The sequence below is a fragment of the Antechinus flavipes genome, chromosome 2 (assembly GCF_016432865.1).
Source record: "Antechinus flavipes isolate AdamAnt ecotype Samford, QLD, Australia chromosome 2, AdamAnt_v2, whole genome shotgun sequence".
Classification (NCBI taxonomy): Eukaryota; Metazoa; Chordata; class Mammalia; order Dasyuromorphia; family Dasyuridae; genus Antechinus; species Antechinus flavipes.
This window is the reverse complement of record NC_067399.1, coordinates 338,235,209-339,287,056: the sequence shown is the minus strand read 5'-3', so window position 1 is coordinate 339,287,056 and position 1,051,848 is coordinate 338,235,209. Positions and strand designations below refer to the sequence as shown.

Here is a 1,051,848-nt window from a genome sequence, read left to right as displayed (position 1 = left end):
GATCAAGATCTCACTTTTAATACTTCCACACTCAAATAAAATGAAACTTTTAATAATAAGTGGGTGTCTTTTAGAGCATTTGGACAATTTTATCTTTTAATGCTATGATGTTGAACCAAGTGTTCATTGTATATGAACGTGTAGTCAAGAAGTGGAAACAGCAATGCAATCCTAATCAGCACTGAGGAAGGTAACACAATCTACCCCAGACATACATTTTTAGTTCATAATGAGGGTGGAGGAATGGTGTCTCTGAGGAACACAAAGGATAATAAATTTGATCAAGCAACCATGAATTACTTTAGATAACACCCCAATAGCAACAGCATAACAAGCATTTATTCAACTTGTATAGCTTTTAATCAGTTTGCATTTCAAGTCACATTGACCAACTGATAGCTTGCATATTCTTTGCATACTTACAGGAAAAGATTATTGTGTCCAACTTAATCCTAGACCAAGGTTCTAAAGCCCTGGCTCCTTCTGATACCTCTGATACTTTTCACCAAGGAAATTGTGCCCAGATATGACCCACTTGCTTACATGGGCTCTAATGAAGGATCTTATCTTATTTTCTTCTCATCTGATTATATTCTAGAAATGGCCTAATGTTCTCCGTTTGGCTTTTTCTGTAGACCAAGCAGGAGAATGATTGTTGTTGAATAGATAAAATTGTGAATGATGGTTGTAAATATATGGAATTTATGAACAGATGAAATTTTGAAGCTAATACATGAAAAATAATTATCTAGCTCTAAACTATTATAAGTGAAATTCTGCTGTTTGAGGAAGAGTTTCTGGGAACTTTAGCTTGCTGCTATTCTAAGTCTTAAATACAGATATATGTTTGATCCTTCATAAGAAGACTGCTTATTCATCATGTAAGTGAAATGTCATATGACCCTGCAGTCTATGGATTGCTGCAGGTAGATATCTATCTCTGAAAAAGTTGAGAGAATAAACTAGAAAAAGTGAAAAAAGGATTCCCTTGACCTCCCTATCTCAGCAAATAAGACATCTTCTCCCATCTAGTTAATTCTGAGATTAGCTATGATATCCTGTCATATAATTATCTATGACTCATAACTGAAATCAAACAAAAGTAATGCTACCATGTCCATGCATTTTTTCTCACAGAGCAAATTCCATTGATAAAGGCAAGTATAAAAGAAGATAAACTCTATTGGTAAATTTTGACTAAGTTTATATGCTAGTATAGTAAAGGATTATTTTTTTCCACAAACAGAATTTTTAAATTTATTATAAAATGTTTTATTGATTTTCTTTACATGAGAAGATAATTGATAAGATTACAAGATAAGATGATTATTGCTAATTTGTAACATGATGATTGTGATGAATTCAGAGATACACAGAAAAACTAATATGAATTGATACAGACTGGAACAGAACAAGAAAAGCAGTAAGATCTATTTTGTCAGAGATTTTTAACAGGGAAGGGGGATCTTTGCAAGTGACCTGAATTGGAGAAACAGATCCACTAGAAGCTGCTCTGGTGCCCCATTTATTCCAGTATTCCTAAAAGGAGAGAGCTCTAGAGGACTACAGGACTGTACCAAAGACTAGACAATTATATGAGATGGGATGAGAAAATATGCCATTTCCATCAAAATCATATGCTTGAGGAAGTAATAAACTGGGAAAACATCTTTACAGTTAAAGGTTTTGATAAAGGCCTCATTTCCAAAATATATAGAGAATTGACTCAAATTTATAAGAAATCAAGCCATTCCCCAATTGATAAATGGTCAAAGGATATGAACAGACAATTTTCAGATGAAGAAATTGAAACTATTTCTACCCCATATGAAAGTGTTCCAAATCATTATTGATCACAGAAATGCAAATTAAGACAACTCTGAGATACTACTACACACCTCTCAGATTGGCTAAGATGATTGGAAAAGATAATGACGAATGTTGGAGGGGATGTAGGAAAACTGAGACACTGATGCATTGTTGGTGGAGTTGTGAATAGATCCAACCATTCTGGAGAGCAATTTGGAACTATGTTCAAAAAGTTGTCAAACTGTGCATATGCTTTGATCCAGCAGTGTTTCTACTGGGCTTATATCCCTAAAGAAGGGAAAGGGACCTATATGTGCCAAAATGTTTGTGGCAGCCCCTTTTGTAGTGGCTAGCAAATGAGATGAGATCTTTCAAGACAGTTGTGAAAATCAAGTAAGGTTTCATCTACTTCAGAACTGGAGTAGGCATGAAGCTCCTTGAGCATTGACTCAAAGGCATACCTAAGTCCCCTTCCTGCTATCCTCCCATGACATCATTTTCTCCCTACTTCAATCAACTATGGGCAACTATTGGCCAAGTTCAATTTCTCGGGTAGTTCCTGCGCTTAGAATGTAAGACCCTCAGCCAATAAGGATGATGGTCAGAGGTGGGAGGGGTGTTTGTGTTAGGGACCTATTTAAAGTGTAAAACCTGTCCCAGAAGGTGCTTCCTCCCTTTGATTGCCTGCTTGATGGGTGGGATGCCCGATTTTCACGAGAACATACAATAAACTTTTGCTTTGCTCCTAAAGATCTCTCCACCTTTTTATTAAATGGTGACCACTCATCAATTTGAGCCACACATTAGAAACTGGAAATTGAATGGATATCTATCAGTTGGAGAATGGCTGAGTAAAATATGTTATATGAATGTTATGGAATATTATTGTTCTGTAAGAAATGACCAGCAGGATGAATACAGAGGGGCTTGGAGAAATTTACATGAACTGATGCTGAGTGAAATGAGCAGAACCAAATCATTATACACTTCAACAACAATATTATATGAGGATCAATTCTTTTTTTTTAATATTTTATTTTATTTAATAATAACTTTATATTGACAGAATACATGCCAGGGTAATTTTTTTACAACATTATCCCTTGCACTTGCTTCTGTTCTGATTTTTCCCCTCCCTCCCTCCACCCTCTCCCCTAGATGACAAGCAGTCCTATATATGTTAAATATGTTGCAGTATATCCTAGATACAATATATGTGTGCAGAACGGAGCAGTTCTCTTGTTGCACAGGGAGAATTGGATTCAGAAGGTAAAAACAACTCGGAAAGAAAAACAAAAATGCAAATAGTTCACATTCGTTTCCCAGTGTTCTTTCTTTGGGTGTAACTGCTTCTGTCCATCATTTATCAATTAAAATTGAGTCTTTGTCAAAGAAATCCACTTCCATCAGAATACATCCTCATATAATATCGTTTTGTCGAAGTGTAAAGTGATTATGAGGATCAATTCTAACGGAAATGGCTATCTTCAACAATGAGAGGATCCAAATCAGTTCCAATTGATCAGTAATGAACAAAACCAGCTACACCCAGTGAAAGAACACTGGGAAATGAGTGTGGACCACAGCATAACATTTACACTCTTTCTGTTATTTGTTTGCATTTTTGTTTTTCTTCCCAGGTTATTTTTTTTACCTTCTTTCTATATCCGATTTTTCTTGTGTAGCAAGACAACTGTATAAATATGTATACATATATTGTATTAAACATATACTTTAACATTTAACATGGGACTATCTGCCATTTAGGGGAGGAGGTGGAGGGGAGGAGGTGGAGGAAAGGAGGGCAAAAGTTGGAACAGAAGTTTTTGCAAGGGTCAATGTTGAAAAATTACCCATGCATATTTTTTGTCAAAAAGCTATAATAAAAAAAATTTTTGAACATCTAAAAACAAAGAAAAAATCATACCCTTCACAAATGGTTTCTAATCTATTACTGAGCAAGCAGTGACTGGAACCTTGAATCCTCCTTTTGAGGAGTTTCTTAATTCAAAACTATTTTGAACTATTGCTCTACAGCAATGACTGCTAATTCCTTTCTTCATCGAACTCAATCTATTCCTTTTTTCCTCCACTTCCTATGCCACAACCATCTAGATCTTTTTTATCTGCAGGAATGTTGTCTCTTATCAACTCGGATGGCTTGAATTGTTTTCATAAACTCTTACGTTTTCCAGAACCTACTACTATATTGTAAACTCCTTTAGGGCTGGGATTGCCTTTGCCTCTTTTTCTGTCCTCACACTTAGCCTGCCTTACTCTGGTAAGCACCAAGGAAGACTACACCCTACTTCATCTACACACAATGATGATTATGTTCTTAATCTTGCCCCCACTCAGAAAGACACTTCTTTCAGATGTAGCTAGGTGGTGCAGTGGGTAGAGTACCAGCCCTGAAGTCAGGAGGACCTGAGTTCAAATCTAGCCTCAGATACTTAACACTTCCTAGCTGTGTCATCCTGGGCAAGTCACATAACCCCAAAATCCAATAGTCTTTTCTCCTTCTCCTTGATCTCTACACAGTTTTTGACATTATTGATCACCTTTCTTCTCGACACTTTCTTCTAAATTTTCAGAATGCTACTCTTCTTGTTCTCTTCCTCTCTATATCTTTTATTGGATCCTCTTCCAGATCACACTAACCATAGATGTCCTACTGGTTTATATCCTAGGTACCGTTCTTTTCTATACTACTTTATTTGGCGATCCAAATAGCTCCCATGGATTTAATTCTAATTTCTATGCTGATGATTCTGAAACTTATCTATTCTGTTTCCAACTCTCAATCTCAAACCTTCAGTTGCCTTTCAGACATCTTAAACTGGATGGTCAGTAGACATCTTAAACTCAATATATCCAAAATTAAACTCATTGTTTTTCCCCCAAACCCAATTTCTCCCCTCCTATCTTATAGAAGGCAACACCATCCTTCCAGTTCCTCAAGCTTACAATTTAGGAATCAATCTCAATCTCTCACTGTCTCTCATCCCCCAACCCATATCCAATCTGTTTCCCAGGTCTGTCAATTTCACCTTTGTCAGTTTTCACTTTTGAATAGATCCCCCCTCTCTTCTCTGACTTTGCTACCACTATAGTACAGATCCCTCATCCCCTCACGTGGTAGATCAGCTTGCCTCCTCTCATTTTCTTCCTACTTTAATCCATTCTCCCTTCAGCCATTGAAGTGGTTTTCCTTATTATTGTTCTATAAGAAATGACCAGCAGGATGATTTCAGAAAGGCCTGGAGAGACTTACATGAAATGATGCTGAGTGAAATGAGCAGGACCAGGAGTTGGAACAAAAGAGATTTTGCAACTGTCAATGCTGAAAAATTACCCATGCATATATCTTGTAAATAAAAAGCTATAATAAAAAAAATGAAAAAAAAAAGTGGTTTTCCTAAAGCACACCTCTGTCTTTACTCAATAAACATCAGTGGTTCCCTTTTGCTTCCAGGATTCAAAACCAAAATATTTTGATATTCAAAGCCCTTCATAACCTTTTTTTTTTTTTTTTTTTGTCATTTCTGATTCTTTATGATACCATTTGGGATTTTCTTGACAAAGACAGGGGTATGTTTTCAATTTGCTGTTTTTTTCTCCCGATCATTTTACAAATAAAGAAATTGAGGCAAACAGGGTTTTAATTCACTTACTCAGGGTCACAAAACTAGTAAGAGTTTAAGTACAGATTTAAACTCAGACCTTCCTGACTCCAGGTTTGATCTCTATTCACTGTCACCTACCTGCCCTCTTCATAACCTAGTTCCCCCCCCCCCCCCCCCTGCCTTTCCAGTCTTCTTATCTATCGGTTTCCCACATATGATCTTCATTCCAATGACATTGACCTTCTAGGTGTGTTCCATGTACTAGACATACTTCATCGCTTGGCTCTGGACATTTTCTCTGGCTGTTCCCATGCCTAGCACTTTCTCCTTTCCCCACTCTGAATATCCCTTTAAGTCCCAACTAAAACCCCATGTTTTACTAGAAAGCCTTGTCCAACCTCCTCCTAATTCTAATGCTTCCCTTTTCAGTTATTATCTTTGTATATAGCATGTTATATATACACATGTTATATAGGTATTTGTGAAGACCGAGTTAGCACCCTGGATTCCTTAGAATCAGCTGGAGTCAGATAAGCAAAAGTCCTTGGTCTTTATTCTTGGTCTTTTGGGATAGCAGTCAGGGAAATGACACAGGAATCTCCACATCTTCTTTCTCTCTCTCCATAGCCCAAAAATAACTCTCATTTGTCTTACTCCACCCTCTAATCCCTCTTACAATTCTCTGTCTACACCAACAGATAGAGCCAGCACAGAATAATGCGGAGGGCCATTGTCCAAGCATATGTTAATAGAGTATTGTCCAATAAGTAATTCGCCTTAAGTGCTTGGCTGTCCAAGTGCATCTGCTCAGTTTCAGCCCTTTACATCTCCTGCTTTCTTTTTAGAACACAGGTGGTCATGCCATCCCTGACTTCTTAAGGATGTGAGAACCCCAAAAAAGAGGTGATCACGCCCTCCCTGACTTCTCAGGGAGGGAGATGAAAAGCACCAAAGGAAGTGGGGATTGCTAATGGGTTTCTGGGCTGAAGAGTCTTATTAGAAACAGATATGCATAAACCCATCAGCATGGGAGGTATCACACAAGCACATAGCAATAACACAGAAGCTATTAGTGATGACTCTCCCCACAGTCAGTGCAGGCTCGATGTGGTGTAACAAACATGAATTGTACACCCAAGTAGTGGTATAACAATATAAATCAACATGGTGTTGTAAAAGATTTCCAGAAGTCCTAGAAGGAGAGTATGTAAACAGCAGTCACACATATACCTTCTTCAGCAGCCACGAGATGGTCCAAAACCAATCTATTGTCCATTGCTTCACATGTCAGGGAATCCAATGATCCCCACAAGTTTTTAAAGTGCTTCAACAGTCTTTGTATATGTTAGGGAATCCAATGATTCCTGTAGATTTTGAAGCCCTGCAACAATCTTATCATTTCTCAGAAAATCCAATGATTCCTGAGGGTTTTCAAGTCCTACAACAGTCTTATCATGTTTCAGAGAATCCAATGATTCCTGAGGGTTTTGAAGTCCTACAACAGTCTTTTCATATCTCAGGGATTCCAATGATTCTTGAAGGTTTTAAAGTCCAACAATTTTTCATGTCAATGAGTCAGGTGCCATAACTGCCATGCTTATTCAGTGGTGGGCACAGTCAGCAATGTTAACCACCCAATGTTTCTTGGGTCTCTTCCTTCATTTCAAGGGTCTGGTTTCATCTCTCTCTGATGGACAAGGCGAATACAGCTCGTTGGCACCCATCTGATTCCTTCACCACCTGTAGAGATACAAGCAAACCCTCTCCCCCAAGCAGTTAACCTATCTGGTCCCTTCCATTCACCACTTTCTGGGTCTCTCCATAGGTACTTATAAATGTGTGTGTTTGTGTGTTATCTCCCTAACTACATTGTAAACTCTTTTAGAGATGGGACTGTCTTTTGTCTCTTTTTGTGTCCTCAGCACTTAGCCTGGCACATAATAGATACTTAATGTTGATTGTTTAATTGATTGGTAATACTGGGTTCTTCCAAGTTGGAGTATTGGAAGAACTCTGCTTAGAACTTCCATGGTGCCCAGACCAGCCATTTCATTTCCCATTGGACAACACCTTTGAACTTCAACAAACCTGTTAGGAACCTCATCATCCAGCATTCTTCTCTGTGGACTGGAGATCATGGAGGTGAGACAGTGGAGAGCTCCTCTCAGATCATCCATTTTAAGACGGCATCCAGAATAGCCATCTTTTTATTTCCCACCTATGTTCCTATGATTTTTATCATGTTCCATCCTGGGTTGTCCTCTTTTCCTGTTGTGTTCCCCCAATAAATTGGAAGCTTCTTGAGAGTATAGACTTTTTTTCCCTTCCTTTGTATCACCAATAGTTAGCACACTGTCTGGCATATTAATAGGTGCTTAATAAATGTTTATTAACCCTGTTTTTTCAATCAGACCACCATGGAACTCTACAGAAACTTTTTCCTTTAAATGCTCCCCAATCTTTACTCCCAGAGAAAGGGCTTGCTTCTCCTATCTATTGACCCTTCCCTCAGTAAACCACTACATAGTTATCTTAAGATGATTAGTTTCAATTTAATTATTCCTTTGTTAATGAGGGCAGTTAGTGGCTTAGGATGAAGTTATTAAAGTAGTGTATTCCCTGGAGACTAGTTCTTTGTCTTGCTGGTATTACACTTTACTTATCATATCCAAAGTTCCCACCCTTTTAAGGTAAAGAATGTCTATTTTGAATTTGGGTGCTTTCCCCTTTACATTCCCTTGTCTTTTGGCCTTGGCTGACCTTCAGTTTTTCTTGGTCTCTCACTGGGGTATCCCTCTTGCATTTTCTTCAAAGTTCAATTCAAATACTACTTACTTTCCTGAACATCCCTCTCTCCACCTAACATCTAGTTTCCTGTGGCAGCAAGTCTATAGTAAGTACTCTTGGTAGGTATTCTGATTTGAGGACTGAGTGAGAGCAGAGGAAGGGGATCATACAATAGTAATTTTGTGGCAGTAGCTGCAGTGGGAATTGGGATTCCTCTTAAGTATTAAAATATTTGTAACCTGGTTATTATTATTTGGATGATTCTCTGTATTCAGATGTTGGAGAAAGTCATATGATTGATTACATGAAGTCAGCTACTAAATCTTTTTAAAATGTATACGTCTTTATAGGTATATAAGTATATATACCCTTTATAGGTACTATAGGTAGCACAATAAAGCTAGAGAATTTTAGAACTCTACAAATAAGGTCTAGGACCCTTTGATGTTGGAACTAATCTCACAAGGAAGGGAACTGCTATCCTAATAGATGATAAAATTACATGTAACCTTGAACAGTCGAGCTTCTGTCTGGTTTATTGATCCACTTTTGAGAAGCCATGTGCTTGTTCAGAACTTGCTTTAATATATCTTTTCCCCTCCCACACATGGGATCTGGTGAATTTAATAATTTTCCAATACTTTCCCCTCATCTATGAAGTTGACTATGTCTCTTTCCTTCTCTTCCTGTCTTATTGTCCTGCCTCCTGCTGGGTGAATCAGCATTCTTTTCCCTTTTGGAGTTTCCTGTTTTGTTTTTTGTTATTTTTTAAAAGCTTGTTTGCTTTTATAATGGGTTTTGTCTCCAGATAAAGACAAGCTCACTTTTATTGTATTCTAAATCAGTGTTTGCTATCCAGGAGTGGGTAAGAAAGTGAAAGGAAAGAGCTGGGGAACAAAAGTGAATCTGTGAATCCCCTATATTTCAAAGAGGGGGAAAAAAAGACCCTGGGAGACTATATTAAGCTCTCTGGAAACATTAAGTAGGGCTTTAATTTAAAAGGCAATGTTTGTACTCACTTGCATTTGAATTTCCTTCAGCTAATTGATATTTGCCATACTTCCATCTAATTTTGAAAGTTAATTTCACCATTACTTAAGAATTCAATTTCTATATATGCTATATCCATGTGTCCACTCATATGTGGAATAATTTTACCTACAAAATTTTTAAATTCAGCAAAATGAATTGTAACAAAGAATTTCTGCACTTCTGGATGGCAAGTAAAGTACTATTTTCTAAGGGACTGATATATTAGTCTGTGAATCATGTTCAATACATAATGATATATAAATGATTATATATATAAACATGTAATAATAATTCATATCTAAATGAAATTAAATATATAAAGATAAATTGGTTTAATGATCCAAATTCCTTGCTTAACAAATGCTCATTGCATTTAGATCGAAGAAGCTTAAGTAGAGACAATTAAATGGTTTCCAATAGCTAAGTCCTAGGTATTGAAATATTGAATACTGGGAAAAATGAAATGGCTCCACTTACTGATATTTGAGAACTTTACTTAGTGATAACTGTATTGGAAAAAATTAAAATTAAAGATCTCAGTAGGTTTAAAAACATTCAGAATTTTTTTGTGCTTTTTCAAGCCCAGTTCAAATTTCAGCTTTATGCAGAATTTACTCATGTTTATGGTAGTCTCCTGGAAGTCTCTTTACTATATTTGGGGAAATCTTGTCACTTGATACTAACACCTAGATGATTTTTTTTCTTGGATAGTTCCTTTAATATAAATTTTTTCTATAATGAAAATATTAGTATAGATAGTCTCTGAGTTACAAACCCCTGAGTTAAAAACCACCTTTTACAAACAAATGGCTATGACATGAATCCTTTCTTATTGGAACTCTCTTCTGTAACTGTAGTGTAGTTTCTTTTACCACTATCATAGTGGAGGAAATGGAATCATTAGGAATGCTTAGCTTAAAGAGAGAAGATTTAGAATAAACATAATTGTCTTCAAACATTTGAAAGAGACCCTGATCAGATCAAATGATGACTATAGTGAGGAATTCATTTCCCAGTAGCATAGGATTTAAAGTTGGAAGAGAATTTAGAGCTCACCACCAATTCAATCTGCTTACTTTATAGATGTGGACATTGAAGTTTAGAACTTTAAGTCATTTATTAACCAAGATCATACAAGTAATAATATGGACAGCTATTATTTAGACTCAGGTCCTCTGAGTCCATATTCACCATTTTTTCTTCTGCATGACTTTTTTTTTCTACTTTCATTCTCCCGAGAAAAGTAGGTAGGAAGGAAGGATCTTTAAGAGTTGTTGTAAAAGGATTAAAAAACAAAAGAAAAGTCAAGGAAAATGTGACAAAGTGAAGGCAAAAGTGAAGAAAGGGAAAGAGAAATGGAGGAAAAGAAAGGAAATTTTTAAAAGAACTCTAAAATATTTTTAATTCTGAAAAATGACCCCTTCATTTCTTCTTTAAAATTCATGTCATTTTCAGAAAATAGACATTGCTTCTCAGAATTTCAAGTTTTTAAAATTTTTTAATATTTAAGAAAAGTAAAGAGGGAAGAAAGAGTGGGTACACTGCCAGAATTTGTAAGTCATTTCCTCCCTCTTCTAACTGTCTTTGGTTGCCAGCTCCATTTCAATCCGTCTTGTTGAGAAATATCAATTACACCTGATAATTTTGCCCTTCACATTCACTGTGAATAAATAAAGGAAAATAAAGAAGAGAAGACTAGGAAATCAAAAGAGTAAGAATGAGAGATTTAGGAAGATAATCATACTGGACACTATGCCTTATTTCTTCTTCATAAAAACAAAGTATGTGAAGTGCCACTTGTATTATAAGTAGCTTTTCAGTCCTCTCGTGAGAGTGAAAATGTAACTCATTAAAAAACTGAAAGATGTGAGATGAGCCAGCTAAAGATTTTCCTGGTGATGTAACTAATATGTATCAGATATGAACAAGTAGTGATAGTTGTGTTTTTTGCTAATAGTAGAAAGCAGCTAATACTTTGGATTCTTCTTTGTGAGCATCAAAAGATTATTCATATTTTAGGCTAAAATAAATCTGAATTTGATAGAATGAGAGGTTAAAAATTCATTTTACTCACTGTTATCTTTTGTTGGAGTGCAGGAGCAATACAGTGTGAATGTGAGAAAATGTAGAAGAACATGAAATGATTTAGAGAAATGTAGAAAAGGGAAAAGAAAGGCTAATCAGAGGGAAAATTGAAAAACTATACAAGCCTGAAGAAAAATAAACATATAGGAAAGAAATATAGAAAGAGTTAGAAAATGAGTAAAAGAAAACAAACAAGGGAAGCAATTATTACTTTATGGAAAACCAAAAGTCAAATTGTTAGACTATATATAGTATATCAGTATTGTCTTAAGAGTGCTAGGAATGAGATTCTTAGTGTTTATTTGGGAAGCCAAAGATTCTTATATTAGCTAGCTATAAAAAGTTCTCAGCTAATTGTTTTAATTTTAGTTTTCTTTGATGTAAAAGGTTTGAATTCCTTGGAAGAGGGCACTATTTGAATACTAAATACATGATATTATTACTATTAATATTGATGTTAGATTTGCAACTATAAGTGAGGAAAAAATTCAGTGAATTGGTGGCTTCTGGCACTTAATGAGATCAGGTTTAGGAATTTTAAATTGTTATATGAATTTCAACGGTACCTCCTACCTCCTTATGATGTTATTTTCAGGTTTGATGTTGAAGCCCACACTACAGATAAATATATAATAATCAAATCTGTAATTCTTACAATCAATTCCTCCTTGAAAAATATAGCAGACTACACCCTTACTAAATGATACCAAATTCTTTGTTTTGATGAATTCTTATTTAGTAAGGCTATAGTGAATGTATTTTAAATGCCTTAACATTTAAGCTTTAGGAAATTTTTCTCATCTCTTGTTCTGCGAAATGTTATTTTTTATTTTCTTTGAGCCCCAGATTGCATTCTCCTCTTAAAAAAAAAAAAAAAGGAAGAAAGTGATATAAGTTATAAAGTTTTACAGAAGCAATCTTGCATAAATCCCTTCCATAATTCTCATTTACTTGTTTGTCTGTGAACTAAATGATATCAGATCCACCCATAATTAAAAAGGAAAAAAAAAGAAATTGACTAGGGAATTCAGCCATAGGGCTTATAAAGACAAACATATCAATACCACACTTCAAAACTTTAGTAGTAAAAGTCAGCTATAAATAAAGGAGGGTTGTCAGTATTCAACTATAAGAAACAAATAACTGCTAACCCCAAGTGTTGCCGTACACAAGCCAAAACAGAAGACAAGGGGGATAAATTGACCATGGAAAATTTACTGAGAACTTGAATATGAGCACTGTTCCCTTCCTTCTATCTTAACCAGGAAGGGCGCCTCATTTATTCAATCAATTGCTATGGGTTCTGCCTACAGAAATGGCCTTGATACCCTGTAGTTTATACTTAATTAGTCTGTCTAAGGAACACAGGAAATCTGCCAATTCAGGTAGAGAAAAAAAGAAGTGATGCTTAAAGAGGATGACTTGCAAAGGAAGCCATTTGTTAACTATGTTAGTTATTTCTACTCTATTACAACTGAGTGGATGATCCTGGATACCAGGGATCATAATGAAGCACATAAAAGAATTTATTTCATACCTGAAGTGAGTAAATCATTTCTGGAATCCCTGTAAAACAAATATCTCAGATCAAAACTTTGCCAATTCAACCACAAACATTTGCAAAAGTATTATTAGATAGTATGTAATCAGTCATTCTCTAAATGCTTTGTGATAGTAACTGAAACATTTATCTGGCTTATGATCTTACTTCTGAAATGTGAATATAAATAAAATGAGTGAAAATACTTAACTGTATATATACACATATGTATATGTACATTTATATATTCTTTTAAACTTGCAAATTAGAAATTATATAATATAATTATAATTATATATAAAAATAAAATATATAGGTTGTCCCCTTTCTCTTTTGTGATGTCAGGGGCTCAGAGGCCTTAGAGGCACCTGGAAGAATCCCAGGAATAGCTGTACAAACCAGTTCAGCTAACCAGGAGAAAGGCAAATGGAAAGAACATGAATAATTACCTTTCCAATATATAAATGTTAGCTATTATTTCCCTTTCCTTGCTTTCTTTACCCCTTCATTTCTTCTCTCCTCTATCAGGAATTTTTTTTTTTTTTTTTTTTTGTCCATACTTGTGTTGGTCAGTAAATGGCTTATGGAACTCCCACATGAGAAAACTCCCTCCCATCAATGTAGATCAGCACTTGTTTTGCAAGTAACAGTCTTAGAGAGTTGTCTGGGGGCACTGAAAGCTTATATGGTTAGCCCAAGGTCACACATCCAGTAGGTCATACGTAGGATTTGAGCCATTATCATCCTGATCTTACAACTCTCTTTCACTACATCATTCCATCTCTTCCTCATGTACCTCTGACTAGTAATAATCATTGATTATTGACATATTGATTTAATTTACATGGTACTTTACTAATATATTTTCATTTGAGTATTACAATAACCTTATGAAAATAGTACTATATTAAGTTATTACCTCTTTCTGCAGATGAGAAGGAAACTGAGGCAAGTTGCTTAAGATCAAATGCTTAATAATTTCAATCACATTGTCCACTACTTTATCCATTATGCAAATTACCTCTAATCAGTTGCAACCATGGGCATTATTTAGCATTACCCATTACTTAAGATGTTGCTGAATCTTCCTCTGAAGAGAACTAGATCAAAATTAATGGAGAAATTTTCCTATTCTTGTTTTTTCTATACCTTTTTTTCTCTATTGGGAGTAGGGAAATTTCTATGGGAAGTAACTTCAATTTCCATTTGTAATTCTTATTCAAGGGAATTCAGTTCTATAGCAAAATTCCTTGGAAGCTGGATTGTTCCTAGGTTTGAGCACATAGCCTTTCTTGGAGCTAATCATAATCTTTATGGTTTGAATATGGTTTGAAACCTCTAGGGTTTCTATGCAAAGCTCTAGAATTGTTTGCATTTATACAGTTTATGTCTATTTAGCTGTGAAAATTAGCTAAAGAAGAAAACCAGATTTGCATCAAATATTGGTTAACCAAGATTTTAAAATATTGAGTAGCATTCTTAGATGTTTCATTCTTCAGATTACTGAGACTCCACTATATTGACTTGTCTTTCTGGTGTAATCAATATTTATATACATTAATAAAAATGAGAAAAATAAGTCATAGTTAATCCAAAAATTGGATAATTTTTAAATTGAAAAAACATATTTGGGTTTGATATTATTTAATTCTTCAAATAATGTACCTTTCTCATTATAAAATTATAGACAGAGAAAGGATCCTGAGAATTTTCTTTAAACAGAAGTTTACCTAAATAATCCAAGACAGAAGATTATTTAATTTTCTTTTTAAAAATAATTTTAGGATCAGGAACCCCATAACATCTATTAATCCATTCTAGTTTTCTATTACCCTGATTAATCAATTAGCATGATTTATTAAGCATCTATTATTACTGGCACTGTACTCAAATGTTTAACTAAAATCTCTTGTTTTATCTATGTTTTAACAACAAGCGTTAGCATCTTCCTCATAAAAATACTGATATAAATTAAGGCAATAATTGTCACTACTTAACCTCTTATCTAGCCCATACCTGAACTTTTAAAACTTGCCCTCATTGGACCCATTCTAATTCCTAATAAGTAACTGTTATTATTCTTAACTGGATCCTCTTTAGAATCAAATTCCAAATTAAAACACAATGGAGATGAGATATAACATTCTAATATAAATGTGGCAAAGGCAGAGCATAATGGAAAAATTACCCCATAGTGGCTGAGTTAGTATCTATAGAATTGTAAGGTATTAATATAAAACAAATTTGGTTAATTGAGAGTTGACTAGCCTTCATTTATAAAGTTATGTAGCTCTGAGAAGCCTCCAAAGACCAATGTTTGAACCAATGCTGGAACTTTTTTGCATGTATGTGAATAAATAGATATTGTTCCCCATTACTAAGAATCTTGTACATACCTGAACCCTTCTGCTTTAGTAGCTGGCTCTGAAACTACAATCTTCTTTTCATCATGGTCAGGATCATTTATCTCTTTTTGTATAATAGTTTCACTTTCTTTCAAGTTGGTTTGATTATTCAGTTCTGATTTACTCTCACATTCTTCAAAAGCTACTTCAGAGATTGTGATATTATTAGATGGTTTATTCTCAAGGATAGTATCACTTTCTGAATCTTGTAAATACACAAGCTGCTCACTTATTTCATTGTTTATCTTTGGAAAAATAACAAATAGAAAATAAGACATAGTAAGAATATCATTTAATGATAATTTTTTGGGGGGGAGGAAGGAAGTCCAAACCTGTGATTTTTTTTGAAAAAGGAATTTCTAGCTTGGAAGCTACCTTCATTGAGGAAGTTTGCCGAGTTTCTCTATAGTTTATGATCTTGTCTGGTTAAATGACTTGAATATGTATCTGATTTAGTTTGAAACTCAAGTCTTCTTGACTGAATGGATAGTTTATTATTTATTGAGTACCCACATGATTTAGAGGTTCTCTTAGATAAAGGAAAAGGACTTAACTAGAAAATGAGTTCCCATGCAGAATAGACATAAAAGGTTGGGAAAGAACACTAGTAGAGCCTACATGGTACCTTTTAATCACTGACTAAAAATCAATTTATACCACCTTTTTCTATTGCTATTATCAATCATTCAGTGATCTCAAGTCACTCAGTTTTTTTCTCCCTGTCATCTCCTGCTAACAGTATTGGGAACTTCAGTATTTATATCCCTCTTCAACTTTTTGACTATATAATTCCTTAACATGGTCATCTCCAATAATTGTCTTTTCATTTTACTTCAAGTCACCTACCAGGGTAACTAGACATTAGTCCTCACTATCTTTCCATATTTTCTATTTCCAAAGTGGTAAATATTGAAATTTCACTCTTCAGTCACAACTCCTCATTTTTTTATTTATCTAACTCCTGCATGATACTAAATAGATATTTTCATTTACACTTATCCTATTCTTCACACTCATTTTAACTTCTAGTCCCTTTGACCTTTCCCTATTCTGTTTTTTCCCCCACGTTGGTTTCACTTACCTCCATACCACAGCTGGACCCTGGGAGTGTCACTTTAATATTTCACCATGACTATAGAATCTCTTTTCTCTTGACTTTCTAGTTTTCCTATCTTGCTAATTTTCATCTTTGGGCAAACTTGGCATTGGGTTTTTGCATTTCTATTTTTGGACTGCTCAATGACAAAAGAATGGCAGGAACTCAGACATATTTCATCCACTAAGAATTTATAGTACATTACATTATTTGGATATTTGCTTGCTTTTCAAAATCAATCAAACTAACCAACAAACTTCATAACTTTTATGAGGTGTCTATTACGGGCTAAGCATTGTGCTAAGTACTGGGGATACAAATGCAAAAATTTAAATAATCCCAACTCTCAAGAATCAAGGACCTTACATTCTAATAGAAGAAACAAAAACTTTTATGTACTTGTGTCCTTATTTCTCTTGTGTATACTTACACACACATACACATACAAAAATATATGCATATATACATCTTTATTTCTCTTGTCTTTGTCTCTATGTGGTGTGTGTATCTATCTCCCACACATACCTTTATACATACGATGTAATGCTACCTGTGCCATTAAGGAAGAAGAAATGGATCACGTCAGAAAAATATAAGAAGGCTTGTATAAACAATTCAGAATGAAGTGTGTGGAACCTTGAAAATAATTTATTCAGGATTATCACTATAAAAAAGACAACTTTGAAAGACATGGGACTCAGATAAATGCAATGAGCAATCATGTTTCTAGATGATATGTACTCAAGATGTAGAATAAGATTGTAAATTCCTTTAGGACAAAGACTAAATCTTATTAATCTTTGTGATTCTCATACCACTACATTATATTTCCACATAATAAATAGTCTTTTAGTATTTGTGTTATGAATGAATCAAATATAAACTAGAAAAGTAAAGCAATTAAAATGATTAAATATTTATAATATAAAAAAAGAGAAAAGGAAAGGTTTTACAGGTTTCACCTTCCCATATGCATCTCAGTTAATATAATGCAAAAAGCCCAGAATGTCATCATAAAACATTAAGTACAAGGATAGTCATGAATGGTCTGTGATCCCTTTATAAGGTATGCACTCCTTTGATTCAAGAAACAAACAGTGTGATTAGTCAACCATGTCTCTGGGGATTTTAAATAGCTAGAAGAATTTTTACCAATTTGCTTGTTTGCAAATTCACCAGTTGAAAAGTTGGAATCAGAAGTAGAAGAATCAGGTCTCTAAGAATTGTGCTTGTGTAAAGTGCACTCTATCTTATGGGGAATTTTTTTTTAATCTACTGTTTTTGCTATGTCATTTGAGCAAATATTTTTGCTAAGAGCTATTTGTGTCTCCTTATTGTTTTGTTGTTCAGTCATTTCAAGGAAGTCAGACTTTTCCTGAGCCCATTTGGGGTTTTCTTGGCAAAGAATCTGGAGTAGTTTGTCATTGCCTTCTCCAGTTCATTTTACAAATAAGAAAACTGAGGCAAACAGGGTTAAGTGATTTGCCCAGAGCAAGCTAAGAAGTGTCTGAGGCTAGATTTGAGCTCAGGAAGATAATTCTTCTTAATTTCAGGTCTGTTACTCTATCTACTATGACACTTAGCTGCCCCATTGAATCTACTGTCTGATTGTTAATGATGAGGGCTCAGGAGCTACAGGATTAGAAATATAACCCCATCCAGTAATGCCTAGAATAGTGATAGCAGTGGTAGTGGTAGTAGTAGTAATAGTAGTAATAGTAATGGTAACAGTAATAGATGATAGAACTCAATCAACTCATCAACAGATAGTGGTGTTGGTAGTAGTAATAGAAATAGTAGTTATTGTTTTTGTTGTAGTTATCATCCTATAAGGATCAACTCTTTGACTGTGAGTGCAAGTTGGGAAGAATATTCCAAAGGGAGTATTATGCTCAGACACCCCTAGAGACATTCCTCATTTGAGATTTTCCTTCTTGGATACTCTATTTTACAGGATCTATTGAAAAAAAATTACCATTTTTTTTCTCTCTCTCTTTTTTTTAATTTTAACCTATAATTGGACATTCTATTTTCTAACATGTTTCCTTCATAAATTACAATTTGATAACTTTGAGTGAACTTTTGTTTGTTTTAATGCTTAAGTACTATTTGTTTTATCCTTGTATCTTTTATGAGTATTGTAGTTAATATCAACAGTATGGATTATTCCCCTAAAGTATAGGTGGCTAGAAATTCACCTAGAAAATATTATGGGAGCTTATCCATTTTTTTTCTTTTTTAAGGAAACTTAACACTAGAATGTGAATCACTAAACTATACAAAAGGATTCCTCTGGGCCACATATTGACTTAGAAAACCATATATTAACATTATATATGTTTTATTATGTTTCTATATTTTGTTAAGTATTTTCCAATTACATTTTCATCTGGTTCAGATCACATTGTGGGTTTCACATTTAATACCTCTGACCTAGACTATTCACTTTATTGTGATGAGTCAACACAGCATCTCTGAGATCATCATGTACTGTAGGTCCATAGAATAAAGTTTGTTTGCTGTTCTACAAACTCCCCCAAGAGAGCTCAATTCATTTGAGGGATCTTCACTCCTCTTTGGGGGAATTTCTGAGTTTGTTGTCTTTTGAAATTAATCTATTTGTCTTCAGGGGTGAGTCTGGATTTTTGGAGTTGTATTCTCTATATGTTTTAGGAATCCCTGGAGAAAATTGGGATATCATATAATGTAAGGACCTAAAGAACATTTATTTTGGACTAAAACTACAGGAGGTCTCTTCTTACATATAAAGGATTCCTAGAGACATTTTAGGGTACACACATTGAGCTTGATAGAAATATTTTGTTTGGACTCAATAGTTGGATTTTTCTGTTTATTTCAAGAACCCATATGTTGCTGGGATCCAGGAGAAATTGTCCAGGATTAAACCTGATTGTATGTGAAGAGACCCTTAGAAAAGGGGGAGTTCCTCAGCCTCCCTGGATCCAGCACTAGTTTATCATATTTCTTGGTACCTGAATGAACTCAAAGGCCCTTCGTTGGAGATGGGGAGGGAAAAGACATCTGAGAGAGCCTTTTTCCTAATGGATGTCGATGAGTCAGCACCAAGCTAGTGTAGCTCACCTGAAGAATGAGGATATTTCCATTTGACCCCAGGTCCTTAATCTTGATGAAAACCTTATGTTTTTTAGGGACCAAGTTTTCCCTCTGAGATGGGAAACTTGATTGTCTTTTCCTTTTGCTTATTGTTTTTGTTGTTCAGTCATTTCAAGGAAGTCAGACTTTTCCTGAGCCCATTTGGGGTTTTCTTGGCAAAGAATCTGGAGTAGTTTGCCATTGCCTTCTCCAGTTCATTTTACAAATAAGAAAACTGAGGCAAACAGGGTTAAGTGATTTGCCCAGAGCAAGCTAAGAAGTGTCTGAGGCTAAATTTGAGCTCAGGAAGATAATTCTTCTTAATTTCAGGTCTGTTACTCTATCTACTATGACACTTAGCTGCCCCATTGAATCTACTGTCTGATTGTTAATGATGAGGGCTCAGGAGCTACAGGATTAGAAATATAACCCCATCCAGTAATGCCTAGAATAGTGATAGCAGTGGTAGTGGTAGTAGTAGTAATAGTAGTAATAGTAATGGTAACAGTAATAGATGATAGAACTCAATCAACTCATCAACAGATAGTGGTGTTGGTAGTAGTAATAGAAATAGTAGTTATTGTTTTTGTTGTAGTTATCATCCTATAAGGATCAACTCTTTGACTGTGAGTGCAAGTTGGGAAGAATATTCCAAAGGGAGTATTATGCTCAGACACCCCTAGACACATTCCTCATTTGAGATTTTCCTTCTTGGATACTCTATTTTACAGGATCTTATTGAAAAAAAATTACCATTTTTTTCTCTCTCTCTTTTTTTTAATTTTAACCTATAATTGGACATTCTATTTTCTAACATGTTTCCTTCATAAATTACAATTTGATAACTTTGAGTGAACTTTTGTTTGTTTTAATGCTTAAGTACTATTTGTTTTATCCTTGTATCTTTTATGAGTATTGTAGTTAATATCAACAGTATGGATTATTCCCCTAAAGTATAGGTGGCTAGAAATTCACCTAGAAAATATTATGGGAGCTTATCCATTTTTTTTCTTTTTTAAGGAAACTTAACACTAGAATGTGAATCACTAAACTATACAAAAGGATTCCTCTGGGCCACATATTGACTTAGAAAACCATATATTAACATTATATATGTTTTATTATGTTTCTATATTTTGTTAAGTATTTTCCAATTACATTTTCATCTGGTTCAGATCACATTGTGGGTTTCACATTTAATACCTCTGACCTAGACTATTCACTTTATTGTGATGAGTCAACACAGCATCTCTGAGATCATCATGTACTGTAGGTCCATAGAATAAAGTTTGTTTGCTGTTCTACAAACTCCCCCAAGAGAGCTCAATTCATTTGAGGGATCTTCACTCCTCTTTGGGGGAATTTCTGAGTTTGTTGTCTTTTGAAATTAATCTATTTGTCTTCAGGGGTGAGTCTGGATTTTTGGAGTTGTATTCTCTATATGTTTTAGGAATCCCTGGAGAAAATTGGGATATCATATAATGTAAGGACCTAAAGAACATTTATTTTGGACTAAAACTACAGGAGGTCTCTTCTTACATATAAAGGATTCCTAGAGACATTTTAGGGTACACACATTGAGCTTGATAGAAATATTTTGTTTGGACTCAATAGTTGGATTTTTCTGTTTATTTCAAGAACCCATATGTTGCTGGGATCCAGGAGAAATTGTCCAGGATTAAACCTGATTGTATGTGAAGAGACCCTTAGAAAAGGGGGAGGTTCCTCAGCCTCCCTGGATCCAGCACTAGTTTATCATATTTCTTGGTACCTGAATGAACTCAAAGGCCCTTCGTTGGAGATGGGGAGGGAAAAGACATCTGAGAGAGCCTTTTTCCTAATGGATGTCGATGAGTCAGCACCAAGCTAGTGTAGCTCACCTGAAGAATGAGGATATTTCCATTTGACCCCAGGTCCTTAATCTTGATGAAAACCTTATGTTTTTTAGGGACCAAGTTTTCCCTCTGAGATGGGAAACTTGATTGTCTTTTCCTTTTGCTTATTGTTTTTGAGTAGAAAAGGCTTTTTTAGGAGGGAATCTATGAGAATTTATCAAGCAACAAATCCTGTTAAATTGAAGCACCATACATTTGGAAGTAATGTTAATTTCCTGATACTAAACTATTATATGGACTATTTTCAGAGTTTTCTTTTCGTATTATGGGATGTGGAAAGAACTAGGAAGTTCAAAGAACTACCTAAAGTTTGGTATTAAGGATATTGTTGAAAACACACTGGTTGATTTGCTGTTAATAACAAACATTTAATTGGAAGTAGAATATAAGAGAAGGGTTTTTTACTTCCCTCTTCAAGTAATGTAACAATGCAGGCTCAAAATGTAATTACAAGGTATTTAATGTAAAGGTAGTCACATGCACGAAGAGTGCCATGTCATACAACAAGTGTGATCCCTTTATGAAGTATGAACCTCACTGACAATTGGATCAAGAAAGCAATAGTTGTGGCTGACTTAATAAACAAATCATACTTCTGTGGACTTAAATTAGCTAGAGTAATTTTAAACAATTTTTTTGTTCAATAGTATATCATTTTGAGAATTAAACAGAAATGGGAGAACCAGGTCCTCAAAAGAGAGTCACTTCAATTTCAAAGGATCCATGATTTTTAAAAAATGCCATCCATATGCAGAGAGAGAACTGATTGAAGCATACTTTTTTCACTTTATTTTTTCTTGTGTGTATGTGTTTTCTTTTGTAACATGACTAATATAGAAATATGTTTTGCATAACCTCATATGTATAATTAATATTATATTGCTTGCCCTCTCAAAGAGAATAGGAGGAGTAAAAAAGAGGGAGAGGATTTGGAACTCAAAAGTTTTTGTAAAATAAATGTTTAAAAATGTAATTGGAAAATATTTAAAGAAATAAAATTTTTTCAAATTTCAAGAATTTCATTCTTGCTATGTATTCATGCAAATGCATTTGATAAGAATTAATTTAGTCTACTAGATAATCCATGGGAAGAACACCTTTGGGAGTTTAGGAGTTTAAGTGTTAGAAATATAGTCCCACAGGAATTATTCCTCTAACCCAAAGTAGCAGCTGTATTCTGGGAATCCAACCTTGGAGTGTAAATGTTAAGCAAGGGAGTAGTCTTTGTATGTATATATTCATGGATCATACAGTTTCTTTCCTCTTTTGTTAACTTTTTAAAAATTTTCAATAGTATTTTATTTTTTTAATTACATGTAAGGATAGTTTTCAACATTCATTTTTGTAAGATTTTGAGTTCCAAATTTTCTTTCTCACTCCCTTAAGTTCTCTCTCCCCTCCCCAAAACAGCAAGCAATCTGTTATATATTACATATACATACAATCTCTTAAACATATTTTATTAGTCATGTTGTGGAAGAAAAATCAGAACAAAAGGGAAAAACCATGAGGAAAAAAAAGCAAAGGTGAAAATAGCATGCTTCAATTCACATTCAGTCTCCATAGTTCTCTCTCTGGATGCAAATGACATTTTCTATTCCCAACCAAGTCTACTGGAATTGTCTTGGATCATTATATTGCTGAGAAGAGAGCTAAGTCCATCATGATTGGTTATCACATAATCTTGCTATTACTGTGTACAATGTTCTTGTGGTTCTACTTACTTCATTCACTATCAGTTTATATAAATCTTTTCAGGTTTTTCTGAAATCTTGCTGTAAACTCTTTAAAGACTTTATGTAAATAATTCCCAAGTCTAGAATTTTATCCCCCAACCTTACATTAGATATTTCTGATTTTCTATTAAATACCTTCCACTTCAGTATAGTACTGATACTTAAAACTCAATACATATAAAATTTAACTCTTGATTTTTCCTTGAAAACTTGCTCCCTCCTCTAACTTTTCTATTTCTGTTGATAATGATAGTTATCTAAAGACTTCTAGGATATTTTCCCCTTCCTTCCTCAATATGTTCAGTACCTAGCTCTCCTTCACAACTACTACTACGAGGTTTCAACATAAGTATTGATAGTTTAATCTCCAGGTTCCTCACTTACTGATTTCTCATGACTTCCTCTTTTACTCTACTACATCTGCACATAGATATAATTTCTAGGATCTTGCCATCACCAACAAGTTTGTTCTTTGAAATGCTCCATTATTCACAAATATCCTTTCATCTTAAACCTCTTATTTAGAAACTACTATAATACTATATACCTTATGGGTATCGGTACATCTCAGTAAATGATCAGACATCTCTAAGATTGTTATGATTTTCTTGCCAACCATTTTGTTCCACAGTCATAAACAATATTAAAATTGAATTACCAAGCTTGTTGATAATTATTCCTATCAAACTACTTTAAATCAAAGTAGAATGCATAGTATTAGTTGCATATTAATATTTGATTTTAAATATTTAATGTCCTCCATATGACTTACTTGAATATCATCCTCAGCATTGGTCATTTTGTCAATGTTCTCATGGACTTTTGAAACTTTTCGGCCTACTGTAAAAGCAGTAGTAGACTTCAAGAGAGAGATGAGCTCAATCCATTGTTGGAATAGAACATCTTGTTTATGTGAGGGGGCGCAGAGCTGAAGATAGTAGGCTCGTCCACTCACCAACTTTACTTTGAGGCACATTTTCGGAGCATCATGAACAGAAATAGTCACAAACTGCAAGGGGAGAACCCTGTAAACAAACTCAACAGTGATATAATCTGGAAACCTAATAATATGTTACATTTGTATAATCTTTTATACTTTTTATTTTCAAAAATTACTTTTTGTTGATTTTTTTTCTACAATCACTTTAAATCCTTCTCTGTTCCCATAGCCAAAGGGCTATGCCTAATAACAAAGATTAAAAAAAAAAAGTTCAGCCAAAACCAACTAACATATCAATAATGGCTGATAGTATATACAACTCCCATAATATCCCATCTCTGCATAGAGGGGAAAGAAGTACATTTTCTCAACTTTTCTCTGGGACTTGGCTCTTTACAAAGTGCTTTAATGTTTTAGGATTTCATTTTATCTCTATTACAATCTTTTGAAGAAAGTAGAACTGATATTATTATCCCATTGTAATAAGTGAGAAAACAGAAATATATTAAAATTGACTGAGGTCACACAAATTATTGATTCAGTAAAATTAGCATTTTCCCACTTTTTCTGCTCTTTTTTCCACTAGATTTTGTGCATAGACTTTGCTTGCCTACTGGAGGAAATATTGTATATTAAAATGTGTATACATTTTCATTTTGGATCCTCAACATTTAACTAAATCTAAATGTCTACTGATTGCTAAATTCTCTGGTCTCTTTGCTTTTGCATCGGCTTCCCAGTCCCCTCTCTCTGTATGTCTGGCTCTGGAATTCTTGGTTTTCTTCAAGGATCTGCTTAATTGCTATTTCTGCCAAAAACTTTCCCATCACTTCTGCCTTCCCCTCCAAAATTATCTTGGGATCTATTTTGTATGTCTTATGTAAACATACAAAAATATATATGTGTGTGTGTATCCATATATATACAATATCTCTATTGTTAGAATGAAAGTTCCATGAGGGCAGGGACTAATTTTATTGTTGTGTTTGTATCTTTAATAATACAATATTTATATAGTAGATAATGACTTAGTGATTGTTGTTATTTGTCCTTTGTTCACAAAGAACTGTGACATCAGGGAGGTGATTCCATGACACCCAAGTGAATTGGATTTAAGTGAGAGAGGGCTATGCAAAATCACGAGGCTCACTTTTCCCTTCTGAGCCATCTGGGTTCAATGGCAAGATATGGTAAGAAAAGAAGAAAAAAGGAATTAAAGAGGGAAAAAAGGACATGGATTTCCTCAGAAATTTTACTAGTTTAAGTGAGATTTCAACATTCATGGAGAACTTTTATTATTGTTGTGTTGTTATTTATCATTCTGAAAGGAGGGGACCAATGATATCAGAAGAGTGATATATTGACTTGCAGGTGAATTAGATTTAAATAAAATAGCACTATGTTGAGTCATCCAAGTCCATAGCCTCAAACATAGTGAAGCTATAAAACTCCCCAAAATAAAAAAAACAGAATATAAAGTATGAAAAAAATAAAACAGAATATGAAACATATGAAAAACAACAGTTCTGGATAACTAATCTAGAAGAGAAAATATAAGAATAATTGGACTCCCTTAATGTTGTAACTAAAAAAAAGAAAAAAGAATCTTGACACAATAATGCAAGAAATAATGCAAGAAAATTGTCCTGGAGTGATAGAACATGAGAGGAAAGTAGAAATAGGAAAAAAATCTGCAAATCACCACCTCAAAGATATCTTAGGAATATTATTGCTAAATTTCAAAATTCCAGATCAAAGAGAAAATTTTGTAAGAAATAAACAAAAACAATTCAAATATGCTAGAGCTCCAATTAGAATTGTACAGGACTTATCAGCAGCCACAATAAAAGACCACAGATCCTGTAGTCAAATATATATATATACTGACAATCAAAAGAACTAAACCTGGAGAGAAAAATATATCTACCAAAATTACCCATAATTTTGAATGAAAAAAAAAATGGACATTGAACAAACTTGTAGATTTTCAGGATTTTCCACCAACCATATTGAAACTCAATAGAAAGTGTAACATATGCCAATATTAAAGATCAATTTCAAGGAACTTAACATGGGCAAATTGTTTTATGTTTTTTTTTAAATATAATGTTAATGTTTTTTACATGTAAATATATACCATATACTTAAGATTAACATCAGCAATATAGTAGCTTAAAAGAAAGATTGGGGCAGGATGAAGGTAAAAATAGTAATTATGTTATACAAATAGACACAGAGGAAGAATAGACACATAGACATTAGAGGTGGGAAGAGGACTCATAGTTCTGAAAACTACTCATAACAGGAATGGCTTAAATATGCAGCACTTCATAGATACCATGAAGGGCATAGAATCCTCCAAAATCTTTAAAGAAATAAAAAGGAGAAAGGAGAATGGAGGGGGAAGAGCAAAGGGTGGGAGAAGATAAGGGAGGGATCCATGGGTGGGGGAAGATTAAGTAATACCAAGGCAAGTTGAATTGAATTAAAGCAAATTATTAATAGGGATAGAAAAGGTATCATATGTGTGTGTTTATCTGTATGTGATGAGGTTTAGGTTTTGGAGTTCTCTTTAGTAGAGAACCAAATGATAAGGTCTAGATTTAGGGAACCAAAATGAGATTAGGGTTTCTGGTGGTCAGGGAGTTAAATGATAAGGTCTAGTGACAAGTTCAGGGTTCAGGGAACCAAATGAAGAGGTTTAGCTCCCCTACACCCCCTTGGGATTTGGCACAAGGATAGGGAATTTTGGGGAACTCCCTTCTGGCAGAGCAGAGGTTTTCTGTAAAGGAATTTACAAACCTGAAGACCTAGACTAATAAAAGAGGTTTTTTTATAGGGATTGGGAAGTAAGGTTAGAAATCCTGACAGAGAAACATAAAGTCTGGTTAGGGAAATGGGTGAGGGTAACTAGAGGATGGCACTGGAAAAGAATATTATCCAGTGGGCAGAGGCTCCTTGGCAAAGCTGTCGTGTTTAGAACCTCTGCAAAGAGATGATTTTGTTTGGCTCTTTTGTAATAGATGCTTTGGCTACAAGCTGAAGGGGGCTCGTGGGTGGAGTCCCAAGTTGGCTCATCTGCTCACTGGGTTTCAGCTTGAGCTGGAATTTGAATAGAATTCAATGACTTCTTCAGTTCAATAGGTTTGGAATTCCTTTTGCTAGATAACAGAATGAAACTGTCTTGTTTGCTTTCCCTGGGAGTGGTGGGGGAGGGGAGCGGGGTCCCATGCTGAGCAAAGTTGAAGATTTTCTCCTTCAAGGATTTTTAGTTTCAGGCCTTTCTTCATATATATGTATATATCTATATATACCTTGTTTATATATCCTTGTTTAAGTGCTTGAGAGGAGAGGGGAGGAACAAAGGGGAGGAAAATAAAGTAAAAAAAAAAAAATGCACAACAGAGAACAAAAGAACAACCTACAAGGAAGTAAAGAAAAGAGGGATACTCATGAATATAATTTCTTCTACTATTATATATACTTTCTTGAATTGGTAATTTATTGTTATATATTTTGAATCTTTCTTGATGTTTTGCTGGGTCCATGAAAATGTTCTGTTTTGCTTTGTTCTCCTTTTTTGTTTTTCTTTTTTTTATTCTTTTTTTTAATACAAAAGTTTTTTTTTTTTTAAGAAGTATTTAATTACCTGAAAACCTTGATTAAAGAAAAAAAATCCATGCTTGGGATGGAAAATGCCAATTCACATCTAGAGAGAGATCTATGGAAACTGAATATGAATCAAAGCATAGTATTTTCACACCTTTTTTATTGTTGTTGGATTTTTTTCTTTCTTGTTTTTTTTTCCCTTTTGATCTGATTTTTCTTGCTCAAAATGATGAATATGGAAATATGTTTAGAAGAATTGTACATGTTTAACCTATATCAGATTACTTACTATCTTGGGGAGAGGGGAAGGAGGAAGAGAGGGATAAAAATTTGTAACACAAGACTTTACAAAGGTGAAAAATTGAAACTGTTCTTTTGCATGTATTTGGAAAAATAAAATACTATTTTTAAAAAAGCCATGATACTTTATTTCAAGAAATTATAAATGAAAACTGCCCCAGTCTATTAGGACCAGAGGGAAAAAAATAGAAAGAAGATACTGATCATTTCCTCAAAGAAACCCAAAGGGAAAAAGTCCCAAAAATGTCATAGCCAAAATCTAGAGCTCCAAATTAATGACAAAGATAGTGCAAGAAGCCAGAAAAAGAAGCAGTTTAAGTATCAAGGAAATACAGCCACTATCATACAAGACCTGATAGCTTCTACAAATAGATAGATAGATAGATAGATAGATAGATAGATAGATAGATAGATATTATGGTTCAGTATTCCAGAAAGCAAAATACAACCAAAAATAACCTACTTTACAAAATTGCATATGACAGAAATAGGCCTTTTAATGGAAGACAGGACCCTTCAGACATTTATAATAAAAAGACTATGATGAGTCTTTTTTTTTTTTAATAACTTTTTATTGATAGAACCCATGCCAGGATAATTTTTTACAGCATTATCCCTTGCATTCACTTCTGTTCCGATTTTTCCCCTCCCTCCCTCCACCCCCTCCCCCAGATGGCAAGCAGTCCTTTACATGTTGAATAGGTTAAAGTATATCCTAGATACAATATATGTGTGCAGAACCAAACAGTTCTCTTGTTGCACAGGGAGAATTGAATTCAGAAGGTATAAATAACCCGGGAAGAAAAACAAAAATGCAAGCAGTTTATATTCATTTCCCAGTGTTCTTTCTTTGGGTGTAGCTGCTTCTGTCCATCTTTGATCAATTGAAACTGAATTAGCTCTCTTTATTGAAGAGATCCACTTCCATCAGAATACATCCTCAAACAGTATCGTTGTTGAGGTATATAATGATCTCCTGGTTCTGCTCATTTCACTTAGCATCAGTTCATGTAAGTCTCTCCAGTCCTCTCTGTATTCATCCTGCTGGTCATTCCTTACAGAACAATAATATTCCATAACATTCATATACCACAATTTACCCAACCATTCTCCAATTGATGGGCATCCATTCATTTTCCAGCTTCTAGCCACTACAAACAGGGCTGCCACAAACATTTTGGCACATACAGGTCCCTTTCCCTTCTTTAGTATCTCTTTGGGGTATAAGCCCAGTAGAAACACTGCTGGATCAAAGGGTATGCACAGTTTGATAACTTTTTGAGCATAGTTCCAAATTGTTCTCCAGAATGGCTGGATATGTTCACAATTCCACCAACAATGTATGTGTCCCTGTTTTCCCACATCCCCTCCAACATTCCACATTATCTTTCCCCATCACTCTAGCCAATCTGACAGGTGTGTAGTGGTATCTCAGAGTTGTCTTAATTTGCATTTCTCTGATTAATAATGATTTGGAGCATATTTTCATATGTCTATAAATAGTTTCAATTTCTCGTCTGAGAATTATCTGTTCGTATCCTTTGACCATTTATCAATTGGAGAATGGTTTGATTTCTTATAAATTAGAGTCAATTCTCTATATATTTTGGAAATGAGGCCTTTATCAGAACCCTTGATTGTAAAAATGTTTTCCCAGTTTGTTGTTTCCCTTCTAATCTTGTCTGCATTTGTTTTGTTTGTTATGATGAGTCTTTAAAAAATTAACACAAGAAGCTAGAGAAACCCTAGAAAGGTAAATTTACTTGAGTAATTGGAAAGAGCCATATAATGATGTAATGCTAACATTCTAATAGAAGAAGAAAATTGTCATTTCAGATTGAGGGAGTTAATAACAAAAACTGATGATCTATGCAAAAGGAGGAAAACATTAGTGTAGGAAAAGGATGATTAGCAACGTTGCCCCTTCAAAAAAAAAAGCCATTGAAATTTTTTTAATGCATAGAAAAGAACAGAAAGAAAGTTCAGAAGGAAACAGATAAAAAGACAGTTTTGGAAAAACGTCTAATTTTTTTAAGTTAGTACTATAAAATGGAGATTCATTGTTTTACATAGACTCCTCTTTTGTATTCAGAAATGTTCCTTTTCTAGGGTTTAAGTTCAGAATAAAAAATTAAAAGATCATAAATTTCATAGGGGAAATTTAATATTTGTTGCTCATCCTTCATCTGGAAGAAGGTGATGTCTTGACTTGCAAGTAAATTGAATTTAAATAAAAACTATGCAGTCATCAGCCTCACTTTGTCCTCCAGTGTCATAAGAGTCTAGAGAACTCAGGGACTGGTGAAGACTCCAGATACAGTGGGAGACCTGGGATCTTTTTAAACTAAAGTATTTTACAGGTCTCAGTTTGAAACAACACCCATTCCATAATTAAAGGGTAGATAAGAATTGAAGCAAAAGATGGCCTATTTTACCTTCACAAAAGAATCAATTTGGAAGGGGAAGACCTTCAAAGTTTCTGACCAAAACAGAAACAATTGTTATTTTTAGTCACACCAAGTGAAACCCAAACAGTGATCCAAGAAAGTTTGGGCAGGGACCTATTGTTGCCCAATTAGTGAAAAGAGTGATTTGGATTTAAAGACATAGTCAAGTACCCTGCATTTGAATCCCAAAGAGCTTTTTCAAAGCCTGTTTTTTCAGAACTATATTTTTTAAAAATCATAAATGAAAACTACATGAGCTAACAAGTTAATTACCCCATTTTTAATATGATAGAATAAGTAAGGAAGAAAAATATTTAGCCCCCAAACCTCACAGTATATGATAAAGTGTAAGCGATGAAAATTTTTATTACTCTGGACAGAGCACCCTCAAGTAAGACTATGGCCTAAGGAGGTAAAGGAGGAGTGAAAGGTGATTCTTTTGAGTAACAAGAGGCTTTTAAAATCATTTCACTTAAAGGAAAGGAGGGAAGGAACCTGACCTTAGGGGACGGGGTAGTGATAAGAATAAAAGAAGACATGAAGACACTTTAGGGGTGGGAAATTTAAAATATTAGAATAAAGGTCTTTTCAAATTCCTGATTTGTAGGAGAAAAAATTGATTTAATTGGCCAAGATCTTTAGTAAATGGCCTTGACAACCATTCAAGAGTTGCAGAGAAATGAAGCTTTTACTTTTTTGCTTCTTGCTCTCTGTTGAGAGGAGCACTCTGGTGCAGACACAGAGCACTTTGGGAGATTTCAGCGGAATCGCCAGAAGCCCTCTCTCTGAGGCAAGGCAGAATATTTTCCACTTGGCTGGCTGGTGGCAGAAGAAGAGTTTTCAGAGGAAAAAGCTACGAGTCGAGAGTTCAGTGGACAACCAGATTCATCTTCATCTCACACCACTGTGGTTGGTGGCTGGGCTCCTGCACTTCCCCTACTGAGACCAAGCTGGTCTGAAAGACTCACCAGAAAGCTAGCTGAGCCCCAAGTGAAGGAAACAAGAGATTCATTCCATCTCTGTGCTGGTTGGAGGCTGAAGAAAGCAGAGGCAGAGGCTAAAGGACAGAACCTTAAGATTTGGAGATATTTGGAGGGCCCTAAGCTAAACCGGCTGTGTTTTGAGAAGAACAAGAACTTCAACATTTGAACTCACCACAATTTGGGAGAATAAACTTTACAAATTCTTTTTATCTAGGGAGTTAGGTTTCTTTTTGAAATATTTTTTGTCTTGCTTAAAGAGTAAACATGATTTATGATGCTGTGAGTTCTGTTCTGATTAGACAAATCAGCATCTGGATAAGCTTAAACTGAACTTTAAACCCAAGAGAGAGCCAATCTGATGAGTTTTGCAGTTTTCTGGCATCAAGATCACCGCGATTCACATTAGGAGGAATCTTTTTTTTTTTTTTTTTTAATATCTTTTTAAGAGGATTATAAAGAGTCTGCTGTTGAGCCACAGTTCTCTTTTATTGTCCTGACTCAGTTTCCCTAAATTGTCCTGCCTTGGTTACCCTAAATTGTCCTGCCTGGGCTTCTAATTGTTCTGCTCAATCCTGCAAAATCACCCCTCCCTCTTAATCATCAGAAGATTTGATAAGAATAAAAGATCTTATATTTTAGAATATCAGAATGCCTTTCCCTATCCCACGCTATCAGAATATCAGATACCGTCTTATCAAGATGCCTCCCCGCATTATGTCATCCCCATTTCTGATGCCTCCCCCAACCCTGTCAGAGTCCCATTCCTGCTCTCAGCACTCTGACTCGCCCCTGCTTCCATCTACCCGCTGAGTCTGAGCCACATGTATATATGTCATTGAGAACTCACATTATTTGCTGGATTCTTGGAGACAATAGTCTCATTCAGCCCTGGGACCAAACCATGGATCCATTTGGATCCCTTTCAAATAAAAAGTTAAATATCCTCTAATCTCTACCTTGAGAGTTTCTCATTACACTGCACGCGGTGAGGATCAAAGACCAAAGACAAGGGGTAAAGCACAGAAATACTTTCATATAGTTCATATATATGTTCTTCAATAGATCAATCACATCAGGGCCTTCAGATCTAAATTTTGAGTTTCCCCAAGTATATGCTTTTTCTCCCTCATGTGCATCTCTGCCAAGTTTCTGTATTTAATCTTTTCTTCCAAAGATATATCCATGCATTTGTGGGAGAGCATGGTCAAAGTTTATGTATAGATTATAATGTATTTTATTATGCTTGCAGCTGCTTCAATATAAAGGAATCTGTAGTAGGTGTTTAAAAAAAAAAAAACCCTTATTCCTAAATAAATGGGTATTTTTAAGAGCAAAAATTGTATGATAATTATAAGTGGTGGAAATGTAAGTGGATGCTTAAGAACTAGATTGTTGAGTAAGATGAGTGAATAATCTCAATAGGGTTAACCCTTGAGACCAAGAAAATTTGAATGTAACCATGTAGCAATGATTTGTTTCTACCTAAATCGTCCATATCAAGTTAGAGTAAATGAACCAATTGAAAGAGAATGAGAGAGAGAGAGAGAGAGAGAGAAAGAGAGAGAGAGAGAAAGAAAGCTTTGTATCCCAAAGAGATCGTAAAGAAGGGAAAGGGACTCACATGTGCAAAAATGTTTGTGGCAGGCCTTTTTTAGTGACAAGTAACTGGAAACTGAGTGGATGCCCATCAGTTGGAGAATGGCTGAATAAGTTATGGCATATAAATGTTATGGAATATTATTGTTCTATAAGAAACAACCAACAGGATGATTTCAGAGAGGCAATACATGGAGAGACTTACATGAATTGATGCTGAGTGAAGTGAACAGAACCAGGAGATCATTATACATGGTAACAAGAAGATTATATGATGATCAATTCTGATGGATGTGGCTCTTTTAACTGAGCCAGTTCCAATGATCTTGTGATGATAAGAGCCATCTACACTCAGAGAGAGGACTGTGGGAACTGAGTGTGGATCACAATATAGCATTTTCACTTTTTTTTTTTGTTGTTGCTAGCTTGCATTTTGTTTTCTTTCTCATTTTTTTCCTTTTTGGTTGGATTTTTCTTGTACAGCTTGATAATTGTATAAAAATATATACATATATTGGGTTCAACATATATTTTTACCATGTTTAATATATATTGGATTATTTGCTATCTAAGGGAGGGAATGGGAGAAAATTTAGAACACAAGATTTTACAAGAGTCAATATTGAAAAATTATCCATGCATATATTTTGAAAATAAAAAGCTTTAATAAAAAAAAAAGAAAGAAAGAAAAAGAGAGAAAGAAAGAGATGTTCACATGCCTCATGAGATGGAGAATGGATATTGTTGGGGTCTGTAAAAAAGCCACACCTGAATCACCCATATACTATCTCATATTGTGAAAGTAGTGACCATGACATTGCTATCACACAAGTATAAATTAATATAATGCCAACCAACTTCACAAGACTTGGGAGAATGCAAAAATAACCACCACCACATCAAAACTGAGTAACTTAAAGCAGGTCAAAATAATTAGAAAATGTTTATCTGGGATAAGAATTTCAGAAAAAAATCATGATCCTTCAGTCTCATTGTCTGTAGCAACAGTCCTAAAAAAGAATGCAGCAATGTATATAGAATACTACATTCTGAATGAAAGAACCAAAGTGGACCAGTATACCATACATATACCATACCAGGATTTCAGTGTTTTCTGGAATAAAGGTAAGCCCTCAAAGAGACCTAAGTGTTTTACTTATGCAGTGGATGCTCTCCATTGATTCCAGTGTTGAGGAAAACAAGGAAAAGATGCTTTTGGCTGATCAGCTGGATTTTCCCAGTTTCAGCGATTGTCCTAAGAAATCAAGGAGGTATCTGCTTTTTCCAACGACTGATTAAAAATAAGTAGTTGGAAATTACCTCCCTTATCATCATGCCTGTTGTTTTTTGCAGCCATCTCTCTTTTAAGAAGGAAAAACAGAAATTAGTTTTGAAGGAACTTTGTATCTTGGTGAGCTGATTAGTTTTTTGTTTTGTTTTGTTTTGTTTCTTTGCTTGAAGAATAAATTATTTTCTTTGGGAAGACCATGGGAGAATATGAGGAAGGACTGATGAAAGTGTTGAATTAACCAGCAAAAAAATGGTCTAAAGCTTTCCACTGCCAAGTACCAGTTATGTAAAGTCTCTGTTAAGTATGTAGGTCATATCTCGTTAAAGTATAAACACTCCCTTCAAAGAAGGTGGAAACACTCCTATTATTGTAAGTGAAATATTTTTGCTATCATTGCTAAATGATTGAATTACTTCATTTGTGAATATGAAGATTAAAGAGTCTTTGAAGCAAAAAGCACAAGAAATGTGAAGTTATTTCAAAATTTACAGCATTCTCTGGAGATGGATAGATGTGAATAACTTTTCTTATTTTATTTTAAATTCAGTTTTAGGTTTCAAAAATTTCCCTCTCCCTACCTCTTCTTTCCCCAATTAATTAGAAATACCCCCCAAAAAAATTCACTTTGTCTACCTAGGTTTTTCTTTTTCTCTTTCCCCCCTTTTTTATATCTATTTTTTTATAATAGCTTTTTATTTTTCATAATACAAGTAAAGATAATTTTCAACATTCACCTTGTGTTCCAAATTTGGTCTCCAGAAAGATCATAGAAAGTGGAAAAGGAGGACCCACTTGTACAAAAATATTTATTGCAGCTCTTTTTGTGGTGGTAAAGAATTAGAAACTGAAGAGATGTCTATCAATAGAGGGGAATAGATGAATAAGTCATACCATATGCACAAGTTACGGTATGTGATGGATTATTATTGTGGTTAAGAAATGAAGAAGAGAATAGTCTTAGAAAAAACTTGGTAGACAAAGACTTCAGCTTCCCTTAGACAGCAAGTAATCCAATATAGGTTACATATGTGCAATTCTTCTAAACATATTTCCATATTTCTTGTGTTTCACAAAAAAAAAATCTATTCAAAAGAGGGAAAAATGAGAAAGGATAAAACAAGCAAGCAAAAATCATCAACAACAAAAATGATGAAAATGCTATATTTTGATCCATATTCAATCCCCATAGTCCTCCTCTCTCTCTGGATACAGATGGGTCTCTCTCCATCACAGATTTATTGAAATTGGTCTGAATCATCTCCTTGTTGAAAAGAACCACATCCATCAGAACTGATCATCACATAATCTTGTAGTTGCTATGTACAATGTTCTTTTAGTTCTACTCACTTCACTTAGTATCAATTCATGTAAGTCTCTCCAGGTCTCTCTAAAACCATCCTCTTGATCATTTCTTATAGAACAATAATATTTCATAACATTCATATATCATAACTTATTCACCCAGTCTCCAGCTGATGGATATCCACTCAGTTTCCAGTTCTTAGCACTACAAAAAGGGCTACTACAAAGATTTTTGCACATATAGGCTCTTTTCCCTTTTTTATGGTCTCTTTGGGATGCAGGCTCAGTAGAGGGCTGCTGGATCAAAGGATATGCAGAGTTTGATAATTCTTTGGGCATAGTTCCAAATTGCTCTCCAGAATGGTTGGATTATTTCACAATTTCACCAACAATTTGTTAATGTCCCAGTTTTCCCACATCCCCTCCAACATTGTCATTATCCTTTCCTGTTATTTTAGCCAATCTGAGAGGTGTGTGGCGGTGCCTCAGAATTGTCTTAATTTGTATTTCTCTTTTTTTTAAACTTTTAATTTTCAAAACATATGCACAGATAATTTGACAACATTAACCCTCCTTGCTTAACCTTGTGTTTCACATTTTCTCTTCTCCTAGATGGCAAGCAATCCAATATATGTTAAACATGTTAAAGTATATGTTACATCCAATATGTAAGCATAAGAAAAAAAATCAGCTCAAAAAAAAAAGTAAATGAGTAAGAAAATAAAATGCAAATGAACGACAACAAAAAGAATGAGAATTTATATTGTAATCCACATTCAGTTCCCATGGCTCTTTTTCTCATAAGATCATTGAAAATGGCATCAGTCATCTCATTGTTGAAACAATTACGTCCATCAGACTTGATCTTCTGTGTACAATGATCTCCTGGTTCTGCTTATTTCACTTAGCATCAGTTCATGTAAGTCTCTCCAGGCTTCTCTGAAATCATCATTGGTTGTTTCTTACAGAACAATAATATTCCATAATATTCATATACTATAACTTATTCAACCATTCTCCAACTGATGGGCATCTACTCAGTTTCCAGTTTCTTGCCACTACAAAGAGGGCTGCCACAAACATTTTTGGCACACGTGGGTCCTTTTCCCTCCTTTAAGATCTCTTTGGGATATAAGCCCAGTAGTAACACTGCTACATCAAAGGTATATCCACAGTTTGATAACTTTTTGAGCATAGTTCTAAATTGCTCTCTAGAATGGTTGGATTTGTTCACAGTTCCACTAACAATGTATCAATGTCCCAGTTTTCCCACATCCCCTCCACTATTCCTCATCTTTTCCTGCTATTTTAGCCAATCTGAGGGGCATATAATAGTGTGTGGTGGTGCTTCAGAATTGTCCTATTTGCATTTCTCTAAACAATAGTGATTTAGAGCATTTTTTCATATGACTAGAAATGGCTTTAATTTCTTTATCTGAAAATTGTCTATTCCTAAATTGGAGAATGGCTTGTATGCTTATAAATTTGAGTCATTTCTTTATATATTTTAGAAATGAGGCCTTTATCAGAATCCTTGGATGTAAAATGTATTCCCCAGTTTTCTAGTTCCCTTATAATTTTGGCTACATTGGTTTTGTTTGTACAAAGCCTTTTAAACTTTTTTTTTTTAAATTTTAAGCCTTTTAAACTTAATCTAATCCAAATTATCCATTTTGCATTTCATAGTGTTCTGTAGTTCTTTGGCAATGAATTCCTTCAGACTATCCCTTGTTCTCCTAATTTTCTTACAGTATCATCTTTTATGTCTAAATCATGAACCTATTTTGATCTTATCTTGGTATAGGTTGTTAGGTGTTGGTCAGTGCCTAGTTTCTGCCATACTAGTTTCCAATTTTCCCAGCAGTTTTTGTCAAATAGTAAGTTCTTATTCCAGAAGTTGGAGTCTTTGTCTATTCAATTTTTTCTAAAACCATGTTCTTCATTTCTTAGCATTCTATCACATATCATAACTTGTGCATATAAGTATGACTTGTTCATCTATTCCCCACAATTGATAGACATTTTCCAATTCTTTAGACAGTTTCCAATTCTTTACCATCACAAAGAACTACAATAAATATTTTTTTTGTACATGTGGGTCCTCCTTTTCCTTTTCCTTTTATCTCTCTGGAGATATAATAAGGTCATGGTAATGGTCACAGTTTAATAGCTTATCCTGCAGAGTTCCAGAATTGCTTTCCAGAATAGTTAGACCAATTCAGCACTCCTCTAAAAATCCATTAAAGTACATGTTTTCTTACAGCATTTGTCAATTTTCCTTTTTTTGTCAATTTAGTCAATGAATATGATAGTAGCTCAAAGTTATTTTAATTTGCATTTCTCTAATTATTAATGATTTAGATAATTTTTTCATTTTATTTATATTTCTTTCTTTAAAAAAAATACCTATTTACATCCTTTAACCATTTGTCAATTTAGGAATAGCCCTTAGTGTTACAAATTTGACTTAGTTCTCTATACATGTTAGAAATAAGATCTTTTTCAACGAAACTTGCTGCAAAGGTTTCCCTCAATTTCCTGCTTCTCTTCTAATGTTAGCTACATTGGTTTTGTTAGTGCAAAATCCTTGTATTTTAAGTAATAATAATTGTACATTTCACCTCTCATAATTTTATTTCCTGTTTGGCCATGAATTTCAGCCCTCTCCACAAATTTGATAGGGTATTTCTTTTACATTCCATTAATTTCTTTATATCACTTGTTATGCCTTAATCATTTGAAGCTTATTTTTATATATGGTGTGAGATGTTAATCTATATGTACTTTCTGCATTTCCAGTTTTTCCAGCAGTTTTTGTCAGATGCCCCAATAGTTAGGATTTTTGGATTTAGCAAACACTAAATCACTGTGTTCCATTGGATTCTGCATATTGCATAGCTAACCTATTCCAATGATCAATCTCTTTATTTCTTATCCATCACCAAATTGTAGTATATTTTGAGATACAGTACTGCTAAGCCCTCTTCTACTTGAGATACAGTACTGCTAAGCCCTCTTCAACTTTTTTTTTTTTTCATTTGGTCTCTTGACATTCTTGATTTTTTTGTTCCTTTAGATGAATTTTGTTTTTTACTCTGTGAGAATTAAAACTAGCCTGCTTACATTAAATGAGACTGAGCCAATGGCATTTTATTAAAGGGTCCATAGTTTCTTGTAATAAAGTGGACTCCAAATCTTCCTCCCAATCTGAGATGCCTCCTCCTTCCAGGCCCATATTTTGTAGGGCTAGATGTCCAAATATTCAAAAATAGCTATGCCAAATAGAGAATAATTTCATAGATTGACATATAATGCATAAGCTAAAATAAGCAAAATATTATGTCAGCAGGGTCACAAGTTAGGTGAAGCAAGGAATACCTACAGATAATATGGACAGTTTCTCCTTAAGTTAGGCAGGAGGAAATGGGAAATGATATCACAGTCAGTGGCCTAAGTGATCATAAAATGGTCACCTGCTCCTACAGGACTAGAGATTGGTCCAGAGACACTTTTGGGGGACTTTCCATATAGTTGTCACTTTTGCCATCCTGGGTTTGGTCAGTATGACATGGAAAAATAAGGGTGGAGGCCTTTAGCTAACTTTCTATAATTAAGCAAGTGAATTTAGAGAATCTGCAACTCACAGCTCTGGGGCTTGTATACAGAACTTTGTCATGATTCTATCAAATTGATTAATACTGATTGGAATAGAGTAGGGGTGCAAAGGGGAGACCAGAGTGAGGAGTTGAGTATGACTCCTAGGTTGGAAGTTTGAGAGATGGAAAAGATGGTGTTGCCCTCTACAGAAATAGGGAAGATAGAAGAGGATAAAGTTTTAGGGGAAAAGATAATGAATTTTGTTTTGAACATGTTCAGTTTAAGGTGTTAGGGTGTTATCAGTTATTTATTATTATCATTGTTTTCAATTATCACTCTATACTCCATTTTTCTCTGGTTGCATACAATTAACTCACTTTTTTATAGCTTAGAGGTAAAATGATGGCCTTTAATCTATGGAACCCTCTTCTCTGCTGTTTTATGTAGTTTATATCAGATAAAAAACTACACAAGAAAATAATCACAAGAACCCTACTCCTCTTCCCAATAAGAAAATTCCTAACATTCATGATGAGATTTGGCTTTCTGCTCTCGTTTAAATTTATATTTATTCCTAGTTAGAAATGTTTTGGTAAAAAAGAAGTGAGCAGAACAAATTACAGTATCTGTTACTATTCATACACTTGGAGAAAAAGCAGACTTTTCCTCAATCTTTGAAGAGTTGAGTACAAGCAGTAGCTTTGGCCCCTGTCTTTTGCTGAAATGCCATTTAGTATGGGAAAGCACTCTTTAATTTCTCTCTTTTCAACCATAGCTCAGTCCTCCTTTCACCTTCTCCCTTTGGTTTTTCCATTTGTACATTATCCTTTTATCACAGATTCTGGCAAAGATCATTAAATTCTGGGAAGGGCAAGAGATGCTCTTTTTCCTCTCTTCCTCTGCTTTTGAAATCCTTACTCCTTCCTCTTAGTCTATGTCTTGCAGACTGTATTGTAGGTGTCTTTTTAAGAACTCGCTCCCTCAGATAATACACCATGACCTTTATACCAGCAACGCAGGGCTGGTTCAATATTAGGAAAACAATTAGCATAATTGACTATATCAATAACCAAGTTTAAAACCACATAATTATCTCAATAGATGCAGAAAAAGCATTTGATAAAATCCAACACCCATTCCATTCCTACTAAAAACACTAGAACTTATAGGAATAAATGGACTTTTACTTTTAAAAGTAGCATCTATTTAAAACCATCAGTAAGCATCATATGTAATGGGAATAAACTGGAACCATTCCCAATAAGATCAGGGGTGAAACAAGACTGTCCATGATTAGCATTATTATTCAATATTGTATTAGAAATATTAGCATTGGCAATAAGAGAAGAAAAAAAAATTAAAGGACTTAAAGTAGGTAATGAGGAAACCAAACTATCACTCTTTGCAGAGGATATGATGGTACACTTAGAGAACCCTGGAGAATCAGCTAAAAAATTATGAGAAATAATCCACAACTTTAGCAAAGTTGTAGGATATAAGATAAATCCACATAAATCATCAATATTTTTATATATCGCTAACAAAATCCAACAGCAAGAGATACAAAGAAAAATTCCATTTAAAATAACTGTCAATTACATGAACTGATGCTAAGTGAAATGAGAAGAACCAGGAGATCATTATATACTTCAACAACGATACTGTTTGAGGATGTATTCTGATGGAAGTAGATCTCTTTGATAAAGATAGCTAATTCAGTTTCAATTGATCAAGGATGGACAGAAGCAGCTACACCCAAAGAAAGGACACTGGGAAATGAATATAAACTGCTTACATTTTTGTTTTTCTTCCCAGGTAATTTACACCTTCTGAATCCAATTCTCCCTGTGCAACAAGAGAATTGTTCAGTTCTTGCACACATATATTGTATCTAGGATATACTGTAACCTATTCAACATATAAAGGACTGCTTGCCATCTGGGGGAGGAGGTGGAGAGAGGGAGGGGAAAAATCGGAACAGAAGAGAGTGCAAGGAATAATGTTGTAAAAAATTACCTTGGCATGGGTTCTGTCAATAAAAAGTTAATTAAAATAAATAAATAAATAAAATAAAATAACTGTCAATAGTATAAAATATTTGGGAATCTATCTGCCAAGAAAAAGTCAGGAATTACATGAGCAAAACTACAAAATACTTTCCACACAAATAAAGTTAGATCTAAACAATTGGAAAAATTGGATAGGTCGAGCAAATATAATAAAGATGACAATACTACCCCCTAAACTAATCTATTTATTTAGTGCTCTACCAATCAAACTCCCAAGAAACTAGTTTACTAACTAGAAAAAATAGCAACAAAATTCATATGGAAGAAAAAAAAGTCAAGAATTTCAAGGGAATGAAAAAAAAAAAAAAAGCAAATGGAGATGGCCTAGCTGTCTAGATCTAAAACTATATTATAAAGCAATGGTCATTCAAAACCATTTTGTACTGACTAAGGAACAAGAATAGTTGATCAGTGGAATAGGTTAGGTTCACAGGACAAAATAATCAATAACTACAGCAATCTACTATTTGACAAACCTAAAGGTCCCAGCTTTTGGGATAAAAATTCAATATTTGACAAAAACTGCTGGGAAAATTGGAAACTAGTTATGGCAGAAACTAGGCATTGACCTAACTTTGTATACCAAGATAAAGTCAAAATGGGTTCATGATCTACACATAAAGAATGATATTATAAATAAATTAGAAGAACATAGGATAGTTTACCTCTGAGATCTGTGGAGGAAGAAGGAATTTGTGACCAAAGAAGAACTAGAGATCATTATTGATCACAAAATAGATAATTTTGATTATACCAAGTTAAAAAGTTTTTGTACAAACAAAACTAATGCAGACAAAATTAGAAGGGAAACAATAAACTGAGAAAGCATTTTTACATTCAAAGATTCTGATAAAGGCCTCATTTCCAAAATATACAGCGAATTGACTCAAATTTATAAGAAATCAAGCCATTCTCCAATTGATAAATGGTCAAAGGATATGAACAATTTTCAGTTGAAGAAATTGAAACTATTTCTAGTCATATGAAAAGGTGCTCCAAATCACTATTGATCAGAGAAATGCAAATTAAGACAATTTTGAGATACCACTACATACTTGTCAGATTGGCTAAAATGATAGGAAAAGATAATGAATGTTGGAGGTGATGTGGGAAAACGAACACAGATACATTGTTGTTGGAACTGTGAATGGATCCAACCATTCTGGAAAGCATTTTAGAACTATGCTCAAAAACTATCAAACTGTGCATACCCTTTCACCCAGCAATGTTTCTACTGGGCTTATATCCCAAAGAAATCTTAAAGGAGAGAAAGGGACCCACATGTGCAAAAATGTTTGTGGCAGCCCTGTTTGTAGTGACTAGAAACTGGAAACTGAATGGATGCCCATCATTTGGAGAATGGCTGGGTAAATTGTGGTATATGAATGTTATGGAATATTATTGTTCTGTAAGAAATGACCACCGGATGATTTCAGAAAGGCCTGGAGAAACTTATATGAACTGATGCTGAGTAAAATGAACAGAACCAGGAGATAATTATACACAGCAACCACAAGACTATACGATGATCAATTCTGATGGATGAGGCTCTCTTCAGCAATGAGATGATTCAAACCAGTTCCAATTGTTCAATAATGAAGAGAGACATCTATACCCAAAGAGAGGACTATGGGAAAAAAAGAGAGGAGCATTCTCATGCTTTCTGTTATTGTTTGCTTGCATTTTTGTTTCCCATCTCAGGTTTTTTTTTTTTTTTTTCCTTTCTAGATCTGATTTTTCTTGTACAGCAAGATAATTGTAAAAACATGTATACATATATTGTATTTAACAGATATTTTAACATATTTAACATGTATTGGACTACCTGCCCTCTAGGGGGGAAGAAAGGGAAAATTTGGAACAGAAGGTTTTGCAAGGGTCAGTGTTGAAAAACTTACCTATGCATATGTTTTATAAATAAAAAGCTATAATTAAAAAAAAAAAAAAAACCTCTCATACAAGACTCAAATCTACCTTTTGCTTCCAAGATTGGGATAACTCCAAATGCTACTCAGGACCAAAAGTTCCTCTGAACCACAAATCCTAAGATGCTAGGCAGTTTAAAAATTCTATTATTTGTCACATATGATGAACAAAATTGTAAATATTAACTGATAACAATTCAACATTATGATGATTGTTTAGTTGGATATTGCAAGATAGAGGTGAGTAGTGAATGAAGTGAATTGTGAAAAGCTTTCTCAAGATGGAGACAGTGCTGTAAAAATTGAGTGAAGTTGCTGTGCTCTGGGGCCAGGTTTCTTTATAAGGAGTGGGACCTTTTCATTGTGAGACCAAGTTGGGGCCACCTTGGCACTGAAACTACCATGTAAGGTAATTTAGTCATCCTAAAGATGTGGTTAGGTTCAAAGATTTTCCTCATTTATGCCTTGGAATGTGATGTCATTTTTCCTGGCTAATCAGGGCAAAGATCCAGCCCTACAGGGAGTGCTACCCTAGACCCCTATATAATCCTGATCTGTTAACTGGGCCTCAGTTCTCCTTGCCTAACTGCTTGTGGGGAGGGAGCACCCTTTCTCGGGAGATTATAATAAAATTCCTTTCTGCTTTTGCTTTGAGAAATCTTGATTTATTTGAGCCACTGGTCTTGTCGCACATAGTAGCATCACCAGCCCACTAGGACTTCACATCATAGCATCATCCAAGGATAATTAATGAGACTGCAGATACCTTGTCCCAAAGGTCATGTATAATAATATTAGATCAATAATTTTGTGACTAAATTTGATAAGATGTCTACTTCCTATCCTTTCATTCTCTTAATTCTTTTCATTCCACTGAAACTACACTCTCCAAAATTAATAATGATCTGTTGGTTGCCAAATCCAGCGGTCTTTTCTCAACCCTTCTTGATCTTTCTGCAAGTCTTTCATACTGTCAAAGTGTCAAAACTTTCTTGTTAATACTCTTGTGAGAAATGGATGGGCATTTTGGTTTCTACAATTATGAAAAACAAATTGGAAAAATATGAAACTTAAATAAGAAAACCCACAAGATTTTCAAAGAATAATCAAAGGTGGAGGTTATCTTCTACCAAAAGAATGTAAGTGCCTTGGGGGTAAGGACTGGCTTTTGTGTTCAGGGGTAGGGACCTGAGATTTGAAAGCAATCTTTTGTTCTTTGTACCAAGCCTTCTCTGTTACTTTCCCCCTTCTAGAATGGAAGCTCCTTTGGGGCAGGGACTGACTATGTAATGAGGGATGGATATTCATGTTGTCCAATTAATGAGAAATCAGGGGAGGGACTTGTCTTCAGGATAGGAAATAAAATGCTTTCTTTGGAGTTTCAAAGGCGTATCTACTAACCTCACACCTGTTCTTGCAAGAATGTAAAATAAATCTTTCCTGCATTCATCAGTGAGTCAGAGGAGTTCTTGGTGAAATGTTATTTTTCTTACACTTTCTTTTGAAGGTCTCTATTCCTCTACTTATGTATCTGATCACTCTTTCTCAGTCTCCTTTTCTAGATCCTCATCCAGCTTAAGTACCACAGGGCCTCCCTCTTGCTCTATACTATTTCATTTGGTGGTTCCAAAAGTTCCTATGGATTCATTGATTATCTACTTCTCCAGTCCTAAGCTCTCTGCTAACTTCCACTTTTATATATCCAATTGCTTATTAAACACATCTCAGATTGAATGTCCAGTAGACAGTTTAAACCTATGTCCAAAATTGGAATCATGATCTTTTCCCCTCCAAAATCCTCCCATTTTAAAATTTTCCTATTGTTGTACTAGGTACCACTGCCCTCCCAATCATTGAGGTTGCCATTTTCAACTCCCCTACCTCCTATCCAGTCAGTTGCGATGTTTGTCGATTTTATCTTTATAACTTTACACCTTTTGACTGTGTTCCTCTGATAACGCTATAACCTTGGACAGGCCCCTCATGCCTTATGCCTCCTGGTATATCTGCCTCCTGTATAAAGTCTCTTCCCCACTCCAGTGTTTTTCCTGAAATGCATTCAGTTCCAACCATATCATCCCCTACTTAAAAACTCCAGTGGATCCCTTTCAATTGTAGGATAACCCCCTATTATTTAAAGCTCTTTGTATAACCTAGTTTCCCATCTTTCTGGTTTTCTTACATCTTAAACTCTCTACTTATTCTTAAATTCAGTGACACTGGTCTCTTTGCTGTTTCTTGGACAGGATACTTTACCCTTAGTCTGGGCATTCTCACTAGTGAGGCTTGGAGTGCTCTCCTTTCTCATTTCTGCCTCCTGGCTTTCCTTGCTTCCTTAAAGTTCCAGCAAAAATTCAGTCTTCTACTAGAAGCTTTACCCTCTCTTAATTCTAGTACCTGCCCTATATTATTTCTCATTTCTCATGTATATGGATTGTTTTGCATGTTACCTTAAATTGTGAACTTAGTAAGATTCATCTTTTGTCTTGCTTTACATTCCCAAGTGCTTAGTACCCACACTGCCAGCTAGAACTAAATAAATGCTTATTGACTGATTGAATCAGTCACTTCATTTTTTGGCTGATGTTTTGCATAAGTTAACTTCTATAGCTGGAATAAAATCTCTAAATCTCTATTTACCTCTAACCTTTTAGAATTACTAGTTTCCTACAGATAGCTCAAGCACCACCTTCTACTGAAAGCCTTTCCTGATTATAGTTGGTTTTATGCTTTATGTAGGATGGGCTGGGTCCTTTAAGGTAGCAGGAAGGCCTTATTTTCTTGCCCCTCACCTCAACTCCAATCACCAGGTATAAAAAGTTCACTCCAATTAGTATAAACATCAAACTTTATCTAACTCCCCAAGGGAAAATGCTTCCTGGTTCCTTGAAGCCTGGATTATTCTGAAGAAGCTAAGTACCTGGCATTCTTTTCATTGATATTTTAATTATTGCTTGGGTAAGCTTATTTAATTCTTGAGTTGCCTTTTGCTCTATTAGTGTTTGTTGCATTTTAAATCTTGAATTTTTTTGAGATATAATTTACTTTTTCCGCCCTCAATGGATCCTCATGGTTAAATTCAGTTTTTTTTTAAAGTGGGCAAAGAATATTATAGAAGAAAAGGATAATGGATTGATTAGCAACAGATTCCCATCTATCCCCACCCCCTCCCCTCTTCTCTTCCCAGAGGCAAAGGCCTTGTTTTAAAAATAAATGAGGAAAGCTTTTTGGAAGGAATTGGAGAGGTTAGCAAATGTAGTTCTTTGCAAATATAATCTAGGTCTAGGGAAGTTGTGCTGATTAGTAGGAGAGGGAGTAAGAATAGATTATCCTTGCATATTAAGTAATTAGAAGATCTAAATGGCTTTTGATTTTTAAAAGCACTGCTTTGAAGCAAAGAATCATTTAATATATATGTTGATTATCCTGGTAAAGAATTCTACATTAATGGAATTAGTGACTAAGGGGCTAGTGGTGGAAAGCAAATTCTCTGACCCAGAAGTTTCTCCTTTGAATATCTTGAGTCCATTAGAAAAGGGAGTGATTTTTGAGTAGGAATTAGAAAGTTTTACATTCATACTTAGGAGAGTGACTTGCAATAAGAGTGAGTCAGAGGGAACTTGAATTTTTAACATTTAATTACTTGGGTGGTTTTAAAAAGAAATGTAAACAAGCCAATGAATCTTTAGAACAATTGCTACCTAGGTTATGGTTCTAAAGGAGGCTATTTAAAGACTGCCTTTTGTTCTTGCGAAATCAGTTGGATCAATTGGAGGTCTCAGGTGGTTGTACCGTTTTCCTTTTCAGGTAGATAAAATGGCAAATTCTGTATACTTAGCTTGGTAAAAATTCTAGCAAGAGAGTTAGTAAAATGTTTTAAAAATTGGAATTGGGGAATTGGATTTATGCCCCTTCCAGATGAATTTATGACCAACCTGCTTCAGATAATTATACTTCTTTTTGTATGACACCCCACCTAGATGGCTTTAGGACTTAACTGTGAGACTTCATTGTTTTACCACAACTCAGGCTTGTGCAAATCAATCATTACAATTTGAGTGAAGAATTGGGGCAGTCCAACTGCTGTTCAGGCACATAGAGTTAGCCCTATAAATAAACACTTTGGGGCCCACAAGAAGAGGCCAAGTTAGTTGGGCATAGAGTAATAATACTTTCTTTAATTAAGTCTTTAAAACATGGGGGTAGAAAACTAGATGATTGATGGTGTTATGCCACAGTTCTCTTTAACTGTCCTGACTCAGTTTCCCTGTCTCAGTTTCCTTAACTGTTCTGTCTCTGACCCAGTAAAACTAAGGATTATTCACTCTCGGGTTATAAATTAGCAAGATAAAAGAGTAGATCTCCTGATTCTTTTATGGATTTACAATATTCCTTTAGAATATTCCAAGATCAACCCATGATATCTTTACTTCTTTGTCTCTGGAATTTTTAGGTTTTATGGCTTCCCCTCCCTGATAAAAACTTTCCCTCCCCTTCTCTTTGTCTCCAAAAAGGTATTTAAGAAGTTGGGGTTCTTCCATTCATTGCTGGAGTATGGCGGCTGGCAGTTGTATGCTGGACGCTGAATTCTTTGGGTCCTCCAGCCCTGGGACCAATATGGATTCCTTGGTCCCAGTATACTTATCTCTGTCTGACTGGATAATCTGAGACGAGAGTCCTGTCCAGTCAATCTTACTCTCCCATCAATAAAATATTAAAACTCTCTAATCTCTCTCCTGCCTCAGTTTCTCCGGCATTACAATGGTTAGTACATGGTGGTAGTATAATTGTAGAGAGACATCAGAGATCAGGATAATAGGTGTCCCTGTGGCCCACCAAAACTTAGAACATCCCCAAAACATTCCCTATAGTATATAGTTACTTTTCCATCCCACCTCGTTCAGTCACCCAAGTATTTACCAGATTTGAGAAATCATTGGACTAAATCTCCTTCTAATAAGAGCTAAGGATGCCCCAAATCTCAGGATATTTTGATTATGGGACTACGGGGGACTGGAAGACATATGCCAAAGTTATTGCCCCTTGGAAAGAGGAGACTATCAAGCATATAAGGTGCTTCTAGATTCTGGAGACCAGGTTATTATTATATCAACAAAATCTCAATGGTGTCATAAGAATATCCGCAATTTCTTTTGGGAATTTGGGGGCACAAACTATTAAGGGAAAGTCTATCCTCTTCTTTTAGGTGGAGATGACTCTCAATTATTGTTGACCAGAGGAAATAATGTGATTATGGAGTTCTTGGGAGTCAATAGTATCCGTGCTGATTTTTATGTATAGAGCTAAATAAAAATTTATAGAATTGAACTATTCTCTGTCATTGATTTTAAATAATATTGGATCCCAGTGAAATGACAGATATTTCCTCTTTGACTGGAAATGTTGGAGAGTACTTAAGTTACACAAACTTCCCTTATAATGACCATATATTCCAGTGAAGATAGATATTACACAGTGATTACCAACAGATTAAAAGGAGCTGAATAAGACCATTATGTTAATTGCTTTGGTCATTCCTGATTTTGTGCATATAGAAGAACAGATAGCCTAATCCTCAACTGAGTGCTTATTAATCTCATGCTTTCTTTTTCCTCCCTGTGGCTGAGATCAGCCAAGAGAAGTTTGGTTTTACTTTGTAAGCAGTTCAATTTATTTGTACTATCCTTCCAGATTTTTTGAACTCTCCTTCATATTGTCATGGTTCAGTGAACATAGAGACATGGAAAAGGCTCCACCTTCCTGAGGATACTGACTGATATCCACTATTATATGGTTATGCTCCCACAAGAATAATAGAGTGGGTTCATCTTCATTTAGGATATTCTTTAACCAAGAATGATTCTGCTACTTTGCCTGATAATGCTTTTCATGCCAATCAGAACATCTGCTTTTGAAGGTTCAGCATAGTTTGATCCTTTGTGGATTTTGACCTGCTCTCCTCCACAGGAGCAAGTTGGCTAGGTCAAATACTTATTGGACTTCTTAAACTACACGTTATTTGAAAAGGCCATTTATATCACGATTTAGGAAACAAATACTCTCATGTCATTGGACTTGGGTTGCTACTGGGTCAAATATACAGAGTCAAATCCTTTATTACCCTTTGTCCGGAGTTATCTTGAGTTGAAAATACAACATGTTACGTAGGGCAAGAAAATTGCTTAAATGTTAAATGAAAATGGTACATCTAAAATCATTCAAGCCCAGGTCCCTTATGTGCTGGTGGTCTTTGAACACACTTGTTCAAAGTATGATGTTGTTAGTAATTCAGGCCCAGTGCTTTCTCTTTTCTCTAGTTTAGTAAACATTATGAGAACTTCGTTCTTGTGATGTTGTTTGATTTGCTAACATTGTATATTATAAGAAAGGCTTACACAGTTGGACTTTGATAGGTATTAACCAGTAACTGGGAATGCCCTAGGGATAAAGGTCTTGTTAGAACTTCCAGTAGGCTGAGCTATGAGGTATCTGGCTGACCCGTGAGGGAGCTTTGAGGGATGGAGGTGATAACATTTTTATTCATCCTAATTCTTGAGTGGTGACAATGGGTTTGTGTAAGTAATCTGGGACCTGGACAGAATAAAAATGCATAATTAAAGATTGTTTGTGGAGCATGCAAGTAAGTGCACATTGGAAGCATTATATACCCTCCACTCAAATCAGGTTATGCTCCCACAAAAATAATAGAGAGTGGGTTCATCTTCATTTAGGATATTCTTTAACCAAGAATGATTCTGCTTACTTTGCCTGATAATGCTTTTCATGCCAATCAGAACATCTGCTTTTGAAGGTTCAGCATAGTTTGATCCTTTGTGGATTTTGACCTGCTCTCCTCCACAGGAGAGCAAGAAATTTGTCCTCATTGCAGTTGATAACTATTCAAGATTTATTACTGCATTTCTACTACTTTGGCAGTCATTATCAAAGTCTTGATGAAACAGATTTTTCTTTGTTATTGAACCATTGCCTTTGACCAGAGGTCCCCATTTTATTTGGAAGAAGGCCTTGAATTGGGCCCATTGCCATCTTTACCAGGTTTTTTATCTTCCATACCATCCCCAGACACCTAGTTTCACACAAGTGCTGGAACTTTTAAAACATCATCATTTTCTTTTTCTTTTCTTTTTTTTAAAATAACTTTTTATTGACAGAACATGCGTAGGTAATTTTTCAACATTGTCCCTTGCATTCATTTCTGTTCCAACATTTCCCTTCCCTCCCTCCACCCCCTCTCCTAGATGGCAGACAGTCTCAATAATGTTAAACATATTAAAGTACATCTTAAATACATTATATGTGTACACATCCATACATTTCTCTTGTTGCACAAGAAAAATCAGATTCAGAAAGGTAAAAATAACCTGGGAAGAAAAACAAAAATGCAAGTAGTCCACATTCATTTCCCAGTGTTCTTTCTCTGGGTGTAGGTGGTTCTGTTCATCATTGAACATCATCATTTTCATCATCACCACCACCTTCATTCCTTTCATCCCAGAGACCATGTTTATAATCAATATTATCCCAAGAAGAGCCTGAGGATTTTCATTTCCAGCTGTTTCTTGGGTCCAGCTTTCGAGAGGTTTATATAGCCCCTCAAAAGTTGACCAGCTGTAACCCTTTCTTATTCCATCTTTTGTGCAAAGTCCCCTGGATCCTGTGATTTCTGCCCCCTCAGAAGTTTTTGTAAAACTTAAAAGAAATGGTTTAGTTCCTCCTCCTTGATTGATAAGAATCCTTTCATATGAGATGATTCAGACAGATCTCTTCCATAAAATATTTAGGGGACACCAAGGGGTGAAATTATCAGGAGAGGCTTTGCTTTTCAAAGATGGTGGATGGGAGAATGGTAAAATTTTATTTACAACCATAATCAAAGGGAGTTTTTCTTGAAGAAGGAGGATCTTTTGGCTTACTTGGATGAAAGTAAAAGGGAGTAGTAATCAGCCTTTACAAAGGAAAGTCATAACCTCTCAGAGGGCTGGAAATTATTTTGAGGGGAGAAAAAACTCTATATAATAAATCAGAGTTTATTTTCACCCATTTGTAAAAAAAAAATTAATGAAAAATCACTGATTTGTTGATGTGTCTTATGGTCTGTTAATTTTCCATAAGAATCACTGATAGTTGGCTTCAACTAACATCTTAATAATAATTTTAGGCATGTTAACTTTTTTTTTTTATACTTCATTTTATAGAGGATAATGCATGTACAGTGTATTAAACAAATTATTTCTCTAATTCCATGTAGAAGAGGTGTTTTGATTTTTTTTTGTCCTTTGCAACTTACCTGCTGAGCACCAGTTGAACTTCAGAGGTGGGGCTCAAGAAATCATCAACTGTTGGCTCATCCTCCTTCTTGCTGTTAGATTCAAGGTGTGCCAGTAACATCACATTGGGAAAACTGAGATTGGGGCTGGAAGCACAGATGCCTACAGTCACCCAGTTGGCTCGGTTATGAAGATACACAGATTCTCCTCTCCTATTGACCTGTATGCAGAAAATATGTGTGGGAATTTGACTTACAATAATTCCACAATTAGCTATAGTAACATTGAAAATATATGTGTTCAGAGAGGTGAAAATAGAGAAAGGGGAGATTAGCTATGAATATGGGAGGGGAAAGAAGAAAGTTTGTTATAGCAAGAGATTGAAAAGTATTCAGATCAGCCTTAATTGCTTTAATTGAATGGGTACAGGGAATTTAATTCTATAAACTTGAATATCCAATGTTTTAAAAAAGAATCATGATATAGTAGTGTATCTACTATCTTTTCAGGCAGGCTAGATGGTACAATAGATGTATCCTGGTCTGAAGTCAGTAAGATTCAGACAGTAACCAGTTGTGATTCTGGCAAATCACTTACCTCTGTTTACTTCATTTTCTTCAACTGCAAATTAGGATAATAACAGCACCTACTCCTACTTTATAGGGCTGTTGGGAGGATCAAATGGGATATTTGTAAATTATCTCACATTTAGTAGGGACCATATAAATATTTATTTCCTTCCCTTTCTGTTCCATAAAGTATCTTATAGTCTCCAGATTTCTAGTATTTTGTATCCCAGGTGAAGAAAAAGCGCCATGATGGGAGAGGATTTAGCGACAGGAAGGATTATTTGAAAATAGATAGCATATTAAGAATTTACATGGTGACCAAGTGGAATTTAGACCAGAAATGCAAGGATGACTTCACAGAAGGAAAACTATTAACATAATTGATTATATCAATCTAGTATATAAAAAGTATCAAAATCATATGATTATATCAATAGATATAGAAAAAGCTTTTGATAGGGGCAGCTAGATGACACAGTGGATAGAGTGCTGGCCCTGGAATCAGGCCTCAGACACTTAACATTTACTAGTTGTCAGATCCTGAGCAATCCCAATTGCCTTGTAAAACAAAAAACAAAAATTTCATTTAAAAAAAATAAGAAAAAGAAAAAGCTTCTGGCAACCATTTATTCCTATGAAAAACATTTAAAAGGACAAGTATAAATAGAATTTTTCCTTAAAATGGTAAGAAGCATCTATCTAAAACCATTAGCAAGAATTATTGGTAATGGGGATAAACTAGACAGACATTTCAATAAGATGAGGAAGCAACGATGCCCTTTATTACCAATTATTCAATATTGTTCTAGAAATATTAATTAGAACAAAAAGCAAAGAAAATAAAATTGAAGAAATCTGAATGGGCAATGAAATTGTAAAACTATCCCTTTTTGTAGACAATATGGTATTATACTTGGAAGATCCTAGAAATTCAACTAAAAAGTTAGTTGAGACAATTAGTAATTTGAACAAAGTAGTAGGATATAAAATAAAGCTACCTAAATCATCAGCAGTTCTATCACCCTGCAAAAAGAAATAGTAAGGAAATACCCCATTTAAAATAACTATACACTGTATAAAATACCTAGGATTATATCTGGGAATATAACTTAAGATCTGGTGTGTTGTTTTTGTTATTATCTGGTGGTGTTTTTGTTGTTATTATTTTTGTGCTGCTTTGCCTTCTTTCTTTTTTTTTATAATAGTTTTTTATTTTTCAAAATACATCCAAAAATAGTTTTCAGCATTCACCCTTGCAAAACCTTGTTAAATCAAAAAGATTTTGTACAAATAAATTCAATGTAGCCAAGATGAGAAGGAAAGAAAAAACTGGGGTTGGAAGGAATTTAATAGACAGTTTGTCAGGTAAAGATCTGATATCTTAAATATTTAAAGAACTTCGTCAAAGTTTTAAGAATACGAATTCCAATTCACAAATGGTCAAAGGATTATGAACATGCAATTTTTCAATGAAGACTTCAAAACAATTTATAGTCAGGGCAGATAGATGGCACAGTGCATAGGGCAGAGGCCTGGGAGTCAGGAGGACCTGACTTCAAATCTGGTCTCAGACAATTAATACTAATTGTGTGATCCTGGACAAGTCACTTAACCCCAGTTTCCTTGCCCACACAAAACAAAACAAAACACCAAAAAATAAAAACCAGAAAAATAAAAAAAAAACCAATAACAATAATTTACAGTCATATGAAAAAATTCTCTGAATCATTATTGATTAGAAAAATGTAAAACAACTTTGAGATATTTCTTACCTCTACAAGATTGGCTAAAATGATAAAAGAGGAAAATGACAAAAAGGATTAACACAGGGCCTAAGATGTCTGTAGAAGAAAAAGTATTTTCAAGCATGACTCATTTTCCTGAGGATGAGCACTTCAGAATAGGAGAGCAGGTTAAGCAAACCCCTCTGTATATATGTTAGGATTGTGGAAGATCTAATATCCAGACATCATTAGGGAGATCATGCTGATGGTAGGATTTTTTTTTTTTTCCTTTCAATTTTCTGGGACAGATTTTAAAAGTAATAATAGTAGTATCAGAAGATGGATTTTATGGGACTTCCTGTCTACCTTCACCTGTACAAATAACAGAACTCACTTGCAAATGATAGTCTTTATCCCATTACTAGCATAGAGTCAAGTATTTTCATTTTTGTGGAATTTTGTAGAATTGAATAACTTTGATACTTTTTAGTATCTAGTAGATTTTAAAACAATTTTTCCATTAGTTATTCATCAGCATTTTGGTGCTAAATGTTTGCTAGAACTTTTCTGTTTGCACCTAGTTAATAAATTTTATAAATGGAATGAAGGATATTTCCTAATCACCATTACCATATCCCCACTGATATTACAAATAATAATTATCAAAATTATCAGGAACTGGTTAAAAGGTAGAAAATTAGATCAACAGAATATCTCAAATAAGTAAGGAGAACAAGGTCAGAGACCACATGTGCCAAAATATTTCATAACAATACTATTTATTGTATTGTTACGATATAATAACAATAATCATTGCCAAAAAAAAAAAAAAATGGAAAAAAGTATATGCCCAAAGATTGGGAAATAGGTGAGCAAATTGTAGCATGTGAATGTAATGGGATACAATAATACTTTAAGGAATTATAAATATAAAGAATGTAAAAAAGCATGGTAAGAACTTTTGTGAATTAGATTCAAGAAAATAGAATAACATGAGAATAACATAGATGACTACAATGTGAATTCAGATCATAATAAAGGCAAAACTATGGTCAAACAATGAATAGTATTGAATTTAAATTATTAATATATAATCATAAAAAAGAAAGGGATGATAATAGCCAGTTATAATCATTCTCTTTGGTGGTTTTGCTTTTTTTTTTTTTTAAGTAAGCAACTACTATGAGTGTATTATGTTAGAAATGTTAAAAAATGACTAATAGACTAAAAATTTATTATAAAAGTTATTGAAGTTAAATTGTAAGCTAAAGTGTGATTTACCTGAATAAAATTGCTTTCTAACATAGGAACAGATGTGAAAGGAGCATATTCCCCTTCATCCAACATAGTTTGTAGATTTCCCTTGTTGGAGCTTCTTTCTATGGAAATTGAACCACTCTCGCTGTTCCATAAAGAACTGGTTTTCTTCATGATGCCTAATAAAATAAAATAAATTATCACAACAGCAGAAAAATAGTTTTTCCTTTAAAATTAAGCAGTTCAGGTTCAACTTGTTTTTTTCACTTCAGTTAGTGGGGTACTACAAAAATGACATTTTCTCTTTAAGGAATTCACAATTTAATAAGATAACAAAAGGAACATGAGATACATAACCAAACAAATATGATCCAAAGTGCAAAGGAAAGACCAAATAAAGTGAGAAATTCGAGTCAACAAAGGTCATCTTTAATTGCAGTATGCCAAGGGTTTCCAATGTAGTATTGCCATTTTTATCATGTTGGCTTACCTACCCATGAACAAATTACTATTTCTCTAGCTATTTCAATGTGTATGATGAGGGTTTTATAGTTCATATCATTCCCCTGTGAATTTCTTAGCAGATAGATTCTCAAGTATTTTGTACCTGTTTGCAATTATTTTAATTGAAGTTTCTTTTTTTATTTCTTCCTGCTGAATTTTGTTGGCAATATATAGAAATGCAGATCATTTGTGTAGATTTATTTTATATTCTGATAGCTAAGTGGTGCACTGGACAAAATGACTGGCCTGAAGTGAGGAAGACACAGACGCTTGCTAATTGTGTGACTCTGGGCAAGTCACTTAATCCTATTTGCTTTAATTCCTTATCTGTAAAAAGCTAGAAGGAAATGGCAAACCTCCAGTGTCTGCCAAGAAAACTCCAAAGCGGGTCATGAAGAGTCAGACATGATTGAAAATTAACTGAACAATTTTTTTTTATCCTGCAACTTTGCTAAAGTTTTTAATTACATCAATAATTTTTATTTCTTTAGTTTTCTTTTAATTATCATATTTTGGTCAAAAAAGATATTTGTATTTCTTCTTTGTGTATGCTTATTTCTTCAATGTTTTTTCTTTTGTTTTATTGTTATAGCTAACATTTCTAGCATTGAATAGTATTCCTTGTTTAACTCCAATCATATTGGAGAAGCCTCTAGCCTCTCTTACAGATAATGCTAACTTTTGGTTTTAGATAGGTATTACTTGTTATTTTAAAGAATGTTCCACCTATTTCTATACCTTCTAGTGGTTTTTTTTTTTTAAAACAGGAATAGGTGTTATATTTTGTCAAAAACTGGCATCTATTGAAATAATCATATCATTTTTATTGTTTGTTTTTTATTGATATGATCTATTATGATTCTAGTTTTTCTAATATTGAATCAGCCTTGGATTGTAGAGGCAAAGCCAGTCTGGTCATAGTGTATAATATTGTGGCATTTTACTGTAGATTCCTTGTTAATATTTAAAATTTTTTATATCAACTTTCATTTATTAGGGGAATTGATCTATAGTTTTCTTCCTCGGTTTTGAATATTCCTGCTTTAGGTACCAGAATTATATTTGGGTCAAAGAAGGAATTGAGTAGGATCCCTTCTTTTTTTTCCCTTTAAATTTTTTTAAAAAATATTTTATTTTTCTCAGTTATATGTAAAAACAATTTTTAGCATTCATTTTTAAAACTTTGAAGTTCTAAATTCTCTCCCTTCCTCTTGCCTACCTCCCTGCTCCCCACTGAGATGGCAAGCAATTATATCACTTTCGTCAGTTCATGTAATTTTTTCCAGCTTTTTCTGAGAGCATCCTGCTCATTATTTCTTGTAGCACAATAGTATTCCATCAAAATCACATCCCACAATCTATTGAACGACTCCCCAATTGAAAGATATCCTTTCAATTTATAATTCTTTGCCCCCATAAAAAGAGCTGTTTTAAGTATTTTTGGATCTATAAGTCCTTTACTTTTTTGTTTTTTAATCTCTTGGATTAGTCTTGGAATATAGATTTAGTAGTCATATTGTTAGGTCAAAAGGTTTTGTAGCCCTTTATAATCCTATATAGCCCTTTGCGTATAGTTCCAAATTGCTGTACAGAATGATTGAATCAATTCACAACTCCATAAACAATGTATTAATGTCTCATTTTTTCCTATATGCACTTCATTTGTTATTTTCCTTTTTTGTTCTATTATTCTTCTATTAATAGGTATGTAGTAGTAGCTTAGAATTGCCTTAATCTACACTGTTCCATTCAATAGATTTAGCATTTATTTTTTTATTATTTTATCAATTGATCATTTGTCAATTGGGAGAATGGCTCTTATATTTATAAATGTGACTCAGTTCTCTACATGTTTGAGAAATAAGGCCTCTATCAGAGAAAGCTGCTTCAAAATTTTTTTCTTCGGAGTTATTATTGCTAACTATTTCCCTCCACAGGACATCTCATTTTTCTATTTTTTCAAATAGTTTTTGTAGTGTTAGAATGAATCGTTAAATTTTTCTATAGGATTCCCTTGTCAAATCCATTTGTTCCTGGATTTTTTTCCTTTGGTAGTTCATGCATGATTGGAGATAATTTATATTTTTTGCATATATTTATCCTTTTCATTTAGATTGTCAGTTTTATTAGCATATAATTAAACTCCAAATTTCTTTTGTTCTTCATTGGTTGTACATTTACCCTTTTCATTTTTTTATACAGGCAATTTATTTTTCTTCTTTATTTTTCTCAATTAAGTTAGCTAATGGTGTTTTCTATTTTATTGTCTTTTTTAAACATTTGTCAATTAAGTGGAGATTTTTTTAATTCCCAATTTTATCAATCCTTTGATTTTCAGTATTTTTATTTTGGTATTTAATTGGAGATGTAAAATGGATTTTTTTTCAAGTTTTTTAAAATTATATGCCCAATTTTATGCCCTTTTATGTTTTCTGTCAGGCCTGGCCAAAACAATAATTATATCACCAACAATAGTTTTGTTGATATCTATATATCAAAACCTATGTATGTTGATATCTATATATGCTATTATAAGTGTTTGTCCCTCCTGTAGCCTCAAGCGTACCACAGGGTTGTAGTTTGTCACATAATTTTTACTATGTTTTGGACTTCATTACTTCATGATAAAATCTTTAGATATAAAAGGAATGAGATGAAGAAGATAGTGACAAATATTGGACAACAACATTAAACTTTATTGACATTCTGTTTAGTTGAAGTATTAACTCTTCTAGCTAAACATAGCTAGTAATTTCAGCTTTTAACAAAACGGTATAGCAATTCAATTCAACAGATACTAGTATATCTGCTTTGTGAACCCTACATCTACTACAGGTAGTGGGGCTTATTGGATCATAAAAACAGAGGCAATAGAGATGAAAAGGCTTGTCCAAGATTACACAGATCTGAGAATTGAATCCAGAATTCTTTCCTCTAAACTTCAGTTGATTTATGATCTCATCAACTTATCCATGCTTTTCTGTTTTGTGAAATTCCCTATTTTTCTATAAATACTATTTCAGAGGAATTACCCAACATGCTTGGGACACTAGAGATAGATACAGTGGAGAAAGAATTATGACACGGTTTCTGTCCTCTGGGATTCTAAAGAAGGATATGTTACAGTATGTCTAGGATAGGAAAGAATAGATCCAGACAAAGTGAGGAAAATTTGAAAATCAGGACACCTTTATTGGAAAGAATCTGGTAAAAATTTTACAAGAGAGATAACTCTTGAGCTGAACTTGGCTCTAGAATGCATATGCCTTGACCCAATGAATGATTGGTGGAGACAATTTTCATTTTGAGTCTGATAATCATTTGAGTACACAGGAATCGTATGTATAACTCTACAGAGCCTCTTGGTCACTGCTAATTTCTTCATAAGATCCAATACATTTGGATCAGTCAGAAAGATCTGACTTCAGATATGGTGCTCTATTTACTATACTATTTAGCCTTCTCATGCTTATAATGGGTAATGTTTACTTTTGCTATACCATAAAACTTTTTTTGTCCTTTTTTCCTGGGGGGTTGGGAGGCAAATTGGGCAATAGTGGAAAAGTATAAGAGGAAACAATATAGAGACTTACTTTGTTTTGAATGAAATTTGACTGTATATTGCCAGAAATCCCCAAGGATTTTTAACCAAAGGAGCTGGAGATAAAATAGTTAATAATAAGTAACTCTACATCAAGTATCAAATAATAAAAAGAAATAAATGTTCAAGAATAAATAGGACAAAGATGAACATTATCATTTACATAACCCTTTTCTCTGTGTGGCGCTTATTTTGTTTCATGTTTGGGGAGTTTTTCTGGTAATAATAATGATCAGGATTAGGCTTGTGATTTCACTGATTTAGAGAACTCTCAAGTGAAGAAATTTCTTCAGTGTAAGTCAGCATGTTCTCTGCAATCTATAGTCCTTGAAAGTCAGGAGGTTAAATTGCCCTGGTGCACACAATCAACATGAAAGAGGTGAGACTCTTGAACCAGACTTAGAGTGGTTCTATTTATTACATGATGCTACAGCTCTCTATACTAATAGCTGTCATTTTAATAGTGTTCATTTATATACATTGTCACTTTTCATTCTAAAGACAACCCTGTAAGTTTGAACCTTAAGAGAGGTTAGATGATTTGCCATGTTTGATCATGACATTACTAAGTGTTGGAAGTATATATAAGAAATCAGATATCTCTTCGCTCTTCAATCCAACCCATTTTTAATATACCTTTGCCTTTCAAAATTCACTGGCCATCTCTGTTAAGTGGAGTATTTGGTATGTTTGAGGTGTTGGAAGAAAAAGACATTTTTGAGGTTAGCTCTCTCTGGAGATGGGATTGGGATGAAGGATAGTTAAATTGTTGACTATCTTTCCAAGTAAATTATCAAGAAAAAAGATATTTCATAAATAATTCACAATGAGATATTATGTTATGGAGAATGACTGTTAAAAGGAAGTAGAAGAGGGGCAACTGGGTGGCGCAGTGGGTAGAGCACCAACCCTGAAGTGAGGAGGACCTGAGTTCAAATTTGATTTCAAAACACTTAATACTTCCTAGCTGTGTGACCCTGGGCAAGTCACTTAACCCCAATTGCCTCAGCAAAAAAAAAAAAAAAAAAAAAAAAAGGCAAGTGGAAGGGAATCTTTTGTTATAATATTTATTTATATTTTTTATCATAGTTTATATTTTCCCATAAATATGCCAAAATAACATTATTTACAATGCATTTTTAGAACAAAGGAATTTCATGGTATTTGGTTTAATATCAAATATAACTTAATTAATTAATTAAGTTCAAATTCTGCCTCATACTGGACATACTGAACAAATCATTTAACCTTTAAGCCTCAGTGTCCTAATCTGTTAAATGGGAATAACAATAGGATTTATTTTTTAAAGGGTTGTTGTAAGGTTCAAATGAGACAATGTAAAACCTGTATATAAATGATAGTTACATCTATCTTGGCAGAGGCAAGAGTTTTATTGTTTACCTTTTTTGAAGTTAAAACAAAATGAATTAGTCAATTTCTTCAAAAAGATAAATACAAAGATTTCCCTTCCTTCCTTCAATCTTCCTTTTCTTAGTCTTTTTTTTTTTTTTTTTTGGTTACTTTAAAGATAAACATGGTAGAGAGCTTCATATTAAGTCACTGAATAAAATATAATATAATAATCTATATCATATATAGAGAAATATAATATTTATGATAACTCTTTAAAAAGAGAAAGGAAATTATTCTTTCTGATCAAACCAAACATGATATAGTAATATATTTTACACATCACAGAAAGGTATAGAATAGGATTTTCAAGCTTTGCTTCCTCACATGATATTAGAAAGGACTTTTGTAATATTTCTAATATTGCTTGGATTGAAGATATAAGTCAAGGTTAAGACCACTGTGGGTATACTGAACTTCCACTCTGTGGAAAGGTGGTGTTTTGAAATTGTGGGGAGCAAATGTGTGATCTAGACTCCATTCATATTACCATATATTTTTTTTAAGGATTAGTCTATATTGTAATGAGAATCCTTTGTATATCTAAAAATATTAGTTCTAGTCATTGTTAATATTATAATATTTTACAGAATATTTTGAAAGAGGTTGTATACAATCTTTTCTCTAAGAATATTAGGATACTTTATTTTATGAGTATTACATTTTAAAAAGAGAGAAGCTGAATTGTCCTAACTCTAGACTTTTGTTTGTGGCTCTACTTCTGAGGTGGAATCACTGCTATTTTGCTTTGGAAGCTTGGGAATTTGGAAATTGCTTTGCTATTTTGGTGTGGAATTTTACCATTCCACACAGTTCAAGTTGAAGACCTTTTAAAATATTGGAAAGACCGACCTAAAATTTAGGCACATTCTACAACTCCTTCAGTTAAAGGAATGACTAAATAAAATGTGATATGTAATGAAGTGGATTATTATCATGCAGTAAGAAATGGTAAATATGACTAATTCAGAGAAACATAGGAAAATTTGTGTTAACTGATACAGTGACTATTATAACCATGTAAATGAAAAAGTCACTAAAAAGTTGAATTTAACAGTCATGGTTTGGGAACAGATAATGAAACTTACCTTTTTTTTTTCTTTTGACAGACGGGAAGGGGACAATGAGGAACGAATGCTTCATTCTTTGTCAAATTTAGCAAATATCAAATTATTCTAAGTCTGGGACATAAGGGGTGATATATCCAGAAATGACCAAAAGGCATCAATAAAATTTAAGAAAAGAAAGATAGTATATTTAATTTTTCAGGTGCCTTCTTGAATCTTTTAGAAAAAAAATCTCTTTATAAATGAGTTCTTTAATTCTCTGTCTCTGTCTCTGTCTCTGTCTCTCTCTCTCTCTCTCTCTCTCTCTCTCTATATATATATATATATGTATATATATATGTGTGTGTGTGTGTGTGTGTGTATATATATATATATATATCTCCTATAGCACACGCTATAAAAAGAGCTTAAATTATTTAAATCCATAAATGACCCCCAATACTTGGTTTTGCTTCCCCCCCTTAGTCTTAAGCTTCCATATATTAAATCTTTTACTAAATCTGCTAACAACTGACAAACAGAACTCATTCCTTCTTCTCTCCCTATATCTATTTGTCCTTGTGTATCTGAAATGAAAAGTTAAGAAAATAAATAATTAGCCTATGAATTATCAGAATTAAGCAAAAAAAAAAAATCCTTCCAGTCTTGAATCTATGATTCCCCCCAAAAAGATTCATACCAAAGTTAATCTATCTAGAAGTATCACTTACATAGGGAATTAGACTGGATTCTTCTAGACTTCTCCTATTGGTAGGTCAATTAATTTTCAAATATGTTTTAATTCTTTTCTCATTTTCTTAGTGTGATCTGTTCATATCCATAAGACAGGTTTATAAACTATATTAGGAGATGAAGGGTAGATCAGTCTGTAAAGGTTATTATTCCATCACTTATATATCATAATGCACTGACCTAATTGCTTATGTCAGAGCAGTGACATCAACCAGATTTGAGATGAATAAATACAAACCCTAACTTATTATGGAGTGTACTTGGTACAAGCCTTTACTTATAAAAGCCACTTGTCTACCAATTTTATCCCATTTTGTTCTCTGAGATCATGGAGAAGAAAGTTGTGAATTTAATGATCTCATAGTATACTGGAAAGAAGTTGAAAATTTGCACTTTAGCAAAGGGAGCAGTACTTTTAAACTTTATTCCTTTTACCATGGACCTTTTTGGCATTCTGGTGAAACCTATGGGACCCTCTTGCAGAATAATGTTTTAAAATGCATAAAATATGGGCAGCTAGGTGGTGCAGTAGATAGAGTACCAGCCCTGAAGTTAGGAGGATCTGAGTTCAAATTTGGTCTCAGATACTTCCTATCTGTGTGACCCTAGGCAAGTCACTTAACCCCAATTGCTTCAGCAAAAAAAAAAAAAAAAAAAAAAATGCATACAATAAAATAGAATTTGAAAGGGATAATACTGAGTTGTAGCATACTGAAATTATACTGAACTATATTAATAATAATTGAACTTCTAATTATAGAAGTCAAGTTCTAATAACTTCTAATTATACTGAAATACAGTTGTGCAATTTTTTTAAAGTTCATCTAAGTTTATAACTGCTGCTTTTCAGAAATAATTCTCAGGGATTTTCTATATAGTAATAAATTTAAATGAGCATTTTGAGGTTCTGTGACAAAAGGTATTATTTGATTCAATTTAATCAGATCAACAAGCATTTAGAAAGCAGGGGTCCTCAAACTACGGTCTGTGGGCCAGATGCGGCAGCTAAGGATGTTTCTCCCCCTCACCCAGGGCTATGAAGTTTCTTTATTTAAAGGCCCACAAAACAAAGTTTTGTTTTTGCTATAGTCTGGCAGTCTGAGGGACAGTGAACTGGTCCCCTATTTAAAAGGTTTGAGGACCCCTGCTACTAGATTATATGATCAGGATATATATATATATACTAGGCTCTAAGGATTCAAAGACAAAATCATCTTAATTCTCAAGTTTAGATTCAAGTGAGTGGATATAACATGTGCACAGGTAAATAAGCAATAACATATACACAAAATGAATTCCAGGTTATTTCAGGAGATCTGTGAGATGTAAAATCAGCAGGAAAGGGCCTTTTGTAGGACATGACATTTGAGACAAGCCTTGAAGAAAGCTAGGGATTTCAAAAGGAGAGATGTGAGTGAGCCTTCTCAATCTTGGAGGACAACTTGTGTGGTTTGTAAAAGCATGAAGCTGGGTGGTAGAATGTTGTATATGGGAAACAACAAATAGGTCAGTTTGGGATTGGACCAGAATGCTGCTATGGGAGCAATGTGAGATGAGTTGGGAATGATAGGTTGAAGCCAACTAGGAAGTTTTATTTTAGTTCTGAGCTTAGAGGTAATTTTTGTTATTTAGTCATGTTGGTCATTTCTTACTCTGTGATCCCATTTAAGTTTTTTGTTTTTTGTTTTTGCAAAGATACTGCTGTGGTTGGTCTTGGTCATTTCCTTTTTCAGTTCATTTCACAAATGAAGAAACTGAAGCAAACAGGATTAAGTGATTTGCTCAGAGTCACACAACTAGGAACTGAGACCAGATTTGAACTCAGGAAGTTAAATTTTTCTTATTCCAGGCTCAGTAGTCTATCCACTGTACCATCTAGTTGTCTTGAGTAGAGGCAATAGGAAACTGCAAAACATTCTTAAGCAGGGAAGTGACATGGTGAGACCTTTGTTTAATACCTATATGGAGAATGGATTGAAAAGGGGTAAAGTCACACAGAGGGAAACAAGTTAAAAAAGCTTTGTCTAATATACTATATAAGAACATATATCTTTCTGCAGATATTGTTAAAATTACTTTTACAGAGAATATACCGTTGCTTTAAGAGGCTTTGTGTTGACTTTTCTCTTGCTTAGGAAGAGATGGTTATTTTTCTCTTCTAGTCTATTTTATATAATAGTTTAAACCTGATGGGCTATAGGACTACTGCACTACGCTTTCTTTTTCCACTGAGAAAATTATTTGTCCTGTACATTGTGTGAGGGGAACCTGGTTTAATCATAGGGGAGTTTGACCAATTAAAACAAGGGCAGACTCCTTTTCTCAAAGTCTTTGACTCATTCATTGCATCCCAATGTGTAGCCCATAGGAAGCTATATTTAAAACTGTTTGGGCTCACCTCTAGGGTCTTTACAGAGTTGGTGGGGGGGAGTAAAAAGGTTAAAATGAAGTGAAAATAAAGGCATCAGAAGTGATAATATGAAATAGATTTATGAAACAGATTTGGGAGAACAAAGTGTTTAGCAATATGGAACAACTATGATCGACATCCATTACAGATTACAAAGATTTGCCATTTATTTATGGGAAATAGCTCATGAATTTAACCATGATTAAGTTAGGCAGAGTCAGCAACTTGCTTTTGGGGAACACAACTTTTTATAGTTCAAAGGGAGAAGGGGAAAATAAAGGCAGGATCTAGAGAATGACAAGAATGTGGATTGAGATGCTGAGACTGTCTGGGATAACTGAGATAACCCATCAAGATTGTCTCAACTATGCACAAGACAGTATGGGAAAACCAACCTGATAATGATTAATAATAGGAACAGGATGGGCTCTTTTTTTTTTTTTTAGCAATTCCTGAGAATATGCTGGTTTAGAGGTACAATGTAAATCAGGTATAGGACAAGTACTTTCTCTACATGTAGAAATGCTAAAAACAAAAGGTTTTTTGTTTCATTTTGACTGACTCTGCATTGTCTAAAATATTCTTTCTGACAAGCTAGCTGAGGGATTGGGGGTCCTCTGTCTGCTTATTGTCTATCTTCTTGTAGAAGCTTTGGAGTAGCTATCACGGTCTCCTAAGTACAACCAGCAGAGACTAAGGATTTTGAAAGTCTGAACCTCTCAAACCCATAAGGTCACCTCCAAGCCTGGATGGCTCTATCTTAAGAATGGTGTTTTGTCACTTCTGATCAAGCCAAGAGTAGTTCATTCCCTTTTATTTTTATTTTTCTTCTTTTTATTTATTTAGTTAAAGCTTTTTATTTACAAAACATATGCATGGGTAATTTTTCAGCATTAACCCTTGTAGAACTTTCTGTTCCAAATTTTTCCCTTCTTCCTCCCATCCCCTCCCCAAGATGGCAGATAGTCCAATACATGTTAAGTATGTTAAAATATATGTTAAATCCAATATGTGTATCCATATTTATTCAGTTATCTTGATGCACAAGAAAAATCAGGTCAAGAAGGGAAAAAAAAAACCTGAGAAGGAAAACAAAATGCAAGCAAATAATAATAGAAAGAGTGAAAATGCTATGTTGTATTTCACACTCAGTTCCCACAGTCCTCTCTCTGGGTTTAGATGGCTCTCTTCATTACTGAAAAAAATGAAACTGGTTTGAATCATCTCATTGTTAAAGAGAGACATGTCCACCAAAATTCATAATCGTAATATCTTGTTGTTGCCATGTATAATGATCTGGTTCTGCTCATTTCACTTAGCATCAGTTCATGTAAGTCCCTCCAGGCCTCTCTGAAATCATCCTGCTGGTCATTTCTTACTGACCAATAATATTCCATAACATTCACATACCATAGTTTATTCAGCCATTCTCCAACTGATGGGCATCCATTCAATTTTCAGTTTCTAGCCACTGCAAAGAGGGCTGCCACAAACATTTTTGCACATATGGGTCCCTTTCCCTCCTTTAAGATCTCTTTGGGATATAAGCCCAGTAGAAACACTGTTGTGTCAAAGAATATGCACAATTTGACAAGTTTTTGAACATAGTTCCAAATTGCTCTCCAGAATGGTTGGATCCGTTCACAGTTCCATCGACAATGTATCTATGTCCCAGTTTTTCCACATTCCCTCCAACATTATTCATTATCTTTTCCTGTCATTTTAGCCAATCTGATAGGTGGGTAGTAATATCTCAGAATTGTCTTAATTTGTATTTCTCTTATCAATAATGATCTGAAGCACCTTTTCACATTACTAGAAATAGTTTCAATTTCTTCATCTGAAAATTGTTTAGTCATATCCTTTGACCATTTATCAATTATTTTTGAATGTTATCATTCAAGAATCTTTATCAGAATCTTTGAATGTTAAAATGTTTTCCCAGTTATTGCTTCCCTTCTAATCTTGTCTGCATTAGTTTTGTTTGTACAAAAACTTTTTAACTTAATATAATCAAAATTATCTGCTTTGTGATCAGTAATGATCTCTAGAGCTTCTTTGGTCACAAATTCCTTCCTCTTCCACAGATCTCAGAGGTAAACTATCTCATGTTCTTCTAATTTATTTATATCATTCTTTATGTCTAGATCATGAACCCATTTTGACCTTATCTTGGTATACAATGTTAGGTCAATGCTTAGTTTTTGCCATACTAGTTTCCAATTTCCCCCAACAATTTTTATCAAATAGTGAATTCTTATTCCAAAAGCTGGGGTCTTTGGGTTTGTCAAATACTAGATTACTATAGTCATTGACTATTTTGTCTGTGAACCTAACCTATTCCACTGATCAACTATTCTCTTTCTTAGCCAGTATTAAATGGTTTTGATGACTGTTGCTTTATAATATAGTTTTAAATCTGGTGCAGCTAAGCCACCTTCATTTGCTTTTTTTTTTTTTTTTTCATCAATACCCTTGAAATTCTTGACCTTTTGTTCTTCCAGATAAATTTTGTTGTTATTTTTCTAGGTCAGTAAAATAGTTTCTGGGAGTTTTATTTGGTATAGCACTAAATAAATAGATTAGTTTAGGTAGTATTATCATCTTTATTATATTTGCTTGATCTATTCAAGAGCACTTGATATTTTTCCAATTGTTTAGATTTGACTTTATTTGTGTGAAAAATGTTTTGTAATTTTGCTCATATACTTCCTGACTTTCCCTTGGCAGATAGATTCCCAAATATTTTATATTATCAACAGTTATTTTAAATGGAATTTCTCTTTGTATCTCGTGCTTTTGGATTTTGTTAGTGATGTATAAAAATGCTGATGATTTATGTGGATTTATTGTGTATCCTATAACTTTGTTAAAATTGTGGATTATTTCTAATAGTTTTTTAGTTGATTCTCTAGAGTTCTCTAAGTATACCATCATATCATCTGCAAAGAGTGATAGTTTGGTTTCCTCATTACCTACTCTAGTTCCTTTTTTCTTCTCTTATTGCCAAAGCTAGCATTTCTAATACATATTGAATGGTAATGGTGATAGTGGGAAACCTTGTTTCAGCCCTGATCTTATTGGGAATGGTTCCAGTTGATCACCATTACATATGATGCTTGCTGATGGTTTTAAATAGGTGCTACTGATTATTTTAAGGAAAAGTCCATTTACTCCTATACTCTCTAGTGTTTTTAATAGGAATGGGTGGCATTTTATCAAATGATTTTTCTGCATCTATTGAGATGATCATATGGTTTTTGTTAATTTGGTTACTGATATAGTTAATTATGCCAATAGTTTTCCTAATATTGAACCAGCCCTACATTCCTGGTATAAATCCTACTTGGTCATGGTATATTATCCTGGGGATGATTTTCTGTAATCTCTTTGCTAATATTTTACTTAAGACTTTTGCATCAATATTCATTAGGGAGATTGGTCCATAATTTTCTTTTTCTGTTTTTGTCCTACCTGGTTTAGGTATCACTACCATATCTGTGTCATAAAAGGAATTTGGTAGGAGTCCTTCATTCCCTATTTTTCAAATAGTTTATATAGTATTGGAGTTGATTGTTCTTTAAATGTTTGATAGAATTCACATGTAAATCCATCTAGTTCTGGGGATTTTTTCTTAGGGAGTTGATTAATAGCTTGTTGCAACATGCTATCATTGCATTTCTTATTGCCAGTCTCTCCTAATTTCCAGGGCTTCAAAGAAATCTCTGGTAAGTATTTCTCTCAAGCTTACCTCTTTCTGAGGTCGTCAGAAACCCTCTAGCTGCTGTCTTGTAGGGATGCAGTTAAAACCCAACAGAGCATTGGAGAATAGTTGCAGGTAAGCTCAGGAATTTTATTCACATGGGTTACATCATACTCTAAGACCTCCTGCACTCTCTTCTTTCTTTCTCTTAGCAGAGCTCCAGGTGAAAAAAATTGAGCTCCTCCCCCACTGAGCTTATATTGGGTCCATGAGGTCACAGGCAAGCCAATTAGAGACGGAGACACTTCCCGTTCTTGATGCAACTTCAGAATGTTCAGGGTGGTCCCTGTTTACTCATAGCCAATCATGTCCTGGTATCTCAACGCTTACATCCTGTTTTTGCTGTCCTGATCTTTCTTTGATCCTAACTGCTTGTTCTATTTCTTTTTCTAAAATGGGACTATTTAAGTAATTTATTTCCTCTTCTGTTATTCTGGGCAATTTATATTTTTGTAGGTATTCCCCCATTTCACTTAGGTTATCAAATTTATTGGCATAAAGTTGGGCAAAGTAACTTCTAATTATTGCTCTAATTTCTTCTTCATTGGTGGAAAGTTCTCCCTTTTCATTTTTGCTTCTAACAATTTGATTTTCCTTTTTCCTTTTTCCTTTTTCTAATTAAATTAGAGGTTTATCTATTTTGTTTTGTTTTTTCATAAAACCAATTTTTAGTTTTATTTATTAATTCAATAGTTTTTTTACTTTCAATTTTATTAATCTCTCCTTTTATTTTTAAAATTTCAAGTTTGGTATTTGATTAGGGGTTTTTAATTTGTTCTTTTTCTAGCTTTTTAAGTTGCAAGCCCAATTCATTGGTTTTCTCTTTATTTTTTTGCAAGTAATATAAAATTTCCCCTTATTACGGCTGCATCCCACAAATTTTGATATGTTGTTTTATTACTGTCATTCTCTTGAATGAAATTATAAATTGTGTCTATGATTTGCTGTTTCGCCCATTCATTCTTTTTTTAAAAAAATTTTTTATTATTATTTAAAAATTTTTTTAATACCTGCTAAGTGAAATGAGCAGAAACAGGAGATCATTATATACCTCAAAAATGATACTGTATGAGGATGTATTCTGATGGAAATGGATTTCTTCGACAAAGAGATCTAACTCAGTTTTAATTTCTCAAGGATGGACAGAAGCAGCTACACCCAAAGAAAGAACACTGCGAAATGAATATAAACTGCTTGCATTTTTGTTTTTCTTCCCGGGTTATTTATACCTTCTGAATCCAATTCTCCCTGTGAAACAAGAGAACTGTTCGGTTCTGCACACATATATTGTATCTAGGATATACTGTAACCTATTTAACATGTAAAGGACTGCTTGCCATCTAAAGGAGGGGGTGGAGGGAGGGAGGGGAAAAATTGGAACAGAAGATAGTGCAAGGGATAATGTTGTAAAAAATTACCTTGGCATGGGTTCTGTCAATAAAAAGTTATTTAAAAAAAAAAAAGAATAAAAAAAAGGAGGCTAAAAAAATTAAAATTTTTAATAGCTTTTTATTTACAAGTTACATGCATGGGTAATTTTAAGCATTGACAATCGCCAAACCTTTTGTTCCAATTTTTCTTCTCCTTCCTCCCACCCCCTCTTCTAGATGGCAGGATGACCAATGAATGTTAAATATAATAAAGTATAAATTAAATACAAAATAAGTGTACATGTCCAAACTGTTATTTTATTGTACAAAAAGAATCAGACACTGAAATATTATACAATTAGCCGGTGAAGGAAATAAAAAATGCAGGCAGGCAAAAATATAGAGATTGGGAATTCTATGTAATGATTCTTAGTCATCTTCAGATTGCTCTCTGTCTTGGGAGGAGGAGAAGAAAGGGAGAAAAATTTGGAATACAAAGTTTTGCAAAGATGAATGTTGAAAACTATCTTTGCAAGTATTTGAGAAAATAAAATACTATTAAAAATAAAAAGAAATGAAAAAAAAGAAATATATATATTTAAAAGACAGATTTAGTTGACTGCCAGGGACCAGTGAGAAAATTTATCATCCACCAACTATCCAACTTCTTCAGAATTGAATCACTCATGTCCTGCTGGAAGCAGCCAGGGGCTTCTCATTCTCAAAGCTGCCAAGTACTCAGATAGCACTCATGGTGGGTTAGAAACAGGAAAGCTTTGTTTATATCTTCTTACATTTTGAATCACTCTTTCTTCCCTTTCTTTTATTTGCATCATAATAGAGTTTTTTCCAAAACAAAACTGGGATCCATTTTTATTGAACAAAAGAAGAGTTTTAAAGAAAAGTCTGCTTGGAGGTGATATGGAGAAGTCTATTAATGAACTTAAGTCTATTAATACCTTAGAGAGAAACACATCTTAGATAATATCATTTTAGTGATGAAGAAACTGAGGCTTAAAATAATTAAGTGACTTGCCAGGACCACACAGCTTATAAGTATCTGAGGTAGGATTCCAGACTCCAAATCGATGACTCTATTCATTACTCCATGTAGTCTCTAAGAGATAATAACTAAATGGATATTATAAGATGCTACCTACAGGGAATGTAAGATATAAGATAGCAGTTTACTGAGGATAGAATGAAGTGGCAGAGATACAGGTCTGCAGGGCAGAGGCACAATATCTATTTTGCTAGGGGAAGCTAGTACAGAGAATTTCATTTTCTGCTTGTATCATAATCTCTTCTGCCTTTCCTTTGCTCTCTGAACAGATCCTATCTTAATCTTTCCTATTCAATTTTTGCTTTGGATTCCTGTGGAAATAGCTAGAGAAGGTGATGATTATTTTCTCATTTAAAAATGAAAAATAATGTTTGACAGACAAATAACATATGATTGCTTTGTATAATTTCTGAGATTTAGAACGGAATGGATTTTAGAGATTGTCTAGTTCCACTCCCCTCATTTTATAATTGAAGAATCTGAGAACTTGAGAAAGGAAGTCATAAAATCATAGATTCAAAACTAAGGAGCCCAGTTATCACCTAGTTCCACATTTTCCTTTTATAGAAGAGAAAATTGAGGTTCTCTCTGAGATACGTATGACTCATGAAAGGTTACACAGATAGTAAATAACTTATAAAGTCAGCATCTGGCTGACTCTAAAGCTTGTTCTAATCTAGCCACACTGTGTTGCTTTAGATCTTTTCCACAGAGGCTCAGGTGCTGGGCTTTGTCTCTGTGGGAGCTTTGGAGTTCATCAGTGAGAGACTTGCCAAGGGGACCGATGAATTCCCTGACTGATTGGCTGCTGAACTGGAATAACTGATGACTTAGTGGATCTTTTAAAAATAGAGACAGCTACTGGCTTAACCCTCTTGAATGTATCTCTGAAGGTGACTTGCTTCCAATGAGGGGTGGATCAGGATGGGGCAGCTGGGTGGTACAGTGAGTAGAGCACCAGGCCTGGAATCAGGAACTGAATTCAAATCTAACACTAGACACCTTGTTAGGTGACCCTGTTTTTCTCAGTTTTCTCATCTCTGAAATAAAGATGATAATAATATCAGCTACCTCCCAGGATAATATAATAATTGTGAAGTACTTAGCATAGTCCTGGCACATAGTAACATATGTAAACATTGTTCTAGTATTATAACAACGCTGATACTGTTCCCTTCTTGGAGTGTGGACTCAAGTAAGTGGGCTTATGGCTACTCCTCTTTTTTTAATTAAAAGCTTTTTATTGTCTATTTATTTTCTATTTTATTTTCAAAACATATGCATGGATAATTTTTCAACATTTACCCTTGTATTCCAGATTTCTACTCGCTTCCTCCCACTCCCTCCCCTAGATGGCAAATAATCCAATATATGTTAAACATGTTAAAAATATATGTTAAATCCTATATATAAAGTTACCTTGCTGCACAAGAAAAATCAGATCAAAAAGGAAAAAAAAATGAGAAAGAAAGCAAAATGCATGTGAACAACAACAAAAAGAGTGAAAATGCTATATTGTGATCCACATTCAGTTCCCATAGTCCTCTCTCTGGGTGTAGATGGCTCTCTTCATCACAATCATCTCATTGTTGAAAAGACCCCCATCTTATAGCTGCTTTTGCCTGCTTCTTTGTTCTCATTCAACTAAGTTTTCCACATGGACATGTCTAGAACTGGTGGTAACTTTATGAATTCTGAAAGACTTGAAGATACTGGGAGACCTACAGAAATGATTAACCCACAGCATTGGTGGCTCATAGCAGGGAAAGCTTCTGCATGAGAGAAGACAACTACTAGAAAGATCAGCTTAGCCATTTGATCAGACAGTATTCCATTGTGGTGAAATTTAACACCCTGATTAGCAGTTTGGTAAAACTGCTTCATATTCTGATGAAGCTTAAATATTAGCCTCCTAACTGATTACAAACATAGTTATAAGTCAGGTTACTGAAGCTTATTAATCCTATTAGTTCTAATTCATGTGTTAAGATGTTTAGTATTTTTTCCTATTCAGGAATAAAATACTGGTCCTTATACAAATCATATCACAATTATGTATTGAATACTTTTGTTATTTCCTATCCCTGTCCCTCCCCCTTTTCTTTTTGGGAAACCCTAGCCATAACTTTTGTTTAAAGGAAAATTGTATCCAGAGTAACTGATGAAGGGTATTTGATGAATTAGCAAATGTTAGAATAGGGACCCTAATAAGAGATCAGACTTACCTAGGACAGATTCCAGTCCACAAACTTTAGTGGTTGTAAGACATAAGGTTCTAGGTTGTGGGCCTCAGCTACAGTGCCCCTTTGTTGGCTATACATCTGAGTTGTGATGGAATGAAGTTTTATTTGGTAGAGATCTGTGTCATAGCTATTTTCAGTTGCTGTTATTTAGTTGTTTTTGACTGTTGTTTGTGATTTGAGATTTTCTTGGCAATGATACTGGAGTAGTTTATCATTTCTTTTCCCAGCTCATTTTATAATTGAATAAACTGAGGCAAACAAAATTAAGTGTCCAGGATCTTCAGGCCCAGAACTCTTTCCATTGTGTCACCGGGTTGCCTCTGATAGTTATTTAGAGAACTGAATAATGAGTTTGTCATATAGAGTAGGGTGAACAGCTCCTAAGATAAGCTTTGATTCAAGATATTGGCCACTGTTGCCAACTTTAGTCTCTGAGAGGATCCATTCTTTGTAGAACTGTTTTCCTAGCCATGTCTGGAGAGAGATTGAATCTCTAGACCTTATTATCTTTTAATAAGATTACAAAAAATTAAATTATTGCAAAAGAGATCCTGAATTAGGTGAGAAGTTGTAGCAAATGACCTCTATACTTTGTTCTTATTCTTGTGATTCCATTGGCTGAGTAAGGCTTAAAAGTTAGCTTTGATAAGGAACCCACTAAGATAATTTACAGTAGAAAAATTAGATCCTGATTGAAAGAGAAACCTCTCCCACTGTTTAGGAAAGAAGGGTTTAGGAATTTATAATGTTTAATAATATTCCATTAGTCAGTCAATAAACACTTTTTAAGTAACTACTATGTGTCGGGCATTATGATAAGTGCTTGAGGATACAAAGAAAGTATCATTATTATTTTCAGTATTAATTATTATTTTTATTGCAACCTTGTCCCAACTCATTGTTTTAATACTTTAATACTAACGTTCGCATACAAAACCAAATGTGTCACTGGTGAGACACATTATTTCTCTAGCATTATAACCAAATTAGTGCTGTGTTTTATTTTAAGCAGCATTTGATTTTAATTCAGGATTTTCTTCTTCAGACATTTCCATTTACAAGTAGTTGTAATATTAATAATAATGATGCTGATAATAAACCTTGTAGGTTTTCTTGAAGACCAATAAAGTAGAAAAAGATCAATAATGTTTTGATATTGATAACAAATAAAAATGCATCAAAGAATGACATTCATCTAAAATATTATTAAGGTAAATGATTCCCTTTAACAATAAAATTATAAAGTTTTAATTTTTAGATATTAGGAATGAAACATCAGGTATATTCCAAGTTTCTTTTTTCAGCCCTTTTCCTTCTTGACTGCCTTGCATCCCATCTCATCCTTTTTCCCCTCTCAATAATAATTTATTTTTCCAATTATATATAAAATTAGTTTTTAACATTCATTTTTTAAAAATAACTTTTTATTGATAGAACCCATGCCAGGGTAATTTTTTTACAGCATTATCCCTTGCATTCACTTCTGTTCCGATTTTTCCCCTCCGTCCCTCCACCCCTTCCCCCAGATGGCAAGCAGTCCTTTACATGTTGAATGGGTTACAGTATATCCTAGATACAATATATGTGTGCAGAACCGAACAGTTTTCTTGTTGCACAGGGAGAATTGAATTCAGAAGGTATAAATAACCCGGGAAGAAAAACAAAAATGCAAGCAGTTTATATTCATTTCCCAGTGTTCTTTCTCTGGATGTAGCTGCTTCTGTCCATCTTTGATCGATTAAAGCTCTCTTTATCAAAGAGATCCACTTCCATCAGAATACGTCCTCAAACAGTATCGTTTTTAACATTGATTTTTATAAGCTTTTGAGTTTCAAATTGTTCTCCCTCTATTCTCTCCACAAGACAGCAAGCACTATGATATAGATTATACATGTACAGTCACTTTAAACATATTTCTATACTATTCATGTTGTGAATAAAAAATCAGAACAAAAGGGAACAACCAGGAGAAGAAAAAATAAACAAAAACAAAAAAAGTGAAAATAGTATGTTTCAATCCACATTCAATCTCCATAGTTTTCTTTCTGGATATGGATATCTTAAGTCTATTAGAATTGTCTTGAATCACTATATTGTTGAGAAGAGCCATCATAGTTGATCATCACATAATCTTACTATGTACATTGTTCTTCTGGTTATGTTCACTTTATTCAGCATCAGTTCATGTTAGTCTCTCCAGGCCTCTCTGAAATCATCCTGCTAATTGTTTCTTATAGAACAATAATATTCTATTACCTTCATATACCATAACTTATTGAGCCATTCCCCAGCTGATGGGCATCCATTCAATTTCTAATTCCTTGCCATCACAAAAAAGGCTGCTAATAAACATTTTTGCACATGTGGGTTCTTTTTCCTCTTTTATGATCTCTTTGGGATATAAGTCCAGAAGAAACTGCTGGATCAAAAGGTATGCCCAGTTTTTATAACCCTTTGAGCATAGTTCCAGATTGCTCTCCAGAATGGCTAAATCAGTTTATATAATTCTATCAACAATATTAGAACCTCAGTTTTCCCAAATCCCTTCTGACATTTATCATTATGTTTTTTCTAGTCATCTTAACCAACATGATAGATGTGAGATGGTATTTCTTTCTTTCTTTTTTTTTTTAATAGCTTTTTATTTACAAGATATATGCATGGGTAATTTTACAGCGTTGACAATTGCCAAACCTTTTGTTCCAATTTTTCCCCTCCTTCCCCTCATCCCCTCCCCCCAATGGCAAGTTGACCAATACATGTTAAATATGTTAAAGTATAAATTAAATACAATATAAGTATACATGTCTAACAGTTATTTTGCTGTACAAAAAGAATCAGACTTTGAAATAGTGTACTATTAACTTGTGAAAGAAATAAAAAATGCAGACAGGCAAAAATATAGGGATTGGGAATTCGATGTAATAGTTCTTAGTCATCTCCCAGAGTTCTTTTGCTGGATGTAGCTGGTTCAGTTCATTACTGCTCTATTGGAACTGATTTGGTTCATCTCATTGTTGAAGAAGGCCACGTCCATTAGAATTGATCATCATATAGTATTGTTATTTAAGTATATTATGATCTCCTGGTCTTGCTCATTTCATTCAGCATCAGTTCATGTAAGTCTCTCCAGGCCTTTTTTTTTTTAATAACTTTTTATTGACAGAACCCATGCCAGGGTAATTTTTTACATTATCCCTTGCACTCACTTCTGTTCCGATTTTTCCCTTCCCTCCCTCCACCCCCTCCCCCAGATGGCAAGCAGTCCTATACATGGTAAATAGGTTACAGTATATCCTAGATACAATATATGTGTGCAGAACTGAACAGTTCTCTTGTTGCACAGGGAGAATTAGATTCAGAAGGTATAAATAACCCGGAAGAAAAACAAAAATGCAAACAGTTTATATTCATTTCCCAGTGTCCTTTCTTTTCTCCAAACCTTTCTGAAATCATCCTGCTGGTCATTGTGAGATGGTATTTCAAAGTTGTTTTAATTTATATTTCTCTAATCAATAGAGTATTTTTTTCATATTCTATACTTGTTGAAATTGTATTTTTTTTCAATCAGCAAAACTCTTCTTCATCTTCTCATCCCAATCGCTTCCCAAATTGAAAACAAAAGAAAATGTGTATAGTCAAAAAACCCAAATTTTTATATTGTCCATGTTCAAAAATATATATATCTGATTCTACTCAATGAATCCTTCCATTCTCTATCAAAAAATGGGTAGATGTGTCATTATTAATCCTCTGGAATTAAGAACTCTGATTAGAGTTCTTAGCCCTTTTAAAGTTTTTTTTTTTTTTAAACATCTTATTGTCCTTGTGTAAATTGTCCTTCTGGTTTTGTTCACTTTACTCTACATCAGTTTATGCAAGTCTTCCTAGGTTTCTCTGAAACCATCCCCTTTATCATTTTTTCTTCTCCTCTTCCTTATTTCATTTTATTTGCCAGATTCAAGAATTGCATTTCCACTGGTTTTTAGTAATAATAAAGTGCAGTGTTGCTCATTTTTCTCCCTCTGTACAGATTCAAGTATTAATAATGTCCAGATTTACACAGTAGCATAAATGTTAACTCTTAAACTGCTATTACTTTGGCTATAGATTTGCATCCTTCAGTTTTTGAAAAGCTACACAAAATGTTTTCTCATCTGGTGCATTTGGTAAATCTTTTTTATGGTGGGTTTATAAAAAGCATTTCTGGGAAATCCACAGCTTAGTAATGATGGAGTTATAGATGTCTTGATTTTTTTCTATTAATGCTCAAAATCTTCCTTCTCAGCTGGCTGGTCTTTATCCACCCAGTTGATTATTTTGTTCAATTTGTCATGGATCTTCTGTTTGTCTTTATCACAATTTTGCTGTGAAATTTCTCCGCCTCTATAGTAAATACATATGATTCAAGTGAGTTCAGATCTTTCTCCAGGCAAGGTGTCAGCTTTGTACCATAGGCAACAGAATCTTCAGCATTGAAATTCCTTGTTAATGAAGAAGCCCTGCAGAAGTTTCTTGAAGATCTTGGAGATACAAGAAGAACCTCCCACAAAATGATGTCAGGAATCTATGATTTAACTAGCTAGTAATCCTTAAATTAAATCCTTTAGAGCCTTTCCCATGGAGATCAGTGTTTCTTGGATGAAGTTATCATTCAGTTTTTCAAAACATACATGAGTGATAAAGGTAGAGAAGTCAATACTTTCATAGAGGGAGGTAATTTCAATATTTACCTGGGTACTGGAAGAAAGGGTACACTTTGCATGTTCCCAAGGGTTGTACGGTCAGCAGATAGCTGATGTTCTCACTGATGTCCTTTTTGTGTTTTTGCTTGAATTCAACAATGAAATTGTTACCAAGGCCAGTTGTCAGGTCTTCCATACTTAGGTGGGTACCCCTAGTTGTGGACTTCAAAGATGCCATCTTTGAAATTAAGAATGAAGGCATTAAAAGTGCCACCTCTAAGCTGCAATGATGTCTTTTTTCTTGGTCAAGCCCATAGAAAATAGAATAGAAGCCTTTGGTCTTTCCTTGTGGCCCCATTTGGACCTTAGGCTGTATCATTCATCATCATGAAATATTTCATGTCTGACTGTATAATATCAAAGACTATGATGATGGGATTTGTTGCAACTTGAGCATCTCTGATTAAATGTTCTCTGTCAGTGAAAACAATATGACTGAGATGGTCCTTATTCTTTAACCACTGGCAATGATCTGCCCTTTCCTGCTCTGAAAAATTCTCAAACAGGAATAAGTAGTGCCAAAATTAGGCCTCTTTGACATGGCTGGCTTGAGCAATGGGGTCATTAATAGGAAGGGCTGCTGCTACACTGAATCTCTTCATCATTTTTTAAAACACAGAAGTATTCTATTATATTAATATACCAAAAGTTGTTTGGGCATTCTCCACTTTATTGGTACCTCCTCAGATTCCCATTCTTTGCTACTTCAAAAAGAACTGCAGATATTTTTATGTCTGAGCCACGTGTATATATGTCAACGAGAACTGGCATTGTTTGCTGGATTCTTGGAGACAATAGTCTCAATCAGCCATTGGACCAAACCATGGATCCATTTGGTCCCAGTAAATTTCTTTTAAATAAAATATTAAATGCTCTCTAATCTCTATCCTGCCTCAGTTTCTCTGGCATTACATTTTGGAGGTTTCCCACTGAGATATTAGAAAATTAGAGCAGGATTAGAGAATAGAGACCTATGGGTCTCCACCTTGGGCCTCAGGGCAGCAGGAGATCTGAGTTCTTGGTCTGGGAGGCCGGCCCTCTGGATTTGTTTCTAGAGCCTCCAGAAAGAGAGCAGTTTTCAGCCACAACCATGCCTGAAGCCTGATTGTGGACACCTTCATTTCAGCCACTGGAGAGTAAAGTCTGGATGTTTTGTGATTTTAAACTTTTAATTTGTTGTACTAATTTGTAAGTATTTTAAACTGGTTGATGGTTTTTTCTTTGGAGCAGGTTTTTAAAGCCTGCTAGAGTAAAGGGCAATAAAACCTTATCTGACTGAAACTCAAGCAGGAGAAAATATTTGATTAGGAATTATAGGATGATCCTGAAATTGTGGGAAATAATTTTACTATTGCCTTTGCATGCTAGATTTGTTCTGAGTATTCTTTTGGGAAGTTTTAAAATTGTGGGAAATAATTTTACTGTTGCCTATGCAGGCTAGATTTGGTTATCTTTAAGTATAAAATCTTAAGAACTTGTTAAAGTGAAGTTCTTTTAACTTGCTTGAAAGGGGTCACGTGCTTCTAATTAGATAAAGTATGTTACCTTTACTTTGGGTAATTCGTTATATTATATTATAACATTATAAGTTATGCTTTAAAGCCAGCTTTGCTGGACATGTGGGTTTTATGGAATCATTTAGCTATCCAATGCATTGTGAATCTTAATAGTTTTGAAGTTGATTTAGCAGAGACTAGAAAGAAAATTTGCATGTGGAAAAGAATTTGGGTGGTTTAGGGAGAAATGGGCTTGCCTTCCCTCCCCCCTGCCTCTTTGGAGGTGGAGTGGGGGGAAGGGCGGCCACATGGAATTCTCCCTCCCTCCCCTCCACTAAGTGTGTTCCAGCCACTTTCTTCAGAGGTTTGGCTTTGGCAAATGATTTCAAGAGATAGGTCCACTTTTTGATTCACTCTTGGTTGGGATTTATATGTGGAATGGTCATTTGATAATTCCTTTCCATGAGAAAAAAAGGGAGGAAGAGATAGGAAATTGGGGAAACTGGTATATTTTTCTCAAAATGCCTGAAAGAATGGGAATGGGAACCCCTATTCACTTTGTCTTAGGCACTTCTGCCCCACCCCCTATCTCAATAGTTCAGATTGAATTAGAAATCCTTTAAACAGTCCTTTTTATTTTTACTCCTTGTTTAAATTTACTGGACTATGATTTGCTGGTTATGCTTTAACCTTAGAATCCCTTATTCTGTTGGAATTGCCGTGGCAGACTGAGTCTTTGAGATTATTTTTTAGAAATAGCCACATATCAGACACCTGTCTTGGAACTGGCAGTCTCTCTGGTCTGTTTCTCCAGTCCTGAATTCCCAGTTCCTTAATTAATATTTCAGCATTTTGGTATCAGGCCTCTAATAGTTCGGGGTTGCCTGCCTTGGTCTAACTGCATAATCTGCTCAGAAATCTGTTTCTTAGTAGCAGCTCCTGTTCTACTGAGCTGGGGACAGGTGGAGCTACTTCAGGTCCCACCTTTTCCCCCCTTTTGGAGTGCCTGACATACTTGGGGTACCCTCTTAGGATGGGCAGTAGAACTGTCTTGAGCACTGCTATTCCCTATATAAGCAGAAGCTGAGTTAAATGCACAAATGACCACAGATCTAACTCACAGGGAACTGTCCATCTCAAACTGGATTCTCTGGCTAAAATGCCCCAACTGCAGAGGACCTGCTGTTTCTGCAACAGAGAGCCTTTTGTAATGCTGATTAACTATGGGGTTAACAGGGAGCAACTTGTCCTTGCCATAAGTCCTTGTGTTTTTCTAGTTTTATTTTGGTTTATTTACTTTACATAGGGTTGGTCAAAAATTATAGTGCTGAGACCTTCTAGAGAAAGGTAATTCAATGATTTTAATATTCAGAAGAGAGAGAGTGTGGAATGTTTTGTCACAGTTCTCTTATTATCCTAACTCAGTTTCCCCAAATTGTCCTGCCTGAATTGTTCTGCCTCAATTCCTAATTGTTCTAGTCAATCCTGTAACAACACCCCTCCTTCCTAATCATCAGAATATTTGATAAAAAGAAAAGACCTTCTATTTAGACATCATCAGAATGTTAGGTGCCTCTCCCCATTCTGTAATCCCAATTTATCAGATGTCCCCCATGACTCCACCCACCCTATGAGAACTGGATTGTTAGTCCCATATTCCTGCTCTCAGCACCCTGACTCCGCCCCTGCCTCTGTCTACCCCGTTTCTGAGCCACATATACATATATATGTCATTGAGAATTCATATTGGCTACTGCATTCTTGGAGAAGATAGTTTCATTCAGCCCTGGGACCAAACCATGGAATCATTTGGTCCCAGTAAATCTCTCCCTTTCAAATAAATTATTAAAAACTCTCTAATTTCTATCTTGCCTCAGTTTCTCTGGCATTATAAGGCAAGAGTGAGGTTCAAGTATTAGCCATAAATGTCTGTTTTTTCATCCTGAATGTGAGATAATTTTCCATAGTTTTTCTTTCCCTTTCTTCTTCCCACCTCCCCAGTGTATTCATCTTTAGCCCAAGCCTTGTTTAGTTAGATTCCTTCTATTCTGGCTGCTTGCCATACATATGATGTGAAAGCTTTGGATTTTGGCTATAAAGTTCCTGGAAGTTTTCATTTTGGGTTTTTTTTTCCAGATGTGGTTGATGTATCTGAAAAGATACTTTCACTTTGCTCTCTGGTTTTAAGAATTCTGGGAAATTTTCCTTTTAAGATTTTTTTGAAATATGTTTGTCTGGGTTCTTTTTTCTTTTCTTTTTTTTTTGATCATTCTTATAATCCAGTGGTGTTTAAGCAGTTTTTTCTCATTTGTCTGTTTTCCAGATCAGTTGTTTTTACTGAGATCTTCTTTTTCATCTCTTTTGTCTTTTGACTTAGTTTTAATTTTTCTTGTCTCAGCTTTTATTTGATCCTTTCTAATTTTCAAGGAGTTTGTTGATTGGGCAAAATGTTGCTTCTCTTGCTTCAAGATGTTAATTCCCTTTCTAATTCTTTTTTTCCCCATTTCTTTTTCATTTTTTCCTTCAAGCATCCTCGTTTTATTTATAAAACTTTTTTTTTCTTTGACACTTGCAACATTTCTTCCAGGAAGTCTAGTTGAATTTGTACCCAAACTGTATTTTTCTCTGAGGTTTTTTGCTTGTAAATATTTTGGAGTCACCCTCTTCTTTTGGGTTTAAATCTTGAAAGTCCTTACTTTGGAGATCTGTGCTACTCCACTATTGCTTATTTCTGAATTGGTGGGTTATAGGTACTCTCTTTTGTCTATCTAGATGGGAAACTGGGTAGTTAGCACCAAAGCTATCAGTTGGTTCCACTTCTTCTTGGGTATCCTGGAATGGGTCTTGGGGTGCCCTGAAAAGGGTGTTGAATGTCCTTTTGGCCAGATGCAATACCTCTTTCTCTATTGGAATACTCTGGAGTGCTTTCCTGTCAGGCCCCTTTTTGGTGCCCTCAAATCTCTCCATTTTGCTATGTTGGCCTGTGCTGGAAAAATGAATCACTGTGACTTTTTCTTGGATTTTTCTATCAGGATTTGATCTGGTGCATTTTCTTTTCTTCCTTTTTTTTGGGGGGGTGGGGTAGAGGTGGGGACGTGGGGAGGAATGTATTTTTTGATTGATTACTTAATATATTACTTCTTGCTATCCTACCATCTACAAATGACTATCCTGACAAATGAATTTTGCCATCTCATCTTGGTTTTTTTACTTCCTTGGGTTCTATGACACAATAGTATCAATTTTCCTCCTACCTCTCCAACTGTTCTTCTCATATTCCTCTGACCCTTTAAATATGAACATCCCCCAGTATCTGTCTTTGGCTCTACTTTTTTTTTCTCTCTTTATTAATTAACACTTCTTATTTTCAAAACACATGCCTGGATAATTTTTCAATATTGATTCTTGCAAAACCTTGTGTTCCAAAATTTCCACTCCCTTTCTCTCCACCACTAGATGGCAAGTAATCCAATATATGTTAAACATGTTAAAAATATATGTTAAATTCAATAGTACACATAGTTATACAATTATCTTGCTGCAGAAGAAAAATCAGATCAAAAAGGAAAAAAAAGAGAAAGCAAGATGCAATTGGCTTTCTTCTTGATTTACTCTTATCCTTAGTGATTTTATCCATTGCTGTTGCTCATCTAATGATGGCAAAATCTACTTTTTCCTTCAGACTAGAACTAGAAGTTCCATATTTCCAACTACCTACTGCATAGCTCTACTTGGATGTCTTGGTAGCTCAAAATTTCAAATCCAAAGTTGAATTTTCTTAAAACTTGCCCCTCTATTTAACTTTCCTATTTCTGTTGATTGTTTCTAGACATCCAAGCTTGAAACTATAGGGATCACCTTTGGCTCTTGCTTTTTTTTTTCATTGCTCAGTTGATTGCTACATATTTTTGATTCTATCTTTATCTAATACTTACATCTATTCTCTCTTTCACATCTGTGGGCATAATCCTTACTCAGATTCTTATCACTCTAGTTTTTGTACCTTCAGTCTCTCCACTGTACAATTCTTCCATTACTAAGTTAGTTAATAAATATTTATTAAGCATGTACTATGTATGAAATACCATGCTAAACTCTGGAATACAAATAAAGGCAAAAGACAGTTCATTCCCTATGGCTCACGACCTAATTACAGAGATGCAAATAACTATGTACAAATAAGTTATATTAAAGAAAAATGGAAAATAATTAACAGAAGGAAAGCACTAGCATTAAGAGGGATTTAATGAAAATGCTCACAATTAGGAGATGGATTGTATTGTTTGGGGAATACTAGAGACTGGTGTCATTGAATCAGAGAATTTATAGTGGGGTGTAAAGTGTAAGAAAAATAGAATGGTAGTTTTGAATTGTTATGGACTCTGAATGCCAAAGAGGATTTTTTTTTTTTTTTCATTTTTGATCGTGAAAGTGATAGGTAGAATTAGTCTGCTCATTTTTACACTTATTTTTCTTTTGCTTACTAAATAAATCATAACCTTCAGTTCTTGGATATCAACAGTTTCATCTTTTTAGCCTTATTTCTAGCCTTATTCTTCACTCTGTTTTTGTTTTTGCTCATTTTGTTCCCTATGCTTGGGATGACTGCCTAACTCTGCCCTGTCATTTCAGTCAACTCCCACAAGCCCTATTTCTGACTTCTGAAACCTGATATAGGTGCCATTTCCTCCTTGAAGCATCCATAAACCCACTAGCTGAAGATGATTTCTACTTTCTCAATTTTTTCATCACACTGTGCCTGGACTTCTCTGAATTTTATTTTTTGTACCATAGTGCATTTATCTTAGTTTTCCCTTTAGGGATATTGTACACATAGTATTTGTGTCTTCAACATTCCCCCTCCAAGATAGTAGCTTTTTACACAATTGGGACTTAATCAGTGTTTATTGAATTAAATCATGAATTAACAGAACTTAAAATATAATTTTGATTAAATATGTGCATGTAGACCAGTGCATATCTTTCTGCAATAAATCCCTTTTTTTTTCTTTTGTTTTGTAATGTTTTTGTTTTTTCTACCCATGTGACTGTTTCTACTAACTCCTTTATTTATCATCAGAATGCTACCCTACCATGTCCATCAGGCATCCCAAGGCTTTTCCTGAGCCCTCTTTTCTATGTGCTTTCTTAATGATTTCAGTTTTTTCCATGACTCTCAGATTTAAATGCAAGTCTACTCTTTTCGTTCAGCCTGTCTTTCCTCAGTTCATCCTGTAAATGGCTGGTTAGACACTGTCCATCAGGCATCTCAAACTCATGTCCAACACAGAACTCATTATCTTTTTATCTTTCTTTGCAAGCACATCTCTTTTCTAAAAATTGTCACATTTATCTCCTCTCTATTCAAATAGTTACCATCCCAGTTCATGTCATAATTCTACTCACCTAGAAAACTGGATTAGCTTTTTCATGTCTCCCTGCCTTCAGCTTTCCTTTTCTTCAATCTATCCTCCACCTAACTGCTAAATTGATATTGAAAACATGAGCATGACCAGGTCATTCCTCTGTTCAAAGGTTCCTCAGGTTTTCTCAGGTTCTTCCCTCACATTGCCTTTAGAACAAATACAAATTCTATTTGGCATTTAAAATCCTTTACTTTTGTTTGTAATTAGCCTCCAATTTACCTTTCCAGATGTATTTTCTCCTCTTTCATACTCTATAGTCCAGCCAAGCTGTTTCTTTTTCATGACAATCCATCCTCACCTTCATATCTTTGTATGGACTGTCCCTGCAAGGAATGTTCTCCTAATATGTCTCATGCGATTTTTAGTTGTTTTTCAAAGACTTTTGTAAATGCTACTTCCTACATGATGCCTTTGCACAACAAGCTTCTTGAGGGCAGAGACTGACTGGTTTTTGTCTTTGTGTCATCACTTAGCTTAGAAGTGCTTCTTGATTATAGCCAGTTGATTAATAATTCTATGTAAATAGTTCAGCAAAATCAACTAATACATACACTGTTTCCCTTCCTAAGGTATTCACAAGGTATTTACAATATCTATTGAATTTTTCATGATTTATACAATATATTTGCTGCTTTTGTCCTAAGATTTATAATCTCCCAGGTACTCATATATGATTTTTCTTATTTTCTTTCTTCCAAAGAACTACAGATTTCTGAATTTCAGTATGTTTGTATTATTATTCTCTTCCAAGCTAATGAATCATAATATTTCTTTCCAGTTTCCTGCCTTTGCCAGATATTGTAATTTTCTTAAATGAGGATCCAATCACTGATTTTTGGCCAGGAAACATTACATTAGCAAAACTTAATCTTCTCTCCTTTCTGGCCAACTAAGTCTTCTTCTCCAAAGTGCTCAAACTACCGCGATAGTTTATCTTTTAGTTATCTAAAGGGACATTTATGAAGTGAAAGTTCCCTGTTAGTCCAACTTACCTTGCCAGGATATCTTCTCCCTTTCTTTTAGTCTTGCTGTACTCCATCTCAGAGGTAAGACAGCCTTTTCTTTTTTAAATAAGGAGACTGACACAATGAAATTTTAAATAATGATCAAGGATTTTTTTATTCATTAAGTTTTAATATCATTACAGAAAATGTTATGGTACAGAATTGTTCAACATTAGATTTCTTATTTCTCTGCTCATTTAATTTCCACATGAATGCTGGTAACACTAATATCTGTACAAGATCAGTCTTTGATTCTTTATATTTTTTTTAGTTCTGTACATTTTTAAATGTATTGGTTAAAAAGGCTGTCAGCACTTAAGGAAGCAATTTTTTTTTCTGTTGTTCAAATAAAAGGTATCCAGTTATTGCCCAAGAGGACTGTGCCAGGTGGCTGCTGGGATAAAAACTCCCCCCAGACACTGCTGCAAAGGGGGTGGTGCACCCCAAGGCAGAGCGAGATTCCCACACAGTCTTCTTTTGGCACTGTGCACATAAACACGAGATACAATAGAAAGAACAAGCCAAAGCTCTCTGTGAAGTGGTTATGAAGCATACTAAGAAGGGAAATCCAAGTGTTTCCTAAGCTAGTATAAATAAGCAGACAGCCTTGTTTAAAGAGCATAAGTAGTTGTATTTTAAAGATGAGAAAAACACAAGTTCTGCAGGCACCTACTGCTGTCTACTAAAAGCTACCGCTATCAGACCTAGCATTGAACACACAAAGCAATTGCAAGAAAGGAAAAAGTTGCTTTGATATAATCAGAAGAAATTTCTTTGTTAAGATTTTATTTTTAGGTGTTTTTTTTAAAAGATATTTATTTAAATTCATTTGAAATATAGATCAAGATGTTGACTATACTGATCAACTTTTATCCAAATCAGAAAAAACTAGCTGTGCCGTTGCATATTACAGGATACAGTCAATGATATGTAGACATGCATCAAAGCTTTGCTCGCGCTGGTGATCATCATAGCCTTCCAATGACCATGACATCCACCACTTCGCCTTTGTGAAGTTCCACGTACTGCTCAGTTTTTGGAGGTAGCATCAACAATCCATTGGCACTGCGCATACTCATCAGACGACTACTCATCTGATTCCCTGCAAGAGAGAGGTCTGTTAAAAGAACATCCACCAGAAAATATTTATCTTATTTGCATATTATCTCATTTGATCCTCACAAGCATGAGCCTGTAAGGCAAAATTTACAGCGAGATAATTGAAGCTCAGAGAATTTATATGACTTGCCTGTGGTTACATAATTAACCAAAAAGTGTGTACTATTCAAACTCTGGTCTCACATGACTTTGAGATTATTTTCATTGTGATTTGCTCAAGACACAAAGCTAGTTAGTTTCAATTTCCTGTTTCAAAATCTTTTCTTTCCAACTTTCTTCTTCCCTGTACCTCATACCCTTTCTCCTTTTAGGTCATAATAAAACTCACCTGAGAGTAGGGGTTCCAATTCACTATTTTTTGTCTTGTTCCATCCTAATGGTTCCCTAAATTTCTGTAATGCAGAGAAACTACTGCTTGATTCAAAACCTTTCTCTTGCTTCTTCTCCCAGAACCACCATCCCTATTCAGATTGGCCTTGCCCCTGTCCTAATTCTTCTGCTCTTCTGCTTTCTGGACCTCTAGATTTTTTTTATTAAACAACTCTCCTTCATCTCATAACCATTCATTTCCCTGGTGCTTATAAAAAACTGAGTTTCTTCAAAAGATATTTCTTGCCACTCTTCAATAGCAGCAGCAGCAACAACAATAATATAAAAACTGAGCCAGAAAGAAGGCTTCTCTGCTTCTGGAGTGCTGCCATTAAATCTCAAACTTTTCTGCCTTTAAGGTTCACTTCACCCATCTATATCATTTGGTCCAGATTCTTCTGAATGTAGATTTTATCTAATAGGATCTAGGTTATTCTTCTACTTTTCTTAAGGAGTCCATTCAGTAGTTGGCTTGTAATTCTCTTCTCCATCCTAACCTCTGCTCTCATATTTAGGAACTGTGATATTCTCTTGATCACTTCCATGTAACTTTTTTCCTTCCTTAACTTCTATGTCATCGATGTCACTTTTCCGCCTTCATATTCTTGACTTTTTAGTTGATCAATTCAATCATACATCATCTACACTATTGAATCCTTTGACCCTTGTCTTACCACTAATCATTGCTGCCAATTCTAATCTGTGAGTCAATTCCACCATGCACTTCTTCTCCTCTTAATACCAAGCTGCTGAAAGCTACTGAAGGAAGCCATTTAACTGTGACCAATGGGTATGTTATAAATTCATGTGACCTTATCTGCCCCTTTTATTCTTCCCTGATTGACTCTCTATCTGACAAGCTCTCAGGGGTTGCTCCACATTCTCTCCACAAACTCAACATACCTCTCTCTCAGGAGACTTTGCTTCCTAATTGCCTGAGAAAATGGAAGCCATTTAAACATAGTCAGCTTATTCATTTCCCTTATTCCATACCTTAAACATCTTCATCTGACCACTCCTTTTTTCCATGCTTTGTCTAGTCTCACCACTCTACTTATGTACCTTGATTCCTTCTCCTCCTTTCTCCTCTGGGAGCTTGCACTTTTGATCATCATTTCCCTCACCTTCAGCCTCAGTGTCTCCCAACCTAAGGACTCTTTCACATCACAAAGAGCAGGTCTCTTCCTTTCCCTTCGAAGATCTTCACTAACACCTGATCCTCCCTCAGGGTGCTGTCCTCTTGTTCTCCATGCTCTCTTTCATTGCTAACAAGACTTGGAGCCTGAAAGTCATCTACAGCCACTGATTTCACCTTTTATCCATTCACTTCTGATCTTTTTGCAAATGTACTTCCTTGATCTGAACAACTGCTAGATGTTCAATTATCTTTTCTACAAAGATAGTTTCAAATCAGTATACCAGCCAAGTCCAAAAGAGAGCTGAATGTTTTCCTCCCTACGTCCAATTTCCTCTGAACATCCTCCTCTACTATAATAGCTTTCTTAAAGGTTTTCAAAGATGTTAACTGAGAAGTCTAGTAGCCTTTTCTTAGATTTTGTCCTTCGTGGTCTCACTGATGCTGATGACCACCACATTCTCTCCTTCCTTAGCTTCCATTACTTTGGTTTGTTCTGATTTTCTTATCTGTTGGCTTCTTATGCTATACTCTGTCCATGATGATCTCACTGATCACAGATAACTCTCAGATCTACAAATCCTCCCCAATCTTTCTCTTAAATAGCCAATTCTCTGTTAAACATCTCCACTTTGCTATGTTGTCAACATCTCTAACTCAACACATCCCAAATGTAACTGATGACCTTACCCACTTCCATGTCTGTTTTCTTCAGAGGGGGCATATGACCTTGGTGCCATTCTGGACTCTTCCCTCTCCCTCACCTCACTCCCACCCCAACAACCAATAAGTTGTTAAGTCTGGTGGATGTTCTCTCCATCTCTCGCTTACTTTTCACTGTGCCTAAACCACTGCTGTCCTAATTCAGGCTATTATTCACCTCACTCTACCACCCTGTTTTAGTTTTTTCTTTTTCAGGCATATGTCTTCTGTCATTCCCTGAACAAAAATTTTTGGCTCCCTATTGCATCTATCATGAATTCTTTAAAATTGTTTTGGATCATTATATTGTTGATATAATGGCTAAATCATTCATAGTTGATCACCGTATAATATTGCTGTTACTGTGTACAATGTTCTGGTTCTTCCCACTTCACTCTGTTTATATAAATTCTCCCTATTACTTCTAAATTAAAATGCAAACTCCTCAACTTGGCAAGATTTAAACATACTTCACAGTCATTTCAAACTATCCTGCTACTTTTATATTACTTCTTCCTTCACACAATCTATTTTCTAGGTAAATAAGTATAATTGCTGCTCCCTGAGCCTAACATTACATTTCCTACACATGAATAAGATTTCCTACAAGCTGAGAATTTAAACCCTCCTCATCTTTGCATTTCAAAACCCTTCTTTTTTCTTTTCAAGCTCAACTCTGGTGATCCCTAAGAAGCCTTCTCTCATCCTGCTAATGCTGTCTACCCTCCTCAAGTAATCTCATATTTGCTTATCCATACATGGTTTTTGTTTTTTTTCTCCCCCAACACCTTGCATGGAGGGCAGCCTGGGCAAAGAGACAGTAACAAAAAATGATGTTGTGTGAGGCAAAACAAGGAAATCAGTTTGGTTGAAGTACAAAGCAAGCCAAGGGATGTGATTTACATAGGAAGAGACTGTAAAGATAATTTGGAATGTATTAGGAAGGACTTTAAATGACAGAGGAGTCTGCATTTGATCCTAGAATGATAGGGGACTCAATGAAGTTTCTTAAGCAGGAGAGTGACATGGTCAAACTTGTGTTTTCATAGCTGAATTTTAGGTGCTCATCTTTTGCTTTTGTTACTGCTGGGAATTATTTTTCTTGAAAGCATACAAAATCAAATCCAATAAGGTAACTTTTATAGCTTCAATAGGCTATATTTTCTCCTTTCATAAATACCACACTCAGGCTACCCATTTGATATGACAGAAAATGGGGAATTTGTAAAAATAATTTCAGACTCTGAGTTAGTATTACAACAGGATAATTTCTTCCCCAACATATGTAGTCTTTGCACCTAGATTAGAGATAAAGTTAGAAAATAGAGATAGCTAAGAATTTTGGAATCAGGAAGTTGAAATGGAGGAAACAAATGGAGGAAACAGAAAATTGCCACATGAATTTAGAAATCAGAAGTGGCTTTAGTTATATGACATGTATGTTTCCATTTCCAGTCTTTACAGTTGCTTTAAGATTTTTTTCAGATTTTGTAAATACATTTGTATATATAACAACAGTTAAGGATGTATTTAATTGATCGATTTTTCATCTAAGCAGAAAAAGTAGCTATAGTAGAGCTGTCTGGAAGCATAGGAAATAATTCTATCACATATCTTCATAGGACCTTGAAATATTACTCTTTGGCATCAACATTTTAGACTGGAGTCTTTAGAATAGAATGACTGGAGGAGACACTCATTTTAACATGATAGGATAGAGTGAAGCTGCTCTGGACCCATAACATCCACCTAGATCTTCTCCACTGTGGGCCCTATCTCTTTCTCCTTAGTTCATAACAAGTGTTCTGCTATTCCACTTTCACAATTCAATTCATTTTCTGTAAATCCTAGGTAAACAAAATAAAAGAATCTATGTTTTATTTTTTTATTTTTGCCTGTTATAATGCACAATGTCCAAATCTGCAGAAATCATTTAACTTATTTTAATTTTCAAAAGGAAAATTTCCAATAATCTGAATAGTCAAGTCAGTATAAAGGGGTAAGTAATCATGTACATAGAATAGGTACATGAAGCCTTCTTGAACACAGATATGACTAACCTGTACTCTGAGCCCAAGGCAGCGGTTCTTGGTGATGCCAAGTCAGTATACACCTATGGTATTCTGGGCGAGGATCCAATTTCACATCACATGATAACTGTAGAAACAAAGGGTGAAGGAAAAAAAAAAAAAAAACTTGTTATTTTTCTCTCATTGATTGTGACTGGTTCAAACCAGATTACCAGATGCTATTTTCTCATGATGTGGCAGGCAGGACCAATACTAAGGGTCCAGTGCACTTTTCAATGTCACTACTCCTACTAATGGCAGGTGAAGAAGGTCAATAAGTCTTTATGCCTAATGGGAGAGAAAGACTTCCGGAATGATAGTGATTGTCTTAACATACAGCATAAATAAGTTAGAATCAAAGCAGTTTGTAAAGGAACATATAAATAAATTCTTTTCAAGAATTTAAATGTATATGAAGAGGAGAACAAACAAACCCCAGCATATAGACATAGTACATTTTCTCTTTAGAATTTCTCATTGATACTTTGACACCAAGAAATATATCTATGTCTATCTATCCAAACATATATTTACATATTGATATAGATATCCATATATACACATACATATAAAGATTTATTATTAAAGATGGTGAAGATAATTTTCTTAAGAGTTATAACAATCTGGATTAACCAGAACATTATAAAAGAATTCTTCTGGATGACTCCTTTTCATGGAATGAAAAAGGACAAAGAAATCCTTTGGTTACCAACATAGCAAAAACAATACACCCACATCATATATCATTGACTGACTAATTAGGCTTTGAGCCAATCAGATTTAAGTTCTACTCCTTTTATGTTTGACTTTTAATTCCCCCTCAGTGATAAATCTGATAAGCTAAAGAAAGAGCAGGTACAAGAACCAAGATAAGTAGGTGCCTAAAGAGTATTCTCTAAATTGAATAACACACAATTATACATCACACTCACTGAAGGTTTAATTCAATGTCAGAATAAATAAGGTTTGCTCAGGTATGTGGGAACTAATATTTCCCTCAAACTTTTACCTTTTAAGTAGTCTTAAGTCTATTACAACCAGAAGAAATCATAATTATATAAAATCTTGAAAAAATGGAAATCTGAATACTTTAGCAACAGATCTAGCCTGTATTCATTTGTGCTATGCCTTTAGAAAGATCATTCCTCCCTATTTTCCTCCCAAGTTCTTTATCTCTTTCAGGACATGGATTGAAATTTATTTCCCTCAAGAAGTTTTTTTCTGACAAAATCTCATCCATTTGATACTCCCTTACTCTTTGCTGATCATATTGAAGAAGGGACCCCGAAACTCTGAAAATCCTTAAAGAAGAAGATTTCCTTCAATTCTGCTTCAGTGAGGAAGGACTAACAGTTTCCTGTCACCTTGAAGGACAAACAGTTTCATCTTTGTTATCTGGGTGGGGTCGGCTCAATCCTGAAACTCATTGAATTCAATTCTCTAGCTCTAGCTGAAACCCAGCTAGAAGCCAACTTGGGACCCACGGGCCTCTTTTAGCTAAATCTCTCATTATAAAAAGAGCTAAACTAAAATCCTCTCTTTGTAGAGGTTCTAAACATGCCATGCTATGCTATGCTTGGCACGCCAAGGGTCTCTGCCCACTGAAATACTCTTTCTAATGCCATCCTCTCTTTACCCTCACCTATTTCCCTAACCAGACTTAAACCTTACTTCCAATTCCCATAATAAACCTCTTTTATCAATCTAGTCTGTAAATTCCTTTACATTTGCCACATGATAGGTGACTCAATGAAGTTTCTTAAGCAGGAGAGTGACATGGTCAAACTTGTGTTTGACCTTCTGTGCCACCAGAAGGGAGTACCCAAAACTCCCTACCCTTGCACTGAATCCTTGCAGGGGGGCTCCATTTGATTCCCTGAACCCCAAACCTGTCACTAGACCTCATTTAACTCCCTGACCACCAAAAACCCTAATTTTATTTGGGTTCCCCAAATCTAAACCTCATCAATATGATTTAGGAGACTCAGTTTATACTATTTTTTTCATACATATTGATTTAGGGCTTGTATTGTCTGTCTAATATTTTATGAGCCTAATATAATCAAGCTGTTTCATATCATAATCATATTAATATTTCCCTTGGTGTAGAGAGCTTTGATTTTTTTTGTACTCCTCACAATAGTCTAGGAATTAGGAAATGTTTCTGTTACTAGGTCTGCCACATGCTATTTGAATTGGAACAAATTACTTAAGACTTTATATTGCTTCAGTTTCCTTATGTACAAAATGACACTTGGGTAGAAAATCTCTAAGGTATCCCCTTCAACTTTTGTTTTAAAGCCTGAGTTGACAGTCAAAGAAAACAAAGTCATCTTCTACAAAGTTAAAAATGAAGACTCAATCACAATAACAATATCATGACTATATGGTACTTTTCTCATTAGCCATATAGCTTTCGGGAAATCTGAATGTAATTATGAAGGCAAAAATGTATTGTGCCTTTTTTAGAAAAAAATATTTATAAAAAATGCAAGGGATCAAAAAACTACTTAGCCACTTTCAAAAAATAGGTATCAGTCATCTTCTGCCAGGAAGTGTTTATGGGATCACTTTTTTACTGAGCCAAACGGTAATTGCTTTCTTCAATCTCCAGGAAAGAGTTCAGTTAAATCTGAAAACTAACCAGAAAGATCTCACCTTGATCTTGAATGGGACTGATTGGATGAAGTTTTCTCATTTTGAGATTAAGTCACATGATCCCTATTCCTAGGCCTTGATCCCTATTCTCAAGTCTTGAACCTTGGGTTGCAGGGAGTCACACAGGCTCTAAAGGTCAGACCCATAGGAAGCAGACAACATTGGTTAAGGATGGTTATGTCCTTTTAGTCTATCCAATGAAAAAGCTTGGGTCTTTTGCTTTTTAAATCCCCGGCAAGCCGAAAGCTGGTCAGGTTCCATGAGCACATGGTGGGAGGTTCCCAGGTGCATGTCTGGGCCTCTCCCTGCAGAGATTAAATAAATGCTTTCTCTTTGTACCTGAAGATATCTCTGATTAGTTAATTTGGGAAAGGGGGTCTAGCACCTGTCCCACACAGTCTCATAGGCAGGAATTTATTCTAAGTCTATACCCAGATGGGCTCCTGAGACTTTTGGGCTGAGAAGATAAGGATACTCTAAAATGCTGTCTGCCAGAGTCCCGGAACCAACTTACATCACCCCATTAACAAACTATTATTAAGTGCCAAACACAGTTCCAGGAAAAACAACAACAAAAGGAAAACATCCCTCTAAGGAGCTTAATTGATCAAGGGGAAGAGAACATATACATACACAAATAAGCAAAAATAAAATCAATCCACTGCATGTGGGAAGATGGCGGAATAGGTTGGTAAATTTCAAGCTCTCCAGATTTCCCTCAAAACCAGAACAAATTTGTGCCTCAGGCGAACATAGATTGGTGAAAAATCAAGAAGACTTGGGGGCAGAACAGGGGGCCTCCAGATTCAACCCAGAGCTGAAGAAAGACCACAGATTGGAGATTAAGCCATTTGAAGTGCAAATACCTCCAAGCTAGCTCCTGAGAAACATCAAATGGGAAGCCTTGGGGCTATCTGGGTGTGACTGGAACCTCAACTGGAACCACAGAGACTTTTACCTCGTGGACTGTTTGTGGAGTTATTTGAGTCCAGGAAGACTAGATGAACCCTGGTTGATTGGGGAACACCAGGTCCTGGGAGAGAAGGAACTAGCACCCAATGAGTGCAGAGACGATAGGGTAGGGGCACTGCTGGCTGTGGGCACTTGCAGGAGGGTGGAGTTCTTGGTTTGGGTTCCAGGTCATGAGAGCTGAAGGGAAGCTTGAGGCACCATCTCCCCAATCCACAATTATAGGTGCTTACACTAATACTTCAAAAGAATCAACAAAGAAGAAAGAATTCCATCATTGAAATATATTATGGGAACAGGGAAGACTGGGGTTAATCTTCAGAGGAGAACACTTTAGTAAAAAAAAAAAAAAAAAAAAAAAAAAACTTCTACCCCAAGAAGAATCGTGAAAGAAAATTTATAGAAGAACTCAAAAAAGAATTTAAAAATTAAATGAGAGACATTGAGGAAAAACTACTACTACTACTACTACTAACTATCCAAGTAAAACATGAAGATAATGAAAAAAAAAGTTGATCAACTGGGAAAGAAGGTACAGAGTCTCAAAGATGAAAATAATTCTTTGAAAATTAGGATTGGGCAAGGGGAAGCCAATGAAGCAAGGAGACCAAAAAATAACAAAACAGATTATAAAGAATGAAAAAACAGAACAGAATATGAAATATCTTACAAGAAAAATGACAGGTTTGGGAAACAGATCAAGAAGAGAAAATAAAAGAATAATTGGACTGCCAGAAAGTTGTGAGCAAAAAGAGAACCTTGACACAATAATGCAGGAAGTAATCCAAGAAAACTGTCCTGTAGGATATTCCTGTCTATCATCTCTCCTACAACTCCTATCCCTAAAAGAACAAAAACAAAACAAAATACACACATTAAACAGAGTTATAAGCTTTCCTTGCCTTATCTTTGGTGCAGCTCTGTTTATCTGGTAGTATACTTAACAAAGAAAAATGTTAAAATAATTAAAGACACATTAAGAGGGAGATAATTCTAGTGGTATCTCTTTTTCCAATAATTTACAAAAATATAACCACAGGTTAAACAGATCAGTTCTGATGGGCTGTAATAGTATTTTTTATTGTTCATAAACCTAACAGCTTAAAGCCCTTGAAAAAAATCTTATTTCTTATTTTTGCATTAGAATACAATTTATAAAATTGGTTTCTGATTTCTGTTTATAGATATAGATATAGATAAATATAGCGATATAGTGACAGACATAATGATATAATGACAGTATTATCAACATGAAAACTAGCTAATTTAAAATTATGAATTCCCTGGTGATTCCTAGTTTGATTTTCTTAAGAGACATGAGGTTTGAACTAACTTTCATTATCTTATTTGGTTATTGGCAGAGTTAATTTAGGTTTGCTAAGGCCAATTTTGTTGGAAATTTCTACAAGTAAACTGAACTGGAAAAGAACTGAGAACACACCAGACCACAGAACAAGTGCCATCTATCTTTCCCTTTTTCCTCTCACATTGTTTCTCTTCATAAATTCCATAGTTACAGACCCTTGATGAAGTGTTGGATGGACATGTTTGTCCACGATTATCTTTGATCTAAAAGTCATTTAGTCCAACTCCCTCACTGTAGAGAGAACAGTAGCTTTCCCAAGGTTGCACAAGTAGTATGTGGCAAAACCAAGTAACCTTAGGAGCTCAGGTTCCATATTTGAATTCTTTCAGCAGGCTACAATGAAAAGCATACTGGCTCTGGAGTTAGAGGAGGAGGAGTAAGGGTGGGTGTTAAATCCTGCCCATCATTACCTGTGTGACTTTGGGCAAATCATGTGAATTTTTCAGGTCTCAGTTTCCCCATCGGCCCCTAAATTCCCTTCCAGCTCTAAATCTGTGATTCTTTCCACTGTCTCATGCTGTTTAACTATTTGTTTTTAATCTGCTGCGAGTTGGGGAGTGTTCTTTCTGGAAGTGGCAGTGATAGAAAGACAAAGGGTATTAATGCAATTAATTTTGAAATAGGAAATTATCGGTAAATATTTGATTTGCATACTTGTTTTACATACCTATATATCAGGAGTCACACGAAAATCTCTTGGGTAAAAAGGAGTCATGAGTGGAAAAAATTTAAGGAACTCTGATCTGGATAACTTTACATAGTGTGAAATTAATCCAGATTTCCATCTTGAAACCACTGTACTACAGTTCACTTGTCTTTGGAATAAGAAAAACTGCATCTGAATTCTGGATTTGGCTCTGTGTGGCTGGCAAGGCCATTTCTATGTTCTGGACCTCTCAAAGTGTGGATTGAAAATGATGGGATGGCCTAGATGATTTCAAAGATCCTTTCCAATTTCAAATAGAATGATCATTCTATTATCCACATTGGGAATAAAAGCCTGCTCAAGTCTGCAACAATGATCACACTGATGTTACTAGTCTTTCAACAGAAGCTCTTGTGAAGTATCTGCCTCAAACTTATTAGGAAATTTTGAAACAGTTTCACATGTTGGCCATTCTATTTTATTCTTCAGGAACATTCCATTTTCCAAATACACCTTAGCATTCCTTTATGCCACCTGATATGAAGGCAATGTCTGCCTTTCAAAATTTGTCCCTTAAAAAATAAATCTAAATTGCCTTTAATAGAATTATTTGGCAAAGTATTGCCTTGTAACTAATAGGATCTTAATAAAGGCTGAGCTTATCATATGAGATTTTATAATTATAAGTTTGTATGTAAGTTCAAGTTCAGATTGTATATGTTTCATGCTTGTATCAGTCACAAAGTATTTGTTAAGTGTTTATAGTGCATAGAGCTCTGTGTACTCTGGAAGAATAATAAGGAAAGAGATTCTTGTAGGGAGTGGCAATCCTGATTCCTTTCTGCATGAAAACTTACCTTTCCAGGATTGCTATACACAGCTTTACTTCATGGACTGCCAGACTACACGCCTTGCACAAGCGGACACTGAGGAGAACACACTCCCTCCTCACCTTTGCCTCACAAAAGCCCTAGTTTCCTTCAAAGCTCAGCTAAAGCATCAACTTCTCCCAGAGGCCTTTTCTGTTTTCTTCTTACTTGTTTTCATTCTGTACTCATAGAAGCTGGCCCCCAGCCACAGGGACTACAAAGGTGGCCCCAGAGCTCAGCATTCAGGGCTCACCTCTGATTCTCAGCTATGCAAACAAGACACTGAACCATCCTCTGCTCCTCTGATCCAAGCAACTCTCCAGGATTAAAACTGCAAAGAGGTTGCTGACAAGCACTGATAGAAGACATCTGGAAATTCTATATTAATGAAATTATCACTGTCCAGTACCTATCCCTACATTGCATTTTGTATAATTAAAAAGGTGTCATTTCTCTAAAGAATGAATGTAAGATCTTTGGAGAAGGAGGAAAATGCTTCTTCAGTTGTAACCATGATCAATCAGAGAAACAAACAGAAAAAGCAAAGGCTCCATGTGGGCATCCTGTAAAACACTGCAGCACCAAATGGCTGATCTTCCAATGAAACCTGGTCCAGCCTATGAAAACAACGTGCAGCTTCAAAGGCCTCTGTGGCTGAGGTGGAGAGCCGGGCCTTCGCACAGAGGCGTCAGGGAGGGCCAGAAACGGCAGAGAAAGGCCAGACCTCAAATTAAGGCCAGCATTCCTTTGCCTTTTGTTAATGACTGGCCTTCCTAATCACTTAAAAAGGTGAGATTGTAAAATTTACACTTTTAAAAGCAAAATGAAATGACTGGATACTGAGGATGTGATTGTGTGTCAGTGAAAAGACTGGGGTGATTGGTTAAAAATGCTTGTTAAACTAAGTTAGGGATGGTGTTTAAGATGTAAATGTCCAAGTAGATCAGGCTTGCTGGCAGACAGAGTGATATGGCTCTGTGGGAGACAGGAATTTGATGGATTCTTGGACCAAGTTTTGCATTCCCATTAACTGACAGGAAATTGGAAACAATGTATAGAACATCAGTATGATTTAAGGAACCCATCCAGCCAGTTTTGCCTAATGGAATGTAGCTACAAATGTCAATCTCAAAAAAAGAGAGATTGTAGGTATTGACATAAGTAAAGCACAAAAGGATTCCTGAAGCTTTGCTAGTGCCAGAAAATTCTGATTAGTATGCTTTTGTCAGTAACAGAATTTTTCTTGTTTCCTAAATTTATTATGATGTTTAAATAGTGAATAAGTTGCTTAATTAATATGCTCTAGTTGGTCAGAGTATTTTTCTGCTTTTTGTTGAATTTTATTTGTTTATTTTTAGTAATTGATCTCAAACTAAGGGGGGGAAGGCTATAGTTAACCAAAAAAAAAAAAAAGTCTAAATGACCACTGAACTCCTTGTTGGAGTTTCACTCCAAATATGGAAATGTATTGACATGGTAAAAGTTAAGCATCTGACTTAAAGAAGAAAAAGCCCTTTCCACAAACTATCATTCCCTTCATTTTTCAGTTTTATACTATTTCTTTTTTATGTTTAATTTTCTTTTTTTTAAATTAAAGCTTTTTAATTTTCAAAAGATATGCACAGATAATTTTTCAACATTAATCCTTGCAAAACCTTGTGTTCCAATTTTCTCTCTTCTTTCCCCCATCCCCTCCCCTAGATAGCAAGTAATCTAGTATATGTTAAACATGATAAAAATATATGTTAAATCCAATACATGCATACATATTTATACAATTATCTTGCTGTACAAAAAGAATCAAATCAAAAAGGGAAAAAAATGAGAAAGAAAATAAAATGCAAGCAAACAACAAAAAGAGTGAGAATGCTATGTTGTGATCCATATTCAGCTCCCACAGTCTTCCCTCTGGGTGTAGATGGCTCTCTTCATCACAAGATCATTGGAACTGGTCTGAATCATCTCATTTGTTGAAAAGAGCCACTTATATTATTTCTAAAGCCTAAAATTCTTAAATTTTGCACTGTTAGTCCTAGATAAAATGTTTTAAGGAACCCCAAGCAATTCTTTCTTTTCCTTCACATTATATAAAGTTCAGATGATAATAAAATATTTGGCTATATTGGAGGTAGACATGGGCAAATTTTTTGACTTTATCATCACCAAGAAAAAAAGTAGAAGAAAAACTGTCAATAATTTCAGTATTATATGCCTACTTCCCCCTCTATGTAACATGTTTTTGAGCACAACCTATACATGTATCAAGGTCATCATTGTTATGAGAAGAGAATAGGCAAACTTTTCTGTGAATGTGATTCCATAGCAGAGATGTCAAACATACTCCCAAAGTGCAGCCAAATCAGATTAAATTGTAATTTGAAAATATTTAACAAAAGTAAAAATGCAATAGAATATAGATACAATTAATATGTGCATTAAGGAAGGCTTTCTTCAGCATAAGTTGGATAAATTTTTTTCACTGTTCAGGAATATTTTAGAAAGCACTCCTTCTTAAGGCATGGGTTGGATTCAGTACCCTTTAAATTTCTTTCCAAATTCAACATTCTGTTGCCATATCTGTCTTTGGTCTTATATTTTGTGCATTTAAAAGAAGATTTTCATTACAGAGTAAGAAAAATGTAGGAACATAATCAAATTTTGTTCGCATTCTTTTGGTGGATGAAGGAAAGGAAAAATTAAACTTATTTCAAGTAACTTTAGTGTTATTTCCCTATATTAGTGTTCATTCTTTAAAATCTTTTATAGTCATCTTTCCTTATTTGTCACCAGTCTTTTTCTTATATATTTTTTCTTTTCTGTTGAGTGATCGCTCATTGAAAGCAGGGACTATGACTTACTAATCTCTGTATCCTCAGTATCTTGTAGAATGCCTTAACCGTAACAAAATCACTGAGATAAGTCTAGGGTAAGTGGGAGGGCACATATCTATGTAAATATAGCTACAATACTAGACTTTTATGCCAAGGAAAAAAGTTTGATTCAAATCCTTTGCCAGTTTGTGATCAGGGTAATGTCTACCATGCCCTGGACTTTTTCTTGGCAGTATAATAGCTCCCTTAACATCCATTCTTAATTTTTAGTTCTTAGAGATTCTTTGTTGGCTTTCAATTATATGACAATTATTCTCTCCTGGAGACAAGGATGACTTCAGAAAAGAATGTGGAAGGAGAGCAGAAGAGATTGGCCTTTTCCAAATTTACACTTTCCTCCCTTGTTTGTAAAAACTTAACACTCCAAATAGTTTTAGACAGCTGAAAAAAAAAAATGGATCTTTAGAGTTTAGGGAGTTTTTGTTTGTCTGTTTGTTTGCTACAACTAGAAAACATTACCCTGGCTTTGATAATTGTTGGTCGAGGATCCAGGATTCCTTGCATTTTCCTTAGTGCTGGGACAACAAAGAGATTGCAGGTGACCACAGCGGACACAGGATTTCCTGAAAAATAAAACCAATTAGTCATAGTATAAACAAAGAAATGTTTCTTAATTAATGTCCTTACTACTAGATTTTCCATTTTTTTTTTTTTTTTTTTTGGTTTACAAAACCTCCTCCTGGAGCTATTTTGAGGTAAGAGCTTTGAAAACTGTAAAGTGCTGAAGTTTAACTGTAGTGACCTAAAATTGATTGATCTATAGCCATTCCTACATCAGAAGCGCCTCAAATTGAAAAAAGGATCCTAATACAAAAGTGATTATATAAAATGCTAGACATTATATAGCAACTCCAGTTGTTTTGAATGCTCATACAATTTCTTCAATACTTTGCTGTTATGACTTCACTCATGAGAAAATTCCTTCATGGGTGCAGACTGCACTTTTTTCTGCCTTTTCTATGGTGGGTCCATACTAACATGTTGGATGCTTTCCTTTGAGTCTTTATATATTTTGTAGGTACCAGCCAATGATTCAATTTATCTTTCTGTTAGCTCTCATTCTTAACCACAAGATCAGCCTATAACATTTTTTAATCGTGCATTTCCTTTTTTTTTTTTTTTTTTGCTAAGGCAATTGGGGTTAAGTGACTTGCCCAGGGTCACACAGATAGGCAGTGTTAAGTGTCTGAGGCCACATTTGAACTCAGGTCCTCCTGACTTCAGGGCTGGTGCTCTATCCACTGTATCACTTATCACATATGTATCACCCCCATGTATTTCCTTGATTACATATCTTTTATGCTACAGTCAAATAAGGGCATCTATAATACTATCAACTTGTTTTAAAATTAGAAAGAGGAACTGAGGAAAGAAAATGTAATTATTTAAGAAAAATTTCCTCTCAGAAGGAAACCAGTATAGTACAGTGGACTGAAAGTCAAAAGAATATCATTCAAGTGTTTACTAGTTTTTAACTAACTATATGACTATGGTTAAATTACTTGACCTCTCTGTGCCTCAGTTTCTAGATAGTTTGGATTAGATAGTTTCTAAGGTTCCTTCAAGCTCAGAAATAATTTGATTCAATGATTCTGATATTTTCCCATACCTTAACACAACCAATTATAATGGTAGGAGTAAGATCTTTTTTTTTTTTTTTTTTTTTTTTTAAGTTTTTCTTCATAAGGCTCTTTAAAGAAAAGAAGCTGGAAACCTTTAAGGCTCTACAACTGATTGCTGGACATCTTCCCACTTCTGCCCAGACCTAAAACTTAGTTCAACAAACATTAATTGCTTACAGTGTAAAAGGCACTGTGTTGAGCACCTGAGATATACAAATGGAAAACAACCTAAACCCTGCCCCAAGGAATTTACAGTCTATTGGTGAGATCCCAGAAGTGTTACATGATATAGAATGTGATGGAAACAAAGAAGAAATCTAACTAGGGTACTTTGCAAAAATTTGAGAAGGAAGAGAAAAGCTTTTTAGGGTGGGAAGAGATTGAGAAGGCTAGAATGTTAGTAGAGCCTTAAAGAAAGAATCTTAAGTTAGAGATGAAGAGTACACACATGGTACATATAGTACATAAATGGATGGAAGTATAAAATGGGAAGTCAAAATTGAGAAGCAGTTAATAGCTCAGTCTGGTTGGAACTCAGAATGCATGTGAAAAATAGAAAGGCTGGATGGAGATAAATTTTGGATAGTTTAAAATGACAGGCTAAGGATTTTATACTTTATCTTAAAGGCATCTGGAAGGAGGCACTGTGGTTTCTGACAAGGCTTGTGCATTAGGAAGATTATTCTGTCAAATGTGTGAAGGATGGATTAAAGAAGGGGAGGGACTAGAGACAGAGAAGTTAATATATCCCAAACTGAACTGATTATTCTTTTGTCCTCCAGCCAACCTAGCTTTCTACTAGTTGGGCTGAGTGTTGGAGAGAAGTAGTGGTTCCAAGTGGTAAAGGTGAAGAGGAAAGATGATTCCGGATGCTGAACAAATAGAATATCATGTACAGAGTTAGTTGGATAGAACAAAGAGTAATTAGTCTAGAAAGACAGGCTGAAGATAGATTGTAAAGTGCTTTTAAATGTCTACCAAAGGAGCTTGTAATTTATTTTGAAGGCTATGGGAAGCCAATGAAGCTTCATGAGCAGGGGAGTAACATACTTAGACCTGGCCTTTAGAAATATCAATTTGGCATTTGTATGATGGATCCTTTAGAGAGGGCAAAACAGAGGCCAGTTAGAAGTTTATTATAATTGTCCCAGAAAGAAGTGATGAGGGGTTGAGAAATGAATATAGTGTGATTAGGCAGAAAAGGATAGATGTAAGAGCCGTTAAGGAGGTGGTATCCAAACATTTTGGAGAGCAATCTGGCATCTTGCCCAAAAGATTATAAAATTGCCAGTACTAGGTCTGTATATCCCAAGGAAATCATAAAGGAAGGAAAAGGACTTACATGTGCAAAAATGTTTATAGCTACACTTTTCTTTTTACTTTAAAATAAAAGAGTAAAACTTCTGGAAAAGCCCAGAAAACCTTCAATCAATAGAGCTTCAATCTCCATTTTAAAATGAATTGTTTTAAAAAAATCATAAAGACTGGTAAAGATTCTGTTTGGCAATGAGGAAAACAGATATAATAATACTAGCTAGCTTTGGAGGATAGTGCCCTTGCTTTCTTTATAATTTCAGATGCGAGATATTGCTGCCCTCTTTTGGTTCATTAGGGATGAGCAGAGAACATTTCAAGCTTTCTACAATTCGAGTTCCTTGTTGTGTATTTTGGGGGAGACAATTTCCAAGTTACTGCCAATAACCTCTCACACTAATGTATCTTTGGTTATATGGTCAACTAAGAGACTGTAAATCAATTAAATATGCTAAACGTATTATCTGTGAGACATTCTGGGATGGGCATGTGGATTGCAGAAAGCACTGCTGTGAAAAAAGGAGAGAATTTGGGGTCCACAGACTAGACTTTCTGATCCCAGTTTTCCTCCACTGTGGTATTCTAATATCCAGACAAACTGGCCTTCTTTCTTTTCTTCATCTGTGATACTCATCTCCTGCTCTAGTGTTTTACATGCCTAGAAAACATTCCCTCTTTAACTCTTCAAAATCCTAAATTTCTTCACTCCCTCAAGGCTCAGCTTAAGTGATAGGTTCTGGAAACTTTATTGATTTCCCTAGCTCCCTATGCCTTCCTTCCCCATTCTCAATTTTGTCTATAATTTTATATGTACATTTCTTCCTTAGCTAGACATAAACTCCTTGAGGGTAGGGACTGTTTCCTTTTTGTCTCTGTATTTGCACAGAATCCATGGATCCAGGTTCTTCAGAGTTGTAGAAGTGGAATAACATTATTCTAGAATCACAGCATTTTAGAATCATAAAGAAACTCAGAGGTCATCTGATTTACTCATAGTTATCATCCACCAGCTCTCTCTGACAAACTGAAGGCTAAGTGGCCAAAAAGGGGTAGCATCTAGGATATGCTCAAAAGATTTAAGTGAGAAATTACAAAACATTTCTGTTCCTTTTTCAGAGAGCCACAAAAATTATGTTTTTCTTACCTGGTAGTGCAAAGATTATTTTTCTTACTCCATCAATGTCCAAGGTTGCAAATGTTGTTGGCAGGCTAGAGAGAAATGAAGATGTTTTTATAAATTAGATATAAAATGTGTAATTGGAGTAAATTTTGAGATACTTTGGTCATAGCAGTATAACATATATAAATGATCACATATTTGAAATACTTTATTGATCTTTCTTATAGCCCCTTGAATACTAAAGTATTTAACAAGAATTTAAGGACACTTCTTTTTAATATCTTTCTTAAGTGTCTAAGCTCTTCTCCTTTTTTTTAGTTTGTCATTTCCCTTCCTTTAGTCTGCTTGCGGTACAAATGGGTAACTACAAATTCCGAAGTTTATTCTACTCTTCTAATGATTCAATTCTTTACTCTTCTGAGCTCATATATTTTCCAGCTCACTACTCAGTGCTGTAGAGCTTTTTTTTTCATCTTTTATTAAATTAACAAAAATCTTCAAAAAACTTTTTTCTATTTTTTAATTTTAAAATGTATTTTATTTTTAATTTTTTAAGTTAAAAAATTTTGAATAATTTTTTTTTCTTAATGCTGGAGTCTTTCTTTGTTTGTCTTGAAGGCAAAATTCCACTATAATAAACCTAAGCTAATCAGGACACTTAAAGTTTATCTCATAAATTCTTGCCATTTTTTTTCCTTTGTTTTAACTATAAGTGGAAATCTTTCTAAAATCTTATCATATATATTAAGAGATGATACAACACAACAAGAAAAGAAATGGATTTGGTTGGGATCTGATCTCTGATAAATATTTGCTGGCTGTTTGACTCCTTTTAACTAGCTGTATGACTGTTGTTAAGGTGACTCACTTCAGCATCAATCTGAGCCCCTTTCCCGAAATATCTTGAAATTGAGGATTGTATTCCCCAGGTTAAAGGAAAGTTCCTTGAGAAAAATTATGTGTTGTATCTTATTTACTGACCTAGCACAATGCTGGGAACACAGCTTTGATGATTTGAAAATGAAATCCCTTTGTAAAATATAAAGCACTATATAACTGTGGGCTCTTGTTAAGATATATTATATGTCTCCCTGATTTCTTACTCACATAATACTGAAGATCATTTTTCTTTTTTCTTAAGAATGTGTCAAAATGGGTCATTGGTTTCCAATTTGATGGCTCAAGATTATTATTATGAATATCAGTTATTCTACTTTTCAATAATATTGGTAGGTCATCATGGGTCACTGCAGTGATCTCTACTCTAAATGACCTCAGATCCCTGTGCTTTCTGAGTTATAGTTTTGCTACCTCTTTTCTTACAGTCTGGGTATCTATTGACACTTTTCACTGCAGTCTGGGGCCAGTCTTTGGCTGCTTCTAATCTGCTAAGGGCTTGAGAAAGAGATATCCAAACTTGTTAGAACCAGTACGTTAAGAAGAGCAAATAGTTTAAAGAATCTTGCACAAAAATAATCTTGCATAAAGGGCCTGAGAACAGGTTTCTGTCTACATTACATTCATTCCAAAATGAAACAACATAATTGCCTGTGGTGGGTGGAAAGAACTTTCCCAAAAATTTTAATGCTGCTTTTAATCTTGCTATCAAATAGCAATAGTCCTTAAATTCTTCTTAATTCTCTCCACATTCTAAAGTCTATAAGGAGACCACCTAAATTCCCAAGCTGATCACCAAAACAAAACATCACCCACAAAGATCCAGGAACTGGATGGAGCTGATCTGGGACAAATACTTCCTTCTCTCTTTTCTTATAAAGGGATCGTTTCTTCTCCCTCGCTAGTTCACTTTGGAGAGTCTGGGCTTCAGCTTTGTGTCATTTATGAATCTGAAGACTAAAAATGGGTTGCAACCAATTCACTTTAACAAAATCCATTTAACACAAAAAATGTCATTACCAAATAATATTTGTAATGTGAATGATTATAAACCTAAGTGTTTTATTTTAAAAATGCTGTGGCTAAATGGCAATTATTTTCTGTTTATCTTTAGGAAGCAAGTTCCTTGGTACTTTTCAGCTCATAAGTCTATTCTCTCTGGTAGTCATACTAGCACAAGCACATGCAAATGACTGAAGTCACAAACTGGGTATTATGACTCCAGGAAAGAAGAATAACTATTAAGGACAGATAAACCCCAAAAACCCATAAAAACCCTGAATAATGAATAATGAAGAAAGAAGAAGAAGAATACCTAATTTAAATAGCAGAGAGGTTAAGAGAATTTTTAATCTCTAATTCTCCAGTAAAAGTAAGGAAGATGTTTGAATATTTTACATTGGGAAGAGAACATATCAATTCATTTTTGTGGCCAATAAGAAGTGCATTGAAATTCACTTGGAATGTCCTTTGCATAATTAATTAAACTGGCAAAAGCTAAAGAAAAGCTTGAATAGCCAAGGTAAAATAATTAATATTTATCTAAAACAAATATTCTTCTCAGGAATGAGTGGCAGGGTGGGGCCTGGGTAGATAAGGCCCTGGACTTGTGTCACAAAGTTCCAAATTACTTAGCTTCAGTTTCTTCATTTGTAAAATGAGTAAGTTGAACTCAGTAGTTGCTAAGGTCCCTAAAAACTATGATCATCCTATGATTGGTCTGAGTGACAATGTATCAAGACAAAAGGAATTTTGTTCTCAAAGGTCCATTATTACTCAACTCAACTGCACTCCGACTTGACTGTAGTCATAATTTGACAAAAAGCAAACCTTGATCCCTATGAAAGGAACTTTAGAGAGCTCCTATTGCCAATCTCATGTTCCCAGCAACAATAACAATAAGGTCTCAGTCACAGAGGAGAACCTTAACTTCCACGTCTGGGCTGCCCAAGCACACAGGGGTAAGTTGTTTATAACTAAACATGTGTTTAATTGAAAGAGCATTGAACTTAAGAAGACTTGGTTTTGAGTATGGGCTATGCCATATACTAGCTATGTGATACTCTGGGCAAGTCACTATAAATGATATCATCTGCAAAAGGAAAATAATATTTGTTCTTCAAAATGTATAAGGACTGTTGTGAGGATCAAATGAAATAATGTATATAAAGATTTGGAAACTAAAGTGCTAGCTAATGTAAGTTGTAATTATTACAAAGAAAATGTTTGAATTTCTCACACTGTTCCTACAACAACAGAAGGAGAGTATAAGAGCTTAAATTTAAACTTTTTTTTTGGCAAGGCAGTTGGGCTTAGGTGACTTGCCCAGAATCACACAACAGCTGCGGTCACAATTGAACTCAGGTCCTCCTGGCTTCAGGGACAATGCTCTATCCATTTCACCACCCAGCTACTCCTAAGAGTTTAAAAGGAATCTTTTATTTTACACAGAAAGAAACGGAAAAGCAAAGTTATTAAGTGACTTAACCAAGATTTTGTAGTTCAATTGTGTCCAACACTTTGTGATCCCATTTGGGGTTTTCTTGGCAAACATACAAACGTTGTTTGTCATTTTTTTTCCCCCAGTTTGTTTTACACAGATGAAGAAACTGAGACAAACTGGATTAAATGATTTGTCTAGAGTCATACAATTAGGAAGTATCTGAGATCAGACTTGAACTCAGGAAGATGAATCTTTCTGACTCCAGGTCTGGCAGAACCATTATCACCTAGCAGCCCTAGCAAAGTACACAAGTAGTGAGTAACAGATTCAGAATGTGAATTGAGATTCTCTGACTACATAGCCAGAGCTCTTTTCACTACATCATGCTGCCCTGTATCAGAACCATAACTAGGTTGAGATAACCAGTATTTTGTACCAAAATGCCAAATTTAGAGTAGGGTAGAAAGAATAGACTCTAGGAACTAGATAACCAGAAATAGAAAACTACCAGATGGTGGATGCTATTTTCATGCTGCTTGCTCCAGGGGCAGTTTTTAGTTTCTAGTATTTTCCTTAACCATTTTAATCCTAGTTTTAGCTTTTTTTGCATAACTTATTTTCTAGATTAAAAAAAATCCAACAATTTTGAGCAATTTAATAGTTTCAATTGTACATCTTCTAAGGATGATTAACCATTTGTCTATTATATTCAATCTATTAAGCCTGCAGAATTCTTGAAACTGAGGGTTTTTAGTGAATAGATGCTTAGAAATATATAGAAACATAAAAAGTACTTGGTGGAGGGTGTGGGAGGATAGGGATAGTGGTGGTAATCCAAGGAAAATAGGCAAATGTATTAAGTATAAAAATAACACTGTTGTTTAGTAAATGGTAAAGAGGAAGAAATCACCTCTCAACTTAGCCTAGGCTGCAACTGAAGAATATTTTAATACTTTTCCGTATGTTCATTCACTTATGAGAATATCATCACTTTTCAATTTCCTCCTTACTTTGCTCTCATACTTTCAGGGATTTCCTCAAGACAATAGTCATATTATGCCCATTTAAATGAGATATAAGGTAGTATAGAAGTATATGGAATAGGGTTAAAATCACCCTAATACCTTTTCTCCATAGATTGGGCCCAAGGATTCTTGAATAGGACATCTGGCTTTTAGATAATGGGGTTGAGGGATGATTTGGAGAAATTTTTTTTTATATGTTCTTTTCAATAACTTGGGTATGAGACATTTCTTAGGGATTTGTCACTGGTTATAGACCTTCAGTTACAGTTGGCCCATTAGCCCTTCTGATTGGTTATTTTGGAGGCACCTGGGTAGTACAGTGACTAGAGAGCAGAGCTTGAAGTCAGGAAGATCTGAACTACAAATCTGGCCTCCTGGACAAGATACTTCACCCTATTTGCTTCAGTTTCCTCATCTGTAAAATGGGCTAGAGAAAAAAACAGCAAACCACTGAGGTATCTTAGCACAGAAAATCCCAAATGGGGGGGGGGTCTCAAAGAATTAGATACAACTGAACAACAAAGTGGTTACTGTTTATGGGGAAAAATTCAAGGCTTAAATAGTTACATTAAATATGACATACAAACTTTATTCTTTCTTTCCTTGGGAGGCACGAAAGGCTGGGTGGGGAAAAAGGGACAAGAAGGAAGAGGAAAATAGGTATGGGAATTGTAAGGGGAAAAAATGTTCTTCCATAGGGCTGACTTTGTAGAAAACAAATCCAACAACTACTGTAGTAATGGAGATGTGAGGTGATGAGAACTTAAATTATCTTGGAGGCTGCGTGAGAAGTGGTCTAGAAAAATTGCTTTGCTTTATTTTTTAGTGCTATTATTCATTCAAAAGGAAGCTCAGAGGTATATAAACATACATATCACTGCTTTTTTGAGACAAATTACAAATGTTCCTCTGTAGAGAAAATTAAAAGTGCCCTTCAAATCTACTTTTTAAAACAAATTCAGTTAATTGAGGGAAGGAGCTTTTTAGACTTTTGGCCCCTGACAGTGAAGAGAGATCCCAGAAGGCTAATGGAGAAGCTGCTTCTCTGGGTGGAGCAATATATCACAAGTATAATGGTTTCTTAATTTAGCTAATTTTTCTTGCTAACTAAGCTCTAAATTTAGTTGTTTCTCTGCAGCTGAAGGAGGATTTGCCCTAAGTTTTAGTGACTTCAGGTAAAGCCCTAGTTACCCTATAGCTCTGAGGAAGAAAACTTGCTTGGTTTTATTTGCACATTAATACCAATTTTAGGTAGTAATTATTTTTGTGCTAAGTGTTCTGTGAATATCTTAGAAGGAAAGAGACATATTATTAAAGTGTCATATATCATAATTTTCAATTAAAAAGTCTCCAGCAAAGTGTAAGTCAAAATTCATATTTTTATATATATATATATATAATATATATTTTGTGACACAAGAAAAATGTCATACCCTGGTTTCATAAAAACCCTGCCGAAATGGATCTGTGCATGAAGATCAATGTCCAGCACCTGCTTGAGATAGTCCTGCAAATATGAAAAAAATAGCTATAATTTCAAGTTTTATTAAAATAAAAAAAAGAAAAGAAAGAATGAATGTATTTCATTTATCTTGCTTATAAAAGTTATAATTTAGTGAGGCTATCTTCTTTTAAAAACTTAATTTCTTGGAAACATAAATACTCAAAGAAATTTATATCTGGATAGCTATCCCAAATGTATCTTCTGCAGTATTTCATCTTAATGCCTAAAAACAGCTATGAAATAAAGATATATAACAAGATGGATGGCCAACATCCTAAATGAAATATGGACATGAAGTCTAGATTGCTCAACATAAGCTGTTAAACAAAATAGAAAAAAAATTGGGGGGCATGAATTTCATATCTTTTAGGGCTGATGTAGGAAAATATTTTACTATGTATATTGTTCAGAAAACCTTATTTATTGATATTGTTTGAACCTAGTCTTATGTAACTGGAATTATCTAATCCAAAAGCTTACTGTCGGGGTCAGGTTGACCTCTGATGCTCCTGGGAAAGTCAGTTGGCTACGAGGAATGCTTGGATCCTACCCAGATCTTTGGTTCACCCAATGCTTGTGTTCTATGTTCCCCAAGTCTGTATGTTTACATTTACTGATACACACCTGGACTGACCTTGCTTGGGAACTTCTTTCTCCATCAAATAGTTTAAGTGATACATGTGGTTCATGTGTTGGTATTCAGAAAAATACATAAAGTAAACCTTTAAGAACCTGGAGGAGGGAACCTCTTTCCAGCTTTCCTCTTCTATCAAATGAGTAAAGAAATTTCTTTCTAAAACTATTTCACATTTTTGGGTTTGTTCTCATGACTAACAGTGGTCATTAAGTGAAAACATTTTAAAAGTAGATGCGAATATGCTCAGACAAAATTATCTATACAGAGTGACCAGATGATTTTAAGTCCAATATTTCAATTAAATGTTTTCAGGAAAAACAATTCCAGAAATCTGTACTTTTAATCCTATGAGAGAAAGGAGTCTGATAACTTAAATTATTAGAACAAGAATAGGGAAACAGAAATAGGCCTCTGGAGCTAGTCTTTCCAAACAGGGAAGATCCTACCTACTGACTTAAGTGGCTGTTGGAGTGGGGAGGGATAAGTTCTTTGAGGGTGACTGCCTTGAGAAATCAAGGCAGTCCACCAAAGCAATGGGTAAATTCAGGTCAGGATATTCTTCATGCCACAGGCACCATCCATAAGATTTAGCACTAGAAGAAACCATTTTATACTTCAGGAAATGAGGCTCAGAAAAAGTGATTTGTCTAAAATCACACAGGAAATGAAGGAGGGACAGGATTTGAACTTAGTCCCCCAGCTCCATATTTAGTGCTCTTTTCACTCCATTCTATTATTTCATAGACTTTCATAATGCTAAATTTTATGCTCAGTTCTTGTCATGTCAAATACCAACAGTGAATTATGCTCTTTATTATGCAAATAGCTGCATAAGGAAAATTGTATATTTTATTACATTGCTATTCATTCATTAATTTTACCTGCTCATGCATTTTACAAAATGATTTGTCCACTTTGAGATAGAAAACATAATTTTTAACTAAATTGAAAAGGCATGATCACGGTTTCATGGCATGGTAGAGAGTGCAGGCTTATAAGACCTAGGTTCGCTTACAAACAGGTCATGTGATCCCCTCTAATGTTCCAATCAGAGGTATCAAATACACAATCTGCCATCAGGATTGCTATCTACAACACTCCAGAGTACTGCCAAAACCAGATTAAAACGTAATAAAACAGATAATATTAATTTGTACCCGGTAGGTATCCTTATGTATGGTTTAGTGGATCATTTCCATTTGAGTTAGATAGCAAAATGTCAACCTGCTTTGTTGAAGGAAATCTTCTTTCCTGGAAATTCCTTGTTGCAATGAAATGAAAGATTCATTCCCCATTTCTAAAAATTGTGGATAATAATTATCTAGCATTTTAAGATTTTCAAAGCATTTTACATATATGCAATGGTGGAGGATGACTGAATCCTACTCTACTTAACTGAGAAGGAATCAGCTTGGAAGGCATTGGCTGGAGCCTCCATTGGTGACTCATTCAATAGGTAAGAACACAAGTAGCCGAATTAGTCAGAAGTGTGAGCAAGGCTTGGACATCAATCAATCAAAAAGCATTTATTTTAACTAAGAGTAATCTGTTTGGATTGGTTGAGGGGTTTGTTCATGTCCTGTGGATCTTCTATATATTAGCAGATCATTTCAGAACCAGAGATATTTGAGAATCTTTCAGCATAAAGGAGAGCCTCCAGCCAAGTTACCAAAGCAATTCTTTTTCAACTGACTGTCTACCTTTACATTTGTTATTTAATTTGAGCTTCACCACAGTGAGTTGAGTGTTCTCATTATGTGCTCCACTAGGTGCTCCACTTCACACATGAGCAAACTGAAGCTCATTCTTGAGAGTAAATGGCTCCCCCCACACAGCTAGGAAGTGTGTAAAGGTCTTCTTGACTCCAAGTTCAGTGCTCTATCTGTTGAGTATGATGTAAATTTCTCTACAATAGAAATGTGTAATTATGTGTATGTTCACAAATTGCACACTATATATTTTTATTTTTTAATATGAAACCTGGATTCAGTGTACCACATATTTGTAAGTAATTCATTTAATATAGAGAGATTTATTGCAAAAGGGAATATTTTGCTTCTTATACATTTGACTATAATTATAAAATGATACATCTTAATAAAAGTTAATCTGTTTTCAAAATGACAAGCTAGTGAGGTTTTCATAATTTTCTCTCTCTTTTTATTTATTTATTTATTTTTGTGGAAGGAGGTACATCTCTGCTTAATTGCTAAATCTAATACCTGCTTTTCAGTTCCTCTGTTACTTGATTTTCATGTGAGAGGTTTGTAAAACACTTAGCACAGTGCTTAGTGGATGCTTATTCCCTCCCCCTTTCTGAAGCTTTTGACCTTATTTCCTATGCTTGTCTTCTGGACACAATTCAATTCAATCCCAATTCAAACTAATCCATTTCATCAAATTAAGTACCCATGGACAGTGTGAACGACATAAAAATGTCTATTTTATGCCAAGAATTCAAGAAGAGGTCATTGTATGGTTCCACTATGAAAGTTGATGGGAGATATTGACTATAGGCATAGGGCAGAGGCAGCAATGCTGGAAACCGTCTGCACTATTGCAAGCTCTGCTCACATGAATGAAAACACATTCATTGAAGTGCTATGGAATGGAATGACTGCAGTTTATTGTCTATGGGGGTGACATGGTTGGACCTATGCTTTAGGAAAATCCATTCGATGGCTGAATGTCATAGTCATCCAGACGTGAGAGATGAGGGCCCGTACCAGAGTATTAGCAATGTTAGTTGTCAGAGTGGTGGCAAGATCAAAAGTATGATTCTCTCCAGTGAAACTTCAGTTTTACAGATCCACTTAGATGTACTCTCAGCAATTTGAACTCCACATGTTCCAAACTGAATTAAGCTAACCTCAAAGCCTAAACCCCCTGCTTTTTCAATTAAAAAATGTTTTTGAGGAAATCACCATATGCAAGACTCTTTGCTAAGGATTGGAGATAGCAAGACAAAAATGAAACAATCCCTGTCCTCAAAGACCTTTCATTCTATTGGGAAACATTCTAATTTTCTTGCTTATAGGTGAGAATACCATCATCTGCCCAGTCATAGGGGTTTGCAATTGCTAAGTCCTCTTTGTTTCTGTCCTTACCTTCACCACTTGTAATCAGTCAGTTCTAAGTTTTATTGTTTCTACTTTTACAGCATCTCTTGCATCTAGAATCTCATCTGTTTACATTGCCATTAATGTAGTTCAGATTGTTCAAATCTATCTTAACTTCTACTGTAATATTCTTCTAATTAGTGTCCAGCCTATTAGTCTCTCCCCAAATTTCAAAGCTCTTCTAAATTATTTTTCTAAATCAAAGTTATGAAAAGAAAACATCATCCCTCCACTTAAAAATCTTTAGTAGTTCCTTTTTAGAGGTAGGTAGGTGGTGCAGTAGATAGAGTGCTGATCCTGGAATCAGGAAAAGCTGAATTAAAGTCCAGTTTGTGTGATGCTGGGCAACTCACTTAACTTCTGTTTGTATCAGTGTTCTCAAGTGTAAATGAGAATTTTAATAGCACCAATATCTCAGAGTTGCTATGAGGATAAAATGAGATAATATTTTTAAAATATTTAGCACAATTCATGGCTCTAGTAGGCACTTAGTAAATGCTTATTTCCTTCCTTGCTTCCCTTTATTTTTCTGCTAAAACAAAATTATGTGGCCTCTACAATTTGGTTCCAACATATACTTCCAGTTATTTCACACTACTCTATTTATCTATGCTTCAACCAGACTGGATTTCTAATTCTTGCCTTGAGTGATGCTTCATGGCTAGAAGGTACTTCTTCTTTACCCTTGCCTTTATTTTTATCTGATTCCAAAGCTTGGGTTCTGTCTTCTTGGTGATGCTTCCCTGTTCTACTGATTTTTTCTTCTTCCTGAGAGACTGGTGGGATGAAGTTTTCTCAAGTTTGAGACTAGTTTGAGACATGATCCCTGTTCCCGGGCTGTGAATCCTGGGATGCAGGAAGTTAGTGAAGTTACAGGATGTGATGTGACCCACAGGAAGCAGATAACATTCGTGACTATCACTCAAGGATGGTTATGTCCAGTGAAAAGGCTTGGGTCTTTTCCTATTTAACTGTGTATTCTACTTCCGGCTGGCCAGGTTCAAGAACACATAGTGGGAATTGAGATGGCTCCCAGGTGTTTATTTGCTTTTTTTTGGTACCTGAAGATGTCTCTGATTAGTTAATTTGGGAAAGGGGTCTAGCACCTATCTCACACACATTCCTCACAATTTGACAGCTCCTTGATCTCTCCCTATTATGTATTATATCTGAATTCATGTTGTATACCTTGCCTCTAAACCCCAAGCTTCTTGAGGACAGAAAGTGTTTATTATTTGTGTATATGTGTGGATATATATCTGGGTAGCTTGTATATGTGTGAATTTAACTGAGTAAAGACCTCTCATGGGAATATAATCTTAAACTATACTTTAATTGTGACTTGATACTTGATAATAACAACTAAAGCTATAGCTAAAAAAAAGTTGCAGATGTTTCTCCCTTTCTGTTTCCCATCACTTCTTATTAATTAGCATTTCAATACCTCTTTTAAAGGCAATTTATTCTTTCTTTTTTTTTTTTTAATAACTTTTTATTGATAGAACCCATGCCAGGGTAATTTTTTACAACATTATCCCTTGCATTCACTTCTGTTCCGATTTTTCCTTCCCTCCCTCTACCCCCTCCCCCAGATGGCAAGCAATCCAAAGGCAATTTATTCTTTTGTTTCTGGTTTAGACGATTAGAATGTAAGCCTGGACTCCCCCAAACAATAGGAGAAAAGGCCAAGCTGGAGAAGTGGGGGCTTTTGAGTTCAGGCTATTTAATCTGGTGTTTTACAGTTTATTCTCTGCACTCCTTTCACTGACAAACACCTTGCCCTTTCTTGTGAGAAGTAATAAAACCCTTTTAGCTTTTTCTTACTCTGAGTCTCTGTTTTTGTGATCACTACTATCCCACACAACATAGTAGGTACTTAATAAATAATAGCTGAATTCAACTGAATTAAATTGAATGTTGACTGTTGTTGCTGAAGTAAACATTATAAAGACAGAGCACTGCTAAATGTGAGGTGGAGACAAAGTGGAGTGTTCAAGCTGTTCTGTGAATTATCAAGTCTTATTTGAGTTGGATATTTTGTGATACAGGAAGGAAATTCACAGCACTTTGCTACTTAGAAGGTCTGAGAGCTGCACATAATAACCAGAACAGTAATTTTGCTTCTCCTGAGTTGATCAGTACTAATATTTTACATTTCCCACCAGTCCTAGTACCAATCTTTTCCTCTATTAAACAAATCCCCTCTCTCCTTTCATAAAACCTCCAAGCAATCAATACTTACAGGAAACTAAATACAACTATACTGTACATAAATGCACTACTTAAAAAGCATATTATTTCTGAAGTAGTGTGGTATGTGAGAAAGATTACTGGATTGAATCCTAGCTCTGTTACTTATTATTTATATAGTGGCAATATGACTAGAGTTCTTTCTATAGTTTTCACTGAACTCCCCCTGAAAACTTTAGTGGATATGTGTGGCTCAGAGATGAAGGGTTCAGTGTTTTGGGAAACAAATCCACAACGATCTCTTGGTTTTCCCCCTTTTCTCCTAAACCTGCAGTGAGAAGAAAGTAAATAGAGAGATCATGTCAAAGTTGAGTCAGAGGCTAGGAGCCAAGATGGTAGAGCAGCCGGAAGAACTACAGTCATCCTCTTCCAGGATAGAAAAAAAGTATCTGAGTAGTCTTGACTGGTAAATTCAAGAAAAAAATACTAATTTTCTCAGTTTAAGTTAGCAAGGAGACAGATCTAAGGACAAGATCTAGAGAGAAAGGACTATGTAGAAGAACACTGCAGTGTAAGAACTAAAAGAAAGCTGAGGTTGTGAACAGCATAAGAAGGGGTCTCACATATACACAGAGGAGACTGTCCTTGTGAAGTGTCCTATGCTGGAAGAGGTGCCAAGTGGCAGCTCTGACACTCCTTAGTTTGAGGTCACAGGTCCTGGGCAGATTGAGAAGAGGGCCTGCACTAAGGATGGTATTTCAGGCTAAGGAGTAGTCATGGGCCCTGGCTGTATTCATTAAGGAATAAACTTAGAAACAATGAACAACACACTGGAAACAAAGACTGGAACTGAATAGAAACTTTAAAATAAAAACATAGAAGTCAAGAAAAACATTAAAAAGGATAAGAAAACAATCATAAGAGACTAAACAAAGATAAACTGTAAATTTTAGTATGGGGAGATGTTGAGGTGTCTGCCCAAGAGCCCTCTCATTATCAGGAGTCATAGAGTCTAAAAAGACAGAGCACTGGACATGATTCTGTTCTGTTTTGATGATCTCAAAAGAAAGGAAAGGGAAGGGAAAGGGGAGAAGAAGGGCAGGGAAAATTAATGAACACACTCAGTGTATATCAGTAGAAGACATATACATGAGAAGGAGAGGGTAGGGGAACAGGCATCATTTGAACCTCATTCTAATCTGATCTGGTCCAAGGAGGGAAGAACACATATCATACATTCTATTCAGTGTGAGAGTGAGAATGTGAGAAGTGAGAGAAGAGACAAAGTAGCATAGATTAAGGGAGGGATTAATCCTAAACAAAATAAACTCCTTAAGAGTTAAACTTCCTTAAGAAGCAGAGGGGTTTAAAACAAAAAGCTTATTTCTATTATCCAGATCACTGGATGAGGAGAGAGAAGAGGAGCAAAGGAGCACAAGCAGAGGGCATCAGACATATGAACACTTGCCTTCTCTCTGTTGTACCACAGTTCTCTTTTATTGTCCTGGCTCAATTTCCCTAATTGTCCTGCCTCAGTTTCCCTGAATTGTTCTGCCTCAGTTCCTAATTATTCTGTAACAGCACCCCTCCCTTCTAATCATGATGATCCAGATAAGGAGAAATGACCTTCTATCTTAGACATCATCAGAATGTTGGGTGCCTCTCCCCATTCTGTAATCCCAATTTATCAGATGTCCCCCATGCTTTTGCCCACCCTATAAGAACCGGATTGTTAGTCCCATGTTCCTGCTCTCAGCACTGACTCCATCTCTGCCTCTATCCCCGTGTCTGAGCCATGTGTATATATGTCATTGAGAACTCACACTGTTTGCTGAGTTCTTGGAGAAGATAGTCTCATTCAGCCCTGAGACCAAACTATGGATCTATTTGGTCCCAGTAAATCCCTTTCAAATAAAATATTAAAAACTCTCTAATCTCTATCTTGCCTCAGTTTTCTTAGGCATCACATCTCTACCACCATCTTTAGAAGGAAAAAGTGGGAAACAGAGAAGGAAAAAGATAAAAAGAAGAGGTTGGAGAAATATATCTAATTCACGATCACAGCTATGGATCTGAATGACAAAGAATTACCCACAACACAAAAGAGTATAGCAAGATGGGTTAGAAAGCAGAATCCAACAACATGTCATTTATAAGAAACAGACTTGAAACAGATTCACACAATTAAAATAAGAAGCTGGATCAAAATCTAAGAACTCTGCTCAATCTGACATGAGAACCCTGAAACTGATGGGGGACCCTGAAACTGTCTCTCTCTAAAACTCCTTGAAGAAGAGAGTCCCTGTAAAAGACCCGACCCAGCGAATCAGGATAAGATTCATTCTGTTATCCAGAAGGAGACTAGTACAACCACTCACTACTGAAAATTCTCTATTCAAATCAAAGATTCGGTCTGATTTCAACTCTAATTGTCCCTAGCCCTAGGCCAGTGTCTGCCCATAAAACTAGTACAGCAAACCTCTTTACAACATCTACTGACTGAATTAGGGGTTTTTGTCCACTAAGAGAATTCTTTTCTTAGTGAAAAAAGAAATAAACTTTCCTTATTTCCACAGATACTCGAGTTTGTGAATTCTTGCCATGTGGACCTGCGTCTCTCTCTTTTCTCTGTTTCTTTTCCTCTTTCTCTGAGCCCAATCTCACACCTCATCAAATCCAATGACCAAACATGATTCCTGAGGTCTAATGATAAAGAATGCTACCACCTCCTGACAGAGAAATAGACTTTGGGTGTAGAAGGAGACATATGTTTCTGGACACTGTGCAAGAATTATTTTTGCTTGACTAGGCATATGTGCTATAAGAATTTTGCTTTCATTTTTTTTTTTCTCCCTGGGGAAAGGAAAAGTGGGAGGAAGACAAAATTAATGTATAGTAATTGACAAAAAGTAAAATAATAGTTGCATTTTAAAAAGGCAGATTTCCCAGAGTATGTATTTAGTATGGGAAATAAGAACAAACACTATAATTATAATACAGAGCAGTAAGTGACAAGTATATTGGAAAACAATATGAGGTCTATGAGAATGGAAGTAAAGAGATCAATTAGCAGGCCTCTTACAATGATCTAGGTAGGGTATAATAGCAACCTTGTTTAAAATTTAAAATTTAAAAAGTTATTTAAAGAAGGTGGAGGATGAATATAAAAGCATGCTATTGTGCTGTAAGAATAATGTCAAGAGCACTAAAGATCAGAGTAAGCTGAGTTTGAAAAGGAAAGGCAAGACAAAAAAATGGGGTTGGGGATTCAAATATTTGGAGGAAAATGGGAAGAATAAAGAAGTAAATAAGACTATTGCTTTCAGTGATAAAAATTGGAGAAAAGGAAGAGCTGCTCAGCCTTTATTTTTCTTAGCCTAGAAGACTGGTCTTTAAAATGGAAAGGATAGTATTAAAAATTAGTAACTAGGAACTGCTTTTTGAAATACGGGACTATACTTAGTTATCCTTTGTGTTCAAGTTACTGTAACCTGATGAGCTACATTTTAGAATATTGAAAGAAATAGGACACATCAATGATAAGCAACTGTCAGTTATGTTTGAAAGATCATGGAGAAAGGGACAGGTACTATAGTACTTGAGAAGGGCAAATGTCAAATTATCCTGGCATGGATTCTGTCAATACAAAGTTATTATTAAATAAAACTAAATTTAAAAAAAAAAAAAAAAAGAGAAGGGCAAATGTCAATATAGCCAAGATTAAAAAGGAAAAAGTTAACTGGGAAAATATTGCAGCAAGTTTCTCTGATAAAGGTGATATTTCCAAGATATATTAAGGAACTGATTCAAGTTTATAAGCATAAGAGATATTCCCCAATTGATACATGGCCAATGGATATAAAAAAGCAGTTTTTAAGGAAGAAAACCCAAGATATCTATAGTTGATGTAATAGGACTCTGTGTCCCCCTGATCTTTCTGCAGATTGGGCCACCTGGCCTTGGGAAGATTCCTGAAATGATCCTCACCCTCCTACCTGGTTCCCACAAGAAACTCCTTTTATGTCACAGTTCTCAGTTTCTATAATTATGCTGACCCAGTCCTGACTCAGTTTCCCTGCTTTTCAGTCCTACAAAGCCTCCCCTCCCTCTTTATCAGAATATTTGATAAGGATAAAAGATCTTATATTTTAGAATATCAGAATGCCTCTCCCCATCCCAAGCTACTAGAATGTCAGATACCATTTTATCAAGATGTGTCTCCCCATCTCTGGGGTTCCACCCCCCATGCCTCTCCTCATCCTATCAGAACTGGACTGTCAGAGTCCTATTCTGCTCTCAGCATCCTGACTCTGCTCCCGCTTCAGTCTACCCTCTGAGTCTGAGCCATAGGTCATTGAGAACTCTCATTGTTTGCTGGATTCTTGGAGATGATAGTCTCATTCAGCCCTGGGACCAAACCATAGATCCATTTGGTCCCAGTAAATCTCTCCCATTTAATAAATTATTAAATAGTCTCTAATCTCTATCTTGCCTCAGTTTCTCCAGTATTACACTCCCACCTCCAATTGATTTGGGAATCAATTTGGCTTGGGAAACAATCACCACCTTTATTTATTTGGAAATTAGTCCCTCAAATTGCTCCCTATCCCCGAACCATAGAAAGCTAAACAAAATCAAAACTCTGTACCCCAATCTTTGCTATCTTTCTAATCAGGAAAGGGCCCACTGAGAGAAAGAGCTTTTTAGTGAAAACAAACCTATTTTTGCCAAACCTTGCTTGGAAACTGGGTTGTGAATTCTTTCACTAAACCTGCGACACTGGCCGGGGGACCTCAGTCACTGTTAGGGTATTTCACCCCTCAACACAGTCATGGAAAAATGCTCCAAATCATTGTTAGACAAATGCCAAATTGAACCTACCATTTTGGCAAAATTAATAAAATAGAATAATGAAATATACTAGAGAAGTTGTAGAAGAATAGACAGATTGATACTTTATAGGTAAAGTTATGAAATGGCACAATTATTCTGGAAAAGAAAATTCAAATTATAGGCCATTTTGCCTTTTGATCTTTGAATCTATACCACTACTAGGCTTCAAAGAAAGAGGAAAAAGTCATATATTAAAAAAATATATTTATAACAACTCTTTATGTAGTGGTAAATAACTAGGAACTAGGGGAGCCAATATGAATATAATGGAATACTACTGTATGGTAAGAAATATAAGAAAGACAGATGCTGAGAAACTTGGGAAGACATATGAACTGATGCAGAGTTTAGAGTACAAGTAGTAGAGCAATTTTTACAACTGCATTAAATGTTGTAAAGCTAAACATTTCTAGATGGCTAAAACTCTGATGAATGCAATGAACAACCAGGATTCCAGAAGATCAATAATGTAGAATAGGACTCATCTCATGAAAGTGAGATGATAGATTAACATGAAAAATGTGAAATGCATTTTTAGACATGGTTAACCTGAGAATCTGTTTTGCTCAGATATACTTATATGATATGGATTTTCTGTATTTTTAAATGGCACCAGTGAATAGAGTGCTCAGGAAGATAAATTCAAATTCAGACTCTTAGAAATATATGATCCTGGGCAAATCGTTTAACCTCTGTCTCAGTTCATCTGTAAAACTGGAATGATAATAGCATCTATCTCCCAAGGTTTTTGTGAGGATCAAATCAGATAATAATTGTAAAGCTCTTAGCATTATATAACTATTAGCTATTATTATTATCATTATTCAAGTAGGTGAGGGATGGCAGAACAGGGAAAAAGTTGTTTAATAATTGAAAAAAAAAAAAAAAGCAGAATCAGAGAAGACTGGTCTGCCTAAGAAGTAGGAAGGACTACCCAGAGAGTAGACTTTAAGGAATGATCCTATCTTTCTTTTTTGCCTTGCCTTCTGAATCTGTCAGAGCTTCAGAACTGCTCATATCTTCTGGCCTAGGTGAGCTTGAGATTTGATCTTAAAACTCTTGTAGACTCTTCTGCTTTCTGTTTTTTCCCCTAAGAATATGGAACCAAATGACAATACTGGAATGAACATGTGCTCATGTTTCATTGCCATACTATAAAAGATTGAAATATCCCATCCCAAACAGAATGAAGAGTTGTGGGAAGACAGGCTGTGACAACTATTATTGGAAAGCAATTGGGAATTATGCAAGTAAGATCAACAAAAATATCCTTTCTATCAGAGATTCTATTACTAAATTTTTACCCTAAGGAAACTAATGGGAAGAATACCCTATCTATACCACAAAGTTTATGGTAGAGTTTTTTGTGAGGCAAAGAATTGGAAATGATGGAGATACCCACAAAAATATATATATATATATATGAATATTACATGAACAGTATGCTAAAGTATGAAGTGATGCTGAGTGAAGTAAGCAGAGCCAAGAAGATAGTCTACACAGTAACTACAATGATGTAAACAAAAGGAACAACCACATAGGGGGCAGCTAAGTGGTGCAGTAGATAGAGAACCAGTCCTGAAGTCAGGAGGACCTAAGTTCAAATTTGACTCAGACACGTAACACTTCCTCGCTGTGTGACTCTGGGCAAGTCACTTTACCCCAGTTGCCTCAGGGGGAAAAAAGCACACAGACAAAATCAAAAGTGAATGCTGCAAAATTGAAATACAAGCATAATCTGAAAGAAAAAATATGAGAAAATATTTACATCCTATCCCTTTGAAGAGGTGTGAGAACCATAAGTGTGAATATTGCAAATATTTTCATATTTTGGTATATTATTGATTTTTTTCTTTTGTCTTTAAAAAATACTATTTGTGATATAGGATGACTCTCTACTGTGCCATAAAAATGACATACTGGGCTAATTTTAGAAAAACATGGAAAGACTTGAATGAAATAATGAAAAGTGAAATGAGCAGAACCAAGAAAATGTTGTACACAGTAACAACAATATGAAAGATGTTTTCCACCTCTAGAGAAAGATGGATCAATAAAAGTGTGCATGATGCAGTTTTACACACATTAATAAACCTGTGTCAAATGGTGGCCTTCTCTAGTGTGAGGTGGGGAGAGAGGGAAGAAGATAGTTTGGATATTAAAATGTAACCAAAAAAGTTAAATTAAAAATAAATCAATAAAAATTGATTTTGAATTAAAAAAAAAAGTCAGGGCCTACTGGGAAGTGATAGAGAAAATGACATGGGTAGAAGGAAGAGTCTAACTCCTGGCTTAGCTTGTCAAAGCTGGAGAGAAAGTGAAATGCCAATTCAGAAATCATGCAAAATACTTTATATTTGATATTTTAAAACACCAAGCTCCTAGAAGAGTGGAACAGTTTTTAGAAGGTACTGCACTTGCTTACATTGTTTTTCCTAATGTGTCTTTTGTTTTCTAAAAATTTTCTAAGAATTCTAAGAAGTTGTGAGAAGGAGATAAATAGTTGTACCCTTCTTGATTTCATGCTGGAAAGGGGATAGGTTTTCACTACATCCTTTGGAGCAGGGTTTTTTTTTTTCCCACTTGTGAACCCTTTTTTTTTTTTTTTTTTTTTACATTTTTATATAATCCTGGGTATTTAAGTATGTAAAATAGCTATACAAACCAGACATTTACTGATAATAAATTTCGTGACTTTTACATTCAGTTGAGACCTCCATGGGGAGGGGGGGGTAGTGGAGGACTTGTCACCCACAGTTGAAGAAGATGGGCTCCAAAGGAGCTTAGGAGCTAAGTTCAAGTGTGAGGGATTTTCCCTGGGCTGGGACACAGAGAAGAGAAGCCTGGCTCCCTGAGAGGCCAGGCTCCTGCAGGACCAGACCCAGAGCTGCATGGGCCCAAGGCCCAGCTAGATTTCTCCAGTAGGATTCACCAGCCTGGCCTAGGATAAAGTATTTGCTCCAGCTTGGTCCTAGTTTTCAAGTCTAAATCAGACTCTCTTTACTTTCTGTGTGATGTTGGTTAGGTCCCTCCCTTATCTTCCTGGACCTACGTTTCTTCATTTACTGTGAAGTGAGGGAGTTTTATTCTTTGACTCCTGAAGTCCCATTTCAAAGGTAGATTTATGATCGTATAATCTTTAAGCCCTCTTCCACCTCTAAATTAGATGATCCTAAAATAATAGCCTGAATGCTTTGGGAAACATTGGTGATAGGGATTTTTTTCCTTCCACAGAATTGTTATATAAATATAGATAAAGTTCTTGCCCTAGACACTGAAATAGAGGTATTATGCAAAATGAAATATTCATAGGATCATAGTAGTCTTAGAATAGAATTTTGTCATACTTTTCTATGAATTAAAATTTCTCGTGCTATTAAACAGTTCCTTTTTCTTTGCTTTATGAGAATAAATAATTTTTTTTTCCAGTATTCCATACTATTCTTATCACTGGATTTTTCTAACCAAATGTGGTTGTAATTCAGGCCTGACATACTAAAATAATCCATTTCCTCCTTTGCCATGTAGGGACAATGAAAGAGATGTTTATTCTCTTCTCATAAATCAATGAACTTGCCTAGTCTAAAAAAAAAAAAAAAAGAACTGATATGCCAAAGGAGAGTATACAAGTGTGGAATGATGATTTCATCTACATGATCCCAGGAGAAAACAGCTGAACTTACTCCAAAAGGGAAGGAAACTGTTAAGGAAATGATTTTTAAGATTAATGAATTTTTATGAATGCCTATATTGGATTTAACATATATTGAATTATATGCCATCTAAGGAAGGGAGTAGGGGGAAGGGAAGGAAAAACTGAACCATAAAGTTTTTCAAAGGTCAATGTTGAAAAATTATCCTTGTATATGTTTTGAAAATGAAAAAAATTCAATATAAAATAAATTATCTTGAGTTAAAAAAAAGATAAATGAATTTTTAAAAAATGAGCAACATATTATAATCTGGGTAGAATAAATATATATTTGTCCATTTTCTTTTTCAAGTATCAGTGGCTAGAGGGCAGCAATATGGTTCAGTGGATAGAGCACGGTTCCTGGAGTCAGGAGGGCCTGAGTTAAAATCTGATTTTGGACATTTATTAGCTGTGTGACCTTGGGCAAACTACTTAACCCTGACTACTTTCTCCCATCAAAAAAGATTCAGTGGCTAACTAAGGTCAGTTTGAATGACTATATATTCAAAGGAGGAAATCAAAGGGGAATGACTATGTATTTCAAAAGGGAAAATGAATGATCATATATTTCAAAGGGGAAAAATAAATGAAAGGGAAAAATGTATGCAATGATGTCATCTGTTGATAGCCTCTGGAGAACCTTAACCCCTGAGGTGAGTCTGAAGTTGATAGCCATTAAATGGTTAAACAAAGCTATCTTTATGGTTACATCTTGTAATATTTTAATATATGTGTGAGAGACACTGTTTGAGGAGAGTCTTTAAAGTTTCCTTTTATACTCCCCAGTCAAATACATTCTGAAATCCATAGAAATATCATGGTATAGTGGGAAAAGCACTTCTATTTGGAGTTAGAGCAGGGTTTGAGGCTTGGCTCTAATATTTAACTTTGTAATATCATTGAAACCAATGAACTACTTAGTTTCCTCATATATGAAGATTCCTCTCAATGTTATAAGAAAAGTGCTTGATAAATCTTAAAGCACTTTATAAATTCAAGTTATCATTATTCCTGAGAAGCACATTCAGTAATAGAGATCCAACTCTGGCCTTAGGAAATCTTGCCTCTGACAGTACTGGCTGTGTGACTGAGGGATTCAGTTAACATTTCACCATCTTAGACAAGGCTTGGAGAGTGTGAGATTGGAACAGGTTCTAATTTTCCAGGGAAGAGTTTCCTCCTTAGGAGGAAATTTCCTATGTCACATTCCCTATGTCAATAACATTATAGGTTCAGAACAAAAAAAAAATCATTATCATTCCAACCATAAGCACATTAAATATTCTTCATCTCTCAGCTGTATGACTTTGGGGTAACATCCATCATAAAAAAAAATAAGGCAATATTCTTCACTAACAACTCATTTCTTACTTGCACAACCTGGAGGATAAACCTTCTTCATTCAGACAATAGTCTAATAGTATATAGTAGAACACAGAATATAATAGAATATAGTAAAACAGAAAGTGTGTATTATAAACATATCACTTAGATATAAAGCAATACATTTTGAGGATAAAAATCAGTTCTCATCACCCTACTGTTAAGTTTATTAGGAGCCATGTACATGAAATGCTCCCTGAAGATAGCAAATTTAATATTTGTAACATATCAATAGTATTTGCTTTAAATATAAAACATAATTTAAAAAGATATGTACAGCCCTCAGTATTTTGCCTTTGTGATCTTTGGGGAGAACTACTGGAGTTTGCTCTACCTGGGACTAAAGACTACTATGAAGTTTTAAAGGACAATCAGGCCAGGAATTTACCTGATGGGTTTTTATATGGTGCATACTCTACTTGTATTTATCATCTCTACTTCTCTATACTATTCAAGGCAGTAATTTTAGTCAAAATAACTCTTCCATTTTTTGGTAAGTAAGAAACTATTCTCAAATATTTTGAAGGTTATTCTCTGAAGGGAAAGGCATGGAATTCTGAGGAATTCTGTTTGGAAAACAGAGATGATGAAACCAAGGAGTATATTGATTAGATCAGGCCCACTACAGAGAACTTGAAAGAAGTTAACTCTGGCTAAGAGAAATCATGCTCTCAGAAAATAAGAGATTGTTATTCTAACAAAAAAATCCCAACAACTTCATACTTGGGGAGCAGCATGGTATAGTCAAAAGAGTTGGTCTTGATTTGAAGTCAGAAGATTTGGATTCAAATGCTGATTGTACCACTTTGGGACTTTGGGAAGTCACTTATTCTTGTTTGGTCAGTTTCCTCATTTGTAACAAAAGGGGTGGATTATATGATCTTTAAGGACCCTTCTACCACTAAATCTTGAATCCTATGATTTCTTCAGACTACTGATACACAGTGAAATCAGAACTAAGCATAGGATGGGCTTGTAGAAATCTGATAGTCTGGCAAAAGTCAGAATATTTTTAAAACATTGAAATGTAAGGCTGGATGCAATATTTGCAAATACGCTGCTTTGGTTTATAACCTTATATTTATCAGACATAATGTTGTATTTGTTAATAAATATATTCCAAATATGACAGCGAACCAGATAATTCTAAGTTGTCCCAACGTTTTTAGTACTTCACAGAAAACACCTGTAATTTGCAATTATTCTCTTTTACACCAAAATCTGCTTTCATTTTTCAGAGATCAAAAATACCTCCTTGTATGTATTGAAATACAATAAAGTAGACCTGGGCAGCTAAGTACTTTCATTACAAATTTAGAGCTACTAATGCCCAAGTTGGGTTCGGGCTAAAGTAAGCCTGGGATCCTATAGTTTTTGATTTATATAGGTTTAGAATAGCAAACTCCTGCTTAAATTGACTGGAAATTTTTTCTTGAGAGTACAGACTATCTGTGGGGATGATCCTGGAGAAGCATAGTGAAGTTAAGGTAGAGAAAAAAAAACAAAAACAAAAACAAAAATCTTATGGGAGTTATAAAACTATCTATTTTGGATTAAACCACTACTTGTGTTTGGGCCCAAATTGGTCTTCTTACCCACCTAAACCACAACCCTCTCTGTTGCAGTGAAGGTGCCCTAGATTTTGGGGTAATAGGCAAAGGCTACTTGAGGGACTTGTCAGATGCCAGGGCAATAAAAAACAGACTGACCATATTCCAGGGAGTTACAATGGGATCATGAGATCCTTTTTTCATACCTTTTCCCCCATGGATACACCCCCTGATGTGATGATGACATCTGCACGACTGATACCTTCATTCAAGGCATTGAGTAAGTCATCTGGGCTGTAAGAAAATTAAAAGAAATTAACACATAGAAAAAATATTCAACTGTATAGTACAAACTTAAAATCAACCACTTTATTCTTTGAGTAAGTACTGGTATCAGGATAGCATTACTAGGCACTGAAAGAAATATATAAAAGCATAAATATATACATATACACAAGTATATTATATTATACGTAAACTTAAGACCTGGTCCCTACCCTTCAGAACTTTTCAATTTGGTTGAGGAAAAAACAAAGATCTACTCATATTATAATTTTGTGCAGGCTTAAAGATTAAGTTACAAAATGAATTACATATAGATATAAATGGTAAAGACATTAAGGAAGAAGACATTATGGAACAGGTAGGCCTTGAACTATACACTGAAAGGAAGGCTGGACATAAGAGATGGGAAAGTATCATTACTGGTACTAGTACTGTCATGAATAAAATCTTAGAGTTATGACTAAGGCAGGAGTGTTTGTAGCCTATGACTGCATAAGCTCCCATAGATTTAATTATCATTTCTATGCATATCATTTCTATGCATAGAATCTCCAGATCTAGTTATCTAGACAGAGTCTGGATATATAGTCCTGCATTACCAACTGCCTATTAGACATTTTGATCTGGATATCCTACGTGTATCTCATGTCCAAACTTGACATGTCAAAACAAAATTCCTTATGCTTCCTTTTATTCTTTCCATTTTATTGTTCATAGAAGTAGTGCAAATTTTTTCTCAAGCCTCTTACTCTTCTCCCACTGCCAACTCTCAGCTGTTTTTAACTTTACTGAGAAAATTGAAGTTTTCAGCATCTTTTTTCTCTTTTCTCCATTTCAAAATCGATTGATATTTTTCTCCTAGTCTCTGATAATGAATGAGGTGGCTCTTCTTCTTGCATTTTATCTTCCATCCTCTTCTGTCTTCCCCAGTAGATTTCCCCCATTATCATCCTGTCTCTCTTCTCTCTTTTCTCTCTGTCTCTCTCTCTCTTGTTTAATTATCCTATTTATAACATTTTGGCATTTCTATCTTGAGGTCACATCTCTCTTCACTTTATGCATCTTTCTCTTCTCTAACACAGCTACTATTCCAGGCCAGGCTCTTACTACTACTCATCTGGATTATTGCAATTGCTTTGAAGTTGCTTCTATCTTCTCAAGTTTCTTCCCTACTCAAGTAGGGAAGCTTCACACAGTGGACAAAATGATTTACCTTAAAAAGAAGAGCTGATCATAAATCTAATGATCACTTACTTTTCTTTTTAGGATCACATATAGATTCTTCTTTTTAGCTCTTAAAGCTCTTCCCATTCTGGTCCCAATCTACCTTTTTATCTTCTAGTCAGCACTGCATTCTTGTCTCTATTATATCTTTGTCTGTTACTATTGGCTGTCTCCCATATCTAGAATACATTCCTTTCCCACTTACACCTCATAAAGTCTCTTTTCATGATTCAGTTTGGAGACTGCCTTCTCTATGGTGTCTTTCTTGATCCCCAACTGATAATGCCTTTCCCCCTGTACCTAGCATTTACTTTCTTTATCCTTATTTTGTATATGCTTATATATACTTGTTTCCCCAGAAAAATTGTAAATTCATTTTTTGTATTTGTGTCCCCAGAACTCACCATAGAATCTGGCACATAATAGGTGCTATTATAATAATACATAATATATAATGTAATAATACATAAATGCTTTTTGACTGATTTTCTTCCAAACCAATCTCTCTATTCTAAATCACTCAGATTCATACCTTCATGAAATCCTCAACTCCTCATTTCATTTATCTCACATAGGTAATCAGTTGTTGTCTCCCCCATTAGACTGTAAACTTCTTGAGGGGAAGGATTATCGTTTGCTGCTTTTTTGTATTTCTGTCACTTAATAAATGATTGCTATGTAGCAGGCACTTATAAATATTTATTGAACAATGATGTAAGACAATTTTGGTGGACTCATGATGAAAAATGATATCCATCTTCATAGAGAAAATAATAAATTCTGAGTGCAGATTGAAGCATATTGTTTTTAGTCATTCTCCCTCATAATATATGTCTAATATGGAAATGTTTTACATGAGTTCAAAAAAATTAATAAGCAAGCATTTAAAAAAAATTAATGTTTAGTGAATACCAAATCTTGTTCTTTTTGTCTCTATACTGATTCCCTTCTTTATATCAAAACAACTATGACTCTATATTAGGCCCTCATTGACCTTTGCCCTAAAACTTCCATTCACTGAACTTCCTTCCTGTCTCACTCCAATCCATATTCTACAGAATTGCCAGATTGCTTTTCCAAAAGTATTTTAAGTCTGACCACATTACTCCCAATCTCAGGAAACTCAGTACAAATTCTTCTGCAAACTGATCTTTCTCTTCCTCATAAATGATACTCCACTGTGGAAGCACACCTATCACCCTCACTCCTACTCCATTCCCTCTTTTAGACAAGGGAATGTCTCTAGGCCTTTTATCTAGGGTGCCCACCAACCTCACCTCCTGGAATCCTGTATTCCCTTCAAGACTCAGCTCAGATTTCTCCTCTGACATGAGGCTTCATCATTCAATCAACTCTTAGTCCCACACTTGATCCCATTAGCCTTTGTCTTTGAAGTGATATGTATGTGTATGTGTGTGTGTGTGTGTGTGTGTGTATATATATATATATATATATATATATATATATATATGTATATGTGTGGATATATACCCACACATATGCTGCATCAGGGATTTCTTCCCTTCTGTCTTTGTTAACCTCTAGTATAGTGCTTCACACATCTTTAATAAATATTTACTGATTGAGATAGTCCTGGGAAGAATAAAAGACTCAAGAAAGAGAGCGTGGTTCAGAGGCAAGCTAGACACTGATTGTGAACAATTTGAATGTCAAGCTCATGAATCAGTTCTCTGGGCTGTAGGAAATGAAAAGTTATGAGAGATTTTTTTTTTGTAAGCAGAGGAATTATAAAATTAAATCTGCAATTTAAAAAAGACTAATCTGGTCGTATTAGTAAACCAGACAGAATTGGGGGAACAGTTAGGAGGTCTATTAAAAGAGCTCAGGAATGAGATGACTAGCACTGGCTTAGGTAGAGTGCTGGTAGTGAGAATAGAAATAAAGGGTTATATGTAAGAGATATTCAGAGGAATTAGCACATTCAGAAGAGAACTGGGTTAGCATCCCTGTTGTAATATTTACTAGTCACATGAGCATGGCTAAGTCACTTCTCTCTGAGCCTACTCATCTGTAGAATGGGAATAATTATGATAATAGGAATAACCACTTACCTCATGGATTGTTTTTTTTTTTTTCTCTAGGGAGGTAGGGTAAAAAAGGGACAGAAAGAGAGGCAATGAACCCAGACCTGTGATATCACTGGTAAAAAGAACTTCTGATCAGGAAATGCCTTCTACCAATGAAAGTAAGCATCTGCTTAGCGACTTGAAATCTCATATAACCAGCATGTGGAAGAGGTGGGATTTTCACTCAGGTCTTCGTGATTTAGAGGCCCCATAGCTATCCGTTATATTAGGCTGTGGAGTCTTTTGAAATTTAGAAGTAATATGTGAGTTATTATGATTATTTTTCCATTATTACTATTGTGGAAGTATGCTAAGCTCCCCCACTCCTGATCCCTCTTTTAGAAATATTAAGAAATCAGTGTGTTAAGAACTGGAGAATGAAAAAAATTAAGGTAGTTTAAATTGGCACAGTACTGACATGAAGCTTAATTAAAAGACAATAAGAAATGTTTACAAAGATAATCTCAGAAGAAGGAAATTCAAAATTGCAATTATGCTAACAACAAACATTAAGAGGTCAGAAGAGTGACTCAAATTTTTGACTCATCAACAGAAACAAGATGGATCTAGAAATCCTTCTCTTAAATAGGGACCAACACAAGATCTTCATTTTTTGTCAGCTATGGTAATCCCTATTAAAAGTCAACTAAAAAGCAGCAGAAAGAGAGAAGAGCCCAGATTGCTAAAATTACAATAAATTCAAAGAATTATTATACTTGAGGACCTAAGAAAACAGTAAAATAGAGACTGTCATTCCTTTAGAATTATGTACACCCCCTGAAAAAAATGCTGAATTTTAAAAATGAAGAAACTTACAATAGGAAAATAATCTTTTATCACTCAAGAAATTCACAAAGAATTCCAAAGATAAATGGGCAATGGAGCACACATGAGAGCACTGAAATATGGACCCAGGAAAGTATACATTTGGTAATGCATGGACTCTTTCAGATACTTTATTCTCTTGGAAAACCAATATGGGGGATGGGGAGAAATCAAGCACCTAAGAGAATCTAATCTAGTTTAAATGCTCCTGGACAATTTCCAGTATTTGCTGGGAGAAAGGGAATTGGTTAACTTTCTGGCCTTTATAATCATCTAATAATACTTAGCAAAAAAAATTACAACGAAATACAGTTGCAGTGCAAGATTTGTTGGATTAGAGAATGTACACTCTCCACAGTTATATATAACTCCACTGAACAAATAGTATTTAGATTGAGAATGTCAATTTTGTTATAAATATGGCTAAAGGGATCAGATGACTATCTACAGATTATCTGATCAGCAGAATAATGTTATTTACTTTAAAATTGGATCACCTTGATCCTAGATAGTTTCAGTAATCTTACTAGCCTTCTGGTCACTATTCAGCAAATTAAAAGCTGGAGACTTGAGTCAGTTTGAACATTGCCTCCACTCACTGTGTTGCTTTTTACTCCACATCTCAAATAATCTGCTATTCAAGGCAGTGCTCTCAAATACAATATACTATTTGGCATACCGTTAAAATATGGAATAGTTCTTTTCTTTAATTTATTATTCTGATGTATCTGATATATTTAAGTAAAATGAAGTAAGATCCTTATTTATAATAAACTGTGAGTAGCATATATCAACATTGATTAACAGATGTAAAATGAGATTCTAGATTAATAAACATCATTGATACTTTGAAGGGAATGTGGAAATATAATAAAACTTCCATTTCTCCCCCTCATTTCCTTTTGCAGAATTATAAAGAAATAATTTTTACTTAGTATTCTAGTCTTTGGATTCACTTGAATGAAATAAATCTTGCCAGTACATAATCAAGTATGAAGAAGCTAGTGTCTTAGCCTGAAAACTTTTTGTAACAGTTTTTTCAAAGGCTGAGGCAATTTCTAATGGTAAACTAAATTAAACTTCAAGCAAGAGCTCTGATCTCCCTAAAGAGAGAATTATGATGATGACTACACAAAGAAAGAAATCCTTTTGACTAATCTAATTAAGAGCAATCCTTTCCCATATTTTGACTTTACTAGGAAAATGATTTTCCAAGGTATATAAATAAACATTTAAAATTACTATTATTTTGTTTGATAAATCAGCAATTGTTACCTAAATTTGAATTCCTTGTTAAATCTTGGTTGCAGAATTTTGTCTTTTTCTGAAGATCACATGCAGACCTTGCTCAGGCACCCAGTTTCAATTGACAGGGGTAACTCTGCCATTTGAATCTCCCTTCAAGTGGCAATACTTAACACACACACACATACACCCCCACATACACACACCCCTGCACCGCATGTTTGTGTGTCCCCAATGTTTCCAACAAATCTGAAACCTAAAATGAAAAGGATTGATTTCTGCCCTCCACACTACTATGTGATGAGGTAGAAATAAATAAATAAATATTTTTAAGTTGGGGAGAAATCAAAAATATAAGACTGGGAAGAATACCTGAATCTGACCAATCACATGCCAAAAAATTTGTGATGGTGAGACAAATTTAAAGATGCTGGGTTCAATGCTCAAAATAGCTCATAGAAGGGAAAATTCCAAACTAACAGAAAAGATAATAGGCAATAAGAACCAGCTTAGAAGACAACTACCAAATATAGGCCTGTTTTCTTATTTTTTTTTAATTTAATTTTATTTAATAATAACTTTGTATTGACAGAATCCATGCCAGGATAATTTTTACAAAGCATTATCCCTTGCAATCACTTATGTTTCGTTCCCCCCCCCCCCCCCCCCCCCCCCCCCCCGTTTTCTTATTTTTAACATAGCTTTATGAGAATGTCTTAACATGAATTGAAATCTGTGATGGCTGCAGGATGATGGTTCTTGCAGCTTTTTTGTAGAAAATTTTCTATGGTAGGTAACATTACAGCAAAAAACTCACTGAAAAGTATAGAGAATATAAATATAAGATCCTGCTGTCTATTCTTAATTAAGAAAAAAAGTATGATTAGTAAAACAAAATACTGTATAAATGGTTCTTTTAAAATAGATTAAGGGCAGCTAGGTGGCTCAGTAGATAGAGTGCTGGGTCTAGAGTCAGGAAGACTCATCTTCCCGAGTTCAAATCTGATCCCAGCCATTTCTTAGCTGTGTGACCCTGGGTAAGTCATTTGACCCTGTTTGCTTCAGGTTCCTTATCTGTAAAATGAGTTAGAGAAAAATCCAGTATTCTTGCCCAAGAGAACTTCAAATGAAGTCACAAAAAGCCAAACATGACTGAAAAAAACAAAGTGCTTCCCAAGTCATGTTAAAATCATAAAAGATTAAATGACTTTTCTCTCTTGCAGAAATAGCAAATAAGACATAAAACATAGGTAGTTTCTACTGTCTGGAATATACTGCTACATATTTCTAGCCTCTTAGAAGCTCTTTCTCTCTCTTTTTTCAAAGCATAGCTGAAATCTCTCTTATTTTACAAGGCCTTTCCTGATTCCTTCAGTTACTACAGTGTTCTTTCCTTCTTGAAATTTCTTGTATTTCCTTATCTGCGTACATTTTGTATTCCTCCAATTGAATGTAAACTTATTAATGCTCAGGATATTTTCATTTTTATCTAACTCCAGAACCTAAAATAAAATAAGTTAAGTGACTTGCCCAGGGTCACACAGCTAGGAAGTGTTAAGTGTCTGAGACCTGACTACAGGGCTGGTGCTCTATCCTCTGTACCACCTAGTTGCCCCTAGATTTTTCTTAGTAAACACAGTGGAGTGGTTTGCCTTTTCCTTCTCCAGTTCATTTTACAGATGAAGAAACTGAGGCAAACAAGGCTAAGTGGGTTGCCACAGCTAGTATCTGAAGTTAGATCTGGATTCCGGATGAGGGGTTTCCCTGACTCCAGGCCAAACTACTCACAATGACACCTAGCTGCCCATTCACATGACATAGGAAATGTAATTGGATGGAGATTTTCAGTATATAAATTTTAGACAGGTATTACAGATGGACAATGAGCCTCGTGAGACTAGAATAAAATAGGAAAAGATCACGCTTGTTTATATTTGGAAAATTATAGTATTCTGATTAATTTCAAATTGCTTTCTTCCATTAAATGTTCATGTTTTAGACATTAAAATCCTTTTGGTGCTACTATATGACTGAAAATCCTGGATTATGACATTACTAATATGCAAATTACGAATGACAGATTGTGGAAAGAAGGAAGGAAATGAACAACTATTAATTGTCAGGCTTGGCAAGTGAAACATTTCCATTTGAATTGTCTTAGGAAGATACTAAAGATCTCCTGGCACCCAAAGTCCTCTCTCAAAATGAACTGCCAAGCATTCAAACTATTGCAGAAAGCAAAACTCTAATGGACTAGCCACATAGCCTGCATGCCAAATGTATTTTTATCTAAATGACTACTATATGGAGAACTCACAGATGCTTAAGTCCTCACACAAAGATCAGAAAAAATGAGACAAGGACACTCTCAAGGTCTCTCTGAAGAACTTTAGTATCATTTGTAAGACATGGGAGACTCTGGCACAGGACATCAAAGAAGGTGCTGTGCTCTATGAACAAAGAAGAATCAAGGCAGCTCAAAGGAAATATAAGACGTGCAAATCTAGAGACAGCTCTATCTCAAATGTTTAAATATACTATTTTTGCCCAACCTGTGGTAGAGCCTTGCAATCTAGTATTTCAACCTAGTACTGGTCTGATCAACCATAGTTAAACATACTGTACCTTGAACTCAACATCAAGTATGAAGGATGAACAACAATTGCCAAGCACTATGCTGCATGCTGGGGATATAAATACAAGCAAAAAGAAAGATGGTCAAAGAATTTATATTCTAACAAAAGGAGATAATACCAAAAAGGCAAATGAAAAGACAGGTAGGGATGATGAAGATTCTTTTGCAGGCGCATGGTTTTGAAGTTCAGAATCTAGAAAAAGGACCCACCTAGTATGGGACTATTTCCCTCTTGTACCTTCTTTTCTCTGAAGAAGGCCTGATGAGCTCTTAAAAGGTAACACCATTATAGCAGAAAGAGAGAGTATCATTGGTTAGCCTGGGAAGCCACCAGGGAAGTGCTACTGGAGCAGTTCCAGTGGCAGCAGCTGAAGTAGACAAGCCAAAAGGGGAGTTACTAACAGCAGAAAAGAGATAATCAGAAGAGCACCTTTGACTGTTTGACTAGCAAATCCTGTGCAGAGGTGAAATGCAAAACAGCATTTAATTGGCAGTTTTGAAAACACTATTTGCCTTCTAACAAGGCCTCTGAACTGACAGAACTAGTAGAGATGAGTGAATTTCTAATGCATGTGGTTATCAAGGCTATCATTTTTTCCATGTGGAAATAAAAGGTCCTGATAGATGACTGGTTCAAGGTTTGTTTGGGCTGTTTTCTTTACTTCTCTGCTTTGGGGAAACTAATTTCCTAGCTGAGAAGTCTGACAACTCCATAGTTGTGTGAACTCAGAGCAAACTATCAGCTTACATGGCCTTTGTCACTGAAGTATACATGTGTGTAAATATAAATACACATCACACAAAAAACTTTACAATTTACATCATGGACTTATACATTAAAATTGGGGAATATCTGAGAGAAATTTGCTCCAATAGTGGTGATATTATAGTACTAGTTATTTTCAACCGATTTGTCATCAATTTCTTTATTTTGTCCTAAATTGGCAAAGATGAATAACATGTTATTGTGAATGCTGTAGTTTGCTTAATAAGGGCACAATAATTTTGTATGGCCATAGTTCTGAGTTTCTTCCTTTGCTGGATCACATTACTATTTATCCTAGCCAAATAGTTGACCTATAGAGTAAATGGGAAAAATCATTATAAAAAACATCATTTGGAACATAGTCTGGGGAGTGTGGTTAAAGATGAGGGAAAATGAACATTAGCATCAAAGTACAGTAATGTTCTGCCAGAAGAAAGTGACATTAGCTAAATTTTAGTACATGAAGCATAACTTATGTTGACTCTCATCAAGATTGAAGGAAGAAGGAAACTTCTCTTTACTGAAGCTGTGTTCCCTTTAAGATTACTACTCTGAACCTGTGCTCCTTTTAGTGAAATTGTTCCCTTTAAAATTAAATTGTGTCTCCTTTTTGATCTGAGAGATCAGGATCTCCCAGGCTTCAAGGAATCTAGAGAGAGGGCCCATCCTCCCAGGATGAGAGAAGCTACACTATTCAAGGGCAAATCAACTCCCATTGATCTTTTTGAAATTCTAAATTCTCATTCAATTGAGAAATCCTGGTCTGAGCAGCTCAGGCTGACCCTGCTCACCAAGAGCTACCCATATAACAGATTTCCTTAAACTCACTCCTTGCTGAGACCCAAAGCAAGAACATGCCATATCAAGGAACCTCTCTCTCCCTTTGGCATAGCAACTTGCTAGGACCCTGTACCCAATGAGAAGGCATTCTCTTTTCATTATTAACCCCTCTTTATCTTTCTATCAGGACTCCTCTGTTAGACTTTTACTTTTCTGTCAGGACCTTGCCCTTGAGCAAGTTAGCCTCCTAGCAAAGGCTGACTTCTCAGTGCCAATAAACTGCTTTTTGCCAGTCTAACTTTTCAGGTTTGTAAATTCTTTTACGAAGGACCTGCACTGACCACAAGGGGTTCCCACAACTCTCTGCCCTGCACTGAACCTCATCAAAGGTAACTCAGTTTCACCTTGAGCCAATGAAAACAATGGCAGTAATATGAGTATTATATTATTAATATTTGTAGGTGGATGATGAAGGTTCCGGGAATGACTGCCCCATACTTGCATTTAAATATTTCTTGAATAATGTGAGGGCCAATGCTTTTTCCTTTCAAAGATCATTTTAGTAGTTTCTAGAACCACTGACTTAATCTACTTTCTAGGTCAATATTTCAGTTTTTATAGAATTAAGCTAAAGGAGATTTCTCCCCATCCCCATATTTATGATAATTTAATATGTACTCTTGCTTTAGTGTCCTCAAACATATACTCAATAGTATTTACCACACTGTGGTCAATGAACTACTTGTAGTATGACTTGCTCTTCCCTATGACTCTTCTTTTTTTTGCTGAAGCAATTGAGGGTAAGTGACTTGCCCAGGGCCACACACCTAGGAAGTATTAGTGTCTTTGGCTGGATTTGAACTCGGGTCCTCCTGATTTCAGGGCCAGTGCTCTATCTACTGTGCTATCTAGCTGCCTCCCATGTCTCTTCTTTTGATCTCTATGTAGTTTTGTATGATGTTTATATGTGGGATCATTACTGGGGAAAAAGGAATAGTGAGAAGGATAAAAAATGTTTGATAACCTTCAAGGGATCAATGAAGAAAGTTCCTTTTCTTTCAAATTAGGAAGATTGTCTCTTTATTGTTTCCTATTTGTCTGACTGCTTTCTTCTCAATCTCTTTTGCTTACTCACGAATGAATGAATGGTAATTTACTAAGCACTTAACTGTATATAAAACATTGTACTAAGCTCTGAGGATAAAAAAAGAAAAGCAAGATAATTCCTTCTCTCAAAGAGTTCACATTCTAATAGGGGAAGACTGCACACATACAAGATTTTAGCTGTTTGTCAAATGCAAGGCCCCATGTTCTTTAGGATGGAAATGAATCTTCTTTAATGTTATTTCTTATGTTGAATTGTTAGATAGTAACAAGAACTTTGGCAGTGGGAATTATCTGCTCTGGGTTTTCAGTACGTGTGACTACAGGAAGAAGGGGCTCAGAAGCATTTGTTACGTTCTATGTCTAGGAAATCAGATGATTTGGATGACGGTCTCTATCAAATCTTCTAACTTTGGGTGTTACTCAGGACTGTCCTGGATCCTCTTTTCTTTGCCCTCTTATTTGTTGACCCTATTTGTGCTCCCATGATTTTAATGATCATTTCTAGGCAGATGACTTCAGATCTATCAATCCTACTCTTCTGAATTACACTCCTGAAATGATACATTTCAGAGTGGATGTTATACTGATAACTCAAACTCAACATGTCCTTAATAGAACTCATTATCCTTTTACCTATTTCTTTTGAGGGTACCACCATTCTTCCAGTCTCTAACTTCAGGATTATCCTCCATTCCTCATTTTCTTTTACCTCACATCTGCAAAAATTTTGTCATTTCTATTTCTACAATATTTTCCCCTTTCTCCTTAATCAACACATCTACTCTCCTAGTTCATCAGATTCCACCCAGATTATTGCATTTAGCTTTCTTGCTTTATGTATTTAAATGCTCCAATCGATTCTCAATATTGCTGCTAAAATGTTATATCACTTCCCTACTTAGATCCTAGCGGCAACCTGGTCTTCCTAGGTTAAAACAGAGATGCCTGTGTTTTGTTTTAAAATACTTTCTCAGCCTTGCTTTAACCTATTTTTCTAGCCTCATTCATTATACATTACTTCCCTTCCTGCATGTTACAGTCCTCCCAGACTGGCTTGACCCTTTTAGGTTTTAATGCCCGGAATATACTTTTTTTTTTTTTTTAAACATTTCTGTTCATTTAACTTTTTTTATAAAGCTTTTTAAAAAATTTTCAAAACATATGCATAATTTTCAACATTCGGCCTTGCAAAAATCTTATGTTCCAATTTTTTCTTCTTTCTTCCCCCAATCCCCTCCCCCAGATGACAAGTAATCCAATATATGTTAACATGTACAAATACAACTTTCCACAATTATCATACTGCATAAGAAAAATAGATCAAAAAGGAAAAAAAAAGAGAAGGAAAACAAAATGCAAGCAAACAACAACAAAACATGAAAATACTATGTTGTGATCTATATTCGATCCCCACAATCCTCTCTCTGGGAGCAATTGTACCATCACAAGAACATTGGAACTGGCCTGAATCATCTCATTGTTGAAAAAGATTAGAATTGATTATAGCTTAATCTTGCTGTTGCTGTGTACAATGTTCTTTGGTTCTACTCACTTCACTTAGCAGCAGTTCATGTAAGTCTCTCCTGGCCTCTTTGAAATCAACCTGCTGGTCATTTCTTATAGAATAATAGTGGAGTATACTTTTTCCTCATTTTCAGGCTCATAAAATCTTTCTTATTCTTCAAGACATAGCTCAGGCATTACTTTCTCTTTCCTGATTCTTCCCAAAGGTTAGTGACCTTACTACCTTAATTTCATTTTCTTTATTTTGTTTTTCTCTGTATACTTTTCTCTTTACTTGATAGCTTCCCCAATAATGTGAGCTCCTTGAAAGCAGGGACTGTTTAATTTTTTGACTTTGAATCTATAGTGTTTACCACTATTTGACATGTAGCAGGCATGTAATAAATGCATTTTTATTGAACAAAAAAAATTTGCTTCAGAATAAATTGTATAATCTTTTCAAGCACAGACTTTCCTATCTATTGTCTTTCTATCTATTTCAAACACCTGGATATGACCCCCTGGAAAATCCTAATAGAGATCCCTGTACAATAGTCTAAGACAGTTATACCAAAACATCTTATTAAGGGATCTGGTACATTTACATAATACAATATTTTATTGTAGTTTTACAGAATAAAATATTTCTTTTTAGGCTATTCTAATTAATGAATGGATTTGATTAAATTTAATTTTAGGGTAGGTATGAGTTTGCTATCTGGTGCTAAAAGAAAAAATGACTCAGGATAAATAAAAGAAATAAAGTACTGGCAGGGATCTGGGTATTAAAAAGACAGTTAATTTTTTTTCAGATATACAGAAACAAAGAGTTATTATCAAGTCTTTTCCCAAGAGCAAAGAATAAAATCAGAAAGCAGTAGATAATGACTATATTTAACCATTTGTTTATTTATAATAGGATTACATTTTTATAGAAAACAATCAATCAAGGCAATATGTGATATGCTAAAAAGTTCTTAGCTAAAAATCTATTCATTATATGTGTGGCTCATATTTTTTAATATAGCAAAGAAATGTATACTCAAAGTTTTGAATACATAAAGAAAAATTTTTCCTTTACCTCCGAGATATTATCTCATCACTGCCACTAGAGGGACTTTTAGACAAAGATCTTTATAAATCACATTCTGTTCTGGAAATTTAAATCTTTAGTTTCTCCTGCATTTAAAACGAGCATTTTAATTATTCTTGTAATTTAAATGACCAATTTTCCAAGGATATTCATTCTAACATCAATCTTGATAACTACCAATTCCTTGACTATTTATGGTTAGATGATTCCTTAGGAACACTGATATTACATGACATCTTCCCATATCTGAATGGAAATAATGCTAAATATCAAGAGGATTAAGTACTTGGTAGCTAAAGCTTTCAAGGTCACCTAAGTGCACAACGTGGTCTTAAATTAGAGTGGATTCAGAGTTCTGCTTCAATCTGGATCAATCTGGAAGTTAGATCAGGTCAGTCCTAAATGATCACAAGGACTTGGTCGGTTGATTGTTGGCCTTTGTTCTCAGAGGATCAAAATGACATCATGATGTTAGAGTTAAGTTACAATGTGTCTAAATTGTTGTGAATGTGGTTATGAATGTGAACTTTGAATGTTCTGCCACAGACACAATAGTTCCTACGGACATTTGGGATATCTTCTCTAATTTCACACATCTCATATTTCTTCTAAGCTTTGCTAATAGAGCACAGCAGTTTTTCTAATAATGTTATGCCATGCTGGGCAATCCTGTGCCAGTGTCTCCCATGTCATTCAATCAATTCTAAAATTCTTAAGAATTTTGGTTTCATATGGGTCTCTTGGCCTACTCCTACTTTGGATCCAGCTGCTACAAAGTAGCTAAGGAATTACCAGGGTTGACAGAGCAGGAAGTAGAGGAAAGGGGCATAATCTCATAACTGGATGAGACCTAAAAGGGCATCTGGTCTAATATGTACCTGGGTAAGAATCCCACTGATAACATCTCCCCCAAATGTTATCTAACCCTTGATTTAAAATCTGTAGTATGATACCTAATCCATCCTGAGGCAGTCCAATCTATTTCTGGATGCCTCTAATTATTGGGAAATTTTTTCTCACCCCAAATCTTTATATTCCTCTGCTTCTTTCACACACTGTTCCTACTTCTGCCCTTTCAGGCCAAGCAGAACAAGTTGAATCTTTTTCTATAATAGAGTCCTCCAAACAATTGGAGATAGTGATGATGATCGATGATGATATTCTTCTCCCTGTCACTTCTCAGCAAGTCTCTTCTCTAAAGTTCCCACTTCCCAATTTCTTCAATCATATTTTCAATTCCTTCCACCAGTTCTATGCTAACCTAAAAGATCTCCCTTACTTTAGCTATCTTTCTCTAAAAATCATCAGATCATCGGTGTTCTTCCTAAAATGTGGCACAAAGTCAAGTGATACTAGAAAGAATGCTTCAAATCTGGGAAGATGACTTTGGCCGGATGGTCAAGTCTAACTGTGTGACCCTGGACAAATTACTTAACCTCTCAGCAAAATAAGAATAAACAATATAAACAATATAATATAACAATAAAACTTCTAGTACCACTTCATATGATTCTTTAAGGATCAAGTAACTAGAAAATCCTTAATTTAGATGTTAGCAATTATTATTTAATTAATGCCTGTTTCTTGATGATATAAAATCAACAAAAAGAAATGTTTGAATTATTTGTAATATACCACAGGTAATCTGAACAGAGTAGAGTACAGCAGGACTATTTTCTCTTTATTTTTTTATTTCTGATTTTCTTATTGCAGATAAAAATCACTTTAGCTTTACTAGGGTGACACATCACACACTTTGCATTTTAATGGACTTTGTAGTCCATTAACTCACCAGCTCTTTTTCAGGTAAAATCATCGTTTATTTGTAGATCTGCCCATCATTTATTTGTAGATATGATTTAAAAAAAAAAACCTCAGGTGAAAGTTCTCTCTATTAAACTTCATTTTACTATATTGGGCCTAATATTTCATCCTTCCTAAGTTTTGTACCATATACAAATTACATAAATATGATATCTATGCCTTTATTCATATTGCTGACATAAGTTATTAAATAGTACATAGCCAATCACAGATCTGGATCACTCTAGTAGAAACTTCCTTTCAAGATAATATTGAACCATTGATAAATCATTCTTTAGGTTTGGCAGTTCAATCAATTCTGTATCATCTCTCTGTCTTGTCTACAAGAATTGATGGAGAGACTTCAAAAAATTTTGACAAAACTTGAAGTAAACTATTTGTACAGAATTTTCCTTTACCTGCTAGTCTTGTCATAAAAAAAAGGAACGGATTTAGTTTAGCATGACCTGTTCTTGATAAAGCCATGCTGACTATTTATGTTCATCTTTTGATCTTCTAGATGGTTGCTAAGTATCCTTTATTTTTTCTTTTAGAAACAGAAGTCAATTACACTGACTTATAATTTTCAGATTCTACTTTTCCCTTTTTGAAAAATTGGAATATTTGCCCTTTTCCAGTCAGTCAATCAATAAACATTTAAGTACCTTCTATGTACTAGGCATCATGTTGGATATAAAAATAAAGGTAAAAGTCTGTCTTTACTTTCAAGAAACTTACAGTCTGATGGGGAAGATAACAAGGAAACAAATATGTTCCACAACCAAGTTATATATAGGATAAATTGAAAATAACAGAGGAAATCTTTAGAATTAAGGTGGGATTTGAATTGTGATTTGAAGGAAGCCCAAGAGCCTGGAGATAGAGAGACGAGAAGGTAGTTTTGTTGGAAGAACAGCAAGTGGCCAATGTCATTAGATCTCAAAGTATGTGGAGGAGTGTAATGTATAAGAAGACTGGAAAAATAGGAAGGAATTGAATTATAAAGAGCTTTGAATAACAGAGGATTTTATATTTGATCCTGGAAAGAATAAGGAGCCCTTGGAGCTTCATAAATATGTATGTATGAAGATATGTTTAACATGATCAGATCTGCTCTTGGCACCAAGGTGGTAACAGTCGTTATCAGAAAAAAGAAGTATTATAAAGATAAAATTCATAGGTCTTTGCAACAGAATGAATTTTGGGACTAAAAGAGAGTGACAAATCAAGGATGACATCTCTGGGAGGCTGGGTGGCCAAGAGCTTGGTGGATCCTTTGGTAGTCTTTGGTTGTCCTGTGGCTCTTTTCCCATTTTCTACAGTTCTCTTTATTAGTGATTACATGGGGTGGCCTGGGTACCTAAGACATCTCACATTATCTAGTTAAAGGCAAATATATGACCCCTTATAGTAGAATCAGGGTCATTTTTGTGTGAGACAACTCACTTAAAAAGAGTTAACTTCTTCAAGGAACATTGTCTAGTTATCATAATTGTAAAAAGTCTATGTGAATACAGCCTGAATAGAAAAAAGATGTAGAATAGCTACATGGTCTTTTGTGAAACACAGTCTAGATGGAGATATAATGTCTTCTTGCCTAGAGATCTCACCATAAAGCAAGAATTGAAGATCTACCATAGTGGATTGTTTTTTTAAAGGAACTTTTTTTGTTTTTCAAAATACATGCAAAGGCAGTTTCCAACATTCATCCTTGCAAAACCTTGTGTTCCAAATTTTTCTCCCCTCTCCCGCAAGTAATCCAATATAAATTAGATATGTGCAATTTTTCTAAACATATTTCCACATTTATCAAGAGCATGAGTATTTTGAAAGAAGATTAAGGTTACAATGTCAAGGTGGCTGTAAAGACAGCTAAGTTACCTCCCCTGTTTAGTAAATCCCTAACTGAGAGGTGGTCTAGCTATTCTATAAAACTGAATGAAATCTGTGAAGTGCTTCTTCTCCTCTTTTACTTTTATCATTGTCTGCAAATAATAGTTTTTTTTTTTAATTTTGCTCATCACCCTTGATATAAAATCTGTGATTAACCATAACTTCTTTGTGATGAATATTTCTATATTTGTTGCCTAAAAACATTGCGAAAGGAGGATTCAAATGATGAGCTAGAAATTCACAGAATTTAATCAAGTCAATCATTCAAATATAATCATTCAAATCTCTGTTCAAAATATTTGGGTTTCTCTCTACTCAGGTTTTCTAAAGCTGTAGTAGAAGATCTTTTAGATATATATACTTATAAAGACTAATAAAAATCATCACCAGAAGATGTTCTCTCTCTTTCTTCATATATATATATATAGCAGAAAAGTGAGACCAATTATCCCCTAGGCTAAAGAGCAAACACTGTTATAATTAGAACCAGGTGTGTTAGACCTGCAGTGGTAGGGTGGAAGCAGGAATAAAAGGAAGGTCATACTCCTGAGCCATCCTGGGAGAAGAGAAAGATGTGATCTGGAAAGAATCAGCTCTTTACTTTTCTGTTGGGAGAAGGAACAAACCACAGGGCCACTTACTACATTTTTAGCTTATTGAATGGAAGATAAAGTCATTTGCCTCTAATTTGGGAAATAGAGAATCAGTAATGTATCCTCTTCAAATTCTAGCTAATTCAGAAACCACTGACACTTAAAGAGCAGGTAAAGAACACAAATGGCAAATATATTAAAAAAAAAATCTTTGCAACTAGGTAGCCTCAGTGGATGGAGAGCTGAATTTGGAACCAGGAAGATCTGAGATCACAATTGCAGCCTCAGACTCTGACTAGCTCCATGACCCTGTGCAAGTCATCTCAGTTGCTTCATTATGTTATAGAGATAATAGCACCTGCCAACCAGAGGTGTTGTGAGGATCAGATAAAATAATATTTGTAAAGCACTTTGCAAATCCTAATGGTCCAATTGTTTTTCAGTCATGTCTAACAATTTGTGGCCCCATTTGGGGTTTTCTTGGCAAAGATACTGAAGAGATTTGCCATATCCTTCTCCAGCTCATTTTATAGATGAGGAAACTGGGGCAAACAGGATTAAGTGATTTACCCAGGGTCACACAGCTCAATTAGCAGCCTCATTTGAACTTAGGTCCTTCTGACTCTAAGATTTGGCAATCTATTCACTCTGACAATTTAGCTGTCTCAGTGCTATTTATTATTTTTAGCCATTATTAAGGATGGATGTAATTTCTCCAATTATTATGAATTAATCATCATAATTTGTCCTTTTGTGTGAAGGACATTGTTTCTCCAGATCATTATATCTTTTTGGATTTCTAGTAAGACTAATTTATTGACATACTTCTCAGTTCAGAGGAATTGTTACTTTTTGATGTTGATTTGCCTCTTTAATAATAATTTGCCCCTTTTTCTGGGCAGGCAATTTTGTCATAATGATAAAATGCAAGGCAATACCTTCACATTTGTTTCACTCTTGTGAATTCAAACATAGTGTTCAGCCAGTAAATGCAGATTTATTTTTAAAATATTTAATATAAACACACAGACAACAGCTGCTAATTAGTTTCCTATTTTACCTGCAACAGAAAATATAAGCTAAAACATTCTAAGATGAATAAAAATTATAGAGAGGAAAAGAGAAAAGGTTCTAGAATTCTGAAATCTAGGATCAGTTGGATATTTATATTAGTATGAACATGATCAAACAATGGCTCAGGTTATGTATTCAAGATGAGACTAAATCTCTACCTTTGTGGGAAGCAGAATTAGGCCTCTCATGCTTTCCTTTGTACTTGCTTCTCAGGGGATTCAGCTGAAATCTTACTCTTCATAGTTTATAGATGACCCCTGGGGCATGGCCAAATCTCCTCAGCCTCTATGAACAAGTGAAATGAAGAAAACTGGAGGCCAGGGATAGAGTGACTTACAAGTCCAATGTCCCCACTTCTAACCTAGCTCTGACTTTAAATTCAAGTCCATAGGTTGGATTCTCTGTAAATTTTCCCTTGTACATAAGCAGTTCCTGACTTTAGAAGGATCGATTTTCAACAGTTCAATTCTAAATCAACTGTTTGAAACTCACAAGACACTTACCTATTAAAACAATACCATAAATGACGGTTGGAGTCTGAGGTCAACTCATGAAGGCTTATTTAGTATAAAATTTACTTAAAGTACATTTTAAGTACTGAAGAGCTTAAAGTATCATATAGCATAGATCCAGACCTGGAAAGGAGTTGGCAGTTACTGATTCCGTCTTTTTATAGGAAAATGAAGATGTAGGAAGTCATATAGGGAGTAAAGGGGCAGAGGTGGGATTTGAATTTGAGCTTTGTGACTCCAAGCTTGTGACTCTTTCCAACAACTATTTCGAGTTTCAGAGCTATGAGACATAAAGGAGAAAAAAGGAGGATTGGTCAAGGAAGCTCTGGTCACTGGTCTAACATAATTTGGAAAGTGATAGTCTCTTCTCTTACTACTCTGTTCATATTCTCTTCTAGAGAATCAGTGTACCTTTTCCAGGATCCCATGTTATGCTGCCTCAACTCCCTTCTGTAGCCCTCCCATTTAGCAGGTCTACCTCTGAATTGATACTTACTATCATCTCCTCAATGTATTCACATAGTTAAGTGTTAGGAAGAAAACAACTAGATTGAATAATTTACATTCAAATATGAATAACTTAGTTTCCATTAACTGTAGAGGGCTAGAACTCTGAAGAAATATACTTGAAACAAGGATACTTACAACAAGGTGTTAACTCAGTGGAACTGATGAGATAATGGTTCTCTAGTTTACAGATATTTAGTATTTAGTATAGTAATGTGATGGTTCTCTAGTTCATACATACTCAATATGCTGTAATGATGTAATTGTAATAGGGTATTTAAGGGCTGAGATTAAGTGGGGACACAGTCAGTCATAGTGAACAGACTGTGAAGGAGACAGATTTGAGACTCAAGAATAAAGACTTTAGACTCTATTCTGACCATCCTGCTGAGACCATCCAGAGAACCTCCAGAAAGCTAGCCCGAACATTACAATTAATTAACTAGATCACTAACTAGATCAAAGTAATTTTTATTACAAAGTGATGCTCATTAATAAGCTAAATGGATATCTAATAGAAATTCATATAGTATAATAATGTGAAGTGAAAAAATCCAGATGGCCATCTGCTGAATTAGGAACTGTCTGAAAGGTACCATATTAGCAATAATTCAAATTGACTTCTCTTTGGTATTGAACTTCTAATCTTCATCAAGTTTGCTATGGGAGCTGAATTACCTGTCAATGTGATTGCTCTACTGGGGTATCTTTTAGGTAAAGCTCTAGGGAGTATGGCAGAGGAAGGAAGAACTCTTGGATTTGAAGACAGGGGATCAAGGCTCTACTCCAGCTCTGCCATTTACTACCTTTGAACTTGCACAAGTTACTTCCCTTATTGGGCTTGTTTCCTTATGTAGGCAGCAGGGAAGGTAATCAATTGAGTTCATTCCTCCCCTTTGGAAGGTCATGTTCAAGGCTTAATCCTGAAGGACTTGGTACTTTGGAATGATGCAGCAGTTTCTTGTCCTGGAAGGGAGTGGGGCAACAATGAGAGAACGATACATCAAGGAAGAGCAAGAGCAATCAACTCAGTACTCCTTAAAAGAGGGTACCTCTTCAGTTTAGAGTATGCTCAAATGGCTATAAATGGTGCATACTTTTTGACCCAGAAATACCACTACTAGCTCTGTATCCCAAAAAGATCAAAGGAAAAGGAAAAGGGCCTATCTGCACAAAATAGTTATAGCAGCTTTCATTTATTTATTTATTTATTTATGTGCAAAGATTTGGAAATTGAAGAGCTGCCTATCAATTGAGGAATGGCTGAACAAGTTGTAGTATGTGATTGTGGTAGAATACTGTTGAGTTAAAAAAAATGATAAACAAGATGTTTTCAGAAAAACCTTGGGAAGACTTATATAAACTGATGCAGAATGAAGTGAACACACTTAATAACCATATTTCAAGATGATCAATTGTAAATAACTTAGCTATTTTCAGTAAAGAATGATCCAAAACAATTCCAAAGGATTTAAAATAAAAAATGCTATCCACCTTCCAGAGAAAGAATTAATGTAGTCTGAATGCAGATTGAAACATACTTTTAGAATTTTTTTGTTGTTTTTGTTTTTCAGGGGAGGGGGGGGAAATTTATGTTTTCTTTTGCAACATAACTAATACAGAAATACGTTTTGTATCAATGTACACATATAATTTATATCTAATTGTTTGCTATTGCAGAAAGGAAATCTGGAACTCAATTTTTTATGTGTGTTAAGGCAAGTGTTAAGGTTAAGTGACTTGCCTAGGGTCACACAGCTAGCAAGTATCAAGTGTCTGAGGCCAGATTGGAACTGAGGATCCATTACACTACTTAGCTGTCCCTGGAACTCAGTTTAAAAAAATGAAAGCTAACATTTGTTTTTACATGTTATTTAAAAAATGTGAAAATTACTTTTAAAAAAGTGACTCATCCTCTCTTTGAAATGTTTGGCATGTAACTTTATTTCTGTCTCGCTCTCTCTAGGACTTCTAGAAAAGGACAAGGAGGGGGCTAACTGCAGTTTTGTATATATGTGTTGCACAAGTGAACTTGAGCCTGGGTCTCTGGCTACTTTTTCTTATTTATGTTTCTTTCTCAGTGATCTTGCAAAAATTAGAAGAGAATAATTTGGGTGGCTGACTCGGGGAGTTCCTGAGTTGATGTCAGCTGTAAGGAGCACCTTATGGTACTTACCACAAGATAGTTACCTTAAGATACTGTTTGGACAATGCATTGGCAAGGTGAAGGTGAAATGCTAAATTAATACTATCATAAACATGTCATTTTAAAAACCAACATTCCAGGAGAGTATAATATTCTATTGAAGACAAGGGACCCTGGCTCTACTCCAGCTCTGCCACTTACTACCTTTGAACTTGTGCAAGTTACTTCCCTTATTGGTCTTGTTTCTTTATGTAGTCAGCAGGGAAGGTAATCAACTGAGCTCATTCTCCCCTTTGGAAGATCACTTGCAAGGCTTAGCTCTGAAGAACTTGGGGCTTTGGAATGATGCAGCATTTCTTTGTCCCAGGAAGGGGGGTGAGGGCAACAATGAGGGAGGGATACATCGAGGAAGTATGCACAACCCCCCTCCCCCTCCCTTTCATTCTCCCTCCCCAAAGTAGCAAGAGCAATCAAAATATCTGGTATATGCAGTACCTTTTCACTCTCTTATAGATTCTAGGCATGAGCCAAATCTAAACTCTAAGTGATTTTCCAAAGGACTCCATGATAGTAATATAAAGAGCCTGAGACTTTGAGACAAACAGCTTATTCTCTTTTTTTTTTAGAGGCTAGGCTCTCCTAGGACTGAACCCTGTTTGCATCTGTGGTGGAGAGCTAGGAATCCTTTAATGGAAGAGAATAGCTCAGCCTCTTCTTTGGCCCAGAAAGGGCCCTCTGGTGTTATATCAGTGAGAAAGGGTATTAGTCCCTATGACCTCCAAGTTTCCTTACAACCCTAAATCTATGATCACATGTAATTAGCTGAGCTTGGTTAGTGATTAAAAAAAAAATTCTAAGCTCTCAAATTAAACTTTACAAAGTTCCTAGGTTCTTTATATCCCCATTCTCGGATCATTGTCCTCAGAAACTTTTTCTCCATGAAGTGAAGTGAGATAAGATGGATTTGGACCTTTTTGTGGGCTCCTAAGCACTATAGATGCTATTTGGATCCATGAGAAATTGTTACAATAGATATCACAAAACAAGGTCAATGTTTATTCTGGAAGTGCTCTTACCGAATCTTTAGGCAATCCATTGATAATATTTAATAAAAGAGCCAGTCAGAAAGTCCAGCCCTAGTGCTTTATAGATTCGTTCAATAGCATATATCCTTTGGAGGCAACAATTCCCTCTGCTATTTTTTCCTAACTGAAGAGGAAATAATTCATTGAAAAAAAAAAAAAAAGATCAGAAAGTATGACTTGCCAAAGCTAATTTAGTTTTCTTAGTGACAGAGGGGGGAAAGTACTTAAAACAGCACAGGATGTGCAGGCAGACTTGTCTTATAGATATTGGATTTCTGAAGTGCCTATTTATCTACAGCCTGGATTGAAAGATGCCTCCCCAATTTTATATAGTATAGAAAAATATCGATGGAATACCCAAATGCTAGAAAATAATAGTAACTAGTATCTTGTATTTTTAGTGAACTATTGTATGTTGGAATCCTTACTAACTGCTAACTAATTAGAGTTGATCTAATCTTACAAGAAGATGTTTTGGGCAGAACCTGAAACAAGGTACTAAGTAGAATTAATTAATACAAGGCCTGTGTTCACACCTTTACTCATTGGAGTTCAATGAGTTCACACCTCCCTTGAAGCTTTTTGGGCCAGAGAGCACTATGGGAGAAAACCCACAATCCCTCTCTTGAGCATAAATAGAGCTTCAATGGGCCAGTCAAGGAAGTTCTTCAGAGTGAAGAAGCTACAAGTTGAGATTTCACTGGAATGACATGAAGAGTGGAGCTGGCTGGAGGCTGAAGAAAGCAGAGGCAGAGGCTGAAGGACCAGACCTTTGGATTTGGCGACATTCGGAGAGAGCTCTTGGAACCAAGCAGAGAGATAGGCCTCTAAGCTAACCGGGCTATATTGGAGATAATAAAAGATCTGAACTTTTATCACCTGGCTGCGTTTTGAGACGAAAAAGCTCACAACAATTGTATATAACATGGTCAAAAAATTGATTTTTATCCATTTTCAATCAAGTACATCAATCAAGAAAACAACATCAAAATATACTAGGACACCTAATATTTGAAAACTTAAGATGTTTTTGACTTATGGAGTATCTAAGTTATGAAAACAACTGAATATGAATGTATATTATTATAATCTAGGTGTGAGAAAGTCTGGCTAAGAGAGAATACAACAGAATTCTGTGTAACAAAATTCTGTTTGTAACAAAGCTAACTGGATGTTTAATTCCCCCAAAAACCTGCCTTCTCACTTCTCATTTTGTCTTTCTTATCATTCCATATTCTGTCAGCTAGAAATCCTCTCAGATTTCTATTTTATCTTGTTCCTGTCCTTCACTGCCTGCCCAGGGAAGTGATTTCCCTAAAGGAAAATTTACTAAATGGAGTCAAAGGTAAAATGATCAGTGCTCATAGAGGTTAAGTAAGTCTATTTCTCAATATGCCTTTTTACCCTCTCTTCTTTCCTGGATGCTACTGCCTTTTCAAGATACAATTTCAGTGTTAAAATTAATATATTCTGCTCATTTCCCAGCTTTCTTTTTCTTCCTAGAGAAGTCATAAGTGAGCTGGAAAGCTCATTTTCTAGAATAATTTTTTGGACTCTTATTTCTGTTTCCTATACTAGGCAAACAACACTATTACTAATGCAAAGCCTCTTGGAAAAAATGATTTTTATTTTTACTTTTTACCTGGAAATGAGTACAAAAAGTGAATAAATTGCTTTTGTCTTTCCATCTCTAGCATCAGCACAATGCCAGGCACTTATTAGGGGCTTAATAAACAATTGATTGACCATAGCAATCTAGATTAGTTTAATATTTCAAAGTTGTGATTTTGTTGTTTGACATAACTGGAAATGATTCACTTAAGCTATGTAGAACTGCAAATGCTTTTGCAAATACAACAGTGATTTCCCACTGTACAGTTTTGGCCAAATGATGCAAGTTGTGGCTGTATTTCATGAAGAGAAAGACCTGGTTATTCAGCTAACTTATGAAACTTAAGAATTATCCTTAAAGATGGTCACATCATCTTAAATTTTTGCATAATGCAACAAAAATAAATTTAAAAAAACCTTAGCGGTAAAATGATAATAGCCCAAATAATGTAGAAGATTTTGGAAATGGTTATGAATTTAAACTTCTTGGTAGCTTAAACTCCTTGCCCACTGATTAGGCACTATTTGATTTTTATCTTGGAGTCCCTATTACTTAGCACAGTGCTGGACATATAGTAGGTACTTAACAAATGTTAACTGATTGACTGGTCATATAATTTGCAAATTTTAGGGAAAATCATAATAGTGGAGTTTTGCCAATACAGTATATCTCACATTATTGCACACAAATAGTGTAAGTGGGAGGATACCTACCTGCCTTCTAAAATCACCAATGACTTTCTAATTGCAAATGGTAGAAGATTTTGCTGAGGTTTTAAATTCTTTCATCACATAGCATTTGACATTATTTGGTTGTTGCTGAATTGTTTCAGTCATGTCAAATTCTTTATGACCCCATTTTGGGGTTTTCTTGGAAAGTCCATTTCTTTTTCCAGATCATTTTCCAGAATGAGGAAATTTAAGCAAATAGGGTAAATGATTTGCCCAGGGTGACACAGTCAATAAAAGTGAAGTCAGATTTGAACTCGGGAAGATGAGTCTTCCTGATTCCTGGCTCAGTGCTCTATCCACTGTTCCACCTAGCTGCTTGACACCCTTGGTTAACCTTTCTTTATTGAAACTCTTCTTCCTTGGCTTTTAAGTAGTCCTGCATTCTTCTTAATTGTTCATTGTTCTAGTCTTCCTCTTAATAATGAAAGGCTCTATTGCCTCTACATTTTATGATTGCTTCCATTTTTGATCATATACTACCCTTCCCTCCTATAATTTCCAATATTTATAGTTTTGATTCATTTCTCTCTAATGAATGTCCTATCAGGGTACCTGGGAGTCCCTAACTTGACCATGTTTAAAACCAAACTCATCAACTTTACTCCTCTCCCCTTTCCCCAAATGTATCCTGACAATAACATTAGCTAAAGAAAAGGAAAGTATAAGAAACGTAGTCAAATTGATGATGACAAAGAATGATAATGGGGTCAATTATAGTAAATTAAATCTTATAATGAGGTTTTTTCATTTTCATCATCTATCTCCTTTGACACAAGACTGACTAAATATTGTCCATCTCAACAAAGCAAGTTGGATTGACTGCAATAGACATCAGGACATCCACAGTTTCTTTGCTAATGAAATTTCCCGCTAATTTTGCTAGATTATATAAAAAACTAAATTTTGTACTGAGTATAAGCGTTTGTAGTAAATAATTCCTCTCAAATACGATTCAACATTTATTAATATAAAGAGGTTGTAAAATACCATGAAAATTGTAGAATCAAAAGATCTGAGTTCAATTCTTGTCTCTGACATTTATTACTGAAGCAAGTCAGTTAGCTTCTGTGTCTCAGTTTTCAAATATAAAAAGGGAATAACATTATTTTCACTTTCCTCATAGTTATTGTGAGGAAAATATTTTTAAAGCTCATAAATGTGAATTAAGTGCTTACTATGTGCAACATATTTTGCTATGTACACTAAAATGCTTGTTAAAATTTTGTGTGCACACTTATAAAGTTTTTGTATAAATTCAAGATGAATTATTTATAAGCAAGTTTTAAAAAATTTTATTCTTTTTATTATTTTATTATACATTATTTATTTTTTAAATATACATTTCTTTATGAATCATATTGGAAGTGGAAAATCAGAATAAAAGGGAAAAATCATGAGAGGAAAAAAAACAGAAAAAAGAAGTGAACATAGACGTGTTGGTTTACATTCAATTTCTACAGTTTTTTTTTTTTTTTTTCTGGATGAAGATGGTGTTTTCTATCCAAAGTTTATTGTTATATAAGTAGGTTTTGAAAATATGTATTAAAAGTATTTGACAATATCAATTTGGTAAGAGTAGTTGCTGCTTTACTAACTACCTTAGTAATACTAGTCAGGTTAGAAAAGTTTGAAATCTAATAAGGGCAATTGCTAAGTATTTCATAGATAAAGGAAAAACAAACAGCATTTATACAAGACAAAGCAGATGGAAGTACAGGAATTTAGAAGTGGAAGATAACTCATAGGTTATGTAATTTAACCTGCAACTTTGTAGATGAGATAGGAATCGGAAATTATTTGCTGGAGGTGACACACTTAGTATGTGGTGGAAGTGAAGCTCCTATGATGAGGAGAAAAAGGAAGTAAGATCTAGGATTGGTATGTGGAAATTATAGAAAGGCAAACTGGTTTAAACATAAGGAAAAAATTTCTAGCAATTAAGAGTTGTAAAAAAAAAATGTAATAGACCACTCTCAGACAGTGAAATCCCAGACCATCCATTAGGGATGTTGCATGCAGATTTTTTTGAATTGGATCAGTAGGGGTTGGATTATATCACCTTAAAAATTCCTTCCTACTCTAAGATGCTAATAATAGCTAACATTAACATAGAGCTTTAAAGCATGTACATATACTATCTTATCTGACCTTATAATTCTTGGAATATACACTGAAAACTAGAGACTTCTTTGGGTGAGAAATATAATCTCCCTGGGTTTGAAAAACAGTTTAAATTTATTTAATGTTGCTCCTTTTTCTGTCTCTCTTAGCCACAGCTGGGTAAAGCTGGTGAACACTTGGACACTGTTTCTCTTCTCATTTTGCAGATAGACTGTCCCAGCCCTCTTCAGGTTTTCCCTAGTGGGCTTTACATGGTAGCTTCTATGTAATGTTATTTGTTCTCATTAGCATACAGCTGCAAAGGTAGCTAAAAAGAGGAGGAAGGCAACCTTCATAGAATACCAAATGACTTTAACAACAGAAACAAGAATTTAATCTAAATTCATACAGATTCCCATTAGAGTACTTATAAATTATTTTCCTTTTGTTACTGGGTGGATTCATTTTTCACCTCTACATTTTAATCTAGTTATTTCTTTTTTTTTAATTTTATTTTATTTAATAATAACTTTATATTGACAGAATCCATGCCAGGGTAATTTTTTTACAACATTATCCCTTGCACTCGCTTATGTTTCGATTTTCCCCTTCCCCAAGATGGCAAGCAGTCCTATATATGTTAATCTAGTTATTTCTTTGTTTATCCTGGGACTTTTCAAGCCTGAGAATGAGAATGCACAGATAAGCTCCAGCTTTTTTTTTTTTTTTTTTTTTTTTTAAACAACTCATTTCATATGAGGAACACCAAAAAGTAAGCTTACCATTGAAGTCTGGGTGCTGTTTTTGATTTTATTTTTTAACCTGTTTTCCCTGCTCTCCCTGCTGGCCCTTACCATGTGTAAGATACTAGAGAATATTCTTCAGAGCACTGTATGAACTTTTTTTGCCTGTGAAAACTGAATACTTCCACAATGCTAGCTTCATAAAATAAAGCACCAATGTCGACATGAGTTTTTTTACTGGCGAGCACTCGTTTAAAATCAAACTTACAGGTGTTTTTTGTTTTTTGATGGCAGTATGGTAAGTGATTAAAAGTGTTTTGGAAGACAAAGCAATTAGACAAAAAGAGCAAGGATGCATGTGTCTCATTGTTAAGGAAAAAAGGTACTTATTCAAACTCATTTTTGTGCTTTAAATTAGGACAGAGGGAATCCTGTGGGCTTTGAGATAGTGTTGATTAGGAAAGAGACACAAATTAATCTGATAGCCTTATTTTTGCTATTTCATGGCTATGTATTTCACGATTTATTATTATTATTTTTTGTACTTCAGACATTTTTCTTCTTCTACTTAGCAACTGATTTTATCTTTCTTGAAACTGTTTGCATTAACACATAGTTTCCAAGGGCTGAAAACTGGTGTGAAAGAAGGATTGGTTGCTGGCCAACCCAAAATTCACACAGTTTTTCTGTAACTGGTTCTTTTCATTACAGCTGGTTAGGGTTAAAGTTATTTAAAGTTCACGGGCTTGGAACCTAGTGATACCAAGTCAGGCCCACATTGAGTACAAGACTCTGAGCTAGTACTCAGTTATAGAGCAGTTCTAAAATAAATATCAAAGTTGAAATAAATGCCAAGGTTTTCAAAGGTCAAACAACTGTCGAAGGAAATGACCTGCATAAGAAATAATCTTAGAAAAATGTGGAGAAAAGATGACTGTAAAGAGTGAAATGAGAAAAGAAATGAGTAGTTTTTTAAGTGTCAATGTAGTTGCATGTTTCAAGGACTCAAAAGTAAATACTGAAAGAACTGGAATGCTTAGGGATTATAAATTCAAATTTTTAAAAAATCCTGAGTGCTAGCACTGAAATCCTCTTTACTTTACTTACCTGCTCTCTCCCTGGGCCTTATTGCAGGAAGCACAGGAATGAGTTGTAAAAACATTACTGACTTTTAGAGGAGGAGGCAGAGAAAGCCAACACTATTAACATAAATATTTTTGTAACGCTAAAATTCACAGCAATACAGAGTTTTCTTTTCTTTTCTTTTCTTTTTTTTTTCTACAATAGCTACCTCCTGGGAAGAAAAAATCCCTAAAAGATAATGATATCTCTATACAGCTTTAGTTCCCAGACTTACATAAGTTAAAACATTTAAATAATTTTCTTTTTCTTACTTCTTTGAGTTAAACTCCACTGATATTCTAAAGAGCCATATTTGCACAATGTTTAACTTGTCAAATTAACATTCAATACTCACTTGTCGCCTACAATTCCCAAGTTGATGGTTGGGTAGCCATGTTCCTGAATTGTTGCTAGGAGAGTTGAACGATTGCTGTCTCGAATCTTTCCTGGTAAGAGGTCATCTTCAGGATTCAGCAACTACAAACCACCCCCCCGAAAAAAAGACAAAACCCCACCAATTAATCTCTTATGATAATGTTTCCTTGAAGGGTGCAGTTGTCATTGAGTACACCCATTCTCCTCTGATAGATACATGTAACTGAATAAGCTCTGAGCTTCCACTGCTCATATTCTGAAATGAAATACTGTTTTGTAAATGAGTCAATTCAGAATATATACTAAGTAAATACAAAGTAATTTGGGAGTTTGGGAAAACAGCAACAACTACAAGGTTCAGGAAGGGCCTTATGTAGGAGGTACCTTTGGGATGAATCTTGAAGGGAGACTGGTTCCAGGAAATGAAGGTGATAAAGAAGAATAATACCTTTGGGGAAATCCTATACAAAGATACCAAAGGAGGTGAAATACTATTTGTGGTTATAGCAAATCAACCAATTTGGTTGGAACTTAGAGTGGAAGGAAAAAAGGATCAGGTTAAGAGCTGAACCTGTGATTTCACTGGTATAGGGGACTCTAAGATTGGGAAAACTTGGTTTTACCGGCCAGCAGTTTCTCTGAAACTTATAGTCTTAGAGACTTACCTAGACCACTGATAGCCTAAGGGACTTCTCTAAAGCCACAAAGCAAGTGTGTCAGACCTGGAACTCAAACCCAAGTTTTCTTGGTTTTTCTTGATCTGCTACACCATATAACTTCTCTGTGAGAGGGAGCAATATGAAATAAGTCTGGAAAGATCGGTTAGATCTGGATTACAAAGGATTTTGAATGAGTTTGTATTTGATAACAAAGGCAAAATGGAGCCCCAGAAGTTTTTTGAGGAGGATCAAATTCTGCATGAGTGATATCTGCCTGACAGCTTCACAAAGGATGAGTTGGACCAGTTGGATGCAAAGGGACCAATTAAGAAACAATTGCAATGATCAAGGCAAGCGATGAGGACTTAGACTAGTGTGATGATGTGAGGGAAGGGAAGGGAAGACATGTAAGAAATATTGTGAAGATGGAATTGAAAAGATCTCACAACTTTATGCTGTGAATCTGGGTTGGGGGGTAGAGTCAAGGATAACTTTGAGGTAGCAAATCTAGATAGTAGGAAGGATGGAGAAACTGAGAAGAGTGCTGAGTTTTAGTTAATAAAAATACAAGGCATCTTTTTATTAAATATCCTTATCTAGAATATGTGGTGTTTGATATAAATACGAGACACCCAGGTGGAAATCACAGAATCATAGATCTAGAGTTAGTAATTCAGAATCAAATGAGGAAACAGGAGCAGGGCCTCAGTTGCTGCTGTGTTCATGTCTCAGAGGTAGGATCTGAACTGTCATAGACTGCAGAATTGGAAAAAGGGTTAACTTCTTTTGTGTAGGTCTAGTTAAGCCTATGGGCCCCTTCTCAGTTTATTGCCTATAATCGAAGGAAATGCTAAATTTCATTTAGAGATTAGTGATGTAATTTTTCCTCCAAGGAATCTCTCCATGGACCTCAGGTTAAGTAGGCCTGTTTTCAGCTAGAGAGTTCCTCAGAGGCCATCTTGCCTAAGCTCTACATTTCACAATAAGAAAACTGAGGTCTAGGGAAGTTATGTTTTGCAAAAGGTTTTGAACCTAGATCTTCTTACTTCAGTGTCTATCCTCTTCCCAGATGTATAGCAGGCATCTAGCAACGTGGGAGAAGAGTTCAAGAAAAGGATGAAATTTGGTTACACAGATTTGGAAGATAATTGCATAGAGATAATTATCAAATCCATAGGAAATGATGGAACTGCCAAGACAGATGGGGAGAGAGAAGGATGGTTCAGAACAGAATTCTGGGGTCCACTCACACAAAGGATGGGAGACATCGATGATGACACAGTCAATGAGATTGAGGAGGAATGATTGGACAGGGAGGAAAAGAAGCAGGAGGGAGCAATAACATGAAAACTTGGAGCAGGGTAGCTGGGGTCAGGAGCAGTATCTTGGAGGATGGGGTGGTCAACAGTGTCAGATACTTCAGAATAGTCAACAAGGATGAAACTCAGAAAAAAGACATTGGGTAGCAAGTAAGGGATTGTTGGTAACTCTGGAGAGAACAGTTTCAGTTGAGGTGTGGAAATCATATTACAAGGGAATGGGAAGTGAGTGGGATATAAAGAAGCAGAGGTAAGGATTATAGGGTGCTTTTTCTAGAAGTTTGCCAGAAAATATAGGATGATAAATTTGAAGAGATGGCAGGGTCAAAGTGAAAGTTTTTTTTAAGGATGAGGGAGACCTGAATGAAAAGATTTAAGAATAACAGAATTTGGTGGAACTGCAGAATTTCTCTAAATAAGTTTTTACATGTAATAGTATGTTGAATTTATACCATCTTTCCCCCCCCCCCCCCAGGAGAACAAATGTTTTAGAGACAGCATCTATTAAATCCCTTACATTTCTTGCCTCAGGTCATTTCTGTAGCTAGTGAAATAGAGACAGTTATCAAATTGGAACCTGACAACACAGGATTTATTATCCCCAATCTCAAAGTCAAACCAAACATCCAAGCATCTCCTCCCACAGTGTACATATTCAGTAATAATATGTGTGCCTTTTCCATTGAGCTTTCACCCTCCTAATAACCCAGGTTCATAATCTTTGTCATCCCTGACTCTCTCCTCCTCATTTTCCATATACAATTAGTTGCTGCCATGTATTCATTTTACTTTCATCACATATTTGTATCCACCATCCGAATTAAGGCCCTGAGCATATTTTCTTGGGATGGACTCCTGATGATTTCCCTGTTACAAACCTCTTCCCTTTCCAAACAACTAACAACTAGGCAGTGTAGTGGATAAAGCACCAGCCCTGAAATCAGGAGGACCCGAGTTCAAATCAGATCTCAGACACTTAACACTTCCTAGCTATGTGACCCTAGGCAACTCACTTACCCCCAATTGTCTTAGCAAAAAAACCCAAAACCAAAAACATATGATTTCTTTTCATAATTTAATGATGTAGCAAAGCTGGATTATTTGTTATTCCCTGAAATGAGCATTCTAATTTCCCTCTTTATTCACTCCTACAGTCTTACACACCTGGAGTTTGCCCCCTCTTCATTTCTTCCTCTCAGAATCCTTTTTTTTCCTTCAAGGGTCCTTCTGGGATTCATTTCCTCTGTGAAACCTTTTTTTATTGATCCCCCTAATCAGGTAGCAATCTCTTCCTCTTTAAATTACTTTTTATTTATTTATCTGTGTACATGTACATACTCTTTTTTCCTATGTGAGAGACCACCAGGTCTTTGTCTGGAGGTGGATAGCATTTTTCATTATGAATCCTTTGGTACTGATCTGAATTACTAAGTCTTTCACAGTTGCTTATCTTTACAACATTACGATTAATGTGTAGGCTGTTTTCCTGATTCTGCTTACTTCACTTTTCATCAGTTCACATTGTCTTCCTAGGTTTTTCCCAAACTATCCCCTTCATTGTTTCTTAAAATACAATAGTGTTCAATCAAAATCATATATCATATCTTGTTCAGTCATTCCCAATTGATAGGCATGTCCTAAGTTTCCAATTCGTTACCACTATAAAAAGAACTGCTATAAATATTTTTGTACATTTGATCCTTTTCCTTATTCTCTGATATCCTTGTGATATAGACTTAGTAGTGGTATATTGCTGACTCAAAGGATATTCAGAGTTTAATAGCACTTTGGGCATAGTTCCAAATTTTCTTCCACAGTATCTGAAGTACTTCTTTTTGGCTACTTACTGTATTTTCTTAACCCAAGTACTATGGAATTGGTTCTAATATTTCTGGGAGTTTTCATTTTGGGATCTCTTTCAGGAGGTGATCAGTAATTCTTTCGATTTCTATTTTGTCCTCTAATTCTAAAATGTCTGGTCAGTATAATTTCTCTCTTTTTTTGATCATGACTTTAAAATATTCCACTTATTCTTAACTTGTCTCCCTTTGATCTATTTTCCATATCAGTTGTTTTTACTCTGAAAAAAACATTTTCTTCTACTTTTTCAGTCTTTCATTGTTTCTTGATGTCTTATGAAGTCTTCAGCTTCTAGTAAACCAATTATATTTTTAAGGGGCTGTTTTTTTCATTGAGATTTCATATCTTTTAAAACGTTTTCAAGGAATCTTCTGAATTTGTGTTTTGAGATTCCATTTTATCATAGTAGCATTTTATGGTCAGATTGTTGTTGTTCTTCTATTGTTTGCTCATTTTCCTAACCTATTTCTTAGTTAGGCTCTTGGTTATGTTTGGGAGGGATGAATTGCTTGAGCAATTTTATGTCTTTTGTCTTTTTGACATTTTCACAGCTATTTCTGGGGCCTGTAAGATTTTGGTGCTTTCAAATTGGTAAGCTCTAGAGAATGGTCTGAAGTAATTGTCTTTTTGGTCTGCATTCTGGTCCCTACTTAGGTAGGGGTCCTGTTCTTTCTTGACCACAACTCTTCTCTGCTCTGGAAATGAGGCCCTAGAATTAGTTAATAGGTGAAGGAGATGCTAAATTATGCCTGGGCCTTTAATCAGTGCTAGTTCAAGAGTCTCCTATAATTTCTTTCGGACCAAGTGTTCAGTCTCCTTACTGTCCTTGTATGTTGGGTGTTCCTGGTATTGCTGCTGCTATTTTTTTTTTTTTTTACCACATTGTGCACCAGGCTAACCCCAAACCCATTGTCCACAGACCTTTTTTCTTTCCCCCCATCTCTATCCCTCTGTTTGCCTGTCTCTCTTCTCCCCTCATCTCCTCCATGCTTTCCTGGATTTGAAGAATAATTCTCTGTGACTTTTTATTATATATCCCACTAAGAATTTGATTTGATGCATTTTTAAAAGTTCTTTAGAGAGTTTTGGGAGGAGAGCATTACAAAAATTACTTCACTCCACTACTTTTTTGTAGGTATTTTCTTTTTTCAGCTGAGACAATTGGTGTTAAAGTGATTTGCCCAGGGTCACACAGCTAGGAAGTATTAAGTGTCTGAGACCAGATTTGAACTTGGGTCCTCCTGACTTCAGGGCTGGTGCTCTATCCACCGTGTCACCTAGCGGCCCCTTTTGTAGGTATTTTCAATGAAAACTTTTATCACTATTTCAAATATCAGAAGATTTAAGTTTGTTATAACCATAGGTTCACAAAAATTTGTCTGACTTTTTGTCCTCTATCTACTTCATATTTCTGATTTTCTGTTATACTTTTGGGGAAAATTCCAGACTAATTGGCTTGTTTGAAGTTAGCTCATCTTTGTGAGGATCTTCTGATTTAAGGATAATAAGTCTGAGGGATTTAAGAGGTCTTGTCACTAAAGCATTTTCAACATGTTGTTGGAAAACAATTCAGTCTTAACATTGCCCTTCCCTCTCCCAAAATGATAATCTTTTTCAACTTTTTGATTATTTTCAGTGTCATCACTATTTTTCCTATGAAAACTTGGATTTTCATGATTCTTCTTTTTCTCTCCTTTCCTATAATTAGTAAATGAGCAAATAATTTTAATCCTTTCCCCATAATGATCTGACTCCTTTCTATCTATTGCTAAAAACCCACTTCATACCATCCTTATGTCATGATCCCAAAGACTGTTTATGATGCATCTCTTTTTCTCCAATCTCACTAATTCCTGTGTATCTACTGGCATTACAACTGCTAGAATATTCTTGCTCAAATATAGTTTTTATTATATCACTGTCTTATTTGTACTTTTTGATTGTATTGTTTGCCTTTACTTGAAAAACCTCCTTATTGCCAATCACTTTGCCAATGCAAATCTACTTTCTTTAAGATTGGGTTGCTCCTCCACACTCTCTCTTCATTTCTCAAACATCACTGCAGCTTGGCTTTTGTCCCACTAACACTCAACACTCCTCAGACAGTGTGATCTCATTGACAAAAGTATTGCCATGGTGCATATCATTATTTCCTGTTTACAGCATTTTATCTCATCATTCAAAGTGTAGTGGCTGGAACTCTGGAAGGGTGTACTTGAATCTTAAAACAGCAGGGTGCTTGTAGTTAAGTACCAGCTAAGTTAAGGTGTGACATGGTGGTTCTTTAAGCACATACATGCTGTAATGTAATGATGTGGTCAATCTAGTTGGCTTATGCTTAGGGTAATATGGTGATGTGATAGTCTACAGCTGCCCATGTCCAGTGTGGTATGGTGATGTAGTCATGCTGGGGTATTTAAGGGAGTCCCAGAGACAGAGGGCTTTCTTGGGCATAGTGATCTCAGCCACAGAGAAGACTTCAGGCTCCAGACTCCAGAGTCCAGACTCCATCTTTGACCAAGGATGTGGTGACTGTTCTACTGCCTCCTTCATTTCACTCCGCCACTAAGCTCAAAGCTTCAGGCTGATTCTGAGGCCTACCAGAAAGCTTGCCTGGACATTACACAAAGCCTAGGAAAAGGCCATCTGCCATGCTTAGAATATTTTTCTATCTCATTTATGCCTCTTGGAATTCCTAGATTCATTCAAATACCAGCTAAGACTGCTACTTTCTGATATCACCAGTTGTTAACATTCCTTTCTTGAAATCACTCTGCAAATATTTGGTATTTGTTTATCTGATATCTGTAGGATATAAGCTCCTTGTAGGCAAGGTATATTTTCATTTTTATCTGTTTTTGGTGGCTGGTACATAAAAGGCACCTTAATCATTGAAATGAATTAAATTATAGGCCATATACATCCCTGAGAATCACATTCTCTCATAAATCCTCCAAAGAGGTTACATTCTCAAATTATTTTTATATCATAGACTCTATCCCTCGTTCTTACTATGTGATTGGTCTTTTTAATTTTTCTTTTCTATTAAAAATTTGATAACATTCTTTATATTGATAATGAGTTGAGCCTAGAATTGAAAAGGAAAACTGCCTGGATTGCCTTTGGGCAGTTTCAAAGTTCTTTAATAATTCCAAATTTCTTCTTGATTCTAAGATTCATTTAAAAATAACTAATATTCCAAATCACTATTGATCAGAGAAATGCAAAATAAGACCACTCTGAGATACCACTACACACCTCTCAGATTGGCTAAGATGACAGGAAAAAATAATGAAGAATATTGAAGGGGATGTGGGAAAGCTAGGACACTGATACATACTTGGTGAAACTGTGAATGGATCTAACTATTTAATCTGGAACTATGCTCAAAAAGTTAACTTTAATCCAGCAATGTTTCTGCTGGGCTTATATCCCAAAGAGATCTTAAAGGAGGGAAAGGGACCCACATGTGCAAAAATGTTTGTGGCAGCCCTCTTTTTAGCAGCAAGAAACTGGAAACAGAGTGGATGCCCATCAGCTGAAAAATGGCTGAATAAATTATGGTATCTGAACGACCAGCAGGATAATTTCAGAGAGGCTTGGAGAGACTTACATGAACTGATACTAAGGGAAATGAGCAGAACCAGGAAATCATTACACGTGGCAACAAGACTGTAATACGATGATCAATTCTGATGGACGTGGCTCTCTTCAACAATGAGATGATTCAAACCAATTCCAATTGTTCAGTGATGAAGAGAGCCATCTATACCCAGAGAGAGAACATAGGAACTGAGTATGGAATACAACAAAGCATTTTCACTCTTTCTGTTGTTGTTTGCTTGCATTTTGTTTTCTTTCTCAGTTTTTCTTTTTCTTTCTTCTTGATCTGATCTTTATTATGCAGCAAGATAACTATGTAAATATGTATACATATATTGGATTTAACTTGTATTTCAACATATTTAACATGTATTGGACTATCTGCTAGCTAGGGGAGGGAGTGGGGGAAGGAAGGGAAAAATATGGAACACAAAGTTTTGCAAGAGTCAATATTGGAAAAATTACCCATATATATGCTTTGTAAATAAAAAGTTTTAATTAAAAAATACTAATATTCTAGCACTGCTGTGGTTTTCTATGATTCACAGAGCATGGCAGTAATCAAACTAAATAAACATCATCCAAATGATAACAGAGAAGCACATAGTAGGTTAAAAGGAAGGAATTATGAAAGAAAATTGAATTAAAAGATTTTATCGAGAAAATATATGAGCAAAAAAATGGGCTAGTCATATGATGAAAGTAAAGGATAATTGATAAATATTCCATGAAGTCTCTTCCCTCTCCCCTATAATACTTGCAATGTTGAGGAAAAAGCAGTGCCCAGCATATTGGGCAGATACTTTGTGTTTAGAGACTAAAAGGTATAAACGAATATTTGCAGTAGTATAAAATACTACTAAAACAGTTACTAAAACATTAAAAAAAAGTTCATGGATCCTAGGTAAAGAAGCCTTGTTCTAAATAAACTGTTCTTCTAGCTAGCTAGCTGATTTTTCTAACAGCATTTTAAAGTTAGTTTGCAAAGTGTTTAATAACTATTTCAATATAATTGGTTTTCTTTGTAAAATTGTGAATTTGATTTTATATATTTTTGAAAACATTCTCTAAAAGGATCCATAGACTTCACTATGCCAAATAACATATAGAAAAAGGTGAAAAGCTCTTGATTCAGAGCATTCATTGCTTATTTTCTTGGTTGTAGTATTTTATAGTACTGCAAATATTCATTCATATATTTTGCTTACGAAATTAATTATCCTAAAGCTGTATTTTGTAATTTCTAATAATTTTGTATTTCTTCAATAGTTCATTTTACTTTTTAAATTTAGACATGCTAATTAAAATTTAGACATTCAATTATTCATTAAATTTTTTTATTTTGCTATTTAAAAAAAAGCTATTGTTGGATTTATCGTTTTAAATATTTCTTATTTCTCAGTTGCAAGTATCTTTACTCTTATCTCAGTTATTTTTTCTCTTATTATAATCATTATTTGATTTTCTCTTGGATTGTTGCTTTCTTTCTTTTCTAAGTTTTTTTTTTTTTTTTTTTTTTTTTTGCTTAGGCAACTGGGGTTTAAGTGACTTACCCAGAGTCACACAGCTAGGAAGTATTAAGTATATGAGATCAGAGTTGAACTCTGGTTCTCCTGACTTCAGGGCTGGTGCTCTATCCACTGCACCACCTAGCTGGCTTTTTTAAAAAACAGGGTCATTTTATTAATTTTTGCTCTTTTTTATTGATATAAGCATTATATCAATGTGCTTCTGAATAATATTTGGGCTGCGTCTTATAGATTCTGACATGTAGTGTCTATATTAGTGATATTTTTATGTACTTCTGCTATTGCTTTTATAATTTTCTTATTCATTCATTATATATCAAATTTTAGTGTCCATATGGACATTTATCTTATTTTCATTATGTCATCACCTGCAACTAGTTATATTCATTATTGGCTACAAATGTGTATAAAATACCTGATTTTCTAAGATTTTTCTTTTATGATCCCTGGAGAAAAGGCATATTCTTTGCTTTTCTCATAGGGTTCTTTCCATATATCTATTAAATCTAATTTGTTTAATACTATTATTTAGCTCAGTGATTTCTTTCTTGTATTTTTGCTGGATTTATCAAATTTTAATAGTGAGGTGCTAAGCATCCTACTGTTTTATTATTTTTTTAAAATCTGTGTATCCTTGCAGGACTGATTTTTCTTTAAGATTTCAGAATTTAAGATTCTTTAAGATATTCTCTGACAATGGCTGTCTTTTCCTTTTTTTTTTTTTTTTGTATCTTTAGTGTTTAGCACATTGCTAGATACATAGTAGATGCTTAATAAATGTTTACTAAGTGACTGATTAATTAGAATTACAGCATCATAAATCTAGATCTAGAAAGGACCTCAAGAGTAATGTAATTCAGCACCATCATTTTATAAATGAGGAAACAGCCCTAAGGAGGTCAAATGACTTGGCCAACATCACACAAGTGGTAAATGTCAGAAATCTAACTCCATAGTATTTTCTACTGTGTCTCTATGATTGTTTGGTAGATATATATGAATACATGGCATACATGATCTATGTATGTCATTAAGATTCATGCATTGTTATTTTGCATGGTCTCTTTTAAAATAACATACCCTTTTAATGGCCCTTCCTTTGAAGTCAGCTTGGTCCAATATGTCTTTCAACTGTCTACTTTAGCTATCCTCTTGCTGTCCAATCCTGTTGTTGGATGGCTTAGAGAACATAATTTGGGGGAGTTCATCCATTCAATTTAGGAACTCCTGAGTTAGCTGCTGGAGAAAATAGATAGGGCTAGGGCCAAGGTAAATGGCAGGGGGCTGGTTTAATCAGAGATGGAGTGAAGGAGGAGATAGTGAGGAATGTTGTCAGAGGAATATGAGGTGAGGAGAAGAGAAGGCAGTTCTGTTGAATAGTCCCATTTTTTTTTTTCAATGAAGTGTGGGAGAAGGTTCTCAGCTGAAGAGTAGAGGAGGGATGCAGTGGGAAGCAAGAGGAAAGAGAAGTTTTGGGATGGCTCCTGGGGTGAATAAGTTAGAAGAAAATGCTTAGAGAAGAACTGAATCAATATAGAATACAGATAGCTATATGAGATAGAGTATATATAACCAAAGATACACTAGATGAAGTTGAGAGTCCACTTGATATTAGAAGACAAATTTGTAGTGGATTCAATCGACAATTTTGTGCCTTCCTTCAAGCTCCTTTTAGCAGCATGTGATAGGAGAAGGATTTAGCTAAGTATGATTAGAGATAGTTCCAAAGGTCAAGTGTTTTGAGAAAGAGACTACTGTAGAAGTAAACTTATGTATCCTAGGTCAAAATGGGGAGAGAAGAGACTGCAGCCAGTATAATCCATTAGCTCACTTTCAAACATGCCCAAATTATCCTTCCCAGACATTGTTTTTATAATTACCCTAATTCTCTACATTTCCTGTCCCCTCCTCAAGGCCATTAAGTAGATTTGAATTCTCTGACTTTTCATTCTACCCCTCAGCTTTTCTTTCTCTTGGTTTTTCAGTACTTCTGCCCCATGATCTGATATATGAAGCTCTAGGTTGGGATAAGGTGGGGTGTGGAACTATGTCAAAGAATATGCGGGAGTTCTTATAAATTGTGGTAAATCTCTTCTTAAGTTTCAGACCTGGTGAATATGGAAGTAGAAGGGAATAATGTTTTATATTCTTTTGATTCTTTTAATCTCTTAATTAGTAAACTAATTTAAAAATTGCAATTAATGATTCACAAGTGCCTGGTTATATTTTAGGCCTTGACCCTGAATCATTAATCCCAGTATATTTGGTATTAAGTTGACAGGTTTTTTTTTTTTTTTTTTGGCTATGGAAATATGGCTAAATTCATTTTTTAAATGGGGAAAGATTATTTCTGAAGAAAGGCAGCTCTGGATGACCAGGTACAGGATTTTGATTTTCAGTGGTTAATAACATTTGTTTGTTTTATATATATATGAGGAGTCCCTTTCTTAATATAAGAAACAAGTTCCTATTCACCCTGTTTGGTATAATGCATGTCTAAAGATATTGATAAAGATGGCAAAAAATATCCTTATGCTCTTATTGACATTATTGCAAAAGCTAACTCAGTAAAGCAAAGAGCATGAGGATAAATTATTTGTATTTGTCGTGCAATTAAGAGTCAGAGATAAATGATGACCTTTAAAATATTATGCCTTGAAGGCAGAGGGGCATTTAATAGATCTGTCAATTATTAGGATTATAAGATCATTCATTCATCCTGAGGTAGAAGGGACCATGGAAGCCATATAATCCAATTTCCTCATCAAGCAAATGAAGGAAGTTTCTATTTATCTCTTAATGAAAAGGAGAGAAGGCTTCTGTTTTAATGCTAAGGTGAAGAAATTTTTATAGAGGACTGTAATCAGGAGTTCACTATTCACTGAGTATGAGAACTGACATGCTCTCACTCTACTTCAATAACTTGACCATTGGATCAGCAAGTTAATAAAAATGCTTTCTCTGAAGTGGGTGGCCTCAGGAAAATACTGGCATAACCATGGAGTCCCAGAATCCATTTGCTTCACTTATAGGAGGGTAGAGAAGAATAAGATATCTAAGATATTTCAGTATACGATTCCAGCTTCAGCATGGCTTTGAATGTCTTCCTTGGAACCAGTGGATTTCTGTGTTGAACCTGAGCTGTAGATACTATATAATTATCTGAGCATAGTCTGATATAGAAAAGATAGTCTTAATCTGTTCACTGGGGTCCAGCTAATTTGAGTACATGAGATTTCTTGGGTTCCTACAACTTTTTGTGGTTATGGAAAAAAATTAGTGGATGACACAAACCCATCTTGAAGGACTTGGTGCATTTGGATGGTCTCAATGTATTTGGAAAGATATTAGAAGAGAATGAGGAAAAAGTTAGAATAGAATGAAGAAAGATGTTAGAAGAGAATGTTGAAGGTTTTAGATGAGTTGGGGTTACTGGTCTGAAACTGCCAATTTATAAAGTCTCCTTTCTGCAAAATCTGACAAGCACATAGGTTATAATTTCATTTTTTCAAAGTGATTTCATTCACGGTTATGTGGATGAGGTAGAGAGGTGTGGTATAGCAGAAAGAACATTGATGCGAGTTAGACAACTTCAGTTCAAATCTTGTTTCTGACACTTTCCTCACATGTAACTTACAATAAGCCTCTTTAATCTCCCTGGACCTCAATTTTCTCATCTGTAAAATGTGGTGGTTAGACTAGATGGTCTCTGAGATCAATTTCTGGCTTGAGATCTGTGGCCTTATTAAAAAACCAAGAAAGGCAAAGGAGAGACATCATTTCTGAACCCTCTGGTACAGTTTAAAGATCAATAGTATGATAGGTGTGAGAAGATATTTGAGGATATGTTTTAACTACCTCAAAGATACATCGGTATTAGCTTTTATAGACTGAACAATTCAGTGAAGCAAGCCAATGAAGACAGGCTAGGGGGCTTAAAAACAATTTTATACCAGTACAGTAATGAATACTAGAAGTCTACTGCATTTACCCAATAAGGTCTGAATGACAATGAGAAAAATTTATCCTATCAAATTAAGTTAAATTAAATTTCTTGGCTTTGAAGTAAGATGACGCTACTAAGTTCTAAGACTGATGTACCAAACTTGATTCCAAATACAGATGATCAATAATCCACTAATTTATATTTTAACTAATGCTAAATTGGCTAGGGCCACTTTAGAATTGATTAGATGTGTTGGCCAATTATGAAGTCATAATTGATCAGGGAAAATCAGTGTGAATATATTGATGGTCTGTCACATAAAATCTAAGCATCAAAAATCCTGTATAATTTCTCAAGAAAAGGATGAAAAGAATAATACCTAGGTAGTGGGAGTACTCACACAAGAAAAAGTAGCTGAAAATCTAGGACTTCAGAGAATGTTTTTGGTGCTAGTAAATGTTGTCGCACTGAATCAGTCTTCTCTGTCTTAATTATCTTTGGTGGCAAGTGCAACTACAACATGACTGTCTATGAACTGTTTCATAGGTAAGGAAACAGGAATATCATCCTCAGGGAACTTAAGTTTAGTTCCTTTGAACACAATTTGACAGTAAGAGAATGGAAGAAATCAGAGCTTTGTAATGAAGACTGCAGCAGGGTACAAACAATCCTACCCAGATGATAAGAAGGCAAGAGATATTACCCAAGGCTTAGTGATCCATGGTCACGGAAATGCTTCATGATGATTTTTTAAAATTGGACTAAAAACTGAAGATGATATAGATGGGGTCTCTTGGCCCAAAGGCAGTAAATATATTTGAGAAGTATTGGCAAAGAGTAAAAATGTAATATATGTAGCCAGTAATAGAAAATATATAAAATCTACTTTGTATGAAATCTAACATGTCATGCTCTGTGAGTGATGATTCAATCCATCAAAATTTATTAAATGCACCAAGGATATAAAAATATATAACAGTGTCTGTCTGCCTTTATAGAACGTAAATTCTTTTATGGAGACAATATGTCGCTAAAGAGATAAACAGATATGGCACCTCAAGACACATAAGAACATTTCTTAGAAGATTATCTTTTTCCTTCTTCTGTGAACCCCATTGCTTGCTTGCTTGCTACCATAAGTTAGTGATTATTGTTAACATTATTAATACACCTTTTGTTATTCTCATAGTCTTGAGGGTAGGGACTTTCATTTTTGTTTCTGTGTACCTTGAGCACCTTGAGCTCAGGACATAGCCTTATACACAGTATGTATTTAATAAAGATCTGTTGAATTAAATCGTACAACAAACTCTTCCTTGATTCAGCACACTGTGCTAGCTATCAGGGGAATAACAAAGAGAAGACACACTCCCAGATATCAAAGAACTTATAATCGAGTATATAAGATGATAACAGATAATTTAGCATATGAGATAATATACACTAACAAATATAATAGTAAGATAGAATTGAATAATGATAAATGTAAAGTCCTATATGTGGGATTAAAAAAAAATCAAAGACACATACAAAAGATGAGTGTGTATGTACAATTGTAGGTAAGTACAATAAATAGTCTGACACACAAAATGGCATACTTAATGTTTGATAGAGCAAATAGCATTAGTATCAATAATTTCTCATGGAATGCCTAGACACATCATGCAAAACACCACTGTTCCATGGAACAGCTTTGGAAAATGCTAAATTGGGTATAAAATATTTTTAAACAATCTACAAAGACACAGATATGAGGTTCTTGTAAGTTGTATTAAACCTAATTCCTGATTCTGAACACTGTATTTAAATTATTTGATCCATGGAATAAGAAACTCATCTAGCTTCTCCTTTACTATGTAGGTAAGGCTGATATAATTCTTGTTCCTTGATCCTAGAAGGTTAGAAGTCAATAGATAATATTGGGGAAAAAATGAGCACAGCCATTAGGAACTAAACAAATGTGGAATGTGAATTTTACCTTTTTAGCCACATAAGAAGAGATTTTTTTTTTGTTCCAGGGGAAAAGCCATAGGGTAAATCATATCCAGGATTTTAGACATTAAAAATAATGATAATAAGAAAAAATAAAGATTTTTCAAACCACATAGTTTTTTTCTCTAAAAGATATCCCTCTTATATGTCAAATGTGTAATATCTTTAATATTAAAATTTTTAAAAAAATTGTCTTGCTAGTAAGTCAACAAGCATGTAGGAAGCATTTATTATGTACCAAGCAGTTTTTGTTAACTTTACTATAAAATTTAAAGTTTCCAGAAGTGAAAACTAGACAGCCCCAGAAATCCCTTACTGAAACAAGACACATTCCATGCAAAAGAAGAACCAATGCGCACTTTACCCAATTTCCTGAATTAGGCTTGAAGCAGCATTTTGACACATTAGAAGAACGTGCTGCCTTTAAGAGAGGAAGACTAAACAACAATCTACTCTTTTTAAAAAATATTTTATTTTATTTTATTTAATAATAACTTTATATTGACAGAATCCATGCCAGGGTAATTTTTTTCCAACATTATCCCTTGCACTCGTTTCTGTTCCGATTTTTCCCCTCCCTCCCTCCACCCCTTCCCCTAGATGGCAAGCAGTCCTACATATGTTAGATATACAACAATCTACTCTTAATGATTAAATCATACGGTCTTTTGAGAGGGAGAAGGGCTAGCTGTGGTAGTGTCCTGACAGCATGACTCCCTGCCCAGGGATTGTCCAATAGATGTCTCAATAGAAAGGTGAATGAGTACACTAGTGGTGTGGCCTAAGTGTTGAAAATACAAAATCAAGTATACATAGCTTCCAAGTGACAATTTATGTTTCTTCTAAAAGATGTAATGGTTACACAGAGGCCAGTGGTTTTTAATACTTTATTCTAATGAATGTTCTGTTTCTGAACATCTAATTTCTAATTGCATGGGTAATAGTCTTATTTTCTTTAACCCAAACTACCTCAAAATCACTCTACAACTTTCCTGTTAGAAGATCATCTTGTCAAAGGATCATCCATATTAACTGGAAGGGGTCTCAGGGATCAATTTCTCTAAACCCATGAGATTATAGAGGAAGAAACTGAGACAAATCTTCAATATGGACACAAGGAATGTTAACTGACAACATTTTGGGTTAGATCTACAACTCTAAACAGAATGGATGTCAGAAATACATTTACTTGAAAGTAAATTTTTTTTTTTTTTTACCTCATTCCCTGTTGACATGACTGCAACTACTGGAAACTTGTTAACTTCAACTTCGGTGACACCAACAGTTGCCAGGAGACCAATCTCTGATGGCCCCATATGGGTTCCCTTTGCCAATACACATTCCCCTCTTTTGATGTCATGGCCAATGGGTCTGAAAGCCAGAGTATAAACACAAATACTGTGATTCAGAAAAGCAACTTTTCAACTCCCCTGGAAAAAGATGTACCCTTTATACCTCCACTGATGGAGTCATTAAATATAGGAAAATTGAATGGGAAATGAGGCTCATTGTTAAAATCTGCCTACTTTGTAAACATATTGTTTCAGAGCAGGCATTCTTAAACTTTTTTTGTGATTTTTTTTTTTTTTTGTGTGTGTGACCTGCTTTATTGACTTTCCAATATTGAACATTGACATTGCTCATACCTGTAATTTTCAAATTTTAATCTACTATAGTTCTAATAAGGACATACTCCATATACCGAATGGATATGTGAATGTATGAAAGTTAACTAATCTGTAATCTTAAGTATTTGGGATGTTTAATGTGGCTGAATAATTCAGCTAATTAGAGAACTATGTTAACCAAGTTAGTCTTGAGTCTGAACCTCACATGAGACAATTTAATCCTCTCTATTCAATGCACATAGACCATGCCTTAATCCTAGCTGGGAAGTCCTCTGGAGGATGTGCTTTTATTTTCAGGGGATAGTGGTAGTGGGATGGGCAGAGAGTAGTGGATGGTCATGTCAGAATATACAGATTCAGTGCAAATTTAACCTGCTTATAGGAAACCATTAAAACACATGCCCTTCTCTCCAAAGTATTCTTCAGCATTAGTGAAGGATATCAGTGAAGGGAAGAAGTGAGTAGTTTGAAAGATAAGTAGATAAAAGCACTCTGGTTTTGATCAACAGTATTTTGAAAGAGCAATGATCTTATCATCACTAGTAAAAGTAAACTCCATCACCTGTAATAGCCTATTTGCAATTATTCAGTTAGAGTTTGATTGGTAACCCTTCCTTTTCTTCTTCCTATTGCCTTTTGTTTTTTAGCATTTGCACTAAAGAAAGAATGGGTACAAGAAGAATGAAGAAATCAAATTAAAAGTGATACTTATTGAAGCTTTAAATATTGCAGTAAATTCCATAAAAACTTTAATTTTTTTTGAAGTGAATAGCTTAAACTAGAAGTTATTTGTATTAGTTGTATAACAATGTTATTTATACTCTCTTGACAATAACTATTTGTACACATATGTGTATGTATACATAGTAATTTATGTGTGCATTTATAAGTTGGTTATACATTTTCATACAATGAAGAATATTATCTACTTACCTAATATCCTGACCTGGACGAGCTTGCACTAGAATCCGTACCTCCAGTTCTTCAGTACCCTGGAACAAGAACATGTCATGTGACTTCATGCAGGTCAATCCAAGAAAATAGATTAATTTTCAAATTCATTCAAAAGGTCTCACTTGCTTCCCTCAGATGCTTTTATCACCAGACAGATAGTATAGAAATATATGGAAATGGAAAACCATTTGCTAAATGAAAAAACATTAGCATTTGAATTTTTGCTGAAGGTTCCTGAAACCTTGACAAGCTAAATGGCAAGGAACAAACTACATAGTTTTTCCTCTTTCACAGTCTCCTCCTTTTATGGATCAACTCAATTCAAAGAAATTCATTTTCAGAATGGGCACCAAAGTCATTCAATGAAAATATTATGATTGTCCTCATGAATATGTGTGAAATAAAGAAGACATTCCCCTTTCATTGTTTTGAATCATTTATCCATAAACCAAGATTTCATGGCAATGCTTTAAGTGAAAGACTTTTATTTGCCATATAGACAATTTGTATGAATAAAAAGTGACAATCAATTCCACATTTATAAATTGCAAATATGATGACATTGGACATAGGTGTTCTCCAACAAAACTTGCATGTACATGTGTTCTGGACCTCATTGGTCTACAGATTTTCTGTATGTGCCCATAAATCTGCTTGGAGAGTTTCAATATGCAGACAGTATGATTTGTTTCCCAACTGTGAATTTTGTAAGGCTTGCAAGTGATTAAGTGATTAAAAACTCAAACCCAAAATCTTAGTCCAGGGAAAGTGGCAACTGAATCTGCATGACAGATTAAGCATAGGAGCAAATATATTTCTTTTTTTTTTTTTTTTTTTTTTTTTTTTTAGTATAAGTTTCTTTGTTCCTTTTATAGAAGATATTTCAAAGAACTTTGCAACAAAAGTAAATAAAGCCCTCGAAATCTTGAAGCCATTCCACTCTCAGTACTCTTCATAATTCTCTCTCAAACATTCTATCTGGCTTTAGGGAGAAGAAAACGTTCAGGCCATAAGAGATCATAGAGTTAAGCATTAGGGGAGAGTCTGAAAATAAACTGAAAGGCATTTTCATTGAATCAAAAGAAAATAATTTCTAAAAAAAGTCATTTTGACTGATTTAATAAAAAAGGATCCAGTGTTTTACTTAAGTTTTTTTTCTTGAGGTTTTAAATTCATCATTTCTGTATTCTTTGTTCACAAGTCCGTTACATTATGAAATAATTCCCAGCAAAAAGCAACATACTTTACATACTTTAACTTCATAGTTACTGGTCCCTTAGGATAGATAATTATTTCTTATTTGCACCTGAAATTTCTGGTGCCAAATATAGGACAATTTCTGTTAGAACAAATGCTATTACAAAAGAAATCAATACAAAATTTCCTATTTTAAAGGTAATTTGGTTCAATACAGCAAAGTTCCAGTATAATGGAAGACCCTGGTCAGACTTGTAGAGTTTTATTTTTTAAACAAGATTAGACTTATAGAATCATCCAAAAGAACAATGAAAAAGAGGATCTGGGAATTACACACATCATCGGATTCCCTGATGAGTTCAGTATCTTCTACTTGTACTACTGCATCAGCACCACAGGGGATCGGAGCACCTGTTGTCACCCGCATGACTTGTCCTGGCATAACTGTCTGAGTAGGCTAGAAAAAGAAAATGTACAAATGGAAAAAGACATTTACTTCATGGTCCAATTTTTAGACTTTGGAATTAGAAGACTTGAATTTGAATTCAGACTTTGATGTTTTAACTGAGTGATACTTGGGCAGCACACCTGATTTCTCTCAGCCTTAGTTTATTTAATATAAGAAATGGAGATAGTATTAATTTTATCATCTGACAGTGTTGCCATAATGTTTTATAAACTTTGAAAGACTAAATATAATGAATTATTAGTTTTTCATACTATTTTTTAGACAGGCAGCAGTTTAGTCATTATTGGCAGCAAGACAAGTGCAATGGATAAAGCACTGAGCCTGAAGTCAAGGAGGCCCGAGTTCAAATTTGGCCACAGACCCGTTTACTAACTGTATGAATGTTGGCAAATCACTTAAGCTTCATTTGCCTAAGTTTCTTCATATGCAAAAAGGGGGATAATAAGAGCATCTATCTCACAGGGCTTTTGTGAGGATCAAATGAGATAATATTTGTAGAGCACTTAGTTTCATGACTGACACATAGTAGATGCTATATAAATGCTAGCTATTATTATTATTATATATTATATATATTATTATAACCAAGAAGATTCAGCATATATAAATTATTTTAAACTTACTGGAAAATAAAATATGTTATGCAATATATTTTTAATTAATTAAAATTATAAAAGCATATCTTGGTATTATAATAAAAATCCCAATGTGTTGCTCAGATTAATTGAATTTTCTTTTATGGCTAACCACAAAAGCTTCTTCATTTCAAACCCTGTGGAAAATCTATCTGGAATATCAGTCCACATTCCTGTCTTAGTCTAGTATATAATATATAATTGTACCATTCTTCAGTAATTCAAGTTCTTGTAGAACTATCCTCACAAAGAACTGTTACAAATCATAACACCAAAAAAAAGCCCTGAAAGGGCTAAGCGAAAAACAAAACTGAAACCAAAATCAAAAAACTCCATCAATAACACATAAATATCTACTTCATAAATCCTGAAAATCTTCTATGATGGCTAGGAACAAGCATCTAACCACTAATAATATGAGGTTAAGTAGGTTAAATATAATCTCTATGCTAATAACTTCCAAATCTTTATCTCCAATCATAGTCTCTCTCCTTAGTTTTACTCCTGCAGCATCAGTTATCTATTGGATACTTCAATGTCCTGGAGAAATCTCAATGAAACAGAAATCACCATCTTTTCCCCTAAACCCCACTTCTTCCAGATTTCCCTCTTTCTGTCAAAGATCATTCTTCCAATCTCCCAAGTAAATAACGTTGGCATCAACCTTAACTTCTTTCTCATCTAAATGACTGGTTCCTTAATTCCTCTCCCTTCACCAATCTTTTTCTGCTTTAGTTCACATCTGCACACAAGTCTGATCATGTCATTCCTGATAGCTTTCTACTACCACTAGAATAAAATATATAACTATTGTGTTTAGTTTTTAAAGTCTTTCACAATCTTGTTCCAATCTATCTGCCTAGCACCACTATATGTAACTTCTCCTTCCTTTCTGCTATCCGTCTCAAAATGGCCTTCCCTCAGCTTCTCACTCTCTTTTGCACTGGCACTCCTTCCTCTTTACCTTCAAGACCCAGTTCAGACAACACCATTTATATAAAGTCTTTCCCAAACCCTTCAAATCGTTGCCCTCTCAAACTACCTTTAACCTAACTACTCTGTATTTATTCATTTATTCAGCATATACTTATAGATGTTCTCATTATCGTCTCAAAATGTAAGCTTCTTTTGAACAGGGGATGTTTCACTTGCCTTTGTATCTGTAACACTTAATATAGTGCCTGGTGCATATTTGGTATTTAATAAACACTTGTTGATTAATTACTAGCTAATAAAATCATCAAGAGGTCATCTAGTCCACTTTGTAATAATTACCCACTGTTGCAGAGTATATTTATATGTCTAATTAGTGTTTAATGAGCAACTAGAAACACTCCATTCTAGAAATATGTAAGCACATGGACTGTATGGGAAGGCATGGATGAGTTGTGTTCTACATCACTGTAATGTTCAACTCAATAATATCATGAATCTATTTAATCATGTGAATAATACTTTAATGAACACTCCTCTGGGAATGTTTGACATTCTCTGCCCTTATATATTTATTGACATTATTTAAGTATGCAAGTGTAATGCATGCATTTTAAATCTTGATATTTCTTTAATGGAGGTTTTGAACTGAATTTCCAACAACTGTACTTATTTAATGAAAATGTCATATGATTATGGGGTACTTGAGAAAAACTGAATGATTTATGGATTATGCCAGGTGCTGCCCATTACGGAATCATCCTCTCACTAACTTTACTCTCTGAAGTCACTTGAGTTCATACATTAAAAAAAAAGTGAACCATGTGAGAGAGCTGCAGATAGTGGGGGAGCTCTGGGTGATATATAAGACCCTTCAGCCCAGGGGGAACCTGCTAACAATGTCTGGTTCAGCTCCCCATTTCCCCTAAGGGCTCTCGGCCTTCCTGAGAAGTCAAGGAGAGTGTGACCACATGTGTTCTACTTGAAACAAGAGGCATTTATATATCAATAGCAGGGTGCTTATAGTTAGCACTTGCATAGTGTGCCTGTGGGGATATAATGCTACTATGGTTAGCACTTGCTCAGTGTGATGTGCTCTAGTTGGCACATGCTTAGTAATGATGTATTAATACTAAGGTATTTAAGGGCTGAGAAGACTTGAAATAAGGACTCCATCTTTGACCATCCTCATGGGTCTTCTGCCTTCTTTACTCCTCCACTAAGACCAAGGACTCGGGCTGGTCCCAAGATCCTCCAGAGAGATAGTCTGAATAGAACATTTTGGCACCCCAGCATAGGGGCTCTAGAAAACATAGTATATTTTGGCACCCCAATTTGGGGACTCTAGAAAGTACACTACATGCCACCAGAAAAAAATGTCTTGGATTGTTTAAAAAAAGCCTATGTTGGCAGAGGAAATCCAAAAAAGTAAGAGGTGGGAAAGAAGGGAAGTTATCATTTTAGTTATTGTTCTTAGAGAATTTGCTCAAAGAATCCCTTTTGTCTGATTTGTATTTTCTACCTTTCTTTGTACTCTCATTTCTCTAGCAGAAGTCTTACCCAGAATTAAAATTAAATAAAATGAAAAAGATGATAAGGGGCCAAGATAACTATACCCTGAGTAACTAAAAGTTGGATGTTGCATTATGGAAATGAATCAAGAAGATACATGACTTACATAAACTTATATGGCAAATTGCTAGTCTGTAAACAGTACAACAAAAACAAGCTTTTTCATAGCCCAGAGAAAAGGCCTGTACCAGCAAACCAGACTGACTATCCTTAATTCTAGGACTGTGACAAAGTCTTGTTCTTCACAATAATGGCAACTAAAGATTTGATGATATGGTCTTCTAGGAGACAGTTTCAGAAGTCCAGGCAATGTCTTCCCTTGCTAATGCTGAGATAATGAGATAGGGGTGTACAGATTACCACAGTTCTTTTCTAGAATCTTGCTTATCAACCTTCATATCCTTATTTATTCACCCTATGGTCAAACATCTCAACTGTGCTCTTGATCCTAGACTTCCTCATTCCCTTAACTTTGTATTATGCTGAAATTTTCACTCTCCCCTCCCTGTCATTACATACATACTTGATATTGCTAGTAAATGCAAGAAAAATTTAGATCATTCTTGATGCTCTCTCTCATCTGGATAAAAATATTTGCAAAGTTATGTATAGTGACAGGTAAGTATCTAGGGATGAAATCCTGAAGGAAAGGAAGAAAAATGTCCTTTGGGTTTCTTTTTGATTTAATCAATACATCTGCTAGGCAGTATTTTTTATTATTCCTAGTGGAGGATGGAGAAAATCCTCAGTGGAGAAAATCACTATTCTTAGATTACTTTGGGAATGCTAAATTACCTGCACCCTAATAGGAAAATTCTATTCAAACAGTACATGTAAAGGTTAGAGACCTGTTCTTAAAAAAACTTTTTCCCTCTTTACTAGGGTAGAAAAGAGGCTTTTAAAAAAATTTATTGGTCACAATACACTCTGAAGAAAAAGTCTAAGAGAATTGGATTTGTGGATTTTTACCTGCAAACTAATTATTACATTTTTTCTTCAAAACATCAGCAAATAAACAAGAATGACCTCTGGCTACTTACCAAAAAACTATCAACAAACAAAATACATAATTATAAAGGTAGAAGGGACCAAGATATAGCAACCAATGGAGTGCTTACCACACTCTTCCAGAGAGATAAGTATCCTCTGGTTGTTTAATGATTAAAAAATTGCAGTTTCTTTTATATATCCTCCTATGGTGTTTTTTGAACTTTTTAAATATCTAAGGTTTTCATACTATTAATATAGGGAATTCAAAAATAGTCCCTGAAATGTAATGAAAGTCTGAAAGGAGCTGAGAATATTCATCTATGGCTATGACCTAAGAATTACTTTCTGCCTTACTCAAAGCCCACAGTAACACATTTTGGCATTTTTTCTTTCTTTCTTTTTTTTTTTTAATTAAAGCTTTTTATTTACAAAACATATGCATGGGTAATTGTTGTGATATGGGAGCCACCTGCCAGTGGCTGCTAGAGGTCTAACTCAAACCTGTAGAATGGATCTTTTCATGTAAGAGGATGATGAGGATGATGAAGATGATACAAGGAGACTGAGAGGCAGCTGCTATTCTCTGACCTCCCCACTGAGAGGCCGTTGCATTGTCTGACTTTTCTTCTCTTCCCTCTTTCCTCCAATTTATTTTCCAATCCACAATAAACACCTGCATCAGCAAAGGCTGCCCTGCAACTCCCTACAGGATTATGATCCACAGCTGCAGAGGCTCTTGGAGAATTGACCTGTCTCTTCACCTAGGCATGGTCCTTAATAGATAATTTTTCAACATTGACCCTTGCAAAACCTTGTGTTTCAAATTTTCCCCCTTTTCTTCTCACTGTCTCCCTTAGATGGCAGATAATCCAATACATGTTAAAAATGTTAAAATATATGTTAAATCCAATATATGTATACATATTTATACAATTATCTTGCTGCACAAGAAAAATCAGATCAAGAAGGAAAAAAAAACTGAGAAAGAAAACAAAATGCAAGCAAACAACAACAGAAACAATGAAAATGCTATATTGTGGTCCACACTCAGTTTCCACAGTCCTCTCTCTGGGTGCAAATGGCTCTCTTCCTCATAAGATTATTGGAACTGCTATGAATCATCTCATTGTTGGAAATAGCCCTGAACATCAGAATTTATCATTGTATAAGCTTGTTGTTGTGTATAATGATTTCTTGATTCTGGTCACTTCACTTCACATCAGTTCATGTAAGTCTCTTCAGGCCTCTCTAAAATCATCCTCCTGATCGTTTCTTATAGAACAATAATATTCTATAACATTATGCCATAACTTATTCAACTATTCTCCAACTGATGGACATCTACTTAGTTTCCAATTTCTTGCCACTACAAAAAAGGTTGCCACAAATATTTTTGCACATGTGGGTCCCTTTCCTTCCTTTAAGAACTCTCTGGGATATAGGCCAAGTAGAAACATTGTATTTAATGTTTTTTTTCTAGGCTGCTTCTTAAAAGTTTTTTTTGGTTGTTGTTTATTTTGAATTTAATGAACATACTCTATAGTGAACATTCCCATATACAAAGTAGAATAGGACAGGACATTATATCTAAAAATTCAAATATCTAGTAAAAGTTTTTTTTAAAGTATATAATAAATTCAACATGTTGCTTTTATAGTTGTCCTGTTTTTTACCTTCTAAATTTTGAAAAAAATGCTTCAATGACCTTGTTTCTTTCTTTTTTTTGGGAGGGGCAGCAACCCCATCTTCTCCTACCACCCCCTGTTGCTAAACCCCTGCAAAGACAAAAACCATCCTTATAAGAAATATGCATTGTAAAGCAAAAGAAATTCACATACTTTCCATACCAAAAATGTACAAATATTATTTAAGTTAATTTACAGATTTATGCCAAATTACCAAAATATGAAAGAGCTCTGGAAAAAGAACATTTTCCCCTCATATAGGCTATTCCTGCCTTTCCATCTCTATTAAAGTCATCACCATTCTTCCAGTCATCCAAGCTCAAAATTCTGAAATCCATCAGAAAACCAAATGATGACAAAAGCACAGAAAAAAATATTTGGAGTTTCCCAGGAAAGAGGCTGAATTTAATTAGATTATTTGATTTCTTCTTGTGAATCAGCTTCAATTTGCTTTTGGCTACATTTGAGTGTATTCCAACTATGCCAACTGCCAATTAAACTCATTTGAGCAGAGTATATGATTCTGTCAAAAGAAATAATGGGAAATATATGGCAAGTAAATTAAACCTCACTTAGAAGATGTTGGTTAATGCAATTAGGGAGTAGGGAGACAATTACAAATGCTAGCCAAGAGAGTTACCAACAAGAAGAACAAAAAAGAATAAAGATTTTTCATAAAATGCAATTATGAAGAACCAAAAAAATTTTCAGTGACTTTCAAAGACTATGTTAATGAGATTACTGAAAATAAAATTAGGAGAGACATGGGTTTGAATCTGGCCTCTGAGATTTACAGATGTGTGATCATGAGCAAGTCACTTAATCTCTGTTATGTGGGATCTTAATGAGAATTATAGCACATCTCCCAAGGTATGTGAGGATCAATTGAGATAATATTTGTAAAGCACCTAGTACAGCATCTGGCAGGTAGTAAGCACTATAAAAATGTTAGCGATTATTCTGATTATGTTATAAATGAAGGCATTAGAACCGAAGTGTTCTTACTGGTGATTGAAGGTAAGGAATTCAGAAAAGAAATGAAGTCAGTGAACAACTGACTTAGAAGTTGATGTTAGAGATGGGGATTTGAGCAGAATGAGAGAAAAAGGAAGGAAAATGAAGAAGGGGGAGAAAAAAAGGAAGAGGAGAACAGAAGGGAAAAACTTTTTACACAGATCTCCCAAACCTACTAGTTTATAGTGTTACTAGTACAAAATAAGAAAGAAAGCTAGTGTTAGAGAGGACCAGTAGTATAAGGAAGACAACAATGAAGACGAGAACAAGGAATAAAATCTATGGTCTCAGATATTTATATATAAATTCCAGAGCTGTAACAAATAATTCTAGAACTTAAAATAAACAATTAAAAAATCCAGGGCAAGTAGTATAGAAAGTGCTCTTAAAATCTTTTTCTTTCTTTTTTTTTTTTTTTAATGACAAATTCCACTGAGTGGTAGAGGGTAAGATCTCGGACTTTGGAGGGACAAAGATCCCTGTAGGTAAAAAGAACAGTGACTTAAAGATCCTAATTCAAAAAAAAAATTTGACCTCATAAATATCACTGTCATAGGTATTCACCATTTCAAGCAGAGACTGGATGACTATTTGTTAACAATGTTATAAAAAGATTTTTGGTCAGGTATAGTCTAGGATATATGGCCTGTGCAATCCCTACCAATTCTTAGATCTGTAAATTTTTTTAGGCGGGGAATGGGAATTTATCTATTATTTTACTCTTTTCCTTGTACCCTCTGCTTTCCAGGTTCATTTACTATACTTCATTTTTTTCCCCAATGTCTCTCATTCATCACCCCTTTAAACTCACCTTGTACTGTCACTGTACTAGTTCAAGCACTCCCAGACTTTTTCTAGGACCAACCTTAAGTCTCCTAATTATACTTTCTTCCTTGAGTGTTTTCTTTCTTCAAACCATACTGCTGCCAGAATAATTTCCCGAAAGTACAATTGTGATCTTGTCACTCCTCTGATCAAAAATTGCTCCCCTCTGCCTACAGAATAAATTTTAGACTCCAATAGCCTGACATTTTTAGGTCTTTCATGCTCTGGTCCCAGTCAGATTTTCCTTTATTCCTTTTTTATGTCCTCCTATGTTCCAGCCAAATTGACATATTTGCCATTCCCCAAATAACAATGTGCTTTCCTATTTATGTTATCCTCCCTCCCACTAAAATGTCCTTCCTTTCTACCTCTGCCTATAAAACTTCTATCATCTGAAGTCTAGATCAAACACCACTTTCTCTATGAAGTCTTCCTTCATTTATATAGTCAGAAGTGTACTCTCCCTCCTTAATTGATTCACAATACTTCTCCAGTAACACACTTAAGACTTGTATAATTTTTTTTAGGCATTTTACATGTCTTATCTCCATTAATAAATTATAAATTCCTTGAATGTAAAGATTTTGTGATATTTTGTATTTTTCTTATAGTATCTAACATTATGTCTTGAATATAGCAGATAGTAAATAAATGTTAAATTGAATCCACATCAAATCTTGCACACGAGTCTCACCTGTTCACCAGCTTGGGATTCCCCAATGATAAAACGGTCTCCTGGGCCATCAGCAGCTATGAAATGGAACAGAACCAAGAACAATGAGAGTTAGGCCTATAGCAATAATGAAATCCAAACAATGAGAGAACAGTCCAAGGTGCTATTAAACATTAATTCACTGAAGTCCTTCTAAAAAGACTTTGAGTTTAAGATTATTCAGAAATCTGCAAACTAGATAACAATTTGTACAATTTTTGGATTGGTTGTTCACAACATGTCACTTAAAATATCACCTGAATACGCTTTATTTTGATGGTATTTTTGATGATATGTTAGTGAATTAACTCTCCCTTTCTTTCTGTAATTTCCATTCTTTTGCTTTCAATTGGTATGTCTCCCAAAAAGTCATTGAATGAGATCAATAATAGCATCTTAGGCTTTAGAGTAAAAAAGAATTTTAGAGATGATATAACAGATGAGGAAACTGAAACAAGGAAGTGACTTGCTCAAATTCACACAGACAGTGGAAATAGAGGAAGGATTTGGAGCGATGTCCTCCAATTCCAAAACATCATTTTCCCAATATACTGTTACTATGTATCAAGGATCACACACATACACACTAATTATATATAGATATAAAGGATCTTTTTGAAAAATGCTAGATGGCACTGTGGCTAGAACTCCCAGTCCTCAAGTCAGGAGGACTGGAGTTCAAATCCATCCTCAGATTCTTAACGTTTCTTAGCTGTGTGACTTTGGGCAAGTCATTTAACCCCAAATGCCTCACCAAAATATTAACTGTCGTTAAATAACTGTCCAACCTTGAAACACTAAACCTTTGTGTGCTCCAATTTTCTCTGCCTTCACTGAACTATTATGAAGGTTAAATGAGATACCAAAGTACTCTGAAAAGTTAAAAAATATATTATCTAAATTTTATTATGTGAAGGTTTTTGAATTTTATTGGGTGTGGGTACTCCTTTCACGAATGTATCACAACACCTTCACAACTGAATAAATGGTCTTTGAAAGTTGATGTGACTAAACAATTCATTCTCTAGTCAGCAAGCTGATGGTGGATGAGCTTCTCTGAACTTGCTAGCCATGGTAGGCTGATCCTTGGATATACAAATAATCCACAAGCCTGTGTTTGAAGCATTTCCAGCTAGTTAAGATCGGCTGAGACCTGAATTGGCAAAGCCTTCAAGAACCCAATATAAACTTCACACCACAATGAAGCACTGAGTAAGATTACTTTGGAGGTTTATATCTAAAATCATTGATTAGTGGCAGATTCTCTAAAAGCAAAGCCTCTTCATTCCCACTCCATTACTCTTTATACTGTATTATATTGCTGGGTTTTTTTTTTTTTTAATTCAGAAAACTATTTCAAGTAGCCAGCACTGTATCCTTCACTATCATAAAACACAATGAATTTTTTAAAGACTATTTTTACCATTTTACATATTCTTGAAAGCAAGGAATGAAGCCTTTATGGAGTCAATTTTTGCAAAATTTAACAGTGGTGGCTAATCATTTCATTTTGCTTTTCTTCTAAAGCACGTAGCTAATTTTCACATATCTACTAATGAGTTTCTCTTCTGCTTTGTAACCACTGAATTTAATTTGCAGGAAGCAATAAAAAGCAATCAAAATCAAATTTTACAACAAACACATTATGTAAGCAATTCACAAATGTTTAATGCTGGACTCAGAAGTTGCCTTGTTTTCTTAATGTTTTTACTTATATCTTTACTTCAAGAACCCTGCTTCTTGACATGGTTCTTTAGTGATTTTTGATTTCTACAAAAACATTGAAGCCTTAAATCTACATTCAAAGTGATACGATTTTCCTATATCTTATAGGAACTGGAAGAAAAGCGATGTTTTTCTCCATTATTTTCTGGTGACATAATAAGCTCTCTTTAAGATTCTTAAAACATTTCAATGTTCATTCATTCAAACATATCTTCAATAAACATTAGTTAGCTTCTGTTTGCCAAGTACTGTATTACTTTCTGGAAATGTAAAAATATAAACAGAATATTCCCTTCTCTCAAGAAATGTATAATTCTATCGGGAGGAAACAATCTGTATTCAGAAAATATAAAATACAAAATCTATAAAAATTAACTTCTGATGGCAGGAAATAATTTGGGTGAGAAAAGGTTCAGGAAAGGCTTTCAGTTGGAGATAGCACTTGAACTGCACTCTGCAGCAAGCTAGGGATTCTAAGAGGTGAAGGAGAGGAGCAAGTGCATTCCAAACACAGGGTACAGTCTATGCAAAATCATGAAGATGGAAGATGTAATGCTGTACACTGGGAATAATAAGTTGTCTATTACAGTGGTGTTAAGTTGGAATAGAAATGGGTTCCTGTAAGCTGTATCCTCACTTAGGAAAATCACAAGATAACATCTATGTTGGGTTGCATTTATATTCATTTAGTTAAACATTTCTCAATTACTTTTTAATAATTTGATTTGGGCTACACTTGGAAGATTTGCAAGCAGCATGCTTGACATCTGGGATCCTCAAGATTAAGAGGGTGAAAGTAGGCAGTGTTAGGGTCAACAACTGCCTAGGATGCCTCTCATTGAGACACTGATGGACATGATGTGATGCAGAAAGCGACAAATGAATGAATTTAATTACAAAGAAGAGGAAATTAGTATAATGCCCCAGTGTGTAAAATATAATATTATAAAATTTGTTATTTGTTAAGAGGTAATGAATTAAGGGAGTTTAAAAAAAATCCACCATGTTGATGGATCAAAGTTTACTTTAAGACTATGTTAAATACATATATAGGACTGCTTGCCATCCAGGGGAGGGGGTGGAGGGAGGGAGGGGACAAATCGGAACAGAAGCGAGTGCAAGGGATAATGTAAAAAATTTACCCTGGCATGGATTCTGTCAATATAAAGTTATTATTAAAAAAAAAAGACTATGTTAGATATATTGGATTACTTGCCATCTAGGGGAGAAGATAAAGGAAGGAGAGAGGATAAAGGAAGGGGAGGAAAAACACAAAGTTTTTTGCAAGGGTTAATATTGAACAATGATCCATGCATATGTTTTAAAAACAAAAAGCTTTAATAAAAAAGAAAAACTCAAAAAGAACATTAAAACAAGAAAAGAAAAAAAGAAAAAAAAGAATATGTTATGCTTTTCATCAACAGCCTGAGGCTCTCATTTCTGACATTTTATTTCAGTCATAATGTCATCATATATTGACTTAGACATACCTACAAACCTACTAATTCAAATTTCAATAATTACTATAATTGCTATCTTTATAGCTGAATTGTTGATCCAAATAAAGTTGATCAAGACTTTGCCTCCTTTTTATGTAGCTCAGAACACTCTCAACTTACCACAAATAGTAAATAATAAATAATAGACAGCTGCACAGTTTGATATCCTCTTGAACTTTATATGTTATATTGCTTTATTTAATACTTTTCTTTGTAAAATAGTTTTTTAAAAAGTTACCACTGCATGGTAATTCACATAAAACCTTTTTGGAAGGATCTCACAATAGCAAGAAAGACTCTCCCTACATTTTTTTAAAATAATTTTTTATTGATAGAACCATGCCAGGGTAATTTTTTACAGCATTATTCCTTGCACTCACTTCTGTTCCGATTTTTCCCCTTTCTCCTTCCACCCTCTCCCCTAGATGGCAAGCAGTCCTATATATGTTAAATAGGTTACAGTATATCCTAGATACAATATATGTGTGCAGAACCGAACAGTTCTCTTGTTGCACAGGGAGAATTGAATTCAGAAGGTATAAATAACCCGGGAAGAAAAACAAAAATGCAAGCAGTTTATATTCATTTCCCAGTGTTCTTTCTTTGGGTGTAGCTGCTTCTGTCCATCCTTGATCAATTGAAACTGAATTAGCTCTCTTTATCGAAGAGATCCACTTCCATCAGAATACATCCTCAAACAGTATCGTTGTTGAGGTATATAATGATATCCTGATTCTGCTCATTTCACTTAGTATCAGTTCATGTAAGTCTCACCAGTCCTCTCTGTATTCATCCTGCTGGTCATTCCTTACAGAACAATAATTTTCCATAACGTTCATATATCACAATTTATTCAACCATTCTCCAATTGATGGGCATCCATTCATTTTCCAGCTTCTAGCCACTACAAACAGGGCTGCCACAAACATTTTGGCATATACAGGTCCCTTTCCCTTCTTTAGTATCTCTTTGGGGTATAAGCCCAGTAGAAACACTGTTGGATTAAAGGGTATGCACAGTTTGAACTTTTTGTCTCCCTACATTTTTATTTAGAACTTTGAGTTTCAAATTCTCCCTGCCCTCCCTGCTCCTTGAGTTGGTGAGCAATAAGATTAAAGGTTATGCATGTGTAATTATTGAACACATTTCCATATTAGACATTTTATAATAAAATTCAAAAGAAATAAAATGAAAGAAAAAAGTGAAAATAGCATTCTTCAGTCTGAATTCAATCAATATCAGTTCTCTCTATGGAGGCAGATCATTAATTATTTGGGATTATCTTGCATCACTGTAATGCTCAAAATAGCTACATTGTTCACAATTTTTCGACAAACAATACCAATATTACCATGTATAGCATTCTCCTGGTTCTGTTCACTTCACTATGCATCAATTCATATAATTCAAGAAAGGCTTCATGTGGACTAGTCATTATCTTTGGTAACAGGAAAAGCTCTGAGCAGTATAGTTTCACTTTACCACACTGTTGGTACCTTATGTAAAAATACAGACCATTCTCTTTCAGAATAATTTTTCCTTAATTAATTCACCCCTCCACTTTTCTCTCATTTATATTACCCGAGAGAGAAAAATTGAATATTCAATCACTTTGGAGTTTCATCTGCTTTAGTTTTTGTCCTTCTCTTAAAGTCAGAATCCTTTGTCATTTTACAAGAATTCTGTAAGATCACAAACATGCTCCAAACAGAATTCTAGCTCTTTAGGCAGGAAATAAGAGCAGTAAGAACTGGTGAAGCTGTTAAAGGAAGAAAATAATTTCTTTTCTGGATAATATTCATATCAAAGCAGAGAGAAATTTGGAAGCTAAAAATGTACCAGCTGAATCAAGGCAGGTCTTGTATCTGGGCTTTCTGCTCTGCCTTTTTCTACCTCAATGTTCTACAGTTCAGCCAGCTGAAGGAAATGAGCCAAATAAGAATTATTTTCCTGTGGTATGATTTTCTATGTATACTAAGTTGAATAGCAACAGAAAATTAACACAAAATGAGCTCTGTAAAGTTCAAGTCTAACAATGCTGATCAAGAACATTGTGTTTCCAACCATAAAGGCACCTGAGATGTAACACATGAATAAATATTTAAGTATAGCAAAGAACAAAAGAAAATCACATTCTGGAGATATATATTCTGTGTTCTGGGAAATGTTTCCAAACATTTTTCTAATCCCATCAGTACTGGATTTATAATTAATGAAAAGATCCCAAGAGTCTTTAAGCAATTCATTCACAATCTCTATTTCTAGGGTATCAGACTGGACTTTCCAAGCATTTATTTACTGGATTTATATAGTCTGTGGTAATTCCATCTACTTGTGTTGCCAGCACCATCTGTAACTAAGAGATCTCTGAAGGTTGGCATGTTCCAAGGATGGATAGAAATTTAGCTTTCACTCTTCTCAGTAAATGTTTTATTTGTGATTAAAGTAGAATGACAGATCATTCCAATTATTAGTTGCCCAGTTGAAATCTGACTTTAACTACTCCATTGTTGGCACTGATTTCTCTCTTCCTGGTTTTGAGACTTTAGGGGTTCCATTAAGAAACCATCCCTAGGCCTCTAGGGAGTGGCTCTAAACCAAGACTAACACTTGAAGGCACAAAATTCAAAGACACTTCCTTAAATATTTATTAAGTAGGAAGTTTTGTGCAATGATGAGGCTTCTAGTAAAAAATTCACTTTAAGCCTAATGTCAGGAACTACCATGTAAATATATATTTCTGTGAAAAAAGTTATTCTAAAGGACAGGAAAGAAGCAGATGTAATAACAGTTGGGTGCCTGTCATTATGCCAAATCCTTCAAAATATGTAATATGTGACCAATACTAATCAAGAAAGACAAAACCCTTACCTCGGACAGCATAGCCATCTTTTACTGATGCTGGGAAGGGGGGTAGGTTGTCTTTTGCATATACATCTTGAGCAAGGACTCTTCCCATACCATCTGCAAGGTCAAAAAATAAAATTAAAAAAACAAACAAACAAACAAGTGGGGGTGAGCAAATCTTGAGAAAAAAAATCAAAGATGGCATATAGCCATAAATGAGATGTTCACATGAATTTATCTAATTCAATTCATAAAAGTTCTTTTTAGATCTCCTATATTAAAAGAAGACTGAAAATGTATATATGTATGTATGTATAAGTTATTTCCCTAGACTATTTGGGGAAAGCTTCCTAATACTGACTTGGGCTGCACAAAGCCTTCAAAAAGATTCAAACAGAATCATCATAAACATTGTAATATTCCTAAATACCATTTTCTTTAAAAGGGAAGCTACTGAGATTTCCTTTTAGTAGCAAACAAGGCTGGAGAAAAGCAGCAGAGAAATTCTGAAGACTTATAGCCTAATTATTGTGTTCAGTCTAGTTAACATCATTATAGTCTTTCCTTAAGTTATCAACTTATCAGTTTTTAATGGATAAAGAGGAAGTTTCTCCAACAAAGCTTATATAAATTTTAGAAGCTGATTTGGACTTCAATAGACCAAATAAGTTGGCTTTAAGGAATAGCCTAAAACTACCATAAGTAGAGGATATTGAAATCATGCAGAATTTGGAATTATTACTTAATAATATGAACCATTTAGCAAATATTTTCCAATAATTAAGAAATATTAGATCTCATTATCAATTTCATACACTATCTAGTTAACAACAATTCTTTCATAAAAAAAAGAAAATTAAGCCTCTCTAATTTCAATAATAAAGGACTTTATTTACACAATGTCCATAAAACAGTTATACTACCTGGCCTTACTAGGCAACTTTGTGGATTTAAGGCATAGGCTAGCTCTTGAGTCAGTGAGCTGGCTGCCATGGTTTTTTTTTTTTTTTTAATTTAAATTTTTAATAGCTTTTTATTTCCAAGTTATATGCATGGGTAATTTTACAGCATTGACAATTGCCAAACCTTTTGTTTCAATTTTTCCTCTCCTTCGCCCACCCTCTCCCCTAGATGGTAGGATGACCAAAACATGTTCAATATGTTAAAGTATAAATTAAATACAAAATAAGTATACATGTCCACTGTTATTTTGCTGTACAAAAAGAATTGGACTCTGAAATATTGTACAATTAGCCTTTGAAGGAAATCAAAAATGCAGACGGGCAAAAATATAGGGATTGGGAATTCTACGTAATGGTTCTTAGTCATCTCCCAGAGATTTTTCGCTGGGTGTAGCTGGTTCAGTTTATTATTGCTCCACTGGAAGTCTGCCATGTTTCAAAAGAAAGACAGTTACATTTGAGTTAGAAGAAACTCTTCTTTACAGATTCTAAGGCAAAGGAGATGTGGTCTTTTGATACAGTTTGCAGGATAGAGAATGAGGGAGAATAAAATAATGGAAATCCATACTTCCACTCCCCCATCCCAATATTTCCCAGGTAGACTGCTCTGTAATTGACCATAAAATTCTTGAACTAGTTCCAGCACAGGACTACATTGAACTGATGCTAAGTGAAATGAGCAGAATCAGGAGATCATTATACATGGCAACAAGAAGACTTTACAATGATCAATTCTGATGGATGTGGCTCTCTTCAACAATGATATGATTCAAACCAGTTCCAATTGTCCATTAATGAAGAGAGCCATCTAAACCCAGAGAGAGGACTATGGGTACTGAGTGTGGACCTCAACATAGCATTTTCACTCTTTCTGGTATTGTTTGCTTGCATTTTTGTTTTCCTTCTCAAGTTCTTCGTTTTTCTTGTGTAGCAAGAAAACTATATAGATATGTGTACATGATGAGATAATGGTTCTCTAGTTCACATATATCTAGTATGATATGATATAATCACTCTAGTTTGATATAATGATATAATCACTCTAGATTGGCTTATACTCAGTAAACTGTAATGATGTAATTGTAATAGAGTATTTAAGAACTGGGGTCAAAGTCATATTCAAATGGAGATTGATTGAGACTGGCAGACTGTCAGATTGCTAGAGGAGACTGGGTCAGACTGAGATTAGGTCTGACTATGACAGATGCAGACTGTGAAGGAGACAATAAAGACTTTGGACTCTTAAAAAAAAACTGATACAGGACTTCAAAACATGCAGGAATCATTGGATTCTCTGATACATGAAGTAATGGAGAATAGATTGATTTTGGACTACTTCTTGGCTGCTGAAGGATATGTACGTGTGATTGTTATTTATATATATTCTCCTCCTAGGACTTATGAACATGTTTATTTCCTCATGCTGATTCATATTGTTTGGTATATCTTTACTAGCCTGTGTTATATTACTATGTGCTTGTATAATACCTTCCATGCTGATGGATTTATGTGCACCTTGTTTCAAGTATACTTCTCCAGAGGTCCAGCCCTCTACAGGGAAGGAGGGGAAAATTTGGTACAGAAAGTTTTATAAGAGTCAATGTTGAAAAAATTATCCTTGCATATGTTTTGTAAATAAAAAGATATAAGAATAAAAAATAAAAAAAGTCTAAAATCAAAATGCATAGGTTTACAAAGGAAACCAAAGATTATTGAAAATAAAGGTATAATTTCTTCCTGTCTAAAAAAAAAAAAAAAAAGATGTCTGTGATATAGAGATGGCCAAGGTATAATATCCATGTAAGAAATGATAACTTAAATTCAGCCCTGCAAGCCTATAATTCTGAAAAACAGTTTTCAGCATTATGATGTGACAAACAGGAATTTAACTTACATGATAAAGAATTACTGAGACTTTCCATGTCACAATCTCCAAAAAGAAAGATTATAAGCAGGTTGAAGAGCTAATCCATGTATTTATGACTTCTTAAAATATTTATATTCAGTTATTGTTCTGTAAGAAATGACCAGCAGGATGAATACAGAGAGGACTGGCGAGACTTACATGAACTGATGCTAAGTGAAATGAGCAGAACCAGGAGATCATTATACACTTCGACAACGATATTGTATGAGGACATATTTTGATGGAAGTGGATTTCTTTGACAAAGAGACCTAACTGAGTTTCAATTGATAAATGATGGACAGAAGCAGCTACACCCAAAGAAAGAACACTGGGAAACGAATGTGAACTATCTGCATTTTTGTTTTTCCTCCCGGATTATTTATACCTTCTGAATCCAATTCTCCCGGTGCAACAAGAGAACTATTCGGTTCTGCAAACATATATTGTATCTAGGATATACTGCAACATATCCAACATATGTAGGACTGCTTGCCATCTAGGGGAGGGGGTGGAGGGAGGGAGGGGAAAAATCGGAACAGAAACGAGTGCAAGGGATAATGTTGTAAAAAAATTACCCTGGCATGGATTCTGTCAACATAAAGTAATTATTAAATAAAAATTAAAAAAAATATTTATATTCAGCTAGACCCTGCTACTTTTTGGAAGTTCTAATTTATAATGGTTGGTCAGTATTATTCTGATTTTATAGGTGACAATTACTGACTTCATATAGTGTTTAAGATTTGCACAGTGCCTTACAATTATCTGATTTGAACCTTACATAACAATCCTGTAAAGTTGCTACTATAGATATTGTTATCATCATTCAATAGAAGAGTAATCAAAGAAAGATTATGTGATTTGTCTATGATCATGCTATTAATAAGTGTTAGAATTGCTATTTGAGCCTAGATATTCCTGATTCTAAGTTTGGTACTCTAGGAACCATGGTACTTTAATAAGAAAAGTTGTGACCCTGAGGAGAATATTTTAATGGTGGAATGACAAGCATAACTTCAGTTTATCAAAACTCAGTCAGATGATTAAGGTACCTTATTATATACTTTTGCTCCTTAGAACAGTGATCAGATGTACCTTCAATTTGATATGTGGCCATGTGCCAGCTCTGCATACTCCATGAGGCCTGATTTGTCCAAACTTTGCCTGTTCCTTTGCTTTTAAACTTTTACTAAGTCTTTTGTCCCTTACTTTACCTCATGCTAAGATGATGAATTTGTTTCCAGCTAGACTTACTGGAGATTGATCTGAAGCAGACAAATTGTCTGAGTAGAAAACAAAACAGGGAAAGAAATGATAGTAAAGGAAAGTCACAAAATGCTGATGACTAAAGAAGGGTCAGGAAACCTAGTGAGACAAGTCAGTATTGTGTGGGATGGAGTATTAAGCCCCTCTTTACCCAATTTGACTTCTCAGAAGCATCTCTAGGTACAACATAAAGTTTTAATTCAGTTCTTGCAAGAAGAAGGCCAACACACTATCCGGGCAGTCCAAAATAGACTGGGCAAGTGTTGAGGGCAGGAGGTTACCTATCTAGCACCAAGGCGGAAGTACACTCCCCACTTTCTGCTGATTTTTAAATTCATTGGATGGATTAGAAAGAAATTAACTATTGACCAATAGTTAGTAACGCTGTCTGCTTCCTGTGGATCATGTGACTTCCTGAAGTTCAGGCCTAGGGGTCTTTCTGCCCTAGAGTCCTTCTGAACCTCAGGCCTAAGGTATGTCCTACTTTTGAAAACAGTGATTTATTTCATTCAATATGAAAGCTGGTACAATGATACATGAGAAAGTTACTTTACTGATTCCATCACTCATTTATTCTCTAAGTTATGTTTTTTGTTTGTTTGTTTTTGCATGTAGCTTGTTAATTCCTACTTTGGTGATTATATCCACCAGTGCTTTATAGGAATGTCCCATTAGATTATGAGCTTCTTGAAGAGTGGGGCTGCCTTTTCTTCTTTGTATATCTCCAGTGGTTAAGATGGTGCCTGGTAAATGGAAGATACTTAATAAATGTATGGTGAAGGAATGAATGAATGATCCATCCATAAGTGGAGATGCTCTCCCATGTATTCACCAAATCACGTCCAGGACCTCGTAGGACCAATTCAAGATACAGCTTCTCCAGGAAGTTATTTCTAATAAATACCACTCCATTGTCATTTATCACTTATTCAGCTAGTACCATACCACTTCACGAATAGCAAATGTTTTCATGTTTTATGGAAATGTGGTTTGTTTCCAAATATTCTTCTATTTATTCAAAGCACTATCAATAGGCTTTCATTTTCATGCTAATAAACTCCAAAATTCCTTTATCTGTTTATAATCTTTTATTGTTTCACTTTCCTCTATGCCTTAATCCTGTTTTTCCTCTTCATATTAACTTTCATTTCCTCCATCCATTTATTTTCTTTAGGATATAACCTCTGCATTGGCTATTATTCATCTATCTTTCCTACCTCAATCCTTTCATGAAGCACTTCAATTCTATATTAACCTATTTAATCAAGTAGATTTTTTGCTACTATTAACATGCAGCTCAACAGAAATGGAGAAAAATGACAAAACCATATTGGTTCAGTCTACTACAAATTTGTTATTATATCTCAAATAAGTCTTCACTGAAGGCAAAGCAATTCTATACTTCACTAATCAATATGTTATCTTCCTTATAGCAGTTATTCTAAGCCTTTTCACTGATCCTTAAGCCTCCTATAGTATTCCCTCCTCTCAGTTAAGAAATTTGTCCCATATTTCACTAAAAAGATGAGGCTTTTTCCCAAGAGCTCTCTTTTTTTATAGAAGTCACACATCTTCCCACACAATTCTTCCTTTACTCCTGTCTCTCATAAAGAAATGGTCCTTTTAACTGCCAAGGCAAATTTTGCTGCATGAATTTTTGATTCTATCCCTGTCCAGATTCTCTAGCAGATTGCTCCCACTATCATCCCACTTTTGTTCTAATCTTCAGGCTCTCCCTATATCTTTTCACAGTATCTTTATATCTTCTTTCCACTCACAAAGACACCACTATAGTTTAGGCTCTCACCACTTCTTTCCTGGACTACTGCGACAGGCATTCTAACTGGTCGGTTTCTCTCCATTTCAATACCTCATATACTCAGCTGCCATGGTGATTTTTCCAAAACATAGATCTGACTGTGATACCTTTCCTCAGTTAATTTGAGGATCAAACCAAACACTCCTGACCCCAAGCACCCTCCCTCCCCCCAGTTTTGTGCTTTACAACTTGCTCTCTTCCCTATTTTCCTTTTTTGGAGGTTTTACTCCCTTTTACACATTCTAGATTGTATATATTTATTTCCATCACTTAATTTTGGTCCTTATTAACAAGGAAAGGGTAGAGATCAAAGGAAAGAAAGTATTGTCCTCAATTCGAGATATCATATGTACATTCTTGGAGTTTCATATTTACAGCACATAAATGCCATCTGGTCTTTATGGCATAACTTCAAGGATCATAGAATTAACAAGAATACATCTCAGCTGGAAAGAAAGAAGAAAGGCTGCTTTACGCTTATTTAACAAAATTATTAATACAGAATTAGCAGCCCTTGAGACTGGACTGCAGAGTTCTGGAGTTTTTAAATTATTTTTCCTCCTGCCAAGAATGTAGGGAAGCTGCCATCTTTCAGGTAAATTCATTTTTGCTGGCAAATCAGCAAAATTCCAATGCCAAAGCAGATGGATCCAGAGAGTTTCAACATAGTCCTCCCAAGTGGGAAACATGTCATTGCAAGTTTTGGTTTGAAAGCATGAGGGACAGTAGAAGAGTAGGCAGATGATGTGTTGGAAAGCAATATGCAGCAGATCTGGTAATAGGAAGGGTTCCCAGATGGCAGCAGATTGAAGATAATCAGATTTGATTTTAATCTCTGCTATGTAAGCAACTGCATCTGCATTATGACCAGGACAGGGGTTAAATGATAGGTAGTTTACCAAACAGTAAATTTTATCTTTTGTTCTCTTCTGTTGTTTAACATATAAAAATTTCGTTATCTTAAAGGTATGATCTATTTATTATAAGTAAGTTAGATGCTAATACAGATTGTGGCCCGAGAATGTAATCTTTTTTCCCTGTGGCCACAAATTGGGTCATTAGGGCACATAGTTTTGAACATGGAACCTTGGCCTTCCCAAACCAGAATGGATTTTTGATCCTAGTCATCCCTTAAAGAGATGTTATATGCTATTTCAGGATTACCTGGAAGCTTGGTAAGTAATTTCCACATTGTTTTGCTTTCCTGTCTACAATGCAACAGTTCTGTAAAATAAAGAATTTCCATCTACCTTATGAAAATGAAAAATCTAACAGTACACATGCATTTTAATGAGTTCTAGAAGTATCTGAAATCTTGGTGGCAAAAGTATGCTGGTACTTGCTAGGGAACATGAACTATATTTAGACAAATGATTAATGGGAGAGGAATGGCAAGAGTAGGCATTAAAGGCCAAATGATCTGCTCTGGTTCTCATCTGTGCCCTTCCCTTATATTGAATCAGAAGAAATGGTAGGTCTTTCCATAATAAAGGCAGTTATGATTTATGTGCATCCAATTAGCTTATTCGCATTCTCTAAAGGACAAAATAAAAAATAAAATATTATTTTATTGTCTTTGCCCAGACATTGTCTTGAATTACAAATTTAAATGTAGAAGATGAAAACTGAATTAATTTGGAATGGATGATAATGGAAAATAGGATCTCAGAGTTTCTTAAAGTCACCAAAGTGATTCCACAGTCATAAACTTAACTATAGAATTCAAGAAGTTACTTTAAAAAAAGTACTCTATCCACTGTGCCTCCCAGTTGTCTAAAAAGTTAATATCTATATAGTACTTCAAGGTGTGCTTACATATTCCCATTTATAGATACATGTCTGTTTTGCTTGCTATAGTGTTCAATACATACTCCAATAGACCTTATTGATGTAAGTATTCCCTCAAAAAATGTAGCTCAAATCAAATCAAAAGAATGAAGCAAGAGGAAAAAATGACTGAATAGTCTCTTCTAACATTCAGTATACCAACTAAAAAAGTTTAAAGTTGATAGCTTTATGGGACAGCCAAGGTCAACGAAAGTAAAATAACTCCTGATAAGAATAATGTCAGTTATTGTCTAGACTAAGAACGCAACCAGCAGTGGTATAAATCTAAGTGACTATATATATTCTGGTAGAGACTCGCATAAAAATATGATATGGTATAGTTTCCACTCTCAGTTTATCAGTGTATTTTACTGACTACATCCTTAGTATGATAGGTAGCATAGTACAGTGGATTAATATGTCTTTGGAGTCAGAAAGATCTGAATTGAAGTCCTACATCTGCCATATTTGAGTCTCAGGAAGTTACTTTACTTTCTCTGGAAACTCTCTAAGTTGCAAAGAAAATGGTTATTTGCATTGATAGTAGTAGCTTTTTTAATGGGAGCATCTTGTGAAATCACAAATCTTATTAAAAAAAATCTCAGAGTACATTTAAAAGACTAGCTAGAAAACAAATGAATTCTATGATACTTTGCTTGGATATCACAAATTAAAAAAACACATGAATCTAGAAAACCTGCATAATTTGGGGTCTCTATCCTGCTATAAGGAGATGCGTCTTTCTTTTCCAGAATCTTCATATGCTTTTCCATTACTTTGAATTCAACTTCCTTTAGTGATTTTTTTTGTTTACATGATTATAGTCACTATATATGTATTTATATACATATATATATATATAGTTCTCTTAATTCTATTTATTTTTCTGTGCATCATTTCACACAAATTTTCCCATGTTCCACTGAATTTCTCATATTCTTAATTTATCACACATGTTATATACATATAGCATAGTTGTTTTTTTTTTTTTTTTAGCCATTGTTGTTTATTGTTCTTTGCTACTAAAAAAGAATATTGTCATAAAGATTTTGGTATGTATTTGGAGCTTTGTTTTTTTCTTTGATTTCCTTGGGGGTATACTGAGTAATGAGATTGCTGGATCAAACAGTATGAACAGTTCAGTCATTTTTTTGTTTCATAATTCATAATTGAACTCCAGAACAGTCAAACCTTATAACAGCTCCATCAACAGTAACATCAGTGTATTTAATTTTCCATAGACCTTCCAAATGGAAGCTGTTTCTCTTCATCTTTGTCATAGCAGAGTTATGTGAAACTTAAAAATTGTTTTAATTTGTATTTCTTATTCTATTAATAACTTAGAATATGTTTTCATTTAATCACTTATACTTTGCAGTTTAATCTGGAATTATATATGTTAAGTCTCTCTATCTTTTGGATAGAGGGAATTATTCTTTTAGTTTCAGTCTTTCATCAATGATGTTTGATACAAATATTTTTTCCATTCTATTTCTTTTCTGATTTTGTATTCATGGGTTGGCTTGGTGGTTTTTTTTTGGGGGGGGGTATGTGTACAAAAGCCTTTTAAATAACCAAAATTATATTTATATGATCTCCTTTCTCTCTTTGGTTAAGCATTTTCTCCAAGCCATAGTTGTAAAATACACTTGATCTTGTTTTCATCTGTTTTTTTCCTCCTTTTATAATATACATTTTCATATTTAGGTCACATATCCATTTTGAGTTTATTGTGGTACATTATAGAAAATGTTGGTCTAATTTTAATTTCTGCCAAATTGCTTTCCAGTTTTCTCAGCAGTATTTTTGAAAAAAGGAGTCTCTACTCAATAATTTATATTCTTGGGTTTATGAAACAGAGAACAACTGTTTTCACTTGCTTCTGTTCCTTGTTTACGCGGCCTGTTCTACTTATCTACTAGTTAAAAAAAAGTTTTTAAAGCAAATTCCAAATGATTTGATTTATAATATATTATGGTAATATGGTAATATTATGCTCCCTTTATTCATACTTTTTCCTAATATTCTGAATTTTTTGTTATGTGCAAATACCTTTCATTTTTTGGATCAAGTTTTAAAAATCTACTTTGGCAATTTGGCATAAGACTAAATCTTTGAACTAATTTAACTAATATTTATATTGTTATGGTGTATGCTCATCAAATGATTCTTCACTATTTCTATAAAGAATCTTTTGTAGTTCTATTTCTGCATCTTATGTCTTTCAACAGGTTAATTCCCAAATATTTTGTAGTTATTTTCTTTAATATCATTTCTTCCTGTTTTTTTTTAGAAGATTCTATGTAAAATGTTGATTATTTCAGGGATTTACTTTGTAATCTGAAAACTTGTTGCAGCTATTAATAACCTAATTTATTTTTTGAATTTCTGGGATTTTCTAAGTATGTTATTTCCATCTATTAATAGAAGTAGTTTGTTTTTCTTCTTTAGCAATGTTTATACCTTTGAGTTTTGATTTCTTTGATTTCTTATTATTATAGTTCACATTTCTGGAACCATGTTAAAAAATACTGAGGAGAGAGGGCAATTTTGTTTTCTCCTTATTTGTACTGGGAAAGCATCGATTACTTTTCAATAGTAAACAATATTTGCTTTTGGTTTTCAATATATGAGTTTTTGACCATATTACAGAAGGGCTCTTGATCTTTTTATGCTTTTTAGGATTCTTGACACAATGAGAGCTGTATTTTGTGTGTCTTTTTTGTCTAGCTTTTGAAGTAACCATGTGTTTTTGTTATCTTTGGTTTTTATGTTTATGCTAATTGTTTTCCTTATTAATGAACTATATGTATCCCTGCTGTAAATCTAATTTAGATATAGTGAATTATTTCTGACTACATTTCTTTAATCTTATTTGTGAGGATTTAATTTTTGTTTTTGAATCTGTCTTCATTTTGAGATTGCTCAATAATTCTTTTTCTTGTTTGTCTCGTTTGGGAATCAAGAACATATTTGTCTCAAAAAGGAGTTTAGAAACTCCTTTTTTTCTTTTTTACTTTTGAAAACAATATTTATGAAGCTCAAAGGTGCATCTAACTTTCAGTTGTGGAACTCTGTTTCTACTCACTGATACATCGCTGTATGCTTCTATGTGTAGTGGGCAAGAACTGTATAAAAATTTTCATTCAGTAAATGAACAAAGAAAAGTATAGCCTGGATTTAGAAATGAAACATGAATAGTCTAACCTTTATATGGAGAAAGAATATGATCATTGGAATAAATAAAGTCCTTTGTTGGTACCTGCTACATTATTGCTATCTGAAAAGATCACTAAAAATGGCAATATTGAGAAATAGGAAAAGTCTATTTAAATTTATGAATTCAAGAGAGTAGAACATGATCTTAGTGTTCTGCATCATCTTTGTGGCTTCTGAGAGAACCACATCTAAAAAAATTATCTCAGAATTTTTTTTTTTTTTTTTTTTTGCTGAGGCAATTGGGGTTAAGTAACTTGCCCAGGGTCACATAGCTAGAGCAAAGGCTAATGTTGAAGAATTGTCCATGCATATGTTTTGGACAATAAAAAGTTTTAATAAAGGGGGGAAAAAAGAAATCTTGGTGTTTGGTCCTTGGTGCGGGTGCAGTAGCAATCAGGACGCTGTAGTAGATTGAGAATGGTGCTGGAGAATATGGTCCACATTGTAAAAGTGAAGCTCCCTGCCTACCTCAAATGGCTCCCAATCCCAGAGAGCAACATGGGCTTGCCCTGATCAGAATGACTTCTGGATGTAATTACACTGCTAGGCTACCTTGTAATATGTCCATTCCTCCCTAGGAAGAAATAACAGAACGATGATAGTTTATTTAATCTCAAGATTCAGAAGAAAAATCAAAAGTAGCAAATGAAATAAACATTGAAGATTTGTATTTTATTAAAGTTGCTTACTGTAGAACTCTCTGGCTTCTTATAAGTCCTACTAAGATGGTTCTTGCCTGTGATGGGATTACAAATAAAATGAATTAACAAGCGATAATGTGGGGCCACTAGTACTGAAGAAGAAAGAAGTTTAGGTGTGTTAGACTAATTAACTTATGTGATATCAAATCATTTTACATTTTGTTCAATTATTTGTGTCTACAAGTGCTTTTACATGGGAGATGGTATCATTAGTAGTCTTAATGTTGTTGATGTAATCATTATTTCTGCCATTTAGTTTTCTTAGCACATGACTGTTCTGTATTTGATACTTTGTATATTCAGAATTATTTATGTAGAACTTAAAAAATGAACCAACCTTTCTTTTATGAAATAAGTTTCCTTTGTATTTCAGCAATAAAATCATACTTCTGATATTGATTTTTTTTACTTTTCTTTTTTCCCTCAATTGTATTTTCTCTTTCCAAATACATGTAAAGACAGTTTTCAGCAGTCACTTTTGTAAGACTTTGTGTTCCAAATTCTCTTTTCTTCCTTGTCTTTCCCCTTTCTCAAGACAGTAAGCAATCTGATATTTGTTAAACATATGCAATCTGATACTGATTTTTAACTGTGAGATTGTTAGCCTAAGATTTTTATAATATTTTTGAATTATAGTTTTATCTGTAATGACTTGTATGTGATGATCGTGTTTTCAATATCTACATTTTTTTTCCTACAGTGTAAAAATACCTCTTTTTTCAAACACTTTTCTGCCTTACTTAAAATTATTTTTCAGTCTTGTTATTATCTTTATATGAATAAGAAAATATATAATGTTCCCATGAAAGCAATGTGTTAGGTAATGGTTCTTTGATATTGGTTCCAAGTGAAGAAAATGAAATAATTAGGACTTTTAAAAATCCAAATAACTTAAGGGATGGTTATTTGCTTTATAAGCAGGATTCTTTGGTTTACCAAAAAAAGGATTCCTTTAATAGGGCTTCTTTGAATAAAAATTTTTCTGATAATATCATGAACTAGAAAAGCTTGGCTATGGGACAGGATAGCATTATTAAAACCTACTTTCTAGATAAGGATCAGGGAATAAACATTTGGGGATTTTTTTTGTTTTGATCTGTAGTTTTTGTGGGTGAACATAAAAAAAAATCTAAAATCATAATGTAAAACCTCAGAAAAATGACTGAATTTTAAAAGAAGTTGATAAACAGGAAAGTTTCTTAAAATTGAGGAATTTACCAAAAAAAAAAAAATCTTGATGTTTATGGAACCCACAGATTAATAGAATGAAGGATAACCACTTCATACTAATAGACTAAATAATTTACCTGTTTAAAAAATAATCCCCAAGGCTAATAAAGGCTCTACAAAGATGAAACATTATAATTACTTATTGGCACTAGCTAAGTTGGTTGGACATGCTGACAATCAAGTTGAGGCTGATAGTTATTTATTTCAAAAGACTCCAGTCATCTTGCGTCTTATTTAATACAAATTTTTTGATCTAATGACCTCACTGTTTCACAAACAAGACATTCCATCTCTATCCCCTGATGCCTGGGACATCTCCCTCCTCTACTCTTGACTTTTAAACTCTCTGGCTTCCTGTAAATGGAACTAAAATTCCACTTTCTATAAGAAGCTTTCCTCAAACCCTTCTTAATTCCAGTGCTTTCCCTTTGTTAATTATTTTCTATTTATCCTATATATAAATTTATTTATATTTATTTGTATATTATTTTCCCATTAGATTGTAAGCTATTTGAGGGTAGGGGCTGTCTTTTGCTTCTTTTTGTATCCCAGATCTTAGGATGGTGTCTGGCACATAGTAAGTATTTAATAAATAAATATGGAATTAAACTATGTCAAAGAGATCTCTTGCCACTCTTACGAAGTCTACCCGACTAGTAGATCAGAAACAAATATTTCAAATAAAGATGACTTTGCACACTATTTCTGAAGAACTAATAAAAATGCTAGCTAGTCTAAATCCTCTATAAATTCAAGATTTAGAAGGTAGGACTATATTTTGAATGAAGATTTTGATCAGCCAATACTATCAATTTGCACTAGTACAGGTCACAGAAAAGCAAAGGCTCTCTAATCAGTGATCACTAACTTATAGTGTCCTAAATGAAAATAAAGGGGAAATTATATATGTAGTTTGACAGTAATACTAGTGCTTACCAATGCAACGTATGCCTTTTTATGTAATTATTTGTGTTCAATGATGCACATGTTAATTGCTGCAGGCTCCTTTTTAAAATTAAATTTTCTCTCATACATTTATTTGCTTTGTATTATCACCACACATTTATTATATAGTTTGTTAAGCATGTTTAATTTGTGGTTAAGTTAGTTTGGCTATATTGTATAATCTATCAGTGTTACAGAGTAAATGTAATTGATTCTGTTAAGATTTCTATTGGCTGCCTTGCAAAAAGACCTAAGTCATTAAAAATCCTGTGAATTATATGTCTTCCCAACTCTGGAATAAAAAGTTACTTCTAGCTCTAGAAGGCAGCTTTTTGTTTGTTTTTTCCTAATTAAATGGAAATTTTAATTTTTAGGAAAGAGAAAAAAGTTGATTATTGGATTTGATTACAAAGTGCTCCACACACCTTTTTCCTGAGATTCTTTAGTATAAAGTGTTGGCATACAGGAACCATCTGACAGTGGCTGCTGGAGATCCAACCCAGAATGGATCTCCTCTTGTGTGAGAATGATACAAGGAGACTAAGAGGCAGTTGCTGTTCTCTGACCTCTCTGACTGAGAAGCTGTTGGTCTAACCTCTCTCCTCTTCCCTCTGCCTCCAATTTATCTCATTCCCAGTCTGTTACATCTGTGTCAGCAAAGGCTGCCCTGCAACTCCTTCAGATGCTATGATGCACAGTTATGGAGGCTCTCGGAGAATTGGCCTGTCCCTTAACAATATGGTACTCAGGGAAAGTATTTAAGACATTTAAGGCATTCAAGAAAGTATTTAAGATGGATGATGCTGAATTTTCTATAATGATTGAAATTTGGGATTATGGATCTTCTGCTACAAGATACAGATTGAGAGAAGTCCTGAGTAAAGACTTTTTTTTCCCCTTATCTTCCTGCCTGGTACCTATCTATCCACACTCACTAAAATTTGATTTGCTAATTTATTACCCAAATTATCATAAACTGCATTTTGCCTCAACTGCAATAATGCCAGAGGGTAAACTAGAAACATACAGAAATATAAAATGAGGCTGAGAACCCAAACGCTGCCTAAATGTTAAGAATTTTCCTAACTATGGGCTTGAAATGCCCCCAGTAACTTTTCCTCTAAAATAAACTCCCTAAAGATGAAGGAGGAACAACATGGACCTCAAAGTCTATTATATTGTTCCCAAGATTTAAATAGAGCTAATTATTGTAATAGTGTTATACAAATACATGGAGGGCTGTTGATTATAGTAGCCTCCCCATGTTTTTTGCTTTTCTTTTGATAATGTCATCACAGCAATTAATGAAAGGATGGGTTACATTACTTGAGCACTTAGCTATGAACTGCTTGAGGTGATCTACTAGCCAACTAAGTAAGAGTTACAAAGAGTTTTTACTGAGAAAAGAGATACAGTTTAAGAGATGATTGCTGTGATGCTCTATACTTTAATGGAAAAACTAATGGGAAAATAAGTCAATTTGGCTTGAAGGTTTCAAGCTTTCATTCCTTTTAAATTTTCTGTAAGGATCTTGTACTTAATTTAATATAGTCTACTTGCTTTTTCCCCTTCATTTTCTGATACTCTTAGTCAAGTCTTTGTATTATGCTAACATAACTTTTCCTTATTTATTCCAAAGTGATGATTTTTCTGAATATGAAAATCTTTTCTTCAAAAGTTCCTATCACTTTAAAATTAAGAAACTTTTAGCTGTAAAAATAAGAAACTTTTTAAAGCTAATTTTCCCATTTTACTTCCAATTCATCTTAAAATGTCATTATTATAATTATTATTATTATTTTTTCTTTTAACAAATATATAATCCCTGAACATTTTGAAACACAGATAGCAGGAGTGTATAAAATACAAGATATTCCAAAAGTCTTAATGTGCATGCATAGCAACAGAAAGGCATGATGATATATTATCTATTTATGGGATGAGATTCTAAAACTTGTTCCTCCTATTAATTTTATTACTTTCATCAATAACACTATAATTTGCCTAATCTTCCCATGTTGAAAACATTTGATTCTTTCCCTCACCTGTATCATCCCAGTGTTTACTGTGTCCTGGAAAACAATATCTCTTGCAGCTGTCCTTCCCACTATCTTTATTCCCACTACTGACAGTCTAATACTGGTTCTCACTGCCACTTGCCTGGTCTCTTGCAATAATATCTCATAGTTTTTCTTTCCTTCTTTCTCTCCTTCTAATCTGATTGATCATACAGGTAGTTAGACTAATTATCCTTGTCCATAGATAGATATGGACATGATCCTTCTCTGCTTAAAAATCTTCAATGGCTCCTTACTGCCTCCTTACTAAAATACAAATGTTTCTGGTTGATAGGGCAAGGCTCTCTATAGCTTAGCACAATCCTACCTTTCTAATTTTATCTGATATTGTCCTTTATTACATCACACCAGGGTTTCCTGCCTACTGTTTAGCATCCAGTGGAGAGAGAAGAAATGCCATTCTATTGTTCTTGTTCTTCTTTTGGCTTTAGGGGAAGAAGAAAAACATCATTCTACCATTCCAGATCTCTTTCCTGGTATTCTATATTCCTTGGAAACAGGAGAAATATGGTTCAATTGCATATACATCTCCTGTTTTTGTGAGGAGAGAAATACCATTTCACAATGTTCATCTCCTGTCTGGTCTCCAACCTCCCTTATAAAGGAGAAAGGCCACCTAATTAAGTTTCCATCCTAGTTTCATGACTTAGAAAGTGAAGTAATACCATTCCTTGAAGTCCACTTACTTAACTACTAGTCTGAACAACCAAAGAAAGGATTTAGTCTGAAGAAAGAATTTATTGCTTTAATAAATATCTCCCTGAACTCATTCCTCAATGACCAACAAATTTCTCCCTGATTAAATCTTTTGCACCTTACTGATTCTGAACTTAAAGTCAATATTCAATTCCCATTCCCCATCCCCATTTCCACAACTCATTCCCCATAGTGCTTTATTCTAAAACTATCCATTCCTTCCACTGTCCTCAATGAAATGCTTGCTCCATAGTCAACACACTTTTCTTCTTATTTTAATTAAATATCAAACTTATTTTCATATTTCTTTTCCTTTCCCACTCCTATCTTCTGACTCTTACCTGAAACCTGGATTCTTACTGATAATAATTCTTTTTTCCAAGACTGGTTGTACTTTTGCTCATTTCATCCATTCACTGGTCATGGAATACTTCTAGATCCCCATAGCCATTTCTAGATTCTCTTTTAGTACCATCATTTTATAACTTCTCCTCCTTTGAGGTTCATTCAATACATATCTAATGCCCAATCAAAATTCTGGGAGCTACTGCCTACTGATTTCCAAGACACTACTCCTCTTCCTTTCTCAAAGAATTCAGTGCCTGATTTAGTCTTTGTCTTCTTCAGTTCCTACCCTTATGCTAGGAAGTTCAACACACATATTAATTCTCCCTCATACAATAGGTCTAATATACAGCTCCTCAATTTACTCATTTTCCATATCAATGCTTTCATTCCTTCTCAGCCACAAATGATCAAATCCTTAAATCTTAGCATCACTCACAAATCTACCACTTCCTATGTTCATGAACTCTAAATTTCCATTGTATGACCATAATCTATTGTCATTCTATCTCCCTTTTTGCTTTGCAATTCTAAACTATGCCTTAGTCCATATATAACCAAAAATCACTCACCCATTCTTCCCAGGTCATTATCCTAACATCCTGTTTTCCCCATTTTGAACAATTTGTCAATCAGTTAAACTTTATACTTTCTTCTTTTGAATTCCCTGTCCTTATCACATCACCAATTTTGTCCCACTAAATTTCAGCCTTGGATCATTTCCATTATCCATTGCCTTTGTTCTTACCTGCATGCTGCTGAACAATGCTTGAGAAATTCATGAAACATTGCTAATTAGATCCACTACAAATTTATGTTACATAAATTCAACTGGCCCCTTATTTTACACTGCCCTAATTAACTCACTATCCTATTTACCACAGAGGCTTTCTAAATCTTTTCATTTTTCCTGAAACCTCCCCTGGCTCCCCTTTCCTCTAACCTCTCAGCTGAGAACCTTGTTTTATATTTTACTTGAAAAAAAATTGAGACCATTCATCCTCTTCCCCATTTTACATCGCCCAGCTCTTCCGTCGCTATCTCCTCCTTGACCCCTATCTCATATAATGAGAAGGCCCCTCTCCTTGGCCAAGGGGAATTCCTCTACATGCACAAATCATTCCATTCTACCTTGTCTTCTCTAACAGATGTTCTATTATCTGTATTTTCTCTGATAATCTCAGTCAAGTCTTTGTATTATGCCAACATAACTTTTTCTTATTTATTTCAAGGTGATATTTCTGAATATGAAAACCTTTTCATATTCATATTTTGAATATTTCACATTCAACTGGCTATATACTCATGTTTCCTTCATCTGCAAAGGACCCCCATTTAATCTATCCATCTTCACTAGTTTTCATATTTCTCCTCCCTTTTGTGATTAAACTCTTTAAGAAGGAATCTGTCTACAAAATGTGCCTTTACTTTATTTTCATTCTCTTCTTAACTCTGTACAATTTGGTCTCAAACTTTATCATTCTCTCCAAAGTTACTAACAACCTCCAAAATGCCAAATTTAATGATCTTTTCCAAACTGTCAGGCACCCTTATTTCCTTGAGATCTCTTCTCTCAAGGTTTTTATGACATTATCCTTTATGATTCTCTTTCTACCTACTACCTACTACTTTTAGGCTCCTTTGTAGCTTCATCCAATTCATACCTGTTAACAGTGGGTTAGATGTCTTTGCCCCTCTTCTCTTTCCTCTCTATACCATTTTGCATGGTGATTTCATCATTTCCTATGGATTAAGTGATTATTTCTCTGCTAATAATGGATATTTAAAACTTGATGTCCCATAGATATCCAACTAGTCCAGAACTGAATCTACTGTCTTTCCTTCCTAATCTTCCTCTCTTCCTAACTTATTATTGAGGGTAATAACATCCACTAACCACCCAGGATTGTACCTTAAGTGTTCTTAGCCTCTTACTATCTCAGTCCTCCCTCTAACCCCCATTCAATCTGTTGCCAAGGTCTATTGATATACCTTTATTACATCTCTCATAAATGCCCTCTTATTTCCTCTTACATTGCCACAATCATGGCGCAGGTCCTCATCATCTCATCACCTAAGATTAAGATTAGAGTTGGATAGAAAAAACACAAATATAATACCACTACTGGAAAATGAATTCAAAGTATATACTGTACTGCTAGTGAGCCAATGCCATCTTTGCACATGAAAGGATCACAGATTTAGGGCTGAAAAGGGCATCAAAGGTCATTTAATTTAACCCTTTTATTTTCACGAATGAAGAAACTATGGCCTAGTGAGGTTAAGTTATTCATTCAGGGTCATATAGCCAATAAGAATCAGAGGCAGAATTTAAACCTAAGTTTTACTCCAAACCTAGTAATATATTCACTGTACTATGTGGCTTCAATGCTATTAGAAGATTTTGAGAGAAATGATTATCAAAAATTAATGATTTAGACAGATTCAGAGGTCTCTCTTTTTCTATATTCATTTCAAAACTTCAGCCTCTAAAGACTGCACTAATATCTTCTGTCTAATGCTACCCAATCTGACAAGAAATCTCTAATCTAAGAAGAATTCCATTCAATCAAGCTTGAGTGGAAACACAGCCTTTTGTCTAAATTGCCCAAGTTTGGGGGTGATCTGGGCATAGAGCCAGTCTCCTTATCCAAGGGTGACAAGTCTCAGCCCCTTATTGTAATATTCATTCTGTCATTGATTGTTCATCAATCAATGTTGATTCTCATCCTGGGGAAATCTGCTGTTCAGAGGTTATATGAACTGTGAGTCTGCCTCTATGATTGGTCAAAGAGAGAAATAGCCAAATGCTAGCATTATTAATAAAAAGATTAACTTACGCAAAAATTATGTCTCTCAAACCCTTTAAAATGCCACAGATAAAAATGTTTATTTAGAAATATGCTTATGTTTTAAAAGTGCAATGAGATGTATAAAGAATAATGAAATGTATGGAGAAGAAGATGTAATAAGATATGCATAATTTAGAAAGTTAGCAATTTTTATGAATGTAATAGTACAATAAGATGAAACTATTTTAAGGATGTACTGTAATTCACTCAGGGAACAATGTCATGAAATGTATATGTACATATATGCATATGTACATGGAGACAAAGACCTATAGTGAAAGTTAACAAAAGATAATGTCTATATAAAGAAACATCCACAAGTTACCTATCCTAGGCTAGTCCTTAGCAATTAGTAAAGACCAATGCAGTTATTTAAAACCTCTAACACAAATTAGAGTCAGAAAACTGAGATTCAGATCATACCTATGGACTACAAATGTGATCCCATATAAGTGACCTAAGCTCTTTTGTTTCAGTTTCTCTATTTGTAACATGGGGATAATTCCTGCAATTACTGTTTGACAGGACTATTGAGGTCTAAATGACATATTGTTTGCAAAATGCTTTGGAAACCTTAAAGTGCTGTAAAAATGCTGGCTGTTATTGTTCTCATCTATATTACTTGGATAAATTCCTCAGTTTTCCAATGTGGTTTTGAAGATCTGTCTGAAACAATGAGACAAAAAATAGACAAAGATTGCTGTTTAATTAGCTCTTAGTAATGAATGAGGGGGAACCCATTTGGCTGGCTGAAAGAATAATTTAAATATATCCTAACCCCATTGCTACTCTGATGCCAATAAATACGCCATGTCAGTGTGCACAATTTGTAAGTAAAGTAGACTTCATAGTGGTTGAGAGTAATTCATGAGGTACACTAACCAAAACTTGTTTGAAGGAAGGATTGCATATTACTTTGGTTCCATCCAGGAAACACCAGGATCTACAGAACAGTTGAGATTATAAAATGACTCATAAACTCTCCATCCACATTGACAATTCCCTGCTACTCTGAGAAGATGGGCAAGTTCCTGAATGCTATCTCTTGATATCTACAACAGACAACACAGAGAATCTTTGCATAACACTCAGACTTTGACATAGCCTTCCGTGAGAGCCATACTTTAGATAACAGCCAAAGTTTTAGGTGGTTTTAAGATGGTTTTAGGATGGCTTGTACCATTCTAAGATAGGAAATAAGAGTGAGATTTTCTCATAGCAAATAGAAGGAAGTTTCATGGCTAGAAAGGCCTCAGCCAATTGTACCATAATCAGAAGCCAATGCTGGAAGCACTTATATATTTTGTCATGTAAGAAAAGTAAGTAAGCTTAAAGTTCACAGAATCCTTGATATATGGTCTTTCCAATCAGTGTTAATTGAATAAAGTCCATGAATGGTGAGAATTCATTTCAGAATCTTCCTTCTAGTAAATGGCAACTCATATACACCATTTGTGAGTTTATAATCTATTCACATCATGCATTTTACCAGGGAAGAAAATGAATCTTTAAAAGAAGTCTCAAGAATCTTACCAACCTTTGTTATAAAAGGTATCACATGAAATCAAAAGCAGTACTTAATAAACCTTGGCTACAGAGTTGACAAAAAATAGCAAAGAACAGATTCAAGACAACTATTACAGCTTTCCTAATCAAAACAGATAAAAAGCCCACATGCACACACACAGACTACTTACAGTACAATTTTTAAAACTAGTCTAATATCATTGCATTTTTAGTAATTTTGATATTTGATTATAAACTTCATGAGGATGCAGAGGACATTTAAATTCTCTTTGTAGCTATTCCACTACCTATCATGAAGTGAGAGATTAATAAATGTCTGATAAATAAGGAATGTCCGTTTAAGGAGTAACATGGCATAGTGACACATATCCCAAACTAATCTAGTCGCAGAAGACTTTGAGGCTGTAAATACTTTGATAGAACTCACAAATATTGCTTCAGGAATCTAGGGACATAAATGCCCCCAGGACAAAAAAGAATTAGGGAAATAATATAATTATTAACCATTTTCCATTCAAAGATTGCTATAGGGAATAGGTATGTTTTTATATTTTAGAAGGAAAATAATGTTCTCTTTCTCATGCGTCTATATACACACTGTGTGGAATGTAGTTGATGAAAATACTGGTAGAATGAGTAAAAACCTACTGGTTTGCCCCAGGAGGTAGCTAGCCTTTAACCACAGGCTGTATGATCACTTGTGAGATAAAAATATAGAAGGAATTCCTGTTCAACCACAGATTAGAGTAGGAGGACTCTCAGTTTCCTTTTAATTTGGATTCTGTGATTTCATTCTGAACTCTGTCAATTCTTCTCCCTGAGCCTCAATTCCCTCATCTGTAAGATAAGGGAAATGCAATAGATGATTTAAAGTTCCTTCTAAGCTCTAAAATCCCCTCTTATGTTAAGATCCTTTCCAAAGGACACCATTTGTCACTTTAAGGGACCACTCACTTGCATTTTTATATACAGTCATACTCTTTGGTACTCTGAAGTATTCTAGGTCTGCTTTCAAGAGGCTTTGACAAATATGCTTCAAAGCAACACTGTTGAGCTCATTTGACATCAATGGCCTCATACTCATTCATACATTCAATTTTCCTACACCATTCATTTAAAATATAAACTTTCCTTTGAGGCATTTGTGTCAGGACTAGTCTTATAAACAGGCAGAGCAGGTATGATTTGAGAGGGACAGGGAAGCTCTGTTGGCCAGTCTCGCTGCTCCCCTTCTTCTCTACTTGATGGCAAATGCCTTGACCTTTTAAAATGCAATTGGCCTTCAGAAAAGTTAAAACCTCAAAATGTATGACATAGGAGGATATGAGCTTCTGGCAGGCAGAATGCTTCTTTCTTGTCTTTAATTATCCCAGAGTCTTAGCACTTAGTAGGAGCTTACTAATGATGTGAAAAACATTCAGTTCTTTCCGGTAGAATAGAATTGAGTTAAGGCAGGGATAGTTTGGCAAAGAGAACAAAGGCACTGGTGCTTTCAAGAGATGTTTTCTTCAGATAAAAGTTAGGTCTTCCTTGATAAGCCCTCAATTCTCTCCCATCACTCTCCTCAAATATCTATCTTGTAATCAAACCTGGGTAAGGCCTGTAATTAGTGTTTTCAGTGAACACTCATCCTCTTCCTTCTCTGTCTCTTTCTCTCACTATGTACATTTATGTAAATATGTTTCTTTACTTTTTTTCTTTTCCAAGATATTTTAGGGGTGTGGCTTATATTCAGAAAAATACAATACACTGACTTATTATCTGCCACTTAATGATTATATTAATACATGTGGTAGTTAGGTTAGAATGAACATAACAGAAAATATATTGACTAGCCAGTTTTGAGGAAGAGGGAAAAAGTATTTGATCTCTAATACTATCTCTGCAAAAGATACAGGGAAAAAAGCAAAATGTCTAAGTATTCCAGAACCTCAGAGTTGTAAGAGATATCAGATAGCTTCAGGTTAAACCCTTATTTAAAGAAGAAAACCCTCTACAAAATCATAGACAGGTGTCCATTGGGTTTCAATTTAAAGACTTCATGTGAACAGAATTCCACTACATCCAAGAAGGCCATTCCATTTTTAGATAGTTTTAATGGTTAAAGAAATTTTCTCTGTATACAGCCCAAATCTTCCTCTTGAAAATTTTCACATGAAAGGCCATTCTCAAATATCTGAATGAAGACAGATGGGGGAAAAAAAAAAAAAAAAAAAAGGGAAGGAATCTGTCTAGCCTCCAATTCTCTTTTGCAAATAATTTCTCTGGGTTACTGTTTTTTATTTCTTTCTCAGCTTGAAGAAGTTGAGGGCTGGGTTGCCATCTCTTCCAGAATGAATACTTGATGCTCAATTTTCCTGTCTTCCTCTCTCCACGCCACCTCCATCTGCCTCTAAACACATCCTGATCTTTTTGCTGCTAGGGTCATTTCTCCTATCTACCTTTAAATGTTTCTATTTCCCCACTAATGTCACTCTCTGATGCCTCTTCATAAATGAAAGCTACCATTGTACCAGAATAGGAAGGGACCTTAGAGGTCAATAAGCATATTAAAAAAATCCCTTTACATATCCCTTTAAAATATACCCAGTAAGTGATTAGCCAGCATTTCCTTGAAGACTTTTGGTGAGGGGAACCCGCCTACTACCTCCAAAATGCTATTCCATTTAGTGTCAACAGATTTCCCTAGATCAGTTTCTTGAAAAACTATTATAAGGCCTTAAAATCCCACAAAAAAATTCCTCAAATATACCTGTCAAAATAAAAACATTATGCAACATACTCTGACACTATACCATATAAAAATATTATTTGTTGATTATTGTATCAAATTTTCATTTATTTATATGCACTTTGTAAAGCTTCATTCTATGCAACAGACTGGCATATTATTTACAGTTGATTAAATAGGATATTTGGTTATTTCTTTAAAAGGTCCTTGGTCAGTAGCCTTACCTTTGATTACAAAAATGAAGAAAATAAGATTAAGATTGTACAATTTCCAATTATAGTATCTTTTTAAGTACAAAGATTAATTATAATGCAGGTGATTCGAATTTTTTAGGTGTAGGACAGGATACTAAATTGGTATTTAAAGTTATCAAACAAATGAACAAAATATGGGAAGTCAGAATTAATGAAAGAAAAAGAAAGAAAAACTAACAGACAAAATTTTAAGGGCATATTCAAACATTCCTGATTTAAGATGATATATTGGATTTGATAAGGCAAGATTCTGAAGCATTAAAGATGCTCTAATTTGAGTTGCTAGTCTTCAATGAGTGTTAAAAAAAAAAAAGTAGCAGCAGTGATAATTTTAAGTCCCACAGACACAGATACAAACTAAATCATGACATATAATTATGTCATACTTTGGAATATATAACTATTTCCCCCATTTTTTTTTCAGTTTGGAAAAACTTTTAAAAATACAAAATACTATATCCATTGAAGATAACTTTAGTGTTATATAAACCCCCACTATAAACTAATTATGTTTTACAATATAAACTAAACTTCAGTTGATTCAGTGGTTGAGTGCAGGGATCTTTATCATTTTTTCATCAGTATGGATAGAAGTAGTTTTCGACAAAAAGCTAATCATACTAGAAAGGTTTGTCAATTAATGAGTGACAACTGATATAGTTTGTTAGAACATATGAAGAGGAAGTGAGTTCTACTTTGCTGAATTTCTTTTCACAAGACAAAAAAAAGACTGTTTTCTACTTTCTTAACCCAATAAAGTACAAGTGACTTTTTTGGACAATGAACAGACTATCAACTTCTAAGAGTGCTGCAAAAGTCACTAAGAGTGGCTATTTAGTAATATTCTTTCAAAATGACAAGTAGTAAGGACAGGATAGACAAGTATATTTTAAGATTGTTAATGTTTTATAATTCCTTTCAACCTTGATGGAATATTCATACTTTCTGAAAGTGCTTTAGTATCAGAGAATATGTGGAAAATATACAATCTATTTCTGAATATTCACTCTATCTTTAAAAATAGATGGGAACTTTCATTTTATCCAAATTGACTCCAATTGTGAAGACCTGACTAATTCATTTCTCTAGTGGGCTCTTTTAAGATTTTCCTCAGGGTGGACAAACACAAGAGTAAATGTGCATCTTGAATTTCTGCTTACATAACAGAAAGATGTCAGAAATGCAGAACAAATATAAAATGTCCTAACACTGAATCTACCTAAAGACGACCTTCCAAGTTTGTGATGAATCTAATGTTTAGTATGTTTCACTAGCTTTAGTCTTCCAACTAAAATAAATACCTTTTGTTATTTTGCCTTAAATAATTTTATTTCTCCTTTATGGTGGCTACAGATATTTCAGTTAATAAAAGAATCATAGCATGAAAATGTTTTTATGAGTGTCATTAGTTGTTTCCCATTTATCAAGTAGGAATATCAGCATGAATAGTTATCTTCACCACTCTGTCCTTAGTCTTCTTTAATTGATATTGGAATTAGTAGAAAATAATACGACAGTTCTTCCTTTAAAAAAAAAAAGGAAATAAAGAACTGTTTCTTAGAGTTAAAACAGAGTAGTGTGATAATAAATATACTATTTAATATCAAATATTTGATATTTTATGAAAGCTACAAATCTTAATATTAATCTTGATCATAGAGAAACACTGCACCCAGTGTATGTACAAAGAAAGGGCAGTATCTAAATGTACCTCGGTAGTTGATGATTTCTGTTCCGAGCACCGGTGTCATCTCTAGGACCGTGATAAAAGCTTTATCCATAGATGTCAGTGGAAATGGAGACATGCGATGTCTTCTTGCCACTTTGGTGATATCAACAGCACTGTGACCTATAGGAGAAGAGATTTCAGCTGAGACAGTGATCACTAAAACAATAGGAGGGAGGAATAATTTGTGCATATAAATAAATTCCATTCCAAAATATTTCAAAATAAAGACAACAAAACAAGGCAATGACCCACCTCAAAAAAAAAAAAAAAAAAAAATATATATATATATATATATATATATATATATATATATATATATGGATTAAAACACCAGAGCAAATTATCATTGCTAAATTATATGCTAAAACATGTTTGGTTTTCTAGTGAAATAATTCAGGAGCTAAAAAGGAGTGGTTCAAAGTGGAATTTGGTTGGTGCCCAGAATAAAGAGGAGCTTATATTTTGGGGCCTAAATATTGTTAGTTCAGATCCTTTCTTTTTTTTATCTGCTGTGATTCTAGTCCTAAGGGGTACTGGAACAGGAAGAAAAAGTATTATGACTAAATAACAAATTATGGTACACTACTGTTGGGGAAATCTTAAGCCTGCAATCAAATTACTGACATATAACAATAATCTTCCCTCTAAGGCCTGGCTCTCAATAGTGTAGAGATAGGCAAGGTTTAATCAATCAACCAATTAATCAATAAGAATTTATTAAGTGCTTATCCACATGCCAGGTATTCCTAAGCATTAGAAATAAAAAGAAACACAAAAATAGTCCACTGATAGGAAGAGGATTTTATAGTGATCAGGGAGACAATATGTAAATAAAGAGGAGCATACCAGATGAGTTTAAAGTAGAAAAAAGGAAATCTATAGAGAAACGTTCTAGATTTTGGGTGGATGGGGACAGTAGGAAGGTCTTTTGCAGAAGGCTAAAATGAGCCAAATCTGCTGGGAGGCAGATGGCAAGACAGGGAGAGCATTTCAGGGACGGGATGTTCCAGTTAGCCAAAGATATAAAGGCAGGGAATTTAGCATTGTATACAAGGAGCAGCAAGTAAGTCAGTTTTTTGGGACACTAGTATGTGTGTGATGGGAAGCAAAGTATGAGTCAGAAAAATTAGAAGTGGACCAAGTACTGAAAAACTCTGAACACTGATCCTAAAAGTAATAGGAAGTCATTGGAATTTTTTAAACAAGAAGATGGCACAATAAGTGCATTAGCAGGTCTGTGGAGCATAGGTTAGAATGAAGAGAGGCAGGGAAATCAATTAGAGGAAATAGTCTAGCTAAGAGGTGATGAGGAACTGAACTGAAGTGATAGCTATGTGAATGGAGAGAAGGAGATATAGATATTATCAAGAAAGAAACACAAAGATTCAGAAATGGATGGGGATGACCTTGAGTAATAGACACATGTAGAAAAGAGGTGGGTTTGAAGGGAAAGGTAATTAGTTTTGTTGTAGACATTCTGAGTTAAAGATGCCTACGAGACATCTAGTTTGAAATGTCAAATATACAGTTGAAAATATGGGATTGGAGTTCAAAAAAAAATATGTATATATAGATGTGTGACTTATTTGCATAGAGATAATATATGAACTGATGATAACACCAATGGAGATGACACAACCATAAAAAGAGAAGAAAGCTTAAGACAAAGCCTTAGGGAAAATCCACAGTTGAAGATTCATCAAAGGAGACCAAGCAGTTAAGAGTGGTAGGAGGAAAAGGAAGAAAGAATCAATGTCCTACCACTTATAGGCAGTTGTACCAGTCCTACCTTTTTTCTTGTTCAGTTGGTAATAAGAACTACTTTTTTTTTTAAACCTAATAAGGATGGGTCTAATTTATATATTATATCCATATATAATTTAGAATAACTTTTCTTAACTGAATCAGAATGCTTCTTAGAAAGGATTTTGGGAAATCACTGTCTCTTACCCAACTAATAATATTTGCTAAAATCAATTAACATTTAATTAACTGGTTCATTGGATAGAGATACAGAGATTAGTAAAAAATAGCCATCACCAACTAATATCTAATGAGATTAGTTAGACAAAGACAAGCAGTTCTTATCCTCTAAGGGCTTTCAGCTAAGATCAATAGCCATCAGCAAAAAAGAAAAAAAAAACTATAAGATGTTGATATTCATAATGAATAGGACTGATTGGATGAAGTATTTCTCAGTATTGAATCACATGATCCCTGTTTCCAGAACTGGGGCCCTAGGGGAGAGTGGGGGATGTCATATGATCTCTGGAGGGATGAACTTTAAATCCTGGGATACTGGAAGTTAGTGAACTTGCAGCAAGTGATGTGACCTGTGGGAGGCAGCTAACATTGGTGACCATTGGTCAAGGATAGTTACATCCTTTTAGTCTATCCAATGAGAAGGCTCAGGCCTTTTGCTTTTAAGTCCTGGATAACGCAGAAGTTGGCCAGGTTCCAGGAGCACATGGCGGGAGTTGGGATGGCTCCCAGGTGTGTCTGGGCCTCATCCTTCAGGGATCAAATAAATTATTTCTCTTTGTACCTGAAGATGTCTCTGATTAGTTAATTAGGGAAAGGGGGTCTTGTACCCAACTTGTCCCTCATAGTTTATGGGGGCTCAGCCCGGGCTCTGTGACTTCCCAGAGAGATGGCTGAGATCCCGAGTCAAGGTAGGTGCCAGGCTGGATTCTCCAAGCAACCTTGAGATCAGATTCTGAGCCTCCCTCTCTGTGAAGAATGGGCCTAGGAGAGTCAAGACACTCAGATACAAAGAGAAGGCACACAAGTCTTTGAAGATGAAACCTGGGTAAGAGAGAGCCAGGTAACTTATGCATGAGTGATCCTAGAGGCACTATCTGTTAATGTGCCCTTGAACTATCCTTATGGACCCTGGATCATGAAATCTTGGGTGATCCAGATTAAGGGGTATGGGCCAGGAAAAGGGGTTCTGTTAACGGCAGATAGGGGCTTTCTATGGTTGGCTATGAAGGTAGGCAACTCCTTCTGACCCTGGTCTGCCAAGCGACCCTGGAGGAGTTCGGCTGTGCATTTGCTGGAGACCAGAGGTGAGAGGGGGCAGTCCAACTCAAATCTTCATAGCAAAAAGGGAAAAAAAAGTGCACTTGGGTATTTCTGTTGTATGTAAGATAGTGGGGAAGGGATGGTCTCTTCCATGTAATTTTTGTCTGTTTGTGTCTGTGCAGAATGTCTTTGTCATGTTTATTCTGTGGGCTAGAATTTGTTAGGGGAAAAAAAAAGAGAAATAGAAAGGTCTGACTTTTCCTGTAGGCTCTAACACTAGCCAAACTTGGAGCTTTAGGAAAAGTCCATTGGGAATAATGGTTGGGGAATTTGGCAACTGATCATTTCAAAATTCCAAAGTAATTCAATTAAATTGGGGAGGGTCATACAGAGAGAGTGAAGAGAGAGTGAAGATAGTTTTTTTCTTTTCCTTCTTAATTTCCTATAGGGCCAGAGAGAGAGAAAGAAACTATGTTTAATCACTTTAGTGAAATTCATTCTTTGAGAAAAGCAGTTTTATATTATTGGGAATTTAAAGCTGTATTTGATTGGATTTTAAGTTAAAATATGGGTTATTAAAACAAAATGCTGGTAGCTTACCTTAGGGGAGGTCATGTTTGTATCTCCCTACTTAGATGGTATGTTGCTTTCTGAACTATTTAGTGATTTGTAAACATTATGAGTTAGGCCTTAAAATTTTGTCAGCTCTGCTGGATATATGTATAAATTTTACAAAATTTAGTTCAAAGTTATTTAATTGCAAATCTTAAAGTTTAAAAAAAGTGATTTAAAGACAAGGGACAAGAAAAATTGATTTGCAAAAGCAATTAATAGTTCAAATGGAGCATCTAGTTATAAGGGTTATTGGTTTGGAAGTGTGTTTAAAGTATATTGGAGAAGAATTGATCACATAGGCACTGAGAGGAGATAGAGATGGGATAGGGGAAGAGATGGCATGAGAGAAGGAGGAAGAAATAGAGGACAAGAAGGTTGCAAGCCCCTAATAAATTTGCCATTTGCCAGGAGAAAGGAGATGCAGATTGGATCCTGGGGGAATTGGCACCCTAAAAACGTTAGCTGTGAGAAGTGGGGGTTGGGAAGCATGATGGAGTTGGGGAAAATGCCATGTGGAGTGGGGAGGAAGGGCAACCACATGGAAAGGGCCTGGTCAGGTGTCAATCTAATTTTCTCCTCCCCCATTAAGTGGTACAGTAGTGGTTTTTTTTTTTTTTTTTTTAAAACAAACTGCAGCTTCTTGATGGTTAAAACATTAATTACTTATACTGTTTAAAGGAACAGTCTATATTTACATAGTGTTAATAACTGAATGTTTTATTTTTATTTTTCAAGTCTATAGCTGCTCTAAGAGGTTTGTTGGAACCATAAGTTTTCTGAAAGCGATTTATTTCTACTAAGGTATCCCATCTATCTTCAGCAAATTATTTAATGTTTATCTAAATGCATAATGGTTTCCTTGTTTAAAGAATATGATAACAAAAAAACCTAGAGCAGAATTTTAATATGATCTGATAATTTGATAGGGTTATTTCTAAAAGTTTAGTATTTTTTTAAGAATGAAGAAATTATTAATGTTAAATCTGAAAAGTTCTTTTATGTGGAAATAGGATATTTTATGAGTTTTAATTGACTGTATTGAGTCATCTTAAAGTTGTACTATTATTTAAAGGGACTAAGAATAATAGTTTTTGCCTTTGTTCCTTTGAAAATGTTTCTGTTATGGACAATATGCAATTTAGAATTTTTCTCTGTATTGAGTATTTTAAAAGCAAAATGATCTGTGTAATGTTGAACTTAGAACCATCTACTTAGATATGAAAGATAAGCCCTATAAGCTGTGAACTTTCTAAAATGAATCTCTTACTGTGATCCTTGGGAACTAGATTCAGCTGAAGCTTTGATTAATGGTAATTGCTGTAGGAGATAAAATCTTTTGGGACTGCAGCTGATATTTATTTGGAGTTTTAAATTCAGATATGACTACCTGATCAAGCCAGTAGTCCACCATCTGAAAGGAATATGCCATAAACTACTCAGAAGAAGTTGTTACAGGTGGAAGTTAGTATCTGGGAATGAATTAGAAGGACGATCTTGGCCTCTGCTGAAGATAGGATCCTTCTGACTCAATTTCCTTTCCCAGTGGTATTCTTTTGAATGAGAACCCACCTGATTATTCCTTAGTCTAGCTTAAGGTGGAATTGTTAAAAAAAAAAAAAAATTAGGACGGTTACCGGAAGTAAAACTTCTTTAAGGAAATCATGTCCCTGATTTTTCCTCTTATAGCAAATTTCTGTAATCCGAGCAAGTGATCAGTGGAAGATATAAAACACAATACAAGTATATAGATATTTTAATTTGCAGTCCAGCCCAGGAGGACTTTCTGGTTGCTGCTATTATATCTTTTAACTCTTTTACTTCCTAAGCCAGAGTTTCTTTATCTAAAGGCCTACTTTGTCCAAGTATTTGCGGCCACTCTAACCAAGCAGACAATCTTATCATGTCCTGGTTAGGTTAAGGTTTTTTAAGACCCTAAAAGTTAAACTAATCTGCCTAGTCTTTTACACTGTATGTTGATGGAAGGTGGGGCTAGGTCCTTGGGATCTCTGGAACCCTAATTCCAGACTCCTAATTTACTTATCAAAGATCTATACTCACTTCAAACTGCTTACGGTTTTGTTAACACCTGCACTAATTGGGTAAAAACCTTCTCTTGTAAGGCTTTAGGATTTTTACTGGGAGAGATCATATAAAATGAAGGGCACATGTTCTACCCATTGGAACTACTCCTTTGAGGAAACAAAGGCAAGAATTTGGGAAAAACATTCTTTAGTATCTATCTTAGGAAAGCTTTTTGGATGAGAGACATTTATGATAATCTCATCTCCCCCCAACTCTTGTTCTGAGTGGGTTTCCTAGTTACTGTCCTTAGTAGTAACCTCTATATTAATTCTACCTTTGTTTATTCTTTCTCTTTTACTCATATTTAGTCCTTGCATTGTAATATACTTGTGAGGGTTGCTTCTTCCAGACTCCAAGTCATGAAATTTCAACCACTTAGTCAACCTGAAATCACCTGAGACCTGATTCTAATATTCAGCACCGGATGCTGCTGCCCCTGCCTACAACTTACTCATCTCCCCTCTTCAGTCCAGACTCCATTGGGCAGGGCCAGTTCTATGCCCCTTGTCAGCCTGAAGCAGGTCCAGAAGATGAGACCTTTGTCCTTTTGTCCCAAATGAGTCTGGGTCTGGACTGGTTGAGTTGGGAATGATGTGACAATGGACCTGAGGCCCCTCGGTCTCCACAATGCTGTAGTTCTATGGCTGCCAGATGCCAATCTATTCTGTGATGACAGGATTTCCAAGACAGATAATGGGAGTTCATGGAAGTGGGGTCTCTGATTCCTGCTTATTGTTTTAAGCAGCAATATCCTGTCACCTGCTTGCTTGTGCATTTGATCATTAGAGTAGTTCAAGATTTAGCTTAAAGTCTAGGAATAGCTAAAGTGGTTCCTGAAAGCTTCCACTAATGTGCAGGTGTTGGTTCTAAATGATAGAGGGTTAGTGCTGAAGAGGGACCAGCCTAAAGGCCTAGGTCACAAAGATGCCCTAGTGGAAGATATATATCTAAATATATCTAAAAGGTTTGTTTTTATATCTTGGACAAGAAGGAAGCAGAACAGGTTCCAGGAGCACATGGTGAAGTTGGGATGGCTCCCAAGTGTGTCTGGGCCTTTCCCTGCAGGGATAAAATAAATGCTTTCTCCTTATACCTGAAGATGTCTGATTAGTTAATTTGGGAAAGGGGATCTTGTAGCCATCCCACACAATTATATCACAACATATGCTAACTTATTATTTTGTAGTAATATATATATATATATGTATATATATATATATATATATATATATATATATATATATATATACATATATATATATATATATACACACACACACATACAAATTTTAATTTATCCAAATTTTAATTTGGATAGAGCATCCTGAAGTCAGGATAACCTGAGTTCAAATATGGTCTCAGACACTTAACACTTCTTAGCTGTGTGACTCTGGCAAGTCACTTAACCCCAATTGCCTCAGCAAAAAATAAAACAAAAAAACAATTTGACTTTCTAATCTTATAAAATTAAAACAAAAAAAAGAAAACTGCTTTACACAACATTTTGGGATTTACTTTTTTTAATCCTCACAATCCTCACAAGTCAAAGTATTTTTTAGATTATTGTTTAATTATTTTCATCCATAGCTGACTCTTCATGACCCCTTTTGGAGTTTTCTTGTCAGAAATACTGGAGTAGGTTGCCTTTTTCTTCTCTAGCTCATTTTACAGATGAAGACATCAAGACAAATTGGGTTAAATGACTTGTACAGAGTTACAGAGGTTAGTGTCTAAAGTCACATTTGAATTCAGGTCTCCCTGACTCTAGGTCTCCTAGACCTAGCCCACTTATTAAGTATTTACAACTTACAAGCACTGGAGATAAAAAGAAATGCAAAAACAGTCTTGCTCAAGGAGCTCACTATCCAATGGAGATAATATGCAAACAATCAAGTACAAAGAAGATACATGCAAAATAAACTGGAGATGCTTTTAGAGGGAATTTACAAACATTAAAGAAGATCAGAAAATGATCCTTGAATAGGATGAAATTTTAGCTGAGGAAGTAAAGCAAGAGAAGGCAGGAGTTAGAAGTGTGGAGATATATGTTATCCCTATTTATCAAACTGAAGAAGGGTTCATAAATGTGATGTGAATTTTTCAATCATACGATTAGTCCAGAGCACAGCTGGGTCTAAAACTGATTTCAAACCCCAGGTATGAATTTCATCTGAAAATACTAGAAATTCAAGACAATAAGAATGATAGTGTGAGAAATGCTGAAAAGTTTTCACAGAATGTTGCAAGCTTCAGGTAATGGAAGAAAATAAGTACCATTTACCAATGAGTTTTCAGAATATGAGAAATTAAGGAAAGTTCCATTTCCACACAATTAAATGTCACTTTCTCAGAAGCCTTGAACAAACAAGGAATTAGGGAGCTAGGAAAGCACAAGTGGACTCAGCCAATCAGAATGAGTTTTGTAGTTCTGAAAAAGCCACAAACTTAAGATAATAGCTGATCCAGCTCAAACTGGTTGGAGTCAATGACCTAACTTGATCAAATGGCTATGCCTACTTAATAGACTAAATGAATATTAAATAACACAGTTCAAAGGAGGAGTTTTCTGCCATTTTTGAACATGGGATGTATAATGGAGGGAAGACATGCTTATACATATTTAGGGAAAAACATACACTGAGAGTATTAGAAAGATTGTAACCCCGGAGGGAACAGAACTCTGGTCTCTGAAGGGAGGGACTGTGCCAAGCTAACATGCGTAAAGCTCCTTTTTCTGTGCTCAAAGCTCCTTCTTCATGAAGAAGAGTGACACTCTTTTGGCCAGAAATGTTAAGAGGATGCCATAAGATTCTTCTTTAATAAATTTTCCTTTATATCTGATTTTCAGTGCCAAGTATGTTTCTAAGAATAGTGGGAGGAATTTCTTGGAGAAGAGTCCCGCTCTCAGCACCCTCACTCTATCCCTGCCTCAATCTACCCCCTGAGTCTGAGCCACATGTATATTTATCATAGAGAACTCACATTGTTGCTGGATTCTTGGAGACGATAGTCTCATTCAGCCCTGGGACCAAACCATGGATCCATTTGGTCCCAGTAAATCTCTGCCTTTCAAATAAATTATTAAATACTATCTAATCTCTATCTTGACTCAGTTTCTCCAGCATTACACATGTCTACCTCAGAAAACAACAAACATTACAAATCAGGGCATAACTTACTGTTCTGTAGATTTTCAAGATTTAAGAAAATGATAGAGAAAATGTTAATAATGCAGATTAAACTTTTAAAAATTTCCTCTTAGAAAGCTGATTGTAAAATATTTGCTATTATACCCCTAGATCAAGAGTACTAAAGGATTTGAGGGGATTCGAGCAGCGAGTGGTAGTTGGGTAGAGCAGCAGATAGAGTGCTGGAACTGGAGATTCCTATACATGAGTTCAAATCTGGCCTCAGACACTTATTAGTTGTATGATCTTGAGCAAGTCATTTAATTCTGCTTACCTCATATTCCTCACCTGTAAAATGAGCTAGAGAAGAAAGTGGTATATCATTCCAGTATCTTTGTCAAGAAAATCCCAAATGGGCACACAAAGAGTTGGGCATGACTGAAAAAATGATCAAATAACAACAATGAGCAGCAAGTGGCTATGGCAATTAAGTGAACCAGACTGATTTTATCTTGTGACTCAATTTTGAATTTAGCTCAGTTTTCTTTCTATTCAATTATGGGCCCTAATCCAGTTTCTGTCTTGTGAAAAAACTTATTGGGAGAAAACCATTATTACATTGTTTGAATGTAGTTGACTGGGAAGCTGGATCATCCTTATGTGCTGTTTAGAGACCCTTAATAAAGGATCTATTCACTAGAAACTGAGTCAGTTCCAAAGACTGATATAAGGAGTTTTGTTCCACTGTACATTTTAAGCAACCTATATGTCTTATTTAGGAATTGATCATATACTGATCAATAAGCTATTGTTTTCATGTTCCTTTGATTGTTTATGTCTGACACTTGAGGAGAGTGAGACAACTTTTTCTGAAGCTAGGAAATTACATCTGTATGCTTTCCCATTACCAAGTTTCAAAGTCCCTAATCTTTCATCTAATGAGAAATCAGGTTGCCTAATTTTTTTCTTTTAATTAATTGGTCTTATTTGATTGCTTTTAATGTATAAAAATCTGTCTCTCCTTGTATTCAGAGTTCAAGTTGAATGAGACCAGGTGAAGTTTTCTCAAAGAAAATATGAGATGGAGTAGGTCAGACTATGCCTAAGTCATGTGATCCCTAATCCCAGAGGTCTACAGAGCTGGAAGATCAGGAGTTGGGTCCAGGCTGCAGGAAATCACATGATCTCTAGGCCTAGAGATCTCTAAAGGTCAGAACGTAGGTCAGCTTCAGGAAGTGACAGGAATTGGTGTGACCCACAGGAAGCAGACAACACTGGTAACCATTGGTCAATGATGGTTACTTCCTTTTAGTCCATCCAGTGAAAAGTGTTTAGTCCTTTTTTATTTAACCAGCTTTACTACTTACTGCTGGTCAGGTCTAGCACATGGTGGGAGCTGAGATGTCTCTTGGGTGTGCTGGGCCTCTCCCTGCAGGGACAAAATAAATGTTTTCTCTTTGTACCTGAAGATGTCTCTGATTAGTTAATTTGGGGAAGGGGGCGCACCCATCCCACATAAAGCTCAGGCTGAAGAGATCTGATCTCAGTTTGCTGGCTATTCATTGCTTTATAAATCAATAAGCTTGGAATACCAAATCTTTGTTTCCTCAGTCATTTCAACTTTTACCACCATAGTACAAATAGAAAGGCTGGTCTTGGCAACAAGGAGAGCCATTTTTTTTCATATGAAAAGAGGACTAAGGCAGGTAGGGAGGCAATGGCTGATTGATGTGAGATGAAGAAGGGGGATTTAATTTCTTGGTGAATTTTCTAATTGTTTAGGTGAAGTATGAAGAAAAGTCCTCTGCAGAGAGGGTGGCAAAAATGCCATTTGACTCAGGATGTTTATGATTTGTATTGTCTTGGTCAAAATCCATGGATTTGGTCTTTTTGGGGAGTGCCCACAGTCTCTTAGATACAAGCAGTTAGAGGGCATTTAGACTAGTCATTATTGGTCCTGAGAAACCTATTGTTTGTTTAGATTAGCTGCAGGATTCTCTGGGAATTTTGGGTCACTGCAGAAGGAGATTGGTGGTAACATTTAATCTATTACTCCCCAGCATATAATTAGCCTTCAGGGTAAAGTAATTGCCTTGTTGATTTTTTCCCCTTTGTCAGATGACAGATCAGCAGCTTTTCCTGTGGAGAATAGTTTTCTACCTATAGTTGTCAAACTTTTTACTATATGTGCTATTGAAGCAAGCACGTATATTTGTCAATTTTGGTTTTTAATTCTGAGTTATACTGGTTACAAATAACAACTATCATAAAACTTTATTTTTGCTAAAACAGAATTATGAAAAATGGATTTATTTGGTTTCTACACTTATAAAAATTGGAGAAGAGAAACAAATTAGAAAATTGAAACCCATAAGGACATGGAGGTCGGAGGTGGGGGGTTTTCTCCTCAAAAGAATGTAAAAATGGAAACTTCTAGAGGGCAGGAACTGGGTTTTGTAATGGGCAGGTGGCCTGAGATTTGAAAAGTATCTTTTGTTGTTTGCTCCTGGACTTTCCACTATTATCTTCTCCATTCAGAATGGAAGCTTCATGCGGACAGGGATTAGATTGAATGGAGAATACCCAGTACTGTAAGGTATTTGAGAGCTTCAGGCTTTCTTATCTTATTTTCATAAACTTCACCTTAAAAACCCCAAATAATGGGGAAAAGAGCTGGGGGGTTGGGAAGAGGAGATCCTGTTATGGAATAAAAAAATGCCTTTTACCTAGGTGTGTGTATCTCTCTCAAACCATGCTTTGTGTGTCAGAGATTGTGCACCTTTTCTCGTGAGAAAGAAATAAACTTTTTCCTACACTCATACTTGGACTTGTTTTACTCCTAGTATGTTTTATTAGTTTTGTTGTAGTGGTCTCTACTGTCCCACACAAAATTGTATTGATGTGAATACTAAATATGATTGAACTATATAGCAACGATAGTTCTTTAAAGAGAAGATAATAGATAAAATAGATAATTTTGATTATATTAGTTAAAAAGTTTTTGTACAAACAAAACTAATGCAGACAAGATTAGAAGGGAAGCAATAAACTGGGAAAACATTTTTACATTCAAAGGTTCTGATAATGGCCTCATTTCTAAAATATAGAGAATTAACTCCAATTTATAAGAATTCAAGCCATTCTCCAATTGATAACAGATAATTTTCAAATGAAGAAATTGAAACTATTTCTAGTCAAATGAAAAGGTGCTCCAAATGACTATTGATCAGACAAATGCAAATTAAGATAACTGAGATACCACTACACACCTCTCAAATGGGCTAAGATGACAGAAACAATGAGATGTGGGAAAACTGGGACACTGATTGATACATTGTTGGTGAAACTATGAATAGATCCAGCCATTCTGGAGAGCAGTTAGGAACTATGCTCAAAAAATTATCAAACTGTGCATACCCTTTGATCTAGCAGTGTTACTTCTGGGCTTATATCTCAAAGAGATCTTAAAAGAGAAAAAGGGACCCACATGTGCAAAAATGTTTGTCACAGCCCTTTTTATAGTGGCTAGAAACTGAAAACTGAATGGATGCCCATCAATTGGAAAATGGCTGAATAAGTTATGGTATAAGAATGTTATCTGAAATCATCCTGCCGGTCGCTTCTTATAAGAGAGGCCTAGAGAGACTTACAAAACTGATGCTAAGTGAAATGAGCAGAAGCAGGAGATCATTATGTGCAGCAACATCTATTCTGATGGACTTGGCTCTCTTCAACAATAAGATGATTCAAACTAATTCCAATTGTTCAGATGAAGAAAGCCATCCATACCCAAAGAGAGGACTGTGGGAACAGTGTGGACTACAGCATACCATTTTCATGCTTTCTGTTGATGTTTGCTTGCATTTTGTTTTCCTGAAGGTTTTTTCTTTTTTTCTAGATCTGATTTTTCTTGTGCAGCAAGATAACTGTATAAATATGTATACATATATTGGATTTAACATGTATTTTAACATATTTAACATATATTGGACTACCTGCCATCTAGGGAATGGAGTGGGGGGAAAGGAGAGAAAAATTTGGAAAGTTTTGCAAGGATCAATGTTGAAAATTACCCACGTGTATGTTTTGTAAATAAAAAGCTTTAATAAATATTAAAAGAAACAAATTTTAAAAACTATAAAACTTCCAACATTATAATACAAGCATTAATAGCTAAAGGAGTCACAATCACATAGTAGTAAATAAATTGAAACTGGGAGCTGAAAACTAGACAAAAATTGACAAAAGGAACAGCTTTTTTGAATGGGACTGATTGGATGAAGTATTTCTCAGTATTGAGTCACATGATCCCTGTCCCCAGAGCTGGGACCTTGGGGAGGTCATTTGATCTCTGGAGGAATGACCTTTGAACCCTGAGATACAGGAAGTTGCAGGAAGTGATGTGGCATGTAGGAGGCAGCCAACATTGGTGACCATTGGTCAAGGATGGTTATGTCCTTTTAATCTGTCCAATGAGAAGGTTCTAGTCTTTTGCTTTTAAACCCTGGACAAGCTGGAAGCTGGCCAGGTTCCAGGAGCACATGGCAGAGTTGGAATGGCTCCCAGGCGGGTTTGGGCCTCCGCCTGCAGGGATGAAATAAATGCTTTCTCTGTATACCTGATAATGTCTCTGTTTAGTTAATTGGGAAGGGGGTCTTGCACCCAACCTGTCCCACAAATTTTCAAACTTCAAAAGTAATCTGTATATAATAAACCTATCCAGAGTAGACTAACAGGTAAAATGAAAGCTAACATGATTGGTTCATTATATTAGAGTGCTACTAATAAGGCTGGTGTTTGATCCCAAGGGCCTCTTTATTCTCTATTTGTTTCCTAAGGAGCAAAAAGTTTGCTCCTTAGCTAGAGATTACACTGAATTTCTCTGCAAAGGCCTAGTACTGGTTTATGAGGAGAACCAGAAGAGTGAACTTAGTAGACTCTAAACAACTCAGTCAATCATTTGGTCTCCTTTTATTTCTTCCTATTCCAAAATAAAGAGAGGTCTAATATTTTTCTACAGTTTTCTCTATAGTCAGGTAATATTTTATGAGTAAGGTCTTATGATGCAAGCAGCCTACTTATCAGCAGTTTAGTTAACAGTTTCCCTCCCTCTACCTTTGAACTCTTAACCTACATCATTAGATGGATGCAACCAAATTGGGTATAGTTTCCAAGAGACATTGGCTCTATCTTATCCCAAACCATTAAACCTGGGCACAGCATATGACACAATATAATGAAAAATGGGCTAGTCATCTACAGCTATAGTTTGGGTTCCTGTTGAAGTACAATCTTGCTAAACACTGAATAACTTCAGCAAGCTGAGATTTTAAGATTCATGGAGAAAAGAATAGGACTTTGTCTTATAGGAGTTGTCCTGAAGTAAATGAAAAGTGCTGCCACTTATCTACCTATACAGGGGAGCTCTGTTCCTAGAGAGGGCAGGTTATCAACTTGGGGGAGAAGTGCAGGCAATTTTTGCTATCAGAAAAATTAAAAATCATGGCCAAAAAGTGAATTCTGCAAAGGAAAATGTTTTACTTGTCTGGATGGGCCAACAGTATTGCATTTTTATTTTTAAAATAACAATATGTGTCATTTGCCAGTGAGATAGATTTTTTTAGTGCTATTTTAAAGATGGCTTATCTGAAACATGGCAGAAATCATTGACACACACAAAAAATTACAATACAGAAATCTTAGAATTCCCTGTCTGAAGTGCCCATAGAAAAGAGTTTCATGGGGGGGGGGGGGGGGGGGGGGGGAGGAGGGAGGGAGGGGAAAAAACAAAACATAAGTGATTGCAAGGGATAATGCTGTGTAAAAATTATCCTGGCATGGATTCTGTCAATACAAAGTTATTATTAAATAAAATTAAAAAAAAAAAAAAAAGGAAAAGAGTTTCACAAAATTTTTATGATTGTGGTCCAAAATACTTTCCTCAGTAGTAATGAAGCATAATATAATTATCTCTGAGTTTAGAACTCTGAGAATTCCAATTCTAGCTAGAATACATATGAATACATTACAGTAAATTAGAGGCAGTTAGTAGTTTCGTGGCTAGAACCCTGGGCACAGGGTCAGATTGTGAGTTCAAATTCAGCCTCAGACACTTCCTTGCTGTGTGATTCTGGGAAAAGTCACTCAACTTCTGATTACCTGACAAAATGGATCCACTGGAGGAGAAAATGGCCAACTATGCCAGTATCTATGCCAAGAAAAACTCAAATGCAGTCATAAAGGGTCACAGATGACTAAAAAATGATTGAACAACAAAACAGTTGATTACCTAGAAACTATATTTTAATAGTAATTTTTTTTCACATTAGTAACAAGAGCATTTTAAAATGACAAAAACAATGCCTATTATACTGTAGAAACTTGAATGAGAATGAAAGCAAAATGGAAGCTGAGAAGAGATTTCAGTTACTATTATACCTTATAATTCAATTATTCTGCATTTAGTTCACTAGTTTTAATTAGCACCTCTATGCAAATAGCTCTGGTCTAGTCTAAGCCCTAATCTCTCTTTCCCAGACATTTTAAGTTTAACATATCTAAAACTGAACTCATTATCTTTCCCCTTTTCTCTACATTGTCCAGGTATTAGCTTTTTAGTCACCAAAGCTTTCAACTTAGGTATTATCCTTGACTTCTCACTCTCTCTTACTGCAGATATACAATCAATTGTCAAGTTCTGTTATTTCTTTCCTTGTAATATCTCTTTTATAAACTCCCTTTTCTCCTCAGACACTGTCACCACACTGATACAGACCTCATCACTTTATGCCTACTGCAATAGCCTGCTGGTGGGTCTGCCTGCCTCAAGTCTCTTACCACTCCTCTGCCATCCTCTGCCAACAAAAAGATATGCCTAATGTATAAGTCTGATTAGATCACCTCTCTATTTAATCAAGCATTAAATATAAAACCATCTTTTTGACTTTTAAAGCCCTTTATAACCCACTCTCTTCCTTCATTTCCTGGCTAGTACCCTGCCATGTACCCTGAGATCCATCTCCTGTTGCTGGGTGTTTTTTGGCTATTCCCTATGCCTGGCATGTTCTCCTTCCTCATCTTCCTGGTTTCCCAATTTTCCTTCAAGTCTTAGCATAAAGCTCACCTTCTGCAAATAGCATTTATCAATTTTCCTTAATTCTAGGGCTTTCCCTCTGAAAGTGCCATCAGTTTCCCTGTATAGATCATTTATATTTAGTTGTTTGTTACTCTGAACTCTTTAAGAACAGGGACTATTTTGTGCCTCACTGTGTATTCCCAACAATTAATACCACAACCAGCACATAATAGGAGCTTAATAAATGTTAGGTTACTAACAGATTCTGCAAGATATTTTCAGGCTACTTTCTAATGAAAAAAGGAATAATGATTTTTGTATAACAGTGTTTTTCTCATGCACTGTGTCTATCAAAACAGACCTAATAACAACAAAAATTACTTCAGATATCCTGTCAGCCCCATGAGTACACAGTTTCATCTCCATCTGAAAAATCCATTCAAATGTTTATTAAAAATAAATGAAGAAATGATGCTTTCTTTAGATCACAGAAGAGAAGAAAGCAGAAACAAATAAAAGGCTTATGTAAGTTCTACCTGATTAATCAAAGTAACCTCAGGAGGAAACTTTATTCTTCAAAGCAATCAGCAACAGAGTTCCCTAAAGTAGTTCAAGCTTAAATCATTATTCATTTTTAGGGTATATTGAAAGCCACAAAGAAGATACTTGTTCTACCCTATTAATATTACTATCTCATTTTCTACAGTATTTGTTGTTCAAATACATTCCATTTCAACTACCTGGATCTTTTAAAAAAGCAATACAGCCAAAAGAGAATGAATAGAGGTCTTAGGAAATTTAAACAACACCAAGGATGGTAACTATTCAGATCAAGTAATTAGGGTCTTTACTACTTCACAGAATGTTTGCCATTCAGATGTGCAAAGGATTCAGCCTTTCACATAAATCTATCAAAGAAAGAAAGAAAGCTCTAGAGGATTGCTAGTAGCAGTATAATTGCTTGGACTTGGATATGCTATATGAATTTTGGGTAGCATTTCCTTGTGTTATCCCTGAAGTTTTTTCCTTTTTTTTAATTCAAGGCAATGTATCCCAAACTGAAAAATACTAAAAAGAGAGGGTGAAAAGCCTTGTATTTTTTTTTTTTTGGGGGGGGGCGGGAGGTATTGAGATGGGAGGAATTAAGACTGTGAAAATTAAAACAAAGGGTTCCTGGAGTGTGTGCAGAAAGATAGTAGGCAAGACCTTATTGCCACACTGTACATTGTAAGTTCATATGACAATAGTACAAGTACGACTGCAAATAAGTCTGGATCAACCTAATGAAGAACTGAAGTAGCATGAAACAATAAAATCTATGAGCTATATTTGATAAAATTACAGAAACAGATGAAGTATTCTTTCTCCCTCTAATTCATTTTTTTTTAATAGAGTTGCTAACCAATAGAAAATGATATGATTTAGATCTCCTCCCTTTCCTTAACTAAAGAACAGCAGAAAATCAAAAGATGTAGTAAGGAAATTTGGATGACCCACAATCACTAAATGACTGGAATTGACTGTACATGATCCATTTAACCTACCAATACCAAGAATCCTGTGGCTAGTTTAAAAAAAAAAAAAAAAGAAAAGAAAAGAAATACAACAAATCTTATCTATCACTACATGAAGCATTTTCCTATTTTATCCCTTATGGATGATTATTGTCATTTGTTCCGTTTCTGTGTACCAACTGATGCCAAAGTTTTGCTTAATATCAGCCTTTGATTTCACTATATTTTGATGCACAGTTCTATGGTGAAAAGAGTTATTGGTATGGAGTCAGAAGAATCGGCTTTAACATTATTTCCTTATTTATAAAATGGATATAATACTCATCTCCCAGAATTACTATGAGAAATACACTTTCTTTGTACACTACAAAATGTTATAAAAATGAACTGTTATTATGATGGAAAAGTAGATGTATAAACTAGGGTGGTTTTTTTGTTCCTCTCTATTCCTATTGTCCTGATGTTAAATTCTTCATGTCTTTGTATTAATGCTTTTTTATTTGATATTCTCCCTAGTCCTTGGATTTATCATAACTTATATCACAAAATCTGAAAATATTAGAGTCATATTGGTCTTAGAAATTTCAATAATATGGAAATTGAGTGGATAGTTGAGTGATTGTTACTTAGTAGATATTAGAGTAGATGTTAGAATCTCATTCTTCTGACCCAATCCCTTACCCTTTCTCAATGAAATTCATGAAACAGATTAAAATTTCTTGTCTTTCTGATGGGGAGTAGAAACTCAATCATTTAGAATCATCCAGCAGATGTGCTTCGAAGATTTATTAGTGTTATTAAAGAAAAGAAAAGCCTTCTGTAGTCACAACTATAGCTGTGGAGATAAAGGTAAGATAAAGCTAATGTTATAAAGCTGCTAAAAACACTTTAGCAGCTTCTGGAGGTTTTGAAGTTAATTATTTTAAGACTTCAGGAAAGAGCACTCTTTCTGAAACATCTGAGTAAGTTTTGGGGTATTATTCTGTAGAATTCTTTTAAGGATAGCCCATGTCTCTCTCTTCCTTTTCTGGGGCTTGCAGGGTGTGTCCTAGCCAAATCAATACCCTTGCTTGATAAGTTCAAGCCTGAACTGTTTCTGAATCCACACTCTAGTATCCCATCATCTCTTGTATATTTCAACATCTCTGGCCTCTACAACTCAAGATAAACTCATTCCCTGTTGCTGGCTCCCTCAATAGCCATTTGGTAGACTGGGGGAAAGTTTTGGGCTTCTAAGCTCCCTTGTTAATGACCCCGACACCCCCTCTGATCCAGGATCCTAGTGCCTGCCATGATCTATTTTGAGTCCCAAGCTCCTTGTTAAGGGCCCTGTACTGTAATCAACAAGTTCTATCTAGACAGGAGACCGTGCACTTGAGAACCCTGGGTCTCCTTTCCATCCCATGTCTATGTAGCAACAATTAGTATGGCATTATGCAGTGGGGGAGCCAGCTAGCCTGTTTTTGATAAATCCACCTCCTATGTTTCACTTGAAAAATGCATTAAGTAAGCAGTCAAATCTTTTGTGATCTGTTACAAATATTTTGGAAACAGAACCCTACTCTTGTGTTTTAGCCATTTCTTTCCATAAGAGGATACTTGAAAGCACACTCCACATTTGTTCTGGAGGATCACATGACTATAAAAAAGCTTGTTTTAAGACAAGGAAAAAAGTCATATCTTAAAAAAATATGAATGTTTACTGGTTTTGTTTCATACTTGACAACTTAATAGGTTTTTTAGAGATGACCAACATATATTGCCATTGTTGAGATAAATGATTTTCTAATTTTTTTTTTTTTTTTTTTTTTGCTGAGGCACTTGGGGTTAAGTGACTTGCCCAGGGTCACACAGTTATAAGTATTAAATGTCTGAGACCAGATTTGAACTCAGGTCCTCCTGACTTCAGGGCTCGTACTCTATCCACTGTACCACCTAGCTGCCCCTGATTTTCTCTAATTTGGAAGTGCATTCAACTAAATGTAGGTTATTGATTGGTAATTAATGGGATAATATAAAAGCAGTTTACTGTCACTTTAAAAATTTTTGGGATTCAGGAAGTTTAAGGGTCAGTAAAAATTTCAAGGTGAAGATATGCACTTTGAAATAAAACTGGAACTTAATCCTTTTCCTGGCTCACAAAAAGAGAAAAGGTTTATATGAATTGGGAAACAATAAAAAAAAGAGCGATTGGAAGATCTAGTTAGAATTTAAGGAAAATCATACACTAAAGTTAAGTAAAAATAACTTTTAAGTGGTATATGTGTTAAAGCTGGAAAAGACTATAAATTATATGAGCTCCTAACTATTTTTGTGATAGATTGTTTTATCTGAATTTTAAGAATTGTCTTGCTTTCTCCTAAAAACAAAGAAACTTATTTTAAAGGAACAGAGGGAAAACCCCTTTTCTTCTGAGAACTGCTAGTATGAGAAAGGAAAATCCTATCAGTTATATCTATAAAAGTAATGAATTCTTTTCTGGGATTGTAAAACTGAGATTTGGCTTATCGTTTAGTAACCTGAATTAAAGTATAAACTTAACAACTAAAAGAAGGTGGAAAATTTGTTTAAAACCAGTTCTGTCACTTAGGGAACTGGACGTTTTAAAGGGGAAGTTAAACCTAAGGCAATTTGGCTATCATTATGAAAATTATATGATTATTAATTAAGTTATTATAACTGTTGTCATAACGTTAAGTCTTTGGTTATTTGTAATTGAGTATCTTAAAACAAAATCAATTTTTTATGTTAATCTTAAAATCAACTATTCAGATATCAAGTAATCTCCGTTACCAATGTAAGATTATAATCAATACTTAGTATTTAGAGCTGAACTTGAAGCTCTGAGGTAAGACTTACTATATGAGGTAAAATTTCTTGAGATTGTAATTGCTATTGTTTTAAGTTTTGAAAAGTCAGTAACCCACCATTTAAGAGAAATGCCACAAGCTACTCAGAAGGATGTGATCCCAAACTGTTAAAGATAGAGGTATATATATAGGCAAGGGCTTAGAGGATTTCCTTAAGATTTTCCTAGGGTAGGATCCTTCTGGCTTTCCTTGGTAGGATCCTAGGGTAGGATATATATTTATATGAAATAAGGTCCATAAATATTTCAAAATGATACATGAACTATTCCTTATTGATACATCTGTTTGTGGGATCTAGCTATTATTCTATTGATTACTGAAACTAAATGTGAAACATTTTCAGTGTGGTTTGGAGAAGAGAATTTAAGTACAACCAGTTTTCTTAGAAGATGTAACTTATGGAATATTTTGAGTTTACAAGGGAAAAGTCAATTCTACTGGTTTGTCTCTAATGTGGGACTAACATCTGCTTGTGTCGTGTATTCTGATACAAATATGTTTTCTTATAAACAATTTATTTGATACAACAAACCAAACCATATGAAATCAGCAGGCTAATGTAGCCACCAAAGAGGCCGGCCAACCTAATATATTGGTCTACTTATTCCACAGCTCCCCAATTCTTATATTCCATCCTATAACTGACTCTCATAAAAGAAAGAGGATATATTCTTTCCCACTTTGGAATGGGTTTAAACATCTTCAGGCAGCTTCTAATCCCATAGGTAAGTCAGTAGAAACTTCTCTTAGACCTACACCAAGCTACAAAGAATGCCCCTCCAGTCCTTTGTGAAACTGGTTATAAGCAAGGAAGAACAATTAGGCAGGATTGTCAGTCCTGTCCAATTTATGTCAAAGAGAATCCTGAAGGTATTAAATGCCACTCTCTTTTCAAATTATTTCTGGATTTCTTTTTGTTGACACTTTTACCAACTGAGTAGAAGCCTTTCCTTGTAGGTAGCAAAATTTCCGTTAAAAGAGATTAATCCTTATTTTGGCCTATCCAGCTCTTTAGAGAGTGAAGTGGCCTAGCCTTCATGTCACAAATAACCCAAGCTGTGGCTGAGGCACATTTGTAATCAATTATTGTCTCCACTCTGCTTGGAATCCTCAGTCTTCAGGGAAGGAGGAGAAAACTGGTCATACATACTCTCTCTAGCTCAATTGCTTTCTTCCACGCTTTTTTTTTTTTTCCATTATAGTTTTTTATTTCCCACACTTCTTAAACCTTTTCCTCTGCCCTTTAATCACATATCCCAAGGATGAAGGCTTTGCTTTTAGTGCTCTCTTCCCAGCTTTCCTTGTCTCACCTAGGGGCTTCTTGTGTGATCTAGTAGTGAAACTTAAGGATAAATTTTTCTCTGTAAGACAAGCCTTCCCTTTATATTTCTGAAGGCCTTATTAAGAGAAATGGTCAATTCATCTTAAAATGATGATCAGCATTGGATGCTGTATTGACTGGCTTTAGAGATTTTGATTCTGAGACTCAGAATTCACTGGATATTGCTTTGATCAACTACTGAGATCTTAAGCTCATCACCCCTCTGAATGGGACCCTATAAGGCAATCTCTGCTCTATGCAGAGCAGAAAATAGCTTTAGAAAATAAGATCATTGCTCCATATCCCAAAAGATTTTGGAACTCATTTGTTTGAGAGGGGACTGAATGATGAGATGAATGGACCCCACAAACTACTATCCAGTGTCTGAGTGGGCCCCTGTGAGCATAAAGATAACCCTGTAGAATGATCTTGTACTAATATTATCTTGTATAGACAGAACAAGCCTGTATTGATACCCACTGATATGCCGTGGTAACCAAAACCACCTTATATTTCTGTAGTGTCACCAAACATTGGCCTAAGTTTCTCTCTGGTTCTGTAATACTTCCTCCTCACCAGCCACTGTATTCTATATCTAGATTCTGGGCTCTTGTTATTTCTGAATTTGAGTTCTAATGGTTTCACCCACTTTTTGAAAGATTTCTATAACAATTAAAAGAGGAAGCAATAATACAGAGCAGGAACTTTAATCACCATCCTGTTCCCATTGTCACACACACACACACACACACACACACACACACACACACACACACAATTTTAAATAGTATATTGTTTTCCATCCTTATTTTTAAGACATTCCATTGCATAGATTTTAAGCAAGATTTTCTAAAATTCTAAACAATGCTAGAAAAACTGGTCAGCTGCAAATTGATGTTATTTAATTTTAATTGGGTTCTCAATGCTGCACAGCAATACTTTTATTCTTCCTTGACTCACACTCTCTAAAGCATGCATTCCAAATGTTACAATGCCTGGCTATAGTAGGCATTTGATAAATGCTTTCCCCCCTTACTTGTTTGCTCTCTACAAGTCCTCAATTGACATATCACCTTCTTCCAATCTGAACAGAAAATCTCACCTGCTAATTATCAAAGAAAATTGAGGTTATTTGTGAACTTCCTCATTTCAATTCTGTTTAATTCAATCTGGTCAGTATTTATTAAATGCCACGCTTCAAGATAAAATGCCTAGGTTCAAGATAAAAACTAAATAATCATTGACCCAAGATGCTAATATTAATAGAATAATTCCCCAATGAGGAAAAACAAGTATATAGATAATTCAATACAAATAAGTATAAGTAATTGCTGTGGGGAAAGCCTCAGTAATTGGAGGGGTAAAAAATAGGAAAGGTTTCTTGTAAGATATGGAATCTGAGGTGAGCAGTGAAGAAATGATGGTGAGGAAGAGATGCTTTCTGGGTCTATGTGATAAAGTACCGAGATGAAAGATGGAATGTATAAAAACAACAAAAAGGTCAGTTTGGCTGGAATGTGGAGAATGTGAAGAGTCATATACAATAAATCTTAAAAAGTAGGTCAATTACATAAATTGATACTAAGTGAAATAAGCAGAACCAGGAGATTATTATCCACGACAACAAGAAGATTATACGATGATCAATTCTGATGGACGGGGCTCTCTACAACAATGAGATGATTCAAACCAGTTTCAATTGTTCAGTGATGAAGAAAGCCATCTACACTCAGAGAAAGGACTGTGGGAACTGAGTGTGGTTTACAACATAGCATTTTCACTCTTTGTTGTTGTTTGCTTGCATTTTATTTTGCTTTTCTTTTTTTCTTGTGTGGCATAATAATTGTATACACACACACACACACACACACTATATTGGATTTAACATGTATTTTAACATGTTTAACATATATTAGACTACTTGCCATTTAGGGGAGGGCATGGGGGAAGGAAGGGAAAATTGGAACATAAGGTTTTGCAAGGGTTAATGTTGAAGAATTGTCCACACATTATGTTTTGAAAAATAAAAAGCTTTAATTTAAAATATATATATATATATATATATATTTCTAAAGGCAATTAAGTTAGTCTAAAACTATGAATCATTACAGGGTAAAGTTATCAATCACTGTTATGGAGTTTAAAAAAATTTTTTTCCCCGGAAAGTCTAGTCTTTTTGCCTTTTCTCTTGTAGATCTAGTCATTGCTTTTCATCTTTACCTTTAGGTTCTTCCCTCTGTCACAATGTTATATAGAATGCCCAGAAAACCCTCACTGAGTTTCAGTTTCATTTTTTTTTCTGACATGGAAGATTTCCCCTCCTCCAGCTGGATCCTTCAGCTAAAACTTTTGATTTTCTTTACATACATTGTAAAATCTATGGCCTACAGAGAATTAATTAGTTAATTCTTTTTCTCCCTTCCTTCCTTTCTTTCTTTGTATGGTATTTTTGGCTTATATTGTTGTTTTAGTTTTAGTTGCTCGATAGTATAGTTTGATTTTTCTGAAGTTTTTGGTTTGGAACAGTTTTGAGAAAAACAAAATACTCTCTGATTTCTGGTTGGTTACATGATCATCCAATATTTTTTATGTTACATTCCTAGTTCAGAAGAAGTCTTAGCAATATTCTAATTTCCAACAAACACCAATTTGAAGATAACCTGAAACAGAATAATTACCTCTTTTTGGTTTTTACACTATTTAAAAGTTCCTGTTTATCATTTGTGAGATCTCATAGCCTATTTATTATCCAGTAAATATTATAGTTATTAGAGTGACAGAAAGTTATTTACCATCTTAGAAAACTTAATTTTTTCTAGCATTTTTTTAATAGTATAATGATTTAGAATCACAGAAATTTTGATTTAAAAAGTATAACAGGGATTATCTAGTTTAAAAGTGTCAAATAGAAACTGGGGCCATTAAACTTTCATAGAAAACCACATATTAATATTACTTATGTTCTATTGTATTTTTTATTGATTTTGTTAAATATTTTCAAAATATGTTTTAATCTGGTTCAAGGCACTATGGTGCTGCTGAAGAAGTGTTTGATGCCTCTGATGCAACACAACCACTCAATTTGCTTTTGAAGAAAACAATGGTAGGGAATATTGAAATAATCTTCCAAAGTCATATAGCAGAATTGTTGGAAGAATCCAAGATTCAGGCTTACCTAGGTTACCTTTGTGTAATCTTATGTAACACAAAGCTAGAATGTCTCCAGGAGAATGAATACCATAGTTAGAATCTTTCTTTTGCATTTTTTTAAAATTTGTGACATCAGAATGCTGATATATTGTAAAAGAGACACTTCAAAAAGCAACATATCTCTGAAATTTAATTTTTTTCCTAATATATGTTATTCATGTTAAAATGTATGTTAAATCCAATGTATGTAAACATTGTAAAAATACAATTATCTTGCTGCATAAGAAAGATCAGATCGAAAAGAAAATGAATAATAAAACAAAATATAAACAAAAAAAAGTGAGAATGTTATGTTATGATCCACATTCAGTTCCTATAGTCCTCTTTCTGGGTGCAGATGGGTCTCTTTATCATGAGATCATTGAAACTGGTCTGAATCATCTCATTGTTGAGAGCTGCATCCATTAGAATTGATTATCATATAATCTTGTTGTTGCCATATACAATGATCTCTTGGTTCTGCTCACTTCACTTAGTATCAATTTATGTAAGTCACTCCAGGCATCTCTAAAATCATCCTGCTGATTATTTCTTATAGAACAATAATATTCCATAACGTTCATATGCCATAATTTATTCAGCCATTGATGGGCAGCCACTCAGTTTCCAGAAAACTACAAAAAGGGCTGCCACATGTGGGTCTCTTTCCCTCCTTTAAGATCTCTTTTGAATATAGTCCCAGTAGAAACATTGCTGTGTCAAAGGGTATGTACAGTAGGATTTATACCAGGAATGCAAATATGAAATATTAAATTTTTTAATATGAGAAAATTTGATCTAAGACTAGGAAACAACTACTTAGCTGTATAATGAAGTTGAAAAAGAAAATCTTCATAGAATAATAGGAACTATAGTTGAAAGAATGAAATTAAAAAAAAACTTAACAACTTGATATTGCTGTGTTGAGAATTTTAATAACTTCATCTTATCTACATTTTATGGACTCCTATGCTGGATTATAATGTGTTATTCCACTAAAACAGTAATGTCACCAAACAAATACAAATGGCTCTTAGATAAAATTATTTTTAAATTAAAAACCTATGTGAAACTGGGATATGAAAGTCTGCTAGCTAAACATGGCACAACACTTCACAAGGGAGTTAGTATTAAAGGAGTATTGAGAAAGACTAGAAATAGAACCATGACAAATTTCTAACTTTAGTGGTGCTCGCTAAGTTAAGTTACAGGAATAAACAAACCTCTTCAGCTGATGCTCACTTTTAGGATGTAAATATCTTCAAATAATATAAAGGAGGAAAGCATATGTACTTTAAAAAATTAACTAGATGACAGAATAAGTTAAAAAACAGAAATAGATGATTTCTAAAGTACCTTCTAATTCTAAAGTTTTCATTTAAGGATTCTGTTTTTTTCTTTATTTTGTTCAATAGCACATTAGAATGACATTTTTCTGTTAAAATGGGCATTTCATCAACATTGTTTCTTCATTTAGACAATGGTGTTATGGTGATAATTTCTTTTTCTTTCTTTTCTACTTTGAACCTGAGCACACACATCTGTTGCATGACAAGAATCTAGAAACTGGACTGATCCAGATAGGGAGGAGAGATAAGTAACTGGTGGGTTTTACTATTACATAAATAAATGTACCTTATTTAATTAAAACCTCAGAGCCCATCCTCTTCTCCTTTGTTATAAAGGAACTAGATTGGTGATCTATCCTGATTAAATAAATCATTGTCTGAAAAGAGTATGATGATTTCTTGCACACCAATGAATTAAGTGTCCTTTTGATGGGGGTGGGGAAGTGAACCCTGAAACTCTCCTCTGCAGAGACCCACCCTTTAGGGCAATTAAATGGTTTCATTCTGTTGGAAATCTTGGCAGGGACTAGCTGCACCCTCTATTGAGTTGAAGATTAGCCCAGGACTTCTCCCAGTAGCTGGAATTTGAGTGGTCTCATTCAGTTGGAGATCTGGGCTTGATATTCCTACTGACTGGCTGGAAATTCCAAGATAAGTAGTTTCTTTTCAACTGGAAATCTATGCCTGGGGGCATTGAATAAAAGCCCTAGCCTCAGACCACTTATAAAATGACAATTTTGAACTCCTAATCTCTGCAGAATTCCGAAGTAGGATTATGCTTTGCCAAGAACCTCTCTTCTTGGCACAGTTGTCTGCCAGGACTCTTGCCCGCTGTGAAGAAACACTCTTCTCAGTGTTAGCCTTTGCCATTTTCCCTGACAGAACCTTTTGCCACTAAGAAGTATATGTTCCTAGCAAAGCTGGCTTCTCAGTGCCAATAAATCCCTTTTGGGGACTTTTTGGGTTTGTGAATTCTTTCACGTTGGACCTGAGTTCTCCAATCAGAGGGATTCCCCACCCCAATTCTCTACCACCAGAACTGCATCACTTTTAGTACTTTGCTTTCAGAATTTGTGAATAATCAATAGACATTTATTTATGAATTTATAACATGCCAGGCATATAGGGCTTAATTTTACTGGAGAAGGCAGAATATAGGTATAAAATACATATAAAGTTAATTGAAGGTATCATGGAAAGCAACACATTCTGAGCTGAAAGGTTCAGGAAAGTCCTTACATACTCAGTAGAGCTTGAGCTGAGTTTTGAGGGAGGCTGGAACTATAAGAAATGAGAAGTGAGTGCACAACAGGTATAGTTTAGAATTTGTGCAAGGGTAAAGAAATGGGAGAGGGAAGGTTGAGTATGAAGCTAGTTTGGCTTAACCAAGAAGTGAATAAAAGAAAGTAATGGTCCCTAAGTCTGAAAAGGTAGCCTGGAGGCTAAGCAGAAAGGATATGATCCTACACAGAAGCACTAAATCTTCCTAAGCTAGGAAGTGACAAGGTCAGACCTTTGTTTTAAGAATAACATATTGTTAACTGTGTGGAGGGCAAACTGGAATTCTTCATCTGTAAAAGGGATTGATCTAAATGACTTATCTAAAGTCCCTTCTATCTGTTCTTCTATGATTCTATGAAAATATCCCAAACATTTGACAGATACTGGGGAAGTACAAAACTGATTGGGAAAGTGGAGTGAGAAAGAGCATAGTTGAAAATGATTGATATTGTGAGCCTAAATGACTGAAAAGATGGTGGTACCTATCTCAAAGTAAATTGAGAAGTTAGGAAAAGAGTTGGGTTTGAGAAATAGTTCTGTTTGGAATATATGAAGTTTGAGATGCCTAAGGGAACATTCAGATGCAAATGTCATACAGACAACTGATGATATAGGATTGCATCTCAGGAAAGAGTGTAGGATTGTGCTAGACACAATATAGGTACACACACACATATATAGCATAGGATTGTGCCAAGATCTGTGTGTGTGTGTGTGTGTGTGTGTGTGTGAAGTGCTACTGGAATTGAAAAGAAGACCTGATGATTATTGAGAGGAGTAAGAAAAGATCTTTTGAAGGAAGAAAAATTTAGGTAGGTCTTCTAGGATAAGACATGATAATAGCTAGCATTTATATAGTATTTTAAAGTTTACAATGTGCTTTAATAATAGTATCTAATTTTATCTTCACCACTACCCTGGGAAATAAAATATTATCATACTCATGATAAAGGTTAAGAAATAGAGATAGTTAGGTGATTTGTCTGGGACCACACGGTTAAGAAGTATGTGGGGATGGATTTGAACTCATAGCTTCCTGGTTCCAGGTTGAATATTCTATTCACTGTTGTATCTAACTGTTTCAGACTTAGATGCACAAGGTTAAGGGAAGAGCATTTTCTAAGAGACAACTGGAGAAAGAAAGGCACAGTCAAGAAAATGTATGGTGTATAGATGATGATGATAATTTTTGTAGAATTTAGAGCTGGAAAAAAAATTGAAGATCATCTAGTCTAATCTCCTTATTAAAGATTAAGAAACTGAATTCCTGATGGTTTAACTGCATGATCACTCAGAACTATGACTGAATCTAGGATATACTGCAACATATTTAACATATATAGGACTGCTTGCCATCTTGGGGGGGGGTGGGGGGAGGGAGGGGAAAAAACAAAACATAAGTGATTGCAAGGGATAATGTCGTGTAAAAATTATCCTGGCATGGATTCTGTCAATACAAAGTTATTATTAAATAAAATAAAATTAAAAAAAAAAAAAGAACTATGACTGAAACCCAGAGTCTGACTTTATTACATCTTGCTTCTTCATTTTGGCTGGAGCAGAGATTTTGTATGGATGAGTAGATACTGAAGGAGTGCTGGATGTTTAAGACTTGATTTAGGAGGCAATCAGGAGCCAAGAAGAAACTATGAGTGGGAGTGTTATAATCAGATCTATATATAAGAAAGATTATTTTTATAATGGTATAAAAGAAAAATTGGAAAGGGAAGAGATTGGAAGCAGACCAATTAGAAGGTTATTAGAACACCCTTCCAAGTTACAGAAGATAATGGGGGATGTTTATAAAAATTTTTTTTATAATGTTTAAAGCTTTAAGGAAGTTCAGAGATCATCAAATGACAAATGAATAGTTCTTATCACTTATGGCACTTGTCACTCAATATATTCTATCTCATATTGTTAGTTATTTTTTCCCTTTAAATAGTCTAATTCTCACTAATTTAGATTATATATCCCACCAAAGACTGCCTTATTCTTCTCTGTATCTCAAGTACCTGCCATTGTGCCCTATACAGAGGAGACATTCAACACGTACTTGTAAATGACTGCAATTCTGGTTAGATTTTGAAAAAATCTCCCATAGCTCCCCCCCTACTCTGCCCTTTTCAGCCAATAACCTTGCCCATTTTTTTTTACAGAAAGAATGAATACTATTTGCTTTGAATTCTCTCTTCCCATTTCTTACTTTCCTCTATCACTCAGAAGCCTTCTGTCACTCACTCCTCCTTTCATCTGTCTTAGCTGAAGAAACTGCCTCTCCACCTCTCTATCTATATAAAGTAATCCCAATTCATCCTGTCTCCTTGATAGATTTCTCCCTTCTGTCACTCCCATTTCCTCACTTACCTTTAGTCTCTTGTTGTGTATGGCTCCTTTCATTACTGCCTACAAATATTGTCATGACTCTCTCATCCTCAAAAAACTCCTCAAATGATTCTTCCATCCCCATTAACTATCATTCTATCTCTTCTGTCTCCTTAAGAAGACTGCTTGAGAAGAAGGACTTCCATTTTATTTTTTCTCAATGTTTTCATAATTCCTTACAGTCTGATTTCCATTGAAACAACTTTCTCCAAAGTTATTCATGATCTCTTAATTGTCAAATCCAATGGCTTTTTTCAATCCTTGTTCTCTGTGACTTCTCTGCAGCTTCTAACACTGCTGACCACCATCTTTTCCTTCATACTCTCTTCTTTCTAGGTTTTCGGGACATTACTGTCTTTTGGCTCTTGTCCTACCTATCTAAGTACTCCTTCAAAATTTCCTTTCCTGGATCTTCATCTAGAACAGATTCTCTAAATGTAGGTATCCCACAGTGCTCTGTCCTTTGCCTTTTTCTCTTTATTCTATTTTACTGAGTGATGATCTTTAGTTACCATCTCTATGCCGATGATTCTCAAATTTAACTCATTAGCATTCCTCCTAAATCCTCCTCCCTACTAACCTTCCCAATCATAGTATAATTATAGTAGGGGACATCATCTTCTCAGCTCCCTAGGCTTGCATCCTAAGATATCATGTTAACATTTCATGCTTTCCACCTTCAAGTATTGCCAAAACTTGTCAAATTTTACTTTTGCAACATTTCTTGAATATGTCTCTATTTCTCCTCTGCCACTTTCTTTGATAACAGATATACTCTGATAACATGGTTTAGGTTCTCACACATGGATTAGTTAATAGTCTAATTGCTGGCAGATATGTCTGCTTCAAGTCCATTCCCACTCTAAAAAATCAAAAAGTAATTTTCTTAAAGAATAGGTCAACTCATATCATATACTTCCCTTTCCCCCTCTAACTCAATGAAGTCCAGTGGTTCTCTATTACCTCCAAGATCAAATTAAAAAATCATCTATTCAACAAAGTCCTTTATAACATAGTCCCTTTCCATCCTTCCAGTGTTCTCTCTGCCATGTACTCTTCAATCCAATGACAGGAACCTCCCAGCTATTCCATGAACTAGATACTCACTCCATCTTGCAACAGTAGGCATTTTCTCTCATTGTCCCCTATGTCTGGAATGTTCTCCTTCTTTATCTCTGCCTCCTGACTTTCCAATCAAAATTCTATCTTCTACAGGAATAATTTCCCAAGCCTCCTTTTTAAAATGAATTTTTAGAACAAAAAACATTTGCATAATATTACTATATGTAGTATATATATATGTGTATATATATATATATACTATATTACTAATAAAAAGATGATTATAGACGAAACTGTAAATCTACTGTGCACAATTTGCTATTCCTTTTAAATACACAAAAAAATTATTATGCAAATTCCTTTTTAAAACCTTTTCCTGCCTGGCCTCCATCTTCCTCCAGCCTCCTGCTGGAGTTTATTCACACCAACTGACCAGAGTCTGTGAATCCTCCGCTCCGGGGCCTTTCTGCACCTCCACATCCCAGCTTTCTCCTTTTGAAAACACTAAGAATAATGTTCTTACATCAATTTTTACTAGAGCCAATCACCTTCCATGCTTGGAACAGAGATCATACTCAGATTGCCCTTAGGCCTGATAATCATGAAGTCTACATTTACAAGAATAGGAACCAATGGTTTGTAAAAGCCTACAAACTGAAGGAACACAATGGACACATTACAGGTATTGACTGGGCTCTGAAGAATGATCAAATTGTAACTTGTGGTGCAGACCATAATGCCTAGGTCTGGAGTCAGAAAGATAGCATCTGGAAACCAATCCTAGTCATCCTGAGGATTAATTGTGCAGCTACTTTTGTGAAATGGTCTCCCCTGGAGAATAAATTTGCGGTAGGTAGTGGAGCTCGGCTGATTTCTGTATGCTACTTTGAATCTGAAAATGACTGGTAGGTGAGCAAACACATTAAAAAGCCAATTTATTCTACTGTCCTTAGTTTGGACTGGCACCTGAACAATGTTTTACTGGCTGCTGGATCTTGTGACTTCGAATGCAGAGTTTTTTCTGCCTACATTAAAGAAGTTGATGAAAAGCCAGCTAGTACTCCATGAGGTACCAAGATGCCTTTTAGTCAGCTGGTGTCAGAGTTTGGTGGTACCGGAAGTGGTGGTTGGGTCCATGGGGTTAGTTACTCTGCTAGTGGAAACTGCCTCACTTGGATCAGCCATGATAATACTGTTTGGATTGCTGATGCCTCCAAAAACATGATGATTTCACAGCTGAAGACAGAGTTCCTACCACTAAAGAGTATGCCATTTGTCTCTGAGAACAGTGTGGTAGCTGCTGGTCATGACTGCTGCCCAATGCTGTTTAACTATGATGACCGTAGTTCCTTGATCTTCATCTCCATATTAGACATTCCAAAACAGAGCATCCAGCGCAACATCTCTGCTATGGAGCTTCCGCAACATGGATAAGAGAGCCACAACTGAGGATAGCAACATTGCTCTCGAAATGCTACACCAAAATGGTATCACCCAAGTGTCTATTTATTAAGTGGACAAGCAATTCTGCCACAAATTTTGTACCACTGGCATTGATGGAGCAATGACAATTTGGGATTTCAAGACTTTAGAGTCTTCGATATAGGGGCTATGAATCATATGAAGCTGTACTTTCATTCTCAAGCACGACAGACACTTGACAGAATACAGCTCCAGCATTTGCATGAAGATGGGAAAAACCCTACCACAAGTCAAAATTGAGAAAATAGATGTTTTGTTTTTGTTTTTTTGAACATGATTGGTGAATATATTGGTTTAAAAAATCAGCAGTGATGTCTTTTTGATTGGCTATTTAATTCCATTCTTGACCAAAGCTGCTCTTTAAGTACTTTCTTGTGGAAAGCTATCACTCTAAATTAAAGGGGAGGTTTATGTAAGTTATCAGCTACAAAAATAAAAAATATATAAGAAGTAAAAAACAAAAAACAAAAAAAAAAATTTACTTAAGTTTCCTCCATGCTAGAGATGGCTACCATTAGACACAAATAGATAGGTATGTAAGTAAATTAATTCTATACATACTTCTATTTATTAATTCTTTCTCTGAATGCATAGTCTTTCTTTGTATACCCTTTATAATCAATTTGTGTATTTGTAATAGATAAGTAGTTTATTCACTCAAAGTCATCCTTAAAACAGTGTAGATGTTACCATATACAATGTTCTTGTAATTCTACACCCCCTCTTAATTCTAATCTTTTATTTTTTTCCAATTTATCCTATGTACAGATTGTTTGCACATATTTGCTTGCTTATTGTCTCCTACTGGGTTGTGAGCGCCCTGAGGACAGGAGTTGTCTTTTGCCTCTTTCGTTTCTTCAGCTCTTAGAACAGGCCTGGTATACTAAAAATTTAACAAAATACCTATTGTTTATTGACTGATGGTCAAAAAAAGGAAATTATTTCCCCTTCTTACACAAATATATAGGAGAGTAAGCTTCATTAGTTGTCTCACAGAACTTTGTGTCTAAAATACTTTCTTTGTATATTTTTTATGTCTTAAAATTTAAAAAAATTCTGACAAGAAGAAAACAAAGTAAAGGAACAAAAGAGGATGTTTTTCTTAATACTTTCCTTCAAGTTTACAATTTTAAGAGTGGTGATGAAATTGTAAATTTTGCAGTTTTTCACTTACTCTCTTATATTAGTAATAGGGTTGCTTTTAGCTTCCCCCTCTCTCCAGTTTCATAGAAATACCTCCTACTCTCAAATTTTTCTATGTGTGAAATTTCACTTTTTACATTAAAAAAACAAACAAACCCAAAACCTTGAATAGTTCATTTTTGGAGTAGGAATAGCACTGTAACATTTCATCAGTGCAAAAGATGAACAGATTAAATTTGTAGCTTTTAAAAAATCCAATGATTAAAAAACAAACAAAAGATAGCACTGACAAGAAACTTCTGATGCTAAGCCACAGAACAAAACAAATAATATTAGGGTAGAAACAACTGTCTGTGGATAATATATACCTTTCATCTAAGGATTTGTTATCACTTACCAAGATGAATTAGTTAAGCCTCAGAAAGCCCTTTTATGGCTATTAGATTTATGCAGATTTAAAGGAAACTTGAGGCACTAAGTGAAGTTCAAATAAATTATTTAGTGATGAAACTAAGGAAAGATTTTTCAAGTCCTAGCCATCTGACCTTGACAGTATTGAAAAGGTCATTGGACTGGGAATCAAAGTATATAGGTTTGCTTTTGGCTTTGCTATATGACCATGGCCAGTCACTCTGGATATTTCAGTTTCTTCAGCTCTAGAGATTTGAACCAGATAGTCTCTAAGGTCTCTTCTAGTTCTAACTTCAATGATATAATTAAGAGAGACCATTATTTTTATAAAGACCTTGAGATTTAGATATCATTAGACAGTACAGAGCTATTCCCAAGGGAAAGAACAAATGCAGAATTGGTTCAGTGGAGGAATAAGATTACCACCATTTCTGTATTAGCAGAAATAGGAAACTTTATAGAGGGCCTCAATTCTGCTTCAGAGAAGTGATAAAGTTGTCTTTTTAATTCAATACCTTTGAATTATTGAAAAAAAAGAGAGACAAAAAGACAAATTACAGGCATATCCTGCCTAATGTCATTAGCTGCTTCTGTAAAAACATGCCAGGTTCTAAGTAAGAGTAGTCAATCAGTGGACTCACTGGACAAAACAGTCAATAATTATAGCAATCTAGTGTTTGACAAACCCAAAGACCCCAGCTTTTGGGATAAGAATTCACTATTTGACAAAAACTGCTGGGAAAATTGAAAACTAGCATGGAAAAAACTAGGCATTGACCCACACCTAACACCACATAGCAAGATAAGGTCAAAATGGGTTCATAATTCACATAAAGAGTGACATTATAAGCAAATTAGAAGAACATAGGATAGTTTACCACTCAGATCTATGAAGAAGGAAGGAATTTGTGTCCAAAGAAGAGCTAGAACTCATAATTGAACACCAAATGGATAATTTTGACTATATTAGAAGGGAAGCAATAAATTGGGAAAACATTTTTATATTTAAGGATTCTGATAAAGGCCTCATTTCTAAAATATATAGAAAACTGATTCAAATTTATAAGAATTCAAGCCATTGTCCAATTGATAAATGGTCAAAGGATATGAACAGACAATTTTCAGATGAAGAAATTAAATCATGTCTAATCATATGAAAAGATGCTCTAAATCACTATTGATCAGAGAAATGCAAATTAAGACAACTCTGAGACACCACTATACATCTCTTGAGATTGCTAAGATGACAGGAAAAGATAATGATGAATGTTGGAAGGGATGTGGGAAAACTGGGACACTAATACATTGTTGGTGGAACTGTGAACAGATCCAGCTATTCTGGAGAACACTTTGGTACTATACTCAAAAAGTTATCAAATTGTGCATACGCTTTGATCCAGCAGTGTTTCTACTGGGCTTATACCCCAAAGAGATCTTAAAGGAGGGAAAGGGACTCACTTTTGCAAAAATGTTTGTGGCAGCCCTCTTTGTAGTGGCAAGAAACTGGAAATTGAGTGGATGCCCATCATTTGGAGAATAGCTGAATAAGTTATGGTATATGAATATTATGGAAGATTACTGTTCTATAAAGAAAGGATCAGGACAATGATTTTAGAGAGGCCTGGAAAGACTTACATGAATTGATGCTAAGTGAAATGAGCAGAACCAGGAGATCAACAAGAAGACTATATGATGATCAATTTTGATGGATGTGACTCTTTCCAATAACGAGATGATTGAGACCAGTTCAATGATCTCGTGATGAAGAGAGCAGTCTACACCCAGACAGAGGATTGTGGGAACTGAGTGTGCACTACAACATAGCATTCTCACTCTTTCTGTTGTTGTTTGCTTGCATTTTGTTTTCTTACTCACTTTCTATTCTTTTTGATCTGATTTTTCTTGTGCAACAAGAGAACTATATAAATATGGTTACATATATAGGACTTAACATATATTTTAACATGTATAACATATATTGGATTATCAGTAAGCATCATATGCAATGGGGAAAAACTGGAATCCTTCCCAGTAAGATCTGGAGTGAAGCAAGGTTGCCCACTATCACCATTATTATTCAATATCGTATTAGAAACACTAGCCTCTGCAATAAGAGTCGAGAAAGATATTAAAGGAATTAGAGTAGGCAATGAGGAAACCAAACTATCATTCTTTGCAGATGATATGATGGTATACCTAGAGAACCCCAGAGATTCTACTAAAAAGCTATTAGAAATAAAACATATATTGGATTGCTTGCCATCTAGGGGAGGGGATGGGGAAATAGGGGAAAATCTGAAACACAAGGATATACAAGGGTCAGTGTTGAAAAATGATCTGTGCATATGTTTTGAAAATAAAAAGCTTAAAAAAATATGTTAGATTACAAATATTACACCGGCCAGGAACATTAAAGAAAAAATTACTTTCTTGGATAGCCAAAATTCAGATTGTAAAATCCTGAAAGAAAAAGAAAAAAAAATAAAGGAGGAAGAAGAAAGAGAGATGAAACATAAAAGATGCTCTCTTTGGGGAAGAGAGAATGCTCCAGCAATTTTCTAATTTTCAAGCTTGTGATTTATTTCCCAAATTCTCCATGTATTTCTTTCTTTTCTTTTCTTTTTTTTTTCCTTTTTTTTTTGCCTAGGTGGTCTGTAATATATATAGTCCACTAAAAAAAATTAGCTTTTTTTCTTCCTTCTTTGATTTTTTACTCAAATGCTGTCATGTTTTCCCCTTTCATTCCTTTATTAATTTTCAAAGCTAACCTCCTTTCCCCTTTACCTGTACTTTCTTTTGAGTAATATGTACCTATTCAGAGACATGGTTTAGTCATAGGTTTCATTACACAAAGGCTCAGTGAAACTTATAAAATTAAATTTGTCACCTTATATATTAGGATCCCTATTTCTTTTTGTTTATTGCCTAATTCGGGGTATTTACATATAAACATATATTTTACTCCTTTCTTAGATTTTGTCACGAGTGAATTTCTGGGTATCCCAATTGTTATCCTCATGCACATATGCACGTGTGTATGTATCTCTCTTTGTGAAACTTTATAAACATGCACACACAAATATAATGTATATATATATACATATATGCGCTAAATATAGTATATATATGTACACATATAAAAGCACATACTTACATACATACACACACAGAGTTTTCTACCTTCCCTTTTATTTTTAGTTTAAAGTCCTTCAGATTAGATTTTAAAGAAATCTGGCAAACAAATTCTTAATAATCTTTTATGGGTATACTCCATCTCTGGCCAGGAGTCAGATCCAGAAATCCAAATCCCATTCTCAGAGAAATTAATTTTTCTCTACTGCATCCCTTCCCTTCAATGGGCAACATGAAGAACTATGTCCTCATGGTCTTTAGGGTTTTTTCAAAAAAATTTATAATTGTTGGCAATAGTTTTTAGATTACTTTTTAAAGTATCATTTTTGCCCTTGTGAAATCAGAAGTAAGGATTTTCATTTTAATAAATCCTGTCAAGTTTTCTTTTATGTCTTAGATTCATATCCCAGGAAGACAGATAAACTCTTTGTAATTGTTTTGGGACTGACAAATAGCTAGCTGTCTTGGTATTCATTAGCAGGGAGTCACCAACTATTACCACACTTCCCTTCTTCCTGTGTCTCTTACTGGATGTTCTCTTTCTTTCTCATCCAATATCTTTGGGGCTCTACTATATCATTCTTTTTGTAGGATGAGTAGGTTATTTTCCTTCAGATCATCCTTAATGTTCTTCAGAAAGATTCTAAAAACTGTTTTTAAGCTTTAATTTATAGCTAACCCTTTCTATTCCTTTTTCCTCTGTTTTAAATTATTCGTCTTGGCAAGTGAAATCTTGCCTTTTCCGTCTCATATTCTCTTTTCCCCTGAAAAACTGCTTCTGTTTCCTTTATAAAACTGCATTCTCCTTTACAACATGAAATGGGGAAAAGTGTTTTTTAATGTCTTTTCGCTTTTTCCTTTAGTAGGGAGACTGAACTCAGGATGTGGCAGAACTAGAAACATTTCAAACTCAATGCCATTCACTTAACAATTTTCTTTATTCTCCACAATGGTTGAGATTTCTGCAGAAAATACATATTAGTTATCACATTTCAAAAAATTACATATTAATATGTGGGTAATTACATATTAACTTAAGTACCTAGTTAAAATTTTTTATAGTTAATGATTGCTTCTAAATATTTTGACCACCCAATTAAAATTCCTTTTTATGTGTCTCAACAATATCTTATCTACACATGATGTACTTCTTCATCTTTTTTTTTTTTTTCCCTGAGGCAATTGGGGTTAAGTGACTTGTCCAGAGTCACACAGCTAGGAAGTGTTAAGTGTCTGAGGCCAGACTTGAACTCAGGTCTTCCTGACTTCGGGGCTGATGCTCTATCTACTGTACCACCTAGCTGCCCTTGCATGATGCACTTCTTGTTCAGTCTTATACTTTGACAATTGGTTTTACTCATCAATTTACTTGATCAATTTCCTTCATTTTGCAATTATTCCATTAATCTTTTATAACATGTAAGAAGATATATTTGCAGTTAATGGTCCACTTGAAGAATCTGAAGTATCACTTGGAGAGAACTCAGCAACCCTACACTGACCATAAGAATCTGATAACTTGTTAGCTTAACCAATGTTGGATCTCATGGTCACTATTCTTCTCAAAAACAGATTTAACTTAACAGTCTTCTAAATTTGGGGACACTGGAATCAATGGGCAAGATATGTTATTATAGAAGCCAGTATTTATATATTTAATGAATTAGTCCCCTTGGCAAGAAACTTATAAACAGTCTACTAGAACAGATACAACAACATCAGGCATTTGATGACTGGTTGTCCACGTTCTTGGCATAATCTCTGCATCTAAACAAGGGTTCAAGCACTGATAAGCTGTTTCTAATACTTCTGTTTGCTTTTGCAACTGTGTGGCTTTTTCGCATTATTGTTGGTCACATAGCTCTTTTCAATACTTTATACCTATTTAGAAATTTGGTAGGTAAGCACATAATACATAGTGAAGTATGTCCTTCAGTAAAAGCTCCTGTTAGGAAAAGCAAGAGAAAAGAAAGGAAAAACTAGGCACAACGTGACTTATACCTCAGTTTTTCAGAGAGGGGATTTTTTTTTTTTTTTAAAGACTACAGAGAAAGGATAGAATTTTGTGGATAAAAAAATGTGAATCCTGCCCAAAGGAATGGGATTTTAATGAGAAAGAAAAAGATGATTTATTTAAAGAGACCAATGTAATAATACAGAGATATATCATAGAGCAATATAGAATTTTAAAAGACTTATAAAAAGATGGATGACATAATATTATATGAATAACTAACCTTAATATCGACAGATAGGTTGAATATGAGAAATCAAGTTAAAAAATCACATTGGATCAATAAGAGACAATTATTCAAGGTATATAGGGAAATGATAATAAATATGGTAGCTAATTAGAAACAATTAACTTTTATTTTGCCTTTCTTTTTTCTACTAGAGAGAATAATCTTTGGCCTTTGAAAGATAAAACAAAAAAGGCTAGTCAATAACCTGAACCCTAACTCAAAGTGAGAAGATGAGGAAACAGTACCTAGCTATTCTCAATGAGTCCAGATGAATCATATTCCAGGGCACAGAAAGAGTTTGCTGGTGAGCCACTGTTAGCAATCTCTGAAAAATCATGATAAATAGATCACATGCTGTAGGACTGGGAATAGGCAAATGCTACTTCAAACTTTAAGATAAAGAAAAGAAAGATAGGTGATTTTTTGAATGATGAAAATATCATGCTTGACTGCAATTCCTGACAAAAGTTTAGAATGTATTATTAAAAGGGATGATTTGTGAAATCTAGAATTGAAATCAATAATTATTTAGAAAATCATTAAACTAATAATCACCAAGCGTCTATATAGGTTCCTCAAAAACCCCTGGGATGGGGCAGCTAGGTAGAGCAGTGGATAGAGCACCAGCTCTGAAGTCAGGAGGACCTGAGTTCAAATCTGACCTTAGACACTTAATACTTCCTACTGTGTGACTCTGGGCAAGTCACTTAACCTCAACTGCCTCAGCAAAAAACAAACAAACCAAAAAAACATCTGGGATGGGTTTGCCACTTGTGAATCTTTGTGTCTATAACACACACACACAAATATACATATATACACATCTATATGTATGCATGTATAGAAAAAGACACCCACACTAACCCAATAATCTACCCATCTAAATTTTTTTGATTATTGAACCTTCTGAGTAAACATTTATGTGTATTCACATATGTAAATTTAATTATTTATAAATCACATATATTATCAAACTGAAACAAAACAGAAATTAAAAATGGATGAGATAAAGATGAATGGGGAATCAACTGAACTTTATTGAACAAGTATGATATAGATATACCTATGCTTTAGGAAAAACCACTTTTGTGGTTATGTGGAAGACTGACTGGAATGGGAATGAGACATAATGCAAGAAGATCAGTTAGAAGATTATTATAAGAGATAGGTGAGATTTGATGAGTTGGGTTGGGGCTCTGTGACTGGAGAGAAGGGCTGCTAACTGGCTTAGATGGGGGAAGTTATAAGCTTGTACAAAGGAGGGAGGGATTGGGGTAGGGGAAATGAGCTGGTGTTAGAGATAAGCCTTGTGAGTGCCTTCTGTGGAGAAAGGTGGGAAGTAAGTAATCTTCACACCCTATGATTAGTTGATCATATCTCTTTTGGGGTTAGGTTCCACAGGAGTTAGTCCATCTTCATCCACTTGGTTTTTCTCAGGTAGATTGTTTGGCTGCAAATCTCAATGAAAAGGCTCCATGGTGTTATGCAGCTTGGTACACATGGTACAACATAATCTATAAATTAGAGAATCTGAAGAATATTACCATTTATCAGAATCCAAATTCCATTTGGATTCCATTTGGATTCTGGATATCTTCCACAGTAAATACCTTTGATGATCCCAATAAGCCTAATAATGAGCTTAGAATAGTCAAACAAAGTTATCTCTGTGGTTGCTTCTATTATGGAGGATTGTAGCACCTTGTCAAAAGAGAGCCTTTCAGATAATAATTTTCTAACAAGTCAAATTTTTAAAAAATAATTAAGAAACAATAAATTTAATTGGATGCTACACTCTGTTTATTCCCTTGATCTTATCCCCTCTCATTTTTTCCATTTCTTATTCTTTCAACCAACTCTGTTTCTCTCTTATTCAATCTTTATCTACTGATCCCACATCTGCTGTGTCCAAAACATACCCAGTTCTCTGTCATTTAAAAACAGCTTTCATCTGATACTACCATCCTCTACTACTACTGGCTTTTATCTTTCCTTTCTTTCATAACCAAACTATTAGCACTTCCTTTTCACTTGCTTTTCTCCATCTTCTGACTTTTTAATACTCTATAATTAAGCAAAAAGTATTCTCCTCATTTTTACCAATATCTTAATTACTAAAATTGATGGCCAATTCTCAATTTTTATGGACAATTCTGAAGCTTTTAATGACAATGAGCATCAGTTTCTCCCTTTATTTTATAATACCATTCTTCTTCATTTAAAAAAAAAATTAAGTTTAAAGAAATTTAAATGTAAAAAAAATTTAAATGAAAAATATTCTTGTTCATATAATGGGTTTAGCAAAGAGACTCAAATGAAATCTTGCTTTACTGCTTAAAAACAAAATCTAACATGCATACGATGAGGCAACAGGAAGAATCCTCAATTGACTTTTTTCTTTCTTGTCTGACCACTTCTTAACTTCCTTTGCTAAATTATCATTCATGTTCTGCCCATTCTGGTCCTCCTCTTTCCTCTGGAAGTCAGACTCTAGGTTCTGGGCTCTGAGGGATGAGCTTTTACCTTTTGTTGCCAAGAGTCAAGCCACCACTCTACTTCCTAGCCAGTTCTAAACCCTACTGCCACACATATTCTCAGTTATACTCTATCTACTCAACATAATTCTAACTCTCTTATTCTTGCTGTTTTACTCTATTATAATGTAAGCTTCTTGAAGTCAGGGACTGTCTTGCTTGATTTTTATTTTTAGAATAGTGCCTGGCACAATCAAGTATTTAATAAATGCCTTTTAAAATTATTCATTCATTCTTTACACATAATACATACATATATATGTATATAAAATTGCGTGTTAGAAAAGCAGGTTAGATTGCATTTAAGGTATTATGCAGAACTTTATACAATACTAAGTTTCTTCTTTACATAAAAATTTATTTTATGTCAACAGTTTTCTAGTGATGTTATAGAGTTATGAATCATAGAACCCCCAAATTTCTAAAGTATCAATGTATTGAGTGACTTATAAACCAATGGAAAGATACATAAGTACATTTGTAGCATGTTACCAATAAGGATTTGCACAATATATTTAAGTGTTTATACATATATACTCCCAAATAAATGAGTTCTTTGGTATAAGGAACTCCCAATATAAAACCCACTTTCATCAATGTAGATTAAACATCCAGCTGTCATTTTCAGTCTTAGAAAGGATATGGGAACACTATGATTTGACCATGGTCACACAACTATTATGTACCAAAGGCAAAACTAGAACACAAGTCTTTTTTTATTCTGAGACTAGCCAAGAAAGTACATCAGCCATGAAGCAAATGAAAGGGATGATAGATGTTCCTGAAATTGTATCTAAAGTGTGCTAAAAGATATAAAGAAGGATGTCTGGTATTGGCTAAATTGTCTATGTATACTTTATGGGAAGATAGACAAAAATTGCAGTTGATGAGAAGATGTCATTAGATATGATTTGTCACATTGAAGGGAGGAACTACAATGATAACATCAGAAATGTATTGTAATAACATATACTGAGAGGATAATGGTATGTTCTTTTTTGGGGGAGAATCTAGGTAGCTATATACTATCTCTAGCCCCATAATTCAGACTCTAAGACTGCTGAGTGCAAAACAATTGCATACTTGCATTGGGATTAGGAGTTTAATCATATGAAAAAAAATCAGAGTACAACTCTACTTTTCTTCCCTCTTTCCCACCCTCCCCCTTTAACATGAGGAAAAGAGATTTAGCAAAAAACAAAAATGAATGTGTAGTTCATGAAAGAATATATCATTCTCATTTGAAAATGCAAATTCCTAGAGGATATTACTTGAGAATCAAAATCACCAACCCTTGTCAATTCTGTGTTTGAGATGGCTTTTTCTTTTTCTAGTCCATTACCGATATATTATTCTCAACTATCCTTTATATGTAATTGAAGGTTTTTTAAAAAATCTTTATATTTAGTAGAAGGTTTGATTCATTACTCCACCTGAAATGATGCAATACTCACTGGCTCTGAGAATATTCTCCTTGCTGCTGCACCTGGACTGGACCTGCAGAGAGAGTATAGACTCAGTGAGACACAGTAAGTAATATGGACAGTCAGATGTGCAGAGTTAATGGGCAAGCTTCTGGGATCCAGAGGCAAAGGCTTTATGTATTTTTGAGATCTCAAAAGTAGGATTCAATATATCTGACATATATTGCACATATTTACTCTCCCCCCAATATGCTTTTAAGAAAGTACTGCCTCTCAGTCATGAAGTTAAAATATGAAATTTAGATTAAACCAGTGGTGACTACCTTTTCTAAGTTCCAGTCTTGAGGATACTGGATTTATTTATTATTATTTATTATTAATAGAATCCATTTTTATAAATGTATAAAAGGATATATTATTTTAAACACATGAAATGTCAATCCTATATTAAAGCTGCTTAAGATATTTGAGAAGCAGCAGAATCTAATGGAAGAAAGGTTTGAGGGACAGTTTTAGCCTGGGATCTTTTACCTGGATCATGTACAAGGGAGAACCTATTCAACCTATTAGAAGACTGTCACATAATCTATGATGATGATGGAAAGGACACCCCACAGTAATGAAATCACCAACTTATTAAGTACTGAAGTATAGTTTGATAAACAGAACTGGATATTTTGTGATTCAAGACCTTTGAGTGACTGAGAGTCATTATTAGACATCAGTTTTCATTATTTAGTTCTATAGGTGTAACCTAAATATATATTAGTCCAAGAACATAATCTAGAAGTCTGAGTTTGATACATCAATTTTCCTTTTCATGTGCTATTTTTTCATAATTATAGAACTAAAGCATATTAAGCTGAAAGAGACCACAAAAATCAGCTTTCTGGCATTCTAGACAGGTAGGTAGTTTTTCAATCTTTGAATATAAAAGAATATAGAATTTTTTTATATTTTTATTTTGTGTTATTTTTTATTTATAGCTATTTTATGATTACAACTAGTTAGGTTATGGTTAACTAAAGACACTTGCTGTAATTCTACAATAATATTGATCCATTCTTCTGGGGATAAAATATTCTTTTGTTACTATTTTACAACCACTACACCCTCACATAATAATTGAATGGTTTATCTGCTGTGCCAGTTTACTGAATAATATATCATGTGGGACAGAATCAAAAGACCAGTGTGTCTTCCTAATAAACACTAAATAATAAACAATTGCTTCTTGCTATTATCTTTCAAAGTTAAAAATAAAGGAAACATTTTAAGCACTGAATAAATAAAAGACCAAAGAATTTCTGTAAATGTAAATCTGTTCCCACAAACAAACACGGATAATCACTGAAGTAATACCACTATCTAAACCTTTGGAACTTTTACAAAAGTAAACATAAGCTTTCATAGGAAACATATCACAGTCATTGGAATAAAAGAACCTTAAAATGTGGTACATTCCATTTTTAATTATGCTATCTCTAGCTGGGATAACCATTAATCCATGTCTATGACAAAATTTACCCAGAGTGAAAATATATATGTTTGTACATAAAGATTATGTTCACTTTTTTCTGTTTTTATAATTTTCTGTCCTTCATATGCAAAGACAGTACTATTGATCAAACCCTATCAATATAGCACATACTTTGAATGTTTCCATTCTCACATTAAAATCTCATAGGTTTGCCTCATTTTGGAATGCAAGATGATATGAATGCCTGTAATAATGCATAATCATTTTATATGCAACTTCAGCCTTGTTGCCTTAGAACCCTGATGAAATTTCCACTGCTGCTCCAGTCAGTTTTATTATTCTCAGATTCCCTCCTTCCAACTGATTTCTTATTACTGTGCTCTACTGTGTTCTAAGGGTAGTTTTAGCCTTTTGCAGCAGCATCAAAAAAGCAACTAAGTCAAACTTCACAGAAACTTCTTCCTCAGCCTTTAAAAATTTTTTCCTGTGTTACTGAAATACAGCCAATTTCTAAACAGAATTTACCCTTTCTAAAAGAATTCTTGGAAAATAAAAGATGGTTCAAAAATAATTAATTGAACTGACATTACTTTTAATATGAACTACAAAATTATTTTTAAATAGACTAAAATTTAAAGTTTTCACTATTACAGATTGATCTTTTCTCATGGCAAATTCAAATAGTGAAATTTTGCTGTTGTGATGATTTTACATGGATCAATATAATAACTTTCTTGGTTTCTCTTGTGCTTAGTGCAAATATTTGTAAATAAGTAGCTGGTATAAACTGTGACCACAGAATATTAGAAAGTTTGCTGGCTCATTATGGTGATCTCTATAACCTTAGCCACATTTTAAATAATCACATATGTACTTTTTCTTTTAAAGCCTTTAGACAGTTATTTTATATGCTGCGATTTCAACTGTTAGGATAAATTGTGCTCAATTTGTTTTTGCTGGTTTCATCCATAATTTATCATCCATGTCCTTGTGAATCAGTGGTATCCTTTATGAACTACCTGACACTGTATAGGGATATAGAATATAGACATATTTTTAGCACTATATGCGAAGTATACTTAGCCCTATTTTGCATATTACTGTAGAATGTGAAATTTTAAAAAAATAGTTGCTGGGTGTGTGCTGTTGCTTAGTGGATGAAACTAGGGCAAAGTCAGTGGAACTTAGGAAGCCAAAGACAGATGAATGGGAGGAGTACAAGAAAGGGCACCAGTAACTACAGGCAAAGGGGAAGGGTGATTGCAAAGAAAAGTTTTGCAGAAAAAGAACTATAGAAAGAAAAAATGTGGGGAAGAGATGTAGGAAATGGGTGAGAGTAATGTAGATGAACAGAAAACCACAGGGTGCTTTTGAGAATTACTTCCTACTTTCAACCATTACTATACATACTCAACATCTAAGATGCCATTATTTATTCAGTTATGGAACCATCTTTTAATCTTTCTAAAGGGAAAGGACCAAAGGTTTAGGATAAAGGCACAAAGAAATATTTTTATAAAGAAAAGGATATGTAATTTGACTAACACTGGAGCTGATCAGAGTAGCAGTAGCAACATTTCCCTTAAAAGGAAACTAAAGTAATTTTCAAACACTGCTTGAAGTGATAGTATAATATGACTAAAATGTTCAAGCAGATGGAAAGCTGCACCAGGAAATGCACCAACCAAAGCAGTGGCTCAGACAAGCAATGCAAATGACTTGGGCTGGAGGTTTATAGACTGAGGTCCCAAGACACAGAATGTACTGGTAAAAATGAAGATGATGCAGGTAGTCTTAAGTTATGGATCCCAAATGCAGAGGGCAACTTTTGGTGATGCTACTATTGGGGAATTATAATGTAGAAGAACTCAGCAAATGCATAAAATACTAAAAAATTGAATAACCCATGCTTTTGACTTGCTTTTCAACTTGTGAATGCTTAACCATTACAACTTTCTATGCATGTTTATAGTTCATCATTTACACTATGCTTCATGGCCATATATAAGGTCTACTGATTGAGGAAAGTTATTGACATACTTGGCATGAAAAAGGGGAAATGAAATAAGGTAAACTACTCAGATGAAGATGAAACACCATATTATGGACTTTTGGAAATAAATGTGTTCTCTGTTATATTCAGCTACATATAAAGTGTGGCAGAAAAGTAGCCTAGTTCTGGATAGTATACTTTTATTATCATTTTATTACCATTCCCTGAGAAAATTCTAGCTAGGTGTTAACTGTGAAATGAAGACTTGGAAAACCTAGATATAGTACTAAAAACCCAAAGACTTATGGAAAAATTATCATTTTAGAATTCAGAGCTTAAATGATAAGATTCAGGGCTCTTCTTTCCCTCCTCATTTCAACATGAAATCACAAACTGAAAAGAAAGTAAGAAGTCTACTTTTCATCAAGAAGACATACACTGAAAAAAAAAAAAGAAGAAGACATACACTGGTATCCAGTTGACTTTTCCAAATAAGCAAGAAGAGTGTGTAATGAAACTGATGAAGGGACTCAGTGTTTGAATCAGTCAAAGATGGTTACCGATGAGCTTCTAAAATATAGTAGGCGACAGTAAGGTTTTTAAAAAATATTTTAAACTCTTTCACAGACAAACAAATTCAATCATATTTGAGGTGTTTTTAAGATGAATGATTAATTTATCTGTATCTAGAAATCTAATTGCAGGACAATTAAAGTCAGTCTTAATTTGATTTAATTATTTACATTTCAAACATTAGGCCAAGTATTTGAGGATATTACTTCCAGTTAGTATTGCTAATTTCCCATAGCATCTCTTTAAATTTGAGTATAGTGAATCTTCTTTTTCCTACTTTCTCTATGACCTGGCCCATTAGAGTATATATATTTTAGATAATGATGGAAAATGATCCAGGCCTAAAACTTGAGAAAAGGAAGACAGCAGATAAGGTTGCATTCTGGAAAATGCATAGTGATTTCAATAACCCTAAGTTTCAATCTGAATCAACCTTTTAAAAACTACTGTTAGTGTTGCTAAATGGCTGAGAATCATGGAATCTCTGAAAAATTAAAATTATAAATCATTTGTACCACAAAGAAGAGTTATGCCATGAGTTGGATAGGCTACCACATTTTTCCAACAATGAGTTATAGGTGAAAACCAGCATAAAAGATAATATCAACCAGAGGATATTTCATAGTCACACAGTGTAAATGAGAGACAACAGGTGGACAGAACATGTATTTCAGTGATGTCCTCATAATATTAAGAGATTGAGAAGGTGGCTCATTGAGGAAAATTAATAGGAGAATTTAGACAAAAAATGTTGCACAGATAAGACATATGGATGGGTCTGCATTTTTGGGAGGAGAAACCATATAAGTGATATTTGCAGGTCTATCAAAATACTCCTTCATGGCCAGAAAACATATCTGTGCCTAGTAAAATGATACAGTGCTCAAGCCCTAGCTCAAGCTCATTGAGAGATGCTTGCCTGGAATTCAGAAATATCTGACTGCTATAGGCAACAGGTTCATTTTAGTTTTCTCATTTTTAACAGAGTTCCCCTATCTAGGGGCCCTGTACAAGATCCAGAAGTTCATAGAAAATTATTACAGTTATGGTAAAAAAAAAATTGGAGTGGCTAGATTGCCAATAAAAATTTTCCTTTCAGTTGCACATATCAGCCATACCAAAGAGCCATGCAGAAGCTTGTGCCATGCTTTCCCAGCAAGAACATTTATAATCATGACAACTTAGAGAGAAATTAGATAAAAGGAGGCTAAAACAGCTCTGGTGAGGGAAGGGGTACCATTGGTAGGTGGGGATGAGCCTCATATGTTGGTTACAGAATTTAGAATTTAGTAATTTACAAAGACGCTTTGATAGTTACCTATAATAACTTCTTTATTAAATATGGTGACATTGAGACCCAGAGAGGGGAAGGAACTTTCCTAAGGTCACATAGCAAGTCCAGGTCATACTTGGTGAAGATGAAAAGAACCTGGTTTGGAGGAAAGGTTGTTGCACTTGATCTTCAATTGATTGAGTTCAAATACCTTCTCAGATACTTACTGCTTGTGTGGCTAGTAGCAGGTCACTTACTTCTAGGGTCCTCAGTTTCATCATCTACAAAATGGGGATAATGATACCCGTAGCACTTACCACATAGGATTGGAGTGAGAATCAAATAAAACATGGACTAAAGGTTTTTGTAAATTTGAAAACATATAAGTGTCAATTATAGCTCTAAGCAATTCCTTTTGTAGGATGACACTGACAGCCTATTAAAAACAACTTTATTTTCTTTTGTGAGGGCAGGCTTTGAAACAGAAATAGGAGCAAGTGAATTAATCAATAAAAATAAAATATGGTTGTAGAAAGGCCAGGAGAGAGTCAAAACACCCATTACTAATCTCATAATGCACAAAACTAAAAATATCTATATGATATTATTGAACTCATCCTTTTCCATTTTGTTGTACATTCTTACAAATCTGATATAAAAAACTCAGGGAAGAGAAAGCCATTCTTTAAATGAGAACAAAGAAAAAGGAAATGGAAAACTAAGTCGTTTGAAAGGGGGAGCAAGAAATAGGAAAGATTTTAAAACTAAAGTACATTTAATTGATATAACTTGCCTGTTCTAGTGATAGATAACAGTTTTTCTAAATAAAACCCATCCTCAAATCTTTATCATTACAAGGGAATCAGCTAGAATATGTATTCCAGGTATCATAAGTCTGCTAGTCTTACTTTCTCATACAACCAAAATGATGAATAAGTAATAGTGATGTGGGAAAGATTCCTTTCTAGATTCCCACCCTCTCCTAGTTAATAATGTAAATTATCCTTTAACTCACAAATCCTGGTCCCTTTGAATTACAATAGGAGATCTGACCTGTCCCAGCCCCACCCGGATCAGAGCCAACTTTGAAGCTACACCAAAAGCCTCTCGAGCTAAATCTCCCATTATAAAAAGGAGATGCTGGGACTCCATCTTTGCAGAGATTCCAAACATGCTAGCCATGTGAGGACCCTCTGTCCACTGGATCCTCTGTCCGGTGCCCTCCTTATCTCTACCTTCGCCTATACTTTAACCTTGCTTACCCAATAATAAAACCTCTTTTATCAATCTAGCTCTCGGGCCAATAAATGCTTTTATTGGGAACTCGTGACATTACTAGACCCCATTTACCACCGTATCCTTGCGCCAAATCCAAGGGGGTTGCAGGGGAGCTTTGCTTGACTCCCTGTACCCCAAACCTGCCACTAGACCTTAACTAAATCCTAATTTCGTTTAGGTACTCCAAATCTAGACCTCAACAATAGGAAAGCATTTTCAAACTGGACAAGTAAATGAGACAAAATCTGTTACCAGGTCCACGTGATATATGCTTGTGATCTTTCTTTATCTTTGAGTTAAGTGGCAAATGGTGATAGGCATGAAACAAGCCTTTAAAGAAATAATGCAACTCTCAATGTACAACAAATTTCATTCAAGAGAAACTATTATGATAAGGTCAACAGTCCCAAAATGCATAGATATTCTAGCTACTGAAAAAGTGTAATTTGGCACAGCAGTCAATATTGAAAACATATATTTACATGTAGACAGCCAGCAGTTTTGTTTCAACCTGCTGAGAGGATATAAAGGAAGTAATCACCACATATGCTCCAATTCTATTTCTGGCTTAGCATTTTACTGGTAGAGAATAACCTAAGGCAATGTACTTAACTTTTCTATGCCTCTTTTTAAAAAAGTGAATGAAAATCACAAAGATGCTGCCAGTGGTGATAAATTAATATTTTAAAGTTTTTGGAGCTCTCTGGAGACAAAGCATGATACAGATGCAAAGGATTATTAAAATTATAAATTCTATAGAATAGCCTATTCAAAGTCATTAAATGTGATTAAAAATTTTTTTAAAGTAGCAATCTTTTATCAGTCAGTTCAAATAACTCTGTAATGATTTATGCAGATAATTTTGAATTAGCCTCCTTTGCTGAATCTTCATCAATAACAGTTTATCCAAGTACTCTCTCTTAGAATATTTTCTCTACATTTTTTCATTATACTCACATTATAATCCTCAGGAGTTCACAGCTATCTGGATGCTGAACATTCTTAGATCCGGATATCTAGTCCTAGTCTTACCAAGAGACCATATCACAGACTATTGGACATTTTGAATTAGATCTTATAAGCATCTCAAACACAACATGTTCAAAATGGAACACATTCTCTTTCCTCCCAAACCTATCTCTTCTGAATATCACTCAACACACATCTGACCCATTGCTAAATCTTGTTTTTCTACTTTGACAACTTTTCTCAAAAGCATTCCCTTCTCTACAATCACAAAGTCACTATCCTAGCTCAGATACCTTTTTCCTGGATTACTAAAGGATCTTCCTTCTTTAGTTTTCTTTCCATTTCAAAGCATCATCCATATAGATGGCAAAATAATTTTCTTAAAAGTATATATTAGTTCTTTTACCTCAACAAAGCTCAGTGCCTCCCTTTGTATATATTTTCAAAACTTGTTTCCTTCTTATCTTTCCAGTATTCTTATGCATGGCTAAATCTCCTCTATTTATTCTACAGTTGAGCCATTGTGGCCCCTTTGTTATTTGTTACACACAGTTATCTCCTTTCTCTAGGCCTTTGTGCTGATTATTCATTATGCTTAGAATGCTCTCCTACCTCACTTTGGACTGTTTTTTTCAAGCCTGAGCTTAAACCCCATATTCTGCAGATCTTCAGCTGCCAGTGCTTTACCTCCTCTGTATATCTTTCATCTATTTTGAATCTTGTCTGCACTGACACATATTCATGTTGTTGCTCCCTTTAATTTATTGAGGTAAGGAATCATTTTTGCTTTTTCTTTATACTCCCAATGAGCAAAATAGTGCTTGACACATAGTAAGCACTTAAGTAAGGATGGTGGTTGCTTGCTTGATTATATGAATGAGACATTGTTATATAAGTATGATTGGACTGGACTAGATGATCTTTGAAGTTCCTTCTAGCTCTATAACTATGATCTTTTGATCAATTATTATTACTAGCTATGTGAATGTGGATGACTCATTGAATCTTTCTAAGCTTAGTTTCCATATCTATAAGATGAGGGTAATGATATCTGCACTCATCACTAGAGAGTTGACCACCTGATGAATTTTTGAGACACAAAAAAATTGGTCTACTAAGGTGCAGACAGTAGGGAGCTGCATTATTGGAAGAAATGATCCTGTCAAGCACTGAATCTTAGAAGCACCAAAATAGGAGTTAAGACTTTCTATCTTACACAATTCTATTGAAATTCAAATGTAGTAACCCATGAAAAGCATTTTTAAATCTCTATCTGAATTACTAAGTGAGATGAAAAAATAAATACTAACTTGATGACAACAATTTTCTAAGACAATAATCATATGTACACATAGACATATAATATAACCAAAGGTTCTGTGTATGTCCTAGAAAGAAATCCTTTCCATGCCATTGCATGAATGTTTGGAGATTTTGTAGCATGACAGTGGGAGTTACAACTACCCTGGTTGACAAAGGTTACTAAAGGAATGTTGACAAGGTTAAGGCTATTATTCTAGATTTCCAAAAAAAGACCCTAGAGAATATAGGGCAAGTCCTTTATAACAACAACCTCCCTTCCCCAAAAGATTCTGAAGCATCTTTTCCAAGATCTTCAAAGCATTGCCAGAACAAGATTATTTTCGTGTCTTATCTCATTTAATAACCTATAAGATCCATAAGAGCTCAACTTATATCTGATTTCTTCTAGGTTTTCTGTCTAATATGATGTTATCTTACCCTGTAGCCACTAAATATTTGTTGAGTGAATATTTGCTGGTCAGGGCTTTCTAATGCTATATACTGCACAAAAGCTACCACCATTTATTGCTCTGTCTGGCAAACATAGTTGAAACTGAGCACAACTTAATAATCATTACAGAAAAATGCAGAATGAAGACTTAGAGGACCTAGGTTTGAATCCTGGCTATGCTGATTACTATAGATAGGACTCTGGGCAAGTCATTTAATCTCTCTCATTTCCAAAACTGTAAAATGAGGGGACTGAAATAAATTGTTTCCAAGTCCTAAAAATATGACCTATATTTCCTATATTTCACCATATATATATATATATGCATACCAGGATTTTTTGTTGATTTAAAAAAAAAATCATTCATGATGTTGAAATCTATCCTAATGGTGAAAGTCTTCCGCAGCATATAGTGGGCAGTTCCAGATTTAGAATTCTAAGGTTTGGACCTCTGGGGAGAGGGGGAGGGGAGAGAAAGGGAGATTTCCTGAAGCAGAATATTCCTTGAAGAAAGAAGAGGATTACCTACAAATTTCCTGTATAATATCCTTCTGGGAGAACAAAGCCAGTGACTCAGTTCCGTAAGTACAGTTCCTATGGGAAGGAGTTGCTTACTCACAAGCTCCTAAAATATGTTTACCTTCTAGGTCAACATACATCAATCACAGTTTGGCTTGAATTGTGGCAAAAATGGTTCTATATAATATGAATCTCTGGGAAAGAGGAATTCATAAAAATTCCAAAGGGCTGTCTTGATGGTAATTCCACATTCAGTTTATATCCAAGGGAGAATTGATGGGAATAATTTAATAATTTATATGTTTTCTGTGTCTGAATCTTTTGTATCATATATGAAATAAAGAGTATTCTGTACCCAATATGCATATTATACTTTGAGTACTTGAGTACTCTAGGACTCCTTTCATTTTACATTTTTTAAAAATTGTACATTTCAGAAAACTTAGAAAATGAGCAGATAAAATTTTCCTGGAGAAACTTCAGAGAGAGAAAACAAACTCAAGAGAGTTAATGACTTTCTTGGGGTAAGCCCACATGATCAGATTCTGTTGATATGAGCTCTTGAATATTCACTGTGAGTGTTTATCTGGAGTATTTTGATTTTTTTGGTTTTGTTTTGTTTTGCTTTACTGAGGCAATTGGAGTTAAGTGACTTGCCCAGGGTCACACAACTAGGAAGTGTTAAGTGTCTGAGACCAGATTTAAACTCCTGTCCTCCTGACTTCAGGGCTGGTGCTCTATCCTTTGTACTTTCTCACTACCTACGGTGTTTTGATTGTTTTAAGTCCAACTGGATTGCTTGCCACAGAATGACATGTGTCTATATGCCTTTTCCAATGTGTGTGTATATATGTGTGTGCGGGTGTATATGTGTGTATCTAAGAATCTTTCATCATATATTAGGATACTCATTCTGGAAAAATTTTTTTGGATGTTTGCGACTTTTTAAAGTCAGAGAATATTATTCCTTTATAGGCTAATTTTATTTTATTAATTTTTTTTCCTGAAATTTTTTCCCCTTCCTTCCTGATTCTGATTTCGAAACATCATTGTTTCTTTCCAGTTCAGATACTGATAAATTTTTCTTCTTTATTTTATATTTAAACATCTTCCCCCTTTGAGGTTTACTTCTTTCATAATCAATTTATTATACTGCATTGGAGCACAAATGACTTATATTTGTAAATGCTGTTAATTATTAATGATTATCAATGTTATTATGCCTATTATGTACAATAGTACTGTATTATTGGCCATTCACACTATTTAAAATTATATGCTGTTGAAGATATTGTTGCTTATCTAAATGAGACACTAAAGTCATTGATACAGTTTGTCTTCAATATACTAATTATTAGTATAATCTATTGAATTAGTTTTTTGCATTGCATGATTCCATATATATTGTTTTACAATGTGTATATATATATGTGTCTGTGTGTGTATGTGTGTGTGTGTATGTATGTTGTTGATAGCATTTGAATATTTATTTATGACTATTACTATATTGTGCTTTATGTGTGGCTGTTTGCTTCAGTATTTTTGTTTTGCTAAAAACAACTTAAACTGAAATTTGAATAAAATGGGAATTAACACTCAAAAAATGTGATATGAAGTAATATGGAAATAAAGGGAGCCTTTTTAAATACTAAGAATAGACTATGTACAATAATATAGACATTGTTAAAACCTTGAGAAAACCATAAAAGATTTAGACATAGTGATCAGTAAGAAATTTAAACTATGAAACACAGTTGTTTTTTAATTGCCAGAAATTAAACAATTCTTGATCTAGTAACTCTAAGAAACAGTACCTAGAAATTGATCACTAGAACTCTCTCAGAAGAAAAAAAGCTTATTTTTTAAAAGTGGAAACCCAATAAACTATGAAGCTTGCTTAAATAGGGAAGGGATGCTTCATCTTTAGATAATACATTATAGGAAATGAACACGTTTAAGGCCAAGTTTCAAATCTTCTTAGTAAAGGAGTCCTGTGCCTCTGGGAAAGATTCAGCAGAAGTTTAGATTGCCCATACAAATTGAATGAAAAATTTGGTAGAAAGTATCAAAAGCCATACTTTTTTATTTGTTCAGAATTTGAATGCAGAATATGGACAGGACGTACAGAAGAGGAATGATGCAAACAAAGGGAATGATTCAAAGATCTGTGAAGGTACAAATACCTCTAAGAACATCTAATGACCAGTCAGAGACAATAACTGAATTCTGAAAATTTGCTTAAATCAGTGATGTCAAAGTCAATAGAAACAAAAAGTCACTAATTCGTACATAAGGAGAATTGCAAGCTGCATATTATCTTTATTTTAATCTATAACATTATCTATGTTTTATTATTTTTAATTAATTTTGTTATTTATTAAATACATATTGTATTGTTAAATATATTTGTAATTTGTTAAATATTTCCCAATTATATTTTAATCTGCTTTGGGCCACTGAGTTTTGTGGACTACATGAGGCCCACAAGTCACATATATAATTCTGACTTAAAAGATGAAAAAATTTTGGGTACTAGAGTAAGTATGCAAAAAATGGTCAATCTCAGAAAGATTTAACTTGAACTAACTCTAAGCCATTTCTAAGCCCATTGTGCATGGGCTACAGATGCTAAGCAAGAGAACTCCACTGGTTATCTAGACTCAAAGGCAAGAGCCTAAAGAAAAAATGCTGAGACATGGAACAATAAACAACATGGAACATTATATTTGGATAGGAAAAACATCAACAGAACAAAAATCACAACAGAAGATCACTCCACCAGATCACCGCCTAAGAATCAAAAAAATCTTTTGCAACAATCATGTCTGGGGACAGACATAATTGGCTGACTGATAGCATGCGTTCAAGAGAAGAAATCAGAGTTTATTGGCTAAAAGTTGATTTCCAAAGAATAGGCTTTAAGAAATAGTAAAAGAACCATGGAAAAAGGTCCACTTAAAGTTTCAAAGACATTATGCTCAGCTTTGTTGGTTGTTTATGGGTCCATCCTAACGAGACTCCTAGGATCTCATGTAGAAAAGATATTGTTGATGGAATGTCTTGCCTTGCTAGATAATGGATCTCAAGTAACTATTGATTGCTAGTCATTTTATGGGATACTTGAGAAAAATAACATTAAAAGCCCATGAAACTTTTCTTGGCAGACTGAGAGACAAGAATTATCCATATGAGGTACATATCAGATTAAGCTCAAGGTTTGGTTGATAGGAAGGTGGATAGAATACTTTGATGTATTTTATAATCTAAACAAATGAAAAATGAACTTTTGTTGTACACTTCATGGAAAGTGTAAAGTTGCCATAGTATTATAATAGAACAATTCTAGATAACAAAGGTCATATCTAAAAAAGTATAAGGAGGATTAAATCAATAGACTTGCTTAACAGATTAGACAACAGAGACTTCTGGCTCAAAGACTTTAAAGTATTTCCTAAGACAAAGGAATAACATGAAAAGCAGAAGCCAGAGAGCAAAAGGAAGAAAGACTAGACATAGAATGGAAAAAAAAAAGAGCAAAAATAACAACCTTATTTTTAAAATACTCAAAAAATGTTATTGTTCCACATTCTTTAAAGTGATGCTATGGCAGACTTAGGATAAAAAAAAAAAAGAATATAGTAGTGATTTCTTAGGTAAGAACAAGTTGATTGTGAAGCTACAGATAAATACCCAAGATTTCAGACTCCTTCCCTAAGGCTAATCACTGGGCAAGTAAAATATCTCACTACATTCTACAAAAAGCAAACAAAATGTGTAAAGGACTTGGTCAAAGATTAAGCTGATTGTATCCATAACAGTAGTGAAAAACAAAATAAAATAAAACCCTAAAGATGTCTAGAAAAGTCAAGGAATCAATGGAATAAATGCAATTTTTAAAAAGCTCTGTGGAAATTCAAACGTAATCACATTTATGAAAGTTATTATAGTCACATAATGTACTACAAAATAGTATATTCACAGTAATAATAAACTATACAATAATTACAGAATATGTTAAGAACCTTGTCAAATTTACTCTTTTGGAAAAATGATGGAAAGGAAATTTTAAATACTTCAAATTTTTTAATATTTTAAAGCACAACTCCCCAAACTCACATAGCTGGTAAGAGATTCTATTCAGAGACTAAAGAGAAATTTATGACTGATTCTGCAAAGAAAAATGCAGTTTGGAAACATAAAATGATCCACAAAAGGAATGAATTCTTATACATAACAAATAAAGAGACATTATCTATGGAAAAGAAGTGCTTTTTAAAGGTATAGAAATGATAACCCCAGAAAACTGATAGTTTTATTTGCTGTAGACTAGTCTATAAACTCCACTATACACAAATGAATGTGCCTATGAGCAGAAGAAAAAGATATGTAGAGAAAATTTACATTGCTAGTAGTCAGGAAGATATATAAATATCTATGTATTTAAGAGTTCCAAAAGAATTAGTGATAACTCAAAAATGCCTACAAATCTAAGGGGAAGAGACATGTAGCATTAAATCTAAGGTTTCCGGTATAAGGTATGATCATGAGCTACTTAGTATTCATTAAATTTCTGTAATTTACTGGAAGCTGTGAAGGTTGTGTGTTGGCACTGTCTCGCTAGACAGGAGAGGCAATTGGGTTAATTAAGAAAGAAGGAGAATAATGGAGAGAAAATGCTGGCCTGTGGAGCATAAGGGCACAGGAAAGAAGAATTCTGGGCCTCAGTCCAAAAAGAGTAAAAAAATCTCTTTGATGAAGAAGATTGATTTTCATTCTGAGAAACATATTGATTTAAAAAAAAAAAGGTCAAAGGAAATTGATACATCAACCTTCCCTTTTTTTGCTTAAATTACTGACCAATTGTTTCCCTTTTGTATCTGGGTAATAGATCCTACAGCTTTAATCAGAGACAAATGTTCTATTTACTTATCAATCATGTCAGATTTTAGTTTCCATTTCAGACAGGGTTCATCAAAGAATTATTTTCTAGTGATTTATTAATAATCTTAAATTTACTCTACTTCATAATTACTGATGAGGTCCTAAATAACTAGGTGAGGTTGACAGAGAAAGCCTGAAGTACTGTAGACCACATTACTCCCTGAGGCAAGCAGAGAAGAGCACTGCTGGGGACCAGTTCAATCTTAAAGTCCCATCTTCTGGGAGGTCTTGGGAAGCCTCACCTTGCCTTGCTATCTATGTTCACTCAGAAATCCAAGTTGTGTCAAACCCCTGGGGTTAAATTTCCTCTATAAATCTGTTTATGGCCACGCCATCTTTGCTGAATCCTTTTTGGGATTATAATCCAGCATGGCACTCTGCCTTGTGGTGTCTTTGCCCTCCCCCACTCTGATGCCATGTGGTGTCTCTCCTCTCATCCCCTCACTATGCCTCATGGTGTCTTTCCTCTCTTTCTCCTCTTTATAGGTAATTCTTTTAGGATGTTAAATTCTTTTTAGATTTTAGTCTGTCAAGTAAGAGCATACTTCAATCTCATGGAATGTTCCCTTTTTCCTGGTTAATTGTAAGTTCTATTAGGGAACCTGTCTTTTCCATTTTTAGTTGTTATATGCTCTCCCAATTTTATTTCATATTTACCATTCCTGGTGTCTATTGTGCTGCTTCATTTTGTCTATAACCTTAAATAAACCTACCTTGTGGCCATTGTGAATTCTTCACATGACTGAAAATGGAACATTTGGTGCCTATATCAATCTCAATATTTGTTACTGAACCACAAACACATCATTTGGAATTAGGAGTTGATTTCCTAACTCACATCAGTTATTATCTTTTCTCTGTGTTAATTCCTATGGATTTAATCTGAACAAAATTTCCAGATATATAAGTTCAGTTTTTCTCAAATTGGTAATCAATCCCTTTGAAAGAGAGCCTAACCAGAGATTCTCATGGGGACATGAAAAACAGAACTGTGGAGTTTAAAAAAATGTCGTGAATTTGAGCCACAGAAGAGGGATCAGGGAAAATACTCAACAACTTGCATTCTCTCCCCACATCCATTAAGATCTACTGAGATATCAGTATCAACAAGTATTTGAACTTGGCTTTACACTCGATTGAAATTAAGCTAAAAAATGTTTTATGAAGGGGTCATATAGCATGGAAGTTAATTGTAAGGATAACATATATGTATACAATGCTTAGGATTAGGGTATCAATACTACTGATCTAGCCCTAAAACTTATCCTTCAGGAAACCGGATAAATCTCTGCACTTCTCAGATATCTATTCTAACCAAAACAATCAATCACCAAATATTTATTGTTTTTTATGTATATCAAATTGTGGGGCAGCTAGGTGATATAGTAGAGAGTGTGCCCAAGGCCGTGCTGGCCTTGGGGTCAGGAAGACCTGGGTTCAAATCTGGCCTTACACATCTAACTAGTTATGTGACCCTGGATAAGTTACAACCCTATTTACCTTAATTCCACAAATATAAAAATGAGCTGGAGAAAGAAATGGCAAACCACTCCAGTAGCTTTGCCAAGAAAACCCCAAATTATATCTGAAGAGTCAGACATAACTGATACGAATTAACAACACCATAGAGAACTGTACAGGAAATTCAAAATAATAGGATCTTTTACCTAGAATTTAAGATTTTCAAAGTATTTTATGTACATTATTTCATTTAATATAATAGCTCTGAGATGGAAGTGCTATAATTCTCATTTTTATTTTACAGAGGAGGAAACTGAGGGCTGGAGGGTTAAGTGATTTGCCCAAAGTCATCAGGACAATAAGTGGCAAAACTGGGATTGCTAACACAGGGCCTCTGACTCCAAATCCTACACATTCTTTGCTGTATTACACACTTCAACTAGTGAACTATCATTCACTAGAGTTACTTCTCAATGGATGATCTTTTCTCCATCTTTGCCTTCCCTGATATTCCTGCCAAAAAGAAATCTTTCTGTCCTATGGACTCCAATAGTACTTTTCTTATGGCATGACACATTTTGTTTTGTAATTTTAAACAAAATTATCAATGCACAGGGGATTTGGGTAAATCTGGTTTGGGTTAAACAAAGGAAATTCTAAAGCAATGTTAAATTATCTTTTAAAAATGAACACTATGTGACTGAATATTGATATAAGATGGAGAATCAGTTATGATTTCAGCAGAGAAATTTTTTCTCCTTTTTTTTTTTGGTTTGACTTAAAAAGATTAATACCTTTGTAGAAGTATGACACTCTGTGTCATATTAGTCATACATCTTTATTTCACCCTGTTTTTTTTGAGCCCCCAATATGAAGATGATTTTTAAGGGCTAAGCCAAAATCAAGGGGCCAATATGATGAAGTATAGCTACATGCACCCACTGATATCATCTTTATAAAATAATGACAATAAGAAACTGTGCTAGGGGATGCCTTTCTTCATTTTTAAAAATTACAAATTGCTTTTTAAATAGTTTCATGAGTTAGAACACATGCCTAAACAAGTGAATGATAGATAAAAAGTTACGGTATTAGTAGAGGGAGTTCCTCATCTAAGAAACTATCATAATGAAATGATAGGTTGAGTCCCTTCAGTCTCCTTCTACATCATGGGAAGGCTTTTTACCATAGGTTTAATTAAACTTAATATCATATTTAAGACAAACCCATTAAAAAACTTATTATTATTGTATCAGCCAACTATTGTGTTGAACAGCACATTATATTCCTTCATGCATTCTGTTCCAAACTAACTGGTTTTCCTGTTACTCCCTGAACATAATGTGCAAGCCTAAAATATAATAGTAGAGGAAGTAGACAATCCCCAGAAAAAATTAATCTTACAAGTTAAAGAAACAGGGTGAGGGTATACATGTAAATAGAGACCCTTAGGTAGGAAAAGAAAAAATAAGCATGACTAATCCTGTCCTGAAGAGAGATCTCTACAACCTTAGAATTTTACTGTCCAAACAGAACACTCTGATAAGATTAATTATAGAGGAAAACATGGATTCACTTGGAAAAAATCTGGTTTTGAATAACTCATAAGATTTCAAAGTTAACACATTCTCCACCAAACTGCCTACCATCCTGTTTTTATTACTCAACATCCCAATAACAGAAGTGGTTAAGTAACCTAACCCAATAGGTTAATCAAACTTTTCTTTTTGCCACATATTGTCAGATTGTATAAAAACCTATTTATGAATGTATCTCCCTTTGCTTGGGCTCATGACTATCTGGCAACTGCTCATCAACTGATACTAATTAAACTTTTTACCTTCTAGTTTTGTCCCTTGATTTATTGGCCTTCAGATCAATGCTGAAAGCACTATTCTCTGGGAGGATCTCATGATATATGAGTAGAATTCCCCAGCACATTGGGATAATACCCAGGATCAAATACAGAAATTCTTTTGTTTAGTATTCTTTTTTATCTCCTTTTCTTATTCCTCTCCATGTATTTGTATCTATGATTTGTATCCATCAACACTGGCTTTCTTGTTTCCTGTATAAAATAGTTGTATCTCAACTCTTGTGTCTTTTTGCTAGTTGCCTGGATGACTGTAATGCTTTCTTTTCTCATCTCTGCCTTTAACACTCCTTTAAAACTCAGCCAAATCCCAACTTCGAGAGTAGGCTTTCCCTGTCCCCTCCACTTCCCTCTGAGATTATGTTCCACCCTACCCTGTATATATCTTGTAAGTACATAACATTTTTTGCAGAGTTGTTTTCCTCTTTAGAATGAAGGACTCGAGGGCAAGGGCTTCTTTTTTGTACTCCCATAACTTCGCATAGTGCTGCTTAAAAAATGTTTGTTGATGGCCTGTTTTCTCATTTCTGTCTACTAGTAATACTAATTTCCTTCAAAATTCAAATGACCTATAATATTTATACATATCTCCTCAGTTGTTACTGTTCTCCTTTTCCCTTATAAATTACTGTGTATACATTATCTAGCTTTATGAAATATAGTAGGTGCTCAATAAATCTTATAGGGAAGGAGGGGTATGTCAGTTGTTTTACTGCTTTGCAATTGCTGAGAGAAATTGGAGAAAACCATCAAGACTCACTGGCTGAATCCACTACAAACCACTCTCATTAAATCCTTTTTAATTTGTGGCAATCTTTTTATTTATCTCTGACTCATTACCTCAGTCCCCAAATTGATTTTTTTTCTTTCAAGTGTTCACTTCCATATGAATTTTTTCCAATTACTCTTCTCCATTCTTTAAATTCTCTATATGCACACTCACAGAACTCATTCCTTATTCCTCTAGTGTCAGAAAGGCCTCCATCTTTGTTTTTATTCCCTTTCTTCTCTAATGTTTTGAGGTCTTCTTCCAATAATCATTTCCATTGACTCTTACAACTTCAATCCCACCCGCAGTTTTAGTTTTTGCTCTATATAATATGGCTCTGATCTATCTTTCCATCTTTTTTTTTTCTTCAAATTAATTCCCTTCTAACATTTTGCTTTCTAGGTAAAATGAACTATAACTTATCTTCTTTTATTATTTATGTTCTATACTCTCCAAACCAGAGAACATGTCCTGAAGGATTTTACACTTTTAGCTCCATTGACTCCCATCCAGAGTCCTGCACTAACCAATTAAGTGTTTTTCATATCCTAACCTTTCTAGGTTGATTTTAGTCATATTTTGTATCTTCTTGTTATTTGCCCTGGTACTAGTCTCTTCTTATCTCTTACAGTTCCAAAACTGTATTTGAATCAACAATGCTACTGAAACTGGAAAAGGCAGAGTCTAGTCATTCCCTTATGGCTTTATTCACTATCTTTGTGACTTTCCAAACCATAACATCCAGGGTCAAAAGTGTGATCTTTTCTTTTTTAGCAATGTTAACTACTTCAGGGAATCTTTTATATCTATATCTTCAGTATGTAGTGCAAAATTTGCACATAGTAAACACTTAACAGACTTTTTTATAAGATACAAGTTCATCTGACATTTAAAAAAATGATTCTGTATTTTTGAAGAGGTTAAATTGGGATAGATTCTCTCTAAATTTATACTTTTGACTTTGAAGGATCCAGTTCAGATACTATCTCCTTCAAGAAGCCTTTCCTGATAGCTACTTCCTTTCCTAATAGTTTCCTTCCTTTTTCCAATCTCTTATTCCTCTCCTATGCACCCTGACATATTGCAACATGCATTATAATTATTTGTATATATATAATTCTTTTAATAGAATGTAAGCTCAGTGAGACCAAAAACTATGCTTTTTTTCATCACTGAATATATGACTTACACAAAATGAAAGTTTGGGTTGAATTTAGATATTTTATGTTGTTTTTAGGCTTAGATTTAGGTTTAAGACATTTTGTGCAAACTGATGAAAGAAATTTGTGAGGTTTTTACTCCTACTCTTGCTTTTGTTCAATGAATATTAGACTCTGGAAATATCTGAACTGAATATTCAGGTTCCTAGTTATAAAAATATAACAATTAAATATAAATACCCTCTATTAAATCTACATTTTATAGTTTCATGGATTTTAATAGGAAAAAAGAACTAACCATAGATGACAGAAAAACTGATTCATGACAAATCAGGAAAGTCCAAATCATCATAAAATAAAACTACATGGGATAAATTCAGATCAGAAACCATTATAACGTACTTATGTATGAAGTGTCTTGGAACAATTGGCTTGTCAAACAATAATGCCCCAGAGATCAGTTCCACATTACGTTGCTATGGATTATTGGAGATGGTTCCACTGCTGTACCTCTTACCTAAGAAATAATTAATTGCTGGGATGAGGTGACAAGGTGAAAAAAATTACTTATTTTTTTACACTGAGAACTTACATAAAGGGCAAATTATGAAATGAAGTGTCCTATGAAAAATGTAGTGATGAGATAGTATCAAATTTCTCTATCAAGGTTCTTGACTGAAGTCATTATTTATTCTTTTTTCTCACATGATTTTCCTTTTTTCTACAAAGATTAGGTCCAATAAAGATTAATTCTCCTCAAAACCAATTGTAAGAAAAAAATCTAAGAAAGCTATAGCTTGCAAATAAAAAAATGACTATAATTAGAAATGATTCAGTAAATATCACAGTGAAAGACTCTAGTTTTAGACTCTTCTAATTATTTTCTGATCTGGCTACTTTAATTTGCAAGTTAAAAGATGACTCAATAATAAGAACATAGTTTCATTCTTAATTGCTTTCAGAGCTGGTTTCTTCAATTTATAAGTCAAAAGATGATATTCTACATGCTGGCTCTGAAAATTTTATCTGCAATCTGATAGAACTACAGTGTGTGTGTGTGTGTGTGTGTGTGTGTGTGTGTGTGTGTGTGTGTGTGTGTTTTATAAGTAGTCTGTGATATTATTTGTATAGTAAGAGCTGAATGGATCTCATATGTTGACCTGCTTGAGGTAGTACAAAAAGTTAATATAAGTAAAAATGTCTTATGTCTGTAGAATCAGAAGCTAATATTTGAAATTCCCAGACTCATATTAAAAGTAACTTTTTCGATCACATTATGAACTAAATATGTTCTTATTTTTTTTTACTACTTAACAATGTTTTTGCTTTGAAAAGTGGGATCAAAAGGTTATTGAAAGTCTGGTGATGAGATTTCAATTAATCCTTTTAGAGGAAGAAGAAAACATTTATATTATTGAACACAACAGGAATGAGATATTTTTCTCCTGAAAGGGCAAAGAGAACTCAAATTTTAATCTCAAGTATTTTATAAAAAGAGCTAGAATCTCTTGAGTTGTATGCTTTTCTTAATTGTGAGAATCTTGGCAAAAGAAATGCCTGGAAAAATGGCTTTTTTGAATAACTGAATTGGTTTTGCTGTGAAAAAAAAGCTGCAAATCTTTATTATTCTTTCTAGAAAAAGACAATGATTTTTAGAGTGTTATGTTTCAGCTGTGAGGGGAGAGACAAATCTACAAACTGGAACCTCTGCCACAATATAGATTTAGAACTAGAAGAGGACTGAGAGGCTGTTTTGTCCATTCCTCTCATTTTACAAATAGGACAACTAAGGCTCAGAAGGTTAAAGTGATATTGCAGGTCACACAGAGAGTAAGAGGAGGCAGAACCAGGATATGAACAGTCTTTTGACTCTAAATCTGGCTCTCTTTCCACTGCTCCCTCCACACTGCTTCTCCTAGTAATAAATGATTTAATTTAAAGCAACTTTGGCAGAGGTTTACCAGTAATAGTACAGGTGTATATTTGCATTTTAGCAATTCTAAAGTGATAAAATAATGACCCTCAAATATCAAACTGGACCCTGAAGCAATGTATTAGAGGAGACCATCCTATATGCCATCCTGCCCCCCATTCCCTCCCCCCGCCAAAGAGATAACTCTTTTTCGGTTCTCCCTCCCTTTCCAGGCAGGTTGTGCAAAGTGCAAGGCAAAATAAATTAAGGCAACAGGAAAATTAAAAAAAACAAACAAACAAACAAAAAAAAAAACCAGTGAGGGCGAGCATGTTGTTGATTGTGTAATAAAACACGTGCAGTATATACCTCAGAAACACTATAGGTAGATGAGCACGAGGGAAGCCGAGCCTGGTTGTGCAGTGAGGAAAAGAAAACACTGTTAAAAAGGAAAGATGGCAAAATAAGGGTCTCAGAAGTGTAGATGGTTCCAACACCAACACATTAGCCAGGGATCTCAGTAGTTGTTACAAGAAGACATTTTAGTTCGAAAATATGCCAGGCCTCAAGCCATCAGAAGTGGAATCTTTTCTTGAAAATACCAGGCTAAAAAAGTAAGTAAAATGAGTAAGGGGATGTTTTTCCTCTGCTCAGAACCTGGCAGAATTATGCTTATTTAGGCAATATAGCACATTGGGATTACTTTTTCCTGCTATGCCACACTGATTATTATTAGTTCAAAATCACATTTGAAATTATTTATTGAATGACTCATGAATATATATTATTGCCATCCTCTGCCCAGGATGCCAAAGTCAGCATATTCTGATCTTTTGTACTTCCTCCAACTTGTATATTCTCAGGATTAGTGAACTTCCAAATTTATAAGAAAAAATACCACCCAACGGCAACATCAATGAATACACATATTTTCAAATAAATTCATAATTTGAACACAAAAGCTTCCTTACCAGACCCATCTTGCTTTTCTTCATTTTCATTTAAGCCATGTTTAATGGATTCTATAATGCTGAATCCATTCCAAGTTCAGAACCCAGGGCTCATTTGTCCTTCATTTAAATTGCCACATGATCTCAATTTTAATGAAGGTAGAAACAACTAGAAATACTTCTTTTTATATAAAAAAAGTTTGCATATTCTAGCAACAAATATGGGATAACAATTCAAGATGCATAAATGTAAGGAAGAGGAATGACAGTAAAGAAGAAATAATGAAGCAAGTAGTTTCTACTAGGAGATTTGATTCTGTCTTTTCTCTGAAAACTTAGAAGGGTGAGATATTTAGGAGAAAGCTCAGTGGGTATTAGAACTTTTATATAATGGCTAGAGTCTGTAACAAATATAAACATAATCCCAAGCAAAGGAGTTTCTGATATTCAGTGGTTTGGGGAAGTACATTTCACCATTTAAAAAAATATAGTGACAAATAGTGTCTTTTAAACAAAGTTATATTTGTATTTTTCTTTATTATATGGCAAATTCAGAGGAAGATGGCTTTTATCATTTTGCAGAAAAGCATGACTGTAATATCTCTAAACCAATGCTCTCTTTCCAATTGTTCTGTCCCTATTTTCAGGGCTAATAGAAAACAGAAAATTTTGAGAAAACTTATTAAAAAGAGTTTGGCTGATAGCATTCCAGTGTAGGTATTTCTATACTCCAATTTCTGTTACCAAGGAGACTTATTTGTCTTTCATAATAGTAAAGTGAGTTCTGAGAAGAAGATTTTGGCTGTGAACAATAAACACCTCTCCAAAAGTACCAGCATACAGAATGGTGGTTTAGGTAAATGTCATTATTGTAAGTGGTTTTATAAGTTCTGGATAAGAATTTTCTGTTCCTAATTCCAGAGTAAAAATGGCAATTTTATATAAAAGTATGATTATTACATTTCAAAATCATTTTGGATTCTTTTACTTGTGGAACACAGTAGGGTTGTTAGTATTTTAATGTGTCAAACCTAAACCTTCTTTGATGATTAATTTATATACTTCTTGTCAAGGCGGTCATGACACTAAATAAAAACTGTTTATGTTGATAATAATGCCAAGATTGATGTAGTTGGTTTAGACCTGAGATTTCATTATAATAGGGATCTCTGGCAAATGGTGCCCACCCCCACCCTAAAACCAAACTCGATCAACTATTGTCCTTTTCTGCAACTTTGCTGCCTAGACACTGAGAGCTTAAGTGAGCTACCTTGGGACAATAGCCTATTAGTGTTTAACTTGAACCCAGACCATACCTGACTGAAACCTACTGCATTGTACTATCTCTTTTCACATATAATATTAAGCCAAATAGAACATTTTAGTAATCCAGTATCAAGGATCATTAAGAGTCAAATGACACCTTGCAAGTAGTAAGAAGCATTTAGGATTGCCTGAAAAATGTGGAAGGTAACGCAAAAAGCTAGTGGAGTGGAATAATTTTCATCAAGAATAACACTTGGTATTTATCATAAAATTAAGCTACAATATTACAATTGCTCCTACTCCCTCAATCAAACTAGGATATTTCTTGATATAGACACCTTTCCAGGTGCATATATTAAACTATGATATGTTGGTATGTTCTCATTATATTTTTGTTTGTAGCAAGAATTATAATTTTTGGTGAAGTCATAATGAAGAATTAAGAGGAATTCAAAAGAGAAAAAGATATTTCCTTAGGGGAAAGAGCTTTTTTTTAAATTACAAAATAGTGATAATAATAATATAGTAATAATAAATAGAATATTCAATGTAAAAAACAAAAGCACTTATAAAAGAAAATGTATTAACTTAATCACTGGCTTAATCATTGGCTCTTTAAATTAATGACTAGAAATAGAGCTTATTTTTACATTTCTAATTAGGACCATTAATAACAGAGAATAAATAGATGAAGAGCATAAGGTTAATTTTATGTTTGTGGGGCAAAATGGTGGAAAAAGAAAAGACAAAACATATATAGTCACATGGACAGAATAACAAGTTTATTAATCTCTAGGCATGACTGATTAGAAAATAACCCACATGAAATGAATAATTCTATTTTCAAAGCTCTAGATTCTGGAAGGAAGTGATTTCACTATTTCTATTCACCATCATTTCAGTGTAAGACATTTCAGTGGAGTAATCTATATTTGTATTGTATGTAAATATATGATAAATAAGAAAAACACATGAACAGTGTTCATAAATGCAAAGACTTGCTTGGACATCATAAATACGTAACATGAAAGTGCATGACTATGCTAAAGTAAAAACCTCTACATTAAATAACAAATAAATTTCTAGGGTGAATTAATACATCATCTATATTACTACTGAATTATCTTTCAAGAGAATCCTATAACAGATCTTTCTGTAAGTTCATTTCTGAACATTTCCTATTATTCTTAAAAAATAAGTCCACTGGCAAACTGAGCCATTGTAACTTAATTCCAATATTTTCCTTATTATCTTCTATGAACTTGTTCCTGTTTCAAGCCATAACACCTTTTATTAACCAAAAATAATTCTTCTTCTTTGTTGGTATTAATAGAGTAATAAACATGTAAAATGTTTTATATCAACATAAAGTTGTCATAGTTCTGACACATAATATCTATTTCTAATTTTTACTTATTAAATTCCAATTATCTGTCTTCACAATCATTCTCTCTCCATTAAAAAAAATCTTTTATCTTTTCTTGATGTTTTTAATTTAAAAAATAAAACAAACTTATTATTAAATATCTTGGGCAAGGAATGAGTAATTTGTAACAGGATGGAATCCTATCAAGTTATATAGAATGAAGAAAATAAAAGAGAGTAGTTTAAATTTTTCATTTTTTCACCTGACACCTAATCTAGGTATTATAAATATATACACACACATACATAAACACATGTGTATAGTAAAGCCTCTTCCTTTTTTAAGTTGTATATTTGGCTATATATTAATGAATAATTACAATCTTTAAGGCTTGACTGTTTTCTAACCAATCAATTCTTATTTGAAAAAGCTAAATGACATTAGCATTTCTCAGATTATTACTCTTAATTATCTAAATTTAATTCTAATTATTTACTCAACAATTAAAAAAATATATTTCTTTGGAATTTATAGTAGTTTTTAAGATTACCCAAGGTATGTCTCTGTTTTTTGATAAAAAGGGGAATTATTTTTTCTTCTATTTGGGATCTTTCTCTTTTGGTACCTTTATTCCAAGAATTTAGAATTCTTTTTCTTATCTATTAACCTAAGCAGATGATATTCAAGCATTTTAATATTAAAAATATTGTCCCTTTAATGATTTGTTTATTAATTAAGTCATGTTTAATATGCTTTTATTCTTTAATGTATAAAAAATGGTAATGTACATGTTATATTCTTTGGCTAGATTATAAGGTCCCAATATTCTTATTTGTCCATAAGTTCTTCCTATAAAGGAGAAATTTAATAGTTTCAATTATTTTATTTTAAAAAATCCTATTTCCTAGCCTTTCCCTCGTACTCCCCTTTCCCAAATACAAGATAATTATATTTTAGAAACTGACAGATAATAAACTGTTAGGATTTTAGTAAAATTATTTTCACAAATTGATTTGAAGATTTTCTTCACCTAACACAATCAACACAAAAAAGAGAAATATGATAAGTCAACCCACTTGTTCTGAATTCCCTATCTTATTGAGTACTCCTGGCATTTCTTGAAATACATAGCTATTCTTATATATGGCCACTGTAATGAATCTAATCCTTTATGAAAAAATAAAACAGCTGTTATATGCCAACTTAACTTTTGGAAAAGTAAGTATTGATAAAATCTTAATTTCAAGGGACCCCACTAATGATAAGTAATCTGAATTAATCTGTGTATGCTTTGTTCTGCCTGAAAGACACTCATTAAAAATAGTTCCTCTATAGGGATTTTAGGGCAAAATGAATTAAGCAGAAATGAATGAGCCTAGACTACTCATGCAGTTTGCATTGTTTCTTGCATTGAGTTTATTGGGAAAGCTATCTGTCGGAGACAGTGGGTTCCATTTTAATATTTCCTTTTCTAGATGTTAGTCCATATATAACACTTAATTGATAATAATATTCAGTGTCCCTTAATAAGGAAATCTGGGCAAAGTACTGCCCAATAAAGTGTTAAAAAAGATGAAATGATATTGCAAGCAAACATTAAATAATTATATATATACATGTGTGTGTGTATATATATATATATATATATATATATATATGTATGTATTATATAGTTATACTTTTATGACTGCAACACTAGGAATAGTGGACTTGTCTTTCCCTGAGAGAAAAAAAATGATGCTATTTTCACACCTTTTATAAAGAAGATATAACATTAAAAATAAGTCAATTCATATTCTTAAAATTTTCACCTAAGCATATTTCTGATTTCTTTATATGTGCTGATGAAACTAATGTAAAAAAGGAATAAATTTATGTTAAGGTTTTCTAATGGGGTATAGTTGTGGCTGAGGTATGAAGGACCTGGTAGACCTGTGGAATTTTCTTGGAAATCTCTGGTTTGGTAGAATGATGTGGAAAGTTGAAATCCTCATAACTAACATCGTTAAATTAATTACTTATATAGGTAAAAGTCTTTGGAATTACATATTGCACAGCTTTGGATTTGGGGATCTAGACTGGAAAAGTACATGATTTTCTTACTTATTTGGAAGCTAGACCAATGAAAAAGGAGGCAACTATAACATTTGATTCCACTTTGTTTCAAAACGATTATGATACTATGATACTAGTAAAATCAAGAACTAAGATTCACAGGTGCTATTCTTTTTTGAAGCTCCAAGAATAGAGTTCAGATTGAAAAGATTTATACATTTTTTTTATTGTAGTATATTATACTCTTGTCTGCTAAATCCACTTCATAGGCATAGGAACTAGAGCAGCAATTTCATTAGTATAGAAGGGTAAGGAAACAACTGCCAATTAAGACTAGTACTTGTTCTGCAATATGTGATCCTTTCAAGAGTTACCCAGAGCACAGAGAGGTTAAGTGATGCGGCCAGAGTCACAAAGTCAATATGTGGCAAAGGTTAGGATTTGAATCCAGATTTTCCTGGATTTGACATTTATTTTTTATCAACTACAGCATGCAACCTCTCTAAATCCACTTCCTACCCTATTTGGGTAAGTATCCTATTTTTAATTACAAGATATCTCAAAATTATTCTAAAAATAAGTGAGTTGAGAAGTTTGATATATTGCTTTCTTTCTTTCTTTTCTTTTCTTTTTTTTTTTTTGCTAAGGCATTTGGGGTTAAGTGACTTGCCACACAGCCAAGAAGTGTTACGGGTCTGAGTCCAGATTTGAACTCAGGTCCTCCTGATTTCAGGGCTGGTGCTGTATCCACTATATCACCGTTTGATATGTTTATAAAAAAAACCACACGTTGAGGAGTGAGAGCCAAGTACATTAAGCAGCTCATAAATAATTTGCATCTAAATCCTAACATCCAACTTTATTGTCATGAAAAATATGCCCTGTACAAAAGATGTATTAGATGCAATGTGAAAAATTAAATACCCAAAGTATGCTTTGTTTTGTGGCCAACTTTCTCCAAAATTCTGTTTTAGGCACAGAACTATATAGTATCTCAAATATTTTTATGACGCTTTGAGTCTATTTAAGATACAATTATTTCATTTGGATTTAATTAAAGAACACCTTAGATTACTTTAAAAATGTGTGAATTAAGAACTTTGTTAACTTATTCTATTGGATTACAGAATAATCCTTTTGCCAATTTACCTATGGCACCAATTATTTTTCCTAATAATTGACATGGAGCACATTAATCTCCCACACAGACCAAGCTTGAGAAGCATCAAGGCTTCATCTGCCCAAACCAGCCCATAATTTAAAATTCTGCTTAATATTTTTTAATGAGAGGTGAAAAGTTTGATGGAAAAGCTTCAAAATGAAGTCTCTTAAAAAGTATTCCCAGCAAATTATGTAATTGTTTATAGGAACAAATTTGATTTTGAGCAGGGAATTTTTTACTTAACAATTAGTCTAAAAGTTATCAAACGAACCCCAGTATTGGTCAGTGTGGTATATTCTTTTAAATCCTGACAATTTTGGTGTCTTTATCTCATATATGTTAGCATGAAACCCCAGCTATAAAAGAAAGAAAGAGAGAGGGAGAAAGAGAGAGAAAGGAAAAAGATGGAGATGAAAGGACAAACCAATTAGATTTGGTGTTACCAGCCAGCGGAAGTTTAGAAAAAAAATCACCGAGTGAAATCGTACATTTACTCTGAGAGAGTATCCTTTCACATTGCCTTCTAGGTGATCTCTGAGCTCCTCCAGCTTTCGATGGAGCTACATGTAAACATCAGAAAATGAATTGAAAAAGCAACTTGTTCTATTTGCATTTTTTCTTTTTTTTTTCTTTTCAAGATAAGATCATAGTATTATACATTTCTCACTGCCTTTGGCAAAACATTTCATGACATCAAAGTTCTTTTGAACAACACAAGCATACATGCTCAATAAACCAATAATTTGGAGATCAACATCGGAAGCTTTCCCCCCAGCAGTAATAAAAGGGAAATAAATATAATAACTAGCCAAATAATTTCCCAGGTACTTACTCTTTTAAATTTTCTATTTTTTTTAAGAGAGAAGAGATGACTTTTCCTCCCAAAACACTGTTGTAGGTAGGCAATCCATATTAAAATAACAAATTGATTGGCTCCTACATCTTTTGTTGTCAAATACATATTTATGTATATACATGTTCACAGTGTATATACATGAAAATATCAGTAAACATACCCTTACAAATTAGTGTGAAATACATTTAAAGCTGAAATCAAAATTGCACCCACACACATACACACCCACACACATGTACTGCCCCTCCACAACCACTCACACAATATTCAGCATACAATAGATGCTATTGTAACTATAGGTTCTATCTTTCCTTTCTATGAAATCTCATTATGTCACCATCAGTAATTTCAATAAAGATCTCTCATACATACACTGTATTTTTTCATTTAGATTTTAGGAGTGATTTGAGGTAATTTCCCCCAAAATAAAAAGAGAGAGAAAAAAAGAAACCTCACAGATAGACAGTGAGGAATGTTCCAAGTGCATCACTGTGATACACAAACTTCCATTTTTCTAATGGAATCATTTCAAATGGCTTTGTTTCTGAATTATGTTATAATGAAACATTCCCATCCCCATTATTTATGCTCGGTGAAATAACATTTTCACAAAAGATTTGCCCGCTGCATAGCAGTGTTAGAGAACAAAGAGAATGGCTTGTCCTGGAACAAAGGAGACACACACACACACACACACATACACACACACACACACACACACACACACACACACACACCAAAAAGGAAATTAACATAAAAATTAAGTGAAGATCAAACTAAGAAGGCAGGGAAAGGGCAGGAGGCAGAAATTGGTATTTCTTAAATTACTAAAAGGAAATAAGGTGAGGGGAGAAAAAGGTGAAATACTGAAATAGCTTAAAATTAGGCTACAAGATGGCTTTCGAATTTTGTCATTATAGTTTCATTATAGTGATTCTGACATTCGGATGGAATTGATAAACATTATATATATTTTAATAACAAATTGGAGTGGGGTGCAGGGCAGAGTTTGATTCTTAGAAATGTATGCTTTTATATATATATATTTTAAATTCTGCAAATTCATTACTAAAATTTTTGGTGGCAGCAGTGGAAGTGACTCTTGGCTACCTTGAAAAGTGTTTCTTGATGAGAATTTTTTTTTGTTTTTGTACCAAGTCTAGATGGTAGAGTGGTGAGTGCCTGATTTCAATCAACCAAATAGAAAGGGAAGGATTTGGCAAAACAGTACCATTAGATAAGAAACTTTAAGTTGCCTATTAAAAGATTACACCCAAATGGTAACAATTTTGAAGATTTTTTGTTGACCACTAAAAATACTCTATATACTATAAATAAAAGTGGCAACATGTTTAAAAATTATAAGCTAAATGGCAAAATCATTCTTATTAGTGTCAAAATTATCCCTTTTTCTTAGTTACTAGGCATAAAATAATAAATGAAGCTCTTTACCCTTATAATAATTATGTTGATGGAAAAGAACTACAATTAGCACGAGTATGGAAATATTTACTTTTTTCTAAAAAAGAAAAAGAGGGAGAACATGTTCTGAAAATGAATCAATCGGTTTTCTGTGAAACAGGCACTTAAACATACAGTGACATCAATCAGAGGAACGGTTTAATCTGGAGCCCCAAATTATAGGCACCTTGAAGGAGGCTATTGCTCCCTTTTGTTTGTGGTGCCATTTCAAAGCTAGTTATTTGGTGGCTTGCCTTCAGCTGGTTGCTCTTATGTGTAGCTGAAACAAAAAATAATATGACCCAACAGCCAATAAAAATATTGAAATTAAAAAAACAAACAAACAAATGGGATGGTGGAAAATGGAAAAAGCCTCCTCCCACCCATCCCACCCTCCCAAATAGGAAGAAGGAAGTGTAGGCTATAGACAAAATTTTGCCCCAAAATGTTAGAAACATATTTACTTTGAGGGATCCAACTCTACTAGCAACTCCTTTGCTTTCATCCGGCCGTCTAATTTGCTACAATGAGGGAAGATGGGTAAAAAAGACAGAAGAATAAAGAAAAAGTGAACTTAAAAAAATTTCTACACATTAGTTAGCAATACATGCAAAGACATTAATTAGTTGAATCTCTGAGGTATCCTTTTGAAAAGCTAGAAGAGATTTTACTTTAGCTAATACAAAGGTTGCATGCTCTCTGAAACATCTGTGCCCTAGATTTGCTTTTAGCTGGTTTTAAAATAGTAATAATTTGGGAGCCTTGGCTTTAGAAGCTGAATTCACTCAATGCTCTTCTAAGCTGGGAAAGAAACACTTACTTTTTGGCTAGCTGGGGACTTCTGTTGTGACAGGACTTGATGAGGCATTACATCTGGACTTGGCTTACAGAAAACAAGGAAATACTAAGAATACTGGAGAATAAAACTTTCCATTGACTATGCTCAATGCATTAGTCTCCTGGTCCAAGATTAACATCAGAAAGCATCAATTGTGTTATTAGAAACATAAGGGTCCTTTAAATGGAAAGTCAGTCTTGACAAAAAGGTAACATAGTAAATCACTCCAACTTGCTAACACAAGCACTAAGGTTTTTCAGCTGCCATTAAGTTTCCCAATTAAACAATTGTGCTGCCCGACTAGAAAATTTTAATGCCAGACCAACATTAGATATAATCACTCTCTTAAATCTTCCTTGCTAGTTCAGTTAATTTTCTTCCATGTGAAACAATCTTTTATTCCTATAAGATAAAATGAAAGAAAATTAAACTGCTACTTTTCACACATCATTACTGAAACATATAAAAAACTTCCTGAGCACAAATTCTTAAATGTATTACATCAATTAGGAATTCTTTAATTTTTATTGGGATTCTAATCTGAAGCCTTGCTGAAAATAAACGACTCTCCTAGCTAATGAGGAAAAGGCAAGAAGTTTCAGAAATTGGTACTAAATTCCAGATTAAGGGTGATCCAGATTAATAATCATTTTTATGTTTATGCTGTTACAATTGGTTCACATGATTTTTCAAAGAATATTGTTATAAAATAAATACGATTCCCATGGCTAAAATCTAAAGAAACTCTTCAATTTAATTCAACAAGCATTTATTAAATTCCTACTGTTTCTAATGCTACTAGGAACTGCTAAGTATTGGGGATATAAACACAAAAGTAAAACAATTTCTGCTCTCAAGGAGCTAACATTTTTTGGGGAAGGGGACAATACATGGAAAACTCAATTCAAAATAACATACAAAGTAATTTTTGGGAAGAGGTAATAAGTAACAGCTTTGAATGAAGTTAAAATGTCTATGTAGTAGATCTCAGGAGTGAGCACATTCTAAGCATAGGGGCAACCTGAATAAAGGCATGGAATCAGGAGAAGGAATCCTGTGTTCAGAGGAAGCAAATAGGTCACTTTGGATAGAATGGAGAATATCTGAAAGATAGGAATGTGCAGTAAGTCTGGAAAAGAAATTTGGAGCCAGAATATAAAGGACTTTAAGAACTAGCCAGAATAATTCATATTTTATCTTAGAGAAAAGAAGTAGCCACTCTAAGTTGTAGAGAAGGAGAGTAACAACATAGTAAGACCTGAGGTTTAAGAATACCAGTTGGGCAGCTAGTTATACAAAGAATAGATTGAAGAGAAGCTGGAGGGAAGGAATTAAATCAGTTTGTCCAAATGAGAAGAGATAAGGGCCTGACTATAAATGGGGGCTGTTTGAGTGGTAAGAAGTGACAGATGTGAGATATAGAGATAGAATCAATAGGAAGTAGCAAGTGATTGGATATGAGATATATGAGGTTAAAGAGTTGAGGTTGACTGAGATTTTGAACCTGGATGAGAAGGAGGAGAATGCCTTTAACAGAAATAAAGTTAAGGGACAGGGTAGGGTTCTCTTCCACCCTCTGTGGAAAGAAAACAAGTTCTGTTTTGATATGGTGAATTTGAGATGCGTAAAGGACAACTTTTTTTCCTAGTAGTATCTGTTAACTATGCTACACTTTGAGATTTCTCATAGGGATACCACAACAGGAGTGTCTTAGAGTGAGAGTTATTGCTGAACAAAGCGAAATAATATTAGAAATTGTAATGTTAAAGAAATGACATAATAGAAAATGATGTTCAAAGTGGCATAAATTTTGTTTAGTTAAAGATTTGTTATTACTGTTCTTTGAATCTGTGATTTCATTGACCTAGGTATTTTTCCCACTAGTAGAGATCAAAAAATTATGTTTTCATCTTGGAGGATTCTCATTTAAAGTCTTCCTTATCATATAAAGATCATATGCCCAGTATTATAGAGACCATTCTCTAGGTCTTTTTACATTTCACAGGAACTAATTAAGTCCTTTGCGCTTTGGTATAGCACAGTGTTGAACTTGGGACCAGTAAGAAATGGGTTTTACTTCTGCCTCACAAATTAGCCATCAAATTAAATGTTATAGTCTAGACAACAGATATTTTTCATACATTTAGTTTTACTTATATGGATTGCTAGGTTGATCAATTTGAGGATAATCATGGATTTCACTGAATTGTTCCTTTTTTGTTCTAGGGTCTGATAAACTCAGTATAATACCATTTGCAAATAGGAACATCTAAAAGACCTCACCATTTTCTGGAAATTCCAACTGGATCTTGATATAGGAAATGATTGTGTTCATGATAGTGGCAAACATCTTGGAAAACACACATCTCTTTATTTTATGTCTCACCTAATTTTAATAATCTCTGTAAATAATTATCAAATGTCTCCCTTTTTAGTTATGGCATTAGATGTTAAGAAAGTAGTTAATAGGATATCAGATCTTCATCAGATAGGACACTGAAGTTTTGCAAAAAATTTATGATTGTTACAGCAAGTTAACTTGGTCATTTATGAACTGCTTTTCCCTTTACTTTATTTCAATTCAACAATTCAGCTCAACAAATATTGATTGATTACTCTGCTAAACATTATATTAGGTGCTGGGGATAAAAAGAAAAAAACAAATAAAGTAGTTTTACACTTTTAATTATGAAAAAAATCAATTGTAAAAAAATTGATATACAAATATGAAGGATAAAATATTGTCTCCTGAGGCCTCTCACAACAAACTTATTTATTTCAAACACTATTCATTTCAATGCTCTATAATGAAAAGATATTCTCCAAGCATCTCACATTTTGTAAGTGAATTTTTCAGGTAGGGATGATATGAAGCAGAAGAACATAAATAGGCTTATTTAGGTTTACAAAGAAAGTCAGTGTTGATGCTAGAAATAAAAGTCATGAACTTTTCCATCAGAGACAGATGGAAGTAAAATTCTCTGGAATGGCTAAAAGACTGACATCTGTGGAAGAGGTAATTTAATCAGGAAATTTTTTTTTTTAATATCAGCCAATCATAGATTAAGAAATAGCACGAATAAAGAAATAAAGATGCCAATTTATAGAGAAATAAAAAGAACATATTTGTTGTTAATAATTATTAAAATTCATCAGTTTGTTATGAGTTGAAGTTTCATTGAAGACTAAGACACACACTATACTGTCAGTTTAAAGAGATTTAGGAAGCATCTAATTGGCCTTTCAATGGTTTGCAAGCAATTAGGTATAAGCAAATAAGTCAGAGAACAGTTGAAATCATTAAAGGGAGACTTTAGAAAACCAATGTGATATTCAAAACAAGTGATGGCTATAATCCACTACTCTATTGATTTCAGGAAGTGATTAAACAGGAAGATAACAATAAGATCTAATAGCAAAACTTCATAAAGAATTCTTTCTAAGATGCTGGGATTGAAAAAGAATGGGAAAGGGCATTAATAGATTTTGAAAAATAAAGAAGAAAGTTAAGCTCTCTGACTTTGGGAATGAACCATGAGATAAAAGCACTTGAAACTCCTTGAAGGAGAGAGTCTCCTTGAACCCTGCCTCCATGAGAAATCACCCCTAGGAATCAGATAAAGTGGTTTATCTTTATTTGAGTTCTGAGGTGGAGAATTCCAACCCTATTGAATTGAAGAAAGACTCATTTAATTCTATTCAATTCCAGCTCAAGCTGAAACCCAGCCCCATCTAGAGCAAAAACCCCAGCTTGTAGCTAAGGCTTCTATTATAAAAAGAGTCAATTTTAAACTCACTCTTTGCAGAGGACCTAATAGGCTACGCCAAGAAAACTCTCTCTTCCTGGCATAGCAGCAAACCTCTGCCCTTTGAAATGACATTCTCTTTCAGCATTACCCTCTCTTAACTCTCTCACCTAAAACTTTATACCTCTCTGTCAGGATTTCTCTACTAGAAACTTTACTTCTCTGCTGGGACCTTGACACTAAGGAATTCAGTCTTTCTATTCATGCATAGCAAAGGCTGACTTCCCAATGCCAGTAATAAACTTCTTTTTATCAGTCTAGTTTTTCAGGTTTGTAAATTCCTTTACGAAGGACTTTTGTGCCGCCAGAAGTGGATTTCCACAACTCCCTACCTTGCGCTAGATCCTAAGGGGGTTTAGGGGAGCTAAACCTCTTCATTTGGTTCCTTAAACCCCGAACCTGCCACTTAACTCATCATTTAACTCCTTGACCACCAGGAACCCTAATCTCATCATTTTAGTTCCCTGAATCTAATCTCATCAAAACTACTTAAAAAACTCCAAAACACTGGAGTAACACTGATGTCCTCATTCATTCCATATTCAGCTCCCAATTATCTGCAGTAGTGAAGAATAAAAATAACTTGAATAAATGAAATATAAAGTTAATGAAAATGCTTTCTTTAAAGTTAGCAGTTTGTCTTTTTTTTTTTTTTTGCTTTTTTCTTAAAAAAATATTTAATTTTTCCCAATTACATGTAAAACACTATATAATGTTGCTTTAAAATGCTGAGTTCCAAATTCTCTCTTCTTCACTTTTTCTACTCCCCTTATACCCTGCCATTGAAAGGGCAAGTAATTTTAAAGTTATATATGTACAGTCAGGTAAAATATATTTCCATATAAATCATATATTTTTTTAAAATCAAAAAATCCCTCAAGAAAAGTAAAGTCATAAAATATGTTTAGATGTTTATTTGGACTCTTATCAGTTCTTTCTCTGGAGGTAGATAGCATCTTTTATCATAAGTAATTTGGAATGTCTTGGATCATTTATTTGCTGAGAATAGCTAAATCATTCACATGCTATTATTACATACACACTGTCCCGATTCTGCTGACTTCATTTTGTATCAGTTCATGTAAATCCTTCCAGATTTTTCTGAAATCATCTCCTGTTCATCATTTATGGGCCAACAGTATTTCATCATCATGATATACCACAACTTATTCAGTTATTTCACAGTTATTAGGCAGTTACTCTGTTTACATTTCTTTGCCACTACAAAAACAGCTGCTATAAATATTCTTGTACATAGTGTAAGGTCCTTTACTTTTTTCTTTGATTTCTGAGATACAGATCTAACAGTGGTATTGCTGGGAAACAGGGAACACATGGTTTTATAGCCCTTTGGGCAAAGTTTTAATCTTCATACTGGTGGATCAATTCACAATTCTACTAACAGTGCTTTTGTGTGCCAATTTTCTCACATCTCTATAACAACTGTCATATTAGCCAATATGATAAATGTGAGGTGATACCTCAGAATTGTTTTAATTTATATTTTCTCCAATCAATATTGATTTAGAGTTTTTTTTCCCCATCTGAAAACTGAAAGGTCATACCTTTGACCATTTGTCAATTGGGGAATGACATGTATTCTTATAAAATTGATTCAGTTCTCTATTAGTTAAGAAATGAGGCTGGTATCAGAGAAACTTGTAAATATTTTTTCACAATTATGATTACTATTGTGTCTTTCCCCCCCATTCTATTTTTCCATTTATCTTTTTCTTTCTTTTTACCTTGTCATTTCTGAAAGATGTTTTGTTTCTGACCAAAACCTCCTTCAATCCGTCCTTCCTTCTATCAATTCACCCTTTTCTTTTATCTCCTTCCTCTCCTGAGGTAAGATAGATTTCTATAGCTAACTCAGTGTATGTGTATTCTCTCTTTGAGCCAATTCCAATGAGAGTAAGATTCAACTATTGTCTAGCACTCTTCCATTGTCCCCTTCACAGAAAAACTCTTTTGTTTCTTTTATGTGAGATAAATTACCTCATTCTACATCTTCCTTCTCCATTTTCCTAGTGCATCTCTCTTTTTCATTCTTTTATTTTATTTTAATTTTTTGCTGAGGCAATGAGGGCTAAGTGACTTGCTCAGGATCACCCAGCTAGGAAGTATTAAGTGTCTGAAATCAGATTTGAACTTAGGTCCTCCTGACTTCAGGTCTGGTGCTTTATCCACTGTGCCACCTAGCTGCCCCAATTTTATTTTTTAGAAATCATCTCATCATAGTCAACTTATATCCATGTTCTCTGTATATACATATACTCCTTTTAACTATCTAAATAATGAGAAAGTTCTTTGGAGTTACAAGTATCCTTTTCTCATGTAGGAATGTAAACAGTTTAAACTTAATGAATTCCTTAGGATTTCTTTTTCCTGTTTTACCTCTTTTTATGTTTTTCTTGATTTTTGTATTTGCAAGTCAAATTTTCTACTCTGCTTTGATATTTCTAATCAGAGATGCTTAAAAGTCATCTTTAGAATAAAATATCCAAAAAAAAAAAAAAAAGAATAAAATATCCACTTCTCCAACTGATTGGGTAGTAGGTGATTTGCTGAGTAGGTGATTCTTGGTTGTATTTCTAGTTCTTTGCTCTCTAGAATATCACATTCTAAACTTGGATCCTTTAATGTTAGAAACTGCTAAATTTTGTGCTATGCTCATTGGTTCCAAGATATTTGATTTTTTTTTTTTCTGGCTCCTTATAATATTTTCTCCTTAACACAGGAGCTCTGGGATTTGGCTAAAATATTCCTGGCAGTTTTTATTTTGAGATCTCTTTCAGGAGGTGATAGGTAAATTCTTTCAGTTTTTATTTAATCCTCTGGTTCTAGAATTTTGGGGCATTTTCCTTGAGAATTTCTTGAAAGATGATATGTAGGTTCTTTTTTTGATCATGGTTTTCAGGTAATCCAATAATTCTTAAATTATCTTTCCTGGAACTATTTTCCAGGTCAGTTGTTTTCCTAAAGGAGATAATTCACATTTTCTTCTATTTTTAAAAAATTCTTTTGATTTTGTTTTATTGTTTCTTGATTTCTCATGGAGTCTCTTTCTCACACAATTCTAATCCCCCCCCCCCCCCCGAGGCAATTGGGGTTAAGTGACTTGCCCAGGGTCACACAACTAGAAAATATTAAGTGTCTGAGGCCAGATTTGAACCCAGGTCTTCCTGAATTCAAGGTTGGTGCTCTATCCACTAAAACATCTAGCAACTGCACAATTCTAATTTTTAAGAAATTATTTTCTACAGTGAGCATTTGTACCTCCTTTTCCATTTAGTCAATTGACCTTTTTTAAGGCAATGGATTTAACAAATGGAGTAAGGCAAAGTTCATCTTAGTGAACTCTTGTGCCCCTTTTACCAAGTTGTTGACTCTCTTTTAAAGATTTTCTTGTATCACTCTAATTTCTTTTGCCAGTTTTCCTCTAGTTCTTTTACTTGATTTTAAAAAGTCTTTTTGAGCTTTTCCAAGGAATGCTTTTTGGGCCTGAGACCAATTCACATTTTATTTTGAGGTTTTGGATGTAGCTATTTTGATTTTGTTATTTTTTTCTTGGTGGTAGATTTTGTTGTTGTTGTTGTTGTTTGCTCATTTTCTCAGCCAGTTTCTTGACTTTTAACTTTCTATTAACATTGAATTGTGCTGCTGTGGTGGAGAGAGCACTGTTCTAAGCTTCTGGTTTTTTATGCTGTTTTAGGAGTTAGGAGTTTAGAATTTTTCTGTTCATTCAAAAAGGTATACTATAAGGAGGAATGTGCTCATGGCTCTCCTGACCTGTGCATGACTAGAAGCCCTCTTTTCTGCCCGGGAACTGTGATCAGGGACTCTTCTTTCCTGCATCCATATACTAGTAGTAACCTAGTTTCCCTAAGATTGAAACTGGGTATAGGCAGTGAAATAGCCTTGCCATACAAGACCTTCCCTGGATTGTATTCACTGTCTTTCCTATATTCATGTTGTGTCTGATTCTTTGTAACTTTATTTGCTTTTTTTTTTTTTTTTTTTGCAAAGATATTAGAGTGGCTTACCATTTCCTTCTCCAGAACATTTTACAGATGAGAAAACTAAAGCAAACAGGATTAAATGATTTGCCTAGGGTCCCACAGCTAATCAGTGTTTGAGGTTATTACATAAACACAGAAAGATGAGTTTTCCTGACTCCAGCCAGGCCTGGCATTCTATCCACTGTACCACTTAGCTGACCTGACCTTTCCTCATGATCTTCAAATTTGTCTTGAGTTGGAATATCATTTCACCTAACTCTATTCTATGCTTCTCCAGAATTTGTTTTGAGATATTCAATTTCAGTTTTTTGTAAAAGTTGACTATGTAGAACTGAATATTTCAAATTTTATTTCTTTTTTCTTCTCTGGTCATATTGAAGAGGTTTGCCAAAATGAAACAGACAATAGGTAGCCAATAGAAAGAAGAAAAGAAGCAGTTAGTAGGTCTGAATAATTCATAATCTATATAATAAATCTCACAATAATTAGGAGGAATTAACTTTATATGTAGTTTTGATTTAAAATTGATTATTTGGAACTTGAACTGCATATTACTATAAAAAATATATTGTAGCTGTAACTATAATTAAGTTCCTAGGTTAGATCAATTTAACTCAGTTGAATTAAACAAATATTTATTAAGCATTTATTAAGAGAATACATTAAAGTAGGTACTTGGGATGCAAAGATAAAATATGGTATTTTGCCTGCCTTCTCAATAGGGAGGGGAGGGGCAGGAAGAAAAGAATTAAAACTCAATTTTTTTTCCTGAGGCAATTGAGGTTAAATGACTTGTCCAGGGTCACCCAGCCAGGAAGTTTTCAAGCATTTGAAACCACATTTGAACTCAAGTCCTCCTGACTTCAGGGCTGGTGCTCTATCCATTGTGCCATCTAGCTGTTCCCATCAAAATTTCTTTAGAAAAATGAATGTTAAAAATAGAAGGCAACATATAATAATTTCTGTCCTCAAAGATATTACATTTGGTAAGGGAGGGAGAAGTGAGGCTGGGCCAAAAGTATGACCAGTATACAGATAAGTATAAAATAAGTTGGATCATGATGAATATAAAGAAATGATCCAAACAAACAAAATCAGGAAGATTTGAGGGGAAGAGAGTATACTTTTAACTTAGGAGATCTTGAACTCTGTTACAAAGGAGTAATTAGAATGTTCTACCTTCTTATCTCTTGGGTCCTTTCTCTGTTCTCTTTAATATTAGTGCCTTCTCTCTGAGATTATCTCCAATTTATCCTATGCATAGCTTGGTCATGTCTACCAATTTAGATTGTGATTACCTTTGGAGCAGGGAAATTTTTTTTTTTTTATCCCCAGAACAGAGTACAAAGCAGTTACTAGTTGAGTAGATCAAAGGTTTTATAAGTAAAAATGGTACCAAAGATGGTCCTTGAAAGCAAAAAGACTCTGAAGAGCAGAAGTGAATGTGGAAAGATCTTCATGAATGTACAGAGGAGGAGCCTCTGAGAATTTAGGGAACAGTTTAGTTTGGATGAAAAGAAGAGTCGGTAAAGGGGAACAATGTGAAATAAAGCTAAAAGATTAGACTGACATCATTCTGAATAGGTTTTAAACAGAAGGATAGGACACTGTATTTTATACTAGAGGTAACAGGAATCCACATAGGGGGATCTATAAAAGCCTATTTAATCCAGAATTTACAAGGGTGAAATATAGGGCTTCATGCCTTTGTTCTCATTCCTCAATATAGTAAGATCAGGAGCTCATACTCCTTTACCTTCCAGGAAATAGGGAAAGGGACTGCTCCAAGCACAAACCATAAATTAGTCCATAAAAGTGAATGAGAGAAAGGGAGTAGTAGTTTCTTTTTTTTAAAGGATGATATATGATATGCATCTTCCTCATGGACAAACTGATATTCTGAAAATTCCATGTCACTTCCCCTTTTGCCCCTTTTCTTCACTCATGGCTAGCAATTAGTTTCTCTTCTTTTTTGACTTGCTGCAAAAACAGAACATAGTCTTACAACTTCTCAACCCTATCTAAAATAAGCAAAGAGAGTTTTTCAAATTAGTTTTTTTTTAAATGACTAATAACAAGAATAGAAAATGGAGACTAAAAAGGTAATGTAAAGGAAGAATTTAAGACATTTTCCTAATATATATATATATATAAAGATGATCCTTAACCATATGGAATTATAGGATGCTGGTTATTGGAGGAAGGCTGGTGAGGAATAGAGGGAACTTCCAATGACTGGCTGAAAGCCTCAGCTACACTATTGTGACCTAGATAAAAAAGCAAAATGAATCCCTATTCTAAGGTGAGATTTGAGGAAAAAATAATAGTTTTTTCTTTTTGTAGAAATGAGATGGGAGTGGCTTGGGAATTTCTCTTTCTTTCCTCTTCTCAACTATCAGCAAATAGTGTCTTGCACTAACACATATGTGTCATCAAAAAGGGACAGCACTGATGCTCAGCTCCATGGGAAGTTCTACAAATCAAACAAATTCCAATATGCTTTTTTCTCAGTTAAATATTTGCTATTCCCCAAAAATCAGCTGGTTTTTTGAAGGAACATTTCCCTCATATTTTCACGTCTGGAAAGTTCTGTTGAAACTTGAGAAAGGCTCAAGCATTGCCCTGTCTAATGCCTCTTCCAGTTCCTTGAACTAGAGTCCCAACAAAACAACATAGTGCAATTCTTAATGAAATATTTAATGCTCTGCAAAGATTTTCAGAAGTCCATTTGCCACAATTTCAAGATGATCTTAAAATTAACAATCTTTCCTGAGGGTCCAGATCCACCATAGTAGGTAGGCATAAAGATTATATTTACACCCAATACAAAGTTTATAAATATGTATGTGTGCATGTGTGTGTACACACACACACACACACACACACAAAAAAAAAGAGATATACATTCAACGAGAAAACAATATTTTTAAAGTAATATCTGCATGACACTTGTTAGGGCCTATCTCCCCTCTAATAACAACTAGGAAAGAACAAAAATCTCAATGTAAATTAAAAAACAATATGAAAAATAGAAAAAAAAAAAGAAGAAAAAATTAGCTTATGCCCAAAGAATACAGTATAATTCCAGATGAGCTCCCAGAGAATGCTGGAATTTACCAATAGGGATTGGGGATTTGGGATTGACTAGGAGTTACCCTTTTTCCTTCAGGCAAAAAATCTAACTGGTCTGGGAGAAAATTCCTCTAATAAGTTTTCTTGGGAAGATAAGCAATCCATAAATTTCTCTAATGAGTTTTCTCTCCATTTCAAAAGAAGACCAGAGGAGGAAAAAAAAAATCCAGTGGGTCCTACAACACACATGGCACCCCAAATTAACTCAACCTTTATCCTTTCACCTTAGGAAATCCAGATTTCGAGGTACTCCATGGATTTGTACTCTTGAAACTATAGTTCAAGAGTCTTCATTACTGGGTTCTGCTTAATAGTAGTCTGCCAGAAGTCACAATGAACTCAAAGCAAAGCCATATACTGAAATGGCATAAAAAACAAAGTAGCAACGAATTGTTCCAATGAACCTGGGGCACCCTTTCCCACAAATAAATACAACATAATTAGAAAGGATGGATGTGTATAATGGTCATAAATAAAGGGACACAAATGTATGGAATATATGAAATGTAGTTCATGAATATTTGAAGAATGGTATTTTATGCCTCTACTGCTACAGGATTATGAAGATGCTGATATCCTTGCACTAATTCTAATGATCATGGAGTCACAGTCTCTGCTGAACCCTCCTCCACTGGTTAAAGCCGAGTGTTGCTTGGTTTTAATCTCAACCATCGTTAGCTTTTCTTACCACCGACATTTCATACCATCACACTTTGATTATTACAATAGCTGCTGGTGCAACTGCTTGTCCCAGGTATTTTCCCATTCCATCCTCTATTCAGCACTTGGGGAAATCTCTACTCAATAAATCTGGTTCCTCATCATCTCCAGGATCAATTACAAAGTCCTTTGTTTGGTATTCAAAGTCCTTCATAACCAACCCCCTCACTTCTACTTTTCTAGTCTTCTTACAACTTATTCTCTGATGTAGTAATGCTAGTTTCTTTGCTGTTACACAAATAAGATACTTTTTCTTTCTTAACTCTGGACATTTTCTCTCACTTTCCTCCATGACTAGAATTTTCTCTCTCCACCTCTTGGTTTCCCTGGCTTTTTTCAAATCCCAACTAAAATCCTACTTTCTTTAGGTAGCCTTTCCAAAAATCTTACTTTTACTAACTTGCATCTTTTTATTTTTCATTATCATATTTACTATTTATACTACACATAGTATACTATTTATTTTACACAGCTTGTACATTTTTGTTTGCTTGTATTCCTCCCATTAGATTATGAGCTCTTGAAGGGTAGGTTTCGTTTTTTCCTCTTCTTTCCCCAGTGCTTAGCACAGTGCCTGGCACATAGTAGGTTCTTAACAAATGCACTATGACTTCTAGATGCCCTGAAATCTTAGCTTTGGCTGACTTATACACTTTAAGAAAGAACTGGACACCATACCCTAGAATCAGCATCAGTCTTGGCTCTGGGGCCTGCTATCTCCAAAGCAGGATCCCAGCTCCAAGCACCAGAATTATCTTCATTTAGAATTGTAGTTAAGCCATTTCCAAAGGATACTGACTTGTATTTCTGTTGCAAGATGCCATTGCTAAAAAGGAGAATGAGAGGCAAAAGGGTAAAATTCAAAAGTAAATTCTCTTGTCAGAACTCACTTTAGAAGAGGGTCAGCTTGCTATTTATTCTAACCCAAAGCTTCTTAAATAATAGGTCACAAAAAATTTGGCAACAGTAAAAGGTAATCAAATATTCAACAAAGATTTAAATCTTTATGTAAAAATAAACAAGCACATCCATCTCATTAGTATGCAAATCTGTTTTCATTTTTAATAAGCTGTAAAATTATATATATACACACACTAAAGAACTATTTTAAAATAAATTTCTTTCTTTATGATTTATTATCAGTAAATCTTTGATTTGTATATCTATTTTTTAGGCCTACATACCTGGGATAATATAAAAATTTGACAAAAAGGGGCTGCAAGTAGAAAAAGTTTAAGAAGTCCAGTCTAGAGCATAATGACATAGCTAACTCTTTCTGCCAATCATTTAACTGTGTTCCACAGTTGCCTTTATCCAATGGTCAATACCCCTGTATTTCTATCAAACTGAAGGAACTTTATATTTTTGTTATTGTTTAGGCAGTTCCTTTAAATGAAGGAAAAGATTCCTTTATAATTTCCTTCATATTTCTGTTTGTACTTGCCTACCTTTTCTCCCCCCATCCCTCCACTTAAAGATAGTGGGGTTTTGACTATTATTGCTGGTCCTTTGTTCTCAAAGCCAACTGTGACATTAGGCAGGTGATAGAATGAATAATTTGTATCTGAGTGAGGCAGGGCTTTGTTAGGTCATCAACCTCACTTTTTTCCTCTGGAGCCATCAGAAGTCAGATATAGATCAAGACAACTGGAAATAACCCTGGATGCAAGGGGAACCCTTGGCCTTTTAAAAGTCTTTAATAGGTCTAAGACTGACTGAGGCACTAATACAGTCAGTGATTAAAGATAGGTAAAAAAGCAGGCTTTTGACTAAACAAGAAGATTGAAAGAAGATTCAGTTTTCATGCCTTTTGGATGAAGGCTTCTCCATTCATAATTTCCTTATTTCTTTGAAGAGTACTGTATCTTTCCAGTCCTCTGGGGTTAAACCTTAAAAGCCTCCTTCAACCATATCAAATGAATTGCTAAAACAGCAACTCCTGGACTTGGAGTCAAAAAGCTTTGCATTCAAGTCCTGTCCTGACACATAATAGCTTTACCATGGCTAAATCATATAATTTAGGATGCTAGTCAACTTTCTGACATTGTAAATTAAAAGCAGAATATTGCTATGGAAAGAGAATGAAATTTATTGTCAGTGGTTATAATTCTGGTTCTTTCACTTTCTACTTGTGTGAACATGGGCAATTCACTTGAGCCTCAGTTCCTCATCCATAATAATGATGGGGCTGGATTAGATAATATCTTTTGTCTCTTCTAGTTCTAAATGTGTGAGTTTTCAATCTTGGTAGCAAATGGAATTGCACCAGTTCCAACTGATACAAAGTTTCTATGAAAATTCCATACACTGATGAAATCACAAATTGAATCAAAACAAACAAAAACCCAACCTTTACATTTGTTTCCTGCTGGTATTCACATCATTTGTATTATGGCAATAGTCTACTAACCTCCCAACTTCAATTTCTCCCTGTTAAAATTTAATAAAAATATTAAAAATATATTTAATAAAATAATTTAAATAATTTTATTTTGTTAAAAACATTTAATAAAATAGTATGCAGGGCACTGCACATTACTATTAAAACATTGTTTCTAATATTTCTTGCCACATTACTGCTTTGTTCAAATATTCTTAATAGTTCTTCCCTGCTGAAAAGCTGAAAAAAAAAAGTCTTCTTCCTGAGTTCAAGGCCTTCAATAATCTGACTACATCCTAACTTTCCAAACTCATTTCACACTTTCCCTCCATGGGTACTCTGGTTTAATTAAATTAATCTTTTACAAACTTGTCCTTTCTAGTCTCTATGTGTAGCTCATTTCATCCTTTATGATTGCGAGACTTTTCTACAACTATATCGTTTAAATGCTTTACAGTATAGTTCATTACAATTTTCCTGAGCTAGAACTAAATTCTTCTTCCTCAGGGTACTTTGCACCTCTCTAGTGTACCTATAACTTCTAATTTATAATATGAGATTTGTATACAAGGCTTACATGACCAAATAGGATAACATGTAAAGAACTTCATAAATTAAAGCGATACACAAACAATAAGAGTAATTATTATTTGTTACAAGAGATCATAATTTTTTTTGCTATCCAAGGATCATGTTCTATTCATCTTGTGTAATTTCAACAAAGCCTAATATGATACTCTTCTCATAGCAGGCACTGAATGAATGTCTAAATAGCATCTATCATTGAAAGATTAAAAGAACAGGCAAGTCAATAATTTTAGCCTTATAGATTCAAAACAGATTTTAAAGAATTTTGGTTTAAAAGGAGTTTTTAAAAAATCTTATTGGGAGATGAATGTTGGAGGGGATGCGGGAAAACTGGGACACTGATTCATTGCTGGTGAAATTGTGAACGAATCCAACATTCTGGAGAGCAATTTGGAACTAAGCTTAAAAAGTTATCAAACTGTGCATACCCTTTGGTCTAGAAGTGTTTCTACTGGGCTTATACCCCAAAGAGATACTAAAGAAGGGAAAGGGACCTGTATGTGCCAAAATGTTTGTGGCAGCCTTTTTTTAGTGGCTAGAAACTGGAAATTGAATGGATGCCCATCAATTGGAGAATGGCTGAATAAGTTGTGGTATATGGAATGTTATGAATATTATTGTTCTGTAAGAAATGATGAGCAGGATGATTTCAGAGAGGCCTGGAGAGACATGAACTGACTCTAAATGAAATGAGCAGGACCAGGAGATCATTATACCCTTTAACAACAATATTATATGATGATCAATTCTGATGGACATGGCTCTCTTCAACAATGAGATGAACCAAATCAGTTCCAATTGTTCAATAATGAAGAGAACCAGCTGTACCCAGTGAAAGAACTATGGGAAATGAGTGTGGACTACAACATAGCATTCCCACTCCTGTTTTTGTCAGTTTGCATTTTTGTTTTCCTACTCAGGTTATTTTTATCTTCTTTCTAAATCCAATTTTTCTTGTGCAGCAAGATAACTGTATAAATATGTATGTATATATTGTATTTAAACATATACTTTAACATATTTATCGTGTATTGGTCTACCTGCCATCTAGGAGAGAGGGTGGGGGGGAAGGAGGAGAAAAATTGGAACAGAAGATTTTGCAAGGGTCAATGCTGAAAAATTACCCATACATATGTCTTGTAAATAAAAAGCTATAATAAAATAAATAAATAAATAATCTTATTTGGGATAGTATACTTTTCACTGTTAAGCTTAAATAGACAAAAATGAACAAGAAATTTATAGAATCTTAGAGAAAAATCAACTCCAACTATACAATTACTGAATGAGTGCTAGAAAACCTTTCTCACAAATATCTCTGATCTCCTAAAAACAAAATAAAAAAACAAAAACAGTAAAATCAAAGCCAAATATTTGTCTTAGTCCAGAGATATCACCATTTCAAGAAACAAACAGTACTACAAAGTCTTAATTTTCTCAAATGAACAAATATTCATATAAAGCAGTACTGGTTTTGTGGTTTTGTCATTGTATTATCTGTATGAATGTTACAGTACATGTTTGAGAATGTTATCTCAATTCAGAAGAGTACCTATCATTTTAAAATAAAACATGATAAACAATGATTTTATGGATGACCAATATACAAATGGTACTGAAAGTGAACTTAAATTTTGTCAAGACCAGTATATTCTGTCACTTTTTTTTTCTTGGCTTCAATGTTACAATATGGTTCTCCTACATCTCAAAATCCCTTTATATATTTTTTTACTTCTTTCTTTGCCTTTTAACTAGGAATATTCTCTAAGGTTTGTTCTATGAGAACTTATTTACTTACATTAACAAGCATTTTGATGTGGAGACTCTTAAATCTGTACCACTAACTTACATATCTTTTTTAAAAGTCTATCCTATATCTACAAATGATTAATTGTATCTTATTATTACACCAAACTCAACATTTTAAATTAAAATCATCATTTCTTCCTTAGCAAATTAGCTTCTGTTTCTGATTTCCCTAATTCTACCAACTAGTATCATCTTTTTCTTCTTATAACTCAAGATCTTTGCTCTCCATATTTGACTTAACGTTGTGTATTACTGATCCTTCTTTATTTCTTAAGTCGAATGATTTCTCTTTTCCTCGATTCAAGTCTTTCTCTTTTGGAATCATGAAACTCTGTCTTTTTTACAAATGAGGAAACACAGATAGGTTAAGGAACTGGAGAAGGATGATAAGCAGAATAATTGAGATACAAACATAGATTCTCTGACTTTCCATTGAGTTCTCTTTCCTTGCTAACAAATGGTTTAATATTATGATTTTTTAGGTTAAAAAAAAAAAACTGGAGCCAAGAAAGTGAGATGTCTTGTCCAAAGTCACACACTGGCAGAACCACTATTGGACTCTTTACTTTCTTAACACCTAGTTGAGAAGCTCTTTACACCAAACCATAGTTGTCTTGTTCATGAAGTGATTATTATATCAGCTTCCTAAGTGTGCTCCTGCTTTAAGTATGCATCTTGTAACCATTTGCCAAAATATAAATGAACTGCAGTAAGGGACATTCTCTGACATCTCAGTATGATAGTAACATGTAAGAACAACAGAGATATTTACTGCTATAGAGGCAAAGACAGAGTGCTCCTATATCTTTTCTCTACTAACATGAATGACTCCATCTTTAAATAAGTTTCTATTTAAGAATAAAATGCAATCATATCCAACCCTCTTTGTTTATACATTTATTCTTCCCTAGTTTCCTTGAAATGTTAACCATGAAATAAAACAAAATTGCTTTGCTCTGTTCCCCCAAGGAAAATGATAGATTAGTAGAATGATTGCCCTTCCTTTTTTCTGCATCCTATATTCTACTCCCAACTTTGTTCCAGGCTTTCTAGACTTCCAAATCAAGTCTATATTGTCTCATCTTGGAATTTCCTACAGTCTCTAAGTCCTCTTTGCTCTGAATCATCCTATGATCTGGAATAGTCCTCTCCAAGGTATGCTTCACTTCTCCCATTGTTCTAGATTAAGATCATAGCAATGGGAACAGCAAAGTAAGGAGGAATGTTCCTTTTTTTTTTTTTTTTTTCAAAGGAAAAAGCAACAAGTTTTGGTGAGTACTGGATAGAAGAAAGGAGTTAAAAATGACTTAAGAAATTAGTGCTCTCAATAATAGAGCTAGAGAAATCAAGCAATTAAATTTTTTTTTTTTTAGTTGAGAGGGTGTTAACATACTTCAATAAAGCAAATGAAGACCAAGTGTTCCACTAATCATCCTGTGATGTTAAAAGAAAGTAAGGAAAGTCTCTAGTATTGTTGGGTTGGGCACACTCTGGCAAACATGGGACAGCAAAGACAGGAGTTATACGGGATGGGTAGGCATGAAAGGACTGTGATTCTGAATCAGTGAAGAGACAACCCATATTGATGGGATCACAGATTCATTTTAAATACTGTGTGAAGAAAAATAAACAGATAAGGAGCTTGAATAATTTAGGACCTATGAGCCTTCATGTTCACTCCTGTTTTTAATATGGAACAGATTTATTTATTTTTTTAAGCACTATTAGCTTTTTCAGTCCTATCAAGAGATATTTCCTAATAGAAAATTTTTGTTGCTGTATAAATTCAGCAACCATGTTTTCAAATGCAAAGTGAGATCTGAAAGAACAAAAGTAATCCTTAAAACTTACTTATTCTCTGACCCTATGAATCAATACCCCTCACCTTCAAAATTAATTTCTTTCAGAAAGTGTTTTGATGATTGGAGTTGCTTATTTGTATTACTTTTAAAACTTGCTTTGCTGATCTCCAAATGTGTTCTTCACTTCTTTCTCATAGAGAATTTCAGTCTTTCTATCTAGCAGTATGGTGGTATATGGAACAGTGAGTGAGAGATATGGACATAAATCTTAACTCTGATATTTATTTTTTGTGGACCATCGGGTAAACCTCACTAGGCCTTATTTTTCCTCATCTATATTCAGATGGTATTAGAATTGTCAATTTATAGGCTCCCTATAAGCTATGAAATATAATAATTTTAGTATTCTAACAAAATATAAATCTTCCAGTATGCCTTTGTAAGGAGGGAGTATAGAGTTTCTCAATATGAAGGGAAAAGAAAATTATTAAAAAGCAATAATAGCTAGCATTTATATATCACTTTAAAGTTTACAAAACATTTTACAATTATTATCTCATTTGATCTTCACAACAATTGAAGAGATAGCTGCTATTATTATTTTCATTTTATTGATAAGGGATCTGAAAGCAGATAGATGAACTACCTAGAGTCATGTAGCTAGGAAATTTCTCAGTCTGGATTTGAATTCTGGTCTTTTTGGCTTCAGGTCCAGCTTTCTATTCATTGTGCCACCTAGCTGATATGAAACTTGAAAAAAATAACTGCCAGTGATTACTGAATAAATCAGATATCCTGGGAAATTTCCCATTCTAATAAATACTTGTGTTAGCTCCCACTAAATTCTTATTACTACAATTCATTCTATGATATTTAGGTTTTGTTTGTATTTTCTCTCCAACAGAGAATACCTTTGCAGAAGAAATGACATAACTAAAATGAACAATGCAGAGTTGCTATGTAAGATAAATAAGCAGATGGTTAAAAAAAAGGTATCTAATTCATTAATTCACCTGGTCCAATGAAGTACAACCTTAGGTCTTAAAAGAACCATCATATCTAATTCTGAGCCATTGTGAATTTTAGCTGAAGAGGTTCCACATGATTTGGAGAAATATTTAGAGAGACAATTATAGAAAAAGAGAAGGAGAACAGTCTTCAAACTCTAGGTGAGTAAAGTTTTACTCTGAATTCTGAGCAAACTGTAGCATGGACCAATAAAAAGATGATAGATGAACATCTAGATAGAGAATTCATGATCACAGAGAGCCAGTTTGCCTTTAAGAATAGGTCATGCCAGACTGACTTCATTTTCTTTTGACAGGACTACTAAACTAGTAAGAGGGGAATGCTTTGGATATAGTTTGGCTGTATTTGAGCAAAACTTTCGATAAGATATCTTATACCATTCTATGTACTTAAACACTGCCCATATGTCCCATGAAATGGAAAACTGAAACATCACTTATATGATAAAGCTGAGACCGTTTCTATATAAAAAGTGAAAGCTGGCAAGTTTACCTTTGGTATTGAAACTCTCATGAAGTGTCTGCAGTTTTTGCCATTCCATGCTCCTTATGAGCTTATCTGACACGAAAAACCTTTGTACTGCTTGAAGGCAAAAGACAGACAAAAGAAGCCAGAAAATCATCAAATTCCAGCCCTTAAGATCTCAATAGGTTATAAAGAGTATTCTTTGGTAAAATTTATTAGGGTACAGTTCTATGTAATTCTTTCCTTTCTGCTGTGGCAGCTTATTACAAATATCACCCATTTAGAAAACAACTATCGCTAAATGTAGGAATTAATATGGACAGGAAAATTTGATCAATCTCTCCTTTTCAATTATTCCTTCAAAACAATTTGAATTTACTGACTTTCTATTCATTAATTTGTTGTGGAGTCATATAAGTCACATAGTAATTGTAGAGTATAAAGTTGATGACAGTTTAGATTATATGTCATTTATTTCTAGTGCCTGACAGAATGCTTTGCCACAGTAAAGCAACTAGGAGATATGGTGCATAGACTATAGGCCATGTGCATATATGTGTGTGTGTGTGTGTGTGTGTAATATAGTATTTAACATGTAATATACATAATATAATATGCAATATATATAATACAGGTCATTTTTTTTTTACCAACAACTTTCATTCTAAATTATACTATTCCTTGTAGTTCTATAGTAGGTTACTTCCCTACATTCCTAAAACTGACAGAACACTTCAGTGTTAACAAAACTGAATAACAAAACAGATAACAAAAAGATAACAAAAACAGTATTTTATTTAACAAGATATCAATATCTTATATTAACAATATAACAAAAAGATATCAGTATTTTATTTAGCAGAAACTGACATGACCTAAATGAAAACGTCTTTAAATAAAGACTGAGCATTTCTGTAGGCACGAAATATAAAATAATAAGGACAACTGACAGTATTTACTCTATGTGCAGTAGAAAAACATAATTAAGAAGGGAAAGCTAATGAGATGATAAAGTCTGATTTCCTTATAAGAAAAAATATTATGTAATAATTGAAGCTTTATATGATTTTAGATACATGACTATTTTTAGAAACTATCAGGCATGATCAATACAGGATAATGTCAAGTGCAATTTCCTCCTAAATTGTATGCAGATAACCTCAAGATAAAGTTGAAATTGATCCATTTCTGTCACACATATAAGTGGTTGGGAATCAATGGATTAAGTTGTAGACACTACAAAAGTAGACTGAAGAAAGTCACTGGTTTTAAGCAGGAGCCTCTGCTCCTATTTATACATAGTCTTTCCCATTCTAATGGGTCCTATGCATGGGAAAGCAAGGTATAAAAAGCAAAATGAAAGTAATGAGAAAGAAAGTAGGCCTTTAAAAAAAACATTCCTCAAACTAAAGGAAAAAGAACATTTTTACATTTGATGTTGTTTTAGAATTAGGAACCATTAATGTGACCAATAATAATTTCTGACTGTGTATCAACAAGGTTGATTTTCCACATATCAAATTCCATTTGTAAAGACAGATTTCAGAATAGAAACTAGGCATTTCAAAATTTAAGTTATATTTAGTTTCTATGATGAACATAAAAGTTGTAAATATTCACTGACTTCCTAAGGGAAATGTAGATATTATTATGAATTAAGATTTGTAGTTTCTGTAATTATTATCTGCAAAGGCAGAGAGGAAATTTATCAGATGACAAAAAAGCACAGATGAATGTAAAATCTCATATACCAAATAGTAAAACAACTTGTCCAAACCCTTCCTAACCACAAATCCATAATTGACGAGTAGAATATATAGGATACAAAAGAATAACCATAAAACATAACTAAACTTTTGGATGGAAATATCTTAAATTTTATCTTTGCTAATCAATCAGAATAAACACAAATGGCAGACAATAACTGTATCTATGGGTGGATTTTCCAAAAGGAAATTAAAGGAATGAGAAGATTAGAAAATGTCTGATCATTGTTTTTTGATTCAGAGCTATAATTTCATCAGTAGTAACAATCTTCTAGTATGGAAATACCTTTTTAATAACGTAGCTCAGCAATTTGCCTATAATTTACAGTCTTAAATAGTTGACTGGGACACTGAAAGTGTCTTTCCAAAGTGACTTTTCAAAAGTCATACAAAGAGTATGTGTCAGAGATAGAAGTTGAACTCAATTTTTGTCTTTTAATAGAATGCAAGTTCCTTGAGGGCAGAAACTACTTCATTTTCATCTTTTTATACCTAGTATTTGGCAAGACTCTCATTGATCACTGAATAATTCCTGATCTTAAAACTGTCTTTTGTTCAGTTAATAGAGTGAATGAATATATTTCCACATGGAAGTAAAGTATGTGTTATATAAATTAGATCACAATCAGTCCCTAGTTCCACAATCAAGGAGCACAAAAAGATTTTTTTTAAACTATATAATAAGCAAGAAGGTATGGCCTTGTTTTGGAATATATATTAAAGGCAGTATCACTTAAGCAATAAAACCTTGATTTTCTATGAGTTAATCTTCAAAAAAAAAATTTTGCTCACAGGTTTGTATACATTTTAAAGGTCCAGAAATTGGCAATTGGGGTTAAGTGACTTGCCCAAGGTCACAACTAAGAAGTGTTAAGTGTATGAGACCAAATTTAACCTCAGGCCTTCCTGACTTCAGGGCTAGTGCTCTATCCATTGTGCCACTTAGCTGCCCCACATTTTGGTTATTATTTATGGTACTTGAAGCATATGATATGCACAAAGTACATTCTTCAGTCATTTAATGTATTGACATTCTACTGCATAGAAGACCATAATTCTCTTCTTAAAGAAGCTATTATAACAGCTTAGGTGAAAAACAATAAGGGCCAGATCTATGATGGCACACATTTTGGATAGAAAGAATAGGAAGACTAAAAGAAATACTTCAGGGTTAGAGTCAGTTAGATTTGTAAGAAAATATGGAGAATATAGACAAAGTCACAGTTTCTGTTCCTCAAAAAACCCAATTTCTATAGAGAAAATTCATCCATGGCTATAGATTATTCTCTAAATCCCACTAATCAATTTGTAAAATCATGTTATTATCTAGAAGTAGCCATCAGTATTAAAAGAAAAACTCAAAGATTAATGCCATCCTGATGAAAGATTTGTAGTGTTCCTGTTGCCTAGGACATATAGAAAAAATATTTTTTCCTCCCTCCCTCCCGCCCTCTCTTCCTTCCTTCCTTCCTTACTTCTAGAATGGTTCTATTATTATTCAAAAGTCAATAGTAAAATAACTCCCTAGTAGGGGTTGCAATGCTAAATTTATCTAGAATAATATATTAGCTACTGGGCAATTAACATGTATATTCTGCATGCAAAATCTTTAAAAAGATGTAACTCTTTATGATGCAGACTGCTGCAATTATACACTACTGGAACTTAAATTTTCTACTTAAAGGGGAACAAAAATTGCTTGCTATTTGGTTCACACACAAAAATTCTACAACTAAATAGCTTTATTATAACAATTAAATTACAAGAAACTATATATTATAGGTGGCATTAAAAAAAAAAAAAGTTAAGCTAAATAAACCTAAGGAGAAAGGCAGAATCTCCCTTCAATGAATTGGCCTGATTTTTTCCTGAGGTTTATTTTGATAAGGTCTAAAGGGAATAAAGACTTCATGCTGTGGTCATTATTTTCTACTTCATACCTTGTTTCTAATTTATATATTGATATTCACTATAAAAACAACAACAACAAATCATGACTTATCTAAGTTGTGAACCAGGCTGATTTCAACACAAATCCATAAGATAAATCCATAAGAAAATTCTCTTCAGGATGACTGTCACTGTTTTAGAATTTGAAACTACTCTTCCTGAAGGAAAGATGTGGCAGTCCTGGCTATCAACTTAAGCAGTGAACAAGAACACTTTCAAGGTTTATATAAGATTTCTTAGTGCACAAAGTCATTGAATATTATTCATCTTGTAGGTTTCCTTAGGAAAAATGCCTGAATGAAAAAGAGAGAAAATTGTTCTATGCAGCGTCACATATTGTTTTTTTTTCATAAGGCTTAGCAAGTAGATGTTTATTGAGAACAAGACCATGCTATGGAGAATTCTAAATAGAAAATGATATATGGTCTCAGTGAAAGAAAGTAGTCTGCCTTTATCATCCGTGTGGCCAGAATAAACCATAGTCCCATTTGCTCTTCTTTCTAGAGTTTCTTCATAGGACAACCATGGGAAGATATAACTATTTATGCATCACCAACTTAATTTATTAGAAAGTTCTAGTCTTTTTTTTTTTTTTGAAAGTTCTAGTCTTTTTTTCTGGCATACAAATATCCCATTGGGGGTTGGGCAAAGGTAACAATTTTGTGTTGCTGAGATTGTTCATTATAGAGTACCTTAAAGCTGTCACAATTCACAGTGTACAAGAGAGTTGGAAATAGTTGGACATAAGGTGACTAAATAGCTGAGGTAGTTTTTTCCTGATTCTGTGCATCCTTCAGAGTAAACAGGAGAGAACCCTGACAAAGAGATTCCTATTTCAGGTTGGAAGGATATTTATGAGTAATTTCAACCTTTTTACAGACTTGGCTATGGTGCTTACTACTCTTCTCATGTGTGCACACACATGCAAGTGTGAATACTTGGGTGGAGGGAGAGGAACAGTGGGAATTAGGTACTCTGGTATTAAGTGGGTCTGAAAGAAGAGGGAACCCAGGCTGGGATGAACTCAGGGAGAAAGTCAACATAATAGTATTGTGTTGTATTAGTGTTAAAAAAGAGGGACATAGAAATTCCTTTTTTTTTGGGGGGGGGTGAAAACATTGAAAAGGGGGGAAAATGGGAGAATTTGGTATATATTCAAATAAGTTTTGTTAAATCTCATTTTTAGGATGTACAATGTTTTATAGACTTGATGCTATATAGTCATATACAGATATATGCATAGACAGAAGAATGATTTGGAAAGGTTTTTGTTCTTTAAAATTAACGTATATTGGTCAGACATATATATGGACCTGATCTTGAATATATATTTACTAATATATTGAGGTCAATTTGGATTGTAAAGGTTTTTTAAAATCTCTAGCAAATTGCCAAGTTAGAAAAAGAAATCAGTTTTCTGAGTATGTATATGTTGGAGTGTGGGGTGATCAATGAAATAGAATTAATAGTTTCAATGAAAAGGGAAAAAAAAAAACTTTCATGAAATTCAAGAGTCTATTATAAATTAAAGGGATGCTTTGGATTTGGCACTAAAATTTTATAAAAATGTAAGTTATAAAATTTCAACTTACTCATCTTTCTTACCTAGGATAATATTTTAGAATCAATCAGTCAATTGGGTAAAAGATTAGATTAGGTGAATAAATTTATGGATCAGAAAATGAATTGAATTCTATACAAGGAATTTCTCTCTGCAAGGGGTATAGATGAGATCACCAAATCAAAATCATGAAAAAAAAAAAAAGATGTCATATAAAATGGATCACGTATAGAGCCCTCCAGAACATCTCACATTTAGGGGGTGGGAGGATTTGAAACCAATGAAGGAGGCCAAGAACAAAGATAGGTTTCTAAGGTAGATGGTGGGAGAACCAGAAAAGTACAGTGTTACACTATAGAGAAATGGAGGAAAAAGGAAAAAAAATATATTGAATTATAACATTATTAGTGTCCTTTCAGAGAGAAGTTTCATAAAGCAGTTGGAAAAGAATCAAGATTACATGAAGTTATATGAACAAAAATAAGAAAGTATAGACTACTTTTACTTTTGGCAGGAAAATGGAAAGAGAAGAGCAGATTTATAAAGATCAAAGGTAATTTCTTTTTGGAGGTTTTAGGACAACACTACATGTTTTTAAGAGGAAGTAGTAGTGATACAAAACAAGCTGAAAATGCATGAGGGAGGAACAAGGTTCTGAAGGAAGAAACACGATAGAATAGGGCTCTAGAAATTTATATATTCATTCAAGCAGGCTAATCAGAATCTCTATTTAGAAATACTGCTAGCCAGTTAGTTTGAATATATGCTTAAAAGTAATAAAAATAGAATTTCTTTTAAAATATTTTAAAATTCATTCACTAAAATGAGCTTTTTTCATACCAAATCAGCCTGAAATAGTTGTTTTATTATAACATCTCATTTATTGCAACATCCTTATGAGATTGATTTATGTGGCAAGTATTATCCCTTTTTAGAGAGAATAATAATAATGACAGCTGATATTTATCTAGTATTTTAAGATTTACAAAATCTTTTATAGAACATCTCATTTGATTATCAAAAATGTACAATGAAGTAGGTATTACCATTATTACTGTCTCCATTTTATGGAGATGACTTATATAACTTATCCCATATAAGCTTCACAAAAGTCTTATGAGGTAGTAGTTCAGGTATTATTGTTTTCATTTTTCAGGCGAGGAAAACAAAGCTTACATCGGTTAAAGGATATGTCTCTAGTCAAACAACTCTTAGAAGTAGTAGTAGCAGTAGTAGCAATAATAATAATATGTAGTGTTCTCTTTTATAATATATGATGGTTCTCTGAGAGAAGGTTTCTTGGGGAGGTTTTCTGGAGGCAGCCTTAGTTTCAGTTCAGAGTAATAATCACCTCAAATGCAGCCAGAGATTAAAGTATAGTCTTTTATTGTCTCTTCAAAAATAGCCTGGTTAGTTTTCTTAGAGGCCTATCTCTCTGCTTGGTTCCAAAAGCTCTTGCAGCTTGTCCTTTGTCGCCTCCAGCTCCCTCTGAATCTTGGTTCTACTCCTCTGAATCCTTCATTCTGTTCGACTGCAGTTTCTAGCTCGTCAATCTCCAGAACCGAATGACTCCATTGACTCAGCTCCTTTTTATGCTCTTTTAGAGGTGTAAACTCAAAGGCTGACTCCTCCTCCAAGAGTGGGATTATGGGAGGTGTGAATTCACAAAGTTACAAAGTTAACTTTGTGTATCTCCTGTACCTGTGAACTCCAATGTGTGAGCTCCAATGTGCAAACTCTCTTAAAGGTGTGAGCTCCAATGTGACCTCTAATGTGTAAACTCTTAAAGGTGCAAACCCAAGCACACAAGCATTGCTTCCATCAATTCCATTGAGTTATCACCTTGTTTCAAGTTCTGGCTCATAACAATAATATATAGTAGATATATAACACTTTAAGGTTTGTGATATGTTTTACAAATATTATTCTCATTTTATATTCATAACAATCTTGGGAAGTTGGTGATATTATTATTTCCAATTTGAAGATGAGGAAGCTGAGACAAACAGAGGTTGCATGAGTTGGCTGGTATCACACAGCTAGGAAATATCTGAGGCCAAATTTGAACTCAGGTCTTCCTGACTCTAAGTCCAGTTCTCCATCTACTGTACCACCTGGCTTCCAGAATTTCAAAGGATTTGATCCCAAACTTTAGTGACACCATGTCTAGCATTTTTGCCTATGATATCACAGTCTCTCTAAATGGAGAAACTAAGGATCAGAAATGTCATTTGATTTGAGTCTTTTGTAAAGTTAGAATAAGAACATCTAAATCTGTTTTTAGATCCTCTATGTCTACTGCTGCCTAATTTTTATACAATCATCAAATCACTTTGGTGGTAGTGTGAAGGATGGAAAGAAAAGAGATTGGAATAGGGTAATATTGTCTAGGATAGTGTCACTAAAAGAAAGAAGATACACAAAGGGATGGCCATACTCTCATTTCACCATTAATTTCCATAATACAGAACTTTGGAATTCTTCTGACTACAGACTTTATTATTCTATCTTTCTCTGAGCTGTACTTTTTATATTTATTTTTTGTCCTTATCTCTTCCTCCATTCACCCCATCACTTAGTCATTTCCATAACATATCACTCCTGTTCTCATCTCACTTTCTTCCCTTTGAAATCTTGGATTTCTAGTAAAATAGTTCAAATATATACTATCCTATACTCTTGAATTTTTTCTCTCTTGTTTTATCACTGTCCATGCACCGCCAAACACAAATCCCAAGTTATCTTCTACATCTGCAAACTGAAAAAAATCACAGAACCATGGAGATAAGTAGCTGTTACTGAACTTCTTTCCTTATACCTCTGATACTATTCCTTTTTCTCCATGGAATTTGCATACTTCCAGCAAAGAATCTCACTTAATACTTACTAATAAAACAAAAGTCACTTCTTGTGAATTTCTATTTTTCCTTTATCCAATTCCCCAAAACTCAACACAGTCCTCCACTCTTTCCTTTACTGTATGCTCTGATGAAATTGCCCATATTATCAAGACCAATTTCTTTAATTGTGCCCTTGATCTGACTCCTTCCTGTCTCTTCTGAGTGCATGTTGCCTTGATTATTTTTATTCTTTCTCACAGTTTTAATTTCCTATCTCTTGTCTCTTTCCCTACTGCCTAGAAACATACCCATATCTTCCTCTGTTCTTAAAAGATCTTCATTTAACATTATTATACTTTCAATATATCTTCTTATATCTCTTTTCTCTTTCAAAGTCAGACGTAGGGGGAAAAACACACATACACAACTAATAGTCCTTTTCCCATTTTCTCTCCATCTATTCATTTCTTAATCCTTTTCATAATTTGACTTCTGACTTAACCACTACTCTTCCCAAGGTTACCAATGATTAGCAACAGCCTCTCCTCGATTTGCTTTTTTCTTGACCTCTCTGCAGCATTGGATATTTTCTCTTTTCTCAGTTTCTGTGCTATTGCTCTCTTCCTCCTATTCTTTCTCAATTTTCGTAGTTGGATTGTCGTTGGTGTCTTCATAGCTAAAGCTGTTCCCCAAGGATTTCACCTGGACCCACCTTTCTCTCATTCTGCATTGTCTCTCATGAAAATCTCATGATTTCCTTCTTCTGCATTGAGAAAGCTTCTAAATCTATACATACAACAGTACTCTCACTCTTAAATTTCTTTTGGACATCTCTATTTTGATGTCTTGCAGTCATTAAAATTCAATACATCCAAAAAAAAAAAAAAAGCATTCCTTTTTCTTTAAAACTACGTCTCCATATTTCCTTATTTTTATTGTGGTCCCTACCCATCTTTCCAGAAACCTAGATTTTACAACCTTGGCTTCATCCTTGCTTTTTTCCTTTCCCAAATATCCAACTCTTAGTGGCTCCCTATTGCTTGTGGGATACATGAAAAACTCCTCAAGGTCACATTTAAAGCCTTTCATAATCCAATTATAGCCTATCTTGTTATATACTATTTTCTTAATCAAGCTGAAAAATCAGCTTAGTAACTATTCCCCAAAACTGGAATCCCATCTTTTGCCTCAATACCTTTGTAGATTCAAGATTCAGTTCATATATCAATATCACTTTATATTACTTTATATTAAAAAATCCTTCCTGATTCCCGCAGTTGTCAGAGCTTTCTCCCTCTTCACATAAGTAAGTATTCACATATTGTATTTTTGAGTAAAATGCATAATTCTTAAAGGTAATGATTGAGTTTCATTTTGTCTCATATTCCCAATGTCTAACATTGAGTTCTGCACATAGTCAATTGGATATAAGAAGAGTTGGCCTTGGCAATTGTTTAGTATAAATAACTTTTTCCAAATGAAATTGAATAGAGACCTAGGACCATAATTTTTAAAAACCATCTCTTTCAGTGATCCTAATGAATTTACAGATCAAGGGTCTATAATCTTTCCACTTCAGCTCCTTCCCAATGACTTCTCAAGCATCCTTTAATATGCTAAAGTCTATATTTTTTCATTAGTGACTAGAGGAAGCAAATGAAGATCAACATACATAAAAACATAGCTCAATGAGTTACTTTTTTTGTAAAGTAGAAAAGAGCTAACTGAAAACTCTCAATGATATGTGTTAAGAATGATATTCACTAACAACGACTGCTAAAAGATGAACATTATGAACTTCCATGATACAACGTAAGAAACTTATAGGCATTTAAAAGTTTTGCATAGCAAATAGTTCTTTATATTCATATATTACTGAAAACTTATGCAATCCTACACATAGAGATTTTTGGTACTTCATGTAGAATGTCAGCAGGAATGTAGCCTTGCCTTTAGTACTGAAAATTTTACTTTGCACAATTTGTTCTTTAGTATTTGCTTATTTATGATTTCATGTTAATTCTAAAAGAAGATAAATTCTAACTCACCAATGTACCAGTAAGCATGAAAACTGAAACATTTCTTCTCTTTTCCATTATCCCTGCTTGTAGTCCTACTTTGTGTTGAAGTGTGGCACAGTAAATCTCTGACTCCATAGTCAAAGGACCTAGGTTCAAAACCTATCTCTGATAATTTCTACCTGTGTGAACTTTTGCATTTTATCCTGACATCTAAAATATGAAGTGACTGGGCTATATAGCATCTAAGATACTTCTTAGTTTAGTTTTCTATGTTTTCATTTGATGATAAATGACTACTTTACTATCTTTTGGATTAGAGGTTATTTAAATGAATTGACAAAAAGTCCAAAATAAAATTGAATGTTTCTGTAAGGAAAAATAACTTTATTCCTTTTCATGCTGAACGTGTACTTTATCGTAAAAGTATTTCCCATAGACCCCTGCTTAAATATAATTAAGGAAACAAACCTGAAAACAGAATAGAAATAAAAGTAAATTCAAAATTACTATGGGTAATTGAATGTTGAGTTAAAAATTAACCATTCTATGTAAATATAATTGCTGTGACTATTATAAACTGACTACTATATCAAATTTAAATTGTACTCATTCACAATTTTTTTTGAATACATGAAGAAAAGAAGTGATTAAATAATTGGGCTGTCTCAAGATGCTTTATTTTATTTAGGAGGGGCTGATAATCTTTTCTTTAAGAGCCATTTCTGATGTGTAGTTTTTGCTTAATGACAGATAGTACTTGAATATACCAAGAATTTAATACTTCTAGTTAACTGATAGTGATGGTTTCTGGATAATACTCTGAGTCTTTATTTTTTACTCAATAGGTGATATACAAAGAACTCTGAGGATCACTGTCAATGATATGTGTTAAGAATGATATTCACTAACAATGACTGCTAAAAGATAACTCCTTTTAAGGTAGTTTTTAGGCACAGTTGTTAAGTGACGAGAATACCTTACAGAGAGTTACATTAGCACTAATTACCTAGCCAAGTCTGACTTAATGGGTTCAAAAATTTTTATTTTAAAATAAAGAGTTTATGACTTTTCCTATGAAAAATACTCTTTAGGAAAGATTTAAATTTGAATGTGAACAATATGCTTATGAATTTCACAAATTAGGGCAAGCCTTGTGAGGTCTTCTTTTGGAATACCTTATTATTTTGGACTTTTTCTTTACCAAGATGGAAAGCATGGTGGTACCTAATTTTTATGATTTCTGAACTGGCTCTTCTGACAGCAAATTATTGTTTTAAAAGATGACTTTTGGAGAATAAGAAGATTGATGGATAGAAGTCCCATGAGCTAATGGACTTAATACTACATTAAGGGAAAGAGAAATGTGCTGCATTTAATATAACCATTGGGTGAGAAAATGTAACAATCTTATCACTTATGACAGATAAAGGATCTTAAATCTAGAGTCAATAAATCATGAGTAGGTAAAATCTTGTTTAAGAACCTTCTTAACTTTTTCCCGATGGTGCTTTTTGATGTGCACTTTCTGTGCACTTATTCTGTCTTCTTAAAATAAAGTTCCTATTTAGAATCCAGTTTGTAACTGAAGAAAAATTAAACATAGAAAAATAAGCATAATTTATTTTTCCATATTCTCAGTATATGTAGAACATATCCATTCAAAAATCAATTTTTAACTTGTCATTAAATAAAAAAGATTGAATATACTTATAAGGCCTTTATACTAAGGAGCTTAGATGACAGCTCACATAACACAGGTGTAAATACAATCCAAGCAGTAATGGAAGAAAGAACTCCTTCCATGAAAGAAAGAACTCCTTCTATCAAGAACTCTTGCTAAAGATAAAATTCTCTTTTGAAAGAATTAAAGAATGTTTTTTGAAATTTTCTTTGGGGGCTCACGGAAAAATCTTTTATAGACATTCCTTTAAGAGATCATATTTGATTTCATAATAAAAATGTGAATTAAAGGCACAAAAACACTGTGATATTCCTCCTTAAATAAATATTTAAATTAGTTTTTTTCCCCCACAATACCTTTATAAAAGCAATCTATTTTCTAAACAAGGACCCTGAAGTACCAAATGGTAACTTGCTTAAGAATCACCAGGCAAATTAATAACAGAGCCTAGTGTTGAAGCTTATTAATAAATGCTTGTTGACTGTTTCACTAAACTGTTACATGCAAGAGAATATTTAAATTGACAGTTGTATCTAATGAAACCACAGATGACCCTGTTTCAGAAGTTCAGTAACAAGAACATCACAAGAAATAGAAAAACTAGTACTCAAATAATTTTTTGAACAAGATGATGCCCAAGAATCTCAGGTACTTAAAAAATCGTAGGATACGGCCTGGTATATGTAATATAGTTTTGTTAGGTAAAAATCAATGGATTTTTATGTTTTCTTTTTCCCTACTGTATTTTCTGCTATTTAAAAGCAAAAAGGATATATCACCAATATATTATGTTCATTCTTGAGCTTGAGGAAGAGCTCATGGATAGTATGTTTTATATCCTATACACAAAACTTAATTCTCTGATGATGGTCAAAGATGGTGAAAATTGAGAACTGATCAAACATAGGCAGAAAATTCTACAATAATAATTTCCACTTATTTCTAATAATATCCTGGAACCACTATACATAATATATACATGTATATATAATATTCTATGTTTCTAACTTAAAATTATGAATTAAGATGAGAAAAAATTTTAAATGCTAAATACTTGTCAGTCAAAATAAAAAAAGCTACATCAGAAACATGAAGATATTACCATAATCAATGGATAAGAATGCTTTTGGAAAAAATCTCAGAGGAGCTCATAGATATACATATAATATATGTATATATGCATTCTCCTGAATGCACCTATATCCGAACTACCAAAAAAAAAAAAAAAAGGAAAAAAAACTATAGAATAAGAAAAGAAACATAATAGTATTTTGCCTTTTGGGAAACTTATTGGTTATTTGAGCTATTAAGACTTTGTTTCTTCAATCTATCCATATTTCTTCTAATTTCACCAGCATTTCAATTATCTTTCCAATAAAAGCAATAGTCCTAGATTCCTTATGAGGTAGCATTTATGTTACATGTTTATTCATAGAAAAACTTTTAAGTTTTAGTTTTTATACATAATACTTTTTGTTTCATAAAGATATTGGTATCACTTATACTTGTACAGAGGTTGTTTCAATTATACCATATATTGCTTAAAAATTTTTAAACTTCTCATGGAGCATTTTAGCATCTGTGAAACAATTGAAACATCAACATTCTAAAGTGAATCTGACCTTATGTTTTGTTCCCCAAATTCAGTTTGCACAGTTGGAATGCAATCCCAGTGGGCTATAGAAATTTTTATTTTGAAACAGAGTTGTAAATAACATTTTGCCAGGGACAAGTGGCTCCCCTGAGGTTTATCTGGAGTGGGGAATAAGCTGTCCCTAAAAGACTACCATGAGATGTGAGGCAGGGGTGGATGGGTTACTTACTGAGGGAATAAAGTATGCCCAAGGTAGCAAATTTGCTGCTCTGGGACAAAGCCCTAGTTGCTCTATGCCAGTTATAGTTCTATTTTGAAACATTTAATTAATATGAAATAAGAATTTTCATTAAATTACATTTTTAAAGATATACATTTTCAATCAGTTCAAACTGCATTAAATTATCATCCAAATAAATATTTGTTGATTGGTTGCTGACTGATCTGACTAGCACAAACATATTTAACATCACACCCAAATGCACCTACTATTTTTATTCACTATTCAGTCTTCTTATTGAAATTCTGAGACCTCAGTTTTCTAAAGGGTCAGCTAATCTCAACTAATTTTAGAACCAACTAACAACAAAAGTGTGTAACATTCATGATAATTGAAAAAAACACTGCTAAGAAAGTTGTATGGTAGGACATAAAAACAGCTTAAAATATTCACATACATTTCTGATCTATTCTAGTCAAATCCAGAATTGGCATTCTTAATACTAACAGAAATATTGGAACTGGGAAAGACAGCTGAACTGATTGAAGGTTAATTCAATTTGCTTTTTGAAAAAAAAGAGTCACAGTATGAAAAATGGACTGTCAGACTCTTGCAATCATTTTAGTGAACCAACTAATCTATAACCATCATAATCAATTAAATAAAAAAGAATGTTACCTTTAGTTATTTGCTACCAGTCTATTTAACATGTCTGTATCAGGTACATTTAATAATAAAAGTTTTATGCTGATGCAGATCTTTAAAGCATACACTGATGCTAGGGAAGAAATTTTCAGGAGAAAGATGGCATGGACATTATTGTGCTAGATAGTCTATTCACCACATTTGTTAAAATATAAAATAGGCCTATTAACAGAGTTCAATCTATTTTCTTATAATTTCAGGATTGATTATAATACAAATATTGAAAATAATCATCCCACCCCAAAGGTTGGCATTAAAACTTTCTTTCTAGTCAATTTAGAGTTGTTTCCAAATATCAGGCAGCAACATTCCAACTTGAATATGTTTGAAAGAAAATGGAATGATACTAAAGCAGGGAGCTACCCAAGCCTAAACTAGAAATGTGAATAGACTTGTTTTATGAATGTATATATATAGTCATTATATGAAAACAATTTCCCAAGTGTATTAGTAACAGCATATTATGTCAAGTGATGTTCATAAATCATGACTAAATGCTAGGAACCATAGAAGTGATGTTCCTAGTGGTGACACAGAAATACAGATTTTCCTATGATGTTTCTGTTTTCTTATTACTTTTTCAAAACTATAATTTGTGGAACAAGGCTTGGAATTCAGCTTTCATTTCTCATAGTATAACTGTACATGTTAGCCAACTTTGGTCAATTGAAAAGAAGTATGAGTCATTATACAATTTCATGTTGGAGATGTACCAGATGCAAAGGCATTGTGCTTACTTTTGGTGTTGGACAGGAAGCTGTGGAGAGGCGAGATGTAGCCTGGGCACGAGGAGATTCTGAAGGGGTAGTGCTGAGGGAGGCAGTATCTCGTGGGAGCACCTGAACACCACGGGAAATGATGGAATCTGGAATCTGAACAAGACAGTCAGATATGATTAATAACTTAAAATATGATTAAAACAACTATTAACATAAAAAGATTAATGCCAAAATTAATTTTTACATCTTTGTGATGTGCAATTCATTCTATTTTTACAACCTTAGTGTTATTTGTTGACAGTAATAATAAAAATCCAATAATGTGGAATGTAATCTAAAGTCAACACTGAAAGATGAAAAAATCTTTAAGTTTGGAAAAAAGTACTTGCCAAAACAATATTCACTAGATTTTCTCAATTTAACAATATAAACAGAGACTGATAATTTGCAAAATTATGTGAGACATAGAATATTGCCTTAAAGGTCCTTGATCAAAATGATTGCTACAGAACTTGGTAATTTTTAGCTTCTATATAAGACAGGCTACCAGGTAAATTTACATTATGAAAACATTCATAATTAACTTCAAGTAGGAAGAGAAACCAAAATATCCTCTGAATGGAAGTTTAAGGAAATTAGTCATAGTTATGCATCTGTGGGCAGCAACATGGATTAGTTGAAAGAGAACTGGCTTTGGGGAGAGATAAACAAAGTTCAGATCTCAGCTCTGCCACTTATTATGTGACCTTGAGGAAATTGGTTAAGCTCCCTAGGCCTTGGTTTTCTCATTTGTAAGAGGAGAGGACTGGATGATTTTTATATTTATTTCTAGCTCAAAATATATGAACTATAATACTTAATAAATATGGGCACTGTTGAAGGTATACAACACCCACATGTGTAGAAGCAAAATATGCCTTGTTCCTGTGTGGCGCCTGCCTTAATCTTGATTGAAACATAAATCATATCACAACTAATTAAATTCTGTATTGTGCAATTTTATGCAATAAAGCCACAATATGCTGAAGTAACAATAGGAATACAACGGCATACTATGTAATTACAACAAACCACATAGTCTCCTTCAGATTTGTGCCAAAAACAGTTACATAGAAGGAAAAGAATTCTTAACAGAACTGAGAAGAATCATTTAAAAGAATGCAAAAACACAACTAAATTAATATGTTAAAAAAAAAACGGGGGAGGGGGAGAGGGAGGAGAGCTTTTCTAAAGAAAAAATTGCAAAAATTCCAATATTTATCAAGCAAATATGTAGGAATTCATGAGCTGTTTAATGTTACCAAAAAAAAATTTCTGGAGAGTAGCATTATTTTCAATATGTCACTGGTTACATCTTCTTACATCTATTTGCATTCCTTTAAAATTTTCTGAGACCGAAGATGAATCACAACTTTAACATTCTTTCCCTGGATCAATGATGGGAATAAATATCACTCTTCAACTTTATATGACTGTATCTTAAAAGATACATATGTTTTCCATAAGGATTAGGAAGCTAGGTATATGGAAATTATATCTCTCTTGCAACAATAATCATTCTCTTTCATGAGATTGCATTTGTTAAATTTATCTTGCAAGTTACATGGATTGAAAAAAAGTACTTGCTAAAACAATATTCATTAGATTTTCTCAAACTTAACAATATAATTTTTATAGGATTAGAGATTTAGAGCAAGAGCAAATTTTAGAGGCCATCTAACCCAATGTCTTCATTTTATAAATGACAAAATAGAGACCCAGGAATGTTAAGTGACTTGTCTTTCTAAATTCATGCAGGAGGTAGTATTAGATGAAGATTTTAAACTCAGGTCTTTTGAGTTTTCTCCAGTGTAATATACCTTTTGAATATATTTTCATATAGTTTGGAGCGCTTTTCAGTGCTGGAAACATAGTTCAGGCTATTTGTGGAGAACAAAATTATTGGTTTGAAAATTTTAAAGAAAAAGACATTTTAGACTTCCAGTTACAAATCAGTGGAAAGAAAATTGAGGTGAGAAATTAGAGACCTAGTTTTCCACTCCACCTGAAGCTGAGCATTTCCCTATATAATGAGATAATCAAATCTATTCTGAAAAGCAGATGGTATAGTGGAGAAAGAATTGCTCTGGGGCCAGGAAAACTTAGGTTCCTTTGCCACATGCAGGATTGATTACCCAGATCAAGGTGATTAATTTCTTAGTATTTCACAAAATCCCTGCAAATTCTACATTTCAGAGAAGGTACCAATGCTGTACTGGCAGAGAGAGTTTCTTCACCAGGAAGTTCTTATATTTATGGAATCATAGTGCTTGCCCCTATCCCCTAATATTGATTCTATCTATCTCACAGAAATATGATGACACTAAAACAAAAGTTGAAAATGTTTTTAAAAAGTGAGAGAAAAATTCAAAAATTAGCTATCATTAATCCTCTAGAATACCCTTCTTATTTATAAGAATAATACATTTGGAATCTTATTAGAGCACAATTCTTTACATAAATTCTCTCTGAGGGCCTTACTACAAGGACAAGCAACTCAAGGCTGTCAGGGATGTCATCCAAAAGTATTTCATTTTTGGAGCATCAAAGGGACTTGACTGTAAAAGCATCTAATCTATAAAGTGGTTTCAGGAAATGGATTACAGAGTCAGTGTCCCAGTGAGTCTTTAGTATATAGAAATACTTTTAGAAGAATTTGGTTATAGTCTCCATCAAAAAGCTGATTTTGTAAAACTAATGCAAACAAGATTAGAAGGGAAACAACAAACTGGGAAAACATCCAAAATATATAGAGAACCGACTCAAATTTATAAGAAATCAAGCCATTCTCCAATTGATAAATGGTCAAAGGATATGAACAGACAATTTTCAGAGGATGAAATTGAAACTATTACCATTCATATGAAAGAGTGTTCCGAATCATTATTGATCAGAGAAATGCAAATTAAGACAACTCTGAGATACCACTACACACCTGTCAGATTGGCTAAGATGACAGGAAAAAATAATGATGAATGTTGGAGGGGATGCGGGAAAACTGGGACACTGATGCATTGTTGGTGGAGTTGTGAACGAATCCAACCATTCTGGAGAGCAATATGGAATTATGCCCAAAAAGGTATCAAATTGTACATACCGTTTGATCCAGCAGTGTTTATTATTGGGCTTATATCCCAAAGAAATACTAAAGAAGGAAAAGGGACCTGTATGTGCCAAAATGTTTGTAGCAGCCCTATTTGTAGTGGCTAGAAACTGGAAAATGAATGGATGCCCATCAATTGGAGAATGGCTGGGTAAATTGTGGTATATGAATGTTATGGAATATTATTGTTCCATAAGAAATGACCAGCAGGATGAATACAGAGAGGACTGGTGAGATTTACATGAACTGATGCTAAGTGAAATGAGCAGAACCAGGAGATCATTATACACTTCGACAACGACATTGTATGAGGACATATTTTGATGGAAGTGGATTTCTTTGACAAAGAGACCTAATGAGTTTCAATTGATAAATGACGGACAAAAGCAGCTACACCCAAAGAAAGAACACTGGGAAACGAATGTGAACTATCTGCATTTTTGTTTTTCCTCCCGGGTTATTTATACCTTCTGAATCCAATTCTCCCTGTGCAACAAGAGAACTGTTTGGTTCTGCAAACATATATTGTATCTAGGATATACTGCAACATATCCAACATATATAGGACTGCTTGCCATCTAGGGGAGGGGGTGGAGGGAGGGAGGGGAAAAATCGGAACAGAAACGAGTGCAAGGGATAATGTTGTAAAAAAATTACCCTGGCATGGATTCTGTCAATATAAAGTAATTATTAAATAAAAATTAAAAAAAAAAAAGCTGATTTTGTGGGTCAGGTAAGTGCCACAGTGGATAGAGCACTAGCCCTGAAATTAGGAGGACCTGAGTTCAAATTAAGTTCAGACACTTAACACTTCTTAGCTGTATGACCCTGGGCAAGTCACTTAACCCCGATTGCCTCAGCAAAAAACAAAACAAAAAAGCTCATTTGCTAGGGATTGTAATAAAGTTACAATTTTACTATTGGTTTTAGTAAACTTAGTTGTTTCCTAAATTTATGTGCAAACTTTATGCAAATATATACCATATGTGTGTGTGTGTGTGTGTGTGTGTGTGTGTGTGTGTTATAAGGTGATGTTTTGTACATATAGTGCCCATTTTAACATGAAAACATCATTCCTTAGCTCTCTAGTCAATCTTCAAAACATTCATATGATAAGAGGAAGTTTTGATTTTTGTCTGGACTTGTGGCTTTACTGCCACATGGAACTCCTTGTAAGGAAACTATCATGCATACTGCCAACTTATGTATTAAAGAGTTGCCTGAGACAGTAAAAAAAGTTAAGTACCTTGTGAGGAATGTGCAGCCAGCATATGTGAGAGGCAAGACCTAACATCACATCTTTTTGACCTAAAGGCTCCTCTGAGTCATATAAACTTTATTATAAAACCAATGGCCAAAACATCAGTTGTCTCCAGGACAAGGTGGAGAAGTCAATATTTTATTGTTGTGCATTATCAATAATTTATTAACAAATTTATCTTTCAAAGAGAAGAGTAATATGTGAAATGTCTATTCTAGACCTGATATTCACCAGGAAAAATGAGACAGTGGAATTGTAATTAGAGTAAATTGTGAATGTAGGAGGGAAAACAACCATTCTGTTATAGAGTTTGTGAAGTAGGAGAGTAAATATAGCCCTGGTCAGACATGTGCTGCAGATTTTTAAAGATTTAGCCAAAGGAAGTCTCTCTAAGAAGATCTGGGCTGTAGGCAATAAAACTGTGAGAGGGCTGAGACTGCCTTATATAGGAGAAGAAATCAAAAATGTGGGCAAATATTGGGTCTTTGCTCTTCATTAATTACAAAGGATTTAATTTGATAGACCAAAATGTCTCCTTAAAGACTCTCACTATATCTTCTATCCATATATCAGAATTATTTAATATTTCATGAAAGATAAAACAATAAAGACAAACATATTTGATGATCTTGTGATCATTAATAAAAGTAAAAAAAAAAAAAAAAAGCAAGATGCATGTTCGCCAGAAGAGTTCATAACAATCATGAAGGATATTGAGTACAAAATTCTAGTTGTAGAGAAATTTCTGGTAGATTGTGAGATTCCCCACATGTTCATTTGTGGATAACACTGTAGTTTGTTGCACCAAGTCCTGGAATACTGTAGAGCCTTCTGAATGAGATCCATAATCATTCCAATAACAACAACAACATCAACAATTTGGTGTGATTGTTCACAATAGGAAAAACAAAGCAGATAAATGCTGTTATTCAGAATATAACATGAAATATTATGAAATGTGTAAACAAAAAAGATGATAAGCTAGTCATGTGGTGAGAGTGAAATAAATAATTGATGGATGTGCTCCACTGGTATCATTTCAATGTTAGGACAAATGAGGAAGGCTTCCAGATATTGGATTGGTACCTTATGGGCAAATTATGAGAGCACATGGAAGAGACTTGTATAGGATAGGCAGGCCACATTTTTAGACATAGGTAATATAGTCATTGTTTTGTGTGACTATACATATCTGTTACAAAGATTTTGTTTTTGTTTTCCTTTTTTCTTGCGAAGAGATCATAAATATTTATTTATTGAAAAAATTTAATTTAAAAAAGCACAGACACATCATTCCTCTTGTTTCATTTTCCTTGAAGATATGCTCTTTTCCCTTATCAAAGTCAATCCTTTATATACACTTGATTCTATCCCTCTCTTCTATAATAGATTGCTCACACAATAATCTCCCAAAAAACTTCAAAAAATTTGTTTCTATTGTTGGCTCATGATTTATAGCATGTTGCCTTAATTGGAACATACCTGAAGATTCTGTCCTAACCCTTCTTCTCTCACTATACTTGGTGACTTCATCAGTTTTCATGAATTAATCATCTATATGAAGATTAAGCCACTGTGTATGTCTTTCTATATAATATACATATGTGTGTACATAAAATATATACACATGTGCATAAATAGCATATTATACACAAACATATTTCCATCCATAGGCTTTCTCCTAAGCTCTGGCTGCACATAAATGAGAAAATGATTTTCTTAAAGTGCAGGTCTAATCATGTCATGGCTTTGCTCAATAAACTCCACTGGCTTCCTAGGATCAGAAATAAATTCCTATTTGGTTTTGGAACTTGGTCCCAAACTACCTTTCCAATACTGGATTATTTGCATCATTTATTTACATGTTGCTAAATGAAGCTGGAGAAAATCTCAAAACTGTTGACTGTTTCTATTACAAATTTATGTTATATAATCTTACCTGGGCAGTCACTGCAATAAGGCAATTCTGTTAGATTTCTCTAATCAATTTGCTATTCCATTCACTAAACATTCTCCTTTTGAGAATCTCCCATGTCATACTTTTTTCCTGTTTTCTTACCTGAAAACTTGCACCAAAAAATTGAAGGCTCTTCCTTTTGCTATTCATCTCATATCACTTGAATGTCTACCTTCTATTCTTTTTTCCTTCATCTGTCTCATAAGAAAAGTTTGTTCTTCTTATAATGACAAACCTATCTACATTCTTGATCCCATTCCATCCTGTCCTCTTCAGTATATTGTGTCTTCTATCATTTGTACTCTCATTAAACTTCAGTATCTTTCTACTCACTGCTCCCTTTCTGCTTAGGACAGAGCATATTTCCTAATTCTTAGCAAAAATTCTCATTGACCTGATTATTCTTATTAATTATAATCCCATTATCTTTCCTTCCTTTTTTGATTAAACTCCTTGTAAAAGTTTTTTTCTTCTGGTATTTCTATTTTTTTTTTTATTCCCTTGTAACTCTTTGCAATTTACCTTCTAACCTCATCATTGAATCAAAACTGCTCTCTCCACAGTGACTAATGCCATTAAGACTTTTCTCAATTCTCACCCTTCCTGACTTCCTTGACACTGTTTACTCTTTTCTCTTTGACACTCTTTTCTCTAGGTTTTCATACCATTCCTCTCTTCTGGTTCTCCTCCTACCCATCTGATCCATTCTTTTCTGTCTCTTTTGCTGCATCTTCTTTTGTTTCATGCCCATTGATAGTATATTTCTTCAAAATTCTATCCTTGAGCTCCATGGTTTCAGTTATCATCTCACTGCTGATGATTCTTAAATCTATTTATTCAGTCCTAATCAATCTCCTGTCCTCCAGCCTTATATTTTCAACTGTCCACTGGATATTCAGAAAGTAAAAATCCTGATAAATCTTAAACTAAATATATCTAAAACCAACCTCATTATCTTTCTCCACTCAGTTACTAAACTGATCTTCCTAAAGTATAAATCTGATCATGTTACCTTCTTACTGAATCAACTCCAGTGGCTCCCTCTTCCAGCACCAAATATAAAATCCTATGTTCACAGCATATAACCTATCCTTTCAATCTTTCCAATTATTCTTATACCTTACTTCTTCCTGCTCTCTCTCTTTATATTCCCACCCTCCCACATCTACCATATTTTCTATGATCCAGTGAAACTGGTCTTTTGCTATTCCTCACACAAGAAACTTCATTTCCTGATCCTGGGCACTTTTTATTGGCTGTCCCTTATACCTAATATTCTTTTTCTTTTTTCTGTCCTGGCTTCCTTCAAGTCATAGTCAAAATTCCACTTTCTCTAAGAAGCCTTTTCTAATCTCCCTTAATTTAATGCTTCCCCTCTTTTGATTTTCATTCTTATATTTGTATAAACACATATATGTATGTATGTGTGTATATATTGTTTATACATGGTTGATATATTGTTTCCCCGCATTAGACTATGAACTACTTGAGATCAAAGATTCTTGCCTTTTTTTGTATTTCTAGCAGCACAATGCTTGTTATAATATAGGACATTATGAAATACTTAATATTACTACCCTTATAATTCTCTATGGTCCAGTCAAACTGGTTTTCTTGTTATTCTTCACAAAGGACCCTTCTTGTCTCCAAATCTCTGTACTGGCTGTCTCTATTGCTCAGAATCCTCTAACCTTCCTCCCCACTAACTTTTTTTTCTTCAAAATTCAGCTGAAATGTCACCTTCTTCAGAAGCATGACTTGCCCTTTCAGCTACTAGTGCTCTCTTCTCATCACTCTTCCTTCTCTATTCCCCCACAATGAAAAGAAGGGGCTGCATTTTCCATTCTTCTCTAGTCCTAATAGTCATTATAACTATACACTATTAAGTTTCATTTCTTTTTTTTTTCTGTTTACATGACTTCATGCTTTCATGAATTTTTAATATATGTTTTTATTTTTTATGGCCCAGTAATATCACACAACATTCATGTTCTGCAATTTGTCCATTCAACAATTGTCATTTATTTTGTTTCCATTTTTCTGTTACCACAGAAAGATTTGAGTAAGGACACATAACAGAATAAAAGCATGGCAAAATCCTGAAAGAATAGCGTCAAAATTGTTAAAGTTCTGAATAGGCTGAGACTTATAAAGAGAGCCAAAGATATCAAAAAACGTTTTTTTTAAAGTTATATTGGAAAAAGAGGAGGCCCAAGAGGATGTTATTAATGGGTTAATGGATTAATTATTGAATGCAATGAAGACAATGTTTGATAGAAAAAAAAGAAAGCTGTTTATTTTGCTTCTCTTTTCTCTTCCAAAGAGAATAGTCTTTAATTTAGAAAGGACAACATATACAGTTATTAGAAAACTGATATTCAAGGGAAGAAATGAGTCCAATTAGTTGTTCCATTAGTTAAGTACAAGTTACCAGACCTAGACAAACTACATCCTAGCATGTGAAAGAATTGGTTAATATGGCTGAACTGCTGTCAATGATCTTTAAAGTATTGTGGTGACTGGGAGAAGTGCTATGGGGATTCAAAAAATACCCCAAAACCAACAAAACCAAAAAATTGTTTTCCCTGAATTTCCAAGAAAGAAGAGAAAATAAATTCTACAAGCCACTTAACTCTTTGTAAAAGACTAAAGGTATAATTAATTATAGTTAATGAACATATTGTCTATGGTCATACCACCCTGAAAATTTCCAAGATGAGACAAGGTCAGACACAAAAGTCAAGCCCTGATTAGTATTTGAATGGGAGAACACTTGGTAATGATGGGTACTGTTTTAAGAGCAACAAGATGGCTCCATGGATTGAATATGGTGTCTGGAGTCAGGAAGATTCAGTTTCCCAAGTTCAAAATCTGGCTTCAGGCATTTCCTAGCTGTGTGAGCCTGGGCAAGTTACTTAACCCTGTTTAATTTGAGTTTTCTTACCAATAAAATGACCTGAAGAGGGAAATGACAAATCATTTCAGTATTTTTGCCAAGAAAACCCCAAATAGGGTTACCAAGAGTCAAATATTATTGAAAATTATTGAATAACAACAACAATAAAGAACATATAAAAGAAGAAAAAAAACCCAAACAAACCAAAACTAAAGAACTTGGCCTCATCATGAATAGGCCATGTCAGATCAACTTAATTCCTTTCCTCCCTTGATTATTAAACTGATATAAATACCACAGATATATTTTATTTAGATATTAGTAAAGCATTTTATAATCTACAACCTCATGCTAAATTTGTGAGCAAGATGGAGAAATATGAATTAGATGTCAGATTCAGAAGAAATCAAATATCCAGACCCAAACAATGGTTATTAATACATTGATATCAAGTGGAAGGATGTCTCAAGTGAGTTGCTCTAAGGATCTGTGTCTAGTCTTGTGTAAGTTAACACTTTTCTTAATTACTAGGATAAAGGAATAGATTTACAGGCTTCTCAGTTTTGTAGCTGGTAGAAAGCTACAATAAACTGGTTGAATGTGAAAATCTCCAAAGATCTTGTCAGACTGAAACACTGGCCCAAATCTATTAAATTAAAATTTAATTGGACTAAATGAAAAATCTCAATCTTGGGTTCAAAAAGATTAACTTAAGAAGTTCTAAATGGGGAAAGAATGGCTAAAGAGAAGTTTGTATGAAAAAGTATTAGAGTAGCACTAGACCGTACTCAAAATGAATTAAAAATATACTATGGAAACTCCAAAACCTAATCTGTTCTTAGTTTACATTAAGAGGCATAGTAAAATTAGAGCAGGGCTGAGCTAAGATGGCTGAGAAAAAGCAGGGACTAGTTTGAGCTCTTCCCCAAACTTCTCCAAATACTTTCAATAATGACTCAAAGCAAATTCTAGAGAAGCAAAACCAATAGAAGGATGGAGCAAAACAATTTTCCAACATAATACAACTTAGAAGGTAAGCAGGAAAGGTCTATTTCACCAAAGGGTAAGAGTTGGGTTAAGTCTAGAACATGCTACACCAGCACAGACCAAGCCCCAGCAAATAACTCAGTGGATATAGACCTATCAGCCAAAAGATAGGAAGGGGGTCAAACAACAGATATGAAGATTATAGGGGTCTCTTTGATGGCACTGAGGGCAGGACTCCATTACTTTGTCCATATTCAAATCAGGGTCTCAATCCTTGGTGGCAGTATCCAGGGCAAAGAGAAGCTTTAGTACACCAGAGACTGTAGTGTCAGTGGAGTAGAGAACTCTAGTTACAGTTCCAAAACAAAAAAGAATAGTTGTGGACACTCTCAAACCAGAGGTCTTCAGGCCAGGATTGCAGTAAACACAACTTTCCCCATATCACATCATCTTGGAAGAAGTGAAAACTTACAGACTCCCAGAATTACCAAATACCCTGAAGCGTGAAACAGTGCCTTCTCCCTTCTGGATGATAACCATGTTAGCAAAGAGTTAAAATTCAAGAAATAGGTCAGAAAATGAGCAAATAGCAGAAAAAGATCCTAACTACAGAAAGTTACTATGATGACAGGAAAGATCAAAAGATCTAAAGTCTAATAAAAAAAAAAAAAAAGAATTTACCCAAGGCCATAGAAGGGCTTAAAAAGGATTTTAAAAATCAAGCTGGGGGGGGGGGGGGGAAGGGGGAGAAGGAGGAGAGAGGTAGCTGAAAAATTGGGAAGAGAAAGGAGAGTATGCAAGAAAAATCATAAAAAAAAAAAAAAAGAGTCAACAGATTGGTAAAGGGGACACACAAAAAAATACTTAAAAAAAAAAATTCCCAGCATCTTAAAAAACAGAATAATCTAAATGGTAAAAGAGGAACAAAAATCCAATGAAAAGAATGCCTTGATAAAGCAAAAATGAGGGAGGTAGGTGGTGCAGTGGATAGAGCAACAGCCCTCAAGTCAGGAGGACCTGAATTCAAATCTGGCCTCAGACACTTAACACTTCCTAGCTGTATGACCCTGGGCAAGTCACTTAACCCCAACTGCCTCAGCAAAAAAAAAAAAAAGAAAGAAAAAAGAAAAAGAAAAAGAAAAAGTGAAATTGGCTGAATGGAAAAAGAGCTACAAAAAACTTTTGGAGAAAATAACTCCAGATAAATTAGAATTGGTCAAGTGGAAGCTAATGACTCTGTAAGACATGAAGAATCAATAAAAGTCAGAAGAATGAAAAAATAGAAGAAAGTGTGAAATATCTCAATGGAAAAATAATTAACTTGGAAAATAGATCCAGGAGAGATAATTTGAGAATTACTAAAACTGAAAGTTACGATAAAAAAAAGTGCCCAGATATCATCTTCCAAGAAAGTATCAAGGAAAATTGTCTTGATATTCTAGAATCTTAGGGTAATATAAAATTGAAAGAATCCATCAATCACTTCCTGAAAGAGATTCCTGAAAAAAAGTGCCAGGAGAATCATTAGCCATATCCCAAAGTATCCAGGTCAAGGACAAAATATTACAAGCAACCAGAAAAAAAATCATATATTGTGGAATCAATCAGGGTAACACAAACACAAACAGCATAACACAAAATTTAGCAAGTTCTACACTGATCATTTAGGGTCAGAGAATTTGGAATATGACATTCTAGAGAGCAAAGAACTAGTACTACAACTAAGGATCACATACCTGGCAAAATTGATTATAATCCTTCAGGGGGAAAATAATATTCAATGAAATAGAGGATTTTCAACTTTCCTGATGAAAAGACCAGAGCTGACTAGATCTGACTTTCAAACATAAGACTCAAAAGAAGCATAAAAAACTAAGTAGGAAAGAGAAATCATAAGGGATTCAATAAGGTTAAACATTACTATGTGAAAAAATGAGACTTGTAACTCCTAAAATCTCTCTCATTATTAGGGCAGTTAAAAGGAGTATACATAGAGGGCACAGATATTATTTGAATATGATTAGATGATTATTTAATAAACAAATTAAGGGATGAGAAAGAAGAATGCACTGGGAGAATGGTAAAGAGAGAGGGAAAATTATCTAACTTATAACAGGTTTGAACACACATATTCAGTTCAGTGATTTGTTTTGTCATATAGGAAAGAAGGGGAAAGGGATAGAAAGAAGAGGGCTGATAGAAGGGAGGTTAGATGGGGGAGGCAAAAATCAGAAGCAAAACAATTTTGAGGATGGAGAGGGTAAAAAGAGACTGAGTAGGATAAACTAGTAAAACTGGAAATACATAGTGAAAAAGATATTTTATACAAAGTTTTTCTGATAAAGACCTCATCTCTCAAATATATAGAAAACTAAGTCAAATTTATAGAACTAAGAGCCACTCCTCAATTGATAGTCAAAAGTTATGAACATGCAGTTTTCAGACAAAGTAACCAAAGCTATTTATAGTCATATGAAAAAAAAATCTAAATCACAACTGATTAGAAAAATGCAAATTAAACAACTCTGACCTACCATCACATACCTATCAGATTGGCAAATGTCACAAAAAAGGAAAATGACAAATGTTGGAGATGGTGTGGGAAAATTAGAACCCTGATGTACTATTGGTGAAGTTATATACTGATTCAACCATTCTGGAGAGCAATTTGGAACTATGCCCAAAGGACCCCAAAACCACATATAACCTTTCCCAAAACAATACCAATACTAGGTCTATATTCCAAAGAGATATAAAAATTTTTTTAAAGAGAAAAGAACCGATAAAGGCCTCATTTCCAAAATATATAGAGAACCGACTCAAATTTATAAGAAATCAAGCCATTCTCCAATTGATAAATGGTCAAAGGATATGAACAGACAATTTTCAGAGGATGAAATTGAAACTATTACCACTCATATGAAAGAGTGTTCCAAATCATTATTGATCAGAGAAATGCAAATTAAGACAACTCTGAGATACCACTACACACCTGTCAGATTGGCTAAGATGACAGGAAAAAATAATGATGAATGTTGGAGGGGATGTGGGAAAACTGGGACACTAATGCATTGTTGGTGGAGTTGTGAACGAATCCAACCATTCTGGAGAGCAATCTGGAATTATGCCCAAAAAGTTATCAAATTGTGCATACCCTTTGACCTAGCAGTGTTTCTATTGGGCTTATATCCCAAAGAAATACTAAAGAAGGGAAAGGGACCTGTATGTGCCAAAATGTTTGTAGCAGCCCTATTTGTAGTGGCTAGAAACTGGAAAATGAATGGATGCCCATCAATTGGAGAATGGCTGGGTAAATTGTGGTATATGAATGTTATGGAATATTATTGTTCTGTAAGAAATGACCAGCAGGATGAATACAGAGAGGACTGGCGAGACTTACATGAACTGATGCTGAGTGAAATGAGCAGAACCAGGAGATCATTATACACTTCGACAACGATATTGTATGAGGACATATTTTGATGGAAGTGGATTTCTTTGACAAAGAGACCTGAGTTTCAATTGATAAATGACAGACAGAAGCAGCTACACCCAAAGAAAGAACACTGGGAAACGGATGCGAACTATTTGCATTCTTGTTTTTCCTCCCGGGTTATTTATACCTTCTGAATCCAATTCTCCCTGTGCAACAAGAGAACTGTTCGGTTCTGCAAACATATATTGTATCTAGGATATATTGCAACATATCCAACATATATAGGACTGCTTGCCATTTAGGGGAGGGGGTGGAGGGAGGGAGGGGAAAAATCGGAACAGAAATGAGTGCAAGGGATAATGTTGTAAAAAAATTACCCTGACATGGATTCTGTCAATATAAAGTAATTATTAAATAAAAATTAAAAAAAAAAGAAATTCCTAAGTGAAAAAAAAAAAAAGAGAAAAGAACCTATTTGTACAAAAATATTTATAAGAGCTTTTTCAGTAGCGATTAAGAATTGGAAATTGAGAGGTGCCTATCTATTGTAGAATGGCTGAACAACCTGTGGTATATAGTTGTAATGGAATACTATTGTGCTATTTAATAGGTATTGAACTACTTGCCATCTAGGGGAGGAGGTGGGGGAAATTTGGAACAGAAAGTTCTGCAAGGATCAATGTTGAAACATCACCCATGCATATGTTTTGTAAATAAAAAGCTTTAATAAAATTAAAAAAAAAAAACAATTTACTCATGTTAGAAAAAAAAAGGAATACTATTGTGCTGTAAGAAATGATGAGCAGAATGCTCTCAGCTAGGTCTAGAAAAACTTACCTGCAATGATACAAAGTGAAATGAAAACTAGGGGAATATTGTACACAGTAACGGAAATATTGTATGATGATCTACTGTGAATAACGTAGCTATTCTCAGGAATAAAATGATCCCAAGACAATTCTGAAGAACTTATGATGAAAGATGCTTTTCATCTCCAAAAGAAGGAACTGGTGAAACCTGAATGCAGATCAAAGATACTTTACTTTCTTTATTTTTCTTCGCTTTTCTTTGTGTGCTTTCTTTCAGAGTATGACTTACATTGGCAATATGCTTTGCATGATTATATATATAGAAAATCAATATCTAACTGGTGGCTTTCTCAGTGGAAGGAGCTGGGAAAAAGAAAATCTAGAACTCAAGATCTGAAAAAAAGAATGTTAAAATTGTTTTCATATGTAATTGGAGAAAAAGTAAAATATTAAATTTTTAAAAAGAGGTTCAGCAAATTTAGGATGAGGGAGGTAACAGTTTTTGTTTTTGTTTTGGTGAGATAAGTATTTAAAGGGTTGTCACGTGGAAGAAAACCTGTTCTCTTGTGTTATTAACTTGAAAGAACACAAGATTTGGAGTCAGGATTTATGTCAGAATTCTAGTGATGAAGTCACTGAATACCTCATATTTCCTTATGTGAAAAATATGTAGGCTGGAGAGGAGCTTTCAGGATTCTTCTATTTCTGTATCTAATGCCCTTTGGAATAGAGTAAAACTAGAAGCAAAGAATGGTGGCAAAAAAAAAAGAAAGCTTTAGACTAGGTATAAAGAAAAAAAACAACTTCCCAACAACTAGAGCTAGGTGAATTTCGAATGGGTTTTCTCAAGAGATAGTGAGCTCCCCCTCCAAGTAAATATCTTCTAACAAAAGCAAAATGACATTTGTTGCATATTTTGTACAGGGTTTTCTTGTTTGTATAAGTTGTTGAATTCAGATGACCTCTGAGGTCCCTCCCAACTCTAAGGTTCTTTTTTTTTTTTTTGTCTTTACATTCAATCTTTTCTTTAATTCTAAAGGAATATTTTGCTTTCTTTGATTAAATGACATGCATTCCTCCCTTTCCTTTCCTTTTAAAAGACAAACCAGCTAGTACTTTTGAGTCTAGATAATTGTTACTTGGCTCATGGAACTAACACAAACATCACATGCACAATTTGTCCTCATTATCCTTGCTAGAAATGAGATAGTCAGCTGTTACCCTTATAGGTACTGTTTATAAGGAGTTCTAACTTAACTGGCAATAGAAATTCCTTAAAGGTTTTTGAGCAAGGGAGCAACATAATCAAAATACAGCTTCAGATAAATGAATCTGCCAGCTCTATGTGAAGACAATTTGAAGGGGGAAAACTAAGTGAAAATATGGAAATATTAAGTGTAAAATCAGAACTAGATCTCAAGAGAAGTGGATACAGAATTAGGGTGATGGATCATCTGCAGGAATGTTAAGAGTTTTATGCCATTAGAGCAAACAATAATTTCAAAGGACAAAGTATGCAAAGGGAAGATACTAGGAGTGAACACTGGGAATGAAAGTTGAAAAGGTAGAAAAGAGACAGAAAAGTACTCATCAGGTGAATAAGAAAATATTGTGGTAGTATAACAAAAAAAAAAGGAGGAAATTTTTAAGGAGTGATTAGTCAACACTTTGAATGACTTCAGTAGGATCATGGTAAATGAGTATAATGCCTACAATCCTACTTTATACTAGGAAAGCAATACTTTGTTGAATAAATGAATAATAGAAGACCACAAATTTTGATTAGGACAAATTCACTGGTGACCTAGAAGAATAGAAATTCAGCAGAGTAGTGGAACAGATTCCATAATTATAAAGAATTAAGAAGAATAGTTGACAGTGAGAAAGAAAATTAATTAATTACCAAGAATTTATTAAGAAACTATCATGTGCCTGCCTTAGCTCACAAAAGTGAGATAGTCTTTACATTTGAGAAATTTATACTATTCTGAAGATAAATAAATATAGGATGTATACAAATTCTATTAATCCGTAGTGGTTTGGGAGTAGAGTAGAACAGATTGAACATATTGGAGAAAGAAATTTTTGGAAGGAAGAAATTATATGGGAGAAGGTAGAAATAAAGGTTAGGCTAGAAAGATAACCACTGTTTCCAAGATAGAAGAAAAGGAAAAAGATTTAAACATAGCTACAGAGTTATTTCAAGTAGAAAGAAAGTAACAAAATAATTTCATTCTTTACAGACTTGATCTTTTTAAGTAAGGGGCAAAGTCATATAACAAAAACTAAGGGACAGAGGAAGAATTAAAAAGAATAAAAATATAAAATAGATATTGTGGTCATGTGTATAGAAGTGAACAGATGTGGAATAAAGGCTTGAGTAATAACAGTGAGGAACCAATTGAAGTTAGAGAAGATGAATCTGTAATGTGCTAAATCAACACAGATTAGAAGAAAAATTCCAGAGTTTCCAAGAGGAATACTGTTATTACTTTCAGAGCAGTGATCTATGCCCTATTGTCTTATGTAACTGATGTTAAGAAAACAGCTTGTCCCAGCTGATCCCAATCTCTCAGCAGACATGTATTATAATTTCAACTATGAGTTATTAAACCAATAGAATTTTGTTCATTAAGGGAAATTGCATTGGGAATATATCCTTCCCAAGGAACTGTGCTGACTTTCCTCCCCCATCCACTATTCACTTCTATGTAGCTAATCAACTGGTTAGGAAAAATCTTAAAGAGGAACTGTAGGATATATTACCTCCACCAGACTATATACCCAGCAAGCTTCTTTCCTTTTTGTCTCTCTCTGTCTCTACTGAGCTACTAATTAGAATATAATCATGATTCATGCATATCTCATGGGTGTTACAATGCCAAGGAAGCTGGGAGGTGGTGTATTAGCGTGTAGGCGCAATGGTTCTGGAATTAGAAGACCTATCTTTCAGTTCTGACAATACCACTTGCCAGTTTTGTGACCATGAATAAGCCATCTGTCAAATGGGAATAATAATATTGCATACCTACTAAAGAAGAATGTTCAGTAGTAAAGAAAGCACTTCATAAATGGCAAAAGCATTATGTAAATATGAATAGTTAAGGCGTTTTTTAGAATCACAGTTATTTTCATGGACACAATTAAAAGTAGTCCTTCAATCTCTAACTGCACAGTTACAGAGAGTATTAGAGAGAAGTCACTATCTACTAAGGCAACCCATTTCATTGTTAGATTGCTGATTATCAGAAAGATCTTCATGTTGAGTCAAAAATCTGTCTACCTGAAACTTCTACTTGTTAAGCCCAAATTTTAATTTCTGGAATTACATAGAATCTTTGCTTTTGTATATATAGTAACTTTACAATTCTAACATAGCCTACACAAAATAAAACATACAACTAAAGGAATTTCTTTGAAGTACTCCAAGAAAATTCCTTGATTTTTTTTTCTATTTAAAATTGAATTTCACCTGTTTTCTTACTGAGCCAAGTATCCTTCATCTCTCTAAATTTTGATTGTACTTTACTTTTGATGGAATTGAAGACTAACTCCTTAAACATGGATGAACTAGCCTACTGGTACATCTTGTTTTTTATTTAGCAGCTTTTGAATTTCCCCATCATTTTTGTCAAACCAGTCTTGATTGTTTGTGAATGCTCTGATTCAGAAGAGCAAATGCAGTGTTGTACACCAAATCTCTAAAGCTGCCTACTCTTTTTTTCCTCCCTTGTTGTAAATTGTGTATTGGCTCAACTTACCTTCCAACTTAGCAACAAACTGTTTTCCTTTCAGAGAAGCACTCTAATCTTTGAAATTAAATCTTCTATTACTCTTTTTGCTTTTTTGTTGATTGTGAATATTCAGCTTGGAGAGGATAAGTCTATGATTAGTTCAGTACTCTATACTACACATTGCCTTTATCACTTTCAAATCCTGTCTGTCTCTTTTGTTCACAATCACATAATCTATTAAATGCCAATGTTTGATGCAAGAATGCACCTATGAAGTTTTATTGTGTCTAGGTAAGTGGGAATACAGTGCTGCTGATGAGAAGGTCATGAGATGCACAGGTTTTCAGTAGCAAATAACCATTGCCTTTGCTGTTTCCAATTCCATTCCTCCCAAAGACTCCTTGCCTTGTCTGCTAGTCTGAGCCTACTCTAAGCATTAAAGTCTTCAAGAATTAGAAGCTTGTCACAATTCCAATGGAACTAGGATGGAACATGCTCTCTGCATATAGGGAGAGAACGATGGAGATTGAATGTTGATTGAAGCACAGTATTTTCCCATTTGTTTGTTTGTTTTTCCCTTTTAGTCTTTTTTTTTTTTTTTTTTGCACAACAAGATAAATATGGAAATATGCTTAAAAACACATGTTTAAACTATATCAGATTGCTTGCTATCTTAGGAAGAAGAAAGATAAGGGAGGAATAGATAAAATTTTGGAAAACAAAATTTACAAAAACAAACGTTGAAAACGGACTTCTTTCCTCAATAATATATTTTTTTTGAAATACATGTAAAGATAATTTTCAACATTCATTTTGTTCCCCAAGCTACAAGTCAGATGGAGAAGATCTCTAAATCAGCATGTGCCAGCCAAGACAAACTATCATTATGACAAGTATCACTTCCTCACATAATCTTTCGGATACTTAGAGACAGTTGTTTTTTTCAAGTCATCTCAGGGTTGAAAATGGTCATCTTCTTAAACTTCCACCTATGTAGATTACAGACTGTTATTGTACTTATCCTGTGCAGTTCTTATTCATACTTTCCCATTCTCTACAGAAATCTATCAAACACACTGGAAGCCTTTTTCTTTTTTTCTTTCAATATCTTAAAATACTAGTATATCATTTGGGCACTCTGTTGCCTTTCATTCTTATTATATTCCTGGATCACCTCTTCTTCCTTCCTACCTCTCTTCCATAATTTCCTTATTAGGTAATTGCTATATTTAGAATCAGGAAGATCTGAGTTGAAATCTGTCCTCTGATACCTACTAGTTATGTGGCCCGGGGGGGAAAAATCACTAAATCTTTCTTACCCTTAATTTTCTCACCTATAAAATGGAGAAATTAATGTCACTTACCTCCAAAGTTGTTATTGTTGTTAAGGTCAAATGACATAATATATCTATATATAGCACTTTGCAAAACTAAAAACTGCACATAAATACTAGCTGTTATTTTAATTTTAACCTGATTTTATAGCACATATCATCTCCTAAGGTATACTGGTGAAAAAGGATGATGGGTTTTCTTGTTGAAAGTAATCCATTCTACTAGAAAGTAATTCCTCAAATCTAAACTAGTTTAATCTCTTGCTACTCAATTCTGGGTTCAACCAACATCCCTGTAGGATGCCTCAATTTAGAAAATCACAAACGAACATTTTTTATGTTGTACTGTATTGTAATCTATTTCGCTAAAATCTCCTAATTTCATTTTAATTACATTTGGGCTGTGTTTGGGAGCTTTGAGGGTCACTTTAGAGTCATTTGATAGTAGCCTACCATAAGTTTGAAACCTCTTATCCACAGCATATATCAATGACCCAGAAATACTGACATAGTTGAAGAATATGAGCTTTTTATCAATTTATCTTCCCAATGTGTATGTATGGATGGTTGGACTAAGCTTTTCTACACTGTCTTAGATTTCACTGAGAGCTTCTGTGACATGTGTGGCTCAATACAATTAGTATAATGCCATGTGAAAACTTATTCACTGACAGGAAATTTTTTGTTTGAACTTTGCACAGGATATCTTCCATATCACTGGTGAATACCTCAGGTCAATCTGGTACTCTAACATCATTTAATGTTAAAATTCAGCAAATTACTGAACAAAGTTATTTTAAGTTGAATTTTTTATATGGTTTTAAACTTGTAGAATTTTAACAGGTATGAGAGAAATCTTATCTTGGATCCTACACAACTATATTTTCACACTGAGTCAAATGCTTCCAAGTAATCAATGAATGATAAAACAAAAAAGGATATTTTATTCTATATGTTTCTATCAAGTAAGTGATCATAAAAAGATGTTTTATTGTAGAAAAGAGATTCCAAAAATTTATATATTCTATTCTTATGTTTTCATTGAGAATAATTTTAATACATGCATAAACAATTCTTATAAAGATTTTGCAGAGATAGGAAAGCAAGCATATGTGTTGGTAGTTGGTAATGTCTTCTTAGTTGCCTTGTTTTGGTAAAAGCACCATCTGTGATCTTTTCAAACCTTTTACAAACCTCTTGAAGTTTGGTATCTTGAGAATCAAATTCCTGAATGTTTTAAAAATTATGTTGTCTCCAGATGGATTTGTTCTGTATATGTTTGGTCCAGTCCAGTGGCTTTTATCAACTTTTTCTTTAGTGATCTTACTAGTTACTCATATGGTACATAATATACAGAGGTAGTATTAAATAGGTCAGATTCATCATTACTGATGATGAAAATAGGTCATATAAAAATTCCAGCAGATCTGTTTCATTTTTGATATCTTTGTTGTTTTATCTACAAATATTTTTAGGATAATTTGGTTTAGTTAGTTCTCATGGCAAGCTCTTTTTCTCAACTGTTTTTTTTCCTATATTTTGGGAGTCAGGACTGTTTTTAGTCTCTGCTTATTCGCTTCCATAGTGGTTTGCAAATAACGTTATAATTTATAATTTAAATTTCTGCTTCTCTTATTTATCACATTTCCATGCAGCAAAGAGGTCAAATTTTTGCTGGATTAAGAGACCTTCCTCATTAAGCTTCACTGAAACACAATGATGATCTTGAGTTTTTGAAGGCTCTGCTTTTGGAATTTAATTCTATCAAATTTTTATCAATTTGTAAAGGTTTTAAGCAAATATTAATGTCTGTTGCCAAAGAAACAGATCAAACAAGTACACAGAGCTGCATCATCAGAAAAATGGGCACCAGATAATGCTTTGTGATGCGAGTATAGAGTGGTAGATGAAGTTCTGAATTTGGAGGTTTATACACACATGTTTAATTCCTGCCTTCTACTTAAAGGCAATTCATTTTACCTCTCTGTGTCTTAGCTTCCTCAATTAGAGGTAGGATTTAATGGCTTCAAAAGTTCCTTCTAGTTCTAAATCCATAGTTGTATAATTTTGAGGAAGCAGGAAGATTCATTAATCAATGGAAAAAAAATTAGACATGACTATAAAAAAATGAAACTGATTTTCTCAGGTAGTTTGTAAACTGGTTTCATAGGAAATTCCAAAAGAAAAATCCTAAAAGTACCTTGAAAACTAGTAACATTACTGAAATAATTATATAGATTCCTGAAATAGTTTTTTCAAGAAGATAAAATTTTGAGGAGTACTTTCTGAAGCATGTGTATCTGTAAATTTTGAGTCCCATCATGTTATTCAAACAGAATAGAATATTACTTAAATAAGAAAACTCAGAGATATAGAGTATGATAGAAGATAAAATAGATAATTTTGTTTACATAAAATTACAAGCCTTTGTAGAGGCAAAACTAATGCAGCTTAAAAGGAGAAGAGAAGCAGGAAAATGGGGAAAAAAAAGTTTTGCAGTAAATTTCTCTAATAAATGTCCTATTTCAAAAAAACACAGGGAATTCCCAAGAGTCATTACTCAATTGATGAACAGTCAAAGGATATGAACAAGTACTTTTCAGGAGAAGAAATATAAGCTATTCATAGGAAAAATGTTCTTAATGATAAATACAATTAAAAACAATCTTGAGGTTTCACCTCAGACCTATTAGATCAGCAAAATTAATAAAAATGGAATATGATAAATGCTTCAGGGACTTTGTCTTGATAATGCTAATAATAATGATAATTATTGTTCTATTGGTGAAAATGGAAGCTAGTTCATCCATTTTGTCAAATAATGTGGAACCAGGCTTAAAAAGCTATTAACTTAAATGATACCGTTTGACCCAGTAAAACCACTACTAAGTCTATATCCCAAAGAGATAGCAGTTTTGTATGTAGTGGTAAAGAATTAGAAACTGAAGAGGTGCCCATTAACAGGGAAATTATGGCATATGAATATGGTAGAATATTACTATGCTTTAAGAAATGATAAAATGCTATGATTTAAAAGAAAACTAGTAATATTTGTATGAAGCAATGCAGAGTGAAGTGAGAGGCAGAATAATTTATATAATAACAACAATACTATAAAGATAAACAACTTTGGGTTTTTTAACTAAAGCTTTTTATTTTCAAAACATATGCATGACAGCACAATAAAAGCACAGATATGTACACATATATTAGATTTAATATATATTTCTACCATGTTTAATATGTATTGGACTACTTACCATCTAGGAGAAGGTGTTGGGGAAGGAAGGGAAAATTGGAACACAAAGTTTTGCAAGGGTTAATGTTGAAGAATTGTCCACGCATATGTTTTGAAAAATAAAAAGCTTTAATTAAAAAAAATTATATGTATGGATAATTTTCAACTATCACCCTTGTAAAACCCTGTGTTCCAAATTTTTTCCCTTCCTTCCCCAACTCCTTCTCCTAGATGATAAGTAGTCCAATATATGTTAAACATGTACATTCTTCTACAAATATTTCCACAATTATTGTATTGTGTTAGACTCCTTACAAAGTGATGTCAGTTGCCTAATTTAGCATGGTTCGGTATGATTGATCTGATCTTACAAGGAGATGATATCGGCCAGGACTTGAGACAAGGAACTCTAAGTGGAACTGAGGAGACAATGTTTAAATCTAGTTTAGAATTAATTTAATCCTACAACAAAAAATGGTTTCCTAGTCATATAATGATTGGTGTGTACTCAGTGAACAGCCTATAAGCAAGAAGCTCTCAGGGCTATAGAGCAGTTTGGGAGGAAGCCCACAAGCTCACTCTCGGGGGCCTCGGAGTCAGCTTCATTCCATCTTCCACCTTTGTGCTGGCTGGAGGCTGAAGAAAGCAGAGGCAAAGGACAAGCTCCATGAGCTCTTGGAATCAAGCAGAGAGATAGGCCTCTAAAAAAGTTAACCAGGCCCAAGGAAAGAGATAAGAAATAAACGTTTGGATTTTATCAGCTGGCTGTATTTGGAGTGATTATTACTTTGAACTTACACTAAGGCTGCCTCCAGAAAACCTCCCTGAGAAATCTGCTCATAGAGAATCATCATACATTATACAAAAGAAGAAGAACACCATATTTTGGTGCCCGAACAGGGACTGACAGGACTCTGATCTCAGTGGAAAGCCTCTGATCTTGATCCAGTGGAAAAGTCTCCTCAACCCAGAAATTAGAGTGAGTACAACAAATAAATTTTATTAAAAGAGTTAAAGTAGAATTTCAGCTAAGATGGGACAGATGTTTAGAAAACAGCCTTCTGTTTCTGTTCAAGGAAAATGTTTAGAGATCATTGTCAAGGTTATGAAAAGCCAAGGTTTGATTATAATTTTGCAGCAGATCACTGAACTTTTAGAAACTGTAAAGCACATATGTCCTTGGTTCTCTATGGAAAAAGAATTGGATCTAGATGAGTGGAAATTAATAGGAGAGCAACTGGGTGAATACTACAATTCTAATCCAAACCCAATGGAGTGGAAATTAGAAGATCTTTGCCAATTCTGCAATAAAAATGCAATTTTCAAAGACATACTTAATATATATAATTTAATACAACTGGCTTTAGGAAATTATTTAAGTGTCAGAATAAGGAAAATGAAGAAAGAGCAGGGAGGGGAGGTGCCAACTTAACTAGGTGAAAAGGAGGAAGAATCAGATAAAATGGAGTTAAGTACAATTCTGAGTGTGATACTTCACAACAGGAGAAATTAGATCATTCCACATCTCATGACCCTCCCCCCTCAATTAATCCTTCATGGTGAAGGGAGAAGGAGGAGGGGGAGAGGCAAAAACACAATCAGCATCTCCTGTAAAGCAGAATATTACAAAATTAGAAAAGGCATTAATTAAGGGAAAAAATTAAGGAGAAGATATATCTGATTTTCTAAATGCATACCCTGTGATCGAAGAGCTTGACTCTTCAGGTCAAAAAGGGAGAAGATACACTCCTTTTAATTTGGAAAAAATTAAGGATTTGAAAAAGGGTTGCACTCTTTATGGGGCTACATCATCTTATATTAAGATGTTACTAGATAATTTGTCTTATGAAATCTTAACCCAGAATGATTGGAAATCCATATCTAGAACATGTTTAGAAGCTGGACAAAATTTGTTGTGGCTTTTGGAGTTTCATGAATTATGTAGGATTCAAGCCCAACACAATAGGCAAACAGGAGCTACTGGACAAATCACTTTTGACCAACTAGCTGGTGAAGGTCAGTATGGAGAGAATTCAGAACAGATTTATTATCCCATACCAGTGTATGAGAAAATTTCTAAGGCTGCAATAAAAGCTTGGAGTTCCCTCCCAGGACAAAAAGATCAAGGGGAAGCCTTCACAAAAATAGAGCAAGGTCCCAATGAACCTTTTGCGGATTTTGTGGGACATTTGCAAAAAGCTGTAACATTGGAGATAATGTAGCCACAGAAATAATGACCAGACATCTGGCTAAGGAAAATGCCAATGAGGTTTGCAAAAGAATTATATGGGGACTAGACAAAGATGGTCCTTTAGAGGAGATCATAAGGTGCTGTGCCACAGTGGGCACAAATGCTTATTTTACCCAGATTATGATGAACATGGAAAGACAGGATCCTTCTTGGCAAAGGAATTCTAGAGAAACTAATCGATGTTTTCAGTGTGGAAAAGTTGGATATCTGAGAGCTCATTGTAGATATGGAGATAGAATGAGAAGACAGAGTGAGAGAAAACCCAAAACCCCATGTCCAAAATGCAACCGAGGCTTTCACTGGGCTTCTGAATGTAGATTGACACAGAGAAATGAGAGGCAAGGCCCAGCTCCAAGATATCTATCAAAAGACAGATGGGGCATGATGGCAGTTGAGGTAACACCCACAGAGTCTTTAGAAGGTCAGGACTCTGATGTGATCAATCAACCTAAAAGTAATCACATGTCAGGAAGAGATTACAGTTGGGGAGAATACAGGTCTTTTAACCCAACAGGGCAGTGTCCAGTGCAAACAGCTCCAATATAATTGCCAGATGATGAGGAGAAATCCCAAAAGTGGTAAATAGAAGGGAATTAGATAGGTTAATTGCCTGGGAGAGAGGGTTTGCTTGTGTTCCTACAGATGGAGAAGGAAACAGATGGGTGGCAACGAGCACCTGGAGAGAGACAGAAAAGGAAAAAAACCTCAAAACAAAGGAGAAGATTTAAGAAACATCTGACACTGAGAGTTCTTGAAAACCAGCAAGAATCATTGGATTTCTTGAGATGAAAAATTGTTGATGAGACTATTGCAGTACTTCAAAGCTTGCAAGAATGATTGGATTCCTAGCACATGAACTAATGGATAATGAATTCCTTTTGCACTATTTCTAGGACTTATGGACATGTATAAATTCTCATGTTGATTCATGTTATTTATTTCATCATTACTAGTCTGTGTTATATTGCTATGTGCTTATGTATTTTATATAATTATGTGTAATGTCTCCCATTTTGATGGATTTATGCATACCTATTTTAAGAGTGAGCCCCTTTAAGAAATTTGTTACATTTCTACCAGCCTATGTTATATTGCTATGTGTTTATGTAAATTATGTTTAATGCCTCCCATATTGATGAATTTATGTATACCTGTTTCAAGTGAGCCCCTTTGGAAACCTGTTGGAATCCTTACAAAGTGTAAAGTCATTAGAGTTGATAGAGACAATAATTATCTAATTTAGCATGGTTCAGTATCATTGATCTGATCTTACAAGGAGATGTTATGGGCCAGAAGAAACAAGGTACTAAGTAGAACTGAGAAACAATGCTTATGTTCACACCTTTAGAGAGCTCATATAAGCAAGAAGCTCTTAGGGCCAGAGAGCACTCTGGGAGGAAACCCATAATCCCACTCTTGGATCCCACAATCCCATTCTTGGAGAAGGAGCATAAATAGAGCTTCAATAAGCGAGTCAAGTGAGTGTTACTGAAAAGATTGAGAGGGGAGCATCAAGTGAGTTCAGCCAGAAGCCCTCTCTCGGAGGCAAGAGAGATTCATTCCATCTTCCACCTTTGTATTGGCTGGAGGCTGAAGAAAGCAGAGGCAAAGGACAACTGCAAGAGCTCTTGGAACCAAGCAGAAAGCTAGGCCTCTAAGAAAAATTAACTGGGCTATTTTGGAAGGAGAAATAAACATTTGAACTTTTATTACCTGGCTGTGTTTGGAGTGACTATTACTTTTAGCTGAAACTAAGGCTGCCTCCAGAGAACCTCCCCTGAGAAACCTGCTCCCAGAGAGAACCATTATATTATAAAAAAGAAGAGAACATCACAGAAACCCACTAATCTGATTTGATTTCCTATTTCCTTTGGTGTTTTCATCTCCCTTCCTGAGATGTCAGGGAGAGCGTGACTATCTTCTTTTTATGGTGTTTTCACTTCTTTTTTGAGCAGTCAGGGAGGTCATGACCACCTATGTTCTAAATCAAAAGAAAGCAGGAGTATTGTACAAGAAATATAGATCAAAAAGGAAAAAAAATGAAAAAGAAAACAAAATGCAAGCAAACAACAACAATAAAAAAAGTGAAAATACTATGTTATGATTCACACTTAGTTCCCACAGTCCTCTCTCTCTCTGGGTACAGATGGCTCTTTTCAAGATAAACAACTTTGAAAGACAGTACCTGATCAACACAATAGTCAAACTCAATTACAGAGTTTTCATGATGTAACCTACTTCCTGATAAAGAGGTGATAAACTCACAATGCAGATTGAAACATATTTTTTTTTTTAAAACATTAACACATATGTTGATAAACAAGGATTAGAGTTTTTTTGCTTTTTCAGAATAAAGATAAGGCAGTTCTTCATGAAAATAAAATATAATTTTATTTTAAAAAGAAAGAAAAGGGAGAGAGAAATGTGTTTGGTGAAAGGGATGAGGAACGGATGGAGAGTTTTGAAAAAAATCACTATATAGAACTAAATTTTTGCTTTAATTCCTTGTCAGATCTGTGTTTTCATACAAATAAGCCTGATTATTCCCTCTTCTCATGCAGAATGCAATACCTTCAACACTTCATTCTGGGCTATCCATATCTGTATATTCTCCATAAAGGATCACATTGGAGACATTCTCTTTCTATCTGTCTCTCTGTCTCTCCCTCCCTTCCTCTTTCTGTTCCTCTTTCTCTTCCTTCTTCCTTCTCTCCCTCTCTTCCTCTCACTTGGGGCTAATTTTCAATCATTACATAAATGACCCATGTTTTCAGGCCAAGAATATCACTTATATTAAGTCAGCTTTCATATGCAAAGTATTACATTCTACTTTTTAATTATATTCTTGCAGATTAATCTAAACAATTTTTTCTTTCACCTGGTTGCTCTGTAACTAAAATTCACATATTTGACATATTTGAGTATAGTGTTTAGCTACTAAACAACTGAGAAAATTTTAGTTTACATGAAGCTGAATCTATAACAATTCAACAGAATTAATGAGCTTGAGGCATTTATGAATAATAGCTCCAAGTTTTTTACTTCCCTGTTGCTGAAAGGGATTAATAAATATCACTCCAAGTACAAAAATTGTCTTTCCTCCCCTCATTGAGGTAAAGAGACAAAATAGCAAAAATAAGAGGAGGGCACATGAGAAGGAAACACTATGAGCCGTGAGTAGAGGGAGAAGTTGGCTGACACTACAAGGGATGGAAACTCTGGAGGGGAAAGGCTGTCAAAATAGGAGTCAGGTAGAGAGCTTTACTTGGCTTGGCTGTGTTTTTTATATGTTAAAGTAGCAACCTGTCTATACTCATATTCCCGATTCCTGAAGTAAGGCTGTTTCTTTCTAACCTAGCTAGGAAAGGGAGCAAACTTCTTGGGTGTTGCACCAAACCACCCAAGAAGCATCCAAAGATGCTGGTAGGAGATTTGAGACCATTGCCACTACCATTCTCACTTTGTATAACAGAAATATTATGTTTACTTTTCACGTATATCTGTTGGAATCTGTCTTTTCCCAAACCCTGTCTCAGTTTGTGGTCATGATAAACATTTGCAAAAAGATAAATAAAATTTATTATCAATATCTGTTGCAGATAATGAGGTGGAAATATTTCATGAAGAACTCAATAGGACACTCCAGATCAAATTAACAACTTAGATACTTGGTGTCTTCAATGCAAATCATTCAAACACGTCTTTTCATTGGCAGTGGACACTACCGCATACTTCTTCTTTTATAATAGCCTCCTAAAAGTCTTTCTCTACTACAATTCAATAGTTGACTAGTTATATTTCTGGAGTACGTTCTCCTGTATTTAATAAACTTGAATGATTCCTTATTACTTTCAGGATGAAATACAAATTCTTCTGTTCGGTCTTCCTCCTCCCCTGCAATTCCTGTTTTCTCTGGCTTCTTTCAAGACTCAGCTCACAGCATCCCCAGTAATACTTTTCTCTTACCTCCCCAGTTCTCTGCCAGTACATTTCCTTTGAAATTAGCTTCTATTTAAAGTGAACATGTTTTGTATGTACATAGTTATTTGCTTACTGCACAAGGGAAGCTCCTTAAAGACAAGGACTTTATCTCATCTTAAAAGTTTTCAGAAATATAAGGTCTGTAGTTTTTCATTAAAAAAGTAAAATAAGAAGGAAGTATGAGACTATGTTATCTTAAACTTTCTACTCAAAAAATCTAACATGTATATGACATGATATATACTTACTCTTATTCTAAGCATGTAGACTGAAATTCCTCTGAGATGATGAAAGAAGCCACAAAAGCAAATCAACCCAATATTTTTGAAAGAAGCTTGTTCTCCTTTTGTATATCTCTGTTAAGATATTTCCCTCCAGGAGAACCAGAAGGAAGGGAGAAGAACATGAGTGGATGCCAAATAGGAAGCTCTGAGAACTTCCCCTAATCTCTAATAGTGGTATGGAAAAATATATGAAATTTGATAATTGAGTTTAAAAGCTAATTTGAAATAAATCTTTAAAAGAAATGATGTCTTATTATTGTTCTTTAAGAAAAGACCAGCAGGATGATTTCATGAGCAGAAGCAGGAGATCATTATACACAGCAACAAGATTATACGATGATCAATTCTGATGGACGTGGCTCTTTAACAATGAGTTGATTCAGGCAAGTTCCAATTGTTCAGTGATAAAGAGAGATTCCTCGTAACAAACTGGGACACTGATATATTGTAAGTGGAACTATGAATGGATCCAACCATTCTGGAGAGCAGTTTGAAAATATACTCAAAAAGTTACCAACTATGCATACCCTTTGATCCAGCAGTGTTACTACTGGACTTATATCCCAAAGAAATCTTAAAGGAGGAAAAGGGAGCCACATGTGCAAAAATGTCTGTGGTAGTCCTTTTTGTAATGGTTAGAAACTGGAAACTGAGTGGATGCCCATCAATTAGAGAATAGCTTAATAAATTATGGTATATGAATGCTATGGAATATTATTGTTCTGTCAGAAGAAACAACCAGCAGGATGATTTCAGAGAGGTTTGGAGAGATTTACATGAACTGAAGTTAAGTGAAATGAGAAGAACCAGGACATCATTATACAAGGCAACAACAAGACTATATATGATGATCAATTCTGATGGATGTGGCTCTCTTCAACAATGAGATGATTCAAACCAGTTCCACGTATTCAGTGATGACGAGAGAGAGAGGACTGTGGGAACAGAGTGTGGAACACAACATAGCATTCTCACTCTCTCTGTTGCTTGCATTTTGTTTTCTTTCTCAATTTTTCTTTTCCTTCCTTCTTGATATGATTTTTCTTGTGCAGCAAGATAACTGTACAAATATACATACATATATTGGATTTAACATGTATTTCAACATATTTAACGTGTATTGGCTACCTGCCAGCTAAGGGAGGGGGCAGGGGAAAGATGGGAAAAATTTGGAACAAAAAGTTTTGCAAGGGTCAATGTTGGAAAAATTACACATGCATATGCTCTGCAAATAAATAAATAAATAAATAAATAAATAATTTTTTAAAAAAAATGGTCACAGAATATGAATAGACAATTTTCAGATGAAGAAACTAGAGCCATTTCTAGTCTACAAATAATACTATAAATCACTACTGATTAGAGAAATGTAATTTTTTTCTTTTTTTTATATATAGCTTTTTATTTTTATTTTATAATAACTTTTTATTGACAATACCCATGCCAGGGTAATTTTTTATATTATCTCTTGCACTCACTTCTGTTCTGATTTTTCCCCTCCCTCCCTCCATCCCTTCCCCCTAGATGGCAAGCAGTCCTATATATGTTAAATATGTTGCAGTATATCCTAGATACAATATATGTATGCAGCAGAACTGAACAGTTCTCTTGCTGCACAGGGATAATTGGATTCAAAAGGTAAAAATAAACTGGGAAGAAAAACAAAAATGCAAATAGTTTACATTCATTTCCCAGTGTTCTTTCTTTGGGTATAGCTGCTTATATCCATCATTGATCAATTGAAACTGAGTTAGGTCTCTTTGTCAAAGAAATCCACTTCCATCAGAATACATATTCCTACAGTATCGTTGTTGAAGTATATAATGATCTCCTGGTTCTGCTCATTTCACTTAGCATCAGTTCATGTAAGTCTCTCCAAGCCTCTCTGTATTCATCCTGCTGGTCATTTCTTATAGAACAATAATATTCTATAACATTTATATACCACAATTTACCCAACCATTCTCCAGTTGATGGGCATCTATTCAATTTCCAGCTTCTAGCCACTACAAACAGGGCTGCTACAAACATTTTGGCACATACAGGTCTCTTTCCCTTCTTTAGTATTTTTTTGGGATATAAGCCCAGAAGTAATACTGTTGCATCAAAGGGTTATGCACAGTTTGATAACTTTTTGGGCATAATTCCAGATTGCTCTCCAGAATGGTTGGATTCATTCACAACTCCACCAACAATTGCAGAGAAATGCAAATTAAGACAACTCTGAGATACCACTTCACATCTCTCAGATTGGCTAAGATGATAAGAAAAGATAATAATAAATGTTGGAGGGGATATGGGAAAACTAGGACACTAATGGATTGCTGGTAAAGCTATGAAATGATCAACCTTTCTGGAGAACAATTTGGAACTATGCTCTTTTGATCCAGCAGTACTGTGTTTCAAACAGATCATAAAAGAGGGAAAAGAACCTGACCCAGATATGCAAAAATGTTTGTAGCAGCCCTTTAAGTAGTGGCAAAGAATCGAAAATTGAATGGATGCCCATCAATTGAAGAATGGCTGATTAAGTTATGGTATATGAATATAATGGAATATTATTGTTTTATAAGAAATGTTAAACAGGCAGATTTCAGAAAAGCAATGGAAAAACTCATGAACTGACACTGAGTGAAGTGAGCAGAACCAATAGAATATCAAATATAGTAACAACAAAATCATGGATGATCAACTGTGATGGACTTGGGTCTTCTCAACAATGCAGTGATTTGAGGCAATTTCAATAGACTTGGGATCGAAAATGCAATCTGCATCCATAAAAAATGAATATGGAGCAAAGCATAGAACTGTTTGGTCTTGATTTTTCTTTTCTTGTCCTTCCTTCCTTTTTTCTTCCTTCCCTCCCTCCCTCCCTCCTTCCCTTTCTTCACCTCTTTGTTTATTTTATTAAAGCTTTTTATTTACAAAACATATGCATGGGTAATTTTTCAACATTGACCCTTGCAAAAAGCCTTCTGTTCCAAATTATCCTCTCCTTCCCCCCACTCCCTCCTCTAGATGTCAGGTAGTCCAATACATGTTAAATATGCTAAAATATTTGTTGTATACATATATTGGATTTAACAATATATAGTTTATTTATATAGTTATCTTGCTGTACAAGAAAAAATGGATTAAGAAGGGAAAAAATAAGAAAGAAAACAAAATGCAAGCAAACAACAGAAAGAGTGAGAATAATATATTGTAGTTCACACTCAGTTCCCACGGTTGTCTCTCTGGGTGTAGATGGCTCTCTTCATCATTGAACAATTGGAAATGGTTTGAATCATCTCATTGTTGAAGAGAACCATGTCCATCAGAATTGATCATTGTATAGTCTTTTTGTTACCATGTATAATGATCTCCTGGTTCTGCTCATTTCACTTAGCATCAGTTCATGTAAGTCTCTCCAGGTCTCTCTGAAATCATCCTGCTCATCATTTCTTACAGAACAATAATATTCTATAACATTCATATACCACAATTTATTCAGCCATTCTCCAATTGATGGGCATCCATTCAGTTTCCAGTTTCTTGCCACTATAAAAAAGGCTGCCACAAACATTTTGGCACATACAGGTCCCTTTCCCTTCTTTAAAATCTCTTTGGGATATAAGCCCAGTAGAAACACTGCTGGGTCAAAGGGTATGCACACTTTGATAACTTTTTGAGCATATTTCCAAATTGCTCTCCAGAATGGCTGGATGTGTTCACAATTCTATCAACAATGTATTAGTGCCCCTGTTTTCCTACATCCTCTCCAACATTTGTCATTATCTTTTCTTGTCATCTTAGACAATCTGAGAGATATGTAGTGGTATTTCAGAGTTGTCTTATTTTGCATTTCTCTGATCAATAAGTGATTTGAAGCTCCTTTTCATATGCTTTGACCATTTTTAGTCTGATTTTTCTTGCACAACATGACAAATATGGAAATGTTTAAAAGAATTGTACATATTTAACCTATATTAGATTACTTGCTATTTTGGGGAGGAGGGAGGTAGAAAAACTTGGAACACAAAGACTTGCAAAAATGAATGTTAAAACTATCTTTTATATGTATTTGAAAAATAAAATATTGAAAATTTAAAAAAAACTGACCCATGTAAAGTTTAATTTGTGGACTAATTAAACCCAAAATGTAATGATTATGATACCTGCTGATAACAAATTGTTACGAATGAATTTCTAATGTCTGGTGAAGTCCAATGAGCTAGTGAGAGTAAACAATTCATAGAACCTTAGAGTTGGAATAGATCTCAAAGATTCTTTAGTTCAGTTTGTACATGATCAAATATAAGTGAGGGTAAAGCCAAGATAGTGGAGAGAAGTCAGGAAATTGGCTGAGCTCTCCCTACTTTCCCTTAGAAACAATACTAAATAAAGCCTCCAAAGGCATTCAGGAGTGACAGAAACCACAAAAATTCAGAGAGAAAAAATATTCTAACTTAGGATATCTTGGAAAGACTTCAGGAAAGGTCTGTCTCACTTAGGTAAAAGGGAAGCATGGCAGCCTAGCCTGTGCTGGCTGTGCGGGCTACAGTGTGGCTGTTTGCCACAGCATGGAACAGCTGTGGATGTCCTTTATCCTGGCTCAGTGGGCTAGAGGTTTAATAGGGCAGCTGTGATATCTCTAACCCAAGTGCAGACATCAAATTTCAAGCCTCCAAACTCCAATACAATGAGCTTGATTAAGCCAGGTCAACGCAGGCCAGTGGGAAAACTGGCAATACCTCCAACCTCAGCACAGAAAGCCAGTGAGAAGACCCTGAACTTCTACAAAAGCAGATTAAGATAGCCTGCCCTGTACCTTATGAGCAAAGCTCAACTTTTAAAAATGAGGAAAAAAAACAAAAAAGCCCTAAGCATAAAAAGTTATTATAGTGAAAGCGAAGATCATAACAGAAACCCAGAAGAGGACAGTCATGACAAAATGTCTACACGTGAAGCCTTAAAGGGGAATATGAATTGGTTTCTATCTTAAAGGTTCCCTTGGAAGAGCACAAAAAAGGATTCTGAAAATTAAGTAAGAAAAAAGAAATGAGAATTATGCAGAAGAATTTTGAAAATAATCACTAGCTTGGAAAAGGAAGCACAAAAATGATCTGAAAGGGAAATGGAAAAAAAAAATTCCACTGAACAAAACACCATCTTTAAAAGTAGAATTGGCCAAAAGGAAAAGGAGGTAGAAAAATAATAAATAAACAAACAAATAAATAAATACACACACACACACACACATATATACACATACACACATATATACACAGAGCGAGAGAGAGAGAGAGAGAGAGAGAGAGAGAGAGAGAGAGAGAGAGAGAGAGAGAGAGACAGACAGGATATGGATAAAAGTTGACTTTGATATAATGATATATAAAAAGAAATTAAAGGGGAGAAAAAGGATTATATTGAGAGAAGAGGAAAGGAGAGTTAAATGGGGTAAATTACATGTCATGAAGAGGCACAAAAGACTTATTACTTTAGAGGGAAAGAAAGGAGGGGCATAAGCATTGTTTGAACCTTAATCTCACTTGGTTAAGTATAGAAGTTTATCTTATCCTAAAGGGAAGTTGGAGCGGAAAGGGGAAAGCTAAGTAAGGGCTGATAGAAAGGAGGATAGATTGAAGGAGGTGGGGTTCAGAAACAAAACACTAGTGATAAGGGAAAGGGCAAAAGAAGAAAGAAAAATAGAAACAGGAAAAACAGAATGGAGGTAAATTCAGTTAGTAATCAAAACTGTGAATGTGAAAGGGATGAACCCTTCCACAAAATGGAAGTGGATAGCAAAGTAAATTAAAAGCCAGAATCCTATGATGTGTTGTTGAAAAGAAATACATTTGAAGCAGAGAGATACACACAGAATAAAGGCAAAAAATCTGAACATTATGTTTTAGGTGAAGTAAAAAAAAAAAAAAAAGTTACCAATTCTGACCTCAGACAAGGCAAAAGCAAATATTGACCTAATTGAAAGAGATAAAGAAGGAAATGACATTTTGCTTAAGAGTACCACAGATGATGAAGTAATATAAATACTAAACATAGAACACATAAAGTGGCATGGCATCCAAATTTTTCTTGTTAAGTGAGTTGCAGGAAGAAATAAACAGCAAAACCACACTAGTTGGAGATCTCAACCTCCTTCCTTTAGAACGAGATAAATCTAACCACAAAATAAACAAGAAAGAAGTTAAGGAAGGACATAGAATTTTTAAAAAATTGGATATTATAGACCTTTGGAGAAAACTGAATGGGAATAGAAAGGAATATACCTTTTTGTCACTGGTTCATGGCACCTACACAAAAATTGACCATGTATTAGGACATAAATTCCTTACTATCAAATGCAGAAAGGTAGAAATAGTAAATGCATCCTTTTCAGATGATGCAATAAAAAATATGTGTAATGGCTATGAAAAATAGACCAAAAATTAATTGGAAACTAAATAATCTAATCCTAAAGAATGGGCAGGTTAAACAACAAATCATAGTGTTATGCCACAGTCTCCTTGAAATCCTCCTACCTCACTTACTCTGCCCCAAACCTCAGGCTATACATTCCCTTTTAATGTTTGATAGGTCTTACATCTTCAGATAATCATTCCTTCTTAATGTTTGATGGGATAAAGGTCTTTATCCATTTTAGACATCATTAGAATATCAGGAACCTCTCCTTCCATTATGTCCTTCTAGGTGCCTGCCTCCATTATGTCATCCTCATTCTAGGTGCCTCCCCCCATTAGGTCATCCCCAATCCAAGTACCTCCCCTCTTATGTCACCGTTCTTGTTAGCCTATAAAAGAATCTTGTATCCAACATTCACTGCTGGATACTTTGATATGAGAGTCCAATCTAGGCAACTGATTTACTCTCCAATAAATTAATAAATTTTCCTTTAATCTCTATCCTGCCTCAGTTTCTCCTGCATTACAATAGAAACAATCAATGAGATTGAATTATTGAATGACAATAATGAGACAACATACCAAAACTTAGCTGATGCAATCAAAGCAGATTTTAGGGGAAATTTTATATAACAAGATACTTATATGAATAAAGTAGAGAAAGAGCAGATCAATGAATTAGGTATGCAAATAAAAAATCTAGAGAAAGAACAAATTACTCCTCACCCACCCTGTTAAACACCAGTTTAGAAATTCTGAAATTCAAAGGAGAGATTAATAAAATTGAAAGTAAGAAAATTATTAAAGTAATAAATAAAAATAAGAGTTAGAAATTAAAGAAATAATTAGGAGCTATTTTGCCTAACGACATGCCAATAAATCTGAAAATCTAATTGAAATGGATGAATATTTACAAAAATATAAATTGCCAGAAAAAGACATTGAACAAGCCATCAATGAAAAAAAAAATCTGTGGAGCTGGATGGATTTACTAGTGAATTCTAACAGACATTTAAAGAACAATTAATTCTAATACTATATAAACTATTTGGGAAAATAGGTGAAGAAGGAGTCCTACCAAATTCCTTTTACGACATAGATATGGTGCTGATACCTAAACCAGGAAGAGTCAAAACAGAGAAAGAAAATTATAGACCAATTTCTCTAATGAAGATTGATGAAAAAAATCTTAAATAAAATATTAGCAATGCAGAAAGCTAGGAAACAATTTTTACTGCCAGTGTTTCTGATAAAAGTCTAATTTCTAAATATATAGAGAACTGAATCAAATTTATAATACAAGTCATTCACCAACTGATAAATGGTCAAGGGATATGATAGTCATATGAAAAAGATGCTCTAAATCAGTATTGATTAGAGAATGCAAATTAAGACAACTCTAAGATACCATTTCATATTTATCAGACTGCCTAACATGACAAAAAAAAAAGATAATGATTAATATTGGAAGGGATGTGGGAAAACTGGGACACTAATGCATCATTGGTGGAGTTTAAAATGATCTAGCTTTTCTGGAGAGTAATTTGAAACTATGTCCAAAAGGCTATACCCTTTGATCAGCAGTGCCACTACTATGTCTATATCCCAAAAAAATCATAAAAGGAAAAAGAATCTCCATATACAAAAATGTTTGAAGTAGCTCTTTTTTTTTTTTAAATAATTTTTTATTGACAGAACCCATGCCAAGGTAATTTTCTACAACATTATCCCTTGCACTTACTTCTGTTCCGATTTTTCCCCTCCCTCCCTCCCTCCACCCTCTCTCCCAGATGGCAAGCAGTCCTATACATGTTAAATAGGTTACAGTATGTCCTAGATACAATATATGTTTGCAGAACCGAACAGTTCTCTTGTTGCACAGGGAGAATTGGATTCAGAAGGTATAAATAACCCGGGAAGAAAAACAAAAATGCAAACAGTTTGCATTCATTTCCCAGTGTTCTTTCTTTGGGTGTAGCTGCTTCTGTCCAACCTTGATCAATTGAAACTGAATTAGCTCTCTTTATCGAAGAGATCCACTTTCATCAGAATACATCCTCAAACAGTGTTGTTATTGATGTATATAATGATCTCCTAATCTTGCTCATTTCACTCAGCATCAGTTCATGTAAGTCTCGCCAGTCCTCTCTGTATTCATCCTGCTGGTCATTTCTTACAGAACAATAATATTCCATAACATTCATATACCACAATTTACTCAACCATTCTCCAATTGATGGACATCCTTTCATTTTCCAGTTTCTAGCCACTACAAACAGGGCTGCCACAAACATTTTGGCACATACAGGCCCCTTTCCCTTCTTTAGTATCTCTTTGGGGTATAAGCCCAGTAGTAGCACTGCTGGATCAAAGGGTTATGCACAGTTTGATAACTTTTTGCGCATAGTTCCAAATTGAGTAGTTCTTTTTGTAATGACAAGGAATTAAAAATTGAATGAAAGTCCATCAATCTGGGAATGGCTGAATAAATTATCACATATAATGGAATGTTTTTGTTCTATAAGAAATTATGAACAGGCTGCTTTCAGAAAAGCATAGAAAGATTTATATGAACTGATGCTGAGTGAAGTGAACAGAATGAGGAAAACAGTATACATAATAACAGCAAGATTATGTGATTATCAACCATGATAGACTTAGGTCTTCTCAACAGTGAGTGATCCAAGACACTTCTACATGACTAATAAGGAAATATGTTTAACATGATTGTACATCAATTACTTATATCAGATTACTTGTTATCTTGGGGAAAGGGGAAGTAAGAGAGAAAGGAGTAAAAATTTAGAATGTAAAATCTAACAAAAAATGTTGAAAACTTTATATGTAATTAGAAAAATAAGACACTCTTAAAAAGTTAAAAATTTAAAAAAGAAATGACTCATGAGGGCCTAATTTTGGTCAAGCTCTTTGGTTGAAGACCTCAAGAGGGGCAACTCTTTATCTTTCAAGGAAGTTCTTTTTATTATTATTATTATTATTTTTTTTTTAATAATTTTTTATTGATAGAAAGCATGCCAGGGTAATTTTTTACAGCATTATCCCTTGCATTCATTTCTGTTCCGATTTTTCCCCTCCCTCCCTCCACTCCTTCCCCCAGATGGCAAGAGTCCTTTACATGTTGAATGGGTTGCAGTATATCCTAGATACAATATATGTGTGCAGAACCAAACAGTTTTCTTGTTGCACAGGGAGAATTGAATTCAGAAGGTATAAATAACCCGGGAGGAAAAACATAAATGCAAGCAGTTTATATTCATTTCCAGTGTTCTTTCTCTGGGTGTAGCTGCTTCTGTCCATCTTTGATCAATTAAGGCTCTCTTTATCAAAGAGGTCCACTTCCATCAGAATACATCCTCAAACAGTATCATTGTTGAGGTATATAATGATCTCCTGGTTCTGCTCATTTCACTCAGCATCAGTTCATGTAAGTCTCGCCAGTCCTCTCTGTATTCATCCTGCTGGTCGTTCCTTACAGAACAATAATATTCCATCACGTTCATATACCACAATTTACTCAACCATTCTCCAATTGATGGACATCCCTTCATTTTCCAGCTTCTAGCCACTACAAACAGGGCTGCCACAAACATTTTGGCACATACAGGTCCCTTTCCTTTCTTTAGTATCTCTTTGGGGTATAAGCCCAGTAGAAACACTGCTGGATCAAAGGGTATGCACAGCTTGATAACTTTTTGAGCATAGTTCCAAATTGCTCTCCAGAATGGCTGGATGTGTTCACAATTCCACCAACAATGTATCAGTGTCCCTGTTTTCCCACATCCCCTCCAACATTCCCCATTATCTTTCCCTGTCATTCTAGCCAATCTGACAGGTGTGTAGTGGTATCTCAGAGTTGTCTTAATTTGCATTTCTCTGATTAATAATGATTTGGAGCATATTTTCATATGTCTATAAATAGTTTCAATTTCTTCGTCTGAGAATTGTCTGTTCATATCCTTTGACCATTTATCAATTGGAGAATGGTTTGATTTCTTATAGATTAGGGTCAGTTCTCTATATATTTTGGAAATGAGGCCTTTATCAGAACCTTTGATTGTAAAAATGTTTTCCCAGTTTATTGTTTCCCTTCTAATCTTGTTTGCATTTGTTTTGTTTGTACAAAAACTTTTCAATTTGATATAATCAAAATTTTCTATGTTGTGGTCAATAGTGATCTCTAGTTCTTCTTTGGTCATAAATTCCTCCCTCTTCCACAAGTCTGACAGGTAAACTATCCTATGCTCTTCCAATTTATTTATAATCTCATTCTTTATGCCTAGGTCATGAACCCATTTTGACGTTATCTTGGTGTACGGTGTTTTAAGTGTTGGGGAAGTTCTTCTTATTAAGAAGTCTGTTTGTTTTCCTACGTACAATATAAATAGGTGTCTTTGTAACTTTCACCATTGGTCCTTGTTCTTTTTTGAGGCCAAGAAGAACAAATCTAATCTGTATCCACCTTCTCTCCCCCCCCCCCAAAAAAAAAAAAAGGCCACCAAAAAAATCCCCAGTGCTTCAAATAATTGAAGGCTGCTTTCCTTTTCAATTGAACACTGTGCTAGGTGATATAGAAAGACAAAACAAACATTCCTAGCTCTCTGGGGGTCTTACTAAGTTTTATTATCTTTACTCCTGCAAAATCCTTTCATCTGGAGGCAAGACAAAACAATGACAATTTTCTCAACCAATACTCTTATGCTTTAAGAGGCAGCATCACTCAGGAAGACTTGGATTTGTCCAGTCTCTGTCATATTAATCCCTGAATGCCTCAGACTATTGCCTAAAGTTGAAAAATATATAGCTGGTTCTCATTTGTGAGTGAAGGAGAAGAGCAGAAATGCAGGGAGTTCCTGACATCAATGAAATCACAGTCTGAATAAATAAACCAAACCAAAACAAACAAACAAACAAAAAAACCACCTATTTCACAAGATATATGTGTAAGGGGTGAAAGTAGGGAGGGGAAATGGAAAACCCTTATCCATTCATGTAAACACAGAAGACCTTGATTTCTCAAGCGTATCAATCAGTGAACCATAAGTTTAAAATTTGGTATGAACAAAGTCCTTATCGGTTTGAACTTTTCTCTCTAAAAGAGGGCATATAACACAAAGGACATACTGTTTTTTCAAATAATCTCTGGGGCTTGGTATTTCAGAATTCCAAATTCCAATAGCAGCTCTTGCTAAGCCTCTTCAAAGGAATCACTTAGGTGAGGATTTCTTAAACTCTCTTCCCCTCCCCCAGGCAACTGTGTAAATTTGAGATCTCTATCAAAGCCATCTGAGAAGTCCCGGTAGCACGATACTTAAAATAGGAGTAAAAGGTAGCATTGGGAAATAAGGAACATACTGAGGAAAAATTTGATATCCTGAAGAAAGGCAGCTTTAGGACTCTATTAGGACACTTACTACTAGAATTCATTAGAGAACTACACCTAAAAAAAGAAAAGGCTTTCAGTAACCAGTAGATTTTATTTTAGGACCCCATAAATTGAGTAAATCACTTGAATCTGATCTGTGGAAAGGGGAATGTGTCCCTAGTTTGGTTGGGTAGAATCTTTCCTTGTTACAAACCTACATACTAAATGCTTATCTGAAAAGTTAATGACTTCTGGTTGATATACTTATAGAGGGTTCTGAGTTACAGTATTAGAAAACTCCAGCAAGGCTCAAGATTATCCATAGGGCTATGAGAAGAGAAGTAGTTTCCTTTGGGAACTTTGACCCCTAATATTAGTGATAATTTAGGGAAATTAGCTCCAGAAGAGATACTGAACATGTAAAGGCTTTTATAAACTGCAAAGCACTATATAAATGTGAACTATTACATGACATAATCTTGGAGCCCTTAACCATTCTGGTATACTTCCTCCAGATACGCTATAAACTCATCAGTGTCCTTAAATTTATGGTAAATACAACAGAATACAATACTCCAGAACTGGTCTGACCATGAAAAATTATATAGCAGAGTGGGGCCATTCTTTTTCCAGATTCTATGTCTTTCAAAGGCATGGTTAATTTTTTTTTTTTTTTTGGTTGAGACATCATAATATTGACTCATGAGCTTGTAGTTTATTAAGAATTCCAAATATTTTTTGGATAAATTGTCATTATATTACCTGCATCTTAGACTTATGAAATTGATTAAAAAAAAATAAAACAGTTGTAAAAATAGTCAATAACTATAGCAATCTAGTGTTTGACAAACCCAAAGACCCCAGCTTTTAGGATAAGAATTCATGTTTGGCAAAAACTGCTGGGAAATTTGGAAATTGGTATGACAGAAACTAGGCATCCACGCTTAACACCATATACCAAGATATGGTCAAAATGGGTTCATGATCTAGGCATAAAGAATGAGATTATAAATAAATTAGAAGAATATAGGATAACTTACCTCTCAGACCTGTGGAGGAGGAAGGAATTTGTGACCAAAGAAGAACTTGAGATCATTATTGATCACAGAATAGAAAATTTTGCTATATCAAGTTAAAAAGTTTTTATACAAATAAAACTAATGCAGACAAGATTAGAAGGGAAGCAATAAACTGGGAAAACATTTTTTACAGCCAAAGATTCTGATAAAGGCCTCATTTCCAAAATATATAGAGAATTGAATCTAATGTATAAGAAATCAAGCCATTCTCCAATTGATAAATGACCAAAGGATATGAACAGACAATTTTCAGATGAAGAAATTGAAACTATTTCTAGTCATATGAAAAGGTGCTCCAAATCATTATTGATCAGAGAAATGTAAATTAAGACAACTGAGATACCACTACACACCTCTCAGATTGGTTAGGATGACAGGAAAAGATAATGACGAATGCTGGAGGGGATGTGGGAAAACTGGGATACTGATACATTGTTGGTGGAATTGTAAAGGAATCCAACCATTCTGGAGGGAAATTTGGAACTATACTCAAATTAGTTATCAAACTGTGCATACTCTTTGATCCAGCAGTATTACTACTGGAACAAAAAGGGACCCGTACGTGCAAAAATATTTGTGGCAGCCCTTTTTGTAGTGGCTAGAAATTGGAAACTGCATAGATAGATGTCCATCAATTGGAATAAATTGTGGTATATGAATGTTATAGAAAATTATTGTTCTGTAAGAAATGATGAGCAGGATGATTTCAGAGGCCTGGAGAGACTTACATGAACTGATGCTAAATGAAATGAGCAGAGAACCAGGAGATCATTATACACGACAACAACAATATTATGATCAATTCTGATGATCTCTTCAACAATGAGATGATCTAAATCAGTTCCAATAGTTCAGTAATAAAGAAAATCAGCTACACCCAGCAAAAGAACTATGAGAAATGAGTGTGGACCGCAACATAGCATTTCCACTCTTTCTGTTATTGTCTCCTTGCATTTTTGCTTTCCTTCTCGAGTTATTTTTACCTTCTTTCTAAATCCGATTTTTCTTGTGTAGCAAAATAACAGTATGTATATGTGTGTGTGTGTATATCTATCTATCTATCTATATATATAGTATTTAACATATTTAACATGTATTAGACTATCTGCCATTTAGGGGAGGAGGTGGGGGGGAAGAAGGGGAAAAGTTGGAACAGAAAGTTTTACAAAGGTCAATATTGAAAAATTACCCATGCATATGTTTTGTAAATAAAAAGCTATAACCCTTCCCCCCCCCAAAAAAAAATAGTTGTAAAGTTTTCATGGTTTTCTCTATTAAATCCCAACTTACTAGATTTGAACTAATGTTTAGTCTGTTGAGATATTTTTGGCTCCTGATGTTGCATTTTGACATGCCAGCTGTCTCTCTTGGTTTGTGTCATTTGTGAATTTGATAAATATGCCATCTTATGCCTTCATTCTTGTAACTGATAAAAATGGACATGTATAAATCATCTTTTTTTATTACACTATATCACAGAAAATGCTCATTTTATTCTATAAATTAAAAAAAGAGAATAGGACCAATTATGGGAGATAATGTAGACTTTCTTCCAAGTTGATAAAAAGAAGGAAGGAAAAGGAAGAGAGAGAGGGATGAAGAGGGAGAGAGGGAAGGAAAGAAAGAGAAAGAGAGAAAGAAGGAGACAGAGAGAGAGAGAGAGAGAAAGAGACAGACAGACAGAGAGCAAGGAGGTTGGTTTGATATAAGCTTTTCTTGATTTTGACTTTTGTGAATACTACCTTCATTTCTGGATGTTTACTACCTACTCCTTTCCTGTTGATTTTACTTCCAAAATAACTCATATCTTTTTCTATATTCACATCTAATTACTTCTGCTTGGACTACTGAATTAATTTCTTAATTGGTTTCTCTCAATCACTAAGTCAATCAACATTTTTAACTGCCTTGGTACTTTTCTAAGTGCTAAGGATACAAAGAAAGAGGAAAAACCAGTTCCTGCTCTCAAGGAGCTCACAGTCCAGTACGGGAGGTAAACAATTGTGTACAAACAAAATATATACAGAACATATTTGGGGGATGAGGAAAGATTAATTTTAGAAGGAAAGCACTAAAATGAAGGAGGATTGGGGAAGTTTTCTTGTAGAAAGTGAGCTCTTAGCTGAGACTTGAAGGCAGTAAGGGAAACTGGGAAGTAAAGGTGAGGCGGGAAAGACCTTTAAATGCCAAATAGAGGATTTAACATTTGAACCTGGAGGTAACAAAGAGCCATTAGAGTTTACCAATTGGGCATGAATGTGATCTGCATTAGACTTGCATTTTAAGACGATCAATTTACCAAAAGAGAAAGTTCTAGAGTAGGGACAGGTTTGAAGAAAGGAGACTAACCAGCAGACAACTGTTTAGGTATGAGGTAATGAGGATCTTGCATCAGGATATTGGCATATCAGAGGAAAGAGGGGGATTGATGTGAGAGATGTTAAAAAGGTAAAATTGATGCATCTTGGCAACAGATTGAAAATGGGGAGTAGGAAGTTAAGAATGATACTAAGTTATAAGTATAGGTGACTGGGTTGGGAGAGGTTCTGGAGAGCAGAGGGATTGATGGGAAAGATAATGAATTCAGTTAAAGATATCTGAAAGGAAGATGAAGATGCAAGCCGAGGTCAAAAGAAAGGACAAGTATCTATTGGACAAGTAGATATAAATAAGACTCTTGTGCAAAGAGATGATAATTCAAATCAAAGGGACTGATGAGATATAAGACTCTTGTGCAAAGAGATGATAATTCAAATCAAAGGGACTGATGAGATCATCAACTAAAATGATATAAAGGGAGAAGAGAAAGTCTAGAACAGAGCCTTGATGGATACCCACTATTAGCAAGTGTGACATGGAAGAAGATTCAGCAAAAGAGGCAGAGAAGAGGATAATAGAACTGGAAGAAAACAATGTCACAAAAACCTGGAGAAGAGAGAGTATTAAGGAGAAAAGGGTGATTAAGAGTTTTAAAGGATGCAGAGATGTCAAGAAGGATGAAAAATCCTTATTAGATTTGGAAATTAGGAAATCATTAGTAACTTTGGAAAAAATAGTTTCAGTTTCTTTTTTTTAAGCTCTTCCTTTTCCAATCAATACTCCATTTCTCCTGTTTCCATTCTCTCTAGTCACCATTATTGTTATCTTCATCTTCTTCCTCCTCTTCTTCTTCCTCAAGTTCAACTAAATGGTATCATCGGTATAGTACTTACTAGCTGTTTGACCATGAGTAAGTAACTTTATGTCTCTGAGGTTTATAAAATGGGGGCAAAAATACTTCAAAGTGTTGTTGTAAGAAAAGCCTGTTATAAACTTTAAAACATTATATGAATGTGAGTTATTATTACTGCTTATGTGATTATTCCCAAAATCTCAAAGTACTAAGGTGCAGAGTTGGAATTTGAAAGTGGTTTTTAGTACTGTGTTATTGTAACAACAGATTTTAAATTAGAAGGACAGGATTCAAATCTAAGCTCCATTACTTATTAGTTTTTTAACCTTGGACAATTTATTACACTACTTTGGGCCTCAGTAAATTTGACAGTTGGACTAGAAAATCTCTAAGGCTCCTTTTTGGTTCAAATAGTCTGTGATAGATTCAAAATCTAGATTTCTCACTAGGACACAATGCCTCTTAAAATACCAAAAACTGGTTATACAATGTAGAGTGAATTGTGTGTGTTGACTCTTCATTTAGGAGTGGTTTATATAGCATCCAAATATGCTCCCACATTTACTTATCTCTTCCTGACACATACAGGACAACTATTTATGACTTGTAGTTCCTACTGTTACTGCTGTTTGTCCTCCCTGTTTACTGGGCTTGATGAAAATTCTGGCAAGGAAATGACTTGACTATCTGCAAAGTTATTTCCTTATAAGCTCCTCAGGTATCGCCAAATCTCCTTATACGTTATATACAATGTACCCTTTATAGTAGAGAAACTAAGAGAAAGATTATTACCTAAAATAGTTACCAGTGCTTTGGCTCTGAAAAGCTGATGCAGTAGTATAGTTAATCTATCTATAAGACCTAAAGCCCTACTTGTACTCCCTCTAAGTCAGCAGCAGTATTGTGTTATCAGCATAAGCTGGAAGCACTACTAAATGTTTAGGCCAAGAAAGATGCTTTGATATTTTTTCTATAAATCTGAGGAATCTTTATTTACATTAAATCATGGGCCTAGAATTCCTGCCTTTCCATTGTGATTTACCTAGGAAGATTTGTGACAGAGTACTGGTAGTATTTCTTTCTTTCTTTTTTTCCCCCAGGAAGAAGGCTTTAAAATGTGGATGAAGAAGTAAGTATCCAACAATAGTGTTCTTAGTCCATAATTAGATGGAATCCAGGGATCCACATTTTTTAACTATGGTATGATTACAGTTTCATTACCATGCTTACTAATGTAAAAGCTGATACTTTTCATGTTTCTGTTGAAAATAGCACAGGAATTAATTTTAAAATATTTTAAAATTCCTCTCAAGTACATTTAAGTAGTAGGAAGGCTAAGAAGAAATATTAAGCATAATTCTTAATTTCAGAGAGATTATAATCTAGTGGGGAAAAAAGACTATCCCTTTGGATTTAAAAAATAAGAGATTACTAGTGATCTTTAATGAAACATTTTCACTACTGCTGGGACATGGAAACTAGATTATTGAAATAGGAGGCTATAAGGAAATACAGATATTGAACATAGACAACTTTTTCAAGAGGTCTGGCAGCCCAGAGCTTACCTACTGGGACATAGAAACCAGATTATTGAAATAGGAGGCTGTAAGGAAGTACAGATATTGAACACAGACAACTTTTTCAAGAGGTCTGGCAGCCCAGAGCCTACCTATTGTCCTTCACACACAATGGGAATTTATATATAGTTTTGGTGTTAAAAAATAAAAACCTAGCAGAAAAGGAGAGATCAATCATTAAGTATATTATGCAATGATGATAAAAAAAAATTAACTGCAACTGCACTGGAAAAAAATTTATTCTTGTTTTGACTATCCCCAGAAAATAAATCTAGAAGTAATGAATAGAAACTGCAGACTGGCAAATCTAAGTTTGAAATAAGGGGGGGAAAAAAAAAAAAACACAAAACTTAAAAAAATAAATAAATAAATTCTGTGAAGAATGATGGGATTTCCAATGCAGAATTGGGTTTCTTAGTTAGCAGTTATCAAACTTTTATTTTCAATATCTTTATACTATTAAAAATTATTGAGGAACTGTCCAAAAAGTTTTTGTTTGTATGGGTTATATTTATAAATATTTATCATATTAGAAATAAAAACTTATTTTGAATTTTTGGATCCTCTGAAAATGTTTCAGAGATCCCCAGGATTCTCTGGATATCACTGAACAAAACTGGTACTCTCTGCTGATCTGAGCATCAGGTCTAGTATAATCAGATTCATAGAACTGATGAATTGGGCAGCCAGACTACATCTGTTGGGAGGGACTTCAGAAATCTTTGGGTCAAATCATTTTTTGGTTAGGACAGCCCTAGGCCTACATCAAGCATTGATTAGATGTCATACTAAAAATGGGCAGCTTCAAGTATCAGACCAACTTTTTTTGACATGGGTCTTTTTTGTTTAACTATTCTTTCACCTAAATCTCTGTGATATTTTCTCCGCTTTGTTAGAATTGCCTCATCAGAATTATTAACTGATTAACTGAAACTGCACTGGAAAAAATTTATTCTTGTTTCTTTCTTTCTTCTTCTTCTTCTTCTTCTTCTTATTTATTCTCCCCAGAAAACAAAACTAGAAGCAATGAGTAGAAATTGCAGACTGGCAAATCTAAGTTTGACATAAGAAAAAAAAAAAAAAGACTTAAAAAAAAAAAGTTAAGTTACCCCAAAGTGAAATAGGCTGCTTTAAAGATTTTGAAACAGAAGTTAGGTGACCATTTGCTTGGCTATGTTATGCAGGGGTCCTCAAACTTTTTAAATAGTGGGCTAGTTCACTGTCCCTCAAACTGTTGGGAGGAGAGATGATAATGACTGAAACAAAGTGGAATGTATGGGAAAGGAGGGAAGCAAGGATTCAGCTAGAAGATTTAGCCTTGAAAAAGGGAGACATCCTCTGGGACAGAAGGAAAGGAATAAATGAGTAATGACTCTGGGAAGTTTTGTGGAGTATAGAAGTATATTCATTGATTGGTCTAAAACTTCTTCATAAGCCTGCTGTATCTTTACTTTTTCATAAACTCATTACAGGCAAATATTTTCTCTGACATATCTTTCTATTATCTATAACATTTCTATGAACATTAATTAAACATTCATTAAATGAATGAAATGTAGGTTCATCAAAGGGATATAATAGTACAAGTTTGAATAGTCAAATAAAGTTTCACACAAGTAGAATAGCTAGACCACGAAAGATTGATAGGATTAAGGATTAGAAGATAAGGTGAGCAAAAGAGGCTAATTAAACAAAGATTTAGAGGAGAATAGATACAGATAATGAATGAGGAAATCAACCTTCAATTAAGTATCAATTCAAGTATCCGTGAAAGGCTTAGATATGTTTATTTTCTCTTATGTATTCTATGTATTGGGTTTTATAAAATAAAATGCACTGTCAGACATTCCTTCAATCACTTACTCATATTTACTTTAATAAGTATTATCAATAAATCAACACATCTTTCAGTAGTCTATCACATAGACATACCTTTAGTCAACCTCTAAAGGTTAACATCTGATAATAAATTACAATAGGAATATTAGAAACCATGCCAACTTTTCTGTCTCCCTTTGGTCAAATCTTGAGAAAGATAACAGAAATGTCTTGTTTAACTTTACTATAAGTAAGGACAATTTATAAGTATAAGATAAGAGACTAAGTATTTGCTATTCTGATAAAGATTTACTTCCTTGTCACAAAAAAAAAAAAAAAAAATGAGAGACTTAGGAAAGAAATAGATTGCATAAGCCTCCCCTTCTAAAAGTAGCATTTTAGCTTATTATTGAAAAATCCTGAAAAGAATAGCTCAGTAATATCCAAAGAAAGCCCAAGTGATTAATTTCCTGCAGACACCTTCTGGAGTACTGCCAACAAACCAGAGAAGCTGCTAAAACATGAATAAGGTCAGTGCTAGTAGAAGTATACATAGCATGAATATGGTTTCATTACAAGCATCATGAACTCTGAAGATTTCATTCTCTCTATTCTTTTTCTTCTCAATTCTTTATAATTACTTATTTTTAAATGTTATATTTGAAGTACAAAAGCCTTGCACTTGGATGGTAATCTGTCAAAGTAATTATGGCCACAATAAACCAAGTATTCAATAAGCAATTTATTAAGATCTTAATCTATTCCAGGTACTGGGGATATTAAACAAAAAAGGAAGGGGCATAATATTGTCCCTGCCCTCTAGAAGCTCACATTCCAGTGGGTTAGATAATATTAAATAAAAATAAATAAAATATAAATTGAAAAATATATAAAAAACAGGTTTATTCAGGATCTATATAAAGTAGAATTGAATAGATTTAGAATGGAAAATGATATGTGTATCCAAAGAGTGAACTATGGAAACTGAATATGAATCAAAGAATAGTATTTTCACCTTTTTTTTTTTTTTCTTTTTCTTTCTTATGTTTTCCCCCTTTTTGGATCTGATTTTTTTTTTTTTTTTAAATACAACTATATCAAATTACTTGCTGTCTTGGGGAGGGGGGAGGTAAGGAGGAAAAAAAAAAAGGAACACAAAATCTTACAAAAATAAATGTTGAAAACTATCTTTCCAGTATTTGGAAAAATAAAATATTATTGAGGGAAAAAAAAAAGGTAGAATTGGAGGGTAATCAAAGATGGAAAGGACTATAGTAAAGATGAAATTTAAACTGAGTCTTGAAGAAAATTCAGGAAACTAAGAGGCAGAATAAAGGAAGTAGAGCATTTTGTGCATGGGGGCAAATTAGTACAAGGGCATGGGTATGGGAGATAAAATGTTCATGAGGAAAACAGCAGATAGATCACTGTTGCTGCATTGTTAAGTTTATGGAGTAAAGTATAAGAAAACTAGAAATGTAGAAAGGGTCCAGGTTGCTAAATGCTTTAATTGAAAAACAGAGGACTTCATATCTGATTCTGGAGGCAACAGGGAGCCTCTGGAGTTTACTGAGTAGACTTGTCTACAGAGTATTGATTGTGCACTCAGTGCGATCTCTAAGGTAGAGATGCAACAAAGTATGGATTGATTCTCCACAGCTTGTGCTAATTTTGGCCTAAAAATGAATACCAAGAAAACAGAGTTTCTCCACTTACCAACATATGTCAACTACACATGGAACTTTTGATTACAGAAAAGGGAGAAATACTGAATGCTATGGATAAGTTCACTTACTCAACAGTATTCTTTCCAAAGGCATACACATAGATAATGAGGCTGGTGCATGCAGTGCCAGAGCTAGCTTAATGTTTGGGAGGCTCAAAAAGAATGTGTGGGAGAAAAGAAGTATTATAGTGCCTACCAAAGTGAAGATCTTCAGAGTCCTTGTGCTTACTTCATTGTATGCCTGTGAAGTCTGAACAATAGAATACCAGTGCCATATCAGGAAGTTAAATTGTTTTCATTTGAATTATCTTAGGAAGATTCTGGCAGGATAAAGTACCAGATACTGAGGTCCTTTCTCAAATTAAACTGCCAAGCATTCAAACTTCATTGCAGAGAGCACAATTCTGATAGGCTCGCCACATTGTTTGAATACCAAGTATATGTTTGCCTAAAGGACTATTTTACAGAGAAATCACAAGACAAGCACTCACATGATAATTAGAAGAAGAAATACAAGGACATTCTCAAGGTCTCTCTGAATTAGAATTAACTGAATGATTTGGGAGACACTGGCATAGGACCACACACCATCCCAGCATCAAAGAAGGCATAGCCATCCATGAATGAAGCAGAATTGCAGCAGTTCAAAAGAAATATGAGATGTGCAAATTTAGAGACCTTTCTACTCCAAATGTTCACTTGGACAACAACATTACCAACCAAGGAGGGGGAATGACACAACCAGATAAATGCTACATGAAAATCATTTTGATAGTTTAGTGGAAGATGTATTGTAATGGAGAGAGATTTGAGTCAGGGAGAACAACAGGAGGCAAGAGGAGTTAAGTGCCTGAACTAGATAGCAATTGTGTATATATGGAGATAAGGAGGGGACATATATGAGCAGTGAAAAAATGACAAGATTCAACAACTAACTGGATATGTGAAATAAGTGAAAGTAATGAGTTAAGAATGGCATTATAATTGCCAATTTATAAATAAGGAGCCTATAAGATATTCTAAGAGCTACAAAAACTAATAGTTGCTTCCCTAAATCCAAAAGCTTTTTTCAGATTAGTTAGTCAATACACATTTATTAAATACCTCTTATATGCCAGGCACTATGCTAACTACTGAATACAAAAAGAAGCAGACACATTCTCAGCTTACAATCAAACAGGGGATAAATAGGAAAAATAAGAGGAAAGGCACTAGAATTTAAGAAGGATTGGGGAAGACCTTCTGTAAAAGATGGGATTTTAGTTAGGGCTTCAATGAAGCCATGTAAGCTATTAGGTAGAGATAAGGAGGGACAGTGTTCCAAGTATGGGGAACAGCTAGAGAAAATTCCCAGAACACAAAGATGGAATGTTTTGATGGAATAGTTAGGAAACGTGACACTGGATCAAAGAACACATGATGGTATATAAGATGTAAGAAGACGATTCAAGTAGAAGGGGATAGGTTATAAAAGGATTTGAATGCCAAAAAGGATTTTGTATTTGATCCTCGAGGTAATGGGGAACCTACCAGAGTTTACTAGGTAGGCAATGTGAGATATGATTGGACCTTGCTTTAAGGGAAAAAAACACACATTTCAATTGTTGAATGGAGGATGAATTAAAGTGGAGAGAAATTTAAGGCAAGCAGAACTAATGGCAAACTATCACAGTCAAAAGTTGTTAATAGTCTAGAGCGAGAGCACCGAAACTCTCTCTCTGACTTGAGGGGTGGGGGGCAGAGAATGAGATAGAAACTCCTTGAGGGAGAGTCTCCTTGAATAAAAATCTGTAAAAGACCCCTCCAGGAAATCAGGATAAGTAGCTTCCTTGTATTATCCTGAATGATTGGCACACCTCCACTGATAACACTCACTACTGATTATTAGAATTATAATTATATATATTATAATTATGTATTATTATCTATTGAGTTGAAGATTAGTCTAGGACTTCTCATTCAACTGAAAAATTCTCTATTCAAATCGAAGATTACAATATGATTTCAACTCAAATTGCCCCTGCCCATAAAACTAAGTACCATCAGCAAATCTCTTTACAAAATCTCCTGATTGAATTAGGTAGGAGTTTTTGTCCACTAAAAGAATTCTTTTCTTAGTGAAAAAAGAAATAAACTTTCCTTTTATTGCCACAGATACTCAGTTTGTGAATTCTTGTCACGTGGACCTGCCTCTCTCTTTCCTCTGTCTCTCTTTCTTTTCCTCTTTCTCTGGGCCCAGCTTCACACCTTATCAATTGCAGTGTCAGAGAAGAGAAGAGACTTATATGAGAGATGCTGCCAAAGTGAAATGGACAGGCTTTAGCAATATCTTGGAAATGGAGGGAGAGGGATGTTGAGAGATAGTGAGGAGTCAATGTAAAGTATAGGCTAGCTCCCTGGAGGGCCTCGGGGTCAGGCAGAGTCAGGATGAATTAAAGTCCTTGGTCGTTAGGGGGAGAAGTGAAGGAGGCAGGCAAGCTGCCACGAGGTTTGCCAAAGATGTATCCTGGATTCTGGAGTGCGGAGTTTCCAGCCTCTCTGCTCCTCTTCCTATCAGCAAGTGAGTCTGGCTACCCTCCAATCCTTGCCTACAATTATCTTAACACCAAACATTCAGCAAGCACCAATGGTGAGAAGAGCCATTTATCCAAATATATGCTAACAGAGTCATTGCCTCACATCAAATGGGTAATTAGCCACAAGTGCCTGGTTGTCTGATTCAAGAATCCCTTTTTGGAGTTTCAGCCCTCTACAAGTCAAGGATGACCCTTATATTTCAAGCTTCATGGACTGGGAGGATAGTGTTTACCTATATAGTAATAGGGGAGTAGAAGAAGAGGAAAGTTTAGGAGAAAAGATAATGAGTTTAAGATGTCTGAAAGGTAACTGAAGATGTAAGATTGGAATCAGCAGAGAGGATAGGGCAGGACAGGAAAATTTGAGTATAGGCGGTAATTAAATCCATGAGACTGATGAAATCACCATACAAAATTCTATAGTGAGAGAAGTGAAGAGGCATCAAAGAAGTGAAACGTCTTTATTTAGCATGCAAGATCTGCAAAAGGATCCAGCAAAGGAAACTGAGAAAAAGCAGTCAGATACACACACACACACACACACACACACACACACACACACACTACATAAATCTGTTTCTTAGAACGTGATAACGTGTTGCCTGTGACTATATTACTTTACTATTTTTTCCCAATAAATGAATGAAATTGTCACTATTGTCTCACATTTGACAAACCGACTATGAGTATTTATGATTGTTATTAAGATTATAAGAACTCATTTTTCAGTTATCAACTCAATTTTGTTACTTATTTTACTAACAAAAATTTAAATTTATCCCTTCCTTTTTACATAGGTATGCTTGATTTGTAAAAATTAAAATTTGGGAGTTTGTCTCACTAAAAAACTATTTTATAGACACTAGACTTATCAGAATTTAAATATTACAAGGACAGCAAGTAAATGTTAAATCCTTCCCTTGTTCTGTACTTGGCACAGTACAAAACTACTTAGAATGCTAAATTTATATTTATTATATTTTGTATTATGACTTGACATTCTTCCATAAAAGTCCTATTTTGGCTTTGTCATTACATGAAAGTAACACTGAGTTCAACAATGCTGTAGATTTTCACTTTGGTCTTGGGAATAAGCTATCTTTTTTCCAAGGAGAAGAATACTAATCATAGAGTGCCACATCACTGGTAGGATGAGTATCCTGATGATGCAATTTTTTTGGCTATTGCAACTTATGAAACATATAAAATTTTTAAATAGGTCTCAGTCCTCAGTCTCTCTTTTCTTTTTATTCTGATAGTGGCAGTGATGAGAAAGGGAGTCAAAGAGTACTAAGAATTACATGATTTTTTGATCATCAACAAACTAATTTAACTGTTGATACTCTAAATATGAGAGACATGTCTAGTGATTAATGAGTGGATATACTGTTGGAGGAGGTGATTCATATCGATCTTAATATTTTGTCTATAAATAAGAACAAAGAAGGAAGCTGCATAAATAGAAAGATAGGATTACTCTTTACAGAGGCAAAGAAAAAAGTTGGAGAAATGTATTTTATTAAATATCCCAAATTTATAGAAATATTATCACACAAATGTGAAATATTTGCATACAGACCACTATGAAAATAAATGATGAAGACAAACTGGTAAAGAAATTCAATGAACTTGATAAATCCCTTCAAAACAAATCAACATATGGTTCTGATACTTGGTAACAAATATAAAATTCAGAAAATGTGAGAATGGGAAGAAATATATGGGAAAATATGGCTCAAGAGAAAGAAAAAGTTTTCAAAAATTGGTAGGAGGTAGATATTGTAAAAATCAAATGAAATCACAAAGAATTAAATTGGCTTCATTTCAACAGCCAAAAAAGACTTATTCTGGACATAGGAGTAATTGCGGAGTTAGCTAAACTACAATCAGACCATTGACTCATCAGAGCTAAGACCAGAATTAAGTAGTCCTGAAAAGACATAAGAGTATTAATGGATTGTGCTCTTTCTATCTATATATTTATGCATATGTATATAGGTACATGTATGTATGTGTAATACACACACACACACACACACACATAGATATGTATATATTTGTATAAGCTATGGTGATGTATCAGTCAAAAAAACTAATGTGGTCTTATGCTGTTTCCAGGAATAAAGAGGTAAGTGAATTTTACCTTTCCATTGTCTGCTTTCCAAAGACTATGTCAGGAGTATAAGGAGGATCTTGATAAACTGGAGACTGTCCAGAGGAGGGCAACCAGAATGCTAAAGGTCTCTATTTTTGTGTCATAAAAATCAGTTAAATGTACTAGGTATGATTAGCTTGGAGAAATAAAGAAAAAGGGGTTACATGATAGCTATCTTCAAGTGTTTGATGGACTACTTTGTATAAGAGGGGAGCAAGTTCCATTTGATCCCAAAAGCCAAGACAGAAACAATGGGTGGAAGCTGCAAAAAGGTCAATTTAGACTTGATGCTGGAAAAATTTCTTAAGAATTAGAGCTATCCAAAAGTTTAATGGAATACCTAGAGAGGCAATATGTTTCTCCTCTTTAGAGATCATCAAGTAAAGACTAAATAACTATTTATTAGGTATATAATGGTAGAGATACTTTAAATTCTCAGGCTCTCTGCTTCTATGGTAGTGGAACTACCACATTTGGACTATAATATCACAATCCCTTGGGCTTATAAAGGAAATACTAATGGCACTAAGGAGAACAAAAACAGGAAAACCAACTGAATTGGACCAAATAAAAACAGACTAAGATATCCCTTCTGAAGACAAAGCATTCAGGGACTTCTTTCCAAGACTTCTAAAGGAGAGGAAGAAACCAAAGGCAGGACAAAAATCTTGGACCTTATTGATACCAAAAAGGTGAATGAGTACTCATTCACAATTACCAACTTAATATGTTTACTCTCTCAGATATACAAAATCTTTATCATAGTCATCTATATGCAAATCTTCCATGAGACTATTAGTAGGGGAAAAGTATGCTTTAATAAACAATATTCAACAACTGGTTACAAATTTAGCACGTTGCAATTTACTGAAAGGAGAATATAATTTTCCATTGTGCTTATTGTTTCTAGATTATAAAAAAAATAAACTTGGTAAAAAAAAAAAAAAGATATCTTCTTAACAGGTTCTTTTACCCCAAGGTGTTTCCTACAGATTCATCAGATCAATCAAGTTTCTTTGGAAGATTTAACAACAGGAATAATCTTGTTCAAGATCCCTCTGAAAATAAACATAGAGTAATATATAAAACTGGTAGATGTATGTTTGCCAGAAATATTCACTATTGTGGTGGAGGAGATAGAACATAATGTCCAGGTTGAGGAGGGCTTGAGATCCTCCAAGGGCTCCTATTTGAGGATAACACTGTATTGGTCACATCAAGCTCTAAGACATTGAGAGTCTAATTGAAAACATCTGTAATCACTAAATGGAGTCTCTCCTATTCATCCACATAGAAAAGAACAAATGAATGAAGAGTTCTTGCCTAGACTTCATTATATAGCTGAATGGAAACTATTAAACTTGTCCATCTGAGTACAACATCTGAGACAAACAATATAATGAGCATGAATCAAGTTGAAAAGGAAGAAGAGAGCAAGTTGGATTACTTTTGGGAAATCAGAAAGTATTTTTAATGACCCACAAATACCCTATAATAGCAAAGGCCTAGACAATACAGTTTACAAATGGTGCTTGTAAGCATCAGGCAGCAAGACCTGGAGCATTACTGCCTCTAAAGATGGAAGATAAATACCACAAAGAGAGGCATGGAAAGGTGCACAGTGATCAAGTTGAAACACATCACCAGAATATTATAGAATATTATTGTTCTATAAGAAATGAGCTGTGTGATCCTGGGCAAGTCACTTAATCCCAAAATTGCCTCAGCAAAAAAAAGAAAAGAAATAATCAGCAGGATGATTTCAGAGAGGTCTGGAGAGACTTACATGAACTGATGCTAAGTGAAGTGAATAGAACTAAGAGAACACTGTACACAGCAACAAGAAGATTATGTGATGATTAATTCTGATAGATGTGGCTTTTTTCAACAGTGAGGTGATTCAGGCCAATTCCAATATACTTGTAATAGAGACAGCCATCTATACCCAGAGGGAGGATTGTGGGGATTGAACATAGATATAATATTTTTACCTTTTTGGTTGTTGCTTGCTTACTTTCAGTTTTATTTTTCATTTTTCTTTTTTGATTTGATTTTTTTTTTTTGTGCAGCATTATAATTGTGGAAATATGTATAGAAGAACTGCATATGTTTAACATATATTGGATTTCTTGCCATCTGGGGGAGGAGGTGGAGAGAAGGGGGGGAGAAAAACTTGTAACACAAAATTTTGCAAAAATGAATATTGAAAATTATCTTTGCATATATTTTGAAAATAAAAAGCTATTATTAAAAAAAGAAACATATCACCAATTACAAACTAAGGAAATATTGGAATAAAGAATGTCATCAAACCATTTTATGACAGAAAGAGAAGACAGGCTGGTCAAGAAGACGAGAACAAGAAGTGACAGGCCAAAGAATTCCACTGGTGCTCACATAATGTTGGGGAAAAGTGAGAAAAATCTCAAGGACACTGGGAGGATTGTCCAGTTGCAAACTTTTGGGTAGTTGGATGAGAGTCACATAGGATGGAAAGGCATTCTTGGGTTATCACTGCAACTCCTGAGGGAATTCTTGAATTGAGAAGGAGGTCACAGATCCATTTGAATATTGTAGGTAAATAAATTCTGATTCTCCTTATTCAGTGGCATATACCAAATTAATATCTTTTCTCACCCTTCTGTCCTGAGAAACTAACTTTTCCCTGTTTTCTTAATTTCTATTTAACCATTTTACTATGCAGGGTATTTTGCTCCTCTCTAAAGCTTCTATTTTTATGTTTGGCTTTCCAAGTTGTTGGTTTCCGTTTTTTGTAGCTTATAAAAATAGCTATTCTTTTCTATGTGAAAAATATCATGGGGATAACTGATTCAAAACCAAAGGAATCATTGAAGGAATAAGAAACCAATTACAGAAATTATATGAATGAATGTATGGTTAAAACAAAGCAAATAAAAGTAAAAATAGTTGTCTACTGAAAATTACTTTAAAAAGAATACAACCTGATGAAAAAAGAAAATATATTTTAAAACCCTAAAGTGATTATTTTAAGGGATTAGTTTAGTTAGGTTGGACAATTTATTTAAAGATATGAAATGAAACTGCTGAACAATCAGAAACACAGACTTCTAAGTGATGAAATCCTTGATGCTTATGTGATGGAGGCTTATGAACTAAACACAGTAACTCAATTCTAAACTAAATGCTTCAGTCACAGTAGAAAGTCTATTAAGTGTAATTCCCTTATGCTCATTGGCATTTAAATTTTACATTAAAAAAAACCCCAAAAAACCACTGCTGAAGAATCATCAGCATGAAAAACTGATAAATGCATCGTTCCTATATACTAGGATAGGAGGCAGGTAGTATATTCACAAAAACCATTAATGTAAAAGCCTCTTGTAGGTGTATCTTACCCGTTCTCCTGCACTGCCTGTTGCGTGATGGGAATAACTGATGAGACCAGGAATGGGCTGTTCACCGTGTGCCATGATAACAGCAATACTGGTGTAGAATGGATGCTTCTAATGCACAACACATAACAGCTATGAATACAGTGATAGGAAAACATGAAACTATACAAGCAAAATGACTGGAAAGGTGAAAACAGATGAGACAATGAAATGACAATTTCTTACAAACTTAGAGGGGAATGGTCAGTTCAAACCTTAAGTTCCACATTGCTTTAAAAAAATTAACTCATTGGCGCCAGATGTTTCCAGATAATCAACACATTAAGTCTGATACTGCATTGCTGACTGTATTAATAAAGCTTCAATAAATAATGGTGAATTTATAATTTTAATTGTACCCAAAATGGCAATGACAACAGTGTAAAATCAGAAGATGTTTAAATGTAAGGAAATGAATTCTGAATAGGGACAATATGGAAGTAATCATCAATTCCATTCTTATAAATTACTACCTTTTAAACAAGAATCAGCATAATATGACTTTGATAAAACAAAAACAAAAGCTTAATGCATATGAAGTAGTGAATAGCAATAGTAAGTTTGGCACATTACCTCTAAACTTGATGGAATTTAGAAGCCTAAAGAACCTCTCTATATCTATAAATTGATTTCATTCCCCTTCTCTTCTGAAGTTTCAGAATATTTCAATGAGTTAACAAGAAAATTAAAGAAGTTTACTTTAAATGATTCTTAATAACATACTTCTTGTATGCTTCACTTTCATGTGGTCTCCTAAAAGTACTATATAATATCTGTGCTGGGTGCTACAATGTGTAGGGCAATAAAGATGACATACTATTTATGTACTGAAACAAAAATTGCAATGATACATGGTGAGACACCTAGGAAGGTTCTAGGGGTATGGTTTTGTCATAACTTTTATAAAAGAATGGCTTATTCATTTACCAGAAACTCATAAATTCTTAAGAGAATAGCAAGAGAAATTTTGAAAATGAGACAGGGATGGGGAAGGGAAAGAAATATTATAAATAAAATACAAATGAGTAAAGCAAAATATACACTTCATTTAGGTGATCACTATGGAATAATTTTTTTTAGCACTGTTGTATTTTCTTAAATGAATCATATATTCAAAAACTATTTTAATCAAATTATGTCAGGGATTAAGGTAACAATGAATTTGAGTTTTAAAGGAAAAATTATAGTAGCAAATACATGTAACCATATATCCAAAATGGGACAAGATTTGGTCTTTCCCATTTGGATAATTCAGGGGAGAAAAATAGAATTTTATAAAGAAGCTGGAATAAGAGACTCTGCTGCTGTAACTTGCATATAACAAAATTCATTCACTGTTCTTGAATATCAACAAAAAGGAGTACTATGTTTCTGGGAATAATGATGTTCCATATATTGACTTAATAGCATGCAGTTCTATTTCCAAAAACTGTAAACTTTATCTTGAAGTTATTCCTGTAGAACAATAGGTCATTCATTACAAAAGAAAAAATTAGTGTCAATATACATAGAAATATAGAATAGAAAAGGCTATAGAAAAATGTATTTTAGGTAATCATTCAGGAAATATATGAGTGATATTTGAGACAGCAAAATGATAAAATAAACTATCCTTGAAAATATTCAACGATATAGTAAAATGGTTATTTAAGGGTAAGGGGTATAAATACCTGTGGTGAACTGTATATTGGTATGAAATTAATGACACAATTTACCTAAAAATATCAAAGTTTTTCTTTCTTCTCATTCAAAATACTAGTATTCATAAAAATTCTCAAAGGGATCATGTATTATTTATTTAGAAAATAAAACGGCCTCCCTTTGCAAATTAAGTAGACTTACCTTTGCTGCAATTGCTGCTGCTGTTATATGTGATGAAGAACTGTCTTCCGTTGAAGCAACACCACTGTCTTTCTTCTCTTCTTCTTCTTCCTCACATTGAACCCCTTTGTCTTCTGTCTGTTTGTGGGGGCTGGTAGTAGGAGGAGGAGAAAGAGGAGGTGGTGGAGAAGGCAGATCTTCAAGTTCATCATGTACCTCTTTTACTTTTACAATGGCATCACGTAAAAGATCAATGGCGTGAGGTAGAGCTGGCAGTATAAACTGAAAACATTCCTGTGTGCAAGAAGAAGAAAAGAGTATGATGAAGGGATACATTTCGGGCATATAAAAAGATGGGGATGATTAGTTGAGAAGCTGTATTAACCTTTTTGAAAAACTATTTACAAAGAAATTACTTTTTAGGCCACAAACATGACATTGTGGTGGGTCACAAAACAAAAATTCTAAATCCATTTTTCATATAATAAACTGAACACACATAAGCACAAAAACAACTATATATCTAAAAAGAGATCTTGGAAGAAGCTGAAACAAATTCACAGTTAAAGTCAGAAAATGGTATTATATCATTAAGATGAATAAACTAATTTATTCTTTCTATCGTTTTTCTGATTACTCCCAGTTGGCGATAAGAAGAGGGCAAGGGAAGTATTAATAGAGGAGAAAACATTAGATATTTTTGGACTAGGTATTTTTTTAATGCATATATGTAATGGGCTGAGGCTAATGTGATGACCGCGTATTTAAAATCAGCCGGAGTTGGGAATTCAGGTTAAAGGAAAAATCTTCAATCTTTATTCTCAGTAGAGATGAAGAAGGATTGCGATAGCAATATGAGCCGCTGCGATAGGAAGCCAGCTAGCAGAGGGAGATCGGAAGTGAAGGGCAGTCTCGATAGCAATGTGAGCAGCTGAGTCAAGACACCAGCTACCAGTCTCTCTTTCCGCTTCCTTTTCCACTCCCCTGCCTCCACCCACTACAATCGTCATTTCTTATACAACACATCAGGACTCGCACAAAGAGTGGGCGGGGGCCATTCTTTCTCCAAGCATATATATTAATAGAGTATGGTCCAATTACTATTTAGCCTCATGTGCTTGGGACCTCAGTGCATCAACTTGAGCCTCAGCCCATTACACATATATGTCTCAAATAATCTTCCTTAAAGTTCTTATCCATTATTTCCTTTTGGCATGAAGATTATTATGAGGAGCTAACAGACCACAAATCCAACATGTCTAAGAAACTGAAAAAGCTTCAAGTAAGATCCTAGTAAACCTTTGTGTTTGCTTTCTGAAGACCATGCTAATTAAGTACACAGACAGCCATCACTAATAGACTGGCAACTAATTGATTTGAAAACCCATGAAACAAAAATAATTTAGAAATGGCTCTCAGTCCTATGGCTCTTTTCTACTTTTATAGCAATGTCAGTAGCAGAGTGGTGGAAAAGAAGATGAGTATGTTAAAATTCTCTTGTTAGACAGCCTATAAATATTAATTAATTTTTTTTTTCTGAGACAATTGAGATTAAAATTGCACTAAGACTTTTGGAACATCCTATGTGTCTTTATGTATATACATATGTATATATACAAGTTAGAGCTAAATGGAATTTATATCATTATAATCTCCTTTCTCTCTTTCTCTGAATGAATCTTTGTTTCAGGTATGTTTCTTTTAAGCAATATATTATTAGATTTTCCTTTCTAATCCATTCTGCTATACTCATCTATTTTATATGCCAGTTCATCACAAACATTTGTTTTCATAGTTATGATTGTTATGTATTTCCTACCATCTATTGTAATGGGAATCAGAACATGTACAAAACACTTTTGATGGTGTTACCTCATGTGAAAGAAATTGAGGGATATGCTTCTAGAAGAGTAGTGATAAGAACTGCTTTGAAGAGATTGGAATATACATTCTACAACTGATTTTGGTCTATTAATCATAATAGTTAGTAGGTGGCTTTCTGGCTGCAGAGTCAATCAATAGTTAAGCAGAGTTTGACTAATTGTTCTTAAGCTGTTCTCTCTTGGTTTTAGTCCCTCATTTACGCTGAGAGATCTAATGAGAAATCATACTTTTAGAGTAAAGGCCTTGGGTCTCTCCTTTCCTCTGAGGTTGATATATGGGCCCATGAAAATGGGTTTCTCTCCCTTTGCTTTACCATTTATTCTTTTCTATTTTAAGTAAATAATTTAGAAATCCCAATCTTGTGAGTTTCAAAAAGTCAGAAGCAGTAGTTGGTTGGTGCAGCTATGAAATAGGCCAGTAATTTTGGAAAGCAATTAGGAACTATGTCCTCAAAGTAACTAAACTGAGCCTACTCTTTTATCTAACACAATTAGGCATCTTTTCCCCTTGCCACCCTCTACCTCCCCATCCCCCCAGCCCCGAGAGATCAAAGAAAGGGGGTAAGGTCCTATATGTACAAAAATATTTATAGCAATTCTCTTTGTAGTGGCAAAGAAATGTACATAAATGGGAGAATGGCTGAATAAATGATGGTATATGAATGCAATGGAATATTCTTGTGGTGTAAGAAATAATCATGGATATGGATTCTGAAATACTTGAGAAGACTGATAGAGATTGAAGTGACCAGAATTTTTATACTATAACAATGATATTGCAAAAATAAACAATTTTGGAGGAATTAAGAATGCTCATCAATGACCAATCATGATTCCAAAGGAAAAGTGATGAGGAATTTTACCCATTTCCTGACAAAGAGGCAGGTAATAGACTAAATATGCAGAATGAAACTTTTTTTAACATTCAATATTAGAACAAATTAGAACAAATTTTATTTCACTATTTATATTTGTTATAAAGTTTTTATTTTTATTTTCCTTCCTCCCTCCACAAGATTCATGAAGGAATGGAGATGGGACACAGAATAAATAAATACTTGCTAATTAAAAAAAACAAAAAAAAAAAACAAACCAAAAACCTTTAAATGGGCACAGAGGACGACATCAAAAACAAATATTGGAAAATGTGGTTCAGGAGCCAAAAGTGAGAGAGGCTGGTAAATCATATATGAGCTCTTTTTCTTCAATAAAAGAGCTAGTAGGTACTACAACATCAAATAACATTGTAAAAATTGTCTATATCTTGATAGAATATAAGATACTATGTTCTAATGATAGATTATATTATATTCTAATAGAAAGGCTATGAGAATCATTTCCAAATCAGCAGTCTGTATATGGTCAGACCATTGATTTGTGAGAGTAACATTAATCCCAAATTAGAAAAAGAATAAAAATGAGACAATATAATCTACAATCTAAACTCTAAATATTAGGACAGTATAGACCAAAAAACAGAAGTGGTGATGAGAAACACACATTTCTAGAAAACTTGGCAAGAAATCTGATTAAATCAGATTATTCCAAGACCATATAAAAATAAAACTGGAAGGATTAATAAACAAATGAAAGATGCAAAAGATCTGTCAGGATTACTCTAAGAAACTAATTTTTCCATCAAAGTCAATGAAATTATCATAGTTTGGTTTCAATATTTCAGATTCCAAGGGACAAGATAAATAAGCAGAAATTGTAGAAAAGAAAAAAAAAGACAGGAAAAACAGCTTAGACAAGGATAGATGCTCAAAATAGCCTAAAAGAGTATACCAAATTTTGAGTAACATGTCATTACTACCAAAAAATAAATCAAGAAAATATCATTAACTAATGAGTCAAGAATCTATTTTTCTAGCTATGATACTAAATTGTGTTCTTTGGTTCATTTTTAAAACTTGTAATCCTAAGCACTGTAAAACTGAAATGATGGCTATTTATTGTTTCTGTTTGGGAATTTGTTTATTCTGAATTATTACTTATTATGGGCCAGAACTTTGTATTTAAAACAAGGATTCTTACAAGGTGCTAATTCAGTGGAATTGATGAGATAATGGTTATCTAGTTTAGCATGGTAATTAATAGTTCTCTAAGTTCAGTATGATTGATTTAATCTTACAACAAATGGTTTTCTAGTGATGCAATAATTGGTTTATACTCAGTGTAGAGAACATAAGCTGGGACTCAGACTCAGAGCCAGATTCATTTACTTCATCTCACACCTCTGTGGTTGGCCTGGCTTCCTGCACTTCCCACACTGAGACCAAGCAGAGCCAGAGACAAACTCAGAAGGGCTCAGAGAGAAACTCAGAAGGACCCAGAGAGAGACTTAGAAGGGCCAACACAGACTCAGAAGAGACCTAGAGCCAGATTCATCCACTCCATCTCACATCACCATGTTGGCAGGCTTTCCTTCTTTGCTTCTCCACTGAAACCAAGACTCCAGAAGGCCTCTAAGAAAGCTAGCCGGGCCCCAGGCAAGAAAACTAGATTGTGAAGGAGATAATAAAGGATTTGGACTTTAACACCTGGCTATTCTTGTGGTGATTACTCAACTGAAAACTAAGGCTGCCTCCAGAGACCTCCAGAAAACCAAAGGAGAACACTACAATTACTTAACTCTAGTCTTATTCTTCTTTGTTATACCTGCCACACCTGATATCTGGCACAAGATTTACATGGACAGTTGTCTCTCTTCCTCCAGTTTTGGTTTAAGGTCTTTTTGATCAGATCTGCAAGTCTATAGGCAAATGCATCCTACCATACTTTTTTTTTTTAATTTAAATTTTATTTTATTTAATAATAACTTTGTATTGACAAAATCCATGCCAGGGTAATTTTTTACATTATCCCTTGCACTCGCTTATGTTTCGATTTTTTCCCCTCCCTCCCTTCACACCCTCCCCCCCCCCAAGATGGCAAGCAGTCCTATAAATGTTAAAATATGTTGCAGTATATCCTAGATACGATACATATTTGCAGAACCGAACAGTTCTCCTGTTGCACAGAGAGAATTGGATTCAGAAGGTAAAAATAGCTCAGGAAGAAAATCAAAAATGCAAATAGTTCACATTTGTTTCCCAGTGTTCCTTCTTTGGGTGTAGCTGTTTCTGTCCATCATTTATCCATTGAAACTCAGTTATATCCTACCATACTTTTAAAGGATGTACTTTGTGACAGTTTGATAACCCTTTGATTTTAAGTTTAGGCAGAGAAATTCAAATTCTCTTCTCTAATATCTTTTTCTTAACCATCTATATACTTTCAAAATCACCTTTCTCTTTGGAAATCTCTATCTCTAGTGTGTAGGAATGATGAAAATACCACATGTATCTTTGATATATTCAGTTCCTTCCTCAGGATTTTGTTGTGCTATAGTTATTTAATGATGACAAGTAAATTTAGTTTACAAGTGATGTTGGGACACACAGCACAAAACAAATTGTCATTCCATTGCTAAAGCTATGATGGATCTGTTTTTAAAATCATATAGAAAATAGAATTTGAAGACTGAGATAAAATATTAGTAAGTATAGAGGCTAAGTGTATATAAAAACTTTCACAAATTCTATTTAGGGTTTCTTTCCAAATTTCAGGAATTATAATCTCAGAGTGGTTTGTTAAACATCGTTTGAGCTTTCTCTTTCCTTTAATGAGCTAGGCTCTCTCTATATAAGAATAAAAGCGCACATATTCTAAGAGTGTTGGGAAGGCTACAATAGAATAAGTAGACAGTGTAGTTAAATTTTATATGCCTTTTGTGGGAACTGATCTCCTTTGTTTAACATTTTAATGGCCTAAACAGACCTTTAAAAGACACTGAGCTTCACTGTTACAGAAACAAATATGAATAAAACAAAAATTTAAAACAAAATTACAGTTACAAAACATAAGGGAGACAAGACATAAATGCATAAAAATACTTGAATTCCTCAATGAAGGAACTGATCTTTTTTTTCTGATCTTTACAACTATAAATGATGGGTTTTCTTTAGACTACTCTTACTAATTCACTTTATACCTTGCATATGCATATGTAGATGTTTTTCCACATTGAAAAGTTTAAAAACTCCATAAATGTAAAAGTGGAAGATATTACTTTTCTTTCTTTATATCTTAATTCAACATCTTAGGAATATTTAGTATAAATATCAGTATTGTTTGTGTTTCAATAAGTATGTGTTTCAGATTCAATATGAAATAGCAAAATGTTGACTGAATTGGGGATTTTTTCAAAAACGGCATATTCACTTGATGCACCCTGGAGGAGTTTGTGCTACAGACTAGCAGATTAAGTTTCTTTGCTCTCCTTTCAGTACTTTTTCCTATATCAGGTGGCTTGGTAACTTGTGTTAATTCTCTACTGAAGGTCTGGAGGAAGAGAATTATTCAATGACTATCCTTAAACAAAAAAGAATCATAATCAAACATAATAAGCAGGCCATGATTAAGTTGTTAGTGCTATTTCATTTTTAGTCATCATGCTTTTCCAAAGCACACCCTGACTTATATCTATCATCTGCCCACCATTATTTGCTCCTGAACAGAGAAGGAGGAAATTGCAAAACTATGCTGACTGGATTCATTACAAATTTATCTAACTTCAACTAGGTGTTCATCGAAGCAAAGCAATCATTCTACTCCTTAATTCACTATTCTACTGATCTTCATATCTCTCCTCAAGCCTCCTAGAATATCCTATTGCCTCATGTTTCATGAAAAAAAAATTAATACCATTCACTATGAATTCTCCATAATGTATAACACCATTATTTCCTCTTTTGTTTTTCAGTCTTAGAAGAGGTGGCTGTTCCTTTGCCAAGGAAAACTTTTTTCTTGATCCCATTTCATCTCATATTTTTTGGCAAATTGTCCCTCTATCAAGCTTATCTTTCATATCATACATATCTTCCTATCTACTGGCTGTTTTCCTGCTACCTCCAAATATATTCCCTCCAGGTCTCAAATTTCCCACTTGATCTGACCATTCCCCTTAACTATTGTTCTAATTCTCTCCTCTGCCTTTCAACTAAACTGCTTGAGAAAGTTTCCTATGCTTGGTCCTATTTCCTTTCCTTTAATTCTTTTTCAGATTTTTGTGAAATGTTGCTTCTGAATAAAATTCCTCTTTCTGAAGTTTATAATAATCTCTCGAAATCCCTGACAAATCTGATGGCCCTTTGAAAATCTCACCTTTCTTAACCTCTCTGAAGTATTTAACTGCTAATCACCCTCTCCTCTGGAATACTTTCTTCCCTAAGTTTTGAATACACTATTAAAGTACAGTGGATCTTCTTACATCTCCTATCTGACTGACCATTCCTTCTTTGTCTTCTTTACTTGTTTGTAATCTATGTCATGGTCACTCTGAGCCATGGTGTTTCACTAAGCCTCTCTCCATGACCTACTTTTATTTTTCTTCTATCCAAGATCTCTTATCTCATCAACTCACATATATTTAATTAACATTTCTATGCAGCATATCCAGTCTCAATCTCCTTTCCTCAGAAAGAATACAACACCACATCACTGTCTGATGGACTAGATGGGCACAGGCAGCTCAAATTAAACATGTTGAAAATAGAATTCATTCCTTTTTTTCTTATTCTTTTTATTTACTTTTTTGCTGAGGCAATTGGGGTTAAGTGACTTGTCCAGGGTCACACAGCTAGGAAGTGTTATGTATCTGAGGCCAGATTTGAACTCAGGTACTCCTGACTTCAGGCCTGTGCTCTATCCACTGTGCTATCTAGCTAAATACCCTTAGAATTTCATTCTTTTCCTTCAAATCTTCCCTCTTTCCAACTTCCCGATTGTTAGTGATGGAACCAACATCCTCTCATTTATCCTGATTCACAATCTTGATGTAATCTTTGACTCCTCATTTATTCATAACACATATCTAATTCATTATCAAACCTTATCCTTTGTACCTTCATAGCAGTTTTCAAATACATCTCTTTATACACACATGGTAACTCTACTCCAGGCATTTATCATCCCTTACTTGGAATTATTGCAACAACCTTCTAATTAGTCTGCCTGACTTCTCCCCCTCATCACTTTATTCACTACTCAAGTTGCCAAAGTGACTCTTCTAAGGAGTAAGTCTGACCATGTCATCTTCCTACTTGATAAAACTCCAATGGCTATCTTTTATTTCTAAGATCAAATATGATCTGCTTAATTTACTGCTCTTGAAAACCTGGTCACTTCCTATCTTTCTATTTTTCTTGTATTTTTCTACAGTCTAGGTACCCGCTCTTTCCTGCTGATCTTCTCACATGATGCTTCACTTTCCATCTGCCTCCACACCACTTCATGGCTTCTACTATGTTGGGAATGTGTGTTCTCTCTCTGTCCCTTTAAGTTTGACTCTTGGTTTCCTTGACTTCCTTTCAGGTTTAATTTAAATTGTTCTTTCTGCAGGAGACATTTCCTGGTCCTTCGCTGCCAGTGTTTTCTCTGAGATTATCTTCCATCCACACTCTCCCTCTATCTTGTGTACATCTAGTTATCTACGTGTTCTCTCCTCCATTACTGTATGAGCTTTCAGAAGGCAGTAACTGTTTTTTTTTTCTTTGTATACCCAGTTTAGTAATTCTAGATGACTATATGCTGGAAAGAATGTTCTGATCTGTAATAACAGAGGAAGTTCCTCACCAATAGCTCTTTATACTGATGAAATAAATTGTTCAAAATATGGTAATTCCTTAGATGCTACTTTCTGGTAATTTCACCATTGAAATAGTGGCTGAGCTTAAAATCCTAAGTCTGAAAAAAGAGGCAATGACATTTTAAAAAGAATGAACAGAAATTTCAAATGAAAATAGATGAATGTAAATATTCCTGACCAGTCTTTTCTTTTTATTTCAGTGTTACTACTAGAATTATCAGTGTCTCAGAACTAAATAAATTGAATAAAGCAGGAAACAAGCCTTACTGATTTTTGTCATTGAAGCATAAAAAGTAAATAGAGTCTCATTTAAAAAAAAAAAATCTTTCCATTTTCACCACCATAATGATGTTAGACATTAAGAAACTACTATCTTATATGTGCCATTGTTGAACTTTCTACTGCTCCTTAGTATAAGTGTAACATTTTTCTATGTTCTGTTCAGGACTACAGCACTCTTTCAAGGAAGAGAAAACCTGGAATAATATAGAGATAAGAAGAGGTAATTGGGGAAGGAAAGAAGGATTTATTAACTATCTATTACATGCTAGGTACTATGCTTAGGCTTATTAGATATATAATTTCATTTATGCCTCACACTAACCCTAAAAGGTAGATCCTATTATGATCCCTATTTTGCATTTAAGGAATTCGAGTCAGACAGAAGTTGTGACTTACCTAGCATAATACAGCTATTAAATGTCTGAGGCAGAAAGAATGTTTAATCCTACTTTTAGCTACATGTGTGTCTTCATAAAGTTAGTAATCGCATATTCTAACCAAACTTTGATGGTTTTAAGGTAGAATGCACAGGTCAGTTCAGATCTGTGAATGAGCTGTGATTGTTAAAACAATATTGAAATTAATGGTGCTTACCTGGGACCCTTTCTTGCTACCTGGCAGGTTAATTATGAGCGTTTTCCCTCTGATTCCACATACAGGTCTGAAATGAAAGAGAAATTAATGAAGTCTATTTATCAGGAACATTTTAAAAAATACCTTTTTATTTACAACATATATGCATAGGTGATTTTTCAGCATTGACAGTTGCAAATTCTTTTGTTCCAACTTTTTCCCTCCTTCCCCCCACCTCTTCCCCAATATATGTATACATGTCCAAACAATTAATTTGCTGTATAAAAAGAGTCGGACTTTGAAATAGTATACAAGTAGTTTGTGAAGGAAATCAAAAAGGCAGGCAGACAAAAATAGAGGGATTGGGAATTCTATGTAGTGGTTCATAGTCATTTTCCTATCAGGTACATTTTTTAAAAAATCCAATAATGAAAAGCAACTTTAGCCATGAATAACTTGTCTTAGGAATAAAATGTCTGTATTAAGATGTTCCTATAAAAATTAGACATCAATTTGTCACATTGGTTGGGATTTTTATGACAATGAGAATCAGGTTCCAAAAAAACTATGACTCAGTGAGGAAGGTATTCCACAATATTTATGCTTAAGTGAAACATAAGTTCTTAAGAATGAACCAATTTATGGTTTTTTTTTTTAAGGGACAAACATTAAAAATGGAGATAAAGATGGGACAAAAAACAAAATCTTTATCAGACATATTGCAAATCACAAGAAATTGAGGGCAGGAACCTTAAAAAATGTTTAATTCAGAGCCTCACTTTTTGGCTATCTCCTACAGTCAGGAAGCCAAGATAGAGGTAGAATTCTAAAACATAAAGAATAAAGAGAAGAGGCTTGCAGTCTAATGCTGATTCTGTCATTAACAAGCTATATGCAAAACAGTAAAACTCAAGTAACTGTCTTGATGATCTCTAAGGTCTTTTAAAGATCTAATTTTGTGAGTTTCAAAAAAAAAAATCTCCTATGGATACTAATCTCTTCTTCAGCATTCCTTATTGTTACATATAATAATGAATAACACATTTTATGCTTTAATTATCTTATGATGGACCCAAGAGTGAGTAAAACAACTAGTAATTATCCTTTTTCATGAAAATTCTTCATAAATTTGAAGATTGTTAAAATATCACTTTTTGGCTTTCTTTTCTCTTCTACTTTTTTTTTTTTTTTTATTACATACATGCTTCTCAGAGCTTGATAGCTTGATAAGAGCAATATTCTAACCCTTCTCCCATGAAAGTTAATCTAGTTTTTTTCCTTAAGAGTCATTGTTGAGACTTGGTTAGCTCAGAATGTTTTTTTTTTTTTTTAAATAACTTTTTATTGACAGAACCCATGCCAGGGTAATTTTTTACAGCATTATCCCTTGCATTCACTTCTGTTCCGATTTTTCCCCTCTCTCCCTCCATCCCCTCCCCCAGACGGCAAGCAGTCCTATACATGTTAAATAGGTTACAGTATATCCTAGATACAATATATGTGTGCAGAACCGAACAGTTTTCTTGTTGCACAGGGAGAATTGGATTCAGAAGGTATAAATAACCCGGGAAGAAAAACAAAAATGCAAGCAATTTATATTCATTTCCCAGTATTCTTTCTTTGGGTGTAGTTGCTTCTGTCCATCCTTGATCAACTGAAACTGAATTAGCTCTCTTTATCGAAGAGATCCACTTCCATCAGAATACATCCTCATACAATATCGTTGCTGATATATATAATGATCTCCTGATCCTGCTCATTTCACTTAGCATCAGTTCATATAAGTCTCACCAGTCCTCTCTGTATTCATCCTGCTGGTCATTCCTAACAGAACAATAATATTCCATAATATTCATATACCACAGTTTACTCAACCATTCTCCAATTGTTGGGCATCCATTCATTTTCCAGCTTCTAGCTACTACAAACAGGGCTGCCACAAACATTTTGGCACATACAGGTTCCTTTCCCTTCTTTAGTATCTCTTTGGGATATAAGCCCAGTAGAAACACTGCTGGATCAAAGGGTATGCACAGTTTGATAACTTTTTGAGCATAGTTCCAAATCACTCTCCAGAATGGCTAGATGTGTTCACAATTCCACCAACAATGTATCAGTGTCCCTGTTTTCCCACATCCCCTCCAACATTCCGCATTATCTTTACCTGTCATTCTAGAAAATCTGACAGGTGTGTAGTGGTATTTCAGAGTTGTCTTAACTTGCATTTCTCTGATTAATAATGATTTGGAGCATATTTTCATATGGCTATAAATAGTTTTAATTTCTTCATCTGAAAATTGTCTGTTCATGTCCTTTGACCATTTATCAATTGGAGAATGGCTTGATTTCTTATAAATTAGAGTCATTTCTCTATATATTTTGGAAATGAGACCTTTATCAGAACTTTTGACTGTAAAAATGTTTTCCCAGTTTATTGTTTCCCTTCTAATCTTGTCTGCATTAGTTTTGTTTGTACAAAAACTTTTGAATTTGATATAATCAAAATTTTCTATTTTGTGGTCAATAGTGATCTCTAGTTCTTCTTTGGTCATAAATTCCTTCCTCTTCCACAGGTCTGAGAGGTAAACTATCCTATGCTCTTCCAATTTATTTATAATTTCATTCTTTATGCCTAGGTCATGAACCCATTTTGACCTTATCTTGGTGTGTGTTGTTAAGTGTGGGTCAATGCCTAGTTTCTGCCATACTAATTTCCAATTTTCTCAGCAATTTTTGTCAAATAATGCATTTTTATCCCCAAAACTGGGGTCTTTGGGTTTGTCAAACACTAGATTACTAAAGTTATTGGCTGTTTTGTCCTTTGAACCTAACCTATTCCATTGATCAACTAGTCTATTTCTTAGACAATACCAGATGGTTTCAGTAACTGCTGCTTTATAATATAATTTTAGATCTGGTACAGCTAGGCCACCTTCATTTGATTTTTTTTCATTAATTCCCTTGAAATTCTTGACCTTTTGTTTTTCCATATGAACTTTGTTGTTATTTTTTCTAGGTCATCAAAATAGTTTTTTGGGAGTCTGATTGGTATAGCGCTAAATAAATAGATTAGTTTAGGTAGTATTGTCATCTTTATTATATTTGCTTACCCAATCCAAGAGCATTTAATATTTTTCCAGTTGGTTACATCAGACTTAATTTGTGTGGAAAGTGTTTTGTAGTTTTGCTCATAAAGTTTCTGATTTTTCCTTGGCAGATAGATTCCTAAATATTTTATACAATCAGTAGTTAGTTTAAATGGAATTTCTCTTTGTACCTCTAACTGTTGGGTTTTGTTAGTGATATATAAGAATGCTGATGACTATGTGGGTTTATTTTGTATCCTGCAATTTTAGCTCAGAATATTGAGATACATTCCTCATCATGTGGGCAAAAAAGTAATAACTAGAGGGGCTCCCACATTATTGGCTGTTAGACCACAATGGGAACTTCAATTCAAGGAATTTTCAATGCCTTCCATTATTATCCTTTTCCAAAGGATAAGGGCTAAGTAAATCTCCTTTTAAATGACCTATATATGTCTTATTCTTTTCCAGTATCAGATCGAAATTAGCTAGGGATTGATCTGATTCAGGCTATTCCCAGAACAAGATAGGGGTCTCCCTAGTAAACTGATCCTGAACACTACACACACACACACATACACACACACACACACACACACACACACACACACACAATACTTTAGGAATAATCATCATAAAAGCATTTAAAAGTGAAACTGGAAGGATGAAAAAATAAAAAAAATTGGAAAGATTTCAACAACAAATCATTTGCTTCATCAATACTACTAGTATCAGGACTAACATCCATATGTTAGAATCATATAAGATTTCTTGAAATATGCAACAACAAAGCTAATACATAAGTATTTGATTATTATGAACAAGGATAGATAGCTACATTAAACATTTATTAAGTATTAAGAGTTGCACAGTTATCAGCCTAACTTTTTCTCTTCCAGAATCATCAGAGTCCAGTGGCACTCTGGATGACTGGTGATGGCCTGGGACGCACTGGATGATCTTGAAATATTTAATGACTGACCAAACTGTAAGTATTCCATAGTTATAGCTGCCAAGGCCATGGAACAAATTGTTCTCATCTACCCATTCTTCATATGCTTGAAGTAGACATCCCATTAACTCATTGATATATTATCCTTAACTTGTTCTAATTTTTTTGTTAAGCTGGTTTTACCTGGATGTGATTGTTAGACATGCTATAGTTTCCTGGATTCCCATGACCTTCAGGAGCTAATATTCTAATGGAAAGATAACTCAAAAATGGAGATTCAGAGAAGAAATGGTGTTTGCTTGGGGGCAAGATACTGTGGAAAAAGAAGATAAGAGAATGGAGTCAGAAGCAAAGTAGAGTTAACCTTGATAGGGGTAAATATTGATTGGCTCTTTTTTGAAATAGTATTCCAGGCAGGCAGTCACCACTTAAGAGTAATAGGGCTCAAGGCTGAGAGGGTAAAACAGCTGGTGAGGTGGAGGAAAAGAATCATGGTACAAAATCAGAAATGATTAGTGTCAACATAGCATAACTCAGTTTGCCACCATCATGGAGGATGCCCAGCACAGACTCTTAATAAAAGATGGATGGCTGAACAAACCATAAAAAGTCAAATTTTCCCAATTCAATTAAGATTCAGAAAACTATAGATGCTATTAAATAGGAAAAAAAAATCTCTCAAAAGATTTTGTCATGATTAGTCATGACATGTAGTTAGCTACAAAGGACAAATCAAATGGAAATAAAATGTTCTTGTTGAGTCTATAATATATAAGTAAATAGACAGTTTATTGAACTGGTGGTGTGCGTGTGTGTGTGTGTGTGTGTGTGTGTGTGTGTGTGTGTGACAGAAAATGCAGATGGACAATGAAAAAAAAACTTTAAGGGGTGTTTTCTGGGAAGATAGAAGAGTACATCAGAAAATTCGAAGTTCTCCAGATTTCCTTTACAAACAAACCAAAATCATGTCTTAGGGTGAACATAGATCAGTGAAAAACAAATAAGACTTGGGGCAGAACAGGGGTTCTTCTGGGAAAATCCAAGAAGATCTGAAGAAAGATCCTTAGGACTCTGGTTTAACCAGAAGAAATATCTACAGGCTAAATCAGCAGAAACAGCAAGCCAAGAGTCTAGGACTATCTGTGTTCAAAGGGTGTTTCAGCCCAAAGCACAGGAACTTTCATCACACAGATAGTATGGAAACTCAAGGATTGTACAAGGATCATGAGGCCTAGATGTACTGCTGAGATACAGCTTTGGGTGATAAGGAACCAACACACCAGTTAGAATTGGACAAGAGGAAGCCAGTGAAGCTATGAGACCAAGAAATAACAAAATGAAATATAAAGAATGAAAGAAATAAAACAAAATGTGAAACATAAGAAAAACAATAGATCTGGAGAACGGATCAAAAAGAAAATTTAAGAATAACTGGACTACCTGAAAGATGTGACCAAAAAAAGGACCTTGGCATAATAATGCAAGAAATACTCAAAGAAGACTATCCTGAAGTGAAAAAATATAAGGAGAAAATAGAAATAGGAAAAAAAAAATCCACTGATCATCACCTCAAAGATCTCCTACAAGAAAAACACATAAACTATTATTGCTAAATTTTGAAACTCTCAGATCAAAGAGAAAATTCTATAAGAAATCCCTCCCCTCCACCCCCCCAAAAAACAACCCAATTCAAATATGCTGGAGCTAAAATTATAATCTTACAGGGTAGCTACAATAAAAAAAAAAAAAAAACTACAGGTACTAGAATAATAATCTTAAGAACTAGGCCTGCAGCCAAAAAATCATATCCAGTGTAACCATAATATTGGGGGCAAGGAGAGAAGGACATTCGATGAACTTGCAGATTTTTCAGGATTTTGTCTCAATCAAATCCTAATTCGTAAGAAAATTTAACACAAAAAAGTCAACATCAAAGATTAATTTCAAGGGACTCAATAAGGACAAATTGTTTTATGTTTTTTACATAGACACGTAAACCATATGTTTAAGATCTACCTCAGGAATTGGTTAGTTTAAAAGAAAGACTGGAACAGAGCTGTGTGTGATCTGATTCTTAAAAAGCAAAATTGTCTAGGAAAAGGTAAATATAGTAATTATGCTATATGAATGAGGTGCAGAAGAAGAAGAACAGACACAAAGGCATTAGAGGGGAGAGGAGGGCTTGCAGTTGCGAAAACCTACTTATATCAGAAATGGGTTAAATAGAGAACAACACACAAACACACAAAGGAAATAAGGGGGGGAAGAAGATAGGATAAATGGAATATAGAAGGACATGAAAATTTATGGCAGTAGGAGGATTAGTGGGAAAGGGATAAAGAAGGAGGTAAAGTGTGGCATAGTGATAAGGTGGGGACCAAAAAGGTATTAGATTAATGGGAGTGGGATATGGTTAGTAATTAATGGAAATGATATGAGAAGGGAGGCAAAAGGTGAGGGGGAGAAGATAAGGGAAGGATCCAAGGGTAGGGGGAAGTTAAGTGATAGAAAAGGCTAGTTAAAGACTAAAATTAAAGCACAAGAGATACACACAAACACCATAAGAAGGATCAGGAGTAGAATTGATTAGAAAAAAATAGGACTAGTAATTATTGATCTCAGACGAAGTTAACTTCAAAGATTCAATTAAGAAAACTACATTGTTATGGGCCAGAACTCTGTATTTAAAACAAGGATTCTTACAAAGTGCTAATTCAGTGGAATTGATGAGACAATGGTTATCTAGTTTAGCATGGTGAGTAATAGTTCTCTAAGTTCAGTTTAATTGATTTAATCTTACAATAAATAATGGTTTCCTAGTGATATAATGATTGGTTTATACTAAATGTAGAGAATATAAGCTAGGACTCAGAGGCAGAGAAGAAAGAGGACTGGAGGCAAGAGCTTAAGCTCTCAGAGCCCAGGAGAGCCAGATTCATTCATCCCATCTCACATCACTTTGGTGGCAGGCTCTCCTCCTAAGCTTCTCCACTGAAACCAAGACTCCAGAAGGCCTCTAACAAAGCTAGCCTAGGCCCCAGGAAAGGAGACAAGATTGTGAAGGAGATAATAAGGGATTTGGACTTTAATACCTGGCTACTCTTGTGGTGATTATTCAACTAAAAAGAAGGCTGTTCCCAAGACCTCTAAAAACCAAACAAGAACACAAACAAGAACATCATATCAGTCATTTTATTATAGTTTTAGATACATGTCTACATGTGTATAAATTCATATGTACATATGTGTACGTATGTATGTCTGTATGTAGGTATATAAAAGTGAATATATCTGCATATGTATATGTATTTTTACCATGTGTAACTATAATCTGCTTAGGAGAGGTAAGGGGGATAAAAGGAAAAAATATATTTTTAAAAAATACAAAAAAGAAATAACAACAAAAAAAGTTTCATTATGTTTTGGTTTTACATTATAAACCTATAGAAATCACTCCCATTTTGTTAGAAGATTACTCCCATTTTGCAAGGGGTCTTTTGTAACAAAAAAGTGTAACAACACAAAAAAATCTATTTTTCTGCCTTTTAATTCATTAACAAAAACAAATTTCTTGTAACAAATACTTAATCAAGCTAAACAAATTCCCTCAATAGCTTTATAATTTGTATTGTGTATACACACACACACATATATATTCAATATACATATATATGTATATATACATATATATGTATGTATGTATTTCATGTTATATCCTAATCATTTGTATTCAGTTGTATCTCTGTATGTTTCACCATTAGTCATTCGGAATCATGGATGTTCACTGTTATTGTTACTGTATAATATATGTCTGTGAATCTCAGAATAATAACAAAGTTTTGAAGAATTCAAGTTATAAGTACATGGTAATGGAGAGATACATGGTGAGTGTTAAGAGTAGGCTGTATAATATCTTTTTTTTAATTGATATGATCAATTATGGCAGTAGTTTGTTTTCCTTTTTTTTTTTTTTTTAAATAACTTTTTATTGATAGAATCCATGCCAGGGTAATTTTTTATAGCATTATTCCTTGTACTCACTTCTGTTCCAATTTTTCCCCTCCCTTCCTCCACCCCTTCCCCCAGATGGCAAGCAGTCCTTTACATGTTGAATAGGTTATAGTATATCCTAGATACAATATATGTGTGCAGATCCGAACAGTTCTCTTGTTGCACAGGGAGAATTGGATTCAGAAGGTATAAATAACCCGGGAAGAAAAACAAAAATGCAAGCAGTTTATATTCATTTCCCAGTGTTCTTTCTTTGGGTGTAGCTGCTTCTGTCCATCCTTGATCAATTGAAACTAAATTAGCTCTCTTTATCGAAGAGATCCACTTCCATCAGAATACATCCTCAAACAGTATCGTTGTTGAGATATATAATGATCTCCTGGTTCTGCTCATTTCACTTAGCATCAGTTCATGTAAGTCTCTAGACTGTATAACATTAAGAAGAATTAAGTGAAGCAGTATAAAAAATGTCATTAGAGTATCTCAAAAAAAGGAAGTGGCTCCATATTTCAAGACAGTATTAACAGATGGTCAACCATCATGCTCTTTTAGTATTCCTGTGCTTCTCAATTAACTAAAGAAAAACTCACAATATAGGAGGTGGACTTCTCTGGAAGATTTATGGGAAGACAAGAGTTATCCAGCAAAAGAAGACATATAGATAGGTTGTAATCTGTACTGTTAGAAGGGAATATTCTAGTCAATGAGAGAATAAATCCACTTAAGTACTAAAGAAGTATGGTATAAAATGTTGTTCTACATTTAATCTTTGCCAAATTATTTTTCAGATCTTTCAAGAATCCCATTAGATTTCCCCCCAATCTCCCTGTAATTTGTGTTTGAGAAATGAGTTCTTTATCAGAGAAACTTGCTATAATTTTTTTCCTCAGTTTCCCAGTTGCACTAGTTTTGTTTGTGTGAATACTTTGAATTTCATGTGATCAAAATTATTCACTTTATTGTTCAAGATCTTCTCTATCTCTATCTTTATCATAAATTTTTCCTTTGTCTGTAGATTGAGAGGTAGCTTTTCTATGCTTCCTTAATTTGCTTATATTACCCTTTATATCTAAATCATGTCCATTTTCATCTTATCGTGGCTTTGCTAAACACTTTTGCTTTTAGTTTATACTTTATCTAACGCACAGATTTGCTCTTTTTCTTACCCAACACCAGAGATGGGACATAGTGTGGTGATTAGAAGGCTCACCTTATTATCAAGTGAGATATGTGTTCGAGTCTTGCCTCTGAAACATGGCCATAAACAAATCATTCGATCTCTTAGTATTCTAGACAATTTACTAACAGGATAAATTACAATTTGTCGTTCTGCTTTGGTGGGAGAAATTTCCATAACAGGTGTTTCCACACTAATGAAAACACTAACTAAACTAATTTTTTCAATTAGCAAATATATGTTTTCATGCCATACCTTCCCATCTCCACTCCCCCACCTCCCGCCAAAGCAAAACAAAGCTTCTGCTAAAAACACATATAGCTGAACAAAAGAAATTTCTATATTGGTCATGTCCAAACATATACTACATTGATACAAACATATATATTATAATACATACATACATACACAACACACATGTGTATATGTGGAAATAAAAATATATCTCATTCTGCACTCTGCATCTTTTAGCCTCTAATAGAAGTAGGTAGCATATTTCATTATTAATCCTGTGGAGTCATAATTGATCATGCTGCTGATCAATTGTTTGTCTTTACAATATCACTGTTATTATATGAATTGTTCTGTTTCTACTAATCAGTTCATACAAGCCTTCCCAGGTTTCTTTGAAACCATCCCATTCATCAATTCTTACAGCACAATAGTTTATGATTAAATTTGTATGTCATCACTGCTTCTGCTGGTACCCTGCTGATAGCTCTCCACCCCCAGATTGCCAATTTTTGCCATCTCAGAAAGAGGTCTTTTAAAAAAATTATTATTAAAGCTTTTTATTTACAAAACATAGGCATGGGTAATTTTTCAACAAAAAAAAGCAAAGCCTTTTGTTCCAAATTATCCCCTCTGCCCCCCTCACCTTCTCCCTTAGATGGCAGGTAGTCCAATACATGTTAAATATGTTAAAATATATGTTAAATCCAATATATGTATACATATTTATACAATTATTTTGCTGCACCAGAAAAATCAGATCAAGAAGGAAGAAAAAAAAAACTGAACAAGAAAACAAAATGCAAGCAAACAACAACAGAGAGAGTGAGAATGCTATGTTCTGGTCCACACTCAGTTCCCATAGTCCTCTCTCTGGGTTTAGACGGCTCTCTTCATCAATGAACAAGCACTGGTTTGAATCTTTTCAACGATGAAAAGAGCTACATCCATCAGAATTGATCACTGTATAGTCTTGCTGTTGATATGTATAATGATCTGGTTCTGCTTATTTCACTTAGCATCAGTTCATGTAAGTCTCTCCAAGCCTCTCAGAAAGACTTCTAAATACTTTTATACATTCTTAAGAGTTTTGTTTTGCTTAGGACTAATGTGTTCTTTTATTACCTCTCTTCCTAAATCCCCCTTTTCTCTTCTACTTCCTTTTTAAATGAAATGTATTTTCTGTATCCAACTTTTCTTCTTTGACAAATTCAGATAAGATTATTTCAAATGTTAGCCTTTCCTACACCATTTCCTTATACATACAGATGTCTACTTTCACACTCTCAGTTATATGAGATAGTATACTCTAACTTTTCTTTTTCTTCCTCTCCTAGTAATAAGATGTACTTTTCTTCTTCTCATCTCTTTCCATTTTTCTTCTCATCTCTTTCCATTCTTCTTTTTAGGTCAAGACATAATTGAATCCTGCTCAAGTCTTCTATTTTATCAGATTCCAGATATGACAACTGGTAAAGATGGCATTTAGAGGGGCCACATCTACCATCTTCTTCATATAAGAATGTAAATAGCTTATCCTTGTTTTGTCCTTTATTGTTGTTCATTCCTATTTACCTTTTCATGTTTTTGTTAATTTTTGTTTGAACTTCAAAGTTTCTACATAACTGTCCTTCCATATGGAATTCTTGGAATTCCTTTATTTCATTAGAAATCCATTTTCTCCCCTGTTGGATTATACTCAATTCTGCTGAGTAAATCTAAATAGTTTGCTTTCTTGGCTATAAGCATAAATATTTTGCTTTCTAGAATATCATATTCCAAATTCTATGACTTTTTACAATGGTGACTATTAGGGTAAGTGTGAACTGGACAATATACCTAGAACCTGACTGTGACTCCCCAGTACTTCTGATTATTTGCAATATTTTTTCCCTTTTGACCTGTGAACTCTGGATTTAGTTTACAATATTCTTCTGTAGTTCTTTAATTTTATTTATACAGGGATTTAAAAAAAATCTTTTAAAACTCTTTATACTCAAGCTGTTTTATTTTTCATTGAGGACTTGCTTATAGACATTTTGGTGAAATTCTCTTCTGGGTTTTTGTCTTGAGTGCCTCTGTCACCATAATAGATTTTCATAGCAAGATTATTTTTTGTTTACTTATTTTTGCTGTCTATTTCCTGACTTTGGATTTGATGGTGGAGTTGGGTCTTTCTGTGTATTTCTGAAGGGAAGGTCTAGCTTGTTCTTATTGCTGCTTTCTTGGAGTATTAAATGTTATTCTAGGATTTTAGGGATTTCTCCGGCTGGAAACTTGCAAGTTTTCAACGCTCCCTATGTAGTGTGAGAAGAGAGCAACTTGATTGTAGCTGCTTTGGTCTGACCTCTGCAAATTTCTGATTTATATGCAGGAACCCGAAGTTTGAATATGATTGAAAATAGAATTCTGTTAAATTCAACTACTGTCAGTCAGATGAGAAATTCTGTTGATTTATAGATATGACACTGCAAGCCTTCCTTTAGTCTGAGATTCTACCCTAGCTATTCCTCCCCAAGTTTCAGAATGAGGTAGAAGTTGGAGCTGAAATCCTGCTCTGTTCCTGGGATCAGAGCCACAATGCTGTGGTTTCTAAACTTGTTTTTCTTCTGGTAAACTGCCTAGGGCATGTGATTGCTCCTTATTTCTGAATAATACCCTTAGATACAGTCCTTTTCTCAGTCTACCCCAATCTATGAACCAGGATGTGGTGGTAAGCAACAAAGCTGCCAGTTGCACCATGAGGTCATGGTGCCCCATTATGTGTCTGTGACCTGCTTCTTTTTGCACTGTTCTGTGACAGATTCCATCCTTCTAACTGCTTACTGAGGTTAATCTGTGCTAGAAAAATGATTCATTGATCTTTCTTTGGATTTCTCCATTAAGATTTGATCTGGTAGGTATTTGAAATCTGTTTTGAGTTTTGTTGGATGAAAGAAATAATTCTTCCTGTTATTTAGCCATTTTGGCTTTGCCTGAATAGCTTTTTAATTATTTAGGTCTTCCTTTGTTTCTATAAAAATTATTTTGTAGTTCAATTCCTAGATGTTTAGTGTACTTAGTTGTTTTCAAGTTGGAGTCAGCAAGTCCAACCCTACCTTTTAAAGAAGGCAAAACAGGAATTCAGAAGGACTGGAAGTTGCCCAGGTCACACAGGGCAAGTTGTAGCTAGATTGTTCAGGGCCTTAAATACCAGCCTAAGAAGTTTGGATTTTAGTCTATATTCAATAAAGACCCACTAAAAGTTTTTGAGCAGGCAAGTAATATGATCAGACCTATGCCTTGGAAGGATTATCTAACAGCTGTATATAAGATGAACTGAAGAAAGATATATAAAGAAGTTATTAAAATGTCCCTAACAAGAAGTGCCAAGGAACTGAACTCAATAGTGGCTAAGTCAGTGTAGAGAGGAGGATCTGAGAGATGCTATTGGGTTAGTATTGATAAAAATCATCAACTAATTGGATATATCCAGATTCAGTGGAAGGAGAGGAAAGCTGAGGATGATTCCCAGTTTGCAAACCTGAACAACTAGGAAAATGGTAGATAATTGACCAGAAATAGGGATGTCTGGAGGAAAAATGGATTTAGAGAAGATAATTAGCTATGTTTTAGGTATGTTATATATGATGCTGATGAGACATCAAGAGAAATTTGTAGCAGGTACTTAATGTGAAAATAGAGTTTAAAGGAGATAATGGGGATAGATTATAAATATCTAGGAGTCTTAAACCAAGAGATTATAAGGGAATTCATGGTAGTAGATGAGATGAGACCAGTGGAGAAAATATATAGAGAAAAGAAAGTCTAGAAAGAGACTTTGGGGACTTTTAAGCAAAAGTGCTAGAAGATGAATGAGGAGAAACCTGTACATTATATACGTACACATATATGTGTGTGGATATATGTGTGTGCGTGTGTATGTGTGTGTGTGTGTGTGTGTGTGTGTGTGTGTGTGTGTGTGTGAAGCCAGAAGAGACATAGGCTGGGTCTCATAATTTAAATAAATTTAGCTTATAAACTATATTCTTGAGGTTTTTGACTATAGTTTGATGTCTGAACCTCTGGTTTGTTCCTAATCTATGTGATAAGGCTCACTTTTTTTTGTTGTTGTTATAAAAAACGTTCTGAAAAATGTCAACTCTTCACTTGAAATCACCTATGATATTAAAAATTTCACCTCCCTCCCCCAATCAAATTGTTCTCTTTCTGAGAGGACATATTTTCTGTGGTATATTCAGTTTTTTTCATCACTTTAGATTTTTTTCAGAGTTTTCTCCTTCCCTTCCTACTGGTAAAACCATAGAATAGTGTTTTCTAAAGAAAAAGGCAAATACCTGTAATATAGTTCCTTTAAGGAAAGTCTAGCTTTCTTAGAATCCTGTCATTTATATCTTTTAAAAATAATTCCTTAAACCTGCTTATACATTTTATATGAAAATTTATTTTCTTTTCTCTGGCAACCTGAGTAAAACAAAGAAATGTTCTGTAGGTTGCTGTATCATCCATTGGTGATTGGTTATCTTAATATAAATTACCTAGCATGTGATTTAGAATACTGCTCAAAACTGTGCATATAATCAGATTTTAAAATTGAGTCATTTTTGATAGAGAGCAATTGCTTGACTTTTAGCAGTAATCCTTATATTTTCAACAACTAGTATGAAGAATTCAGGTAGTTATTGTAGCATATTTGGAATAGCAATGACTTTAATGGCTCAACACAAATTACAAAACATTTAACAATCTTGTAATTAAAAAGGAAGTACCAATAAAATAAAGATTTTTGTTGTATCCCATTTGAAAGAGTTTAATTAATTTATTGCTTAGTAGAAAGAACTTTGGACTTAAGAATCAGAAGATGTCAGTTCAAATCTTATCTTTACTACTTGGGAAGATCAAACTCTCTCTAAGAATTACTTTCTGATCCCCAAAAGGGATTGTTCTCCTTTGTTCTTGAAGATGACCAAAATGACATCACTATGTTAGAAATGAGTTATAATGTGTCTGACTGTGGCTGTTCAGACTAATATGAGCTCAGAAAGCTCTGCCCCACAAGTTGGATACAAATAGTCTATATAAACATTTGAGGTAGCTTCTCTAATTTTGCATTTTCATTTTCTTTGGGCTAATGTAATTTTGCTTTGCTCATACAGCATAGCACCATCTCTAAAGAGGGTATGCTATGCTGGGAGGTCCTGTGTCATGTATCTCATGTCATACAATCGATTCTAAAGTTCTTAAGAGATACATTGAGAGTGTCCTTGTAAAAAAAAAGGGAATAATGTTGTACTAAATATTTGCACATCATACTACTAGTTTTAGTACTATAAATACACTGATTTATTTTCACAAGCTAAGCAAGGATATAAAGCTTTTAAACAGGGATCAGATGCATCAGCAAATATGATTTCCCAAGTGAGTAGAATCATACCATTTAAGGTAGTTAGGTCTGCTGCATATTCTGCCACCATGGATACAACTATTTAATAAGGGGAAGGGGAAAATGAAGTTTATCTAGTAGTAAAAGGATGGAATGAAGGATTCTAGAACATCCATTTCATCAAATCCCCCTTAGCAGAGTTTGGAAAGCATGCAGTGCTCAAGAAAGACAGAAGAGAGAATAAGTACTTATTATTTCACATCTACTATGTTCAGGCACTGCTAAGGGTTTTAAAATATTTCATTATTACAACAACACTAGAAGGTAAGTGCTATCATAATCTTCATTTTATGGTTGAGAAACTGAGAAAGACTTCCTGACTTCAAATGCAACCCTATACATATGTATGCCTTTTAAATGCATCACAAGAGATCTTTTTTGATTCCCTCCAATGGATGACTGCAGGCCCAGTGCTCTTTCCATTGTGTTACTTAGCTATCACATAGTGGCCAAACAACACTGAAAACAGAATCCAATACATCTAAAAACCTGACATGCAAAATTTATATATATGTATAAATATACATATAGATATAAATACACATAAGATACAGTTAGGGTTGTAGATTTATAAATTTAAAGTCATCCTCATCTTCTTCTTCATCATCCTTACTGACTTAGTGCTTTAAGGTCTGCAAAGTTCAATGTATTTGTTGTCTCATTTGATCCTCATAATGCTATGCTAATATAATAGTTATTTTACGAGTGAGGACATTTGAGGTTAACAGAGAATAAATGACTTGCCAAGATAAGGACTAGATGAGGCAGGGATCAAAATCAGATGTTTCTGACATCAAAGTTTAGAGCTTTAGCTAATAACTTTTAGCTATTTCAGAAAGAACTTGGAAGTCATCATCTAATACAAATTACTCATTTTACTAGAAACTGAAGCCCAGAGAAATTTAATAATTCGTCCAAACTTGTCCAGATAGTAAGTTGCAGATCGTGGATCTGAACTCTGATTCCAAGTTCAGTGCTTTTTTCCACTCTGCTTTGTTGATTTCCTGCTGTCCTGCTTCGTCATGAAATCCTTACAAGATGGAGCCCTCAGAAGAAGAAAAAGAAACTTTTGATAATTCTCTAAGGGAGAACAACGACAAAGTCAAGACCAAAAAAATTTAAAAGTTATTCTACAATTTTTTATATCTTAAAGAGCCTTTGAAAATATAGCCTAGATTTAGAGAGAAACGGTTTTCTCTGTAGCAATGTAATCTATGATCCACTTGACTTCTGTAACTACGTATATCCAAAAGGGGGAAAGAATTCTCTTTATTCTTATTAAGAATAGGTTTCCAATTTTTCTCTAATCAAAGCTATATGGAATGACATTTTCTATGATAGCCCAATTTAACCCACTCATCATTTTTCTTACATCCACTAAACAGCACCAGCAAAAGTACCATTCTGTTGGTTTCTCTGGGTTCACTAGAGATAGAAAACATTTCCCCAAATATATAGTATGTTTTCAATCCGGCTTCACAGTTATCCTTCCTCCCCTAGTTGTTCTTTTTGTATAGGATATAACTTCATTATTGTTCATCTATACTGTTTTTAATCCTGTGATAAAAAATATCTTTATAGTAATATTTTTCAACATGTCTTAGTAATATACTCCTAGGAAGGAGAAATTATGTCCGTATGGTTCTCTTTGCATTTTGAAATTATGCCTGTATTGTGCTTGGGCTAGTACTATCAGCATCTAGGTTCTTGATCTATTCTTTCTGATAGAGAACAGATACACTCAAAAAACTTAGTTAATTTTCTCCAAGAGTCAAGATAACGCCCTCCCTGCCAAGGAAAATTATTAATTATCTCTGAATGACAAGGAGCAGAAATTGGTCTTTAGGGAATATCCTTTTCATATTTTCACTTAAGTGATACCTGCTTCAATCTGTATCTAAATGCTGCAGTAGGAAAGGTAATTTGTCTTCTTACCAAGACACAAGCTAGAGAGAGAGAAAATTAGAGTAGGAAATGCTCCAGATTCAGCGAGGAACAAAATTCTATTCTCTTGAGGAGGTATCAGTAAACTGGAGAGCAAGATATGACAGGGAAGAATTGCTAAGAAGTCATATTTGTGATAAATCATTAAGAAGAAAAGGGCTCTGGTCTTGTGGTTCTCTAGAGCCAATCTCAACTATTTCTGGAATTGGTTTTGACTGACTCCCTTTGGCCCTTTATATTTCTTCCTCAGCAAAGGAATTGCATTGGTCTCAAGATTTTTGCCCCCTCAGTTGTTTTCATATACCTTGTAAAAGTAGCTCAGATCTTCATTACCTAGTTTCAACTAACTTCCATTGCTCGGGGATGGTTTGGAAAACTCCTTTTGGGTTTGGGGGAACCAAGAGGAGGTATTATTGGAAACATTTTGCTTTCTAGTAGCATGGGGGAAGGGAAACTATCTGTATATAATTATAGCAGATGCATATTAATTTAGAAGAAAGGGAATTCCCTAGCTAACCTGATGTTAATTCGGAGTCCCTAGATGGGATATATGAGGGAGAATCTCTAAGGACGAAGGGAGTAGCAGGTCCACATATGCTTTGAAAAGGGCAAAGATTTTGTATCATTCCCTTAATGTGGCTTTCAGGGAAACAGAATATTTCGGTGGGTAAACCAGGGAATACTGACCTGGTAGAAAAATTGAGAGATATCAGGCAAGTTCCTAGGACACTTTATTTTAGACGACCTAAAGTATGCTAAATTACTGACTATAACTTATGTTATAGGCATACTTCTGGTGCTGCTGCTGTTTCTCATCACTACATTAAATCAAGAGAAAACTCTGATTGTCCTGGAGGCATCATCATCTGTGCTGTGTTCCTGACATTCCAGGTGAATACATCCTGATGTTCTGGCTCATCAGCACATCATCGCTACCTTACATTAAGAGTCCTATATATCATCTAATTTATGGATCTAAAACTTAGAACTTTGTCTGGCAAGATTAGAAGGGAAGCAATAAACTGGGAAAACATTTTTACAGTCAAAGGTTCTGATCTCATTTTCAAAATGTATAGAGAATTGACTCTAACTTGTAAGAAACCAAGCCATTATCCAGTTGATAAATGGTCAAAGAATATGAACTGATAATACTCAGACGAAGAAATTGAAACTATTTCTAGCCATATGAAAAGATGCTCCAAGTCATTATTAATCAGAGAAATGCAAATTAAGACAACTCTGAGATACCACTGTACACCTGTCAGATAAGCTAGAATGACAGGGAAAGGTAATGCAGAATGTTGGAAGGGATGGGGGAAAACTGGGACACTAATACATTGTTGGTGGAATTGTGAATACATCCAGCCATTCTAGAGAGCAATTTGAAACTATGCTCAAAAAGTTATCAATACCTTTTGATCCAGCAGTGTTTCTACAGGGCTTATATCCCAAAGAAATCTTAAAGAAGGGAAAGGGACCTGTATGTACCAAAATGTTTGTGGCAGCCCTCTTTGTAGTGGCCTGAAACTGGAAACTGAGTGGATGCCCATCAATTGGAGAATGGCTGAATAAATTGTGATATATGAATATTATGGAATATTATTGTTCAGTAAGAAATGACCAGCAGGATGATTTCAAAAAGGCCTGGAGAGACTTACATGAACTAATGCTGAGTGAAATGAGCAGGACCAGGAGATCATTATATACTTCAACAACAATACAATATGATGATCAATTCTGATGGACGTGGCCATCTCTAGCAATGAGATGAACCAAATCAGTTCCAATAGAGCAGTGATGAACTGAATCAGCTACACCCAGTGAAAGAACTCTGGGAGATGACTAACCATTACATAGCATTCCCAATCCCTCTATTTTTGTCCACCTGCATTTTTGATTTCCTTCACAAGCTAATAGTACACTATTTCAAAGTCCGATTCTTTTTGTACAGCAAAATAACTGTTAGGACATGTATACTTATATAGTATTTAATTTATACTTTAACATATTTAACATGTATGGTCAACCTGTCATTTTGGGGAGGGGATGGGGGGAAGGAGGGGAAAAATTGGAACAAAAGGTTTGGCAATTGTCAATGCTATAAAATTACCCATGCATATAACTTGTAAATAAAAAGTTATTAAAAAAAAAAGAAAAGAAAAGGAAATGAAATGAGGCAGAATGAACTATTGTATTTAAAAACTTTTTATGAATTTAACATCAATATGAACATGTATATATGCTACCAAATTAAATAACATGTAAATGCTTTACAAATTTTAAAGTGCTATTATTACGGATGTTTTCATATAGAAAGAATAGAAAAAGGAAATTATTAATGAAATGTGAATATATAATATAATGAATGTGAATATTTATATACCCTTTGTTTTCTTTTAAGTAAGAACAGAGGTTTTTAATATTTGTGTGTGTGTCATGGTTGACTTTGGCAGGTTAGCAAAATCTGTGCATCCTTTTTCAGCAAAATGTTTTAAATGAATAAAACATAATACATAGGATTACAAAGGAAACCAATTATATTGAAATACAATTATTATTGTTATTATTAAAAATGTTCATGGATCCCAGGACAAAAACCCCTATTGAATCTTATTAAATTTAACACAGTAGTACCAAAAAAAAAAAAAAAAAAAAAAGAACTTTGTCTGGGATTTGGAGGTTTTTGGTCTTCCTCCATGTTTTTTCTCTTTCCATTTGTTTTTTGGTGACTCTTAGGAAACTGTTTTTTATTCTTTTTCCTCCCTATTTTGGAAAGATTGTACAGTAAAGTCCCAGATAAAATTTAAAGATAGAAGGTCCTCTTCAAGATCCTTAAGTCTTTGCCACCAGAGGGAACTATGTTCCCTTCAACAGGGATCATTAGTTTTCTGAAAAGGCAACAAAGCCATCCCTGGATTTCCTAATACTAATCCTAAAAGCACATGAAAATCTCATCTACAAGAAGTCGTCTCCAGATGGATTTCTAAAAACCACAGAAGTCATCATATTCTTCATCATATCCTGCTCTGATGACCTCTTGTATTTTCATATGGAGAAGAATGGAATGGTGCATTCAGAGGACTTAAGTGATACTGTATTCTTATTGCATATTCCTGATGTGTCAGGGCAAGATGAACCTCCTTTTGTTAACTGTTTAATGACTCTGAGAGCCTCATTTTATCCCCAAACTGAATCTATATAGGAGACTGGTGTCAAACTGATCTCTATTATCCAGTCATATAAATATTTTGTGGTAGAGTTAGAACTTGAACTTAGGTATTTCTGACCCTAAGGTCAGTTCTCTATCCATTATACTCTGCTAAATACATATATTTATAATGTATTTGTATACACATATGTTTATATATCCATATCTATCTATATATACAGTGGTTAGGTGGTGAAGTGGATAGAGTTTCAGATATGGATTTCCAATCTTGTCTCAGACGCTTACTAATTGTATGATTCTGGGCAAGTTACTTAACCATGTTTACCTCAGTTTCTTCATCAGTAAGATAAGGTGGAAGAGGAAATGGCTCCAGTATTTCTGCCAAGAAAACCCCAAATGGAGTTATGAAGAGTTAATAATGACTGAAAATAATTGAATAACAATAACAATAAGAGACAGAGAAAGGAACTATAACTTGATCAGAATTAGGAAGATCTGGATTCAAGGCCTCCCTTTGACATATTAGTTACCATTCTGGGCAAATCCCTTAACCTTCTGGTGCCTCAGGTAATTCCCTAAAATAATAACCAGTTCATCTGCACTGCCAGAGAAAGTCAGATGGACAGACATATATTCTTGTCTGTAAACAGACTTGTGATTTCATTGTTTTAGTGAGTTACTAATGAGGAATTTTCTTTCACACAAACATGCATGTTTGTATTTACACATATATATATGGAAATCTACATATGTGCATAGAGAATGATTTTAGACTTTGATGGCCCTTTAATGCTCTTCTTATCCAATCTCTCACCAGTGCCAGAAACTGTATTGACAAGATGATTAGCCAAATTCTTCTTATCTCAGCACTTAGATTATAAACTTCTTAAGAGGTTGGAAGAGATATTATTATTCTTTGTAATGAAAATGGATGATGAGTTTGAGAAATAGATCGTAGACAGAGATATGATATAGAAATGATAAGACAGAGAGCAGTTGATAAATTACAAAGGTGGATAATGTGACTAATGAACTGCTAATGTAGAACTGTACCTAAATAACAACCAGAAAACTGTGGAAATTTTGCAATGAACTGCCCCTGATATGTAAGTATAGATATAGAGAAGAAAAACATAGTGTAGTTTGACCAGAATTTTGAGGAATAAAAATTTCAGAGTTTAAAGAGAAGATGGGTAGCCTGAAAACTTAAAACCATAGAGGAAGTTCTCTCAAGAATAAAATTCTGATGAGAAAAGCAAACAATTCCATTGAGGAAAAAAGAGCTTTCTAAGTGTCAACTTTCATTTTTATGGAGTTTTCAGTTTTATAAAGTGCTTCACTTTACAACAACCTTGTGAGGTAAGTATTTCCAAGTATTATTATGTGCAAACTTAATATAAACAAAGTATATATCTGCAAACTTAAGAATCAAAGAAGATAAATGATCTGCTCATTTAACAGTTAAGTATATGAAATAGAATGAAAACTCAGATTCTTTGACTCCAAATACAGCAAACTATTAACTTTTCCACACTGCCTTTCAGTCTTGCACTAAAGACATTAATATGAATATTTATGGAATTAAACAAATTAAGTTTTAAAAGACTTATAATTCAGTTTTATTTGACATTTCTTTTTGTTCTTTCTTTAAATATAGAAATGCTCATTTGTATTTGTAAAGTTCAGAATAATAAATGAAAAAAAAAAAAGAAGACAAGTAGCAGAAAATGAAGCGAAGATTAAGTAACAAATAATAAACATAAAAACTTAGGCAGTGACCTGCAATAGTGTTAAAAATGCTAATGTTTTCCTGGAAACAAATGTTAAGGACATCAAAAAGGAATTTTTAAAAAAGTTATGTTAGAAATAAGAGGAAGATCAAAGAAGGAATAAGCCCATCGGACACAGAGAGCAATGATAATAGATAATGGAGAAATGATTATTAATAACCAATATCTTAAAGAGATTTAGAGTTCCAAGTTCTGCTTCCAAAGTTCTGACTTTAAGTTCAGTTTTATTGTAGGACATTACAATAATGAGATTGCATTAACTTTTTAAAATTTGGTCAGACCCCAACCAAGGAATTCTTTCAAGGAATTTAATCTAGAGTAGGAGAACCTACTGTTTCTATTCCAGCTAGAATGGGGACAGAATCTTTAGTCTAGATAGCCCAAAGCTGGGGGTGGTCTGGGGATAGCTGAGGATAGTCTGAATAGAAATAATAAATCCCACTAATCACCTATATAAACTGAGCTCTGCTGCCATGATGGTCTTTGGTTTGAAAGAGACAAAGAACTATCCTTTTATTAGTAATATGCTGGCCTAATTAACAAAATGATTAATTTACCCAGAAACTATATTTCTTGAACCTTTTTAAATGTCACAATGGAGAGAACTACTCAAATATAATTTAGCTTTTTTTCTCTATCTAGAATGACTTTTGCAATCAAAGGGTTTTTAAAATATCCTTAATAGATAATCTGAAACCCAAGAAAAGTGAAATCCCATTCTCATTGTGAAAAAATGAATTGGTTAATGACTTCACTAACCACCTTGATCTGATCAAACTCCCCTATTATCCAGAAGAGGATAGACTGACCTGGGAATCAGAATCAGATAAGCAAGAAGCAAACTGAGCATTCCTTAAGCTGAATATATCAGCAATCCCTTGTTGAACTCAGAATTCCCCCTCTGCTGTGCTACAAAAAACAACTCAGATTAGTTCATATCCATCCCCATTCCTATGATAAAATCTAATAAGGCTCCAATACAACTTCTGAGTAAGTCCCAATCCTCACCCTTCCCTCATCTGTAATTAAAAAAAAAAAAAAATAGCTGTAGCCAATTAGGTCTTGACTTTGTCCACATCTGGGGTATCAATGACTCAGGTCTGAAAAATCTGTGAAGAGGAGAACTAATTGTAACTATATCAGAGGCAACAAGCAGTCTTTTCATTTCCACTGGCCCTGACTAGATGTGCAATTGTGGGTATCACAATAAAAACAAATAGAACCAAGGGCATATGTCTAGCATTATATTTGTGCCAAGATGATCAATGTTTGGCTATAGAGCAGATCTGAAGAGGTTCCTGAAGAGGAACCAATCATCTTACTCACCTGGACAGATCTGGGTATAGTGCTTGCTTGTTGCCTAAGTTCTATGAACTAATCTTTTGCCACCCAATAATAGATGGAAATTGTAATCTTTGCAACATGTTAGTTACTTTCTTACCTAGATAGCATGCCCAGAGGTGTAACATTAAGTGATCCCATCAGCATTGCAAGGGCCATCCCTGGAGCTTCCCGTTCTATTACTTCTTTTGTAGCCTGTAATTAAAGATTAAACAGCACACTGAGTGAGATTAACTAAACTGGGGGAATGGGGGAGGTAAGAGAGGGGGGAATGAAACTCATTTGAAAATTAAAACCTAACTTTCCTTCCAAAAACATTTGTATTTTTTGAAAAAAGTATCATTTGTTCAATGTCTAACTGTCTATGGCAGGGATATGAAAAATATAGTGAGCAATATTACTAGCACAGAGACTACTTCCCTGTCAGGCCTTTTTTCTATAATAAAAAAATTACTTTCTTCTAAATCTAATTTTAAAAAACCTAAAAATTCCAAAGAATAACTCAAAATAATGTAATCAATCTGAGCATATCAAAAGCTTTCTAAAAAAAAATTTAATTTAAATTAATTTAAAGACCAGCATCAAACATATTCAGATTTTCAGAAGGCCAGAAATCTGGGATTCTTAGATTGATTTCCTAAAGGGATAAGGCCTACATCTGATTTCAAATGATATGGAGAAATCTCAGATAAGGAAACTCCCTTTACCAATGTAAATTAGTCCCTTTTCTTCAATTTATAATCTTAAAAAGTTGACTTAGAGTATTTGCTTGGAATAGTATCATACAATAAGAGTACACATTAAGAGATGGAACATGAATTCAGGTCTTCTTGGCTCTTTATCCATTATGTGATGGTAGCTTTGTGTAAAATAATTTAAAAAGCAATCATAGACTCAACTCAGAGGTTTTTTGAGGTCCTTTGATTATTTACTGATAGGGCTCAAAAAGATATGAAAAAATAATCTAGAGTGAGTGTCATTCTGGGGCCCATAACTGCTCAGTACAACCTGGATGATATTAAAATGCAACAGAAATGTTAACAAACAATACATTTCTAACTTGATATCACTGATCTAGATCATTTCCTTTGTTATAGTAGAAGAAAAATTCTAAAATTTACCTTTCTCCATATTCTTCAACAGGTATCTGATGCATACAGAAAAGCATTTATTAAATGCTTACCATGTACCAGATACTGTGCTAAATGGTGGGGATACAAAGAAAGGCAAAAACTCAAAATTCCCTGCCTTCAATGAGATCTTATGATCTCCTATAAAGGAGCATCTTTGTGTAGTCCTAGTATAATTTTTCTACAATGAGACAATATGTAAATAAAAAAGTACACATACAATATAAGCCAAGTATAGAGAAGAAGTCTCAGCTAGAGAGAACTAGGAAGACCTATAGGAGGCCACATCTAAGGAGTCTTGAAAGAAGTTAGAGATGTCAAGAGTGGAAATGAGGAGCTAGCACATTCCAAATACAGGACACAATCAATGCAAAGGAAAATGAAAATAAGAGATGAGAATTTGTATGTGAGCAACTGGAATGCAGAGTGCATGTAGCAAAGTTAAGCGTGAGAATGCTAGAAATGTAGAAAAAGGTCAGAATGTGAGGAGACATTAATTGACAAAGAGAAAACTTTAGGAAAACTATTCTATCAGGTGTGTGGAGGACAGATTGCAGAGAGGAGAGACTTGGAGCAGGGTGACCAAATAGAGGGCCACAGGAGATGTGTTGGTGAGAGTCAACACCTAAATTAAAGTGAAATGTGATAGAGGTAGAAATAAAAAATTTGATAAGTTTAGGATCATTTAGACATGATTTAGTCTGATCTCGTAGTCCTGCTAGAAATGAGAAGGAAAAAATATAGGAAACAAACTTACAAAATAGAGAATTTCACTAGATAATCAATTAACAAGCATTTATTAAGTGCCTACCATATGCTAGGCAATGGGGACAGAAATACAATAAATGAAACATTTTCTTTTTGCAAGGAATTCACCTTCTAATGGGGAAAAGAAAGGAAAGGAAAGGAACTGGACAAATCATGGTAGAAGTCAAAAAGAGTGTGATATTTCTGCGGTGAGGATGGAGAGATTGGTCCCAAATCTGGTCCCAAATCACACACTTAGATTCAGATTAAGTTGTTTGGCAAAACAATTGAAATATATCATTTGTTTTATGTAAAACAGAAACTGAAGTTAATTTATAACTTAATAGGCAATAAAATGAGTTAGGGACAGCAATGTTCTTTATAACTCTAAAACTAAAATATATGATCTATGAATTATGATCATTGGTTCGTTAGTTCATAAGATTTTCATATCATATGTGGAAGAATACTGGAATCAGGATGGATAGTTGAAAGAGATCTCAGGTCCATTCAGTCTAACTCCTTGCATTATAGCTGAGGGCACAAGAAGCTCAGTGATTTGCCAAAATTAATAAAGACAACAGCAAGGATTTAAAGTGAGGTCCTTGGACTCCAAATCTAGCACCTCTCTAGTATACCTTTCTATCTCCTACCATCACTATGCAAATATGACTTGAGTTCATGCATCAATTTTGACATTTTCTACTGTCATGGGTAATTCACACACCACTATGAACCTCAGTTTCGTTCTCTAGAAGGAGGGATAATGAAACCTATACATTATACCTTTACTGGTATAATGAAAGCACTAGATTACTGTTAATTAAATTAACAATCATTATAATTTAACTTTTCAAACTCTAATATAATATAGGCTAATGCAATACTAAGCAAAATCAAAAGTTTCAAAATAAAATAGACAAGAATAAAAGCTAACTCAGCCCCAGAATGTAACATTTTTAGGGAAAGAGGATAATTTTAAGAGGTTATATGTAGAAAGGTATAGGAAGTAAGTTTAGGGAGTCAGTAATCAAGAGAATTCCTTAATTCTTTTTGATTTTTTATAGAAGATAGGTGGTATCTTTAATTGTGGGAATAAATCACTTTCATTTCAATGTACAAATAAAGTTGTTGATATTAATTTATTACCTAGCTCATCCTCCCTCATTTCACAAATCTAACCAATCTGGTATGGTTCTAATAAAAATTACAGAAGCCATGATGGCAGTATTTAGATTTTCAAGATACACCTACTGTAAGACATACATAATTAAAATGATTTTTCCAGGACCACAGTCAGGATAGTCAGTGGCAGTCAGGATAGCAAGATAGTAGGATAGCACTTGGAACTCCTGGTCCCTAACTTTTTTTCCCCTTAAAGAACACCATCTTCCAGACTACTCTTAGTTGTATTTTTAGAATCAATGGGATAGTTTTATTTTAATAAAAAGTAAACAAAACAAAACAAAACAAAAAACCCCCAAAACAAAAAACTACAACACACACCTGGGAAGTTAGAAGACTTTAACAACAGTGAACATAGAAGGGAGAATTAAAAGTTTCATTATATACTACCTTGATAAATCCCCAAATATGGTATATAACATGTTCTTCCTCCCCTACTCTACCTAATGACCTCTGGCTTCTTATACATCACTTAAAATTTCTTCTCTTCCTGTAAGCCTCCCAAACTTTCTTAAAGCCAGTACCTTCCTTTTATTACTTATATTCTATTTCTGTATAAGGCTTGCTTTGTATATATTTGCATGCTATCTCCCTCATTAGATTGAAAGTTCCTTGAGAATGCATTCGATTTTTTGCCTCTTCTTATATCCCCAGTTGTTAGTATAGTACTGGCATATGGTAGATGTTTTATAAATGTTTACTGAATTGAACATGGTATAGCTTATGATAAAATTAAATAAACTGACCAGAGAAGAGGAGATATCTAAACCAAGCTTCTTAAGGAATGTAATCAGTCAGATAATGGAAACAGATCTAATATGAAATTTTAGGAAGTTAAATGAAAATCTGAGAGAAGGTAAGGAGAATTAGGGAAGGAAAGGAAGGGGAATTAGGATCAATTTTGGATCTTTTAAATAAATAATAGAAAAAGTGACTATGTAAAGAATATGTAAGCTTATGTATATTATTATTATTTTTTCTTTTTTAATAGTTTCTTATTTTCAAAATATATAAAAAGATAGTTTTCAATGTTTACTGTTGTAAAACCTTGTGTTCCAAATTTTTTCCCTCCCTTGCCCCCTAGTCCTCCCCCAGACTGCAAGCAATTCAATATATGCTAAACATGTGCAATTCTTCTATACATATTTCCACATTATCATGCTGTACAAGAAAAACCAGATCAAAAAGGGAAAAAAATGAGAAAGAAAAAAAAAAAAAGGAAGCAAAGAACAACAAAAAAAAATGAAAATACTATGTTGTAATTCACATTCAATCTTCACAATCCTTTTTTTTTTTTTTTTGGATGCAGATGGCTCTCTCCATTTATGTATATTATTATTGAGACAAACCCTCAAATTGATTTTATGATTACACTGCAATAGGCAAGAAGCATGACCACTCTAGCCTTAAAGAATTTAGGCCTATCAAAAAGGAGAAAAGTTTTAATGAGGAAATAAATAAATCTATCTGGACTTAATAGGTAATGCTTTTAGCTGGGAGTCAGGAAGATTTAGGATAAATCCTCCCTTTGACATATACTAGATTTATTTCTTACACAGAAATATTTGAATGGGAAAACTGATATCATGTTAAGGGGGCAAATCATTTAAACTCTCAGCTCCTCTCTCAACCAAATCTTTAAGACAATAATTTACAGATAAGTTGATGATTTAGAATGGGAGCTCTGTGGATGAAATCACTAGCCCAGACCTCTCCCCCATTCTCCTCCAATGGGGAGACAAGGAGGCATTTATTGCAGTTCCAAATTTGTTAATGAGTTAGAAAACACTGAAAAGGTTATATAAAGGTTTCTATTCATGGCCATATGTATTTTATTTGTATTTTATGTAACACCCTCAAATATCAAGGCATACAAATGCTTCCTGGTACTTATACTACCTCAGCAGAAAAGTTAGAAAGCAGACTACATCATACCATTTATACCAAGCATACGTGTCTTAAAAGAAATGAAAGATAATATATGGTGCAGAGAAAGGGCAGAGATTCATTTTTTCAAATTTTAATTTAATTTGTTATTATTATTATTATTATTTTTGCTGAAGCAATTGGGGTTGTGACTTGCCCAGGGTCACACAGCCAGGAAGTGTTAAATGTCTGAGAACAGATTTGAACTTAGGTCCTCCTGACTTCAGGGCTAGTGCTCAGAGATTAATTTTTTAATTGTTATTATTGCATTCTGCAAAAACCTTCCAAATTAAACTTCTTAAAGTCAATCAGCTCTTGAGGTACATACAGAATTCTTTATTTTTATCCAGCCATACTTTAGGGAGATTACTTAATTCATTCTGGAACTCCATGAAGAATTTGTGAATTTAGGTATAACTGACATATTCTATAACATATAAAGAAAACATATCATTTAGCATGGCAATGTGTCATCAATATCTTACTGAGAGAAGATAAGCAGACAGCCATACAAAACTGTAGAGAGAAGAACTGATCTCAATCTGCCCCCAATTTTAAAAAAAACATTACTGAAAATTTTTAGTTCCAAATTCTATCCTTCCCTTCCTTGTTCCCTATCTCATCTTGTTCCCTAAGCAATCAGATATAGGTGATACATGTGCAATTATGTAAAACATTTCCATATTAGTCATTTTAAACAGAAAGAATCAAATAAAAGGAAAAAAAGAAAAAAAATAGCATGCTTTAGTCTGGAATTTAATCAACATTAGTTCTTTTCCTGGAGATGGATAGTATGCTTCATATTATTTTTTGAGATTGTCTTGGATCATTGTATTGCTAAGAATAGCTAAGTTATTCACAGTTCTTCATCAAATAATATTACTGTTATTGTACATAACATTCTCCTGGTTTTTTATATATTCCATTAAAATCATATACTATAACTTGTTTAGACATTGTTTTGATTTCCAATTCTTAGCTACCACAAAAAGAACTGTTATAAATGCTTTTGTACAAATAGATACTTTTTCCTTTTTTTTTTTTTTTTTTTTTGGTAATGGATCTAGCAGTGGTGTTGCTGGATTGAAGACTACACAGTTTTATAAACCTTTGGATAAGATTCCAAATTGCTCTCCAGATTGATTAGCTCAATCCACAACCAACAGGGCATTAGTGTCCCCAGTTTTCTACATCCTCTTGAACATCCAACATTTTCATTTTTTGTCATGTTAGACACTTTAATAGGTGTGGGGTGATACCTCAGAGTTGTTTTAACCTACATTTCTCTGATCAACAGTGATTTAGAGCATTTTTAAAATATGACTATAGGTAGCTTTGCTTTTTTTCTGAAAACTGCCTGATCATATCCTTTAACTATTTATCAATTGGCAAATGAGTTGCATTTTTTATAAATTTGACTCAGTTCTCTATTTAATTGACAAATGAGGTCTTTGTCAGAGATCCTATTTCAAAATCCCTCCCCTATCTATCTATCTATCTATTAGGTTATGGTCATGCAATTTGTATGTAGTTTCCGAAAAAATATACATATCCCCCTGCTCTCAGTTTTATGTTTTCTTTGTAATTGCAATTTCATTATTTTATTTTATTCAAAATCACTTTGTTTTTATATAAGCAAAATTGTTTCATATTTTGTAATACTCTCTATTTTCTTTGGTCCTAAACTCTTTTCTTATCCATAAATCTAACAGACAAATTATTCCATATTCTCTTAATTTTATGGATGTCACCTCTTTATGTGTAAATTATGTACCCATTTTAATTTATCTTTGTAAATAATACAAGACATTGATCTATACTTAATTTCTGTCATATTGTTACTGTCACATTGTTTTCTAGTTTTCCTAGCCAATTTTGTCAAATAATGAGTTTCTGTTCCAAAAGCTTGATTCTTTGGAGTTTTCATTTGGTCCTACAATCTGTACCTCATCTATTCCCTTGATCTGCCACTCTATTTCTTAACCCAGTATAAGATTGTTTTGATTATTATCACTTGATGATACAGTTTGAGACCTGGTATGGCTAAACCACTTTGATTTTCATTGATTCCATTGATATCCTTGAGCTTTTTACTTTCCAAAAGACTTTTGTTATTATTTTTTCTAGTTCTATAAAATAATTAATAGTTTGATTGGCATGGCACTCAATAAATGGATTAATTTCGGGGGAATTATCTTTTTTATTATATTTATTGTTACATTGTTAGTGGAATTGTGAACTGATCTAACCATTCTGGAGAACAATTTGGAACTATACTCAAAGGGCTGTTAGAGAAACCGCTGCTAAGTGAAGTAAGTAGAACCAAAAGAGTACTTAGTAACAATACATAGTAACAAGATTATGAGATGATAAACTCAGATGGACTTGGCTCTTTTCAACAATGAGGTGATTCAGGCCAATTCCAGTGGATTTATGTTGGAGACAGCAATCTGCATCCAGAAGGACTGAGGGGACCAAATGTGGATCACAACATGGTATTTTCACCTTTTTTGTTGTTTGTTTTTTTTTCCTTTCTTATTTTTTTTTTTTCCTTTTTGAGCTGATTTTTCTTATGCAGCAGGATAAATATGGAAATATATATAGAAGAATTGGATATGTTTAACATATATTGGATTGCTTGCTGTCTAGGGAAAGGGTTGGGGAGAGTGGAGAAAGGAATTTGGAACACAGGGTTTTGCAAGAGTGAATGCTGAAAACTATCTTTGCATGTTTTTTGAAAATAAACAGCTAATTTTTTTTAAAGTGTAGTTTTTTCTTTTCCTTGTCTATCCTAATTTCTTCAATTTCTTTTTTTCTTTTATTGCTGTATCTAACATTTTTACTAGAATATTAAATAATAGAGGTGATAATGGGTATCCTCATTTCATCCTGATCTTATGAGGAAGGCTTTTAGCTTTTCCCCATTATAGCGAATCCTTGCTGATAATTTTAGACAGTTCTTATCATTCTTATCATCTTCTGCTCTTCAGTTTTTTTTTAATATGAATGCATCTTGTATTTTCTCAGACTTTTTCTGCATCTATTGAGATAATCATATGATTTCTGTTGGTTTTCTTATTGTTATAGTCAATTATGATGAAAGTTTTTCTAATATTGAACCCATGCTGCATTCCTGATATCAGTTTTACTTATTCATAGTATATGATCCTTGTGATATACTGCTGTAATGTCTTTCTTTGCTAGTCTTTTATTTAAAATTTTTGCATCAATATTCATTAGGTGTATAATTTTTTTTTCCTGTTTTGGCTCTTCCTGGTTTGATAGCAGCACCAAATTTATGTCACAAAAGGAGTTTGATAAGATTCCTTTGCCTATTTTTTCAAATAGTTTACACAGTACTAAAATTAATTGTTCTTTAAATGTTTGGTAGAATTTGTGAATCCATCTGGTCCTTTTTTTCTATTTTATTGATGTAAGCAATTAGAGAACTATACATCCCATAAATTCTGGCATGTTGTTTCATTGTAGTCATTTTCTTCAATGAAATTATAAATTGTTTCTATGATTTGCATATTGACCCATTTGATTTGGGAATTATATTACTTAATTTCCAATCAATTTTAACCTCTCTTTCCATTGTCCATTACTGAATATAATTTTTATTGCATTATGATCTGAAAAGGATGCATTTATTATTTTTACTTTTCTTCATGTGGTCATGAGCTTTTTGATTCCTATTAAAGTGTCAAGTACTTGTATTCCCATCCCATTTTCTCCAGAGATTTACCATATCTAACTTTTCCAGATTTTTATCCACATCCTTAACTCTTTGTTTATTATTTGGTTAAAATTATCTAACTCTGAGTGGGTAAAGTTGAGGTTTCCCACTCTAGTTTTATTATTTATTTCCTTCAGTAATTAAACTTCTCCTTCAAAAAGTTAGATGCTATACTATTTGCCACCTACATGTTTATTACTGATATGACTTCATTGGCTATGGTACTTTGCAGCAAGATACAGTTCTCCACTTTACCTCTTTTAATTAGATCTAATTTTGCTTTTGTTTTGTTTGAGAGAATGATTGCTACCTCTGCTTTCTTTGCTTCTGTTGAGGCATAGCAGGTTCTTTCCCAGTCCGTTATTTTTATCCTATGTGCCTCTTTTGTGTTTCTTATAAACAATATATTATAGGATTGTGGTTTTTAATTTATTCTGCTATGTGCTGCTATTTCATCTCATTCTTATTTATAGTTAGGATAACTGTATTTCCCTCCATGCTATTTTTTGCTTGTTTATCCCCTTATCTCTCTTGCACCTCATCCTTTCCTTTCTCATAAATGTTTTAGTTTTGACCACTGCTTTCCTCAAAATACCCTCTCCCTTCTATTATTTCTGTCCCTTTTTACTTCCTTATAGGTTAAGGTAGAGTTTTACATCTAACTGAGTATGCATATTATTCCCTCTTTGAGTCAATGTTGATTAGAGTAAGATTTAAATTTTGCCCGAAATCACACCCTGCCTACTTTCCTCTGTACTTTATTTTTTTCTAAATAATAGCTTTTTATTTTCAAAATATATGCAAAAATAATTTTCAACATTCACCCTTGTAAAACCTTATGTTCAATTTTTTCTCCCTCCCTTCCTTATACTCACTTACTCTAGACAACAAGTAATCCAATATATTTTGAACATATGTAATTCTTCTAGACATATTTCCACACTTGTCATGCTACACAAGAAAAATCAGATCAAAAAGCCAAAAAAAAAAAAAAAAAAAAAAAAAAAAAAAAAGAGAGAGAGAGAGGGGGGGGAGAGAGAAAAATCAAGCAAACAACAACAAAAACGGTAAAAATATCATGTTGTGATCCACATTCAGTCCTCACAGTCCTCTTTCTGGATGCAGTTGTCTCTCTTTATCACAAATCATTTGGAATGGGCCTGAATCACCTCACTGTTGAAAAGAGCTAAATCCATTGCAAATGATCATCACATAATCTTGTTGTTACTGTGTACAATGTTCTTTTGGTTTTACTCACTTAGCATCAGTTCATGTAAATCTCTCCAACCCTCTCTGAAATTATCCTGTTGGTCGTTTCTTTAAGAACAATAATATTTCATAACATTCATATGTCATAACTTATTCAGCCATTCTCCAATTGATGGGCATCTATTAAATTTCCAATTCCTTGAAACTACACAAAGGGCTGCCACAAACATTTTTGCACATGTGGGTCCCTTTCCCTCCTTTAAGATCTCTTTGGGATAAACCCAGTAGAAACACTGATGGATCAAAGGGTATGCACAGTTTGATAGCTCTTTGGGCACAGTTCCAAATTGTTCTCCAGAATGGTTAGAGCAGTTCATAACTCCATATATTGTATTAGTGTCCCAGTTTCCCCACATCCCTTCCAACATTTATCATTATCAATTTCTGTCATTTTCAGCCAATCTCAGATTGGCTAAGTATACTACTATATAGTGGTACTTCTTTCCTCTGCACTTTAATAACTCTTTTATGCCTCTTTTATGTAGGATAATTTACCCTATTCAATCTCCCCTATCCTTCTTGCAGTGAAATTTTCTTTCTCATCATTTTGTAATGGGCTGAAGCTCTTGAATAATTGCACGGAGGTCCCAAGCACGTGAGGCTAAATAGCAATTGGACAATACTCTATTAATATATGCTTGGAGAAAGAATGGCCCTGCCCATTCTTTGTGCAAGTTTTGATGTGTTGTATAGGAGATGACGTAGAGACGATTGGGTGGATGGAGGGTGAGAGAGGCAGAGACACTGTGGCCCGATCTGTGTCATGATTGCTCTCACTTTGTATCATCATTCCCCTTTATCCTCACAAAGAATAAAGATCAAGGATTTTCCCTTATTCTGACTCCGGCTGATTTTAATATACTCTGGATGCTAAACATGGTCATCAACCACTTTATTTTGTTTTTTTTGGTATCATCCTGCTTCCCCCATCATTTTTCCTAAAAGTAGCCTGTATTCCAAGCAGGAGGTGTTTTAGCATCCCAGGGGGTGGTGGTAAGGTGGCAAATATAGTTGCAAAACTCCACTAATCTAGAAACTGCTGAGTGGGAATTGCTCTCATAATAATAAAGTTTTTAAGAGTTATAGTTATAATCTTGCTATATATGTTTTCTATTTCTTTTTTTTTTTTTTAACTGTTTCCTGTGAGTTTTGTATTTGGAATTTTTTTGGGGAAATTTTTAATTCAGCTTTTATTTTTTAATTAGAAATGACTGAAAGTTCTCTATTTTATTTAAATGTCCATTTTTTTCTTCCTAAAAGATTATTTTCAATTTTTGGTATACTTGATTCTTGATTATAATCCTAACTCCTTTGCTGTCCAGTATGTCATATGCCTTGGCCCTCTGGTTCTTAAATGTGGAAATGGTCAAATCCTATGTAATCTTGACTATAGCTCCATGATATCTACATTGTTTCTTTTTGGCTGCTTGTAATACTTTCTTCTTCATCTTGGGGATCTGGAATTTTGCTATTGTGTTTGTGGACACAAAATTTTGTGATCACTTTCAGGTGGTGATTGGTGGATTATTTCAATTTCTGTTTCTGATTTTAATATATCAGGGCAATTTTCTTAGATGTTTTCTTGAAAGATGTTGTTCAAGTTGTTTGTTTGTTTTAATCATCATGGCTTTCAGATGGTCCAATAATTCTTATACTATCTCTCCTGGATGCATTTTCAGTCCTTTTTTCAATAAGAAATTTCACATTTTCTTCTTTCTTTTTTTACTTTTCTGATTTTCTGATATCTTGATATCTCACTAGAGTCATTGGTTTCCATTTGCTCAATTCAAATTTTTAAGAGATTTTCTTCAGTGAGTATCCTTTTCCACTTGTTCAGTTCTGTTTTTTTAGTTATTTTCCTCAGTAAATTTTAAAATATCTTTTCCCATGCTAATGACTCTCTTTCATGATTGTCTTAAATTATTTTGTTTCCCAATTTTTTTTTTCTATTTTTCTAATTTGCTTCCCAAAATCCTTTTTTAACCTTTTCCCAGGAATTCTTTTTGGGCTTCACACCAAGTCATTTGGATATATTGTCTTCTTCTAGGTTTATGTCTTGATTCTGCCTATCTCCATAGTAACTTTCTAGATTCAAGGCCCCCTTTTTTTAAACTCATTTTTCTGCCTTTTTTGGTGACTTGGTGTTCTTATATGTGTTGGCTTTTAGTCTTGCAGTGTTTCAAGCTTTTTGTTCTGGGATCTTGGGTCTTATTGCTGGTTTTCATTGGGCTTCTAGAATTAGCTGCTTGCCTTCTCTGGAGGGTAACCTTCTCTTCTAGTTTGTATTGGAATGTGGGGTTTCCCTGTTGGTCTGATCTGAATGTAGATTTAAGCTGATAGTCTGCTCCAAGTATGGGGCTATAATGGTAGGTTGTTATGGTAACAATCTTTCTGGTGGTTGGTTCTAAAGGAGGGAGCTTTTTGCTGATTTGTTTTGAGGGGTGAGATTCTGCTGCTTGGTTGTTATGGAGACAGGGTCTCTGCTGGTAGGCCCCAGGAGTGGGTTTTCCTGATTGGCCAATCCCTGGTTGGCACTTCCTTACTGGTAAAGCAATAGGGTCAAGGCCTGTCTAGGGACTTGAGCAAGAGACAGGATTGCTGGGGCGGAACCTTGCTATGTTACACAGACTGTTCACTTGCCTAAGGGGTTGCTAGCTTGCAGTAAGATGGGGTTTCATTGGTGGATTGCCCCAGACATGGATCCTTTTTTTCAGGCCCCTTGCTGTAAGGCTAGCTGCTGCTGAGGCTGCTCTGGGACTTCATTCCCTTCCCACTCCAGTGAGACAGATTTTTCTGAAAAAAGCTTCCCTGTTTTTAGATCAATTCTGACGCAGTTTTCTACTTATTTAGAGGGGAATTTGGGGCGGCTTCAGAGGGCTCCTTACTCACTACACTATCTTGACACTGAAAGTGGCAGTAATTTATCTAACATAAATATATGAAGTACTTCCATTTCTTTTTCTTTGCAACCTCTTTCTTGCCACCCCTTCTAAACCCAATTTTTGAATCTGACAATACAATAAAGAAACCCAGAAATAAATCTAAAAATAGAAAGAAGATGAGGAAATAAGAAGGTAGAAACATCAGGTTAGAGAGGGTAAAAAAACAAAACCTAAAATGGGGAAGACAAGGGAGGTGGCTGGTGGCAGAGAAATAGTGATGGGAAATGACCCAAATGAAGTCAGTATCATATGACAAAAAATTCATTTAGGGTGACACTGAGTCACTCTGGTGGACATCAGTTTCTTCATTTTTAAAATGAGAGATATGTACTAGATGATCTCTAAGGTCATTCAAAATCCAATATTCTATCATTCTAATTTTCTTAGATAATGAAAAGGCAAACTTTCCCAATTCTTGCTCAAATTATCCCTTACTTCAAATTAATGGGGTTCAAGATGATGAGATTACACAGTGCTTATATATTCTCTTTAAAAATGTTTCTTTTCTTTCCACCTCTAAGTGCTTGAGTAGCTATGAATCACTTCTAACAGAAGGAAAATGTTATGCATCACGATCCCTTTTTCTCTGCCCTTGAGCAGTAATACTTTGAAGACATCATTAAAGTTCTAAAGAGGTTTTAAAGACAGATGAAGTTGCAAAAGAATACCATAAACAATGATTCTATAGTGTATGAAAGCTGTCAATGAAATTCAAGTCTACTTTTTACAGAAAAAATGACCTTGAAAAACCATTGGAATTTTTAAATATATGGAGAACATGCAACAATAAAATCCCAAAAGATTTCAAATCTTGATTAATTCTATGAACCTCTGTTTATGTCACTAAATATAGTGTGTGTGGGGGGAAGAAGTGGTGTTATTTATTACTCTAGCCATATTTCTGTCAATAATAATGTGGAAATTTGTCTGTTCCACATTTACTTCTGGCTGGGGAGAATTAATCTAAAAAGCTGCTCTCTGCTAACTAACATTTCTCACACTGTCATCTGCCATTTATACTAATCACCAGAGACTATATATTGGAGGTAGCCTTAAATAAGATGAAAGATTGACCAACCCAAATGATTGACAACTATTGATTCCATGTTTTCAGAATAGTAGTCAGTCACCTAGCATTTATTAAATAGTTACTATGTTATGTTCCAGGCACTGTGTTAAGCAGTAGTAATACAAAGAATGGTAAAAACAAACTCAACAACAGTAACAGCTGGGAGAATAGCAAAAGTTCCTGCTCTCAAGGGAACTGAGAATCTAAATGAGGAGATAACATGCAAACAAGTATGGACAAATAAAATGCATACAGGATACATTGAAGATAGTCTGTGGGAGAAAGAATTATGATTAAGGAAAACTGAGAATGGCTTCTTGCAGAAGACAGGATTTTAGAACATTTAAAAAAAGGAGGTGAAAACACTAGGAGTGGGAAGATGGAACATCATGTGTAAGGGAACGTAAGGAATGGAGGTCAGTGTCACTGGATCACAGAATATGTTAAGTGGTATAAGTTATAAGAAAACTGGAAAGGTCAGGTTATAAAGGGCTTTAAAAGCCAAAAAGAGGATTTTATATTTGATCCTGAAGGTTATAAGGAGTTACTAGTAACATGGTGGAATGCTTCCTGGCTTGGAGTCAGACTTGTGTTTAAATCTAGTCTTAGATATTTATTTGCTGAATGACTCTCATCAGGTGATTTAACTTTTCTTAAACATAAAATGGGGATAATAAGACTATCTCTTCTCTCAGGGTTTTTCAGAGTATAAAATAATATTTTAAAATGCTTTGTAAATTGTAAAGTGTTACACAAATAGTAGCTATTGTTATGGAATGGGGAAGTGGTGATATGATTAGAACTGCATATTGACTTAGGCACTTTGAACAGAGGATTGATTGGAAAGAAGAGACTCAGACAGGGGAAATTCTTCATAACTCTATTAGGGATTTTCTTGGCAAAGAAACTGGAATGGTTTGCCATTTCCTTCTCCAGCTCATTTTACAAATGAAAATACGGAGGGAAGCAGGGTTAAGTGATTTGCCCAGGGTCACCTAGTAAATGACTGAGACCAAATTTTAACTCACTAAAATGAGACCAACCAGGAAGCTATCCAAGTAATCCAGATATGAAGTGATAAGCACCTGAAATCAGGTGATGGCCATGTCAGAGGAGAGAAGGGATCATATCTGAAAGAAACTAGAAACAATAGGGCTTTATAACTGATTGGATGCAATGTCTGTGACTGTTAACTAATTAGAGAAATGCACATAATAGGAGAGATAAGTGATAACCTATATTCTGTAACGCTTCAAGCATCTATTTTAGGAGGGGGAATATATTTTTCCTGAGTCTCTTTTTCATTCTTCTTGATCTTTCTCCAAACAATATTGCAAAAAAAGGGGTAAATTGGGGAAAAATAGGAAATGAAATATCTTATTGATTTAGGTAATTCCCCAGTGATGAAATTCTCTATCAATGCTGCTCTATATAACTGTTATGGGCCAGAGCTCTGAAACAAGGATTCTTACAAGGTGTTACAAGGTGGAATTGACTTAATAGTTCTCTAGTTCAGTACATATACTTAGTACTTAATATAATTCCACAAGATTCACACCTAATGATAATGGAATATATAACAGCCAAGAAAGGCTGAGACATTCCATAGTCTACCTTTGTGGTAGCTGGAGGCTGCAGCACAAACCTTTGGACTCAGGGAGATTCATTCACTTTTGTCTCATACCACCTTGGTGGCAGGCTCTCCTAGGCTTTGCTTCTCCACTGAAACCAAGACTCTGGAAGGCCTCAAAAAACTAGCCAAGCCCCAAGTGAAGGAGATAGGACTTTGAAAGGGACAATAAAAGATTTGGACTTTAATACCTGGCTGTTCTTGTGGTGATTACTCAACTGAAGCAAAGGCTACCCCCAGAGACCCCAAGAAAACTGAACCAGAGAACATTACATTTTGGAGCCCTGAACATGGGACCAAGAACTTTCATTTGTGACCCAGAAATTAGGATGAGTACAAGAAGGAAACTTTGTAAAGGGCTAAAGTAGTATTCCAGTTAAAATGGGACAAATGTTTAGAAAGGAGATTTCTCCACTGCTGCTTTGTTGAAAGCTTGGTTAAACTTATAAAAAACCAAGGTTTGATTGTAAGTTGGGAGCAGATCATTGAACTTTTAGAAACAGTACAGTACACATCTCCTTGGTTCTCTAAGGAAAAAAAATTTCGATCCAGACAAGTGGAAATTAATAGGAGAGCAACTATGTGAATACTATAATGATAATGGACCTGACTCAATTTCCAAAGAAACACTTTATACATATAAGTTAATACAATTGGCTTTAAGAAATTATATAAGAACTAGAATAAGAAAAAAAAAAAAAGAAAGAGTAGGAGGGGGAAGAAACAGACAAACTAGGTGAAAAGGATGAAAAATTAGACAAGAAAGGAATTAAGTACAATTCTGATGAAATTAAGGAGTGTGGTGCTTCACAGCAGGAGCCAGTAGAGCATTCCCCATCTCATGACCTATCCCCCTCAATTAACCCTTCATGAGTGGAGAGAAAAGGAGGAGGGGAAGGGGCAGTGACACAATCAGGACCACCTAGGAGGCAGCCTATGACAAGATTACAAAAAATACTAGTTAAAGCTAAAAAAGAAGAAGAGGATATATCTTATTTAATAAATGCATACCCTGTTATTGAAGTGTTTGATTCTTCAGGTCAACAAAGGAGAAGATACACAACTTTTGATCTGGAAAAAATCAAGAATTTGAAAAAGGGTTGCATTCTTTATGGGGCTACATCGTTTTATGTTAAGATGCTACTAGAGAATTTGGATTATGAAATCTTAACCCTTAGTGACTGGAAATCTATAGGAAGGACATGTTTAGAACCTGGACAAAACTTGTGTGGCTTTTGGAATATAGTGAACTATGCAGTATACAAGCCCAACACAATAAGCAAACTGGAATTAATAATCAAATCACCTCTGACCAACTAGAAGGTAAAGGTGAAGACAATTTAGCACAGATTAATTACTCCATAGCAGCATATAATCAAATTGCTGCTGCTGCAATCAAAGCATGGGGCTCCCTCCCAGGAAAAGATGGAGGCGAAGCCTTCGTGAAAATAGAGCAAGGTCTCAATGGGTGAAACAACATGTAAATGTAAAATTCTGCTGATTTTGTGGGATGTGTACAAACAACAATCACAAGAACATTGGAGAAAATGCAGCTACAAGAATTATGATAAAACAACTGGCTAAGGAAAATACTAATGTGGTTTGTAGAAGAATTATATGGGGGCTACACAAGGATGCTCCTTTAGAGGAGATCATAAGACACTGTGCCACATGGGCACAAATGCCTTTTATACCTAGGTTATCATATAGAACATGGGAAGACGGGGTCCCTCTTGGCAAGAGACTTCCAGAGAAACTCATCAATGCTTTCAATGTGAAAAAATAAGGCATCTGAAAGCTCAATGTAGGCAAAAAGACAGTAGAGTAAGAGGACAGGGTGAGAGAATAAGATCTAAAACCCTATGTTCAAAATGCAACCGAGGCTGCCACTGGGCCTCAGACCCAGATTAACCCAGGGAAATGAGAGATGGGGCCCAGCTCCAAAACCTCAAACAATAAACAGGTGGGGCATGATAGCAGCCAAGGTTATATACCCAGAGAGTTTTTAGAAGTCCAGGACTCTGATGTGATCAATCATCCAAAAGCAATCAGATGGGAGAAAGGGATTACAATTGGGGAGAATACAGGCTTTTTAACCCAACAGAAGGGCAGTGTTCAGTGCAAGCAGTTCTAATGTAATTACCAGGTTATGAGGAGAGATTTAGAAAGTGGTAAATAGAAGGCACTAGATAGGCTAACTGCTTGGGGGAGAGGGTTTGCTTGTATTTCTACAGATGGAGAAGTAATCAGATGGGTGCTAACAAGCCATATTCACCTTGTCCATCAGAGAGAGACAGAAACAATGAAAAATCTCAAAACAAAGGAGAAGACCTAAGAAACATCTGACACTGAAAGAGCATATCTGATAATGAGACTTTATAGAACTTCAAAACCCACAGGAATCATTGGATTCCCTGAGATGAAAAATTGTTGATGAGACTGTTACAGAACTTCAGGACCAGCAGCAATCATTGGATTCCCTACACAAATGAAATAATGGACAGTAGACTATTTTGGACTATTTCTAGGACTTATAGACATGTATAATTCCTCATGTTGATTTGTGTTACTTGTTACATCACTACTAGTCTGTGTTATATTGCTATGTGCTTATGTAATTTATATAATACCTCCCATGTTGATGGATTTATGATAAGACTGATGCAGGACTTCAAAACTTGCAGGAATCATTGGATTCCCTACACAAATGAAATAATGGACAATAGACTATTTTGGACTATTACCTCTCTTGAAGCCACATTCTTCTATTTTATATGAAAGCCATCTTTCAGACTACTGTAATACCTTCTTAATTGGCCTACTTGAATGTAATATATCTACCTCTCTAATCTATCTTCCACACAACAGGTACATTGATATTCCTAAAGTATAGTTCTGATTATACCACTTTCCTCCTGCTCAAGAAACTGTAATGGTTTCCTATTACCACTATAATAAAATATAAATCTCTGCTCTATTTGGCATATTCTTTACAATCTCTTTACAATCTGAATCTAGCCTAACTTTCCAGGCTATTATTTTTCCTACCATTTCCCTCTTATTCTGTGTTTCAGCTTACTTGCTGTTCTCTATATATTCCATGTATCTGCTCTCATGCTTGGAATGTATTCCTTCTTGGTCTCTTGGAAACTCTTGCTTTCTTTAAACTCAATTCTTCCTGCTTCTCCTGAACATATCCTGAATGCATTTATATGTGAATATTTCATACCCTCTTCTTTCTTGACTTTCCATTTTCAATTTGTAGAGGGTATAGAAAGTCTTACTTGTATCTTTGTAGTCTTAGTATCCAGCTCAGTATACACAATAAATGAGCTTAATAAGAATTTGTTCACTGATTCTAGGAAATACAATATTTCAAAAGCTGTATTCTCACCTTCCTAATACATGCTTTTCACCAATTTTTAATGCATGGATTATTTATCTTCATTTTTCATATTTCATGGAAAGATATAAAATATTTATTAAAACTACTTTTTTGACTGCTATCTTCAACTACTTAAAACAGTTAATAGAAAAAAAAGTTTTTTAGTTTCTGAGATTTGAGAAACAATGAAGTTGAAAGATGAACTCATTTAAGACAATACTGAAAGGCTCTTGGGTAGTCAGAACATCTAACCAGTGGGTTTCTTGGTTGTCTTGACTCTAGTCCAATGATCTGCCCTCTTGGGTAAGCCAAATTTTTATTTACTGTTATTGAGTATACCTAATAGAATACAATAAGCAAATTTAAAAAGGCTACCCTCAAAACTCACATAATGGAGTTTCATTAATCTTAATATTAATTTATGAAAGACAATGTTTATAGCAGATAGAGAGTTGATCTCATATGCCCTGAATTCAAGTCTTGTTTTTACACATACAATTTATGTCAGTTTTGTTGGAGTCTGAGCTAAGAATTAGGCACAGAAATAAAGGTAAGTCATAGTTTTTCTCAAGGTCCTTACATTCTAATGGGTGAGACAACATGTAAATAAATAAATAAATATTGGATACAGGCAACGTAAATGAAAGGTAATCTCTAAAGGAATGGACTAGAAGCTTGGGAAATTGGAAAAAACAACCCATATAAATATAGTGTAGCTTCTGTATGTGCAGATTTGAGCTGAGTGTCTTGAAGGAGAGTCAAAACTTGAAAGTAAAGAAGAGAGTATTCCAAGTATGGGAGCCTCCAATACAAATGGAATTGGGATATTAAGGTATATATATAAGGAAGAGCAAGTAGGTTAATATAGATTGTGTGGAGGGGAAGAAAGTGTGAGAAGACTAGAAACATTTTATATTTGATTATGAAGGTTAATATGGAAGTCATTATTAAATGTGTGTGTGTAACATGGTTAGAAATACAGTTTAAGAAAATTATTCTGGCCACACTGGAGGATAGAGTAAAGTGGAAAAATCTCAAGATTTTAGGGAGAAAAATTAGAAGGCTATTGTATAAAGCTAAGTGAGAGAGCATAACCATAAAGCATAAATATCTGATAGACTAAATCTGATGATGTAAATGACCTTCTGCTCTATTAGTACTCTGTTTCTCTGCCATAAAATGAGGTATGTTTCATTTTCTATTCCCTGTGATTTTTAATTAATTGTAAAAAACAATGAAAAAGTCTTTTGGGGGATTTAAAAATGTATGTTATTATTTTTTGTTGTCCTGTTGCTTCAGATTTTTTGCAACCCCATTTGTAGCTTTCTTGGAAAAGATACTAGAGTGATTTGCTGTTTTCTTTTCCAGTTCATTTTACGGATGAGTAGACTGAGGCAAAAAGGGTTAAATAACTTGCCCAGGGTTATGGAGCTAATAAGTATCTGAAGTTAGATTTGACCTCAGGTCTTCTTGACTCCAGACTGGATACTCTTTTCAGTGTGTCTCCTAGCTGCCCAGTTATATTATTTTAGTCATTGATCTTGCGGTTCTACTTATTTCAATATATATTAGTTGACCCAAGTCTTCCTATGCTTCTCTGAATTCCTAATGTTTGTTTAATGCATAGTAATATTCCATTAATTTCATACACTATAAGTTTTTTTTGTCATTTCTCAATTGATATGCAACCATTTTATTTCCACTCCCATGCTACCATAATGAATAATAATACAATGACAAACAATTTGCTATATAATGGATCTCTCTTTTTCTCTTTAACTTCTGAGGGATATACGCCCAGTATCATTGGAGCAGTTTCCCCTAGGGATATCGCCAAGAAAATAACTCCAAAAGTAGCTAAATAAAAATTCAACCAGTAGGAGGGGTACAGAGTTGCTTCTGGCTAAAGTTGCTGAAAACTGGAGAAAAATAGGACTAATGGGCTTTTGTTGATTTTCTGAATTTGAAGACTCTAATTTTGTTTTGAGGTAGAGGAGAGGTGTGGGGAAAAGTTACAATCTAGGATTTAACATTGTAACTTGTCTGCAATATATCATACTTCCTTCTCTCTCTTTTAACATTGCTATTATCTAAGTACCTTATGACTTCACACTTGGATAATAGCTTGCTGAATAACCTGCCTTACTCCAAATCATCTTCCAGCCAACCACTGAAGAGAAGGTCTGACCATATTACCTCCCCTGCTCAATAGACTCCAGATCTTACCTATTGCCTCTAAAAGCAATGTAAAATTATCTGTTTGGCATTCAAAGCCTTTCATAACCTATCCCCCCTACCCTCTGCCTTTCTAGCCTTTTTACATATTATATTCTCCTGCTCCTTCTTGGATCCAGTGACATGAGCCCTTTTGGTGTCCCATATCAACATTTCAATTCCAGGTATTTCCTATGGCTGTCTCTCATGCCCGAAATACTCTCCCTCCTCATCTCCTTTCTGTCTTTGGTTTCCTTTAGGTCCCAACTAAATCTTCTACAGGAAGCCTTTTCCATTCTCTCTTCATTCTAATGCCTTCCCTCTCTTAATTTATACCATACATAGCTTGGTGGTTGTTCTCTTCTCTGTTTGCTGGAAGAATTAACAAGGCAAGTTGAACAGATCTCATATGTAGAGGAAAGCAGTCCTAGTTAATTGAGAGAAACAAATCTATTGAGAGCAATATGAAGACACTGCAGCCTTGGAAATAGTCATATTCACTTTTCATCTTGCTGTACTACTTTGGAAGTTCTCTTACTTTTTGAACATGTCTGTGGAAGTTCATTAATTGGAAAACCTCATTAGGCAGGATACCTTGGCACTTCACTTCATTATGACACTCTGTCCCTCTGGGGGAGAAGAACTATGAACTCCATAACCTTCATTAAAGGAGGAATTCACTTCAGAACATCTTATTTCTCACATAGCTATACTACTTTGGAATTTCTCTGACTTTTCCACTATCTGTGCTGTATTTCCCCATTAGACTGTAAGTTCCTTGAGTGCAAAGTATCATTCTTTTTTTTTTTTTTTTGGTATTTGTTTCACTAGTGCTAAGCAAAGAAAGTGCTTTATAAATGTTCATTGACTGAATATGTGATATATAATATACTACATTATCTTTCTATCTTTTACATAAGAAGAATATGAGATGTTTTATCAAATACTTGGCCAAAATCTAGATAATCAGTCAATCAAAAGCATTTATTAAGAACTGCTAAAGGAGAAGAATTGTATGAAGCACATACATTTATTATGTATTATTAAAAAAATATTTTAAAAAAGGACCATTGCTTTCAAGGAACTTTTATATTCAATAAGGTAGACAACATGTGTAATTAATTTAAATATATATGTATGTGTGTATACACATACACAATACACACACATATATATATATATACACACAAACATGCACAACACAGTTACATAAAATATAAACATCATAAAAAGACTTCATGTAAGTGCTATTTGAATTGAGCTTTCAAAAGAACGAGGCATGTGAGATAGAGGTAAAGAGGGAATCCATTCAAAGGATCTGGGACAGTCTTTATAAAAGCATGGAGATAGGAGATGGACTGTTTTACGAAGTATGGCTAAGAAGGTCAATTTGACTGGACCAGAGTTCATGCAGAGGAGTAATGTATAATAAAGCTGTAAAGCTATGTTATAAAAGAAATGAACCAAGTTCTGGAGGGCTTTAAATGCTAAACAAATGAATTTGTACTCTAATTTTAATAGGAACCACTGGAGTTTAATGAGTAGGAGAGTGACATGGTGAGTCTTGTGCTTTGACAATTGAGTAGAGAATGGATTGGAGAGAAGAGAGACTTGAAGATGAGATTCCTCATTAGAAGGCCATTGTAAATCATCTAGCCAAGAGGTAATGAAGATATAACATGTTTTTTAAGGAGAAGGACTGTGGAAAAGATAAGATATCAGTTATAATTAAACAGGATAAATTGAAAGAGCTGTACTGCCTTTAGGAAATCATACTTTTTTTTTTTTTTTTTTTTTTAATGACCCCATTTTTCTTCTGGAAACAAAGGCTTATCTTTTAAATACCATTATTCTACTGGTATTATCATATGGCTGTGAGACATGGAACACTACTATTTCTGAAATGAAAATGAATACCACATAAGAAAGCAGTAGAAAGATTCATGGTTAGTGTAGGCAAGTTGTAACATAAGCAATAAGGAACTCTGAAGAAGAACTGAACTTTTGAAAAAAAGTCATTAAAGTATGAAAGAGAAAAAATATGGGCTAGTCATATGGCAAGGGCCACGGATAGGCTTAATGCTCTAGTGATATCTTCTTGATGTCAGGAGAAAGTGAGGAGGATCTCTAAAATAGTGAATGGATCCCTGATAATGAACTTCTAAGAAGACATGGATAAGAGGTGTGTAGGATGGGAAGGCAAAGGTGAATTGTGAACTGAATCACTGCATGACTATTCAAGTTGATGACACCACCAATCCATCTGAATGTTTGAATATTCCCAGTTGTCAAACTCACAGCATATATTTAATAAATACTAGTTGAGTTGACCACTGATAAATATAAGACAAAATATACTTGAGCTTCTGAAAGTCTTTGTATTTAATTTTATAAGAAATATTTATAAGAAATTTATAAGAAACATTTTTAAAATTAGAAAACCACAAATGTGATACTATTAAAAATATGATTTAGGTGAAAGATATGCTAGTTACACATATTCATGGGCCATATTAAAATTATTGTTGAGAGATAGCAAAATATGGTAGAAGCAGTACTTGAGTTGAAGGCAAGAGACTAGGCTGGAATCCTGGCTAGAATGTAAATTAATTGTATGACAATGGACAAATCATTACACTTCGCTGACACTGGCTAGATGCACTAAAAAATGTTGTGAGGCAATTGCTTTTTGCATATGAAAGTATTATTTAAATAATTATAATGAAGATGTTTATCACAGGAATAACTTGTTTTTTCAACAGGATTAAGTTTATGCATGGACATGAACTTAAAACTGTTCAAAATGACAAGATATCTATCATTTAAATAGGTTAAAGTTTGACTGGACCTTCTTTGGTGTGGCTTTTTGAGCCTATCATCTAAAGTTTTTTCAATGGCTTTCTTCACTGTTACTCAGATGCCAACATTCAACTATCACTTGGACACTAATATCATTTAGTACTAGCTTAGAAATATTTGAAAGAGAAGACAAACCCAAAGATCCAGCTAGGTCATCATCAAGGAACAGCCAAGAACAAGTTCTGATCCCTAAATACTAATCACATATAGATACTCATAAACTGATCAAACTAGCTCCAAGTGTTTCTCAGCAGCTGTTTTCCTTAGGTAATCTTCTCCAAAGCCCCTCATTCCCAACCCACTCCCCACACCATTAACGTTTTCATGAATTACTTTCATATGATATGGAAATGATTTTGTCAGTAGGTAATCTCTAGCCCTTGCAAACTAGAGTTAGTAAATTCTAAGTAATTTAAAGAAACCATATATTTTTAAGTTCATATGTAATCTGGAAATAAGAACTCAGATTCACAATTTAGTACTGGAAAAACTATACCCAGACCAACGTTGGCAGAATTAGGTAACTCATTATTAAAAGTGATAGCTATTCAATCTTCCAATTTCTGGTTGGAACTGAAAAAGGCAATAAATTGGAAAAGAGGGTATTTCATCTTAGAACAACAAAATTAGACTTCTATCTCTCTTCTAGTGATTAAGAATTACAAATACATATAGAGAAAGGAAGTATATGTAATGAGATGGATAAAAACTATAAACCTAATCATTTCTATAATCACATGTTACTTCTCATTCAACTTAAATATGACAACAGTAATCATGGTTCACCTCCAAATTATAATTGGATGCAATCAGTGATCCTATATCCTTGTATAAATAATGGGGAAGATAATTAATTAGTTCCATTTATAATTAGCATGAGAGACAGCACTCTGTACTGGATAGAAAGCTGGCCTTGCAGCCATGAAGACCTAGGATCAAGGCCTCACTTAATACATATGGGTGGTGTAATACTGAGCAAGTGAATTAAAAAAAAAATTATTAAGTATCTATTATGTGCTAGGCATTATACTAAATACTAGGGAAACTGAGTAAAAACAGTTCCTTTCAACAAGGAACTCACATCCTAATGGGAAAGACAATATATACATAAAGAAAATACCTACCAAGATATAAACAAAATAAATGGGAGATGATCTCCAAGGAGAAATTACTAATAGCTGGGAAGACCAGGGAAGTTTTTCTGCAGAAAATGAGATCTGAGCTGAGTCATGAAGGAGATGAGGAAAACTAAGAGATTAAAAGTAAAGTAGAAGGGAATTCCGATTATGGAATTGAAATTGAAAAGAATTCCAAGTATGAACCAGGAGATAAAAGGTTGTGTGTGAAGAATAGCAAACAAGTCAGTGAATCTGGATTGTAGAGTAAATAGGATGTAATAAGACTAGAAAGATATGTAAAAAAAGAGTTTGTATTTGATCCTAGAAGTAATAGGGAATCACTAGAATTTACTAAGTAGGAAAGGTGACATGGGAGATATTTGTTTTTGGAAAATTACTTTTGAATGATTTTGATGTTTGAGTGGGGAAAGACTTGAATTGAGATGATCAATTAGAAGGATATTGTAACAATCCTGATAACAGATGATGAGGCTTTTAAGTAAGCTGGAGTCTAAGTGAACGTAGAAAATGTAACACATAGGAAAGATTTTGTGAGGGTAGAAATGACAAGCTTTGACAACTGATTGGATATATGGAATGAATGAGAATGAGGAATTAAGGATGACACTGAGGATAATGGGAATTCCTCAGGAGTAATAAAGAAATTTGGAAGAAGGAAAAGTTTGGTGGGGAATGTTCTTGAATTATGTTTTGGTTGAGTTTGAGATCTCTTTGGGGCAAAGTGTTTGTGATTACTGAAGGGCAGCTGGTGATGGGAGACAATAACTCATGAGAGGGATCAGGGCTGGATACTAGCTCTAGGAATTATTTGCATGTAGACGATAACCCCGTTCCGTATATCCCACCAATCTACAGATTTTTTTTTTATACTAACCACTTAGTTCCTCAACCTTTTCCTCCATTCCAAACACACAATGATGGCCATATCTTTGATCTTGCCATAACCCACAAATGTGCCACCTCCATGTTCAAGAATTCTGAAATCTCCTTAACTGCTTGCAATCTATTAGTGTTTCCCTCAGTAATCTCCCAGATCCCCTCTCCTGCACTTAACCCTGCTTCCATCTTTTCCCCATCTTGACCCCTTGGTGAAACAACTTTAACTCGACACTGTCTTCCTGAGTCCCTAGCCCCCTTAATAATTTTGCCAACTGTACTGTGTCCCAGCCCTGGATCATTTTTACCATGTGCCCCACTTTGCTTCTATACTTATTCTGCTGAAGAGAAGGAGAGAAAAGCATGCAATTATTCTGACTGAGTCCACTACCAATTTATGGTACACAACCTCAACTGGGCCCTTATTGCTGCTGTTGGAATCTTTACAAACTGCTAATTCATTAGAGTTGATAGATTATTGATCTAATCTCACAAAGAGATGTTTTGGGCCAGAACCTGAAACAAGGTACTAAATAGAACTAATTGATACAATGCTTGTGTTCACACCTTTACTCACTGGAGTTCACAAGTATGGGAGATTCACAAAGTAAACTTTTTAACTTTGTGAATTCACACCTCCCTTAGGTGTGCCTCCAGAAGGAGAAGTCAACCTTTGGGAGATCATATATAAAGAGGCTCTTATCTCCAGTTTAGTTAGTTACTTCGGGTTAGAAAGAGTTCAGCTGAATTACATTGGAGAGGAGCACTCTGGGTCAGACACAGAGCACTCTGGGAGAGCCAGAAGCCCTCTCTCGGAGGCAAGAAAGATTCATTACAACTTTTACCTTGGTGCTGGCTGGAGGCAGAGGCAGAAGCAAAGAACAAAGCTGCTAGAGCTCTTAGAATCAAGCAGAGAGATAGGCCTCTAAGCTAACCAGGATATATTGGAGACAATAAAAGATCTGAACTTTTATCACCTGGCTGCATTTTGGGTGATTATTACTCAACTGATACTAAGACTGCCTACAGAAAACCTCCCCGAGAAACCTGCTTTCTCCCAGAGAGAATCATCATATTTATATATTTTAAAGAAGAAAATTACCACAGCTGCTAGTTATCCTACCACATCTCCCTCATCAACTCGCTATCCCATTCTCTACTGTGCCTTTTCCAAAACTTTTCATTCCTTCCCAAATTTCTTATACTAAACTCTCAGTTAAGAACCTTACCTCCTATATTATAGAAAAATTTGGGGCCATTTGCTGTAAGCTCCTTTTCCTATCCTCTTCCTTATCTGTCACTACCACTATCTTTTCCTTCATTGCCACCTCACAATGGCTAACCTTATTTCCTACCAAGACTAACCCCTCTCTCTATCAAGTGATCCCATTTCATCACATCTTCTCAACATTCTTGCCCCTCTGTCATCCTCACTATCACTTATTTTCAATCTCTATCTACTGGCTCATTCCCTCCTGTTTAGAAAGATTTCCAAGTCTTCTTAAAAAACCCTCACTCGATCCTTCCATTTCTCCTAACAATTGTCATATAGCTCTTCTGCCTTTGTAGCTAAACTCCACTTTGCTTCTCCTAATTATTTTCTTAAAAGCTTAAATCCAGCTTTCCAGTCTCATCAATCCACAGAAACTGTTCTCTCCAAAATTATTAATCTCTTAATTGCCTTTTTTCAATCAATTCTCCTTAATCTTTTTGTAGCCTTTGACACTATTGGTCATACTCTTTTCCTTGATCTGTCCTCAGAAACCAGCTGGACAAGTCACTTTGTTTACCTTAGCTTTCTCATCTGTAAATCGAAATAATAGCATTTACCTCTCAGAGTTGTGAGTATCAATGCCTGGCAAACAGTAAATATTAAACAATATTTGTTGCAGTTGCTGTTATTTCCAGGTCTTCAGGATACCACTCTCCTGGTTTTCCTACCTATCTGAGTGCTGTTTCTGAGTTTCTTATGCTGGATTCTCAGAACCTCTAACTATAGGTTTCTCCCAGGGTTTTCTCTCAGATTATCTTCTTTTCTCTCTATACTATTTTATATAATCTTCAATTCAATACTACTGGTCTCCTTGCTATTCTGTGAACAAGACACTCAGTCTCTCCATTCCAGGTGTTTCCTCTGGCTGTCCTCTGGAATGTTCTCCCTCCTCCCATAGTTGTCTTAACTTTAAATCCCAATGAAAATCTTATCTTATTTTCCTCCCAACCCCTCTTAATTCTTAGTGTGTTTTCTTTTCTTTCTTCCTTTTTTTTTTTTTTTTAACTGAAGCAATTGGGTTAAGTGACTTGCCCATGGTCACACAGCCAGGAAGTGTTACGTCTCTGAAGGAAGATTTGAACTCAGGTCCTTTTGACTTCGGGGGTGGTGCTCTATCTACTATACCACCTAGGTAGCCCAGTGTCTTTTCTTATTTCCTATTCTTCATGTATATAAAACTTATTTCTACATATTTGTTTGCTTGTTTTTTCTCCTGTTAAATTGTGAGCTCGTTGAGGCAGGGGCTGTCTTTTGACTATTTGCACCATGCCTGGAACATTTGTTGTGGTTCAATTGTGTCTAGTTCTTTGTAATTCCATTTGGGATTTTCTTGGCAAAGAAACTGGAGTGGTTTACCATTTCCTTCTCCAGCTCATTTTACAGATGAGCAACCGAGGCAAATAGAGCTAAGGGACTTGCCAGGGTTTGCTAAATTTCTGAGGCCAGATTGGAACTTAAGGAGATGAGGATTCCTGATTTTAAGCCCAGTCTTTTCCCATCCTGCATATAATAGATACTTAATAAATTTTATTGACTTATTAGCAATCCAACCAATAGGAATTTGTGAGATTGCCAAATAAGAATATAGAGGGAAAAGAATAGAAGATCTCAGACAGAGCATTAGGGTGTAGGTAGAGTTGGAATGGAAGAAAAACTAACAAAAATAAGGCTGAGAAAGAGTGGGCAGTCAGAATAGAAGAGAACCTGGAGATATCATCTCAGGAAAACTTACAGCAAAGTATGTTTAGGAAAAGAGGGCAATTGCTCATAGCTAGCATTCAGTCAGTGCTTTGGGAGTTTGCAAAAGCACTTTAAAAATAATATCTCATTTTATTCTTGTAATAACTCTTGTTGGTAGATGCTATTATTATACTCATTTTATAATTGAGGAAACTAGAGAAAGAGATTAAGGGACTTGCCCTAGGTCACACAACTAAATGTTTGAGGCTGAACTTGATTTCAGGTCAACTCTTTCCACTGTGCCATCTACCTGCTTGGGAATACTGTCTAGTGTTGCAGGGAAGTCAAGATGTATGGAGATTGAGAAAAAGTAGATTTGGAAATTAGGACATTAATGATCATTGAATCTTTCAGTGCTGGTCCAGTCTTTTCATCTCTTATAAAAAAGGTACTAATTTGAAATGATAGAAGAAGTTCCTTACTGGGAGTCCCTATATAAATGAAGGCATACGTTCTATAAAAATCAAGTATAGTGATTATGAGAGAGTCACCATGCCTAGGCTGGTGCTCATAGCATTCAATATAATATGATACAATAAACCTTTATTAAAGTGCCTACAAATGTCTAGGTACTATGTTAAGAAAGGCTCTTTGTCTTTAAGGTTTTTATAGTCTAATGGAAGACAAAACACAAAAGAAAAATGGAAAGGAAAGGTGGGGTAAGGCAACAGGGGGAAATGAAGAGTAGTCTTGGATTCCGAGTTCTCTTTAAATTGAGGCTTTGGAAGGAGGTTTTTATTTTGACCTTCAGACCTCCAATCAGAGAGGCAGAGGCAACTGAAGTTACTGATGTAAATGCCAAAGAGAAGCATCATGTCTCCCTGAAGAGTCTCTATGGGTGCCTAATGATGGCAGCTGGTGGGACATGTGTGATTAGGATTGGTAAATTACACTGACTGCCCTAGGTCTGGTGTTAAAACAAATAAACAACAACCACAAAAAACCAACCAAAGAAAAACAAAACTGTAGAGGACCACAGATATTGGGGAACTCTGGAGAAGTATACTTGAAACAAGGTGTTAACTCAGTGGAATTGATGAGATGATGGTTCTGTAGTGTACATATACTAAATACTTAGCATGGTGATGTAATGGTTCTCTAGTTCACAACACACTCAATATACTGTAATGATGTGATTGTAACAGAGTAAAAACTAGGGACAAAGACTGAAAGGGAGATGGTTGAGACTGGCAGACTGTCAGATTGCTGGAGGGGACTGGGTCAGACTGAGACTGGGTCAGACTATGACAGACACGGACTGTGTAAGAGACAATAAAGACTTTGGACTCTATTCTTGACCATTCTCATGGTGAGACCTGCTGAGACCAAGGCCCTTCTGGGGGACCTCCACAAAGCTAGCCCAAACATTACACAAAACAACCACTGCTACTTTTAATACTTCTTATATATATTATTCAGGCTATTATTGATGTTATATGATAAATTAAAAATAATGGACAAAGTTAAGAAACTAGAATTAAGAGAAATTGGGAAATGCTTCCTGTAGAAAACAGGATTTTTAGCTGAGATTTGAAGAACATTTGGGAAGTCAGAAGACAGATTTGAGGAGGGAAAGCATTCCAAATATGAGGGAAAGCCAGTAAAAATGCCTAGAGTTGGGAGATGGAATGTCTAGTTCTAGGAAGAGCAAGGAGGCCAGTGTAACCAGATTGAAGAGTATGTGGTAGAGTATAAGATGTGAAAAGACTGGAAAAGTAGAGTTTCAGGGGACAGGTTATAAAGGATCTTGAACACCAAAAGGAAGATTTTATATTTGATCTTGGAGATGATAGGGAGCATGAGAAAATCTTTTTTTCTTTTAAAAAAATCTTTTTGACAGCTGGGAGGCAGGTAGATTGGTGTAGGGAGAGAGTTGTGGCAAATAAACCAACCAGCAGGTTTTTGCCGTAGTTTAGGTATGAGGTACTGAGCACCTACGGATGGTCTTGATATCTGATTGGAAATGAAGAGGTGGTGAGAGTTATTTTTAATTAATGTGGTTTTGTTGCACTCATACACATAATACCTTCCTATTATGTTGCAAAGTATTAGACAGTAATACCATAGGAAGATTCAATAATGGGTCCTAGGTTAGAGAAAATTGTAGCTGTCATAACAAAACTCATAGGGATTTTGTTCTTTAAATAGAAAAATTAATGTACTTCAAAGATTTATGTTTATATTTTATTAATTTGCTATCTTTAAATCTGCATTTGTTTTTGCTTTCACTTTTGCCATAGGGAAATATGAGTGGGGGAAAAAAGTTTATTCTGGTATTAATAAACTTCGAGGTAATAAAGTAAGTATTCTTCTGTATTTCTTTTTTCTTTCTTTCTTTCTTTCTTTCTTTTTTTTTTTTTTTTTTTTTCTGAGGCAATTGGGGTTAAGTGGCTTACCCAATGTCACACAGCTAAGTGTTAAGTGTCTGAGGCCAGATTTGAACTCAGGTCCTCTTGAATTCAGGGGCTGGTGCTCTACCTGCTGCACGCCCTAGTTGCCCTCTTCTATATTTCTTTATAGATAAAGCCTACATTTTTCTCTTTCTGTCCATCTATGTGCCTAACCAAACTATATAACAAAAATCTAAATGTAACAAGGAATAAATAATTCCTAAAATACCAGAATTTAATGTATTTAGATCCAAACCTCAATTTATACCTTTTGTGAAGTGAGGAATGCATGTATTACTCTCCTTCATTTTAGTATAAGTACTTATAAGACTGATAAAATAACCAGGAAAAGGAAAAAAAAAAAGTTAGCTTAAGCCTTATGGAAAATAAGAAGTCATTGAACCATGGCAATACTTCTTACATTTGTCCCAACTCTTTTTATTTTTTTTTGTTATTGTTCCCATTATTATTATTCCAGTGTCTAATTGCCTTTTATCTAGAATACTACAAATCTCTTATCTGGTATGCCTGGCTCCAGTCTTATTGTTCTTCAAATTCAATGACTTTCTACTGAATTAAGTTTAAGTCCTTTAAGGTGGCATTCATGCCTCTCCACAGTTTGGTATAATTTTTAAAAAAATTTTCTTTATCTTGTACTATTTCCTTCTATAAAATCTATGTGCCAAACAAACTGGACTTCTGTTATTCTTTGTATAAATTTTATGCTTTATGCTTATGCTAAGATTCTTTGTTCCATTTTCTTAATTAAGAATACTATTTTTTCTCTTGTTCCTAAGTTTGTCTGCTGAAATTTTATCATCCTTCAAACTCATGTGACTTTTTCCCATCTAAGACCTAGTCTCCCTCTCATTTCTTTCCAAGTATCTTAATAACACTCTATTTGTCTTTTTCTTCTCATATAACCTTAAGTTACAGTTATTTGCATGTGTCCTTTATCCACTACTCAATTGAAAGCTATTTGAAGGAAATAAAAAAAGTTTTGATTTATGTGTTTCTGCCCAAACCTACAATAGTAATCTGCACATAGTAGGTACTAAATTAATGTTTACTTACTTTGCTGAAGAACTGCTAGTCATGTTTCTAAAACGGTTCTTACACATATGCAAAGAACTTGATTTCTTTTTTATATGTAATGATAACAACAGAATCATAGGTCTAGATAGAGCTGGAAAGGAACTCAAAGATCATCTGGTCTATCCTCTTATTTAATTCATAAGGAAATGGAGGACTAGAGAAGTTAGGTAGGTGATTTGGCAGTGAGGGACAAAAACAGGATTTGAACCTTAATGTTCAATTCTTAATTCTCTTTCATTGTACATTTCATGATGTTCAGAATCAGGCTGAAGTTATCTATTTTTAGACTAATTTTCCACAAAGGAACTGCAATAGTATCTAATTACTTCCTCTGTTATTTTTCTTAGGTATAAATATTCATTCCTAATCTTCAAGAGAAGTCATTTCAATACTTATGCTGAAAGAAAAAGTATATATAACAAAACACTAATTTTTTATTGGCTTTCTTCTACGTCTTTTTTCATTATGAATTTTCATTATCTGTATGAGTATATAATTTATTTCTGCCTTGATTTTTTCATTATGCACACAAATAAAATGCCTTTTAGTTTACATTAAGATAGGTCTCCAATCTGATACAGAAGCTAATAAAAAGCCAAGTTAGAATTGAGTATGTTTTCAGGTTAGTCTCTTTATCTCTGCTCGAAGAACCTGGTTCTTCCCTTATTGTTAACTGAAATAACTTCTGTACAACAAGAGGAGAATAGAAGATAACTAGGTCAGTGAAACTTATTAAGTTTAAAAGGATGACTGTGAAGTTCTGAGCAGCAGGAATGAAAGGTAACTGCTGTCAAGGTTGGAGGGCCCAACGCAATTTTGACAGGAGAAACAGGGTAGGGTGTAAGATAATGAAATCCTGGCTGAGATGATTAATTGATCTAGTCAGTGATGGATTTACTTTGTAGTGACACTAATTAATATGGCAGAGTCTATGGACAGTGAGTGTCAGTTGATAGTGCAGCAGAATTAAATTCCAGAATGCTGTCAGTATCACCTTGGAATAGAGACCCATTCCTGGAGGCCTTAAACCTTTTACCTCTTGAACTTCACTTCAGGATATTGACTGTCCTCATAGGTGAATGTCTCTTCTGACTCATTATTTCATATGGAATCCAAACCTGCTTCATTTTACTCCTTATTTCCTTGATACTTTCTTCCCAGCTGCATACCTTTAGTGTTTCCTTTGTCCTATTCCGTCTTGATTTCCAATTCTAGGAGCCATAATCAAATGAATATTGTCAATGATCCTGGAAATATCTCAAGCTATTCAAATCAAAATACCTGGCCACTCCATTAAATGTAGTCTCTCATATAATAAGAATGTAACACTTTGAGGACAGAAATTGTTTTTGCTATTGTGTTTGTAACCTTGGGATCTAATGCAGTGTTTGGCACAAAGTAAATGCTTAAGAAATGCTTTTTTATTCATTCATATGTGCAAATCATAATTCTATTTAACCTGAAGCTGCACTCAAGAAAAAATTTTCCCTATTTGTTCAAAAACAATCTCTTTACTGCTTGTTTTCTATTTATATCTCTGCACTCTAAAGTTCTTTGGTATAAAAATAACAAGCCCAATTTTACATAATGCTGGTGATCACTTTAATAACTACCAATAGAATGACTAACCTGTCATTGAATGTGGCAAACTTTCAAAGTGAAAGCACTCCAAGTGGCATTTAAGTTATAATCAGCATCAAACAATCTTCCTTCTGTAAGATACAGCATTAGTATTGAAATTACCACTTCTGAATCATCAGCTCTTAGGACAGATGAAAAGATATACTTCTAGGCAGCATATCTGATTAAGTGTGATTTTGCAAAGGATTAGATAGAAGGAAAGAATAAAATCTTTTGAGTAGTAGACATAGTTAAAAGTAAATCAATAAATAAAAAAGCATTTATGTGTAAGTGAAAGACAGCACTATGAAAAGTGTTATGGATTCAAAATCAAAGCAAAAAGAGTTCCTAACCTTAAGGAACTTACATTCCAACAAGGAAGACCCCATGTGTGCATGTGCATGCACACACATGCACGTGCGCACGCGCACACACACACACACACACACACAACATACAGAACAAATGGAAGGTGATTTTAGAGCAGCTGAGGGGTATCTTGAAAAGCTTTCTTGAAGGGTTGGTGCTTGAGCTCAATCTTAAAAAAAACCACAGAGTATGGGAATTGGAAGTTGGGAAGGAAAACATGCTATGGCTGGGGAAATACAAAAGCAAAGAGATGGGGCGTGGAATGAACAGTAAGTTCCTATCCTGGGATAGCTAGATTTATAGAGCATGGTAGGGAGTAAAGGAATCTGGAAAGGTATGAAGATACCAGTTGGGAAGAGCTTTAACTACCAAACAAGGCACTTTATATTTGATTCTGGAAATAGGGAACTCCTAGAAATTATTGACCAAGTGCCACTTTTTCTAACTTTTGGAAATTAGTAATACTAAATACTGCCATACCCTAGCTGTATTCATTTAGACTTCTCCATCATGCCCACAGTAGCTTCATCATCCTACAAGGTTATGTCAGCCCTGGTACTTACATCTCATCAATCCTATGCTCCTGGGACTTCTCTGAATGGAGAGTGAAAAGCTTCTTCCCAAACTATCATTTAAGAAAGGCTTATAGGCTAGCTGTCTCTTCTTACTCTGTTATACTCTTTTGGACTTCTCATTAGGCTTTCACATCAGCAACCCCTTTCCCTCCACCCTTTTCAACTTCCTTTGATGTATTGTTTTTCTCCATTGCATTGTAAGCTTTTGAGGGTAGGTATTGTGTTTCTTTTCTTTTTTAAATTTGTATCCCTGATGATTAGCACAGTGTCTGGCACAGAACTTAATAAATGTTTACTGACTATTTGATTGAATTTCTGAAGCCTGATCTCCTATACTTGATGAGACCCTGGATAAGACTCTCAGGCCTAACCTGCTATTTAGACTTTTCCACCACAGTACAATGATTCTTTGCCCTATCTTTATGCTTACTATTCCCCTGCCCCTCTAACTTTAGATACTTTTTTTACATATCACCACTCCTCCATAACTCACTCCCACCCTACAAGAAGGAAAGTTCCTACTTTTCTCAAGCAGTAGATACAGTACTAGGCCTGAAATCAAGAAGAACAGGCCCAGGTTCAGATGTGGCCTTACGGCACTTACTAGTTGTATAAGTCACTTAATTTCTCTCTGTCTCAGTTTCCTCACCTGCACAATGGTGCTTATAATAGTACCTACCTGACAGAGTTGTTGTATCAAATGTGGTAATATTTGTAAAGTGTTCAGCCAGAGCTTATTACGTAGTAGGCACTATCATCATCATTTTTCTTTCTGTCAGTGTTTTTGTATGGATAGCATTTAACATAGTTCCTAGTCCATAGTAAATACTTAGTTCACTCTAAGAGTGATGGCTCACTCTATCTATCTATCTATCTATCTATCATAATTTTATTTATTTATGACTATAGCTTAGAATGTTATTCTATATCTATATACAGGGAGAAGTAACTAAAACTTAACCTCTTTTATGTACTCTAGAAGTCACCTTTTTGTCAGGTGCTCAAAACTGTCCTTAATTAAGGTTTATGTAGACAAGTACTCTTTTCATTCAAAATTCCATTATAAACTGATGGTCTTCAAAATCAGGGATGGAAGTATCATCTCATTGAAGATGTGGCTTAACTTCAAAGGGTATGTGATTGACTAATTAGAGGACAGGATATATATCCCATCCTACTCTCTTCATGACACCCAACTGAAGAGTTATCTGAAACACAATTACACCTATTCTTTATCCATTTCAGGCCAGTATTCTCCTACATGAATCCCCCCTCTCCCCCCAAGTTGTTTAATTTCCCAAATTTTCCCAAATTAGCCTCTCAAGGCACTTGGTACACCAAGCAGCTGCTGCTAAGGTGCCACTGGAAAACTCTATCCCAAGGATATTCACTAAGGGAAAAAAATTAGTGAAAAGGGTATATGATCAAAAAATTTAAAGATCATTGTTCTAAACCACCCGTGAACTAATATCTTGATTTGCTCTCCTGTATTATTTTAGTTTACTTTATACTCTAAAACTATAAGCTTGAAATTACAGTTATGCTATTTATGATGATGATTACTCATAATATTGTACCATTACTTATTGGCCTTTAAACCATAATTAGTACATATATTTATGAGGATGTATATTTGACTCTTTTTTTCTGACCAAATCATCATGCATCATCAGCATAATCTTTCCTGTGATTATTACTATTAAAAGCATTTTATTAATGACTTTTTTTACTTCTACTAATTTTTCTTAAATATTTATATTAAAATATTATATTATATTAAATATTCTTTTTATTGCCTTTATAATAAAGTTCAAGTTCAATTAGAAAACTTATTCACTCTCAAGCTTTATGCTATGTCTTTTATGGGAATTCTTCTCTTTAAAGACTTCTTTGAAATGCTTGTCTTCTTTCATTTCAAAGCAATGTCACCTTTCCAAGGTTACTGTTCTCTTTTGGCTTCTTCAGCATCATTGTTCTTGTACCTCAAACTTTTTCAACATTCATGTCATTTTAATTTCATTCTCTCTACTCTTTATTTTAGAATTTGAGTCCTTAAAATTTTTACTCTTTTGTTTTCTATAATGTCTCTAAAAGTGTTTTTTCCCCTTGGCTTTTTATTGAGATTACAACTACTGAATGTTAATTCCTCTACTATTCATTTTATTTCCATTAAGTCAAATGAAAGAATTAAAAGATAATAAAAATAATATACTTCTTTAACACTGACTAGTTTTCTATCTTTTACTAAGAAAAAGGGCCTTATCTATAGTATCTATTCTTGGAACTTTCTGCATATCCTTAGATATTATAGTTTTTTTTCTTTTATATTTATTCTCCGTTAAATCTCTAGTAGAGAAAGCTAAATTTAGATTTTTATACCTGTCATTTTCTAACTTTCAAACATAAGCTTCCAAACAACCAAAAATAGGGTGTTATTTCCAGGGCTTGTGCTTGCTGATCTTACTAACAATATCTTCACAGATTCTCATATTTGGCCTTCAACTTGCATCTAAATTTGAGGAGAAAAAAGATTGCAGACTCTTAGTATAGAAAAATATGTGCTTTATATTCTTTATAGGTGCTAGAAAATTTTGCAAGTTATAGCAAAATATGCCAACTCTTTTCCCTATTCCCACCAAAAAAAAAAAAAAAAAAAGATATTTTAAAAGGAGAGTAAAAGAGAAAGGATAATTGAAGTATCCTTAGTATTGATAATAGCAATAAAGAAAATATGCAGAAGCTGAGGAAAGAAATGATCTTCTGAAAGGGAAAGGGTAATAAAAAAACTACTATAATTTGTTCTACAAAGAATTATTAAGAATTGAACTTATTCTAATTTGAGAAGATTCTCTGAAGGGTTCCTTCCTTCCCCACCTTCCAGAATCACTAAAAGGGATAATAGTGAACAGAAATAATTCTCCTTTTAAGAGATTTTTTTAAAAGGATATTTTAAAAAATATTTAGCAAATGGAGAAAATATAAAAATATTCCATAAAAACTGAAATAAATGTTCAGAGTACATGATATGAAAAGGTAACTGACATAAAAGCAATGAAGAACTGGAGGAGTAGCTTTTTATTTCCAAATAAAGAGGTGACAAAAAAAGGAAGATAAATTTGAATTAAAAAGATAAACTATTAGGCTGCTGTATAGCAAGATTTCAAAATTTTTCTATTATTTCTTTCTACCACGCTTAGAAAAAACTCTTTTGAAAATAAAATATTAAGAGGTCAATAAAGGCCAGAGTGAGCAATGCCAATGAGATATCAGATGTAATGGACCATAAGGAGGCAATATAATCCAATCAGTAAGTAGCAAAAGGATAGTGTTAAGAGACACAGGAGATGAATATAATGTCTTCAATGAACTGAAATTAGTCATATATATTAAACCAGTAGATGAAAAAACAGACAAGTTAATCCAGTCAGAAGGCTATCTCAAAGGCACAGGATGTTCACCAAATGGAAATAGACAGGAGAGAAGCCGGGTAGTCAGCATTTGGTTTTGGTATTACCCATTTTCCAACAGAAGGATGTGGCAGGCATGTAGAAAGCACAGCATTTGTCAGGTAATAATGCCAGAGAGTGGATAGAATTGCAGATAGGCAAAGCTGGGCAGTTTCTAGGAAGATGAAGCAGCTAATGGATACGGCAACATTGGGCCATTATCAGATGGACAAAGCACCACTGAGAGAAGGCAAAACATTTTGCAGGTGAGTGGGCAGCAGAATGATACAGCAACCAAAGGCAGTAAACACAAAGAAAGAAGAGCAAAAAGGTGATCTCAGACCATGGGCAGATAGTGAGGTAGTATCTGGCTGTCAGCAGAAAAACACTACCTTTGAGGGAAAGGATGAGATTGAAGGTAAAACAACCTGATTGGATTTTCTTCCATTCAGGAAATATCAATATATAAAAATTAATTGCTTATGAGAACCCACAAGAGAACAGTACACAAATGGAAATAGCAGATGGATCTGAGCTCTAGTGTTCAGGGATATAGAAACAATCCTATAACATAGGTACATAACAATCCACAAGAAAATTAAATAGATGAGGGAAATGGATCTGAGCATTGTTTTGGATGATGACAAAAAACAACAACAAAACCAAAACACTAAAAAAATTATTAATTTAGAAATGATTGGCTGGGATTGAAGGCTTTGCTTACCCCTTTCTGGAGCCCACAAAATGGGAATGTTGGGAATTTCTGCAGCAGAAAAACAGAAAAGAAAAGGGATTTCTGACTCCCAGTTTGAGGAAAAGCAGGTCAAATTTTGGGCTGGGTTAACTGGTTCAGAGAAAATAAGAACCAGCCCGAACCTTTTCTCTGCCCCAGAATCAAGTTATTTCTGAGAACTGGGAAAGGTTTGGGAAACCCTTATCCCACTATACCCCACAAATTTCCCCTTTTCACACTTACCTCCAGTGCAAACAGCCTCCCAGCAAGGAGATACTTGGGGAACTCCCCTGTTTGCACCATGGAAAGATTGGAGGATGAGCTGCTAATGGTAGTTCCAATTGTAGATCACTGGGATCCCCTTCACCTTTTATGAGGGAAAAGAGGTCAGACCTTACTACTGTCTAATACTGATTGCTTCTTGGAAGATGGTAGAGGAGAATGACAGCAATAGTTGCAGCAATAAATAGAAGGAAGGGTCAAATAATATGTTAGAAATACCTTTATTCTCTTCTGACGCTTCTAATACTTCTGTCTCAAATTCTCAGCACATTCTTCTGAAAACTCAAATTTTGTGGTTTCAGATGAGTAATGTGTAACTATTATGTTCATACCCAAGATCTCATTGATAGTTACACACAGAGGAAGTCAAAGACAAAAATATAGATCTCATATACATCAAAATATTTATTTCAGTACTTTTTATGGTAGCAAAGAACTGGAAACAAAGGAGGTATCCATCAACTGGGAAATAATTAAACAAACTGTGACACATGATTGCAATGTAATTCTATTAATCTTTAAGAAATGATAAATATGAAGAGAAGCATGAGTGACCTTATGTGAACTGATACAGAATGAAGTCAGCAGAACCAGGAAAACAATATTCACAATAATTACAACAATGTAAACAGAAAGAACAATTAAGAAACAGAACATAGTAATTATAATGACCAAATTTGGCCCCAAATCAGAGTTGAGAAAATGTGCCATTCTCTCTTAATTACAGAGCTGAAAGACTATGTTTAAACAAAATGTCAGATATGGTAGATGTGCTGACTGGTTTTGCTGAACTGCTCTTTTTTCTTTCTTAATCTTTATTAGAAGGGATGACTTGCTGGGTGTACTGAGTTGTGGTGGAGGGAAGGGAGAGGAAAAAGATATGATGTGAAACTAATGACAAACAATTTTTAAAAATACATAATGCAGAGAGAAAAACCCCAAAGTTTTCAGATGGGGGGAAAAGATTAGTTTAAGCCCCAGGATAGACAAGGATTAGTTTGGGTATTATATAACTTGTTACCATTATGGTTGTCAGTGATACCCCAGAGAATGTAGAACGATTTATACTAAGACTTATCTCAAGATATTATGTAAAAGCAGTGCTCACATACCCTCTGAATCTCTTTGGCACTAAGGGGTTCATCTACTCACTCCAAAAAGATCTATCTTAAAGGAGACTAAATAATTAGGATCAGGATCTGGGAAAAAAATAAAAGGCAGGGAGAAAATAAATAAATAGGTATTACTGGATATGTTTTATCGCAGACTTTGATTATTCAAATTTCCTAATCTTATCATAACATTCCTGTAGAGGGGAGGAATCATCATGATCTGAATCTCCCTTGGGTTTCCTCTAGTACTGATCAGAAAGCTTCATTACAACATGCATAAAACAGTCTACATTTATATGCCAACCTAAAAACAACACAGAGTAGCTATAATGAAGGAAGAATCTTAGTTTGACAATTGTTGGAACACCTTGATTTATTCATCTTCAAGCACTGCTATATGCCTCCTTCCCAAAAGGGAAAGATTTAAACTGCTTTAGTGAACTAAAGAGGGTGTATTGATATGGTTAAGATTATTATGGAAAATAAGACCTTAGTCAAAAGAAATAGGACATGTAAAGGAAGGAAAAGGAATTGGGCAGCATTTTATAATAACAAGGTATATTCATTTGAGGAAATTTAGGAACCCAAGGGGAGAAAAATGGTGGAGAGCTTTTGAGTGAAGATCAGTGGAGGCAGGAAGAAAAATGACTTTGCCATTAAAATTACTGACTACCTTGACAGAAAGAAGAAATAGAAGAGGTACTCAAAAAAGAGATCACAAGATTTGCGTAAATACCCGAGAGTAGTGATAGGAGACTTTAGTTATCTCTAGATAACTCTAGATAAAAGGTGAAACTTTGTAAGTCAAAGGTAGAGTGCCTAAGAATAATTCTTAACGTTCCCTAATCATAATTTCTTCTTTGAAAAAGTCAAGTAACCAAACAAAGAGAAGTTTTATGCTGCATCTGATTTTTATTAGCAGGGAGAAACTGTTGCTACCGTGAAAATGATGGGAATAAGGTGGTTGGGTAAAGAATGTCATTTCCTTCCTAGAGTTTGTGATAGAGGAGAGGAAAGTCTTTCATAAAACCTCTATTTGGGAATGACAGATTTCAAAGGGTTAAGAAGAAGGTTAAGGAGAAAACTATGGACATGTAGGAGAAACCTGGCGGGAGGAATGAAAAATTCTAGAGAATGAAATTTCAAAGAAACAAAGAATAACAATGCTGAGGAAAATAAGTATTTGAAAAGCCTAATGTAGATGCACAGGGAACTCACTAATTTAAATTAAAAAAAAAGCAACCAAGTTATATATGTAATTTAAAAGCAAGGGAAGGTTATGAATAGCAGCACTATGCAAAAGCACAGATCTGTAAAAGTGTCAAGATTATAAAGGCTGAGGAGGAATATCAGGCAGCAAAAAGGGATATATGTTTTAGACCTATAGTAGAGAGGAAAAAAAGCTTAATTAAATTATAAGACCATTCTTAACAGTGGATTAGACAATAATAACTGACCATAGAGGGAAGGCAGAGCTTCTCATTTTTGTGTTGGTTCTTTTTCCTGGGAGAATGAACTTAATCTTAGATACAAAAGAATAAAAAATATTTAACAGGGAGTTGATATTTAAAATAAAAAAGGAAAGAGTAAGAGAATACTAGTAGATCTTAATTCAACTCAATTGGACTTCAATCAAACACAAAGTAAGAGCCTTTTGTATACAAAAGACTGTGCTTAACAGGCCTAGCAGAGGAAGGGATAGGTTTGGATAAAAATGCCCACCGTGAAAAGGAATTTCAAGGTGTTCCTGCAGTTATTACAAAGAAAAATTGCCTGCTTTATAGGACATTTTGAGTATTTAAAGAAACAGTGGATGTGATTGATAAGCCATTATATTAGAGATATCTGAAAGATGATAGATAATGGGGAAAGATATTAGAGAATTAGGGAAAGGTAAAGTCTTGATTTTTTAGAAAAATAAAGTAGGCCAGTGAACTTGACTAAAAATTTCTGAATGTATGATTAAAGATTATTAAATAGAAAAGAAGAGGTTATTACAAAGCCAGTAGGGGTCCTTAAAAAGTAACAAAAACCAAATAACCAAAAAAAACCCCAGGTCATACTAAATTAATCTTTTTTTTTTTTTTTTGACAGAATCTGTCAAAAAAATGAGATTCTACTCATCTCATAGATCAGTGGAATTATGATAGATATAGTTTACCTGTATTAGCGAAGCATTTGATAAAATATTTCATGTTATTCTCAAAGAAAACATGGAGGGGGGTACAGAACAGAGTTATCAGATTTTTGGCCCAAACTAAATTAAAATATAAATGGGAAATGTTTAACAAAATAAATAAAAATACCTTACACATGTATATAAATGTTGATTTTTTATTTACTAGGTCTATGTGCTAGTAAGGATCTGTTTTTGAGTTTGATACTTTTAGTTAGATTTGAAATGGGCTGAGTCAAAATATAATCAAAATATAGATTCAAATATAATCATCAATGATTCCAATGTCAGCTCATTAGGAAACTTCTAGGAGAGTACATAGGGATATGTGTTTGGTTCTGTGCTATTTAACATATTAACATCTTTATCAATTATTTGGAGAAAGGCTTTGATGACATACTTAATGAATTTGCAAGATGCTACAAAGCTGGGGAAATATAGTCATCACAGTGGTTAAACAGTAAGGATACAAAGAGATTGATAGGATGATCTGAATTTAAGAAGATGAAATTAAAGAGGGATAAATGTAAAGTCTTATATTTAAGTTAAAAAAAGTCAACTTTACAATTACAGGATGGGAAAGGCATGGGTTGACATGCAATTTACTGAAAAAATCTCTCTTGAGGTTTTAATGAACTATATTTCAGTAAACACATGATGTGGAAGCCAAACAAGCTAATCTTCATCCCTCTTTGAGCTGAATTTAAGGAATTACATTTCCAGGAATAAAGAGATAATAAATTTTCTGTCCTCTGCCCTGATCAGATTAAATCTAGAATATTATTCTCACTTCTGGGCACCAAGACTTAAATCAGGACATAAATAAATCAGAAAGTTCCTATAAAGAGCAACCAGGTTAGTGAAAAACTTTGAATTCATGTCATATTGATGTAAATTATGTTCTTAACTTTTGGAAGGGCCCCTGAAACTGTGTCCCCTTTAATCTGTGTGTGTGTGGGGAAGATGTTCCTGAGCCTCAAACACCTTTCCCAGATAACACCCTTTCCAAGTTAAGCAGCTGCTCCCAGCTGGGGGCCTGGGAAAACCCTGAAAAAGGCTCAGAAAACTAAATAAAAGGTGATTCTGAACCCCGAATCTTTGCGGAAGTCCTAACAAGATCTTGCCCACTAAGAAGGCTGTCTTTCTAGCAAGTTTTCTTCTTAGTGCAAATAAATTCCATTCTTTGCCACAAACCTCATACCTGTATGAGGTTTGCAAATTCTTCTGCAAAGCGTATCACTGGCCAAGGGGATCCTATTGCTATTAGGGGATCTCTTACTCTCCTTTCTTGCACCTCATCATTTGGTGGTCCAGTATGGGGATCCTCGAGAATCTGGCTGAGGTAAGGCCTTTTCTTGTCTATTCTATAGCTAGGACACCCAAAATTTCCAGAAAGATTTGAGTCATTGGAATTCTCTCAGGGACACTTGAAATGGGAATTCCTATGGTCTGACAAAAATCCCCTTAATCAGGGATCTTTTTGTCATCTCTCCCTCTCTAGGGATGCCTAGAAAAGGATGAGGCACTTATAGAATCAAGGAAATTTGGGGCTTGTGGCAAAATGGGATAATTAGCCTCTTCCTTAGAAAGCCTCTTTAAAAAAAGACAAATTCGGCTTAAAAGATCTCAAAACTAAAAGCTTAAATTAAAACAGCACTGCAGGATGTTGCTTAATTTTGCTAGAGGGAAATCAAACTCCCTCCTTCCTGTTCTTCTAGGGACACAGGATCCCTCCTTTGCACCTCTATGCAGTCCCTATCAGGAGGCTTCTAAATCCCATCCAGAATAGGACCTTATGTCCCGCAATATCTCTTTAACTCTATCTCCTTCACTTGAACCAGATTCTGAGACTCCCAGTCTTTTTTCTCCTCCTCTGCTTCCTGGGAGAAGCAACAGACTCTCAAGGAGAGATACTTGGAGCAGAGGTACCTCTTTCAATATCAGATCTCTCCCAAACTAAGGAAAAACCTGGCCATTACTCCGAGGACCCCACACAGCTTTTTGAGGGGTACAAGGTCAATGCCCACCTTGATCTTTCCTGGGAAGATGTTAATATTAAACAATTTGCCCTAGATATATGGAGGAAGCTGCAGGAGCCAGTTTTGGGCCCTCAAATTTCTCCCCCTCAGCTACTAGAAACAACTATTGGAGTCTTTAATGATGGGAATCAAATTGCAGCCAACGAGAGAGGCCACAGGATTAAAGCGAAATTTGGAGAACAGTCCCTACTCTTGGCTGCTGACATTTCCAGCAACCATAGAAGTTTGTGCCTTAAGTGTCATGGAAACTGTCTGAGGAAACTCCCCAGTCCTTGCTCTGAGGGGCACTGGAGGAGAGACTGCCTACAGAGGACAAGCTGCCACCCGCCCCCCCCCCCCCCCCACCTCCCAATGCCCTGCCCTCTGGCAGGAGTGTAGGGCTTGGCCAAGCTCCCCCTCATCCCACCATGATAGCCCAATGTCAGGCTGACTCTGAGTCATGAAATTCCAACCACTTGGTCAACCTGAAATCACCTGAGATCTGATTCTGACATACAGCACCAGATGCTGCTGAGGCCATCTACAACTCACTAATTTCCCCTCTTCAGTCTGGACTCCATTGGGTAGGGCCAACTATACTCCCCTTGCCAGCTTGAAGCAGCTACTGAAGATGAGACCTTTGTCCTGTTACCCCAAATGAATTTGGGGGGACTGCTTGAGGGGGAAAATGATGTAAATTGTGTCCCCTTTAATTTTGGGGGGAGGCCCTGAAACTGTGTCCCCTTTAATCTGTGGGGGGAAAGGTGTTCTTGAGCCTCAAACACCTTTCCCAAACAACACCCTCTCCAAGTTAAGTGGTTTCATTCAATTGGAGAACTTGGCCAGGGCTATAATCACCACCCTCTATTGAATTGGAGATAAGTCTCTGAGAGCAATTGCTCTCAGCTGGAGACCTGGGAAAGCCCCCTAAAAGCCTCAGAAGGCTAAATAAAAGATGACTGAACCCCGAATCTTTGTATAAGTCCTAACAGGACCCTGCCTACTAAGAAGGCTATCTTCCTAGCAAGCTTTCTTCTTAGCGCAAATAAATCCCATTCTTTGCCACAAATCTCATGCCTGTATTCATTGGGGTTTGTGGATTCTTTCACAAAGCCTGCCACTGGCCAAGGAGATTTCCTTGCTGTTAAGTGCAATTCTTACACCTCATCAATATGAGCATCAGTTGAAGGGAGTGGAAATTTTAATCTGGAGATGAATAATCTCAAGGAAGACATAATAGTTATGTTCAAATAGCTGAAGAACTGACACATGGGAGAAAGATTGATATTGTTGTTTTCAGGTCTGTAGGTTAAAACCAGAAGCAATAGAAATTGCCAAGAGGCAAATTTAGTCTAAATATCTGGAAAAATTTTCTAATATTTGGTTATTTTTTTGAAAGTATGAATGGGCTCCCTCAGGACAGAGAAAATTCTCCTTCATTAGAACTCTTCAGGCATATCTAGATGACCACTTATTGAGTATGTTATGGTTGAGTTAAATGACTGCTGAAGTCCTTTATGACAGAATAATTTGTCATTCAGTAATGATATGAAATTGCATGATAGTACAGTTAAACTAATGTTGATCAGAGAAGAGTCTGATCAAGTGTTGCTAAGTAGCTAAGAAATTGACTATTATGTGACTCACTTTATTCCCTTTTCCTGCTTCCTCCCAATCTTTCATTATATCTGGACTTACAAACTTCTGACCTGAAAAGGCACTCACGATTTCTTACTGTCATAAATATGGTTTGCTAAAGTAGGGACTATATACTACTATAGGATAATACTATATTTCTCTACTCTTCCTGAGTCCTAAGACAGCAACTATATACTATAACTACTATTATACTATTTCCTAAATCGAATCTCCTTTTCTAGTGACACTGGTTTCTTTGTTAGAAGAGTTCTCATGCCCAGCATATTATACTATCTGCCAATTTCCTACTTACCATTATCCTTCAAGATACAGTTAAAATTTCTTTTTCTCTTTCTTTAAACTTCCACTGTAGCCTTTTATATTCATCATACTTATTTTTCAAAAAAAAAACTTTTGCGTCACTTATTGTACCATTAAGAATCACTGAATTCCAGAATTTGAAGATACCTCAGAGATCAGTCTAATCCATTTTCTTAAGTTGTTATATAAAGGTTTTATAGCTATATGCCTCATTTGCAACTATGATGCCTCAGTGCCACATCTTATGTTAAAGAAACAAAAAACAAACAAAAGACTCCCCTCAATTTGAATATATAACTATCTGTTAAAAACCTATGTATAAGCAAAATAACTGTATGGACATGTATACATATATTGTATTTAACTTATACTTTAACATATTTAACATGTATTGGTCAACCTGCCATCTGGGGGGAGAGGATGGGGAGAAGGAGGGGAAAAATTGGAACAAAAGGTTTTGCAATTGTCAATGCTGAAAAATTACCCATAAATATATCTTGTAAATAAAAAGCTAAGAAATTGTCAGGGAAAAAAAAGAACCAAACCTATGTATAAGGCACTGTCCTGGATGCTAAGATTTTCTGAAAATAGTCCCTGCTCTCAAGGTATTATATATTTTTTGCAAATATTTAACCTCTATCAGATTACTTGTTATCTTGGGGTGGGGGAAAATTGGGGAGACAGGGAGAAAAAATTGGAACACCAAGTCTTACAAAAATGGAAAAATCAAATACTAATGAGAATCTTTAAAAAAAGGATATTATATTCTCTCGCTGGGGTGGGGAGAAGAATGGATGTAACACATACACAGTTAAGTATAATAAAAGGCAATCTGAGTAAGAAAGAACATGAAGCTGGATAGATACCTATTCAAGATTCCACTGGTAGAGGAATTTCTTTGTAGACTAAAGTTGGGACTATGTGACAGTTAAGATCTACTTTAACTCTAAGATTTTAATTTATTTAATTCTTTAAAAAGGTTAGACAAAACCATAAAGAACAAAATTAAGAGAAGGAGAAATAGGCTTATGCTTCCTCATACCACAATACTAAGCATTCTGTTTCTGTCTTAGAAAATTGGTGGTTCTCATAATGTATCTAATTTGATTAGCTATTAGGAAGAATGCACATCCTTTCAAAGGAGAAAGAAAAAGATTATTTTAATACCCCAAGTACAAAGCAGGTTACCACTAAAATATTAACCTAAATATCATATACACCTCCAATTAATACAGAAGGGAGGGAAGAGAAGGAGGGAATAAGTATTTACATGGTAACTACCACTTGCTAGGCACTGGACTAAAAGCTTTAATATGCATTTAATATATGTGTATGTGTGTGTATTGTATGTGTATGTGTAATATATATTTAATGTGTGTGTGTGTGTGTGTGTGTGTGTGTGTGTATGTATGTATTGTCTCATCCTCAAAACAATCATGGTAAATGCTAGATTATCTCCATTTTATAAATGAGGAAGCAAATGGAAACAAAAAGAGATAAAATGATTTGCCCAGAGTTAAATAGCTAGTTTGTATCAGGCTGGATTCCAACAAGTGTTCTTGACTCCAGGAACTCCAGGAATCTATCTATTCAGCCCTAGGGAAAGAAATTTAGAGGCTACAAAAAATTAAGACTTGTATTATTTTAGCAGAGTAGAAGGAAATGAGAGGAATGTGAGTTTGGATATTTGCTGAAGAATAAGGAAGAGATTTTGGAAGAGTAACAGTAGACTGTAGCCTATTCTTTTTTTTCCTTCATCTGTCTCAAAAAGAGAGCACTTAACTTCCATAAGCTCTTCTTTACTTGTCTTCTCTCCTGGTTGTCCAAATTTTTTCTTGCCCTCCTTTACACAAACAGCCCGAATCACCCTAAATTAAAGTGGATAATAAATCTTTGTGCCACTTTTCCTTCATTGTTGTGTTCTTTGTGACCCAATTTTGGGGTTTTCTTGGCAAAGGTACTAGAGAAGTTTGTCATTTCCTTCTTTAGTTCATTTTCCAGATGAGGAACTGAGGCAAACAGGGTTAAGTATATATCCATGGTTGCTGTTTGTCCTTTGTTCTCGAAGAGGACCATAACATCAGGGAGGTGATGCTGTGACATACAAGTGAATTGCAGATGGTTTTGAATGAAATGGGAGACCTCAGCTTTTTTTAAGCTAAGGTCTTGTGGTGTTTCTTTTTCTTCTTTTAAATAAGTAGAATAGTTTTCTCTCTCTGCTTGGTTCCAATTGCTCCCTCCGAATGTCTCCAAATCCAAAGGTTTTGTCCTTCAGCCTCTGCCTCTGCTTTCTTCAGGCTCCAGCCAGCACAAAGATGGAATGAATGTCTTGTCTCCTTCACTTGGGGCTTGGCTAGCTTTCTGGCGAGTCTTTCAGACCAGCTTGGTCTCAGTGGGAGAAGTGCAGGAGCTCAGCTACCACAGTGGTGTGAGATGAAGATGAATCTGGTTGTGCCTCTGAGAGAGCCTTCTCAATCTGCAGCTCAGCGCCGACTCGTAGCTTCTTCCTCTCAAAACTCTTCTTCTGCTACCAGACAGCCAAGTGGAAAATATTCAAATGAATCACTCTTCACTGATTTATATATGACTCTTCTGAGAGAATGGGATTATGGGTTTTCTCCCATAGTGCTCTCTGGCCCTAAGAGCTTCAAGGGAGGTGTGAATTCACAAAGTTATACAGCTAACTTTGTGAACTCCCATACTTGTGAACTCCAATGAGTAAAGGTGTGAACACAAGCATTGTATCAATTAGTTCTACTTAGTACCTTGTTTCAGGTTCTGGCCCAAAACATCTTCTTGTAAGATCAGATCAATAATCTATCAACTCTAATGAGTTAGCAGTTTGTAAAGATTCCAACAAGGTCTTTTTTTTTTTTTTTTTCATTTTAAACAGATTTATTCTCTGTTTTCTTTTCTTTTCTTTTTTTTTAATTTTTAAATAGCTTTTTATTTACAAGTTATATATATGGCTAATTTTACAGCATTGACAATTGCCAAACCTTTTGTTCCAATTTTTCCCCTCCTTTCCCCCACCCCTACCCCTAGATGGCAGGATAACCAGTAGATATCAAATATATTAAAGTATAAATTAGATACACAATAAGTATATATGACCAAACCGTTATTTTGCTGTACAAAAAGAATCGGGCTCTGAAATATTGTGCAATTATAAGCTAAGGTCTTTAACAGCTCTCAGTTTGACTGAGGCCACACACATTCAGTGATTAAGGATAGGCAGCAATTGAAGCAAAGAATCTCCCCTTTTACTTATATCCAAAAAAATCTAAATAAATAAATGATGAATCTAAGAGGGGAAGATCCTCAAGGTTTCTGGCAAAGCAGAAATGACTGCTTTTTACATTCAATCTGAGTCAATCAGGAAAAACAATGGCCAAATGGAGCTTGGTCTAGGACCTATTGATGGCCAGTTAGAATCAGATTGGTTTTGGTTTGAGACCTGGTCCTTAAGAAAGAAATCTAGCCTATAAACCTCAAGGTATCTTGGAAGGTGCAAAAGAGAAAAAAATGTGTTTTTAAGAGCATCTGTAGATAAGGATACAATACCCTATTTAAAGGAAGGAAAGGAAGAAGGGAGAAAGTTTGTCCTCTTGAAGAATGAAGGAAAAACAACAACTTGCCCATAGGCACACAACTAATAAGTGAAGTCATTTGAATTTGGGAAGTCAAGTCTTTTTGATTCCATGCTCAGTGCTCTATTCATTGCAAGACCACCTACAACTCTCCCTACAACATACTATAATGATCCTGAGCTTGACTGATGCTTTTTTGATAGATTGATAAAAGCACAGAAGGGCCTTTCCAATCTGGGATTGAGCCTCTAATATCCTAAGTAAACCAATCTTTCCTTTTATTCAACTGAATTTGTTTTAATTACTTCTCACATAATTTTTAGATCATGAATTACAAAGACACACATTTCTATTGTTTGCCCTAGGCAGCAATTATAAAAGGTATTGAAATTGTGAGCTTTGTATCTTCACATGAAGACCAATTCAGGTGAGTTTTTAAATTTTGCCATCCCAAATTGGTACAAATTTGATTAAGATATAAAATATATAGAAACTGTACAATATAAAGTTATAATAAAAAGATTTGGTTATAATGAACACGTTAAAAATAATTTGTATCTTTCAATGGCAGAATGAAAAGATATACAATTCAAACTGTTTTATACTCATAATCCACATCAGAAACAGAGTCTAGCCCTTTAAAAAGCCTTTTTGGAAAATCACATTCCATACATCAGAGACTGTGGAAACCTATCCTCTTATTACTGCATTTTGATACGTGCATTCTGATATCAAAAAAGAAATATCTTCTATTCACTTCATTACAGAGAAATCTCATGCATCTACAAAAAAATCGAATTACAACATTGGTTAGAATATGTAGCATTAATAGAAAGCACTGACACCTGAAAAGATCAATGTTAACAAAAGAACCAGTATTAATAGATCCATTATCTATGGATAGATAACCCAAATAGAACCAAAAAAGGAAGTTTCTTTGAGTGGTAACAGGAATGTCTTGTCAGATGATATAAAAGTGGCATACTTAATATATGATACTTAATTTAGCCTAATTTTAATTTCTCAAATAGCAAGGATGTTCTAATGTTACAATATCTGTATATATACATATATGTATAGATATTGTGTATATATATGTGTGTGTGTGTGTGTGTGTGTGTGTGTGTGTGTATGTATATGTATGTATGTGTGTGTGTGTATTTTCTCATTGGACTTGAAGTTAGAAGGGACCTAACTACTAGCTGTGTGATCACAAGTGAGCCACTTACCTTCTGAGCCTATTTTTCTCATCTAATGGCCCAAGTAGCATCTACCTCAAAGGGCTATTATAAGGATCAAATGAGAAAACTTCTGGAAAGTCTTCAAACTTTAAAACACGATCTTTCAGATGTAACTGTAGTGATTGATTTCATAGAAATGTTTTTGGTGCTCAGGCTACTATTAACATCTCTTAATTTTGCTTATTTCACCTATGTCAATAAGACACTTTTCTTATAAAATAAACCTTATAAAGTTTGTAGCACTAAAAAGGATTAGTATCTCTGATCCAAATGACTACTATGTAAGACAGTTTTTCTGTTTTCCAAAATGAATAATTTTGCCAAAGGAGTACAACAATTTTTATTGAATTTTCACAAATCATAAAAGCAAACTTAAGAACCTTTCATCTGTATTTGGTTATTTTTGGTCCAAGTACTTTGTTTCTTTTAATTGTTCCCTGTTCTTGCTTTACATGTTGTTGTTGTTGTTGTTGTTGTTTTTAAGAACATCTTCAGTTTAAAAAGGAAAAAAGGGTAATAACAAAGATAACATATGGTTTGTTGTTTATATATGTTTAAAATTCTGGATAGATACATTCTAGCAAATTTTATTGTACTATAATACAAATGTGTGTAGTACAAATTCTGTTTTTCACTAACAACATAATTATGAAATTTGGTGATCTATCCTCACCTAAAAGAATGTCCCTCAATAGGTTAAGTGGTAAACGTGCTATAGAAGTTAAGATACTGAAATATCTCACGACATGCTGTATATTTTAAGACATGAGCAGAATAATTACAGCTGGTATGAACAATCTTCATGTAACAGTTAAAGTATGTTTATTTTGGCAACACTTCTCAGGTTCTAAAATCTCTCTTTGCTCCTCTGGATCATAATAATTTCTTTATATTTGTGGTTTCCTGAACTGAAAAGTCTGCAAACTCTTTACCTTTCCATTTTGTTATTTATAAAAGCCACTTTGTAACATTACTTTTTCAGCATATGTTTTCTAGTTTGAAATGTCATAAATATAAAAATTATGTAGAATAAAACTATTTCCTATTTTGGTCAACTAAACAAATTTGGAATTTTATATTTTAAGTTTATTTAAAATGATACTTTCATTTTTACCTTTTCTATTGTATTTTATGCTACATGGTAACTCAAATTTCTGTCATTACATTAAAATAAGCTGGGGAGGTGTTTTTCCTTGGGTCTTAATTAAAAAAGAAAACTTGAAGCTGTGGAAAATAGATGTAATCCAACTACAATTTAAAGAAACTAATATAAATGTTTTTAATTAAACAAAAACTTAAGCATGATTGATTCAATTAAATATGATAGATATCTCTATTCTATGTTCTATATCAACTGAGCTGAGTGCTATAACATCTGTTGATTTTGGTATTCAATGTTTAACACACTGAAGAAGTAGTTAAATTTTAAAAAAAATTGAGATTCTTTAATGGAAGTTGAAGAGGTCTTCTTATATAGTCATTCTATTATATCTTTCTTTTAAAGTTTATAATCTGTTGATACTGAGTTATTTAACATATGCCATCAAAGAAGTAAAATTCATGTATCTTCAAAGCCATGAAAAAGATTTAAAGTAAAAAACAATTTAAATACATTTGCTTTTGGCATATACCTATCCTGCCTTCAGTCATCTGAAAACCTAATTTTAATGTAAACAACTCTCCAATTTCAGAAATACTCATTTCTAGCCCTTTATATTATATCATGTGAAATATCCATGGAAGGGTATAAGCTTCACTAAATTGTTGCTACAAAGAAAACTGGGGAAAAATAAGAGGATGCTAAAAATGGAAATTCAGAGTAAAATTGATCATGTTAATTATAATACCATAGGATTATGGGTGTTTTTTTCAGTAAAGCATAATAGAATTAACTTGAGGCTCTATGTCACATGGACTATTTAACTTGATATACAATAGATTTTCCCACATTTATAAATAGAGGTTAAGAATGAAATTTCCAATAGCATTATTTCTAGCCACTTTAATGTAAAATAAGTTATAAATTATGAAAATGTCATAGAAAATAGAGATGTAATGAACCTCAATATCACTCAGTTCTAATTTTGTCCACTGTTTAGGAACATGTACCTTCTGAAAATCTGCACCTTCAAGTGACTTTAATAGAGCCATAACTAGTAATGACTACATCCAGGGCAAGCACTATAAAGCATGCCTGGGGGAAGCAGCAAGAAAGGTACTCTCAAAAAATTGGTAATAAAGAGACTTCTAATCTTAGAATACAAAGTCCTGTAAGGAGAGAGAGAAATTTTGGAACATTATCCCACATAGGAGGAGATACTAAGGTACCAGAAAGAAGCTGTTAGAGAGAATGTCAATGGGGAAAGAAGAAGGGCCTGATGGGGAGAGGTTCATCAGAGGAACAATTACTATTTGGTGGCTTCCTGTAACTATTCTCACTAACTACAATAAGCTCAATTTTTTTCTACTTGTTTTATCTGGAATACAACATTGTTAGTACTTCTAAATTTTGTTGCTCTTGATAAAAGCCCCAATCACCCCATATTTTTTAATCTTTTGAGGAAAATTCTAAAGAGAATTTTTTGTTGCCTTCCTGTATTCCCCCAAATAATTATTTTTAGTTCTAGAAGCAATGATCAAATGATTATTTCTCCCAGAGATCAAGAAGTTAACTACAATAGAGTATATTATTACTCTATATACAAGATGACTTTAAAAAATAGTGAAGTTGATAATCTACTAATATAACATATAATCTAATCATTTTTAGAAGGGGAAGAATCACTTTAATGATGAAAACATTACAAATACCTTACATGTGATTTTCAATAAGAACTACAACATATTTTGAAAATTCTCTATATAAAAGGTACCCTTTCAAACACTCAATATCTTTCCTTGGGTAAAGAGGAGCAGTACCTGTTTAAGAACTACATCAGAATTTTACTTCAAAGCTGATTAGAAGTAATGGAGTAGCTAATTAGAGATGTCGACTGATAGCCTTTAAATTGTTTTTCAATCAAGATTTTTTTTTCCCCTTAGGTAGAGTGAAAGTAAAAACAATAATGGGATCAGTTATATCAATTTTTTAATCTAATACCAAAATGATAGTTCACTACCATTTCTTCTTTAGGTCAAATTGGAACATGAATAATAAAATATAAAGGGGAAGATTGAAATTTTCTCTTTTTCTGTAATTTTTTCTCCTATATAGGAGAAATAGATTCTTGATGCAAAATGCCTAGATATTTATCTAGCTCTTCTAGCTTGCTAAATTCTGGATGACAATGAACTTAACATTTAAAGCCATGTTAAAGCCATGAGAAAGAAGACTTTTTCCTTGCAAAAATTTGTTCCTGATTGAAAACAATGGAACATTCATGCATATATTACATTGGGACTTTGTTATATTGGGAAACAATCCTATATAACAAAACAGAATGTTAACATAAGGAATAAGGCCACATTTTTTAGAAGTTAGGCAAATACTCATGATGCCAACAGGCAGAGTTTTCACCATTAACTGTTCATTATTCTTCTCTCAAGCAGAAAAATATCTAAATTATGGGTCATAAAACAGGCCATTGAGCAAATGCCTTATCATAACCTGGGGCAAAAAGTCCAACATGCTTATATGGAATCTCTTCTAGTTTAAATCCAAAGAACGTAAGGAAAATGTTAATTGTAGTGTCTGAATAATACTGTGTAAGCAAATGTACTTTCTTGTTGCTACATATCACTTGATTTGCCTAAAGAAATTACAAAAATAAAATAATAAAAAGAGTACAAGATTTTAAAAGAGCATGTGGTTAGGCTATGTACTGAATACGAAGGCATATGCTATCTCACCTCCGGAGTGACATCTCTTGGTGCAAATCCAGTTCCTCCTGTAGTTAAAATCAAGTTAAGTTCCTTTTCATCACACCAATCTATCAGTGTTTCCTGAAAGAAAACAGAATTACTGTCACTTGTGGGATGTATTAGAGTTTACTTGTCCCAAATGCATGTTAAACCCAAAGCACATCATATATAGGAATAAAATACTGCTTCTTATGAACAACAGATAATTTTGGAGTAATTTCCTCATGAAAGAGCGAACGCTTACCAAGACAACTATCATTTACAAATGTGGCCATTATGTATATAATGTACATAATAATAATATGTAACTCCTGAGAATCAAAATGTAGGAATTTCAGTCACAAACAAAAAGTAAATAGGAAATGAGCAATCTTAAGGGTTAATGATATTACTTCCAATATTTTTTTCACTTTAATTTAAGATAGTTTTTCTACTTAAAATAGTGAGTTCACTGTCATTTCCCATCATATCTAATAGGCAGAAAACCTTCCAAGTTGTCAATGATTTGTTTTGCTTGGCAGTCTAATTATGCAGGAGACTGAAAAGATAGCTTCTTAATATTTTCTTCAATACTTTAACATCAGAGAATCATAGATTCATTGAATTTTAAAGCTCAAATGGACCACAGCCCAAGGCCACATAACTAATGTTAGTGACAGTGCTGGGATTAAAATTCATGTCTTCTGATTCCTAGTAAAATGCTATTTTTAACTAGGCTGAGCTCCTATCCCTAAAAATCAGTTTTGTTTCTCATGCCACAAAACTAAAATTTGAGAGTTGAAAACCTTAGAGGCTAAATAGTTCAGATGATACTCAAAAGGAATTCTTACTATAGCAAACTTGACAAATTACCATATGGTAACTTGACTTACTTGAAGATCTCTAAAAAGGGCAAAACAGATCATTCCAATTTTAGACAGAACTAATTGTAAGGAATTTAATTGTTACCTGTCCAAATATAGAAGCAACTATCTGAATAAAATTATAAAATACTCCAGACATAAAGACAGAACTGAATAAGTGGAGAGAAATTGCTTATGATTGGGTTGTCTCACCACAATATAAATTATAATAACCTCTATATTAATTAATTTAGAGTCATATCAAGCTTCTGCTTTATAAGGGTTAGAAAAAATAAAAATAATATTCAACTGGTGGAATAAAAGATAAAATATCTCAAAAGAATACAAGGAAAAGAAAAAGTGGAAAGGAAGGGGCCCTTCAAATTCTAGATTTAAATCTATAAATCAAAAATATCTGTTACTAGTTAAAAAATAGGAAAATTTATCAGTGGAGCAAATTAAATACCTAACATACAGAAGGAAACAAACAGCATGTTTGATAAGGTCAAAGATACTATTGAGATAAACGTTTACTAGTAAACCAAAACTACTGGAAAAGCTAGGAAAAAAATCTGGTAGAAATCAATTTGAGAATAAGATCAAAATAAACTCCAATCAGACATAGGGACCAGATTATAAAAGATTACCTCATAAATGAAATAGAGAAAGAGGAATAATGTCTTTGATATGCTATGCATAAGAGAAGAGTTCATGACCAAACAAGGAATAGAAAGGATGATAGAAGATAAAACAGTCACTTTTGATTACATAATATCAAAAGTTTTTACATAAAGTCAGTATAATTAAAATCACAAAAGGAAACAGCAAGAAAAAATTTGCATTGTTTCTCTTGTAAGAATATGATATCCAGGGGCAGCTAGATGACACAGTGCATACTTAAGACACTTAATATTTCTTAGTTGTGTGACCCTGGGTAAATCACTTAAACCCAATTGCCTCAGCAAAAAAAAAAAAAGATATCCAAGATATATAAAGAAATGATTCAAATATACAAGAGAGCAAGATCCATTCTTCAATGGAAAAATGGTCAAAGAATATATGAAAAGAACAAATTCAAACCATTAATAATCATTTGAAAAAAAAAAGTGTTTCAAACTAGTTGTCTTTCATTCTTGAAGAGGACCAATAACATTATAAGGTGGCCCGGTATGCAGTGAGTGACCTTGGACTTTTTAATTTTTTCTAGGTGTCAGTTTGTCAGAGGCCATGGTTCAATTATTATCACAAAGATAACAATCTGGGAATGAAATTTCTGGCCAAACCGAAAATAACTGTTATTTACAGTCATTCTAAGCTATTAAAACTAAATGAATCAAAGAGGTTTAGATTAGGGTTATTATTGGTCACTCAATGAAAATCAGAGTTATCTGGGTTTTAAAACACAATGGACTTTTAAAAATCTGTCTTTTCAGAGCTATATTTCAAGAAATCAAAAATGAAAATCACATGGGACAAAATAATTCATAAAAATAAGTAAAAGAAGGAAAAGAGAGGAGAGAAAAAAGGAGGAGGTAGAGGAAGAAGCCAATAATATAATTTGCCACTTTCTGCTCAAAATTTCAAGCTGGGTTCCCAAAGACCACTTAGATAAAATGATAAACAGTTAATACAAAATGTTCTTGCAAGAATCTATTTCAATCCTTCTCACAGCCTCCATGGGAAGAGTAAGTTTAAACTTGGACCATAATTGCAGTGATGCACATATTTCAGAAATGTAATACCAAACCTATTCTGGAAATCCTTCTCTTTGTGTAAAGACTTCATATAGAATTTTTGTTATTATAATAATAAAAGAAATGAAAATTAAAGGTTTCACCTCAAACTTATCACACTGTCAAAGATGACCCAAAAAATGAACATATGTGGAAGGGCTACAGCATAGTGCATTGCAGATATAGGAAGGCCTTAGGCATTTTGGAAAACAAATCACAACTATGCCCCAAAAGATATTAAGCTGTGTATATGCTTAGATCCACTCATATTATTACTAGTTCTATATCCCAAAGAGATCCAAGAAAAAGGTATAATATGTGAACCAATGCTAACCATTGCCAAAAAGAAAAAGCTGATTCACTGAATAGTTTTTCAGAAGGCAGAGAATAGAAATTCATTTTCTCCTTCTAATTTTACTCTGTTTTTACTTCCAAATTCTCTTATTCCCCTCCCCCATTGATAATAAAGAAAAGCCTTGAACAAACATATGCAAAACAAATCTCTCCATTAGTCATGTCTGAAAAAAGGGGAAATATGCTTTGATCTGTACTCTAAGTCTAGTGATTTCATAAGGTCAAATAAAGGGTATGTATAATTTTATAATTTTTTGTACATAGTTCCAAATTGCTTTCTGGAATGGTTGGATCACTTTACAGCTCCATCAACAGGGCAATAAAGAACCCGTTTTCCCATAGCCACTCTAGAATTTGAATAAATGGTTGCCTAAAAATTCTAAAAATACATTAATCATAAGCTCAATATACCAACTAAATTCTACTGGTTTTCTGAAAGAATGTGGAGCGTAAAGAATTATAGATTTGGAATCAAAAGAACTTAAGAGGTTTAGAAAAATTCCCTCATTTTATAGTTGATGAAATTGAGGCTCAGAGAGGTTTATTGCCTTGCCTAAGGCCATATAAGAAATAAGTGGCATAAGAACTTAGGCATTATAACTCTGTTACTGAACAATTTATATGGAATGTTTGTATAGTATAGTTTTGGGTTTACCAGAAAAAAAAATATTATAATAGTCCTTTAAAGACAATATAATAGAAAGCTTAAATAGGACAATCTGTTAAACATCTAGCAGATCCTCACTAAGATTCAGTTCTTACCCTAATGACAAAACTCTATGTAGCCTTATGTAGCCTTGCTTTCCATCAAGATGCCTTTGTTTTCTTTTCTTTTTTTTTTAAATTTAATTTTATTTAATAATAACTTTGTATTGACAGAATCCATGCCAGGATAATTTTTACACAACATTATCCCTTGCAATCACTTATGTTTAGTTTTTTCCCCTCCCTCTCTCCCCCCCCCCCAAGATGGCAAGCAGTCCTATATATGTTAAATATGTTGCAGTATATCCTAGATACAATACATATTTGCAGAACCGAACAGTTCTCCCGCTGCACAGGGAGAATTGGATTCAGAAGGTAAAAATAACTCGGGAAGAAAATCAAAAATGCAAATAGTTCACATTCATTTCCCAGTATTCCTTCTTTGGGTGTAGCTGTTTCTGTCCATCATTTATCCAATGAAACTCAGTTAAGCCTCTTTGTCAGAGAAATCCACTTCCATCAGAATACATCCTCATACAATATCGTTGTCGAAGTGTATAATGATCTCCTGGTTCTGCTCAACTCACTTAGCATCAGTCCATGTAGGTCTCTCCAAGCCTCTCTGCTGGTCATTCCTTACAGAGCAATAATATTCCATAACATTCATATACCACAATTTACCCAGCCATTCTCCAATTGATGGGCATCCATTCATTTTCCAGTTTCTAGCCACTACAAACAGGGCTGCTACAAACATTTTGGCACATACAGGTCCCTTTCCCTTTTTTAGTATCTCTTTGGGGTATAAGCCCAATAGAAACACTGCTGGATCAAAGGGTATGCACAGTTTGATAACTTTTTGGGCATAATTCCAGATTGCTCTCCAGAATGGCTGGATTCGTTCACAACTCCACCAACAATGCATCAGTGTCCCCGTTTTCCCGCATCCCCTCCAACATTCATCATTATTTTTTCCTGTCATCTTAGCCAATCTGACAGGTGTGTAGTGATATCTCAGAGTTGTCTTAATTTGCATTTCTCTGATCAATAGTGATTTGGAACACTCTTTCATGTGAGTGGTAATAGTTTCAATTTCTTCATCTGAAAATTGTCTGTTCATATCCTTTGACCATTTATCAATTGGAGAATGGCTTGATTTTTTATAAATTTGAGTCAGTTCTCTATATATTTTGGAAATGAGGCCTTTATCAGAACCTTTAATTGTAAAGATGTTTTCCCAGTTTGTTGCTTCCCTACTAATCTTGTTTGCATTCGTTCTGTTTGTACAAAGGCTTTTTAATTTGATATAATCAAAATTTTCTATTTTGTGATCGCTAATGGTCTCTAGTTCATCTTTGGTCACAAATTTCTTTCTCCTCCACAAGTCTGAGAGATAAACTATCCTATGTTCCTCTAATTTATTTATAATCTCGTTCTTTATGCCTAGGTCATGGACCCATTTTGATCTTATCTTGGTATGTGGTGTTAAGTGTGGGTCCTTGCCTAATTTCTGCCATACTAATTTCCAGTTATCCCAGCAGTTTTTATCAAATAATGAAATCTTATCCCAAAATTTAGAATCTTTGGGTTTGTCAAACACTAGATTGCTATAGTTGACTATTCTGTCTTGTGAACCTAACCTTTTCCACTGATCAACTAATCTATTTCTAAGCCAATACCAAATGGTTTTGGTGACTGCTGCTTTATAATATAATTTTAGATCAGGTACAGCTAGACCACCTTCATTTGATTTTTTTTTTTCATTAATTCCCTTGAGATTCTCGACTTTTTATTGTTCCATATGAATTTTGTTGTTATTTTTTCTAAATCATTAAAATATTTTCTTGGAAGTCTGATTGGTATAGCACTAAATAAATAGATTAGTTTAGGGAGTATTGTCATCTTTATTATATTCGCTCGGCCTATCCAAGAGCACTTAATATTTTTCCAATTATTTAAGTCTGACTTTATTTGTGTGAAAACTTTTTTGTAATTTTGCTCATATAATTCCTGACTTTCCTTTGGTAGGTAGATTCCCAAATATTTTATGCTATCAACAGTTATTTTGAATGGAATTTCTCTTTGTATCTCTTGCTCTTGGATTTTGTTGGTGGTGTATAAGAATGCTGAGGATTTATGGGGATTTATTTTGTATCCTGCTACTTTGCTAAAATTATGAATTATTTCTAATAGCTTTTTAGTAGAATCTCTGGGGTTTTCTAGGTATACCATCATATCATCTGCAAAGAGTGATAGTTTGGTTTCCTCATTGCCTACTCTAATTCCTTTAATCTCTTTCTCGACTCTTATTGCAGAGGCTAGTGTTTCTAATACAATATTGAATAATAATGGTGATAGTGGGCAACCTTGCTTCACTCCAGATCTTACTGGGAAAGGTTCCAGTTTTTCCCCATTGCATATGATGCTTACTGATGGTTTTAAATATATGCTTCTGACTATTTTAAGGAAAAGTCCATTTATTCCTATGCTCTCAAGTGTTTTTATTAGGAATGGCTGTTGGATTTTATCAAATGAAAAGCGCTTAGTATTAATGAAATAACTAATCATGCAATGTAATAGAAAGGGCAATAATTTGGAATCAGAGAACCTAGGTTTAAATTCCAGCTCTGTTACTTGCTCTAAAACTTTCAGCAAGTTATTAAACATCTCAGAGCTTCAGTCAGGGTATTATGCCACATGATAGTTGAAGTCCTTTCTGGCTGATCCTTTGAGATGACAGATGTACATTGAAATATTTGGGAAACTCCTCTGCATTCTTGTTTCCCAATAAAAGGGATATTGAATTAATATCAATTAATGCTTTAGAAGAAGGAAAAGAGTAAATGAGGTTCTTATAATATTATTTCTGACTTCAATTAGTTTCTAGTTTTTCCTCAAAAGAATTTGCATTACCAGACACTGGAACTTCTGTGCCAGAGGGTCTCCTGAACAGAGGCAAACTACCAGTTACTATATACTTAGTCTAGCAAAAAACCAAAATTCAGTTTACAAACAAATGATCAACAAATGAATGAGACTACAGAAAGTGACTTCTTTCATTTTCTTGGAAAATCTGCTTTATAGAATGGCTTGATAATAAGACCAGAGCACTTGTGGGACCTTACTTTTGCTGTTTTTCTTTCTTAATGAAACTAAAACATTAATACCTCAAGTGTTAGAGATTTAAAATTCACAAAGATGAATAATAAGTTATATAGAAGGAGAGAGTAATGGTTTAAAGCAATACTTTATTTAATCTTACATCAAAATGTCAACATTGTATTGATAATTACCACTGAAATGAATTTTTCCTAGTGACTAACTTATTCCTCACATATAGTAGTAGTAGTCACAATATGACTACCAAACCCAGACACTTACACTTTTCTTTGGTCTATACTAAAATGCTCAAATGACTCTGTTATCTATAAAGCATTTCTTGATCATCTGAAAAACTAATGGCCTGTCTCTCAAACTATTCTAGTATTTTACTGCTATTCAGGTGTTTTAATGATATCCAACTCTTTGTGACCCCATTTGGGATTTTCTTGGAAAAGATGCTAGAGTAAATTGCCATTCCCTTCTCCAACTCATTTTACAGATAAGGAGTTAAAAAGGGCTAAGGATCATACAACTAATATGTCTAAGGTCAGATCAGAATTGTCTTCCTGCCTCTAGGCTCCAGGATCCATGCACTGTACCATGAGCTGCCCACTGTATTTAGTTTACTTTGCATGGATCATCTTTACATCTGTACATATTTATATATGTACTTGTAGTCTTTTTATATGAAATTAAAATGTTTGTTTGACAGACACCTCAGCCATTGGATTTTATACAGAAAGTGTCACCTAAATTTTGGTATTTGGGTATTATATAACACATAAAAGAAAATGAGAGAATTTCAGTACCTGCCACCAAACCTTTATCTGAAGTCAAGGAAGATCTTTTGTTCAACCTGGTTTTATTTAATAAGTCCCAGAAAAATTCTCTAGAGGCTACAATGTAGCTAAGAGAACATGTTTAATACTTCCTGCATAGTGGGTGAATCCCCCATGGGGATTTTAAGGTGATTTTATAAGGATCAACAAGGATGAAGTAGAACTCATGGATGATTTGTGATCTTCATTAATGGAATGAATTATTCAGCAAATATTTTTTAAGCACTATATGCCAAGTCCTGTGCTAGGCACTGGGGATACAAAGGATGAATTAAACAATCTCTTTTTATGAAGAAATCATATTTTAACTGGAGAGATCACAAGTACAAATATAAGTACATACAGAATAAAGAGAATTAATACAAAGTAACTAAATACATTGGGCTGTTCTTGGTGCAGTGGATATAGCCCTGGGCTTTGCTGATTGTAAACACATCAATGATAGAAGCTCAAAAGAAATGCTATTGAATCTCCCCCAGCTTTTAGAAATATGAAATCTCATTTACCTATTTTATTGCTTTAATAAAAATTATTTTTCTACTTTATCATGCCTTCCATTGATAAGTTGTCCCTCATGATCCACCATGTTTTATAAACACTAAACTATCAAGAGGAGCAATCAGGCTGAACACCCTATAATATATCACACTAACCATGTTGATAACCTATATTCTTTTCCTAACACATATTCCCATTTCTCTACTAAAATATTTACTTCTGTTCTTTCAAGTTTCACATTGATTATTTACTAAAGCTTGTTCATATATCCACCATCCACACTCTATTACTCTCTTAGTAAGTATTCTCATCATTTTCAGTTCTTCAGAGATTGTTATCTGTATTTTTATAACAATACCAACCAATAGAATAATGGTTGCAAAAGACAGACCTTTGTTTCTAGAAAAAGGCTCACTTTATTAAAGAGTTTAATAATTTCCTGAAAGCAATATAGGATATACTCTTCCTTCTTGCTGATTCTGGTCCCAACTTACTGTCCATTGTTGTCTGGCGCAGATAAATGTACTGATAAATGTTTTATAGTGTATCCATTCAATTGCGTCATGATCTAGGCAACAGATTGCTTGGTCTTTTATATATGGATGCTCAAGCAAAACTTTTTTGAGTGTTTACAGATCTCTTCCCAAAGACTCCTGGGGGTTCCAGGTCCTGATATAACCAAAACAACATTATCATCAAACAGGAGAATATTTTCAACTATAAGGAGTCCTTCTTCAATACATATTGTGATTTGGTTGGTAAACATAGACAGCTCCTTATTTTATATTGTGTTTGATATTAATTACTTTTTTTTTCTGATGGAAGTTATAATTTCCTTATTGTAGGAAAAACCCAGAGAGGAACTTCCTCTACTAATGAAGCCTAGAAGCAGAAGACTTGAGATACTAGGAAGCTAAAAGACTTGCCCAGAGTCACAAAGGCAATATGTAACAGAAGTAGAATTTGAACTCATGCCATTACTGACTGAAGCTGCTTTTATACTTTAAACCATACTATTTCTTTGTAATTATTACTATTATTCTATTTAGTAATAAGAAGGAAATAACAGAACTACTGTGATAATTCAAAAGTATGAACTATTCTAGAAAATATATCTAGCTTATTTGTTATTTGCAGGACCAGACTTTAGCCACAGAAAATTATTCATCCCATTCTTGCAGCAAGCTATCTTTCAGTCACTCTCATATTTGATCATGTGATTTCATCCAATAGCTTGACACATATCATTACTTCCAGATAGGTTCCCACCTAGTTTATTATTTCATTCAATAGAGGTGTTTAGAAGAGTTTCATATGTATTTTATACTTTTAACTGATTCTAAAACTCAGACATCCATCTTTAAAAGATATTGGGTTTGAAGCATGTATGTATGTATTTGTGTGTGTGTGTGTGTGTGTGTGTTGTGTGTGTGTGTGTGTGTGTGTGTGTGTATGCACATGCATGCACACGCAAAAGGTCCTTTTTCTATCTGGGAAGAAATTTAAATTATAAAAGGGATGGTTTGTGATATGGCCTAATATTTTAGCCCTTCTTTCTGTGCTTTGTATAATTTGGAAATTTCACAAGTATGATACCTATGTCTTTATTCAAGATAAAAAAAATAATACAGGATCATAACATAACATTAAAGAGTGCCCTCAAAGATAAAACTAAGCAATTAGAGGCTAATTTATGAGGCTAGACATTAATCTAACAATGTATTCTCATATCTACCTAAATGTATTCCCATCTAAACCTAACCTTTCTTTTTTTTTTTTTTTACCAAAATATGAGAATGAAATACAGATGCTTTAAGTACAATCTTATTCAACTATAATTATGGCATTTGCACATCAATTTAATAACTTTACCAACAAAAGGAAATAAGAATAGTATGGCATTATCTCTTCCAGATTAAGTCATGGGAGCTTTTTGTGGCCACTTCTTTTTCTACATGCACAGTCTAATATTCTTTAAATAGTATAATCTGGAATTTAGCCAAGGTCGTAGGATGATCAAATGAAAGCTGTAAGAGACATTAGAGATCATCTAGTTTATCTATCTGTATTGTGTGTGTGTGTGTGTGTATGAAATCTTTTATCTATTTGTATACATATTGTATTCTAAGTACAGAAGTACAGAAGGTAAGTACCTTGAAAATAGAAACTTTAAATTGTCTCTTTGTCCCTAGCACTTCATCTATCAAATGTTTAATAAGTTCTTATGGAGTGACTGAGAGATCAATACCACTCATCTAGTCTAGTGACTTTAAATAATCAAGAGCAATTAGATACTTTCTATTTTTATTCTTATCCTGCTGTCCAATCCTTAGAATATAAAACATCCTCCTTACCAGAGAAAATAGAAAAAGACCTAGATTGAGTTTTTCTGTCTTCTATTATCATTTTTCATGAAATCAAGATAGATTAATTCAAAATGCCTATTTCTAAGTCATTTCTCATATTTGCCAACCTAATAAATTTGCCAAAAAAGGAAATGAACATAGGTTGGCATGTCATATATATATGTAATCCATGTTACCTTATATTGATAACTTTTTAAAATGACAATATCTCCTTAGAAAATTTCCCTAGAAATTTGCTAAAGTTAAGTATGAAGTTTTCAAGTATGCAATTTTTAGAATTCACACTTTTAAAAACTTGAATTATTCATCTTTTTTTGGTTTTTGGAACTTCTGTTGTATGTGATTTCAAAGACGAAAAACAGTGGCTCTGAAAATCATCTGAGCAATCTACAATATGATTTATTTGGATCTAAAGAATATTTTTTTAAAATGAGACTGTCTTAGAATGTAATTTACAATTTTAAACATATCTTCCTTGGGTGAAATACAAAAGCAAAATGGGATGAGTAGTTGGTCTTTTCTCCATTATCATCATCTTCCCTAAGCAATAAGCTATTTCTTTTCTTATTCTTTCTTCTTGAATTCTCCATTGTTTAAAAAGTTCTTAATCTTCTTTTAGTTTTTTTTAATTAAATAAAAAAACCCTCAATTACTCATTATTTTGGGTCATTTTAAAAATTTATCTTTGGTTATGTTCCTCTCTGTTTCTCTTCAATTCTCCAAATGGCCAAATAACCTAATTCCCAAACTAGCTTGTATTTAATTATTTTGTATTTATTCTTTTGACTATAAAACTATAAACTTCTTACAAATGGAGTTATCACATTTCTATTTCCAGTATCTCTTTGTCTCTCTCCAGAAATCTGAGTTGCTCAGGATCAAACAAAGTAGTTGTTTCTCATAACTCCAGGGCCAGTGCTCTATCCACTGCACCATCTAGCTGCTATCCCCACCCCATTGCTATAATTTATTTGTAACTCCAGTCCCTAGCACAATACTTGACCTTTTCTTTTTTTATTGGGATTATACATTATATAATTATGATTTCATTTATAAAGAAATCTCTCATCTCCTATTGTTTAAGAGCAATGGTGTCTAATACATTGTTGGTGGAATTGTGAATACATCTAGCCATTCTGGAGAGCAATTTGGAACTATGCTCAAAAAGTTATCAAACTATGCATACCCTTTAATCCATCAGTGTTTCTACTGGGCTTATATCCCAAAGAAATCTTTTTTTAAAATTTAATTTAATTTTATTTAATAATAATTTTATATTGACAGAATCCATGCCAGGGTAATTTTTTTACATTATCCCTTGCACTTGCTTCTGTTCCGATTTTTCCCCTAGCCTCCCTCCACCCCCTCCCCTAGATGGCAAGCAGTCCTATATATGTTAGATATGTTGCAGTATATCCTAGATACAATATATATTTGCAGAACCGAACAGTTTTCTTGTTGCACAGGGAGAATTGGATTCAGAAGGTAAAAATAACCCGGGAAGAAAAACAAAAATGCAAATAGTTCACATTCGTTTCCCAGTGTTCTTTCTTTGGGTGTAGCTGCTTCTGTCCATCATTTATCAATTGAAACTCAGTTAGGTCTCTTTGTCAAAGAAATCCACTTCCATCAGAATACATCCTCATACAATATTGTTGTTGAAGTGTATAATGATCTCCTGGTTCTGCTCATTTCACTTAGTATCAGTTCATGTAGGTCTCTCCAATCCTCTCTGTATTCATCCTGCTGGTCATTTCTTACAGAACAATAATATTCCATAACATTCATATGCCACAATTTACCCAGCCATTCTCCAACTGATGGGCATCCATTTAATTTCCAGTTTCTGGCCACTACAAACAGGGCTGCCACAAACATTTTGGCACATACAAGTCCCTTTCCCTTCTTTAGTATCTCTTTGGGGTATAAGCCCAGTAGTAGCACTGCTGGATCAAAAGGTATGCACAGTTTGATAATTTTTTGGGCATAATTCCAGATTGCTCTCCAGAATGGTTGGATTCGTTCACAACTCCACCAACAATGCATCAGTGTCCCCGTTTTCCCGCATTCCCTCCAACATTCATCATTATTTTTTCCTGTCATCTTAGCCAATCTGACAGGTGTGTAGTGATATCTCAGAGTTGTCTTAATTTGCATTTCTCTGATCAATAGTGATTTGGAACACTCTTTCATGTGAGTGGTAATAGTTTCAATTTCTTCATCTGAAAATTGTCTGTTCATATCCTTTGACCATTTATCAATTGGAGAATGGCTTGATTTTTTATAAATTTGAGTCAGTTCTCTATATATTTTGGAAATGAGGCCTTTATCAGAACCTTTAATTGTAAAGATGTTTTCCCAGTTTGTTGCTTCCCTACTAATCTTGTTTGCATTCGTTCTGTTTGTACGAAGGCTTTTTAATTTGATATAATCAAAATTTTCTATTTTGTGATCGCTAATGGTCTCTAGTTCATCTTTGGTCACAAATTTCTTTCTCCTCCACAAGTCTGAGATAAACTATCCTATGTTGCTCTAATTTATTTATAATCTCGTTCTTTATGCCTAGGTCATGGACCCATTTTGATCTTATCTTGGTATATGGTGTTAAGTGTAGGTCCATGCCTAATTTCTGCCATACTAATTTCCCAGCAGTTTTTATCAAATAATGAATTTTGATCCCAAAAGTTAGGATCTTTGGGTTTGTCAAACACTAGATTGCTATAGTTGACTATTCTGTCTTGTGAACCTAACCTTTTCAACTGATCAACTAATCTATTTCTTAGCCAATACCAAATGGTTTTGGTGACTGATGCTTTATAATATAATTTTAGATCAAGTACAGCTAGGCCACCTTCATTTGATTTTTTTTTTCATTAATTCCCTTGAGATTCTCGACTTTTTATTGTTCCATATGAATTTTGTTATTTTTTCTAGATCATTAAAATATTTTCTTAGAAGTCTGATTGGTTTGGTATGAAATAAATAGATTAGTTTAGGGAGTATTGTCATCTTTATTATATTCGCTCGGCCTATCCAAGAGCACTTAATATTTTTCCAATTATTTAAGTTTGACTTTATTTGTGTGGAAACTTTTTTGTAATTTTGCTCATATAATTCCTGACTTTCCTTTGGTAGACAGATTCCCAAATATTTTATGCTATCAACAGTTATTTTGAATGGAATTTCTCTTTGTATCTCTTGCTGTTGGATTTTGTTGGTGATGTATAAAAATGCTGAGGATTTATGGGGATTTATTTTGTATCCTGATACTTTGCTAAAATTATGAATTATTTCTAATAGCTTTTTAGTAGAATCTCTGGGGTGCCCTAGGTATATCATCATATCATCTGCAAAGAGTGATAGTTTGGTTTCCTCATTGCCTACTCTAATTCCTTTAATCTCTTTCTTGACTCTTATTGCAGAGGCTAGTGTTTCTAATATGATATTGAATAATAATGGTGATAGTGGGCAACCTTGCTTCACTCCAGATCTTACTGGGAAAGGTTCCAGTTTTTCCCCATTGCATATGATGCTTACTGAAGGTTTTAAATATATACTCCTGACTATTTTAAGGAAAAGTCCATTTATTCCTATGCTCTCAAGTGTTTTTATTAGGAATGGATGTTGGATTTTATCAAATGCTTTTTCTGCATCTATTGAGATGATCATATGGTTTTTGTTTGGTTATTGATATAGTCAATTATGCTAATAGTTTTCCTAATATTGAACCAGCCCTGCATTCCTGGTATAAATCCTACTTGGTCATAGTGTATTATCCTGGGGATGATTTTCTGTAATCTTTTTGCTAATATTTTATTTAAGATTTTAGCATCAATATTCATTAGGGAGATTGGTCTATAATTTTCTTTCTCTGTTTTCAACCTACCTGGTTTAGGTATCAGTACCATGTCTGTGTCATAATAGGAGTTTGGTAGGACGCCTTCAATCCCTATATTTTCAAATAGTTTATTTAGCATTGGAGTTAATTGTTCTTTAAATGTTTGGTAGAATTCACATGTAAATCCATCTGGTCCTGGGGATTTTTTCTTAGGGAGTTGGTTGATAGTTTGTTATATTTCTTTTTCTGAGATGGGACTGTTTATGATATTTATTTCTTCCTCTGTTAGTTTGGGCAAGCTATATTTTTGGAGGTATTCTTCTATTTCATTTAAGTTGTCGAATTTATTGGCATAAAGTTGGGCAAAGTAACTCCTAATTATTGCTCTAATTTCCTTTTCGTTAGTGGCGAGTTCTCCCTTTTCATTTTTAAGACTAACAATTTGATTTTCCTCTTTCCTTTTTTAAATCAGATTTACTAAGGGTTTGTCTATTTTGTTGTTTTTTTCATAGAACCAACTCTTAGTTTTATTAATTCAATAGTTTTTTTACTTTCAATTTTATTGATCTCTCCTTTTATTTTTAGAATTTCAAGTTTAGTGTTTGACTGGGGGTTTTTAATTTGTTCCTTTTCTAGCATTTTTAGTTGCAAGCCCAATTCATTGACCTTCTCTTTCTCTATTTTATACAAATAGGCTTCTAGAGATATGAAATTTCCCCTTATTACCGCTTTGGCTGCATCCCATATATTTTGGTATGATGTCTCATTATTATCGTTTTCTTGGGTGAAGTTATTAATTATGTCTATGATTTGCTCTTTCACCCAATCATTCTTTAGTATGAGATTATTTAGTTTCCAATTATTTTTTGGTCTCCTTTCCCCTGGCTTTTTATTGAATGTAATTTTCATTGCATCGTGGTCTGAAAAGAATGCATTTACTATTTCTGCCTTACTGCATTTGAGTTTGAGGTTTTTATTTCCTAATATATGGTCAATTTTTGTATAGGTTCCATGAACTGCTGAAAAGAAAGTGTACTCCTTTCTGTCTCCATTACATTTTCTCCAGAGATCTATCATATCTAATTTTTCTAGTATTCTATTTACTTCTTTGACTTCTTTCTTATTTATTTTGTGGTTTGATTTATCTAATTCTGAGAGTGCAAGGTTGAGATCTCCCACTATTATAGTTTTGCTGTCTATTTTTTCTTGCAGCTCTCTTAATTTCTCTTTTAAGTATTTAGATGCTACACCACTTGGTACATACATGTTTAATATTGATATTGCTTCATTATCCATGCTACCCTTTAGCAAGATATAGTGCCCTTCCTTATCTCTTTTAATTAGATCAATTTTTGCTTTAGCTTGATCTAAAATCAGGATGGCTACCCCTGCTTTTTTGACTTCACCTGAAGCATAGTAGATTTTGCTCCAACCTTTTACCTTTAACCTGCATGTATCTCCTTGCTTTAGGGGTCTTTCCTGTAAACAACATATTGTAGGATTCTGGCTTTTAATCCATTCTGCTAATTGCTTCCTCTTTATGGGGGAGTTTACCCCGTTCGCATATATGGTTAAAATGACCAATTCTGTATTACTTGTCATCTTGTTAATCCCTGTTTATGCTTTTCTCCCTTCTTTCCCCCTTATCCCCCTTCCCAGTATTAAGCTTGTGAGCACCACTTGCTTCTCACAGCCCTCCCTTTTTAGTATCTCTCCCAATCTCTCCCCCCCACCTTAGAATTCCTCCCCCTATCTTACCCCTTTCCCTCCTAGTTTCTGCATTCCCTTCCGCTTAGCTTATTCCTTCCCTTTTCACTTTTCCCTTCTCACTTTTCAATGAGGTGGGAGAAGTTTCACCATAAATTGAATACGTCTAAATTTTTTCTCGTAAAGCCAATTCTGAAGGCAGTAAGATACCCACTATATTCATCCCCCTCCATTCTTTCTCTCAGATATAATAGGTTTCCTTTGCCTCTTCATGAGATGTAGTACCCCCACTTTCCCCCTTTTCTGGTACAATGTTCTTTCCACATCTAGTTTCTAGAACAAGGTATACATGTATTCTTTATACATCTTTATAGCCAAATTATAGTTCTCAAGATTAATCTTTACCTTTTTAGATTTCTCTTGAGTTCTATATTTGTAGATCAAACTTTTTGTTAAGTTCTGGCTTTTTCATCAAAAATAGGTGAAATTTGCTTACTTCGTTGAATGTCCATCTTCTTCTCTGGAAAAAAGATGCTCATTCTAACTGGGTAAGTTATTTTTGGTTGCATACCAAGTTCCTTAGCCTTTCAGAGTATCATATTCCAGGCCTTTCGATCCTTTAATGTGGATGCTGCTAGATCCTGGGTGATCCTTATTGTGGCTCCTTGAAACTTGAATTGGGTTTTTCTAGCCGCTTGCAATATTTTTTCCTTAGTCTGAGGGTTCTGGCATTTGGCCACTATATTTCTTAGTGTTTTGATTTTAGGATCCCTTTCAGTAAGGGATCGATGAATTCTTTCAATGTCTATTTTACCCTCTTCTGCCCCTTCTGGGCAGTTCTCTTTGATAATTTCCTGGAAAATAGTGTACAGGCTCTTTTTTTCATCATGTTTTTCTGGGAGTCCAATGATTCTCAAATTGTCTCCTGGATCTGTTTCCAGGTCTGTTGTTTTCCCCAGAAGGCATTTCACATTCTTTTCCATTGTTTAATTTTTTTGGATTTGCTTGACTGATTCTTCTTGTCTCCTCGAGTCATTCAATTCCATTTGTTCAATTCTGATTTTCAATGAAGTATTTTCTTCACTCACTTTTTAAAAATCTTTTTCTAATTGTCCAATTGAGTTCTTTTGTTCTATGGAATTTTTTTCCATTTCGCCAATTTTGTTTTTTAGAGAGCTATTTTCTGTTTCCAGTTCACTAATCCTATTTTTTAAGGATTTTATTTCTTTATACACTGTCTTTAAATGAGTGGGATGACTTCTCCAGACTCTCTTGCCAAGCCTCCCTCTCCTTTTCCCATTTTTCTTCTAGCTCTCTTGTGAGAGCCTTTTAAATTTCTTCTATGAGATTCATCTGTGCTGAGGAACAGATGATCTCCTCTTTTGGGGATTCACCTGGAGATGGTCTGTTTTTAGTCTCCTCAGGGTTTAGAGTCTGCTCTCTATCTGTATAGAAGCTGTCAAGGGTTAAAGTACTCTTCAATTTTTTGCTCATTTTGTCAGAGAAGAATCAAAGACAAACTAGCAAAAAGAAAAAAAGAAAAAACCCTTAAATGGAGTCTGCTTTTTTGGGGGGAGGGGCTGGGTGGTGTTACCGAGCTTCCTCTACAGACTGCGGGGGGAGGGGGGCAGCAGCGAGGCACTAGCAGGACTGTGCTGCACCTGCGCTCTCAGAGGAGAGCGTGCTGAGACACTGTGGGGGAGGGGTGGCCAGGTCCCGAGAGACTCCACCTGTTTGGGGTTGTATTCTTCGCCCGGTGTTTTTAGCTTCTCTGCTGGGCTGCTGGCTTGCTGCCAGGGCAAAGTATCCAATCTTGTAGCAAAGCTCTCCCTGCAGAGACGGCTGAAATCACACCCTACCTGCTCCATTCTGCTCGGCTGTGAGCTGCCCCCGTGCTCTCGCTGCCGCTGCCTGCCCTCAGTTTGCGACCGATCTAAAACCATCCCCACCCTTGCACAAAAACAGACCTTTCCTGGCGAATTTCAAGGACGTCTTCTCTTGGTAACTATTTGTGGGTTTTTTTTTTCAGTCAAGCATTAATTCAGAGGCTTGTAATGAAATGGATTGTGAGAGAAAATGCGGAGCTTACACAGTGTGTGCCTCCTCTCTGCCATCTTGGCCAGAAGTCCCAAAGAAATCTTAACCTGTATGTGCAAGAATGTTTGTGGCAGCCCTCTTTGTAGTGGCCAGAAACTGGAAACTGAGTGGATGCCCATCAATTAGAGAATGGCTGAATAAATTGTGGTATATGAATATTATCGAATATTATTGTTCTGTAAGAAATGACCAGCAGGATGATTTCAGAAAAGCCTGGAGAGACTTACATGAACTGATGCTGAGTGAAATGAGCAGGATCAGGAGATCATTATATACTTCAACAACAATACTATATGATGATCAATTCTGATGAAGTGGCCATTTCCAGCAATGAGATGAACCAAATCAGTTCCAATAGAGCAGTAATGAATTGAACCAGCTACACCCAGTGAAAGAACTCTGGGAGATGACTATGAACCATTACATAGAATTCCCAATCCCTCTATTTTTGTCCACTTGCATTTTTGATTTCCTTCACAGGTTAATAGTACACTATTTCAAAGTCCCACTTTTTTTTGTACAGCAAAATAACTGTTAGGACATGTATACTTGTATTTAATTTATACTTTAACATATTTAACATATTTTGGTCAATCTGCCATTTGGGGGAGGGGATGGGGGAAGGAGGGGAAAAACTGGAACAAAAGATTTGGCAATTGTCAATGCTGTAAAATTGCCCATGCATATAACTTATAAATAAAAAGCTATTATAATAATAATGATAAAAAAAGAAATAAAAAAATAGACAAGAAAATATAAAGCACACACAAAAAGCAATAGTGTCAAACTCAAACAGAAAGAGATTCCTGATGGTGAATGTTTACTTAAAAAATCACAAATTAATATTATTTCAGAGGCAATCCAATCTAATCCCTTCATTTACTAAGGATCAGAGAGATGAAACAAGCTGTCCAAGAATACCCACATAGTAAGCAGAATATGTAGGATATGAATCTCAATCCTTTGACTCCAAAATCATTGCTTTCTTTTCTTTTCTTGACTGAAATATAGTGAAATAAAAGTAAAAGCAAGTAAGCTTGTCATAAAAGGAGAGACGAATAAGGGGTCAATGATCATTGTTTACTTATTGAAATGAATTGAACTGAAGCCTCTGCTGGGATACCTTGTTGATGACTTTGACATACAAACCAACGCCTGAGTCAGTTGTAGTGACATAAGTCATAAGACTGTCATAACTGGCCCCAAAGCAGCATAAGATCTATGCACCATGATTAAACAGACTTCATTTGTACAAGGTATAGAGGACAACTGTCTCCACATTGAATTGATCCTTTTCTGAAAAATTAAATTTTGATCCAAAGTGAAATGGAAAACCACAGAGCAAATCTCAGGGGGTTGTAGCATGTTAGCACTGATGACTTTCATATAAGAAGTACCCAAAAGACACTGTAAATGACACATATGACTAAGAAAAGGTGGGATAGTGTGTAGCAAGAGGGAAATTTGTCTCAGTGACTACATAGTATTTAAAGTCTTCCAGTTAGGGCTTTTCTATCTTATATGCTTCTTCCACAGAAGGGTCGATTTGCCAGAGGACACAAATACATAAAAGTTACATAGAGTGAGGAGGGATATAGAAGTTGGATCTAAGCCACCTTAGCTCTTGAGCTCTTGAGTCATATCCTAACAATCATGGAAGAATACTGTTAGTTTGTTTTACACTTTAGTCAATTTTCTGTCTCACAAGTACTACTAATAGGTATCTTGAGGGAGAGCTACAAGTAACCTTGTTCTGGAATGGGAAGATTAGAACAATCACTATATACATACAGATAGATTCATATATTGCTAGAGGGTTAATGTTTACTCTTCATTGTACTGGTGAAGAAGCTAAGAAGACACTTCCCCAGAATTATACAGGTAGTCACGAGCAGAGCTAAAAACTGAACCCAGGATTTCTGAATCTTAGCAACTATTAAGGGACCACTTCAGATTTAGTGATTGGCTAACAAGACTGAAAAGGAAAATGATAGATGCTAGAAAGGATGCAGAAAAACAGATACACTAATGCAAAGTTTCTTAAATTGTGAGTCAGATATGGAGTTGTGTAACTGAATGTGGGGATTGTGAAAAATTTGGCCACAGAAGAGGTATCAAATTCCAACCAAGACTTAATTAAACCAATATTTAATTATTTATATAAAAATAAACATATTTCTCTCAGTATTCAAATTTACTTTCATCTTCACTGACACTTGAGGTGTCTCCTTCATTAGAAAACTAGCAGTATATTATCAGAAACATTCTTCCAATTGCTCAAATAAATTTCTCTTTCTTTTTTATTGTTTTATTTTTTCTGATTATACATGTATATTTTTAAAATATGTATTTCTTTATGAATCATGTTGGGAGAGAAAAATCAGAACAAAAGGGAAAAACCATGAGAGGGAAAAAACAAAAAAAAAAAGTGCACAATAACATGTGTCGCTTTACATTCAATCTTTCTGGATACAAATGGTGTTTTTTTATCCAAAGTTTATTGAAATTGCCTTGGATCACTGAACCATTCAGAAGAACTAAATCTTTCATAGCTGATCCTGGTTCTGCTTGTTTCACTCAACATCAGTTCATGTAAATCTTTCCAGGCCTTTCTAAAATTAGCTTGTTCATTATTTTTTATAGAACAATAATATTCCATTATTTTTATATATTATAACTTATTCAGCCAATCCTCCATTAATGGGCATCTACTCACTTTCCAATTATTTGCCACCACAAAAAGAACTGCTACAAATATTTTTGCCCATGTAGGTCCTTTTCCCTCCTTTATGATTTCCTTGGGATACAGGCCCAGTAGTGGCAATGATGTATCAAAGGGTATGCACAATTTGATAGCCTTTCGGGCACAATTCCAAATTATTCTCTAGAATGGTTAATTCAGTTTACAACTCCACCAACAATGCATTAAAGTTTTCCCACATCTCTTCCAACATTTATTGTCTTTTCCTGTCATCTTAGCCAATCTGAGAAGTGTGAGGTGGTAGCTCAGAGTTGTTTTAAATTAGCATTTCTCTAATCAATTATGATTTAGAGCATTTTTTCATATGACTATCGATGGCTTTAGTTTCATCATCTGAAAATTTTCTATTTATATGCTTTGAATATATTTCTCTCTCTAAGTTTCTTTAACTCTTGTGTCCATAGTTCAGTGTTTTTACTCAGTTCTGATCTTTTCTTCAAAAACACCAAGCAGTGTCATATTTTTTTTACGTGTAAGATACTACTTAGCTTTGCACATAAGTTATTCTTGTTGTAAGCCTATATCTTTTGCCTTTTGGAATAGGATACAAAGAGATCTCTCATTTTAAATAATATAGAAGTTTCTATATTAACTATAGTTTCTTGGTAGATGCCTACAGTATTTTTTTTTCCTTTTATGTGGTAGCTATGGATTTTGACTATGAAGGTTCCTCTAAGCGAAGATTGGTGGATTCTTTTTTCCCTGCAAGGTTATGGATCCCGCTGAGAGGGAGTACCAAGGCCACTTTGATGATTTGGTGCACAATAAGTTTTCTGCCACATAGCAGAATTGCCCTTGTTGAGCAAAGAGCAATGATTTGTAATCATGGGAACAGTAAGCCGGAGGGTCACAGCCAGTGGCTATGTAAGCAGGGATGCCTGAACAGGGCCTCTTGCCTTGGAGTGGGTTACTAAATTGCTGGATTGGCTCTCCTCCCATTGGCAGATACCATGCATACGCAAAGCCACAAGTTGCTTCTCTGAATGGTGACTGGGGCTTGCCTACTGTTCACATGCTGATCATGTTTGCAAAAATGTATATCAACAAGACTGTACAGAGCTCTTTTCACACTCTATGAGTCTCCCACTTCATTCATCTTGCCTCTGAGATCAAAGGGCTTATATGCTTTGAACTCTTGAAGAGGGCTACAAACATTTCCCCCTTTGCCTTTTGGTTCTAACAGATACAGGCAATTCTCACTTATGATTTGTTCAAATACAGTGTCCAGACTATTTTTTGCACTATGTTTTTCATGGAGTTCAATAATTCTTAAGCTCTCTTTCCTTGATCTGTTTTCCAAGTCGGTTGTTGGAAATATACCAGATATATTTCCTTCTTTCTCCTTTTTCTTCTTCAATCTTTCGATTTTATTTCAATGTGTCTTGCTGACTCATCGAGTCACTGATTTCTGTTTGGTATATTCTAGATTTCGGGAAGGCCATTTCTTATATGAGGTTTATCAATTATTTATTTTCTGTAATTAGGTATATACTTAATAAAGTTAACACTGATATTCTGAAGGCATTTGTTGTTACCACACAGACAAGTAGTTTTGGACTAAATTCTCTAAAGCAGTGAAGAATTATTCCTTTGGCTGAACTGTCCGGGGAAAAAAAATTACCCTTTAATATTATACAGTAGTGAGATTATCTTTCTGAATGAAGAAGTAAAGCTAAAGTACAAAAGAAAATATTTGGTTGGATGAGTCTTCTTAGACTGGATGGCTATCAAGATTTCTCTCATTTACTCTCAGATATTCTATACACAGTGTTACAGGACAAAAAAAAAAGGGTAGTTTAAATGACATAGCAATAAAAAAAATCAGTAGTAGCAATGTAAAAATGCAATCCTAATCTAGAAGGTTAGATGGTGGGTATAAGAAGAATAACTATTGTAAGATTTCAAAAAGAGTAATGCAGTTGAGATAAAGGCAAATGTAGTGAGATGATAATTTATTCCATGGAAATTGATAAGATCAGTGCATGAAATACTATAGAAGATGAAGAGAAGAGGGAGCATGACAGACCCTTGGGGGACACCTGCTAAACTGCAGGGAACTGTCTTAAAGTCAATGGGAAGATTAAAAACTAACAAGACAGGTAGATAGAAGGATATAGTAAGGCAATAGTTTCTTGGTCCAGCTTTTTTTATCTTTTCTCAGCTTCCTTCCCATACATACAACCACCACACAACTTCCTTCAGTCTTTGTTTTCCTAGGGGCTTTCCTGGTGAAGCTTACTTTTCCCAAGTTATCTGATTCCCCAGCTTTCTCAATGTAACTTTCAAGTCTAGAGTCAATAAAACAGACCAAGCTATGTGAACTGTGTGCCTCTCAAACCTGGTGGGAGCCTATGATCACACAAATCATATCTTTTAGACCTGCTGATCAGATCAATTTCAGTAAGGAAGTTAGGGAAACTGCATCTACCAAAGCTAATGTGTGGCACTCAAAGAGGAGTGTCACTGAATCCTTGCTGTATATTTTTGCTATGTTAGAACAAAGTAAACCTCCTCTTTTAATCATTCAATGGCTCATAGGTACCTAATTTTGTCCCAACACTGAATCTTAGCTAAGAGGATGAACTGTGCCAACAATAGAAGAGACCCAGAAGAGAATAATGTGTAAAGAAAAAAAAAAAACAAAACCCTAGGGAAAAAAGAGTATCCATGAGAAACGGGTGTTTGACATTGTCAAAGTATAAATAAGGATGAAGTGAGAATAAGTTATTAAATGTGACAAGAGGTCATTGAGCCTTTCCACATCTATGTGTTCTGTCTGGCAAGAGGATGTTTTCACTTCTTTTTCTCTCCTGTGCCTTAGTACCAGTCAGACATAGTGCTTTTTAGTGTTAGCATGAAGATTTGAACATCAAGAGCATATTTTCCACCACCCATGGGAAACAGTTAACAACAGCTGCTATGCAAAAACATCCAAATCCTATGAATCCAAGTCTACTTGGATCTGATTTGTTAGAAAGACACTGGGAAACTACATAGCTATAGACTTCTCAGCTCAGAGTGAGAAATACCTTCTATTATAAAACTAATTTTCAGTACAGCAAGAACCAAAACTTATATGTAGGAATATTATGTAGTTGGTCCCATAGAGAAAAGAACACATCTTAAGTCCACCATAACCACTGTGAAGGAGAATGCCATAGCAATTATCTAGAAGAACTGATGGAAAGTACAATATCATCTAATGCTACTAAAGGCCATGAAGCAATGGAGTGGGTAATTAACAAATTAAATGCTGAGATTGAAGAGTTGACTATTTCAGCAAGAGACAGCACAAGAAGACCTATGGCTGTAGCAGCATTTTTAGAGAAATGATAATGACTATATAAAACATTAATAGATCCATCAGGGCCTCTACAAACTGGTAACACACTTAATCTTATTTGGTACTTAAAAGGCCTATCTGTATATTAGGTATTCAGTTATCTTGGAGAAAAAATACAAATTTTGATTGGAAAAAAGCAGAAGGTAGAGGGCTTCCAAACATATGGGATCAATTAAAATGAATATTACCTGAAAATATCATGTAATATTACATTTCCATTATCTGAAGATTTAAGGATATTTCAAATAAATATCTTGATCAGAAAATAGTATGCTGAATCTCCTTTAAGACTGAATTTTACTGCACTTAATTAAAATGAGACTCTACTTGGTTTTGGACAAACTCCAGAATGAACCAGAACTATCTTTCCCAGCATGATTGCTTAAACAGTTTTAGGAACTTTGTTTGGAAAGAATGAAAATATATTACTTGAAATCCAAATGCAAGTCTTTATTTGTACAAAAATAATTGGTTTTGAATAACTATGGCATTTTAAATTGACACTTAAATAATATCTTTGTAGTGAACATTATTGTTAAAGTGAAATGATTCCCAGTATAGCAAAACAAAACAAACAACAACAAAAAAAGAAGACATTGATAACTTTGAGGAAAAGTTATTTCAATCAAATGATGATGTTAGAAGCCAAACTGCAAAAAAAAAAAAAAAAAGAAAAGTTATAGATGCCTTTCCCAAGTAGTTTAATCAGAAAAGGAAGGAGAGTTATAAGATGATTGACAGCAGGGAAGAAAAATGAATGCTTTCTATAGAAGGTGGCATTCGAGCTTAATCTTTGAAAAACCTTTTTTTCAATTAACTCATTTCTTTACAATTATTTCTAAAAAATTTGAGTTCCAAATTTTCGCCCTCATTCCAGACTCTCTCCCACCTATTAAGAAGACAAACAAAATGCTATAAACAACAAATATGAAATTATGCAAAACTTTCCCATATCAGCCATGTTGGAAAAAAAAAGAAAAACTAAGTGAAAAAAAATTATGCTTCAATTTTCATTCAGAGTTCATAAGTTTTCTCTCTGGAGATAGATAACATTTTTTCATTCTGAGTCATATGATTCAGTTTTTCATTGTTATAATATTGCTGTTACAATATACAAATATTCTCCTCTTTCTGTTCATTTTAATTTGTATAACTTTATATGTCTTCCCATGCTTTTCTGTAACTATCCTGCTTGTCATTTCTTATAGCACAATAGTATTTCATCACAACCATATGCCAAAACTTAAACAGCTATTCCACATTTAAAAGGCATCCCCTCAGTTTTCAATTCTCTGCACAAAATAACCCTTTGGGCTCTTTTAAAAATTGTTCTCCAGAATGTTTAGACCATTTTGTAACTCCATAAACAATATAATACTTTACCCACTTTCCTTATCTCCTCTGATATTTATTATTATTTGCCTTTTCTGTCATATTAGACAATCTAATAGGTATGAGATGGTAATGCACAGTTGTTTTGATTTGCATTTTCCTAATCAATAGGTAAGAGATGATGTGGATTTATACTAGACAATGGAAAGAAAGGATTAGATGTGAGATTTGTTTTGGAGGCAGGCCTGGAAACTGAATGGGAATAAGGAAGAATGAGATTGAAGATCAAAGAAAACTCTAAGGTTAAGAAACTGGGTGCCTGAAAAAATAATGATAATATAAAGAAATACAAAGGCATGGCAAATTTGGAAATTAGATTGAGAATGATAGCATAGTGTTTTAATTTATATTTTCTGGCTAGAGACCCTGTATTCTTATTTACTTCACATAGAATGACATATTAGAAAAGTATGGCTCTATCTCTAGGAGCAGTGTCAAAACAACTTAGAGGCAGGGAGAACCTGACTCTCACTAAGAATACTCTAAATTATAGACAATATATGGGTTGATCTTAAGTCATTTTCTTCCAAATCTAGCAAGGTGGCAATGTTTAAAATACTGGAGTTAGAAAGACTTGAGTTTAAATTCAGCCTCAGATACTTACTGGCTATATGACCTTAGACAGATCATTCAACTTCTGTTTGCTATAGTTTCTTCATCTGTGAAATAGGATGAAGATAAAATAGGGATAAGAGTCCTACATCCTGTGAGAATGAAATAAAATAGTATTTGTGAAGTATGTAATAAAGTGGTTGGCATAGCACAGGCACTAGTATTATGTTAACTATTATTATTATTATTCCTTTCCACTTTCCCATATCTTTGTTTAGATTAAATTTGAGCTGCAAAGTCCAATGATGTCATTTATATGTAAGGTCAAAAAAAAGCAAAGATCTCGTCATAATCCTGGGCAAGTCACTTAACCCCAACTGCCTTAGGAAAAAAAAAAAGTAATAGAACTATCCCCAAAAATTGACTGGCTTAATTAAGAATTAAAACTTAACACACTGTTATTGCTTCTTGGTGGCTTCAATATGTAAGAAATAATGAAAAGTTAGGTTTCCACAGAATGTTGCAAACTTCAAGGTAACGTAAGATAGTAAGTATCAATGACCAATGAGTTTTCACAAGGAGAAACTAACTTGGCTACAAATTTCTCATCAGAAGTTTAGACTAGAAACTGATTTGAACTGACCAGGGTCAATGACCCAGAGAAGGTTTTTCTTTATTGCATTTGCTTAATAAGCCTCATACATTAAGCTGACATACCCCTCATTAACAGAATATGGGATGTATGATGAAGGAGGGGAACACGCTTAGAAGTAACATGTAAAGGATAATGTAATCTGAATGAAAACTGATCAATCCACTCCGTTTTCTGATGGGAGGGAACTGTGATAAACTAAAAGCATAAAACTTGTCTTGCTTCTGTATTTAACTCTGCAATAAACTTTTGTTGATACCTGAATTTCAGTGTGTCAAGCATGTTTCTAACACATGCAAAAGAGGACTTGATGGGATGAAGCTCCTCTGTTATATTACAATAAATAATATTTATTTCTATACTAATCAAATTACCAAGGAGTTACTTCTTAGACTCAGACAAAATAACAGCAAAATTCATATGGAAAACAAAAGGTGTAGAATCTCAGAGAATAAGAAATAATAGGAATAACAAATAAGAAAATAAGAAAAAGTAGGAATAAAAGGTTTAACATTACCACCTAGATGGCTTAGTGTATAGAGCGCTGGGTTTAGAGTTGAGAAGACTTGAATTTAAATCCAGCATCAGACATTTATTAATGCTGTGACCTTCAGCAAGCCACATAACCAACCTCTTTTTGTCTTAATCCTTTGAAGAAGGAAAAGAAGTAAACCACTCCAGTATTTTTGTTAAGAAAACCTCATTGATAATATAGCCATTACAGCTAGGGTGTTGTCCTGCCTCAGATGGCATGCCTATGCCTCTTATGCCAGACATAAGAGACAGGATTGAGGTAGGAACGAAGCTATATGCAGTGCTCCAGTACACAGAGAAAGCCTGCACACTAGCATAAAAGAGATCCCAGACCCATACTGAGATATTTTTAGATCCATTCTGAAATATTTTGATGGGGAAAATGACCAGTTGGCAGTTTTGTTGCTTATTATTCAGTCCTGGGTGGCAGATCTATTCTGGAGTCAATGAGAAAAGAGTCTATGCACAGGTAAGGAGGCCCTGTTCAGTATACTGAGAAAGGAATAAGTTTTAGGTTGCAGCTAACAGCTGCAACTGTGATGTAAGTTAGATCTCAGGCACAAAGTAGGATCTTCTAGAAAAAATTTAGCCCAGATAGCATAGGAAAAACAAAAGTAGTAACATCTAGACAAAAAAGAAGCCTATAGTTAAGTCAGTCCGAATCAAAAGAACTTTCCAGCTGGTAGAGAAAGTCTACATTTGTACAGATCCAGAACTAGGTCAGGAACTTTCAGAGCTCAGACAATGGGATAGTAACCACACTTTACTCTGGAGCAGGTCCCTTTGAAAGCAGAGAGCACAGCACAAAACTCAAAGAAAGCAGTAAAAGAACCAGCCCAGACCTTTACTTCAAACATGTATAGAAGATAGCCCTAACATTAAAAGAAAAGTCAGGAAATTAGGTTGGAAGAAATGGGAGATTTTTTTTTTTTAAAGGACCACACCTTGGTGAGCAATTATGGTGGCAAAGATGCTCAAGACACAAATGCAGAAGAGAATGACTCCACAACATCTATAAACATTGCCTTAAAACACACACATACACACACACACACACACACACACACACACACACACACACACACATACACACACACACACACCTCTTGACAAAAATTTAGCCAGAATTTCTGGAAGAAAAAAACCAAAATTAAAAAAAAAAAAGAATTGAAAATATTTTTTATAAATGAAAAGAAAGTGCTGAGGAAAAATCTGACAAAGAAATGAGAGCTGAGGATAAATAATTGGAAAGGGAATGAACAGCTTGGCACAAGATGTACTAAACTCACCCCAAAACAAACTCTATGAAAATTAGAATGGAGAAAACAGAAGCTAACGACTCCATAAGGTAACAAGAAATATTAAAACAAAGTCAAGAGACTGAAAAACATGGAGCAAATATAAGATATAACAAAAACAATTGACATAGAAAACAGATGAAGAAAAAAAAATTAAGAATCATTGAACTACCTGAATGCAATGACCAAAAAGAAGAGACTAGACATCCTACTTCAAGAAATCTTTTTTTTAAAGATTTTTTCTTTTATTTATTTATTTAAAAAATTTTTTAAATATTTTATTTAATAATAACTTTATATTGACAGAATCCATGCCAGGGTAATTTTTTTACAACATTATCCCTTGCACTCATTTCTGTTCCAATTTTCCTCTCCTTCCCTCCATCCCCTCCCCTAGATGGCAAGCAGTCCTATATATGTTAGATATGTTACAGTATATCCTAGATACAATATATGTTTACAGAACCGAACAGTTCTCTTGTTACACAGGGAGAATTGGATTCAGAAGGTAAAAATAACCTGGGAAGAAAAACAAAAAGGCAGATAGTTCACATTCGTTTCCCATTCAAGAAATCTTAAAAGAAAACTTCCTAGATCTCTTGCAAGCATTAGGCACAATGTTAACAGAATTGACCATTTCGTAAAACCCCCATATGCAAACTCCAAACCATTATAGCTAAAATCCAGAGCTTCTAGCTCAAAGAAAAATTATTGTAAGCAGTCAAGAAGAAAGCATTCACAATGAGAACCACAGAAATTTTAGCAATCATCACTTTAAAGGAGTAAAGAACTTGAAAAATGATATTTGAAAAAACAAAAGAAATGGGCTTACAGTCAAATAACTTACCCAACAAAATGGAGTATAATGGTACAAGGGAAAAAAGGATCTTTAAAGAAACAGAAGATTCTAAGTATTCTTCATGACAAGATCAGAGTTGCAATGAAACTCTTAAGTTGAAAAGCATAAAAAGTTAAAGATGACTAAATAATGAAAAACAGAATAAACATGGATAAACTGTTTAATTTAAATGTGGAGAAATGATATATCCCCTATTGAATCTTATCTTCATCAGAATTCACAGAAAGAATATAATTAGACAAGACCCAGGATTGGTTCTATTATGTCTCGATCTTAAGAATGGAAAGAGAGGGAAAGGAATATATGGAGTAGGAAGGGAGAGAAATGAAGATTAGAGAAAATAATCTTATATAACTAGACAGCACAAATAGATATTTATACCAACAAGGAGGGAAAGTGGTAGTGGAATGGCTGCCATTTGAACTTTAGTTCTCATTTAAACTAGGAAACAGAAGATAGATAAACATACAAAGAGTTGCATACAAAAATCTATTTCACTCAACATGACAAAGAAGGATATAGGGAATTAGAAGATAAAGAGGAGGCATTAGAACTAAAGAAAACAAATACTAAGGAAATATAAAAATGTTTATAGCTTTTTTTTTGAGGTGGCAAAAAAATGGGACTCAAGAAAGGCATCTATAAGTTTGGGATGAAAAATCTATGTTTTTGTCAAAAAGAAAATTTTGTCTTTACCCTGAATAAACAGACAAAATCCAAGATGAGAAAAAAAAATTAAGTTTATTTAAAAACACCCAGACAGAAATCTGTTGGTAGAATGGTCACAAAGGATTCGTCCCAAAGTCAAGATGGAGATTGCTCTTAAAGACATTTTTTTTTTTTTTTTTGGAATATGAGCAAGACAGTACTGATAAATATTTGTTAGCTCCTCTCCTACTGAAGCATATTAGGGAAATGAAATTGAAGTTATGGGGGATGGACTGCCACCTGTTGCCTAGCAGGTAAGAAGACAAAGGGAATAAGATCAAAGGATATGGGTAGATCAGCTGTCTCCTTTCTCCATAGACTGATTAATGAATCTTGGCTGATTAAAACAAAATATTTTATGAAAAGAAAAAACAATGAAGATTATGGAGAACAAAAAAGCTAACATTCTATTCACAGCAGATAGACTTTGTACTACTAGGACATACATATATAAGAGGCTTGAAGAAATCAGAGTATCAAATAGTTTTAGTTTTTCTTTGTCACAATTGAAGGCTATGTTAGAAAGGTTTAGGATTTGAAGTAATAACATTTTACAAGCTATCTCTTTGAAATTTACAACTATCTTGGGAAGTAGATATATAATTATGTCACTTTACAGATAAGGAAACTGAAACAAACGCAAGTAAAGTGATTTCCCCAAAGTCAAGCAGCTGTGGAATGTGTAAAGCCAGATATGAATGGGCTTTAACCTTATAAAAATCATGGTCTCTTAATTGAACGACTTATTTGTTGCTAGGTTAGGTAAAGTAAGTTGCTTAATTGTTTTGACTTCTGATTAGCTTTAGCAACTGCTGTGCTAGACTAGGTAGAACTTTGCTTTTGCTAGATAGAGTCAGGCAGATCATTCTTTCATCAGGCAATGACTACTGGAATGAGCTGGGCAGGCTACTCTGCCCATGAGTACCTACTAGCAAACTGTGATAGACAGATTGGTGTGCTGCTAACAACAGGCTGGGTAGGCCACTCAAAAGTAGAGGCCCTTTTCAGGAGATAGCAAGGTACTCTTGCTGTACCCTGTGTACTTGATCTTACATAAGAACTCGCAGTCTTTTCTGACCTTCAACTGTCTTGGCTAGATGGGACTATACTATCTTCAGCTGGAGTGCTGGGAGTGAAGTTTGGGAGTGGATTGCTGCAGTGTTTTTTCCATTAGGTCAATGACTCTTAGTTTAGGATTGACAAAAATCTCTTCTATTGACTTCCTCAAGAGTCCTAGCTCCAAGGTTATTTGTCATCTCTAAGCAGGAGGTAGAAAAGATATATGTAGCTTGTCTAAATTTTGGCAATCTTTTTAGTTTTAAGGGTCCTTTCTCGCATTAAAACACTCCACCTTTCTTTTTAGGGCAATGAGTTCAAATTAAGCAATTTAGGTTTCCTATCTCCTTTTAGAGGTAAGTGGCTGAGAATGAATGAAGTCTGAAATTTTGAGGCAAATTCATTGTTTGAATGACTTTTTTATATACAATTGAACTATTCAAGCCCATTTGGAAGGCCTACTTTGTATTTGAGAGCTTTTCCTTTACTTTACATTTCCATCGTTTATTTATTCTTAAAATAAAAATAAAATACAAAATAAGAAATAAAAAGAGAGAATATGAGAATAACTAAATCTTTATTCTATACCACTGACTTTTAAAAAAAGAAAAAAAATAATACTAATTGATGAGATGGGGGGTAGCAATTCCTAGTCAAAATACAAGGTGCAAGGTGTAAGACAAATGTGAATAATTCACAATAGTGCTCTCTTTGCCAAAAGGGAATTTATGAATAGAGGTTACAAACACAATGAAGGAATAAAATAGACATAGTAAATATGAAATAGATTTGGGAAAGCATATAGTTAGCAAAGAAAAGGATTTTAATAATTAACAAGGGAAAAGACAAGTTTCCTAGTAGAACTCACAATTGACAAGGAGAAAGCGAATATGTCATGAAGTGAGAGTATATTATTGACTGTAGGCCAAATCCATAAAGGTAGTGCCTTAAAAAGAGTTAGTTAGCTAAAACAGGGAGAAAGACACCATGAAGCATGGAGGAGAAACACACCATGAAGCAGAACACCATGGCAGGCTTAATCTCAAAAGAAATTCAGCAAAACTGGTGTAAGCCATCAGCAGATTTATAGGGGGAATTTATCATTAGGGTTTTGACATTACGCCTCAACTTTCTGATTAAATATGGTAAGGTGGAATTTCCTAAGACTTCTACAGGAGCTATTATGAAAGGTTGAGCTATTCCCATCAGTGCCCTTCCTTGCTAACCTGAAGGAATATATTACAATATCTGATATAATACTGATATTATAATATCAGTAATTAAGGTTTCCTCTCATACCTCATCTAGCTACCCAGGACTTCATCACTAATAACTTAAAACTGAACTAAAACTTGTAGAATATACTATACAATATATTAAACCCATAATTTCCAAGTGTTCTATTTTTCTGCTCTTCCTTCTGAAAAGTACTTTTTTTGTATACTTTTAAAAAATGTTTCTATGAACATCCTTTTTTATTTTCTTCCATTTAAAAAAAAATCACCATTATTATTTCTTTCCCCCAATACTATTTTCATCTTTTTTTTCCCCTTTGGACATTTATTGCTTTATATTTTGAACACTTTTGTGTTCTGCCATGTATATGACAATGCTTTTAATTTTCTTTTCCTATGTTGCATTTAAGTTTAAAACAAATAATTTTTTTGAATTTTTCTATCTTTTGATGAATGATTATTTTTTAATTAAATCTTTTTTTAATTACAGCTTTTTATATACAAAACATATGCATGGGTAATTTCTCAACATTTACTCTTGCAAAAACTTCTGTTTCAACTTTTCTCCTCCTTCCCTCTCCCCACTCCCTTAAATGGCATGTAGTCCCATACATGTTAAATATGTTAAATACAATATATGTATACATATTTATACAATTATCTTGTTGCACAAGAAAGATCGGATTTAGAAAGAAGGTAAAAATAACCTGAGGAGAAAAAAACAAAAGTGTAATGAAACAATAACAGAAGGAGTGGAAATGTTATGTTGTGGTGCATACTCATTTCCCAGTGTTCTTTCTCTGGGTGTAGCTGGTTCTATTCATTATAGATCATTTGGAACTGATCTGGATCCTTTCATTGCTGAAGAGAACCATGTCCATCAGAATTGATCATCATGTAGTGTAATGTTCTTATTGGTTTTCTGGAAGTCTTGGAGCAGTCTTCCTTTCAGTAGAGAAATCACCACAAGAATAGCCAGGTATTAAAGTCCAAAGTCCAAATTCTTTATTGCCTCCTTTCCTGGGCCCTGGCTAGCTTTCTTGAAGGCCTTTCAGACTGGCCTTGGTTTCAGTAGGGAAAGTGCAGGAGGTCAGCCACCATGGTGCTGTGAGATGAAGTGAATGACTCTGGCTCCAAGTCTGAGTCCCAGCTTATATGCTCTACATTGAGTATAAGCCAATCATTATACAAATAGGAAACCATTATTGGTTGTAAGATTAAATCAATCAAAATGAATTTAGAGAACCATTAAGCACCACGCTAAACTATATAACTGTTGTCTTTATCAATTCCACTGATTTAACATCTTGTAAGAATCCTTGTTTTAAGTACAAGAGTTCTCCTGGTTCTGCTCATTTCACTTAGCATCAGTCCATGTAAGTCTCTCCAAACCTCTCTGTATTCATTCTGCTGGTCATTTCTTATAGAACAATAATATTCTATAATATTCATATGCCAAATTTTTTCAGCCATTCTCCAATTGGTGGGCATCCCTTCATTTTTCACTACAAAAAGGGCTGCCACAAACATTTTTGCACATACAGGTCCCTTTCCCTTCTTTAATATCTCTTTGGGATATAACCCCAGTAGTAACACTGCTGGATCAAAGGGTAAGCACAGTTTGATAACTTTTTGAGTATAGTTCCAAATTGTTCTCCAGAATGGTTGGATGTAAAGTCTGGGCTAGTTTCCTGGAGGCCTCAAGAACAGCCGGAGTCAGGATGAGTAAAAGTCTTTGGTCTTTAGGGGGAGAAGAGAAAGAGATGGACAAACTGGCACAGGCTTGCTACCAATCTTTCTCCTCTTCGTCCTGCTGAAAAGTGAGTCTGGCTCATCTCACACCACCGTCTAATCCTTCCTATGATTATCAGTATACACCAAACATCGAGCCAGCATGGAACAGTGAGAAGAGCCATTTTCCCATACATATGCTAATAGAATCATTGTCCAACAGGTAATTAGCCTTAAGTACTCGGTTGTCTGATTCAAGCACACCTTTTAAGAGTTTCAGCCCTTTACAATTGGATCTGTTCACAACTCCAACAATGCATCAGTTTTTTTCCCCCCACATCCCCTCCAATATTGATCATTATCTTTTCCTGTCATCTTGGCCAATCTGTCAGGTGTGTAGTGGTGTCTCAGAGTTGCCTTAATTTGCATTTCTCTGATCAACAATGATTTGGATTATTTCTAATAACTTTTTAGTAGAATTTGTGGGGTTCTCTAAGTATATCATCAGCAAAGAGTGGTAATTTGTTTTCCTCATTACCTACTCTAATTCCTTTAATCTCTTTCTCAACTCTTATTGCCAAAACTAGCATTTCTAATACAATATTGAATAGTAATGGTGATAGTGGGGAACCTTGTTTCACTCCTGATCTTACTGGGAATGGTTGCAGTTTGTCTCCATTACATATGACGCTTACTGTTGGTTTTAAATAGATGCTACTGATTATTTTAAGGGAAAGTCCATTTATTCCTATACTCTCAAGTGTTTTTAATAAGAATGGATGTTGGATATTGGATCAAATGCTTTTTCTGCATCTATTGAGATGATCATATGGTTTTTGTTAAATTGGTTATTAATATGGCCAATTATACTGATAGTTTTCCAATATTGAACCAGCCCTGCATTCCTAGTATAAATCCTACTTGATCATGATGTATTATCCTGGGGATGATTTTCTGTAGTCTTTTTTGCTAATATCTTACTTAAGATTTTAGCATCAATATTCATTGGGGAGATTGGTCTGTAATTTTCTTTCTCTGTTTTCAACCTACTTGGTTTAGGTATCAGTACCATGTCTGTGTCATAAAAGGAATTTGGTAGGACTCCTTCAATCCCTAGTTTTTCAAATAGTTTATATAGCACTGGGGCTAATTGTTCTTTAAATGTTTGGCAGAATTCACATGTAAATCCATCTGGTCCTGGGGATTTTTTCTTAGGGAGTTGATTAATATCTTGTTCTATTTCTTTTTCTGAAATGGGATTATCTAAGCAATTTACTTCCTCCTCGGTTAATCTGGGAAGTCTATATTTTTCGAGGTAGTCATCCATTTAAATTTATCAAATGTATTAGCATAAAGTTGGGTAAAATAACTCCTTATTATTGCTCTAATTTCCTCTTCATTGGTGGAAAGTTCACCCTTTTCATTTTTAAGACTAACAATTTGATTTTCCTCTTTCCTTTTTCTAATCAGATTTACCAAAGGCTCATCTATTTTATTGATTTTTTCATAAAACCAATTCTTAGTTTTATTTATTAATTCATTAGTTTTTTTTTTTTTATTTTCAACATTATTAATTTCTCCTTTTAATTGTAGAAGTTTAAGTTTAGTTTTTGATTGGGAGTTTTTAATTTGATCTTTTTTTAGCTTTTTAAGTTGCAAGCCCAATTCATTGATCTTCTCTTTTTCTATTGTATTCAAGTAAGCCTCTAAGGATATAAAATTTCCCCTTATTACTACTTTGGCTGCATCCCACAAATTTTGGTATGATGTCTCATCATTGTCATTATCTTGAGTGAAATTATTAACTGTGTCTATAATTTGTTGTTTCACCCAATCATTCTTTAAGATGAGATTATTTAGTTTCCAATTACTTTTTGGTCTATTTACCCCTAACTTTTTGTTGAATGTAGTTTTTATTGCATCGTGATCTGAAAAGAAAGCATTTACTATTTCTGCCTTCCTCCATTTAATTGAGGTCTTTATGTCCTAATATATGGTCAATTTTTATATAGGTTCTATGAACTTCTGAGAAGAAAGTATATTCCTTTCTGTCTCCATTCAGTTTTCTTCAAAGATTTGTCATACCTAATTTTTCTTATATTCTAACTCTTTAATTTCTTTCTCATTTGTTTTGTGGTTTGATTTATCTAATTCTGAGAGTTGAGATCTCCCACTATTACAGTTTTGCTGTCTATTTCTTCTTGCAGCTCTCTTAACTTCTCCTTTAGGAAGTTAGATGGTATACCACTTGGTGCATATATGTTTAGTATTGATATTACTTCATTATTTATGCAAACCTTTAGCAAGATATAGTGTCCTTCCTTATTTCTTTTAATTAGATCAATTTTTGCTTTTGCTTGATCTGAGATAAAGATGGCTACCCCTGCTTTTTTCACTTCACCTGAAGCATAATAAATTCTGCTCCAGCTTTTTACCTTTATTCTGTATATATCTCCCTGCTTTAAATGTGTTTCCTGTAAACAACATATTGTAGGGTTCTGACTTTTGTTCCAGTCTGCTATCCACCTCCACTTAATGGGAGACTTCATCCCATTCACATTTACAGTTAAAATTACTAATTCTGTATTTCCTGCCATCTCATCGCCAGATTATGCTTTTCTTTTTCTTGCCCCCCAATCTTTTTTCCCAGTTTTAAACTTATGTACCCCACTTGTATCACGCTGCTCACCTCTTTAGGATCCCTCTCTCCCCCCTTTGAATCTCTTCTCCTTTCTTGTATCCTTCCTTTATTACTCTTTTCCTTTTCCTTTTTCATCTCCTCCTTTTTAATGAGGTGAGAGAAGATTTTCTGTAAAACAAGTATGTCAATTATTTTCTCTTTGAGTCAAGTCTAATGAGAGTAAGATTCACACAATGTTCTTCTTTCTCTCTAAATTCCCTTGGATATGATAGGTTTTCTTTGCCTCTTTGTGGGATGTAGTTTCCCTCTTTTTATCCCCCCCTTTTTCCCTTTTCTGACACTATACCCTTTCCATTTCTACTTCCCTTTTTTGTTATATCAGTAAAATCAGATTATACATGTAGTCTTTTTGTATATCCACAACAGAAATACAGTTCTCAAGAGTTCCTTTTACCTTTTTCTGCTTCTCTAGAGTCCTATGATTGGAAATCATTTTTTTGTTTAGTTCTGGTTTTTTTCTTAGATACAAATGGAATTCACCTGTTTCATTAAATGTCCATCTTCTTTCCTAGAAGAAAATGCTCATCTTAGCTGGGTAGTTTATTCTTGGCTGTATTCCAAGTTCTTTTGCCTTTCAGAATATCAGATTGCAGGCCCTTCGAAGCTTTAATGTGGAAGCAGCCAAATCTTGGGTGATCCTTATTGTGGCACCTCGGTATTTGAATTGTTTTTTTTTTTTTTTTCTGGCTGCTTATAATATTTTTTTCCTTAATCTGATAGTTCTGAAATTTAACCACAATATTCCTTGGAGTTTTTATTTTAGGGTCTTTCTCAGAAGGTTTTCGATGAATTCTTTCAATGCCTATTGAAATCTGGACAGTTCTCTTTAATGATTTTCTGTAAAATAGTATCTAGGCTCTTTTTTTCATCATAATTTTCAAAAGTCCAATAATCCTCAGATTAGCTCTCCTAGATCTATTTTCCAGGTCTCTCATTTTTCCACGTGGATATTTGTTGCTTTTCTCTAATTTTTCATTTTTTAGATCTTGCTTGACTGATTCTTGATGTCTCAATGAATCACTGATTTCTATTTGTTCAGTTCTGATTTTTAATGAGTTATTTTCTTCATTAGCTTTTTAAACTTCTTTTTGTATATGTCCAATTGAGCTTTTAAATGAGTTGTTTTGCTCTATGGAATTTTTTCCCATTTCACTCATTTTTTTTAGTGAATTATTTTCTTTTTCCAATTTGCAAATCCTACTTTCTTGCAAATTCTTTATCGTTTCCAATTCATAAATCCTACTTTCTTGGGAATTCTTTATCTTTTCCAATTCACAAATTCTAATTTCCTGGGATTTTTTTACCTTTTCCAATTCACAAATTTTGTTTCCCTGCACTTCCTGGGAACTTTTTGCCTTTTCCAATTCATAGTTCAGGAAGTTGTTTCTTTCTTGCATAGCTTCTCTTTCCTTTCCCCATTTTTCTTCTAACTCTCTTTTGAGACTTTTAATGGTCTCTTCTAGAAAGGGTTATGTGAAGGGGGCCAGGTAACATTCCCCTTTGGGGTACTGTCTGGAGACTGCTATTAGTCTCTGCTCTTTTTCTATATAGAAGCTATCGATCGTCCTTTTGATTTTTTAACTCATTTTTTTAAAGCCTTTAGGGTCTACCTTTAGGGCAAGGAGATTACCAGCTTCCTCTGCAAAGCAGGGAAAGGTATAAACAGGCTGCAAAGAGCAGGGAGATACGGGAGTGCTCTGCGAACCCCCCAGACCCTCCCCCCAACCTAAAGTGATTCAGCACAGGGTGAGCTATGGAAGTACCCAGTGGAGAACCCCTCTGTGTAGCTTAGCAACTGTCCTAAGGCTAGAGACTAAGCGGTGAAAGTTTCACTATCCAAGGCCAAAGCCCACCATGGGGCTGTGAATATTAGCAGCTGACCAGAGAATAGCCCCGCACAGACTGGAAGTGTCTCTGCCCCAGAAGCAAGTCGCACTTTGAAAGTTCTATTGCCCCAGGCCGAGCCCCAAACTGTGCAGATTGGAGGCTGCCCCAGGCTGTGCCCCCCTGTCGTGGAGATTCGTAACTGCCCCAAGAAAAAGCCCTGTACTGTGGGGCTGCACAGTTGTGCTGTGCAGAGTCACTTCCAGTTTTGGGTGGGTATAGCCAGATCCTGTTAGGTTCTGGCATTTTTTAGAGTGGCTTTGATTTCTCTGCTCATCTACTGTTTTGTAAGCAGGGCGGAGCAATCAGTCTATGCCTGTGTGGTCTCTGTAATTTTTCTAACCACAGAGACCACTTCCACCTGGTCTGCACAATATGCTAGCCTCTAGTTCTCTCCCTGCTTGTGCTGCTCTTCTCTGGCCCCTCAGGACAAACCTCTTCTGATGAAATTCCAGATTATCTTCAGCTGGTAAGTTGTTGTACTTCTAATCTTTGTGTGCTTTACCAGTCAAGCACTATTTTTGAAGCTGAATTTAATCGTAAGGGTATGAGAGAGCTTAGAAACATGTGCCTTCTCCACCATCTTGGCTCCACCCCTCAACAATGATTTGGAACACCTTTTCATATGACTAGAAATAGTTTCAATTTCTTCATCCAAAAATTGTCTGTTCATATCCTTTGACCATTTATCAATTGGAGAATAGCTTGATTTCTTAAAAATTAGAGTCAATTCTCTATATATTTTGGAAAGGAGGCCTTTATCACAACGTTTAGTTGTAAAAATGTCTTTCTAGTTTGTTGCTTCCCTTCTAATCCTGCCCGCATTAGTTTTATTTGTACAAAAGGTTTTAAATTTAATATAATCAAAATTTTCCACTTTGTGTTCAATAAAGATCTCTAATTCTTCTTTGGTCACAAATTCCTTCCTCCTCCACAGATCTGAGAGGTAAATGATCCTATGTTATTCTAATTTATTTATAATCTCATTCTTAATACTTAGATCATGAATGCATTTTGATCTTATCTTGGTGTACGGTGTTAAGTATGGGTCAATGCCTAATTTCTGCCATACTAATTTCCAATTTTCCCATCAATTTTTGTCAAATAATGATTTCTTATCCCAAAAGCTGGGGTCTTTGGGTTTTTCAAACACAGATTGCTGTACTTATTGAATATTTTGTCCTTCAAACCTAACCCATTCCACTGATCAACTAGTTTATTTCTTAGCCAATAACAAATGGTTTTGATGACCGCTACTTTATAATATAGTTTTAGATCAGTTAAAGCTAGTCCAACTTCATTTGATTTTTTTTTTTTCATTAGTTCCCTTGAAATTCCTGACCTTTTGTTTTTCCAGATGAATTTTGTTATTTTTTCTAGGTCATTAAAATAGCTTCTTGGGAGTCTGATTGGTATAGCACTGAATAAGTAGATTATTTTAGGGAGTATTGTCATCTTTATGATATTCACTCGACCTATCCAAGAACACTTAATATTTTTCCAATTGTTTAGATCTGATTTTATTTTTGTGGAAAGTGTTTTGTAGTTTTGCTCATATAATTCCCGACTTTCCCTTGGCAGGTAGATTCCAAAATATTTTATCCTATCAAGAGTTATTTTAAATGGAATTTTTCTTTGTATCTTTTGATGTCGAATTTTGTTAGTGATATATAAAAATGTTGACGATTTATGTGGATTTATTTTGTATCCTGCAACTTTGCTAAAGTTGTGGATTGTTTCTAATAGCTTTTTAGTAGAATCTCTGGGGTTTTCCAAGTATACCATCATAGCATCTGCAAAGAGTGATAATTTGGTTTCCTCATTACCTACTCTAATTCCTTTAATTTCTTTTTCATCTCTTATTGCTGAAGCTAGTGTTTCTAATACAATATTGAATAGGAATAGTGAAAGTGGGCAACCTTGTTTCACTCCTGATTTTATTGGGAATGGTTCCAGTTTATCACCATTACATATGATGCTTATTGATGTTTTTGAATAGATGCTACTGACTATTTTAAGGAAGAGTCCATTTATTCCTATACTCTCTAGTGTTTTTAGTAGGAATGGGTGTTGGATTTAATCAAATGTTTTTTCTGCATCTATTGAGATGATCATATGGCTTTTGTTAATTTGGTTATTAATATGGCCAATTATACTGATAGTTTTCCTAATATTGAACCAGTCTTGTATTCCTGGTATAAATCCTACTTGATTATGGTGTATTATCCTGGGGATGATTTTCTGTAGTCTTTTTGCTAATATCTTAGTTAAGATTTTAGCCTCAATATTCATTAGGGAGATTGATCTATAATTTTTTTCTCTGTTTTCAACCTACCTGGTTTAGGTATCAGTACCATGTCTGTGTCATAAAAGGAATTTGGTAGGAGTCCTTCAATCCCTATTTTTTCAAATAATTTATATAGCATTGGAGTTAATTGTTCTTTAAATGTTTGGTATTATTCGCATGTAAATCCATCTGGTCCTGGGGATATTTTTTTTTTTTAGGGAGTTGATTAATAGCTTCTTCTATTTCTTTTTCTAAAATGGAACTATTTAACCAATTTACTTCTTCCTCTGTTAATCTGGGCAACCTATAGTTTTGAAGGTATTCACCCATTTCATTTAAGTTATAGAATTTATTGGCATAAAGTTGGGCAAAGTAACTCTTCATTAGTCGAAATTTCTCTCTTTTCATTCTTAAGACTAATAATTTGATTTCCCTCTTTCCTTTTTCTAATCAAATTTACCAAGGGTTTATGTATTTTGTTGGTTTTTTCATAAAACCAACTCTTAGTTTTTTTTATTAATTCAATAGTTTTTTTACTTTGAATTTTATTGATCTCTCCTTTTATTTCTAGAATTTCAAGTTTAGTGTTTGATTGGAGGTTTTTAATTTGCTCTTTTTCTAGCTTTTTTAGTTGTAAGCCTAATTCATTGATTTTCTTTCTCTCTATTTTATACAAGTAAGCTTCTATACATATAAAATTTCCCCTTATTACCACCTTTGCTGCATCCCACACATTTTGCTATGACGTCTCATTATTGGCATTCTCTTGGGTGAAATTATTAATTGTGTCTATTATTTGCTGTTTCACACAATCATTCTTTAAAATGAGATTATTTAGCTCCCAATTACTTTTTGGTCTATTTTCCCCTGGCTTTTTATTGAATGTAATTTTTATTGCATCGTGATCTGAGAAGGATTTCTGCCTTTCTGCTTATGTCCTAATACATGGTCAATTTTTGTATAGTTTCCATGAACTGCTGAGAAGAAAGTACACTCCTTTCTGTCTCCATTCAGTTTTCTACAAAGATCTATCATGCGTAACTTTTCTAGTGTTCTATTTACTTTTTTAACTTCTTTCTTATTTGTTTTGTTAGATTTATCTAGTTCTGAGAGTGCAAGGTTAAGATCTCCCACTATTATAGTTTTGCTGTCTATTTCTTCTTGCAGCTCTCTTAACTTTTCCTTTAGGAACTTAGATGCCATACTGCTTGGTGCATATATGTTTAGTATCGATATTGCTTCATTATTTATGCAAACCTTTAGCAAGATACAGTGTCCTTCCTTATCTCTTTTAATTAGATCAATTTTTGCTTTTGCTTAATTTGACATCAGCATGGCTACCCCTGTTTTTTTGACTTCACCTGAAGCATAGTAGATTCTGCTTCAGCCTTTTACCTTTCTTGTGTATGTATCACCTTGCTTCAAGTGTGTTTTCTGTAAATAACATATTGTAGGGATTCTAGCTTTTAATGCAGTCTGCTATGTGCCTCTGTTTTATGGGGGAGTTTACTCCATTCACATTTATGGCTAAAACTACTAATTCTATATTGCCTGCCATCTTAATATCCCCAAATTATGTTATTCTCTTTCCTTTCTCCTTACCCCCCTCTCCAGTATTAGACTTATGAGCACTACTTGACTCACACAGACCTTCCTCTTTAGAAACCCTCCCTTCCCCTTGAAGTCCCTTCCCTTTTCTTAAACCTTTTCCTTACAATTTCTGTATTCCCTTCTATTTAACTTACTCCTTACCTTTTTGCTTTTCCCCTCCCACTTTTCAATGAGGTGGGAGAAGTTTCTATGTAGACCAAATATGTTTAATATTTTCTCTTTAAGCCAAATCTGATGAGAGTAAGATTCACACTATGTTCATCCCCCTCCCTTCATTCCCTCAGATATAATAGGTTTCCTTTGCCTCTTCGTGAGATGTAGTTTCCCTCTTTTTGGAAGTGGAAGCACTTTTCCCTTTTTCTGGTATAATTTCCTTTCCAGCTCTAGTTCCTGTTTTTATTATAACAGTAAAACCAAGTTATACATGTACTCTTTATGTATACCCATAACAGAAATACAGTTCTTAAGAGTTCTTTTTATCTTTTTATGCTTCTCCTAAGTCCTATATTTGGAGGTCAAACTTTTTGTTTAGCTCTGGTTTTTTCATTAAGAATAAATGGAACTCACCTATTTCACTGAATGTCCATCATCTTCCCTGGAAGAATATGCTCAGTTTGGCTGAGTAAGTTATTCTAGGCTGCATACCAAGTTCTTTTGCCTTTTGGAATATAAAATTTCAGCCCTTCGATCCTTTAATGTGGATGCTGCTAGATTCTGAGTGATCCTTATTGTGGCTCCTTGGTATTTGAATTGTTTTTTTTCCTGACTGCTTGTAGTATTTTTTCCTTGGTCTGATAGTTCTAGAATTTAGCCACAATATGATTTTGGGATCTCTTTCAATAGGTGATCAATGAATTCTTTCAATGTCTATTTTGCCTTCTGTTTCTATAACATCTGGACAGTTCTCTCTGATGATTTCCTGAAAAACAGTGTGTAGGCTCCTTTTTTCATCATGATTTTCAGAGAGTCCAATAATCCTTAGATTATCTCTCCTAGATCTATTTTTCAGGTCTGTTGTTTTCTCAAGTAGGTATTTAACTTTTTTTTCTATTTTTTTGATTTTCCTTGACTAATTATTGGTGTCTCCTTGAGTCATTCATTTCCATTTGTTCAAGTGTGATTTTTAATGAATTATTTTCTTCATTTACTTTTTTATTTCTTTTTGTAGTTGTCTAATTGAGTGTTTAAATGAGTTGTTTTGTTCCTTGGAATTTTTTACCATTTCGTCAAATTTTTTTTTAAAGAATTATTTTCTTTCTCCATTTCACAAATTCTGCTTTCCTTGGAATTGTTTACCTTTTCCAATTCACAAATTCTGTTTTTCTGGGAGTTTTTTATCTTTTCCAATTTGCAAATTCTGTTTTTCAGGGAGTTGGTTTCTTTATTCATTCTATCTTTTAATGAGTAACTTGACTTATTCTGACCCTCTTCAAAGCTTTCCTTTCTTTTCCCCATTCTTCTTCTAGCTCTCTTTTAATTTCTTCTATGAAAGCCTTGTGTGATGGGGACCATATCATACCTACCTTTGGATCTAGAGACAAACTATTTTTAGTCTCCTCAGGATTTGAAGATTGTTCTCCCTCCATATAGAAGCTATCACTAGAGCATGATTTGCTTTTTTTGTTCATTTTGGGAAAAAACAAACAAACAAACTACAGTCTGCTTATCAGGGGCAGTGGGGTATTTCCAAGCTGCCTCCATAGACAACAGGAAGTGGCAGTGAAGGGCCAGTGGGACAGCACCCACAAGCTGCTCTGGAATTAGCAGTTGTGTTGAAATCAGTGGCAGCAGAAAGGCAGCTATTAGGACTGAGCTGCGACTATACTAGAACCAACTACTGTGGCTGGCCTGGATCAAGCTGAGTCATTCTGTGTGCTGCGTAGGTGTGGCCAGGTCCCAAGAGAGTCTAGTGTTTTGGGGTTATAGTCTTTACCCCCTGTGTAAAGCTTTTCTTCTGATCTAGTGGCTTGCTGACAGGGCAGAGTAACCAACACTGTGGTAAAATTCTTCCCACAGATTTTCCACAAGCTAAGACCACCCCCCATCCTCCTGTGGTCTACTCAGTGTGAGATGTTTCCCATGCTCTCACTGCCTGCCTGAGATCTGTGCCTGACCTAGCCCCATTCTGTCCCTGAACATGAGCAAAAGAGACTTTTTCTGGTTAATTTTGAGATTATCTTTGCTTGGTAATGTGTTGTACTCCCAATATTCATGGGTTCTGACAGTCAAGCACTAATTCCTAGGCTGAATATTATTAAAATAGATGGAAAGAAAAGGAGAGTTTAGGAAGATATATGTGTCCTCTCCATCTTGGTTCTGCCCCCTAACAAATAATTTTTAGAAAGAAAAATTTGAATTGTATAGGTGGAAGCTAGTTATTATAGAAATAAAAAAGAATCAGTAAAAAATAAAAAGAATGAAAAAATAAAAGAAAATATAAAATACCTCACTGAAAAAACAACTGATGAAAATATATTCAGGAGAGATATTTTAAGAATTATTGGATGAGAGCTTCTTAATTGATAAATGGTCAATGACTATAAATAGACAAATTTTGGATGAAATTAAAGCCATGTATAATCATATGGAAAAAAATCCTCCAAATCACTATTGATTAGAGAAATGTAAATTAAAATAACTCTGAGGTATCACCGCATACCTTCAGATTGGCTAAGAAGACAGGAAAAGATAATGGTAAATAATGGAGGAAAGTGGGAAAACTGGGATACTAATGCATTGTTGGTAGAGCTGTGAATCAGTCTAGCTATTCTGAAGAGTAATTTGGAATGATGCCCAAAGGCTATCAAATCACAAAAACTTTAATCCAACAATGTCACTATTGGGTCTGTATCCCAAAGAGATCACAAACAAGGGAGGTGGGAAGAAGGACCTACATGTGCAAAAATGTTTATAATAGCTCTTTTTGTTATGACAAGGAATTGGAAATTGAGTGCATGCCCTCAATTGGGTAATGACTGAACAAGTGGTGTGGTTTCTGAAAGTAATGAAATATTAATTGTTTTATAAGAAATGATAAGCAAACTGATTTCAATATAGCTTGGAAAGACTTACATGAGCTGATACTGAATGAAGTGAACAGAACCAGGAGAACATCATACACAGTAACAACCAGATTATGTGATAATCAAGCATAACAGACTTAGGTCTTCTCAGCAATTCAGTGATCCAAGACACTTCTAATAGACTTGAAATGACTAATATGGAAATATGTTTAAAGTAATTGTACACGTATAACCTGTATCAGATTGTTTGCTGCCTTGGGAAGGGGAAAATAGAAGAAGGAATGAAAAATATTTGGGAAATCAAAATCTTACAAAAATGAATGTTAGAAACCATCTTTACATATATAATTGGAAAAAATAACATATAAATGAAATTTTTAAAATTTAAATAATAAAAAAAAAAAAGATTACTGGACTAGGTCCTGAAAGTTATCATCCAAAAAAGAGCCTGGACAGCATTTTTCAAGAAATTATCAAGGAAAACTATTCTGATATCATAAATTCAGAGGGTAAAATAGACATTGAAAGAATACACTGATCACCTCCTGAAAGAGATCCCAACATGAAATTTCTAAGGAATATTCCAGAACTATCAAGTAAATGAAACATGTAAGCAGCCAGAAAAAAAAGAATTCAAGTATTAAAGAGCCACAGTCAGGATTACACAGGATTTAGCAGCTTCTATATCAAAGGATTGGAGGGCTTGGAATATAAGATTCTGAAAGGCAAAGAAGCTTGTACTACAATCAAGAATTACTTACCCAGCAAAATTGAGCATAATCTTTCAGGAGAGAAAAAATGAACATTAATGAAATAGGGGACTTTCTTTGTCCTGTTGAAAAGATCAGAGCTATATAGAAAATTCTATCTTCAAACACAAGACTTGAGAGAAGCATAAAAATGTAAACAAGAAAGACAATAAAAACTTTTTATTCAAAAAGATTAATCTGTTTCTATCCCCACAGGAGAAGATACTTGTAACTCTTAATAATATGAGGAGGTACAAAAGACCTATTATAGTGGAGGAAAAGAAGGGCAGTGGTGAGCATTATTTCTTTACTCTCATTGGATTTGGCTTAAAAAGGCAAGAACATAAGACAATCAGTTGGGTATAAAATTTTATCTTACCCTAAATAGGACAGGAAGGGCAAAAGGAAAGGGAGGAGCTTATAGAAGGGAAGAAGGAGACAATAGTCTGAAACAAAATATTGGTGAGGAGGACAGGGTGAAAGGAGAAAGAGGAAAGAGTATTAATGAGAGAAAATAGGATGGAGGAAAATAAAGACTTGGTAATTATAACTGTGAATTTGAATGGGATGAACTTTCCCATAAAATGGAAGTGGATAGCAGGATGGATTAAAAACCAGAATCACAGGATGAATTAAAAACCAGAATTCCACAATATGTTGTTTACAAGAAACAATGTTGAAGCAGAGAGATACACAGAGATTAAAGATAAAAGGCTGAAAAAGATCATTTATTCCAGCAGAAGTAAAAAAGACCCCAACAACAACCACCACGGATAACAATCATAATCTCCGACAAAGCAAAAGCAAAAATAGATCTAATTAAATGAGATAAGGAAGGAAACTGTATCTTGCTAAAAGGCATCACAGATAATGAAGTAATATCATTACTACACATATATGTACCAAATAGTATAGAACCCAAATTTTTAAAGGAGAAGTTAATGTTATAGGAGGAAATAGGCAGTAAAACTATATTTGTTGGGGATTTCAACTTTCCCATCTCAAAATTATATAAATCTAATCATAAAATTAACAAGAAAGAAGTTAAGGAGATGGATAGAATTGTAAGAAAGTTGGATATGACAAACCTTAAGAGAAAACGAAATGAGTTTAGAAAGGAATATATTTTTTTCTCAGCAACACATGGAAATCATATTGGTTGTATATGAGGGCAGAAAAGCAGAAATAATAAATGTATCCTTTTCAGATTGTGATGCAAAAAAAATCATATGTGATAAAGGGTCATGAAAAGATAGACTGAACAATAATATTCCATAACATTTATATACCACAATATTCTCCAATTGATGGGCATTCATTCATTTTCCAGTTTCTAGCAATTACAAAAAAGTCTGCTACAAACATTTATTGTTCTGTAAGAAATGACCACCAGGATGAATACAGAGAGGCTTACATGAACTGATGCTAAATGAAATGAGCATAACCAGGAGATTGTTATATACCTCAACAATGATACTGTATGAGGATGTATTCTGATGGAAGTGGATATCTTCGACAAAGAGAAGATATAACTCAGTTCCAACTGATCAATGATAGACAGAAGCAGCTATACCCAGAGACGGAACACTGGGAAATGAATGTAAAACTTTGCATTTTTGTTTTTCTTCTCAGGTTATTTTTACCTTCTGAATCCATTTTTCCCTGTGCAACAAGATAACTGTTTGGTTCTGCACACATATATTGTATCTAGGATATACTATAACATATTTAACATGTATAAGACTGCTTGCCATCTAGGGGAGGAGGTGGAGGAAGGAAAGAGAAAAGTCGGAACAGAAGTGAGTGCAAGGGATAATGTTGTAAAAAATTACCCAGGCATATGTTCTGTCAATAAAAAGTTATAATAAAAAAAAAGATAAGCTGAAAATTAATTCAAAACTAAATAATCTAATCCTTAAAAATAAGCGTGTCAAACAAGAATTCTCAGAAACAATTATAATTTCATCAGAGAGTGACAATAATGAGACAACATAACAAATTTCTGGGATGCAACCAACATAGAACTTAGGGGAAAATTTTTATCTCTAAATGTTAGTATCAATAAAATAAAGCCAAGTTGACGAATTGAACTTGTAACCAAAAAAATCGAGAACCAAGAACAAATTATAAAATCTTCTAACTAAAGATAATAGTTGATGTAGTTCAAACTAGTTTGGGGGTCAGTGATCTGAACTGATCAAATCACAATTGCATCTGCTTAACAGGCAAATTGACTAACACACACACCTCGTAAGAGTTTTCCACCACTTTTGAACATGGGATGTATGAAGAGGGAGGGAAAATATGCTTTATACATATTTAGAAAAAAACATATAATGGACATATCAGAAAGATTGTAACCTGGAAGGGAATGGACCAATCTGGTTTCTGAAGAAAGGGTCTGTACCAAACTAACAAATATAAAACCTCCTGCTTCTGACCTTAGGGACTACTTTTCCTGAAGAGGAGCAGAACCCACTTCTGGCCAGAAATGTTAAGATGATTCCTTACGATTCTTCTTTAATAAATTTTCCTCAATATCTGATTTTTCAGTGTCAAAAGTATATTTCTAACAAAAGAGTCAAAATTTATAAAAAATAAGTCATTCTGCAATGAATAAATGGTGAAAGGACATAAATAAGCAGTTCTCAAATGAAGAAATTAAAGCTATCTATAGTCATATGAAAAAATGCTCTGAAATCACTATTGGTTAGAGAAATACATATTAAAACAATTCTGAGGTATCATCTCACATCTACCAAATTGGCTTATATGACAGAAAATGAAAATGAGAAATATTAGAGAAGGGAATATATTAGAGGGAAAAGACTATTGCATTGTTTGTGGAGCTGTGAACTGATCCAGCTATTCTGGAAAGCAATTTAGAATTATGTCCAAAAGGCAATCAAACTCTACACAAACTTTTGATCCAACAATACAATTACAACAAACACAAATACTAAGTCTATATTCCAAAGAAACCATAAAGAAGGAGAAAAGATATATATGTACAAAAATATTTATAGCAGTTCTTTTTATACTGGCAAGGAGCTGGAAATTAAGAAGCTTCCCATCAACTGGAATTAGCTGAACAAGCTGTGATATATAATTAATAAATATATTTCAGAAAAACCTGGAAAGGTTTACATGAATTGATGCTGAGTGAAGTAAGTAGAACCAAGAGAAAACTGTACACAGTAAAAACAATATTGTGTGATGACCCAACTATCACAGATTTAGGTCTTTTCAGTAATACATCTAATACATACACTCCAAGTACAACATCCAAACACAAATCCAAGACAATTCCCAAAGACTCCTAAGGGAATCCACATCCAGAAAAGATTTGATGGCGCCTGAATGCAAATGAAGTATATACTATTTTAACTTTTTTTGTTCATTTTTTTCTTTTCTTCTCTTTCTTCTTTCACAAAATGGCTTCTGTGGAAATATGTTTAACATGATTGTACGTGTGTAACGTATAATCAGATACCTGGACTTGGGGAGGGAGATAAATTTGGAACTCAAAATCATAAAAAACGAATGTTAATCCAAATGGGGTCATGAAGACTTGGACACAATTGAAATGACTGACCAAGAGGTTTGGCCTCAGGGTAGAGTCATCTTAAGGTATTAGGTAGCTTAGGTTCCAGCTTCTTAAAACGTGGTTCAGGATCTCATATATGGTCTCCTAACTTACTATGGAGGTCTCAAAATTATGATTTATTGTCAGTAAATGTTTGTATACCTACTTTATATACGTATATACCTGGGTTCCAGTAAAAATTTCCTAGGTGAAAAGAAGTTGCAAGTGGCAAAAGTTTAAGAAGCCTTGGTTTGGGTGAGGGAACCAGTGGTGGATAACTGAAGGAATGGAATTTCTCTCCTATTCCTTCTGTAAGACCGTCTTCTACTATACCATATTGTTGTTCCCCTGGGATAAGAAATCAGTGATAATATTACAAATATGATTTAGGCAGTTAAAATCTTAAGTTTAACTGTGATAGAAAGCAAACAAAGAATTTCCAATGTGGATTAACTTCATATTGGATTAAAAAATTTCAGGATTAGTATAAATATTAGGGGTTGATAAGATGTCTAGTTTGTAACCTCATAGATGGCAAATATAATCCTGTAAGGCTGCCCTTTAAATAATGCTGTAACTAACTTTTGGTATGACTTTGGACAAGGAATAATATCTCTAGATCTTGATTTTCTCATTATTAAAATTTCTTCTAGTTATTATTAGAGATTTAACTAAGAGTTAATTGAGAAAATTAGAATTAAAAAATGTATTTCAACTTCTACAAATTTCTATTTGTTTTGATCATTTACCTATGACTTGTAACTGAAACATAGTCAATTACATTTCTTAGAACTGAATATAAATATTTTGGATTTATCCTGTTTGAATTGATTAAACTTACAAAAGTTTATTTAATATAAAACATACATGTCTATATTATATATATGTGTGTATGTGTGTGTGTGTGTGTGTATACATACACATATGTCTATATAAACAGAGGTCTTCAATATTAGGAGTGGTTAAAAGAGAAAAACTAAAGAACTGATTAAAAATTAATCTTTGAGGCAGGTAGGGAGAAAGCACTGATAGAGATCAATTTAGCTATGTGGTCCCACTCTCTGAGGAGGTTATCTAGTCTAAAATCAGAGTTTTCAAACCCTAAAATCCACCCTCAGTAGGAGATCTAAATCAGCTTTACCTTGCCAAGTCCTGTCAGAAATCCCAGTCATATCCCTGAGGTTAAATTTCCCTATAAAATCTATTAATGGGCCATGGCTTCGCTACTGTCCCTCCTTTGGATTAGTTGGCCAAGGCAATCTGCTTTTTGGTGTCTTTCCCCTTACCCCTCACTCATGCTACATGGTCTTTTCTAACCCCACATGCCCTGCAGTTGCTTTCTTAATCTCACTTCTCCTTATAGCTAATTAACTCTTTTAGTCCCTTCCAGGATTTAACCTGCCAGCTAAGGACATGCCTCAACTTCATGGAGTGCTCCCTTTCTACTGGGAAACTGTGAGTTCCACAAAGGCACTTGTTTTTCTATGCTCTCCCAATTCATTTTCACCATTTCTGATGTCTTCATTTTGTCTGTAACCTCCTCCCTAAATAAATCTAGCTTTTTCAAGGAGAACAGCCATTGTGAATTTGTCCCATGTTCATTTCAAACTAGGTATTGTTGTTCTGATCATATCAAAATGGTATATTTTAAATAAAATATACTTATTTGTACATATTTCTAAATATATATATATATACATATATGTATATATATATATATATATATATATATATATATATATATAAACATTTTATATACTTTTAAAATTATCTTTTGATGGCAAAAAATACCATTATTTAAAAGCTTTTTTTAACCACCTTTTCTTTGGATAATTAATAACAACCAATATTTTTATAGCACTTTAAAATTTTCAAAGCACTTTGTTTCTCACAACTACCCAGTGAGACACACCTGTCAGATTGGCTAGAGTGACAGGGAAAGATAATGTGGAATGTTGGAGGGGATGTGGGAAAACAGGGACACTGATACATTGTTGGTGGAATTGTGAACACATCCAGCCATTCTGGAGAGCAATCTGGAACTATGCTCAAAAAGTTATCAAACTGTGCATACCCTTTGATCCAGTAGTGTTTCTACTGGGCTTATACCCCAAAGAGATACTAAAGAAGGGAAAGGGACCTGTATGTGCCAAAATGTTTGTGGCAGCCCTGTTTGTAATGGCCAGAAGCTGGAAAATGAATGGATGCCCATCAATTGGAGAATGGTTGAGTAAATTGTGGTAGATTAACGCTATGGAATATTACTGTTCTGTAAGGAATGACCAGCAGGATGAATACAGAGAGGACTGGCGAGACTTACATGAACTGATGCTAAGTGAAATGAGCAGAACCAGGAGATCATTATATACCTCAACAATGATACTGTTTGAGGATGTATTCTGATGGAAGTGGATCTCTTCGATAAAGAGAGCTAATTCAGTTTCAATTGATCAAAGATGGACAGAAGCAGCTACACCCAAAGAAAGAACACTGGGAAATGAATATAAACTGCTTGCATTTTTGTTTTTCTTCCCGGGTTATTTATACCTTCTGAATTCAATTCTCCCTGTGCAACAAGAAAACTGTTCAGTTCTGCACACATATATTGTATCTAGGATATACTGTAACCTATTCAACATGTAAAGGATTGCTTGCCATCTGGGGGAGGGGGTGGAGGGAAGGAGGGGGAAAATCGGAACAGAAGTGAATGCAAGGAATAATGATGTAAAAAATTGCCCTGGCATGGGTTCTATCAATAAAAAGTTATTTAAAAAAAAAAAAAAAGAAAGAAAAATACATAAAAAATAAAAGGAAAGGGGAAAAGTAGAAGAATAAAAAAAAGCAGACGAGTCTCATATATGAAATAAGAGAAATACTAAATCCTGTGAAAGTATAAATATTCAGGAGACAGGAAAGAAGAATAAGAGAAGATGAAAATAGCTAAAGATTTTTAATGAAAAAATATTAAATTATTAATTTTATAAGAATTTGACATTACATTTATAACTTCAGAGGTTTTGTTGCTGTTGTGAAGAGAATTGTAAAGTTGTAGGAAACATAAATACTTTTATAATTAAAAAAAAAAACCCAAACCAACTATCCAGTGAGGTAAGTGCTATTATTATTCTAATTTTATAGGTAAGAAAATTGAGTGTGTCTTTATAGGTGGGGGGGAGGGGAAAAGAGGGAGGAGAAGAGGAAAGTAAAGTGAAGAGGTTGTGTTAAACCAAATGCTTAGAAGAACACAACTAGGAATTAAAGGCAGGTATTCAGAACTCCACCTCTGGCATTTTCTTCACCAACCCACTTATCTCCCCAGATAAGACAAAGTTAAGAAGTGCAGTTTGGTGTGATTCATCATCACTCTGAACAATTTATGACTACAATTCATATGTGTTAGAAAAGGAGAGCTAAAAAAGCAATTTTATTATTGTTTTAAGTTACCATTTTTCTTATTTTATTCATTAAAGAATGAAAAGGTTAAGAAAATCAAATCTATTAATTCTAAAGGGCTAAACATTTTTCCCCCCTTTCTGTACAACACATAGACAAATATCACCTCACTTATTCTAATTTCAGTTTACAGATGAGGCCCAGGAGGGGAAATAACTTGAACAAGGTCACATAGGTATTTCTCAAAGGTTCTTAGTGCTCTTCAGAAATATCTTTACCTTGTGGCTCAAGGAAGAAGTAAGGAAGCAGTCATAACAAGTTCATGTTAAAAACTCAACTGTCCCTAACACATTTTTAAAATCCCCAAAATTTCCAGGGGTGAACGCTGAGTCTTTTCCCACACCCACTTTCTCTTTCTACATCTACACTCTATAACACTTAGCAGGTGTTTGCAAATGTTATGTGAGAATTAGGATTAATTACTACTTAACAATAACAATGTTCCTGTTATTCTGGAAGTGAACTTATTTTTAATGGTAATAAATCAATTCAAGCCAAAGAATTTGAAACAGAATTAAGGGGAAAGGGATATAGTAGAATATCAAGTTCTTTCTCACATTAACTAATAAATATAAACTGAAAATAGCATAATTGGTTGGATTGATTTTTAAAGGCAGTGAGTAAGAATTACTTGAAATCTGAGTTATGCTTAGTGTGACAAAGGAAAAAGAAACTGAAACACGATAAAAATTAGTTTTAGTATTTTTTCATATAGTTTCTTTATCAGTAAGCCCATATTATGGCTTTTATTTTCTTTGAAACTTTCCAGACTAGGCAAAGAAGGTGTGGTTTTTTCCATTCATTTTCATATGTATAAATTTTAATATTGACTCTTATTTATAACTATTTGAGTTTATTCATTATACTAAGTAGCAAATCGCCTTAGTGCAGAAACTTTAATTGATCTGTTATACACCGCTAGCTGAAGTGCCTATTCTCAAATTATTATGCCCCCAAATTAAAAATTTTCATAGAAATTGAGTAATTCCTTTTTATATTTATTCTAATTTCTCTTTAAAGATCATTTCAGATGGTTAGCTGGTGATAAATAATAACTGTTCTCTCTTCAAGAATTATCACTAATTAGGAATTCAATAAGGGTTCAACATATTCAATAATTCTTTTTTTTTAAGTATGGGGAAATTTTCTTCATTTTAAATCTACAGTAGAAAGAATATAAAACATTCAGAAAATATTTACCATATTTTAAAGGTAATTTAAAATATTTTGCATGGTTTCAGCAGCTGAGTTCTTCAATAGATCCACTGATTCAATGTACAAGTACAAAAAGAAAACTTACAAAAATGAGACATCTAGACTAATTTTACATGCAAGTTGTAGGGATCCCCCACTGGGCACCAACTACTGTGTGGAAATGCCATAAGCGATCATGCAATAATAGTGGGGGTGCATTTCATAGTCTTTATTTTATTCACACAGAACAGCTGACTAAATTTTCAACAGACAGAAATAATAATAGCTATTCATTTTTATAATGAAAATTTACTTTTGGCAGTTAGAAATTCGGGTTATCCAAGAAAGCTGTACTTCCTTACCATCTTATTCTCAAAATTGATGTACAACAAAGAAAAGGTTGATCAGAAATGCATTATTTCAGTGGGAAGTACATTTTTAACTTAGTGATCAATGTTATATAAGTGGGTTATTCAATAGGCATTAAATAGACTTTCTCTCCCCTCCACAAAGACCTTTTGAGTTGGAAGAGTAACATTAAATATTTCTATATCTTACTGCATACTCAGTAATTCTATTTTTTTTAAAGGAAGAATCTTTTCTTTCCTTCCTCATGGCTGTTTTTCCCAGAATTGAAGGATATTATACTGTACCTTGATTTCTTCTATTTCATCTGGTACTATCTTGTAAGCCGATATAGTCCCACCCAACCTGAAATTGGGAGAAAAAAATACTCTCAAAATCAAGAATAGTAATAAGAAAATATGAAAAATACAAAATATGACATCTTCCAAACTAGTTTATAAGAAAAACTAAGTGTCATTAGGGAAGATGGAAACCTACTGGCTGAATTTAATGTTAGTACTGAAAAAGGAATATTATGATTTTCCAAGTATAGACAACAATGCACCTACTTTATTTAATGTCTAGTGAGGCTTTCTTTTTCAGCTATTACAAACACTAAATTTAACTATAGAAAGAAGATGAACTTGGAATAAGATCTTCTAATCATTAACACAAAAGGAAATAAAAAAAAATAATGGAACAAAATCAATTTTGTTGCTCATCAAAATAATTCTGATATTATTTTAAAATTTATAAGCAGCTATTTTAATCAACAAAGGTTTCATGTCATTCATAAAATAAAATTAATTTCACAATAATTTAATCTTTAAATAATGTTCTTTTCTATGCTTTATAATACATATGAATACATAAATTAGGTGGGTGTGATAAAATATTTTTTACAGATAGGAATGCATGATCAAGAAATTTGGATACTACTCATTTTGTACATGCAAAGTAAATATTGGTTTGATTTTAAAATTTATTTCCTAGTGCATATAGATTATGTTACTAACACTGATACACATTTACTTTAATTGGAATCCAGTACTAAGTCAAAAAAAAAAAAAAAACAGATAAATATCAAATCAAGGAGAAATCACTTCTACCCTGAAAGGCTTTCTAAATGTTCATTAAAATTGAGGAGACAGGACTATGTACATAACCATCTGATAAATCAATAGATAGAAAAAAACCTGCTTGTATTTTTTTTATCTCTCTTAATTTTTAAGTGCTATATAAAATCATATATTTCACCAACTTGGTGTCATGACTACTTCTGTGGATCTGAAAATTTTTCTTCCCTCTTTCTTTTCTTATTTCCTTCCTTCCTCCTTTCCTCCCTTCCCTCCTGCCCTTCCTCTCTCCTTCCTTCCTTTTTTTTTTTTTTTTTGAGGCAATTGGGATTAAGGGACTTGCCCAGGGTCACACAGCTAGGAAGTGTTAAGTATCTGAGGCCATATTTGAATTCAAGTCCTCCTGACTTCAGGGCTGGTACTCTATCCACTGTGCCACCTAACTGCCCCTGAAATTCTTCAAGAGAGAAGAGGAATCTTCATCAACTCAAGTTTTCACAAGGCTTTGATCTTTACAATGATATGCGAAATGGAAATCACTGCATAACTTGTACTCCAAATAAACAGTGACAGATTTCATTTTCCCTTCAAATTAACTTTGAATTTTAGGGTACTTGGATAAATTTGACATCACATGAAAGGGTCACTTAAATCCTTCAAATGTATACAATAATCTTCACTAAAATAATATTTGATTCAAAATTCTGGATAAGTTAGTTAACTAAATTCCTTGAGGAATTTAATATTAAGATGCATATGAAGGGAATATGATCTCAAATCAGATATTTAATACCACGCTAAGAATATTTTGAGGTTTTTTATCATTCAAATTTTAAAGCAATAATCTATACTGTAACCTTTGATTTTAAATTGTTTTCTACTATTTTAAATTATTTCATATATTTATTTTGATTCTACCATTAAGATCTTAAGTTTTTTGAAGCAAACAATACATTTTATACTTCTATTGTGCTTGTGGTGCTTAGCACAATTTTGAACACATAGTGAGCATTTAATTAATATATATTTAAATGGACTTTTTAATATTTCATAAAATGATACATTAAGAAATAACAAAATTAAACCTAAAAAAGGAATTAAAGCTTAATCATGGGGTGTGTAAAATATTAATATAATAAGTAGTAAAATTCTAAAAGATAAAATAGGTGATTTATATTACTTTCATAATAGTTTAACACAGTGCCTTGCACACAATATTTAATGTTAATGATTCTTCACTTATAATTATATATAATGTATTGTATATAAATATATACGAGTATATTGCTAATAATTATACACAATTTTTCAATATTCCTGACTAGACTATGGGTTCTACGATAGCAGGCATCCCATATTTGTAGTCTCCAATAGTGTACAGAAAGTGTACAGTGCCTTGGATGTTCAATGAATTACCCAAGTGATGTAATTTTGATAACTTAGCTGTCTAAGTTAATCTCAGTTTCTCTCTATCTCTCTCTCTTCCTTCCAATCTCTATCTTTTTCTTTCTTTTTCGATTTTGATTCTTTCAAACCATAAATAAAACCACACCTACAAATTTTCTACTAGATAATATGGAAAAAAGTTATTATGAAAAATAGCATTACAATGCCAAGAAAATAGTGTACTATTTTCTTAGAAAAGTCAATTTATGAATGTAGAGAGGAACAGTCAAGGAAAAATATTCTATATATCTTCATATTTTAGAATTTAAAGAATATTTGGTGTAGTGTCAATGACGTGTTGACACTATTTATGTGCCATCTGACACTATGGCAAAATTAGGTGAGCAAAATAGTAAGTTAGAGTAAATATTATTTTCAAACTTTTTTGCGACCACAACACTAAGAAGTAATTTGTAAAAGTTCTTTTTTAGTATCAATCTACTTAAGCTTTACATGATATTTTCCAATATAGTTGTACACATAGGAAGTCTTGTTACTAGTCTTACTACCACCTCTGCCACCTTTAATTCTTAATTAAATTAAATATAAATCATTTATTTTTAGCTTCTTTGTATCATTTAAATCTGCCAACAGTCTTGAGATTTCTTTGTTAGGACTTTATGTCCAGTAACAAACTAATGGACTTCCCCCTTCTTTATTTATAAGAGCATAAGAAATAATGTTCATATTAGCAAGAAAATTAGATTTCCCACATAAAGCCAGGGGTTCTCACCTGCTAAAAGCTTGCTAGAATATACTTACTTTACTAGATTTAAATAATAAAAATAATAACAGCAGCTGACATTTTATAGTATTTTAAGGTTTATGGAAATGCTTTAAATGTATTTTCTTGTTCATTCTCAAAGCAATCTTTTGCCAGAACAAATTCATGCATACATTATAAAAAATTAGCTTTATTGAGCTAAACACAATAATAAAAAAAATTCATCTTAAAAAAAAAAAGAATCTCAAGGGGAAATAACTTTCTTAAACTATAGGAATATAAAAGACCAATAATTGGAGCTGAAATTATGGTATACAGGCACACTCTGGAAATATTGAGGATTCAGTTCCAGACCACTGCAATAAAGCAAGTATTGCAATAAAGCAAGCCAAATGAATTATTTTTTTGTTTTCTCAGTACATATAAAAGTTCTGTTTATACTATACTATAGTTTATTAATTGTGCAATAGTATTATGTGTAAAAAATACACATACCTTAGTTAAAAAATACTTCTTTGTTTAACAATACTAACTACTATCTGAGCCTTCAGCAAGTAGTAATCTTTTTTGTTAGTAGAGGGTCTTGCCTTGATGTTGATTCAGGCTGCTGACTGGTCAGGCTGGTGAATGCTAAAAGCTAGGATGGCTGTGGCAATTTCTTAAAATAAGATAACAATGAAGTTTACCCCATCAATTGACTCTTCTTTTCACTTGAACATTTAGAACATTGTAAGATTATTGTGATCTTAATATTATTGTATATCAGAAAACAGGGAGGCCCAAGGAGGAGGAGAGCAACAGTGGGGCACTGAAGACATATTCAACATTTATCGATAAATTCACCACCTTATATGAGTGTAATTCATGGCATCCCCAAAACAATTACAATAACAACAAAAATGACAAAAATAGCATCAAAAAGATCCCTTATCACGGATCATTAAAACAGATATAATAATGAAAAAGTCTGAAATATTGCAAAAATTGCCAGAATGTGAGAGAGACATAATATATGCATATGATGTTGTTAAAAAAAAAAAAGACATCAAAAGATTTGCTCTATGCAGGGTTGCTACAAACATCCAATTTGCAAAAAAAACAAAATATCGACAATGTACAATAATATGAGGTATGCCTATATGATATAAAGCAGCAGACATAAAACTTAATTTGACAGTAGTTAAAGAGTACAAAAGTCTATCAATGGAACAGACAAAAATAAGCAAGACCTGTTAGGGACCATGCCCAGATGAAGGGGCAGGCCAGTTCTCCAAGAGCCTCCACAGTTGTGAATCATAAACTTGAAGGAGTTGCAAAGCTGCCTTCGCAGATGTTCCTTGTGGATTGGGAATGAAATTAATTGGAGGCAAGAGGGAAGAGGAGAGAGGTCAGAGACCACAACTGCCTCTCAGTCTCCTTGTATCATCATCATCATCATTATCATCCTCTCACATGAAGAGATCTATTCTACAGGTCTTAGACCTCTAGCAGCCACTGGCAGGTGGCTCCTGTATCACAACATAGGGTGCCCAAATAGGGGCACAAGAATCACAAGAAACAATGAAGCAGCAGCATTTGAGAGCTGTTCATGAGTAGGATCCTCCCAGAGTTCCTTTGGTAAAGCATGGGGAAGGAAAGGGAGAAGAGACCCCAGTAAGACTTTTTTTAGTTGGGGTAATTAAATGGGCCAACAAATCAAAGGTCTGAGCCAGGAAACTGATGAGAGACTTAAATGATTGTTCTGATTATAGTCCTCTTCTCTATTTGAAAGTTTGTCTCCATGACATCTCACAAGATTCAACACTTGCTATAGTGCTGTTTGCATGACCTAGCAAGTGGATTCAGACACCTTTGCATGTGGACTTAGATAACAGCTAATGCATACACTTACTGACCATGCTGTAGGGGGAAATTAATCACATTTTCATAAAACAAAAAATGGGGAATTGTTAAGGACATGCTTAGGTGAAGGGATAAGTCAATTTCCCGAGAGCCTCCACAGCTGTGAATCATAAACTTGAAGGTGTTGCAAAACAGCCTTCACAGATATTCTCTGTGGATTGGGAATGAAATAAATTGGAGGGAAGAGGAGAGGTCAGACAATGCAACTGCTTCTCAGTTGAGAGGTCAGAGAACACAATTGCCTCTCAGTCTCCTTGTATCATCATCATCCTCTCACATGAAGACATCCATTGTGCAGGTCTGAGTTAGCCTTCAGCAGCCACTGGCAGGTGGCTCCCATATCATAACAAAGACCCAGAAGCAATTGAACACTGTATCCTAGTATTCCATAAATTCAAGACTGATTACTAGGCTAAGAATTCCCTATTATACAAAATTTGATAAGAAAAGGAGAAAGAAGTTTGGTAAAGATTAGGTTTAAAGCAATATTTCATTCCATATAATCTTTACAAATTCCAGGTGTATACCTCAATATATAAGGTAACATCATAAAATAAGCAGAAGAGAATGAAAGGAATAATTTTGTATTCTGTATGACTTTCAGGTGAGTTCTAAATTAATATGACTACATAATAATAATATGAACCATTGTTCAAAAGATATGTGGCTAAATGATATGAAGAGGCAAGCAAAAAACACAAGTATTCTGAATTATAAACAATAAAAAATTTCAAATTAAAGTAACTTTGACATTTCATTTCATACTTATTAGTTTGGCAAACATGACAAAAAATGAAAATGGCAAATGCTAAAGACTATGGAAAGACACATGCAGTAAAAAATAGGATAATAGTGTGAATTGATCTACCTTTTCCTTAAATTTTTCAAAGTATCCAACATAAAATATCTAATTAATTTATAATAATTTTTAATAAATATAGGTAGAATACAATTTTATATATTTATTATATGATATTTTAAATTAGGCATTTGGAGATACAAAAGCTATAGCTATTATTGGCACCTAAGGAATAAATCTAAAATAAGATTATGAGTAATCTCTTAAATTATTCTGGGGGTTTACAATAGATTTTTTTTGGTAGGCTAAAAGACGTTTTTTCAGAACAACAACAACAAAAAGGAAGCCATATGTTTAATATAAAGTATGCTCGTGGGTCTGATTCTATAATTCTGGTTCAAATCTCAGGGAGTTCATATGAGACCAAAATTTGACCCCCTAGACTGAAATGCCCTATAAATTTCCCATATAGAAATAATCCTTTCATATCTAGGATGAAACATTTGTTAATTATATATTGAAGTTATTTCTATTAGGACACAGCTCCTAAAGGACAAAAAAAAAAAAAAAAAAAGCTGGAAGAAGCAATGGATTTGAGACAGAAAGAGCTTATTAAGAATTCTACCTACTATTTACAACCTGTGTGACCCTAGGCAAGAAACTTAAATTTTCTTCATCTCCAATTCTGAAAATATAAAGTAAAGAATAAGTTAGATTAGATTTTTAAGACTACTTTCACCTCAAAATCCTGTAATTCTATGATATAAATTGACAGAATGACAGAGTGTGATATTTCTTTGTGCTAATACATCAGTTTTGCACTATAAACAAATGTGCTGGACCATCAGAACATTAGGAATCTGCAACAGAATATGACTGATGAAATCTCAATGATGAACAAAATCACCTCAGAATTTCTTTAATTAGGTGGATTTTGAGAATTTCAGGCATTCAGAATATTAGGATATCACATTCCTATCTCTGACTGTTTTACATTTTGTTTCTACTGTTCTTACTCCATCTAATATGTTGTCAGGCAATATGCTAATCTCAAAGATACTTTTTAAAGAGAAACTTGCAGAAAAGATTCTCTTATCCCCTGTGTTAACTGTCTTCCTTTTAATCTTATCAGCACTGGATTTATTTGTGAAAACCTTTTACTTTTAATCTGAAGCAGCTAAAAGGCCTGAATTGAAGTTCAGTTTCACAAACTTACTAACCCAGGAATCTGTGGACAAGTCATTTAACTTCTTTTCACCTCAACTGTGAAATGCAAATAGTAATTGGAGCAATTAACCTCCTAAGGTTGTTGTAAGGATCAAATGAAATAATATTTGTAAAACATTTATCACAGTTCCGAGAATATAGTGCAAATGTGTGTGTCTGTATATGTGTCTTCTCCTTCCTCTTTCCTTCTGCTTTTATGTAATCAAAAGTGTCCATTATGTCTTCTGTGAGTCTCTTTGCCCTTGATTGGTAATGAACTTTTCTACTATCCATAGATTTGATAGACAATTTCTTCCTTGCAATTTGTTTAGGTTGTGACTTTTTATATCTAGATCATGTGAAAATTTGGAGCTTACCTTGATATATATTGTGAAGTGTTGTTCTAAAACTAATTTCTTCTAGATTACTGCTGAATTTTCCCAGCAGGTTTTTCAAATAGTGAATTCTTACTCAAGCTGCTCTAGTCTTTGGGCTTACCTAAGAATGGCTACTAAGCTTATCTACAATAGTATACTGTATACTTTATCTATTACACTGATTAATCTCTGTTTTTTAACCAGTAATAATTTTTAAAAATGATAATTGCTTTGTAGCATAGTTTGAGACCTATACTTCTAGGTCCCCTTCCTTCTGCATCCCCTCAACATTTCCCTTTATATTCTTGACCATTTGTTCTCCCAGATGAATTTTATAATTTTTTTAGTTCTATAAAGTAGTCCTTAACTAATTTGATTAATATTATACTAACGAAACAAATCAATATTAATAGTATTGTTATTTTTTATTATATTTGCTCAGCCTACTCATGAGCAACTTATATTCCTCCAATTATTTAACTCTGGCTATATTTTTTAAAACTGTTTTGTAGTTGTATTCATCAAGTTCCTTTGTGATTTTGGTGGATAGATTACCAAGTATTTTATATATTCTATAGTTATTTGAATAGAAATTCTCTCTCTTCCAATTTAATTTGTTGATAATATAAAACATATATAGATTGTGTACATGTCACAACTTTGCTAAAATTATTTCAGTTAATTCGTAATTGATTCACTAGGGTTCTCTAAAAAAGCCATCATATCAGCTGCAAATACACATGTACATAGATGTATATATGTGCATGTAGGTGTGTGTACTCCTCTTCTGCTTACATTTATTCCTCCAATTTATCTTAACTACAGTTATTCCTTTCTAACATTATATCCAACAGTAATGATGATAACAAACATCCTTGTTTTATTTCCGTGTTCAGTGGAAAGGCTTTAGTTTATGCCTGTTACAATAATACTTGCTCTGGATTTTGGATAGATACCATTTACCATATTAAGGAATGATCTGTTTAAATCTAAGCATTTCCTAGTTTATTTTTTCCTTAAACAGAAATGGGTATTATATTTTACATAAAGATTTTTGTCTGACTCTATTGATAAAAATCATATGACTTACATTAATATTGATATTAGAACAATGAGATGAATCTTCAAGATGAACCAAATGCTGCAACAATGATATTTTTTGACTTAGGTTTTATTTTTTTATGGAATCCATTCTTGAATTAATAGTAGACAATTTTTAGTTGTCTCTTACATCCAATATCAATATTGTTCCAACTCTTTGTCTAAGTACTCCAATTATACCTTCTCTTATGATTAGCACAAAATTTTTGTCATTTCATTGCTTACCAAATAAATCTCCTTAGGCATTTTCCTCAGGCTAACACTATCAAAGAGAACTTCAATGATTTTTTATTGTTATAATTTTATTGCATTGTTATCTTTTTTTAAAAGATATGCTTCATATTTTTCCTTTTCTGTATGGTTGGATCTTCCCATCATATGATAGTTCGAGGCAGGGACCCACCAATTAGTGAGGCATCTTCAGGGTAGAACCATTCCTTAGAGGTGCAACATAGTCAGTATGGAAGTACAGCAAGATGAAGGATAAACTAAGGAGAGTGTGGATTCTGTGGAGTGGATTAGAAATCCATTCTTTCATTATCATCTTTATGGGTGAGTTCCTTCCATTCAACATTCATGGTTGTGATTATCATTATTTATGTATTTCCTTCTATTCTATCCTGTATGGTTTTCTTTCCTTCTTCCCTGTTTACTCTTTATAAAGAAGAAAATGGTCAGGGAGGAACTATTTTTATAGAGTTTAGAGATAGTGATGCTTTATGCTTGCTGCAATCAACTTCATCTCATAGAACCTCTTTACCTTTCCCACTTCCAGAAGCCAATTACAGGTTCTTAACCTTCTTTGCTTTTTAAATTCCTCTTCATAATGCACTCTCAAGCTAGAAAATTTACTTTTTCTAAAGTAAAAATTTCAGTGTTCTACCAGTTTCTTTGTGTTCTAACATCATCTGACTCTATTGTTTTCTCATTTTTACAGTCTTCTACTTTAATATTCCAACTATATGAGACATTACATGCTTCTATTATTTCTTCCCTACTTTATTAAGAAAATTAAAACATAACAGAGACCATTCCTCTATGGCCCCAATGACACTGGATATCTGAGAGAGCATTTTCCCTCATCTAAACACAAACACTTTATTCTTACATACTACATACTCAGCTATATTTAACTTTCATATTTTCTCTATATTCTTGAATGTATTTCAAAGTTCAATGGTTGGTCTGTTTGATTTTTTTTACCCCATTATGAATGATTCAAAGTTCTTAATTTTATTAATGGTTCCTTAGGGTTTATACTTATTCTAGTAGGGTGAATTATTTTTGATTAAATGCCTTCATCTTTTAACTTATGCAATAACATACTCTAAGCCTTCCACTCTATTAATTTAATGATTGCTAAATCTTAGGTGATCCTGATTACAGCTCCTCATTACTTGAACTTTTTCTTTTTCTTTGCCTTAGAAGCTCTGGATTTTAATTATGACATTCCTAGCAGTTTTCATTTTGTAGGGTTTTTTTTGTTTGTTTGTTTTGGGTTTTTTTGGGTCATAATTTTCAGCATATCTAATTATTCTTAAATTTTCTCTCCTTTACTATTTTCCAAGCTTGTTACTTTTTTAAATACAAGATCTTATAATTTCTCCACTTTTTCAGGGTCTACTTTGTTTAACTTTTTTTGTTGTCTCACAGAATCATTAACTTGCTTGATCCATTTAAATTTTTGAATAGTCTATTATTTGGATAAAGTTTGTACCTCTTGCATGAAATTGTACATTCTTCTTCCTAATCTTTCTGCCAGGGTCTCATATTTTCTAATCTTTTCCTTTATAGCTCTCATTTTTAAAGTAAATCAAAAGTCAATGCTCCATGGAAGTAGACTGGAATATATTCAATAGTAGCAGACAACAGCCACTTTGCTTGGAATCAGTTAATCATAGGTATTTAGACAACAAAGTAGTTTCATGGGTAGAGTTGTGGTATAATGGGACCCTGAGTCAGGACAACTTGAGTTCAAACTGAACTGGATTTAATAGCTGAATCATTTCTGGGTAAATACCTTTACCTCGTCTGCTTCAGTTTCTTATATCATAGGGCTGTTGTTAAGGATAAAATCAGATTAATATTTGTAAAGTGATACACACACCACTTTACAAATATTAACTGCATCATACACCCACATCTATAAAGCACTTTATTATTTATTTAAGCACTATTATTTATGATGTGACTTTTATACTCTAGGGACTGTGCTAGATATAGGGATAACAAACATAAAATGAAATAGACCCTGTCCACAGGGTTGGAAAAGTAGCTTACATTCTATAGAGAACTAATAAAACTGCCATTATCAGAGTAGTAAAAGCTATTTCCCAAACTTCATTCATGGACTAGTTTTGGAACTCTCTTTGCCATGGAACATTGAGCCATACATGAAGATTGTCTTATGTCACTACAACAGTTTCTGTTATCAAGCTCAAGTAGTATGAAACTTTTGATGATAGCAAACTCTTGCCTTATCTTCTCATTCCTTTTCTATAACTGGATCTGGGATGGTAAGGCTCTAGTTGAAAGAAGTTGGCTACTTAATCATTTTTTTTTTTTTAAGCAAGATACCTACCTGATCTTTCTGGTGCTTGAGAGTGAACCAATGATTGGTTCTATCCTGTAGAGGGCCAATATTGAATATGGGCTCACCATCCTCCCAATAAACAATTGTATAGCCAGATCTGCTAAATTCTGATAAAGAATGTCAGCAACTGAAACAAAAGCATTCTTTACTATACAATGAATCAGACATATTTTGTAAACTTAGGACAGGAATAGGCATTTACTATATAATTGTTCCTTACTATAACTTCTAGACTTCTTTAGTTGCCATCATTCAGTAACCTTTCTTCCTTTTATGGATTAACTCTTCATCAGAAATGAAATGAATTTTTCTTTGCCAAGGCCACTCAACCCTTCTGTCCTGAATCCTCTCCTTTCCTGCCTTCTTCAGGAGTTTTGGGGGAAGAAGTAGCATGTGTGAGATCTGTAAATTAGAAATAACATCTCTTCCTCTGTATTTTCTATTCTATGGGCCTCAGTCTTTCCTTATCTACTGATAGTAGAACTATTAGAACTCAGTTCTCTACATGTCTCTTCTTTAAGGAATTAAAAATGTTGCTTAAAAAAGCTTATGAAAGAACAGTTGAACCAAACTGAGTCACACAAAGGAAATCTGTGCTGAAGGAAGTTACATGATTCTGAAAGCATGAGATTTTTTCTCATGAGATCTTGAAATAGTAAAGAAAAATGAAGAATTAGAAAAATTACTACATTCCAAAGCAATCATTGACTACTTATCTATATGAGTCTTTCTTTGTCTCTATAAAACTTTTGTAAATCTAAATGCATATTGGGGGTATTATTTACACAATTATGAGCTGAAAACAAGTAGGCCTTATAACAGACCAGTCACCTCTACATAATTGGCTTAAAGTTGCATATGATATAAAGATTTAACTATTTTTACTGATTTAAAAAAAATAAAGAAAATAAACTTTAAAAACTGTCTCCTATCCTAATTTTAAGATAATATGAAATTTCTTAATAGGTACAATCAGTGAGATGACATTTTTTATATTTTTTAATTATTTAAAAAAAATTTTTTTAAGGATCATTATTTTTTACAAAAAATTTTATTATAGCTTTTTATTTACAAGATATATGCATGGGTAATTTTTCAGCATTGACAATTGCAAAACCCTGTGTTCCAATTTTTCCCTTTCTTCCCCTCACCCACTCCCCCAGATGGCAGGTTGACCAATACATGTTAAAACATAAGTTAAATACATTATATGTATACATGTCCATACAGTTATTTTGCTGTACAAAAAGAATCGGACTTTGAAATAGTATACAATTAACTTATGAAGGAAATCAAAAATGCAGGCAGACAAAAACAGAGGGAATGGGAATTCTATGTAGTGATTCATACTCATCTCCCAGAGTTCTTTCGCTGGGTATAACTAGGTCAATTCATTACTACTCTATTGGAACTGATCTGGTTCATCTCACCGCCTAAGAGGGTCGTGCCTGTCAGAATTGATCATCATATAGTATTGTTGTTGAAGTATATAATGATCTCTGGTCCTGTTCATTTCACTCAGCACCAGTTCATGTAAATTTATCCAGACCTTTCTGAAATCATCCTGCTGGTCATTTCTTACAGAACAATAATATTCCATAATATTCATATACCACAATTTATTCAGCCATTCTCCAATTGATGGGCATCCACTCAGTTTCCAGTTTCTGGCCACTACAAAGAGGGCTGCCACAAACATTCGTGCACATATAGGTCCCTTTCCCTTCTTTAAGATCTCTTTGGGATATGAGCCCAGTAGTAACACTGCTGGATCAAAGGATACAGTTTGAGATAACATTTTTTTTTAACAAATCTGAGGTATACCAATATGAAGGAAAACATATAAAAAGGTTGTACAATTATACAGTGAATTCATTCCAAGGGTGAGGCAGACCCTTTGTTTATCAAATCTCTGACATATTTTTTTTCTTTTAGAATAGATAGTATGAATGGAATCTTTTTAAAAAAATTCTTAGATGTCCTTGGCTTGGGCAGTAATTTGCTTTCAAAGCATTCCTTACCTCTGAAGATGTGACCCAATCTGTTTAGTAACTCTCCTTAAGTATCCAGACTATTGATTCATCTTTCTAAGTCATGTTTGGAACAGAATACTCTAAAAATAACTGTGTACTTGGCTTGGCTGCAACCATATGCAGAAGTTTCTCAGATGCCACTTTAATTAACATTAATCTCTTTGCAGAAAAATCTTGCTAACTGATGCCAACGTTTTCCTTGCCATCCAAAATTTACATGTCATCAAAATATACAAGTGAGACTTTGATATTCTTATTTCATGCACAAATATGCATACATATCAATGCTACTTAGAAATTTTGATGTTAAGTACCAAAGTAGGATGCACAGAATATCATGAAATATTGTTAACTATGATTAGATAAAGACTTTGGGACTCCCTTTGTTCAGTTCTAATTTCTGTAATTGCCATTACATTCAATAAATTAATATTTATAAAAAGCTTATTGCTTTCTATCTCAATGCTTTTCTATTTCATTGGAACACTTTATTGAATGTAATGTAAATTGAATATAAAATGCACTGACAACTCTGAAGCAATTTTTTTGGACAATATTATCAACTTTTTGTTAATCTCAAACATTAATTTAAAAATAAAATTAATAACATTAATATAATTTCAAGTCATTTGCATAGTTAGAAGTCTTAAACTGTCTTGTGATAGGATTAATATCTTCTAGCTTCCTCCTTTTCTTATCCCAATGTTAATTAGACTAATTCTTTTCTAAGAATTAAGAATTTAATGTTGGAACTAAGATTCAAGTTCTACCAATGTTGACAGAGCTTCTGGGACCTCAGTTACCCACCCAGTCAAGGTCTTTCAGCCCCAAAGGCATCATACTTTATTCTGTAAATTTGTATTAAGATAAAGGAGCCAGGCCTACCTAAGTGAAGTCCTTTTCAGTATAATAGCAGTATGTTATCAATTCTTTTCAGTATAATTTCCATGCTATAGCTCAGTAAATGTATTTTTCTTAACTACTGATGAACTACTAGTGTCTTTTTTTCTCCTAGATGAAGGCCAAAAGTTTGACCCAAGTGATTTGCCTGAATCAGCCTAAGACAACAACATATGCTGACAAAACAAAAAGATAATCTATGCATGTTCAAAGCACAAAGCCTGCTCCATTTGACTAATAATTTAATGAAGGACATCATATAAAAAAATGGCAGCTAGGTTTTAAGGAAAAATTTTCAGAGTCATTGAAAAATTCTTTTTAGAGTATATTATATTTTTAACGCTCAAAAACATGAAAATTTCCAGGAACTATGGAAGTAAAAAACAAAACAAATTTCACCATATTGTCTACAAAAAAACCCACTAAATTTTCATGTCTGTGACACATTAAAACAAAAAGATCTTTTACTTTGAATTTTAGAGGATAAGCTGAAATACTGATAATGTTAGATTTGTATGCTTTTATATTAGTTTTTTGTGAGACTGTTTTAAAAAATATTTGACAAAATCAAGAGAAATAATTAAAACAAATAAGATCTTAATTGATCCTTTGAAAAAGGAAAGGCAATGTCTAGCTTTTTTTCCCGTCAGCAAGATTTTTCTATTTGGCTAATTTTGCTTTTTAAAAAGTTCTTTTCAATGTAGCTAGATGCTACAGTAAATAGAACACTAACCTTGAAGTCAGGAGTACCTGAGTTCAAATTTGCCTTCAGATATTTAAAACTTACTCGTTATGTGACCCAGACAAGTCATGTAATCCTAATTATCTCAAAAAAAAAAAAAAAGATTCTCCTCTTCAATAAAATTTTGCATTTCTTTTATCATTAGGCCAATTTTGTTTTTCATAGTATTTTCTTCTGTATTTTTTGTCTCTTTTAATAAGATGTTAATTCTTTTCCTTTTTTTTTTTTTTTTGGTATTATTCTCATTTCTTTTCCTAATTTTTCCTTTAACCCTCATCACTTTTTTCAACTCTTCCAAAAATTTTTTAGGTTTAGGTCCAATTAGCATTTTTCTAGCATTTCACACCCCAAACACGTATAAACAAACAAGTAAAGTTTGATGGCATGGCATACAGGAATCCTTTAACCCACTACTCTGTCCCCTCTACCCCCACACACAAAAATTCCCAACAAGTTCCACAAATATGGATAGGGAAGTGTTCATTATACCTTCTTACCACACTCCATGACAGAGGAAGGAAAAGAGGTTCCCAGGGTCAATCCTAACCCCCCACAAATCAATAAGGCTTCATTAAAAGAAAAAAAAAAAAAACAGAAAGCAGGGGAAACATTTAAATATGAAAAACAAACAGGTATATGAGGGAGTCACAAGATCCAGGGAGAAAAAGGAATAGGTTTTTTTCAGGTCAGAGAGGGGAAAGATGATCTCCAGCCTTCAGAATGGGTTGGAGATCTGGGGTTCAAGGTTCACACAGTGACTCTGCAGTGACATAGCTCTTTGTAGATCTGCTGACGAAGTTTGAGCATGTCCTGCTATGTGAAGGTGAAGGGTTGAGATAGGGCCAGATAATTGCACCAAAGTTACTGTCATTTCGTCTGCCACATTCATCTTGAAATAATCCTTCCATTCCTGGTGGAAATCTAGCCGATCCTTCTTCACTGCCTCAGCCTGTAAGTACTTAGCAATATGCTTGGGACATCTTGGGTTTAGGGTACTCTGTGAGTCAAAATAAGCAATAGTTTGCTGCCTCACATGCATAGAAATGCGTGACTAATGTACCTTCAAGTGAATAGGGATCAGTAGGAGTTCCTTAATGAAGATATTGGTATTTTTGGTCTACCGTTTTACATAACCTTTAGTATGGAGTTTGCCATAGAAGAAACTGTTGAAGAAATGAACCTTCTTGGGGACAGTGTCCATTAATAAGTTTCTATACATATTCATCACCTAGTCATTTAGCTAGTTCTGCTCTTACAAGGTCCCAAGGCCATCCATGGTACACACATGCCGCTTATAGGCCACAGGAAAGACTCACCAAAGCAGTGCCGGACATATACTGGTATGATTGGATCAGCTGCTGAACTAACCCTTTTCTAGAAGGGGTGAAGAATTCTTGCTCGAAAAAGCCCTTCAGTTTTTCTATCATTTTGTCCTAAAAAGAATGAGCTGAAGGAATTCATCTAGGATGCTCTGTATACATGTCACATGCTCCTCCCGAAGAGGTTTATGCTGCTCCTCAGCAGGTCCTAATTCATTTCCTTGCAACAGCTCATGGGGCAGTCTAGTCCCCAGTACTGTGAACATTATTATTATTGATAAGGATGACTGTATCAGTAGATGCCAAACCCAGCTCCCCATCTAGTCCAGATGTTTCCCCAGAGCCATTAGGAAGAGAGCATGGAAGGAGAACTGCATCAATTTCTGAAGGCTGGGGAATCTCTGGTTCTACTCCTGTCCATATTCCTCCTGAGATGACTCACTGGGCAATGTGGGAGATCTCCTAAACCGTTCTTCAGCCATCAGTGCCCCTAAAAACCCCAGCTCCAGCTTGAAGAGGTCCCCCTGGTGAGTCAAGCCTGCAGATGGGTTATGTAGCAGGACGGCCTGCTCCTCCTTCCTGGAGAAGGGGGAGATTCTTAGAGTGTGGAGAGCCCTGCCGCCAATCCCTCAATGGACAGTTTCCAGCAGAATGTCAAGGAGAAGTTACTTTATTACTCTAGTACAGCATTCCAAAAGCTCTCATAGTTTGTTGGTGTTGTTGAGAACAAGTTCTACGGGGTGGGGGATAAGAAGGATGGGGATGCTGAGGTGTTCCCAGCTGGCCTCAGCCTGAGGAAAGCCCCCAGGCCACCACCTCTCCCTCCTCCTCTTCTTCATTATCTTTGGCTGAAGCATCAAAAAAGGATGGAGAGGTAGGGAGTTGATGGGCAGGAACTGTGGTCCCAGTCCTCACGTTTGACTTAAACATCCCACCTAACTTTAAGAGTAGTTTGGGAGAGGGAGGCTAATGGAGGCACTCTGGACAGAGAGTTGGAAAGATGCGGGATGTTCCAGGGGTAACTGGCCTCTAGGGCCAACCTTTTCTCCTCTCTAGTATTTTTCTTTAAGGAGTTTTTGGTACCTATTTTCACCCTATTGTCATCTTCTGACTATATATTTATATCACTTGAGAATATAATACTTTTTATGTTCAAATATTTTATGTTATTGTTGCTTGTTCATTTTCCCAGTCTATTTCTTGACTTTAAATTTTGTATCAAAGTTGGATTTTGACTACCTGGAGAGGGAGAGACACTCTCCTATGCTTCAGGCTTTTTCATGTTGCTGTTTTCAGAACTAGTTCTTGGTGGCTTGCAAATTATTGATGTTTCCTTGCTGGGATGACCCTGAAAGAAGTATGGTTACTTATACTTCCAGTTTGTACTTTGATCTTTACCCAGGAATGGGCTCTAGTCCTCTGAAGTTGCAAACACTAGTGTCTCTCTTTGCTTTGAAACTATGACCAAAGTCCTTGATTCCTTATGACACTCCATGAGTGCACTTTTCTGATTATGAGAAACAGAGTTGCCTATTAGCACCAGTACCTTAGGCCACCAAAGGATCTTCTATAATTTCTTTTTGACCAGTTGTGTGATGACCGTGTATTTAAAATCAGCTGGAGTCAGGAATTCAGATTAAGGGAAAAATCTTCAATCTTTATTGAAGTGAAGAGGGAATTGCGATAGCAATATGGGCAGCTGTGACAGGAAGCCAGCTAGCAGAGGGGGATTGGAGATGAAGGGCTGCAGCGATAACAATGCGAGCAGCTGTGTCAAGACGCCAGCCAGCAGTTTCTCCTTCCCCTTCCTTTTCCACTCCCTTGCCTCCACCCACCAAAATCGTCATTTCCTATACAACACATCAGGACTTGCACAAAGAATGGGCGGGGGCCATTCTTTCTCCAAGCTTATATATTAATAGAGTATGGTCCAATTACTATTTAGCTTCATGTGCTTGGAACCTCAGTGCATCAACTCAAACCTCAGCCCATTACACAGTTGTCTGACCCCCTTACCATCTCCCGGATAAGAGCTGTTAAAGCTGCTGCCTAGCTTTTAAACTTTGTATAAATACAAGAATGTATGCTCAAACTAGAGACTTAATAATTATTTATTTTATTGAACTCTTATAATATATATGGAGAGAGATTTTTCAGATGGCTCAAATGGCAATAATGGAGAAGTGCAATAGAAAGCAAGAAAGGAGAAGAGTAAGAGAAAAGAAGTTAAAAAAAGAAAAAGAGAAAAGCAGTAGTGTAACAGAAAGACTGTTAGTGTCAGAATACTTGATTTTACAGGTTCAGAACTACCTTTAATACTATATGGCCACTACTCAAACCAAAGTTTGAATTTTTTTACGCTGTCAAGCAAATATGATGAGTTATCAAAAGATACAAACTTAAAAACAAGAAGATTGATTAATAAAAATTAAAGGCAGCTATGCCTTCCAAGACAAAGCACAAGATGAAACAGCTAGTGTTGATGAGATGTTAGCTCAAGAATGTGGAAAGACTTTTCTATTTTGAAGGCAACAGAACTAATACTAAATTGAACTATGGTTGTTATACTTGTTACAGGTAAATTCACAGTTGAGAAAAGGATAGTAAAATCAAAATTTCTTAATAAGTTTTTTTAAAGTCATCAAATGACTTCCATTTCTCCAAAAGCTTTATAAAATATTCCCAGAGAATATTTCTCTAAAGTATTTCTGAAATACACTTCTGGGATGACTGTCTTTTTTTGTCTTCTAATTTGTACTAAAAATAAAAAAGGAATTAGGAAGATAATGAAGAGGGGACCCGAAACTCTAAAAATCAGATAAAGTGGTTTACCTAGGAGGGGCTGGTTGAGTCTTGAGGTAGAGAATTCCAACCCTATTCAAATGTAGATCTTCCATTCAATTCAACTCAAGCTGTACCTAGCCCCATGAAGAGCAACTCCCAGCTCTTAGCCAACTTGAGCTGTCCCAACCCCCACTAAGACATTCAATATAAAAGAGCCAAATTAAACCCTCTCTTTGCAGAGGTTCTAAACATGCCAGCTATGCCATGTTTGGGATGCCAAGGAGACTCTGTCCATTAGAATATTCTTTCCAATGCCATCCTCTTTTTATCCTCACCTATTTCCCTAACCAAACTTTATGCCTCTCTGTCAGGATTTTTAGCCTTACTTCTGATCCCCATAATAAATCATTTCATCAATCTAGGTTTTCGGGTCTGTAAATTCTTTAATAGAGAACTTCTATACAGGCAGAAGGGAGTCCCCCAAACTCCCTATCTTTGCTCCGAATCCCAAGGGATTGCAGGGAAGCCAAATCTCTCCATTTGGTTCCCTGAACCCCAAACCTGCCACTAGACCTTATCATTTAAATTCCTGACCACCAGAAACTCTAATCTCATTTTGGTTCCCTAAATCTAAATCTTATCAGTAATAATCATGACCATCGCCTTAGATTATAAAATACTCTGTACATTATAATGCTGTATCATTTTAAAATAATCTTAAGTGTTTACTATGTTACTGATTCATTTGTAGTTGATGAAATATTCAAATTAGTTAAATGTTTCTTATATGCAAAGCACTGTTAGTTGTGATTAATGTCAAATAAAGATTCTTGATCTCGAAAGGCCTCATTCTCAAATATATCAAAAACCGAGTCAAATTTACAAGAACACAAGTCATTCCCAACTGATAAATGATCAAAGGATATGAATAGACAATTTTCAGATGAAGAAATCAAAGTTAACTATAATCATATGAAAAAATGCATTAAATCATTATTTATTAGGGAAATGCAAATTAAAACAACTCTGAGCTACCACCTCACACTTCTCAGATTGGCTAAAATGACAGGAAAAGATAAAGATAAATGTTGCAGGGGATATGGAAAAACTGGGACATTAAGGCATTGTTGTGAAATGATCTAGCCATTCTGAGAAACAATTTGGAACTAAGTTCTTTGATCTAGCAGTATTACTATTGGGTATGTATTCCAAGGAAATTATAAAAGAGAGAAAAGGACACACATGTGCAAAACTGTTTGTAGCAGCAATTTTTGTGGAGGCAAAGAATTGGAAAGTGAGTAGAAACCTATCAATTGGGAAATGGCTGAATAAATTATAGTATGTGAAAATAATGGAATATTATTGTTCTATGAAAAATTACGAACAAGCTAATTTTAGAAAAGCCTTAATTTTTAGAAAAGCCTTTTTTTAAAAAAATAAGTGCATGTTTTATTCCCTTTGTAGTTTCCTTTAGTAATTCTTACTTCTGTATTTATTTCTATTTCTTATCTTATAAAGGAAAAGCCCCACCAAGTTAGGTTATCAGTAGGTACTCAAGAATGACCTAATTCCTCCTGCTATGAAGTATCACACTTAGAATTGTACTTAACTCCATTGTTATCTGATTCTTGCTCCTTTTCACTTAGTATAGTTGGCACCTCTTCCTCTTGCACTTTCTTTTTCTTCATTCTAACACTTAAATAATTTCTTATAGCCAATTGTATTAAATTGTATGTATAAAGTATATTTTTAGAAATTGAATTTGGATGAGAATTGTAGAATTCACCTAGCTGTTCTCCCACTAACTTCCACTCATTTGGATCCAAATCTTTTTCTGTAGAGAACCAAGGAGATGTGTGCTGTACAGATGATTCAATTTTCAAGCCAGATACCACCAACTCTGGCTCCTCCATAAGACTTGGGGATATTCTCAGTATACATCTAGAAAAGTATACAATGCAAATAAGCCTCCTATAGAGGGCAGGAATACTGAAAAGGTATACTTAAGGATCAGTATAGGACTGATTTAATTCTTCAACAAGGTGTTAACTCAGTGGAATTATAAAAGACAATGGTTATCTAGTTTACATATACTTAGTACTTATATATACAAGTACTATATATACACAAGTACTTAGCTTGGTGATGTAATAGTTCTAGAGTTGATGTAATTGTAATAGGGTATTTAAATTGAGGATAAAGTCAGCCACAGACATTCCATCTTAGATCAGCTTCATGATGGCTCTCCTGCCTCTTGCTTTGGGAAAGACTGGTTCAAACATGGAGACTGAAGGAGACATTCCATCTCCCACTATCTGCCTTCTGCATTTCTCCACTGAGACCAAGCCCATCTGAAAGTCCTCCAGAAAGCTAGCCTGGTCCCAGACAAAGGAGACAGAATATAAAGGAGATAATAAAGACTTTGGACTTTATTCCTGACAATTCTTGTGGTGATTCCCAAGGCCCATTCGGAGGACCTCCTGAGAGCTAGCCAGAACTTTACAGCACCAACCTCCCTCCCCCCTTCCCCCCCCCTTTCCTCTCATCTGCCCCTCCTATGCAGCTCATTCATCTTTGGTATTCATCTTCGCCTAACTTTCACATGTGGCTTCAAGATTCTGTAAAATGCACAGTGGCTACACTTCCATAAACTCTCTAGGCAGATGGGCAGTTACCCTAGGTTGGGGGTAACTAATAGACCTCAATCCTGTCAATCAGTTAGGGAGGTATCTACCCCAAGCACATGAAGACTTTTTCTGGGAGAATGGGCAGAAGGAACAATTTGTTCCATTGGTCATGAAGACAACTAATGCAGATGTTATGGAACATTCAAGGTTTTGGTTGGGCAGCAGCATCCTGGGTCATCACCAGTCATTTTGACTTTTGTACTGTCATTGGATTTCAATGACTCAGGAAATGAGAGTCAAGGCTGTGCAACTCTGCCTTATTTAAATCCAATTCATGTAAAAGCCAAAATATCACCTCTGATGGTGGTTCTCTTTGAAAATGAGGGATGACACAACAATTTTAAAGGACTTTTGATGAAAAATCCTATCCATATCAGAAGAAGGAACTGATTATGTCTGAATACAGACTGAAGCATTTTCTCTTTCTGTTTCTGTCTCTCTTTTTTTCTTTATGTCTTTAAATTTTCTTTTTCTTTGTTTTTTTTTTTTTCATTAGGGTAGGAAATCTATGTTTCTTTTACGATGTGACTTTTGTGGAAATGTTTTGCATAACTTTATATGTGGTTTCCTAATTGGGGGTGGGAATAAGGGAAAGAATCTGAAACTCAAAAATTTTGAAAACAAATGGAAAAAAAAATTGTTTAAAATATAACTGGGGAAAATATTAAAAAAATTTTTTAAAAATTAAAAAAGATAATGATGTGTCAAAAAGAAAAAAAGAAAATGAAACTGAATAACAAAACTCCCAAATAAGAATGATTAAAAAAAATTTTTAAGTAAATAAGAAAAAAAATATGTTAAACATTCTTGTTCTGAAATTATCTAGTAGGAAGGGGAACATTCCTAGAATACTTTCAGTTCCTAACTCTTACATTAGACCTCAAAAGCTTTTTGACCAATCCAATTGATTGTACCTCCCTCAAACCCCTCAAAAAAAATCCAACAACAATTTAGAAAGTACTTCACAACTTGAAGCATACTTTGTCTTAAATAGCATAAGAAAAATAGACAAAAATAGTTCAGTTTTTGTCTATAGTTCAGCATTTAGCTTTAGTAGACAACTTGTGACTTCTTCCAACTCCAAAGGGCCTTGGGAATGAGCCTTTTCATGCCTTAAAAATGACCAGAAAGCCAAATAAATATGGCAGTTGCATTAAAAGAAATACAACTTAAGTCTTTGGCCTGGGGTCAATCGAGTGACATATGAAAGTACCATGAACAGCTGAAAATATATATGCTCTCTTCAATTCCCCAAAGCCCAGAAAGCCAAATAAAGATGGCAATTGGATGACAATTGCATTAAATGAAACATAACTTTGCCCCTGGGGTCAATCAAGTAAGTATTGGAGACAGATTCCCTGACATATAAAAGTACCATGAACTGCTGAAAATGTATTATACTCCCTTCTACTTCCCACATCTAACTTTTCTAAAATTCCCATCCAGGCTTTAACTTCCTTCTTGGTTAGATTAATATAAATCTAAAAGTGAGTGCATTCAGGAATTCCACTCAGACTTTTACTGCTTATTTCTCCTTAATTTATTTAACATTTCTTTTCTTTTTGCCATTCAATACATATGTTTACTAAATTCATGTCTATGAAACCTAACAGCAAAATGCACTTTCCTTGTTTATTTTTTAAATTAAATCTATTTTTGTTACTGTCTTGTTTGAAATCATGTTTGCTGCCCTTAACTTTTTTTTTTTACCGCAGTTGAATTATCATAGTTTGTTCAAGTTCCTTATTTTAATTTTGATTGAATCTTTATGATTCAAGTGTGATTCTTGTAAACAATATATAGTTTCATCTTGCTTCCTAATCTATTCTTCTAGCCTGTCTTATGGGTGAGTAAATCTCACTGATACACACAACTATGATAATTAAATGTGTATTTCTTTGCATCCCATTCTATTATACTTATTTTTAGGCTTTTTTGTTTTCTTATAAATTGTGGCCATGGATTTCTTCTAATAGTTAAATGATTTCTAAATTATCTCTCCAGGATCTATTTTTCAGGTCAATTATTATTATTTTTTAATAATAAATAATCCATTTCCTTGTATTTTGGGGGAGGGGCACCTCTTGACTTTAGAATTAAAATTAAGTTTAAAAATTTTTTAAAATTTAAAATATTTTTATTGTCTCATGTAGTCATTAACTTCATTTGCTCCATTCTAATTTTCAAGAAGTGTATTGCTTAAACAGCACAACTTTTTATACTTTTGGCATGGTATCAATTCGCTTTCTTTATAAATAAGAAATAATTTCATTAGAAAAAAGTAATGTATAATTAATTCATTACTATAACACACATTTGTTGACCAATTTATATTGAAATCTGATTTATATTTTAAACTTCTAAAGAAATAACGAATATTTTTTCCTTAATCTGATCAGTGATTCGGAGAAGGAATTCTTTTATGATACATATAAATGAATAAATATTACCTTTCATTTCTCCATATGACTTCATTTAATCACTCAATAGTTTCGCATGAGTACAAAATGGACATCAACTGTTTTGGGGAGTGCTTTTTCTGAAAGATATCAAATCTCGAGCCTAAGAATCAGATATCCACATATTACATAGGTTTACCTAATAATCATCTATTGCACTCAAATCCTTTATTATTGTTACCTAGTAGCAGTTAAATAAGGATAAAAAATTAAAATCTGTACCTGAATAAAACCTCTGAAAGTTTAATCTCTTCTTGTCTCTCTCTAATTAATTGTACAATCCTAAGCAAATGTATGCTGTGCTATTGTGTGGGAAAGTCTCTGTGAATCCCTCTTATAAAAAATATAAATTCAATTTTAAAATGAAATCACATCAAGGAAAGTCAATCATAGATACCCTGAAGCACAAAATTAAGAGTAGATTGAGCAAACATGACTCAAGAAAGTACCAGTTGAACCATGACAACTCTATGATAAAATATGTTGGGGAAAGCATTCCCATGAAAATATTACTTTAAAATTCCATAAATAGTTCCTTCTGGAAGTGGAAAGACAGCTTCCAAAGAAGATAGGTACGTTTATTTAAGAATATTCTCATTAATATATAGTAAGTATGTTATTTACTGTGGTTTAAAGGCAGGCGAATAATGCTGTTCAAGCAAATCAGCTTGATCCAAATAGATGATGGTTTAGTTCCCAAAAAACAGTAAAAAAGGATTAGCTTCAGCACACCTGACAAAATCTGTAAAACTTGCAATAGCTATTCTAATAATGTAGCCTCTTACTATTGACCAAAATCTAATCCAGCTATGTACTAGCATGAACTGATATTAAAATTAAATCTACAACTCCAGAACAGCCAACAAATACATATAAAGGTATGACATAGTCTAAAGTTATCATTAGAAACCTCACACTGCTTAAGAACTTACTCAGTCTGTAGCTTAAGCCCTGGCTTGCTGCAACCAAGCTAGAAGAAAATGGAAGCTTTATTGGGAAACAGGCAACTACATTAGCCACACAATTTGAAATTCTGCATATAAAACTATTTCTATATGATTCCTAATAAGAATGCAATTATTTTCTGGGCAAGCAGATGTCAAGTTTTATTAGGAGTTGGCAACGAAATGGTCCAATTAGAATTGGAAAAGCAACAAGATAACTGTATAAATTTGTATATACATATTGGATCTAACATATATTTCAACATATTTAACATGTATTGGACTACCTGACAGGGGAGTGGGTAGGAAGAAGAAGGGGAAAATTTGCAACAAAAGATTATGCAAGGGTCAATGTTGGAAAAATTACCCATGCATATGCTTTGTAAATAAAAAGCTTTAATAAAAAAATTAAAAAAGATACTGTGAAATAAAAATAATTTTTCTTTCTTATCCATAAATGATGCCTGAGAGAGCCAAATTTACTTTTTAAAAATGCACATATCATAGATACAAAGGGGAAAAAATTGGAGAAATGGAACATCTTTTTATCCCATAATATACCAGGATTATTTTCAGTTGCAATATCTATTTATGAAGCCAGAAGTTAATGTTAATATTCATGACTTCATCTCACAATGCAGATAGGCTTTAGTTTCCTTATCTGTAAAATGAGGGGATTACCCTAGATAATCTCATATTCCTTTACCAATTCTGTGATTATAAAACATGACAAGTTAGCAGTTATGCAGCAGTTCTGTGCTTTTTTAAAGGGGCATTTAATCTATTGTAAAGAACAATGGACAGGAAGTTCAGAAATACAGATCACTAAACTACATAATCTTGAGCAAATTTGAAATTATCTTCCTCTAAAATGAGAAAACCTCTAAGGTTCTTTGTCATACTGACTATCTATGATTCATAAAGAAAGTTCATAGGAAAATTTGTTTTTTTTTTTTAAATCTATGTGCATAATTTAAAATTCTACAAATGTAAAATATATATAAATTTTCAGGAAAAGTAAGGTAATTGTGAGTCTCTAATTTATTAATTCATTTGGTATAAGTCATGTATTACTCAAATTTTAATGTTATTTTTGGTGTTTTTTCTTAAATCAAATTTTAGGTCACACAAATTAAGAGAGACCATTATTTTAAAATAATTTCTCTTCCTCCTTTACCTTAGAGTTTTAATTCATAAAAGCAGAAAATAAATCACAGTAACCACACCAAGGAATTTTATTGTACAATAATCATGGTAGTTGTTGGAGAAGATATAAAGTTTAACTAATAAGGAGTTCCTATTCTCATGGAGCTCTATGCATACAAGGTGATTAAACAAAAAAATGTTAACATAAAGTATGGTAACTACATTAAAAATAATGCAAATCAGAATATTATGCCAAATCCAAAGGGGAAAAAGATTCAACTGATAGAGGTAGATCTAGAAAGGCTCTCTGGAAGAGTTGAAACTTGAGAGCTTTGGCTTGCTTAAAATCTTCCAAAGAGCAAAAGACACCACTTTTTTTTCTTAGAAATTTTGATGATAGTTAAAGTAGAAAATGAATTTTAGAGACACAACAAACTATATTTAATTGACATGTTATTCAATTAAATTCTGATAGATTAATGTTAAATATATTATAAATGGATAGTGATGATTTTGAATTTTAATGTTTATTTAGGTGACTAACAAAGTCATATTTTTAACCTCACATATTGAACCTAATGCTTCTTCATAAAATCTTACAAAAAAGTGCCCTTAAAGATTACTAAAGTCTATAGAAATAGAAGCTCGGTATTAAATCAATAATCCTTTATTTTATTTTAGCTCTATTAAACTTGCATTATTTTGGCATAGGCCTTTTTTTAAAAGAAGTTGCATAATAGGGTAAAAATTATATGAATATAGTTAAATTACTGAAGTATTTTTTTATTGCTCTCTTTTTAAAAAATTTTTTTAATTTTTAATTTTTAATTTTTAAATAACTTTTTATTGACAGAACCCATGCCAGGGTAGTTTTTTTTTACAGCATTATCCCTTAAACTCACTTCTGTTCCGATTTTTCCCCTCCCTCCATCCCCTCCCTCAGATGGCAAGCAGTTCTATACATGTTAAATAGGTTACAGTATATCCTAGATACAATATATGTGTGCAGAACCGAACAGTTCTCTTGTTGCACAGGGAGAATTGGATTCAGAAGGTATAAATAACCCGGGAAGAAAAACAAAAATGAAAGCAGTTTATAATCACCTCCCAATGTTCTTTCTTTGGGTGTAGCTGCTTCTGTCCATCCTTGATCAATTGAAACTGAATTAGATCTCTTTATCGAAGAGATCCATGAAGTATTTTTAAATTAAAATTTTCAAATAAATACATTTTAAAATTTCAAATGCACTGAAGTTAGAGATAAAAATATAGGTAAGATTCTCTTAACATGCAAAGGGAGTAGTTGTAAGAGGACTTGCCAACCTCCCGCCAGCCTTGGACATCACACAGGACATGGCTCAGATAAACTCAGGGTAGCCTTGTAAGGTTGAACAAGATAGCATTGGGAGGACAGGGTCCTACACAAAAAAGCAACATGGTAGTTCCCAGGAGAGGCGTGCCAGATGTTAGAGGGGAGTACTTTGACCATATCCCTATTAGGAAAGGAATGCCCACAATATATCTTTGTATACTTCCTGCAGAGAATCATGTATTTACTATAGGATAGGATGTGCTTACATATGATGTAGGAACTAGAAGCAGACACCGAGAAGATAAAAGGACTTGACAGTCTTTTTAATAAAGCACAGTCTCACACCATCCTAGCTCTTGCCCCTTATTACTCACAGTTTTCACTATTTTAATGGACAGGCAGTATTGGTCACATAAGACCTGTTCTACACGGGAGTTAGGGCTGAGACCCCCAACATGTAGTATTCAGTAAGGTTTGCAAACATACTTTTCTACACCTTCACCTTCAAAATACTAGAAAGTACAGAGGAGGATTTTTTGTGGAAGTCATCTTGAAAATAGGAGGAAGAAAAAATTAGGGAAAAAACCCACATAGTGATAAATCTAAAAATTGGTGGTTTAAAAAAAAAACACATTATTTTGTTAATTTCATGGAGAAGAAAATCTTAACTAAGAAGAAAAATGGACTAAATAAATTCAAAATTAACAAAGAGAAAATAAAAACAAGTATAAAAAATGATTATATGCAGACCACAAACCTGAGACTCTAATGTAAATTAAGGATAACTTACAAAAAACAAATTATCTTGACTAGCAAAAGAAGACCTAATCTCAAAGAGATTAAACTGAAAAATGCAATAACTGAGGGAAAAAAAAAAAAAACCTTTTCCTGATACAGGTGAATTTAATAATTTTTTTAAATAATAAAATAAACAATATAAAAGTAAACAAAAACAAGTTAATATTTTAATAAGCAAATATTAGCAAAGATTTTTAAATAATCAAGAATACATATTCTTACATTTTTATATGACATCTTTATATCTTACATCATTTTAACATGACAAATATCATATACAATTATACAAAATCATTAGGCAGAGAAAGAAAACAATAGAACCATCAGTAACAATGAGTGATGGAATTTTAAAATGAAACTCTAGCCAAAAAAAAAAAAAGATTCCGACAATATATTAGAAAAATGATTCAAAAACTTGAATTTCTACCAGGTATATATGTCAGTCATTCAATCAATAAGCATTTATCATTTTCTGGGCACTATGCTAAGCTCCGGTGATTCAAAGAAAAGGAAAAGCATGGTCCCTGTCCCATGAAAGTCACATTTTAATGGAGAAAACCAATATGACAGACAATATCTATTTATATATAAGCTAACTTACATTTTACCCTATATACTTAATCTTATATATCCTACAAATAGAAGGTAATCTCAGAGGGAAGGTAGGGAATAGAAAACTGAAGAAGCAAAGATTAAAAGGATTTTCCCAGGGTCACATGGCAAGTAAGTATCTGAGGTTGAATTTGAGAGCCAGTTGACATTATTCCAGGCCCAATACCATCCACTGAGCCACTTAGCTCTCACCCAGCTATTTTGCTTCACCAGATGTTCAAACGTTTTCCTTTGTTTTACAGTATTTATTCAGCGATGCCTCAACTTGATTATTAGATCTAGGAGCCATATTTCCTTCATATTTCCACATTCCTTTTTCTTTTATCTGCTTAAGCTCCGGTCTTTTGAGTTTTTTGCTTCACAAAATCTTCGTAACTTTAGTCTTTTTCCTCTCTTGTCTACTTTCTCTCTCTCCACTGATAATTTTCCTGGAGGCTGGGAATCAAACTTCTCAGATGGTGGGCAACTCATGGTTCACCAACCCAAGTAACTTTTGGAGGAACAGAACAGGCTCTACCTGAAAGCTGAGAACTCTTTTCTTCAGGATTAGTGTAGTGTCACACAGCCCTTTACATATAGCATCCTGCTTTATTCCTTCTGTTTTTCAGTTTTCTGGCTCTAAAGAAAATAGAACTGCCAGACATGGAAATACTGAAACCTAGGCAGATATCTGTAATGTGGAGTTTGGGGTCTTGTAAGAAAGATTTATTAATGCTGGATAAACTTAGCTTTATGGAATTAGATATTGTTTAATACAGAATGTGGCATGGGGAGCATGAGGATGCCAGACACCCCTTCCCCCAAGAGAGCTGGAAGTAGCTGCAAGATATGTATGTTGAATTCTAGCCAGGTTTTGAGTTCACCCAAAATACTGGTGTTTTGTGTGGGCTTAATAACTTGAGTTTTGGTTTGGTCCAAACTTTATTGAATGTTTATACTTACTTGCTGATATATAACTCAAGCAACCTACAGTATAGAAGTTTGTGTGCTTTTACTTTTGTTAGTTCTATGGTATGTGAGACATAACAGATTTGAGGGGATTCACAATTTTTTTCTAGCATTCTCTTCTGCCAAATTGAATTAATAAGTTCCTTTCTAAAAATCCTTTTAGGATGGAGGTTTATTCTTAACATTTCGTCTTAATGACATGGACCATGAGGGGCAGGGGAGGTTGAGAAGATTGAGCTCTATTACAAGCCCCATCCCCTTTTTATTCTCCTGTAGAGCTCTATTAGAGCACAAAACACTGCTACCTTGGAGACTATGTGGACTTAGGAAATTTCTGCAATTTGAAGTTTGGATCTTCATATTTCTATTAAAGAAAAAGGAGAGAGGTCAGGGTATAAAGTTACTTTTTCTTGCAACTAATTTTTTAGTATAATCTTGTTTCCATGGTATGTAGTGGGAGAAGAAATGCCCAGTGAGCTCAAGTCAGGCATTATTTCATGGAGGCTTTACCTCTGGGTTCCTGATGTCCCATATCATAAAGAAAGGGATTGGAGAAAATGCCTAGCCTCCATTTTGGGGTCAAATGTTTTTCTGTCATTTCGTACATATTGGTTCCAAAATACCCTGATAATTAATATATGACTCCTGAAGTTTGACTAAGTTTCCTATTCTCATCCAAATACTATTCTTATGAAAAGTCATTCTAGATTCAAAGGAATGTTCATACTTAGAATAAGGCCTATGTCTGACTTGGCATCTTAACACTTATTTTAAGTAGGGTAGGGTGACTGGATTCTTCCTGCCTTCTCCTCCCACCAAACAAACAAACAAAAAAACTCCCCTAATCCAATTGTTTGCAAGGCACTGGAAATACAAAGACAAGATGAAAAAGCAACTTACACTATATTGGGGGAGGAAGGAATCCAACATTTGTTTTTTATCTAAGTAAATATAAGATCTGAAGAGAGAGAATGCATTACCATGGAGGAAATCAAGAAAGACCTTTCAAGTTGGTTAGTACTTAAAATGTACCTTAAATAAAAGATTCTGGAGATGAGGGGCAAAGAGGGAATGCACTCCGGGAATGAACTCCAGGACTGCAGCATGCCTTGAGCAAAGGTCTTGAAATATGGTAGAACATCAAATTCAGGGAAGAAAAGTAAATTATTTTGGTGAGAAGAGAATTCATTAAAAAACAAAAACAAAAACAAAAACAAAAAAACAAATCTGGGAAGGTAGATTATAGCCAGAGTACTAAGAACTCTAAATACAAGCTATCTATCTATCTATCTATCTATTTTTTTTTTTTTTTTTTTTTTGCTAAGGCAACTGAAGTTGAATGACTTGCCCAGAGTCACACAGCTAGGAAATGCTAAGTGTCTGAGATCACATTTGAACTCAGGTCCTCCTTACTTCAGAGTTAGTGCTCTATCCACTACACCAATTAGTTACCCGGCTTTAGAAATATTTTTGACAGCTTTTTTAAGAGGATGAATAAGAGAAGTAAGACAATAGATATTAGATCATCAGTTAAAAGTTTATTGTAACAGCACAAGAAAGAAACGAGAGCCTATTACAGCAGTGACTAGGTTAATAGAGATAAAGGGAAAATATGAGATGCTGTAGATGTAGATTTAACCAGACTCGGTAACTGATAATATAGAGGGAGGAAAAAAGGGTAGAGAATTAAACATAAAAAACAATTCTGAGATTGTGAAAATGAGTGGATGAGGAAATGATGCTACTCTGTTACAAAATAAGGATATGCACTATATTTGTCCTAGTTAAAGAAGTAGCTAATTGGTTAGAACACTAAGCCTTGAATCAAGTGACTTGACTTCAAATCTGGTTTCAAATATTTATTAGCTGGGTGACCTTGGGCAAGTCATCCACTATGTATCTCAGTTTCCTCAATTGTAAAATAAGGATAATTATCTCCAAGAGTTGTTGTGCAAATTAAATGAGATAGTACCTGTAAAGCATGTATTAGTGAATAGCATTTAACAGGCATTTAATAATTGATTATTCTCTTACATCACTACTATCATTTCCTGTTTTGCCATGATTCTGTCTAATTTTGAAGCAGAAAGAAATCTATTCACGTGAATAAATTCAATTTTTAGCAATTAAGTATATCATCTATGAGAAAATAAAAGAGTAGATACAGGAGTTTGTAAAGCCAATTGGCTGTACCGGTGTTTTAAAAACACTAAAGAGGTAAGTGAATTCAGTTTTATTCTATAACCATGTAAGCCTTTGTTGAATTAGGATGGGTGTTATCAGTTGAGGAATGGGTAAATAAGTTATGTTTATGAATATAATGGAATATTATTGTTCTATAAGAAATGATGAACAGGCTGATTTCAGAAAAGCCTGGAAAGACTTAAATGAACTGAGGCTGACTGAAGTGAGAGGAATCATGAGAGTTGTTTGCAAGTTTTTTACTTTTGCTTAGCTTCTCCTAGCAGGAGGAAGTGAAATAGTGAGATAGGGCTGAAGAATAAATCAAGGCAAGAGTTCCCTCTGCTAACATGATGTGATCTAGGGATAAGCAAATAAAAAAATTTTCTTTTGGAATATGAGAATATTGATGTGGAAGTCAGCATCTCTTGCCTTCATATATTTCTTCTTCACTGCCTTACTCATTTGTAGAATAGATATAACATATGTAACTCCTATTTTAAATATTTGTTGTTTTGTTTGCTCTTCATTTTCAAAGAGAACCAGTGGCATCACAAGATAATGTTGAAATGGGGCAGAATTGCAAAAAGTCATCAGGCCTCATTCTTTCTTCCAGTCATCAAAATCTAGTGGCAAGATAAAAGTCAAGATAACTGGCTATTGCTCAAGTGGCAGTGGATAATCTTGCCTGACTAAGCTCTAAGGGTTCCACAATGCCTACATTAGCCACCTTCATGTTACAAATTGCTCTCATTCTACCCATGGAAGTCTTCACATGCTTGGGATAAACTCAATAATTCACCGACAGGTTTGAGGTGTAACCATTACATTAGTTGATTACTATTAAGTAAAGGCGCTAAATCTTTGGCAAGTTTTTATACATACATACATAAACACACAAAATCAAGGCAATAATGATTTTCTAATAAGCAGTTAAGAGAAACTGAACTTGATCTTCTTTCTTAAAGTCTTTTTTTCTTTAAATAAGTATGGTAGTAAAATTTTCTCCAAAGCATTTTAAATCTGACTCTGGATTTTTAACCAGTCAGTAATGGTCTTTTCCAAAACCAGTGATACATCTTGGTTTCTTCTGATTGTTCTGTTAATCAACTGATCAATTAACAAGCATTAATTAAATGTGTATACACACATACACACACACACATATATACATATATATATATAAAACAAAGTGCATGATAAATAAGCATAAAGTAAATTTGGGAGGCAGAGAATAATAAGCTGGGGAAAATAGCAAAATCTTGATGTAGAAGTCTTTTGGTCTCTTGATCAGAGAACTGAAAAAAAAAAAAAAAGGATTCTTAGAAATGAAGGTAAGCTTCTGGCAGAAATACATTCTAAGTATGCCAATGGAAAGAAACAGGCAGAGATGAAGAAATATTCTGTGAGGGACATCAGGATGGCCAGCCTGTCAGAATGCAGAATTTGAAAAAAGAGTAAGGTTAGAAACATAGAATAAGGCTAGGTCATGAAGAAGTTTAAAAGCCAGAGGGAGTTTATACTTGATCTTAGAAGAAACAGGAAGCTTCCTGAAAATTTATTGAGAAAAGCCATGATATGATCAAGGCAGCCAGATGATACAGTAGATAGAGGGCTTAGCCTGGCATCAGGAAGGCTCATTTTCCTGAGTTCCAATTTGGCTTTAGATACTTACTACTCATGTGACCTTGGGCAAGTCACTCAATTCTGTTTGTTACAGTTTCCTCATTTGTCAAATGAACTAGAAAAGGAAATGGCAAATCATTCTAGTATTGGGGGCAGTTAAGTGGAGCAGTGGATACAGCACCAGCCCTGAAGTCAGGAGGACCCGAGTTCAAATTTGATCTCAGACACTTAACACTTCCTTGTTGTGTGAGCCTGGGCAAGTCACTTAACCACAATTGCCTCGGCATAAAAAAAAAAAAAAAAAAAAAATCATTCTAGTATTTTTGCTAAGAAAACACCGAACAGGGTCATGACAAGTCAGATATAACTGAAAAATAAATGAACAGCAGCAACAAAATGATATGATCAAACCTAAGATGTAGAAAAATCATTCTAGCAGATATAATAGAGGACAGATAAGATTTGAAGCAAGATAACTGATTAGGAGCCTATTGCAACAGTCCATGCAAATGATGATGAATATCTATCTGAACTATTGCTGATTACATAGAAGAGGATAGATGTAAGACAGTACAAATTCATAAAGGACAAGATCAGGCAACTAATAATGTCTGAGGTGAAGATGAGTGAAGGAGAGAGTTATGAAGCTATGAAAATGGATAAATGGAAGAATGGTGGTATCCTTGATAGAAATAAGGAATTTCTGAAGGATAGAAGTAGATTCTGGGGAAAAGATAATCAGTTCTATTTTAGAAACATCCAGTTTGAAAAATCCAACAGGCAATCAGAAAAGCATAAATAGAGTTCAAGATAGAGAGTAGATCCAGATATAAAGATTTACAAAGAAACTACAGAGATGATAATCAAACCCTTGGGAGCTGATGAGATCAGTAAGTAAAATAGTATAGAAAGAAAATAGAAAGTTCAAAACAGAGTTAGAGGGCAGAGTAATAATGATGATGAACCAGAAAAGAAGAATGAAGAGATGCTGGAAACAGAATCAAGAATAAAAATACACAGAGAAGAAAGATTAATTCTAGAAGAGAAAGTAGTCAATGGTGTCAAATGATAAATTCCCTTCTCTTTAGAATCAACCTTATATTTATTTGCATATGTTTTGTACAAACTTATTGGGTTACATGTTGATTCCACAGATAGCATATGTCATTTTATCTTTATATAAAGATAGATTAAGAAGGATGAGGATTAACAAAAGACCATGAGATTTAGTAAATGAGATATCACTGGAAATTTGGAGAGAAATGTTTCAGTTGAATGATAAAGCTAGAAAACCAGATTATGAAGTTTTTTTTTTAAGAATTTAAAAAAGTCAATCAGAGAAAAAGAAGTAGAAGCAATAATGGAGACAATTCTACCTAAAAATTTGTATGTAAAAGGTAGAAGTATATATATCTTAAGGGGATAGTAGTGTCTATCAGGGTAGTGAGGTGGTATAGTGCATAGAACACTGGGCTTGGTACCAGGAAAACTAATCTTCATGGGTTCAAATCTGGCATTAGACACTTATTAGCTATGTGATTCAAGTCACTTTACCTGGTATGTCTCAGTTACTCATCTGATCTGGAAAAGGAAATGTCAACCACTCTAGTATATTTGCCAAAAAAATATCAAAATAGGATCACAGAGAGTCAGACATGACTGAAAAAAAACAAAAGTGTGTATCAAGGATGAAGGAGTTTCGGTATGTTCATAAACAGCAAGAAATAGTCAATGGGGGAAAGACTGAAAATTAGAGACAGTGAGGATGATTGTTAGGACAATATACAGAAGAGAAAAGATGGGGAACATGGGATAATGGGAAGAGGCAGTGGTTTTGGCAGGAATCATTACCTCTCTATTAGAGTAGGTTAAAAAAAGAATGAGGGATTTTGAATTCTACAAAAAGCATGAAAGCAAAGCTCAAGGTGAATTTAATTAAATGCTATGTTCAGAGTAGTTGAGAACTAATTCTATCATTGTATGTCTTTTTATGTTAGAGTAGATGTATATTATACATTGTGGCATTTTTGTTATTATTCAGTAAGGCTTTTTACTTAAATTCAGTTTACATGCAGATATTAACTTTTTACTTCTATTGTTATTATTACCATTACCATACATCTATATAATAATATTTTCCTAGCAAATATTCTCAGCTTCATTCTCCTCCTTCTCTTATTAGTCCTTTACTCTACTACTAGATTAGGTCTCTATATTTAAAAAAAAATGAATCTATTAAGACTTCTGAGAAGTATTCTTTAAAATAAAAAATTTAAAGGCAAATCCCTATTGTCTCCTGTAAAATATAAATTCCTGAAGCCTAATAATTTAGGCTTTAAACAATCTGGTACCAGCCTACCTTTATGACCTTATCTCATACTATTTATGAAAATATTGTCTAGCAAAATTTGCCTGTCACTCCTTATGTATACATTCTGTGCTTTCCCAACTTTGTGCCTTTGCTCTTGCAATTTTCTATACCAGAAAATAGTCCATCATGATCTGCCACTACAAAGTAAATAATTACCAACTACATTACCAACTACATTTCCTATTAACTTATCATAAAGCTGATGGGTAATTAAGGACCTTTTCTTGAATTTTGCTACTCTCTCAATGCTTAGTGTGAGGCACTACACAGAATATAACATATTTGCAAAACAGAAATGAATGAAACAGTCATTAATTACTTGGATGTGAACAGATAAATGTGAGATAAAGCAATAGAGCCTTGCTAATCTGAAATATGCTATGTATTTGAAATGAAGAAATTTGCTTTATTAAAAAGCAGTTTTATATTATATTTATTTTGAAGCTTGTATTTTTTTTTTTTTTAAAGCATGAGTGATCCCTTAAAAATAAAAAGCATGGATTTATACAGTCCACATATTGGTCTTTACATTAAAGTTTGTGTTTCTCCGAAGATTGCTACCCAGCCTTCATAATCAGATTCTTGGCAACTAAGAATAAGAAACTTGATTTTTCTTCACAAAAGTATTTGAAAGATCATAAACAAGTTGGTAAGATAATCATCGAAGTCTATTCCAACTCAAAATCTATGAGCCAATGTACATTCCCACAAGATAATCATTTTACTTTTTGAGAAAAATATAAATAATTTCAAATCAGACATTAAGTACATAAAGAACATATTCTTTTTTTTTTTTTTTTTTTTTTGGCTAAGATGATGAAATGAAAGAAAATGATGAAATGAAAGAAGATAAGGAATCTCTGCTCTCTATATCCTTTATCTATCTTCCCTTTCACAAATTCCTATAAAATGCCATCCAAAATTGTTAACTTCACCTCATCACTTCCTCTACACTTATAAAATCCTTAAATCTGTTTTCTGATTATGAGTTAAATAAACCTGACTTCTCTGAGTTTACCAAAGATGTTTTAATTATTCAACCCAAAAACTTTTTCTCACTCCTCATCCTTTTTATCTTCTTTGAAACTTTTAAAATTGTTGTCAACTTTGCCTGCTGAATATTTTTCTTGCCTGATTGTATTAATCACTGTTTCTTAGACGTCTTTGTGTGGAACATCATCTTTGTTCCATACTTTTGTTGGTGGAAGTATCACAGGGCTCCATCCTAAGTCCACTCTACATACTCTATTATTCCATTAATTTCCATGGGTTTAATTATCACTTCCATGCAGATTATATGTATATATGTACAATATACATATATGCTCACATATGTGAATACATATATGATTATAAATGTGTATATAGCATGTGTGTAAATATTTACACATAGGGAGACACACACACACACACAGATCTTATCTATATCCTGAGTTTCACGCTACACAACTAACCTCTAGATACCTCATAGTATCTTAAACACAAAATGTTCAAAAGAGAATTCATTGATGCCTTCCCCTTAAGCTCTCCTAACTTTCTCTTAAGTTGTTCTGTCACCAAAATTTCCAAGTTCACAATAATGCTCAGATCCTAAATGTGAGTGTGGCTCATAATGGCTATTTACAAAATAAACTCATATATAGCACATATTTGAAAATGTCTTATCTCTCATTGGATACTTCTAAGTCTATTATCTCTCTTGCCAAGGAGGTGGGAAGCATGATCCAATCATATTCTAGAGTCTTTATTACTCACTGCATTAGTCCAAGTTCTTAAAATCTTTGATGGTTGTTTTCTTTTACAATGGTGTTGTTAATAGAGAGGTGGGAGGGTGGGGGAGAAATTCTGTTTTCTGCTCATTTCACTATATCAATCCATGAGTTTTTCTGCATTGCTTCTGTAATTTCTTAAAATTTAATATCATTTTATTATATTCATATACCATAACTTGTTCTCTTATTCCTTAATTGATGGACACTCCCTATGTGCTATTTTTTTTTTTGCAACAACAAAATTTATTGCTATAAATTCTTTTGTCTATATGGGTCCTTTCCTTTTATCATTGTTCTCTTTGAGATATATACCTTAGAGAAGTTATCTCTGGATCATATAATATTTACATTTTAATAATTTTTAGGTATAGTTCCAAATTAATCGAACCATTTTACAACTCCTAATGATGTATTAATATGCATATTTTCCCATTGTCCCTCCAATAATTGTTATATTTGTCAATTGTGAGATCTCAGAGTAGCTGTAATGAAGATTTCTTTTATTAGTAGTAATTTGGGGCACTTTTTCCATATAGATGTTATAATACAGTAAGTACCTCTTTTGAAAATTGCCTGTTCATATCCTTTGAAAATTTATCTTTTAAGAGAATGGTTCTTGTTCTTATAAACTTGTATCAAAATTCCCTGTTTCTGAGATATCAGAACTTTATCAGATAAATTCTCTCCAATATTTTTCCTCTTACCTGTTTCACTTCTCATTCTAACTTGATTTTAAAATATGTAAAATGTTTTAATTTTATTCAACAAATTGGCCATTTTATCATTTATGATAATTTCTATACTGAATATATTCATATATATGCAAGCATAAATGTGATATATATGATATAAGATACTTCTGTTCAAATACAAGCCTTTGAGGGCAGAAAGCTCTTCATTTTTTTTTTTTTTTTACATCCTCAGTGCCTAACAGTGTTTAGCACATAGCAGGAGGGTAATAAATAACAAGTGATCCTAAATCATATTCTTCTGGCTTTGGTCCAAAAGCCAGAGTCTTTCTTTATTGTGTAGATGTAATATATATGGGTGACCTGAAATACAAATCTGAAACAGAAATACAAGCTATAGACTGACATTTCACGAATCAGTACTTCTGGGGGAATTCAAAATTTTAAAAAGCTAGGGAATCAAAAAATGAAACAATCCCTATTAATGAATAGAGACAAGTACATATATTAAATACATAAATATTTATATAATAAAAAATATATATACATATATACACATATTATTATATGTATGTGGATAGATAGACAAACATTTTTTATAGTAGTCTTTTTGTAGTGGCAAGAAATTGGAAATTGAGTGGATGTTCATCTATTGGGGAATGGCTGAATAAGTTATGACATATGAATATAATGGAATATTATTATTCTATAAAAAATGAAAAACAGGCTGATTTCAGAAAATCTTGGAAAGACTTACACGAACTGATTGCTGAGTGAAAGGAGCAGAAGAACCAAGAGAACACTGTAAACGGCAACAACATCATTATGTGATAATCAACTGTGATGGACTTGGTTCTTTTCAACAATAAGATGATTCAAGGCAATTCCAATAGATGTGATGGAGAGAATCGTCTGCAACCAGAGAGAGGATTGTAGAGACTGAATATGGATCAAAGCATAGTATTTACGCTTTTTTGCTATTTTTTTCCTCATGTTTTTTCTCTCACTTTTTTAATCTAATTTTTCCTACACAGCATGATGAATATAGAAATATATTTAGAAGAATTGCACATGTTTAACCTATATTGAATTACTTTCTGTTTGTGGGAGGGATATAGGGGAAAAAGGAAGAAAAATCTGCAATACAATGCAGATTGCAAAGATGAATGTTGAAAATCATCTTTGCATGTATTTGGAAAAATAAAAAGCTGTCATTAAAAAAATTTTTTAAAAGAATTTCCGCGAGGTAAAATCTTCCTTGAATTCCTTGAATCAAATTACATAATTATTGCAAATTAGGTGACTGTATCTCACATATATAGAGAAATCAAAATTGGGATGGGTCCACAGAGTATTCCTAGCTTAAAAAATTACAATCAATATTTTATATCAAACTTTTCACTTTGATTTCAGAGCCATATGAATATTTCTTTCCTATCTAGTCATTAGAAGCTGCATGGGGCTAATTGAAAAAGACTTATACATAAGCACCAATCATTTAGGTGGCACAATAGAGGGTAGCTCAATAGTGCAATGGATTAAAGTATTAGATTTGGAGTCAAAAGAACTTGAGTTCAAATCTTGCCTTACACCCAGTTTCTGTAATTTTGGACAAGTCACGTAACCTCTGTTTATTTCAGTTTCCTTATCAGTAAAATGAGGATAATAACGGGAGCCATGGCTGTTGTGAAGCTCAAATGAGGTAACATAGGAACAGTGCTTGACAAATCTTTATTGCTATGTGAATCCTAAATCATTATAATTGTTAGTAGTTGCCGTTGCTGCTGCTGTAAGAGTGAATATTCTGCATTGGTACATCTGGATCCTGGATGAGAATAATAGGCAATATCAACTTTTGGGTAAAATTATACACACACACACACACACACACACACACACACACACACTCACGCACACACGCGCGCACACACACACACACACACACACACACACACACACAAAATATAAAATACACATGCTCCCTTAATGATTAAGACACACCATGCCTTTCTTTTAAGTCTATAGAAAGCGTCACACAAACAAGGCAAGGCTCTGCTACAACACTTCCTATACTTGCATAGGTTATTCACCAAGTAAACAGTCTACATCCAGCTGATATTTTGTATTTGGTTTGTCTAGGTATGGTACCTGTCCCAAATAGAAATGTAATCTCTTTGAGCAGGATTGCTTCCTTTTCTTTGTATTCTCTGAGCCTAGACAGAAACTTGCTCACAGTAGGAAAATTAATAAATGATTTAATTTAATTTAATATTATACTCACAATGATTAACTTCAAATTTGCTGACTATCCATTCAAATTAATTCTATGGTAATCCTTCAGAATTTTTTTTTTAAGGAACTATATCTTGCTATGGAAAATCATCACCTAAAGATTTCTACTAAAATAATTTTGCCTCAGTATTTGGCTATATTTCTAGATGATACAATTCCATATGCAAAATTCCAGATTGCCAAACTTGTCTATGGAAATTATATATGGAAACAATTTATTCCCCACAGAATATGCTGCTAGACTATATTGCTGTTCTTAATCCTGTATTCTGCCAATCAAATGCTTAAAACACACTCTGTACTTTAGCAATTCATTTATAATAAATGTCATAATAACTAATATTTATATAGTATTTTAATCATTACAAAGTATCATAAACATTTTTATTTGCGCCTCATAACAAATTAGTGAGGCAGGATTCACCGTTATCTTTTTGTAGATGAGGAAATTGAATATCAGAGATTTGAAAAGTAGAGCAAGAATAAGCACAATGATCTATTGTGCTAGGAATAAATAGGGAGAAACAGTATCTAGAGTAAAAAAAAAAGTAAAGAGAGACAAAGCAAATGGATAAACTTAAGATATTTCACAATTTTATTTCAGGCTAGTTATGGTTATACCTTAAATTATTTGAAATGATGCTCAGGGCTATTATGTGGAATCACAATCTAAGATTTGATATTATACAATCAACCTTTAAAGATCATTATTGGGAGTGGCTTAGAAACAATCAGAGAGAAGCCGGGCATAAAGGTTAGGTTACGAAATGAGATTAAGATGACGTTAACCCATGGATGCAGAAAAGACTTAGTGAGAATTATCTTAAATATTTAAAGGCTGTCATGTCAAAGAGTTGATTTGATCTGTATTGTTCCAGGGGCAAAGGTAGGAATCAATATTAGCAGTTATAGGCAGGCAGATTTGAATGAAACATTCTCACCAGAAATGGATAAATTGCCTCATAAAAGTAGTAAATTTTGCATTAGTGGAAGTATTTCAACAGGAGCCAGGTGATTCTTTCTATAAACATTTTAAGATGAAAGATTGAACTCAAGCACTAAGGTGTATTTCAATTGTAAAACTCTATGATTCCACACTGAAGTAAAAGGTGAAAATATAAGGGAATTAAATTAAAATGTTCAGCTAATATATATTTGTGAAAGCTGAAGAAAAATTTTGTAAGAAGTAATCTAGGAAAAGAATTGTTCTAGGAAACATTTTAAATAATATATATAGTATTTTATAATCATTACAAAAGTACACATGTAAACTGATGTCTTTAACCAAATTGTTTTGTGTTCTAAAGTGATAGTCAGATCCTATTGCAACACATACTCTTTGGTTAGGGATCCAGCACTACTAGATGTCAAAATGAACTATAAAGCAATAATTAAAAAAAAAAAATCAAGTCCAGGAAAATAATGGAGAATGATCAGTGGAACAGCACAGAAAAGTAAGAAATAGAATCTAATGTACATAAAAAGATTAGTGTTCAATAAATTCACACTTAACAGTAGACACCACACAGAGTAGAAAAAAGCAGTGGATTTGAAATCAAAAGATCAGAGTTCAAGTATCATATCTGTTACTGAATCATGTAACCTCTGGCAAGTTATTACAACTCTCTGGGCTTTAACTTCCCAATAGTAAAATGACGGAAGGTGTGTGTGTGTGTGTGTGTGTGTGTGTGTGTGTGTGTGTGTGTGTACTTCTTTACAGAGCTGAAAGGATTAAAGGAGATAATGAAAGTTTGAAAATATCTATGTCTCCATTACTACACACACATACACACATATATCATACAAAAATATTCATTCATACACCTAAACACATATATGCTTTAGATAGAGCAAAATCTACTCAGCTAGGAGATCAGATTCTCAGAGTAAAAGTGCTGCCCCTAAGTAGTTAAAGGATTGTTTTACTAAAACAATAATTCAAAATAACAATAACTCCTTTCCCCATGATTATCATTTGATATTAATTAGCTAGGAAAGTTTAATTAGCTTTTAAAAACTATTTTTATTATAGTGGTAAAACTCATTCAAAACAAACTCCCAAATATGAATGAAAATTCCATACAATTTGACCAAGGGAAAGCTGACTCAAGCTTACAGAACAAGGAGGGATGTGACAAAGGGGTAACTTAAAGTTTCTACTAATCTTTTTTGTTGGAGTCCTCATGATATTTTCCTCCAGGGATCACATGGATTTTATGTTGAGTTAAAAGAGCTCTGAATCTGACCTCTTTCTTCATTCCAATATGTCCATACTGTGGATATAGACAATGCTGATAGCTCTTTCTATCCTAGGGACACAGTTAAGACCCTGATTAAAGAAAAATCCAAATTCTTTGACCATACAAAGTTCATGGGGTCTATCTCTGGTTGAGGAGGAAGAACAACCTGAAATTGAAGCTGGAGCTCTTTTCCTATAATCAAATGATTCTTTCTCAGAAAGGCTTTTATTCTAAGATACCCAAATGCTTGAAACTTCAGATTGCCAACTGGTCTATTTTATTTAAAAACAAAAACAAAAACAAAACACCACAGAGCAAGATCAGTCTTCTCAACCAATCCAGTTATACTCCTGTGCAAGATCACTCTAGTTCTTTCAATTTATTTCAAGGACATCTAAATTGATCAGGGACTTTTTTCACACTAAAGTATATGACTGATCAATTCACTCAATAAATGTTTGGCTTTGTTTACATATTTGGAGGATTAAAGTAGACAGGGTGAAATATGGTGGGTAAATCTCATATTTGTAATTCTAGTCTCATGTTTCAGAAATAGGCAGTAGTTAACCAAAAGGTTTACCTTAAAGAGCTACTAAAAAAAGAACACAAATGAAAATGGAGCTTTCCTCAAGTCTTAAGAAAGAATGGAGGGAAAGAAGTTTACTATGGTTTGTAGGGTATGTACTAGATGTTTCTGCCATTAACACTTACTAAGTACAAAGTGGTCTCTGTCCTAGAAGAGAATATGAAAGCAGAAGAAAGAGAAGGTTGTTTTCTAGTTGTCAGGAGGAATGAAGTATTCCTTAAAAAAATGGAATAAGTAATTTAAGGAGGAAAGAGAGTTAAGGAAAATACTTTATAAATTGAAAAGTGGCACATATGTTTATATGCATGTATATGTTTACATATATAGACAGAGAAAGAGAGAAAGGATTTTTTTCCTCTGCCTATGTCAAAAGCAGAAGAAATATTGTCAAAAAAAAAAAAGAAATATTGTCATACTAGAAAGAATTTATAGGATAGAAATAGTATATTATTCAAATAAATATGGTTCAATTAAAATGAAATTATGTGGCTGCAGAATTATTATCTACCATTCAATTTACAATTTATAAATTAAATTGTGATTTTTCACAATGGCATTTCCGGACAATAGTGAATTATTAACTTAAAGTTATAAATTTAAAAACTCTTTTCACTAAGGCTATCATCTTTCATGCCTTGGCTTTGAAGTCCTATTATCACAATTTTGATCCTAGAAATTAACCAGTTCAATACTACACTGTCCTTTACTCTTGAAGTCTTCATCAAATTTGAACTTTTGATTCTTCCTCTATCTGCCTTTTCTATTGCTGTTAATATGCTGTGGTATAATTCTGAAGGAAGGCATATAATTTTTCTGACAAGATCAACTACAAATTTGTTATCTAATATCAGCTGGCCATAACCTGCTGTAAGGCAATGATAATTAAAAGACAACATTCTAAAATTTCTGTGATACAACTAAAGCAGCTTTTAGAAGAAAGATTAAACCCATGAGACTACATATTAATAAAATAGAAAAGTATAGGATAAATCATCTAAATATTTGATTACAACAATCAGAAAACCAACAAGTGAACACCACCAAAAAGAGGACAAAAGAAGAAATATCAGTAAAAATAACATTTGTAGCTTTGCATTTTCTCATAGACTACAATATGGATATAGAGAAAAGGAAAAAAAATTGCATGAGGGTAATCTATTTCTTAATTTTATATCCTATTTTTATTAACGTTGATAATGCATAGCATATAATCTTATACATTTCCTGTTAATACTACCCCTTAGATATTCCAAATCTTTCTATAGAGAAACTGCCATGGTATCCTAGGATTTGCTCTTATAATATGTCCATCTTAATTTAATCAGGCACATTGGACAGTCCTTCATTTATGACTACAACTCTCTCTTCCTTTCTTCTTGACTCCTCCAATTGCTCTCTTTTTTTTTCCTCTCAATTCAGAATAATTGGATGATGCTTTAAAAAATAAAATAAAAACACATAAAAAAGTGCTTTATCTTATGTGAATTTGAAGATGCAAAATACTAATAAATTACTGGTACCCAGAAATATAAAATTCTCCTCTCCAAGTTCCCAAAGTAATTTTTACTATATACTCCAGTATTACTGCCAAGACTATAGGCAGTGAGATAGTAAGATATGAACTTGGTACCCTGAATTGGAACACAACATATTTTGGCAGAAATAATGTCATTTATAGATTGCTAGTAATGGTGAAATAGTACTTAAACATAAAGGTAAATTCAAGCTTTTCTGGTCAGGTGGAGAAATGTACCTAACACTTATTTTAGAATAAAATTTCTTGTAGAAATGGAAGTCTTTTATATACTTAATGCATAAATCAATTTACCAGTCACAAATTCATTACAACTAAGGTAATTCATTGACAAAGATCCCTAAAAAATTATATTAAAATAATTTTTCCCCAGAAAAGTGTACAAATTTTTTTCCTATATATTTTGACTTTTTTTGAAGTAACTAACAGATGGAAAAAATGACATATACAATAATCTTCTGTTCTTTTCTCTTCATTCTATGATTGAAAAAGAACAAAAAGATTAAGCTGCTGGAAGACAACTTAAGTGTGACTTATTCTTTTTACAGCTTAGTAGAATAAAACTCATTAAAGAATGTATCTCATGCACATGTTGAAATTACATAAGACATTAAGACAAATGTGACTATGTAGATGATCTTTTTCAAATGCCCTTTTTGCTAATATCATTGTACTACATATACTGAAACCAGGATAAAAAAATAAAAAGAAAACTTCTTGACAGAAACTCATAGTAACATCAAGAGATATTAGCCTAAGCCAGCCTGCTTGTAAAAATAGAATTAATGAAAAACATGTTTGAACTAGGTATTGACATGCTGCTAAACAAAAAGATCAATGAGTTAGTCTTATCAATAAGTACATCTTGGAAACTTGGTGCAGACAGAAAAAGAGCGGGTACAAAATTTTTTTTTAAAGCATTTTACAGAGCATTCAGGGTTGCAAATTGCTAGCTGTTTCAAAAGCCAATATTCTCCAAGTAATAAAGAGCTAAAAATCACAGAACTTAATGATGTCAAAAAGCCAAAATTATAAGAAACCAATGAGAAGCTACATGGTCTACATAAATAGACTATAGGATACTATCAAAAATGACTAAAGAATATGAAGAGACAAAATCAAAGTTATACATGATCAGAAAAGAAAGTCAGTCAAATATCATACACCGAGCGAGATTGAGACAACAGTGTGAGAAAATAACCTGAGTACAATTATGGTCCAAAGAAAAAGAACCAAAGAAAGTTTTCTTGAATGTTGAGTTATGAAGGGTTTATGGGGGAAAAAAAAGAAGATTAAGTAGATATAGCAAAATAGCAAATAATAAATATATTACAATTAGAGCAGCAGGAATGTACAACTCTTATTCAGAGGAGGCAGGTCTATAATGTGTTTCATTTAGAATGAGGCCAGCAGAATAAGGAGGAAGTGAGATAAATCTAGATCTCTCCTAGTCACCATGAGAGATAGCTCCTTTAGTAGAACTGAGGGCTTGGTGATGATAGCAATGTATATAACAAGATCTTCCGTTCTTTGCCACTTACCATCACAGTTGGTGGTAAAGTAGGGTTGGAGGGATTAAGGCATCACTTTCCTTTCAGCCAGTTCAGATATAACTCTGACTGGACAAGAAACAACACTGGCATTGGGACAACATTCTGGTCAGATAGCCCAGATGGTGTAGTCTATAAAGGCTAGGCCTGGAATTAAGAAGACCTGAATTCAAATTCAGCCTTGGACACTAGTAGTTGTGTCCCTGTGGGCAAGTCACTATTTGCCTTAGTTTCTTCATCTATAAAATAAGGATAATAATAGCACCTACTTCCCAGGAGTTATGTATAGAGGACTTAATAGTGCCTAGCATATAGTATAGAAATGTTAACTAATATTATTACTTGGGTTCCTAAAAACATCCCTTCCTAATTTATTACCTATTATACTGTGCAACAGACACTGCTGAGTGATAATATTACATTGATAAAAATGACACATAATTTACCTGATCATCCCAATAATAACAAAAGGGGGAAACCCAGAGAGAATGAAAACTCCAGTGAAAATAGCAAACACTTTCCTTAAAAGAACTTGCCTTAAAGAACTTATATTTCTATTAGGAGAAAACAACATGTACATACTTTAAAATTTTTACTTTCTTAATTTTTTGAAAAATTTTAAAGTTGGTATCTTTAATTGTAAATAATTTTTATTTCCAAATATATCTGATGCCTCCCAACACCCAGAAAGCATTTTTAATAGCAAAAACTAAAAAAAAAAAAAAAAAAAAAAAAAAAAATTCAAGAGAATTAAACAATAAAGCCTAAAAGTGTATATATGCTTTACATCTATAAACACACACACACACACACACACACACACACACACACACATACACACAAACACACAGAGTAACATAATACAATAGATATGTTGCTATATATAAAGGAAGAAGTTATACTTTTCTAGTTTGTTAGTGTCAAATTAGATAATTATAATAAGCATTCAATTTTGAATTTTTTGTCCTTTTCCCTCTATATTATTTCCATTTATATTATTCTTAATCACTGCATATGTTATTTTCCTTGTTTTCCTAATTTTACTCTGCACCAGTTAATATAAGCCTCCCCATTTTTTTACATAATTTATATTCATTATTTCTTATGGTCAATAATATTCCTTAGCATTTTGTATCACAAATTTAGTTATTTCCCAATCAAAGGGCATATACTTTGTTCCTAAGTATTTTGTAACCACAAAAAAGATTTCTCAGAATATTTCTGTATACATAGAAGTTTCTGTTTTTGACCTTTTGTAACATTTGTTTACCATGGAAGACCCTGAGACAATTAGTGTGAATAAAATAATACTTTTTGTAAAACATAATTTCAAGTTGCTTTCCAGAATGTTTAGACCAATCCAGGTTCTTTTATGTACTCCAAAACTGACTTATTTCCATGTTCTGCCATAAATAATAATTTGCAAAGTAGGAAGCATAATCTCAAAGATATTTTGACTTATATTTTCTTTATTACTTGACTATACCTTTCACATGGCTGTTAATAGTATAGAATCATTCTTTTGAGAACTATATATTTTTTGACTACTTAAATCAATAAGCAATCCCTTAATTGCTAATTTAAAAGCTCTTTTTAGGCCTTATCCTTTCTGAATTTCCTGAACTTTTGATATTATGGATCACTTCAGGCTCTCTTGGAGACCACTATTTTAGTCTTTTTACCAAGCAGTGAAATGTTTCATCATTAGTCTTCTAAAGGCATAATTGGTTGTATTTGCTACTTTCACTGGACTTTTTCATTCTTTCTGGGTTTTCCCCTTTTGTTATTATTGGGATGTTCAGGTAAATTATGCCCATCTCGATCTGTTTATTTTTATTCTGTATCAGCTTTCTTATTTTTCTGTCATATGATTTCTTTATGTCCTAATAAAATAAACATTTCCACATTTATCTAGAGTAATATTAATATTCCAGAATTTGCTGATGCATTTTCTAATTGAAATTTTAAATATATTTGTATATGAGTCTTTGCCATTTATCTCAGTCTCCTTGAGATATATGTATGTAGCTAGAAGAAACAGTAGAATGCTGGGCCTGGAGCCAGGAAGATATGAAATCCAATTTAGCTTCAGACACTTATTAAACAGCTGACTTAGAGAGACTTACATGAACTGATGCTAAGTGAAATGAGCAGAGCCAGGAGATTATTATATATTGCAACAGCAAGATTATATGATGATCAATTCTGATGGACATGGCTCTCATCAACAATGAAGTGATTCAGACCAGTTCCTATGGTCTTGTGATGAAGAAAGCCAACTATATTCAGAAAAAGGGCAGTGGGAACTGAATGTGGACCACAACATAGTATTTTCACTCTTTTTGTTGTTTACATTTTGTTCTCTTTCTCACCTTTTTTTCCCTTTTTGATAATTTTCCTGGAGCAGCATGATATTTGTGTCATTATGTACAAAGAAATTGCACATGTTCAACATATATTAGATCACTTGCTGACTGGGAGAGGAATGAGGGAAAAAAAATTAGAACACAGAGTTTTGTAGGGGTGAATGTCAAAAAATTATCCATGTATATATTTTGAAAATAAAAAGTTTTAATTAAAACAACAAGAACAAAAAATCAAATTAAAAAATAAAAAAAACCTATATTACATTACTTGCTGTCTTGGTGGGGGAAAGGGAGAGAAGAGAGGGATAAAAATTTGGAACATAAGGTATTGAAAACTATTTTTGCATGTATTTTGAAAACAAAAAGCTATTATTATGAAAAAAAAATCACTTTAATAGGTTAGAGAATGGTTTGGAATGGAAAGGGACTTAAGGCAGACAGACCTGACAGCAAGCTATTATAATAATCAAGACTTGAGGTAATAAGGGTCAGAGTGATGGTAGGGTCAGAGGAGGAAAAGGAACATATAGAAAAGATGTTTTAAAAGTAAAACTGACAGACCTTCAAAAGAGATTGGATATGAGGAAATGAAATATTATGATGTATTAATGATAGCTTGTAGGTTGACAACCAACAAGAAGGATGATTTTCCTTCTTGTATGTGGGAATATAGGCAAAAAAAAAAAAAAAAATCAGATTATTTTGCGGAGTCCATAGGGTTGTTTAGACTGCCAAAGAAGCCAATGATACAAAAAGGTGAAGAACCTCTGGCCTGATCTAGCATTCAAGAATCTTTACAATCTAGTTCCATCCTACTTATTAAATGTTTTCCCCTCACTGTTTTCCCAACATGAATTTTCTTTGACAATGAGGTTAGTTGCCTAACAACCCTCCTAAACATGCCATAATCAATACTGATTCTGACCCTTTGCTTATGCTGCAGAGCAATATGCTTCCTGAAGAGAAATAAATCAACTGATTCGATTCTATAGGAAATGGAACACATTCTACCAGAGGACAGCATTGAACCAACAACTTTCTTTCTGTCAATTGATTAAGGCATTGAATTATTCAGGGTTAGCACTATAGATAACAAGGATCACCATTAGAATGTTATAATCAAACCACAGTACAATATTTCTTACACTGTAAAATAATGATTTCTTGTTAACCATGAAACTTGGTTTTTCACTACTAACTTGGTCAAAACTTCTACTAAACTTCAGATCAAACAATCTTTTCCATTCATTTGCTACAATGAAAATGCTGCTCTTGCCTAAAAGTCATGACTTTATAGAGAAAAGAAAAAGGGGAGTTACAAAAATATCTCAAAGTATCTAATTGTACTTATTTGTGCTAAATGAAACCAATTAGCTAATTAGGTTGCTTCTAGTACAACTGGATGGAAACAAATTATACTTAATGCCAGATGGCTATGTGAAAATGTGACTATAGATTTCTTCCCCTGATTGGCAAGGTTTGTATATTTTTCCAGTTCTGACTATGCTATTAATCACAAGTATAAAAGAAGGAGAGACAAGATGGGGACAGAGAAAGAAGAGAAAAACACCATCTGCCTAACTTATTTTCAATAATGCCACCTTTCAAGAAATAGGAGAATTCAGATATCTTTCTACAGCTTGAACTATTTAAGACATTTTGTACATCTCACAAAATTCTGCTATGTAGGTTTTTCTTAAATTGAACTGAGGAGGAAGCAGAAACACTTGGAAACATTCTTTTAGGCTCCCCTTTGGTTTCATTAGGAAAAGATTTCATTCTTTTTTGGATATTTCTGTTCTAAGTATGCTGAGCGGCAATAAATCAGAAGCTTGGGAATAAGTGAGGCCATCACTCCCCATTATTCTCTCTCAGTATATCTCATATGAAGTTGTGAAGATGCTGAGCCGGCAGAAAGAAAATTGTTATTAATTACATTTTAAAAACAGCTATAAGATCACTAGTGAATGAAATTTTATGACAAAGAACCAAATACTAGACTTGACTCAAGAAATAGCAAAAAAGTATTTTCTAAAGTATATTTACCTAGTGGTTCAACTGTCTCTTTACAATAATTTAAAGTTTTTAAAATAATTTTTTGCAGTTAGTTTCAAGAATTGCTATGGACTAAAAGAATAAAAATAAAAATAAACCACACTGGCCTTCTTGTTATATCATTTTAGCTAGGGCAAGTCCTTGTCCAACAGTCTGATTCCTGCACTTTTACTCTCAGGCAGCACAGTTTCTATTACTTCCATGTTAGTGAAAGATGAGGAGGACCTTAAGTTTGTACTTTGTTTTCTTAAAAAAATCAATACTCCAGAACTTAGATGACCTCAGTAATAGCATGTATTTTTTATATATCGATAAAAGGAGGGGATTGGGGATCCTGTGTTCCTAGAAATCTCTTTAGAGTTTAACATCATAGGAAATTATTACTAGTCAGCCAACAGCAACAACAAAATAATAATTTTTAAAAAGACAAAAAAAGTTGCCAAGTATAAGTGCCCATTGTGTACGAGGCACTGTGCTAAGTACTGGGGATACAAAATGAGTCCCTCTCCTCAAAAAGCTCTCAACTTTATGGAGCAGACAACATACAAACAAATACGTATAAATAAGAAATAAAGGAGAAAAGGCACTGGAATTAAGAGGGATTCGGAAAGGCTTGCATTTTAGATGGAATTTAAAGGAAGTTAAGGGAAAGTAACAGGTAAAGATGAGAAAGGAGGGTATTCAATTCCAAGGACAGCCTGGAAAAATGTCCAGAGCTGCTAAGAGATGGGGTATCTTGTTCAAGGACACCAGTATCTCTGAATCAAAAAGTATGTGATGGAAAGGAAGGTGTAAGATGACTGGAAAGGTAGAAAGGTGCTATGTTACATAAGGCTTTTAAAGCCAAATCGATGATTTTATATTTGATCTTGGTGATAATATAAAGCCAAGTGAGTTTATTAAGTAGAGGATGACATGATTTAGGAAAATAACTTTTAGTGCCTCAATAATGGAGGACTGATTGGAATGAAAGGAGCCTTGAGTTAAGAAAACTATTGCAATAGTTAAAGCATGAGGTGATGAGAATCTGCACTAGAGTCATGAGAATTTCAGAGAAGAAATAGGAGACTTATTCAAGAGATACTGCAAAGATGAAACCATTAGACCCTGGCAATAGAATGAATATGGAGAGAGATATGATGACTGGAGGAGTAACAAATAGCTTATTTGATGCAGGAAGTTTCAGCTTCCTCCTACATTGAAGAATTCATTTTTCACCAAGTTCAAGTAATTGCTACAAGTAATGTCTAGAGGATAAGATGAACCCCAGTTTTATCTTTCCTTCAGGCCTAGTGTAATCCATATATGTACAATGCCCCCTTTTACTTATTCCCAGTGTTCTTTAATTCTCTGGCTGAATGTTCTCTATACCAAGTAAAGAGCACTCTCAATTTCAAAGCTCCTCCTTCTCCACAAGTATGTAGGCAAAGCTGAGGCCTGCTGTTTGTCATTACAATTTTCCAGAATTCGGTCTTTGTTTTATTGTAATCATTCTCTCCATTTAGATTATGGTAGTTACTTTGTATACTTGCTTAACTATATAAGTTCATATAAATCTTCTCATTTTTAAAATCATATTCATATTTTTGTTCTTTTCAGTTTTATGGATTTGTTTTGTTTTTATTCACTTTTTTTTTAACAGATTACTGCTATCTCATAAGTGGTCTCATGACAAAACAGTTAAACAAAACTATGGAAACCATGATTTAACCATGCTATTTAAAAATAGCATTATCTCATCTATCTATGTTTTTAAAAATTACAAAAATTCCAATTTTCTTCTTCCCAATGACCATCATACTGGGAAAAAAAGAAAAAGAAAATTATAGTAATATTTATATTCAAGTAAGACAAATGCTCTTAATGCTTGTAATCCAAAAATATCTATATCATTCTGCACCCTGAACCAATCAAGTTACAATAATGGACAGCATGTTTCATTATGCTAAAATCAGGAATGATCACTGTATTTAGTTATAGTTTTTATGACTTCCTGTTTCTTACAACAAAGCTTCTTTTTAAAATTAATTAATTTTCTCTGTGGTACTCAATTTTCCCAAATAAGTGCAAGTTTAGTTTTCAACATCGTTTCTGTAAGATCTTGTGTCCCAAATTTCTTTTTTTTCCTCCCTCTTTTAGTCCCCCCCTCTTCCCAGACAGCAAGTAATCTAATATAGGTTATATATGCACAGTTCTTTAAACATATTTTCATACAAGTTATGTTGTAAAAGAAAAATCAAAAGAAAGGAGGAAAAGTCTTGAGACAGAAAACGCAAACAATAACAAAAAAGGTGAAAATATTATACTTAGATCAACATTCAGTCTCTATAGTTCTTTCTTTGGATGTAGATGACATTTTCCATCATACGTCTATTGGAATTGTCTTGGATAACTACATGACTGAGAAGAGCTGAGTCTATCACAGTTTATCATCACATTAAATTGCTGTTACTTATACTTTAACATATTGAACATGTATGGGATTCCCTGTCATCTAGGGGAGGAGGTGAAGGGAAGGAGGGGGAAAGTTGAAACAGAAGTTTTTGCAAGGGTCAATGTTGGAAAATTACCCATGCATATGTTTTGTATATAAAAAGCTATAAAAAAAAAGAGAGAGAGAAAATACACAAATCAAGAAAAAAAATTGTTGTTACTGTGTATAGTGTTCTCTTGGTTCTGCTCATTTCATTCAATATCAGTTTATATAAGACTTTCCAGGCTTTTATGAAATCAGCCTGCTCATCATTTCTTATAGAACAATATCCCATTGGATTATTCTATGTAATATTCCATTACATTCATATATTGTAACTTATTTAATCATTTCTCAATTGATAGGCATTCACTCAATTTCCAATTCCTTGTCACTACAAAAAGAGCTATAGCAAAAGCCACTAAAGGTGGCTGTGCTCCCTCCTTCCATCTTTACAACCACATCTCTTTTTTAGAGCTCTAGTCATTACTAGTTTAAGTATCAAGACAAAAGATAAATTTAGAAAGGCAAAGGCTTTGAAGGCTCATCATTTCTTGGAGATGTATTCCTCTTCTTGATTTTCTGAGAGTACCACTATCCATTCTGATGCAATCTCTAACTATATTTGATAACTTCTTAAATTTCCTTTGATGGACCATCATCCATGTCATTCTCCCTAATTTTGGGTGACCTCAAGACTCTGTCTTGGACCCTTTTCTTGCTATCTTTTTTTTTTTTTTTTTAAAACTAAGTGACCTCAGCAGCTCTCATAAACTTAATAATCTCTACACAGAAAACTCCTAGATCTATATATAACCTGTCCTAGATTCTCTCCTTTTATAAATATCAGCCAAGCTTTCCAGACTACAACATATCACTTATATTCAAGCACTTTCCAATCTACTTGCTTTTTTCCCTGTTAGCATTTCACCTCTGGTTTCTGTGCTTCTGCATGATTGTCCCCTATGCTTGTAATTGTCTCCCAATCACTTCTCTCTCTTAGAAATCCTTTTAGTTTCAGTTCAGTTTGCTATTTCCTACATAAGGCCTTTCTTAACCAACTCAACTCAATTATTGTTGCATTGTTTATTCCCATATCCCTTTCAACAGACAAACTACCTTTTAACTTTCTTGTACATGTACTTTGTATTTACTTATCTCAATACATACTGACATGCCCCCTTCCCCCATCCTATACTTTAGTAGAATCTCCAATGTAGGCCAATTGTTTCAGTTTTGTCCTGATGTAGCATGTACACATAGCAAGCACTTAGATTCTAGAGTTGAGTGAGAAATCAAGGGAAAGTAGTGTGGTAATATAGAAAGTATGGAAACTTTGTAATTAGAGGATATGAGTTAAAATTCTACTTCTGACACATTCTCTGTGAGACATAGAGCAAATCATTTAATGTTCCTGTGCCTCAGTTTCCTCATTTGTATGAGAGGATTGGACTAAATGGCTCTGAAGTCCTTTCCAGGTCTAGATCTTTGATTATATAAAACAAAACTTTTTTATTTGTGCAGGAAGCATCAAAAGGGGAAAAATGTTTTATATGGAGTCAGGAGACATCCAAACTCTTACACTATATCTGAAACTTATTAGCCTATATAAGAATTTCTCTAGTCTTGGTTTTCTAATGTATGAAATGAGGTAGAATACCTACCTACAACGGTATCTTTAATATTATATGGAATAAGGCATGTAAAAGCCTTTGTAAATCTTTTAGATGCATGTTAGTTACAATAATTCAATTTGTTAATTTTCAATGTTTCTTAGCCTCTCTAAGAACAAATGCCAAACTGTTATGAGTTTTCTTACTATGAATTCCTTATATCAGCAAAATCATCATCCAAAACAAAAATGTCCATAACTCCCTTCCTCCTTAAATTCTCTGTCTGCTGCATTATTTCCCTAAGTGCTTTAGTGCACTTAGCACAGTGTCTGGTACATGGTAGATATTTAGTAAATGTTTGTTGATAGATTGATAGGTGATCATAAAGTTAAACATTTTAGGTAGGAATTATGTGTATTAAAATCAAACAGTATAAGATCTTTCATTGCATCATCACTGTAATAATCTGTTTTGGTTTTTTGATTGAATATATCTTTAAATTTACTTCACCTCCTGAAAAGATAAGGTCTCAAATCACCAGCTTCTGGAAAAAAAGATATCTTAGAGTAACATTTATTATTAATTACAAGTATAATTTTTTTCTCATACTCCAGACTTTTAGATTGCCAATCTTTTAGCCACTTGTTGATAAATAATAAAGAAACTGTTGTTTAATAATTATGTAATGTTCTCACATTAACTAATATTATGCCACATATTAGCACTCTGGCTTTACTCAGATCCCAGATTTGGTTAAGTTTTAGTATTAGCAAACCAAAATGAAACCCTACAGTTTTTTTTTTTTTTTTTTTTTTTTTAAGTTTCAGTAGAAAAAATGCCAGGAGAAAAATGTGGAAAATGTGAAAGAAGAATGATGAAAACATGAAATTCAATTTGAAAAATAATTATAAAATTTAAGTCTGGCAAACAGCTGTTTAAACAGAAACAAGTATGATTTAATAAAATATATAGCTTCTTAAGATGCTTCATCAGAATACTATGACCACTAAACATTTTAGGTAGTACTGCTTATTTTCTGCTGACTGGCACTTTCAAGAAATTCTAATCATCACTGCAACTTGTCTTAATATAACAGATATAAATGCAGATTATATTTAACTGTGATTGCTTTTCAGTTAGCAATCTTTTCTTTTCCTTTTATAGAATGCTATGATCTAATATATCAAAACACTGTTCAATCAAAGAAAAAAGTATAATTGGTAAGAAGAATTTGTTTCTATACCACCAAAACAATCAGAAAATCATCATAACAAGCTGCAAAGTTCCTGAAGGAAGTAGGAGAGCACATTTACAATGGAATGTCTCAAAGATTTATATTTTAGATAGTAATATTCTCTATGGAACTTACTTTCATTTTTATATGCTGAATCCATATATTCAATTATCAGTATCAATCTATTATGCAGAAAATAGCAGCTTGTCAACAAATTTTTAAATAAAAATTTTCTCTCTGGTACATTTTTAAGTATTATGATTCCAAATTGGTCACTTGTACTTAAAAAAAGAATATATTCTTTTGCTAAAAGGAATCCTTTACAAGCAATTCCTGTAATAACTATAGTAGTAATGTAGAATTATCCTTAACAGGAGATATATATATATATTTGGCAGAGGCACAATTGGGATTAAGTGACTTGCCCAGGGTCATATACCTAGGAAGTGTTACATGTCTGAGACCAGATTTGAATTCAGGTCATCCTGACTGCAGGGCCGGTGCTCTACTGTGCCATCTAGCTGCGAGGGAGAGAAATTTTAAAAAATAAAAATATGGTTTCAAAATTATTATGAAACATACTATGTTTGAGTTTTTAAGATAATGGACAAGATCTTTTTTTCCTATTTACAAAGAATTTCATGTTTTTCATAAATGCAAACAAAAACTAAAGATTTCTTCACAAAATACTGAAACATGCAATGATCTTTTTACAATCTTTTGCACTTTAATGAAGTGTTAATTTCCATAAGAATAACAGTTACATTCACAATTTAGACTAAGATAAAAAATATTGACAATTTTAAAATGCAAGCATATTCCAGAATCTCTCTGCTCTATTAGAAAAGACTGCATTGGGTTTTTTATGGTTTTTTTTCCCCAGAAAATTCAAAAAGTCAAACTCCAGTTTAATAAAATAACAACATAAATAATATAATAGCTTATATTTATATAGCTATTTACAATGTACAAAGATATTATAAGCTCAACAACTCTATGCTAAAGTACTTGAGCATAGAAATAAAACCAGATCTCCTTATTATATATGGTCTTATATATTTTTCATTACACTATTTAAATCATATATTTTTATCATAACATTTTATGTGGGACAGTAGTGACTACAAAAAGAGTCAGAGTAAGAAAAAGTAAAAGGAGGGTTATTATGATTTCATGAGAAAAGGCATCTTCCATTTGACAAGAAATTTGTCAGTAAAGGAGTGCAAACCACAAACTGCAAAACACAAGATTAAATAGAACAGAAGCCTCCCTCTCTTCTCACCTTTTCTCCAATCTAAACCTTGAAACCTATCCCAGAAAAAAAAAGAATGCAAAATCAATAATAAATAATTTAAATTTCCCTAGAGAACTGCTAGAACCCTAGAGAATAAGCAGATATCCTCAGATGAGAGAATTTAAAGCCATCAACACCTTTAAAAGAAGTGCTTAAATGGTAATTAAGAGGTGGTGGGAAGCAGGAAGGGAAAGTTCATTCAAGACAATGGAACACTGCAGCTTAAAGTCTTAAATCATTAATAAGTCATATTCCCATGAAAGGTTCTTTACTTAGTTTATCCCACCCAATTCTTCCTCTTTATTTATATCCTTTGAAGACCTCTCACACCATTCTTGATACATTTTTTCAACCATCTTGTTCTCAGTACTCAATCCCTCTGGATCTGGTTTGTCCTTTTTCTCTACTGGGGTCCATCCTTGTCTATCTGGACTTCCCTCTCCAGGTAGGTTGCTGCTCAATCTTTCTTCTGTAGAAATCCCAGTCATGTTCGTTAAACATTCCTATTAATTATTTTGGTCATGGACTGGAATCTAATGAGCCTATTCAGCATACAAATGGGGCCCCAACTCCTATCTGAGGCCATCTATCACTCCAACCATTTGTGTCCCCAGTAATTAGCATAGGTAACCTTTCATAAATAAAAATGTCTATCAGTAACAACAAAAATACTAAAAGAAACAGACAGACATATGCATCTAGCAATAGATGACTAGACTGAATACTCACTTTCTTAATGACCACATATTTTCACATAGGAAACTGCAAGATCTTAATCTATTGAACACCTGCCTTGATTATAAAAATTTGCTAAAAAAAGAAAAAGCAGAAACATGATTATAATCAAAAACTAGTCCTTCAGGCCTCAGCTTGAGAGCATATACATGACAGGATAAAGCATCTCTAGCTCAGTTTTACAATTCTACCTTATAGCTGGATTCAGAAATAATCAGACATGTTCTTATTCAAAAGAGTACCACTGGAAAACTGAATCAGAAGGATCCCACCCTTAAGAAGAGACCAAAGTTGTCCTTCCAACTCTTGCTCAGATACTAACCTCCACTTGTAACAATTATGGATCACATTCTTCTAAAGAGCTTGTGGCATATTCCTTTTAGATGGTGGATTACTGCTTTGATGATCTATCAGACAATCATATTTAAATAAAAAACTCCAAATAATGTTAGCTACAGTCCCAAGAGATTTTATCTCAAATAGCAAGTCTCATTAATCAAAGATTCAGGTGAATTTGGCTCTCAAGGATCACATATCCTCAATAAGTATTACATTGATAATAGTAACATTCATAGTAGAACGTTCATAGCTTATCTTCATACTTACTTAACTAGATGGGTTTTAAATTCAATACTACACAAATCATTTTACTTTAAGATGTTCAATAACCATTCTATATCAAAACATGTTCAAGTATTTGCCATATTCAAAGGAACAAAGAACTTTGAAGATCCTTAATGGTCATTAATGGAGTGAATGAACCCCAGCAAAATAAAACCCAGTATCTGAATGGGCCCTAGTACAAGCTGATCTTGTACAACTATCTTGTACTGACATATACAGACAGAATTAGCTTATGCTAACACCTGCTGTTGCATCCTGGTGACCAATACCACCTTGTACCTCCACAGTGTCACCAAACATTGGCCTGAGTTTTTCTCTGATTCTTGAAATATTTCCTTCTCACAGACCACTGTATTCCATTCCACTTTCTAGAGTACCATCCCGATATTTGTTATTTCTGGATTTGGCTTCTAGACAGTTTTGATATCTGTCCCCTTTTGTTTAAGGATACCCTCTCCTACCCAATTTCCAAAAGATTTCTGTGACAGTTAAAAGAGGAGAGAATGAGGTGGTGCAGCCATCGTCAGGAATAATTTGAACTAACTCTAACAGAGTCCATCTTATCCCACTGACAATTTTATCATACACAAAGGGCCACCACATTTCTGGGACTCCTATCTAATAAGCATGATCAAGACTTACTCAACACAAAGGATCCTTCAGATAAAGGATCCTTCCTTCCTCTGAGAAGGCACACTAGAAATATTCTTTCCCTACTATAAATAACCTTTGTGACCAAAGTGCTCTTATTATCCTGAATTAATATTCTATTTCCTGGCTTCCCATCATGCACATGCTGGCAACAGACAAAATACACATGCAGATAGATTTGTCTTATGCTAGGACCCTCTCTGACTCTTCCCTAATTTTTTAGATCTCATCCTTACTTCCCCTCTTCCTCTTTCCCTTTCCCTTTTAAATGCCTTCCCTTCACTTATAGCCAGCCTCTAGATTATCTTGATCAACCTACTTTTGTACTTTTTATGACAATAAAGGGATTCCTTAAAACTGTAAGAAGACCTTGTGAGTTTTTCACAATGGAACAATTCTCCTAGATCCTTGTGCTTCATTAGTGTATTTTCTCAATTCAAGTGAGTAAATAAAAACAAAATGCTTCTATTCAGTGATCTGTTTTGAACACCAGACTATTACCAAAATTTAAAAAAAAAGTACTCTAAGAACAGTGATTGAAAAAACAGTGTCTGTACATTTTTCATACCTATAATATGATATATATCATAAATGTAGTAATACATATAATATGACAAAAATATGGCAACATAATCCTCCCTTAGATTTTTCTTACATTGGAGAGATTACTACATTTTACCAACTCTGTTGGTACATTAAGGATCTGCTAGTAGGGTGTCCAAAGAACATGGTATTAAGTTAAAAAGAAAGATATAAAACCCATTCAAAATAATACAATTCATTATTACCCTAATATTCCACTGAAATTTCTCACAGCTTCTCAATCACTTAAGTTCACTGTGAATAATATATTTAAACACAGGGATTATACATATATACATATATATATTATATGTAAGGTATATTCTTCTGTATGTATATATATATAATTCTCTCGTACAGAAGAATATACCTTACACGTAATATAAGTGTAAAAATTTATTTTTTTCAAATGGGTTTTCAAGAAATAACTTCCTTTTAACATTCCAAAAAATGTCTCAAAAGGATATCATTTACTAAACACACATATCCCCAGTAGTAAATAACTGTAATATACTCCTGGTCTAAGTAATTATTAAGGACAAGGAAATGGAGGGAGAGACTATCAGACTCAATAAGACAGAGCAGGGGTTCATAATCTTTTTTAGGGCCATAGAACCTTTTGGCAGTTTCATGAAGCCTTCTCAGAGGTTTTTAAATGAATAAAATAAAATACATAGGACAGAGAGCTTCAAAAATAGGAAAATTTGTATTCATATACAATGTAATAATGAGGTATGAATCTGACCAACTCATAATCTCTCAGTGCTTTAGGAAACAAAAAAATCTATAAAATAGCTGTAAAGCCTTACCTCAATCTCCCAGTTCCCAGCCCCACCCTAGAATTCCTCATAACAATGAAAACTCAGATTCTGTTTCCAACCTTATAATGTGCATTGCTAAAGAAAGCTAAGGTTCTAAATCTACCATAACTCATTTGCTTTTCTAGGGGTTCCTTAGCTTTGACAATTTTAAGGAGTTTTTCCTTGGAGAACATGTAGAAACTATCTTGTCAATCCCTCCCACTCCACCCCAGTTAAATGTGATTTGTCAAAAAAAAAAAAAAAAATCATTCAGCTGGAAATAGTAAGAAAATATTAAAGTGACATATGTGATAAATGAGTAAGATTGGCATTAATTCATTTAAAATAAAATTATAAACAGTAAAATGTATACAATAAAATTGAAAACAGCCTTTTAATGATGTTTACTTCATAAAGCACATTAAACATGTTCAAAAGGAATGTAAACAAGTTCAGTTTCATTTTCCAAATTGCTAATTTTTATTTATTTTAAATTAATAAAATTGATTTTATTATTGCTAATAATTCTGCCTTCTGGAAATGTAGAACTTTTAGTTTTGTTCTTTCAAAATTATATTTTTAACCATGTCAAGCATCTCTTCTTCTCTGGGTTTCTTCAAGTCTCTAATCTTGTTTTCTTTACTTACTATCTTTCTATATAAACAAGACTGTCAATGAAAAGCTTCCCTTAGCCTAAATCAGCATAAATTATAGAATCTCTATATATGACATCACTTGTAGTTTTAATAAATAAGCAGTGAAATACCATTACTCACAGAGAAGGATCTTGGACCAGGTCTTTGAGATTTATCCCACTTCGGTCTTCTGCAAGGTTCCGAAAGCAACTATCACTCACTGAAAATGAGAGAAGGGATTGGGGGACAGGAAATAAATAAATTTAAATAAAATTCATATTGATTAATAATCTGAACACATAAAGAAAATATTCAATGATCTTCTTTTATTTTCATATCAGATACTACAGTGAGACTTTGACTTCTTACAATTGGTGGGCTGACTAAGGAAAATATTGTCAAATCAAGTAATCTGGTTGGATAACAAAGTAAGAATTAGCTCAGTATTTTCTATTCTCAGTCCTTTCTTCTAAATCTCTTCATTGCATGGGATCATCAACTTTTCTAAAAGTAGTATTGTCACTACAATAACTTTGTAATGAACATTCAAACTAAAGAATTAGAAATGCTGACCAATGCTCTATTTAAAGATTTCACTTATACTAGAGAGTAGATAATTTAAATGGTAGATACAAATAATTCATGATAAGTAGAATATGATTACAAATCAGATTCTAATGAACACAAACTTACAGAATTTTAGCACAGAAATTACCCTTGAGAAGATGTGAATCAGCTCTGAATCAAAAAACCTGATTTTGCTAAAAATTTGGGCAAATTGCTCATCATGCCTTTTGTTTTTCAGCAAAGGATAGGAGGAAGGGAACAAGCATTTATATGTGCCAGTCACAGTTCTAAGACTTTTACAATTGTTATTTCATTTGATTCGTACAAGAATACCAAAGGTAGTTAACATTATTATCCCCATTTTATAGTTGAGAAAGGTAACTTACCACCCAGAGTCATACAACCTTGCCAAATCTGAATTATGTTCTTCCTGACATTGGATCCTGTAACCTATCCAACTACTTGTAACACCTAACTACCTGAATTAAGCTTTATAGGTGTTAATATTTTCTCCACCTCTAGGATTTATTACATATTTTTTAATTTAAAAAAATCAAATTAAGGATTCAAATTTAAATACTTCCAAAAGTACTGTTTTATAATTTCCATTTCAAATTATGGATCAACTGAATCTTGGAGATTTAATCTCGATTATTTCCTAAAATAATGTACCATGTACAATTTTAAAAATTCTATCCAAGAGATATGATAATTGATAAAGTGAATAAGTACCAATTCAATTAACCATTCTTTGAAAATATAATTAAAGCAATTAAATTTATAAAGCCTACTGATGTAGCTGATATAGCACTAAATGATATTATTTAGGTACCAGATGATGGGAGGCTCCAAATGTTGGAGTTCAGGCACGTGAAAAATTCAAAATGGCCATTCTTTTTGGCAAAAGATGGGTTTATTTAGAAGAAGAAGTTATAGACAAAATGAATAGATACAATAGACACCAGGAATGATAAATATGATATGGAGTGGGAAAGCACATAGCAAGGAAAGAAGTTATAACATTAATGATGGAAAAGCCAAATTCCTTAGTGGAATTTGCAATCAGCCAGAAGAAAGCAAACATGCTATGAGGTTGGAGTGTGCCCTTAGCTGGTAGGCAAAGCTATAGGGTGATTAAAAGAGACACCATGTGGCACAGTGGAGAAGTAAGACACAAGATACCTAAAGACAGAGGCTGCCCATGATCCCCAACGAAGGTGGGCTTAAGTGGTTTGACTAACTTGGATTTTTGATTGGAAATATTCCACAGAGGGTAGAATCTTGGAGGGTAGAACTATGGAGCTAAACTGATTTCTATCAGTCTTTTTTTTTTCCCTTCCTGTTCCAAGGAACAATTTCATCAATGCTCCAGTTTTTCTCTGCCAACCACACCCAGCCATTCAAGACCTCATGACTACCACATAATAACAATAACTTGTTTCAAAGTAGTAGCATCAAATGATGAGATTGATGTAGGCAATTTTTACTATATAAAAGTTTAAAAAAAAAAAAAAAAAAGGAAATACCAAAAGAAAAGGAAAGAAAATGGACAAGAAACAGTTAAGAACCTTGACCATAGAAAACTCCTGTGATAACAGGGAAGACCAAAACACTAAATCAGATAAGTGTGGTATTCTTCTTCTTTAAAACATAATGGTTCTCTCTGGGAGAGCAGGGGAGGTTTTCTGGGGGCAGCCTTAGTTTCAGTTCAAAGTAATAATCACTTCAAACGCAGCTGGCTGATAAAATTCAAACATTTATTTTCTCCTTCCAAGTCTTGTCTCTTTCCTTGGGCCCCAGTAGCTTTCTTGGAGGCCTATCTTTCAGTGGAGAAGCTAAGGAGGAGAGCCTGCCACCATGGTGTTGTGAGATGGGATGAATGAATCTGGTTCCGCCTCTGAGAGTGGGCTTCTTTTGAACTGACTGACTCACTGAAGCTCTTTTTATGCTCAGTGGGAAGGTTGACTCCTCCTCCAAGAGTGGGATTATGGGATCCTAGAGTGGGATTATGGGTTTCTGACTTGTGAATCTCATACTGAATACTGACTTGTAAATCTCCCAAAAGTATGAACTCCAATAAGTATTTAAATACATTAGCGAGCTAGAGAATTTGCTAAGTACCATGCTAAATTAGGCAACTGACTAATCACTTTGTAAGGATTCTAACAGATAAGGACAAAATATCCAGAGGTAAAACCAAAGAATAAAGGTCTCAAAATCAATGAACCATCTTGGAAGAGTTCATAAAAGATTTTAATAAGCAAATAAGAGACATAGGAAAAAAATGAGAAAAAATGAGAGGTATGCAAGAGGGAGTCAACAATTTGGACAAAGAAAGCAATTCCTTAAAAAATATAATTAGCCAAATGCAAAAAAAATTCACTGAAGAAAACAACACCCCCAAAAGTAGAATTAACAAAACAAATAAAAACAAAACAAAACAAAAAACAAAAGCTAACTTTAGAAAATCACATATTAAAAATTAGAATGGGGCAAATAAAAGCTAATGATTCTGAGACATGAAGAATCACAGTCAAACTAAAAAGAATGAAAAAATGGAAGAAAATGTGAAATACATTAGAAAAACAGCCAACTTAGAAAATAGATTCAGAAGAGACAATGGAAAACTGCCCTAATATTCAAGAAACAAGGGGAAATACTCATAGAAAGATTTGCTCAATCACCTTCAGAAAGGGATCCCATAAGGAAAACTCCAAGGAACATTGTTGCAAAACTATAGAACTACAATCTCAAGTTAAAAACCTCCAAGCTGCCAGAGAAAAATAATTCAAATATCAAGGAGCAATAGTCAGGATTACTCAGGAGCTTCTATATAGCAGCTTCTATAATAAAAAATGGAGGGCCTAGAATACCATATTCTGGAAGGCAAAGGACCCAGGGTTCCAACCAAAAATTAACTACCCAGCAAGACTGAGCATCATCTTTTAAGGGAGGTGATGAATCTTCAATGAAGTACGAGACTTTGAATCATTTCTATTGAAAAAAAAAAAAAAAACTAAACTAAACAGAAAATTTAATTTACAAACACAGCACTCAAGAGAAACATAGAACGGTAAACAGGAAGGAAATATACATCATTTAAAGAAAAAACTGTTTAAATCCCTAGATGGGAAAATGATATCTATAACTCGTGAAAACTGTATATGTCACTGGGGCAGACAGAGAGGGTTAATTTTATTAGAAAAAAGAAAGAAAAACCAAATCACCAGAACCAAAAATGAAAAGGATGAACTTTCCACCAGTGAAAAAGAAACTAAAGCAATAATTAGGAGCTATTTTGTCCAACTGTAAGGCAGCAAATCTGACAATCTAACCTAAATAAATGAATTTTCAAAAATATATATTGCCCAGATTAAAAAAGGAGGAAATAAATTAAATAGCCCCATTTTAGATTGAAAAAAATTTTTGAACAAGTTATTAATAAACTCCCTAAGAAAAAATCACTAGGGACAGATGGATTCACAAGTGAATTTTACCAAACATTTACAATTAATTCCAATGCTATGTGAACTATTTGGAAAAATAGGCAAAGAATGAGTCCTGCCAAATTCCTAGTATGACACATATGTGATACTGATACCTAAACCAAGAAGACTCAAAACAGAGAAAGAAAATTATAGACCAATCTCTCTAACGAATATTGATGCAAAAATTTAGAATAAAATATTACTAAAGAAAATTATAGCAACTTATCATCAGGATAATACATTAAGACCAAGTAAGATTTATACCAGGAATGCAGAACTGATTCAATATCAGGAAAACTATTACCATAATTGACTATATCAATAACAAAACCAACAGAAATCATATGATAATCTCAATAGATGCAGAAAAAGCTCTTGACAAAATACAGGATCCATTCCTATTAAAAACACTAGAGAGCATAGGGATAAAAGGCAGCTTGCCTTAAAATAACAAACAAATCAAAAGCAAGCATTATTTGTAAAGAAGAAAAGTGGGCTGCATTCCCAATAAGATCAGGACTGAAACAAGGATGCCCATTATCATCACTATTATTCAACATTGTACTAGAAATATTGGCTTTAGCAATAAGAAAAGAAAAGAAATTAAAGGAATCAGGATAGATAAAGAGGACATAAAACTATCTTTTTTGCAGATGATATGATACTAGACATAGAGAATCCTAGAAAATCATCCCCAAACCTAATGGAAACAAGTAACAGCTTTAGCAAAGTTACAAGATATAAAATAAACCTCCACAAATCATTAGCATTTCTATATATTACTGCCAAAGCCCAACTTCAAGAGATAATAAGAGAAATTTAAAATAAGTATAAACAAAATAAAATACTTGGGTGTGTAACTGCGAAGACAAACCCAAAAACTTTATGAACACAATTATAAAACACTTCTCACAAAAATAAAGTAATATCTAAACAATTGGAAAAATATCAATTGTTCATGGTTAGGCTGAGCTAATAAAATAAAAATGACAGTTCTGCCTAAATTGTTCTACTTGTTCAGTGTCATACTCATCAAACTTCCAAAAAATTATTGTATAGAACTAAGACAAATAACAAAATTCATTAAGAGGAGGATAGTGGTTTAGTAGATCCAAACCTAAGAGTATGTTATAAAGCAGCAGCATCAAAACAATTTGATACTGGCTAAGAAATAGAGTAGTGGATCAGTGAAAAAGATTGATACACGATACAGTAATGAAGGCCTGTACTAATCTAGTATTTGATAAACCCCTAAACTGCTGCCTCTTCAATAAGAATTCACTATTTGACCAAAATTGGTCAAAAGTAGAAAATAATTTCTCAGAAACTCAGCACAGACCTACACCTCACACTCTAATACCAAAGTAAGAGCAAAAAGGTACATGATTTGAGCATAAAGGATGATACCATAAACAAATTAGGAGAACAAGGGATAATTTGCCTATCAGATATTTGGGAAAGGGAGGACTTTATGACCAAAGAAAAACTAGAAAACATTATGAAAGGCAAAATGAATAACTCTGATTATATCAAGTTAAAATGTTTTTGCACAAACAAAACCAATAGAAGCAAGATTAAAAGAAGTAACTAAGCTAGGAAAAAATCTTTAGAGTCAATGTTTCTGATAAAAGTCTCATTTCTAAAATATATAAAGAATTGTGTCAAACTGATAAAAATACAAATCATTAATTGTATTGATAAGTACAATTTATTATACTGATAATTGATATGAACAAGACAATTTTCAGATGACAAAATTAAAGCCATCTATGGTCATATGAAAAAATGCTCTAAATCACTATCAATTAGAAAAATGAAAATTAAAACAACTCTGAGATACTACTTTACATATTTTAGATTGGTTAATATGACAAGAAAAGATAATGTCAAACGTTGGAGGAAATGTGGGAAAACTGTGACATTAATGCATTGTTGCTGGAGTTCTGAAATCATCCAACCATTCTGGAGAGCAATCTGGAACTATGCTCAAAGGTCTATAAAATATACCTTTTGACCCAGCAGTGCCATTACTGGGTCTATATCCCAAAGAAATCATAAAAGGAGGGAAAGAGACCCACATGTGCAAAAATGTTTGTAATGGCTCTTTTCGAGGTAATAAAAAATTGGAAAATGAATAGATGCTCATCAATTAGGGAATGGCTAAATAAATTGTGGTATATGAAGGTAATCAAATATTTTTATTAAATTTTTTTTATTTTTCAAAACATATGCATGGACAATTCTTCAATATTAGACCTTGCAAAACCTTGTGTTCCAATCCTTCCCCTCCCCCACTCCCCTTGGTAGATGGTAAGTAGTACAATACATGTTAAACATGGTAGAAATATACGTTAAATCTAATGTATGCCTACATATTTATACAATTATCATGCCACATCTTAAAAGAACAATCAAACTAGTTTAAAAAAAAAAGAAGCAAAATAAAATGCAATCAAATAACAACAAAAAGAGTGAAAATGCTATGTTGTAAACCACACTCAGTTCCGACGGTTGTCTCTCTGGGTGTAGATGCTTTCTTTATCACTGAATAATTGGAACTGGTTTGAATCATCTAATTGTTTAAGAGAGTACATCCATCAGAATTGATCATTATATAGTATTGTTGTTGAAGTATATAATGATCTCCTGGTCCTGCTCATTTCGTGTAAGTCTCTCCAGACTTTTCTGAAATCATCCTGTTGGTTGTTTCTTATCGAACAATAAAACTCTATATTATTCATATACCACAATTTATTCAGCCATTCTCCAATTGATGGGGATCCATTCAGTTTCCAGTTACTTGCCAGTATAAAAAGAGCTGCCATAAAACATTTTTTTACATGTAAGTCCCTTTCCCTCCTTTAAGATCTCTGGGATATAAGCCCAGTAGAAACACTGCTGAATCAAAGGGTATGCACAGTTTGATAACTTTTTGAGCATAGTTTGAATATTATTTTCTATAAAAAATGGTGAACACGCTGATTTTAGAAAGGCCTAGAAAGATTTACATGAACTGATACTAAGCAAAACAAGCAGATGCAGAAATATATATAATAATAGCAAGAAGGTGAGATGATCAACTATGAACGACTTGGTTCTTCTCATACTTCAGTGATCCAAAGCAATCCCAATAGACTTTGGACAAAAAATTGCCAATTGCAACCAGAAAAAGAAGTCTGGATATTGAATGTAAATCAACACATGCTACATTCACTTTTTTCTGTTGTTGTTTTTTTTTTTTCTCCCATGGTTTTTTTCTTTTTGTTCTGATTTTTCACTCCCAACATGAATCATAAAGCAATGTATATTAAAAATAAGTAAACTTAAGATACTTCTATGAAGAAAGATAAATTTATATAAAAAATTCAAGAACATGAGGTATGAAGAATGATGCAATACATTTGGATGAAGATTAATGGAGGCAGAATCAGAAACAACATAATCACAGGAGTATTCTGACAGACCTCTTAATGTCTTAATCTTGTCAAATGGAAATTTGAGATAAGTGTTTTACCTCTGCTCAAGATTCTTGTAACAATAAAAGAAGATCACAGATGTTAAAAAAAAAAAAAAGTGTTAGTTAGCTATAAGGAGAAAGATACCACGAGGCACGATAGGGTGATGAGAAGAAAGATACCATGAGGTATGGAGGAGGGGTGAGGAGAAAAACTTGAGGCAGAATGCTGCCATGGTGGGCTTAATCCAAAGAGGTTCAGTGGCATGGCCATGGATAAATATAGGGGAAATTTAACCTCGGGGGTTTGACATAACTTGGATTTTTGGATGGACAACATCAAGGTGGGGGCTACCTATGACTTCCACAGAGGGTGAAACTATAAGATTGAACTGATTCCCATCAGTTCCCTTCCCTACTTGCCTCAGGGAGTAATGTAATGAAATACTTCAGGTTCTCTCTGCCAACCCTATCCAGTAACCTATCATTTTTCAGTCATGAACAACTCTTTTCAACCCCTTTTGGGGATTTCTTGGCAAAAAAGTCACTACAGGGGTTTGCCACTTCTCATTTGGAAGATGAGGAACTGAGAGGCAAACAGGGTTAAATGACTTGTCTGAATCATAACTAATAATCTGATTTAAAATCTGAAATAAACTGATTTAGTCTAATGATGAATCTTCCCGATTTGAATCCCAGTGCTCTATCCACTGCACCACTTAATTGCCCATGAAGTAGGTAGTATAGATACTATTAAACTTATAGTACAAATGAAAAAAATATTTAAAGAAGTTAACTGATTCATGCATAGTAATAAAACATACTAAACTGAAACACAGATTCTGACTTCAATTCAGTGTTCATTCCACTATACCACATATAGATACATATGTTTGTGTTTCACTGAAAGATAATCTTTTCTATACCATATACTTGTTCCAACTTAAATCTCTGTATTTTAAAAGTACATTTATAAATTCTAATTCCTAGTAAAATAATAGAGTTAATGACATTTGTACTTAAGTAATGAACATTTTGTTTGTTTGTTGTTTTTTTTAAAAAATTAGACAAATTTTAGAAGGATACTCTTAAGTTTCATATATTAAACCAAAATCACCATAAGAAATCTATCATTGTTTCTGCTTCATACTGCAGGAATAAAAACAAGAGAAGTTAACTGAATAAGTGTTCTCATTATTTTAACTAGTGAGAATTCAAATATTCTTAAGTGATCATCTTGTTGGACTTGTTCCAAATGTTTTTAAATTGTAATGAATCTTCCTTTTGCCTCTTTTTTTTTTTTTTTTAACATATATGCTTTTTGTGATACTACACTCCTAAAGAGGAAGAGGAGGAAAACAAAATATCCTATGAAAATGGGATTTTTAACTAAGTAAAATAATGAAAAATATAGACAATACCAACATAAAATTTATCTTCCTAATTTTTTTTTTGCTAAATTTGACAAACATGAGGTTAATTATAAATTTTAAGAGCTTCTGCTTTTACATTTAAAATCCCTGCAAGAAATCTTTAGAATCATTGTAAATTCTTTTTTTTTTTTTTTAATAATTTTTTATTGATAGAACGCATGCCAGGGTAATTTTTTACAGCATTATCCCTTTTATTCATTTCTGTTCCGACTTTTCCCCTCCCTCATTGTAAATTCTAATCCTGAGAATAAAATATTAATAAATATCAATACTTAGTTGTTGCATTGTAGTAAATGTAATAATTAACTAATAATTATAATAAAGTATTATAGTTAATTACATTTGTACTTATGTTATGAACATTTATTATTCAATGGAATTTTTAAAAAGATATGTACTAGAAAGAAAATATATATACATATATAAAGTTTCATATATTAGACAAAACAGTATAATTAGAAATAATTCTTATCAACTGCTCCTACTTAGTGAAAATATAAAAACTAGCAAAGGATATTGGTATTCTTATTCCACCAATGAGCATTCAAATATTCTTAAATAATTATTAAACCAATAATGGATAATTTTTTTATTATAGTAGTCTAGGTAAGATGTGTAAGTAAGTCTGTGGGAGAATGGTGTCTCAAATCTTTTCCTGATAAGTGATGCAGTATAGCTCTTTCATTACCACCACACCTATTATATAAAGCTCTGTAGAAATTCCTAGGAGGTTGTCGCTCATTTTCTGTTAAAACACAATGTAAATTGGAAGAAAAATATTTATACAAAAATAATCTCAAAAAATTTGTATTTAAATTTAAGATAAAGAGCCAAATATTAATCAGAGGCATTGCATTCAGGGTCTTTGATATAATTCAATTTTACAAACATTTAGTATTTATTATGTACGATGTAAAAAAACTTTAAAAGTATACTTTGTTTTATAGAGCTTCTCTTTACCTGCATTTCAACAGATGTTACATTTTACAACTGTGTGGAGCAAATCTATTGGTATTTTTCGAACAACACATGCCCACAATCAATTCTCTGCATTACATTTTTGGTTGCGATTTTTAAAATTTTAACATCATTATTATATCTGTTATCCATGATCTGTGATCTTTGACATTATTATTATAATTGTTTTGGGATACCACAAACCTTATCCATATAAGACTTCAAATTTAACTGATAAATGTTGCATGTGTTCTGACTGCTCCATAAACCAGAAGTGAAAGATCACTTCTGGATCTCTCTCCTGTTCTGGCCTCCCAATTCCAGAAGACATAATAATATTGAAACTAAGCCAATTAATGTTTCCTAAAATGGCCTCTACGTGTAAAAGGGTGAACCAGTGATGTGGCAAACTTCATTGTTGTCTCATTTAAAAAAAAAAAAAGAAAAAAAGAAAGAAAGAAAGAAATTGCCACTGGTACCTTAACCATTAGCCTGATGAGACAGCAGCAATCACCACTGAGAAACATCCTTCATCAGCAAAAGAATACTACTCACTGAAGATTCACATAATAGCTAGCACTTTTTTGAACAATATTTTTAAATTGAGGCATGTACATTTTATTTTTTCTTCTATTTTTTCACTTTTTGGTTTTGTTTCATTGATTCTTGAAGTCTCAGTGAATCATTACTTCCATTTGTTCAATTCTAATTTTTAGTGAATTATTTTCTTCAGTTAGCTTTTTTATCTCCCTTTGAATTTGGCCAATTGAACTTTTAAATGGGGTGTTTTGTTCATTCCATTACACAAATTCTGTTTTTCAATGAATTGATGGCTTTTTCAAATCAATTTTGAAAGTTATATGCTTTTCCCATTTCATCATATCTAATTTTTTCAGGAGATTTCTTCAGATAATTTCTGTTTTTTCCTTTTCCTACCGTCTTGCAAAGGTCTCATTTTGTCTCCCCATTTTTCTTCTAACTCCCTTTAAAGATGCTTTTTGAATTCTTTCAAGAGAGCCTTGTGAAATGGGGATCAACTCATCTCACCCTTTGGAGCTTCATCTGGAGCTGATTTGCTTTTAGGATCCTCAGAATTTGAGGTCTGTTCTTCTCTTTCTCCATAAAAGCTGTCTCTAGTCACAGTTCTTTTGGCTTTTTTGCTCATTTTTTTTTGGTTTTAAAGTTGAGGTCTGCTCTTAAGGCAAAGAGATGACAGCCCCTTTAGTTTACCCTGGGCTGGTGTTTCTAATTGACTTCTGGTGCTTTGTAAGTGTGGCCAGGTCCTGACCATTATTCTGGGGTTCAAAGACTCATAATTTGCTTTTTATATTTGCTTGGGTTGTCTCAGAACAGTACTACTATTCATAATACATTAAATGATCCTAGGATGTTTGAGGAAGCCCTCTATAGAAGATCCCTAGAAAACCATAGATTAAAATTGCATAGAGCAAAAATTCAAGTTTGAGTTACATTTTGAACCAGTAGAGAACAAAAAGAACTGTTCCTCAGAAATTCCAATTTTCTGTTACAATTTTGGCGACCTTATGATGAGACAACTGATGTTTCTTTGTCAATGTTTACACTTTTTAAAAATTACAGATAGAAAATCCTTTTTAGTATTAGGAGAAGCTATATATTTTAAATTTTATTTTTAAAATACAGTATTAGGAGAAAGAAGGCAGGGAAAGAGAAATGAAAATTAAAATATTAAAATGTTTGAAATATTTCATACTATACTTGAGAAAGGTAAATAGAAAATACTGCTATTAAATAGAAAATATTGCTATTGCATCAGTCCAGTGAGAAAAAATCATAAAGAAGTGACCTACAGAAGACAAGTCAAAGGTTACTTAGAGTTCAAGAAGGATAGGCACTGAGAAAAGGCCAATAGATTGACAATTAACTTTGGACACAACAGTTTGAGGTTAATGATAAGGACTAAAGCAAATAGCAGGTTTAGAAAGGAAAGGAAAGGAAGAATTACAGATGGTAGATAGCTTTCCTAAGTTTAGTTGAGAAGAGAAAGAAAGATGATAAGATAGCTAGAAAAGAAGTTTTGTAGGATCAAGTGAGAGGTTTTTAAGGATAAGGGAGAAATGTGCATATTTGTAAGGAAACAGAAAAGGATACTGGAAAAGAAAAATTTAGTTTTACTGGTTTCATCACATTTAGAAAATACATTAACTTTGCTGTACTTCATTTTCCTATTATTAAAATAACAACAGGACTATAACTGCTTGGTCACTGGAACTCCATGCGGAATAACAAGATATTATGTTTAAGACATCTGAGGATTTTAAATTCATCCCCCAACATTAAAAAAAATTTTTTTCTGAAATGTATTCAACTACAATACATTATAATTGACACTAGTCGCCAGTTTATATGATTGGCATCTAATTAAGAATTAACATCAACATCCCCAATTTCTTAAAATATTTGGCTAATCTACTAAAAATCACCCCAAGGACAAAAAGGAAGGTTGCCTCAAACTTATTTTTTTTCTTTTTCTACCTCCTTGAAGGCAGAAGTGTTGTTTCTTTTTTTTTTTATCTTCACAGCTATAGCTTCCAATATTGTGCCTTGCATTAATAAGGTCCCTCTGTTTACTAAATCAGAATTATGTTTAGTCATTGTATTTGTTAACTTTCAAGCTGAATGATTAAATGTTCAAAATATAACTGTATATTTGGAACGAAAAAAGGCATATGAATTCATGAAAATACGCATATCTGCATACACACATATACAGGAATATTTAGAGAGTTATTATAAAGTATAAAGGGTATAATAACTAAACTGGCTTCTTTATTTTCTTATTCAGGTTGATAGCCCTGGACAACATTTCTTAAAGTTTGCTTTGAAAAACCAATGATTTTGGAAGCAGTCCAACAAATTCCAAAAAAGACAAAAATTTTAATAGCAAATAAAGCAAATCTATTTGCTTGATTATCTACTTCAATTATATAAAATGTTGGTATTCAGCTAGCATAGAAAGCTATTAGAGATTGGTCAAAATCAAAACCATAACAGAATAGTTATTATTGTTCTAGAATCAATCACTAAGTACATAAATCTGTTATAGTGTATATGTATATGAGTTTATGTTTACATACACATTATTCATCTGTGTGTATGTGTATAAGTTGTTTTTACCTGAAACCAATTTAAATTAATATAGGGAGCTCTTTGTAAGGAATTTCCCTTTTTTAAAAAAAAATTTTTTTCTGATTATACACATATATTAACTTTTTAAATATATATTTCTTGATGAATAATGATGAGAGAGAAAAATCAGAACAATAGGGAAAAACCATGAGAGGGAAAAAAGAACAGAAAAAAGAAATGAACAAAGCATGTATTGATTTACATTCAATTTTTATAATTCTCTTTATGGATACAGATGGCATTTTCTATCCAAAGTTCATTGGTTTTTATAGAGGGCTGAAACTCTGAGTTGATGCATTGAGGTCGGACAACCAAGCACTTAAGGCTAATTACCAGTTGGGCAATACTCTATTAGCAAATGTTTGGAAAATGGCCCTTCCCACTATTCTGTGCTGATTCAGTCTTTTAGTGTATACAGAGAATTGTGGGAAGGATTAGGGGGTGGGGTAAGACAAGCCAGAGTCACTTGGGCAGTACACGAAGAGAAGGAAGCTCGTGGAGCTTCTGTGGAGATCCTGTTCACTTCTACCCCTAAAGACCAAGGACTTTTGCTGATTCCAGTTGATTCTAAGGCATCCAGGGTGCTAACTCAGTCTTCACATTTGGTGAGCAACGTGTAGACCAAGAACCCTAATTTCACTGAAGAAGTCCCTGGTGACCTGGAAATGGGGTGAGTATTTTAATAGACAAACAGGGAACTTGCTTTGTTAAGGGCTAAAGTACTAACCTTTTCTAGCTGAAATGGAGCAGGTATTAGGAAAAGATTCTCTTCCATCAGCAGCCCTATCCCCACCCCCACCTTGAGGGGATGCTATAGAAAGTATACTTAAGTTGATCAAGGGAATAGGCTTAATAGTAACTTGGGAGCAGATCGCTAAACTCTTGGGTACATTAGAATGCATGTTCCCTTTGTTCTTAAAGGAAGAAGATATAGGGCCAGATAATTGGAAACTAGTAGGAGATCAACTATATGAATACCACAATGATAAAGGTCCTGATTCAATTTCTGTTTTTTTTTTTTGTTGTTGTTGTTGTTGTTTTTTTAAATAACTTTTTATTGATAGAACCCATGCCAGGGTACTTTTTTACAGCATTATCCCTTGCATTCACTTCTGTTCTGATTTTTCCCCTCCCTCCCTCCACCCCCTTCCCCAGATGGCAAGCAGTCCTTTACATGTTGAATAGGTTACAGTATAACCTAGATATAATATTTGTGTGCAGAACCAAACAGTTTTCTTGTTGCACAGGGAGAATTGGATTCAGAAGGTATAAATAACCTGGGAAGAAAAACAAAAATGCAAGCAGTTAATATTCATTTCCCAGTGTTCTTTATTTGGGTGTAGCTGCTTCTGTCCATCCTTGATCAATTGAAATTGAATTAGCTCTCTTTATCGAAGAGATCCACTTCCATTAGAATACATCCTCAAACAGTATGGTTGTTGAGGTATATAATGATCTCCTGGTTCTGTTCATTTCACTTAGCATTAGTTCATGTAAGTCTCGCCAGTCCTCTCTGTATTCATCCTGCTGGTCATTCCTTACAGAACAATAATATTCCATAACGTTCATATACCACAATTTACTCAACCATTCTCCAATTGATGGGCATCCATTCATTTTCCAGCTTCTAGCCACTACAAACAGGGCTGCCACAAACATTTTGGCACATACAGGTCCCTTTCCCTTCTTTAGTATCTCTTTGGGGTATAAGCCCAGTAGAAACACTGCTGGATCAAAGGGTATGCACAGTTTGATAACTTTTTAAGCATAGTTCCAAATTGCTCTCCAGAATGGCTGGATGTGTTCACAATTCCACCAACAATGTATCAGTTACAAACACATTTTAAAAGAAAAACCACAAGGATCTGAAACAAGCCATGTTTTTATATGTTTGTTTTTAATGATATAAAGAGAAATTAGTATTATTGTGAAATATCGTATAAAATGAGCCATCATACCTAATATTTTCCTAATCATAATTTTTTTTTATAAACTAAAATAAAGATAACATTTTTTAAATGGTAGCTATGTTTCAAGGACAAACCTAGGATCTGAAGGATATAAATGGAAAAAAAAAAGTTTCTGAAAGGAATGATTGTATTTGGTTGTTGTGTGAGAACACAAAATGAAAAAGAACAACCTGAAGAAGGAAAGGGAAAGAGAGGAGAAAATTGAATAAGACATATGTAGGGGTTATCTGGAAATTAACGAAAGTCCTGAAAGGTAAAGAAGGAGTACAATCTAAGAAGGGGGACTGCCTGTAGAAATAGGGATTGGCATAAAATGTACATTTTGGGGAAAAGCTAGTAATATAGTTGAGACAGTTAACTAAATTTTTATTAAATATGTATTATGTGAGGCTCATATCCTTGTAAAGTAGACAATATGCAAATAACTCTAAAAAAACAAGATATATATGGGACAAATTGAAGTTCATCTCAAAGTAAAGGCACTAAGCTTAAAGTTTCTTGTAAAAGATGGTGCTTTATTTTTTTTTAAACATTTAATTTGTTTTTCTCAATTACAAATAAACAAGATTTTCTAACATTATTCTAAAAAAAAATTTAACTTTCAAATTTTCTGCTTCCCATTCTGAAAAGGCAAACAATTTGATATAGATTGTACATCTGCAATTATGTAAAACATTTTACTATAATACATGTTGCAAGAGAAAATGCAGAACAACAATAAACCCTCCTCCCCCCCAAGAATATAGAAGATTAAAGAATACACCTTACTCTGTATTTACACTTCCCCAGCTCTTTCTTTGGAAGTGTATGGAACTTTTTAATCATTTGTCCTTTGTAATGTCTAAGATATACTACCAAGTCATTCACAGTTGAACATTTACAGCATTACTGTTACTGTGTACAATATCTTCTTACTCTGTTCACTTCACTTTGTATCAATTCATATAAATCTTTCCAAATTTTTCTGAAACCATCTCCCTTGTCATGTCTTATAACATATAATATTCTATAACAATAATATATTGCAACTTATCTGCCCATTCTCCAATTGATAAGCATCCCCTCTAATGTCAAATTTTTTCCCATTACAAAAAGATTTGCGATAAGTATTTTTGTACAGATAAGTCATTTTCCTTTTGGCAGGGAGAGAAGGGTATCCTTTGGTATACAGGTTTAATAAGGGTAATGCTGGATTAAAGAATATGCAAAATTTTATAGCCCTTTGGCCATAGTTCCAAATTGCTCTCAGAACAGCTGAATTAGTTTACAATATCAACAATGCATCAGAATGCCTATTTTTTCCTGTCATCCCCAACATTTATCATTTATCTTTTTTTTGTCATACTAGCCAATCTGATAAGTGTGAGGTGGTACCTCAGAGTTATTTTATTTTGCATTTCTCTAATCAATAGTGATATAGTGATTTAGAACAATTTTTTTCACATGAAGATAGATTAACTTTGATTTCTTTTTCTGAAAAACTACCTGTTCATATCCTTTGACCATTTATCAATTGGGGAATGACTCATACTTATAAAGTTAGTTCATTTCTTTTCTTATTTGAGAAACAAAGTATCAAATAAACTGGATGTAAAAAAAGTTCTTCCCCCCAGTTTCCTCCTTCTCTTACTTTGTTTTTGCAAAATCTTTTAATTGGATGTAATAAAAATAACTCATTTTATATCTTATAATGTTCTCTACCTCTCTTTTGGTCATAAATTCTTCCCTTATCCATAACTTGACAGCTTAGTGGAGGCTGTATTGGAGGGAATGGAAAGGGATAAGGATTGATGTGATGTTCTTTTCTTTTATATAATATAAGATGGTTCTCTGGGAGCAGGTTTCTTGGGGAGGTTTCTGGAGGCAGCCTTAGTTTCGATTCAGAGTAATAATCACTTCAAATATAGCCAGATGATAAAATCCAAACATTTATTTTCTCCTTCCAAGTCTTGTCTCTTTCTTTGGGCCCGGATAGCTAGATTCTTAGAGGTCTATCTCTCTGCTTGGTTTCGAGAGCTCTAGTTGCTTCTTCCGATTGGCAATCTTCCGATTGACACTCCTCCACTCTGAATCTTTTCAACTGAACTCTGCTGACTGAGCTCAGCTGTTTTTATGCTCTCTCAAAGGTTGACTCCTCCTCTAAGAGTGGGATTATGGGAGGCGTGGATTCACAAAATTACAAAGTTAACTTTGTGAATCTCCCATACTTTTGAACTCCAATGTGTGAACTAAAGTGTGAATTCTTAAAGGTGCAAACACAAGCATTATTTCTATCAATACTAGTGACTTAACACCTTGTAAGGATTTGCTCTAATGTGTGAACCAATAAGCATTGTATCTATTCTATTGAGTTAACACTAGGATTCTAACATCTCCCTTGAGTTATTCCCTTGTTTCAAGTTCTGGCTCATAACAGATTAAATCTGTGATTTTTTTTTTTTTTTGGATACAGAAAACTCTTTGGTGACAAAATTTCTTCTAGCAAAGATTAGCACCTGCAATTTATTTATTTTAGAAAGTTGCCTAAACTTTCTATAGGAGTATAGGAGAATAAAGGATGGTAACTGTAGGTTAAGTAAATCTCCCTGTGATTTAGTCCTGAAAACGAATATTATAATATGTCTGATAATGGAGACCAAAACTGAAATGCTGTGAAGCTTTTTCAAAAACAATTAAAGGAATTTACATTTTATCCTTCATTCAAAGGGAATCCACTGAAAATTGTTGGGTCAGAAAGTAAGCTAGTGATACCTGTCCCCAAGTGAGATTATTTTGGTTCCTTTAATAGAAGAAGGAAAAAGGAGAGGACAAAAGATGGGAATCCATAATTAGGAAAATACAGTAACTGTCTGCAAGGATTAAACTAGGAGCATAGTAAATGAGTAAATGAAAATGATGACAAATTAAGCAATGACATCAAGATAATTGAATAAGCAAGGCTTAGCAATTGAATGTATCTGGGGGATGAATAGGATGAATCAAAGATGGCAAAGGAAAAAGAGATGAGGAGGTCCAGAAGAGAACCTTGTGGAAAATGCAACCATATGTTGTTTGCACAAGGCGTACAGAGAAGAAAATTTATCTGAAAGGTTTTCTATTATTTAAAAACTTTTACCCATTAACTTTTCTCACATTTAGAAATCAAATGCTATAATCACCTGAATGGAGTCTTCATAAAAACACATATTTTAGAGCTGCACATGGCTATAAGAAAAGGCTTTACAGATAATATCTACTTCCTCATTAGGTTCTTACCCCTATATTTCCATACTAGTCATGCTGTAAAAGAAAACAGAGACAAACAACAACAAAAACCTCCAAGAAAATAAAATAAAAACAAGTATGCCTCAATCTGCATTCAGACTATATCTCTAGATAGCATTTTTCATCAATAGTATGGGATTTTTAACAATGTATTTTTGATAAAAATTTAATTACAAAAAGATAATCTGAAGACTTCAGAAATTTATTATAAAAGTGGATTTTTAAAACTTGTGGTATTAATATTATTTTCAGAATTTTGATGAGGCATCAAAATTTATTTTTCAAAATGTAGAATATAATTCTAGTACATAGATATAGTGTACAGATGACATAGTATATTTATTTATTGTTTATATAAATCAAATGTTTGGTATAAATAATGACAACAAACAGAGTGCTATTTCTAGTTTTAAAATAAAGGCACTTGTGAGACTAACTACAACATGCTTATATTCAGACAATCAAAAGCATACTGTGATCTGATTTTATCAAAATCTAATTACTCCCACAATCTGGATTCCTCCCACAAAGTTCTAAAAGGCTAGATCAATAATTTGGACTTATGGACAAAAGGCTATAAAAATGTATATATTTTTTGACCCAGCAATAATAACACTACTAGGTCTGTTTTCCAAAGAGATCAGAGAAAAAGAAAAAGATCTAGATGTACAAAGGTATGTATAACAGCTCTTTTGTTTTAGTGGCAAAGAACTGAAAATTGAGGGAATGTCTATCTATTGAGGAATGACTTAACAGGTTGTGACATACAATTGTGATGGGATACTACTATGAAAAGAAATGACAAGGGGACTGGTTCCAGAAAAACCCTGGAAGATTGCATTGATGCAAAATGAAGTGAGCAGAATCTGGAGATTACTATATACAGTGATAGCAATAAAAAACAATAATCAACATAGCAAAAAATAAGAAAATAGTGTTCAAAAAATTAAAAGTAAAACAAGAGAAGCATCTCCATCCAACCCAAATTGTACAAAGGGGAACTAGAAGTCTTTAGTCAATGCCAAGGGTAATCTATCAGAGAAACCAGTGTTAGGTAAGATAATAAAATCTCAAGCCTTCGGGGGCTAAAAAACAACAGGAATCAAGAAAACAAACTCAAAATATTTTTTAAAATAGAAGAAAATGTAAGGAGTTATTATGATAAACAAATGACTTGGAAAATAAAATGGGATAGATTTAAGAACCATTGGACTAAATGAAAAAAAATCCAAACAAAAAAATCTGGGTAACATATTTCAAGAAATTATTAAAAGAAAATTCTACAAATCTATTAGAATCAGAAAACAAATTGAACATTTAAAAATATCCATCCCTTGAAAGAAAATCCAGATTGAAAACAATGCCATAGCCAAAATCTAGGGCTTCCAAGTTAAAAAAAAAAAAATACTGTAAGCAATCTAAATAAAAGAGTTCAAGATCCAAAAAATCAGTCAAGATCATACAAGACTATGCTGCATCTATTTAAAGAACCAAATACCGAGGAACAAAATTAAAAAAGACAAAAAGCTTATACAACCAAGATCAATCTACAAGTCTATGTTATATAGTGTAAAAAGTGAACCTTTAATGAAAAAAGGACTGTCAAGCATTCCAGCTGAAACAGAGCTGAGTAGAAACTATGAAATATAAACATAGGAATCAAAAATACCAAAAAAAGTAAAAACATTTGAGTTGTTGGAAGAGAATAAATAATGATTAATTACTCATAGCCTAAAAGGAAGAAAATAGATGAAAGTCTTTTTACAATCTCACTTTTTAAAAAAAACTCACACAAAATGTAAAGACAAAACAAAAAAATGGGGGGGGGGGAAGGAGATATAAAGTAAGACAAAACAAACAAACAAAAAAAACTGGTGATTTTGTGAAAGAAAGGAAGGGGAGAAAAATTATACTATGGAGGAAATGAAGAAGGGAAAGGAATATAATTATTTTTCATAATTGGGGTATGAAAAGTATAAAGAAGAGTATAAGAACATGGAGAATGCAATAAGGGAATAGAAATATCAAGAATTTCACCCAAAAAAATAGACAAAGGAAAATTGAAAATATACACATACATACATGCAAATAAAACTCAACAGGTAAGGAAAATAATAGGGGAGGATACAATTGGGAGGCAATAGACCCAATGAAAAAACTTCAGTTTCACAGGGTTGATTTTAAAGGTGAGAAAGAAGAACTCAAACAAAATTTTAGAAATTTAGTAACTCATGATTGGGATTTGAACAAGAGTAAAAGAGGAAGAAGAATGGAATAAGAGAATGTCATTTTAATTTTATGTTACTGTACTGATGACAGTCCTTTCTCTTTAGCCATGATCTTCTTTGTAAAGAGGAGGGCAGGAAATAATGAAAGGAAAAATACTAGAGAACTAATAATTACAATCTTCAACATGAATAATATGAAAATAGCAAAATGGATTAGGAAAGCAGAATCGTGTAATATGTTATTTACTGAAAAGACAATTAAAACATAAAAATTCATATTGAGTTAAAAAAACAAGGAACTAGAGTAGAATTATTAAGTATGCCTTAGATTACTAGTAGTATCAGTAATATCCTCAAACAAAGCAATAACAAAAACAGACATTTAAATAGCTTATGTACTTATATGAAAATTTAATATAATTGCAAGAAGAAACAAGATAGTAAAATAAAAGTCATTTCAATGTGACTTTTACAATACTAGAAAAATCTAAGCAAGAAAGAATTATAATGATCTGAAAATGATTTTTAGAAAACGCAGAATTCAATATTAAATGAGAAAAGAAAAGAATACACATTCCTCAGCCATATATAGTGCCTTTACAGCAAGTAACAATGTTCTTGGGCACCTAAGCAAATGAAAAAAGCAGAAAAAATGTTTTTCTTTTAAAAAATCCATAATGACTACAGTGCAAAAATAAATTATAATCAGATAATGGTTTTTGGAAAAAATTTTTTAAATGCAAATAGAGATTATATACTCCCTAAAGAATGGGAGGGATTGCCAAAGTTTAAAGAAAAAATTGAAAATTCAGACAAATAAGATATCAGCAATAACACAATATGCCAAAACATTTAGGATTCAGAAAGTAGATCTTAGTGGAAAAATTTTTCCCACATATTTTCATAGCAAAAGAGATCAAATAATATCAATGAATAAAATCAATATAATAAATAATGATACTGTCAATAAACTGCACAACTAGAAAAAAGTTAGCAGAGCAATAAATCTTCAAATTCCAATTAAACACAAAAGTAGATATTCTGAAGAGGGGAATGAAGAAAATATGCATAAGAAGAAGGAAACAAAAATAAAACTTTGCATATGTGACAGTTTAGAGAACTATACATATTAAAAAAAAATAAACTGACACAATAATTATAGTAAGGTGTGTCTTCCCAGGCAATTATACCTGCTTAGACTGTACTTAGTTTGCAGAACTCCAGGCCATTTTGACCTGGAACTGAACCCTCCTAAGAGTTGGCCAGCAGGGTTGGGAACAGATATGCTGGAATGAAATGGTAAACATGCTAGATAGGAGGAGAGTCAGTTTCTTGGAGAATGTTAAAGTTTCTCTTGAACCCTAAATTCACACAATCCTTTCATATCCTGACTGATTTATCTGCTTTTTGTTTCCTTAGCAACTTTGTGATTTCAGAGCTTAAAGAGAAGGAATAGAGAAAATGAATGTCTTGACCACAGGCACCAGTGTTTTCTCCATCTTTTCTTGCTTTCATGGTCTCTGTGAGAGCCAGTACAGCTGGTCTATCATTGGCACTCCAAACAAATTAGTAAAATACAAAATATCCCCCAGAGAATCAACTAAAAAACTATTAGAAAGAATCCACAACTTTAGCAAAGTTTCAGGATACAAAATAAATATATATACATCACCAGGATTTTTGTACATCACAAACAAAATCCAATAGCAAGAAAAACAAAGAGAAATTCCATTTAAAATAACTGTCAAAACTCTGAGATGCCACTACACACCTGTCAGATTGGCTAGAATGACAGGGAAAGATAATGCAGAATGTTGGAGGGGATGCGGGAAAACTGGGACACTGATGCATTGTTGGTGGAATTGTGAACACATCCAGCCATTCTGGAGAGCAATTTGGAACTATGCTCAAAAAGTTATCAAAGTGTGCATACTCTTTGATCCAGCAGTGTTTCTACTGGGCTTATATCCCAAAGAAATCTTAAAGAAGGGAAAGGGACCTATATGTGCATGAATGTTTAAGGCAGGTCTCTTTGTAGTGGCCAGAAACTGGGAAACTGAGTGGATGCCCATCAATTAGAGAATAGCTGAATAAATTGTGGTATATGAATATTATGGAATATTATTTTTCTGTAAGAAATGACCAACAGGATGATTTCAGAAAGGCTTGGAGAGACTTACATGAATTGATGCCGAGTGAAATGAGCAGGACCAGAAGATCATTATATCCTTCAACAACAATACTATTTGATAATCAATTCTGATGGATATGACTCTCTTCAACAATGAGATGAACCAAATCAGTTCCAATGGAGTAGTAATGAACTGAACCAGCTACACCCAGTGAAAGAACTCTGGGAGATGAGTATGAAGCTTTACATAGAATTCCTAATCCCTCTATTTTTTTCCCACCTGTATTTTTGATTTCCTTCATAGGCTAATAGTACACTATTTCAAACTCTGATTCTTTTTGTAGCAAAATAACTGTTAGGACATGTATGCTTATATTGTATTTAATTTATACTTTAACATACTTAACATGTATTGGTCAACCTGCCATCACGGGGAGGATATAGGGGGAAGGGATGGGGGGAAGGAGAGGAAAAATTGGAACAAAAGGTTTGGCAATTGTCAATGCTGTAAAATTACCCATGCATATAACTTGTAAATAAAAAGCTATAATAAACTGCCAAAAATAATATAAAATAAAATAACTGTCAATAGTATAAAATATTTGAGAATCTATCTGCCAAGAGAAAAATCAGGAAATATATGAACACAACTACAAAACACTTTGCACACAAATAAAGTCAGATCTAATCAGACAGAAAAAAAAAAATCAAGTGCTCTTGGATAGGTTAAGAGAATATAATAAAAATGACAATACTATCTAAATTAATCTACTTATTCAGTGCCATACCAATCAAACTCCCCCAAAATTTCTTCACAGAGCTAGAAAGAATTAAAACAAAATTCATATGTAAGAACAAAAGGTCAAGAATTTCAAGGGAATTAATAAAACAAAATGCAAATGAAGGTAGTCTAGCTGTGCCAGATCTAAAACTTTTATAAAGCAGCAGCCATCAAAACCATTTTGTACTGGCTAAGAAAAAGAACAGTCAATTCATGGAATATTTAGGTTCACAAGACAAAAAAAAAAGTAGTCAATGACTATAATAATCTAATGTTTGACAAACCCAAAGACCCCAGCTTTTGGGATAAAAACTCATTATTTGACAAAAACTGCTTGGAAAATTGGAAACTAGTATGGCAGAAACTAGACATTGACCCACACCTAACATCATATACCAAGATAAGGTGAAATTGGTTCATGATTTAGACATAAAGTGTGATATTACAAGCAAATTAGAAGAACATAAGATAGTTTACCTCTCAGATTTGTGCAGAAGGAAGGAATTTGTGGCCAAAGATGAACTTGAGCACATTAATGGATGCAAAATGGATAATTATGATTATATTAAGTTAAAGACTTTGTACAAACAAAACAAATGCAGACAAAATTAGAAGGGAAGCAATAAACTGGGAAACATTTTTACATTCAAGGGTTCTGATAAAAGCCTCATTTCTAACACATATAGAGAATTGACTCAAATTTATAAGAATTCAAGTCATTCTCCAGTTGATAAATGGTCAAAGGATATGAACTGATAATTTTCAGATGAAGAAACTGAAATTATTTCTAGTCATATAAAAAGGTGCTCTAAATCAATATTGGTCAGAAAAATGCGAATTAAGACAACTCTGAGATATACTACACACCTGTCAGATTGGCTAAGATGACAGGAAAATATAATGAAGAATGTTGGAGGGTTTGTGGGAAAACTGGGACACTAATATTGTTAAGTGGAACTGTGAACAGATCCAACCATTCTGGAGAGCAATTTGGAACTATGCTTAAAAAAATTATCAAACTGTGCATACCCTTTGATCCAGCAGTGTTTCTGCTGGGCTTATCTCCCAGGGAGATCTTAAAGGAGGGAAAGGGACCCACATGTGCAAAAATGTTTAATGCAGCCCTTTTTGTAATGGCAAGAAACTGGAAACTGAATGAATGCCCATCAATTGAGAATGGCTGAATAAGTTATGGTATATGAATATTATGGAATATTATTGTTCTGTAAGAAATGACCAGGAGGATGATTTCAGAGAAGCCTGGAGAGACTTACATGAACTGATGCTAAGTGAAATGAGCAGAATCAAGAGATCATTATACATGGCAACAAGAAGAATATATGATGATCAATTCTGATTGGATGTGGCTCTCTTCAACAATGAGATGATTCAGGCCAGTTCCAACTGTTCAGAGATGAAGAGAGAGATCTACACCCAGAGAGAGGACTGTGGGAACTGAATGTGGTTCACAACATAGCATTTTCACTGTTTTTGTTGTTTGCTTACATTTTATTTTGCTTCTCTCTCTCTCTCTCTCTCTCTCTCTTCTTTCTCTGTCACTTTTTTTTTAAACTGGTTTGATTTGATTTTTCTTGTGTAGCATAATTGTATAAATATGAATGCATATATTGGATTCAATATATATTTCTGTCATGTTTAACATATGTGGGACTAATTGTCATCTAAAGGAGGGGATGGGGGAGAGGACTGGAACAAAAGGTTTTGAAGGGCTAATGTTGAAGAATTGTCCATGCATATTGTTTTGTTTTTTTAAAATTTTTAATAGCTTTTTATTTACAAATTATATGCACGGGTAATTTGTAATTTTATAGCATTGACAACTGCCAAACCTTTTGTTCCAATTTTTCCCCTCCTTCCTCCCACCCCCTCCCCTAGATGGCAGAATGATCAATACATGTTAAATATGTTAAAGTATAAATTAAAAACAAAATAATTATACATGTCCAAACCATTATTTTGCTGTTCAAAAAGAATTGGACTCTGAAATATTGTGAAGGAAATAAAAAATGCAGGAGGGCAAAAATATAGGGATTGGGAATTCAATGTAATGATTCATTTCTTACTGAACAATAATATTCTATAATATTCATATACCACAATTTATTCAGCCATTCTCCAACTGATGGGCTTCTACTCAGTTTCCAGTTTCTGGCCACTACAAAGAAGGCTGCCACAAAACATTCTTGTACATACAGGTCCCTTTCCCTTCTTTAAGATCTCTTTGGGATATAAGCCCAGTAGTAACACTGCTGGATCAAAGGGTATGCACAGTTTGATAACTTTTTGAGCATAGTTCCAAATCATGCATATGTTCTGAAAAAAGTTTAAAAAAAAAAAAAGCTGACAAATCTTCTGGGTTGTATGGCAAGTCACTCTCCAGGAGTTCAAGAAAACCTCTCTTTTCTATCCCTAAAAAGGAAAATGAAATGGGTTGTCTTGTGACAACCACAAGAGAGTCTATCTCTTAGTCACTATGCAAGATTCTTGGCAGAGTCCTTAATAGATTGTTCCTTCACCTGGAATATAGTCATCTACTCAAAAGTCAGTTAAAAAAAATAAAAATAAAAAAATACAAAGATACCATCTCTTCCCAAATCATCCATGTTTTAGCAGATGAACAAAAAAACCCTGCAAGATGAAGTAGAAAAGGAAATTCCCTTCAAAATAACTAAATAATATATAAAATATTTGGAAGTCTCACACTAAGATGCACACTGAAATTATATTAAAACATCCACAAAATATTTTTTTACAGAAATAATAAAAATTGGAAAGATGTCAATTTCTTATGGTTGGTGTGGTCTACTATAATAAAATTATATCAACATTAATTCACACTGGTACACACTAGTGTACCAGACTACCAGAACTAATTTATTCCCTGTATCACTTCCCCAAAATTTTGCTTTTCTGAGATTTTTTAAGCTTAAAGTTTTCTGAATTTTCACAAAAATCCAGAGGGTATCACCATCATCCTAGTTGACCAGATTCTTATCCTTGGTGTTATCTTTTATTCCTTTTACTCATCTGAAATATACAACTTATTGTCAAAACCAGTTTCCTCTTCACAACATTTCTCTAACACGCTTCTTTCCCTGGCTTCCTTTAAGTCCCAAGTAAAATCTCAACTTCAATAGGTAGCCTTCCCTAAATCCTCATAATTCCAGTGCCATCCTCTTTTTAATGATTTCCTATTTATCCTATATATATTTTGCTTTAGTATATATTTATGTATTCTCTCTCCCCATTAGAATGCAAGCTTCTTTGTATTCTCAGCACTTAGCACAGTGTCTAACATACAGTAAGTACTTAATGTTTGATTCTATATAAACCTCTCAGCTGACATTTCAATATTTTCATTATTTTCCCTGCCTCATATCTTTCCCCACTCTAATCCATAAAGTCTAGAGTCTCCTCATTATCAAAAGATATCCTGTCTGTCATTTAAATATTTTCATAAATTGGCCCTTTATTTACTTTTACAGTCTTCTGAATTGCATTCTAAACAATACAGTTAGTCACACATGACACTCAAATCACATATCTCTGTGTTGTTGCATTGGCTATCCCCAATGCCTAGAATGATCTTCCTTCTAAGTCTTATGTTTTACAACTAAATCTTAGGTGAAATGTCCTTTTATGCAAATGACCTTTCCTGGTCCCTACTCATATTTCCCTTCATCAGTTTCAAAAGTTTGATTCTCTAAAATTATCTATTCCATCTATTCTACAAATATATGTACTTAATTATTTTCACATTGTCTCTTTCATTGGAAAACAAGCTTCTTGAGAGCAGGTATTGTTTTTGGCTCTCTTTGCAGCTCTACTTCTTAAATTAAGACCTGGCATAGGTCAATTGACTAATTACCAAAGGATTACTTTAAAAGATTAGGGAAAAGTACTAACTTATTTGAAGGAACATAAGGTCAAGAAAATCAAGAAAAATATTAAAAAGAAAATGTGTGAAGAAATAGGATTTAGAAATACCAAAATTGAATCTATCCTGCAAAGCATCAAAACTATTTATTACTAATTAAAAAATGAATGAAGCAATCCATTGAATAAATTAGGTATATGAGATTTAGAAACAAATGATCAAAGCAGTGTAGTGTTCAATAAATCCCAGGACCATATCTATCCCCGTGATAGGTTCTCACTGGGCAAAAACTGGTAGGAAAATTAAAAAATCATTCTTTCATAAATTAGGTTCAGAACAATATCTCATACTATATATCACTGTAAATTTCAAACAAATCCATGTCTGAGATACAAATAGTTATATCATAAACAAATTGGTATAACTATGGACAGTAGAAAAAAATCATGAAAATAAAATGAAAAAGCTGAGAATTCAAAATTGAACAAAATGGCATGTAAAATCAATATGTAAAATCAAAAGTAGAAGGAAAATATCTAGGGAAAAATTAAAATTATTATGTAACGAGTATTTCTGGTGAAGGTTTGATAGCCAAGATACAAAGGGAGTTGTTTCAAATAAATGCAAATATGTGCCATTTCATCACTAAAGGATATGAATAAACAATTCTCAAATTAAGAAACACTATTAATAACCATATGAAAATAATTTTTCCAATCTAACAAAAAGAAATGAAAATTAAAACAATTCTAAGATTGCCCATTACAAGAGCAAAAGTGAGTAATAAAGAAAAACGATAATCATAGAAAAGGATGTGAAGGACAGCAACATTAATGTATTCTTGGTAGAACTGTGAATTAGCCTAGCTATCATGAAAAGCAACCTAGAATTATACATTAAATGTCATTAAACTATACATATTTTTTGACCATATAATACCATTATTAGAGGGTTGTGTGTGTGTATGCACAAATTCATATATAGTCTTTATAAGTATTATTAGTTCATTAGAGTACTAGTAGTTTATAGTATTACTAGAATAGTAGTAAAAATGTTTTTAATAGAATTTTTTTATTCTAGAAATAAAATTATTGCCCAGTACAGCCTTGGTCTTTCTATTGAACTTTAGTTCCTTATCACAACTACTTATGGGATATTTAGACCAGGATGTTCATATGCATCCCAAATTTAATGTGTAAAACCAGAACTCATTATATTTCCCCTTAAAACTTGTTAACTTTCAAGAACACCATGATATCCAGCCTCTTCCAAAATATCAGCATCAATTTTACCATGCCAATACCTCTCAAATTCATTACTTGCTCTCTAATCATGAGACTGTACATAGATATCTGGAAGTCATCTTTATAGGTATAATTGAATCCAACTGATTTAATGAAGTAGTCAAGATAAAAAAATGTAGTGAGAAAAGAGAAGATTGCTCAAGACAGATTTGAGACTAGTGCTGGAGTTGACTCACAATGACTGCCAAGAATCAATGATTAAATTTTTAGTGAGAACTTATACCTTGGAAATTGGCAAATGCTACAAATCAGAGTTTGATTTACTGTTTGGTTGGTTGTGCAAACTTAAAAAATTAATTAAATTTAAAAGTCTGTCTTCACATTTTTTGGGAGCCAATTAATGTTTGCTAGCATACCTCTGTGTGTAGCTACAATTTGGGACTGAGACATAAATGAGGATTCAGTAAAGAAGACCAAGAAGGGACCATCAAATAAGCAGGTGAACTAAGAAATGAGAGAAAAAATAGTGTTCAGAAAGAAAGCATGATTAAGATGCTACAGAGAGGTCAAGAAAGCTGAGGACTTACTGGAAAGGCCTTAGGATTTAACAATTAAGGATCAGTATCTTTGAGGAAAGCAGTTTCAACCAAGCAGATTATATTATATAAGCACCTAATTGGAGAGGTTTTGTTTGTTTCTTTAAGTATAGCCTATTGTTAAGTAGAGGAACTGAACACTTCCATAGTGTTCTCAACAGATTGTCATCAATCAATGCTGAAGCTACTGACTGTAAGTATTTGAGGTAATAGGTATTTGAGGTCACGTTTAAACCAGGTCTTCATCACTTTTGATCCAGTTCTACGAAATTTAAGTAATGGTAAATCATTCTGATATTCTGGGTCTCACTTCTCCCACCTGCCAGTTTAGGATAATTTCTACCCTGCTTATCAGGCAGCTATACAATATAAATACTGATTTAGGAACTGGCGAATCTGGATTCAGATTCCAGCCCTGTCCCTCTTTAACTTGGGGCAAGTCACTCTACTGCTTTAAGCCTCAGTTTCCTTCTCTATAAAAGAAGAGGTCTGATCTTGATAATTTCTGACATCCCTACTAATTTTACATCTACAGTTTGTGATCTAGTGGGCTGTTGTGAGAATCAAAGGAAATCATATTTTATGAAAGTAAAATGATAACTGAATTTTAGCATTATACAAATTGTCAAAAACAAAAACCCCCCAAGGTCATTAAAAAAAAAAGTTTAGTGATCATCTATATTATGAAGCTAGTAATCTATTTTTCCTGTCTCTCCTTAAAATTGTTGTGTGACTTCTTTAGCTTCTGGATAAACAGTGCTAAGATTTACTTCCATTCTTTTATCTTCATAATTATATTACTGATTGGACCCAATTCAAAAAGAATAAATTATATAAATGAATACGAAGAAGAAAAATAATATTTGACCCTATTACAAAGGTACTTCCATAAATGTAGTTACAATAATGAATTTGCTTATGTATTTTATTTTGCACTATGTATACCTCAGTAGATACTGTGTAAAAGGATTCTCTATTCAGTTAAAGAAGTTTATTTATTCAAGTGCCATCCTCTACATAAAACTTTTCTTTATCCTTCCACTGAGTCCCCTTCTTATTATGACCTGATATTCATGTTATATGTAATTAACAGACAGTAGTACACATTGTTTCCCATTACAAAAATCAAAGTTCTCTGATGGCATGGACTAACATCTTTTTATTTGTATCCTTGGCATTAGAATACTGAGTGGCATGTTTCAGGTAATTAATTAAATGTTTGTTCATTTATTGTTGGTTATTCTTAGACTTAAATGCATACTTAGTGAATTCACTATCTTTACAGGAAAAGTAAATAAGATTATGCATGGGTATTTCACTTATATTCTATATGCTGTACAGTAGGACTTCTCAAATTTTTTCTACTAGCGATTACTTTTCACCCAAGAAATTATCATGTGATCCCAGTATGCAGGAATACAAAATAAGTATACAAATGAAACATTTACTGATGATAAATTGTAATTTCACTATCACCAGTTATAAGATCACATAAGGAGTTCCTGAGCCACAGTTTAAGAACCTGGGCTCTACAGATATTTGGAATTTCACACTAAAGATAAAAAACTCATAAATGCTTTCTATTGAGTATTAATGTTAAGTCTAATTTTTAAGTTTAAAGGAAAATGACTCACAAAAAGTCAACTTGAATGTGTTCTCACTAATTACAATGGAAGGGCCAGTTCTAGCCATTTAACATTTATGTGCCTCAAGCTTCTTTATTTGCAAAATTGGGATAATAATAGCACCCACCTTCCAGGGTCATTCGAGAACAAATGAGGTAATATTTGTAAAACACTTTTCCAACTTGAAAGTGCTATATAAATTTTAGCTAGCAGCAGTAACAGAGCAGCAGCACTACCATCATCACCAGTCAGTTTTACCATCAATCAGCTGCAAGATTTAAGCAAGTTATGGAAAATTCTTTCAGTCTTTTCCTGCATTATTGCAGTTCAACCTCTACTCATTAATAAACATTTTAAAACATTGAATATAAACTTCATTGCTAAGGACTAATAGTACCTTTCTTCTCTGCAATAATGAGGGTAATAGACTACATTACTACTTTTTTTTTTTTTAAGCAGTTACCATTTTATTTTATTTTATTTTACTTTATAGAGAACTTTTTTTCTTTCTTAAAGCTTTTTATTTTTCAAAACATATGCATGGATAATTCTTCAACATTAACCCTTGTAAAACTTTGTTTTCCAATTTTTCCCCTCCTTCTCCAAACCCTTCCCTAGGTGACAAGAAGTCCTATGTTAAACATGGAAGAAATAGATATTAAATCCAATATATGCATATATATTTATATAATTATCTTGCTGCACAAGAAAAATCAAATCAAACCAGGAAAAAAGTGAGAAAGAAAATAAAATACTGTTATGCCTGTTTCCCTGCATTAGTTTCCCTGAATTGTTCTGCCACAATTTCTTTGAATTGTTCTGCTTCAGTTTCCCTGAATTGTTCTGCCTCAGTCTCCCTGGTGGCAACCCTCCTTCCTGGCCTTTAGGACTGAGATAATTAAGACTGGGAGTCCTGGTCACTAGCATTCCAAAGAGTCATAAAACCCCAGATAGCTTATCTCAGATACCTAGATGTGACTCTCTGAACTAGACTTAGTGGCTCCTAGCCTCTTCCCAACTTATCAGAATTTATAATCCTTCGTTACTCCCAATATGTCAGAAGTGAATTTATGGTCCTTTCCTGGAATTCCTGCTCCCAAGTGCTCTACTCCCCTGTGTCTTTGTTTCCCTGGTTGCTGGCGTCCTATAAGAGTCTCTGGAATCCTTCGTTTCTTGCTGGATACTTTGAGACATAAGTCCGATCCAGCCAGCTGGGGTTTAACATGGATCCTGTTTTGACTCCAGTCCAAACTCTCCCTCTAATAAAATATTAAAAACTCTCGAATCTCTGTCTTGCATCATTTTCTCTGGCATTACAATGGAAGTAAACAACAACAAGAGTGAAAATGCTACGGTGTGAAGCACATTTAGTTCCCACCCCAGAGTCTTCCCTCTGGGTGTAGATGGCTCTCTTCATCACAAGATCTTTGGAAGTGGTCTGAATCATCTCATTTTTGAAGAGAGGCACTGGACTATGTTACTTCTCAGGTCACTTCTGGTTACTATTATACAATAATTCTGGTTTCAGAAAAAATAAGTGACAACACTTTTTTAATTTCAAAATTGAATTAAATATTAACCACTTTAAACCTATGTTTAAATAGATTTCATGGCTTACAAACTGTTTTCTTCAAAACAGTCATGCAAAATACCAATATTTTTATCCCAGTTTTACAGATGAGGAAACAAAGGCTCAGAGAGATTTTAAACTTCCTAAGGTCACACTGCTGGCATGAAGCAAACTATGAAATGCCTCTAAGCCTTCTTCTTTTTCCATTCTACTATGATACAACTTCACTAATTTATGCCATTACTATTCTCTCAACTCATTTTAAAGCTTTAATTTTCCATATCCTTCATCTAATCGATCACTAAATCCCACACAGATTCTCCCTCTATCCATCACATGATTCCACCTCTTACACCTGTCCTTTACTCTATATTCACACAGTCATTATCTTTCACTTGGATGATTTGAACAACTTCAATGGTCTCTTTGGTTAGGGGGGAGGCCTCCTCCCAACTTTAACACCTACTTAAAAACTTTCTATTATTCTATTATTTATATATAGGACAAAATACAAATTAATTAACCTCATATTTGTAGCCTCCATAATCAGGTTCAAAACCCCTTCTTTAAAATTTTATTTCTTATGACTTTCCCTCATGTACTTTGTAATCCAGTCAAATACTATGTAATCCAGTCAAAATCTGATCTCCCAAATTGTCTTGCGTTATATGACCTTTATTTATTAATTCAGGATATTTTCCAATCCAGAAAGATACTTCCTTTCCCTCCATTTGTTGAAATTCCTTCAAGGATCAAATCATATTTCTGTCCTCAAAAATCCTAGCAGAAAATCATTTCTTAGGCTATAAAATTTCTTAGAGTTCATCAATCAAATAATAATTATTTAGTAGTTACCTATTCTATGCCAGGTACTTTGTTGAATGAAGAAAATGGTGACTGCAGATTAGACCTATGATTTCACTGATGTAGGATCATTCCAGATAAGAAAGCCCACATATTGATTCTGTGATGCTTAACTTTCCTTACAATCCAATTCTCCCAATCATACATTGCTATAAATTCTAGAAGATGTTGTAAGTCTTCATAGAACTGATCACTTTGGCCTCTCTGGCCAAGTGTAACTAGAGCACAGACTTGTACTATTATCAGGTTCAACAGCACACCTCAGATTTGAACAGATTCAGTCATTTTTTTAGATTATACTCCAGTACTGCTTTTCTCACCCTTTTATTGACTATCAGGGCTACTCCATTTTTTTCTAAAGGATTTTTGTGCAGTAATATATTTAGTTATCATCTAAATTAAACTCACCGGCTCGCTGTTCCCATCTATTTAAGTTCACTGACACACATGATGTCAATGTTTAATCTTTCCATCTCCTGGTTTATTATTTTACTCATCCAGCTTGGTTCATAAATCTTACATTCTGGGTTTCTATAGTATTAGACTTTTTTTTTTTTTCATCACTGCATATATCTGTATCTGAATTTCCTTTTGGCTTTGACCTAGACCTCGTAGTTATCCTCTACTATTCCCAGTTGCCTATGGAACACCTTACAAACTGAGGGGCTGATCTTATGATGTCATCTCTTTTATCATTTAATACTGTCCAAGGGGTTTTTCTTGATAAATATTCTGAAATGGCTTGCTTCCTTCTCTAATAGATCATCTTTTGATCCACTATGACCTAACCATCTAAGGTTAGTCTGCATAGCATTACTCATAGTTTCACTGACTTAAGCAAACCTATTCTCCACACCAAGAATGTGGGTCCTTTTCCTTTGTTTTTGAGGATGAATGGGACCAGATGAAAATTTCTCAGAGGCTGTAGAATTTTAGGTCTAAGTTACAGGATGTCACATATTCTCCGTATTCTCAGAGGGTTGTAGGGAAGAAAAAGTCAGACCCTAGGTCTAAGTTTTAGGAAGTTATTTGTCCCACAGGAAATAGACAGCATTGTTGATCACTGGTCAATAGTTACTTCCTTTTCAATCTATCTAATGAATTTAAATATCAACAGGAAGGAAGATTTGAACGCAAGTATTTTTTTGCTATATAATTCACTCCCTATTTTGTGCCATATGCCATCCACCATGCTGGACTTCATCTAGTTGGTGTGCTTGGGCCTCTCCTTCTAAGGACCAAATAAATGCTTTCTGCTTGTATCTGGAGATGCCTCCAAGTAATCAATTTGGGTTAAGGGGGAGATCTAGCACTCTGTCCCACACAGAGGGAAACAGATCTAGTAGTGGCACTGCTGGATAAATATGTATGCAAACTTTTACAATGCTTTGGGCATAGTTCTAAATTGTTCTCCAGAATGATTCCAGTTCACTATTACACTTACAAAGAATAATTTTCCATTCTATTTTTCCATATTCTCTTCAATATTTTTCCTTTTCCTTTTTTTTCATGTTAGATAGTATAAGTATGAGGTAGTACATACCTCAGAACTGTTTTATTTTATAGTTCTCTAACCATTAGTGATTTGGAGCATTTTTTCACATGATTATAGATAGCTTTGATTTTTTTTTTCTCTGAAAACTGCCTGTTTGTATCCTTTGACCATTTACCAATTAAGGAATGGCTTTTAATTTCTATAAATTTGGCTCACTCCCCTATATAATTGAGAAATGAAACTTTTATCAAAGAAATTCTTCAAGTGGTCAAATGTATCTTTAAACATGTTTTTATTACATCCAGTTATTAACTTACCCCCAATACTGCTCTGATTCAATCAATAAAGGCAACATAACTCATTTAATAGGGATCCATTTTGCAAAAAAAAAAAAAAAAAAAAAAAAAAGGAAGTAATATATCTGTTACAAATAGATAAAAATATTCTATTACATTATTTAAAAATATTTCCTGGAAAGTGGGCTATTTTAACTCCATTAAACAATGATGTGACTTGATCTCTTCTAAAATTTTAAGACACAAAAATCTGAATTCAATTTCCAAGTCTGTGATGTTTTTATTAAAAGAGTGAGAGAGATTGAAGAACACACCCTGATTCTTTTGCGAAGTGGCCACACACTTCCTGAGAGCAAGTGCACAGTTACAGAGGACAGAGAAAGCTTTACAAGGTCTCTTCCTTGTCTCCTCCCACTTAGCCTTCAATGAGCTGTAAGAATAGTTTCTGGGACCCTTAGAAATGCCTTCTTCCCCACTGCATTGTTTCTAGATTTGTGTTATTGCTCCCCTATAGGCCAAGAAGATACTATGTATGAACTTCATTAAGCAAGCTCAATAAAGAAAAGCTTTCTCCTAGCCATTGACCCTGGCTGGTATAAACCAGTCTAGCTTAGACCCTTATATCAAAAATTTGGAACCAAGTGAGTCTCTTCTTCTGAAAACTCATTGGTCAGAAATACTTATTGCGTTACATTACCTTGGGGCTTACTGCATTATGTGAAAACTTAACCTAAGTTTATCTCTCACATAAAAATATACTTCAGTATCTACTGGGCTTTTTTTTTTTTTAAATCTGAGGCAACTTCCAGTACTCATCTTTTTCCCTTCCTCAAACTCTGACAAGTTTCTCCAAATAATCAAATCCAAAAATACGCTTTATGTGTGTTCTTTGAATAAAAGCAACCCTTGTCATACTGTTGAGTATACAAAGTTGCATCTAACCCAAGAATTATTAAACAAATTTTAAAGCCATTTTTGTTGACTCTTATAATCCCTTAATATGGAAAGTTCCAATAAAATGATCATAGAATCACAAAGCTAGAAAATTTAAAATTATATATAGTTTAAAACAGTTTGGTTCCTTTAAAAACTGTTTTATAAATTAAGATCTCTTCTTAAAGAAGGGAAAGGGATCTGTATGTGCAAGAATGTTTGTGGCAACTCTCTTTGTAGTGGCCAGAAACTGGGAACTGAGTGGATGCCCATCAATTGGAAAATGGCTGAATAAATTGTGGTATATGAATATTATGGAATATTATTCTGTAAGAAATGACCAGCAGGATGATTTCAGAAAGGCCTGGAGAGACTTACATGAACTGATGCTGAGTGAAATGAGCAGGACCAGGAGATCATTATATACTTCAACAACAATACTATATGATGATGAATTCTGATGGATGTGGCTCTCTTCAACAATGAGATGAACCAAATCAGTTCCATTTGTTCAATAATGAATAGAACCAGCTACACCCAGAGAAAGAACTCTGGGAAATGAGTGTGAACCACTACATAGCATTTCCAATCCCTCTTATTTTTGTCCGCCTGCATTTTTTATTTCCTTCACAGGTTAGTATACATTATTTCAAAGTCCGATTCTTCTTGTGCAGCAATATAATTTTATACATATATTGTATTTAACATATACTTTAACATACTTAACATGTACTGGTTTACCTGCCATCTGGGGGAGAAGTGAGGGGGAAGGAGGGGAAAAACTGGAACAAAAGATTTTTCAATTGTCAATGCTGAAAAATTACCCATGCATATATCTTGTAAATAAAAAGCTATAAAAAAGATTAAAATCTCTTAAAAATTTTTTTTCATGAATCTATGACTATAGCAGTCCTAGATAACATTCAAAGTACAAAATATGCAATATTAATATGATATATTAGGATTTTAAAACACTTTTTCACAGGTTTCTTCTTCCTAATAGATGTTTTTATGATATTTTGTTGTTTTTGTAATTGGAAAAAAATTTCATTTAAATCTCTCTTCTCATCAAGAATTGACATTTTCTATGTTTAAATGAAACACTAACAGCAATGTTTACATCACTATTTTAAAAAATGATTCTTCTGGTACATTTCAATGATTTTTTTTTTTTTTTTGCTTTTTGCTGAGGCAATTGGGGTTAAATGACTTGCCCAAGGTCACACAGCTAAGCAGTGTTAAATATCTGAGACCAGATTTGAATTCAGATCCTCCTGACGTTAGGGCTGGTACCCTAACAACTGCGCCACTTACCTGCTTCCTTTCCGGTACATTTCAAAAAGAAAATCAGAACACAATCTCTGGTTGACCTTCTAGGAACTTGTTCAAGAATATTTCTGGAGTGATTAATGTTATTGTTGGTCATATAAAAACAAAAAGCCTGAAGAGATAGGCATGTTATTGGTCTGCTTCATTAAAAGAGACTGTAATAATAATAATATCAGAATAATAAAATAAACAAGGATAAAAACCAAGATTTCATGTCCTTGCTGTGTTCTGAAGAAAACTAGGGATTTTCCTCTTTGGGGTAATGAAACACTGCTCTCTATTTGAGATGTGCCATGGAGCTTGTAAGCCATGTCAGCTGGTAGGGCGAGCCCAGGAGGTAAAAAGGGGCTTAGCCTCTGAGGCAGGAGGTTGTGTCTGGCAGGAGTTAAGGAATTACAATAGGTTTCTAGAGATGGCAAGGAGCATGTCCTCTTTCTAGATCTCCTACTGGGATGCAGCACTAACTCCAGAAGTCTCCTTTTCCGAGGGCTCTGCCTATGTATGCAGTTCTGAGTGGGCTGGGCACAGCCCATCCCAAAGGAGAATCATCATAAATAGACAGCCTTGAGCAGAACTCTCTCTTGCTATTGCACTCTTGTACTCCTGGTACCCTCCTCTTCTCCCCCCCCTCCCCTTATTGAGAGGATGACTGAATAAAGACAGAATGGTTGCACCTTCTGGTTGGTCTGACTCTGTGTGAGCTGGGTTGGAGCCTTTAGACTGGTAATCTGGCCTAGCCGTGCTGCTGACAGGTGGGCAGATAGAGTAGCCTTAAGGGATGCTACAAGTGGCAACCAAACAGATATTATGTGGCTAGAACCTCACTGTGTAGCAAGTCTACAGGATAGGAAGGGAGGCAGAACTTTGCTCTAGTAAGTAGAATTTTTGATATGAGACAAACTATAGTGAGGGTCCCAGATTAGGAAGTGATAGGGAAAGAAATTTATAGAATGGTAAAGCAAGCAGGATTGGAAATTGATTTTTAAAAGTGGGAGGTAATAGGTAGTCAGATGGCTTCCTATGATTAGGAAACGCGGGGAGCCATCCCTGAATGGCATCACCTCATTTATCAGGTGATTAGAAGGGCTTTAAGAGGTGCAAAACACAATCCATTAAAAGTAGATAATAAAGTGCAAATGGAGAGTCACACTTATGAGAGTGTGGCGTGTCTGTAAACCAGCACTCACTGGGATCAGCCATGTCCATAAAAGAAAGAAAATTCTGGCAAAACGGCAGAAGTTAACTGTGGGAAAGAATCAGGAAGTAAATAAGAAGGTGAAGGAGGTGGATGTGATGAAAAAGGAAGAGGTAGTGAAGAAGAAGTAGGAAATGGATATGACAGAACAGGAGAAGGCAGGGATAAAATGAGGAATGAGGAAATAAAGAGACATATGACCTTGAAAAAAAGGACAGTGATAAGATGAGGTAGGAGAAAGTGAACAGAGGGAAGGTTGCCTCTGTCTCCGAGGCATGGTCTTTTCTCCCATTCCCCACCCTCCCTGAGGAGATATGTCTTGTGTCCACTCCCTCTGTGCCCCCTTGTGGAGACTTTGGAGATTTCCAGACAAGTTTAGGACAAATGATACAGAAAGCTGGAAGGTATGAAAGAAATGAGGATCAAATGCAATATGATGTAGTAGTATATGCAGCTGTGTCCCAATATGCCCAACAAGCATTTAGCAAAATTCAGGCTTCTGGAAAGTAGAGGCCCTCCATGACTAAAATTAAACATGGCCCAGATGAACCTTTTCCTGATTTTGTAGCCTGCCTATAGGTGGCTGTTGAGAGATCCGTAGGTAAAGGGAAAGCCTCCAGCCTCCTTATACAGAAATTGGCATGGGAGAATGCTAATACTAACTGCCAAAAGGCCGTGCTTATTTGAGATGGGGAGGCTGGCCTGGAAGAGATAATAAAGAGATGTGAGAATGTTGGCTCTAATGCCTTTCAAATGGATGCCCTCACAGCTGCTATATCTAAAGGGGTTGCACAGAAGACCTGCCCTGGCAGTCTGTAGACAAGCAGGGTATATTCCGACCCCTGGTGGCCACAGGTCTCAGGTACAATCTATGGGGCCCGGACATATTGAAGGATTGTGGGGCCTCAGTTTATATACCACCTCCATAGGATTTTTAATTGGGGTCATTGGGTGTTTGGGCACCACCTTTCATATCACTGCCACACAATTAACATGGAAATCTAACATCCTGGTTTAGATACCCCAATGGACTTTCTCAGTGAACAAAGCCAAGCCTTACATGAAATTGTGCAAAAACTGTTGAAGGCCAGACACATAGAACCAACGTTTAGCCCGTGGAATAGCCCTGTATTTATTATAACGAAAAAATTTGGAAAATTCAGAATGCTAGTGGATAGATAATAGCACTGTTAATACTACTATTGAACCTATGGGAGGCCTACAGCCTAGCATGCCATCTCCTAATCTAGTATCCATTGGCTGGCCAATTACAATAATAGATATACAAGATTGTTTCTTTTCCATCCTCTGGCTCTGGAGGATGAGAAAAGATTTGCTTTTACCATTCCCTGCATTACAATGCAGGACCTGATCTGTGCTACCAATGGAAAGTTCTTCCCCAAGGAATATGTTGTAGCCCCCACCTTGTGTCAGGTATATGTAGCACAAGTGCTAGAACCAATTAGGAAGGCGTGGCTTCATGCCATCATACTGTATTATATGGATGATATATTATTATCAATGAGCAGTGGGAAAGATCTCTCTGCTCTGCTGAAGGAGACCATAAGCATTCTCGCTCAACATGGACTGGTGGTAGCCCCAGAAAAGATGCAACATAACTATCCCATCATTTACCTGGGATTCCCCATGCCCCATATTTTGGTACAGCCCCCTCGTAAGACAATTGTTGATGAGCCTGTGCAAGGCGCAAATGTCTTTACTGACGTCACTAAGAACCACAAAGCCTTAATTTATCATGAGCACTCAAAAGAGATTCTGGTGTTAGAGACTCATTATGATTCCACCCAGAAACATGAACTTTCCGCTATCCTCCAGGCCTGTCCAGTTCTGAGTGGGCACCGGGCAATCCCAGAAGAGAGGCAGCATAAATAAACAGCCTTGAGCAGAGCTCTCTTTTCTTGTTAATGAGCTCTTGCGTTCCTGCTACCCCCCACTGAGAGGATGACTGAATAAAGACAGAATTGTTGCACCTCCTGTTCAGTCTGTCTCTGTGTGATCCGGGTTGGAGCCCAAAGACTAGGCCTAGCCTACCACCAACAGGTGGGCAGATAGAGTAGCCTTAAGGGACGCTACATTCTCCTAGTCGAAACAAAAATTGGGTTTGATAAAAGATTTAGAGCATGAGGGGATCCAGAAGAAGATATCTAATGCAACTCTCTCAATTTACCAATGAAGAAAATGAGATTGTGAACTTACCACAAGCATCAGAAGAATATAATGAAAGAAAAGTTTACAAATCAGTTATATCTGTCTTTTCAATGCTCACAGAACAAAGTATACAAAAGTATAGCCAAGAAAGAAGTCTCCATGTAGTTCTTAATATAGGAAAAGATAAAAATGTAGGGAAGACATGTTTATATTAAAGCACTAAGAAACCATTCCCTAAATGGGCATCAGACAACCCTATTCATAATTTTCTTCTTGGTCATACAATTCCCAATCGGTGAGGGTTTGGAAAAACATTGTGCTGCATTGTTTATTAATAAATGATTTCCCCACTAAAATGTTAACTCTTTGAAATTCTATGACCTTTGCCTGATATTTTACAGTAGCTTATTTAAGTGTGACTTTCATGCCAAAGACTCCATGAATCATAATAATATCCCATTATAGAACAATTAAAATTTTTTTCTTTTACAAAACAAAGCTATACTTATTTTTACATTTTATATTATCTGAAGAAACATTGTACATTTGATATTAAACATTAAGATAGAACATTTATTAAAGTCTGTTTCTATATCATGGATTTTTTTAGGGAAACATGGCAGGCACTTCATAAATATTTGTTTATTGATTAATAAGATCCAGAACCTGACTGTAAAGACATTTTTTTTTTTGCTAACAGTATTCTTTCATTAACAGAAGAGTGATAACCAAAAAAATCATAAATGTGATCAGATTAGTTATTATAACCTACCCCTAAAGTAACTGTGCCAGATGTAAAGCAATTATAGATAAATTCATAAGAGAAAAGACAGGTAAAATCCTTATGAATTGATACCAGAGAGCTTTCTCAGAATACTCACTCAGTTTACCTCCCACCAGAAGCATTCACGCACAGTATGTAGAAATAAAAACTAATTCAGAGATTTGTGCAGGATCTAAGGATTCATGTTATTATGGTGAATTTGCTGAAACATCTTCTTCATTTTACAAAAAGGGGGAGATGCTGATTCTGCCCAGCTATATGAAGCTGAATGAAAGGAGAAATCCACTGGACTGAAAATGTGTTTGACATAGGATGACCATTTAGCTCAGTTTTGAGTTAAGCTACAATATCTCAATATCCCCGCACCTTTCCACTTTCCCCTCACTCTCCATTCCAAGCAGGAAAAAGAAAAGAGATCAGTCAATAAGCACCTAATTAATTAACTAATTAATTAATTTGATTAATGTCACATCTGGAGTTACAAAGAAAAGTCAAAACTTGCACCTGCCTTCAACCTAGGGCAAACTAGTGGGGAAACAACAAGCAAACAAAATAAATAAGAGATCATCAGTACAGAAAAAGCACTGGAATTGAGGGATTGAGAAAGAATTTCCATAGAAAGTAGAATTTTACGTGGGTCTTATAGGAAAGAAGCCAAGAGGCAGAGATGAGGGGGGAAAACATTCAAGAACAGGCACCAACCAGTGAAAATGCCAGAAGCCAAATGATAATGAAAAATTTCTGGTTCCAGGTAAAGCAAAGAGGTGCAGTCACCGAGTAAAAGTGTATGTAAGTAGATGGTGGGTATAAGGTGTTAGAAGATGAGAAAGGCTGGGATCTGGGGAGGTAGGTCATGAAGGGTTTTGACTATTAAACAAGATTTTATAGGCAATTGAAATATGAATGGCCCCACTCCAATTCCCCCAAAGTTACTTGGGGCAGTGACCTAGGACTAATGAAATCTAATGATAGCAAGGTGAGGTGAGGAAACTGAAGTAGCCCTATAGCCTTGTCTTGGGAATTTATCCAGAAATAAAAAGCAAAGTGATAGGTGGACATTCAACAAAAATGCCATTTGTAGAATTCATTTCCCCTCTCCCAAACCCCACAGAATTGAGCAGAATAACTTACTCCACACATAAAAGAGGAAAAAATAAATATAATTATTAATAAAGTAATAAAATTAATTATCTACTGTTCTGAAGGTAGTATTTTAGAAATGAGATAGAAAAACTGGTCTTTCTAGTTAAAAGACAAAAAGAACAAAAGTGTTGATTTTTGTGTTTTTCAATCTTCAATTGCCTCTATTAGATTAAATTTGATATTAGAGTATCAAATTATCAAAGGGAAGCTTTGCAGAGAAAGACAAAACAGCAACAAAATTAGAGGAAGAAAAGATCTAGAAAAAGGGGGGGGAAGAAAAAAAGAAGGAAAAGGTAGAATAATATTTTTAACCTCAAATTATGCTATAACATGTAGTAATAAAAAATTATTTTATACTCATTAAAAAATGAGAGGCAATGTTGAAGAGTGGATAGTTAGTAGAACCTGAAGCCATATGACCTGTGTTCTGATACATATATTGAATATTTTTGATTAACTGATATTGCTTCTGTGACACAATCTAAGATAGTCCCAAAAAACTAAGTTGCAGAGAAATTTCTTATCTTTATTGGCAGAAAAAATTTTCTCATTTGGAAGTTCCCTATACTGATGAAACATGAGGTCCATTTCCTATTCCTAGCCCATTGATTAATATATAAGAAAGGCAGATCAGAGAATAAGACTCTGGAAGTGATAGTGAATTAATGACTGCAACTTTGCTTCACTTAAAATACAATTTAATACATGCATCAAGACATCATCCTGTGATCTCTGTAGTCCCCTTCAAAAATGAAAAAGTCACCATCAACAAACAATGAATCAGACTACATAGGAAAAATTAGAAACAAGTGAATGCAATAATCCAAGAACATAAATTCCTTGGGGGAAAGCTCCTTAATGGATTAGAATTCCTAGTAAAATGGGAAAACAATATGGCAAATATGAGATTTAGAACAACATCTAAAATGACTTATCATAAGTCATATTAATAAGCTAAAATTCAATAGTAATGGTCAGAAGGATCATAAAGCAGCCCCTGGGCCACAATTCCTGAATATGGCCTAAACCAGATTAAAGTATAATTAAGAAATATTTAATAAAATAAAAAATACAATAGAATGTAGATAAAGTTAACATATGGTTTTCTAAAACCTATGGACAAGTAGAGATCCTTATATCTAGGGGCCACTGTTTCTAGTTGAGTTTGACACCACTGTTAAAGATGACATATAAAAGAAGTGACTGCACAAAACTTGGCAGCAACTACTTTAAATAGAAGAGCTTCAGACATATTCTAAAGGCACATCACAAAAGTTACACATAAAAAATATTTATTCAGCTAGACTGAGTGTAATTCTAAAGGTAGAAAAATGAATTTTCAATAAAATCTAAGACAGGCAAGCATTCTTGATAAAAAGACCACAGTTCAAAGAATTTCTGAGATAAAACACAGGAGTCAAGGGAAACATGGAAGGTTAAACATTGAAACAATTGGAGAAGCTAAATGATAGTGCACATGCTTACTTTATAAAAGGAGAAAAAACAAGTACTCCTTCTGAATAGGAGTTCTTAAACTAAAATCTATGAACCTTTAAGAAAAATGTTGATAACTTCCTTTGCAATCTATGTATTTTATTTTGTGCATTTAAAAATATACTGAGGAGCTAATAGGCTTCATCACTCTGATCTCTATTATCTCTTTATGAGTCACAGAGCAATTTATACAAGAAGAGTACTATGGTTAAAATATGGTTTGGTTTGGTTTTGCTTATTGATTTTAAGAGTGGAAAGAAATATCAGGAGAAAAGAAATACACTAGAGAAAAAAATAAGGAAGACAGGAAAAGGAATTTACAATTTCATACAAACACTAAATTCAACAATTTTGCAGGAAGAGGCAGAGTAAGAAGAAATGGGATCTAAGAAGGGGAATGGTATTGGGAGGGAAATAGTCACAGATTTCCTTCTGAGGGCTGAATGTGATAAAAGATAAGCTAGAAAAATCTTCATCTAGACTTGACATCAAGGGAGGTACACAGGATGGGAAAAGAAGTAGATCATTTGAATTACAGATTACTAATGATTATTAGATTCCCTTTTCTTTCTTTACCTCCATCTTCTTTATCAAGGTAAAATTCAGAAGGAAGGAAATAAACAATTAATAGGAATAACAGTAATCCTAGATGAAATAAAAAGGATTGAGTAACAGAATTCACATGAAATAAAGAATACAGTAGTATGCTGTTTGCAAGAAATATTTGAAACAAAGATTTACAAAGAGTTATTAGCTTGAGGTATTGAAGGAGAATTTATTATGTTAAAGGCAAATTAAAAATACTGGTAATTATAATGATATTTGGACAGCAGTCAAAAAGACACGGTTAAAAAAATGAACAGGAAAACTGCAATATGGTTAAAGGCTCCATACAGATTGAAATACTATTAATGCTTAATATACAGGACTGAATGTCATTATATCTAAGTATTTAAAGAATGTTAAATGAATTACAGGGGGAAGTGCTGGAGATCACATGATGCCCAGCACATGGCAACAAATAATTTTTAAAAAGGTAAATAAGTTAAATAGACCTCTGAGGAAAGGACTCCAACTTAAATAGAAACAGTATTTCATGAATAAAACTACAAACACAGAAACAACAGATAATTTCATTAGAGGAAATTACAACAATGAGACATCATGCAAAACTTTGGAGAGTCAGATAAAACATTCCTTCAGGAAAAAAATTTATAGGGAGATTTCATTGACAAAAAAAGATCAATGAATTGGGAATACAATTTAAGAAAAGCTACTAACTAAAAATTACCAATTTAAAAAAAATCACCAACTAACCACAAAAATATTGTAGAAATTCTGAAGATCAAATAAGCTGTAAACAGATTTAAAATAAAACTGTTGAAATGAGAAATAAAAGTAGAAGCTATTTTTAAATGATAAAACAATTAAACTAAATTTGTTAGAAAGGAACATAAAAACAGTAAAAATAAAATACAAAAAAGACAAAAGAAAGGAAATTATGAAACTATTTTGCCCAATTACCTGCCAGCAAGAATTATAACAAATATATTAATTTTGTAGAAATGCAAACTTCCCAGATTTTCAGAACAAGATATAGCGAATTTGAATGACCCAGTTTAGAAAAAAAGAAATGAAACAAACTACAAAAGATATTGGGAAGAGAAATATAAAAAACCATGATGATATATTTACTTGTGAATTTTGAATTTTATCAATGATTTAAATAAAAAAATTCACTCAAATTTTATACAAATTGTTTAGAAAAACTGAGAATGACACTTACCAAACTCCTTTTGTGAAAAAAAAATTTATGTATGTATATACATACATATATATATATATATGTATATATATATATATATATAGTACTGACACTCAAATCATTGTGAGTGACATAATAACAAAAAGGCTATAGCAATGTATTAAAAAGTTTATACAGTATTCCCAGGCCAGATTTTTAACAAAAATGTAGGACCAATTCAATATTAAGGAAAAAAAATGCACAAATAACAAAATAAATGAAAATGACATACGTATCACTAGGGGCTAAAATAAAATACAATATACTTTTATATTAAAAACTAGTAAATCTGAGTATAAATGGACCTTTCCTTAATATAGTAAACAGAAAAACCATGAAGAAACTTTATTCAAAATGGATAACTGGTAGAGATTTTTCCAAGAAACTGAAAGGTTAAAGTAAGGGTGTCTACTGTGATCACTACTATTTGATATAGCACAAAAAATACTAGTTATGTCATCATAAAGAAGAAATTATGGGAAGTGAACATTTAAAAATGAAATAAACTATACAGATTCAACTAAAAACAAAAAACAACAGAGGAAACAACTATTTCAGTAAAGAAACAGAATCAACAAAATCTAGCAGAAATTTTAAAAGTTCCACTGAAAATTACTATAGAATAATTTATAAACCTGGAAGTACCCTGCAAGACCCACAAAGGAATTATATAATTATAATTGCAAAACACTTTTCACATAGAAAAAAAAGAAAGAAAATAATTAAATAATTGAAGAATTGATTTTTGATTTTAGGCCATGTCAGTATGACAAAAACAAAATTTTACTTACATTAATTGATAGATTTAGTGCCATAACAATTTATCAGAGGATCGCATTACAGCATCAGAAAAAAAATTATAACAAAATTCATCTAGAGGAGGTTCTAGTTTAGAATTAAAAAGTGACAAGCCTAGCAGAACTAGATCTCATACTATACTGAAAAGCAACTTGGCATTCCTTTAGGAAAAAGAAAAGATGATCCATGGAACAAATAGATTAGCTACAAAAGAATCACAAGCAATGTAGCAGGTTAACATGTTCAATAAACTGGGTTAGAGACTCATTATTGGACAAAAACTGTCTTTGAATAATGGAAATAAGTCTGGTAAATGAAAAAAAAATTGGGTATAGATCAGTATCTCATATTATTTACAATAATAAAGTCTATCTGGATACATGAACTGGACATAAAAGGTTATATTAATAAATTAAGAGCATTGAAAATACTTTTTAAAAATTGACTAGGGAATAAGAGATAATTGTTAATTTTGGAGGGAATTGGTGTCAGCTGACCCATGAGGAAGAAAATCAAGTTGCAAGATACTGAAAATGAGAGTAAAGGAAATAAAGGTTGCAAAAAACCAACTGTTTCAAGGAGTTTGGCAAAGAAAAGAAGGAACCAATTAACAGGGGGAGGTTGAATATTTGAAAGAAATAGAAAACACTGATAAAATGGACAAAACAGAGAGTAAGGATGACTGAAAATATAATCTGGAACAAGATGGGATTGAGGGTATATGTGAATAAATTGGCCTTTGGAAAGAAAAGAGCGGCCTTTGGAAAGAAAAGAGCCACCTTTGTCAGAGAAAATGAAGAGTGGTTGAATAATATTAAGGGATTCTGAGAGAAAAAAAGGAAGCTCACATCAAATCAAAATTTTTTTTTCTAGTAAAAGGCAAAGTCCTCAGTAGAAGAAGAGAACAAAGAGATGTAGGGAGTTTGGTGAAGAAAGAGAGGCTTAGAATAGGTTTTGAGGGGATAGAAAGAATCAAATAGTGAGGAAAACTATTATAATGAGGGTCCAGTTGCAATTTAATAACATGACTCTGCAAAGTACCCTGTAAAGTACCATGTAAACTATGAAAGCTACAAAGTACAATTGAAGGATTTTCTCTAGTTCATAAAGAAATTTATAAGTAGGAGTGGAGAAGGTAGATGATGGGAGTAATAAACTAGGACTAAGGTTTGGCAAGCTAAGGGTGCTGATAAGACAAGGAACATTAAAGAAACATTTTTTTTTTTAAATATGCGAAAGACCACATAGTAACAAACAGGACCATGTTGGCACTGCCAATTAAATTTAACATCTACTAAAATGAATAAATTATACACAGATGAAATGCAATTTCATGTACAATTCCCATTTTCTGATCTTTAAGAAAATGTTTATGTTGATGATTTTTTAGTTCTTTCTCAACAGCTCAAATGCTTATCAGTTTCTATCTACCCTTTTTCTCCTCTATCACAAATTCTAGGAGGAAGTGTTATTTCTCCTCCATATTTCAATCTTTTATATACCAGCAACCAATTTTTCCTTCTTGGTAAGAATCAAACCCGCTTCCTCCATAATCTTTCTACTATGGAGGGATGAAATTACTAAGTGAAAGCAATAAGTTATGAGTTAATGCTTTTGGCAGAAGGAAAACTGAGGCAGTACACCCCTTTCCCAAGCTGTATCCCCACAGAGCACTCTGTTATGACTCTGTTTTATATTTTTTAAATAAACACCTAGTTGTTGTGGATATTGATTTGAAGTTCTCATGTGTGAATACATAATACAAGTATGTGATCTAAAAAGCAATGAAACATATTTAAAACCATTACAATTATGTTATTTATTAACTGTGATTATTAGGGACAAATAACTATATGTTAATTATTCTTATAATCCTTTGAGGTATTATTTGATTTTTAAATTAAACTTTTCTTTATATTTTCCTCACCTTACCTATTTGGTATGATATAGTGAAAAGAACACTGATACCAGCAAAGGATATAGGTTGATTCAAATCCTGCTTTTATCACAGTGATTGGGCAAGAAACTTCTCTCAGGTCATGAGTTTCCTTATTTGTAAAATGGGGGAGGGAAGAAATCACAACAAGGTATTGAATTAGATGGCCTCTAAGGTCTCTTCCAACTCTAGTCCAATGATTCAATGATTCTATAATTTAAACCATTTTAGCAAAGGAAGCCCGAAACTCTCTTTCTCTCTCTCTTTTTTTTGGGGGGGAGGGACCTCTAAGCTCTTCCCTGAGAGACCCTCCCCTGAAAAACCTGCCCTAGGGAATCAAGATAAAGTGGTTTCATTCTGTTATCTAGGTGGGGCTAGTTGAGTACAGGACCGTTCCTACTTAGCCTGAGCTGGAGATTCCAACCCTATTGAGTTGGAAATTAGCCCAAAGATACTCATTCAATTCCAAGATTTTCTATTCTGATTCCAGCTCAAACTGCTCCCAGCCCCCACCAAGAGCTGCCTCCAGCTTCTAGCCAAGGTTTCAATTATAAAAAGAGGCAACTGGGGGCTTGCTCCTCGCAGAAGGCCTAAAATAGCTTGCTCAGCTGCAACCCTCTGCCCACTGAAATGACATTCTCTTTCAGCATTACTCCTTCTTTATCTTTCTCACCTATTTCCCTTACAAGACCTTATTCACCTCTCTGTAGGGATTTTCTCTGCTAGAAATATTCTCTCCCTCTCTCGCTCTCGCTCTCTCTCTCTTGCTCTCTCTGCCAGGACTCCTCCACTAGAAACTTTACTTCTTTTTCAGGACCTGACACCAAGGAATTCAGTCTTTCTAGCAAAGGCTGACTTCCCAGTGCCAATAATAAACTTCTTTTTGCCAGTCTAGCTTTTCGGGTTCAGAGGTTTCTTTACAAAGGACCTTTGCGCCAACCAAAGAGGTTTCTACAACTTTCTGTCCTGTGCCAAATCCTAGGGGAATCGAGGGGACCCTGTGCTGAACTTCATCATTTGAGAACACAACCCTGAATCTCTTCATTTGGTTTCCTGAACAGAAATCGAAGGGACCCAAACCTCTTTAATTTCATCCCCGGTTTCTTTATTTGCACATAAGATGTTGCCATTTTCCTTTTTAAAAATGAATTCTTAAGAGTATTTTAAAAAATAAAATAAAACAGACTCTCATTGTATGTACATATGGGGTTTAATATTCTTCTAGTTCCTTGTATTAGAGAATGCTGATTATACAAGTATGGTCTTGCTGCACAATAAGTATAAATGTAGTCTGAGATCTTTCTGTCTGCTGTTACTGGGATTATTATTATTTGGAGATTGCATGCTATGCTATAGATATATTTATGTCAATAACAGCAATTTCATCAGTAAAGAAGAATGCCAGATGTTGTGATTTACTACACTGAGGGGGATCTGCAATCAACTGTTACAGTGTCAGAGCACTGATGGGACACTGAGAAGTTAAGTGATTTACCCATGGTCACAATCAATATGTATCAGAACTTGAATTGAGGTCTTCCTAACTCTAAAGCCATCAATCTGTTCCTGTCACACTGCCTCTTATAATTATTTTCAAAAATCATCCACAATATAAGTAAATACTATTTGCATGGAAATTCAAATAAACTGAGTTTAAAAAAATAAGCTATTTTAATAAAAATGGTAAGGTTTTTTAGAGAAAAATTTAATTGCCTCTGATTCATTAAAATATGACAGGATAGCAATAACAAATGTAAATATAATCTTTGGGTTCTAGAGGCCGAGGCAGTACTATCATCAAAACCTATTTGTATTGAATATTGAGTTGTACTTAGTAATCAGGCTGAATATATGTTCATTTCATGTGAATGTCTTAGATATTCAAGGTCTCTATTTCTGAACTATATATTCATATCATTTTCTAGCACTGTAACTCAGATATACATGGAGTAACCAAATAATGTATACAATAGGACTCACTGATCAGTATATTGGTAATGGTAGAGTTACTTTTCCTATCTTACCTCTTGTAATGAAAATAATATTGATGAACTACTAAAACAATGCTAGATGTCACAAAAATCTTAGTGTGATTTTAAGCTTAATCCTTAAAATTGTAATCAGATTTTTGGGATATTTTATACTGAGGCAAAGTCTATACTAATGTATAAATTACTATATTTTAAAATCTCAGCAGATAGTGATTCTATTAAGTACAGTGGCATTAACATTCTTCAATTATCTGATAACACATAGCAATACATATTAGCAGTTATATCACATCTCAATCAGAGTTATAGAATTTTAGAGATAAATGAAATCCCAGAAATTGCCAAACTCCTTATTTTATAAATGAGTACACCAAACCTTATAGAGACAGAATGGTTTATTCACAATCACATAACAAATCAGTGGCAAAGCTGCGATTAAAATGCAGGTATTCTGACTCCCAATCCAATGCTTGTTTGTGATTTAGTATTCTTCCCCCTCAGATCAAGTTGATCTGTCTTAAACATAGTACAAAAAATAATGATATAAGTGGCAAAAATGTCTTTAATTTTAATAGCCAACCTGAAAGAAGTCACCCACTGGTTCAGAAAATGACAATCTGAACAGTAAAACCTACTTACTAGTTCTGTCAATTTTTCACATCATCTTTTCCCTCATTTATAGACTCAGAGTCATGTGGGGAAAGTAAGGAAAGGATGAAAAAAAGAGAAGATATGTTTAGAGATCTTTTTCTCAGTTTCACTTCACTAAATCGTTCATTACTATTCCTTTCCCCCTTCCTCCCCCCACCAAATGGATCAATAGGATGACTTTTGAGAGAAGACACCTTTGAGAGAGATGCCTAATTGAAGCCTGAGGATGGCCTAAAGTAGATTCATCTCAATCAACCCCTGGTAATCAATAGATTAATATTTCTTAAACACATTATGCTTACATCCAACATCTTAACTTGGTCCAGGAAAGTTAACAGATTATATAAATGAAATAAAATTTGGGCTTAACTACATAATGGATATATATGAATACTCACAAATAAAATAACAACTAAAATATGTAAAATGTACTAAACTCTAATATTGGAAAACACAAGCTAAAACTGTAGTTAGAGACAGCATTAGTGAATTGGTAGTAGAAAAGAGTTTTGCTTTTTGAAGATGCATATCTTATTGCTCATATCTTCTTTATCTTCTTAATGTAACAAATGAGACATTATAATATAAAGTTCTACCTCTGCAAAAATAGCTCATTCTGTTCATTTTAGAGGACTACTACAATATATTTTCAGTGTATTTATTGATTATAGGTCACAAGATTATAGACTTAGGGCTAGAACAGTCCTTAGAGGTCATATAGTACAATTTTCTTATTCTGGAGATGAGAATTAAGCTTCACAGAGTTTAAGTAATTACTTAGAATTTGATAATTATTTCAAGTAATATTTGATACTATACCAAGTCCATTTATATACCTTTGTTTGTGATAAAACAAACAATACAATGTCAATAGCAGTACATAATGATTAAAGAAAAGAAAAAAAATACAGGAAAAAATATACAAGGATATGATATTTGTATTAAAATTTATTACCAAATGTTGATCTTATTTAGGTAAATGAAATGAAACTGGCCAGAAAACTTCAGTCTACAATATAATCATGTTAGTGTATCAGTCTACAATACAATCATATTAGTGTACCTTAAAAGAAATGTCTATAATTACAGTTCTAATGTAAGATCTTCTTATAGCTTTGATAGACTATGTACATCCCCATCCTTCAGAGCTATATAACCTTTAACAACATTCTTACTTTTAGCATCATCATTTCTAGTGAGAAAACTGGAGAGAGGTCAGACAGACCTGTAGGAGACAGGGCTATTAAGAGACAAATCAAGAGAGAACAATATTATAAAGATTCAGAAAAACAAGGTGAAAAGATAGTCAGTAGTGCCAAATGCTACATAGTCAAGAAAAAACGAGAACAAAGACATTTCATTAGATTTAGTAATGAAAGATCAATGGTTTTGAGTAGAAATCAATTTCAAATGAGTGATGGCACTGATAACCAGATTGCAAGGAGATGGTGGTGAAAAGTTAAGTCAAAAAAAAGGGGAAAAAGTGAGGAAAAGTGTCAACCTTATCCTTGGAGCTTGCCTATTATATAAGACAATACTCAAGAAGGTGACACAGTCAAGTTTTTTGTTTTGTTAGAATTTTTTTTTTTAAAGATGGGAGAGACCTAGGCAGGTTTTTACGCATCTCAGACCAAATCAGTATAATATGGAGAGACTGAAAATTAGAAAAATAGAGAGAATGATGATAGGAGTGAATGAAATGGGGAGATAGGAGGAAATGCAGAAAGAATATTAAGAGATGATATGTCAATGAGAAGGACCATCTATCTCGTAATCACAGGCTAAAATAGAGGAAACAATGGGATACAATGACAAGAAGTTTTGAAATGAAGGGGAAAGAGGAAATTAATATTTTCTCAGTAAAATATGAAGTAAAATCCTTTGCTGAAAAAAAAAGGGATGGGATTAGCATGGGAAAACTGAGGAGAGAATAGTATGTTTAGAATAGAGAATCAATTAGGGATGTCAATCAATTTGTTTATACACCAGATGGTTATTCAAATTAAGAGTTACTAGCATATCATAACAGTGTTTCTGTGATATTGGCAAAGCATGGTTAACAAAATTATAATGAACATTATGAAGCCATGAGATTAGCATTCTGAAAAAATTTAGTTGAGGAAAAGACCTTAGAAAGAGACTTTTGAGACACAAACAGAGAGAACCTAAGGCATTACTGCCTGTTTGCTGTTAGGGAAAGCAATAATAGGGAATAAAATGAAGGTGGGCTAGGAAGAAACTCAGTATGTGGACAACTGGGAATAATGAAGAGGATCACATGTATTTCCCTTTAGTTATTTATTCTTGCTACCTATATGTTAGAATAATGTGTTTTTATTGCTGAATATATAGAAATAGGTCTTGCCTTTTTAGATGAAGTTTTGTGAACTTATCCAGCCATTCTGGACAGCAATTTGGAATTGTACTCAAAGGGACATAAAACTGTGTATTCCCTTTGACTCAGCAATATCATTATTAGGTCTATATCCCAAAGAGATAATAAAAAGGGAAAAGGACACACATGTGCAAAAATGTTTGTAGCAGCTCTTTTTGTGGTGGCAAGGTATTGGAAATTGAGTAGATGCTTATCAATTGGGGAATGGCTGAATAAACTGTGGTATGAATGTAATAAACTACTACTGTTCTATAAGTATTATGAGCCAGAATTTGAATCAAGGTGATAACTCAATGGAATTGATAGAAGTAATGCTTGTGTGCTTGGGTTTGCACCTTTGAGAGTTCACACATTAGCTCACACACATTAGTTCACAAGTTTGAAAGATTCACGAATGTTCACAAGTATGGGAGATACACAAAGTTAGCTTTGTAACTCTGTGAATTCACACCTCCTATAATCCCACTCTCAGAGGAGGAGTCAACCTTTGAGAGAGCATAAAAACAGCTGAGCTCAGTCAGCAGGGTCAGTTGAAAAGATTCAGAGTGGAGGAGCATCAGTTTGGAAGATTGCCAAAAGTTGGAGTTGAGCTAGAGGCAAAAGACTAGCAACGAGAGCTGTCAGAACCAAGGAAAGCTGAGGCCTCTAAGAAAGCTATCCGGGCCCAAGGAAGGAGAAAATAAACGTTTGGATATTATCAGCTGGCTGTATTTGAGCTGATTATTACTCTGAACTGAAACTAAGGCTGCCTCCAGAAAACCTCCCCAAGAAACCTGCTCCCAGAGAACTATTATATTATAAAAAAGAAAAAGAATACCACATATAAGAAATGATGAGCAGGCTGATTTCAGAAAAGCCTGGGAAGACTTACATGAACTGATGCTGATTGAAGTGAGCAGATCCAGGAGAACATTGTAAACAGTAACAAGAAAAATATGTGATGATCAACTGTGATGTACTTGGCTCCTTTCAACAATGTGGTGATTTCAAGACAATTCCAATAGATGTGGGATGGAAAGTGCCATCTACATTCAGAGATTGAATACATGTCAAAGCATACTATTTTCACTTTTGGGTTTTTTTATTCCTTTCTCATGGTTTTTCCATTTTGTTGATTTTTCTTTTTCTTTCACAACATGACCTAATATAGAATTAAATGATTATACATATATAACATATCAAATTGCTTACTGTCTTGGAGAGAGGAGAGGGAAAGAGGGAAAAGACAGAAAAAAATTTGAAACTCAAAATCTTACAAAAGTGAATACTGAAAACTATCTTCAATGTAATTGAAAAAATAAAATACTATTAAGTGAAAAAATATATAAAAAGAATAAATAGCCATATATAAGGGCAATGGCCAAAAAATTTGAAGGAGAAAAATAGGCTTTGCCCAATTTATAGTTCTTCATGAAAAATAGATTTTTATGTAATGTTATATTAATCATAACACTAGCTCAGCTCTATGTAACAGTCAGTGGAAGACACTACATATAGCAGGTGATGTCAACAAAGATGTAATGGAGTAGTAAGTTGTAGCCATAGATCTTCCTAATCCTTTACCTGTTGAGAATGCTGTATATAAGATAATTCTTGAATTCAAAAATGAGAATTATATTTAATGCATATTAGTGAAGCAAGGGATTTATGTATGAAATGTCACGCTAACTAAAGTTTTCTATAACATGAAATGCCAACCTTTCTATTACACACAAAAAATTACTACACCTTCATTAGAAAGACACAAGACACATATTTTTATAGTCATAGTGAAAAACAGAATAACAACTTTATTTGCTTTTCCTGTTTCCCTTCATTAAAATTGGCATAGAAAGGTGAAATCATGAATCAGGTGAATCTATACAATAACACTCCATCTGTGCCATTAAACATAGCCAAGCAATAAAAAAAAAAAAAAAAGCTACAACTGTCCAAAAATAACCAAAGACAAGATTCTTTCTTATTTCTATTGGCATCTTCCTAAAAAAAAAAAAAAAAAGATTATGATGGTTAGAATAGGAAATTATATGAAGTATTGAGCAATGTAAAAACATCCAAATTATAGATTTTTTCATGAAAAGAATTTTTGCTTTATTTTCCATGAAAATCTGATATTCTGTTGCTAAATCCTAATTATCATGCAAAAGAACAGAACTAACTCTTGGAAAAATTATGAAATGGAAAAACAGGTCTTCAGTGTGTATCTGTTATACCTTTTTGATGATGCCAGGGCAAGCACCGAGTGCCTTTATGTTGCCGTTAAGTATCTCATGACTCCCTACAACAAAATCCAACTTTAATAATCTATCAGACTAATATCACAATTTTTCTTTTGGATCTCTGCATCAAAATGTACCCTGAAAACCCTATATTTGGCTGGGTAACAATAAATAAAACAAATTAAGTAGTTCTTATTTCCTTAAAAGGACAGACTGACACTGAATGCTGTCCTCATATCTGTCTTCTCATTAAAACTGAAGGAATCTACCAAAAATCTAGACAGATGCACTGCTTCAAAGTTACAACTCAAAATATTTCCATCTATTTTATCATCTACCTTCTGGACCCAGATCAGAACCTAAAGTCTTAGACATAAAGGCCCTTATTTTTAAAGGAGAACTGTTATTCACCAATCTCTTGAAGTGCATGTAAACCTCAGTCAAAAAGTATTAAATCCACCAAAAGCTAACATATTTCCATTTCTTACTCTTTTAATCTCAATGATACACAATCCCAAGCTGAAATGAAAACCACTCTTTCTATCATAATATTCCTCCTTCCCAAGAAATGGAGAGGCTCACTTCTTGGGTAACATGGTTGAATGTTAGCAAATGAGAGGAAAAAATAGAAATAATCAACTTCTGTTTTGTTTTTTTTATTATCTATAAGGAGAATGGTCTTCAGACTAGAAAAAAGTAGAATAAGATTTAAGCAAAGGAGAGAAGGGGAAGGGACAAAGAAAGCATATACCTGTTTTAAATGAATCCAAGAACTCATAGTCATGCATATTGTAGGGCACTGAATTAATTTACAGATTAATTAGTTTGGTGTCAATACTCTCCAAATTCTAAAAATAATTATTAGTCAGATGACTTGTGAGAAATAAGAGAAATAATATGCTAATTTCTAAATACAATGAGTTCTAGAAAGATCAAATCAAACCAAAATAATTTAATTTCTACTTATGATAGAATTACTAGAATAGAGGAAAAACTTATAGACATTGAATATTACAATTTCAATCACACAAGTCATAAAATTTTCCATTGTGAGTAAAATGATGAAAAATGGACTGATTAAAAATATTAGAGAAAAATAAAAAATTTTTGGACAGAGTGTCAACCTGGGTGAATTATTTTAATATGAGGTGATGTCATTTATCTTTGTCCTATTCCATATTTTTATCAGTGACTAATGAATAGAAGGAATGCTTATAAAGAGGATATCTAGCACCACTGACCAATAGAATCAGATATAAAATGATTTTGATATATTAGAACAAAAAATAAAAGCATGGAATTTAAGAAACAAATGCAAAGTTTAAGTTAGTTTTTAAATCACAGAAATACAAGAGATCTGGGTAGTCATTAGTTTATGGGGAGTGGAAGGGGAAGAGAAACAAGTCTTTAATTAACGAGAAATTAGTCAATTTGTTGTGACAAAACTACAAAAAAGCTAATGTTATCTTAAACTAAAAGGTGGATAATAGTAGCAGTATAATCTCTATTGTCAAGATAGCTAGCTAGTACAGTGGATGAAATGCAGGTCCTGGAGCCAGGAAGATTTGTCTTTCCGAGTTCACATCTGACCTGAGACATTTACTAGCTGTATAACCCTGATCAAGTCACTTACCTCTGTTTCCTCATTTGTAAAATGAGCTGGAGAAAGACACTGCAAACCACTTCAGTATCTTTGCCAAGAAAACCCCAAATAAGACGAGTCAGATATGGAAGAAATGATTTAAAAACAATACTCTCCAATGAAGAGATCATAACTTGAGTAATGTGTTTGATTTTAGAAAGGAGAATAAAGGATATCAAGAGGAAGATGAGGGATGGGGCAAACATCTGGAAATCAGGTGATATAAAGACTAGATGAAAAAAGATTATTATTTAGGCAGGAGAAGAGATGAGTAAGGAAAGAAAAGAACTGTTGTGTTTCAACAACAATTATGCAGACTAGGAAATAGATGTGTTCTTTCTTGCTCCAAAGGAGAACGTAGGACCATGGAGTAAGATTTTGATCATAATCAGATTGATCCCAATTTTTCTAATGCAAATTCCTATTCTCATAAAGCCAGATAATTCCTAATTTCCCTAATCCAACTTCTATAAAAAGTCCCAGCCCCAAGTAATCAGGAACTGTCAAACTTTGCTAGCATCTAAGATCATATGAGATCAAACACTTTCTGTAAGAAAGTGAGGGAGATCAATTCTACTCAAGCTGAAGTACCACTGACTCCTTGTGTTTCCCTGCCGTATTTGTACATATTAAACCATGTTTGTTCAATGACTCTCAACTCACTGTTCCAAAAATTAAGCTTGAAATAAGTGTTCTAGCACTAAAGCCATGCCTATAACCACAGAGACTTTTAAAAATATATTATAAAATGTATCTCTTTAAACAAAAGAAAGCATCATAAGCAATAGAAGAAGATACATAATGGCTTTCCCAAAAAACACAACAGTGAAGCAAAGATGTCCACTCTTTCCACTATTTTTTTTTTTTGATACACTTCAGGAAATATTAGCAACCACAAAAAAAGATGGAAACAAGCATTTATTAAGCACATACTACATGCTAGGCACTGAGTTAAATGTGTTAAGTAAATATTATCATATTTGGTCTTCATAACAAATCTAGTGTTGAGGTATCAGATATGTGTTATGTTGTCACCTCTAAAAGAACTATGGCTCAGACAGTTTCCAACCTAAACAAAAGCATTTTAATGAGATTTATACACTCAGTAGGTGGGTCAAACTCCCTGAAGGAGTCAGCAGCACAGCAAACAAAAACAAAATATATTAAAGAGTAAATGGTGCTGATTACTATCACAAAATATATAAATTTTGAGGTCACAGGAGTAATTTGCTATGATGGGGAGATCCTAAGGGTCTGTGGAATTGAGAATGCAGTTACACAGAATACATACAGAAAAAGGATATTAATCAATGGTAATGATATTAAAACTAGGATTTCACCAAAGGGCAGCAAAGGAAGGGGAACGGAGCAGGTGCCAAGTCACAGGAAAGATTTATTAAGGTATACAATCCAATGTCCTCTTCTACATCCTACTGGTGCTACTTTTTTTTTAAAAATACATGCAAAGATAGTTTTCAACATTCATCCTTGCAAAACCTTATGATTCCAAAATTTTCTGTCTCCCTTTCCTGGGAACTCTCTTAGACAGCAAGCAATCCAATATAGGTTAAACACATACAATTCTTCTAAACATTTCCACATTTCTCATGTTGCATCATGTTGCAAGTAAAATCACAAAAAGGGAAAAAAATGAAAAAACAAAAAGCATGCAAAAAACAACAAAGAGAATGAAAATACTATGTTTTGATTCACATTTAGTCCCCATAGTCTCTTTCTAGGTGCAGATGGCTCTCTCCATAACAAGTTTATTGGAAGTATCTTTAATCATCTCATGGTTGAAAAGAGCCAAGTCCATCAGAGTTGATTATCACATAATCTTGTTGCTATGTACAATGTTCTCTTGGTTCTACCCACTTCACTTTGGTGCTACTTTCTTCTTTGCTATCTTTGTGTTATATTTTGTGATAACCATCATTTGGGAACAGAATATGTTGGCCTGGTCATTATTCTAGTGAGACTTATGATTAATGATTTCTTTGGGGGGGGGGACTTGGGACAGGTTTGGGCTGAGGTAGACTGGGGCAACAATCAGAATACTATAACTAGGAAATAGGTGCTATTATTATTGCATATGGGAATAAGGCAAGATGCTAAATGACTTATCCAAAGTCACATAACTACTAAGTGTCTAAGGCCAAATGTGAACTAAAGTCTTAATGACTCAGGGCCAAATACTCTATCTACGACACCAATAGTCTATAAGAATCAAAGAGATGAAGATAGATAAAGAAGTAATAAAAATATTGCTATTTGCTGAGAATGATGGTTTATTTAGATTTGGTGAATTGGAAATTCTATCAATTTACTTGTATATTAAATAAAGTAATCTATCCTGTATATATATAGTTCTTTGGTAAGTGGTCTCTTCCATTAGACAATGAATTCCTTAAAAGCAGGGACTTTCTTTTGCCTTAAAAAAAAAAATCTCCAATATTAGCACAGTTCTTGACACAAAGTGGCAGTTGGTAAATGGTAAATCCATAGACTTTTATTTCCTATAGAGGCAAGAAGTAATTGTAGAGAATACTCTATAGACAAAGAGAATGCCTACTTTTTCCATACTAGTTAACTTGTGGGGGATTTTCTCTAAAAGATGATTTGGATACTCTTCAGAGTTCTATTAAAAGATTCATTAGAAATTTAACTGAGAATTTTTGCAACTACCACCTCTAGAAGGCAAGTCTCTCTGTACTAAAAATAGAAAATGGCTTATTAAGCAATCTTAAATGTCAGGAATTCTCTCAAACAGAGATATCACTAGTTCCCTATCACATTTTTGTAACATAGAAGCTTGAAATAATTTATGTTAAGACTAAGTGTAATATTTTGATGGAAGTGGATTTCTTTGACAAAGAGACCTAACTGAGTTTCAATTGATAAATGACGGACAAAAGCAACTACACCCAAAGAAAGAACACTGGGAAACGAATGTGAACTATCTGCATTTTTGTTTTTCTTCCCGGGTTATTTATACCTTCTGAATCCAATTCTCCCTATGCAACAAGAGAACTGTTCGGTTCTGCAAACATATATTGTATCTAGGATATACTGCAACATATCCAACATATAAAGGACTGCTTGCCATCTAGGGGAGGGGGTGGAGGGAGGGAGGGAAAAAAAAATCGGAACAGAAACGAGTGTCAATATAAAGTAATTATTAAATAAAAATTAAATAAAAAAAAGACTAAGTGTAATACAGAACAATCAATCTATAGTACCTTATTCTTTGAATAAATTGATAGCATTACAATTTATTGGCATGTCTTTATTGACTTCAAGAGAAAATGGCATATAAATTAGGATGACAGAATAGCCTTGTCAAGTTTTACAATTTAATATGTCATTAAAAATGTATTTATCTTAATAGAGGAATAACTGATGACCATTAGCAAGGAACCTTTTAAAGTACCTGGTTCAGACATGGGGTAGCTCCTATTTCCCAAAAGAACATTGTTTCACGATCTTTTTGTGGTTATGCAGAATTTGAGTCACTATAGTAATTCTTTAGTGCTAAATTAAAAATCCCAGTCTTCCCATTACTTGTCAAAACATTTCTGGGATACATGGCTTAAAAACTAATTGATTTAAGCACTGGAAAACTACAATTCCAAATTTCCCAATATTACACTAAAAATGACTTCCTAGTTAGGATGGGAAAAGCATCTATGATGACTAACTGTAGCAAATTCAAAGTTAAGATAATTATAGAATTGAATAAATTCATTCCTTTATATATACACACCAATATCAGTGACTAGAATATCATACAAATAAGTATAACACAATACTAAAAAGTAGTGGAGAAAAGGTGAAATTCAAATAGAATCAAAGAATTTTAGAAATGGAAGAAATTGGTGCCTATGTAGTCCTGCCCATAACTGAAACATTTATATTACATTATATTCCAATAAGTAAACATCAAACTCAGTACAAAGGTCTCCAATGACAAAAAACCTGCTACTTAGCAATGAAGTCATTTCTACTTCTGGGTAGCCCTGATTGTTAGGAAGTTTTTCTTCAGAGGCCTCTTTGCAAATTCCACCCATTGATCCTGGTTTTACACACTTACAAATGACAGCCCATCAAATATTCAGACACTTGAATACAGCTTTCCCCAACTCCACTGTTTTTTCCAAGTTAAATATCCTAGTTCCTTCAAATGATGCTGGCCTAAGGTCCTAAGTCATCTTGATTATCATCCTTCGTATGCTATCCAATTTATCAGTATGATATTGATATCAGTATGATAATGTGGTGAATTATTATAATGCATCAATTATTTTAATCTAAATTTAAGACTTTATATTTATTCCTACTGAAATTTATTTTATTAAGTTCAGATTAGTTTTCAAAATAGTCACAAGTGGAAGAAGCTGGTGTAGTTGTGTACAGAGCACTGAGAAATAATATCTAAGTTCAAATTCAGCCTAAGAAACTTATTAGCTATGTAACTAAATTTCTAAAATTTTCTAAAATGTAAAAAGGGGATGAGAATAGCATCTACTGCATAGGGCTGCTATGAGGACCAAGTGAAATAAATGTAGTTATAGGAAGAAACAGAGAGCTGTAAACTATATTAGTGGGGGACTTCAATCTCTCCCTCTCAGAATTAAATAAAACTAACCACAAAATAAACAAAAAAGAAGTTAAAGTAAGTAAGATGTTAGAAAACTTAGACGCGATAGACTTCTCAAGAAAACTAAAGGGAGATAGAAAAGAACATACCCTCTTCTTGGTGGCACATGGCATTGAAACAAAAACTGACTATTATGGAATAATAATCTCACAATCAAAGGCAAAAAGACAGAAATTGAAAATGAAAAATGCATCTTTTTCAGATCATGATGCAATAAAAATTAAAAAGCATCAGAAAAAGATGAAAAACTAACTGGAATTTAAACAATCTAATCCTAATGAAAGAGTAGATCATAGAAATAATCAATAATTTCATCCAAGAGAATGACAATTAGACAATATACCAAAATCTATGGAATGCAAGCAAAGAAGTTTTTAGAGTTAATTTTACATCTCTAAATAATTTCATGAATAAAATAAAGAGACGATCAATGAATAGGGCATGCAAATAAAAAGGCTAAAAAAAAGAATTAAAAACTTCCAATTAATGACAAATTAGAAAAAAACCCACAAAATTAGACATTCTGAAAATCAAAGAAGACATTAATAAAACAGAAAGTTAGAAAACTATTGAACTAATAAATAAAATTAAGAGCTGATGTTATGGGAAAAAACAACAAAAGAGATAAACCTTTGGTTAATTAGATTAGAAAAAGAAAAGAAAACTCAAATCCCAATATCAAAAATGAAAAGAGTGGACACAACATTACAGCCAAAAAAATTAAAGCAATCAGGAGTTATTTTACCCACATGTATACTAACAAATCAGATAATCTAATTGAAATGGATAAATATGTACAAAAACATAAATTGCCCAAATGGAGAGAAATAAAATAATTAAATAACCCCATGGGGGGGTGGGGGGATTGAATAAGCCATAAATGAGTTCTACTTGAGAAAAAAGTCTCCAGAGTCAGATGGATTTATAAGTGAATTCTACCAAGCATTTGAAGAACAATTAATTCCAATACCATATAAACTATTTGGAAAAATCGTAGTCCTGCCAAATATCTTTTATGATGAAAGTATGGTGCTAATATCTAAACCAAGAAAGGCAAAAAGAGAGAAAGAAAATGATAAACAAATCTCCCTAATGAATATTGATGAAAAAATTAAATTAAACATTAGGAAAGAGATTACAACAATTTATCACTAGGATAATAGACTATGATCAAGTAAGATTTATACCAGAAATTTATACTTGGCTCAATAGCAGGAAAATTATAAACATAATTGACCATATCAATAATAAAACTAACAAAAATAATATATTATCTTAATAGATGCAGAAAAAGCTTTTAGAAAAAATACAGCACCCATTTTTATTAAAAACACCAGAGAGCATAGGAATCATCTGTCTAAAACCATAAGCAAACAATATATGTAACAGGGATCAGCTAGAAGGATTCTCAATAAAATTGGGAATGAAACAAGGATGCTTATTAACACCACTATTATTCAATATTGTACTAGAATTGTTAACTTTGGCAAGAAGAGAAGAAAAAGAAATGGAAGGAATTAGAGTAGGCAACGAGAAAACAAAACTATCAGTCTACAGATGATATGATGGTATACTAAGGGAAACTAAGAATCCACTAAAAACTATTGAAACAATTAACTTTAGCAAAACAAAGCAAAGCAAAACTTTAGCAAAATTGCAGGATATAAAATAAACCCACACAGATCATCAGTGTAATACCTGGGCTAGCTTTCTGCAGGATCTCTGATAGGCCTTGGTTTTAGGTGGACAAGTGATGAAGGCAAGAGAACCACCACGAGGATGGTCGAGGATGATCAAGTCTGGAGTCTGAGATTGAGCTCGACTCTGCTTATTTCAAGTTCTCTCAGCCCTTAAATACCTTAGTACAATTGCCTCACTATAGCACACTGAGCATATGGCAAATGTAGAACCATTACATCACCATACTAAGTATATGTGAACTAGAAATCCATTATTTCATCAATCACATTGTGTAAACACCCTGTTGTAATTATCTTTGCTTCAAGTCTACTTTTCTCAGAGTTTTCCAAGATCTGCAGTCCTCTACACATCACCATTTCTATATGTTATCAACAGTAACACAGAATAGGAAGAGAAATTCCATATAAAATAACTCTAGGCAATATAGAATATTTGGGAGTCTACTTACCAAGACAAACCTACAAACTATATGAACACAATCATAAAATACATTTCACACAATAAAGTCAGATCTGAATAATTGGAAAAATACCAATTGCTCATGGCTAGGCCAAGGTAATGTAATAAAAATGACAATTCTATTTAAATTACTCATTCAGTGCCATAACAATCAAACTGCAAAGAAATTATTTTACAGATTTAGAAAAAATAATTACAAAATTCATCTGAAAGAACAAAAAGTCAAGAATATTAAGAGAATTTATGAAAAAATGCAAAGGAAGACAGTTTAGCCATACCAGACCTAAAATTGTATTATAAAGCAGTGGTCATCAAAACCATTTGATACTAGCTAAGAAATGGAGTGGTAAACTAGTGGAATAGGTTAGGTACACAAAACACAACAGTCATTGATGATAGTAATCTAGTGTTTGATAAACTTAAAGACTCTAGCTTCTCAGGTAAGAACTCACTATTTGACAAAAATTGCTGGAATCAATGGAAAACTGTAAGGCAGAAACTAGGTACAGAACCTAGAAACCTCACACCAAGATATGGCTTAAAAGGGTTCATGATTTGGACATAAAGGATACTATAAGCAATTAGGAGAGCAAGGGATAATTTACTTATCAGATCTTTGGAGAAGGCAGAAATTTATGATCAAAAATACAAAATATAAAAATACAAAATGGATAATTTTGATTACATTAAATTAAAAAGGATTTGCACAAGCAAAGCCAATGTAGCCAAGATTAGAAGGAAAGCAGAAAAATGGAAATAATTTTTTCTGATAAAGTGCTCACTTCTAAAATATATAAAGAACTGAATCAAATGTGTAAGAATACAAGTCATTCCCAAATTTGTAAATGGTCAAAGAATATGAACAATTTTCATATGAAGAAATTAAAGCCATCTGTAGTTATATGAAAAAATGTTCTAAATCACTATTGATTAGAGAAATACAAATTAAAAGAATTTTGAGGTTTGGCTAAGATGACAGGAAAATATAATAAATGTTAGAGGGGATGTGTGAGAAAACTGGAAAAAAATTCACTATACATCTCTGTAATTGTTCCTTTATTCCTAAAATTCATCACAACTTTCTTTTCTATTGTTCTTCCCATCTTTTTTACTTTATTATATTTCTTACCCTTATCCTAAATTTAATCCTTTTCAATTAACATTTATTAAACTTCTACTATGTATACAGCACTATTCTACGTATTAAACATAGGCAAAAGATGACAAAACATAAATGTTTGTTGAAATGAATCTTCCATTCTTAACTCCCTTAAGTCAACAGAAGTTTTGTAAAGTCACTTGAAACCAGACTCTAACAGCATGTCATGATGTTATAACAACTTTCCTCATATTTTTTTTCCCTGTAAAATGGCCTTTCTACCTTTAAAGAGAAAAAAGGAGAATGGCAAAAAAAAAAAAAAAAAAAAAGGGTCATATCCTTTAAATAAAATATTACATTTTCATTAAGTCAAAAAATTTTAAAATATATTACAACTATCATAATATTATTACCATCTAAGTCACTTAAGAATTATGAAAATCTTCTATAAAAACTGCATATTTCATTCAATTTTCCTATCTTCTTCCATTTTTACAACTACTATAAAAATCCATTTGAAAAGATAAATTCCTCATGAGAATTGAGAACATAGAAGAAAATAGAAATGAAAGGACTGTTTGTTTCTTGGCAGAAGACTGACCTGATTTTATCTAAGAATTTAAGAAAAGGACCAGAAAATCTCAAACAGCAAAATCTATTTTAGCAAGAATCATCAGCAGTAGTAATTAATTTTCACTTCCATTCATCTGTAATTGATGCTTATTTAAAAAAAAATCAAATAAAACTGCATCAATCTTTGCCTTGAAAGAGTATGTAACAGAATGGACAAAAGAATAAATGTGAATTTAAATCATAAAACAGTTAACTTCTCAATGTCTCAGTACCCTCACCTCTAAAAATGGGCATCAATTACCCATGCACAAATACTTGCCACACTTATTGACAAACATTTCACTTTGCAAATCTAAACATGCTGTATACATGTTACTAAATATTATTATTTTGGTTTGCTGTGTATGATTTCACTAAAGAAAAGAGTACAAAAATAGGAAAGGATTTTTAAAGAAAAGGCATTTCTAGCATTTTTGATGAAAAAAATCATTAGTATAAGAAATTCAGCAAAAACAAAAGTTAAGAGAAAAATAAAAAGATAAAAATGAATGAGCAACCAGAAGAAATTAAATAAGGTTAGTTACATATATCCTTATGTGGAAAATTGATACATGTAGCTCTATATAAATCTATTAATATTAGGACTAAAGAGGAAAAAAGATAAGTCAAAGGGCCTAGACGTGACTCTTATTTTTTAGGATCTCAAAAAAAAAAAAAAAAAAAAAAAGGGTAGATAAAGATACACCATGGAAAAGAAGGAAGAATGGAGAAAATTATCTTTCATAAATGAAATATACAAGGAAAAGATTATATATGGGATTTATATCTTTTGAGAGAGCCAGTAAAACTTGAGCTACTCATCTGAATTACTTAAAAGAGAGAAGAATATATATATATATACTTAGTTGGGTACAAAAATGTATCTTACCCAACAGAGAAATATGAGGGAAAAGGTTTCATTAAGACATAGGAAAGGAATAATAGAAAGGACTAATGACGAAATGAATAATATGAAGCAAAAGCAAAAAGTCAGGGGAGAAAAGGAGAAAGACTGTAAAAGAGAACAGAATGAAAGGAAATACAGTGTTAATAATCATAACTCTAAAAGGAATGGGATGAACACATACAAAATGAAAGAGGAGAGTAAAGTGAATTAGAAACCAGTAACCAAAAATATATTGTTTAGAAAAAACACAATGAAATACAAAGAGAGTTAAAATAAGGAATTCAAACAGACTCTATTATGCTTCAGCTAATTTAAAAAAAAAAGATAGGAGTAGTAATATTAACCTCAAAGAAAGTTTTTTTTTTAAAAAGACCTAAATCAAAAGAGAACAAAAAACATACATTTTGTTAAAAGAAACTACATACAATAAATTACTATAAATACTGAATATATATGTACCAGAAGATACAATATTTAAATTCTTAAAGAAAAAAATTGATTTGGAAAATAGATGCAGAAGAGATAATTTAAGAATTATTGGACTATCTGAAAGTCATGATTAAAAAAAAAAAGAACTAATATAATCTTTCAAGAAATTATTAAGAAAAACTTCCCTGATATTCTAAAACCAGAGGATATTTTTATTTATTTTTAATAATAATAGCTTTTTAATTTCCAGAATACATGCAAAGATAGTCCTCAACATCCACTTCTGTAGAACCCTGTGTTCCATACTCTTCTCCCTTTTTTTCCCCTTCCCCAGACAGCAAACAATTCAATATAGAATAAACATATGCAATTCTTCTATATATATTTCCACATTTATTATGCTACACAAGAAAAATCAGATCAAAAGGGGAAAAAAAATGAGAAAGGAAAAAAAATAACAAAGAAGGTAAAAATACTATGTTGTGATCCACATTCAGTCCCAAAAGTTCTCTCTCTGGATGCAGATGGCTCTCTTCATCACAAGTCTATTAGAATTGGCCTGAATCACGTCATTGCTGAAAAGAGCCAAGTCCATTACAGTTGATCACATAATCTTGTTGCAGAACCAGAGGATAAAACAGAAATTGGAAAAATCAACCAATTACTTCCTGAAATACATCCCAAAATGAAAACTCCCAGGAACATCATATAGCCAAATTCCAGAGTTCTCAGTTAAGGAGAAAATATTACAGAAAGAAGCAATGCAAATATTACAGAGCCACAGTCAAAATAAGACAAAATTTAGTAATTTATACTCAAAAGGCTTAAAGGGTTTTCAATATGATCTAGAGGACGAAGGATCCAGAATCATATACCAACAAAAACTGAATATAATCCTTCAAGGAGAAAACTGGAATTCAATGAAATAGAGGACTTTCAAACATTCTTGATGAAAAGACCAGAGCTGAATAGAAAATCTAACTTTCAAATACAAAACTCAAGAGTAATACAAAAAGGTAAACAAAGAAAGAGGAGTCACAATGGATTTAGTAAGGTTAAAATGTTTACATTCCTACATGGGAATCATTATTAAGGCATTTAGAAATAATATAGGGGCAGTTAAGTGGTGCAGTAGATAGAACACCAGCTCTGAAGTCAGGAGGACCTGAATTCAAATCTGATCTCAGACACTTAACACTTCCTAGCTGTGTGATCTTGGGCAAGTCACTTAACCCCAACTGCCGAAGCAAAAAAGGGGAAGGGAAAGGGAAAGAGTAAGGAGAAGGAGAAGGGAAATAGGGAAGGGAATGGGGAAGGGGAAGGGAGACGGGAGAAAAGGGAAAGGGGAAAGAGAAGAAAGGAAAAAGGGAAAGAGGAGAAAGGAGAAAGGGGAAGAGGAAAGGGAAGAAGAAAGGGGAAAAGGAAGGGAAAGGGGAAGGGAAGGGAAGGAATTGGCTCATAAAGGGAAAATATACATATTCATCTGGGTACAGGAATCTATCTTATTCTCAGGAAAGGAGAAAGGGAAGGAGGATAAGATAAGGAGTGAGGCTGATTGAAGGGGTGATGGAAGGACTGATTGAAAGACATAGAAATCAGAGAATGGACAGGGTGAATGGAGAGAGAATAGGATAAACAGAGGAAAATAGGATGAAGTGACATATATAATCAAAAATGTGAAAAAATTTTATAGCAAGTTTCTCTAATAAAGGTCTCATTTCTCAAATATATAGAACACATTTATAAAAATAAAGTCATTTTTCCAATTGATAAAAACTCATAGGATATGAAAAACCAGATTTCACTACTTGACAACTATAGTCATATTAAAAAAAATGTTCTAAATCACTTTTAATTAGAAAAATGTGAAATAAAATAACTGCTAACACCCACCTATCAGCTGGGCTAATATGACAGAAAAGGAAAATGACAAATGGTGGAGCCTATATGGGAAAACTGAGGCACTAATGCACTTGTTGGTAGAACTGTGAAATGCTTTGACCATTCTAGAGAGCTATTTGGAATGATGCACAAAGGAATATAAAACTTTTGACATCCCAAAGAGATTTAAAAAAAAAAAAGGAAAAATACCTCTATGTACAAAAATAGTTATAGCAGATGTTTTTCTGGTGCCAAAGAATTGAAAATTAAGAGGATGTCCCTCAGTTAGTGAATGGCTGAAAAAGTTCTGGTATATGAGTATGATGGAACATTATTGTTTATAATATATTGGTTTCTGTTTCCTTTCACAACATAATATGGAAATACATTTTGCATAACTGCATATGTATAACTTATATCCAATCACTTGCTTTTTAAGGAGAGGTCAAGAAAAGAAAGGGAGAGAAAGAGAGAATTTGAAACTCAAAAATTTTAAAACTGTAACTGGGGAAAAAGCAATTTTTTTTTTGGCGAGGCATTTGGGGTGAAGTGACTTGCCCAAAGTCATACAACTAGTAACTATTAAGTGTATGAGGCCAAATTTGAACTCAGGTCTTCTTGACTCTGGAGCCAGTACTTTAGCCACTATGCCATCTAGCTGCTTCCAAAAAGTAAAATATTAAATAGAAGAACATAACAATATAACAAATATAATTAATGTGATGCAGCCTAAGGAGTATATAAAAGGAAATTTGTATCCCTAAATGTTTATCAAGAAAAGAAAAAAAGAGAGCAAATCAGTAAATTAGGCATGCAACCCAAAATCTAGAAAACCAACAAATTAATCCCTCCCATCAAAATAGGAATCTTGAAATTCAACAAAATTGAAAGTTTAAAAAAAAAATTCAATTTGGGGACAGCTAGATGGTGTTGTGGATAGAGGACCAGCCCTCAAGTCAGGGGGACCTAAGTTCAAATCTGATATTAGACACTGACACTTAGCTGTGTGACCCTGGGCGAGTTACTTTATCCCAACTGCCTCATCAAAAAAAAAAAAAATTATCAATTAACAAATAAAAGTAGGAGGTAGTATTTTTAAAAACAACAACTACAACATAACAACATCAACAAACTATTTTAAAATAGATAAGCTATTAGCTAATTTGATCCTTTAAAAAAAAAATTACCAGTATAAAATGGAAAAAGGTAAATTAAACCAGTAAAAAAACCCCATTTATTTATTTATTTATAATAGAAATGCAGAGCTGGTTTAATATTAGGAAAACTATAAATATAATTTACCATATTAATAACAAAAAAATCACATAATAATGTTGATAAAGAAAAAAACTCGACAAAATACAATTCCCATTCCTGTAAAAAAAAAAAAACACTAGAAAGCAAAGGAATAAAAGTAATTTGCCTTAAAATGATAAGCAGTATTTATCTAAAAACAAAAGTCAGCATGGAATGGGGACAAAGTAGAAGTATTCACAATAAAATGAAGAATAAAGTAAAGAAGTCTATTATCATGATTATATTCAATATTATACTAGAAATGGTAGCTTATCAATAAGATAAGGGAAAAAAGTAAGTTCAGACAAAGAGGAAACAAAATATCAGCTTTTACAGATGATGTGATGGTCACTCAGAGAACATCAGAGTCTCAACTAAAAAATAAATAAAACTACAACTTGAACAAAGTTACAAAGTTTTGGATAGGAGACAAATTCATCAAAATCTTCCATATTTCTAAATATTAACAATAAAATCCATCAGGAAGAAAAATAGAAATTTCATTTGAAATAACTACAGACAACAGAAGATACTTGGAAGTCTACTTGTTAAGGCAAACATAGAAGGAATAGTTAAGTGGTACAGTGGATAGAATGCCTGCCCTGGAGTCATAAGGACCAGAGTTCAAATCCAACCTCAGATATTTGATATGTACTAACTGTGTGACCATGGGCAAACCCCTCTCTCTCTCTTTTTTTTATTTATAGCTTTTTATTTACGAATATATGTATAGGTAATTTTTCAGCACTGACAGGTGCAAATCCTTTTGTTCCAACTTTTCCCCTCCTTCCGACCACCCCTTCTTCTAGATGGCAGGTTGACCAATACATGTTAAATATGTTAAAGTATAAGTTAAATACAATATATGTATACATGTCCAAACAGTTATTTTGCTGTATAAAAAGAGTCGGACTTTGAAGTAGTGTACAATTAACCTGTGAAGGAAATCAAAAATGTAGGCGGACAAAAATAAAGGGATTGGGAATTCTATGTAGTGGTTCGTAGTCATCTCCCAGAGTTCTTTCCCTGGATGTAACTGGTTCAGTTCATTATTGCTCTATTGGAACTGATTTGGTTCATCTCATTGCTGGAGATGGCCACATTCATCAGAATTGATCATCATAGAGTATTGTTGTTGAAGTAAATAATGATCTTCAGGTCCTACTCATTTCACTCAGCATCAGTTCATGTAAGTCTCCCCAGGCCTTTCTGAAATCATCCTGTTGGTCATTTCTTACAGAAAAGTAATATTCCATAATATTCATATATCACAATTTATTCAGCCATTCTCCAGTTAATGGGCATCCACTCAGTTTCCAGTTTCTGGCCACTACAAAGAGGGCTGCCACAAACATTTTTGCACATACAGGTCCCTTTCCTTTTTAAAAATCTCTAGGATATAAGCCCAGTAGTAACACTGTTGGGTCAAAGGGTATGCACAGTTTGATAACTTTTTGAGCATAGTTTCAAATTGCTCTCCAGAATGGCTGGATGTATTCACAATTCCACCAACAATGTATCAGTGTCCCAGTTTTTCCCACATCCTCTCCAATATTGAGCATTATCTTTCCATGGGCAAATCTCTTAACCCAGATTGCCTCACCCCACCCTCTCCCTTCCCCCCTCCAAAAAAAAAAAGACATGTGGGAAATAAGTATTATTATTATCAACTCTACTCTGCAATTGAGGAAACTGAGGCAAACAGATGAACTGTCTAGGATAACACAACCTAATAAGCGTTTGAGCACCAGAGTTGTCCTCAAGAATTGTTAACACTAGTCCCAGAACTTAATGCATGGAATCATTTAGTCACCTAAAAGACACTAGGAAGATACATCCAAGTGATATAAAAACAAAATCTATCAATAAAGCTATTTTTAAGATAAAGAGTGTGTATGTGGCGGGGGTGAGGGGGTTAGTCACCATTTTGCAGATAAATAAAAAAGCTATGAATTGGTTAAGATAACAAAAGATGGGATCATCAACTGTTGGAACAATTACAAGAAAAAAGGCACACATTTATTTTTGGGGAAGCTATTGTTAATTAGTACAACCATTTTGGAAAGTTATTTGAAATTATACAAATAAAATAACATGTCCCTAAGCTTTGACCCAGATATTTTGGGTATATAGCTTCTAAACAAATAAACCAAGGAGGTTCATTGATAAAAACAAAGTTCCTATATATACCAAAATATCTATGGTAGCAAAGAACTGGAAAAAACGTTGAAGGCCAATGATTGAGAAACATATTTTAAAATTGTGGTAATATATAAGAAACTAAGTATAATGAAGGGAGAAAGTTGAGAAAGACTTATATGAGCTGATCCACATTATACATAATGACAACAACATACCTAAGGAATGTTACAAAATTATAAAAAGCTTGACATATACCCTGATGACTTTATAAGAAGTGAGCAGTCTATAGGCATGGAGCATTGCATATTTTCAGATTTTTTTTAAAATAGAAAGTGAATAGTTTTACTAATTGCATCATTCTTCCTCTACCTCTTTTTTTCTTTAGATAATTTTGTACTATCGGATTGCTTTCTGGAGGGGTAGGTCAAGGAGAAATGAAGTCAATGTAAAAACCAAAAAACAAAAAAGAATTTTTTTTTTTAAAGAAAAAGGTATGTAATGTTCCTAGAAAATTTTTTAAAAGAATTTAATATGTAATATTTTCGGGAATTAGAAGCAAATAAAAAACAAACCAAGAATTTAGAAAGCCCAAAACTCTCTGGTTAATGAGTTTTCATTCAAAAAAAAAAAAAAAAGAACTGGGTACCAACATTTTGGGGATATGTTTGTAGTCAACGAAAATGAAATTTTTGCTTAAGATTGATAAAAAGAACTCAAGAAAGTAAGTTTTCATAACTACATATAAAAGAAAAACCCGCTACAATAAATTGTTCACTTTGTCAAACTATTCTTGAACACTTCTAATATAGTGATTGTTCAATATAAAATTATGAAGAATCAAGTTCTGGGTTTTTTCTGAAGTAGAAAACTATGCAAGAGGCACTTTAAAAACATATTATTAAATAATTAAAATAACAATAAAATAGCAAGTTGGGGTTTAAGTGAATTTTTATCCACTGAGCATGGAAGAGCTAATAAGGATTAATTATCATAAAGATATAATAATTCAGAATAACATAATGCAAAAAATTCAGTTTGGAATCATGGGATCCAGATTCACTCCTAGCTATGCCATTTAAATTAACTATGTGACCTAATGAAAGTGTCCTAAATCCTCAATCTCAGTTTGTTCTTCTTTAAAAAAAAAAGGGGGGGGGGGAGGGATAAGAGCAGAGGTTTGTACTAGCTTCTTTAAAAAATTTCTTCCAGCTTTAAAAAAACCTAAACACCAAAAACCTATCTGGAAAATCCCACTCATTCAACAAAATTTATTAAAGGACCTATATCTTCAGGCAGATTACCAAGAAGGCAAAGAAAAGGTCTTAACCACTTTTGATAGATGTACAAAATATGCAAATGAGCAATTCTTGAATCACAGACACTTCCCCTATTTATCAAATGGATACTGTAACTCAGTCCAGAGCCATTATATACTTTTTGCCTTACCCTGAAAATGAAGAAGTCTTTCCTTGATATTGTTGTTAAGCACCTGCTTTGGTTTCCTCCATATTTTCAAGCTGCCAAAGACTTCAAAGAATATTGCTCTAGGAGTGGACACCCAAACCACTGAAATTCTCTAAATCCTCTCTATTAACTTGTTTCAGGTCTCAGGACCCAGAAGATATTTAGACTTCCAAGAGACAGTTTAAGATTCATGTTTATTATTACTATTATTAATACTGTTTTAGCTATGATATAGATTAAAGAAAATTTTTATGAAAAGAACAGCTATTTACAATATATTTTGATTTTCAAGCAACCAATCCACAAAATGTTTGAAGTAAAGTATGCCAATACTTTAGGCATCTAGGCAGCTAGATGGTGCAGTGGATAGAACATGGGCCCTCTAATCAGGAAGATCTGAGTTCAAATGAGACCTTAGACACAACACACACTGAACACTTTCTAGCTGTGTGACCCTGGGCAAGTCAGTTAAGCCCAACTGCCTTAACCCCTCCATCCCCCAGAGAAACTAAGAAAAAAAATAAAGTATGCCTATAAATTTATTTATTTATTTTTATTATTTTTTAAATTTATAATAACTTTTTATTGACAGAACCCATGCCAGGGTAATTTTTTTTTTTTACAACATCATCCCTTGCTCGCTTCTGTTCTGATTTTTTCCCCTCCCTCTCTCCCTCCACCCCCTCCCCTAGATGGCAAGCAGTCCTATATATGTTAAATATGTTGCAATATATCCTAGATACAATATATGTTTGCAGAACCAAACAGTTCTCTTGTTGAACAGGGAGAATTGGATTCAGAAGGTATAAATAACTTGGGAAGAAAAACAAAAACCCAAATAGTTTACATTCATTTCCCAGTGTTCTTTCTTTGGGTGTAGCTGCTTCTGTCCATCATTGATCAATTGAAACGGAGTTAGGTCTCTTTGTCAAAGAAATCTACTTCCATCAGAATACATCCTCAAACAGTATTGTTGTTGAAGTGTATAATGATCTCCTGGTTCTGCTCATTTCACTTAGCATCAGTTCATGTAAGTCTCTCCAAGCCTCTCTGTATTCATCCTGCTGCTCATTTCTTACAGAACAATAATATTCCATAACATTCATATACCACAATTTACCCAGACATTCTCCAATTGATGGGTATCCATTTAATTTCCAGTTTCTAACTACTACAAACAGGGCTGCCACAAACATTTTGGCACATACAGGTCTCTTTCCCTTCTTTAGTATTTCTTTGGGAGATAAGCCCAAAAGTAACACTTCTGGATTAAAAGGTAGGCACAGTTTGATAACTTTGGGGCATAATTCCAGACTGCTCTCCAGAATGGTTGGATTCATTCACAACTCCACCACCAACGCATCAGTGTCCCAGTTTTCCCGCATCCCCTCCAACATTCATCGTTATTTTTTCCTGTCATCTTAGCCAATCTGACAGGTGTATAGTGGTATCTCAGAGTTGTCTTAATTTCCATTTCCCTGATCAATAGTGATTTGGAACACTCTTTCATATGAGTGGTAATAGTTTCAAATTCATCATCTGAAAATTGTCTGTTCATATCCTTTGACCATTTATCAATTGAAGAATGGCTTGATTTCTTATAAATTTGAGTCAATTCTCTATATATTTTGGAAATGAGGCCTTTATCAGAACCTTTAACTGTGAAGATGTTTTCCCAGTTTGTTGCTTCTCTTTTAATCTTGTTTGTGCCTATAAATTTATATAACTTATATAAATCAAACAAAACAATATGATGGAATACATAATCAAATTTACAACTGGGTGATTTGTTGTTTAGTCAGTCAGTCACATACAACTCCTCTCTGTGATCTTGTATGGTGTTTTCTTGACAAACATATTTTTATCACCTGGCTGCGTTTTGAGAACAAGATCACCAACAAAATGGTTTGCTATTTCCTTCTCTAGTGGATTAAGGCCAACAGAGTTTATGACTTCCACTTCCCTGAATTCAGGCCCAAGGAAACTCCAAAGCAAACAAAAAGCAAAGCAAAAAACTCCAAAGCTTGCCCAAGGTCACACAGCTAGGAAAAGTTTGAGGAAGGATCAGAACTCAGGTCTTTCTGACTCCAGGCCCAGCACTATCCATTGAGTCACCTACGCTGCTTTATGATTAGGTGATAAAACTACATTAATGCAATAATGGAACTGGGGGAATCACTTGAAGAAGAAATGATTGAATAATCAACAAATATTACACCTACTACAAGCAAAGGATCATGCAATGGCCTACAAAGGATACAAAAATTTTTTAAAAGATCATTCCCAACTTCAAGGAATCTATAATCTACACAGAAATTATAAACATACATACTTGAAAACTTAAATGACTACACATGGCAAGAGCATAAGCCATGTCAAAGGTAGTATATGGTAAATCAAAGAATCATAAAGTTGAAAAAGAACTTGAAGTTAATCTAGTCCAATCTTGATTCAAAGCATAAATCCTATCAAACCCTATCTACAACATCCCCAACAAATAATGAATTCAAGACTTCTAGTCACATTCCCATTACTCATAGTGTAACAGGAAAAGCCATGGATTTAGAATCAGAGGAAACAGATTTGAAACTTGACTACTCATTAATAGTGCATACTTAGGCATGCCATTAACTATTCAGAGATGATTTTCACATTTTGTAACAGAGATAATAATACTTCTATAAGTTATAAAGATAAAATGATATAACATATATAAATCTCAATGTACTCATATAACACTTTGACCAAATCACTTCACTCTTTTAAAACTCAGTTTCCTAATATATAAAATGAAGAAATTGGTCCTTTCTAGTTCCAAAATCTATGATTATATTAGTGACCATTATTACTGCCCCTGGTAACTATGTGTTCACCTTTTGGAAAAGGAGAAGGTTCAGGGAGAATACAGAGTTCTCATCTCCCAAGCTGGTGGAAAGACTGAGTGAAAAGAGAAAAAAAATTATTTAGAAACCATATGCTCAACAACAACAAAAAATTAAATGCAGCTACCTCTTTTTGCAAGAAGGGTGGGTTCCATCAATTGGAGAATGGCTGAATAAATTGTGGTATATGAATGTTATGGAATATTATTGTTCAGTAAGAAATGACCAGCAGGATGATTTCAGAGAGGCCTAGAGAGACTTACATGAACTGATGCTAAGTGAAATGAGCAGAACTAGGAGTTCATTATACACTTCAACAACAATACTATATGATGATTAAATCTGATGGAAGTGGCTCTCTTCAACAATGAGATGATCCAAATCAGGCCCCCCTCTTAAGTAATGAAGAGAACCAGCTACACCTAGTGAAGGAACTATGGGAAAATTTGTGTGGACCACAACATAGCATTTCTACTCTATTGTTGTCTGCCTGCATTTTTATTTTCTTTCTCAGGTTATTTTTACATTCTTTATAAATCCAATTTTTCTTGTGCAGCAAGATAACTGTATGAATATGTATATATATGTTGTATTTAACATATCTTTTAACATATTTAACATGTATTAGACTGCCTGCGATCTAGGGGAGGAGGTAAGGAGAAGGAGGGGAAAAGTTGAAACAGAAGGTTTCACAAGGGTCAATGATGAAAAATTACCCATGCATATGTTTTATAAATAAAAAGCTATAAAATTAAATTTAAAAAAAGAAGGGTGGTTCTTGATTATTGCTTATGTATACTGTACTTCTACTCAGGATTTAAAAACTTACCTAAGCCAGAAATAGTTTAACAGAGTGAAGTGTTAGACTAAATTTAATAACAAATTCAATAGGGATAAATATAAAGTCTTACAAATATAAAGTCCATTTCACAAGTACAATATAGGTAAGTTATAGTTATAAAATAAAAGTATCCTACAAGAGTTGAGGGGACTTACGAGCTCATTAGTATTTAGTGGTCTGATGTAGCAGCAAAAAAGCTAATGTCTTCACATCTGAAGCATCATGTTTTGTTTTCAATATATTTCTCACTTCCCCCCAATTGCCCACCTTTAGAAAGGACATTGTTGAAGAGAATCCAGAGAATAGCAACCAGAAAGATCAAGAGCTTTGAACCTATTCTGCATAAAGGCTAAAAGCTTTAGAAAGATGTAGTTCGAAGAAAAGAATACAAAAAGCAAATATGGAAAAGGAATTAGATTTGTTCAGTTTGGCCCCAGAATGTGGATCCAGGAGCAAATGATGGAAGGTGCAAAGAAGCAAATTTAGATATAATGTAAGAAAAACTTACTAAGCACTGGAGCTATCCAAAAGTAGAATAAGCTGTCTTTAGAGATAGTAGAATCTACCTTAAAGGTCTTCAAGCAGAATCTGTATGATTAATTATCAAGTATATAATATATGGTAAGGATACATTTTTTTGGTATGAATTAAGTTAGATGGCCATTGAGTTCCCTTCCTCAGCCTAAAATTGTGATTTCCCAAAAGAAAATTTCCTAATTCATATTTCAACTACTAAAAAGTATAAAAAAACAATATTTGGAACCATCAGTAATGATTCAACTGAAATTAGATTATTTCACTATAATCAGGTGTGTTATAAGGATTAAAAAAGATAAAGAATATAAAATACTTTGTAAATCTTGAAAGACTACAATAAAAATTTTGTAATTTAAGTAAATTTGTAAGTAAGTAAATAAATAAGTCAAGTCTTTGCCTACTGAGGTTGTAGAGAAATTAGGGTGTCTGTCACTTTAATTCTGTGGGCAGCCCAGACTATGTCTTACCCTTTTTTTTTCCTTTCCCACAAACCCCTGAAATTTGGCTCATTTTCTGGTTTCTATCTACAAATACCTCCTCATCCAATTTCAAAGATATATATTTACCACATCTTCCTTTCTCTGAAATAAGTATGCAACCTTTCTTTAGATTTCCTAAGGCTTTTTACTACTAGAGGAGACAGGGAAACAAAAAGGATGAGTGGAAAAAATAATAAGAATTTTTAAAATGAGATTTATAGACATTTCATTGATTCATCTCTTCAACTGGTTTAAGGAGCTAAATCTTCTTCAATGATCAGTTTCCTCAACCGTAAAGTGGTGGTAATAAAAACACCTACCTTCTCAAGTTGTTGTGAGGATCATAGGATATATTTGTAAAGTGTTTTGCACAGAGTAGGCACTATAAAAATGCAAGCTATTATTAATATTATCATCTAGCTGGGATGCAGATTATAACTAAAGTTTCTATAACATTGAAAATTACCAAGTATAATCAGCTATTATTATTGTCTTTTATTACTTCAAATTTTTCTAACTCACATGGATAAGTAATCATAAAGAAGACTTATCCTGCTTCCTCTATCCTTTCAGTAAGCTCTATGACCCCAGAATGCAACAAGAGGGATAAAAGTAGCTCCTGTATGCACACAAAGAAAGGGAAAAAAATCCTTCCTTCTTCAAAGACAATTCTAAATTGATGTCTCAACATAAATAGTGTTCTAGATTGAAAAGGAAAGTCAAATATCAATTGTTCATAAAGGTAGAATATCTTTTTTCTTCCCCTTTATCTTTGATATGAGTTATAAATTATATCAGCCTGTGTTTCAAATATAATCCAATTTGGGAGAGGGGCTAAATGATAAGCCAACTTCCTCATTCTCAGCATTATTAGGGAATTTGCTAGTATGCACTAAGTTTACAATACAAAGAAGATAAGAATTAATTATATTTTAACTAATTTACTCATAGTATTTTTATCTGCTGCTATAAATCTGAAATGGTCCTTTTTACTGAAATGAAACTTTCAATTGTTATTCTAAAAATGGTCATTTATTATAAGACATAGTAGTTTCACACTTATGTATCATACTAAAAAAGTTACAATATGTATGATATAATGAAAAAATAATGAATTCTGGGTCAGGTAAAAATCTTTCTTCATCTCAGTTTCCTCACAGCAAAATGAAGAAGTTCAATTACATTACAAATACAATTAATTTTATAATTAAGCATAATTGAATATTTAAAGTAGAAAAAAATAATGAACCTAAATGCATTATTCTAATAATTAAAGGACTGGTCATATCTTTAGAAGGCTAAAGAAAAATGGCTTGGTGCAAAAATTCACCAATTTGAAGTTCATGACGCTATGATCTTGACAATTCAGATGGTTATTAATTCTGAATTCTGAAAGATGGCTTTAGTTGTATACTTTTCCAAGATTTATATAACATATTTAATTGTTTAAGGATTTATGCAGAAAATTTATAAAAACAAGCCAATACATAATGAATTACTTTCAAGGAAAGATAAAGAAAGATTTTAGTTATTTTATTCTTTGTTCCAGAAGAGACAACCAAATTATGATTTTAAAAATTTGTATTCTGACTTTAAAATCCTTAAACTGATCTACTGAACAATTGTTCAAGAATTTGCTAAAATAATAGTATTTAACAGTTATAAATATTTCAGTCATGGCGGGGGTGGTAAATAAAAGAGGAAATGTTTGTTTAACTTGATCCTGGAAGATAGAGTTAAGTCCAATAAAAGGAAATTACAGTAAGGTAGACCAGTTGGGTATAAAGAGAACTTCCTAATGTTTAAAACAGGCCTAAAATAAAATAGGCATCTTCAAAAGGCAATGAATTAATTATCACTAGAGGTCTATGATGTTCAGATGATACTTGTCAGAGATATTTTAAGTAGAAATAAAACTTTGGATAGGTGTTTTGCATCCTTTTAAATCTGCAATTTCATAATTAAAAAGTATCCTATTTTGAGAGGGTACAAAAATACCTCCAATTATTCTTTTAGGGTATTAGAGTATCAAATATTTACAATGGTCATATTTCTCAAACCAAAAATTAAGATGCATGAAACAAATTTTAAATAATTTCTAACTACCAAGTCGTTAATATTTTGAAAATTCACCCTAATATTATAATATGAATATTTACATCTAATATTGTGATCCATTAATTTTGCCTTCCTACTAGTTGTAACTGGTGTGGACAAAGAAATCTTTGTGGATTTTAGTATTAGAAATATCATGCTTCAAAGCTGTCACATCCTCTACTATTTGGATATATAACTATAGAGACATGTACAATGGAATAAAACGCACATATTTTCATGACTCTCATTCTTTTCCCCACTCTCATTCTGTATCCAGTCATATTCAAACGATGTCAGCTATACTCTGACTATCCTCCTCATCCTATTCCCACCAGAATTTAGACTACAGGATTCAGGACTCTGATGTAGGAACTTTTGCTTTGTTCTGGAAGCAAGCCTCCATGTCACTTCTCAACCAATTTCAAGCCATGCATTCTTGCCATCCTCTCCATATTCCCTCCCACTTTCTAGTTTCTCTTCATATATTATGTTCCGCTATTCAAATGGAAGTTGCTTCTTATTTGTGCTCCCAGTGCTTAATACAGTGCCTAGTACATAGCAGCACTGAATAACTGCTTCATAATTCATTTTTTTGAATTCTTTATTTAATTACTATTTGCTAAAAGATAAGAATTTAGGGATATTTTTTATAGTTTAGGGAGATAAAGAAACTGTTTGAAACTGAAAATGTCCCTGAAAATTTGGGACACATGGTCACCATACATACAACTGCAGCCATATGGGCAATTTGAAAAAACTTACCTGCCTTGTATTTTCAGTAGCTGTTTGTTGGCTGCTGTTGAGAGCCACCAGAGCAGGATGGTATGGTGGGGGATCCAGAGACACCAAAAACCATGGCAGGCTTCTTCCTGGCAGCTAAAACATAGGGAGCAGATAAATGGTCACCTGCCCCATATGATCCATATGACCCTATAAGTGACCCTGATTTGGTGCTCAACACTGTTTACATTATACCCTCGTTACTACTGAACGAGTTTTTAATATCACAATACACAGTTTAAACCCAGGGAACAATTTATTCACCGGGAAGAAATGTCTACAAACTTACAAAGTACCTAAAAAAAGTATCCTGGAAGAAAGAATATTCTCCACATGCCTCTAGAAACAGTCACTTCATACTTGGTTGGAAATTCCAATAAAAAGGGGCAGCTAGATGGCGCAGTGGATAGAGCACCAGGCCTGAAGTCAGGAGGACCCGAGTTCAAATCTGATGTCAGACACTTGACACTTTCTAGCTGTGAGACCTTGGGCAAGTCATTTAACCCCAATTGCCTCAGAGGGGGAAAAAAAGCTCCATTTTTGGGGGGGGAGGGCAGGTTTTAGGGCTTGATAAAAAAAATGAAGATAATATCTTTAACTCCAAAATGTTTCATTGGTTAATTGGTTTTTAATATTAGCAGCTTATATATAATAATAACATAAGAGTAGTACCAAGCTGATAGAAAAGAATACAACTTTTCAAAATGTTGGATAATTACCTACTAATAAAGAATGTGAAAAACTAAGACTCTGCATGAATATTCAATCCTAACTATAGCAATTAGAGATTATATGAGATAAAAAAAGTCATCAAAAATGTATTTTTAATATAGAAGATACTAAGAATCTATCACTTAAACTAGAGCTAAGAACTAATGTATTAATAAAAAATTAAAGTATTAAATATAAAGTATTACTTGGATCTTTATGAAAAGAAAGCTGCTATTGGCCCAGCTGAGAAGATAAACTTGAAGCATCAACTGTATTTGGCCATACTGTTTAAAGAGCAATACATTATGCTGGTTTTTTAAAACAAATACATGTTATTGCTGAAATTTTTCCTATACTTGTCAAGCTTTATACAATTATTTTTTTTCTGGTCTATGTAAGTCAAAAAAAAAAAAAAAATTCAATGCAGCCATTCAATAGAATAGCAAAGTGTTTGTGTACAACAGGAAAATTTCCAACCTATTATAGTATTTATTTACAAGTTTCAAATGATTTCAAATTGTTTTATATACTACTCAAGAAAATCAAATTGTTTAGCAGCAATATACAAAAAATTTTTTAAAATCCATGTGTACCAAGAATTATAAAGCAATCTTAGTCACTAACAATAGAGAGATAGCAACTACTAATGCTTCTTTAAGCAATAAGGTCTATTCTCTTATTCCTTCCTTTTATCTTTGTGCTAGCAAGCAAAAATGTTTTTGAGATAAGTGAGCAGTTATTTTGCAAGATTGGATTGTTCTTTGATCAGGGAGACATTTTCTTATTAAACTGAAATCAAGAATACTTAAATCCAAAATGATAAAGAGATAGTAATGTAATTTAAAGCAGACTTCATCAAATCAGTTGGGAAGAATTCAACATCATCTAAAGAAATTGAAAATGCAGCACGAGAATAGCACCTGATATGATAGATGTTTAGATCTGTTATCCTGAAAGAGAAGTTTTATGACTATACATGATCAAATACAATAATTTACAATGAAAATTCTAAAGTTTATTATAAAATGTTATTCAAACATATTTTATTGGTTTGCTTTCTTGTAATCCCTTCCTTGGACCCCTTTTCCATTTCCCCTCAAGTAAAAAGCAAACCTATAATACAAATTCCCAACATCCAAGTCATCAGTGAGCAGAATTATGAGGATCACTAAGTCATGGCTCCTACTTTCCAAAGTCAGCTTTTCTAGAGCTGCCTTTGGGGTTAATTTGAACAAGGTACCAGGCACATAATTGCCTTCCATAGTGTCTGACTCTTAATGAGGCATTTACTTTGATGTTACAAGTGAATAATATACAGAAACATGAGGAAATATACATTATACCATAATATGTAGTCTTTCAATTTCTCAGATATATTAAAATCAACATTTCATTTAACTTGGGATTTGACAAATATTAGACAAGGTAATCATAGCATCTAATAATATAATCAAAGCTAGTTCACACATGTTTTACTATTACCATCAAATTAAACAGAATGTGTCTTGCAGGATCAAAGGATCAAAGATCATTACTCAGTCTGAGGGGTTCCAGAAAATTGTTACTTGGCAACATTTTTGCTTTAATTTATGATTAAGCTCTTTAGTCTTTGCATATTTCTTTTTGTTTGTTTGTTGGCAAAGCAATTTGGTTCAATGACTTTTTCCCTAGGGTCACACAGCTAGGAAGTATTAAGGATCTGAGGCCAAATTTGAGCCCAAATCCCGACTCCAGTGCTGGTGTTCTATCCACTGCACCATCTAGCTGTCCCTGAATGGCATAATTATCAGCTATTTTAATAGCTGGCATAATTATCAGCAAATTATCAACTAGAAGGTTTTTACTTGCTTTGTATATGACTACATTGGTTAGATGTACTCTTTAAATCTTTACAAAGTTTTTAAATCCTCTGAGACTATTTCTCTTCTAAAGATTTCTGGGAAATATAATTTGAGTCTTAAAATGATGTTGGGAACTCTGTGGCAATGCTCTATGGCAACATGAAGTCTTCTTTTACCTTTTCATTTGTTTTTTCTTGAAAGTTGCAAAAAATAATTTGACTCTTAAATTTGGGGCAAAATCCAAAGAAAATTATTGAATTCTAGCCTCATTTAGAGCAAAATTCACAGATAAATCTAATGGGAGCAGTTCTCAATATTTTCTTAGTTTATAAACCTCTTTGGTAGGGTGAGAAAATTTGTCTCTTAATTATGTCACTTATTCCTACTTCCTGCTGGGAAAAATCAACTCACTAATCAAAGTTAATGTAAACAATGGCCATGATTTTTAAAGATATACTAAAGAGCTGAAAGAAGATTTTCTAATTAATCATTCAATAAATATTTAAAGTGCTACCAAGCAATGTCATACCTTATTATATGAAACAAAGACATCAGATTTAACAACCTTAACAAGGTCAAAAAAGAACTCATTGCATTTCCTACTAAACCTACACCTTTTTTCTGAATTTCCCTATCAAGGGTACTACCAACTTTCAGCATAATTCTCAATTCTTATGCTAGAACTATCCCTCACTTCTTGTTTTTTATTCTTCATTTTTGAAGAGGATCAATAACATATATCCATCCAATGAATGGCCAAATCTTTCTACTTACATGATATCTCTCATATTTGACCCCTTCTCACCTTAAATCACATCCTCAATTATCTCTCACTTGGCTTACTGAAAGAAGCAATTAATTGTTCCCCATTTCCCCATTCATCAAGTCTCCACTCACTGAATTTCATTCTCTACACAGTTGCCAGAATGTTTTCTTTAAACTAGAGTTTCACCACATCATTCTTATACTTAATAAACAAGAATGGCTTTCTATAGCCCCTCAGATAAAAATATAAATTCCACTTTTTTTTTTTTTTGGCATTAAAGTGCTTCACAATTTGGCCTTTCTATATCTTTCCAGCCTAATTATATATTACTTCCCTTCCAACATTCTACTGTCCAGGAAAATTGGCCTTGTTCCAAAAACATGAATTTCCCATCTCCATGATTTTGTATTGGCTACTCGCCCCCATACCTGAAATGTACTTCTTCCTCTAAGAATTTCTTCTTCAAGACATCAATCTTTTTTTTACAAGAAGCCTTTCCTGATCTACCCAGCTACTACTACTTTCCCTCCCCAAATTACCTTACTTTTTATGTCATATAAGTGTGTATGTATACAGAAACATATACACACAGAGATTTACGTATATACTTATTGTACACACATATAAGTGTAGAAGGCCAGCAGGTTTGTATAGGAATTTAGGCCTATACCAGCTCACCATCAAATGAAGAGGACCAGTAAGCCCATGCCCATGCTGGCTTATCATCTCCTCAATAATTGTAAAAGCATATTTGGTAAAAATCAGGATAATCTTGATAAAGAGTGCCAGTAATAGCAACAAGATATTTTAAGTATACTATTTACCTCTCAACAATGAATTAAAGACATATGTGAGGTAAATGCACTAGTGTGATAATTTCTATTTATTATTTTGTTTCGACAAGTAGTTTGGTATTGAAAAAACATCACAAGTCTGTTGATGTTGATGAACACCACAACTAAGGTATTTACAGTTCTGTGTTGATAAGTATCTTAATATTGATGATTGGGGTAGATACTGAAATGTCAAAGTATGGAATGTGCATTAATTCTGGAGGAATATGATGTCAACTGAAGCTAACTAATGCTATAACATTAGTCTAAAAGGCACATTAAGCCTGGCACTCAAATTAATAAATGAAGACTGCAAAACATATCTTCCGCCTTGCTTTGGGTATTCACTGGAGCTTGACTCCAATATATAAGCAATTAGATGGTAAAAGGACAATGACTAGCCTAGAGTGAGGAAGACCTTATTTCAAATTCATCCTCTTGACATTTACTACCTCTGGGGAAATGACTTAACCTCCATTATTCTCAGTTTCCTCATATATAAAATAATATTATCTACCTCCCAGGGTTTTTTAAGAGGATTAAATGAGATACTATAAGATGTTTAGCACCATATACATTTGAGCTATTATTATTATGTTTTTATTTTAGTTGGTTTTATCTTCCCAAACAGAAGTAAGCTCCTTGAGGATAGGGAATCTGTTTAATTATTGTTGTTCCTTTATATTCCTAGCATCCAGAATATGCCTGGAACAACACAGTAGAAATGCTTGTTAAATAATAGATTCTCTATATCGATTAAACTTACAAGCTCTCTGAAAGAATAAGAACTACACATATAAAAAGTTAAATAGCAATACAAGAGATTCTACAAGTTAGCAAATGATTTAGTGCTTACATAATGAATATACTGTTGTCAAAGAAGGAAAGTGATTACTATGACAATTGGGGGTATAGAATTAGATTTTGAAAAATAACTATTTTTGTATTAGTTTTTAAAAAGGAGGAAAAATCTGGGAGAAGGCAAAGAGGCAGAAATGCACGGCATTATGTTTTAAGAGAAAGTAATAACCCCTGTGTGTCTAGAGTAGAAGGTACATGTATAAAAGGAAGAATATTTAGGAGAGTAAAGTTTCCATACATAAGTAAGATACAAATAAGTAATGGAAAGTAATTCAAAGACTTTTCAAGAAGGGAGGAGGAATATAATGGCTTGATATTTTAGGAGAGTAAACTAATACTCTTGAGATTGGGAAGAGGGAATCCCCAAAATTTGGAGTCCCAGACCGGTGTCAGGAAATACCTCAAAAGAATTTGCAGGCTTGAGCCCATTTCCTAGTCAAGGGAAAAAACTTTATTGCAATAATAATTGTAACACCATTACAAAGTTGACTGAATTCTAAGGGAATCTAGCAGGAAAAAAGAAACAAGGAGATACTTTTATTTAGCTTTCAGTTATAGATAGGCTAATTATATACTCATAGAAAGGAATTGTCTATGGAAGGAGTGATTCTCCTTTGAACAGACTATTACTGACAAGATTACCAGTCAGTGATGAATTGAAGAATGGTCTTATTCACTATTATCTCAGGAATTAGATGTGTGGGAAGTTTCCTGAGGCCAGAAGCTAGTTGACTAAGGAGTGGTCAGAATCAGACAGATTGGGAGTGGGAGTTTCCAAAGCCAGAAGATTTAGGACTACTAATTGTTAGAACAGAAGCCCCCCTAAAATCAAGGGGCCACAAAATCACATTACATCAATACAGGTATGCACAACTGATTGGAAGGAAGCAACAATGAATACAGATTGATAAAGTAAGAGACTAGAATCCAGCAAAGATTTCACTTAGAACAGGATGACAGCAATTGAATAGGAAAGGGAAAGATGCAAAAGACATTACTAATGAAGAATTGATAAACTTATATGAGTTTTCCCTTTTGCCTTATATCTATGATTTCAGGGAATAATACTGACAAAAAGATGAAAGTTAAGACAGAAAGTTGGTATTGGAGGAAGATTACTAAGTATGTTTTAGATATAATGCGTTTGGGATGATGGTAGAATATCCAGGAGCAAATTAACATCTGATAGGCAGTTGTTGCTGATAATGAAAATGATAACTAGGAATCGTTCAAGAAACAGCTTAGTAGCAAATCTAATTAAGAAAACACAACCAGAATAACAATTTTGTTTACAGATGTCCTTCAATAGGCCTGCTCTTCTTTTTTAATTCATGATACCGAGCAGCTATAAGAGAACTTAAGAGGCTAGTTAGTAAATATACTATTTAGTAAATATGTGTAAATATGGAGATATACACACACACACACACACACACACACACACATATATATATGCACACACACATGTGTATACGTATATATGTGTTAATGTATATATGTATGTATACACCCACACAAAAATTAGTAAAATGCAAGCTTCTTGATGGCAACATTCACCTTTATATTTATATTTCCAGTGTTTAGCAGAGTGTAGGCAAAAAACTAGGCACTTATAAGTCCTTGTTGGTTTAGTGAAATTTATGGGAGTGCCTACAATATCCTTGATGCCCTACTCTTTTTTTTTTCCTTCCCTCAACAAGAAATATGTTTCCATAATTCTTATATTTCTTATATTTCCATTAGAGAGATATTGTACCAATTTTCACTTGTTTCACTTGTTTGTTGGTCACCTCTCTGACGAAATCAATCTCTTGTCTGGCTATACCTTTACAAAAATCAAATCTAAGAAAAAAACTTACTAGATAAAGTTTGTCTTTGATATTCTATTATCTCTTCCTTAATTTTCCTCATCACTGTTTATTCATGGACTCTTGCTAAGTAGAGTTTTTAGAAACTAGAAAATCATTTTTAGAAACAATTTTCTACCTGAATCATCTCTCTTCAAAAAGTATGCAATGTCTCATACCCCTTTCCTCCTTTTTTCATCAGTCAAAATTTTATGTGATTTGTATCTATACACTCTTAGAGCTCTTATATTAAAGAATTATGTAAAAGCTAGCTATTATTATTATTAAACTAGGTAATCTAACTTGATTAATTAAACTCCTGATGGGATTTAATATCTTAATGTAATATACAACCTAAGAAATAGCTGCATTTTACCAATGATCTTAACTTACAAGAAAAGTATGTTGAAAGTATGTTGAAATTTCAGTCCTATTAGCAGAATAATGTATATTATTCTGAAATATGTGGGTCTCTGACATACTTCAAACAATATCAGATTGGGAGCTATCTACATAAATTACACATAAAACTTGATCACTGCATGCCTAAATTCTAGCACTTTAGCTATGGTGTTTTCTCTTTTTCTTTATATATCATACCCAACAGATAACAGCATTGTGAGTTACATTTAACGTTATATCTAAATGCAACAGGATCACTGAAAGGGTCTCCATTTTAGGGATCAATTTAGATAATCCGGGAAAAAAGAATAAAGTAGGAGAATATTTCTTTTTTGAAATTTTATTGATATCTTTTGTTTCCATATCATCTTTATTTCCCAATATACCCTCCAATAAAGGAAAGGAAAGGAGAATTCAGTAAAATAAACCAACATGTCAGCCAATTCCAAAAGAATATGCTATGTTCCATAGTCTGTAATAAAGGGAGTTTGGTCATTATACAGCATCCAGTTTTAGTTTTTGTTGTTCCCTTCATATTATTGTAGTCATTATTTTCCTGGTTTTATTTAGTTTCATTTTGTATTAGTATTTTATGTATATATGTATATATATTATCCCTAACCTCTCTACAATCTTCAAATTACAATTTCTTATGAGATAAAATTTTATCACATTCACATTATGCCACCTACAGGGCAATCAAACTAGTAGGCTTTTAAGCAGCAAAGTACCTTAAGGAAGAGACAGGAGGCTGCATGTGCAATGCAAGTCAAACCATCACAACCACTTCTTTTAGTTTCCATTAGAGATAGATCAGGACAATGAACCCAAGAGCCTTGGAAATAACAGTAACAATAGATCAGCTTCTAGTGCTATTCTACATAGAAATAAGCCCTGTGGAGTTGGGCTAGAATATTTCTGCAGTTTTTATAGCCACAGCTAACAGAAGACCCACAAAAGAAAGTTCTTGAAATCAAATTCCTTGGAAAAGAAAATTCTTGAAACCAAAGTCCTTCGTATTATTGAATGGTTCAACATCAGAAACTGACAAAGTTGGAAATAACTTTTCTGCTTTGACCTTTCCATTTGTCCTGTAGTTGATACCTTCTATGTGTATTTTCTCCCTCAGTGGAATGTGAGCTTGAAAGCAGTGACTAGCTTGATTTTCTATTTGTATTCTCAGTAATTAGGGTACTGGCATTAATGTTGTGAAAAGAATGCTCTGGTTGGCTATCCCTAAAGTTATGATACTACTGAAATCTTCCATTCCTCGTGAACTTCTCCAATCTGGGTTTTGCAGCTTCCTATCATCCTAGTCAATTTTTCCTTGGTCCAAGTGCTACTGCAAGTTTTTCAATATCCACCTGAACCTATGCTAGTTTTATGCTGGGTGTCTCTTCCTTCATACAAATTTTGGGTGTATTTTTCTGCAGTTCTAGATTACATGTAGAAACTTATTTATGCTTCTTGGGGGAATATTTAAACATTACTTAAAATGGAAATTTTAATATTTCTTTGTTTTGATTCTTTTTAACCATATGTGGCAGAGTAAAAGTTCCTGTGAAAGCTTTCATACTACCACCTTAATCAGAAATCTTAAAAAGTATTCACAGAAGAATGAAAAACTGACTTCAAAAAATCTAGTTTCTAACAGTGTTTCTAATGCAGCTATCAAAATCACAAAACATTGCTTGAAAGGTGGAATAATGTTATTTGTATAAAAACTCTAATTATCAAGTAAAGTATGAAACAGAGACAAATGCTTACCAAAAATATCTATATCAATACAAATGACATCTAGCACAGGGAACAGAGATTGCCTGAAGATGGTTAGGTCTGTCAGATATTTCAATTTATGGATAATATACTGATTGCCACAGGCCCAAGAACACTGAAAAGCCTCCTAAACAGTTAAAAGTCAGTTCTACTCATCCACATAGGAAAACCTAAGAGGATAAAGAATTTCTATCGTTTAGGACCTAAAGAGGTCCTCAAACTTTTTAAATAGGAGGCCAGTTCACTGTCCCTCACACTGTTGGAGGGCCGGACTATAGTAAAAACAAAAACTTTGTTTTGTGGGCCTTTAAATAAAGAAACTTCATAGCCCTGGGTGAGGGGGATAAACGTCTTCAGCTGCTGCATCTGGCCTGCGGCCATAGTTCGAGGATCCCTAGTTTAGGTTATAATATGAAGCTGAATGAGAGTGTTCTAACAATACATATATCTTTAAGAAAAACCAGGAATGAACAATGAGCTAGGCACTCAGTAAATATCTTTTGCTTTGATTTTAATGTTGATAATGTAAGAAAAATCATATGGGATTCTTCTACTATTTTTCCTTCAAAAGTACTTAGAAAAGAATATGGATATACACTTTCTTTCAAATATTATGCTTTTCCAACTTAGCAATTAAAGAAACAATTTGCAAAATTAATTATATATTATCCAAATATACTGCTATTTCAACTTGTGGCTATTGAGATAACATTATTACAATCATTTCTAATACAAAAACTTCTTTAAGTTAATATGCTAATTAGAAAAAACACTTTATTAAACATATAACTTATGTGAGGAATTGGGTGAGGTATTGGAGATACAAAACAAAAGCAAAATAATCTCTGTCTTCTAGAAGTTTATGAAATAAGATTTTCTTTTAAATGCCACAAATTAAAAGTAAAATGAATAGACTAGCAAAAATAGTATATTTCAATAAATTAATCCTGTCCTAAACTGGATATGTTAACATCAAGGGATAACAAGTGGACTGCATGTACCACTGATATATTGATCAAGTTAGGTTAGGAGATATTGGTCAAGCTAGGTTAGGAGATAATTTTTTTTATCATTTGTAAATTTTTCCATATGAATTTGGTCATAACATTATTAATTTGTACAGAGTTGAAGTGAAAAAGGACTGGTTCTTTTTTAAAAAACCTATATTTGCTCAATTTAGTTAGGAAGACAAGAGACATAAGATAAGTATTTCCTGTTAAAAGTATTTCTGATTCTTTGAATATTCTAAACTTTTGATAAAAAGAAAGTAAATAGAAATACAGGTAACTTTTTATAGATTTATATAATACACCATTTCTTCACTTAAGTTGTTTAATTGTTCTATTAATTTTAGTATTCTGACTTGGATGTGCTAGATATAGAATGATGTTATCTATAAAATAAGGATATTTTAGTTTCTTCGTTATTAATGTTTATTATTTTAATTTTCTTTTCACATCTTACTGCAATTACTACTAAGATTTTTTAAGTTAGGTTGAAGAGACAAGTCATAAATGAACATATCTTTATGCCTCTTTTTTCTCCCCTGAGGCAACTGAGGTTAAGTGACTTGCCCAGGGTCACACAACTAGGATGTGTCTGAGGCCACATTTGAACTCAGGTTCTCCTGACTTCGTAGGTGATGCTCTATCCACTGTGCCACCTAGCTGCCCCTTTATGTCTCTTTTAAATGGGAATATTTATGGTATTATCTTCATTATCCAATGGAGCATTTAAACAATAGAAATATATTTTATAGTCTGGAATGTATTATTTTTAAAAAATCAAATGAAGAAAAGAATCTTCTACATTTTATTTTACTTTTTAAAACAATAAGTGAATGTTCCATTATATTGAAGGTTTTTTCTGCATCATATTATGTAACATAGATTTTATTTTTTGTCTTGTTAATATTATTTACTATATTGTTGTGCTTGAATTGAACCATTCTTGAATTGGAGTTAGAAATTCTATTTGGTCTCAGTAGATAACTTATTTTGGTGAACTACAGTATTCTACTTATGAATTGCTGATCCAATTTTTTACTCTGATATTAATGATGCTGGCCTACAGATTTGTTTCTTAGTTTGTTTTTTTTTTCATCCTAGGAATTGAAACCATATTTGCCTCATACAAATTATTGATAACATTTTCTGTATTCTGTCCTTTCTATAACACAAGTTTTTTAAGTTTGGGAAAAAAATTTCTTTGTGAAACCCAATGGCACAACTGTTTTGAGTAATTATTTCTAACATGTACTTCTTAGATGAGTGTTTTCAAACATTTCACTATTGAAAACAATTATATATTCCTATTCAAATTCCTTTATTTTAAGTTGTCATCCTCCTTAGAAGTTTTATATCTAATACAAATAGAAGTTAATCTGTTTTCAGAGAAAAAGAACATTCTTCAAATCAGCAAAATAACATCAAAGTTGATTGTTTTGTTTTAAACATATATAATTTTGATATAATTATTCATTCAACAAATATTTATTGGAGTTCTGATTTTTGTTTCAATTAAATTTATGTCATGTTTGTGATACAATATCAAATTAGAATATAACATTTCTTTCTGTCTAAAGGACAGCAGGGTAGCACAGTATATAGAGCTGGACCTGGAGCAAGGAAGACTTGAGTTCAAACAGCCTCCTTCACTTACTAGCTGTGTGATCCTCGGCAGTCACTTAACCTCTGTCTGTTTCAACTGTAAAATAAGGATACAACAGTATCTACTTCACAGGGTTGTTTTTGTAAAAACGCTTAACAGTGACTGTCACATAAGCAGGTACTACATAAAATGTTCATTCCCTCTGTCTCTTATTTCAAACTAATGCAAACTGCATCAGTATAATGTGAGAAAAGCATTAATCTGTGAGTTCAAAGATGAGTTTAATTAATCAATAAACATTTCCTAAACCTTTATTATGTCTGTTCTTTGGGCCTCAGATACCTCATCTTTTAAAAAGAATTTAAATTAGATAATTTCTAAGGAAAATCAAAACTCTGGCATACTACATCAAATGATGTGTACACCATAATTAATAAAAATCCAGTCTATATAAGTAGCTAATCTAGGAGAATGTACAGCCCTCATAAAACAAATGAATTATAATGAATTTTTTTGATCAGAGCAAATCTTTCTTGAGAAAATAAAATTCATTTACTTCAATATAATAAGCAAAATTATAATATGCATAGAACTAGATTACTTTCATTATACACATATAGTAATTATATACAATAACTCTTATACTGGTATGCATACATGTGTTTGAAAAGAAAGAATAATTTATTGAGAGCAGAATTTTCCAAAGTTTGGAGATAGGGTCCTTTCATGGTACAGCACAATATTTTTTTTTTCTTAATAAAAATTAAGTTCAAGTCAAGTCAATTAAAGTGAGACTAACAAAAAAATTCATGTCATTGGGAGGTGGCAGAAGGAATGAGTCATCATTTACTGACATATCTCCAGTGGCTCAACACAATCAGGTACCCATGTCCTCCCATTCCTCTTGGAGAAGTCTGGCAAGGGTGAAGAGGGAGGAAACAGAGAAGAGGAATATGCCAGAAGGAGGGTTAGACATTTATGGACACAGGGAAGCCAATGTGATACTCTTAATTCTCGCCAGATTTATTTTGTGCTGAAGATGAGTAACAGAGGTTTGGTGCCAAGCAGGTTTTCTGAACAGCAGTGCCACACAATAAGTGCTACATAAAATTGAAGCCACTATTAAACACAGAAAAAATCCAAAACCCAAAGTTTAAATATTCAAGCAACCACTCAACTTTGACTTTGGTCATCCGCATGGTGCAGTGGAAGGAATCTGGAACGTAATAAAAGGACATACGTATCCTGATTCTCCTACTCACTACAGACATTACCTTGGACAAACCACTTAAACTCTTTAGCTTTTTTATTTGATTATGAAATGAAAGATTTAATCTAGATGAATTTAAAGCCTTTCAATTTATGACCAAATGACAGCAATGCAATGAAACAATTTTTCACGTTATTTTTATTGTATGTTTAAGATTTCTGTAGTGTCATGAAATATTGTTAAATCTAAAAGATCTAAGAGATTTCCTATTCTAATGTATAACTAAACAGAAACTTCTAAAACTAATTTATAGAAAAAAAAGAAGGGATCCCTAAGTAATGCATATGTAAACAGATCTCCTGTAAATATAAATATAAGGTGCTTTTGGAGAGCTTCATCACAAATATAAAGCATAATCTTTCTCTTTTATCCTAGTCATCTCTTGAGGATTACTTCCACAAACTGCTGAAATCTGAAGAACAAGCTGCTATCCTATACTTCACCATTTTGTATCCAAAGTTTTTGAAAAAGTTTCTATAATGTTTGCCTCCACTTCTTTTCTAAGTCCTCAGTTTCTTGCAATTTGGCTTCCAACTCATTGCTTAGCTGAAATTGATCTCTAAAAAGTTACCAATAATCTCTTAATTATCAAACTTGATGGTGTTTTTAGTCTTTATTCTTTTAGACCTATATGTTATAATTGACATTGTTGATCATGCTCTCCTCTTGAATACTTTCAACATTGGATTTTTCTGACACTACTCTCACCTAGTTTACTTCAGTCTCTTTTGTGGGTTTATCATTCATATCATACTCCCTAATTGTGGTTGTTCCTCAAGTTACTGTCCTACACTCTTTTTTTTTTTTCCTGCCTTCTACACTCTTTTTTTGGTAACCATTAGTTGCCATGGATATTCTTTTTTATCACTTCTCTCTTTATATCCATCCTTAGCCTTCAATTATAAATTACCAATTGCCTACTGAACACATTGCAAAGTAGATATGCCAGAACAAACTCAAATTCAACGTGTCCACAAATGACTTCATTACCTTTCTCCTGAAATCATCTCTTCTCTCAAACTTCCCCATTTCTTTTGAAGTAACTTTCAGTTTTCCTTTAGTATTCTTTTCAGTTTTCCAGGGCATAACTTCAGTATTATTCTTAACTACTCATGCTTGCTCACATCACACAACTGGTATCTACCTCTGAAATACACCATCTACTACCTCTAAGCCTTTGCACTGACAATCCCCATTGACTATAAAGAGTTGTTCCTCACCTTTACTTTATAGAAAGTCTTTTTAAAATGCAACTTAAGAACCATCTATTACATAAAACCACTCCTGATTCCCTTACTCCCCTGCTAATAATCTCTCTCCCAAATTACTTTGTATTTAACTACCTGCTATTTAATTTTATTTATTCTCTTTTCAAATATTCTATATATACTTCAATACATATCTTTGTTTTTCTCATTACAATGTAGGATACTTAAAAATAAAGACTCTTGTTATTTGTACTTATACAGCTAGAGCCTAGCACAGTTATCAGGTCCAGAGTGGGCATATGACAAATGCTTGTTGATTTATTCACTGATGTCTTTTAAGAAATCCCTGGAATTTTAAAGCTAATAAACCCTGAAAGAAGTAGTGTTTGCAGAGAGCTGCTGAAAATAGTAGCTCACTAATTATGTATTTCAATTTCTGCAACCTAACTCAGTATTGTTTTAATATTTAATTAATAAATTAATAATCTTAATAAAATTAATCAATTGATATTTAATATTTTAATATTGTTAAGGTTATTAAATTTGTCATTTTATTTCTAGGTAAAGGCAAGAGTGTTAAAGGATATAATTATGATTTATGTTTGGGCTCCAAAGTTCTTTCTACTAATGCAATGCCTGAGCATGAGATACATGTTTTATCTTATCAAAATTTAATAATTTATTTTAATTAATTTTTAAATGTCTTCAATTATAAAGCCAATTTAATTTGTAAAGCAGACAAGCCAGAAGATTTCCAAATAAGATTGGAGTGAAGCAAGGCTCCTTATCACCATCATTATTCATTATTTGACTGTTAATACTATACCCCAAAGAGATTAAAGAAAACGGAAAAGATCCTATATATACAAAGATATTTATTGCATCTCTTTTTGTGGTTGAAAAAAGTTGAAAACTGAAAACTGGGAAATGTTTGAATAAATAATGATGTTTGATGATATTATATTACTGTGCTTTCAAAATAATAAAGGGGATGGTTTCAGAAAAACCAAAGATAACTAGTATGAACTGATATAGAGTGAAATGAGCAGAACCAAGGGAATAATTTATACAATAACAACAATACTGTAAAAACAATCAACTCAGAAACACTTAGGAACTCTGGTCAATTACAGTTCAGAAGTGGACCACAATTCTAAAGGACTTGAGAGGAAACATCTTATTCAATGCCAGGTAGACAATTAATGGAAATTAATGATAAAAGCAGGTTTTCCCCTCCTTCTTCCCTTTCCTCCTCCTTTCTTTCTACAGGCTTAAAAAGGGAATTTGTTTTTCATGACTGCATATTTGTAATAGCCTTTGCTCTTCTTGACATCTAAGCAGATAAGAATAATAAGAGAAATGAAAGAATTTGGAATTGAAAAATAGAAAAAAAATTAAGGGAAAGTTTATATAGATATACAAGTTAATTTTATTAAACATTTAATAAAAAGTTAATCTGCTAGTACGTAAATGGTTCACAAAAGTAAGCCAGTGAGAACATCTTAGCAAATACCATATATAAGACTAATACAGTCCTGATACCCCAAATAGGGTGACATAAAGCAGAAAGATAGAACTGTATTCCGCTATCACCAATTAACCCTGATGGAAAAATACTGAATAAAATATTGCCAAAGAAGGAACAGAAATATATTTAATATGATCAGGTTTTATTTATGCCAAAGAATATAAAGGCAATTTAATCCTAAATTGCAGATTAACAATGAATTGCAGGATAGTATTAATAGATAGGAAAGGCTTTAAACAACCACACATAAGAATTAAAAGACTTTTTCTTAACATAAAGAAAAGTATCTATATAAACAAAAGAGCTAGTGTTATGTGCAACAGAGAAATATTAAAAGCTTTCTTAGATGATTAGTAGTTAAATAAAGAAATCCAATTATTTCTCCTATTACCTGATACTCATTCTAGACATGTTATAACAATTACATGAGAAAAAATTGAAGGGATAAAGACAAAAAGGAAACAAAACGATTTCTCTTTGTAAACAATATTTTAACTTACTTAAAGATGCAATGAAAAAAAAAACCATTCAATTAATAATTTCAGCAAACTAGCAAGCTATGAAATCCACAAAAATAATAAGCCTTCTTTATGTGACAAATAAAATCATAAGGGTTACTGCTAACCTGTAATTATTCCCACTATCTCATGCTTCTATTCCTATTCATGTGATGTTATACAAAGGTGGAGAAAATCATGAAATCATGTCAAGACTACTACAAATGATGCTTTAAAAAATTTTTTAGCATTCTTTTTTTTTTTTTTTTTTTGCATTTTGAGTTCCAAATTCTTTCACTCCCTTCATTCAGTCCTCCATTCACTGTACATGTGAAGTCATACAAAACATATTTTCATATAAGTCAACTTAGAAAAAAAAAGCAAGAAAAACAAAATGAAAAATATTTGCTTCAATCTGCACTCAAGAGTTAGTTCTGCAGTTCTTCATTTGGAAGTGTGAAGGTAACACTGTACTCTGGAATTATCTTGCATCATCATATTGATCAGAATAGCCAAGTTTTTCACAATTTATTATCCTTACAATACTGTTGCTACTGCTTACAATGTTCTGGCCTCCCTTCAGATTACATTACATATTTCAACTGGGCCCTCATTGAAAAAGGGAATTATTTTATACCTTTAGGGGATTCACTATCTTTATTCACTATTCCACTCACCACAGAAGCTTTTCCAAGCATTTTTATCCTTCCTAAAGCCTCTCACAGTTCTCTCTCATTCAAGAACCTTGCTTCCTATTTCATGTAAAAAATAAAGGTCAACTACATACCTCTCAAACTAGCTAAGAGACAGGAAAAGATAATGATGAATGATAGAGGGGATGTGGGAAAACTGGGACACTAAGACATTATTGGTGGAACTGTAAATGGATCTAACCATTCTAGAGAATAATTTGGAACTATGCCCCAAAAGGACTGTCAAACTGTGCATACCCTTTGATCCAACAGTGTTCCTATTGGGCTTGTATCTCAAAGAGATCATAAAGGAGGGAAAGGGACCTACATGTATAAGAATGTTTGTGGCAACTCTTTGTAGTGACAAGAAACTGGAAACTGAGTGGATGCCCATCAGCTGGAGAATGGCTAATCAAGTTATGGTACATGAATGTTATGGAATATTATTGTTCTGTAAGAAATAACCAGCAGGATGATTTCAGAGAAGCCTGGAGAGACTGACATGAACTGATGCTGAGTGAAATGAGCAGAACCAGGAGATCATTATACATGGGAACAACAAGATTATATATGATGATCAATTCTGATGGACATGGCACTTCTCAACAATGAAATGATTCAGACCAATTCCTATGATCTTGTGATAGAGAGAGCCACCTGCAACCAGAGAGAGGAGGTATGGGAACTGAAGGCGCATCACAACATAGTATTTTCACTCTTTTTGTTGTTGTTTGCTTGCATTTTGTTTTCTTTCTCATTTTTTTCCTTTTTGATCTGATTTTTCTTGTGCAGCATGAAAATTGTGGAAATATGTATAGAAGAATTATACATATTTAACATATGTTGGGTTACTTGCCATCTAGAGGAGGAGGTGGAGGGGAAAGGAGGGAAAAAATTTATACCACAAGGTTTTTCAACCAGGGTTAATGTTGAAAATTAACCATGGATATGTTTTGAAAATAAAAAGCTTTAATTAAAATAATAGAAAAGAAAGGTCCTTTGCCAAAAGCTCCCTCTTGTCCCTTCCTCCACTTCTGATATCACTCAGATGCCTTCCAATACTTTCTTATCCTGCTGTCTCACATAAAGAGATGGCCCCTTTCCTTGCCAAAGCAAACCCTTCTAGATATGCACATGTAATCCAATGTATTCTATCTTCTCTAGCATATTACCTATTTTATTGTTATCCCTGTCTCGCTTATCTTTAATCTCTCGTGATCCATTTCTATAAACAAAACCACATTCTGCCTATTTTCAAACAAATCTCATTTGGTTCTCACTAACTTTGCTCCATCTTTTTGTGGCTATATTCCTTGAGAAAGTCACCTACAATTGGTGTTTCTATTTTCTTTATTCTCACTCTCTTAATTCTCTGCAGTCTTGTTGGAATCCTTACTAACTGCTAACTAATTAGAGTTGATCTAATCTTACAAGAAGATGTTTTGGGCAGAACCTGAAACAAGGTACTAAGTAGAACTAATTAATACAAGGCTTGTGTTCACACCTTTCAATGAGTTCACACCTCCCTTGAAGCTCTTTGGGCCAGAGAGCACTATGGGAGAAAACCCACAATCCCTCTCTTGAAGGAGCATAAATAGAGCTTCAATGGGCCAGTCAAAGAAGTTCTTCAGAGTGAAGAAGCTACAAGTCGAGATTTCACCGGAATGACATGAAGAGTGGAGCTGGCTGGAGGCTGAAGAAAGCAGAGGCAGAGGCTGAAGGACCAGACCTTTGGATTTGGCGACATTCGGAGAGAGCTCTTGGAACCAAGCAGAGAGATAGGCCTCTAAGCTAACCGGGCTATATTGGAGATAATAAAAGATCTGAACTTTTATCACCTGGCTGTGTTTTGAGAAGAAAAAGCTCACCACACAGTCTGGCTTCTGATTTAACCTTTCAACTATAAACTGCTCTCTTCATACTTACCAAAGATCTCTTAATTGTTAAATATAAAACTTTTCTCATACATCTTGAACTCTGCAGCCTTTGACACTACAGATCATTCTTTTCTCCTTCATATTTTGCTTTCTAGGTTTTTACGATATGGCTCTCTCCTGGTTCACCTTCTTCCTTTGACCTCTCATTCTCAATTTCTTTTGGTAGTTTTTTTTTTACCCAAGTCATGCCAATTACTAGTAAAATTCCTAAAGAACTGTTCTGTGCCTTGTTCTTCTAAATTTTTCAGCTGGTAATCTCATCCGCTTTCATTTAATTCAATTATTATCTACATGCAAATTATCTTATAACTCCAACTGAACATCTAGAATGGTATTGTCCTGAGACAAACTCAAAATATCCAAAATTAATGCATTATTCCTCCTCCTAAACCCTCTTCCTCTTCCTAATCTCCCTATTATTGCCGAGGATACTATTAATCTCTCATTCAATAACTTTCATATCTTTGATTTGAGGAAAATTTTATAGACTAAAAAGGAATAAAAAATGTCACAAAAGACAAAACATCAACAATATAAAATTAAAAGTTTTTTGCACAAGCAAAATTAATCTGTGTATTAATCATCTTTGATAAAGTTATATAGAAAAATAGAATTATAGAAAAAGTTGTAAGGGATCTTAGAGACAATTTATTCTATACCCCTAATTTTACAAAAGAAAATAAGGAGAAAAATGAAAGTCTAGAAAAATAAATTGCCTTCTTCACTCAATATGAAATCGTAAGTAGCAAAGCTCTGACTTGGAGTCATCTCATGACTCCAAATATAGATCCTTTTCAATTATACCATATTGTCTCTCCAACAGATAAGTGGAAAAGGACATAAACTATTTTCAAGATGTATCAGGGGTTGAGAACTTACTGACATGCTGGAATTTGTATTTTAGAAGGTTGCCTTTTAGTCTATGTAGAGCCAAGATTCTTAGCTTTGAATAGGCTGAATAGGCCTTTGGATTATTTCAATCTTTAAGCCAGAAAACTTGCAAAAAACTTGCAAAAAAAAAAAAGCCAAAAAAATGGTAAACTTGAGTCTCATTAAGGAGTTTTCAAAAATAACACATAGGCTGAGGGTATCTTAAGGAAAGGATCAAGGAGATGATGATCTTTTCAGCCATACCAAGTCTTCAATGAATTGAGCTGAAGACCACCAACTGAAAGAGAAACTGAAAAAGTCAACAAGAGCAAATCAAAGTACAGTGAAACTATGACAGAGAAAGGAGAAAATTTGGTGAACTACTAGGTATTATACTATAGTTATTTTGGAAAAGAGAACTTGGGCCAAGTTAGTTATGCAACTTCTTCAAGTTATGCTCTTTTATCAAATGCTTCTCCATGTTCAGTGTTTCCAGAAACTATAATATACTCAGATCACTTCTTTTAATTAAACATTTCTGGCATGCCTCAAATATAAAGAACCCAGAAATTAGCTAGAAATATATAAAATCAAATCAAGGTCAAAGCACCAAATCTTTGACTGAATGTTAAGAATTTTCCTCACTGGAGGCTTTTGGCTATTATAACTGCATTAATAACTTTCAACTGACAAACTCCATAAAACAGTAGAAAAGGTAACCACCTGGGTCAAAGAAAGCTATCAGGTTACTTTTAGGCCAAAAAAATGAGCTAACACTTAAGAGTAAAGTACGTTAAATCACTAGTCCTCAATAGGGGAGAGGATTAGATAGAAACAGAATAGGTTTGGAAACAAAAAGGGTGTCAAAAAATGGACTGGACTTTTATGAGTGTAGCCACAGTGAAGTAAAAACTAGCTTAGAGACCATTTATAGAACACTTTAAGGATTGGTAAACATTTTTACAAATATTATCTCATTTTAACTATACAACAAGCCTAGGAAGTAGATGCTATTATTACCACCATTTTACAGATGAGGAAATTAAGCCAGGCAGAAGCTGAGTGACTTGCTCAACATCATATAATTATTATGAAGAGTCTAACATCAGATCTGAATGCAGGTCTTCCTGACTCTAGGTCTAGAAGGCAGAGCACTACACATGAAAACAACACTAAAAAAGTGTCAGAATTCTAAGAAGTATAATAATGACTCTAGACAATTAATTGTAAGTGAATGAAAAAGTATTAAGTGTTTATTATATCCAAAGCACTAAGCTAAGTTTAAGGATGTAACCAAAAGACAAGAAGAGAGTCCTTGTTCTCAAGAAGTTCACATGCTAACAGGAAGAGACAACAAAAAGGCAGTTTCAACTTTAAGGAATATTGAATGCCCAGCAGTTCCCAGGGTATGGTGACAGAACATATGGTAATAGAACTTCATTAATATCATTTCCATTAATAACACTATATTTAGACCTCATGTTGAAGCCAAGCCCTTTAATTTTAAGAACTTTCTTTTCTGGGTCTTCAGGAGCTGAGGCTGCCAAGAAGGCAGGAACTGTAGAACCTGCTAAGACACTTGTCAGTCCTATTAGATGATGGTTATTGGGGCCATCTTGGTAATTATGAAATACAACTTTCTCATAGGGAAATGGTGTTCTAGAGATAAAGAACAAAGTATATGCTTAGCCATTGTCAAGAGGTTGTTTTGAACTCCTTTTGTAATATGGTTTGCAGAGCACTTTACAAATATTCACATTTATGTTCATTTAGCAGGCGAATAAACTGAGAGTAAAGGATTTGCTCTGAGTCACAGTAAGTATCTGAGACTAGATTTGAACTTGGGTCTTCTTGACTTCAAATCTAAGGCTCTATCCATTGTGCTATTTTACACCTATAAGGTTTACTTGGGGGCAGAGGGGAGGTTGTGAATAATAATGATTGGGGAGGAGAAGGAAGCAGGGAGAAAAAAGAAGGAATTAAGGCAGAGAATATGCAACTTGCTCAGATATGCTCAGATGACAAAGCTAATAACTGAGGGAAGATTTGAAGTCAGGTCTTCCTTACTTTTAAGTCCAGCATTTTATTTACTATATCACTCAAGCTGCATGGATAGATGGGTTATTAGAAAATAACAACAAAAATATTAAGCAATAACAAATAGTTTTGAAAATTAAAATGTAAATGGTAATAATAGTACCTACCACAGGGTTTGGGTGAATATCAAATGAGATAACTTGCATAAAACTACATGCAAGCCTTAACAAACTATGATTTATTATTATTAATTATTCTGGAGAGAATCTTTTTAAAAAATTGTCAGTTATTTCATTTCTTTTGGCAAAAAAATGACCACTTTTCTTCATCTTAAATTATAACAGAATCCTATAAGAGGCTTCTCTCTTTTCAAGTATTGTTACCTAATGACACTATTCATTACCAAATAATAATGAAGTTTAAAAACTGTCCACATCCTTAAATGACTATCATAATTTTTTTGTTACAAAAAAGTTAAAATTGTAATTTTTCCTGTCCAAACATGCCCTCCCTCAAAATCAACAAGAGATTTTTTTGTGCCAGATAAAATAGGAAATACAAAAAAATGATCTTTACATACATTGGAAGTTTGCCTAGACATAAATCACTGTAATAAGCCTTACTAATTTTGAAACTTGTTAATGTACAAACACTCCATTAATGTACAAATACTCCATAAATGTTCTACTTTTGTTATAGAACAGACGACTTTCTAGAAATAGATAATTTTTCATTTTATTGCAGTTGTTCAAACTACACTCTTCAGATTCATTCGAAATATAATAAAGTTAAAAAAAAATCTCAACATGCATATTATCAAAACAAGTGACCTTCCCTAAATATTTTTTTTAAAAACTTGTTTTTTAAATATGGAGAATCTAGTATAAACAAGAATTACAATTAATGAAAAAGAGAAGATATATTAGCAACAGACCCATTATGATTTCAAAAAAATCAAAATAATAATTTTATCATAACTTTTGTCTATTTGATATGTAAAACATTTTTAATTAAGGCATATTTTATGAGGATGCCCACATAAAAAACAACTAAATCAAACTATTAATATAAACCAGAGAATATGATAGCAAAATAAATTCAATTAGTTTTATATATTCAACATAAATACTCAGGCTTTGTTAGAGCAAGAGATGGTATAGAAATCATCTATAAAAATTGTGCGCAGAAAACAGTCACATAACCTCTTTGCTTCAAGCCTAAGAGCTTTTAATATGAGCCTGCTAGTTGATCTTGATATTCAAAAGAGAAACAAAGATTTGTTCAATCTATGTTATCTTTAAAGCCCTAAATTAAAACTAGTACTCTGAATTATATGTGCAAAACAAGTAAGAGTGTCTTTAAAAATAGGGAAGAGATATATTACTAATTTTTTTTCAGCTGTTTTGTGAATTTACATAGCAATTTGCCAGGTATTACACCAAAATAAAAAAGTGCTTAACAGTAGATAGTTTCCTTTCGATCAATATAATCTTGATACTTTTTTCCTTTCAAATTATTAAATACAGCACCAGCCCTGAAGTCAAGAGAACCTGAGTTCAAATCTGGTCTCAGACACTTAACACTTCCTAGCTATGTGACCCTGGTCAAGTCACTTAACCCCAATTACCTCAGCCAAAAAAAAAAAAAAAATTAAGTACATAGTGGTACAATTTCCTCATGGAAATAGCTATTTTTGTGCTTTAAGAATATATAAATGGCAGGATCATAGATCCTAAAAAAAAATTTTTTTTTTTTTACAATTTTAGAGCTCTCCAAAGACTGAAAAACTAGTACTGTTTTAGAAACCATAAGATTTTAAAGAAATCTTAAGTCTAACACATCATGAAAGAACATAATGAATGTTGCAAAGGATTCAATTGTAATAAAGACCATGTCAAACAGAAAAGATATAATAATCTAATGGATAGACACATTGTACTAAATTCCATTTTGATAGAATGGAAAACAGTGAAAACTTCACCTCAGAGTAGATAAAAAGAAATGGCAAAACACCAGAAGGGACTAAGTGGTTTCTTTAATAGAGTTTCAATTTAATTCAAGTTTCAAGCCAATGCTTTTAGTCTTTATTACCATGCCTTATTCTTTTATTTTTCACATGTTAACAGCCTTCTTAGTATAGCCACCAATACTATCTAGTTCTTAAAATTCATTCTAATTTTTATATGTAAATCTTGTCCATTAAACAACTACTACATATAGCTTACACACTTTGGTATTATTAGCCCTTGAGATATTTTAGTCCCATCACTACCTGTGTTTTTTAAAAAATATTACTATGATTAATTTTGATACTTTTGTTTTCTTAATTAGAGCCCAATACATGGCAAGAAGTTTCATAGTTTGTATCTGCCACTTCCTCCCCCGCCCCGCAATGAGACTGTTTTTAGGTACTCACTCAACATAAAAGAAAGAACAACAACAAATACACTAACAAAAGAATAACAATAGAAATATTATTTTCTCCTGATGATAGTGACATGCTACAGGAAGATTATTTACTAGAAGTAAAAATTTCCTATATAATTAAGGTAGTGGAAGTTTTTTTCCTATCCAGTCAAGTTCAAAATACAACATTAAAGCTCAACGTGCTTCTTTGAGATGACCTGTCCACAAATCAAATCCTCTCTAAACACAATGACTCCTCTGAGGCCTCTGGCAGTCTCCTTGAAACAAATAAGGGTTTATGGGACACTTGATAATAAAGAGGTTACTGATTTATTTGACCCACAAATGGCAACTGTTATAAATTTTCTTTTTACTCTTTGCTATTTGGCTTTAAAAATCCTTGGCTATCTTCTAGACAGTTCACTACAAATTCATCTCTTTATTTTCTTAGTCACTCTAAACTAGCTAGCCAATATGAGGTATTCCCCCACCCCCCCTTCCTTCTTCTCAGTTAGTGGAATAGTAATAGAAGAATAGGTAAATTCCTTTTAATCTTTGCCTAGACAAAAGATACAAAATACTTTTACTTCCACTGGCCTCTGTGAATGCTACAAATATTTTTATGCACTTAAGATTTCTATACACATATGTAGAAATATTTTAACAATAAATGGACTAATATGTAAAAAAATAATACTTAAACCAGCACTTTTTTGTTGTAGTAATTAACTGAAAATGATTGTTCAACTATAGAATGGGCTGAACAAATTAGGAAATTTGAATATCATAGAATTTTGCTATGCTATAAGAAATACTGAACAAGAAAAATTAAAACAAACTCAGAAACATTTGTATGAATTTATACTGAGTGAAATGAGAAGAAACAGTAGAGGCAGGTGGAGCAGTACATGTGTGTAAATTGCTACTACTGGGAAAGCAGAGACTATAGGGCAAGACTCTAAAGAGAAATAATGAAAAAAGTAGGGAGGAAAAAGACCTAGCAGTAGAAATATTTTTTTCAAATTGGACTACAAAAGAACAAAACAATTTGGTAATGTTTAAAAGAGAGAGCTTAATCAGTAGAACAAATTCCTTAACAAAATACTTAGAAGAAAATTAACCCAGCATCCCAGTGTTTGATAAAGATATAAAGTCCACCACTTGATAAAAACTGATGAAAAAAATCAGGCAGGTAGTAGAGTAAAAATTGAATTTAGACCAATAACTGACATCTTCTACCACATCAAGCCCCAAATTGAATATACAACCTAGTTATAAAAAGTCATATCACTTTTAAAGATAGAGAAACAGGAAAGTAACTTTCAGGTCTATAGATAGGATTACATAATACTATATATCCTATCATTTCATATCACATTATAATAAGGATTACATAAAACTTAAAAAGGTTTTTGCACAAACAAATCCATAGCTAACATGAGAAGAAAAACAGCTTAAATGGAGGAAAAAAATCTTCGCAGCAAGTTTCTCTGATTAAGATCTTATTTCTCATTTATAAGACATATCAGAAATTGATTAAAATTTACAAAAATAAGAATCATTCCCCAAACTGATAAATGGTATGAGGATATGACAGGGAAGAAACCCAAGCTATCTATTGCCATATTTAAAATGCTCCAAATCTTTAAGAATCTGATAAATATAAGTGAAAGCCATTCTAAGATATCATCACACAAAGATTAAAGGGGGAAAAAAAAGGAAAATGGCAAATGTTGGGCTATGGGAAAACAGATACAGTGAGAATAGTTTAAACATTCAGGAAAGCAACTGGCATTATGCACAAAAAAAAAATTTTTTTCTCCCCCTCCCCCTTTTTTTGGCTGAGGCAATTGGCATTAAGTGACTTGCCCAGGGTCACACAGTCAGGAAGTGTTAAGTGTCTGAGTCCAGATTCAAACTCGGGTCCTCCTGACATCAGGGCTCCATTCACTGCACCACCTAGCTGCCCTCACAAAAAAAAAAAAAAAAAAAATTTCTAATCAGTGATTATGCTATACCACTGCTAGGCTTATAACTTAAATAAATGAAAGGAAGAGGTGAAAAGGTCCTATACAAAAATCTTTAAAGAAATTTTTCCTGCGATGGAAAAAAAATCAATAACCCACCCTAGACACTAAAATAGTGCGTCTTCAAATAAATGTAATAAAATATTTTGGTATAAGAAATGTGGAAAATAATGACTTTAAAGAGAAAGATGAAGATGAACCAAGGCAGAATGAAATAATTGAACAAGATAAATAATTTGCACAGTGACATCAATATTATATAAAAATTGTTTTTCACAGAATGATTCAATACAATATTTGACCTTGATTCCAAAGTACCAATAAAAAAGAATGCTAATCATTTCATCACAGGGAAATGTTGGACTAATATGCAAAATAAGAAATATGTGCTCAGTATGGGAATGTTTTGTTCAACTGTTCTTATGTAATACAAAAATGGATATCCATTCTGTATCAGTAGGTGGATAATATTCTTCATCAACAATCCCCTGAAACCAGGATTGATTATTGTGCTGATTAGTGTCCTTAAATATTTTAGAATTATTCAATTTTCCATATTATAGCAAAAATTGTTCTGTTGGGTTCTGTCCACTTTGTTTTTTACATGAGTTCATACAAAATTTTTTCAGGTTTTTCCATGACTAACTCACTTTATTTCTTATAGCACAAAAGTATTCCATTACATTTATGTACCATAATTTGCTTAGCCATTCTCCAATTGATAGAAATTTTAGTTTCCAACTTTTTGTCACTAATTCAGAGAGAGACAGACACAGATACGGACATACATGGAGAGAGAGAGAAAACAGATATCCATATTTTGGTATTACAAAAGAACAGTCAAGCAAAACAAGGGTAAGTGAATTCCCCAGTCACAAAGCTAGCAAGTGTTTGAGGCTGAATTTGAACACAGCTCTTCCTAATTCTAGGCCTTATACTCTTAGCCTCTGCATCACCTAACTGCTTGATATTAGAGATGAAAATTACAATTGAAAAGATTCCAATTAATCTTGTTTAATCTTTATATGTAAGGGTGCACCAAAATCCACCAAATGTATACTTTAAATAAGCATCTTTGATATTTTGTAGTCTCTCTTCCCCTCACCCCCACCCCATGCAACAAATCTCAGGACTGAGGGAAAGTCATTTTTTTCTTTGAATTTTTTTTTTTTTTTTTTACTATTATCTCTTTCCTATCCCTTTCCAATTGCTCCACTCCCCCAAAAAGTCTGAATCAAATTCTAATTATAATTACATAGTTTGGGAATCTCTCATTACATTAATATTCTCATTAATTTTAAAAGTCATTCTAACTTTACTAGAAACTGAACAGATTCATCACATTTAATTAAAAATCAAGAGAAATGCTTTTACTAGTATTCACTCATCCATAGCACCAAAAAGCAGACAATATAATCATTAGCTACTTTTTCTGGGCTCCTAGCCAGGTATCATATGTTTCTTGACTACTTTGAATAAGGAAGAGAAAATTCTGACTATCTTTTGATTTTTTTTTTTTTTGAACATTCCAATTTGGCCATAGAAGGCTCACAGAACTAAAATGAGGATTGTCAAGTTATTTCCTAACTAGGACAAAGTTAAAATTCTGTTTTAAACAGGCAATAGAGTGGGATTATTTTTTAAGATCTTTTACAAGCAGCTTGAACTTGCTGTTTGGGGGGGGGGGGAGGGAGGAAGGATGTATATATGAGAAAAAAGAAATATGGATTGCTAAAATCCCATATGGGTTAGCTGGCTGCTCAATTAGAATTTAAAACAACCACAGCATGGTACACAGGAGTTTCCCTTTTAGTTTGCTTCACCAAGTCAGCATGCTTCCTATGGATGGCCTCTTCGCTCCACTATTTGGAATTTCTCAGAAGCTTAGAGAACTCTGACTGAATTTCAGTCAAAAGAATTCCAAAATTCTCCTCCTCCTACTTAATTCTCTGAAACCCAGTGATGGTTATTTCATTATCTGACTTCTGCCACCAATTATGCTGAGTTCTTTAAGATATGCTGAAATAATGGGCTGTAGTGGTACTTCGGGCTCTCTAATGATAAGCTTTATTTAAGGAAGAATTAAAAAATTAAAGTGAAGATACTTGGAGTAAAGAGGAGTGCATGACCTCACAATGATTGGTTAAAAACCAACATAGCTTTCCAGGTCTCCCACCGTCTCCACAGAGACACATAATATCCTGAACCCACTAACATAATATCCTGAACCCACTAGGGCCGCTTACAGGAGTCTTATTAAGTCTCTAATACCAGTGGACATTTGCTGCAGACACTTTTACAATTTTATGTTGCTTGTCTCAAAGTGAAGCCTACTACCTAGATGCTACTACTTCTATTACTGGAGATGACTGAATATTTTGCTGTTTAGGTTATGGGTTTCCAAAGTCTGGGTGAAGACCCTTTTGGGGCTCATAGCCTGACTTCAAAAGGGTAGTAATCAGGCAAAGAGAATGAGAAGATGGGTTGTATCCCATCCTCCCAGCAAAAGACAACCTTAGGACTGATCTCTGATACAACAATATCAGTGTTTATCAGACAATCTTATGCTCGAATTTCTAACTTCTCTCCACTAAGGAAGCTCCCAGTTGCCCAGATTTTAAGCCCACTGTTTGCCAATGAGCAAAGTTATGATGTAAGCAGTAACCTAAGCAACAGTTGTGCAGATAGATGTCAGAAGGAAAATTCTATCCCACAAATATAGAAACCACCCTGTCCTGCAATGAATGGCAAATCAGTGCTTTTTTTTGTTTGGGAAGAATGAAATGAATTATAGAGGAGAAACATGCAAGAAAAAGGCCGTGGGTAAAGTGATGAAGTTGGTAAAAGTAATGGACATGGAGTCAGAAAAATTCAAAGTCAAATCCTGCCTCACTTACCTCAAGTTTTGAGATACTGCGGAAGTCACTTAATCTCTCTCAGCTTTAGTTTCCTCAATTATAAAATGGGGATGATAATAATAGCACTTACTTCATGGGATTGTTGTAAGAATCAAATGAAAAGATAGATGTATTTTGCATACCTGAAACTGCAGTATAAATAATAGCTATTATTATTATTGATGGGTTATGATCTTTCTTATATCTCTCATTATATTGTTCTTCCCCTTTCTCCCAGACCCATCTGCCGAATTTCTTAATTATTCAAGTGCACAAATCTCAGGGTAATCTTCAGCTCTTTATTTTCACTTAATCCACACACTAGATCAATTATCAAATCTTATTTCCACACCTACGATATTTCTCCTATTCACTGTCTTCTCTCTACTCATACAGCCACCACTCTATTCACAATCTTTTGTGTAGAGTATTGCCTTAGCTTCCAAATTGATCTCCCTACCTGAAATCTGTCTCCTAAAATAATATATCCTTAGCTAAGATCTTCCTCTTCTACTCTAATACAGCAACCTTTGAGGTTCATGTTATCCATATTTATCATCCAATCTAGATCCTAGTAACTTGTCTGTCAATTCTTGGACACTTTTCTTGCTTTAAATGAAAAGGCTATTTCACAATCTCTTTCTCCAATGTAACTCCACTAATACTAGGGGACTTAACATATATATTAATGATGGTCACTCAAACATTCTTACCTTCTCAAAACCTTAGTATACTTAATTCATAAGCACTCATGATTATTTCATTATCTCTTTCACCTTAGCTAAACAGCTGTTACATCCTTGATTGTGCCACAACTCACAAATGTTCCACTTCCATGTTTGTGGAACTCTTTTATCTTATTAAATTCTCTTCTCACTCCACCTTTCTCTATGTCTTATGATCAAATTCTAAATTTCATCTTCACTAAGAACTCCAATTTTTCTAAACCTTATTATTTACTCAAGCCATCATCCTTTCATTGATTATATTTTTCTCTGCTCCCAATTTCAAACCCCTTGGTGAACCATTTCAATTCTATACACTAAACTTCCCTATCAAATCAATCCATTTGAACCATTATTCTATAAGTGATCAGTCTGAATTACTCTATTTTCCTTTGTTTCCATTCACATGGTGTTCAACTGACCCGTAATAATAATCCTGATTGAACACATTACAAATTTGCTATTTTTCTCAACTTAAAAGCAATCTTTTTGTCCCTCCCTAATTAATTCTATACCTCATTAACCAGAACAGTTTTTCCTAATCTTCCTTCTTTTTTCTGTTTTCCCATGAAAATTCTCCTATTACCTTCTCAGATGAAGACATCACGTCATGTTTTACTGATAAATTAAGGTCATTTCCTGAAAGCTTCCTCTTGTCTCTCTTCTCATCTCATATCCCTCTGATGTGATTTCCCCCTATTTTTCCCTTCACTTGAATCTATAGCTCTTATGCAAAGTTTCTTATCTTTATTAAGTATAACCCTATTACATCTATCCTTAATTCATCACTTCCCTGTCTTCTCTAGTCAACTACCCCTACTCACTCTCTCTCTCTAAACTTCAATCTCCCCCTACTTACTAGCTTCTTCCCCATATTAAAAAAATTGATCTTACCATGCATGCCTGCCAGCTATTATTTTATATCCTTTTTTTTCTTCTCAATTAAACTCCTTGAAAAAGCTATTTATACATTTAATTGGATAGTTAGATGGTACAGTGGATCAGGTCTTAGGTCAAGAAGAATCATCTTCTTGAGTTCATTCTGGTTTGATACTTAGTAGCTGTGTGATCTTGGGAAAGTCACTTAACCGTATTTGCTTCAAATCCTCATCTATAAAATGAACTGGAAATGGCAATAACAAACAACTCCAGTATCTTCGCCAAGAAAACCCCAAATGAGGTCATGATGAGTCAGATGTAACTGAAACGATAACAGCAACTCCTAGGGGTTCAGATGTCACCAATATGCAAATGATTCCCAGATCAAGATGTCCAGACTCAGTGTCTTTCCTGCAAGTCAATCATAAATTACTAACTGCCTACATGATATTTTAAACTGGATGTGCCATCAATATATTTAAAACAAAATTCAATTATTGTTCTATAAGAAATGATGAGCAGGCTAATTTCAGAAAAACTTGGAAAGACTTGGATGAACTGAAGCTAAGCAAAGTGAGTAGAATACCAAGAAAATGTTGAACACCACAACAAGATATGTGATGGACTTGGCTTTGTTCAACAATGAAATGATTTAAGGCAATTACAATAGACTTGGGATGGAAAGAGCCATGTACATCCAGAGAGAGAATGTGGATCAAAGTACAGTAATTTCACTTTCTTTTGGTGTTGTTTGTATAGCTTCCCTTTCAGGCAAGAAAAGAATCAGAGGAGATTGGGAATTGGGAGAAACTTTAGCTATTAAGTAATTCAACTTCCTTTTAAGAAAGCTACAGGGAAGAACCAGGTTCACATTTCTCTAAACTGGCCACCAGAGCTGTAGGAACATGGAGGGAGAAGTATACAATCAATTCATATGTATAAGATGCTTATAGTTTATTTAAGGTGTTCCTAACTAGGGAAGTGGCTATACATCAAATATTGAGGACTATTTGGTAACTGAATATTCTAATTAACTGAATTAAATTGTGAGAAAGTGAGAAAGCATCCAGGTAAGATTTATATCTTGCATGTCCACTCACATAGTGAACTTCCAGGACCTATTTTTGATGGAAATTCAAAGGCAGATAGCCTTTTAACTATGTTAGCCAGTACTCCTTTATTTCAGGAAGCCCAGGAATCTCATTCTAAATATCATCAGGCTGCTCAAACTTTACCTTTACAATTTGGAATAACAAGAGAGGAAGCTAAGAGCATAGTAAAAAGCTGTACAACTTGCCTTCATTTCCATGCTCCTACGGTCCCTCCAGGGAAGAACCCTCCTGGTTTGAGACCCAATGAAATCTGGCAAATGGATGTGACCTGTTATAAATCTTTTGGCCGTCTGTTTTTATCCACATTGTGGTAGACACCTTTTCAGGATTCACTTTTGCAATACCAACAGCAAAAGAGACAGCCCGAATGGTCACTGAATTCCTTATACAAACATTTGCAATTATGGGTGTGCCACAAGCAATAAAAACATTTAATGCACCTGCATATATTTCTAAACATGTTCATGCTTTTGTGCATAGTACAAGATTTTACATACCAGTGGCATACCTTCTAATTCTCAAGGTCAGGCAACAGTAGAGAGGAGAAACAGAGACATTAAGACATTCCTCTAAAAACAAAAGAAAGGAGGAGCCACGGGTAACCCTAGAGAACTTGTAAGTTTAGTTCTTTATATCATTAATTTTTAAATTTTTGATAAAGATGCACTGGTGCTGGCAGACAGATTTTATAACTCCACTATCTTTAGATAATCACCAGGTAATGTGGAGACATCCAGAAAGTGGTGAATGGAAGGGACCAGATAGGTGAACTGCTTGGAGAAGAGAATTTGCTTGTATTTCTACAGATGGAGAAGGAATCAGATGGGTGCCAATGAGCCACATTCATCTTGTCCATCTGAGAGGGACAGAAAAAAGAGAAAAACCACAAAACAAAGACCTAAGAAACATCTGACACTGAAAGAGCATGGCTAATAATAACACTGTTGGAGGACTTGAAAACTAGAAGGAATCATTGGATTCATCTTGTTTAGGGTATGACCTGGAGAGAGAAAATATATAAAATATTGAGTTCTATTTTTCAGATTACATATACTTATTTTTAATCCCTATTGATTTAAAATTCTATGGTTCTCTTTTAAATTTCTGCCTATGAATCTCAGATATGTTTTGACAAACTATTTTGCATTTATTTTCACATTAGTGTAGCTTAGTAATGTATATATAATCAGATGAGCCAAAAAAAAAAAAAAAAGCATTATGGTCTATAGTTATAGGAATCTTGATCACTACTATGAGAGATTGAAACTTTTTAAAGATCATCTGAGCAATTGGGCTTCAATAGGAGCCAACTAACAGATTCTAGCAGAACCTAATTATACATACTTGCTTTCCTTGAGTCCTCATGTTCCTGAGGGAAGTAGGACTACTTTTTTTTTTTCTTCTTTTTCTTCTTCCTCTTCTTCTTTCTTTCTTTTTTTTTTAAATAATTATAACTTTTTAAAATAAGTATATGTAATCTGAAAAATAGAACTCAATATTTTATATATTTTCTCTCTCCAGGTCATACCCTGCTAATTTTGCCAACTAATTTTATACCTATAGGAGCCTAGAGCCAATATATTCTAAAAAAGGAAAGAATTTATTTTTGTCTTTTTGTATTTAGGTGTTTTGAATTTATTGCAACACTATCACATTATGTTTTATTCTTCTGAATATTAAGTTGTTCCTCCAACAAGCTTTTTAAAATTTTTTATTTCTCAATTCTTTGAAAGGCTAGTACCAAAAAGGAAAAGGTAAAAATACTATGTTTTCTCATATAAGGCAAAGAATTAAGTTCAATCATTCAGTTATATTCATATTCTATGAAAATCTACACCATATTTACATCACAAAGGGGGGAGGGTTCCTCCACTATAGAAATACATTCTCAACTTCCCCGAAAATAAGATAGTTGTTCCAAGGCTTAATTTGTAAGCCAGTGAAGCTGTTTAATATAAAAAATTAAAGACTTCCAGGAGACTAGACTGTGGAAGAAAAAATAGACTCTGTGACAGTAATAAATTTGAATGAAAGAATAGGATGAATAGAGAATTAGATACAAACAGCAGAATTCATCAAGGAAATAATTTTAACATTAACAAACTGTACCAAAAGTTGATCAAAAAGTTACAACTCAATTTTTAAATAGAAGCTTGAACTTGGTGAATTTCATATAAGAAATATCAGAGGTAAAGATTCCATTAAAAATAAATATTACTATTAAAAACTAACTTGACCTAACATATTAATTTGTTAATTTAAACATTTCAAAGATTTTTTAAAACATCATGCAATCCTTGAATAAATCTAAATTTCATTCAAAGAACGAAACAAACAGAAAAAACACAACAATTTTTGACTACCTTGGAGCCTTCCCTTTTATCTCTCCAGCCTAAAAATCTTTGTTTAACCTGGCCATGCTCTATTACATTGCTTTAATTTTCATTCAGTACCAAAATTAATGCATTAAATATGAATGATGTAGAACAAATAAATAACCCCTTCCTTTTTATGCTATATTAGTATTGTATTGATGATTAGAGTAAAATTAGTTAAAAAAACAAACAAACAGACAAACAAGAGAGACAGAGACAGAGAGAGGATGAGATATTAGATTCTATTTTCCATGTAAAATATATTTGTATTTAGTTCTTTTTGATTAATCTGTGCAGGTAAAGCACTGTGGACACAAAAATTAAAAATTAAATAATACTAGGATTAAAATATCTTTTATCCTACTGGAGAGATACATTTATATTTATAAAAGCATGATAATTTGAGAAGGGAGAGATTATTAAAAATTGAAAAGTTCTGGAAAGGTCTCCTGTCCCATAGCTGAAAAGAGTATTTTAAGGGATAGTAGAAAGATGAATGAGTGAAAAAAGACAACAGCTGATGTAAGAAGATGGAACAAAACAGGAGAGGAAATTAAAGAAGCACATAGAGGGATTCACCTTAGCAAGAAGTAAAGATTCTTACTCCTCTGAAATAGGAAGAATGGAATAAATGAATGATTATGTAAAGAAATTTATAAACAATCAGGGGATAAAAAGAATAGGGTCCAAGTGAGAATCCATATATAAAGAATGGGATGAACATGAGAGCTCATCAATCAGCTTCAATCTCATTGAAGGAGGAAGGCAAGTTCTCTGCTGGGGATAAGAAGACATAGATTTGGCTGATGATTTAAGAAGAGAGAAAGAATTTGGAAATGGATTAGGTAGGGAGTTGATAGTGTGACAGATTGGAAAGGGAATTGATAAAAGTAGACTAAACAACTGTTAAACAGCCATAAGCCTCAAAGATATGTACGAGGCTCTTAGGTCTCAAGCTTGATACCAAAATTTGCTGCTGAAGTCACATCCCTGAGACAAGATGATAAAGGTTGGAGTCAATGGATTTGGCCATATTGGATGCCTGGTAAACAGGGCTGCATTCACCTCAGGTGTAGTGGACTTTGGGACCATCACTGATCCCTTCATTGATCTCAAGTATATGTTTTTATATTCTAATATGAATCCACCTATGGCTGAAAATGGAAAACTGGTGGTCAATAGAAAAACTATTACTATCTTCCAGAAGTAAAAATCCCAATATTAAATAAGGAGATGCTAGAGTTGAATAGAGTCCACTTGTGTCTTTACCACCATAGAAAAAGCCAGGGCTCACTTGAAGGATGGAGCTAAGCCTGTCATTATCTCTGCCCTTAATCCTGATACTCCTATGTTTGTGAAGCATGAAAAACACAATTAATCCCCTTAATAATACCTCCCATACTATCAACTGCTTGGCCAAGGTCATTTGTAACAATTTTGACATTGAAGAAGAACTCGTGTCTACAATCCATGATGCTTTTATTGCAACTCAGAAAACCGCATATGATCCCTCTGGTGAAATGTGGCATGAAGGGCATGAAGCTACTCAAAGTATTATCCCTGCTTCCACTAAGTGGAAGTTCCTAAGACAGTAGACAAGGTCATACGTGAACTAAATGGGAAGCTCACAGGTATGATTCCTACACTCAATATATCTGTTGTAGATATAATTTTCCCCCTGGAGAAAGCTGCCAAAGATAATGACATCAACAGAATGGTAAAGCAAGTATTAAAAGGCCTCTTGAAGAACATATTGGGCAACACAGAGGACCAGAGGATATCTTGTGACTTTAACAGCAAGACCCTTTCTTCAATGTTTGTGGTATTGTCTTCAAGACCTTTTTGTCAAGTTCCTGGTATTTAAGTAAAACAATTATTTAATACCCTACCTTTTGGGATAAGAGTCCAAAATGGGTTCCCATTTTAGTGGAAGTGGGAATATAGTAAATAGTATTAGAGTGAGATTCTAATACAGTATTTATTTTAAATTGTATTGAGTGAGTCTGGAAGAAGTGTATTAAAGCTAGCTCCCTATTTAATCTGAGTTGCTCAAAATATCTATAATTAAAGTAGAAAATAAAAGTATACAACAGCCTAAGAAATTGTGAATAATAGTATATTCAAGACAGATTGTAATCTTTATACTGACTTAATGTGATCTCAGACAAGTTATTTCACCTTCAGGCCTAAGTTTCCTCATCTGTGAAATGAGGGGGTTAGACTAATAAATGAATACAGCTCCTTCCAGTTTGTATCTATGATCCTGGTATGAAAAGAATACTGTTATAGCAACCATCTTGTTGCATGGTCTCCATGGAAAACCATGAATCTCTCCATACAAAAGAAAATAAAGAGGCCAGCCATACCCCTATTTACTTATGCTAGATTTCCCATTCACATTCCTTGTCCCAAAGTACAAGAGCAGGAGAGGGGAGAAGCATAGAACCCTATGTTGTATATCATTCATAAAATTATATATTCAGTGAAAAACAAAAACAAAAACATGATAAATGTATAGCAGCAAAATCACATTTATTTTATGATCTAATTCATTTCCTCGGTATTATAAAAGGATTTAATGAGTAAGATGACAAAAACTCAAGAATAATTAAAAGTTTAAAAAGAGAAAATGAAACTATAGACAGGAAAAAGGATTAAAAGACTAGAAAAGGGGAGCAATCAAGAGACTATAGGTAACAATGAAGGTAAAATGTAGGTCACCTATCAGATACAATAGAACCATAAGATCATAAGAAAGAACTGTATTCATTTACTAGTCCAACTCCTCACTTCACAAATAAGGAAACTTAGGCCTGAAGGTAAAATAACTTGCCAAAGATCACATTAAGTCATTAGAAAGATTATAATCTGTCTATAAAACACTATTAAACACAATTTCTTAGGGTATTATATACTATTATTTTCTATTTTCATTATAGATATTTTGAGCAATTCAGATTAAATAGGGGGCTAGCCTCAATATAATTCTTTCCAGCCCCACTCAATATAATTTTAAATAAATACCATGCTAGAATCTTTCTCTAACATTACTTACTATATACCAGATTCCACTAAAACAGGAACCCATTTTGGACGCTTATACAAAAGTAAGGCTATTGAAAAAATGGTTTTACCTATATAAGGTAATTCAGTGGGAAACATTAGACAGATTCATTAAATAAAAGCCATTACCCTTCCAGTTTATTTTTATCATTTCTGTGCTGTCAGAAGAGGTTCATGAATGCTTTTAAAATGCAGAATCATGGGATTAAGAGATTTAGAGCTAGAAGGGATCCCTAGGAGCATCCTAGTCCAAACACCTCATTTTATAGTTGAGGAAATCGTGAACTAGAAATATACTAATAATAATAAATTCCAGAACTACTACTCAATTTTCTGACTACTACAAATTTAATGCTTTTCCAACTGTACCACACTCAAAATCTGTTTGATTTTATTAGTTTCCTCCAAATACTTAAGGTATAGCTTTAAAACTAAGGTACATCACTGAGACAGTCTCTATATAAGGTACTCTCAACATATCCAAGTGTAAACTAAAGGGAAAAATACTTACCTTAAAAAAAAAAAAGTGACCTCACAAATGTTGGTTAGATGCTTTTTGATTACTGTTGTGTAGAGAGCCCGAACTCTGGAGAAGTAAACTTGAAACAAGGTGTTAACTCAATGGAATTGATGAGATAATGGTTCTCTAGTTCACACATATTCAGTTACTGTAATGATGTAATTATAATAGGGTATTTAAACTGGGGATAAAATCAGACTCAGAGAGGGACTGGTTGAAATTGGCAGACTGTCAGACTGCTGGAGGAGACTGGGTCAGACTATGACAGACACAGACTATGAAGGAGACAATAAAGACTTTGGACTTTATTCTTGTCCATTCTCTTGGTGTCTATCCTGCCGAGACCGAGACCCTTCCAGAAAACCTCCAAAAAGCTAGCCCAAATATTACAACTATGATTATTTCCCACTCGCAGAATGTAAGAAAGGAGATTTCATAAAAGATTCCGTGAAATATGTACTTTCTTTGTCCTTAAGGAATTCAAATTCCAATAGAAGGTAATTAGAGAGTGGAGCTATAGTTGGAAAGGGAGACAGCAAGATTTAGAAACAATGGTTGAAAAGAGATATGGAAGCTTTAATCTGGGCAAGGTAAGGTAAAAAAGTGACCTCTCAGAACCTGGAATCCCAGGTTCAGAATTCGAGGTTCCAGCTGAAGGGAGATAGACTGGGTCAGAGTGTATGCAGAACAGTATGAAAGTGGCCAGGAAGTGGCATATTCAAGAATGAAATCAAAGTTGGGAATGTTTTATTTCTAATTTGAAATGTGTGAAAGGTGGTGATTCAGGAAAGGTGATAAAGGAAGCTCAGGAATGATAAAGGAGCTGGATATGTAGATCTGTGAATTATCTCCATAAAGGTGATAATTAAGCAAGCCCTATGTAATTGATGGGGTCATTAAGAGAGATTATAGAGACCTAGGGCCTAGGAGCAAGCCTTGGGGAACACTTGTGGAATATAGATACTTAAAATTATCTTATAGTTATGAAAAGGAACAGAAATCTGATCAATATCTAGAAGAAGAAAAAAGACTTGGGCAAGTTTTATTAAAGAAATTCTTCATTTTAATCTTGAACAATTACAAAATTCCATATGCCTAAGAATTAAGTTAATGTTGTATGATTTTCTAGTGATAAAATGATGAGAGAGACAATATAGTGTAGTAGACAGAAAGACCTGGATCAGATTCCTAACACTGACATACACTAGCTGTGTGACCTTAGGTAAAATCACTTATCTATCTTCTCAGTGCTCTAGTCAACTAAGACTAAGGAGTAGAGGTGATGATCTGCATGGTTAAAAGGAATTCTCTAATTGGAAGTTCCCTACACTAATGAAATCACAGACCAAGATTCTCTTTAAATTATTTTATTTTATTCCTATTTGTTATTTATAATTTTTTTTTAAAAAAGCTACAGATATTTGTCCAATTTGAACTTGTGTTACTTCTACCAAAGGTAGGCTTTTCAGGAATCTTCATTTGGTAAAAAGTGTTATAAGAAAGAGAGCTTTAGGTTAGTCTAATATGAGTCAAATTAGACAGCAGATAGTAGGGTATTATAGAAGATTACTTGGGCAGCTAGATGGTATAATGGATAGATAGAGCACTGGCCTTGGAATCAGGAAGACTAATTTTCCTGAGTTCAAATCCAGCCTCAGGTGCTTAACTAGCTGTATGACCCCTATTCAAGTCATTTAACCCCGTTTGCTTCAATTTCTCATTTATAAAATGAGTTCAAAATGGAAATGACAAACCATTCCAGTATCTTTGCCAAAAACAAACAAACAAAAAACAAAAAACAAAAATGGGCTCATCAAGACTAGGACAAGACTGAAACAAACGAACAACAATGAAACAAACCCACCTGAATGCCACAATTCAGACATCATTTAGAAGAGAAAGAGTGTTTAGGTTTGCATCTGAACCCAAATGAAATCTCAATTCTCAGAAGGCAGAAATCAACTCAAGCATAACAGACAAAATGCAGTCCCAAAAGGGAAACTAAAGTCAGCTGACTTTGGTACAAATTTGCTTCTGACCAAGATAACAACTTTGTCCTTTGCCCCCTAAGCTTGCTGTTTGACATTCCTAATATGAGACCAGCTTTTACATGACCAATCCAGCACTTCCTTAAATCTTCTGGTTATAAGATTTCTCTGCTTCTTCTAGAGATGAGGCAATTGCACCACTGAGCATTTTTAGCATCATCAGGTCTTATACATAGTAGAACCTCGCAAGACAGAATTCAAAGGATCAGAGAGAAAGGTGGAAAATGGTATTTGGCAGAGATATCCTAATATCACACAGCAGGTACTCAATAAATGTTTGTTAATTTATTATTTAACTGGTTCTAGGAAAATATATTAAGAGAAATAAAATTACAGGAGGCTATGGTAGGTACACAGGGATAATAGGGATAATGTTAGAAATGCTCACTTTAAACAGATGATGATACAATTTACTAATATTATTATTGAAAAGTTACACTGGTCAAAGCAGTTTTATATTACATACTCTCAGAAAGGATGGGAGAAATTTTCCAAAAACAAGATTTTTTTTCAGTATAATTAAAAAATTTGTAAATTGATATTTAAAATGGAAAGCTAGAAAAAGGCCTAGAAAATGCATTTTAAAAGTTTTAAAGGTCAATAATTTAATGGTTCTATGTAGTACATTAAAAAATCTGGTCATTTCCAGAAAAAAATTTTTTCCAACCTAGCTTCTCACTTGAATCAAGATAAGAAATATATTTAAAAGTCTTTAAGTCAATTCCAAAGACTATGCAGTAATATAATATGAAGAAGAGGAGGATTAGCATTAATCACAATCACAACTTTTAACTTGTTCATTTCTAAATACCTATTACATTTCTGCTGATATAATTTTTATAGCTCTTTTTGAAGATATTATCCTTCTGTTTGTTTTTCTAGCCTTTGTCATTTAATTAAATGCTTATTATAAGCATTAACTGCATCTTGAATGAATAATATTTATTATATCACATATTTTGGCATATTTTCCTTTGGCCTCTCCTTCTTCCAAGATTCTCTAATTCTATAATGTCAAGAATACACCATTCTTTCAATCACTGAGGTATGCAACCTAAGGGTCATCCTTGTCTATTCCCTCTCCACCTCTCAATCCACTGAATTACCAAATTTTATTAATTCTGCCTCCCCAATTTCTCTTGAATCTGTCTCCTCTCCAATCACAACATAATTCATTCTAGTATATGCCGTCATCAATTGTTGCCTGGGCAATATACCCTTCTAATTAATCTTTCTAAATCCATACTCTTTTATTGAAAAACAGCAGAGTGTGATGCAGAGAGTCCAAACATGATATCAATGGGACAACACTCGCAAGAGCAGTCTGGACAAGATTAAAATGTAGTTAGTGAATATTTAACAAAACAAATAAAAACACAATAAAAGATATTATATTTTATAGCTAAATCAATATGTGACCCACATGGATTCTTATGGATTAGTCACCATAATCTGAATTTGATACCACTAAATATAAGTAGATAGACTTGGAGTCAGGAATACTTGGCAGACATTTCATTGCTGATAGTTTTTAGTTGTATGACCAGGAGTGCAAAGGGCTGAAACTCTTGAGTTGATGCATTGAGGTCAGACAATCGAGCACTAAAGCTAATTACCGATTAGTCAATACTCTATTAGCATATTTTTCAAAAATGGCCCTTCCCACTACTCTGTGCTGGCTCGATAATTGGTATATACAGAGAATTGAAGGAGGGACTAAGGAGTGGAGTAAGACTAACCAGAGTCACTTTTTGGGTGGGACATGAAGAAGAGGTCGTGGAGATCCTGAGTCCATCCAATTCACTTTTACCCCTAAAGACCAAGAATAAAGACCAAGGACCTTTGCTTATCCTGACTTTGGCTGATTCTAAGGTATCCAGGATGCTAACTCGGTCTTCACACAGGAGCCAGTCACTTAAATCAATTATCCTATGGTAGTCTATCAAACTGACTTTGAAACATATAGAATCTCCAAGATTATATACCAGTGAATTTCAGCTGACTTATTAAAAGTAACATGGATTAATGAAAGAGAGCTGTCCTTGTGATCAAGAACTGCTTATTGATTGTGTAGCCCTAATTAAGTGCACAAGGAAACTATTATTATAAGTTACAAGCAATAGCAGAATTACAATGATAGAGGTCCAGCATGTTTGGTGGACTTTCTATAGTAAACTTTTGGAAGGACAATAAAGTTGTAAAGGATGGGAAGCTATCAATGGATTATGTTTTGTATTTTTGGAGTAAAATTGATGCTATCCAGAGGAATATTTGAGTACTCTTCATCAATAGGGAAAAATAACTCACCCTGGAAGCAATCTAAATGTCCAACAAAAGGAGAATATCATGGAATATTATCATATAATTAAAACCAAGAAGTAGGAGTAATATTAAGAAAATTGGTAAGACTGTTATGAATAATGAAAAGCAAAAGAAGAACCAGAGGACAGAATACAAAACCAACTATAATCAGTAAGAGAAAAAGCAAATGAGAATGTCAAGGAAAAGAATATTGTAAGATACAGAACTCTAGGCAATTCACTGACCAATACTATCTTCAAAAGATTTGACAGTAAAGTACACCTTCCACCTAGTGTTGTACAGGTAAATATTTAAATGAGGTGGAAGATGAGTGGCGTAGGAGAAAAGGGGGCATGTATGCATGAACTTAAAAAAAAGATGATTTGCATTTTTAGTACTTTTTAAAATGTGATAAAAAACAACACAATAATAAAACTATAAATCAAATCCTAATTTTTAGTGATATGATTACTGAAGCATAAATACTCAAACTAAAATTTTAACAATGGGTTTTAGAAATAAGCTGTAAATAGTTAGTTCCAGAAAACTTCTGCTTCCCTCTTTTTCAGAGATGAGATGGACACCAGATGTTCTAAAAGGCATACATTTTCAGATATGCACTGATTTGTTTTCCTTGAGTTGTTACTAGGAAGGATACTATTATGGGAATGAAGTGAGTATTTGGGAAACAATAATGTTATAAAAAAGAAAAAAGCATCAACAAAAGATTTTACAAGGAAAAAATGAATTGGAATGAACTGACAAAGCATTCTGATAGACTTAGAAAGAGTAAATGAAAAGATACTATGAAATTTAATACCCTTAAATTAATTTATTTAAATGTAAATGATTGTAAAATTGGTTACATCAATAATTAATATAGTTTATAATACTTAAATAAAATCTAATTATCATCTAAATCTGTTCCAAGAAACATAAGTTGTCTTAATATAATTTGATTTTTAATTTTAATACAATTAAATCTTACAATTAATAATACAATTAAAAAGTTGAATTCTATCCTCAATATATTTTGACTCTCAAGTATAAAAACCTACTTCACTGTGATTAAGAGTTTTGCCAGGCAGCTCTTTTGTAGTGGCAAAGAACTTGAGAGAATAATCATCACTGGGGGAATGACTGAATGATTTCTGGTATATGAATATGATGAAATACTACTGTGCTATAAGAAATGAAAAATAGTTTCAGAAAAACCTGGGAAGATCTATGTGAACTGAAACAAAGTGAAGTGAGCAGAACCAAGAGAAAAATTTAGACAATAACAATATTGTAAAGATGAACAAGTTTAAAAGATTAAATAATTTTGATCAACATAATGACTACATATAATTCCAAAGGACTCAGAATGAAACATGCTATCCATCTCCTAATTGGAAAGCTGTTACACTACAAGACTTAGATATTTTATTTTGACATAGTTAATGCAAGAATTTATTTTGATTAGATAAGTAATATGGGCTTTGTTTTTCTTGCTTTATCACTGGAAGTGGAGGATGAGGAGAAAAGAAAGATTTTCATAAATTTTTTTTGTTTGTTTTAAGGTATTGTCAGAGCAAAACATGGCACTTTGAAAGACATAAAATACCAAACAAAGCCCTGGAATTATACTATTACCAACATTAAGTTAGAAGGAACATTAAAGGCTAATACTTTTTAAAATTAAATTTATTTTAATAAATTTATTACTAAAATATTTTTAATATTTTAGAAATGAAGAAACTGAGGCTCAGCAAGATAAAGCTTGCCAAAGTCACACAGATGGTAAGAGGAAGGATTAGGTGGGATTTGAACCCCAGGGTCCTCTGTTAGCAAATCCGATGCATAACTGTACCATAACAAAAACCATTAGAAGAGCAAAAGAAGTCCTTCACTTTGATCACCAGTTATAATAACTCCGAAGTAACAGTCATATTTTATCTCGCCAAGGTCAACCACTATACTTAGCTCTGTAACACTGAGCTGAGGTCTATCTACTTTTGTGACCTCTAGAGTCAAAATAATCATGTATAATCCTTTTTCTACATGAGTATTTCAAAAGTTATACATACCACACATGCCACTTTTACATATTAGAATTGCTATCAATCTGCACTTCCTAGCTGAGCCAAACAGATGAGCTATCCAATTAGGTCAGAGTATGGCATTATTTATTTCTTACTTTTTTTTTTCATCATTGATAACTGAACCAGTCTCTCATGTTATTTTGATTTCACTGAGGTTTCATAGAGTTGTAGTACATAATGTAATTAACTTATCATTTCCAAACAGAATCTTATCATCACCAGAGAATCTTTTTGTCTGTACTATGGATAGAACTCCTAGAGTGTAAGAATTAGAAAGCTTTAAGAACCTGAGAAATCATCCATTCCAAGTTTCTCATTTTACTGCTAATGACAATGAATCTGAGAAGAATGACTTACCTATGACCACAACAACTAATAAGTGGCACTTCTGGAACTTGAATTCAGGTATTCTAACTCCAATATAAATAAATTAAAATATTTAACAGACAATAAGCATTTCTTAAGCATTTTCTAAGTGATAGGCACTAAGCTCTGAAAAGACAAAAACAAATAAAGTTTAAAAGACATTCTAGTCTTCATACCTCTGAATGAGCACTGAGAAAAGGCTATATTCAATTTGGCAATTAAAAGATCACTAGTAATTTTGAACAGTTATTTCAGTCAAATAAGGTTGGAAGCCTTCAAAAGGTTAGAAAACTGAGAAGAGAGGAAGGATAGGCACTGACTATAGATGGTTTTCTCAAGGAATTTGATTATGTAATATTAGTATAGGATAATAGCAAGTGGGATTGGGCAGTTAATGAGGGTTTTGTAAGGATGGAGGAGATTGGGGCACATTCCTAGGCAATAAGAAAGTAGTCAGAGACAAAGTGAAGACTGGTGATAATAAAGGATACAATCTGCTAAAGAAAATGAGATGAAATCAGATCAGTTGGGCAAATAAAAGAGTTTGCCTTGGTAAGAAGAAAGGCAAGCACTTCAATTGAGATCATGTAAGAAACCTGTAGTAGACCCAATCAGCACAGTTTTCTGTTTTCTCCAACTCTATTCAACAGCACAGAAATAGGAGCTATGGTAGAAGATGGTGAGAGTCATTCAAGGTTGAGACTTAGCCGCTAGATCAGCAATTCTTGAATGACTACTTCATTTAACTGAACTTAATTAGCAACAAAAGGACTAATAGGGAGGAATAAAGTTCTAGTTAGTGTGATAGAGAGTGAGTTGGAGCATTATGGTTGAATGGAAAGACAAATGAAAGCACTTAAATTCAAGCCTGCCTAGTTTATTAAGTCATATATTTAATAAAAAGTTAACAAAGCAGGTCTACATTTTAAGATAATCCTTCATTAGAGATCTATATGGCTATCCATGGTGTTACATTAATCACAACTAGTATTTATTCAGGGTTTAACAATTCTAAAGCGCTATACATGTTATCTTGTTTGATATACTAGCTCAGAGATAAGGGAAGACAGCAAAGGTAGTTTTCAGCTTTCCTTTATTATATAGTAAAAGTAAAAAAGTAAAAATTTCTATGTTGCTCATTTCTCAGGAGTTTTAGAACAATGAGTGGTACAGAAGTAAGATTCAGTTCCCTACACTGCCAAATTTATACTTTGGGATCTTTGAGCATTGAAAATGGTTGAGGGTTGACAGAGGAAGCAAAAGAGGGAAAATGTCTGACAACCCATGACCAATTCATTGGACCTGTACTCATATAGATAGGAGTTTGCTATCATGCTCTTGCTTATGCTAAATTTTCTTTCCCAAATGGCCATGAGCTCATAAGGGACTCCATGGCAAAATAAAAACCAAAAAATTAAGTTTGTTCATGGCCAGAGCTTCTGATTTAATTCAACTCTCTTTGGACCATTCTCCAGACTCTGAAGCAACTAACTGCAGCAAACAGGTTAAAATTCACTTGGGTTTTTTTGTTCAGTGATTTATATATTAAGAGATTTTGCATCTATGAGATGTGATGGCAAATAATTATGTAGGTGTGCAATGCATGTATTCATCTAGCAAGCAATGTCAAATGATGTATGTTCTCAAAGGAAGTATGGTACTTACAGTTTCAAAAATTCCAAAAGGCAATATGATATAAATATATGCATTATAGAAAGGCTAAGAGAAGCAACAATCCAAACACTGTGAAAAACATATTATGGCCATCAATATTTGGTTGCCTTTGCTTTAGTCTCTCTGCTCCTAATTTTTCATTGTGATGTAACCAGGAATGCTTAAAAACTGGAAATCAAGTAGAAATTCTAATAATTATTCCCACTACTGATGTCTTTGAATATAGGAATGATCAAAGAAGTTATGTTTGCTGTCTGAAAACCAACATGTAAAAAACCCCAAAACCATATAGGCATGATGATGAATTTTTGGTCTGGAAAAAGAGACACCAAGACTTAAAAAACAGAAAGCCAGTCAGAAGATTTAGATTTAAAAGACTATGTCTAACGATTTTACCACTGGATAAGGAGTTTCTGCCTCAAAACTTTCCTACACTAAGTAAATCACAGCTTCAATATAAAAATAAAAACACAAACTCATCTCTCAATAAACACCTACTAAGGCATAATTTAAAAATAGCTTACATTTATACAGAATAAGATTATATAGACAAGGAAGATAAATCTATGTGGATGTGAAAGAGGTACAAATAGGAAAGAGAAACAAGAAAGTGTAACATGAGGATAGAGGGGCTGTGATGACTGTGCAGAGGGAAAAAAGATCTCTTATCTTTTATAGTCCTTGTAGATCTGCTTTTATATTAAATCGACTACTTTAAAGAGTTAAAGAGTTTAACACAGTTCAGATGACTAACTTGTATCACTCAATTTTTGTTTACATATTACACAAATTATGACGTTGAACTTCTTAAGAAATAAGTGATTAATGAAATCTTTGGTAAAGTGAGTCTGCATTATAGATGTTAATTGAAAAAAAAAGGACATAAAAACAGAATAGAAGATATTTTTATTAGAGCATGACTTAGTAACATTGAAATTTATCTCCACTGTCTCCCCTATTCTTCCAGTGGACATAAAAAGACATGACAAATTTATCTCCATTGTCTCCCTTACTCTTCCACACAGTGGACATGAAAAGACGACATATTCTGACTGAATAGAAGAAATTTTGACGCTGCTGAGAATAGTTACTTTTAGGAATGAAAAAAAAATGCTAGTTAAAAAGCAAAGCAAGAGCCCAAATGATCAAAATGCTCTTAAGATCATTGATTTGATATTGATGGCACAGGACATTTTTACTACATAAAAAAATGCCTGATAATTTTATAATTGCATAACAAAAATCAGTTTGACCAATAAACCAAATGCTTTAAACAGCTGTTTTTTCATTAGTGTGAACAGTATTGTCCATACAGATCACAATCTTCTTATGCCATCTGGAGGCAGCATGATATAATGGAAGAATTGATGGAATGAATCTTAGGAAGATCTGGACTCAAATCTTACTTTGACCTTGTATAACAAGCAAGTTTTTTCATACCTATTAACCTTAGTTATCTCATCCTTAAATACAGTAATATCTATACCCCTTTCCTCAAAGAGCTGTTGTGTGGATAAAATGAATTGATGTACTTTATTAAAGCACTCTGAAAACCTTAAAGTCGCATATAAATGTAAGCTCTTTTAAAATTATACCTTAGCAGGTGTTTACTGAGAGATGAGTTTGTGTTTTTATTTCTGTATTGAAACTGTGATTTACTCAGTGTAGGGAAGTTTTGAGGCAGAAACTCTTCATTCAGTGATGTCAGACATAGTTAGACACAAGATTTTAAACCCAAAGATAGAATTAGCATCAATCTATGTTTACATACCTTTAAAAAAATTCGAGATATAACTAGATATCTATAAGTACCTGAAATAATCATTTCCAAAGCAGTCTTAAAATTACCTTACATAATCTTTCTTAAAAATTATTCAGAAATCTCTTACCCATGATCTTTTATTCTCATCTACCACATCTAAACTTTGAACAGTATTTAACTTATTTAATCATAATTAATTATCTATCTTATGTAAAGACATTTTAAATACATAGTTTCATTCATTCAATCTTCCCAGAAATCTAATTTTATGTTCCCAGCTATCTATAAGATACCACCACATGGATTCCCCACCAATACTTTAACCTAATACACCCAAAACTCACCTTCCCCTAAACCCATCTTTTCTAATAATGTTTCTAATTCTCTTAATGGAAACAACTTTTAGCCTCAAACTTCCAGAGATCTATACAAAAATATACTTTGTCTAGTGAAGATAAAACTTTTAAATTTCAAAATTTGGGGAAACACATGATAAAACTGCATATATTTTATAGTTCCTATCCCTAGCTACATTATGAATACAATGAGAAATTCTGGCATCCATACCTGAAAATTAGTCTTTTGCAAGAGCAACTTTCAAATACTAATGTCACTCAAATTGGAAACTAGTTGTATTTTGATAGTCTTAAAATTATAAAATATCAAGGAAACCATGATATACTTAACATTTAATTTTATAACTTATAGAAATAAAAAGAATATATTCTACCAGGCAACAAGGTGGTATCATAGATAAAGCATGGGGCCTGGAGTCAAAAAGATCCAAGTTTAAATTTGATCTCAGACACTTGACTAGTATGTGATGCTGGACAAATGATTTAACCTCTGTCTCAGTTTCCTCAAATGTAAAAAGGGGATAATAATAGCATCAATATTATAGGGTTCTTGCAAATCACAAGTAACATAACATTTCTAAAGCACTTCATACAATACTTGATATGCAGTAGGCTTATTCCCTCCCTCTCCTCCAACAACTCATTTCACTGTTACTAAATGTGGTTTTTATAGCTTTGATGAATAAAATGTTTTAAAAATATATCTTTATCTCAGCTATTTTAATTTCTATTTTTGTAAATGCACATAAAAATGTAAATAGTAATGAAAATAACAGGTTAGGATTAGGAAGTAGACTTCTTATTTCACTAGTACAGCAAGTTTCCAGATGAGGAATCTCTATCAATGGAAGATCAGCAGCTTTTCTACAACTTATAGTGTTAGAAGAGTTATCTAGACATTTAAAAAGTTAAGAGGCTTGCCAAGATCACATATATATTAGAACCAAGACCAAATATATAAATCTCCCTAGCTTCAAGGCCAGCTCATTATCCACTACACTTCACACATGTACAAAAATCATCAAATAACAATATATTAACAACTAATATAATGGCATATGTATATATTTTATATATAAACATGTTCTGTCATATTAAGAGTAAATACTCATTTTTTTTCAAATAATAGGGGACCCTTAGTCAAAACTGCTTGGACACCACTGATGTAGGAAAGCTTGACATGTACTTGGGTTTGATTCAAGGGTAGGACAATTCCTGGAACCCTGGGCTCTTATCAGTAATGTCATGAAATGGGATACTGGAAACTGCATCTTTCTCCTTAGTTAATCCTAATCAAACCATTCTCCTGATATCACATCAGTTGCCTGTGGAACAAGTACCTTCTTACTCAATAGCTACCTCTTCACCCTGGCATCTTATGCACTTCTTCCTCTTCTGTTATTTCTAACCAGCCAACCAATTTACATTATACTGACATCAAAACCAAAGTAAAAAAAGTCTCCACAGTTGCTAGAGGTTCTGGGCCCACAATTCAACTGGCATATATTCTAAATTTACTTATGTAACAGTATCACAGATTTCAAACCAGAAGAGATCTTAAAGGTCATATAGAGACCAATCACCTTATTTTACAGAGAAAAAAACTGATTTCCAGCAAAACTAAATGAACTATCTAAGGTTATTACTCATCCTGCCACCACTCTAATGCAAGCTCTTACCACATCACACTTGGACTACTGTTATTAGCCTACTGGTAGATCTGCTTGCCTTAAGTTTCTCCCTCTTCCAATCCATCCTCCACTCAGCTGTCAAAGAAACATTCCTTAAATGCAAATATGACTTTGTTATCCCATACTCAACAAACCCCAGTGGCTTCCTATCACCTCCAGGATCAAATATAAAATCTTCTGCTTAATATTCAAAGATTTTCACAACCTTACCTTTCTTCTTCCCCACCTTCTCCAGCACTTTTCCAATCTTCTTTCAACCCATACATACTCTTGAATCCAGTGAGAGTAGTCTTGCCATTCCTTAAGTATAATGCTTTATCTCCCAACTCTGGACATTTAATCGATTGTACCCCGATGACTAGAATAGTCTCCTCCTCAACCTATCTCCCTTACTTGGCTTCAAGTCTCAGCTAAAATCCCATCTTTTACCTGAAGTCTTTTCAAATTTCTCCTCACTATAGTGCCTTCTTCCTGTTGACTGTTTTCTTTTTATTTAGTACATAGCTTATTTCTGCTTATTTATTTACATGTTGTCTCCCTTCCATTGGATTGTGATCTCTTCAAGAGCAGAGACTACTTTTTACCTTTCTTTGTACCCCCAGAGCAGCAAAGGCCTACTATGGCACATAGTAGGAAATTAATAAATATTTACTTATCAACAGGTTCTAAGTGACAGAACTAAGATTCTAACTTAGAATCTCTGACTCTAAATCAAATCAATTAATAAGCATTTATTAAGCTGTATCAAGCTTTGTCCAAAATACTTTGAACAGAAAGGCAAAAAATGAAAACTGCATTTTTAAAAAGAATTAAAAAAACATCCTTTATGGGAGACAATGTGTACATATAATACATGCAAAATTTATACAAAATAAATATAGGATAATTTTGCTTCCCTCATCCTTACTTAAGCTTTTATCTTTTTTTGTTCTTAATAGTATTTTATTTTCCAATTACATGTAAAGATAGTGAGTTCCAAATTATTTTTCTCCCTCTTTTCTTTCCCTCCCCATGGAGGCATGGGACAGCAAGCAGTCTGCTTTGTTATACATGTACAATCATTTTAAACATATTTCCATATTATTCATGTTATAAAAGAAAAACCAAAATAAGAGGGAAAAAACATTAAGAAAGAAAAAAGTGAAAATAGTTTGCTTCAATTCATATTCATAGTTTTCTCTAGATGCAAATGGCATTTCCATCACAAATTCATTGGAAATTGTCTCAGATCGCTATAATCCTGAGAAGAGATAAGTCTATCATAGTTGATATTGTGTATAATGTTCTCCTGGTTCTGCTCATTTCACTCCACATAAGTTCTTATAAGTCTTTCCAGAGTTTTCTGAAATCAGTTTGTTCATCTTTTCTTACAGAATAATAGTATTCCATCACAGTCAAATACCACAATCTATTCAGTCATTCCCCAACTGATAAGTGTCCACTCAATTTATAATTCCTTGCCACCATAAAAAGAGCTGCTACAAACACATTATATATGTGGGTCTTTTTTTTCCCTCTTTTATGATCTCTTTGGGATAAAGACTTAGTAGTAACATTGCTGGATCAAAGGGTAGGCATGGTTTTACAAACCTTTGGGCTTGGTTCCAAATTGCTCTCCAAAATGACTGGATCAGTTCACAGTTCTACCAACAATGCTTGTTTCTACAGGGTCATTTTGAAGGGGAAAGACTAGCCATCAGAGAATTAGGGAAGATCTTACCTATCTGACATGGCATCTGAGCTAAACTTTGAAGAAAAACAGGGATTCTAAGATATAGGTAAGGAGAAAATCTTTACATGAACAAGCTTTCAATTTCAAGTGTAAAATGAGAGGGTTAAATTAGATGATCTCTAAGGGCCCTTTCAACTAAAACAGTCAAGATTCTAAGATTTATCCATTTATTATATGCTCTATATTATAGCCTCACAACAAATCTTTAAGACTTGTAATCCTAGTTCATTCTAGGATTAAAATTTAGCTATTTTATAGATATCTGAATGCAAGATTTAAACTATTTCATCACTAACAAGCAAAGCATCTGGTTGAACTAAGAGCCTCCTGTTACATGTTACCACACAGAAGAACAAAGCATCTACTGGTGCTGTACTACAACTATACTTTGGCCAAAGGGTCCTCATGGTCTCCAAATAATTTACTCATTATTCCAAGTCTATCTTCTTGTAATAAAGATGAGATCCCTAGTGAGCAGAACATCTCGTAAAAAACATTTCTGGAGTCAAATGCAGAACTACAATAAGGACAGTCTTGACACTGAAAAAATATGCTCAGAAGTTCTGAGCCCTCTTTCTTCTTTATCTCCCATACCTAACAAACCTATCTCTGGAAGACAAACCATTTACTCTCACTAACAGATGAATGTTCTCATTTATTATTATTATTTTTTTTTTGGTCTTGACCTGTGATCATTGATGTAGGGGACAAATGGAAACTGGCTCTTGCTCTATAACTTATAGAGCAGTGATATACAATTTGTTTAATTACAAATCACTATTAGCAAAAATATTTTGAGAGTGCATCCAGTGAGTTAAAAATATTTGAGCATGTACCCCAAATGTACCTATTTACTTAATTATACATAGGGACTACTCTACCAGTAGTTATGTTCATTATTAAATGTACACAAAAATAGATACCTTAAAAGAATGAGATAAAAATAAAATAATATTTGATCCCATTGAGAGAAATATATAGCATAGTAGATATCCAGAAAGACCTGGGGGTTCAAGTCCCATCTCTCATACATACTGGTTATGTGACCTTGGACAAATCACTTTCAGTTTGCTTAAGGTAATGCTCTAAAGCCAAATTACAGAGAACAAATTATCTTGAATTGGTAGAAAAAGTCTTCCTTACTAGAGTTCCCTATATTAATGAGTCAGAGATCAAGGATCTATTCTTATTATATCTGATCCCAGAATCAATAGTGAGCCACTAGAATTTAATGAGTAGGAGTGTTATGGTCAGGCCTTCATCTTAGGAAAATTGCTTTGCCAGCTATATATGAAAGACTTGTAAGGGAAAAGATTTGAGATAGGAAGAACAATCAGGAGGCCATTGAAATAATCCTGGTAAGAGAGGAAATGAAGACCTGAATCCTATAAATAGAAGACTATGTGAAGAAAGAAGAGGAGATAAATGTAGAAAATGTGAGAAGACAAAAATGACAAGATATGTGAAAGCATGGAGTAAGGTACTGTGAGAAGATGAGACAGAGGCAATGAAAACCCAGATCACTAGAAGAAATATAGAGCCTTCGACAGAACTAAGGAAGGATGAAGAAGAATGAATTTGCCCGAAAAAACATTATTTGAAATCCAAATCATAATCTGTTCATGACCCATTTATCCTGCTGTGACTGACACAGTTCCACCCAGATTTATAAAATGGGAGAGACAGGAAGTTTTGGTTCACTGCTCACTTTCCACAAAGCATAGAGACTGCCCCTTTAGGGTACTTATTCCAACCCCAAAATGACTTCAAGAAAAAGGGGACAGGATGTAATTTTCCCAGTGGAACCTATGAGGCTGCTGGGCAGTTGTTAGTTTAAGTTACAAATGCCCTGAGAGAATGCCAGTCTCAAAAGTGGAGATGTTGGGACCTAGCACATCAGACGGAAGGAGCAGAGCACTGGATGGTAAGAATTATATTGGAGACAAACTCTTATGAGTCTCAGAACAGTATACAATCTGTCTCAAGAGCACAACATCATATATTTACAGCCAGAAAAGAACTTAAAAGTCATCTAGTGCAGCCTCCTATATAACTTTGGGTAATCCTTCAACCCCCCTCAAGGAGTTCCACCTACACTCTGGAGACCACTCTGTTAGATGCCTAGGACTAGGAGGTCCTTATCCAAGGTTACACCAATATGTGCCAGGGGTAGAACTTAACTGTTGACATTACTGTCTTTCTCTGTATATTAAACAGGGATAATATTTTCCTCAATCAACAAGTGTGTGTGAGGCTTATTATATGCTACCCACTGGGGATTAAGGTGAAGGATAAATTTGAGAAATACAAGTAAATTTTCCCTTTGTTACAATCTAAAAAATAATCTAAGAAAACTTTTACCTCCTAATTTTAAAAATTCTTAAGATATTGTTTTGGAAATAAAGCACATTATAGAAGGAGACAACCCAACCATTATCTCTTTTATAGAAATATTAAGAAATCACTTAAATCTTTAATTATGAAAGAATATCTTGGACTAAGTACAAAAGTAACCTATTCAGAAATTACATTCTGCTTCCCTCTCTCTAGATCACCTTCTCCAAAGCAGCCCATGAAAATAATTCATCCTGAATTAATTACAGTGGGGAATGAACAAGGGCAAAAAGCCCTAGAATGACCATCAGGACAATGATATATGTAAGAGAAGAAGTGGTTCATTTCAAGGCAAAGTTCCCACAATGCAAAGTAGTATATTATATAGTTTATTTTTTTCTTTGACAATATGTATAAATTTAGATAGGAGACTGCTAGGTGTCTCTAAACAGAGAACTGAGTCTGAAGTCACTGGCTAAGTGACCTTGGGTAAGTTACTTAATCAGTATTTGTTTTAAATCCCTAGAGAAAAAAAAAAGGCAAAATTCTCCAGTATCTTTGCCAAGAAAATCCCTTAAACAATATGAGGAGCCAGAAATGACTGAATGATTGAACAATAAATTTAAATGGACATAGAAAGCATGGTCCTACAGGTAAATCAAAAATTAAATTAAAGTAAAAATTATGACTGATATCATACTTTTTAAGGTTACTCAAACTGTCTTAAAATATAGCAGAGTTATGATCTTTAAGGACTGATTGAAAACAGTGGCTTAGTAAATTGTTTAGCTCACAGACTTTTTAAAAAATCAAAGGCAAAATAAAGGTATATTCTTATCACAGAGATATTATGAAAGGAAGAATCCCATGCTTATATTAGCTATCACATGCCTAAATTTTGAAATTAACTGCAGCTTTGTTTTGCTGAAATTCTAACATATATTTATATAAATATGTAGTTATTCATAACATCTTTCATTCATGTTCTCTCATATGCAAGGAAGAAATGAATTATGTAATTTTAAAAACTGCAGCTACTACTACTGTGTCAGTATGTCATTTCTCCTGGCAGTAAATTAAAGTTATTGTAAGCTCTTTTGTTAATTTTCTATTTCAATGAAATATAAATATTTCAATTTCTTAATCTGTTGTGCTACCTAATTCATGACCTTTTCCTTAACTTTTCATTATATAGCATGTGTGTTGTTATATTTTAACATCATTCTAACATCTAGATCATTTACCTTCCTTTACTATTCCAATTATAAATTTTATTGAAGATTTTCATTTATATTTACTGTCTTTTAAAAAATTTTTGCTGGTAAAGTAGCAGGATACAAAATAAATCCCCATAAATCCTCAGCATTTTTATACATCACCAACAAAATCCAACAGCAAGAGATACAAAGAGAAATTCCATTCAAAATAACTGTTGATAGCATAAAATATTTGGGAATCTATCTACCAAAGGAAAGCCAGGAATTACATGAGCAAAATTACAAAAAAGTTTCCACACAAATAAAGTCAGACTTAAATAATTGGAAAAATATTAAGTGCTCTTGGATAGGCTGAGCAAATATAATAAAAATGACAATACTCCCTAAACTAATCTATTTATTTAGTGCTATAACAATCAGACTTCCAAGAAAATATTTTAATGATCTAGAAAAAATAACAACAAAATTCATATGGAACAATAAAAAGTCGAGAATCTCAAGGGAATTATTGAAAAAAAAATCAAATGAAGGTGGCCTAGCTGTACCTGATCTAAAATTATATTATAAAGCAGCAATCACCAAAACCATTTGGTATTGGCTAAGAAATAGATGAGTTGATCAGTGGAAAAGGATAGGTTCACAAGACAGAATAGTCAACTATAGCAATCCAGTGTTTGACAAACCCAAAGATCCTAACTTTTGGGATAAGAATTCATTATTTGATAAAAACTGCTGGGATAATTGGAAATTAGTATGGCAGAAATTAGGCATGGACCCACACTTAACACCATATACCAAGATAAGATCAAAATGGGTCCATGAGCTGGCATAAAGAATGAGATTATAAATAAATTAGAGGAACATAGGATAGTTTATCTCTCAGACTTGTGGAGGAGAAAGAAATTTGTGACCAAAGATGAACTAGAGACCATTACTGATCACAAAATAGAAAATTTTGATTATATCAAATTAAAAAGCCTTTGTACAAACAAAACTAATGCAAACAAGATTAGAAGGGAAGCAACAAACTGGGGAAACATCTTCACAGTTAAAGGTTCTGATAAAGGCCTCATTTCCAAAATATATAGAGAACTGACTCTAGTTTATAAGAAATCAAGCCATTCTCCAATTGATAAATGGTCAAAGGATATGAACAGACAATTTTCAGATGATGAATTTGAAACTATTACCACTCATATGAAAGAGTGTTCCAAATCATTATTGATCAGAGAAATGCAAATTAAGACAACTCTGAGAGACCACTACACACCTGTCAGATTGGCTAAGATGACAAGAAAAAATAATGACAAATGTTGGAGGGGATACAGGAAAACTGGGACACTGATGCATTGTTGGTGGAGTTGTGAACGAATCCAACCATTCTGGAGAGCAATCTGGAATTATGCCCAAAAAGTTATCAAAACTGTGCATACCTTTTGATCCAGCAGTGCTACTACTGGGCTTATACCCCAAAGAGATACTAAAGAAGGGAAAGGGACCTGTATGTGCCAAAAGGTTTGTGGCAGCCCTGTTTGTAGTGGCTAGAAAATGGAAATTGAATGGATGCCATCAATTGGAGAATGGCTGGGTAAATTGTGGTATATGAATGTTATGGAATATTATTGTTCTGTAAGAAATGACCAGCAGGATGATTAACGAGAGGCTTGAAGAGACTTGCATGAACTGATGCTAAGTGAAATGAGCAGAACCAGGAGATCATTATACACTTCGACAACGATATTGTATGAGGATGTATTCTGATGGAAGTGGATTTCTTTGACAAAGAGACCTGAGTTTCAATGGATAAATGATGGACAGAAACAGCTACACCCAAAGAAAGAACACTGGGAAACGAATGTGAACTATTTGCATTTTTGTTTTTCTTCCCGGGTTATTTTTACTTTCTGAAATCAATTCTCCCTGTGCAACAAGAGAACTGTTCAGTTCTGCAAACATACATTGTACTTAAGATATACTGCAAAATATCTAACATATATAGGACTGCTTGCCATCTAGGGGAGGGAGTGGAGGGAGCGAGGGGAAAAATCGGAATAGAAACGAGTACAAGGGATAATGTTGTAAAAAAATTACCCTGGCATGGATTCTGTCAATATAAAGTTATTATTAAATAAAATAAAATAAAATAAAATTTTTGCTGGTTAATATAAATGACCTTTTAACTACATTGGAATATGTAATTTCATTCTTTTAATGTATTTTAGGTGAGTGAATATGTAATGATGATGCACTTAACTACACATTAGACACAGTGCTAAGCATTGAATATAATACACAAACAAACAAAAAAAAGAGACATCCTTGGCTTCATGGAGCTTCCATTTCAATAGAAGAAAACAACACATAGGAGAATAGCAGCAATAAAAGCGGGAAAAAAGGATTACTGGGAGGTTAAAGGCAATTAATTGGTATGCCTTTTACAGAAATAATGTTATTACTGATTAGACTACTTTATTTCAGAGAAGGAGTTGGGGGCTGTTATATATGTGGGAGCAAGCAAAAAACAAGATGGCCTGGGTATTATTGGATGGCTAGAAGAATGTAGAAAATGGAGAATGGTTTTGGGTCTGGAGCCAAGTAGTAGACATACTTATGTGTAGAGAGCTAATATATAATCACCGAGTCAATCAAGATAGTTGAATGCTCAAAAGTGGCAATCTGGTTTGGGTTTTTTGTTTTTTTTTTTAAGTAATATTTTGTTTTTTCCCCAATTAACATGTCAAGAATAATTAGCATTCGTTTTTTCAACATTCTGAATTCCAGATTTTTCCCTCTCCTTTTCCAAAGATGGCAGGCATTTTGATACAGTTTATACATGTTATCATGTAAAATATATTCTATATTAATCATAATTGTAAAAGAAAAAACAGAACAAAAAGGGAAAAATACAAGGATAAAGAAAGTAGGAAAAAATTATATTTCTATCTGTATTCAAAGTCCATCAGTTCTTTATCCCTTTAAGGATAGCATTTTCCTTTGGTTTATCTGGTTTTTTAACCATCCAAAATTAAATATGACAATTTATTTGTATAGACTTTCTCCAGGTAAAATTACTAAGTGTTCTAATGGAAACACTACTATAGGTGAAACAACATTCCAGCAGTCATCTATTTCCATTGCAAAACTGTTACAAGAAGATGATTAATTCTTGAACAACTAAAGTTCAGACTAGAAAATCTTAATACTGGACTATTAAGAAGCCTAGATTATAATAGGGTTAGAATACAATTCCTCTTAAAAATGATTCAAAAGCTGATTTTTTTTTGAAACAAAAACAGTTTTCCTCTTTGCTGTACACATAAAGATTTAACAGAGATGCTGCAAAAGTAAAATATAACAAATTCATAGAATTTGAGGATAAGAAGATATCTCAGCAACTTTCTGATGAAACCCACATATGAAAGAGTACCCAAGATAACACATCTGGCAAATGATCCTCCAATCACCAAGGAGAAAGAACAATCTACATCCTGAGGTAGCCTCAGATTTTTTCTTTCTTTCTTTTTGTCTTTTTTTGCTGAGGCAATTGGGGCTAGGTGACTTACCCAGGGTCACATAACTAGGAAGCATTAAGTATCTGAAGCCACATTTGAACTCAGGTCTTCCTGACTTCAGGGCTGGTGCTCTATCCACTGCTACCCAACCTCAGATCAGATATTGACAAATTATTCTTTAACCCAGGCTCCTTCAACTCCTATGATTCAAATTTGGTGGATATACTCAGGCAGTTTTCTCCATTCTCTTTCTTTTTCAGTGTTAACCCTTTTATATTAGAGAAATATAATCCTACAGACTCTGAAATTTGTAGATATAGATCTTACAGATCCCATTTCTACATTTAAAACCACAGTTTAAAAATACAAAATTCATTCTCAGATACCAGCTGTCCACCTACCAAATGTGCTTTTTTCTTTTACATCCATTGTTTTCCAGAAATGAAAATACTACCTATGCCCTATATTTTTCAGGTTCTTGTCTGAGATTTCATAATCTTTGGCAATATTTTATAGGATCTTTCTGAGTGTAACATTCATGCCTATGTGAATCACCAAAAAGGTGTATCAGCTACCCATTCTGAAGGTTCTGTCATATCTTAAAGATATGTTATAAAAGGTAACAGATCTTTTTGTTGCTACCAATTAGTAAACTAATAACCATCTCAGAAATGCTAATTAATTAAAAAGTCACCAACTACAACAATTCCTTTCCTTCATCTGACCTTTGCAGAATTATTTCTTACCTAAAAACACCTTTGCATATATTTTTCTTAAGAGGATAAGCAACATTCTGAGCCCTTTCCTCTTTATAAAGGACACATATATACAGACACACATTATACACATATATAAAAACACATACACACAAGACTTTTTATCTATATCTCTCTCTTCAGTGGTCCTTCTTCCTTTCCTCATTTATATAAACATCCTTTCACTATCCAACCTCCTGGCTCAGGTTAGGATTCCTAACTCTTCAGATTCTTCTTTCTTTTGAAATTGAATATCCCTCTTTTCTTTTTTCTTTTAAGCTAAAAAATGCCACAAAATCAAAATTGTATATACACTATTTTCTTTATATTTGAAAGCAAATACTGTTTGCATATAACTTAAATTAGGTAACAACTGTAAAAAAAATTGTCTTAGAAAATGAAGAAACACCAGATATTGGTACTTCAGCTTTCACCTCATGCACAAAAAGGGATAAATACATATATAGATATTTAAATGTTTCAAAATAAGGTCCCCTTAAAAGCAAAGGATGACCTTCATTCCAATAATTATATACTAATAAATTATGTTAAGCAACTTGATAGTAACACATATAGGACAGAGATAATTTAGATTATGTCTAGAGCATAAGCTTCTATGAGTTGTAAAATGACTCAACTACTTAACTCATGAAGCACTCCTCTGTCTTGTGGACAAGATCTTCTCCCAATTATTATCTATCTGTTCAAAGTTTAATTCTTTATATTTCTAATTTCTCTAAAAGTTATTTTATGTGAAATTAAACCTAAAAAAACAAAATTACATTATTTTGTTCACATTTCAAAAATATTCCTAAAAATTTATTTTTCAGTTGCTGAATATTATGCCTGAGGCTGAATCTCAAGGTAAACCTACTCAGTTCACCAATATGCTTTTCAGTCTAGTTTCGCTCATGAGCAAGCTTCAAGAGTAACTTCTGATTTGACTCAAACTTTAAGAAATATATTCTAGAAGAGGTAGATAACTTTTTCCTATTCTCCAGTATCTGATTAGGTCTGGACAATAAACATTCTTCATCCATTTGGTATTTTCTAGGTTGACAGCTTTAGAGTGTTATAAGGGAGACTTGATGAAATCAGTCCAATGTCATTCATAAATAGAATTTCTAGAGGACCTCACCATTCATAGGAAAACCTTCCTCAATTGAGATCTTCATCTGGATCTCTGATTATACATTTCTCTATTTAATATTATCATATTATCATCAGAAATACTTTAAAACAAAAAAAGCTAATAATGAAAAAAAGATAGGCTATTCAATTGAAACTACTTAATCCAAAACAATGTAAATAAATGATAACCACAAGTGATAAATAGAAAAATGCCAACTACATCAACTGCAATAATTTAATCTAAAACTCTATTTACTCTAAATTAATTGCCTCAACAAGGAGACCAAACAGCCCAGAATGCATCTAAGACAGTCAACATTTGACTCATTTGCCAAAAGAATTCTTACAAACTGTTTTCTTGATCAGGAACAATGCAAAAACCAACCCAGACCTTAAAATCGTGGTCCTAGAAATTGGCAGAAAAGGGGCAGAAAATTATTGGGGGAGCAGGTTATGGCATTAAGAATAAAGACAAGAAAAATGGCTGAATTGGATCTCCAGGCTAGAAGCAACATTAGAAATAAGGTATCAGAAGGAAGGAAAGATACCAAAAGTTTAGGATAAGGGGTAGGAGGAATCTCAGATCTTAATTATTAATACTGAAAGAAAACCAAGAGAAAATAAACAAACATCAAACTACATGCCTATTCTCCCATCTGTAGAGAACATTTAGGAAAGAAATCTATACACAAATCCAGACCATTCTCAATGAAGCTTTTAAAAAAGAAAAATCAGGCTTATGTAAGCAATATTCAACATTAAACCATATCTTTACCATTTTATAATTAGTTGAAAATATATAAACTAAAAGACCCCACTGTGCTTAATGTTTGTTATGAAAAGGCATTCGTTTCAGTAAAGCAAAACAATGCTTAAAGTCTTTTTTTTTTTTTTTTTAACAACAAAGTGACTGTTACACATACATCACAATCACTTGAAAGATGTATATCAGAAATAATTGTTTAACAATCCTTGGATCATAAGTGTCATGCAAGTTATAAAATAGACAGGTATAACTGCCAAAAATGTTTGCTAACTGATGAAGTCCATGTTCAAGTCCAGGTTGAAGGGTAATTTCTGTTCTAAGATTAGGTGCTTATTTCTGTTTTTAATTGATATACCAAACCCTAGAAAATGAAGAGCCTTCTGAAAGAAATCTATAATTACTAAAAAGAACTTTGGTCCAATTATTCACACAAGAGAAAATGAGAGAAAATGAAAGAACTACTTAGATTACAACATAAAGTATAGAATTTATTGATCTGTATGTATATCTGGGAAAAGCAGTACACAGAGACAATAAGTTGATATCAAGGTTGAACAAGAGAAGTAGAGGTGAATTCTCAAGGAAAAGGATAAAACTCATTTAATGACTCCAATTTTCCCCCCAAAACAAAGGCTTATCTTTTTCATACCAACATTCTACTGGAAATGCTATACAACACTCCCCCACCTCCAAAGAATATAAATGTCCAAAAAATTAAAAATGAGTTATCAGAAGACAATGTACATGGTCAATATAAGCAAGCTACAACATATAACCAATGAGACAATATGCATGATCAGTGTATACACACATATATACACACGTATATGACCAACATATATAACCAATGAGCAATGTGCATAATCAGAAAAAATTACAATGTATGTATGTATATATATTTATATGTAATGTATATAACACACACACATATATAAAAACCAATAATCAATAAGGAACTCCAAAGAACAGGAGTATAATATATTATTAAGGGTTGCATGATAGGAAAAGGAGGAAAGCTGAGGCGCCAAGTAGACAGAGAGCTCCATAGCTATGTCTGTGATATTAAAAGCAAAAAAGGCCTCTACCATATTGATTGGATCCCCAAAACAAATTTAGGGAATAACATGGACAGGAGTCACAAAGTATAGGGCAAGTATGAAAAGGTTATGATTTGCATAATTATTTTTCTTATTATGTACATTTTCCTATCTAATACCTTCATCAATAAATCTCTGGGTAAATGTAAAGACTATTGCATAAAAACTATATAGAAAGGAAAAGTAGAAATATGTGTAAGTAGTTATTGATATTCTCTTGGTTGCCTTTTTATAACAATGAGCCTGAGATTTTTTTTTCTTTCATTCAGAAACATTGTAAATTAATCTCTTAGTTCCCTCAAGACTCACTTTGGGCAGTTAGGTGGAACAGCTGATAGATCCTCCTGACTTCAGGACAGATGCTTTAAGTTCAAATCTGGCCTCAGACACGTAACTCTAGTTTTATGACCCTAGGCAAGTCACTTAACCCCAACTGTCGGAAAGGAGAAAGAAGGAGAAAGAAGGAGAAAGGAGAAAGGAAAAAGGAGAAAGGAGAAAGGAAAGGAAAAAAGAAAAGATTATGTCAACTCTACTATATAGACCCTTTGAATATATTTGGTCTAGTTCAGCTTTTTCTTCTATCTTTGTTTTCTTCAATATCAATTCCATATGCATGATTATGGTAATAGATTCAAAAGTCAGAGATCTACAATCCTTATTGTAGAAAAGATTGGTAAAGTCAGTTGAGAACAGATAGAAAAGGTCTGCAAAGGTTTTTACTTAAAACCATAACAAAAGCAACAAACATCAAAACCTCACTTAACTTATTCCTATTAAACTTTAGGAAAAAAAAAAGTTAAAAAACATTTTATACCTCAGTTTTTTCATTTGTAAAATGTGTTGGAATCCTTACTAACTGCTAACTAATTAGAGTTGATCTAATCTTACAAGAAGATGTTTTGGGCAGAACCTGAAACAAGGTACTAAGTAGAACTAATTAATACAAGGCTTGTGTTCACACCTTTACTCATTGGAGTTCAATGAGTTCACACCTCCCTTGAAGCTCTTTGGGAGCATAAATAGAGCTTCAATGGGCCAGTCAAAGAAGTTCTTCAGAGTGAAGAAGCTACAAGTTGAGATTTCACCGGAATGACATGAAGAATGGAGCTGGCTGGAGGCTGAAGAAAGCAGAGGCAGAAGCAAAGGACAAAGCGGCAAGAGCTTTTGGAACCAAGCAGAGAGATAGGCCTCTAAGCTAACCAGGCTATATTGGAGATAATAAAAGATCTGAACTTTTATCACCTGGCTGCGTTTTGAGAAGAAAAAGCTCACCACAAAAATGAAAGTACTGGGGAAGGACTTTGGGCTACTTTCCATCTATAAAACACTAATGATCCACATCAGGAAAAGGTTAGGAAGTTATTGGCCCAAGCATAAACATCAGTCTCCAAACAAAACACTGAGACATATACCATCATGTTTATTTTTATATCCTCAATAATGCCTCTTACATTGCCTTGCACAGAATACGCACGTTAATAAATAATTTGAAATGGAAAAACAACAATAAAATATGAGGAATTAAAAAAAATTTGGCATAATTTTTGTTGTTATTGTTGCTGGTACCAGCATATTTTGGAAGGAAAATGAAAAAGATAACTTTTGTTTTCCAGATATTTCTAATGTATTTCTAATACATTAGAAATTTTTCAAACAAATAGTTATTTGATTAGTGTCTATCTAAAATTTTAAAATTATTTCTTTCATTAATAACATGTATTTACATATTTTCCTCCAACCTTCCTTTTTTTAAGTCAATATTTATTTTCAATTAGAGGCAGAATAGACACAATAGACAGAAAACTGGACTTGGATTTCTATAGATTTAGGTTCAATTCCTACCCCTACCACATAATGGCCATACTCTGCAACCCTGAGCAAATCATTTATTTTTTTTTTATTATTTTTTAAAATAATTTTTTATTGATAGAACGCATGCCAGGGTAATTTTTTACAGCATTATCCCTTGCATTCATTTCTGTTCCGATTTTTCCCCTCCCTCCCTCCACCCCTTCCCCCAGATGGCAAGAGTCCTTTACATGTTGAATGGGTTGCAGTATATTCTAGATACAATATATGTGTGCAGAACCAAACAGTTTTCTTGTTGCACAGGGAGAATTGAATTCAGAAGGTATAAATAACCCAGGAGGAAAAACAAAAATGCAAGCAGTTTATATTCATTTCCAGTGTTCTCTGGGTGTAGCTGCTTCTGTCCATCTTTGATCAATTAAGGCTCTCTTTATCAAAGAGGTCCACTTCCATCAGAATACATCCTCAAACAGTATCATTGTTGAGGTATATAATGATCTCCTGGTTCTGCTCATTTCACTCAGTATCAGTTCATGTAAGTCTCGCCAGTCCTCTCTGTATTCATCCTGCTGGTTGTTCCTTACAGAACAATAATATTCCATAACGTTCATATACCACAATTTACTCAACCATTCTCCAATTGATGGACATCCTTTCATTTTCCAGCTTCTAGCCACTACAAACAGGGCTGCCACAAACATTTTGGCACATACAGGTCCCTTTCCTTTCTTTAGTATCTCTTTGGGGTATAAGCTCAGTAGAAACACTGCTGGATCAAAGGGTATGCACAGGTTGATAACTTTTTGAGCATAGTTCCAAATTGCTCTCCAAAATGGCTAGATGTGTTCACAATTCCACCAACAATGTATCAGTGTCCCTGTTTTCCCACATCCCCTCCAACATTCCCCATTATCTTTCCCTGTCATTCTAGCCAATCTGACAGGTGTGTAGTGGTATCTCAGAGTTGTCTTAATTCTGAGCAAATCATTTAACCTGTTAATGCTCCAGGTAACTCTCTAAAAATATCAGCTGCAAAGCAGATGTCAATCTTTATACAGAAAGAGGGAGTTTCAATTCCTAGAAGTTACTGATAGCAATAAAGTCATAGATTCAGTTTTTAAAAAATGATATTAACAAGGAAAGTGTCAGGGAAGAAATATAAAAAGGGTGAAGAGATTTTCTGGGTAATTTACTGCCCCCCCCCCAGGGGGAAACAATGATTCTAAAGAAATCAACTATAACCAGAAACATAAAATTTCATTCTCTTTTTCTTTCTTCTATAAGTCCCTTTTTCGTCCCTCTCCCCTGAATCACATGAGCAGTTTTACCTGTCCCATGACACTGCTTATTCATATTGAGCTTACATTCCTCTAAAATCCTTTGGGTCTTTTTCACAGGAACTGCTGCTAGTCAGGTCTCTCCCTATCCTGTAATTGTAGAGTTATTTTTTGCACGTAATCACAGGATTTTATATTTATCCCTATTAAAATTCATCCTATTAGATATAGCCAGTCTTAGCTGTCATGAGCTTTTTGGATTCTATGTACATTATCTATCCCACCTTCATGCTTCTGGAAATTTTATTCATTTTCAAGTATATTCTTCCCCTTTCTCTAACCCAGGAGCATTTCCCTGTAACAAAGATTTAAAAAAAAAAAACCCAACATACACACACACACACACACACACACACACACACACACACACACACAACTAATTTTATTTAAAAATAAAATGAAACAAAACAACTCATGAATCAGTCAGATCTTGACCACACCTGACAGTATAAACATTATTCCACACCCATAATCTGCTACTTCCAAAATAAACGGAGTATTTATCATTCTTTGGGTTCAAACTTGGTCATAACAAAATAGTTTTAGTTTGAGTCAATTCTTTCAATTTATACTGCTGTAATTACTGTACACTTTTCCTGATTCTGCTTTATTTCCCTCTATATTTGTTCATATACATCACATTTTTTGAATCCTTCACATTTAGTTTTTTAAGATATGATGGGACTCTCTTTGATTTCATATATGACAATTTTTTTAGCCATTCGTCAAGTGATGGGCTTGATCACCACACACCCACACACTCTCTCTCACTCTCTCTCTCTCCCTCTCTCTCAATATTTTGGAATCTATGACCTTCCTTTCTTTCTCTAACTTTTGTGAAGTTTGTGAAGTGTATACTAGCAATGGGATCTCTGCATCAGAAGATATAGCCAATTTAATTATATTTGTAGCCTAATTCTAAATTTTCCTTCCAAAATGGCTAGACAAATTCATAGGTAAACAGGTAAAAATTCAACAAGCATTTATTCAATGATTATATGTGTTAGCACTAAGCCTGTGCTAAGCCCTACCAATACAAATACAAGCAAAAAGAAAGTCCCGGGCATTAGGTATCTTACATTCTAATGAAGAAAGACAAAACAGGAAAAAAAGTTTAAAAGGTTAAGAGAGGATGAGGGAAAAGCATAGGTATAAGAGAGAAATGATGGGGTGATTTTCCAAAATAGAAGTCCCAGGAAGAACTCATCAAAAGGCAAATGAGCATGATCAAAGGAGGCTAAGAAGATGGATGGATGAATATTTTAAGGTAAGGAAACCCCAGGAATTGAAGTTTCAGAGTATAAAGACCAGTGAAGTAGGAAAATAGGTAGAGGTCCCAGGCATGTAGGTTCGAAAGGCCCCAGGTTTCAGAATGAGACTGAAGCTGAAGCATGATATTAAAGCCCAGAAAATCAGACAGACACCTGGCAGAAAAATATTATTAATATCTTTCACAGCCCCTCTAAAACTGACTATTTTCATCTTTTGTCATCTTTGCTTTCTGAAAATTTTATGTCATTTGTGTCTCTAATAAATCACTGAGAGGGCAGGTAGGTGGTGCAGTGGATAGATATATGACCCTGGGCAAATCACTTAACCCCATATGCCTCAGCAAGAAAAAAAATGTCACTGAAAAAAATGCTAAACAGAAAAGGACACATATCATTAAAGATCTTCTGCCAGGTTGATATCTATCCATTAATAAATACTTTGAATCTGAATATCAACTAGTTTTGAATTTACTTAAGTGAATTAATCTTTTTCCTTATCCATAAGACTATCATAAGGGGACCTTGTTCCATGTTTTATTGAAATCTATGGCATTCCTCTCATCTGTCAACCTAGTAAGTTTTCAAAGCACTTCCACACATTTTATTTACCATCACACAATGCCCTATAAAATAAACAGAGCAGGAATCTTCATTCCCACTTTGCAGATTATAAAAATTACTGATTGGTTAAATGATTTATTCATGGATCAAACAACTTATAGTGGCAAAGCTAGAACAAATTTCCCAATTATTAGAGCAATGAATTTTCTTATAACATATTACACTGCTCTGCTAAAACATAACCGTATCAAGTCCCTCAACTAGGGACCAAATTACAAGGTTTGTAACAAAGCAAAAAAACCTAGCATCTATGTATAAATGAGGGTTATCTGGAAAGCCAACATTTTCATTCAGCATACTGAGCTGATACAGAGCATATTAGGACTTCACTTCTCCAAAAATGATACCCTCAGAGAGGGGATGCTTGATTAAAGAACAAGAGAAATATATTTCACAAAAAAGAAAAAAACTCAAGAGAAGAGCTGAATGGAGAAAGAGAATAAAACATGGCATCTGGGGAATCCAGAGCTGCCAATAGTGAAGAACTGAAATGAAACAGAAACATGTATTGACTACTAGGGAAGCTGCTGGCTCCAATAAGGTGATAGCTGCATCTGGAACAGAATGACAGTCCAAAATTCTAAGTGACAGGGTTCATGACTGCCAAGATGCAATGTTTTTTTTTCACTTAGTTTGCAGACAGGAAAATGGATGAAGATTTCCCTCTCAAAGACTACGATAAGAAGAAAATGGGAATGTATTCATCTGAGGAGTAGTTGTTGAGAATGTTTCATTTCCTTTTCTGTTCCAACTCAATGTGTTTTACTACTTCTATTCTGTGGTTTACCTAACTTTTTTTTTTTTTTTGTCAGCATGTTCCTAACTGAGTATATGGATCTAAATTTAGAGGTACTCAGTTTTATACTTAAGTAAGGGCCATAAGTCACAATTAAACTATACTTATTTCCAAAGTATCCTGTGCTCTTCCATGGAAAATCTACTGTGGAATAAAAAAAAATGGACCACATATAAACGCATGCCTGTATCAGTGGCTGCCAGCAAGCCTTGGCACAGTGAACCATAACCAGGAATATTTGAAATTTTGAGTTCCAAGCAATTTCCATATTACAGTTCCATAATGCTTTCTTCAGGCTTCATTGGATTGAATATGAGGTTCTCTATTCAAACAGACTCCAACAAAAAAAAAAAAATTAAGTCACAGTGAATTATTACTATCTTTAAGTCCTATCAGGATAGACATAATTAGAAAAATGTTTTGCATTTCCTTTTAGTCGCTTTTCCAAGTATAGCTTTTTTCCTTTTTTTTTTTCCTGGAGGCAATTAGGGTTAAATGACTTGCCCAGGGTCACACAGCTAGGAAGTGTTAAGTGTCTGAGACCAGATGTGAATTTAGGGCCTCCTGACTTGAGGTCTGGTGCTCAATCTAGTATTACCTAGCTGCCCCTTATAGCTTTTTTTTTTTCTGGTGAAAATGCAAGTAATGAAAAATGTTATGACTATAAAATAAAAAAAAAATTCAAATTCAAAATAAACAACAGACCATTAAACTTTTATAAAATATCAACAAATATCCCAGAATTATTTTTTTAAAACCAGCACACTTTTAAGGGAAATGGACCTCTATGTGCAAGAATGTTTGTGGCAAAAGTTATCAAACAGTGCATACCCTTTGATCCAGCAGTGCTGCCACTGGGCTTATATCCCAAAGAGATACTTAAGAAGGGAAAGGGACCTGTATGTGCCAAAAGGTTTGTGGCAGCCCTGTTTGTAGTGGCTAGAAACTGGAAAATGAATGGATGCCCATCAATTGGAGAATGGTTGAGTAAATTGTGGTATATGAATGTTATGGAATATTATTGTTCTGTAAGAAATGACCAGCAGAATGAATACAGAGAGGCTTGGAGAGACTTACATGAACTGATGTTAAGTGAAATGAGCAGAACCAGGAGATCATTATATACTTCAACAACGATACTAAATGAGGATGTATTCTGATGGAAGTGGATTTCTTCAACAAAGAGATCTAACTCAGTTTCAATTGATCAATGATGGACAGAAGCAGCTCCACCCAAAGAAAGAACACTGGGAAATGAATGTAAAGTGTCTGCATTTTTGTTTTTCTTCCCGGGTTATTTCTACCTTCTGAATCCAATTCTCCCTGTGCAACAAGAGAACTGTTCAGTTCTGCACATATATATTGTATCTAGGATATATTGTGCCATATTTAACATGTATAGGACTGCTTGCCATCTGGGAGAGAGGGTGGAGGGAGGAAGGGGAAAAATCGGACCAGAAGTGAGTGCAAGGGATAATGCTGTAAAAAATTACCCTAGCATGCGTTCTGTCAATAAAAAGTTATTAAAAAAAAAAAAAAGGAAATTCCTTGGACAGCAAAGAGATCAAATCAGTCAATTCAGATTTAACCAATTGGAGAAATATTAAATGTTCTTGGATGGTGAGCAAATATAATAAAGATGACAATACTAAAAAAAAAAAAAAAAAAAAAAGAATGTTTGTGGCAGCCCTGTTTGTATTGACCATAAACTGGAAACTGAGTGGATGCCCATCAATTAGAGAATGGTTGAATAAATTGTGGTATATGAATCTTATGGAATATTATTGTTCTGTAAGAAATGATCAGCAGGATGATTTCATAAAGGCCTAGAGAGACTTAAATGAACTGATGCTAAGTGAAATGAGCCGAACCAGGAGATCATTATATACTTCAACAATAATACTATATGATGATCAATTCTGATGGATGTGGCCATCTTCAACAATGAGATGAACCAAATCAGTTCCAATAGAGCAATAATGAATTGAACCAGCTACACCCAGGAAAGAACTCTGGGAAATGAGTATGAACCACTACATAGAATTCCCAATCCTTCTATTTTTGTCCACCTGCATTTTTGATTTCCTTTGTAAAGGTTAATTGTACACTATTTCAAAGTCCGATTCTTTTTGTGCAGCAAAATAACTGTATGGACATGTATACATATATTGTATTTAACATATATTTTAACATATTTAACATGTATTGGTCAACCTGCCATCTGGGGGAGGGGGTGGGGAGAAGGGGAAAAATTGGAACAAAAGGTTTTGTAATTGTCAATGCTGAAAAATTACCCATGCATATATCTTATAAATAAAAAATTGTAACAATAAAAAAAGGAAAAAAAAAACAGCATACTTTTTCTCCGCCTTAAGACTCAACTTTTAACTCTTGAGGACAGCAAACCAATGATTGTCGCAGCTATGATTTCTAGGGTAAAGTAATATATTCCAATATCACAGATCTGACTCACCTTCCCACTATGCTGGAAAAAACAAAACAAAACACTTATGGTTTACAGGCCACTTATGAACTGTTTTCTAACTGCCCTTTTATTCTAATGTTTCCCTTCTCCTGTCTGCCTGACTTTACTCAAACCATTCTCTGATACATGCATGATAGTTCTTTTTTCTTAAAATTTCTCACAATAATTTCTCTGGACATTCCTTATATTTATTACATTCTCTGTTGTATCACAATTATGGCTATTTGCATACTTAACCTTGCATACCAGAAAAGTCTGCTGAATTATATAGTTTGCTTATCTCTTTTTGTTTCACCCTTTCCAAGGTAAACATAAGATTATCTTTTATCTTCTTCTTCCCTTTACTTTAGAGGTAAAAAAGTTCATTTGAAAGAATAAAGGATATGGAGATTAAGGATCTAGCATCTATTCCTAGTTCTACCATTTACAATCTATATGACCTATGTAAAGTTATTTAATCTTTATTGATCTGTTTTTGTTTTTGATTTACTTATTATAAACTCAAGAGGATAGATTAGCTGATCTCTGAATTCTCTTCCAGTTCCAAATCCATGAAAAGAGTTACCAGCAAGGTGTTTCAGGACATTCATTGCTGCCAAGAATCAAAATCCCTGCCCATTCTCTAAATAGCATATGATTCAATTCTTGACGCTGCCTTTGACGCAGAAATTTAGTGAGCCAGAGGTTTCTGAAAAGTTACAGCTCTCTTATGAACAGCATAATATAATTTTTTTTATGCACTGGCTTATAAATGCAAGCAAAATGAAAAGACTACATTGATTCAAAAATAGCTCATAAATCTTCTACTAATTTGTGTTTAATATATGGGTCCCTCGAGTCCATAGAAATACAAATAAATAAAATAAATCTCTCTCTCATCTCTGGAACTTCAGAGGGAAACTTAAGATTTTCTCCTTCCCTATTCAAATTATTGAATATAATTATATTGTATACCATATGCAACTAATATTGTATACCAAATACATACATTTTCTCTTACTATAGATATACATTGAAAATTTCTGTTTACAATGTGTGGTTTAAAACAACATTTTCCCACTGAAATAATACCATTGGATTTGGAATCTGAAACCTTATATTTAACCCAGTGCTCCTTCTATTACTAATTTTGTAAGTTTCAGACAGGTCATTTTGAACTTCCTTTTCTCACTTTATAAAATGAAGGGGTTAGGCTAGATGGCCTCTCAAGTTCTCTTACAGCTTTATATCAATAATTCTTCAATTATATATATATATATATTTAAATACTTTGAGTAAACGAATGATCAAATAAATAAATGGAAAGGCATGTATTAAGTGCTATGTACAAAGTGCTACAGATACTAACAGAAAAATCAAAAAAGTTCCTATTCTCAAAGAGCTTATTATACATTTGTTAGGAGCAAATAACACATAAGAGAGTTCAGCTGTAATGCAGATGAAAAAGAATGAAGTCCTAAGAGTGTAGTGACAACACAAATGTCAATGTTCAGGGACCCCTAGGATGTATCAGCAGGCTAACCTGGAAGTTACAGAAGTAAGGTAGATAGGTAAAACTTGGAGGACCTAGGAGTGGAACATGGAAACTAGGACACCAAGTCCTTCATCTCAAGGAAAAGAATAGCCTTTCCATTTCAAGAAATTGGTGACTTCCAATTATGCCTGTTTTTCTTTGAGTTCTTCTGTCCCATGGGGACATAGTGACCTAACAGGAATGGGTAAAGGGAACTAAGGTAGAGAGGAATGATGCCCTGCCATTGAGTTTCCACATTTCTTCAACTTTAAAATGATAAGACTGAATTAAATTAGATTTCTAAAATCCCTTTACTAATTCAGAGTTCCTTATCCAGTCAAGTATACAATAAACTATTTAACCTCATTATGTATAAGAAATAAAATCCTTTACTATTATAAAACAATTCTTTGTTCTCCCAATTACTCCCTTTTTCATCTTCAAATTCTATCAATCATATAGCTCTCTCTTTCCATTACCATGGATGGCTTTCTTTCCATTCATAATTTCTTATAGTTCTAGTATACCAGGCTTTGATTAAAACAAACAAACAAATAAATTCTTACTAAGGACATACAAAAAATATTTATAGCTTTCTTTGATGTGACAAAGAATGGCAATCTGAAGGGGTGCCCATACTTTGGACAATGAATGAATGGTATCTAAATGTGATAGAATAGTATTGATGCGGAATCTTGAAACTGTCCTTGACTTTTGGGGTGAGCCCTGAAACTCTCCTAACAGGGACCCACCCTTTGGTACAGTTAAGTGGATTCATTAAGATTGGCCCAGAACCATTCCCTACTTAGCAGGAACTTAAGTGATCTCATTTGGCTGCAGAGCTGGATTTGATATTTCTATTGAGTAGCTGGCTGCACCCTCTATTGAGCTGAAAATTAGTCCAGGACCACTCTTACTTAGCTCAAACTTAAGTGATGTTATTCAACTGGCCTGGGAGCAGTGACAACATTGAAGTAATTTCATTCAAATGAAACTTCAGCCTCAAGATTTCCTATTAAAGGGCAATTTTAGACTCATTTCTTTGCAGAATGTCCGAAGCAGGACTATGCCTTGTCAAGGAACTTCTCTTTCCTTGGCATAGCTGCCTCTTAGGACCCCTGCCTGCTATGAAGACTTTCTCTTCTCGGTGTTAACACCTTTGTTTATCTCTCTGCCAGAATTTTTCTGCTAGGACCTTTATCTCTCTGTCAGGACTTTGTAATTCGGAACTTCCTTTTGCCAGTCTAACTTTTTGGTCACATGAATTCTTTCATGTTGAACCTGTGCTGACCAAAGAGGGGTTCCCACAACTCTGTACTGCCACTAACTGCATCCTTTGGTTCCCTAACTGCATCAGTATTGTTCTGCAAGAAATGATGTTTTCAGAGAAACCTAGGAAAACTGGTATGAATAGAACCAGGAGAACAGTTTAGACAGGTCTGGAACCTGATCTGCCAAGTATTTCATCAGGCTCCTTGACCCTGAGCTACCAAATTCTTCCCTGATTCTAAGAAATCCCCAATACTGCATTTCCCTATAAAATATCTGTTCATGACGAAGATCTTTGCTAAATTATTTTTATGGACTAAGTTTATTATGAGGTACTCTCTCCCTCACAGTGCCTTCCCTATAATGGTCTTTCTCCTTACTCTAACTAACTCTGGTTAGTCTGCTAAACTCCTCTATGGATTTAACCTGCCAGGCAATGGCATACTCAGACCTCATGGCATATTCTTCTAATAGATTCTTCCAATCTCCTTTTCCTGATAATTGCTCTCCCAATTCTATTTTATATTTGTCATTCCTGGTTTCTATTTTGCCTCTTACTTTGTAACCTTTTCCCCTAAATAAACCTACCTTTTGGCAAAGATAATGGCCATTGTGAATCTGTCCCATGCTTATTTCAAATTAGGATTGCATCCCTGGCCTCAATATGTACATGTACATACACACACACATGAAATTATGATTTTAAAATTGATACATATTATAAGAAATTTATCAAGCCCAACTACCCTAAAGTTTTAAGACAAGAAGACAAAGTAGAAAGAAAAAAATCCACCAATCACCACCTGAAAGAGATATTAAAAGAAAAACTTCCAAGAATATTATAGCCAAGTAGGGAGAATATATTAGAAGCAACATGAATAAAATATAATGGAGGTACAACAAAGAATATGCAAAACCCAATAGCTACTATGTTGAAGGATCATAGGTCTTAAAATACTATATTTTTTGAGCAAAGAATACAGGTTAAAAGGTAACTTACCCAGCAAAGTTAAATACAATCCTAAATGGGGGTGGGAGGTGGGGGGAGGAGAGTAGTAGACATTCAACGAACTCAAAGGCTTTCAAGTATTTCTGATAAAAACTCCAGATCAAGGGAAAATTCAACACATATAACACCCAGGAAAAATATAAGATCAAATTAAAGGCCAATTATAAAGGACTCAATAAAGTTAAATTGTTTACTTTGTATATGTAAAAATAATAGCAATACATTTATGATTGTCATTATTATTTGGGTAGTTTGAAAGAAAGGTTTAAGCTGAGCTGTGTATAATAGGATAATTGTAAAAAAAATAAAACTATGGAGAGTTAAAAAAAAAGACAGTTATCTTATAATGAGATAAAAGGAAAAATTGATACAGAAGAAGCTAGTAGGGGACAGGGCAGTTTTTTTTCTATCAACAATGGATTAAAGAGGGAACAACGTATATATCTAAAAATGTATAAAGGTCTTCTAAATTTAGAAAAAATAAAAAGGGAATAGGGTGGGAGGAAAGAATAAGGGATTACAGGGATGGGTAGGTTAAGGAACAGGAAGCCAAACTGTTGAATGGAAATGAAGCAAAGGTGTAAGGAGGGATAGAGTAAATAGGGATGAAAAGATGAAGGAGGAAAATCACAGCAAAGAATTAAAACTTAGAATGTGAATGGGATGAATATACCCCTAAAACACAAATAAAGAGAGCAGACAAAACATTTGAATTCAACAATATGAAACATTATAAAATGAAAAAAACACACAAAGAAACACAATAATGGGCAGGAGTAGAATCCAGTATGTAAAAAAAGCAGGGATAAAAATCAGGATCTCAGTCAAAGTTAAAGTTAAAATAAATGTAATTAAAGTAAAAAAAAATAGAGATACTGACTATAAGTCAGTAATATTGTTCAATATAGAAATATTATTCAGTATCATTTAAACCATTTAAAATACCTAGATAGTATAAAATACCTGTGTGTATACCTGCCAACAGACAAAGAAACTCTAAGAACATAAATATAATACATTTTTCATACAAATAAACTCGGAACTAAATAACTGAAATAATATTTACTGTCCATGGGTAGGCAAAGCCAATATAATTTTTAAAATGACAATTTTATCTAATGAATCTATTTATTTAATGTCATTCTAAATAAATTACTTAAAAAGTTTTGCTGGGTTTAACAAAATTTAATGGTAGAACAAAAGATTGGGAATTTCAAAGATGTAAAGGAAATAGATTTAGCAGTATTCGACCTTAAACTATATTATGAGGTGAGAGCACTGTTCTCACATAAAGAAAAAGAATAATTTTGATTATTTTAAATTTAAAATTTCTTGTATAATTAAAACTCATGTAGTCAAAAACAGAAAAAATGCAGGAAATCAGGGGAAAACTTTCATAGACAGTCTCTCAAATAGAATGTGATTGGGTTGGAATATTACTGTAATGTAGGAAATGATGAGTTGGTTGATTTAGAAAAACATGGAAAGACTTAGACTTCACAGAAACAGATGACAGGAAGAAATAAATATAGTACAATCTTACATATATGTATAATAAGTGTATATGTATATATGTGTATGTTTATAAATAACTCTGTGTGTGTGTGTGTGTGTGTGTGTGTGTGTGTATGTGTGTGTGTGTGTGTGTATGGTATATGTCTCCACATCTACTTGTAGACCTCTTTACAGTGATGGGGGGAGGGAATGAAGAGGAAAAAAAGTTAAAAGTACATTATAAAAAAACAAAAGAAAACCAACAAGGAAGCAAAGAAAAGATGGGCAGCTTTAAAACAATGTATAGTAAATTTTCTTGAAATGGAAATTTTTGTTTTATATTGATGTGCTTTATAATGTTTCCCCCCCTTATTTTGTATTTAAGTTTAAAATTTAAAAATTTACCAAAAAAATGTTCTGTTTCAATAAAGATCCATCTTCTCCCATTAGTTTAACATTCAGCTTTGCTGGGTAAGTTATTTTAAGCTATAAAGTCATAAATTTTGGTTCTTAGAATATTGCATTACAAGTTCTCCACTTCTTTATAGTGATATTTCCTAAACTAGGTATAATACTAAGGCTCCTCAGTATAGAACTTTCTTTCTTTCTAATTACTGTAATATTTTATTCTTTGATCTGAACATATAATCTAGATTCTTGTTTGTGAGGTTCTCAGGAATCTTCTTTTGGAGGTTTCTTTCAGGAAGTGACGGATGGATTCTATTTTTACTTTGCCCTTGGGTTCTAAGAGATCTAAAGCAATTTTCTTTTAAAATGTAATGTCTAGACTCTTTTTTTCATTATGGCATTCAGAAAGTCCAATGATTCTTAAATGTTTTTCTCCTCAATCATCTGTTTTTTAGGTACATTGTTTTTGCTATGAGATATCTTACATTTTGTTCTATTTTTTCCAGTTTTTTTTACTTTGTTTTAATATTTCTTGTGTCATGAAGTCACTGTAGTCTATTTGTTCCATTATAATTTTAAAAGAGTTTGTTGTCTGGGCAAAGCTTTGTACCTCGAGCCAAATTATTACTTCCCTTCCCAATTCTTCCTTCCAAAGCTTTCAATTTTTTTTTTTCCAACTTTGGCTCTCAAGTTTTCTCATTTTCTAACCTTAAAAAAATCTTATATTTCATCTAATTCTAAAACTCTAGGTCATCTGGTACCTAAGCTGTATTCTTCTATTAAGTTTTATTTGTAGATGTTAGAAGTTTTGTGTCTTGAGCTTTCTTGTCACATAGCAACTCTCTATGGTGGGATCCATTTTCTAGCTTATTGACTTTTAACCTGAAGTTAGTTCTGGACACTTCTGAATGCAAATATGGGAAGGGCTGCTATTTTTGGAGAGATACTGAATGTTGTATTCCAGGATCTCAGGAACAAGCCAAGGCCCTGCAAGCTTTCAATCTTAAGAGCAATCTCATACAGGACAAGGTATGATTGCTGCTCCTTGGTATAAGCTCTGCAGATTCCTGACCAGACTTGGGTTTTAGCAACAGCAGTGTATTCAGTCCCTATCAGCCAGCTGGGAAATTCCCTTGGTTCAGAATGATAGAATTGTAGGCTCCATTTTGGTGGGATTTCTATCCTGGTTACTCCTGAGCTAAGATGCTGTAAATGAGATTCTGCTCGGCTCCTGAGGTCTGAGAAGTACTGCTGTTACTTGCTTATTCCTTTCTTGATATACTACTAAGGGCTACCCTGGCTTCCCTCCCCAGAGATATCATTTTGGTTTGCAGATTCACTTCTCATATCCATGATCTTTGTTCTAAAACTGAGTAGTAGGTGACAAAGATGCCAGTAGGCATCTATCCTGGTCATTTTAAGCTCCTTCACTCTAAGCACCTCCTCCTGCATTTAGCTTTTTCCTGGCAACTGAAGTAATCTGTTCTGCATAGCATGCTCCTGACCCTATTATATCTCTAGCATTAAAACACCTCTTTTTCTCCTTATGACAACCTGGACTTTATAAATGCCTCACTGTGACCTTTTCTGGACTTCCCCATAAGGATCTGATCTAGTACATTTCCTAGGTTTGTTGAAAGAGATTTGTGGAGGGAAGCCCAGCTTTACTATTTCCTCCTTCTCCAACAATTTGTCTCCAGCTATTTTATTTCAAGGGGTGAATTCTTGAGCATCCACTCTTTCTAAAAGTCCTTTTTCTAGTCAAGTACTGTACAGGACAGAGAAGTAAAATTTTCTCCTTTTTTTGTATGTAACATGCATAATAAATAATAATAATCCTTTTCATATCAGTCCTAAAATTAATTTTGTCATAAAGATATCAAATTCTCTAGAATTGTAAGAAAAGAAAAATCAACCAAGTCTAAGAAGAAAGCATCAACTCAAAGTATCATTTGGAAACTTACAATGGACATTACAAAGTCTCATAAAAAGAAAACAAAATAGTGTAGAAAAAAGAGCACTAGATTTGAATTTAGAAGATCAGTTTTTAAACTTCAACTCTCATTTACCAGCTATGTGAACTTGGATAAGTTATTTTATCCTAGTTTGCTTATCAGTAAATGGAGATGATAATTTCACTATTTTGTAAAGTCTTATATAAATGTGGTCTACCACTAATATTTTATAGAACTTTTAAGACAGACACAAAACAAGCAAGTTCTGAACCCGAAGGTAAAAGGAAAAGCCCAAAATAGACCCTGATGGTATCTTAGCAATTTTCCCCATTTCTCAGGAATTTTAAAGCAATAATGAGTGGCCAGACAAGGCATTATTTGTCTCATAATTTGGGATCTTTATTATAATTGATTGAGAAGATGAATAACAAAGTAAATGGTGTATATTAAGGGATACAAGAATAGAGGCAAGTATAAATTTACCCCCATGGATCTGGACTAAGCTGTAAAATACTCTTATTTATCCACACCAATCAACTATGAGGCCTCCAGACAAATGTCCATAGAATAAAAATAACAACAAAGAATAAAGATGCCATTAAATTAGTTCACAGCATGAATTTAACTTAATTCTCCTCAGCCAGTTTCTAAATTTGAAAAGCATGCAGTAGACAAGTTAGCATTCATTCTGTGCTTTTGTTAGTACTTCACGTATTGGCACAATTCTTATATGAGAATGATAAGCAGGCCAGTATAGGAAGATTTTTTAAAAAAGACCATTAGTACAAAGTTATATTGAGAATACTATAACAAATGCATTTTTGTAAAAGTGTATAGCTACTAGTATGTAACTCATCCTCGTTATACTTTTTAAAATTCCTTCCTAATTAAACCAATTCTGACAAGCATTTTTCCACTTCTCTACTTCCACCCTCTATTATGTATGACTCATCCTACAAGAAAACTAAAACAGAGAGTAAATTTTATTCTTAACAAATAACCTTGCCATAAAATTTATAAAAAAAGAAAAGTAAGCACAGAATTTTATGTCTGGGAAGAATGTTAACTTTTTTGGAAGCTAATAACATACCAGTTTGAAACAAAATTATAAGAGAATAGCCAATAGGTAAAATAATAATGTAACATAAATAAAAAAATTAAAGATATAAACAATCGATGTAGAAAAAGTCTGATAAAATCTAATATTCATTTAGTATTTTAAAAAGACTATAAAAGGAATAAGAATTCTTCCTCAGCACAATAGAAATTATGTACCTTAAGCCAAGAATCAACATAACACAACAATGGAAAAATATTCCAAGTTAAAAATAGGTAAAAAGCATTGGCAGGAAAGACCATCAAGTTGCTCCAACTCTCTTTTCCCCTCTGACTGGTTCCTTCCCTGCTGCTTATAATCAGTCAAATTTCCCTATCTTTAAAACAAACAAGAAACCTTCATTAACATTGTAACACCTCTACTAGCTATCATTTCATATCTTGATTCTCTTTTCCTTTAACTCTTTGAAAAAGCCACCCACACTTGGTGCCTCCATTTTTTCTCTTTTCATCTCACTTCTCAACCCTTATCACTAAAATAAAATTGCTCTCTCAACCATGACTCTCAACCAAGCCAATAATTCTGGCTGCTCTGACCCCAGAGCAGGGTTAGGGATTTAATGTGGACTGAAGAGAGGATTTGTAGCAGAGTATAGATATTATCTATATCTGTATTACTGTAATACAATCTGTATCCCTATAGAAAGAAAGGTTGAAAATTTAGCTCAACCTTTGCTTAAAACAAGGTGTTGGAAGAAAAGTAAGCAACATTTGTGTGACAATGACCACAACACATTGTAGAGTTCTAGTTCCAACACACATCTTAAGGCTGAAGTTTGGAACTGAGTGAACAAGATAAGAAGATCAGATCAAAGGAAATCCTGAAGTTCTATCACTAAGACTTTGCAGATTTCAAAAAGACAACTAAGGCTATGGCCAGCCTAGAGAACTTCAACCAAGTCAAATCTTCAGTGGCATTAATCAGAGCCAAAATGGTATTATGGCATTATAAGCTTGAAAAGCTAATGTCAGTGCCTTAAAGCAAGACTGTTTATGCTATAATGAAAACTTGTCCCCAGAATAAGCCACGACACCCATGAGATCTTTGAGGAACACAGCACCTGTAGAAAGCAGAAAAAAATCCCAGAGAACACAAATCAGAACTAAGTTTTCAAATTGCAGATTCAGGATTTAACATAAAACAAGAATTAGAACATATGAATGGAAGAATGAATAAACAACAAAAACAAAAAGACTCCTACAATAAAAAGTTATTACAGTACCAAAATGCCCAAAACACAAACCTAGTAAAAAGAGAATGAATCCAAAATATTTTCAACAAAACATCAGGGAAAACACAACTGACTACAAGGTCAATTAGAATTCCAGAAAGAAAGAGTTTAAAATGGCAAATGAAATGAAAACAACAGAATGGAAAAAGACTGAATTCTAAAAAAATAGACTTGAAAGGAGAATTAACCTAACTTAGAATACTAATAATAAATACATTTAAAATAGACCAAATAGAACTTGATGATTCCATGAGCAAATTTTTTTTTAAGTGAAAAAGCAAAAAAAGATGACGATGATGACGTAAGGTCTTTCCTATCACAAACAAGTGACTTAAAAAACAGATTAAGAAAATAAATTAAGAATAAAGAATCACCGGCTTACTCACAAAACATGAAAAAACAAAGCCTGAATAGCATATTTAAGGAAATTAGGAAAGAACACTGTTCAAATCTATTAGAATTTGAGGGTAAAATGAAAATAGAAAGAATTCAACAATCACCTCCTAAAAGACATTTCCCAGAACAGAAAGGATAGAGAAAATATAACAATTACATTCATAGTTGTGAACACAACTTGTGAATGTAAATCAGATGGACTCACCTATAAAACAAAAGAGGATAGCAAAATGGATTAGAAAACCAAATCCAACCATTTTTTTTTTTTTTACAAACTCTAACAATGGGATAATTAAATGCACCTTATCAGCCTTAGAAAAACCTAACCAAAAAAGAGAAAATATATTAAAATATAATTTTAGAATAGTTAGATATGATAGATTTTTTTCCAATTATTGAATGGAAATACTGTGCATGTATCCTTTATAATAATTGATTATTTAGGCATAAAAAGCTCGAAAGCAAATGAATAAAAGCAGAGATATTAACTATATCCTTACCATACAATGCAAAAAAAGATCTTATTTAATAAAGGGTCAGTTGGAAAAAAAGATTGAAAATTGACTGGAAAAGGCATACCCTTTTCCCAAAAAACCAAAGAATAAATCATCGAAACAATAATTTCATTAAAAATACAAATATGAGAAGAGATATCAAAAATTGGGGTGATTCAGTCAAAGCAGACTTTAAGGGAAATTTTATAGCTTGACACACTTTCATAAGATCAATGAATTACAATGGCAACTAAAAAGTAGAAACTGAACATGTTTTAAAAATACAATTAAAAACCAAAACAAATTCTTAAAAGAAATGAACAAAATTCAAAAATAAATTCATAAAGGAAATTTTATATTATTTTTTTAACAGAAACAAAACCAATGCTCCTAAAATTAGAAGAAAACTATCAAGCATATAGATTTATAGAAATAAGAGTAATTTTGCCTGTGAAACCTGGACAGTCTAGCACTACACCAGGAAACTGAATCAGTTCTGTTTGAATTATCTTAGGAAGAGTCTGAAAATCACCTGGTAGATAAGATACCAGACACAGGACCTTTCTCAAACTAAACTGCCAAACATTCCAAATCTATTGCAGAGAGCACAACTCTGTTGGGGTGGCCACATTGTTCGAATGCCAAATGTATGCTTGCCAAAAAAAAATATTTTATAGAGAACTCACACAGGGCAAGCACTCACACAAGGTCAGAAAAAGCAATACAAGGATACTCTCAAGGTAGCTCTTAAAAACTTTAGAATCAATTGTATGACCTGAGAGACACTGGCACAGAACTTAGCAGCATGGTGTATTCTCATCAGAGAAGGTCCTGTTCACTATGAACTAAGCAGAATTGAGTTAGCTCAAAAGAAATACAAGATGCACAAAATTAGAGAATCTACCTCAAAAGTTCACATAGACTATTTGTGTCTGACCTATACCAGAGTACTCCAAGCTCCTACTGGTCTTGGACACACTGTTGGACACATTATAATCTGACTCTAACATAATGATGTCATTTTGGTCCTCTTTGAAAACAAAGGGCAATAAAAGTTTAAAAGGAAGTTTTGTAAAGAAAGAATCCAAGTCGTCAATTGCCATGTAAAAAATATTCCATAATTAAAATTTCTCTAAATGAAAGCAACTCTAAGGTTTCATCTGATACCCATCAAACTGACCAAACTGACAAAAAAAGAAAATGACTAATACTGAAGGAACTCTGGGAAAGCAGGGTATTAATGCATTGTTGGTGGAATTGTAAATTAGTCCAATCATTAGGGAAAACAATTTAGAACCATGCTTAATTTGCTAAAGTTAAGCATACCCTTTGTTTCAAGGACCCTTAGTAGAGCGATGTCCCGAAGAAATACATTTAAGTAGAAAAGGACTCATAGATAGAAATATTAGCTCTTTTTGAATAGCAAAGAGCTGGAATCTAAGAGTGCTCATAAACTGGAGAATGGCTGAAAAAAACAGGAATGTAATAACATATTATAAGAAATGACTAAAGAGTTTCAAAAACAAAACAAAAACAAAAATAACAAAACCTAGAAAGGATTATACAAATACCCTGAGTGAGGCTGAACTAGATGAGCAATTTATATCACATTTATATATCCCTATACCCAGAGTGAGTATATCACAATTTATATCCCGTTTATATCCCTATGCCCAGAGTGGGAAGATAAAGTCTTGGGCTTTAGGCTTCAGGAAGTCACATGATCTCTATTCCCAGTCTTGAACCTTGGGTTGCAGGGAGTCATGTGATCTCTACTAAATGAGACAGATTTTTGGATGTAGCCAATGTAAAAGGGGTTTCTTTCTTTCTTTTGGGGGGGATTGGCTTGTTTCTCTTAATTATGCATATTTGTTTTTTCTTTATTCCCAGTAGGAGGAGGAAGTGGAAAAGATTAAAAATAAATGTTTGTTAATTGGGAGGATGAGAGGGGACAACCAACTGTTGTCTTTTCACAATCCCTTCAACACTGATTGTCCCTCCCCTCCATCCATTGCCATCTTTGCCTGTCTGCTGAGTGTGAGATGAAAACGCAGTAATGTGATATTCATTATTAGTGACTTGGAATATTTGTTCCTATAGTTGTCCAATAAACCAATTATTTCTTAATTATGAAATATAAAATGGTAAATCCTCATCCTTTAATCTTTCTGAAGCATTTAACCACATAATTGACCACTGCCTTCTCCTGGATACTAGCTCTTCACTACTTTTTTCATAATGCTTCTTTCTCCCAGTTTTCTACCTATGTGTCTGCTTGTTCTGTCTCAAACTTCTTTGCTAGATCACTACCCATGTAAATATAAATAACATGACTCCATCCTGAACTCTCTCATAATTTCTCACTATCCTCTATTACTGAGTAACCCCAAGTGTACTTGGTCTAACTATATGGCTACATGAGTGACCATATTCATTAAACTCTCTAAACTTCACTTTCTTCAATTGTAAAACAGGGACAATAATACTGTAATAATCTCACAAAGTTGTTCTGAAGTAGCCAATAAGATAACATAACATGTGTTTTGCAAATTTTAAGCATTTTATAATTGACAATTGTTATTACGCTGAGAAATGTTTCTGGATAAGTTGGTTTTTTTGTTTTTGTTTTTAAAACAGAGGAAATATTCACAAATGCAAAAGAATAGTTGGATTCAACCTTTTCTTTATGTTTTCAAAGATTTTTTTGACGTAAGCAAGTCTGTTACACAGAAAAACTATACATAATAGGTCTTAGAAGTTGCACTGTCTCAGGCATGGGGCATTAAGATATGATTGTTTTTTTCTCTACTATCTTATAGTCTTCTCACTGTATGGTTAAGAAATCCTTATAGAAAAATTAATACTGTTTTTGATCCCCAAAGACTGTTGGCGTCTTTGTATATTTTTCTTAATGCATCCCAGTACTTTTTGTACAAAAATTTAATTATAACAAGGTGTTTCTGTCATTTCTGAAAATAAATTCTGAGTGGGTGTGCATGCCATCATGATGCTGTAGCTCCTCAGGAAGCTGTGAACCAACAGTGTCTTATTATAGTGGTGCCTGCTAGTGTAGTTTTGGTTAAGATCACCTAAAACTTCCATTAGCTATACAGACCACATTGTGTTGGGAGCTTTCACTTGGTAATATATGGTACTTTAAGTCTTAAATAGAAAACAACATTTAAAAAATACTTTTGGTGATTTTTAAATCAATTACAATAGTGTCATCAAAAATTATAAGTTACATGTGTTAAATGAATCAAGCAGATTCTTTTTATATTCTTTATATATTATAAATAAATATATTTATATTTATTTTCTGGTTATTAATGGCTATATTAAGGTACATAAAAGTCAGGGAAACATTATCAAGACACAATGAAAATTAGAGACAAAAGGATATTATAGAATTCTTATCCATCAGTTTTGGTCTGAAACAATTATCCAGAGGATAGAAAAGGATATAATATTTTAAGGCATTAAATCTGAAATAGGAAGTACTTAAAAGCAATTTAAATAATTTATATACACTTAATTCATTTAGCCTAATAGTTTTGAGTGGAATAAACTGGTTTCTGTCATTATACACATTAATACTTTACGTCAACTACCTCTCTTTAGTATATTTTCTTTATTTGTAAGGCAAAAGTAAAGACTCCTCAAAGGTAATTATATTTATTAATATTGTGTGATATTTCTGTCATGATCAAGTCATATTCTAGGGAATCTGTTTAGTAACTTACAGCAATCCATGCATAGTTTTGGAAGTTGCCTATACATTTAGATAATAAAGACTCAGATGTTATGACTCTGGAGGGACATCAAACAGCTAATAAGTAAAGCATATCACAACTTAAAACTCACTACTGTATTTCATAATTGTAACAAATTGCTTAAATTTACTTTTAAATGCAAACTATGTATAGCAAATAAGAAATGGAAGGAAATAAATATATAGAGAAAAAATATGTACAGATATAACTTCATTAGCATTAGAAAATAAAGAAATGAGGCAACTGCTTCTACCAATGTGGGATGGTACCCAGAAGGCCTCTCTATAGCTTACAACCTTATAGAATTAGGTAGAGCAGTGGAAAGCTAAGTTCCTGGCCCAGAGTCAAGAAATCAGTGTGTTTCAGAGGCAGACCCTGGCCCCAGGTCCTCTACCTTTGGGGCCTGCTCTCTAATTATTCCTCTACTCAGTCTCTAAGTTATCATACACAATTTACTTATAATAAATTCAATTTCTATTTGCTTTATTTTACTTCTATTTTTAATATGACAGTTACCCTACTAAACACTGGATCATCCCATCAGTTCTCTGGACCTCTTAGCCTAGTCATTCACTCTGCAATTGCTCCTTTAAGCATAACCTTCCTTTTTTAAAATAAACTCCTTAAGGAGTAAAACTATATTACTTTTGAGTTTGTATCCCAATGATCAGCACAATACTTAGCACATAATATCACTTAAAATGCTTTTTCATTCATTAATTGATATGCCTTCCTTTATGTTCTAATATCCTCAGCAACAATGTAATTAAAATCTAAATGATAAAGCAGCTAGATGGCACAACAGGTAAAATCCTGGACTTGGAGTTAGGAAGATATGAATTTGAATTGTCTGAGATATAAGGAAATCACTTAACCCTCACACTCACTTTTGTCATCTGTAAAATAACATACCTAACATTGTTGTGAGGATCAAATGAGACATCAAGCGTTTTACAAACCTCAAAGTACCATATAAATGATACCTATTATTAATATGCTAGTATTTTTAAATATTAGCTAGTATAATTATGAATGCCACGATTGCGCTTCCTTGCTATTTAAGAAGAAGCAATTTCCATTTAACTTTCTCCAATTATCTCCAACTCATCTTTTAGAGCAAATAGCAAAGGCATACTATGCAAATTTAAACTGTTTACTAATTTTCCTATTTTATTTTCCTCTACTTTTATATTGAAGCAGCAACATTACTATTTGTAACCCACCCTCATCCTCAGCTATTTCTAACTCTCTTAATGATTCTCTGGGTGAATGACAGCTATGAGACTAAGGATTTTATGATCTGACTTCTTAAAAAGAACTTTACCATGTAAAGTTCCATAAAATTAAAATACCAAGTACTAAAAATCAACTGGTGAAGGGAATATAGTAAATTCCTCCATAATATGTAGGAAAATAATTAATTTGCATTATTATACCTTTAAATTTTTGGTGATGTTTTAAAATAACAATGAAAAATGGCATGGCATAGTGAAAACAGCCCTGAAGTGACAATCAGGAGGCCTTAGTTTGGAGATCAGGTGCTCTTGGGCAAGTAGTCAGATTATTCAACTCTTAAAAGAATTGGATAGTATGATTTCTATAACATGTGTTTCTAACTCTAAAAGTAGTAGAAGCTGGACAAATGTTTCAAGTATTAAAGGTTACTGGTTTCAATTAAATTTTACTCAACAAGCATTTGCTGAGTTTCTACTCTGTTCCAGATTCTATTATAAGTGCTGGGGGATACAAAGGCAAAAATAAACAATATCTGCCCTCAAAATGGAGGCATTCACCTGTGAGAAAACAAGGTATTTACACAAAATGAACACAACAGTTTTTGGGGGGAGAGCAAACTAACTAAGGAGATCAGGAAAAGTCTCCTTATGGCTCTTGAGCTATGCTGTAAAGAATATTAAAGATTTTTACAAAAGAACCCAAGCTGACTAGAGGATATATAATAGTTATGTGTAATTAGCATGGCAAAAACGGCTGAAGTCAGGTTGTGAAGGGCTATTTAAAGTCAAAAAAAATTATCTGTACTTTGTCATAATGGTAATGAATGAAGAACTATTTAAACCTTCTCAAGCCGAAAAATGACAGTCAGACCTGTACTTTGGGCTTGTCAATTTACCAGCAATAACAAGATGGATTATAGAGATAATATAATCATAGTTTATGATGTGATATGGGAACCATCTGCCAGTGGCTGCTGGAGATCTAACTCAGACCTGTAGAATGGATCTCTTCATGTGAGCAGATGATGATGATACAAGGAAACTGAGAGTCAGTTGCTTTTCTCTGACCTCCCTCCTCTTCCCTCTTGTCTCCAATTTAATTCATTCCCAATCCACAAGGAACATCTGTGTCAGTAAAGGCTGCTTTGCAACTCCTTCACATGTTATGATTCACATCTGTGGAGGATCTCAAAGAAATGACTTACCCCTTTACCTAGGCATGGTCCTTAACAATTCCCTGTTTTTTTGTTTTATGGGAGTGTGATTATTTTCCCCCCACGTGCTGTGTGTCAGTAAGTTTATGCTTTAGCTCTTATCTAAATCCACATGCTAAGGTTTCTGAGTCCGCATGCATGGGAGCACTATAACAGGTGTTGAAGCTCATGAGATGTCACCAAATGAAGAAGAGGACTATAGTCAGAACAGGCTTTTAAGTTTCATCAGTCTCCTGGCTTGGCCCTTTGATATGGCGGACCATTTAATTAGCCTGACTAAAAAAGTCTTACTGGGTCTTTTCTCCTTTTTCTTTCCTGTGGGTTACCAAAGGAACTTTGGGAGGATCCTACTCATGAACAGCTCTCAGGTGCTGCTGCTGCTTTTCTTTCTTTGGGAACCATATGTTGTGATACTGGAGTCACCTGCCAGTGGTTGCTGGAGGTCTAAACTCAGACCTGTAGAATGGTTGTCTTCATGTGAGAGGGTGATTACAAAGAGACTGAGAGGCAGTTGGGTTGTCTAACCCTCCTCTTCCCTCTTGCCTCTTGCCTCCCATTTATTTCATTCCCAATCCACAAGGAACACTTGTGAAGGCCACTTTGCAATTCCTTCAAGTGATATGATTCACAGCTATGGAGGATCTTAGAGAAATGACCTGACCTTTCACCTAGGCATGGTCCTTAACAGGTTTAGAACTGGAATGAACATAAAAGATTAGGCCAGGCCCTTCATTTTGCTGTTGTTCATTGATTTAGTCTATTTGAGTTTGAAATCCTTCCCCGATAACTATACTGCCTCTACCTCCAGGCAAGGGGCTGAAATACAGAGCTACCAATTATGAAAACTATTGCTGTAACCAAGGCAATAAATGATGAAGGTTTAGGGTAGAGTGGTTATCATTGTGAGAAGAGAAAAAGACTTAGAATCTGATTATACAATGAAAAGAAAGATTGAAGAAACAAAGATGCTTCTCAGTTATAAGCTTCAATAACTAGAAGAATAGCAATTTTCTTGAAAAATTGGGGAAAGGAATTTAAGGCAAAAGATAATAAATTTTGTTTTAGACATCTTGAGTTTGCCAAAAAGGACATTCAGTAGAGATGTCCAACAGGCAATTGAAGATATAAGGCTTACCTTAAATGCTTTTAGGAATATCAATTTAGCAATTTTGTAATGGATCTGAGAAGGATATTATTTATGCAAATGAAGGAAAAATAGCTATTTCACATATAACACATTATATTACATATTCCAAAAGCATAGCGTCTAAAATTAATTATTTCTCCTTATTTTTAATAATATTAAATTATATTGCTATGAGGTTTGTGGATTGCTGTAGCCAAAGAAATGTTCATCTAGGGGGTCAACTTATTGATGAAAAGTGTCTTAGTTAATTTAGAGCTATAAGATTTCCAGAACAGATCTTATATGGAAAATGTATAGAATATAGAAAAGAATCATACAAAATAAAAAATGAGTTAAAATTTTCTGTTGAAAAAGATGGAATCATGGAACTATGGAAGAATATTTAATAACTGATTAAGTTTTCCTTTTTAACTGTTTATGAATTGATAATTGTAGAGGGTCACAGTGGGGAAACTCTGGATGAGCTATAAGACCCTTCAGCCCAGAGGGAACCTGCTAACAATGTCTGGTTTGGTTCTCCATCTTCCCTAAAGGCTCTTGGCCTTCCTGAGAAGTTGGGGATGGTGACAACCTGTGTTGTGATTGAAGCAATGATACCAGGTAGAAGAGTTCTACTAGGTGGCAAACTATATACAATAACACATGCCCAATGTTTTGTTACATAAGGGAATGAGGGTATAAAAAGGGGAAAGTCTTTGAAATAAACGGACTCCATTTTTCCACCATCCTCAGGAGTCTTGCCTTATCACTTCTCCACTAGGATGGTGTATTTTAATCACCCCGGCATGGGGGCTCTAGAAAGCATGGTATGTTTTGTCACCCCAACTTATGGGCACTAAAAAGCAGGACACAACAGATTACTATCACTATTTTTAATAAGTTCAAATGGTAATTACATTTCACTTCATTTCCTGATTTGTATAACCATTGGTTCTACATGTACTTATTTGTCAAATATTAATACTGACAAGTCAGTTATGACAGGTCTTTAATTTGAAAGCAATAGTAATGGAATTGTTCTCTTTTTCCATTTGACCAATTCTGTTTTTTAAGGAGTTGTTTTCTTTTTCCATTTTGTCAAATTTATTTTTTAAGGAGTAGTTTTCTTCACACAGTATGTTTCCTTTTCCAAGGCTCTCATTTCCTTTTCCCATTTTTCTTTTAATTCTCTTTAAAGATCCTTTTTGAATTCTTCCAAGAGAGTGTTTTGAGTCAAAGGCCAACACACATGACCCTTTGAGGTTTTATCAGGAGGCATTTTGCCTTTACTATCCTCAGGTTTGAGGTCTGTTCTTCCATCTCCATAATAGCTATCTATGGTCAGAGCTCTTTTTGCATTTTTGCTCATTTTTAAGGGTTGAAGTCTGCTTTTAGGGCAAAGGAAAAATTGTCCCAAGCTTCCTCTATAGGCCACAGGGGCTTCACACCACCCTGGAGCCAGTGCTGCCCAGTGGATTGGCAGTGACCAAGTCCAGCTTGTTATGCTAGGGTTGAGGGGCTCTTTCTTTGCCTTCTATAGCTGAATTGGAGTTCTCACAGCTAGTGTGTTGATCCACTGGTTTCTGATCCAGGACAGAGTAGCCAATGCTGTTGTATTTTGGCTAACAGCCTCCCACTAGATTCCCTTGGTGCATGGAGCATCTCTGCCCTGAATATCCCTGTGTTGCACCTATGTTGGACCTTGTCACTCCCCTTCCCCTCCCCACCCTCCCACCCCCCAATTAAAACTTTCCTGAAGTTCTTCCAAAATATCTTCTGTAACAAATATAGAAATTTGTTACACTACAAATTATTTGTGGGTTCTTTCACTCTAAAACCTATTCAAAGGATCTGATGTTGATTCTGAGGGAAGCAAGGAAGAGCTCAGGCAAAGACCTGTCTACTCTCCTCCATCTTGGCCCCTCACCAAAAAAATAAAAAACAGTAATAACGAAGCTCCTTTTTGTGACAAACGATACTTCAGCCTTAAGTTTTCAATAATTTGACAAAACAAGTTTTTTTTCTAATTTTCAATTTGGAACATTTTCACTATCTCATTATTCTTGTACAACTTTGCCAGTGCTTAAAAATGGGTATAATTCCAATTCTCAATTCTACAATTATAATTCATATGAATGAATACTACCTTTAAAGTGATAGAGAAGGAAACTAAATCACACAAGTTAGGATACTAACAATTCAGTTTAATATGGTATTCTCAAGGAAGGGTGTATTCAAATTAAGAAATCATTGACATATTTTTTCAATACAATGAACATTTCTCAACAAAACCCCAAACAATCCCCACAACCCAAAATGAACAAATGAGACCAACAATAAAGACCAACTATCACATCATAGTCATTTCATTACATTCAAATAGCACATTTTATTCAGGCATTCTTTGATTGCTGGCCATGTAATCTTGTTTCCATCTTTTTTTGTTATTAAAAAACTATGAGTTTTTTCAGTTTTTTAAACTACCCTCTGAGTATCATTGAATATTTCATTTTAAGTCTAATGACTTGGTTTCAAATACTAACCCTGCCATTTAGTACCTATACAACTTCTGTCTACTCCATCAGCAAAATATGGAGACTTCCCTTGATGAACTCTAAAGTCCCTTTACAAGCTTGACATCTATAATCGAAAGTACAGTGATGGGATTGGAGTCAAAGAATTTGAAAACTTAGTAACTTTTCTAGAATAATTCCAAATGGATTTACAAAATAGATCATTTCACAGTTCCTTTAGTGGTGGAATTACGTGTCTCCCCTTCCCACAGCCCCTTAAAAATTATATATTTGGAAGATCAGCAGAAAAGGTGAGAGTGAAGCTGTATGACCCTGGACAATTCACTTAACCCTGTTGTTTCAGTTTTCTCATCTGTAAAATGAGTTAGAGTAGGAAATGGCAAACTATCCTAGTATTTTTGCCAAGAAAATCCCAAATGTAGTCATTAAGAGACATTCAGAAACAATTTAAATAATTGAACAATAAAACAACAATTTTGGACAATAGTTTTTGACGAAATTAAAGTTCTAGTCTAGCTAAGTTCAAAGAGACAACCCACAAACATTAATTAAGTGCTTATTCTGTGCTAAATGTTGTTTTAAGGGCTAGGATATAAAGAAAGACAGTTACAGTCCTTGTCCTCAAAAAACTTACATTCTACAGAGAGGATTGGCGAGACTTACATGAACTGATGCTAAGTGAAATGAGCAGAACCAGGAGATCATTATATACCTCAACAGCGATACTGTTTGAGGATGTATTCTGATGGAAGTGGATCTCTTCGATAAAGAGAGCTAATTCAGCAGCTACACCCAAAGAAAGAACACTGGGAAATGAATATAAACTGCTTGCATTGTTGTTTTTCTTCCCGGGTTATTTATACCTTCTGAATCCAATTTTCCCTGTGCAACAAGAAAACTGTTCGGTTCTGCACACATATATTGTATCTAGGATATACTGTAACCTATTCAACATGTAAAGGACTGCTTGCCATCTGGGGGAGGGGATGGAAGGAGGGAGGGGAAAAACCAGAACAGAAGTGAGTGCAAGGGATAATGCTGTAAAAAATTACCCTGGCATGGGTTCTATCAATAAAAAGTTATTAAAAAAAAAAAACTTACATTCTAATTGAGAAGCAACATGTATGTAAATAGGTACATATAAGATGCTGGTAAAGTAGAAAAATGGGAACAATTTTAGTAACTGCTGAGTGCTAGGAACAGCAGAAGTTAGTCACTTGGTAATGAATTCTTTAACTATGAAAACACATGAAATTAAGAATTTATAAATTAAGATTTTAAAATATAAGCTGATCCTCAATTCTGTATCCTTCTACAAAGACAAAAGTAAAGTAGGAGAAGATAGAATGCTTAAAAGAAAAACAAAGATCAAAGAAAAAGTTAATTCCATTATTCATAGTAGTTTAACTTCTTTTTTGCAGAGGAGAATATCATTTAGAATAGAAAGGTTAATACAGGGTGAATATCCAGCATACAAAAGTAGATAAAAAGAGAATATCTACCAGTTTTAGATAAGTTCAAGCAGCATGACCCAGAACTAAAAGATGTGACTGATAATCCATTGTCAGTAGTTGTAGAGGGCCACAAACAGTGGGGGAACTCTGGGTGAGGTATAAGACCCTTCAACCAGAGGGAACCTGCTGACAATGTCTGGTTCGGCTTCCCATCTCCACTAAGGCCTGTCAGCCTTCTGAGAAGTCAGGGGGTGGTGACAACCTGTGTTGTGATTGAAGTAGAGTGATATCAGGTGGCAATCTACATATAATAGCAAGTCGTTTATGTGTTTCCAAATGCACAATATATACTTAGTGCATGTGAAGTGTTGCTTTGGTTACGTAAGGATATTAGGGTATATAAAGGGGGAAGACCTTGGAATAAATGGATTCCATATTTCCCCCCTCCTCAGGAGTCTCACCTCATCACTCCTCCACTAAGACAGTATATTTTAATCACAGGGGCTCTAGAAAGCATAGTACATTTTATCATCCCAACTTGGGGGCTCTAGAAAGCAGGACATAACAAGCAGTCTCCAAAAGACCACAGAAAACTGCAAATGCACCACAGGATTGGAAAATGATCAATACTGCCTTGATTTTACAAAAAAATTTTTAAAAACAAGCTCTTGACTGAGTTCTTCCCCTACCCCATTCAAATACTTTTAAATAATGACTCTAAACAAATTCTAGAGCAGGAAAACCTACAAAAATATAGACCTAAATTTCCCAGCCCATGAATATTTGGAAGATCAGCAGAAAAGGTGAAGCAGTCTAGCACAGACCTCTTCCTGGCCCCAACAAAACAGAAACAGGCCTCGGAGCAATTGAATCTGTGGCAGCAGGGGTGGTTTCCAAACTTCTCAGTTCATAGATGCCAAGTAATACTTAGAAAGGTTTATTGCACCAAGGAGAATTCAGATATAGTCCTTGGAAATCACTGAATCAGCAGCAAAAATTGTAGCTTCTGAAGCTTTCAGTTCATAGGCTGTAACGAGGAACAACTGGTCAGGAGATTACATAGGGTCTCTTTGCTAGCACTGAGGCAGGACTCTGTTGCTTTTCAACTATATTCAAATCCAGTTAGCAGTGCCAGGTTGAGAAGGAGCACTACCACCCCTGAATTTCGGGCCACAGTGGAGCAAGGGCTCTCCTCAAGGTTACAGGACAAAATGTCCTTATGGTCAGTATGAAAATATTTATAGCAACTCTTGGGGCAAAGAACTGGAAATTGAGAGGATACCCATCAATTGGGGAATGACTAAATAAACTGTAGTATGTGATATTATGGTGTTTTATATGATTATTATGCTTTAAGAAATGATGAGCATGATACTCTTAGAAAAACCTGGAAAGACTTCCATGAGCTGATGCAAAGTGAAATTTACTATGTACATTTAGTAATAGCATTATTATATAAAATAAAACACCGTGAATGACATAACTATTCTCAGCAATACAATGATCCAATACAACTCTGAAGGACTGATAATGAAAAATTCTACCCATGTCAAGGCTAATGTGCCAAATGCTAATGGTATCAGAATACAAATTGAAGCATACTTTTAAAAAAAAAAAAAAAACTTTCTTTGTTTTTCTTTAAGAGTTTTTTCAGGGGAGCTGAGGGGAAGAGGAATGTCTATAGGTTTTCTTTCACAACATCACCATTATGGAAATGTTTTGCTTGATTCCACACATGTATGACATATATCGAATTGCTGCATTCTCAATGGGGGGATGGGTGGGAAGAGAGCAAGGGAGAGAATCTGGAACTCCAAGTTTTAAAAGCAAATGTTAAAAATTGTTTTTACATGTAACAGGGGGAAAATTAATTTAAAAAAAATTTTTAAAAGAATTAGTGGTTAAAATAAGAAACAATAGATAATTTCATCATGTAAAAGGACAAAAATGAGATTACCAAAATACCAAGCATAATCTAAAGGTTAATTTTATTGCTTAAAGAAAAAGAAGAGGCAAACTGGTCACGCAACTAAAAAGAAAACTAGAAAAGCAATAAATCCAGAACTCCAACCAAACACAAAAAATAGAAATTTTTTAAAATCAAAACTGAAAACAAAAAACAAAGAATATTTAAATAAATTTAGTGGCAAGTTCAGAATGAGAAATAAATTTTTTAGTCATGGCCAAAGTGTGAATGTTTCACTTGACTATGCTTATTCATTACAAGGCTAAGTTTTGGGGGCACAGAAAGACAGCTATAAGGGGAAAGAGAATAGTGATGATAAAGCTTAAAAGAAAGAAACATGTAAAATTCAAAAGAGCAGAAAGGAATCCATATAGATATAAAAAATCAATACTATGTAATAACAGGTAAAATGTATAAATATGTATATGTGTATGTATACACACATACACACATATATATGTGTGTATTTAAAAATAAACTGTACATAATTACAGTTTCACATATGATCTTTTTTTCTGTTCTCAGCTTACAGAAATGCTGTTTGCTTATGTTTATCAATTTCATGATAACAAAAAAGAAAAAATAATTAAGCCCAATAGAAGGAAACATAAGATATAATTAACAACTGAAAGGAAAGCATATAATTCAAGGGAGTTCAATCTAAGGGGGCTTAAAGGATACAGAAAGTTATAAATACACTTAAGTGTTATTAGTCTTCACTCCAAAAACTTTTTCTGAGATCTGTAGCAAAAAAATAAAAATAAAAAATAATAAAAAAAATTAAATAAGTTACAGATGAAATTCTCTTACAATGAATACCGTCTACTATAAAAAAAATTCATAAAAATTTCAGAATGACAAAATAATATGGATATCCTCTATCAATTTATTTTTAACAGAATGTATTGTTCTGTCCAGAAATAAAGAAATTTTAAAGATAAAATTGTTTTGGGTAGCTTTCTAGCTCTTACAAGATACTATCATTCTCTTATGGGCTTCCCATTCTCCTTGGGCTTTCCCACAAAGAAGTAGCTTCCCATTTCATTGCTCCAAGAAACAATATCCTTTTTCCAAAAAAAATTTCTCGTTTCCTGAAATCAGATTCAACTTTAGTTAAATTTCCTTCATCTAGCTAGTAAGAAAATTGATTAACCCACTATTTTTTTGTTTATTTCCTGTACCTACTCAGAAGCTCAGATTTAGAGAATGCTAAAATATTTCAGAATTGAACTCATAATTTAACCTATGGTATTAATTTGTCTTAATGTTTATTGCATAATCCTTAGCATGCTTTCAATTTTTTTAAAAAACAATGCCAACATGGCAAATATGAAAATATGTTTAAAATGATTAAACTTTTAAAATCTACATCATATCGCTTGCTATCTTGGGGAGGGGAGGAGTAAGGGCGAGAAGAGAAAAATTTATAAGAAAATTTTACAAAAATGAATGTTGAAAATCACCTTTACATGTAGTTGGAAAAAATAAAATACTACTTAAAAAAAAGAAGAAAAAGAATGCCAATTTTTTGGTGTGGTGATTTCTTTCCAAAAAGGTCAAGGAAATTTTAATTATTTCATTTTGCTAGTGGCAAGTCAAACATTTATAGATAAACAGTGTCAAATTCAATCTTCTAGATAATTTCAAAAATTACTTTACCAAATCTGTAATCTCATCTCTATTTACTCTACACATTTGGACTGAATAGAGAGGACTAGCCTGGGCACATACAGTACACAGAAGTTCTAGATTTAAACTTAAGTTAAACACATTTGTTTTGGGGTTTATTAGAAAGAAAAATTAGAAGAAAAAAGAAAAGTATATTGAAAGTTTTCAACAATAACCACATTGAGAAAGGAAGATAACCACATGTATTTATTTCATCAATAGAACAAGTAAGCTAATTTTCAAATTAGTAATATGTAAGAGAAGAGTTCTGACAACTGAAACCAATTTCTTCTGTGGCACCACATAAGTTCAGTTGCCAACCAGTAAAGGGCAAGTCACTGAACCAGAATTATTCATTTCTTTCCCAATTTCCTCAAGTCTTTCTCCATTCTTGTGCCCCCTTTCAAATTCCTACTAATTCTAATTTATCCCCTTTTACTGTGATTAAGCTTCCTTTATATTTTTAGATCATACCCAATGATCCCATTATTATCTATGTCTCTAATTAATGTGTAGATATACCTTAACTATTATTACTAATTGGTTCTGCAAATGCAATATTTACCAAAACAAGTTTGCAAATAGCATTTAACTCCACATGAGCAATGCTATATAAATGGGATTGTAAATTGTCTCATGATTAGGAAAGTTCACCCCACTGAGGACTCAAGAGTTAGTCAACATTATGTAATCTGCATCTAGAGTAATCAAAGGAACTTTGAAACAGTGAGGCTTTACAGTATTAAAATGGGATTTAGTTATCAGGTATACATTTATTGTAAAATAACACTGAGGCAAAGTCTTATTAGGTATACATACATATATACTATATGGAAACTACTCTCATGAAGCAAAGGGCTTGGGCCTAATTTAGGGGATATGTAACTCAAGATGAACTCTGATTTTTCTTTCAATGCTGAGACCTTATTTTTTGACTTGTCCAGGCTCACACAGCTAGAGATACTTTATAAAGAGTGTTAGAATCCAGTTCTCTCCTAATCACCTGCTTCCACAGAGTATAGATAAACCAAATAATTTCTGGTTTTACCTCTAAATTTTAATATGCAATGTAAGATTTAGCATTGTAATGAAATAAAAATTAAGTCCTTATTCTTACACATTCATTTAGCAAAAGAGTTATTAGTTTTTAACAGAATCTAGTTATCTCAATTTATACTTTGTGATTCCATTTGTAAGCAATAATTGCTGATCCTCTCATAAAAAAGCTCCAGACAGTGGGAGAGACAAGAACCATGTTCCTTCTTAATTATATATTGTATACTCTGATCTGGATGTGTAGCTGTAGTGTAGTATGTGGTGTATATATGTGCATGTGCACATATATACACATATGCAAGAAAAATTCCTGAACATTAATGTTTAGTACCCAAGACTATGCCTGTGCTTTACTACTATATATTCTATGCATGCAAATTGCCACATAATTTTGTTCCTGAACCTTATAGTACTCAGAGAAAATAAGCCAAATTTTATAACTGTCTGCTCCCTTTCTGTGTTTTAATTAATGTTCTCCTATTTCCTTTTTCCTTTAAAATATTTTTCTTATTAAATTCTGGAGGAAGAAGAAGAAAGAGGAAAAGGAAAACAAAAAAGAGAACAACGAGAAGAAAGGAGGAGGAAAGAGGGAGAAGAGGAGGAGGAGGAAGGGGAATGAGGGAAGAGGGAGAAGAGGAGGAGGAAAAGGAGGAGGAAGGGAAGGGGGGGAGGTGGAACAGGAGACTTGTCTTTTATGTGCTTTCCAAACTTTTTTTTAACATTTACCATTTACCATTTTTGGTGTTTATTGTATCTTTTATCTGTAACTTCTTCCTTAAAATAAACCTACCTTGTGCCAAAGAGAATGGCCATTGTGAATTTTTCACATGATATCATCTGATATTTATCAGCCACATCATTTTGGTTCTTGAAACCTTGGCCTTCTTTTTGACCAAAGATATGTGAACTCCAATATTTCCCTACTCATCTAATGTTAGGATTCTGACAAGGTACAAAGTCAGTGGAATTGATGAGATAATGATTCTCTACTTTACATGTACTTAGTACTTACTATAATTTCACAAAATGCACACCTATAAGGAGGAGCTCTCAGGGCCAAAGAGGACAAGCCCACTAAAGGACAAGCCCACTAGAGAAGAAAGCCAGATTCTCTACTTTACATGTACTTAGTACTTACTATAATTTCAAAAAATGCACACCTATAAGGAGGAGCTCTCAGGGCCAAAGAGGACAAGCCCACTAAAGGACAAGCCCACTAGAGAAGAAAGCCCACTAGAAGTTTATTTGGAGGAAGCTGGAGGCTGAATCTGGCAGAAGCAAAGCTTGGCAGAAGCAAGAGCAACAGGAGCTCTTGGTACCAAGGAGAGAGGCCTCTAAGAAAGCTAACCGGGCCCAGGGAAAGAGACAAGATTTGGAAAGAGACAATAAAGGATTTAGACTTTAATTCCTGGCTGCATGAGGGGTGATGACTCTGAAATGAAATGAAGGCTGCTCTCAGAAGCCCCCCAAGAAACCTGTTCCCAGAGAACATTATATTTTAGAGAAGAATATTATAATCTAAAGTAGGGATGTCACCAGCTGGAAACCCAGGAAAGCTTCAGGGTACACCTAATACATATGGTATCACTTTGCTCACTGGATATTGAGTGATAGACCTGAAAATCAGAGAGTAAAATGCATATCCTCATTTCTCTATGCTTTTGGATAGGATTTTGAGTTTTAAGGGTATTTGTACCCCCAATATTTCAAAAGGAACTAGTATAATATCTGACCATGTAAGATTAAAAAGCATGCTTTTCTAAATCTTGCTTAGAACCAACACAACAGCCTTTTTACCAAGGAGTTTAAAGTTATTCAAGTAGTATCACCTCTCCTTCAGATTCCTATTTGTCTCTATGATAAAGCTGATTGAGGGCAGAAATCTCATTGTGACTAAAATCTGAATTTCCCTTACTAGTAGTACAGCTTTATACACAATATGGACGACTGAATGGATGAATTGCTATCAGTTATGTCTAGACTATGAGACTATAGACTATGAAAACACCAAAGGAAATAGGAAGTCAAATCAGATTAGCAGGTTTCTGAAGGGGCTCATTTGAAACAGGTACACATAAATCCTTCAATATGGGCCAGAATTTTGAAACAGATATACATGGTATACGTAAATCCATCAATATGGGAGGCATTATACATAATTTACATAAGCACATAGCAATATAACACAGGCTAGTAGTAATGTAACAAATAGCATGAATCAAAATGAAAATTTACACATGTCCATAAGTCCTAGAAATAGTCCATAAGGAATCCATTGTCCATCAGTTCATGTAACAGGAATCTAATAATTCCTGCAGGCTCTGAAGTACTGCAAAAATCTCATCAACAATTTTTCATCTTAAGGTATCCAATGATTCTTGCTGGTTTTTTTCAAGAACTAAAACAGTTTCATCTTGTGTTAGGAAATCCAATGATTCCTGAAGATTTTAAAAGTCTTTTTAACAGTCTCATTGTCAGCCATCTGATTCTTTCTCCATCTGTGGAAATAGAAGCAGATCCTCTTCCCCAAGCAGTTAACCTAATTCCCTTCTATTTACCAAATTTGGGATTTCTCCTCATCATCTGGTAATTACACTGGAGCTGTTTGCACTGGATATTGCCTTGTTGTCTTAAAAGGCCTGTATTCTTCCCAACTGTAATCCTGATTGCTTTTCTGTTGGTTGATGACATCAGAGTTCTGAATTTCTAAAGTCTCTCTGGGTGTAACTTCAACTGCTGTCATGCTCCACCTGTCTTTTGATTGATACTTTGGAGCTGGGTTCTGCCTCTCATTCCTCTGGGTCAATATACATTTAGAGGCCCAGTGAAAGGCTCAGTTACATTTTGGACATGGGGTTTTGGGTTTTCTCTCACCCTGTCTTCTCATCGTATCTCTGTATCTACATTGGGCTCTTAGATGTCCAACTTTTCCACACTGAAAACATCGATGAGTTTCTCTAGAATTCCTTTGCTAAGAAGGACCTTGTCTTTCCATGTTCATCATAGTTTGGGTATAATAAGCATTTGTGCCCACTGTGGTACAGCATCTTATGATTGCCTCTAAAGGAGCATCTTTGTCTAGCCCCCATATAATTCTTTTGCAAACTTCACTGGCATTTTCCTTAGCCAAATGTCTAGTCATAGACATAGAGATTATATCAATAACTATCAGTAATTATAAAATATTGGAATTTGCTATCTGTATTCATTTCAGATTAAAGACCAAATTTTTGCATTAGGTAAAAATGTGGAAAAGGTATTGATAAATTCATTAATCAGAATAATGTTTACATTTCAATTATTTGTTTAAACTGGATGTCTCCTTAGTTTATAAAACCACCTGTGCCTGTTAGTAAAAATTCATGCTTGAATTAAAAAAAAAAAAGCATGCTTTTCTTTGTGTTGTTCCTATCTTTGCATACATTCCTGTCTATATGACAATCTTTTTTTGTAATTCAAACTAACTTGAATTTTTTTTAAACATTAGGCTTTTCCCCTTTGATGAGATTCACTGTCCAAGAGTGCTTGACTTGATCTTGCCACCCTGCTTGATTACTATTTTGCTACTTGTTGTATATCCAGTTTCTTTGGACAGGCTCCTCCACACCCTGACCCCAAGCCCTGGAATCAGCCTTCGTTTTTTTCCAAATGGGACCCCTTGTGTTCCAGAGTCCTAAAAGTCCTCCTCTTGGGACTCCAATGTAGAAGGATGTGGCCCTTGCAGCTTCTCCTTAGGAGATTCATTCTCATATATTCTCTCTCTCTCTCTCTCTCTCTCTCTCTCTCTCTCTCTTTTCTCTCTCTCTCTCTCTTTCCCTCTCATGCCTCCAAATAGCTTGGGAAAATCTGAGAAAAATATTAATATTTTGTATGTTTTTATAACAATGTATATTAAAACATTTTGCTACTGACAAACATACATCTGCTGTGCCATAGAAATATCAGCTCTGCCCCTTTTCAGCTTTAGATAGCTATGGTTTGAGTGGAAGACAGAAACCTCAGATCCACAGAATTTCTTCTCCCCAAAGACAGAAAGGGGAAGAAATAATGGGTCACAATCCAGAGTCTAATCAAAACTGCATGTCTAGCTAAGGAACATGGAGCAATTAAAACCTTTTATCTTTGCTCCTTTTATCTCCAGTAAGATCCCCATCAACTTATTTGTTTTAAATTATGATCTTCATTTTCTTTTACAACCTTGTAGGTTATTAGCCTACTAGTTAAGCCCCAAATTTTCAGTGTATAAACCTAATTTGTTAGATGGCATAAACAAACTCTTTTGACTTTAAAAAAATGTCTCTGATCCAGGAGGTCCCATTTGCAGACCTGGATTCTCTTGTTACACAAGGTAGGTGCTTTTCTTTGAATTCTTCTTTCATCCACTGCTGGCCCTGCAGGAGACCCAAGGCTCCAAGCATGGTGTGTCCCCCAGCTTTTAGGCAGTTGGTTGAAGTAGAATCTGACTAGGTCAGATGGGCTTTTTTTGAAAGGGATGCCTTTCAATTAGTCACCCTCTCCCTCTTTTCTTATCCTTTAGGACACTGAAGTATAGGAGAAGGATTATGGAATATGGAACAAGGCCTTCCTAAGAATTCACTTAAAAATGTCTCCTTATACATTAGGTTCTTTTAAAAGGAACTATTCAGAAGGGAACTCAAATGAAAACATCTCATCTTCCTTCACAAAACTGCTTGGTCCCAGCACAACTTGGGGACCAGGAAAATTGCCAGAAAAATATTCTCTAAATTATAATAATTGGACTTGTTATTCTTGCAAATTGCTTTTAGCTAGCTCTTTTTCAGTCCAAAGAGAGAAAGTACTTGGGATTGCTTTTTATTGCATATGGCCAAGTCTTGAGCTCTTACTCCTCTTACCAAGATCTCCTAATCATTCAAGTAGGTACTTTTACCCTTGGGGACCTCCTAGGTCATAAGGATAAGTCTGGAAAGAGGAAGCTCAAGCAAATGTCTCACTTAAGTACACCCTGAATTATTTTAATGCCATTTGTCTTATCACTTTATCTGTCTGCCCTTACATTTGCAAAATGTAATAAATGCAGACAGAAAGAAAAATTTTGAAGGGAAATAAGGAGAACACAGGGAAAATTTTATAAATTTATAATTTATTAATTTAATCAATTATTAAACATTTGTAAAAACTGTATGAGCTGTTTTCAAATTATTAGCTCTGAATTTTTAATTATCACCTATGTTTTGAATTTCAAAAGTGCCTCAGAAAATGAGGTGAGGGCTTAATACATTCTTCTCTCACTGACTATGGCTAATCCTTAGCCTGGCCTGAGCCCTTCCCCCGATAACTGGGGGGACATGGAAAGAATTCCACTTGTGCTCAGGTCTTCTCTGAGTCCCCCTGCTTGTTAAATGAAATTTCTTTAACTTTAAACTGCTAATATTGTTTAAAGGAATAGCCTATGTTTACACCTTGTTAACAACTGAATTTTTTTTTTTAATTTTTCAAGTCTGTGGTTGTTTTACTTTCTTTTTTTTTTTTCTCCCTTCCCCCTCCCCCCCAGGCAATTGAGGTTAAATGACTTGCCCAGGGTAACACAGCTAGTAAGTGTTAAGTTCTAACTTCAAGGCTAGGGCTCTATCCACTGCGCCACCGAGCTACCCCTGTGATGGTTTTAAGAGCAAAATCATTTATGCTGAACATCTATTTAGATAAGATGTTGTATCAAAAGGTTCTACTGCTTAGTAATGCAGGGGAGTTCTAAAAGAAGTTTGTTAGCTTTCTGGTTAACTGCAAATTCTCTAAAAATGGTTATTTCAAAACTCATTCAGCAAATTATTTAATATTTATTAAGTGCATTATGGTCTCATTGTTTAATAAATATGATACAAATCTTTCTTAAAATATCCAGGACACAGATGGCAGAGAGGACACACACACACCTATTTAAACTCCGTCTTTGCTCTGAGAATTCTTTATTTCATGACAAGGATTAGGAATTAGTGCTTGACTGAAAAAAAACACAAATAATTGCCAACAGAAGATATCCTCGAAATTCGCCAGAAAAGGTCTGTTTTTGCTCGTGGTGGGGATGGTTAGATCAGGCACAGACTGAAGGCAGGCAGTGAGAATACAGAAGGCAGCTCACACTGAGCAAACCTGAGGGGAGAGGGATGTGATCTTAGGCCTTTCTGTGGGGAGAACTTTACCACAGTATGGCTACTTTGCCCTGGCAGCAAGCCAGTAGATCAGCAGAGAAACTATAAACACAGGAGGTAAAGACTATAATTCTGAAAAGCTAGGGTCTCCCAGGACCTGGCCACACCCACCCAGAGTGTCTCAGCACACTCTCAGAGGCTCAGAGCGCAGATGCAGTGCAGCCCTTGCTATCCTGCTAGTACCTAGCTAGTGTCTGACTACTGCCCTCTGCAGTCTGTAGAGGAAACTCAGTAATACCATCCACCCCCCCCCAAAAAAAAAGCAGATTGCATTTTTTTTTGTTAGTTTGTTTTCTTTGATTGTTCTTTGACAAAATGAGCCAAAAAAAGGGGGGGCTCTAACTATTGATAGCTTCTATATGGATAGAGAACAGACTTTAAATGCTGAGACTAAAAACAGACTATCTCCAGATGAATCCCAAAAGGGGGATATGATCTGCTCCTCAACACACGAGACTCTCATAGAAGAAATTAAAAAGGCTCTCACAAGAGAGCTAGAAGAAAAATGGGAAAAGGAAAGGAAAGCTTGGCAAGAGAGTCTAGATAAGTCATCCCATTAATTTAAAGATAGAGTGGATAAAGAAATCTATCCCTGAAAAACAGAATTGGTGAATTGGAAAAGGTAAACAACTCTAAGGAAAACAGAATTAGTGAACGAGAAAAAGAAAACAGCTCTCTAAAAAATAAAATTGGCGAAATGGAAAAAAATTCCATAGAACAACTCACTTGGACAATTAGAAAAAGATATTTAATAAGTGAGTGAAGAAAATAATTCATTAAAAATCAGAATTGAACAAATAGAATTGAATGACTCGAGGAGATACTGAGAAAAAGTCAAGCAAAACCAAAAAAAAAAAAAAAAAATGAAACAATGGAAAAAAATGTCAAATACCTTTTTGGGAAAACAACAGACCTGGAAAATAGATCTAGGAGAGATAATCTGAGAATTATTGGACTTCCTGAAAAAATGACAAAAAGAGCCTGGACACTATTTTCCAGGAAATTATCAAAGAGAACTGCCCAGATATTATAGAAACAGAGGATAAAATAGACATTGAAAGAATTCATCGATCACCTACTGAAAGGGACCATAAAATCAAAACTCCAAGAAATATTGTGGCTAAATTCCAGAACTATCAGACCAAGGAAAAAATACTACAAGCTGCTAGAAAAAAATCAATTCCAACATAGAGGAGCCACAAGAAGGATTACTCAGGATCTAGCAGCATCCACATTAAAGGATTGAAGGGCCTGGAATCTGATATTCTGAAAGGCTAAGGAACTTGATATACAACCAAAAACAATTTACCCAGCCAAAATGAGCATTTTTTCCAGGGAAGAAGATGGACATTCAATGAAATAGGTGAATTTCATCTATTTCTGATGAAAAAAACAGAACTAAACAAAAAGTTTGATCTCCAAATATGGGAATCAAGAGAAACCTAAAAAGGTAAAAAGAAATCTTGAGAACTATATTTCTGTTATAAAGATATATAAAGAACACATGTATACTTTGTTCTAGAAACTAGAGGTAGAAAGGAAATTGTACCCAGAAAAGGGTAGAAAGTGAGGGTACTACATATCATGAAGAGGTAAAGGAAACCTATTATATCTGAGAGAAAGAATAGAGGGGGATGAACATATTGCCATCAGAATTGGTTTAAAGAAAAAAATATTAGACATATTCGATTTCTGGTGAAACTTCTCCTACCTCATTGAAAAGTAGGAGGGGAAAAGTGAAAAGGGAAGGAGTAAGCTAAGCGGAAGGGAATACAGAAATTGTGAGGTAAAGGGATAATAAGATAGAGGGAGGGATGCTAAAAAGGGAGGGCTGTGAGAAGCAAGTGGTGCTCACAAGTTTAATACTGGGGAGGGAGGTAACGGGGAAAGAAAGGAGAAAAGCATAAGCAGGGGTTAACAAGATGGTAAGTAATACAGAATTAGTAATTTTAACCATAAATGTGAACGGCGTAAACTCCTCGATAAAGAGGAAGCAGTTAGCAGATTGTATTAAAAGCCAGATTCCTACAATATGTTTACAGGAAACACACCTGAAGTAGGGAGATACATACAGACTAAAGTAAAAGGTTGGAGTAGAATCTACTATGCTTCAGGTGAAGTCTAAAAAAGTCTTTAAAAAAGCCATCTTTATCTCAGATCAAGCAAAAGCAAAAATTGATTTAATTAAAAGAGATAAGGAAAGGCATTATATCTTGCTAAAGGGTAGCATAGATAATGAAGCAATATCAATATTAAACCTATATGCACAAAGTGGTGTAGCATGTAAATTCTTAAAAGAGAAATTAAGAGAGCTGCAAGAAGAAATAGACAGAAAAACTATAATAGTGGGAGATCTCAATCTTGCACTCTCAGAATTAGATAACTCAAACCACAAAATAAATAAGAAAGAAGTCAAAGAAGTAAATAGAATACTAGAAAAGTTAGATATGATAGATCTTTGGAGTAAACTAAATGGAGACAGAAAGGAGTAAACTTTCTTCTCAGCAGATCATGGAACCTATACAAAAATTTTCCATATATTAGGACATAAAAACCTTAAATTCAAATGCAGTAAGGCAGAAATAGTAAATGCATGCTTTTCAGATCACGATGCAATGAAAATTACATTCAATAAAAAGCCAGGGGAATAGACCAAAAAATAATTGGAAATGAAATAATCTCATACTAAAGAATGATTGGGTGAAACAGCAAATCATAGACATAATTAATAATTTCCCCAAGAAAATGACAATAATGAGATGTCATACCAAAATGTGTGGGATGCAGCCAAAGCGGTAATAAAAGGAATTTTTATATCTCTAGAGGCCTACTTGCATAAAATAGAGAAAGAGAAGGTCAATGAATTGGGCTTGCAACTAAAAATGCTAGAAAGGAACAAATCAAAAACCCCCAGTCAAACACTAACCTTGAAATTCTAAAAATAAGAGATTAATAAAATTGAAAGTAAAATGAATTAATTAATAAAACTAAGAGTTGATTCTATGAAAAAACCTACAAAATAGATAAACTCTTAGTAAATCTGATTAAAAAAAGGAAAGAGGAAAATCAAATTGTTAGTCTTAAAAATGAAAAGGGAGAACTTGCCACTAATGAAGAGGAAATTAGAGCAATAATTAGGAGTTACTTTGCCTAACTTCATGCCAATAAATTCGATAACCTAAATGAAATGAATGAATACCTTCAAAAATATAGCTTGCCCAGATTAACAGAGGAAGAAGTAAATTGGTTAAACAGTCCCATCTTAGAAAAATAGAACAAGCTATTAATCAACTCCATAAGAAAAAATCCCCAGGACCAGATGGATTTAAATGTGAATTCTACCAAACATTTAAAGAACAATTAACTCCAATGCTATATAAAGTATTTGAAAAAATAGGGATTGAAGGAGTCCAACCAAATTCTTTTTATGACACAGACATGGTACTGATACCTAAACCAGGTAGGTTGAAAACAGAGAAAGAAAATTATAGACCAATCTCCCTAATGAACATTGATGTTAAATCTTAAATAAAATATTAGCAAAAAGATTACAGAAAATCATCCCCAGGATAATACCCCATGACCAAATAGGATTTATACCAGGAATGCAGGGCTGGTTCAATATTAGGAAAACTATTAGCATAACTGACTATATCAATAATCAAATTAACAAAATCCAATATCCATTCCTAATAAAAAAAACACCAGAGAGTATAGGAATAAATGGACTTTTCCTTAAAGTAGTCAGGAACATATATTTAAAATCATCAGTAAGCATCATATGCAATGGGGATAAACTGGAACCTTTCCCAGTAAGATCAGGAGTGAAACAAGGTTGCCCCCTATCACCATTATTATTCAATATTGTATTAGAAATGCTAGCCTAGGCAATAAGAGTTGAGAAAGAGATTAAAGGAATTGGAGGAGGTAATGAGGAAACCAAATTATTACTTTTTGCAGATGATAAGATGGTATACTTAGAGAACCCCAGAGATTCCACTAAAAAGCTATTAGAAATAATTCACAACTTTAGTAAAGTTGCAGGATACAAAATAAATCCACCTAAATCCTCAGCATTTTTATACATCACCAACAAAATCCAACAGCAAGAGATACAAAGAGAAATTCCATTCAAAATAACTGTTGATAGTATAAGATATTTGGGAATCTATCTACCAAAGGAAAGTCAGGAATTATATGAGCAAAAGTAAAAAAAAAAAAAAAGTTTCTCCACAAAGAAAGTCAGATTTAAATAACTGGAAAAATATTAAGTGCTCTTGGATAGGCCAAGCAAATATAATAAAGATGACAATACTCCCTAAACTAATCTATTTATTTAGTGCTATACCAATCAGACTCCCAAGAAACTATTTTAATGACCTAGAAAAAATAACAAAATTCATATGGAAGAACAAAAGGTCAAGAATTTCAAGGGAATTAACGAAAAAAAAAATCAAATGTAGGTGGCCTAGCTGTACCTGATCTAAAACTATATTATAAAGCAACAGTCACCAAAACCATTTGATATTGGCTAAGAAATTGATTAGTTGATCAGTGGAATAGATTAGGTTCATAGGACAAAATAGTCAATAGTTATAGCAATCTAGTGTTTGACAAACCCAAAGATCCCAACTTTTGGGATAAGAATTCATTATTTGACAAAAACTGCTGGGGAAACTGGAAATTAGTATGGCAGAAATTAGGCATGGACCCACATTTAACACCATACACCAAGATAAGATCAAAATGGGTCCATGATTTAGGCATAAAGAACGAAATTATAAATAGAGGAACATAGGATACTTTACCTCTCAGACTTGTGAAGGAGGAAGGAATTTGTGACCAAAGAAAAATTAGAGATCATTTTTGATCACAAAATAAAAAATTTTGATTATATCAAATTAAAAAGCCTTTGTACAAATAAAACTAATGCAAACAAGATTAGAAGGGAAGCAACAAACTGGGAAAACATTTTCACAGTTAAAGGTTCTGATAAAGACCTCATTTCCAAAATATATAGAGAATTGACTACTTTATAAGAAATCAAGCTATTCTCCAATTGATAAATGGTCAAAGAATATGAACAGATAATTTTCAGATGATGAAACTGAAACTATTTCTAATCATATGAAAGGGTGTTCCAAATCACTATTGATCAGAGAAATGCAAATTAAGACAACTCTGAAATATCACTAACACACCTGTCAGATTGGCTAAGATGATAGGAAAAAGTAATGGTGAATGTTGGAGGGGATGTGGGAAAAACTGTTGACACTGATGCCTTGTTGGTGGAGTTGTGAATGAATCCAACCATTCTGGAAAGCAATCTGGAATTATGCCCAAAAAGTTATCAAACTGTGCATACCCTTTGACCCAGCAGTATTACTACTGGGTTTATCTCCCAAAGAGATACTAAGGAAGGAAAAGGGACCTGTATATGCCAAAATGTTTGCGGCAGCCCTGTTTGTAGTGGCTAGAAACTGGAAAATGAATGGATGCCCATCAATTGGAGAATGGTTGAGTAAATTGTGGTATATGAATGTTATGGAATATTATTGTTCAGTAAGAAATGACCAGCAGGATGTATACAGAGAGGCTTGGAAAGACTTATATGAACTGATACTGAATGAAATGAGCAGAACCATTAGATCATTATACACTTCAACAACAATACTCTATGAGAATGTATTCTGATAGAAGTGGATATCTTCGACAAAGAAAAGATCTAATTCAGTCCCAATTGATCAATGACTGACAGAATCAGCTATAACCAGAGAAGGAACACTTGGAAATGAGTGTGAACTATTTGCATTTTTGTTTTTCTTCCCAGATTATTTTTACCTTCTGAATCAAATTCTTGTGCAACAAGAGAACTGTACATTCTGCACACATATATTGTCTAGGATATCCTATAACATATTTAACATGAATAAGACTGCCTGCTATCTAGGGGAGGGAGTGGAGGGAGGGAAGGGAAAAGTCATAACAGAAGTGAGTGCAAGGAATAATGTTGTAAAAAATTACCCATGCATATGTTGTCAATAAAAAGTCATAATAAATAAATAAATACAAGGGGAAAAAAAAAAGAAATCCCAAATGTAGCAGGCATTTCCACATATTAATATAATATTAAATATTATTCCAAGTCTCCAGGACAGGATTTTAACCTGAGTATTGATTTTGACTGTGCCCTATAGGCACATATAAGAAGAAAGGTTGGCATGAGAATGCCTCCTACCTTGTCAACCCTGACAGTGCTTTAAGTTAGACACAATGATTTGTAAGCCTTTTTTTTTTTTTTTTTTGATCTGAAGTCTTTAACTTGGGAGTTGGCTATTTGGGGGAAATTGAGGGGGAAGGATCCAAACTAATATTATTTCTCAAGTTTGAATCCAAGGTATGCATGAGGACCAACATATTGGAAAAACCATCATCCCAGAGAAATGCCACAGAACTTCAGAAAGTGGAGATTGATCCTTCTGGTTTGTAAAAAGGAGTTAGAAGGATGTTTTTTTCAGCTCTACTTGAGGTCAGATCCTTCTAACTTGATTTCCCAATTGTGTTCCTTTCTATAGGAATAGAAATGATTCCTACCTATTCCTGAATCTGGCAAGAGGATGAAATTGATTTGTGGTTTTCAGATTTTTAGTCAAATTTTTAGCTAAGGATGCTTTGTCCTCTTCCTGCTTTTTCTCTTACAGCAAATTTCTACATTCAGAAAAAGTGGTCAGCATAAAAGTCATAAGCAAAAAGTCAATTTTATTTAAACTAATGGGGAACAACATATTTGTTCTGTGTATCCTGTGGCACAAACATGTTTTCTTATAAATAATTTATTTTATGTGAAAAGCTGCTGGCTAATCTATATTGGTCTTTCCTAGCTGATCCTACAACAGACTCTGGCAAAGAAGGGATATATTCTTTCCCCTCTGGGTGGTTTTAAACATCTTTAGGTCAGCTTGTAATTCTACAAACAAGCCAGTGGAAACTTCTTAGGTCTCTGTCAGGCTACAAAGAATATCTTGTGAACAAGCTAGGAGAAATTATTAGCCTCACACACACGCCTCAAGGGTTTGGACTAATCTATCTCAAAAGTCCTGCTTTTGGCAGGGCATCTTTCTCAGATCCCTTGTTTAGGGTGAGTAGGATGCCTCAGTTGGTCTAGGGGGAATCTTCATTTCTGAAAATTGCTTTCAAGTCAAATATAACTTCAGTTCCCTAAAGCAATCTCCTTCATGGGACATCTTGGCTATTCACTTTGCTTGGCACCCCACTGCTATTAACATCCCAGCCTTAATTGGGTCTTTTGCTTTTAAATAGGTTTTTATCAAAAGGACTTTTATAGTGGAGGTCTCTGGAAACTGAGATCCCTCGCAAGTCCACTTTACCCTCTATCCTTTTAATTATTACTTCTGGATTTTATTAACAGAGTACAAAATAGTTGCAGAAATGTAGTCGCTATTAAAAGAGATCATGCCTCATTTTGGCCTGCCCAGCTCTTTATAAAGTGACTCACCTTCATGTCACAAATAACCCAAATTGTGACTAAGCACTTTAAACTGTTATCTCCATTCTGTCTGGTATACTTAGTCTTTAGGGAAGGAGAAGAAAACTGATCATACTCTCCAGATAAATTGTTTTTCCCCATACTTCTTAAGCTATTTTTTTTTTTTTGCTCCTTTACTCATATATCCCAACGATGAGAGTTCTACAGCTTAATATTTTCTCTCAAGCTCTCCTTGCCCCACCTTGTGGGATGCTGTCAGTGAGGGTGTGGGGGAGTAACTTTTGGTCAGGCTAGGGCAAAGTCTGAGCTCAATTTTTATCCTCTCAACCCAATGCCTAAGTCCTTTTGAACATTTTGGCATATGGCTACCTAAGTGACCACTTTATTGTTTATAATGATACTGTCCCTAACTTCTGGTTTCTAGATTTGTTTTCTTCTAGGCTTTGGTCAATTCGCCTTCAAATGACTGACACTAAACTGCTGTATTGATGATCAGCTTCAGGGATCTAACTTAAAATTCACTGAATAATTCACTTTAATCAACAACTGGTCTATTCCTACAAACTGGGACCCTATAGGATGACTATGTCCATTCCCAGCAGAAAGTAGCTTCAGAAGATGAGATCACCACCTCATATCCCAAAGGACTTTGGGTCCCATTTGTTTGAAGGACAACTGATTGTTGGGATGGATGGACCCCAACAAAATATTACCCAGTATCTGAGTGGGCTCCTAGTAAATGCAAAGTAACTTCATGCTAATCTCTACTATTGTGCCTTGGTATCTGATAACTTTGAGATGTAATGTCACCAAATTTTGCTTCAGTTCATCTCTGTAACACTTCAGCTCCAAAGACCACTGTATTTTGCTCCCAGTTTCTAGACACTATTTAATAAGTATCCCAGGTTTTAGCCCTTAAAATTTCAGCAATAGTTTACTAGACCTCATTTTTATTTAGGGATCCTCAAGCCACTTTTCATAAGATTCCTTTAACAAATTAAAAGGGTGAGGAAATGAGGAGGTCCAGTGGGGAAATGAGGAGGTCCGGAATGGCGGATGTGGTGGGCAGAGAAACTGAAAAGTATTGATAAAAATTAAAGTGTTCCCTGTGGCAGACAGGAAAAAGGCTCGAATAACAGATAAGTTTTGATAGAGTAGTTCCAAGATCTTATCTTCTGTGGAGGTAATCTAGTCAAGTCCCTGAGGCTAATTATGACCCATGGTTTTGCTATTACCCTCCTTTGGGTCAGTCCACCACTGTCACTCTGCTCCTAGTATCTTTTCCCTTACCCCTCTCCCCATGCCACATGGTATATCTCTCCTAACTCCACTATGCTTCCAATCCCCCTTCTGGTCCTTATAGCTAACTACCTCTCTAAGATACTAAATCCCTTTCAGGGCTAGCCAGCTAAGGGCATGCCCCAACCTCATGGGGTGCTCCCTTTCTACTAGGTAATTGTGAATTCTACTCAGGAATTTATCTTTTATTTGCTCTCCCACCTCTTTCACATTTACCATTCCTGGTGTCTACTGTGACTTATTTTGTCTGTAACTTCCTCTCTTAAATAAACCTACCCTGTGCCAAAGAGAATGGCCATTACGAATTCTTCACATAACCAAACCCTAACAATTGGTGCTTACTGCTATTTACATCAGAGACCTCAGAGATCAAATAATTTAATAGAGAAGAAAAGTTTTCTATAAACTAAGTACTAACACAAATGACAATATTAGTGTTATGATCATAATTGCTATTGGTTAAATACAAGTAACATGATTATCTGAAAATCTATCTTAACAGTGTCAATAACTTATTCTTTCAGTTAAGAGTATAGAATGAAAGTATATTCCATATAAAAATGAAAATTTAACAAGAGTTAAAAAGTTAAAAACACCCTGAGAATCCAACAGCCTATTTCTAGATTAGTGCCAGTTTAGATATACCATTTAGGCCTAGGTCTCACTTTTTATATTGATCATGATCCAAAACCTAATTTAAGCCCTTATTCTGACTACATTTGTATCCTGGAACAAACCACCATTAGCCTTAAAATTTTAAAGTTTCAAAGACCTCAAATGGTTTAAAATGCAAACTCTTATGAATCAAAAGCTAAGTCACCTTAAACATTATAACATTCATAGTATATAATACTTCACAGTTTAAAAAGCACTTTCCTCAAAAAAATTTTTTTTAAACACTGATAAATGAATAGTGTATTATTATGTTGCTGCTGTTGTTGTTGCACAACAATAATGTTGTTATTGCCATCATTTTACCATTTCAAAAGAATTTAAATGATCTGCCCATGATTGAGTGTCAGAGTTGAATCTGAAATCCAGATCAATAACTACATTCTTCTAGTTGAAAACTATGAAATAATATTTTATAATAAGGCCCCTTTAAGTTCAGACTAAGTGAAAGGCAATACAAATTCAAAATTCTCACAAGTCTGTTTTCCAATCCCTCTACAGGAAGATAACATTTACAAACAAATGAAAGATATAACAAATGGTCCTTGAAAAAAGTCAACCAAGAAGACATCAGCAAATATTGTACATATGCTTCAGATTGGACCCAAATAATTTAAATCTGACACTAAAACAAAATTAGACAATCATAGTTAACAAAATATTTATATTGTCATAGTACAGAACTATTCAACAAATTCATAGCACTCAGCTAAACATGCATATTCCTCCCCTTACCTCTATATGGAAAAGCATGTAATTTCCAGAATATACTGGAGAATCTCAAGTCTTGGGCTTGACATCCCAAAAATCAGAAGTGCCCAAGTAATTTTATACCTTCAGCTTAAAAAGAGACCACCAGAAAGCTGTGTAAGACTCAACTGCACACTAAATAGTTGAATCTTAGAGCCTACCAAACCAATTAAGTTTTGGCTAAATTTCCTTGGGCTTTTGGAAAAAGAACTAGCCTGATCTACAAGATGAGATGTGGAGAAGTAAGGGTGAGGACTATGACAGCTAAACTATAATTCTTGGAAAATCTTTCTAAGAGTTGACTATTTAGACATTGAAGATAACCTTAATGAAAAGTTCCGAGATAAACTGGAAAAATCCTGTAAATTATTTTCTACCATAGAAATACCCTTGTCATTACAAAATTGAGCTGTGTAGCGTTTAAGTATGAATTTGCCTACTGGTTTCTTTTTATTTTTTTATTTATTTATTTGCTGAGGTAATTGAGGTTAAGTGGCTTGCCCAGGGTTACACAGCTAGGAAATGGCAAGTGTCTGAGACCAGATTTGAACTCCGGTTCTCCTGAATTCAGGGCTGGTGCTCTATGCACTATGTCCCCTAGCTGCTCCCTACTGATTTCTTTAGAAGCATTTTATCAACATTAAACTACAATCTTGTTTACACAATGTTCATATACACACAAATTAAAATTATATATGATGGGACCAAAGTAGAGAACTTTTGTCTAAAATGTTCACTAAATATCATGAAAGATGTCTTGAAAAGAGTCTTAACAAAAAAAAAAAAAAAAAAAAAACATTTCCTAATTAATCATGATGTTCCCCAAATGCTCCTTTTTGGAGATGACAATGTACTAACAACACTGAATTCTGGAATATTACAAAGTCAAGAAAAGAGGAGAGGGACTGAAGTCCATTTGGGAAGTTGTAAATAAATTCCAAACTTTTCAATGTCTCAAAAGTCAGATTAAGAAAAATATTTCAAGACATGCATTGAAAAGAAATGGCCAGTCAGACAGTAAGAAAGAAAGAAAATAGATGGACAATCCATATGATACATGAATATTCTCAAGATACAGAAAACACTAGAAAAAGACCTTTAGAGCACTGAGGTCTTCTATAAGGAATTTGTAGAAACATAAAAATTTGACATTATCTGTTCAACTACCTTCCTACCCCATTCCATAGTTCAAATCCCTTCTACATCATGTTCCCTTCTCTACTCCTTTTTTCCAGTCTGGGAAGAGGAAGTAGGTCTTCTCTTTGACCTGTTTATATCTTTGATCCCATCATCTCCTTCTCTCCTAATTTTTAATTTCTTATCCAATAATCTCCACTCTTAAAAAACTTTTAATTTGCCTTCCCTTCAAGCTAACATCTTATAGTTCTCTTTTCATTCATAATCAAACTCCTAGAAAAAGCAATCTATACTCATTGCTTCTATTTTCTCATTTCTCAGTCCCTTGCAATCTGGCTTCTCTCCCTACGACTTTACTTAAATCACTCTTTCAAAGTTACCAATGATCTCTTTATTAGAAAATTTAATAGATTTTTCTCAATTATCATTCTTCTTGACCTCTCTGTAGTATGTGATACTGTTGCCAACTGTTGTCATTTTGCATATTTTCTCCTATTTCTGTTACACTGCTCTATCATAGTTTTCTTTTTTCTACATGTATGACCAATCTCAGTTTCTTTTTCAGTACTGTCATCCCTGTACTTTTCTCTCTTTTAGTGATTTCATCAAGTCCTATTGATACTATTATCTTCTCTATGTAGATGATTTTCCAAATCTAAATATTTATTCCTCAGTTCCCTCTCCTAAGTCCAGTCCCACAAGTATACTGCCTACAAACCAAATGTTCTTTCCAACATATTACAATAAGGTAATTTCTTAGCTATTAAAATGTCCCTATTTTCTGATATGAGATTCCATGGATGGAACAATATCTTGGACATTCAATATATAAGACAGACAAAAAGGCCCCACAAACATACAAAATCCTGATAATAACACTTTCAATAACAGCACAAAATTGGAAACAATCAATCAACCAACAATTTATTTAGTACCTACTACAATGTTAGGCATGATGCTAAACACTGGGGAAGCAAAGAATGAAACATGGATTGCAGATCCATATGTGCAGATGAAATGCAGTATATAAGGGAAAGAGAAAAAAAAGTAGGTACCTATCAAATGGAAAATGACTAAAGAATTTATGGCAAGTATATATAAAGGAATCTTACTACATTATAAAAAATATTGAACACAATGAATGCTATGGAATACTATTGTTCTGTAAGAAACAACCAGCAGGATAATTTCAGAGAAGCTTGGAAAGGCCTACATGAACTGATGCTAAGTGAAATGAGCAGAACCAAGGAGATCATTATACATCGCAACAAGCCCGAATGATGATCAATTCTGAGGGATGTGGCTCTCTTAAACAATGAGAGGATTCAAACCAGTTTCACTTGTTCAATGATCAAGAGAGCCATGTACACCCAGAGAGAGAAATGTGGGAACAGAGTATGAAACACCACATAGAATTCTCACTTCCTCTGTTGTTATTTGCTTGCATTTTGTTTTCTTTCTCAGTTTTTTTTTCCTTCCTTCTTGATCTGATTTTTCTTGTACAGCAAGATAACTGTATAAATATGTATACATATATTGGATTTAACATGTATTAGACTACCTGTCAGTAGGAAAGAGGGTAGGGGAAAGGAAGGGAAAATCTAGAACAAAACATTTTGTAAGGGTCAATGGTGGAAAAATTATCCATGCATATGCTTTGTGAAAACTTAAATAAACTGGTACAAAGTAAAATCAAGAAAATAATTTATGCAATGATTTGACAAAACCAATGAAAAGAACAATAAAAAGGAAACTGAATGCTATGTAAATTTTTTTTGAGGCAATGGGGATTAAGTGACTTGCACAGGCTGTATGTTTCAGAGGCCACAAATGAATTAAGTCTATCTGACTCCAAGGCTGGTGTTCTATCTATTGTGCCACCCAGCTGCCCAAAGCTATATGATTATAATGACCTATGCATGGCCCTGGAGAAAAGATGAAAAATTTTTTTCCTTTGTTTTCTTTTGAAAAAGTGAGTACTGCAAGTGGAAAGAACTTAATAAACAGATTTGTTTGATATGTTAGTCAGTTTCACAGAACTTTTTAAAACTTTTTAACTATTTTTGACAAAGATTGACTTGCCAGGTAAGGAAGAGAAACACATTTAAAATTGGATGTGGAAGCTGGAAAAAAAAAAGAAACCTAAAACCTTTTTTTAATAAAATATTTTCCCCTAGATTCCTGATTGATAAATTTATTGTTAAGGATACTGGAAACTATGTAGATGCCCATAATTGAGTAATGGCTGAATAAGTTTCAGTATATGAATAGTATATGAATATTATGGAATATTATTGTTCTATAAGGAATTATCAACAGGGTGATTTCAGAGAGGCTTGGAGAGATTTACATGAACTGATGCTAAGTGAAGTGAGTGGAAGCAAGAGAACACTGTACACAGAAACAAGATTATGTGATGATCAACTTTGATGGATTTGGCTCTTTTCTACAATGAGGTGATTTAGGCCAATTCCAACAGATTTGTGATGAAGAATGTGATGACTCTCTTCATCTACACGCAGAAAGAGGAGTATGGGGACTCAATGTGGATCACAACATATTTTCACCTTTTCTGTTGTTTGTTTTTTTTTTCTTTTTTTTTTCCCTTTTGATCTGATGGGGAAATATGTTTATAAGAATTGCACATGTTTAATATATAATGGATTGCCTGCTATTTAGGGGAAGAGGGTGGAAGGAAAAGAGGAAGAAATATGGAATAAAAGGTTTTAAAAGGATGAATACTGAAAACTATCTTTGCATGTATTTTGAAAATAAAAGGCTATTATTAAAAAACATTGCTAATTTTAGACTATATGTTTAAGATTTCTAAAATTATTAGACAAAATTCCAATTTTGCCAAATTAAAGGTTTTTATCCAATAGGAATTTTCCAAAATGGTATCATTTATAGAATATCTAGACCCAATGATTTTGAGATCATTTTTAAAGGATCATGATGCTATATCAATCATTATTGCTCAATTTTTCAAATCTTTCTCACAAAAAATTTGAACAATTAGCAAATGTTAAGAGCGCGCGCGTGCGTGCATGCGTGTGTGTGTGTGTGTATGTGTGTGTGTGTGTATATTTGTTTTCCCAATCCTTTTTTTACTTTTTAAAAGAAATAGTGTCATTCTATAAAGGACATAAACAACTGTTACATGAAATATTTTAAACCTCAGTTCCATATGTTCCTAGATACCAATCTCTAATACTTGGAAAATTTTACTTTAGAAATGATTAATAAAAGTCTAAGTATATTCATTTCTTCTGACTCTTAATTCTTTCCATTTTTTCAGCTTTCAGAGAAAAGAAATCTAGAGTCCTATGCCTTCAAGTCAAATCTATGACTATTATATCTAGTGATGTGTTGACAGGATATTGAAAAAATATCCTTTTAAGAAAAAGGCATAAAAAAGGGAAGAAAAGAATATATATATATATATATATATATATATATATATATATGTATATATACATCTATATATATATATATATATATGTATGTATGTATATATATATATACTGGCACCTGGGCTAAATTCCTATTATACCTTGCCCCTACTTTAACATTTAAGCTGGTAGAAGGTAATAATTACTTGATTTTCTGTAGTATATAGCACAAAACAATATATATGTACTTAAACAATTTGATTAAATATTTTCTGATCACAGGGATTTTTCTAAGTTCTGCTCTCATGCTTAAAATGTTTACATAAAAAAATACTAACTTTTTTTGTTTAGCAATTACCTTTTCCCATATTTTCAAATGCTCCAAAGTTAATATAGCTGAAAAGTTTTTGATTTTTTTAAAATTCACTTCAGCAACTAGAAGCAGATTAACAGATCAGCATACTTTGCAACAGCATCAACAAAGACTTGTAAATACAATGTTTTCTCAGATAATGGTTACAACAATAATAGAATACAAAATATAGATACATTTAACTATTTTTGCAAATAATACACTTTTTATATTTTCAATAACCACATGATAATCATTATGACAAACATCAACAACCCAAAGACAATCATAATTACAGCTTACCACTTTGAAAACTACCCGAAGTTTACAAAGCACTAGGTGGGTATTATTGATATTTTATTGATGAGGAACTAAGTTCAGGGAAGTACATAAGATCTGGGTCATTAAGATGAAATGATAATTGCTTCTTAAACTAGACAAGTGATTTATAAATAGGTCTTTGTTTCTATTTCATTTGAAAAGTTTGTAAGCTTCTGGAGTTGACAGTGTGTCATATATGAGTAACAGCAAGGAGGCTAAAGTCACTAGATATATGTAGTATGCAGAAGAAAGAATAAGATGTAAGAAAACTGGAAGTTAAATTGGGAATCTTCAAAAATAAATCCTTTAAAATTATTATCCATAGCTCTAATTTCCATAATCAAAGTAGTCAACAAGCATTATTATGCTTCTTATATATGTCAAGTACTATGCTAAGTTCTGGGGATATAAAGACAAAAATAAAACAGTTCTACTTTACACATATCATCGAGTCAATAAGTGTTTATTAAGTACTTTCTTTATACTGTGCAAAATAATAGGAATACAAAGAAAAGCAAAAAATAATAACTACTACTTTCAAGAATCTAAGTCTAATGTGAAGACAACATGCAAATAACTAGGTACAAACAAGCTACAGACATGACAAATTGGAAATAATTAACAGAAGAAAGGAAATATAATCAAGGGAAATCTACTTTCTTATAAAAGATGGCATCTTAGATAGAATTTGAAGGAAGGCACAAAAGTCAAGAAGAAGAGTTGAGAAGGAAGAGCATTGTACATCTGATGGAAAGGTGGTGGAAATGCCCGAAACTTGGAGATAGAATGTTATGTCTGAGGAACAACATGAAGGGTAATGTCATGAGATTGCAAAATATTTAGAAGGGAATAAAGTGTAAGAAAACTAGAAAGGCCCGAGGAAAAGGTTCAGATTATGAGAGGTTTTAAACTCTAGAGGATTTCATAATTGATCCTAGTGATAACAAGGGAAAATAAACGAAATGGGGTGAGAAGAGATGAGGTGACATGGTCAAATCTGAACTCCAATAAGATCACTTTGACAGCTAAATGGAGGATTGACTGCAGTGAGAAAAGTTATGTGGCAGACAGATCAAATGCAACACTCCAGGTATGAGGCAATGAGATCCTATATACCAATGTAGCAAGCAGTCTTTGAGAAGAGAAAGGGCTATATAAAAAGAGATCTTAAAAAGGTAAAATCTATAGGCCTTGGCAAAAGATTACATATGGGGGAGAAGAGAGAGTGAGGTTTCCAGGATTATACCTATGTTTTAAGATGGATAATGGGATGACTCTTTTAATAATAATAGTGAAGGGACAGCTAGGTGACGCAGTGAACAGAGCATGAGCCCTGAAGTCAGGAGGACTTGGGTTCATTCAAGTCTGGTCTCAGACACTTAAGACTTCCTAGCTGTATGACTCTAGGCAAGTCACTTAATCCAAATTGCTTCTGCAAAAAGCAAAATAATAATAATAATAATAATAATAGTGAAATTAGGAAGAAGGAGGATTTGTGGGAAAGTTCAGTTTTGGTCATGCTGAGTTTAAGATATCTACAAAGCATTCAATTTGAGAAGTGAGATGTCCAATAAGCAGCAGGAAAATTTTTAAGACTGGAAGTCAACAGAAAGATTTGAGAATCATCAGCAAAGAGATGATAACTGAATTCTTATGAGCCTGATGATAGGAGAAGAATCAAGAAAAAAAAAATGTCATAAAAACCTAAGACAGTATCAAGGAGAAAAGAGAACAATGTCAAAAGAAGCAAAGGGGTCACAAACACAAATATCTGTATATAGAATACAAATAGACATATATGTATATTATGGGATATATACACACACGAAGAAGACCTGTGATTTCATTGGTATCAAGAAACTCCGAGTGAAGAAACTTCCTTCTATTAATGCAAATCGGAAATCATCTCTGCCAACTTGGTTTTACAGAGTTGGGTGGTACAGCCACACTTCTAACTTACTCAATGTCATATATATTCTATAAGGGAAAGGGGGGAATACATACATAGAGATATGTATTTTTATATATACATATATATGATCTTATAGGTTCACACAAGTGTATATACATAAATGCACACATACATACATACATACATATATGTATGTATGTATGTATGTATAAATAAAATAAACCTAAGAATTCCAAGGAATAGGCACTAGCAGCTGGGAAGGGAAAGAAGGACAAGAAAGGCTTCATGAAGAAATTAATATTTGAGCTGAACTTCAAAGGAAGCTAGGAATTTTAAAATATGGTTAAGAGGAGAATAAAGATCAGCCTGTGCAAAGTCACAGAAACAGGAAAAGGAATGATATGTAAAAAAGATTAGGCTAGGCCACTGCAAGTATAAAGAAAAGTACTATAACAAGCTAGAAAAGTAGTTTGAAGCCAATTCATTCATAAAGTAAAAATTCTTAACTTGTGGTCCACAGAGGTTTTGGAAGTTCTACAAACTTGGATGGGAAAAAACTAAATGTTAATTTAAATATAATTGGTTTCCTTATAATCTTATCTATATTTTATGCATTTTAAAACTTTCTTAAAAACTATGTTGTCTTCAACAGACTGTCAAAGGGATCCATGACACAAAAAATGCTAAAAATCCTTTTTGAAAAAGGTTTTTAATAGCCAAACAGAAGTTTAAATTTGATCCCAAAGGTTATGTGGAATGAGTAGAGTTTGCTGAGCAAGGAAATGACATGGCCAGACCTGTGTTTAGGAATATCACTAGCAACAACATAAAGGATGGATTGGAGTAAGAAAAAGACTTGAGGCATGAAGACCACTAATCCAGAAGAGAAGTGACAAGGGCTTGAACTAGCATTGTAGACACAAGGAGCTAGATGTCAGAAATATTCTGGAAGTAGACTCAACAATACTTGCCAAGGAAAGGATATCTGAGGTGTGGGAGAATCAAAGTGAGGAGTCAAAGTTACTTTGAGTTTAAGGATGTGAGTACCTAGAAAGATGATACTGACATCTTTTATATATATGCAATCACTTTATATTTTTCTGGAACAGTATGAATTTGAGGACTTGACATTGATTTATTTATCATACTAAGTTTTCCAATAATACCCACTAACCATGTAAATGTGGGGGATTTTTGTTATAAAATGAATTTGCTTTATTAGCACTAGAAAAATTTTCTTCTTTTAGCTCAAACACCCTTTTAAATACCTTGGCATCAATGCAATTTAAGTTCTACAGGGCTGGCAGACTTCTGACAGAGGACAAGATGAATTGTTTGATAGAAAGCCTTAAAGGGAAGAGGAAAAGAAGCATTTATATAACACCTACAATGTGCCGGGCCCTGTACTAAGGCACATCTTACAAATATTACCTCAGTTGATCTTCACAATAATCCTGAAAAGTAGGTGCTATTATCCCAATTTTACAGCTGAGGAACCTGAGTTAAATACTTACCATGGGTCATATATCTAGTAAACATCTCGGGTTTTTTGATTCTACACCCATTGTTCTCTTCACTGCTTCACCAGCTGTCTCTAAAACACTGCATCTAAATACCTCTGAAGTCTTAAGGAGAAGAAATCCAATACTTACATATCTGAAATACACAAAAAGACATGAGTTGTTCTACATTCCTAATGAACAACAGCAATGGCAAGAAGGGGGATGGCAAGAAGGGGGATATCCTCTGAAGATGAAGACATGACTAGAATCATCCGATTAGATAAGCAGCTATGTGGGTAACATAGGGAATGTTAAAAGCATTGAAACAAGTCCCTGAACTTGTGACAACTTAATAAACCACATGAAATCTTTCAAGCACTATGAAAAGAGACCATGAGATAGCAAAGACTCAACTCCAAACACTGCTAAGATGTCCAAGAAAACACAGAAGATTGGGGGGGGAGGGGAGAGGGGAGGAAGGGGGGAGGAAAATGGACCCATGATTAAAATCCCATACCACAGGAAAAGGAATGACAAGAGAATGAAAGCCCAAAAGATAGAAATTACAAGTAATATTATCAGGAGCCTAACAGGAAGGCACAACTACTTTCTATTATTACTTCAGAGTAGGTTATACACTGATTGCACATACTAATAAAAGGAATGTAATTTTGGGGCTGCAGAAGCTGAAATCCATAGAAAAAGCAGCCAGACCCAAAGTAAAGAGGGGGATCACCAGTAAGATTGCCCCACATACAAAAAACAAGTAATATAACTTATCCACCAGTTGCTTATGGCTCCATCTTATCCAGATTCAAAAATTTTATGGAAATAATGGTAAAAACTGGAAATATGCCAAACACAACTGTATTATCCAAGGGATCCCAAACAACTAAAATATTTCAAGTATCTAATAAAAGACACATTATTTTATACCTATAAAAGGATTAATATTCTGTGGCCTGGATGATAAAGATAATGATCAAGTCTATTCCACAGGAAAATCATCCTATAATATGAAATACATTAAAATAACTTAACAATTCTCTAAAAATGTTTTTGGCATCAAAAGAAAAAGGGACACTCTAACTTTGATATGCCCCAAACACCACACTAACAGTGAAATTTCAGTCAGAGGAAAAAAAAATGCATTTACTAAGTAGTTTCTATATATCAGTCACTGTGCTAAGTATTAGAAATACACCCAAAAAAAAAAAAAAAAGGCAAAAACTACCACAGTAGAAACAAGTATTTATTAAGATCTCTGCTAGGCAGTGTGCCAAACCCAGAAAATACAAATACAAACAATAAAAAAGATAGCTCTTGTCCTTAAGGAGCTTACATAGAAAAAGGGACCTGAAAAGTATAAGAAAGGGGAGGTAGAATGAAATTAAAGGTCTGGGAGTATGATTTTATAATCTAGAGCAAATTAGGAAGAGAGCCCAAAAGGGAATAATGACAGGTCAGCCCAGACTTCTTCACCAAATGGAGGCCCCAGGAGAAATTCAACCATAAAAGAAGGGGATAGGTCCAGCCAAAGGATATCCAGAGTGAGCAGGCTGCAGGCATAGTCTAGAGTAAGAGATCCCAGAAACTAAGGGAAATTCCAGGATGAAAAGCCATATATGGATGATTTTGAAATACAAATATCACTAGCAACTCTAAGGTCAGGAAAGACCTCCTACAAAAGACAAGAGATGAACAGAGCACTGAGAAATATAAAGGAAACTTAAGAAGTAGATGTGAGAAGAAAGCATTCCAAACATGAGGGAAAGAGTGCAAAACCATGGAGCTGAAATAGTTGTAAGGATTAGCAAGTAAGCCAAGAGTGCTAGATTATTCATAGAGGAAAATAAAGAAACTTAAGAAAGGTAAGAAGGGACCAAGTTATGAAAAACTAAATGTCAAACAGAAGACAGAATTGATCATAAAAAGAGAGCCACTAGAGTTTATTTATTTAATGAGATGGGGCAGTGAGAAATGTGACATGCTTAAACCTGTGATTCAGATAAAACATTGGGCAGCTGAACAGAAAAATAGACTGGAAAGGGAAGGAACTTAGACAATTATTGCAATAAGTCTAGGCAAGAGGTGATGAAAGCCTAAACTAGGATGATGGAGAAGGGGACCTATAAAAGACAAGACTTGGCACAGTTGGGATATGTAGAAGGAGAGTGAAGAAATGAAGATGAGAGACTGTGAATCTACATGATTGGGAATTTAGGAAAGAGAATAAGGCTATACAAAGAGATAGGAATCATCTGCATAGAGGTCACACCTAGTCAAAATTTAATGAGACTAATTTCAGTTCAAGGTATTGACTATAAACAACATTATTTACTTTTATCTACATACACAGCCTGCACAAATTTCCAAAAAGAAAATGTTGCTGTTAAAATAATGAACTATTTTAAAAATAAATGAAATTAAAAATAACTATTTAAAGGAGTTGGTAATATTTAATCTTGAGTATCAGAGACTGACCTCATCATTCAACTGGAAATGTTCTCTCCAAAATTACCAATGATCTCTTTGGTCAAATCTAATAGTCTATTCTTAGTCCTCATCCTTCTTGTCCTCTATTTGGCCTTTGACACTGCTGATCTTCTCCTTGAGACTTTCCTCTCTACATTTTTATGACTCCATTCTTTTTTTGATTTTCCTCCTACCTGACAATTCCTTCTCCTTTGCTGGATCTTTATCCAGATTTTACTTGCTAATCATAGTGTCCCACTGGGCTCTGTCCTGTGTCCTCTTCTCTCTATACATTATTTTATTTGATAATTTCATTAGCTTCCAAGGACTCAATTATCATCTCTATGCTATGATTTTCAAAACTACTTTTCTAGCTCTAAAATCTTTTCCTGATCTCTAGTCTCATGTCTTTTGCTTATTGGACATTCCATACTGAATGCCCCATAGAAATCTTAAACTCAATATGGTAAAAAAAAAAAAAATGAATTCATTATCTTTCCCACAAATCTTCTCCTCTTCCTAATTTTCCTGTTACTGTCAAAGATACCACACCATCCTGACAGTTATGGAGGCTTAAAACCTAGGGATCATCCTTAACTTCTCACTCTATCTCATCCCCCTACTTCCCCCCCATATCCAATCTCTTGCAAGGGCCTGTGATTTTTATCTTTGTAATATCTCCCCATTAAGCTCTATCCTCTTCTTGCCTCAAGGCTCTCCCCTCTCTAATCCATTCTTCACACTTAGCTGTCAAACTGATCTTCCTAAAGTATAGTTCTGACCATGCCTTCTCTTCTAATCAATTAACTACAGTAGCTCCTTGCAACTTCCAAGATCAATTATAAAATCCTGTTTTTAAAGTCTATCACATTTTTAAAGTCTATCAAGTCCCTTCATGCCCTTTCTAGTCTTACACTTTATTACTTTCCACATACTATGAAATCTAGTGACATTGTCTTTCTTGTTGTTCCTGACAAGATATTCCACCTCCCAACTCTAGAAAATTTTACTGGCTGTCCCTGTACCTGGAATTCCCTCTTTCTCTATTTCTTCCTACTTGCTACTTTTCATTTTCAAATAAAATCCCATCTTCTTCATGAAGTCTTTCCTATTCATCTTTAATTTTGGTGCACACTCGCTGAAATTATCTCCAGTGTTCTGTATACATCACAGTTGTACAAAGTTATTTACATATTTTGTCTCCCACCATGGAGGACTATTTTTTTCCCCCTTTCTTTGTATATTGAGTACTCAGCACAATCCTATGTGCTTGATAAATGCACATTATCGATTTGACTTGACTCTTGAATACTTGGTCTTGATCTCCTCAGCAATAAGACAATACATCTATTATGATCTCCCTCCTTTTCTTTCCTACTCTAAAATCCCCTCTAAAACACATCCCCATTCTCTCCTCTTTTGCTTTTATTTGTTAGGAAGAAGTGGTCATTCAGAAGCCTTATCAAAGGGAAACTTTGCTCTCTATTCAATGTCCTCTCACCTTCTCTGGAACTCATTCCTTTCTCATCCTCAGCTTCTATCTGCCTGCTTCTCCATAGTCTTAAAAAACATGTTCAGATCTATCTCATATCCTAACCTTTAAAAAACTTCATTTGAATGTCATCCCCTTAAGCTTCATTTCACTGCCAAACTCCTGAGAATAATTGAGGACTCTTCTTTTCTCATTTCTACTGAAACTATTCTTCCAGTTATCAGCTTTTTAAATTACAAAATCCAACAACCTTTTTTCAGGCCTTTTCCTCCTTTAGCCTCTATGTAGACTTCAGCAGTATTGATCACATATTCCTAGATGCCTCTCTTTCTTTTGGCTTATGTCACTCTACTCTTTCCTGATTTTTCCACTTATGTGGTCTTTTTTTTTTTTTTTTTTTTTTTTTTTGGGCAGGATAATCATCTATTTCCTGGTGTGTTAGCGTAGATTCCCATTAGGATTCTGTCTTGGATCAGAACTTCATAACTGAGTGTGTTCCATGGATTCAATTATCCAATAAGATGATTTTTAAAAACTAAATAGCCTGGTTTAATCTCTATTCTCACATCTTCTGGATTTCCCATAAGCATATCTCAAATTCAATATGTTCAAGAAAGAACTAATTATCTCCTTTGCTAAAACCATCCTTTTATCTAAATATATAGATAGATATATTAAAAAAAGGTGACTATAATATTTCATACTATGACTATATTGGACTTATGCTAGGAAGGCAGGTTTGATTCAATATTAGAAAAACAATAAATATAACACATGATATGAACAAAAATAATAAAACTAAAATGATATCAATAAAGGTAAAAGCTTTTGATTAAATCTAAACAATACTCTTTTTTTTACTAAAGTTTTTTATTTTTGAAATATATGAACTGATAATTTTTTGACTGACCCTGGCAAAACCTTGTGTTCTAAATTTTCCCCATTACCCACCTCCTCCCCTAGATGGCAAGTAATCCAAAATATGTTAAACATGCTAAAAAAAAAAAGTTAGATCCAATATATGTATACATATTTATTCAATTATCATGCTACACAAGACAAATCAGATCAAAAAGTAAAAAAAAAAAAAATAAGAAAACAAAATGCAAGCAAACAACAACAAAAAGAGTAAAAATGCTATTTGTGATTCACAATCAGTTCCCACAGTCCTTTCTTTGGGTGTTGATGGCTCTCTTCATCACAAGATCATTGGAACTGGTCTGAATCATCTCATTGTTGAAAAGAGCCAGGTTTACCAGAATTGATCTTCCTATAATCTTCTTGTTGCTGTGTATAATGATCTCCAGTTCTGCTCATTTCACTTAGCATCAGTTCATGTAAGTCTCTCCAGGCTTCTCTGAAATCATCCTGCTGTTAGTTTCTTATAAAACATTCATATTCCATAACATTCGTTATGTTATACCATAACTTATTCAGCCATTCTCCAACTGATGGGTATTCACTCAGTTTCCAGTTTCTTGCCACTACAAAAAAGGCTGCCACAAACATTTTGGCACATGTGGGTCCCTTTCCCTTCTTTATGATCTCTTGGGATATAAGCCCAGTAGAAACACTGCTGGATCAAAGGGTATGCCCAGTTTGCCCTTTGGGCAAAAAAATAATCATTTCTTAAAAAAAAAAAAAAAGTAAAGCACCTTAATGTGATACAGTACCCATTTAAATCACAGAGTCAGAATTATATGGAATAGAACAATGTTAGAGACCTTTCCACTAAGATAAAGGGTAAAAGCAAAGATTTCCAATATCATCGCTGGCATTTTGCTATAGCTCTAAGAAAAAAAATTAAAGAAATAGCATAGGCAAAGAAGAAACAAATTATTTGTTTTTGCTGATGACTGACTAGGTTGTCTATTTAGAAATCTTCTAGAGAATCAACTAAAAAAAACCTAATTGAAATATAACTTCAATAAACTAGAGAGATAACAACAGCATTTATATAGCACTTTTAAGTTTACAAAGCACTTCCCATGCGTTAATTTATTTGACTTTCATCAATAGCCATGTAAGATAGATAAATTATCCCCATTTTATAGATGAGGAAATTGAGACACAGAAAGGTTAAATAACTTGCCCAAGATCACACATTTAAGTGATTACTGGTAGCAAGTCCTGAGTTCTAGCCACTATGCAATAAAAGCCATAAAAATCATCAGAATTTGTATGTATTACCAACAAAATCCAACAGCAAAAGACAGAAAAAAATTTCCATTCAAAATAACAACAGAATGTATATATCAAATTCCACACTGGAACTATATAAATAGAATTACAAAAAACTCTTTATAGAAATAAGACAAATTAAATAATTGAAGAAATATTAATAGCTCTTGTTTGAGCCAATTCAATATCAAACCATATCAGCATAGGCAGTTTGTATCCCATTAAGGAAATCACTTTATCTGGATTAAAAGCAAATATTCAAAGACCTAGAAAAGGTTTACACTTTTACACTTCAACTAACATACTTTCATATAAATATTATCACAGGTAATTCTTACCTCTCTTTTAAAGACACTGACTTAATACAGAATGAGTTTTAATTGTGTGTTCTTCACATAATTTGAAAAATGACTGAACCAAGTGATCCACTTGAAAGTTGATGACAATGACTGAAAATCAAATAGCAAATATTTATTTAAGCCAGAAACTGTGCTAAGTACTAAGGACACAAAGATTATGACACTCTATGCTAGTATTGCCAGTGATTTTCAGGAAAATTTTTTTTTTATTAAAACTTCAACTTTTCATTTTCATTTAATCCTCTATGTACTTTCAAGATATTTATCTTGCTTAAACAATAGTCACTTTAGATTACAATCAATTAATACTAATATACATACATATAATATAGTTATGGGGCAATGTGACATAATAGAAAGTACACTAAATACGGATTTATATAAGTGTTTGAATCCTAACTTTGTGACCTTGGGAACATATTTTTTTCCCTAACCTCAGTTTCCTCACTTGAAAAAGAAGGGGATTGCATAAGCTGTATTTTTGTACTTTATGTATCTACAATCTTTATGTTGCTTTTAAGAATTACCTTGACTGAGCATACTTTCTTGTTTCTGTCAATGGTAGTAAGTGATCTGCTTATCTATTTAATCCTCCATTATTGCCATTCTCAAAATGAAAATTCCAAATTTCAACAAATATTGATTAATAATCTACTATGCAGAAATACAATACAAAGTTCTAGAGACAATTTCAGCAATGTTTTCACCTCAAAGAATTCATCATTTCAAAAGTTTACGATTAAGAATGTAAAAAGTTTATGAATGATTACAACACATCAGGAAATGGAATTTTCAGAAAATATATGTGGCATTTGTATATAACTAAGATTTAGTAAAGACTATTCTACTCTAATTAGTACTTTCATTAAAAAAAAACCTCAGCAGCTTACTTTAGAATTACTTTCATTAAAATTTTTTTATTTATATGCTACTAAAATACACATAAATGTTTTTATAGTAACAGTGTTCTGATTTCCAATAAGTTTTAAAATCCATAATAGTTATTGTTTATGTTTGTACTTATTTCTCTTAATGGCATTATTATTATATTATATTAAACATCCCTCTCCCTCCTAAAAAGTCTCATTTTTCAATAGCTGCTTTCTTGATAACATTTAGTTTTAGGATATAACTGGTTCTAATGTGCCTTGAAATTGTTGATTAATTTGGACAATAGCTAGTATAGATGATAAATTATAATATTAACGATAACTGAGTTAATTTCTACTCTTTCATATTTCAATAATGAAATGTCAATTTCATACAGCACCTGGAACACAAGCATTTAATAAGTGATTTTGAGTAACTAACTCAATCTGCTTTTTAAAGGAGAAATGGTTTCCTGCCCTGATTTTTTTTAAGACTCCTCCAAAAATTGAGAATGGTGAGAAAATTTATTTTTTAAAAATATAATTTACTATGAATATCAATGAAATGTTGAGATTACCTGCAAATATAATAACCACTGAGACAGTCTACAAAATTATCACCCTAATCATGGACTCACACTTAACACAGTATACCAAGATAAGATCAAAATGGGTCCATGATTTAGGCATAAAGAACAAGATTATAAATAAATTAAAGGAACATAGGATAGTTTACTCTCAGACTTGTGGAGGAGAAAGAAATTTGTGACCAAAGATGAACTAGAGATCATTATTGATCACAAAATAGGAAATTTTGATTATATCAAATTAAAAAACCTTTGTACAAACAAAACTAATGCAAACAAGATTAGAAGGGAAGCAACAAACTGGGAATACATTTTCACAGTTAAAGATCCTGATAAAGGCCTCATTTCCAAAATATATAGAGAATTAATTTTAATTTATAAGAAATCAAGCCATTCTCCAATTGATAAATGGTCAAAGGATATGAACAATTTTCAGATGATGAAATTGAAACTATTTTCACTCATATGAAAGAGTGTTCCAAATCACTATTAATCAGAGAAATGCAAATTAAGACAACTCTTAAGATACCACTACACACCTCAGATTGGCTAAGATGACAGGAAAAAATAATGATGAATGTTGGAGAGAATGCAGGAAAACTGGGACATTGATGTATTGTTGGTGGAGTTGTGAACGAATCCAACCATTCTGGAGAGCAATCGGGAATTATGACCAAAAAGTTATCAAACTGTACATACCCTTTGATGCAGCAATGCTACTACTGGGCTTATATCCCAAAGAGATACTAAAGAAGGGAAAGGGACCTGTATGTGCCAAAATGTTTGTGGCAGCCCTGTTTGTAGTGGCTAGAAACTAGAAAATGAATGGATGCCCATCAATTGGAGAATGGTTGGGTAAATTGTGGTGTATGGATGTTATGGAATATTATTGTTCTGTAAGAAATGACCAGCAAGATGAAAGCTTGGAGAGACCCACATGAACTGATGCTAAGTGAAATGAGCAGAACCAGGAGATCATTATATACTTCAACAATGATACTGTATGAGGATGTATTCTGATGGAAGTGGATTTCTTCAACAATGAGAAGATCTAATTCAGTTCCAATTGATCAATGACGGACAGAAGCAGCTACATCCAAAGAAAGAACACTGGGAAATGAATGCAAACTGTTCGCATTTTTGTTTTTCTTCCCAGGTTATTTTTACCTTCTGAATCCAATTCTTCCTGTGCAACAAGAGAATTGGTCAGTTCTGCACACATATATTGTATCTAGGATATACTGTGACATATCTAACATGTATAGGACTGCTTGCCATTTGGGGGAGGGGATGGAGAGAGGGAGGGGAAAAACTCACTTCGGAACAGAAGTGAGTGCAAGGGATAATGTTGTAAAAAATGGTATACCCAGGCATGGATTCTGTCAATAAAAAGTTATTAAAAAAAAAAAAAAAGAAATTATCACTCTAATTATAATTATCTATCATTCAAATTTAGAGTTAAAACAGAAAATATTACCTTCAGATTAACCATTAGTTATGGGACTATCTTAAATATATATTATAATCATAATAAGGAACAAAGAAATGTTTAGAAATTACATTTATTAACACTGATTGTTATCTTCCTTTCTCGGAAATCAACAAAGTTTTTATAAAATATTTCAAATCTCTATGACTTTTTTAGTCATACAGATGACACTCTTTCAACATAAATTTTCCTAATCAACTGATTTTTATATATATTATCTTATGTTACTGTTTAAAATGTGCCTATAATCTTAAGCAGAAAAATTAAAGAAACATCCATACTTCTGACTTCCAAATTCCTAAATGATTCAAAAGATCAGGTAAAAATGAAGTACTTATGTCAAATATTGGGCTTTCCTACTATCATGATTTTAGGAAATCACCTCATACAGCTATTGTAAGGAACTTTCAATATATCATAATAAATTGCTGAATTCAAAGCTGGAGAGATTACACCCAATGTATCAGGTGAAAAATCTCAAAATACAAATATTATCTTTTAAACATTTTCAAGACATCATGTAGAACAAGAGTTGATTTTTTTTTTTAATTTCATGGATTCTTTTGGCATTCTAGGGAAACCTATGGAATCTCTTTTTAAAACATTGGTTTTCAGTGCATAAAAAATATGTAGAATTGAAAAGAAAGTCAATTATATTGAAATAGTTACCAAAATAGTAAAAAATAAAAATCAAATTCATGGACCCCAAGTTAAAGAATGCCTGATATGAAAGAATCAAGTTAGTGTCTTGAAAAATAACTCAATATAATTTTTAATCCTATGATTGAAAAAAATGAATACAATTGCCATAAAATTCTCATACATACAAAAATGTACAATATTTGATTCTTTCATGTTTTTTCTAAAAATACATACCATCCTAAGCAGAGTAACTTGGTTCATTTTAACACACACCTGATACAGAAAATCGTTCCTCCTTCCCATACCTCATCATCTGACAAAGAAATATCAGCAACTTTTGTTTCTTCATATAGCTTTTTTTAGGAAGAAGGAAGACAAATCTTATTAGCTTTTTGTTAACAACTCTCCCAAAGCTGACCCTTTCTCTTCATTCCTATTGCTACCATCTTATTTATATATGATGATTCCTTCATATTTTTTTCCCAAAAATATATACCATACTAAGCAGAGTAATGACTTATTTCAAAACACACACACGATACAGAAAAATGTTCCTCCTCCTCATGTCTCACCTTTCCATAAAGAAGTATCAACAAATTTTGTCTCATAGCATAGCTTTTTATAGAGGGAAAGTAAGGCAAGTCTTTTTTAGCTTTTGTTACCAATTCTCCCAAACCTTTCCTTTTCTCTTCACCCCTATTGCTACTGTCTTATTTCAGGCTCTGAACATCTTTCATCTAGATTACTGCAATTTCATCTTTTGGGGAACTCTTCATCTATTGCATATTTCATTTCCACTGTAAAAGCTATATCTTTGATTAACATTCTATGTCATATACTTTTTCCTCTAAAGATTTATGAATCCTTATCCTCTGCTTCAGAAGTTTTTAGACAGATATTCCTAGAATTCCTCAATTCCCCCTATAATCCTCTACCTCTCTATTTAAGTCAAAAATACTCAATACTTTTTTCAAATATAAATCCACTTTATTCAAACTTATACTACCCTCCTCACAATGCAAGCTCAACTGTAAAAGAAATTAGAAAAGTTATTGTATACTTAGTAAATTTGTTCAGTGTTTGCAGCTATCAGTATTTTTCCAGTTGCAAACTCCTAAAAGAGCTTTAGACTGTATCTTTGCAGATACTTTGTATAATGCTTCTGTGTGAGTTTACTGAATATTCCATCCTTTATTGTTAACTCCAGAGGCTGGTTCTTTTGCAAGCTAAGATTCAGACTGTAGTTTGTAGAATTAACAGAAGAACCAATTTACATTCAATCTGATAATTTTGTAGTCAGATTCTTTGTTTAATTTAGCTAATTCCAGAAAGCCTTGAGGAATATCCCATTACCATTTAACAATTTCAGCACCAAGAAGAAAAAACAGCGAACCTTCTGACTTGGGGGTTTCCTTCTTTAAAAAATCATTTGGACTAGCTCCCCTGCCAGGGAGCTTTCAATAAGAAAAATTCAACAGCCCGGAGTGTCAGCACTGGGAGGGATATTCGGTTCCACATAATGATAATAATCAATAAGCGCAAGTCTGAATTTTTTTTTTTAAATTAAAAAGCCGGTACTTTGGGATTTTTTTCCACCCAGTAGCCTAAGGATTTTTTTTTTTTAAACCATAAGCCATGGCAATGACTTTAGTCCTTCCTAGAGCACTATCTCAGCTTTGTCATATGTAGACATACAGTGGAACGGAGAGGAAGAAGAGGAGCTTAGATTACCATCAACATTGTAATTTATTTTCCATAGCTTAAAACCAGAGGTTCATCGCCGAGTCTGCTTGTATTTGCTTCAAGCCAAATACCAAAGAGAGGTCCTTCAACCCATTTCACCAAGTCTCTATTACATAGAAACGCAACAACTATAGAAACCAAATCACAACCAAAACCCTTCAGAAATTATTCACTTGCCATTTATTTATCCTGGGAGTCATGTCCTGCAGCAACTGCCTGCATATCGCCGAACAGAGGGTTATTACCCAAATATAACGCAACCAAATCAGACATGCAGAGCACACACATCGATGGAGAAGGAGGTAAACGCGGGCCCGAGGAAAAGTGCGCCTTTTACCAGCCTCCGGACCTTCCACCAGTTGGGGGATGGGAGATGTGTGCCAAAGAGTACTGGGGGATTCCCGAGGCAGATCCGGGCTGGAGTAGTAAGAGAACAGGAAACGACCACCTTGTCTGTGTAGAGTACCAGAGCTGTTGTAGAAAGATGGAGAGGGGGAAGGGAGAAAAAAATTTACCTCCTTTCTCAAGGAGGCAAAATGCAGATTCCATCATCTGTCCTCATACAAGGTGCTTCCTCTCCTCCCTAGGGAGCTAATGGTCAAGAGGTGACAGGTGGGGTGGTAACGGAGTTTGGCCAGGCGAACACTCCCGGTAGTGTCCAGCCAAAGCCTCATTCAACCATGGCCAAAGCAGCTCCAGAGCTGCCGGGTGTATAGAGAGGAGAGGGGGGAGAAATCAGAGAAGGGGCGGACGCTGAATCTCTCCCCAAAACACACACACACACACACACACACACACACACACACACACACACACACACACACACACACACACACACACACACACCGGGAGAATGCGCTCCGGCTGACGCGGGGCGCACACACTGCTTCCCAATGCGGGGTCCCAGCACGCCGAGCTCCTTCTCCAGCCGCACGATCAGTGCCCCGCAGCGCCGGCCCCTGAGCTCTCCCAGGAGGCCGGGGACTCCGGCTTCGGCTCCAGCGGCAATAGCGGCAGTGCCGGGCCCTGACACGTTGCGGGGGTGGCTGCAGCTCTCAAGGGAGGAGAAAGGGGGGAGACCCCCGGGGATACCCCAACCCCCAGCAGCGCCGCCGACTGTCAGTCCCCCCCCTCCAACTCTGAGATTCCCTCACCACCCCCCCACCCCCCCAGCTCTCCCGGGGGCCGCAGAGAGGAGCGGCCACCGGCGAGAAGCCCGAGGCAGAGCCAGGGAAGCAGCCGAGGGGGTCCCAGCATCCCCCACCTGTCGGTTACCTGTGAGGACCCCGACGCGGATTTGGTGGTCGTGGTTGGTGAGGATCATTCCCTCGGTCGCCATATTTCCCAGCGCAGTCACCTCACAGGCAGGAGCTGAGAGAAACCCGGGGCCCGGAGCGCGCGGGGCCGGGAGCGCGCTAGTGAGCAGGAGCGAGGGAACGCGCGAGCGCGGAGGGAAGGATGAGGAGGAGGGAGGAGGAGGGAGGAGGAGGGATAGGGAGGAAGAGGAGGAGGAAAGGGAGGAGGAAAGAAAGGGGGGTGGGGACTAAAGGCGACTCGGCACTGGCAGCCGTGAGGGAAAGGACGAAGAGAAGGAGGAGTCAGAGCGCGTGACTAGGAGATTGGGGGGTCGGAGGCAACGAAAAGGCAAAAGAGCCGCGAGAGGCAACTGGACAGCCGGGTCGGATTGGAGAAAGGGAAGGAGTGCACTGACGCGCGCGCGCCTTGAGCACCCGCGTGAGCCGAGTCCGGGCTGGAACTGAGGATTCCTGAGAGAAGAGCCCCTGCCAGGCGGGAGGTTGAGACAGCAGGTGCAGCGGCAACAACAGCTGGGATCTCGCTCTCGGAAGGCGGAGGACTTGGGGAGACCTCTTGGAGCTGAAGTGGGAGCCTCTGGGAGCTAGAGTGCCGGTGGGGAGTTTCCGGGGGTGGTGGAGGTGGCTGGGCCAGGGTTGGAGGAGAGGCGGAGTCACGGGCCGGGAAGAGGAGCCAGTGGGAGCATGGAGAGGTGGTTAGGGGAGTGACTGAGGAACTGCATGGATTAGGAAACCTGCACGAGCCAGAGACCGAACGTGGCCCGGCGCGCAGTGGCGCGCGGCCGGTGACACTCTTTGCCTAACAGGGCATGAGAGTGGGGGTGGGAAAAGGTAAGTAGGAAATTGACGCGGGAGCGCGCGGAACGGTCAGCCTAAAGGGGGCCCCAGACAAAAGCAATCCTCCACCGAGCAGAGATTTTTTTTTTTGGAAGATGCTGCTGAAATCTCTCCCTAGTACTCTTCCTGCACCTTTTGCCAGAGGGGGTGGCGCCGACGTAGTCTTTGCTTTAGAGATCCCTGGAAGGTGTTTTGAGGACACGGAAGACCCCTGGCATGTAGGATAATCGAGGCGTAGGGCTCCTGGGGGCTGTACATACTGCCCTTGGAGAACTGCCGCCCACTCCCCGGGAGGCGGGGGAGAGCCCCGTGGGGAGCTTGCAAGAAGCTTTGAACGATGCGTGGGTGGGATGAGAACGACGAATACTGGCGGCACGGAGACGCCTCGGAGAAGAAGGTATCTCTTAGACAACCTGGTTTCTTCAGCGATGCGCTTTGCGGTGATTCCTCGGTATCCCAGCTGCTTCGTGATTTAGCGTCACTTCTCTCCCTTGGCATTCCTGACATTCCTTGGATTTCCCATACAGAAAAAAAATGAGGAATAAACCTATTTACCGAAAGGAATGTTTGATTAGAGAGAAAAGAAAATGCTTGGTTCTAGACAGTGAATTCTTAACCTGGGCTCTTAGAAATTGAATTTATTTATAGAAAGATATATGTATTCATATGTAGATAGATATGCATATACTTATACATGCATACATACTTATATATACATGATATTGGTAATTTTCCTTACAACTGGTTCCTTTATAATCCTATGTATTTTATTTTATGCATTTTAAAACTTTTTTCCCTAAGAAATGGTCCATAAACAGCCAGAGAGCTCCATGAGATGGAAAAAAAATGAGATTTTCCTGTTCTAGGCTCTCCCTATCAAAATTGGAAATGGAATCCATATCTTCTAAATTCTAGTTTACATTCATTCTGTTACTGTTTGTGTGAATGAATATCACAAAGTTAGAATTTGGTAATAACTAGCATTTACATAACAGTTTAAGATTTGCACAGCACTATACATATACCCTCCCTTTTATTCTGACGATTCTGTGAGATAAAAGGAGGAAACTGAGGCTGAGAGATTAAGTATAGGGTCACAGAGCTAGTGTCTGAGGCAGCATGTTTGAACTCAGATCTTCTTAAATCCAAATCCATCATCTTACTCACTGACACACCTAGCTGTTCCTTATTTTCCTGTGCTTTCTATAAAATATGTAAACCCATGTTTATATATGTGTATGTGTATGTGTATGTATGCATATCATTCTCTATCACTCTTTCTTGCTCTGTTAACACTAGGGATGCAAAAAGAGACAAAATAAAGTTTCTCCCCTCAACAGGCTCACAGTCTGATGGGTTTAAATAACAAACACATAGAAATAAGTTATTAACAGGATAAATGGAAAGTAATTGAAAGATACAGGAAAATAATTGAGAGAAAACAGTAGAATTAGAGGGGTTGGGAAAGATAGGATTTTAGTTGGGACTTAAAGCCAGAGAAAGCAATTGACAAAGAGCATTCCAGGACTGGAGATAGCAGAGAAAAAGTCATAGCATTAGAGAGTAGTGTTGGGTAGTAAGGTTTAAGATGTAAGATGAGTTGGAAAGGAAGGGCTTTGAATGCCAGAGCATTTTGTATTTTATCTGATAGGCAATAATGAGCCAGTAGAGTTTGGGAATGGGTAGGTAAACTTTGCAAAACTTGTACTTTACAATAAGAAATTATTTTTTAAACAATTATTTAATTATTAAATTATTAAATTTAGTTTATTTACTAAACTTTTCATTTTGATAATTGAATGGAGAACATTGGAGTGAGGAAACTCCAGATTTCAGATTAGGCAGGCCTACTAGTAGGCTATTGCAGTAATTTAGATGTGAAGTAGGAATGCCAGAGGGACATATTAGAGATCTTACAAAGGTGAGATCTACAAGACTTGGCAACAGATTTGGATGGGGGAAGAGAAGAGAGATTGTGAGAGAGAGTATGTTGGGGATGATATGTGTGTTTCACTCCCAAAGGACTGGGAGGATAATGTCCTCTATGGTAATAGTGAAGGGGGAGGTTTGGGGAGGAAAGATAATGAGTTCAGTTTTGTCCTTTCTCCATTTTTTCATCAGTTTTTTTTTTTTTAATCTGTTCTATTTATATATTGGATTACTTGCCATCTAGGAGAGGTGGTAGGGAGGAAGGGAAGGGAAAAAAAATTTGAAACACAAAGTTTTGCAAAGGTGAATTTTAAAAATTGTCTATGCATATGTTTTGAAAATAAAAAAATTTTAATTAAAAAATCTGTCAAATTACAAAATCTTGAGGTTGAAAAAACCCAATGTATCATTTTAAGGAAAAACATTTTTTAGTAAAATGTAGTAAAAAAATATGATTTTTTAAAAAGAAGTCCTTTGACAATAATTCTTACTATAACCCAGGCTTTATAATTATTTGTACATGTCTAAGAGTTTCACAGTTAATATGGTGGGAATTTTAAATTATCCCAGGGGAGAGAACCAATATTTTAAAACTGTTCAACTCTGAAGACTCAAATGGATAGGTCCTTAGTAAATGTTTAAAGTAATGGAGAGAAAACAAGTGGATTCAACAAAGACAAATTCATTTATACATATAGAGCACACCTTGTTGTAGAAGTATGTGTATGTGAAAACATTTTTCACAGATTGCAATGTGGAGTGGTCATAATAAACTCAAAATTAATCTGTCATCCAAAAGTCATCTATTTACAAATATAAAATAACCCCTGAGAATAATCTGTATTTCAAACTAAGTAAAAAGAGTAAACACATTAATACATACCAACAAAATATCCAGGTTGTTTTTCCCCCTTTCTGTGAATGTGAAAGTAACCAAAAAATTTTATTTCTTACATAGAAGAATATAAATCATGTTTAAAAGACCTGGGTTGTAGTCCCAGCTCTTACAAAACTTTGAATAAGTCACATTCTGGATCTCAGTCTCCTCATCTGTAAAATTAGGAGCTAGATTAGATGATTTTAAATCATACTCTAGCCATATAATTCAGTGTTTTTATGCTGCAACAAATCGCTACCTTTATTACATTTAATTTAATTAGGACTTCCTACAAACAAACACTTTTAAGATCATGGGCTTTCTTTGTTCTTTGTAAAATCCTTGATCAAATGCTATATATGATAAAATTTAGTAAAGTTAGTTTGAGAAGAAATTTACGATTTACCTTAAACTTTAATACTTTGGCAAAAGTTTTATATCTCTGACATTTCAAGCAGTATGTTTTTGTAGCAAATATTTGATTTAAAATTTATTATTAATAGAATTTGGTTCTGTATACATGTCTCTTATGTATAATGCCACTGATCTCTGCAAAAATTCAATAAGCTTTAACAAATAAAATATTACAGAAAAAAAATCATTGGCCTGATTATTAGTGTGATTTCCTTATACTGATGGTTTATGGAGTGGTTGTTACTGTATGAACTTGCAAAACATCATCCAATGGTAGATATATCTTCCACCAAACTCATTTCTTCCAACTGGGTACATTTTGACATCAGTCCTGAATTCCTTCAGGGAAATGAAATGTATTCAAAATAAAATTATTTTAGAAATGGGAGAGAAAGTGAATCCTATTTTATCCACAAATATTTTAAAAACAAAATGAAAGGATAAATCTTTATGTAAAGTGTTAGAATTGAATGAACACATTTTCTTTCCCTTTTAAAAAAGGCTCCTGCAGTAAAAAAAAAAAAAAAAATAGGTGCCTAGGTGTATATTGGATGCCAAAAACTTAAAATGTGTAAGTGTGATATCTTTTACTGGCAAGATAATGTTCTTCCCATAGAATGTGATTTGAATTTTTCTAGAGTCACTAATAGGTTTGCATTGTTGTAAGGAAAGCACTTTGAAAACTGTAAAGCATTATATTTTTTATATATTATATTTAATTGTGAATTGATTAGTATGTATGCTCTTAGTTCCTGACCTCTAATCATTATTCACTTTCTTTCAAGATTATTACAGTATACCAGAGCAACATAGAATTTCAGAGTTGGTAGGAACTAAGCAGTCATCTATTCATAACAACAATATCCTTACTGCCATATATTCCCCTCTCCCTCCAAAAAGGAGTCATCCAACTTTTGCTTTAAGATTTCCAATTAGGAGGAACTCAATGTGTCTCAACTTATCAGTTCAAGGGAAGTGTTTAGGTTGATTTTTTTTTTTTCCCTTTACAAGAATATTTATATTCGGTTGGACAACCATCAGTTCAGTTTTGCTTTTACTGTTCTCACCAGTGTATCAGGGGAGGGTCTTCAGCCATTTTTTTCAAAATCCTGAAGTATTATTGTACTCTTTAATTCATTATTTTTAACCCAACTTATTTGATCTTTTTATCAACATGAACATTTTCATAAGTAAAAATGAAAAGACATTGGGTTGCTTAAATTCATACAGATAAACATGTATCACCCAATAGTATATAATATTTCTAATGGAATGTAAGCTTGAGAAACAGGAGCTTTTTATGTTTCTGTCGCCAGGGCTTAGCACAATGTACATTCTGAATAACTGCCATTTACACTGACACATACGGCATATTTAATAAATGCCTGTTGAATGGCTGAAACTATGCTAGTTGACAGTCTGTATTCTGGTTGTAGCACCAAGATTTGAGTCCTTACTATAAATCATGAGCAGGGTTGCAGTCACATTTAAGTATGCAAGTCACTTACACATCAACTATTCCTCCACTTTGCAACTTCTTGTCTTTACAAAGTGGCCCCCACATCTGATATATACTCATCACCTCTATTTTGTAGAAGCTATAGCTGCTTTCAAAGAAATGTCTAAATGCCACCTCCTGCCCAAGGTCTCTCCTGATTCCCCCCAGTTGTACTCCCTCTTTGATGTTAACCTTGTGTGTACTTTACATTTACTTAGGAAAGTTCATGTTTTTCCTAGTAAAATGTAAACTTGAGAGCTGGGACTGTTTCACTGCCATAGAATATCATGTGTACTTCAAAATGACAACCACAGTGCCTTACCTACAATAATAGATACTTACTATTTTGAATTATATTTTAAGCAGTAATTGACTTGATAGTATAAGACTGTTCTTTGTCTTTGATCACCTAGATCTTTATCCTCACCTACTTCTTTTTCTATCTTACACACACACACCACCAGTCACCTGCCACAAGCTTCCAAAGGCAATTTGGATCAAGGGAAATTGTCCATCCCATTGCACAAAATCAAGAAAAAATATATAAACAGGTATACTAAGTTGTATTCTTCATTCTTCCATTATAATGTTAGACATAATGAATATGTCCTGTAGTACTTATTCTTGGTAAATTATGAGTTGCAAAGATGTGAGATGGCCTGAAAGCTACCATATATAATATTGTTTCTAGGGTGAGAGTTTAATTTATTCAACATACAAAGAAATCTGTATAATCCATTTGTAATTGAAGACTATTAATATTGTAATTCCCACTGAATGAAATGGTAGTGTCTTCCATTATAATTATTTTATAATCTGGGTCAGCCCAATTGATCTGCAAGTCCCAATAACCATATATAAATTCTGTTTATTTGGGAGCTATAATATGGAATAGTTATTTCCAATTTTGTCTTTTTGTTGAGTTCTTGGCTCTGGTATTGGGTCTCTGTCAGAGACTACTACTGACAACATTACCAACCATGTGCTTTGTGTCTTTTTCCTGTGCCCCTTAATGTCACTCCATGTGGGGTAGCCAATTGAAATTTTGGAAAGATGACTTCTCTAGCATTAGGACCTCTACCAAATCTTTTAAAGCCAGGGTTTGCTATTGCTTTTAATCTCTTTTCCATTATTAAAGTCAACCTTATTTTTTTTTCCCAAAAGAATTACCTAACATACAAAGAAATTCTTTAAGTATAACCCATTTGCAATTGAGGACTGTTAGTATTTTAATATCTGCTGGATATAATGGTGACAATACTTTCAGTTCCTATGTTTCTCTTATCTTGGTAATCTAGGTCTATCTCTGCCTTGGGAAATTTCATTACTTTTTGTAAAGCTTTACAGTATAGAATCCTAAATATGTAAGAGGATGGAACCTTAAAGGTCATGTCATCCCAACCTGTCTTCATAATTGAAGAGATACTGTTGCTATGACTAGTTTGTGTATATTACCCAAATGAAAATGGCTGAAAAGCACCAATGACTTGTGTGTCAAGATGGCTACCCATAACAAAAAGGTCTTATTTTCAATTACTAATTGCCTATCACTATATTGTTTATACAATCAGAACTGGAATTGGAAAACAAGATCAGACAGGAGTATGAGGCCTGACTGGAAAAGATAGGCATGATTACAGTCCTCTAGGAGATCTAAGTGAGGAATTGGAGATGGGAAGGTAATTACTGGCCTAATTCACTAACCTTATTTAGAATGGCTTAATTCAGAGGGATCAAAAAAAGGAGCTGATAATCAAAAGCAAGCTTCCTTCCTTACCCCCACCCCCTTAATGATTCCCAAATTATCAGCAAATTAGCAGTGCTATGACTTAATATCACTCAGATTAAGTGAATGATATATATAGGTGAAAAGAATCAAAGCCAAGCTAAAAACAAAAGCAGAAGCATACTTTTCTTAGACTATTATGATGTCGATAAATTGGTCATAGAATCCTATAAGAAAGTTTTACCTTATCTATTAATGTGAATACTGGAAAGATTTCCAGTCCAGGATTCTGGTTTTGATCTAGGTTCTATTAATTATTATCTTGTAAATGACTTATATTGGAGTAGTCCTTTAATCTCTCAGAGTGTCTCCTCAAATTGAAATAAAAAGTGGGCATTGAATGACATGAACTTTATGCTTCCTTTCATCTCTAAATTTAAATATTAGCTTAACGCCAAATTTCATATTAAATATAGTGCTTCTTCTCATAAAAGCAATGCAAAAAAAGAAGTGACACCCTGAATGTCATCCCATGTTTTGTCAATTATTTGATTGTTAAAATTTACATGTTAGCATATGTATGTTTTATTTTATTAAGTGAATGTTCAGATTAAAATTAAAATCTTACAAGGCAGAAAAGATGGGGCATTTTGTGGTTCTAAAAAAAATCTCATTTTACCATATAAGAATCACATTTCATACTTAACAATGCTATTTCCTACCTGATTTATAGAGAGACCCTCCCCTTCCCTGAACAGACTTGCTCTCCTATTTCCTAATATAAAATATCAACACATGAAAAAACAGGGACAAAGTCCAAACTTAGACTTACTTGAAAAGTTGTCATCTCTCTAAGGTGATAGAAGGCTTATTCTGAACTTAACTTTCACAAAATAGCTTCTGCCTTTAATAGGGAGTATGAATCCTTGGTGATCATAGAGCACTGGCACATAGTGCTTTAGCTATGTTTTACTTTAACCTAAGGCAGTTGGAATAAAGTTTCATAGTATTTCATAGTATGCTTTATTCTCTATTTGCACTAAGAAAGCAATAGGGCATTTTTGGCCTCACCTGACTAGGAAAAGGAGAAAAATAAGCCTTGCTGAACAATAATGCAATGATCTAGTTTTGTCAGTATTAACGTTGTTGTTCAGTCATATCTGACTCCTGACCTCATTTTGGGCTTATTTGGCAAAGATACTGGAGTGGTTTGCTATTTTCTCTCTCTCCTCTCCTCTCTCTCCTCTCCTCTCCTCTCCTCTCCTCTCCTCTCCTCTCCTCTCTCCTCTCCTCTCCTCTCCTCTCCTCTCCTCTCCTCTCCTCTCCTCTCTCCTCTCCTCTCCTCTCCTCTCCTCTCCTCTCCTCTCCTCTCCTCTCCTCTCCTCTCTCTCTCTCCTCTCTCTCCTCTCCTCTCCTCTCCTCTCCTCTCTCCTCTCCTCTCTCCTCTCCCTCTCCTCTCTCCTCTCCTCTCCTCTCCTCTCCTCTCTCTCTTCCCCTGAGTTAATTGGGGTTAAGTGACTTGCCTAGAGTCACACAGTTAAAAAGTGTTAAGTGTCTAAAAACAGATTTGAACTCTGATCCTCCTGACTTCAGAGGTAGTGCTCTATTCACTGCACCATCTAGCTGCCCCCGGTTTGCTATTTTCTTTTCCAATTTATTTTACAGGTGAAGAAACTGAGGCAGATAGGGTGAAATGACTTGTTTAGAGTCATGAAGCTAGTAAGTATCTGAGTCTTGATTTGAACTCAGGAAAATGAGTCTTGCTGACTCTAAACCTTGCCCTCTATCTACCTAGCTATCTCATATTAATAGTGTTATCTATTGATTTAATCATTGTCACTTGTAGCCAGTAGTACTCAGAGTTGCTATGGCCAGCCTAGAAAAACCCTTTCCTAGCTTAGTCTGCTCTTCATACAACAGGCATGTATTATAATGCATCATCAGGGTCATTTATCAAATCCAGTTTGTTAAAACCTGTACTCAACATCTACATAAAAATTTAAGGGTCACATCTAAGCCATAGTGAGGCATCAGGCAGGGTTCAAGTATAAATTAAAATGAAATGTATAGTACTAAGGAAAAAGACAAAGTATTACATTTTAATTATGTCATGAGAAAGTTTAAAACACTAGAGTATTTGTGGGTAGGCAGAGGAACTTAAATGCCTAGCTAAACTTTTTCCTGACTTCCAAGTTAATTATAAACCTATTAAGTAACAAATAATGTAGCATAGCATGAAAGATAGAAGTATTTGAGGGAAGTCAGAGACACTTGAACAATAAGCTTTTCTTAGTTTTTAAAATAGTTATAAACACTTAGCCCATAAACAAGCCAAGATGACATAGTGGATAGAGTACTAGAGTCAGACTTTTAAATGGGAAAGTGATATAATTGGGCCATACTTTGGCCTCTAAAGTATATTTTCAACTTTAAAGCTATGAATTCATATCCTGATTAACAGAGCTAAGAAAAAAAAAAGTTGATAAGAGTTCTGGATGAATCTAAACCTTCTGAAATTCATAATTGAAATATTCAAATGACACTTTTTCTAGGAAAAGGGAATCCAGATGTTTCCGTTTTAAAATATTATACTTGAGGTAGTGAAATTAAATGATTTGTTTAAAATCATACATAATTGCAGCCAATTCAGAATCCGTCTGTTTTCTTATGTCATTCTCACTCTGTCCAGTTAAACAGTTCTGCCAATCATAGATTTCTAATCTTGAATTATTTAACCTTTCTAGATCTCTTAGTTCCCTTATCTAAATGAAGGGGTTGCTCTTTCCAATTCTAAAATTCCATGACACTAACATTTCTTTCTACTTGGAGGAAATGTACAAAGCTTAAAAATACCCTAGTATATGCTTTTAATGATCATTTTTAAGATGCAAGTTAACGTGGTAAAAAATGAAAAAGCCTTTGTACTGGTAATCAGGAGAACTGGGTTCTGGTCCAAATGACTTCACTAATAAACTATGTGGCCTTAGCCAAATCATTTTGTATCTCTGAGCTTCAATTTTGTCATATGTAAAATGGATAGAATTCCCCTTTCAGTTCTTAATATTCTATAATTTAACTGTTTGAGAAAGAATGAAGGTTCTTATTGTTTAATTTTTTTCTCTGACATAATTGAACCTATTGCTTTACTACCAAAATATACAAGAAACTCCTACTGAATTGAAAGCAGTATGTATAACAAAATAACAAAATGTGTTAAGGAATAAAAAAAGTGCTAGATATATATTAACCTTTTCTGAGAGGAGGAGAAATGGCATTCAATTACAATGAGGGAAAAGAATTATGTACTTTCTAGAGATAAAGCTCTAGTCATCATGTGTTTCTTAATCATTTTCATCCTGTAGCATAAACAAATCATAACATATCTGTAAGGGAGTCTTCCCTTACCAATTAATGAATCAAGAAAGATTTGGAGTGAGAAAAGCTGAGTTTAAACATCCAGGCACTACTGCACTACCCTATCATGAAAGTTAGAAAACTGAGCCTGCAAAATTCTACCCCAATCAGTTTGCTTCTTAGTCCTTTTTTCCCTTTTCTAATGGGTTTTGTTGATATCTTTTCTTTTTATCAATCATTTTCCACTCACTCTACATCCCCTGATTAACCTTGACTCTGTGACCAAGACAAATAAACAGAAATATGTTACCAAAAACCTGTACTGCCAATGTAAACATTCTTTTGTAATAGTCTCCACTACCAAAATATTCTTTTGTAATAGTCTCCACTACCATCATTATCACACTTACCTACCATGAGGGAAGAGTTAAGTTTCATTGTCTCTACTTCAGGATCTTCATTGGTTTTATCAAATTTCCTCTAAATCTTTTTATTTTTATGTTTATATATATATGTATATATATATATAATTATAATATTTTTTATTGTTGTAGTCATTGTGTTTATTGTTCTCTTGGTCCTGCGTATTTCACATTGCATGAATTTATACAGATCTTTGCACATATTTCTAAATTCCCTATACTCACCATTTCTTATTACATAGTGATTTCATTATGTTCATTTGTCATTTTTTTCTATCTTCCCCAATCAGTGGATACCCACTTTTGGTTCCATTTCATTGCTACCACCAAAAAACAAAAGATTACCTGAATATTTTAATATGTATTGTAAATTTTTAAGGTTTTTGTCTTTCCTGGGTTATGTGCCTAATAGTGAGATTACTGGGTCATATGGTATAAGAAGTTTAGCAATTTTTGTTGTCTAATTCCAACTGAAATCTAGAGTGCTAGGATGTCTTTTTTTTTTTTTTTCTATACCTGTTTTTGTTTTCAGGGAAATTAATATCTTTACCTGTTTACCTACATATGGAGTTTTCCCAGGAATTAAATATCTCAATTTGTCACACTCTTCCCACATACTTTCTCTTCTGATTCTTGTGGTTTCTTACATTATTTAATAAAATTAAGCTAACTTACTTTTTTTTAAAACTAAAATTACTGAAATATAAGGTTATATGGCTATCAGTGGCAATTCTTTTATATATATTTTTTTAAACCTGTTTTCAGGGACTATGCTTGGTGTAGGACTTTAGTTATGAATTAGCTGTGAGCTTTAGTTGATCATTTTGTATACTGTGCCAAAACAAGAATTCATCAGTTACAAAAAAGTGTCTATTTGACAGAATGTGGTCTATTGCAGATGACGAAGGGGTTGGAGGCGAGGAAGAGAAGGATTTATAGATATTTTTAATTACTACAAACTGCTAGGCACTGTTTTGAAGTCCAAAGCAAAGTACAAATCTAATCCTCAGAATCAGTTTAATTTGGCAAAGCTTTAGCTTGGTACAGACTCAGAAAAGAGAGCCTCACCTGCTACACCTTATAAATCAGACTTCTCTTAGTACTTAAATTTTCCTTTTGAGTTTCTGCTCCTTAAAAGCCCTGGGACACATAAAAATGTTGCCATAATAACATCCAATACCCTAGCACTTCCTTTGTAGTGTTAAAAATGTTTACAATGTCAAAGAGGAAAGATTTAAGAATGTTAAACAGGTAAAGTCAAGAATTAAGCAGGGCAGGAAGATATGTACAGATTATTCTAGACAGTTGTATTGATGGGATAAGAATCTGTTCAAGTATTTGAATCTATTTCAAAACCCCAAACTATTATCAAAATATTTCCTAAAAGTATTTTACTTAAAAATTGCAAATGAAAGCATTCTTACCACAATCACAAGCTGACTTCTTCCCAGTGCAGGTGAGCCTGGAATACCTATTACGAAACATGAAAAAAAAGTGAGTTGTCTTTAAGAAAATTAGCTTTCTGGGAGTTATAATCTTTATAATTCTCTTTATATTTTTAAAAATTGAACTTATGATTTCATGGGTATCAGAAACCTGAAAGTAGAGAACTTTTCCCATCTATCAGTACAGATCAGTGCCTGCTCTGCAACTCACTTAAATTGTTCCCTGAGGTATTAAGAGGTGTAGCTGTGTGGTAGTCATTGGGGGTGTAGTAGTAATAGTAACAGCTAACATTTGCATAGCACTTTAAGGTTTGCAAAGCATTCTACAAATATCATCTCAGTTTATCCTTATAATAATATAACCTGAATAACCCTGAAAGTCTTATAATAATATAATAACCCTGAAAAGTAGGTGTTATTATTATCTGTTTTACAGATGAGAAGACTGAGAAATTAAATGACTTGTCCAGGGTCACACAGCTAATAAAGTATATGAAGCTGAATTTGAATTCAGGACTTTCTGATTCTATGTCTGACATTCTATGTCCAGTGTTCCATATATCTGACTCAAACAGGATTATATTCCACTGCCATTACTTATCATATGAAGATCTATTGCTGTAGGATCATTTTTTTTTACTGTAGTAAAAGGATCATCTTATATTAGCATTGATGTAAATATCTTAATTTTCATTCAATAAATTATATAATTATTTCCCAGAAATTTTAAGAGTAACAGAATCACAGAATTTTAGCAAAAAAGGAAATAAGCATTTAACAAACACCTACTATGTGCTGGGTACTATTCTAGACACTGGGTGTTAAAACACAAAAATGAACTCATTCCTGGTCTCAAGGAGTTTATATTCTATTGGGGGAGAGAACATATAGACATATAAGGGTGCATATATAAACATCTACACATGTGTATATATGTATATTTACACGTGTCTATATATTTATATATGTATGCATGAATATTCATATATACATACAATACAAGACAATTTGTGCAGAGTAGTTTCTAAAAGCTGAGAGTACCAAAGGAAAAATCACATGAAGGAGATGGGCTCATGTCCTGGGCTTTGAAGGAGATAAGAGATTCTATAACACAGAGGTGGAGGTGAGTGCATGGAGGATAGTCTGGGTAAGGACATGGCCAGGGACAATGGGATATTATGTGTGAAGAATACACAGGCTAGTTTGGATTATAGCGTTAGAAGAATAGTAATGGAGAATGAGTAAGGAATGGCATTTGGGGTTGAGATAGAAAAGGCTTTAAATTCCTGAAGGATTTGTACTTTTTCACAGAGGCAAGCAGAAGATCACTAGAAATTCCTGAATTTCCCTCTGGAAGATACTTTAGAGATCACCTATTAAAATCAAAAAGGAATTCCCAACTATAATATAGATAACAATAATTATTTTGCTTATTCAGGCAACTAAGTAGCACAGTGCACAGAATATTGGGCCTGGAATTACTGTGTGAACCCCAGCAAGTTACTTAATCTCTGTTTACTTTAGTTTCAACAACTATTAAAATGGAAATAAAAACAGCACCCACTTTGCAGGAATGCTATAAATATCAAATGAAAATCTGTTTGCAAAGTATTTAGTACATACCTGGTAAGTAGTAAGCACCATATAAGTGTTTATCCCATTCTTTCCCTTTCTTTACCCCTTTACTTGAAGACCTTCAGTGAGGAGGAACCCTTTACTTCGAGAAGCAGCCCAATTCATTTTTGCACAATTTTGAACAAGCCCCAAATTTGTTCCCTTGTCAAGTTCCACTCATTGCTCTTAGGTCTGCCCTCCAAGACTAAACAGAAGAAATATAATCTCTCAACTGTGTGACAACCCTTCAAAAACTTATATAGTGCTCCCCTGACTCTTCTCTTTTCCCTCTATTCCTTTAACTGATATTGTTGACTAATTTCCTTTTAAAATTTAAATTGGTTGATGATTTCCTTGTACATCTGCAATAGCATTTTCAGACATCTCCCATTTTCCCTCCTCATTGGAATTGTGTCCTTTTGTTTTTTCAAAATTTCATTCTTGAGAGTGTCTCATCCCTATCAGGCTAACTACTCTCATCAAATTTTAAACCATAGAATGTAACCTATACTTTGTATGAATTCTTTAAAATTTGTTTTCTTAAGAACTTAGGGTACATGTCAGACTATGCAAGACTTCTTTCCCTGTTCCAAAAAATTGTATTTGCTTTCTTTCTCATGGCTTAGTCTCAATGAAAGCCAGACTTCTCTCCAAATCTCTATTTTAATCATATAAATAAGTATTAGTGGTTGTCAGATTGTCTTTTATATCAAAGAAGAAATAAAACCATACCAATGAAAGGGAATGAAGGAAAGGTCAGTTCCTTTTAACCATCTCATCATTTCTACCCCAATAATCAATTCCTCCTTGTTAGAGACAGAGACCAGATCCAGAGGAGAATCCTTGTTTGCCCCCTTTTAAAGAATGGAACTATTATTAAGTCAAATCAAGAAGTTATTTGGTGTTCTGATATTGACAGAAAGTGCTCCAGTACCCTTTCTCATTTCCTCATCTATCTCTTCTTTCTGTTCGTATGATTTGTAATATCCTCTGATGAAAAAAAAAATTATTGGTTTCTATTTGTTAATCTTCACCCAAAATGTTTTTCCCATGCCTCATCCCTCTGATTCCTCAATTTCCTATTTTTTGTTTTGTTTTTTGTTTTGGGGTTTTTTTAGACAAGATTTCTCTATCTCATTCAGGGTAGAAGTACAATAGCCACTCATAGATTTGATTCCACTACTCTTTGCTGTGTTTCTGACTTGTTCCATGGTTCTAAGGCCACCATTATGCAATTCTCTAGGACCAAAAATCTATAAGACTTACTAGGACATCCAATTAGGCTTTACCCCCTAGCTGCAGCCCAAAACTTCCTAGCTCAAGCAAATTATCAAGCTTCAGATTCTTGTAGTAGCAGAGATTACATCATCACAACCAGCACCCCTCACACCTACATGCTACTTCACACGATGCTACTCCACCTCTATTTGCTTCTTCCATGTTTTTTAAAAATAAGGTATGTCCATCCAAAGTCATATGCTTAAGGCTTAAAATGGTGATTTTTTATCCTGTTGATAAAAATGATATTATGTATGTGCTCTGTGTGTGTGTGTATATAAAACAGCCAATGATCAACATAAATGAGACCAATCAAGTGTCATGGGCATCGTGATTTTACTGGTATTGGGATCACCTGGATAAGGAAACTCATCCTACCAATTTAGATTGGCAACTTTTCTGTAATTTAATAATTTTACATCCTTAAGAAGTTAAATGACTTGTCCAAGAGCTTAGATCAAATGGCTGTCAGGTAGGACTTGAACACAGATGATCTTGATTTAGAAGCTATCTCTTTATCAAACAGGAGGCACCCTCCAGTATAGCCCAAGAAGATGAAAATATAATTGGTAAATATTTAATGAAAGGAATAAAAATACAACAAAAACATAGATAACATATATATTTAAAACTAAGTTACTAGATGACTTGCAGGGAATCTTTATTTCTCTTTGAATTTAATACCACTGTACTATGCCATGCTATCTCCTATGGGGGGAAAAAAAAAGTTAAATTGTCATTTTGAGGCAATTTACTTTTCTATTTCTAAAATTTAAAATATGAACTATAAAATTATATATAGTTAGCACAATGTACATGAATATATATTTGTGTGTCTATATATATATATATATTCTAATATATAGAAGGAAAGAGTGAAAGAAAGGAGAAAAAGAAGAAAATATAAGAAAGAAGCAAGAAAAAGAGAAGAAAAAAAGAGTAACAAGAGAAATGAAGGTAGAAGAAAGGAAGGAAAAGCTAAGACATAAGGAAAGGGGAAAATGAAGTAGGTTAATTGTCCCTATTCAGATTTATCTGTATGTTTTTTTTAAGCACATTAAAATTTTATTACTTGTAGTAATACCTAGTAGAATAAATTACCAGTGTTTTTCTTTTCTTTTCTTTTCTTTTTTTTGTATGTGTTTTTTTTAACTTTGGTTTTTCACTTGAACTATCAGAATAAGCTATCATTATCCATTAACATTCAGATTAATAGTTATCTTTCTACTAGCAAATTGACTTTCTTCTTGTTATTTTTCAGATTTTGAAACAATTTTGAAATAAAGTTTTAATTCCCTAAGGCAGTGGTTCTCAAAGTATGGTCTAGAGAATCCTGGGGATCTCTGAAACCTTTTTAGAGGGTCTGCAAATTCAAAAATAGTTTTTATTTCCAGTATGGTAAATGTTTATAAATATAATCCAGATAAACAAAAAACGCTTTGGAGAGATCCTCAATAATTTTTAATAGGATAAAAGATACTGAAAATAAAAGTTTGAAAACCACTGCCCTAAGGATTTCTGAAAAGTTTTGCATAATGAAGTAATAGCATTTTTGTTTTTGCTATTTAATTTGAAATTGATATTCAGATCTTATTTGATTCCCTTTTTTTTCTCTTAATATGTCACATGTATCTGTACTTCTGTTATTCACTTATATGTATTATTTTGTATTCTATTTATTTAGTTAACTTCCATTTATCATATATAATTTTTTTTTAAAAAAAGAAAAATTTAAATTGATCAGTGAGGCCCCTGTTTATAGAATATAAGTTTTGGGGAGGTAGAGATTATGTCTTTGTTTATTTCCCCAAAACATAATATCAATGGTTACCAACGTCTAGGCTTTCAGAATTATTACAAGGGCTCTAGAAATCCATAAAATAAGCCAACATCCCTTTTATAGATTACAATATAGTATACAATAGGTTTTATTATTTTTTAAATACATATGACTTAACAATGTAATCAATTAGGGCTCTATGCAAAAATCTCAGGCTACTCAGGCTCATCCTCCATGGTGTAAGAAGTTATTTTTGTTTTTATTTATTATCTTTTTTAAAATAAAATTTGAAGTGGGGAGACTTGAGGGAGAGAGAAACCAGATCCAAGGCTATTGGATGAGTAAGAAGATGGTAGTACTAAACTTTGGAAGAAAAAAGTGTTTCAGGGGGAAAAGATGATTTCTGGGAGAAAGACTTCATATGTACAGATATAAAAATGTGTGTGTGTGTGTGTGTGTGTGTGTGTGTGTGTGTGTGTAGCGAGAGAGAGAGAGAAAGAGACTTCATGTGTGCATATATATATGATAAGAAGCATGCATTAACCATATACTGCATGCCAGGCATTGTGCTAAATCCAAGAACAAAAAATAAGACGAAAAACATTTTATAATATAAGGAAAGAGAATTGAGGCAACTAAAGCAAAAAACTAATATTTAGAGATCTAATTTGAGTTTTACAGTTTGCCTAATAAAAAGGTAAGGATCGATATATTATACTAGATTTGAGAAAATTCTTTCTCCTTCTACCAGAATGTTTTCTTCTGTCAAAGTAGAGGCGATAATTCTTGCTTTCTACCAAAAGCAAGAATACTGTGAAGATTAATAGTGTTAGTAACAGAATTTGACCTTCTTTTAAAGACACCATTAATTCAGCTTTGTTTTGCCAATCAAGTCACAGATATGTAGGATTATTGCACTGAAACCAACCAATACTTAAGATTGTGGCAATACAGCAGAAAGAAAGATGTGGGATGAGGGAATTTTAATCAGGAGCTCTGTGGGGCCAAATTCCCCATCTGCAGAGTTCATTCTCAACAGTAGAGTTGTGGGTTCTAGAAGTCAAAGAACACGTCAGGTACCAGCTTCACAGAGCATCCATGGGTCAAGGAAGATTCTCATTTGCCATTAAAAGAGATTGTGTTTGTCTTTCTCAAACTTCTCCACTTTTCTCTCAAATGTATCTCAAAAATACATAGGTATGAAGTATAATTTTCTTAGTGGTCTGTCAGGTTATTAAGTCGTATGTCTCTCTCCACTTTGGCAATATCTAACATTCACAGAACTGGCATTCAGGGAACTTTTCCAGACTTGAGTACAAATGAGATTATTGTTGGAATTTTTTTTCATATGGAATGGGTCTCCTCACTCTCATTCCCCTAAGCATATAGAGTTCCCCATTGCAGAATTGGGGGTGTCAACTTTTGGCCATGTGTGGCTCAAAGAGAGTCCTCTTGATTTATGGATGAGTTGGAAGAACCAAGAACTCAGGGTTTTTTGTTTGTTTTTAAAGAAGAAATCGTTTCTAGATAGCATTTTCTTTGTTTCCTCTTCCTACTTCCATCATTCCAGTAGAAAAAAATGATTTTTCTCTAACTTGCTCTAATGGCAGCCCTGTCACAGCTCCCTATTGTGCAGTGTGGACTATGGTATATGTATATGGGCTTGTAGCAGAGGCCACTGGCTGTCTTCAACTGTGATCTTGTGGTTTTCTTGTATTGAAAGGTCCAAAAAGATTTGTGAATGCTAACAGTCAAGAGTATTTTCAGCAGCTTTCAGCAGCAACAGAAGTAGCAAGATTGGGTTGACAGTAAGAAAATCATCAGAAAAGAGAGGCTACCAGAAAAAAAAATCCGATTTTTTTCTACTTAATGTCTAGAGCAGAGATGAGCTGTGCAAAATTACTAATCAATCATTTTACAATTGTTATATTTTGATGAGGCCTAATCAGACTTCTATCTAAACTATACCTGTAGTTATAAATACTCAATCCTGGTAGAATTATTCTGTTAATGCATACTGAAATTCAACATTGTATTAGAACAAACAAATTATTTCCTACTTTGTTCATATTGTGTAATAGGTATTTCTTTTTTTGAGAAGCCTGAAGACCATGGGATTTTAAGTTTTTTTAAGTATTAGGTAGTTTGAAGTCTGTGGATTCCCCAAAAGAATGTTTTTAAATGCATAAGGTAAACATACAAAGCAAACCAATTGTATTTTGAAATAATCATTTTTTTTAAAAGTTGAAACCTCAAGTTAAAAACTACTGTTTTATATTTTTGAGGCATGATTAGTATAACTAGCAACATTCCATGGATGTAATGAGCTAATGAACTATGAGAATAAGAAGTTCAAATCCCTGAGGAGATATTTAGTTTTCCTAAAACTGAGCCTGGACAAACTACATGGCTGAGTAAAGAACCAGGGAATGGTGTAAGTTGCCATTCTTATGAGCTTAACCTAACCAATGGCTCTTTATGCTATATTAGATATATAGAAACATTGGACTTTATATAATAGGGCTGAGGAAAAAAAGTTTCTCACTTTTATTTAATGAATTAATGAAATTTAGGAAAATTCTAGTACAGAGATGGGATTGGTGCCACCTCCTGGGCAAAAAAGCAGAATTATATATTCTGTCTTGACTTACTCAAATTCTAATGACTTCTTTACTGAATCATTCAAATAAATATTAGAAAATATTAATCTTCCTTGGAAGAATTAAGTGTTATTGAATTAAAATGATCTGTTTTCTTGTTTTTTAGCTCCTTTTTTTTTTAATGTAAGCTTTATTTATTCTAGGGCAAACTCAAAAAAGTGTTTTTGTCTTTTTTTTTTTTTTTTTTAGCAAATTCTCTGACATCAAAAGTCAAAAACATTAGTATATTTGCCATGATACACTTAAAAGTTAAACAAATATATTAAGATACACAGATATGGATGTAGCATGACAAAAAAGCAGAAAATGTGTATGTATGTGTATGTGGAGACCCATGCATGTGAACATGCTGGAAACAAAACCATTTTCGTGGCTGACATTTTTCATATATATTTTTTTTAATTTCCAAACATTGTTAGCAAAGTCCGGCTGTAATTCTACAAAGTTCTTTTTGTTGTCCTTTAATATGTGACATTCTACTTGATATATAAAGGGTACAGAGGAAAGGAAAAGTTTTATATGACAAAGATGCAAGTTGTATTACTTATACAGGTTATTGAGAAACTAATAATAAACAATAGAAAAGACAGTTTTGTATTGTTGTCTTTTATCATCTAGCCAAGCATACATGTCTTATGTCTAAGTACTTCTACACTGTATGACATCTACAATACTTAAAACCTGGAGGTGTGGGGGTGGGGAATATAGATCAAGTGGTTTGCTCATACTCTAGCTTAGTGATATCAACAGTACAATGAGGTCTAGAGGGTGAGGGGCTCTTTCAGAGCACTGAAAATTCAGAGTTGCTAAGCTAGGGAGGCAAAGTTCCTGTTGAATTACTTTCCTTTCTTGTTCTTTCTTTTTCTTTTATTATATTAGCAAGAGGCCCAAAGGACAGGATAGGCAAGGAAAGGCAGCTACAGTTACTGAGATTTGGCTAGGGCAGCCAGGCTCTGCTCTTACCTTCAGGATGAAGGGATGGGCAGCCTGCAGATTTTGTTAACTACTCTTTTTTAAAAAAAGAATACCTTGCTAATGACAGCTAATAAATGTTTATCATTATAGTACACAATTAATATAGAATCTAAGGACAATCTGTAAGAGTTATTTTAAATGATTCAAACTCAACATGTATCAAATGGAGCTCATTATGTTTTTCTCTAAATCTACCCTTATTCTCCTAAATCTCTTTTTCGGTGGAAGGCAACCCCATCCTTTCCAGTCATCAAAGTTCCCAAATTCAGTCAACTTTTCAACTCTTCTAGCCTTTCTCAACTTCTATTATCTAGTCAAGCTGCCAGCTCTTGTTAATTCTACCACCATATCTTTTTCACCCATTCATTCTCTCCATTTATAAAGCAGCCACCCCAGTTCAGATTTTTATACCCTTGTTCTGAACTATTATAGTCTGCTTCCAGTTCTCCTCTCTCCCATCCATCCTCCACACAGCATCCAAATTGATATCGCTAAAACACAGATTTGTTATTTTCTTTTTCACAAAGCTTCAGTGACTCCCTATTGCCTACAGAATAAAATACACCCCCTTAACTTGGAATTTAAAGCACTTTAATCTAGCTCAAGCCTAGATTTCCAGGCTGATTATATATTAGTTCTCTTCACTCATCTTATATTCTAAATAATCTGACTTTATTTATTACGTTTTTTTCTTTTCTCACTATCTTCTACATAAGGCCCTTCATGATCTCCTCAATCCTTATTGCTCTTTCATCACTATTATTTTGCAAATATTTTGTATTTAACCTGTATATACATGTTGGGTCCATTATAATATATGTTCCTTGAGGACAGACACTGCTTTGTTTTTATCTTTTTATTCCCCAACTATCATAGTGCTTCTTATATAGTAGGGGCTTAATAAATCCTTAGTGAGTTGACTTGAATACTTATGATGACTTGTCAGGTCTTAGCTTATCCTTCAGATGTATTCAAGCAAACAACAAGGATTGTGTATATATGTAAAAGCATTTCTGATTTAGAATCATAACATGATAGAACATAAAAGGACCAAAGAGCTTCTTTCAACCCTTCATTTTGCACATGAAGAAATGACTCTTTATAATCCCATTTGTGATTTTCTTGGCAAACAAAATTAAATGACTTGCCCCCTTTTGCCTTAATTATAAAAAGGTCAGAATACCCAGAGGCAGAGCCATGATTGAAACCAGGTTTCCAGCTTTATAGTGCAAGAGCCAATATTCTGTTCTACTCTCTAGAAAAAAAAAAAATTCTAGGAAATGAAAGATTGTTACTCTGCATACCTATGATCATTTTAACTTGTGATAACTGAAGAACTTCGTGGTCCATATAGGACAAACTTTACATTCACTTATTCATTCATCAAATTTTCATTAATAGAAAAGCAATAGATATTCCAAGAGCATAAGTTGGAGTATTATGCTCTGGTAAGGGCACACAACTTGGTGTAGTGGAATTCAGAGCTTAAAATCAGGAAATACTTGGGTTCAAATCCCATCTCTAACACTTATCTATGTAACTTTTGATACTTAAATTTTGTGAGATACAATTTCCTTATTTGTGAAATAAGGGTAATAATACCTTTATTACCTATCTCACAGAATTGTTGTGTTAAGTGAGATTATATTTGTATAGATATATCATGCCCTTTGCAAATCTATTACAACACCAATTATTGATTTGGCACTGGTATAGAAAGAATGCTGACTAAAAACTGGAAGGTCTGAGTTCTGACCCTAGCTCTGCCAATCATTAACTTATGTGACCTTTCATAATCATTTCATTTCATTTTTCTAGGTCTTGTTTTTCTCATGTTTGGAATGGTGAGGGTGGGCTGGGAGGAAGGAAATGGATCATCTTTAAGATTTCATCTTATTCTCTGTTTCTAAGACTATATCTGTCTTGTGGGAAACCATTGCCAAATACTGTTTCTTCTGGTCTACCTCTTGGCTAGCAAAAAAAAGGAAATTCATATCTATTATAATATGATGTTAGAAATATCCATTAATGTTGCCTAACAGATTACTCAATCACATTTCCTGAAACTAAAACAATACTATTCCCTTAGCATCAATATATATCCTTCAGGACTCAACATGAGACATTAATTGCAGCAGCATTATATAAGAACAGTTTGTAGACTTTGGCAACTGCCTGACTTTAGGGAGAATAATAACCAGGTAACCTGGAAATGCCCTTGCTTATCTTATCACTTTTTGCATTTTTTCTGAGGTTTTTTTTATAAACATAAGAAATTGTAACAATTATTTGATTCTGGTGACACTGCTTTTCTTTTCCTTCCAAATCTTTGGTACCTTGTCCTTAGTTCTTTTATGATGGGTTTATAGATTAGCTGTAAAAATTAATAAGCCATACTAATATTAACTCCATGATTTCCATTTCCACAAACATGTATTGTATACCTACAATGTATGGAAAATACTGTTTTGGGTACTGAAGGAGAATCCAAAATGAAAGGATAAGCAAAAGAAGGAATACACATTGTTTATACTTATATAACATCTCCAATGCCTGATTCCTTTCTATAGTATTCCCTCATAGGTATTTGTAGGTTCAAGAACCTTTTTTCCTTTCCTGTCCCTTTTTAGAGTCATTCCTTTACTCTTATAAAGTAAACTCTTACACATGAGGAATGCCTGGACTAGTGAAACAAACATACCCTTATCACTTTTATATCTGTGGATTTCCTTTGGACTTCTGCTAATGAATAAATAGCATGGGCTAATAAAAATCCAGAAATTCAATAACTTTGGAGGCTTTCTAGCTCCTCCCTAGACCTCCTAACTGAAGACCATAATGGTATATTACATATAGCTGTATTTGGAGTCAGGAAAGAGTTTGAGATTTTACTTGCTGTGTGACTCTAGCTTACCTTCTCTGATCCCCAGTTTCCTCATATATAAAATAGTGACAATCCAAGTACCACATCTATTAGGATTGTGGTGAAGATTAAATGAGATAATGCTTTGTGACCAAAGATGAACTAGAGACCATTACCAATCACAAAATAGAAAATTTTGATTATATCAAATTAAAAAGCCTTTGTACAAACAGAACGAATGCAAACAAGATTAGTAGGGAAGTAACAAACTGGGAAAACATCTTTACAATTAAAGGTTCTGATAAAGGCCTCATTTCCAAAATATATAGAGAACTGACTCAAATTTATAAAAAATCAAGCCATTCTCCAATTGATAAATGGTCAAAGGATATGAACAGACAATTTTCAGATGAAGAAATTGAAACTATTACCACTCACATGAAAGAGTGTTCCAAATCACTATTGATCAGAGAAATGCAAATTAAGACAACTCTGAGATATCACTACACACCTGTCAGATTGGCTAAGATGACAGGAAAAAACAATGATGAATGTTGGAGGGGATGCGGGAAAACGGGGACAGTGATGCATTGTTTGGTGGAGTTGTGAACGAATCCAGCCATTCTGGAGAGCGATCTGGAATTATGCCCAAAAAAGTTATCAAAATGTGCATACCCTTTGATCCAGCAGTGTTTCTATTGGGCTTATACCCCAAAGAGATACTAAAAAAGGGAAGGGGACCTGTATGTGCCAAAATGTTTGTAGCAGCCCTGTTTGTAGTGGCTAGAAACTGGAAAATGAATGGATGCCATCAATTGGAGAATGGCTGGGTAAATTGTGGTATATGAATGTTATGGAATATTATTGCTCTGTAAGGAATGACCAGCAGGATGAATACAGAGAGGCTTGGAGAGACCTACATGGACTGATGCTAAGTGAGATGAGCAGAACCAGGAGATCATTATACACTTCGACAACGATATTGTATGAGGATGTATTCTGATGGAAGTGGATTTCTCTGACAAAGAGACTTAACTGAGTTTCATTGGAGAAATGATGGACAGAAACAGCTACACCCAAAGAAGGAATACTGGGAAATGAATGTGAACTATTTGATTTTTGATTTTCTTCCCGAATTATTTCTACCTTCTGAATCCAATTCTCCCTGTGCAACAAGAGAACTGTTCGGTTCTGCAAATATGTATTGTATCTAGGATATACTGCAACATGTTTAGCATATATAGGACTGCTTGCCATCCTAGGGGGGGGGGAGAAGGGAGGGAGGGGAAAAAAACGAAACATAAGTGATTGCAAGGGATAATGTCGTGTAGAAATTATCCTGGCATGAGAAGTTATTATTAAATAAAATAAAATTTATAAAAAAAAATGAGATAATGCACATATAGCACTTTAAAATACTATATGAAATACAAACACCAGCTATTGTTACTTTAGTTTTGGACCCTTAGAGGCAAAAGCTCTATTTCCTAAATTAAGATTCCTCAGCTTGTGTTACAAACCCCTAAACTACCAAGTCCTTTTTCAGAAATACACTTATGGGCTCCCCCAACCTACCTTGGACTGATAAGAAGTTTGGAGTTAAATTGAGGTATGTCCAAATCTTGCTTTAAACAATGTAATGAATGCAGATCAGATGTCTTTTGGTGTTTTGCCAGAGCTTCAATCTTCTCCTCAATCACTCTACTATGAAGTTTCTTTTGGGAAAACAACAATTAGCTAAATACTTAGTTAATTCTTTAAACCTAGTTCTTAACTACTCATTATCTTCTATTCAAGGATTGCCAACAAACTCCTATAAATTCCTTGCACCGTTTTAGAGACTAATTCAAACAGAAGAAATGAACCAGAGAAAAGATGTGATTTGTTTAAAATTATTCAATGACTGCACGTAAAACCAGAAACAGAACCCTTTTGATTCTCAATCTAACATTCTATCTTTGAATTGCTTAATCTCCCCTAAAGAAATACTTATCTTTTTGTCATTATCTGGGTATTAGTAGCACAATTAGGAGATATTATTTTATCGATGAATCTATTACCACTCACCAGGTTACCTAAGTAGTGCTAGGGTCTGAGAGAAGAGATCAGAGAATCATAGAGTTGGTGTTTAAAGGCATCTCAGATAATATCCTCAAACATCTTCCCATTTAGGAGCAGCTAGGTGACACAGTGGATAGAACACCAGCCCTGAAGTCAGGAGGACCTTAGTTCAAACCTAGTCTCAGACACTTAACACTTCTTAGCTGTGTGACCCTGGGCAAGTCACTTAACTCCAATTGCCTCAGAAAAAAAAAAATCTCCTCATTTACAGTTGAGGAAACATAAGGGTCCAGGAAGTTAAGTGTCTTGCCCTGTGTTACATAAGTAAATAAGGGCAGAGCAAAGATTTAAACATATATCTTACTGATAACTCTAACCCTTGCCTAAAGGCAAGATTTGCCTTTTAGAGTTTTATATTGGGCCAATCTTAGACTTTTGAATCCTCTTTTTAGATAAAACTCAAGATCTAGTGCTCCTGGTCAAAGCTGCTTTTATTTTTGTTGAATGTGAATTTCATCAGCAAATAATGTGAAGAAACTCTGATAACTTAAAATTTGTACCCACTGTCCAAAACTAAGAGTTGTTACCTGAACATCATCGATCTCATCTTGAATAGTGAAATGCTCCTTGTTCTTCTGAAGTCTTTCCTAGTGAAAGAAAGAATCTCTTGGTGAAAAATCAAATTGAAATTAAAGATCAATCTTCTCCACAAGCTATGAAATTCCCACAGTATCAAGTGCTGGTATGGATATACCATACCCTTTTTCAGCTGATTTACAAATTATTATTTTTTTTGTAAATTGACAATAATGCAGTAAAATAATTTCAAATGACAAATTAAATGAAAGAAATTTATTTTCTTTGAATTAGAAGATTATAGGCAGATTCTAATCATGTGATACATCAAAGGCTTCTCTAAGAATCTTCCAATACACTCAACTACACACCACAGTCCACTTGACACATTGTGGAGTTATAATGATTGAGACCGACCCTAATACTTCACCGTAGATCAAACATCCCAGAAGTTTACAGAGTCACTGAAATATAATATACAAAAGGGAACAAGCTCTGTAAAGAAACTCACATCCATTTGGGAGCTCACCTTAGCCTCTACTTTGTGTTTCATTTTGACTTGTTGAAGCAGACAGGTTCCCTCTGAAGTAATTTTCTGACAGCTAAACTGCTAACACTAAGAAAGGTCTCACTACTTTTCTTACCTCCTTTTACTTTCTCTGCATATGATGTTTCCCTTCAGTTCCTCCTAGGTGGTGAGGGGATTAAGGAGCCTGGGATGAAAGAACAGAGCTAAAGGGAGAGGAGAACCCAGGAAAGGGATGCAGTCAGTGGCATAGGCACTGTCTGTACATAGGCAAAGGCAAGATAATAAATCTGATAACCAACAAGATAGCCAAATATTACCTAGCTGCCTACCTAAAGTGATCCTGTCTCCCAGCTTCATGCTTCTAGCTGTGTTGTATTAAAAGGCTTGAGAATTCTGATCAGCATATAGTACACTTGCCTTTAACTCCTGCATTTCTGCCTTGCTTTTGAGTAGCATTGCTTTCTGGCGCATACGATATTCATCTTCAATTGCTTGCTGATGAGGTTAAACAAAACAAAACAAAAACAAAACAACTTTATGTTTACATTGATTTGAAGATGTGGAAAGATGCATTTAGGGTTTCAGTTTTTCTGCTGGAAAGACATTTTCTCTCATTCACTCTCAAGGAGTGAATAAATGAAAAGTTTCTTTCATCTTTGCCATTCTTTACTAGAAGAAATGAGGAAGCAGAACAATCAAAAGCTAGGGAATATGAGCCAGTTGCCTTTTGAAAATCATTGAAAAATTCTAGATGAACTAGGAAATGTCCTCATATCTCTGAGTGCTTTCTGTCCAAGGACCTCAAGAACTAAATTCTATTAACAATTAATAGAGTATAGTGCTGTCATATCTGTAACTTGGTTTTAATGCAATTTTTTTTTTTTGTGGAATGATTGAGTGAAAAGTATTCAAAAGACAAAACCTCAGAAAGATACAGATCATCTGGCCAGAGGATTATTATATAAAGTCCACAAAAACTTCCTATCCCCAGGGATGTTAATCTTTCTTTTTGCATCCCTAATCCCTAAAGTTGGGGCTAAATAAGGAAGTAAATAAGCATTTACTAAGTAATTACTATGTGCAAGGCATTGTGAAACACTTTCGTGTATTATCTCATTTGAGACAAAAACTCTAGTGCATTATTTTCCTTATTTTATATTTGAGGAAACAGAGGTTATTAAGTGACTTGTCTAGGATCACATAGTTAGCAAGTGTCATTTGAACTCAGATCTTTCTAATTGCACGATCTAATGCTCTATCCTCTGTGCCACCTACCTGCCAATGCTTAGTGATTATCAAACACCAGATATTAATTAAAACCTAACTTTATTATATCAAATGTCCCAAAGATAAAAATAATCTCTTTAATGGTATAATAGGGGCAGAGTTTACCACAATTTCAGGAAGTTCTAGGATTTTTTAATCCAGCTTTCTTACCTTGTTCCACAGCAACTCCATTTCTCTTCGAAGCAACTTGTTTTTTTTTTCCTGTAGAGAAAGATGAGTTTTTGTCCTGCTACATATACCAGAAGTGAGATGGGAAGGGACACAAAAGGGTAAAGAGGAGTAGAAAAGGAAGAGTATAATCTGGAGGCCATCCAAAAAGGAAGGAAATGTTTTATCAAATATTTCAGAAAAGCAAGACATGAGTTTTATAATTTAAAAAAACCAAACAATTAAAGTTACTAGACTAGAACTCTGATTAAAATTAAAAAAAAAAAAAGCCTTTCAGTTTCCTTTGCCTTTTGATCTATTGAGGGTGGGGTAGAGTAGTTGTTTCTATAGCATTTCATATCATATATCTCCTTTTTAATTAAAAAAAAACCCAACAACAAAGACCCTTTATATTGTGGATCTTTTTTATTACTTTAACTTTTAATAATGAAAATTTCTTTGGAGGGGGAAGAGGGATTTCCTACTTGAGCTGTGATGTAAAGGGCAAATAAGCTTGTGTCCTAGGAAATCACATACACAAAGAAAATCTAAGACATTGTATTCTTGACACCTTTCACTAGTTCTTCCCAGCATTTTCACCCCTGTCCTATGTGAGTCACCTTGAGTTTTTTCTGGGCTCCTAACAGTGTTACAAGGAAATGTGTGTGTGTGAGTGTGTGTGTGTGTGTGTGTGTGTGTGTGTGTGTGTGTGAGAGAGAGAGAGAGAGAGAGAGAGAGAGAGAGAGAGAGAAATATGATCTATTGTAATCATATGGAGCAGTGTAAATGTCATACAACCCAGGTGTGCCGTGTTAGTCTCAATAAGTGGTACCATAAACTCTCTAAACACTGCCCATGTTAATATTTTCCAACCCCAATACCACTTACCAGGTTCTGTTTTAACTCTTCTGCTTCCTCGATCATCTCTAGGACTATGGTATCATCAGAATCACCCCCCTTCTCTGCCATGATCTGCCTCATGATCTGCAGACTATAAAGTAGGGGAGAAGGCATCAAGTATAAATATTCTCTGCAGAAGAGAAAACTTAACTACTGGGTCCTGAGAGCTCCCCTGCAAAAGAAGGGCTATTAAAGCTGGATTATTAGGGGAACTTTGGAATATTTCTGGAAATAATCAATTCTCCATAATTGATGAGATTTTTGTTCTAGTTCATGTATTCACTCCCAGGAAGTTCCTATCTATTCATCCCCTTAAGGCTGCTTGTTCTTTCTTGATTAGATCTGTGATTTTCATCAGTGTGAGGAACACCTGTTTGAAAATTCCCACACAAAGGCAGATCCAGAGTTTTTAACTTGAAGTTTTAGAACAAGAGTTCCTAATCATTTTCTGTGATCATAGATCCTTTAGCAAGCAGTCTGGCAAAGACTATGGACTCTTTATTTTTTTTTCTAAAGATGTTTCTAAATGCATTAAATAAAATGTATAGAATTAAAAATGAAACTAATTATGTTGAAAATATAATGTTATTTTTTTCCCCATCTAAGTTCTAGAGTCCCTTGAAATCTAATCTGTTTTAGAATGTTGTCTGAGGGCACTGGGACAAGTGACTTGCTCAGACTTACACAGCAAGTGTCTAAGGTCATATTTAAACTCAGGTCCTCCTGACTCCAGAATCAGTGCTCCATCCTCTTTACCACCTAGCAACCCTCCAGAAACTAAATTTGAAATGATCTTTCTGACTCCCCATTGCTGGTCCTCTATCCACAATGCCATGATCTATTCTCAAATTTCTCTTCAATATGAAAGATAAATGAGTACCAGCTTGTCCTATTATTCAGAAGAGACAACCTTCTAATAGACATATCATCTGCATTTTTTGGTCCATAATTATGTTTGTCTTAAAATGAAAATATCTATGCCCTTAGAAAAGGGCAACTAGGTGGCTCACTGGACCTGGAGTTAGTAAGGCCTGCATTCAAATGTGACTTCAGACATTTACTAGTTGTATGACTCTGGGAAATTCACTTAACATGCTTGCCTTATTCCACTAGAAAAGGAAGTGACACACTATTCCAATGTCTTTACCAAGAAAACCCCATACAGGATCAAAAAGAATCAGATATGGTAAATACTAAGATTATGGAAAAACAGGCTTCTAAAATGAACCTTTCTCCTTCCCACTTTAGATCATTCTTTCTTTTGAAAGGATTCAGTATATAGGAATACATGCTTAGATCAGTTAGGATATCTCTGGTTATTATAAGGATAGGAATGTGTCCCTTATTCCAACTTCTTTTTCATAAACTAGTGCAGGAGTACCAAGGAATCTTTCTCTACTTTTATATCAGCTCTCAAAGAATTGGGTCTATTGAAAACTTTCTGACCAGATTGAAAAAAACTCCAAAGCCTCTTTCTCCATGCTTAGGCTATTTTGTGTGTGACAATTTTGTTATACATACTTCCTCTTTAAAAAGAAAATATTCTCCTTTCCCTCCCCCACTTCAGAGATTCTCCAGCTTTTCTGTAGCCTCAGATAGTTTTTACCTTTTTTGTTTTTCCTCTAAATTAGTCATTAAGTTCTGGAGTAAGGTGCCATTCTTCTCTTCCAGGGGTTTCAGTATCTCCACCAACTCTCGTTTTCTTATTTTCAAGTCCTCATTTAATTCACTTAGATAACTGTCCTGTGGTCTAGAATTTCTGCAGAAGATACCATTAATATTGGTCATATAGACAACCCATTCTCCCCTCCTTTTGCCTAACTTTAGTTCCCACCAAAGATTCACCTTGTTCTAGATTTTAGGAAAGATGTAGAAGAGTTTGTGTTAGTGGTCATCTTAAAAGTATAGTTGTAATCAACCCTGGAAATAAAAAGGGCTTCTTCAAAATCTGTTCCTTTTTTTCTCTACTAGTTAATACATCTTCTCTTTAATGTTGCTGCTCTTTGTCTCTTGATGTACAGCACTTGTTATTTATATAGCTTGAGGTCACAATGCACCAAAGGCAACAATGCCAACAATTCTGTTTAGGAGCTTTAGAGTTACTTGCAGTTTGTTCCCTGGAGATGCCCCACATACATTTGATCAGTCCTTTCCCAAAATAGATATCATAGGATAAAATAAATATCTATTTTATCTATTCTTTCCCTCTAAATCCTTAGAGTATTTTCAGATACTTCCTGGTTATGGACTATTTTAAAATGAAACATTTTGACTACAATTAAAATGTAAGCTATGGAATTCCTATTCTTATTGCTGCTGAAAGTAACACCCTTCTTTCCTCTTTCCCCCTCTCCTTCCTTACCTTTCTCCTTCATTCTCTCACTCCCTTTATTCCTCTCTTCTTTTCTGTTCTTTTCCCCTTTCTTCCTTCCCTTCTTTGCTTCCTTCCTTCCCCTTCATTTTCTTTTCTCATCTCTTCCCTTTCATTACTTCCCTCCCTCTCACCTTCCTTCCTTCCAAAAGTTCTTTCCTCCCTTGACAGCTTGTTCAACTTTTTCCCACATTTTCCACAAATTCTAAGACAAGGAATAACTATATTATATTGCTTTAGCTAATGTCACCAAATTCTGCTCAATGAGTTGATTGATGGATGCTATTGTTGAATGATGACTAAACACCATATACACTTGATATCATATAGAAGTGATAGAATGCCCATCCTTCAAGAAACTGATATTCTAAAATAATAAAATAGAAATCTACATTTTCTTATTTTTCCACATTTGATTTTTGTCTGGATACTGCAATAGAAAAATTGATTGCCTAAATAGTTGTAGCCTGTTGGATCCTTGAATGAATACCTTCTACCTCATCTACTGACGTGCAGATTACTTGAAATGAGATTTAAGAAAGTCTAGGGATCCTATCTAAAATTACCCTATGCCCATTAGCCACACATAGCTAATGTTTAAAATTAATGTGGTCTAATTCACCCTTGAGGCTTTCAATAAAAAAAAGTGCTTTCCACTCAGTGCCTGGAAGGCATCAAGAAACAAATGCATTATTCAACTGAGTCATACCTCCTAACTGCTACAGAATAGAAGTAGAAATGGGAATACTAACCTACTTCAGTGACTAGGAAAAAAAAAAAAAACATTTACCTTGTATCTATTCTAGGGAAATGTACTTGTTACTATATAAGAAACTGGAAACAATGTCAGCTGGAAGACAAAATACGGTGGGGAGCTGCCCTGACCCTGTAATGGAATGGAGCCAAACAATGACAGATTATGAATCCCGTTCTTTTTTTTTTATTATTATTATAGCTTTTTATTTACAAAACATATGCTTGGGTAGTTTTTCAATACTGACCCCTGCAAAACCTTCTGTTCCAAATTTTTCCCTCCTTCCTCCTCCCCATCCCCATGGCAGGTAGTCCAATACATGTTAAAATATGTTAAATCCTATATATATACATATATATACACACATATACAAATATATATGTATGCATATACATATATATATATATATATATATATACACACACATACATATACGTACATATACATAGTTATCTTGCTGCACAAGATAAATTGGATCTAGGAAAAAAAAACCTAAGAAGGAAAACAAAAATGCAAGCAAACAACAATAGAAAGAGTGAAAGTACTATGTTGTAGTCCACATTCAGTTCCCACAGTCCTCTCCCTGGGTGCAGATGGCTCTCTTCATTACTAAACAATTGGAACTAATCTGAATATGACTTCCATTTCTTAAGGGAAAAAAAAAGGAATGATAGGAATTTTAGGAGATGAGAAGTTATAGAGAAAAACCATACCCATGGGGAAGAACAAGGGAATAGTATATGAATTAGTGACCCAATCCAAATGAAGAGAGAGAGAGAGAGAATGAGAGAGGGGGGAAGAGAGAACAGAGAAACAGAGAGAAAAGGAAAAAGAGAGGAAGAGAGGGGAAAGGAAAACAAAGGGGAAAACTAAGAAGGAATAGTCATGTGGTAAGCCAACAAGAGAGAAATTATATGAAAACTCACTGCAGAGACAATGTCCAAGAAGAGAAGATCATCAGTTCTATGAAATGCAGCGGATAAATTGAAAAGGATCATGCCTGAGAAAAGTCTATCGAAGTTGGTTATTCTCTGATAATTTAGGAGAGAGCAGTTTCACCTAGGTGATCAATGAACACTTGATTTCAAAGAATTGAGGAGAGAGAACAGAAGAAAGCAAGTGTCTAGAAATATAGCATAAAAGGATTTTGCCAGAGTAATGTATCTTGTAGTGCTAAAGCACTGTTATAATCTTGATGGTAGAGTGGATAAAGCACCAGGCCCAGAGTTAAGAAAAGTCATCTTCATGAGTTCAAATCTGGTCTCAGACTGCGTGACTCTAGACAAGTCACTGAATTTGTCTCAGTTTTCTCATCTGTAGAATGAGCTGAAGAAGGAAATGGCAAACCACTCCAATATCTTTGCCAAGAAAACCCCAAATAGAGTTGTGAACAATGAAACATGACTGAAAACTACTCAATTTACAACAAAAAAATGTATCCTGGGCTCCATTGTCTACAATAATTAATCAGACCTTAAGAAATCCTGAATCACTTTTTGGCCTGAGATTGAGGAGGATTTAGATTGGTGGTAGTTTTCTTGGGGTCATTTGGCATCCATCTCTGTTTAAATTATATCCTATATATATCCTTAGACTTACACAATTGCAGTTTTTCATTAGAGACTTTATTATCTTTAAAAGGAAGTTAATGAAAAAAGATGCCCAGAAATGTGTCAAGAGATCTCAAAAGAATGTGAACAGAATAATAGATCATCTACATATTGAATCAGAATAAAACCACCAGGGAACTTAACTTTTGCCAATCTCTAATTATAGTTTGAGAGGGAAAAACTGGGAACTCATAATAACCATGGAAGAACTCTTCAGGTATACTATTTTCCATTCCAGGTAGAAGCAAAAAGATATTGGCTGTCATAACTCACTGGCATATGAAAAAAACTGAGCAAACATCTATTTAATTCAAAGATCTATAAAATTCAGAACCAAGTGGAATTGCCATTGAAACTGTACTGGAATTTGGAACTACAGACTACCCAGAAATGATAATAAGACATTAATTAAATCCATGGGAAACAGATGAGATCACTCTATGAGAGACCGTAGGGAATCCAGGATATCCATAGTTAAAGGTTATGGTATGGATGATGGCCAAATAAAGGAGATCAAGAAGAAGTAGTCAGACAGTTCAGGAGAAGTAAGAGAGAGTAGTATCATGAATCACAAACAGGAGACAGTGTCATAAATGAGTATTAAGTGCAGCAAAGATCAAGTAGTTTAGGACTGAGAAATGACCATAAGGTTTGTAAATTAAGAGATCAGAGATTATTTCAGAGAGAGCAATTTCATTCTGTTCAGAGAGAACATGTTGAGTAACGTAGTCAAAATCCAGATTACAAAAGTTTATATTTGGAATGAGTGAGAAGAGGGAATAAAGATTCAGCAAATGTAGAAAATACTTTATAAGCATTTGATTTAGAAAGAGAAAGAAGCTATAGAATGAATAATTTGAGAAGATTCTTAGATCTAATGAATGTTAGAAAGGAATGTGAATACATTTGAAAATAGTGGGGAAGGAACTAGTAGATAATGAAAGGTGGAAGATGAGATGGAGAATAATTGAGTGAGCAATATGCTGGAAAAATGGGACGAAAAGGCATCAAGATCATATATATTAAATAGTAGTGGTGATAATAGATATCCTTGCTTTACCACTGTTATTAGAAAGGTCTATAGCTTTTTTTTTTCCATTTCAGATAATATTAGGTCTTAGTTTTACAGAGATACTACTTAGGAACAGACCATTTAAGTAAGATTTTTCATGTTTCTAGCATTATTGTTTTTTGTTGAAAGCTTTTTTTTCGTACCATGCATAAAGGCAGCTGGGATAGATGGAACACTGGGCCAGGAAGACTTGAATTCAGATCTTGCTTCAGACACTTATTAAATGAGCCAAGTCACTTAACCTCTGCCTACCTCTATGTCCTCAATGGTAAAATGAGTATAATAATAACACCTATATTTCAGGGTTGTTGTGAGGATCAAATAAGATAATACTTGTGAAAGACATTTAACATGCTGCTTGGTACATAGTAAGTGATATCTATCTATCTATCTATCTATCTATCTATCTATCTATCTATCTATCATCTATCTATCAATCATCTGTCTGCCTATCTCTATATTCCTTTCTCTTCTTATTGAGACAATCCTGTCATTTTAATTATTGTAATTAATTTGATTTATTATACCTGTAGTTTACCTAAGATTGAACCAATTCTGAACTCCTAGTATAAATACAAGTTGGTTACAATCTTTTAAATATATTGCAGTAACTTCTTTACTAATATTTGATTTGAATGCAGCTATAAATTATTGTGAATCAAGATTGTTTTTTGTTAATCTTACTTCCCAGTGACTTCCCCTCCCTAAAACAAACACGTTCATAACAAATACCAACTAGACAAGCATTACCCCCAAATGTTTTACTTATTTCATACTTGAAGTTCATCGACTTTCTGTCTACCTTCCAACAGAATATATCTTCCTTTAGGGCAAAAAAAGTTTCATTTTTGTCTTTGTATCCTTAGAGCCTAAGACAGTACTTTGAATATATTCATTATTTATTACATTTTTTATTTAAACTAAATGAAGATGCAGAAGAAAATATAGTTCAGTACATAAATTCATACTTGGAGTACAATGTAAATGTGATTACTGCTCTGGGATCTTTGTTTTCATGTAAGTTGAAACTCTCTACTCTAGATCCAATCACTCTTAAACATATCAAAATTGAACTTTATTAACGTCCACCTTCAAGTTGTGAATCTGAGATAGCCATAAGTGGTATGGTTGGCATTCCAGGAGACCCATGAATTTTATTAAGGCAGTCTGGGACATGGGAATTTAGTTTGCTGTTTTGAAGGAGTAGAAGCAGGTAAGAAAAAAAAATGTTATAAGGAACCAAGTGTGAGGTATGTCCATGAAAAGATTATAATGTTGTTTGAGATTTTGGTTTGGTATTAGATAGATTAAAGAGTGTGGAATATAAAATTGTAGTTAAGTAGTTCTAGAAAAATAAAACAACACAAATGTTGAGCCACTGAAAAATAGAGGGGAGTTTGGGTGAAGTAGGACTGACCTCTGGTGTTTAAAATATGGCTTGATGGTTCTGATTGAATGAAAACAATATATTTAGTGTAACAAATGATCAAGTATTTATTAAGTGCCTGGCTATGGTCTAGGTAATGTTAAGCATTTCAGATAAAGAGAAAAAGATGAAAAAGAGTCCAGTTCTCAATGAACTAGATTTTATCAGAGGAGACAACACTGAAATAAGTAAGTATATAAAAGTATTTAAAAAAAAAAAAGGTTTTGGATGGGGTACTAGCAACTGAGGAGAGGAATGGATTTTTGTAGAGTCTTTTGTGTGTGTATGTGTTTTTAAATGCACTTCTTTAGTAGTCTGGTGAATGTAATTTTAAAATGCCTAAAATAAAATACATATATTATAAAATTTAAAAAGGTCAGTGAAAATAAAGATGTAATTTCCCTTCCAAGTTCATAGACCTCCTAAAATTTGTTCATGGAGTTTTGGTCTATGATTCTAGGGTAAAGAGCTCTTAGTAGAGCTTGAGCTGAATTTTGAAGGAAACAGGAATTTTCTAGATAGAGGCAAGGAATGTATTTCAGAGGAACAGGAAGAATTCTAATTTGGCTAGAGAGGAGAATAATATACAGTAAGATGGAAAGAGTGTGGAGCTTTAAATGCCAAACAGTAGAGGTTACATTTGATCTTGAAAGCAATAGGAATCCAGTTATGAGCTCCAAGAAATTATGAGGTAATAAATTCATTAATTAATTTTTCTCCTTCCCCATTGGGAAGGTAGGATATTAAAGGCTACTAATTTGAAAACCTTCATTTCCCCTCTCCTCAAATATTGTATTCTCTTGCTTAATATTTATCACTATTCTGTTGACAAGTCTTTATAGTCCTCTCTCAACTGTCTTGAGTTTTCTTGTTTAGAAGCTGTTCAATAGCCCACCTATTTCAAAAACTAATTTCATTTTCACTCGTCATTTATTAATGGGACTATTTTCTTTTTAGTGTTTCTTATCCCCTAGATATATATATGAAAAAATGTATCAGAATTCCTGTGGGTATTATTACTTCACTAGGTCTTTATACAGCCTTTTTACCTTTTTTTTTTTTTTTACATTGCATTGAAATTCTTCTCTGCTTTTCTATTTCTAGCACAGTCCCTTTTTTCCCATTTCTAATTCTCTGAAAAATCGTTTGTCAAGCTATTCTAGTTGCTCTCCTCCCCTCTCCGCGCCCCTTCCCCCCCATTTCCAGCAGATGAATTATAGTCTGTTAGTACTTAACTCTGAGGTGTTTGAGGATAATCTAATCTTGCTCTATTTACCAGCCCACATATTCTTACAGGTTAGATCACTGAAAGGCTCAGTAATATTCGTGAGTCTGATATTTTCTCTCTGTTTATAATTTTTAGGTTTATTAATCACAGAGAATCTATTTGCTTAGCTATGCATGATATTTTGTCTTTGATTTCTAGTGTTCACCTAGTGTCACAGAATGACTAACAAAAAATAGGAAAAGACCTTTAATATCACTTAGAGAGTAGCGACTTAGTAGAAAGAACTTCTGGGCCAAAGTTTGTGCACACAATACATGTATATATAAGGATGTGTATGTATACACATATAATTTCACTAAGTATTTTCCAAATACATGTAAACATTTTGAAATTCATTTTTTAAAATTTTGATTTCCAAATTCTCTCCCTGTTTCCCATCCTTCCCTCTTCCTTGAGAAGGCAAGCATTTTGATATCAATTATACATGTGAAGTCATGCAAAACATTTCCATATTAGCCATTTTGCAAAAGAAAACACAGAACAACAGGAAATACCAAGAAAAGTAAAGAAAGTTTTAAAAGCATACTTCAATATGTGTTTGGACTTTATCAGTCCTCTCTCTTGAGATGGATAACATTTTTCATCATGGGTGCTTTGAAATTGTCTTGAATCATTGTCTTGATCAGATTAGCTAAGTTTTTCACAATTGATCATTCTTACAATACTGTTATTACTACATATAAAATTGTCCTGATTTTGCTAATTTCCCTTTGCATGAATTCATAAAAATTTAACCAGGTTTTTCCTGAAACCATCTTGCGTCATCATTTTTAATGACAAAATAATATTTCATTACAACATATATACAACTTGTTTAGCCATTCTCCAATTGATGAGCATCCCCTAAGTTTTCTTTTTCTTTTTAAAAATATTTATTTAGACATTTTATTTTCCCTAGTTACATGTAAAACAATTTGTTTTTCAAAATTTTGAATTCCAAATTCTCTCCCTTTCTTTCCATTCCTACCCCCTTTAAGAAGGCACATCTAAAGTTATGTAAAACATTTCCATGAAAGACATGTGAAAGAAAATATAGATATCTCCACCCTCAAAAAAAGCCTTTAAGAAAAATAAAGCTAAAAAAAAAGAACATACTTTAATTTGTATTCAAATACAATAGTCCTTTCCCAGGCTATGGATGGCATTTTTCATCATAAATCCTTCAGAGTAGTCATGTATAATTATATTGTTGAGAATAGCAAAGTCATTCACAGCTAGCTGATCTTCCCCAAACATTGCTATTACTTTGTACACAGTACATTTCACTTTGCTTGAATTTATAGAGGACTTTTCTGGTTTTTCTGAGAGCATCTTGTTCTTCATTTCCCACAGAATAATATTTAAGCACATAACACTTTTTCATTCAGCCATTCTCCAATGCTGAGCATCTCCTCAATTTCTAATTCTTTGCCCTGGGAATAGAACTGTTCCAAATATTTTTGTACATATAGGTCATTTTCCTTTTTTAAAAATCTTTTTTGGAACGTAAGTGATATTATTTGCTCATAGGCATATTTTTATAGCCCTTTGGGCATAATTCATATTTTTTTTTATCATTTTTCATTTGGGAAATGACTCTTTTTTAAAAATATAAATTTGACTCAGTTACCTATATATTTGAGAAATGAAGCCTTCATTAGAGAAACTTGCTTCAAAATTCTTTCCAGTTACTATTGTTAATTAAATCCCCTACCCTGTTTATTCCCTTCTCTCTCTCTCTCCTTTCACCCTGTCCCTCCTTAAAAATGTTTTGTTATTTGTTATGGGCCAGAACTCTGAGCTTGAAACAAAGGATTCTTACAAAGTACTAAGTCAGTGGAATTGATAGAGACAATAGTTATCTAATTTAGCATGGTTCAGTATGATTGATTTAATCCTACAAGGAGATGTTATGCACCAGAACTTGAAACAAGGTACTAAGTGGAATTGAGGAGACAATGATTAAATCTAGTTCAGCAATGATTTAATCCTACAACAAATAATGGTTTCCTAGTTATATAATGATTGGTTTGTACTCAGTGTGGAACATATAAGGAGAAGCTCTCAGGGCCAGAAAGAACAAGTGCGCTAGAAGCTCTTGGAGGCTGGGACAGAGTCATTCCATCATCCACCTTTGTGGTGGCTGCAGGCTGAAGCACAAACTTTTGGAGTTGGAGAGATTCAGAGGGCAGAGAAGGAGACAGGAGCTCAAGCTATCAGAACCAAGGAGAGAGATAGGCTTCTAAGAAAGCTAACCCTGCCCCAGGAAAAGAGACAAGACTTTGAAAGAGACAATAAAGAATTTGGACTTTAACCCCTGGCTACTCGTGTGGTGATTACTGAACTGAAATGAAAGCTGCCTCCAAAGACCCCAAGAAAACCTCAACAGAGAACAGTACATTTTAGAGAGAATATTACAGCTACTGACCACTCCCTCCCCTAATATGCCCTCTCTTCTATTACCCTCCCCTCTTATTGTATCTCCTTCCTACTTTCCTGAAGATTAAGACAGATTTGTCAACCCATGTTGAACTAATATGTTATTTCCTCTTTGAGCCAATTCTGATAAGACTAATTTGATATCGATTATACATGTGAAGTCATGTAAAATGTGTTTCTATATTAGGCATTTTGCAAAAGAAAACACAGAACAAGGGGGAAAACCAAGAAAAGTAAAGGAAGTTTAAAAAAATATGCTTCAATATGTGTTTGGACTTTATCAGTTCTCTCTCTTGAGATAATCACTATACTTCCTTCCCCATCTTCCCCTCCACTGTAAAAGCTTTTTTTTTTTTTTTTTCCTCTTCTATGGCAGATAATTCAGATAATTTGCACCATTCCACTTCTTCCCAGAGGAATCTCTCACCCATTAACTTTATTTTTTAAAGATATTATCCCTTTATATTTGACTAACACCTGTTCCCTCATTCTATATATTCTCTTCCTGTCATAATGAGAAAGTTCTAATGAGTTACAAGTATCATCCTCTCATGCAGAAATTTTAAAAGACAAAGCTTATTAAGTCCCTTATGATATCCCTTTCCTGTTTACTTCCTTATGCTTCTCCTGAGTTCTGTTTTTGAAAATCAAATTTTCTATTCAGTTCTGGTCTTTTCATCATAAATGCTTGAAAGTCCTCTATTTCATTGAATATCTACCTTTTCCCCTGAAGGATTATATTCAGTTTTGATGGGTAGGTGTTTCTTTGTTGTAAACCTAGCTCCATTGCTCTTCAGAATATATTCCAAACCTTCTAATGCTTTAATGTAGAAGCTGCTAAATCTTGTGTTATCCTGACTGTGACTCCACAGTATTAATTTTTTTTTTTTTTGGATGCTTGCCATATTTTCTCCTTGACCTGTGAGTTCCTGAATTTAGCTATAATATTCCTGGGAGTTTTCATCTTGACATCTCTTTCAGGAGGTGATTGGTGGATTTTTTGAATTTCTATTTTACCAGCTGGTTCTAGAATATCAGTGCAGGTTTCCTTGATAATTTCTTGAAAGATGATATCTCAGTTCTTTTTTTGAACTGGTTTTCAGGTGAACTAATAATTTAAAAATTATTTCTCTGGATCTATTTTCCAATGAGATAGTTCACATTGTTTTTCTATTTTTTAATTCTTTTGGTTTTATTTTATTGTTTCTTGATTTCTCATAAAGTCATTAGCTTCCATTTGCTCAATTTTAATTTTCAAGGAATGATTTTCCTCAGTAAGCTTTTGTACCTCCTTTTCCATTTCACCAATTTTGCTTCTTAAGACATTTTTTCTCCTCATTAATTTTTTGTATTCTGTTTTGCAGCACTCTCAATTGTCTTCCAATTTTTTCCTCTTTCTTACTTGATTTTCAAAATTCTTTTTGAGTTCTTCCAAGACCTGGGACTAATTCTTGTTTTCCCTGGAGGCTTTGGATGTAGGAGCTTTGACTTTTAAATTTTCTTCTGAGGGTATGTTTTGATCTTCCTCATCACCTTTTTTTCCTCTTATCTGCTCATTTCCTCAGCCCATTACTTGATTTTTTAACTCTTTTGTTAAAGTAGGGCTCCATTTTCAAGGTGGAGATTGCACTATCCCAAGCTGTTTTCAGAGATCCTTCTGGGGACCTGATCACAAACATTCTTTTTGTGTTGAAACTGTGAGGGGTATTCTTCTCCACTGTGTCTGTAAGTTTTAATATGCTAAAGAATAGTCCTTTCTTAGTATTAGTAATGAGACTTCCTATTAGCTGAGACCTCTGGAAGCTGCCATAATCACTACCACTCACACCACCTATACCTATTCCTTGTTTGCTCTCATTTTACCGAAAGAACTTTCTTGCTGACCTTCCAAGTCATTTTTGGTGTCTTTGGGTTGACAGGTCTAGAAATCACCAGTACTGCTGCTAATTCAGAAGCCTCAAAGCCTATTCCTGCTTTACTGTTACATGAGCTGTTGCTTGCTGAAACTGCATGCTGGACTGCCATACTGAGGCCACAGGACCTTCTAACTTGTCTTTGACTGGAAAATATTTTATTCCATCTTTTTGTGTGCTCTGATCATCTAAAATTTGTTTAGAGCCATTATTTAAAAGAAGTTGGAGCAGTCTGGGGAAAAGCTCAATGAGTCCCTACCTTAATTCTGCCATCTTGGCTTTGCCTCTCCCGTACCCAAAGTTTTCAATTCTTTGTCACCACAAACAGAGCTACTATAAATATTTTTGTTCAAAAAGGTCTCTTTCTCTTTCATTTGATGCCTTTGGACTATAGACCTAGTAGCAGCTGTATTGCTGAATCAAAGGATATGCAGAATTTTATAGCCCTTTGGGCATAATTTCCAATTGTTCTACAGAAAGATTGCACTAATGTACAACTTCATCATCAGGGAATTAGTATCCCAACTTTTTCACATATCCTCTAGCATTTTCCTTTTGTATCCCATTGGTCAGTCTGATAAGGGTGAGGTGGTATCTCAGAACTGTTTTAATTTGCTAATTTAAAACTAATGAGAAATGATTTAAAGCATTTTTTTCATGTGCTCATGGGTAATTTTGATTTCTTTTTCTGAAAACTGGTCACATGACCTTTGTCATCTGGGGAATGGCTAATAATTTTGTAAATTTAATTCAATTTTCTGTATAGTTGAGAACTGAGGCCTTTATCAAAGAAACTTGGTACAAAATTTCCCCCAATTTCCTATTTTTCTTCTAATTTTGGTTGCATTAGTTTTGTTTGTATAAAAGACATTTTAGTTTCATATAATGAAAATTATTCATTTTACTTCCCTTGAAGTAAATTTCTCCATCTTTTGTTTTGCCATGAACTCTACCCTTATTCATATATCTGACAGATACATTTTTTCCATGCTCCCCCAATTTGCTTATGATACTTTTGTTAATCAGACTGGAACTAGTTGGAGCTAAACAAAGCAGACTAGAGACGGAGGGTCAAGAATCAAACAGAAGTTTAATTTCAAAGTAAGGGAAATGCTTGCAAGTAGAAGTTTTCCTGAGAAGATGGGCATATGGCTTATGGCAAGTGTAGGATTTTTTTTTTTTTTTCCTGCTGAGGCAGTGGGAAAAGGATCACACAGCCAGGAAGTGTTAAGTGTCTGAGACCAAATTTGAACTCAGGTCCTCCTGACTTCAGGACTGGTACTCTATCCATTGCATCACATAGCTGCCCCTAAGTGTAGGATTTTTTTTTTTTTGAGTGTCCAATATTTATTAGCTTACTTAAAATGAATTATCTCATCAAAATCCAAAGCAGAGGTTAACCCAAATACCAACATGGTATATACGTGGTCCCAAGATTCCAAGACAAGAGGCAGCTGACTTGAGGGAAGATCATTTCAGTTGATGTATCCTTGCATTATCTGTTTGGTTTCTGTGGTGATAATGGTGAACCATATTCCTTTACTCTTTCTTATGGGAAAGAAGAGTTCGTGTAGGATTTTAAAGCATGAAAGCGACAAAAGTTATTCTTAGGTCTTGAATAAACAGTTCTCACGGGAGGCTCATGTGTGCAGGTATTTTTTTTTTTTTGATACATTCTTGAGTCCTATGGAAATAGTTTCAAAATTATTAGAATCATTAAACTTTCATCTACACCCACATTACTGAATGTGGACCACAACATAATATTTTCACTCATTTTGTTGTTGGCTTGTATTTTGTTTTCTATATAATTTTTTTTCCTTTTTTGATCTGATTTTTTTCTGGTGTAGCATGATATTTGTGGAAATATGTCTAGAGGAAATGCACATGTTTAACATATATTGGATCACTTCCTGACTTGGGGAGAGAGTGGGGGAAGGGAGGGGGAAAATTAGAACACATGGTTTTGTAAGGGTGAATGTCGAAAATTATCCATGTATATCTTTTGAAAATAAAAAGCTTTAATTAAAAAAAAAAGAGAATCATTGAGCCTTGTGATTGTTCAATGAGATACAGAACAGAATTATCATGGTGAGACAGGAGTGCAGTACCTGTTTTAGTTCACTCAGCAGCTGCAAGCATAACCATTATTATGCCACTGTAGTTCCAGTTCTCAAAACAGAATATCCTGGGAAATTGGGCTAAATAGTTAAAATCATAAATTCCAATTCTGGGGCTGATATCATCCAGAAGATGAGTGCAAAGGATTGTTCTTATGCTAACTAAACTCAGGGTCCAGCTTGCTTACTGTGCTTTCATTCTAAGAAACTGAGTGCCTCATATTTTGACACCCTTTATTTTCTAAATCATTTATTCATTTTGATCCTATTTTACTGTATAGTGTGAGATGTTGTTCTATGCCTGGTTTTTATCAAACTGTTTTCCAATTTTGCCAGTAATTTCTGTCAAATGGTGAGTTCTTATCCCCAAAGCTTAGATATTTGGGTTTATCAAGCATTAGATTACTATCACAGTGGCTAGAGCACTAGCTCTAAAGTCAGAAGGACCTGAGTTCAAATCTAGCCTTAGATACTTAACACTTCCTAGATGTGTGACCCCAGGCAAGTCATTTAACCTCAGTTGCCTTAGCAAAAAATAAAAAATAAACAAATAAATAAATCCTAAAGTTTTTCTGCTCTGCCATGATGTTTTTATGTAAATGGAATTATTTGAACACACGTATGAACTTGTATACACACACACAAGTGTTTATGTGTATACAGTCAAAGGAATCACTGTGGATTAAAACAAATATTTAAATATACAAGGAGGCATAATAGGCAGCTACTTACCCTCATGATTTGAAGGACATAGAAAGGTCTTCCTGTTCTTTGCTTCTGAATAAACAAGGACTAAAAATTCTACTAGTAGAGACATTTGATCCATATTACAAAAACTAGATCTTATCTTCAAAATTTTATAGTTTAAATACATGCTACTGAGAGCTTTTTAGTTCTTTTTTATTAGCATTGTCTACCAATTTCTCAGAAGGATGGTTACAAATTACTGATTCTTCTGTTCAAATTGTGAGAAAAGAGGTACATGGCAGAGGTGTAATGCTATCATGGAGCAAAAAGTAGACAAGTATTAGGATTCTATGATATCTGATTGATGGTGTTCATGGCCTCTAACATGAATCATTATGACTCAACTCTGACATTCCATTTGGCCAAGACTTTGGGCATTAGCCTGTGGATATTATAAGCAGATAATTTTTGAACATTGTAAAGGGAATATGCTAGCCCTTGATTGATAGTTACTACTCTTTCTTGGGCTATAAAGGTTTAGTAAGCAGTTACAATGAAATTGGCACTTGGGGGTATGGAGTGCTGGGTATGTTGAACTGGGTTTAGGTGAAGAATCTGTTATTATATTTTGATTAGCGGAATGAATCAGACAGAACAAAGGAAGGAAAGTATATCAAGACATTTTGGAGTGGAGCTATATTTGGTTGTAGATCACTGGCAGTTTGTGGGTAATACTGGGTGTGATTTAGGGAGATGGAGAGAATAAGAAATTAGCAGTGATACTAAACCTCTAATGGACATAATTCTGAGTTACTGGCAGTCTTTACACAGGAAAAGAGGGTACTATTAAAAGAAATGTGAATGCAAAAGGATTGAGCGTGAATTTGCGGGCAGTTTTTGGGTGGGCCTTGGCAGATTGCTGCAGAGCTGACATACAAACACAGATGTAACAAAAGCCACAAGAGATTCCTACAATATACTTCTCTGCCACACAAAGGTTTGCTTGGCTCTTTTTCTTTCTTATTTAAGAATATTCATCTCTGTTAAATCAATAAATTAGTTCAACCTTTAAGGGTGGTATGTAAATCCTACTTCTCCCAGTATTTATGTAGTGGCTGAAGTCAGTCCTAGTAAAGAGAGACTAATGCTTTTGTCATGGGTTTTGGCAAAAATGACTCTGTCCTTATAGCTCATCATCCCTGTTTTTCTGTTTATGGGAATAATAGAGAGACCTCACCAAGGTGACCTGCCTATTAAAAATTATCTCCCAGTAACTTTCCACTAATTAGAAACCTATTTGATTAATTCTCTCATCCAAACAAAGCTCCACTAAGCTATTCAGGTTTGGGAAGTTTGAAGAATAAAGACAAAATGACATCTACTTTAACTGACTACTGTGTTCAATGAATGATACCTTTCTCTCTTTTAGCAGAAGACTCATAAAAAGGGGATTAAAGACTTAAGAGCCTTTTGCCTCACTGCTGTTCAAAGTTCCTATTTTGGTCTGTTTTCAGAGAAGTAAAGCCATACAGTATGTGTAGCTAAATCTCAGGCAGTCAGATAGATCCACACAACTTATTGGTACTGGATAGGACCAAAACTGTGATTACATTGTAAAGTAAAGCTAGATCATGCTCAAAGGTACCCGTTTGAGGGAGAGAAATTCCTGAGCTTGCAAAGGAATGCTCATTATATTAAAATCAAGCAAGAGGAATACTCAGGTTCATATAAACTCTTTAAGTTTGGTGATTCTATGCTTTGCATCCACCAGTCATAGCTATTTGCTATGCTCACTTTCCTTTCCGCTCCATAGAAAGAGAAAAAGAACTAAGCCCAAAGTAGCCTGAGGCACCCACTCATAACATATACTGACTCACACTCCAACTTTCACAAAGTCTCACGACCTTTTACTCACGCTTTCTGAGTCACACTTCTAATCACTCTAAGTACAACACTAACTTTCCATCCACACTGTGTTCTGAACACCTAGGACTCAACCCTACCAAGTCAATTTTACCAGAACTGTTTATTTCATTTTTGTATGGTAACTACCAATTTAGGCAGATACTGAAGATGGACCATGAATTGACTCCAGAATGCCATAGAAGGCAAAGATTTAATTTAGAATTTTCACTCCTGGACCAAGAAGTGTAATAAACACTCTCAGATTGTGGCAGGTAAGAAAGACCCTGGAAAATTCACACCGTGAGAGGAGAGGGAAGAAACTCACACTTTGGTGATTATCTGGAAGCTTCCAATTTAATGTAATCCAAAGAGTATTTGTTTGTTTGTTTTTGTTTTGTTTTTATTTTTTAATGCATACATATTTATACAATTGTCTTGCTGCACAATAAAACTCAAATCAAACTGGGAAAAAATGAGAAAGAAAATAAAATGCAAGCAAATAACAACAGAGTGAAAATGCTATGTTGTGATTTACACTCAATTCCCACAATCTTTTCTCTGGGTGCAAATGGCTTTCTTCATCACAAGATCATTGGAATTGGCCTAAATTATCTCTCAATGAGCACTTATTGAATAATAAATATGTGCAAAACAAGATGCCTAAGTGCTCAGAATGTAAAGATAATAATAATAAAAATTAGTTCTTGCTCTTAGGAGTTTACATTCTACTGAGGTATAAAATACAAACCTAGATAAGTATATAAATAATAATTGAGGAAGGAGAGAGCACTGGCAACTAGGAGGCTCAGGAGAGATAGCACTGAACTGAAACTTGAAGGAAATGTGATCCTGAGAAATGGAAGTGAAGAGGAGGGCACTTTAGATATGAAGGACAACTTATGCAAAGTCACTTCTGAGGTAAGAGACAGAATAGCAGATTGGTGAAGTTCAAGTAGGCTGATTTGGCTAGGACATAGAGTGTATTAAATATAATAATATGAAGTAAATCTGAAAAGATATAGGGAATCAGCTAGTGAAGGACTTTAAATTCAAAAATTGAGTTTGCATTTTGTTTCTTAATTGAATTAAGTAAAGAAAGAAAGGACAAAGAGTATCAGGGATTCAAGGAATTAAATGTTTTATTTTTATTTTTTTATTAAAGCCTTTAATTTTCAAAACATATGCACAGGTAATTTTCAGCAATCACCCCTGCAAAACCTGTTCTAAATGTTCCAAATTTTTTTCTCTATTCTTTCCCCCCACTCCCTCTCCTCAGGAACAAGTAATCCAATATATGTTAAACATGTGAAATTCTTTTATGTTTTCCACAATTATCATGCTACACAAGAAAAATCAGATCAAAAAGGAAAAAAATGAGAAAGAAACAAAACAGAAGCAACAACAAAAAAGAGTGAAAATACTATGTTGTGATTCACACTCAATTCCCACAATCCTATCTCTGGATGCAGATGGCTCTCTCCATAACAAGACCATTAGAACTGGTCTGAATCATTTGAGGTTGAAAAGAGCCCTGCTCATCAGAACTGATCATTGTATAATCTTGCTGTTCAATGATCTCCTGGTTCTACTTACTTCACTTAACATCAGTTCATGTAAGTCTCTCCAGGGCTCTCTGAAATCATCCTGCTGATTGTTTCTTATAGAACAATAATAAGGGAATTAAATGTTTAAGAGGAATTTTAAGAATCAGGATTCTAGATGGAGGAATATGCTACATAGACTAAATCCTCTATTATGGAAGTTAAATGGAAATGGGAGTGGGGAGAATTTTTGTTTTTGTTTTGTTTTTTTATTATAGCTTTTTATTTACAAGATATATGCATGGGTAATTTTTCAGCAGTGACAATTGCAAAACCTTTTGTTTCAATTTTTCCCCTCCTTCCGCCCATCACCTCCCCTAGATGGCAGGTTGACCAATACATATTAAATATGTTAAAGTATAAGTTAAATACAATATATGTATACATGTCCATAAAGTTATTTTGCTGTACAAAAAGAATCAGACTTTGAAATAGTGTACAATTAACCTGTGAAGGAAATAAAAAATGTAGGCAGACAAAAATATAAGGATTGGGAATTCTATGTAGTTGGGGAGAATTTTTGGAATAGATTAAAAGAAAAACAGTTCAAGTAATCACAAGGATAAAATATTGAACTTAAAAAAGAAAATTATAAAAATCAATGCAAAAGAAATAAATGGAAGAAAATACAAGCCTAATCATAACAACTTTAAGTGTGAATAGATTAAACAATGAAAAAAAAAAAAAAAAACCAAAAGAGAGTGGTAGAAAATTTTAACCCTATAATTTGCTATGTACATTTAATATGTTCAAAAATTGAAGAATGAAAATGAGAATGTTGAACAAAACTTACTATGCATCTAATGATTCCAAAAAAGCAAGAGCTATAATCCTAGAAAACAAAAATAAAAATTCCACAAGTTCAAGAGAAATAAATAAGGAAACTATGTTATGTTTAAAGGCAATGTAACAAGGCTATGTAGCAAGGTAATGAAATAATATCAGTACTAAATTAATATTAACTATATGTACCAACTTTATAGCATCTAAATTTATAAAAGAAAAATTAAATAAATTGAGAAAAACATATAACACAACCTAATAATCATAGAAGATTTTAATGTTCCTTTCTTAGAGATTATTAATCCCTACAAAAAGATAAACCAAAGGTAAAAATAAAATAAAATAACCTGTTGGAGAGAATGTATCTGAAAGACATTTTATTTTCTGAATGGAAATATTAAAGATCATATATATTCTCAGCAATATTTGGTTTCTTTACAATAATGGAATATGTGATATTATCAGTCATAGAGAAATAAACATAAAAAAGCAAAAGCAAAAACTAAACATATAACCATATAACATAATAAAAGTAATAATTAAAATATGAATATTTAATTATGATTATGATAGATTATGATATATTATATGAATAATTAATATATGAATAAGCAACATAGAAACACAAATGGAAAAATAGTGACATCCTGAATAACAAGTAGATCAAAGAATGTACTATTAAAACAATCAAAGTCAAAGAGAATGTTATGATATGATGCAGTTAAAGGAATCATTGGAGAAAATATCTCTGAAAATCTACATGAACAAAATTGGAAAAGGAAGAATTAATGAACTGACATTTTTAAAGTTAGGAAATCAACAAAATAAAACAAAAATAAAAAGAGGAAATCTTGAAAATTAGAGGAGAAATAGACAAAATAAAGATTATAAAATGATGAAATTAAATCAAGTTTTTGAAAATATTAGCTACTTCCTACTTCAATAAACATTTAGCTAATATGATTTTTTTTTAAAGAGAGGAAACGAAAATTACCAAATAAAAATTAAATGTGATCAAAAAATAATGAAGAAAAAGAAAGATCAAAACTTATTATAGGAACAAAGAAAAAAAGGGTCTGTATCTTCACTCTTTTGACATGAGTAACTTCATCTTAGAAACTGTCATCTATTCCATTTAAAGAAGGATGCATATTTCGCTTTGCCTTAGTTCTCTAACATCCTCCTCAGTTCTTGTATGTAAGCTAATGAAAACAGGCAGTCCTACTTCTTATAATAATAAAGTTCTATATCAGGGCAAAATGAGGATTAACACCTTTTCAAGAGTAGTGCTAACAGAAGTAAGCAATTGCTTCTGCAGGATATATAACTGTCTCTCTAGGGATGGCTTTTTAAAAAGAGCTTCCCTTTGGTTATATGTGTGTCTATGTGTCTCATTTGTCTTCCTTTAATAAAATCTCTACCATTCTGTTTATGAGCAAGATATAGTCCACACACAACTGTTTATGCTTTCTTCCTTTTTTTCTTTCTTCCCTCTCTCACTCTCTCCCTCCCTCCCTCCCTCCTTTCCTTCCTTCCTTTCTTCTTTCCTTCCTTCTTTCCTTCCTTCTTTCCTTCCTTCCTTCCTTCCTTCCTTCCTTCTTCCTTCCTTCCTTCCTTCCTTCCTCCCTTCCTTCCTTCTTTTTTTCTTCCTCCCTTCTTTTTTTTCCCTTCCTTCCTCTTCCCCTTCTCCCTTCCTCCTCCCCTCCTCTCTTCTTCCCTCTCTCCCTTCTTCCTTCTCCTCCCTCCTTCACTCTCCGCCTCCCTCCTTCTCTCTCTCTCTCTCTCTCTCTCTCTGTATGTCTCCATCTCTGTCTCTGTCTCTCTCTCTCTCTCTCTCTCTCTCTCTCTCTATGTCTCTGTCTGTCTGTGTCTCTCTCTTCTCTTCCTTTTCTCTCTTTTTCTTCTTCTTCTTCTTCTTCTTCTTCTTCTTCTTCTTCTTCTTCTTCTTCTTCTTCTTCTTCTTCTCCTTCTCTCTCTATCTCTCTCTCTCTTTCTCTCTCTCTCTCTCTCTTTTTTTTTTTTCTTTTTCCTGGATATTCTGTTTAGTTTGGTACTCAAGAGAGTACTTCTTTTTAGTTTGGTTCAGTGGCAGCAAGATTCCTAAGAATAGATTCCTTTCCTAAAGGAATTGTGTTTGATTTATTCATGAATCTGTCAGATCTTAGGCTACTATTTCAGTAGACCCAAATCCTCTTTAATGAAGAGATTCTGTGGGCTAAGGGCTTTGTTAATGATAAAATAGTAGACTGAGATTCATTGAGTTTCTCTTTGGTAAAGTGGATTAAAACTAAAAAGTCCCTTTTTTGGTAAAGAAGCCTTTCTTATGGTTAAAAGGATTACTTCAGCAGACAACACCCAAGCTTTATCTGTGTGAAATAACTTTATGAACTAACTGCAAGAGAAACTCCTATTTTGGTAGGGTTTTTTGTTTGTTAATTTTGTGAAGGGTGAAATGGGAGAATCCTTCTTGGGTAACCCTGTGGTCATTTTTATTAGTAAATTTAGGGAAAAAGAAAAACTAAAACTGTAATTGAAAAATAAAAGGGAGACATTAACTACTCCCTTAAATTAACACGCAAACTTTTCTTAACCTTTTAGAAGCAGCTAAACCTGAGGTAAGTTATAATCTTTAGCTGCTTTTCTGGAGCAAGGAATGAGTATTCAGCCAATTTAAAAAGCTTGAATTTTTGTGAAAGAAAGCCTACACAATGGTAATTTGGCCTGAGGGAAAAAAAAGTCCCAAACCCTACCAGAATTGTTATTATAATGCTGCAAATAATCTAAAATCTGGCATGTATCTTAGGAGAGGAACATTTTCTGTGTGAATGATTTTGTGACACTAAAAATATCTGTCTTGTCTTTCATCTATGTTTGTGTGTTATATAACAAATAGGTCTGGGACAGGTAAGGTCACTCAGTGATAATATATCAGGCCTGACTCACCTTCCTGAGTTCAAAAATCAAATTTTAGACACTTGTTAGCTGTATGATCCTGGACAAGTCTCTTAACCCTGTTTGCCTCAGTTTACTCATCTGTAAAATGAACTGGAGAAGGAAATGTAAATTACTTCAGTCTCTTTGCCAAGAAACCTCAAATGGGGTCGTGAATAATCAGATATGATTGGAATGATTGAACTACAACAACAACAATAACAATGGACAGCTGTGGACAATTTTGGAAGGAAGAAAGTAAGCAAACATTTACTATGTGCTAAGTAATTTACAGTATTTCCTTTGATCTTCATAACATTTCTCCCTTTTCCCTCTGATTATAATAGATGTCATCAATTTTTTTATTATAGCTTTTTATTGACAGAACATATGCATGGATAATTTTTCAACATTGTCCCTTGCAATAACTTCTGTTCCAACTTTTCCTTTCCTTCCCTCCATCCTCTCCCCCAGATGGCAGGCAGTCTCATACATGTTAAACATGTTAAAGTATATCTTAAATACAATATATGTGTACATATTTATACAGTTCTCTTGTTGCACAAGAAAAATCAGATGCAGAAAGGTAAAAATAACCTGAGAAGAAAAACAAAAAGGCAAGCAGTCCACATTCATTTCCCAGTGTTCTTTCTCTTAGTGTAGCTGATTCAATTGGAACTGAATTGGATCTTCTCATTGATGAAGATATTCACTTCCATCAGAATTGATCCTCATACAGTATTGTTGTTGAAGTATTTAATGATCTCCTGGTTCTGCTCATTTCACTTAACATCAGTTCATGTAGATCTCTCCAAGCCTCTCTATAGTCATGCTGCTGGTCATTTCTTACAGAACAATAATATTCCATAAACTTCATATACCACAATTTACCCAACCATTCTCTAATTGATGGGCATCCATTCATTTTCCAGTTTCTAGCCACTACAAACAGCTGCCACAAACATTTTGGCACATACAGGTCCCTTTCCCTTCTTTAGTATCTCTTTGGGGTATAAGCCCAGTAGTAGCATTGCTGGATCAAAGGGTATGCACAGTTTGAGAACTTTTGGGGCATAATTCCAGATTGCTCTCCAGAATGGTTGGATTCATTCACAACTCCACTAACAATGCATCAGTGTCCCAGTTTTCCCGCATCCCCTCCAGCATTCATCATTATTTTTTTGTGTCATCTTAGCCAATCTGACAGGTGTGTAGTGGTATCTCAGAGTTGTCTTCACTTAAGTGGACAACCTTGTTTCACTCCTGATCTTATTGGGAATGGTTCCAGCTTATCCCCATTACATATGATGCTTACTGATCGTTTCAAATAGATGTTGCTATTTTAGGGAAAAGTCCATTTATTCCTATACTCTCTAATGTTTTTAATAGGAATGAATGTTGGATTTTATCAAATGCTTTTTCTGCATCTATTGAGATGATCATATGGTTTTTGTTAATTTGATAATTGATATAGTCAATTATGCTAACAGTTTTCCTAATATTGAACCAGCCCTGCATTCCTGGTATAAATCCTACTCGGTCATGGTGTATTATCCTGGGGATGATTTTCTGTAATCTTTTTGCTAGTATTTTGTTTGCATCAATATTCATTAGAGAGATTGGTCTATAATTTTCTTTCTCTGTTTTCAACCTACCTGGTTTAAGTATCAGTATCATGTCTGTGTCATAAAAGGAATTTGCAAGGACTTCTTCAATCCCTATTTTTTCACATAATTTATATAGCATTGGAGTTAATTGTTCTTTAAATGTTTGGTAGAATTCAAATCCATGTAAATCCATCTGGTCCTGAGGATTCTTTCTTATCTTAGGGAGTTGATTAATAGCTTGTTCTATTTCTTTTTCTAAGATGGGACTGTTTAACCAATTTACTTCTTCCTCTGTTAATCTGGGCAAGCTATATTTTTGAAGGTATTCATTCATTTCATTTAGGTTATCAAATTTATTTGCATAAAGTTGGGCAAAGTAACTCCTAATTATTGCTCTAATTTCTTCTTTATTAGTGTCAAGGTCTCCTTTTTCATTTTTAAGACTAACAATTTGACTTTCTTTTTTCCTTTCTTAATCAGGTTTATGTATTTTGTTGGTTTTTTTCATAGAACCAACTCTTAGTTTTATTAATTAATTCAATAGTTTTTTTTTTACTTTCAATTTTATTAATCTCTCCTTTTATTTTTAGAATTTCAAGGTTAGCGTTTGACTGAGGGTTTTTGATTTGTTCCTTTTCTAGCATTTTTAGTTACAAGACCAATTTATTGAGCTTCTCTTTCTCTATTTTATGCAAGTAGACTCTAGAGATATAAAATTTCCCCTTATTACCTCTTTGGCTGTATCCCACACATTTTGCTATGACATCTCATTATTGTCATTCTCTTGGATGAAATTATTAATTGTGTCTATGATTTGCTGTTTCACTCAATCATTCTTTAGGATGAGATTATATAGTTTCCAATTTTTTTGGGGGGGTCTATTTTCCCCTGGCTTTTTATTGAATGTATTTTTTATTGCATCGTGATCTGAAAAGGATGCATTTGCTATTATTGCCTTTCTGCATTTGAATTTGAGGTCTTTATGTTCTAATATATGGTCAATTTTTGTATAGGTTCCATGAACTGCTGAAAAGAAAGTGTACTCCTTTCTATCTCCATTTAGTTTTCTCCAAAGATCTCTCATACCTAACTTTTCTAGTATTCTATTTACCTCTTTGACTTCTTTCTTATTTATTTTGTGGTTTGATTTATCTAATTCTGAGAGTGCAGGGTTGAGATCTCCTACTATTATAGTTTTGCTGCCTCTTTCTTCTTGTAGCTCTCATAACTTCTCTTTTAAGAATTTGGATGCTATACCACTTGGTGCATATATGTTTAATATTGATATTGCTTCATTATTTATGTTACCCTTTAGCAAGATATAATGTCCTTCCTTATCTCTTTTAATTAGATCAATTTTTGCTTTTGCTTGATCTGAGATCAGGACGGCTACCTCTCCTTTTTTGACTTCACCTGAAGCATAGTAGATTATGCTCTAGCCTTTTACCTTTACTCTGTATGTATCACCCTTCATCAAATGTGTTTCCTGTAAACAACATATTGTAGGATTCTGACTTTTAATATGGTCTGCTATTCACCTCTGCTTTATGGGGGAGTTTACTCCATTCACATTTATGGCTAAAATTACTAATTCTGTATTTCCTGCCATCTTATTAACCCCAGATTATGCTTTTCTCTTTTCTTTCCTCCTTATTCCACTACCCAGTATTAAATTTGTGAGCATCACTTGCTTCTCACAGCCCTCCCTCTTTAGGATCCCTTTCCCCACCTTAGAATTCCTCCCTGTATCTTACCCCTTTCCTCACAATTTCTGTATTTTCTTTCGCTTAGCTTACTCCTTTCCTTTTCACTTTTCCCCTCCTACTTTTCAATGAGGTGGGAGAAGTTTCCCTGTAAATCGAATATGTCTAATATTTTCTCTTTAAGCCAATTCTGATAAGAGTAAAATACACACTACGTCCATCTCCCTCCCTTCTTTCCCTCAGATATAATAGGTTTCCTTTGCCTCTTCATGAGATGTAGTACCTCCACTTTTCCCTTTTTCTGATACTATTTCCTTTCCACCTCTAGCTTCTTTTTTATAACAGTAAAACCAAATTATATATGTATTCTTTATGTATTCTCATAACAGAAATATAATTCCCAAGATTTCTTTTTACCTTTTTAGTCCTATATTTGGAGATCAAACTTTTTGTTTGTTCTTTTTGTTTAGTTCTGTTTTTTTCATCAGAAATAGATGAAATTCACCTATTTCATTGAATGTCCATCTTCTTCCTTGGGAAAAAATGCTCATTCTGACTGGGTAAGTTATTCTTGGCTGCATATCAAGTTCCTTAGCCTTTTTGAATATCAGATTCCAGGCCCTTCGATCCTTTAATGTGGACACTGTTAAATCCTGAGTAATCCTTATTGTGGCTCCTCTGTATTTGAATTATTTTTTCCTAGCTGTTGTAGTATTTTTTCCTTAGTCTGATAGTTCTAGAATTTAGCCACAATATTTCTTGGAGTTTTGATTTGGGGATCTCTTTTAGTAGGTGATCTATGAATTCTTTCAATATCTATTTTACTCTGTTTCTATATAACACCTGGGCAGTTCTCTTTGATGATTTCCTGAAAAATAGTGTGTAGGCTCTTTTTTTCATCATAATATCCAGGAAGTCCAATAATCCTCAGATTATCTCTCCTACATCTATTTTCCAAGTCTGTTCTTTTCTCCAAGTAGGTATTTTAACATTTTTTCTATTTTTAAATGATTTCTTAAAATATGATATCTAACTTTTTGTTTGATTGGTCACGATTTTCAGGAAGTCCAATGAGTCTTAAGCCATTTCTCCACGATCTGTTTTCCAGGTTAGTTGTTTATCATGGTAAATACATTACATGCTTTTCTTTTGGGGGATTTTGGGAGAGGCATGGCATAATCATTCATTTTTATGCTTATTATGTGTCAAGTACTATGCAAAGCACTTTTTAAAATTAATATTATATTATTTGATCCTCACAACAACCCTGTGAGGTAAATGCTATTATTATCCCTATTTTACAATTGAAGTAATTAAGATAGACAATGATTTGATGACTTGCCCAGAACCATATAGCTAGTTAGGTTGAGGCCAGATTTGCATTCAGATCTAGTACTCTATCCTCTGATCTACTCACCAGGAAGGAACAATAATTTAACTGTACCAACACTGAATTAGGCTTTTAGGGTCATTCTGTAGACCATGCTCAAGTTGTCCTTTCTGGTTCTAATTAGTCTTCTGGAAATTTTGGAATCTATTTTTAGCCTTGTGGTGACTCAGAGATAAAAGGATTTTGATTTTTTTGATAGTCATCTGTGAGTGATCTCTTTAGATTTAGATAAATTTAGATTTCCTATGAAGGGGAAAGGATTAACTGTCTTCTTTCCTCCTAACTACACTGCCACTCCCCTGAATACCATGTACTTAGGTAGTAAGTTAGTGCCTCTGCCCGTAGAGGGATTTTTCACTTGATAGTTCTTTTCCCAAAAAGGTGCATGGATACTGTCCTCAAGGAGGACATTTTTTTATTCTAGAGGTGATTCAAACTTGGTTGTTTTACAAGCACAGATATATATTAGAAGTTATTTGGACAATGCTGACCTTAGGTGAAAAATAAAATATCTAACTAGAAATTCTAAAAATTGCTTTATGTTCTGATGACTTTCAAAGATCAGCCTGAGAAGAAATTGTAACAATAATTATTAAATAACTGAAGTTTGTTTTTAAGCTTGTATTTTCACGAATGCACACTTGTGGACCTTATAATTTAGATCTTCTTTTTTATATAGAAATACATTCTTTGATTCTTGCTTGATTCAGATTAGACACTGAGCACCTATTTAATTTTTCTCCCCCACCCACTTTTTTTTTTTGTTGTTGTTAGTAATACTATATTTGAAAGCCATCGACATATAAATAAAATCTAGCTAGGATTGCCAGGATAGCTTACTTAAATAACTCAGAATGATAAAAAGAACCCTTCCCTTCTATTAGAAGCCAGATTCTGATGGAATCAAAATGGAAATTAATCCAAAGACATGCTGGGTAAAGAAGTTGGACTAGGATAATATTTCAGCCCCATAGCAACACTTTCAACTATAACTATTTAAGCTCAATCTTGAGCATTAATGTAGAAAAAAAGAAAATATCTTTTCCTTTCCAGGACTTATTACATAAAATAATCACTGGAATGTATTTTTTTTTTTTTAATAGGGACTCTCAAATTCATTTGATCGGGAATAAAGCTCTATCTGGGCAGAAATTATTTTCCTTTTATTCTGATAAGCCATGATAAAAAGCAAAGATAAAAGCAGATAACTGCACAATGGAATTCATGGAATGTTCTCTTTGGTTATCTGTTTATCTCTTGACTTCTCTCTTCCCTTGTTCTAATGGGATTTATTGTTTCAAAATCAGATATTGCTAATCATGCAACCATAACAAATTAAAACATAACCTTAAATGTTATGGCTTGAAATGACTATGTTATAACTTTAAATTGAAAGCAGTCTTAAGAAAAAAAATGCTTGAGTTTATGAACTCTCATTATGGGATTTTAAAAAAAAACCCACATACCCGAGTTTGGAGTATAATGTCTTTTCTAAAAAAAATTCTGTAAATATTTGGAGCCATAATATGCCATGAGTTTATTTAGCTCTTTTAAGCAGTGAGAAAAAAAAAAAGTACTTGAAGATCAAACATCTTATCAAACCCTATCTGTGTCTGAAGAAATTCCTGTGAAAATTTTCTCTGAGAACTTCCCAGCACTCCCAAACACTTTATTAATCTCTTTCAGAGTATATATGGAGACATGAAAGCTTTTATGAATTTTAACCTAAGCATAAACCATTATAGTTACAATTTTTTTAAGTTTCAGATTTATATATTATATTATCAAAGCTTTGATTTCTCTGAGTTTTTGCATTTAAATATGAGTCTGAGTAATTTTCTACTGTATATGAGGCTCCTATGTCCCAATATTAATTTCTTTATTCTGAAGCTGTCTTACTCTAAATTATATACATTGTTAAGAGTTTTATTTAGTCATGATAGAACCAAATCTTGAGAAATATTTAAGACAAAAAACTCAATTATATGGCCATCAGATTATATTTTTGTTTTGATTATTTAGAATTTAAAATTTAGGGATTGAATTATAATATGAAAAATATATTGAACTTTAACTAGCATTAATTATATCAAACTGTGAATTCAATTTGCTATCTTAGTATAAGAATAGAACTATGAGAAACAAATTGTCCTTTACAGCTAAGTATATCCATTCAATACACACAAAGAAATGGTGAAAAAGACTTTATCTAAATAAAACCTTTCCTAATGTTTTCCACTTTACTGTATTTCTTCAAAGATCCACCTAGTATTTATTTGGTATATGCTTGTTTAGTATATATTTTTTCCCTTGAATAGAATATAAGCTCCTTGAAGGCAGAATGCCATCTACTAGTCATGTCATGCTGAGAAATTAGGTGAAATAATGAAACAACAAACTCTTTCTATCTTTGGCCTGTTGTATATAATATGAAATGCTGAGTGGAGCTAAAGCACTGAAGAAAAAGATGTCAGAAGCATTTAAAGTACATTGTATGAGCTCAATGGGAATAAAAGATCTTTTCAGTGTTATATTATGTATTGTGTTGCAATAGTAAAACAATTCCAATTCCTTGCATTATTAATATTAAAACAGTAACTCTACCCTCCTTTAAGTTGTTAGCAGTGAACTTTATTGTGTGAAGTATCTTGGGACTGTAAAATTTGGTTTATTATCTGTGTTCTTACTTTGATCCTTGTAAAGATCTTTTTATTGACTTGTCAGCAATCTGCCAAGCAAGGGAAAATGTTTGCAGCCCTACGGTGTGTGTTACCTAGCACTTTTCAGTGTTAAATCAGTGCCAGATGGCTGGAGATTGCTAGGAAATTTGGGGAAGCAATCCTGTGAAGTCAGGGACAGGATTTTCCCACTCCATTTCTCCTTTTTTTCTTCTTCTTCTTGAATGGCAGAATTGTTAGATCATGGGCCTCCCTTCTAACCCCTTGTGTAATATGAAGTTACAAAATGATTTTCTGACCTTTTCTTAATATCAAATAGAACTAAGAAAATTTTGCTTCAACATGTTTTGTGAGTAGTCAATCAGCAGCTTTCAAACCCAGACTTGACAGGAGTCAAACATTGTTCTAGTAAATCCTCTAAACAATGTTATGATTTTTATATGTAATATATATGTCATATATATAAATATATAATTTATTATAGCTTATGTATGTACATATTTGCTATAATTTATTATTACTGTAATACTATTATATATATTACTAATATATATGTATATATACATATATATGTATATATTTTTATCTCACTTTAACATTTTCTAAGTGCTTTCTATAGTACTCACAACAGTCCTGGAAGACAAAAATGAAATAAAGTCAATAAATATTTATTAATTGCCTACTATATCCCATATATGTCTTGCTTATACATAATTGTTTACATTTTATCTGCTCTGTTGTATTGTGAGCTCTTTGGGAGCAAGGATTATCTTTTCCTTTCTTTTTTATCCCCAGTGCTTAGTTCAGTGCCTGGCACATAGTAGATGCTCAATAAATGCTTATTAACTGTCTGAGGATCCAGATAATCCCTATAGAGCAAAAAATAGTCCTGATTTCTTCTTTTTTTTTTCTTTTTTATTTTATTATAGCTTTTTATTTACAAGATATATGCATGGGTAATTTTTCAGCATTGACAATTGCAAAACCTTTTGTTCCAATTTTTCCCCTCCTCCTCCCCACCCCCTCCCCCCGATGGCAGGTTGAAATATGTTAAAGTATATGTTAAATACAATATATGTATACATGTCCATATAGCTATTTTGCTGTACAAAAAAAATCGGACTTTGAAATAGTGTACAATTAATTATCCTGTGAAGGAAATCAAAAATGCATGTAGAGGGATTGGGAATTCTATGTAGTGGTTCATACTCATTTCCCAGAATTCTTTTGCTGGGTGTAGCTGGTTCACTTCATTACTGCTCTATTGGAACTGATTTGGTGTATCTCATTGTTGAAGAGGGTCACGTCCATCAGAATTGATTATCATATAGTATTGTTGTTGAAGTATATAATGATCTTCTGGTCCTGCTCATTTCAGTCAGCATCAGTTCCTGTAAGTCTCTTCAGGCCTTTGTGAAATCATCCTGCTGGTCATTTCTTACAGAACAATAATATTCCATAACATTCATATACCACAATTTATTCAGCCATTCTCCAAATGATGGGCATCCATTCAGTTTCCAGTTTCTGGCCACTACAAAGAGGGCTGCCACAAACATTTTGGCACATGTGGGTCCCTTTCCCTCCTTTAAGATCTCTTTGGGATATAAGTAGTAACACTGCTGGATCAAAGGGTATGCACAGTTTGATAACTTTTTGGGCATAGTTTCAAATCGCTCTCCAGAATGGTTGGATGTGTTCACAATTCCACCAACAATATATCAGTGTCTCAGTTTTCCCACATCCCCTCCAACATTCCTCATTATCTTTCCCTATCGTTCTAGCCAATCTGACAGATGTGGTATCTCAGAGTTGTATTAATTTGCATTTCTGATTAATAATGATAGTCCTGATTTCAAGGAAATCACAGAGTAGTGTGGAAAACAACGTGCAAAAAAGAAGGCACAAACAAGATCTATGCAGTACAAACTGAAGAAAATCTCAGAGGGAAGCCACTAGCATTAAGAAGAAATCAAGAAAGGCTTCTTGTTCAAGGTGAGGTTCTAGCTGGGACCAGAAAGCAGAGAGATGATTTAGACTGAGATTTTCTTGACTGCAAGTTGAGTATTCTATTTTCAACATTACATACCTACTTCAATCACTTATTGCCTTTATGATCGGTTTCAGTGTCACTCTTCATTTCCAAATCCATGGTATGAAAATATAGAGATGAAATAACTTTCTCATAAGAGTTGATCTTCTTTATTTATTCTAGGTGTCAAGGTTTAAATGATCCCTTCTGCTCAAGGATATTAATGCATGGTAAGTGGCCTCCTAAAGGAATACATCAGATGAATACTATCCCATGAAAAAATGTAAATGACCATAAAGTTCTGTATTGATTCCAGGACATATTTACTTCATCCTTCCTTCAGAACCATACTTTACAAATCATGTGTACCATGAACAAAGAGAGGAAGGGTGTAAATGATTATGACTGGAACACAGAATAATAGTTATGATAAGTTTCTTTTTTTAAAGCTCACATACTGTTCAGCTTCTTTACCTAAGACTAAAGTGACATCAGGAGGATCTTTTGTAAACAGAGAGATTTTTCTAATGTCAGATATTCCTTTAAATTTGTTTGAAATTATTTCTTAGTACTTAGGATGAATGCAAACTCCCTTGTAAGAAAGCAGTTACAATCATGGTTACTATAAGACTTTTCAAGGATTTTATTTATTGATTTGGTATACTTCTGTTTACTAGTACCCACAGAATCAGCCATTTAATCGAATGAATTGTCAGGGAAATTGTAATACTTTGCAGATTCAATAGCATTCTTATTGTCTATGAAACCCTGAGTCTGCTGAGACAGTAGAATGACAATATAGAATTCTTAAGAATAAGATAGCTAAAATTTGTGCTGAGACCGGACTTATGTAGCCTACTACTTTTATTGCTCTCATGTGTATTGGGAATGCTGTGAAAAGGAAGCATGACCTGACACCATATGAATCTCTCTTGGCATCTTGTACCAAACAGAGCTACAATTTACAGATGATTTTACACTACTTATGCTCAGGCACTGATAAATGTTTTCATTCTGTTTAACAGGTATCAGATATTTTACCATGACTGTCTGATATTCTCTTGCCATAACATCCAATTGAAAGATTAGATCTATCAAAAGGAAAGAATGTTAATCAACTTGCCAAAGGAATCTTCCCAGATACAACTTATTACCAACTTTGCTATTCCATCCACAATTATAAGACATTGAGATTGAAAAAGAAGGCCTATTTCCAAAGATTATTAGAAAAAAGAAAAAGAACCTCCATGTACCAAAATGTTTATAGCAACTCTCTTAGTGGTGGTCAAGAAACTAGAAATTGCAGAGATGAATTACTATTGTGCTATAAAAAATGATGAGTTTAATGATCTTAGAAAAACATGGAAAAAATTGAACAAAATAATTAATAGTGAATTGAATAGAAACAAGATCATATCATATATGGTAATAGCAATATTGTTTTAAGAATGTCTGAATGAATAAGGTTATTTTGTCCATTATGAATATCCAAATTACTATAAAGGACATATGAAGAAAGATGCTATCTGTATCTGGAGAAATAACTGATAAAAAGAAGTGTTTAGAACAATTTTACATATACTTGCAAATGTACACACACACACATACACACATATACACATAAATTTTATTTCTCATTCAAGAATGAATCTGTAATTATTTTATGCTTTTGTCTCTTCCCGTTGTTCGATGCTTCTCCAAGTGGTATATCAGAACTTGATGCCATCTCATGTCTATTGTTACCATATTGCTCTTCTTTTTTCCTTTTATTCTGAGAACTCTCAGTGTTGAGCCAGGTTTTTTTTTTTTTTTTTGAGATATTAAAGATAAATAACAATGAATGAACTTACCAGATCTTCAAAGTGGGGAGCAGGAAGTAAGGAGAAAGACACAGAACATACAAAGTATCTCCCCTATAAATTTTATAGGCTTATTTTTGGCTAATAGTTATAAAGTTCTACAAAGAAGACTAAAAGGTAGATCAATCCATTTGTAAAACTAATGCTAATAGAATGTAGCTATTATTTCTGAGGGGGTATGTAAGACTAGGTCAAGCCCTATAAAGTAAGAGGGGATTGTTTTTGTTAAGATTCTTTGTGAACACAGATGTATCATATAATCTGTGTTTTTGAATTTTCCACTGAACTGCTTATATGAGACGATGTAGTCACAAAACTATTAAGCTAAATTACGTCAGCAAAACAGATTTTTAAAAGAAATGGAAGATTATCAACAAATATAAAAAAACCCCTAACACTAATAGAACATGAAATAAAGATTTTAACCCAATCTCAGAAAATGAAATTGAACGAGCTGTAATGGAAAAGGAAAGGAAAATTTAAAGAGGAATTAATACCTATTCTACACAAATTATTTTCAAAAACTGAGGAAGAGAACATTATGCTAAAGACCTTTTATAAAAGAGGAAAGAGAACTATAAACTAATATTACTAATGAGGTATATTGAGGTAAAAATTTGAATAAAAAATTCTAGGAAAAAGATTATAACACTATGTCTAAAAAGTATTCATTATACTAAGTTGCACTTATACAAGGGATGAAAGCATAGTCTAACATTAGAAAAAATAATTATTATAATTAAGCATACTAAAATGCAAAAGTAAACTACATCATGCATCAATAAATGTGCAACAAATGAAAATATCAACAAAATATAATATTAATATGTACTAAAAATACCAAAGGCAAAACCAAAAAAGTAATTTTTAATATGGTAAAATGGATATCTAACACTAGTGGAAGGCATTATTTGCAAAAGAACACCAGAAATTTTCCCAATAAGTATAAGAATAAAACAAGGATACTTCCACTTCATATTCTAGAAATGTGAATGCAAACAATGAGGAAAGAGAAAAAAATTAAGGGCAAATCCATTGGCAAATAAGAGACACAATTATCCCTATTTGCAAGTAAAATACATTTCTTGCTTTTCTTTTTTCTTGCTATAGCAATTGGGATTAAGTGACTTGCCTAGGGTCACACATCTAGGAAGTATTGCTTGTCTAAGGTCAGATTTGAACTCAGGTCCTCCCGACTTCAGGGCTGGTACTCTATTCACTGTGCCATCTAACTACCCCTTAAATCCATTTCTTAGAAAGCCCCAGAGGATCAGTAAAGAATCTATTTTTAGAAATTGACAGTTTTATTAAAGAACAAGATAAAGAATATGTTCACAACAATCATCAATATGTCTATGTCTGTGTAACAGTAACAACATTCTGAAGAAAATAATAGAATGAGAAATAGCTTTCAAAATAATAACAAAATGAACAACTGGGTCTGCAATCTAACAAGGACTGTCATGATTATATAAATATAATTATATATGTATACGTTTATAGATATCTACATATATATCTATGTATATAACATACATATATCTATGTGTATGTATATATATAGCTATACTTAATTGTAACCTTTTTTGTGGGGAGGGGGAGGGAGGAAAAAATAAAGCAAAAAGTACACAGCAGAAAACAAAGGAAAATCTACAAGTAAGCAAAGAAAAGATGGATAATAATAAATGTGGAACTATGTTTAGAAGAATTCCACATGTTTAACCTATATTGGATTACTTGCTCTCTAAGGAAGAGTACAGGGAGAAGCAGAGAATATTTTAAGGTTTGGCAAGGGTGAATGTTGAAAACTATTTTTGCATGTATTTTGAAATATAAAAAACACTATTTTTTAAAAAAAACATGAAAACAATATGTAATGTTTATCATAGGTTTTCTTGAAATGGATATTTATTATTTTATATTGAATTCTATGTTCTGCTGTGTACATGGCAATGGTTTTTTTTCTTTTCATATTTTGTATTTGAATTAAAAGTAGATGAAAAAAATTACAAAAAGAAATAAAATGAAATGTGCCAAAAGGTTCTGGACATAGAAAAAAAAAGAATTGCAAACTGTTAGCAATTATATGAAAAATTGCTCCAAATTACTAATAAGTACAACCAAAAAAGCTGTGAACATTTAACCTCATGTTCAGTGAAGTGGCACTGAAGACAAAAAGTCTAAAGAGTTTTGGGGGGTCTGTGGGAAACAATGAACATGAATACATCCTTGAAAGAACTGTGAACCAGTTCAACTATTATGGAAAGTAATTAGAAATTATGCTAAAATAGTGACTAAAATGTTCATGTTCTCTGACCCAAATATCCCACTGCTAGCAAGGCATTCAAAGACAGTAAATGTCTTATATGTACCAAAATCTTCATCACAGCACTTTTTATTATAACAAAGAACAAAATAGGTATCCAGTAATTGGGGAATGCCTAAACTAATTATGGATTATAATGTAATATTACTGTTTTCATACAGAGGAGTACACAAAGTCCTATTCTGCTCATTCATCAAGGTGTGGAGATAATTCTGGAAATATAAGTTCTCTCAGATTCTTTCATGCTGTAGAGGCTTCAAGAATGGTCCCAGAAACTGACTGAATCTTCTCCCCTTCCCAGGACTGTCCCATCTAAATATAAAAAGGATCTTTACCAGTAGGCTATTTTCTTGATGATGAATTTAAAAAAGTAACAGTAGCTTTTTATTTTTCAAAATATATGCAAAGATAGTTTTCAACATTCACCCTTGCAAAATCTTGGGTTCCAAAATTTTCTCTGTCCCTCTCCCTCACCCCTCCCCTAGATAGCAAGTAATCTAATATAGGTTAAACATGTGCAATTCTTTTAAACATGTTTCTACATTTATCATGCTGCAGAAGAAAATTGGATTAAAAGGGGGGGGGGAATGAGAAAGAAAAAAACAAACACGCAAGCAAACAACAATAACAAAAAAGATGAAAATACTATGTTGTGATCCATATTCAGTCCCTAAAATCCTCTGTATGCAGATGGCTCTCTCTAGATGATGAATTTTTTTTTAACAATAGCAACCTGTTTTACACATACACACACACACACACACACACACACACACACACACACAAAATGCAAACTGGCCCTAATTTGTGTGTGGCTTCTTTTGGCTTCTGACATGATGGTGGCAGAATTGACAGAAAAAAAGACAATTTTTAGACCATATTTTAACTCTTAATTTGATTATTGATACTGCAAATGTAATATCTTTGTCTAATGACCAATTATTGGTCCAATGACTAATTATTGCTGCTTAAATTGATTCATATCAATCAATGTTGATATTCTTGATGTAATTAAAGTCAGAATGAAAAATAAAGTTACAGCTGAGTAGAAAAGTGGCTTACAAGTATTACTTGAAGAGGACAAAATATGGCAAAGTGGGTTGTAATCTATGCTGAGGCACAAAGAAATATTATTTCATAAAATATTTGGTTATCAAGCTAATTATTTACAAAAAAGCCACCATGAAAATGACTATAGCTTATTCCTAACACTTGTTTCTAAGGATAAAAAAAGAAACATTTTATGAAAAGCTTGTCAAGACACTCCAGACTTCAATGCAAAGGTGGGAAAAAGTGAGGATGGGAGAAATAGATGGGAAGAAGGCATATGAGGCCAAAGGCTTGTAGATTTGTAGAGAAATCTCACACATTTTTAATAATGAACACTATTTATGAGATAAAAATTGTTAGGTGTTGGGCATGACAAATAACATAACAAAATAAAATAAAAAAAGAAATGAATATTTTAAAGGAAAAGACTTGTTACTGATGTGAGAGTTATTCTGGAATTATTTCTGTTCAGAATATTAATTCAGTTGAAGTAAGATCAAAATTAGAATAAACAAGAAAATAATGAGCATACGATAAACAAATGAAATACTATATTATATAAAAAAAAAACAAGTAATTGACAATAAAAATAGAAAACAGAAATTTCATTGAAATTGATCATAATCAGGTAATGTAATTTAAATTTGTACAATAAGGATTCCAAAGAAACCAGAAATCACCTTCGTCAGAAAACATCTAACTTGCTTGCTAAGTAGAGAGAGGCAGATTCTAAAGGCAACAGTGAGTTTGAATATAAACTTGATTTTAAAATTTTATGAAGAAAGATGATAGGTGATTATGGGCAGTAGCATCTCATAAAGAGAGTAGTGGAAGCTAAAATCAATGTAAAAAAAGCTTGCCATGACCTTCAACTATGCCAAGTTGTCCCAAGGATGCTTAAAGATAAAAATGGAATAGAACAATAAAGAGAAGAAAATTAGAAAAAATTATTAAAATTATTGCAACAAGCCCCTTTCTCCATCAAGAACAGATTAATCATCACTGTTCTGCAAGTCACAAAATTTGAAAAGGTATTAGAAGTCAATATTCAAGATATTTGAAGGAAAGGAAGACACTAAAGGTGTGGAAAAAATCTTGGACCTTATTAATACTGGAAACAAATTCTTGAGAGTTTACTAATAACTACTGACTTTCATGCCTCCTATATAGGCAGATCTTTATGAATCATCTGGTCATAAATCAGTAATATATTTGATGAGGTTATTAGTGGAGAACAAGTCAGCTTTAGCAAATGATGTTCAACAATGGGCTACATATTTACAATTTCACCATTTACTAAAAGAAGTAGAAAAGTTCCCACTATGCTTGTTGTTTGTTGATTATGAAAAACATTTGATTTGGTAGAAAAAAATTCAGTAGAAGAAAAATTCTTCATAGGTTATATTTTGTAGCCTACTCATACCCAACATGCTACAAGCTCTTTTGAAACATGTTTCCTACCCATACCAAAATCATTTAAGATTCAAAAAGTATAACAATATAAATAACTCTATTCAACATTTTGATTTAGATCAACTGTCAGTTTGAGATGGAGTTCGTAATAGATGGTGAAATCCTCCAGATATTTCTATTTGAAAATTTTCTTGAACTTTGAAGAGCTGTTTGATACTTTCTGGATGAAATTTGGCTTAATCTTCTATCCAGGAAAGATGAAATTATGAAAAATGTTCATTGACCAAATCATAATATGCAATTAGATGTACACTCTCTGGAATCCATCCAACAGTAAGTATATTTGGGACCCATGGTTCAAATGGATGATGAATTGATTCTAGAGCTGAAGAGAAAAATAAAGCGGACTAGATTAATTCCAAGAAATTACAAAGTTCCTTTAGTGACCCCCAAACTTCCCTTAAAAGCAAAAAGCCTATCTTTTTAATACTATCTACTAGTATTCCTCAATCGTAGCAAAATACGGAATATCACAAGTTCCAAAGAATTAAATATGAATATCGTGTCAGTCCATTCTGTCTAATCTTGTCCATATCTTATCACTAGTTCATCACACATGGTCCAAACATATTAGACTTCCTCAATTTCTCCCATCTTCACTACAGTACTACAAGGATACTGGCTGTTTACCATATATACCTTGGCTTCACCACTTAATCAGCCTTTCTTCATTTCATATCATACAATTCTTTAGTGACATCTTTTACTTTTCTATTTCTTCAAAATTCCTCATAGGTTATATTATGTAGCCTGCTCATACCCAACATGTTTCTCTCCAATGTTCTGTGCATGACATTCATGTTTAATTCTTTGGAACTTGTTATATTATGTATCTTGCTACTATGTAGCAATACTAGTAGATAGCTTTAAAAAAGGTAGACACTGGAAGTAGAATATGTAAGACTTGAAAAATGGATGTGTCTGGTAAAGAAGAAGGAAAAATATTAGGATTATAGTTTTAGAACTGGAAAGGATTTTATACATCATGAAATCCAACTTCTTCATTTTATAGATGTGAAAAAATGAGGGTCAGAAATGAAAAAGTTTGCCTAAGGTCATATAGGTCATGGAGTTAGGATAAATCCTAGATTTGGGATTTGGACCCATATCCTCTGACCCAAAGGATGATGAGAAGGTTGTGAACTCAAATGATAGGAAAAATGGCAGTACTTTAAGTAGGAATACAGAAGCTTAGAAAAAGAAAGAATTTGGTGGAAATAAAATTAGTAAATTTTGGACATGTTGTATATGACATACAGGTAGCAAGAAAAACAAGTAAGACCTGTGCCATGAAGGCTGAGAAAAGAGAGAGCATTTAAAAGAAAGAGGTCACCAACAACATCAAAAACTCCAAAGAAGTAAAGAAAAAACATATTGACTGAAAAAAAGCTATTAGATTGGGTTTAGCAATCAGTTGAGTGGTAACATTAAAAAATCAATTGGAAGCTTTGGATAAATGGAAAGAGAGAAAATGGAGGCAACAGATATTAGGTAAAAATAGTGATTAGTATGATTTGTCTATGAAAAGTTAGTATAGAATCCTACTTTAATTGTTCCTACAAAATAGGTGTTAGTTAAGTCATAGCAAGCATAGGGCCTCTTAGAATGGCAGACATAGAAGGGCATAGTTTGGCATCTTTTTCTATCTTCTCTCCATCACCTCTATCCTTGCCTATGTTCAGAAAAGATGCTGAGACACTTCTTTCTTTCCATGGATGGTGAGCAAGGACAGACTCTAGTCTGGAGTAAAGGGTCATCAAGGAGGTGAGTAGTTGAGCAGATTTATTGTTCTAGTTGAACAGAGATCATTCTCTAGAACAGTGTGTGTGTGTGTGTGTGTGTGTGTGTGTACAAAATGTATGTATGGTAAGTACTGGCACATGAGATTTCTGTGTCCCTGCAGCTTCATATATTGTTTTCCACCACTTATTTTTAGAGAGATTTTAGCTTCACCTATTACTCTTGGGCCTAGAGTAATGACTTTATTTCACATCTTGTAGGAAGGAGAATAGTAGGAGCCACAACTGAATACAGCTGGGCTAGCACTAAGGCAGATCTAGCACCAGAGTACCCTAAGGGTCCTTAAACCAGTGATCCTATTGGAGGCAGTGAAGGAAAAAAAACCAGTGCTAACATAGAACAACCAGCTACCACCAGTCCCAGAGGCCTTAGCATAGGAGGTCTTGCAGGAAACCTGTGACAAGCACTGTCTGCGATATCTGTGTGACTTCTGCCAGGGCCACATCAGGGAATGGAACCAGCTCTAGGTAGGGACTTGCAAGAGAAGGCATTCGAGAAGGACTGAGACCCAAACTCATATTAGACCACTAGGAAATTGCCTCAGAAACCAGACATTGCTCTAGATGAAGCTCAATTTCATCCATTACTGTTGGGCCATCATCTCACCACTATATTTCACAGCTTTTGAAGTTTAGGCCCATTTGCCTCACCCCATTTAAGGTTTTCACAAGAAGAACAAGGCCTGGATTGCCTTTGGGAAATTGTTCAGTGTTTTTAATAATCTTAAGCTTGTGTCTGAAACAAGAATCTCTATTTTTCAATATCTGTATTTTTCCAATGATGCTTTAAGATAGGTCACAGAATACCATCATCAAAGAATTAAAGTTCTGATTTGCCCAAAGAGGAGTCAGTAATAAGGTAAGTATGAATAATATAAATACAGAAATATGCATCATATTACTAATGAAAATTATTGCAAAAGAAATGGCATAAAAGGTATCATTACAGAAATGCATGACAAGGAAAGGATATGGAAGTATCATATAATGAAAATGAGGGATAATTTATCTATAGGCTTCATAACTCACAGATATCTGTGTAAAATCATGATATATAGAGGGAGGACTTTATGAATTCCCTGTGAAGAGAGCATGGAAGAATATTACACACAAGGTGAAAAGAAACTGATGGACTTAGATATGGACAGTCAAAGAGTGCATTCAAAACCACAAGAGAGATCCAACAAGGTATTAAATGAACTTAGTTGAATTAACTTCCAGTTTTAAAATGCAGATTTTAAACAATTAGGAGAGCCAAGCATATTAATTACTCATACCCTTAGTTAGGTATGAGACACTAATAAGGTAATTGCTTAATTTTATCTTTGGGGAAATTGGAATATTGGTGGATGACTCTCCTCAGGATACTTATGTGTAGTTGATAAGTGAAGGGAAAGTAGTACTTTTAGACTGATGTTTGTGAAATTTGCACATTCTACTACTTTTTCAGAGCTAATTCACTTTGAAAGAAGAGATAGTGACCTAGATGAGATATCTTTATGATGGAGTTTTTTGCCTTTAGAGGTGTGTTATTCCTAGATATCTTTTTCTATGTGCCTCTGTTCTCTGCATTGTATATGTTCTGGGCCATACTGTGAGCTGTCCAAGATTTCAAAGAGCATGGGAGAGAATACAGGAGATCTTAAAAGTATTGAATAATTTGAGATCCTGGCCTAGAGTAATGGGCATATTATTACACTTTTTTTATGTGTGGGTAGAGTGATGGGAATATTATTGCACATTTTTGTGGGGAAGGGAACAGCAGACAAAATTAACCATCTTCATAATTTCCATTAGAATTAGCATGTTTTAATGAATATGTACAGACTTCTTTGCCAGTTTTCCAATTTTCACTCATATTTGTGGTTCTATTCCCCCCAAAAAACAGATAAATTTTACTCTATTCAGGGCTCTTGAGTAATCCTGAGGAACTGGAATTTCTAGTCATCATTTCTGAGCCTCTACCAAGTGTACTTCTCAAAAACCAGTTGGCTATAATAGATTTGGAGAATTTTACTGAGGGATATCAAGAACAGTTGGTAGAAAACATTCCTCTCTCCAAAAGAAAAGGGTGGGTGGGCACACACACACACACACACACACACACACGCACGCACACACACACACAGATGGGGGAGGGAGGGAAGGAGGAAGAGAGGAAAAGAGAGAGAAGAAAAGAGAGAGAAAATGAGAGAGAGAGAGAGAAAAGCAAAAAGAGAGAGAAAGACAGGAAAGAGACAGAAACAGAGACAGAGAGCGAAAGAGAAAAACAGACACACTCATAGACAGAGACAGATAGACCAAGACAGAAAGAGATAGATACAGACAGACGGACAGAGACAAAGACTTGAACAGAAATATATACAGAGACCAAGGGAAGAGTATAGTTATAATTAGAATATGATAGTGGTGAAGCATACTTTTAGAAAATATTTGTATAGAGTATAAATTCATAAGTCCTATTTCTTGGAAGCACTTTCTTGACTCCATATCTAATATTATTCTCTGCTGCAATGAGTTACTCTCATTGAAGGTTTATCTTCCCTCAAGTGGCTACCTTTCTGGATTTATTGTGTCTGTCTTTATCTCTCACAATTTCTAATTGGATTCATTATTTTCTAACTGTCCATTTTCTTCAATAATATGTTCAATAGTGGGGAGAGTGTAACATCCTCTCTGGGCTCACTTGACACTGTCCTACTTTCTTCCCTCTGGTATTACTGCAAGTGTTTGCCTTCTCAAGGTACTCCTGAGCTGACAATGCTTCATCACTTGAATGAGCCACTACTCACCTGAACTCACTGATGCATTATAATTGTTCTTTTTATTTATAACCTTAGAATGGTGACTTATATTTTCACCCAGTGACTTTTTATATGGGCATTATCTTTCCTTTATCCCAAAGTCCTTTGATTCTTTCCAACTGACTAATGATGTGTTCATCCATCACCATGGCTTAATTGTTGATTTCCCTTGCATTCAAGATTGCCTTCCCTTATTGAAATTATTATTAACAATCCAAACTCGTAATGGTTTTAAAAGTAGTTTTATTTCTATTATGCTTACTATGTTTTAAAATTTTATCAATAATATAAAAGGATTAGTAAGAATTATTTTTATTTAATGAACCACCAAAATTTCAAAATTCACTCATTATACAGATAAAAGGCTTGGATGGTTTGAGGCAGGGTTAGTCCAATAGTCCAAATCTTGTGTCAGAAGATAACTCTTAGTTACAACAACCTCAAGGCTTGAGTTGCTCTAATGGGGAAGAAAGGAGGGAAAGTGGTAAGAATTACATTTTCTTACACTGTGAGCTCCCTAAGAATAGGAGCTATTTTTCCTTTCTTTGTATCTCCAGTGTTTAGCATAGTGCCTGACACATAGAAGATGCTTAATAAATGCTTGTTCACTATTTTCTTATTGAGTAGACTGCTCCTATTCCATCTTTTTTTCTTTTTTTTTCTTTTCTTTCTTTCTTTCTTTCTTTCTTTCTTTTTCTTTCTTTCTTTCTTTCTTTCTTTCTTTCTTTTTTTTTGGTAAGGCAATTGGAGTTAAGTGACTTGCCTAAGGTCACATGTTAGTAAGTGTTAAGTGTCTGAGATCTGATTTGAATCCAGTTCTTCCTGCCTTCAGGGTTAATGCTTTGTCCACTATGCCATCTACCTATCCCTAGATTGCTCCTATTATCACCCAGCTCAACTCTTCCTCTTTGTAGGTCTTGATGTGGTATGGAGTCTAATGAATAAGCAAACAAAAGAGATAGAGAGTTTTTTTTGTACCCAGTAGATCAATCCCACTTTGACAAAGAATGAAATACAATATTGCCTAGACTACAGAGGCATCATTGATTACAAAACTGCATTGAAAATAATTTTGGGTAATTTCCCTTATATCTTTTGTGTCTTGAAGTGGGTTCTAGGGATTCTTTGTGCTTTGTCAGTAAAAGCACTTAATGAATGCAAAGCGATAGTGAGAGACTAATAGAATATATCTTTTCACATTGAGGAAATATTTGAAAACTAGTGAAAAGAAAGTCTGTTTTGAGATTGATCAGTCACTTTTCAGTCACGTCTGACTCTTCATTACCTTATTTGGGATTTTTTCGGCAGGGATACTGCAGTGACTTGCCATTTTCTTCTCCAGTTTATTTTACAGATGGGGAAACTGAAGCAATGGTGTGTCTGAGGCTAGATTTGAATTTAGGAAGATGAGTTTTCCTGTCTCTAGATCTGGTGCTCTATCCACTAAGCCAGTGGCCCAAATCCTATGCCACAAGACAATTCTTAGTTACAACAATCTCAAGGCCTGAGTTACTGTAATGGGGAAGAAAGGAAAGTGGTAAGAATTAGACTTTCTTAGACTGTGAGCTCCTTGAGGGTAGGGAATGTTTTCCCTTTCTTTGTATCCTCAGGGCTTAGCACAGTGCCTGACATAGAAGGTGCTTAATAAATGCATGTTCACTATTTCCTTATTTAGTAAACTGCTCCTATTCTAGTACCCAAGACTGCTCTAAACATACAAATGTTTAATCACCTACTATATCAGGGACAGGCAGGTAATTATTTTATACTCCTCGTACATTGAGGGTCAAGTGGAGGTAGGTAGGTAAGTAGATATTATAGGATAACCAACATTGCCACAGTTATGATACTTTCATAATAATGTCATTAATACATTATAACCAAACCCCACCATAACATTGTAATAGCCCATTCTTTACTTTAGGTGGCTAAATACCCATTTATAACATTATAATGGTAATAACCTCATTTGTGTGTGTGAAAATAATCAACATCTTTACTAGGAATATTTGTGCTTTTTCTAGCTCTTTGAAACAATGTACAGGATGAACTCCAAATTGTTTTGTAAGCCATTTCACTTGTGTTATGTTCCAGTAGTTTTAGAATATCTTCACACTTTTAATAGATCATGGATCAGATGATGATCTGATGGTCAGCATCAATGTGTAACCTTAAAAATAAGTTGCAACATTCACTTTGAGGTGTTGTATTAAGAAGCTGCTATTATAAAATTTTGTTTTTATCATAGAAGAAAAAGTTTAAGATAATGTAGATGTGAAGAGACACATAAGGAGAAAATTTGACTTCTGAAGCAAGAAGCATGAAATTTGTCCTAAATGATCAACAATAATTATATGGGATACTCTGATGTTGACTCTAGGGAGAAGACCTAAGACCACTGATCATTATGGGAAGAGATCTAGGACACTGTTCTACATAGAATCCTGACATAAAAGGAAGTTGTTTCTAAGGAGGCTATTACCAGGGAAGGAGAAAGATGGATTTAGGTTGTGGAGAAACTCACCTAGTGTGCAGCCACTGATGAGATGAAACACACTGACAACTTCTTTGTTTATTGGAGTATTTCTGCTTACTAGTTACTATGCTGCTGAAGGAATTAAAGTTCTGTCAAAATGTAAATGCAACACATTTAACATTGCACAATCTTTATTTAAAATTTTTTTTAGCCTTTAAATTTCATTGCCCTGGGGCAAAGTTCTAGTTGTCTTGCCCTAGTTATTTTTCTGGACATGGTTAAAGCAATGTGCTGAAAATGGCAGATGTTATTCTATAATTTTCCGCAAAAGGACTTTTTGCCTACCCTGCAAAATATTTCTAGTGCCATATTTCCTCTTTTCATCTCCCTCTGCTTAACCAGGATCCAATGCTTGCCAAAAGTTCTGGGAGATTTCTCTTGGGATGATTTAATTTTGTTGATGACCTCAATATTCCAGAAGATAGCCTGGTGAGATTTGGACTTACCTATATGATACTAATTTATACTGAACACAAATGTGAATGAATTTTGTGAAAGCAAATATCTTCTGGAAGAATTTAGTGAGGCAAACATGCAACCTCTAGTTAAAATCCTTTTCAAGTTAAAGTGACAGAAACTCATTGCTATCAGAAGTGGTTTGGCCTTTAGGAGAATAACTTTGGTTACTTTACCCTAGAGAAAGAGTTAAAACTGAATTTATTATTGGCATCGATTATTTTCTTTTTGTTTGAGTCTGAGGATTCAAGGATAGATCTAGTTTTAGAGAATAGTAAATTTTCTCACCCTTACTCATTATTGTTTCTGACTAGAAATAGGACTCCCCCCCTCCCAAAGCAGATTCCCTTTTGGAAGGGAGTAGGAGATGTGATATGAAAATAAGAATTTGTATTTTGTTACTTGTTTAAAATACTTGTTTTCGCTAAAAGGCAAATATTAGTTTTGAGAAGTGGTGTGATATACATACATACATGCACATATATGTGTGTGTATGTGTGTGTGTGTATTGCATAGAAAGCTGATGTTGCAGTCAGAAAAGCCTGAAATCAAGTCCCACCTTTGATACATTCTAGCTGTGTACATTATTTTTCTCTGTAAGTAGAAATACTGTGCTTGGAATTACAATGATTTAATTTTAAAAAGTATCTATGGCAGGCTTTAATTCTAAATTCAAAGAAAAAAGATGAGAAACCATTTTTTTTGGTAAGATAGATGAAAAAAGGTCCCATTATCTTAAAAATATTATAAATCCTTAAAGTATTTTCACTGTGCTTCTGATAAAATGTGTAAAGAATCTACTTAACAGAATCATAACTGGGTAAAGTGCCCAAGAATGCTAAAATTTTGAGAGTATCAACATCATCCCAGAGAATTCTTCTTCCTCATTGGCTACATTTGTAGCTTCTAGTCAGCTGTGGCTCCTCTCGCTTCCAAATGGAAACTAGTTCTTCGGGTAACTAGTTTTTTCTCATGACTCCATCTACATTCTTCCCACTTTGAATGGCATCCAGTTATGTTCCCCCACCTCTACTTCCATCCCTTTCCTATTCTATCTCCCTCCTTGCCACATGCACAAAAATTGCTAGTTATGATGATGATACTTGTTCTCTGTTTTAAAACCATCTTATATTTCATTTAAAAACCCATTAAGTTTCCTATTTATTTCACATTTATTTCAATGGAACATTCAGTTCGGCAGAAAATCCAGTGAAACAATGTATAAGCGAATGATTCATACAGAATAAGTGATGCTAAATGGTCTTTAGTAAAATTTGCAAATGTAATTACAGAGTGAGTGAGAGTTAGTATATTGTGGAAATGAGGGTTAGTATATTGCAGAAATTGAATAAACAAAGCTCAGCAATATGGAGATGCCCCTTGTTTGACTAAGTGATTATTTCCACAACACAGACATTGATCGCATTTAATCTAGTCATTGAGAGTGAAGTTGACCACTTTGTGTAATCCTGCCTCATTTAAATCCAATTCACCCACAAGTTAAGATATCACTTTATGATGTGGTTGGTCCTCTTTGAAAATGGACAAACAAAAACAAGTTGGAAAGGAAAAAATGCAAAGGAAAATTGGGAATTCCTTGCTTTCAAACAGAATGGTTAAAAAAGCTTATGGGATTAGGGAGGAGGAGAGAAAAGAGAAGAGAATGGTTATGAAAGGGGAATTAGATATTTTTAACAAAAATCAAGAAAGACGGACCTTCTGTATAGAGATTTGATTCCCTTTTCTTCCATACTTTGTTCTGCATCCTCCCGTTACATTCAATAGTCAGAAGAAGCCAAAGAAGTGCTCACTGGATCAGCCAAATAGTATGAAAGTTCCCTGGCAAGAGGTGAGACTCCTGCTCCCTCTAGTGCTGCAAAATGGCCACACAGGCTATCCATCGTGTTTAGTTCTACTGAGGGGACAATACAGTGACCAGTGGATGTTGTGAAATGATTTGTAAAATGACACTTTGAGTGATCACTTTACTAAAATGACCTGATTTCAGATACACCAGTAAAGGAGATGGTATAGAAGCTAGAGAACTTCCTAGACATGACCTGATAATCAGAGGAGAATTTCAGAGAGTCTCTTTTGAGGTTGGAGAATGCTACTCTACATAGGAGTCCTTCCATCAGGAGAAGTTTCCTAATACAGCGAACTGTCATGAGTAGGGAAGGAAGAACCTTTTAATTGATCATCCTGCTTCTAAGTTTCTCCCCTTCTCCCTATCCCTCCCCCCATTTCATTTTCTGCATATCACCAAATGGTTATTTCTAAAATATAAGTATGACTGTCACTATCCTGCTTAAGAATTTTCTTTTGCTCCCTATTCACTCTAGAATAAAATATGCACTTCTCTGTTTGGCAATTAAAGCTCCCTATGATCTGTTTCCACCCCATTTTTCTAGTTTTATTCCATATCTTTCCACTTTTGTGCTTTACATTCCAATTAAGCCAGCCCATTAGCAGTTTTCTATATTGTGTCTCTGATGTGCATATCTTTATGAAGGCTTTCTCCCCCTTGTCTGGAATATTTTTCCTCCTCACCTCTGCCTCTTGGAATCCTTTTAAGTGTCACCTCCTAAGAAAGTCCTTTTTTCTAAACTTCCCAGACACCAGTGCTACTATCAGTGATTTTGTATGTATTTTGCAATTACTTAGCTGTGTATGTTAATTCCCTCAATAAGAATATAAGCTCCTATTAATATCAGGAATTTGATATTGTCTTTGTATTATCAGTGACTGGCACAATATTAGATACTTAGCAAATGCTTATAAAACTCAAGAAGAGAATTGGAAAAGGGAGAGTAAAGAAGACACAGATGTTACAGGAAGGACAACATATATCCATGAAGAACTTTGGGCTTTTACATTTCCAAGTGGGACAGGAAGCAAAAATTTAATACTGTCTTGCCTAATGCAGGCTGTCTGGCCCCCTTAATCTCTGCATGATAAAGAAGTGGAAACACACATGTGAAGTGATTAAAGAACTGTTGTTGCCACTTGGACTTACTCTTTGTTGTTTTTCCTTTCTGAAATCAGAATAGACAGATGAGAAATTGTATAGTTGGCAAAGCTGATTAGCATATACATCCTTATATTCCCTTAGTGGCTTGTATATTGCTAATAAACCCTGTGTATATATTTGAGACCCAAAGGTAATTTGGTTTAATCTTCTCACTTTACAGTTAATGAAAATAAATCTTAGAGAAATAAAATGTGACTTTTTCAAGGTCATGCATATAGTAAGTGCCAGGTCTTTTACTACAAAGTTCTTTTCACTGTGCCATGATAATGAGCAATATTTCTCTTCCTTGAGATCTTGGAGTAGACTTATTATATAGACTAATCTTTTTAAAATAATACTTTCATCATGCCTTATTTAAAAAAAAAACTTTTCAGAAACTTTGCTACTTCTTAATCCATTAAAAAATTCCCATTTTCTCCACATACTTTGTTATGTAGTGGAATCCCTTTAATGTTTTTCACCTGGCTTTAATAACCATAAATTGGTTTATCTACCCAAATTCATTTTCCACAATCTTTGAACATCTAGTGTGGTATAGTAATGTGAAAAACATTATTTTTTTGCAATCATTAATGATTTAATCAGAACTAGTGTTTTCTTCTTTTCTACTTTCTTATCCATAAATCAGCCAGTATGAAAAGTCTTTGGTAAAGATTTATACAGGCTAAGATATAATCAGACAGTAAAAGAAATACTAAGTTTAGGCTAATGAGTACATTCCTGTTCATTGTGTCTGCTCACACAGATCTGATCTGGGAAGTGCTGATTTTCCCTTTTGTCAGATTGGTGATGTAGAAATTGGCAAGTCTCTTTGACCAAAATTAGGGTTACCCAAATCACATACCCCAAGACCCTCAATGTAATATGGTCCACTCTCTCATGTAATCTTTATTTTTCTCATTGATTTTTTTCTCAATAGCATTTCATTTTTTAAAATATATGTAAAGATAGTTTACAACATACATTTTTTCAGGATTTGTGTTACACATTTTTCTTCCTCCCTTGCCTCCTCAAGACAGAAATCTGTCTACAATCTGGTGTACATTAAATATGTGCAATCCTTTAAAATATATTTCCATATTTGTCATGGTGTGCAAGAAAAATCAGACCAAAAGGGAAAAAAAACACAAGAAAATGAAAAACAAACAAAAGGTGAAACTTTGATCTGCATTCAGAATCCATATTTCTCTCTCTAGATGCGAATGACATTTTCCATCCCAAGTCTATTGGAATTATCTTGAATCACCACATTGTTTAGAGACCCAAGTCCATAATAGTTGATCATCACATAATCTTGTTGTTACTGCGTATAATGTTCTATTGGTTTATGTAAGTCTTTCCAGGCTTTTGTGAAATCAACCTATTCATCATTTCTTATAGAATAATCATATTCCATTACACTCACATGCCATAATTTATTCAACCATTCCCCAATTAATGGGTATCTACTCAATTTTCAGTTCCTTGCCACTATTAAAAAAAAGTTGCTACAAACATTTTTGCATATGTGGGTCCTTTTCCCTCTCTTATGATATCTTTAGGATAAAGACCCAGCAGTGAGACAGCTGGATCAAAGGGTATTGCACAGTTTTATAACCCTTTGGGCATAGTTCCAAATTGTTCTCCAAAATGGTCAGATCATTTCACAACTCCAGTAACATTGCATTGATGTCCCTACCCCCTCCAACATTTATCATTATCTTTTTGAATCATCTTAGCTAATCTGTTTCTCATTAATTTTTAACCAATAGGAGTTGATTGCCACCTTGGGAAGCAGCTCTGCAAAGCACATATTAATGGTAAGCCCATCATCATGTGGGGTCTTTGGTCTAAGAGAGATTGCCATATGAACATTTTAATTAAAATGCTAGCTTTATTAATAAAATAATTAAATTACCCAGTAATTATGTTTCTTGAACCTTTTTGAACACCACAGTGGAAAGAAACCAGATTTAAAGGTTAAATAACTTTTGGCACCTGGATAAGTCAATTAACATCTCTGAGTCTCAGTTTCCTTCTATAAAATGATGAGATTGCACCATACAGCCTTTCAGGTCTCTTCCTCTGCCCTGGTTACATTGAGCTCTCACAAGAATGCAAAGTTCATGCCTATTTTTTATAAAATTAACTTCAACTGGGTAGGAAAGGAAGAATCTTTTAATTGATCTTTTTACTTCTTTTCTCTTTCCTTCCTCCTTGTCCCCTCTATTCATCCTTTGCATAGCTTTCAAATGGATATTTCTAAAGCACAGATATGACCATGTCACTCCCTTGCATTAGAAGTTTCTTTTGCTTCCTATTCACACTGTAAAATAAAATATGTATCACTCTGTTTGGCATATAAAGCCTTTCACAATCTATCTCCAGTCCATTTTTTCAGATTTATTCCAAATTCTTTTTCTCATGCCTTACATTCCAGTCAAACTGATGTACTTTTTATTTCCTATAAGTAGGAAACAACACTATCTTTATTTTTTCCATCTATCCAAATCCTACTGTTTTCAAGTGTTAGTTCAAATTCTACCCATTTTCTATATGTAACAGTAATAATTTCTATTAGACCCTAGTGCCTGGGTATACTTGTCTTCTCCCTCTGTGCTAAGGAGTTTCTCTTAGCTTTTAATCTATGCGCTAACATAAACCAAATTCAATCATGGGGGAATGTGAACACCTAAAAGATTGAATCAGTCTCAGGTTTTGGTTCTTTCAACCTTCATCCTAAAGCCTTAAGGGCAAAAAATGTACAGATTTTAGTACATGTCTAAGATCTCTTTAAAATGAGACAGAGAAGTTATCCTACTAAATTCCTTCTATAACTTAAAAAAAAATGGATCTTGATACCCGAGAGTAAAAACAGAGACAAAAACCTATAGACCAATATCCTAATGAATGTAATGAAAAAAATTAAAACAAAATGTTAGTAAAGAATCTAAAAGAACATCACATAGATTCTGCACTAGAATCAAGTTGGATCTATGTCAGGAATACTGGATTGGTTTAATATTAGAAAAAGTATAAATATAATTGACCACATTAATAAGATCAACAAAAATCATATGATTATATTAATAGAAACAGATTTTGAGAAAATATAACTACTTAATCTTTTTAAAAACACACTGGAAAATATAAGAATAATCTATATGTTCTTAAAATGGCAAATAGTATATGTCTAAAATCAGGACAGCATTATATATTATTTAGAAACCTTTGCAATAAGATCAGGGGTGAAGCAAAAATGTCCATTGTTATCAGCACTATTTATTTTAGTCCTACAAATCCTAGATATACATTGAGACAAGAAAGAGAAACTGGAGGAATATGCATAGACCAAGAAGAAACAAAATTATTGCTTTTTGCAGATAATGTGAGGGTATACTTAGAGAACCCTAGAGAGACAACTAAAAATTAATTGAAACAATTAATAATTTCAGTAGAGATGCAGGATATAAAATAAACCCAAATAAATCATTTGTATTTCTGTATATTACCAATAAAAACCCAGCAGGAAAAGATATAAAGAGAAATTTCATTTACAATAACTACAGAATATATAAAATACTTAGGAATGTACCTGTCAAAATAATAATTTATATAACATTTTAAACTTTGCCAAACATTTTACAAGTATTATTTCATTTGATTCTCACAGCATTGCTGGGAGGTAGGTGTTAATATTTTTCCATTTTATAGGTGAAAAAACTGAGGCAGACAGTTTAAGTGACTTGCCTAAATTCACACAATTAGTACATGTCTGAAGGCATATTTGAACTCAGATCTTCCTAACTCTACTACCACTGTATCCATTGTGTAACCTAACTGCTTCATAAACATAGAAAATATTAATACAACTACAAAACATTTATAGAAATAAATATAGACCTAAATAGATGCAGGAATAATAAGTGCTCATAGTTAGCCAATATAATTAAAATGACAAAAATTCCAAAATTAATTTACTTATTCAGTTCCATACCAATCAATATACCACAGAGTTACTTTATAGACAGAAAAAATAATGAAATTTATTTGGAGGAACAAAAGTAAAACATCTCAGAGTACATAATGAAAAAAGTGAGAAGGAAAAGGTTGACAAGCAGCTCTAGATATCAAACTATACAAACAATATTCAACATAAATAGTTGCTGGTTAAAAAATAGAAAAGTTGATCAATAGAATAGATTTTGCCCCAACACTAGGTATCTTCCTTCCTCTCCTCTTCTCTTTATCTTTTTTTTTGTGTGTGTATTATTTTCCTCCATTAGATTGTAAGCAATTTGAGAGCAATTTTTTCTTTTTCATACTTATATTTCCAGAGCTTTGTACAGTATTTGGCACATAGGAGGTGCTTAATGAATGTTTGTTGACTGACTGACAACATACAAAAATTAATGAACATAGTATTTATGTAGTTTTATTTTAATATTTCATTTTTCTCTCAAAATAATATTAAAATATTTTAAACATTTTTTAAAGTTTTGAGTTCCAAATTCTATTACTTTCTCCCTTCCCTCCTTCGTTTCTGAGATTGTAATCAATCTGATATGGTTTATACATGTGCAGTCAGATAAAACACTTTCATATTATTCTTTTATTCAAGAAGACTCGAACAATTAAAAAAAAAGAAATAAAGTGAAAAATTCTTTCTGTACTCAGACATTATCAGTCCTTTCTCTGAAGGTTGATAACATGTTTCATCAAGAATCCTTTGTGATTGTCTTGGATCATTGTATTGCTGAGAATAGCTAAGTTATTCATGGTTCTTTATCATATAATATTCCTGTTACTGTGTACCATGTTTCTCTATTCTGCTTACTTCACTTTGCATTAATTCATATAAGTCTTTCCAGATTTTTCTAAAATCATCATTCCTGTCATTCCATCACAATCATTCCTCAGTTTAGGCTGTGTTTATAAACACTTTTAAGTTTCCCAGCTACTGGACCAAGGATTTAAAAAAAAAAAAAAAAAAACTTGCTGGGAAAATGTGATGAGTCAGGTAGAAATTAGCCTTAGATTACCATCATCTCACACCAAATACCAAGGTAAACTGCAAATATATACATGATCTTGACAAAAAAAGTCACATCCTAAACAAATTAGCAGAACAAAAATAATTACCTTTTAGATCTATGGAGGAAAGAATTGATGACTAGTATATTAGGCAATTTGATTCATTATGTTTTGCACAAACAAATTCAATGTAATTGAGATATGAAAGGAAGCAGGTACCTTATAAAAGATTTTTGTGTCAAGTTTCTTTTATAAATGTCTCATTTACAAAGTACATAAGGAACTCATGTAATAGGAAAAAAAGAGCTATTCTCAAATTGATAAATGGTCAAAGGATATGAATAGAAAGTTCTCCAAGAAATTTGATTTGTCGCCATATTAAAAAAATTTCAACTCACTAGTCATTAGAAAAGTACAAATTAAGCCAACTCTGATGTTCTACTTCAGACCCAACAGATTGCCAAAATTGACAAAAATAGAAAATGATAGACATTTGAGAAATTGTGAGAATATAGGTCCATTGGTGCTGTTATTAGTAGAACTGTGAATTGGTTCAGCTTTTCTGCAAAGTAATTTGTCATTATGCTCCAAAAGTTACTAAATTGTCCATTATTTTTGACCAAGCCTATGTCCCAAAGAGATAAAAGAAAGAAGAAAACATATATGCAAAACTATTTATTCTTCATCATCATCATCATTCTCTCTCTCTCTCTCTCTCTCTCTCTCTCTCTCTCTCTCTCTCTTTCTTTCTCTCCCCCCTCTACTTTTTATTAGTAGCAAATAACTGGAAACTAAAAGAATTCTATCAATTGAGGGATAACAACAAATTATGGTATATGAATATAATGAAATACTCATGCTATAAAAAATAGAGTGAATTAGTTATGACAAAACATGAGAAGACTTTGTATGAATTCATGTAGAGAAAATTGAACAGAACCAACGGAACAATTTTTACCATAATATTAATAAGGAAAATTGAACAATAATTAACATAATAATCAGTCATGATTTCAGGGGATTTATGATAAAGAATGTTGCCTACCTCCTGACAGAGAAGTGATGTACTGATTTGTAGAATGAGATATGTTTTTTGAATATGATAAATGTGGGGTTTCTTTTTTAATTATACTAATTTATTATAAGGGTTTTTAATTTCTTTTTGTGGTTTTTTTAAAATTTGGGGTCATGGGAGGGAGGAAAAAATGAATGCTTGGTAATTGAAAAAAGTTAATTAAAAGATAAAGAAAAATTCAACATGAGGATTTGAAGAGTCTGTGCAGGTGTTTGAGGCAACTGGACAATTGAGACCCTAGAATGAAGCTATAATTCCTTCTCAATTTATAGTCTACTGGACAAATTTTCTATTATAGTTATCCCTGAATTAAGTGCATCATGTCAGATGCTGTGAATCACTACTCCTAGGCTCCAAATTTTATTTTATTTTTAAAGATTTTTATGTATTTCATTATTTTCCAATTACCTGCAAAAAAGTTTAGCATTCATTTTTAACAGTTTGAATTCCAAATTCTCTCCTTCCTTCTCACCCCTCACCCCTCTTCGAGAAGGCAAGCAATTTGATATATATTACACAAGTGATGTTATGCAAAACATATTTCCATATTAGCCATGTTGTAAAAAAAATATTAAAAAAGAAAACGGGAAAAAGTTTGTTTCAGTTTGTATTCTAAATTCATCAGTTCACTCTCTGGGAGATGAATAATATTTTTTCATCATGAATCCTTTGGAATTATCTTGGATCATTATCTTGATTAGTGTAACTAAGTTCTTCACTATTAATGATTTTTTATGTCACTGTTGTTGTTTACAGCCATTTTCAGTTGTCTGACTCTTCATGATATCTTTTGATGACTTTCTTCAATAAGATTTGTCATTTCCTTCCTGTCATTTTATCGAAGAGAGAACTGACTTGTTCAGTGTCACATGCTAGTAAGTGTCTGAGGCTGGATTTAAAGTAAGGTCTTTCTAATTCCAGGGCTAGCACTCTATGTGTACTCTATACTCTCTATACACCAATATTGTTGTTCTCTTGATTATTTCACGTCACTTTGCATGAGTTAGAATGTCTTTCCAGTTTTTTCTGAAACTATCTTGCCCATCATTTCTTATAGTACAGTACTATTCTATCACAATCGTAATCACATACTGTTTAGTCATTCTCTGCTTGATAGGTATTCTCTTGATTTCTAATTCTTTGCTACAACAAAAAGAGCTGCTACAAATAATTTTGTACGAACATGTCATTTTCATTTTTCTTTTTATTTCTTTGGGAGACAGATTGGGATACACAATTTTATACAGGTCCCAAATTTTATAGCTCTATTTGGAAAGCTAAGAATAATTTAGTGTCAAACACACACTTAAACAAAAAGTTGCATATGATGGCTACAAAACTTTTGTTCTTAGAAAGTCAAAATTTTAGAGTTAAAAAGATCTTAAAGAACATCCAAATGAACTTCTTGATTTTAAGATGAGGTAACTGAGAGCCAGAATTCAGTTCTCTTCTCAATCCAGGGCTTTTTCTACTCAAATCACCACCAATTAGTTACTTGGAAAACTAATTAAGACAGACATTTGATTTGTGATTTGAAAACATTGAATCAATGGAATCTCTATTATCAGACCTAACAGAATCTATCTAAAATCTAGGAAAGCTTCTAGTGCAACACAGAGGCAATTTACATTTAAGGCATATTTCTCAGAGAAACATAATTTCATCCCACAAAGTTTTGTATTGGCTAAGATAGGAATTTAAGATTTATCACGCATCTTATAGTTTTATAGACCTCTTTGGAAAATTCAAACTAAATAATACTACTTCAGATGTTTTTGGAAGTTTACACTGTACAGTTTTCAACACCAGAATGAATGATTTATAGATTAGGAAAATGTCTATTTACTTGCACTTCAGAAAATAAAATAAAATAAACCTTTGTATTTAAAACTGGTAGGCAAGAATTTGGAGATATATATTTTTAACCAAGAACCTGGCTATTATGCAATTCTTGGAAGAAATGGCTATTATTATGAATAGGATAGCTTCAAAGGCAAAAAAAAAGTGACTAAAAGAAAAATGCAAATTAGTTTCTGGGATAGAGACATAATGGGCATCCAATAAATATATATTAACTTGAAAAAGCTAACAAAAACCAAAGTGGAGTGAAATATAAACATAATTAATATGTAATTTAATTCATGTATGAGACAGCTATTCATCTCATTTATGAAAAAATACTTAACACAAAGGCTCATAACTGACTGATGGCAAAGAAGTTTATGCATCAGAAAGCATGACCACTAAAAAATCAACTGTTGGTAGAGCTTACCAAAAGATGTAGACCTGAAAAGACTTGTTTAGACATAAGAAAGTTAAAGGAAAATGGAAAACATCTATTTCGATGTCATACAAGTTTCAAACTTGAACCATTCTAACATAATTTGTATGTGGTAAATGAAGAGAGACCAAAACTGGATCTCTCATTTTTCAAGATTCATTTGAGTTAGTAATTCTTCCTTCTCAGTGGCCAATAAGGGACTGGCTTCATCATTATAATGCATACAAATACTTTGGTAATGAACTATTTCCTTGCAAGTGGCTCATGGGACAGGCTCCATACTCTATGGGGCACACTCTGACCCAATTTCTAATATTTCATGGATGATCACTCAGTAATTTCTGTTTTAGATTTTGCTTTGTTTACATATATCCAGATTTTGGACTCAGTCTTTTGTCTGATAAGAATGAGAAGCTCCTATCTGTCTTTCTTTCATTATCAATTCTAAAATAATGTTCTGCACTCAAATATTTTAAAATCATTATTTTCAAAATCTTAACCTCTCTCTCAAACCTTTCTTTCTTTCTTCTTCTTCTTCTTCTTCTTTTTTTTTTTTAAAGAAGCCTAGTCAGCCAAGAAAGGACTACTCTCTAAAGTGATTACAGTACGTATCAGACTAAGAATTGGAAGATGTCTTTGATTAATTGAGTTAATAGAAACATCTCTTAATTCACATTTGACCAGATGGTAAGCAGAATACTTTGAAGTCAAAGAGGGATTGGGTGGATTTAGGAAAATTGAGTGACAGTTGTTCTATTTTATGAATCAAAATTGTTAACTAAACGTTATAATGATGCTATAGCTTCTTATGGAATTTTGTTTTTGTTTGTAAATAGAGCAAATTCTGAGCACAGATATTTAGTATGATAGAATTTTTCCAAGGTGTGAGGAACTTCTGCTCTTTTTGAATATTTCTCTCTCTAAGAAGACATTTTTAGAATTAGAAAAAATTATTCTATTATTAATAAATTCATCTTTGGCAGGCTTGTACTCCAACATGCTGAATTTTTTTCTTCTACCCTAGTCCCACTACATCTTTTTAGGCTCCTTTGTTGGGTCATCATTCATATTCAATGTTTTATGCTTGTTTATAGCCCATGCATCAGTTCTGTTTCTTTTTATCATCTCTATGAAGATGGCTCCTAGATCTCCACATCCAGTCCATTTCTGAGCTTCAGTTCCACATTATCAACTTCCTGTTGGACATTAGTTGAAATTATATAACATAAATAGGTAGTAGACTCAATTGTGTAAATACTTTCATTATTATTTACTAAGCATGGAAATAAAAGTTGAAAAGCTGTTATGGAGGGCAATCTAGGGCCACTTTGAAAAGAATGAATGTTGATAGAGCAATGAGGCAATGGATTCTAGTAATGAGAACAGTATATAGTTGAAATAGTATATAGGCTATAATATATAGTATATAGGCTAATTGTGTGATAAAGATATTGTGAGACTTATGTGAGATAATAAATGAAAAGCACTTTGTAAACCTTAAAGTACCATATAAATGCCTGTTACTATCATTACTATATTATTGCTGTTAACCTAGAGTCACCAGGCCTCCAGTATGGCAATGGTTTAATTCTCTGAGACTCCTTTTGCATTCTTGTTGAGCTCAAGCAAGGTTTATAGAACAATATAGGAGTATCCTGGTAAAGATTTAACAACAGGTTTGGTATTGGAGACAATGTGTGCACATAATTTAATTCTAGACGGGAACAAACTATGCCATGGGGGCCAAATATAGCCCATAGCCTGTTTTTATGTACTGCAGACTATGAATGGTTTTTACATTTTTAATGAAGTTTATTTAAGTGAAGTTTATTTTAAAATGTTAATTACATTCTTAGCTTGCTACTAGTCAGGTCATTCAAAAACAAGTTATTTGGATTTGGCCTCCAGGCCATAATTTGTCAGACACATCTATATAATAAACAAAATAATAAATTAAAGTCTAATTTGAGGTGATTGCAGGTTTCTAGATGTAAATACTCACACTAAAAATTTAATAGTAAGATCTAGCAAAAAGGTATGAGCTGGCTGTAGCGTACCTCTACTATGTAGAGAAAAGTCAAACCAGAATAGAGGTCATGACAATGGGAAAGTCTTGAGGGATGGAGATTTGGAAGTTATACTGAAGACAAAGAATAGTTTGTTAGGAAGAAGTAGGGAGAAAGATGGAATTATAATTGGTAATGGTCAAATAGAGGAATTTCAGAATTCTGTATTATACAAATGTCCCAGAGACATTTCTAATCATATGTTAGTTAACACCCTTTCCTGCCAAATATTTCTCTCTTTCTAGTTTTCCTCTATTGTTGAAGAAGTTATTCTTTACTGTCTCTCTCTCTCTCCCTTCTGTTAAAACCAAATTGGCTTCCTTTCTATTCCTTGCATATGTCATTCAATCTCTCACTTCTTTGTCTTTAAACAGACTATTTCCAACTCACAGAAGCCTTAGGTTTCTTCAAAGTTCATTTTAAGTATCTCTTCCTGTATGAGGTGAATTGTTATTGTTCTTCCTTTAGGAATGACTTCTTATTTGCTTTATATAAAACTATATGTACAAGAGGGAGTTTGCATCTCAAGATGACATATTGGCTTTCTCCCAAATGAAATGGAATTGCTTCTAGGAGATAGTTTTTGTAGGTGAGAAATTGAAGTAAAGACAATAAAAATAATAAAAATATTGCCCAAGTCATTCTATTCTAACAAGGCAAAATTGACTTTGTGACAGACAAGGAGGAGGAGTCCAACATGTCCAACTCTAGTGGTTCCTTGTTACCTCTAGGATCAAATATAAATACTTCTGTCTACCATTAAAAGTCCTTCACAACCTGACTGCATCCTATCATTCCATCTATTACATTACTTTTCTTCATATACTTTATGGTCTAGTGAAATTTTCCTTCTTATCATTCCTCATAAATGTCATTCCATCTCTTGACACTATATTTTCTGTTCTGGACTAGTCCTGATTCAGGTCACTCTTGTACTTCAAGTATAGAATAGGAAAGACATAATATACTTATAGGCCATTTAACAAGAGGAGGTTTACTTAGCTACAGCATAGATAGGATATGCAAGAAAGATACAGCATTTAGCTTAGGTGTACCACTTTTCTCCTTGTCCCTATACAGAAGCAACAAGGAAAAGTGTAGTGATTTAGTGATTGCAATAAATCTGCTAAGTTTGAAGTAGCTTGAAAAGGACTCTATATGGGTATTCCTTTTTTATGTACTGGAAGTCCTAGAAGCTGGGTCAAAAGCCCCAGTCTTAGTTTCTTGAGCCAATCAAATCTTTTTTAAAAGGTAAAAAAACCTTTCTTAGAAAAACTTAGGCTAGTTCCCAAAGTAGGGGACTTTAGTAGGAAATATTGCTTCTGTCAAACCTTTATAATGGCGGTTTCCTTGTGTCACAATGCAGTTTCTCCTCATTACCTGCTCTTAGAATTCCTTCTTTTAAGGCCCAGCTAACTAAAGCATCACTTCTTTATATAGTTTTTCCTGAACCTTCAGTTGCTAGTGTAGTTTCTCTAAAATTATCTTGTGCCTATCTTATTTATAGTTATATACACAAATAAATTACTTCCCCCAACTAGATTTTAAGCTTCTTGAAGGTATATTCCTTTACTTTTATATTTGTACATTCAGGTTCTAGCACAGTGCTTTGCTTGTAGTTGATGCTTAATGAATGCTTATTGCTTGCTTGAGTAGCGTGTGTTTCTTTTGAAAATGAGCAGTTGACTTTTTTAGTTTATTCACCTATTGAACTTTAATTTTAGCTACATCAAATATGTATTGTAGCAGCATTCCAACTTCTTTCTCCTTACCTTTTCACAAATTTCCCCCAAGCCTGTATAAGAAATATAAATCCCACACGTGTAGAGAGACCCATTAATGGCACTACTTGTGTGGTTCTAATATGGTTCCCCCCCCCAACTCTTCCCCAAGGGACACTTTTGTAAGAAAGAGGTAAAACAGGCCAGAAACCACCCTACTTTCCTTAGAGGTAAGAAATGTATCTTTCTGCTCCTTTGAATATTGTTAATTTAAGGAGTATGATAAGGTCCATCTAGCTTCTGATTGCTTTGTCATTTGGGGAGAAAGGAGACCCCAAGCTTTATATCCAAGGCTTGACCCTTTTCCCACAATAAACACACCTAACAAATAGCAAAGAAGCCCATTTGTTCAAACATGTAATGAAACAGAAATCAGAGAAGGTAACATAGGAAAACATATACTAGACAATGTAGAGTGAAGAAGCCCTTTCAATGGAAATAAGATAACTTAGTTCAATCAAAAAATAAAGTTCTAGATCTCACCCAAAGTGAAACTCCCCAAAGTCTCTAGAGTAGCAAGCTGAGCATAGGGACATGATGGAGACTGTCATCTCTACTTATGTCTTCTCAGAGTGGGTTTGACTTCTTTTATCTTCTCTCTTGAAGCTGGAATTCAGAAATTTGTAGAGTCTTGAACGGGGAATGGCCTTGAAGTGTCCCTAAAGGGGATTGGCAGAGATTGGAGCTCTCTTGCTTCTTGCTAACTCTGCCCTAACCCTCATGTAGATCTGAACTCTTAATCATCACATCAGTGACTTTAGGATAGATCTTATACCTGGAATGCCCTCTCTCTCCTTACTCACTCTCTGTCTTCAGAACTCACTGCATTTACCTTATTTTTTTTCAGGAAGCCTTTTTTTAAATCCCCTTTAGCTATTAGCTTTTCCTCCTCCTCAATTTACTGTGTGTATATTTATTTCTTTATATGTTGAAACTTTCCAAAAGAATACAAGCTCTTTGAGATCAAAGAATGCTTTTTATTTTTTATTTATTCTCTGTGCCTAGCGTAGTGCTTTTCACATAGTAGCTACTTAATAAATGCTTGTAATTAGATTGGAATAGTTTGGATTTCACTCCTCTGGATCTTCTGTTTTAGAAGTAGATCTTAGGGGAAAGACCATACATAGTTGTCAATCTTTTATTAATGTATGTTTGGGGTAAAAAGTTTTACAGTTTTGTTTGTAACTTAATTAAGCTAGCATTATTTGGGCACATCATTCCTTTAGCGTACACAGAAATTTACTTTCCTAATTCTCATTAAAGTATTGAGATGGGATTAATAGTGACAATTTTCTTGTTCAACCCATATGAGCCTTTATTTGCTATTCTTATTGATGATTTTTTCTTTTGTCTAGACATGATCTTTCTAGGCATAAGGAGGATACTAAGTTCTACCATGTGGTATAGCTAGATGTGATTTTTAAACATGCTGTATTGTAGTCTCCATTTTTTATACCATATAACATAATATTTTTTAAAAAGATAAAAAATTCATACAGTTGAAATAAGAAGTAATTTAAGGATATATAATTATTGTGTCTTTGCTAGTAAGAGTCCTTTATTCACTGACTCATCTGTATCTTATGGATTTTCATTGCTTGTGACTATTCTCCCTTAATCATTTGAACATCCCTTTAAGGAAAAAATTGATTAGAACATTAAATATCATCCCTGCTAGTTTCAAAATTAGTTCTGATAAAGAGCAAATATGCATAGAATTACATTCAACCATAAAAAATAGTATGGTCTAGGATGATTGTTAATTTTTATTGTTATTAAGTCATGTCTGACTCTGTGACTCTATTAGGTTTTTATTTGTTTCTTTGTTGGCAAAGATACTGGAATGGTTTGTCTACATATAAGGAAACTTATCTGTTTTAATGACTTGCCCAGAGTCACATAGTTAGTAAGTAAGTATCTGAGGCCAGATTTAAACTCAGGAAGATGAGTTTTCCTGATTCCAGGTCTGGCCATTTATCCAATGGGCCATCTAACTATACTTCCCCACTCTCCTGCCACTTTGCTTAATTAGTTTGGGGCAAAATGGAATGAAATGGAATATCCAAATTTATCCCACTAACAAACAGTATTGATAAAAATTCATTTCTCTCAATGTAGAATATACCATGTTCATAGGCCATAATAACATCTTATGGATAATATTGTAATCATTGATTCTATATTGTAACACAATTTTCAACTTACATACTTTCCAACCATTTGCTTAGTAAAATGTTAAATAATAATAGCTAGCATTTATATAGCACATATTGTGCTTAACACTTTACACATATCTCATTTCATTATTATAATAGCTCTGAGAGATGGGTATTATTATCTTCATTTTACAATTGAGGAAATGGAGGCAAACAGGTTAAATAATTTGCCCAAGATCATACAGAGGTCACAAAGCTAGCAAGTGCCTGAGACTGGAATTAAATTTACTTCTTCCTGTCTCCACATCCAGCATCCACTGTGATCCTAGCTACTCATCATAAGTAATATCATGGTATATATAGCTTTATTTGAGTCAGAAAAACTGAAATTGGAGGATAAAACACTTTTTTAAAGGACATTTTCTTTTTTATAATAGCTTTTTATTTTCAAAATACATGCAAAGATACTTTTCAACATTCACTTTTGCAAAATCTTGTGTTTTCTCCTTCAAATTTTTCTCCTTCTTTTCCCCCAACTCCATCCCCAGATGGCAAATATTCCAATATATATTTAACATGTGCAGTTTTACTATATATATTTCCACATTTAACATGTTGCACAAGAAAAATCAGATCGAAAAGGAAAAAAATGAGAAAGAGAAAAAAAGCAAGCAAATAACAACAAAAATGGTAAAAATACTGTTATGATCCATACTCAGTTCCCACAGTCCTCTCTCTGGGTGCAGATGGCTCTCTCCATCACAAGATCATTGGAACTGGCCTGAATCACCTCATTATTGGAAAGAGCCATGTCTTTCAGAAGTGATCATTGTATAATTTTTGTTGCTGTGCACAATGTTCTCTCACCTCTACTTCACTTAGCATTAGTTCATGTAAATCTCTCCAGGCATTTCTAAAATCATCCTGCTGGTCATTTCTTATAGAGCAATAATATTACATAACATTCATATACTATAATTTATTCAGCCATTCCCCAACTGATGGGCATCCACTCAGTTTCCAGGTCCTTGCTACTACAAAAAGGGCTGCCGCAAACATTTTTGTACATGTGGGTCCTTTCCCCTTTTTTTATGTTCTCTTTGGGATGCAGACCCAATAAAGACAGTGTTCGATCAATGGGTATGTATAGTTTGATAGCCCTCAAAGAAATTTGTAAAGGAATGAGGGTATTAATATAGAGAAAGTACTTTTCTTAGGCATTGGGAATATTAAAGAGGAAAATGGTGATCTTAGGGTAAGGCAAGGTATAAAAATATATATAATTTGGCATAGGAAAGAACTTTAGGATTCATCTATTTCAATCTTCTACCTCACACATGGGCCCTTTAATGGCTCTTACTCTAGTATCTGATTAAACACTTTTAGTGACAAGACCTTTAAAGGAAGACCATTTCATTTTCATAAAATTCTAATATTTTTCTTATACTGGTTGACATCTGCTTCCTTGTAACTTCAAGTCATTGATCCTAGTTCTGATCTCATTAGGAACAAATAATTAATCTTTTAAGAATAGAGGCAAAGACAAGGGCAATAAAAGCAGTATAGTGTAATGGATAGAGTACTGACTAGTTTCTCTTGTATTCAGGAAGACTAGGGTTTGAATCAAAATGCTAACTTTGTGATATTTGTATGTGTGTGTATATGTATATGTGTATATACATATATGTGTGCATGTGACCTTAAAGTTCTCTATAAATATGAGATACATGAACTTATTATTAATGAACAAAAAGCACAGAAGGCCCATCTAGCTGGTGCCAGCTCAGGGAGAAATTAAAATGGAAGAGAGAAACTGTTAAATGGATCTTAAAGTCTTTGGGGACGCTGCAAAGTTGTTTAAAAATATGCTGTATACTTAGCCTCAAAATAATTGCATTAAATTACACAAACATATAATTATATCTAAACATGCAGAATATAGAGCGGCACTGAACAGAGCCATATGGTTAGTTTGTTAGCTACACCTTGGGCACTAAGGGCCTAATTAGTTGTTGCAGGGAGTTATTGCAGGTGTCAGTCAACTCTGCAGTAAATGCTTAACAGTGGAAGTTAATAACAACACTAGGATATTTTAAATTGATGAAGCCTAAGCCAAGTTGCAAAAAAATATTTGCAGAAGAAGCTAAAGATTGAAGTAATGACTTGTGGATCTTGTAGGATATTCAATTTACTAGATTCCACAAGTAAATATTGTATCTTTCTTGCTCTTGATCATATATATATATATATATATATATATATATATATATATATATAATATATATATATATATATATATATAAATATATATGTGTGTGTGTGTGTGTGTATGTGTATGTGTGTGTGTGTATGTGTATAAATAACCTTATAAATCATCCAGTCTAACTTCATTTTACATAAGAAGAAACTGAGTCTTAGAGGTAAATTAATTGCTTATAGTCATTGACTAGAAAATGACAGAATTGGTTTCAAGACAGTTCTTTTGATCCCATGTCCAGGGCTACTAAACCCAGTATTATCTATCCTAGATGTGTATGAAATTAATATTTGAGGAATGTGTTTTGGATTGCTTTGCAGATCCCAATCAAGGCAATACTTAACTCGTAATCTAAAATGATTCTGTCCCTTCAAATATCTGTTCCTTTAGAATAATTTAACAGGCTATTAAAGAGTGGGGGAGGGGGGACGCGGAGTGAAGAACAGAAGAGAAATCTGTATAAGGACAGCAAGAGGGCACTAGGGAATACATCAAGGAAGAAATGGAATTTGATTTGGGCCCTAAAAGATGGGAGGGTTTTATTAAGTGAACAGTCTGAGAATAATGTTCTCCGTATCTTTAGATATAGAGAACAACTTTTGATTACAGATAAAGAGGTAGGAGAGTTCAGTGCATTAAACAATAGGCATCCTTTGAAGATTTTTTTTTTCAGAATGAGCAAATCTGTATATAAGGGAAATTATTCTGGGAGGGTTATGAAGGATGATTTGAAAATGATAAAGAAAAAATAGGTAATTAAATCTCTTAGGAGGGAAGGAAACAGATTTATTAAGCATCACTATGTGCCAGAGACTGTACCAAATATTTTACAATTATTACATCATTTGAACCTCACAACAATCCTACTGAGATAGGCATTTTTAATAATAGTCCCCATTTTGTGGTTGAGAAAACTGAGGCAGACGTTCCCAAGGTCACACAGCTGGTAAGCATTTGAAATTAGATTTGAACTTAGGTTTTCTTGATTCTAGGTTAACCATATTCTCTAGCAGTTGGATCCAGAGGCCAGGAAAAAGGTCAGGTTTGAAGATATAGACTGGGGACTCTTCTACATGTTATGGTAGTTAAAATTATGAGGGTTGAAAGAAATCATCAAAAGAAAGAGGATAGAGAGAAAGGTTGATGAAAGCCAGTTGGGGAACATTCACATTAAGGTTTTGGAAAGATGATGGAGAGCTATTGATATATTCATATGAAAAGTATCTTCAAAGATAAGAGAAGAGAATATTCAGTAGACAGGTCAAGAGGATAAATGGAACATTGGATGGAGTGATTTAGAAGTATTTGGCAGACTTTGAGAGATCAGTTTCAACAGGATATTTTTCTTTTCTGGCTCTGCCCACTTTGGGCTAAAAATGTTCTATACCTTTTGAAAGTGCGTATAAATGAGTTTTAGTAAATATCAATGAGTATTAGATTTCTGTAACATAAATATTACTTCTCAGATCGAATTCAAATACATATAGTGAAGAAAAACAAACCCCCTTATTGGTTGTATCCAAAAATGCATATATAGTCTTGTATCTTAAATTTATCACCTCTTTCTTATGAGGTAAAGTAGTAAAGCTCATCACTGATCTTTCAGAATCAGTTGGTCAATGTATTGATCAAAGTTCTTAACCCTTTCAAAGTTGTTTTTCTTTGCCATACTGTTGTTACTGTATTATTTTCCTGATCCTGCTCACTTCCCTTTGCATCAGTCTTTATTGTTTTCTCTGAGCCCTTTCCTTTTGTGACTTCTTACAACACAATAATATTCTATTACTTATCATAATTTGTTCATCCCATTGAAAATAGTGAAAGATGTATTTAATATTTTTCCTATATGTTTAATGAAATTTTTATGTTTTAATATGTGATCAATTTCTGTAAAAGTACAACACAACTGAGAAAAAATATACATATATAAGTACATCACATATATTTCATTTGATCCTTATAACAACACTATGAGGAAGGTGAAATATGTGTGTGTATATATAGAGATACATATACACTGTATTTACACATATATTCAACAATGTACAAATATGTACCTACATAATGTGTATATGCATACTTCTTTTTGTTCTCATTCAGTAATTGCCAGAGATTTATCATATTTAACATTTCTAAAATTTTATTCAGGTCCTTAACTTCCTTCTTGTTTTTTTGTTAGATTTATCTAGCTCTGAAAGAGGGTATATTAAGATTCAATAGAATCCAGTAAACATTTATTAAGCATCTAATATGTGCCAGGCAATGTTCTAAGCACTGGGAATATGATTAATAAAAAGAAAGACAGTTCCTGAGTTTAAGCTGAAGGAGCTTACAATCTAATTGGGGAGACAGTACACAAAAGGAAGTAAGAAAGCAAGAGGAACAACAGGGAATAGGCAATGAAAGGGCACCTTGTTCCATTGATTTAAATCAGGCAAAGCAATAGATGCATAGCAGAGTGAATCAAAAAGTTAGTTTCTGCACTCTATAAAGAAAAGCATTGGGAGGAGTTTGGTACTCCATTATCTAGCCCTCTAATCAGAAGGGAGAACTAATCCCTAAATTATTACAATTTTGTCTTTTTCTCTAATTTAATTAACTATTTATTTCAAATACCTAAATGAGTATATATACTAAGAATGATATTCAAGGCAATGATACTATCTTTAGGGTTTAATTGAGACTGAGGTAGGTAAAAACAACCACGAGGACATCAGCCAAGAGTCTGAAGTTTGGCAGCTGAACCACCATGGGCAGTTCAGAGACAGAGGATCTTTATTCACTTGAATTAATTCTTGCTGTCTTTAATATATATATATCCCTTTTGAATATTCTTTCCTGATATAGGTAAGTACATGCCATTTTGTTAACTGTTCAGTAATCTCTGACTATCTTATTTTGTTTCATTATTAAACCTAAACTATCAGGGAGGCATCACACAGAACACTATGCCATTTGGTATATCTATATTTACATATATATACACGTACATATATATGCACATACATACATATATATGTATATATACACTTTCTTTCTTTCCTTTTAATCTTCCTTTCATGACTCATCCTCTAAAATTAGAATTTGTTTTGCTTATGACTAATGCTTTACTGAATTTATCCTCACTCTTTATCCCTCTATTTTCTTCTCCTTATTTCCACCTATTTCTCTATTGATTTCACAAATGTTTATACCAAACTCTCTGGGTGTATGTGTTCAATTCTTCCTTGTCCAATTTAAATAAAAGTGGATTTCATGTGATACTCAGTCTTCACCTTTTACTCTATGTTTGTAAATTCTTCTTTTCACGTACCTTGATTAACTTCTACTCTCTTTTTTCCCCCTTTTTTCCATAGTATTTTCCTTTCCCCCTTCCTTTTCTTTCTTCTCTTAAGATCATCAAAATGTAACAAAGTCACTCCCAGGTCTTGTGTTTTATTTAATTCCCTCTATGATCCTTGAAGACAATGAGAAAATATTTGTTTCTTTTTCTCTCTCTTGCCTTTGGATATATCTTTTATATTGTCCCTTCCAGTTGCTCAATTGTATTTATCTTTCTAGGATGCTTTGCATTTCAAAGTATCTATTTAGTTACATCAGGAATGCTAATAAGTCCTATACTTCATGAAGATCCATATTTTCCATCAAAGACTAGATAAATAGATAGACAGATGATAGATGATAGAAAGAGAAAGCATTTATTAAGGGCAGTGGATGTTGTGCTAAGTGCTGGGATTAGAAATACAAGCAAAAAGAAAGATAGTTTTCCCTTATAAGCTTAAATTTTAATAGATACTAAGCACAACACATAAAAGGAGATGAAAAGTGGCTGTAGTAAGTAAACAAGCATTTATTAAGCAACTACTAGGTATTTTAAAATATTTTATTTTTATCTTCACAACAACTTATTATATATTTGGGGAAATTGAGATAGAAAGATGTTAAATGACTTATGCTAGAAATGAAATATTCTTATTTCTCCCCAGATTTCTTGATCATTACTGGATCTGGAATTCCCTCTCTCTTTTTTATCCTTGCTGGAATATTTTTGAGACATGGGCTGCTTAGTTCCACTCATTTGACCATCTTGGTCAGAAGTCAATAATAAAATTTCAAAGTTTTTCCATTCAAGGAGTTTTCTATAGAAAACTGAAGTAAATAGAAAATTCATTTTTGAGAATTCTCAAAGCTCACTGAGGAAAAGAGAGATTGGCTTAAAGCACCAGGGAGTTTTCCTTTTTACACATAAATATTTATGTGTGTAAAAGGGTGTGTAGTTAATTATAACCAACCAGGGGGAGAGTGACAGATGCTCTGATCCTCTGTCCCCATGGAGAAACAGACCTTGCCTGTTGGAGTGTAGTGGCACATCTTGTGGTCTGTGTACTGAATTGCTGATTTAAATTTTGCAGCAGCTGGAGTGAAAGAATATCTGCAAATACTACAGAAGAAAAGAAACAAGTGTGGAGAATGCTAAGTAAGAACAAAAGTCAATTGCTATATTATCATCTTGGGCAAAAGAGTTGCATAAAAGTGTTCTCTTTTTGAGCCTCATCCTGTAGAAAGAAGATGAGTGGGGTGGGCTAATATGGGCATGGGGATGGGGATGGAACCTAGAACATGGAGATAGATGAATCACCATGGGAAACAATATTATATTCTCTTAGACCCTGAACAGGTTAAAGAGCCACAGTCCTGCCAAGATGAAAATACTCAGTATTAAATCAAACTGTACACTCCCTAGTTTGTTCATTTATTCATTCATTTAACATTCATTAAGTATATATTATGTGCAATGCTCTGGGATGGGTACTGGGAAAAATACAAAGATGAATAAGCCACAGCTTCTGCTCTCAGCTTTTGGGTTGTGTAAAGGGCTGAAACTCTGAAAAGGTGTGCTTGAATCAAACAACAGAGCACTTAAGGCTAATTACCTATTCGACAATGACTCTATTAGCATATGTTTGGAAAAATGGCCCTTTTCACTATTTGATGCTTACTCATTGTTTGATGTTAAGATAGGCAAGGATTAGAGGGTGGGGTGAGACAAGCCAGAGTCATTTGGCTGCAGGATAGGACCAAGAGGAGAAAGGTGGAGATTCTGGGCTCCAGAATCGAGAAGAGATCTTTGGCAAAACTCCTGACAGTTGCCTAATTCTTTCCCTTCTCCCTCTAAAGACCAAGAACTTTTACTTATTCTGACTCTGAGTGATCCTGAAGCCTCCAGGGAGCTAGCTTGGACTTTATAGGGTTGAACTAAGTGAAGTAGTGTATTCCTTCTTTTCTGATATATTTAATACTATTACTTCCACTTCTGAGAAGCTGCAAATCACTCCAGTGTGTCTCTTATTCTCCTAGTCTCTTATGTTTCTTCTTCCAATGCTAGTTGGGAAATTGGAGTCTGAATTTCAGGTTGAGAGGTGGAAAAAAACCAGTCAAGGGAATAAGTAGGAGGAGTTTGCAGTATGGGATCATGATCACTTAAAAGCAAAAAGTATCAGATATCAACCCAATTATTTTTATTTCTATATAAGAAGTAACAGGGTAGTCAGTTACCTAGCACCCATTAGCTCTTCTTCCCTGCTTTAGTTGTGTGGGCCACATTCTGACATCTATGACTGTGTATAAATCCATGTCCCTCTGTTCTAGAACTTGACTTCTTGATTAAATCCCTTCCATCCCTTCTAGCTGCATCATTAATGCCATTTTAAAAGAAAGTGTTTAAGGCAATATAAACAACCAGAAGAATGTTAATAACAGTGCACATAAAATGAAGTTCATACCTCCAACCTCCTAAGCAAAAAGGAAGATGAAATCCTGGGATCCAGCTTTTGATGAATCCTATCCAGGAAATTAGCAAAGGCAATGCCTTCATATGAGGAAAATTCAGATTGTACTGATGAGTACAGGAATCATTAAACTTTTAGTAATAGGGTTATTAAAGTTACGAACAAGCTTAAAGATAATCTAATCCAACTCCTTCATTTCTTAGGTGGAGAACTGTGACCAAGAGATGGGAAACTATTTGATCCAGGTCACATACAGCTAATTAGTAATAGAGCTAGGTCTAGAATTTTGGTTCCCAATTCCCATTTTCCATTCCTATATGCTGTTTCATTATAATATTATTTCTTCTACATAGCTTTTATCATTTCAATTCCCTATTAAGTCATCTTCATTATTTTATCTTATTCCTCTAAAGATCCATATCTATAAGACAAGGCTTTCAAATTTAGAAGGGGTGGAATTGTAATGTCGGAGAAACTGAGGCAGGAGAGAGATTAGAGAGTTTTTAATAGTTTATTAATGGGAGAATAAGATTGACTGGACAGGACTCTCGTCTCAAATTATCCAGTCAGACAGAGATAAAGATATACTGGGACCAAGGAATTCATGTTGGTCCCAGGGCTGGAGGAGACTGTCATCCCAAAGAATCCAGCGTCCAGCATATAGCCAGCTGCCAGCCACCATCCTCCAGCAAATGAATGGAGGAACCCCAACTTCTTAAATACCTTTTCTCTGAACAAAGGAAGGGATGAGAAGTGCGGGAAAGTCCCTGTCCAGCTGGAAAAGGCTATAAACCAAAAAAACAAAACAAAACAAAAAAAAAAAAAAACCCAGAGACAGGATGTCTAAATACCCAGAGATATCTTGGAATATTTTAGAGGGATGTTGTAAATTCTTGAGGACAGAAGATAATCAGGAGGTCTACTCTCTTGTTTATCTTGCTTGGGCTAACAATTTATAACCTTAAACTAATTGGTCCTCAGCCTTCATGGACCAGAGGGAGATTTACAGCTTAGGGGAGTAATTAGGGAGACTGAGACAAGGGAAACTTGTACAAGGAAACTGAGTCAGGACAGTTAACGAGAACTGTGGCATAACAGAATATGGGAAAGTTTCCTTATATAGCAGATATGTTTGTATTTAGAGGGAACAAACATAACAAGGTTAGGAGCACACCATTGTAAGTGATAAGAGACATAAGGGCACGAGATTTGAAAGAAGAAATTCTAAGAAGATAGAGGGATACAATGACATTTGGGCACCAGCCAGTCTACTTAAGCTACTTTATAACTTTTGTTTTGTAAGGACCTTAATAATCAAATTATTAGTAAATTATTATATATTATATATATACAAATATATATATATATTAAAGATTATTAAAGTAATATTTCCCTTTGAGAAGTCCAACAGATTTTGTTTTAGTACTAAGAGGACAGAATTATAGACTGAAATATATAAACTCATCTCAAATATGGAACCAAGAGGTGAGTATGACTATATCACTTACATTCATTAAGAAAGGGTGTTTTTTTTTTTTTTTTTTTTTTTTTTGGCTCTTATATGGTTGATAGAAAGTTCTGAAAATCTGCAAGTTCATTGAATGTCCATTTTTTCTCATTCAAGATTATAGATAATTTTGCTGGAAATAATAGTTTTGGCATAGGCTTACTTCTTTTGATTGTCAGTAAATATGAGTCCCTGACTCTACAAATAATCTAGGAGTTGAAAATCTCTATGGATCCTGCTGAGGTTCCAGCCATAACCAGCTAGTCTGAGGGTCCCCACTTGATGTTTATATGGAGCTAATCTGGAGATGTTTGCATTTCAGACAGTCTCTCAGTTGATTTTTAAATTCTTTTTTGAATTCTTCTATAATTCTGGAATTCTTCCAGGACTTGCAGTCTTTTATTGTAGCTACTAATAAGTTTCCTACAATTCTAATTGTAGCTTCAGAATATTTGAATTGTTCTTTCCTTGTTTCTTGCAAAATTTTCTCTTTGGTCTTAGGTTTTTGAAATTTGGCAGTAATATTCTTGTGCGTTTTCCACAAAGGATCTCTTTGAAGTGGTGATCATTAGATTTTTTCTATTTCTAATTTCTCATGTTCTATCACTCCAGGACAATTTTCTTGGTATTTCCTGAATTACTGTGTCAGTGTTCTCTTTTTGGTCACAACTTTCTGGCAGTTCAGTTATTCTTATATTTTCTCTTTTTGATCTATCATTTTTCTTATGTTTCACATTCTGTTCTATTTTCTTCATTATAATCTGTTTTATTTCTTGGTCTCTCATAGCTTCACTGGTTTCCCCTCTCCCAATTCTAATTTTCAAAGATTTGTTTTTATCTTTGAGTCTCTATATCTTCTTTTATAGTTGGTTAACTTTTTTTCCACAAATTTTTTTGTTTTCTTGGATGGTTTTTATTTTTATTTTTTACTTTTTTCTCAGTGTCTCTCAGTTGATTTTTAAATTCTTTTTTGAATTCTTCTATACATTATAAAAATAAGTTCTTCTACAAATGACAGGGAGCCATTTCAAGTTAGTTTTTGGAGTAGAAACTTTTTTTTTTTTTTAACTAAAGTGTCCTCCTCTGAAGATGAACTCTGGTCTTCCCTGTTCCCATAATATGTTTCAATGGTGGGGTTCTTTCTTCTTTACTAGTTCACTGTTTTTTAATAAGAAGTATTAGTGTAAGCACCTTTAATCATGGGGTGGGGAGATGCTGCCTCAAGCTTCCCTTCATCTCTCCATTTTGATCCGGAGCCCCAAACCAAGAATTCCCCCTTCGTCCAAGTGCCTCCAACCAGTAGTACCCTTGCCCCACTCTCTGCACTCACTGGGTGCTGGTTCCTTCTCATACAGGGTCATGTCTCAGCAGCACAGCTGGGCCTGGCATTCCCAGTCAGCTGAGGTTCACTCAGCCTTCCTGGTCTCAATCCCTGACTCCACAAATAGTCTAGGAGTTGAAAATCTCTGTGGATCCTGCTGAGGTTCCAGCCACACCCAGCTAGTCTGAGGGTCCCCATTTGATGTTTATGTGGCGCTAATCTGGAGATGTTTGCATTTCAGACAGGTTAATCCCCAGCCTGGGGTCTTTCTTCAGATATTCTGGGATTGTACCAGGAGGACCTCCATTCTGCCCCAAATCTTCTTGATTTTTCATCAGTCTATGTTCACCCTGAGACATAAATTTGTTCTATTTGTTGGGAAAATTTGGAAAGTTTGAAATTTACCAATATACTGCACCATCTTCTCAGAATCCTCCCTATTAAGAAAGGTTTTGTCATCTTTGTTTTTTCTCTCTTCTCCATTTTTCCTTAAAACATCTTTTTCTTCTCAGACTCTCCAGAGCCAAAATCATTTCTTAGAATGACAGTTAAACTCATTAGTTCATTACTTTCCATTTTTTCTTGACCCTTTACAGTTTCCATAGCCTCTATAGAAAAGTCTTTGGAAACATGCTATAATAATTACATAATTTAAAAGAAAATAGCTCCCAAACATTCTTGGTCTAGTAATTTCTTTCCTGTAAAACTTTTAAAATTATGGAAAACCTGAGATAAAGGCTGTGACTTTCTTATGGCAACTTTTAAAATCGAAAATACAAAAAGAATTTCTAAAATTATAAGACAAAGTCACCTCAGGGTCATTATGGAAATTGTAGGGTCTGGGCATGATTTCACATAACTGTAGTTCCCTAGTGCCAGGGAGGTTGAGGCTAGTGGGTTGCTTGAGTTTGGCTTTTCTGAGCTGCAACAAAGCTAAAGCCAATCAAGTATCTTTATATTGTATAGCCAATATAGTGAGTATCTGGAATGAGGGGCCAGCAGGCTATCTAAAGAGGAGCAACTCAGTCTAGGCCAGAAAAAAAAGAGTAGGTTAAGGCTTCTGTGATGATCAGTGTAGTAACAAGGTCTGTGAGTTCCGACTTGGACTACATAGAGACTTCATCCCCAAATGACTAAGAGGAGGGAGAGAGAGAGAGAGAAGAAAAGAAGGAGGGGAAAGGAAAGGAAAGAAGGAAGGGAAGAAGGAAGTAAAGAAGGGAGGGAGGAAGGGAGGAAGGAAGAGAAGGAAGGAGGAAATTGTAGTGCTGGAGAATCAGACATTGGACTCTATAAATAGACTTAGTGCTGACTAATGTATTAACCCCTTGTGTAGCTGAGTAATGACATCATCGATATCAGCAAGTGATGTGATTGTTCCTATTGAAAGAGCAGGAAAGGACTTGTTTCCACATTGCTTCATGCATTGTCAATCAGATGTTTATCTGTATTAAAGCCAGTAACTCTGGTGTCAAAGGCAAAGAACACAGCTGGATTTTTAGGTTGAGGGGGTAGGAAAGGAAGTGTGTGATACTATAAGTTTGTCTTTGGACTGGTGAATTAAGCCAACAAAAACTGATAGAGAAGCATTAAATCCCATAGCAGCATTTTCCCACAATTGCTTTTTTGACTATAGCTGGTTTTTATCCTGTGTCTTGCACCTTCCAAAATGGATATTGCTGCCAATCAATGGGTTATTCTATACCAGAGACTGGAGTGTATTTTAAACATGATGTGTCAAAAACCTTACTAATTCCTGGCTTCTACTATGTATTTCTTATTCCTGTGATTTCCTGAGAACAATCAATAATTGGTATTTGTACGGTAAGGAATAGAAGAAGAACAAAAGACATTACTAATAGATACATAAGTTTGAGTGGATATTAGATAAAATAATTGAAATTCAGTGAATACCTGTGAGTCATGCATGCACTGTGGATGAGGACTGAATTAGGATTTAGTAGACCTGAATTTTTGTCCTGAATTTGTCATTAACTTGTTATGATACTTTGAATAAGGCCTGTCTGCCCTCTGGCTCTTGATTTCCTCATTTTAAAATGGGGCAATGTATGGGACAGATGTGATGGTTCCTATGGTTCCTTCCTGCCCTAAAATTCCATAATCTTGATTTGAGGACTAGAGTCTGATTAAACAATGACTTGCAGACAAGAGTCAGATGTGTGTAGGGAGAGTCATGCCTATGTAAAGCACAGAAGTTTCTTTTCTCCACAGGAACATCCACCATATGACACAAAGATAAGAAAGGAATGTGGTTGATTAGGCAATGAATATTCCTTCCAGAAGAGCAGACACATAACGGTGTTCCATTCAGTATTGAATTTCTAATCAATTGATAAATGTTTAGTAAGTATTATGTGCCAGACATTAGAGATAGAAAATATAAAAATTATAAACAATAATTCATATTTAAAATGGCTTAGTTCTCATCCTATTATAGATCTTCCCAACTTCATGTGACCCAAAGGATTACTTACTAAAATTGTAGATCAGAGTACATTTACTGAATGGAATTGAAAGTAAAAGGTACAATATTAAAATTTCTGAGTACATAGTACCCTCTACTTTAGTGATGTCTGAAAAATACATAATAACATAAATAATATATGTATATATACATAAATGACCAAATTTGATTTATATTAGGGATTCAAGAAAAGTCAAAATTAGATAAATGATTAATTATTATAATTATTTTAATAAGCTACAAAATTAAAACCACATGAGTGTATATATATATATATATACACACATATATATATATGTAAAATAATAGACATGGAGGGCCCTCTTTTGATATTACAATTTTTTGAATACACATATATATATGTGAAAAACAAAAAATTCCATTATTACAATAGGGAAACACTAGAAATTTCTCAATATATACAATGGTAAAGCATTTCATTTAGATGGCCAATCCATCTTTTCTATTGGCATAAATGTCAGAAAGATTCTATAGATAATCAAATGGGCTCAGAGTTAAATAAAAGCAGTAGAATAAGCTAAATTGCCTGTCTCTGCAAGAGACAGAGGCCCACTGTTTGAAAACCAATATTCCATCCTTTTTATTGCATGACTGAGAGACATGGAATACAACAGTCACCAAAGAAATGAAAATTACTATCACATAGAGGTGATGGTAGGTTTGAACAGTTGAAACATAAAACAAACATGAAGCTTCAAAAAAATGAATAAAGTCTATTAAGGAAACATATCATTGAAAAGGAAGATGTTCATCTGAATAAGATCCAATAGAAATCTAAGAAGTATAATTAGGTTAATCATCATAAGTAAAAATGAAATCCCTCATTGAGGGAACTTTGCTCTGAAGTTAGAAAGAACTGTCCAATCCAACCATCTCATTTCGTAGATGAAAAAGCTGAAATCTAAGGTAGTCAAGGGATACGCATAATGTCATTCAGGTATTAAGAACCAAAAGAAGGATTTGGACTCAGGTCCTCTGACCAGAGTCTTCTACTGTAGCACAGAAAAGTTTGTATTTGATCCTGGAGGCAAAAGGGAGGCAACGGAGTTCCTTGATTAGGGCAGTGACATAGTTAGACTTAAGCTTTAGGAAAATTACTTGGATGGTAGAAACAATTTGTGCTTTACTGGTATTTCCTTAGAGCACCCAGGTTATCCTTGATGCCACAATGAGGCATTAGAGTAGAACTTTGTGAAGGAAAGTAAGTCAAAGGAGAAATAGAATTTGATTTATACATACTTTTCCAGATATATCTATCCTATAAAGTACTTTAAGTTGAAAATGTATTCTTGCCTAAGTATTTATGAGAGGTACTATTGTGCTAAGTGTAAGAGATAAAGAGAAACTGCTAAAGTACATTTAAAAAGTGACAAAGATAATATTTTTACCCTTTATCAGGATTCTTCACCCTCGAGGATTTTCCCTTTATTCTGTGTTTTACCACCAAGAATCATTTATCTAGTACTGCAGAGGCAAATTGATTAGAAATCCCTAAAGCTATTTGGGAACACAGTCAAATACTAATGACTTTTTTTTTTTTTTTTTTTTTTTTAAGTAGAACTTGCATGGAAAATCAACAATTAGTATACTTTTTGGTGAGCTAAAACTTTGTTTTCTTGAGGTGTAATCTCAGATATGATGAAAAGAAAAAGAAGATAAAAACTTATAGAGGGATTAAAAAAGCTTGTTATCTAAATTATAGAAGCTTACTAAATCATGAAATATGCACAATTAAATAGGAACAAGACAGCATTTCTAATAAATCCTTTGAATATTTAATTTTATATTTTTTTCTGGTTTTAGCTCATCTTAGCATGGGCACTGTTACTTTCTGATATTAGTTTTTTTCAGATCTAGAGAGAGTAAGAAATCAAGGAGATATGAGGGAAGAGAATGGGAGAAGAGGGAGCTCATCTTGAATGGGCTTCAATTTTTACATTAAAGAGGAGGAAAACTGTGCTGGGGGGATGATTGAGGAGGGACTTAGTATTCTTTTTATTTTGTATCTGCATTTCATAATATGATTTGTTGATGGGTTATTAGATTAGTCTGTTCTTTGAAAATAGTGGTACTATTGTGAATAAAGTTATTAGATCATATATCTTAAAAGAACTTTTAGAAAAGAAAGGCAGGAAAAGTATAAGAAGAAAAAACTCTCTAATGATATTTTCCAGTCAACTTCTAGCAATTCTGGAGATTTTATCAGAGGGTCTGATATTAGGGATAGTTCTAATTATTGCTATCTCATAGCTGGGATTCACCAGAAGAAAAGAAATTTATGCTTTTTGCCCTCTCTCTACCTATCCTCCAGTGCTTTTTACTGCCCTCATGAGAAGGGGAGATGGAGAATCACTATAATTATGTAAATTAGATGGAGAGGTAGAAACAATGAGAAGTTAACAGATGTACAGTAGAGAAAAGGAAGGAGAGAAACTTCACTTGTAGCATTGTACCACATGTGTTAGAATAGGGCATTACTTAAGAAAGCCTCTTTGATAGTCCTGGGCTAGCCATAATAGTCTGGTAGTTCAGATTCAGGATACAAATAAAATGAAACTTGTTTAAATTGTTTTAACAGTCAACAAAAGGAGATTTATTTAGTAACAGAAGTGAAAAGATATTTAGATATTGTTGATTCAAGTGAATACAGCTTTCCTGTATTGATGCTGTTCATGTTGCTGGTCTGCTGATCAGGAACTGGAGGGAGAAGCTGGGTAAATATTTGTGATCCTGCATTTTGTGCCTAGGGTGACAGAAAATTACATCAAGGGCCTAAGCATTTAGCCACTTGAGACAATTAAGTCTTACATTGAGTGCTTGTTAAAGGAACAGATCTGGGTCAGTCTTTATGGCAGGCCTCTTAGTTTCTAAGTCTGATTTCTATATAGTTATTTCATGTTCCAAACTGGAGCAATGAGCTAAGCTCCTAACTCTTACTGTATGACTCTATGATAGCTGGAAAATGATGATGAGGAGGAAGATAATGATAATGATGGTGATTTTTTTTTTCTTTTGCTTGGGACCTGTGATTTTATAAACATAAGAACTACCACTGAAGAAATCTGACAACTCTATAAGTTATATCCTTAGACAAACACTGCAATCACTGAGAAGTTGACTCATCACACCAGCTAGTACTTGTCAAAGGCCTAATTCCAAGGTCTCAGGCTGCCTCTCAATAATAATGATAATACTACTACCATAATATTGGATATTTATCTCTCATTTTATAATTTTCAAAGCAGTTCATACATGTAATCATATTAGTTGCTTTCATGAGTAGTACATTTGTGTTCAGATTTCAATTATGGAAGAAAGTAGCAACAAAATAAACAACTCATTAAGTTAAAGCTGGTTTTAATCCTCTTTTTAGGGGGTTGCTTTTCACTAATAAAGCAACTGGCATGAGATTTTGGCAGATTTGTGACAGAAACCACATTATGTTTGATGAGATTCATGCTTCTATTTGAGCTTTGTCCAAAAAGGGGCAGATGGAAGACTTTTTACAAAAAATCTAGTTAGCACGAGTCTGGAATTCCCAATTTTCTTTTCTTTTCTTTTTTTCCTTTTAAGCAATAAATAGGTCTCAACAGATGGAATAACATCCTAGTTAGAGGCATGATTTCAAAAGTTACAAACTGTAAACAACTTATTCCAGTCCATAGAGAGTCAAATACATGCAAATAAGAAGCAAACCCATGTTTTGAGAGTTCTGATTGTCAGACTCTTTTCTGAGTGGCACCGTGTAGATACTGACAAATCCATAATCACGAAGCAGTCTTTGCCTCATCTCTGTTGCTGTTTGTTTTGATTATATGGTTCTTCAGCAAATTATTAATGTAATTTATTTTTAACATTTCATTGATCTGGTATGTCTTTCCAGGTGGAAAAGTTCTATGGTGTAACTATGTGCCAGATGGGGTGAAGGAAAACTCACATGCTCAGATACAAAGTTCATTAGGCATGATCCTTGCAAATGTTTTATTTACAGTGTTACTGATTAAACCAGATGTGCCTAGTCAGGAAGCATGCGTCAGAGACCCTCAAATTGGCCATCTCTATCATACCAAAGGTCTTTCTCTTTTTTGTCCCTAAATTGAGATTTTATTTGCCAAACAGAGAGGCATGGAAAAAGAGGCATTAACTTGGTGATAGCAAGAGGAAAAGATCCAAAAGTGAATCATGGGAAGAACACCCAAAATGTGATATCCAAGAGATCTGAAAAAAATCCATCATAAAGGTGTGAGAGCTTTCATTTCTTGAGCACAGTAGAATTTGGTTCTAATAATGTAAACAACAAAAATAAAGCATGATGAATTTCGCTAGGGTTTTGGGAAAGCACCAGATGCAGATAGTTCTTAGGCAAAATTGAGAAGAAAATGAGATTGGTTTGCCTCATTGCCCCCAACAACTATTATTTTCTCAACCCCAGTGCTATTGATCTGCACTTTAGGCTGACCAGAGATATTCTTGAGCCTACCCTCTCTAGAAAGTATCAATTCTTTTCTCCAAGGTCTTCTGTTGTAATATTATTTTTTTAAACTGTAATTTATCCCATCAAAATCAAGGTTTCTTTTCCATTCAAGTTAACAACTTTCTGAAAACTAATGCTTGCTAAAAGGTTAAAACTTAAGGAAAAAATGATTGTCTTTCTTTCTCTCAAAGGAATGATTCTAAACAATGATCATTTCAGATCATTAGATAAGAGACTAGAGTAGTATTTTGGGAGCTCCTGTGCCAGGTTTCAGTAAAATGCAAGAAACAGGAAGGCTCTCAATGTGAATGTAAAAATGACTCTGCTCAATCTTATCTTGGAATAAAGCTAGAGCCTTAAGCTATTGAAACTCAAAAGGTACAAAGGAATTATATCACTATATCCTGTTCTAGCATTACCTGTCATCCATCCAGAATCTAGTCTCCAACTTAAATTTACACAGTGCTTTAGCCAAAATAAATAAATAAATAAATAAATGAACTTCTGTGAATTAATTTTATGTTGTAATAGAGCTTGTGGTATGCTGCTAATTGTCATTGGTTCAAAAGTTATAATAGCTGGAGAGTCATTTCTTAGTGTTATATTTCCTTTTTGACTGAGAGCAGCCCAAGTTTATGTTTGCTGAGCCGTTATCCTCCTTATTGGGGGTCCATCACATGAAACAAGACCTTGGAGTTACATGTAGATGAGAATATGGAAGGTGTTGTTTGAGTGATTAATGTGTTCCATTTTCCCTTGACACAAGTGGTAACTCCACCAGTCTATCCCTGAGTTTCAGTTGGGTAACCTGAGTACTTGTCCTGCCTTGGTATCAGACTTTTTACATGAGGTCAACTATAGAATCTGACAGTTAAAAGGAACCTCAAAAGCCAGAATGCTAGCTAGTGTTGAACGAGTCAAAAAATCTTGGGTCTCCTGACACTTACTTAGTTGGGTGACCATAAGGAAATCGTTTAACCTCCTTCAGCCAATATTTTCTCATCTAAGAAATGAAAATAATAAAATCTCATAGAGTTTATGTGTGACTCAAATGAGACAACATGTATATAATCCTTAATAAGCCTTATATAAATTCCACTTATGATTGTTACTATCACCTATAACAATACATTTTTTAAAATTAGGAAAACTCTACAAGAATCCTTGTGACATTAAACATTCCATGTTTGCTTCAAGAACCAAAATGGGAGATTCAGTACCTCTTTTGGTAGAACATGGGGAGTAGCTAGTGGTAGGATGTTTTCCTTTCTCTCTCTCTCTCTCTTTTTCTCCATACACACAAATATACATAGATATTATGTCTCTGTGACTTTCATATATACATCTATATACATACATGTGTACATATACATATAAACAAGGTACACATAAATGTGTATATACACATGCCTAAATACACATATATGTATATATTTGTGCATTTATAAAAATATATATATATGTATGTGTGTATCTAGCTTTCACCCACTGGTCCTAGTTTTCTCCTCTATCATCAAGAAAACAAGTTTAATTTCTCTTCTAAGTAATAGACTAACAAAAATAGAAAAAAACAACTATCACAACCCCCACAAAGTTTTTGCTTTAGGTTAAATATCCACAGTTATATCAAATGAGCCTCTTTTGCTAAGATTTTAATCCTTTCATTATCCTGGTTGCTCTTCTCTGGATCTGTTCCAGTTTTTCAATGTCCTCCATAAAATGCCTCATGCAGAATAGCACACAATGACTAGGGCAGAGAACGGGGAGATTTGTACTTTGCTCTAGTAAAAATGCTTCCATGGTATCATTCAATATTACTTGAATTTTTTTTGACTGCCAAGTCACATTTTGGACTCATGTTGAACTAGCAGTTTTCTAAAACCTCAGCCTTTTCCCTTTTCTTAGCATTTTTTTCATGTTTCTTTTTTTTCTTCTAGTTCTCTCCCCCCTTTTAAAAGATTCTGGTATCATTTCTCAGCAATTCACCTCATCCTCCATTTAACAGAGAAGTATAATTAAGTCAAACAAATTGACATATCCACCGCATCAAATACTATATGTCTCATTATGCATTTATAGATCTACTATTCCCATATCAAAAGGAAAGTTTATTTCATCATCAATATTCTGAACTTAAAATTGGTCATTGTATTGATCTAAAATTTACTATTTTTAGTTCTGTTTTCCTTTACATAATGGTTATTGCATACATTTTTTTCTCTTGGTTCTGCTATTATTTCATATAAGTCTGCTCAATTTTCTCTGAACTATTTTATAATTATTAAGATTATTTTTAAAATAATAATAATTATTTTAAAAAATGTGATAATATGCCAGTATGGAATGGAACACCAACTGGTTCAGCCATTGTACTAACAATAAATACTCATACTGTTTTCAATTTTTTGTTACTACAAAAAATGTGAGAGTTTCGTGGCAGGTGGACACAAAAGGTAGATGAGAAGCCCTGAGAAGGATTTAACAAGTCCTTACACCAGAGGTACACCTCTCTGACCTTTCCATAAACCTCAGTAAAACCATCTCAGCAGACAGGTTAGACCAGGTTGAGAGTAATCAATGGGCCACACATGGGCCACACACCTGCCATAAAGGTAGCAGAAGCAGGTTCTGTAGAGCTTAGAGCTTGGTCAAGCATTGGAGATACCAAAGTTATCCACTGCATCCTTGGTTAGCTTGATTTTTGTCCTACCACTGAACTTCATTCAGAAAGAGAGAGTGAAGTTGATGACTTTGTACAACTCTGCCTCATTTAAATCCAATTAATTAACAAATCATCATATCATCCCATTTGGTTATTAGTACTTTTCAAAAACAAGTGACAAATAACAACAATAATAACTACAAAAATATTGGCATAAATATTTTGAGGTATATATGACATTGTTCTCTCTGTCTTTTAGGATACATACCTAATAGTGAGTTTCTCTGGGTTAGGGAGTAACCCCAGAATCTTTTCCTATGAAGTCTCTTGGCTTTCTTGACTTAATTTAATCTCAAAAAAGCTTTCCTTCTGCAGGAAGCATTTGATGGTCCTCCTTAATTTTAGTGCTTTTCTTCTGAAATCTATGTATATTGTACATATATAGTTTGTCCATAGTTTTCATGTTGTCTCTGCCATTGAATTCTGAGTACCTTGAAAAAGAGACATTTTAAATGTTTTGTCTTTGCATCCCCCATGCTTAGCCCAGGGCCTGACACATATTATTATTGAGTTGTTCAGTTGGGTCCAACTCTTTATGAGTCTGAGTACCATAGGCACATCAATACTGTCCATGAGGTTTTCTTGGGAAATATCTTGGAGTAATTTGTCATTTTTCTTCAATATGTTAAGGTAGACAGAAATGATTTGCCTAGAGTCACACAGCTAGTAAGTGCACAGATAGCGGAAAATAAAGTTGTGATGCTTCCTAAGCAGAGTATAATGGTTAAAGCTATCTGGTTGTTTTCTATAATGAGGTTAAATCGGATTAGTAAGAAGATGTCTGCAACAACTATAGTGCTAGAGTGGAGTAGTGCTGGTGTGAAGCTTGGTTTTGAACACTTTCTAACTCTTGGTTCAATGCTCTATCCTAGCTGCCTTCATCTGGCACACATTGTTGTTATTTCATTGTCTTTGTGGCCCTATTTGAAATTTTCTTGGCCATGACATTGAAGTAGTTTGCCATTTTTCATCTTCAGGTTATTTTACAGATTAGAAAATTGAGGTAAGCAGGATTAAGTATTTTGCCTAGGGTCACACTGATAACTGAAGCCAGATTTGAACTCAGAAAATGGGTTTTTCTGATTCCAGGCCTGGTGCTCTATCTATTGCATCATCCAACTTTACATAGTGTATACTTAATAAATTCCTGTTGATTAGCTCAAGTATTGCTAGTCACATCTTCCTTTACTTTTTCTTTCAATTTTTTCATCCCAATATGGTTAAATTTCATCTTATTAGATTGTTTGTTGTTCCACTCTCATAATCTTAATTTTTTTTCTCCTAATCTTAATTTTGTCATATAACAGATTAACTTTATTTCACCAATAAATTTAATAAGTCAATCATATGAAAAATTAGGGATATTTACCCTGGAGAAGAGAAGATTTGAAGTGAGGTATGAGAACTGTCTTTAAATATTTGGGATTGTAGTGTAGAAAAGTGTTATCTGTTTTATCTGGATTGAAGAGGTTAGAACTTGGAGCAATTTGCAGAAGATGCCAGATTGCTTACTCTTTCAGGAAAGGGAGAGGGAAGAGAAGAAGGGATAGAATTTGAAACTCAAAATAAAAAAAAACCCTCAAATAGTAAAAATGTTTTTATATATAATTGGGAGAAGAAATAAAATAATGCTAAAAAAGGGGGGGAAACACCCAGCTTAATAATCAGTGCTATCTAAAAGTAGAATGCATCAAGAAGCAATGGATTCTTTTTTAGAGGAGGACTTTAAGCAAATGCTGTATGAATCCTTTTCAAGTGTGTTGAGATTTTTCAGATATAAGCTAGATTGAATAGGTTCATGACAGTCTATAATTATGATTTCTCTCTTCTCTCTGTTGTCCTCTCATAGTCTCACTCAGGACAAGCAGAAGTCCTTATCTTGTCCTGGTCTTCCTTGAAAGATCATTTAAAGACCCTCTTTTTTTTCTTAGCATTTTTTGAAGCTCCTTTTGAACTTGGGGCATCATGGTTATCTTTGGCCTTCTTCAGGGTCATGGCTTTGCCACACTTTAGATTTGAGGGTTGAATCTTCATGCGTACAGGTTGAATCTTCTAGAACTAGAGGGCAGGGAAAGACTGGGACCCAAATATTTTAGGTCAGGGAAGACTCAGAAGCCTCAGTTTGATTTTGGAGAGCCAAGAGCACATGATCAAGAATATTTTAGATGCTGTGTAACAGTCAGAATTTGAGGAGCAAATAAAGGGATAAGGTGTGGGGACTAAGCAGATGGATCTAATTCTGGAAGAGCATAAAAAGTTATAGTCCTACACAGACTTCAACAAAATTTGTACCAGTGATCTTCTTGTGGTCATGTGTGTGTATTTATACCAGAACACATGAAACGGGCTCATTCTTCGACATTCCTCTATATTAGCCATAGTTGAGCAGTTTCTTTCTGTTGGTGATGGTATTATTCTCTGAGAAAACAATTGCTTTAAAGTGGTTCTGGACATCAGATTTTCTCACCTTTTGCTTATGGAGTTATAAGGCTTTTGGATTTTGTGATTGTACCATTAATTTGCATTTCTTTGAGATGGTTTCTGAGCTCCTCCATCAAAGACAGAGAAATTCTTCCAGATCTTTCTCTGAAAGGCACAACCCACATCCCACTCATGTGTGAGAACACACTAATGATCATCTTTCTGAGTTCCTGCTCAACCTATCCTTCCACTTTTGTGATATTGAGGAGTCTCTAAATTAAATACCTCAAGAACTAGCACAGAGGGCAAACAGTTGAGGCTTTTGTGGTGTTAACTGGAACTTCTTGCCTCTATCCCCTTCTAAAACTCTGCATAGTCTTTATGGATAGTCAAAACATGCAGATATTGAATTTTAGCTTTTTGCTTGCAATATCCTGCTAAAATTTTGGAAAGACTAGAATTAGTTCTAATCAGCACCATGTGGGTAAAATATATTATTGTTTATTAATATTGTTTGATTTAGCTTTATGGGGCTAGAAAATTATCTATTCCAAAGCTTAAGGTTTAAGTCAGGTTGACCTCAGAGATGCTCTGGGGAAGCCAGATGACTATAAGAAATGCTTAAATTCTACCCATGTCTTTTTTTAGGTCTATCCAAAGGTTATGTTTTGGATTACTCAAATTTAAACATTTATTCTTACCTACTGAAGTATATCTCAAACTGCTCTATTATCTATATGTGGATAAATCAGGCAAATGCCCTTATGTTCTTGTCTGAATTCTATATAACTTCATAAAGGAAATCATATCCTTTCCCCACCTCTCTCCTTTGTAAGTAAATGTTGCAAAAACATTCTTTTTAAAACTATTTCAGATTTTGGGGTTTGGTCCCCAGATTCTGTTCTACTGATAATTACTAACAGCAGACACTCCAGTGAGCATTGGAGGATCTGGACATATCAAAGTCAGAATCTTTGCTTTTTTGCTGTCACCAACATCTTCCTTAGGGAATTTCAAATTCAGCTAGATATATCCCAGGTACTACCAAGTCCTGTCATGGGTTTTAAAAGTATTTCACTTAGACACCTGTCATTAAAAATAATAGAAAATAATTGTAATTTGAGATCTGCTTTGCAGGACAGCTTTTCAGTCAATAGTCTCTCTCTCTTTTTTTTTTTTTCTATCACCACTGCATGAAACCCAATGAGTACTAGTGGAAAAGGTCCATTGGGAATTGATGATGAGGTCAATATGACTGTCCTTGGGATCCAAAGCGATGTCCTTCTCTGATCCCTCCCAATTTCTTAAAGCTGGATCAGGAGATTTAAACGTCTTTATGACTAAAGTTGCATTCTCTTTGCCAGTATGTACAACATAGGAATGTCCATTTAATCCACAATTATAACAGAAGATAGATCTGTTATTCTGATGGGTTACCTGATGAAAGTGGGCTTATGTCAGACTCTTATGTCCTCCACTCCCTTGATCTTTTGCCTTTCCAAAGAGGATAAGATTGTGTACTCTTATCTGATTGTCTCAAGGTTTATGCAATTCAGTACTAGTGTTGCTGTTGTCCTGCTTTGCTCCTGTAGCTCACACTCAGGAAGGCTGGAGTCTGCTGAGGATGAATCCTTTGGCTTACATTGATTCTTGAAGCTCCATCAATACAGCTTTCTCTCTTCTAATACAGCTTGCAAACAGAAGTGGAAAAATAGTCCCTGAAGGACCCAAGGATGGCAACTGCTTTAGGAATGATGATCCTTATGAGGGAGAGAAATTCTGCCTATGTATTTTAAAACGGTATAGATACATTAAGCCCTAAAAAGAGCTACAGCTAAAAGGAATACTATAGGAAGTTTACAAAGGGAGAAAAAAGCCAGTAGGAGGGATACTCCTTGGCCACATGTGTACCCATTATACTTTAAGTTTGAGCTTTCTCTCCCAAAAGACCTCATGTTCACAAAAGGAGAGTGTGCCCTCCAGGATGAGAGGGATGTTTTGTAGTTACTGTTTTCACTATGTCTTTAAATACTCTTTTCTAGAAATTAATTGATATCAAATGGTAGATTGATATTGGGGAAGGCACACTGAACCGGGCTTATTATCAATAGTGTGAGAAATCACAACCTTTTAAAGTTACTCCTAAAATTCTTAGGGGAGTAGAAATCTTCCAACCTACTAATCTGTTCTTCTATCTTTGTCCTCTGTTGTTGGATATTACCACTCTGGTAGCATCTGCCACAAATTCTTTTTGCTGGTAGAATCTCTCTGGTAAATCTCCTAAATTGTCTGGTTACTTGGATGCATCTATTTCGGGATATTCACTCACCTAATATCAAGAAAAAAATAAATCCCAAAGAAGCAGAGGTACCAGTAGCTGGATGGAAGACAGTGGCCTACTCTTTCCCATTCAGCAACTCATGACCATCCTCTGCACTTGAAAGTCACCAGGAAAAAAAGTTAAAAATGGACAACGCCAATGTTTTATATGCATATTCTTTTTTGGTTCAGCTTTTTCTGAGTCATCAGAGTTTCAAACCCCAAATTAGAAGGTTTTTTATTACCATACAGTTTTAGCCTCAGTCACTCATGGTTAAAAACTGGTTATCCAATGATCCATGTCTTGGGGCTGAAAGCAAAAAATATCCAGTGCATGCTCTGTATAATCCATTAACATGCACTAAGGATTTAGCCTGGCTCCCTCATTACAATAGGAAGAAGCTCACATGTAAACAACAATACAGGATACAAAAGGTATTGAATAACATATAAAATCTACATAGTAATAAAGATTCTCCTTTTCTTGGTCTTGGCTCACTTTTATGTCAAGTTCTTATCTCTACTAGTTCTGGATGGAGGAGGGATTGCCAATTTACATTTAAATTCTCTGTCTCTATTTCTGTCTTGGTCTTTATCTCTGTCTCTCACATACATATAAAAACACGTGTATGTATGCATACACACACACACACACACACACACACACCCATGCCCACACCCTCCCCACATAAAACTTCCTTATGGAAACTTGCACTGTCTTAGCAGAACTATCTTAGTAGAATACATTTGTGACTGCCGAATGGAATCAAGGTCTTTCTGTTCCTTCAGTCTCAGGATGAAGCAAATTTTTTTCCCCCTATTTCTGTGTCTCTTAATATCTTTTTCTGCCTCTGTCATTCTGTCTCAGCCTGTTTCTACTCAAGATCCAAGACTTTCTCCGAGTCTTTATGCATGCTAACATTAATTACAAAACAGGGAGCAGCAGCTGCCAAAATTTCTTTCATATCAAAAGATCAAAATGATAGTAATTAAAGGACAGTAAGCAAAAGAGAGGAGAACAGTTTGTGAGAATAGGAAGGAGACAATTCTATTCTTTCTTTCCTTTTTTTTCCCCCCAGAACTGAGCAGTGCAGCTTTAATAACATAGATCAGGGTATGCCTAGTGTCTTGTTGCCTAGGCTTCCTCTCCAATCTTCTATTCCTGTGATGCCCTGTGGGCTGCCTGCAGCTAGGTCCTCCATGTAACCTCTACCCCTCTTTAGAGGAGTCAGACTGTAAATCTGAGGGGAGAAGTCAATAGGGATTGTGTACTTATAGGTGTGTGTGTGTGTGTGTGTGAATATACATTTTGTGGGTTTATTGACCTTGAATCAGAGGAAATCTAAATTGAAGAAGCAGAAGCAAACCTTTTCTTTTTATAGATTTGCTGCCAAAGTGAGCACAAAATCTTTTCTTTTGAAACTATCACCTCCATTCATTCATGGAGCAGAACAATGAGATAATAATGGAATCCTCTTTTTTCAAATACTCCCACAGTTCTCCTAGCCCACAACTGAGGAAAGGTGAAAAGTTTCTTTAATCTAGATTGGGCCCAAAATGAAGGGATACCATTAAAAGTATTTACTTCTACCATCAATGACTGAAATGCTGTCATCTTTGTGCTTTTGTTCCTTCCTATCTTTACAAGCTATTTCCCTGTCCTTTGCTTATTGTCCTTAAATTAATACCATTTTTAATATGCTTGTGGGAGATTTTAAAAAAAGAAAAAGTTGAAAAAATAAAAAGAAAAATCTCCACTGGGCCCCACAGAGTTTGAAGTATAGATTCCTCTAACTTATGGAATTCCTCATCCTCTGTATTATCTCCATTGGTTATTTCATAAAAAGTCAATATAAAATTGTTCTGGCATATCTTTAAAACTCATTACCATTCTCTTGGCTTTTGTCACATGATCAGGAAACTGGACTTATCCAGCTACTAAAGGTTCCTTGTTTTTTTTTTTTTTTTTTTTTTTTGCTTCTGTTCTTCTAACCTGGGTAGGTTCCATGAAGACCTTCTTCTATAGCTTGTTGCTTTTGAGGAGTAGATTATTTTGGGCTTTCATCACTGTCATCCTGGACAGTACAAGGCAAGCAGCAGAAGGATAGAATGAGAGATTATCAGGTGGCCAGTTATTTTTGTTGGGTGTCCTCATTTGACTCTAACGTGAAGGACAAAAAGCAGTATTGTAATGGTCACTTGAAACTTAACCATAAGCATAAATTCTTATGCTCTACATTCAATTCATATTTTGACTCCTTTCACCCCATGGGAAGGAGAGAGATAAAAAAGTGTAGGTGGACAGTTAATGGGGATTGATTCTTGCTCCACCATGAGGACAGGAGAAAAGAAGTTGTCTTGGAAGGGCATTTGTTTTTCTCAGCAATCACTGTTCTCTGTTCTCAGCATTGCTTTGGCCCACTTCTATTTGTCCAGCAGCAGCAACAGTTGTAGCTTTAAAAAAAATCTCAGAAGGAATAAGCAAGGAAACACATATTTGAAAACTGTTTGATCCTGGCATGCCCACATAGCCCCAAGATGGAGTATAAACTCTCAGATTCTTTCTTTCACACTTCTCTTTTCCAGAAATGTCCAAAAACAGATATAGAAGTCTAAGTTAAAAAACAAAAAAACAAAACATAACTCAGCTAATGAATTCTGGGATCCAGCCTACTTCAGTTTCTCTTGACTGCAAAACAACACAGTTTTTTCACATAGGTCAATATAAAATATACAAAGTAATGTGGTGAGTATGGGCAGGGAAGGAGAACTCTAATAATTAGGGGAATCAATAATTAGGGGGTGATTAAAAATAGGAACAGTAGTAAATATAGTGGGCAAAACATGAGTTCTTTTTTTTGGCTATGTTGCATTTAAGATACATATTGGGGGAAGAGAAAAAGCAGAGAGAAGAAGAAAGAGAGAGAGAGAGCATGAGAGAGAGAGAACACAAGAGAATGAGAGAGAAAAAGAGAGAGAGAACAAGAGAGAGACAGAGAGAGAACAAGAGACAGAACACGAGAGAGAATGAGAGAGAGACAGAGACAGAGAGATACAAAGAGACAGAGAGAGACAGAGACAGAGACAGAGAGAGAGAGAGAGAGAGAGAGAGAGAGAGAGAGAGAGAGAGAGAGAGAGAGAGAGAGAAAGAGAGAGAGAGAGAAATCTTACATAGAAAGTTGATCATGCAGGAGGACTGGAATTCAGTAGTGAGACTAGGGTTGAATTTATAGTTTTGGAAATCATCTATAAAGAGATGATAACTAAATCCTTTGGAGCTGATGAGATTACCAAGAGAGAAATTACAACAAAGTCCTTTAACATAAGAATCTCAAAATACTGGCTTCTTGATATAAACTACTTCTTATATCCATTTTAAAACCCATTTTGAACTGAAAGAAATCTTAGATAACTGGATCTTTTAACTAGTTCAAACTTCTTACTTCACAGGGTAAGAAAATTGGTTCTCCTGTAGTACTAGGGAAAAGACCATATAATTCATTTGTTTATAGGGAGTATTTGCTGGTGAAATTACGATTGTGGCTATTCAGCTTTAATTATATCTTAATCCTTGTCACTGGACTGTGTATTGTGTCAAGTATCAATAAACAGGTAGGTGATAAGTAGGGGTCTAATTTGATTGTGCTTTAGTTTTAAAGAAATTACTTTTATTCAATTTGGAGATGTTTTGTATATGCCTAAAAATGCATATATTGCTTCCTCTGATAGAGTGTAAACTTCCTGAGGACAGAGACTGTTTCATTTTGTTCCTGTATCCTCAGTACCTAGTATACTGATTGGAATATAATAAATGGAACACTTAATAAATGTTTTATTGATGGAAAAACCTCTTCCAACTTAAAATCAGACACACTACTCTTCATCTACATAGTCTCAAAATTGGCAAAACTAAATAAACTCAGAAGGGACTTTGGCACTTCCTGGAATAGTTGCATACCTATATAATCTATGTGAAGCAGAATTGTTTTCTTCTTGTTATTCACTAGAAACTCTTCAACAACCAAATGGGAATAAGAATAATACCTGATTTTTAAAGTTATTACAAGTATCAAATGAAATAATATTTGTAAAATGCTAAGCACAATGCCTGGCACATGGTGTGAGCTTAAGAATTGCTTGTTTCTTTCCTCCCCATCCTATCTCAAAGTGCATGAAATAGGAAGACCATGAATTCATTTGTATTGCAAGTCTTTGCCCTACATAGTCTATTCTCAGGTAATTAATAATGTATAAATAAAAGAATCTCTCACAGTGGAAGGTCAGACTGAACTGGGTTAGTTGCCTTTCAAGAAGGTGCTGGTAGAGTAAACTAAAAACCTAAATGGTTGCAACATTGATACTATCCACCTATTCAGGGAAAAATTTTTTTCCTTGAGCTTGTTTCTCCTTATACCATTGCTTTTTTTCTTCTGGTCTTTTGGGGGGGATTATGTAATGATGATGATGACAGATTCTTTTATGAATTGATCTGCATCTCTTGGGAAGCAGGGCATTTTGCCAAATCCATTTCCACATGAATTAACAATTTCATACCTTCAGGTTGACTTGCTAACTTGCTATGTATTTATTTATATCTCAGCTGCAAGAGAAACTCGCTATGAATCTCTGATCTACGACCAGCTGGGCATACATACCTTTGCAAATGGGTATCTTCCAGTAATATAAACATACTAAGGTCTTCCTCTTGCCTGCAGTAAGGAACTGATCTGTGGTTCATCTCCATTTTGTACCTTTTTTATCTACTTTTTTAGACTGTGCTTTGCATTTTAATTTTTGCATATCTTTATATTTAAGAATCCCCCAGGAATGTAAACTTTCGGAGGATAATGCTTCTGTAATTCATATTTGTATCTTCCCTAGTGCCCAACACAGTGCTTTGTGCATAGTTCAATAAATGTTTGTTAAATGAATGAATGGATGAGGAAGACATTTCAACTGACTGTCTGGAGTTTCCTCTGAGATATAAATAAATCTTCCTTGGGCTTTTGTTGACCTAACCTGTCACTATTTATAAACCTATTCTTCTGCTCTAGATTCTCTAGTTCCTGATGCTGAATGGTGAGGAAAATAAGATGAGACTTGTTTCTGTTTTCTTATTAAAGGAAAAGAAGAAATCCAGGACTATATGCCCAGAGACTAAAAAAAAGATGTAGAAATTTTGATTATGTTGACTCTTATCATACAATCTCAGAGCTGAAAGAGACTTAGAGATCCTTTATCAAATCTAACCTTTTCCCTTAGCAAATAAGTAAACTGAAGGCAAGAAAGAATGATCATCTTTCTCAATGCTACATAATTAATTAGTGAAAGAGCCAGGACCATATTCCAGATCCCCTGAGTTTTATTCTGGAATATATTTAGCTACCCTAGAGTTCCAAACAAATTTAATTTTAGATCCAGAAATAGATAGATGGAAGCCCAAAACTTCAGTCCACAGAGACCTGGAGTAATAAGAAAGAAAGGGATATTCAGATAATTTTGGAGAAAAATCATGGGGATAGATAACAAAACATGAAGGAAAATGATGGCATATATTTTTTCCCAGTATAAGGATGAGATGGTGTGTTTATAAACTTATATATATAATAAATATATACATATGTATATATATATATATATATATATAAAATCAAATATATATGAAGGGAATCTTACAATATAGATGTATGGCATAGAGTAGTAGAGAAGATGGATGGTGAGGTTTGAGTGAGATGTTAAATAAGTTTTTTTAGGAGGGTTATTAACCCTAACCCTAATTTTTAGGAGGAATTACCAAAAAAATTCTATTTGAATTCAGATACCAAGTACAACTTTCTATCTATTATACTACACTGCCTTTCAAATGATAGACATGCAGCAGGTTCATGTCTGGCACCTATGTGATCATTGTGGACTTGATTTGGTTCTCTAATAGTCCCACTGCTTAATTCATGATTCTACTTTGCTAGTATTACAATTTTCTTGTAGAACTTTATTTACAAGGAGGCATCATGGTATAATGGATAGAGTACTAGGTTTGGAATCAAGAACAATTTCTTTTTTTTTTATAAAGCTTTTTATTTTCAAAACATATGCACATCCATGTGACAACATTGACCCTTGCATAGCCTTGTGTTTCAGATTTTCTCCTCCTTCCTCCCCACCCTTTTCCCTAGAAGGCTAGCAATTCAATATATGTTAAACATGTTAAAATATATGTTAAACCTAATATGTATAAACATATTTATGCAATTCTCTTGCTACACAAGAGAAATCAGATTAAAAAAAGAAAGTAAATGAGTAAGAAAACAAAATGCAAGTGAACAACAACGAAAAGAGTGAGAATGTTATGTTGTGATTCACATTCAGTTCCTACAGTCCTGTCTACAGATGGCTCTCTTCGTCACAAGATCATTGGAACTGGCATCAATCATCTCATTGTTGGAAAAAGTCATGTTCATCAGAATTGATCATCATATAATATTGATGTTGTTGTATACAATGATCTCCTGATTCTGTTCATTCCACTTAGCATCAGTTCATGTAAGTCTCTTTGGGCTGAAATCATCCTGCTGGTCATTTCTTACCAAACAATAATATTCCATAATATTCATATACCACAATTTATTCAGCCATTTTCCAATTGATGGGCATCCACCCAGTTTCCACTTTCTATCCACTACAAAGAGGGCTGCCACAAACATTTTTGCACATGTGGATCCTTTCCCTCCTTTAAGATTTCTTTGGAATATAAGCCCAGTAGAAACACTGCTGGGTCAAAGGGTCAAACTTAATAAGTTTTTGATCATAGTTCCAAATTGCTCTCCAGAATGGTTGGATCCATTCACAACTTCACCAACAATGCATCAGTGTCCCAGTTTTTTCACATCCTCTCCAACATTCATCCTTGTGTTTTCCTGTCATCTTAGCCAATCTGAGAGGTGTGTGGTAGTATCTCAGAGTTGTCTTAATTTGCATTTCTCTGATTAATAGTGATTTAGAGCACCTTCTATAATAAATAGTTTTAATTTCTTCATCTGAAAATTGGAAGACTTGATTTCAAATCCTATCCTAGATACCTATTTGGTTTCATTATCTGTAGAACAGGAATAATAGTAGTAATTTCTCAGGGTTGTTGTAAAGATCAAATGAAATAATATATACAAAATGCTCTGCAAATGCCAACTGGGTTCACTAAAAATATATGTTATTTAATCTTAGTTGTATCCTCACTGAATCGATGAAATCCTTTTACTTCTTATTGATTTGCTGTTTGGAAAACTGAAAAAAATAAACTTATTCAGGGTCACACAGCTAGTAAGTGTGAGACTGGATTAGAATTTAGGTTCTCCTTATTCCAGGATCAGCTTTCTAGTCGCTACACTATTTAGTTGCTTGATGTGTGGGAGGTGCAGGGAAGTAGGAGGAAGATGGCGAAGGGGTGGAGAGGGTGGGTGGATGGGGGAGAGAAGAGCATCTAGGTGGTGCAATAGATTGAAAGCCCAGCCTAGATTCAGGAAGACTCGTATTTCTGAGTCCAAATGTGGCTTCATATATTGCTGTGTGACTCTGGGCAAGTTACTTAACCCTGTTTGCTTTAGTTTCCTCATCTGTAAAATGAGCTGGAGAAGGAAATAGCAAATCATTTCCAAGAAAACCTCAAAAGAGATCACAAGGAGGCAGACAGGATTGAGCCACAACAATTTTGACAACAAAGGAACAAGAATGATATTGCCTAGTAGTGTAAAATTCAAATAGAAATGGAAGCTACTGAATACATAAGGATCCTTGGAGGTTTGTGTTGATTTAGGGGAAAAAAAGTTAATGTTATTTATGTTTTATTTTATTTTTATATATTTTGTTAAATATTTACCAATTACATTTTAATCTGCTTTGGGTTACATATGTGAGTGTTGTGGACTACATGTGCCCTTAACCTAGAGAATTTAGAGAGCTAGTAAATTTGCCCTGGAGTCATGCACCCAGAATATGTCAGAGGCAGGGCTTAAACTTAGGTCTCTAGTTCCAGTCTATCTGACTAAACTATGTATACTGTTACACTGTATCAGCATATGAAATGCTTTTCATGTACTTAAAATACTCATATTGTTGCTATGATCTTTGAAATCTAAGTGGAAATCCTTTATACAGTGGCATTGAACATTCCCACCTAAAGTCTTTCATACAACTTGGACTGCTATAGATACCTATGAACTTGATGACCTATTTTCAGGAGCCCCAAATTACTAAATGGGGTCATTCTAAACTTCCAGAATGCAATAAATCTAACTAGATGATTCAAATATTTCCATTAAGAACCTAGTAACCTAAATAGCAAACATATACACAACTAGATTGAACCAAGTCTACCCACACAGTTCCAATATGCTTTCTTTTGCTTCTAGTAAAGAAAATGTAATTTTAGTTGAAGGAATCATATGTTATTATTAGGAACACTGGAGTTTAAGTAGAGTATAAATATATAGTGGCATAAAAACAAAGGAAACATGAAAGCTCCAGTGAGTACTTGCTTATTACAAATAGCTCTAATTCTGGGAGCAGGGGAAGTAACTAAGTATTACTTTTGCAAATAAGGAAAGTCTTTGTACAAAGTATTTAACATGTTGGCAGCACTAAGTCTACCTAGAAGACTGTTTTTAATTACCACGTGTAGTTAAAATTACCACGTGTAGTAATAACAAAGAAACCTTTTAAAATAATTTGAAAAGGGAAAGATTTTTTTAAAAAAATCAGCAATATCAATTAATTGATACATTAAAATAACTGAACATATGTGCTGTTTCATAGACCTCTTATCTTTGTGAAGGAGTTAGCAAGAATATCGTTTTATATTTTTCTTCTTTGGGATCCTGCTTGGTGTTTGTAATTTTGCAATATTCAATTTGGATTTTTTGAGGTAGTTTTTCTTTCCCTATGTATTGTTGTAGTCGTGTATCTTGTTTTCTTGGCTCTGTTTATTTACTCTGAATCCGATTATTTAAGTCTTTCTATTTGCCAAATTTATCATTTCTCATAGCATATTTCATTGCATTAATATACTATGATTTGATAGTTGTTCCCTGATCAATAAACATTATTTTATTTCTTGTACTTGGCTGCCACAAAAAAGGCTGCTTTTAAATATTTTGGTGTACATGAGCGCTTTCTTTTTTTCAGTGACCTCTGTGAAGTATGTAACTACTAATGCAAACTCTAGGTCAAAAGGTATTGGACATTTTAATCATATAATTTGCATAATTCCAAATTGCTTTCTAAAATGGTTGTACAAATTCATGGCTCCATCAATAATGCACTAATGTTCTCATAACCCTTCAATATTGATTCTTCCTTGCTTTTGTCACTGTTGCCAATTTGGCCTAGAGAATGTGTTAAGAATGTAAATTATGGGGTTGTAGCTTCACATTAGTAAAGGGAATTTCCTCTATATGAATTTCCTACATATAATAAAAACACAACTCTAGATCCCTCCCTCCAAAAAACCAAAAAACTCTACCACTTTTATTATATGGATATGAAAATCGAGGTTTAGAAAAGTTGAGTGACTTATGATTGGGCATGCATCTTTCAGCTATTAAATGAATATGGATTTTAATTCAGATCTCCTATTTCTAAGATCAAGACTTTTCACTACACTACACTTTTTTTAAATTTTTTATTTAATAATTACATTATATTGACACTCATTTCTGTTCCGATTTTTTTTTCCCCTCCCTCCCTCCACCCCCTCCCCTAGATGGCAAGCAGTCCTTTATATGTTGGATATGTTGCAGTATATCCTAGATACAATATATGTTTACAGAACCGAACAGTTCTCTTGTTGCGTAGGGAGAATTGGATTCAGAAGGTATAAATAATCCGGGAAGAACAACAAAAATGCAGATAGTTCACATTCGTTTTCCAGTGTTCTTTCTTTGGGTGTAGCTGCTTTTGTCCGTCATTTATCAATTGAAACTCAGGTCTCTTTGTCAAAGAAATCCACTTCCATCAAAATATGTCCTCATACAATATCGTTGTCGAAGTGTATAATGATCTCCTGGTTCTGCTCATTTCACTTAGCATCAGTTCATGTAGGTCTCTCCAAGCCTCTCTGTATTCATCCTGCTGGTCATTTCTTACAGAACAATAATATTCCATAACATTCATATACCACAATTTACCCAGCCATTTTCCAATTGATGGGCATCCATTCATTTTCCAGTTTCTAGCCACTACAAACAGGGCTGCTACAAACATTTTGGCACATACAGGTCCCTTTCCCTTCTTTAGTATTTCTTTGGGATATAAGCCCAATAGAAACACTGCTGGATCAAAGGATATGCACATTTTGATAATTTTTTGGGCATAATTCCAGATTGCTCTCCAGAATGGTTGGATTCGTTCACAACTCCACCAACAATGCATTAGTGTCCCAGTTTTCCCGCATCCCCTCCAACATTCATCATTATTTTTTCCTGTCATCTTAGCCAATCTGACAGGTGTGTAGTGGTATCTCAGAGTTGTCTTAATTTGCATTTCTCTGATCAATAATGATTTGGAACACTCTTTCATATGAGTGGTAATAGTTTCAATCTCATCCTCTGAAAATTGTCTGTTCATATCCTTTGACCATTTATCAATTGGAGAATGGCTTGATTTCTTATAAATTTGAGTCAGTTCTCTATATATTTTGGAAATGAGGCCTTTATCAGAACCTTTAACTGTGAAAATGTTTTCCCAGTTTGTTGCTTCCCTTCTAATCTTGTTTGCATTAGTTTTATTTGTACAAAGGCTTTTTAATTTGATGTAATCGAAATTTTCTATTCTGTGATCAGTAATGGTCTCTAGTTCATCTTTGGTCACAAATTTCTTTCTCCTCCACAAGTCTGAGAGATAAACTATTCTATGTTCCTCTAATTTATTTATAGTCTCGTTCTTTATGCCTAGGTCATAGACCCATTTTGATCTTATCTTGGTATATGGTGTTAAGTGTGGGTCCATGCCTAATTTCTGCCATACTAATTTCCAATTATCCCAGCAGTTTTTATCAAATAATGAATTCTTTTCCCAGAAGTTAGGGGCTTTGGGTTTGTCAAACACTAGATTGCTATAATTGACTATTCTGTCTTGTGAGCCTAGCCTTTTCCACTGATCCACTAATCTATTTCTTAGCCAATACCAAATGGTTTTGGTGACTGCTGCTTTATAATATAATTTTAGATCAGGTACAGCTAGGCCACCTTCATTTGATTTTTTTTTCATTGATTCCCTTGAGATTCTCGACTTTTTATTGTTCCATATGAATTTTGTTGTTATTTTTTCTAGATCAATAAAATATTTTCTTGGAAGTCTGATTGGTATAGCACTAAATAAATAGATTAGTTTAGGGAGTATTGTCATCTTTATTATGTTCACTCGGCCGATCCAAGAGCACTTAATATTTTTCCAATTATTTAAGTCTGACTTTATTTGTGTGGAGACTTTTTTATAATTTTGCTCATATAATTCCTGACTTTCCTTTGGTAGATAGATTCCCAAATATTTTATGGTATCAACAGTTATTCTGAATGGAATTTCTCTTTGTATCTCTTGCTGTTGGGTTTTGTTGGTGATGTATAAAAATGCTGAGGATTTATGGGGATTTATTTTGTAGCCAGCTACTTTGCTAAAATTATGAATTATTTCCAATAGCTTTTTGGTAGAATCTCTGGGGTTCTCTAGGTATACCATCATATCATCTGCAAAGAGTGATAGTTTGGTTTCCTCATTGCCTACTCTAATTCCTTTTATATCTTTCTCGACTCTTATTGCCGAGGCTAGTGTTTCTAATACGATATTAAATAATAATGGTGATAGTGGGCAACCTTGCTTCACTCCAGATCTTACTGGGAAAGGTTCCAGTTTTTCCCCATTGCATATGATGCTTACTGATGGTTTTAAATATATGCTCCTGACTATTTTAAGGAAAAGTCCATTTATTCCTATGCTCTCAAGTGTTTTTATTAGGAATGGATGTTGGATTTTATCAAATGCTTTTTCTGCATCTATTGAGATGATCATGTGGTTTTTGTTTGTTTGGTTATTGATATAGTCAATTATGCTAATAGTTTTCCTAATATTGAACCAGCCCTGCATTCCTGGTATAAATCCTACTTGGTCATAGTGTATTATCCTGGTGACAATTTTCTGTAATCTTTTTGCTAATATTTTATTTAAGATTTTAGCATCAATATTCATTAGGGAGATTGGTCTATAATTTTCTTTCTCTGTTTTCAGCCTACCTGGTTTAGGTATCAGTACCATATCTGTGTCATAAAAGGAGTTTGGTAGGACTCCTTCAATCCCTATTTTTTCAAATAGTTTATATAACATTGGAGTTAATTGTTCTTTAAATGTTTGGTAGAATTCACAACTACATTACACTTTTTCACATAATGGTTGAATGTAAGACATAAACAGAAAAAAACAACTAAATTTTGCAGAATGCAAAGCAATATTTTCAAGTAAATGGCTTGTCTTTATTGTTCTCCTCTCTTCCTTGTCCTTCCCCATTTCTATTTTCTTGGGACCACTTCAGGTCTATCTTTCCTCAGATTTTTATTCTCTGTTCTTATTTCTATAGAGGCTTGCTTCTATTTATTTATCAACTTATCCCTGATAAGGTGTTGGATAATAGAGGCTTAAGGCGATATCAAATGGTGTTAAATCAACAATCATTTATTAAGCACCTTCCATGTGCAAGGCACTGCACTAAGTGCTGAGTACACAAAGAATAGGCCAAACAGTCTCTGGGCTCTAAGAGCTCATAGTCTAATATAGGAAACAACACTCAAAGAGACATATACAAACAAGATCTAGCATCATAGGTAATTAAGAAAGTCTTGCAGAAAGTGCAGTAGGACTTAAGAGACAATCAGATAATGTAGGAGGTAGCCATGAAGAGAAAGAGAGTTTCAGGCAAGCCAGTCAGTGAAAATATCTGGAATTGGAAGATGAAATATCTTGGTCAAGGAACAGTAAGAAGACCAGTGTTACCAGTGTAGAGGATGTGGAGAGGAAGTAGATGTGAGAAGCCTAGAAAGATAGGGCATCTCAGATTGTGAAAGTCTCTAAAAGCCAAACAGGATTTAATTTTTGATCTTGGAGGTAATAGGAAACCACTGGAGTTTATTGAATAGGGAGAATATTATTGTCAGTGGACAATTCTTTCTTTCTTGAGCTAAAAATCTCTCAGAATAGAATTTCAGGCACATGGGAACAATATTTTTCAATGCAGAGTTTTGCTCAAAACCTATGAAATCATACTATATAATTTGTAACTTACTCTGCTTTATTGTGAGACTGACAACTAATTATAATTTGACTTGATGTTACTTTTTTTTTTTTTTTCACATGTAGAGCCAATGTGTCCACTAGATGGCATTCAAATAGAATGAATGGTCCTGATTTTTATAGTTTCTCTCTCTCTCTCTCTCTCTCTCTCTCTCTCTCTCTCTCCTTTTCCTCCCTTCCCCCTCCCTCCCTTCCTCCCTCCTTTTTTCCCTTCCTTCCTCCTTTCCTTCCTTCCTTCCCTCCCTTCCTCCCTCTTGTCTCTCCTTCCTTCCCTCCTTCCCTCCCTCCCTCCTCTCCCTTATTCCTTCCTTCCTTCCCTCCCTCCCTATTTCCTTCTCTCCCTCCCTCCCCTCCTTCCTTCCTTCCTTCCTTCCTTCCTTCCTTCCTTCCTTCCTTCCTTCCTTCCTTCCTTCTTCCTTCCTTCTTTTCTTCTTTCCTTTTCATTAAAAGTTTCCTGTTTTATTCTAGAATTCTCCCATGGATCAAGTTTATATTATCTTTTGCAAAAGCCTATATATCTATTTTCTGTCATCTGTTATAGAAGAAATTGAGCAAATAAATCACTTTTTATCTAACAGTCTAGTTTCATATAGATTATAAAATGCTGTATTTAGACACAAATGAATCTAAATTAATAAATCAATAAGGATTTACTGAGTGTACCTAGCATTATTTCAGTTGCTAGGGATAAAGAGAAGTAAAAGACATGGAAGATGGTCTTATTGGGGAAGACATACAAAACAATTTTAGATAATATAATCAAGTATTGGGATGATCAGTGAATACTATAGAAGTTGAAAGAAAGGAAATATCACTTTAGGCTGAGATGGTCTAGGAAGTTTTCATAGAGGATATGAGGGAGGAGTTTAACTTTGAAAACTGTATAGAATTCATATTAGTAGAAGAGACAAACAGCAGTAAGCAAATTTATAAAGATGAAAATTCACATATCATTTCGAAGGGATAATAAACTAATCTTTCTAAAGTAGATAAGAGGTGAAGGGACTCATTCTCTTCTTTGTAATGCACGTATTCAATAAAGTGGAATATCCTTATATTTCTTTACTTTTAAAACAATAAAGGTGGCTCAAATTTTCCTAGTTTGCAAAATGATGTGAAGGAAGATTGCATATCAGAGAAGACTTAAAAGAAGGGAAATGCCAGTAAAGTCTAAGATCAACATAACCAACAAAAATTATTTAACATTTACTCTATGCATGTAACTATAGGGGACATAAAGAATTATAAATCACAATGCCTGATTTCAGGGAACTTATAATCTTGTTTCTATGATCAAGTAAGTATGTATAGTCATTTAAAATCTTTCACTCATTCTTTAGTGGATAAATAGTGTTCAAAGGAATTATAAAAGAAAGCTCCAAATGACTAATAAGAGAAATGCATGTCAAAATAGCTCTAAGGTTTTACCATATTCCCAACAAATTTGTAAAGATAACAAAAAAATGGGAAGAATCAGCATTGACAGAGTTGTGGAAAGATGGTTTTACAAGCATACTTTTGGTTAGGTTGTGCATTTCTCCTGCAGATCTGGAAAGAAATTTAGAACTATCTTAAGAAAAGGTCTAACATATACATTGACCTAGGGGTCTCACTGCTGGGCATATAATTCAGAGAGGTTGAAGATAGATATACACCAAAATAATCATAGCAATACTTTTTTGTAATAGTGCTTAGTGACTGGGAAATGGCTAAACAAATGTGCATGGTTCCAAGCTAGTAGACAGATAAGAAAACAAAAATTAATGAATATAAGATATATAACTGGTAGTTTGACTAAGGAAACTCTGGAGAGAAATATCTCAGAGAATGAGAGTATGAGTCATTAGCTCAGGCCCTAAAAAGTATAGGACCTGACTCATACTCTCATTAACTCAGGCCCTATACTTTTTTTTTTCCTGAGGCAATTGGGGTTAAGTGACTTGCCCAAGGTCACAGAGCCAGGAAGCATTAAGTGTTTGAAGTCAAATTTGAATTCAGGTCCTCTTGATTTCAGGTCTGGTGCTCTATCACTGTGCCACCTAGCTGTCCCTAGGGCCTATACGCTTAATGACAGAATTTTATTTTATTTTAGGAAGAAATTTGTCAATTATTGTTTTGTTTATTCATCCAGTATACTGGATTTGCTTCCTACAAGAGGAAAAAGTGTTCTATTCCTTGTTTTGATGTCTCTGTGCCTTCTAAGTAGGATGTGATCTTCTCTAAAACAACCAAAAGATGGACACATCTCCACAGGAAAGATATTCTGGCCTCAGACTGTGAGGTTGTCTGTTAGCTGGTCTCTGAGAGCTGAAGGAGGCCACCAGAAACATACAACTTATTATCTACATGAATAAAATGCAATATTACTTCAATGTAAGAAACAATAAATGTGAAAAACACAACCAAGCTCTGGAAAACAGATGAATGATGATGAAAAGTGAAGTAGAAAAGGGAAAAAATATATATACAATATTAAACCAATATTAAGGGATAGAATAGCACCAACAAAAACAAAATTGAACACTATGTTCAGTTAGTCATAATGACTAAGGTTGGGCCCAAAGCAGAGATTAGAAAATAACTCCTTTCCTTCTTTGATGAGGTGGGAGCATTTTAGGAATTAATTGATAGGTTAGCTTTTTTGAACTACTTTTTCCTTTTTTTTTTTTTTAAATTAAAAGAAATGTCTCTTGATGGGAAACAGACACATTGAGAAGGTGTCATAAAAACATATAGGAAAGTATTATTTTTAAAAAGATAAGAATAAATTTTTTTTTCAAAAATAAAACCTTCCACAGCATGAGCCCCACTTAACCTTTCCAATCTTACTTCACAATATTTGCTTTCATGTAGTGTCTGTTCCAGTTAAATTGACCTGCTATCTGTTTTGTACCCAAGACATTCTGTCTCTTACTTCAATGCCTTTGCATAAGTGATCCACCACATTTGCTAATTCACTTCTTCCTATTTTCCACTTCATAGAATTCCTACCTTAGAAAACAACAACAACAAATACCATTTAGCTCAAGTGCTACTTTTATTTTGAATATCCAAGTTATTAGTGTTTTATTCTAATTGTTTCCATATTATATCTCCGTATCACTCATCTAAGAGAAGATAAGTTGCTTAAGGAAGGGACTCTTATTTTTGGTTTTATAATCTTATTTCTAACATAGTGTCTTTCAGATAGAAGTTGTTTAATACATGTTTGGAGAAATTTTTAAATTTATTAAAACCATAATTCAAATACAAGACAGCATATGTCAAGGGCCAAATAAATGCCACAAACAGTAAGTGTCATAGAGAATTCAGAGGACAGAAAAATCACTGGGATAAAGGGATTAAAAAAGTTGAATAGAAAAAAACAAAGGAAGATTCATGTGTGTATAGGAATAGGAAGTGGCTTGAGAAAAGATTCAGGGCAAAATAACATTTCCTATTTCGCAAGTAATCAGCGCATTGTTAGATTGTTAGAGTTTACATAAGGGTAAGAGGAGATAATTTGGGGGAAAGTGATCTATTCTTAATAGATGCTAGTTGATTTAAAGATCATATATGTATGGGTATGGGTAAGGAAGCCTTGAACATTAGGCCAAAGGATTTGGATTCTGTTTCACAAAGAGTTGGGAGTCATTGAAGGCTTTTTAAGCAGAAGAATGACATGATTAAAAGTAATATTAGGATGATTCATCTGACCACATAGGTAGAGTGGATTGGAAGAAGGAGAAACTGGTTTCCTGTTGCCTCTTGAATAAACCTACTTGACATTTAAGTTCTTCATGATTTGGCTTGTGTGTGTGTGTGTGTGTGTGTGTGTGTGTGTGTGTGGACAATTGGGGTTAGGTGACTTGCCTAGGTTACACAGCTAGTATTTCAACTCAGGTTCTTCTGACTTCAGGGTAGGTGCTTTCTCTTGCCTTCAATCTTATTTGAATACCAATCCTGGAATGTAGGTGCTATTATTATCTTCATTTTACAATTGACCAGACTGAGGCAGAAGTAGGATGGGTCCAGCACTCTTTCCACATGGCTGACATGAGCACATTAATTTTTTTTTAAAATTATAGCTTTTTATTTACAAGTTATATGCATGGGTAATTTTACAGCATTGACAATTGCCAAACTTTTTGTTCCAATTTTTCCCCTCCTTCCCCCCATCCCATTCCCCCGATGGCAGGTTGACCAATACATGTTACATATGTTAAAGTATAAATTAAATACAATATAAGTATACATGTCCCAACAGTTATTTTGCTGTACAAAAAGAATCGGACTTTGAAATAGTGTACAATTAGCTTGTGAAGGAAATAAAAAATGCAGATGGACAAAAATAGAGAGATTGGGAATTCTATGTAGTGGTTCATAGTCATATCTCCCATATCTTTTGCTGGATATAGCTTGTTCAATTCATTACTGCCATGAACACATTTTAAAACTGTTTCTTTTATGTTTATTCTTTCTTTAACTCAGATGAATAAGTATTCCTGGAGGAGATTGCCCAAGTGACTATAAGATCCATTAGAACCATTAGAGAGAAATTCTACCAGCAAGCAGAGTTGGCAACAGAACTTACTAGAGCAATCATGAATGATGACAGGAATAGCTTGTCAGATTAAGCTCGCAATAGTCTCTCAAAGTCGGTATAAGTTGCCTGGTGACAAATAGACATGATGAGTATGGATGGACTCTTGAGAAACACCACTCCTTAAAGCCTAGCAGAGCTCCACCCAAGCAGAATTTCATAAGAACTTTACAAAAAGTAAAAAAGGGCTCCCAGTAGCCAAGACTCACAGCTATGAGTCACCTATTTGCCACATTGTTCTCTACAATATGTTTAATTACTCTTGTACTTTAAATTTAATACCATTCTTTTCTTATATATGCACAATTGAGAGGACTGTTTTGTAACTACTTTTGTTATATCCTCTCAGTAAGTCTTTTTAAAAAAGCTAATAGTTACATTAGTTGATTGCTAAGTGGAGCATACTGGATGAGGGTTGTGAGCAAGATGCATACCTCTTCAGTCTTACAATTCTGAGGGAACTTGTAATAATGAAACCATTAGTAACCAATTCAGGTGCCAATTAAGCTAATGAGCCCTGAGTTTTAGAAGTTAAAGGATACTGGGGACTATAGAAGGAAGAAGTCAGATTGTGAAGTATTTTAAATGCAAAATATGGGACTTTATCTGTCATTCAGGAGGTAATTGGGAGCCAATGAAGTTCATTGAGGAAGTGAATACTAAGATCAGATTTTCCTTTCAAGAGAACACTAGCAGCTAAGTGAAGGATGAATTAGAACAGGGAGATATTTGATCAGGGTAAATACTTAGAAATCTATTGCTATAGTTCCATTGAGAAATTTTGAAGACCTGTATTCAAGTAATTGCTGTGTGATTGGTGAGAAGCTGGCATATTTGAGAGATTTGTGAAGATAGAAGTAACAAGATCTACTTATTTGTGTACATGTTGTTTTCCCCAGTAGAATATAAGATTCTTAAGGATAGAGACTGCTTCATTTTTGTCTTTGTAGTCCCAGTGCCAAAAACATAGCAGATATTCAATAAATTCTTGGTGAATTGAATTAAACCACCCTTTAAGTCTCATCCTTCCCTCCTACCCTCCAACACACATATACACAAACGTATACATCATGACTGCAGTATTGGGTATTTCTATTTAGCTTCATTGTGGTCGAAATTGGTTTAGTAGAAATGACAGGAGTGGCAGTTGATAGCAATGACAATAAAAAATGAAGGAATAAAAGAATAGAGAGAATATTGGTATCAATGGTATCAATAAAGAGAAATGCTCATGGTTCTAAAGCCTATAGCATTTGTGCAAAGGTATCAATAAAGAGAAATGCTTATGGTTCTAAAACCTATAGCATTTGTGCAAAGGAATCCCTTATCTCCTTTAGCCTGAAGTGGCAACTAGATATGGCATATGGATGAACCAAAACATTTACAACAGAAGGTGATAGCCAGAATAGATTGTGACTGGAAGGTGTAAGGCCACTGGAGAAGAAGCACAAAGATATTTAATTCATAGTAACCAGCATACTCTACCCTCCTATACCTGTTAATAAGCCATAAGTGATTAAGAAATCTTCCATTCTCTGTTTAAAGTAGGAGAAAAACTGTGTTTAGATGGAGAATTATTCAGTTAAGTAAATTCCACTTTGTCTCCTAGCTTCCTTCTTTCTGAGCTTTACAGTATTCTGTCTTCAATTTAATATTAATATTAATGGATTCTTGATAGAGCAAAAGCACGATTCTAATTAGATATTTAAAGAATTGATTATTTATCGAATACAAAGGCCTGGCCATTTTTTAATTAAGGGAAGGCCAGTAAGATCTGAGATGAAGTCCATTCTTCAAGTGCAGAGTGGATATCATGGAGTTTCAGTTCCTCACAACTCCATTTTGTAATATTCTTAAGAATAGCTCGTTAAACTGCAAGACACAATGAAGTTGTACATAGACGCTTCCAAGCATGTTGAGCCTAGAAGGTGGCTTTCATATGTCAGTCTCTGATTGAAACATTTTAGAGCACTGCAGAAGCCAAAGATAGAATGGCAAGGGCAGGGCGCTTTAAATATGGCCAGATTTACCCTAGCAATTGAATCCAAGGCTATAGACTCCAGGATCCAGAAATAAAAATAACATTACCAATAAACCAAGATGGCAAAATTTACAAGGCCTCATTTATTTTCCCATTTTAAAGGTTGAACTGATCAGATGTGGAAGAGAGAAAAAGTGAATGAAGAAGAAAATTGTAACCCATATCTACCCAGAAGCAGCACTGCTATCAGATGTATTCACATATGCCTTTTCCTTTTGCCTGAAACTGTTGCCTTAGGCTACTTCGTAAAATTGAAATAAACTATCTCTCAGTTATAAACATTGTACAAGCCTATAAAAAGTTCACCAGATCTTTTACTAGGTAATAACAGCTGAAGGTTGTGAACATGAAAAGGTCAACAAAATTGAGTATCTGTGTACTTCTCCATTCCCCACTCCATTCCTTATCATTTTTATTTAGCAACTTTCTTTGCTTTAAGTCCAACTTTAAACATAATTTCAAAAATAATTTCTCCCAGCAATTGTACAAATCTTGTCAAATAAATTATACAGATCATGATTCAAAACCTTTAGCATAGTGTCTGGTAGCCTTGCACATGGTGTGAACTCAAATTCTAGAAAGGGAAAGAAAAGGAAGAGGAGAGAGGGGAGAGTAGAGAGAAGGAAAAAGGAAGGAAAGAAGGGAGTTAGGAAGGAAGGCAGAGATGAGAAAGAAGAGAAGGGATGAAAAAGTGATAAGTAGCTATTTGAGACCCTCAGAAGATTCAAGAAACCAGTAGAAGATTTTCAAGAATGATTTCTTGGGACTCTGAATCTCAACTCAGTCTATAAGACCTTTAAAAAGGAAGATTTTTCCAGTTACAAAATTGAATTTCTTCATCCCCTTCCCCCATACAAAGGTCTTGAGGAGGATTAGGAATACCAGTCCATATTGTAACAGACATGTTAGAAGAAGCTCCTATGTTAAAAGTTTAATTTCTGCTTATAGTATAGAGCAACATGGGAAAAGCTGTCAAGATTTTTCCATTTTTTTTTGCAAGTATATCCAAAATATGAAAACTATGAACCCCTGAAGAGGGCAGTAGCACTTTAAATTTCAGCACAGGAAAGAATTACTGATCATGAAACCAGAGCTTAACTGGCACATGATAGTAGCAGTCTTAGTTTCTAGAATGGACATTCCTAGCCACATTTTAGGCCAAAGCCAATTAGTTCCCAACTATATTCTTTGAGCCTTTTATAGCTTGGAGCAAAAAGAGAAATTTAAGACTTTGTTTGTGAAAAGATTTAAATCTAAATATTTTCTAATCCTTTATCAGAGGAAAGGGTTTTTAAGCCCTTCAAAAGCTTCCTGTTTCCATCTCATTGTGGATCCTTTTTTTTTTTTTTTTTTTTTTTTTTTTTTTTTACTTGTGAATGAAACCAAAAGAGGAAGGGAGACTGTGGTTCAAACCTGATTTTTAAAATGGTTCTGCTTAAATACTAAGGAAAAAAATAGACAAATTGCTATTTCAAGTTTCTATATTTCAAAATACTAAATTAAATATATCTAATTTGAAAATGTAAAGAACATGAAGGGCCTAATCTACTTCCTTTCACTTAACTGTATAACTGTGAAAGATTTATGGAAATTCTTTCAACTAAAGTAGATTGTGACATTTTTCATGGCTTCTTTTCACCTAGCCTTAAGGTATCCCGTATTTATTTATATGCATTTTGAATTTCCTTAACTATCCACATGCAGAGTAAAGACAGTATAGCCTAATGAATAGAGAGCCTGTGTTGGAGTAGGTATAACCCAAATTCAATTTCCATCTTTGGTACAGATTGGCAGTGTGATCCTTGAAATAGCAATGGAAAAGTCAGAATCCTTTGGCAACTCTAACTAGAAGTTGTAGAATTAATATTGAACTGCAGTGGTAGAAGAACTTTCTTCACTGATGAGCTTATACTGATGAAATCATAGTACTGAGACAAAAAAGAAAAAAAAATATATTTATCCCATAAACAGAATGCAAGTTCCTTGAATGTAAGAACTGTTTCCTATAGATCTTTGTAATTATAAAGCATAATGCAAGGCCCCAAACACAGTAAGTTCTTAATCAATGATTGATGAATTGTTGAAATTGAGCTGTTCAGAAAGAAAAACAAAGTAGAGAAGAATAACATAAGTAAATGGAACAAAGTTACAGATCTGGTTAAATTCTTAAAGAATTAAAAAATTGATTGTTTAATGAATCCTAAAGTTTGGTGGTTATTTTATTAGCTGGATGATACATAGTTTTTGGTTTTTTTAAAAAAAAACATCATTCCATTCTAATAACATCTAGGGATCTACAATCCCTATGATCAGGTATCTCTACTGGAGGATGAGAATGATGCCTTTAGAACATTGTCTGAGCCCAGCTCCACTGCCTACAACTGACTTTGTGTTTATATGTTAGTGCTTGAATATCATGCTCTTGCCATAGTATAGTGCTGCCTCTGGCTGATACTTTGTGGAAAATAAAAAACTATATCAATATAGCACTGAGTTCTGTATTGTTTTTCTCAAGCTAGTCTGTGTGAACCACCTTGTCTTTCACAATTATTGATACCTTTTGTTTTTTTCATCACTTTCATTTTCGGATATGCATTCCTCTCACTTTTCCTATGTAGTAAACCATCATTTATGACAAAAATGTAAAAAGAAAGAGGAAAAAAGCAGTTTAGCAAGAACAACCAATCCATCAGTTGAATTGGACAGTACATGCAGTACTCTGTACCCTTTACTCCCTAACCTTCAAGTAAAGGGGAATAAATCACTTTGTCTTTTAAAAAAATTTAATCCATATGCTTTGTTTTTACATGATCTTACACTTTCCAATGTATCCCCTCCCCCATCTCCTCATCCTCCAAGGGAACCATCCCTTATAATGAAACCAAAGAAAGAAAAGAACAGTTCAACAAAATTAACACAGAGGAAAAGTCTGATATTATATATAATGATCCATATCCATAGTTTTTCCCCTTTAAAGAATTAGAAGAGGTACCATTTCATATCTCTTATTAGGGGTCGAGCTTGGTAATTATAATTTTATAGTATTCAGTTTTTGATTGTTTTCTTTTTATTCTTTTCATTTACATTGTCGTAATCATTGTGGATGTATTTTTTTTATTCTTTTTATTTTACTTTGCTTCACATGCTTCTCTATTCATCAAGCTCATTCTTTCTTTTTTACTTTTAAATAATTTTTAGCATTCTTTTAAAATAAATTTTGTTTCAAATTTTCTCCTTCCTCTCTTCTCTCCTCCCTAAGAAGATGAGCAATTTTATATAGATTATATATGTGCAATCATTTAAAACTTATTTTTGTTTTAGTCATATTGTATAAGAAACATAAGAGGAAAAAAAATTACCAAAAAAAAAAGTGAAAATGGGTTATGCTTTCATCTGCATTCAGACCACCTGCCTATAGACGGCATTTTCCATCATGAGACTCAACCTTTCTTATAGCACTATATTATTCCATTCTATTCATGTACCACAACTTGTTTATTATGATAGTTGTGTTCTGCTAAGCTAAGCTGTGCTGATAAGCAGGGCTATCATTCCCTCTTATTTGTCCCTACCATTGTTATGTCAGTCTACTACTCCCCTATCATTTCCTTGGCTCTTTCCCTCAAGAGAAGTAGTTTTTCTTTTAAGCCAAGGAAGGGCAAACAATGGCCAAGGCTTCAAAGGTTATTTCAGCCAACTAATTACAGTCTTCTCTCAGACAAAATTGTTGACTTATTGTCTAAGGAGAGGTTCTGGAATAAATATTCCCTTTCCTTTTCTGCTCTTGGAAATTATTTAAGAAATGAATAATAATTCTCTTTCTACAATTCTGAGCACTTTACTAGAAAACTGCCCCAATAAAATATACACTACAGTTATAAAAATCCATTTTTCTCTTCTAAGCATTCTCCCATTTTTTTATCTCTTCACTACATTTGAGCAAGGACAAGCTAAGATCATCAATGAAATGGTTAACCAAGTTTGTTGTAGAAATCACCTTAAAAACAAAGTAAATTGGGATGTAAACAAACTTTTAGGAAATAGAAATAAGTTTTAGAAACAGGCATATGCTTTTCCCAGAAGGCAGTTGTAGTGAAAACAGAAAGAAGAGAAAGAAAATAGAGAAATCAACCTTTCTGGATCTGCAATAGGAGGAGACTTTTCAATGGCACAGTCCATCCCCACATCCTCATCTATGATCTAATAACATGGCTCTAGATCTGGAATATGTGGATGAGAATTTCATGCCAGATCTGTGCCTTTTCTGGATCTGTTCTCTCAGTCTCATTTAGAAGGCCCTGACACAGTGATATGAGAATACCCAAGAGCCACCATGATGAGCCACTATATTGAGAGAGACTCAAGATACTGAGACAGGAAACTTTTGAACTAGAATCACATAGAATCACATGAAAAAATGGATCAACAATAGCCAAATCTCAATACTTATACCAATGGCTGTGCAGTGAGCTGTATCCCTGAAATTGAGAGGTAACAGTAACAATGTGACAAGTTTGATTCATAGCAGGACTTCATCACCAGAATTTGTCTGAGCATGTTCAGTGCCTGTCCAAGCTCAGAAAACACCTGGTGCTTGGCAGAACAATAAAATAATAATGTGGGTTTGCCAGAGAGTGAGATCATCCAGAGGGCAAGTGCAAAGGATTATTATTATGTCAAACTAGGGCCCACCTTGCTTGTTGGGTCTTATCTCTGGAAAATAGGGTGTTTTCTACTACCTTGACCCATTTCAATTAAAAAAATTGATCTCAGACTATATTCACTTTTCATAATACATGAAATTTACAGCATTATAAGTACTGTACAGCAAATAACAGGTATATAAAGTAATACTGTATAGCATATAAATATATAATTATTGTATATAATACATATTTTTTTTGGTAAAAAGTATAATATTTATTTATAGCAAATAAATTATTTATTAATAAATAAAAACTTTTAAAAACCTGAATCAGGTCAGAAATGATGGGTGAAAATATTTTATTCTCTACTATACTGCTGTAAATCTCTCTTACTTGGCTACCCTCTGAAAACCAAAGGAAAGGTTGCTGGGACTTTAGTCTTTCCTGTCAGAAGATGTCAAGACTGGTGAGATCTTAACATCATCTCTGACACTCTGTCCTTCATGGATGATGGATGGCATTGGAGATTGTGAAGGACGCACTGGTTTGAAATAATCTATCAATGCCCTTTGAGATTCTTAAGTGTCTTAGAATATGAGAGTATAGAAGAAGTTGGGATTGATGATGGGATAGGCAGTCTTGAAGTCTCTAGATTAGGTTAATAGTGACTGTAAAGATTCTGGCAAGAAGTTTATCTAATATCTTTATTTCTTAATAAGTTTTATTTCACTGACCTTGTACATTTGGGCTTAGTGCCCAAAGGACTTGTGCTATACTTTGGAGATGTAATTACAATATACAACATGAGTTATAAGGCAAACTATAAAAATATGCAAGAAATGCATGGGGAGCTCTTTACAAGACCAATGAAGTAATCAGTAGGATATTGGTCACTCCACAAAACTGGGCGCATCTCAAATTTCATTTTTTTCTTTACTGCACATAGCACAGATGAACAGGGTTGTCAATGTGAAAATGAAAATGAGGTTATTAATAAAGTTATATGAATGGTTGAACTCAAGAAAATTAAATGCATGAATGTTGAGAATTGACTATAAACAGAGTTTCATGAAGGAAATTTATCATTGAACATATATAAGGAAATGATGGCTTGCCATAGGGGAAGCAATACGATAAGATGACATCCAGGAAGGTTAGACTAGTTTTTCTTAAAAGGTTTTAAACATCTTGAGATTTAATTGGCTTAGAGAACTAACACTAATCATATCTAGTTGAATACAAAAAAACAGTTAGAACACTAGGATATTAGCACTCTTCTCTTCAACTTTGGACTACAAACCAGCAGTATGATCAATAGAAGCATGGTAAAGCTGAGCTCAGCGAAGTCAGATCTGCAATGAATGTCCTTTCCAGATTCTGAATGTCTTTCTCTTGCTATGGCTAAGTAAACTTTCATATGATACCTGTTAGACGACTATGAGTCTCTCATTTTGTTCTTTTTAATATTAAACATAAATAAAGAATAAGTAAAGTAAAAAAAAGAAAACATTGCTATATATACAGCAGAACATAAAAGAGTTTAAAATGTAAAGCAATAAATTTCTATTTCAAGAAAGCCTATATGACAAATACTATACATTGTGTTCAGAACTGTCCATCTTTTTTTTTTTTGCTTCCTTGTAGTTTTTCTTTTATTCTCTGATGAGCAATTTTCCTTTATCTTTTACCCCTTCTTCCTCCCTACCCCCCAAGAAAACTAATTAAGCACACACATATATACCTATATACAGTTATATATACTCTTACATGTACATATATATATATATATAACCATCCATATACATATATACCTATATACAGTTATATGCACTCTTACATGTACATATATATAATCATCCACATATATATGTGTATGCAGTCATATACATATATGTAAGATTATTCTGTGCTTACTTCTACTTATCCTCTGTTTCTCTGAAGATGGATAGCATCTTCTTGCATCAGAACAAATCTTCATATTTTTCCAAATTCACAAACTCATTACTTCCTACACCAAAGAAATATTCCAACCTTATTTTGTCAAGATATTCTAAATAGTCTAATTAATTAATTATTAATATTGATTAATATGACTGACGTATAGGGGAGTTAACCTATTTTTCTTTTTGATTAAATCTATTTTAGTTTTAACTTTGATGAAAATCATGATTATTTCCTCTGCATTTTTTTACATAATAAATTCTACTTCTGATTTTATGTTTATGTGCTTCTCTCCTTTTTATAGCATTTCCCTGAAAACAACATATTGTTGGATTCAAATTTTTAAGCTACTATATGTTTTTTTTAAATGAGTAAATTCATCCAGTTTGCATTCTAAGCTATAATTACTTATTATTTATTTTACTCATTCTTATTTTGCTCTCTATCCTTATTACCCTATTCCTATCCTTCCTTACTCCTCTGTTTTTCTTCTTTTTGATACCTTGCCCTCCTATTACTCAAGCTATAATAAAACAAAGTCAAACAATGAAACAATGAAAGAAAATGTGAAACATCTCATCAGAATAAAACTAATTGATCTGTAGAACAGATCAAGGAGAAATAAGAATAGTCAGAATATCTGAAAATTATGATAAAGAAGGATCTTGATAACAATATTTCAAGAAATTATTAAGAAAATTGCCCTGCTATCTTCAACAATGAGAGGATCCAAATCAGTTCTAATTGGTCAGTAATGAACAGAATCAGCTATACCCAGCGAAAAAAATACTGGGAAATGAGTGTGGACCACAACATAGTAATTATATTCTCTCTATTATTGTTTGCTTGCATTTTTGTTTTTCTTCCCAGGTTATTTTTACCTTCTTTCTAAATCTGATTTTTCTTATGTAGCAAGACAATTTTATAAATATGTATACATATATTGTATTTAACATATACTTTAACATATTTAACATGTATGGGACTACCTGCCATCCAGGGGAGGGAAGGAGGGTAAAAGTTGGAATAGAAGTTTTTGCAAGGGTCAATTTTGAAAAATTACCCATGCATATATTTTGTCAATAAAAAAAAAGAAAAGAAAATTGCTCTGAATTTCTAGGCTAAGAAAGCAAAGCAGGAATAAAAAAAAAAAATCTAACTAGTCATCACCTGAAAAAAATCCCAAGAGGAAAATCTTTTTTTTTTTTTTTAACTTTGTAGTATTTTATTTTTCCAATTATATGTAAAGATAGTTTTCAACATTTTGAGTTCCATGAAGGATGTCATGCTTCTTACCAAATTTTTTTTTTTGATAATCTGCTGGAATTAAACAATTTCCTATCATTAGAGTCATTGAACTGATTTCTCTGGTTTTCTTCAAGATTTAGCTCAAATCCCACCTTGTTTTTCCCAGTCCCACTCCCCTCCTGTTAGTACCTTCAATCTGAGATTATTTCTTATTTTTCCTATACATATTTTGGACATGCATAATTGTTCTCATGTTGTCTACCCCATTAGAATGGGAACTTCTTGGGGGCAAGTATTATGTTTTTGCCTTTCTTTATCTATCCCTATTGTTTAACATTGTACTGAATACATATCAAATTCTTAATAAATCCTTGATGACCAATTAGTTTAGATAATAAAGGTGGAAACCAACATTAGAACAATGAATGCCAGTTTTGGACAAAGAATAAATTTTGGGAAGAAAAGTGTATCATAGGTGAGTCACAAAATACAAAAGGTATGTATATGTGTATGTGTGAAAAATTCATTTTGAAAGTTGGGCTGATGCTAGAACTTTGACTTTTATGTAACTACATAATGAAGTTATAGTGGAGTGAGATACTTAAAAATGATGTTTGAGTTTTTAGCATTTTACATTTTCATGGCTGTTGAGATCCTGTAAGTTTTAATTTCTTGGTTTGCTTTAGAAAACCTGATATATCCAAGAATATAGGGAAGGTCTCCCAAGGTATTGTCAAGAATGTAGCCATCAGAATTTCATCATTACTTAAGCTTTTAGATGAATGTTGTATTTGAACACCTTCATTAGCTTGCAGCACAGCCCACATCATGAGATGCTCCCCAGAGATATTCACAACCAGAGGAACATAGATACACTCAGGGAAAGGCATTCTGATAACCAGATTTCCAAGAGCTACACTTCTCTGCTACACAGATGTTTCACCTGGTTCACTTATTTCCTGCTTTATAATTAGCCCTATAGATAAGCACAAGTTTGGAAACAATGACTTGGAAGTCTGGATTAGGCTTATTTTCATAGGTGGATATAGACAACCTTAGAAGAGAGAGTCTAGTCCCCTGATCGGAATTATTCACAACAGCAGCTTCCTTCCTGCTCCAAAAATCAATTGCTTTTCCTTACTGATAGTGATAACAAGCTGCTTTAGAATATCAAGTAGGGAAGGGAGTGTGGGTTATTTAACGGACCTTCAGTTTGGATTCAAAATGTTCACATTTTGTACCTTGTTAAAATCACTCCAGGACAATGGGTATTCAGATTCAGAAAAGAAAGTAGTAGATACTTAAAAACCATTTTGAGTGGGTAAAGAGCAAGAGATTACTTCCTGTTCAGATTTTTCTATTTGTATCAAGTGATTCTATAGATGACAGAACAGAAAAATGACTGAGATATTATTACAGTCATCAAGACATATTTTATTGATCATTTTATGTATAATTAAGTAGCTTGGGATAGAACAATATCTCCAAAGGTCCTCTACCATATAGCCTAAGTTAGTTCTATCTGTAAAAAGACATGAAAATTGTCTGAGTCTTAATTAGCTCAGGGGAATAAACTTTAAGCAGTGTCATTGTTTGCATTGTTTCCAGGTCACTTAACGACAATAAAGCTACCAACCCACCTCTAGTCGGTGACCTTTAGCCATGGCAAATATCTCATGGCTGCACTGAGTGGCAATCACCACATTCTTCCCAGATGAGCAGATGTACTTCTACAAGAAGATGAGGGGTAGATTAACTTGAGCCAAGGGCCCTATCTTTATTGAATATTTTTCCTATGCTGTAATTTCTTTTAGTTCAGTGCTAAATGTTTATCTAGTGTCCCATATTCCAATATTGAGCCTGAACTGCCAAGCTTCCTTATGTGGAATCTGGCATTTCGTCAATGGTTGGGACAAAATTGGAACAAAATGCCACAGTTTCTAAATTATGGTTAAAGTGAAATAAGGGTAATATAGATGTGATACTTGGATAAAACCAAGTTGAGCATTCCCTGTTTATTCTTTATTTTTGACAATTCTGGAGAAACTAGCTTGCCAGTATTAAAAAAATGACAGTGACTTGGCATATTTAGTAATTAAATACAGGGCACTTGATATTTAGGGAATGGATCATCAAAGCAGAAGGGCAGTTGATAGAATGTATAAATGCACCAACTGATAGATTTGGAGATAAGAGGTATAGAGGGAAATATTATCTCAGACCAAGAATTTTCACTGAAAAAAATGTGTAAAGTCTCTGAGAACAGGGGTAAAAAGAAGACAATGACAGCAACAGTGAAGACAAGAACTAGGATGTGACCCAGTAGTAAGAGAGCTTTGGGATAGCATCCTCTTCCAACTCCTATAACATAAGAAAGCAGTCCATAATTAGAGTGATTTATAGGAGGAGAGATTTGGTACTATCCCTCTTTGGTGTTTACATGTTTTATATGATGGGATGGCAAACATTAAGAGAGTAGAGGTTTAGGGTAAGGATTTATATCAGCGCTATAATTAGGACAGACATGAAATGATGTAATGACCTCTTAAGTACTTCTATTTTATTTCCTTTTAAATTCTTCTTAACTCCTTATAATCTAGCTTGTGACTTCACTATATCAAAACTCCTTTCTTAATGTTTTCTCAATTGCCAAATCTAGCAGCCTTTTTTCAGTTCTCATTTTCCTTAATCTCAAGACAGTTTTTGACAATGGCTATCTGCTTCTTATCCTTGATATTCTCTTTTTTCTGTTTTTAAAATTCTACTTCTCTCTTGGTTTTCCTACCTATTTGACCATTTCTTCTTATTTTCTTTGTCTGATTCTTATTCAGCTCATGCCCTCTAACCATAGATGTCCCTTAGGTTTCTGTTTTGGCCTTTTTTCCTTCAATATAACTTCACTTGTTGATTTCATCAACTCCCATAGGTTTAATTACCATTTCTATGCTGATAATTCTTGAGTCTATCAATTCTGCCCTAACCTCTCTGCTGAGTTCCAAACTTATATCTCCAACTGCTTTTGAGATATCTTAAACTGGATATCTGAATGTTCAGTAGATTTCTTAAATGCAACAAGTCCCAAACATAATTCATTATCTTTTCCTAAAATCCTTTCCTTCTCATCCCCACCTCTCCTAATTTTTTTTTCCAAGTCAATACCATTATTCTAGCCCCTCAGGCTCACAAACTAGGAATCATGCTTGATCTTTCCCCCAATCCCATATCCAATCTATTGTTAACACCTATTGATTTTGTCTTCCCAATATCTCTTTAATATGTCCCTTTTTCTTCTCTGAAACTGCCATCACTCTAGTGCATACCCTCATCACTCATACTTGAGTGAGGGAAGAAATTCTTTTGGATACATCTTAAAGGTTTCTTCTGCCTCTAAAATTCTGTGGCTTTATTAAAAGGAAAGAAGATTTGGTCTAGGAGTTAGGAACTTGGGTTCTTGGTCCTAACTCTCTGCTCTTTTACTAACTCTTAGAAAAATCTCTTTGCCCCAATTGTGACCCAGTTCCTTTATCTTTAAGAGGGTCAGAGTGGGTGACATCCAAAGTCCTTTCATATGTAAAATCCTATGAACATATTATACATGTTCATCTGAGAGTTCAGTCATAAACTGAAAGTTTTTTTTTCTCTTTTAAAAATTCAAATACATAGCTATTGTTGTGTTTATTGAGGGATTTTTTTTTTTTTTGAGATTCCCCAGTGATTTTCCCTGGAATTGAGAACTGCCTCAAAAGGGGTTTTTGAAGAAATATTCTTCAAGAAGAACAGTGGGGATTGGTGATATTGGTGACTAGTGGATGCTGATTGAATTATTTTCAAGTTTTGCTTTGGGCACTTATACTCATACCGAAGCTGTCATGTTCTGTGATGTTAAGCATGTAATTTGACTTTTCTGTTTCATTTGCAACAATAGTGATATATCCTAACATCTAGCAAAAAGTTGTTACTGAAGGGATAAAAATGATGGCAAAATATTTTAGGAAGATACAATGCTGTGAAATGTTAAATGCTGCTAGTGACTTAGAATATGAAGAAAGGTATCCATTTTTCTTTGTCTAAAAGAAGCATATGCATCTGACTTCTAGGAACACTAAAAAGTCATTTTTCTATGTTTTAAATAGGAAAGGGAGCAGACTTAATGATCTTTCATTGTGTTTTTTTTTGTTTTGACCATCAAGAATTTATTAATGCTACACATTCAAATATGCAAATTGAAAATACTTCCTACTGACTTTTTTTTTCTTCCTTGAATCTGAGTTTAAATAGATAGAAAATTGAGGTTTTTCTTCTTAACCAACTTCAAAGGTAGCTTCAATTTAATAGATTGTAGCTGAATGCTACCAGCTTAGCCAAACTCTCTGCTTGAGTCTGGCAAGAGTGATTCACTCTCAGTAGGAGGGAGAGAAGGCATGTGCTATTTTCCTAAAAACTGAAGTTAAAGCTGTGAATCTGACAGGTGGTTATACCAGCCCCACTGGCTGTGGAGTAAGTTTGCTGAGAACACTTTCTCACTATTGCTGAAATGGAATTATTTCCCCTGTAGAATTCCTACAGTATCACTTCATGAAGCAGCCTTCCTAGAATGACCTCCTGGTAAGATCTCATCTTCTTTTTTTCATTTTGATATTTGTTCCCTGGAGGGGGTGTTATACAGAGTAAGGGAAAGTAAGCCTGATTGCAGTTAGTCTGTGAATAGAAAGCAACTTCCTAATTAGTAATGCTTACTTTGAAAAGACCAATAATGCTCACTGATGAATCTGGTTAGACTATAGAATTCTAGTTTCTTTCAAACTCTGCAACATTGCATATTATTCTCTGAATGAGACCTAGAAATTTTATAGCATGGAAAACACTTTTTTTTTCTGACAGTTTTAATTTAAAATGAAAGAATTGCCTCTCAAAGAGTTCACAATATTTGGTCAAAGCTTTATATTTCCCCTGCTTCCATATTGGAAAATGCATCTGGATTTAAAATTTTGAACGCAGGTGTGTCAGCAATCTTGATGAAACAAGAGGATTCTTAGTAAATATTTCTTTCATAATGCCTACTTGGCACTGGTCTTAGAAAACAAACAGAGGAAAAGATAGAAGGATATTCTGCAGTGTGCCCAATATCTTACCTGAAATTACCTCATATTATGAGCCTTGATTTTTTCTTTAAAGTAGCTAATATGCCATTTCCCCTCATATAGTCTTCTCTGATCAACACAGTTCATCCATAAGTCAATAACTCTTCTTCCCCTTGGCTCTGCATAATAATAGATATGTATGTCTCAAGCATTTAAGTCATTTTATAGACTTTTGTTTCCAACAAAATATTGAGTCTTTTAAAATATTTCTATTCTCACAATACTCCAAACACTTCTCTGCACACAGTAAGTACCTAAGCAATGTCCATTGAAGATTATTGAATTTAAAGTGTAGCTACTTATAGCAGGTCAGACAGAAGTTTATTGCTGGTATTTTATTTTCATCACACATGGGAAAGGTCTTTCACAAGAATCCTACTCAAATTATCTTATTATGGTGTGAGGTAACAATGGTTTTGAAAGCTATGCTAGTAGAGAATAGATTCTGGTAGATCCTACTAAATTACAGGAAAGGCTTTGAGTACAGCTCATGCAAATGAATATATTTCCTGCCCAAGGGTCAGAACTTAGGGATTTATTGCCAGTCTGATGGTCACTAGATGTGATTTTTTTTATCATTTCAATTTATTTAAGAAATGAAAATACAAAATCAGCTTCATTCCTATTTGTATGTGTTCTATATCATCATTGGTGTTGATGGAATCACAAAAAAGACTAAGAATGATAAAGTTTTTAGGCCATCTATAAATATTTATTTAATGATTGTATACTTTGAATTTCTCTAATGACCAATGAAGTGAAATAATCCTAGAAGAACTGAGATGAGCCAAAATGGTGGAGAAGAAAGCAGTATGGACCATTCACAACTATTCTACAAACATCCAGAAAATGTACCAGGCTGAGTCTTAATTGGGAAATGAAGGGGAAAAAAAGCCATAGTGAGTCATCTTCCCAATTGAAATTGTATAAAGAAGCAGAGAGATCTGTGGACTCTGGGAATATGATCTAGTCAAGAAAGAACTATGTGGAGGCTTCTAGCATGAGGACTTGAACAAAGACCTACAGTTGCATTAGAGCAAGAAGAAGTCCCAGATCCAGCACAGGAGGTCCTGCTGGTGTGCAAGAGTATGAACAGGTATCAAATGGCACCTCTGTTACTCTTATCTCAGAATAGAGTCACAGGTTCAGTGTAGATTGAGAGGACCTGCTCTTAGGGATGGGTGGGCAAGGGTAAGTAATAATAATGAGTGAACTGTGTACAAGGAGCAGGAAAAACAGGAGGCAGGAGCTGTGTGGGTCTGAACCTGGGAGGAGAGTAGAATTTCAGATTAACTCCTCAGTCTAGTCAGAAGCCTGAAGTAGAACAATCAGAATAGTGAGCCCAACCCAAAAGAAAGATTACATTTCTGCCATCCTGAACCTTGCAGAGTTTTTGGAATAGCTAATAATGGTTGAGTCCAGGAGCAATGTACTGGAGCTTTAGACAGAGTCAAGCATACAGTTGTGTTTCCCAGACTTAAATCCATATCGGAATTTCCAGAGGGCACACTGAAACTTGCAGGTCCCCAGCACTGTCCTTGAGACACTTGAATGAGATGATACTCAATATTCTGAAGAAATGGCAGCTGGATATAAAAGAATACAAAATAGCAAAGTCCAAGGTCAGTAAGCAAGTCAGAAAGAATGAGCAAAAGAAAGAAAAAGAAAAAGAAAGAACTATCACAGAAAGATACTACCAAGAAAGAACTACCATAAAGAACTAATATGTTGATGGGTGATGGATATATTCAACTCATAAATCCAGAACAGAATCATTCCAAAATAAATATAAGAAAAATAAGGCATGAATACAAGTTTAAATAGAATTCTTGGGAGAAATGAGGTAGTTAGGTATCATGTGGATCAAGTTCTGCACCTTGAAGCAGGAAGACGAGTTCAAATCCTAACTCAAGCACTTACTACTTGAGTGACTCTGAGCAATTTAACCTAACTCAGTCTCAGTTTCCTTATCTGTACAGTGGAGAAGGTAATAGCACTTACCTCCCAGATTTGTTGTGAGGATCAAAGCACTTTACAAACTTTAACATTTGTAAATCTATATAAATGCTATTATTATAAATGAAATGAGAGTTAAAATGAATCATGAATGAGAATATAGTAGAACAAAATTATTATTATTATTATTATATAATATATAATGTTAACATAATTTATTATTATATGTTTATTATATAAAATTATATAAAAAATATATAAAATTATATTAAGCCTTAGAGGCTTAATGAAATCATTCTTGGAACAACCCCAGTACTATATAGGACAACAAAGATCATATGTATGTTATTTGGTTCAGTTAATTGGTTTAATTATCTAGAATATTTTGAGGTCTGTATCTGTAGTTCTGAGATTTGCTATTTGTTAGTCCATGAAAGATAATGAGCTTCTAATCTAAAATTCTAATCACCAGGTAAATTGTTGCCTTTTGATAGGTGCTACATTTTTACAACATGCAGTGATATGTTGCAATTTCTCCCATTTCTTTGAATAATTTACATTAATTAACAAATTCAGGCTTTTTAAGGATAACTCTTTTATAATTTCAAATGGCAATAACTGGGTCTTGAATTGCCATCATAAACACATCTGTTTCCCTAAACAACCTCATATGACTCAGCATTCGTTTGACCCTTCTTTGTTGATACATTGTTGGCTGAGTTAATGAGAATGTCACTGATGCAGGGCTCTTTGATTCTCTTCTTGGATCTCAGCCATTACATAGACTTCATACAGAAATAAACAACTTGGTTACATTGGACAAATCCATTGTTGTGTAGCTATTTTAAACCTTTTTTTTTTTTTTTTGCTGAAATATTTACTTTTTCCAAAAGTATTTTTGTCATTTGCTCCAAAAATGTCTATCAATATTCTTTCATTTTTTAAACCTTGCTGGTAGTAGGAAAAGAGGATGATCTCCAGCAGGAGGATGAGCCAATTTCTGTTTTGGTTTGCATGGACTTACTATGCAGAGGAAACATAAAATTCAAACTGTCTGTTCTAGAGTTCTACAAAGTGCTTCATGTCATGAAGTTTAAGACCCAACTTTCCAGAAGAGTGTGACAATAATTATGTTTTTGCTGCTTCTTGCTTCAAGTTTTTATATCAATATATACTTGTGATTTTAGTGCATGTTAAAATTTTCATTTATGTAGAGAAAATAAATAGTAATCCCATACCTGAGGAAAACTAACATGAGTCAAAGGTAAGGGTTAGTTTATTTTGTTTTTTAGTAAATTTCCCTGGGACTCAAAAGGTAGACATGCAACAAGCCAAAAAGCTTGAGAAAGAACCTACCTCCTCTCTTTACAGATCAGATTCTCCTAGAACTGAATTCAGTTCACATATATGAATCCAGTGAAAAGAGGTATTCCTAAGAAGACATCATTCCCCACCATGTCCTACTCTATTCCAGTCCCTGATGAAGAGGGTGCCCATCTCTTTGTCCTGTCTCTGCCATGCTCATATCCTATTCTAAAAAAAACATCATTTAATCCTACTATCCTCATTGCTGTTATCCTATATCATCCTTTCCCTTTTCTTCTAAAATCCTTGAACAATTGACTCATGGTACTTCTACTTTTGCTTTTCTAAATCTTCTAAACTTGAATCCTGGCTTCTCACATCATCATTAAACAGGAACTGTTCTCTCAAAATTAATAATGATTTCTTAGTTGCCAAATTTAATGACCTTTTCTCCTTTTTCAGCACTGATTTCTCTGAAGCCTTTGACATTTGTTGATTACTTTCTTCTAATGGATAATGTCTCCTCTTTGATTTTCATGACAATATTTTCTTGGTTCTTTTCCTTTCTGTTTGATTGTTTTTTTCTCAGTCCTTTGCTGGATATTCTTGTTATTCCACCTAATTGTAAGTGATCCTCAAAGCACTGTTCTGAGCCTTGTTATCTTTTTTGATCACTTGGTGATTTCATTAGTTAATATTGGTTCAATTATGAACTCTTTGAAGAGGATTCCCAGACTTATTTATCCAGCTATCATTTCTCTCTTGAGATCTAGTTCCACATTACCAGCTGTCTTTTGTATGTTTTAAACTCAACATATCCAAAACAGAACTCATTAATTATCTTTTTTGAAATTTTAAAACCATATTTCCTGCACTTTGAGCATCTCCTCATTTCCCTCTCACTAGAAATTGGTTTCTTTACCTTTGACTAAAGAGTTATTTTACTCTGATACGTGAACTTTTTCATCTTATTTTGATTATTTCTAAGTCATACCATCTGTACTCTCTCAACAATTTTCAATTCTAGCCTCAAGTAAATATATGTTGTCTTCAATTAGAATATGAGCTCTTTGACTTACATGAACTAATTCTAAGTGAAATGAGCAGGACCAGGAGATCATTATATATTTCAACAACAATACTATATGATGATCAATTCTGATGGACATGGCCCTCTTCAACAATGAGATGAACTAAATCAGTTCCAATAGAGCAGTAATGAATTGAACCAGCTACATCCAGCGAAAGAACTCTGGGAGATGACTATGAAACACTACATAGAATTCCCAATCCCTCTATTTTTGTCTGCCTGCATTTTTTATTTCCTTCACAGGCTAATTGTACATTATTTCAAAGTCCAATTCTTTTTGAATTGCAAAATAACTATTTGGACATGTATACATATATTGTATTTAACTTATACTTTAACATATTTAACATGTATTGGTCAATCTGCCATCTCGGGGAAGGGGTGGGAGAAAGGAGGGGAAAAATTGGAACAAAACATTTTGCAATTGTCAATGCTAAAAAATTACCCATGCATATATCTTGTAAATAAAAAGCTGTAATAATAATAAAAAAATGAGCTATTTAAAGGCAGAGACAGAATTATTTGCTTAAATTTGCTTCTATACCACTTAGTACATCATTTGACACATTTGGTTCTTAATAAATGCTTTTCTCCTTATACTCTTCCTTCTTCTGAACTTCCATATTTTGATTGAGGCTATCACCATCCTCTTAATTGTCTAGGTTGACAACCTCTATGTCCTTTTTAATTTTTTACTATTTCTTCTCCCACATATATTATCAGTTGTCAAATCTTGTCATTTCTACCTAAGCAACAAGACATTGTATATGACCTATTTTTACATAACTGCTACATTAATTCAGGCCATTATCATCTCTATCTTGCACTATTACAATAGCTTTCTCATTATTCTCCCTGCTTCCAATCAGTTACTCCCTATTCCAAACTATTCTACACATGACTGCCAAAGAGATTTTTCTAAGTTCTGACTTGACCATATCACCCCATTGCTAAATAAACTTCAATGGATCCTTACTATCTTAGATAAAATACAAAGTCTTCTTCCAGGCATTTAAGTGTTCTCATCTCTATCTCCTGACATTTACTGATCACTTTCAAGACTCAGCTTAGATAGCACCTTTTTGTGCTTTGGAAGAGTAGATCCTTTCCCTCTTAAAGTAATCTACTCTGTATTTTGAATCTATCAATTTATTTACATGTTATCTCACTTATCAGTGTGCAAAAACCTTGAAGTTGGGGCTGTTTTTGTGCCTTTGCCTTTTTCTTTCTTTCTTTCCTTTTTTTCTTTCTTTCTTCTTCTTCTTCTTTTTTTGATATTCTTAGATTTTAGCACATTGCCTGAGATTTTAGAAATGCTTGTTAGTTAATTGCTTACTAATTCTTAGGGGTCTAATCCTGTTCTTTGTCTCTTTTCTCTCATTGGTTATCCCTTTTGAAATCTTACCCTTTCAACTTATTTCTCATTCAATTCTTTCTGACTCATGGTCCTTATCTCAGATTGCAAAAATATCCTTCCCTTAGAATTTAGCGCCAAAGGTAAAAGGTCCTGTCTTATAAAAGCTTATCTTTGGAGGTACTAAATCCCTTCCAGTAGAATTATGAGGTTGCTGACAATTTATTTCCTTTCTGCTTCTAGTTCCCTACTTTGATTCTTCCCTTCAGGGATCTGCCTCTTTTTTTTTTTTTTTTGCATCCATTCTCTCCCAGAATACTCACTTCTGAATTCTTTTAAAAGAAGGATTCTTCCCTTCTATGGACAGCTTGTTATTTTTCTCCAGCATTTAAGTTTTGTATGTTATGCTATTTGGTATGCCAGTAGATCCCCTTTGTTCTTTGGAATATCATATTCCACATTTTCCTTTGAGCTCTTATAGTCACAATATAATTCTCTTCTATTCTGATCAAATCCCTTTGGAAAATGAAGTTGTTTTTATTTTCTTTATGTAAAATTTCTTCTTTAATGATATCCTTGCTGAACTTGATCTATGGTGTTTCTGAGCTAAATTTGTTTTTTTTTTTTCCTTTTGTATGATGAGGATTTTTTCAACATATATTTTCCAATCTTTTCCTAATGTTTCCAGACAATTTTTCTGTATGAGTTCCTGGAATAATGTATTGAAGCTTTCTTTTTACATGACCCTTTACTGAAATTATTAATATTTTCACATCTTACTTTCAAATTAATTATTATTGTTTTGTAAAGTTCTTAAAAAGTGTTCTTGCAGTCTTATTTTAAAATTTTTTTCCTATTGTCTTTCTTCCTTCCTCTGAATTTTTGCATTCCAATTCTTTAACTTTCTTTCTTTTTAAAATTAATTAATTAATTTATTATAGTTTTTTATTTACAAGACATATGCATGGGTAATTTTTCAGCAATAATCCTTGCAAAACCTTCTGTTCCTACTTTTCCCCTTCCCTTAGATGGCAGCTAGACCAAAGTATGTTAAATATATTAAAGCATATGTTAAATGTATACATATTTATACAGTTGTCTTGCTGCACAAGACATTTAGAAATAAGATAAAAATAGCTTGAGAAAGAAAACAAAAATGCAAGTGAACAATAACAGAAGGAGTGGAAATACTATGTTTTGGTCCACACTCATTTCCTTTGGTTGTTTCGCTGAGTACAGCTGGTTCTCTTCATTAATGAACAATTGGAACTGATTTGGTTCATCTCATTGTTGAAGAGAGCCACTTCCATCAGAATTGATCATCATATAATATTGTTGTTGAAATGTATAATGATCTCCTGGTTCTGTTCATTTTACTCAGCATCAGTTCATGTAAGTCTCTCTAGACCTTTCTGAAATCATCCTGCTGGTCATTTCTTACAGAATGACAATATTCCATAACATTTATAAAGCACAATTTATTCAGCCACTCTCCAATTGATGGGCATCCACTCAGTTTCCAGTTTCTAGCCACTACAAATAGGGCTGCCACAAACATTTTGGCACATATGGGTCCATTTTCCTTCTTTAATATTTCTTTGGAATATAAGCCCAGTAGTAAAACTGCTATCAAAGGATATGCACAGTTTGATAACTTTTTGAGCATAGTTCCAAATTACTCTCCGAAATGGTTGGATGCATTCACAATTCCACCAACAATGTATCAGTGTCCCAGTTTTCCCACATCCCCTCCAACATTCATCATTATCTTTTCCTGTCATCTTAGACAATCTGAGAGGTGTGTAGTGGTATCTCAGAGTTGTCTTAATTTGCATTTCTCTGATCAATAATGATTTGGAGCATCTTTTCATATGACTAGAAATAGTTCCATTTCTTCATCTGAAAATTGTCTGTTCATATCCTTTGACCATTTATCAATTAGAGAATAGCTTGATTTATTACAAATTAGAGTCAATTCTCTATATATTTTGGAAATGAGGCCTTTATCAGAACCTTTGACTATAAAAATCTCTAACTTTCTTTTAAAGAAAATCAACAAGTTTGGAGAATTTTTCTTTGTTCTGTTCTTAATTCACTGATCTCTGGTTAAACTTGTTTATTTCTTTCTTAAGTCTTCTAATTTCTGTCCTTATTTTTTTGAGATATTCACTTAATCCTTTGACTGCTCTTCTCTGCCTTTCTGGAGATTTCTGGCAATAACAATGTTTCACTTTTGGCATTGCTTTATTTTTACAAATGTTATTTTTAGTTTATGGAATAAAACAAGAATTTTCATAACATATAAAAATGATTGCATATGAAACTGCAAATCTACTGTATATAACTTGCTATTTCTTTCAAACATACAACAAAAATGATCATGTAAATTTCTACCTCTGGCACAGATGGCACATAGTTACACACACACACACACACACACACAAATTTATTCTACACATACTTCTATTTTATTAGTTCTTTTGGGACATTACTTTATTTAAAATCTTTCTCTTCTTTAAATGATTTTACTTTACTTTCTTTTGCTTTGATGCATTTGATTCAAATGTTTCAAGAAATGGAAGAAAGTTCAGAAATCATCTTTATTTTACAGGTGAAGAAACTAAGTTTTAGAGAAATTCTAAGATTTGCCCAAGTTTATACGTACAGTAACTGGCAGAGAAAAAATCTGAACTTGGATTCCTTGATTCCAAACTTAGCCCATGATGCCTCTCTGTTGAGATAGTTAAACTTTTTAATGAATTTAGAAAATGGAGCTAAGATGGCAAAGTAAAGGCAAAGATTTCCCTGAGCTCTCCTCCAAATCCCTCCAAATTCCTTTAAATAGTGACTCTAAATACATGTTAGAGCATCAGACACACAAAAAGACTGAGTGGAACAATTTTCCAGCTGAAGACAATTTAGAAGTTTAGCAGGAAAGATCTTTTGCATCAGGGTGGAAGTCCAGCATGATCCCAGTGCAGATCATGCCAGCACAGCTCTAGCTTCAGTTGCAGCAAATGAAGAAGGAGCCTTAGGACCTATGAATCAGCCTGGAGACATCAAAGATAATTGGGAAGATTGGCAGAAAAGGTTTGTTTCCCTAGGGTGAGAGAGCCTTGGGAAACCATCAGCAGTGGCAACAGTGAATGGCAGTGAGGGCCATAAGCAGTAGTGGGGTGGCTTTATTAGTATTGAGGAAGGATTCTGTTGATTTAGTAAATTAGAACTACAGGGAACAAGGGCCCTCTTCACAATTTCAGGGTTGGGGGAAGAGTGTTTGTGGTTACTCAAATACACTTCTCTGTGGATCACAGCATCTTGGAAGAACTGAAAGTTTACATGTCCCTAGAAAGGTCTCTGAAAACAGCTGCACAAGCCTCCTGAAGCTTGGGACATTATACCCTCCACCATGGAAACAGAGTCCTATTTTAACAAAGAGTTAAAAGGCAAGTAATATGTTGGGAAAATGAACATACAACAGAAAAAGATACTTACCATAGAAAGTTACTATGGTGACAAGGAAGAATAAAACACACACTCAAAAGAAGATAACAAAGTTAAAGTTCCTACATTTAAAGCCTTCAAGAAAAATAAGAATTAGTCTTAGACCATGAAAGAGATAAAAAGGAATTTTGAAAATCAAGTAAGAGAGATAGAGGAAAAACTGGGAAGAGAAATGAGACTAATTTAAGAGGATGTATAAAAAGGTAACAAGGAGAAGAATGCCTTAAAAGGCAAAATTGGGAATTTCTCACAAAATGGAAAAGGAAGTACAAAAGCTCACTGAGGAAAATAATTCCTTGAAAATTAGAATTGAGCAAATGGAAGCTAATTACTTCATGAGAAATTAAGAAACAATAAAATGAAACAACAAAAAGAGAAAAAATAGAAAACAATATGAAATATCTCAATGGAAAAAAAAAAGAAACTTATGTGGAAAATAGATCCAGGAGAGATAATTTAAAAATAAAAAAAAATAATTGCCTACCTGAAAACCATAATAAAAAAAGACTCTAGTCATTATCTTTCAAGAAATTATCAAAACTATCTTAATACTCTAGAAACAGAGGGTAAAATAGAAATTGAAAGAATCCACTAATCACGTCCTCAAAAAGATACCAAGATGAAAATTCCCAGGAATATTATAGCCTAATTCTGGAACTCCCAGCTCAATGAGAAAATACTGCAAGCATTCAGAAAGAAATAGTTTAAGCACAACACAAAATTTAGCAGCTTCTATGTTAAAGGATTGGAGGGTTTAGAATGTGCTCTAGAAAGCAATGGGATTATAATCAAGAATCACCTATCTAGCAAAACTGAGTAAGAAAGGTGAAAATCAAATATAGGACTCAGGAGAAGCATAAGGAAGTAAGGGAAATCATAAGGGACTGTTTGCTTTCCTAAATGGGAAGGTGATACTTGTAACTCATAAGGACTTTCCCATTATTATGGCAGTTAGAAGGAATATATATATATATATATATATATATATATATATATATATATATATATATATATACACAGAGGGCATGCGTGTGAGTTAAGTAGGAAGGAATAATATCTAAAAAATAAAATTAAGATGTGAGAGACAAATGTATTGGGAGAATGGGAAAGGGAGACATGAAATGGTGTAAATTATTTGCCATTAAAGAATCAAGAAAAAGCTTTTCCAGGAGAGGGAAAGAGGAAGAGAGAAAGTGGAGTGAGTGAGCCTTACTCTCATCAGAACTGGCTTAAAGGAAATAACTTTCACTCTCAATGGGCATAGAAATCTTCTTACTCTGCAGAAAAGGAGGGGAAAGGAATATGGTAAGAGGGAAGGGTAATAGAAGGGAAGGCATAATTGGATTAGGGAAGATTAGTGCTACTATATGAGCTATAAAATCTTGCATATCCTTTGACCTAACAATGCTATTCTTAGCCATGAATCCTAAAATAACTTTTTAAAAAAAGGGGAAAGGACCTATATATACAAAAATACTTATAGCAATGTTTTCTCAGAGCATAGAATTGGAAATTGTGAAACACCATAAATTGGAGAATGGCTGAATAAATTCTTGCATGTGATTACAATTAAATATTATTATTCTATAAGAGATGATGCTCTCAGAAAAACCTGAAAAGTCCTCTATAAGCCTAAGCAAAGTAAACTGTACTATATCCAAAGTAATAGCAATGTTGAGGTATAATCAGCTGTGAATGACTTTTCTATTCTCAACAATGCAATGATCTAAGACTACTCTGATGGACTTATGAAAAATGCTATCTATCTATACTATGAGAAAGAACTGATTGTATTTGAATATAGATTGAACCATACTTTAAAATAATTTTTTATTTTATCATATTTGCTATCAGTCCTTTTCATTTGAGAGACCTCTCCCATCTCCTGCTGCCTATTTTTTTGTTCTCAGATTAGTGGGTTTGGGTAAGGTTTCTTTCCTTCAGAGACTGAAAATGATGAGCTGAGACACTGTTGTTCCACTCTTCTGGGTTCTAACTTTCTGTCTTTAACTCTGACTTTTGTTCATTCTAAGGATGCTTCCTTGGGAGTGATCTTGAAAAATTAAAAGGGGAATTCCCCAGGACACTGCAAAGAGGGGTGCTCTGAGAAACCCTTGTCCTTGGATCTCTTCTCTACCTTCCTTTTCTACAGATTGATTGTTTTCTCCTGTGTTCATGATCTTTCACTTTCTCCCTTCCTATAATTGCTGAATTTTCTGCATTTTGAATATCTTATATTATTTGGTGTGACTAGGAGAGAACTGTCCTTGAGATAATTCTCACTGTAATCTACCCAGGATTTCAAGTCTAATTTTTTTAGTTGAAGTTCCAATTAGCCTTGAAGTACTTTATCGTGTCGGCAGATTCATTGATGGGGTGGGGGAAAGGTGGATCAAATACAAATTATTCAGTGTCATGCAATTCTAACAAAAAGGAATCCAACTAGTTATTCTTCTGCCTAAATAACTGCTTCGCTTTACCTCAGTTAGCACATTCCAGTTCTTGCTTACTATTATATTCTAACCTCCACTAAAAGAAAATGGTTATGCATTTTGTTATTGCCCAGAAAGCATAATAAGTTTGTTTATAGATACACAGTCAATGAAGTTTCTGTGGTTTAGCAAGGATGTAGTTATCTTTCTAACTTGCCCAGAGAGAGATTTTTGTAAATTATAGGGAAGGATCTAGTTGAGAAAATTGAGCAGATAGATGAGCATAATGAAGAGAGATAAATTGATGCCCAGAAATCTCTGCCTTGAAATAAATTCAGAATCTTGGGGTCAAAACAAGAGAAGGTCCAAGCCAGGTGGATCTTCAAGTATGTTTTGCGTTTCTACACAAGCTAGTTATGGCCTGAGGAAGAATAAACACCTAGATGGTATAGTGGATAAAACGCTGCCTCTTAAATTATTCATTATTGATCCACTTTTCATCTTCCATATGAATCCAGTCACATGATGTGATATTATAGGGATCATTATAGTTGAAGCTACCTTTATACTATCCTTCCCACCAATAATCTTACTGTTTTTCATCCAGTGCTTAGTGTCATAGCTGGCACATAGTGCTTAATAAATGCTGTATTTATCTGCTTATTCATTCATTCATGAAATTGACAATCATAAACAAATATGCCATTAATTATTCATAGTACTTAATTTTCCAACTTCATGTATTTGTATTGGCTGGTTTTTAAGCCTTCAAGGCTCTCCTTCCTTACCTCCAGTTTCTAGATTACCTAGATTTTTCCAAGATTCAGCTTAAAAGATATCTTTAGCAGACCTTTCTTGGTTTTCCCATCTGCTAGTGCCTTCACTTCTCAGATTAATTTCTATCTACTCTGCATATACACTGTATGTTATTATTTATGTATTGTCTCCCCTATTTGGATGTTAACTTCTAGAAAGAAAAGAGTGTATTTTGTCTCTGTATTTCTAGATATTAGCATAGTGACTGACATATGCTATCTGAGTGACTTCTTCTGTACAAAGGACAGGAAAAAGGATTGTATGTGGAATGATTCAAATTTTTAATATAGATTCTTTTTAAAATATACATTAAATTTTTTCTTTAAAGAAAATTGCTTGCAATCTCTTGCTAACATATGAAGTCCTACAATGTTTTGCCTTAAATTAACTTCTCGGAGAAATATTACTGTGTGGGGTGTGTAGCATTTCCTTTTACCCCTCCATTACATTCTGCAAGGACAATAATAGATTCTTCCAAATGCCAATTTCATGGTTATTTATACCTGTAGTGAATGGGCTACCCTATCTGGATAAAATCTACCTCCCTAGGTTGCTATGTATGTGTCATCTTCCTAGTATAGTCATGGCAGAGTCAACCAGGGCAAAAGACCAATCATGAGCTCAGAAAGACTTGTGTGTCATGGCTAATACTCCCCAAACCTTCAAGGCCACATTTAGTTGATAATTTTCTGGCAAATGGCATAAAAAGTGATATATATTTTTTTTCTCTATGGAGTTGAAATCAACTTAACTTCAAAAGTCATAAAAGTTGTTTTGTTGGCAAAGGATACTGTTACTGAAGATCATTTCTGCTGATCTAGATAGATATGGGAGCTACTGAGACAGAAAGACATCAACCAAGACTCCAATCTCTGAGACTGTCTTTGATTAACATTCCTCCTTCCAGGTTCCTCTCCTTACTCTTTGGACCTTGTTCCCACTTCTCTGCTCCCCTGAGACTTTAAAACTTGTTTCCCCCAAAGCACATTACTTAATACCTGACTCTGCCTTGCTTAATCAAGGTTGGTTAAGTCCATGAGCTATTTCACATAATAAATGACAAATCTCTGTTACCTGCGATGGATATCTCTGACTTGATTGTTTCATCTCAAGTTGAATGCTCTCTTAAATCTACTTCATATTTCAATTTCATATTATCACTTCATCTGATGCCTTTATTTTCTCTTTAGTACTGTGTGTAAAAGGGAGAGGCTCTATGATGTAGTGGAGAAAAGATTAGCTTTGAAATTAGAAAGGCGTGGGTTCAAGTCCTTTCTTGATCCTATACCAGTTGTGTGATGTGTAACAAGTAACTTAATTTCTCAGTAGTGAACTAAACTATCAGCAATGAGTTGCTGATGTACAATGATGGAAGAGAGCAATTAAGTGTCTTAATAGATAAAATGCTGGGTCTGCAATGAGGAAGACTAATCTTCTTGAATTCAAATCTGGTCTCAGATATTTACTTAGAGACCTTAGGTAAGACACTTAATCTTGTTTGCCTCAGTTTACTCATCTCTAAAATGAACTGGTGAAAGAAATGGCACATCACTCTGATGTGGTTGGTAGTGCAAATGATGTGGTTATAATACCAAATGATGTTATTTAGGAGAGCACCAAATATTGGGGTTTGGTCATGTGAAGAATTCACAATGGCCATTGTGGCAAAAGTAGGTTTATTTAGGAGATGTTACAAACAGAATGAAGAAATACAATAAACAACAGAAATGATAAATATGAAATAGAATTGGGCAAGCACATGGCAAGAAAGGGGGTTTTAATAATTAATGATGGAAAATACAAGTTTCTTAAGCAGAACTTACAATTATGCTTCATGAAGTTGGGGCATGTTCTTGGTTGGCAGGCTAAATCCTAAACGGGACTTAGCACCCTAAAAGAATTAGTTATTAAGAAGGAGGAAAAAGACACCATAAGACATAGAAGGGTTTGAGAAGAGAGAGACACTGCGGCATGTGGGAGGGGTGAAGGGAAAAACACCAGGAGGCAGAATATCATGGTGGACTGACCCAAAGGAGCTCAACAAAGATAGCATGGGCCATGGGCAGATTTAAAGGAAAAATTTAAACTCAGGGACATGACTGGGATTTCTTGACTGTACAGAGCAAAGTGGGGTTAAACTGATCCCCATAAATGCCCTTCTCTTTGTCAGGGCAATATTTCATAGCCTTTTCCTGCCAACTGCACCCAACCATCCTGGATCTCATAAACTTCTGTATTTTTGTAGTATTTCTATCAAGAAAACCCCAGTTGGACACAACTGAAACAATTAGTGAAAGAAATTTACAAACCAGAATTTCCCTATTTTAATGAAATCATAGCTCTGGACCAAAAAAAGAAAAAAAATAGTTCAAGGCACTATTCTAGGTAATGATGTTACAAAAATAAATGAAAAATACTCTTACCTTCAAGATTCTGATTCTATGGTTCTGGTTTTGCCACTACCTGGTCACTGTACCTGTAATAACTTGAGCCACAAGATTAACATTTCTTGGATTCAATCTCCTCTCTGTCAAATGAGAAGATGAGTTTGAAGGGAATTATGGTCCCTTTAAGAAACTGTATTTCCTATTGATCTGTGATCCCTTTCAGATTCTCAGCTCATTCCTGGAGAAGGCATATCCTCCCTAGATAAGATCTTTCCAGGATGCCAGGGCCTTTGATTCAATTAAAATCCTGGTCATCTCTCTGAATTCCAATAGGAGATCCAGGCTGTCCCAGCCCCCACCAAGATACCCAATATAATAGCTTCCATCAATGAAAGTATTTTGCAGATGGACCTTGGTAGCTCCCTTTACTGCCAGGACCTTCTGTCCACTGAGAACTTCACTCTCTCTCAGTGCAAAACTCCATTTTCCATAGATCTGCCACTATAGAAGTCAGTCTCTTGGTAAACTGATTTCTATCTAACAATAAACTTTCATTTTGCAACTAATATTTTGGGAATGAATGAATTCTTTCACTCCTAAAACCTGTGGCTGATTTAAAGGGGATTCTTAATAACTCTCTTATAGCCACTAACCTCTAGACCACCAGGAATCTAGACCACTCAAACAGCATCAAGACAACTTGGTTTTATTTTTGGCTGTTTTTTAAAAGTATTTGATCTTTTACCTGTATTACTAAAATTCCTTAGAGTTTCTTTCACATACATGATGCAATTTACATCCAATAGTAAACTGCCTTGATTTTGTTTAAAAGCTTAAGAGAATAGAGAAGTATTTTTCCTAAATGAGGGTTTGAATGTAGCCCTAAGAAGGAACTAGACTGTATCAGCTACTGGGAGGGGAAAATCTTTTAATGAGGGCAGTAGTGTGACTCACTAGGTTTTGTGAAGGAATTGGTTTATTTAGTCAGATACCCTTTGATTTCATACCACTGAGAAGTAGCAGTGCTTTGGTGATGGTGTAATGTGTTTCTTTACCGCACCCCCCCAGCAACAAGAATTCTGAAGAAGACATTGTAATCTCAGAAAAGGCATTTCTTTTAATTTGTTTTGTTACCTTTCTATGCTGGTTGCCTTGGACTGCAGTTTGGTGAACTACAGCTTTCTATCTCAAAAGACTTCTCTGAGTTAAATTAAGGTATCTTTCTTCTGTGTGGGAGGCTTAAACATTTGGTTTTGTAATGAGTTTGCCTTTGCTTCTGAGAATAAAAAGAAAGCAGGAGTTAGAGGCCAATCTTCCAAAATGAAAAAAAGAAGCCAAAACTTTTTTTCATAAAATAAAGGGAAACAAATAGCAACTTTGAAGCTCATTATGATTTAAATCCAAGATAGTACAAAGTGGTGATAATGTGACTACTGAAGCTTGATTAAACTATGAACAGGACAAAGAAAAGAAATAAAAGTTATTAGCATAGTCCATGAAGATAAATTCTTATTATAATGTTATAGTTTATGAATATATTACTGCAGGAATGAATTGTTTAAAAGCGACTAAATCTCTCCAAAAGACACATTTTCCAATTGGCAATTCTCTGAAGAGACCCCAAAATGTTAATATCTTCTGTGTTGATGGAAAAATGTAAAGTCTGTCTTATGTCAGCAACATTCAAGTAGAAGTGTGAATATTGAGATCAGATAACTCAGTATTGGTTAAAAGGATCAAGCAAAAATTTGTCTATTATAAAAAAGAACCATTCTGTGTGGGAAGTGAGGGTAGGTATATGGAAGAGGATTATTGGCAGTTTCGTCCAGTAGGGAGGTAAAAAATTTCAGAGGACCAAGGTCCTGTTAGGGCATTCTTATTTACTTACCCAAATTTAGGTAAACTAATTAGACTTTTTGTATACAAAGGATCATCATTATCTTCCTCATCTGATATTTTCCCCTTAGCTCCAAAAGTATTTCTTTCTCTGTTTGTGAAATATAAACCTATGCTTGATAAACATAGGCTTGAGAGTTTATCAATTTTGGAAATTTCCTTCTGTGGAATTGCATTCACCAGTGGAAATGAGCAATTGTCATTTCAGTCAAGTGCAGCTCTTTGTGACCCTACTGGAGTTTTCTTGGCAAAGATATGGGGAGTGATTGGTCTTTTCCTTCTTTCACTCATTTTACAATGAAAAACTGATGTAAACAGGGTTCAATGACTTATCTAGAGTCACACAGCTAGTATATTGTCTGAGCCTAATTTCACCTCAGGAAGATGAGTCTTCCTAATTCCTAGTTCAGGACTCAATCCACTGCCCATTTATTTGTAACTGATCAGTACTTTATGTTTTTAGAGAGTTGCCTGAGACACTAAGAGACTAGGTGACCACAACCCATATTCTTAAAGCTAAAATACCTCCTAGGAAAAATCTGATTTTTCCTGACTATCTTCTATCTACTCTGCCATTATTTGCTCATTGTCAATGAACAGAGAGGATGATAGATTCAGATACAGATGTGCTGATATTAATTGTATACGATTGAGGGGTTATACAATTTGGTTTTATGTGTTAGAGGAAATCAATATCTTATTTGCATAATAATTTCACTTAGTTTATGGTTAATATATATAATCCCAGGGAAAAAATTATGTTTTTGTCTCATGATCTGCTCTTAGTGGTTTAGCTTATGATATTGTGGTGGTGGGGAAGGTGAACTGGAACATGAGGTTCATTAATCCCAGCAGAGGTATATGTTATAAAGAGTTTCTTTTTTGGAGACACAGGATTCATGATACTAGCTCTTCTCTATTTATGCTAAATTAAATGTAAGTGTGGCTGATGGAGGTCTCAAACTATTAATAGTCTAAGCAAAAGTGACTGACTACACAGTCAAGCAGAATTCTTTTTTTTTTTTAATAATTATAACCTTTTATTGACAGAACCCATACCAGTGTAATTTTTTACAACATTAGAACTTCTCTTTGTTGAAGAAATCCACTTCCATCAGAATACATCCTCATATAGTATTGTTGTTGTATAATGATCTCCTGGTTCTGCTCATTTCACTCAGCATCAGTTCATATAAGTCTCTTCAGACCTTTCTGAAATCATCCTGTTGGTCATTTCTTACAGAACAATAATATTCCATAACATTCATATACCACAATTTATTCAGCCATTCTCCAATTGATGGGCATCCATTCATTTTCCAGTTTCTAGCCACTACAAACAGGCTGCCACAAACATTCTTGTATATTCAGGTCCCCTTCCCTTTTAAAAGATCTCTTTGGATTATAATCCAGTAAAAACACTGCTGGATCAAAGGGTATGCACAATTTGATAACTTTTTGGGCATAATTCCAGATTCCTCTCTAAAATGGTTGGATTTGTTCACAACTCCACCAACAATGCATCAGTGTCCCAGTTTTCCTGCATCCTCTCCAACATTCAAGAAGAATTCTTATAAAGTATTTAGGAAACAGTTCAGGTTGTAGTGGTGGGAAATTGATAAAACAATCAGGCTTATTCAGCACCATATTCACAACAGAAAGGGATGTCAGATTTTTAAAAAATATTAGCATAATGGGATCTTATCCATATCTATCTGCCAAAGGTAAAACTATAGTAATGTAATCTATGGCACAATATAATTTACAAGAGCTCACTTATTTTTTTTGTAATTATTTATCAATAATATCTACCATATATAGGTAGATTATTCTCATAAAGATGGAAAAGTAAGGATCTGAATGAGCATTTATCAAGATTAATTTTTCAATGATAATGTTTGTAGCTTTTCTTCCTACTTCTAAGTATTTGATAACTTCTACTTTTTCAGATATTTTAAGAATTTATCCTTCAATCCCATCAAAATTATGTTATCTCTAGCATAGAAATCCTCTATGAATATGTGGTTTAGTCTGTACTTACTATTTTGGTTTTCTTTATTGTCCTTTCTCTTTACTCATGCAGTTATTCCAGAAATTGTATCATTAGAGGTCCAAGATCCACTGTCATTGCATAGAGAAAAGAGATTGACATTTTGACATATCTTTTCCATTTTTATCACTTGAATTCTCCTAGATTCATCCTTAAATCCTCTAATGATGACCTAACTTAATTGGGTCTCCTGCCAAATTTTTCTGGGTGCAAACTTGCTTCCTTCCTCACTAACTATTCATTTTTTATAAAGTTGTTTTGTTCATAATCTCAATAGATGATAAGATCACATAATTAGAACTAGAAAGGACCTCAGAGGGGATCTCCCTTCCTTGACAGATAAAGAAACTCAAGAGCCAGAGATGTTAAACAGCTTGCTCAAGATAATTAGAAGTTTCTCTTGCCAAAAATCATATCTTAGTTTTGTTTCAAAATTTTTTTTCAGATTTCTGCTCCCGGGATGGGCATAATAAATCAGAATTCAAGAAAAGCCTGAAACCCCTCTTTTGGGTTAGGCTGCCTCAAGATAATCTTAGGCAATATAAGTCTAAGGCTATTGAATCCCTTTTCTGTGAGATGGCCCACTAGACCACCTGTAATTTTACTTTTCCCATAAGAATTGAGAAATTCTGTCAAATACTTATAACATTTCAGATTCACTGTTCCTACAACATTTCCCCAATCTATGAATTTAGCAATTAAAAAAATAGAATCGTAGATTTAGAATTAGAGTGACATTAGAAGTCCCCTAATCTCTCTCTTTCTCATGTAAAAACAGACTAAGAAAGCCTGAAGAACTTGTCTGAGTTAGAAATGATAACACGTTTGCATAATACTTTAAATTTTGCAAAGCTCTTTCCTCACAATAACATAGCAAATACCACGAGAAAGGTAGCACAAATGTAGTATAATTTTTATCATTTTAGAGAGGTGCAAGCTAAGGCTTCCACCAAACCAAATAGCTAAAAATGAGAAAGGATATAAACCAAGATGGCTGGTCCTCTTTTCATTATTCCATGCTGCAGAGATAATTGTTGGTGGATACCCTGTTTTATGGATCAGAAATAGGAAAAAATTTAAGTGATACTGTGCAGAGAGGCAGTGGACTAATTGTCCATTGTTGCTTCATTCATCACAAATACTGTGTGTGTGTGTGTGTGTGTGTGTGTGTGCACAATTAGTAGCAATAAGGCATAATCCACATGCACCACTCTCACTCCTTCCCCAGAAACATAAGCAAATCATAGTGATGACTGTGGGAAAGTGACTCAAGGTAAAAATATCACTGGCATTGCAGTCCTGTGTTTTCCAGTCTTTTTTGATCTCTCCATGACAAGTCCTCTTCATACTGCTCTTGACAAATAATGCTTTCTCTGTTTATCTACTTTCCAATATTTCATGAGATCTGTGAGCTCATTCACGCTTGTAACTCCCTCCTTGTCCTCTCATCCTGTGGGATTCCTATCTGTCTTCCATAGATCATTCACTCAGAATCCACCCAGAATACTGCAGATCTTTCATGTCTTTTTGTCTGTTGGAAATTACTAATGGAACACTCTGACATGTCTATTTCTCATCCCTCTTTGTTGTTTCTCTTATGTATAGATCATCTCCTTTTCTGATAAGACATTAACTTAGAATATTTTTTGAAATGTGCTGCAGTCAACTAGTTCCCATTATGTGATTCATCTACTTTATTATACACTGATAATGTCTGGTTTCTGGCTCTAGTAAGTTATTTATTTGCAAGTGGCATTTCTGCTTCCTGTTATCCTTCAATTTCTCCTTATAAAGGTAAGTACTGATGAAGGGAGTGTAACTACAGTCCTAAAAATGCTCCCAGAATGCTAACATCTTGACAGAAAAGATCAAACTCCTTAGGTTAGCATTCAAGCTTCTCCACATCTGACTCTAACTTCTTTTTATCTCACTATCCTCTTCCTACTCCTCCTTTTCCTCTCCTTCCTCCTGTTCTTCCTTCTCTTTTTTATATTCTCTGGCTAAATTGAAGTTCTCATTCCCCAAATGTAGATAATATCTATATTTTCTCAGAGAACTAAGTGAATAAAATGAAGAAAAGATGTAAACTAAGGTGGCCAGTCCTCTTTCCATTATTTTGTGCTGCAGAAGGATATTAAAATGAAATTATTTTTCTAAAGCACACCTCTGATTAGGCTACTCTGCTGTTGCATTTTTCGATTTGTTCCTTTATATATGTTATGTACTTTATGCTCATGCTCTTTTCCATGTCTTCCTCCAAGATGACTCAGTGGGTGGAGCCCTGGGTCTAGAATCAGAAACACTTGAATTCAAATATGACTTTAGGCACTTAATAGCTTTATGACCCTGGGCAAATCACTAAACCTGCTTACCTCAGTTTCTTCAACTGTAAAATGGGGATGATATAGCACTCATCTCCCAGGATTCTTGTGAGGATCAAATGAGATAATATTAGGTAAAAAAAAAAAAAACTTAGCATAGAGTCTGGCACATAGTAGGTGTTTACTAAAATGTGTTTTTTTCCCTATCCCATCTCTTCTCACTTATATTTTATTTTTTGTTTATTGTTGTTGTTATTGTTCAGTCATATCCTATTCTTTGTGATCCTATATGGGGTTTTCTTGGCAAATGGAGTGGTTTGCTTTTCCTTCTCCAGCTCATTTTACAGATGAGAAAACTGGGGCAAAAGAGGTTAAGTGACTTGCACAGAGCCACACAGATAGTAAGTATCTGAGGCAACATTTGGACTTAGTACTTCCTGTCCCCAGATCCATTCTCTCTCTATTGCATCACTTTGCTGCTCCATACTTTGTCTGTACTCCAAGCTAATAATAGAGATTTATATGTCTAATAATAGGCACTTATACAGCAATTTAAAATTTATATAGTAATTTAAATTTTATAAGGCATTTTGCATAAATTATTTCCCTGATTTTTCACTGATTCCTCATTCTGATGAGATGAGTATCCCAGATATTATCTCTAATATTCTTTTAAGATATGAGACTGTGAAAAGGCAAATAAATTGTCAATGAGCACACAGAAAGCAAAGATCAAATTCAGTTCTCTTCAGATTGGAAGTTCAATGTGCTTTCCATTATATCATAATACCATATCTAAGATATCATTTGATAGTCTGAACATAGCATCTTCTTTTTCTGGGAAATGAGAAGACTAGCCTATTATATGACATATCTTTTGCTTAACTTCAGTGATGTGCTATGTTTTTGTAAGTAAATTTTGAATGACTGCTGCATGTATAATTATTTGCTCTATCTCGTTTTATGCAAAATTCTACTGATGCTATGTCTCTTACCACCTAGATGTCCACAGCATTTCTTGCTCCTCAGTGGAAAGCAGCCAGGCAGAGGGAGAGAGTTCTATTTGTTCACTAAGGCATTTTGTATGCAGTATCAGTTCCAGCTAGGTGGCTAGTTAAAAGACTTTTCATCACCCTACAGTAAGCCAACAGGAAGCAGTCGTATGATCTGAATTGAGGAAAGGGTCTCTCATTATAAAACACATTCCTTGAAGCAAGCCCACCAAACCTCCATGTGGGTTGCTTCTAGGCAGAACATATTGCATTGTGCATGCTGAAAGCACTGGGTCTTATTGGCTAGTCCTATGTTACTTGTGTGCATGTTTTTTCCCCAACAGAGCACAAGTTGATTGAGGATAAGGGTTCTTTCATTTTTTTCTTTATATCCCCAGCATGTAGTACAGAGAACATAGCAGGCACTTAAAATGATTGATTAGTCAGTTGGTTTAAAACTAGGATACTTTATCCTGAGATACTTCAAGGCATTATCATAGAAGATGCTCAGAAATCCCTTTAGCTCTGGCTCTGACCCTTTCCTGATGCTCTTAACTATATAATAATAATAATAATAATGATTCTCTCATTTGATCATTGCACTGTGTTTGCACTTATCTGCAAATTTTGTTACGTACTTATATTCTAAATCTGATCTTGTATTTTGATTGTATTTTTGCACTAATAGTATTCTAATTTGTATTATTTGTATTTTTTCATTTTTTATCCTACTAGATTGTAAGCTCCTTAATGGTGATGACTTTTTCTTATTTACCTTTATAGTTCTTAGTAATAAGCATGTAGTATGGTACACTGAGCATAGTAGGTACTTAATAGATGTATTTAATAGTACTTAATAGATGAGAGAATGAATGAATGAAAAAAGAAGGCAGCCAGCCAAAAAAAGATGGAAACTTTTATTAAGAAATGTACAGAAATTTGAATGTCATCAAAGCTTATATCGAAATAGGTGAATGAACAACAGGATGAGTACAGATCCTAGACAGCAGCCCCAAATCACTAATGATTTCATAGAACTTCAAATTCTACTCTCTTTGGGTCCTACTACTCCCTATTACCTTTCATATTCTTTACTTTTCTTTCTCTCATCTTCTGTTTTAGGTTCTTGCAATTAATGGACATTCTCAAGGATATTGGTTATGGTCTTTCTTGTTTATGGCTATTGAAATTTTATTTTATTTTTATCTATGAAATTAAACACACATTTCCATAACAGAGTAGTATTAAAAGAAGATGATTGCACATGAAATTACAATTTTGTAAAATTCTATTGTGTACAATTTGCTATTCTTTTAAAATGTATAATAAAGTTTTTATATAACTTACTTAAAAAAACTGATCCAACTATTTTGGAGAGTAATCTGTAATTATGAGTAAAGAGTTATTAAACTTCTTATATTCTTTGCCTCATCAAAGTCTTTACCAAAGATGATTACAAAAAAAGGAAAAGAACCAAAATGGTCATTTTCTAATTCTGGGACTATATTATTTTTATCTTTGTGTATCACTGGAGCCTATAATATTGGTTGGCATATAGCAAGCATTTAATGGTTTCTCTATTATTCAATTGTTGTGCTATTGTTGTTGGTTGCCTCATTTATTTATTTATTTGGTATAACTGTTATCTGTGGTATTTGAAAAGCAAATAATTTCTTCAGATCTAGTTTTTTTCTTTTCTTTTTTCTTTTTGCACTTAATAATATTTTTTGAATTACATGTAAAGGTGATTTTTTTTCTCAATAGTATTTTATTTTTCTAAATACATGTAAAGACAGCTTTCAAAATTCATTTTTGTAAGACTTTGTTTTGGGGACTTTTCTCCCATTCTCCCTTATCTACCCCCTCCCCAATCTGATATAGAGTAAACATGTGCAATCCTTTTAAACATATTTCCATATTTGTCATGTTGTGCAAGAAAAATCAGACCCAAAGGGAAAAAACCCATGAGAAAGAAAAAGCAAACAAACAAACAAAAAGAAGTGAAATTCTATGTTTCAATCCATATTCAGTCTCCATATTTCTCTCTCTGGGTGTGGATGGCATTTTCCATCCCAAGTGTAAAAATAATTTTCATTCACTTTTGCAAGATTTCAAGTTGCAAATTTTTGTCCTTCCCTCCTTTGCCTCACCCCTTTCCAAGACAGTAAGCAATGTGATATAGGCTATACATATACAATCATGTTAAACATATTTCCATATTATTCAGGTTGTGAAAAAAGAATCAGAATAAAAGGAAAAGGCCAGGAGAAAGAAAAAACTGAAAACAAATTTTTAAAAGTGAAAACAGTATGCTTTGATTTATATTCTGACTCCATAGTTCTTTCTCTGGATATGGATGGTATTTTCCATTACAAGTCTTTTGGAATTATTTTGGATCACTATATTTCTGAGAAAAGTTGCCTTTTATAACTGATCATTGTATGATGTTGTATGTACAAAGTTCTCTTGGTTTAGGTCTAGTTTTAATTCTAGAAATTGCCTTTGTTTTTGAATTTCCATCTTTTAAAAATTAATTGTTAGGAAGAATTTTCAGGGTAGGTCTTATTGGATTGTATCTTGAGTTCCTATATATAGCACATTATTCTATTGCATCTTGTAATTTCTGGTGGGTACAGAGTAGTTGTGGTATTTGAATTTCCTTTATGTATGGAATCTACAAAGTCTTCTGATTCATCAGATGTTGATTCATTTTCTATGTCTTACATCGATGTCTGGGCTTTTACCTGATCTGGAGTCTTTTTACCTTTTGTTATTATCATTATTCCTATTGATTTATATACTTATGCTCAAGATCTTTAATAGAGTTTGCTTCTTCCTGAAATATTTGGTAATTTCATCTTCCTTTTCCTTATACTCCTTCTTAGCTCATTTTCTGACTTTTCCTTTTTTCATTGTGTTTTCCCTTAGGTATGTACTGCCAGCCTTGTTTCACACGTGACAAGCCATACTTTGTCAGCCTTTGTCTCTGCCCCAAGTAACATCAAAGGGAAACAGAAATTGAACAAGATGGATGCTGAGTTCTTTCCCCCAGGCTTAGTGGAGTGCCACACAAGTCCACTCACATATGTCCTTTCCCAGGTATCTTCGTCCCTCAGTTCTCTGCCTGAGCTCTTTTGTAACACAGGGTACTTTTATGTTGCCATCCCAACCAGGACAAGTTTCTTTCTTTTTGATTTCCCTGGCACTGGGAGGAGAAGTGGAGATAAAGTTGGATTCTATTACAGTCCCAAAAGTCTGGGTTTGTACAGCCCTGCAATTGGGAATGCAGGGTAGAAGGTATACAATCAGCAAATTAGAAACTAGTGATTAACCTTCTCTGCTCTTCGTTCATTGAACTGCTACTTCATGTTCTGGACTGTGGAGATCTCTTAGACTTACTAAAAGCCAAACACCATGCTAAGTGCTGTGGATACAAATGCTTTCAAAGAGCTCACATTTTCATTGGGAAGGAGGAAGTGGAGTGAATGGTTAGAGTGGAGCAATTACTCTTAGAGCCTCCTTGCAGCGATGTTTCTTCATTTAGGTGCTAGACCAAAAAGTTAGAGCTTTCAATATTTGCCATTGTTGTGGACTTGAGTAGAAATGATGTCTACAGAGATTGCTGTGAATACTGACCCATAATATCCTATGCTACAAGTTTTGAATAAGATATGTCCTATTCTTGATGTACTGGGAATTAGGGAGAATTAAGTGGGAAATAGAGTAAAAATTTCAGAGCATATTTATTTAAGAAATCTACATGAATGGTTGCTAAGATTATATTTATTTTACAGCAAATCCTTGATTTGTTGTGCTATCCTGTTTTCATTAAATTCTCATTATTGATGATTATGTGTCAAACCTGGTTTGTTTCTTAAGATAATTTACTGGAAGGGGGTTTTTATTTAGTGACTGGAATACCTAATAACTTCAAAAACACAAGAAGTATCGAGGAGTCCCATAGTTACATGGAAGGCTAAGGGGGATATAGATGGTAATACAGAGTGTTACATGGACTAAGATATTATGAACTTCAGTAAGTAAAGGAAATGATGAATATATAGAAGCAGGAACGTCCTGGAAGCAGCTCTTCTACCAGCTTGTGAGAACAGATTGTTAAATTTTCAAAGTGAGCATTTATTCCTCAGAAAGTGGCAAAAGCTACAAGTCAGGAGTTAATTTATTGGTCTGTTGATTGTCTAGACCTAAAAAATGGTGCAGAAAATGTTAATAATTCAGCTTTAAAGTGTCATGCATATGTTTTTCTCCCTGGGGAGCTGGTTGCTAAATATTTACTTGCATGACAACGTAGAACTGTGGAATGTTAGAATTCAAAGGGATATTAGAAATGGTTTTGTTCAATGACCTCAATAGAGACAGAGAATCTGAGACCCAGAGAAGTGATTTAATTTATCCAAAATCAGACAACTAGGTCTATTCCCATTGGAAAAATAAAAGTTGGGGGATGAGGAGAAGCTTTGGAGAGTAAAGAGCTCTTGGGTGAGCACTAATCTTTGCTTTATAAGAAAGACTATGAATTGCTCCTGATGTGATAGGACTTGGGAGAAATTAAACAGGAAGTGGACTAGAACTCTTGGGAGAAATTTGTTGAAGAAATCTATTTGACTGAGTGCCAAGAGGATGGTTGATTAACTTATTGTCCTTAATTTGCCTTGCTAACCTGTTTTATTAAATTCTCATAATTGCTGATTTCATGTATCTAATATTTTAAATCAGAGGCGAGAATGCAAAAGTTTTTATATCTTCTGATGTTTGCATAGTCTTAGAATCACTTTGCCTTTTATCCAGTTACTTAAGTATCATTTCAGATTTAATCTTGCTGTCCCATAAAACAGAAGGTAGATGCCTAGAACATTCTAGTTTTGAAAGAGCAAGGAGGAGAGTGTATGTACTCTGGGGCTCACAGACTTTGGACATTATGTCCCCTGTGTATTATTGCCCATTTGAGGCTTTTAGTCTTCAATGTCACACACATAAGAAGTATATCAATACTTCTTGACTGTACTTCACTTGTTTCCAATATATTGCCCTTTCTAAGACATTTTTCCCTAGTGCTTTTCCAAAGCTCCTGATGGGATTGCTTATACTATGAGCTCACATATAGCCTCTGGGAGCTATAGATACCTCCAGTAACGAATCCCACAACTCATTCCTATCTATCCATTCTGGGTAACTCTTTTTAAAATTTTATTTATTTTTATTTTTATTTTTTAATAACTTTTTATTGAACAGAGAGGCTTGGAGAGACCTACATGGATTGATGCTAAGTGAGATGAGCAGAACCAGGAGATCATTATACACTTCGACAACGATATTGTATGAGGATGTATTCTGATGGAAGTGGATTTCTCTGACAAAGAGACTTAACTGAGTTTCATTGGAGAAATGATGGACAGAAACAGCTACACCCAAAGAAGGAATACTGGGAAATGAATGTGAACTATTTGCATTTTTGATTTTCTTCCCGAGTTATTTTTACCTTCTGAATCCAATTCTCCCTGTGCAACAAGAAAACTGTTCGGTTCTGCAAATATGTATTGTATCTAGGATATACTGCAACATATTTAACATATATAGGACTGCTTGCCATCTTGGGGGGGGAGGAGGGAGGGAGGGGAAAAAACGAAACATAAATGATTGCAAGGGATAATGTCGTGTAAAAATTATCCTGGCATGGATTCTGTCAATACAAAGTTATTATTAAATAAAATAAAATTAAAAAAAAAAGAGACTTACATGAACTGATGTTAAGTGAAATGAGCAGAACCAGGAGATCATTATACACTTCGACAACGATATTGTTTGAGAATGTATTCTGATGGAAGTGGATCTCTTTGATAAAGAGAGCTAATTCAGTTTCAATGGATCAAAGATGGACAGAAACAGCTACACCCAAAGAAAGAACACTGGGAAATGAATATAAACTGCTTGCATTTTTGTTTTTCTTCCTGGGTTATTTCTACCTTCTGAATTCAATTCTCCCTGTGCAACAAGAAAACTGTTCGGTTCTGCACACATATATTACATCTAGGATATAGTGTAACCTATTCAACATGTAAAGGACTGCTTGCCATTTGGGGATGAAGACAGAACACAAGTGAATGCAAGCGATAATGCTGTAAAATATTACCCTGCCATGGGTTCTATCAATAAAAAGAATTTTAAAAAAATAAAAAAAAATAACTTTTTATTGATAGAACCCATGCCAGGGTAATTTTTTACAGCATTATCCCTTGCATTCACTTCTGTTCCGATTTTTCCCCTCCCTCTCTCCACCCCCTCCCCCATATGGCAAGCAGTCCTTTACATGTTGAATAGATTACAATATATCCTAGATACAATATATGTGTGCAGAACCGAACAGTTTTCTTGTTGCACAGGGAGAATTGGATTCAGAAGGTATAAATAACCCAGGAAGAAAAACAAAAATGCAAGCAGTTTATATTCATTTCCCAGTGTTCTTTCTTTGGGTGTAGCTGCTTCTGTCCATCTTTGATCAATTGAAACTGAATTAGCTCTCTTTATCGAAGAGATCCACTTCCATCAGAATACATCCTCATACAGTATCATTGTTGAAGTATATAATGATCTCCTGGTTCTACTCATTTCACTTAGCATCAGTTCATGTAAGTCTCGCCAGTCTTTCTGTATTCATCCCGCTGGTCATCCCTTACAGAATGGTAATATTCCGTAACGTTCATATACCACAATTTACTCAACCATTCTCCAATTGATGGGCATCCATTCATTTTCCAGTTTCTAGCCACTACAAACAGGGCTGCCACAAACATCTTGGCACATACAGGTATTCTGGGTAACTCTTGTCCATATCCTCCCTCCTTAATTTTTCTTTGGGGTGACACACTCAAGGGGCTGAGGCACTTATTCTAATTTTCTTGACATTATATTGCTACCAGTTGTACATAGGCTGTTCATGAGTTTAGTTAAGATATGACATTGCAAAATAAATGACTATATGTTATAGAAAGCGGAATTTCTGGCATTAAAAGCCATGCATTTGTAAAAAAATGTCATTAAAATATCCTTTGTTACCTATCATCTATCACTTCATATTAAGCTCTAGATAGTTGCCTATTTTGCTCACCCTCATTTCTCTCTTCTAGGTATTTGCTAAAATGTCTACAAAACACAAAAGCAACTTTTTTTCACTTCTTTCTTTATCTTTTGTCACCACTACTCCCAATCTCCAACCTGAGCTTTTGTAAACATTAATACAGACTAAGATAAAATAAAATAAAATATAATACCCATGGAACTCCTCAGTTTCCTTCTTTCTGAAATGGACATGATTCAATTAAAACTAATTGTCTAAATTTGAAACAAGTACCTATTATGTATAATTTAATGATCGTGTCTCTTCTCATCTTAAAGCTATATTATCTAATTATATTATAATTTCAGCTTTTGGATTTAAAGACTATCTAGCAAAGTATGAACTGATTGACATCAATCATTCTTCCCTTGTGTTTCCACTGCTTTTACAGAATGAGGTTTTATAAACTGCCTTAAGGTAGCTGTAGCTACAATAATCCCTTGTAGTTCAGCTGCCTGCTCCATGAACAAAAATGCTTTTGGAAATCTTGCCTTCCACTTGAGTGCTAGCCTCTGGCTCACAGAGAAAACAGTCCTGTGCAAAGGCTTCTAACAAAACATGTTGGACTAACCATTACAGAAGCTGTCAAAGGTGACTGGCAGGTGTGTGACAAATGGTAGTTTCCCCAAAGCAGCATGAAGTCATTCATTTCAGATATTGAAGAGCAGTTTACTGAATGGCCTTTTGATAAGCTCTGTCTTTTCTTGGCTTGCCCTGGAACACAAGCCACTTTGTAAGTGAACCTTCTGAATGTCAGCATGGATACCTGCAATGCTTTTTAATACTGGTATTTCCTGATCACTTCCTGGAGCAGTCTTGGTCCCTCCCTATATTGAACAGAAAGCAGATTATAAGCAAGAGACCCAAAGCCAGAAATCACTGCTGCTCAAAATTGAGAAGCTGACTCAGTATTTGAAGAGTGTGCAAAAACAAAATTGTCTGACTTAACAGCATGGCCAAATATAAAGAATATTGTATTTGAATCTCAAGACCTAGATTTGAGTCTTGACTGTGTGACATGGGACTTGCCACTCTATTTCTTAAAGTTTCCTTATCCATAAAGTGGTGATAATATTAATGCCTTTCTTTTTTTTTCAAGAAATGTAGTGGAAAAAAGTTTACAAACTTTAAAGCATTACCTAAATATATTATTATAGTGTAATACATATGTACAGAAATCCTTTGTAACTCATGCATGCATTTTCTTTTTTTTAAAATAATAGTTTTTTATTTTCAAAATATATACAAAGATAGTTTTCAACATATATCTTTGCAAAACCTTGTGTCCAAATTCTTTCTCCCTCCCTTCTCTTACCCCATCTCCTAGATGGCAAGTAATCCAATGTATGTTAAACATGTGCAATTCTTCTATACATATTTCCACAATTATAATATTGCACAAGAAAAATCAGATGAAAAAGGGTAAAATGAGAAAGAAAAAAAGCAAGCAAACAATTACAAAAAAGTGAAAATACTATGCTGTGATCCATATTCAGTCCCCATAGTCCACTCTCTGGGTGCAGATGGCTCTCTCCATTATAAGTCTATTGGAACTGGCTTGAATCACCTCATTGTTGAAAAGAGCCACATGCATCAGAATTGATCATTGTATAATCATGTTGTTGCCTTGTACAATGTTCTTTTGATTCTGTTTCACCTAGCATCAATTCATACAAGTCTCTCCAAGCCTTTCTGAAGTCATTCTACTGTTCTTTTCTTATGGAACAGTAATATTCCATAATATTAATATTCTATAACTTATTTAGCCATTCTCCAACTGATGGGAATCCACTCAGTCTCCAGTTCCTTGCCACTACAAAAAGGGATGCTGCAAACAGGTTTTTTGCACATGTGGGTCCTTTTCCCCTCTTTTTATTATCATTTTGGGATACAGATCCAGTAGACACTGCAGGATCAAAGGGTATATATAGTTTGATAGCCCTTTGGGCATTGCTCCATATTACTCTTTAGAATAGTTGGATCAATTCAGAACTCCACTAACAATGTATTAGTGACCCAGTTTTCCTACAAGCCCTCTAACATTCATCTTTATCTTTTCTTGTTGTCTTAGCCAATCTGAGAGGTATATAGTGGTCCCTCAGAGTTGTCTTAATTTGGATTTCTCTGATCAGTAGTGATTTGGAGCATTTTTTTCATATAACTAGAAATGGTTTTAATTTTTTCATCTGAAAATTATGTTCATTTCATTTGATTATTTATGAATTGGAGAATGGTTTGTATTCTTATAAATTTGAGTTAATTCTCATTATATTTTAGAATTGAGGCATTATCAGAACCCTTGGACATGAAATTTTTTTCCCATTTTCTCATGTGTACATTTTTTAACATGATTATACATACATTTGTGTGTCTTACAGTCAAAAGAACATTGGATTGGAAGTCAGAAGACTCAATTCTACTGTATCTTTAACAAATCTTATTTTTCTCATCTGTTAAATGGGAATAATGATACTTCCTCTGCCTACTATATGGGTTGTTGCAAGGATAAACTAAAGAAAGTGCAAATGCTTTGGAAAATGTAAGGTGTTTTGTACCTGTGTGACATGAGTATCATTACATTTTATAATGTAATATTATAATTGTTATATTGCTATTTTAATTGTCATTGTCATTATTATACATTTATACAATTGCATGCAAAAAGTGAATTTTATAAAAGTCCTTTTCTCATATCTTATAGTATTGTGGGAGTGACCTTGGGTTTTTGAAGGTGATGCTAGTGGAGTGTAAGTTCTAATTGCTTCCACCAAACCAGAAAGGCTCTGAGCGTCAGCTCATGTCCATTGTCCAAGGATTAGCTTGTATAGAGTACAGAGATTCTGACTGAAAAGTGTCTAATAATTGTTTATCAACTTGGATTGAATTGATAGATCTTTTACCCATGAAATAGTAAGAATGATGTAGAAGCATCATGGGAAAAGTAGTAGATTCATATTCAGAACATTTGGTTTTGTCACTGACCTTAGAGAAATTATGTAGACTTTTTGGAACTTAACTTTCTCTTTTCTAAAATGAAGACCTTAGGCAAAATGATCTTTAAATATATCTTCTCTCATCTGCCTCCTGCCAGAACTTTGGACTCTGTCCCTGGCGTTTGGGTTCTGATAGATGAACTCTTGCCTTATCTTGCCCCAGCCTAGGCCCCTATATCATTTCCTAATCATTCCCAAACTATATTGTTCTAGATGGTGCTGGAAAGAATCCTTTAACCTTCTCCTTTCTAAGGTCCTTTGTGGCCATGTGAACACAGGACTGGGTTCTTTGCCTTTCTCATTCTTTGTTTTTTTTATTTTAGGTGAAGGAGTGGTGTCCCAGTATCCAAGTGGAACAAAGACTAACAGCATCTAATAACACTGCCACGTTTGGTGAACTTTGTATGACCAGTACTTTGTAGGTTTTGAGCTGAGTAGGTTCTTTCCAGAAACCAAGATGATGTGAGGAGAGTATCTTGAGATATTGGGGGCAAATTTTTCTACCTGTTCTTGCTATAACTTTGAAGTAAATACCTTTTTTTTTTTTTTTTTTAGAAAATACTCAATGTTTTTTTTTAATTTTATTTTATTTAATAATAACTTTATATTGACAGAATCCATGCCAGAGTAATTTTTTTACAACATTATCCCTTGCACTCGCTTATGTTTCGATTTTTCCCCTCCCTCCCTCCACCCCCTCCCCAAGATGGCAAGCAGTCTTATATATGTTAGATATGTTGCAGTATATCCTAGATACAATACATATTTGCAGAACTGAACAGTTCTCCTGTTGCACAGGGAGAATTGGATTCAGAAGGTAAAAATAACCGGGAAGAAAATCAAAAATGCAAATAGATCACATTCGTTTCCCAGTGTTCCTTCTTTGGGTGTAGCTGTTTCTGTCCATCGAAAATACTCAATGTTAAATGGATAAATAGAAGTAGGTTTCTAATCACTGGCTCCAAAAATAGTGATGTGGTGAACATAGCTAGTTAGGGCTTGAGATAATGGCAAAAGAAAAGAAACATCCACACACCTCTGTGAATAGTCTACAACCTTGAGAGGGAGATAGCAATCTGGTTCTGGAAGAAAAGGCTGGAGTTCCTTACTATTGCTTAATATGGAAACACAAAGAGGCATAGAGCCTAAAATACTTAAAGGAAAAGGAAATTTCATTACAGGGAGAAATAGACATCAAAACTATAACTGTTAGAAATCTCAATGCATTCCTTTTAGGTGAGAGAAATCATCATTTCCTTCTTATATTAATAATTAAATATTGAATTAAGAGTAGGATTTTACAGAAGCCTGAAGGATATTTTTGATGGATGAGATTACTCTTGTTGCTCCATCCAAGTAAAGAACCTTACAAAGAATTTAATCTAAGGTGAAATCTGGCTCATTGTCTTCTGCTCAGGGTTGGGTAGGGATAGATTCCTTTTTTAGATTGCCTCCTTCATTTAGATAGAATGGGTACACCTCTCATTATAATATTTATTTTTTGTATTAATTGTTAACCAATTATAATTGATTGCCACTCTCAGGAACATTCATTTTTGTAAGAGCATTCATAAGGGATACTATGAGGGGTCTTTGGCATTAGAGAGTGCTACTGACCCCTTTTATCATTACTAGCATGATTAATAAAATGATTAATTATCTAGAAATTATGTCTCTTGAACTATGTCTCTTTATATTTATAACAAAAAAGACTTTGATAGAATTTTTAAAAAGTTAAATATAATCAATTCTGGAGGTGATGTAAAAAAGATGTTCCAGGCCTAATAGCTTTATTATGTGAAAAGACTTTTATTAAAACAACCAATCAATCAAAGGCATTAAACTACATGAAAAAGTCTTTCATCAAATGAGAAAAGTCACTGGATGAAATGAAATAGTTCTATGCAGGAATTGTCTTAGGATTGGTTAAGGAGACTAATTGATGCCTTGTGGGGTTGGATAAAATAACAAGACAATTCAGGGTCCAACACCCATTCCTTTGAAGAGCTAGATCAGTGGTGAAAGTAATTCAAGTTCTTGAGAAGAAATTATTTGGGGTGATGGGGAGCATATCTATTTCTTTTCCTGCTTGAAAAGAGGATGAACTTGTAAATTAAAAAAAAAAGTGTCTTCAAGGCATTTCCCTTGTATGTCATAATGACTTTCTCAGAAACAGTTTCTCTACACATTTCCATATAGAAGAATGACATCTGTGTATGTTTTAGATTCCCCATTATAAAATATGACTATTATGTTATAGTCTACAGTTAAGTGACTCAGATGACAAGAGTACTGGGTCAGGAAGAGCTAAAATAAAATTCTGCCTTACTAGCTGTGTGAACCTGGGCAAGTCACTCAATCTTTATTGCCTCATCTATGAAAGAGGAATAAAATAATACTTTCCATGGTTGCTGTAAGAATCAAATGAGATAATCTTTGTATTTAGTAATTCTTAAATAAGTATATAAATGGTAGTTATTATAATTACTTTCCCTGTCTTTTACTCATGTATAAAACCATGATTAATACCGTTGATTTTTTGAATTTTTCTGCAGCATAATACATTCTGCTCTAGCCCTTCACTTTAAAAAATTTTTTATTAAAGTTTTTTATCTTCAAAACATAGTCACGGATGATTTTTCAACATTGATGCTTCCATAGTCTTGTGTTCCAAATTTTCCTCTCCTTCCTCCCACCCCCCTCTCTTAGATGGCAAGTAATCCAATATATGTTATACATGTTAAAATATATGTTAAATCCCATATATGTAAACATATTTGTACAATTATCTTGCTGCATAAGAAAGATCAGATCAAAAAGGAAAGAAAATGAATTAGAAAACAAAATGCAAATGAACGACAAAAAGAGTGAAAATGCTATGTTGTGATCCATACTCAGTTCCCACAGTCCTCTCTCTGGGTGTAGATGGCTCTTCATCACAAGATCATTGAAAATGGCATCAATCATCTTATTGTTGGAAAGAGTTATGTCCATCAGAATTGATCATCGTATTATATTGTTGTTGCTGTGTACAGTGATCTTCTGGTTCTGCTCATTTCACTTAACATCAATTCATATAAATCTCTCCAGGCCTCTCTAAAATCATCCTGCTGATTGTTTCTTATAAAACAATAATATTCCATAATATTCATATACCAAAACTTATTCAGCAATTCTCCAATTGATGGGCATCCATTCAGTTTCCAGTTCCTTGCCACTACAAAAAGGGCTACCACAAACATTTTTGCACATGTGGGTACCTTTCCTGTCTTTAAGATTTCTTTGTGGCCTTTCACTTTTAAAAGGTCATTTTTTTTTTTGTGAATCTTTATGTTTTAAGCATGTTTCTTGTAAGCATGATATTGTTTCCTAATCTATTCTGCTATCTTCTCTTTTATGTAGTTCTATTCATCATGATCATGGTTATGATTGCTAATAGTGAAATCTTATCACCATGCTTATTTTTTATTTTCCTTCTTCCTTATCCTCTACAAAGAAAGAAGTGAAAGAGAAGAAATATAATAAATACTGATAATCAAGTATTTTCCCACCATGTTATTGTCCTTCCTCTTTTCATCTCTTTTTAGACACTGTTTCTTTTTAATCTCCACTAACAATATGTCCTCTGAAATTGAAGATCATTTTTCTTTTTGTGATGTATTCCCCAACTCTACCTTCCTTTTAAAATCCCTTTCCTTTCTCCCTTTCCTCTGTTTCCTTGTTCAATTTAATCTATTTCTATTCCAAAAGTATTGTTCAATCTTCCTTTGACTGGTTCAAATAAGAATGAAGTTCATGAGACTAATGTTACCTGAAGTATATCTTCTAATATTTTATGTTCTTTTTCATGAAAATTCTAATTATGAGAAATAATAAATTCCTATCTCTATTTTTAAATTCTCTAGTGTATTTCTTTTTCATTCTTAAACCTACCAAAAAAAAAAAAACCGAAATCACTCCCAAACCCTGCATTTATTTTTTTGTTTTTAAACTTTCCTCTCTAATCTTTAGAGACAGTAAGATAATAAAGGTACCATTGTCATTTTTCTCTCTATTGGAATGTAAATAGTTTATCAACATTTAGTCCTTTTAGTGACTTGAATATATTTACCCTTCTAGGTATTTCTCAATTCCTATTTTCATTTCAAAATTTCTGCTCTGTGTTGGTCTATTCATTAGAAATAATTGAAATTCCTCTCTTTTGTTAAAAAATCCATTTTCTTTCTATAGTATTATGCTCAACTTTTTAAGGCAAATTGTTCTTGGTTATAAGCTTTTATTTTTTGCATTTAGACTTTGAGGTTTACATTACATTTCTCTTGAATCTTTGTAAATCAGATTTTCTATTAAGTTCAGATATTTTTACAACAAAATCTTGAAAGTCTGGCAATTCACTAAATATCCATTTTTCCCTCTTCAGGATTATGTCTAACTTTGTTGGATATGATATTTTCAGCTGCATTTCCAGTTCTTTTGCTCCTTGATATATAGTGTTCTAAGACCAGTAATCTTATAATGCAAATGATAAGGGGAGCCTGAAACTGAAGGGAGGACCCGAAAACTTTCTCTCTGAAACTCCTTCAAGGAGAAAGTCTTCTTGAATTCTGGTTTCTGTAAAAGACCCCACCTGAGGGAAAGGGGATAAACAGTTTCATTCTGTTATCCTAAGAGATGGGAACCACCCCCATTGATAACACTCACTACTAATTAAGCTCCCTATTGAGGTGAAGATTAACTCAGAGAGACTCATTCAATTCCAAGATTTTCTCTGATTCCAGTTCACACTATACCCAGCCCCCAGTAAGAGCTGCTAGCTTAGGCTTCTATTATAAAATGAAACAACTTGGGGCTCAGTCCTTGCAGAGGATCTAAAATGCCATGCCATGCCATGATTTGCCAAGGAACCTCTCTTTCCTTGGCATAAGCTGAAACCCTCTGCCTGCTGAAATGATATTCTCTTTCAGCGTTAACCCCTCTTTTATCTCTTTCTCACCTATTTCCGTAACAAGACTTTATGCCTCTCTGTTGGGATTTCTCTGCTAGAAACTTTACCAGGACCTTGCCACTAAGGAATTCTGCTTTTCTATTCATTCATAGCAAAGGCTGACTCCTTATGCCAATAATAAACTGCTTTTATCAGCCTAGCTTTTCGGGTTTGTAAATTCCTTTACAAAGGCCCTCTGTGCGCCGCCAGAAGGGGGTTCCCACAACTCCCTGTCCTGTGCTGAATCCTACTAGGGGAATCTAGGGGAGGCAAACCTCTTCATTTGGTTCCCTGAACCCCAAACCTGCCACTAACATTATTGTAGCCAGTGCTAGGTCTTGTGTGATTCACATTATAACTCTGCTATAGTCAAATTGTTTTTTTTTTTTTTTTTAACTTGTTGCTCATAATATTTTTTAACTTGATCCAAGGATTTCAGAATTTGGCTGATATAGGTTCCTCATAAGATCTCTTTGAGGTGGTGATTGGTGGATTTTATTTTTATTTTCCTCTCTTGATTTAATATTTCAGTACAATTTTCTTTAATTTTTTTGTATTATTATATCAGGATTATTAAATCAAAATTTCTTTTTTTGGGTGGTTTGATTATTCTTATGTTTTCTCTTCTTGAGCTGGTTCTCCAGATCAGTTGTTTTTCTTATGTTTCATATTTGCTTCTATTTTTTTATTCTTTGTATTTTTCTTTTATTATTTCTTGGTCTCTTATAACTTTGGTGGTTTCTCCTTGCCCAATTCTAATTTTCAAAAAGTTGTTTTCTTCCTTAAGATTTTGGATTTCTTTTTCCAGTTGGTTGACTTTATATAGTCTTGTTTTTCTTATTTAAATTTTTTTCCCCCTCAATCTCTCTCATTTATTATTTTTATTTTTTGCAAGGGCATTGGGGTTAAATGACTTGCTCAGGGTTACAGTGCTAGTAAGTGTTAAGTGTCTGAGGCTGTATTTGAGTTCAAGTCCTCCTGACTCCAGAGCTGGTATTCCACTGTACCAGCTAGCTGTTCACTTCTCATTTTTTTAAAGCCCTTTTTGAATTATTCTACCAATACTTTTTGGACAGGTGACTATTTGAAGTTACTCTTTGGGGAAAGAAAGGCTTTTTTTGCTTCAGTATCCTCCTCTGAATTTGAACCCTAGTCCGCTCTATTCCATAACTCTCTATAGTTGAATTCTTTTCCCTTTGTCTCTTCATTAAAAATAAAATTACAGCAGCTTCTTATTATAATCACCCCTAGTCCTGGGATTTGAGGGATGGTACCTGTGGCTTTAGGTTCTTCTTAAGTTCCTCCTCCTGGTCTAGAATACAAATCAAGAATTCTACCCTCCTCCTAGTACTCAAAAATAGCTTCATCCATGATCCACTGCTTCTGTACTCATTGGGAACATGCTAGTTACTTCTCACTCTGGTGCCCTTATCAGTAAAGGTTCCCTCAAAATTTCCCACCTAGAGGCCTGATTTCCCATACTGTCCAGGAGGAAAAAATTCCTGGATTTGGCGCAGAGGTATCTTCCACCCCATCTAACCTCGGGGCTTGCTGCTTAACCTGGAAGTATTTACATTTCACTCATGCCAAACCTCTGTAGTCCTGACCTCTTTCTTCAGATCTTTTCTGGTGGTCCTAGTGGGACTACTGCTCTAACGCTTGTTTATTTTTACTACTCTATATGTACCCTTAGACACTATTTTTGCCTTGTGTGGGGAGAAAATTTATAGAGCTTGGAATTTTCTGACCAACTCCTCCATTTCCCCAGAATTCTCTCAATGCTTTGATCTTCATTTTGCTCTCTAGTTCTAGTAGATTAAGGCAATATTCTTTTGTGATTTCAGCTCTTGTGATTTAGCTTTAGGTCATGGTTTTCAGGAAGCCTGATGATTCTTAGCTTATTTCTAGTAAAAATGTTTTCAAGAATAGTTGTCTTTAGAATAGCAACTCCCATAGATTTTTTTTAATCTTTTGTTTTTGTTCTAATATTTCTTATAAAAATTTAAGAACAATCTTGCTTTTCTTTTTTTCTCCTCAGAATTAAGCAGAATGATTTTCATATAATAGGCTCTTAATAGTTATTCTTGTTTTCTTTTGGAGTCACTGGGTTCTGCTTGCTTTTCTCCAGAGTTTTTAATTTCATATTTAACCCTTGCTTCCTCTATGTATTCTTATCGTTCTTGTGGCCAGGCCAGTTCCTACCCAGTCTCCCCTCACCCCAAAAGGCTTTGCTTGTTGTTATGGAGTTATTATATTCTTTTCATTTCACATCTGGGGTGTCTTAAAATCCATAATATTTCTTCATTGTATTGGGTATTTTCTTCTCTTTATGCATATCACAGCTTTAGTTCTTAGTTTGAGACTTTCGGTAGGGTCAGGACTAGTCTAGCTCCTACAAACTTGGTTTGAGTCATTAGGCCATATTTGGTACAATTTAGTACAACGATTCTTGATGCTCTTGCCTATGGCTTCCATTTCTTGTAAAATGTTTGCTTTTATGCTGGTCAGGTCCCCTTGGAAGATCCTTGATCAGAGCACTATAGGCTTCTATCCCTCTTCATTTCCTGCTGGAACATCCCCCCTTCTAGGAGCTTCTAGATTTCCAAGAGTATCCATGGTTAGAGTGACAATAGACTTCTGGCCTCCTCTCTTTTTACCTTTCCTAGTACTGTGGAAAGCAAAAATCCTCCTTTTAATCCTTCTAGTTTGCATTGAAAAGTCATCCCTGACTCCTCACCATTTCTCATCTCCCAATATCCAAACTGTTGCCAAAGTCTTTTGATTTTACCTTGATTTAATCTCTTCTCTATGACTGCTTTTCTCCTCTGAAACTGCCATCATTCTAGTTTAGGCCTTTCATCTCATGACTAGACAATTGGAATAGTCTACTAGTAGGGTTGTTTGCCTCAATTTTTTCCCTACTCTTTCCATTCTCCATTCATCCACCAAAGTGATTTTCCTAAGTACAAATCATTAATTAATTCCCTTATTTAAAAAAAAGAAAAACTTCACTGGTTCCCTATGGTGATCAGAATCAAACACAAAATATCTTTCAAAATCGTCATAACCTTATGTTCTCCAGCCTTTCTAGTCTTATACTTTTGTTGTTGTTCAGTCATTTCATCATATCTAACTCCTTGTGACCACTATTTGGGGTTTTCTTTGGATAGGTGAATCCACCAGTTACTTCCTGAAAGAAATGCACAAATGTGAACTCCTGGGTATATCATAGCTAAAATCCAAAGTTTCCAGGTCAAAGAAAAAAATCCTTCAAGTAGCCAGAAAGAAAGAATTTGAGTACTGAGGAGCCACAGTCTGAATCACACATGACTTAGTAGTCACCACAATAAAAGATGGAGAACTTGGACTATGATGTTCCAGAAGGCAAATTATATGGGTTTATAGTCAAGAATAACTTTCCCAGAGAAATTGAGTGTAATGCTACAGAACAAATTTTAAGGATTCCCAAAAACATTTATAGCTATTAGCAAAATATGGGAATCTGAGGTGTTCCTATAAACTAGGGAATGAATGAAAAAAGTTACGGTGTATAAATATGATGGAATACTTTTGTACTGATCTTTTATCAGCACAATAAACATTCACTATTTCACAGGACAGATGATGAAACATGCAGTATATCCACTTCATGATAAAGAAGTGAAAGACTCAGAATGAAGAATGAGACAAATACTTTTTGAATATAGACAGTGTAGAAATTAATTTTGATTCACTATAATGCTTGTAATGGAATTTTTAAAAAGTGAATTTATCAAAAATTCAAAGAATAGTTATTCTTATAGTAAATAAATTGATTGCAAAACTAGAGAAAGAGATGCTCCCAAAGTCTGCCTATGAGACAAATAGAATCCTTATATCTAAACTGAATTCCAAATTCAATTAATGAAAGATAAAGAAAAGACAGACCAATATTTCTAATGAGTGTTAATGCAAAATTATTAAATAATTATCATAGAGATTAGGGAACATATTGAAATATACACTATGACATGATTATTTTTATGTCAATAATTCAGAGTTGGTACAATATTAAGAATAGTATAAACATAATAGACAAATAACAGCAAAATCACATGATTATATCAATATGTGCAAAAAATCTGCTGACAAAATACAACAGTCATTTCTGTTTAAAAATTGAAAAATAGGTTTCAATATTATGGCATCTATGATACTAAGCATGAATCATTAGAAATTGAATTGAATGGAAATAATATGTATAAAATCTCCCTAATTCCCTGGTATTGTTCTTAAGGTGGTGATGGGAGGGAGAAGAGAGGATGCTTCAACACAAGATTGACTCAGACTTGAAGGTATATTGATGAACACATTGTGAGTTGTAGACATTCCCCTTTAAAAATATAGAATGAAAAAATGAGTTCAGTTTTACAAGTGATAGAAAAAAGTGTTAAATTAAAGCTTCTAATCCTAAATCATACCACATCCCAGTTTTGCCTTGAGAGATTATGCCATCTTAATGCCATCCCTATTATGAGAGTTTAGTGCTTTGAAAATGATAACATCTTTACAAAACATTTGTATTTCTATCATATTGGATGTAAGATAAATATAGTATTGGAATAGATTCCTATATCCCTCAGACTTTACCTTTATGAGTATAGACATATGATTTTGGGAAAGGGAGAAAAAAATAAATTGGGGATATCAACATATTCATATTTAAAAAAAACAACTTTAGCAAGGCAGAGAAATTTTAATATGAAATTCAATATGTAACATAGGCATATACTGGTTCAATCTCCTTTTCCTTCCACCCTTCCATTTACAATTTGGTTCATTAAAGGATTATAGATTATAATCTATTTCCTTTATTTTTCAGATAAAGAAACCAAAACCTAGTTTGGTTAAATAACTTGACAAAAGCAATACAGTGTCAAGTGTCAGGAAGATTTGAAACTTGGTACTTTGATTGTAGAGGGAGTTTCCATTGCCTCACATTGCCTAAAACCCAATCAAATTCATCATCAATTTGAATTGTTTCAATAAAAAAAATTGGGGAATGAGAGTTTTTCTTCTTGCATTTTTTGCTATTTCTTCCTCTTTCCCTTCTTTCATTTCTTTCTTCCTCCCCCCTTCCCTCCCTTCCTTCTCTACATTCCTTCCTCTTTCCCTCCCTCTTTTCTTTCCTTCCTTTCTTCCCATCCCTCATTTGCATCCCTTCCTCCTTTCCTTTATTCCTCCCTTCTTTCCTTCTTTTATTCTTCCCTCTTACCCTTCTATCCACCCATCTTTCTACCCTTCCTTCCTTCCTTCCTCCTTTTCCTTCTGTCATCCTCTTCTTCTTCATCATCTCCTCCTCCTCCTCCTTCTTCTTCACCTTTTCCTTCACTTTCTCCTCTTCTTCCTCCTCCTCTTCCTCTTCTTCTCCTCCTCCTCCTCCTCCTTCTTCTCTTTCTTCTCCTCCTCCTCTTCATCCACCTCTTCTTTTCCTTTTCCTTCTCCTCCTCTTCCTCTTCTTCTCCTGTTCTACTTTCTCCTCCTCTCTACCTCTTTTCCTCCCTCCCTCCCTCTCCATCTCCCTTTCCTTCTCCCTCTCCCTCTGTGTCTACCTCTTTGTCTCCCTCTGTCTCTGTCTCTGTCTCTGTTTCTCTGTCTTTCTATCTCTTTCTCTCTCTCCCCCTCCCTCCCTCCCTCCCTCCAGATTGGCTAGCCCAAAAAGAAAAAGAAAACTCCTGAAATAATACTCTAGTTCCAATCAGATAATTTTTTGGGGTAATTTCACTATCAAAAAAGTCCCATTTCTTTTAAAATTGACTCCAATTTCAATATGTGCTGAATAGATTCATCACATTTAAATAGTTACATACATAAAAGAAAGAAAAAATGGTTTTGCTGGCATTCACTCATTTCTACAATAACAAAATAGATTTAATACAATAGTTAGCTAACTTTTCTGGGATCCACGCCAGGTCTTACTACTTTCTCTATTGCTTAGAAGGAATAGAAGTGATTCTCTTTTATTTTCTGCATTTCTTTGAACGTTTCAATTTGGCCCTGGAAGTTTCCCAGCACTAAATTAAGGGTTGTTTGAGCTATTTTTGTCCTGGAAACAGTTAAACATTCTTTTCAACAGACTGGAAGGGGTTGGAATTTTTTTCTACAAACTCTTTTGCATACAGCTTACATCTTTACTCTTCCAGACTCTATAGTAGCTGAAAAGAGGGAACAAAAGGTGAAGGATACTGCTGAAGTCCCTTATGGGTTAGCTTGCTACTCTGTCAATTAAAAACAGTATACCAAATAATTCTTTCTGAATTTGCTTTTTATTTGCAGCAAGCTGTGTCATTGGACATCCTAGGAACATTTTGGGAAGAGTATCAGAAACCTATAAAATTCCTAGGCTACTAGATACCAGGGAATCTATATCTGACCATCCTGTAATCCTTAGCTCTTCTAACTCCAAATTATTTTCTTCCCACTCTCAATTGTCATTATTTCAGCATTTTACTATTTCTAGGCTTTCTTTGGATTACTGAAATAAAGATTTTTTTTTCTCTCTAATAATAGTTTTTTTTTTTTTTTGTGGGAAGGATATTTGTATAGTATAGAGCAGTCATAGTGACCTCTTAGCCATTTATTGTGATTGATCAGATTCATAGAGAAACATGTAGTTAGAACCCTGGTAAAGCAACTTACATGAAATGTGGGGTTTGTCAAATTTTAGAAGATATTCAAGGCTTCCCACACAAGTCCTTTGTTACTTGTCCTTCAAAGCTAAGCCTGATCATTGGATGTTGTAGTTATTATTCAGTCTAGTTGCACATTTTAGAAAGTGTGTGGGCTATTCTGGTGATATTCTTACAGGATTTACATGTACAAATTAAATGCCAAGGGGGAGAGTTATATATTGGAATTGCCCAGTCTATAGCTCTAAGAGTAATTCCATATATGGTCTCTCCACTCATATTTTGCCTAGCCTATTATAGTAATCTCTTACTTAGTTCCAGCTTCTAGTCTCACCCTCTTTAGTCTGACCATGTCATTCCTCTACTCAGTCTTCAGTGGTTACTTACTTCTCCTAGGATAAAATAGAAAACCCCACACTTGATGTTCTCTTTTCTAGTCTTATGTCATATGATTTTTCTCTCCATTTCAGTTAAAATATCATATTTGTTTTCCCCTAGTATAACATATCGCTTCCATGCTTTGTGTAAATAGTTTTCTACCTCTTATGCATGATTTTTCTGGATCATTCCAGCTGTCAGTCCTCTATCCTCTTTGAAATCCCCTTTCTTTAGTTTGAGCTTTGTTTTTATATATTTATGTATGGGTTGTTCCCATCCCCATCCTCTTCCTCCATAATAAAATGTAACTTCCTTGAAGACAGAGAGTGCTTATTTTATCTTTGTGAGCCATTGTCTTACACATAGTAATAGATACATAATAATGTTCGTTGTATTGAACTTCCTCATGCATACTAAGAAGAAAGGATATTTTGGTATAACAGACAACTCAGGTACTACACTGGTACCCAGGAAATAGTAGATAGATAAGAAGAAGAATTTTTGTCTAAAAAGATCATAGTGACTTCACATAGCTGTCTCTGTACACTTACCTCACACCAAGATATATGCATATGGCTGATGGAGGCAGATGATGTGCTTTAGGAGAGCAACAAATGTTGAGATTGGGTCATGTGAAGAATTCACAATGGCCATTCTCATTGGTAAAAAGGAGGTTTACTGTTAAGGTATATGAATGTAAAGGAATATCATTATTATATAAAAAAATGATCAGTAGGCTGATTTCAGAAAGACCTGGAGAGATTTTCATGAACTGATGCTAAGTGAAGTGAATAGAACCAGGAGATCATTATACATGGCAACAATAAGATTTTGTGATGATCAACTGTGATGGATGTGGCTCTTTTCAACAATGACGTGATTCAGGCCAATGCCAATAGATTTGTGACAGCGGGAGCCATCTGCATCCAGAGAGAGAAGTATGAAGACTGAATGTGGATCACAACAGAGAATTTTCACTTTTTTGTTGTTGTAGTGGTTGTTTGCTTGCTTGTTTTTTTCTTTCTCATTTCCCCCTTTTGATTTTATTTTTCCTGTGCAGCATGATAAATGTGGAAATATGTTTAGAAGAATTGCACATGTTTAACCTATATTGGATTTCTCACTATCTAGGGAAAAGGAAGGGAGGGAGGGAGGGAGAAAAATTTGGAATACAATATTTTCTAAGGATGAATGTTTTCTTTGCATGTATTTTGAAAAAAAACTTATTGTAAAAAATGAAATAATTGTAGACAAAATAAAAATAAGATAGGTTTATTTAGGAGAAGAGGTTACAGACAAAATGAAGAGATACAATAAACACCAGAAATGGTAAATTTGAAATAGAATTGAGAGAGCAGTGAAAGGAGTTTTAATAATTGATGATGGAAAGAGCAAGTTTCCTAATGGAACCCCGAGTAGAGAAAGGACATCCTAGAAGGGACTTAGCACCCTAAAAGAGCTAGTTATAAGGAGAAGTGGGGTTTGAGAAAAGAGACACACAAGGCATGGGGGAGGGATAAGGGGAAAGACACCAGGAAACAGAGTGTCATGAAGGACTGACCCAAAGGAGAGCAGCAAAGATGGTGTGGACTATAAGCAGATTTATAGGGAAATTTTAATCCAAGGGAAATGACTGGGATTTCTGCCAGGATATAGCAAGCTGAAGTTGCCCACGATCACCCACAGAGGGTGGACCTCAAGGACTTGACATTTCTTGGCTAGAGACAGTAAGGTGGGGCTACCCACAGGGGAGGGGGAACCTCCACAGAGGTAAGAGTCACTAAACTAAACTGATCTCATCACAGCCTTTCCCTGCCTGCCCCGAAGAATGATTCTATCAATACTCCAGTTTCTCTCTGCTAACCACACCCAGTCATCCAACACCTCATTACATGAATCTAGCTTCCTGAATGGAGGTCCTCATTAAATCAACATTCAACACATATGATTTAATGTCTACTATGTTGAAGTTATTTTCCTAAGTGTGAGGGAAATATAAAATTAATAAGGACTTTACAATTTGATAAAGAACATAAGACTAGAAAATCACAATGCTGAATTGAACTCTTTACTACAGCCCATATTGTGTATTGGCCTCCTGCAATCCAAAATATCTAAATTTGATAAACATACAAACAATATAATGGGGGTTTAATGTATGTGTAGAGCATTTCTCAAAGTATCTCCCCACATGGAAAGGATAGAGAGCCTTTTTCTAAATATTTTATGATGACATGTAATGGAAAAAACCTTAGAGAGTCCTTGGAGCATGGATTTTTTTTTTTTTAACGTTCTAGTATGCCAAACTAACCATGTGATTGGGAGATGTATTCTTTATTAGCTATATGACTAGAACAAGGAATACTTCAGAAAGGAAGTAAGTTGGCCTAATCTCTTTGGTTCTCGTTTTAACTAGTTTTTCCTCACAGCATGTAAGAGATGATGCTGTAAGCAGGTCATTGGCCTTCTTCCTCCTCAAGCCACATAGCTTGTTAATACAGAGTGGGACTTTTTGTTTGCCTCAAAATTTGCTTTTTTTGATCAGCAGGATGATTTCAGAAAGGTTTGGAGAGACTTACATGAACTAAATGAAATGAGTAGAACAAAGAGAATGTTATACACAACAATAAATGGATTACATGGATAATCAGTTCCTATGGACGTGGCTCTTTTCAACAATGAGGTAATTTAGGCCAGTTCCAATGACTTTGTGATGGAGAGAGCCATCTACATTAGAGAAAGGACTGTGGGGAATGAGTGTGGTTCACAACAGTATTTTCACTCTTTTTGTTGTTGTTTGCTTGCATTTTGTTTTCTTTCTCATTTTTCTTTCTCTTTTTGATCTGATTTTTCTTGTGCAGCATGAAAATTGTGGAAATATGTATAAAACTGCACATATTTAACATTTATTGGATTACTTGCCATCTAGGGGAGGAGGTGAGGGAAAGTCTGAGAGAAAAAAAAATTGGAACACAAGGTTCTTCAAGGATGAATATTGAAAACTAATAAAAAGATACACACACACATACATATATATATATATACACATATTTTTTTTTTCTTTAGGTGAAATAATAGCAGCATATCAGGGCTCCAGCTGCATCTGGGCTTTTTAGGTAGTTCAGCATTGTTATTCCATGAATAAGGAGTGACCCTTTGGTAGCTGAGACAGGCTTCATCCATCCATGATACCATATTTGTATGTGAACTTGGTGGAACCAATTTTCTGTAGGAACTAAATTAGGTTTTGAGTTTCCTCTCATCAGAAATTGAGGTGGTGTAATGGAGAAAGTATGTGCCTGAGGTATAGGGGAGAAATATTTGTTTTTTGTTATTGTTATATCTTTAAAGTAAATATCACCTTCTAAAAGGTAATTGAAGTTAAATTACTAAATGGAACTTGGATGCTATTTAATAGTCCCTAACAATGACCAGGGCCAGATTATATGTCTAATCTCTTCAATTTCCAAAGACAGATGGAAATATTATAAATCAGCATCTGCCTCAAGTGTCAAGTATTAATCATCTTTGTGAAGTTCTTAGCAGGAGTTTTTCATTAAAAATATCTCCAGGAAGGATGGTCAGCCTATGCTTTCTTAGGGAAACTATCTAAAACTACATATGTTAATAGGATTACATAAGCAGATTCTCCAAAGGATCCCAAGGCTACATGTTCTGTGGTTAATGAGATAATATTAATACAAAACATTAGTGAGTAATAAAAGATGAAAAAACACCAAAATGCCCAATTGAGTTTCAGAATGCAACCCATGTTGTTACATTGTCCCTTAGCAATCCAAAAGGTATAAAGTTGAATCAAGTAACAAGGGAAAAATCAATATCTCATTCATGTTAAATATGCCCTAATGACCTCTATTATACTGCTCACCACAGAGCAATTGATCACTTTCATTTCTGGTGAAACACATTACAGTAGTAAAATTTTCACTTTTATAATAGGATAATTATGTATTAATTTTTAAGAAGAGCATTTTAAGAACATGAAACAAATTTTTTTCCCTCCAACAACTTGTTGATCAATATTATAGTTTCAGAGATTTCTGATATTTAAGTGATCCTAAGTCCTGAATAATAGTTTCTAACTTCTTGGAGGAAGAATCCTTGGACCAGGACAGAGATAATAATAATGAATAGCTGTTTCCTATTAACAGTGGCCTCTTCCTCCAGGGCACTTCTAAGCACTGTTTATAAACTCTTCCTCATGTTCTGAGTGCCTTGGAATCCCTTTGGGATCAGAGCATAGAAATGATACAAGGATTGTAATTGCTAATGTCATTATAAAGCTTGTCCTGTAAGAACAATATTCACAGATCACTTCATTCACCTCTGATGTGGAGGTTAATCACCACATAGAAACACATTACTTTTTTTTTTTTTAAATAGCAAGTGATGGAGAATCTAGTTATTGCCGTAGGTAGGTGGCTATGTGTTTTATCACTATGAATCATGAAATGCTAGAAACAGTTTCCAAGTACTGCTGATTAATGCTCTTCTTGAAGTTACAAAGTTATTTAAAAAAAGAATATTTTTGTTGGTCAGAGGTATTCTATATTTATTCTCTCTACTGTCCCCTTCCATCACTATTTCCTTGTTTTTGCTGAGTATTATGTAGTAGACAGAGTATTGGGCTTGGAGTAAGAAAATCTGGATTTAGTTTTTTGCTGTTTACTATTCCTTTTCATAAAGTTCCCTGAGCCATGGTAAATGGTATGAATTTTTATTGTTTAGTCATGAGATTGCTTTGATGATCAAATAAGATCATGTCTATGTTGAGAGATTATAATGTGAATTGTTATTGGGGACAAGTGTTATTGATCCACCAGACTTTTCAGTTTCTTCTTTCATTAGTGTAATCTATGTTATTTGAAAAGAGTGGAATATGATAGAGGAGTTTAAAATTTTTTACCCACCATAACTAACCTCAATTCTTTTCTTATTTAAAGAAGTAGAGTATTTTGAGTACCATAAAAACTAAGAACTAGGGGCAGCTAGGTGGTGCAGTGGACAGAGCACCAGCCCTGAAATCAGGAGGACCTGAGTTCAAATTTGGTCTCAGACACTTAACACTTCCTAGCTGTGTGACCCTGGGCAAGTCACTTAACTCTAATAGCCTCAGCAAAAAACAAAACAAAACCCCAACTCCCCCAAAAAACCTAAGAACTAAATTTATCTAACTATGTCAGAAGAGTTGAATTGAAGGCCTCCTGAGAATTCAAAGAAAAGTCTGAAGAGCAGAGATTTTAGTCAAAACAAGTGCCTACTTCTTTTTTTCTTCAATAGTATTTTATTTTTCTAAATACACATATTTTCCAACATTCATTTTTGTAAGACTTTATATTCCAAATTTTCCTCTCTCCTTCCCTTTCCTTCCCCCTCCCCAACACAGCAAGCCATTGATATGGATTAAACAAATACAATCCTTTAAAAGATATTTCTATATTTAATTGCCCATTTTTGTGAAAAGCCTTCATAAGGGGAAGCATTTCACAGATATTGTTTAAAAGAGCTTCATTGTCATTGGCTCACACAGCTCTAGCCTTTCTTTAAAGTTGAGAAGTTTACTAACTACAAGTTTGCTAGCTAGCTCTCTTTTGGAGGTCAGAGAAATCAGAGCCTTGAATATAATAGTTTGGCTGAAAATTAGAGATAAGGTACATTATAGTCAATTCGTGAAGGGGAGAGGCTTATTAACCATTGCATATCTGGTGAATGTTGGATAGGGCATTAAATAAGCCTGAAGATATTTTAGATTAGATGAAGAACAGCTGAAATTGAGATGCTTTCAGAGAGTCAGCAGCAGAGAGCAACGACCAGCAGGGAACAGTTAGAAAGCAACATATGGCATGGAATAAGCCAAATTGATATCATTGGCATAGCATTGCCAGAAGTCTGGTAATTCTGCAATATCATGTTTCTATACACATGAGTCTTGGTAATAAGTGTTCCTTATATATATATATATATATCACTTCACATGGCACCCTGGCTGTGCATTTTCTCCATGTGTGTAGGTTCTACACACCTAGATATATCAACTGTTCTCAATTAGTGTATGTAAATTTGTGAAAGAATGAAATCAAAATTTCTGGGGAAAAGTTTTGTTACTGTTTTATTCTATTTTCCCAAATACTTTATTACTAAACCAATGTGTTTTCTGGCCAACTAGTAAAAGTAAACACATTAATGAGGGCTTTTAAGTCCTGGTTTGGAGAAGATTCTGACCTAAAAAATGTATCTAGAATTTAGAGTAGCTTTTAGGGACCCATGGATAAGAAGAATTTTTGGTCCACACAAAGTCCTTTCACTTTGTGTAAGATATTATATAATTCCTTTCTCTTATATGATTATGCTCCATCATGATGTAATTCTTTCATATTTTGGGCCTTTTGAGTTGAAGGCTATAGCACTGTTCTAATATAGTTTAGCACTGAGCAATTTCAATGATAAAGTTTAGTTGTGTTGAAGGCCTGACACTAAGATGAACACAATAATGTACATTATGCTTAATGTAACTTTTCCCTTATTCTTTCTTAAATAACTTGGAAGGGCTTTGTTATCTCTCTCTCTCTCTCTCTCTCTCTCTCTCTCTCTCTCTCTCTCTCTCTCTCTCTTTCACACACACACACACACACACACACACACACACACACACACAATTAGGAATTCTGGCACTTATGGCAAAGCCAGTAATGGGAGTAATGGGGGGAAAGGTAGGAATGGAAACCTGAGGAGAGATCTTGGACTCTTAGAATTCAAGATGGCCTTATTCAGTGAGAGAATTTGGGATAACATGGTTAAAAAGGCCACTAGGACAGGAATCAGGGTTGAATCAGATTGGGAAAAATTACTTAAAAAACAAAGACCTCAAGATATCCTTGTGGCTGGCAGGTCCTACATTGTTGATGATCCTACGTGTTCTCTTGAAATGATGTTGTGTTGCTCTCATGATCTGGCAATACGATTCAGAACAAATTATAAGTCTATTCCAGTTGGGTAGAAGTACATTTGTAAAGGGCTAAGCCAGTTCAAATAATAATATTTAGCATTTATATAGCATTTTAAAGTTTGTAAAGTGCTTTATATGTTATCTCATTTTATTTCTCATAACAACCCTATGATATAAAAATTATTATTATCCTCATTTTTCAGCTGGAGAAGAATGAGGGAGAAGTTAAGTGATTTGATCAGTTACACAGATATTAGGGGCCTGAGGGAGGATTTGAACTCAGGTCTTTCTGGAATCAATTACAACATCCTCTCCACTAATCTACCCTGGCTGCCTTCTAAGTACAATCCATGCCCTTTTGATGAAGACTATGAGCCTTGGAACCCTGATCTCCTGTACAGAGAGAAGATGGGGGAAAAAAAGATATTTAGGCAGGGAAGAGGTGTGGTATAGGGGAAACTGGGTCCCATGAAAGAAATATCATGGTGATGGGAATGGTAGCACATGGGAATGTGAGGGAATGGGAGAACTATCTCAGGAAAAATGTGCTTCCTATATTCTGGTATCCTTGTCTGAAGTCCCAGTCATCATCATACCTGTGTTTTGTGTATGTTTTTAAATCTGGAAGAGAATTTAAAAATCACTTGTTCTAATCCCCCTTCCTCCCATTTTTTTTTGGTAGACTAAGAAACTGAGGCCCAGATAAATTAGGAAAGTTATAAGTTATAAGAAGTTATAAGAAGAAATTACTGGCAAAATAGAAATTTAAACCTTGACCTCCTGACTGTCTTCAAAAAGGTAATATAGTTTTTATGGGTTGGAGTATACTGGGTCTAAGATTAAATATCTATGTAATTCTGTATCTTGCAGCTGCAGAATTTTTATGCTTTAGTCTCTGAATAAACAGGCTGGAGATCATAGAGAGATATTAAAAGAACTGCTGGTGGGGATTCTTTGTGTGAGTGTTATTGCTGTTCAGTCATTTCTGACTTTTCTTGACCCAATTTGGGATTTTCTTTTCAAAGATAATAGAGTAGTTTTACATTTGCTTCTCTAGCTAATTTTACAAATGAGAGAACTGAGGCAAGCAGGACTGTGTGAGTTGCTCAAGACCACACAGCTAGCAAGTATCTGGCGCCAGATTTGAACTCAGAAAGATAAAACTATCTTATTCCAAGGCTATTGCTCTGTCCAGCTGTCTGAATATTTAACATAAATTTATTTATGAGTTATTACTTAGAATTCTTCCAATATATAATTTTTGCTAATTGATTTGTGTAACTATATGAACATCATCTAAAGTCATGATGCTTCATTGCAGTGTGGACTTTTGTTCTTTGGATGATTTGCCAGTGGAACACAAGTTCTCCAGGGTTCGATGAGCTGAAAAAATCTCAAATGATATTTGGTCAATGACTATCTGTCCATTGTTTTACTGAAAATCCTCCTGATTTAAGATTGAAAAATTTAATATCCTCAGATTAATGAATTATTTTTGGTCATCCTGCATGAAATTTTCTTCTCAGACATGAGTTTAGTTAGGTTTCCAAGGTGTATCAGAACGGGAAATACCCATGCTAATTAAGTTATGGATCTTTCACTGACCACAAGAAAGCACCAGAGCCTGAGGATTTTGTTGCTAATAAATATACATATAATAAAAGTAGGAAAGTGAACCAGGAAGGTGGACCTTGCCTACTCAACTTAGTTTTTGTTCTGACTCAGACTTATTTGCGTGCTAAACCAGAGAAGATCTTGGGAATTTCTGACCCTATTGGGCTTGATGTCTGGAAAAATAGGTTGTGATAGATAAATATGTGAATGTTGAATGAATTGTAGAAAGATTGTGAATCGGTCCAACCATCCTGGAAAAAAAATAAAAAAAGTTACCAAACTTGACATACCCTTTGATCCAGTGATAATGCTCCTAGATAAATATTTTAAGGAGGTTTAAGATCTAAATTCAAAGTTGTATATCTACCAAAAACATTTATAGTAGTAAATTTTTGGAAGATAAAGATTATTCATCAATTGAGAAGTTACAGAAAAAGATATGGTCTATGAATTACAATGGGAAATTACTGTAGTATTAGAAATGATAGGGCAGCTAGATGGCACAGTGTATAGAGTGCCAGACCTGAAGTTAGGAAGATCCAGCTTTCTGAGTTCAAATCTGGCTTCAGGCACTGACTCTTTATATGTAACTGGGCAAGTCACTTAATCTTGTTTGCCTCAATTCCTCATCTGTAAAATGAACTGGGGAAGAAAATGGCAAAATAGTTCATTATTTTTATCAAGAAAACTCCAAATGGAGTCATGGAGAATCAGACACACCTGTTAATGACACAATAACAACAAATTCGAAATGATGAACATGAAGGATTCATTGAAATTTGGAAAAACTTGTATGAACTAATGAAAGAAGTACATCAACTTACATGATGACCTAACAAGGTAAAAGAAGGTAAAAAAAAATTATAGTATTTTATTTTTCCAAATACATGTAAAGATAGTTTTCAACATCTACCTTTGCAAAATCTAGTGTTCCAATTTTTTTCTCTCTCTCCCACCTCTCTCCCCTAGACAGCAAGCAGTTTGATTTAGGTTAAATGTGTACGGTTCTTATAAACATTTTTTCATATATGTCATGCTGTGCAAGAAAAATCAGATCAAAAGAAAAAAAACACAAGAGAAAAAAACAGCACCAGAGGGCATTAACAATATCAGAAGTGTGCCCCAATTGTGTATGCACTCTAACTTCCTGAATGTTCTACTCATGTGGATTCCTGGCATTTTTACATTTCTTTACATTTGCTCTCTGGGTACACATGTCTCCTATGGGTATGTCTTACATGAATAATCCTTAGTCATGTACATTAGACATTCTTTGTATGTATGACCTCTCCACTGGTGATGTGTCAGATTTACAAGGGAGTAATTAAATCCTTGCTCCATAAGCAAATAGGAGGGATCTTCTCTTATAATTTTCTCTATTATTTTAATGATAAAATATCCTTTGCTTGATTCTTCAGATGGAAAGTAAAATAAAACACCTGGGGGAGAGAGGAGGTAAACAATGGTTTTTGAGTGGGTACTGTAAGAAGCAAAATATCTTACCAAGAACTCCACTAACTCCCTGATGAATGCTGGAAAGATTTTATTTTACATTCTTGCAAGAATAGGTGTGCCACAATTCTGTAGAATGGAAACATATCTACAGAGGCCAGGTCAACACTTTTTATGAGGTTTAGTTAGTTAGATCTACTTCTCCCTTCAATAATCTGATTGGTCAGGATCCTGTTCAGATTACAATTTTCCCTAAGGTAAATAATATATCCAATTTTAAGCAAAATATCAAAAGAACAATTCTACCCTTGGTTCTTTGAGCTCATACCGTTGGTTACATTTCCATTTTCCGAAACCTTTCTTGTCCCAAGACACAACCTCCCCCTTTTCAATGGCAACCTTATCACATTCCCTGGGGTATTTATCCTTCTTCAAGGACACCCATGGAAGTAAAACAAAACTCTAAGATTACAAAATCTCATTTCATACTGTATTCATCAGTTGAATACTTTTGAATATTGGATAGCTTTTCTAAGAGCTCATTTGCAAGATTTTATACTTTAAAATATTTTAAATATCAACAGTGAAGACCCTTATAGTGGGAAGTCCTTTTTCCTGAATGGGTTGAACCAGATGGCTGCTAAGATACCTTCTAAATCTCAAATTTGTGATTCTGTGCTTTAGCGAGGATACTTTCTCCATGAATGCCTTAGTATAGTAAATGATTTTGTGAGTTGCTATGGCATTCAAGAATTTACCATCTGGTGGACAACCTGCTGGTGTTAAGATTGTTCTCGACTTAGCACGGGTGGTCTCTTTAATGGCAGCCTGCCTTTGGATTTACAACTGAAATCTGCATGACTTAGTAAGACCTATTTGAGTTTGCAATGTGCTGGTATTACCTTGAGTATCCAAGATGGGTCCAAAAGAGTGCCATAAGTTCAGAAAAGGACTTCTATGGAAGGGAAGTTTGTCTATCTTTTAACATAAGTAATTTAAACTACATATTTGTATCATTATACAAACAGATGATAGGACCCCTAAATAATTACTCTTGTCCAGATCATTTGCCTGTTGTTAACACATGACTATTCTGTATGTTCAGAAAAGGTAGCAAGCCTCAGAAACAAATGTTATGCAATGATAAAGGTATGGATTCAATTTTGAAACCATTTAACTTGGCAAGTTGAATTATTCTTCACAAACCAAATGAATGAATTCACAAATCAGTCCTCTCAAGTGAAATGAGATCTCCTCAAGCTGGGTCTAGAAATATAATTAAATGGAGCAGACAGTTCAGCCCACAGATTGCCTTTTTAGTATCCTCTAACCCAGCAGGCTGGAAACACCTGAAGTGATTCTGTTTCCTTTAGGAAGGGGAAGCCTGTCATCTAGTGGCTACTGTAAAAACTTACACTCGTTTAAAGTTTCAGTAAGTTTACTTTTCCTCTAAGTTTAAGAACAAAATCTGAGAGTCAGTCATTAAGTCTAAGGGAGAGACTGGAGTTAACTAGATTGCAAGTAACTTGTCCCATGATCACATAGGTAAAATTTGAATCCAGATTTTCATGGCTTTAAGCTCAACAGAAGAAAAGGAAGGTAATCAGTTGATTTAAAAACATTTAGCAAGTGCTTATTATATGTAAAGCATTGTTCAAGGCCAGATGTCAGTGACTACAATAGCCTTTAGATAAAAAACAAATAGGTAAACTTATTTTAAAATTATGAATAAGAAAATAAATTTTTACATATACCAAGACCAAAAAAAAAATGAGAATTGCACAAGAAAGCAAAAATCCATTACACACAGATTGTCCCTCTTATTATAAATTAAATTTGTTGATAGCAACATTACCCTGCTTATCAATCTCCTTTGAATTTTATAAATATTTCTTTGATATGCTTTCCTCACTTTTCCAAACCCTTCCCCTCACTTCTTTCCTTCTTCCCCCACTTCCCCACTCTCTTGTACTTGTCAGTATTTTTGCATTCCTAGAAGCAATACTGTTCCAACTTAATATCCCAGTTGTGCAGACTCCTACAGAACAGAGAGCACACATAGGGGATTGACAGCCAGGCTGAGCCACTTACAAGTTCAGTACTGGGACTATTTGCAGATGTAAACTAAGAATAATTGTTAGATTAGCTAACCCTACCTAGGAAATGATAAATTTCCAAGTCAAGTCCCTGAGTGAGGGAAAATTGAAGAGACCTTTGTCAATGGTTTTTGTCCTTTCTAAAAGAAAAAAAAATTCTAAAAAATTCTAAAAGAATATAATGAACTTGAACAGAAAAGAGTGTTGTACCAATTTAGCCAAAGGAGGCCAGAAAGTTCAGTAGGTAAAATCATCCAGGATAACCATTCTGTGGAGATTTTGAAACAAGTACTGAGACTATTAGGATAGTATCCATCATGCATAAGTCTGGTCATAAGCATGATGGAACAGGATAAATGGGAAAGATTCATAAAGTTGGAAGAAATGCATCAGTGGAGTTCCTCAATGTGTGATATTTCTTTATGTTTCACTACCATACATTTATTGCTATTGAACTGGGGAGGTGTTGGTAAAAATTTAACAACTAACTCTCCAAAAAATGCTTAATATATTTTAAAATTTAATTTGTATTATTAATATTTTTCTCTATCCTTTCTTAAGTTTAGACAATGAACAAAACAATATATCAAGCCCTGATCTATGGGGTTTGCTAACTTCTGAAGTGTAAATGCTTACAATGAAAATAATAATTAATAATTTGCTCTTTGAGCTAGTATGTATGAGCTTCCTCCAGCATATTCCTGTATTGAACTATTGTTTTACTATATTGATATACATATTAATACTTCTTATCTGGCTATATTTCTCTGCAATGCTGGTTCCCTTTTCCCATTGTTAAGGTTCCTTTTGGGACTTTTTTTTTTTTTGGACCAGACTCAGGTGGGTTTTGCTTCATTCTATGCCCAAATGTTCATTTGACTCTAAAGACTTTGTCATCATGGCCTCACACAAGTACCTCTTTTCCCAGCCTTCTTCCAGCTTACTTTTATGTGTTTCCTTCTTCAGGTAGAATATAAGCTTTTTAAGGGCAGTTACCATCTTTCCTTTTGCTTTGATTTATATCCTCAGGTCTTAGCACAGTGGCTGGTAAGTAAGCACTTAATGAATACCTGTTACCTAGAGTCTCTGGCTATATGTAGATGTATAGTATTACAAGAGTCTTAGTTTTATTTAATTTATGCAAATCAATTATATCTACTTTATATCAGTGGTTCTCAAACTTTTGTTCTCAGTATCTTCATGTTGTTAAAAAACTATCGAGGATCTGTTCAAAGAGTTTTTGTTCACATGAGTTATATTTATAGCTATTTACTATATTAGGAATAAAAAATAATTTTGAATTTGTAGACCCTCTGAAAGGGTTTTAGAAACCCCAACAATTCTTTGGATTACACTTTGAGGACCACTGCTTTATATGAAAGCAAGGAAATAGAAAAAGGCATATTTATTTCAGAATTATTATATTGCAGTGACTTTAAAAGCATTATTTTATTTAATCCTCATAAAAACCCTGGGAGGTTGTTGCTGCTGAAGAAATTGTGATAGACAGTGGCCATGTGACTTGTTCAGGATCACACAGCTAGGCTGTATTAGAGACTGGATTTGAATTTTAGTCTTTTAGACTATGCTACCTAATCACCTTTGGCATGAGGCATTTTATTTGATTATAATATTTTGTGACACGGAGCCACCTGCCAGTAACTGCTGGAGGGCTAACTCAGACCTGTAAAATGGATCTCTTCATGTGATGGATCATGAGAGGATGATGATAATACAAGGAAACTGAGAGGCAGTTGGATTCTTTGACCTCTCTCATTTTCCCTCTTGCCTCCAATTTATTTCATTCCTAATCCACATGGAACACCTCTGTCACTAAAGGCTGCTTTGCAACTCCTTCACGTGTTATGATTCACAGCTGTGGAGCCTCTCAGAGAAATGACTTGCCCCTTTACATAGCCAGGGTCCTTAACAATAATACAGTGAAAGTTTTGCAAAGATAAATTGTATTCTGAATCTGTATGAACTATGTGAAAAGCTAATGTCTAAGTACTATTTTGAATACCTACATATTCCCAGGTTTCTCCCAGTGATTTTTTCAGAGATTGTAAGTGGAAGAAAGGCCACTGTGTTAACTGTTGTAAGGAACAATGGCAGAGAATGGAATATAAGGGTGAGATCCTTTCAGGCATAAATGCTTCATTAATCTAAAAGGGACCTGGGATAACTGTATGTTCATCATAAATTAGAGTGGGATACTTCAACAAGAGAAGCTATTTTCTTTTTTTAAAATTAATGCTTTTTATTTTCTTTCTTTTTTTTTTAAAAAATAACTTTTTATTGATAGAACACATGCCAGAGTAATTTTTTACAGCATTATCCCTTGCATTCACTTCTGCTCCGATTTTTTCCCTCCCTCCCTCCACTCCGTCCCCGAGATGGCAAGCAGTCTTTTACATGTTGAATAGGTTACAGTATATCCTAGATACAATATATGTGTGCAGAACCGAACAGTTTTCTTGTTGCACAAGGAGAATTGACTTCAGAAGGTAGAAATAACCCGGGAAGAAAAACAAAAATGCAAGCAGTTTATATTCATTTCCCAATGTTCTTTCTTTGGGTGTAGCTAAAGCTTTTTATTTTCAAAACATATGTGTGGATAATTTTTCAACATTGACTCTTGCAAAATCCTGTATTCCAAATGTTCCCCTCTTTCCCCTACCTCCTCCCCTCGAAGGCAAGTAATCCAATATATGTTAAACGTGTTAAAATATATGTTAAGTCCAACATATACATACATATTTATACAATTATTTTGCTGCACAAGGAAAATCAGATCAAAAAGGAAAAAAATGAGAAAGAAAACAAAATGCAAACAAACACAACAAAAAAGTGAAAATGCTATGTTGTGATCCACACTCAGTTCCCACAGTCCTCTCTCCATCACAAAATTATTGGAACTGGTCTGCATCATCTCATTGTTGAAGAGAGCCACATCCATCAGAATTGATTATCATATGATGATCTTGTTGTTGCTGTGTATAATGATCTCCTGGTTCTGATCATTTCACTTAGCATCAGTTCACGTAAGTCTCTCCAGGTTTATCTAAAATCATCCTGCTGATTGTTTCTTACAGAACAATAGTATTTCATAACATTCATATATCATAATTTATTCAGCCATCCTCCAATTGATGGACATCCACTTAGTTTCCAGTTTCTTGAAGGGAACCTATTTTCAAAAAGATTGTTGAATTGGAGAAGCTCAATGCCTCTCCCCCTCCCTGCCTGGCAGGTGACAGGCCTCAGAGCCAAGGCTCTGAGAGTGAGTAGAACTGAAGAGACTTCTTTTACTTCCAGCTTAAGTGTCTCTGTTCTTTCTGAGCATGGTAGCACCCCCAAGACAAAAGAATATAGGAATAACCCAGTTGAAAAAGCTCAGGGAGGCTAATAAGTCAACTTGTCCAATAAAGACGCTGTGTCCTGTGAGAAGCCAGACCAGAATCAGCCATAACTTGTTTTTCTCATTAATACCATCTATTACTTCTACTATATGCTTAATCTTGAATGATTCTTGTATTCTTGGTCTAAATCTAACCTGATTGTAGTGCATAATCTTTTAAATTTTTGCTGTGAAGTCTTTGCTAATATTTTATTAAATATTTTTGCATCAATAGTCATTAGTAGTCTATCATTTACTTTCTCTGATTTTTTTCTCCTTGCATATCTATCTTATAGAAAGTAGAACAGCAACTTTTAAAAAAATAAACAATTTGTGTAAAATTGGAGATAATTGTTCTTTGAATGTTTGATAGAATTCACTGCTAAGTCCATCTGACCACATTGTGACCCTTTTATTTATGGCTTGTTCATTCCTCCCCTTCCCCCAGATTGATTTATCTGAAGTATTTATTTCTTGTTCTGCTAATCTGAGTTTTGCCATTTTTATAAATATTAACCACTTCATGTTATTAATTTTCACATAATTAAATCACATAAATAAAAATAGTTTCTAATAATTTCCTTTTTATTTGTGGTAAGATTTCCTTTTTTATATTAGTAATTTTATTTTATTCTTTTTTAGGATTAAATTAAATAATGATAGCTATTTTATTATTAAATTTCATAAAAGAATAATCTCTGAGTTTTATTTGTCATTTCAATAGTTGTTTCTTAAATTTCAATTTCAATAGTAATATATAATTAAAGTGTTGTGTTCTTACTACTTTGCTTTGCCTTTCCTCACCTAGCCCAAACTCCAATCTTTGGGTTTTTTTTTCAATTTTCTTTCACTCTTTGTGTTTAGTCCTCTGAAGTTGAAGTTTTGTTTTGTTTGTGATTGCTCCTGCTCTCTTTGGCTTATTGCAATATGATATTCCAAGAGTTTCTCTCTTTTATATGGTGGTTCTCAAGTTTTGTAGGTTTTTTTTTTTTTTTTTTTTTTTTGCTGAGGCATTGGGGTTAAGTGACTTGTCCAGAGTCACACAGCTAGGAAGTATTAAGTGTATGAAAGCAGATTTGAACTGAGATCCTCCTGACTTCAGAACTGGCGCTCTATCCACTGCACCACCTAGCTGCTCTGTTTTGTCTGATTTTTACTATAGTTCCTTGGTGCCTAAAACCTACCTAGCTACTTGCAGGTTTTTTTTTCCTTTAAACTGGAAATTCTAGATTTGAAATATGTTTTTGGTTATTTTCTGTTTGGAATTCCTTCTAAGAAGTGATCTATGGATTCTTTCTTTTCATTTTGATTCTTTTTTTCTTATGATTTCTTGAAACATGATATTTAGCATGTTTTTTTATATGGTCATGGTTTTTATGAAGTCTAATGATTCCTAAATTATTTCTTAAATTATTTTCTAAGTCAGTTTTCTTGGATAGTGTATTTTCTACTTAAAAATAGTTTGACTTTATTCTGTTATTTCTTTTTGTTATAGGGTGTCATTGAATTCTTTTTACTCTAATTGTATTTTTCTGTTCTGTTTTCAGTTATTTATTTTCCTTTTTTTCTTTTCCTTTTCTTTTATAACTTGAATGCTCATTTAATTTTTTAACTTTTTCTTCCACTTACATTGTAGACTTCTTGGCTAAGCTGTTCCCACTTTTCCCTATTGCCCCACCCCTCAACTTCCATTTTTAGTTACTGTGAAGTTATTACCCCTTTTTTGGGTTTACCTCTTGATTTTCTCTTAATCAATAATATTTCTTACTTGTTTTCAATGCTTTCTTCTGTATATTCATATTTTCAACCTCAGTTATTTTGGGTTGGAGTTTTATACTTGGGTCAGCCTCCTCTAACATTCTTTGTTGGCTTAGTAGGACAACTTTAATTCTATTGACTCTGTAGTCTGGGTATTGCTCCCAATCTGAATGAAATGATTAGTATTAGACCCCATGATCTGCCCTCAGTCGCTGACTTCTGACACAGTCTCCTAATGGCCCACTCCAATTTCAAACTCTAACTAAAATTTTTCTCTGTCTCTCTGCAGGATATTTAATCAGAACTCAGTTCCCTCTCTCCCGTGGCCTTAATAGACATCAGTGGAATGGTGGAGATCATGATCAGGCTTTCTTCATCAGGTGCTGAGTGTCTATCCTTTTTCCTGTTGTATCTCATAATGCTCTGAAGTGTGCATTTTTGGACCTTTTCTTCTTGTATAGTGATCTATTTGAGTTTGGCTCTGTCACGTGCATATAAATACACTAAGACTATGGCCAGAATTGGGCTTCAAGGACTCCATAACGGGAGCTAACAGAGATATCCCTGTTCAGAACTCTATCTAGATTCATAATTATTTGTGGAAATTTATGCTGGTTCCCCTTCTCTCCCTATATTCACTATCTTCTGATCTGGATACTTGAGTCCACCCTGGTTTTCCTAGCATGATTCCTTCCCCATTTCTACTTCTTCCATCTTTACCTGTGTCAGTTCTGGCTTTCCTAGTCCAACCTCTCCAACTTCTGGTATTTTTGGTACAGTTCTAGGAGGATGGAAGAGCTTCTTTCTGCTTCTTTTAAAATTTCTTTACCAATAGAATTTTGGGGGCTGTTTTCAGCTACTTGCTGGAGTTTATAAGGGAAACTTTTATGGAGTACTGAAGGGAAGGAAAACTTCAGACTTGTTGCCTAAAATGACCTGTGTAGGTGCATCTGGAATGATTATTACAGGTGCTGAAGTTTAGGGGATTCATTCACTTCAAGTCAGTAATTCATTCCCTCAGTGTTTATCCAGTATTACATCATGATGTTACTAATGTCTGCAGGGGATCATTCCCCGAATTTAGACAAATGAGTTTGAACAAAACCGAAACTTTCCAAATTGTATCTGTGTCATAGGTCTCTTATACAATCAGAGACTGAAAAATTGGAAAGGATATTAGGAGTAAATCTATCCTTATCTTCTCATTTTACAGATGTGGAAACTGAGGCCCACAGAGTGAAGTAAGGAATTGAGGTGGGCTTTAATTCAAGGTTCTGTGACTCTAGAGGCAACTAGATTGTGCATTAGATAAGAGTTTAGGCTTGACTTCAAATCTGGCTCAGAAACTTATTAGCCTGGACAAGTCACTTAACACTTTTTGCCTCAGTTTCCTCATCTGTAAAACAAAGTGGAGAAGGAAATAACAAATCACTCCAGTATCTTCGTTAAGAAAACCCCAAATGGGTTCACAAAAAGTTGTATATGACCAAAACTCCTGAACCTATGAATATAAAACTCAGAATTCTTGCCTTTATATCATACTGTCACAGAGAAAGTTTCACTGCCCAGGAAAATTTTGTGAAGGTGGAAAGCAACTTCACAATTGATCTTCACTACTGACATTTATATTTTGATGGTCTCAGCACTTCCTAATTTCTTATAGACTCTGAAAGCTAGAGAATAACAGGGAAGGCTGTTCTCATGATGCATGCAGTCTAGCTGGAGGTGTGAATATCAAAAATGTGCGTGAAATTGTTTGAAATGAGATCTTGAGTTCAGTTTTCAGAGAGTAAAAGTGTCCAGAAATTCTGAAGGGTATGATAGACTAATATCCAAATTTTCAGATCCAGCTTAACTATTTGGTACTTTAGTTTTCTTCTCAGTAGGATATAGGAATTGTATTTGTCATCCATCTTGCTTCTGGATGGGCTTTGATGCTTTATGAAATTCATCCTTTAAATTGAGAATTTGGGAGGATGTGAAATTACTGATTAGTGAATGGAAATTGTTGCAAGAGGTGAAGCAGGAAAAGGGAATGACTGTTATTGATGAGTTCTTTTAAAAGGCTGTGTAGGCTATGCCAGATTACTTTCTCTCTTGGGGAAGGGGGAGGGAAGAAGAAAAAAATTTAGAACTCAAAAATCTTACAAAAATGTATGTTGAAAACTATCTTTATATGTAATTAGAAAAATAAAATAATTTTGAGAAAAAAAGTCTGTCTCTCTGTGTGTGTGTATTATGGTGAAGGAAAAAAGAACAGAAGAAAATAGCAAAGAAATAGAAAGAATCTAGACAATGGAGAGTCATTATGTAGGATCAGCATGTGAAAGGAGAAGTCATATAATATGTAAAGAGGAGGAACCAAAGAATATGGGAATCCTGAGACCATATATACAAAGAGACATGCACATATAGTTATTTTGTTATAAAAGTGAATTGTGTACAGAATGACAAGGGGTTAATTAGAAATGTGAGTGACTTTATTGTCTCTATATATGCATACACACACATGTGTAGGCACACATATAGGTACATGTGTGCAATTACTTATCGTGTGTGGATGTATATGTGTGTATATAGCAATGTGTTACATGGTTTTGCTTAACTGTATTTGTTAAAAAAGAGAATTCCATCCAGGCCTGGAAGGAAGTAATTAGGAAATGAGAGTGATGATAAAAAATAAATTAAATACATATAAGTTCATTGATTGTATGTTAATTAAATATATGTCTACAAGTATATATATATATGTATATATATATATATGATTAAAAAATATACATATGCACATATACATTTAATTGAAAATTGGGAAATGCTAGGAAATGAGAACAATGTAAAAAAGTTATCAAATATATAGGATTAATATATTTTAAAATGTATTTATTTATATATTTTTATATTATATTATATATAATATCTAAATATATAAGTAATATATTTAAAAATAAAAAATTCAAACTGTACTTCTAATAATTATATAATTCATATTACATCATTTAATATTTATATTATAATTCATATATTTCATATAATTCATAAATACATTAAGTATGTTTAAAATGTATATAATGAGAGGCAGAGTCAAGATGGTGGAGTAAAGACAAGATGCTGGAGCTCTCCCCCCAAAACTTCCAAATACCTTTAAATAATGACTTGAAGCAAATTTTAGAGCACCAGAACCCACAAAAAAGATGGAATGGAGCAATTTTCCAGCCAAAGATGGTTTGGAAGATCACTAGGAGGGTCTGTTGCATCAGGGTGGATCTGTAGCATAATTGTAGCATAAAGCATACCCTCACAGACCTGTGGTTCTAGCAGACCAGAAGCTTGTGAATCTATGCAGTGGCAGCAGTCTCCAAACTTCTCAACCCAAAGATGCCACGGGCGATAGCAACCAGGAGCAGGTGAAAGAGGCAGCAGCAGCAGCAGCAGCTATAGTGCCAGCTTTCAGAGATCTCAGCCCACAGACAGGAGTGCTGAATAGTGGTCAGAGGGAGAGTTATGGTCCCCTTTACTAGCACTGTTGCAGGACTCTGTTGCTTTGCTCATACTTAGGTCCTGGTTGCAGTGCAGGCTGAAATTATAGGTTTCTAAAAGGATCTATGGAAACAGCTGCACAAAATCCTTGAAGCTTGGGACATTGCACCCTTCAGTATGGAAATGGAACCCTATTTTAACAAAGAGTTAAAAGCTTCACTATGAAAACAGAGCCCTACTTTCACAAAGAATTAAAAGTTAAGTAATAGGCAGGGAAAGGAGCAAACAAGAGAAAAAAATTCTGACTATAAAAAGTTACTATGGTGATATCAGATTAAAAATAAACTTAGAAGAGGATAGCAAAACAACAAAGCTTCCATGAAAAAATAAGAAGTGGTTACAGACTATGGAAAAATTCAAAAGGGATTCTGAAATCAAGGAAGAGGGAAAAACTGAGAAGAGAAATAAGAGTGATACAAAAGGAAACACTAAGCTAATGAGGAGAAGAATGCCTTAAAAAGCAAAATTGGCCAAATGGGAGTTATAAAAGCTCACTGAAGTAATTCCTTAAAAATTAGAATTGAGCAAATGCAAACCAAAGATTTTATGAGAAATCAAGAAAAAAAATTTGTGAAATATCTCATTGGGAAAACAATTAACCTGCAAAATAGATCCAGGAAAGGTAATTTTAAAATTATAGATGTACCTGAAAGCCATGATCAAAAGAAGAGACTAGACATCGTCTTTCATGAAATTATCAAGGAAAAGTATCCTGATATTCTAGAACCAGCAGGTAAAATAGAAATCTACCAATCAAAGAATCTACCAATCATCTCCTGAAAGAGATGCCAAGAAGAAAACTTCTAGGAATATTATACTAAATTCAGGAACTCACAATTCAAGGAGAAAACATTGCAGGCATCCAGAGAGACAATTCAAGTATGATGGAGCTATAATTAGGATAATGAAAAATTTAGCAGCTTCTATATTAAAGGGTCAGAGGGAATATGATATTCTGAAGAGCAATGGAGCTAGGATAACAATCAAGAATCATCTACCCAGCAAAACTCAGTATAATCCTTCAGGAGAAAAGGTGGATATTCAATGAAATAGAGGACTGTCAAGTATTTGTGATGAAAAGGCCAGAGCTGAATAGAAAATTTGATTTCCAAATAAATAAAAAATACAGGACTCAGGAGAAACATAAGGAGTTAATCAGGAAAAGGAAATAATAAGGGACTTAGTTAGATCTATCTGTTTACATTCCTAAATGGGCAGGCAATATTTATAACTCATAAGAATTTTCTCATTATTATGACAGAAGGAGCATATGTAGATAGATGGCAAATTTGTGAATTGAATATGAAAAGATAATGTAAAAAATAAAATTAAGGAGTGAGAGAGAACTATACTGAGAGAAAGGGAAAGGGACAGCGGTGGAATGGATTTGTATTTTATCTGCCATAAAATTTTTACAATAGAGCTTAAGAAAGAAAGTGGAACGAGTAAACCTTTTATCAGAAATGGCTCAAAGAGGAAATAAGATACAAACTCTATATGGATATAGAAATTTATCTTACCCAGTGGGAAAGTAGGAGGGGAAGGGAATACAAGAAAGGGGCAGGGTACTAGAAGAGAGGAATATTGGAGCAGGGGGTGATCAGAGGCAAAACACAGAGGAGAGACACGATGAAAGGAAAGAGAGAATAGAATAAATGGGGGAATAGAATTAGTAGCAGTAACTGGAAAAATAATTTTGAAGCAAGTTTCTTTGATGAAAGCTTCATTTCTCAACTATATAGGGAATTGAACCAAATTTAAAAAAAGAAGAGCCCAATTGACAAATAATTAAAAGATATGAACTATGCCCAAAGAGTTATAAAATCATGCCTGTCCTTTAACCTAGCAATTCCTACTACGGGGCAGGAATCCCAAAAGAGCTTTAAAGAAAAAAAGGAAAGAACCTACATATACAAAATATTTATAACAGCTCTTTTCTCATGGCAAAGAATTGAAAATTGAGGGAATACCCATCAATTAGGGAATGGATGAATAAATTATGGCATGTGATTATGATGGAATATTATTGGTTTATAAGAAATAATGGGCAGGATGCTCTCAGAAAAACTTGGAAATTCCTCCATAAACTCAAGTAAAGTGAAATGTATTGTGCCCAAAGTAATAACCATGTTGTGGAATGATCAGCTGTGAATGACTTTGCTATTCTCAGCAATACAATGATTCACAACTACTCTGAAAAACATGATGAAAAATGACATCCATACTCAGAGAAAAAAACAGATTGAAGCATACTTTAAAAAAAAAAAGACTTTTTTTTCTTGAGTTTTCTTTTGAAAGGGGGAAAAGTTTACGTTTTTTTCCGACAACTTGATTTTTATGGAAATGTTTTGCATAATTTCATATGTTCTCAATTGGGGAGGAGAGGAGGGAGGAAGGGAGAGAAAATGGAACTCACAGTTTTAAAGATAAATGTAAAAAATATTTTACATGTAATTCAGGAAAATAAAAATATTAAACAACAAAAAATGTATGTAACATGTCAAATGTTTTTACAAACCTTAAAGTATTACATAAATGCTGTCATAATTATTATTTTAAAAAAATCTTTCATTATAACCAAGAGAATATTGTACACAGAAATGACAAGATTTTTGTGATAATCAACTCTGATGGATGTGATTACAGGTTTTCAACAATGAAGTGATTCAGGCTAATTCCAATAGACTTGTGATGGAGAGAACCATCTGCATCCAGAAAGAGGACTATGGAGACTGAATGTGGATCACAAAACAATATTTTCCTTTTTATTGTGGTTTGCTTGTTTTTCTTTCTTTCTCATTTTTTCTTCCATTTGATCTGATTTTTCTTGTGCAGCATGATAAATGTGGAAATATGTATAGAAGAATTGCACATGTTTTAACATATATTGGATTACTTGCTATCTAGGGGAGTGAGAAAAATTTGGAACACAAGGTTTTGCAAGGATTAATGTGTAAATGGGCTGAGGCTTGAGTTGATGCACTGAGGTCCCAAGCATGTGAGGCTAAATAGTAATTGGACCATACTCTATTAATATATATGCTGGGAGAAAGAATGGCCCCCGCCCACTTTTTGTGCAAGTCCTGATGTGTTGTATAGGAAATGACGTTTTTGGTGGGTGGAGGCAGAGGAGTGGAAAAGAAAGTGGAAAGAGAGACTGCTGGCTGGCATCTTGACACAGCTACTCGTATTGCCATCGCTGCGGCCCTTCATCTCCGATCTCCCTCTGCTAGCTGGCTATTTTTGCATGTATTTTGAAAATAAAAAGATATTATTAAAAAGTCACTTATTTCTAAATTCTAATCATTCTAAGTGGAACCTTCCTTTGTAACCAATATGGATAAGCAAAACTAGTCATTGATTGTGTCTGATAATATATGATTTTTTCCAGTATCGTAATCCACTATCTCTCTACTAAGAAAAGTGAGGTAGACTTCCTCATCAGTTCTCTGGAACCAATTAATATGTTTCTCTGGTTTCTGATGTTCTGTAGAATAGGTTCCTATATGGTTATCTTGACTCATGCATTATGCTCTATATCTGTTTATACAAGTTTCTTTAAGTTCTTTTTGTTAGTTATTTGTTAGGGTACAACAGTATTCCATTACATGCACATATGACAATTTATTTAGCCATTTCCCAATGAATGAACATCCATCTTGTTTCCAGTTTTTTTGATGCTGCTGTAAATATATATTCACACATACAAATTTGTGCGTGTATAACTTTAACCTCCTTAGGGTAAATGCTCAGCAGTGTTAACTCTGGGTCTAAAAATAAGAACAAGCTGGTCATTTTAGAGAGCCTGGTTCCAGATTGATTTCCCCAACAGCTGGACTAGTTTACAATTCTATTAACAGCATAATTGGATACCAATGGATATCATTTTTTTCCCTCAGACAAGCCAATTATAAATTAAGTGTAGAAAAATGTTAAAAGTAGGAAATGTGAAAGAAAATTTAAGGAATGTTAATTTAAAAAAAGGAAAATGAAATGTAATGATAGAGAGGGAGTGGGGTCCTAAGTGTTTGCTAAGGCTCCATGTATTGCAAGGTAGCTGTCACTGTATGATTTAAAGGGAGGCTGAATAGATATCTTTATCTTTTCCTTTTCCCTCCTTCTCCAATGGAGACTTTCATTCCTGGTATGAGGGAAAGCAGAATGGCTCTTAACACCACTACTCTACTCTTCTGGAGTGTGGAGTATAAGCTTCTAGAAGTAAGAATATAGAATATCCTTTAAATATTGTTCATTTAGGGGACATGAACAGATTCAAGCTAACTTCATAGCTTTGTCATTTTGAGGGGAGGAGGACTCTGGGTTGTATATATAAGGTTGACCATTTCCCCATCTAATATCACTTCCAAAATGAACACACATAGCAAATAGCAAAGAAATTCATTTATTCAAATCACAGCAAAACAGAAACCAGAGAAGCTATATATAGTAGAATATATATGAGACAATACAGAATGAAGAAACTCATCTATTGGGAGTGAGGAAATTCAGCTCAAACAAGAGAGAATATCTTGGATCTCAACCAAGAGGAAATTCCCTGAAATCTAAAATAGCAAGTTGGGAATAAGGACATGGTAGAGATTGTCCACTCCTACCTAAAATCTTTTCCTTCAGCAACCTAAATGGAGTTGACCTCTTCAATTTACTCTTTTGAAGCTAGAAGATCCCAGAAAAAAAATTCTCATTTGGAGAATTCTCCAAAGGGCATGGCAGAGAACTGAAGCCTTCTGTCTGGCACCAACTGTGCATAGGTATAGGGCTTTTATTTCCAGCAATTAGGAGAGAGGCTCATACCAATGGGCTTTGGGACAGGGATTACAGAAGGAAAGGGCAATTACAGAGAATTGAGAAAAGGGTAGTATGCAAGAGTTCTGAGGGAAGGTTAAAGTTAATATCTATTTGAAGAAAAGGAGTTTAGGACTGGATTGTAGTTGTTGAAGTTTTGAAATAGCAGTCATTGGCACTTTGAAAACACTCAATAATGTATTTCATCACATGTAACTGTTCTACACTAAGTGAAAAATCTATGCAAAAAAGCCTGGCACAGATTTAATAGTCAGAGACATCTGTCATATTATAATATATGCATTTGCTCAGTAATAGGGTTTAGGATTTTTTTAAGCCACCTGGAGAATGGAAAACTAGGAACACTTCTCTCCCTCCCCTCCCCCCTCCTCCCCCAAACTAGGGCTGCAGTGGTTTTATTTCCATAAAATGAGGCTTCTATTCTTCCGAGAGAGAGACCAGTATTTTGCATAAGCACTGAGTTCACAAAGCAGGAAGATCAGTGCTTAATGCTTCTCTATTAGGAGAGTGAGTTAAACTGCTGTAAATAAATGAGTTCAGTTACTTCCAGCTTTTTTTTGGGGGGAGGGGGATATATGGAAAATACAATCTTGGCACTTTCTTTCAGTGGTAGGTATGATTATTTACTGTAGTAGAAAGTTCTGTTAATATTCTTTTTGAGTCTGGATCTATTATTTCCTTAGTGTAGGAAATTCTACTGAGTAAACTTCTTTCCACCAGTGTTAATTGATATCTATTTTGCAATCTGTAGCCGTAGGGACTCAGTTGGCCTTGAGGGCCATTAAACAGGTTTTGGAGCTAGATGATAAAGAAAAATGGAGAATGGGATTTATTTAAGCTGAGGATGGGGAAGGTATAGTCACATACTCTGCTACAGATAGAAGACTTTTAGGATTCACAGGAGTTAGAGCACTGCAGAAATGGAGTTTTCTTTGAATATTCAAAATAAAAATGGAATGAGAAGACTTGGGGAAATAAAATGGAAGAGAAAGCCTTATCTAGGTAATCAAATATTACTTTTTCTTTTTGAATTTATCTCCTCATCGTTTTCCTATCCCCTACCCCTAGCCCTTTTTTATCCCCCAATCCCATTTTCTATGTCTTGAATGATTTTTATAATATTAATATCAAAGCATGATGTAAATCAATAGATTAACTTTCACAAAGAGTACTAGCTTCCCCAAAGAGGAGTTCATTACACTTCACAAGCCTCAAACTACAGTAATGCAGAGAAGATGCATACTCAGCAAGAAATTATGGAATCACAAAATTTGAGAATTAGAAGAGTTCTCAAGAAACATCTTCTCCAACCCATACATGAAAGAATTCCCACTGTAGCATTGTTTTTATTGCTGTTGTTCATTTTTTCCCTTGTCCTCAAAGGGTCAATGACAGCATAAGAGTGATGTCTTGACTTGCACATGAATTGGATACCTGAAAAATGATTATTCAGCTTCTACATGAGTTACCTAAATTCTAAATCTGAGCTCAAGACTTTTTATTTATCTCTGTCAATTCCACATTATTGATTTCTACTCATAATTTCAGCCCATTGAGATAGTTTTGAAAACTAATTCTGTTATGCTGTGCATTAATTATCCTTCCTCACTCTGGATCATTCCAAATTTAGTAAGTATATTTTCTATTCCTTCATCCAAGTAACTGATTAAAAAGATTGAGCAGAACTGAGCCAAGAACAGTTCCCTGTGGTGTTCTATTAAAGACTTTGATTGAGGTTGACATCAAACTATTAATCAACATTGTCAATCTTACTGTGTTATGCATGTCTTGCAGTTCAGTGAAAAGAGTGCTGGATTTGAAATTGTAGAGCCTGAGTTCAAATTTGAGTTCTGCTATTAGTTACTACTTGTGTGATCTTAGGTAAGTTACTTTATTTTTTCTGACCTCAGTTTTCACATTTAAATCAGAGCTTTGGACTTAATTACTCCTGAAATTGTTTCCAAGTCTAAAATTTTGATCCCATGATCTTCAAGACTGTCAAGAATAATTCTGTCAAATGCCTTGATGTACTATACTTAAAGCATACCTAATCGAAAAGTGTAGAAACTCTATCAAAAAAGGAAATTAGTTAAGTTTAACAAAATAATGATGTCTTTTACTCTGGTTTATGTCTCAAGAAGAGAAAATAAAAGCTCAGTTGGAATATATATATATGTATATGTATATGGAGGTACAAGTAAAAGAAGACAAATTGTAAAATTGTAAAGTCATTAAAGGAATATTTCTCTTCTGGATAAGCCCCAAGAGTAAGGATGTGTAGCTTATCTGGCCAGGTGCTATCTGGAAGATCATATTCTGGGAATTTTATGCATAACGCCACTGGGGATATTATTAGGAGATATTTTTCCAGTGATATGGATATTAAAGGATGAAAGACTATAAATGAAAACAATGTATAATTTGTTATGGAAGAATAATGTGTAGAAAAGGAAAGAACTATGATAATTATAATGATGATGATAAGCAAATGAAGGATGAACAGATAAAGCCTTATTAGGCATTTTGTCTTTTTTTTTTCCTGTTTATTTAAAACAAAATATAAGTCAGATGAATAATATAATGGATCAATATGAGATGTATTGCAGTGGAATCAGCCATCTGCCCAGGATCCTCTCTCCTTGGAACAGAGAAAGCCTATAGCAGATATACTGGGAAGTTCTAATCTCTCATTAAACTAGATCTAGTAAGCACAACTATTGATTGGTCAGCTTTAAATGTTTTTTGGGAGGGTTATAATGTGCTATAGTAGAATGAGTCTCCAGGGCAAAGAACAAATTCCATCTCTGATTCACACTATCTGTGGGTCTTGGGGAATTATGTACCCTCTCTGGGTTTCAGTTTCTACTTCTATAAAATGAAGGACCCTGAATTACATAATTTAAGAGATCTCTTCCATATTTATAGTTATGATCTTATAATTTTACAAAGTTATGACATAGTACCACTATGTATTCAGGAAGGAAATTGTTTGCAGGTGTCAACTCTGGGAATTACTTCCTGCTAATCCTACTCTTCATGGGGTGACAATTAGCTTTGGGCTAATTAAAGAGAGTTTCCAGATATGGCATCAATACTTCTAGATTGGTCATTATCATTCTGTACTGGCAATTTATGTCATACCATTTTCAAGGAATAATTAACTGAATTTAATTTGGTGCAAGTTAGCTGTGCAACCATGGTGATTCTGGGAGGCCTACCTAGGCTTCTTGGTCTTTAGTGTAAGTTATCTGTGACATTCCCACAATGTCTACCTCAGAAATATTATGGGGATTTAAAAAAAATTCTAGTAGTCTTAGAGATCTAATATGTATTGAGGGAATGATAAATTCTGGTAAATATGGTGAGATGTGTAATTTTTCTAGAATTATAGATATTACCAAATGGAGGAGTACAATAACATGACCTTATATGCTACATGTCATGAAAAGTTAAGAAATTTATCTAAGAGATGGAGATAAACATGCTTCAGTGTTTTGGAAAGTTCTAGTACTTAAATCTTTTGAAATTCTATGGAATACAATGAAGGCCTGACTTGGAAAAATAGGCTGTTCATTAAAAGTATGACAGCCAGTGTGACAAAGTATAGTTTCATAGTAAAGAATCTTTAAAATCTTGTGAATTCAGTGCCAAATCCTGTGAGACAAGTTATTGTAGCAAAAGGAGGATTTAATGTTAATTTTTTAAAAAGATGTGAAACATTGTAAAATTTGTCTTAATTAATAAATCTAATTATTTATATTCCTCTTTTAATTTATACACCACTTTAATTCTTCTAATATGCCTAGCTTATATGCCTTCACTTATAGCTCTACTCATAGAACTAGTTCAATTGATTTAATTAAATCTTCTTTCCAATATATTACAGTGCCTTGGGTTTGGGGGTGGGGAAAAGAAATGATTTTTTTGAACATTAACATTTCAAATAAAGTAGTGGAAAATAATTCATTTAGTTATTGAACGAATCTTTATTGAGCACATGTGTTATATAAGGCTCTATAAGAATGAAAGTATTAGGAAACTTCTAAATATAAATATTACAAACCATTCCATGAAAAAAGTCATATTTATGACAATATGGCTTTGCTTATGAAAAGCAATAATTTATATCAAGCAATGTGGATCAGAGGATGATGTTTATGTGGTATAAGCACTATAGGAACATATCTATTTTTAAAAAAGATAGCAGATTGATTTTCCCCCTCTATAATTCAATATAGAAAATCTTATGTACCTAACTATGTGCATGGCATTAGGACTACATAGACAAAAACAGTAGTCTCTGCCCTTAAAGAAGTTATAATTTACTGGTGACAGGGTTATGTCAATATATACACAAATAAGCAAATGCAGAATATTTTTAAAAAAAATACAGTTCTTTTCTCAAAAGGGACAATATATCATTTTATCTCTTTTACTTTCATTTCATGCACCAAATTTCACTAGAATCATTTAAATATTATAAAAATTATGTTTATTTGAAAGTACATAATTCTACTATTTTATTTATGAAGGTGGATCTACAAATCAAACTTAATATGTATTTTAATTCTATTCAATTAAAAATCAATCAATATTCTTAAGCTATAAAAGTTTCATGAGGGAAAAACAGACATAAAGAGAAGCTCCAAAGAGTATTTGAGAAAGATCAGAGATCTTTCAATTTGTCACATAGTCTGTTAATTATGTTATTATACATATATATATCCTGCAACATAGCATATGTACTACATGTAAGTATACTTTTATAGAAATTATAGATATAAGTACTGAAAGCCATTGAATGCTGTGTGTTAGCTTTTTAAGGCAGATTGATTATATATTATATATTCATATAAACACACATACATACATATATCCATACACACACACACACACACACACACACACACACACACATAGATTTAGATATCTACACACAAATGGGCTACAGTCCTGTGGCAGCCCTCTTTAACTATAGCAACTGTAACAGAGAGTCAGAAAAAATAGACATAAAGTATTAAAAATAACAGGTTTCAGGTTGTCTATAAACCTTCATTTAACTCTTGGTACTCTGAATGTGCAAGTTTGTCTAATGACCAAAGAATTGAATCACTCCTAGAGGAGCTGAGCCATATCCATGTTGATATTCTGCTCTAATCTTGAGAAACTGAGTAACCAGAGATGTTGGGCTTTTGTTCCTGTTCCCCGTGTTGTGTCCAGGGGTTCCTGCAACCATAAGTGATCCTGATGTTAAATTCAGACAAAAATTTCTTCTCATTTTTTATATTATTGGGCTTCCAGTTTCCCTAATGGATCCTTGCCAATACATAAAACAATCCAAATAGAATTCTTAACATAGCTGATGATAGGCCAAGCAGACAAGTCAAAAACGAAAAATCAAAAATCAAAGTCAAACAAGCTACTGATACATGTAGATTCTCAAAAGGAATTAAACAATGACACTTGATTGACCTCAGGTCTACAAAACTCTAAAAAGGGAGTCTCTATAATTATCCTTGAAAGAGCTTTACTGGGTTAACACAGGTACTCGAAGTTCTTTAGCCACTCCTTTTTCTTTTTTTTTTTTTAATTTTTATTTAATAATTCACTCCTTTTTCTTTAGCTAGGTGTGCAATTTGGAATGAGTTCAGCCTCAGGGAAGCCTGCCTCCAATGAGAGGGGTCTCCCTTTTCTCACTTTCTTTTGCCTACTGATACTCCCAGGGTTGATTTTCTTTGTGGCTCACTTCCAAGGTATCCCCTCTTCTACCCCTCATGTTCCCAGAGTTGATTTTCTTTGTGGCTCACTTCCAAAGTATTCCCAGAAAAGGCAGGGGAATAAAAGAAATACTACATGTAGAATGTAAATCAAGTATGAAACAAGTAATTTATTCCTGCACACAAAAGGAATGCTTCTTAGAACACTCCCAAGCATACAGTTGACAAAAACAAACTTGACAAACTTGATTAAGTAATAACTCATAGCTACCATTCTTATTTCTAAATCAGAACATAAAATGCAGGATTGTATTTTACATTTCACCTTGATTCCACACACCATACAGATGACTTTGGGTACATGTGTATTAGTAAAATATTAGGTTTGGATCAACAATTTTATTGATGGTTATATTTTATGTTTCACTTTGGTTCCAATAGACCATACAAATAACTTTGGATACATGGTAAAATATTAGTTTGGATCAATAATTTTGTTGATGGTTATCTTCTGCAATAGAGACTTTTTCTGTCATCTTCCCATCTTGCTGCTATCATTATGATATTTATTCCTTCATTGGATGCAGGACCTTACTACTAAATTTATAAAGTTGTCTAGACATGTCTAGCTTGAATACTATATTTATTCACATAATCAGGAGATGAAACAAAATTATGAAAAGGTTGGCTAGATTTCAGATCCAATTTATCTACTTGATAGGACCTGGAATCTGAAAAACTTACTTTCCTGAGTTCAAATCTGACTGCAGACACTTTCTAGCTATATGACCCTGGTTGAGTCACTTAACTCTATTTGCCTCAGTTTCTTCATCTGTAAAATGAGCTGGAAAAAATCCTTAACCCCTCTTGTATCTTTATCAAAAAACAGACAAACAAAAAAATAAACCTGAGTGGGATCACAAATAATTGGACATTACTAAAAATGACTCAACAAGCAACAAAAACTTACTACATTAAATTATGGACTATTTATTTTTGTCTTCTTTTTAAAAACAAAAATGGGTGTTGTATCTTGTCAAATGCTTTTCGAACTATTGCTATACCATGATTTTAGTTGTTCTTGCTTTTAATATGTCCTATTATATTTATAGTTTTCCTAATATTGAACAAGCTATCTTCCTGACAGTATGTTTCACTCTCTATTTGATTACATGTGGTGGATATCTCTCATAGAATTTTATTATTCTCTTTGCTTGGAGGTATTATCACACTATATAAAGAAGTTGAAGTGTCACTTAAAAAGATAAAGTTGGGAAGAGTGACTGGATTTGACCCAATATTTAAAAAAAATCTATGTTGGAAAGTGAGGCAATCTTGAAGGCACTTAAAGATTAGTTTTTAAGATAACTGAAAAAATATCCAAAATAGTAGAAAGATCATTATCATACAAATATAAAATCAAAGGTGATTTTACAAGGCATCAGCAATTACTTATCCATATGCCTACTTTCTCATCTCTATAAAATCTTTATGAGAGTGGTCTATGGATACAGCAAGGCTATATTTGATGAGATCTTAAGATTGGAAAAAGCAATCATTTGCGGATGATTTTCTCTAGCAAATCATATCTTCTGAGCCATATATTTAACTGAAAGCTACAGAAAATACAAAATCCTGCTGGGTTCATTATATATTAATTTCAAAATAACATTTGCTTCAGTGGAGTTGGGTTTGGGGACTCCCCTCAGGGTGTCTCCCAGACATATGTAAAAATCCCCACAGTGTTCCCTGATAGATGGAACCTCAGAGTTAATTTAATATAGTTATATTTTTAGTATCAAATTTAAGTGAGCTAAAATAAGAAGAAGCTACAATAAATAAAATACTTGCTGATAGTATTAATTTATTTCATAGGGTATGTTGCACACAGTCAAAATAGTATAGTATGCCTAATATGGGGCAATAATTTCCAGATATTCCAGTTTGCAGATGATCTTGTTATTGATCACATGGAATTTTCTAACACTATAAAGCCTTTTCACTCAGATATCTAATGGCTCAAAAGAGATTGGTGTTAGGTCAGTTTGGATCACATTTGCAAAATTACCAAATGTTTTAGATGATTTCAGGTTGCTTGCTCCTCCCTGAAGAGGCTTAGTTTCTCTTGTTGATCTTATATTTTTGGATCTTATATTATAGAATAATATGTTCCGTGTTCTTAAAGAAATTTCAGATGGCTGAAAATACAATGGAAAAATACATAATGGGTGTAAGTCAGAGGTGATAAAATCATGGCCACTAGTAGTTATTCTAGTTCTAGACTAATATGTAATTAGGAAATATTTAATGAAACAAATAAAAACACAATAAAACATAGATAATGTTTTTTGGTTTTCTAAGTCAATTCCCTTTCGATTTGAGTCTTCTGAAGCATTTTACCAATGACCAGTTATGTGGAAGAAGTGACTTAAAAGACCTCAGGAAGGATTAGAAACAGAGGTCATGTAACAAAAATGAATGACAATAGGTAAATAGTTTACATGTTTTATTGACATCCAAAACTGTGTAATAGAACTAGCAGAATGTCTCTTTTGTGTTATATATTGGTTCTATGGCGGACTTACAGAAAGATTTGGACAGTAGTAATTTATCTAGACGAGAAAGAATGAATATGTTACAATTTTCAATGTTGGAAGGACTATTAATCTCAATGAGATCACCGGTCAATCCAAGGGCCTAAGTTTTGATCTGGATTTTGGATCTCTGGAATTCTGAATCTATGAGTATCCATGAATTTAAGTTTGTTTCTGGAAACCATCATTTTGGAGTTTGTGAGATAAATGAACTGATCAAAAGGTCTCTATAGACTGGTTTCTATGAGCCAGTCATAGTGCCAAGCACTGGAGGGGCAAATACAAGTAAGCAAGGAAGTCCTTGACCTCAAAGGGCTTACATTCTAATAGAGAAAGAGAAAATATATAGAGGAACTAGGAAAATAGAGGGGTAGGGAGCAAGAACATGAGCAGGCCAGAGTGACGTTGGTCTATAACACCTGACAAGACAAGATCAAGGACCTAGACAAGATAAGGTGTAAACTTACCAACAGACTTAAGAGTCTTAGGGTACTAGGGTTCCTGGTCTCAGAATCCCAGGATCCTGGGAATTTCATTGAGAGGAAGAAGAAATGAAAGAAGACAAAGCCAGAATACTGATAACATGGTTTGGAGATGATAAACAAACAGCTTTTTCATGTGAAAAAATCTGTTTGAATATCTGAGTTTATAGGCAGGTCAAAATTAAATTTAGGTCTACAAAGTGCCTTATAAGTTAGTTAGCTCAATTTCCTCATTTTATAAGGAGAAACTGCTGCTCAGAAAAGTTTAATGATTTGCTAACCAAGGTTATACAGAAAATATGGTTTGGAAAATGACTGCAATGATGAAACTGAACATTGTGTAATAACAACCAGTAGTGTGCTGGTAAATGTTTTATAATTAGATATCAAAAAATGTTCATATGACACACTTTTAAGATTAATTTGTATTATTAACATTTTCTCTATCATTTAAAAAAATTTAGACAATCAATTAAACAATAAATTAAGCTCTGATGTGTAGTACTTGTCAGTTTCTGAGATATAAATGATTACACTGAAATTTTAGCAATAAATTCCCACAAGTATGCTCTAGCACACTCCCTTTTTAAAAAATATTTTCCCCAATTACACATAAAGACAATTTTTGAAATTCATTAAAAAATTGTGTCATTTTTTTTCTTTTTCCCTTACCTGCCCCCTCCTTGAGGTAGTAAGCAATTTGATATAGGCTATACATGTGCAATCAAGCAAAACAAATATCTGTATTAATCATGTTGTCTACCATCCTCCTGAAATAATTGTTTGGACCCCAGGAACAACTGAGAAAATATATCTCCCTTTCCTCTTTGCCAAGGATCAATGCACATACTGTCAGATTTGGCTAATGAAATGACTGGCTTTTCTGAAATAATTTTTCTCTTTAAAAATATTAAACTTAAAAATTTGAGTTAAGGGAGAAATTAGAGTGATGTAAAAACAAAAAAAAAATCAATAAAATAATGTTTTAAAAAAAGGAAATTAGTGGCAGATCTGGAATTTGAACTTGGGTCCTCTTTCTCCAAATTCAGCACTCTTTACTACCCTTACATAACCTCTCATAGAGAGACAATTAAAAAGGTTATTGAACAGTTAATATGTTCATTTGTTTCATAAGCTTAGAGTTGAATTCATGTCTAGCCTAAGGCTGATAGCTCAAGCTATCATTGTGAGCTGGGTTGAGAAATATATTTCAATTTAAGAACAGCTTGTGGCTATCGAAATCTATAAAAAATATGTTTGGTATGGTTAATGTTTATCACCATAATAAAAATACTAACATTGTTTTAATAGTTCTTTCTGGATAGGTATTATCCTTTAGTTTAATATCTGAAGTATATTATCAATATTATATTATAAATCCTTTGTGTGTCCTTAATTATGAAGAAAAATGTTATGCTATTCATTCTCTAGATTGAGAACTGAAGATACAAAGAGGTAAAGGTTATCCAGAGGTCTCAAATAGACATTGAAAGATATTCAATCCTACTTGCCCCTTTCAATACACAGGAATCTAATTATTTCTTTTGTACCCCCCCTCCTACAGAACTCCATGGGTCCCTTGTCTCTTAACCTTTCTCATGTTTCTTCTTCTTCTTGCTTCATAATTTATGTCTGGTTGCCTGTTTCCTTAGCATTCTGCTTTTGGCGATTTAATAATCATATAACTAATCACTCTTTTGGACCCTTCCTAGATATCAAAATATCTCAGCTTAGTTTAAAATGCATATCTCTTTAATAGGCATTTTAAGAAAATGATTGGAATTTGTCTCCAGTTGATTGCCCCCCTGGATCTGTACTTGGCCCTGTGCTGTTGAATATGGGATGATAGGATAACAGATTTAGAACTTGATAGGAATTCAGGCACATAAAATGATAGGATCACAATTTTCAAACTGGAATAGACCTTTATTGCTGTTATCATTCTATCATTTCAATTGTGTCTGACTCTTCATGACCCCATCTAGGATTTTCTTGGCAAAGATACTAGAGTGGTTTACTATTTCCTTCTCCAGCTCATTTCATGGTTGAGGAAATTGAAGCAGAGGGCTCGGGTCACAATGCTTTTAGGTGTCTGAGACTAGATTTGAACTCAGGGAATTGAATATTCCTAACTCTAGACCTGGAAAGCAGAACCAAATTCTTAATTAAAGTTATAAAGTAGCATGTTTAGTTTTGTTGCTAAGAGAACAAATTTCTAATAACTAAAGTTATTTTATTAAAATAAAAAAGTAGAAAAGGATTTTTCAAGAAATGATGGTTTGTTCCTCAGTGGAGCTCTTCAAGAAAATACTAGATGACTAGTTGCTGGTTGTGCTGTAGTCATGGTTCTTCTGAAGGATATGGCTTAGACTAGAAAGCCTCTGAGGTCTCTACCATCTCCACAATTCTATAAGATTGAATCAATAAATCAATGAGCTTTCATTAAGAATTATTAAAATTCTATCAAGAATTTCAGTGTAGCAGAGCACAGAGAGGAATTTTTCAGGCATTGTGAGAATCATGTAGATTAGAATAAAATGTGTCCTTTCCAAGATATATAAGAAATTTATTTAAATTTATAAGATTGAGCTATTCCTCAAGTGATAAATGTTCTAATATTAATTTCTTAGAGAAGAAACCAAGGCTATCTATAGTCTTATTAAGAAATGCTTCCAAATCACTACTAATTTAGAGATATGTAAATTAAAGCAATTATAAGACTCTATCTCTTATCCATCAGTTTGATAAAGATTACCAAAAAATATGATAAATAGTAGAGGGACTTTGAGGAAGACATGAACATGGATGGTGGAGCTGTGAATAGGTTCAATCATTTTAGAAAATAATTTGGAATTAAATACTGAAAGGTGCAAACTCATTAGGCCAGTAGTATCAATGCTAGCTCTATACTTAAGAGAGATAAAAGAAAGGTAAAAGGAATCGATATGTACAAAAATATTTATATTTTCAGAGTGGCAAAACCCAGGAAACCAAGGAGATAATTTGTGATTTGGGGAATGTATGAATAAATAGTCTTTGTGAATGTAATAAAATTCTATTGTGCTATAATGAAGATATGGATGATTCTAAGGAAGGCTGGGAAGACTTGTAAGGAATTGACATATCACTCTATATAATCTTATGATTCTGTTTTAAGTCAGCAGAGTCAAAAGAATGCATTATAATAACAACATTGTAAAAATATTCAGTCAGTAAACAAGAATTTATTAAATACCAGCAATGTTCTTAACACTATGCTAAGTGTTGAGAAAACAAAGGGAAACAAAAACAGCCTTTGATCTCAAGGCATCCAGAGTCTAACAGTAAAGACAACATGAAAATAATTGTACAAATAAATTGAAAATATTCAATAGAAAGAAAGCACTAATATTAAATGGTAATATGAAAGTCTTCTTTAAAAGGTAGGATTTTAGCTGGGACTTGAAGGAAGTCAGGGAAGCCAGATGGAGCAAGAAAATTCTAGGCAAAAGGGATGGCCAATAAACATGCATGGAGATGGAGTGTCTTGTGATGATTACCAAGGAGACCACTGTTACTTTTTCCCCAATGGATGAGTGGGAGGAAGAGAAAATTCAATTAAATTAAAATTAAACTAAAAAATAATTTTAAAACAGAATCACACAGGAAGTATTTTTGGTGTGGTGATTCTTTCAGTAGCTCTTGGATCACATTATATAGATTAGATGGCTGTAACAAGTGTGAATAGATTGTAGGTCTTGGATGCCAATGCATAATGGAGGAGTATTCCCTGAAAGAGAATGGTCAATGGGAATGCCCTTGTGGAGCATGTTGGGACCCCTGGTCTATAATTTATGTATACCTGTGATGTCTACTTTGATGCATCATTTTAGACAGATTCTTAGAACATTCCATAGCCAAAGCACACTGTGTCTTGATTAAGAAAGCATATATAAATATATATAATTGATATTTTGTATGTGCATATATAATTTACCAAAATGGTGTCACAAGTATCATCCTTTATTTGATTACATAATTATGAAAGAAATGGAAGTTCATCATATTAATGACATCAATAAACAATGGTGCTGTTTCCATATCTTGGTATGGATTGTCACCTCTATCTCTGGATTCTATAGATCTAGTCAGTCATTCAATGACCATTTACTAAGCTTCTCCAATGTACCAGGCACTGTGCTAAGCACTGAAGTATACAAGGAGATCCAAGATAGTCCCTGACCTCAAAAAAATTCATGATCCATACCTGATCAAAGTGGGGAGCTCTTCTTTAAACCAGCATGAACCCTACATCCAATCTTACAGATTTTGAGTGAATTATAAAAGAGAAGATGTGGTTCATGCTTTGGTTTTGAAGAAGACCATTGCTATCATGGGATGACATCTTGACGTGTCTCAGTTGTATTTAAGTGAGGAAGACTTAGACAAAAATCATCAGCCTTACTCTCTCTTCCAGAATCAATGAAATTCAGTGGCAAGGCAAATGTCAAGATGATTGTTGGTGGCTTGGCAATCAGTGGGGATTGCTGGTGTCTGATGTCTGAATTATCTCTAAGCACCTCACAGAGCTTGCTTTAGGTGCCTTCATGGCTACTGGAACAAATGGTTCTCATCAGACCATTTAATTGGGAGAAGTCTTCAAATTTTGGGGGTGGACATCCCCACTGATGGGTTTGAGGCTGGGAGTTACCACCAACCTAATTTAGTCCCTCAATAGAAATGATTTTATCTGGGTGTTCCCACTGGGCACGTTATAGCATGAAGGACCAGCACCTCTGGTAGTAGGGATTGTGAAGCCCTTTCCAGGGTTTCTCATCCCGCTTTGGAGACCACCTATCACCCAACTATCACTAATAGAAGAAAAGTACATTCTTAGAAATAGTACCAGGAATTTGAGGGTATCTTTTGTAGAAATATTTAGAAGAGAGATAACATTTTGTGAATAAAAATCTTATTGTTAGTCTGGTCCTGATACTCACAAACCACCCTCATCTTCAGCTTTCATAATCAATGTGCAAAATAATGCAACATTTGCATTTATTTTTGTATTCATATGGACATTTCTAAGTCTTTTGATGAATTTAGATATGTCATGGCATCAAGTTTGAGGTTCAGTACTCTTAGTCCTACTTTCCAGATAAGTAATACCAAAGGACCAAAAGATTGAATGAATTTTCTTAAGATTACATATCTAATCAGTGACAGGGTTAAAACTAAAATGTCATGAGTTTGGTAAACTAAACTCTTTACTGCTTATCCATCAAAGAATTTCTACCCATATAGTAATGTGGGAACCTCTGCCTCTATTATGAGCAAATTTTTTTTTTCTGTTTGGTTTCTACCTGGGAGAAACAAGAGCTTGTCAGTTTGGTCAGTTCCCCATCACTCTTTAACATCTACAAAATGTTTCTCAGGTTATTATTCAGTTCTTTTTTAGTCATGTCTGACTCTTTATGATCCCATTTGGGACTTGGTTGGCAAAGATATTGGTTTGCCATTTCTTTCTCTATCTTATTTTATAGATGAGGAAACTGAGTCAAACAGATCTAAGTGACTTGACCAGGGTCTCACAGCTAGTCCAGGTATGAGGCCGGATTTGAACTCAGAAATATGAGTTTTCTTGACCCTAAACCTAATGCTTTATCATCTGTGTCACCTAGCTATGACTTGTCCCTCAGGTACTAAAAATAAAATAGTTCTGAGTATTTGTTTTAGTTATAATGAGGCAGATCTGGTATGTTAATTTCCTATCCATTTGAGCCTCCAAAGCATTATTTGTTAGAGCTGTCTATTCAAGCACAGAAGATATACCTCCAGCCTATTATATAATTATCTCAGGAATTATAAAGGCAATAAATTCATGATTGCTTTTTTTATTAATACATTAAAACAGAGATGCATAATTGGCATTTTAACAAACTAGTGGCAGCAAATTAGATATTAACATGATTGCAAAATGGCAATTATTGTTGGCAATTAATTGGCATCACCTTTTGGTAGCTTTTTTCAGTTCACTATTTGGGAGCCCTATATTCAATGTGGCATGCAATTGTACACATTGTGAGAGCTTCTGGGAAGTATGAGTTAATTGTTTAACAAAACAAGTAAATTGTTTTTTAAAAAAGTTTTATTTTCTGGTTCATTGGACCTTTGAGGCTTTAATGACATTCTATATATTTTGTCAAGAGTGATAGCAAAATAACATGAACCTTCTGAGAGGTATTTATCATACAGAAATCAATTTAGTTAGCTCTACAATGTTTTTTTCTTCTTCCTGAAATGGACATAGCAGATGTCCATCTCTGTATTATAGCATAGTCACAGAAAATAAAATAAATCTTACCTCTAAATGGAATTATAGAATAAAGACAGGCAGGAGAAATGTTACTTATAACATGGTCATCATATAGCTATGTAGCAGGAACAAAAACTATTCATTTTTCTTATGCTTGTCCCATAATGGCAGGAGAAGGTAAATGCATTCCTGTGATGGCTAGTTTAGATTAAGACCTATTTGTGCATAATTTTAGATAGGTTCTTAGAATATTTCCCCAGCTAAAGAACATTATACCATACATACATACATACACATGCATGGATATATTACCAAAATGCTGTAACAAATGTTATTTTATATCTAACACAATTATGAAAGAAGTGGAGACTCAGCACAAAAATGACCATAAAAAACAATGATGCTGCTTTTGTTTCTGCACAGATCCAATATAGATTGTTACCTCTCTCTAGGGGTTTTATAGATCAGCTCAGTCATTCAATTACCATTTACTAAGCTTCTATCATATGCAAACAAACTGTCAACAAGGTCGAAAGGAGCAACTTCAGAGTTCATCCAGTTGTACCTACCACTCATCTCAGATAACATCATTGGTTCAAGTCTGTTTTAGTAGCAATGGGTGAAATATTTTACCCATGTCTTTCTAGTAAGAAACACATTCCACCACTGAAATTTTTTATGTCAACCTTCTAACACCTAATGAAGTCAATTTTGTAAAACTGTCCTGTGATAGATAAGGAATATGTAATTTATTTTCAATAGACTAAAACAATTAACAATGCCACATGAGGAAAAAAGGAATTTTTCCCATAATGTTTTGTTTAATTGCTCATAATTATCGACAGGCAGAAGTAATACAAAATGGCGATTTGAAACATAAGTCTTTGTTGTTGACTTGAAGTTATATTGTCTGTATTGATTTTCTCAATATTCTTCTGTTGTGCCCCCAGTACCAAATAATGAGATTATCCATTCCTCAATAATGAGAACAGATGGTATATTGACCACATCCTAACCACTCTGCTCTATCTTAGATTTTCTATTTTTACATACAAGGTTTTTTATTTTTTTATTTCTGGCATCGGAAACATTAAGGTCCTTGAGGACAGTGATATAATGAAAACCAGTGCTGACACTGTGCCTTTAAATTATAGCATCCCAAATTTCTTTCTTACAAAAAAGTGAACTTATTTTATCTTATGAGGGAAATGCTTATTTAAGCTTCTTCAGTGTGCTGTCTTGTGTATATGTATGTGCATCCTATTTCTGAAATAATTTCTAAGGTGGTTAAAGTTATGTGATTTAATCTGCTTGTGGGGATGCCATCTACCACCAATACAGATAACTTAGTAGATAAGCCCTAAGGAGTTGTCCATGGCACTGAGAAATTACTCAATGTTTCATAGCTAATAAATATTCTTAGGATCATAGGATCTAGGTTAAAAACTGAAAGGAGTCTCAGAACAAGGGTGTGCAAGTAAATGTTTAGCAACTTGTTCTTAGAGGGGAGAAAAGTACTCATGACTCACTTTTAAGTTTAATCTTCATTTTTAATGTTTTTGTTCATTCCTTTCTTAAGTTTAGACAGTCAACAAAACAACAAATCAAGCCCTGATTTGCAATGGTTGCTGATATCTGAATCAATAATGTTCAAACTGACAATTTAACATTTGGCTTTCAGGATATGGTTTAAACTGGCTTCAGCACATACTTGATTCAGAAGCTTTGTTTTTCATATGGGAAAATAAAGAACTAGAAATGTGATATCACTTGCCAAATATCACATAGATAGTAACTGTTAGAGGCAGAATTTGAACCTGGATCTTCTTGACTCCAAGTTCAAAATCCTACCTACCACCCTATATCACCTTTGGGATATAGATATAGATACAGATATAGAATGACTATTTAAGAGTCCAAAAGAAGATAAAAATCTTTATCCCTTCTCCTCCACTTTTCTTCCTAGGGGAACGTTGAAATAAATTATTCTCATCTGCGCATTTTACTGAGAATGTCTTCACATGTTTCTGATAGACGAGTTTGAGGCCCATTGGTTACCCTCAACCTGGTTCAGTCCATCTGTGGTTTTATCAAAAGAAGTCTGCTGTGCATGCTACCGTTTCTTGGAGCTATAGGTGAGAGATGAGTGCCAGGTAGACACCAAAAATGGGTGAGCAATCCTGATGTGCTAGTTCTCTTTAAACACCTCCACACTCCACAACTTTTATCATGTGCATGTGCTGTCCCCAGACTGTTCCTCCCATACATCTTTCCCTTCTCCACCTGTCCTCTATATAAACCAATTAAAATGATAGAAACAATAACTGCATCAAATACATTCACTTTCCTTAAAAATGGAACTTCTCTGAAAACCAATCAAAAAGTGTGTTTGAAATTAAGAAGACTGGGATCAAATCCAGGCTCTGCTAATTACTGCTGGCATGACCTTGAAGAAATAACTGGGCCTTAGTTTTCTTATCTGTAGAATGAGGGTCTTTCTAATTTCAAATATATGAGTCTATGATCCTGTAAACTAGTACTGTCACAGGTGGAAATGAAACACATAATCACATAGTGTCCTTGGTCACATGAATAGGGTTTAATATTTTGAATTGAGACCCACAATGACACATGAATTTCAGGGGAGTTTCCTAAGGATCCTGACAATGTAGCCATTCCCTTCTAGAGCCCTTAAAGGTTCATTTGGATTCAATTTTTTTTAAACAACCCAGATGTGCTTCAAAGCTTCATGATAGTGGCCATTCTACAAATTCTGGTAGTAAAACCCAGCCCTCTTTTTAAATGCATTTACTATACTCTGCCTCCATATATCCAGAAAGGTGAAAACAAGCACTTCAGCCTGCCCTTTGATATCAGCCTTCTTGTTTCCTCTGACCAGGATACTGACAACAACAGTATGCTTGTAACTCTAATGGTTGCATTTAGAATCAGATGAACCTTTGCTCTTTAGGGAAGGTATAGTTGTATTATAATTGTGTGAAATGAATGAAAGAACTTATTATTATAGATATTGAGGGTTTTTTCTTTGGGCTTATTTTTTCCGCTCCCAAAGCACTATCTACTTGCCAATGATAATGGAAATCCTGGTTGCTTGTGAAGTCTCATTTTAAAAAAAATGGTGATTGTATATATTAGCAGTTGAAAAAGCTTTTAACTATTGATAATTGATCTGTGATGGCTTTTCTGTCTGCCAGCTAATAGCCATCATGCAACACATTGCATACATACCCAATTTCTGAGGTTGAATAGTTGGGCTATTCAGAAAAGCTGTGACTTAATAAGCTCTTATAAAGGTATTGATGTGGCAAAGTGTCTAATTGTTAGGTATTCAGGGTCTGCCTGGCAGCTCATGAAGGATATGTTAAGGTCTGTCTGATGTCTATTGAAAGCGGCACTGAAATTCCATACAAGAAGAGAATCAACATTTAAAACGCTGTTTGTAGTTAATAAGTATGCTGAACCTATCCATGGTTTAAGGACGTATGCACCCCAAATGTTCAGTAACCTAGGAACTTATTTAAAAAGAAGCATGGCTGAATATGCAATGTACTATAAGAGGTGGAATGGATATTCTAGGTACATTGGTTCAGTATAGTGATATTTTTCAATTAGAAGTAAACCAGCTTCGAGAAAGAGCACAGTGTAGTAGAAAGTCACTGAATTTGAACAGAAGATCTTGATTCAAACCCCAGCTCTTATAATTATTGTGTAAGCATGAGCATATCACTTCTCTTAGCATCAATTTTGACATATGTAAAATGGAGATAATACTTGTGTTACCTCACAGGGTCAATGTAAGAATAAAAGTAGATAACGTATATAAAGTGCTTTATATACTTTAAAATACTAGATAAACAAAAATAATTTCTCTTATTTTTCTAAACTTAACTCCCCAGTCTAATCCCAAAGGCTTATTATGGCATGAAAGTGATCCTGAGTTCTCAAAAGCTATATCATTGAAGTGTAATCTTGGGAAGTTTCTAGGATAAAAAGGCTTTGAGTGTGCCTGATAACAGATTGAGTCTGTTTTCAGTGGGCCAGCTTTGCTAAGTACAGAGAGCTTTGTTCCCACTTTGCTGTCCATTTTGTGATGAACTCTTTGGCTACAATATTCCATGAAACAAAGAAAAAAATTCTGTGGGCCTCCTTAGACATCTGCAGTAAAGGTGACAGAATGCAAATGGACAATAAATCTGTCCCAGAATTAAGCAGAAAGAGGAGAGAAGGAGAGAAGGCTGGATTGCTTTCAAGAAACTGAAAATTTCTTTAATGAGTCTAAATTTCTTCAGGAAACAAAGAGCCATCCTTTTAATACTAATATCCAATCAATGTTGTTATATAGCACTAAGTGATGGAACACAATGGTCTCCAAAGAACTGAAAATTAATATCACACTGAGGTAAATAGTTCATGATGGGTATGTGTGTGTATGTGTGTGTGTGTGTGTTAAAAATATAGTTTATACACACACACATATATATAATTCATAAGGGTGAAATGTCATTGGAATGATATACTAGTGAAAGAAAATGGCAACTAACATAGTAAGGATGAAAAATTAAGTGGACAGCCTGAGAATTCTACTGGTATCCTCATTATATCAGAAGAACATAAGGAAGGCCTCTAGCTGGAATGGAATCAGGAATACCTGAGTTCAAATCCAATCTCAGACATTTACTAGCTATATAATCCTGGGCAAGTCACTTAACCCAGTTTCTCTAATTTT

At 34.0% G+C, this 1,051,848-nt stretch overlaps 3 protein-coding genes, 3 long non-coding RNA genes and 5 pseudogenes across 24 annotated transcripts; 5 read left to right on the top strand and 6 right to left on the bottom strand.

The window, feature by feature from the left end:
* Positions 1 to 10,732: 10,732 nt before the first annotated feature.
* Positions 10,733 to 62,431, bottom strand: GARIN2 (golgi associated RAB2 interactor family member 2). 3 transcript variants are annotated; one of them, XR_007950681.1, is made up of 8 exons: positions 62,315 to 62,431; positions 55,047 to 55,201; positions 51,493 to 51,692; positions 23,898 to 24,150; positions 15,276 to 15,529; positions 12,877 to 12,905; positions 11,329 to 11,464; positions 10,733 to 10,914 (listed from the first exon to the last, which is right to left on the bottom strand). XR_007950681.1 is itself a non-coding variant. In XM_051977860.1 (7 exons), the coding sequence occupies exons 2-7, from the start codon at positions 55,194 to 55,196 to the stop codon at positions 11,400 to 11,402; spliced, it is 951 nt and encodes a 316-aa protein (XP_051833820.1). In that variant the 5' UTR covers positions 55,197 to 55,201; positions 62,315 to 62,431; the 3' UTR covers positions 10,733 to 11,399. The 3 variants fall into 3 exon arrangements, 2 of the variants coding, with proteins under 2 accessions (XP_051833820.1, XP_051833821.1); XM_051977860.1 differs by having other exon boundaries at positions 10,733 to 11,464; XM_051977861.1 differs by lacking the exon at positions 11,329 to 11,464.
* A 23,514-nt stretch (positions 62,432 to 85,945) lies between these two features.
* GPHN (gephyrin) lies at positions 85,946 to 811,510 on the bottom strand. Of its 16 annotated transcripts, none has more exons than XM_051977840.1 (26): positions 810,656 to 811,510; positions 593,131 to 593,209; positions 531,487 to 531,544; positions 476,132 to 476,224; positions 459,896 to 459,934; positions 420,654 to 420,748; positions 397,431 to 397,497; positions 388,002 to 388,274; positions 386,124 to 386,231; positions 327,568 to 327,702; positions 292,366 to 292,422; positions 290,073 to 290,144; positions 260,862 to 260,904; positions 217,550 to 217,687; positions 191,504 to 191,596; positions 185,391 to 185,446; positions 176,911 to 177,030; positions 175,356 to 175,414; positions 174,012 to 174,165; positions 157,867 to 157,988; positions 128,247 to 128,334; positions 110,504 to 110,577; positions 104,730 to 104,794; positions 101,109 to 101,212; positions 91,242 to 91,338; positions 85,946 to 86,958 (listed from the first exon to the last, which is right to left on the bottom strand). In XM_051977840.1, the coding sequence occupies exons 1-26, from the start codon at positions 810,717 to 810,719 to the stop codon at positions 86,825 to 86,827; spliced, it is 2,487 nt and encodes an 828-aa protein (XP_051833800.1). In that variant the 5' UTR covers positions 810,720 to 811,510; the 3' UTR covers positions 85,946 to 86,824. The 16 variants fall into 16 exon arrangements, with proteins under 16 accessions (XP_051833800.1, XP_051833801.1, XP_051833804.1 ...); XM_051977841.1 differs by lacking the exon at positions 290,073 to 290,144 and adding an exon at positions 283,155 to 283,196; XM_051977844.1 differs by lacking the exon at positions 290,073 to 290,144.
* LOC127549643 (uncharacterized) lies at positions 107,377 to 119,097 on the top strand. Its single transcript, XR_007950678.1, has 2 exons — positions 107,377 to 107,563; positions 118,472 to 119,097. It is a non-coding gene; the product is annotated as an uncharacterized LOC127549643 (long non-coding RNA).
* LOC127549641 (CDGSH iron-sulfur domain-containing protein 2-like) lies at positions 199,483 to 204,443 on the top strand (annotated as a pseudogene).
* LOC127549638 (actin-related protein 2/3 complex subunit 1A-like) lies at positions 248,828 to 250,200 on the top strand (annotated as a pseudogene).
* Positions 499,003 to 500,318, top strand: LOC127552283 (PRELI domain containing protein 3B-like; annotated as a pseudogene).
* On the bottom strand, positions 545,206 to 548,481 carry LOC127549637 (sentrin-specific protease 3-like; annotated as a pseudogene).
* Positions 709,872 to 710,735, top strand: LOC127552282 (glyceraldehyde-3-phosphate dehydrogenase-like; annotated as a pseudogene).
* On the bottom strand, positions 777,877 to 797,957 carry LOC127549642 (uncharacterized). Its single transcript, XR_007950677.1, has 3 exons — positions 797,556 to 797,957; positions 797,310 to 797,388; positions 777,877 to 778,640 (listed from the first exon to the last, which is right to left on the bottom strand). It is a non-coding gene; the product is annotated as an uncharacterized LOC127549642 (long non-coding RNA).
* On the bottom strand, positions 809,542 to 810,517 carry LOC127549644 (uncharacterized). Its single transcript, XR_007950679.1, has 2 exons — positions 810,227 to 810,517; positions 809,542 to 809,851 (listed from the first exon to the last, which is right to left on the bottom strand). It is a non-coding gene; the product is annotated as an uncharacterized LOC127549644 (long non-coding RNA).
* Positions 811,511 to 811,596: 86 nt separating the features above from the next.
* On the bottom strand, positions 811,597 to 841,867 carry CCDC196 (coiled-coil domain containing 196). 2 transcript variants are annotated; one of them, XM_051977858.1, is made up of 9 exons: positions 841,711 to 841,867; positions 841,472 to 841,624; positions 839,854 to 839,956; positions 838,969 to 839,019; positions 837,949 to 838,026; positions 837,014 to 837,073; positions 835,941 to 836,080; positions 823,175 to 823,221; positions 811,597 to 812,039 (listed from the first exon to the last, which is right to left on the bottom strand). In XM_051977858.1, the coding sequence occupies exons 1-9, from the start codon at positions 841,758 to 841,760 to the stop codon at positions 811,645 to 811,647; spliced, it is 1,077 nt and encodes a 358-aa protein (XP_051833818.1). In that variant the 5' UTR covers positions 841,761 to 841,867; the 3' UTR covers positions 811,597 to 811,644. The 2 variants fall into 2 exon arrangements, with proteins under 2 accessions (XP_051833818.1, XP_051833819.1); XM_051977859.1 differs by having other exon boundaries at positions 811,869 to 812,077.
* Between the last annotated feature and the right edge of the window lie 209,981 nt (positions 841,868 to 1,051,848).

Excerpts from the sequence above, each read along its gene's own strand:
- GARIN2 (XM_051977860.1), bottom strand. The coding sequence starts at position 55,196 with ATGAAGAAAACCAGTTCTTTATGGAACAGCGAGAGTGGTTCAATTTCC. Across the intron at positions 24,151-51,492 it reads GTTCAACTGGTGCTCAGCAG|GGTTCTCCCCTTGCAGTTTG; the intron begins GTAAGTTGCAAA and ends GTTTGTTTACAG. Across the intron at positions 11,465-12,876 it reads AAATGATTTACTCACTTCAG|GCTTGTATAGTTTTTCAATT; the intron begins GTATGAAATAAA and ends ATTTTTCTTCAG.
- GPHN (XM_051977840.1), bottom strand. The coding sequence starts at position 810,719 with ATGGCGACCGAGGGAATGATCCTCACCAACCACGACCACCAAATCCGC. Across the intron at positions 327,703-386,123 it reads CAGGCAGTGCAGGAGAACGG|ATTCCAGATTCCATCATTTC; the intron begins GTAAGATACACC and ends TGTCTTGTTCAG. Across the intron at positions 110,578-128,246 it reads GTGTATCCATGGGGGAAAAG|GACTATCTCAAGCAGGTGCT; the intron begins GTATGAAAAAAG and ends TCATATTTGCAG.
- CCDC196 (XM_051977858.1), bottom strand. The coding sequence starts at position 841,760 with ATGACCACTAACACAAACTCTTCTACATCTTTCCTAAAATCTAGAACA. Across the intron at positions 841,625-841,710 it reads TTCCTAAAATCTAGAACAAG|AAATTCTAGACCACAGGACA; the intron begins GTGAATCTTTGG and ends TATCTTCTGCAG. Across the intron at positions 839,957-841,471 it reads TTAGAGGAAAAACAAAAAAG|TCTGCAGATCATGAGGCAGA; the intron begins GTAAAAACTATC and ends CCTACTTTATAG.